Genomic DNA, 1,153,433 nt, shown 5'->3' with positions numbered 1-1,153,433 from the left:
ACAGCGTCTGTTGAAGATGCTCTCGCCTGGACGGGTTTATAGCAATAGTACTTCGATGGTCATAAGTTCTGGCTAATCAGAGATTGGCAGAGCTGGCATTTGTACTCAGGTAATTTATTTGAAGAAGTCCGACTTGATAATGGGTGCAAGAAAGGAATTAACGGACTCCTAAAGTGGAATGGTAGTTGGAGATAGAGACATGGGTCATTCTATTTCGGAAATTGATAGGGAATTCAATATTAGTAGATCCACAGTGTCAAGAGTGTGCTGAGAACACCAACTTCCAGGCATTTCCTCTCACCACGGGCAACGCAGTGGCCAACAGCTTTCGCCTAACGACTCAGAGCAGAGGCTTTGCGTTTAGTTGTCAGTGCTAACAGGCAAGCAACACTGCGTGAAATAAAATCAGTAAACGTTGTGGGACGTACGACGAACGTATCCGTTAGAACAAAATTTGACGTTGATGGGCTCTGGCAGCGGATGACTAACACGAGTGCCTTTGCTAACAGCACGACGCTGATGATGATGATGATGATTTTATTTTTTGGGGCGCTCAAGATCATGGTCATCAGAGCACGTACAAGATCCAAATATTTCCATTTAAAGTCTCGCAACTTTCGGAATGATGCCGGGATGATAAGGACAACACAAACATCCAGTCCCCCGGCGGAGAAAATCCCAGAACCGACCTGGTATCGAACCCACGACCCGTTGATCCAGAAGCAGCAAATCTAGCTATTAGGCCACGAGCTACGGACTAACGGCACGATGTTGCCTGCAACATCCCTCCAGGGCTTGTGACGACATCATTCGGATACTAGACGAATGGTAAGCTGTGGGCTGGTCAGACGAGACCCATTTCCAATTTGTAAGAGCTGATGGTAGTGTTCTAGTGTGGCGTAGACATCACGAAGCCATGGACTAAGCTATCAACAAGCCGCTGCACACCCTGGTTGTGGCCCCATAATACTGTGCGCTGAAAAACTTTGAAAATAGCTGCTAAGTTTTAGTAACCGGGTCATAATTATATTAGAACAAATAAGCCCTCGGTCACAAATATTAAGTCAAAATTGACCATGTTTCGACGCTACTATGAGCGCCATGAAATTGTGATGAAGCGGATTCAGGCATAACGTAAGCCCTAATAACGTGAAAAATGTCAGTTATGACATACAAGAAAACAGCAAAGATGTAACAGGTAAACAACATTTCGGCAAACTGCATGAGGAAATCTGAATCAAAGATCAAGCAAGGGCTCTATACAGTCGAAAAAGTTATTACTTCGCAGCTGCAGCTGTTCGCAGAAAATGAGGCCATCATGACGAGAGAGATGTTTGAAAATCTCCAGTTCCTCTAAAACATCTAACCTATGCCCCTTCTTTTCGGTATGCTATCGCCTATGGCTTTAGGCACCAGTCCCCTAAATTCATCCTTTTCGTGTTACATCTCTGCTGTTTGTATTGTATGTCATAACTGACTTTTTTCACGTTGCAAAATGTATCTCTGTTTAAAGCATATAAATATGTAACTTTATCCTTATTATTAGTGCTTACGTTATGCCTGAATCAGCTTCATCACAATTTCATGTGTATAATTCAGAATGTACAGTAGCCTAGTTGTTTCTGCCGCTACTAGATGGCGCTCGTAGAAACACCATGTTTACTTGCCCACACTTTCTAACGTGGACACCTCAGTGTTGTTACAACCCTTGTTCACTCAAGAACTAGCAGCCCTTAGCGCCTCGCCATGTTATTTACAACTATTCATGACGTCGCCTTTCCGGCTGAGATTTTTTTAATATGTGAGTTGTAAGTACTGCATCTCTTTCCAGTCAGTACAAACTCTAATATTTTTAATGCATTATATACCTAATATGTTTTAGAACAGTTAATGCAATTCTGAAAACGACGCTCATAGTAGCGTCGAAAAGTGGTAAATTTTGAGTCAATATTTGTGACCGAGGGCTTATTTGTTCTAATATAATTCTGACACGGTCACTGAACCGTAGCCGCTATGTTCAAAGCTTTACGTTTTTTACCTGCCCAGGTATCTAAGGCTGCTTCGAAATATAAAGAATTAAAAAAGAAAATTTTAAATACAAGTATGGCTATCTATTTTAACAAGCAGTGTGAAAAAAGGGGGGTTCACCCGACTTATACAAAAGCCTACATCAATTTTTCTGTATGTAAGAAAAAACAAAATCTTTTAGACCTATCATTAAGAATATTATTTGTAATAAGATAAAAGAGCTGTACGCTAAAAAAAACCGTCTTAACGAAGAAGCATACCATTTGTACTTAAATATCACAAACACTTACCGTGTTAACTATAATTTTAATACTGACGACATGTGAACGCAAATTAACGAACATCTAGAGATTTATAAAATAGGTATAACGCAGAAACACGAGAAGAAGCTCAGCAATCTTTTTTGTCTTCTTTCTAATGAAACATGCCCTCGGAATACATTTCACAAAAAGCAGTCACATCTTCCATGAAATAATTTTAAGTAAAACCAACATCGTCTTTATCAGAATGAAAAAGTCTTGTTAGGAAAAGGACTAAAATACAATGTCAGGTCTAACCTGTCAGACAGAAATGTGAGAGAAAATATGCTTGTTGATTTAAAAATCAGTCTCGATGTTAATACGATAGATAATGCTTCTCCAGCCAGAATTGCGTATGATGTAACACGCATGCTAGAGAAAAATACAGCTACTTTGCCTAATGCTACGCATAACGACAGAATTTTAGTAATTTCCATTAATAATAAACTTAAAACAGCAAATGCTTTAACAACTAAATGTTGTGTAGGCAGAAGAGCTAACACCGTGTTACTAGAGGAGGCCGAAGTGCACGCGTTTTAGCTCACGTAGGGTGGCGTGAGGAGGGCAGGACAATACTGACGTGAGGTCTGGAACATGACAAGGAATTAGAATTCAGAAAGCGGACGTAATTAATTTGATACTTAACTTTAATCCCTTAATGATGAACGTTGCTCTTGACGCTACATGATTCACAATAATATCAGTTCGGAATATATTATTGAAGAATATGGCGCCTTGCTAGGTCGTAGCAAATGACGTAGCTGAAGGCTATGCTAAACTGTCGTCTCGGTTAATGAGAGCGTATGTAGACAGTGAACCATCGCTAGCAAAGTCGGCTGTACAACTGAGGCGACTGCTAGGGACTCTCTCTAGACTAGACCTGCCGTGTGGCGGCGCTCGGTCTGCAGTCACTGATAGTGGCGACACGCGGGTCCGACGTATACTAACGGACCGCGGCCGATTTAAAGGCCACCACCTAGCAAGTGTGGTGTCTGGCGGTGACGCTACACTAAATCCGATAAAGAGTGTTGTCTAGTCATTCCCTACATTTCTGAGTATATTTATAAAACTGAAAATTTCTTAGGTGAAAACAACATATCAGAGCTGCATGATGGTCCGACTCCTAAATTACAGAAAGAGGTGAAGTCAGCCATTACCAATGCAAAATTTCTTATAAAACCTTTCCAAAAGAAACTACTCATCAACATGAACCCTCAGTCCCTTAAATTTCGGTCCCAGTTCAAAATTGAAAAATCTTATCATCCAATACATCCAATCTCCAATAGCATGAATAGCGCACATCAAGATTTGGCCCGATTTCTACACGAAACTCTGAAAAAATCTTTCGTTTTCGAAAATAATTATTCCGATCCTAACAGCCACGTTTTGGTCCCAAATACTGAAAACTTAGTATGCAGTTCGGCCACCAAGCTCTTTCCCTTAGATATTAAAAATCTTTATACCAATGTCCCGGTACATGAGATGCTCGTCATTGTGGAAGAAAATTTACGCCAATTTGAAAAAGATCTATCAGATGAACAGATTACCGATTTTGTGAATCTCATTAATGTCGTTGTCAAGTACAACTACTTTAAATTCAATGGACAACTGTACCAGCAGTCTGATGGGCTCGCTATGGGCAACCCTTTAGCCGGCATCCTTGCCGATATCTTTATCAATTCTTTGGAAAAAAAAGCTGTTTAACCGTGTCTCAGCCGCTTCACTACGTATCCTTTCTTACACAAGATGCGTTGATGGTATTCTAGCCATCTATAACGGACCCTCGATAAAATTGATCATATATTTAAACTTTTTAACGATCTCCATGAAAAAACTTCTTTCACTACTGAACTCGAAAACGAAAACAGCCAATTACATTATTTATTCTTGACGCTTACAATCGAAGACAATAACATCACTTTCAATATCTTTCGAAAAGAAACGTATCCTGACCAAATCGTGCCTGCTTCCTCTTTTCATCCACAGTCTCAAAAAATGGCCTATTTTCACTCTGCCGTCCACCGAGCCACCTCTATACCACCTTCAACAGAAAAGTTTAATGAGGAGATTAATTTACGTAAAACCATAGTTGTCAATAATGAATATACGCCTAACATAGTGGACGATATCCCAAAAAAGAAAATTGCAAGAACTACCACGCTCAACACCTCATGCACTGAAATGAACCCAAAAAAATTTTTCTATTCCTTTCGTAGGACACATTTCCTATCAGATTCAGCGCATGCTTCGCAACAAATACAACTGCAATGTTGCCTTCTCTGCTAATAATAATCTGAAGAGAAACTTCATTCATAATTTGAAATCCATTCGCTCCCCTACTTAAGTTCTGGCGTTTATAAGATCATCTGTGATACATGCTCCTCCTATTATATAGGGCAAGATGGACGTGCTTTCACCATCAGATATAAAGAACATCTTTTGAGAAAGAACGGTACCAGTCCCCTAAATTCATCCTTTGCCGATCATCTCTTAATTACTGGACACGTGCCTAAAGCCATAGGCGATAGCAATATTCTGCACACCGAAAAGAAGGGGCATAGGTTAGATGTTTTAGAGGAACTGGAGATTTTCAAACATCTCTCTCGTTATGATGGCCTCATTCTCAATGAACAGCTGCAGCTGCTATATAATAACTTTTTCGATTGTATAGAGCCATTGCTTGATCTTTGATTCAGATTTCCTCATGCAGTTTGCCGAAATGTTATTTTCCTGTCACATCTTTGCTGTTTACTTGTATGTCATAACTGACGTTTTTGACGTCACAAAATGTATCTCTGTTTAAAGCACATAAATATGTAACTTCATCCTGTTATTATTGGGGCTTACGTTATGCCTGAATCAGCTTCATCACAATTTCATATGTATAATTTTGAATGTACAGTAGCCTAGTTGTTTCTGCTGTTACTAGATGGCGCTCGTAGCAACACCATGTTTACTTGCCCACACTTTCTAACGTGGGCATCTCAGTCTTGTTGCAACCCTCGTTCACTCCAGTACGAGCAGCCCTTAGCGGCTCGCCATGTTATTTACAACTATTCATGACGTCGCCTTTCCGGCTGAGATTTTTTTAAGATGTGACTTGTAAGTACTTCATATCTTTCCAGTCAGTACAAACTTTAATTTTATTAATGTATTACATACCTATCCACTACTGGCTTGCTAGGCCTATCGCAGCTTCACCAGAGCCCCGTTAGCCGTCACGTTTCAGGGTTCCCATAGGGCCTTCCCAGCTACCGTAGCGGTCCTGGGGCACACGAAGTCCCCGCTGTACATCGCCCCTATAGGCAGTCCCCTACTTTGTGCCGTTGCCCATCTCCCACGATAGGCCTTGCAAGCCAGTAGTGGATAAATCAACTGCTTTCAAAAAGGGAATATGCCTCGGATCACGGAACGGATTTAAAGGAAACCGACCAAGCAATGGAAAAGGATTACGAGATGGTTTACGACTGGGCACCTTAAACGTAAGGACTCTAACTGGGAAGTTAGAAGAAATTGAAGAAATGATGGAAAGGAGGAAATTGGACATCTTGGGTCTTGCTGAGACTAGGTGGAGAGAAATTGGTGGAAAACCACTAAGTAAAGGATGTAAACTGTACTGGATAGGGAATGAGAGGGGAAGAGATGGAGTGGCAATAGTGGTCAGAGAGGGTCTGCAGGAGGAGGTGGAAGGTATCAATGATCGAATGATAAAAGCCAGAGTACAAGTGAAAGGAAAAAGCATTGAAATCATCCAAGCATATGCCCCACAGGTGGGGTGTACAAAAAAGGAGAAGGAGGAATTTGAAGATGACATGCAAAAGCAGCTAAATGGAGGTAATCAGATTATAATAGGGGACCTCAATGCACGTGTTGGCACAGACAGGAAAGGATTCGAGGAGATAATGGAACCAGAGGGCTGGGGGAACCGAAATAGAGAAGGAAAATTGTTGCTGGAATTCTGCAAGAGGAATGGGCTGGCAATCGCAAATTCCTGGTACAAGAAGAGAAGTAGTCACAAAATAACTTGGTACAGTGGGGACTGGTCCCAAACTTCAGTAGTAGACTATGTACTAGTGGATAGGCAGATGATGAGCAGCCTCACAGATGTTAAGGTCATTCCATCTGAGGCCTTAGACAGTGACCATCGGCTGTTGGTAGCCACCCTGAGAGAGAAAAAAGATAGGAGGGCAACAGACATACAGGAGAAAAGGTTGAAGACATGGATGCTGAAAGAGGATGAACGGAGGACCCAGTACCAGACAGGAAGAAGCTGCCAAAGGAAGATCAGAGAACAGTGGAAGAAGAATGGGGAGATTTTAAGAGGGCTCTAGTTGAGGCAGCTGAGACTGTGTGCGGAAGAACTAGCACAAAGAGGAGAAGTAAGGAAACCCCATGGTGGAACTACATATGTAAAGAGGCAGTACTTCGATAGAACAAAGCCTTCAGAGAATGGTTCCAGACCCGAACAGAGGAAGCTAGGGTAAAATATAAGGGAAGCAAGAAAGCGGCACAGACCATAGTAAGGGCGGAGAAGAAGAAGTGGATGGAAAAATGGACAAGAATGTTAGAAGAGTGAAGGGAACAAAAAAGTACTTTACACCATGGTAAGAAATAAGAGGAACGACAGAAGCGAGTGCCTGAGGATCATGGATAATAATGGAAGAGTTGTGGAGGAAATGCATGAGCTCAAAAAGATTTGGAAGGAGTACTTTGAAGATCTGTTGAATGCCATCAAGCAGGTAACTAACAGCGATGGAGAGCCTAAGGCAGCAGACGATTATAATAGTGGGGAAATTGATGATCTAACTTGGAATGAAGTGGAAGAAGCCATAAAGAGGATGAAAGGGGGCAAGGCACTAGGTTGGGACGAAGTAACAGTGGATATGATACGAGCAGCAGGAGAAGTAGGAACCCAGTGGCTATACAGAGTGCTGAGGGTGGTGTGGAAGGAGAACAGAATTCCTGAGGATTGGAAGAAAGGAATTATAGTCCCGATCTTCAAGAAAGGGGATAAAAGGAGATGTGAGAACTACAGAGGAATCACCCTGCTATGCCACTGTGGAAAAATCTATGAAAAGATCCTGGAGAAGAGAATAAGAAGCAGTATTGAAAGAAGACTGCAAGAGGAGCAATATGGTTTCAGACCGGGAAGATCAACAACGGACCTCATATTTGTGGTAAGGCAACTGCAGGAAAGGCACTATGAGTACTGGAAGGACTTAATCATGGCCTTCTTAGATATTGAGAAGGCGTATGACAGTATCTATAGGGACAAGCTGTGGGATGTGCTGAACGCAAAAGGGATAGATGAAGAGATAACACGAAAAGTCAGAAAAATGTATGAGGGAAGTGAGAGTTGTGTGAAAGTGGGGAGGGAACGTACTGCATGGTTCAAGCTGGAAAATGGGCTGCGACAGGGAAGTGCACTTTCGCCTTTATTGTTTATTATTGTTATGGATGAAATCCTACAGCAAGTATCAGATGCAATGGGAGATCATAAAATGAAAGCAGTGCTTTTTGCCGATGACCTGATGTTATGGGGAAATTGCGAGAAGGAGGTGCATCAGCAGTTAGATGTATGGGAGGCAACGGCAGCACAATATGGAACGCATTTCTCTGCAAAAAAAAGTGAAATAATTGTCACAACAAGGAAGAAGATTAGGCCAAATATGGATATAACTTGTGGAGGGGAAAAACTACAAGTGGTAGAGAACTTCAAGTACCTGGGAAGCATGATTGAAAGTAAGGGGGGAAACGCATTGGAAATAAATGAAAGGTGCAGTAAAGCAGGGCAGTTCTACAAATGCATTAGGGGGCTTATTTGGAGCAAGGAGGTGCCACAGAAATCCAAGGGAATTATATACCGAACCTACTTTGTCCCCATATTGGCATACGGAAGTGAGACATGGGTAATGCACAAAAGCGACAAAAATAGAATACAAGCTAGTGAAATGAAGTTCCAGAGGAGCAGGTTGAGTGTAACAAGACGAGACAGATTGCGAAATGTGTATGTGAGGGAAAGACTAAAGGAGGAACCAGTACAGGACAGGATAGAAAAATCAAGACTGCAGTGGTATGGACGCATGAAGAGAATGGATGAGGGAAGAATTCCAAAGAGGATGTTTGATCTGCAACTGGAGGGGAAGAGGCCCAGGGGAAGACCAAGAGATAGATGGGTGAAGGGAGTGAAGGAATGTGTGACGAGAAGAGGAGAGAACTGGACGAAGGTGGAAGAGGGGGAATGGTGGAAAGACAGAACACGATGGAGAGGCTTGTGTTCCCGACAGACCCAGCCAGTGGCTGGAAACTGTCCAAGATGATGATGATGATTATATACCTAATATGTTCTAGAACAGTTAATACAGTTCTGAAGACGACGCTCACAGTAGCGTCGAAACCTGGCCAATTTTGACTTAATATTTGTGACCGACGGCTTATTTGTTCTAATATAACTGTGCGCTGTGCTTACAGGGAACTGACTGGGCCCTCTGGTTCAACGGAACCGGTCATTGACGGGCATTGTTTATGTTCGACAACTTGGGGAATATTGGCAGCCATTCATGGACTTCATGCTCCCAAACTACGATGGGAATTTTGTGGATGAGAATGTGCCTTGTTACCGGTCCATAGTTGCTTGCAACTAGTTTGAAGAACATCCTGGAGAATTCGAATCAATGATATGGGCACCCCAGATCGCCTGACATAAACCCCGTCGAATATTTATGGGACACAATGGAGAGGTCACTTCATGCACAAAATCCTGCCTTGCAACACCTTAGAAGTTGTGGGCAGCTATAGAGGCACTATGGCTAAAAACTTCTGCAGGGGAATTCACACGATTTTTGAGTCGATGCCACGTCGAGCTGCTGCACTATGCTGGGCATAAGGAGATCGGACAGGATTTTAGAAGATACCCCATGATTTTTGTCATCTAACTGAATGACAAACAAAACAAATTATAGATATTATTTAATTATATGTGTCGCGCTGTAGACATAATAAATCTCTTACCTAGAACAAACTCTCGGCATACGGACAGACACAGATAATTTCAGAGAACCTCCCACTCAGGTATTACATTTAACTTTGCGGTCGGATGTCCTTCCTGACGTCACACACGAAGAAAGCTAAGCGTGGGATATCGTCTGACCCACCTCTCTGCGTTTCATGTAAACTTTTCTCTGTGTATTATCGTATTTTAACTGTTTGATTACAGTCTTATCTGAAGCGAAATTTGGGGACCAACCTGGCGTTTGCCTATATGAGCATGGAACACTGATCTGGCTCAGACTCACATCCCATTTTGCAACCTAGCATGCGGCACGATACACTATATGAGGAGATATTATTTAGATTGAGAACTAATTTACAATTAATTTTATTTAATTAGCACAAAAATGGACTTCATTACAATAATTCCATTATAGAACATGGAAAGGATCAAGCACATCAATAACTGGTTTACATTTCACAGAATTTCTGTTTTTAACCGCAGATGATATTATTTTAAGTACTCTTAACATAATTACTAAAACAACTAAGCGCATTGAACAAGATTTAGCAACACAAAAAATTAATAGAATCAAATTATTATCCCGATATATTACTTAAATTTCACACTATTTTCCTGAGTGTTAATTGTTAAGAGAGAGAATCTTAACGTTTTAATTGTTGCCCCATAAAAATAAGATTATGAAACTATTCCATAATTATAATGTAGGACGTGACAGAAGGAGACAGAACAAAATGGCACAATCCATTGGTAAAAAGAATATCGACTGCTCGCCTTGATTTTGTTTCTCTAGCAGGAAGCTACAGCACTAGGCGTGGAAACTGGAACGTGTACATGGGATGCGGACACCTGCGATTGGGAATAATTAAACTTTTGCACTTTCGTCGTACACTGAACAGATAAACGTTGGAAGTGGGACTTTATTTGAAGAACTAGGGTGTATAACTTTATCAGCGATCCCATGACCAATGTACGGTGCTGACAACAGACAGGACCGAGACACGGCCAACCGTTTCGGCTCATATTTAGAAGTAGCTTATCTACAACCGATAATGGAAGACTAAGAAATTTGGGGTCCTCTCCCCCTCCGTTTTTGAGGCAACCTTCCTAAACGTCGTGGTGCGTAATGGACTCATTATTAACAGCAGCCGGCCGGTGTGGCCGTGCGGTTAAAGGCGCTTCAGTCTGGAACCGCGTGACCGCTACGGTCGCAGCTTCGAATCCTGCCTCGGGCATGGATGTGTGTGATGTCCTTAGGTTAGTTAGGTTTAATTAGTTCTAAGTTCTAGGCGACTGATGACCTCAGAAGTTAAGTCGCATAGTGCTCAGAGCCATTAACAGCACCGATAGGTAATTGATAACTGAGCAGTTTTCATCATCATACGTGTGGTCGTAAGTCGACAATAGAAATATTACGATTGCCGCTTATGTACCTGTAAGAAAATGATGTTCAGCGCGGTAGGTGTAGCAATTAAGGCATCTGACAGCGAAGCATGGAAACTGTGTTCGATTCCCAAACGCATTGTGTAGTTTTCCTGAAACATCCCCTTAGAAAAATTAATGAATTACTGTGCTGGTAAATCTCTTACGTTATTTGATTTTCAAACAGCTGAGTAGAACTGAACGTACTCAGACATTTCTCTCTTTACTTATTCTGATCAACACTAAACTTACACACAATTTTTTTTTTCAGCGCAACGCAATCTTACTTTCAATAATCCCTACAAAAGAATGGCCCTCACTAACAATAACCTATACCTTTCATGAATCACTTATTCTTATTTTTTCCGTATCGTGGTTGGTAAAAACATCAGGGTTAACAAGGTAATGAATTAGTAATATTAATAAAACAGGCAAATAAATTTCTCAAACAACTGGATTAGTAAGGAATTAAAGTCTTATTCCTGTTTTCCTAACAACGGCTCTTTCACTAATTCTATTCGTGTCCTGACTCTCAGCTTTATGGATGGGACTTGATATATAAACATTCCAAGCAAATACACTCGCAGCACCAACACCTTGTAACTAATGCAATAGTCTGGTAACTAAATCATTTCTTCCGAAGACTGGACGAATAAGAGTCTTTGTTTACATAAAAAAATGTATTTCCGGTAATTTCTTTTAATGTATACCGTCTGAAAAATCTGTACTGGGAGTTATTCAGTAATTATTCCAAGAATAGTTGCTGCATTCGCACTGTTGTGCAATTCCTACATGGTTTCCAGAAGGACACTGTAATTTTGATACCTCCAAACAAAGTTCTGTACCGCATCGCGCGGTCGGCTGTCTATGGTTCCTCGTGATGAATTCCCAGCAGCATTACTCCTATTATTTAATGCAACAAGGTCGTAAATTTTAATTCTTTATTAATCAATGTCATCGGAAAAATTTATTTCTCAGGCTTGTTGTTATTTCTTATTGCTTATAGTAAAACCCTCCTGGTCCTACCACTTTCGATGCGGAAAAAATTAATGGCAATTGCACAATGCTTTTTAAAATCGAACGCAGAAATCGTGCTCTCTAGTCATGTGCCTTGGTAGCTATCTTCCGTTGAACAGGATTTACATTATCGGTATGTAAGCAGCACGCGCAACAGTTTCTTTCCTCCACAGCTAGATTCAAATGGTTCAAATGGCTCTACGCACTATGGGAATTAACATATGAGGTCATCAGTCCCCTAGACTTAGAACTACTTAAACCTAACGACATCATACACATCCATGCCCGAGACAGGATTCGAACCAGCGACCGTTGCAGCAGCGCGGTTCCGGACTGAAGCGCCTAGAACCGCCTGCCACAGCGGCTGGCCTACAGCTAGGAAAACGTGCGTTTGTGTACTCCAAATATTATGATGAAAAGATCTGAGTTTTCACTTATTGACTGCTCCTTATATTATATTTACTCTTATTTTTTACTTTCTCTGAGTAGTTTTGAAAACCTTAGCTGTTGGTGATATATTTCAATCAATGTACTTAAATGTACTAGCATGATTGTCTCCTAGAATTTGTACAGTGAAACTTGCAGTAGATAACTTCTAGCTGTGTAATGCGTTTAACCGCTGGTAGTAGACGTTATCTTTTATTTTGAACTTTGAAAACTAAGAGCATTAATCTTCAGTTTTAGTAAAAAAAGTATAGTGAAATTAGTCCTTGATGTCTCAGCATAAGTTCTATCATTCTGTTCATTGTTTGTGTCATTGTTTTCCACTTTATTTCCTTTCCTTATTGATTCTACGAAGAAACTCGTTTCCTTTTCACTGTCTCATCATTACATCTACTTATCAATCTAATTCGACAAATACCACGAGCCTTATGATTCGATTTCCCTCTTGTTCTGTTTTTCCACTGCTCAATATTCACTTCCATACAATACTGTGCTCCAGATGAACATTCTCAGCAATTCCTTCCTCAAATTACGACAGATGCTTGATACTGTCATCCGTATTTGCATGAACTAGTTTTCTTTTTTGCATCCGTATTGCTTCATCCGTCATATGTCATTTTGCTTTGAAGTTAGAAGGATTCCTTCTCTTGATCTAATTTACGGTCCCTAATTTTTAAGTTTATTCTCTAATGTCATTTTTGCTTCTCCTCATCGCTTTCGTCATTCTTTGATATACTGTCCGTCCATAACCTGTGCTCATTGGACTCTTCGTTCCATTCGTCAGGTGCTGTAATTCTTCCTCACTTTACCTGAGGATAACAGTGCTGTCAGCGAATGGTTTCTGAGGGAGCTGCACAGGGCAAAGCTGTAAGGGGAGTCAGATATTAGAATATATCCAACAAATAATCCAGGATGGTGGTTACTACTCTTAGATGAAGAGGTTGACATAGAAGCACAATTTACGGTGGTCTGTATCAGAAAACTGATGCCAAATAAAATTTTTGGTATACGTGAAAGAAATATAAATAGTGTGTGACTCAGACGTACTGCGTCACATTCAAGAGCGAGGGCTTATTTGTACTGTTTCATTGGTGTTTTTCAGAACTTCCTCTAAAGTCAAGTAACTGAAAGGGTGACCGTGCCGACACCTTACTGTTTCGCACTAGAGAGATATTTCCGCGGAACGCTTGTGACTGACAGAATGGATGCGACGGTCGGTGAGTAAGACGCAAGTGACGGGCTCTGGACGTACAAGCTAGTGGCCACTGGAACTCAGGGAGGCTTAAGGGTTTCTACACTAGAAAATACACTGTTTAGCTAATTCAGCAGCTCTTTGAGAAACGTAGCTGTCGAGCTATTCTCGTGCAGATGTGTTACCACCCTGTGGAAACCCAAGACCGCCCAAATGAGGAAGGGTGTTAAAGACACGCCATGATACGTTACCCGTGTGTTGAAGGAGACCGATTCAGCAAATGCAACACCTTGAAAACCTTCACTTTCAAAGGACACGAGGACACAAGAACCCTCTGCAACTGGCCGCAGGTACAACGATTTAGGCCCTTATGAGATCTTCCAAAAGAAAGTCTGCATCCTAGGACGTGGAAGGAACTAGAGGGCAACTGCCCAGGACGATTCATCTGTGGACTGGTATTGATACATCGTCATCTAATTACAAGATTGGATGACTAACATTCGGTGAACTGGACGTACAAGCGGGATAAGATGGGGACCAAAACCACTGAATCGTGCAATGGAAAAGTCCTTCCATATCTAAACCTCATCTCACAATACATGTAAAGTATAAGCCTACCGGATAAGAAGCTAGTCACCCCTAAGGACATCTCTACAGGTATCATTTAATACCGTGTAATTCCATTTGCAGGGATGCTGATGTTTGTCTTTTACACGCTGTTACACGTCCCACATATTGTCTTTGCGGTTTAAGTCAGATAATTTTCAGGCACATCGAGATGTAAGGGCATAAGGAAGTGTTCAGAAAAACCAGTTACTTTTTCTTCCAGACGAAGTTTCCTATTGTCGTCCTGAAAAGCAGGGTGAGTAATAGCTCTTGCTCGCTGATCGCCTCCAAATGGGCACTGCATTCACTTCCCGTCAAGATGTTCTGTCACTAACAGATTCGGACGGGCCTTCATTGACTGCCTACAGCAATTGTCAGATTTGGTAGCGCTTTTGATTCTCAAGCCGTGAAACGCGTCTTAGGTCACTCTCAGTCAGGATCTTTTCGCGACCGCAATTCTGTCGTTTCGAGGTCACGTGTTTTATACCACTACTTGAATATTGTTGAAGAGTCTGCTGTGAAAGACCAACAAATCCAGCAGCTTGACACACCGTACGGCCATGGGCAAGGACAGACACTGTTGCCTCTTTGCCGAGCGGAGTGGCGGCTGAGGGCGCCATGTCACGAATTGCGCGGCCCCTCCCGTCGGAGTTTCTAGTCCTCCGTCGGGCTTGGATGTGTGTGTTGTTTTTAGAATAAATTAAAGTAGAGTGTAAGGCCAGGGACCGATGACCTCAGCAGTTTGGTCCCTTAGCAGTTCACACACATCTGAACATTTATTGCCCCTCTTTGCCAGCCTGTCACGTCCATGCATGAACCCACGTTTACTTACGTCTCGAAACACAAATTTCCAATGTCCCACTGTTCTCTACTTCCTAATGCACGCAGTTGAGCATGTGGGTGCATCGCTGTGTCATCTGTAGAGGTCACACGATTCATCTGTGTGTGCACACTGTAGATGATGTTTGTTCGGTGAGCGTAAACTGCATATTCTAACATTAGTTGCCGGTCGTGCTGGCCGAGCTGTTCTAGGCGCTACAGTCTGGAACCGCGCGACCTCTACGGTCGCAGGTTCCAATCCTGCCCTGGGCATGGATGTGTGTAGTGTCCTTAGGTTAGTTAGGTTTAAGTAGTTCTAAGTTCTAGGGGACTGATGACCTCAGAAGTTAAGTCCCATAGTGCTCAGAGCCATTTGAACCAATTTTCTATCATCAGTTGCAGTTATCCAGCCAAGGCACACGGTTGTTGAAACGAACATTTCCATTGGATCATACGTGTATGCACTGAGCTGACAAGTTCGCGGTTGGATTGTTATGAAGCTGCAGCGTCGCAGTATGGTATTGGAATTTTATCCCCTTTAGAAATTTTGTTTGAATTATACCGTGTCCGTTAAGGACTCTGTTTAAACCCTTCCATATGTGACGAGAAAGTTCTAAAGCTCCGGTAGGGGTCGTTTCCAGTGTACAGTTCCAATCATTTGAAGTGAAACTAAAGCTTCCCCAAGACTAAAAGACGCGGAGCTGTGTTTCGAGATCGCAGCCTATCCCTCGCCAGCTGCGCTACATCCTGATGGAATGGTAGTGCTGGATTGTTTGAGTTTCTTGCATTCTCTCGTGAGTGTTCGCTTTCTGCACAGAGCGGTGGCACTACAAGGCTGAGTGGTTGAAGGCAATGCTATGTAGATTTGATGCACCTAGTAATTATCTTCAAATAGTCGTATGTATACAGTCACCTATCTTTTTGATGTTAACACTATTCAGTCAGACATACGCGCAGTACTCGACTACAGAACCCACCAGGCTTAGTAATGAGGATCGTACAGTCTTTGGCAAAGTCAGCAACTAGCGCCATTAAGCTTCTGGGGAATGTTGTGGTATGTCTATATCTTGGATTTAGTATTTACAATTATGTTGTTTGATAAATAAAGTTCCGTATAAAGCCACTCGTAAGTAGTTAAAGTGCTCTTGCGGCTTGACCGCTGTCCTATTAAAATAGTTTTTATTCAGTTGCGAACCTGCATCTCTGTTATTTATGGGAAATAAAGATTTCAAGATTTGGTATAGCTATGCATTTCTTACCACGTTTACAGCGACTGTGATAATTCCTCGCTAACTGTCAGGGCGCTTGTTGTTGCTTCCATTAATCTGGCAGCGCTGCTTGTCCTGTTTCTCACTGTGAGTCAGCGAACGTTTTCTAACGCCCTAGGTTACTGTTTCAATATCTTCATCTTTTTTCGAAAAGGAGGAAGTTGAAGATAAACAAAAAACTGTATTCGCTGTGTTTTCGTTGCGCCTACGTGACATGTCATATAAGAAAAGTTGTTGTACTGCTTAAAGCTTTATTGGTAGAGTCAAGCGCGAGCCACTGGCAGTACACGTGGACATGAATGTGTGAACAGTCTTCTGTTAAAGTTGTCTTTGGTGCGTTATAGCTTTTATGTTGGACATCTGAAGCACAGTCGTCAGCATTTCGTTGCAGCAGTGTCAGCCATGACTGAGATGAAAAAACTGAATAAACTAGGAGGCAGAAAACTATGTTAATGCATTGTTCACCTATCTCTGTTTATTTTTACAGTTGAGTAACATAACAGGACAATATCTGCCTGACAGCACTGTAAGTGATTAGCCTTGGCATTTCACTGCACAACTCTACCTTAATCAGATTGCAGGGTCTACTACTGACATTTCCGTTTTCATGTTTTAGAATCCTACCTTTACATATGTAGTCAGTTTGTGTATTTTACCTGAAGCCAACTTACTCTACATGAGATTTCTAGATGAGGAGCAAGCTCTGCGACAGTTTTTAGTGGAGCTATTGACCTGTAGCTTTTTGGCTTTACGTGTGTCTCATTAGATTTTAATATCGTATAAGCGTTTAAGCTGCTGCTATGACGGACCTAAAAAATCTATTAATTTTTCCCTGCAGGTGGAATCCATTAAGGTTGCAAGGTTTATAACCTTATCAAAGTTTCAAGGTCTTGTGAGACGTGGCTGCAGTTCGCTATCTGGAAATTCCACTTTGATCTTTGACTGGATCTAATTATGGCTATCCAATCAATTCTGATTTTGATGCTGCTTTTAAATTATACGTTACGCGTTATTCCACTCTGCTCCACTCCAACCTGATCGGCAAGGAGACCTACCGACTGGTTTCTGCAGGCAGAAAATGGACTTAATCCGCTTACCTCGTACAAAGGACCGAAGTGATCAACGGCCAACCGCTGCCAGTAATCTGGCACGCTCACCCACGTGCATCAGAGGCAGCAGCTCATCACAGTCGCCACCAACGTCATCATTAGCCAATTCTTCACTGTAGACAGCCAATAAAACCGTGGGTGTGATCAAACAGCCAAACTACTTAACCTGACTGCCCATAGACTCTTACAAATCCGTTAATTTTGCTATATTCATGATTGTAATTTCGGAAAAAAGACTGCTGCACACATAACGTGAATGCTATCATTTCCAAAGGGGAAAGGAAACATATAAAACTTCCATTACAGGGAGTGAAACGTGTATCACTGTCAGACTCTCTCCACTACTCGAAGGAATCCGCTTAACTTCAGTTAAGCAATAAATCTCAACAAAGGTTGTCGATTCAACTAAACACCATATACTTACTGCAACCGTCATACAGAAAATTCTAACGGCCTTGCCGAAGCGGTACCACCGGTTCCCGTCAGATTACCGAAGTCACGTGCTGTCGGACTGGGCTAGGATGGGTTATACTGTACTTGAACATTATGAATCACCTTGAAGAAAATGACTTATTGATACATAACCAACACGGATTCAGAAAATATCGTTCTTGTACAACACAGCTAGCTCTTTATTCCCATGAAGTAATGAGTGCTGTCGACAAAGGATCTCAGATCGATTCCATATTCCCAGATTTCCAGAAAGCTTTTGACACTGTTCCTCACAAGCGACTATTAATCAAGTTGCGTGCATATAGAGTATCATCTCAGTTGTGTGACTGGATTCATGATTTCCTCTCAGAGAGGTCACAGTTCGTAGTGATGGACGGTAAATCATCGAGTAGAACAGAAGTGATATCTGGCGTTCCGCAAGGTAGTGTCATAGGCCCTCTGCTGTTCCTGATATACATAAATGATCTAGGTGATAATCTGAGCAGCCCCCTTTGATTGTTTGCAGATGACGCTGTAATGTACCGTCTAGTAAAATCATCAGATGATCACTTCCAATTACAAAATGATCTAGAGAGAATTTATGTATGGTGTGAAAAGTGGCAATAGGCAATAAACAAAGATAAGCGTGAGGTTATCCACATGGGTACTAAAAGAAATCCGATAAATATTGGGTATACGATGAATCGCACAAATCTAAGGGCTGTCAATTTGACTAAATACCTAGGAATTACAATTACGAGCAACTGGAAAGACCACATAGATAATATTGTGGGGAAGGCGAAACAAAGACTGCGCTTTGTTGGCAGAACACTTAGAAGATGCCACAGAGCCACTAGAGAGACAGCGTACATTACACTTGTTCGTCGTCTGCTGAAATATTGCTGTGGGGTGGTCGCACAATAGGGGGAGAGTTTCACTGATATGATACGCTAGTTGGGGTGGCAGTCGCTGAAACAAGGGCAGTTTTCTTTGCGGCGAGATCTGTTTACGAAATTCCAATCACCAACTTTCCCCTCCGAATGCGAAAATACTTTTTTGACGCCCACCTACGTAGGGAGAAATAATCATAATAATAAAATAAGAGAAATCAGACTTCGAACGGAAAGATCTAGGTGCTCTGTTTTCCTGCGCGCCATTTGACAGTGGAATGGTAGAGAAGTAATATGAAAATGGTTCGATGAACCCTCTGCCAGGGAGTTATGTGTGAATTGCAGAGTAACCATGTAGATGTAGATTTAGACAATCCGGTCTGCCGAGCGCTGTTGGAAAGCGGGTTGCACTCTGTCCCTGTGAGGCAAACTGAGGAACAACTTAAGCCAGAAGTAGCGGCTCTGGTCTCGTAAACTGACATACGGCCGGGAGGGCGGTGTGCTGTCCACATGCCCCTCCATATCCACATCCAGTGACACCTGGGGGCTGAGGATAACAAGGCGGCCGGTCGGTACCGTTCGGCTTTCACGGCCTGTTCGGGCGGAGTTTAGTTTTATCGTACAGAACATGTTTTGGGTAAGGTGAACGAACGACTGCGTTTTATTGATGAAACGGAAGATGCGACGGATCTATTAAAGAGGCTACCTACACTACGCCTGTCATGCGGTTCTAGGCGCTGCAGCCTGGAACCGAGCGACCGCTACGGTCGCAGGTTCGAATCCTGCCTCGGGCATGGATGTGTGTGATGTCCTAAGGTTAGTTAGGTTTAATTAGTTCTAAGTTCTAGGCGACTGATGACCTCAGAAATAAAATCGCATAGCGCTGAGAGCCATGTGAACCATTTTTACACTACGCTTGTTAGTCCACCTCTGCAGTATTGGTGCACGGTATAGGAAACTTACCAGATAGGAAAGGCGGAGGATAGCGAAGAAGTTAAAAGAAGTGCAGCTTGCCTTGTATTACCGAGAAATAGGGAAGACAGTGTCGCGGATATGAGTCAGATAGGGTGTCAGTCGTTAGAACAAAGGCTTTTTTCGTTGAGATGTGACATTTCCACAAAATTTCAATCACCAACGTTCTCTGAACGCCAACATACTTTTTGGCTCCGACCTATGACCATTGTAATAAAATAAGAGAAACCAGAGTCGCACAGAAATATTTAAGTGTTCGTCTTCCCACATGCTACTAGAAAGTAGAGCGGTAGTGAAATAGTCTGAAATTATCTGCCAGGAGCATAAGGGTGAACTGTGGAGGAGTCGCGACGATGTAGGTTAAACTATAGAAATCGGTTTTCGTTGAATAATTACACTATTGTCTGCATACTGCACTTTTTTTGTAAAAAAGATGCAAGGTTTTAAAAAGAAGCAATGCAACAACATATGTTATTGGATAATAGATATCAGTAAATGGGACGGTATATAAGTTTTTCAGTAGAATCATTGATAAAATTATGAACCATGAGAAAGACGTCAGATATGTTAAGCAACATTTTCTCTTTGAACAAGTGCTCGCTTAAGGAGTAGACAAACGTGTATTTTACACTAATAAATATATTTTGGTTTTATGATCATCACTGTGTGTATAGTACAAAAGGAGAAAGACTAATCTTCGTCGTTTACCCACAATTACCTTGTAGAAACCTCTGCAGGAATTAAGGAATTTGAACCAAATACTCACAACATATATATATATCCCAGTAAATTTAGTAGTACATAATAATTGACAATTTCAGAAGCACAGTAAATTTGGGAAAACATTTTTTCATCACCCCATCTATAATATAAAAATGAATCGCAAAATGTGTTGGTAAGCGCATAACTCAACAACGCCTCGACCAATTTGGTCAAATCTTTTTTTAAAATGTTCGTTGAAGTTCAAGGATAGTTTTTACGGCGAGAAAAATTAGAATTATTGCTGGAAAAACCCTAAAAATAGCCCTTTTCTTTTTCCTATACAAATGATTTGTAACTAAAACGTAGTCAATTTGAGCTTTATTGCTATGGTACAAAGTTCATATTAAAATGAATCGCAAAATGTGTTGGTAAGCGCATAACTCAACAACGCCTCGACCAATTTGGCCAAATCTTTTAAAATATTATACCTGGAATCAATCCTCAAGGAGATTTATACGACGGAAACAAGGAAAACCAGTTCCAGGATATACAGATGTATATTCCACCGATGCGATTGGCCGGATTTATTCAGTACATCCAAGCAATGATGAATGTTTTTATTTACGACTGCTATTAGTCAATGTACGTGGCCCAACATCATTCCAACAGTTACGAACTGTTCATGGTGAATTGTGTGGATCCTACAGAGAAGCCTGTCAACGTTTGCAATTGCTTGAAAATGACGCTCATTGGGAGCAAACTCTCAATGATGCTGTAATATCATCACACGCTCATCAAATACGAACATTGTTTTCTATAATCATATCTACATGCTTCCCATCAAACCCAATTGATTTGTGGATCAAGTACAAAGATTATATGTGTGATGATATTTTGTATCAAATACGGAATAGAATGGGAAATCCAAATATACAAATCAGTGAAGAAATTTACAATGAAGCATTGATTTCAATTGAGGACATGTGCTTGATAATGTCAAACAAACTATTAATTCAATTAGGCCTGACCGCGCCCAGTCGTCCAATGCATGACGCTTTTAACCAAGAGTTGCATCGAGAAAAACTGTATGATCTCAACGCTTTGAAAGAATTAATTCAAACAAATCTTCCACTGTTAACTGAACAACAGAAGTATGTATTTGAAACTCTTATGAAAGTAACAAATGATGAAACTGGAGGGATTTACTTCTTAGATGCACCTGGTGGTACAGGAAAAACTTTTTTCATTTCATTAGTATTAGCAACAATTCGCTCACAAAATAAAATTGCACTTGCACTCGCTTCGTCGGGAATCGCAGCAACTTTGCTTGAAGGTGGTCGAACAGCCCATTCAGCACTAAAATTGCCATTAAATATGCAAAGCAATGAAACTCCAACCTGCAACGTTTCGAAGAACTCTGCAATGGCAAAGGTTTTGCAGCAATGTAAATTGATTGTTTGGGATGAATGCACGATGGCACATAAAAATCTTTGGAGGCTTTAGACAGAACCTTAAAAGATCTACGGAGCAATAATAGCCGATTTGGTGGTGCAATGATTTTATTAGCAGGAGATTTTCGTCAAACATTGCCAGTGATTCCACGATCAACGCCAGCTGATGAACTCAATGCATGTCTAAAGTCCTCCAATTTGTGGAAACATGTCAAAGTACTTCATTTAAGCAAGAATATGCGTGTCGAGTTGCGAAATGACCAATCTGGAAACATATTCTCTAAACAACTCATTGACATTGGTAATGGCAAATTTCCTATAGACATGTTGACTGGCTGCATTAACTTTCCTCAAAGTTTTTGTCAGTTAACTCGATCAAAAGATGAACTTATTCAGAAGGTGTTTCCAGATGTTTCTCAAAATTACAGAAACCATGATTGGTTGAGCGAACGAGCTATACTGGCTGCAAAAAACATAGATGTAAATGAATTAAATTTCAAAATTCAAGAACAAATTACAGGCGAATTGAGGATATATAAATCAGTTGATTCGGCTACTAATCAAGATGATGTAGTCAACTATCCACCGGAATTTTTAAACTCGCTGGATTTGCCAGGATTGCCACCTCACAATCTTCAATTAAAGGTTGGATCGGTGGTTATAATGTTGCGAAATATCAACCAACCGCGTCTTTGCAACGGTACACGGTTAGCGATAAAAAAATTACTAAACAATGTGATAGAAGCAACTATACTCAAAGGAAAGTATAAAGGAGAAGATGTTCTCATACCGCGCATCCCAATGATTCCGACTGATGTGCCATTTGAGTTCAAACGACTACAGTTTCCAGTGCGGCTTGCTTTTGCTATGACTATAAACAAGTCCCAGGGGCAATCATTAAGTGTTTGTGGTATTAATCTAGAAAACCCATGTTTCTCACATGGTCAATTGTATGTTGCCTGTTCCCGTGTTGGAAAACCATCAGATTTGTTTATCTATGCGCCAGGTAATCAAACAAAAAACATCGTATACCACAAAGCACTACAATGATAATAATAATAATTATGATTCACATGATTAACAATAAAGCGATTACTTACTTTTAAATCCTTATATATGTTTTATTTAATTATTTTTTATTCACAGGGTCACCAGGGTGACGGTTCTGCTCAGGAGAATTTTTTTAAATACGTAGGCAAAAAAACTGCCATATTACAAATCTTTTTGACAGGACGAAGTCTGTCGGGTCAGCTAGTTGTACATAAAACCGTTGAAGAAAGAATTAAATAACATTAATCTTCTCAAAGACTGGAAAAAGAAAATTGTGCATCTACACCCAAATAGTTTGTTTTGAACTACCCATTTTCTACACTCGTATTTATTACTATAAGCAGGCACTTTAATACGACTTGCAGAGTATACATGTAGATGTAAATGTAGATTTAGATGATGCGTATGTAACATGAAACATAACGCTATTGAATTATGTCCTTAATTTCATCCGCATTGCAGTAGCGTGAATAACGACTGATGTTTGCAAGTTGATTAGTTTTTAGTCAATTTGCTATTTTTTATCTCCAGTAGGTGGTGGTGGTGGTTAGTGTTTAACGTCCCGTCGACAACGAGGTCATTAGAGACGGAGCGCAAGCTTGGGTTAGGGAAGGATTGGGAAGGAAATCGGCCGTGCCCTTTCAAAGGAACCATCCCGGCATTTGCCTGAAACGATTTAGGGAAATCACGCAAAACCTAAATCAGTATGGCTGGAGACGGGATTGAACCGTCGTCCTCCCGAATGCGAGTCCAGTGTGCTAACCACTGCGCCACCTCGCTCGGTATCTCCAGTAATAAAGAACTTGTACATATAGCATATTACTCATACCGTATCGTTTCTATAGAGTTCGCGCTAATAACATGTGGACTACGAACTCAGTGAGCTAACGAATTGCAGTATTTTGAAGACGTGTCAAAATTATCCATTAATATGGACAATGAAACTTAGTGATGAACTGAACAGGAAGTTACAGTTTCACAGTATCTTTGCAAATCATTTTATCTAAGTTATTTCACGTTCCGTGTCCACACTGCTTCAAGTGCTTTTAATGTGCTTTTTGTCATTCAGGCACAGAATGATAAAAGCTTAGACGTATAGAAGAATAATTACAATTAGGATGAGGGACAACAATATAAGCTTCTTGGCAAGAAGATGAAAAAAATCACAATTTACGTAATGTCGGCTTTATCAAAAGAGTCTGAAATATATTGCGGTACTTAAGTTTGAATTGAGTTCCTCTTGTGGGATGTTTGCTTACGTAACATATAATGAATACTCACAGAAAACTAATTGTAACCTGTTGAAACGATGAAAATCTGCTAATTGTTTGTTGCAGAAATTGTGTGTCCGGTAAGGCTTTCGATTGGGTTTCTACAGCGTCAGTAGTGCTTCATATTGCGACAGTTTGTGGTCTCATATTTCGCTCCCCTTTTTAATATTAACGTCTGACTTCTGCCAGGACTAAAGTGATATTGCATTCAGCATACAACGAGAGTAGTAATTAAGTAATGCTTGGTAAAAGCAAGCAACAAAAAGCGCTTACGTAAGGTGCTGGACAGAGTAATGGTGGGGGGAGAGGGGGGGGCAGTGTCTTGGCTCACATTCAGAAAATTTTCCTAAGATTTAAGAAACACGTTGACTTTGGCCACTACCCACATTCAGAAAATTTTCCTAAGATTTAAGAAAGACATTGTCTTTGCCCACTACCACTCAACGAATTAACCGTAAACATACCCATACAGACTAAAGAATAAGGTGAGATAACAAAACAACATTAAAAATTAAATCATGCCAAAACAGCTACATAACGCCTAGTGATTCGGTGGTGAAATTCATGGATACGAATCATGAAAAAAAATCCGGACAAGTGCTAGTGGGACTTGCAATCTGATGATTCAGTACAAACTTAATGGTGCATATTGATATTAATGTCATGCTGCTCAAAGGACTGGTGCAAGTCCTTCAATTGGAAGCCACGTCGGTAAGATGGACGTTTCTAGCTTACCCCAGTTGTTAAACCGGGGAAAGTGGACCTACAGTTTAACATGGAATCCGAACCACATGTTGTTTCTGGCTAATCCTCACGTCGTTGTAAGGTTAGGTCTATGTTAAAGCGAACATTGAAATCTACGGGTCCGACAGAGTTCGGCAGTTTCAAAATATGTGACAGTCGTTTTATTATATCTTCATTGCATTCACTTAAGACTGTAGACGTCAGTATGTGACATAAATTTCATCTTTATATCCCTACCACTTCGTAAAAAAAACGGGTCTTAACAGTCAGACAGATAGACAGACAGTCTGACAAGGAAGTAATCCTATATGGGTTTCGTTTACAGGGTGATTTGAAAAGACGTTTCCAACCCGACATGGCGCATCGGGCGTACAAAAATGATCAATAGACACGTATTAACCTGGGGCTACTAAATAGCGTTTCATTTATTTAATATCACGATGCAATTGTCCAGAGGCACTGCAACACACTTGAAATCGACATACATTGAACGGCGCATCCTCTCAAAGATACGTGGTGTACCTCGACGAGGCCGGCCGCTGTGACCGAGCGGTTCTAGGCGCTTCAGTCCGGAACCGCGTGACTGCTACGGTCACAGGTTCGAATCCTGCCTCGGGGATGGATGTGTGTGATGTCCTTAGGTTAGTTAGGTTTAAGTAGGGGACTGATGACCTTAGATGTTCAGTCCCATAGTGCTCAGAGCCATTTCAACCATTTGAACAAACTCGAAGACATCGTGCTACCGCAAAAATCCTGGCCGCTAGATCCTCTGGCGACGTAACGAGTATTTGATACAAAAGGAACTTCAGATACCACTACTGGGAAAAATCGTCTGGGGACAGATTAGGTGATCGAGGTGGCCATGCGACTGGCCCACAGTGACCAATCCACAGTGACAGAGGTTGCCTGCAAAAGTGCCCTCAGTTGGCTGCTGAAATGCGCTTGGGTTCCGTCGTGCTAAAATGCCACGACGAATATGCGTGGGAAGGTCATTCAGCATACTTGGCATAACCTCTCGCAGGAGTATGAGATCGTGCTACCATCAAGTCGGTCGGGAAGAATGCGCGGCAAAATTACTCAGTCTCCAACGATGCCAGAGCCAACTTGAAGGGTAAATTTGCATTGTGACGCAAGCGCAAGTGTAGCAAGTGGGCTTACATCCGTTCCAGTATGCAGGTCGTGAACTTTCGCCACACCCTGGAGTGAGAACGCGGCCTGGTCGGTAAAGATGAAAATCGCTGTGAAGCTTCGCTCTGCCGTAGATTCCTGCAGAAACAATCGTGCAAATCGCATGCGTTTGTTGTAGTCTTCCCAGCTACAATGGCGATACGCGTTAGAAATGACACGGATGCAGTAATTCGTCGTGTACAATGCGACAGAGAGATGGTTGCGGGATATCAGTGCCGCCGAATACATCTACTGTACTAGTTGATGGCGTACACTGCACCCTTTCGAGAACGCTTTCTACGGCCACAACTGTCGTGTTGTTTGTTGTCGACCAGCATCCGGTTTGTGCACATGGGACAAGCCGATTTTGCACAATCGGCGATGCAGGGTGGCGAATAATGTGTGGAATGCTACCTTTCTATCTGGACATTTCGCATGATACAATCGCACGGCATCTCGTCCATAGCAGTTGGTCGCGCCATTAATCAAATGCATCTCAGCCATTTCGCGGTACGTTGTTGTTCCGAACACTTGCACGGCGTGAATGGCGACGGTCTCCGTGCGCTTCGTCCCTGTTTGTATAGCAACGCACTCTCATGACTGTAGCGCCGGTTCCCATATCATTACTGATCCTTGTTGCAGTCTCGATGTGCCACGTCACATTGTAAAGGTTTTTTTGAATCATCGTGTACACCGTCTACGATACGGAGCTTTGCAAAGACATCGTTAACTACTTCATGTGTAATGTTTCATGTTACCATCAAAAGTAAAACGGAATCCATGTGTTTTCCTGCAGTGCTGAAATAATATGTATCAGCATGTTCATTCATAATGATCACTTAAAAATTACACGCATTTGATTGTATTTATTAAAAAAGAAAACCCATGGTAGTTTGTAAATAATAACTGAATAATTCACGATCAAAGGTGTCGCCTGCATTTCTTACCCAGTCAGCATACTGACACAATATGGTTCTCGATGTTGACATTATTTCCGCTCGTACTGAATTTCAACTCTCTTTCTATTCTAACGTTGCTGCCGTTGATTCGCATCTCATCATTAATTTACGGACAAGCAAAGAATAGTGCTAATTAATATAGGCTAATGAGAATTTTGCATTGTTTATAATGGCTTAATTATCGCGTATATTCACGCTGAGGTTTGGAACCAAAGATCTATATCGTGTTTAAATACTTGTTTGTTATTTTGTTGGCTCTGATTGATACAAACATTCGAGATTAACTGCCTGACGTTTTGTGTTCCCTAGAACAACTAATTATCTATCTCGAATACTACATAATTACCATAAGAGTGCTTTTTTGGTATTGATCGCATTTAATTAATAATTATTAATTAGGGTACGGAATGTGCCAGTTACAGTTTATTTGACGATGACCAAAATTTGTGACGCAATGACTTAACTGTATACAATGTTTTGCTTATGCAACTGGAAGCTTTGAGATATTTCGTGGTACGTTAACTTAGCCGGTGGTGCGTCTCCGTCGTATTTCCGAGGGCAGGGAGAGATATACTGATGCTGGTACTAACTCCCTATCTTGGTCGTTTATTGCAGGGTCCATTCTTCAACGTGGTGTCAAGTAATTATCGTAATTTGGTATCTGACGTAGTAGGATGTGTTCTACTGAGTAAAATTTGAAGAAATAAACTGCACCTACAGGTGGTGTCCAGGTACATTAACCCTGAAAAATGTATTCCTACAGCTACAACTACTCATATGGTGTTTGGCCGAGAGTGTATTTTATTACTACTATTCATAAGCGTCCCGTTCCAGTGGTAAACAGAGCGAGAAAAAAACAATTATTTGCTCTCCTTACGCGATACATACGTCGGTGGCAGCAGATTCACTATGGAGTCAGTCGCAATTTACGTTTCCCTAATTTTCCCCAAAACAGATATCCTATTTGAGATCGTGGGACATTTCAGTAATACTCGCGTTCTGCTCGAACTTCCAGCATATTATTTAGCAGCAAGCCTCTGAATTTCTTCGGTGTCTTCCTTTAATCCAATGCCCACCCAAAAGACTCAAGCGATACTGGGAAACAGGTAGCACTAGCGTTCTGCATGCGCTGTTGTAAGCGCCCCTTCCATTCTTCTCGTAATGCAGTGGTACACATAGTACTTAAGGGGAATATTACTTTTGGAAGCAAGACAACTTACAAACAGATCACGTCCGGCAAAATCATTAAATCCGTGTGCCTACAAACCATGACAACCTTGTAACCAACCGTTACAACATGTTTAATTTGTCGAGCAGGATCCTCTGCAATAAAAAACAATGCTCATTGTCTCAGTTTATTAATGTACAGCCTGCCACTTTGGTCGAGCGGTTCTAGGCGCTTCCATCCGGAACCACGCGGCTGCTACGATCGCACGTTCGGATCCTGCCTCGGGCAAGGATGTGTGTACTCTCCTTAGGTAGGTTATGTTTAAGTAGTTCTTAGTCAAGGAGATTGATGACCTCAGATGCTAAGTCCCATAGTGCTTAGAGCCATTTGAATCATTATTTTTCTACAAACTCTCCTGAATATGTCCTTCTCATTTACATTCATGTTAATCGCAAAACAAGCTCCATTTATTCCAGGGATGCAACAGTTCTCGCTTTTTCAGTAGAATCTAATTACAGGTATCCTAAGGCCGTCTATATGTTATTCTGCGTATGAGACTAACAAGTAACGTCTGTGTTCCGTGAAAGTTACTTTATCTCAACGTGAAGGATTATGCAGTTTAAATTTTCTAATTAACTTTTAGACATAAAATAATTTACAGCTCGATGTAACTTATTTAACCACTTACTACCTTAAGTTTTGTGTGACCATTTCCTGCGATTCATTGACCACACGTTAAAGCAGCCAGTTTGTAAGTCCAAAGGCCGGTTTATATTTTCTTTATGGTACATTCTCTCACATGTTTCATAATTCATGTTTTCGTATTTCGCTGTCAACAGATTTGATTATTGGCCGTCCACGATCTTTCTCTACCTCATCATGCTTTCGACAATTGTTTGAAAACTAATCGCCCCAGAGGAAAAACTTGCTGTGACTGTCATTACAACTTTTAATATTGCAACTTGGAGCATGGAAGTGCAGTTTACTGCAATAACAGCTAATAAGTCGTATGCTATAGGCATTTATTTATAACCTTAAGTGTGTGACACAAGTCTTCAATGTTTATTACGACAGCATCTCGCAATTCAACCACTCTGCCTTAGCTGATGAAACGATCAATAAAGTAGTATTGCAGTACTATCATTAAACTCCCATTAGAATAATCGAAGCCAAGATGGACTCAACGCATACACCAAGCACAGTGGCACAAGTTTATGTGCTTACTACCATCAAAGGTGTAGAAGAGATAAAGAGGAAGTCTGAGATAAAAAGGAGTATTCAGATAGACAAAGGAAACCGTTGAATTGTGATGGAATGAAGTTCGATAGTAAGACAAGGAAGAATAGAGAAAACAGCAGGGGAACATGCAAAAAGAAATGAAAGAGGAATCACCTTTAGAATTTTCCATAGAGCACAATTTTTTACTCACTAACACGTGGTTTAAAAGTCACGAAAGGACTTTGTACACGTCGAACACTTTTGAAGACACTAGACGGTTGCAGATGTATTATACAGGGTGTTTATTTTGAAGCAACTGAATACCTCGAAACCGACAAATCATAGGAAAATTAGTGCTCTAAGTGAAAAGTTGATATAAGTAAGGAGGACATGTATATGTTGTACAACTGTACACCTTCTAACCGACTCTCCTACATAGGCGTGGTCACTTTCGCATTTTTCAAATGGTTCAAATGGCTCTGAGCACTATGGGACTTAACTTCTGAGGTCATCAGTCCCCTAGAACTTAGAACTACTTAAACCTAACTAAACTAAGGACATCACACACATCCATGCCCGAGGCAGGATTCTAACCTGCGACTGTAGCGGTCGCGTGGTTCCAGACTGTAACGTCTAGAACCGATAGGCCACACCGGTCGGCCGCATTTTTCAAAGGGAAATCCTAGTTTTTATTGCATATTCGTATACTATGTCAAAAAAATACGTACTTTTGTTTTCTATCCGTGCCACTGACAAATGTGTAGTGTGCCTTTTTTCAGTAAATAGGAACAGACACATTTAGAGCGACCCAGAAACAGCGACGTATACGCAATATCTTTCTGTTCCCATAGGGATGCTTGATATCGGTAAGACCCCTTGCCTCTCAGCACTGAGGTGCTTTATTTCTGCAAATGTCCATGGGAAGTGCACTATGAATTCATAGAATTTTACTTTATTAAAATTGTTGTGGTTTATATTCCACCGGTAGCCGCTATGCGGACAGTGCGAGAGTTACGGCAGGTGGAAGGAGGCATACACCAAAACCAGCCAACCTGATGGCTGGATTCGAGAGCGACCACCAAAATTACGAATTCCGATGGTTTGAGGGCTCACATCAATCCTGTAAGAAACAGAAAACTACGTTACCTTACAATTAGCTTGTTTGCCAGAGATGTTAGTATCTAGCTATATTATTTGTGCTGTAGCCGGTCGGTGTAGCAGAGCGGTTCTAGGCGCTTTAGTCTGGAACCGCGCCACCGCTACGGCCGCAGGTTCGAATCCTGCCTCGAGTATGGATGTGTGTGATTTCGTTAAGTTAGTCAGGTTTGAGTAGTTCGAAGTTCTAGGGGACTGATGACCGCAGATGTTAAGTCCCATAGTGCTCAGAGCCGTTTGAACCATTTGCACAATCGTATTTCCAATACTCAAGTTACTTTTGAATATCAGTATCAACCATCAGAACACAAACCTCCGCATCTGCATCGTAAATGAATTGTAAAATCAAATGCGTCGGTTCGTAATTGCAAAAAGTCACACTCAATATTTGTCGATTACAGCGCCATTTACAACAAATGGGAAACATGTGTTTGGGTAAACTGTTATGTGTTCTTCGGCGCAGAATCCGAATATACAATAAAATACGGGTTGAAAATACAAAGTTGACCCTGCGGACGCAGGAGGTGAGGTTAAAGGTGGCTAGTTGTCGCACACAGATAAGTCCTTTACTAATACTAACTTTTCACATAGAACATTATTCTCATACGATACATCGTTTTCGAGATATTTAGCTGCCTCCAGTTAGAATAAACACTCTGTAAAACGGTAAGACAGACTTTTTCAAATTAGATTTTAAACTATCAGACATTTCTTTGGGCATAGGTTGACTGATTATAATTTAATGGTTATAAAGTGTTGGTTACACATCTATTACAATTGCCACTCACATATTTTGCCGACTTGTTTCGAAAAATGGAATTACAAACATGAACAGTCGTTAGCTATTTCATTAAGACTTACCTTTACTGAAAGGGCTTGAAGTTAATGCCAACAATGTACAACTGGTACTAGATGCATCACATCGTGACGGTAGCTAAATATCACAGTATACATACGCTATGTATACAAGTCAGAATCGAACTGAAGGCCAGTATAGCAAACAGTAGTTCCAGGAAGTTTTCGATGGTACTAGTCTCGCGCCATTTATACAAGAGCGTCGGAACGTTGCAGATGTCGCGGCTCTCGTTTGTAGACTGGCACCTGTAATGGTGAAGGGAGGGTGCTCCAATTGTAGAAATGGTTCAAATGGCTCTGAGCACTATGGGACTTAACATGTGAGGTCATCAGTCTCCTAGAACTTAGAACTACTTAAACTTAACTAACCTAAGGACATGAAACACATCCATTCCCGAGGCAGGATTCGAACCTGCGACCGTAGCGGTCGCGGGGTTCCAGACTGAAGCGCCTAGAACCGCTCGGTCACAACGGCCGGCTCCAAGTGTAGACAAACTTTTCGATTTCGTACTTTCAGTTTTCTTAGAGCGTCGTAATACCTTGCAGAGTTTATAGTTGTGCCTTTAGGCATGAATTCCAAATGCGCCTCACCTTGAACATTCCAGAACACTCTGAGCATGCCTTTGACTGCTGATAAAATAACCCTAAAGTTGTGTCAGAACTCGATTATTTCTTGTTTTCGTGGTGAGATTGGTGAACTCAGCCTTCATGGCTAATGGTTCTGAGCACTATGGGACTTACCATCTGTGGTCATCAGTCCCCTAGAACTTAGAACTACTTAAACCTAACCAAGCTAAAGACACCACACACATCCATGCCCGAGGCAGGAATCGAACCTGCGACCGTAGCGGCCACGCGGTTCCAGACTGAAGCGCCTAGAACCGCACGGCCACACCGGCCGGCTCTGCCTTCATCATCCGTCACAATGTTGTTAAGAAACCAATGAGCATCACGTTAAAACGCAAAATGATTTTTTTAAAGACATCTAGTTTTCTCTGAATGCAGTCAGCATTCGAGGCACCCACCATGGACACAGTTCTCTGTACCCAGTTCTGCAATGATGGCCTGTACAAGCTGTTGTGATATGCCGCACAAACCTGAGAGCTGTTCTGTGTTAGCTGAACGTTTTGTCTGACGAGTTTATCAACCGGATTCCATTGAGTCTCGTCGGTTACCGTTCGCGGTCGTCCACGTTGAGATTGGCACAACCGTTTGCTTCATTACGACCATGAACAACCCGTCACCACACATTAGTGATGTCGGTACAACTTTCATCGTACACAGTTTTCATTCCTCTGTGGAATTCAACTGGAGGCACGTTTTCTGCGGTTAGAAATGCGATTACGGTACGTTGTTTCTCCTGCATCGACATAGTTACTTCGCACACTATCATGTAACAGCTTACAGTTCGGATCCTTGTAGCGGCAGAGGGTTGCAACTTGCGTCAACATAGCCGAGAAATTGCCTGAGTAAAATGCATGAGATGTAATACCTCGGCTGATAGAACAGAATAAAAATTCGGAGGCGTTAATTTGCCCAGCGATGCACTGTTAGCAATTGACATCCTGGTTGCCTGTTGTCGGACAAGACAGTCGCAGCTAGAGTTATCATTACAAGCATAATTTAATACATTATAAGTCAGTCCCTGAATTTCATAATCACCTGGATTCGGTTAGGAAGTGAGTTCGTACGGTTGTGAAGTTGTATAGCATCCCGGTTAAGCGATTTGCTTAGCATCTCATCGCGCAGTTCCACTGCATTACGGCGATGGTGCTGTCGGCGTTAAGCCGTTGTTCCAACATGTCCCACAGTTTTTCTATGGGGTTCAAGTCAGATAATTCAGCAGGCCAGACGAGAAATATGAGGGTGGGTCAGTCAGTGTTCTGAATACCAGTCACCTACTCGTCCAGCCCGATGAACTTCGCTATTGGCATGAAAAACAGGGTGAGCAATGTCTGTTGAGTGGTGAACGACTGCAAATGTTTACTGAAGACGGTTCTCGTCCCACTCATAAATCGCTGACAGGTTTGGATGGGGCTTCATTCACTGCTTGCGACAATTCCTGCTTGGTTTGGAAGCGATTTTGATTCACAAGCCGTGAAACGCGTCTCCGGTCCATCTTGATCACGATGTTTTTCCGACCACGATTGTGGTGTCGTATATTTTACCCACGCGAGTTGCGCCACTGCTTGTAGACACGTTGAACAGTCGGTCTCGAAACAAATCCACCACCCACATGGCCAAGGGCGCTGCCAAACATAATGGCGCCCCCCTTTGCCATTCTGTCACGTCCTTACATTTACCCTTGTATACGTACAAATGGTCGCATGAAACATAAATGTCTCAGTGACGGTTACAGCCTTACGCTCACGTAGAGGCAGTTGGTACGCAGTTGAGCATGTCACAGTATCGCTGCGACACCTATAAAAGCTTAATGATTCATGTATGCGTGCGCTCTTAGGTGACTAATTATTTGTCCAGTAAATGTAACTCCATCTTGGGTTCAGGAGCGTGGGACAGCGGCTGGTCGATTAGATGAAATAATACAGTACCAACAGCCGTTATACAGACATTGTTTTATGAGACGACAAATTTCCACTTTCCAGTCGCGTCATCTTCCGGCTTGTCACATGAATGACTCGAAATACTACTCATGCATGCAGGGTGGCAGTTATTGAACTGTATGAAATAAAATACTCAGAACCTCTGAACGGTTTGCTTTAGGACGTTCAAACTGCACGGTTCTTATCGGGGCATAATGGGAATTAGTATGCGTTATATGGCTTAGCGATAAAGCCAATTTTCATTTGGATAGGTTCGTCAATAAGCAAAACTGGCGACTCTGGGAGACTGAGAATCCGCATTACGCGATCGAGAAGTCTCTTCACCCTCTGAGGGTGACTGTGTGATGTGCAATGTTCAGTCACGGAATAATAGGTGCGATACTCCTTGATGCCACGGTAACTACCGAACGGTACGTGAAGGTTACGGAAGATGATTTCATCCCCACTATCCAGAGTGACCCTGATTTCAACAAGACGTATTTCATGGAAGACGGAGCAGAGACCCGATTGGTAGGTAGTCAGAGAGCGCACAGGTGAAGATTAAGGTTGTCGATGGAACCGTAAACTGTAACTGTGACAATCAAACACATAACTATATTTTTCTAAGAACCACTTATTTACACATTGGCTTAAAATAATCGCAAGTAAACAATACTGCTGAATGCCTAGTTAAAGAGAAACTGAGACGCTTTCAGGGCTGAAGGCCCAAAACCACACAGCAAACACAAGAACGGCTGAAGGCCTGGCTTAGAAATAAAAAGCAATAGAAAGTACAAGGTAAACAACTTTTTTTAGAAACATGCAGTGATAACAATTAACGACTTAAGGCCTACAGTGCATATCTGAAGGACAACTATAGTTAATGCCCATTAGTAAACAATTTTTTTTGCAAGAAAATTTCTTTTTAAACTACAACAGAAAGGCCGAAAACCCGATTAACTTATGGCAAGGCTGAAGGCCACAAATAACGCATTGAACAACTAACAGCTTAAGGCCTGCATTACAAATAATTTCAGATAAAACAAATTCTAAGAATAAAAGAATTTACTTCCTAAAACAATCAATGCTCAAAATTTCAATTTAACATGGCTGAAGGCCTTTATTTTAAAAAAAGAAAACTTGAATTAATACATGGCCAAAGACCTCGCACAATAGTTCAACTAAAATGAATATCACGGTTTAAAAGGTAGATACTAAGTGGTGCTCATAAGTGTTCCAAGGGTCGGCCTGGGAAGGTAGCTCAAACGTAAGGTGAGGTGAGACAGGCAACCAAGAATTGAAGTTAGGTAATCGGATGGCAAACCAAACTAGGGATGGCTCAAGGACCGACGAACAATATAAAAAAATTCCCTTCCGTCCGACCAATGGCATAACGATGGAGAATATCGGCCGAGGACGAGATTACGAATAGCACTACTGGTCCAGAAATTGGCATCTAAAAACACCCATGGAAACAATAACCACTCTAACCAAATATGAACCAAACAACTTAAAAGGCTGTCGAACTAGACGCCATGCTGGACAGCAACAACATGAAGAATAAAAGGCCGACTGCCTACAAACTACGCTAACGACCAGGGCAGGCAACTGGAGCGCTAATGGTCCCAGGGCAGAAAATACCGCTGGTGCACTTTATTGATAAGTAACAGTCAATTTAATAATTAATCACAACATAAGATGACGGTTGCAAAATTTCGCCGACTCCAACACATCATAGGATGTTGCTAGCCCAAAAGGCCAAGGGGGCAAAAACCTAAAAATGAATGAAGAAATTTCACAGTAGTTGAGGTTTCATAACAGATTAACTGATCACTCAACCTCAGCGGCCATGTTCGGTGGGCAACGATTTTGTCGCTCTCGCAGCTAGCACCTCATGAGCCAACGGCACATGGAACCGCCAGCGGCCCCGGCCTGCCCCTCGCGCCACGGAGACTTGCTTCCTGCAGGCTTACAACAAACTCCCTCCATCCAACACGCAGACAGCGTTACAATAACTGATCAGTGAAAATCACAAGGTACAGACAGTTAGATGGAAGCACTTCCACAAACAACTCGAACGATACTAAAACCAGTTACTGAGAAGCAAGAAGGAAAAATCACGAGTCGACACGCACAGAGAACCCAGAAGTAGTCGGCGACCAAATACACGTCGTCTGATGAGACGACCAACCGAACGAACAACCATGGTCGTCCTCACTCAAGTCATGTGTGTTGGAAACGATCTGGGAAGTCATGGCTGTCCGGAGCGCTCAGCTGCTCCGCCCCGACTGCATTGATGTCTATTCGCAACTCGGACATACGATGACCCGGAGACACTGGCTCTACCCAACCATGAAGACGGAGCACTTGCCCATTGGCTACGTGACATCTCTGCACAAGCCACGTCCTGCAGGATGATCAATTGGAGGGGCCCACAAGCAATCAGAAGTCCAAATACATGTCACCCGATGAGACGACCGACCGGACGACCAACCAACGGTCGTCCCTGCTCAACTCTCATTCTGTCAGACAGTGCATGTGTGTCGCCAGGGGTCGGACAAGTATTGGCTCCTCACTAGAGCTCCATCTCGACTGAACTCCCGATACATGACGACCCGGAAATATTAGCGCTCGCTCCAAAGATAGTATGACAGTACTCTTATCGATAATCGTTGCTGCTGGCAGTCACGGGCAGGCGAGCCGGCAACTCAGTGACGCCAGTAAATCTAGTAAGAAACAGGACGGCAGTACCGCAAAAACAAGATGTCAAGTAATAAACAGCACGAATACGAGCCGTGCACGGCTCAGGAAGTCCACCCCATCGAAGAAGGAGAGTGTTTTATATCCTGGAGGAGCACCTTGGGGACCGCATTCTGGCTCTTTGGTATCCGGAGGCCTCTATTGGCCGCCTTATTTCTTTTTGTGGGGCTACATTAACGACAAGGTGTACACAATAATCGCAAAACCACTGCTGAGCTGAAAACAAACATTCAGGATGTCATCGACAGCGGGTCTTGCAGAATTTCGCAACTGGTCTGCGCTACATCATCGCCAATAGTGGCAGGAATATCGAACATGTCACAACCTACATCTGAATATCTGTAGTAACGTTAGCGTGTCGAACAAAATGGGTGGGCGCCGTAGCCTGTAACTAATTTACATTTTCTTCATATAATACAAAATTGACACCTTGTATCTAAGACAAGAGCCGAATATTCGTACCTGCTTCCGAAGATATCCAAACTCCTTGAGCCTGTATGCTCTTCACACATGTGCATTTCAAGCATGTGAGTTGCTCTCACACAGGTGAAGGGCACTCATGCTCATGGAGTTCAGATATCTACGGAACCAGATACGAGTAACGCTGCTTCGTCTTATACATTCACGAGTGGTACTTGCATCATTCATGCGACAGCCATGAAGATGACGTGACTGGAAAACGAAACTGGTTACGTAACAAAGGTATCGAAATAGCGATTACTTTTTCGCATGTAGCAAATTTGTGTTGCTATTATATCTTTGTATCTTTCTGGTGGGGACGAATGAAAGTGATTTCTATAATGTTAACAATTACTTTTCTGGTGATTTTATATAAGTGGTGTAGAGGCGAAATCTGCGTATGGTACTTCTAGCAGAGGGTCTCCTTTCCGGGTGTTCAGCCGCCTGGTGCCATACTTTTTCTTTGCTTCCTCTTTGGCGGCTATCACCCCGATAATTTAGAGAACACTCACACCCAGTACCGAGCGGAGACAATTCCTGACCCATCCGGGAATCGAACACGGAGCCCTTGAACTGTAGCCAGGACCGCTAACCACAAGACTACAAGCTGACGACAGCGACGTTGAGAGATTATTTTAGCAACTCCACGAACCGCTTATCGGGAATTCCACTGACGTAAGCGATTTTGACGAAGGAATGACAATTGTTCACCGCTTATTACCGCCTGGTGTGCCACTCTACTTCATCCTTAAGTCTCACTGAACGTTGAATTACACGGCTATCTTGTCAGTGATCACCGCACATACTGAAATGAAATTTCCCTTCGCTAGACTGAGATCTCTCGTACATAATATCTTCTTTTGTCTTAGTTATCAATGTACCAGTGCAAAGAACATGTTTAGGAGTTCTGCAACAAACTCTTGGTGCGTAGATAGCGCAGCGCTTCGTACGGGCCCTATTGTTATCAAAAATATAATAAGCCCTAATGGCGGCGAAATTATGCGCTGCAAAAAGTTTAAATGGGCAGTGCCATTAGCAGGGTGGCGCTCTGCGAAGAGGAAACGTATTTTGTTCTGCTCTTTTTCTGCAGCGGCAGGGATCGCCCGCCGGCTGGCGCGCCAGCGTTGTGACGTCGCGGCGACATTACCGCGGCCGCCGCCGGGGGAGGGCAGCGCAGCGCAGCGCAGCGCGATAGCATTATGCGGGCCCCCAGCAGGTCCGACCCCGGTGGCGGGGCCGCTATCTGCCATGGGCCGCTCGGCGGCGCGGTGTGAAAACACTCCGCAGACATTTGTTTGCCACGGCGAGCAACGGTGCGCGCACAGCCACCTCGCAGGAGCTCGCCGATGATTACCTTTTCGCATGTAGCAAATTTGTGTTGCTATTATATCTTTGTATCTTTCTGGCGGAGACGAATGAAAGTGATTTCCATAATGTTAACAAAATCGGAAATCCTACACTTCCCACTGGGTGAATGAAAGGTCATTTTTATACTAAAGAAATGGTAAATGTGAAACTTCGAGTCTTAGCTAACGGATCGTTACTTTTTAATTCTGCTAGATGTATTTTCTGTCCGTGTGTGGGATGTATCTATACTACTACACGAAGAGAAGTCGTTGTTTACGTTGTTACCAAATATCTCGAAAAGTACTCACTAATTTGCTGCAAGTTTTCACTAGGACAGACACAGGTTATACATTTTAGTATATGTAATATATGAAGGGCTTATTTCAATAGTGGTACAAGTCGTTTTTTGTTCATTCTGAGATACCGAGTCCTAAAGTTGAATATTTCTGGTATCTCAACCGCAGATTTTTCAGCGCTCTTTTAACTTTAGGACTCTGTATTTCAGAATGAACAAAAATGGACTTGTACTACCATTTAAATAAGCCCTTCATATAATAGGGAAACGTTGTAAGCAAAAATCTCGAAAGCTTCTCCACCGATCTACTTAAAATTTTTACAGGATGCTCTACTAAGCCATTCAGATGGATACAGGCTGTGCATTTTTTTAAACAACATTGTGCAGGTTTCTGTTAATGGGAGGGGGGGGGGGGAGGGGGCGACGTCGTCAAACGAGCCGACTTGGAGCAAGAGGGGTGCCACAGGACTTTTTAATTTCGACCGTCTGTACTTTTACAAATAAATTCACAAAACTATGTCAGCATGACCAATAAGGAAGCAGGATTCCCACTCATAGCAGTGGAAGTTCAAAAGCATACCCAAATAATTTTTTGTACAAGTGAAATTTCATCCTTTTTGTCACTTATTATTAGCTGCATTTGTTGCTATAGGCACACTTTTCTTCATAATTTTCTTCGATGAATTTTGCACAGAGTACAAACCATTCTTGTAGGCGTAGCAAACTCTAGTATTTTCCAAATCTTTTAAAAACTGTGGTAAAAATTTAGATGATTGACGATAAAATTTGAGTTTTTTTCTAAATTTATAGTTTAATATGCAACAGCTCATTGCTTTTTTCATAAATTAAATAAATTCTAGAGTTTCATACACTTGTAAGTATGCTTTGCACGCGGTACAAAATTCATCCAGAAATCTCTCATACTTATGAAGAGAAGTGTACTTACAGCAACAAATGCAGACATTGTAAGTGGAAAAATTATGATATTTCGCACGTAAAGAAAATGTTTTTTCATTTTTTGGAACTTCCGCTGCTATGAGTGGGAATCCTGAATCTTTCTTGGTTAGGCTGACAAGTTTTATGAATTTATTTGTAAAAGTACAGACAGTGGAAATTAAAATGTCCTATGGTGCCCCTCCTGCTCCAAGTCGGCACATTTGACGTTCTACCCCTGTTAAAACCCGCAGGCAGAGAGAAAATGCTGTGCTATGGCATGCTATGAAGATGTTCAGTTTCGTTTGCTTTCTCATACTGTGTTGTAGCTATGCTTTAACAGGCCATTTAAACAATTAGACACAGTTTCTCTCCCATATAATTTTCTTTCTTATTGCATATATTTTAAACAAAAACAGTGACGCAGTAATGTCCAGATTTGTTTTGCTCCTCGCAATCGCTTTTCTCGAAACAGAGAATAACTATTTTAATGGAGTATCAGCTTATGATTAGCATACTTCTACGGAAACTGTATTTGCTAAACCACGAAAAATAAGACCCATGGTCAGAGGAAGGGGGAAGGGGATATTGACTGTGAGGAGGGAGTAGGAAATAGACATAGAGGGGGGGGGGGGGGGGAAGGAGGATATGTACACGGAGAGGGAAGGACGAGATGGAAAGAGATACCGAGGTGGAGAGGTGGATATGGAGGAAAGAGAGAGGGAGGAGACGACGGACACACACACACACACACACACACACACACACACACACAGAGAGAGAGAGAGAGAGAGAGAGAGAGGGAGAGGCACATGACATGGACAGAAGGTGAGGGAAAAGGTTATTACGACACATCCAGTTCTCATACATATTTAGCAGTTGTGAAGCATTGTCAGATTCGCTAGTCATAAATAGCAACACAGAAAAATGACTCGGTTATAAGTGTAAGGCAGTAGAAGCAAGATCCTTCAAGTGAACGTGGGTTCGGAGACGAATAATTTGTGAGATAATTACGAACGTGTGGGTACCATTCATCATTGTTTTCAGTTAAAAATAATACCCTTGATTGTACAAATATTCGATGAATTCCTTACCTAATTCTTCTCAGATTTGAACAAGTAATTTTGAAGTCATTTCAACTAGCAAACCCAGTGATTGCTTCTTTGCAGGCAGCAAATTTGTGTTGCCACCAAATCCTTATATCTTTCTGGTGTGGATAAATTTCAGTCATTTCCATAATGTAAGCAAAGTGGAAAACCCTATCCTTCCAGTCAGGAGAAAGAAAAGGTAAATGTGAACCTTTGATTTGAGCCAATTGCTGAAGTATCTGAATTGGAGATAAATCCTAACCTTTTTCGACCCCCTCCGACATTTCATCTCCTCCGATCCCCTTTCTCTTTGTACATCTCCTCCTCCCCCCTCTGTATGCCCATTAACTCCCCTCCTCTCAGCCCATCATCTACTCCTCTCTCTCTCTCTCTCTCTCTCTGACCTTGATTCTTGTGCAAGTTATTGCAAAAAAAATCTTACTCAGGAACATGAGTCGCTTCAAAATAAGTTGATATAACAGCAGGGATTATTGGTATATCGGGTATGAATGAGACCTCCACAGCTGCTAGAGCTGTGAGGATAGTAGCTCCAGTAACAATATTTCACGTTCTTTTACAATGAGGTGTAGGCGCCCCAGCGGTCCCGGTCACCTGGACTGGAGAACGAGCGGTGACCTCTCCAGTTGTCAGGATGCTAGGAAATGACTGTGGACGCGTCAGAAACTCCAAAGAAACATTATTAATTCGTAACACCTTTACTCCTGCCGAGTAAAATGTGGTCCGCGTAACACAGGCTGGCTGAGCTTGGTGATATCAACGACCTTCCCTGAGTCCTCGCTGACTCGTAGCGATGACACAAGCTCTGGGCCACACCAGTCTTGCTAGCTCAGCGCCGTGTGCTATGACGTAGCGGAGGAACGTCCTTACTTCGTACTTCGGCTGTGAGTGGCTGGTGCCGCCCGGCTGGCCAGCCAGCTAGGCGGCGGACACGAGGCTCCGGGTTGGAGTCCCGGGGCTGTCGGCACGAGAGACGTTCTCGCAGTGCAGAGTGTACTCTATCCCACTCTGTCTTCTTCCCTGCCCCTGCTTTTGGCTCGTCCGCGGTGGACGGGCGGAATGGGCTGCAATCCCCCAGCGTCGTCGGCTCACCCAGTTGTGACGGCGGATGCAGAGAGCCTAAGCCCCGCACGGTCTCGACGACGGCTCACTGATGTGGTACGCATTGGTGGCTAGCGAGTCTGCCGCGATGTCTGCTAATCCTGGGTTGATGATTGACAGCAGCAGCAGAGAGGACCAGAGCTGGTACCGTCCCGTTACGTCTGCTGCTGGATGGGCCGCCCTTACTGCAACATCTCCTTAATAAAGATTAACATGTCAATCACCGAGCTGAGCGCTACGCAGCGACCCAGTACACATCTAACTGCAAGTCTAACTGCGAGTGCCTTGTTGCTGTCAAAGCTGTCGTATTAAAAGGAGGCACGAGCTTCAAATCAGTGAGAAGACTTATGAGTCAAAGAAAGTAGCAGAAATATTATTAACGACAGTACAAAACGAACCAAATGAGCACTATGGTCTGCAAAATAATGCATGAGACACAGTCAAGAAAGTATTTCTCACTAAAAGAACGGTTTCAGTATGAAATGTAGATATCAGTTTGAGAAATAAATTATTTAATATTCTAGCTTGAAACACAGTACCTACTGTACTTAAATCAATTATGGATTAAATGGAAACTGAAAAAGAATTAAATGGATGCAGCCTGATGCAATGTTGTAGAAGGAAGCTGAAAGCTAAGTAGAAATCGAAAACTACCAACAGTCCTGTTGGAGGAACATTCACAACTGAGCATTATACCAGAGACTGAAAATATCGCTTCAGTTGTAAAGTCCTTTTATTATAACACGACCGGTTTCGGGCTCTTATAAGCCTATGTACAGGTGTCGTATCTGGGTACTGTGACCACCGAGCGCAGCGGTGAACGTGTATTAGGCCTACCTCTGGTGGAAATCATAAAATTGAGCCGTGTGCACTTACTGTACCTAATCAAAAGCCCAGTCTAACCTCTCTAACGGTCTCCAAATATACTGTAAGGAGCCACGCGTGAGGGCGGGCGCGGTTCAGCACGGACGCGTGCATCTCCTGACTATCGTTGATGGGAAACTCGTGCTTCGAATGTGTAAGCAACCTTGGTTCCACCCCATATTTTGTTCCCCCCGAATACACAGGCAGGGAGGACCAGTGTATACACACTGACTTGTTAGGAGAGCACCTTGTTCTGTGCGGTCGGGTGTTTGTACTCTGCGCCTCACATACTCCACTTTCTGATGTGGGTTTACTGGTAAGTGTGTCAGCAGCTTTTTTCTCTTGTGTGTTGTGAATAATTTACAGAGATTATGAGTTGGCAGCAGCACATGTTAGCGTGCACACCAGGCAAATTCTCTTATTTTAATTGATCCCAGTGAGATGTCCTGATGTTGACTGTATTTTCCCAACGCCGGTGGAAGGAAACCACTCACTATAAGAGGGATATCCGGCTTGGAGTCCCGGTTCGGCATCAAATTTCGATGTCGTCACCCCTTTATACAACTAATGGTTGGCCGTATTCGGTACTGCGCATACATTCCTTGTAATTAATGAGGAGGTTTTCTGCAGCATCGGCGAGAAGAAGGATGCTATAAACACGGCAAGTAAAAGATTGATGGGATGATGGAATGTATTCAGGAAAATTAGATAAAACCTCACATGGGGAGAGTCGTGCAGTATCGCCCGGGTTAATAGGTTTTTGATTTACTGGATAACTTTGATGGTTAAACGCGATATTAATATACTGTTCTCTTACCTCAGGACATATTCTATGAATAGCACAGCGTAATGATTTTTATTTTTTATTTATATGTCTTAATTACATCGAAAGTAAAAGAGCTACAGTTACAACGCTTGTAGAAAGTCTCTTGCACTATCGGTCATTACCTTTTCTGTGATAATATTGCTTGTCATTTATGCAGCGCACTGATTGAATAATAATATAACTCATAAGCCTGGGCACTTATTGTCATTATTTCAGCTCAGTTCACCATTGTTTAGCTCATTGTTTTACGGACGTCACAAATGAAATATAAAATATTCTAGTGACTCACACATCCAACATGTGCTCAGCCTCTGTATTTAGCACACAGCACAAGTTTTCTTCAAATGACTGCAAACACTTAATGCACTTTTCAGTTTCTTCCATGGCCAACCATTGCTTGGGAACACCCTATTTCAGGTTTCTTCAACTACCTTTCTGTTTCTTCAACCCACTTTGAGACGTAATTTTTTCTACTTTCAACCTACCCTTTTGGGATGACGATCTTTCTCTTTTCTAATTGTTGAAAACGTTCCAGCTGCATGCCTCGCGGTTTTCTTGTTACACATAACCTTGAGCACAGCCATTTTAATGCTTTCTTCATTCCATTTCCGACTTACTTAATTTATCGTTTGCCTCCATTTCAGTTTTAAAAGAAGTAAGAAAACGAAAATATAGTTTAAAAAGTAGTTGTGGACGGTACTGCACGTCAAACAAGTAGTAGGATCTAGTCATATTGTACATTGCTTTACAGAAATCTTCATGAAACGTTTGTTTGATGTCATTCATTACATAATATAGATAACCGAGATAATAACAACGAAATGAATCACTTACCCTAAAAACGAGAGCTGCAGGCGACAAAATATCTTCCGTGCATTAAGAGCCACAGCAACACCATCAAGCACTCACAGCAGAGAGAGCACTGAAGAGACATGAGCCGGCCGGTGTGGCCGAGCGGTTCTAGGCTCTTTAGTCTGGACCCGCGCGACCGCCATGGTCGAATCCTGCCTCGGGCGTGGATGTATATGATGTCCTCAGGTTAGTTACGTTTAAGTAGTTATAAGTCTAGGGGACTGATGACTTCAGATGTTAAGTCCTGCCGGCCGGAGTAGCCGAGCGGTTCTAGGAACTACAGTCTGGTACCGCCCGACCGCTACGGTCGCAGGTTCGAATGCTGCCTCGGGCATGGATGTGTGTGATGTGCCTAGGTTAGTTAGGTTTAAGTAGTTCTAAGTTCTAGGGGACTGATGACCTCAGATGTTAAGTACCATAGTGCTCGGAGCCATTTGAACTAGTTGATTTTGTTAAGTCCCATAGTGTTTAGAGTTATGTGAATTATTTGGAGGTAGAAAGAGGAATTACAGAAGTGGCCGAGTCTGTAAGACGTCCGATACTGCACGATTCTCCCCTACGTTCAGATGAACTGATTGGCACACGAGCCATAATTCTGGCCTACCGTTAAATGGCTCATTTAAAATATATATGGATGCACAGCAATAAGAGATAAATTTCAAGACATGCCAAACTCAGGAAGTGCAACACAGTTGTAGTACAACAAGCATTTTACGCATTATAAAAACCACAATCAGAGCATCAGCCATCACAGGGACAGAAAAAATAGAAAGTAGAACCATTGAGAAGATATGTTGCAGCAGTACACAGAGCTGATATATGAATGAAGAGACGAACTAAAGAATCATACAAACACACTGATAAGATCAGAAAACGCCGACCATCATTCTATTAACACATACATGGAATGAACAACAGAAGACTAATTAAGACAATTGTTATGTGGTTTACTACACACTTTTAAAAAAATATTATTTTCAAGAAATAGAAGAAGGCGTGAAACAAAGAGTTGACTCTGAGCACTATGGGACTTAACGTCTGAGGTCATCAGTCCCCTAGAACTTAGAACTACTTAAACCTAACTAACCTAAGGACATCACACACATCCGTGCCCGAGACAGGATTAGAACCTGCGACCGTAACGGTCGCGCGGTTCCAGACTGTAGCGCCTAGAACCGCTCTGCCAGCCAGCCTGCCGTGAAACAAAGAGTGATCAGTACGGAAATGATAAGTGAAAGGGACACATTCGGAAACAAAGTTATGACCGCAAAATCTGAAGTAAAAGATAGGAAGAAAACAGGAAAAATATGAATAGATTCAAAGGGAACAGGTAAACAGTAATTAATGAAGAGGTTCTGTGAAGAGAAAATCAAAAAGAAGAGGTATCGAATAACATTAAAGTTAAACAGAGTCTTAAGGACAAGGTATTTAATAATAATAATAATAATATAATATAGAAAGCTGACGACGAAACGCCGATGTGTAATGTTTGTAATAACCTCGTCTTCTCTCGACTTCTTTTGGGACCAGTGCATAGCTTAATGTCTTCATCCGACGCTGTTGGGTATTGATAAGTTATGCAGAATTTCGTAATTTAACCCACGAAATTAGTGCACAGTCTGTCATTAGAAACAGCTTTCCTGTCGTAATGAGTATGATCATAGTAACACGTAGTTCCGAAAGAATCTAATACATGGAAAATTTTCTTTAGTTCAGGGAAGAGAGACTAATTACTAGGAAAGTTTTCAGTCCATTTATTTATTTAGTTATTTTTCCTTCATTTGTGGACTAAACAGTTTGATGCGGTCAGCAATAGACTCCTCGCTTGTGCTAACCTCTTCATCTCAGAATCGGGATTGCACACTTAGTCCTCAGCTGTTTGTTGGATTCATTCCGATCCCTGCCTTACCGCAGAGTTTCTACCCTCTATAGCTCTCACAAGTTCCATGGAAGTTATTCCTCGACACATGTCCTGTCATCCTGACCATACTTGTTGGGAATTATTTCCACGCGTTATTCACCTCGCAGATCCTGTGGCGACCCTCCTTCATTACTGTCTCGTCAGTTAGGCTAATTTTCCGTCTTTTTGGGCATCATATTCCTGATGCTTCGATTTTCCTCATTTCCGATTATCTCAGAATGCTTGGTTCGCTATGATACAGTGCTGAGCTCCAAACGTGTAATCTCAGTATTTTTTGCCTTAAATTATGCACTATGCTTGATCATGACCCACTTCCTTTTTGCTTGTCCTAATCCGATATTTACATTGTCCTTGGCTGTAACGTAAAAGGACTCACTCGCTTCACCTATTTTGTGGTCGTCAATCGAAATGTTAAGTTGATCGAAAAATTCATTTCAGTTACTTTCCATTAAATTTGTCTTTCTTCGGCTTCTCTCAGTTCATATTGTAATGTGTGGTCATTTGTTCATTAGTTCATTATATTCTGCAGTTCACGCAATTCCTCTTGGCTTTCGGTAGTGTAGCAACATTATCAGCGAATCTTAACACTGACACTTTTTCTCCTCGAATTTTAGTCCAATTCCCGAACCTTTTCTCTATTTCCGTCTTTTCTTCTTCGACGTATAGTTTAAACAGTAGAGGTAAAAGACTGCATTCCTATCTTATACCTAGTCTAATCCGAACACTTCCTTTTTCGTCTTACGTTCTTCCTTTTCCTTCTAGTTTCTTATGTTCGCTGGATATTCCTCACGCTTCACTATACTTTACTCCTGTTAACCTGATAATTTCGAACATCATTATTCGTTGCTGAACGCTTTTTCTTGTTCGACAAAATGTTAAAGAGGTATTTTGATTATTGCTAAGTCTTACCTCATTATCATAAGCAGTGTGGCAGTCTTGCTCATTTCCCTTCCCTGAAGTGAAATATATCATCTTCTAACAGATCGTCTATTTTCTTTTCCAGTTTCCTAGGCGCACTGCTTGCAAGCCACTTGGATTCATGAGATTTTAATGAGCTTAACGGGAAAAAAATGATGGAGGTTACAAAAATAAATTGTGGCAAAGATTTTGTGTCCATCTTGATACCAAAAAAGGTCTTTATTCGTGTCTGATGCAGCAAATGTGAGGTTCTCAAAGAATGCACTTCGATACAACTGGGTGACATCAGGATGTAACTGATAGCATCGAGAACGTACGACATGAGATATCAAGTGACGAAATGAGAGCGCTAGTTCCACTTATATTTTTATTTTCGATTATGAAGCCCGGTGGTTTATGTGTTTCCAGTGGTTTATACGAGTTTGTCTACCGTCGTGGGTGCGCACACAGGTGGAGTCTAAATTTGTCTGTATATCCTAAGCGGTAAATGGGCTTCGGGGCCAGTACCGTGATTGGTAGGAAAATATATAAGACAAAAAATAAAAAAAAACGAAAAGAAAATATAACTGTAACTATTGCTCTACTTTATACATAGTAATGTTACTCTCGCAGAACTTGGGCAGTCAAGTGCCATATGCTGAAGAAGAAACTCATCCTACCGGTAACAAATAAAGCAGCCCGCCCCGGAACTTCATTAAAGTCTTCCATGAATTCGATTTGGTAAGGATCCCTAACATTGGAACAGTACTCAGGAACGGGTCGCACTAATGGTGGGTATTAGATATGCTTTAGAAAAGAACCACTCTTTCCAAAAATAAAATTGTCCCAATAAACCGATGTCGAACATTCAGCCTCTCTATTAGTCCTGACGTGCTTTTTCCGATTCATATCGCTTTACAACGTTGCGTGTAGACATTTAATGGACGTAACTCTTCAAAAGCAACATCCCTGGACTGCTTTCCAGCATATTTGCATTAACTTGCGATTTTCAGCATTTACAGCAAGCTGCCACTTATATTACAAATTACAAATTTAGTCTTTAGGACTTTACTGTGCACCATGTATAATGGTGCAGAGGGCGCACAATGTTGTTTATGGGTTCACGAATGCAAACCCGGTATTAAAGTTCAGAGATAATTCCAGACTAAATATCGCTAGCCACCTTCAAATAGACAAAATTTTTTAATCAATACAATAGCTTCATCGAAAATGGCTGAGTGTCACTTAGGATGCCAGGTCATGTTCGGCTACCAGTCTCTGATGCAGCAGCTGAAGAAGTTCGGAAAAAATTTGTGGTGCGTTCCTATGGGACCAAACTACTGAAGTTATCCGTCCTAGGCTTACATACTTAATTAAACTAACTTACGCTAAGGACAACACACACACACACACACACACACACACACACACACACACACAATCACACACACACACACACACAAGTCCGAGAGGGGACTTGAAAGGACTTGAACCTCCGACGGGAGGAGCCGCGAGAAACCGTGGTAAGTCGCCTCCGGCAGCGCGGCTACCCCGCGCCGCAGAAGAAGTTCGAGAGTACTGTATTAGTAGTCTGGATCACCTTAGAATTCTATATCCCCAGTGTTACAGTGTGGCAAGTAATATTGAAACACCTGTCATTCAAACCGTACAAATTGGAACTGTTGCTAATTTTAAGAAAAAGTGACAAAGAAAACCGAGCTCAATTGTCTGTAGATAATCCTAACAAAATGCAGATTGAAATTGATTCTCTTAATAACGTTTTGTTCATTGACGAAACTACTTTCCAAACCTGAGGTAAAGTGAATCGGCATTATGTTCAGTTATGCGGAAAGCAGAAGCTACGTCACGTAATCGAACATGTACTTCACTCGCCTAAGGTAAATGTTTCTTGCGCTGTAAGCTGTAACAAGGCTTTCGGTCTTTTCTTGATCGCCGAATGAATTGTAACTGGCGTATCGTACCCTGAAATGCTTGAACTTTGTCGTTCGCCTCAGTTACAACCGAATATGGGGAAAGAATTTATTTTCCAGCAACATGGTCCGCCACATATTATCATTGTGAAATTGTCGGGTATCTCTGTTGGAATGTGCCCGAATTGGACTGGACATGGTGGAATAATTTCTGGCCGCCACTAACACCTGATTTAACAATAACGGAGTTCTGTATAGGGGATTACATTAAAGACAGACTGTTTGTTCCTCCACGTCCTTAAAATGTCGGCGAGCAGCGACATTGAATAATACAAGCATTTGCCACCATGCGTCATAACTTCCTCCATAGGATCTGCCAGGAAATTTTTAGAGATGGAACAATTGCCGTGTTGAAAAAGGTAGTCACTGTGAACATTTGTAAACAAAACCGGAAGATATGCTGCATTCGGTACTTTATCAAACATTTCTCTAAGTTATTTACCTTTTTCATAATTAAAGGCTACTTCTGTGTACATAATTTATAAACGTCTTGCTTGTATGTAGAGCACAAGAATGGTCGTTTCACACTTCTCTGGGGGCTCCTGACGATACCCTTGTCTCTGATGAACACTCACCGTCGAGGACATCGTTCTGTGTTCCATTAATTAAGAAGTCTTTGAGCCGGCCACGTTTCTCGGAACCCATTTCATTTGTTTTTACCTTCGTTAACAGTCTACAGCGGAGCACCTGTCAAATAGTATCCGGAAATCTAGGAGTACGGATACACCTATATCATAGGTGCAGCAGCATGGCAGGTGTGGGACAAGGGCTGTAATCTATGGAATTCTAAATATTTAATATACTGATAGTATATTCGAGGGAAAAAAATTATTTCATAACATGAAAACAGGTAAGTATTGATAAAAATGCCACTAATCCTCCTACAAGTGCAGATGGTGATCTTACGAGAAAAAATTCTCAGTATGTTGAGACTTTTAGCAGGAAGAATACAAACATCCTCCGTACGACCCTTGATATTTCTTTATGTTACCGAAATACAATATTCTGGAAAGCTATGATAGTATTTTCGGTACGTGAAGAAACGCTGGTTACTTATTTTACGTTTATATGTGGAAGAATACTGACGACTTTTGATGGTAATAAACGGTTGCATCGTCAGCGCAGTTTCCGACGCCCACTGCTGGACTGTAATGAAGTGGGCCTCTATTGTTTCTATGTGAACGGTCAGATTTGCATCGAGAGGCACCAACTTCTGCAGCTTTTGTTGGAGTTCCTAATGGCTTCGACTACCAGCCGAATCGTGTTTTGTCAGATCCTGCTGCTGCCTGGTCATTATTTTGACACTTGAGAAGCCGGCGCTGAAAGCCCTTCTGACATTTATGGCTGCCAGCTTTAACAGTCGTCGTGCCAAGAGCCACGCTCACTTCGCGTCTCGTGCTAAAATCTTTTCCCTCAAATTGAATGAAAATGTTATTTCTGCTGTAGAGTAGTGTAAAGCGTGTTTACTAAATCGAACTATGTACAGTGAAAAACTCGAATGCAAATTTAAAAAGGTTATTCTGCTTGTGTTATCATTCGACTATTATCGTTTTCGTCTTGTATTTATCATCTGCTTAATATTTACGTCACAAAACAATTCATTCGTCAGTCGTGAACAAAATGTAAAACCCACCGAACTGTTAACACTTTCGAGACCGCCAGCGACTGTAACTTCATATAAAGTGATGTTGATCAGACTTAATTATTAATTTTGAGCATGACAGTCTTACAGGAACTACTTTGTAGTTAACGTTAGATACGACGTTGACCGCTTTACACGCAGTTCTATGTAGTACCTACTGTTGATTTTCGTGATATGTGATGTTACATTGTCAAGCCATATTAATGTGACCACCTCTCAAAACGCTGCATAACCACCTTTGGCAACCTGGACTGTTACGAGACGAGCAGAAAGAGAATAAGCGAAGTTCTGGAAGGTACTGACAGGGTTGTGGAGTCCCACTGATTCCAGAACCGTGACCAGCTGCGCTAGGTTTTCGATTGAGTATCCACAGACTAAACAGCCAAATCGAAGTAGTCTCGCAGATTCCCGATTAGTTTCAAATTGAGGGTGTGTACGGATGTACGATAAACCCATCTTAGTTCTCTTCCAACCCAACGTACTCTGCGAGCTGTGTGACAAGTTGCATTTTGCTGCTGGTAGATGCCCTTGTGCCGATGAAAAGCAAACTGCATGTAGGGGTGGACATGATCTCCAACGATAAATGCATACATGTGTTGATCTATTGTTTCTTCCAGAATGACGAGTTCACCCAGCGAATGTCAAGGGAACATTGCCCGGACGAGACCATACAGCTCCCTCCTCTGGCCTGCACCCTTCCGACGACTATTGCGGAGTGTTTGCCTTCTGTCCGATGGAGCATACACCGTGGATTATCTGCAAAAGCCACCTGTCGCCATTCAGTGGATATCCAGTTCATTTCTGGATGTAGAGCCGCGTCATATTGTAACGTGGACGAATAAAACCAACGTTACGTCCACTGTTGCAATGATTTTCTTCTGGGCCTGCCAGGGTACTGATTTTTTATTGTTATTTCATCCCTTAAACTCCGCCCTCTTAAAACGATATAATTTACATTGACTAAAAGTTGAAGCGGCAGCAATGTGGAAATATAGTTAGAGACTAAATTTTCAGGCACCATGTAGGGTGTTAGGGTGTGGGTATAAGGAGAGGGTTCTGTTACTTCACAGTTATGGATGTGACTGTACGTGTTTTGGTGTATAATAAGTAAAATGAAAAGGTTAAGAGACTGGCGTTTGTAAGGGTCATAATATGAAGGGGAAAGGAATAGGAGAGATGGAGAACCCTGATGCGGAATGGGACAGGATGCGAAGTGTTAGGCTTTGTAGGAAGGAAATACCACAGGATAGATTTCACTGTTTGGAAGAGGCAGTCTGTTCAAGTTATCCCGAGAAATGATACGATAAATGTAAGCTAATTGGAATGTGTCGGTAAAGGCGTAGGTGCATTTGCAGTTAGAAGGGAAACGTCTTACTTGATGGAACAAAGTTTTCATACCTTATAGGTATAAAATATTAACAAAAAAAAAAATTCGTTTAATTTCTGACAATCGTTTTTGCAGGAAGAGTAGTTCCAATCTGCTAATTGTCTTTACTTACTAAAAGCGACATTTCTGTTCGTGTAAAAACGTATACTATCCCTATCGTGTGAAACTCTTGCTAGCCCAATCAAAGCTTCCAAACGTCTTCGTATTAAATTAAAAGGCATATTGATATCTTTATATACAATAATCTTGGAATATGTTTATGAAGGTTGACAATGCATGAGGCGTGGTTGCTGGAGGTCCATAACAAAGCAGCTGTAGGCTAACAAAGTCACAGGTTTCTTTGATGAGCAACTTACAAGCCAGAGTGATCATAGCAAAGTATAAGACCATAGTGGTTATTACTGTAGAATTGTCTGAAGCCGGGTTCATCTGAATACATTATTTTTATAGGCGAGGACGTCTCGACGGTGATTTTTGCGGACGGACGCGTTTATGTTTTTTGGCGAATGGAAGATAGTGCAATAGTGTTTGCTCCACAAGTCCAGCAGCATCAGTAGCAGCAGCAGGCATCCATGGGTTTGCTCACACAGAGGCCGCTTATGTCTTTAAAAATGAGCTCAGATAATGGCCCACAGAACCAAGTACAAGATTCAGAAAACACGTGAAAATATTGACGTTTCTTCATATACACGACAGGAACATACTGTAACTTATAAAATTAATATCTATTCTGTATAACGAGACATTGAATAGTTTAAGCTTTCCCGTAGACCAACAAAATTAAAGAGCCAAGCAGATAGGCACGAAAATCTTAAATTTTCCTTGGACGTGCCTTTTACTAAGCCTAGTAACGTTACACCTTCACACGGTTGATTGTTGAAAGAAACCTCAAGTAATAGGCGTTAGAAGAAATCAACAGTTTTAAATTTTTCTACGAATGTTTTCGTCACTTTTTTGTTCTGTTTTACACACCACAACTAAAACTGCGGAATGTTATCTTGAGCTGTGAAGAAATCGTATGCCTTTTCCTCGGCTGGTAGCTGTCATTATTACGCAAATTACAGACCAGTTAACATACTGGACGCAGTTCTTCACGTTTTTTGCGAGCTGATCAATTGCATTCGTTGACCTGTGTGCTCATGTTGCTTCATAGTTATTGGAATCATATAAGTTTTGTACGTATTTTTTGATTAAGGGTGGTGCCTTAGAACATACGATGATAGACAGTTTACAACTGAGTTACAGTCCTGACCACAATGAAATATTTATTGGCAGTGGTAGCAGGGCAGCTGACGGTCGGGGATCCAAGATACCGACTCCGTTCACCGCCAATCATGCAATCATTGTCTGAATATGATCACATTTTGACCGAAGCCATTTACTATTGGCAATAAATATTTTATTTCAATAAGGCTGTTTTTAATTCAGTTTTCAAATATCTTATCGGGAGCTCTGATATTGATAAGAAATGCTCTAAAAAATTACTGACTGTTCAGTTATCCAGAAAGCTATTCTCGTACTTGTAACATTGTTGCTTGTAGTACTACCGGTGCGATAGCAAATACTTCAGCGCTTCGCAAGGCTTAATGAGGGCCACGCTTTTATATCTCACCGTAGGACCAGCTACCGCAGATATGGCTGATATTTTCGTCCGTTCTGTAATACACTACTGGCCATTAACATTGCTACACGGAGAAGAAATGCAGATGATAAAAGGGTATTCATTGGAAAAATATATTATACTACAACTGACATTTTATTACATGTTCACGCAATTTGGGTGCATAGATCTTGACAAATCAGTACCCAGAACAACCACCTCCGGCAGTAATAACGGCCTTGATACGCCTGGCCATTGAGTCAAACAGAGCTTGGATGGCGTGTCCAGGTACAGCTGTCCATGCAGCTTCAGCACGATACCACAGTTCATGAAGATAGAGACTGGCGTATTATGACGAGCCAGTTGCTCGGCCACCGTTGACTAGACGTTTTGCGATTCGTGCACCCAGTTTCATCGTTGAGTACACAATCGCAGGCTCTCCTGTCTGTGATGCAGCGTCAAGGGTAACAGCAGCCATGGTCTCCGAGCTGATAGTCCATGCTGCTGCAGACGTCGTCGAACTGTTCGTGCAGATGTCTTGCAAACTTCCCCATCTGTTGAATCCGGGATCGAGACGTGGCTCCACGATCCGTTCCAGCCATGCGGATAGGATGCTTGTCATCTCGACTGATAGTGATACGAGGCCGTTAGGATCGAGCACGGCGTTCCGTATTACTCTCCTGAACCCACTGATTGCATATTCTGCTAACAGTTATTGGATTTCGAAACGCGAGCAGCAACGTCGCGATACGATAAACCGCAATCGCGGTAGGCTACAATCCGACCTTTATCGAAGTCGGAAACTTGATTGAACGCATTTCTCCTCCATACACGAGGCATCACAACAACGTTTCACCAGACAACGCCGGTCAACGGCTTTTTGTGTATGAGAAATCGGTTGGAAACTTTCCTCATGTCAGCACGTTATAGGTGTCACCACCGGTGCCAACCTTGTGTGAATGCTCTGAAAAGCTAATCATTTGCATATCACTGCATCTTCTCCCTGTCGGTTAAATTTCGCGTCTGTAGCACGTCATCTTCGTGGTGTAGCAATTTTAATGGCCAGTAGTGTATTTGGAAAAATGAGTATAGGACAGCCAGTAGGGCGTATGTGATTCTTTGGTGGATGGCTTAGCCACTAACGCAAAGTAGATGGTTTGAATCGTAATCCACAGACAGTTTTAATCAGACGAGACGTTACAATGCAGCGCACATTCTGCTGTTAATTCCATTTTCTACACTTTGTGTTAGTTGTCCCAAAAGCTATCAATATATTTACATTATTATGTGATCCGCATGTCACTCGCTCAAGTATCGTCGATTTACGTACATTCCCGAGAGCTGCACTGCCTGCGGCAATTACTTCTTAGCCAGTATATATTATTTCTACAGTGTTATAGAAACTGATAATGTTTTGTAATTTTTGAGTGTTGTATAGTATTCGATATTTGTATAAATAGCAACGCTCTCTGTGCTGGAGTTCAGCTCTGTTCCATCTTTACACTGATGGTCAAAATAATCACACTATCAGTGCTTCAGGTTTTCGGATTTAGACTTGACAGAACTTAGTACGTCACATTGTTTGGTGGATACTATAGCTATTTCAGAACATGTGCGTCACCTTGATTCCAATAAGACAACCTAAAAGACGAAGACAACACTGACAGGAACAGGAATACTAGCAACACACGCACGCAAGGCTCGTATGTTCAGGAAACCAACGGATTCTAAAAAAGCAAAAAGTCATATGTATACTGAAAGTGGTTGGGGGGCAGAAAGGAAAGAAAAGGGGAGAGATTACTGATGTCAGCTGCAACGGAACAGTACATGGATTGAGCGGCGACGACTGAAAAAGTGTGACCGACCGAGATTACACGTCCCTCCTGGGTGGGAGTGGGTGTCGGTAGAGGGGTTGCCAAGATAGTTTGCGCAGTTTTGATGAACACTGTGTCCGGATTGCGCACTGGTTTACGCAGGAGATCCCAGGTTCGAATGCCGGTCTGACACATGATTTCACTCGTCGTAGCTAATTCTGGGTAATGTGCCGATGTAGCTGAAATCAATAGTCCCTTTCATTTCCTTTCTCCCCCTCCGCCTTCAGTTTAACTATAATGCAACACAGCTGTGATTACGCGTGGTGTCTGGTTTTTGGGACATGTCCGAAAGAACAGAAACAATGCAATCATACAAGTAACAAGTCAGGTGAACAACAGGTATTCATCAGTGTTCTTCGGACACACTCGCAGGAAACGACTAAATGGCTGAAAGGATTTGATGGTGTCATCAGGCACAACAGATGGGATGATATGATTATTGACCAATATGTTCTTTTACTTGCATGGCACAGTGAAGCAGTGGTTGGAGAACAACGAAGAGTTGCTCCATAGTTGGGAAAAATATCTGTCCAAACTGTAGAAACGTTTGGTAACAGTTAGCATCAAATCCACTTAGCGAGATAACAGTAATTGAAGAACATGATCCAGCAGCATGGCTAAACGACATTAACGCACCGAATGTCTTAGACTCATGGCACAAAGTGAATATGAATATGGTCGAATCAGATAATATCTGACGCTTAGTCATAGGAGTGGCAGTAATTCGTCAAGCGTGACAGTCCATTGAGAATATGCAACAGAGAAAGAGTCAAACAAAAGAAGAATAGCCAACAATGTTTTCTCTATGGCCACCACGATTTTGTCTCTTTCGTGCAGCAGGTACAGCAGTTTATGGCAGCCAGAATAGTCGGACCCAGTAAGTAAGTGATAGCAGCCATCAATATCGATCCCATACGTCACGAGGTACTACGGAAAGTTGAGAAAGAGGTGTATCGATCTATAGCAGCAATCTGACACATGCGCCACGAAGAATGTACTCTCCCAACAAGGAATTACGCTGCAGCTGTCAAACGACAATCGATCATTCCATCAACTCAGTTACAGCCAACTCTTCCACTAAGTTACGCCCCGCAGAAGAACAAACATGAGTAGGACAATACGTCGGCAAGTCTCCACTATGGATACACTGGATATGTTGCACCCTTCTACTGAGAACGAAGATGGTGGTTTAACGACTTCTGTGCCCCAGAGCATCAACCATCAATGAATTACGTAAACAAGAATCAACTGCAGACGATTAGTCAACCTGTGGGCTGACGCTCATCACTGTACCCGGGACAAGGTCACCCTCCAATATGCTGTAGCCACTCTCTGTTACCATACAGGTGTTCCAGCCACTCGTCCAGCTGCGCAATTCCAAAAAACTAAGTTAGCGACGCACCTGTAGAGGTGCGGCAGCCACTCACAAGAATCAGCCTGGACGATAGTTACCACACGAAAGTAAATCTCGTCGACATCATCATCAATGGTCAACCAGTCCATGTGGTAGTAGACTCAGGGGTATCTGTTACTATATTATCGAATGCTTGCGCCACCAATTAAAGATGACAAAGTTCTGTAATATGAAAGTAACTGTAAAAATGGGAAATACGTCCAACTGTCTAGAAACTTGCAAGAGTAACTGTCGATGACAGACTGCATCCCTTTGAATTTATCGTTCTAATAGAACGTAGTCACGATGTTATTCTGGGATGAGACTTCTTGCAGGCAACATGAGCAATCGTAGACTATGGTCAATCAGAGATTCTGAGTGACGATGCTATTCCAAAAGCACAAATTACAAAGATGTTCTGGGTTTTTGATTGCCGATGTTGATTGCCGATGGAGATGTGGTTACCGAGTCATTAGCAACGAGACAACTGCCAGCCATCATTCGACATGCTGGATCTGTCAAGCGTCAGACAACCTACTCAGAACGAATAAGTTCACCCTCGTGGCATACAATATGTCTGAGATACAATTCCACTATAGGTACCGTTGGAAACTATCACTGGAAACTGCCACTACCTCTTAGTCCGCCACAGTTGCGGACCACAAGTCTCACCCACTGACCTGAAGTTCTCCACCAGGGGAAGACAAGTAGGCGAAGAACCAAAGAATTAAAAACACTTCCCTCCAAGCCTCCATGTTGTACAAACCAATCGAACTGTCCTGCACTCACTGAATCTCCCCTTTTGATGTTCTGTTGGCCTGGTAGCCAATATCTGCGACTCACAATCGCTCTTATCTAAAATAAGAGGATTTTAGCCTAGGAAGGCGCCGTCCTCATTGTAAACATGCCTATGTTTATGCAGAAAACGTCTACCTATACGGGACCACAGTCCCTCACTTAAAGAGAGATCTACTCTTTCTGGTCTGATTGTTTCTGACTCCTGAGAGAAGGCTGTTAAGTTTCCCAGACACTCTCTACAAGAACCTGGCGACGTCCTAAAGTCATGGGGGTTACAGTCTTACCTCCACAAAACACGTGCTCCAGCCGCTCTATCCATATTGTGCCAGCTTCTAACATGAGAATATTAAGAATTTTATGACTGTCCTACATTTTTCTCAAAAGTTCACATTACAACAGTCTCTCTTAAATGGCTTCATCCACCAACTTTCCACCACGTGGCCACCTTCGCGACGGTCTGTCGCCTGGTGCAGGTAAAATGTTTTGTGCCCTCCTGCACCGACGCCAAGTGGGAAGAGGCGAGTGCCACGGTCCAAAGTGTCTCTGCAGGTGCAATTCAGAGAGCGCTGCTTCTCAGAACCACTCGCACAGCCAGGTCGTTGACACAGCATTTATGGCGCGCAATCAATCTTTCTCCTTGTTCTCCATCGCCTCCATTACGGCCCCTCGGGTACAAGTTGTCTAGAGGCTACAATGCTGTTATATGAACATTATGCCCAGTTTCCTTCTGTAAAAAGTCATAAACAACAGCCAGCCACTATGAACCGAGCGGTTATGGACACTTCAGTCTGGAACCGCGCTGCTGCTACGGTCGCAGGTTCGAACCCTTCCTCGGGCATGGATGTGAGTGATATCCTTCAGTTAGTTAGGTTTAAGTAGTTCTAAGTTCTAGGGGACTGATGACCTAAGATGTTAAGTCCCGTAGTGCTCAGAGCCATTTGAACCATTTTTTGCAGTATCTCACAGGGCAATTTTCCAGATAAACTGAAATATGCCATTGTTAAACCATTGCATAAAGAAGGGGAAGGTTTGATGCTAAGAACTGTTGCCCTGTTTCACTTCTGACACCTTTATCCAAAATTTTTGGAAAAGTAATGTATTCAAGAGATGATTGAAATATTTGTAAAAATAAATTATTAACAAAATGTCAGTTTTGTTTTCAGAAGATTTTCCAATAGAAAATGCTACATACGCTTTCATTGATGAAATATTAAGTCCTGTGAATAACTAAACGTCACCCACTGGGATATTTTTTGATCTCTCAAAGGCTTTTGCCAGTGTGAATCATGAAATTCTTCTAGCTAATTATTTTGGTATGAGGGGGACAGTGCACAAATGGTTTAAATCACTTTTAACTGGAAGAATGTATAAGTTAGAAATTAACAGTACACATAGTTTGCAGAAAACAGCAGAGGCCTCTCCTGTTCTACCGGGTTCAATCTTTGGTCCATCATCGTTCTTAATATACAGGGTGGTCCATTGATAGTGACTGGGTCAAATATCTCACGAAGTAAGCATCAAACGAGAAAACTACAAAGAACGAAACTCGTCTAGCTTGAAGGTGGAAACCAGATGGGGCTATGGTTGGTCCGCTAGATTTCGCTGTCATAGGTCAAACGGATATCAACTGCTTTTTTTTAAAATATGAACCCTCATTTTTATTACATATTCGTGTAGTACGTAAAGAAATATGAATGTTTTAGTTGGACCACTTTTTTCGCTTTGTAACAGTCACAAATGTATAAGAACGTGGTATCACGTAACATTCCACCAGTACGGACGGTATTTGCTTCGTGATGCATTACCGTGTTAAAATGGACCGTTTACCAGTTGCGGAAAAGGTCTATATCGTGTTGATGTATGGCTATTGTGAACAAAATGCCCAATGGTCGTGTGCTATGTGTGCTGCTCGGTATCTTGGACGGCATCATCCAAGTGCCCGAGCCGTTCGCCGGATAGTTACGGTATTTAAGGAAACGGGAAGAGTTCAGCCACATGTGAAACGTCAACTACGACCTACAACAAATGATGATGCCCAAGTAGGTGTTTTAGCTGCTGTCGCGGCTAATCCTCACATCAGTGGCAGACAACTTGCGCGAGAATCGGGAAACTCAAAAACGTCGGTGTTGAGAATGGTACATCAACATCGACAGCACCCGTACCATATTTCTCTGCACCATGAATTGCATGGCGACAGCTTTGAATGTCGTGTACAGTTCTGCCACTGGGCACAAGAGAAATTAGGGGCCGATGACACATTTTTTGCACGCGTTCTATTTAGCGACGGTGCGTCATTCACCAACAGCGGTAACGTAAACCGGCATATTATGCATTAGTGGGCAACGGAAAATCCACGATGGCTGCGACAAGTGGAACATCAGTGAGCTTGGCGGGTTAATGTATGGTGCGGCATTATGGGAGGAAGGATAATTGGCCCCCATTTTATCGATGGCAATCTAAATGGTGCAATGTATGCTGATTTCCTACGTAATGTTCTAAAGATGTTATTACAAGATGTTCCACTGCATGACAGAATGGCGATGTACTTCCAACATGATGGATGTCCGGCACATGGCTCGCGTGCGGTTGAAGCGGCATTGAATATCATATTTCATGACAGGTGGATTGGTCGTTGAAGCACCATACCAAGGCCCGCACGTTCACCGGATCATTCGTCCCCAGATATCTTTCTGTGGGGAACGTTGAAGGATATTAGCTATCCTGATCCATCGACAACGACTGATAACATACGTCAGCGCATTGTCAATGCATGTGCGGACATTACGGAAGGCGGACTACTCGCTGTTGAGAGGAATGTCGTTACATGTATTGCCAAATGTATTGACGTTGACGGACATCATTTTGAGCATTTATTGCAGTAATGTGGTATTTACAGGTAATCACGCTGTAACAGCATGAGTTCTCAGAAATGACAAGTTCACAAAGGTACATGTATCACATTTGAACAACCGAAATAAAATCTTAAAACGTACCTACGTTCTGTATTTTAATTTAAAACACCTACCTGTTACCAACTGTTCGTCTAAAATTGTGATCTATGTGTTTGTGACTATTACAGCGCCATCTATCACAAAGCGGATAAAGTGGTCCGACTAAAACATTCATATTTCTTTACGTAATACGCGAATATGAAATGAAAATGGTGTTTCCTATTTAAAAAACGCAGTTGATATCCGTTGGACCGATGGCAGCACCATCAAGCGGGTCAACCATAGAGCCATCTGGTTTCCTCCTTCAACCTAGACAAGATTCGTTCTTTGTAGTTTTTTCGTTTGACGCTTATTTCGTGAAATGAAATGAAATGAAATGATGAAACGATTAGGTTCAGCTGCTTATGATATTAGGGTTATTACAAATTTTGGAGATCAACATATCAGTGAATTGGCCTACTGTATTTTCTTAGCTGCTTTCATATGGCATTATATTTTGGGGTAATTCATCACTAAGGAAAAAGCATTCATTGCACAAAAGCATGTTGTAAGAATAATAGCTGCAGCGCATCCAAGATTACCTAGCAAACATTTATTTAAGAAACTTGTAATATTCACAGTACTTTCACAATACGTATATACACTTATGAAATTTGTTATCAATAACCCTTCAAAATTCAAAAATAGTAACAAATTGCATAGTTACAGCAGTAGAGGAGAGGATGATCTTCACGATCCTGGGCTAAATCTGACTTTGGCACAGAAAGGGGTAAATTATGCCGCCGCAAAATTCTTTCGTTATTTGCGAAATAGCTTTAAAAATCTGACAGACAGCCAACCAACGTTTATAAACAAAGTAAAAAATTTCTGAAAGAGAGCTCACTCTACTCAATAGATGAATTTTTGATATGAAGTAATAAATGAAAAAAAAAGTGTAAAGAAACCTCATTACAAAATGTCGCATTCATGATTTACGGAACAAGTTTTATTGTAATGTAACGCATGTCACGACGTAAATGGTATCATTTCTCTCAGTAGCACCAAACGTCTTTCGCAATGTAGCTGTTACGGCTGGCTATTAATTCTGGAAGTATCCGATACCAACATTATTAAGTAAGCTGATGGGCAATTTGTCGCTATAACCCGCCATTTTGCTCCCTTACTTTGCAGCTGAAACGACCACCCGAACTTATAACGTGCGGTGAAACCCGTGTTGCGGTGTAGCACAAATGACGTAGCCTTCGCATACACCTGAAACTTTAATGTGGTCTAATAAAACGGCATGATAAACTGCGTCGTTACCGCGATATTCACAGACCGATTGGGAGTCCGTCTTCTAAAGGAAAATCTATTGCAGATATAATTATATTATGCACACTGCACAGCAGATATCGATCTTAGATTCCAATTCATCTCCTGTAGTCGGCAAATTTTGCCGTCGCTGAATCTCTTGCAATAATTAACTGCATATGGTAGAGTTGAGGGTAATTGTGCCTAACGAGTACTCTTGAGTGGGTAAGTGCGAGGTAAATAAAAATAGCCGAAAGTTTGTAGTTGGATGAACATGTAAAGTAGCTGAAATTACGTAGCTGAAACCATGTCATGCCCTATTTCTTACATATATAAATACGTAAAAGAGCCTCGACTTGTCTGAGACCTTGGTAAGAAAACTTGCTAATCTTAGCACAGTCACCCTGATGTCACGCATTTTGCCGCCAGATGGTACAGAGAGGTTTTCTAACAACTCAAGACCTCTTGCCGTATTCAAACTTTGCAGGTGTCTTATTTCCCAACGATATGTAACTGAACGGGGCAGTTGGATGATACTGAGAATTTATTGAAACTAGGCTGTCGGGAGGTCACCGTGTCCCATTCCGTACATTTATGAAAAATAGCTAGAAAGAGGGTTGTTTGGTGACTGAAAAGTAGCCAATACTAGGTAGATAAAAATGTAGGATCTCTCATTTTATATGCATTTGATGTTAAGAAGTGATACAGGTACAAAACGAGGTTTGTTTCGCTTTCAGATACCTATTCTCGGCTACTTCTTGTACTGAACTAGAATAGCTATGCTTCAGTGACTTCTAAAAATAATTCAATGGAAATGTGTCGGTGGAAGAGTAGCAAACTTTGTTTGTCACCTATGAGTACGTGTATTAAAATCAGACGTTAAAACTTCTCTCCAGTATATTATTTCATCGATATGATCTGTAGTTTCCACTGTGTCGCAACGTAAGTCAGTTCTCTCCAAATGCACCTTAACATGTAAATTTTGTCAGCACTGTCAGTAAGTACGCAACCTGTGTTTTGTGTCGTAGTAGGATAAATCGTTACGTGTCACACCTGAAATTTCAGACATAATTTGGTTCTGTAAACTGCTCTATTTACTCAGTAGAAACATCGAACTGTACCGTCTCCAAGTGTACCTCAACCAGTAGTGACAATAAGTGAGCCATGTGGATTTTGTACAGTAACAGAAATAACAAACCAGAAATTTCTAGCTTTCTTAATCATCTGTATTTTGTTACATAATACTGACAGTTTTCAATTTCTTTAAAGTGGTGTTTTACTTTTGATGCGAAGGTGGAACTTTCGTCTGCCCTGTGAGGAATATATTTAGTATATATACAGATGGTTCAGCTCAGTTTGATCTTGAAAGGTCTGCTGAAAGTCATGTCAACACCCACGACATCACAAGCCCCGCCCTACTGATTGATAATATCTTTATCAGTAACATCATCACACTTATCAGAGACATCATCATCGTCATGAAGCATGATGGTAGAGAATCTGGACAGATGGCATGTCTTTCGGTCTCTCCAATGAACCGGCACTGCTGTTCCTAATTTGGTATTGGCATGTCTTGTGATCAGTATCGGACGATATCATTAGTTCATACTGAGTTCCCATCCTCACTCAGATGTTCCAAGTTCTGTAACACGCAAGCGGAAGAGTGCCTGTTAGTAGTAGGTAGTGCTACATACATTTTGTGAAGAAAGTGACTGCGGTGTTGATGATGACGTCTCTGACGGTGCAACATTATCGGCAAACGATTGTAGTGAGTCTTGTGGCTTTTATAACATACTCTCGTGCTGAATTAGCAAGATAAGTTCAGCTGAGATTTTTACGAAGGACCTAAAGGTGTTCAGAAAGTACGCCGATGCAGTGCCTCCATACTTTGCAGTCATATACAACAGCTCGTTGGACCAAAGATCCGCACCTCAAAACAGAAAAGTTGCTCAGGTCACATAAAATATTCAAGAATTGAGATAGGGTTAATCATATGAATTACAAACCCTTATCACTAACGTCAAACTGCAGTTGGATTTTGGAACATCTCCTGTGTTCGAACATTGTGAATGACCTAGAAGCAAACGATTTATTGAAAAATAGCCAACACAGCTTCAGCAAATATCGTTCCTGTGAAACACAACTACCTTTTTATTCACATAAAGTAATAAGTGGTCTTCACGGGGGACTCAAATTGATTGAGTACTTTTAGATTTCCAGAAGGCTTTTTACACCGTTCCGTTGAAGGGACTTCTAATCAAATTGCGTGCGTACAGAATATCGTTACGGCTGTGGGACTGGCTTTGTGATTTCCTGTCAGAAATGTATCAGTTCGTAGTAAGTGAAGGAAGTTACTGAATAAAACAGAAGTAACACTAGTTTCCCCCAACAATTTGTTGTTGGGCCCAGCGGTTCCTGATGTTTATAAACCATTTACAAGACAATGTGAGCAGCCTCTTAGACTCGTGGCAGATTTTTCTATCATTTACCACCTCGTAACGTCATCGGATGATCAAAATGAATTGCAAAATAATTTAGACATGATATTTGCACGGTGGGAAAAGTTGCAGTTGACCTTAACTAACGAAAAATTTCAAGTCACCCACAAGAATAGTAAACGTAAACCTCTAAATTTCTGTTGCTAGGTGAATCGCATAAGTTTAAAGGCCGTAAATTCAATGATATACGGAGGGATTACAGTTATGACTAACGCAAATTAGAACGATCACCTTAGATATTGTTGTGGGGAAAGCTAACCAAACTCTACATGTTTTTTTTTTTTTGGCAGAATGCTTAGAACATGCAAGAGGTCTGCTAAACGGACCCCCTACATTACGCTTATCCAGTGCCTTCTTGATTATTGCTGTGCGGTGTGAGATCCGCAGCGGATAGGATTAACGGCGGAAACCGAAAACGTTCAAAGAAAGGCTTTCCGTTTCGTATTATGGTGAGATAGTGGAGATAGAAGAAGAACAGTTAGTTTTGTATTACAATGAGATAGTGGAGATAGTGCTATTGGCCGTGTCAATTATTAAGACAAATGTGTCTTTCCTTGAGGCAGTATCTCATGAAATTTCAATCACTAACTTCCTCCTCCTAATGTGAAAATTATTTTGTTGCTGCCCACCCACATAGGGAGAAATAATCATTATAATAAAAACAGAGAGGTAAGTGCTCGCACGAAATTATTGAAGTGTTCGTTTATCACGCGTGCTGTTGGAGAATGCAACCGTGGGTAAATAGTTTGAAGGTGGTTCGATGATCCCTCTGGCCGGTACTAATCGTGAATCGCTGAGTATCCACTTAGATGTCGATGTGCTGGAAAATTTCGCTTAATAATGGTTGGAATTTATTCCAAGTAAGTGAAAAAGCTTTTTGCGGACGTCTCTAAAAGAAAGGAATGTACTCACACACAACTGCAATTGAGTCTTTTACACTGAAGCGCTAAAGGAACTGGTATAGGCATGCGTATTCAAATAATTTTAGGAAGAATAATTCTTGATTTTTCAGACTTTATCTTTACAGGTCATGAAATTTCGGTATATGATGTAATAACAGCCGAGAATCTAATACGTATGTAATAATAAAGTGTAATTGTAGTTAGTACAGTGATAATGGTTGTTATGTTGCTTTCTGTTAATGATTGATTTACAGTATATCTAAACACGCAGAATACAGCGATGCGGTTGACAACGCCTATATACGACAAAAAGTGTCTGGCGCAGTTGTTCGATCGGTTACTGCTGCAACAATGGCAGGATAGCAAGATTTAAGTGAGCTTTAATGTGGTATTATAGTCGGCGCACGAGTGATGGACCACAGCATCTCCGAGGTAGCGATGAAGTGGGGGTTTTCCCGTACGACAATTTCAAGATTGTACCGTGAATATCAGGAGTCTTGGTAAAACATAAAGTCTCCGACATTGCTGCGACCGGAAAAAGATCCTCCAACAACAGGACCAACGACGACTGAAGAGAATCATTCAACTTGACGGAGTGCAACCCTTCCACAAATGCTAGGCCTTCAGCAAGTGTCAGCGCGTGAATCATTCAACAAAACATCATCGATATAGGCTTTTGGAGCTTAAGGCCCACTCGTGAATTTGAGGACTGCACGACACAAAGCTTTAAGCCTCACATGGGTCCTTCAACACCGTCATTGGACTGTTTATGTTTGGAAACATGTTGCCTGGTCGGACGAGTTTCGTTTCCAGTTGTATCGAGCGGATATGGAAAGAACCTCATGAATCCATGGACCCTGCATGTCAGCAGTGGACTGTTCAAGCTGGTGGAGGCTGTGTACGTGTATGGGGCGTGTGCAGTTGGAGTGATATGGGACCCCTTATACGTCTACATTCGACTCCAACAGGTGACACGTAGGCAAGCGTCACCTGCATTCATTCATGTCCATTTTACTGAGTGGCTCTAGTAACAGTGTTCTGAGTTTAAACACTTCCATTGGCCACCAAACTCCCCATACGCGAACATTATTGTGCATATCTGGGATGCCTTGCAACGTGCTATTCAAAAGGGGTCTCCACACGTCGTACTCTTAAGGATTTATGAACAGCCCCGCAGGATTCATAGTGTCAGTTCCCTCCAGCACTATTGCAGACAGTAGCCGAGTCCATGCCACGTCGTGTTGCGGCACTTCTGCGTGCCCACGGGGGGCGTACACAATATTAGGCAAATGTACCAGTTTCTTTCTCTCTTCAGTGTATCATGTATATTATTGCCTATAGCTTTTGGCTGTAATAAAACTGTAACATTGAACATTGAAGTGGAGTTTGTGCTCACCTCTAGCTTAGGACTTGAAATCTGCTGCGATATTTAGTGCACGTTTAATAATGTTCATATATTTACAACTTCTGATTTTATTTGCCTGTAGGTGAGATAGCTTTCTTTATGGTCTTCAGTTGCCGTGACAGTGCTACCATTATTTTTTAAGGTAATATGCTGTGCAGATTTTCTTGTAAATCATCTTGTTTCCGGGTATCTTGCAGTATTAATTGCGAGCCGAAGTGGCGCTACAGTCTGGAACAGCGCGACCGCTACGGTCGCAGGTTCGAATCCTGCCTCGGGCATGGATGTGTGTGATGTCCTTAGGTTAGTAAGGTTTAAGTAGTTCTAAGCTCTAGAAGACTGATGACCTCAGAAGTTAAATCCCATTGTGCTTAGAGCCATTTGAACCATTTTGAACACTATTAATTATCAAATCATCTCCTTCGGCATATACTTTCAAGTTACCACTGATCTCCACTTCTGGTATTCGATCAAATCTCTTACTGTATGGCGAATCAAGTGTTTTCGCTATTGCTTAACTAAAAAGTAATACAGCCAGCGTACGTTCCGTCTTTGCTGTGATATTCTTTCGTGACTCTTCTTCCGTGCGTTTTACGTTAGTACATAAACAAAACATCCGTCAAATCGTACATCTTCTTCTTACTCTCTCTTCTTCTTCTTCTTTCTCTTCGTCTGCTTTTGGCATAGCTTACACACTCTGTAGCAACTGAGAATCGGGTCCAGTGGTAAGTTGAAGTGCATCGTCATGGAATCACATCTTCTGCTCTTAAAAAATCTGGCATAAACCCGCGTATACCACAGTTGGTTTTAGTCTGAAACTGATAATAACATAATATCTCCATTAAGAAATGGTCAGAGGCTGTTCGTGATGAATGATGCCAATACAAATTAAATTAAATCAAGTTAATATATTCACGCAGTTGACTTACATAAAATAATGTGCTTTTAGTTATATGTTCAGAAATAAATATTACACCAGTTTTCATTTTTCGACAGAATCGCTGTAGCATAAATTTCGTGCCAAAGGCTATTCACTATTTTCACTCGGGTTTTTCTTCACGTTTTAAAAATTTACATTACCATCTAATAGCAAGAAAAGAAAGAAATCATCTTTGACCTTATGTGATACTGAAATCTGTGTTATACGTTATAAGAATCTGAAAAAATTATTACAAAATAAATTGGATGTCGAAACGATTCACTGAATTTTATCTTCTACACAAGTTTCCCAGATTACCCACTACAGTGAGACAAATAACAAAAACACATGAGTGCAAACACTGAGTACAACAAGATATTTTTCAAGTCACGAAAAATCATGTATTTGGAAAAATAATGCTAAATATGTGATAGATGCAAGGTGTAAGAGTAGAAACAATTTAGGAAAGTGGATACAAAGCAACTGCAATATTTCGTAGACAAAATTTTCATTGTAAATTTAATCGCCATTGAAATTAACAGCCCTAATGTATTCTTTTATAATCTATTTTCATTAGGAATCCCCACATTGCACTCTCAGAAACTTTTTATTTTCATTATGGTACACATTAAATAAGCTTCTAACGAGTCAGTTAAAAGTGTCGTATACTGAGGCTGACGGTTTAATCTGTCACATTGGACTGTCAGCACTGACAATGGCAAGCAATGTGTGATGCATTCAGAAGTAAAACTACTGTGTAGCTTGTAATTCAGCAAAAGCAAAATGTTTTTTACATTATTAAACAACACAAAATGACAGACTTGCGAGTTTGCTATGAAAAGTAATGCCTCCGATGTTCTTATTTGAAGTAAAGAAATCTCTAGTAACTTTCTAAATCATTATTCTTCATGACTATATATTAACTGTTCAGGTTAGTTATCCGGGTGACGAATAAATTTACTACTTTATTTATACCGTCGCTACAGAATGTTTGATGTTGTTCACGGGGCCACAATCTCACCTCTGCTTGCACCGTTTTATCACTATCAAAATGAAGTTCTCGAAACTGTCTTTAAGTTGTGGAAACACATGGAAATCCGGTGGTGCAAAGTCGGGAGTGTATGGGGAATGATGAATGCGAGTGACCCGAAGATGCCGGATTTTTGTAGATGGTCTGACGTTACCATGTTGAGAGGGAGGGTGTTCCATGCGTGTGTGAACTATTTGTCGTATTGATGTATTACGAACAAGAAGCAGTTATAAATAATATCAATCTAAACAATAATCTAGCAATGTTTTGAGGCATGTAACATGGCGGTGTCGCCTGCAAAACAACGTTATACTTAAGTCCATAGCGCCATGCCTCCTTATTTTTACCTCCATACAGCTATTACTTCAGTCTAGCGGCAATATAGAGGTTGATTATACAGGAATGTGCTCAATAATCTATACTGTAGCTTTTCACAGGTAAATTTTACGAACTACATAAAGGGAGGTAACCGCGTTAGCTGATCGGTTTATGGGATGAATGAATAAATGAGCCACTGCAATGGAGATAATTAGTAAAAGTTTCACCTCTAAATTTTTACATTGTTAGAGTGATATATAAAAATAAAACGGTTTAAGGAAAGAGCTGATGTACTTACCAAAAAAAACCTTACAATTAGACGTATCCTTAGTTACAAGTATCTTATTATAATAAAAATAATACGATTATTACGAAATATAAGCGTGGATTAACTGACATTAGAACTGAAAAATACGTGGAGCCGAATTTTAGCACCACTAGCGATGCCCAAAATAAATTAAATAACAGATTAATGTTAAATGATATTAAATCTTAGGCAAGGAACTACAGTTAAAGTTCTTATAAGGTAGGAGCGGAACATTTACTCCCGTTAGCGGCTAATAACTTCAGGATGGGGAAATATGGTTATTATATGAACGCAAAATCCCCAAAACTGGCAAAGTTTTGCGGAAGTTCGAAATATAGCGTGTACTTACTGCGAGATGCTTTCAATAATTTCCACTACGAAACTCTGTCTCGAAATCAGTCAGACAACCCAAGGAGATTCAGGTCATACATAAAGCACACCAGTGACAAAACGCAATCAAAACCTTCACTGCGCGATAACAACGGTGATGTCACTGACGACAGTGCCACTAAAGCAGAGTTATTAAACACGATTTTCCGAAATTCTTTCCTCAAAGAAGACGAAGTAAATATTACTGAATTCCAATCAAGAATAGCTGCCTAGATGAAGAACATGGATATAGATATCCTTGGTGTCGCAAAGCTGCTTAAATCACTTAATAAAAGCAAGGTTTCCGATCCAGATTGTATACCAGTCATGTTACTCTCAGAGTATACTGACACAATAGCTCCATATCTAGCAATTATATACAATCGCTCGCTCACAAGAAGATCAGTACTTAAAGACTGGAAAATTGCTCAAGTCACACCAATACCCAAAAGGGGATGTAGGAATAATCCGTTGAATTACCGGCCAACATCACTAACGTCGATTTCCAGTAGGGTTTTGGAACGTATACTGTATCTAAACATCATGAAGTACCTCGAATAAAACGATTTATTGACGCGTAGTCAGCATGAATTAAGAAAATATTGCTCTTGCAAAACACAACTAGTCCTTTATACTCATGAAGTAATTTAATTATCTTTTTAGCGTATGGCGCTACAAGCATGGTTTACACTTATTACATTATGAAATTATATGTTAAACTACACTACAAAATACATAAGTGAAGGATACATATTCAGATAAAATATAAAACGTAAACACTATAAAAAGTAACATCACAGCAGATATTTTGCGTTACACAAGTCTTCAAATTGTGACGTACAAATTGGCGATCCAATCGAGGCAGGGCGGTGTGGCGTTGAAGAAGTCAGGTCGACTACCCTGGTAGGCTCTTAATTCACAGTCCTGGGCGATGTGCTGTATTGTTTGATTAGGTGCCCCTAAGTCACAGCTAGGGCTGGGAAGCTTTCCCCACTTGTGTAGATTGTGTGCACATAGTCCATGTCCTGTTCGAATTCTGTTAAGGCTTTTCCATTGCTGTCGTGGAAGTTCAAAGCCCTTAGGTTTCTATGATGGACAGATAAGTTCACGGTTGTCAGGGGAGGCACTATCACTCCAGCTCTCGTGCCATTTCGTATCCATGCTGAAGTTAGCAGCTGACAGTTGTTGGGCCAGTCTTAAAGGGGGATTTCTGGAGCGGAGTCGTGTTCTTTCCAAAGTTGGTATATCTTCATGGATAGGAAGTAGGGCGTTATTCATTATTTTTGTGCATTCCTTCATCAGAGCTTCCTGTCTTCGCAGGGAGGGTGGAACTATATGACTAAGTGTTGGAAGCCAATATAGTGGGGTAGTCTTTAAGCATCCAGTTATGGTTCTCATAGCAGCGTTGAGGTGGGTGTCCACCTTGTTTACATGATTGCTGGTTAACCACGCTGGTGAACAGTACTCGGCTGTAGCGTACACAAAGGCGAGTGCAGAGGTTCGTAGTGTGTCTGCTGCTGCTCCCCAGTTAGCGCAGTAGAGCCTCTGAACGTGGCTGTTCCGTGAACTTATTTTATTGGATACATTTTTCAGATGTCTTTTGAAGGATAATGTCCTATCTAGATTGAACTCCAGGTACTTTGGATATGGCTGATATCGCAGTTGACTGTTATTCATATGAACCTTCAGCTCATATCCCGCTATTCTGTTGTTCAAATCAAAACAGCTGACTTCAGTCTTGGTGGGATTTGGTATTAACCTCCATTTGGTGAAATACTCGTGCATTTTGTTTAGGTCAGTTATGAGGATGTTTTCAGTGTCTTCAAACCGCTTGCTTTGGGTAGCTAGGGCCATATCATCAGCATAGCTGAACTATCTTTAGATGGTAAAAAGCGCTATCGACAGGGGATGTCAAATTGATTCCATATTTTTAGGTTTCCAGAAGGCTTTCGACACCGTTCCTCACAAGAGTCTTCTAACCAAACTGCGTGCCTATGGAATATCGCCTCAGTTGTGCGACTGGATTCGTGACTTTCCGTCAGAAATGTAACAGTTCGTAATAATAGATGGAAAGTGATCGAGTAAAACAGAAGTAATATCCGGCGTTCCCCAAGGAAGAATTTCACACCCTCTATTGTTCCTGATCTATATTAACGACGTAGGAGACAATGTCAGTAGTTGTCTTAGTTGTTTGCAGATGATGCTGTCATTTACCGTCTTGTAAAGTCATCAGATGACCAAAACAAATTGCAAAATGATTTACATAAGATATCTATATGGCGCGATAAGTGGCAATTGACCCTGAATAAAGAAAATTATGAAGTTACTCACATGAGTAGTAAAGGAAATCCGCTCAGTTTCGATTACGCGATAGGTCTCACAAATCTGAAGGCCGTATATTCAACTAAATACTTAGGTATTTCTGTTAAAAATACCCTAACTTTGAGTGATCACATAGTTAATGTTGTGGGTAGCGCAAACCAAAGATTACGATTCATTTGCAGAACACTTAGAAGGTGCAACAGATCTACTAAAGAGACTGCTTACACCACTCTTGTACGCCCCATTCTGGAGTATTGCTGTGCGGTGTGGGATCCGCATCAGGTGGGACTGACGGATGACATCGAAAAAGTTCAAAGAAGGGAAGATCGTTTTGTATTATCGTGATGTAGGGGAGATAGTTCCACAGAGATGATACGTGAATTGGAATGGCTATCATTAAAATAAAGGCGTTTTTAGTTGCTTCGGGATGACCTCATGAGATTTCAATCACCAATTTTCTCCTCCGATTGCGGAAACATTCTGTTGGCACCCACCTACATAGGGAGACATGATCATCACGATAAAATAATAGAAATCAGATCTCTCACAGAAAAATTTAAGTGCTCGTTTTTCGCGCACGCCGTTCCAGAGCTGAACGGTAGATAGACAGCTTGAAGGTGGTTCATTGAACCCTCTGCCTGGCTCTTTCTTGTGAATAGCAGAATAATCACGTAGATGTAGATGTAGATTTACAGTAGAACAGTAAAAAGAACACTGTGTAGCGAGAATAAGTATGTGAAGGATTATGTTTAGCGTAAAGAATGATAGTTAATAGTACCGTGTTAACACTTGGTGTTATTGGGAAGTGCGGTGACAGGTAATATACGAAAGGAAACTTTAAAGGTCGTCAGTAATGAATATGTTATTGGTGGCTATATACGAATAGTATTGTTGATGAAACATGAAAATGAATATGAGTATGAGTGCACTATAGATGATGATATAATCGCTAGCACAGTATGCGAACGGAGTACGAAAACAAGGGTCGGCTTTGGGAAAATGTATGCTATACTTATGATGGCTAGTGATTACAGAAATTCCAGTGTAATGTTATCTATATATTCCGCGATTTTTTAAAATTTGGCTTTAATTCGGCCAGAGCTCTTTCGAATTCTGGCTCTAGTGCTGGATCCCCTATGTCATCCTTATCGACGGAAGTTTCGTGTTCCAAAACGTCATCAGATAAGTTTCCCTCCTCGCACGTGCCGGCTATGAACTTTTCCCACTCATCGATTCACTCCTCTGAGTTTAACAGCGTGCTGCTGATTGCGTCTTTTATGTTAACATTGGTGCCATTAATTTCACCAAAGGTTGTCTTGCCTTTTTTGTATGTTGAATCAATTCTCACGACGAAAATTTCCTTTTTGATTTCTTTGTATTTTTCCTGCAGACACTTGGCCTTGGCTGCCCTGCAATTCCCATTTACGTCAATCTCAAGTGACTCATAGTGCCGTGTTCCTGTCGTTCCCTGAACATATCTATACTTCCTTCTTTCGTCAATCAATGGAAGTATTTCATGTGGTACCTAAAATTTCTTCCCAGTTACCCCAGTTGTACCTATGTTTGTGTTGCGTACGACAACGTACGCAACGTTAAGGTGAGCTGGGCTACAGAGTGGCGCGACAACTGTCTTTCGTAGGAAAGCTGGACAGGAGCTCAAGTCATTAGCGAAGTAGTTAACACAGTTAACAGAAGATTTACGGAACTTGTATTTCTCCAACTGCACGAAGACTCATTGCAAATATTGCAGCAAGAAACATAGTCCGGCTATTTCAGTATCGGAAAGGATGAGGCTGTCCAAGGCATGAACGATGGTGTGGGATACGCGATTAGCCTGTGTCTGCATAGCGTCACACACCGAAGAGGCTCCAAGAGCGATTGGACCTGTGGGTGCCGGCGGCCGTTTTACAACGCAACGGTAGAAGGCATGGTCCTTGGGATCCGTCAGATCTCGCGCGATCACTACCGGTGTCTGTCAGAAACTTGCGGTTTCGTTACCACCTTTGACGCCCTTGGGGTGGTACTGATATGCTCAAATACAGTTTGCAGCCGATCATATATGATAGTCCTTTTTAGGTATGTCCACTCTTCTTAAACTGAGCTACGTATTCTGATATCCCTGTATCGCAGTATCCACATTCCATGCGAACTTTAAGGTCTCATCATTCGTCATTACTTCAGTGTCACACTTCACCCAACACTGATACTTTCGGACGATATTCCTGAACTTCATTCTGGCCTTCATTATTGCTAAATTCTGATCTGAGTCTATATTTCCTCCTCGGTATACTCAGTGGACCTTGAAAGGAGTATTCACTACTACCATCTGACACTTATTGCAAAACTCGATTAGTCTTTTTCCTCTCTCATTGCTACTGCCAAGCCCAAATCTATTGCAACGCTTCTTTCCATTCCTTCCCTTACAACCGTAATTATTAGATTTTACGCAATTATTAGATTTTCATCTCCCTATACCTAGTGAATTACCCATTCAATATCTTCATATAATATTTCAGTCTTTTTACCCTTGGCGTATGGGTAGCGGCGTTGATTACTAATCAAAACGCCCTCGTTCCCGGGTTGGCACCCATCTCCGCTTACATTTTGAATAGAAGTCATGAGGAATGAAGGCCGAAGATTTCCGGCATAAGAGGCCACCCTCATTGAACCAATGGATTTGTCAAAGAGAACAGAGGAGTGCACAGAGTTTCAGGGCACTCTTTAGCCCTTGAGGTGGGGAACTGCCCCTAAGGGTGCTTGAATCAGCAAGGAGCAGCGGCTTGAGGATGCAGAAGATAATGGAAACCACTGCGTTAAAAACACATAAAGTGTACCCACAGGACATGTGGCATGGAATAGAAAAAGTGTCGTGATGATCTCTCCATTGACAAAAGATTCCGCAATAGCCCCTTATTTGGGTCTTCGGGAGGGGACTGCCAAGTGGAGGTGGCACGAGAAAAAAATTCAATCACCAACGAACAGATAAAGTTCTAGGAGCTGTGGCCTGGAATGTCAGACGTTTGAACGTAGTAGGGAAGCTGGAAAATTTAAAAAGGGAAGTCTAAGGCTCAATTTAGATATTGTTTGGGTCAGTGATATGAAATGTAAGGGAGACAAGGATTTCTGGTCAGATGAGTAAAGGGTAGTATCAACAGCAGCTGAAAATGATATAACGGAGGTAGTATTCGTTAGGAATAAGAAGGTAGGCAGAGATGCAGTTACTGTGAACATTTCAGTGATCCTGTTCTCATCAGAATCAACAGCAAACCAGCACCGACTACGTTAGTGCAGGTATGTATGATGACGTCGCCAGTCAAGATGAAGGCAGAGAAAAGGACATGAGAATACTAAAAGGGTAATTCAGGCGGTAAAGGAAGAAAGAATCTAATGTTAATGGGAGATTGGAATGCGGTTATAGGGGAAGGGTTACGGAAGAATGTGGACTTGGTACTAGGATTGACAGACGAGAAAGACTTAACCGAGTTCTGTGATAAACGTCAGCTAATAATAGCGAATAATCTGTTCAAGAATCACAAGAGGAGGAGACATACTTGGAAAGACCACGAGATATGGAGAGATCACAGATAACATCAAGGTCAGGCGGAGTTTCCGAAATCAGGTATTGGTTTGTGGGGCGTACTCAGGAGCAGAAACAGACTCAGACCACAATTAAGTAGCGTTGAAGAGGCTAGTCAAGAAAAATCAACGCCCAGAGAAGTGGGGTACAGAGCTGCTAAGATACGAGGAGATACGTTTGACGTTTGAACGTTTGAAGTTCTCTAAGCCTATTGATACTATGATAAAGAATAGCTCAGTAGGCAGTTCGGTTGAAGAGGAAGGGATATCTCTAGAAAGACCACTCAAAGAGGCTGGAAAGAGATACATAGGTACAAGGAGTGTAACTGCGAGGAAACCATGGGTGACACAAGAAATACTCCAGATGATCGATAAATAAAGGAAAAAAATTGAGGGGTATTCAGAAATATTTACATACAAATCACTTACGAATCAAATAAATGGGAAGTGCTAGGAATTTGAGGCGCTCTGGCTTCAGAAAGAATGCGAAGAAAACTAAAAAGAAATAAATGTAATAGGGACTGACTCAGCATGCAGCATGCAGAAAAGTCAAAACATCCTTCGGTGAAATTAAAAGCAACGGTGGTAACATTAACCATTAAGAGTGCAACGGGAATTCCACAGTTCAATGCAGAGGAGGGAGCGGATAGGTGGAAAGATACACTGAGGGCCTCTATGAGGGGGAAGATTTGTGTGATGTCATACAGAAAAAAACAGGGGTCGATTTGGAAGAGATATGGGATCTCGTATTAGAACTAGAATTTAAGAGAGCTTTGGAGACTTGAGGATCAAATAAGACGGAAGGGATAGATAGCAAACATCAGAATTTCTAAAATCAATGGCGGAAGTGGCAATACAGTGACTATTCACGCTGGTTTGTAGAATGCATGAGTCTGGTGATACGGTCATCTGACTTTCGCAATAACATCATGAATGCATTTCCGAAGACTGCAAGAGCCGACAAGTGCGAGAATTATCGCACAATCAGCTTAACAGTTCTAGTATCCAAGTTGCTGACAAGAATAAAATACAGAAGAATCGAAAAGAAAATTGAAGACTTGATGGATGACGATCAGTTCAGCTTTAAGAAAGGTAAGGGCATCAGAGAGGCAATTCGACATCCTGTTCATAATGGAAGCAAGGCTAAACAAAAATCAATTCATAGTAGTTGTTGATCTGAGAGAAAAGCATTCAATAGCGTGAGATGGTGCAACGTGTTCGAAGTTCCGAGAAAATTAGTGTAAACTAAAGTGATAAGCGAGTAATATGCATCATGTCAAAGACCCAAGTGGGAACAATAAGAGAGGAAGACGGAGAACTAAGGGCTAGGATAGAAAAGGCGGTAACACAGGGATATAATATTTCGCCTCTGCTGTTCAGGCTATACATCGAAGAAGCAGTGAAGGACATAAAATAAACGTTCAAGAGTGGAAATGGAGTTCAATGTAAAAGGAAGTCATTGATAAGTTTCCTCAGTGAAAATGAAGGATCTGCTGAACTGAATGAACAGTCTAGAGAGTAGATAATATGGATTAAGAGTAAGTCGAAGAAAGACGAAAGTAATGAGAAATAGCAGAAATGAGAACAGCGAGAAACTTAACATAAAGGTGGATGATCACGAAGTAGATGAAGTTAAGGGATCTCCTACCTGGGCAGCAAAATAACCCCTGACCATCTGAGCAAGAAGGACATAAAAAGCAGACCAGCACTGGCAAAAGGGCATTCCTGGCCAAGAAAAGTCTCCAAGTACCAAACATAGACCTTATTTTGTGGAAGAAATTTCTACGAACATACGTTCTGAGCACAGCATTGTATGGTAGATAAACATGGACTGTAGGAAAACCAGAGGAGAACAGAATAGTTGGTTGGTTGGCTGATTTTGGATGAGGCGACCAAACATAGAGGTCATCAGTCCCATCGCTTTTGGGAAGGATGGGGAAGGAAGTAATCCATGTTCTTTCAAAGGAACCTTCCCGGCATTTACAGTAAACGATTTATGGAAAACACGGGAAATCTAAATCAGGATGTCCGGAAGCAGGTTAGAATCGTCGTACTCCCCAATGCGAGTCCAGTGTGCTAACCGCTGAGTAAAGAAGACAATCGAGGCATTTGAGATGTGGTTCTACAGAAGGATGATGAAAATTAGGTTAACTGATAAGGTAAGGAATGAGAAGGTTTTCCAGAGAAAAATATTTGGAAAACACTAACTAGAAGAGGAAACTGGATGCAAGGACATATATTGCGATGTCACGCAACATCTGCCATGGTATCTGAGGAAGCTGTAGAGGACAAAAGTTGTACAGGAAGAAAGAGACTGAAATATATGCATAAACAAATTAGGAAGTAGATGGCAAATGCTACTCTGAGAAGAAAGGATTGACACATCAGAGTAATTCGTGCTGGGTCGCATTAAACCAATCAGAAGATTGCTGATTGAAACAAAATCTCTTATCTCTTCATCTTCTGCTTTCAACGTCTGCATGTACACCTAAACTATGGTTGGCATCGTTTTGCTGTCGAATCTGATGAGAACAACCCTATAACTGCGATGTTCACTGTAGGTCACTCGTTGCTCTACTTTCCTGTTTATTACGAATCCTATACCCACAATAACATTGTCTGAAGCTAACGATACTGCGCTATATTTGTCTGACTAGATGACCTTATCTTCTTTCCATTTCACTTCACTGACCCTTACTGTATCTAGACTGAGCCTTTAACAGGTTTTCTAGCTTTACTACTACGATCGAAATTCTGACATTCGATGCTCGGAATCGTATAAAGCTGTAATATAGTTGGTTGTTCAATCTTTTTCCCATAGTCACCTCTACCTAGGCATTTCTCTCCCGGAATCTTTTTCCGTTGGAGAGATCATCATGGAAATTCTTTTGTTGTAGATCACATGCCATGTGGATACAAGATATGTGTCTGTAATGCACTGGTTGTCATTGCTTTCTGCATCCTCATGCCGTTGATCATTGCTAATTATTTCTGCTCTTAGGGGTAGTTTACAAGGACAAGAGAGTCCGTGAATTATTGCCCACTCCTCCACACTGTTTGACAATACCGTTGGCTTAGTGAGCGTGACTTCTTATGCCATAAGTCTTCGGCAGCTGTTACCGATGATTGTTACTCAAAATTTAACCGCAGGCATGGCTCGAACGTTGAACCGAAGATGTTTTGATTACTGAACAAAGACGCTACACATAGACCATGGTTTACCTATTTGATCAGTAGCGCTATTGGCGGGAATATGCTAGCCTTTGTCGTCGATTAACAGCAGTCAGCATGGGTGCATGAAACAGCTGCCTGCTTCGGAGGCTCATCAGCAGCAACGTTCGCTGAACGACTTTTGGTTTCGCCCCTTGGGTCATCTGGACGATCAAATTCTCAACAGTTGCAAATATATTCGCCACGTACACTCATCCGCAGACGTAGTTCTCCCGTATCAACTATGATCCATTGTACACCACTGTTCCCTCGCACGACAATTTTGTATTACGCCATTTTGTCATATGTGCTACACTTTAACCATGGTGGCACGTCAATTGTTTACATACTCTGGGAATGCCTCCACTCTTGGCCCGAAAGTCAATTATCATGCCCTTTCGGGCTTCAGATAAATCTGTCCGTTTCCACATTACAACCGTTACCCGTGTGCCTCGACACCTTTTATATACCCTCTTCTGTCAGTGGTTATTGATCGTTGACGTCGAACTTAGGCGATGGCCACGCTAGTATGGTAACTGGCAGTATTGCAAACTGCTGTACCGTATATGTCAATCATATGCCATGTGTGGTTTACCTGTTTTTCGTTAGTACGCTGTTTCACAATAATATTATGTGTTCTCTCAGATGCAAACTAAATAAGTGGTGCGAGAAAGAGACAGAAACCAAAAAAGACACAAATATGAGGGTGAAAAAGATTATTACGCCACTGGTTTGCACAAGGATTAGTTTCTTGTTTCTTCCATTTATTTGACCAAAATTCGCCGGTTTCCCTCTGTTGCGGGTCGGCAGTCGGCGATATCATCATTCTCCTCACGAGAGGCGGCTTGAGAGAGCGCTCTTTAATCTGAAAGTCAAATTCGCGCCGCACGTCTTAGAGCTGCCTGGTTCTCCCACATGCTGTTGTTGCAGCGTTGCCGGAACGCTTTTGTTTCTGGAATTTCGCAAGCGATAACAGGTGTAATAACCTAAAGAAGAAGAACAATAGGAGAAATTCGAACTTTTCGTCGTCTTGTAAGAATATGTAGCAGCGCATCCCTTTACGTCACGATCACAATATGCTTTCTTTCATGTTAAATGGCTTCAGCACTCCCAGCTATCATCAAACAACAAGAATCCACTCCGTAATCTGTTATGTTAAGTTTTTAGTAAAATACTTTTCGTTAGGAACATACAGGGCTACTACAAATGATTGAAGCGATTTCATAAATTCACTGTAGCTCCATTCATTGACATATGGTCACGATACACTACAGATACGTAGGAAAGCTCATAAAGTTTTGTTCGGCTGAAACCGCACTTTAGGTTTCTGCCGCCAGAGCGCTCGAGAGCGCAGTGAGACAAAATGGCGACAGGAGCCGAGAAAGCGTATGTCGTGCTTGAAATGCACTCACATTAGTCAGTCATAACAGTGCAACAACACTTCAGGACGAAGTTCAACAAAGATCCACCAACTGCTAACTCCATTCGGCGATGGTATGCGCAGTTTAAAGCATCTGGATGCCTCTGTAAGGGGAAATCAACGGGTCGGCCTGCAGTGAGCGAAGAAACGGTTGAACGCGTGCGGGCAAGTTTCACGCGTAGCCCGCGGAAGTCGACGAATAAAGCAAGCAGGGAGCTAAACGTACCACAGCCGACGGTTTGGAAAATCTTACGGAAAAGGCTAAAGCAGAAGCCTTACCGTTTACAATTGCTACAAGCCCTGACACCCGATGACAAAGTCAAACGCTTTGAATTTTCGGCGCGGTTGCAACAGCTCATGGAAGAGGATGCGTTCAGTGCGAAACTTGTTTTCAGTGATGAAGCAACATTTTTTCTTAATGGTGAAGTGAACAGACACAATGTGCGAATCTGGGCGGTAGAGATTCCTCACGCATTCGTGCAGCAAATTCGAAATTCACCAAAAGTTAACATGTTTTGTGCAATCTCACCGTTTAAAGTTTACGGCCCCTTTTTCTTCTACGAAAAAAACGTTACAGGACACGTGTATCTGGACATGCTGGGAAATTGGCTCATGCCACAACTGGAGACCGACAGCGCCGACTTCATCTTTCAACAGGATGGTGCTGCACCGCACTTCCATCATGATGTTCGGCATTTCTTAAACAGGAGATTGGAAAACCGATGGATCGGTCGTGGTGGAGATCATGATCAGCAATTCATGTCATGGCCTCCACGCTCTCCCGACTTAACCCCATGCGATTTCTTTCTGTGGTGTTATGTGAAAGATTCAGTGTTTAAACCTCCTCTACCAAGAAACGTGCCAGAACTGCGAGCTCGCATCAACGATGCTTTCGAACTCACTGATGGGACATGCTGCGCCGAGTGTGGGAGGAACTTGATTATCGGCTTGATGTCTGCCGAATCACTAAAGGGGCACATATCGAACATTTGTGAATGGCTAAAAAAACTTTTTGAGTTTTTGTATGTGTGTGCAAAGCATTGTGAAAATATCTCAAATAATAAAGTTATTGTAGAGCTGTGAAATCGCTTCAATCATTTGTAATAACCCTGTATGTGCAAGATGACGAAACTGGGCTACTAACCTTGTAGGAGGAAACCGTAGCTACACTAATATACAGTAGTATGCAAAACATAAGGTTCAAAGTACCTATCGCATGATATCTCACTGTCAAGTGAGAAAGCTCGAAGGAACTTCGACAACACAGTATCTGAATGTAACTGAATGAAATACACGATTTTTTATTTAATCGCGTCAGAAACATCGTACATAAAATCACAATGATTAACACATACGTATCAAGTATACAACAAATACAAAAGGAATATAAAGGCATACAGATATATAAGCAGGGTCAAGTAGTTATTTATTTTATGAAGTCTTGGGCGAGAACCTGGCACGTCCAGCACTTCCGGGGTGGCATTCATCAATTCCTTCATGGTGCAGGTGCTTGCTCACACCACACACTGCGTCAGGTGGATGGTGGTTTGAGTGTGTCCACAGTCACACAGCGCCGGTTCGTTTGAGAGGTCCATTTGCACATATTCTCTTTCGATCGTGTGACACCAGAGCGCAGCCTATTAAGAGATTTCCATGTCGACAATCCTTCCATATTGCCGGGAGGGAGTTCTTCGTTTGAAACTAACCATTCCCATTGGTGCGCGTTTTCTTCCACCACATTGCCGGCCTCACTTGCTGCGGTGTCCCAACGATGTTTTCTGCTGTGTGCAGGAAGTTTTTCTAGATTTTAGTCGACGGCGAGCTGGCTGGTGTTTGTACAGCGGGTGGGCAGGTGAGGTCAACGCCTTTGTCTTTTCCTTCCTGGCCGCTACTTTCCTTCTAATATCTGGTGGGGCCACGCCTGTACAATTTGTCGGTCGGGGTTGGTCTCAGACAGCATGTGATGATGCGGCAGGATTCATTAAGTGGTATGTCCACTTGATTGGCGTGGCTAGAATTGTACCACACTGGGCACGCGTACTCCGCTGTTGAATAGCACAAAGCAAGAGCTGTGGTTCTCACTATTCCAGACTCTGCCCCACATGTAGTGCCCGTTAGTTTGCGCACAATGTTGTTTCCCGCGGCTACTTTGTGTTTAGTGTTCATGCAGAGCTTTTATAGGTGAGTGCTCTATCCAAGGTGACGCCTAAGTATTTTGGTGTTTCGCAATGTTCCAGGGCCACTCCTTCCCAGTTAAGTCGTAATCTTCTTGCAAATTGTCTGTTCTTTAGGTGGAAGGCGCAGGTTTGGGTTTTCCCGGGGGTTGAGTTTGAGATGGTTCCCCTTATAGTAGGTGGCAAGCTGTTCGAGGGTCTCTGACAGATTCTGTTCAACAGTTTCAAAGCTGTCTGCTTGAGCGGTAATGGCGCAATCATCTGCGTATATGAAGCTTTCGGTGCCTTGGGGAGGGGCTGGTCATTAGTATATATATTAAAAAGTGTTGGGGCCAGTACGCTTCCTTGGGGGAGGCCATTTTTCTGTATCCTCCACCGGCTTCTCAGCCCCTGAAAATCCACAAAGAATCTTCGATTCTGGAGTAGGTTTCCAATCAGTAAGGTTAGTCTGTAGTCCCTACTCATTGCGTATATTTTCCCCAGCAGCAGTCGGTGGTTGACTGTGTCATAGGCTGCTGATAGGTCTAGGAAGACAGCCCCGGTGATCTTCCTGTTCTCGAACCCATCCTCTATGTGTTGCGTTAATTTTAGCACTTGTGACGTGCAGCATTTGCCCTGTCTGAAGCCTGCATGTTCTGGGATCAGGAGGGGCTCGATAGCGTCCGTGATTCTGTGGAGTATCATCCTTTCCACAACCGTGTACATATGGCATAGCAGAGAGATCGGACTGTAGTTTTTGGGATTGTCACGTTCTTTGCCTGGTTTTAGGATGGCAATGACTCGCGATTTTCTCCAGATATTTGGAATTTTGCAGGATGTCATGCAGTTGTTCATCATATCGACTAGCCATTTCCTTGTTACAGGTCCAAAATGCTTTATTTGCTCGACACATGTATCATCAAGGCCGGCTGCTCTCCGCATTTTGCACTTACTGATCGCCTTCTCCAGTTCCGCCAAGGACTCTTGAGGGGGGTTTCGTTCTATGCCCATCTTTTTTGTCTTTAGATTGTCGTATCTTGGTGGTTTCCCATTTGTGAGAAGCTGGTGAGCAATTTGGTCTGCTCTGACGTTCGCATGTAGATTTTTTTTGGTGGCATCATTGGCTAGGCGTTTTATGAGTTTCGAGGCTTTTTGACAATCTCTGCCAAAATTTGTTTCCTCCATCAGTTAGGTCCATTGTTCCCTTCTCAGTTCTGATATCCGGGAGGTAATAACTCTTCCTTTGGTGAGGGTTCCTTCACTGAAGGGGTTTGCTTCGAAGAGCATTTGATACTCTTCCAGTAGGGCTACCTTTTCCTGGGTGAGTCCTGGTGTGTAACTTGTTCTGCATCCCCTTCGAATAGACGCTCGGGAGCAGGTTTTGACGGCGTCCACGAAGCTGTCGTAGTTCTCTGGATCTGGGCTATATGTCTGGACTCTCTCTTCTAGTATTCTGGTGATTCTGGGCCAGTCTGCGTTCCTGAAATTATATCTCCTTCTGAACTTTACTCTTCGTGGTGTAACTATTGACAACATTTGGCACTTAATTGGGCGATGTTGTGTCTTTGGGATGGGCGCGCATATGGACTTAAAGCACTGTTGTGATATTTCTTCGCCGACGAATAGGAGATCCGGGTTGTATCCGCGGCGCCACCTGCCGCTGTTGAAGGATGTGGGAAGTTTGCTGTCATGGATAAGTGCAAGGTGGTTTGTCTCGGCTCACGCCAGAGCGGCTTGACCGTTTTTGTCTTTTTGTGCATATCCCCATACGTGACTATGGCTTTTGAAATCGCCGATGATGAAAGCCTTTTTCTGTTTACCGATTTTTACCGGTGGTTCAAAGTGAAAGTCTACATTTGGGGGCTTATACAGTGAGGTCACCGTGTATTCGCGAAATTCCACTGTAATAATCTCAATATCTCTCTCCTCAGTGTGATCCGCCATCCTCACTTGGAGGTCCGGTTTGGTGAACACGACACTCCAATGCTGCGCGTGCGGTCTTTCTGCTACTAGTTTCATCCCTGGAACCTTGGGGCGTCGGTGTTGGATGTCCCTATGCGTTTCTTACACTCAGAGTACGTCACATTTTTTTTGACAAAGCTCGCTCAGCGATTGTTCTTTGCAAGACGAAAGACCTTCTATGTGTAAAGATATGATCGTCAAAGCCGGTTCTGATAAGAACCTATCCTGTTTTTCTCGAGACACGATGAGACTAACGGAAATGGCACTCCTGTTCAAAGGCAATAATTGCACTGAAGACACCGCGATTTATAATGCTCTCAGTGACATCAGAAGAAACAGGCCATGGTTCTTAATAGAGCAGGGTAGGCGTCGAAACATGCTCACAAACTGACCACAACGTTGGCAAGGAATTGTTGTGGTAGGGCCATCCATTTACCCCCCAGGGTGTTAACTACTTCTGGATGTTAATTGGTTCACGTGGATGAGCTATAATACGTCTCAGCAACAAAAAACATACGTGCTTAATGGCAATTAAGTCGGAGCAACTGGTTTCGCCGAATATCGTTCCAAGAGACCTAACCTACCACCTTTGCTGTTCGACGCGGTCACCCACCGTCATTGCAAAAAATGAAGTCAGGGTCAACTAAACCTCTAAACTGAAGCACATGGGGAAGGAGTACAACGTAACAATAACGTTACTTCATGAGTGTACCGCGTAAAATGATTTGGAGGTCCATACGCCGATGCAACGTTATGCCTCGTCACACCGCAACATCTGGGCCTCCGAAATCATGACGTTCAACAATGCTACCCTCAATGTACCCTCATCCGGCGAGAGGTGAGTGCACGGAATGCACTCGGACATATTGTCGGACATTATCGTTTTGGTGATTGAAGTGTTATGTCGAGGAAGGAATAATGCTGAATAGGCGTACTTTCCTCATTGAACAAGAAACACTCCCCGATTAACGTTATTACGGAATTGTATTCTTTCCCCATGTGCTTCTGCTTCTCTTTATGGGTGCATTAGGCACTGACTTCTCTTTTGCGGATGACAACGCACGACCACATCGGGCAGCGCAGGTGGAGCAGGTCTTGGAACGAAAGGATATTCGGCGAATGGAATAACTTTCCCGTTCCCTGACTTTAATGCCGATCGAGGACGTGTGGGATGTGTTGGGGGAAGTATTGCAGCACATCGTCTTGCACGAGCGCCTATCCTGCAGTTGTTAACAGCACTGGTGGTGGAATGGAAGTCTTTACAACAAGAACTCCTCACAAACCTAATGACCAGCATGAGAGCACGGTGCGAAGCATGCACTGCGGTCCTTGGACATCATATCCCGTATTTTGTTATGCTCAAGATGCCAGTGCTCCTAGTGCTTGTCATATACTGTTTTGCAAGCTTCTTTTTCTGCATTTAAAATCTTCAAAAAGCGCGCTCTGTATTTAACTACAGTTACATCCGAACAGAGCAGTGGTTCATCCATGTGCTGTATCAAGTTAGAAATTCTGTTAGATTTAACTGTTAACGTATATATAAATTCTATTATACAGGGCTATCATAATTGAAAGCGTACGTACAGTTGAAAGCACATGATACTAGAAGCAAAACAGTCTCAGTAAATATAGGGTCGGAATTGTATACCTTAAGATATTCGCTCAATTTTTCATCTTCGATGTTATGAAAAAAATCTCGGCGGCCGATTGCTTCTAGATGTTTCAGTCCGGAAACACGTCGCTGCTGCGATCACTGGTTCGAATCCTGCCTCGGGCATGGATGTGTGTGATGTACTTAGGTTAGATAGTTTTACGTAGTTCTAAGTCTAGGGGACTGATTACGTCTGATGTTAAGTCCCGTAGGGCTTAGAGCCATTTGAATCATTTGAACCAAACAAATCTCTTCTACTGTAAGCTATTTGCTTTCCATATTTTGGGTAGTGGCAGTATAAACCAACACAAGAAAAAAATTTCCAGTAAACATGTGTCTAAAATGCATACATTAAGAACTACGAGCACTTTTTCATCTTCGCTACTTTGAAACATACCTCTTATAATGAACATATGCTCACAACTTTTAGGGTATGCGTTTTACAGAAAATGTTTACTGGAATGTTTCTCTTGTTTTGGTCCACACTCTCACTTTCCAAAATATGGAAAGCAAAGAGCTTGGAGTAGAAGAGTTTTGTTTCACATCGAAGATGAAAAATTCCTCGTAGCTCTTAAGGTACGAATTTTCGGCCCTGTGTTTACCGAGACTTTTCTGCTTCTAGTATCGTGAGCTTTCAACTGTATGTGTTTAAGCCATTAATTATAATACACCCTGTATATTACACACAACAAAGGTGTTGATATAAATATTCAACCAAAAATACCTTTGAATCCTATTAAATAAGAGCAGATATTCCATGTCCTCCTGTCTCTTGCTTTCGGTAATCCGCCAACAAGTAGACAACCACCAGAACTAAATTAGGTCACCTAAACTATTCTTCTACTGCACACCGTAAGCTCATTAGACAATATGAAGCGGTAAATGTTATTTCATGCCTTTGCTACTATACCAAAGCTCGCGTCTCTTCGAAGGTGAACTTGATTTAACGCATTCTTTATACCACGTTGTCCGCCCCGGTAGCTGAGTGGTCAGCGTGACAGACTGTCAATCCTAAGGGCCCGGGTTCGATTCCCGGCTGGGTCGGAAATTTTCTCCGCTCAGGGACTGGGTGTTGTGTTGTCCTAATCATCATCATTCCATCCCCATCGACACGAAGGTCGCCGAAGTGGCGTCAAATCGAAAGACCTGCACCAGGCGAACGGGAGGCCCTAGCCACACGACATTTCATCGTAATGTCAGATACGATCCCCTTCCAGATGAAAAAGTAAGCAATACGACTAGTGAAAACCGTCACAAGTCTAGTTATTACTCGGATGGCATCTACATGCTCTCCACGTTTTTGTGGTGCATCTCTTTGTTCTCAACTCCCTGATTTGCTGCAGTCCTGACATTTGAACTCTCGTCACAGAGTCGGCATGTGACGTGTGTCAGATCCTTGCAGCCTCGGTGTGTCGATGTGGCATGAAAGGCAGCTGACGTCCGCCGTCATCTAACTTTTCCACTGCTGTGAGTCCCCTCATGCAAAACAGTACCATGTTGGAGCCCTGTCGCTTTCAGAGATGTGATTTTGTGCTATGAAGCGTAGGATCACAGCTCTGTAGAATACCTGGCGCCAACTGGCTATGAAAAGTAGAACATTTGATAACGGGAGGCAATTAAATGTTTGCTGTAGGTATGTTTTAGAAGTTTAAGTAGATAGATAATACACGAAAGGAACGGGTACGAAAAGGAAGGGACGACAAAAAATTCTATGGAGGTCCCTCGCCTAAAGAGTTTAGAAGTCAGAATTTAATTCAGCATCGCATTTTATTGCGGAAATACCACTACACAGAGATTTTTTATCTTTATTTTGATCAATGAAAGCAGCTGCATTAGATAAACAGGATTATCGAGGAAAGCTAACTGAGAAACAAGAAACCTTCCCCTTAAAACGATTGTTACACATTCATACTCTTGAGGTCTCATTTTCCTTTCTCGTGAAACCAGAGAGTATGGAGAGCTTCTGATTCCGACTAACCTTCTCTTTTTTTAACATTTCAACTAGATTCTTTTAACTAATGATGAATTGTAGATACGTGCTGTATATTTTAATACGGCTACTCCAGCCGCGTTGCAAGAATGTTTGAAATTTATTGTTAAATATTTAGCCTAGTATGCTTCTACTTCAAATTAATACAAAACACCAAAGCTCTAAACACGAAGAACGTACTGAGGTCACCTAAACATAACATTCAAAACGTCTACACTGTACGTGATTATGTATGTGGTCTCACCGTTATTATGAGAGTAAAATTTGGCATTTCATAGACTGAACAATCCTCCATAAAAAACAATAAAAATAATACAACTATTAGGAGTTGAGCTTCAATCTTTGAACTGCACATTACTTTGTGTTACTGAGTAATGGTGTAGAAACATAGAAATCCAACATGTATTATCACTGTATGGAAGGGCAAACTCTTGCTGCAGAACTGCTTCAAGGGGTGGAGGATCATGCATTCATAGCAGAAAAGGAACACAGTTCAGATCAAGGTCAAGACATGACCTCAATACTAAGTAAAGACAAACACTTTGAAATTCACAGGGCTTGATATCGCCAAGAAATTAATTATCTTGTGTGTGTATAGCTCTCCCACTCGTAGTGTGGACACTTCTCTGAGCAAATTAACAGAAGTTCGAAATAAAGTCGCGAGTACAAAGGTGAACATAACTCTGTGTGGGGTCATTAATATGAACACTAATACCATAAACGAAACCAGCAACAACCTTATAAATATCCTTCAAATGTTTGGCATGTCCCTAATCGCGAATAGTGCGACAAGGGCTACTACAATGACAGAATCAGTAATTGACCATGTGACCACAAATATGGAAAGGAAAAATGTAATGTAGCTGTAAAAGATCTCTTACTATCAGACCATCACTAACAAATAACAACAGTAAAATCAGGCTTCAAATCATTCCCTAAATCACAAACCTACAAACGACATCTATCAGAAATCGAAATAAAAGATTTTTCAAAAGAACTAACAAAACAAAGCTGGAATGGAGTGTATAAGGAAACCAGTGTGAATATGGAATTCTCTAAATTCCCCACATTATTTAAATTGAAAAGGCGTTTCCAAAAGTATGCGTGTCTGTATCAACATCTTACAAAAACAGATGGATAACAGCAGGCATTAAGACGTCCTCCTGAACACTTACATACCTCAGTTCCATGAAAAAGAGTCATTTAATGACAAAATAATATATAATGCAGAGAATAAAAGCAAAGCAGTGTAGGATGTTATAAAAAAGGAAATGTGGAGAGGCAAACAAATGCAGAATAACATCCTGCTAAGGGAAGGGGATAAGGTAAAAATTGATCCACAACACTTGGCAAATTGTGTAAACGAGTATTTTTCAAGACAAAAAATTCTCCAAAACAAATATAACACCTATAGATAATGTTGCACTAAATGCCGAAAAAGTGCAGAGAGATTATACAAAACACCTTAACAAATATAATAAATGAATCCATCACATCAGTGACATTTCCAGAGCAGTTGCCTTTGCGTAAGAAAGGTAATGCAGAAGACATTGAAAGTTACTGGCACATATCCCTGCTGTCACCATTCTCAAAAATAATAGAAGCAATAATTAAAGACAGATTAATGAATTTCTTGAATAAATACAATCTTTTAAGCGAATCACAGTATGGTATCCGAAGTGGCAAAAATATGGAGTCACAGTAGTCTAATTCACAAAAGTTGTACTTGATGCTCTCGACAAAGATGAGTATGTCACAGGCATGATTTTGAATCTTTCTAAAGCCTTTGATACAGTCGACCAGAAGATTGTATTACATAAATTAGAAGCATTAGAAACAGGAGGGTTAGCTAATGACTGGTTTCTATCATACCTAGCAGATAGGGTACAAAGAACAGAGATAAGACTTACTTCAAATAGATCTAAACATCTAGTAAAACACTTATCACAACAAAAATATGTTAATATAGGGGTTTTGCAAGGTAGCATATTAGGGCCAGTACTATACCTGATATACTTGTTACTCATGGTTACTCATGGTGAAAAGATTCTCCGCACTTATGACAGTGATATTATGGTCACTGAGAAAACAAAAGAACTCCTTGCAAGAAAGCAAATGTAACTCTCAAAAAAGTTTACGATTAGTGAATAAGCAATAAAGCGACACTGAAAATAAAGAAAGATAATCCAATGAATTTCAGTTCGAAGAGGAAAAATAACAATGTTAAATTACATATAGATGGTACCTCTGTAGACTGTGTAACAAATGCAAACTTTCTATGAATAAATATTGATTCTCAATTGAAATGGTGTGAACACACAAAGGTACTTGCAAATAGAATGTCATCAACATGTTATGCCCTTAGACTCCTGTCATCACTGTGTAACATGCAGTGTCTTTTAGTTACATATTATTCATAGGTACACTCAGTTCTTAGCTATGACATTCTTTTTTTGGGAACAAACCTACTCCCCTCTCTAAGCCTCACCTCCTCCCCCTCCCTTTGTCCATGCGCTCCTTCCCCCTCTCCTCTCTTTGGTCATGCTGATTGTTGTTAGAAAAGTAATCTTGATTGGACATAGTAGTCGAAGTGATTATGTAGATTGGTTGGAATCAATTGTACATGGGGTGTGGGAGAGATCTTTCCAGCTGTTGGATCCGTGACGAAAGTAACTTGGTTTCATTCTACAAACACGTGGGACTATAAAGTTAGTCATAAACACGACTTATTTGTTTTATAAAAATGACTGCTAAAAGGAAAAGGAATTAGAAAATTTTCACGGCGCTGCTTATCATGTTCTCTCTCGCAGCCAAATTAACAGAAAGTGTTTATTGTATAACACGTCTGTAGTGAAACTAGCTAATGTTGATTGTCAGCCAGACACTTAGTCAACTAGTTGAAAATGATTTCATTCACCCGAATATTTCGTCGAATTTATGTGAATTGAAGTAGTGCGATTTGAGGTCGCTCATGAACTTCAAGAAAAGCAATAAAGCAGTATCCACAGTCTTGACAATTCTTTGTTAGTGCCAGACACTCAGTCAACTAGTTGAAAATGGTTTCATTCAACCGAATATTTCGTCGAATTTATGTGAATTGAAGTAGTGCGATTTGATGTCGCTCATGAACTTCAAGAAATGCAATAAAGCAGTATCCACAGTCTTGACAATTCTTTGTTAGTGTTGTTAATGCGTTCGTCGCACCGTTTGGTGATGAAAGATACGCTCTGCCCTTCTTTCCGACGGAGAAAACGAATAGCGCTAATTGTTTACCAACTCTCGAGCGCGCCTCTTACAACAGCCCACTCGTACTTTTCGCAAAAAGTAAACCGTGAACTGAAACTATGAGAATGTTTGCAACACACCAAATTACCGCGAACTGAAATCAGTTTAATTCTTGCAACACACCAAAGACGTGATCACGACCGGTAACAAATATTTGACCGGCTTTTTTCTCGACTTTCAAATTATTCTGGGCGTACGCTCCAACTGAGCGAGTTGAACTAGGGTATATTCGTTGTTCCGGAGACATAATGGAGCCTGTTTCAGAATTTCTCATTCATTCGATTTGCCTCCAAATGATGGCTACGCTCTTCGTGTATCTCATTGACTCGACGGTCACGTAGTCGGCCGGCGTTGCGTGTTAACCGACCTCTATTTCGACGCCTCAATGATAGCATTTCTTCCAAAGAAATAAACCGTGAATTCAAATTACTTCAACGTTTGCAACACACCAGGGATGTGATCACCACCGATATCATACTGAAATATCACTTTCATTTACATTCATTTTCACCAAATGTCGGTATTCATTGCAGAATTTGTTATCCTTACGAAAACACGCGATAGAAAAACTGTATAACTGAATGTCACATTCTTTTGTTATGAAATCATGCGATAGCAGAACTGTCAAACCGACCATAACATTTGTTTCACTGAGATTTTCATACAAGAATACTATCCAAATTTCCGAATTTTTGTGGGGATTTTCGCAACATTTTTTTCTTGCAAATCTTGCCCTGACAATTACGAACACAAGAAAAAGATATTCGTAGTATTGGTTGAGCCGTTCTCAAGTGATGATCCCTCACACAAGCGGCAAATGATTTTTGTTTATATAGATGCTTGCTACTGGAATGAAAGCTCACCGTCTCCATCAGCATTCTAACTCAAAACATTCTTACTACTCGCCACGACCTATCTCACCCGCTGCAAACATTGACGTTCCAAGACAGTGACTTAACTATCGCGTGTCGCCACAGGGGCAACCTATCGCAGGCCGCATGGGGTCAGTGCCTACTGACGCCTTCGAAGTTCAGAAGCCGCCAACATCGCTTCCGCCGTTAGCCGAGACACGGCACCAGCCTTTAATGGAATAATTATCGGAGGGAGGCGGTCTGGGTGGTCAGCCACTAACTGCGATGGGCCAACGCCCACGCTTCCGGGACAACGTATTTGTTTTTAATTTACACGTAAATTGCACAGGCGGGCCGTGTCGGCTCTCCGTAGCGCTTGAACCAAATCCTGGGCTACACAATTCCCACCGGTGGACCCCGTTTTGCATATTAGATGGGATTAACGGCAACTCCGATCTGCGATACACGGCCCACGTCGCTCCTGATAATCCGCGGCCGTGATAGCCACCGCGTAAGACGATGCAGATGTCCACCGTGGTTCCACTCACCTCTATCCTATCCGCTTTGATTGAACTTCGGATTGGATGAAGCGATCAAAGGCTGAAAATAACAATAGCAACACGCTTGGGACCTCGTCTGTTATTATTTCCAAGTAAGACCACTCTCATCGGCTGCATGAGTACTCAGTGCACCAAAGGTGGCCCATCAGTCTTCTCCAGAAACTAAACTCTCTTTTTCTGCTCATTGACAGTGTTTCCCTTCAGAACTAAGTGGTGGAGGAGGTATTACCTTAAAACTCTTACTCCTAATACCAGTTTTTCTTTGATGTTTGATGTCTTGCTGCCTCCTACTTGCAGGTAACCACTCTTTTGCAAGACTTTATTGCTCCTATCAATTATCACTGTGACACAAACTTCCAGCTGATATGATATATAGAACACTTAGTACATTTTTCCTTCGTAAACATACGCACAGTTTATCAAGTTCATAGCATGAATACTTAGTTTTCCTCATTAAGTCTACTTAATATGGCAGCTTCCCTATTGGAAGTTGACGTGATAGGTGGAGGAAGTCGTATATATAATTGCAACTCGTTTCTGTCACAAGTTAATTAACCACCCTCCAAAATAATGAATTACGAATCTAATTTCTAGTAAATAAAACAGAAGTCACCATTACTCTGGTTTATTCCGACAAATTTATTCGTAGAACAGTTGAAAAATAATGACATATTATTATAATAAGACATTGTCACATCTGACAATGAGGTCAATTAAAAGATTCTAATATTGTAACTAGTTTATTTATTTATTCGTATGGCTTACATGGTCATTTTACAGACTTATTCAATGACTTCATATACTCGTATAACAAGTTAAATACACGCAAATGTATACGTAATATAAGCAAGCATACAAACAATCCAAAGAAAATATTACAGCTGTATATCTAGATCTCTTAACCACTCCACAGCTCTTTGTGCACGAAATGATGCTAGTTGAGCCCAATAGGAAATTTTCGTGCTGTACACTCTTTAATCAAATGCTGAATAGTTAGCACAGGATCACCATAGTGACACCTTAGGGCACCTTTGAAAACCCATTCATACAGACACCACATCTCCTATGCCCTGTAAGGAATGGATTCAGAGCTGTTCATAGTTTTCTGGGAAGAGCAAATCCATTCACACGTTTCTTATGTTGCTATAAGTAACAGTCGGAGGAAACTTCTGCCAAAACTCATTCCATTCATGACAAACATGATAAACAAGAGGCGCATCTTGCGTTGACCAGGTTCGTTTTATGGATTTGAGTCTGCTGGCAGGTGTATTCTGTAGTTGATTATATGGAAGTTCTGAGCAGTGAAACACTCTTGGAACTCTCTTATTGCTGCTTCTCGTCTCATTGATGGAGGTGCAATATTAAATATTAAAGACAGCCAAGGAAGTGGTGGAGATTTAGTAGTTCCACACATTATTCTCATTGATTGATACAATTTGACGTCAACTATGTGTACATGTGCTCAATTTTTCTATTCTGGAGCACAGTATTCTGCCGTGGAATAAACTAATGCCATTGTATCTGCATTTGAACACCATCATGATCCAGACAGTTTACTGTCAACATCAGCTCGGTTATTTACTTTTGCTGCAACGTTTTCTAAATGGTTCTTAAAGGTAAGAGCCCGGTCTATAAGAATCCCTAAGTATTTTGGGTACGGGTTATGTTCACGGGGGACGTTTTCGAAGACCACATTTAAACTGAGATTTACTTCACGATTATTAAGGTGGTAATCATTTACCTAGGTTTTAGATGGATTTACCAACAATCTCCAGTTCTGGTAATGGCCATCCATTATGTGTGAATCTATGGTCAAAGATGCTTCAAATTCTTGCTTGATAAGCTAGTGCTAGGTCGTCAGCAAACAACATCTTTTAAGTGCTAGTGTTGGGAATATCGCAGGATACTTGAATCGTGTGTTGCTGAGCAATTTGTCTACTGCATTAACCAAATTTTTACATGGTACGATTTCTGAAAATATAAATAGCAAGCCGTGACGCCATACGTTGTCAAATGCAGCCGTAAGATCAGCAAATGCTACGGCACTCTTTAATTTCAGTTGGTACCCTGTCGACGAAAGGTGTTAGTGCTAATAACTGATCATTACAACAGCGATTCTTTGAACAACCGGCTTGATGCAGTGGTATTATTTTCTCATTTAACAGTTGAATTCGGTTTAGTAATATTCTTTCTAGTAGCTTATAAGCTACATTAAGTAGTGGAAGGGTCTCTAATGTGATGCTGCCCTGTCATATTTACAAGGTTTCTTGACGGCTATTACGTTCGCATATTGAATTTTGTTGGAAATTTTCCAGGGTTCAGTATCACATTATATAACTGTAACAGCCACTGCCTAGCTTTCGGGCCTTTGGTTTGCAGGAACCCGGGATAAATTTCGTCGAAACCAGCCGCTTTGTTTATACGCACACTTGCCAAAGCTTCCTCCAGGTCATCGGTTGTGAACTAGCCAGGAAGCTCTGTATGGGCGACTAGCTGAGAACGTCTGGATCGTAACTGTGTCTTCACAAGTCCAGGGCGATTCTTATTCATAGTTTCTTCAGGGTTCTCCAGTAAGCATGTTGCGACTTCGTTTGGTGTTATGTTTTGTTGGCTTCTCTAAGGCTTAGAATCTGCACCCAATTTCTTCATTAGCTGCCAATCTTTACAACTAGAATGGGTGAGGTCGAAGTTTTCTGTTTTTTCTTGCTATTTTCTTCTGCTGTGCTCATTCAGAGCCTGAAGAAGTTCGTCTGCTACTTCGTTTGACTGTGCAAGTTGATATTCCTCGTATAGCTCATGCCACTCATCAAAACATCCAGGGATGTATTGCTTCCTTTTTCCTCTGGGTGTCGTCCTTTTAGTCTTCTTCGACTGCTTCAGCAAATCTGTCATAGCTCTTACTTTGCACAGGAATGAAATCGAAAATCTCATCAAGTTTGCCAGCATATTATTGCCAGTTGGTTATTTTAAAATTCCAAAGAGCTTCAGCAGTTGAAACTACTACCGGTGTCTGGATGCCATAATCAACGGTAATGGACCTATGTTAGCTGTGTGGAAAAGATTCTACATTTTTCCTATTTGCCATTTCATTTCCGTTAACTTTACTGGTAGTAGTAAAGCATGGGTGTGATGATGTGTTTTTTTGCCATGTGGCCGATCGGAACGTCCCTTTGACATTTGCACTAAAAACCAAATACCGGTTACTCAAGGACAGCAAATTGTGTAAAATGTAGACATTTATATCATTTTCCTTGTCTACTCAAGAATGGTGGTGTGTATTAAAGTGTCCAACATAAGCGGGCAGATCAGTAAAATGTCTGAATGGGGGTGTGGACCAGATCACTATGGGAGGTTTGTAGATGTTGATAATAGTGTTCCCTCATGTCATCAACTGCGAAGATAAAATTGTTGTGTGTAGAGTCCTTGTAAACTACTGTATGATGAGCTATGTCCATCCTAATGTATGTTGCTATTCGGTGCACACGGTGTTCGTCGTGAAGAGCGTCTACCAGTCTATATCCTGGGATTGTTCATCTGCTTTGAAGATCACTGTCATCTTTTGTGCGTATTTCTTGTAGAATAATAATGTCCTCATTGTTGTCACAGCACAGACGTGAGAGAATTCACATTTGATTTTAGAGATTTCTTCGAAATCCAGTTCACAGATCTTCAAGGTTGTACCCGTTATCCTGAACACCATTTCAGTTTAATCTTGTAGTGCCATGTTTGCTGTGTTGCAAGTGAAATAATTAGAATTATGAAGTTGCACCGTGATTTTTTTGATATTACGTGAGGAGACAGATACGGAAGGGAATATGTGGCACCTCTGGTCGGAGTTGAATGCAGACCGTCCACTGAATCGAAATGTAAGTCGTCAATGTGAGGCTGAAGGTAATCAGAATACCATAAAATAACAATGTCCTTATAAATACACTCGCAGTTGTGGCTCGATCTCACCATATCAGACTGTAAATGGAGGCTAAAGGGGTGCAAAATCTGTCATTGGTGGCACCAACGACCTCGCCCGCGGCACAGTGCATATCTTCCCAAAATATCTCTCAATACCTCGATGCAACAGTTCCGGCAGTGCTCGCCATGGAGAAGACTGGTGGAGGAGGCTCCCGAAGATCGATTCCACTGAAGAGCGGGTACGTTCTGCTGAAATGTTTACTATACCGAAATCCTTTAGTCCTACGATTTGCATCTCTTATCCTATTAAGATTGGCTGAGCCCTGGACCTTCTGACTGCTCCTTACAAAATGCTAATCTCCTTCGCCAAGCTATCTTCTAGTCGGTGAACCCATAATGTGCGTTCGACCATTTAACGCAAGAAAAGTTTATAGAATCTCTCCATATCTCTCTCTGTCGCCAGTGAGGATGGTCCTCATTGGCACAGCGAGCCTCTGTGCTGCTCTATTTACATTAGCCAATCTGTGTGATCCGTACGTTATAGAAATATTTGGTTTTTCTGAAGTCAGAAGTCCAATGGCGTCACACGTTTTAAGAGAAAAAGGAAACTGCATGTTATTTCGAGATGTTTATCTGTGATGACTGGTGCTTTCCAGATAAAAACTAGTCGCTCTATTTTTGCGCGCAGTAGTGCCTTCCGCTAAAATGCATTCCTCCACCTTCTATTCCTGGGTTGTAAAGCAGTCAGATCTTTGGGCTTGCGCCGTAGGAGATCTTACTTGTGTCTTTCTCTACGATACTCCGTGTGCCCCAGGGCGGAACTGCAAGAAGCTGTACGTTAGGCTGCCAGCCATTGACCTGTACATTTTTCGGCGCATCCTTCTGCAAAATGGCTGTTCGGTGTTTCTGAACCGTTCCACATCTACTTTCTTTGTCCTGTGATTTATGTAAGGCATGTAACTAAAAGAGTGAACGAAGGGTAATTTTACATTAGCCAGATGCCGACAATCCAATCACTACTATTGTTATATCTGCATCTACATCTACATGGGTACTCTGCAAACCACATTTAAGTGCCTGTGGGTTCATCAAACAACCTTCACATTAATTCTCTATTATTCTATCCCGAACACCTATTTCTTTACGTACGAGGTCTGATTCCCCTTATTTTATCAAGGTGATCGTTTCTCCCTATGTATATCGGCGTCAACAAAATGTTTTCACATTCGGAGGAGAAAGTTGGAGATTGGAATTTTGTGAGAAGATTTCGTCGCAACGAAAACCGCCTTTGTTTTAATGTTGTCCACCCGAAATCGTGCATCGTTTCTGTGACACTCTCTCCCATATTTCACGATAATACAAAACGTGCTCCCTCTCTCTGAACTTTTTCGATGTACTCCGTCAGTCCGATCTGGTAAGGATCCCACACCGCGCTGTAGTATTCTAAAAGAGGATGCACAAGCGTAGTGTAGGCAGTCTCCTTAGCAGGCCTGTTACATTTTCCAAGTGACCTGTCAATGGAACACAGTTAACATTTTCTCTCTTTTCCTTTCAATTTAAGTTGTTCTTGATTGTAATCCTAGGTATTTAGTTGAATTAAGGGATTTAGATTTGACTGATTTATCGTGTAATCGAAGTTTAACGGTTTCCTTTTAGCAATCACGTGGATTACCTCACACATTTTCCCATTTTTGCATGATACGGATATCTTTTCTAAATCGTTTTGCTCTTTATTTTGACCTTCTTATGACTTTACTAGTCGATAAACGACAGGAGGATTCTAACATGCGACCGCAGCAGCAGCTCGGTTCCGGACTGAATATGAGTAAAGAGCTAGCTGTGTTTCATAAGATCGATGTTTCCTAAATCCGTGTTGACTGTGTGCCAGTAGACCGTTCTCTTCGAGGTAATGCATAATGGTCGAATACAATATATGTTCCCAAATCCTGCTGCATGTCGACATTAATGATATGGGCCTCTAATTTAGTGGCTTACTCTTACTACTTTTTTTGAATATTGGTGTGACCTATGCAACTTTCCAGTCTTTGGGTACGGATCATTCATCGTGCGAACGGTTGTATTTGATTATTAAGTGTGGAGACATTGTATCAGCATGCCCCGAAAGGAACCTAAATGGTATACAGTCTGGACGGAAGACTTGCTTTGTTAAGTGATTTAAGTTGCTTCACAAGTCCGAGGATATCTGTTTCTACGTTACTCATGTCTGCAGCTCTTATTGATTCGTATTCTGAAATATTTTCTTCGTCTTCACTGGTGAAGGAATTTCGGAAGGCTATGTTTAGTAACTCTGCTTTGGCAGCACAGTTGCCGATAGTATTTCCATTGTTATTGCGCAGAGAAGGCATTGATTGCGTCTTGCCGCTAGCGTACTTCACATACGACCAGAATCTGTTTTGATTTTCTACCAGGTTTCGAGGCAAAGTTTCGTTGTGGAAACTGTTACAAGCATCTCGAGCTAAATTTCGAGCTTATGTAAAAGATCTTCAATCTTAGGAATTTTGCGTCCCTTTAGACAGGGCCTGCTTTTATTTCAGTTGTTTCTGTAACAGTGTTCTGACCTTATAACACTAAGGTGCCGTGAAACCCGTTAATTGTACCTTCTGAGAGGATTTCAAAATTCGACCGTGCGTGTGTCTAATGGAAAAGGGTAGCGGACTACAATTTCGAATTTTGTGAAATTAATAGTAAACGCAAACGGGCCTTAAGCTTGGAAGTTAACAGAAGTGGTAAAATTATACGTGAATGAATGAAACATGAACAGTCGCCAGCCTAATTAGGCACATTAATTTGGAAATATACATTTGAGAAAATTGGATATTAATTACTGAAGTTACTTTTGTTGAGAGTTTCCTTTGAATAGCAAACAGGATACAAACTGACATATTGAACTCTGAACTGTGTGTAGCAGCAAGTACTAATAACACACACACCAGTAAATTGTGGGGAGCAAAACTGCACCGTGCTCATACTAATGACGGGCACAATCAATAGCATTACTTAATCAAAATACTGAAAAATCACTGCAAGAAGTGCGCAACTAATTTTGGACATGAGGGGCTCCTATCTTGACTGACATGAATAACACAAATAAAGGTGAATAACATCTTACATTCACTGTTCAAGTTCCTCTGCAGGTAGCAGTTTTCCTTAGAAACAGTAATAGATCTTTTTTTCTTAATAGGAGGACAATATGATGGGGACCCATGAACTAGTGTAGTTTCATTGGCCAAGGTTCAAGTAAAAACTATCTCTAAAAGCTAATCATTCGCTCAGATTACTTTGCGAGGTAATAACATGCAACACTGGGCTTAGTTTACTTCAAAAGGGACCATTCATGATGAGTACCAAAACTACACTATTTTTGAAAATTTGCATGACTTCACTTCTAACCGCAAATCGGTTCACTAAAGTTTTATGTGTACTTCTTCTTTTATCGCCTGTGAAGCAGGTATTCTTGGCAATAATATTAAATAATCTTGTACTACAATCCTACAAAACTATATTTTGCAATAAACTAAGAATACTTTTGCAAAAGCCTATCCGACTTCACTTTTATGGTTTTAGCTTAGAAATAATTAAGGTTTTCACTTTCCTATTGATTGATCTTTCAATTTTTGTACTTAAACTTCCTACCCTAACAATTTCACTTGGAGTAGTCCATAAACATAGCATAACTTTTGCTTTACACAAAAAATCATTTTTAAACACACGAATACCAGAATTGTTCATTTAAATTTGGATACTCGATTTTAGTAGCGCATAGGTGAAGACTCTGCGTACGTTCGTGATCAGGATTGAAGTTATGGTTTCCAACACCAACTGACGTTTTATGTGATTATTATTGAAACAACACACAAATTAACTGATCCATGCCAAAAAACATTACGTAACTGAATGTACGAAATCTGTGAAGCATAGACGGAGATTAGTGGCAGGCGAAATGGCGGTCAACTGTACTCACGGCTCTTGATGTGCGAATGCTCTATAAAATCTCTTACTGGCGTCGGATTTCCCACATATTACAGCCATTCCATTATTCCGTGAATACCAAATAACAGCCAGATCGCTTCTAATGCAGCTTCCAATTGCCTCTACCGCGCTAAGGCTAGCCACATACTGCTTCTCGTCCACACAAAGAAGTACGACCGCCAAACCCACCTTTTACACCGAGCCATGCCACTTCCGTCGCGGTGGGACTTCCCTACAGCGTTTACGTGTTACAAATACAATCGCCCTAAGCATGAACCAGCTTTTAATAAACATACTTCTTTCATAAACATATTCATATTATAATAATTTTAAATTTCAACATATTCTTTGGCATTTTCAAGTGTACATTACAAAACTCTAATTCTCTTGCCATACATCAAGGAGCTCCACCAACACAGAATGCACACTTCATATATTGCTGATTCACAGTCACTTAAATTAAACTTACTCCTAATAATATAAGCGTTACAACCTGTTTTATGTACCAAGTAGGATCAGCTACATCGTTTGTTATTTATTGGGTATAAATCTCTCAATTGCTGCTGATACTGTTTCTTTGAATTCAAGCCTCACCTGGTCTACACTGACGTTGTTAATTAGGAAGGAGTTGGGATTGTCTCTCGGGAAAGCATCAAGTGAAATTTTATCTGCTTCTTTTGAAGAGATATATTTTTCGTTTATTAATGGAAAATTTGGCGTTACAGTTTTCAATCTCGCTACGACAACCCTGTGTTCACTAACTCCTGTATCCGTTTTGATGGTTGTTATTAGCTCAGGATTGTTTGTTATTAAGAGATCAAGTGTCCTTTCACAACCATTTACCATCGTGTGGGCCCATGAGCGAGCTGCTCGAAACAATCTTCAGAGGATTCAATCAGCACAATTTCGGGTGATGTTTTATGCGTAAATCCGGATTGAAACATCTATTTTCGCCCAAAAAAGTCAAGGGTAAATTTAAATCTCCACCAGCTATAACTGCATGAATAAGGTACGTCTTTGAAATTAAATTCTTCTGTGAATCTTTCAGCAGCTGTATCTTTTGAATTGTGGGGTCGATAAAATGATCCAGTTATTATTATTAACCGGTTGCCAAGAGCGACAAGATAAGCTACCACTAAAAGCAACAAACACGCCATCGCCTACCCTTTCGGATCACCTCTAGGTTCTTTGTAAGAATTTCGGCTGAACTTATCTCCGGCTGTAACCAGCTTTGAGCATCAGTGGTTCCTGTTAGGGCCGGCCGCTGTGGCCGAGCAGTTCTAGGCGCTACAGTCTGGAGTCGCGCGACCGCTACGGTCGCAGGTTCGAATCCTGCCTCAGGCATGGATGTATGTGATGACCTTAGGTTAGTTACGATTAAGTAGTTCTATGTTCTAGGGGACTGATGACCTCCCATAGTGCTCAGAGCCATTTGAACCATTTTTTTCTGTTGGTGCTTGGAGCTTTGGTACTTTACCAGCACAGGTTCGACAATAGACAACGGTTATACCGATGGTCCCTGTATCTACGTTCTTCCTGTGTTCGGTCTGCACCGTTTGAGACTGAAGCACTTCTTGTGGTTTCGTGAGACGCTCTAACGTAGAAAACCTCCCAGTTCACGCCACAAAGCCCCTGTTACCCATGTAGCTGCCTCCTGCGTGTAGTAGACTCCTCAACTATTCAGCGGAACCTGTAACCCAACCACCCTATGGCGCAAATCGAGAAATCTGCAGCCTACTGGGTTTCAGAACGGTCTCAGCCTCTAATTCACTCGGCTCTGTACTAGAGGTGTCCGCTTCAAGTGGTGAGCCCTGCTCTCATCTCGCAAGCACCACTGGCAGCCTGGCAGCCCTTACCACTTCTGTTACCCGCTCGAAACCAAAGAGCATGTCTTCAGGTCAAAAGCGACAGTCATTTGTTCCGACCTGAGCCAGCACTCTGCAGTTGGCTGTACTCTGTGCTCTTCATCGCATTCGGAAAGAGCCTTCCATTTCAGGAATGACTCCATCCGGTATGCACACGGAGTGCACATTGGCTTTCTTCCCCTTCCTGGCAGCCATGTCCCTAAGGGGCCAAATAACACGCCTAACATTGGAGCTCCGAACTACCAGTAATCTCTCTCTCTCTCTGTGGTTTTCAAGATCTTGCAGACTGAGAGGTTTCCTCAGAAACAAGACAGGTGACTGTATCTGGATGAGCGACAGTGTCAGCCACAGGCAGCACCTGGAAACCTTTTGTCCGACTTGGGGAGGCCATACATGCGCCCCCTGGGATATCTTTCACCGTCTGCCATGCCCTAAGGCGACATCCCACTCTACCACGGGCGAGGAGTCAATCTCAGCGCGAACAGTAACTGGGCTGGCCACTGTTGAGGACCATGATCGGATCACTCGGATGCGCAGGACGTCTATTGGATCCCCATAGCCAGCCCACAACAGTGATGCCCATCCACTACAGCTTCAATGTGTGTAACCTACCAGGAGCTGAGAGCGAAGTGTCATGAACTCGGTTCGTATCCGCACACAGCAGTCACAGCCGCAATACATACCAAAGAGCGTGGAAAACTGCAATACAAAGACAAACTTACACGTGCTGAGGAACTCTGCTGTAGACCCTGACGAAAACGCGAGAACTGTGTCTCAAAAATTAGATTAATACACAGAGATTCAAAAACCGAACTACCGAAGCACTCTAGTGAGCCTAAATAATTCGCTCCTGATAAGGAACTTGCAATATGCCACAAAATCGGATACTTTCCGACGAAAACGAAAACGGTAGATCTGTGTCAATTAGGTATTAAACTAACACATTGAAACTAGAGAGACTAAACTATAGAAAAACATAGATGAAGTTATACAATTCACTCCTGGTTAGGAAGTCGTAAAAGTCACAAAATGGGTTACTTCCCTGTAGTTGCTTCTCTCTCGGCCGGCTGTCAGTGTTAGTTAATTATTCTAGTCTAATGGGTCTTTTATTAACCCTTTCGTGGTTGCTGGGACACATGTGTCCAACTAATTTTGGGCCTTATTTAAAAAACTGGGAAGCGAGTTGCATATTTCTGCTCAGTCCTGCCATCTGTTGGCAGCTCTTCTGAACTCGAAAAAAAATTGAGGCACTGAAATTCTCAGTCTATAGAAGGCTGTGACTGTTGCAGTGCAATGACGTATTCCGACTACTAAAAATGTCCGAAGTAAGTATTTTTGCTATTTTCAATTTCTTAGATATTTACAAATGACAACTACAGTTTCAAAAACGTATTTTACTTCTAAAATACTTTTTGCGTTGTCACAATTAGTGGACCACATGTGTCCCAGTAACCATTGTGTGACCCCATAGTTCCTTTATGTTAGCATGTTGTAGGACTTATATTTCAGAGAAACAGCTTTTTTCTGTAACATTTTGTGCTAATAAAAGTACGGTAAGTGGTTTAGAGCTTTACGCAGAAGCTGCGAGACAACGAGATCCTGGATTTTTTAATTTTCACTGCCAGATAATCCAGAAGAATCGGACATTGAGGCTGATGATGATGATCTAGAGGAGGTTTTTTCATCTCATGATCCTTTGTCTTCTCCAAGCACATCATTAGAAACATGGACACACAGTTATATGGAACAGATTGTCAACAACGATGTGCAAATAGATTCGTTGATAGATGAAAACATCAGTGTTGCGAGTGAAATTGGAGTGAATTTTGAGCAAGATGATGAAACTGGTGAATTTACAGATTCTCACAGGGATGATGATGTATCTCACTTTGAAGAACTAAATTTACGCTCAGTGTTCGACCCAAAACCAACAGTAAAGTTTGCTTCGACAGACAATGAACTCGTGTATTTTGAAAAATTATTTGACGATTCGATGATGCAACAGATCTACTTTCAAACAAGTTGTATGCCAAACAGAAGAATATTGCACAGTGGAGGGAACTCACAGTTCAGGAACTAAAAGCTTTTCTGGGTATGATCATAGTAATGGGTATTCATCAATTACCTGAAGCAGCCAGTTACTGGAGCTCAGACCCATATCTAAATGTAAATGCGGTATCGAGTGTTATGACACTTGCTCGCTACAAGAAAATAATAGAGAACCTTCACTCCAATGATAATTTGTTGCAGCCAGCAACAAACGATCCTGGTTATGACAAGTTGTACAAAATCAGACCAGTTATCTCAGCCCTAAACAAAAACTGTTTGAAAGTATATCACCCTTCTACTACACTTGCAGTTGATGAGTCAATGGTTACATTCAAAGGAAGAACAAGCCTGAAATAGTATATGCCCATGAAACATGTAAAAAGAGGTCACAAAATTTGGTGCCTTGTTGATGGAAACACGTTTTATTTCAAATGTTGATGTCTACACAGGTAAATCTGCTGCCAGTAGGGGGAATTTAAAGATTACCAGATGTGTGAAAGAGTAGTGCAGGAACTCGGTAAATAATTTTTTTATTCCTATAGAACTGTGGATTTTGATAATTTCTTTTCAACATTTAAATGAAGGAACTGAGAAAATGGGGGCTTTATAGCTATGGTACCGTCAGAGGAAACAGAAAAGGCCTACCTCCATTTTTGGCGAGTAAATTACCAAGTCTAAACCGTGGACAGTTTACATTTGCTGTCAAATGTGGTGTTGCTGCTGTAAAGTGGCAACATAGCAAAGCAGTCTATCTCCTTTCCACTGCAAATAATCCTAAAGATGTTGTATTCATCAAAAGAAAATTGAAAGATGGATCCACAATCAGTATTTCATCTGCTGAAGTAGTACACGTTTATAATAGTACTGTGGGTGGAGTAGATCGTTTTGACCAGCTACGAGAAAGGTATATGGTTGGCAGGCGATCAGTAAAATGGTGGCACCGATTTTTTTTTTTTTTTTTTTTGACTTAGCCATCGTCAACTCTTATGTGCTATTTCGACTGTCAAGACGAAACGCAAATCAGCTGTCATTTCGAATAAGACAAGCAAGGCAGTTGATAAATGGATTTTCATCAAGAATGGAGAAGGCCCACCACCTGCTTTCTTTTCTAGCAAAAGAGGTGTCACTGCAGTGCCACAAGAAGTGAGGTTTACGAATGTCGGGTCTCATATTACCTAGGAGCAAAAGACCAGGACTCGCAGTAGGTTTTGCAGCACAAAAGACCCAGAAAAACGAACAAAATATGTTTGTTCATCCTGTAGTGTGCCACTTTGTATTTCACCTTGCTTTCCAAAATTTTACGCAATGTAAGTAATATTCACAAGGTACCACATGTTTGCATTTGGGCAAAAATGAGTTACATTTAATTTCCTATACATTAATGTTAAATACCGGTGCACATAAGCCTTGTTCATAAATTTTACATTAATTTGTAGTAACTTCATTGTGAGGAAAATGGGTTCCAGAAATGATCAGTGGGACGTACGCGTCCCACTTTTTTTTTTTTTTAATGGTCCTAGTTAAATTATTCAAAGGCATATTTGTAACTCTGACCCAAATAAGACTCTGTAACAGCTGAGGTACCTTAGTAAATTCTAAAAAATTAGTAGAAACCACGAAAGGGATTCAGTACCTTGAAGCCCAGACCTCTTCCCACACGTGTTGCTTCGGGCACCCAGAGAGATCTCGCGCTGGCATATCAGGTACCATGTCTAGTCACACTAATACGGCAACCTGTCGCGGACTGCTGCGGGACGTGCAGGGAGTGTCAGCGAGATCTGGAAGATAACGACAAGGGTGTGGAGCCACGCCGACCCCAGTGCCGTTGCCAACTGCGCCAGGTTCCTCGGTTGAGGATCCACGGCGCCAGCAGCGCCATCAGGCAATCCTACAGATTTTCGACTGGGTTTAATTCACCAAGTTTAGTGGCCAGGGCAGTACGGTAAACTCATCCTCTTGCGCTTCGAAGATCCACACAGCCGGCCCACAACAGTGATGCCCATCCACTACAGCTTCAGGCTGTGTAACCTGCCTGGACGGCCGGGGTGGCTGAGCGGTTCTAAGCGCTAAAGTCTGGAACCGAGCGACCGCTACGGTCGCAGTTTCGAATCCTGCCTCGGGCATGGATGTGTGTGATGTCCTTAGGTTAGTTGGGTTTAACTAGTTCTAAGTTCTAGGGGACTAATGACCTCAGCAGTTGAGTCCCATAGTGCTCAGAGATATTAGAAACATTCTTTGAACCTGCCTGGAGCTGAGAGCGAAGTGTCACCAACTCGGTTCTCATCCACACACAGCAGTCACATCCGCAATCCATACTAAAGAGCGTAGAAAACTACAATACTAAGACAAACTTACACTTGCTGAGGAACTCTGCTGTAGACCGTGACAAAAACGCACGAACTGTGTCTAATAAATTAGATTAATACACAGAGATTCAAAAACCGAACTAACGAAGCACTCAAGTGAGCCTAAATAATTCGCCCCTGATTAGTAACTTGTAATATGTCACAAAATCGGATACTTTCCGAAGAAAACGAAAACGGTAGATCTGTGTCTATTAAATTAACACGTTGAATCTAAAGAGACTAAACTATAGGAAAACACAGATGAAGTTATACAATTCACTCCTGGTTAGGGTGTCGTGAAAGTAACAAAATGGCTTACTTCCCTGTTGTTGCTTCTCTCTCGGCCGGCTGTCCGTGTCCGTTAATTTTTCTGGTCTAATGGGTCTTTTATTAAAACATTAATTTCAATGTAGGACTGTTTCTGAAAAACATGGTTGTGTAACACTATGTTTCCATCTATGTTTCGCAGAGAAGTAAAAGTAAAACAACATTCCTGCCCGCTATTATAATGATCTCAGCAGCAGTGGACGAAGGTTGAACAAAATAACTCAAAACATAACCCGAAATGAAAAATGTGGGCTCTGCTTGGAAACTGTTATGGTGTATGTTCTGATGTGGTAAGTGTAATAGTAATAGTGGTAGCATCTATACATCTGCTACTACTTTCAGTATTTACTACTATCTCTATATCGATCTGTCGCTTGAGCCTTGTCCGGCAGTTACGCAGGGTCAGCCATCGTTAATCGGATTTGGCATGTTAATGATTGAGGGGTGGCCAGATGCCCTTCCTGCCGTACACCCCGTACCCCCTCAAGGATGTAATTTGTGTAACCCAACTGTCTGCGTCGAGTGTAATCCATGGAATAGTGCGAATATGTTCAGATGTCTGCGAGCCGTGTAACTGAGGCGGAACATGGGGACCAGCCCGGTATTCACCTAGTGGGATATGGAAAACCGCCTAAAAACCACATCCCGGCTGGTCGGCACATCGGCCCTCGTCGTTAATCCGCCAGGCGGCTTCGATCAGGGGCCGGCGCGCCTACCTGAGTCCAGGAAGCAGTGCGTTAGCGCTCTCGGCTACCCTGGCGGGTTCCGCAAGTCACTATACTCCACATAAAAGTTACGTCTGCTTCAAAATGAATAATTCCAGAAGACAATAGTATTATGCAATCTGACTACCCACAGGTATGTTTCGTTGCAGACACACAACATAACGGAATGTTTTTTGATCATCTTATATGATTCACTAATGATCACTGACTAACTTTCTCTTTCATGATCCCAAATTTGAAATTCACAAAGAACGGTTAGCTTTCTCCTGAACAGCAGAAAGTACACCCAGTATCGTGTATTCACGTATTCACAACTCTGCCATTCACTGACTCTCCAAAGAAACTGGTATAGACATGGGTATTCAAATACAGAGAGATGTAAACAAGCAGAACACGGTGCTGCGGTCGGCGACGCCTATATAAGACAAGTGTCGGGCGCAGTTGTTAGATCGGTTAGTGCTGCTACAATGGCAGGTTTTGAAGATTTAAGTGAGTTAGAACATGGTTTTATAGTCGGCGCACGAGCGATGGGATACACCAGTGGGCATTTTCCCGTACAACAATTTCAAGAGTGTATCCTGAATATCTGTAATCCGGTAAATTATCAGATCTACGACGTCGCTGCGGCCGGAGAAAGATCCAGCAAGTGCGGGACCAGCGACGACTGAAGAGGATCGTTCACCGTGACAAAAGTGCAACCCCTCCGCAAATTGCAGCAGATTTCAGTGCTGAGCCATCATCGGCGTGCTAACCATCTAATGTAACATCATCGATATGGGCTTTCGGAGCGGAAGGCCCACTAGTGTATCCTTGATGACTGCACGACACAAAGTTTTACTCCTCGTCTGGGCACGCCAACACCAACATTGGACTGTGGAAGTTTGTAAAGTTTCCTGGTCGGACGAGTCTCGTTTCTAATTGTATCGATCGGATGGACGTGTACGGGTGTGGAGACAACCTCATGAATCCATGGCCCCTGGATGTCAGCAGGGGACTTTGCAAGCTTGTGGAGGCTCTGTGATGGTGTGGGGCGTTTGCAGTTGGGGTGATATAGGACCCTTGATACGTCTAGATACGACACGTACGTAAGCATCCTGTCTGGTCACCTGTGCGTTGTGCACTGTGCATTGTGCAATCCGAAGGACTTGGGCAATTACAATGCCCCACCCTACACGTCCAGAATTGCTACAGTTGGCTCCAGGAAGACGCTTGTGAGCTTATACACTTCCGCTGGTCACCAAACACCCCAGACATGATCATTATTGAGCGTGTCTGGGATGCCTTGCAACGTGCTGTTGAGAAGAGAACTCCATACGTTCCTACTCTTACGTATTTATAAACACCCCTGAAGGGTTCATCGTGCCAATTTCCTCCAGCACTACTTCAGACATTAGTCGAGTCCATGCAACGTCGTGTTGCGGCACTCCTGCGAACACGCAGGAGTCCTACACGATATTAGGAAGGTGTACGTTTCTTCGGCTCTTCAGTGTATCTCGTTGTTGTAAATTGGCAATACCACGCTATCACAATCATAGTACCAGAAAGGTGAAGATGTAGCTCTCCTGCATATCTTCTGTGATTTGAAAATAATCTAACCAACCCACAAGAATATTTACTAGCTGACAATGACTGGTTCTGAGTAAACTGTAAATTTAGCCAAATGCATAGGAATAATTACTTAGTTACTTCCACGCAAAGCATGGGTGCAAGGCTTCACGGCTGTCCATTTCTGCCACACTGCGAAGGTTTTACTACATATAAAAAAATTGGTAAATAGAGTGAATTTAAAATAATTCTATGAGATTTTATTTAACTTTATATTTATTATTTGATTTATATAATACTAGAATACAAGACAAACGAACTGAGCTGACACGAGATACGTGCTGCACCCAGTATCTACACAGAAAATCGTGCACCCAGCACAGCCACATATAGACCTGCACCATAATGTACATTTGGAAAAGCGTGTAAGATGCCAAAAGTAATTGGTTACTAAACACGATCGCGAACTACATTTAGCTCACAAACTGGTCAGAATGCGTCCCATTTTATCGTAGCTGCAAGTACTACTCTGCTTTATATCAATACTAATGCCTAAAAAATCTACTAAAACCAATATAACACAGCAGATATACAACTGTAGGGAGGGCGTTCGATTAATAATGCAACACATTTTGTTCTCGGGAAATTTCGATATAAAAATGAGAGATTTGTGGTTGTACATCGTGAAGTACTCCGGCTCTAGTTCCTATAGTCATGAAGTTCCGATAGATGGCGGCGCTATAGATTGTCCTTAAAATACCATCTGTAACGGAGACGCCGGCCGGGATGGCCGAGCGGTTCTAGGCGCTACAGTCGGGAACCGCGCGACCGCTATGGTCGCAGGTTCGAGTCCTGCCTCGGGCATGGATGTAAGTGATGTTAGGTTTAAGTAGTACTCAGTTCTAGGGGACTGATGACCTTAGAAGTTGGGTCCCATAGTGCTCAGAGCCTGTAACGGAGACGTGCTCCAGGCAGAGAGATGTGATTGCGTTACTTTTGGCGGAAAACCGGAGCGTCGCAGATACTCGTAAAGCTTACAGTATGTCTACGGAGACCTGTAAGTGAACAAAAGTTCGGTGAGTCGATGGGTCAGTGGACTGTCATCATGACAACAAGGTCGTGCAAACTTGTCCGATCCCTGGGCGGCCGCACACGGCTGTGTTTCCTGCAGCGTTGGACTTTAGTGTGTTCGTCGCCACAAAACGCAAACGATCGTCTCCTTCTACCTGACATCGAAAGACCTCACAAAAGTCTACACACCTGAGAGGAGCTCACAAAACTTCATTGGACTGTTCATCCAAACTGCAGTCCAGAGTTCGCACTTTCCGACTTCCATCTGTTTGGCCCAATGAAAGATGCTCTTCGCGAGAAGCAATACCTGGATCATGGGGTGGTCATTGATGGAGCTAGAAGTTGGCTCCGACGCCGACTAGCAGTGGCCGTGCATTAAACAGATATTGTCTAGAAAACAGGCTTTCGAAGCCAAAACAACTGGTAAATAATATGGAGTGTAGAGTCCAGGATAAATCAAACCTGCTTTCAGAAAAAAGAACCAATACTGCTGTCATATATAGGTCTCCGTCCTTCCCCTACCCTCCCCACCAAATCTCTAACAGCATATTTAAATGTAGCCAGTTTCATTAGCAAGGCTGGCCGCTGTGGCCAAGCGGTTCTAGGCGCTACAGTCTGGAACCACGCGACCGCTACGGTCGCGGGTTCAAATCCTGCCTCGGGCATGGATGTGTGTGATGCCCTTAGATTAGTTAGGTTTAATTAGTTCTACGTTCTAGGTAACTGATGACCTCAGATGTTAAGTCTCATAGTGCTCAGAGCCATTTGAACCATATTTCATTAGCACGCTACGAAACACTGAAAGTTAAATATACCTTCGCTCACTCACAGCCGCCATCAGTATACAACGAACCGGAATATTTGTTCTTGCTCGGACATGGAAAGCTTGCCTAGCTTGCGAGTGCCCTGCCTGCTGATTGGCTGATGGCACTGTCGCTTAAAAGTAGATTGGCAGAGAAAATTACTGGTCAGGTGGTCCACCAGTGGATTCAGAGATAACTGCAGAAGTGCCCACGAGAAGACGACCATAATACACAGAATGTCTTTTAGTTGGAAAACATGACAAACTACTCTCAGATTGCCTGCTAACTACTTATTAAATTAATTCAAGGCATTTTATGATTGCTAGTTCGGACAACTAACAAAGATCAGTGCTTAGAAATGTATCACGTAATGTGGCACAATTTTTAAATAACAATAGTAACTCTTCTTGAGCTCAGACAGTCTTGGTTGCAAATAATTTATCTACTTATTGGCAATTCGCCCTTATGGGGGCACCTTCAAATTAACCGAGGAGTGTAAAATAACATTTTCAGGCATAGGTACAAGTTATTTTACACCCCTGGGTTAATCTGAAAATGCTCCACAAGGGCGAAGCACTTCATTGCCATTAAATAGAACAGTTTTCAATCTACAATGTTTTATTTCAATAAATTTATAACCGGTTTCTGTACTAGGTGCCCAGCATGAAATGGAACCAATTTCATTGCAATATTTATTGATCCTTCAACATTTTGTAGAAATATATTGACAAATCAGTCCATTAAACACAAATGACATGTAGCACATACGATTCAATTAGTTCTACATGGAACCGAATATGTACATCCCAAATGAATACCTAACGCTCTAATCTGTCGACTCATCTGTACATCAGATCCCATAATTATTTAAATAAAACCATAGTTATGTACCACCAGGAGGTGTAGATAAAACCATCAGTTTGTTACTTTCTAGTTTAGATGGGAAGGTTCATCAACAGATAATTCAAAATTGTTATAGCAGCTTACTTGGAACAATTCTCTCTATTGTATTAATAAAATTAAAATCATGATTTTGCCAAGCTTTGTTTTTATTAACACTTTTATTAACACTTTATTGACAGTGTATACACTAATACAGCCATTTTTTGTTGCTTGATGATTCTGCAATGGTTATTGGGACCAAATAAAGACTCTAGTACTAGGCACACTTGAATTTTTTTGTAAGTATAGTTTTCTGCTGCCGTTGTCAAGGCAATAAAATTTATCAGCATATGAGTCCGCATCTTCAGCAAGTAAAATTCTTCTGCGTTATGGCCCCTGCTTTTTTTCGCTCACTGAACACCACCAAAATAAATCATTCTTTTTCGCCAACAACACAAGTTTATGGATAAATGAATTCATTGAATCAAAGCAGGAAAGTAGCAACAGAAAAACCCACTATCTGAGAGCTACGCATAGATATCTTTCAAAATATGGATGACCTGTGCCAGTTGGAGTAACTTATTTATCAGGCAGAAATTTATCATTCCTTGATCGTCAGTAATTGCTATAAAGATTCGTTTTATGGGTTTCGGTTTTACCACTGCTTCCTTCAAATGGGGAGAACTCTATTTGTACAGGAAGGAGGGGGTGAAAGAGATGTGGAAACACCGAAAACACATTACCACGCCAAATGTGGTGAAGTAAGACCGTTTACATTCAACACTGCTTCCAATCGTCTCGGAATCGAAAAATTTTCGTATCTATGATTTTCAAGGAAAGCTTGCACTATTCTTCTATCGAAATAGTAGGAAGTTCAGGTAATGGGTATGAAGGTGGATAGCGTCCACGCAAACTTCAAAGTAGCCCACAAAGGCTCAATAATGTTCAGATGTGGTGACTGTGATCACTAGGGGAGATGCGACTGCTCATCCTCTACTACATCTGCATCAATACTCTTCAAGCCATCTACGCTGTCTTCTTATTTTAATTGTCAGTTTTACGAATTTAGGGCTTCAGTAACGAGATTACGTATGTGGCCAGCTTATGGGTGTAAACTGTGTAGGGGTAGGAATTGTGTAGCGTTAACAATAGGTCTCAAAGAAACCTCAAGTTTAGGAAACGTACAGCTTTACCAAAAAAGCTTCTGTGCTGTGCAGACAAATAGTCTTTTAGCATACGACTGGCTGTTTTCAAGATCTGCGTTGTGCGATATTTCTTATGTTTGTTGTCAGTAGTCATATCCAACGGATTCTCAAACTTCTTTCAATAATCTTCATTAATCGTTACTACTATGGCTGTATCCTTATCAGGCGTATAGACCTTGATGTACTTCTCCACCGCTGATGTCCCTTATTACCTACAGTAAACTTATCATTGACCATGGCCAATCAGCTCGAAAAAGAGAAGTTAACGCTGGTCCTAAAAACATTCACTGTATTATCAGTCATCTTAATTTCACTTTTAAGTACACCCATTTTACGAGTGCTGATGGTTAACGTACAAGTATTTTGTCTTATCTCCCTGGACAGCTTAATCACTCTTTCCTTTAGTGTTACATCACGTACCACCAAATATGTACGTTCCTGAGGTATTGTTATTGTCACCCTACCCCTCCCTCCCCCCATTATCGAAAGCCGACTCCCATCGTCCCTTATACTACACTATAGCTTTAAGCACATACCCAGACACACGTCTTCAATGTATGTTACCTTATTCTTCTGTGATCTTGGGTACTTTAGAACTTGTGCGAACGGAAAAAAAGTTTACAAGATGTGCTACGGATGCACTTGATGCAGTTGACGAACAATCTGAATGTGAAATAGTGACTCAAAGTTTAGGAAATTTAACAGTGCGGAGTTAGATCTGCTGGCCCCGTATGCTCCATAAAGCATTTAATCTGTGTGAGGCAAAATATTTACGCAAGAGAAGTTGGAAATAGATCTTCCTTATACATCGACAGAAACTGTCATTTATTTTGAATTTAAGCGTGTATTCCATGACTGCAACACAATAAAATAGAATTAAGATATGTTACAAGTAACAGGTGCATTGTTTCATCATTCACGAACGATTTGAACCTTCAGTGAGGCCATTTCATTGCATCAATGCAGTGAGCGTCATCAAGAAACTTTCATCTGTAACCATATTGAAACTGTCTTACGTCTCACTGCTGCTGCATGATGTTGCAACATTTTACGTTATAAGAACCCATACAGGCCTATTACAAAAACAACCGCTTACTTTTACACCGAAACGTGTTCTGCACGATCTACAAAACCTCGGGAATTCAGCTGTTGGCGGAACGCGATTCCTGAAGATATTAAGACTGTAAGCCATTCAGTCATGTTTCAATGCTCCGTAGAAACATACTTAACGGCTCGCTCGGAAGGTGACCGAATGATTTACGGCCACAGTATTAGCAGAAGACAATTTTTTGATTACGGCTAATTTTCCGCAATTTTATAGATCAAATAGTACATTGTGAGAAAAAGAAGATTAACATTGCCCAGCACATTTGTTCCATCATCTGTGGCTACATTTATTCAGGTCTTCCTATTCTAAATGTTAGCTTTTGTTGGACATTCTTTGTATTAGTCGTCGTCGCCGGATTGCGACATTTATTGGTACTTCTTCACTTTCCCCTGTGGTTCCACCATTCTTCTATTATTCCTGTTTTGCTCCAGTACAGATTCCGTCTTCTTAAAACAGTCTTTACTGAATTACCCATGTTGCTCTAGGTCGCCCTCAGACTAGGCCTCCATCATTCGTTACTGCGTTTTTCCATCTACCAAACTCTTTACATGACTAAAATATTTTAAACTGCACATCTCACTTCTCTCATTTAGCCTTACTACTCCAATTCCATTCACACAATTTTCATTTTTCACTCACTCTCCCTCGTTTTCCCATTATATACGTATTACAAATTTCATTTCACTGACTTAGATAGTACTCTCCTCTCTTGTTTTCATTGTCCAGGATTGGATGCATATCTCAGCATGTGTGTAGTGTTTGTCTTAAACAGCACTTTCTTGCATTTTGTTGGCATTTACTTTACGAAACTCGTCCCTCACACACTGGTTAAATGCATTTCTTTGTGGTACCCTAGCGTAAACTTTTACCTCCATTCTTACATTCTCCATTATCACTCTTCCTAGATATTTAAAGTGATTCACAATATCAACATCCTGTTCTTCAAGATTAATTTGTCGCTTCACTTCTCAGTCGCCTCTGATTACCATCGGAGACAACAAATGAGCATGCAGGTGGTACTAACCACCTGCATGCTCATTTGTTGTACGAATGTACACAGAAACCCGGTAACTGTTTTTGAAGACCTACAACATTGAACTTCATTAAATTTAATGGATGGATCCAAAATCTCGTGACGAAATCTGCACATACGACTGCTTTTGGGGCTTCAAATTCAAAATTTTATGAAACGTCTTATATATGAAGTTATTTTCGGCAGTACCTTAGATGTAACCTTGCCCCAGAAAACCAAAGAAGCAAAACTGCTGTAACTTTACAGCCACTTGACGATGTCGGAATGAAATTCTCTGGTGTTCTGAAACCTCTACGCACATTAAAAATATTTGTCTGACCGGTACCCGAACCTGACATCTTTACCATTCAAGGACAATTGCTCTACCGAGCTATCCATACACGACTCAAAATCAGTGACATTTTTAATTCCGGCAGTACCTCATTTCCGTGATCTACAGGTAGCTTCTTCGACTACTAATCAGAACGTCCTGTGTCTCAGATTCGAACAAAACCACTGGTTAAACTCTGAATATAGATCAACAGCAATGGCTACCAAAGGCTACCGGCTTAAGAAGTCACAACCGTTGTGCCTATGACCTTGTCATAATAATGGGGAGGGGGGGGGGGGGGTAGTGGTCAGAGCTTCCGGATGCAAACGTATCCTTGTGGAAGGAAACTACGCCTAAGAGAGGAAGATTCAGCAATGATCAACTTCATGAGGAAGCAGAAGGCAACAGAAACTACGGGATTAAAGACACTTAAAGACACATGAAATGATGACTGGAAATAGATCCAGTGTCTATATGATCTCTTGAAGTGCAAAGGATGCTGAATTAGTCCCTCATTCGGGTCTCCGGTAGAGGACTAACAAGGGGCAATGACCATGACAAAAAGATGGAATAACCAACGACGGTATTCCATTCCACACGTCGGAACATGGAATGTTAGAAGTGGAAACAAAGTTAGAATAATAGGAAGTATGAAAAGAGAAACGCAAAGGCTGAATCTAGATGTAACGGAGGTCACTAAAGGGGAAGGTAAGAAGACAGCGGATTGCTTGTGAAACGAATATGGGATACTATCAACAGCAGCAGGAAATGGTACAATGTACGTACGATCGTTGTGGATACGAATGTAGGGCAGGAGGTGAGTTACTGTGAGCAATTTAACAGGCAATTTAATATGTAAGGGGGGATGAAATCTAATAGTCATGGGGTTTTGGAACGTGGTGGTAGGGGAAGGGATAGAAGGAAGGGTTATGAGGAATATACACATGGCAGTAAGAGTGAGAGAGGAGAAAGACTAATAGGTTTCTGCTGTAAATTTCAATTAGTAGTAGTTGATCTGTTCAAGAGTCACAGTAAGAAGAGGAGCACTTGGAAAAGAGCAAGGGACTCGGGAAGGTTCCAAGTGGATTACATCTCGGTCAGACAGTGATTCCGAAATCATATATTGGATTGAATGGCGTATCCAATGCAGGTATAGACTCCGTTCAGATTTTAGTAATAATGAAGAGTAGACTAAAATTTAATAGAATTGTCCGCAAGTACCAGTGTAGAAGTAATTGGGATACTGAAGTAGTGAGGAAAGAGGAGATGCATTTTAAGTTCGTTATGGATGTGGATATTGCGATAAGCAACGTCAGAATAGGCAGTTCAGCTGAAGAGAAGTGGCACATCTTAAATGGGCAGTCACAGACATTGGACAGACAAAAATAGTTACAAGGCCGGTAACTGCGAAGAAACCTTGGGTACTCGGGTAACAGATGAAATAAATCAAATGATTGAAGGAAGAAGGAAGTAAAAGAATATTCAGGGAAAGACAGGGACTCAGCAATATAAATCCCCTGGGAAAGAAATAAACACGAAGTGTAGGGCGGCCAGGGCAAAATATCTACAGAAAAAGTTGTAAGAATTTTTAATTTCATTAACACATACGTGTACTATCAAGATTTTACTGATCCATAAAATTCTTTCTATATGAGTGTCATGTCCTGATGTGTCAGGGAAAAGAAGGGAACCAGCGCTAAAATGCGTCTCTCGGAGTGGAAGAAAGGCGATTACGCTCCCTGTTTAAAAGAGTCTTACTGAAAATTAGTGTACCAGTTGCCTTCGCTAGTACCTTTAAAATTTTCCCAAAGATTTTGGCATGCAAATGCACTCTCGCTTTTTTATGCTGAGAGAGGAGGAGGCGGTGGTAGTTGAAAAGAGACAGAAAAGTAATAAAAACCGGAAAATAGTAGACAGTGATTGTGGTATAGAATGACCGAAGGAAATAGTGAAGAATAGAAAAGCAACTGAAATCACTCAACAGAGGAAAGTCCACTGGACCTGACGGGATACCAGTTTGGCTCTACACAGAGTACGCGAAAGAACTTGCCCCCCTTCAAACAGCCGTGTACGGCAAGTCTCTAGAAGAACGGAAGGTTCCAAATGAATGGAAAAGAGCACAGGTAGTCCCACTTTTCATGAAGTGACGTCGAGCAGATGCGCAAAACTATAGGCCTATATCTCTGACATCGATCTCTAGTAGCATTTTAGAACATGTGTTTTGCTCCCGTATCATGTCATTTCTGGAAACCCAGAATCTACTCAGTACGAATCAACAAGGATTCCGGAAACAGCGATCGTGTGAGACCCAACTCGTTATATTTGTTCATGAGACCCAGAAAATATTAGATACAGGCTTCCAGGTAGATACCATTTTCCTTAACTTCCGGAAGGCGTTCGATACAGTTCCGCACTGTTGCCTGATAAACAAAGTAAGAGCCTACGGAATATCAGACCAGCTGTGTGGCTGGATTGAAGAGTTTTTAGCAAACACAACACAGCATGTTGTTCTCAATGGAGAGACGTCCACAGACGTTAAACTAACCTCTGGCGTGTCACAGGGGAGTGTTATGGGACCATTGCTTTTCACAATATATATAAATCACCTAGTAGATAGTGTCGGAAGTTCCATGTGGCTTTTCGCAGATGATGCTGTAGTATACAGAGAAGTTGCAGCATTAGAAAATTGCAGCTAAATGCAGGAAGACCTGCAGCGGATAGGCACTTGTTGCAGGGAGTGGCCACTGACCATTAACGTAGACAAATGTATTGTATTGCGAATACATAGAAAGAAGGATCCTTTATTGTATGAGTATATGATAGCTGAACAAACACTGGTAGCAGTTACTTCTGTAAAATATCTGGGAGTGTGCGTACAGAACGATTTGAAGTGAAATGATCATATAAAATTAATTGTTGGTAAGGCGGGTGCTAGGTTGAGATTCATTGGGAGAGTCCTTAGAAAACGCAGTCCATCAACAAAGGAGGTGGCTTACAAAACACTCGTTCGACCTATACTTGAGTATTGCTCATCATTGTGGGATCCGTACCAGGTCGGGTAGACGGAGGAGATAGAGAAGATGCAAAGAAGAGCGGCGTTTTTCGTCACGGGGCTATTTGGTAAGCGTGATAGCGTTAGGGAGATGTTTAGCAAAGTCAAGTGGCAGACTCTGCAAGAGAGGCGCTCTGCATCGCGGTGTAGCTTGCAGTCCATGTTTCAAGAGGGTACGTTTCTGAGTGAGGTATCGAATATATTGCTTCCCCCTACTTATACCTCCCGATGTGATGTTAAATTAGAGAGATTCGAGGGCGCACGGAGGCTTTCCGGCAGTCGTTCTTCCCGCGAACCATACGCGACTGGAACGGGAAAGGAAAGTAATGACAGTGGCGGGTAAAGTGCCCTCGGCCACACACCGTTGAGTGGCTTGCGGAGTATGAATGTAGATACAAATGTAGATGTAGACTATGGCAGCATGAGAGACAGTAAGGGACACATTGGCAGTTGAACGTAGCTGACAGTGACAGAATAGTGCCAGGAAAAGGAAAGGGCGAACGAGCAGTGCCAGTGGGCGAGGCATAAGGAGATGGAGAAGGAGTGGGTGATTGCCTGCGATAATCAGTAACAGAGTCTCTCATGATGCTAACGAGGAACAGAGAGATAGTGATAGTGAGAAGAGACTGCAGCAGTAGGAAGGAATGATAGTAAGAGAGAACCGGGGCAGTGTCAGTAGTACAACAGAACGTAGGAACCTTTGGCTGTGAAATAGGAAACAGTGACACTTAAAGAGAGACAAATTTTCATATGTGTGTGAAATCTTATGGGACTTAACTGCTAAGGTCATCAGTTCCTAAGCTTGCACGCTACTTAACCGAAATTATCCTAAGGACAAACACACCCACCCATGCCCGAGGGAGGACTCGAACCTCCGCCGGGACCAGCCGTACAGTCCACAACTGCAGCGCCTAAGACCGCTCGACTAATCCCGCTCTGCTTTAAAGAGATACAAAGGGATAATGACAGTGTGTGGGTCTCAATGAATGGGTGGGGAAGTGGGAGTGGATGGGTACGAGCGACTTACAGCGATGGACTAGTGGGTGTGAACTCGTTCAGTTAGGGGACCTTGGGGTGCGGGAGGAGAGCTGCATGTTAAGAAGAGCGCGAATATGTTCGCAAACCAAAATTCTTTGGAAAATATTTTAAAGGTGCTGGGAAGTTAAAATGAGGCTGCTGGTCTTCCAAACAGGGCATATTCGCCTCATATCTACTTCTACATCTATGTACATACTCCTCAAGCTATCGCACGGAGCGTGGCGGAGGGTACCAAAACTAGTAGTTTCCTTTCCCTTTCCACTCGCAAAGCAGGATCGTCCTGCAGTCAGTTTCAAATGCATGTTCTCCAGAGTTTCTCAGTAGCGTTCTTCGTAATGAATGTCGCCTTCCATCCACGGATTCCCACTTGAGATCCTGGAGCATATCCGTAACAACTGTGTGCTGATCGAACTTACCGATAACAAATCTACCAGCGCGCCTCTGAATTGCTTCGATGTCTTCTTTCAATCCTGCCTGATGCGGATCCCAAACACTCAAGCAGGACTCTTGGATAGGTCGCTCTACTGTCCTGCATGCGGTCTCCTTTACAGCTGAACCACACTTTCCTAAAATTCTCCGAAAAACTGAAGTCGACCATCCGTTTTCCCTATCACAATCCTCATATTCTCGTTCCATTTCATATCGCTTCGCAACGTTAGGCCCAGATATTTGAACGACGTAACAGTGTCAAGCACCAGACTACGAATGCTGCATCAAAACATTGCGGGTTTGTTTTTCCCACTCATCCGCACTAACATACATTTATCTACAATAACAGATAGCTGCCATTCATTTGTTCCAACAGGAGCATTCTCCCGCTCGTATCGTATAGTCAAGAACTAGAGCGAACAATAACACCGGATGACCAGGAACTAAATGATCGCGTCAGAAAGGGCCGTCTTTCGTTCCTACTGTTCAGTCTACATATCGAAGAAGGAACGTCGGAATTTAAGCGTTCATGAGTGGGACAGAAATTTAAGGTGAAAGGGTATCAAAGACAAGATTCGCTAATGACGTTGCTATCCTCACTGAAATATAAGACGAATTGCAGGATGTTGGATGGAATGAACAGTCTAATCAATACAAGACACGGACAGAGGGGAAACCGGGGAAAGACAAACTAAATAGGTTTAATAGAAATGTGAATAGCGAGAAAGTTAACGTCAAATTGTGATCAGTACGTAGATAGGCTTAAGGAATTCTGCTAGCTTGGAAGAAAAACTATTCGCGAGGGACAAAGCAAGGAGGACACAAAAAGCAATTTATTACCGGCAAAGAAAGCATTGCTGGGCAAGACAAGTCCACTGGTACCAAACATACGTATTAATTTGGGGAAGGAATGTCGGAGAGAGTAAGTTTGGAGCACAGCATTGTATGTTAATGTGTCAATGATAGCGGGAAAACCGGAACAAGAAAGAATCGAATCGATTACGATGAGGTGCTACAGAATAAGCCTGACAATTAAGTGCATTGCAAAGGAATGAGGAGGTTGAAATGGTAATTATATGGGCACCCTATATGCAAACAGGCGTTGATATATTTCATTGGGGACATGTTGAAAATGTGTGCCCCGACCGGCACTCGAACCCGGGATCTCCTGCTTACAAGGCAGACGCTCTATCCATCTGAGCCACCGAGGGTAGAGAGAATATTGCGTCTGCAGGGACTTATCCCTTGCATTCTCCCCGTGAGACCCACATTCCCAACATGTCCACACCACTACATTCGTAGTGCGCCTAATAGATGTCTGCCCATCATACTCATTACTCGTGGCAGATTAATCTACAAAGTACCGTACGAGTTCGGGCATAACGTGTGCGTTCGCACATGAAGATCAATGGCCTGGAAGCCACATCAAGCCAGTCAGAAGATTGATGTCTATAGGGCATTGTTTCGAGACTGAGTTTTCACTGTGCAGTCGAGTCTATACTGATTTGAAACTTGATTGCATATTAAAACTTTATGCTGGACCGGGACTCCAACCTCGGCCGTTTGCCTTTTCCTTTCACGGATATTCTTTCGTCTATAATTTCGCCCTGAGGTCGGAGATTAATTCCCTCAAGCGGATGGGGTGAACGTAATGGGGTCGACAGCAGCGCTAACGGTCGATTATAGGTCAAGGGCGTAGAGAGCGAAATGGAAAGAGCGACCAGTTGACGGTGGGATGATGGAGACCTCTGGTGGGGCTGTCTGGTTCCGGAAGTGAGAGATACGGGAGCGGCAGGGTGTTGGGTGCTGGCCGAGGGTGGCAGCGGGAGGCAGCTGCGGGGAGACGAGGCGAGGGCGATCGGCAGCAGCCCAGAGCGAAGACGGCCTGCGTCCCGGATTGGAATGTAAATTAGGCTGTTGAATATATATTGGGTGGTGGGCGGCGTGTCATAGACAGGCAACAAGCACAAGCCCCTCGGGGGTAATATCGGTAGCCTCGGGGGGAGGCGGAAGTTCGAAGCCTGGGAGGCTGCGCGGCCTCGGCGTGGTGGGTCGTCGGGCGCTCCAAACCCGCTGCTATCACGCCCAGGCTCGTCCGCAATTAAACTTGGGAGGCCCAGATCCGTGTCACATAGACACTGTCAGATGACAAAGGTCTTATCTATTGATAGAACTCGTCACTGGTATTCTGTTTGGTTGTGTGTGGTAGCTTCTCCAGTGCTCCGTTGGGGTGTACGTCAAGGTTAAAGTGTACCAGCCTACTAGGAGGAACGTATGTTAGTATGAGAGCCTATTGACTAGACTTCACCACAGGGCCGCTGTTCATGTTGAACGATGTTGAGCTTTTTGCAGAGTGAACTGCATACGGATGATAGTATGTGCGGGGTCCTCTGTTCCTCGGCCCAGGTTGGACTTTTTCTTTATAGTCAGTGTTTTGTTTTGATGCGGCTATCCACACCTTTCTCTCGTGTGTCAAACTCTTCACCTCAGAACAGTACTGACTGTCGATATCCTCTACTATTTGTTGGATATATTTCATTCTCTGCCTATCCGTACAGTATGGCTTACTCTATTCCCATGGATTTTATTTGATGATGTCCTTCCTTCATGTCGATATCTCTCGTCAATGTTTTCCACACATTTCTGACGCATGGCAATTTGTGGAGTGGAGTTCATGCTGGGGGTTGTGAAGTCTTGCACTCACCTTTAATAACGAAACTTCCTGGCAGATTAAAACTGTGTGATGTCCTTCCTTCGTGTCGATATCTCTCGCCAGTGTTTTCCACATATTTCTGACGCAAGGCAATTTGTGGAATGGGATTCGTGCTGGGAGTTGTGCAGAGTTGCACTCAGCTTTAATAACGAAACTTCCTGGCAGATTAAAACTTTGTACCTGACCGACACTCGAACTCTAGACCTTTACCTTTCTCTGGCAAGTGCTCTACCACCTGAGCTACCCAAGCACGACTCACGTCCCGTCCTCACAGCTTCAATTCTGCCAGAACCGCGTCTCCTACCTTCCGAACTTCACAGAAGCTCTCCTGCTACCCAAGTACGACTCACGCCTGGTGCTCACAGCTTTACTTCTGCCAGTAACTCGTCTCCTACCTTCCAAACTTCACAGAAGCTCTCCTGCGAACCTTACTGAACTAGCACTCCTGGAAGAAAGGATATCGCGGAGACATGGCTTAACCACAGCCTGTGGGATGTTTGTAGAATGAGATTTCCACTCTCCATTCTGGATACATCCCCCAGGCTGTGGCCAAAGAATAACTTGACAATATCCTTTTATGCAAGAGTGCTATTTCGGCAAGGTTCGCAGGAGAGTTTCTGTGAAGTTTGGAAGGTAGGAGACGAGGTACTGCAGAATTGAAGCTGTGAGGACGGGGCGTGAGTTGTGCTTGGGTGGCTCAAATGGTAGAGCATTTGCCCGCAAAAGGCAAAGTTCCCGAGTTCGAGTCTCGGTCAGGCATACAGTTTTCATCTGCCAGGAAGTTTCATATCAGCGCACACTCCGCTGCAGAGTGAAAACCTCATTCTGTCAGCTTTAATAACAATTTCCTTAACATATATATCAATGTACGAAATATAGGTCACTTTGGCAAAAATATTAATGCCTTATAACACCAACATACCTCAGCAGGTCGAGAAAAATAATATCAAATATTCTCTATAAAATAACAGTATCCAACTTAGAACTAATAATCTGACCCAGACTACGCAACCAATGCAGCACGAGAAGTAATAGCGTGTGGAACACGGCAGTCAGTAAGTATGACACTACAAAGTTCTTATTCAGAAAATTCTCAACCTGTTTAGTATAGTATAGACATAATCGATTGACCAACTCACACTGTATAAGAGGGATTCACATACAGACGTTTAAACTATGAAAACATAAAACTGAATGAAAAGTGCCGTAGTCCGCTGTAGTTATATTCATTTAAGTCGGTTAGAGACCCACACAACTGGTTTCGTAACATTTAAATTACATTTTTTGGTGCGTATAAGTTCTACGTCGTATGGTATACTGTGTTGTTACAGAATGTCGGAGAGTAACAGTTAGCGTGACTAGGGAAAGTTCCCAGCCCTCCTCAACTGATAGAAACCATCATCAATTATAACTGTCCCGTCTGCGCTAAAATCCGGAGCTGGTATCAAAAAATGGTTCAAATGGCTCTGAGCATTATGGGACTTAACTGCTGTGGTCATCAGTCTCCTAGAACTTACAAATACTTAAACCGAACTAACCTAAGGACATCACACACATCCATGCCCGAGGCAGGATTCGAACCTGCGACCGTAGCGGTCGCGCGGTTCCAGACTGTAGCGCCTAGAACCGCTCGGCCACTCCGGTCCGCTGGAGCTGGTATCACTTCACCTATTAAGATATGTTCCTGTGGGCCTATGTCAAGCAACAGACGATGTTATTCGTGAATGTTATCCAACAATGTGTTAAGTAGTATGGACAGTAAGTAACATAGCCGCTAACGACTAATTACACCCATTCGCCAAGAATTCAACTGCTAACACAGCCCAACTCCTATATGTATGTCTAAATTATCATTAATCCAGTGGTACATACGTTAAACAAATCCATCAGACAATATAACCATTTTCAGTATACATAAGTGAACCAATGGTTCGATATCAGCTAGATCAGAGCCCAATTTGAGGCCATTGTTTACTCGACAGAACCATTGTTGTAACATAAACAATTTCAACTTCAGCACAGTAACACGTCTAGCATATACTGACTTCAAAAGCTTGCTTCCTGACCATATATTTACCATTGCTTGTCTCGCGTGCAATCCACTAAAAGGTGTTAACAGAATGACCACAAATTTCCTAGGCACAGTAAATTACAATAGGCGGCACTTAATTCATCTTCACACTTGTCACCTAAGCTCTAGGTCCAAAGGTTACCAACAATAACTTCAGAAGCACCCCGACAGCATTACTTCTAACCTGCTGAAGCCGCTCCTTGTCTCCAGTGCAGTGTTTGTCCGTAATCGGACAAGACAGCACCCGCCCTCTGAAGTTGCCGTCCACACTACAGCCGTGGGTGGCGACCGTTATCCGCTGGGTATCGCTCCGCATGAATTCCCTGAGTCCCCTTGGATTTGACTCTTCGCAGACCAGCCTTGTCAGTCCAGGAAATGCCCACTCCTCTAATGACACCGTGGACAAGCCACGCAGACGCACGACAAGTGTAACCCGTTCGCCATACGATGTATCGGTGTCGGCAACCAAACTTCTCAGCCACTACCCGCACCAGCCTCCGGCGCCGGCTCTAGCTAAAGCTGCACTTCTTCTCGGTGCAGCAGATTTCCTTAGCAACTTCAACACCTCCATATCCAGCCCTTCAATCAGACAACCTCGGCCGTCGCGTCAATCCCGAGCCCCTGGCGACCCAATCCAGTGAGGCTTCAGCACTGTCTTCCAGAAAATGTTGTCATTTCCTCATTGTACTGCATACTGAGCACAGCCGTCGGAGCGCACTCTTAAGCTGCGAGACGGCTGCGCTCAATGTCGCCACGTGCCACACAGCAGCCGTCCTCTGGGGGTGCCAGAGCCACATACCCAAGAACGTGATCGCTGGTGACGGAGAAAATAGCCACGACGCTCAACACAGCACATTTATTTAGCTGCCATTCCTGCGGAGATCCTATTTATCCATTTTCATTATTTCGGTGCATTTAAATTTCAGTATTTTTTTGACAACAGCACATCTCAAACGCTTCGAATCTCTTCTCGTTTGATTTCTCACTATCTGTAATCCAGATTCATACAATGCTGTGCTCCAGACGTTCTTCGAAATATCTTCTTTAAGGCAAGGCCGATTTTTAATATTGTAAGCCGATCTCGATACCACGAGCAATCCTTAAGTGTAGAGCTGGGAAATTAAACAATTACAATAACTTAACAAATCATTATTTCAACCACCAAATATGCCGTCACAACAGACAACCCACTTGGGTCACTAGCGCGCACACTGAATGCAGGTACGCAAAGCTGAGGCATGCACTTGTTTCACTACGTTCTAGAGCTATTATCAGCTATGCTTTCCGAAACAAACGGATTACACTTCGCTTTTAACGGACAATTTCGTAATCGCTGAAGCATAATTTCCGTGGAGTCCAACGCCTATCGCTGCGCCCTTAACAGAAATGGTAAATATCGGCATAGACCCCTTCAATTCTGAACTGCCATGAGGAGCTACAGTATCAACCTGCAGCCTCGCTGATAAACGACAAAGTTACTAGCCTGAGGTACGCAGCAATTTAATCCACATAAATATATGTGATCAAAGGTATCCACGCACCCCCAGAAACATATGTTTTTCATTTTAGGTGCATTGTGATGCCACCTGCTACCAGGTACACCATATCAGCAACCTCAGTAGTCATTAGACATCGTGAGAGAGGAGAATAGGGCACTTAGCGGAACTCACGGACTTCGAACGTCGTTATGTGATTGGGTGTCTCTGGTGTCATACGTCTGACCGAGTGATTTCCACACTACTAAATTGCCCTAGGTCCCCCGTTTCCGATGTGATAGTGAAGTGGAAACGTCAATGTTCACGTACAGCACAAAAGCGTAAAGGCCGACTTCGTCTGTTGAATGACAGAGAGCGTCGAAAGTTGAAGAGGGTCGTAATATGTAATAGGCAGACATCTATCCAGACCATCACACAGGAATTCCAAACTGCATCAGGATCCACTGCAAGTACTATGACAGTTGGGCATGAGGTGAGAAATCTAGGATTTCATGGTCGAGGGGCTGCTAATAAGCCACACATTACGACGGTAAATGCCAAACGACTCCGCGCTTCGTGTAAGGAGCGTAAACATTGGACGATTAAACAGTAGAAAAACGTTGTGTGGAGTGACGAATCACGGTACACAACGTGACGATCCGATGGAAGGGTGTGGGTATGGCGAATGGCCGATGAACAGCATCTGCCAGCATGTGTAGTGCCAACAGTAAAATTCAGAGGCGTTGGTGTTATGGTATGGTCGTGTTTTTCATGGAGGGGGCTTGCACCCGTTGTTGTTTTGCGTGACACTATCAAAACACAGGCCTGCATCGATGTTTTAAGCACCTTCTTGCTTCCCACTGTTGGGAAGCTTCGGGGATGGCGCATCTTTCAACACGATCGGGCACCTGTTCATAATGCAGGGCCTGCGGCGGAGTGGTTACACGACAATAACATCCCTGTAAAGCACTGTCATGCACAGAGTCCTAACCTGAATCCTATAGAACACCTTTGGAATGTTTTGATACCCCGACTTCGTGCCGGGCCTCACCGATCGACATCGATACCTCTCCTCAGTGCAGCTCTCCGTGGACAATGGGCTGCCATTCCTTAAGAAACCTTCCAGCTCCTGACTGAACGTATTCCTGTCATCGAGGCTAAGGGTGGGTCAACACCAAATTGAATTCCAGCATCACCGGTGGTTCAAATGGCTCTGAGCACTATGGGACTAAACATCTGTGGTCATCAGTCCCATATAACTTAGAACTACTTAAACCTAACTAACCTAAGGACATCACAAACATCTATGCCCGAGGCAGAATTCGAACCTGCCACCGTAGCAGTCGCGTGGTTCCGGACTGAGCGCCTAGAACCGCTAGACCACCGCGGCCGGCATCACCGGTGGAGGGCGCTAGCAACTTGTTAGTCATTTTCAGCCAGGTGTTTGGATACTTTTGATCACATAGTGTGTAACAAGCAAAATCCGCAGCACCATCAACCATGCCAACAGTTGACTGGTAATCTGTGCAGCACTTAAAATCCACGAAATTCAATCAACAATTAGAACAACTAAAATGAACTCAACAAATGCCCGTTTAATCTGAACAGCACCTAAAACCACTAGTAAAATTCAAAAAACAAGCTGCTACAAAGCTAACGAACACAGTGACTGACCAGCTGATCTATGCAGCATTTAAAACCACATGAGAATTTAGTCACTAACTGCAACAACTCAAACGAATTCAACAGCTGTCCAGTTGATCTATGACACCTATGAAACCCCTCGTAAGTTTAAACAAAAAATTGATACAGAGTTAGCGAACACAATGTCTGCTCAACTGAACTGTGAAGCACCTAAAAATGCATGAAAATTTAATCACAACGGCAACAATCCGAATGAATTCAATCACTGCCCAGCTGATGCTTGCTATAGTTAAAGCACGCATTAACACTTGAACATACGTCCAAAGCTACTCAAGGCTATCGTCAAAGAATTCTGTTGAAGGATTGGAAAAGCCAGCACAGCAATCTCAGGATGGCTCACAGCACAACCCACCAAAGTACACCCACCAACATCCTACCTTCCGCCTTTGTGCGGCAGCCGGAGCTCCACACGTCCTTTGCCCTACGCAAGAGGACAGTGGCTGGGTGCCATGCAGGCGACAGATCAAAGTAAACCTGTAGCCGAGCCGAACCAAAAGGTGAGAGATGCGCTCGCGGCAAGAGCTATACGGCACAATACTGGCATACTTCTTTTGGCAAAGGGACGTCCGCTTTATCTGTCCCAGTCTGATCTACATATCATCATTGCTTTTTCTGTCCTTCTTTTCTTTCCAAGGCACGAGAATTCCTTCACTTCGTCTGGTACATGGTACTCAATGTAGATATTAAATCTATTGCTGATTTCGAATTCAAACTAGGAGGGTGTGCTGAAAAGTAATGTCTGCGAATGCATCATGTGAAAACTGTTAAAGTTCTTTAAATATAAATGGTTCAAATGGCTCTGAGCACTATGGGACTCAACTGCTGAGGTCATTAGTCCCCTAGAACTTAGAACTAGTTAAACCGAACTAACCAAAGGACATCACAAACATCCATGCCCGAGGCAGGATTCGAACCTGCGACCGTAGCGGTCTTGCGCTTCCAGACTGCAGCGCCTTTAACCGCACGGCCACTTCGGCCAGCCGTTTAAATATAATGAACGTTATTAATATCCTGTATCTTTATTCTTCATGTTCGTATTTATTTCTCAATATAGTCACCATTTTGACGGACACATTACTCCCAATGAGAGAGCAGTTTGTTGATACAGCCACAGTGCAATGTTCAACTTTGTTGACGGAACCACAACCTCACCTCCGCTTGCACAGCTTCATCACCGTCATGGTGAAGACCTCGAAGCTGTTCTGTCAGTTTTGGATGCAGACGAAAAGCGGAATGGCTCAATTCTGTATTGTATGGAAAATGATCGATAAGAGTAAATTCAGATTGTTGCAGTGTTCGTGTGAGATCTGACATTGTCAGGAGAAAGTGAGAATGCAACAAATGTGGACGAACTCTTCGGATTCCTGTTTTCACTTTTCTGGGGCGTTACAGCAACCTTTCTCTCACGTGCCGACATAGTTACGCTACACAACGACATGTTACACACTACAATTCGGAGCCCTTTTGGGGTAGATAAATAAAAATATGTAGACATGAAGAACAAAGATGTAGAATATCAATTACGCGTGCTTTATTTAAAAATTCGGATGCATTACATTTCAGCACGCTTTGTCACCTTCGTCAGTCTTCAGTTTACCGTTAATCAACATTCTGCTACGGTTAATAACACTGTGATTTTAGTTACATGTTTCAGGATATCTCATACCTTAAACAAGATATGAAGAAAAACTAGTTGTAAGATATTTCGATGTTGTTTTCATTAGACACAGGTCAGATGATGTAGTTGGAAAAGACGCACAGTGAAAATGTTGTACCTATATGAAATAAGAACCCGTGCATCCATGCGAAGTATAAGACAGCTAACACTGAAAGCGTAAATTACGCTGCACGGACGAAGACCTGAACGTCGCTGATGTTGTGTGCGTTCCCGTTCAGCATATAAGCGCATAGGGCACCCGGAACTGAAACAACATTCTCATGTCCGTTGATCGCTTACGTTAAGACACCTCCTTCTACCCTCTTCAAACACACAGCCTACCATGACTGGTAAATTAGAAGGCCATTAGTGTGACAGAACGATTTTCGATATTGTAATCTAAAGTGAGTAATATAAAATGAGACCTCATCCGCATTAATGCACAGCAATCAATGTGCATGATGCAGCATCGTGTCTGCAGCGCATTTAGTAGAATATTTCTAGTGCCAAATGCCGACAGCGTTGTGCGCATTTAGTAGTCTAGTATATACATTCAAGAACAGGTACTGAACGGTGAGCTGCGCTGTATCCCACTTCAGCTATTGTGAGAAGTATGGCTTCTGTTAGGAGAAGCATTTCGTCAGAATATGAAGGGCTCACGTTGCTTAAGTATAGGAGCTTTAAACACTTGACTAGAGTACACTTCGCGTAAGATTGAACAGAAAACCTGGAATAGTACACTCTGGTTGCCGGAAACATCAACAACATATCTGTTAAATAAGGATTTTACTGAAATGGAACAGGGATGTGAACTATTTTCTTTTCGGCCGGCCCGCAACATACATTGCGTCATAATATTACACTTTCTAACCAGTAATTACATGTAAGCTGCAATACTTTAATTCGTAATGTTTCTTCTTTACTACAAGCTCGGTTATAGCTCCATTCTCAACTAAACCTGTAGATATTACATGTAGTGAGTCTACTTATGTTTATAAAAGTTGTATATAACGATCATATTACATATATTTTTGCATCTAGCTGGAATAGATGCCCATATTGCGTTAGTGAGTAAACCGTTGACTGTCTCTTTGTTGCTAGACTGTTATAATTACATAAATTCTATTTGTAAAATTTTCGTGAAGTTCATTTGACAGCTGGACTAACAGTTTGTTTCAGTTGACGCTTTATGTCTTCTATTTACTCTTTGCTAGTCAGTGATGAAATTTTTGTTTCATGACATTTTTTCTTTGTTATGATTTCAATCTGTCGTTGTGTTCTGTCTACTGCCTGTTTTAAGCATTTTTATTTTCCAAAATTTCAGTAACATTTCCTGGTATTTGTTATTCTTGTTATCGATTTATTCGTTAAGATATTGTTTTGTGTGCGCTTGTAACCTATTTTCGATTTGTTCTCCATTGTGGTGCTGGTTTTTCAAATGTAAGTAAAAGCCTGATTGATAGCTGTCACAATTTCTTGTGTATTCTTCGTATCTAATGCTAAAATTTCGTCCCGTTTGACCGATATAGAATGTTGCGCAGTAGTTAGACGACGTTTTGTATATGTCTGGGTCGACAGAAACCGGGATATTGATTTTTCTGGATCGAATTTTCATATGCTGCTCGTTTGGAAAGCTACTTTAATTGCTATTTGTTTAATACTTGTTTTATTCAGTATTTGTCTCAAGTATTTCGTCAGCACATATTATTTTGTTGTGTCATATACTGAAATAAAAATCTCAATCAAATATATGTCACAAACTGTGTAAAAACACCCGAAATAAAAAAAAGAAACTTACTCAAAGACATAAAATTCAGAATATAAATAAATCTGAACAAGATGAAACATATACACAGACAATATAGTTGGGGCAAATATCAAATAATATATCTCTCTTTTTTTTTTTGGAAAAGGGAGACACGAAACGTAATTTCCTAGCAACCAAAAATTTAAAAATGAAAATTTGACATGGGGGAACAAAAATCCCTATTTTTGTCAATCCAGATGTAAACAAAATTTCGTGTAGCGACCGTCCCAAACTCTGTATTACTCAAACGGGATGAAATTTTAGCATTTGATTCTAATAACAAACAAGAATTTGTGGCAGCAATTAATCAAGCTTTTACCAGTATCTGTACAATCTAAGCCACAAAGCAGAATATGTCGAAAATGCGTCATAAGTGCTACAAAGAATAGAAAAAGCAAACCATGAACACCTTGGAACACACATGCAGAATACATGGGGCGTTAGGGGGCAGACCCCCCCCCCCCCCCCCCCCCCAATAATATAAGAAAATTTTTAACGGTATTATCCTTCGTAAAGTTACAAAATTATGTTGGAATTATTTATTTTCCTTTTTTGACCACAGTTATCTTTTAATATACATTCAGTAATGAGTTAAAACAAAGAATGATTACGGTAGTAAACAGACTAACCGATAACGAGTAGTGTGAATCGTGATAGTGTTGCAGTGCCGTGGGCACACTTAGAATTTGTCCCAGTGCGTGAACTTTCGGGCAAAGTCTGGCACCGGCAGGCCAGCGCTGCGGCCACGGCGACATCAAAAGGACTGGAGCAGAAGTGCCTGGAACTCTCCGTCTCGCGTCGCTTTGACGCTTCGAGACATTACGACACCGTGTCTATATAAAGGCCACCCTGCTGTTGCAGTCATTCAGTGTGGATACTTTCGCTCAGTGCATGCTGCAGACGTGTTTAGTGTTCTGACTTTAATATCTAGTGAACTATTTTATATGACTATATTTTATTTTTTACTTTACTATATTTTATTTTTTACTGAATTAAGTTTGCAATACATAAATTGGTTATCAAAAAGGCGCACTTGGAAGTTGATGATACTGCAAGTCAACCTCCAACAATTATTGTGTCGTCAATTGCTTTGTCGTCTTCAGGCGAGAACCGTTCACAGCTGAAACCTGGACAGTCCGGTAAGGGAAGATCATTTTAGAAGTCTTGGCTGATCAAATATACGTGGCTAGAATATGAAGCATTTACCGAAAAAGGTTACTGCAAAACCTGCAAGAAGCAGACGTTAAAAATCCATTACAATTATCTTTAAAAACAGAAGATGCATTTACTTCTGTAGGGTCTTATAACTGGAAAAAGGCTTTGGAAAAATTCCGTCTTCATGAAAATACACTTATGCATAAAGAAGGTGTTCTGAAACTAAATTCTATCACTGACCGAAGTGTGACCTCCCAGTTGAATGAACTGTTAGGTAGTGATATGAAGAAAGGCCGTTTAGCTCTTGAGACAGTTTTTACTATCATGCAATTTCTATGCCGACAAGGACTAGCAATTGCAGGGCACGAAGATGAAAACTCAATTTTTTTTCAATTGTTTTAAGTCTGAAAGAATGTCATACCTGAGTTTAAAGATTGGTTAGGACGTTCGGGGTATAAGTGGACGTCCCACGATATTCAAAACGAGACCATTGATCTGCTAGGAAAGTCTGTGTTGAGAAAGGTATTGGCTTCAGTCAAGAAGGCTGGACATTTTTCTATTATGGTTGATGAAACACGTGATTCTTCGATTCACGAACAAGGGTCATTTTGTATTCTTATTGACGATGATTCCTTCATCATCAACGAAGACGTTATTGGCTTATTCGAGACCTCCGATACTGAAGCACAAAGTCTGTTTAGTATTTTAAAAGACGTTTTTGCTCGTCTTGATTTGTCAATGGATAACTATTATCTTTAAAATATTAAAAAACTTTGAAGAACTTTTAGAGTTTTTTCAAATATTTTCTGCAGAGAACAAAACAGGGGCATGTTACAAAGGTACAGGCTACCGTGAGTCAATGTTACAATGCAAAACTTATTTGTTTTTACGTCTTTATTCTCATGCAATGAACCCAAGTAGAGGATGTCAGTGAAAATATTCAGTGCCTTAGTGTTACTGATCTGGGAAAAATATAAGAGGGCTTGATTTCTATATTGAATGGAAGGCTTGATAGTTTTGAAAACTTTGGAGAATTGTGTTTGAAAGAAAAACCTTGACAAGTTGATGATCCTTCACTTCCTCGGAATCGAAGTATACCAAAGAAGTATGAAAACAACGAAGTCAGCTCACCGCGCACCTCCAAAACCCCAAAGGAATACTACAAAGCTATTTACATTGAAGTTGTGAAACGGTGCAATTTTGCATTACTGAGAGGTTTGCCGCAACTGGACTCACACAGGCCATTGTAGTTGAACATGAGTGCTTGCTTTTAGTAAACAGAGGTGAAACAAACTTGGAAAAATCAACTAAGTTTTTAAAAAATGGCGTAGACATTGAGAGACTGCACTTACACTTGAATATGTTAGTTGATATCGCAAATAAGAAACAACTGGTCTTGAAAAACATGCGTGTTGTAAGAAAATACATTACACAAGAGCCTGCCGTTGGAGAAGTATTATGTGAAGTAGTGAAGTTCATTAAGCTTCTCCAAGTTGTTGCAATCACAACAGCAACAGCAGAACGGTCATTTAGCGCCCTTAGACGTCTGAAGTCAAGCTCTGATCAACAATGGGACAGAAGCGATTGAACAACTTGGCTGTTCTTCAAGTCCACTGAGATGTTTTGGATGAATTGGATATCCGACCAGTCATCAACGACTTCATACTCAGTAATCCAGTCAGATTGTCGACGTTTTCTCCTTTCTAAAGACACTCTATCCCTAACAACTGCATTTGGAGCAATATTAAAAATCTTTATGAAATAGAGAATTAAATACATATATAACGTTTAATTTTTAGTTTCGTAATATTGGTACTAGTTTAGCACAATATCACTATATTATTACAGTACTGTATCAGTTATTTTCAAATATGTAAATGCTTTTAGGGTCTAATACCCAACTAAAACCCGCTATTCACATACATATTGACTGAAAGTCTTAGGCATACTGTATTAAATTTATTAACTGTATTAAAGCATTAACTTTGAGATAATGTTTTTGTTTGATGAAGCCTGATCCTTATTCAAAGTAAGCTGAAATTAGCTATTTCCCTTATTAATCAAAGTGCTACTATGCGACAGAAATATTATATGTTTTATTCTTTTAATGACATTTTAGGATTTATTTAAATACAGTTTCAGTCTTTTCAGAGCTATATATTCATTGCTCTGTAGTAGTCTATAAGCATTAATATTAATGTAAATTAAATTAGCTTTCTACGAAAATACCGTGCGTGTTTACGTTTTGTTTCTTTTTTCAAAGCTAAAAAACGTGTCAGGTTTGCTAAGTTTCCTAGCGCGTGGAGTTATCGAGAATCCAGTTGTGGCGCTGCTAATGTTGATCATATGAGTCTAAAATGCTTAAGAAACTTTAAAACTCACTATTTCTCATCTAAAATTTATAAAATTTTTCGGCGCAACACCGCCCAGTATGCCCCCCCCCCTCCCGCCCCCAATATCTTTTATTAAGCAGCACCTCTGCCATGGAATGATTAGAAATATATAAGCACAAAAAAAACATTAGTGATATCTTTAGTGGATAACTCGATCTCAAATACAAAAATTAATCTAGATAATGTTATTGACATTCTGTAAAAGGAGAACGGACAAAAAACATAGCAAACAATGAAGAAACATATGCATGGATAGAAGTCATAACAAAAAATATCAATGAAATACAACTAACACCACTTACTAGCAAAGATTACTCTGTAAATTAAAGAATCAAAGAGAATAAACTGTCAAAAGTATATCACGGAAATATTCTACACAACTAGAACTTACGTGATTATAACTATCTAGTAACAAAGAGACAGTCGACAGTTTGCTCCCTGATACAAAATTGTTAAGACTTTCGTGGCCTCTTGTTGACAAACTGCATATTGGCTTCTGTCTCGGGTTCTTCGGCGGACGTTCATCTAATGATTTTTCTGACGTTTCGCCAGCACGAGTGGCTAGCATTGTCAAAGCTTCACCCTCCATTGCTAGTGGTGAACTGGAGCCGAGCTCACGGTCGCAGACTATATGTATCTGGCGCGCCAACGTCCGAGGGCTTCTCCGCGGTCATATCCGGTGCGGTTCTCCTCTTGCTACCTGCGACGGTCGTTGGCTGCAGTACGGGAAGCCAGGATCCGTTTACCTTAAGGTTTTCCTCTTTCTTGTTCAAACTATTCGCGTGTTTTTGTATTTCTACAGCTTCTCTGAACAAGCGCGTGTGATAGTGCTTCTCTACAGCCAGAACTTCGATGTCGGCGAATTTTATTACGTGGTCGGTCTCATTCAGTGCGTGCTCTGCCACGGCCGATTTCTCCACCTGTCCCAACCTGCAATGTCGCTTGTGCTCTTTGATCCTGGTGTTAATTGATCGTCCAGTCATTCCGACATAGACTTTTCCGCATGTGCACGGTATACGGTATATTCCCGACATTGCAAGTGGGTCTCTTTTCTCCTTCGTCGATATAAGACACTCTTTGATCTTCCTTGTCGGTTTGAAAATCGTCTTTACGCCATGTTTGCGCAATATACGGCCGATTCTGTCCGTCACTCTGGGAATGTATGGCAGAAAGGCCGTACCCGACATTTTTTTTTTCTGGTTCCTTACTTCGCCGAGTGTTTGGCACTGTTACACTTATAATTTGTGGAGTACCCATTGCTCCTCAGAACAGTTTACAGGTGTTGCATTTCTCGTTTGAAGTGTTACGGCTCACGTATTCGTCCTGCTCTCGTTACGAGCGTACTTATCATGCCTCTTTTCTGGCTCGGATGGTGGTTTGACAGTTTGTGCAGGTATCGGTCCGTGTGCGTCGGTTTTCGATACACGCTGTGTTCCAGGTTTTCACCGTCCCTTGTGACCAGCACAACTAGAAATGACAGTTTCTTGTCCTTTTCTACTTCCATGGTACATGTTATGTTGGCATGGAGGCTGTTCAAGTGTCTTAGGAAGTCACCGAGCTTTCTTCTTCTGTCGTTGGTCAAGGCGTCGGTACAATCTGGAAATTTCCTCCCCGTAGAGGCGTAATACAAAATTGTTAAGACTTTTGTGGCCACTTGGTGTGCAGCCATGGTGAAGAACAGCTCGGTGCAAGCTTCTTCATCTCCCAGTACCTACTGCAACGTACATGCTTCTGAAACTTCTTGGTGTATTCATCTCTTGGTCTCCCTCTACGATTTTTTTACCCTCCACGCTGCTCTCCAATACTAAATTGGTGATCCCTTGATGCCTCAGAATATGTCCTACGAACCGATCCCTTCTTCTAGTCAAGTTGTGCCACAAACGTCTCCCCAATCTTATTCAATACCTCCTCATTAGTTATGTCATCTACCCATCTAAGCTTCAGCATTCTTCTGTAGCACCACATTTCGAAAGCTTCTATTCCCTTCTTGTCTAAACTATTTGTCGTCCAAGTTTCATTTCCATACATGGCTACACTCCATACAAATACTTTCAGAAACGACTTCCTGACACTCAGATCTATACTCTATGTTAACAAATTTTTCTTCTTCAGAAACGCTTTCCTTGGCATTGACAGTCTGCATTTTATATCCTCTCTACTTCGACCGTCATCAGTTATTTTGCTCCCAAAATAGCAAAACTCCTTTTCTACTTTAAGTGGCACAGCTTGAAGTACACTATTAATGGAATATTTCTGGAAACAGTATTTACCATAAGACAACTAGCAGCAACTATCCAGAGTGGTCTTAAGTGGAATGACCGCATAAAACTCATTGTAGGGAATTCTGATGAATTGATGATATTCCTATATCTTATGGAAATGTAAGATATACGAAGACAGTGGCTTACAAGACACATGTTCGACCGATTCTTGGGTATTTTTAATAAATCTGCAACCCTTACCACGTAGGACTGGTAGAAAAGATTGAGAAGTTCCAATGAAGATTGACACGTTCCGTCACTGGGTCGTTTAGTCGGCTGAGATGGTCATGAAACTCCAGTGGCATACGCACATGAGAGGTGTTGCGTTTCACGGATACGATTTCTATCGACATTGGGAGAGATTATGTCCTGTGAAGAGACGAACGTCTTCCCACATACATCTCGCGAAATAACGATGTGCAAAATGCAGTAGGGTAGCAGGGTACAAGATCAAGATACCATTACAAATAAAACACAAATTAGAACTGAGACAAAAACAACTAAAGATAAAATGAATTCTGCCAGTTAACTAAAAGCCCAATGAAATCACTTAACAACACACAGAAAGACTTACACTATGCAGGAAGAAAGACGCAGCAGACATGGACACCAGAATCAAACACTTGGCCAACGGCCTATACCACCCATTTAAACACAATGAGAAGGAACACTCCAGGGTATTTCAGTGAAGCACAGTTAAACCTTCCAGCAGCTCCACCGTTAGGACAATAGTAAACTGGAAAACACTGGACCCTGCAATTGCTTGCACAGCTTGAAGGTGAATCACAACCAGAAACCAAGTGGCTTCAAAACTAATGTTTTCGTCAAGCACCACTGGCACAGCACCCTTGTTGTGCACCGCCACAGAAGAGCACACACCAGGGGTAGTAGCGAGTTGTGCGTCGTTAGCATGGCCTCCTTTTCGTGGAAGTCGCCAGTCACCATCCATCCACTCAGAGCAAAAATCGATGTCCACGCATTGATATGAAGTTCCGTTAGCTGACAGCTCAGGCCTGGACTCCTGGACTCCATCAGGCTGCTAGTCGTAGGCCACGTGAACTTGTTGCAATCTGCGAATTGCTTACATCAGTCTATCAGTCTCTCCTGCTGCCGTGCTGTCCTTCCTCGGTAGCTATCCAAAGAATTCTTAAAATCTCCAGCCAAGGCTTCACGAATCTCGAGCGTGGTGGCGCTGTCGGCAGATGCCAAGCCTCAGGCGACCTATGGGCAGCAGTGAGAAGCAAACAATGGGCACACCGACCATACTGGCGGGAATTCAACGTGTCTTAATACACTGACCGCTGTTATAGATGCCCCATTAAATTTCGGGCGAGTAGCCACATAAATTGCACGCCACAAATTTAATGGAGCTGTCATTGCACCGCAGAAACATGCATATGGACAGTTTTATAGTTTTTTTTTCTTTTCTATACCAGGTGTTTCCGCAGTACGGCAGTTAGACTACCTGACAAAAAAGTGAAGTATCCATGAGGAGAGGCGGAAACTAAACGAAACTGTAATGTTCGAGAGGGTATCGATATTTCAGTGGTTACAAAACAGATTCACAAAGCAGTTATCAGTAAGCCCACCTCCACTTACCAATATGACGCTGCACCCCCTCAGGCCCGGTTGCTGACTCGGAGAGACCGCTGTGTCCTCTCTTGACGCAAGCTGGCGTGGAAATATTGTACCACACCAAGTCCTTAATATCCTGGAATTTAGCACTGAGATCTACGTTATAGCTGATCCCACACATATTCCATTGTGAACTTATCAGGGGAATTTGCTGGCCAGAGGGGTATCTCAGCATCATGTAAACAGTTCATTTATACACATGGCATGTGTGAACATGCGATGTCTTTTGAAAAATGACTCCACGAACCTACCTTATAAAAGGTAAGACATGGTGGCACAAGATTTCCGTAACGTGCCATTCTGCCGTCAGAGTTCTGGCAAGCACCACCAGCCATGACCTGAAGGCATACTCGATGATTCCCCGCACCACGACTTATGGAGTAACATCGCTGTGCCTCATCAAAATGCTGTAAGAAAGGGACCTGTCCAAAGATCGTTGACATAGGCGCTGATCATAGGCATCCGGGTTACAGAAGACTCATTATTCGTTGCTGAATACAGTGCAACGAAATTTAATAACAACCCATCTTTCCTGGACTCGGCATCGACCCTAACGCAGCCGTTTGTGTTGTATCAGCGTCAGTCTACGCATGCGTCGGTACATGGCTAGTCCGCTCACTGCTATCCTCCAACCAACGTTGTGGAATGGCTCAGAGTATTGCCAGTAGTCCATTACTTGTTCTCAGATGGCATGTATAGATGTAACGGCGTTACGATGTGCTTGGACACAATACAGCGGTCTAAGCTTGTGTTAGTGAGCCATGGTCGACTGAAAACGTTTCGACGAGTCTGTCTGCCTTCACGTTCCCCATGAAGTCCAACATCGGGCAACTCTCCCACCCTAATGCCCCACAGATGAGGAAGTTGCCCTGTTCTACCAGTTGGCCAGATGGGGGAACCACGAAGAGACTCCTTTCCAATTCTGTGAGGTGCTGATAACACTGTCTCACATACGTACATGGCATCTCCATGTTCTTCACAGTGATCACTCAATAGTTACCAGTTACACTCTTTAAATAGCCTACCAGACAGGGTAACAACACTAAACAGAAATAACACGGACGTCCTCTGGTGGCCATCCACCAGTCACAAAGAATTAAAACTCTAATTATTTACATACCTGTCCACGATGTGTACGCGTAGATAGCTACATTGCTATCGTCATGGAACGATCATGTATTGCAGTGAGACCTGTTGAGGTCTCTTTGTTTGCTGGCATGCTAGGCATGTGGCTGTTTTCTCAAGCAAGAGCCGTATTTTCCTTGTTAATATTCCCCTGTGATTATAACCCAATTTGTCCGCCCATGGTAGCTGAGGGGGTCAGCGCAACGAAATGCCATACCTTACGGCCCGGGTTTGATTCCCGGCTCGGTCGGAGATATTCTCCGCTCAGCGACTGGGTACTGTGTTGTCCTTGTCATCATCATTTCATCCTCATCGACACCCAAGTCGCCACAGTGGGTCAACTCCCAAAGAATTGCACCAAGCGAACGGTCTACCCGCCGGGAGGCCCTAGCCACACGGCATTTCCGTAACCCAAACTGAATATAGGCCTATCTTCGTACAGAAAATCGTAACTGCTAAATTTGCTTAGGTAGTATTTTATTCAGGAGGAGGATGATATTAGTGTTCAATGTTCCGTCGACAACGAGGTCATTAGAGACGGAACGAAAGCTCAGAGTAAGGAAGGATGGGGAAGGAAATAGGCCGTGCCCTTTCGAGGGAACCATACCGGAATTTGCCTGATACGATTTAGGGAAATCGAGGAATACCTAAATCAAGATGGCCGGATGCGGGTTTGAACCGTCGTCCTCCCGAATGAGAGTGCAGTGTGCTAACCACTGCGCTAACCGGGTCGGTATATTTTATTCGGTTAATAGTAATGTAGCTTTGGAGAGTAGCTGACAAAGGGAGTGGTAAGTAGATATAGACCTAGTTTGAGTGTAAATGTCAGAAAGTCAGAGTGCTCATTTTCTGATCTAAGGCTTGTGTTCAGTGAGTAAAGTAAATGAATCCTAAGCAGCCAACCAGAAACTTCAGAAGGTGACTTTATTCAATATTTGAGCATGATTTCGGTGGACGTAGTCCCGTCTTCTTCAGAAATACATGTACGCTAAAGATAAATTAACAGCAATAACTACAAAGCCTGAGACATATACGTGAAAATTACGCTTAGTTCGGAGACTACATCCCCACAAGTAGGCGAGAATATGACATATATTATAAATTATAACAAAAAGAATAGAATCTAGTACTTACTAAAATCTCAAAAAATGGTTCAAATGGCTCTGAGCACTATGGGACTCAACTGCCGAGGTCATAAGTCCGAACCTAAGGACAACACACACATCCATGCCCAAGGCAGGATTCGAACCTGCGACCGTAGCGGTCGCGCGGTTCCAGACTGTAGCGCCAGAACCGCTCGGCCACCAGCGGCCGGCACTAAAATCTCACATTTGAAAAAATACCAAATAATATATCTGAAATTTGTGCTATGAAAATATGCTGTCAGCGTGCATGATTGTGTATATTATTAAATATGCTGGCCCCTATGATCAAGGGGTTGAAATAGTTAAAATTCAGAAACAAAACCTATCGGGTAAGATGTTAGGTCATCTTGTCAGCTACAGGCCGACTAACAGGAGATGGACGAGTGGACACCAGGAAAGAAGGCAGGTGGGTGCCGGCCGCATGCCCCGAGATCGGAATGCGCTTGCAGCATAAACGGCCAGTAAGTGGAAAAGCATAGAGAGGTGGTAAAGTGGGAGAACAGTGAGAAATAAAAGATATTAAAGGACACTGTTATAAAATAAAATATGCTAGCTTATATCAAAACCCATATAAGACCGCAAGTACACTATTATACGAACAGTAATGAAGTAAATGAGTGAACATGCTGTAATAAACGTACGTGACGATGAAACAGATTAGTTAAAATGGCTCTGAGCACTATGGGACTTAACTGCTGTGGTCATCAGTCCCCTAGAACTTAGAACTACTTAAACCTAACTAACCTAAGGACATCACACACATCCATTCCCGAGGCAGGATTCGAACCTGCGACCGTAGCAGTCCCGCGGTTCCGGACTGAACGCCTAGAACCGCTAGACCACCGCAGCCGGCAAACAGATTAGTGCATAGATCACTGTATAATAATAAAAAAGAAAGTAACGAGAATGGGTGACATCAATCATCACAAAATATAGAAAGAGATAAGCGGAGACATATGCACGGATAATGTTCACCGAAGCGCCAAAGAAAGTGTTATAGACATACGTATTGAGATACAAGTATGTAACAGACAGAATACGGCTCTGGTGCCGGCAACGCATATATAAGACATAACGTGTCTCACGTAGTTGTTCGATCGGTTACTGCTGCTACAATTGCAGGTTATCAAGATGATTTGAACGTGGCGTTATAGTCGGCGAACGAGCAATGGAACGCAGCGAAGAACTGGGGATTTTCAAGTACGACCATTTCAGAGTGTAGCGTGAATATCAGGAATCCGGTAAAACAACAAATCTCTGACATCGCTGCGGCCGGAGAAAGATCCTACAAGAACGGGACCAACGATGAGTGAAGAGAATCATTCAACGTGACAGAAGTGTAGCTCTTCCGCAAATTGCTGCACATCTCAATGCTGGGCAACCATTGTCATTGTGCGAACAATTCAATGAAACATAATCGACACGGGCTTTCGGAGCCGAAGGCCCATTCGTATACCCTTGATGACTGCACGACAAAAAGCTTTACGCCTTTTCTGGGCCCGTCAACACCGTCATTGGACTGTTATTGGATGGAAATCTGTTGCCTGGTCGGACGAGTGTCATTTCAACATTGTATCGAGCGGATGGACGTGTACGGCTGTTGAGACAACCTCATTAATCCATGGACCCTGCGTATCGGCAGGGGAAAGTTCAAGCTGGTGGAGGTCCTGTAATGGTACGTCTAGATACGACTCTGACAGGTGACATATACGTAAGCATTCTGTCTGATCACCTGCATCCATTCATGTCCTTTGCGCATTCCGACGGACTTGGGCAATACCAGCAGGACAGTGCGACATCCCACACGATCAGAATTGCTACAGTGTGGCTCCAGGAACACTATTCTGAATGTAAACTCTTCCGTTGGCTATCCAACTCCCCAGGCATGAACATTAGTGAGCATATCTCGGCTCCGTTGCAATGTGCTGTTCAGAAGAGATCTCCACCCCCTCGTACTCTTACGGATCTATGGACACCCCTGCAGGATTCATCGTTTCAGTTCCCTCCAGCAATAGTTCAGACATTACTCGAGTCCATGCCACGTCGTACTGCGGAGTACTCACAGTGACCCTACACGCTATCAGGCAGGTGTACTAGTTTATTTGATTCATTAATGTATATTAGAACTTTGAGGAAAATGCTACCGGCAACCGTATGAAGATTTATTGCACACCACGGGCATGACGCCTTCAAAAAATTGTCAGCAAGAAAGATACAGCTGGTCATTCAGTAAATTTCCATTGCACAAATGTCAGAGAGTTTATTTGGAGTTTTCCCAACGTGCAATTAAGGAAAGTAGTAGTTCCTATTCATTTAGTTAATTTTTGGGATGTATGTGATATTCCTACCCCTTTGTGAGTATCTAATCCCTGTATGACAAGTATGTTTCTGTGTTTGTAGTTTTTGCTGTTTCATTGCCTTCAGGTTGTTCATATTTCTGAAGAAAATGGTTTACATACATTGAACCCACGATCAAAGGTTGAATAAAATCAGATTTGGTTGCAACTCGTTGGCCGCTTTGGATTCATTTACCGATCTTAAACCGTTCATGAAACACAGCCATGTTCAAAATATTGTACTAAGTGGTTATGCGTGGGAGGTATTTTCATTTATGGATATCATATTTTTGGTCAAGAACCCGTATATTGTGGAATTTTGTCTTGTTATTGTTTACCCCAATTTTATTATTACTAGGGCGGTATTTAAATTTAGTTTTTTAAACACTGCACTGAACGAATTTTCTTTTCCTGTTATGTTGTTCCTACGTCTTGTCTTCATGAACCGTAACTGAGCTATATTAAAATCCGCTGTATTACTATTTCGTCAATTATCAAAGAAGATATTTTTATCTTTTGTAAAACTGTTTGTCAAAGTAAGCCTAAGGCTACACAGCCCCAGCCTGAATTTCACTCCGCCGAAATAAAGCGTTGCAGCCCATGCAGCTGATACATAAGACCGAACGCTAGGGTAGGGAATCACTCTAACGGAATAGTGATTGAACATTACCTCTGTAAAACGTTAGCGCAAATTTGATGCCTTGGTGTTTAGTTCATTTCCCTAAGTTAATATTTCACATCATCTTCTTGAACTTTTGGTTCCATGGCAACGTTGGGTTGAGGGAAACCTAAGTCGATTAAATGATTTAATTTGTTACATCAGATGATGAAACTGTAACTGTTCCGAAGAGTGTGGATTAAGCAACTGTCTTTGAGGTTCCTCAATTTTTCAGAATTGCCTCTCGGTAGTGTCAGGCGGCCGTCCGGACCTCGGACTTCTTGCGATTGTACATTCTCGTGACCATCGTTGCCAGTATGTACAGTCGCTACATTCCTGCCAAGTCATTCTGCAGTATCGCAGCAGTAACATCCAGCTTCTCGTAAGAAACGACCTAGTTCAAACTCAGTGAGTTACCACACTAAAGGCATTGCTAACAACAGCTCACCAGGTCCCAAGGTACATTAATAAACAGGTAATAAACGTAAACACGGTCCGTAGAAGGCTGTAATACGGTGTTTATTTAATCGTGAGATTAGCTAGTTTCAACTAATCGTTATTGACATGCACATTTGTAACATCTGCATTTCGTGTCATTTTCGAATCACTTTTTATTACTAGCAAAAAGTAACCTTAATCCTTGATTTTATGAAAGGATCCATACTACAGTGATACCTACGAAAGCTCAGAATACGATCTTAAGAGGTGTCATATCTTTAACATAGGATGCTAGCCTTTTATACACTGGCGCGTCCGTCACTCTTTTGAATAAAAGCACATACGAACTGTTAGGAACGTCCAAGCTACGTTAGTCACAAACAACTTTTCCAGTTTAAGATGGAGATGACATTCCTTTACTAGGTATTTGTAGCCTGCTCGTGAAAGCAAAATATGGTTAGTATTGACTCTTTTGGTCAATTTTGCTCGCACACCATAACAATGTCGTCTCTGTGAACTCTGTGCCTATGGACAGGGTATCTGAACACTGTGCTGAATTTCCTGACTTTTCTAAGATGGCCTATGCAACGCTAAATATTTTTATGCTCAGTTTAACATGAGCTATTAACAATCAAGTGGCGTAGGAACAATTGTCTTGTCAGTACGTTGGTGTGGTATACCCTGTAGCAGTCAATCATGGGGAATTCCCTCTGGTGATTATTATGACACTATCAGAAAAATAACGTTAAACGCAGATTTCAAAACAACGGTACATCCAAAGTCTGTGTGATTATTTTCCTTTTCCATGGGTTGAAGAACTCATCGATGTGCTAGATGCAGGTTGCTTCTTTTACAACACTGATCTTCACGAGCGTTCTGTGATCGACACCCACTTAAGGTTATTTAAGATTTAGAAGTTTCCCTTTGGCAGTACTTGAGAATCCGCAATTTTTCACCGCTACTTAGAGCAGTCGACTACTACATTTCCTTCTCGAACGAACTATTTGGGTAACGTAGTAGTTTCGATAGAAGTTCCGACTAACATCTTTCCAATCTCAGGACATTGTTTGAAGTGCTGTCAGATGCCAGGTTACAGTGGAATAAGGCCAAGTGCTCCTGATCCACACTGAGTTTGAATATTTGGGACACGTTGTTAACCGTCAGGGTATCCATCCTTCTCAGTTACACTTTACTGCCATCCGGGACCACCCAGCTCATTGGAACATCGTTGAACAGCAAGTTCTGATTAGTAAACTGAGTTAATTCTCTCTGTTCATCCCACAAGCTGTGCAGATTGCAGCTACGTAGCATTCCGTTTGAGTGGAGTAGGTAGTGTCAATCTGCATTTCTGCGAGTAAGGAATACTTTGTTGTGTCATCGCTGTTCAGTAGATTTTGATCTCGCCACCCTGGTCGTGCTGGCGGTTGACGTATCGTCTTACGGTATCAGTGCTAACCTCTCGCAGAGAGTTGGATCATTGAACAGGCCAACTGCCTTTGCATACAAACTCTTAAACAAAGCGCAGTGCAACTATTACCAGACTCAGAAGTAATCTCCTGTTTTCGTATATGGTGTGACAAAATTCTACCGCAAGAAATTCTACTAGGTGACGGACCACAAGTCTCTCTCATCAGTGTTCATCCCTTCATGTCGGTCCCTGTAGCACGGTGCAGATGCTGCAGCGTTTCGGCTTTCGAAGTCACTAAAGAATTTTTGCTTTCATATTGAAGATATGACAAAAACACAGTTGATGGATTTTCCATCATCCACCTGTGGATCGCTCAGGCGACGGTTGCGGCTCACAACTTCAATATTCTGTTGCAGTACCTCCACACCAGTTGGCCAGATATGAACAAGAATATCAGCGATATTAAGCTGTTTAGCGATCCCATCGAACGCGGTTATTTTGCACATCGTCACAGCTTGTCGGCCCGGCAGTGTGTTATCCTCTTTCATAGAGACAATTCTCAATATCGTGTGGTTGTACCACGGTTGCTTCGCAATGATGTTCTTCGCAATTTCCATCATGGCTATTGGGGCATTTTCATCACTAAGCAGCTTGCCGACACCTATGTACATGGGTCGGCGTGCACACTTAAATATAACAATTTACTTCACAATCCAGAATGAGATTTTCACTCTGCAGCGGAGTGTGCGCTGATATGAAACTTCCTGGCAGATCAAAACTGTGTGCCTAACTGAGACTCGAACTCGCGACCTTTGCCTTTCGCGGGCAAGAGCTCTACCGATTTCGAGTCTCGGTCCGGCACACAGTTTTAATCTGCCAGGAAGTTTTACCTCACACTGCTTGCGATGTGCGGTATATCAGGTTGTTCCTGCCCCTCGGCGTAATAATTCTTCGCGTCAGTCCCAGAAATCCCACCGCCGTGGGAAAGTGGCGGTTCGTGGTGCCCATGCACTCCAGCGCTACAGCTAGCACTATCAAGATCGTGATTTCAATGTTTTTGCGTCGAAGATGTATCAGAAGTGCTGGTTTCGGACAATGGAGCACAGTTGACATCGGCCGAATTTCCACGACCCCAGCGGAGCAAGCAAGTTACGACAGCACTGTTCCACAACTAAGGCTTAGTCAGAAAGTTAAAGTAGCAAAGGAGCACGTTTCAACCTTCCATAAACGGGAGCAAGAATTCGCCCTATCTCCGTCTCGTCCTACCGTTTTCAGCCACGTAAACACATATCATCGGCGGACCTGCTGCATCCTCCGCAGCGGTCGGCCCTTCTTCCTCAGCGTGATTCGTTTTGTGGGAATGATGCGGTCTGGGGTACGGAGCGTTTTCAGCAGTCTTGCGGTGCTCACTACATGTTGTTCAGGGTCCCACTGGGTTTCAAAAGCACCATTCAGATCAACGTTGTGATCCTGCTGCAGGTTTTCCAGTTACAGAATTGGTTTCCACGAGAGCCCCGCTGCCCCAGCCGGCTTCGCCTTCCTGGAGTTCCGAGTTGCCGGGGCCGGACGTGGAGCCCACGAAAGTCGAAGCAGCACCGTCACCGTCACATCACCAGCAGCCCCGGCCGCGGGCAGTGTGCCCCCTTCGCCCTGCCGACCTCTAGTGCGCCACCGTCGATCCTCCAGTCGCCGTTGCACCTCCGCAAATGGAAAATTCTCTACCCCTGGATGTGGATGGGCACCCTGTGTCTGGTTTTTCAGCAGATATTTCCAACAATTCGTGAGACGAATGAAGGGGATGCGGGCAAGAGCTTGTCATGGGCTGTAGTTCCGAGTCCTTCCACCTCTGTGGCACTGCGCCCTGACCCCTCCCCACCGTCATTTCCGGAAGCACCAGTGCACAACGACGGCAAGGAGGACTCAGGAAGAATTTGTGGTACCGCTCGTCATCGATACCATGGCAAGTCAGCTCACCAACCTGTCGGTAGCAACCATGTGACTGCAGCGCCAATCTGCTACCGGCTCCGAAACGCACCACCGTCCATAGACTGCACGTCTAGCGTCGCCACGGGGCCGACTTAAAGGTCACCATACGTCGCATTTCCCAGTGTCTTCCAGTCTATCTAGTGGTCTAGCTCGTGGTCTAATCGTCGTGCCTTCACACTATGCCTCCGCTACAAATGTGGATATACGGACTTGGCCTGGCTCAAGGACTTGTTCTGGGAACGAAACCAAGTTAAAGATTATCGAATATTACCCGTAAATTTCATTACTTTGCTCTCTGTCATAGAAACCACCGACACCTTGCTATCTGCCAATGTGAGGAATTTGTGAGTTTGTTTCAACCATGAGATTTCCCTTATTCCCACATATTTTCGTCCAGGCAGGTACTTTATGCGAGGTGGGATGAACACGCACGTATTCAGCTCAACACATTCGGTTAAAACCGGTAGCGTAAAACTAATGCAGTCATATTCTCCTATTCTAGGCTTTTCTGCATCTCTGTCGAAACTGATATATCTTGGACTCCTTCATCACATGCGTACACTTCCGCAGGTTCGACTATTTTTGTGAAAATTAAATTTCTGTCTTGTGTTTGGTACATTACTTTGGCAGGAGAATCAGCAAGGGGAAATTATGATGAAAAGACCCAATAACTTAGAAAGCATGTCGTCAGATCAAAGATAATCCATTGCATTATCACTTGTTACGAGATCAGAAACTCAGATTTTGTAGCCGTCCACAGATGTAGGATTGCATCATGATAAAAAAAAATATATTAGGTGTATCATAAATAAATGTTAATCATACAGTGGAAACGGTCTGATTCTTCATGTTGTTACGAGCTACCACAATGCGTCACTCTTCTTCGAGCTTTCTGTTCCAGTACGATGTAGAGCTATGAAAAACATTACTGCTAAGTGGGAAAGAACAGATAGTACAGTTTATCGTAGAGCAGTCATAATTGTTATCCAGTATGCGGTTTCATTGAAACAGTTGTACATTCGTTTGGTTCCGCATAATGATTCTATTAATGATGTTTACGGTTTAATCTGCGCCTAAATAATCAATCAGACCCGTAATTGAGGTTTAAGCAAACACATCATAAATTATTTCAGATGTGAATTAGTATTCTGTATCAGTCAGATGCTCATGTATGCTCAATATCAGTAGGTTTTTCTTGTACATTAAGCACCAGTCACATGCACTTATATAACAAGAGGGACAGGTATATTCCATACGAGTCAGATAAACTTTCAACAACACAAAGCCAGAATGCAAAACGCTTGCATAAGATAACTCAATCACATCAAATAACAATATTTAGTCGTGTAAAGTTGCTATGGTATTTAAATCGTATGACGAGCTCGGTTCGAAACCACGCGCTTCGCTTTGTATATCCATGCAGTTTAATTTCTATCAAATTGATGCCTCTTAACTATACCCTAAGGTGAAGCACAGGTTACATATCTCACGTGGTAAGTACCTCATATCCTGAAACTACTAACATGAAGAGGTGAGTAGGTTCTGATGATGTACTGGGAGATTTACACAAGCTTGTTAAGAGTACTTTCAACAGAGAGAGTAACAGATTTGTCTTTCACTGAGCAGCGTTCTAGATCCACATCTACATTTATACTCTTCAAGTCACCGAACGGTGTGTGGCGGAGGACACGTTACGTGCCATTGTCATTACTTTCCTTTCCTGTTCCAGTCGCGTATGGTTCGCGGGAGGAACAACTGCCGGAAAGCCTCTGTGCGCGCTCCAATCTCTCTAATTTTACATTCGTGATCTCCTCGGGATGTATAAGCAGGGGGAACTAATATATTCGATACCTCATTCAGATACACACCCTCTCGAAACCTGGACAGCAAGCTACATCGCGATACAGAGCGCCTCTCTTGTGGAGTCTGCCACTTGAGTTTGCTAAACATCTCCGTAACGCTATCACGCTTATCAAATAACCCTGTGACGAAACACGCCGCTCTTCTTTGGATCTTCTCTATCTCCTCTGCCAACCCGACCTGGTACGGATCCCACACTGATGAGCAATACTCAAGTATAGGTCGAACGAGTGTTTTGTAAGCCACCTCCATTGTTGATGGACTACATTTTCTAAGGACTCTCCCAATGAATCTTAACCTGGCACCCGCGTTACCAACAATTAATTTTATATGATAATTCCACTTAAAATCGTTCCGTACGCATACTCCCAGATATTTTACAGAAGTAACTGCTACCAGTGTTTGTTCCGTTATCATATAATCATACAATAAGGGATTCTTCTTTCTATGTATTCGCAATACATTATATTTGTCTACGTTAAGGGTCAGTGGCCACTCCCTGCAGCAAGTGCCTATTCGCTGCTGATCATCTTGCATTTCGCTGCAATTTTCTAATGCTGCAACTTCTCTGTATACTACAGCATCATCCGCGAAAAGCCTCATGGAACTCCAACACTATCTACTAGGTCTTAAATATATATTGTGAAAATCCCATAACACTCCTCTGTGGCACGCCAGAGGTTATTTTAACGTCTGTAGACATCTCTCCATTGAGAACAACTTGCTGTGTTCTGTTTGCTAAAAACTTTTCAATCCAGCCACACACCCGCGTTACCAACAATAAATTTTATATGATAATTCCACTTAAAATCGTTCCGTACGCATACTCCCAGATATTTTACAGAAGTAACTGCTACCAGTGTTTGTTCCGTTATCATATAATCGTACAATAAGGGATTCTTCTTTCTATGTATTCGCAATACATTATATTTGTCTACGTTAAGGGTCAGTGGCCACTCCCTGCAGCAAGTGCCTATTCGCTGCTGATCATCTTGCATTTCGCTGGACTTTTCTAATGCTGCAACTTCTCTGTATACTACAGCATCATCCGCGAAAAGCCTCATGGAACTCCAACACTATCTACTAGATCTTAAATATATATTGTGAAAATCCCATAACACTCCTCTGTGGCACGCCAGAGGTTATTTTAACGTCTGTAGACATCTCTCCATTGAGAACAACTTGCTGTGATCTGTTTGCTAAAAACTTTTCATTCCAGGCACACAGCTGGTCTGATATTCTGTAGGTTTTTACTTTGTTTATGAGGCGACAGTGCGGAAGTGCATCGAACGCCTTCCGGATGTCAAGGAAAATGGCATCTACCTGGGAGCCTGTACCCAATATTTTCTGGGTCTCATGAACAAATAAAGCGAGTTGGGTCGCACGCGATCGCTGTTTCCGGAATCCATGTTGATTCCTGCAGAGTAGATTCTGGGTTTCCAGAAATTACATGATATGTGAGCAAGACACATGTTCTAAAATTCTACAAGAGATCGATGTCAGAGATATAGGCCTATAGTTTTGCGCATCTGCTCGACGACCCTTCTTGAAAACTGGGACTACCTGTACTCTTTTCCAATGATTTGCCACCTTCCGTTCCTCTACGGACTTGCAGTACACGGCTGTAGAAGGGGGGGGGGGGGCAAATTCTTTCACGTACTCTGTGTAGAATCGAATTGGTATCCCGTCAGGTCCAGTGGACTTTCCTCTATTGAGTGATTCCAGTTGCTTTTCTATTCCTTGGACACTTATTTCGATGTCAGCCATTTTTTCGTTCGTGCGAGGATTTAGAGAAGGAACTGCAGAGCGGTCTTCCTCTGTGAAATAGCTTTGGAGAAAGCTGTATAGTATTTCAGCTTTACGCGTGTCATCCTCTGTTTCAGTTCCATTGTCATCACAGAGTGTCTGGATATGCTGTTTCGATCCACTTACTGATTTAACGTAAGACCAGAATTTCGTAGGATTTTCTGTCAAGTCGGTAAATAGAATTTTATTTGCAAATTCACTGAACACTTCACGCATAGCCCTCCTTACGTTAACTGTGACATCGTTTAGCTTCTGTTTGTCTGAGAGGTTTTGGCTGCGTTTAAACTTGCAGTGAAGCTCTCTTTGCTTTCGCGGTAGTTTCCTAACGTTGTTGTTGAACCACGGTGGGTTTCTCACGTCCCTCACAGTTTTATTCGTCACGTACCTGTCTAAAACGCATTTTACGATTACCTTGAGCTTTTTCCGTAACCACTCAACATTGTCAGTGTCGGAACAGAAATTTTCGTTTTGATCTGTTAGACAGTCTGAAATCTGCTTCTTATTACTCTTGCTAAACAGATAAACCTTCCTCCCATTTTTTATATTCCCATTTACTTCCATATTCAGGGATCTAAAGAATAGCAAGCAGAAGCTTAAAGTGAAACTTATTCTGAAAGTACTGATGAAAGTCATGATAATGGTAACTGTGTACCTACCCTTTCAGAACAAATTATTACTACGACATCGATTAAGCAAAGTGGATGGGACAGGAAAAAAATGATAAAAACCCTCTCATCTTTCTGTTCATTGTTTACATTGGGGTTTGTGAAGATTTATTGAAAAATATAAGTCACAGCCTGTATAACAGTATAATATGTGTGAAGTGGCACTGTAACAAAGACGTCTTTTTTCAGTCAGCTAAACACGGGGTTGCTGACATGACGGAAGCAGGCAGACTGAGAAAGTATAAGTAAATGATAAAACCTAAATGTGCTGTTAAGTATTAGAAGACCCCAAATCCTGGTGGCAGCTCTTTTTCCAATTAGCCGTCCATATTGTAAGGGTGTAGATAGGTATGTTTAAGCTTCTTCGTGAGTATCGTCTACTCCTTTGTTGTTCATCGCAAGATCAGTGGAGAGATAAATACACGCTACGATGACTGCACAAACAGTGCCGCACAGCAAATATTAGAGGGTACAGCTGTCAGAATGTTCGCAGCCTATCATCTGCGTATTCCGCCCGTATGATACTTCAGGCAAAAACATGGGGTCTTTTCGCATGTACATAACACCAACTGAGTAGAAAAAGTTCACAAGAAGGTCTGTGGTGGGCTATTTAAATAGGAAAAGAAATGAAAGTTCATGACAATGTACAACGTGTGATATTGCCCAACATGACTATTCTGCAGTGCATCAAACTAGCTAATGTGTAAAACAATCGTTCTAGATTCTATGTATTACATATGATTTCGCAGAAACGAAAACCGCGTTAAGATACGAAGCCATTTGGTTAAACGTAGCTTGCACCATGTTTTCAACATGCTAGTACGCTAGATTTCTTCGTCAATATGTTTTGAACTGATGTAAGGGGTCGGTTGCCACAATTTTACATACGAGAGTGTTGACCAGTTACCGCTACATTGTAAAAGTGTGTCATCAATTAGCAGCAGTTCTGTTATCAACACTTCAGAACGTACATTCCCACGCTTCAGAATACAGAATCAAATTTATAAAATTGTATGGAAGAACACTTTTTTAAAAACAGTTAAATTCTTAAAGTATATCACGACCGTCTGAATTAATGAGTCCAACTGTAAGATTAATCACCAAACCCGTGAAAGTAAACGAGAATACTGTAAATTATTTTAGGTATGAAGTGTAGTTCCACATCGTTCATAGAAGGAGAAGTAATCGGTTACCTCCCAGCTCACTCAATAATTTTCGTACAAAAGATGTCCATACTATTCATTATCTGTCAACACCAGAACTAATATATGTTTTGCAAGTTATTAAAACATCCTACAGCCAGGACCCTAAATACCATTTGCACGGGTTAAAGTACAAAGAGATGTTTAGACTAAAGAGACGAGCCACAGTAGGAACTATACGAGCTTTCCTCATCCTTTGAAACAGGTGATATGTTGATATAACCACTTGAAGTACAGTTTGATTATAGTAATAATATAACACCTGCATTACAATACCGACGTTGAAGGAAATACTGTTTCCTAATAAAGAGGAAGCAGGAACTGTACATTCGTACGCACAGAACGCTCGTGTTGTCGCATTTTCCTCTTTCCGTGTTCATACAATGTGGAAATAGAAGTAGACTATCACGGTGTAAGCAGACTTAATTAGTTGTGCAGAAAATAAGGAATGTGATCATCGAGCCATGGCATCAAGTTGTCTTGTGATTCTGTTTTGTTTTGCTAGCAAGTTTTCTTCAGATAATACAACTCGTTGAAAAGAAAGAACATGGATTAATTAATTAACTGTTGTTATTTAATTCACCAATAACGAATGAAAGGAACAAATATCGACAAGCAGAAGGAGGCTGTTTAGTACAAATAATGTCAGCTTTATTTATTATATGGTTCAGTTATCTGTGAAAGACTGAGTAGATACTCGCTTCTAATAATAACGTTGATAATAATAAAGCATTCTGTAACAATCGTAGCAACAGCATTAAATTCTAGACGTGGACACCTTGCATGAAGAAAATAATCTACTGCAATATCAAACTTTAAGAGAAATATACTTCGGAAATGTTGCAGTTACGTAACGCTATTAGCTGGATGTCGTACAAAGACTAATGCTGTGAAGTGCTGGCGAGAGCTGTTTTTGAAAGTAAAAGTGTATTTAATGTTCCAAACAGTACTCTACATCGCACATACGTTGCTCGACGAGTGCTGCGCCAAGTCCAACCAAGTACTATGATAGGCGATTTCTTGTGACCGGCCATTATTGAAAATTAGACCTTCACCGGTATGCATTTAAAACGGAGGAATATGCCGACAGTTGTACCTACAGTGACTTTTCTTCACCACGTTAACAGTCGCATTATTACTCACATGCCCCAGTACATCGTGCGGCACGTTACGTTCAGACGCCTCGTTAGCTCTACGACATAAAAAATACGATAGTTGCGATATTTACTTTGAACAGTCTTTTCCTGTAAGATTAACAGCAAACAACCTGCTTGTAATTAGTAACCTGCAATATAACGTTCTCACTTAATTGTTTTATCGACTCGGATTCTGAGCTCTTTTGCTCTAACTTTTGTTTTTAGTATCAAACGCGTTATCACTTTAGAGAAGCTGCTACGATAATAAAGCTGTTGCAGCACTTGAGACGGTCCCTGCCGATTTGAGAGACGTTTTTGCAAGTGCGCACGTTCCGATAAGTGGCGGAACCTTCAAGATCGGTAGAAGAGACAGTCTCTTGGCAGGTGGCCTCTAGATCGCAAGTATGAGGTTCCAGGAATTACGTCGGCAGTCGGCTCTTTGACTGTTGGCTCACTTTCTAAGAAGATTTCCCCGTATAGCCCACAATAGAACAGTCATTCAGTGAAATCACATGGACTTGTAGCCGTGATGTCTTCGCAGTGAAACAGATTTGTGTCTAGGCTCAAAGTGTGCTTCAGAGCTTGGGTGGACGCGGAAGTATGATCTAGATTCCAGCCAGTTGTGTGTGGGTTGATGAAGTGTTCCGTCCTGTCGTAACCACAAGATCGCAGCGGCACGGAAGGACACGCTGAGGGGATCTTCTGCTCGAAATTTTCGCCTGGCTTCGCGGTGGAGGGGAGCCAGGGACAAGTGGGAACCAAAAACATAATTTGATTTTATGGTGATCATTCGTTCTTGTAATCTCACGGAAAGGAATAGGTGATGCCTGTTTACTAATAGCTTTCAGTGGCGACTGTACCACCGATTGGTTAAGTAGCGAGGAGTGACTTTTATAATTTGAGTGCATTTCTTAAGGAGTCGGTCTCTTTGCTCTTACAAACTGTAGAACCTTAAACGAGGCTGCAGCAGCAACTGTGCGAATGTAATATATGGAATTAAAACAGCCACCAGTTGCGGAAGGTGGTAGTCAAAAGACCTTGGCAAAGGCTCCTACCCGTATAAAGTGGTCTTACTCAGATGCGTTATTAAGTTTTACATGCTGATCATGATGTGCCGCCAATAGGTTTAGTGGCGGCACATCATGGTCAGCATGTAAAATGTAGTAAAGGTTCTGAAGAAGGCTCATTTATACGGGTTGAAACCTAGGTCAAGGGCTTTTGAGTATTAACTTCCGCAACTGGTGGCTGTTTTTATTCCATATGTTCCGTGCAAATTGCCTTTAAGCAAAAGCACTGTAATGTTCAGCTATGATATTTTAAATCTGTTGTTCAATACTTGCGGTTTCAAGCAAAATATGACTGTGTTTCATCTTCAATAATACAGTTGTGCCTTTTGGATTTTATTTTAGTTGAGTACTTTAGTTATTTTAACAAATACTGGACAAGGTAATCTGGCCCCCTTTGTTAAATTTTTGGGTCAATCGGTAAAATAGAAGTCATAAACTTCACTTATGCTTTAACCTCTTTTATGTAACTAATGTTCTGTAAATTTTTAGTATACGCAAGAGTGTGAATGGGATTTTGTTTCTGTTTTGGGCTAACTGCTGCTTTAAGGTTGTTCGAATGTTATCTGCTCGAAGGGTGGCCGCTGTCGACGTCATTGTTTCCTTTTTTATTTTTAATGTATGCTCGTGATGTGTAAATACTTGCTACCTAACGTTTGATAACGAGAGATTAAGCTCTAAAGAAAGTGCTGGTAGAGTCGGATTGTTGAGTATCGCAAGCAGAATTTTGATTGGGCTGGCTTGACTGATAGTGCCGGCCAGTGTGGCCGAGCGGCTCTAGACGCTACAGTCTGGAACCGTGCGACCACTACGGCCGCTGGTTCGAATCCTGCCTCGCACATGGATGTGTGTGATGTCCTTAGGTTAGTTAGGTTTAGGTAGTTCTAAGTTATAGGGGACTGATGACGTCAGCAGTTAAGTCCCATAGTGCTCAGAGCCATATGAACCATTTGAGAAGGCATTCAGTAAAATTTCGGATGATGTTTTATGCCTGCCGCCGGCTTGAAACGTATAAATTTTCCAGCATATCGAAGGTAGTCTGAAGTCACCACCGACTGTAATAATATGAGGGGGTACTTATTTGAAATGAGACTCAAGTTTTCCTTGAAATGGTCAGCAACTATGTCATCTGAGTCGGGAGGTCGGTAAAACGATCCAATTAATAGTTTAGTGCGCTTGTCAGGTATAACGTCTACCAATACTGTTTCACATGAACTATCTACTTCAATTTCGCTACAAGGCAAACTACCTCTGACAGCAATAAATACTCGACCATCAACTGTATTTAATCTACCATTTCTGAACACTGTTAGATCGTTTGAAAAAAATTCGGCTGAACTTATTTCCGGCTTTAGCCAGCTCTCTGTACCTACAACTATTTGAGCTTCAGTGCTTTCTATTAGGGCTTGGAGCTCTGGTTCTTTCCCAAAACAGCTACGACAATTTACAACTACAATATCAATCGTTTCTACAACTACCTTACTGTGTTTTACGTGCCCACTTTCTGACGGACGCCCCTTCTGTGGTTCCCTGAGACTCTCTAACCTAAAAATCTCCCAGTCCCTTCCACACAGCCCCCAACACCCGTGTAGCCATCTCCTGTGTGTAGTGTACTGCTGACCTATTAAGCGGAACCCGGAAACCCACCACCCGATGGCGCAAGTCAAGGAATCTGCAGCCTACATGATCACTAAACCGCCTGAGCCTCTGATTCAGACCCTCCACTCAGCTCTGCACCAAAGGACCACAGTTGGTTTTATCGACGATGCTGCAGATGTTGAGCTCCGCCTTAATCTCGGAAGCAAGACTGGCAGTCTTTACCATTTCCGCTAGCCGCCCGAAACCTGACAGAATCTGCTCTGATCCAAAGGGACATATGTCATTGGTAGCCACATGAGCCGCCACCTGTTGTTGGCTGCACCATGTACTCCTCAAGGCATCCGGAAGCACCCTTTCCACATCCGGAATGACTCTCCCCGGAATGCGCACAGAGTGCATACTGGCTTACTTAACCCTCCTCGACAGCCATGCTCCTAAGGGGCCCCATTACGCGCCTAACGTTGGAGCTCCCAACTACCAGGAAACCCACCCTCTGTGAATGCCCAGACCTTGCGTGCCGAGAAGCTTCCCCTGGAATGGGGAGGACGACTGCATCCGGCTCAGAGACATCGTCAGCCACAAATAACGCCCGAAATCTGTTCGTCAAACGAACCGGGGAAGCCCTACGATCGGCCCACGGAAAGGTTTTCGCAGCCTGCCAGACTCTGGAATGATCTCCCACTCGATAACGGGTGAGGGGTCAATCTCAATGCAGGCAGTACCACAGCAGTGGAAATGAACAGTGGAGAAAGGAAGCTTCAAAACTGATGAATAAGTACCACTCAGAGACATTAAGACAGATTTTGTAATACAATTCAGAATGTCCTTCTTGCCGTACCAGATATCTTACTGGGTCAGGTTTAGGGGCGACTGGATATATTTGGGACAAATTTTGGTTACTGATTTATCAATTGTTTTGTGCAGTACTTGGGGACCCTCTTGTAAATATGGTGAGTAACTTAAAATTTTGACTAGAAAATAATGTAGAGTGTGTTGACTAAATACATTTTTCGGTAACCGCAAAAACATTTTTCCTTAAACTTCGCAAGTATACAAGCTAACTGCAGGCAAAGTGTTATTAGGCATACCTCTAGGGGTGAGATGGTATAACCTGATACGGAAAGGGATAAATGGCAGAACACTGTCATATTCAAGGAAAATCCTGTTAGTTCACCAAATCATGGGTAACTTCGTTTTCAGAGAGTAAATTCTTCAAACTCTACATTCATTATGAAAAAGTAATACGTGAACAAAACCTCAGCGTCAGTGTATGAGCATAAATAACGGATGAACTAACAAGACACAAAGTTTGCGATAATTATTACAGCTACTAATAGTTATTTAAATAATATTAGCTCAGGGTTTCAAATGAACACGGATGGAGGAGTTGGACACTTGTTTGCTCGAATAATTGGGTTCAGTTACTGCACAATCTTATTTTAGTCTTCACAAAGTGAATCACATTGATCTGTCCCTATTCAATTTTACTCTTCATGATCGTTGTGGGTACGCAAATGTCGTTATCTGGTTGCCAGAGGGGTGAGGGGGGACACTGCTGGGCAAAATACTTCACCAAAACAATCATTTAAATGGCATCTTGATTGATCAAGAAGCCCTTGACATTGTGAGGTCTTGATCCATGTGAGCTCTTGGGATTATTTTGATATTCTCCAGTGTCCGTGGGTACCCTCGCGATAGTCTTGGAAGCTGGATGAGGATGAGCGCTCTTTACCATGGAGATATTGTTCCCCCCTCTCAACTATTACTAAGGTAGGGCAAACTGCTGTCACCTTCAGCATAAGTAAGGTCCGAAACCCAGTCATCAAAATTTGTACAAGAAAGCTCAAGCCGACTGTTTCTGGGAAGTTTTTTCTTCTTGGAGTTGTAAACCTCAACCATATAACCCTTCTTCAGAGTATATAGCTTTCCTTCTTATCTGCCATTTCCGTTATGATTCTCTCTTTGATGGGACAGACGGTTAGCGTAGCCATAAACTTTATTTCTTGGGTATGATGGGATTGCTGTCTTACCTAGCTTTGGGGAAAGGGGGTATTTCTTTTGAGGTTACGTATATTTATTCATTTCTTTACAGAAACTTTTTCCTTTTTAATGAAAAGCCCTTTAGGGTTTTCTTCCAACTGAACCCCATGGCTGCTAGCCCCGAGGTAAATTCAAAAACGAAAAGGATACCACACAATACCAAACACCAAAGAAAAAGATTATAATAGAGTCATGCAACCACTGTTAACCGCTCACTCTAAAACCGCCATCAGTAGGCCCTCACTCCAATCCACAGGTTCCCCAAAACAAAAACATGTTCCTCGAAAAAGTTTACTCGCCAGTCAGAAAAACGATAAAAGTTTGCTCCTATCCACAGGTTCCCAAAAACAAAAACATGTTCCTCGAAAAAGTGTACTCGGCAGTCAGAAAAACGGTAAAAGATTGCTCCTTCATGACACTTTCAATCAGATTCTAGTGATGGTGGATGGCTGACCTTTACTTACACTCCCCACTAGCTTAATTAAAGCACTCTAGCTCCAAGGTGGAAGAAAATAGCCGCTTTGTGCCATCTACCTCCTTATGTCAACTGACCATAGTCTCCCGTACAGAAAGATGTTTTGTGAATGGTTGACAACATGTTCTGCTTCATGGTTTTCTGACGAGAACCAATTTGCTGATGGAGATGGTAAAATAAAGATGGGAACTAGAGCAATCATTCGTACGGTATGCGATCCTCTATCAATGGCGAATCGGATTTTTGAGCGACGACTCGTAAGGAAAACCTTGAACAATAGAAATCGAAACCAACCTGCCATTTTTCCTGGTTGGTACTGTGACGTCTTCCTACTGTAATGGTACAATTGAAACTTGTGCCAAATCAGTTGCATCTACAATGATCCACCTCATGTAAAATATTGTAGAAGTAATTCTTTGTATACGACTGTTGAGAGTCGCAAGATTTAGGACCGATAAAGCAAGCATACCGCTCACAGCAAGCCACCGGACGCCCACGTTCCTGCCATCGCTGCGTGTGCAAGAGGAAAGCTGCTTTGGAATCCTTTCCCTTCACTCGGTTGCACCAGCCTTTGTGTTGGGAAAGACGCACTACCGGCGACCGCGGCAGAGCAAATTGCTGAGACCGGGAGATTCTATCCGATGGCGTTACAAGCATGATAATAAGGAAAGCTGCAATTGAGCAGCAGTGGCTACGTACCCAGGTCTGACATGACGGCTGGAGCAGTCATCCACCAGAATGACTCAGAAGGATAGAGACACAATCTTCAGTTGTTATGGGGAACGATCTCGAAGGCGCCCCAGCCTGTGTGCGACACTGCTATGCATCATGGCGCCCAAACTCGGTAGAAGCAATTACATGTGGCAGGTGCCACGACCTCCAACTTAGTCTGTCACTAAAAAAGGGAGACTACAGGCATGTTTGAAGCATGTTTGTCTGGTACCAAACACAACGTTGCCATGACATAGCTGTCAAGAGTACAGGTGAGTGGAGGGTTGTTTTCCAAAACGTTCACTGTCTTTTTAAGAAGACGAGACACCCAAGTTGGTATATGTGCCACCAACAACGGATTACAACTGTGAGACGTCTTGAACTGTTTCGGTCTAGAAAGCACCCACCTACTGCATGCCAAACTTAATTCAGATGACTATCCTAAGCAGGAATGCCTTTGACCCACAGTCCTAATGGACGTACATGTTACTTATATACTGGGTCCACTAGGCGTGCAGTGGGAGGAAATTAGGAGAAGGTACATGGTGGATGCATTCCTGAGTATTTTAGCTGGTGTCTGGAGTCGAAGAAACTGCTACACAAGAAAATTATTTCGTGAAAAAGAACCATTAATGCCAATTTTCTTCTTAGTCAATCCCCCAAAACTCTTTAAGAAGACTACTACCCCATGACATTCCCAGTGATAATGTGCACTATGTTTAGTGACGTGTGCAACATGGCAGTGCTAACAGATTCGACTGCAGCAAAGACGTTTTTCTCTTTCAGCAATTAACGATTACAATTTATGTGTATAACAATGTGGTAGAGAATCCCTTCTGCTTTGCGCTCAAAGCATTTTTGGCAAAAGTGTGCCTTTTCACTATTTATAGTGTTTGTTTTCGATCTATATTTAGCAATCAAAGTTCTTTGGATGTTCGTTGTTTAGATTATTCGAACTGCAACTGCAGCTTGATTCTATTTCGAACTATCTATTGGCTGTGAAGTTGTTTTACCTACCATTGTTAATAAGCATAAGTACATGAGCAGATTGTCTTAATTCTGTTTGAAATGGTAAAATGATAATTTGTCTTCGTTTATGATAATGAAGACCGTTAAACAGATCTATTGCATGAGATCAGTTGACAGTAAATTATTTGACAATATCGTGTTAAAGTTAGTTAACAGGTCTTCTCATAATACTTTTAATTCATTGTGGTATCAACAATGATCTTTGAAAATGTCAGATTTGGCTAGTTTAATGATGTGTTTACATAATATATTGCATTTCATTCCCATGTAGCAATTGCCTTTGTTAACTAAGACTTTTGAATATGTAATATGTACCCTAGGTTAGATCCATTAGATAAGTTTCATTATAAAAGAACTGTGTCCTTGTTGATCTTTTACATGTTATTCACTTATTTTTATAATATCCAAGCAAGTGTGTATTTGTCATTGGTCGCACCATATTTGCCTACGTATCGCTTGGAAGAGTCAATCGATTCTAAACTTCTTACGTTTTATCTTATCTTTTTTGTGCAAATCCTGTACTGTCACGAAAGATGATTGGTTACATTGTTTATACTATTAGTAGCTGTGATTTTCTGTAAAATGATTCGCCCATTAAATTTCTTCATATTTTATGACTGATTCTTGTGACTCTATCCATTTATTTCTCCATACTGGTTAAGAAAAATGCAAGGAACTGCATTCCCACTCGAAAGACAGAACCAAAGCATTTCACTTTTCTTGACCCTTGGCGTGTGAAACGGATCAATTGGAGTGGTGATATAAACCTTGCATTGATGACGAACATTGTTGTGTCAAGTTAATAATCAAACTCTGAAGAAGGTATGAGCAAATCAGTGCATTTGTGTTGTTTATATAATTCCTTTCCGTTGCCCTTGCTTGCTGTAAATGACCATGAATGGATCACTGCGTGTTCAGGTGGTTTTCAAATGTTTCCACAGGCAACCGTAGTCAGCAAACAAAGTGAGCAGCACTTGCCGACATACTCTTGTGTGGAGGTACAGCAGAGAACCAAAGCAGAGCACAAGACTAAAGATAAACGTAGGTTCAAACATTATTGGCGTGCCATTATTGATATGTAGTAGGATAAGTCCCCTCCACGAGTTTGGAAGAGGAAGCATGTCAGCCAAGCACCAGTTTCGATTATCTTGCGGCCAATTGGTAATATATACTCAACTTGAGTAATTTCTTTTTTGGTGGTGGACAGAGGTATTTGAATGAGAGAGCGTAGGTCGTAGAAGTGGTTAATGTATTCTATGTCAGCTGCGTTACGTAAGCGAAACTTTTTCTCATCCCTTTTCTGAAACTTTTTAATTTAATCTCGTGAGTATGTACTGTGATGGGATATGCTCTACTCAGTTCTGTGCTACTGCCGAATGTATCCTGAGTCCGATGCACTAGGTACTGTGGGGTCCACTTCTACTAATTTCATTGTTTATTAATTGATGTATTGTGTGGGAAATATTATATTAAATACATATTTCTTTGACTGGTGAACTTTTGTGTCTAGTATCGTGCTCGTTATACCCTCACATACATGAAATTTCTTAATTTCAATTAAGACTGCCGTGCATCTTGTAGAATGTGAAATTCTATCCTTAACGAATACCTCCATGCGTGAAGAATTACTATTTGTTGATCATTCTTCAGTTATTAAAAAAAAAAGAAAACAGCTACTGCCAGTGGTATTTGACACAGTATCGTTCATTGCCCTTTCCTCGCCTGAATGGGCGTTGTTCACATCATTGCCCACTATTGCACCTTATGAATGTGTGTGAACTTAAATCCTCCTCCTCTCAAGATCTGGAATTTTGTTGCCTCGAACACGAGGCTGATTCCACTCACAGAAATCAATGTATCCTCATTGTTGGCACTTGATATATTTTAAGGAACCCCTAATTAACAAGGGGTAACCAACCGGAATCATAAGCTCAGCTGTGTGTCCCTGTTTGGAACTCGAAAGCTATGTTTTATAAATGTGTTTTACCGTATTTTAGGTGACCTTGCGATGACTGACTTAAAGAAATCGTCATAACTCACGATAAAAGAATACCTCTGTAAATGATTTTGTTTCACCATGTTCCGTTTCCATTTAATCCTCATGCAGCCAGCCCTGAAAGTATAATCGAAAGGAATATTAGTTGACCTGTAGAAGAAAGTAATAAGGAAGTAAACAGATGTGTAGTAAGATAAAGACTATCGCAGCCTACGTAACGTCACATTCTGCTATATTGTTGTACAGATCGTAATTATAAGTTGTGAAAAATCGTTATTGATGTTTTCGATCTCCGCATTAAAGAGTATTAATTCTAAGTAAATACAAGCACGACAATCAGATAACGTCTTGCTCAGAAGCAAGTATTCAAATTGACTTAAACGCACCCCCTCCCCCCTCCCGAAACATAGTCCCTCCTCCTCCGCATCCCATCTATGTAGCTTTCTTGCTACATGCTATGCAATTATAAATAGTACACCATGTATGGTCTTACAAATTTAAGTAATCTTCATGGTTTAAGCTTTGCGAGCGCATAACGTATGAAATGCGCAAAGATGTGACATTAACGGAAGAATAAAAGTGAGCTAGGTCCAACAGTTTTAGAGAACTACTTACATACATACCAGGCACATTTTCTCTGGTAGTTTCGTCAGATATTTGCTGTTTCAGTTGTGCAATGTGCAGCTGGAGTGGGGTCAAACAAATAACGTTCGTCACGTCTTTCGATATTCGGTTTATCATTGCGTACAATAGCGTTCAGATGTTAAGCATAGTCACAAAAAGAGGGCATATTGCCGTGTCAGGTCAACGGAAGTGTTACTGAACAACCTAAAGCTTAATCACATTTGGCTTATTACTGTCCCCCAAAACATAATATTAGAAAAATTTTGTTAGCTAAAAATGTACATTTGCAAGAAAATTATGTAACTGAGAAATCTCTCCGCAACAATAGATTCTCTTAGTAGAGGATATGGTTAACACGAACAGCTACACATGTTGTTATTGTTCAACAGCGCTCTTGACAATCGATACCATTCCTCAGCAAGAGCAATGCGGAGGTCTGGAAGCGTCCTTGGTGGAAGAAGATGGGATGCAATTCGCCTCCTTAATGCATTCTATGCATGCTCTATAGTATTCAGACCCGGTGACTTCGCTGCTCAATCCACATATGTTCATCTTCTAGAATTTTATTCATCAGAGCAGCTCGATGCGGACTCTCGTTATCGTCCACAAAAGGATATCTGGACCAACTGAACCTCTGAAAAAGTAAGCATGTGGTAGCAGTACCTCATCTCTGTACCTCTGACTGTCAACAAATACGTGAAGCTCTGTACGGCCTCCCCACACCCTGGCGCCATCACCACAAATCCAGTCTCTGGGGCTACATCGGCTACCAAGTTCTCTCCAGAGTAATGTCATTTCGAAGACTGAAGAGGGATCCATCACTGTAGTGCTGAAGTGAGCGAGATGCACACGGCCGGTCGTCTAGCCAACAGCCCTGCTATTCTGAGCACCCAGGACACAGTTTGTTGGGAAACAACTCCTGAGGCAGCTACCGGCTCTGAAGGTGCTCTCCGATTTCGTACGGCTATTGCTGTGGGGTGGTTATTCATGGGCGAGCTTGGACTAACCTGTGACGAACGCCTCTTGTGACTGAACAGCCTCGGAATTATACTTTGTTGTCCATCCAAGGGTACTGAAACTCTGGACTGTGTCTGGCGTGCTTCCTGGGTCCAAATGGCGACAGTGTGGTTTTACGTTGTCAACTTCACTAAGAGACTACACGCTCGTCATTATTAACGGACAAACAAGACAGAGACACAAGTGGTCATATGGACTGTTTGTATTTACCTTTCGGTTACACTGCCATTCCTAACACGTAGTACTCTTTTCCTCTAAGGAGCGGACAAGTAGGTTTTGTAGGCAGTATCTGCTCACGTTACCTCTGTTCGCTTTCGTGTTTTCGTGATAATGCTAAACTTTTGGACACTAGCCACGTAGAAGGAACTTAAAAATAAGATAAATTACCGTACTCCAGCAGTTAGTTTTGTATTGCCCTAGCCCAAGCTGCCTGCCTAATGCCATCCAACAGTGCTGTAAAGTTTCTGTTAGAGTAGTGTTTATTCTTCGTGTTTTACTCTCCGTGCCAATATATATCGATAAAACGAATATCGCACTAGACTAACCTGGGACTGCCCTGTCGAACGGGAACGTAAAATGAAACATTAAAAGTCGCTTTGTTTGTAACGGGAAACAAAGTACCGATTTTGGTCGACACTGGGCGTCGCATGAAAGACATGATAAGTAGTAAGTCTGTAGCCTTTTGTGGCTGTTGTCAGTGAAGGGAAAGTATTTTTGGTTGACAGGATCTTGTGGCGTTTAAGGTAGACTGAACGCACTGTTCAGTCAACGGAGAATCACTCGGTGTGTCTTTCGGTTACGCGTATTGCCCGCTGTTGGCTGAATATTTTGTTCTGCGAACAATGGACACCACAAGATCCTGAAGATGATCCCAGAAGATGAGCCGAAACGTCGATCGTATAGAAGCAATGTCAAGCAGCCTAAAACCTCAGAAGAATTTATCTTCAGTGATAAATAGTATTTGTTTGGGTTTATTTCAACTCCAGCTTCTCATTCCAATCCAGAAATACGCGAATATCTGTCAAAACACTAAAAAACACGCCTAAAGATTCTTATATAATGTGAATGTTTTTTGTGTTTGCGTGTGTACGTAATTCTAAGGAAAGAAGGAGCAAATAAATAACTATCATTATAAACAAAACGGGAAAACGGAAAATTTAATTTCATCTGCTTTATAAGCAAAATCAATAATCTTATCTGACAGTGTGGACACTACGAAAGGAATTGAAATACTAGTTTTGATTACCAACAGGCACAATATTAGTAAAATTATGGAGATACCCTCTTTTTGGTGCAAGTGACTCGTGATAACGTTGTGTTATACTTAGGTCGAAGTTTAGGAGCGCTGTGCTGCACGAGCAAAAACCATGCTTTCTAGCAAATGCAATATGTTTGGCATGATTTTTCAAATTGCGTATGTGTCAGACATTTGTAAATAGTAATATGTAGAGATAAATATGTTAAGTCGGATGATGTCTGAGGAAATAGATCTCAGACAATCGGCGCTCTGTCAGTGCTGACGTAGATCCGACGATGACGTACAGTAGTGTGGCCAATATCAGCCAGAGGAGGTCCTCGGAACAAACGGAGAGCACATGTGCTCGGGCATTCCAGAGCCAGTGACGCAAGTGGGGAGATAGTCCAGTGGAACAGCAGATTGGAGTGATCGCTAATTGCCCCATTAGCCACTCTATGCAGGTAAGAGCAGCTCCACCACAATCGGCGGCGGCCACTGGTACTACCAGGCAACTGACAGCCGCCCTCTCTGCCTTCTAGCCACATGCATACGGAAGTGGAGAACCGGTGACGAATTTTCTGTAATACCTCTTCACATAATGTTGTTACTATTCCAAAATTACGTTAAAATTTTCATTTTCGACCTTTTCGACAATCTGAAATCAATGGAGGGAGACTTTTTCACGAATTATACTGGTCAGGGAAACGTATTCGACGACTACTGACTGAAGAAGCAGGAGACTGTATTTATCTGTTTCTGTTTAGATTAAATGTTTTCGTGTCTCTCTATCTTTTTTAAGGAATTGCATGCTCAGGGAATACATTTCATTAATGTCTTGCAATTTCATCAGTAACGTAGCATCAATGAAATTAGTTGTCGGGTCTGCCGATTAATATTGTACTTTTTGTATCGACATTGAAGTATTACTAATAAAAAAGTACCGCCAAATAATTGATCTTACTCTCGAATTGATATAGAATACCATTTTGTTTTCAGACAGTTTATTTAGCTGCGAGAAGTGAGTTAGAGGACCACGAAGGTAAGATGAGTGAAATTAATGGAGGCACGAGGGATTGTAGGTGTAAGTAGGCTGTATAGGTTTTTTATTGGTAACTACACGTAGCGATCTATATGAAAATCACTGACTGTGCTGTGTGAAGGTTGTGGTTGGTTTGCATTGTTGTTGGCTATCGTAGTGTTGGGCAGCTGGATGTTATAAGCGCGTAGCGTTGCGCAGTTGGAGGTGAGCCGCCAGCAGTGGTGGATGTGGGGAGAGAAATGGCGGCGTTTCGAGAGCTGATGATCTGGACGTGTGTCCATCAGAGACAGTACATTTGTAAGACTGGATGTCATGAACTGCTATATATATTATGACTTTGGATCACTATTAAGGTAAATAAATTGTTTGTTCTCTATCAAAATCTTTCATTTGCTAACTATGCCTATCAGCAGTTAGTGCCTTCAGTAGTTTGAATCTTCTATTTAGCTGGCAGTAGTGGCGCTCGCTGTATTGCAGTAGCTTGAGTAACGAAGATTTTTGTGAGGTAAGTGATTTGTGAAAGGTATAGTTTAATGTTAGTCAGGACCATTCTCTTGTAGGGATTATTGAAAGTCAGATTCCGTTGCGCTAAAAACATTGTGTGTCAGTTTAAGCACAGTCATGTACAATTTTTCTACGGGGACGTTTCATATAGGTAGTCGTCTTTGCCTCATTCTATTCGGCAATGAAACAGTTGTTAGGGGGGAAGGACTAGTAGTGGAATGTGATATCCTCCGTCATGGCCCGTACGGTGGCTTACCGAAGATGTAGATGCAGATTGACAACTGAAGTGGCTGAGATGATGTTTGCAACCCTTGATGACAGTTCTGCTTCTACTCCGTTCACGCTTTGTAGCAGCTAATCTCAAGAGTTTCCAGAATGAATTTTGACTCTGCACGGGGTGTGCGTTGATTTACAACTTCCTGGCGGATTAAAAATGTGGGACAACAGTGCTGTGCTTGGAGAGTGCAATCGGTAGAGCAGCTGCCGCGAAAGGCAAGGTTCACGGGCACGAGTGCCACTCCATCCCATAGTTTTATTCAGACAGGCGTGATCAAGGTCACACGGCACAATGTGTCTCGCTGTTACTTTGCGCCTGAACCCAGCAGTTCGCAGTTCTAGCAGGGTCGGCCGGGATGGCCGAGCGTTTCTAGGCGCTACAGTCTGGCCCCGCGCGACCGCTACGGTCGCAGGTTCGAATCCTGCCTCGGGCATGGATGTGTGTGATGTCCTTAGGTTAAGTTAGGTTTAAGTAGTTCTAAGTTCTAGGGGACTGATGATCTCAGAAGTTAAGTCCCATAGTGCTCAGAGCCATTTCAACCATTTTTTAATTCTAGCAGGAAGGTGCAGCGGCGGGGGCACCAACACTCCAAAGCCTTGTGCACAATCCATCACCTACTGTGGGTACAGAGTTTTTTCAAATGCTGTTAAAGTGGTTCACACTCTGTGTATTGGGATAATACCTCGTTTCATGAGAAACTTAGTTCTTATGACCTGGAAATTCTAAAGGCTAATATAATACATGTAAAATGCTTGATGTAAGTGACATTTGTAGCTGTGATATATAGCACCTAATTCACAATGTTGCTGTGAGGTCTGACTAGAAGTAACTTCTGTTGTATGGATATTTTCCTCCCTCATAATAATATGTAACGACATTGCTTGTTTTTGATATTCTTTAAGGTAGTTGTTCTTGGAGTAAAACCAATATAACCAATGCGGGTTTGATCGTCCTCCACATAAACTTTTCGTTCGAGATATGTTGTTTTCCCTTCGTTAATATAAATGATTACTCCTCTTGCGAACGTATCTTTGTTATGTGACCTCCGTAACACAAAGCTCAACATATGCTGAGAGTTGTCACGTTCTTCTGCTGATATATTCAGTTTATCAGATTTGCTACAATGCACGTCGGTATAAGAGAAAGTATTGATCGTGGAATAACTTCTTGCTGCCACATGAAACAGAGAAAAATATCACTTACCACACCCAAGAAAACCTCTGTAATGGTTATTAACGAAGCTGTATCGGGAAGCAGCTTCTTGGCAAAGACAAAAAAATGTTGAAAGGAATATAGAGGCTAAACGGCGTCAGCAGCATCAGATGTTAACGCGAAAGACAGAACAACCGTCCTGTCACATCTGAGTTCTATAGGAAAAACAGGAAGGTTCACCCGTCGCCACCGAATGCATTACCTACTGAGTACAATACCGGACTGAGGAAGGATCGCCAAGGATGGATGTTGATAGCAAATGATAAGGTTGTTACTGCTGCGAAATGTTGGATGGATACTGAATAATACGTATACATGAATAATAAAACTAATAATAGCAACAATAATACAAAGTTCTATGACCTGCCTAGCGAATATTAAAAAGGTACTTCGTATGGACATAAGCCCCATTATAAATTGTTCCCGAGGCAGAACACATTTATATAATTTTATTACGTATTTCTTAGATAATTGAAAAACCACACCCTTCAACGAAAACTTGAAGCGCTATATAATTAAAGTATATTAAATTTCCTACAAACGAGTCATATTCAGGTATCCTATAGGAATAATCGTTTGCTCGAAGACGGTGAAAATTGTTGGAAATCTTGCGCTACCCTCATGTGATTTAGCTTAGTTAGTTTCCCGACTTGATAGACAACAAGTGTCCTGTATTAAATTTTACATCTCACCTTCATCACTACCGTGGTACGTTGTTAACAATGACGATATCTAAATAATGAATAAAAAGTAAATAACAATGTAACTGCCTAGCAGATTAAAACTATGTCCTAGACTGAGACTCGAACTTAGGATCTTCGCCTTCCGCGGCAAGTGCTCTACCGACTGAGCTACCCAAGCATGACTAAGCCCCTCCTTACTGCTTTAATTCCGCCACTACAACGTCTCCTACCTTCCAATCTATACAGAAAGGCAAACATCCCGAGTTCGAGTCTCGGTCCCCCACACAGTTTTAGTCTGCCAGGAAATTTGATATCAGCGCACACTCTGCTTCAGAGTGAAAATTTCATTCTGACTAACAATGAATATTAAACGTGTTTTGTCGGGGGAATAGCGCATATGTCCATATGGAGACTTTGTTCAGAATCACAGTCACCCCTCAAAAGCATCTACGGATCTACATTTCCTCTTGACTCAGTCTCTATATAGGGTGTTCCGAAATTCCCTTTACAAGCATCTAGGACTCTTAGAGGTATGTTATTACATAACACTTTGAATAAAATCCATGTCCGGAAACGCATTTTCGTTCTACGACGGTTTCAGTTCAGATGCGTAAAGCGCCCACGTCTGCTGAGGGAAAGAGAAAAGTCTCAGATTGGGAAGGGGACGTGCGGACCAGGACATGCATCACAGGTACATTGTTACAACATTGGTGGTTGCCACAGCCAACCGCTCTTGTAATGCATCAGTACTATTTTGTACATAAAGTGTTCTGGGCTCCTTTTTGTTTTGCAATAATGTAAACTCGTATTGTTTTACTGTTAATACAAACAAGTGTGTTTAGTTTATGAACGGATGTTTCGTTCTGTTTCCTGTCGAATTGGCAACTGATAATTTTACTGCGTCACGCTTAATTCAGTTCCTCAAGCAGAAGTGAATGAGTTAAACCCCTGAATTGAAATAGTCGTAGAACAGAGATGTATGTTTCCGGACATGGGTTCCTATTTGAAATATTATGTACTCGCCTCTATGAGCCCTAGAAGGTTGTAACGGCGTTTTCCGAACACCCTGCATATCTCAAACATTTCTCAAACACTCACCCGTGAAGAAATAATTGGCACTCAAAAAAGTTTTTCTGTGGCGACAGATTTAGGGAGCATGGATTAGTTGAGTGTAGGTTGTATGTGATATTTGCGATTTTCGTGAGATGTTTAAAAGCGTTTCAAGTCGTCAGCCAACGTTGAAAGGTGGCTACACTGAGCCACAGCGCCAGAGATTGCGCCAAAGAGTATTATTCAGCCGCCTCCACTGGCAGTGCTTGTCGAGAACTCGTAGTAGTCAGTGCTTGCTGAGATGTCGTAGTGAAGAGTTCTTGTCGAGAAGTGGTGGTGGAGAGTGCTTATCGAGATGGGGTAGTAGTGAGTCGATGTTGAGATGTTGTAGTAAGGAGTGCTTGTTCCATGTTTTATGCAGTTGTTTGATGGGCTAGACAGCAGATGTTGTTCGAATGGAAATATTGTAATGTTCAGAGTGCTTTTCGTCAATACATATGAAGGTAAAAAAAAATTCCCTTTTCTTTTTATTATCTCAATGTCTTAAATAATGCGTCATTACAGGTTACTCTAAGAGAATACATCACATATCGAACGTTAAAATTTTTGTGGAATGACATACTTTTGAGAAACTAACAGCCACATGTAAACATGCATAGAATACAAGGATACCGCGCTGTGTTTTGGCGGCGGCACATACTCAAAGCAACAGTCAAATCTGCGCGCCGCACAAGGCAGTCGTTAACCGCAATCAATTACTTCCTACGTCACGCGCCTACAGCTGATCGAGCGCTCAGTGCGAATGCACTGACAGCCGTAAACAAATACACAGTCTAATTTCTCCGATTAAATTCAGTATAAAGCTATAGTGACTTGATAAATTATGTTATTAACGTTCAGTGTTTTTCCGGATACGGTTGTGTAAAATATTTAAGAACTTTAGGTAAATTCTGTGTGTGTCCGACGTTAAGAGGACTTGCTATCGAGAAAATTTCAGGAAGAATGTAAATTCGAAGAAGAATCTAATAAACTAAAATGGTAACTATTAATTGAGTTCATTTTTCAGGTAACATAATTCTACTTAGGTACGTACTTTAGACGTAATTTGTTGCTCGCGATTACGTGATTTATACTTTGTGCTAAATTTTATGTTCTATGAATTTACTTGTGAAGCGACGTGCTTGCGTACATTAACTGATTTGACAATGATTGATTAATGAACAGGGTTGTTATTTGTATATATTATGCATCGCTTGGCTGCACTGCTTTTTCACGGATGTCATTTTTTTTTTTATTATGTGCCTGCTGTGCTTATTTATTTAAAGTATAATTGTCACCTGATTAGTTGTGCTGATATGTATGTAAGTTATACTTTGTGATTCATCTGCTTGCGCCTTCATGTTTACTTATTAAGATGACATATGAACATTTATTTCCTTATGCTGATATGAAGCTAATAACTTGTTTTTTACGTAAGATACATGTTTGCTGCTGTGCGTATGGATTGCATATTTATACATTTCTGTTTGTTGTCATAACTACTATTTAATTTGGTATATACAAATGCTGATATACTGTGTACAAACATAGAGTTTAGGTCACATTATGGTATTAATTATAGAGTATTCGATTGGCAGAGCCTCGTTGTAGGAATTGTGCTGCATCCACTTGTTGACATTCTGTTCTCTACTGGTATATTTACTCGCTATTCCATGTTTTGCTCACGCTCAGTGCCTTATATTTTTAAGATAAGAAAATGAACTGCTATAATTCGACGAACGACATTAGTACAAGAAACTTCATAGAAGTCACATGAGCTGAGGTTTTATGGAAGCTGTATAAATTTATGCTAATAGGAAGGAAGCTAACGACATGACATACCAACACTAGGGTTAGACCATTGACAGTTATTACACTGCATTCTTCGTGAGCAATTGAAATAGCAAGTGACACTTGACACAAGAAATACTCCACATGTTTGCTTCTGCCATGATTCTTGATGTGGTGTACACATTGTGAAATATTATGATCATTCACACTCCGTAATCGTACATAATTACTGAGAGTTATACGAACTAAAGGCTGTTAGAGGTCATGTATGCATTTCTTTTGTTTAATGATGGACAAGGTAACCAAAATGTATTTTATAATTCATATTGAGTAGAAGATTTGGCTCAGGTGGACTACACAGAGGTTGTGTGTGGACATTGTGTCTTCGGATTGTATGGGATGATGAACTGAAGTTTGCACTAGGATTTTATCTGTACTTGTTCGAGGAGACTGACTATAGGAAAGAGTTCTTATGGAAGTAAAATGATATTGGTGCTAAGGTTTATATGTATCGACGTATTGAAGAGGTATTATTGTGGTATTGAGATTATGTGAAGTTGATGATTATTGGAGTTTTGGTGGACATGAGGTAAGGTAAATGATATTGATGATAAGGTTTATATGTATCGACATAAGAGGTGTTATTGAAGTATTGAGTTTATGTGATGCTGATGATTAATGGAGTTTTGGTGGATAAGAGGTAAAGTAAGTGAGCAGCATATTTTGGTTTTATGGAATAAGGAGGATGAAGATAGCAGACTAGAACACTAAAGTGGAAGGAAGATTGTCTACACACACTTTGTTAAATCAATAAGCAGTACATACTTTTCTTTGGAGAGAGGATGTAATTGCATATCTTGGCTCACTGACAGTTGTTCATCAACCGTACATTTTGATCTGGCTTGGCAAACATTGGTCTTGACATGATGACTATGACGTTGACTAACTATTATTGACTGTTATACATTGCTGCCACTACTACTTGATACACATGATGAACATCAAATTTTGACAGAATTGCATTTACACAGTTAACATTATTCAATTACACAGTAGTACTTAATGTGGATGAAAGATGAGTGAGTGTGTTTTGTGCGTTTTCCCTTCCTAATGCCAGAAAAAATTGGTACCGACTTACCTCCTAAATATTATTTTACTTGTTTGTTGTGGCTTGCACTGACACCCATAAATATTATAGGTTTACTGATATTTGTGTATTTGTAATAGTTAATATGACAATTATCTGATATGATTTGTGTGTTTGTTATAATTAGTATGTTTAGTGTAAGAGCATTGAGAATAATTTTGTAAAAGCAATTGTATGTGCATTCAAACTATTGTTCATGCCTGAACGGTCTGATTAGTGATGGTGAATATTATGGACTGTTACCTGCACATGTTCAACATAATGCGTGCCACTTAGAAATGTTTAATTTCTGCTGATGAACTGTGTGATCAGTGATAGTGAATATTATGGACTGTTACTTGTACTATTTCTACATGATTGGTGCCACTAGGACATGTTTAATTTCTGCTTATAAACTCTGATGAACAGTGTGATTAGTGATAGTGAATATTATGGACTGCTGTCTGGACCTGCTCATCATTGCTAGGTGCCACTGATGAACTGCTGTTACTGACATAATGTCACTTGTTGGTGTCTGCACCTGCTCAACATTGCTGGGTGCCACTAATGGAACTGCTTCTACTGAAATGATGTCACTTGTTGGTGTCTGCACCTGTTCAACATTGCCGGGTGCCACAGATGGAACTGCTTCTACTGAAATAATGTCACTTGGTGTCTGCACCTACTCAACATTGCTGGGTGCCACTGATGGACTGCTTCTACTGAAATGATGTCACTTGTTAGTGTCTGCACCTGTTCAACATTGCTGTGTGCCACTGATGGAACAGAGTCTACTGAAATAATGTCACTTGTTGCTGTCTGCACCTGTCAACACTGCTGGGTGCCACAGATGGAACTGCTTCTACTGAAATAATGTCACTTGTTGGTGTCTGCACCTACTCAACATTGCTGGGTGCCACTGATGGACTGCTTCTACTGAAATGATGTCACTTGTTGGTGTCTGCACCTGTTCAACATTGCTGGGTGCCACTGATGGAACTGATTCTACTGAAATAATGTCACTCGTTGCTCTCTGCACCTGTCAACACTGCTGGGTGCCACAGATGGAACTGCTTCTACTGAAATGTCACTTGTCGGTGTCTGCACCTGCTCAACATTGCTGGGTGCCACAGATGAAACTGCTCAACCAGTGATGAGATGTCACTTGTTGCTGTCTGCACCTGTCAACATTACTGGGTGTCACTAATGGAACTGCTTCTACTGACATAATGTCATTTGTTGGTGTCTGCACCTGTTCAGCATTGTTGGGTGCCACTGATTGAACTGCTTCTACTAAAATGATGTCACTTGGTATTTGCACCTGTTGACCATTGCTGGGTGCTAGTGCTGGAACTATCAAATACTTGTTTTTTTTTAATAATGAAAAGCATTTTATGTGAACATTTGCATAAACTGATTTTTTGTGTATTGTGTAAACTATTATGTAAAGTCACATGTATGAAAGAATTTGTATTGCTTACTGTATTTTATACATTACGTTATTGAAAGGTCAGTGCAAAGCCAAAATTGTATCTAGTTATGTGATATTTACGTATTATTATTGTCTTTTCTTTTTGTCTGTATTTTTGTGGACGAATCTGGTGGTATTTTCACCATCAATGCTGGCAAAAATACCATCAAATTCTGGCCCGTGGAGGAAGGGCATATGAAAGGTGGCTACACTGAGCCACAGCGCCAGAGATTGCGCCAAAGAGTATTATTCAGCCGCCTCCACTGGCAGTGCTTGTCGAGAACTCGTAGTAGTCAGTGCTTGCTGAGATGTCGTAGTGAAGAGTTCTTGTCGAGAAGTGGTGGTGGAGAGTGCTTATCGAGATGGGGTAGTAGTGAGTCGGTGTTGAGATGCTGTAGTAAGGAGTGCTTGTTCCATGTTTTATGCAGTTGTTTGAGGGGCTAGACAGCAGATGTTGTTCGAATGGAAATATTGTAATGATCAGAGTGCTTTTCGTCAATACATATGAAGGTAAAAAAAAAAATTCCCTTTTTATTATCTCAATGCCTTTAATAATGCGTCATTACAGGTTCAGTCAACAAAGCATCTGGCTTGTGTTCTTGTATTAGAGTGTAATTCCGGTTTTCTTACGCAATTATGGTATTTCTACTTTTTTTAATTACTTCAGTATAAATGGTATTTAAATTTTCTTGTCTTGTTGAAGAAGAACCGTGCCAGATGTGTACGTTGAATCACACTCCCACACACAGAACAATTACACTTGTGTTTTGGTTTCGTAGGTTTTATAGTTGCTGGGCACTTAATTAATTAATTGTGTTAACGAAAATTTTCTTCATTCTTTTTCGTTATTCTATGCAGTCAGATTGCGTACTAAAACTAGGGCCAACCGTTTGCGAGACCTCGTAATCGGACATACAGCTACTAAAAATTTAAAAAGAATTTGCATTCATAATAAATAATTAAGCCCCTATGCAACGTGTGTCATACAGGATAAGATTTATTAATGCCACATTTGATTCCACTATCGATCGTCCCCGTAGCTGAGTGCCCACTGCGGATGGCTGCCCAGCGGGTGACTTGGGTTCCATTCCAGGCACAGATAGGGAATATCCTAGGTGAACTCACCCTTGACAGACCACTAAGAAGCTAGCCGACCGATTCGCAACTGTTACAAGTTCAAGAAACGCAACAGCTACCGGGAGGACGGCGTGATGGCCAGATCCACTTCAATACGTTTCCGATGACACCATTGGCAGAGGATGACATGGAGGTCGGTCGGCTGCGATTGGTCCGTCACAGCCAAGACGTGGAGCTTTTTCTTTTTTCTCCAGTTAAGTGAGTAATTAATTTCTGTGAACAGTTCACAACTATCTGCTGTTGATGTACGAGATCAAACGAAACATTACAAGACCGAACAAGAATGTCCGCAATTCAGGATCATATAGTTTCCATAACTTGCTAGCAGCTATAAAACATTTAGGTACTAAAAAGTGGCGTTTAAGAGCATCGTCGGCACACAGGCTGAGTTAGTTGACGTTTGTGTGACGCTCTACGAGTTTTGTGACGTTACTTCCTGCGATTTCAAATTGAGGAGGCATTTCGTAGTGTGAAACACTAAATAAGTTCTGAGATACTTTGGAGACTTTTCACGTGATGTACAACCAGTAGGAAGTAAGAATGCTCAGTACGTTACAAGCAGAAAGTTTGAGACTCGCTGAAACCAAGACACCAATTATGCTTTTCGGGTCAGGAGGAGCCAATATTCGATTGGTTTTATTTTATACTTGCCGCATCATGAATATATGCTGTTTCTATGCACCGGGACACTGAATGTCTAGAGAACGATTCGTCATTGGTACGATTTTTTGTAATAAATCAACGGGAAGCGTCATACTGCTGGTAAAAGAATCTTTGTATTGGTTATTATCGCGTTATAACTCGCGTGTTATCGGAGTAAGCACATTGAAGATTCATAGAAAACTTGTTCTTCGTATGATTTGTTATAATTGCATGTAAATTAAAACCATTTCGGCGTTAAAGCCTTTACATATCTTCAAGATAAAATACCAAGTCCTTCATTACGTAGCTAGAAGGTAGCAAAGTGAGTTGACAGACCTTACTACAGAGCAGGGAATAGGTAGGTATAGGGGTCGAATCCTTTTGCATCTCATTTTCACCTTCGCATTTTCCAACAGGTAGTGAGACTTTCTTACTCAAATTTGAAAAAATAATTTCTGTAACACTTCGTTTTATGTAAATGTAAGCGTGATTTCTTGTCAGGAGCGGGTTTGTTCGATTTGGTGAACTTTTATAAGCTGATGTCCTTAGCGACTTGACATGTATCTTTCGTCTTACTGCACCTTCTGGATACTGAAGTCTTTATTTAGGAATACCACAGACAGGACAACACAACTACCATATGGGAAAGAGGGAGAAATGTGCGTTTCAATGGAGCTAACTTAGGAATTTTACGCGCGTCCATTTTCGGGAGCAAACTGTATTGTTCGCGAGCTAAGTGGGCCCGACAACTGCCGCTTGAAAGTGTTGATATCGTAAAACCACCTTAACCTTATTGTCTTGTGAGCCGACGGCCTGTGTCTCGCATCGTCGGATATCCCGTCAACGTTTGGTGCCTCGTTTCGTTTACCGACGACCCTATAGTGCGTTTAAAATTAGTTCCGACTTTTGATGTTTGGATGAGCGGGTTGGGACGTGACGACGTTTCCCAGGTAGCACCAATTGGGAGCCGGCTTTCCCTACCACGCCGCCAGCGGTTCGACTGATAATGCGCCCATATTGCGAAAGCATGAACAACAGTACCATGTGTTGTCACACATCAGATGCATCACTGTTCGTCAGCTGTCGTCAGGTATTGTGAACAAGTGTTTTGTGTTGGCGTTGCATTAATGACAACAGTGCAGTACATCCGAGTACCAGAGTTGCAATAAAAGTGTCGTCCTATAACACATTCACCGCCTGGGAAGATAACGTTCTGCTGCAAAACATTCCTCTAAATTCGGCAATACTAATGCTCAAGATACCATATCACTCTGTTGTGATGCACAAAGTTGCAGCAATACAGTAGAGAAAAGCGGATAACTTCCTTGGCTACAAAGAAATGTTCAGTGTGATAAAATTGAAGCCAGCAAGTATAAGGCGACGTTAATGGAACTTCTAGTGCTGTAGAAGCCAGAATATCACGGTACCAAGGCGACGAACTGGCCAACGTTAAAGCTTCCTCCATATCATGCTCATTTAAATCTGACAGGGTATTTGAACCTCGGTGAAAAGCAACGTGTCAGCATACAACAATAGGTTTACACTTACTGAGATCGAATTACTGACAAAATAAAACACAAAAAATGTTATATGACACGACTCGTCTTCAGTTGTCAGCCATACCAAGAAGGTAGCTGAGGTGACATTCATTCATGGAGGACTGTGACGAGTTTTGAGAAATACATTATTTCTCTTGATACCATGTTGAAATCTGCTTCCTTCGTCAAAACACAGCAGAGTTTACAAATATGTATCTCACTAACCTTCTAATTCAGTTGAAATTGGGATACAGTCCTGAGTGTATTATTAATCTAACAACCGAGTGCAAGTCAGGTCAATAGTTCATGAAACAGTCCATTCTCAGTATAAAAATTAACGGGTAAATTCTTTACTTATACTTTTACAAAACCCACAGCTGTTCTCGTCTCACTAGCTATGGAAGGTCCATAATACATTATTTCACTGAAGAAGTCTGTGGTAGCTTGAATATCGCGATAGGTGTGTAAGTTTTGCATATTGATCCTATGGCAAAACAGCCTTGTCTTTGCGCACTATCATTTGCCAAGATCTTATTTCAATATCTCAAACCATTTATAAGATACGGGAAAGTTATGAATATTTCATTATAGTTTTTACACTGAAAAGACTTCGTGACGGCGTGCATTAGATACATTCGTTTCCTCGAGACTGGAAGCAGGATGCGATATCCTTCTTAGTTTAAAGAATAATGCAAGATAAAGTCTACATTACACACGCAGCAACATGTAACCTATCACACGCCAGACACAAATTCATAGCGATACCAATTTTTCACTGTAAACTGAGAATTTCTTGCAGTACTTTACCTACCTTGGATATATTACAATAACTATGACCATTAACGAAATGATAGGCGGTTAATCATGAAGCTGACGATTTAAACTATAACATGTTCAAAAATGAGAGTTTATTATCGAATTGCTTCTTTAAAATAGTTTTTGAAAGAAGCCAGATCGGCCAGCTTGGGCGGCACGCTCTGCATACAGTCAAGCGAGGCTGACAGATTCCACTCCGAAATGGTCTGGCGTTACTCTTTTGTCACCTGCTGAGGCGGCGAGCACACGCTGGCAACTGCACTTCCCTCCACTCGCTCCGTACTGAACTGGCAAAAGAATCAACTTATTTTAAACATGCACTATAGTGCGCTTGAAATCGTCATGGAGATGCTCAATCAGCTCCAGTGGCAGACTTTACAGGACAGCTGTTGTGTATCGCAGTTTGGTTTAGTGTTAAAATATCCAGAGCGAACGATTGTCGGAGATTCAGCCCGTTTACGGGCCACTGTTCCGTATATCGTGCGATTAGAGCACAAATCTAAAATTGGAACTGAGCTCACAAGCGTGTCAACAATTGTTCTTACCGCAGACCATTCGCGACTGGAACATGAAAGCGTGGAAGTGCGAGTAGTGGTCAAAGTACTCTGCACTGCATAGCTGGTGGCTTCCAAAATATAGATATAGTAGCAAATGAGTTGGTGGTCAATTCCTTCTACTCGTTTGACTAATACTTAGCGGAGCCGACGGATGTGTACAAATTACAAATAATCCATTAAATGGTGTCCTAGAACATCGATTTGTAAAGAACTACGTGAATGATGTTAACACTGGTAAGATTGCACGTAATTTACATAATGTAAACAGTGTTCGAACATCTATTTGTAACAAGTTAAGTGAATGATGTTAACGTTGGTGACATTTCAGGTAATTTACATCGTTTCACGACAATTCAGTAGCCCAGTTGCAAAAGCGGCTATGTGACCAAAAATCGAATATTGAGTTAGAAGCTGTGTGATAATGTATCGATCAGGTTTCAGAAACTTTTCAAAGTATCTTAAAATGAGGTGGGACAATCGCAAGTAGGTGCAGAGGCGGCTATATTTTCAACACGTTAGTTTGAAAAAGCGGCCAAATCCAGTTCGGCTGCTAATGAGGCAGAGTCTTAACGGGATAGTGGCCGCCGACAAAGGGTACGGCTGCAGAACCGACATATCGTCTTGTCACACTTCACACTTTTTAAAAAGTTTCAATTTTTAGCTACATGTGACTAAAATTTTCGGGTTGGCTGTACTAGGTTGATTCTCGTATATATTTCATTCTATTGCTACACTGTAGGAAGGAAAGTGCGAGAGTGAGAGAAAGAGAAAGTGAGAGAGTTATACGATAAAAAGACCTACCAGTACACTCGTTCCACACACACACACACACACACTCCCTATCCAAATAAATAATTACTCCTGAAACAGCGAAGATGTCCGATCTTTCCTGTGCTTCCCCACCACTCACCCGCAGCAAAGCTGCAGCACAAGAGGCGGTAATGCCGGCTACTCCCGCCATCATTTCCGTCCCGCTGTCCACCTTCCAGGAGCAGGTTGCCCTGAAGGACCAGCAGATCGCGGAACAGCTGGAGCTGATCGCAGAGCTGATGGGCAGCGAAAACACACGAACAGAAACACCCACACCACACACACAGGCACCTGCTGAACAACAGAAGGACATGCCCCCTATTTCACCTCTGGCGGCCCAGGCACCGACGGAACCGGATCCAGAGCCGACAGAGGACACAACAAACACTGATGAAGACGGGCCGTGGCAGCAGGTCGGCCCAAGGCGCAAACAGCAGCCAACTACACAAACAAGTAAGCCCACAAACTCACGAGGCAACGGCCAAGCGCTGCTGCCAACACCATCCACGCCGCGAACAAACAATAACAACACAGGGACCAACACAAACAACCCTGCGACTGCAGCAACCACAAACATACACGCAGCTACGCAGAACACTAACAACACCGCGACTGGCTTCCCACCGGTCATCATTCACAACTATGGAGACCTAAGTCTCCTAAACAGAGAATTTAACAATAAGCACAGCCCCACAACATACTACTCCAAGCTCACCGGGGAACACGCCGCACTGTACGTGGCGAACAAGGCAGACTACACGAATCTACTGGACTTTCTCAAAGAAAGGAAGGTAGAACACTTCACGTATAGGACAGTCTTGGAAAAAACACAACAGTACGTGATTAAGGGGATAGACTCACGAACCCCGACCGACACGGTACACAACGAACTCTCTGCTCTCGGGTGGGAGTGCATTCGGGTAAACCGGATGTCAGAGTTCGGCACAGCGAGACCGTCACATAACTACATGGCGGAGCTGGCCGACACGGCCAAATCCCGCGACCTGCTGAAGTTAAAATTATTTCTTCACATGGTCGTTAATGTAGAGGTGTACAACACGCCGCGCACTCCCCAACAATGCCACAACTGCCAGCGCTATGCGCACGCGGGTATCAGATGCGGTCTCGCACCCCGCTGCCGCATTTGCGCCGGCGGTCACACAACCCAACGCTGCAAACTCCCCAATACAGCACCTCGCAAGTGCGCCAACTGTGGTGCTGCCCATCCGGCAAACTACAGAGGGTGCATTGCATACAAAGCAGCTCTGAGGCGCAAAATCGCCAAACATGCGAAACCAACCGCCATCACAGTTCCAAAACCGCCCCCGCGCCCAGTAAGAAGTGGATTATCCTTCGCTGGAGCGGTCGCTGGCAGCCCCAGCAGCGCGGGACGGTCAGAGGAGCCCCAGAGCTCAGAACACGCTCAGCAAACACCCCCAGCAACAGGCACACAAGAGACATGCACAACAAATGACACCACGCCCGCACCGGGCACACCACACGAAACAAGCAACAACACCACCCTACCCCCTGAGATCGCGAACTGCAGCCCACCACAGGCTACAGAAAACGCACACTCACAGGGACAACCACAGCGCCAGAGGAGGAGGGGAAGGAGAAACAGCCGCAGCACGAGGAACACGACCGCACCACAACAAGTACACAGTCAACAGAACACCAACACCCACGAACACATCCCGGACACCAACTCAACAACCCACATAACACACCCACTCAGCTCAGAAAATACACAGGCGCCCACAACTGCCACACGAACAACCGACTCGCAGGCCAGCCCTCACCAAACGCCAACACTGGAACAAGCGGCCGCTAACACGACCAACAACTCCCAGGCCGACATGACCAACATCACAACAACATTCCAGAGAATAATGGAAACATTATTCCCCGGACGCACGACCACCGAAATAGTCACGAAGATTATGGGGTGTGTCTCACAACTCTTTATGCAGTTCATGTCGGGTACGCTCAACTGGACTAGCTTCCAAGCCACTATCACACCGCTCTTTACACTACTACATGGATAATACACCACACCAGCCCCGAAACGCAGACTTAAACACAGTCACACAGATCCTGTTTTGGAATGCCAACGGGATCGCAAACAAAAAAGCCGAGATGGCCGCGTTCATGGAGCGAAAGGGTATCCGAATCGCTCTTGTGAACGAAACACTGCTTACGCCTCGCAAACAACTAAACCTCCCAGGTTATTGCGTCTATCGTACCGACCGAGCGGATGGCAGGAGGGGAGGCGGCACGGCAATCATTATACACAGAGACATAGACCACACGAACATCGAGCTCCCAGCACTTGAAAGACTGGAGGCTACGGCCGTTAGGGTCAAGTTCAACGGAGCCAACACCACACTGGTATCGCTATACAATCCTCCTAAAAACATAGTAACACGCGATATCAGCACAGTACTCAACATGGTACCGCGGGTAATAGCCGCTGGAGACCTCAACGCAAAACACCCCGATTGGAACTCACGAATACGAACCTCCAACGGCAAGAAACTGTACGAACACGCACTAGGCCGAAACTACATTATACTTGGGTCGGACGTTCCCACGTTCGTGCCTACACAGGCCCGACAAAGGCCAGACGTGTTAGACATAGCCCTCATAAAGGGCATAACATGCACACTCAACCTAACGGTTGAAAACGATCTGGACTCAGACCACATGCCTGTAATACTGCACATGGAAGAGACACTGCAGGACATTGAACCACGCAGGATGCTTAACTACAAACGTGCGAACTGGACACTGTTCAAGGAAACGCTTGATAGTCGCTTTCCTGACACCCACGAAATTAACAACACACAGCAAATCGATGAGGCTGTGGAGGCTCTCACAACTGCCGTCCAAGACGCAATGACTGACGCCATTCCATTTACAACACCAAGACAACACTCGACGGCCCTGCCCCAGGAAATCCTGGGCCTTATCTCAATGAGGAACCGCCTCAGGAGATACTGGCAGCGTACCAGGCGCCCGTTCTATAAACTGCACGTCAACAGACTCCAGGGCATAATACGGAATAAAATCCAAACATTCAGAAACTAACAATGGGGACAGAGACTCGCTCGGCTGGATACCACACGTCATGGCGTGTGGCAGCTGGCCAGACACTTCACCAGGGAGAAACATTACATTCCCACGTTACAAGGACCAGACGGCCCAGCCTACTCCGCGACGGAGAAGGCAGAGCTTATGGCCACAACACTTGCAGCGTCCTTCATGCCGAATCTGGTTCCTTCAGATCCAGCATTCACACTTGAAACGGACCAGGAGGTTACACGACTTGTAGCCCAGCCCTCGCGCGACGTAATCAGACGTGCTAGCACAAATGAAGTCACATGGGCTATCAAGCACACCAACGCTAGAAAAGCCCCTGGGCCTGATGGCATTCAAAACCGTGTCCTCCAGGAGTTCACGGATAAAGCCGTAGAATACCTCACACACCTAACGAATGCCATCCTGACACACCAACACTTCCCTGACTTTTGGAAGGCGGCCAAGGTCCTGATGTTCAGGAAGCCAGGGAAAGACCACTCCCTCCCACAAAATTACCGACCCATCAGTCTGCTGTGCTCGCTCAGCAAGATTGTTGAGAAGGTAATACTAAAACGTATCACTAGGCATTGCATCGCCAACGACACCCTAAGACCGGAGCAATTCGGCTTTAGGAATCACCACTCGACAACACAACAACTCCTCCGCGTAGTCGAACATATAACACACGGCTACAACATGAACAAAGCCACAGGGGCCGTGTTCCTAGACATCGAAAAGGCTTTCGATCGTCTCTGGCACAACGGACTCATACGCAAACTAAGCGAAGCTGGTTTCCCAGACGGACTCGTACGTCTCATACACTCATATCTCACGAACAGATGTTTCAACACTAACGTGCAGGATAAACAATCAACACAACACGATATCCAAGCTGGAGTACCCCAAGGAAGCATTCTGGGGCCCATCTTGTTTAACCTGTACATTAATGACTACCCAGCGACACGAAACACGACGTTAGCCGTCTACGCGGATGACACAGCCATCCTCGCGCAAGACTGGAAACCGTCGAACATCAACTCACGAATACAGACAGCACTCAGAACAGCTGAGCCTTGGCTGGAGCGATGGCGTATTAAAGTAAACGTCGACAAGTGCGAAGCAGTTCTGTTCACACGCAGACCGAAACTACTGCGCAAACACCAACACTGTAGACCGATAACACTACATACACGCCCAATACGTTTCCGAGAGAAAGTCAGATACCTTGGTGTCTGGCTGGACCGGAAACTTACATGGGGGGACCACATCGAATACGTTGCCAACCGAGCGCACGCGAGGCTCAAACAGCTCTACCCAATGCTCAACAGGGAAAGCACACTGAATAGGAGGGTGTCGAGGTCCTTATACACGACACTGATTAGACCTCTGATGACGTATGCAGCTCCCGTCTGGGGATATGCAGCTCCCACACGACTGCGCCGCCTGCAGATCATACAGAACAAAGTGCTACGAATCATTAGCAATGCTCCACGCTACACACGCACCGTGGATCTTCACCATGAATACCGCCTTGATACCCTCAAGGAAGTATTCAAGAAACACGCTACACGACTATACAGGAACTCGAGACACTCGAACAATCCTTTCATCCTCACTCTGGGAAACTACGATCACAACCACAGGTGGAAACACAAGCGACCAAAGACACTGCTAGCTAGGGCATAACCACCTATGGTAAACTAACATACGCAAACAGCGACAAACGTCGGTAAGCCCCTGCATATCAGCAATACTGACTGGCAACTACCAGCTGCTATTAGAGCCGACCAACAGGCCACAGCAGGGACACCGACGAGCTCGCCCACAGACGCACGAACAATCTCCAAACACTCCCTCACACTGTGCCTCCGGTATATGACCTATCGGACACAAGACCGATAGCAAACATAACTGTTGCAGGTTGCAGGACGCTGAACGAGGACTCTGTACCAGCACCCAGCGCCAGCCGCCGAGCAGCACAAACGCACAACGTCGAGGTATCGACATGCATGATACCCACTACTAACAAAGCCTATCCTTGCACAACCTATCGCAGGCAGCAAGACAACCGCTACTGCTCTTGCCGCCCGACCTAACTTTCGCAGAGGTTCTTTTTCCCTTGGCTCTTGCCTTGGCACTTTTTTTCCTCTGCCCTTCAAACCGCTACCCTTCGTCAGATTTCGACCAATCTATCTCCAGATGAGCGCGTATTAATGGTTAATCCTAACCAGACGTACGCAAACATCGCAGTACCCACATCCTGCCACACCTCACTTTAGTGAATACTAACCCTTATGCAGAGATGGCAGTAGACCTTTTTGTGTTGGCCATCATGCCGGTGTGGCCGTGGAGGGGCTCCACCTCTTAAAAAAAAATAAAAAACTCGTTCCACTGTGGATTTTAAAACGACTTTGTAGGTAGTTTTATTGTAGCACAGTTCGGAATGGACAAGGATAATAAAGAGGAAATTTCTACTATTGAAGTACACTTCGACGAACCTGACGACAGTAGTGCTGAGATTAGCTTTAATAATGAGAGGGAGGATGCCACTAGAAACTCTACTTTTAGGAAGAGAAAACGGAATGTAAAGCAAGTACTTATAGTACTATTCAAATATTCATTACAGGCTTAACGTTGTTGGAATTAATGACCTAGCAACATTACCTATCCTTTTCTGGTACACATTTCTTGTAAATTCAACGTACTTGGAAATAGAAACACAGAACTTCTGACTGCATTGACATAAAACTACAATAAATTTTTTGCAATTTCCATTTTCATTTATCTGTAGGTACCAACCAAAAGGGTTTCGGCAGATGCCAAACTGTAAACATCCTGCTGCAAAGCTGAAGTGTAAAGAACTCACTACGCAGGGCGTAAGACGGATCGATCAAAAATCTTACGAACAAAATAACTGATAATGGCAGAGCAACTACATTCGATAGAATGTCACTGTGTCATCTCCTCGAACATCTAAGCATACAGGAGACAAAGTATCAAGAAAGCAACAAATTTTGGAGTTTGTGCTCTCAAAAAACTTGAAGGATTTCTATAAACATCAGTGTTTGCAGAGCGGCTTTCATGAGGATTTTGCAAATCAGGAAAAGGAGACTCAACAAAATTTGTTAGAGTATAAGGAACGATTCCTCACCTGTAACCGCTGAAGAAAGAGGAGGTGACAGAAGAACGAAGTTGTATGAAGATAGGAAAATGCATTTGTCAGAGACATTGAACAATTGAAACCGACAGAAAGTCACCATTCTAGAGGAAAAATGCTACATCGCCAATATTTACCCAGTGAATTAAATGTGAAAATAATGCGGGAAATGTTCTGTGACAAACATCCTGATCTGGATGTAAAATATGATTACTACAGGACAATATTCTCCTTACAATTTTAATGTTGGCTTCGGAGTACCTTATACTGACGCAGGCTCTACATGCTCGTCCCTAGAAAGCACGATTTCCTTAAGATCGGCCAATGGAAAAGAAAAATTTGGAACATCAGCCTATAGCTTACAACGTTCGGAGCGATGTTTTTCAAGAAAGACTGAGGAAAGACATCGAAGGTCAACTAATTTTAGGTTATCACTGCCAGAAAAATTAAGCCGTTGCAAAAGTCCCAGGTCAGATGTACTTACGTAATGTCACGGTATTTCGAGGTTCTTCTACGAGCAGTCGGATGAAAGACAATGTGGCTTCATACGTTTGGCTGGAGAACGAATATGCAAAGGGTTCGAATCAGATTGCTTCACCTCTTCATCATCAACACCTTAATATCAGCATGCATCATGTCAGCAAACTACGCCTCTTTTTGGATGGATGCGGTGGCCAAAACAAGAACACAACAGTGATGGGGATGTTGATGTGCTGGTTCCTGTACGCTGCTCCAGTACACGTAGAGAGCGTTGAAGTGTGGTTCCCGATCGTCGGTCGTTATTTTATATCGCCTGATAGAGTTTTTGGAAGTATAGAGAAAAAATTTTCAAAATTGAGCGTAATTGAAAACCCTTCGGTATACGTCGGCATTATGGTAAAATTCGCCACAATTGTGCATGTGGGGTCGGACGACTGCAAAGTGAGATACTGGAAGAAGCTCGTCACTGACGTCATCAGAGTTCCTGGATCCTGGCACTTCCAGTTTCAAAAGTCAAAGAGAATTATCACCACGAAGACAGCAAACAGAAAATTATGTATGTAAGGAGCAGCATTCTCTAATTTTGAAAGTGGAGAGCCTAAATATATTCTTAAAAGAGGCAAACGTATCAGGAAAGAAACTCTTCTTGAGGAGATTCCAAAAGGAGTCCCACTGGGGAAAAGCTAAAACTTTGGACATCAAGCGGCTCTTAGAACTACACTGGGTTGAGACGCGGCTTGGGGAGGAAAAGTTAATGTTCTACACTGGTGTTTTTGAGCAGCAGAAGATCATGGAGACAGACGAATGTCAAATCGGCCAGGATGAAGGACTTCGTTTTGAGCTCTTAGATGACGACGATTCCCCGAACGTAGTTTAAACACTGTATACGTCATTTTACTTTGTGACCGTTTTTTGAAATATTTCATTTTCCCAAGATTTGTTTCCAAAGATTTATCACATTCATGACAGGTGTTAGGACCGAATTCAGTGATTAAATCTGAGTAATATTAATGCTACACCTTGTAGTAGTTCATGTTTTGTTTTCTTATGTAATGGTTTCAATCTTTTTAAATATTTAAAATAAAACAGCATTTCACTAGTTGCTCGTTTAACTTTCTTCCTTTCGCATTATTTTAGTGTACTACAGTAGTCTACCATTCTTACCGATATAGCCAGATAAACACCGAGATTAATTTTTCGGCCGGTTTAGCAAACGACTGCATTCCAACATGGCCGCCGATGCGGTTACAGAAGCGTCTAACTGGCCCATTCGGTTGCAAAACTTGCTAAGTACAAAGTTTTACATAAAAATACTAATAAGGGGTTAATGTAGGATTATAGAGACATTTATGATTTAGTCTCTATCCTTTCCTTTTCTTTGAGCAAGGCTACGTTTACCGGCTTGTCCCAAAAATCATTTAAAACTGACTTAGCCGCTTTTGCAACTGGGCTACTCGTTTGTCTGATGTTACTGTATTTTTACACCGAAAAAGCTTATTTTTAACGACGACTTGTTTACATATTTAAGGATTTTGAAGCCTGACATGTGCTAAGGCAAAATGTTTTACAGTACCACTTTAAGATAGCCCAAAGGCCGAAACTTCAGTAATGAAATAAGTAATTTCTACTGTGAATGGCGAATATGATGTCCATTAAAAATTCTACGTGACTGTGAACTCCGATCATGAGAAGGTAATCAGTGTGTGTGTATGTATGTGTGTGTGTGTGTGTGTGTGTGTGTGTGTGTGTGTGTGTGTGTCTGTGTGTATTCTAAGTCTTCTCCTAAGGTACCTGATCGATTTCAGCCAACCTTGACACACATGTACCTTACTGTCAGGCGGCAGTGACTGTGCGGGTAAGAACCACTTACATAACAAAGGGGTGGGGCTTGGCATGAAATGAAGCGTAGCAGAAGACGTGTAAATTCCCAGCCTTTATTCGTCCGGTATTTGAAAATGAGAGCACTTAGTGACTTGCAACAAATTTTACACGTGAATTAGAACTTCTCCGAAATTTTTTCTCGCAACCCCTACAAAAAATGAAGCAAAAAAGTTTATCGTTTATTATTTTTTTCCGTTTCTCATACAGTAAAAGTACCGCAAGAGGTACGACGGTATAATTTACTTCTTTACTATTAACTGCGTTCGTGCCAAAGGTTATTGACAACATGCATATACGCCACTGAACATAAGTGAGAAGTCATATCTCTGTACGACACATTGTTCAGATGATATGACGTCATGAACAATGAGACGCGTGAATAACTGCCACTTTTCATTTACATTTATTATTTTTCCCTACTATCTCTATTCGTGAAAACTTCGCAAACAATATCCGTATGTGCCACAGAATGTACCGTCAATATTATGTCATTGCACGACACAAGTTCAGGAGATATGACGAATGAACACCGACATGCGTGAAAAATTGCTGCATCGTGCATGACGTTTAAATCTATTGCTTCGTAAGTAATTTCCCTCGCAACACATTTTGCAGACAGTTTCCACGTATGAATCTGGAATGTACCTACAAAATTACATCTCTTTACGACACGTTGTTTAGGAGATATGACGTCATAAACGTTAAGCACAAGGGCAGTCCCTGCGTCGTACGACCGTTGGCGCAGAGTTATAAATAAATACCTGGAAAAGATGGGTTCTCCACTAGTATCCAGTAATTTCAGCTTTAGGTAAAATGTGACCTTCACGTCCTCAGTGCAGAAATGTAATTATTGCAAGTATATGATGTGAAGTGATTCCCTCTTTGACGATGCGTGGTTACAAGAGCCTAAGAAGTTTCATATACAACTCAGTTTATTGTAGCTTTCTATAGCTTATGAAAAGTAGTCTGTACCTCATAAATAATAATTGTCTGAGAGTTATTGACTTATTGCACATCAATGAGGATCATTTCACTTGAGGTATATGCGACAGAATATTAACTTACCCCCAATGCCTTCTTGTTTTGTGACAAGCTCTGCGTCCTCGAGGATATCTTAACTGCGGATCTATGCAACAAAAAGGACACCTAATCAATTCACACGTAGCAACAACATGATTTATGAAAGTCGGCTAGTCTCCATGACTGAAGAAGAAGGGGTAGAAATCACGAGTTTCCACGTAAATATTACCTTACAAGTAAACCAAAAATGTCTCGTCTAAACCAATTTGTATGAAAGCTAAATATGCTGAATGTATGACAGCAGTTACATTACTTCCAAAGGAAAAGGTACCACCAACGTTTACAATAAATTACACCAATAATTTATTTCCACAGTCCACTTACAAAACATTTACACGATAATAGTAATTATAGACACATTTGAAAAGATTTCACATAACTCACTCCATCATGATAAATAATTTTTTTAGATATCACATACAAAACGTTGTAACAGGACTTGACAGTAGCATCTACAGTCTTCAGCACTTTTTCGGCGCCGCTCGGTCACTACCATCTCAGCTGTAGCCTCTGAAGCGCTGTCTGCCCGCTGTCGCACCGGAGAGACGAATATCCCTCAGCGCGACACGTGTGTCTCACATATCTTACAAAAATATCACTTCGAAAATATTGAAAGCATTTTCACCTTAAGGGAAGCGAGCTTATAATAGCGTGGAACGCAGCTTTTACTTTCTGGTAATTGCTCCGAAAACTTTATTCCTGTTTCAACATAAATATCACTTTACTGATCACGCGCGTCCCTTAATCTATTCAGGAAATGGACAATCTCTCATAAGTAGATAATTGTACTTATCAGTCAAACGTTTAGACGTTCTAACAAATATAGTCTTGTATATTTGGGAGGGCAAGAAGGTGGGGCGTGTTGACGGATATACACACAAAAGGCATTGTAACAACAAACTACTTCTAGACGCTTTGATTAAAATTCCACCGTGAACATGGAAAAATATTAAAAACTTCATGTACAGACTTACCAATGGGCCCAGATGCCTGAGGCTAATGTTCCGAACGACCACAATATCAATTCAACTAAAAGTCAGATGCAGTTCATTGAAACATTAATCACAAGTGAAGCGCGATGTCTACACTTTATTTCTGGTAGGAGAGCATGACAGAAAAGAGAGATAGAGTTTTTAGTTCCTTTTTGACGCAACTGTTTCGCCATTTCTTTGCTGGGCTGGTACAAGTGACAAGTGGAATACACACATAATCTTGGGTTGCGAAAAAGAATTTCCTCAAGGCGGAGCGAAGAAGTTACATGTTACGAATCAGGGCTCCTCAAGTAGTATTTGACTTACATACAGACAAACCTAGAGCTACAGTGTAGGCACTTTCGCTGGATTAAAAAAAATGTGACACTTTCTTTATTTTAAACTGTCACCCACGCCAGCAGCTCTCATTGCCACTAGCAAGTGGGAACATAGAAATTTCTCCCACGTTTAAAAGACTAAAGACATGTCTGGGGCACACAAACGCCGATAATGATGGTATCTCACCAGAGAACCTCGTTAACTTTATGAAAAGCTACATCATCTTTCCGCAAAAGATCTTAGGACTACGTGGGCTCTCCGAAACACCAAGAGGACAGAAACAACATTACAAATATATTGTAAGCCTACTTCTAGTACGAACAGTATATTAGCCGCGCAACTTCCTTTTTTTTTTTTTGTTAAGTTTCTTTGGCTTCTTGCTGAGAATCGTAGTAAATCAGGGGCGTTAAACATTACTTGAAACAAAATTTGTAAATTGGTCCTCAGACTTACAACATTACAACGAACTGTGTTCAAATGTTAGGGTTAGAAATGAGATAAGCAGCCGTATACAGATGTTCAAGAACAATAAATTCTTACGACAGCTACAATGAGCACGAATTATTGGGGAGATCATATGGATGACCTTTCGCTCGGATCGCGAGATACAATTACGCATATGTCAGGAGAACCACAGTTTCGCTTTTGGCATGCCAGTGGTACGCTCGTCGAATCAATGAACGCAAAATGACGCCGGGTGGGTAACTAAGTCCTCGTAAACAACTGCGTCGAAACGACGTCCAGATCGTCGACGTCTGTGTCGGTGTCGTCGTCGCTGTAGAGTGTGAAGGATGCACCCAGCAGTTCCACCTCTGACGAGGCGACGGCAGGCGTCGCTGGGTGTCGCGACGCCCTACTGCGGCCTTTCGTCTTGAAACGGACGCTCGGCGTCGATTCCAGCTTCTTGTAGCCGTCGGAAGGTGTTACACGCCGGGACTGCGACCTCTCCTGCAGACAAGAGGCGAATCCAGTTAGTTAAAGTAAACCAGATAATCGTCAGCTAGAATCAGGTACGATTTCACATTATGTGACTTGAAAAGAGTAGGGCCCTCTCCTGGAGGTTAAACGGCTGATTTACTTCGGTTCCATTGTATTTTACATTTTTTACGACACAGTCACATCGATGTTTCACAGTGTTGTAACCTGTTTCGGCTAAGAGAACAGGGACACTTACGTGGGTGGTTTTGACCATCCAGGTAACTGCACCACAAAGATCTGCACAGTGACCTCGGATCTAAGATGTAAGTCGAAATTACGTTCTGTCTGACCGGCAGTTTATAACAACATTTGTTTATGGTTAATTTACTTTTTTTTATAATTTTTTGCTTTAAGAAATTTTCGCAGATTGGTAATAAATATTCTGTATGTGTAAAGTGTACTATACTGGCGGTTGAAGTGCTTTGTAATGTATGTGAGTAATGTAAGTAAAATACTTTGTAAACTGTTTATTATGTTAAATGATTATCTGATGATCTTTTGTATTTAAAAATACACTCCTGGAAATTGAAATAAGAACACCGTGAATTCATTGTCCCAGGAAGGGGAAACTTTAATGACACATTCCTGGGGTCAGATACATCACATGATCACACTGACAGAACCACAGGCACATAGACACAGGCAACAGAGCATGCACAATGTCGGCACTAGTACAGTGTATATCCACCTTTCGCAGCAATGCAGGCTGCTATTCTCCCATGGAGACGATCGTAGAGATGCTGCATGTAGTCCTGTGGAACGGCTTGCCATGCCATTTCCACATGACGCCTCAGTTGGACCAGCGTTCTTGCTGGACGTGCAGACCGCGTGACACGACGCTTCATCCAGTCCCAAACATGCTCAATGGGGGACAGATCCGGAGATCTTGCTGGCCAGGGTAGTTGACTTACACCTTCTAGAGCACGTTGGGTGGCACGGGATACATGCGGACGTGCATTGTCCTGTTGGAACAGCAAGTTCCCTTGCCGGTCTAGGAATGGTAGAACGATGGGTTCGATGACGGTTTGGATGTACCGTGCACTATTCAGTGTCCCCTCGACGATCACCAGCGGTGTACGGCCAGTGTAGGAGATCGCTCCCCACACCATGATGCCGGGTGTTGGCCCTGTGTGCCTCGGTCGTATGCAGTCCTGATTGTGGCGCTCACCTGCACGGCGCCAAACACGCATACGACCATCATTGGCACCAAGGCAGAAGCGACTCTCATCGCTGAAGACGACACGTCTCCATTCGCCCCTCCATTTACGCCTGTCGCGACACCACTGGAGGCGGGCTGCACGATGTTGGGGCGTGAGCGGAAGACGGCCTAACGGTGTGCGGGACCGTAGCCCAGCTTCATGGAGACGGTTGCGAATGGTCCTCGCCGATACCCCAGGAGCAACAGTGTCCCTAATTTGCTGGGAAGTGGCGGTGCGGTCCCCTACGGCACTGCGTAGGATCCTACGGTCTTGGCGTGCATCCGTGCGTCGCTGCGGTCCGGTCCCAGGTCGACGGGCACGTGCACCTCCCGCCGACCACTGGCGACAACATCGATGTACTGTGGAGACCTCACGCCCCACGTGTTGAGCAATTCGGCGGTACGTCCACCCGGCCTCCCGCATGCCCACTATACGCCCTCGCTCAAAGTCCGTCAACTGCACATACGGTTCACGTCCACGCTGTCGCGGCATGCTACCAGTGTTAAAGACTGCGATGGAGCTCCGTATGCCACGGCAAACTGGCTGACACTGACGGCGGCGGTGCACAAATGCTGCGCAGCTAGCGCCATTCGACGGCCAACACCGCGGTTCCTGGTGTGTCCGCTGTGCCGTGCGTGTGACCATTGCTTGTACAGCCCTCTCGCAGTGTCCGGAGCAAGTATGGTGGGTCTGAGACACCGGTGTCAATGTGTTCTTTTTTCCATTTCCAGGAGTGTATTTGTGTGTATAAATTGTTCAAGTTAATGTAAATTTGACAGTTTAAGAAATGGTCACGCTTAGCAGCAATATAAGAAATAAGTGTCATGTAAAAGCCAGTGTGCTTTTGTTTAATACGAAAATGGGAAGTGGAAAAGATGGCAACGGCGAAATGGCGCGCAACCTAGAGCAAGCGCGGGACGTAAGCCAAAAAGTGGCTCTGAGTACTATGGGACTTAACCTCTGAGGTCATCAGTCCCCTAGAACTTAGTACTACTTAAACCTAACTAACCTAACGACATCACACACATCCATGCCCGCGGCAGGATTCGAATCTGCGACCGTAGCGGTCTCGCGGTTCCATACTGTAGCGAATGAAACGCTCGGCCACCCCAGCCGGCTGGGGAGTAAGATACACAGTCTGTTGGCAGCAGTGACTGAGGGAACACCTTCGTGGAGCAGGAGAAGCTTTGCCTTCAAATTCGCACAAAATGCCACGGATGGAGACTGCAAACGGTTTATTGCATAGCTGCGAGTTGTCAGAAATGAGCGACACCAAGAAGAGAAATTAAGCTCATACAGCAAGAGACTTGCAGGCCGTACTGTGGGTAGTGTAGCCGCCATAATTGTTCGCCACAAGCCTACAGACTTTTTATACCAAATTTACTTTTTTACAGCGTGAACCATTAATATATACTGTGTTTTAATAATCACTCTTGAACTTTAAACAAAGTAGTTCACCCTGTTATTTCATCTTAATTATACACCTACATAGGATTGCTTCCTGGTGTTTGGTAAATCAGAGTATCGTATTTTACAGACTGAGGAAATGTCAAGTTAATATAAAGAGGCACCATTTAAATTGTTTTTGTGTTATCTTGACAATTACAAGTACGCTTACGTAGAATTCAGAGTGCAGCCAAGTTACTAGAATCTGGTTAAAGACTATACAGAGTTAGTAAAACGAATAACAGCTGTTGAAAGTAAATTCCAGTCATAAAGAGGTTTTCGTGAAGTGAAATGATCAGTACAAAAAGTGTGTGCTTTAGAATCTAAGTATTTTTGTATTTAAGATTTTTTATTGCAGCAAATGATATTCTTTATGTCCCCTCCTGGCCAAAGTTTTCAGCTTCCCTGAAATTATCTACTAGGCTTTTTCTCCTTTTAAAACGTAATGTATAAAGGTGTGGTAGTCAGAAAAAAATTCCAGTGTCTGTACTAACATTGTTTACGTGGAGTAATATTAATTTGAAGAACCAAATTACACAATAGGGAGAAAGCAGGCAAAAATTCATACTTCTGCTTTTTCAATACTCCACTGTTTCATTGCCTGGATAGAATGCGGACCGTTAGCACACGTTTTAAACCACTAAATGAACTTGGAACTGAGTTGTACTAGCTTCAGTGTAATATTATACATACTGTGTTTCTGTTTAATTGCTGGGTAAAATGTTGGGAAAAGAATTGAATAGTCTCACTTTCTTATCCATTAGACACATCACGTGGTCAACTCCTGTACTAAGGATTACTCTATTGATTAGCATTTCCTATTAACAGGGCTACCCTCAAATAGTGCACATTAGTAGGAAACTAAACTAAATTTTAGTAAGAGGGTTATACGTGGCCTTTCCCGTAACGGGACTATTTGTTCTGTTGGGGCAGAATATACGTGGCAACTTAGAGTCAGGGTTTTCTGTTATTTAGGTAAAAGCATACTAAATTACAATAGCAGAAGTAAGGTTATAGGGTGATAAGAGAAGACAGTGACAAATAGCTGATGACCTTCCTGTTTTTCACCCTAACCTACAAATCTTCACCGTCGTCAAAGCAGTGCCTACCCTGACAGTCTCTGAGTTCTTAAACAGGACCCAGCAGGGTCTCATAGCCTCACTTTTTCCAGTGTCCTGGAGAACACGTAGCTTCGGCATAGCCAAAGTCCATCACATAGGACATCGCAACAGGCTCCACGTTGGACATAGGTCTCACGAACGTGTAGGAGTAGTGAGGGACATTGAAATTGGAGCACAACGGTTACTATTAGCGAAACGTAAATAACTCACATCAATCCCGCGATCGGAAGACAACTGCCAACCTCCGTCTGCTTGACATGGCGAGATGCTACGGCCTGCAAGCAAGCTAACACTTCATGCTGCAGATTTGGTCCTCATTGCCAGAACGCTGTAGGATTCAAAGTATCTGAACTTATAATATTGTACTTTAATGTGACATATATCCCCTCTACGCCTTTACGAATTCTTAAAGTCTGTTGGAAATATATTTAATGAGGTATCTGAAAGTCTGTATAAGAATAGTAGTCCATTGTTTCTCAAGAGCCGAAAAAAGCGAAGACATTGATGTTGATCTCTGGGATATAGTGTGAAGTCGAGTTCTCAAGATTCACCATTTGGTTCAGGTCGGTAGTCTGGGTAGACCCGTCCATCTCAGGAACGTTATTATCTACAGACAATTGCTGCTTAATGAAAGGTTGCATTGTCGTGCTGACAGAATCTCCATATATGAATTATTCCTCCGCTTTACAAAGTGCTGTTAAATATATTCATAACCTTCCACATCTAGCGTTTCTTAAATGCAATGAGGAGACCGCGTCAATACAAATATCCCCATACCGCATCTTCCACACAACACAGATGGCGTCACATGTAATGGACGATAAGATCCTCCACGAATTCGACAAACCACGGCCCTTTCATTTGACTACCACTCGTTACCAGTCATACGCGTCCAAGTGGGATAGCTCTTCACTTATGAGGAGCTCTTGGATCATTGTACCGCACTCTTTTAACTCATTGCACATGGTGAAAGTAAACGAAAGTTGCTTCAGTTGGCTTCCCAAGCACAACGAGAAGCAGTGTCGAAGTTAGTTGGATGCTGAAGTAATGATGCCACGCGTTTGAAGTTCATTTAAGATGTGGATAATGCGATAAGGAATACCACAATAGGCAGTTCAGTTGAGAGTGAAGATGAATTGCAGAAACATTTTGCTGGAACTAACAGTCTAATGAGTACAGAATAAAAATACTGAGAGGTTCCCGAAATGAGAATAGTGAGAAGCTTAAAGTCAAAATCTGTGATAACTACACAGAAGAAATACCGTGCAAAGAAAGTGAACCATGACGGACGAAACAAGGAGGACGCAAAAAGCAGACTACTACACGCGAAGAGGCGTTCCTGACCAAATGTAGTCTGTTAGTGTCAACTGTAGGCTTTAACCTCAGGAAGAAATTTCTGAGAATGCTCATTTTCAACATCTCATTCTACGAGTACATTAGTGACTCACGGAGTGTGGAGAGAATGGAGCACAAGGGAATCGAATCCTTTGTGATGTCGCGCTACAGATTAATTTTGACACTTTGATGGACTGATAATGTAAGGAATGAGGAAGGAACGTATGGAAACCACTGACAAGAAGAAGCGATAGGTAGATAGGACATGTTTTAAGGCGGCAGGGAATAACCGACATGTTACTTGAGGGAACCGTAAAGAAAAAAAGTAGAGGAAGACAGAGATTGTAATACATCAAATTAATAACGGTGTGCAATAATTTCAGGAGAAAGGCTGGCACCGGAGAGGAACTCGTGGTGCGCCGCAACAAGCCAGCCAGCGGACTGATGACAAAAGGAAAAGTTCTTGATTTGCTACAACCATCCGCCGCAATGGTCGACGGTAGCTGTCTGTCATTACACGAGGTGTGCCTTGTTTCTTCCAGCCGTGCTTGTTCCTTCGTTTTCCCTCTTCACCTTCACGTCACCGAAAGTCGACTCACCCAGTCTTAGATGTGTTGAAATGTACCTGATGCGTTTTTAGTTCGATAGACAGGTGACATATACACACTTGTTCACATTAAAAGTCATTGAGTTCTGCTGGCTGACCAATTCTTCTGCTACTACTTCACTTCTGACAACACAGTAGTTCCCACCTTATTTATATCGGTGCGTCTGCATCTCGAGAAATCTATTTGTCAGTTTCGCTTTACAAGTGGGTATCTGGATACTTTCGATAGGATGTATTTGTCTCTTTCGTTCGTCTCAACCATACAGTGGCATCTGTTGTATTAATTTGTAACATTAAATTTTTATTTCATACTTAATCACAAGTAAAATACGACATTGATTACTGGCATTGCTGCCTCTTGATCACGGGCTCCCGGGTTCGATGCCCAGCCGGGTTGGGGATTTTCTCCACCCAAGGAATGGGTGTTTGTGTTGTCCTCATAATTTCATCATCATCATTTGTGACAGTGACTAGATCGGACTGTGTAAAAAATTGGACTGTGAGAAGAACTGAGACTTAGTACTGGCGCTTATGACCGCGCAGTTGGGCACCCCACAAACCTACCGTCGTCATCGTTGATTACTGGGCCATTATTTCCTCCCGACTTCAATAAGTAACATTCATTTTTCCTATTGGCATATTAATCAGGAGTACACAATACGTTTCACATAACGAGTCAACTTTGAGTTCCTCCCATTGTTATGATATGGTGCGGATCTTACTGTTCCCATGCATTCCCGTGATAAGCTTTGATTGAGCATTACTCAGATTGACTGCTTGAATGACGCCTGTAAATGGGATCGAGTCAGATGCTTCCAAAGCAGCATTGTACAGCATATCGTTTTCCGGTTTCCTACTGTAGGAGCAAGTTGTGTGGGAGGTGAGGTGTACCACCACACGTTATAAACCGAAATGACGGTAGCAGCAGTTACACGTCGAGATATCACTCCGTCCACAGGCCCAGGTGACCCCATCGGTGTCGACCGATCGCGGTGTCACCCTCTGCTAACGGCGTCATTGGACGAGCACACCGCTCTCCTGGCCGATTTCAGTTTCAGAGATCTGCAGTCGCTTCTACTCTATCACGCAGCTCCTCAGTTGGCATCACGAGAATGAGTTTATGCCATTCCAGTCTTATCACCAGGGAAAAATCTGTGGCAGGGCTGGAAATCAAACCAGGATCCTCCGCAAAGCTTTCAGCACTCAGCTACGAAAGCGGGCGGAAAGGATTGTCTGTTTCGGAATATTTTGTAGAAATATGCTTAAGAATTAATTGATATGATTTATGAAGCAAGTCGTCGAGTCTCATAGTTATTAAAACACTCTTTTAACGGAGCAATTGAAAGAGCTAGACAATGATATGTGTATTGCCACCTATTAGTCAACACGGACCTGAAAATTCATCTCTGCTGCTGAAAATAAATGCAACTACTGATATTATCGCTGTTCTCACATTCCTTTATTGTAAATAATTATTATTGTCCAGTAATTCCTTAGTTTAGAGGATCCATATAATCACGTTCATACGCGTTGCTGTGTACACTTAACTAAGGTACTTTCCCCATCGCAACAAACGCTGGAATTTGAAACAACGTTTATTTTTTCTTCGTTTCTTTGAAATGTGTTTGAAAATATTAACATGCTAATGTAGTAAAAGCAAATACAAAATCATTGTCAGCACATATACCTTTATGAACAAGAACTTGCACAATTCATACACGATCTTAAAGGGGTTGTAGAGGGGACTTAGTGAAGAAATACAATATTGCAGTGCCTGTGTTATTCTGATCACGATCCAAAGTTACTTTGGACTTGCATACGTAATGGATGTACAGGTCGTAGACGCATGATTGGCGACACATGGAATTTTTGATCTGGCCGCGAGTCGTCCACGGATAGCCAAATAGTAAGGCGACAGCTCGCAATAAGCGTGAAATCAGGCTTCGAGTCCCGCTCCGGCACAAATTTTCATTGTCTTCATTCCATTCTACAGCTCACGGTTGTCGTTGTTCGCAATTACGAGTACATTTAATGTGTTAGTGAAATGAGTTCTGATGACGAACACATGTCCTTAAATGCTCTGTTTCGATATAAAACAACTCTGAAAATATAATCACTTTCATATTCCCCGTTTCAGCATGCAAAAAGCGGAAACAATAAGTTATGACCTGCATGATCTACAAGAGCCCACGGTCATCAATGTTTCCAGTAGGTCTACTTGTTATCGGGCTCTCCTCTACGTGACAAAGGACGTCACCCTTCAAAGTTGAGAATTCGGTGTGGCCGTGGAGCACCACAGTCAGTCCTTCTTGTTTCAAACATACCGATTTCTCGCAGTCGTTTTTGTAATAGGACGAAACTTTTATGTGGTATCAGTACATCTGCCCAGCCTACTGGAACATGTGCAAGAGGAATGGCGAAGCATTCTGCACATGGCATGCAAATCACAACACTCCGAACGTCTTAGAATGTTTATGAGGAAATAATAAGACACATTCTAGGAGAGCTGCCATCACCCTTTGCTGTAGCCGAAGCCATTACTCGAGCACACCTGGCTGTTTCGAACGATGAAAATATCAGCAACATCTGCTAAACAGCATTCATCACATTCCAATCTGAACGCCGTCTCCGAAAACCACTAGTGTCAAACCCATTAAGGACCATTAGCGCGGAGATTGTGGATTTTTGCTTCGTAAGAAACTATTCACTTTTATCTCGTCTAAAAATTGTAAGGTGATGTACACACGCTTGTTAACACGTTGTATGCTTCACAACACTGGGATTCTCAAAAATTTCTTCCTCAATTAAAGCCTATTGTTGGTACCAGCAAACTTCTCTTCGCCAACAATGCCCTCTTTGCCAGTGCTAGTCTGATTTTTATGTCCTCCTTGATCCGCCCGACATGGAACACTTTCCTGCCTACGTAGCAAAGTTCCTTGACTACATTTCATCGGCAATCCTGATGTTGAGTTTCTTGTAATTTTCATTTCTGCTACTTCTCGTTACTTTCGACTTTCTTCGCTTTACTCTTAGTCCATGATCTATACTTATTAGGTTGTTCACTCCATTCAGCAGATACTGTAATTCTCCCTTTTCTTTCCGTCATTGCTTCTTCGATGTATAGATGAAACAGTAATGGCGAAAGACAACATCCCTGTCTTAACACCACTTTTCAATCCGTGCACTTCTTTCTTGGTCACCCACTCTCATTACTCTCTTTTGACTCCTGTACATACCGTATATTATCCGTCCTTCCTTATAGCTTACTCCAATTTTCTCAGAATTTTGAACATGTTGTACCTTGTGACATTGTCGAATGCTTTTCCAGTACTAAATCCTTTCCGAATTCAACCGATGTCAACAAGGCCGCGGTCAGAAAATTAATTTCGACGAATTAAGTACATTTTTAGGTCGTAGTTTTAGACTTGCATGTAAGAGTGGAAAAAATACGATTAAGAGAGATTAGGAGTAATACGATCGCAAAGGAAAGACAAAACAAGACTTCGGCAATGCCATATGTTGTACATCGCGTGATGCAATAATGCCCAAACATGAATAATATACAGGGTTAACCAAAATTCATGGACTCGGAATCCACAGCGCGATTTCTTGTTTACTAGCAGTACAAAAATATCTATTACAAAATTTCGTCTCGTGATTGTTTTAGGTCATAAAAGGAAGTCAAAGTAAGGCAATTTCACAACTTTAACCGCATGTACTAGAAGTATTTTCAGTTAGCATTATACAGGTCTGCTCCCTATTTCTATTATACTGGGTAGAATTCTGTATTAGAATACTTGAGGTAGATCCCGGAACTGCTTGTAAATTTTTTATTTCAAATTCCTAGTTTCAGATTCCATTATACGGCACTGGTTTCTTAATTTACGGCAGGTATTTTACAAGAAACTTGAACACTTCTAGTATGGGTGAGTACTGCATCGTGAAAGTAACCGATGTTGTTGTTGTTGTGGTCTTCAGTCCTGAGACCGGTTTGATGCAGCTCTCCATGCTACTCTATCCTGTGCAAGCTTCTTCATCTCCCAGTAACTACTGCAACCTACATCCTTCTGAATCTGCTTAGTGTATTCATCTCTTGCTCTCCCTCTACGATTTTTACCCTCCACGCTGCCCTCCAACACTAAATTGGTGATCCCTTGATGCCTCAGAACATGACCTACCAACAGATCCCTTCTTCTAGTCAAGTTGTGCCACAAATTTCTCTTCTCCCCATTACCTCCTCATTAGTTATGTGATCTACCCATCTAATCTTCAGCATTCTTCTGTAGCACCACAGTTCGAAAGCTTCTATTCTCTTCTTGTGCAAACTATTTATCGTCCATGTTTCACTTCCATACATGGCTACACCCATACAAATACTTTCAGAAACGACTTCCTGACGCTTAAATCTATACTCGATGTTAACAAATTGCTCTTCTTCACAAACGCTTTCCTTGCCATTGCCAGTCTACATTTTATATCCTCTCTACTCCGATATAACCGATAATAGTATTTTAATCCAAGTTTGTACTCCGGCTTGATTGGTAGTGTTTAATGTATGTATGCTGTCATAATTTTCTGAGGTTATGAAAGTTATTCCGAAAAAGTAAGGTTTTTACGAACTCTTCTAAGGTGCAAAAGGGTCACATACCTAAAACCACACACTCTATTCAAATTTAAAAGAATACGTTGCCCTAAACATATTATTTAAAAAAAATAAGCGGCGCTAAATAATGAAGATAGAAATGTAAAAGCTGTTCAGTATATGCAGATGTATGTCACAACAAAAATTTACAAGTCTGAACTTTATCAGGGCAATATTTTGGTCAAAATCGGCGTTTTTGCGAAAATGTGAAGCTAAATTTTAGAATCAGAAAGATGAAAATCTATCACGCGCTAAAGAATTGTAATGGAATGTAGTCGAATTAAATCACGTGATGCTGAGGGAATTATATTAGGAAATGAGACACTAGGACTTATAGATGAAGTTTGCTAACTGGGCAGGAAAATGAATAAATGTGGCTGAAGGCCATAAAATGTAGAGTGGAAAATGGGATAAAAGCTCTTAAGAAGAACAGAAATTTGTTAATATCAAATATAAATTATAAGTTAGGTACTTTTTTCTGAAGGTATTTGTTCAGTGTCTAGCCTTGTAAGGACGTGAAATGTGTACGATAAACTGTTCAGACATAAGGACAATAGATCTTTTTGAAATGTCACGCTACAGGAAAGTACTGAAGACTAGATGGATAGGTCACTTAACAGATGAGGAGGTGTTGAATAGCACTGAGGAGAAAATAAATTTTTGGAATAAAAAAGGAAGACATTAATAGAGCACTTCTGAGACATCAAAGGATCACCAATCTATTGTTGGAGGGAAGTATGTGAGGCAAAATTCGCAAAGGAAGACCAAGACACGAATACAGTTCTCGGATTCAAACGGATGTAGTTTTCAGTAGTTAATCGGCAATGAAAAAGCTTGTAGAGGATAAAGTTGCATGGAGAGCAGCACCACACCAGTACATGTTATTGGTTCATAATATAACTGACCTAACGCTCAACCAAACCCCTGAAACTGCCTGCCTCAAACCTACATTACTACCACATTACTACCACATTCATCCACGGCGATAATAAGCATCGGAAAAATCTGACGTTCGTTAATGAAGAATAACCAGTACCACTGATCGCTATTTCATTGCAGGTGTTCCCTTGCACTGTTTCTTTGCACACCACGATGAATGAGTCTGTTATCGTTGTTCGAACGACACGACTCATGGCTACGTTGATGGTCAGGACATAGTTACGTAGTGAATGGATCTACTGAGGTCTCGCTGCAGCCCCAGTTTGAAGGTATCAGTTTTCAGTTGGTACTTGTGGCTCCAGAAAACCAGATCTTCTACACCTTGTGTCACGATAGCGGTTCTACTGACGCAGATGTGGTGTACACCCTATTCCATTGTCAACTTACCGTACTGACAACTCTTACTGCCATATTCTGGAAATGCGTGCAGTGCATTAGCTTCAATAGACTCTTCGAGACCTTATGAGAGAGTTAACACATGAAGTAAAAGATCGACTTCCTTGCATTATTAAAAATGTGGTACTCGATGACTATCGTCTTAGGTTCCCTCAACATCTATAACACCATACAGTATCTTATGATTTTAGCTCTATCTAAACATTCCCTCTATGTGTAATGTTGTAGAATATATCCTTCCATTTCGTTGCTTTTGATAATATTGTCGATAAGTATTTCACTAATGTGACTGGTGAGACTAGTTCAGCATCAATGTAGTAACTGCGTATTACTGATTTCTTTTTCTTTCATATCGGTATTATACTTCCTACGTAATCAGACTAGAGTTTCGTTTAGTCACTTCGCAACAACACATTCGTTGTGACTGTGCTATCGTGAAGGAAAAGTCTACGAGTACTGTTGGCACCATTAGATTTATCGCCTATCGTCAGCGAGAAAGCTACAGTATTATCATAACTCTCTTGAAGCATTACATTCCATTGTACTGGACCATCACTGCGCGGTATAATGTCCTAAGTTTCGTTAGCCAAATCCGATTAGAGCAAACATAATATTCGTGTTTAAACATCTTTCCGACAGAAGTCTACTGGTGGTGCATCTTGGCACAGACAACGCCTGTTGCCAGAGACACGTCAATGCGAACAACTTTTGTTGAAGGCAAACAAAATGTTCGCTGACGCCTCCCAGCGACGCTAGGCTTCCTTTAGTATTTGCCGTCGATGGCACTGTGAGATTTCATCGAACTAGCATAGTCTACTGACCACGTGTGCAGCATATTACATCCCTTACTAAACAGGTACTGTGATTTTCAGCAACAGAATCATAAAAAAAATTTCCAAGCATAGAAAGATATGTTAGAAGCGAATAAGGGGCTCCACTTTTGGCTCCCTACCTCGAGGGAAAGGTGACTGGATGATATGCAATATACTTCGCATATGAACGTCTCCTCTCGGAGGCATAACCAGCATTAGACAGAGCCTAATACCGCCGGATGATGATGATGTTTGGTTTCTGGGGCGCTGAACTGCACGGTCATCAGCGCCCATACAAAGTCCCAATTGTTACATAGTTCAATTTTTTCACAATCCACTCTAGCCTCTCCCAAAAATGATGGCGATGAAATGATGAGGACAACACAAACACCCAGTCCCTGGGCAGAGAAAATCCCCATCCCGGCCGGGAATCGAACCCGGTACCCCGTGATCCAAAGGCAGCAACACTAGCCACTAGACCACGAGCTGAGGTCTAATATTGCCGGAAAGAGCAACGGACATTTTCTCTCTAACAAAAGTTGTTCCACACGAAGTGATCTGTCACTCCTAGATATTCTCTCTCTCTCTCTCTCTCTTTCTCTCTCTCTCTCTCTCTCTCTGTGATTTAGTTGGCACTACCAACGTGTTTTATACAACCTCCAATATTTTCATATACCGCGCTGATTTTCATATTCACTCTCTCACTACATGCAAACTCCTAGTCCTACAGAAAAACTGAACAAGACATTTTGCAGGATATTTAATCTTCTTAAATTATGTTATGTGATACGTTTTCGCTAGCGACCTCACATCAACTTTTTCGAGGAAAACGTACAAAAGTGACATTAAAAAGAGACTTTGTTGAATAACTCGTAAACGGTGACCTCAAGTGAAAACTTATCCCAGTTCCAAGCACGAGGTATTTCACTGTTCGTGTTATACACTTCCAGGGGTTGTAGAGAGTTTTTAGTAGATCAAGTTTTACATAGGAACCCATGCCCGGAAACGTCATCCAGCGACGCTTCAGACCATCAAAATTATAGGCGTCGGCGTTCGTAAATGTATGAATATTCATAGTTATTCCGTGATGATGTTAGAAACTTTCTATGATGATTGAAAAGGATAAATGTATTAGGTTGAGGAAAGGATCCCCGTACCGGAAACGAACCAGTCGAAAGCAGTAAGCGAATACCTTTCTCACACCTCTGGCAGTGGAATAAATACGCTGATACTGTTGTTGCTGAGAAATTTAGGCAATTTTCAAAGGTTGTAGAATTTACAAAAGCGAGAAAAGCTGTTTGGTAAACATGGCCTCTGAAATGCATATCTTAAGAGCTATGAACAGTTGTTCAGTACAGGAGATGTCTTTGACATTAGCGAAGATGCACACGTGCACATAGCTCGTCAGGTATGCATTTTAGAGCCCATGTTTAAAGGACATTTTACCCTATTTTGATCCATACTATCACCTCTGAAAGTTGCTTACCCCATAATTTAGCGGCAACAGTACCAGTATATCCATTCAACTATCAGAGACATCAGAAAAGTTTTTGCTTGACTCTTTCGGCATGTTCGTTTCCGGTACAGGGACTCTTATCTCAAATTGATACATTTAACCTTCTCCATAATCCAAGAAAGTCTGAAACATCATCACGTAATCACCTGTATAACATACATTTGCAGGTACCGGCGCCTATGATTTTGACGCTCTGTGACGTCATTGGGTGATGTTACCGGAAACGGGTTCCTATATAAAACTTGATCTTCTAAGGTATTGCAGGATGCATAAAAGCCATAGGCAGGCAGCTGAAAATGGGATCAGAAACCGCCTGAAAAGCCTGTAAAGGTGTTGTAGAGTGGGTTGTGCTGTTCATTAGCAGTTCATCAGCAGTGAAGTTAGCCTATCAAGTCGTTCCACGCGCCAATTCGAGTGACCAGCCAGATTCAATTAGTGTCAGTTGTTCTCTTAGCTTAAATAATAGCTCACTACCTGCTCAGCCTTTGGATAGCGTTCGATCGTTATTACCGACCCATACCCCATTTTTATAATGGCCTTCTGTTCGGTTTAAGGAAACCAAACGCGAACATGTTTGGCGACACCATCTCTCTCGCGCAAATTTTCGTGACAACGGCCTGATTGGCTAACTTCAAGGTTAATTAACGTGGAGTAACACAGAATTTTTATCATAACAATCATTTCTCAGCATAAGAAACCCTACAACACCCTCTTAAGCTTTTCGAAGTCTCTGCGATCTCCTTATACTGGACATCAGGCAATAGCGTTCTACACGATTAAATCTAAGCACTTGCTTATATTTAGGTGTATCATTTGCGAAATATCCGTGGCGTTGCATTTCTGTCGGTTTGGGGAAGGCATGTAAATTTCGCGACATAGTAACCATATCAGTTCCTTCAAGCGAGAGCTGGATGTCATTGGTTAGTATCGGACAGCACATTCCATGTTATTTGTTGGCTGCAAGCAGGTAGTATTACATTTTTGTTGTATCTAGAGAAGTGTAGGCTGTGACAAGATATAGGTGAAATAGCATCTATGGGAACACGGTAAGTACAATTACAACGAACGTAACAGATTACGTAAAATTTTAAATTTTTGTCCATTTTATTTCCTTAATAGGAGATTAAGAAGAAGTCAGGACATAAAGGGACTGAAAATTATGCGAAAGGAGCAGTAGAAAAAGTGAGATTTCTTGAAATGGCAGGTAGTGGGAAATACTCAGTTCTGAAAAGTACTTTAAGTAATTGACTTAAAACTTGACCGGAAATCAGAGAGGCTAGCAGAAGACCTGTTTTTCGAAATACCGAGTTCACTCCGAGAACAAATTGTGATGAATGGGGAACAATATTGTACAATCCCTGAAACATTTTGCAGAACTCTGAGTTCAGTACCACATTTTGTAAGATTAAGCTCATGAAAACTGTGCGCAAGTAGAGCTGTACGGTGATTTCTTCATGTGTGATAAATGTTACACTGAAGGTCCATTTACTGATTTAGGTCGGTTCTTTTTTTAAAGTTTTAATAAGTAACTGTAGTACGCCAAAAAAGCATCACTTTATCGAAACACCTTGACTGTGTCCTATAGCGTCTTACAAGTTTCGTATTTAGCTGAAACGTGCCTGCAACCTTCGTTGGAAGTGGTCCAAAAGAGTGGCGTCCTGAGACCTCACCTTCTGGCTTGACGACGCTACAAACAGAAAGTTTTGCGAAAAGAAAAGACTGTAGTTCAGAATAGCATGTGAGGTGTGTGGAGGGTTGCTGGAGTCACATGGGCACCAGATTCACCACAATTTTGCCGAAAGCCTTCCTGGACGGGTCACACGACGAAACGGTCGTCGCACCCCCTCTTAATTACATTTCACGCGTGCTTTCGATGGCTGCGATGGAGGTAAGCACTGGGAGATCCAGAGTTAAAATTACGTGATTTTCTCATGGGTAGCCGAGAAAAGCATTTCAGACACACCTGCGCTCAGTATCGACAAGAAAAGCCCTGTGGGGGCGGTATCCATCAGCCCGTTCCAAGAGCCGTTGATTTCCAATATTTCGTGTCGAAAACGACAGATCTCTGTGCGAAGAGCGACGGGACGACGATCTTGAGAACGCTCAACACTGTTGACACATCCCGGACGATTAAACTCTAATATGAGGATGTTGTGGGGCTGCAGTCACAATGAAAGTGATCGACCACTTTGGAGTGTTGCTCACCCGCAATTATTTCTCCCGTATGCGGAGTGAAACCGCTGAGGATCGTTCAAAACCTTTCGTGGGTGTGTCTGTTTTCTCAGCCCTCAATATATAACGCTGTCACGTGTCATGATAACAGAGGGCTGAGCATTGACATGTGAGTGAATAAAACGGCAGAGGATCCCTCGGAGCCACCCATGCATGTGTGCTGAGCACGTTGCAAATGCGCCAGTCAGAGACTTTGACAGCGATTCAACTGAGTGGTTCCTCGCACCTTATCTAGTGCCTGAACACAGGGAAGACCACGTAAGAGGTGTCGAAGGGGCTGCCTGCCCTTAGGCGAAAGATCAGCCATAAGGCCTCACTCAGCAGAATGTTACAGTGATGCCGCGATGTAATTCCCAATTCTTCAGCAATGGTAACGAAGATTACTCCCAGAGCGAGATTCGGGAGAAAAAATGCTTTGTGGCAATCCTCCCTCTCCACGATGCTTGTCGTGCTCGAAATTTCTATGTTTAGAATGTTCCTACTGTTGATACCAGTCAAGGGAATGCACCAAATCTTCCTGAAGAATAAACATCAGAATAAAATATAAGAATTAATATAAAAATTGAGGTAAGAATGAAGTATGAGTATATAATAGTTTAAAAAGTTTGTAACCTCTCGAAACATTATACACATATATACAAATATGTGAGAGTTATTGTGATACCAAATACAAACTTTAAAATTAATATAACGTCCTTGTAACATGATAAGAAACATTCGTGTAGTTACCTTCAATGGAAATTTGTACATAAATTAAAAAAAAAGTAATAAAATAAAATAAATATAGACAATAATAAAGTTTCGAACACAGAGCAAAGGCGAGAGACCTTGACGCAAGACACTCTGTCACCGCGTCGTCTGATCTCATCGACCGCTAAAAGACATCAGAATTGCGTCGAAAACTTTGGCTGTAGTTTTCAGAAATGATCGAATACCTACAGATAATCTCCTCTTCAACTGTGCGGGATTTCTGGGAAATCGGGTTATGGCAATTTCCGTGCTCTTTCATAAGGTTTATACCTCGTCATTGTTTACCTTAATGTGAGTATATATTACAGCCCAGATACAAAGCATTTTGATACAGAACGGACGTTTTAGATGATATAATTTCATATCCGCTATAGGCTTAACCCTCAAGAATTTTAAACGATCATAATGCAAAGGTGTCAAAAGAAGAAAACATTGCGAACATCTGTCCTTATGTGCTACGATCTTGTTTCATAATTTATTAAGATACCTATTTTTAACGTGATTAATGTTAAACAATCTTTAGATGAAATTATGATTTTAGGAAGCATGCACATACTCGCAAGATGATTAGATTGAGGGCTCCCGTAAGGAAGATATGTTTTGTGTGTGTGTGTGTGTGTGTGTGTGTGTGTGTGTGTGTGTGTGTGTGTGTGGGAGAAAGAGAGAGAGAGAGAGAGAGGTGGGATGTGGGGGAGGCAGAGAAAGAGTGAGAGTCAGACCCACCTGCAGAACGGTGAAAATTACGGTGAAGAGGCAGACGGCGGCGATGCAGCCACAGATGGCGAAGGCGACGACGACGAGCGGCCCACCCTCGTGGCCGTGGAGGACGGCGGGCGCCGCTTCGCCCACCCCCGGAAGGTAGGCAGCCCCGCGCGACGTGCCGCCCGCCGCTGGCAGCTCGCCGCCGCCTTGTTGCTGCTGCTGCTGTTGCTGCTTGGTGCGTCGCTTGCCCGCCAGCGACCAGCTGTGGCACTCGCCTGCCACAGAACCGCAGAGCGGGCGTGTCACCCAGCGGCGACGTGGCTTACGGCCAACGCTGCCTGCTACTTGCTAAGCATGCGTCTCTCTCTGCTTGTGACTAACAACCACAACTGTACAGGTCGTGCAATGGAATACGTTGTAACAAAGAGAACATTTTCTGGCCTAGCGACTGCAAGGAGACTGCGGCCTCACATGAGACTTAATCAGTGGCGTGTACACTGACGGAAAAATTCCATAACCAATGAGTAATTAATGTAGAGTAATGAAATTTCGAAATACACCTGCCTAGGCAACGTACACTACTGGCCATTAAAAGTGCTGCACCACGAAGATGATGTGCTACAGGCGCGAAATTTATCCGACAGGAAGAAGATACTGTGATATGCAAATGATTAGCTTTTCAGAGCATTCACACAAGGTTGGCACCGGTGGCAACACCTACAACTTGCTGACGTGAGGGAAGTTTCCAACCGATTTCTCATACACAAACAGCAGTTGACCGGCGTTGCTTGGTGAAACGTTGTTGAGATGCCTCGTGTAAGGAGGAGAAATGCGTACCATAAAGTTTCCGACTTTGATAAAGGTCGGATTGTAGCATATAGCGATTGCGGTTTATCGTATCGCGACATTGCTGCTCGCGTTGCTCGAGATCCAATGACTGTTAGCAGAGTATGGAATCGGTGGGTTCAGGAGGGTAATACGGAACGCCGTGCTGGATCCCAACGGCCTCGTATCACCAGCAGTCGAGATGACAGGCATCTTATCCGCATGGCTGTAACTGATCGTGCATCCACGTCTCGATCCCTGTGTCAATGATGGGGACGTTCGCCAGACAACAACCATCTGCACGAACAGTTCGACAACGTTTCCAGCAGCGTGGACTATCAGCTCGGAGACCATGGCTGCGGTTACAATTGACGCTGCATCACAGACAGGAGCGCCAACGATGGTGTACTCAACGACGAACCTCGGCGTACGAATGGCAAAACGTCATTTTTTCTGATGAATCCAGGATCAGTTTACAGCATCATGATGGTCGCATCCGTGTTTGGCGACATCACTGTAAACGCACATGGGAAGGGTGTATTCGTCATCGCCATACTGGCGTATCACCCGGCGTGATGGTATTGGGTGCCATTGGTTACTCGTCTCGGTCGTCTCTTGTTCGCATTGACGGCACTCTGAACAGTGGACGTTACATTTCAGAAGTGTTACGACCCATGGCTCTACCCTTCATTCGATCCTTGCGAAATCCTACATTTCAGCAGAATAATGCACGACGGTATGTTGCAGGTCCTGTATGGGCCTTTCTGGATACAGAAAATGTTCGACTACTGCCCTGGCCAGCACATTCTCCAGATCTCTCACCAATTGAAAACGTTTGGTCAACGGTGGCCGAGCAACTGAATCGTCGCAATAGCCCAGTCACTATTCTTGATGAACTGTGGTATCGTGTTGAAGCTGCATGGGCAGCTGTGCCTGTACGCGCCATCCAAGCTCTGTTTGATTCAATGCCCAGGCGTATCAAGGCCGTTATTACGGTCAGAGGTGGTTGTTCTGGGTACTGATTTCTCAGGATCTATGCACCCAAACTGAGTGAAAATGTAATCACCTGTCAATTCTATTATAATACATTTGTCCAATGAATATCAGTTTATCATCTACATTTCTTCTTGGCGTAACAATTTTAAGAGCAAGATCGCAGATTAGTATCGAGGAAAGCCAAACCTGAAATGCTGTTATATTAATAACCGGCGCTCACTGGAATGCAGTTGCTGAATGGCAGCACAACAAGTCAAAACACCAAACATGTACAAATTTGCAGTCAGGGTGCGTGGGATAGCTACCGTAGTTCTCCAGCTGCCATACAAAGGCGCTGTGCTCCATAAGGGTGTAAGTTTCGTTTACAAGGTATGGGCTGGGTCCTCTCATCCAATTGAACCGATCACTGACAGAAAATGGGCATGTTCGGATACTTGGAGACCAATTTCGATCATTCAGTGATGGTACTTTTATGGACGTCCATTGCCCATGTCACCAAGCCACAGCTACTAGCGATTCGTTTGAAGAACATTCTGGACAATTCGAGCGAGTGATTTGGTTACCCAGATAGCTCTATATGAATCCCGTCGAACATTTAGGGGACATAATCGAAAGATCACTTCGTGCACAATACCCAGGTCCTGCAATTCTGTCGAAATTATGGACGGCTATAGGCGTAGCAGTATTCCTGCAGGGTACTGGGAGGTATCCCATGACTTTTGTCACCATAGTGTAAACTGACATTCAGTCTCCTATATCAGCACCCAGATATCCGTGATTAAGTTAACTCATCCTATTCCTGGAACTGAACAAGGAGAATGCAGACTTACGTTTTCCTTATATGAGTAGCGTTTCTGGTTCAAATGGTTCAAATGGCTCTGAGCACTATGGGACGTAACTTCTGAGGTCATCAGTCCCCTAGAACTTAGAACTACTTAAACCTAACAAACCTAAGGACATCACACACATCCATGCCGGAGGCAGGATTCGAACCTGAGACCGTAGCGGTGGCGCGGTTCCACACTGAAGTAGCGTTTCTGCCTTCTATTCATGGGTGTACATTGTATTGACACAAACCTTCAACGGAGGACGTTTGACTGAGTGAGTGGTTTGGATTATAGAGAAAATATATGTACTGCGGTTCATATGAGGTTTGGCTAAAAAGTAATCTTATATATTTCTTAACTGACGAACATTGCAGACCTCAGTTTCGAACGCTACGCTCCCCATTCACCTGGTGACCCAGCTGTTTATGTCAGACCGTGTATCTGCAGCCTGTCGAAAAAAAATGAGTACTGTTTTGTAGGAACTACAGATCAGCGTGAAACTTTTAGTGAAAACAGAAAAAATCCACTGCAGAGGGGCCATTCTTCATTGAAACGAGGAATGTCTTTCACGCATTCGACTTTCTGAGTGATCTGAGGGCTCAAAGAGGAACGAGAAGAGACAGAACGTAAGTTATATTTAGGGCAATACTCAGCATTAACAATAAACGGAAACACTGGGAATGGTGCTGATTTCCTCCCAAAACACCACTGGGTGAGTATTCCTACAGTTGCTGATATTGTAAAAATCGACAAAGAAATTGTTCAGTTGATTTTACATGACAGTTTCCACATGAGAGGCGTTTGTTTGAAAATAATGTGGAAGAATCTGACACATGCCAAGTCTTTTATGGTTAACAAGGGGACTACAGGATAGTCGAATGTTAGAAGTTTGTTATATTTCTTTTATGAGAGTGGCAGATCTCAGAGATAAATCTGCAAGAGCACTTCCACGCATCTCTAAAAAGTTCTTTGAAAATTTCCAAGATTCTTTAACCGCCTAACACTAGGAAATTATTTTGATGCATCGTGTGTGACTGTGGTAGGATGCTTGCCTGCCATATAGATGGTTCAGGTTCGACTCCTTTCACTTTGAATTTTAAAGCCACTGTTGAAACCTTCCTCTATTTCACTCATTGCTTCTGCGATGTACATACTGAACAATGGGGAGACAGACTACATCCCTATCTTACACCATTTCCAATCCCTGCAATACGTTCTTTATCGTCCACTCTTACTATTTCCTCTTGACTCTTGTGTCATTTTGTATATTACCTGTCTTTGCATAGAGCTACCGCTATTTTTCTCATAATTTCGAAAGTATTGCACCACTTTTCATTGTCGAATGCTTTCTCCTGGCTGAAAAATCCTATGGACGTCTCTCAATTTTTCTTTATTCTTTCTTCCATTATCCACCGAAACGTCAGAATTGCCTCTCTCGTACCTTTACCTTGTCAGCAACTTGAATGCATGAGCTGTTAAGCTGGTTGTGCGATAATTCTCACACTTGTCAGCTCTCTCAGTCTTCGGAATTGAATGGATGTTAGCTTTCCGAAATCAGATGGTATGTCGGCAGATTAATACATTCTACAAACCATGGTGAGTAATTGTTTCGTTGCGACTTTCCCAATGATTGTAGACATTTTCATGGAATGTTGTAAATCCTTCTGCGTTATTTTATCTCAAGTCCTGCAAAGCTCTCTTAAATTCTGATTCTAATACTGAACGCCTATCGCTTCTAAATCAGCTCCTGTTTTTTCATCTATCACATCACACAAATCTTGCCCCTGATAGAGTCCTTCAATCTACTCTTTCCACCTATATGCTCTCTCCTCTCCATTTTACAGAGTAATTCCCATCACATCCTTCATGTTACCACTCTTGCTTTTAATTTCGCTGAGGGCTGTTTAACTTTCCTATATCCTGGGCCACTCCTTCCGACTAAAATATCTTTTTCGGTTTTTTCAAATTCTTCATGCAGCCATTTCGCATTAGCTTTCCTGCACTTTCTGTTTATTTTATTCCTCAGCGCCCTGTATTGCAATGTTCCTGAATTTCCCTGAACTATTTGTACTTTGTTCTTCCATCGGTCAACTGAAGTATTTCTTGTGTTATCCATGGTTTCTTCGCAGTTACATTCATTGCATCTATGTTTTATCTTTCCATCTTCCGTGATTGCCCTTTTTAAAGATGTTCATTCCGCTTTGACTGTACAGCCCACTGAGCTATATGTTATTGCTGTATCCGTAGTCTTAGAGAACTTCAAGCATATCTCGTCATCCCTTAGTACTTCCGTATCGCACTTCCTTGCATATTAATTCTTCTTAACTAATCTCTTAAACTTCAGAATATTCTACACCACTACTACATTGCGATCGGAGTCTATGTATCCTCCTGGTACGGCATACAATCCAGCATCTCTTTTCTGAATGTCTGTCTGACCATCACGTAATCTAACGAAAGTTTTCCTGTATCAGCCATCCTTTTCCAAGTATACTTCTTTCTCTTGTCATTCTTGAACAGAGAATCGCTATTACTATCTGAAATTTGTTACAGAACCCGATTACCATGTCTCATCTCTAATTCCTTGTCCCTACCCCATATTCTCCTGTAATCTTTATGTGCTACATTACCCACGGAATATCCTCATATACGTTCTCTATCTCTTCTTCTGCAGCTGTGTATCTGCAGCTGTGTATCTGAATTATCGTTGTCGGTGGTGGTTTGTTGTCGATTCTGATAAGAGCAGCCCATAACTGAAGTTCTCACAGTAACACACTGTCTCCCCTACTTTCCCGTTCATGACGTGTCCTACTGCCGTTATTCCTTTTTCTTCTGCTATTGATGTTACCCTACACTCATCTGACCAAAAATCATTCTCTTCTTTCCACTTCACTTCACTGAGTCTTCTTACATCTAGATAAAGCCTTTCGGATTTTCTAGCTTCCCGACAACGTTCGAGCTTCTGACATTCCATTCCCCGACTCGTAGAATGTTTGAATGTTATCCTTTCGTTGGTTATATAATCTTTTTCTTCATGGTAGCCCCTCCTCCCACCGTTTGCTGCTCCCCCCCCCCCCCTCCCGAGATTCGATTGGCGATTGGGGTACTATTCCAGAGTATTTTGCCCATGGAGAGATTATCATAACACTGTTTCAATTACAGGCCACATATCCTGTGGATACACGTTATGTTTCTTTAAGGCAGTAGTTCACATTGACTTCTACAACGTCAAACTATTGCTCATTGCTGATTCTTCCTCCGTCAACGGCAGTTTCCCACATCAATGACAAGAGAGTGTCCTGGACTTCTGTCCACTCCTCTCTCTACATTGACGTCGCCGTTGGCAGAATGAGGGTGATTTCTTACGCCAAAAGTCTTCAGCTGCCAATGCTGATTATTAATCGAAATTTAAGCAGTGGCGTTTTCCGAACCCAGGACATTTTGATAATTAATCAAAGACGCTACCCCTAGTCTGCATCATTAGTAGCACTATCATACCATAAATTTCTGTAAATGTGTATCCGTTGATTTTCTTTTATTACATTAATGTATGCGGTATGTTTCTCCGTTTTATTCAAATGCTTCATAAGATTAACCTCTCTATTCCGTCTTCTGTGAATGTCACGTTCAGCATTAGCAACGAATCTTTAGCAGGATTCACCATGGTATCTTTTTATCACATTTTTTGTTTTATTTCTATTTTGTTTATATGTATATTTATATTCCAGGCTTCATTTTTTCACGTTTATAAACAAGTGTTATGAATTTTTTGTTTACCTATAATATTGTTAGCAACTTCTGCGTTCCATATTTTCAGACTCCTTGTAGCGATTGCTACATTGATTTTCGATTGTACTTCGTTAACTAATTTCAACATTGCTGTTTTTGATCTTTCTCGATCTCCGGCAATATTGTATTTAATTTCAACCATTTGCAATTCCTGTGTGAGTCTGTATTGATATAAATTCCTTATGCTTCCTTCTTAAGGATGCGCGTTAATGTTCAGAATGTCATGTAAGTTGTTGATATCTCGTATTTTACCGATTTTTCATTTTTATCGCAATTAAATTGATTGTCATACAACAATCTTTGAGCACTTCGGATTCAACATCCCTTGCTTATCCACAGAAGGTTAGTAGACTTGAGACTTGTCTGACCGCAGTGGATGCCCTCGACACCTAAGCACTGCGTTATATGGTGGGGCATTGGTATTGTATACTTCCACCAACTCAGAGTGGATCGTTGAGGGTGCATTCCACATTAAATGCAAAAAAAAAAAGCTACCTCATGATACCCTACTTTGTCAGTGGGCTGCAGCCTGTGACATTCTCCTCTAGGCTCCTCCAGCATCATGCTACGGTATGCAGTGCAGGGATTTCACTGTGTATCATGACAGCAGACGTATACTGTCACACAAACAGAAAATTAATTATGTAACTATATTTTGCGTGCGAATAATTACAACTGAACGACTGCCCCTCACATCGGGCAGACGTTCAGTGTCGCTGGTGGCCTACCTGTTCGGTTGTCGCATGGGCAGCAGTCAGCGCGCGGCTCTCTGGCGCAGCAGGGCACGCAGCGGCCGGTAGCGGGCTGCAGGCGCAGCGGCGACGCGCACGACGTGCAGCCGCCGGCGCCGGGACCCGAGCACGTCCGGCACGTCGCGTGGCAGCGCAGGCAGCGCTGCGTCAGCGGCTCGTAGTACTGCGCGTCCAGGCACGACACGCACAGTCCCGCAGCCACGTCCAGCTCGGCGCGCGATGGGCACGAAGTGCAGTGCAGCGGACCCGGGCCTGCACGTCGCAGCAAGTTCGTCATTATACTTTAATCTCGTTTCCGTTTCCCTTGCAGACTAATGGGGAAGAGAAACAAAGGCAGCTGAGTTATGGAAGTGAGTGGAGATTGGAAAAATTTACTCCTGGGCCACAAATTGAGAACTAAGATGTGAATCCATGAACGGGGTAAATACTACTGCCTCTGCTGCGACATCATAGATAAATTGCGTTTGCTTTGACCACAAAGATTTATTTATGAAGGGGAAGGCCAGAGGCATGAATACTTGACCAGATCCACTCGAGGAGTAGTCTCAGGTCGCACCTGATGAAGGTAACAAGCTACGTTACCGAAATATCGTGGGAGCCTGAACACTCGGCAACCCAAGATGCAATTACATCACCTGAAGAATAACTTTAATTAAGTTGTGTTTCTGATAGTGGCTATCTTCACAAGCCCATGAACGGATTGGTGTCAGGGTTATCGTCCATGTTGTTGCTACAAATCTTTAATACGTATTTACACTTATGATTTGCACTTACAGCATAGATGAGACTTGTCACTCAATTTCAGGACAAAGTTACAGTTAAATTGTACGGAAGTACGCCGGCCGGAGTGGCCGAGCGGTTCTAGGCGCTACAGTCAGGAACGTCGTGGCTGCTCCGGTAGCAGGTTAGAATCCTGCCTCGGGCATGGATGTGTGTGATGTCCTTAGGTTAGTTAGGCTTCATTAGTTCTAAGTTCTAGGGGACTGATGACCTCATAAGTTAAGTCCCATAGTGCTCAGAGCCATTTGAACCATTTGTATGGAACTACACTGAGCCTCTTCTTGCTGTACTGCCAGGTTCAGAGTATTTATGTCGCAACTCTCGTCTCGTCTCCTCACTACAATGTAAACAAGTCGGACATTGGTTCAAATGGCTCTGAGCACTATGGGACTTAACAGCTGTGGTCATCAGTCCCCTAGAACTTAGAACTACTTAAACCTAACTAACCTAAGGACATCACACACATCCATGCCCGAGGCAGGATTCGAACCTGCGACCGTAGCGGCCGCGCGGTTCCGGACTGCGTGCCTAGAACCGCGAGACCACCGCGGCCTGCCAAGTCGGACATTAAGATAAGATAAACTTACAGGGTATTTGAAGACAAATAGAAAATATTTTAGAAATCTGTATTGTAGACTTATGCTCAAAAAATATGCAGTATAATGTGTGTCCAAGTTTTCTTGGTTACAGGGCTACAGCTGGTTACATCTACACCTGAATCATCATCGATGCTCTGCAAATCACTCTAAATGCCAGGCAGAGGGTTTAACGAGCCACCTTCACAATAATTCTCTATTACTCCAATTTTGAGTAGCGTGTGGCAGAAACAAACACCAATATATTTCTGCACGAGCTCTGAGTTCCCTTATTTTATCATGATGATCGTTTCTCCCTATGCAGGTCGGCGTCAACAAAATATTTTCCCATCCGCAGGAGAAAGTTGGTGACTGAAATTTCGTGAGAAGCTTCAGTCTCAATGAAAACGCCTTTGTTTTAATAATGTCCACACCAAATCTTGTATCATGTCCTTGACATTCTCTCCTATTCGTCGATAGTACAAAACTTGCTGGCCTTCTTTGAACTTTCTCGATGTACTACGTTAATCCTATCTTTTATGGATCCCAAACCTCGCAGCCGTACTCCAAAAGAGGACGGCCAAGCGTAGTGTAGGCAGTCTCTTTTGTAGACATTTAGCATCTTCTAAGTGTTCTGCCTTCCCCACAACATTTTCTATGCCTTCTTTCCAATGTAAGATAATTTCTAGGTACGTAGTAGAACTTAGAACCTTTGGATTTGACCTATTTAATGTGTAACTGCGGATTCCTTTTAGCACTCACATGAATGACCTCACATTTTTCATTGCTAGGGTCAACTGGCAACTTTCGCAACATACAGATATCTTTTATAAATGGTTTTCCAATTTTTTATCTTCTAATGACTTTTCTAGACGATAAACGACAGTATCATCCTCAAACCACCTACATCGGCCGTTCAAATTGTCTGCTAAACCTTTTATGTAAATAATGAACAGCAGAAGTCTTGTAACACTGTCTTGGGAAACGCCAGAAATCACTTCTGTTTCACTCCATGATTTTCCATCAATTACTACTAACTGTGACCTGCCTGAGAGGAAATCACAAATCCAGTCACACAACTGAGACGAAATTCCATAAGCACGCCATTTGACTACAAGCCGCTTGAGAGTTACAGTGTCAAAAGCTTTCTGAAAATCTAGAAATACGGAATCAATTAAAAAAAATGGTTCAAATGGCTCTGAGCACTAAGGACATCACACTCATCCATGCCCGAGGCAGGATTCGAACCTGCGACCGTGGCGGTCGCTCGGTTCCAGACTGTAGCGCCTAGAACCGCACAGTCAATTTCAAATCCCTTGTCAATAGCACGCAACATTTCTTGTAGGTAAACAGATAATTGTGTTTAACAAGAACGATGTTTCGTAAATACTCATTGACTGTAAATAAATCGTTCTCTTCCAGATAATTCAGAATATATGTTCCAAAATCATGCTGCATATCGACGTAAAAGGTATGGGCCTGTAATTGAATTGATTATTCCCACTGCCATTCTTGAATATTGGTGTGATCAGTGCAACTTTCAAGTGTTTGAGTGTGGATCTGTCGTCGAGTGACCGGTTGTATAAATGTTACGTATAGAGCTATTGCAGCAGCCCATTCTGAAAGGAACGTAATTGGTATAGAGTCTCCAGCGGAAGACCTGGTCTTGTTAAGTGATTCAAGTTGCTTCGTTACTTCGAGGATGTCCACTTGTAAATCACTTATGTTGGCATTTTTTCTTCATTCAAAGTCTGCAATATTTATGTCTTCTTCTTTCGTGAAGGAATTTCGGAAGGCTGTGTTTATTTGTTTTAGCAGCAGTGTCATCGATAGTATTTCCGTTGCTATCACGCAGAGAAGGCATTGAGTTTGTTTGCCGCTAGCATACTTTACATACGATCAGAATCCCTTTCGATTTTCTGCCAGGTTTTGTTTGGAAACAACTGTAAGTTTTTCACATTAAAATCCGCTCTAAATGTCTAGATTTTGTAAAAGTTCGCCAGTCTTAAAGATTTTGCATTCGGTTGAATTTCGAAAGCTTTTTTCGTTGTTTCTGCAACAGTATTCTGATTTGTTTTGTGTACTTTAGTGGAGCAGCTCCGTCGTTTGTTAATTTATTTAGTATAAATCTATTAATTACGGTCGATACTATGTTTTGAATTTAAGCCTTATCTGGTCTACACCTATCCGTACACTGTTAACTTGGAAGGAGCGGAGATATTATCTTGTGAAGGAGTCAAGTGAATTTTTAACTGCTTGTTTGAGTAGGTTTATTTTTCGAATATTTTGAGTTAGAAGGGGCGTTCAAAGGAAACGAGCCGGAGGCATATTTACAGAAACCAGTGCCTGTATGTTAGAGGTACTAACCCTGCCTCTTGGGTCACTTGTCCTACTGTGACACAAGGCGGTGAAGGCCTGTCTCATAACATTCTCGGGGCGGCAATGCTAACCTGATCCGCACACACGTCTTCCGAGGTGAATCGTTTGCCCTCAAAGCCTTTTTATGGGGACCAAAAATTGAATAATCACCGGGAGAGAGGTGCGGACTGTGTGGAGGGTGGCCAAGAACCTCCCATTTTAATTTTTGCGTGAGTGCCGCCACTGTATCTGCCGTAAGAGGCTTTGCATTGTCGTGGAGCAGAATGACCCCATGGGTGAGATTGCCTGGTCGTTTTGATTTGATCGCCTGGCAAAGGGTGGTCAAGGTTTGCAAGTAACGCTGAGCATTCAATGTTGTCTCGTGCTGCAGGACACTGCTCTTCTGTTGACGCCCCCATGTCCCTGTTTGCAATGCGACTGGCAGCGTTGGACGATTGCTGCATGCTGCTGCTAGCGCTGTATTGTCACGTGACGTGCACGTGTGCCCTCTAGCGACGTGCTGTAAACTTCCACGCTCTGGTCAGAACCACACCTCGTTAAACACACTACGATATTACCCTCCTGCCACCGATCTGTGCATTCCAGACTCCGGCTCGTTTCTTTTTGAACGCTCCTTATACAATATTCAGTCTCGCTACGACAACCCTGTGTTCTCTAATCCGTGTATCCGTTTTGATGCTCGTTATTAGCCCAGGATTATTTGTTGCTAAGTGGTCCAGCGTGTTTCCACACTCGTTTACTGTTCGAATTTTCTGAGAATGTGTTTAGCACCATTTTGGACGATATTTTTTACCTTCCTCTGGATTTAAACGTGTATTTTCGCCAACATATCGCGTTAAATATAAGTAACAATCAACTATAGCTGTTGAAACTTCCTGGCAGATTAAAACTGTGTGCCCGACCGAGACTCGAACTCGGGACCTTTGACTTTCGCGGGCAAGTGCTCTACCAACTGAGCTACCGGAGTACGACTCACGCCCGGTACTCATAGCTTTACTTCTGCCAGTACCTCGTCCCCTACCTTCCAAACTTTACAGAAGCTCTCCTGCGAACCTTGCAGAACTAGCACTCCTGAAAGAAAGGATATTACGGAGACATGGCTTAGCCACAGCCTGGGGGATGTTTCCAGAATGAGATTTTCACTCTGCAGCGGAGTGTGCGCTGATATGAAACTTCCTGGCAGATTAAAACAGTGTGCCCGACCGACACTCGAACTCGGGACCTTTGCCTTTCGCGGGCAAATGCTCTACCAACTGAGCTACCGAAGCACGACTCACGCCCCGTACTCACAGCTTTACTTCTGCCAGTACCTCGTCCCCTACCTTCCAAACTTTACAGAAGCTCTCCTGCGAACCTTACAGAACTAGCACTCCTGAAAGAAAGGATATTGCGGAGACATGGCTTAGCCACAGCCTGGGGGATGTTTCCAGAATGAGATTTTCACTCTGCAGCGGAGTGTGCGCTGATATGAAACTTCCTGGCAGATTAAAACTGTGTGCCCGACCGAGACTCGAACTCGGGATCTTTGCCTTTCGCGGGAGAGCTTCTGTAAAGTATGGAAGGTAGGGGACGAGGTACTGGCAGAAGTACAGCTGTGAGTACCGGGCGTGAGTCGTGCTTCGGTAGCTCAGCTGGTAGAGCACTTGCCCGCGAAAGGCAAAGGTCCCGAGATTGAGTCTCGGTCGGGCACACAGTTTTAATCTGCCAGGAAGTTTCATATCAGCGCACACTCCGCTGCAGAGTGAAAATCTCATTCTGGAACTATAACTGTTGAGTTGGGTACGTGCTTGAAACTAGACTAAAATTTTCTCTGAAACTTTCAGCAATTGCGCCATTTGAGTTGGGAAGTCGATAAAAGAATCCAGTTATTATTTCGCTCCGTTTGCGAACAATGACCTCCAGCTACGCTACTCCTATTTCAGTTTCGCTACAATATAAACTGTTTCTATCAGTGACGAACACATCACCGCCTACTGTGTTTGACACATCCTTTTCAACACCATTAGGTCCTGCGCAAAAATTTCGGCTGAACTTATCTTCGGCTTTAGTCAGATATCAGTGCCTGGAACAACTTGAGCGTCAGTGCTTTCTATTAGCGCTTGCGCTTCTGGTACTTTCCCGACACACGTACGACAATTTCAAACTGTTATATCGATGGTTCTGTGCTGCAAAAAATGGTTCAAATGGCTCTGAGCACTATGGGACTTAACAGCTGAGGTCATCAGTCCCCTAGAACTTATAACTACTTAAACCTAACTAACCTAAGGACATCACACACATCCATGTCCGAGGCAGGCTCCGAACCTGCGACATAAGGACATCACACACATCCATGCCCGAGGCAGGATTCGAACCTGCGACCATAGCGTGCACGTAGTTCCAGACTGTAGCGCCTAGAACCGCTCAGCCAAGGCGGCCGGCTCCGCGCTGCACCTGCACCCTTTGACCCTGAAGCCCTTTTTGTTTCCCCGAGACCCTCTAACCTAAGGGATAATTTTTTATTTCTAGGGATTAGTTTATACATTATCACCTCTTCTTTAATGCTGATCAATACAGACGACCAAGAACGTTAAGGAATTAGTTTACGGGACACAGGAAGGCGTGCTGTTCCCAGATAGAAGCCGCTCGTTGGCTTAATAAGAAGGGTCATTCGTGCCTGATAGCCTGGAAGTGGTTTTTAGGCGGTTTCCCATATTCGGTTAGGTAAATACTTGTCTGGTACCCACGAGACTTCTCAGATACTAGCTAGGCAAACATCTGTAGAACTTTCTCACACTTGGACATGAGATAACACCAGAAACAGGCATATGAATCGAAAATCTGTCCTTATGGAAATGGTGATGTCATGAGGGCCATCTGACCAACCACTACTACTAACACTGCCTCATCCGAAATAGCGCTGTGGATACGTGGAGAAATGATGGGAAGAGGAAGTGGAATAATTACGTTTTGTAGATCTGATTGTGTGGCTGTGCATGAGTTTACATAGCTGAATTATTCAACAGTGATTATGCTTGTTATTTGTTGACAGTTCCCACTATATCAATAAAGCAGAGTGGTCAGCACTGCAATATGCCATGCGAAGTGCCTGGGTTCGATTACCGGCTAGGTCAGAGATTTTCTCTGTTTGAGGACTAGGTGTTGTGTTGACTTTATCATAATATCATCGTAAGTGACATGCAAGCCATCAAATTGGCGTCATCTAAAAAAAGGTACACCAAGCGGCTGGACTATTCGTCGGGAGGCCCGAGGCATACAATATTTCTTTTCATTTCATTAAAGCATGGCGCCCATATTTACACGTTCTGAGCACTCTAATACGCTATTTGAGTTCAGGTTTTGTAACCCACCTTCCAACAGTATTTGAACAGGTTCCTTTCGCTATAGGGATAACCACAATATGTCAACTAAACTCGGCCCCTGCTCGTTCTAGTAGTCAAATGACACATCGTCTGAAGCTGATACTCCCCAGAAGATGGTCATACTTCTTGGCCACTAACGTCTCCAACCTCCCAATTGAGTTTTTGCCTTCAGTGATACTACAGAACGACTGGGTCGACTTATTAACGTTTCTGCGATTGCAGATATCGTCAAGATGAGTTCAGAAATGTTACGCATGGTTTTGTCAGGAGAATCAGAGTGTATTTACATTTTAGGAAGATCTAATGAAAATCGACACTGAAATGAATCACTTGCCTTTGCTAAACACATTCTGTCAAGAGTTTCGGTTACTTCCTAACGGGTGTATCTCCTGAAGGATTAAAAATTAGACACGTAGTATATAGAATGCCTTTTTTAGACTTAGTAATTTCTGCCACGTGCTATAACATTTACTGTTCTTCCGGAAACACCGCGAATAGTACAACGAAAAGATATTGAGGACTGTTAATTTACATATTAGTAATTATTTGGTGACCAAAGACTTCGCTCATAATAGCTCAATCTCGGACTGAGAACGTCCTTGGCAAAGAGAACAGAGGAGCGGACAGTACTTCATTAACTATCTTGCTCTCGGGGTAGGAATCACTCCCTAAAATGCGAAAACGTCAGCAGTGATGAACGACATGGGGATCCAGAAGGCAATGGAAACCTCTGCATTACCGACACAAAATGTATATCCACAGGACATGAGGCCTCTATCTGAAAAAGCATCAAGGTCATTTCTCCAATGGCAAAAGAATCTGGATTTGCCCCCTTTCGGATATCCATTAGGAGACTGTCACGGTGGAGTTGACCAAGAGAAGAAGATGGAATAACCAAAGACGGAGTAAGATTCCACAAGACGGAGCTTGGATAATGACAAGTTTGAACCTAGTAGGAAGGCTACATAAATTAATAAGACGAATTCTAAGGCCAGTGAAGTGAAATGGAAAGAAGGTAAGGGATGAGATAAGTGTTTCTCGTCATATGAATAGTGGGTAATATCAATAGTAGCAGAAAATGATATAATGAGAATAGGGTTCGATATGAACAGGAAATAGGGCAGAGAGTGAGTCGCTGTGAAGAGTTCTGTGATAAGGTTATTCCCATCGGATTCGACAGCAAACCAACGCCGACCACGGTCGTTCAGGTGTACATGAAACAGTCGCAAGTAAGACGTGAAGAGACTGGGATAGAGAATACTGAACGGGTAATACAGTATGTAAAGGGAGATATGAATCTAAAAATCATGGGGCACTGGAACGCGGTTGTAGAGGAAGAAACCGAAGAAAGGAGTATGGGCGAATATAGGTTTGGCAGCAGGCATGAGAAAGGAGAATGGCTATATGATTTCTGGTACAAATTTAAAATCTTAATAGTGAATACTCTTTTTAGGAATCACAATAGGAGAAATGATCAAGAATCACAGTTGGATAAGGTATTCTTGGAAATGACCCGATGACTAGGGAAAATTTCGTTACTGTCAGAAATTCCGAAATTGTAGGGCGAACCTAGGTGCAGATTTGGATTCAGATCACAATTTAGTGCAGGTGAAAAGTGGATTGACGTTTCAGAAAATGGTACAGAAGTATCAGCGTGGAAGGAAGTGGGTCACTAATGTACTGAGAAACGATGGGACGCATTTGAAGTTAACTAAGAATCTGGATACTGCTATAAGGAATACCTTAGTGGGCAGTTTAGTTGAAGAGGAGCGGACAACTCTAAAAAACGGTCACAGACGATTAGACAGGCAAACTTGTGTAGGTTGGGTTATTTGAGAAAACATTTCAACCGAGGTCGCAAAAGAGAAAGACAGGAATAGAACCATATAATATATACGAAGACAGTAACTTGTTCACGAACGAACAGTTACTGTTGATGACCGTGCTGCTTTTCACTGGAATAAATGATGATTAACTGACAACCTCAGCTGCCGGCAGGTGTTGTTGTTATACCTCGATGTGGACAGCTGAAAATATGTGCCCCGACCGGGACTCGAACCCGGGATCTCCCGCTTACATGGCAGACGCTCTATCCATCTGAGCCACCGAGGACACAGATGAGTAGCGCGACTGCAGGGTCTTATCCCTTGGACGCCTCCCGTGAGACTCACATTCCCAACTGTCCACAGTTCTACATATGTATTGTACCTTATAGACATTTGCCCACCCACTCATTACTCGCGGACGCTTTGGCGATTCCCGTAAGAGTTTGGCCAACCTGTGCGCATTCGTACAGACGAAGGTCAATGGCTGGGTAGCCTTTAACCATATATACGAAGACAGTAACTTGTTGTTGTCTATAAGGTACAATACATTTGTAGAATTGTGGACAGTTGGGAATGTGAGTCTCACGGGAGGCGTGCAAGGGATAAATCCCTACAGTCGCGCTATTCTTCTGTGTCCTCGGTGGCTCTGACGGATAGAGCGTCTGACATGTAAGCAGATGTTACTGTCTTCGTATATATGGTTAAAGGCTACCCAGCCATTGACCTTCGTCTGTGTGAATGCGCACAAGTTGCCCAAACTCTTACGGGAATCGCCCAAGCGTGCGCGAGTAATGCGTGAGTGGGCAAATGTCTATAAGGTACAATTCACATGTAGAATTGTGGACAGTTGGGAATGTGAGTCTCACGGGAGGCGTCCAATGGATAAGTCCCTGCAGTCGCGCAATTCGTCTGTCTCCTCGGTGGCTCAGATGGATAGAGCGTCTGCCATGTAAGCGGGAGATCCCGGGTTCGAGTCCCGGTCGGAGCACACATTTTCAGCTGTCCACATCGAGGTATAACAACAACACCTGTCGGCAGCTGAGGTTGTCAGTTAGTCATCATTTAGAACGATATAAGTTACTCAGGAATGAAATAAATAGGATACCTAGAGCAGCCAAGGCTAAATGGCTGCATGGAAGATGTGTGGAAACCGAGAAAGAAATGTTCGTAGGCTCGATCGACTCTAAATATAGATAACTCAGAAAAACGGTAATGAAATTACAATTAAGGGTGATAACATTAATATTGCAAAGGGAATTCCGCTGTTGCATGCAGAGGCGATAGCGGATTGGTAGGAAGAGTACACTCAAGCCCTCTGTGAAAGGGAGGAATTGGCTCATTCTACCGTGGATGAATAAATTGCGGTCGATGTGGAAGAGATAGGGAAATCAGTATAAGAGGAAAAATTAAAAGACCTCTAGTAGCATTTATATCAAATAAGCCAGAAGGGGTAGATGACATTAAGTCGGGATTTCTAAAGTCACTGGGTGAAGCGCCAACCAAATGACTATTCATGTTGGTGTGTAGAATCTATCGTTCTGGTGACGTACCATAAGACATTCGGAAAATATCATCCACACTATTCCGACGGCAACAGGGGCCGATAAGTGCGTAAACTATAGCATAATCAGCTTAACAGCTCATGCAACCGAGCTGCTGACAAGAATAGTATACAGGAGAATGGAAAAGAAAAATGAGGATACGTTAAAGGACAACCAGTTTAGCTCTGGGGAGGTCAAAGGCCTTAGAGTGGCACTTTTGACGTTGAGCTTGATGTGAATAAGACTGAAGATAAATTAAGGGATGCTAACAGGATTTACCGACCTAGAAAAGCGTTCTACAATATGAAACGGCGCAAGATGTTTTAAATTCCGAGAAAAACAGGAGTAAGCAAGGAGCGGATAATATACAAAATGGAGAAGAACCGTGAGGGAACAATGAGACTGGAAGACCAAGAACGAAGTGCTCAAATAAAAATGTTGTAGGACAGTCATGTAGTCCTTCTGTCATTCGTTCAATGTATACATCGTAGAAGCAGTAACGGAAATAAAAATAAGGTCTCACAGAATCAGTTACTCAGATAAGCTTTCTGAAAAAAATAGCAAACAGAACTGGTCTCAAAATTTCAGTTGAAGAAAATAAAATTCATGGCAAATATAAAAAATTCACCAAAATTCATATAAACAGAAATAGGTAAAATAGAGCGGGTAAATAAATTTAAATATCCTGGAGGGCATATACAACAGATGTAAGAACTAAGAAAATTGAAAGGGCATATGGTTTGACCAAAAATATTTACAACAAGAAATGTACATCTAGAAAAGCAAAAACTACAACACTACACCACGTTGGTACGACCAGAATGTTTATACGGATCTGAATGCCAAAGGATGAACTATAAGATGCACAGACTAGAGGTACTGGAAAGAAAGATTGTTGGAAAAATAATGCGTGCAATAAAAACTGCAAATGTTAGGAAAATAAGAAGTAATAAGGAGAACTACAAAATATAGAGAAAAATCCGAAGTAATGGCCAAACGACGATTAACCGTTTTCGGACACCTCTACTGGATGGACGTAAATAGACTAACAAAACAAATAATCCTATATTTCTGTAAGAAGAAATCGACAATAGCATGGATCACAGAAGTAAGGAAAGATCTAGGAAGAAACAAGATCAATGGATCGGTAATAGCAGAAAGAAACCGTTCGAAAAATAAAAAAAAAACTAAATTTGGAACGCTTTCAAAGCAGAAGAAATAAAAAAAATCAGGAACAACATGGACAGAAGAAGGGAAGGGACTTCATGGTAAGAAAATGAGGGAATACTGGAAAAATAGGAAACAACAACAAAGGATACTAGTTGGTCAATACGATTGTAGAACAGATCCAAGAGTGGCATTAAATTTCAGGGTGAAAGGATATCATCGATAACATTTGTTAATTACATTGCTATCCTTAGTGAAAGTGAAGAAAACTAAAAGATCTATTGAATGGAATGAACCGTCTAGTATGTGCAGTATACTAATAGAGAATAAACCGAAAAGAAACAAAAATATTGAGAAGTGGAAGAAATTTGAATAGTGAGACACTTAACATCAAAACTAGTGATCACGAAGAAGACGAAGTTAAAATTCTGCTACCTGGGAAGCAAAATAGCCCGTGACAGAAGAAGCAAGGAGGAGTTCAAACTAGCACTGGAAAAGATGGATTTCATGTGCCAGAGAAGTCTACTGATATCAAACATAAGCTGTAAGTAGACGAAGCTATTTCTTACAATGAACGTTTGGAGCCAATAATTTCATGGTAGTGAGTTATCGATTGGGAGAATCGGAACGGAAGAGAATCGAAAGACTTGAGCTGCAGGGGACACAAGAATGTTGAAAATTAGGTGAACTAGTAAGATAAGGAATGAGGTCCTCTGAATAATCGGCGAAGAAAGGAATATATGGAAAACACTGACTAGAAGAAGGGTGCGAGCGATAGGAACTGCTCAAGACATCTGGAAAAAAGCCGTCATGGTAATAGAGGGAGATGTAGATGGAAAAAGCTTCGGGGGAAGTCAGTGATTGGAAGGTATCCAACAAATAATCGTAGACGTATGGTAGAATTGGTACTCTGAAATGAAGAGGTTAGTGCAGGAGAGGAATTTTTGGTCGGCCGATCAACCAGTTGGAAGACTGATAACTGAAATGGAAAACCAAAAATAGTGGAAGGAAATGCTGTCGTTTAAACTACTGCTGCACAAGATGTACATATCGATGTAGCGTATGAAATAAGATACAGTCATCCTATAATGTAACACATATGTCACAAAAATTTCCATCATTTAGTAACAGAGATTCGAGTCATGTGTTGTGGTAGACTGGTGTAGCCTGGTTTTATACAACTCTCTTCGGTAGTCTACCCTCTGTCAGCGCCTTCATCTATCCATAATTACTTCAGTCTATGTCAATTTAAATGTGCATACTATTTAAAGACTTGAGATCTTTACAGGATTTCGCTTCTCGCTTTGCCCAGTGATCAAACTACCTAACTGCGGCTGCTTCGGAATGTATCCTGTCGATCTATTCCTTTCTTTAGTAAGTGTTTCTCGTGAGGCGCATTTCTCGACGTCACGATTCTGTTCCATATTAGTTACTCGAACTAGTAAGTTATTTAGCAATCTTCTCTACTGCAACGATTCCAAAGCGTCTAGTTTCTTCATATCTGAAGTATTTTACATATGCGCTTTGCTTGTAAGGCTACGCTTGAGACAAATCGTGTCGCAATATGAGTTCAGAATCCACACATTTTTATTTGAAATAATCTGCTCCTCTCGTTCAGAATAGATTTTATTCATTTTTTTTCAGTCTGCATTTTAATCATTATTCTTCTTTTACAAGCCCAACTGTCATAATAATTTAACTTAACTCTGTTATTATTGTTTTATCAATGTTTATATTATTGGTTTCCAAACACTACCAATTCTCTCCAACTACATTTTAAACCGCATAAGGGTTTTGCATAGTGAGCGTATTTCCGATGGCTGTCAATTAACCAATGTTATACTCGCAGATTCTTGGAAAAGTACTCAGCTTCAGGCTTAATGTATTAATGTGATAGCAGAGAGAGAGAGAACGTAATGAATTTGTGCCACAGTTGCCAATACATTACAATGTAGGAAAATACAGAAATAGGATACATGAATTACCTTCACACAGATAATGATGATGTAATATATCAATACTGAGTCAACAGTACATTATGAAATGATGGTACACCAGCAATTACGCCCTAATTGGGAGAATTTCTCCTACTAATAACTGAATTATTTGGATCAATAATGACTTCGCCTCAAGTTCTTGCCTAGTTTTAATAATAAGGGCATCGAACAAAGTGTAGTGACTTTACGACCTTCGCATTACCTCGTCAGTACTTAAAAGTGTATTAACATGTTGATTCTTCTTACCAAGTAACGTATGTGTTGATGTATGTGTCGATATAAATGTGCAAATCAATATCTTTCACCATTAAATTAATCAGTAAGTAGCAAAAATTCCAGAGACCATATTATATCGAAAGGAACAGGGAAAATTCTGAGAGGAGCAAGGTGTGTTAAAATCATTAATGAGTTGATAAAACAGTGAGAGAGAACGTTGTCATTGCAGCACAGTCGTGGCTTTGTTTGGAGCACTAAACGTCACTTGTCACGAATATTTTCTGTTATTTACTGGGACTATTTCCAGAGCAATTGATCCTCCACATATGTGTCGTATACTGGAGAACAGTTATTACAAGATATCCTCATTGCCATTTTACCATATCACATTCTCGACAATGCCAACTACGTTATCTGTCATATCTTGCATTCAGCCATATCATTTATTAATAAATAACCTAAAAATGTAATCCTGACATGTTATAAAATTTAACGTTGGCAGGTGATCATAAAGATGATACAGTGAAATGAATCTCACGAATCCGACCCTCTGTCTAGTTACTAACCCTGCAAGTAGTTGTTACCAAAGTACTATCAGTCAGGGTGTTGGTTATTTTGCAGAAAACGTTTAATCTTCATCAAAGTTTTGCATAACCTTAATGTATAATTAGTCCGTTATCTTGGTGTCTGTAGCAAATCAAACCAGTAAAATAATGACTTGCCGATTTTGGAAAGAAACTGTAAATCATAAGTCATTTCAACTTTTCCATTCAGGCTTTCCAGGTTCTGCCCCATCATGGATTGACAGACATCTCGCAAATCTATATTAACATAGAACATAATGAATGCTCTAGAAGTTAATCCTACAGAACTTACATATCAGTAGGGAAAAACTACAAATATCTACACACACCATCTCCCTACTTTTCTATGTCACCGAAAGTGCTATTCCTGTGGAATTCAGTAACTCAGTCTGTTTTAAGTCAAACCTCCCAGTGCTTGTAACAATACCGAAGAGAGTTCAAGAGATAGTTATACACCTCTTAGAATAAGACTCCTTATGACATATCAGCAACACGTGTAAGGCTAAACAACATACATATAAAAAATTCTAATTTAAATAAAGAACCTCTTATAGATAGCTGAATCAGACTCAGCTTCACAAATGGCCAAAACGAGGAATTTTGCTTTTTCCTTAAAGACACTGGGCAGTTTCGGTATATCGAAATATAAGAGCTGTGGAGATATTTCTTCAAAATATTTCTGCATAAATCAAAATGTAAAATATTTTCCAGATAAGTGAGAGCACTGATAGACCCTCAGAGACAATGACATAATTATGCTTTTCAATTATTAGCTTCAGTAGTAGTTTTCGGTTCTGTTCTAGTTCGTCTTAAAATGTAGACATATATTTTAAACCTTAAAATGTGGACATATCTGAAACCTTGTACTTATTTATGGAAGTTTACTTTTAAAATCACTAGTTTAAGTCAAAACGAAATCTTACAGTTTATCATTATTTAAGGAAGCGTAATAACACAGTCTCCTGGACAGTTGTTATTATTTATGCGAAATGGATACCGATAGCAGCGGCGATCTTCGCGATGGGGTAGTTCAAAAATGGTGGTGGGTGAACATGCCCTTTGTTTACTTTGTGGCCACCATTCTCATTTTTTTTTAATTTGGTTATTTACCACGACACTAATACCAGCAATCTTCATCATTTCTCTACTTCTAACGAAGTCCGATTCCTTTTGTTGTAATTTTTATCTGATTCTTAATTCCACCATAACCGATGTTCTTTGTGACCAGGCCACAAAGAAAGATAAATCCAAGAAAATATGTGCGTATGCCTCTCCTGTCTACTCGTCACACGTGACTTTTATAGTAATAACAGTTTATTCCCATCATCGACAAATGCAGTATATAAGACAGCCAACTCACTCGTGAAATTACGCTCCTCTTCTCGTTGTTGCAGCCAGTTTGGTGTTAAATATTACCTTTATTTTGTTAATATTCTGTAGCATAGTTTCCGCTTGTGTTTGTCGCTATTGACACAACGCTATTTCACGGTGAGAATTATTACGCGACTTTATAATTAAATTCATTTTGCAAATTACTGCACCGGCTGGCGAAATAATCAGAAAGGTTAAATAACAACGGAGTAGCCGAATGACAGTGTTCAAGTACAGTCAAGGCGTGGTACCTCACAAACTATTACTTTATAAAAAAATTACTGTAGAATGTATTAGAATCGGTGGCTGTAGCTTTTCGGTCCTTATTAACAGTGTCGATTTTTGGAGCTTATATATATATATATTATTCAGCTCTGAATAGCGATTGTGATCGGTGAACGAAGGGAAAGTAGTAGGCTTAAACAAGACCTTAAAATTTAATTTAGACATATCAAATAATCATCCATTTGAATCATGAAGTCGATATTTCGGACAAAGTAATATCAGACACTTGTGATTTTCAAAATATTAATATATGTGATTCATGACGTACGAGATTCTGATCTATGACGACATGCTCGCAAAGACGAATTTGTCAAATAACATGCACTGCTCACAAAGTGTGTAAATGAATTGTATGATGTGCTCTCCCCCCCTTTCAAGTGAAGAACAAAAATAGCCTTGTTGCTCAATAGTGAAAAACTGTAGCTGAAATTTGCATCTAATTAGGTCAACAACTTTATTATTCATTCGACGACTTGATTTAAGATAATTATCAATGTTTATATAGTAGCTTGAAATAAAATATTTTGCTCTCCTCAGGTGGCTTATCTCTCTTGGTGGTTCCTGCTTCTAATTAGTTGACAGCCGTGTCATGTGATTAGTAGACGTATTGAGACGAGCATTCTAGACTGAGGTATTCGTCGGCCAGAGAAATGTCGTGATTGATGTATTTACAAATCTGGATACGTGAAGAATATTTCACCTTCTACTTGTTATCTACATCATTCGTAATTTTTCTGGTAACAACAAACGTTCTATACTAGATATTCTCGTAAATTTCTTGGTTCCACTCTTATTCTATCGTCTTCAATCATGACACGCAATCTCCACTTCTTCTTCTCTCCCCATTAAAGCAAACGACTACTGAAGCGTTTTACACCATTTTTCTAAAAAGCTGTCTGTGTTTGGAAATGTGTGAAATTAAATCTTTTTGCTGAAACAACACTAGGAAGTAGATTACCAGCAACTGCGAATTTTTTTATCAACGTAGAAACATGAGATACGTAGTTACACCTATGTAAATGTTTCAGTTATTGGTTTTCGGAAATTCTCCATTATGAAAAGTTTTATGTAACTATTTTTAAAAGTCCACATCCTGGTATCATTGTACGTGCTACGCGTTGATTGCAGTTTTGTGTAAATGGAGTAAAATAGGTCGATATAGTTAGCCACACTGCGGTGCAACGCACGACTTATAGGTATCTTATGACAGTTATCGACAATGTCATCAGTCATGCTAATGGCTTAGAACTGAGGAACGTCAGATACTGTCAACTCTGCAGTCCTTTCTGATGGAGAATAAGTATCCGAAGGAAATTTTTTTATCGATAATCGATTAACGACACAAAAGACTGTCCAGGAGAAGCTACTACCTTTTATTAATTGCATTACAATACGTAGGAAAGAGGAAGGTTTGCTTATTGTGTTTCATATATTTTTGATGAGGACGCTGAAAAATAAATATTTTTCTTACATAGGAAATGTGGTTTGGGATAGTTGATCGTTCTTCTGAGACAAACCATAACATCTGCATTCTTTAGTAATTGATGTGATTAGCAGTGAAAGAAGTAAGAATGGGTCGAACCATATCAAACTGAATTCTAGGTTGATGATACAAATCAATTAGTTAGGGTGCATTTTTAAGACGCAATTAAATCCAAGGGAAGACAGTAATGTAGTTTTGGTTAGTACCTATTTATTCAAGGTATGAACTTATGTAAAAGGGACGTATATGTATATTCTGTATCTAAAAATAAAAGGGAAGCGAGAGATAAAAAAACAATATTACACGAAGAAAACTGGAAATGGGTTTCCTGTAATTCATGTTTTAAGGATTTTTTGTGTGGGCGGAAAAGTTCTGTAGCTTCAGAAAGTTTCCGATTACGGGTTATCAGAGTGTCAATTTATTTTTCAAGTACTTCTTTATTTGTTTTATTTATTATAACTGTTGATTTATCTATTCTTGCATCACCAGCGGCATAAAACCCTTATTTACATGTAGCAAGCCATAATTCATTTTTCCATTACGTTCATTATGAACCAAATTACATAGGGGGTTGATCAGGACGGATCAGTAGCAAGCCTCATGGCTCGAATTTGGTCTGATGCCGGCTGACACCCACGTCTTCACCACTAGATTTAGATATCTCAACACTTCTCTAAATCATTTCACACGAATGTGGAGCTGACATTCTTCGCCATCAAGTTCCGATTGTAGTTTCATGTCCCTTTTTCACGATTTTGTCATCGATGAGCCCCTAATTTCCTTCCTTTGCAATGTAAAAGCTCCTAAGTATACATGAAGTCGAACGCAAGAAATGTAAATGATATAAATCTTGAAAACATCAGTTAGATATAGCAGAAATAGAAACACTTTATACTTCTTCGTGAAAGAATGAGAGCATAGCAGCATTAGACATGAGAAAACATTTGGAGCATGGATAAAGCGGTAAGTGGTAAAACGTAAGTAATGGAGACAGGAGAAAAAATTACTTGACTGAGAAACCGAAGAAACGTCGAACTGGTGTTAGAGGAGTGAAATTCTTCTGCTGGCAGATAGAAGTGGCCATATATATTAGTTACTCGCTGAAATACTGTAACGATGACAAACCGACGTGCTTTTAACGTTTTTAATGTAACGGAACTCTAAATTCAGCTTAGAGAACAGAGTAGTTTGTTACATAAGCACCTACCAACAGTGCGGAATGAGGCTGATGAATATTTTCTTTTCGCTGTAGGTACAGCTAGGATACTAAGAGAGATGCAGTGATACGATTATGTTGAGATGATAGGTACTTGAGTTATGTTGCGAGGTATTGGAATGTGCACATATTCTGAAGCCGATGAAGTGGCGTACAGTAGTCACGTAATTATATATATATATATATATATATATATATATATATATATATATACTAAGATGGCATCTGTTATTTCGGACATGTCGGAGAGAACAGACACCATCGGTGACCATGCAGCTCGCTAGAATGAAATTACAATGAAATGAACACACTTAGCTGCCTACAGGCGTTGACATACGTCAACAGGGGCAGATGAAAATGTGTGCCCCGACCGGGACTCGAACCCGGTATCTCCTGCTTGGAAGGCAGACGCTCTATCCATCTGAGCCAACGAGGACAGAGAGGATAGTGCGACATGTCCGAAAGAATAGATACCATCTTAGTATATATATACAGGGTGTTACAAAAAGGTACGGCCAAACTTTCAGGAAACATTCCTCACACACAAAGAAAGAAATGATGCTATGTGGACATGTGTCCGGAAACGCTTAATTTCCTGATAGCTTGGCCGTACGATTTTGTAACACCCTGTATAGTTAAGGCCCACCGGCCACTTGACCATCATCTTCTTCTGTGCGAATGCACAAACAGTGTCCGAACTCTTACGGGAATCGGCAACGCGCCGCGAGTAATGAGTATAATGGGCGGGGGCACTACGAATGTCGTGCGGGACAATACATCGAGAATGTGGATTTCGCTGGAGGCGTGCCAGAGATAAAACCCTGCAGTCCAGCTATACTCTGTGTCCTCGGTGGCTCAGATGAATAGAGCGTCTGCCATGTAAGCAGGACATCCCGGGTTCGAGTCCCAGTCGGTGCACACATTTTCATCTGTCCCCGTTGACGTATGTCAACGCCTGTAAGCAGCTAAGGGTGTTCATTTCATTGTATAGTAACATAACTAGTCTGGCTGCAATAATCCTAACCAGACGTACGGAACACTAGTTTCGTCAAACTGGCGGACGTTGCTCACGTGACATACACGTGCAGCCGTAATTAATTGAAGCTGTCAAGATCGACTGACTAGTCAACTTTTGGCTATACAGGGCATATCATCTAGGACTTGCATCGCAAATACCGTGGCAATGAAATGTGCTATTGACGTCCAGTTTTCATAGAATGGATTGGTAGTCAGGGGCTCGTATTGCTAATCAAAATACATGTTTCAAATGGAACAATTCCTACTGACATTAGCAAACTAAAAGTAGGTTAAATTAGATTGTCACTGTCGTTTATTGCAGGATTCTAGTGTGAGTCATTTACGAGATAGAGGATTTTGAAAAGTTTCCTTATGCCACTTGTTTGTGACAAAGCTTAATTGCTAGGTACGAGGTTGTTGTATTGGTTTGCAGTGTGCTTTTTTGTTGGGTGAGTGTACTGCAGGTTGTTACTCAGTGAGTTATGCTCCAAGCAGTCGACTGTGAGTGGACGATGCGATTTACAGATGCAGAAAAAGACGGGATGAACATGGTACGAAGATTGTAGGGAGAATGCAGTTCCTTCTCGTACTGTGTATGCAGCGAAATATCCCAACAGACGAGAACCATATCGCCAATTATTTATCAACATCTTCAATCATTTACATTAAAGCGGTAATGTAACACCTAGACGACATAACAGAGGGAAACAAGTGACTACAGAAGAAAAGGAAATTAATGCTCATGCTAGTGTTGCAGTTGTTCCGCTCCCGCGCTATCCTACGGTGAAGTGTCCAACACATTCTTCTTCGACATAAATTGCATTCCTATCATATCTCTCTCCAACAAAAGCTGCATGCTAATGATTGTGAGAATCGTGTTTACCTCTATACATGGGCACTAAGGGGGGGTGCTGCAGATGTATGATGTACCTCGTTTAGCGAAGAATCACATTTACCAATCATGGCCCGGTAAACCATCGAAACATGCACTGTTGGCCTGTTCTAAATCTGCTTTGGCTTCGTCAGGTGGAGCATCAGCGTCCACGGAGTGTAAGCATGTGGTGTGGGATAGTGAACTACATACTAGGACGAACCTCTGGTTCCTAAATGATGGCTGTCCAGCCCATAGTTCACAACCTTGGCCGGCTCATTACCTGAATTTTACGCGTTTAGGATTTTATTGTGGAAAATGTGAAAGACGCTGTCTACAACGACATACCAACTACACCCAATGATACGCAACGACGAATTACTGCAGCCTGCTCGATCATCTCTGCTGAAATGTTAGCACGTATGCTACAGTCGTATCATACCAGACTGGAGGGGTGTACTGCTGCTGCCGGTGGTCATTTTGAACGCAGTCTGTGGTTGTCAGTTGTCCCGTTCCTGGTCAGAATCCATATATCTATGGTATCCACTTGTGTTGTTCCTTAATGTGTGAGAGCACAGGTATTGTAAACGTGTCGATTTGGAACCTTAACACCACTTCCCCTGAAATTCTAACTTACCCTAATTTTACTTTGTTAATGTTAATAGCTATTGTTTCATTTAAAATGTGTAAGTTTTCACAGAAAGCACACTCTATATGTATCATTACAATCTGTTGATTGGTTAACAATACGAGTCCGTGACTACCTATTCATTCTGTAAAAACCTCACATCAACAGCACTTTCATTTCTGCAATATTTGCGGTGCACGATTTAGGTTGTTCACCCCGTACATCCCTTGGAGATACATTCTTAAACTGCGCTACCTACAGCACTATTCCATAACTCACACTTAAGTTCCAGGCAGAGATTTTCCAAATCCTCTTCAGACCTTTTGTCTATCGTTACACTCTCCAACAACGCTTGGGAAAAATAAAAAAATTAAATCTTTTTGGACGATTCCACCTATTTTATTACGATGATAATTTCTCTCTTTGTAGGTAGGCAACAATAAAATACTTTCACATTCAGAGGAGTTAGTTGTTGATTGAAATATCGTGAAAAGATCTCGCCGCAACGAAACGCACAACTGTTTCAATGATTCCCATATTAGCTCTTCCCTGTTTCGCGATAATGCCACACGAGCTACCCTTCTTTAAATTCTTCCGATGTTCTCCATCAGACATATCTGGTAAGCAATCTATTCCACGCCAGAGTACTCTTAACAGAGGATGAACAGGCGTAATGGAGCAGTCTCTTTACCAAATCTGTTGCATTTTCCAAGTGTTAAGGCAGGAAAACACTGTCTTTGGTTTACTTTCCCGAGAACATGATCTATGTGATCGTTCCAATTTAAGTTTTCATTTACTGTACTTCCTAGATATTTAGTTAAATTGACAACCTCTAAATTTGCATGGTTTATTGCGTAACCGAAATATTACTGTTTTCTTTTCGTATGGTACTCTTCTGGATTGCTTCACACTTTTCGTTGTTCAGAGACAATTACAACGTTTCTCGCTATGCAAATATCCCGTCTAAGTTATTTTCATTTCGCTTCTGACCTTCTGATGACTTTACTAGACAGTAAATGACAGCATCATCAGGAAGCAATCGAAGAAGGATGCTCAAGTTGTCTCCTAAGTTGTTTATATAGATTATGATCTGCAGAGGGACCGTTACAGATATCACTTCTGTTTTGCTTGATAATTTTACGTCCATTAATACGTAATTTTCCCTTCCTGAGAGAATATCAGGAATCCAGTTGCTTCTGAAGCGATACTCCATACGCATTCAATGTGCTTACTGACTGCATATTACGTGTTTTTCCCTACACAGAAACTAACGCACTAAACTAACGGAATAAAACATAACTACACCATAAGTCTGCAACCAGTCACCAGAGACGACCGGGCGCTGATACGAAAATTCTGAGGAAATGTCCTTAAATAATCTGCGGTGTTTTGTCGGTGGAGACTGGCTTCAGCAACTATGTGTAAACCGATTACTCTTAATCATATTTTTAATTGATCTATTAGGGAGAGCACAGGAATATCGACATCGTTGAAAAATTCAAGGCACTCTGTCTGACTTAGAAATGTTAGACGCGAAACGGTACCATAAAAATTGGAAAATGTTGTACACTTCCTTAGCAAATATCAAAATAGGTGCAGAGCATTTTTCTCGAAAATGAGGTCGAAATTTCATGCTTATTGCAACCTATAACTCCGTTGATTCTTGTTGCTGATGGCTATTATAAGCTTATTTGAAGATTTATCGTTCCAGAAGCACAGAATGAACCTTCTGCAGCCGTTTTGGTAATTTTATCGAACTTATGCTGATGGCCTAGTTTCTTGTCCCCGGGGTCACTACACTAAATGCCTATTGTAGGATACCTTCAGTCCATTTAGCTCTCTCTAAGTTTCGTTTTCTTGTCCTCGCCATCTTAAATTAGTTATAAGATTTTAATTAACAATTGCTTACGATTAAGGATTGGGAAATAACGACATCCTACCGACATTGCCCCACAATTTGTCTGTCAATATTGTCCCCTCAACATAATTTTGGAGACAATGCTTCAAAAAGTTTTCTTAGGCTCGAAATGTGGCAAAATCTATCATGAAGGCACATTAGAGAGCATACTAGCAGTCTACATTACACTTATTACCATTGAAATGCTGTTGAATCGCTTACATCAGATTAAGCCTATGCCAAAATAAAATCAAAATTCAAGAATCTAATTTTTAGTGCCTCGATAAGACTTTCGTTTACAAGGACTCGTCGCCTCTGCACCCCACTTCTGGTGTCGTCTACTAAGCTGTAGCATGGACTGATGTGCTGCTGGTCTGACAAAAGGATGGTGTCGGTATTGCCTGGTATATCGATATTCCCTCGTTTTCCCCTAATCTTTGGATGAATGATGATGGCCTAAGGTCCACCTAGCACAACTGTGAGAAATGAGCAGAGTAGAGAGATAGACAAGGCATGAAAAGGTTAATGAAGAACTGAAACCAAAAATTTTTACATCCTAGAACTGCATACGGAGAGCAGTAGCTGCAGACTCACCATTGCAGGTGCGGCAGTAGTGGTGACACTTCTCGCAACCGAAGGGCGTCTGGAAGAATCCCTCGGGACACTCTGGGAGGCACTCGCCGGCCGCCAGCTGCCACCCCCGCGGACACGTGACGCACTGGTCCCGACGCGGCCCGCTGCACGTGGCGCAGCTCAGATAGCACTTGGCGCACACGCCGCGGTCCCCGTAGTACCTGCAACCACACGTCGGTGGCCACATTAGCCCCAGTGTTCGTTGCCAAAGAATCGTAACACCAGTTGATCGACTGCCGTTTGCGCGTCAACGCTGTTTTGACACCGCCCGCAACATCTACAAAAATACACCGATGTGCCACAAAATGATGACCGTAGCCCACCGCGAAACTGAGTGAAGCTTGGTGACACTGCTATCAGGTGACACAACAGTAGAGCAGAGGCGAATACGGAAGGTTCTATCGACGATACAGGCCGTAAATGAGGATACTCACTAACAACAACGACTTTAAAAAATCCGGGTAAGTGCGACTAGGGCTCGTGTACCGAGGGTTCTGTACAAATGTAAACAAGTATACAGGGTGGTCGTCAATTCCCGTTACAAACTGCTAGGACATGTAGAGGGTAATGAGTACTTAACATTTTGAACAGGAACCCATGTCCGGAAACGTATCGTTTCCGTTCTACGACAGTTTCAATGCAGATGATTATCTCATCCACCACCACGTGAGGAATGTACTTAGGCGTGACCTAGCACAATTGTTGCAATCCAAATGAAAAGAGTACTGACTCCTTCCGTTATTACTTACGCATTTACATTAAAACTTATATCTTATAGTTTACATTAGTCGACAACAAAAAGAACCAGCATCTACGGCACCAGCCGCAACGCCGGAAGCGGTGGTCTAGCGGTACTGGCGCTGCAGTCCGGAACCGCGGGACTGTTACGGTCGCAGGTTCGAATCCTGGCATGGGTGTGTGTGATGTCCTTAGGTTAGTTAGGTTTAAGTAGTTCTACGTTCTAGGGGACTTATGACCTAAGATGTTGAGTCCCATAGTGCTCAGAGCCATTTAAACCAGCCGCAACGTAACAACGCATTTTAACAGCGGCTCGATGTGGCGACCACCAACGTTGTTACACACACTATACCTCCGAAGTATGTTCTGGTACACTCTCTCCATCTTGGTCAGAAAGGAGTCCACTATTCAACAACGCATATTTTCAGTAAGTTACCAGCAACCATAAGAGGTTAGTTTCAGACAAGGCACAATTCAAACATAATTTAAAAGAATTTTTGGTGGCCAACTCCTATTCCCTCTATGAGTTTCTCAACAAGTGCAGTAGACCATTTTAATGTTTATTTATTACACTTTACTGGCAATACTTGGTTGTAACAGCCAAGTAACTACCTACTGTGTGAATGATGGATGTATTGAAAGCAAATGCAAGTCTTAAGTCTGTAAATAGTGGAAGTTTAATCTTAAATCTTGTACATAATCTGACTGTTCTTAACTGAGGATCACTGAAATTAATAATTTACTTTAATTTTTTAAATACTTTGTTGTAATAGCCAAGAAACTAGCAAATGTCTGAATCATGGATTTAATGAAAGCAGATGTAAGTATTAAACCTGTAAATATTAGAAGTTTAAATTTAATTCATGTACATAATTTTACTGTTTATTGACTGAGGATCATTAAAATTAATGAAACTCAAGTATTTCTAATTACATTTTTGTAATGTATTTATCTGATATGTTCCACACGTAGGAAGATTCCCTCTTTTATGGGTCTATGGAATGAATAATTAATCTAATCTAATCTAATCCAATCTAATCATCCAACCTGGTGTCTCTTCAATGTCTTGTACAAAAGCCAGAACTCGTGCCAGCAGATCTTCCTGTCTGAATTGAAACTGTCGTAGCTCAAAAACGGTACGTTTCCGGACATGGGTTCCTATTCAAAATGTTTTGTAATCACTACCCTCTACATGTCCTAGAAGTTTGTAACGGGAATTTCCGACCACCCAGTATAGACAGCTCAGCCATACTGGAAATCGAGAATCGTGAGATTTTTAGTCTGTTATCGATATCGATGCTGGCCTGTGTAAGATGCCTACTCACTTATTCGTATGTATCATGGCCAAGTTTCTCTCTAAAACGATCTGTGTTGATATGACTACCGCGATTGTGGTACAGTATCCATTAAAAATTTTCACACTCGTTTAGTTCCAATGTATGTGAAATGAATTTGGAAGGAGACATCGACTTCATATAAATGAAAGGTTTATCGCCTCTAATACAACTCGGTACATGTTCCTAAGGTTTCTAAACACACATACTGACGTTAACTCTTATTTCAGCTTGTATTTATCTTTCTGAGGAACCATTGCTTATACCCCCCTTTGTTAACGTCTCGCTTCTGATATTGGTGAGTTCTCAATCCCGTTCACGAACACTACAATTAGAGGATTTATCGAACTTCTCACAGCACGCGGGGACATATCGTCTATCGTCATCTGACATCCAGCCACGAATGCTCACTACTCTTGCCTTCCGCGCCACCCGTAGCGGTTGGCGTCAGACCGAGCTTCTCAGTCACGGGGGTTTCCATGGTGGCAGTGTTCGTGCTCTAGGCGACTACATATAAGGTGTAAGGTACAGATATCAACACTCAAGGAGTCACAATATCTGTAACCTTATACGTTATTTCAATCCTGGGAATTGCAAGAGCTTTGAGAATGTTGTAAGATTCAAGTTTAAAATTTTAATTGTAATTTTTAATTAATTGTTTTAATTTTAGACTTACATTAACCTAATACACCACGTGGTGACTTCAGTCTTCTTAACTACAACTGTTGTCGTTCCTTTTGTGATACGGCGGAGGCCTCCGGAAAATAAAACGACACAGCCAGTCATAGAGCTACTGTTATTAAGCAAATGTCGAACTGTTCTGTGGAACACTTCAACGAATATCGTATGCCTTATCAGAAATCTTATCCCAAACAATGGGAATGCAGTCCTACGTCACGTATCACTATTACTTTGCTCTAAAGCGTTACACATGCTGTACATGTTGCACTCATGGACTGTCAGTGCGGAAGTCAGACGCGTTCCGCCTATGAGCGCTAGATGGTAAAGGTATGGTTTTCACGGCTGCAAGGGACTTCATTTCATCGTATCTCAGCCAATTACGGCGAAATATTTGTAAGTTACCTAGACAATCACTGTACCTATTACTGGAAACCACATCAAAATATCTGCTGTAGTTCCTGAGACATTGGACACATTACGAATGCAGTGTAGGTATGCAAGGGGGAAAAAGTGATATCATTACAATTTAATGTATTTCGGAACTTCTCTTTTCTTGTACTCTGAATCCTTGCTTCTTACCAAATTTCGTGATTCTAAATCAACGGGAAGTACCCTGCAGATTTTGATGAGTGAGTCTTTCGAATATCAAAATATATGACATAAATGGTTGTATCTTTCGATTAATTTGACTTAGAAGCTAGGGACAGTACGCCGTACTATGTGATATAAATATTAACTTGATACGTGTACTCGTTCCTGAGAATAAGGGGGTCATAACAATAGGGCAGGCAGACAGTCGGATAGGAAATGACAATATTTTTTTCCTGTAATATAATTATAGATCAACAATGTTCGGAGTCTTACCTTTACTTGCACTGTCAAATCTTGCTTCTCCAAATTCCGTGATTCTAGATCTAAGGAAAATACCCTATGTTTTCATGAGTGAGTCTTACGAGTATCAACATATGTGACATAAAGGATTGTATTTTTTTGTGTATTAAATTAGAAGCTTACATTTTTCACTGCGGCGTGACATTCAGAACCTTAATATGTGACATAAGTTTCAACTTGTTACAGCTACCCACTCCGAAGGAAAAGGGATCTTAACAGACGGACAGATAGAGAGTCGCATACGAAATGACAAATACAATATTTTTTCGTGTGTTGTAATTACGAATTAGCACATTTCCGATGTTTTCCTTTTCTTGTACAGTGAAACCTTGCTTCATTCCAAAATAGCATGATTATGGATCAGCGGGAAGTACAGTTGAGGTTTTGAAGAGTGGGTTTTCGAGTATTAAAATTTGTGACATAAGTGGCCGTATCTTTTGACTAAATTCACTTCGAATGAGATTCGAGCTTATTGCTGTAGAGTGGTGCGTCGTCCCCACGCCTGGGAAAGAGCATCCCGGAAACGTCGAATCTCGTCGCTGTTCATGTGCCACTGTCATGAGCATCTGCAGAAACTGATTAAAGGCCCGTGTAACCACAAGCAAGCGAAGCAGCACAGAATGTGGACGGCACAGGCAGTGACACATGGCAGATACGTGTTTAGAATATAATACTGATGCTGGAATACCTGTATGTGTTTTTGGAGTACACTGTTCATGCACTCTATCAAACATAGGCCTCAGTAGCAGACCCGTACGAGTTCCCTCTCAGTGTCATTATAAATTACGGCACGGGGCCATGGAACGTAGTTCATGCCAAAAGTGTCGGTTGGTCGAGTTAATCGCGTTCCTTGTTACGCCATGGCGATGATCGTGCCTTGATAGGCTGTCATCAAAGTGAATGGCTGCTCGAAACATTCACCATGCCGCATATGCAGACCGTGCATTCAGTATTACGATGTGATGGACTTTCACCACGGATTCCATGCTAACTACGGTAGTAACAGGACGCAAAATTGACAGCTGTGGATTATTTGAACATATCCTTTCAAGGGTATTGACTTCCCAGATGGCGGTGAAATCTTCCAGTTTCATTACTGTTCATGACACACGACGAGAAATGTCATACAGTGATTTCACAAGCGTGACAGAAATGGCATGTCCATTGCGTAGACGCTTTGTGCCACATATTTCCGGGAATCCTCAATAGACTTGTTGATACTTTATCACATCGAATACTTGCTATATTACACGCGGTTGGGCGACCCACAAACCGAACATCATCATCTTCATCATCATCAACATCTGCTATATTACATTTCAGTGTATTGACACTACTATACTTGAAAAATAAACTGCCTCTTCAGTAACAATATCTTATTTAGCAAATATTATCCAACGTGTTTTGAAGTTACAGGTCCATTATCAACGACTAAAATGACTTTCTTTTCTTTCCGGCTGGTACAATTAATCGCCGTTTTTGGGTAGAGATGTTAACCACGTGCAAATGCTTTCACACTTCTTGTCGTTTTATGCAGCTCTCGACGACATTTCACCTTCTGTAAGCCATTTCTTCTCAACTCTAGCCTGCATGTATTTGAACATCCTCTCTGTAGTCATCCTTTTGCCTCCCTCTGTAATTTTTTCACCACGCTCTCACCCATACCAAACCGTGGATTCCTCCATACCTCATGACCTGCATCATCAACCGATCCCTTTTTGTTGCTGTCCTCAGTTCAGTACAGTACCTCCTATTTAGAATCATTTTAGCTTTCTTCTGTAGCATTACACTTCCAAAACTCTAGTTATCTTCTTGTCTGCTCTGTTTATCGTCCACGTTTCACTTACATACAAGGCTACTAACGTTTAAATTTATATTCGATGTTGTTAAATTTTTTTTTGGCCTTTCCAGGCTTTAATTAGCATTCTCTCTAATTCAGCCGTCATCAATTACTTTACTGCCCAAAGCGCAAGTCTTCTATCAACTTCAGTGTCTCATTCCGCATTCTAAGGCTTTCAGTAGCCCCTCTTGCAATTCTACTGCATTCCTTTAACTTTGCTTTAGTTTTATTGGTGTTCATATTGAACGTATTTTTGATGTAATATCCATTCCACAGAAATTATCTATAAGTCCTTTCCTTAAGACAGAACTACATTCTCATCGGCAGATCTCAAAGTTTGTATTTCTATTCGTTAAAGCTTAATGGTTGTACGAATATACTCCAGTAGCAGTTATTTTTGAAATCTTGATTGAAGCTACTAGTTAAATGCCTAAGTAGCGTCACATTCAGATCTCTATATCGTTACAGAAAACATAAAAAAATACTTAAAACAATAAAATGAGTTAAAAAATTAAATGAAATTATTGCATCAAAGAGGTAAAACAAAATAATTACGTGATGGGATTGTACTTTACAACATTTTACCTTCGGCGTGCTGACTCCCTAAAATACGGTTCCAAATAAATGGTTCAAATGGCTCTGAGCACTATGGGACTTAACATCTGAGGTCATCAGTCCCCCAGAACATAGAACTACTTAAACCGAACTAACCTAAGGACGACACACACATCCATGCCCGATTCAGGATTCGAACCTGCGACCGTAGCGGTCACGCGGTTCCAGACTGAAGCGACTAGAACCGCTCGGCCACTCCAGCGGCTCCGAAAATACGTATTTTTGGGTATTGTTACCTTCTTTATGTGTATTGCTGTCATTCCCTTTTATTAAACACCACCCCTCGAGCTTTTACCACCTTCGTAATGTACAGTCTTAGACATAAAAACTGACCACCGGCCCGCCGCCACAGAGACTAAGTCCGAGTCGTTCACTTAAGGTGGCCAATAAAACTGACCGCCCCTAACAACTCTACGTCTGGCCATCTGTACAATCTGGCAACACTGTAAGATGCGAAAGTGTTAGGAGGAACTGTTGCCTACTTCCGAGCTGATATGAATGGAGTGAGCCCGTGGTCTTCCGGTAATCGTCGTGCCTTCTAAACTTAGAGTCGCATGTTCGCATCCAACAGTTTTTTTTTTTTTTTAACACATTTCGGTCTAAAGTTATGAGTCTTGTTGAACATCGAAGACAATTCGCTTAACATTGTACCGAGCCGCAATAAGAAGGACTCCAGAAACAATTCCGCAGTACAGCTCGTGGCTGCGTGGCGATCATAACGGCTTACGCTCGAGCGTTTCCTCACGTTGCAGCGGCTACCGGCCACCGACCAGACGCCACCCGCCGCCTGAAATCCGGCGCCGCCCATGTGAAAGCGGCGCCACGCTGTCAGTGTATGTATCAATGCCATTTTCGAATTTGAACTTCAAGTTATCATCTTGCAGTTAAGCATTGGATTTTGCATACTTGAAAATCATGAACTACACTTAAGCATTGTAAAATTGAGTCGCAAGTGGAAAAAGGTGTAACATCTGCAACACAACGTTTACTTTTGGTATAACAGAGAGGTGAATGTAGGGGAGACAGCTAGAAAGATTTGAACTGTGTGTGGAGCGAGTGCTTTTGGGAAAAATAGGCCAGAAAAAGATATTCTTGTTTCAACAGAGATCGCTCTGGCATGAATGATTTTCCACAATAAGGAAGTCTCGACTACTGATATATGTGACAGATTACCATTTTACCATCATGTGACATTTGCATTCAACAGGCAATGTTCAGAAGTCTAGTGTAGGAGTACTGCATGCTCTAATTCTAAACAACAAAAATCAACGGAGTGACTATTATTGAACGTCATCAGGTCGCTCATTGAGCATTCCTATGCAGTAGTGTTACTGCTGACGTGTTATGATGCCTTTATGGTTAACTTCCTAAGAAGAAATGAAAGGCTAAGCCCCACCAAAGGACGTAGACTAGAGTAAAGAGTAGTGTGAACATAATAATTTACATATGATAGCTCCAAAAGTGTGTTTTGGACTACGAATTCTGCCCCAAGGGGTGTGTGCAACACAGCTGAAATTTGTTGTCAACAACTGAGACACCTTTCGGTCGCAGTGTAAGAAAATCGAGCAACAAAACTTCATCACCTATGCTACTGCATGATAACTCACTCTGTTGATTTGAGAAACAAAACTATCCAGGAGACTGACAGGAAAGTCGTCTCTCAGGCACTTGTATCGATAGGGAAGTCCTCTCTCAAGCACTTGTCCCTCTCGTCATACATTCGTAAAGGTTTACCTCTCCCCCTCTTGATCGATCAACCGTCAAGGCAATTCATTTATAGACGAAAATACTCTTAAAACTACACTGGTTTAATGACATCTTTAGAATCAGTGGGTTTCTACGAACGTAGAATTTGTAAACAACAAAAGGATTGTCAGATTGTTTTAGATACCGTGAAAGAAAATTCAGCTGCTGATTATTTTCTCTTTGATGATTAGTGTTGCGATTAGTAAACTAATGGAAAATGCAATTAAAATATTCACTGTACTAATACAAATTAAATTCAGCTTACTACAGAAACATCACGACGGCAGTCTATCTTATTAAAGCATTAAGTGTCTGTAAGACGATTGAGCCTATTTTAACACGAATTAGTAGGATATTACCGACTTTTTACTCCGAAAAGATCTGTATTTACTTCATTTCCTGTATCAATCGCAAGCATTATGAAAATGTGGCATTTCAAAGATAAAATTACGTATTCACAACAACAAAAAATATCTCGGCAAGAGACAAAAGTGGCATTATGAAATTGGCAGTACCGTAAGGTTTTCTCTCTGACACTAAGGCTTACTGTAAGTAGCAAGACGAATTTTGCTTGAGCGTTATCTTACGATTCCCTTATTGAGTTTGTATCTGCCTGCTTGTAGCTCTACAACAAAAGAATTAAAAATCTGGCTTTCAGAGAGTCTCGAAAGGCGAACGAAAGCAGCTTGCACCTGTTAGCCAAGTATGTTACCTCGGAACTGGTTTTCCTAAAGTGGGAAGACATCCTTTTGTGGTTGAATTGTTGGCAAATGTCACTCAGACGTGTGCCGTTGGTTTAAGCGTTTCGGTATGTTGAATTTGTACCAATGATTTTTCTACAGGTTTTTACTGTTCCAAAGAGAGCGTTGACGTCTCCCAATAGTATTTGCACGTCATCTTGGTGAATTTTGCTCATAGTATTTTCGAGTACGTTCCAGAATTTTTCCACATTTTTAGTGTTTTTCTTATTTTCGATGTTGGTGGGGGCATGTGCATTGATGAGTGTATAATTTTTGCTGGGGCTCTGAATGAGCGTAGTCATACTCCAGACGTACATCCTCAGATATATCTTCCTCAAATTAAGGCCGGTATTTGATATTAGTAGACTTCTCTTGGCCAGAAATGCATTTTTTGCCATAGCGAGTCTGCTTTTGATGTACTCCTTGTTCCGTCCGTCATTGGTTATTTTACTGCCTAGGTAGCAGAATTCCATAACTTCATTGGCTTCTTGACCATCAGTCCTGATGTTAAGTTTCTCGCTCTTCTCATTTCTACTACTTCTCATCGCCTTCGTCTTTCTCCGATTTACTCTCAAACCATACTGTGTACTCATTAGACTGTTCATTCCGTTCAGAAGATCATTTAATTCTTCTTCACTTTAACTCAGGATAGCAATGTCATCAGCGAATCGTATCATTGATATCCTTTCACCTTGTATTTTAATTCCACTCCTGAACCTTTCTTTTATTTCCATCATTGCTTCCTCGATGTACAGATTGAAGTGTAGGGGCGAAAGGCTACAGCGTTGTCTTACACCCTTCTTAATACGAGCACTTCGTTCTTGATCGTCCACTCTTATTATTCCCTCTTCGTTGTTGTACATATTGTATATGACCCGTCTCTCCCTATAGCTTATCCCTACTTTTTACAGAATCTCGATCAGCTTGCACCATTTTATATTGTCGAACGCTTTTTCCAGTTCGACAAATCCTATGAAAGTGTCTTGATTTTTTTTAGCCTTGCTTCCATTATTAGCCGTAACGTCCGAATTGCCTCTCTCGTTCCTTTACTTTTCCTAAAGCCAAACTGATCGTCACCTAGCGCATTCTCAATTTTCTTTTCCATTCATGTGTATATTATTCTTGTAAGCAGCTTCGATGCATGAGCTGTTAAGCTGATTGTGCGATAATTCTCGCACTTGTCAGCTCTTGCCGTCTTCAGAATTGTGTGGATGATGCTTTTCCGAAAGTCAGGTGGTATATCGCCAGGCTCATATATTCTACACACCAACGTGAATAGTCGTTTCGTTGCCACTTCCCCCAATGATTTTAGAAATTCTGATGGAATGTTATCTATCCCTTCTGCTTTATTTGACCATAAGTCCTCCAAAGCTCTTTTAAATTCCGATTCTAATACTGGATCCCCTATCTCTTCTAAATCTCGACACATCAGACAAATCTTCATCCTCTTAGAAACTTTCAATGTGTTCTTTCCACCTATCTGCTCTCTCCTCTGCATTTAACAGTGGAATTCCCGTTGCACTCTTAATTTTACCACCGTTGCTTTTAATGTCACCAAAGGTTGTTTTAACTTTCCTGTATGCTGAGTCCGTCCTTCCGACAATCATATCTTTTTCGATGTCTTCACATTTTTCCTGCAGCCATTTCGCCTTAGCTTCCCTGCACTTCCTATTTATTTATTTCCTCAGCGACTTGTATTTCTGTATTCCTGATTTTCCCGGAAACTGTTTGTACTTCCTCCTTTCATTAATCAACTGCAGTATTTCTTCTGTTACCCATGGTTCCTTCGCAGCTACCTTCTTTGTACCTATGTTTTCCTTCCCAACTTCTGTGATGGCCCTTTTTAGAGATGTCCATTCCTCTTCAACTGTAATGCATACTGCGCTATTCCTTATTGCTGTATCTATAGCGTTAGAGAACTTCGTCATTCCTTAGTACTTCCGTATCCCACTTCTTTGCGTATAGATTCTTCCTGACTAATGTCTTTAACTTCAGCCTACTCTTCATCACTACTATATTGTGAACTGAGTCTATATCTGCTCCTGGGTACGCTTTACAATCCAGTATCTGATTTCGGAATTTCTGCCTGACCATGATGTAATCTAATTAAATACATCCCGTATCTCCCGGTCTTTTGCAAGTATACCTCCTCCTCTTGTGATTGTTGAACAGGGTATTCGCTAATACTAGCTGAAACCTGTTACAGAACTCAATTAGTCTTTCTCCTCTTTCATTCCTTGTCCCAAGCCCATATTCTCCTGTAACCTTTTCTTCTACTCCTTCCCCTGCAACTGCATTCCAGTCGCCCATGACTATTAGATTTTCGTCCCCCTTTACATAGTGCATTACCCTTACGAGAAGAGGAGATGACTGATATGCTTCTCAGGAACTTTAGTTTTTCGTGTTTATTTTCACACCTCATACTAAAACAAGGGCGTTAATATGAGAAGAGGAAATGAAATATACGCTTCCAAGGCATACTATTTCCTCGCGTGCTACTACTCCATACAAGATAGCCCTGCAGTTAATTTTTGTATGTTGGATAAATTTTGGTATCACCTCACATTCCTTTGTGAGAAGGTTCCTATCTTCTTGGGATTCAAATAGAGTGGACACATCATCACTGGTAATATTCTGATGACTAATGACATGATACCCGTTGCAATTACTCCATGACACCTGTGAGTAGAGCCTCACGTTGGTTACTATAAGAACACGCATGAAATGATACCCGCTCACTGCAGTCCGAGCCAAGGTGATCTCTTTCTGTTTATGGCGAAGCGTCTGCTGCAGTGTCCACGCTCAGCCAACATAAACAAATCGCGGCGGCATTGGGCAGTGCTAATCGCTGCACTTGTCACGAGCCTCGACAACAAGAGCGCACTGTCTCTAACGATACTATGGAGTTAAATACATCTAACCTAACGTAATACGCAAGCCGTGGTTTGGGTAAAAACTCAGTTTGTAACTTCCCATCGCATAAAATACTTTACAGCCTTATTTGATGCAATATTCATTGTTTGTTGTCTCTACAATGTTAATAGTATTGATTCAGATTGTGCGTGAACACGAAACAAGAAACACACACACACTGCTGTGTGTTGAACAACACATGCACAAGTCAATTTCTCAGTAGGCGTCGAGTGGACGAGATTTTTCAATTACCTTGCATTGCAAGAAATGTAAGTAAATGGACTTGTATCTAAAGTGCTGCGACAAAGCAAAGCTTGACCGGCTATCAGATATCTGTCCACATGGGTTTTGTGGACGAGTATACTTTTAGTAACCAACCCACCCACGATCATAACGTAAGATTTCTCGAAGGCGTAGGGGCATTGATATCATTAAGTCGTCGACACTGTAGCGTGGTGGTTTACTTCCCATCATACGTTTTCTATATTCGTCCAAAGGTCGCTTGCATTTGTAGGTCCATATGGCAATGACCTTGTCACGTCTGCCCATATATTCTCTATCTGGTTGATGTTCGGTGATCGTGGAACAAACGGCAACAGCTTTATCCTCTCTTAGCCCTGAAACCAATCTCCCACTGCTCTGCTATGATGGATGGGGCTCTGCTCCTGTAAATAAACTGTTTTCTCGTTCGTTCATATATTTATATTTAAATAACATATTAGTAATAAGCACATTGTATTATTATTTTCCACAGTGTTTAAGAATTCAGGCCCTGTCATAAATAAGTGATCTAGATTCAACCGTCCGATTAAGAATGTGGTTTACCCAGTCTATCAAATGATGAGAGTCGTATTCGGATATCCACATTAAGCCTGACTGCCTGAATCCGATTAGAGCGATCTGATATCGAAATGAAATTACAGAAATCGGATAATTTGAACGTCTGTATTGCAACAATGCTGCGCACGTAAATTCCTATGATGGAGTAACAGGTAGCAACTGCCTAAGAAAAAGTGAGAAATATGTCTACTAGCAACAATGTAACGTAATTATAACCCATATTTATGTGATGGAAATACTGAATCGAGCAATGCACTTCTATTTCAGTGGTGGGAAGATGCACCATATTGGATTTGCTGATGAAATAATGACAATAATAATAATAATAATATAAATCCCGTGGGGCCGTTAGGGGAAACTCTTCCCCATATGGGTGGTACAGAGGAAATCAAATACTTGGGGTTAACCAAATACTAACACAATCCTGAAAAGCTACTCAATCCGTTGAACCCAATATCCACGCACGTCTCAGTGAAAATCACCGCTACTCTGGGCACCGTCTATTAGCTCAATGAGCTCGGCTAAAAATATTTGCTTCCAAAGGCTTCAACACCCTCTGGTCCTGTCCGGTCCTGGTATCACACAAGCCAAACCAACGAAACACAAGCAAACATGAACTGTGCAAGCAAAGTCAACTTTACACTAGGTGGTACACAACCCGGCTGTCGACAGGCGGCAGTTGAATTTTCGGATTCTCGGGAGTCCGGGTTAGCACGGCAGAGAATATCGAAGATCTCTGGTAAATTTGCCCACAAGTAGAAAACATGCATTTGAAAACTAAATAACGATACATTGATCCAAGCACGAATACGAAATAATCTCACAAAAGAAATCGACCTACAAAAAATTCTCATCCTTGCTGTTCACGAACCTCGACTAACTGACAGTGAAACCTTGAATTACGGATACTATTGCATCTTCAAAAGCAAAATACAATAAAAGGTAGCGAAAGGCGTACCAATCTTTGGCATTGCTTTTCTCGGACACAGATCTATCATCATCTCTGTCAAAGAAATCACACCCATCAACAATCGACTTATGACTATGCTCATTCAGAGCCCCAGCAAAAAATATACACTCATCAATGCACATGCCCCCACCAACATCTAAAATAAGAAAAACACCAAAAATGTCGAAAAATTCTGGAACACACTCGAAAATACTATGAGCGAAGTTCACTAAGATGACGTGAAAATACCAATGGGAGACGTCAACTCTCTCTTTGCAACAGAAGAAACCTGTAGAAAATCATTGGTACAAATTCAACATACCTAAACGCTTAGACCAACGCCACACGTCTGACTGACATTTGCCAACAATTCAACCACAAAAGGATGTCTTCCCACTTTAGGAAAAACCAGGTCCTAGGAAACATGCTTGGCTACCAGGAACAAGCTGATTTCGTTCGTCTTTCGAGACTCGCTGAAAGCCAGATTTTAAATCCTTTTGTAGTAGAGCTACAAGCAGGCAGATACAAACTCAATAAGGGAATCGTAAGATAACGCTCAAGCAAAATTCGTCTTGCTACTTACAGTAAGCCTCAGTGTCAGAGTGAAAACCTTACGGTACTGCCAATTTCATAATGCCACTTTTGTCTCTTGCCGAGATATTATTTGTTGTTGTGAATACGTAATTTTATCTTTGAAATGCCACATTTTCATAATACTTTCGTATGATACAGGAAATGAAGTAAATACAGATCTTTTCGAAGTAAAAAGTCGGTAATATCCTACTAATTCGTGTTAAAATAGGCTCAATCGTCTTACAGACACTTAATGCTTTATTAAGATAGACTGCCGTCGTGATATTTCTGTAGTAAGCTGAATTTAATTTGTATTAGTACAGTGAATATTTTAATTGCGTTTTCCATTATTGCACTAATCGCAACAGTAATCATCAAAGAGAAAATAATCAGCAGCTGAATTTTCTTTCACGGTATCTAAAACAATCTGACAATTCTAATGCTGTTTACAAATTCTGCGCCCGTAGAAACCCACTGATTCTAACGATGTCATTAAACCAGTGTAGTTTTAAGAGTATTTTCGACTATAAATGAATTGCCTTGACGGTTGATCGATCAAGAGGGGGAGAGGTAAACCTTTACGAATGTATGACGAGAGGGACAAGTGCTTGAGAGAGGACTTCCCTATCGATACAAGTGCCTGAGAGACGACTTTCCTGTCAGTCTCCTGGATAGTTTTGTTTCTCAAATCAACAGAGTGAGTTATCATGCAGTAGCATAGGTGATGAAGTTTTGTTGCTCGATTTTCTTACACTGCGACCGAAAGGTGTCTCAGTTGTTGACAACAAATTCCAGCTGTGTTGCACACACCCCTTGGGGCAGAATTCGTAGTCCAAAACACACTTTTGGAGCTATCAGATGTAAAATATTATGTTCACACTACTCTTTGCCCTAGTGTACGTCCTTTGATGGGGCTTAGCCTTTCATTTCTTCTTAGGAAGTTAACCATAAAGGCATCATAACACGTCAGCAGTAACACTACTGCATAGGAATGCTCAATGAGCGACCTGATGACGTTCAATAATAGTCACTCCGTTGATTTTTGTTGTTTAGAATTAGAGCATGCAGTACTCCTACACTAGACCTCTGAACATTGCCTGTTGAATGCAAATGTCACATGATGGTAAAATGGTAATCTGTCACATATATCAGTAGTCGAGACTTCCTTAATGTGGAAAATCATTCATGCCAGAGCGATCTTTATTGAAACAAGAACATCTTTTTTTGGCGTATTTTTCCCAAAAGCACTCGCTCCACACACAGTTCAAATCTTTCTAGCTGCCTCCTCTACATTCACCCCTCTGTTATACCAAAAGTAAACGTTGTGTTGCAGATGTTACACCTTTTTCCACTTGCGACTCAATTTAACAATGCTTAAGTGAAGTTCATGATTTTCAAGTATGCAAAATCCAATGCTTAACTGCAAGATGATAACTAGAAGTTCAAATTCGAAAATGGCATTGATACATACACTGACAGCGTGGCGCCGCCTTCACATGGGCGGCGCCGGATTTCAGGCGGCGGGTGGCGTCTGGCCGGTGGCCGGTAGCCGCTGCAACGCGAGGAAACGCTCGAGCGTAAGCCGTTATGATCGCCACGCAGCCACGAGCTGTACTGCGGAATTGTTTCTGGAGTCCTTCTTATTGCGGCTCGGTACAATGTTAAGCGAATTGTCTTCGATGTTCAACAAGACTCATAACTTTAGACCGAAATGTGTTAAAAAAAAAAAAAACTGTTGGATGCGAACATGCGACTCTAAGTTTAGAAGGCACGACGATTACCGGAAGACCACGGGCTCACTCCATTCATATCAGCTCGGAAGTAGGCAACAGTTCCTCCTAACACTTTCGCATCTTACAGTGTTGCAGATTGCGCAGATGGCCAGACGTAGAGTTGTCAGGGGCGGTCAGTTTTATTGGCCACCTTAAGTGAACGACACGGACTTAGTCTCTGTGGCGGCCGGCCGGTGGTCAGTTTTTATGTCTAAGACTGTAGGTGTTTTCTTGTTCTCTTTCTGGTGACATAAACACGATATATCGATTCACATATCATCACAACTCACAACGTAGACTATCTCCTCTGAGTGCCTACTCTGGTCACTCTTTTGAGCGTTGCTGTTGCATGTGTGGACATCACTACAGGTACGTTTATGGCATACCTAATGTGAGCTATGATCTGCTTTAACTCCTGCTTCATTAGTATATTGCTTTCATACAGACTTTTACGGAATCCAGAAACTACAGTGGTTCTTGCATTATGGACATATATGTCTGAAATACCTCTTGTGTAACCTTATATTTCACTTACGAATATGCAGTGTCTTTATTGTTCCAATATGGACAGTGTCTTGAAAGGAGGATATAAGATGAACATCAACAAAAGCAAAACAAGGATAATGGAATGTAGTCTAATTAAATCGGGTGATGCTGAGGGAATTAGATTAGGAAATGAGGCACTTAAAGTAGTAAAGGAGTTTTGCTATTTGGGGAGCAAAATAACTGATGATGGTCGAAGTAGAGAGGATATAAAATGTAGGCTGGCAATGGCAAGGAAAGCGTTTCTGAAGAAGAGAAATTTGTTAACATCCAGTAGTGATTTAAGTGTCAGGAAGTCATTTCTGAAAGTATTTGTATGGAGTGTAGCCATGTATGGAAGTGAAACATGGACGATAACTAGTTTGGACAAGAAGAGAATAGAAGCGTTCGAAATGTGGTGCTACAGAAGAATGCTGAAGATTAGATGGGTAGATCACATAACTAATGAGGAAGTATTGAATAGGATTGGGGAGAAGAGAAGTTTGTGGCACAACTTGACCAGAAGAAGGGATCGGTTGGTAGGACATGTTCTGAGGCATCAAGGGATCACCAATTTAGTATTGGAGGGCAGCGTGGAGGGTAAAAATCGTAGAGGGAGACCAAGAGATGAATACACTAAGCAGATTCAGAAGGATGTAGGTTGCAGTAGGTACTGGGAGATGAAAAAGCTTGCACAGGATAGAGTAGCATGGAGAGCTGCATCAAACCAGTCTCAGGACTGAAGACCACAACAACAACAACATGAACTGTTGCATTTTGACATGATGATAACTTATATTTTTGACTTTACTACGTGTCAACTTCGTACTTCTCGTGTATACTTAGTCTCGTAGGTGTTGAGATCCATATTATTCGCCTTTATCGTCGCTGTTTAGTCGGCATTCCGTTGATTGCATTCTGCTTGAAGGATTCAGTTTTTTTGTTTATTTGAGCCAAACTTTGTACCGGTATCCAGGCTGATTCCCATAACGCGATATTCCTTGGTTACGTTAAGTGAACCTCACGGTTTGTGTGTCCCTATTCATTTTAATGAAGAGGTTCCGACAACATATATACCACAAAATGACAGGCTGCTCTAGTTTTTCTTTCAGTTTATGTACATACGTAATAAACGTTTATATATTTCCACAACAGTGTATAGTAATTACAGCTGTTTCCTGTCTTACGTTATTCAACATACAACGCCGTTTTAATTATGACATACGTAATAAACGTTTATATATTTCCACAACAGTGTATAGTAATTACAACTGTTTTCTCTCTTACGTTATTCAACATACAACGCCGTTTTCATTTTGACATCTAGTTAGATCCCTTGCTCTAATTTTGATTACATTTATATGGTGATGTAACCCACAGTATAATATGACTACCGTCTGGTTTTTAAACCCTTATGTGTATTTGATGTTACTATACCTTTTCCATATCTTTGAGTTACATTTTAGAATCATAGTTTCTACATAAATCTAGACTAAGTCTACACTCTCACATTGCTGAGTTAGTGTCTCATCCCAGTACACTACAGGATAGAGTAATGGCTACATATCTGATATGGTACTTCAATCTTGCACTTCAGTGTCTTGGACTGAGTTGACACAGATTACCTCTTTTCCTTGATTATCATCTGTAAAACACTTTATATTCATAGATATGACATGATGGATGCTTCATAACTTTATAATTCGTTTTTAACTTTTTATTAATAATAGTACCTTCTACAGTTTTTCAGTAATATTTACTTCTGATTGATACTTGCTATGGTGTTCACCCCTTCGCACCTGTTACGGTTTATACAACCCTGTGATTTCTGTTTCAGGTAGGGATGCCCTCTCTATATTTACCACCGCCCCCTTCACAAACATACTGAAAAACTGATGTGTATCTGTTTATTGTTGTGGGTCCACATTCTCTTACTCCTTACGAATAGCGTGACTCATTTATATGCCATTACACATACCACTAATGCTTTGCGGATACCCATTTCTAACCTCCACTAAAAGGAGGTAACTTGCTTGATGTACATATTTTACCTATTTGCATGATATTAAGGTGGTATGGGATCTATTCCATCTTTGTATAACCTAACGCGAATTTTCCTTTGTACACTTCTCCAATTGCGTGGTTATTTTGAACCGCTTCCTACTAAGTACTTTGGCTTGACTTAAGTTTCTTCCTGGTTCTTGTACACCCATTTGAATTACGTGGAGCTAACGATATTTTAATGATACTTCGTCGCCCATGTGATAATGAAGTGGTTTTTTCTTGTAATTTTTTATGCACACCTCCTTTTTATCTAAATATGAGTATAATCTTACTCTTATTTGAAAACCTTTTATATATCCAGAACATACTTGTTCACATAAGCTTTACATAGATCCTTTCTTGGTGCTTCTTAATTCTGAGGTAGGCCTCTCGCTACTTACCTTCACATTTGGTATCGAGTGGATACAGGGTCTTTTTACAGCTGCATGTATCAACCCTTTGCTCTGTTCTTTCTATTTCGTGATGAAACGCTTATTTTAATGGAGATTCCGCTTCATTTTCACACTCATTTCTACTTAAGATGGTTTTGTTTTCTCGTCCTTAGTGCATATTTCCATTAACAAAGCGCAACGATCATCTTTGTACAACATGTCACCTTTCTAGAGGTCAACAAAAGCTCCTCCTGTTAGTGTTAATCCTGCATTTCTTTTCTTATTTAGTCTGAGATGTACTCTACACTTTACTTACCGATGGGACGTTGTTATAACTGAGTGGCCACTGTTACTTGCTTCTGGCTTATATGTTTCCATGCCACTTCGCAAGCGCATCATCTTACTTTTCATAGCATTGCTTGTCATAATTTTCTATATGACATGATGTGGAGGAGAAAGGACAAAAATGGTAGAACTCTTCTGGAACAGAAGCACACCCAGGAAGCTGTTGTTGGAAAAGGATGATGATGCTGACGATGAACTTTTCCTATATTCTTCTCAACCTGAGACGTAACTCATTTTGATGCTACTTACACATGTTGTACACAAATTCACCTAAATTATTTTACATCTTGGTTGAGTACTACATTTTCGACTTCTACTTCGTATTTTTCTTTCGTACACTATTATTATATTTTTTTAAATCATCCCTATTACATGTAATTTATGATATTTCCTATTGTTGATTTCTCATTAAATGTGGTTCTCATTAAATGTGTAGCTTTGCTACAGCCCGTTACAGTGACACCAATATGATCCATAGTTGTCTTAATACACTCCTGGAAATGGAAAAAAGAACACATTGACACCGGTGTGTCAGACCCACCATACTTGCTCCGGACACTGCGAGAGGGCTGTACAAGCAATGATCACACGCACGGCACAGCGGACACACCAGGAACCGCGGTGTTGGCCGTCGAATGGCGCTAGCTGCGCAGCATTTGTGCACCGCCGCCGTCAGTGTCAGCCAGTTTGCCGTGCCATACGGAGCTCCATCACAGTCTTTAACACTGGTAGCATGCCGCGACAGCGTGGACGTGAACCGTATGTGCAGTTGACGGACTTTGAGCGAGGGCGTATAGTGGGCATGCGGGAGGCCGGGTGGACGTACCGCCGAATTGCTCAACACGTGGGGCGTCAGGTCTCCACAGTACATCGATGTTGTCGCCAGTGGTCGGCGGAAGGTGCACGTGCCCGTCGACCTGGGACCGGACCGCAGCGACGCACGGATGCACGCCAAGACCGTAGGATCCTACGCAGTGCCGTAGGGGACCGCACCGCCACTTCCCAGCAAATTAGGGACACTGTTGCTCCTGGGGCATCGGCGAGGACCATTCGCAACCGTCTCCATGAAGCTGGGCTACGGTCCCGCACACCGTTAGGCCGTCTTCCGCTCACGCCCAAACATCGTGCAGCCCGCCTCCAGTGGTGTCGCGACAGGCGTGAATGGAGGGACGAATGGAGACGTGTCGTCTTCAGCGATGAGAGTCGCTACTGCCTTGGTGCCAATGATGGTCGTATGCGTGTTTGGCGCCGTGCAGGTGAGCGCCACAATCAGGACTGCATACGACCGAGGCACACAGGGCCAACACCCGGCATCATGGTGTGGGGAGCGATCTCCTACACTGGCCGTACACCACTGGCGATCGTCGAGGGGACACTGAATAGTGCACGGTACATCCAAACCGTCATCGAACCCATCATTCTACCATTCCTAGACCGGGAAGGGAACTTGCTGTTCCAACAGGACAATGCACGTCCGCATGTATCCCGTGCCACCCAACGTGCTCTAGAAGGTGTAAGTCAACTACCCTGCCCAGCAAGATCTCCGGATCTGTCCCCCATTGAGCATGTTTGGGACTGGGTGAAGCGTCGTCTCACGCGGTCTGCACGTCCAGCACGAACGCTGGTCCAACTGAGGCGCCAGGTGGAAATGGCATGGCAAGCCGTTCCACAGGACTACATCCAGCATCTCTACGATCGTCTCCATGGGAGAATAGCAGCCTGCATTGCTGCGAAAGGTGGATACACACTGTACTAGTGCCGACATTGTGCATGCTCTGTTGCCTGTGTCTATGTGCCTGTGGTTCTGTCAGTGTGATCATGTGATGTATCTGACCCCAGGAATGTGTCAATAAAGTTTCCCCTTCCTGGGACAATGAATTCACGGTGTTCTTATTTCAATTTCCAGGAGTGTAGATACGATGGATCATACCTTATATCTTTGAACTACTGTTTTTCGTGTTACTTTTAGTTCATAATTATTAATTGTATCTATTTAATGCAGCACTTATAGTGTGTTACTGAACTTCGTTTGGATTACATTGTTTTAAGTATTTTTTTGTATTTTTTGTAATCATATAGAAGCTGGTAGAAGGTGCAACTTGTTTTTCTTTAATCGACATTTTAGCTTGTTCAAAAATTTCAATACCTCCTAAACTTTCGCAGAAATTAAGGCCACATATGTATGGTCTTTTCCGAATGTATTATCTCTCCAAATGTTCATTTGGGTAGCTGAAGTACAAGGTTTTCGTTAATATTGCCTTTTCCATTCTTGTGGTGATATTTCCACAAAAACTTTCTTCCTATAACTCATTTTCATTTACATCTAACCGAGAAGTGAAATATAAATTTTCAAAGATTTAGCTAAATTTTTTTTATACAACTATGTATGGTCTTAACAATTTTCATCGCCTATTTTACCCCCTTATCGACTGAACTTCTAAAAACAATGCAATTCATATTTTTATAATTTTCTATCGAGAATTCATGCACCAGTTTTCATAGATGTCCCTTTAAAAATTCTTTAGTAGTTCTTTAGTGATGATCTGTTTTCAAAATCTTTCACCCACTATTCCTCACTCATACGTATTAAAGTTCTACAAGTACTGCAACACGTATCTCTTTTACTTCTGAGAAACCAAATAACAATTTCCATTAATCTAACTTCTAAATTCTAACAGCGACACATCTAAAAAAAATTTCATCCCCAATTTTATACCCTAGGGAAACAAATGTCGAAAAATCCCTTCTTCAATGACACCTGCAGTACAATGCCTTTCTGCCAATTTCTAGTTTCTATCCTTAGTGGTTAGGGCTATACATAGAGGTTTACGATTAAACTTTAATTAGCCGGCCGGTGTGGCCGTGCGGTTAAAGGCGCTTCAGTCTGGAACCGCGTGACCGCTACGGTCGCAGGTTCGAATCCTGCCTCGGGCATGGATGTGTGTGATGTCCTTAGGTTAGTTAGGTTTAAGTAGTTCTAAGTTCTAGGGAACTGATGTCCACAGATGTTAAGTCCCATAGTGCTCAGAGCCATTTGAACCATTTTTGAAACTTTAATTATCGATGTAGATTTCTCCTTTACTTCTTCCTCACCCATTTCACTTCCTTCAACATTTCCTACGGCATGGCTGCTTCCATACAAACTGTAAATAACCTTTCGTTTCTAGTAATTTAGGCCTCGACTTTCAAAGTTTCAATGAGTTCTGTCCAGTCAACTATGTATACGATTAGTTGTATGGCACATACTGCCACACTTTTTCCATCAATTCTCAATAACCAAAACTGATCAACAAGGTTGTTTTCCACCAGTTTCTCCATTCTTCTACAAATAATTTGTGTCAGTATTTTGCATGAATGACTTATTAAATTCAGTATGTGGTAATCTTCACACCTCTCAGCACATGTTTCCTTCGCAACTGGAATAAATACACTGTAGTTGAATTCTCAGAGTATTTCGCTTGGCTTGTTCTTTCAAGAACTCGGCAATTCTGAGGGCCTTGATTTGGTTTAGGCCTTCCAGTGCTCTTTGAGCCTTTAAGTGCTCTGTCAGATTCTTCTAGCAGTATCATTTTTCCGATCTTAACATTTACTTTCTCTTCCCGTCCATAACACTAGCTTCATGTTCATCTCCCTGGACTCGAATTCTGGAGGACGACGGTTGAAACCCGTGTCCAGCCATCCAGATTGTGGTTTCCCGTGATTTCCCTAACCCACTTAAGGCAAATGCCGGGTTAATTCCTTTGAAATGCCATGGCCGATTTCCTTTTCCATCATTTCCTGATCTTAGCACGTGCTACATCTTTAATATCTTCGCTGTCGACGGGACGTCAATCTCCTCCTTTTCTCAACGTTCCCTTCTTTGCCCATTACTCGATCCTAGTCTGCACTCTTGATTTTCAGACATCTACTACCCTTTTCTCCAAAGGTCTCTGTAAATTTATTATAGGCGGCATCTATCTTTGCTCTAGTTATGCATTCTTCCACAACATTGCAAGTGCTCTCTACCCTTCCTTTTTTGGGAATTTACATTTTTAGTCAGTCTCTGTTTTAGATGTCAGTATTGGTTTTTGGCTGTTTTCCTTACTCTATCATTATATTTTCTCATTTCGTCACTTATATTCGAAGTTTCGTGCGTTATCCCAGAAATTTAACTAGGCTTGGCGTATGTCTATCTCATTTTTCATTAGTTTATCTCTCCAGGCTACAGTCACGTTCTATGGTGTTCCGTACCCCTTCTTCAACCAGTAGTAGCCTTTTATGTCTTTCAAAACTCTCAATAATCTCAGATATTTTGAGCTGTCCTTGTTATTATAACTTTAGCTTCTTACCTTTCTACAATTTGTACTGCTTTAATTGATAGTTCTTAAACAACGATTATGGTCACATTATGCAACATCTGTGGCAAGAAATGCCTCGCCGTTTAACAGCTGGGACCGAAATCACTGTCTTACTATTACGAAATATATCTAATATATTTTTGTGTCTTAAGATTTTTTTCAACTGTACAACGTTCTTTCACGATTCTTAAGCTAAGAATCAGCAATAATAAAATTGTGGTCTGTGCAAAATTATGTCCGGCAGCTTCTTCGTTGAATTCTTCCCCAGTCAGCGTTTTCCTACTTATATCGAATTCATGTCTCCCGTCAAAATTAAATTTTTGTCTTCCTTAATCTTCTCTATCAATCTCTTCATTAGTTGCGGATCTGGTTGGCATATAAGCTTGTACTATCGAGGTGCATATAGGTTTCATGCCTACCTCGATTAGAGTATTGTGCTTCCAGTGCTGTTTATAGTAGTTTGCCTGCTTTCATTTTTATTATTAGCTATTTTCCCTGTGTTGATCGTATTTGATTTTGTGAAAACAGCCCCGACCTCAACTAAGCTGAAGTCCTGCACTTCCGACCATCAGCTTTCATTATCTCCTAATATGTATAATACCAACTTATGGATTTCCGTTTTTCAGTTCCATTAAGGAGTTTAACAATCTCCCCTCGGGCACATCAGCTGTCAGTAGGGTTGTCTTATTGTTCCTGATGACATCCTCCAGAGTTGGCTTACAACTGGGTACTATTACATCTCCAGTGTATTTTATCCAAAGAAGATGTCGTCATCTTTTAACCATATGATAGAGCTACAGGTACTCTGAAAAAGTTGTGGCTGTAGTTCGCCCTGGCTTTTAGCTGTTCATAATAACAGCACTGTAGGGCCACTTTGGCTAATGTTACAACTCCTAGATCAATTATTCATGCTTGCCCCTGTGACTGCTAAAACGGTTGCTGCCCCTACTCTGGGAAAATATGTTATTCACTTACCTTCCGTTGTTGATGCAACCAAAATACGGCTATGTGTACCTATGACGCGTGTAAGCGTCCCCATATCGCCAAGGTGCATGGTTGGTGGAGCTACACTTCCAACAACGTAACAAATTACGACTGTCCTAAACCGTTCGAATGTCACAATTTTATTTATGATTCAAGATTACCCTAAAAGATATCGTAGTTGCTAAATTTGTTAGACTAGAAGACCAAATAAAAATAGGTGATTAGAGATGACACATTATTAACGAGAAATTCGTACTTCGTTCATAGTATTTGCCGATTGGCTCCTTTTAAAGGGTCAAGAGAGAGGACGACTATTCTGCAGAAAAATAATGATGTACACGGTCTGTGTGGTAATGATATAATGCTTGATGTTATAGACGATCTTACACTAAGCTAGTACATAAGTGGTGTCCGTTCTCTTCGACATGACTGAATGAACAAGTGCCATTTTGATCCTTCAGCTGTTATGATTCAAGACTCAAAGGAATTACAGATGTTAGCTGCCATGGGTACTGACTTCTACCAATGAGACAAGTTGCCGAACCGAGATTCGAAACGTCTCCTGCTTACTAGACCGATGTGCTGGGCACTATGGCATCTAGACACAGTGATCATCCCACTGAAAGCACTATCCTGTCATGCCTCCTATCAGAATCAAATTCTCAACGTACACCACACACTACTGTCTGCTGTATTGCCGATGCTCATAGTCTCATTACTCAACGCATCTCGACGATTCCAGTAAGAGTTCGAGCTCGGTGTACATCGACACTGAAAGGATAATTAGCTGTCCTTGCCTCAAGGTCTGAAAGAACAGACACCACGGATAGACTATAATTAAGGTGATGATGGCCAATGATCCCTTCAGCGCAGCTTTGGACCAAGTTCGAAATCTTATGGAAATTGACGAGATGCCATAAGAAGCCTTTAGTGTAGTAGTCCGTAGTATAAGTTGAGAATTTAAGTCCGACAGGAGGTGCGACTTGGTGGTCTGTGTGGTTATGGCGAACACTGTGTGTGAAAGGCGTACTAGACAAATTAGTAAGCAAGAGACCTGGGTTCGAATTCCAGTCCAGCACAAATTTTCACCTTGCGCCATTCTTATAAAGCAACGTCCACTGGCACCTAATGTCAAAAATTCCTTTTTGTCAAACTGGTACGTTAACATTAGTGCTCAATAAAGTTTCTCTCTTGCCCAAGAAGTCTCGACGTGTTCATTTCAAAGGCTGAAGTGTCAAGTACTTTTCTTCCCCGCCGGTCTCCTTCGTGTACCGCACAAGGCAGAGGAGCGGTACTCACCCGGGCGCGCAGACGGGCCGGCACTGCCCGCTCTGCAGCAGCAGTCCGGGCGCGCAGGCGGTGCAGTTGAGCGGCGACTGGCAGCGCGTGCAGACGTGCGGGCAGCGCATGCAGGCGGCGGCGCGCGGCTCGGGGAACCAACCCGCGTCGCACGCGGACGCGCAGCGCCGGCCCTGCAGCAGCAGCGGCGACGCGCAGCGCACGCACGCCGACTCGGTGGCGCCGTCGCACGCCTCGCACGTCGAGTGGCACGGCCGGCACCGGCCGCCGCCCGCGTCGTACTCCCCTGCGCCACCAGCACTCGCCTCACTCAACAGCCACTGCCTGCCTACTGGCCGTCACGAATTTATTGTCTGTGCGTGACGTTGCGCAGCACCTACTAACAAGGGGAAATATACGAGGGCATTTTAATAAGTAATGCAACACATTTCTTTTTTCTCGGCCAATTTTGGTTGAAAAAACCGGAAGTTTCTTGTGGAATATTTTCAAACATTCCCGCTTCGTCTCGTATAGTTTCATTGACTTCCGACAGGTGGCAGCGCTGTACGGAGCTGTTAAAATGGCGTCTGTAACGGATGTGCGTTGCAAACAACGGGCAGTGATCGAGTTTCTTTTGGCGGAAAACCAGGGCATCTCAGATATTCATAGGCGCTTGCAGAATGTCTACGGTGATCTGGCAGTGGACAAAAGCACGGTGAGTCGTTGGGCAAAGCGTGTGTCATCATCGCCGCAAGGTCAAGCAATACTGATCTCCCGCGTGCGGGCCGGCCGTGTGCAGCTGTGACTCCTGCAATGGCGGAGCGTGCGAACACACTCGTTCGAGATGATCGACGGATCACCATCATACAACTCAGTGCTCAACTTGACATCTCTTTTGTTAGTGCTGTCACAATTGTTCACCAGTTGGGATATTCAAAGGTTTGTTCCCGCTGGGTCCCTCGTTGTCTAACCGAACACCATAAAGAGCAAAGGAGAACCATCTGTGCGGAATTACTTGCTCGTCATGTGGCTGAGGGTGACAATTTCTTGTCAAAGATCGTTACAGGCGATGAAACATGGGTTCATCACTTCGAACTTGAAACAAAACAGCAATCAATGGAGTGGCGCCACACCCACTCCGCTACCAAGAAAAAGTTTAAAACCATACCCTCAGCCGGTAAAGTCATGGTTACAGTCTTCTGGGACGCTGAAGGGGTTATTCTGTTCGATGTCCTTCCCCATGGTCAAACGATCAACTCTGAAGTGTATTGTGCTACTCTTTAGAAATTGAAGAAACGACTTCAGCGTGTTCGTAGGCACAAAAATCTGAACGAACTTCTCCTTCTTCATGACAATGCAAGACCTCACACAAGTCTTCGCACCCGAGAGGAGCTCACAAAACTTCAGTGGACTGCTCTTCCTCATGCACCCTACTGCCCCGATCTCGCACCGTCGGATTTCCATATGTTTGGCCCAATGAAGGACGCAATCCGTGGGAGGCACTACGCGGATGACGAAGAAGTTATTGATGCAGTACGACGTTGGCTCCTACATCGACCAGTGGAATGGTACCGTGCAGGCATACAGCCCTCATTTCAAGGTGGCGTAAGGCCGTAGCATTGAATGGAGATTACGTTGAAAAATAGTGTTGTGTAGCTAAAAGATTGTGGAATAATCTGGCGTATTTCAATGCTGAATAAAACAACCCCTATTTCAGAAAAAAAAATGTGTTGCATTACTTATTGAACTGCCCTCGTACAATAAGCAAGTAACGCAAAATAAATGCCCAGTAACAGACAGTGCGGTCATAAGCTACTATTTATTTCTGCCCTTTAGGCTTCCACTGAAGTCAATATTAACCCAAGGGCGGACATAATATGGAAACATCGAAAACATATCCAGAGATCGTGGTGCTACACCAACGTAGGCAACGCACGTCATCATACACATTACCGCTGTGTCGCTGCAAACCGAAATTACGATGGGAGAGTCTGAGGAAGGCACGCTCTACCTCTCCGCACACAGCGCCCTCACATGGAGGTCAATATACCTGTAGAGCCAAGTATGAAAGCACTCTGTCCAGTTTGTGACCTCCGTTGAAGCAGTCAATATCACCTAGTAGGACTAATGAATTACTCACATTTCAGACAGAAATATACAGGTCGATTATAGAATTACGTGAAAATAAAGTCGTCATAACTTCTGAACCGTATCCTTTGGGGCCTTAAAACAGCAAGGTAGGCCGCTGGGCATGATGGGAATTAGTATGTGCTACATGATTTGGTTTAGCGACTAAGCCCACTTTCATTTGGATTGTTTCGTCAATAAGCAAAATTGGCGCATTTGGGGGACTGATAATCCGCGTTTCGAGATTGAAAAGTCTCTTCACCCTCAACAGGTGACTCTGTCGTCACGGAATGATTGGTGCGATATTCCTTGATGGGACGGTGACTACCGAACGTTACGTGAAGGTTTTGGATGGTGATCTCACCCCCATTATCCAAAGTGACATTGATTTCGGCAAGATGTGGTTCATGCAAGACGAAGGTCGACCCTATCGAAGCAGGAGAGTGATGTTCTGGAGGAGAACTTTGGGAACTGCATTCTGACTCTGGAAACCCAGAGGCCACTGCCATAGTCCTCGACTGGCCACCACATTCTTTTGTGCGGTTACATTGAAGACAAGGTGTACAGCAATAGCCTCCAAAACCACTGATGAGCTGAGAACAGTTATTCAAGAGGTTATCGACCGCATCGACATTCCGACACTTCAGCGGGTCATGTAGAATTTCGCTATTCGTTTGCACCACATCATTGCCATTGATGACAGGCATGTCGAATATGTCATAACCTAAGTCCGAATATCTGTAGTGACGTTGTCATGTTGAATAAAGTGTGTGCGCGCCGTAGTTTGTAACTGATATATTTTTTTTTCATAGAGTTCAGTAATTGTCACCCTGTACTTTTGTAAACGTTTGACATTCTCCATCAAGGGAACAGTTTGCTAATTAATGCTTCAAGTGATTCCTGAATAGTCAATGACAGTTGTCAAATATCAAAAACGCCTGAGACAAAGGTTTGTATCAAGATAAGTAAACCTTTCTTACATAAATGTAATACGGTCATCCAATATTTCATCTGTCATAGTACCAAGAGCAACCAATGAAGCCACAGATATGACAGGACGATTTTAATTTCACCTGTTCCTAAAATTACCGTGCCTAAATTGGTGCAGGAAAACCGTTGGCATTTAAAACAGGTTCCAGTAGTCTAGGAATGAACCAAGATAGGTTCTGTACGGTTTACAGGGAATCTTGTACCACTCCTCATCCTAAATAATGGCAAGTTCAACTACAAATATGTTCAAATGTGTGTGAAATCTCATGGGACTTAACTGCTAACGTCATCAAACCCTAAGCTTACACACTACTTAACCTAAATTATCCTAAGGACAAACACGCGCACTCATGCCCGAGGGAGGACTCGAACCTCCGCCGGGACCAGCCGCACCAAGTTCAAGTAACTATGATAGAGGTGGATAGCGATCACGCACCATTCTCTCCGAAGTGGATCGCAGACGCTCAATAATATTGAAATCCATTGACTGTTGTGGCCGTGGATGATTATACAACTCATTTTCATGTTTACAAAAGCAGTACACGTGGATGCGAGCTGTGTGAACGGGGACCTGTCGCCTTGGAACACAGCATCGCTACTGGGGATCAAACGTTATGTGTCAGTGCTTGGATGTAAACTCGACCAGAGGACGGATACAGTGTAAAATAACACTCGTCCGACCAAATTACTTTCTTCCATTGCTTCATAATTTAGGTTATATGGCTTCCGCACCACGTTTTACTGCTATGGGTATTTGTATCACTGCTGAGAGGCTTTGAAATTCCAACTCGCCTTGGCAGTCACAGATTATGGAGCTCCCTACGTGTAGCTATGGTGCTGACAGGTTCGCGAGTGGGACATTCAGCTCTGCATTAACTTTCGCAAATGTCGTCCTCTTATTTGTCGTCACTGTCCTCTTCGTCAGCCACGATCTCTCAACACACACTTTCGTCCACATAGTAACTTAGCTGAAGATATTTTTCCGCTTTCGCTGTATGCGGCATAAATTTTTGATACGGTGCCTCTTGGAACACCTAACCCGTGGGCTCCTTTGGTTATGCATGAGTCCGCCTTACGAGCACTCACAATTTGCCGATTCTCCATACACTGATCTCCGACATAAGGCAATAACAGCTAGGAAGAACACTATTGTGACCACGATTGACACTCCCAGTGTGTTAAGGATTGTTGATGATATCGCACGGGTCCGGTTCATGATCAAATAGAGCACCGCAGTCTTTTCTAGAGTATGTATTCCTCTTCAGACATGCATTTCTCGAGGTATCTCCGTATTTCTTTTCACTCCATATACAAGGTCATCAACAACAACTTCACAATTTGATCAGTCTCCGTTACCATTTTCATTAGCCCTCTAACTGCTAGCGACGTATATGTCCGTGCAAAGTAGTCATGCCTCCAGTGTTAACGACATATTCTCACAAAACTTGGAAGGGAGATATAGTTTTCTCTTTCGGCGTCTGAAACTGACACTGTACCTCTAGACTGACAACCTCCTACATCTGAGTAGCTGGAATTTCGTTTTATTCGTTGCGTAACCTAGCCTTCCTGTAGTACGACTCGCAGCGATAATGAAGATGGCGTGAGGTAAGGCAAGTTTGTGCAAAAATTTCAGTGTTACAGGACGGAGCTGAAACCCAGAGTTCACGATTTTGGTACAGAACAATAGGGCGTTACTCTCGCAAAACCGAAAAACGTTATTGCGCTATAAGATTTCAAGCATTGTTCATGGCGGAATTAGTCCCAATTATTGTAGATAAGACTAGTAGCTACTACACTGTTCAGAGTAATACTACCTGTGAACCATGTCGTTTGGAGGCATTGAAAGATTGTACGGTAAATCTATTATTTTCTTCAGTAAGTCTGTTCATGACAGGAGCTAAAATACTGAAGTATTCTGAATATTGCTCAAATGATCGTCTCGTCAAAACTCATATTTTTGGAGAAATAATGTCTCGTGACAGATATTTGTTCTTACTAAAAATTTTGCATGTTTCCAGTGACAAAATTTTGCGTGTTACCAATAACAGAGTTCCTTCAAAAAATGATAGGTTGTGGCAAAATAAGATCAGTTGCATTATACCTTAGAGCGGAGCTTAGAACATCACTCACTTCGTTCCAGAATGTTTGAGTTCTGGAAGTATTCCATTGGTCAAGGGTTGCTTAGCATTCAAACAGTGTACTCCTTTTACAAGACGTATTTCTCGTACAAAAATATTTGTTTTGTGCTATTGCGGTACGGTATTTATACTTGATATTTTAGTTATACTGGTGCAAAAATGATGTATTGGTAATTGAGGACTACTTGGGAATATTTAGTACTTTATTTGAGAAGAGGATGTGGTGTCACCGCCAGACACCACACTTGCTAGGTGGTAGCCTTTAAATCGGCCGCGGTCCGTTGGTATACGTCGGACCCGCGTGTCGCCACTGTCAGTAATTGCAGACCGAGCGCCACCACACGGCAGGTCTAGAGAGACTTACTAGCACTCGCCCCAGTAGTACACCCGACGTTCATAGCAATGGTTCACTGACAATTAAGCTCTCATTTGCCGAGACGATAGTTAGCATAGCCTTCAGCTACGTCATTTGCTACGACCTAGCAAGGCGCCATAGCATTTGATATTTATCATAAAACATGTACCATCAAGAGCGATGTTTTCCAGTTATGGATTAAAGTTAAATATTACATCAACTACGTACTTTATTTGCTACTATTAATTCCCTTAACTGTTCCAGACCTCACGCCAGTCAGCGTGTAATTAAACGCGTGCATTTCGGCCTCCTCTAGCAACACACTGTTGGCTCTTCTGCCAACACTTCAGAGGACACATGCTGTCTGCGGACGTTTGGAACACTACGTCCATCTCTCTTCCACTACCTGCATGTATGAGGAACTAATGCAACGGCTACAGCTCACATGAAGAGAAAACATTGTCAAAAATGAAGCCGAATTGCAAAAAGAAGAGGTGGAGTTTAGATTAGCACACTATAATGGCTTTGAAGTAGCTTAACAGAAGAATTATAGGGGCTGGACAAAGTACGGGAACACTGCGAGAATTGCGTGATTGAACGTAAATACAGATGCTAACAAATCCTGCAGCTTGCGCTATTGTGCTGAAACATGAACATGCGCGATGTCCTCAGAATTTTGCAAGTCTCAGCCTTGGTCAGAATAGCGCACTGTTTAGCTGTGAATGCGTTATTTCGTGGCTGAGTGACTTCCAGCGTGGGCATATTTTTGGTGCCCATATGGTGAGTGCTTCCGTAGTCGAGGTAGGCTAAGCCTAAGTTTTCGATGTTTAAAGATTCGCCATATCGTAGATTTATATCGTATACAGGGGGAATGGAGAAGCATCATCCACTAAATCGCAGAACGAAGCGTGTGTTGAGCAACAGTGACAGACAATAACTGAAACAGATTGTGGCGAAAAATAAGATGCAAAAGTCACTGCAGAACTGAGTGTCGTACTGGCGAACCCTGTCAATACCAAAACAACACGAGGGGAATTTCATAATCTAGTAATGGCAGGTCGAACTGGAAATCCAAAATTTCGCATCAGTGATGAAAATGTCTGTCACAGCCAAACATGGTACCGAAGTCAACAGCTTGGGCAAAGTAGTAGCGACAGGTAGTCATTCGGTCGGGTGAGTCTTGTTTCATACTGTTTGGTGATGATTTGGACAGTCATATCGTGGTATTCCATGTGACCCATGGGTAATTTGCAGGTTTTCATTACTGCGAAGGATTATGTGACACTTTTGGCTGGTCATGTCAATGTTTATTCTCCGGTGGTGGTGGTGCGTTCCAAAACTACTGGTGGCTATCTACATAGCTCCCAAGGACTTGAACTGGTTTTGTCACCACGAGGATGAAATTTCTAATAGTCTCTGGCAACCACTGTCACGGGATCTCAATTTTATTGAGTCTTTGTGTTCTATTTTGGAGAGAATGGTGCATGATTGCAATTCTCCCCCTCAGAGTTACCTGAATTTGCCTTTATTTTATAGGGAAAAACGGTATACGAATCCTTCTGAAGCGTACCGGACCTGTATTCACCCATTCTGAGATGACTGGAAGCTGTTTTAAATGCGAATGGTTTTCCTTCACCGTATTAAGAAAATAATGTGTTTTGACTCTGGTGTTTCCATATTCTTCCGTAGCCCTGTAGGTGTGTTGTTGACATGCCGAACAGTTGAAACGAAATTAGCTGCGATAATGGATCGCCAAACTAGTAACGAAAAATTGAAATCAGAATATGAGGTGGATTACAACGAGTCTTTGGGCGCACGGTTCGAAAAGTTCTTCACTGGTACAGTGAGCTTGTTTCTCACTCCTCAGATATATGCGGCTAAATTCCCATGATTCTACCAAACCTTGGAGCAGAACCAGAGGTTCACTTCTCTTGAGACATATGTATTCAATAGCCCAACTATTGAACTTAGAAATGGGAGAACGTGGATGTTTTATTTGATAAATTGCACATTGTATCACAGTTCATAGTCCTTTAAGTTTTCCTTGTGTGTATCTGTGCAAGAGAATGAATGATATGGATTATAGAAAGGTGTAGGTTGGTCCAGAGATAGTAGAATGCAGCAGTAGGCTTTTCACAGAAGAAAGTAGCAAGGTGCAGAGTAGGGATGGCTGTACAGACCCGAAAAAGATCAGATCGGTGGAGTGTAGATAGCGCAGAGTGGTCCATCAGCCAATGAGTGCAAAGGCTTTGAGACAAGGGACGCTGAGTCCGGCCGGGAGCCAGGTTTGGGGTGAATGATGGTTGGGGCGGCCGGAAGAGCGGACACGGACGTCATGGAGCTCCTCGGTGAATACGGCAAGAAGCACCAAATTTGGTAGATAGTGGCGTAAGGCGTTTGTGAATATGGCAATATAGGTGCAGGAGTATTGTACGTTGCTTAATAAATTTTTTTTCTGGGAATTTTCTTGTGTGATCTATTGTCCACCGCATTTTTTGGCACGCCTTGTTAAAGTGGTACCATCAGTGCATCGTGTAAATTTTTTGTGATAAAATGAGTAGTGGGCCAGTATCACAAGTGCTAGGATACCTTCCGATCATTATTATGCCTGTCAGTGTCTTTTTTTTCAATAAGTGTGGGATACAGTAACTTATCTTGTGCCTTTAACTGAAATTCTACATTAGCTTTATTTGGCACTGTTTCAACTTATGACCCTCATATTGGTACACGCCGAGGTTGAGTGTGCAAAACCAGTGGTGTTCTGCTACATTTTTTTGTAATTAGGCACGAAGTTAATTAATATAATAACAAAAAGCAACTATGCGCAATGGATAACGCTGTCTATGCACACAAAACCAACGCGTGTAGCCTGAAGGCCGTAACCGCGTGCTTTTGGAATCTGAGAACAGAATTTTACTTTTCATTAGCGGAAGATGAAACAAAGGGGCAAAAGCAGTTTATAATTTCATATAACTGATATTTATTCATTGGAAAATTGATTCTTTTAATTTACAACTACATTCATAATATCGATTAAAATACCTGATGGTTTCCTGCTCTTTGTCATACAATTTGGGAAAAGTTTTTATGAAATTAGTCTCATTACCACAGCGCTCCCATTCATTTTTATGCTACTGTACACAAACTAATTTACGTAGGCGCCCACACTATCTGGCACGCAAAAGCGCAACCCAAGAAATTAGCAAGGTTATTACAGAGGTGCAAAACCCTTTTGTAATAATTTATGGTATTACAGTAACTACAGCGCTCATATTATTCTAATAACCACGTGGCACGAACACAACATCAAAAGCAGAAAACATTTGATTCAAGCAAATAACTACATCAAAAGTATTATAAAAGCATATGAAACAGGGTATTGACCTACCCTCTTTACTCCTTCTTTCACAAAAAAGTTTACAGGATGTACTGATGGTGCCACGTGAACAAGGCGCTGGACAATAGATCAGGCAAGAAAATTCCCGAAACAAAAATTTATTAAGCAATGTAGAATACTCCTGCACGTATCCTGCCATATTCTCAAACATTGTACGCCAATATCAGCCAACATTGCGGCTTCTTACCGTATTCACCCAGGAGCACAATGACGTCGTGTCCGCTCTTCCACGCTTCCAAACAACCATCGGTCTCCCCTCGCCCCCCCCCCCCCCAACCCCACCCGCGATAAGGCTCCTGGCTGGACTGAACGTCCCTTGTTTCAAATCCTTTGCACTCATTGGCTGATGGACCAGTCTGCGCCCTCTACACTCTACCGATCTGACCTTTTTCGCGTCTTTACAGCCGTCCCTACTCTGAACCTTGTTACTTTCTTCTGTGAAAAGCCTACTGCTGCTTTCTACTATCTCTGGACCAACGTACACCTTTCTATAGCCCATTTCATCCACTCTCATGGACACATACACACAAGGAAAACTGAAAGGACTATAAAGTGTGATACAATGTGCAATTTATAAAATAAAACACCTGTCTTGTCCCATTTTTAAGTTTAGTTCTTGGGGTATTGAATCAATATATGTGTAGAGAGAGTTTAGGCAATGAAGCGAACCACTGATTCCGTTTCATTCTGATATCGGTAACGATTCTTCAATCTCCGCATTTCAACTCAAACTCGTTAGTGAGGTTAGAGAGCTACACCATCCAGAAAAGAAAGCAGCTGCAGGTCGTCGATCATACGAGGAAAAATCATTGCGGCTTAGAAAATGGCTCCCTATAAGCACCGCTGAATAGTCAGTAAAACAACGCAGCACGAATAATAAATGAAAGAAATCGGGTTAATACTGAAAACTGTGTTCTGTGGGGCTGTTTGTTGTGCGTCGTGTCGATAAATATTACGCAAAAGAAACCTTCTGAAACCTGCTTCTTTGTAATGGTAGCTAGTAGGAAGAATTTAAACAATAAAGGAAATTCAAAGTGCACTTCCGTTTGAGAACTTATTGATGAGGATGAACACGGCCTGGGATGAAAATAACTGCAGTTCTCAGACCCATATCGTGCTCAGCACGGCATACACTGCCGTTTGGAGCGTCCCGATCGCAAGCGCTCATGCGTGCTGTTATGGTGCTCTCAGCGGTCAGTGGATATGCTCCAGACAGCAGTCGGAGATCTTAAGTAGCGCTCCGTCGAAATGGTGATAGGTTTCGTGCTACCCGAGTACTCCTGCTCCTTCTCAAGACACTCTTTTCCTCTCGTACTTGCTGATATGTGGTCAGGCCATGTATAATGCACGTACTACACGCTAAAGACGATGATCACAGCTAAAATCTAAACTTTTACCTAGGTTTTATTTGTGTCATATAATCGTACCAGTAGATTTCCGTTATCCTCTGTGTTTCCAACCTCTAAGGCTGCTGGCATAATTCTAGGATCTAACCGAATACTATAATATTATTTATGGTGCTCTCATTCAATTTTTTTTGTTTTTATGGTTACAGTTTCTTCAATTACTAGTTAGGTTTATTGTAATATTACACTTCCTTTAAGGCACAAATTATTCCTACTTGTATTTTAAGTCTTTCAAAGATTGAGGTTAGATCTCTCACTAATGACTAGCGACTCTTTCTCCTGTCCCTTATCTTTACCGAATGAGTAAAACTGAAAGGTAATTCTACTCTTAACACTGTGCTACTATCTGGGAGCAAAGCTCTTTAGCAATCCTTTATTCACCCTTTTGTCTCCTAAAATCAAATATGGCACACTTGGCAATGTAGGGGAGCCACTCCCACCCCTCCAAAAAAGAACAAAAAATTTAATAGAGACAGAGAGAGAAAACGAGGTTTTTGTGCAATGTTAAACCTGATTTCGTGCGTGTAGCGCTTCAAATGGGATTCCCATTCATCTGGACGCATCGATAAAACATGATTAATGAGCACGCAGCTTAAGCCGTGTAACGGTATTCGCACAACGTTCCATCCGTCTGTCCACCACGGCTACCAACATCTGTGATCGACGCTTGTTAACACACCGCCTACACTGGATGTCAAGCTACAATAATTTATTCGTGAATAATTTGTAGTAACTCTCAATTCAAGATTCTGCTTGACATATATTTTTGTACCATAGTAATCTTGGCTACAGTTTAAGGGAACTTTTATTTTACTTGCCTCACTTGCCGTAAAGCGGTGTCCACCCAGCAGTTAAGGAAAAGACAGAGAAATAAAAAAAGTGCTTTCCTGAACAATCTTAAATAGTGAATGAAACTTGTCCACCCTTTATTTACTTCAACATACGCCTATGCAAAACTTCTTCGGTTACTTGTTCATGCGCTTGATACACACAACAAACAACGCTTCTCATCTAGAATATTGTTTACATATAAAAGCAGCAAACAAATAAGAATCAGTTTGCAAGTCCGTAAAAAAAAAAAAAAAATGTAGCCAAGCACCACGGATTAGTAAAGGGGTATCTGCCAACAAAGATTTTCAAGTGCACGGAACCTCAGAAACTAACTTGTAAGAACAGTTCGCCAGTAGAGAACGGTAAGTAATTACCTGCTTGTTTGGATTCACTTTCGTGGCTTCTATTCTGATACCTGTACCCCAGAAATTACTGAGTAACGAGGCCATGCTTACGTTACGACTTTCTTTTATAACTGTCTACAATTACATTTTTAAAATTATCTGTTCTACCCTCCAAAAACTTTTTAGACATTAATCGTTCGTCTGGTTTGGTGTTATCGTAAATCAGTTATTAAGTTGGGCTAGTCTTATGATTTAATACATCCGGTACACTCGGTTTTGTAAAGTCTAGCGTTTCACTGTTTTTGCTCTTTAGGGCATGAAGCTGACTAGTCTGCGATACTGTAGTAGATATCCCACCGAATTGTACCACCTTCGGGCAACGTTCCTGTGTAATAGCCTTCCTGGGCCTATTCTTTTCAGTATTCTTAAATTTTGCACCATGTCCATCTACTACATCTCCTGTATCCACGTTTTGATTCCATATAATGCCTTCATTAATATGAAAAGGCACAGTAACTTCCATCTCCATTTTATACCAACCTAACGGTTATCAAGTCCCTTACCACACTAACGTTTTATGGAGCTACTAATTTTCATATATAAGGTGTGATTCAGATGTTTCAAGACTGATTCATTTCTGAGCAGGAGAGCGCGCGCGGACCGGTTCCACCGGGTGGGGGAAGTAGTTGAGTGCGTGTCATTGACCTCGGTCGAAAAGTTGAAGAGGCGAAAATGGAGCAGCACTTGGAGTAGCATTATGCGATTGAGTATTATGTGCGACTGAACAAAACCACCACGGAGACCCTCAGTATGATTTAAGAGGCCCTTAAGGAAGACGCCATGTCCCGTGCAATGGTTTTCATGTTGCAGAAACTATTCAAAGATGGCCGCGGGAGTTTTGAAGACAACGACCGCTCTGGGAGGCCATCATCCAGCCGAATGGATCAAAATGTGGAGAGAGTGCGGGAACTTTTAAACAATGACCCTTATCTTAGTACTAGACTAATTGCCGATTAACTGGGAGTCGGGGTATGGTATGGAGGATTGTGAGCGGAGAAACTGATGATGTTAAAAGTGTGTGCCAAACTGGTGCCAAAAGTTTTGTCGGTGGATCAGAAGAAACGGTGGGTGGCTGTTTGCCAGGAAATTCTCCAACGGTTGAATGTTGATCCAAACCTTCTAGAGAAAGTGGTTACTGGTGATGAGACCTGGGACTACAAGTATACTGACTCGAAGCGTCAAAGCTCAGAATGGCACACTGCTTCCTCGCCGAATCCTAAGAAAGCTCGCATGAGCCTCCGCCGAAGGTTTGGTCAAGCTCAACGTGACAGCACTTCCACAGCCACCCTCCAGCCCCTACTTTGTTCCAAGTGACTCTTTCCTCTTCTCCCGAGTCAAGACAAACCTAAAAGGGAAGCTGTTCTACTGCATTGACGCCATTCAACAGGCTTCGAGGAGAGCCCTTGACAGCATTACGCCCGAGGCCTTCCAGAAGCAGCGCAAGACGCGCTGGCAGAGCTGTTTTGATGCTGAAGGTTCATATTCTGATGAATTATAGTCCGCTGTACTTAAATGTCCAATAAATTTCTAGTTCTGAGTTAAGTCTTGAAACTTTTGAACCACACCCTATATATATAGTTCAAACTCCCATTCCTCGACTCGTATGGCAATATAGTGATTTGTGTGTCACGTGAAACATAAGTAACTATTATTGTTTGAGTTAGGAAAGTCGGACCAATCAGGGAAGCTTGGTTCGGAAGTTCGCTGTACTAAAGGACTGCTTCTTAATATTCGTATACATAGTTCGAATTGTTCGCTAATAGAAAACTAATTAGCCACTTTTGCAACTGCTTGACATTTCTCAGTACATGGTGCCTGGCTCATATTTATCCGACGCTATTTTTCCTTGGTACGAATCCTGTGTGGGTATTTCATATGACATGATTAGCACGTTTGAAGCTACCACTGTAGAGGTCGATCAATGAGTCTGAGGGCATTGCTGCAACATGTATGCTACTCAGCGCTACTCTGATGCATTTATACATGGCGATCTAGCTGCCATCAACGCTTTCGCTTTATACAACCCGCAATGTTATCCGTGGCCTTCAAAGACTAAACACAAGGTTTTCGTATTAACCTGCTCGCTACGTACGAACTATCAGTCCTACAGAAAGAATGAATCGGACTTTTTCGTAGGAAGTTTGATGTATTTAAATATTACATTGAGATACGTTTCCGCTCAAGTCCGCACTTTCAGTGTAATTCATGAGAATCGCACAAAAGTGACTTTCAAACGCACCGCTTCTTCCAGAATTAGTCACCACCGGTCAGGATTCTAGTATGTTGTGAAATAATTGCTAGTGCACGCATTGTTTCCCACATTCATCCTCTTTTGGTTTTTGCTGGCTGACCTCATTATGGCATCGACTTCGTCGAGCTCTTACAAATGGTAAAACTGACGTTCCTGTAAATGTTACAGAACAACGCGAATTTTAACAGCATAAAAGAAAGAATAACATCGATGTATACATCAGACCTTCAGACTACGAAACTACCGTGCTTGTAAGGGTTAGGTTTGGTTTCAATTGTGAACATCATAAGTTTCAGCGTGGCGCTTGCGAAAGACGTTTTGCTTTCCATTACCCTAAGGGGCACCTTTAAATTAAGAACGTTGAGAAAACAGGTGGCTATGCTAATGGTGTAATAGGCCAATCAATAGACCAAAACAGGTCGAAACTGGGGAATATTTCGTTTAGTCGGAAAATTTTGTACATTGGTAGGAGTGAGTGGCACGATCACCATACTAGAAATCCTGACTGCTGAGGGATGAGTGTTGGGGGTTGTGGTACGTTTTAAGGCGACATTTATGCGTTTTTGTTGAATAAATCTAAAAGTGTGGCCACCAGCGATAACGTATATCAATACAAAATTTTAGTACATTAGATTTTCTACAAAAAAGTCCATTTTCTCTGGAGGAATAACAGTTTGTGCGTAGAGAGATTGCCGCTAGTTTATGAAGGTCAAGTATAACATTTTGGGTTTCATAAAATGGTAGCTGTAGGGACAGCTGAATCGCCCTGTAGACAAGAGGTTAGTGTGGGCTTCGAAAGAAAACTTTTGCATCGCCTCTAATAGATGTTGATGATATTCCCAACTTACATCAAGTTCCTATCTAAAGAGCAAAGTGTGTTGATGAAGCTGTTACGTAAATCGGTTGAAGATTGTCGAAACAAGTTTTCTGCAATGAAACTGATATCCATGTACTTGGTCACTCAGAAGCATCTTCGTGTTTTCAGAGGACAACTGCACTAAAACTACAAGTTATACAGAAAGTTACAGGGAACAGTCAACAGATCACATCTCCAATCGTTGATTCGTGTGATTCGCTGTGGAACAGTTGCACCAAGGGAAAGGCATGTAAGGCAATGACGACATATCATCGGCTTCATATTCTCCCACCGAATTATTTCGCGCATGCAGGTATGCTACCCAACGAACAAACTTTCAGAGTGCGGTGCTGTTGCGCCTTCCAGGGCAATTTGTATTGGTGGCTTCAGTGAATCGCATGCAGGTGTTGATATTCGCTGCCTCACAAACGGTGCCCATATTTGCTCTTGTAATATGGTTCAAATGGCTCTAAGCACTATGGGACTTGAGATCTGAGGTCATCAGTCCCGCCGGCCGGGGTGGCCGAGCGGTTCTAGGCGCTACAGTCTGGAACCGCGCGACCGCTACGGTCGCAGGTTCGAGTCCTGCCTCGGGCACGGATGTATGTGTGATGTCCTTGGGTTAGTTAGGTTTAAGTAGTTCTAAGTTCTAGGAGACTGATGACATCAGAAGTTATGTCCCATAGTGCTGAGAGCCATTTGAATAATTTTTTTCATCAGTCCCCTAGAACTTAGAAATACTTAAACCTAACTAACCTAGAGACATCACACAAATCTATGGTACAGGCAGGTTTCGAACCTGTGACCATAGCAGTCGCACGGTGCCGGACTGAAGCGCCTAGAACCGCTCGGACACATTGGCCGGCTACTTGTAATATGAGTTAAAAGCTTAGAGGGATGCTCTGTCCTTTGATATGTGTCTATCGCCTGTGTGTTGCATAGTGGTCTTCTGAAACTTCTCACACCATCTACTCTGGGGATGCAGTAAATCAGATTAACTGGGTAGATATAGTGTGTATAACTAGCTTATTCATGCCCTTGGTAATGCTTCATCCTTGCTTGGTCCTAAACGATAAAAAGTATCTAAAAACATGAGGCTGATCGTTCCTTCGAATTTGTGCAGCACTTTTGTCTGTGCTGTTGCTTGGTACTAGTAAATCAGTCACCTATACGTGCACCCACGAGATATTCCAGGTTGTCAGAAGGCTTAGAACTGCATTCGCAATCGAATGTCACATAGAAACAGGAGTAAAATGCAAATTATATTCATTTTTTGTGGATCATGACTCAACGGCAGTAAAACACTATACGCTTTCCAACGTGATGAGCAGAGACTGGCGCTTTAGACACAGGGAGGGAGTGCAGCGCCGCCGCTGCATCCACAGACGGCTGCCAGCAAGTGGGTCTCAGAGAGGCCTGAAACATGCGGCGTCTAAAGCCAGAAAGTCTGCTGAGAAACCTTTCTCTAAAATGTTTGTGGACGGAACTGCTATTACTGGTGTACCAGGAGGAGATATACATTGTAGCTAATGTACCATTGCACTAAGGACTTCAACATTCACACTAAAGACTCTACAAAAATTTAGGCAATAAGCAGTCCTGATTGCTAGACGTTGCATTCAGATGAAGAGTGCCTTTCTGTAAGACGTTCAGCAAAATGACGTAACGCCTCTAACATTAGACAAGACTTACTCCAGTGATTGCCACAGACAACGGAGTAGTCAGATTGTCTAGATAGCCAGAGAAACCGTTACAGTGTGGCCGCTCTATTTTTCCTATGTCACGATCGGCACATACTTAGACTACATGGCAGTAGGCAGCCGGCCGCCGACCAGGTTTTATGTCAAATAGTGTAGGTTTAATGCCGACTCATCCTGTAGTCACATTGCACACTATCATGTTACACACAACAACTTGGAGCCCCATAGTGGCAGAGGGTTGCAATCTGTGTCTGAGAACTGGGACAGTCAACAGAGTAACAGGCATGTATTACCTCAGCTGGTACTGAAAGCAGAAAAACAGATCGAATGAAATGCATTGTATATCATGTTAACAGGGGACCCAGAGACGACGAAGAGGCTACGTCCCCGCCGCAGCCGTAGTAGTCCACAACCCCACGACGACTACGGTAGTCCACTTCACCCCTGGGCCGCCCCACACCGAACCCAGGGTTATTGTGCGGTTCGGCCCCCGGTGGACCCCCCCCCCCCGCCCCCCCCCAGGGAACGTCTCACACTAGACCAGCGTAACCCCTATGTTTGCGTGGTAGAGTAATGGTGGTGTACGCGTACGCGGAGAACTTGTTTGCGTAGCAATCGTCGACATAGTGTAATTGAGGCGGAATAAGGGGAACCAGCCCGCATTCGCCGTGGCAGATGGAAAACCACCTAAAAACCATCCAGAGACTGGCCGGTTCACCGGACCTCGACATAAATCCACCGGGCGGATTCGTGCCGGGACCAGGCGCTCCTTCCCGCCCGGAAAGCCGTGCGTTAGACCGCATGGCCAACCGGACGGGCCCCCGGAGGTATTACTTTTCAGAACACTCACGTATAAGCAAGCCTCAGTGCTTATTTTTGTTTTCTGTGTCATTAATTTCGAGTAAAATGGGTGAGGCACTATTTTTGTTGAAGTATGTAAATAGTTTTTGCTTCACATTTCTGGAAAAGTGATTGTATGTGGTCACATTTACCAATATCCCCGTAGGGGTGCACCAGTTCCAATAATCAAAGCAATATGTAGTACTAAAATCCGACTGATAGCAGAGATAATCCAGTCCCAAATTAGCTCTGCATATGTGTAAAACAGCGCAATGCAGGGTTAAAACTGACTTTCTCATGGCGTAACGAATACTGAAATAACGTACAGGCACGCAGCATATCAACTGTCTTTACAACGGATAGCTGTCGAGGATGTTACCCTGCTGCATTTTTGTAGGTTACGTGAAGGTAATCCCTACAACAGATTACTCCAGTGTTAACTGATACCACAATGAGAACCAATTTCAGAAACTAGATGATGTGACGCAGTAGTAACGTTCATTGTCAATAGCATGTATAATATCCTATTTGCCGTTAGACAGCTCCTGGAAGACACACTAGCCGCTTCAGCTACGAATGCTAACGAGCTGCCCTCGCCGCCAGAGAGAGTTTGCGGTCGCGGAGAGGGGGACCTGTCAAGTGGCGGCGGGCGGTCCTCCGGGGCACAGTGGATGGAGACCGGTCCGCCGGGGAAGAAGCAGTCTGCCGGGGCCATTAATAACCCGTCCCGTCCCGCGGCTAACAATCGGCTCACAGTCGACATCCGGGCGCCGCGCAGTGACGCGGCCGCCCGCTATCGATCCGCGCAAACTCTCGCCGCTCGAGACGAGTTTAGGCAAACGGATTTGGCTTCATAATTCAGAGGGCCCTGGGGGGCGGAATGAAGAGAGCATTTTTGTCCCCGCGGTTCTGCCTCGTCATCTCGCGGCGGGTTCCTGCTGACGCTGATTTAGACGCCAAGCCGGCTTAAAAAGTGCCGAGCGTCGAGGGTTGCGGTGTGATAAACGAGGGGACAACATCTCTCGTCCCCGCGACGTTGTTCATTTTTAGGCAGGGCAGGAAGTGAGAAATATTGCTTCCATCGCTCATTCTTACATGAAACAACGATTCCGCCACATCGTATCTGCCAAGATATTGCTAATGCTCAAAGATGACCACAAAATGTTTACAGTACTGTCCTATTTAACTAGATTTTTAATTTTGTAATAATTTCAAGAGGCAGTTAGAATTAGCTCTTAGAGATATTCTTCTCCGAATTCATGTATCCTACTCAACATTTTGAACAACAATTTTTTTTTTATATAAGAGCTATTTTGATCTACATTCCGACAACTTTGTCGCAGTCGTAACACATTTTCACGTCAGATCACCGCATTTAGGGACTGTAGGGGCTTAGCTCTCACTTGGGTGGGTGACCATCCAGGTCTGTCGAGCGCTGTTGCCAAGTGGAGACCGCTCAGCCAGTGTCAGGCAAATTGAGTTGCTATTTGATTTAGAAGTAGTGACTCCGACCACAGAAAGTGACAGGTCCGGAGAGTGGTGAGCTGACTACATCCCTGTTTATTTATGCATCCACTTCTATATATTCTATCGCTTGAGCTTTGTCCCGCAGCTACGCAGTGTCAGCCATTGTTAATCGGATTTGGCGTGTTAATGTGTAAGAGGTGGCCGGATGCCCTTCCTGCCGCCACCCCGTACCCCCCGGGACGGACTTAGTGTACCCCAACTGCCTACGTCGAGTGTAATCCATGGAATAGTGCGAATGTTTTCAGGTGTCTGCGAGCCGTGTAACTGAGGAGGATCACGGGGAACAGCCCGGTATTCACCTAGCGGGATGTGGAAAACCTCCTAAAAACCACATCCAGGCTGGTCAGCACATCGGCCCTCGTCGTTAATCCGCTTGACAGATTCGATCCGGGGCCGGGGCGCCTACCCGAGTCCAGGAAGCAGCGCGTTAGTGTTCTAGGCTACCCTGGCGGGTTCATATCTGCATTCACTGACGCCTATCTATTGACGATGACACGGCAGTCGGTCGGTGCCGTTGGGTCTTTCAAAGCCGCTTCGGACGGAGTTCAGCTTTTTATTTTCGATCTGCATAATCTTCATGGTATACAGCAGGAATCCCCTAATAATTACGCTCATTTACTTAGTTACTTGACTACATTATAGACGACATATTTGTCTCGAGATAACAGCTGTACCCTGATGTGTGGTTTGACACAGACACGGTGGGATGCTGACGGAGGTACAAAGATCTGAAGGTGATCTAGGGAAAAATTTGAAAAAAAATTATAGCTGGGACAAAAAAGTTAACGATAAAACAGAATTGTTGTAATTACTTTACACGATCAGGCCCAGTGCTGTGTTTTCGGCTACAAATCCCTGTTTCTGATTGATTATATTTCCTGCTTTCTTCCACCAATCACGCTATACGCCAATCTGCAGCGAATCCTCCGGGATTCCCTCTTCCCATCCTCTATTTGTTCTACATAGTGGTCGTGTTCCGTGGGAAGTAACAATCGTGGATTTCGAAGGTCATCGATGTTACGCCATATGAGGGGTTTGACCTGCCAATAGGAGCCGTTCGTTTCACTTCTAGCCAACAATATTCGAAAGGTTGTCAATGAAATCCGGCTCATAATGGCCGGCCTCAGTGACCGGGCGTCTCTAGGCACTTCAGTCTGGGACCGGGCGACCACTACGGTCGCAGGTTCAAATCCTGCCTCGGGCATGGATGTGTGTGATGTCCTTGGGTTTAAGTAGTTCTAAGTTCTAGGGGACTGATGAACTCAGATATAAAGTCCCATAGTCCTAGAGCCATTTGAACCATCTGAACCAACTCATAATGGCCTCATATTGTTCGAGATCGAAGATCTTTCTCAAGACTTTCTGTTTGGAAAAAAGTAGTCCTTGTCGAGGACACTCCAAGTTTCGCATCCAAACAACCCTACAGGTTACATGAGCGTTTTGTACAGTTGGAGTTCGACACTCCTTAGAGACTGCGTGACTGAAATAGCTGTCCTGAGACTAAAGTACGGTCCGGCTTGAATCCTCGCACTGACCTCTGCCTCACATGATGCATCCTCTTTGAATATTATCCCAACGCATTTAAAATTACGAGCCCTTTTGTAACATCGGGTTCCGAAAATCAAGGGCTGGAGTAACCCTCTTGAATAGGCATGAATATACCCGTTGCCGGAAGTTTGGTCTTCGCTTCATTCAGGAGGAGGCCAATTTTGCTCGCTGCTATCTCCACATTGTTGCTTACACACATCAGTTCTTCCATAGATCTGGACAACAGGGCCGCTTTTTCCAAAAGCGCAATATGATTTTACTCACCTGGCCACTCCTTTTATTTTGTGCAGTGTTCAAGATAGCCGAAAGAGATTTCCGGCGAATGGTGGTACACAGAGGGGCGCGAAAATTTGTTGGCTCAGCAAAATTCGAATCTCTCTTGCCGACACTGATATTGAAGCCAGTGTGGTTTTTCTTCGTAGAGAGATAAATTTGTTTTTATCATTCGAAAGCTCGAGAAAATACGAGTATAATGATAACACGCTTGGTAATGTTGGCTTTGAAATGGTGTTTCACAAATTTTATTGAGTGCAGAATATTATTTATGGTAAATTTGGATATTGTGAAGAGAAACATGTGAGAAGGAAAAGTGTTGAGTCTCGCAGTCAACATTTACTAACTGAGAATGAACAGAATGAAGGAATGCCTAAGATCCAGTTCGATATGTAAACGTTGCTATTATTACAGTTCCTCATTAGCGTAGTTTTATTGAATGCCACGTCGATGACGAAATTTTTTCAATAGTACCGCAATGCCGAATTCTGTCTGTAACAGTTAAGAACACTGTTGCTCCTCATTACGATAATGAGCAGTTCAGCTGAAATTAGTTACTTTTATGGCTTATCGTAGGTTTGTTTTTGACAGTAAATGAAAGTCTATAAAGTTCGAATCATTGTTTACTTGTCCCGTCTGTTGTCTTGTACATTTTTCTCCAGCAGGCAGTCAAATCCTTTAAAACTTCTTGATTCAAAGTGTAATTCTGTCCCTATTCGTCCACCTTACCAAAATGATTTCTCTCCCAAATTTTCCACGTATACCTTCAACAATCCCTGACAATAACAGCATCACTACTTTATGCAAAAAATCCATATGTTTCGCGCACATTATGTAACTGTTAACTGCGAGTGCAGAGCACATATCATGTTGGCGAGTAAGTTCAGTGTCATAATTTGTTTGGCCTTTTTGGATACCACGTCGTCAACGTCGCCGTCCTCGTTAGCGTTCACGGCTCATGTGAGGACGGCATTAAGGATGAAAAACGGTAGAATCAATGCTGGTTGCATTACTGGTAGAGGGCGAGCCCAAGCTTAGAGTTAATCGTCTATGAAGCAATAAGGCGATATTAATATAGGGTAACGGGGCTAACAGGGTGTTTGTGGATTTGTAAGGACTGAACCTGGTTAAGACTGTGATTACCGCTTATCAGTTGGAGGAAGAATCTTTTATGAAGAACAGCAGTAACACAGGGTGTTTATAAATGAATATCGGGGATTTAACTCTTTAAAATATTTATTACATTAAACTTACAGTTATAAATGATATGTCAAATGCAAGAGTAACTCAAACAGTTTTACCAAGAACCTTATAAATGTTCAGCGTGAGCACCATTTGTCACACGGCATACATCAAGTCTACGGCGGAATTCTTCCCAAACGTTGATAAGTGTGTCTTCAGTGATTCCAGCAACAGCTGCTTCAATTCGATTTCTTAATTGAGGGAGGTCTGCTGGTAGCGGAGGCACGTACACACGAACCTTGATCAAGCCCCAAGGAAAAAATCGCATAGCGTTAGGCCGAGTGAACGTGGAGGCTATACAAAGCAAGCACTGTCATTGGGCCCCTTGCGGCCTATCCAGCGCTCGGCTATAGACTTGATGTGGGCCGTGTGGTAAATGGTGCTAACATTGAACATTTATAAGCTTCTTGGCAAAACTGTAAGTTTAATGTAATAAATATTACACAGCGTTAAAACCCTGATATTCATTTATAAACACCCTGTATATTTAGTTTTGTTTTAGCGGTTTCATTTTCAAAATGTACATATTCGCATCTGTATGTGAGTAGTTGTTGGGAAAGAAAACAATTTCATCTTGTTACGTATAAATTACTTAATGTGGATTGCATTTGTAACTCAGGGGACGGACTGACCAGCTGATGGTGAGAGTGAGGTGTTTGTGGATGTGTTTGGCGAAGATGTAGTCACGTTACTCAGGGGAAACTAAGGACAATGGATTAGTTCAGTAGGAGGACCGGGAGTTGTAAGTCAGAGAAGTCTAATTATGACGTGCATCAGATATGACGTTGATCTTGAAACATTCCAAGATGTCTTTTATTTGTACTTAACTTCCAGTATCCCTTGGGGGAACTGTTGAAAAACCTCAGTGTAACACGTAAGTGTGTATAATATTACGGTGTAATTTACAATAAAATCAATAGATAAGACTTACCGTCAGTCAATGATCGGGTTTGGAAATTTAACTGTGTTAGCGTGTTCCAAATGGCTTCATTAGCCGCGTCATGACAATCAACGTGTTCTGAGTAAGTCACTATGACTCCGAGTCATGGGAGAAAAAACATGAGGATTCACCACTTCCTAAATTCGCAAATCCACAGTCAGCAACGGTTAAAATGTTGCTGTATGTTTTTTGGTACTGTTACGCTGCAGTACTAACCTTCGAGGGAACTACGCCATTGTTTTTTCTCGCTTGAACTTTATTGCTAGAAACAAGTACACCACGGCATCAAGACCTATAAATCTTCCACTGTTTATCGGCATAGTCACCGACGAAATTGAGATATTTGTCGTTGCGTGCAATCAGTTTGAACACAGCTGCTCCACATCAGCACTGGCTTGAAAGCGACGTCCTGGATTGTGGCTTTCAGTGTAGGAAACTGGCGAAAATCTGATAGGTTAAGATCGAGACACCACACCTATCACCTGGTTCATCCAGTCACTTTCATCCAAAGCGACGAATCTGATTCTGTGTGAGACTTGCTGTATACGGATTTGCGTTGTGGTCCAAGAGCACACCACCTTATTCGTCGAACGTCTGACGTGGATTTAGTGAGTGTGTCGCAGTATGAGGCCGCACTGATTGTTCCTTGCTGGACTAAATCATGGAGAAACACAGCATTCACGTTCCACAACACTTTGGCTACAACCTTTCGTGTGGAGGGCGACACTTTGAACTGGTTCCTCATTTACGAACTATAATGCTTCCTCTTCATCGAGACGGCCTTGGAATCTTGGATAAAGTAGAGGACACGTGTTTCATTGCCGGTGATGTTTCTGAACACGTAGTCAAGTGACTGAGGTTCGTTTCTATTTTTGTATTCTTGGGATCTGAGGTAAGATTTCTCGGCAGCCTTCTTACATACACTTTTCGGTGACCTAATAAATCATGGAGCATGTGATGGGCCTGGGCACAGACAATGCGCTGTGTGGACGACACGTATGACATCGTTTTGTGTCTGTCCACTCACACCATGTCCCATACTCTATCACTGTTATTTTAAGTCGTGCCCACTTCGACCTTCATACTGCACAATCAGCCGTCTTTCTCTACACCTGCAACACCAGCGACGAACCAGTTGACAAGAAATGGCCTCTTCGCCATACACGGTCTGTAGGCGTTGATTGATGACAGACACACTATTCCCACGTGCCCATTCATTCAAGATACAGCACGCACTTCCTTTGGCGATCGTTCTTAGCACATGTGATCTGCTACCATTACATTTAGTCGAATAACCTCGGGCACCTTATTCTGATGCTATTCTTTCTTCTTCAGTGCCTTAAGCATGCGTCATTGCTCCTCCGCTAAAGTCCCTTCCGCCGTTAACCCAGCAAAGGGTGTGGATTCTTACGGCGCTTGTTTGTGTCAGCTGTTGCAGCGTCTTCTGTTGGAAAAAAAGGACAATACTCACTTCCTGAACGTCCCACGTTCCTAAAATACAAGATCGTAGTAACAAAATCTCATGATGAAATTAAGGGAGACTACCAAAACGAAGAGTCACTGTCGAAGTGGATGTTTTTGAGCCGTGACAGCGACCTCTCTTATTTTTTGAAAGACACAGTCAAACCTACAGCTTCTTTGAAGCGTTAAACTTTGTCTCACCACTTGTAGCCTCCTCACAAAATGCCCAGTTACTTCTTTCTCTTTCCGCAGTTGAGGGAACCATTTGTAGTTAACGTTTCCAGAATGGCGACGAGGTGATTTGCGAGGTGGAACAGTTGCTGGACAGCGAAAATGTAGGCCTCTACAAACAATTTCTCCGCCAGATCATCTTTCGCTGAGAAAAATGTGTCACATTTAAACGTATTTATAACACTGTCAAAATGTTTATTGGTGTCAAATTGGACTTTTTCGAGGTGACAAGTAGGACTACATCACCAGCCTTCGTATGAGGACGTAGCCCTCAGTGTGAAAGATATATGACAGAGCTGAAACATCCTAAGACGTCAAGACAATTATGATAAATACTGTTCGTAATAAAGGCAGGTGCTGACAGGTGTGGATACTACCGAACCATGAAATGAATGAATCATGGTTTCAAAATACTGACATCAATTATGCGCAGAAGGCTAGAAAACATGTAGAAGCCGACCACGCGGAAGATCACTTTCGGTCCCGGAGAACTGTAGGAAAACGAGAGCCAACCATCAACCTGCCAGTGACATTAGCAAAAAGCTTGAAAGAAGGAAAACCTATATTCACAGAATTTGTAGATTTAGCGAAAGTCTTTATAGTATTGTCTATACCAATGAACCCTTCGGAATTGCGATCTTAGCAGGGATGAAATTATTTGCAAGTGGTACAGGAACCAGACTACAGTTAGAAGAGACGATAAACATGAAAGGGGAGCGTACGTTGATAAGGGAGTGAGATTTGATTGTAGCTTGTCATGTTATTCATCCTGAACAAGGAGAATTTTTAGGGAGTGAATTAGAGTTCAGGGAGTATAAATAGACACATTGAGGCTCGTCGATGACGTAATTCTATAGGATGCGTCAGGCAAATAAACAACGACTGGCAACAGCAATAAAACCACTTTTGAAACATGGGAATTTTTTAACGTCTAGTATTAATTAGTTAAGTATTTGGTAGATCGAAATGAACTGGGGAAATAGAAACTAATGGCATGATTTGACTAAATGAAGAGATCGATTGGTAGGTATTAAGGAATGGCCAGTTCAGTAATGGTAGTGTGGGTTGCTAAATATTGATAAAAATTATAATGGTTTTAGGCAGTGCTTAGCGATTCCCAGAATCATCGTGGCCTTATAGTAGAAGCGTTTCATAAAAATAATAATCTGATTAATCTTCTTACTTAGTAAAAGAACAACGAGTATGCAAGTAATGATAGCGAGAAAGTAAGTATTGTTACTATGGCAGCGTCGTGATTGAAGTCTAATCTTTCTACGTGTTGTTTTTATTAATAATGATCATACTGAAAATTAGTTTTGTTGAGTACAATTACATTTGATGGTTATTTGTTACATAACGTAATATTTCAAATGTGTCATTCAGATGTAAAGACAGAAATGTACAAAAATGCAGGAAGCCCGCCAATAATTTCGTATTCGAATAACTTACGGAAATGTAGCCAGATGATGTCGCTGACAAAAGCTGACATTTCTATAGCAGCACATCCCGCCATTTTCAGGGCAAAACGGAAGCAAGTGAGCGACGTGCCAGCGAATTTAAGCATCTGAACCCTACCTACGAAGGGAGACACTATGGTCAGACAACAGTTCCTTGAATTTCTGTTTTAACTGTTCTATTGTTGGACGTGAGGAATGACTACAAAGATTCATTTCTTTCAAAATGCTAGCTAGTAAAAGCATGATTTCTAATAAAACGAAACGACATTTGGAATCAATTCACGACACTTTCGTAAACAAGCAATTGGAACACTTTGCCAAACGTTTCTTTGAAAGACAGAACAAATCAAAACATCCACTGGACAAGCTTCATTTCCGATAAAGGTTCTTCTTTCATCTTAAAAAGTTTCTTACAGTGCTGCAAAGAGCAAGAAGCTACGCCACAGCGGAAGATAAACGTTCGTCCTTCAGAGAGTAATTTCTGATGTAGAAGGAAAAAAGCTGGATTGTAAAATCTTATGTTACTTTTCGCCTGATCGGTACACGGTTTTAGAAGATACTGAGTTTCGGCTGAGTGCAGAAATGAAGTTTCTGTTTTCGGATAATTGAACTGAACTCAGTGATCAATTTACGAAGTGCTTTATTAAACAAGAAGGTGGACACATATAGATTAAAGAGCCTTTCAATACAGAATTTTTCTTCTCACTTACAGGTAGGGAGGAAGAGAAATTTAGTAAAATTTCTTCAGACTCCACATTGAAATCGCAGTTCGTTTCCTCATCGCTGCTTATGTTTACGCGAGTGGTGTAGCGGAAGTATCCACAAGCAGCTAACAAGGTCCTACGATTTTGACAGTTTTTTTCAGCATTGTCAGTCATGAAGAGGAAATAAAGATCGTGAATTAATGTGGATGAAGAAATGCAAGTCGCAGTTCATATTCTCGTACCGAGATATAAAGATCTAACGATGAAGTAGCATTGTCATTCTTCTAGTTGATTTCGTTCCAGGAATAAGGTGTAATTACATTAAAAGATGACTAAACTGTGATATTTAAATAGCTAAATAAACCAATAACTATTGGTACTATTTTTTTCGAAATTTAACATTTTTAAACATTTTGAATCAAATGTACATAAAGAGCCATGGGTGCCCACGTTCAGGTCAAGGGAGTCTTACACTCAAATCTCAAAACCACTGATATAAGGGGCGTAGACACCAGCACAGTAAGCTGCAGGAAACTGATGTACTTTGGAATAGCTATTTAGTGATCAAGCGGCTTCCACAAAATTGAATAGCATGGAGAGCTGCATGAAATCATTCTTCAGACTGAAGACCACAAAAACAATAATTGAGTCGTTTGCTGTCGATATTCAGACATACGGAGGTCGCGTTTCTTGGCAACACCTTCCTCGGATTCCCGCTATGTGGCAGTGGGGTCGTGGAACATGGCTTTAAAGTGCTGTGTGCGGATCGGCTCATGATCTTGTTATCTCCACCGAATGCAACAGCTTGTAGGTTTTGTTGGACAGCTGGGGAGCTGTTCGCACGTCGAGCTGATGACGTACCGTTGGCACAGTGTTACCTGGGATCAATGTTCCGTGGCAACATTTATAGTAGATTCTCGCAGGGTCACTACAGGTAAAGTGGATTTCGAGTTATGTTTGGAGTTTAAATTGAGCACTGACAAGAAAGTGTTATGTCTGCTGGTCCAGTAGATTCTCCGTCCAGATCGCGAGTTGTGTATGCGCTGTCGAATGTGCTATCTGTTTTACCTAAAGGTCAGCAGGCGCTTCGAACATGGCTAGACAGTATGACACACGGAAGTTTGGCTCAGTCCTGCAAGCGTGCTCGAATGGCCGAAGTGGTTAAGGTAAAAGTGGCCACAACTTTTGCAAGATGTGCGGGCCACTGGCAGGCCAAGTCCAGGACTGTCTCTGCTTTTGTCGGCCCTTCTCGGGAGAACCCGGAAGAGCGCCCGCCCGGTTGGCCGTGCGGTCTAACGCACGGCTTTCCGGGCGGGAAGGAGCGCCGGTTCCCGGCACGAATCCGGCAGGCGGATTTGTGTCGAGGTCCGGTGAGCCGGCCAGTCTGTGGATGCTTTTGAGGTGGTTTTCCATCAGCCTCGGCAAATGAGGGCTGGTTCCCCTTATTCCGACTCAGCTACACTATGTCGGCGATTGCTGCGCAAACAAGTTCTCCAAGTACGCGTACACCACCATTACTCTACCACACAAACATAGGGGTTACACTCGTCTGGTGTGAGACGTTCCCTGGGGGGTCCAATAGGGGCCGAACCGCACAATAACCCTGGCTACGGTGTGGGATGACGGAGGGGTGACGTGGACTGCGGTAGTCGTGAGGTTGTAGACCACTGGGGCTGCGGCGGGGACGGAGTCTCTCCGTCGTTTCTAGGTCCCAGGTTAACATATCATAGCCCGGAAGAGCACAACGTTTCGTTCAGTATTATTCTGCGACGAATTTCGATCAGCAGAACGCTCTTCAGTTTGTCAGAATAGTGGTGTCGTCAGCACAAATTATTGTTCGTTATTTTTTTCGTCCTATGGAGGAAGTTCACTGGTACACTGGCTGTTTGCACGAAAACGGTCAGTCTAATGATGCATAGTGACACGCCTTTAAAACTGAATGGGAATGACACGAGAGAGGGAAGTGAATTCTCAGGTTGCATAAGCAACAGGTACTGTAGATTTCCTATAAAGCGACATCAGAATAGCATTCAGAAAAGAATTTAAAGATTTAGTTGGTAATGGAAGAGCAAAAACTTTGAGCGGTCGACAGATTATATTCAATGTTCTGCACATCAAGAATCACTCTGTGCTAAATTTATAGTCATAGAGCAAATGAAGAAAGTGATAGTACGAATAGTAAAGTATCTGAAGTCGCACATATTATTCTGATGTCAGCTGCAACCGTTAAATGTGTTGTAGCTCCGGAATCATTTCGAACAAAACAGTTGAAGTTTTTTGTTGCCGTCAAAGCAAGTACCTTTCCTGCTGACACACCTTGTATGTTGATGAATGAGAGACAGTGTACTGTAATCCAGTTTCTAACCACTGGAAGAGTTCGACCACACAAGGAGCACATTCTCATTTAGCATGACAATGCCAGACCACACACGAGCGCTGCAGCATCTACAACAATCCAACGTCTTGGGTTCATTGTCAATGATCATCCTCCATGCAGACCCCACTTACCCTCATCCAAATTTATCTTCCCCCAAAACTTAAAGAACTCGTTTGGGGTCTTCAACTTGATATTGATGGAGCTGTGCATGCAGAGGTTAGGTTGTTGCTCCGTCGACAATATCGAACATTCTACTGTCACGGACCGATCGAGGTGGCGCAGTGGTTAGACACTGTACTCGTATTCGGGAGGACGACGGTTCAATCGCGCGTCCGGCCATCCTGATTCAGATTTTCCGATATTTCCCTAAATCGCTCCAGGCAAATGCCGGGATGGTTCCTCTCAAAGGGCACGGCCGACTTCCTTCCCCGTCCTTCCCTAATCCGATGAGACCGATGACCACGCCGTCTGGTCTCCTTCCCCAAACAACCCAAGCCCCCTCTACTGTCACGGTATCCACAAACTGGTCTCTCGTTGGGAGAAATGTGTTCGTTGCCATGATGACAATATTGACAAACAAATATGTTGACATGAAAAATGCAGAGATGGAGAATCAAACGCGTAATGGTAATAAAGTTTATTTTATTGAAACAGTTTCACGACTTTTCACATAAAACATTCTGAGACGTCATTTTTCAGCATGCTCTCGTCATTTCGTGTATTCACTTTTGATTTTGCGATTTAAAACTCGCTATCGTTTAGCTTATGAAGGAAAACCGAGGGCGGGAACGAAAATTGCGATTGCTGACCTCGCGAGTTAAGTGGACTCGACTGTACATTGCACACACAAAGGTAAAGCAGGGTGGGGAACAATGTCTTTTTGATTTGGTGAGGATGCATTTAAAAATAAAATAGCGTTATAGAAGGGTCACATTGTACACAGTTCGGCTTCCCAAGCTTACTGGCGGTAAGGAAAACGGGAGGTTTGAAGAATTCATTGTGACCTCGAAATAATTACAAAATCAGTTTCCTAAACGTTCTGAGTACACTGCAAACTTTACATCTGTTTTCTGGAGCGTATGCCCTCTCGTTGAAAGGATGCCTGTGCATATACAGAAATAAGTGACTGACCTGCAAGTTAATTCTCTTTTCTAAGCGATATCCTTTTAAAGTTAAAGGTGCACAGGACGTCTAGAATGCTTTTCCTCAGGTAGAGTCTCCATGTTAATGTAATAAGGTTGCAAAAGCGCTATAATATTTCGACGAACAAATTTGTGTGTAAGATCGTTCTCTCGAATACAATACTGAAGAAGTCACGTTTACGTGGAAACCTGAGTGCTGAAATCTGTGAAATTGTATGCTTCTGTCTGTACGACGAGAGTTTCTACTGGCTAAAAATTGTATGTCATCACCGCGCCAGAAATAAATAATAAAAAATATTTGTTTTGTTTTTTATCTTTGTTGTTGAGAAATGCGAAATATAAAACCAATTGGTACGCAGTGCGATTGCATTGCCATTTAAATGCAGTTCACAGTTTCCCCCTCCTCACTCTGAGACCGCGTGGCGTGGCAGTGAGGGGAGTGTGCCAGCCAGGCTAAGCCAAGTCCGGGCCTAGAGTCACATTCTTGACCACCTATGTGTTAAGCCGAGCATTCGAGACAAGTGTGAAATGCGGATTCGAGTCCCGGACTGACACAAATTTGTATGTGTCGGCAACAAGTAATATGTTCATACCTAACGTATATAATGTCAGAAACATCCCACAATACCGAACAAATTATTTCATGAAATAAAAATATGGAAAAAATTTACGTGTTTATTTCACGGTACATTCCACTAATGAATTGATTGAAATATCCTGTGATAATTTTGAGATGGTTAATCGTCTAGCAGTGGAGTTTGAACTGGAGATCAGAATGCTCTTCACGTTTCTAGGCACTTTCGTTTCTACCTTTCATTTAAACGTAAAGGTACTGGATGTGAAAGAGCACACGCTGCGCTCTGCTGTGGAATGTGGCGGTGCGGTTACTCACCGGAGTCGCAGTGCGTGTTGCCGCGCGGGAGACAGGCGGCGGCGTGCAGCGTCCAGCCGGTCGCGCAGGCCAGGCAGGCGGTGGCGCTGCAGTGTAGGCAACCTGGCGGACAGGCCGCGCACTCGCGGCGGCGGGCGTCGGGCCGCTGACCTGCCGGACACGCCTCGCGGCACTTGCCGCCGGAGAACAGCAGCCCGCGCCGGCACGTCACGCACTGCGCCGCGCCCGCGCCGCCGCGGCACGACTCGCACGTCGCGTGGCAAGGCGAGCACCTGCCGACACACGACCACGTTCACCACCACTACTACGTTGGCTACACGGAAAGTTAATCCAGACGTAATACAAAAATGGACACACACCGGGTCTCAAACTTTTAGGTCACATTGAAGCAGATGATATTTGGTCTACAACCGATTAAATTGAGGTATAGGACCAATGGCCTGAAAATAATATTTATTGTGTTACTGAAATACACAGCACACACCACGTAACAACAGCACAGCTCATGGTAATAGATTATTACTTGTTTTCGGGCACTACATGCTACAGCATCGTAAATTAAACGCACGTATGGCAATTCTTGTGCCTAGTAACGTTCCATGTTCGATTATGTGTTCATAGCAACACACCTCACCACTGACGTACACTATGTGATCAAAAGTATCAAGACACCTCGCTGAAAATGACTTACCAGTACGTGGCGCCCTCCATCGGCAATGCTGGAATTCAGTATTGTGTTGGCCCACCCTTAGCCTTTATGACAGCATGCACTCTCGAAGGCATACATTCAATCAGATGCTGGACGGTTTCTCGGGGAATGACAGCCCGTTCTTCACGGAGTGCTGCACTGAGGAGCGGTATCGATGTCGTTTGGAGGGGCCTAGCTCCAAGTCGGCATTCCAAAACATCCAAGAGTTGTTCTATAGGATCCAGGTCAGGACCCTGAGCAGGCCAGTCCCTTACAGGGATGTCACTGTAGTGTAACCAATTTGCCACAGGCCGTGCATTATGAATAGGTGCTCGATCGTGCTGAAAGATGCAGTCACCATCCCCGTATTGCTCTTCAACACTGGTAAGAAAGAAGGTGCTTAAAACATCAGTGTAGACCTGTGCTGTGATAGTGCCACGGAAAACAACAAGGGGTGGAAGCCCCCTCCATCCAAATCACGACATCAACATAACACCACCACCTCCGAATTATCCTGTTGACACTACAGATGTTGGCAGATGATGTTCACTGGGCATTCGCCATACCCACACCCTGCCATTAGATCACCACATTGTGTACTGTGATTCGTTCACACAACGTTTTCCCACTTTCAGTCCACCAGTGTTTATGCTCCTTACACCAAGTGAGTGTCGTTTAGCATTTACCTGCGTGATGTGTGGCTTTATGAGCGGCCGCTCGACCATGAAATCCAAGTTTTCTCACCTCCCACGTAACTGTCACAGTACTTGGAATGCGTCCTGATGCAGTTTGGAATTTCAGTGTGATGGTCTGGATAGATGTCTGCCTATTACACATTACGACTCTCTCCAATTGTCGGCGATCTCTGTCAGTCCACAGAAGAGGTCGGCCTGTATGCTTTTGCGCTGTACATGTCCATTCACGTTTCCACATTACCGTCACACCGGAAACAGTGGCCCTAGAGATGATTACTAGTACAAAATCTCGCGTACAGACGTATGACACAAGTGACACCCAGTCAATTGACCACGTTCGAAGTCCATGAGTTCCGCAGAGCCCCCCCCCCCCCCAATTCTGCATTCTCATGATGTCTAATGTCTACTGAGGTCGCTGATATGGAGTATCTGGCAGTAGGTGGCAGCACAATGCACCTAATATGAAAATTGTATGTTTTTGAGGTAGTCAAAAATGGCTCTGAGCGCTACGGGACTTAACAGCTGAGGTCATTAGTCCCCTCGAACTCAGAACTACTTAAACCTAACTGACCCAAAAGACATCACACATATCCATGCCCGAGACAGGATTCGAACCTGCGACTGTAGCGGTCTCGCGGTTCTACTCTGAAGCTCCTGCAACCACTCGGTCGGCTCTAAGTCACACATCTCCTCCTAAATCAGTTGAATTCTACTAAACCTGGTTCACATATCAGTTACTGTCCGGAAATCATCGCTGTTGGGGTAAACACGACACACCGAATAAGGAAGTGAAAATGGGAGTGAAATAGAAGTGTAGGGCCCGACGCCTGAATACCCACGGTTTATCCATCGAGTATTTGAACAGAATTGCACTTTCAAAAAACTTTTGCACGTAATTTCAAATCATACGAAACTCTTTCTCGTGCACAACCCCCACAATATGATGAAAGGAAGAAGGTTTATCGGTTACAACAATTTCGTTGTTCACGGGTTAAAACAGCCGCATTGGACACGACGATTTAATTAGTTACTTCTTTACACCTACTTGTATTCGCAATGCATTTTGCAGGCAGTATTTACATAAATCTTTGAAAGTACCTGCAACATAAAATATGACGGCAATAATGCTGTGGGTGATAACTGTACGTGTTGCATGACGTTGAAATCTATTGCTTCATTGCTACTAAACCTAATCTAAATGCATCTTAGGAAGTGACTATATATGCCACTAAATGTACCTAAAAATTGTGTTTCTTGTACGACGCACAATTCAGTACATAATACGTCATAAATATTGAGCCTTGTGAAAATCAAACTACACAGCGAAATTCCTTGGAGATACAGGTGAAATATGTTTACAAATTGGTGTGAAATATGTTAAGGTACATGAAATAGTAGAGGAAGACAAAGATTGGAATACATCCAGCACATATTTAAGGACTTAGGTTGGGCCGCACCGAACCAGTCAGATGACTGGTGACTAAAAAAAGAAAAAAAGTGATATATATATATATATATATATATATATATATATATATGTGTGTGTGTGTGTGTGTGGGCGTATTGCGTATTGAACTGGGGAACTAGAAACGACACAGATGCTTCGTTCCTACAGTAGCCCTCAGTGGTTCACAACCCCACAACGGACTCCAGCAGTCCACTCACCCCACCGCTGCCTCACACCGAACCCAGGGTTATTGTGCGGCTCGGCTACCCGTTGAGCCTATCCCCTGCCAACGAGAACGTCTCATACCAGACTAGTGTAACCCTAAATGTTAACGAGGTTGGGTAATTATGGTGTACGCGTTCGTGGGAACAGTGTTTGCGCAGCAATCACCAAAATAGTGTAACAGAAGCGGAATAAGGGGAATCAGCCCACATTCACCAAGGCAGATGGAAAATCGCCTTAATAACCATCCACAACCTGGCTGGCACACCGGACCTCGACACTCATCCGCCGGGCGGATTCCTACCGGGGACCGTCACGCCTTCCCGCTGGGGAAGCAGAGCGTTAGACCGAGGGGCTGAAATACATGTGACACTACTGTACTCTAGCAAAATTGTAGGTAAAAAGCACCTCCTAAAGCCCAGGATCGACTTGATCCATTTATTACTTAGTATCTGGAGAGAAATATCGTGGGGATAAGCCTGACAGCCTGATACCGGGGTGGGGGTGAAAACTGGGTGACAGAAAGAGAAATTGGGCAGGAGGAGATGTCTGGAGAGGGAGAAGGAGTAGATGAATGCAGTTAAGAGGAAGAAGTGTACAGGGAGAGGAGGAGGAGAAGACGGACAAAGAAATGGAACAGTATAAGATTGACAGTGAGAGGGAAGTGGACAGACAAAGGTAGGAGGAGGAGCCGAGGTAATCAAGAAATCGACAAAAGAGGGGGAAGGCGAGATACTCAGAGGGCGGGAGGAGGAAAATGATTTCGAGGGGGTTCGGAGATGAACGTAGAGCGGAGGAAAGAAGATGGAAAAAGAAACGTATTTATGTCACACTCCAAAGGGCCATTAGTGGCGATGTGTCGAAGCTGGTGAGGACCTTTCGCTTCTAAACTACTAGTAAATGGGCCTTATTCAGCAGTGTCCTTACGCCTATCCAGAGAGCTCTCGACGCCACCATGCCCTGCTATTAACAAGAGTATATAAGCCATACTTTTATATTACTTTATTCTCAACATTGATTTCAAGTTCTTTGACTTCTGATAAAGTGTGTTACTCTTTTTCACAGGGTAAAATTGTCTGATGGCGATGCAACAAGAAATCGAAACTAATCACCGAAGAAAATAAATAACTTATGCATGATGAAGACTACTTCTACAGATAGTATTTTATCAGACAATGCCGATCGTTACTGGTGCATCTGTGTCCACTCCAATATTCTGGATACCTGCTCTCAGCCGCATTCCACCACGTTACCTGAGTAGGAAAAGTATTCGCCTGATGGAATGTACGAAAATTTGCAACAACCAGGAGTTGCCAGTCATCGTAGACATTCCTACTAAATGAATCAAGAGATTCCGCTCGAGACGTCTACCACTGAGAACATCTAGGGATTTAGTGGACAATAACTTCAGGTTCCAGGAATATTAAACGCAAGAGTGGCACAACAACACTCCACCCAAGCGCCACAGCTTTCTCCAAGCTAACATCTAAAAATGGGCACCTGATACGTCCTTGTGGAAATAGACAACCCTCAACAAGATCCAGACTGACGATGGGAGATGCGGTGACGAACTGTACAGATGGGAATAGGGCTATGACTGTCGACTGCACTTGCGACTTTTCAAGACCGTCTGTCAGACATATTGTTGAACACTGCCCTCAAAATTCCTACCCTTGAAACACGCCGGTCTTCATGGGTAGTACAGCGGTTGTAATTAAGTATATGGATAATGATGTAATGTAATTATGTAAGTTAGTAAATTGTGTAAATATTTTATTTTGTATTTTTAAAGTAATGTGTAATGCCATACAACTGATAAGAATAATGAACTATTTCGTAATTTATGGATTAGTACATTTCGCCCATTGGTCATTACGAAGCTATGCAGCAGTAGGAAGCTGTAAAGCCTCTTAGCAGTGTGAGTCCTCTCATTAGTAGGGCACTGCGCCTCTCCTGGCTTAAATGCATTCACTGATCAAGTAAGGCGTACCATAAAGCAGCTATTTCTTCTGCTGTGGCAAGGTTGTCAACAACTGCTGTAACTGCTCCTGAATTATGGCACTAGTAAGGGTTTGACTTTCGAGCTGGCCACACACATGTACTTCATCGAGACACATAAGGAGATCTTTATAACCTTGGGACTACCTTATCATCACGCAGACGGTTCATAGAGATACCTGCATTGTATGGACGTCCATTATCCTGTATGCCTGAATGGTAAACCATGAGGATGCAGGATGTCTGTGACATTCCGTCGTGCCGTCAGAGTTTCAGTAATCACTAACAGCTGTCACTTGTGGACATATCCAATAGCTTCCAACAAAATGACATCAGGAGTAACAGCATTGCCTCCATTTGCTACCGAACCTGTCGACATTGAGTATGCGAGTTAAAGCGTAATTGTGGTTAATATCTGAAACAGTGGGCTGCCGTTCTTCGGCAATCCAGGGTTTCAAATCACGAGACTAATCCAAACGCAGCCGTTTGTGTTGCTCATGTTATTGGCAACCTACGAATGGGACGCTAGTTCCCTAGTCCGGCACTTTAATAGTTTCCAACCAATAGTGAGAGACGACGTTTAATGATGCAAGGAATGAAGAACTGGTTCACCGATGGCATGCGCTGATATGAAACGTTTATTATATGGCTGGTACAAAATAAGGTCATTCTTACTTGTGGTGGCCATATGTAGTGGACTAGAACATTGACACTGAGTATGCCAGCCGTCACATGCCCAGTCAGTCAAACATAGGTCTACAGTCACCTCGCCCTGCAAGTCTGAATATTGCTCGATCCGAGCAGCTGACCAAATCGAAACCCATCAATGAGGCACATCCCAAAGACGACACCCTCATGTACTTTACAGTGATGACTCGATATTATATACTTATGCTCGTAAATTAAGGATAATGCTGATACATAGTGAAACAACGCTCTGGTGGGCGGTTTGCGGTTTTAAATCACCTCGGGCTATGACTATGCGGTGCATTTGACCTGCGGTTGTCGCACGGAGGCGCTGGCAGTAGTCCACGTACGCAAGGGTGTGTTGGTGCATGCCGCCAACAATACCATACGCTCACTTTCATTTACCTCATGCGGAAGTGGCAAACAACCTAAGTTACACATTTACTAAACTATATTAAGAAATAATTACATACATTACGTTATGTTTCTTTTGATGAAAAGCTTAAAATGTTAAAATGACTGTGAAATTATGTACTGTGTAATGGAAGCAGTCATGGCTCGAGAAATATGTATTAATAAGTAATGGTATTACCGCACATTGATTTAAGCGGTGGCATCCCGTCATTTTGAGGGGAAATGTCTCTCGAACAAAGACTGTCTAAGTAGTCAGTAGTAGTTTGAGCACAGTGCAAGTGTAAGCTGTTTGTGTGGTGAAGATCCAGCACTGGTAAAATTAGCCTCGTACGACTGCTGAATGATGTTACTGTTTTATAAAAAGTGCAGCCAAATTGTGCGTTACGGAAGAAGAGGTTTGCTCTGATCTTTTGCGGAGTACGAAGTCAGTTGTATTGTGGATCGTGGGGCTCTGCAGGCTGCAAGAGACATACTGCTGGCTACTCATACAAATGAGATCCAGTAGCATTCATAGCCACAAACAGTAAGCTTCCACTTCACGTTTCTGCAAAGTTTGTTAAAGAGGCTTGGACATAGCTCGTTATAACGTGAAATGCCACGCTTTATTTCGTCTGTGCTGCGTCATATTACAGTCGTATTTTGTCGGTGCTACAGCCTAAAGTAGAATTAGAGCAGGGAAGCCATATTAGCAAAACGTGTAAAAGCCATGATACAACTGGAACTGCAATTTGAGTAATAATATACTGGTTATTTATGTAGCAAATGGTTATCTCGTGTGTTTACTTATGTATTTAAAAATCAATATCCTTATAGCTTCACTGTTTTAAACCTGATGTTTTTGTAATGATAAAACCTGGTAGTTTTTTGAATACAAAATCGCTCGGGCACGTATACTGAGATTTCATATATCAATTATAAACCTCGCAATTTTAAAAATGGATACTACGTGTCGCTGTTATTGTAGAGAAGAACATATCATAACGTAAAGTCAAACTTCTAATTCAGTTCCTTCAGAAAACTCGGTGGCTTGTATACTTTGCAAATCGAAATCAACGATGTGTGACGAAATCTGAGCTTGTGTTAGCTACTGTCGGGTGTAGATAGTTTTTCATACCTTGTCTGAAATATATCTTGTAATATTAACGTTAAATATTCCACCACCGGGGAGATAAGTACTTTCAGTGCTTTATCAGGTTTCTCATTAAAAGTTTATTATGTTAATTTTGATGAAAAGCGCCATGTTATTCAAAGTAATTACGTACGTGTGGATATAGGTATCCAACATTAGTATTAGGCATTCTTGCAAATTTGAGTGCCTCATGTTGAACCAATATCCAATAAGATCTTCACCTCAGACATAGTTAGTTTAAATATTATTATGTTTCCTCTACAACCATTTACTGTTAGCAACTGTTTACAATCATTTAAAATAATTCGTGTGGTAGATTACAGACTATCACAGACGAAAGTGATTGATCAGCCATCATATAGCTGAGCATCTATTGCACGCGACTGTCTCCCATTGTTTAACACATGTTTAATAAAGTTATTGTTAAACCCTAATTGCGAGAAAATAAATTGAACCGAACGGAGACATCGCACATTGTAAGATGTTGTCTCAAACCTGCAGATAATGAGCTAGCCTTTCCCTCATCCCTGTAAATGGGCACTGGTCTGGGTGTAAGAGTTCGACTCAATGTCGAGTGATTTGCACATACGGACAATGCAGAGACTTGGAAGTGTCCTGGCGGAAATCAGCACACTACTGAAGCAGTATAAGCGGGAGCAGAAAAAGGTCAACGAAAATGCCTACACTCTGGTCCTATTTCTAATAAGCTGGAAGAATCAAATGTAAATAATTTCATGGAGTGGCGAATCTGGAGGAATCGGTGACAGCCTGCATGGGGTTGAAGCAGCAACTGATGTCCTCTGGAACCGAGTTTCTGTTTTGAAGTAATGGTCAAATGGTTCACATGGCTCTGAGCACTATAGGACTTAACTTCTAAGGTCGCACGGTTCCAGACGGTAGCGCCTAGAACCGCTATGCTACCCCGGCTGGCAAGTGATGGTCATTTCGCGGATATTTATCATCCCTCATCAACTAAATTGCTTTTCCAATAGACAAAGCGTGGAATATATTCGAAAGCGTTTTTCCATACATGGAAAATTACTTTTCCAATAGAGAGAGGTTGCTAATGATTCGAATGTGTTTCTCCATACATGGATGTCGAATCCTGTTTAGCGCTATCCTTGTTTTTCTTAATTAGTGTTGTGGATTTGTTCGGTAAAACGATTCCTTACAGCACAACGTGAAGCCTTTAGGTAACAGCAAATGATGTTGAATGAAAGTGACGATTCTGGCAGTGTCGTCGTGTTTCATAGCTACTGTGGGACCAAGAGAGCCAACTGCTAACAGTTCGATACACTGCAGCTCAACGCTAATGCACTCTGGTACAAAAACTACACCATTTACACAAGCAATTCCTGCCCATATGTACCCAAAAACCAATTAATATTACAATTTTAAGCGGACATGATACACATCACGTCAAAAAATTGCACTCAGATCAGTACGAAACAAATTACAGTTTTTGTTCTTGATTACCTTTAGCCAAATCTGTCACATTTTTTAAATGTCTGTTGTAACTAGTTGAGTGCGATGTGTTCGAGGGTGGTGAACAGTGTGCGGGAATCTTTCCTCTAAGTATTTAGAAACTAATAGGAGCTTTAGTTGATGCTCTAGTTCAATTTTCAGTTGTGCTACATTCAGCTAATGTCCTCCCCAACACCACTTTTTACAGGACTTCGCATAAGATTCTTCAGTCTCTGAACTGAACCGTCGAAATTAGTGTTATTATTGAATCAATGTGGGATCAATGTTCTGTATAAATCCATAAGTATGGTTTCGAAAGGAGAGCCAGTATTAGAACGTAAAATGACACGATATCGTGGAACTGGTATTCATAAGATGAATACCGAAGGTTTTCCAGACCACCAAGACTGGACTGGACTGCTTGCGGCGCCACACTTGCGCCCCAAGTTTGCTACGGGTGGGTTGGCTTTCGCTGCCCGCTGGCAAAGCAAGGCCTTCTGCGGCGCTGCCAGTGGTTGCTCGGTCAGCCGTATTCCCCACCGCCACTCGGCACTTGGCCGAACTTCCCCCATGTTGCCAACAGTTATCGCGTCGTCCAGCGGCCGCTCAGAGATTGCACGATGTTAGTTCCAGGACAGTTCCCAGATTTATGGGGCCCTAAATCTGTGCAAACACTTTAGGTAGGGGTTTCCACGAATTCCAGAACAGCTTGACTGACGTGTGCTGTGTTATCAACGCGAGAAACTGATGGCTGAGAACCAGTAGTGAATGACCAACAAGAAGCAACATACAAACGTCTAAAACAGAAATTCCTACAACTACGTTTTGTCAGAAACAATATTACGTTCACATAATTCAGTAGGAACCATATTTTACTAAAATAGGCACAGTATTTGAAATTCAGTCTTGCGATCAGAGTAGCACTTTATATCTACCGTCCTAGCGTGCTACCCCTATCGCATCATTCATTTTCCGCACACTCTTCATAATTTCTGCAGAAACACTGTTATACATTAACTTAATAAAAAGGTATTTTCGAAATAATTCTTTTACATTCTCAGCATTTATATCAATACACCGTTCCATTCAGAGAGCCTGAAAAAATAGTAACATGCCGTCAGTCTTGCTTAGAGTAAGATTATTTTTATTTTTAATTTCTGTAGTAAATTTTTGACAAAAACTGTAGAAATCAGCTTCTTTGGAACTTTAGCCTTGTTGACTTTCTTTGGGCGTGATGGTATATTGGATAAAGTTCATGAATGTTTGCTGCATATTCAAGGTCTCTCTCTAAAATGTAGCGTATGTCTGGATCATCAAGACCGCTCGTTACATCAGAACCGTCCACAGGGAGTCATGCAGCAACTGAGAGTGGTAGGTAGTGCACCGTTCCCCAGCTACAGAGACTATTAACATCGAGGTATTTAATACAAGAGCCATAATTTTCGTTATAATCAACAATGAATCATTTATATATCTTCGGCATTGCGCCAGCTGCTGGGGGAGATCTGAATTGTTATATTATCCAGATATATCATATACGCCAAGATCGCTTATAAAATTTTACATTGATTACAAGTCTCGACCGAATTGTGCTGTCGTCATTGGATCTTGCAACACATGAACAGAAGTTGATGAGCTTTACACTGTTATTGTTAATGCGAGCTATGTCTGTAATAAGTAACTGTCTTTCATTTGTTCATTTGAACAAAGTATTGCGTGCTAAGCCAGATGAGGTAACATAATGGGCTGCATCTAGTTTGTACTATTTGAGACAGTGTATATGGAAATTTTCGAAGGCATTGGCAAATAGCAAGGACTCGAATCTCTAAACTAAGTCACAGGGAACTTCTGATACCTTGTATTTCAATAAAAATCACACCTCGCCCACCTTTGGCATTCGTAACCTTCAATAGCAGTTTCACCAGTCAGCAGGCTTTTGAACCCCTCATTTGTTTTTTCAACATGCAGTCACATACACATGCGATAACAGACACCCTAATTATTAATCAATTATATTTGTTCACTGTTGACGAAATACTTTCTTGTTAGTTTCAACTCATCAGGTTTTAGGTATGGTATCCATTTTAATAGAGAATACGTTAGAAAGTTGAAGAAATTTACATTGTGCAGCCACATAGACGCGAACTTCTGTGGAAAGCCTGAACAATCGCCTTTTGCAGCGCGAAACTCTGCGAGACGTGCAAGAAGAGAGTCAATGAGTTTCAGGATTGTATCGACATGTATGTGGAGCCATGCACACTCCATTGCTGTGGCCAGCTTCGATAGATCTCTCGACTGAAGTAGTGCCACGAATTCTCGATTGGATTTAAATTCTGGTAGTTTTGTAGCCAGAGGAGTAAGGTAAACCGATTCCGGTGAGCTTGTAACTACGCACGTACTCTACGTTCTGTGTGTCACATTGCGTTGTCCTGCTGACAGATGCCATCGTATGGAGGAATAATGATAAATACACCACGTTCCTTCCAACGCGGGAAAGCAAAAAATCTAGGAGCGCTTTACAGGAAACAGAGTGGCAGCCAGCACTTTCGAGCCAGCGAGGTACTCACGTGTTTCCGTCAGTCTCGAAGGTACCGGGCGGGCAGGCGGCGTGGCAGCGGCCGCTGTACAGCAGCAGGTGGTGTTCACATGAGGCGCACCGGTCGGCGCGCTCCACGCACGTCGCGCAATTGCCCGAGCACGGCTCGCACGTGCCCTCCTCCATATCTGCAAACACACCGTCTTCACTCGTAACACAGTAGCTTCCTTTCTAGTCACCGGTATGAAGACTGAACAATTGTAGTTTAGAAATGAGGACAATGGGGAGAGGGGTGTGTGGGGGGGGGGGGGGGAGGGGTCGAGGCGCTCACAGTCAACAGAGATGTAGCACGATCTCGAATAGAACAAGAATGTGGGTGAATATCGCTGACTTCCTTCACGTAGGAAGCGTTCTAGCATTAACATAAACAGATTAGGAGCAATCTCAACTTAAACGTAAATGATCTGGCATGGAACCCGATCGTCACGAATGCGATCATATTCCAGTGGTTAAGCACTGTAAAACCTAACGCGGAAGCGGCTGATGGTGTACAGTCAATAGTTCCTTGGTGGAAGCTTGAGTACGTCAACTGTTACAGACGAAAACTGAGTACTCATCGAGGTCCCAATGTTGAAAATGAGCAAGTTGTACAGAATGTATCGTAGTTAATGGCGTAAACGCATACAGTTGAAAATACACGATGTTAAAAGCAAAGACAATTTTAGTAAACATAGGTTCGGCAACTAGCCTTTTGTGAGGTAATTGCGACATTCTGGTTACCAACCACCACTGACGTAATTCTGTGTAAACACCCAATGCTGGTCTGTAGCGTGGTCTTTGTTTACAATTTCGAGCTGGAGTTATCAACAGACTGGATACGACAGGAGAGTACACCGACAAAGGACAACTCACGTCAGCCGTTTGCGGAGCGTCATATGTTTAGTGCGAGTGTTGGTGGTAACATGGAACGTTACAGGAGTATGCGGATATGCATTTCATTTCCGATAGGGTAAATGGCAATGAACGGGAGGCTGCACGCCTGTACCAAGAGGCGTACCCTGCCCGAAGGCACCACTACAGTCGAACGTTTACAAGGCTGCATCAACGCCTCTGAGAAACAGGGAGCTCTGCACATGCTGCCGGAGTGCATAGCCCTGTACAAATTGTGCTTGTAGTGCTGGAAACTGTCGATTGCTCTCCGGGAACCTCGACAAGGAACCTTGCTCCATTCAGGCAATGTAGTGTTTGGAGACTAATGCTTCGTAGTGCAATGTACCCCTACTACCTTCAACCAGTTCATTGTCTTAGTCAGGCGGACTTTGGCCCTAGACTGACATCCTGGCAGTTTTTTAATATTTTTATTATGATTCTGAAAGATCTGGTGCGTCGCAAATGTAGTAACTAGATCTTAATGGGACTCCTTTATTTTCGTAGTGCGTTTCGAGTGTGTCTCGTCGAAAGGCTTCAGTGTCACAGCATTGCAGTCATATTGCTTTGTGTATTTCATCTGACGATGAACCATGACAGAAACGCTATATGAAAACGAAGGAGTTCCATTATGATCTAGGGACTAATTTTTACGATCTATAACTTTTTTAGAATTACCATTAAAAACCCTACGTTTGACAACGTTTTATTTCCAGAAGGAGCAAAGTTCATTTGATATAGTGCGTTTGTCGAAATTCTCGCATCTGGAATCATCTAGGCTCCAACCAACTAGCTGTGCATGCGTTTTTACGTCAGCGACGTTTCTTATTGAGTGTTTCGTTAGGGGCACTAGATGATCATCTTATATAAGGCACCAAACAAACATAATGCACAGAATTGCCTTCGGTCTGAGGGGCATTATCTCGAAGGATTTCTTGAGGATATCCTTAGACCAACGTGAGAGGAATTGGAACATGGTGATGGAACATCGACATTTTGCTTCTATGGTGAAACGACTTTCAACTCGCCGATACGGCCAAAAAAAGAATTGGGCGTGGAGGACCTATACTGTACGCTCCAGGATTACTTCACACTAACTAATGGATTTCCGTGTTTGGGCCAATCTTAACGGTGTAGTATGCGCCAATCCGGCTATCACGGTTGACGAATTGGAAACGAGACTTCTCTAAGCTTGTCAAAAATTTCGAAATGATCTCGCTGTGTTTGAAAGTAGTCGAAACTCATACCGGTGACGGACAGAGGCCTGCATCCAGATGCGAGGACGGCACTTCGGACACCTCCGTTAACTAAGCCTATAGTCGCGTAAGTATTGAAGTGTTCATTCAAAACATCTGCACTTGTATTGATGCATCTCTAATAACTTTTCTTAGTGTTGTAAAGTCTTGTTATCTTTTCATGACTGGGGTGGCATTTACACAGAAATATTTCAGGGATGGCTGATAATAACAAAGTTGCCTTGATCTCGTATACAAACTTTTTCGGACCTAGTATGGTGTATTCCCAACGGTGATCTATTACGCCATTAATTGTGGTATAACCTGTATAGACGGCAGCTGTGGGGACCACGCGCAGTGTATTTACTATAAATAATGTTAATTATAGACGTCATTACGTTAGTAGTTGTTTCTTTGTGATGCTGCTTAGATAAATCAAATAGAAATGCTGCAGTACAAAGACTGTGCCTTTATAGCAGCGGTCTGTGCGGTAGGCCTCTTCCACTGGACAGAATGTAGTGCACAAGAGATTTTCGTGAACACTATTTCTGTCGGTGAAGAGTTCTCGGGCTTCCGGCCGGGTGGCGGTGTCTTCAAACTGCGACGTTTCGACGAGTGGCAGACATACTTATCATCTTCCGGCGAAGTGCCGAGACTTTGCGGATGCTGGTCCCTTTTGTACGTGCAGCGTGCCCCCCGCAACCTGGCCGCGGCTGGCTGGATCCAGATTAGCCGGTGGGCGGGTGGAGGGGGAGGCGGGTGCGCCGTTCGTGTCACCGTCAGAGCATTTCAGTCGTGTTTCGCGAGCTGGACGGTTCTTGGTGCGTTCACGGCGTATTGCGGCTAATGGTGGATTCCAGGGCGCGCTAAGTTGATAACCTTTGTCCCTGTTCACAAGATTGTCGTGGACCCGTATTTCTATCGATATTCTGATGACGCTGTCCCAATAGCGGCCTGGTGGTCTTGAAATCAAAGGTGTGCTTTTCTTTGATACTATGTTCTGCTTTAGCTCATGTCTCTGTCTGTCAAAGTCGAACGTGTCTGATGTGTTCCTCGCACCTTTTAGTGATTCAGCGCTGCGATTGTTCAATGTACTGCACACCACATTCGCAGGCTAGCCCGAGAACTCTTCATCAGCTGTATACGCCGGGAAAGCATACATTCACATTTACTCTTTCCGTCATTTTGTCCTTTTTTTCTTTTTTATTAGAATTTTTGCGCCCTCTTGCGCCTGCGCCCTTGACGGGAACCTGTCCCTTCTGACCCTCAGTACGGTCCTCAACTGTGAACTGGGCGAGACGCCGAACGGCGCGGCTACTCACTTTCCAGGTAGCCGTCGGGGCACTGCTGGAGGCAGACGGCGATGTCGGTGAGGCGCAGGTGGGCGGGCGCGCAGGTGAGGCAGCTGTCCTGGCCGGGCCCGGCGCACGTCTCGCAGGACTCGTGGCACGGCCAGCACACGCCGCCCTGGCTGGGGAAGCTGCGCGGCGGGCAGCGGCTCACGCACGAGCTGCAACAGCGCGGCGCACGGCGTGCAAGGCGGGAGGACGCTGGAAAACTGCTACAGCACAGAGGACTTACCAGTCTATATCCGGAAGGCGGCAGCTACGGGAGGTTAATCTGAGCAGAGTATAAAAAAATGTGGAGCAAATGCTAAATGAAAATTTCTTTCGGTCCAGACAGGAATTAAGGTTAGGTTCTCTTTCAATTGAGCAAAAAACAGGCAAAGTTTTGAATTTTTGTTTGTTGAGACAGTGAAAAGACATACGAAGTATCTCTTTGAGAATTATGACTGATAATACTCTGAAATTCAGTTTGGCCCGCCAGGGTAGTCGAGAGCGCTAATGCGCTGCTTCCTGGACTCGGGTAGACGCGCAGGCCCCAGATCGAATCCGCCCGGCGTATTAACGACGAGGGTCGGTATGCGGGCCAGCCTGGATGTGGTTTTTAGGCGGTTTCCCACATCCTGCTAGGTGAATACCGGGCTGGTCCCCGCGTTCCGCCTCAGTTACACGACTCTCAGTCATTTGAAAACGTTCGCACTATTTCATGGATTACACTAGACGCAGGCACCTAGGGGGCACTTAGTCCGTCCTGAAAGGTTCGGGGTGGCGGCAGGAAGGGCATCCGGCCACCCTCTGCCACTAACATTGCCAAATTCATAATAACAAATCAAATGGCTCTGAGCACTATGGAACTTAACATCTGAGGTCATCAGTCCCCTAGAACTTAGAACTACTTAAACCTAACTAACCTAAGGACATCACAAAAATCCATGCCCGAGGCAGGATTCGAACCTGGGACCATAGCGGTCACGCGGTTCCAGACTGAAGCGCCTAGAACCACTCAGCGACACCGGCAGGCTCGTAATAACAAGGCCGACCCTACGTTCTTGCGAGATAAAGGCCTACAGGAAAAGAAAGAAAGAATACTCTGAACTTCAGTTTATACTTTCAATACAAAAAAGAAAATGGCGCCCGGAATTATGGTTTGATCAAGACCCTGCAAGTCTGAAATACACAGACTGAGTTCAATTTTGCGCCTCAGGAGCTATTTGAAATAAAAAAAATGGATAATATCAATCGGTACTATATTAAACGTATGGTATTTTATACCTAACTACAATGAAATAACCTTAAATGTAACGGTATGATGCCAACTCGAACATTGAGTTCGATTTTTAGGGGTTTGTTTCATTCGTTATAGCTTTATACAAAATAGTTAATGTTAGCAAATTTCATGTTATATAGGCCTAACGTCGCAAGAATAGTGTTTTCTTTTGAATTGTGAAAAGTAGAACTTAAAATGGTTGATCGTCTTCATTTTAGGCTGCACGGAGTTTTGAAAAATCGTTTCTAGAGAAAGATCTGCTTAATGCTTAGCGAAAACTATTATACGTATTGTTAGTTCAATTTTCATAGAAACTACATGTTGTTATATATTTTTGATGTTTCTCAACACAAATCTAAAATTAGATTCTCAAAACTGAAAATAGCTAATCCTATACCGTGGACCAAAAATTACGTTTTGACGAATTATGTCCAAAATTTGACCAAAAAAATGTTTTCGTTACTTACGTTTAGCCTGAAATACTAGTACTGTGTATCAAAGCCTCCTCTAACTCGAATTGTTCCTGGAGAGCAATTCCCTCGGCGAGAAAATCCGATTACTGCTGGGCTGTATTGCCTCGTTCGGGAGCCTGCACACGTTGTTCGTCAGCTTTCTCGGCGAATATAATTGCATGCATACTGAAATATAATCATTTTGTGAAAGCGCGTCGCGGCATGAAAAGTTTTCAGCCTGAACCAGACGTATCAGGCTTAGAGAGTCCCACGGCGGCCGTGACACAGACTCGAACAATAGGACTTCAAATGGTTCAAATGGCTCTGAGCACTATGGGACTTAACATCTGTGGTCATCAGTCCCCTAGAACTTAGTACTACTTAAACCTAACTAACCTAAGGACATCACACACATCCATGCCCGAGGCACGATTCGAACCTGCGACCGCAGTAGTCGCGTGGCTCCGGACTGAGCGCCTGAACCACTGGACCACCGCGGCCGGCCAATAGGACTGTAGAAACTTTTGTAATGCACGGATTATAAAACGTTTTCGTCCCAACGTTTTAGACACATACACGTGTAAAAAAAAAAAAAAAAAAAAAAAAAAAAATTTCGACCATTTTGAATGAGAGCTTGACCCTAAGTACAAGAGAGGTGATTCTGACACTGACACCAGTATTTGAAAAGAAATTACAGAAAAATTAACCAACGTATGTTGCCTTTGTAATTCTTGGGAATTCAAGAAGTTATGTTGAAAGAAATCTTCAGAGTAGTGACAGGACCAGGACTGAAGCACAGCGACATGCATGTGACGTTCAGGTTCCGTAAGAACGAAGTTTCAGTTCATAAGGAGCCAGAACCAAAAATAAGTAAAGACGTGGGACAAGCATGTGATTATACTCCTCTATTATTCACTCCTTTCAGCCACGAATTTGCCTATCAAGTTCATTAAAATGAAATGGGGTTCAAAATTAATGGGCAGAACATAGTCTTACCATTTTACCCCTTACACTGGTCAAGGGAACGAAACATGATTTTGAGAAAGTCGTCAGTACAACGGAAAGAATTTTCTGTAGATATGAGATGATGTGAGAATAAACAAGAGAAAGAGTAAACTGATGGTATGCACTACTGAGGACGAATGTGGTCCTACAATACAAAGAACTAGTAAAGAAAAGTTTGAATTGATCCTAAGATTTGTCTGTTCATGAAATACGATGAGAATGGATGGCATAAATTGGAAAGGAATTGTGAGAGAATACATCAAGTTAAAATGCCATTGAATTTCCGAAAAAACTAACTCATCAGCAACAACGCAATAACGAAATGAGGAATAGATTCCCAATTGAATATAATATATTTTATTGAGAGGAAGAGTTTCTGTTCACAAATCAACGTGTATTTAGAAAGCATCGTTCGTGTGAAAATCTATCTTGAACTTTTCTCACACAGTATGCTGTGAACCATGGACACGGTAGCCTGTTACAAACTGTTAAGAAAATACGAACATATGGAATAGGCTCCTAGATATATGAGTGGCTTGAAGACGTCATACATAATGGAACCCAGTACGTTGGCCTTGAAGTGCTCAGATATATTAATGTCTCGAAGACTTCATAAATAATGGAACCCAGAACATTGTCCTCGACAGCGCGTTTTCAATAGGGACAAGGGTGTGATCAGGAGTGCACCAGAGAAGTGTGCGAGGACCGCTCTTGTTCCCCATATCTAAATAAATGATCTGACAGTCAGAGTGGCCAGCAATAGTTGTGTGTTTACTGAAGATGCTGTGGTGAATGGGAAGGACTCATCTTTGGGTGAATGTAAGAGGATGCAAAATTTATGGTATGTGTAACAAACTGCAGGCTGCTCTAAATGCAGAAACATTTCAATTAATGCATATGAGTAGATAAAGCAGATCCGTAATGTTCGGAAACAGCATCTGTAGTGTACTGCTTGACACAGCCACTTGGATTAAATATCTGGGCGTAGCTTCGCAAAGCGATATGTTACGGGACGAGCACGTAAGGATGGCAGTAGTGAAGGCAAAAGTATAATGGTTCAAATGGCTCTAAGCACTATGGGACTTAACATCTGAGGTCATCAGTCCCCTAGACTTAAACCTAACTAACCTAAAAACATCACACACATCCATGCCCGAGGCAAGATTCGAACCTGCGGCCGTAGCAGCAGCGCGCTTCCGGACTGAAGCGCCTAGAACCGTTCGGCCACAACGGCCGGCAGTAGTGAAGGCAAATGATCGATTTTATTTTATTGGGAAAGTTTTAGGAGACTGAGGTTCATTTGTAAGGACACCCATTGTTGGGTAATGCTCAAGTGTTTGGTATCTCCACCAGGTCGGGTTAAAGGAAGACATTCGCAGGCGGTCTGCAAGATTTTCGATAAGTAGGTTCGATCAATACGCGAGTGTTACGGAAATAGTTCCGGAATTCAGGTGGGAATCCCTGGGACGAAGATGTTGTTTTCACGGAATGCTACTGAGACAATTTAAAGAAACGAAATTTGAAGCTAACTGCAAAACGATTCTACTGCCCCCAACGTACATATGCCGTAAACACCACGAAGATAAGGTACGACAAATTAGGGCTCGTACAGAAACATGAAGGCATTCGTTCCTCCCTTGCTCCATTTGCGAGTTAAACAGGAAATGGAGCGACTAGTAGTAATACAGAGTACCCTCTGCCACTCACCATACGGTAGACTTTGAGGTATGTATGTAAATGAAACCTGCACTTTCTTCGAGGTAGGTGGCTGGACAAGAGAAATATATCACTTTGCGGATGAAGGAGGAGACATTACCACGGGACACAAGAATTTTGCTTGACGTATTAGTTACAATTCAGATTTCTGTCACTGTGGATGAGTTAAATTTGAATGTTGCGTCCAATGATGCCTCAAATCACTTTGATTTTGCAGATCTCGGTAAATCAGTCTGCAAATCTACGATAGGCGACCATTATACTAAGACTTTTGATGCAGGTTTTGACTGAAAACAAATTATTTTGTGTGTCATCGGGACTAATTGTGGTGGAAATGGCAACTGATTACATGTTTTTTGTTCAGATTTCTGTGGAAAGAAATAACGGGCTTGCGTATTAGCATACCAGCCACCAACCGACTACATCGAAGTTTCAAAGTGGTAAGAATCAGTGTTGCACTATCGAGTTAAATTTGTGAGTGAAGCAGTGCGATGCACTATGGTCATTTGGAGAAGACTGCAATCATACTGTACGGTGGTTGCACACTTCAGTAGTCGTTCACCGTTAGCTAAGGCCCTCTTTCATGCACTGATTCTGTACATGCATCAGCGTCAAATCGGCATGGCACGTACAGACCGAAACGCCTAAGTGTTTAGAACCAATTACATCGAGACTGACCACTCTACGCTCGTTAAGTTCACTCTGATTGTTTGCTATGGTATCTATGTGGCTGACAGCCTTGGCGCAGTGGTAACACTGGTTCCCGTTACACCACCAAAGTGCGGTCGAGCTAGGCTAGCACTTGGATGGGTGACAGTCCAGCTCTGCCGAGTGCTGTTGGCAAGTGAGGCGCACTCAGCCTTTTTGAGGCCGAATGAGGAGGTACTTGACTGAGAAGTAGCGGCTCCGGCCACGAAACACATAGCGGCAGGAAGAGTGATGTACTGACCACATGCCCCTTCATATCTGCATCTAGCGATGCCTATAGGCGAAAGATGAGACCGTTGGGTCTACTGAGGCCTGTTCGGAGTTAATAGATAGTTTGTATCGATGTAGCGTACAAGTATTTCTTTTCTGGTTCCAGTTTTGGCTGCATCGAATAGGTCTCCTTGAAATCGCAGCAAAGGTTTAGTGGTAAAATACTGAGTAATTTAGAACTATCATTATACGCGAACTAGTGTGATAGTGTGAAGAGAGCGTTGATAATGTTCTCCAGAAGCGTGGTTCAGTGGAAGTTGTACAGACAATAAGTTTATACAACAGCAAATGAGATGAAATACAATAAACAAATGGACATCCTCTTCATAGATGTTATAAAGGAAATAGGTAATTATTTTCGGAGATATTAAGAAGATTATAACACTACGTCTTATACCGGAAATTAGGAATCTAAATTACTGGGGTGTATTAGAAAAGAACAGAGGATGTTAACTTAGGAGTTTTTGCCTTCCGCCACTGCTCTTTAATATATGCACCGACAAATTGTTCAACAGAAAATGAAAGTACGACGTTACACATACGAGTTTAAACAACAGTATTATGTAAGAACGATGCTGGTTTCAGATGACCAATTCTTAATGGCGGAAATTACAAATGAACTACAGAGAGCCCCGCGGAGTGGCCGCGTGGTTAGAGGCGCAATGTCACTGCGAGACCCCTCCTGCCAGGGGTTCGAATCCTCCCTCGGGCATGGGTGTGTGTCTTGTACTTAGTGTAAGTTAGTTTAACTTAGTTTGTGCGTAAGTCTAGGGACCGATAACCACAGCGGAATTCACACACATTTGAGCATTTTTGGACCACCTATGAACTGCATAAAATATTTCAAATAAATTATATGTCAATTTCAATGCAAGAAACATTAAGACTTTCTGTATGAAAAACGCAGGAAGAACAAAAGTAGTCACTGAAAGAAATATCATAGACGGATGAATTCTTCTCGGGTTATCAGCCGAGTGGTGGAGTCGTCTTGTCGCATACGTTTCAATGAGTTTCGTACCAATCATCTTCTGGCGAAGATGATGGGCACTAAACTTTTTGAAACGTTGCTACAAGACGAAGCCACCACTCGGCTGATAATCCGAGAAGAATTCATCAGTAGAATAGGCCGAGAAAGACTGAAATCGTGTAGATCATAGACTAATTTCATATACCGGGTGATCAAAAAATCAGTATAAGTTCGAAAACTTAATAAACCACGGAATAATGCAGATAGAGAGGTGACAATTGACACACATACTTGGAATGACATTGGGTTTTATTAAAACCACTCCATGTTGCTAGAAGCGTGAAAGACCTCTTGTGCGCGTCGTTTGGTGATGATCGTGTGCTCAGCTGCCACTTTCGTCATGCTTGGCTTCTCAGGTCCTCAGACCTCTGTCCGTGCGACTATTGGCTTTGGGGTTACCTGAAGTCGCAAGTGTATCGTGATCGACCGACATCTCTAGGGATGCTGAAAGACAACATTCGACGCCAATGCCTCACCATAACTCCGGACATGCTTTACAGTGCCGTTCACAAAATTATTCCTCGACTACAGCTACGATGGTGGACATATTGAGCATTTCCTGTAAAGAACGTCTTCTTAGCTTTGTCTTACTTTGCTATGCTAATTATTGCTATTCTGATCAGATGAAGCGCCATCTGTCGGACATATTTTGAACTTTTGTATATATTTGGTTCCAATAAAACCCCATGTCATTCCAAGCATGTGTGTCAATTTGTACCTCTCTAGCTACATTATTCCGTGATTTATACAGTTTTCAAATTTATACTGACATCTTGATCACCCGGTATTTAAATTTGTAGGAACTGTGTTAACATACAGAGGAGATCTAGCTCAAAAGTTCAGTACCTGAACGCAATCCCTCCATATGAAATAAGGACATAAACTTACGTATCTTCACATTTGTAATGTTATATCGGTACCAATATTGCGGACTGGTAGGGAGTCTCAGATAAAGAAAAAAAAAAGAAAGAAAAGATAAGATAATATCACGGGCCAACGAAATACAGTTCCTCAGCAACATTGCAGGACGCGCATTGTGAGATTATAAAAGAGGTACAGATATTAGGAAGGAATCTAAAATAGTCGATGAACACGAAAAGACCGTAAAAGAAGAAACAAAAGATATCCCATTTGTTGCGGATAGTACAATGAAGATAAACACTAAATTTCTTGTCAAGTATTCCGCGTTGTTAGACCATTGGAAGGAACAAATTTTGCTGCAAGATGACGTTCAAGGACTAACGTTTAACAGATGAAGAAGGAGGAGGAGGAGGAAGAGACGATGATGATGATGACGATGAAGCGTTAATTTTTGACTTGCCCTAATAAGTGCAGCAGCTTACAAGATGACACGACTCGGGACCTGAGCTACAGTACACTGTATTTACTAACTTGTCTAGCCGGTAGTGGCGGCAGGCGATGCACTGGGTGGGCCCCTTGCCGTAGCAGCCCTGCGCGTCGCACTCGGCGTCGCACGTGTGCAGCACGCGCACGTTGCCGCCGCCCTCCTCCTCCGCCATGAGGCCCGCCCCCGCAGCCGCTGCCGCCCCCGCGCCACTCCCGCCGCCCCCAGGCCCCAGTTCTGCTCCGGGCGGCGGCGTCGGGGCTCTGGGCGGCGGACCGGGCCCTCCGTCGCCGCTCGACCGCACGTTCACCGGCTTCGTGGCCGTCCCGTAGAAGATGAGCTGCCACTTCTTTAGCATCCCTGAAACGTAAAGAAACCGCTTATCACAAAGCAGCTCTGTGTCCCATAAGAATGAAACACCGCGTACGCTGAGGTATAAATACATACGTACCACTATTCGCAAACATAGTTAATAGTACCGCTTGGTGCGTCCCTGCTATATCAGAAATATGCAATACAATGAGCAAATGTGTACATACCACTACCAGCCCTCTAAGACCTCTCGTCTTTCTCGTGATCCCTAGACAGAGCAATATAACTGATGGACAGACTTGCTGTGCCAAAATCCCCATTACCTGTGAACAGAGTTCGACTGACAGCGAAGTGACGGCTGTCTTCTCTCTAACTTTGTAAGAAGCAGAAGGCAGCAGAAGCCTTCTTCTGTTCCTGGGGAGAGGTGAGTACAACCGACTGGAGTACTATCATACTACTAAGTATTTTGGTTTTCAAAGAGGAATTGTTTAATCATTTCAACATTGTATTTCATATGTACCATACTGGAAGAAATGTCTGTTGGCTCGCTGACTTGCTTTCTACAGAGAGAGTTGCATTTCAGCAAATAGTTACGATTATTCTAACAATATTTGTTCCCAACCACCAGAGAGAAGTATTGTTCCGCTTATTTATAAGCAATACATATATAACAGTCTGTTCCGTAAACTGCACAAGTATGTTAGAGACGTGTAGCGTGCTGTGACTCATTTTAACACATTACCAAAAACATATAACAATTCTCTAGTATAGACAAGTCAAGACTCCTCTTATTCTTCTATTATCTGACGTCCAGAATGTGCTTACTTCAGCTGCCCCCTGAATGGTAACGCAGTCTTCCTCGCAGATTGTTTTCTACCGCATGGGCCTCAGTTCTGTGACGTCAAGATATCGCTGGTGATATCTGAGGCGCTTAGGCACGCCTGACTCCGATTTATTCTGCATATCGAGGCCTACCGTTCTACTGTTTGTATTTGTGATGGCTCCTTATTTTTAACACGATAACGCCTTTTAGTTTCCAGATCACAGGTGACGTGTAGTATAGGCCAACATCATACTGAATTCCAGCATCACCGATGGAGGGTGCATTGAACCTGTAAGTCATTTTCAGCCAGGTGTCCGCATACTTTTCATCATATAGTGTATGCTCTATGGGACTCAGATCTGTGGAGCGAAAAGGCCACGCCAAGTGTGTTTTCCGTTTCCAAGAAAACATCAACTAACCGTCCTCTATGAGGTCTAGCATTATCAACCGTTAGTACGACGTCTGGCCCCACAGCACCTCGCAGCAACCGCAAATGAGGTCCAAAGAGATCGTCACGATATCTGGCAGTAGTTTAACTTTGCCAATTCACATGACGCCATCGGACCACGTCAGTTTGTAACTGACCTGATTCCGTTCTTTCTACGGCCCTCCACCGTAGTGAGTCTGGTAGGCATCTTCTCTATGCCATACTGCATAGTCTCCAGTTTTGGTTGTGGGGCTACATTGTTTCGTAGATGCCCTGACATCTTCGCTGGCACGGTTCTCCACTGACCGGAACGCTATCATCCATGCAGAACACGATCGTATGGACATCTGGTTGACAGTTTTTATGATTACATCGTGAATTAGACCCAGGACGGGGAAGTAGGGGTTTATTGCTTTCATTTTGGACACCATTGTATAATGCTGGTGCACCTTCCTCACAAATATTAAACTTTCGTGAAGTTTGGCAAGCATGAGCTAATATTCTGATTGCATACTTCACTCTAGAGAGGAACTTGCAGTGAAATGCAGCTCCGTGGTAGATTACAACTGTGTACTGGACCGGGATACGAACCCAGGGGTTTTGGCTTTTGTGTACAAGTGGTCCATCAACTGAGCTGCTCAAGTACATCCGTCCCCATACCTTTACTTCTGGCGTCAGTTCATCTTCTGTCTTCCAAGTTTCACGGAAGTCCTCCTGTGAAAGCTGAGGGACTAGCACTCCTGGAAGAAAGGAAATTCCTGAAAAATGGATTTACCGCAGCTTGGGGGATGTTTCCAGAATGAATTTTCACTCTGAAGCGGAGTATGCGCTGATATGAAACTTTGCACAAGAGCTTCTGTGCACTTTGAAATGTAGGAGATGAGCTGGTCGTGGACGTATGGCTGCGATGACGGATTGTGTGTCGTGCTCGGGTAGCCGTGGAAGGCAAATTCTAGAGTGCGAGACCCGATCCGGCACACAGTTTTAATCTGCCAAGAAGTTTCAGAATGTGATATTGGTTCTCCAAATTTACCCAACAGAATTTCCCAAGAACAAGGTTGGGTTTACTCCACGACCACTGGTAAAGCTTCCTCAAGATCCATGTTACACTTCTCTATGGACTATACCTGAATAGGTATGTCTTGTAAGCTAAGATCGAGCAGAGTAGCGCAGTGGTTAGCACATTTGTCTCGCACTCGGGAGGACGATGGTTCAAACCCGCATCTGCCCGCCATGATTTAGCTTTTCCGTGGTATACATAAATACCAAATACCAGGAAGGTTCTTCGAAAGGGAACGGTCGATTTCCTTCTCCAACCTTCCCTTATCCGAGCTTGTGCTCCGTCTTTAATGACCTCGTTGTCGACGGGACGTTAAACTCTAATTTACTCTTCCTCCTCCTCCTCTTGTAACGTAAGTGGTTGTCATAACCAAAGGTTGACGTACAGTCCTCAGCCAGTTCTTGGATATTTTTTTATGGTTCTTATCGCATCTTTCACCTTTGCCACCGACTTATGTGGTGAATATTATGTTGCTTCTTGTTCACGTTGAACATTATCTCCACCAACACAGTTGCCGATACAGCTGGCTGCGTAAGTTTAAGTCGGAGAACCAGCAACAGAATCATGCCATATTAGCGATGGAAGTGCAAGTACTAACTTTCCATTTGTTAACAGGTCTTACTTCTATGACTAGCGGCAGATAAGACGTACTTATTTTGGATCCTAAATGCTGTAAGAGTACTCTGTAACTGGAGGCACTTCCGTCATACAATCAGCCTTGTATGCCAGATGCACCAGTTTTCTGTAATGCTGCCGACAATAGTTTGTCTTCCTTTCGCCTTACTAGTAAGAGCAAATCGCACTACAACAAGTAATGTTATTCTTACTTGTAGCAATAATAATTCATGTAGCTACAGAAATTCTAGAACTTGCAATGTGTTAGCAGATTTGCTTAACAAAATTGAAGCTTAATTTGGAATCACCCGTTCCGAGAAAGGAAACTACATAGCGAACAGCAGCACATCCATCGCTTGGTGTGGATTTACGCATTACAGGATCAAAAGATTCGGTTTTGAGGCGTCTAGTTCCAGCTCTTAACAATAGTACAAAGCTAAAGGTGAAGTGACATCAGATTCAACTAGTCTCCATCTAAAGAAACAGAGAAATGAGTAAAGTGAGTCGTTCCAAAAATATTACCAGCACCTTGTTAGAGTTTTGATGTATGTACACGATTTGTCCCTTGCTGACTTTACCTGTAATGATTTCGTTACCATAAACATACAAAGGAAACACCTATTTCATTCTTCAGTGGATGCACTTCAACAGCGCATATGAACAGTGAAAAAGAACTTTCCCCGAAATAATTTCGAGGTTTTTAGGGACATTGCTTCCGTTGCATCCGCTCATTTTACCTGTAAGCAAATTTAGAGTTATGTTCATTTATAATATATCTAATTGGAGCAGTTTCGTAAATGCCAACACGTAATAAACTGCGTACAGATTTTAGTTGTACAGAATAGTATTACCTCTCGAAGACACTATGTTGTTCTCCACACATAGCAGAAAAACTGTTAAGGTAGAATTTTTTTGTTTTGTTTTCATTTTGAAATCGAACAGTTAAGCTATAACTCATGTGTTCGATTTCCTGTTTCCCCTCCTCTACGAGCAAATTCTGTTCATCGGATAACGTTGGCGTCTCACCAACGGGCTGGCTGCCCAGTAAACATGAATTATGTGCAAACATGACTAGAAGCTACCCTAATTACGTTAATGGCTGACTACGGAAGATCGGAGCGATAACCTTCAATTAACTTAATTCAGTTATACACGTAGTGAGCACGACTAGGTGGAATGAGACATGGATTGTCCTCCATTTTCATCAGATTTTAGTTCAAGAAATAGTGGCTTGCAACTATCCTCTTTAACACTGAAGTACTAGCCAACTCATTCTTTGCTCCGTAAGTAAACATAGTTAGTTTTTGACCTCTTTCAGTTCTTTAAAATGAAAAGCTTAGTGACTGCTTCTATCATTTCGTTACGAAAGTAATTGTTTCGGTAGATCTGCATTAATTCTGGGTTCTTCTGAGACGGACTGAATTATAAGGGTAGTGAATTCTTGTATTTGTGCAATAATGTGCTAAACAGTTTTCGCAGTAGTAACTAGTGGAATTATTACTTTAATGGATTCATTCACTCAGGAGATCAATATTAGTCACAAATTCAACACACGCTGAAAGCAAGCAGCACGCAGGTTCACAATTCTTAGCATATTAGGTCTGCCACACGTACTAAAAGAGGAAAAATACAAAACAAAAAGTTTATAAGACGAGGAAAACAGGGAACGAGAACTGAACATTCCAGTGGGCAAAAGCAAACAAGGTGAAAACGCTTGATATATAGACGAAGTGAAACAGGCAATGAAATGTGAAGCCAATATTGTATTCCTGCACATAATATATGAAAAATATACCGGACCTGCTCACGTGACGAAGTAGAAATACACCTTTCCACAAACAACAAATAGCTACAGGCATTAATTCGCCCCTGCCACAACTGTTCAGAGCCATCCTTTAAACCAAATATGTATGAAACGGCATATAAAATCGCTCAGGCCAGACTGACAGGATTTTCAGAGTTACAAGTAGTAACCACTTAACTATTAGGCATAAAGCATTTTCAGAATTAGCCATAGGAATATATAATACTGGTTATTCTTTGAGAAACGTGTAAAGTAAACGCAGGAAATCTGGAGAAGAATGAAGAATAAGACTGACAGTGCTGAGATCACAAATCATGAATGTTTTCGTATATTTATTATCTGCAGCTTATTGGAGGCTATTTCGAACGATTTTCGTAGTGAAGCCGCTAGTATATTCAGATGTTTCTACATTTATTTAAGAACTGAAAGACTAAATCCAAATACAAATACGATATTCATCACATAATACACTCTCTATACCGTTATGTTGTTGTTTTCAGTTTGGTTCTACGATTACTGTGGATGACGCATTACTACGTATGTAAGAGCGTCAAAGTCTGGAACAAACTACATGACCAGCAAATAGAAATCAGAAACTATCTGAGTATTCCGTAATATCTAGATTCCAAAGAGTTTCCCAATTTCTTACAGTAAGGAAAATATTCTGAGGAGGGCCAAATGCAACAGGAGCCGGAACGTCGGAGAGTTTTACATACAGGGTGTTACAAAAAGGTACGGCGAAACTTTCAGGAAACATTCCTCACACACAAATAAAGAAAAGATGTTACGTGGACATGTGACCGGAAACGCTTAATTTCCATGTTAGAGCTCATTTTAGTTTCGTCAGTATGTACTGTACTTCCTCGATTCACCGCCAGTTGGCTCAATTGAAGGAAGGTAATGTTGACTTCGGTGCTTGTGTTGACATGCGACTCATTGCTCTACAGTACTAGCATCAAGCACATCAGTACGTAGCATCAACAGGTTACTGTTCATCACGAACGTGGTTTTGCAGTCAGTGCATTTTTTACAAATGCGGAGTTGGCAGATGCCCATTTGATGTATGGATTGGCACGGGGCAATAGCCGTGGAGCGGTACGTTTGTATCGAGATCGATTTTCAGAACGAAGGTGTCCCGACAGGAAGACGTTCGAAGCAATTGATCGGCATCTTAGGGAGCACGGAACATTCCAGCCTATGACTCGCGACTGGGGAAAACCTAGAACGACGAGGACACCTGCACTGGATGAGGCAATTCTTCGTGCAGTTGACTATAACCCTAATGTCAGCGTCAGAGAAATTGCTGCTGTACACGGTAACGTTGACCACGTCAATGTATGGAGAGTGCTACGGGAGACCCAGTCGTTTCCGTACCACGTACAGTGTGTGCAGGCACTATCAGCAGCTGAATGGCTTCCACGGGTACACTTCTGAGAATGGTTCATCCAACAATGTGTCAATCCTCATTTCAGTGCAAATGTTCTCTTTACGGATGAGGCTTCATTCCAACGTGATCAAATGGTAAATTTTTACAATCAACATGTGTGGGCTGACGAGAATCCGCACGCAATTGTCCAATCACGTCATCAACACAGATTTTCTGTGAACGTTTGGGCAGGCATTGTTGGTGATGTCTTGATTGGGCCCCGTGTTCTTCCACCTACGCTCAGTGGAGCACGTTATCATCATTTCATACGGGATACTCTACCTGTGCTGCTAGAACATGTGCCGTTACAAGTACAACACAACATGTAGTTCATGCACGATGGAGCTCCTGCACATTTCAGTCGAAGTGTTCGTACGCTTCTCAACAACAGATTCGGTGACCGATGGATTGGTAGAGGCGGACCAATTCCATGGCCTCCACGCTCTCCTGACCTCAACCCTCTTGACATTCATTTATGGGGGCATTTGAAAGCTCTTGTCTACGCAACCCTGGTAACAAATGCAGAGACTCTTCGTGCTCGTATTGTGGACGGCTGTGATACAATACGCCATTCTCCAAGGCTGCATCAGCGCATCAGGAATTCCATGTGACGGAGAGTGGATGCATGTATCCTCACTAACGGAGGACAGTTTGAACATTTCCTGTAACAAAGTGTTTGAAGTCACGCTGGTACATTATGTTGCTGTGTGTTTCCATTCCATGATTAATGTGATTTGAAGAGAAGTAATAAAATGAGCTCTAACATGGAAAGTAAGCGTTTCCGGACACATGTCCACATAACATATTTTCTTTCTTTGTGTGTGAGGAATGTTTCCTGAAAGTTTGGCCGTACCTTTTTGTAACATCCTGTATACATACCCTGAAGACTTTTATTGACAGTATATATAAAAAGTCTCCCCATGAATTAATATAGTGCCGGAACTGTGTCCTACAATCGTTTCCAGATTTTCTTTTACATACATATAGAAAAAGGCCGCCCCATACTTCTTTATAAGTGCTAGTGGACCACGATATTATAGCTTGACTGCCTGTGGCCTTTGTCGGGAAGAAGCTATGACGTTACAGTAAACAAGTAAAGTGGTGGCTAAAGAAAACGCATCGCACTATGAAAGACTTCTGGACAGTTCTGCATACACTATCAAGTTATTTAGGGTGCCATGAAACTCATTATAGAAACTGACAACAAGCCACCGAGACCGCCTCTGCCAGGTGCAGTAATATTGTGGGCGACTATTAAAGACGTTATTGTTGTGTTTTGGAATAAGCTTCTGAGCTCTTAACAGACATCACGAAATCTCTGGGAATTTAGGGAATTATGAAGTTGTAACTTTCGTAATTGTTGATCAGGGAGCATTCCCTCTTTAGTATCTTCCTACGGTAGTGAGACACGCCGCGTGCACAGGCGACTGCAGCCTGTTATTAATGCAAGCACTGTAAACTACGAGCTTAAGTGTCCCCGGGACTCCACGACGCAGTTAGCGTAATGTTTCGATTTTAGTAAATACGTCAGTGAATTCAGAAGCAGTTAACTCTATAAATCCAAATACTGAGGAATGTGTACTAACATCGATGGAGTAATTTGTTGCTGACTGTTCCGATGAAGATAACGATGCCGAGAGCATTATTACCACTGAAAATGCTGTTCCAGGTTATCACGAAACAGCAACTCAACTAGCTGGCAAGAAATATGATGAAGATTAGAAGGTCAGACAAAGTGAAAAAGAAAACTGAGTTTACTGCTTGCAGATCTATAACTCTCGTTCCGTCCGAACAGGCTTCGGAAGGCCTAACGGCACAGACCGACCGTCGTCTCATACTCAGCCGGTAGGGCTCACTGGATACGAATATGGAGGGACACTCTTAGTTTTTGAGACAGAAGCAGCCGCTACAGCGTCACATAGCTCCTCAGTTGGCCTCACAAGGGCTGAGCGGACCCCATTTGCCAACAGCTCTTGGCGGAGCGGGAAAGTGAGCTGTTGAAGTGTTGGCCAAGTCCAACAGCGCTTTACTTCGGTGATCTGACGGGAAACGGCGTTAGCACTGCTGCAAGGCTGGTGGCTGCAAATCTAACAGCCTCATAAATATTATCTCTTCTTATAGGCGTGTCTATACCGTTGCCAACATTTTATAGTTTTGCTATCTAAATAAATGCGTGCTCTTTCCTTGTAATTTAGAACCAATCAAATTCGTATTTCATAAAAAAAAAAAAGATTTTTATTTGTCAGTTTCTGTTGGAAAATAGAAGAAAAAGAGAAAATGTATTTATTTTTGTAATATCTTTAATTTCAGATTTTTCCGCTTTAGTTTCATTCCAAACTGGTTGTGAAAAAAATGTTTGGTGCCTCAAACGTTTTTTATTATGTTTATGTCCGAAAATAACAACAATAAAAATGATCACGATACACTATACACTTTTTGGCTTTGGAGGCCCAGGACATTTCAATGTATTTAGTGCTAAAATCCCCCCCATGAACCATGGACCTTGCCGTTGGTGCCTTAAGGATACAGATAGGCGTACCGTAGATGCAACCGCAACCGAGGGGTATCTGTTGAGAGGCCAGACAAACGTGTGGTTCCTGAAGAGGGGAAGCAGACTTTTCAGTAGCCGCAGGGGCAACAGTCTGGATGATAGACTGATCTGGCCCTGTGACACCAACCAAAACAGCCTTCTTGTTGTGGTACTGCGAACGGCTGAAAGCAAGGGGAAACTGCAGCTGTAATATTTCCCGAGGGCACGCAGCTTTACTGTATGATTAAATGATGATGGCGTCCTCTTGGGTAAAATATTCCGGAGGTAAAATAGTCCCCCATTCGGATCTCCGGGCGGGGACTACTCAAGAGGACGTCGTTATCACGAGAAAGAAAATTGGCTTTCTACTGATTGGATCGTGGAATGTCAGATCCCTTAATCGGGCAGGAAGATTAGAAAATTTAAAAAGGGAAGTAGATAGGTTAATGTTAGATATAGTGGGAATTAGTAAAGTTCGGTGGCAGGAGAAACAAGACTTTTGGTCAGGTGAATACAGGGTTATAAATACAAAATCAAACAGGGGTAATGCAGGAGTAGGTTTAATATTGAATAAAAAAATTGGAGTGCGGGTAAGCTACTACAAACAGCACAGTGAACGCATTATTGTGGCCAAGATAGACACGAAGCCCACGCCTACTACATTAGTACAAGTTTATATGCCAACTAGCTCTGCAGATGATGAAGAAATTGATGAAATGTATGATGAAATAAAAGAATTTACTAAGGTATTTGAGGGAGACGAAAATTTAATAGTCATCGGTGACTGGAATTCGACAGTAGGAAAAGGAAGAGAAGGGAACGTAGTAGGTGAATATGGATTGGGGCTGAGAAATGAAAGAGAAAACCGCCTGGTAGAATTTTGCACAGAGCATAACATAATCATAGCTATCACTTCGTTCAAGAATCATGAAAGAAGGTTGTATACATGGAAGCACCCTGGAGATACTAGAAGGTTTCAGGTAGATTATATAATGGTAAGACAGAGATTTAGGAAGAAGATTTGGAATTCTAAGACATTTCCAGGGGCAGATGTGGACTCTGACCACAATCTGTTGGTTATGAACTGCAGATTAAAACTGAAGAAACTTGAAAAAGGTGGGAATTTAAGGAGATGAGACCTGGATAAACTGACTAAACCAGAGGTTGTGCAGAGTTTCAGGGAGACCATAAGAGAACAATTGACAGGAATGGGGGGAAAAATACAGTAGGAGAAGAATGGGTAGCTTTGAGGAATGAAATAGTGAAGGCAGCAGAGGATCAAGTAGGTAAAAAAGCGAGGGCTAGTAGAAATCCTTGAGTAACAGAAGATAGCTAGAGGACAAATGTAAGGATATAAAGGCTTGTCTCACGAGGGGTAAGATAGATACTGCCTAGAGGAAAATTAAAGAGACCTTTGGAGATAAGAGAGCCACTTGCATGAATATCAAGAGCTCAAATGGAAACTCAGTTCTAAGCAAAGAAGGGAAAGCAGAAAGGTGGAAGGAGTATATAGAGGGTCTATACAAGGGCGATGTTCTTGAGGACAATTTTATGGAAATGGAAGAGGAGGTAGATGAAGATGAAATGAGAGATATGATACTGCGTTAAGAGTTTGACAGAGCACTGAAAGACCTAAGTCGAAACAAGGCCCTTGGAGTAGACAACATTCCATTAAAACTGCTGACAGCCTTGGGAGAGCCAGTCCTGACAAAACTCTACCTTCTAGTGAACAAGATGTATGAGACAGGAGAAATTCCCTCAGACTTCAAGAAGAATATAATAATTCCAATCCCAAAGAAAGCAGGTGTTCACAGAAATGAATATTACCGAACTATCAGTTTAATAAGTCACAGCGGCAAAATACTAAAGCGAATTCTTTACAGACGAATGGAAAAACTGATAGAAGCCGACCTCGGCGAAGGTAAGTTTGGATTCCGTAGAAATATAGGAACAACTGAGGCAATACTGACCTTACGACTTGTCTTCGAAGCTAGATTAAGGAAAGGCAAACCTACGTTTCTATCACTTGTAGACTTAGAGAAAGATTTTGACAATGTTGACTGGAATACTGTCTTTCAGATTCTGAAGGTGTCAGGTGTAAAATTCAGGGAGCGAAAGGCTATTTACAATTTGTACAGAAACCAGATGACAGTTATAAGAGTCGAGGGACGTGAAAGGGATGCAGTGGTTGGGAAGGGAGTGAGACAGGGTTGTAGCCTCTCCCCAATGCTATTCAATCTGTATATTGAGCAAGCAGTAAAGGAAACAAAAGAAAAGTTCGGAGTAGGTATTAAAATCCATGGAGAAGAAATAGAAACTTTGAGGTTCGCCGATGACATTGTAATTCTGTCAGAGACAGCAAAGGACTTGGCAGAGCAGTTAAACGGAATGTACAGTGTCTTGGAAGGAGGGTATAAGATGAACATCAACAAAAGCAAAACGAGGATAATGGAATGCAGTCGAATTAAGTCGGGTGACGCTGAGGGAATTAGATTAGGAAATGAGACACTTAAAGTAGTAAAGGAGATTTGCTGTTTGGGGAGCCAAATAACTGATGATGGTCGAAGTAGAGAGAATATAAAATGTAGACTGACAATAGCAAGGAAAGCGTTTCTGAAGAAGAGAAATTGGTTAACATCAAGTATAGATTTAAGTGTCAGGAAGACGTTTCTGAAAGCATTTGTATGAAGTGTAGCCATGTATGGAAGTGAAACATGGGCGATAAATAGTTTTGACAAGAAGAGAATAGAAGCTTTCGAAATGTGGTGCTACAGAAGAGAGCTGACGATTAGATGGGTAGATCATATAACTAATAAGGAGGTATTGAGTAGAATTAGGGAGAAAAGATATTTATGGAACAACTTGACTATAAGAAGGGATCGGTTGGTAGGACATGTTCTGAGGCATCAGGGGATCACCAATTTAGTACTGGAGGGCAGCGTGGAGGGTAAAAATCGTAGAGGGAGACCAAGAGATGAATACACCAAGCAGATTCAGAAGGATGTAGGCTGCAGTAGGTACTGGGAGATGAAGAAGCTTGCACAGGATAGAGTAGCATGGAGAGCTGCATCAAACCAGTCTCAGGACTGAAGACCACAACAACAACAACAGTGTTAAAATTTCTGACAACGCCGGTTAAAGGCTAAGGCAAATATGGAATGGTAATTTTTTATCGCTGTAAGAGAACAAAGTATTAATAATAAAAAGAAAAACAGAGAGAGGCGCAAAGACGGAGGAGAAGTTCCCTTGGCATCCATACCAATGGACGAGAGCAGGGCGCAGCGCGTGACGACTCACCGGGCTGCGTCGCCCTGCGGGAGCCGGCGTTGACGATGTCGAGCGTCCAGCGGCCGTCGGGCGCCTCGCCCCAGTAGTGGACGCTGAGGAAGGCCCAGTCGTCGAGCGCGGCGCTGAGCAGGTCGCGCGGCCGCGGCGACAGCAGCGTGCACGCCGTGCCCGCCGGCGACGTCAGCCGCACGCGCAGGTTGCCGCGCGGCAGGAAGCGCAGCGACACGCGGCACTGCACGTGCTCCAGGAAGCGCACCTCGCTGGCCGAGCCCGTGCAGCCCGACACGTCCATGTGCACGCGCAGGCTCGCGCCCGCCGACGCCTCCAGCTCCCTGCCGCGCCGCAGCCAAACACAACACCGGCGTTACAACCGCGGCACTGTGCGGACTCTTCTGATAGAGGCTATTCTAGACGAAAACAGGGCAGTGGGACAGTTGGAATCTTAATAATTAGAGCTGCGTACTAGCAAATGAACCATTGAGGCCGTTCTGACGTTGTGATTGATAATGGAATCAAGACTTACAGGGGTACAACAGGGCAGAATATTTTTGTTTCTTTTTTTTCATTTTCCTTGAGCTTATTTTTTTTTATTGTCTTTAAATGTTCCTTAGAGAGTCTACTTTTAAGACGAATTTACTCTACTGGCCATTAAAATTGATACACCAAGAAGAAATGCACATCATAAACGGGTATTCATCGGACAAATATATAATATTAGAACTGATATGTGATTACTTTTTCACGCAATTTGGGTGCATAGATCATGAGAAATCAGAACCCAGAACTACCACATCTTGCCGTAATAACGGCCTTGATGCGCCTGGGCATTGAGTCAAACAGAGCTTGGAGGGCGTGTACAGGTACAGCTGCAGATGCAGATTCAACACGATACCATCAAGTGTAGTGACTGGCGTATTGCGACGAGCCAGTTGCTCGGCCACCATTAACCAGACGTTTTCAATTGGTGAGAGATCTGGAGAACATGCTGGCCAAGGCAGCAGTCGAACATTTTCTGTATCCAGAAATGCCCGCATAGGACCTGGAACATGCGGTCGTGCATTATCCTGATAAAATGTAGGGTTTCGCAGGGATCGAATCATTGGTAGAGCCACGGGTCGTAACACATCTGAAATGTAAAGTCCACTGTTCAAAGTTCCGTCAATACGAACAAGAGGCGACCGAGACGTGCGAACAATGGCACCCCATACCATCACGCCGGTTGAACCCCTCCTTACACGAGGCATCACAACAACGTTTTACCAGCCAACGCTGGTCAACTGCTGTTTGTGTGAGAAAAATCGGTTGGAATCTTTCCTCATGTCAGCACGTTGTAGGTGTCGCCACCTGCGCCAACCTTGTGTGAATGCTCTGAAAAGCTAACCATTTGCATATCACATCATCCTCCTGCTGTCGGTTAAATTTCGCGTCTGTTGCACGTCATCTTTGTGGTGTAGCAATTTTAATGGCCAGTAGTGTATATAAAATGTGCCATAAATGTTAAAACTGAGACATACTGCAAAGGGGTCTCGCGTATCCGAGCCCTCGAATGGAACCGCTGTGCACTGAAGAGCGAAAGAAACTGGTACACCCACTTAATATCGCGTAGGGCCACCACGATCAAGAGAACTGGCGCAACACGACGTGGCATGGACTCGACTAATGTCGGATGTAGGTGCTCGAATGAACTGACACCCTGAATCCTACAGGGCTGCCCATAAATACGTAACAGTACAGGTGGGTGGAGACCTCTTCTGATCAGCACGTTGCAAGGTATCACAGCTTTGCTCAATAATGTTCGTGTCTGGGGCGTTTGGTGGCCAGTGGAAGTGTTTAATCGCAGAAGAGTGTTCCTGAAGCCACTCTGTAGCAATTCTGGACGTGTGAGGTGTCGCATTGTCCTACTAGAGTTGTCCTAGTCTGTCGAAATGCACGATGGACATGAATGGATGCAGGTGATCAGACAGGATGCTTACGTACGAGTCACCGGTCAGAGATGAATCTAGACGTATCAGGGGTAACATATCACTCTAATTGCTCACGCCTCACACCATTACAGAGCCTCCACCAGACTGAACAGTCCCCCACTGACATGCAGTGTCCATGGATTGATGAGGTTGCCTCCAAACCCGTACGCGTCCACCCTCTCGATACAATCTGAAATCAGACCCGTCCGAACAGGTAACATGTTTCCAGTCATCAGCTATCTTATGCCGTTGTTGACGGGGCAGTCGAGGCTTAAAGCTTTGTGTGGTGCAGTCATCAAGGGTAAACGAGTGGGCCTTAGATGCCGAAAGCGCATATTGATGATGTTTCGTTCAATGCTTCGCACGCTGACTCTTTTTGATGGTCCTACATCGAAATCGGCAGAAATTTTCGGAATGAATGGACTTCTGTCAGGTTGAACGATTCTCTTCAGTCGACGTTGGTCCCGTTCTTGCAGAATCTTTTTGTGGCCGCAGCGATGTCGGAGATTGTTATGTTTTACCGGATTATTGATATTCACGGCACACTCGTGAAAGGGTCGCACCGGAAAATCCCCACTTCATCGCTACCTCGGAGATGCTGTGTCCCATCCCTTGTACGATGATTATAATACCACGTTCAAACTCACTTAAATTAGGATAAGCTGCCATTGTAGCAGCAGTAACCGATGTACAACTGCGTCAGACACTTGTTGTCTTATATAGGCATTGCCGACCACAGCGCCGTATTCTGAGTGTTAGCATTTCAATATGCATGCCTATATCTTTTTTTTTGGCGCTTCAGTGTAATACAATAGTCAGTATAACACTGTAGTAGCTACTGACGGAATAGGGGTCCTGTTAGTTTCGGACAGTATCACAGAGGATATTATTATCGACTACAATACTACTTTCAGTACATTTCTCTTCGTAACATGATTTATTCACGGTAAACTCCATGGAAGCACATGCTTTTCTAGCGCCTGCTTGTCAGTTCGCTTGTTTTTTATACGATGCAAAATTTGAGTGCTTGAAAATGACAAACAAACTTATTTATATATATATATATATATATATATATATATAGAAAACGCTAAAAAGTAATACCAATCTTGCGAAGAACGGTTCGATTGCTAAGCGGCAGCCATTTAGGCCTAATCCAAATACGTTCGTCAAAATGAGTGTGTTTCGACATCGTCGAAAAAAAAGCCGACTGTACAGCGCTGGCAATCGTGATAAAAGGTTTGGTCAGTTTCAATGTTAAAAAACAGAAGTTGAAACTTACAGCTCTTGTTTTTCTCAAAACAAAATTCTTCAAGTCGTCGGAAGCTATAGCTCATTAAATATACATTTAATTACATTACACTTTAATGTAACTTGTGGAGTTGCCGTTCTTTCTACTGTAGTGTGTAGGAATTTTGCCATGTATTTTAGTTTTGATTCGCGATGCACCTTTTTATAAGGAATATGTTGCCTTCACATTTTTTTATTTCAGAGAGCGACCATTTTGTTAGAATCCACTTCTTTAAGCATTTCTTCCTACAACGCTAGACAATAGCATCAGTTTCAAATCAGTTTTTGGAAGTTTGGTCTAGGTTCTAAATTGGACCATTCAGAGCTAGTATTAACCGCTTTCGCATTTCCCGAAGACCTTTCATCGTCTATGTTGTGTAGCGTGTTCTGGACGAACGATTTTTACTAAAAAATATACATAATACAATCTTACGTGCTTACAAAAAAGTGTAAGGCCAGTTTTGTGATACATCTGTTATTTTATTGAAAAAATCGTGAATATCTATTCGAAAACGTAGCGTCACCTTAGTCAACCCCCTTAAAGAACGTAAGGAACTTCCTATGGATACTTTCGATAATGTCAATTGTTGCAAGGTGTGAGTCCTTAAATCGTCCCGTCTTAAAGAGTATCCCAGGATTCGGCAGAACTGAAACTTAAAGCCTTCTGACGATATGTAGGTGACATGCCTGTAGTATCCCCACGGTCAGGAACTGTCGCGCTTTTTGCGTCATCTGAATTCAGTCCAAGAGAATATTCAACGTATGAGGGAAGTGGAGAAAATTGGCTGCCTGCCGTTTATGGGCATCTCGGTCAGTCAGAAAGTGGACTGATGTTTTGGACGGTCCGTTTGCAGCACTTCGAGACATACAGACCTGTATAATGTAGGGGCCTACCTGTCACCAACCATTACAGACTACGAGCGTCCGTCTCCACGTCAGATCAGCACGGCTTCAGAGAATACGAAACGTGATTCCCCGTACGATCAAGAGGAGAAGGTGCGGTTCGAGTCAAGAGCGTTCTTCCCGTATGTCGGCAATAATTCGTGGGCATTAGAAAAAAACAAATGTGAACATTATGTCAGAGTCATCTTCCTGCCACCTACAAAAACCTATGCACTTCTGGAACTGGTAAAGGACGATGTGGGTCGCGAAGGGCTCGAATATACAGAATACCTTGCCAGTGTGGCGAGGTTATGCACACGAATGCTCCACCTGGCTCTGCATATGCATCTCTATCGAGCGTCTGTTGTTCATGTATCAAAACCAGCAGATGCTACTCAGCGCCTCCAGTTTTGTTAGTGGCCGTGCACTGAGATAACAATAAAAAGCTTGGACATGGATCTGTTCTTTATGTCTGGTGAAGCCTGATTTCACCTGCGAGGCTGTGTCAACTCACAGGATCAAATTTTCTGGGCAGCAGCGAATCCGCACAGCCTCCACGAAATATCACTGCGTGATCAGAAGGGTGCAGTTTTGAGTCTAATGTCTGCACGCTGCATTATTGGTCCCATCCTCTTTCATCAGACGCTGACTTCGGCGCGTTACATTGCTATCATTTTGAAATCATTTGTGGCAGCACTAACGAAGGAGGAGAAGACCATACAGTTACTTCCAACAGGATGGGGCAACTGCCCATACAGACGCCGAGCCTTGGAGCACATTTACACAATCTTCAGGTCTTACAGAGCTGTCAGCAGAGGTCAGTCTTGTCTCGACTCTACCTGATCACGCAGGTCACCTGATCTGTCAGTGTTTGATTACTTCGTGCGGAGAGCCGTTAAGTCTGTATCGCAACAACATTCAAAGTCATCAGGAACTGCAAAAGAGCATTTCGGTTGAGACCGCAGCAATTCCACCAGTCCATCTTCGATTTGCATTTAGCAGCTTGCTGACGAGGACCCAGAGAAACCAAGAGATCAAGGGTGGTCACTTTCAACATCTGCTGTAATCAGGTTAGTATTGTATTTCTTTTCCACTGCTTTGTTTCTATGTACCTTGGACTCTAGGCTACTTTCACTAGCCGCACCTTATAGAAGTGTTCGAAAATATGTTAATATAACATAGAATAAGTTCCATGGTACTAGATGGAACTCTAGAGGGTAAAAACTGTGCTGTAGCGAAAGAGGGAGATAGGAATTCATCCACCAAATAATTCAGGATGTAAAGTGCAGCCGGCCGCGGTGGTCCAGCGGTTCTAGGCGCTCAGTCCGGAACCGCCCGACTGCTACGGTCGCAGGTTCGAATCCTGCCTCGGGCATGGATGTGTGTGTTGTCCTTAGGTTAGTTAGGTTTAAGTAGTTCTAAGTTCTAGGGGACTGATGACCACAGATGTTAAGTCCCATAGTGCTCAGAGCCATTTGAACCATTTTTTGTAAAGTGCAAGTGAGGTTCTGGAATGAAATGGTTCGCACAGGATGGGATTTCACGGCGGGACTCATCAAACCACTAAGAAAAAAAAACAAAAAACAACTTCTTCAATGGTGTCTTTTACTGCTGCAATGCACACTTCTGAGTCACAATTTCATCATCACGGGCTCGTACGCGAGCACTTTCATTGTGATGTCAATATGCCAAAAACGGATAGCTGCTGGTTTTGTTGGTTCCCTTTTAATACTACTGTTTGTTAACATTGTGAGACCAAGAAGGGGACATGTGGCTACAACGAAAATTAATCCACGGAATAGGTATACCATATTACAAAAATTACTGGAATTACAGAACTTCACGTGCACTTTTACAGAGACAAATCAGTACGGTGTGAAGGCAGGCACCAAGTGCTGCAATCAGAAACTCTAGAAGTCGTAGGACGGAATCAGAGATGGCATGGACACGCCACTGAGGATCGCCAAAAGTTGTAGCAGGACCAGATAGAACATTTTTCCGTTTGACCAGTTACCAGACATGTTCGCTGTGCCACATGTGAAACAAATTAACTGGTCAGGGAAGCAGTGGCATCCTTCGTGCAACATATGACAATGTCCTGGTAAAATAGAGCGTGAGAAGTTGCCTGCAGGAGGAGCGACTGCTGCAAACATTGCCCTCAATATGTAGGAGGCGGGATCGCACGTTGTAGCCAATGGCGCCCCAAACCACCACACTTGGCTTGTATCAACTACGCCGCTCAATAACAGTGTCAGCCCGATTGCGTTCAATAAGGTAGCGTCCAACACCGTATCCGGCTGCCACTACATCACATATTGAAGCAATATTCGACGGGAAACACTATGTTTGGTACACAGCTTGCAAGCGGCGCCATTCACGCGCTCGTTTCCATTACTGCTGCTGGGGGTTTCTGGTCAGTGGAAACCGGCGCATAAAGTGCGTGCTACCAGCCCGGCAATCAGGAGAGGACGTCTAACAGTCGACCGTCGACACAGACGTGTCAACAACCGTATGTGTGCTTCAACGTGGAACGGAACATTGCTGTTAAATCTATTCTGTCGGTTATGACCATGCTGACAAGACGGCGGTAATCCTGCGCTATGGTGACACTGCGTAGTCTACTACCAACTCGTTGTTGTATACAACACCCTTCGATCCACTGGTTCCACAAACACAAATAGTAGAAGCAGCGTGCCTTGTGGAAGGTACAGTGGCACAGTACGACAAACCCTTTTCTCAGAGGTCACAATCTCACGAGTTGCGACATCGTTGCAGCAAAATTTTCTCGGTGATACAGGAACATATTTACAAGTTCTCTATTCCACCACTTACTAACTTTTTTACATGTAATAGTTTATTAATTAATTTCAGGTCTTCTTTTCCAGTATTGTGGCACGAAGTACAACAATAATTTCAAGACCTTTTAAACAAAACAAAAAAAAAAAAAATACACTTGCGAAACTACCCTGCACCCCATAATTAAAAGATCGTTATTTCCAAACCTAGTGATTTCAAACCATTGCAACACAGCTATTTGAAATTAGCCCTTCCTCCGCAATAGTGCTTCAGCACGAAGATGTCGACATATTCGAACGAAAGGCAAGAGCTCAGAAATTCATGTGAGGGGTAAGGTTGGTTAATGATGTTACATTGGCACCAGATTGCACCACAGTTCTGCCCAGTGTCACATTATGGGCAGGACGTCATACTCTCTCTTACCCACATTTCGCGCTTTCTCTGACGCTTCTGAAATGGATGTAAGAACCGCGACACCCAGCGTTAAATCATACTGTTTTCTTTTAGGTGGTCGAGAAGAACGTTACAAATACACAGTTTCTAAGAATAGCCACGAAGAGGACTGGCGGTGGCATAAAGCACGTCAGTGAAAACAACTCTTTAGTTGGGGCATTGACCTTGTTATGGCGTAAAGTCAAGCGCCAGCACGCCAGTCGGGAACGACATGGAAGAGAAGGCTGTGAGAGGAAGTCAGCCAATCGCGTGCTGACTGGACCTCCCTCCAGGACGACAACGCGACAACAGTGGCCCGTATGTGAAGAGAACTGGGACGGCCCAGTGGAATACTAGCTTCAAGATTACCCTCTTGGGTAGCAGCGTCAACGTTAGGCGCTTCGATAGCAGTTCAGGACAGACCTTTGTCAGTTAGCGATCAGCGGTCGCTGCAAAGACTGATTATTTCGTTTGTCACCCTTTGCTTGCGACACATCTGTGTAGTTGCCAAAGCTAAGTATTGTACTTTATTAGATGTAATAAAACTCATTCATACGATTTTTTTATTGTTTGTCTGGTCTCGATGAGGTGTAAGAATGCCAACGCGACAACTTGTTCACGTTTCATGTCCAGAGCCACTAGGTGCCACGGTTCTATTTTGTCGTCGCCTTTTGTGTTTTGTTCGCTCCTTAATTCTACCTTATGTTTTCTTTCAGGGGGTGTGTTCATATGTTTTAATAGTGTCTCTTACAGAGTTTTTACTAATCAGTGTTTCCTGGTGGGTGTTGCTGAAATTTTCTTGGCTTGTGTGCTTATTTTTCTTTCTTGCATTGTCTGTTTATTGCATTTTCCTGTTCCAAAATGAGTAACCCACCTGTCCCACCCCTGATCAGCCGCCACGGCTACAAGCTATAGATACAGCGCAGCTAACACAGATTTACAGTTTCAGACGCAACATACTGCAACCCTTCATACCACAGTACAGCAGTTATCGGCGAACGAAACACCTAAAGCTGAGCAACAGACAGCAACTTAAGCTCCGAGTGCCGCACCGCCTTTTCGCCAGTTTGACGAAACGAAAGAGGAATGGCCCTACTGGTTGCAACAGTGTGAAGCCCACGTAATTGTTCACACAGTATAAGGTACTGTGAAACTACATTACTTTTTGTCAACGGCAGGACGTGCAACCTTTCACCTCGTTCAGAAAGTGTTCGCTAACGCCACTTCGAGTAAACTTTCCTGTGAATAGTTTACAGGTCCTCTAACTAACTATTATGACCAACAAGTGAATGTGGTGGCAGTTGGTACCAATTCTTTCGTTGCAAGAAAAGGTCAGAACAAACTTATTGTGAGTGGCTAACAGATTTGCAATGTATGCCGACAAAGTGCAAATTCAAATATGCTTGTGGTGCTTTATATATTCAGATAATACGTTGCGTGATGCTTTCGTCTACAATGTACCTGATGTCGAACTTATACAACTGATTTTGAAAGAGTCAGATCCATCATTTTGACGCGGAATGTAAGCTCTCGCTCAGTGTGATTAAGGTGCCGTAGCGGGGAATAAATTTGAACAGCTGACAATTTGTCCGGTTGCATCATCATTTGCTCACGACCAGCCTAGTACGCAGCAACAGCACTCGCGTAGAAAACCACGTAAACAGTTCTCTAAACAGGTGGATATATTGGTGAAAAGAATTAGGTTATGCCCTCAGTGCTCTTCATGGCACAAACACGAAGACTGCCCATCCAGACAAGCACAGTATTACGCTTGTGGTAAGGAAGGCCACGTACAGTCCGGATGTCTGCAACGGAATAAGCATAAGAATTTGGTCCGATCACAAAAATTTAGTCAAAAGGGACACATAATCAATGCATTGTATTCAAAGCCTACTGCAGGCGTTAGCAAAACTAGCAAGCAAACAGTTTCTTCAGTGCTACGCCGGTCCAACATACGTTTTGTTCATTTGCTCTTAGTGAAAAAAAAATATGACATTTTAGTTGGACACGAGTGCCTGTGTTACACTGCTGTCAGGCTCCTCATGCTTGTCTAAACTAGCCTGCACCTGACGGCTTATAATGGATAAGACATTCCCGTTCCGGAAAATGTACTTTGTCTGCCGTGTATCTCTCGCATTCGCAAACTGAGACTTTCACTATGCTACAATCACGTGATTGTGAGAAAAAATTTGGACTCGACTCGTTTTATTTGCTTAGCTTTCAAATTCAGGACTATGTTTTGTCAGTGAGTGATTCAATGCCTAAGACAGAGTAGCTAGCTTGCTGAAAGATTTCCCTGAACTCTCTATAAGGGTTTAGGCAAGGCTAATGATTTTGTTGCACATATTACTATGAAACACAATGCTTAGCCGCCATTTTGCCGTTCTACAACTGTTCCCATTGCATTGCGGGATAAAGTAGCTGCTGAACTTAAAGAATTGCAAGAGAGCGGAATTACTGCTCCCGTACAAGCTAGTCAATGGGCGAGTCCACTGGTCTTGCTCTCCAAATTTTCAGGTCGCATTCGCCTCTATTTCGACTTTAAGTTTACAGTCAGCCCATAAACTGTGACTGATACTTATCCATTGCCATGCCCAGTGGATCTCAAGGACCGTACAACTGAAGAACACTGCAGATTTGCGTGCTTTGTTTGGTCTGCTATCTGATGCGGGACTAAAGAGGTGACTGGAATAGTATGATTTCTTTTTAAAACTGAGTTGATGTATCTTGGTCATGTCATGAAAAGTCAAGGTGTACATCATCTTCAGTCACATTTGTTCGCCATACGGGACCCGCCAGTTCCTCGCAATGTCAAAGAATTGCAGTCAGACTTGGGGAAAAATAACTATTATATTCGATTCATACCGAAGGCTTCTCCACTGCATAGCTTGCGTCGCAAGGATGTCCCCTTTGTTTGGACAGATGAGTGTCAAGTAGCTTTTCAAAAGCTTAAAAATGCAATGCTCAGTGATGGATGCTTGATTCACTTTGATCCTGGCAGTCCAGTCGTGTTGCAATTTTACGCTTCCCCTTATGCATCGGCACAGTGCTTTCGCACAGATTTGGTGCTTTCGCACGTATTTGGTGATAAAGACATGTCTATTGCTTTCGCATCAAGAAGCGTTGTCCAAAGGTCAGTGTAACTCTTCACAAATAGAGAAAGAGACACTGGCGATTGTGTATGGTGTCAAAAAATTCCACCACTATTTGAATGGCGTAAAATTCTACTTAGTAAGGGATCACAAGCCATAGCAGTCCTTGCTTCGTCCGATGAAGCCGCTACCTGTACGATCTGCCCAAAAATTGCAAAGATGGACCTTCTTATTATCTCAATACCAGTACGAGATTGTGCATCGTCCGACAGCTCAACACGGTCATGTGGACGCAGTTTCACGTCTTCCGATCGGCCCTGATACTGACTAGGACACCTCTGCATCATCTTCTTGTCACATCGATGCTCAGGATTCTGAAATGGTTCAGGCTTTTCCGCTGAACTACAGGATAACTGCACATGCGACGGAAGCTGATTCAAATTTGAACATTTTGCTGACACATATTCGCACATCTAGGGCTCGCTCATTGTATCGTATAAAGAACAGTGTAGTGCGCCGATACTCTGCACGTCGGCATAACCTCGCTGTATAACAAGGTGTGATTCTTGTTCAAAATGAGAGAGAATAGTCACGTGTGTTGATCACCAAAGCTTTGCAGAAAGAAGTGTGGCAGTTACTTCACCAAGAACACTGGGGGGTTATTCGTCCGAAACAGTTCGCGCGTCGATACTGTACTTGGCAGGGTATGGAGACCCAAATAGAACAGAGGACGTCACAGTGTCACATATGTGCGGAAAATCAGTCCGCTCTGCCACAAAAATTCTTTGCTTGGCCTAAGTCGCTATCACCATGGCAACGATTGCACATTGACTTTGTGGGATCTTTTCGAAGGGTCATTTGTTGATTGTGGTAGACTCACATAGCAAGTTTCCTTTTGCTGTGTCAAGGATCTTGACAACGTCACGTGGCACAATTCAGGCCTTGTCCTCTATTTTTCGCCTTAGAGGTTGCCTCAAGTCATAGTGTCGGACAATGACCCTCAGTTCACTAAAATGAATTTGAAACATTCTGTGAACGAAATCACATACAGCATCGAACTCATCCACAGTCCATCAGCGAAGCGGAACGTTTTGTCAGAACCTCCAAGCAGCAAATGGCCCATCTTTTCAACGCTCACACCAGGGGTCAGGCATTACAACTGTATGTCGCCTCCTATCGTTCGCATCCACGAGATCGACCGTCGATAGCGGACTTGTTTCACGGCCTCCGCCATCGGACTCTGCTCCATCTGATCCACCCTTCTCAGCATCCGGCGCCGGAGGAAGGTCGCAAATATTGCTTCGCGCGGCATGATATTGTATTTTTCAGGGTTTTTAGAGGCAGCAGGTGGTGGGCGCTATGCATGATCTTTCGTCAGCTTGGCGCATGCCTTTATCACATTTCAGGCCCAGGTGGATTGCAGCAACGAAACCATAATCAAATTCGGCACTGTCATGTGCATGGTGATCTTCCTGTATCTTTTCCCCCAGATTCACGATTACCGAGGACAGCGCGGCCACAGCAGCCGCCAGAGGCGACATCACGACACCGCCCGACGACAGCATGGAGACGGAGCCTTCGCCTATTCCTCCTCCTCCTTCCAATGGAGCTGGTCCTTTCCACGCCGCAGCAGCCGACGCTTTCTACATTGTGGTGTGGGCCTCAGGATGTGGATGCGTACGCTTCTGGGCGTTTTCCGGGGTAGTTTCCACTAGAGTGAAGGCGGATGGCGTGATACGACCGGAAGTTCAATGTCCCCTGCAGCCTCAGTTTACGGTCCATCAGAGCGTCCACGCTCCTACCTCCCCTCCCGTAGTCGTCCTCGATATACGACGACAGTCAGTCATTATGGGGGAGGGGGCGGGGCGAAGTTACAGCGTAAAGTCAAGCTCCATCACGCCAGTTGGGAATTACAGGAAGAGAAGCCTGGGAGTCGAAGTCAGCCAATCGCATGTTGACCGAACGGCAACGGAACAGCAACAGCCGGTATGTGAAGAGGACATAAGCGCCGCGACCGACTGGTTACGGTCCAGTTCAATACCAGCTTCAAGATTACCCATTTGGATAGCAGCGTGAATGTTAGGCACTTCGATAGCACTTCAGGACAGACTTTTGTCTCTTAGAGATCAGCGGTCAGTGCTAAGACCGATTATTTTGTATGTCGACCTTTGCTTGCGAAACATCTGCGTGATTGCCAAATTCAGTATTTATTTGGTTAGTTGTAATAAAACTCATTCATACGACATTTTTGATAGTTTGTCTAACGAAACGAGTACGCAGGCTTCCTAGACAGATTCCTACACATTACGCGCCGCGAGGGATTGGCCGAGCGGTCTTAAGGCGCTGCTCAGTCATGGACTGTGCGGTGGTCCCGGCGGAGGTTCGAGTCCTCCCTCGGGCATGGGTGTGTGTGTTTGTCCTTAGGATAATTTAGGTTAAGTAGTCTGTAAGCTTAGGGACTGATGACGTTAGAAGTTAAGTCCCATAAGATTTCATACTCACATTAGGTTAATTTTTAGAAACTTGCAGACAAGTTTGCAAAGAGCCACGTTTCTACGAAGGTGAGCTGGACAGACGTGTGACAGTATTGGCAGACAGCATGTAGTTGTAGATATGACTAACGACTGCATTCAAATAAACATCAGATTTCTCGACATGAGCGCTGCGGAATCGAACTGATATGTAACAGCCCGCCGTCGAATATACTAATGCAAGTGATGCTTCACGGAGATCTGATGTACATTATTTACTGTGCGTGAACTATCTAACAGCTTCCGCGTAGGACAACTTATTAGCTTTGTTGGTAAGCTAATAATGTGTTCTGTTTAATGTGACTCCAAAGCACGAGGATCGTCATTACTGACTAAAATTAATAACCTGATACATATTTTTAATTATGCTTAACTTATTTTCTCCCGTTTCCACTTAATATTATTCTGATATTGCGTCCTTTGACCTCTACGAGGCATGCCGGTACTGTTTTGGTTGTTTCCTTTTCCCTTGTCGGGTTTGCACCTTATTACTGTTGCGTACTACTAGCCGTCCGGTCACACAAGGAGGCGTGGGACCTTAAGCACTTACGTGCAGGCCTTCCCCACACTTCGACTCATCTTCTGATATAAGAGTGATTCAGGACATTTCTACTTAGTGTTACGATATGCACATGATATCACAGTGAAACCTCTTTCAGATGTTTCTGCTACAGCGTAAACAACGTGTGGAACAGACGTCACTGTCATGTCATATACAAAAGTAAGTAATAAAATTCGAATACAATCATGAGTGGCATATTGTCATCATAGTGACGTTCCTTGCATGATAACTGTGGCTTCGAACCACCCTTGACATAGTGAAGGAACCTATTTTCGGTATAGTGCCTCGACTGAACATTGTGCTCTGAACACCAACTGTGGGCCAGTAACTCCTTTAATGCAAGTCGGGTTGAGCTTAAAGGAAACAGATGGGGTACAACGCTCATGCACTTCCATATTTACAGCAGTTGTGAAACTATTTTGGTCCTACTTTGCGGAAGAGCGTATCTACTTAGTACAAAGAGCGGATGCTTTGGTTTGTGTTGGTTGGGGTTCACCTATGAACACCGGGCGTCGGTGTTGACCTGGGACGTGATGGCACACATCCTCAGACACATATGGAATAGAACAACGACAACATTTATTTAGCATTACGACGTACACTGTGATGACAAGCTGAACTGTAGAGAATCTTGACGTCTAGTATTAGTTGTAAGGCAACATGGTGTTGAGAATTGTCGAATCTAGCAACTGCGATGTCCTGAGCAAATCTATAATTATTTTGTTAGTGCGTGTTGTAGGCATATTGGATTTAAGTGAGTTGTTTATGTCCGCTACCTTTTTGACGACGTGGCTCAAAGTACAGGGCTGGCATAAGCAGTTTCATGGTTTACACTTCATTTCAGTACTAGAAACTGCTACCTCTTTGATTCAGCACGTAAGTTAGTCACTGAAGGTATTTTACCGATTATTTCTCTTTTAGGATGATAGAGAACCGAGTCTTTCCTCGCTTCTCGCTGTTCAAAGCTAATAGAAAAAAAACTTGATTAAGTGTCCTGGGCCTAACGATTCACGGACACTTTACTGGTATGACATGCATTGCTCATCCGTCGCCATTACATGCAAATCGAATTTTTCGTAAATATGCAGTTAAGGGTCTGTGAAAGAATTTTAATTTCTATTAACTGGCTTTCGGAAAGTGCCCATACTCCCATCTCAACGGTGAAATCTTAATTGTGACGACACGGCCGTGAGAACAACACAACACCCAGTCACCGAGCGGAGAAAATGTCTGATCAAGTTGGGAACAGAACTCGGTCCCCTACTGTTAACAATCCGCCGCGCTTATACGAAATGAAGTGATGTCGATCTTTTGAGGAGAGCGGCGACATTGATCTCAAAAGTACTAATAGAAAGCATTGTCCGCATTTTGATGGATTGGATTCGCAGAGCATGTTTAGTTGTTAATAAAAATTACAGGAATGAATCATTTCAAGATTTGACATATTCCTTCTTGAGACCATTAGAATCCACATGTGTTTGGTAATTATTCATATAAACCATTATTCGAATCTAAATAATCTTCTGTATTCTATACTTCCGTCAACGCAGCGTGCCTCTCATCCCTGCATACCGCACTTACGGAATGTCAGAACACAATCCTGCAAACTTTCGTTCCAGTACTTCACATGAACTTTCAAATCGGTAAGTACTGTTGCGATATCAGCACCTTCAGCTGATTTAACATCTTAATTTTTTCTGACTTTGGAAACGATCCAAGAGTGTGAAGCACACACTGGCAATTACTGACATAAATCTGCTGTTGTTGCTATGGAGTTTGTAACGATCTTCATGGAGAAATGTTCTTAAATACTGTCGTACATTTGCTAGATCCTGACTTTAAGAAAATATGGTTTTTTTCTGCCTGTTCTCGGGATCTTACGGACATCTCAGGTGTACTACTCATATAAGACGGATTAAAAACAACATACTCTTAAATAACAAAAAATGGACCTCTTTATGGTCTATCGTTCCTCATAGTGTATTGTGAAATTTTCATTCATCAAAATAGCCGGTCTATATCTACTACAATAAAATTAGACGCTGATGCTCGTTTCGCGTCGTAGTCTGAGACCTGATCAAAGAGAGTTGATAGCTTCTCGATGATCTCACCTGTCCTCGTTGATCTCTTGGGATTTGCAGATGTGCTGCGTAGGCACGTTGGTCCACTTCTCCGCTAGGGCCACCATGGCGCCTGCATCCATCAGGCCGTAACCAAACTTGTGGCTAACTGAAACAAGCGACAGAAATATTTCACCACAGGTGTGCCACAGTAACCAAATTACATCTCAGTAAAGTACACACTTTTCTTAAAGATAATGAGTCAGTTTAAGCCTTGGATAACGTACACGTGGTAACACCCACCTTTATTCCATATCTAGTAACAGTCTGTAAGAGAAATATACTTAAAGTACACATCCATAAACTGTAAGCTTTTTTTATTTTTTACAGCTTCTACTCTCTGTAGCACCTGCTAGTCCCATGGAAGTTATTCCCTGAAGTCACAACGTATGTCCTACAGCACTACTTTCTTCCCGTCAAACCGAGTGAGGTGGCGCAGTGGCTAGCACACTGGAGTCGCATTCGTGACGACGATGGTTCAATCCCCCGTTCAGCCATCCTGATTTAGGTTTTCCGTGATTTCCCTAAATCACTACAGGCAAATGCCGGGATGGTTCCTTTGAAAGGCCACGGCCCACTTCCTTCCCCGTCCTTCCCTAATCAGATGAGACCGATGACCTCGCTGTTTGGTCTCCTCCCCCAAAGAAACCAACCCCCTCTTTCCGTCAATGTGTTCCATACGTTCCGTTCTCCACCGATTCTGCGGGGATGCTCCTCATTCATTATATTATCAGACCGTCTACTTGTCAACATTCCTCTGTAGTACCAAATCTCAAATGCTTCGATTCTCTTGTGTCGTTCCTGTTTTTCACAGTCCATGTTACACTAAACGGTGTGTTCTAAACATACATTCTTAGAAATTTCCTCCTCACATAAAGGCCTACGACTGGTATCAGGATACTTCTATTGGCCAGGAATTTCCTCCTTGCCTGTTCAAAAATGGTTCAAATGGCTCTGAGCACTATGGGACTTAACATATATGGTCATCAGTCCCCTAGAACTTAGAACTACTTAAACCTAACTAACCTAAGGACCTCACACAACACCCAGTCATCAAGAGGCAGAGAAAATCCCTGACCCCGCCGGGAATCGAACCCGGGAACCCGGGCGCGGGAAGCGAGAACGCTATCGCACGACCAAGAGCTGCGGACCCTCTTTGCCTGTGCTGATCTGGTTTTTATGTCCTCGTTACTTCGTCCGTCATGTATTTTCCTTAACTTCATCTACATTGTGATCACCAATTTTGATCTTAAGCTACATGCTGTTGTCAGTTCTGATACTTATCGTTACTTTCGTCTTTCTTCAGTTTACAGCCAGTCTATAATTTATACTTAGCAGACTGTTCATTCCTTTTAATGAATCCTTTAATTCCGCTACACCTTCATTGAAAGTAACAATGTCATCAGCAAATCTTAACATTTACGCAATGTCAACACTTTGTTAATTTGGGATCAGCAATTTGTCTATTTCATCAGGAGTTTATTTCAAATCTGTCACAGTTGCAGTACATATATTTTCGCGAATAATTCCGAACCGACTCGTTTTTTCTCCAGCTTGACCTACTGGGGCTTGCAATGAAAGTGCTTGATCTTAATGACAATCATCTAAAATTGAAAAATACGTACATCATACAGTGACAGTACGTTATTGTTACAATATAAATACGCACACTTTATAAGTCAGTTTGATTCAGATATGCCTACTGCGTATATGTATATTGTAAGATTAACTACTGTCATTGTGTGATGCACATATTTGCCAATTTTAGATGGTTGTCATTAAAATAAATTCCAGCACCTTCAGTAGGTCAGCCAATAGAATGAACCATCGAATACGTAGCTAGTCGCCAAAATACATATGTACTGCAATTTTAACAAATTTGTAATAAGCTGATATCCCTTCACCCTGGAATTTTAGTTCAGTCATGAACCTTTCATTTACTTCATCCATTCCGTCATCGATGTATAGATCGAAAAGTGGAGGCAAAAGTCTGCTTCCATGCCTTAGACAATTTCTAATCTGAGCACTTCGTTCTTGGTCTTTCAGTCCTCCCCATCCCTCTCACCTCTAGCGCACACTCTATATTATTCACCATTCAGTATAGTTTAATGCATTTTTCTTAGATTCTCGAACATCTTTCACCTTTGCACATTGTCGAACACTTTTCCAAACCGACAAATCCAATAAAAAGTATGCATTTTTCCTTCAGTCTTGCTTCCATTATTAAGCGCTACGTCAGGACTGCCTCTCAGGTGTTTAACCTTTTCTAACGAATAAATAATCGTCAGTCGAACAGATCTTTAATTTCCTTTTCCAAACTGGTGAGAATTATTAGTCTCAGCAACTAGGATGCATCGACTGTTAAGCGATTTGTGAAAAATTCTCCCACTTACCGGCTCTTGATATCTTCACAATCGTGTGGTGATATGTCACCAGTCTCAAAGGTTCTATACACCAACTTGTGTAGTCAACAGCTTGCCACTTCCGCCAGTGGTACTAGAAATTCCTACGGAATGTTATCTCTCCCGTCTGTCTTATTTGATCTTACGTCTTCCAGACCTCTTTTAAATTCTGACTATTATTGGATCCCTTATTTATTCCATATCGACTACAATTTCTTCTTCTACCATAATTTCTCCATCTAATAGGTGCCTTCAATGTACTATTTCCACCTATCCGCGCTCTCCTCTGCCTTCAGTATTGGAAATCCCATTGAACTCTTATTGTTACTGCCCTTGTTTTTAATCTCACCGTAGGTTGTTTTGATTTTCATATACACCGAGTGATTCTTTCCTACGATACCTACTTTCTCCATTTCTTCACATTTTTCCTGCAAGCCTTTTACCCTTGCCTCCTACACACTCCCTACTTATTTCATTCAGGAGTGATTTATATTGCTGTATATCTGTTTTTCGCCGGTCTCTGCATGTCTTCTTACCCAAGGTTTCCTTGTGATTACCTTCGTTGTACCTATAGATGTTTGTAAACCACATGTGAGAGAAATTTTTAAACATGAGCTTTTCAAGTGAACAGGTTGCTATGTTCTCCCCAATCACAACAGCCACATCTTTCGCAAACTTCAACCGAATGGCATCATTCCTCAGTACATTAGTATCCTAGTTCCTTCCACTCAGATCCTTCCGCACGATTCTCTTCATCTTTAGTCTAGTATTCATCACTACTAAGTTGTGACCTGAGTCTACATATGCTTCTGGGTAGGACTTACAGTCTAATAATTTCGATTGTGGACCATGATGTAATCTATCAGGCATCTTAACATGTTTTCCTCATGTTGTGACTTTTGAAAAGAGTATTCGCTATTACTAACTAACATTTAATTCAAAACTTAATTACGCTTTCTCCTCTTTCATTCTTCTCAGATTCAGTCTTTGCATTTTACTTTTCGAATTTGCTATCTTCCCTAACACATTCAAATGTCTGACATCCTACGCTTCAATCGCAGAATGCCACCATGTTGTTGGCTACTTCATATTCTTCTCGTCGTCACTTCATGTAGTCCCCTCCAGGAGATCCATAACGGGGGGGGGGGGGGGGGGGGGGGAATAATTCTGAACGTTTTGTCAATCGAAAGATCACCATGAAAGTTTTCAGCTACAGACCACATAAACTGTGGATACATCTTGTGTGTCTTCACTGCATGAGTTTCCATTTCCTTGATCATTACCGATTATTTCGTCTTTTAAAGATATTTTCCCCACCCTAAGGACAAGAGTGTCTTGAACCTCTGTCCGCTCCTCCACACTCTTTGACAACGTCGTTGGCAGAACAAGGATGACTTCTCACGCCGGAAGTCTTCGACTGTCATTGGTGATTACTTTTATTCAAAATAGGTTCTAGGATGTTAATTGATTAGTAATCAAAGACAATACCCATAGAGCGCGGTATGCAATTAACATTAAATAATGTTAAAATTATCTCTAGAACTATTTCCTTCTGCGTGTTTAATAACAGTATTAGTTTGTCACTGTGGAAAAGCGAGTTGGTTCGCTATAATTCTTTGGATACATGCTGCTGTCACTCATTCATATGACTGACATAAACAGAAATTTATTCTTTGAATGTTACTATTTCTTGGTTGTGTGCCTAAAATTCTTTAAGTTTATTGCCGCCAGACAAGTCCGCACCTTTACCTGCGAAAACAGTTCAATTTTTCCTGCAAACCATCATATTTGCGCTAGTATAAATCGTTCTTTCTTCTTTCCCAGTTCCTTTTCCCCAGATGGGTGGGAACGTTAAAAAAGGTTTCTGTTACATACTGACAAAGCGTTTAGCCGTATACATTGTTCGTCCCGCAGCAACACGATAGGAAATCATCAAAGGGTTTTTGGAAAGGAACGGAAAAGCCATCGAATTAATTACCTTTTTTTCTACAGACTTGTCATGGTAGAGACTGGCCAATACGGTTTAGATACTGTTGTTCCAATGTTCTGATATTCTACTGGTGGAGTCAGAAACTTTGCTTCCTTTTTTTTTCGTTCAGTTTTCTTAACGGCTTTTGGACATTCCCTATACAATCAGAGAGAATCAGATAACATTTAACTGTCTAACAATCGCAAACTGTTGAAATGGAACACATGGAACAAGTACCATTATAACAACAATTAAAATTATATTCATTTACTGAAATGAGGTCTGCAATGTTATAAAATGAGATTTTACAAAATGAAAATAAATAAATTAATTAAAGAAGGTAAGTTGATAAAACAATCTATACTTGTTCATTTACTAAATTATAATGCAAACAAGGCATTTCCTCTATTGTTATTTGTCCTGCTGTTACAAAATACTACATGAGACAACACACATTTGGACCATCTACCACTATACGTATTTGACTGTTTGTTGACAATGCACTGCCAGAAAATGTCGAAAGCTGCAAGAGAATTGTCTTTTATATATTATCTTCCGTCGCAACCAAAACCTCATCCTCACTGCCGCATTCGCACGAAGAAGAACCGATCATACTGAGGAAGCAGAGATAATTCCGTAACCTTCCGTGACCAAATGTAAGACATACTTCATTTGAAAATTTGTTGCCAAGGACGCTATGGGAGACTATTTCTCACCGTCTTCCTCGCAAGAGCGTTTAGCTTTTTGTTTCGTTTTACTACACTATGGGCCGTCAATCATAGCATACTGAGCCGTCCGGCTTGCTTCTATCAAATTCTTTTGCGATGTTTTCAGACTACGAAGACAGTCGGGTTGGTCGGCTGCAGTGTGTCTAAGGTGGCTGTTACTTGTGTATTACTGTCGTCCGGCTTGACATCGCTGGGGGCACGTGTGCCTCGAAGGGCTCTATGAGGTCATCAGTCCCCTAGACTTAGAACTACTTAAACCTAACTAACCTAAGGACATCACTCACATCCATGCCCGAGGCAGGATTCGAACCTGCGACCGTAGCGGTCGCGCGGTTCCAGACTGTGGCGCCTAGAACCGCTCGACCACCAAGACCGGTTACTATTTATACTCTGCGCGCTGTGGTTAAGTCTGAAAGCCTAATAATGATTAACCCTACGACAATGTTCGGACAGTGCTCTGAACTCGAGTTGGTCGTGTTTTGTTACCATTCAAATCAATAGCTACTGCGAGTAACAACTGAATAAGTGTGGTCCCTTATGTTTTACCTATGTTGGTTGCTTCTGGAAGCAAGTCTATGTTTCAGTTGTTTCCACCCAAAAGTTATTCTCTGTTTATACGTTGTAAAGGCCACCTTTGTGACTGACGTTTTGTCAAAAACCCAGGAAGCAGCTATTTGACAGTGGGTTGTGTGGCATTATTTGGGGCCAGGGTCATAAGTTCTCTAGGCTTAAACTTTTCGTGTTGTAAGCAAATCACTGTTTTAATTTTTCATGTTGTTAGCTAGTCAGTGGTAATTATTACTTGCTAAATTGCTGCCAAATTGTCAGCTACAAATTTATCACGTTTTGTAACTTGAATTTATGGACGGCGCTTCTTAATTTTAAGCATCACTGAAATGTTATCACAAAGCGCACTGTAGCAGCTCAAATTTGGGGTAGCGTCTGTATATTCACTCAAAAGAATCTTAAAATATTTGTTAAGGGCGGATCCTTACTGTTTAAAATTTGCTGTTGTCTTTGCGTGAATATGTCCCACAAATGAGTCAGTTCTATCATAAAGTTTTTACATTTAAACCGTACCGCTCGAAACTTGACGACTTTGTTTCACAACATGTTGAAATATTGGCTGTAAAATTTTGTTCTGAGCTACATGTAGAAAGGCTTTTCCTTATAACAATGTAGGTCTTAGCATGCCTGTTACTGAAATTTGTGACGTTACACAACTTCGTCGCTTCCTGCTTCAAGTTATCAATGAATTATCCCCACTGGTAACGTTTCATCAAAGGTTTCGTTGGAAACGTCTTATGTATCTAGCTTAGCAATTTCTTTCAGGTTGTCACGATGGAAAGAACTCGTTTTGTCGAAAAGCTGGAAGCGTTATTAGATGCGCCGGAATTGCAGGACATTATTCTGCAGAAAGAAACACTCTGGAGACCACAACAGTCATCCAACTTCTGAAACAAAACGCACTAGAGGCGCTGATACCTAACATGGAAAGTTGTAAACGGTGTGAATGGTTCAGTCAAAAGACATAAGTATCATGATGTGAAACTTGGAAACATTTACACAAAATGGATGAGTGTTCACTTCAAAATGTGTAAAACTGACTCCTGGTCCTGCAAGGTATGGTATATCCAGAGTAAGTGATAAGAACCCCTTTTCAATCCTTTACGAACGATAATAACGGAAATATTGTGGAGGAGAAGACAGTTGGGAAAAATTAGATGGAATATCACTTAAAACCTCTATTGGTTTATCATTACTGGCTACGTGTAGAATTCACACTGATGAGTCATTAAACAGCATTTGGGATCAAGAAACAGGGAGAGGCATCTCCCCCTTGTAATATCAGAGAAACGATTCTCTCACATCTCGCGTGTGCTCCATTTTGCAGACAAGTCTTACGGTAGAGCACGAAGAGTAAATGACAAGTTTGTACCTACTAGAGTTCTAAGGGAGAAGAGGGTGAAAATAACTTGGAAGCTATAATTCTGGCGAAAAAGTAACGCAGATGAGCAAATAGACCCGAATTCTGAATAATGACAGCTTTTAACAATTTGTGAGTATTATGGTTTTAAATATTAATTTGGTTACTATGACTCACAAGAGCATGAAATATAGCTTTTTTAAAAGCAAAAATAGGGGTTGATCCAATAACTGTCGTCAGAGCAGTTAGTCATGAGTTCCATAGTCTCTTTTGCATAATTCTATAGGCAATTCGTCTACTTCTGCCAACGAATGATTGGTTGGAGTCGACTTCAGTGTTCCAAAACAGACTCCACTGGCCTCATATTGACCCTTATTTTATTTTTAGACTATATTTTGTGTTTCTGAACCTTAGTAGATGTATCCGCAGTGGATATTAGGCCACATTAGAGTGCAGTTAAAAGTTAATGCAGACTCTAGCATCTGCTCTCCAACAAACGTCTCTCACAGAGATAAGGATATCATTGCACTTCCACAGTTTAGGATTAATGTCGTGTGACCATGATAGATTAGAGTCAGCGGAAAGCGTAGTGTCACCCCAAAAGTAGTGCACAATACTTCTTAACAATCTCCGTACCCACCAACAGCCTAGCGATACCGTGGATCTAAGGCCTGTATACCGGGATGGTAGAATTCATGAGAAACATGTTTCAGCCTTCACGAGGCAATCATCATCTTCAAATCTCTTTCGACGATGGGGTTCTTTCTTTATATGAGGAGTTCTTCTCCGGAATTATTTCAGCTCCTGAAGTTCACTGCAAGCCGTGCATCGTGTTTCTTTGCTGGCATCCGTCAATACTTACGGAACCCATCTAGAGCAAACCTTTCTAGGGAACCCATCTGGAGCAAACACTTTTCGACCGTCTTAATATTATTCACATACCCGTTTCTTTTACTGCCACAGGGACTGAATGTTCGTTCGCTGTTATTCGTTCACTGATATGCGTTTGTCAGCCGAAACAAGTGAATACGCTGCACATTATCGGTAGTCTGTTCAGTGTTCGGTCTGCTGCTGAGCAGGAGACCACGGGTGTAGGCGGATAATCCACTTGTCCGACGACTAACTGTACTGCTATCAACAGTGTCATCCCCATCCACCTTCTACAACCTCTCATCAATGTTTCTTACTGTGTCGTTGGCACGGCAAAGGATCTTTACAATACCACATTTCTTCTGATGAATATCAAATACAGCAGACATATTGATGGAGTGCTCGAACGGCGCTACTAGTGGAAACAGGTGGAACTGAATCTTAATACAGGCGTGAAGAATGTTTCTGTGACCTCCGTAAATAGCAAAGATATAGAACAATAATTGGGTGTCCGATAAAAAAAAAAGGTTGTCCATTTCTGTTGGAGTGACCCTCGTACTTGACTGCTCTTTTGTCATGGTGTATTAAGGATCCTAATATTATACTTCTCAGTTCGTTTAAGCTGTGTCTGGTACGTGAGAGGCAGGGAGAGTGGGGTACTGCGTTGTGACTGCCACCACTTGCTGCGGACTCACCCTTCCTGTTGACGCCGTTGAGCGCCCAGCCGGCCTCGCTCTGCAGCGGCTCTGGCCGAGACGTGATGAGCACCAGGTACTGCACGTCGCGCCACGTCAGGTTGGGGTTGGCCTGCAGCGCCAGCGCCACGATGCCCGCAGCCAGCGGCGCCGACGCCGACGTGCCTGCAGACATCGTGCACCGTACAGCACTCTTCCCGTTTCCTCTCCTCCACTGTAGCAGCTGCCTGTGTGTCAAGACTTCCAGACATCTCAGGAATAGAACTCTCACTGCTAATCTAAACGAGCGATCCTTCGCAAATAATCCATCGTTCCACACACCAACCCAAACATTCTGCAAGTCGGTGCCCATCCATTACTCCCATAAGGTCCACTGTAGTACAGTGTAGGAAGACTAGAAAATAATTTGGCTTGCAGCTGTGCTGATGGCCCAGATGACGTGGTAGAAAAGAGGCAATGGGAACAGACTTACACCTCATGCAACTTATAAGCTACACATAGTAAAACTGTATTCAATCATATTAAGAGGTTACGTTAGTAGCATCAATAACTGGATTAATATGAACGTTCAAAATCCACACTCAAACAAAAGCAACAGTTAAATGTGTAAAAGTTTTTTTAGCGACATGTTTCGAGGGTTAAAGCTCATCTTCAGGCTAAATTTGTTTTCTAAATGCAATTTAGCTTCAAGATAGGGTTTAACCTTCGAAACATGTCGCTAAATAAATAAGTAATAAAATTGTTGAGAAAGTTCGTGACTGGTAGCGGTAATTTAGAAAATAAAGCCTTTACATATTTCTTGAGACAGTCACGGTCGAAAAATAGTGAAAATGGCTTCAAATTGTTAAAATAGTTTCAAAAATGGTTAAATAAATAAATGATCAAGCAATGCGAAACAAGATTGTCCACACGCTGCCAGACGGAAATTTTACGAAGCCATGGGGGGGGGGGGGGGGGGGGAGGAGAAACGTAGCATTGAGCTATGTGCAAGCCATGTCTAAGCCGCATATGTACGATGTCGGTAGAACCGCTTTGCGTGAGCATCTTCACCTGGTTGCTGCGTAACCGGTAGACATGCTTCTGGAAAGGGGCAATGATGTGCCGCTGAGCGGCTGTATACGTGCGCCCATGGCAAACGTTATACGAGAGTTGGTTTATTGGAGGCACAGTGTGCTGTTCAGTGATCGAGATTCGATGTTGCTGCTTGGGTGTTCAGCTTCCCGGCGGGCTGATCGTTGGGGCTGAAGAGGCAGTCTGAAGACTGTAGGTGCTGAGACACCTACCCGAATTTCAGTCACTGGCCACTCTACAATCTGAGGGACGGGAAGCTGATCTGGAATTACTCCTCAGTTAATAACTGTTGGAATCTTCATGGTGAGCTTCTAACTTCGTCATTCGGCAGCCATCTTAACTTGTAAAATTAAACAGATGCCATGAGCTCTCGGCACCCTGTCTACGCAACATCTTGCAATCGTATTTTCCATGCCTTGCATGCAAATGAGCTAGAGTATGCTCATCAACTGAGTGTAGTGGCCAGGTTTTGGCCGTTTTGAGTGGGTGTCATTTACTGCATTCTCTTATTAATTAACCAGGAGAGTCATTCCTGCACTCATTGAAGGTAAACAGATCTTGGGTACTCTCACAAGGTTTGCCTTCAAAATGGTTCAAATGGCTCTAACCACTATGGGACATAACATCTGAGGACATCAGTCATCTAGACATAGAACTACTTACACCAAACTAACCTAAGGACATCACACTAATCTCTGCCTGAGGCAGGAGTCGAACCTGCGACCGTCGCAGCAGCGCGGTTCCGGACTTAAGATCCTAGAACCGCGCAACCATAGCCGCCGGCAAGGTTTGCGTGTTAAATGGCTCTGAGCAGTATGGGACTTAGCTGCTGTGGTCATCAGTCCCCTAGAACTTGGAACTACTTAAACGTAACTAACCTAAGGACATCACACACATCCATGCCCGAGGCAGGATTGGAACCTGCGACCGTAGCGGTCACGCGGTTCCAGACTGTAGCGCCTATAACCGCACGGCCACTCCGTCCGGCCTTTGCGTGTTAGGTTGTTATTCCTTTAGTCAGCAGTGCTCCTAAGACATTTCCTTTAAAATTTACGTCCCTGTATTTGCTGGCCGGCCGCTGTGGCCGAGCGGCTCTAGGCGCTTCAGTCCGGAACCGCGCTGCTGCTACGATCGCAGGTTCGAATCCTGCCTCGGGCATGGATGTGTGTGATGTCCTTAGGTTAGTTAGGTTTAAGTAGTTCTAAGTTCTAGGGGGCTGATGACCTCAGATGTTAAGTCCCATAGTAGTTAGAGCCATTTCAGTTCGCGTAGTCACGTGGTGAGCAGACGAGGGGCCACTAACGAGTGGAGACTATTCTGCCAGTTGCTGCTGTGAGGGCATGCTGATCTATTCAATATGGGAACCATTTTGTATTTGCTGTAGAGTTGACTTTTGCGCGTGCCCCTTCGTTAGTAGGATCTTCACAGCCGTAATTTCGTATGTTGGTAGGGAATATAAGGCTATTTGATTATTGATGTTAATGTACGAAAATGGTAAAAAAGCTAGCAAGAGGGATTCCCTGTGAAGTCATATGCACTTGCTGTCAGGCCCCCTCAAGTGACAACTAATTCAAAGCAAGGAGCTTCCTCGGCGTAATGCACTGACTTGACAGAAGTCATGGGATGCCTCCCAATATCGTGTCGAACCTCCTTGTACCTGGTGTAGAGCAGCCGCTTGATGTGGCGTAGACTCAAGTCGTTGGAAGTAGAATGACGAAATCTTGAGCATCTCTAGAGCCATCCACAAATGCGATAGTGTTACTAGTGTAGGATTTTGTGCGCGAACTGACCTCTCGATTATATCCCTTAAAATGTTCGATGGTATAGTTTCCGCGTTTGACTTACGAAATTCGTAACCTAACCTCAAAGTCGTACGTGACAGGAATATGCCTTTCACTTCATTCAAGAGAAAAAATTAAGGATGTATTAATACAACTTAGTCCTTATGATGGATCCACAGGGACTGAAATATATCGTGTACTAATAAAAGACGAAAAGCTGTGACTAAAACCGTTTCTTTAATTAATACTTCCAGTGTATTGAATAGAATCACGTTTGAAGCAGCAAATATGGATATAATTAAATTTAATTTACCCAGCCAAGCACTGAAATCTGTAAACTCATACAGAAATTACAAAATAAAACTTATGAAGCCAGTGCTGGTACTAAGTTCAACAAAGAATGTCTAGCGTGTGATTTTCGTCCTAATTATGTCAAAGTGAAGATCAAAAGTAAGTCTGCTGCAGCCCAGAATGCCAAAATGAAATGTGAAATAATGTGAATGAAATCATAAGTAAAATCTCAGTATCAGAAGAAAGCAGATATTGCCGCCCGGTTAGCTGTGCGGTCTAACGCACGGCTTTCCGGATTGCGAAGGAGCGCCCGGTCTCGGGCACGAATACGCCCGGTGGACTTGTGTTGAGGTCCGGTGGGCCGGCCAGTCTGTGGATGGTTTTTAGGCGATTTTCCATGTGCCTCGGCGAATGCGGGCCGGTACCCATTATTTCGCCTCAGTTACACTATGTCGGCGATTGCTGCGCAAACAAGTTCTCCACGTACGCACACACCAACATTAGTCTGCTACACAAACATAGGGGCTAAACTCGTATGGTGTGAGACGTTCCTGGGGGGGGGGGGGGGGGAGAGGGGAGGATCACCGGCTGCCGAACCGCACAATAACCCTGAAAGTGTGGTTCCGTGTGGGGCGGCGGAGGGGTGAAGTTGACTGCGGTAGTCGTCGTGGGGTTGTGGACCACTGCGGCTGTGGCAGGGACGGAGCCTCCCCGTCGTTTCTAGGCCCCCAAATAACATACAATAAAAGCAGTTATTATTATGTGCTGTTATTAGACAAACTTTCAATTATCTAATACACTATATCCATTACAGCTGAAGAATATGTTGAAAGAACTGTAAAAAAATAGCATTCTGAAATCACACACAAGGACCAAATGAAATTAGAAGCCACGCAACTAAAACTGCATCAGCAACAGGACGACCAACCATCCAACAAAATACAGTTTTTTGAAAGGTTCAGTAATCAAACTGGCATGACCTTCAGTGAAAAAGACCAACATATACTCAGGAAGGGCTACAGCTAAACGAAAAACCCAGATCAAGTAACAATAACATGAAATTCGTCATCATACACACTAAAAAAGCAGCTGATTAAGCTGATCTAAATCACATTGAACAGATTGTCCTAGCATACAACATAGATAAAATTATTCAGAAAAGCATAAGTAACCGCAATGAAACGCACCAAGCAGCTTATCATGAGAGAAAGGTAGTAAACAGCATAAACATGAAACTCAAAAATAGCAATGCCATGATTCTAAAAGCTAACAAAAAGCAATTCTGTACTAATTATGAACAAACATGAATACCCCACATCACTAAAACACTGAGTTTCTCTGAAAACAACTTCACAGAACTGAAACAACATCCAGCCATAACATTCCAAAACAAAATCAGAAATTTTTTTAGTAGATGCTTTTTCCTCTTCACAGAAAACAAGAAAAAACATGCATTTTAATAAATCTCGAATCTCCAGAACTAGGAGCTCAATCTAAGACCCTTAAACCCCATGTCCCACTGAGGCCTACTGTTAACTCTAAAAATACACCTGCCTCCAAAGTCTCCCAAATGCTGAACTTAATTCTGAAGCAGTACTATACAAATCATACTCAGTTAAGAACACAAATTAATTAGCAACTAAAATTAAAGATATAAATATTACTGCAGGTGGCACGTTTGTCTCTTTTGATTTAACTAACCCATCTAAAAATGTACCAACTGGAGAAACATTACACATAATCTTTGAATACTTAGTAAAACAAAAAAAAGGTTGTCAGTTGCAGAAATATCAGAAGTCAATGACACGTTGCAGCTAATATTGTCCCACAATTACTTTACATTTTATGGCAAAGTTTATCCACATAAAGAGGGTTTTGCTATGGAAAGTTTGCTGGCAGGTATATTTCTCAATCATCTGGAATGTAAGTTCTTTAATGCGAACAAGAGACTGAGAAGTAAAATAATATATAGCTGGAGATATGTTGATGACACCTTGCTGACATCTGATGTAACAAGAGAGGAACAAGACCTACTCGCAGTATTCAGTTCCTTCCACACAAACGTAAAATTCACAGTTGAAAATGAGGACAACAAAAGCATATATTTCCTGGATCTTAAAATCACCAACCACCAACAAAAACACAAGTTCAGCACGCACATACGCGGTCATAATACTGGACAACTCATAATGCATCCAACCACACAGTAACGTGCTGCATTTAGGTCCTTGCTACACAAAGTATACTCTCTTGATATAGAAGAAAACACCCTCAAGAATGAGATAGATTTAATAAAGAGCATTGCCAAAAGCACTGGCTACACAGTCAAAACAATTCACTCTCTAGGCCGACAAATACACAAAAGTAAGACAGTTAACAGCCACACTGTGAAATAAGAGAAAATATTTGTCAGTATCCCATACCTGGGCCACATGTCACAAAAAATTGCTAACCTTAAATAAATGTAACAGTTGCATTCTCAACTAATAATAAGTTACGAAATTTACTCGTACATAACATAAAATCATATACACAAACATAAAACAACAGCGAAGTTTACAAAGTATTATGTCCCAGTTGTCCTGCCTACTATGTAGGGAAGACATGCAGAAACATCAAGAACCGTTTTCAAGAACATGTAAATCCTTTCAGGTTCAACCTCTTCGAAAAACGAGTTATTGTCAAACACACGTTCGAAACGAAACATGTCATCAACCGTCTAGAAAACATCGTGGTAGCACTACATAATGAAGCCAATGGTAAGACACTATATCTGTTGGAACAACTGGAAATATTCCTCCACAGAATCAAAATTCAGACTCTATATTAAATGAACAAATAGATTTCGCAAGCCACAGTTATTCCACTAATTTTCAAGACCTATTTTAAAGTCATTCCTGGATAAATCAATTGTTTAACAATTATATCTTTAGCACTACGAATAAATTCATCTTTGATCACACCATGTACAAAAACATTTGTGAATTGTTTACAGACATGTCTATGCGAACGTGCCTATTGATCGAAGTGATATGTACGAACAGATTGGAGAAAAGAATGTATGGTGGTGCTAAAACGTTAAAAAAGCTTTTCTCTGATTTTGTGGTCAGTTTACACTGTTCATCTTTTCCACTATTTCCCACGTATTGTCCGCGTTGGACTTGCAAAATTCATAATCTATCACTAAGATGTTCATGGCAGGAATACACATTTCACTTCGTTCAAGAGAAAAAATAGCACGTGTATTAAGACAAATTACACCTGATGATGGACTCACAGGCTCCGAAATACGTCGGGTACTTGATAAAGCACAAAAAGATGCGACTGAAGGTGGTTTTTAATTCATACTTCCAATACACGTTGGGATTATTATCGGGCGATCTGGTTAAATCAGAGAGGAACTGCAGGCCATGTCGTGCTGTAGGCAAGGACACTCGCGTCCATCGTTCGGTGCCGTACCTCCGAAAGCCGATTTCGCAGTAGTGTCCTTACTGACACGGTAGTCGTAAGTCCCATGTTGATTTTGATAATTATTTCACTCAGTATTGCTTGTCTTTAACACTGAAAACCGTATGCAAACGGCGCAACTCCCGATCATGAAGTGAAAGCCGTTGGCCAGTGTGTTGTCCGTGGTGAGAGGTAATACCTGAAATCTGGTATTCCCGGCACACTCTTGGCACTATAGATCTCAGAATATAGAATTCCCTAATGATTTCTGAAGTGTAATGTGCCTTGAGTCTAGCTCAAACTGGATTTCCGCATTCGTAGTCTGTTAATTCCCTTCTGCGGTCATAATCTTGTCACAAATCCTTTTACATGAATGTAATGAGTACAAATGACAGCTTCACCAATTCTTTTCCTTTTATACCTTGCGTACGCGATTCTACCGCCATCTGTATATGTGCATATTTCTATCCCGTGATAATTGTCACCTTAGCGTCTTTAATTTCAGAATGTAGTGATAATAAAGGCATTTGCCTCCTTTTGTTAATTTGCGTAAATGCATGATACACATTGTGCTGTCTCAGAATAAATTTATTCATTACCAGTTTCGACCATGAACCATCTTCATAGTGGAAATTTTTCGAATGTCAAGATGGTGAGTGATTGAAACCAGTAGTGAATAAATGTTTTGTGAGACAGTATAGTGTGTATCATGCATTTCTCCAAATAGATCGATGGTGTTGACTGTCGCCTGAAAAATTTTCTTGTCCTTTTGTTAAAGCAGCTGTTCACCTAGTTAATTTTTTGTAATTACAATTACTATTTTCTGCACGCTTGGTTGCATTTTGGGAAAACTCGACCCTTTGTAATATTGCCACCACTTTCCGTGTTTATGCATTGTTCTGCGTTTCTCAGCTGCCTCTGTGGGCGTACGTTAATTCTTTTTTAATTGATTACCAAAAATTCTTTCATATTTAAAATATTTAGTCCTCTGGCTGCTGTGGACGAATTATTTCATTAGACCTACCTCTCCTCAGGTGCTGAAGCAAATGTTCGCACGCGACCTCCAGGTTTTCGTTAAACAATATTGTCGTGTTTACGCTTCCCATACCAACAAAACCTACCTTATTAGGACCATTTCGAATTTGAGTACAACCTTAAACCTTATGTTCTAATAAAGGTACAAAGCTGCACTAAATAAAACACAAATACCTAAAAGAAGAAAATTTAAAATAAATATGAATAAATCATAGTGAACCATTCCCATTTGTAGAAAAAATGTACAAATGAATTGTAAACGCAACTTTTGTTATTGATCATAACTCATTTGGAAAAAAATTCGTTCAGTATCTAGAACTGTTATGAAATATGACTATTGTTGAGACCACATGCTTCCTGATGCACACCGACAGTCAGGTGCGGCCATCCGCAAGATATAAAATTCAATAAATCTAGAACGAAACGAGATATTGATCTTCTTTCAGTATAAAGTTTCTGTATCTTATTGTATTTCATAAGCAGTAAAATGTGGGCTAGTATCCACCGTCCGTAGAGTTCATGCAGTATCCTTTAACTTTTGTAAACTCTTTAAAGGTTTGTGCAGTGCTTTACTTAATTTGATGCAGGGCAGTAATTATGATAAATAACGAAAAGTAATTCTATACTTTACTGAGACAAGATATCATTCTGTACGGCGTGCAAAACTCAATTTTTTATCAAATATTTTTGTTAAATCGGATGATAAGTATTTGATAGTGGTCGAACGCTGTCTCTCACCACAGCAAGCGGAACAGCGACAACAAAGCTACCTTGAGCGCGAAATGCAGAGCGCATGCCTTTAACATTCAAAGGGCTCATTTTCTTATGCAGCAAGGGATTGTAACTAATTTGTTAACTTGGTGATACGAGACGTTTTACTTAATTATCTCGGTTGTAGGATCTCATTAGCAGCAAGTATTTGCTACTGAATTTTTTGTTATTCCACAGAAGGTACTTATTCTAGGTAGTATTGTACTTGGCCGTTGATGGCTGTTCCTTTGGGTTAAAGAAACTCAAATAAATGTTTGATTGTAGCAAAGTAAGACGGTTTCATTTTCTAACTTCTAACTGGCCACTCTTGGTGAATTCTAACTTAATATTATTTTTTTCTATTTCTCAGCGGTCCTTGAATATGACATTCTATGTATGTTAACTACGATTTTGAGGCGCCCCACTTACTGTAAACATAAAAATAGCCATTGGCCATTAATATAGATGTGTAACTGTGATACAGTCATTTACCAAAAAGCCTTGATCTTTTTTTTAAATTTTGATATTACATGTTTCTTAATACTGCCGTGGGGCGTTGAAATTTGTTTTAAGTTTGGGTTAAGCTAAATTACATTCTTGGTGAAAAATTGTAATCATTGTGTATATTGCCTTGCATGGCACTTACACAAGCACCATAGCACCTTATGTACTAAGTGTTAAGTACTTGTTGGTGACTATTAACATTGACAAGCTGTTGTTTAAAATTTTATATGCTTTTACTGGCCAGCCCCGTTCCACTCACCCTAATAGCCCCCTACCTCTTCGGCTGTACCTGACGGCGTTGTTTAATATTCTGATGTTATGTATATATACAGGCAATGTTAAAATGAAGAAAATATGTCACCTGAAAACTATGTGTCGCTCCCGTGATAAGCTGTTTAGCAATAATGACCGCAGTCAATTTTTCTCCTTCTTGAACAAGTTTCTGGAGTATTGAAGCCTTAAAAGTAGTTGTGGTTATGTTTTTCCCCTCCTCTTTTATTTTCGTTACTGAGCAACTACAATTGTTACCAGCTCTTGGAACCCTCCCAAACACACACTTTTGTTTCCTCGTTTCCTTACATTGATTAACTGTAGTGGCATTTCATACAATCACATCTGACTCACTATGAAGAACTTTTCGCGTACCTGTGACATGCATACATAGCAGTTCCATGTACGGAGTAAAGAGACAGCAACGAGAACACCCTAACTGTGCAGGCTAGCAGTTTATCGCCAACTGAGCCGGCCCGCCCCCTTCACAACAAGGGCATGGACTCTCCCTGTAGAGACGACGAGATTGTGTTTCTGCACCGGTGCTATGTCAGTTTGCGCTAGCTGTACCTCTTCAAATACACATCCGTGTTTTCCGCAAGACGTTTGTGCCCTTTCGTCCCCAATCTTAAACGTCACTACGTTTCCAATTACTTATTTTTGACTCAACATGGAAACCTACTTCTCTTCACTGAATTCGTCCAGGCCCTAAAAATGAGGTAGAATACGATGGATATCGGCTTGATACGACCCGTTTCTTCCTTCTGCAGACTTGAAAATTGCGGATATCAAAGCCGTTATTACACAAAAAACATAAAACTAACAGGTTGAAAGATGTTTGTTAAATCGCACTTTCATTTTATTATTATTTTGATTAGGTCGTGGAATAATCTTTGAATACTTCGCATACAGATAACCTGCAACTTGAATCGAGAATTCATGCCAACACTTCTAGTTACCTCAGTATGAGGTAGTGCAGCAGTGGAGTGTTTCTCCTTTGGCGACTTCCATTCGGTACCAAACGCATAAATATGCCAAACAACCGACTGAGTTTTAGATCACATTTTCATTCTGGAACTGGAGGCCCAGAGTTTTTTCATTTTTTATTTATTTATTTTCACTTTTTGGTATGACGGCTTTACAGTCAATGGCCATTAGTTGGAAGCTGCTCGGAAGTGACGATAGTAGTTGCAGATTCGGTGAGACTGTTACACTGATTCGCGCTGGTTAGTAATATACAATGCTTAAGCCATTTCAGTTGTTGATGTTATTGTGTACACATCCAAGTTCCTATCATTTCGCTTGCAGGATTGGTGACGAATTAAGAGGGTAGCCTCTTATTCAGTCGTGTGCTACTTCAGGGTCTCAGAGACTTTTGCTATGTTAGGAACTCATTAAAGGACTGTGTCGTAGTTATTCAATCTAACACCTGATGCACTCAGTTTCCTCATTGTCAACTACGCATCAGAATGTTCCCTACATCACTGGAAGATTCGTGTAGAAAACTTACATTGCTGTGATTTGTAAAAATACATTTCATGTTGTTCATGTATTGCAGGTCTCACGTGCTGTATGTTTCCTGTTTGATTATTCTGGAGTTGATACGGAGTATCAGTCAAATACTGTGCTTAATCTCCTAAGTCATCTGCTTACATTTCGTACGTAATATTCATTCACATGTTGCATTATGCCCCCTTGAACAAACATCTTGTTAATATTTCTCTCTCTGAATTCGGTAATCATCTGCGATACACATAATGCAGTAATTCAGTAATACGTGATTCCTACCACGGATTAGTAATGAACAGCCAGTTCTGTGGGTGTATAATTTTCAGATTGTGAAACATGAGTTTTCATGGTCACTTTCTGTCTATTACCTTTCTTGAGACTGTCTTAGAAATGTGCTTGATCTAGAGACTCTCTTGCAGGAACGACGGTATCAATTGCGGTACTATTCCAGACATCGTCGGAGTTTGCTAATCATGTAAACAGTGTATTCAAGGATTCTCCACCCGGCCACCCCCGTCCCCACCTCCAGTGCGCAGCATGCAGCTGGTCAGTACCGGGTAACGAAGCTGATTCTGGAGAGCACTGATCTGAATCTCGGAATGGATCACAGAACAGGGCTCTGTTCTGAGAAGACATACCCAGATCCCAGGTGTGGAGAGCTGGGATGCGACGTGATTATTTTATGATGTTTTCGAATGGTTGTCGTTCTTACGTTGTACTGCCGAACGCTATCCTCAGTGTGGTATTATTCCGTTTTATATTGTTTACTAATAAAATACAGCGGTGATATACAGATTCCACTTTGTGTTGTAAATTCATTATCTTTACTATTGTTATAACCACGTAAATCCACTAGTTTATAAAAAAAATAAAAAATAAAAGTGGTGCTAGTGTCTCAAAAAGAGAACTTACAGTGACGTTATTCCTTTTCAGGTTGTACAGTTCATCTTTCAACTTGTTATTATTGTAGAATTTTTGTATTTGTGATGGTAATGAGATAAAAATTGTTGGTCAAGCTTTTGTCCGCGAATTACCAAGGTCCCAGTTTCGAGTCTCAGTCCGGCATGAAGATTTAATCTACCTGCATGGTTGATTGGTTGGTTGGTTGATTTGGGAGGAGAGGACCAAACAGCGAGGTAATGGGTTCCATTAGATTGGCGAAAGACGGCAATGGAGTCGGCCGTGCCCTTTCGAAGAAAACATCCCAACATTTGCCTGAAGCGACTTAGCGACATCACGGAAAATCTAAATCAGGACGGCCGGACGTGGGTTTCATCCGTCATTCTTCCGAATGCAAGTCCAGTGTGCTAACCACTCCGCCACCTAGCTCGGTAAAGGGTGGTATAGTACTTACGTTAATGCTGAAACCTGACGTCTTTATTACTGTGCCTCCACAGTTTTCACAGTGTCCTGTTTCGTGTATCTCGTTCCAGGATGTTTCTCAGTCGAATACTTAGGTCTTAACTCACACTGTTTCCAGTAGTCCTCAGTGTCACTGTGAAACACCTTCGTAACAACACCTCTACCATCTTGGGAAAAAAAGGTTAACCAAACTTGCTTCTCAGTTTTTTAAAGAAGAGGGAAGGTAATAACTGTTTTCTATGAACGTCAGTTTCCTAATGCCTTTGGAGTTTCACATACTAAAATACCGCATGTGTGTGTATGGGAACAGAATTGTTCTGTCGGCGCTGTCCGCACCGATAGCCGCCATTAAGATTAATGTGAATGATGTCCATCTTTTATTGTGGTGAAAACGCTGGAACTAGGACACACCTAAGTTCCTGTATCAAACGTACAGTTGTTTAACTCCTACCGCTAAATCTATAAATTCAATTCACACTCGTGGAAACATAAAGTATAATGACTTCGTCATGTTCAGAGGCCTTTTTCAGAGAAAAAAATTTTCTATTACCTGGCTAGGCAGATAATTCGTGCTCTTTAACATTTTTACTTTTCGCTTTTCAATTCCAGGCCTGCATATTTGTAAGCTTGCGGTGTAGCTATTTTTTCGTGCAGTGAATTAATAACTGATTTATGCGTCATGGGTTTAGATTCCTTTCACTGTTTTCCAGAACGTTGATTTTTCTGTCTTCATGGTTGTACTTCATAGAAGCTTGGAAAGGAAACACAGTAAACAATATTTCACGGATCAATGCGGTCAAAAGAAATTTGTACTTAGCCCTGCTGTGATGTGTCAAAGTGAACCCCGCTACTGCAAAATTGTTTGGAAACAAAACAGAGCCAAATATTTCTCTCATTATCTTTTTTACTTTTTATCGGGCAATTATGATCATATGCACAATCAACTGATTCAAAAAGTATGCATGTAGAGTCGACAACAGGGCGGAACAACAATTTTTGCATGCATTCTTTTTCCGGTGCGACAGCTTTAACAAAGCACGAACTGAAAATACGTTATGAGATGAATAATCTCTGTGATTGCGTGACAACAACTGAGTTTCAAACATTTCAGGACTCTGTCATTTTGTTTCTGCGCCCAATAAAGGTAAACACTGCTTCCGCTCATTTCACAACTGACAGAAATACGCTAATTTTTACTCTTCTAACAGAATCATTATGGTTAGCTTTGGCCATTTTATTTCTCTCGCTGTTTTATAAACTTCTTTTAAAAGTTGCTAGGGTTGTATTTGTTTAGCTTACGTTTGAGTATTGAAAAATGTGGCCATATACACGCTGTTTTGCAGATATTAAATGTGACAAAAAATGTTTTCCTAATAGAATAACTGATTCTTCTTTTTGTTAAGAAGATATGTTTCCTGCATTCCCTAACCAATCCGCCACGCCAAAGTAATTGTTAATGTTCATTCATAAAAAGTGTTGAATGAAAATTTAAGCTCCGCAGCTCTTCTAGAGTACCCGGACACATTAGTGTCATTACCTATCAAAAGCCTGAACAACCACCTTCAGCAATGCGAGAAATGCAGGAAGAGTGTTAACAACGCCCACCCCTCCACCCGTTTCACTTTGTACACGCCAACCGAAATCATATCCCACCACCTGAAAGCTTCTGAGAGTAAAGAGATGTCCGAAGGAGCATAAAACGTGAGTCATCTGAAAAGGCCACCTCTCGCTTAGTTGCGGTACTGGTGTGCAAAAACCAGCCTTTGTCAACGATAAATAGCAGTTAGCTTGAATGCATGAACCACCCCACATGCAGCAACGCCCGCTACACGATCTTTGAGGAGACACCGTTGATAGGCTCTTGGTTCATCTGGGCAATCAATTGCTCAACAGTTGCTCGCTGCCGTCGTTCACCCCTGTCAACTGTATCTCGGTAGCCTCGGCATTGTTTTGGATAACGCCGCTTTGCCATGCACGGTACAGCTTTACCATGGCGGGAAATGAACTGTTCACAAAATTTAGCCGCTTCGGACAGGATTTCACCCTCGACTTTAAAGCCAATTATCATGCTTTTCGACCGTGAGATAAACCTCACCGCATCCAAATTACTACGGCTGCAATGTTGTCCTCGTCCGCCCGACAAGCTTTATACGAGTATAGCCTCCAAGCTAGTGTTCCCACTAGCCATCTGTGAGTGTTATTGCCCGTCGAAGTCGAACGCAGCAGGTGGTCACATTAGTGTAACTGGAGCTTGTATTACTGCCGAAGCTATTCCCTGATGACTTGAAACAAACCTTATTTTTTTGTCCATTTTCCTCTTCCTCATAGTAGGCTCCTCTCTGATTCCGCGCTAAACAACATAAAGAAGTGTTTTTCGTCCATTTTCCTCTTCCTCATAGTACGCTCCTCGTTGATTCTGCACTAAACAACATAAAGAAGTGTGTAATAGGATAAGTGCAGTGGAAACATCTCTACCGAATCTCTGTTGTATGCCTGCACAGAAAAGGTTTCATGCCTACTCTGGCATCGTGAGAAAATTAAGAAGGCTTTCCTATTTTGAGTGCGAAGGAGGAATGAGAAATGAGTAAGAGGAGGAGACAACGCGGGCACGACAAAGGAAAGAGCAACCTGCCACGTCAGGAGCCACTCGGGGTGTTAAAAACGTGCGAGGCGTCGTGGCGTGGGGTGCCGCACGGGCGCCGGCGGACTTGCAGCAAATTTCCACCACATATGGAGGTGGAGGCAGCGGCGCCTGACGCCGCGCGCTCCGCCATGTGAAGAGCAAAGTTTCCGCGCTCCCTGCTCCCGGTCCCCAGGGAGGCGCGTCGCCCTCCTCTGGGACAGAAAAGTTTCACAGCTCCTCCTTTATGCCGGCGACGCCACTCCGGCCCGGCGCGGCCCGGCTCACGTACCCCAGCGCTGTTGATCCCGTGGCTCGGGAAACTGCTGAGAAAGGCAGCCGCGGGCTCTCGGAATTTTCTTCTCACCACATTCGAAAGGTGCCATGCATGGGAGGCTTTCTCTCAGTCATTACGTATCCTGCATCAATCTTTTCGAATGCGAAGTACACTACTGGCCATTAAAATTGCTACACCAAGAAGAAACGCAGATGATAAACGGGTATTCATTGGACAAATATATTATACTAGAACTGACATGTGATTACATATTCAGGCAATTTCGGTGCATAGATCCTGAGAGATCAGTACCCAGAACAACCACCTCTGGCCCGTTGGCATTGAGTCAAACACAGCTTGGATGGCGTGTACAGGTACAGCTGCCCATGCAGCTTCAACACGATACCACAGTTCATCAAGAGTAGTGACTGGCGTATTGCGACGAGCCAGTTGCTCGGCCACCATTGACCAGACGTTTACAACTGGTGAGAGACCTGGAGAATGTGCTGGCCAGGGCAGCAGTCGAACTTTTTCTGTATCCAGATAGGCCCGTACAGTACCTGCTACATGCAGTCGTGCATTATACCGACGAAATGTAGGGTTTAGCAGGGATAGAATGAAGGGTAGAGCCACGGGTCGTAACACATCTGAAATATAACGTCCACTGTTCATAGTGCCGACAACGCGAACAAGAAGTGACCGAGACGTGTAACTAATGTTACCCTTCACGCCGGGTGATACGCCAGTATGACGATGACGAATATACGCTTCCAATGTGCGTTCACAGCGATGTCGCCAAACACGGATGCGACCATCATGATGCTGTAAACAGAACCTGGATTCATCCGAAAAAATGACGTTTTCCCATTCGAGTACCTAGGTTCTTCGTTGAGTACACCATCGCAGGCGCTCCTGTCTGTGATGCAGCGTCCAGGGTAACCGCAGCCAAGGTCTCCGAGCTGATAGTCCATGCTGCTGCAAACGTCGTCGAACTGTTCGTGCAGATGGTTGTTGTCTTGCAAACGTCCCCATCTGTTGACTCAGGGATCGAGACGTGGCTGCACGATCCGTTAAAGCCATGCGGATGCCTTTCATCTCGACTGCTAGTGATACGAGGCTGTTGGGATCCATCACGGCGTTCTGTATTACCCTCCTGAACCCACCGATTCCATATTTGGCTTACAGTCCTCGGATCTCGACAAACGCGAGCAGCCATATCGCGATTCGATAAACCGGAATCGCAATAGGCTACAATCCGGCCTTCATCAAAGTCGGAAACATGATGGTACGCACTTCTCCTCCTTACATGAGGCATCACAACAACGTTTCACCAGGCAACGCCGGTCAACTGCTGTTTGTGTGTGAGAAATCGGTTGGAAACTTTCCTCATGTTAGCATGTTGTAGGTGTCGCCACCGGCGCCAACCTTGTGTGAATGCTCTGAAAAGCTAATTCTTTGCATATCACAGCATATTCTTCCTGTTGCTTAAATTTCGCGTCTGTAGAACGTCATCTTCGTGGTGTAGAAAATTTAATGGCCAGTAGAGTAAATCAGCTTCTTACTGTTAGAGAGACTTCCAAGCGGCGGGTTATGATTTCAGGTGACGTACCTGTATTCTCGCAGCAATTATTTTCATACTACTCAATTTCTACCCAAAAGTATAACTATCCGTGTAAACATATGGGCACAGCAGCTATCATAACTAACAGCAATTAAATATTATGTACAACAGTCTTGATCGCATAAAGAGACTTTTATTCACAATTGGTGATCAGTTTCGCCCTGCTGTGGATCATTTTCAGCCCACTTGCAGTGCTGACGCGTAGAGACGACGACTCGGAGTGGAAACTGTGAATAACCACCCACGATCAGTCGACATCAGTTGGTGGTATCCACGGTTCCTCGCGTGTGCCACGTCTCCACATGTCATCACTGGAGTATGGTCTGAAGATGATCCGCAGCAGGTCGAAACCGATCACGACTTTTGAATAAAAATATTCTCACCCTATCAGAACTGTTTTCAATAATATTTTACAAAGTTATAATACTTGTTATACAGATTTATTCATTTTATTTTTGCTTTCATTTTATTTATGGAAGTGCACCATCATTCTCTACACGCTACGTTAGCGTACCTGTGTATTGAGCTGAAGTTTGTTGTCTACTGGTTGGCCTCGTTGCCTACAGATCCTGGAGGCCCAGGTTCGATCCGAAAGGGAGTTGAAGCTTCTTTTCTGTTCAAGGACTTGTTCTTCGTTGTCCTCATAACCAATTCATCATCACTGACACGCAAGTCATCGAAGGGGCGTCAAGTAGCAAAACCTGCACTATATGGAACACTTTCCTCATAAAAGATCTTCTGTCGAATAATGCCTTACGATTACCTCAATTTTTACAGACGTACAGCACATCTTTGCGTCCCTCTCTCGTAGATCTCGCTAGAGTCCGGATGTCTTTGGCATCTGAGTTCGGACATGTGGGCATCTTTGCTTTTATCTGTAGTCTGAGAATGTGGCGCCACCTTCGACTGAGGAAACTATTGATAAACTGTTTATGTGAATTTATGAAGGCGTACTGAAAAGTAATGCATAATTCTTATGTAAACAGTCGCAGTGCTTTCTAAACACAACAAACGTTATTAACATTCTACGTCTTCATTGTTAATATTTACATATTTGCAGACCGAGCGAGATGGCGTAGTGGTTAGTACACTGGACGGACGGTTCCAACCCGCGTCCGGCTATACTGATTTAGCCTTTCTCAGATTTTACTAAATCGCTTCAGGCGAATGCTGGGATGGTTCCTTTCAAACGGCACGGCCGGCTTCCTTCCCCATCCTTCCCTAATCCGATGGAACCGATTACGTCGCCGTTTGTTCCCATCCCGAGAATCAACCAACCAATCATGTTTGCAGCACTCTGCCGCTAGAGGGCTCCGAACTGTAGCGTGCAACATGGTGGTGTGTAACGAAACTATGTCGTCACTTGAGAACCCAGGTTCTGCAATCCAGTTTCGAATTCTAAGAGTTCGTCCGTACTGTACACGGAGCACCTCTATTTCAGCACGAGAACACCAGAACACACATCTGAAACAGTCCGATGGACTGGGTTCACTGTCGTCAGTCATAATCTATACAGTCCCGACTTCGCCCCATCCGATACCCCACTTTCGTGTGTTTCCAAAACTTCAAGAACATCCTCCAGCTTCACCTTCACAGTGATGAAGCGGTGCAGGCAGAGGTGAAGTAGTGGTACCGTCATCAAAAACATACATTCTACAGTGACGATATCAACAAACCGGTCTCTCATTGGAAGAAATGTGTTCGTCGCCAGGGTGACTACGCTGAGAAATAAATTTATAGAAACTGAGGATAAAGATTTATTATATTTAAAAAGCTTTAAGAGTTTACACATAAAAAAATTCAGAGGCATCATTTTTCATCAGGTCCTCGGACAATAACTGAAAATTCATTCTTGTTGCTTCAGAGCAGCACATAGGGCTATGTTGCCGAGCTAAAGCTTTTCGCGGGTGAACTATTCAGAAAGTATTCCTTTTCCTTCAGCTAATTATGGAGTGAAACTGAAATCACAGTTTAGTTGATTTATGGTTACAGATTTTTTAACAAGTTGGCGATTGTGGTTTTTGCAATTTTTTAACGGATGTATGATAAGTGAAGGTGCGCTCAAGCCTTATCGACATACTTGCCCAGGTGTTCTTTCCTTAGAGTGTCTTACGTCCTCTTTCCACGTGATATCTCTGTGGTTCAAATGGCTCTGAGCACTATGGGACTCAACATCTTAGGTCATAAGTCCCCTAGAACTTAGAACTACTTAAACCTAACTAACCTAAGGACATCACACACACCCATGCCCGAGGCAGGATTCGAACCTGCGACCGTAGCAGTCCCGCGGTTCCGGACTGCAGCGCCAGAACCGCTAGACCACCGCGGCCGGCGATATCTCTGTGATTTTGTATCGGTGATCAAAGAAGAAATTGATGTGGGTTGTGTTTCAGCAACACAGGGCTACTCAGTGCTCTTGAATACTTGATTAACGTCCGGAATTGGAACCTCCATGATCTCATCTATTCCTTCCAATTTATGACAATCAGAATTATAGATTATATTTTCGTATACCCATAGCACAACTTTGAGTAACCCCTTGCTTATCGTTCCCATTGCCACCATCTCGGCTTTTTGTAACATGTTAAACTGCATACATCCCACACATTGGTACATGAAAGTGTTATCTTACAGAAAATAAGCTGGCAATAAAAATTGTAGACATCACTTTTGTATACCCACAGCACAAGTTCCCGTAACTGCTGTCGTATCGTTCTCATGGTCACAATCTCGGCTTTTTGTAATGTGTTAAACGGCTTACATCGCACATGCTGCTACATGAAAGTATTAACTTTCACTGAATAAGCCGTCACGAGACGAGGGGCAGATACACAAAGAACAGTCCATTGCATGTAATCGCAAAAGCACTCGAGCCTCTTCAGTTCAGGACATAATACACAGTAATTAAATAAACGTTAAACTATATTTGCATAGAAGCAAGTGCTTTGCATTTACATTATTTTTTGTGCCTAACTTCTTCTCAGTAATTTTTATTCGTGATTACCGTTCAAAGAAGGTGTTCTGAAACTTGGGATTCAGTCATAAATAAATAAGAGCAATCAGAATCATTAAACTTATCTGACAGTTTTCATTCAACCTCCATATGGGAAACTCCATCTCCGGGTTGGATCTATTATTTATTGTGCATGATCCTATCTCTGTTTCTCAAAAATATTTACTCTTTCCGATTCCTGCTGAACCATGAAGAATTTTCCTTTTCTAGCCTAATCACTCTGGACCTTCCGGTTAGTGTTTTGTTCATATTCCTTTCCTGGGCAATTGGGCTGAGGATATAAGCCTTCTCAGTAATCGATATCTTTTATTAGGGCGTATGTTATCATTATCAGGGACTTGATTTGTTCAGAAATGACTTCCTTTAATAGTTAGTCAGCCACCCACGTTCTCCTTGCTTCGTCCGTGATGCGTTACTTCACGGTCATGGTACCAGAATTCCAGTCAGTTCGGCCACTGCGTGGTCTACAATATTCATGTTCAGTTTACCACTAGAATTGCTCCAGCTTGTTTCATCTTTCTTAAATTCCCTCGGCATCTATTGGCTGTGCTCTGTATACGTGAACGTTAATAAATGTATGGAGTTACAAGGAAATAGACGTCGAGAAACCATTAGTTTTCAATTACATTGTTTACTATAATTAACTGGAAACAGCAACAAATAAGAAATTCGGACGAGCAACCTTTCGGAACTACATTCTACGATCTGGGTCATCCTCGTTCATTGCATGTAGCGATCGTGGGACATAGCACTTCCACTTTGCTGACTTCAAAACACTAAAGGATGTTTATCGACAAAAGCCACGCACATTGGATGAACTTCGAGAATTCATCGTACATTCATGTGCAAATATCCAACTGAACACGTTGCAGTCAGTAGTTCTTGCTGCAATTCGGCGGCATCGTTTGTGTGTGGATATTAATGGTAACCATTTGAACACCTACAGTGATATCATTAAGTTGGATATTAAGCTAGACTTTCACCAACAATGAGAGAACTCCGTCAATAACTTTGCAAGTTATGGACTTTTAAACAGTGGATACATTTTTTGGATCTCTCCGTATTTTAGCGCTTTACCGGGTGATCAAAAATCAGTATAATTTTGAAAACGTAATAAACCACGGAATAATGTAGATAGAGAGGTAAGAATTGACACACATGCTGGGAATGACATGGGGTTTTATTAAAACAAAAAAAAAATACGAAGTTCACAAAATGTCCGACGGATGGCGCTGGACAGCAAAACGTCAGTGACTGCGCATGACAATCGTGTACAAAAGAAGCTGTAATGAGAGAGAGAATCAGATGCGCCAGCACTCGCCGTATGTTGACCTTACCTGAAGTGGCGCGTTTAGTGAAGCTTTATTACCAGACGCGTGAAAGATGTCTTGCGCGCGTCGTTTGGTGATGATCGTGTGCTCAGCCCCCACTTTCGTCATGCTTGGCCTCCCAGGTCCCCAGACCTCAGTCCGTGCGATTATTGGCTTTGGGGTTACCTGAAGTCGCAAATGTATCGTGATCGACCGAAATCTCTAGGGATGCTGAAAGACAACATCCGACGCCAATGCCTCACCATAACTCCGGACATGCTTTATAGTGCTGTTCACAACATTATTCCTCGACTACAGCTACTGTTGAGAAATGATGGTGGACATATTGAGCAATTCCTGTAAAGAACGTCATCCTTGCTTTGTCTTACTTTGTTATGCTAATGATTGCTATTCTGATCAGATGAAGCGCCATCTGTCGGAAATTTTTTGACCTTTTGTATTTTTTTGATTCTAATTAAACCCCATGTCATTCCAAGCATGTGTGTCAATTTCTACCTCTCTATCTGCACTACTCCGTAATTTATTCAGTTTTCAAATTTATACTGACTTTTTGATCACCCGGTATTTCGTAAATATTGGGATTTAAAAATTTTAGAAAAATATACCTATCAGATTCTCATGAAATAAGCTCCCGTTTCAGGTACGACAGTAATGATACCTTCAAAACCATGTTAACTGAATAGCTGTCTAACGATTGACCTACAATAAGTTTTGTGCTGTTCCTCTCAGTTTAAGTTCCTAGGGCACTACTCGTTACCAAACTCTGTGAATCAGCTATATAAAAATGACACTTTTACATCTTGTCCCTTTTTTCTGATGTCTATGCTCCTCCCCCTATACTATCAATTTTACTACACTTTTACTGGATAAAATTCAACTCTTCATTTTTCTGTGTTTCGAAATCTGTTTATATGGGAAAAATATGTATTTGGTGTAAAAATGCTACAATCAGTGACATACAGTGCGATAATCTTCCCTTTGTGTAAATTATTGTGTATTGAGTCTGCGTACCCTGTTTTTAGCTGTCTGTTCTTTTTACTTATATTTTTATTTCGTGTCGAACATCATCCGTTTTCAAGTGATTTATTTCATCACGACATCTTAAAAACTCCCTATCGCGTGACAGTCTACTACTCCGGTATTTCTGGCTTAGGTGGTAGCAGGATCGTTGATACACTTTCATTTAATTTATTCTTATAGTGACTGTGCCGTGTAGGAAGTCTTTTCTATTTCACCTCATGTTCCGTTTTGTCTTCCTCCCGTGTACACCCTGACTGAACATCTCTTAAATTACCAGAGCACTCAGCGTTCTTTATCTTCCTTTACCATGGCTCCAAAGACTATATGAGTTGTTAAAAGGGCGGTATATACCGTTTACGACTGTCAAGGTTTTAGTTTGCTGTTGCCACTTCGGCGTCACGCCATTATCACACATGTACGTCAATGATAACGGCACAATGGCGAAATTGTAATGGCAACATAAAACCGTGTCAGGCGTAGCGGGAATATGACGTCCTTCCAGTCAAACATTTCTTCCACATTTATGTTACATTCAGGCCATTACTCATTTATTAACCAAAGAAACAGTTTTCCTTTCCTTGCGTTTTTATTCCTCTTTCAGATTATTCATTATTTCTTCAGCTCTCTCTTTTCTATACGATTTACACAGCAACGGTAATCGTGTGGCTCAATGGCGTAATGCAAGTCTTTCTATTCGTCCCTACTCTCCTATCGCTGTTACCAACCGGGGAGAGGGGACCTCCAGTGTAAAGTGGGATCCGAACCACGTGAGGCGAATCCCCTCATCAGTGAGAGAAGAGTGCCGCGTTAAAACGCAGACTGAAAAACCGGTGGCCCGACCTAGATTTGACCCCGCGACCTTTCAATTTCCAGGCACACGCTTTAGTGCTAGACCATCAGCCCCAAGCAACAACGGTGAAATGCTACGAAACTTCGGCATTCTAGTCTGATTCATGTCGTCTCTTAGTTACATTTGGTTTCCGGATGTATTCTAATTCTGGCGAATTTCCTCAATTTCGTTGTAATTCTTCTTAGAGATTCAACATTTTCGCCAGGCATGCATCGATAAAAGAGTTCTGTCATCAATGTGTAGGATAACTGAGAAGTAATGAACGAGAAGATGAGACATGGAAGACAATTTAGACGAGATTAGTGGCAAAGGTATTGGCTTGGGAAGGAGACCATTACCAAAAAATGAAAGTGAGTCTTATTGGGAGTGCACTACCCTCCGAAGGTAAGAATTCAGATGTCATTTCTTGTTAAAAAGGACAAAAAGCAAAAGCTTTAGCCCACTATCAATGGAGTGCAATTGTCTCTAATAGAGTTCTGATCCACCATACATTTTTAACATATTTTGAATAATCTTCCTCTTATTTGACTTTCTAACAGTAGTTTAGACCAGTACTCCTACCTACGACGTCTTACATTTGTCCACACTATGTCACTGATGACCTCACCAGTCTTACTTACACTCTATTCCGAATGACATTTCGATCCTTTTGTGCATGATTACCATAAACCTTTTTCCTGCAAGAGCTTCACCTTGTAACCTCCTTTTTTACTGGAGGATGTTCTAGGAAAGACTAATACCAACCACGTTCAATTTTTTGTAAGACAGACAACGTATCATAATTATTCCAACCAAACCAAGGAGGAAGAATAGTTATTTTCTTCTAGTAGTCACGAATCGATACAGCTTTAAGACGAAGATTTTTATGGAGACGCTTGTGTGATTCACCATCTCTCTATTAGCAGTGAGTCATAAGAACACCTGCTGTTATCATCAGTCTGTACTGTATAGAATATTTTATGTTATTATTTAGAAATCCTGAGGCCTGTATCCCAAACACTGTGAACTTGTAGTTAAAATGTAAATGATTTGTAAGAAGTAGCCTACGAATTTAGTCAAACAAGCTCTTTGTTTTAACTACCGTGCAGCCGGTTGTAATTAGATCACAGCTATCCAAAAAATCGCTGCCGAAAATTATTTCAAGTGCTTTCAGGTCAGTTACGTTATAGAACTCACTCGTCAGAGTGGCGCTGGCTAAAAAAATGTATTCTATCTTCAGTAAATGAGATAACGATAAAAAGAATATACTGTTATGTATCATGTAAACACAATGAAGATTCACGATTAAAAGCGAAAACAGAATTTGTAACTCCAATAAACGAAAAGAGTATAGTCCATTGCACTGCATTACTGCACCAAGTGTAGAGGTCTCTATGAACTTGAAAGGTTTCATGCGACGACAGCAATGATTTAAGACGATTGTGAATAATAACGTCCTACAATGGTGCTAACTCCGTAATGTTTCGCACAAAGAGTTTTCACTTCAGAGGACCAGTGGTCGAATCTGGCATTCAGATTTAGGTTTTCCACTCATTTCATAATGCAAGGTTGCATCGCGGACATTGTCGGCTCAAATCGATTGCTGTCTGTAGATCGTGTCATGCTATTCAATTTAGTTTTAGAAAAGGTGATGCGGCAAATGCCGATTAACCGAGGAGGAACAATACTTAATCGAAAAGTTCATGTGGTAGCATATGCGGATGACGTAGCATTAATGGCAAGGAGTTTAAGGGCACTAAAGGAGAACTACGATACGTTAGAGGAAGCAGCAAGAGAAGTAGGTTTACAAGTAAACATAAATAAAACAAAGTATATGCGGTGAGGGGGGAGCACAATATAAACGGACAAAAGAATTGAGTAGTAATGAACGGGAAAGAATATGAAAGAGTGAAAACATTTAAATATTTAAGTTATGTAATAACGGAGGACAATAAAGTAGCCGTACATATTCAAGAAAGCATAGCGAGTGGAAATCGTTGCTATTTTGCCTTGCAAAATGTATTTAATTCCAGGAATGTTAGTGGGAATGCAAAAATCTAAATATACACGACCATATTAAAGCCTATAGTAATATATGGATCAGATGGCTGGGTATGGACATTAAAGGAGGAGAACTAGTTATTGAGATGGGAAAGAAATATACTGAGAAGGATTTTTGGAGCAGTGAGAGAGGAAGATGGCTGGAGAGTAAGGACGAATGTAGAACCACAAACACTTTTTGGACAGATGGATATTATTGTTAAAATTAAGCAGGGAAGAATAACATGGGCAGGACAAGTACAGAAATGGAAATGGGCGTATGGCATCGTTGGCCGGGAGGCCCCTATTCGAAGAAGTTCGGCCGCCAAGTGTAAGTCTTATTTCATTCGACGCCACATTGGGCCACTTGCGCGCCGATGATAAGGATGAAATGATGATGAAGACAACACCCCGTCCCCGAGTGGAGAAAATCTCCAACCCGGCCGGGAATCGAACCCGGGCCCACTTGCTTGGGAGGCGAGCACGTTGCCACCCAGCTAGGCAGGCGGACGACATGTACGAAGAATGCCAGAAACTCAGAGTGTCAAGAAAGTTTTCGTGGGAAAATCCTGACGGGTGATGTAGAAGAGGTAGACCCAGGAAAATGTGGCTGGATGATATGGAAGATCTAAAGGGATGGGAATAAGAAATTGGAGAAGGAAGGCGATGAACAGAGAAGAATTGAGGAAGGTGATACAGGAGGCCAAGGTTCTTCAAGGACTGTAGAGACAACCAAGAAGAAGAAGAAGATCGTGTCTTTGATTAGTTGGTCGCCGGGTGGCCCTTTGTGTCACGTCTTCCGGTTTCAAATGTTTGCTGGAGTCACCGGGGAATGAGTAGGAAGGTTAGAGTGAACATGTGTTGTTAGGCGCCGTTGCTAGGTGTCTTGCAGATTCGCTCTGTGGTAACCGTTGCAACGGGAACTACTTTATGATTAGCTGATACCGGCGCTTTGAAAGGGCATCTATTTCCTGTTATTGGGCCGCGTTTTACGATCTAGTTTGGCGGCGTTAAAGGGATCTGTTGTTACTGCCCTGCCCTATGAGATTCTGCTCCGAGTTGTGCATATGTGCTTCCAGGAACTTTGGATTCGCTTTAGTGTGGTCTGTGTTGCTTATAGAAACTGCCTGAGCCTGCTCACCTTTGTGTTCGCTGGGCACCCTATGTTGCTCTCCAGAAAAGTAACTTAGCCGGCCGGGGTGGACGAGCGGTTCTAGGCGCTACAGTCTGGAACCGCGCGACCGCTACGGTCGCAGGTTCGAATCCTGCCTCGGGCATGGATGTGTGTGATGTCCATAGGTTAGTTAGGTTTAAGTAGTTCTAAGTTCTAGGGGACTGATGACCTCAGAAGAGAAGTCACGTAGTGCTGACAGCCATTTGAACCATTTTTTTTAAAAGTAACTTAGTTGTGATCCCCGGGTTTGACTACCGTATCGGTACTTGTTTTTAATAACTTATCTCCTTCCCAAATCATGCCAAACGTTATTATTGTCACTATATGTGCAAGAGATGGGAGTGTGACACTGGTCGCTAGTGCTATTGGTGCTGTTGTAACATTTATGTTTAATGTGCTCTTTTATTTACAAGGTGCTACATAAAGGTACGGCCAAACTTTCAGGTAACATTCCTCACACACAAAGAAAGAAAATATGTTATGTGGACATGTGTCCGCAAACGCTTACTTTCCATGTTAGAGCTCATTTTATTACTTCTCTTCAAATCACATTAATCATGGAATGGAAACACGCACCAACAGAACGTACCAGCGTGACTTCAAACACTTTGTTACAGGAAATGTTCAAAATGTCCTACGTTAGCGAGGATACATGTATCCACCCTCCGTCGCATAGAATCCTTGATGCGCGGATGTAGCCCTGGAGGATGGCGTATTGTATCACAGCCGCCCACAATACGAGTACGAAGAATCTCTACTTAAATGAAAGTCAAGTGGGTTGAGGTCAGGAGATCGTGGGGGCCATGGAATTGGTCCGCCTCTACCTATCCATCGGTCACCGAATCTATTGTTGAGAAGCGTACGAACACTTCGACTAAAATGTGCAGGAGCTCCATCGTGCATGAACCACATGTTTTATCGTACTTGTAAAAGCACATGTTCTAGCAGCACAGGTAGAGTATCCCGTATGAAATCATGATAACGTGCTCCATTGAGCGTAGGTGGAAGAACATGGGGCCCAATCAAGACATCACCAACAATGCCTACCCAAACGTTCACAGAAAATCTGTGTTGATGACGTGGTTGCACAACTGCGTGCGGATTCTCGGCAGCCCACACATGTAGATTGTGAAAATTTACAATATGATCACGTTGGAATGAAGGCTCATCCGTAAAGAGAACATTTGCACTGAAATGAGGATTGACACATTGGTGGATGAACCATTCGCAGAAGTGTACCCGTGGAGGCCAATCAGGTGCTGATAGTGCCAGCACACGCTGTACACATGGTACGGAAACAACTGGTTCTCCCGTAGCACTCTCCATACATTGACGTGGTCAACGTTACCTTGTACAGCAGCAATTTCTCTGACGCTGACATTAGGGTTATAGTCAACTGTACGAAGAATTGCCTCGTCCATTGCAGGTGTCCTCGTCGTTCTAGGTCTTCCCCAGTCGCGAGTCATAGGCTGTAATGTTCCATGCTCCCAAAGACGCCAATCAATTGCTTCGAACGTCTTCCTGTCGGGACAGATTCGTTCTGGAAATCGGTCTCGATACAAACATACCGCACCACGGCTATTGCCCCGTGCTTATCCATACATCAAATGGGCGTCTGCCAACTCCGCATTTGTAAACATTGCACTGACTGCAAAACCACGCTCGTGATGAATAGTAACCAGTTGATGCTACGTACTGATGTGCTTGATGCTAGTACTGTAGAGCAATGAGTCGCATGTCAACACAAGCACCGAAGTCAACATTACCTTCCTTTAATTGGGCCAACTGGCGGTGAATCGAGGAAGTACAGTACATACTGACGAAATAAAATGAGCTCTAACATGGAAACTAAGCGTTTCCGGACACATGTCCACATAACATCCTTTCTTTATTTGTGTGTGAGGAATGTTTCTCGAAAGTTTGGCCGTGCCTTTTTGTAACACCCTGTATATTTTAGACTCTGTTCGGGCCAGATCTATTAGTTTATCGAATGGACTGCCGGAGAGATGTGAGATTCTCTGTGTTTTCGCCCTTGCGTGTTGTAAGGCGAGATTTTATGGCCGATTGTAGGTCTGCGAGCCGTTTTGAACTGACATGTGACCGTTATGTTATCAATCGAAGTATCATTCAGGATTATTGTTTAAAGACCACTAGCTTGGTTGGATTAGTATATTTACTGTTGGTCCTCACCAGAGTTTAAATTGTACTGTTCCTAAATTATTAGTTTAATCTGTTAATCGCCGCTTGCTGGACGTTGTACCTTATTGTGGATTGCTTGTTCAGGCAGCTATTTGCTGAAAACGTGTTATCGTACTAACTGACTTGTTCCTGTTTATAGGCATTTTCTTGTAGGATGACGCTTATTTTACGAGCGCCCTGCTGTTGCCCGATTGGTCAGCTACTGTTTCTGCAAAGTATGCGTGCAAATGTTCTGACCTGACAAGTGTGAGCGCACCGGCGGCAAGATATTACTTTCCAGCATTTGGGATCCGCCGCTGGCGTTACCTCTTGTGAAGCTGCTCTACTGTATGGTGGCTGCTGCTTAAGCCAATTCTTGTCTTCACTGGTTAGAATGGGTTCAATTCTTTTCAGAGCTCGCGTAATTTTGTCTTTCGGCTTGGATAACTTGCGGTGCCATGCACTTTCTGTCTCAAATTTTCCTGGGTCTGCCGTACCATTTGCTGGCTATTGCATCGCTTAAATTCGTTAACTTTCTCAAATGATCATATTAAATTTTTAATTGTAATTCGTCAACTTTCTCAAATGGACATGTTAAATTTTGAATTGTAATTTAGAACCATTCTGTTAGGTTGGACATTTATATTTGTGTAAACATCTTACCTGCACTAGATTTCTGCTAGTCGTTAGTACACTTGACGTTCAAAAATGATTACTTTGCAGTTGTCAGGTCTCTTAAAAGACACTGCTAAACATGGGGTCTGTAATTCATAACTATTGTTAGCCTGGTATCATTCTGCTCTCACTGTGTTTTACTACTGCTGTATTTTTTCGAAGTTTAATAATTGGGAATGAAGTCGAAAATAATGAATTACGTCGCAAGTTGGGGCCTAGCTCTTACGTGAATTCCTGCTTCCCTGGCTTGCTGGAGTTCAGTTCCCTTCCTTAGTCCGAGTTTAAGTTCTGACTTCAATTACCTCGTCTCCAGTGGTTCGTTAAGTCATTATCTTGCTTCATGTCGGTACCGTTACGCAGGACTGTAACGTCATAGTTTGAAGATGGTAACGCCACACACGTAAAAGCATTAACTTCTGTCTGACTGTTTAGCAGCGTTCCTCTGAAATTGAGGGTGAACTGTCATATTTATGACCAATGAAAGGTACATATCTTAGTAAAGGGGGACGATTGCAGTACTTCGTACGTAGTGGAAAATGAATGAAAGACATAATCATATTGATGCGACATTAGTCGAGTGAAGGAAAGAAAATCATGGGGATATTTTGTGAAGTTGAATTCTTTTGTACTGTGGTACGAGATAGTACCATGAACAACATACTAAAAATCCCCACCTGTGGGGTGTGAATGCAGTGGTTGGGGGAGCATTTAAAAGTTTTTTAAATGTTTTTCTTACATAATGTGAAAACCGTGCCTTGTAGCGCTAATGTTACCAGTACAAAAGTAAACTCTCTGACAGAAAAATTTGCTATTAAGTTTTTATCTCTGGGAGTAATAGCTTCCGCGTTGCAGGGGATGGAAAAATCTTTGACTGTCTAATAGTGTTCTAATGGTATAAAATAAAGCTTACTATTAAATAAAGTGGGTTAAGAAAACATATTTTGTGTGTTCACCGCATCTAAGTCTGATAGAGCCGTTTTTAGGGATGAATGGTATTCGGGGATTGTAATAAGCTGGAGGGGGCGGGATGGATGGTTGAAATACGCGGGAAGGTAGGTTGCCGGGTTGTGGTCATGCACTTCCCTCATAGGTCTGCAGACTGAAGACTCAGTAGGTGATTTCACAATCTATCTTCCCTACTACGTTACAAGAAGCAACATCTGAGTGTTTCAAGAAGTTACACCAATCCGCCACAGCGTGCTTTTGGATCACAGGCCGCGCAATGTGCACACATGCCTGGGGATCGTCTATTTTCCACAAAGTGCATTAACACTACATGGAATACAGATATAAGGTGCTAATAACACTAACGTAAGAGACATCATTAAATAGTAATTTTATACCACAGAACACTATTTTCAAGAATGTGAGGTTTTTCCATCTCCCTGCATCGTAGGAACTATTAGTGCTAAACATGAACAGTGTATTTTTCGTAGTAATCTGAATATCGTTTAATTTTGTACTGAGAAACACTTTTGCTCCAAACTGTGGATTTCGAGTTATTCAAGAAAATCATAACGAGTGAACGTCAAACTCCTCCACCCGTCAATCCCTTCCCCCAAGGACACACCCCTGGGGTGGGGATTTTTAATAAGTTTCTGGTAGTTCATCGAAAAGAGTGGGACAGCTGCCGGAGGTCCGAGTCCTCCCTTGGGCATGGGTGCGTGTGCTGTCTTTACCGTAAGTTAGTTATAGAAGTGGGTAAGTTTAGGGAGCGATGACTTCAGCAGCTTGGTCCCATAGGAATTCACACACATTTTAACATCTGAACTTAGACGACTGGCCTGTACTTGTAATATCTTGTGCTATATTTGTTTCCAACTCCAAGAAAAGGTTTGCTTCCACGCTTTGGCTTTTCTCTTTAGTGGACACAATTGTTAATATCACGTCCGATGAAAAGTTTTTCCTGTCATGCAGCGATGTTTCTTCAGTAAACTCAAAGGTGCGCAGTCTCTTTGTTTCATGGAGCCGGCATCACAGCGATAGAATCGTACAGTACATGACTGGTCTTGAAAGATCTGTAAGGAATTTTTGGTCCCACCAGATGCCACAACTGAAAAACTATCTGGAAACGTCAAAGAGAGAAATACTTTACAAATGCACAGTGTTCCAAAAGAAAAAAAAAAACACCTAAAGTGAAAGTACAACGCTGGCCACAGAAACTACGAACACCAGAATGGACGTTAACGTTACATTATTTATTGTGTGCATACAGCATAGAGGGAAGAGCAGATGATTGAATTTATCGGTAATGTAAGAGTACTTTTTACAGCATATGAGTACGATAGCTCACGGTGTCCACAGCTGTAGTGAATAATTGGAAACAAATTACAGCACCAGTTTCAATATCTTTTAACGCTCCATCTGTGTGCCAACACAGCACTAATTCACAACCTCGTCACCATCGTTTGGTGGCTGAAACCAGTTATTGTGTTGAATGTTAGAGTGCAACAGGTGCTTCATTTTTTTCCAATTTATGGGAGTAATGGATGTGAATTTAGTTAGCACCACCTGTGACAGCAGCAATTGCTATCACTTGAGAATTCGAACTCAGCATATATTACTTCCACGGGTACCTTATTCCACGCTGCTTCGAATCTCAATCCAAGTTCCTCAACTTTAGTGACTAGAGAGTGATGTCGTGCCAGTCTCGACAAAACCATGTCCATACGTTTCAGTGGTTGAGAGGTAAAGAGAACGTCCTGACGAGGGCAGCCGTCAGACACCCCCGTATCCAGGTTGTCCAGGGCAACAAGGACAAAATGCGGTCGTCCGATGCTTTCACATAACGCAAATACCTGCCGTCCAAATTAACGGTTGTGCGAACACATACACACACACACACACACACGCACACACACACACACACACACACACACACACACACACCCCATTACACCTGGGGCTGAGTCTGTATGTCAATGACAAATGGAGTCTGTTCGTTCTCTTGGTAGCCTCAACAACAGAAAACATCACTCATGAAACAGTGCATAGAACTGAAACTCCCTTTCCCTTCTCCAGTGTCCAGCGTTTCCTTTCGGTGGTCCGTTGTAGGCGAACCTCGACTTGCCGCCATGTATATAGTAAAGAAAGTGGTGCTCCTGACGTCGTCGCACTGCTCTGACTACGTGACTTGCCTGTATAATACGGCTTGACCAAGGGAAAATACACGTTATTGTGACCACCTGTAAAAATCCTGAATAACCAACTTTTGCAGCACTAACCGCTTCGGAACGTGCAGGAACAGATACAGTAAGGTTCTGGAAGGTCCTGAGAAGGGTTCGGAGCCACCCCCATTCCACTGTCGTGGCGAGCTGTGCTACGTTTCTCGTTTGACGGACCATGGCGCGTACGAGCCTATCGAGATGGTCCCACAGTTTTTTCTGACTGGGGGAATGGGGTAATCTCATCCTCATGATTTTCGAAACACACTGCGAGCTGTGTGACACGTTGAACTGTTCTGCTGGTAGATCCATCGTGCTGAGAAAAAAAAAACTGCATATAGGGGTAGATACAATCCTCAGGGATAAATACATGCTGTGTCGATCCATTGTACCTCCCAGAATGAGCCGCGCGGGGTAACCACGTGTGTGTTGTCCTTAGCGTAAGTTAATTTAAGTTCGATTAAGTAGTTTGGCCCCTTAGGAACTTACCCCCCCCCCCCCCCCCCAGAATAAGATCAGGCACGAAATACAACGAATGTACTCCCTAGACAATAACGCTCCCTGCAGGTTGCAAGTTATTGGCTTTCAGGTGTTACGCTGTACACGTAACGGTCATCTGTCCGATGGAGCATAAAACGTGACCCCTCTGAGAAGGCCACCTGTCACCACTCAGTGGAAGTCCAGTTTCGGTACTTGTGTCCACATTCCAGACTTCATCGCCGATGAACAGCAGTCAGCATTGGTGCATGAACCAGGTGCCTGCTGCGGAGTCCCATACCCAGCAACGTTCAGTGAATGGTCGGTGTATGGCGACACTGTTGGTAGCCCCTTGACTCATCTGAGAGTTTATTTCCTCAACATTTGCACCTCTATTCGCTGGCATAGATCTCCACTGCAGCCATATCTGTAACTTTTCCTTCAGGAGTGGTCGGTTTCCTGACCGATTAAAGTACTCGGTAGTGAAGCTACTTTATAAAAATGGAAACATTGATAATGTTGACAATTTTGGACCTATTTCTATGCCATCGGTGTTTGCTAAAGTTATCGAGAAGGTTGTATATACAAGGTTACTGGAGCTTTTAAATTCACATAATTTGCTGTCAAATGTTCAGTTTGATTTTAGAAATGGTTTAACAACTGAAAATGCTATATTCTCTTTTCTCTGTGAGGTTTTGGACGGATTAAATAAAATGTTGCGAACGCTAGGTGTTTTCTTTGATTTAACGAAGGCTTTTGACTATGTTGACCACAAAATATTACTGCAGAAGTTGGACCATTATGGAGTAAGGGGAGTAGCTTATAATTGGTTCGCCTCTTACTTTATGAACAGAAACCAGAGGGTAATTTTCCTCAATATTGAGAGTGGTAGTGATGTTCAGTCCCAATGGGGCACTGTTAAGTGGGGCGTTCCCCAAGGGTCGGTGTTGGGGCCACTGCTGTTTCTTATTTATATAAATGATATGCCTTCTAGTATTACAGGTGATTCAAAAATATTTCTGTTTGCTGATGACACCAGCTTGATAGTGAAGGATTTTGTGTGTAATATTGAAACAGTAACAAATAATGTAGTTCATGAAATAAGTTCGTGGCTTGTGGAAAACAATTTGATGCTAAAACACTGTAAGACTCAGATTTTACAGTTTCTAACTCACGATTCAACAAGAACCGATATTTTGATCAGACAGAATAGGCATATTATAAGCGAGACGGAACGGATCAAGCTCCTAGGCGTTCGGATAGATAGTAAGCTGTTGTGGAAAGCCCATGTCCAGGATCTTGTTCAGAAGCTAAATGCTGCTTTATTTACTATTAGAACGGTATCTGAAATAAGTAACACTTCAACACGAAAAGTAGTCTACTTCGCATATTTTCATACGCTTATGTCGTATGGTATTATTTTTTGGGGTAATTCTTCTGATTCAAAAAGGGTATTTTTGGCTCAAAAACGGGCTGTTCAAGCTATATGTGATGTAAGTTCGAGAACCTCTTGTCGACCCCTATTAAAAAATCTGGGAATTCTGACATTGCCCTAGCAGTATATATTTTCTTTAATGTCGTTTGTTGTTAGCAATATTAGCTTATTCCCAAGAGTTAGCAGCTTTCACTCAGTTAATACTAGGCAGAAATCAAATCTGCATGTAGAATGCACTTCCTTGACTCTTGTGCAGAAAGGAGTGCAGTATTCTGCTGCATCCATTTTCAATAAGCTACCACAAGAACTCAAAAATCTTAGCAGTAGCCCAAACTCTTTTAAGTCTAAACTGAAGAGTTTCCTCATGGCTCACTCCTTCTATTCTGTCGAGGAGCTCCTGGAAGAGCTAAAAAATTAAGCAAATTCCAGTGTTACATTGTTGAGTTTCTTCATTTAAACTTACGACTTGTCACCTGAATATGTTTTTCTATATTTCAATTTATCTGTTTCTAATATCGTGTTATAATTTCATGTATTGACTCGTTCCATGACCATGGAGACATCTCCTTAATTTGGCCCCACGGAACAATAAATAAATAAATAAATAAATAAATAAACTGTCACCCCAGTCATCTATGACACATGGTGCACCATAGTTCCCTCAGCGCTTGTTATGGACAGCGTCATTGTAAGTGTAAGGTATACTTTAAAGACGGTGGCACAAGAACACTTCACTTTACAAATGTTCACATCCTCGGGCCCCAAGGCAATGTTCATGACCTTGACAGTCTTTGAGAGCTTATTGCATGCTGACGTCCAACATATGCGGTGGTCATATTAACTTGACTGTACCGCTTATATACGTCCTTTAGGGTGTAAATCAACTGGTGCCATTGCGTATCGCCCTCATGGTTCCACATTTGCTCGAAAATCGTAGGATCTCCTCCATCTCGAACTGAAACACTGACGAACGTAAACAACACGCTGGGTGGACGTCTTTCCTTGTTACACAGGACATAACATGATCTGCTCAGAAACCTTCGTTAGGCATGTGCGAACTATGATTGGGTATCTGCTGCATAGTTACGTCCGTATCTCAGTGGTACGATAAAGCCGAATCGTCATAGGACCGCTTTGTTGTCCACCTGCCAGCCTGTCTATCGTTTTGTCAACTTGTCAAGACATTTTTTTTCTCGGGGTTGGATAGAGGTATCTGGTTATGTATGTCAAATACTAAAGTCAACAGTGCCTTGAGAGTGTACACTCGAGGGGCAGTCAGTAAGTAAGGCAACACGATTTTCTCTGTAAGCACGTTGATTTTATTCAAAATTACAATGAACGGTACTATTATCCACTGTTTTGGCCACAAAAACCTGTTTTTCAAAATAATCTGCATTCAATGCGATGGCGTTGCGTCAAATTACTGTGAGGGCCTGCGCACCAATATAGTATCACTCTACTGACCGACGTCGGAGACAACGTCTTGCTCCATCAATAACCTCCTCATCACCCACGTACCTTTTCCAGTGGAGAGCTTCATTGGGCCAAACAGATGGAAGTCGCAAGGGGTGAGATTCGGACTGTAGGATGGGCGAGGAAGAAAGGCCAATGAAATTTGTGACCTCCACCATGGTGCGCGGAGTTTTATGAGGCCTTGAGTTGTCATGGAGAAGGAGGAGGTTGTTTGCCATTTTTTGTGGTTACGAACTTGCTGTGTGCGGCCGGCCGACAGGCGGCAAACAGGACGCGTTTGTGCGACCTCGTTCCAGTGACTACAGACGCCTCGCCCAACGACTCAAAGTCATTTTGTTCACTGCCAGGTCTCTGTAGACATCCTGCTAGCGCCTATGACTATCTGTGATACTCTGATTTTCCACCAGAAGAGACTCAATGCAACTTTCTATTTGGAACGTACCTCCACTACGGACACCATTTTTGAAGGCTACGTACAGCACCGCCGTCTATCGGAACTTCTTGAGATTACAGGGGCTGAAGGGTGAGTATTCCACGCTGTCCCACAACAAATTCCGCATTTCTCTACCCGAACCTTTCCGAAAAAAATTTACCTTCTTTACTGAACGCCCATTGTAATAGAAGCACTAATTCATTGAGATCGTACCACCGAATCTCAGTCGGACTACGGATTTTTCGGTCTTTGCTTCAACCTAGTCTTCTCCTCTCAACGACGTGAGAAGTCGCCAGAGACAAAACGAGGTTCAGATTCCACGTTAAGCTGTTGATACCCTTTCCCCAGTTGCGTAACTGGAGTAAGTTAAGGATACGCAAGTCACCGAGGTTTCGCGTAGTAGAAAGACTTGCACCAAGCCATTGAGCCTTACAAAATTATTATTCTTATTATTATCTATATACTAACCCTCGGAGAGAGAGTCCTACTGGCACTTGACCTGTTTCAGTAAATGGCGTTACTGCTAATTTTCACGGTTGTGCTGAAATGCCAATCGTCAAACAACCAAGCGTGCAGTGCGCTTCATTCCAGTTTGACTTTTGTTGAATGTCGTCTTCATGACTTTACGACTTTACAGTTATAATTTACCTATACACGCACACACACACACACACACACACACACACACACACACACACACACACACACACACACACATTCACGCATATACGCACACATACATACAGACATCCACACCTCACAAGACACGATACGTTGAATGGCGGTAGGTGCCTAATACCATAGTTATTCATTTCCATTCCTTTTCCACTCACTAATAAACTGACGGAAAAACGGTTACCTTTATAGTTCCGTATAAGCACTAATTTGTCGCATATTCTCCTATATAGTTCTTTGGCGAGATCTAAGTTGTTGGTAGAAGGATCGCTCTACAGTCCGTCACAAGTGGTCAACTTTTCTACTCCGTAAAGGTAGTATGTGTTAGTGCGGTGCTCTTTGCGGAGAAATGGAAATATAACCCTTTGACATAGGTTATTACCTTAAGAGTTGTTATAGATTAGGAAGTGGCGCCTAGCGAGGCAACGCAGTAGCGGGCCTTACCTGTGTGGTCGACGGTGCACAGGTGGTCGGGTCGGAGGCGGCCGTCCATGTCCACGGTGGCGACGCTCTTGTCTCGGCCCGGCGTGCCCGAGCTGTACGTGGTCGCCAGCGTTGACGAGCACTCCTCCAGGTACCACGGCTTGTACCTAAGGCAGCCGTCTGTTTCATCAATAACCTTAGACGTGGATGACAGTTCATTCCCTTACATGTACTATGTGTGAGGCTTGTAATGCTTTGATGTTAAGTTTTTTGGACGGCGCTAATATTGTTAAGGGCACTGCATGTATAGTAAGTCAAAACGATGCTGTATTCAAAAACTTTTTATTAAGATGTTTTTTCTTGTGCTATAACTTTATTTCGGCTCAATCGACATTATCAAGCTATGTGCCACGTATGGAGTTGTGAGCGCAAATACCTATGTCTGTCTGTAAGTAGTAACAGTATATATATGTATGTATATGAAATCACGTTACTTACTTCCACAGCACAAGTTAACGCTGTCACTGTGTAATACCTTAAGAGGGTGCCTATCGTAATTATAGCGCAAACGAAATTGTGGTTCTTTAAGTATGCAGTGGCTCGGCAGTGGAATTTGGTGTTGAGCAATATTCACTAAGACCTATTTAAGATTTTCTGAAAGTGTTCTCATGGCTCAAGTGATAACCACGTCAGCGGTGTCTTTACCTCTAGATTTGTTTCATTCGTTACGTTGTTCCATAATTTCAATAAAGTTGTCCGATATTAAACAGATCTTAGAGAATATTGCTTAGCGACAAATTACAGTGACAGCGTCAACGATATGTTACGGAAGTAGGCAGTACGGCAGACATATATGAAAAAATTGTTACTTAAAAATAGGCACACATTTATTCACAAAAAAATTTCATATTTTTGGAGATAGCTCGATAATGGGCGTAGAGCCGAAATAAGCTTATAGCATCAGAAAATAAGATCTTAATAAAACGGGTCGTTGAATATAACAAGCATTTTAGGTTACTCTACATATAACGTTCTTACGTGACATCTACAGGTCCGCAAGCCCAGAAAGACCAAACTGTTGACTAATGTTGGTTTGTAATACTATGGTAAATCATTAGCGGGATTACTTCTCTTACATTCACTCAAACGTACAGAAATGACATGCTACAGTTCCCGATAACACCAGCGTGCTTGAAATACAGGGGCACTATAAATGATTCCTTTCAAAATTTCTGTGTATTCTAAAGTCTTACGTGTACAAATATGACTGATGAACGAATGGAACCGTAAACTCACAAAGTCTTCACTGTGCGCTCCAGTAGATGTTACGATTGGAGTACCTTTACAAAATTGCGAGAAAACAGAAAATGAGTCTTTGTGTGTTGGAACATGTGAGATGTTCATCTGTTACAAGAATGTAGCGTGAATTCAGAACGGATAACGGAAAAGAACAACCATTATGAGAGAGCTCTCTCTAAATCCCCTCACATCTTTTTGCTTTTCTAAACTGTCCTTTGACACTTGCTAAGTGCTTGCAAATACATCCTACTTAACGGAAAGAAGACTGCCCTTGTATTTTGTAGTCTTACATGTTTGATAAATGATAATTTTGGTCCGCACTCCTGACTGATTTCCTAATCCAGCTAATATAAAAATCACATCCGACAACAGATGACAATGAGGTAAATTAATAAATGAAGTACTGGAATTACTTTCACTTTGATCGAGGCATCCGCTTGCTGCGATTAAATGACGATTAAGATTCCTTTCCAATAGTAATTTCAGTGTGAGCATAAGCAGAGCAGATATAATTGCAATCAACCAGCATACGGATTAGCTCCTTAAAGTAGAATCTGGATGAGTGGTACTGAACCAAGGTGACATTCACCCTGAGAGGTGTTTCGGTTAAGAAATTTAATTATCTTTCAAATCACTGTATCATAAGTCATAACACTAATTACGTAAACTGCCAATAATTACATTACTTCAAACGTTACCATTAACGTGTGACACAATGCGGTGAAGATTACATCCTGGTTTAATAAAACATCCATACTTACTAAATATCATTTATCTTAAGTAATTTTGAAAACAGTAATTTTCAGGGAAAATTCTTTTTCCTTTTAAAGTTTAGTTAGGTGCTATTGTTGGGTACAGGAGGTGGGCTACGTTACGTGGGTACTACCTAATTTCTGGTTGCACTCTTCGGTAATCGCCTGAGAAGGGTTGATGTAGTTAAATAATTTGATGCTTCTCTTAAAAGAGCAAGGAGTAACCAATCCAGATAATAGTGAAATTACAATATTTTTAGCCTGATGTAATGATTTCGCCGAGCCGAATTCCTAAGTCAGTCGTGTGCCCCTAAGGAGATGCGGCCCTTTTGTGATGGAGAACCTCACGTAACGTATACAGAAGAAGCAAACGTCAGGAGTTTGGAGGAATGTGCTGTGGCGGACAGCCTTCCGCTTACCGGCCGAATTTCGCTTCATGCGGACACGATGGCACCAACGAGCAGGCAGACAGCTTACATAATCATGAAAGTTTATGCCCTCGAGCGACTTGTCACAGCTAGGCAAGATTGACAGTCTGTTGACCGATTAGGAAGCTACGCCCTCGCCGGATGTAACGACACCAAAAATGTCTGAGAAAACACCTACTTTCGTGACTTAGCTAAGATACTTTCGGAAGTTGTCTGAATTTCAGAGCAAGATGCAAGCATTTCGTAGGCTAACGCTGAGACAAGAGCTCTCATTGGCCTCCGATACGAGGCGTGGATCTTCTGAGGTTCATGAGAGATGGGGGAGTCGAGTGGTGAATTTTGTCTCTTCCGATAGGTCAGCAAATAAGCACGAACCCAGGTCTCGTGACACGAGTTTTTGGAGGAAATCTTTTTGGTGACAATATTGAGTTAGCATGACTCGCTTGTTAACTTTCGCTGAGCACTCGTTAATTCAGGTGCGTATCTAACTACTCGCGCTGATTCAGTCGCGAACTCTGGAATTAACGCCTCTTTATTACTCTGTTCAACATTTTCTTGTAGACCCAACATACCTGTGTTAAATGTGACTGAGACAGATCAATACTTCACATATCTCTTGTTTTTGAATGAAAACGTTGGTCATGTTTAGTGTTTACCATGTTTCTAGATCTTTGTGAAACACGTGTGTAGTACCTGCAAGCCTCCTGCTATAATGTCGGTAGTTAGTTAACACCATTTCATTTGAATAAAGATTAACTAGGGCCATCGACCGTACTTGTATACGAGAGAAATTGGTTCGTGTGACACTTTCACGAGGCAGATCTTCTTTCAAGTAACTGGAAGCGTCCATTAAGCCTATAGGCCACAGGGTGCATTCCTTTATTTTCGTATTAACCAATCATGGTCCGGCATCTAACAACCCTTGTATTAAGTAATTAGACGAGGAAGCAGCTTACATAGTTTCTCCCCCATCGCAGTCAAGTTTCAATGTATAAAGAGCATTGTGGACTGGTATCGACAATTTATGGTCACTGTCTCTGTATACAGAAAAGTGCCGGTCGACTAAGAGTGCCAGATGCCACCATGGAGAGGGCGGGAGAAAGTTACTTACGCCTACCAAACAAAACACGCTGCGTGTAGGACACGAACTTGGAATACCGCAGTAAATTTGGGTGGAAGAATTTTCGATAGTGGGTACATTTCAAATCACACTGTCTGCTGCTCGTGCAGCAATGATAACCGGAAGTTTATAGACAGCGCCTTCGGTTTTTCATCACAATGCAGAAAGGGGATGCTCAGCAACGAAGCAACCTTCCACTGACGTGAAAACGTTAATCGTCACAATGTGGTAGTACGGAAGTCCTTCATGAATTTGTGGCACATGAACGAGAATCTGTGGAAGTTTGTTTTTTGCGTAAAGTCACAGACGAATCTGTTTCAGCCATTTCTCTGCTTGAGAAGAATAACATGGGTAGTGTCCACATTTACTGCTGATTTCTAGAGATTCATCTTCCAAAAAGACAGGGCGTCGCCCCATTGGAGCATCGATGTTCGTCGATACGACGAATTTCCACGTCGTTGGATTCGGCGTAGCAGTGAAGATGATGTAGCTCTATGTGATTTGCCCCCCCCCCCCCCCCGCCCCCCACCTTTAGGTAGCCTGACCTAACGCCATGAGATCTTTTTCCTTAGGGTTGCATTCAATGCTGATGTGATCGTCATTGACATGGAGGTCTGCATCAGATGTGGAAGAACATGATTACCGTTTGCACATGTGCCGCTTCGGCCATAGGGGTACTCGTAGACCATTCGTACAGTGTAATATGCAACTTTGATGGGTTTACGGTTCTGTTTGCACATCAATTGCATATATGAATGATCTAGCTTCGTAACAACACAGCTTTGAAAACAAATGAATCATTTGTAGTAGCACCGCGAGTTTTTCATTGACAGAGACTACTGCAGGAGAGCAGTGTTACCAGTGTATAGCCTGCCATATATTCTTTATGGCTTTATTTCATTCATTATGTGTAAAAATAAGTGTCAATACATCCAAATACTACAGCAACTCAGTTGTTTCAATGTATCAGTACGTATCTTTGTTTGAGGAGCGTCGGTTTTTTAACTATCGAAATTCAACATTCTAGTCGACGTCTGATACGAAGAACACTGATTATTGACTTATGGCATGACAGGTGTGTGTGCGCGTGTACAGACAAGCATAAAACACTTAGTAAGTACACCTTATCGTAAACTTCTAATGGCTAGTAATTAATATTGAGTAAGCTGTGACCTACGGACTGTGATTGGATGAACCCAGACACTTCCGGCTTGTGCAACGGACGCACGCCGCTGGCTCAGTGATGAAACAATACGTGCGCCAGTTATCGTGAAAGTACTAACATATAAATGCAGATTCTGAAATCTCAAGTAACAACTAAATAAGTTTGTCAGTTGAACAGATTTGTAGCCCGACTTTACACGGGGCTCGTGCGAATTCATAATAAGTCAGCCGAGAATAGTAGCCCGTGCGCTATTCTAATTTGACCGTTGGTTCACATGTTTGGGTCTCGTTTGTATAAAACATAACGGGAGATGTTTAGGTTGGGTCTGTCAGTTAATTTCGAATAACTGGGTGCATTTATGGATACAGTTAAACTTATTGTTCAACAACATTGGTACTATATACTTTTCGCAACTATATTTGATACAAGAAAGTTATGCTTTATCTCCTTGTCTTGCTTTTTGTATATTTTAGTAAAGATATAGGACGACTATGATGGCCAGTACAGTTTTAATATTTTTAATATTTTTGCACAGTACATTTAATGTCATTGTTTTGGTTCAGAGTACCACACGACAATGTAATCGCTGCTCACTAGCACACTTAAATACGTTCGGAATAAAATATCGAGATTAGATGACCACTTAGATCACACGGTCATTTACATTATACATATTTAGGTTGTACTACATCTGTTGTGTTTGTTCTTTTGGACTCCATGGATGTAACAGTAATATATACTGCTAGGCAGCATTCCTTGCTATCTTTCGTCTTGATACTCGCTCAGTCTACCCTCTTGCATGAATCATGCTAAGTGCTGTGAACAATGAGAATGACGGAGAGGGGTGGCTGCGGAATTAGCGACGGGCAATTGGGAAGTTGGGGTTGGTTGGGAAGTGTGCTTGGATAGCCGAGGCTGTGAAGGCAGTAAATCCGGTTTCGAGTTCTGGTCTGACACCTATTTTCAATTGTCGCCATTGAATTATTTCAATGCCCTTATATGCCTGACGCTGTTGCTACCATTTCATCAAATATAATTAGGTCGACCATTCCGACTGTATTACAGGTAACTCTTTTATGGCATTTTCTGGAATAAAAATTATCCCTTTTGCCGGGCTGCATCTCAGTTCATTTACATTTCATTCCTAACTGAGGTGTCTTAAATTTTGACCCTGCAGGATAAGGGGGAATGTGTGCCTTTACTTTGAAAGAGGAATTCAAGGAGAAAAGAAAGCTTAAACTTTTTCTATCGCCTCCGTAGCAGAGTGATCGTTGTGGCTGACGTTCAGGGGGGAAGCTCGGGTATGACTACTGGTAGTACTCCCTCGGGCGTGGGTGTGAGTGTTGTCCTAGTGTTTTCTCTTATCCAATATTAGTGAAGTCCCTGGACCACATTCATTCTCCACAAAGAAAAAAGATTTCATTTTCTTTTCAGATAGAACTATCGCTCCGGAAAGAAGAAAGATTTTAGTTTTAATCAGAAAACAGTTCTCTTAAACTGCAGCACTAACGAGTGCAACACGTTAATAAACATGGATATTAATAGGAGTAAAAATACTAAGTAAAATAACATGCCAGAGAAAAAGACCGAATGAGCTTACCGATGGAAGCACAAGTTGAGAGCACGAGGACGGTCTGGAAGGTGTGGTAACGAGGCCCATTTAAAAAAAAGTAAACAAGGAAACAATGGTAAAGCACGTGCTTGAAAACTATATGGTCGCGAGATTGACTCCCGGTCAGTCCACGAAATTTTTCAGTCTATCCTTAACCGAGCTTACACTTCTCACTGATATGAAGGTTCTACAGGAAGACACGTGGTTTGGATTGCACATTAATCTGTATCTCCCTTTTCACCGGCGGTATTCCTGGGATATGCATACAATTCGCTGAAGTGGCGTCCAAGAGAATGATTTTCACTGGGTCTTAGAGCCGTACGAAATTATTACATTACACGAAACAGTCCCCTATGCTGCGAAGTGTCCGTTCCAACTGTGAGCGGCATTGTTCTGTTCGTTAAAGAGAAATTGATTTCTGCCCACATTGGCTTTGGTCTCCAGAAACAGCTAAACAATGTGATCAAAAGTATTCGGACACCCCCAAAAACACACATTTTTCATATTAGATGCAATGTGCTGCCACCCTGCCAGGTACTCCATATCAGCGACCTCAGTAGTAATTAGACATCATGAGAGAGCAGAATATGGCGCTCTCCGGAACTCGCGGTCTTCTAACGTGGGCAGGTGATTGGGTGTCACTTGTGTCATACGTCTGTGCGCGAGATTTCCACACTCATAAACATCACTATGTCCACTGTTCCCGAAACAGAGGAAACGTGAAGGGGCACGTACAGCACAAAAGCGTACTGGCCGACCTGTTGACTGACAGAGACCACCGACAGTTGAAGCGGGTCGTAATGTGTAATAGGCAGACTTCTATTCAGATCATCACACAGGAATTCCAAACTGCATCAGGATCCACTGCAAGTACTGTGACAGTTAGGCGGGAGATGAGGAAACTTGGATTTTATGGTCGAGCGGCTGCTCATAAGCCACACATCATGCCGATAAGGGCCAAAGGACGCCTCACTTAGTGTAAGGAGCGTAGACATTGGACGACTGAACAGTGGAAAAACCATGTGTGAAGTGACGAATCACGGTACACAATGTGGCGATCCGATGGCAGGGTGTGGGTATTGGTATGGCGAATACCCGGTGAACGTCATCTCCAAGAATTTGGAGTGCCAACAGTAAAATTCGGAGGCGGTGGTGTTATGGTGTGGTCGGGGTTTTTCATGGAGGGGGCTTGCACCCCTTGTTATTTCGCGTGACACTATCACAGCACAGGCCTACATTGATGTTTGAAGCAAGGTGCTTCCCACTGTTCAAGAGCTGTTCGGGGATAGCGATTGCATCTTTCAACACGATCGATATGCACGGCCTGTGGCGGAGTTGACACGACAATAACATCTCTGTAATTGACTGTGGACTGGTCTGCACAGAGTCCTGACCTGAGTCCTATATAACATCTTTGCGATGTTTTGGAGCGCCAACTTCGAGCCAGGCCTCACCGATCGACATCGCTACATCTCCTGAGTGCAGAACTGCGTGACGAATGGGCTGCCATTCCCCAAAAACTCTTCCATCACCTGATTGAACGTATTCCTGCGAGAGTGGAAGCTGTCATCAAGGCTAATGATGGGTAACACCTTACTGGGTTCCTGAATTACCGATGGAGGGCGCCACGCACTTGCAAGTATTTTTCAGCTATATGTCCGGATACGTTTGATCTCATGGAGTATCATTGTGTAAAAGATGTGTCTCAAGGACCGCAGGAAGAATTTCGAAATTTCACTGACATCGATAGAACAATAACGTTAAATCCTAACGTTAAGTACTATTTGTCTTACAGAAGAGTAACTGAGTAACCGACGTTACCCGACTATTCATTCTACAGTTTTGTATTAGAAACGAAAACGAAAAATTAACTGTGTTTGTAATGTAATATCCTGGACAGTTTCCGTATGCAGCTTGCAGCTTCTTCGCGTGTGCACAACACGCATTTGTAAGCGTCTCCATGGCGATCCCTCTTCATATCTTCGTAGACGACCATTGTTTTCGCCTACTGCCGATTGTACTTCGCTGTTCAAATCTGTCAAAATCTCTGTCACTTGTCTAGGATTTCCTTGTCTCGACTGTAAGAGTATCTTAGTAGTAAAGAATAAATGTCTTAAGCTTGCATCATTTTCAACAACTGTTCTTGAAGATTACCGATGTAAGGAAATAGCACGCTAATTGCGTTAATTATTTTTTTAAACGTAACTGATGTTCTGTTTCTTTACATCCCAAATGTTATTCCATTCACACAGCACAGACAACTCCTTGTACAATTGGACTTTTTTGTGCCACCTATACTTACTTCACACAGTGAAAGACAAAGACTGGACATAATGAATGCTCAAAGTGTAGTAAGACTCCTCCACACAGTGAAAGTAAAATTATGTCCTACTTCAGTTTCAAAAGAACGATTTCAAGTATTTACCGAAAATCGCGATAAAATATAGTATAAAATAAAAATATCGGCACTCGAACGTACCAGTACGATATCGATATACAGCGTTATAATGTATGTTGTTTACGTATGTCGAATCTCGGACAATTTACCGATATATCACCATATCGACACATCATTATATCGATTTTTTATTCACAGACCCAGTAGATACATTCAGTGGCATATGTGGACACCGCAAACTAAGTTGCGAATAAAGCTAGTAGCAAAGAAGTAATAAATTTAAACATCATGTACAATGCGGGAGTTTCCACGCAACTCAGCATTTATGACGTCATATTCCTTGAGTAGGGTTGATTTGGGGGAAGAGATCAAACACAAAGGTCATCGGGCTAATCGGATTAGGGAAGGATGGTGAAGGAAGTCGACCGTGATCTGTCGAAGTAACCATCCCATCCGGAATTTTCCTGAAACTATTTAGGAAAATCGCTGAAAACCTAAATAAGGATGGCCGGACACGGGGCTAAACCGTGGTCCTCCTGAATGCGAGTCCAGTGTGCTACCCACTGCGCCTCATCGCTCGTTCATATCTCCTGAACTGTGTGTGGTACAGTGATATAATTTGGTAGGTGCAAATAGTGGTAGATGTGGATATCGTCTGTAAAATTTATTGCGAGAAGAGTTAGTAGCAGAGAAGCAATAAATTTACACGTCATGCATGCTGCAGCGGTTTGTCACACAATCCCATTGTTTATGAAATCACAGCTCCTGAACGACGGTAGGCAGGTGGCTCTTATCCACACAGCGATTGGTAAGTGACTGTAAAGGATATTTGTGCCAAGTTTGGTTGAAATCGGTGTGGAGATTTGGAACACACAACACACGTTCATACAGATTTATAATTTGTATGGATTTGGTGGTGTTATCGCATTATTAATCAAAAATAATCTTCAACTCGCTACCATGAGAAGAACAGGAAATGGAAAGTTGTTGTGAGCAGTCTGGCGTAGGAGAGATGAGCCAAATTCGTGGTGTGTAAAGGAATTTTCCGCTTTATATTGCAGACAGAATCTGACAAGACAAGCAGTTTAGAAGATACAGCAGTTACCAATGGGGTAATGAGATCATTCGACCTTGTGCTGTGGTCATCGTCTTGTATAGCACAACTACTAACACAAAATCTGAGCCGTGGCAGTGAATGTTTTTAATAGACTGCACTAAAGCACTTTCGTGAGACATTTAAGGATTAGCAACCACCTAAGCAAATGTAAATTGAATATGGCATTAATAAAGACTGAGTGGATGTAGACTTCGGTTCGAAGATTATGGCTGGTGGATTAAACAAACCATTGACTATCCTTTATCCTTTCGTTTTCTTTAAGAAACTGAAATGTATGCAAAAAAGGCGAAGGATATAAATCTGTGGTACTCAAAGTCACGTGTGTAATGAAACGTGCTCTCAATATTAACACACCTAAATGACGATGTGTAGCTGTTATTAAACTTGTTAAAAAAAACAGGGCACCAAGTCTATCGTGAAGCCTTGGCTTGGGTGACTCTAGAGGTGCATAGAATATTAGGGAGAATATTTCTCAAGGATGTAGATGTGTGACTTTCAGAAGACAGTTCTCAGTGCTTTTGGTGTGTCAATAAGAATGGTACTTAGCAGCGCACATTGTACCTTGATCGTCTCGTTCCATACCGTTGGAAACACTAAAGGTAAAGAGCAGTTGTATGTACACATGGTTCTGTTGTAAGTATTCAGAGAAACTTTCGGTCACATTTTGTCATTCACGTGAGTAAAGTGTAGGTTGTAAATGTTATGTACCTCTTAACAGTATATGTGTTATATTTTCGTAATAGCTAAACAGCTGCTTATGACTCAGATAAAAAAGTAATTGAAACAGTTAAAGAACCAAAATGTACAATAATGAACTCACTATAAAATGCAAAATTTTGAGTTTCCTAAGATTATTTTTGCCATGGTGTGTGTGTTAAATTACTTCACACAGGAAATTTTCACGCTTAAACTGTTAGGTTCACAATAACAAACTATAATCATTTTTCATACAGAGTGGCCCAGTAACGCTTTACGTCGGAACAGTGTGTATAGAAGTATCAGTCTAAGATAGTGATATATGCACTTCCTGCAGAAATGAAGTACATAAAATCATTAAAAGAAATATTTACAAAATGTTGTTGAATGTAGAAGCTTCTGCAGCGTTCAGAAATACAGTCACTATTATCAACGGCAATACTCTGCCACTTTCTACAAAAATACGTGTGTTGTGTATAGTACACCTTTTGTAAAGAGAAATTTATGTCGTTGTTTCTCTGTTTGGATAGCTAAATATCTGTCAGGTACATAAAAAGGTGTCGAAGCGGGCATGGAGATGAGTAGTAATGACTGTGGGAGCTAAGTTAATTAATTCAATGACAGCTGTATGGAAGTATTGGTGTGTGTGAGAGGTAAAGAACCAAAAATTTTCTTTAAATGTAGCCTGTTCATACATTGTAGAAAATAGTGAAACGATGAATAAATATTTTTATTGTTGTTATTATTATTAATTATATATAATTCTTAATTACTCTACTTCAGATTTACAAGATTTTAAAAATGAAATGAAATAGATACTTCAAATGTGTAAATCAGAGTAAAAATTTTTCTCACTCATTTCATTGAACTTCTTTAGGCTGTTATACTGTATTTCATGTTAGATGATTTCCTCGTTCGTCTTAGTTTCTTACATTTCTGTAAGGGAAACAAACTGGATTTTAGCATAATGATTACGTCAAGAAGCTTCCCAAGAAGGCAACTTACAGACCGTATCGCCGAAGTCACATATTAATACTTTGTGGCTTGACGAATAAATCAGTAATGTTCAATTATCACTTTTGAAATCCAAAGTGTATTTTCTCATGATTATGTTTTTGTTCAAGCTATAAATATAACGCCAGTGCGCTGTCTCACCTACTTTATGCACAGCTTAGCAACTCAACAAACACTATAGACCCCCACGTAACTGAATAAGCATGGTTTGTATGAATCTATCACATTTTAAAATGCAAGAAAATGATGAAGGACTCTCGGAGAGAGTTTTTGTTGTTTTGTGAAATGTCTGAGTGTGTTTATGTTCGCTGGAAGTAGTTTCTGAGTACTTCACTGGCTAGAGAAACCCGCAGAGACAGTGAAGTCAGAAAGAGTGGCAGAAGAAAACGAGATAGCAAAGCGTATAGAGAGAGGATAAAAAGCGCTACTCACCCCGCCTGCGTCGCGCTGGAGATGGACAGAGTGAAGATGGAGTTGGTGTAGCCGTCGCAGTTGCAGGAGTCTGTGTGGCGGCCGCCGTTCCCGGACGCCCACACGAAGATGGAGCCCTTGCCTTTTCGGCCCTGCGGAAATTCGATGTCGTTTTTGGCGCTCAATCTCGGAACAAAGCGAACAGCTGCGTCTATACCGAGGCAGCCGTAGGCATTAATCAATGTCAGAGGCACTGCACTACTACGCCGCAAGGCCTGTACAACTAAGACAGCCTCCACAAGAACTAACGACAGAAGAGAAGCGACTCGCTGTTGTGAAATTGTGTAGCGTTAGGTGATCTAATGAAATTCCGGTGTACATTACCCGCGTTCCATGTCAGTTAGTGATTGCGTATCTTACAATTTCCGTACGATAAGAACTTGTCAATAACGGTAAGAAGCGTAGACATTAGCTGCGGATAACAGATAATATCAAATTTAAAACAACGCAGGACCGAAATATACTAGATATTCGACGTTCCTTTACATGATTTGTTCAAGATACGAGAATGGTTTCAAGATAATATAAATGGAACAGATTTTAGTCACACGTTTCTCTGCAAAAACTGCAATGTCAGAATAACTGAAAAAGTCACAAGATAGACAAAAATGCCGAATTATCTATGGTCTGATAGGATCCTTACGTGACGATTAATACTGGCAGGTGTAAAAATGAGGAAATTCGTAGTTCAACATATAGTGCGTTCCTGTGGCTCAGTGTCGTTAAATGAAAAAGAAACAAAAAGGAAAGCACAAGTTTCTAATATGTTTGGCAACTGGATGTACGTACTAATATCCTTCTCTCGGTTGTGTCTGTCCATCACCTCCTACGCCTCCGCCCCCCTCCCCTTTATCCGTCTTCTCCTCCCACATCTATCTCCTGCCCCATTTTCTCTTTGAGCAAATGTCCTACACCTCTTCCCTCCTTTCTACTTCCAACTTCTCCTCCACACTCTCAATCCATTTGCTCTATTCATCCTCTCTCTATTCATCTACTCCTTTCCGCTTTCTATCTCCATTACCTTCCACTCCTCTGTTCATTTCCTCTTCCCTTCGTATAGTGCAAAAATTTAAAGTAATTCGGTCAAGAACTTTTTGAAGTTTTTGATCATAACAGTTCCCTTTTTATATATCAGATATTTATTTACCTGTTCTAGGTATTTAAAAATTGGACTATACAAAAAAATGTGCGTAATCGAATGCAATGTAGTGTTAAAATTTCAAAGCATTTGATGAAGAGCTTTCGGAGATTTTTTACACACAAATATTTACATATTTATTTATTTCCGCTTTAATTATTTATATATTATATTTGGCGTTCTGGCAGATATATGAAAACACACGCTTATCTGAACGAACGATCTGTCGAAATTGCCAAGCAGTTAGTGAAGAATTTACGGAAATTTAGGATTTCGAATTTACAAACATTTACATTTTTTTATGTAGATGTAAATATTCGTTTATACAAAATTGTAAATTTCCAAAATTCTTCAATGAATGTTCAAAATTTTAACAACGTTCCATTCGAATACGCACGTCTTTCTATAGGTCTATTGAGATCCTATTGGCATATGTAATACATAAAAGTAATACCTTGTTAGCTAAAATTTCATGTTCTTGGTTCAGATGCTTAAATCTCCGAAAGTTCTTCACCGATTCTTTTAAATTTTGCACACAGCATTACATTAGAATACGCAGATGTGGTACTGGAATGCTGTATGGTACATAAATGTAATATTTTTATTTATTGTGTATATAATTTAAAGGATTCTCTAAATTCCCCTTAATGATTCCTAAGACTTCTACAGGAGACTGAATAGATAACGCTTTGTAGTGTAGCCCCGTGCGGAAATGTGCCGTTTACCGTAATGAAAGACCTGCTCGTCACCTTTAACAAGATCATTATCCACAACATACGATTCCATCGCATAAGCTACAACCATTCGAAAATGTGTCGGTAACGTGAGCAATTTCACGAGTAATTTGTTACGTGCGACCCAGCACATCACTTGTTTTATAGTTCTATTTATTATTAACGAAAGAAATAAAATCGAAATTCAATCAGCTGTGACAGACACAGCTGTTTACACCTAGACTTAAAACCAATTCGGGTGTGCAGCGTCTCCTTGGACCACCAAAGTCATCCCTGCTGATGATGAAAGTACCCCTTTCTTAAAGACATCGCGTGATTGTGACGAAAAGCGTATGCGATGGACTCGAACGTTGTGGATAATGATCTTGATACAAACGACGAGCAGGTCTTTCATTACCTTGAGCTTCAACATAGAGAATGATCATGTCGGTGTACTCTGCAAGGGTGTGTTCAGTCATGTCACTCTGACGCTCACAAACATGTGCATGACGCTCGAACCAAGTCAGAGAGGTAGGATGACCTCAAAAGACATCAACCTATCCGACATAAGCACCCCTTCCCCCCACCATAACTACCCAGTTGCAAACGTGATTTCAAACGGCTGTAATATGTAAACGATATGTTTCCACACGTGGGTTCCAATTCAAAATATCATCTCCTCAGTACGCACTACAAGTATTGGAAGTCTGTAAGGCGGATTTTAGAGCACCCTGTATATATTTATAAAACTTATGGTACACCATAGCTATATAAAAATAAGTGCTTTCGAACGCAAAGTTATGTCAAAATTTCAATGGAATCAGTCAAGAATTTTTCAGATTACGAATTTGAATACATGAACATGAGGTTTCTGCTTACAACGTATCCATTTATCATCGTCATCACTATCATCATTATCTTCTTCCATGGATTAGGCTCTCTACCAGCTATCCATACACCTCTTACGATGTCTTCCTAGTTCTCACTTTTCAGTCGACCGATAATTGATTATATTTTTTGGCAAGGCGTTTTCTGTTATTCTATCAACATGATCTTTCCGTCTCATTATGTTGTCTTCTATCATTTCATTAACTGAAATGATGTTTAAAGCTGATCTTATTGCTTAATTTCTTATTTTATCCATTTTGTACAGCCATAATTTATAGAATTTAATTTGTGTTTCTTTTTTCGTTTTTCTTCTTAAAATTCTTCCAACTGTTCACTAGACAGATTGATCGTTGTTACCCTTTTTCTCAATGTCTTTGTCATAGTAGAAACTAATCTCATATCCTAGATAACTGAAGTCTTGCCTCTGAAAGCCATTATCTTTGTCGTATTTGCAGACACACTAAAGTTGTACTGTATTGCGTTTGGCTCAATATATAACTGACCTTTGTAAATTATCCTCTGTTTCCTGTATAATTAACTGGTCATCATCATATAACCGAGTATTTAATACTATTTTAAATCCTATTTTAATTCCTAAAAGTGTTTCATCTTCCCACTTCATATCTAGGTCGTCAATGTATAAATGAAATAAAGTGGGTGTAGACTGCTCACTTATAAAACGTCTTGATTTATTAAAATTTCATCTTACATTTTCGGACCACAACTTATAAATATTTTTGAGTTTAAGTAAAGACTCTTAATGGTATTAATATAAGAAAACTTTTTAATTCCAATAATTTCCACAAAAAGGATCTTCTTAACATATCAAAGGCTTTCTCAAAATCAATAAATGTTAAGTGTGTTTCTAAATCAAATACCCGAAGTTTGTCAATAATTCCTATTATTATAAATATTTTATATTATCTGAGCCGTGCGCGGCTCGTGCTCGTGCCGTTTATTAGTTGACATATTGCTTTGCAGTACTGCCATCCCGTTTCTTAATCGATTTACTGGCGTTACTAAGTTGCTGGCAAGCCTGCCCGTGAGTGGCAGCAGCAGCGGTTATCGATAAGAGCACTGTCGTACTATCTTTGGAGCGACCGCTAGTATTATTGCGTCGTCGTGTGTCGGGAGTCCAGTCGGTATGGAGCTCCAGTAAGGTCTGCACAGCCGGTACTCCCCGACCGCTGGCCACACACATGCACTGTCCGGCGGAAGGAGACTGGAGCGGGGACGTCCGTTGGTCGTTCGGTCGGTCACCTCATCGGGCGACGTGTATTTGGTCTTCCGACGGCTTGATCATCTTGCGGCACGTGGGTCGGTTCTTCCTTGTGCAGAGATGTCGGGTGGCCAATGGGCCGGTGTTCCCTCTGCATGGCTGGGTCCGAATCATTGTGCCCGTGTCGCCGTGTCTCAGAGTTCCCAGTGGACATCGAGTTGGGTCGGGGTGGAGTTGTATTGAGCTCCGGACAGCCAAGACTCGCCCGACCGTTGCCGACACACATACCTTGGGTGGGGATGACTCTGATTGGCCGTTCGGTAGGTCGTGTCATCGGACCACGTGTATTTGGTCACCGACCGCTTATGGAAACTTTGTGTTTATCGACTTGTCATTTCTCCCTGTTGTTCCACGGTTATTGATTTTAGGATTGTAGGAGTTCTTGTGCAAGTGTTTACGTGGAACTCTGTGTAGCTTCTGTGATTACCAGTGAGCAGATGAATGATGTCTGCGTACTGGAGTAGCCAGTCGGTCTGTTGCGACAGAACAGCTAGAGTGTGTGAATTTTAAAAATTTCCCGGCGAATTGACTGTTCAAACAAATTTCGGGCTTGCGGCCGGTCGTCGTTCAATACTTCGCACGATATTTCAACTGAGCACCTGCCAGTCATTTTCAGGTGAGCCGTCGCTGGCTGGCGATAACGTCCTCCGCTCCGCAATATAAAGCGTACTGCAACTATTCTGCGCATGCGTCGAAAACTTGATAGTTGAACCAACACCGCCCGCCGGCAGCGCCCTCGCTGGTGGAATAGCGGAACTCAGTCGCCCTCTGCGTTGCTGTTTGCCACGGCCGTCGACGCACTCTGTCGTCATCGATTTGAGCAAATCGTGGAGATGATGGGATTCCATCAGCCGAAGTATTTTAAGATTAGGCCTTCAGCTGTGTTCTATTTAAAATTCTTGTTTTCCCTGTATTAGGCATTCAATCGCGGTTGTTTTAAAATTTGTGGCTTTCAGCCGTAATTTGTAAATGCTTATCTTAAGGTTTGTCTTTAATTATTTTGAATAATTGTTTGGGCCTTCAGCCGTGAAGATATTTTCATTCTCCTTAAGTAAGGCCCTCTGCCGTTTGTCTAAATCACTGTGCTTTAAAATGAATTATTAAAACCCTTTGTTGTTGAGAAGTTATTTGGACCCTAAGTCGTTAATTAATCATTGTTGTTTTAAAGACGAATATGTTTGTGTTTTAGAGGCAATAAAATTTTGTGTTCTTGTGTAACTAACCGTCACTGGTCTTGGCCCCTTTCCACAACTTGATCAGCGCTGTCCTGCGAAACCAGATTTCATTATCGTTACACGAACATCTCTTTCTGAACCCTAGCTGTTTTGAGATTATTGCATCAGCGATAGTTTGTAGCCTTGATTAAGAATCATCTCATAAATTTTATATACCACATTTAGTAAACTTATACCTCCGTAATTCCCTTTGTCTCTCCTACTGCTTTGTTAAATACTAAAATAACTTTAGCTGTATTTCATTCTTAAGGTACACAACAGTTTTCCCAACATATGTTTAATGATGGAGAAGGCTAAATTCTAAAGTGGTACCGTCATATTTGATTCATTCAGAATTAGTACCCTCTACGCCAGTAGCTCTTCTGTTTTCTGTAACATTTAAGGCTGCTTTTACATCTTTTACGTCTATATGGTCTACGAAGTTATTATCGGATTGTTAGATTAATTTGCTTCACTAACTTCATCATACCATAACGTTCTGTTATGTTGTATCTATCGATCCTCTGTTGTTATATTAATGTTTGAAGTACATTTCTCTGTTTTATTCATATGCTTCATACGTTTAAATGCTATATCTGTCTTCCGTGAATGTCATGTTCAATATTACCAATGAACCTTTCCCAGGATTCTCTATGGTATCTTTTTATTAAATTCTTTGATTTCTTTCTTTTCTGTTTACACATTTCCCATGCTTCACGTGTTCGTGTTTGTAAACACTCATTATAAACACTTTGTTTTTCTGTAATATTATTAGCTATTTTTGTATTCCTTATTTTCTGTCTTTAATCTCATGATTTTTCTACAGTATAGCCTTTAGTATCAACCATTTGCAATTCCTATCTGAGGCTTTCTACATGTAAGTTCATTAAGCCTTGTTCCTGCAGAAGATAAACTTCATATTTCAATTTTGCCTTTATCGTTACCTCTAGACACATGAGTATTTCTGATTTGAGAGCTTATTTATTATTATTATTTTTTAATTAGCTGTTACAGAGGCGATTACTGAGTGTGAACGTCTTGCGTTCCAGGTTCATTTATTAATGTCTATTTTTCTGAAGAACGTATTTGTAAATTCCAGCTGGTTAAATGTATCAGAAAGTCTTTCCATTTTCATTAAAAATTACTTCACCAAATGCTGCTACTGAATCATTATTGGTACCTTTACAGTTCCTGCATTTAAGACTCCTGATATCAACATATGATAAGCTTTATTGTATTTATTTACTTGTCTTTGCAGTTACATATGAAACATTTCAGAATCCTCGCATTTTCCTTCTTCAGGTACATATACCTGCGTCATAGCCTGTCCCAAGGCCAGTTATGAAGGGAGGAGGGGGAGGACTAACACCTCTTTAAGAAACTTTGGATCACCTGCCCAGGTGATATTCCCTTGCGAGGGTCGCTTTCCAGAGTTACGGTGATGACTGCAAACGGTCAACAAGGCAATGTGAAACCAGACTCTCCCTACAGTGATTTGAAGAGCGGAAGTAGCAACCATGTCTACTGGGAATTCATTAACAGAGAAGAAAGGTAGATAGATCTCTTAAGACCCGGTCGGTCATATACCTAGGAGAAGGTATTTACATTTACAATCCGATCCTACAGGGCGGGGGTCGTGCGATGGGCTGATTACCTATCAATACAAAAAAATCCATAACTCATTAACCTCTAACGAATAAGCCGATGGTTCTCACAGTCGACAACAAGACCATTATGAACGAAAACGAGTTGGTATTAAACATATATTCTCTGTACGTACCTGGAATATACGAGGGCTTTTTAATGTGATGGACCTTAGAGCTCATAGGAAACTTGAAACGAAGAAATACTAACATTGCTGCTGATAAAACTTTCAAGGAAGAAGATCGGGGAACACAAACGCTTGTTTCTGACGTTTCGTCCAGAACTGAGCTGGACATACCCAGAAATGTTGCGCTTTCGTAGAGTCTTGCCGACTGACGGAACGGACGTATGAGAGCTACATATATATACTGTAGTAAAAGAGGCATGGCCCGTGTTACACTGAAAAACAGAGATGATTCTTGTCAAAATAAAACTTAACTGTCGATTGTCCTCTTGTCAAAGAGCAAACACCTCTTTAGCGATTCTGTAGAGCTCTGTCCATTTGTCGTTAAGTTTGATGGTCTCTTCTATACTACTAAAATTGTTCATATATCCAGAATGAGATTTTCACTCTGCAGCGGAGTGTGCGCTGATATGAAACTTCCTGGAAGATTAAAACTGTGTGCCCGACCGAGACTCGAACTCGGGGCCTATACCTTTCGCGGGCAAGTGCTCTACCATCCTTTTTTTCTTTTTTTATAATTCTCATTTTGTCCGCGTTTGTTCGTTGTATCTGCTGGGAGCGGACGTCGTAAGACATCCGATTAAGTTCGTTGATGATCGATTAACTCAGTTCTTTTATTACAGAGGGTACGTAACCCTCTGTCCGAACACGCTGAGCTACCGTGCCGGCACCATCTGAGCTACCGAAGCACGACTCACGCCCGGTCCTCACAGCTTTACTTCTGGCAGTATCTCGTCTCCTACCTTTCACACATTACAGAAGCTCTCCTGCGAAGTTTGGAAGGTAGGAGATGAGATACTGGCAGAAGTAGAGGACCGGGCGTGAGTCGTGCTTCGGTAGAACAGATGGTAAAGCACTTGCCCGCGAAAGGCAAAGCTCTCGAGTTCGACTCTCGGTCGGGTACACAGTTTTAATCTGCCAGGAAGTTTTGTTCATATATTTCACTGGCTTGTCTACATAGCCATGCATAATAATTCGTCGTCGTAGATAAAATGATTGTTTCAGGAATCCTTATTTCTTGACTTAGTGATTGAATAGCACGCTCTGCTACAGCCAATTTATCTACCTTCCCTAGTTGGCAAAGAGTTCTGTGTTCCTTCTAACGTGTGTTCACGCTTCTCCTGGTTGTTTCAGTACAAACGTCACCATACCTACACAAAATTTTGTACACGGCACATACAGAGTTGGGTGTTTATCGTTTGTATAGCAGAGTGCCTGACCTACTTTCTCTGTTGATTTAAAAATCGGTCTAATGTCATGCTTCTGTAATATCATTCCTATCAGATGTGTTACTTTTTTAATAAAAGGGAGAGAGCCTGTATTCTTCCATCGTTGTTTTTTCATGCATATCCTTCGGATTCCGTAATTTGGTCTTAGAGGTCTGTTTACACCTTTCCCCAAGTAGCCATTTTTCCTCGAAAGCCTGCTTTATATGTTTTAATTCGACATCCAGATATTCCGGCGTGAAAGTCCTTTTGGCTCTATCGGTAAGACTTTGTATTACACCTCTCTTTTGTTGAGAATAGTGATTAGACTTCTTATATAAATATTTTTCTATGTGCGTTACTTTTCGGAACACCTAATGTTCCAAACTCCCATCGGTCTGTCTCACAACCAAATATCCGAGAAAGGTATTTTGTTGTCATTTTTATTTCCATGGTTGACTAGCCACAAAACGATACCAGAGAGTTGTTTTTTTTATTTGCTTCAAGCTGACTGCTCGAATTTCTCCATTTAGAAATGAGCTATATCAGGACCTAAAGGATTACCCATTACAACATTATCAAGTTTTTCATAAAATTCTTCGTCTCATTGGAACTGACTTGAAGTAAGTCAATGCGTGGGAAGAGCAGATGAATCTCCTGGAAAAATATCCGTTATGAAAATGATAACTTCGTTGACTGGGATCTTAGTGAAAAAACATACTATGTTGAAACTACTTGCAAAGATATCTTCAGGAACGAGAATTAGCCCTTCAATTTTCTCCATAAAATGACGCGAGTCTTTTATATATGAGTCAATATTCCGACGTATGAGTTGCCGGATACCTTTCTTTGCTAATTAATATCTAAAGAAGAGAGAAAACTACGTTATAACACCCATGCAAGTATCAGTTGTGAATATTATCGTCAATATAGAAACAGGTATGGGTGCCTTCCGCAAAAAAATATATTGGGAAACCTATTGTGTAAGCCTTCATTCAATCAACTGTAAAGATCTCTCTCGTAACAAAAACAAAGAAGGAACTTAAAGGAACAAATGATTCCAATAGTAATACATTAATTTACATTGATTTGTGATGGACCCACAAAACCAGCAGCGAGTGTAGTAGTCATTCTTACAGATAAAAACTAAAAAGAAGAAGTGATTTTTATGACTACATAAAGAATGGATACTAATTGCTAGATTTAGAAATACACCGTATTTTGGTTCAGTAGGTATACACAACCACGTGAGATACCAAGGGAACGCTGTGTCAAAATTTCAAAGCAATCGGTGAAGAACTTTCGGAGGTACATGATTTTGACCAAAAGAACATTTACATTTTTTTATATAGAAGAAGATTACAGAGGCTTGCTATTAACGCCAATAAGAAGGTTACTGTAATAAACTAGCCTTTTCCTCCTGGTTTTGAGTAATCTTACCTTATTTACGATATATAAAACCGTCTGTAACTGAGGAACATAAAGGTACAGTGCTACGCATATAGATTGTTTCATCTGTCTTGATTTCTTTGCCCACTAACTCCACGTACACTGCATTTGTCTCCTGTGTGAGCAATGCTTATCACGTCGAAACTTACTGTTATATTTCGTGCTATCCATTAATGTCGGGGAGCTATTCAACACTGTACAGTATTGACACTGCAATACATTTGTGGCGGAAGCCCATAAAGCAAGTTAAAACTTTTATGACACCTGCGACAGTCACTTTGTATTGCATGTAGAACGCTTCTTCCACTTCTGCTACATTACATATTCCTAAATAAATCCGTGTATTTACTAGATTTGTAATAGTTGTTTACGATAACACACTTTCCCTCTAACAGTCATGCTTCAAAGCAGAAGTCTGTTAGAAATATACTCTTTCCTCATTTTTCACGGTTTATTCTGTTAGTTAGTGAAGGAAATACCCTCTTTTACATTTGGACTGTAACACTATACCTGTACCATGATCCCTTATTCGAACAACGGGATATAATTGGATTAAGTCGTTTGCTACACTCATGTTCAGAAAAAAAACAGTACACCTTGAATGAATAGAGATAGGATGCTGATATTCACAGGGCATGTATATCAGTATGTTCTGCACTAATGAATAACATTCCAGTCGGTATGTGTCCTGCTGCCTGGTAGGCGCAGGGTCCGCCATGGACCCTGGTAACTTGTTCTATGTGTGATGGCATCGGCGAGTATAAAGCGCGAATGCCTTCCTGTGGTATAGCCATCCTTACTGCATTCACCTGGTTCCAAAGTTCATCTGGGGTGGCTGCCATTGGGTCACAGTAGTGCACCCGTCATTTCACCATATTCCCCACATTTTTGATTAGCGACAAGTCTGGTGATCTGGCGAACCAGGACAAAAGGCTGACTTCCTGTGACCGCAAGAGGGCATCTGCTCATGCAGCAACTTGTGGTCGTGCATTGTCTCGTTGGGATATGGCGACTGGTGTATTGTCCAGAAAGCGTTCAGCTACTAGTCGTGGGATGTCATTCACGAAAGTCACAAAGGCCACAGTGCCCTGGACGCCCACAAACTGTGATTTGTGGCTGTACCCAAAAACACCCCACACCAGAAGGCCTTGAGCTCGCGCTGAATGTCTTGTGCGAATGCAATCACTGTGTTGCCACTCCCCCCCCCTCCACGACCTGTCAGCGGCGAACCAAATAGTGCGGTTAAGATTTTCCAACAAACAGAGCCTGGGATCGTCCGAAAACACTTTTTGATGCCATTCCTAGCCCAACTGACATCGCTCCATGCACCATTGCCGTCTAGCATGTTTCTGCAGGTACGTCAATGGTATACGGAGAAGTGGACGACGAGCACGTAACCCATGACGTAATAAACGGCGACGGACTGTCACTCCTGATAGTGCACGAGAGTGCACGTTGCATCAATGGCGAGGAGGAAGCAGATATGTCCTTCAAAGCCATAGTTGAACCAACACCGCCCGCCGGCAGCGCCCTCGCTGGTGGAATAGCGGAACTCAGTCGCCCTCTGCGTTGCTGTTTGCCACGGCCGTCGACGCACTCTGTCGTCATCGATTTGAGCAAATCGTGGAGATGATGGGATTCCATCAGCCGAAGTATTTTAAGATTAGGCCTTCAGCTGTGTTCTATTTAAAATTCTTCTTTTCCCTGTATTAGGCATTCAATCGCGGTTGTTTTAAAATTTGTGGCTTTCAGACGTAATTTGTAAATGCTTATCTTAAGGTTCGTCTTTAATTATTTTGAATAATTGTTTGGGCCTTCAGCCGTGAAGATATTTTCATTTTCCTTACGTAAGGCCCTCTGCCGTTTGTCTAAATCACTGTGTTTTAAAATGAATTATTAAAACCCTTTGATGTTGAGAAGTTATTTGGACCCTAAGTCGCTAATTAATCATTGTTGTTTTAAAGACTAATATGTTTGTGTTTTAGAGGCAATAAAGTTTTGTGTTCTTGTGTAACTAACCACCACTGGTCTTGGCCCCTTTCCACAACTTGATCAGCGCTGTCCTGCGAAACCAGATTTCATTATCGTTACACGAATATCTCTTTCTGAACCCTGGCTGTTTTGAGATTATTGCATCAGCGATAGTTTGTAGCCTTGATTAAGAATCATCTCATAAATTTTATATACCACATTTAGTAAACTTATACCTCCGTAATTCCCTTTGTCTCTCCTACTGCTTTGTTAAATACAAAAATAACTTTAGCTGTATTTCATTCTTAAGGTACACAACAGTTTTCCCAACATATGTTTAATGATGGAGAAGGCTAAATTCTAAAGTGGTTCCGTCATATTTGATTCATTTAGAATTAGTACCCTCTAGGTCAGTAGCTCTTCTGTTTTCTGTAACATTTAAGGCTGCTTTTACATCTTTTACGTCTATATGGTCTACGAAGTTATTATCGGATTGTTAGATTAATTTGCTTCACTAACTTCATCATACCATAACGTTCTGTTATGTTGTATCTATCGATCTTCTGTTGTTATATTAATGTTTGAAGTACGTTTCTCTGTTTTATTTATATGCTTCATACGTTTAAATGGTATTTCTGTCTTCCGTGAATGTCATGTTCAATATTACCAATGAACCTTTCCCAGGATTCTCTATGGTATCTTTTTATTAAATTCTTTGATTTCTTTCTTTTCTGTTTACACATTTCCCATGGTTCACGTGTTCGTGTTTGTAAACACTCATTATAAACACTTTGTTTTTCTGTAATATTATTAGCTATTTTTGTATTCCTTATTTTCTGTCTTTAATCTCATGATTTTTCTACAGTATAGCCTTTAGTATCAACCATTTGCAATTCCTATCTGAGGCTTTCTACATGTAAGTTCATTAAGCCTTGTTCCTGCAGAAGATAAACTTCATATTTCAATTTTGCCTGTATCGTTACCTCTAGACACATGAGTGTTTCGGATTTGAGAGCTTATTTATTATTTTTTTTTTTTAATTAGCTGTTACAGAGGCGATTACTGAGTGTGAACGTCTTGCGTTCGAGGTTCATTTAATAATGTCTATTTTTCTGAAGAACGTATTTGTAAATTCCAGCTGGTTAAATGTATCAAAAAGTCTTTCCATTTTCATTAAAAATTACTTCACCAAATGTTGCTACTGAATCATTATTGGTACCTTTACAGTTCCTGCATTTAAGACTCCTGATATCAACATATGATAAGTTTTATTGTATTTATTTACTTGTCTTTGCAGTTACATATGAAACATTTCAGAATCCTCGCATTTTCCTTCTTCAGGTACATATACTCGCGTCATAGCCTGTCCCAAGGGCAGTTATGAAGGGAGGAGGGGGAGGACTAACACCTCTTTAAGAAACTTTGGATCACCTTCCCAGGTGATATTCCCTTGCGAGGGTCGCTTTCCAGGGTTACGGTGATGACTGCAAACGGTCAACAAGGCAATGTGAAACCAGACTCTCCCTACAGTGATTTGAAGAGCGGAAGTAGCAACCATGTCTACTGGGAATTCATTAACAGAGAAGAAAGGTAGATAGATCTCTTAAGACCCGGTCGGTCATATACCTAGGAGAAGGTATTTACATTTACAATCCGATCCTACAGGGCGGGGGTTGTGCGATGGGCTGATTACCTATCAATACAAAAAAATCCATAACTCATTAATCTCTAACGAATAAGCCGATGGTTCTCACAGTCGACAACAATACCATTATGAACGAAAACGAGTTGGTATTAAACATATATTCTCTGTACGTACCTGGAATATACGAGGTCTTTTTAATATGATGGACCTTAGAGCTCATAGGAAACTTGAAACGAAGAAATACTAACATTGCTGCTGATAAAACTTTCAAGGAAGAAGATCGTGGAACACCAACGCTTGTTTCTGACGTTTCGTCCAGAACTGAGCTGGACATACCCAGAAATGTTGCGCTTTCGTAGAGTCTTGCCGACTGACGGAACGGACGTATGAGAGCTACATATATATACTGTAGTAAAAGAGGCGTGGCCCGTGTTACACTGAAAAACAGAGATGATTCTTGTCAATATAAAACTTAACTGTCGATTGTCCTCTTGTCAAAGAGCAAAAACCTCTTTAGCGATTCTGTAGAGCTCTGTCCATTTTTTCGTTAGGTTTGATGGTCTCTTCTATACTACTAAAATTGTTCATATATCCAGAATGAGATTTTCACTCTGCAGCGGAGTGTGCGCTGATATGAAACTTCCTGGAAGATTAAAACTGTGTGTCCGACCGAGACTCGAACTCGGGACCTTTGCCTTTCGCGGGCAAGTGCTCTACCATCCTTTTTTTTTTTTTTAATTCTCATTTTGTCCGCGTTTGTTCGTTGTATCTGCTGGGGCCAGACGTCGTAAGACATCCGATTAAGTTCGTTGATGACCGATTAACTCAGTTCTTTTATTACAGAGGGTACGTAACCCTCTGTCCGAACACGCTGAGCTACCGTGCCGGCACCATCTGAGCTACCGAAGCACAACTCACGCCCGGTCCTCACAGCTTTACTTCTGGCAGTATCTCGTCTCCCACCTTCCAAACATTACAGAAGCTCTCCTGCGAAGTTTGGAAGGTAGGAGATGAGATACTGGCAGAAGTAGAGGACCGGGCGTGAGTCGTGCTTCGGTAGCACAGATGGTAAAGCACTTGCCCGCGAAAGGCAAAGGTCTCGAGTTCGACTCTCGGTCTGGTACACAGTTTTAATCTGCCAGGCAGTTTTGTTCATATATTTCACTGGCTTGTCTACATAGCCATGCATAATAATTCGTCGTCGTAGATAAAATGATTGTTTCAGGAATCCTTATTTCTTGACTTAGTGATTGAATAGCACGCTCTGCTACAGCCAATTTATCTACCTTCCCTAGTTGGCAAAGAGTTTTGTGTTCCTTCTAACGTGTGTTCACGCTTCTCCTGGTTGTTTCAGTACAAACGTCACCATACCTACACAAAATTTTGTACACGGCACATACAGAGTTGGGTGTTTATCGTTTGTATAGCAGAGTGCCTGACCTACTTTCTCTGTTGATTTAAAAATCGGTCTAATGTCATGCTTCTGTAATATCATTCCTATCAGATGTGTTACTTTTTTAATAAAAGGGAGAGAGCCTGTATTCTTCCATCGTTGTTTTTTCATGCATATCCTTCGGATTCCGTAATTTGGTCTTAGAGGTCTGTTTACACCTTTCCCCAAGTAGCCATTTTTCCTCGAAAGCCTGCTTTATATGTTTTAATTCGACATCCAGATATTCCGGCGTGAAAGTCCTTTTGGCTCTATCGGTAAGACTTTGTATTACACCTCTCTTTTGTTGAGAATAGTGATTAGACTTCTTATATAAATATTTTTCTATGTGCGTTACTTTTCGGAACACCTAATGTTCCAAACTCCCATCGGTCTGTCTCACAACCAAATATCCGAGAAAGGTATTTTGTTGTCATTTTTATTTCCATGGTTGACTAGCCACAAAACGATACCAGAGAGTTGTTTTTTTTTATTTGCTTCAAGCTGACTGCTCGAATTTCTCCATTTAGAAATGAGCTATATCAGGACCTAAAGGATTACCCATTACAACATTATCAAGTTTTTCATAAAATTCTTCATCTCATTGGAACTGACTTGAAGTAAGTCAATGCGTGGGAAGAGCAGATGAATCTCCTGGAAAAATATCCGTTATGAAAATGATAACTTCGTTGACTGGGATCTTAGTGAAAAAACATACTATGTTGAAACTACTTGCAAAGATATCTTCAGGAACGAGAATTAGCCCTTCAATTTTCTCCATAAAATGACGCGAGTCTTTTATATATGAGTCAATATTCCGACGTATGAGTTGCCGGATACCTTTCTTTGCTAATTAATATCTAAAGAAGAGAGAAAACTACGTTATAACACCCATGCAAGTATCAGTTGTGAATATTATCGTCAATATAGAAACAGGTATGGGTGCCTTCCGCAAAAAAATATATTGGGAAACCTATTGTGTAAGCCTTCATTCAATCAACTGTAAAGATCTCTCTCGTAACAAAAACAAAGAAGGAACTTAAAGGAACAAATGATTCCAATAGTAATACATTAATTTACATTGATTTGTGATGGACCCACAAAACCAGCAGCGAGTGTAGTAGTCATTCTTACAGATAAAAACTAAAAAGAAGAAGTGATTTTTATGACTACATAAAGAATGGATACTAATTGCTAGATTTAGAAATACACCGTATTTTGGTTCAGTAGGTATACACAACCACGTGAGATACCAAGGGAACGCTGTGTCAAAATTTCAAAGCAATCGGTGAAGAACTTTCGGAGATACATGATTTTGACCAAAAGAACATTTACATTTTTTTATATAGAAGAAGATTACAGAGGCTTGCTATTAACGCCAATAAGAAGGTTACTGTAATAAACTAGCCTTTTCCTCCTGGTTTTGAGTAATCTTACCTTATTTACGATATATAAAACCGTCTGTAACTGAGGAACATAAAGGTACAGTGCTACGCATATAGATTGTTTCATCTGTCTTGATTTCTTTGCCCACTAACTCCACGTACACTGCATTTGTCTCCTGTGTGAGCAATGCTTATCACGTCGAAACTTACTGTTATATTTCGTGCTATCCATTAATGTCGGGGAGCTATTCAACACTGTACAGTATTGACACTGCAATACATTTGTGGCGGAAGCCCATAAAGCAAGTTAAAACTTTTATGACACCTGCGACAGTCACTTTGTATTGCATGTAGAACGCTTCTTCCACTTCTGCTACATTACATATTCCTAAATAAATCCGTGTATTTACTAGATTTGTAATAGTTGTTTACGATAACACACTTTCCCTCTAACAGTCATGCTTCAAAGCAGAAGTCTGTTAGAAATATACTCTTTCCTCATTTTTCACGGTTTATTCTGTTAGTTAGTGAAGGAAATACCCTCTTTTACATTTGGACTGTAACACTATACCTGTACCATGATCCCTTATTCGAACAACGGGATATAATTGGATTAAGTCGTTTGCTACACTCATGTTCAGAAAAAAAACAGTACACCTTGAATGAATAGAGATAGGATGCTGATATTCACAGGGCATGTATATCAGTATGTTCTGCACTAATGAATAACATTCCAGTCGGTATGTGTCCTGCTGCCTGGTAGGCGCAGGGTCCGCCATGGACCCTGGTATCTTGTTCTATGTGTGATGGCATCGGCGAGTATAAAGCGTGAATGCCTTCCTGTGGTATAGCCATCCTTACTGCATTCACCTGGTTCCAAAGTTCATCTGGGGTGGCTGCCATTGGGTCACAGTAGTGCACCCGTCATTTCACCATATTCCCCACATTTTTGATTAGCGACAAGTCTGGTGATCTGGCGAACCAGGACAAAAGGCTGACTTCCTGTGACCGCAAGAGGGCATCTGCTCATGCAGCAACTTGTGGTCGTGCATTGTCTCGTTGGGATATGGCGACTGGTGTATTGTCCAGAAAGCGTTCAGCTACTAGTCGTGGGATGTCATTCACGAAAGTCACAAAGGCCACAGTGCCCTGGACGCCCACAAACTGTGATTTGTGGCTGTACCCAAAAACACCCCACACCAGAAGGCCTTGAGCTCGCGCTGAATGTCTTGTGCGAATGCAATCACTGTGTTGCCACTCCCCCCCCCCCTCCACGACCTGTCAGCGGCGAACCAAATAGTGCGGTTAAGATTTTCCAACAAACAGAGCCTGGGATCGTCCGAAAACACTTTTTGATGCCATTCCTAGCCCAACTGACATCGCTCCATGCACCATTGCCGTCTAGCATGTTTCTGCAGGTACGTCAATGGTATACGGAGAAGTGGACGACGAGCACGTAACCCATGACGTAATAAACGGCGACGGACTGTCACTCCTGATAGTGCACGAGAGTGCACGTTGCATCAATGGCGAGGAGGAAGCAGATATGTCCTTCAAAGCCATTCGGATGACGTGTCGGTCAACCGGGGGCCGTGGGGGGGGGGGGGGGGGGGCTGGGCAGTGCGACCTGACTCATCGAGCTGTATTCCGCGGCATTCCATGAAGCATTCTGCACACACCCATTGCACTGCCGAAACACTTCGTCCCACACGAGTAGCAATTTCCCGTATGGATACGTCACAGCCTCTCATGCCAATAATGTGCCCTGTTTGAAACAACCTATTTGGCACTGTTCGCTCATACTTCTGTGAGGCATCCTGCGCTTCTGATCAAGTCACATTGATCCATTATCTTCGGTTTATGGCGACAATGACAGTCGCAGGCACATTTTACTGGTAGGTGGTGTTGTGCCGCGGTATCGATGTTGAATCTGGACCCGCGGGCCGACATGGTTCAGATGCTAACCATTTCTGCAAAACATACAAATATACATGTCCCATGAACATGAACGCCCTATCTCTAGTCGTTCAAGATGTCCTGTTTCTTCCTGAACGTCTGTATATTAAATTCGATGTCAGATCAGTACTACTTCAAATGAATTTTAATATTGCATAATTTTATGCAGTTTTAAGTCGAGGTAAACGCGTTACCATAGGCTTCATTGGAATATTGTGATATTCTTTAATGCAGGTCGTAGCACAGTAAATTTGGAAATTAGTGACAGTAGTTGTTTTCCAAGAAATTGCTCGTATTGATACTCAAACTTCATCAGTCTGTTGATCTAATGTATTTGGAATTTCATTTTCGCCATTCTGATTGGTTTTACAAAAGTTTCGTTGCTTCGTTTTGCTTCATAACGTTGTTGGGAAATTTTGTTTGCATCAAGAACTAGTCGATCATTAAATATATCGATAAATGAACTCCAAGTAGCAGGACTGTTAAATCTCGGATGTAATGACAAACAAATATATAAAGGGGCCTAACCAGGTCATTCTGACCACAACTTACATAACCATTAGTAAGAAGTTCTACAGTTTAATGTGAAATCCCTACCACACTGCCATTTGACAATCTTCCTTAAACGAATCTTTGTCAGATAAAGGAAAAATTTTAGGAGAGAGTCCTATCAGTGACGGTTGAAAATCGGAATGTGGACTTTTATGGGGATTAGAACCCGGAATCTTTGTTTTTGAGTACAATGCTCTTACCTGATGAGCCAGCCAAGCGCGAAACTCAGGCTCCAACCATAGTTTCTGTTCTGCCTACACTGCTCTCCCAAAATATCAGTGCCGCTGTACTACATACTACGCTCGACTGTCGGACTAAGAGTCCTGGAAGAAATGAGATTTTATAGGAATGACTTGGCGGCAGCGAGAGGTCACTTCGAAATAAGACACACATTCTGAGGTGGAACGTGCCAAATCTGGACTCATTTGGAAAGTGAGAGGGATATGTTGTCTGTCGTTGAGAGTAGCCCATGAAACACGTGTGGTAGCTCAGCTGTAAGATTGTTACCCGTGATACCTACAGTCCTTATTTCAGTCCTCGATCAGGCCCAGACTTATAATTTGCCGAAGCTTCCAAAACCGCACACATTCCCCAATAGATTGAAATCTTCGTTCTGGAGAAAGTGACGGACATTTTTCCGAAAGACATCCAGCGGCACGTGAGGCTGGCTGTACTCACGCTGGTGACTCCACGGACGAAAGCCCTCCTGGCGAGCGGGCCTGGACCGTCCACCGTCTTGCCGTCGTCCTCCGGCCCCCACGAGGCGCTGTAGACGTCCACGTGTTCAGGGTTCAGCCCCAGGGCCCGGGCCTCCACTGCGTCGTTCACCGTGCCGTCAAGCATGCGAACACCTGCAGGAACAAGCACCGTGTATGTGAATGACGTATACTGAAGTTATGAAACAAATTTTGGTACCAGTTAAAGAGTAATTTTTGTATACTATGCGCTTTCGGCACCAAGGTCATTTTCATGAGATATTTCTTCTTTGATAACGAAAGAAAACTTCGCAACCCGAGGGAGCTAATAAATCTTTTTCTTGGTAGACCGGTATCGACAGAACTCTGCCATCATTATCGAATCAGCAAGAGGACAAACAGAAGATGTTGATACGAAAATATTTTACGATCATGATATTAAACTTCGGTAAACGGTCTTGTTGCATAACTTTAAAATACTTACAACATATTGTCCTTAAGTGTTGCAATTCCCTTCACTTTGGGTGTTGTACGCTTCCCATTGCCATGAAGATCACTACACACCGGCATGCCAGATGTAGTAGTTTTATGTACAAACACAAACATAAGTGTACTGCGTCTATTACAAGTTTTCGTGTTCAGTACCAGCTGACAACTGACAGAAATGTTCTAAACACAACAACCGCATAGTACATCACCAGGTGGCACTGTCTCAGTTGACTGCATTATCGTCTTGTGTACAGCATAAAGCACAGATACGTAATGCCATGTAACTGAAGGTACATTTTAAGGATTAGTTTTATTTATATATTATATAATCCATTACAGGGAAACATAGAAATTTTACGTATAGTTAATGTATCTATAGTTACGTTTAGAACCTCTTTTCATACTGTGGAGATAAATTTTTTTCGTTTTCTAGTTTTTTTTAAAAAACAGTGCTTTACACACACTGTTCTAGACAGGTCACCGTTAAAAAATGACAACCTTACATAATTCTAAATACGGAATTGGTATGTTCATCTACATTGCATATGTAGCCCCATGTCTAGGTACTCATTGCGAATATGACTGAAACAATGTTCGTCATTGTCTATTCTATCAAATGAAACTCAAATAATGTTAACTTGTGATATACGACGGTTGGAACTTAAATAGTGGCAACTGCTAACGGTATACTACGCCTTCCACATCGATGGCAACGAGTTCTACACAACGCTAATACCTACTTTGAAGGACATCAACAGATGCAAACATCGGTTGGGAATAAATGGTTGCCACTATCTAAGTTCTAATCCTCGTATAATGGGAAGCGACTTCGAACACTGATGGACAATATGTTGTAAAAATTTTAGAGCGTAAGATATGTTATAACTCCGTAGGTTATGTAAGAAGACAGTTCAACAAGGTGTAATATTATGATTATCAAGTATTTTCCTATGAAATTCATGTGTTCATCCTCTTGCAGATCCGATGATGACAGTGTAGCTCTATCGAAACGGGGCATACAATAAAGTGCTTTTTTTCGCGATGAAATTTTCTTCAGCTATGACTTACTGCAGACAGCTCACAGACTGACCGTGTCAGTGATACATTGTGATTTAAGTCTACTGTAGTCGAAGGGCACCCTCTCTGCCTGACCAGGCAAATTCACAATCAGTTATTCTGTCCAGGCAAAAAGGGTGACGTTAGCTACAACACAGTTGAAATTTGTTTGGTCAGAAAAGGAGAATGCTCCTCAACTACAACAGACCGTATCGACTTGAATTTAATCGATATGTTTTGGTGGCTAAGAAGGATGGTCATCTGCTACAACAGACTGTAGCCACTCGAATTCAGTGTCAGTGACATGAAAATGGCATCAGTGGGTGAAACAGATCGTGATATTAAAAAATAAAATTGCACATGTTGGGTTAAATTGTATTCCATTAATTACTGGCGTTGTAGACACTCTGAAACACCAAGCCAAACATGCAGAATGTACAGGGTGTCTCAAATCTGTTGAGTCAACTGAATTAGATGATTGTATTGAGGTAGGGATTTTATTGAGGTATGGAACCAATGATCTGAAATGCATATTTATTATGTTATGGGTACACACAGCGTACACCGTGTAACAGCAATGTAGCTAACAGCAACTGTTCGTAAGGATGACCGCCAGGGTCAGTGCATGTATTATAACAGCGCTGGCAGTTTTGCCGCAATCTCGCATTGCTCGCCGGTGCCTGTGGTACACTGGAACACGCAGCGGGTGATAGCACCCTACGCCCCTGGGCACCAAACAGACATACTCTACGCAACTTAGCTCGTAGCATGTGTGTCATGTTACATTTGCATACTTCGCACCGGCCAGAATCACACCACTATCCCTGGTATAACTTTTCTACTGCATCAGACAGCTCGTGATGTGTCCATGGCGATGTGTAGTACTGTTACTCGTCACGAAAGTTGACAGACAAGCATTTAATGAACGGTCCAGCAGGAACGCTTCCCTTACAGATAACATCCTACCTGGAAGAAGTTCATCTCTATGGACACCAACCCACTGAGATGGAAGTCGGATGTTGTGAGATCCTGTAAGTAAAGTGGATGAGAGAAAACAGTCCAGTAAAGTTTTGTGAGCTACTCCCAGGTGCGCAGACTAGGGTGAAGCCTTGCGTTGTCATGGAGAAAGACAAGGTCGTTTGCAGTTTTGTGGCAACGAACGCGCCGGAGTCGTTCCTTCAGTTTCCTGAGGGTAGTACAACACACTACAGAGATGATCATTGCATCATGAGGGAGGACATCGAACCTCTACAGAATTCCGGAGGACGGTCGCCATGACTTTACTGGCGGTGCAACTTCGAAATTTTTCTTCGGAGGAGAGGTGGGGTGCCGCCACTACATGTAAAGCTATATTGTCTCCGGCTCGAAGTGATGAACCCATGTTTCATCGCCTTTGACCATGTTCGATGTTCCTCATGATCAGGCTCGTAACACACAAGACATTCCGTATAGCTGGCCCTTCGTTGGTCTTTATGATCTTTTGTTGCGCGGCGAGGAACCCAGCTGCCCACCTTTGAGTACCCCATCTGGAGGACGACGGTATCAGCACTATCAGAATAGGCGCCCAGTTGAATAGCGATGCGTTTAATTGTGAACTGTCGATCACCTCCAGTGATGGTGTCCGCACGTTTCAACACTGGAGGAGCCACAGCTGGTCGCGGCCAGCCGGTACGTGGAAGATCGGACAGTTTTGGGTGACCACAGCGGTGACGATAGACGCCTCACCCAACGACTAACCGTGCCTTGGTTCACTGCTGCCATGTCTCCATAGACATTCGCCCAATATATCTGCGATGCTCCGTTTTTCCGCCAAAAGAAACTCAGTGACAGCTGTCTGCTTAAGACACACCTCCATTACAGATGTCATTTTGAATGCTATTTACAGCGCCACCACCAATCTAAACGTCATGAAACTATAACGCCTGAATCGGTACTGTTCCCTGATGTGCCAGAACAAATTCCCCCTTTTATCCATCAAAATTGGCTGAGAACAAAGTTTATTGCATGAGGTATCTAATGCCCCTCGTATACAGAAACATGAATCAGTCTATTTGTTGAAACTGTATAAAAATTCCTACAGTAGTTCCTCAGAGAAGACTTAACACACAGGCAGAAAAACGATGCGAGGAACATTAATTTATAATATGTGTAGATTCTGGTCTGGTCAAGATTCTGGTCAAGTTTTGCTGCTCTGTGCAGCTGCGGTGGCTGTAACTTTACTGCTTTTTCCGCCACATACCGGGTCTTCTGTAGCTCGTATATCTTGTAGCTCCCATCATTGGTGCGTCATTCCAAACGCAAATTATATGTGGGACACGTAACGATATGTTCTTTACTCGTCCATTGTTACTATAATTGTAAATTATATCGACAAACAATCCCTTTGAATCAGTATATCTCTTAGTGAAAACATATCGAAATAACTGTGGTAGACTAACCTACACGTACAGAAAAACGTGGCAGGGGACAAGACTTTTCATGTCCATGATAAGTATTTCAACATTTCCTATAGTCACATAATTCTGTGTATAAGACTTGATTGTTATTCAGCTAACATCACCCTTAGGTCCGTCACAATAAAACAGTAATTGGATTCTCACAGCTTAACTCACATTTTTACGATTCGACGTGTTTTGCCATTCGCAGTCGAGAACCTCATATGCTACGGGTAGTGCCAACGTTAAGAGAATTAGTGGTTGCTGAGTGAAGATTCTTTAAGTTCCTCGACAACTGAATCAGAAAATAAACTCACAAACCAAAAATATGAGTAAGCTATAGAGAAGCTTAATTTAAAACATCCCTTTGTCGATTTCTTTCGATTTCGTGATTTCCGTGTAGTCGGGTAGCCGTGATCGAAGGCACTATGCTCATGAATTGAACACGATTAAAGCAAACCTCTTACTTCGTTGTAGCTGGAAAAAAGAGAGATTCTACAATAACAACGAAGATCAGAAACGTTTCTCACGAAATTATTATTATTGTAAAGCCGTTATTTGTGTACTAAATGAGGCGATAATTCATTGCCGATATCTTTTGAAGCCTTCCCAAGATTTCCTGTGTACTGAAGAGTCTGCAGCTGTTTGTCCTAAGACTTTGTGGTCAGGTAATGAAGTCCGAAAAAAGCATTCATGTTCAAAAGACAATAGAAGTCAAGAAAGAAATCAGCATGTAATGAAAAGTGTAAGTTAGAAATCAAAGACTTGAAACTACTTTCTTAATTAGTCATGGATTGTATTTGGAGAGAGAGAGAAGACGAAGTGAACGGAGACATTACTGAATAGGACGATAATAATGAGAAGAACGCACGAAATATTTATGTAATTTTTCCTACCAAATGTCACCGTTCTTTGAAATTCATAGGATATACACACTAGAGAACTTATTGTGTAGATTTCTTCGACAGCTTTTGGGTGTGATATTAGTGCCTTGCAAAAATAATTTGTGTTGTTTGGTTGAAACATCATAACAACGTTTCAAGTATGTCTCGGATGGTACTTAATTATATATATATATATATATATATATATATATATATATATATATATATATATATATATAGAGAGAGAGAGAGAGAGAGAGAGAGAGAGAGAGAGAGTGGCATCGGAAATGCCCGAAAACCAGACACCAAATATATATAATTAAGATAAGGATTACCAATTGATCACTTCAGTGCAGATGCACACCATGCTCTGACTCTTACGGGAACCAGCGAAATGCAGCGAATACTGAGGATAATGGGCAAGGGGCTCTGCATTGGTAGTGTGAGGATAAGCTGAGAATTTGGGGGCTGACGGGAGGCGTACTAGGGTAGTCCGTGGAGTTCTGATGACCACTGTGTCCGTACGGCGTAGTGGTGAGCACATCTTCAAAGCAAGTACAAGACACGGGTTCGAATTCCAGTCAGACTCAAAATTTCAACTTTCACCATTGATTTAAATTAGTGCTCACCAGCAGGTAGCGTCAGTTCCTTTGCGTCTCGATATATAATTATGATTAACAACCTCAAGATCATTAATCATAAGTTACAGAACATTGTGCCCTTCTCCACTGCAGAGCTCTGAACAGTGTATCGCCATTTACAACATCAAAAATCTCCCTCAAATGTGAATTTTAAACGATCAACATGTGCATCAGCACCGAAAAATAGGAAACGCTGAGATAAATTTCATTACCCAAAGAAATTAGCGATCTGGGAAGGGGATAATAGTGCCTTATCAATAATTCCATCTAATCACTTAAGGCTCCATAAGCCTACAACTCTGTGGACAAAATTTACTGCACATCATATATTTTGATACCACAGCTTCTGGCAGTAAATAATTCCACCTTTTCCATGAGGAAAAAAATTCCTTACCAGTCTTAACACGTGTTTACATAACAAATTGCATTTGTTAGTCCTAACCATTAGCCGGCCGCTGTGTCCCAGCGGTTCTAGGAGCTTCAGTCCGGAACCACGTTTCTGATACGGTCGCAGGTTCGAATCCTGCCTCGGGCATGGACGTTTGTGATGTTCTTAGGTTAGTTAGGTTTAAGTAGTTCTAAGTCTAGGGGACTGATGACCTCAGATGTTAAGTCCCGTAGTGCTTAGAGCCATTAGAATCATTTTCCTAATCACTAAGTGAAATATTTGGCAACATGAAATCGAATCTGTCCAATAATCACTACCTTTGTTTGAAGATGCTACACAAGGAGGGATAAGGATACTCTTTACTAAGTTTTTGACGTGAACTTCTGTATGTGTGGTATGAAAAATTTATTAAAAGGGAACGCTGTGGCTTCTGAAGAAAGTACACGCAGTTTTTTCAATATACTTTCAAAAATGTGGTAATATATTTAACATTTTTAATCTGGCGAGTAGTATGGCTGGGTGTGCAAATTTCAACAATAGAAACGTCGATCTCTCTCTCTCTCTCTCTCTCTGTCTCACTGTGAAGAAGATCCTACTCGTATTTCTGCTTTGAACATAAGCAGCTTGACCTGGTGATATTTGTCAGCCGTATTCCTTCTGAGAAGAAGTAATTATTTTCAGGCATGGAGCAAATAGATATGATAATATTGCATACTGTTTATAAGATCTCAAACAGGAAAATGTTCAGGCATGCACGTTGAATAAATGACGTATCTGCTGATTCTGGTATTTCTACTTTCTTACGGATCACCACCTGAATTGTGTCTGGTAATCTGTGATCAACTCAGTAAAAATGAAACAGTGAACGGTATACTTCCATAACAAATGAACCGTTATTGTTTTATAGAAAGAACACAACAGGTAAAGAGCTGTGATACAAGCCAAGTCCTAAACTTCAAAGAATAATTTACATTAGCATAATTTTTCTGTCACCTGGGGTACATTTTGTTGAGTGCAACAAAAACTCGAAAAATACCTCTTTACCATACGAAAAGAAATGGTGAGATGACAACGTTTTTAGTCTCAAAACAAAAGTAAGAAAAATGATAAACTGAGGATGAATACTGAAACGGCACTACGCAAAGGGAGTTTCGTAAAAGAATATCTACAGAGTAAGTGAAGGTACGCGGTGGAGCAGATCAAAAACAGAGCACAAAAAGTTGGAGAACACGAAGAGTAGTGGACATAAATAAAAGAGTTGGACGTATTTCACATAGAAGCTTAGATAGCGGAGTGGAAAGAGACCTGGCGGTGGTGGGAGATGAAGGGGGACGAGGGGGAAAGAGGAGGTTGGGGAGATGCTGATAGAAGAGAGGACTGAAATTTTCTTTGACGCAACTAGTATGAGAAAACGTTGGAAGTCTGCCTTTTCTTCTACCTATGCAAAACCGCGTTGACATGGGGTAAGGGAAACACAAAGACAAGTTATAACTTCGCATGAGAAGTGAATTTTATTTACATGTTACTTAATAAGTCTCACAAGGAATTGGGAACAACCTTTGAGGTATTCACAGATTCATCTCTGTCAGAAGAGGATGTACGTTTGATCTGTTTAATTTATCTATCTACTTTCGCAATTACCAAGGGACAGAGATGGCTATAGTTACTCGCTAGATGTGTATGTTTCATGGAACCCCAAATAGATAATGAATAAGCGTATATAAGTGATTTACCACACTATGCGGTACAAAACTTACCTAAAAACTACCATGACGAATTTTAGTAAAGAATACAAGCAAGATTTTCAACTGATAACAAATTTGATCCTATACTTATGGACGTCCTACGCTAGTTTGAAACATTATCTTACATTTTGTTCAGTGGGCGAATACCGCATTTTCTATTTAGTAACACCCTAACATTAACTACGAACAGCATAAAGGACCAAATGAACTAATACAGTGACGTTTGAATTCCGGTCTATTGTACAGTCCTACTTGGGATGACGAACAAATTTGTCAGATTAACTTCTCATGGTCAGGGTTCACACTCATGTCGAATTTTTTAAAGGAGACCAAGTTCGCCGATGATCTTAGGAATAATTTATTTCACAAATGCAATTACACAAATTACGTGAGTGATGTTAACACTGTCAACATTTCACGCACTTTGCGTCATTTCAAGATATACGGAGTTTCACATTCATCTGATGTTACTGCATTGCTACAATGAAAAGGCCTGTTTTTGAATTTGAAATATACATATTTCAGAGGCACTTTAAAGTCTGAAATGTGCTGAAGCAAAATCTTTCTCAGTACGACCGGTAAATGGCCCAAAGGCCGAAACTGCAATTGTGAAATGAATAATTCCTAGAGTCAAGGGTTAAAACGAGTAGGATGTCCTTTTAAAAATGTCTTGGAAATTTCTCATATTCCTTTTCTCCGCTGAAAAAAAATTATCTGTAGAAGTACGTCATAACAGGTTAAGATACGTTGTAGCGATTGAGTTAATTTCGACAGTTGTAACGGTGAAGCCTGACGAACTAAGAAATTATGACCATTGCCCACCGCGACACTTGATGTCAGCTGGTGATGTTGTTGGCATGTGCCAAGGAATGGAAAGAAAAGGGTGGTTATAATTAAGCTTTCGCTACTTGAGAGGGTCGCAATGAGCGTCCAGTGAGCGTAGGGCAATGAAACTTCGTGGTAGCATTTGTAAGGACGTGTGGAAGAGAAATAACGAATAAACCACTTAAGAAGACACTTTTCAATTATCGTGTGAGACGGTAATATTTGTTAACTGCATGCCATGCTTATGTTCCAGGCTACAAATAATGCAGAATGTGAAGACCAACTCCATCCACGACAGACTGAAACAGCACTAGATATTGCTCTACTGCTGACCGAAACATCTCAGATGGGATGTTGGCTGCCTCGGTAAGTTCATCTTCAGCCTCTAGCATGTGTTAGTGTCCCGTTGATAAACCTTGTCCTTCAGATATCCCCTTAGACAGGAACTACAATGGTTGAATTCTGAAGATCTTGGTGGAGACCTGGTTCTGAAAGATCGGCCAATGACTCAGCTTACTCCAAATATGTTCGTAACCGAGTGAACTCAAGAGCAACGCGAGGTCGAGCTCCATCGTACATCGAAGCAGTCGAATCCAAAACAACTCTGTCTCTCACTGTAGAGATTACATATTGGCTAAACAAATCACGCTCTGTGCCCTTTGCCCTTCGGGTCCGAGTTCCTCGAGCTGGTATGGACCAATCGCGAAATGTGCCTCGAAACCACACCACTGAGCGACGTGCCCACTATGCAGGGGAACGTTAGTTGGCGGTGTCCATCCCCAAATGCGATAGTCTTGACTCTTGAGTGTTCACGGCCCCAGTGAGTTTTAGTGTGTTTCATAAATTGATAAAATGTTCCAAGGCCACATTCTGTCAACTTCAACCACTTGAAGCGACGTAAGAGCTAAGTCTACTCGAATGTCTGCATCTTGTTCACAGTTGTTCGCAGTACATTTGAAACGGGACCATGGACCGTTCAGCTGTCGTGACACAGCTCGTGCACGGCTTAAAGATCGTACTTCGCGTCTGGCATTCTCGGTCATAGCAGCAGTAAAGTCTTCAACATTTTGTGGCGTAATTCGTCGTCGGCCTATGGCAGGTGGATGGCCAGCTCGTTTATCTGACATAAGGCCTCTTGAAATCTTGCTTAGTGGAACAAAATTATATCCTTGCATTATTTATTGTTGTCACTGTCATTAATTGAAATACACCTGTGTTGATCAATACGGTACGCTGGGATGAAGTCGTGCTACACACAACCTGGAATGTGTCAGTTCGAATTATTACAAACAAATGTTCACCAAGAAGTAATACCCCTGTGTCGCAAATAAATAAATAAGTAAATAAAAAAATTAATAATGAACATATAGAAGCGAAATTAGCGAACGTCACAGCCGGAACTGTTTTCTACACAACATCGCCGTTCAACATAGCCACCATGCTTTTGTACACACATGCGTCATACGATTCAAAACCACCTTGAATTGATCCAGGGTTTTGCTTCTTCACTCTTAATGCTTAAAAACACCGACTTCGGTTTTGATTGTGAAATCTAACGCGCCTGTCTCATCGAATCGCTTCATCAGCACATCCTCGATTGGCATCTGTGACAGATCTTTACCGGCAAAGAACGTTTCTCCGTTAACAAACGTCTTCACCTCACGCCACATTCTGCCGACGTTCATTACTACAGCAACCCCATACGTTTGCTTCATAGACGATAAAGAAACAGCTTTAAAGCCATTGCTCATGACTCAAAACACTGAATTTTTCAAACAAGTTTTGATCCGTAGTTTGAACGATTGGGCAAATGTGTACAAATGCATAGTGATTGTTACGGCTATGATTTGTAGTGACTGCGTTTTATATGTTCATTATTTATTTTTTACGTCACAGGAGGTATTACATGTTTACTCACCCTGGTATGTAATATCTTGATCAATCTGTTCACAATGAAAAATTATTTCCCGTGTGTCATCAGTATACAACATACAAATTTGAAAAATCTCTCTTTTTGTCACACCTTTCACCTTATCGATTTGCATTTCAGTGTTCCTTAACTCTTATACATTTGGCCTCCTCCATAAACTTCGAATGTTTTTGTCGTCGTCAGGGAAACACCATGTAAAGGTGTTTGACACTCATCCGACTTGTGACACGTTGTGCACACGTCAATACCAGCGTGCCACGTCAGCCAGGAGGGACGCGCATCATTGAGAACAAAGGACGCCAATCTATACGTGAGGTTCTGTCGACAACCGTGCGATAGTCACGCGAACTCGGAGCTGTATGGAGCGTTCTGTGCAATATCGGAGCCAGACGGGCACCATTCACTGCCATGCCTGTGCGCCGGAATTAAGAGCGCAGCGTCTTCTGCGTAGCTGATCTCCAGCCCCTACCAGCATAATTGACCGATGAACTGAAAGAGATTATAAGAGCACCATAGCTTAATATTTAAGCTTGGATTTCTTTTTTATGAAGAGATACAGGGTGAGAACCATATCCGGTCAACGACGATGATCTCATTGGCAGCAGACACTCGGGATGGGCAACAGATAAGCAAAAAATCTGTCATTGTATTTTTCGAAGCAATCATTCTGTCACTCGGTGAAGTGATTCTGGGAAATAAAAGAAATATGTATATTGCTTGGAACATGCTCCACTTCAAATAACCCCACCACATTTGGTTGAGAAACGAAGTACCTCAGAGGACGTTCATGAGTACCCTTCGATGACGTACGTTGCGTGCTCTTCCCTAGCCGCATTTACAGCACATGCGGGATTAAAGGTTATTCACTAAGTGATTTGCACCAGAGCATCTCTCTGTGTCCTCACATCACGCCTTCCACCACTAATTTCTTCAAGGTCCCTACTTCTACAAGGCGTCGACGGTAGACTAGGTATGAGTGTTGTATAAAGAGCTATTAAGCTAATGTTGTTATCGTGCCATATCTGTTCAGCAAAGAATACACAGTATGCCGAAAAAAATTATTAAATTTCTTTTACCGCTTGCCATTTACCATGCGTCTGATTAGAAATGGGAATATTATTACTTTTTATTACATTACTTCTCTTCCTTCGGTTAATATCTCATTAGTTTGAAACAAATAAATTAACCTTGGTCCTTGTCTTAGTGTTTCATAGCCTTAGATTATTGTACAACTTACTAAGAACAGACATGTCCATATGGTCAGGCTGTTATTCATACTCCTGCAACGAATTGGATTTTTTATGAGGTTTATTGAAGTCGTGTCTCATTAATATATCTGCCATGGCAAGGCATAAATCTACACATACATCTACATGGATACTCTGCAAATCACATTTAAGTGCCTGGCAGAGGGTTCATCTAACCACCTTCATAATTCTCTATAATTCCAATCTCGTATAGCGCGCGGAAAGAATCAACACCTATATCTTTCCGTATGAGCTCTGATCTCCCTTATTCTATCGTGGTGATCGTTTCTCCCTCTGTAGGTCGGCGTCAACAAAAATTTTCGCATTCGGCGGAGAAAGTTGGTGATTGGAATTCCGTGAGAAGATTCCGACGCAACGAAAAACGCCTTTCTTTGAATGATGTCCAGCCCAAATCCTGTATCATTTCAGTGACACTCTCTCCCATATTTCGCGATGATTCAAAACGTGCTGCCTTTCTTTGAACTTTTTCGATGTACTCCGTCAGTCCTATCTGGTAAGGACCCCACACCGTGCAGCAGTATTCTAAAAGAGGACGGACAAGCGTAGTGTGGCAGTCTCCTTAGTAGGTCTGTCACATTTTCTAAGTGTCGTGCCAATAAAACGCAGTCTTTTGTTAGCCTTCCCCATAACATTTTCTGTGTGTTCCTTCCAATTTAAGTTGTTCGTAATTGTAATACCTAGGTATTTAGTTGAATTTACGGCTTTTAGATTAGACTGATTTATCGTGTAACCGAAGTTTAACGAGTTCCTTTTAGCACTCATGTGGATGACCTCACACTTTTCGCACCATTCAGATATATTTTCTAAATCGTTTTGCAGTTTGTTTTGATCGTCTGATGACTTTATTAGTCGATAAACGACAGCGTCATTTGCAAACAACCGAAGACGGCTGCTCAAATTGGCTCCCATATCGTTTATATAGATAAGGAACAGTAAAGGGCTTATTACACTATCTTCGGGAACGCAAGAAATCACTGCTGTTTTACTCGATGAATTTCCGTCAATTACTATAACCTGTGACCTCTCTGACAGGAAATCACAAATTCAGTCACATAACTGAGATGAATTCCATAGCACACAATTTCACTACGAGCCGCTTGTGTGGTACAGTGTCAAAACCCTTCCGGAAATCCAGAAATACCGAAGCAATCTGAAATCCCTTGTCAATAGCACTCAACACTTTACGTGAATAAAGAGCTAGTTGTGTTTCACAGGAACAATTTTTTCTAGACCGATGCTGACTGTGTATCAATAGACAGTTTTCTTCGAGGTAATTCATAATGTTCCAAACAATATACGCTCCAAAATCCTGCTGCATATTCACGTTAACAACATTGGCCTGTAAATTAATGGATTACTCCTACTACCTTTCTCGAATATTGGTGTAACCTTGCAACTTTCCAGTCTTTCTGTTCGGATTTTTCGTCAAGCGAACGGTTGTATATGATTGTCAAGTATGGAGCTAATGCATCAGCATACTCCGAAAGGAACGTAATTGGTATACAGTCTGGATCAGAAGACATGCTTTTATTAAGTGATTTAAGTTGCTTCACTCTTCCGAGGATATTTACTTCTACGTTACTCACGTTGGCAGCCGTTCTCGATTCGAATTCTGAATATTTACTTCGTCTTCTTTTGTGAAGGCATTTTGGAGGGCTGTGTTTAGTAACTCTGCTTTGGCAGCACTGTCTCCGATAGTATCTCCATTGCTATCGCGCAGAGAAGGAATTACTGTCTCTTGCCGCTAACATACTTCACATACGAACATAATCTCTTTGGATTTTCTGCCACGTTTCGAGAGAAAGTTTCGTTGTGGAAACTGTTATAAGCATCTCGCATTGAAGTCAGCGCTAAATATCGAACTTCTGTAGAAGATCGCCAATCTTGGGGATTTTGCGTCTGTTTAAATTTCGCATGTTTGTTTCATTGTTTCTGCAACAGTGTTCTAACCCGTACCAAGGAGGATCAGCTCCGTCGTTTGTTAATTTATTTGGTATAAATCTCTCAACTGCTGCCGATACTACTTCATTGAATTTAAGCCACTTCTGGTCTACACTTATATTATTAATTTGTCATGAGTGGAGATTGTCTCTCAAGAAGGCGTCAACTGAAGTTTTATCTACCTTTTTGAATGGTTATATTATTCGCTTATTTTTCGAGGATTTGGGGATTACAGTATTCAATCTCGCTACGACAACCCTGTATTCACTAATCCCTGAATCGGTTTTGATGCTGGTTTTTAACTCAGGATTATTTGTTGCTAAGAGGTCAAGTGTGTTTTCACAACCGTTTACTATTCGCGTGAGCTCAAGAAGTAACTGCTCCAAATAATTTTCAGAGAATGCATTTAGCACAATGTCGGATGATATTTTATGCGTACCTCCGGAAGTCAACATGCATTTTCGCCAACATGTCGAGGGGAAATTAAAGCCACCACCAACTATTATCGTATGAGTTGGGTACGTGTTTGAAATAAAACTCAAGTTTTCTTTGAACCTTTCAGCAACTGTATCATCTGAATTGGGATGTCGGTAAAAGGTTGGTTTCGAGGAAGGAGACCAGACAGCGAGGTCATCGATCTCATCGGATTAGGGAAGGACGGGGAAGGAAGTCGGCCGTGCCCTTTGAAAGGAACCATCCCGGCATTTGCCTGGAGCGATTCAGGGAAATCACGGAAAACCTAAATCAGGATGGCCGGACGCGGGGTTGAACCGTCGTCCTCCCGAATGCGAGTCCAGTGTCTAACCACTGCGCCACCTCGCTCGGTTCGGTAAAAGGATCCAGTTATTATTTTATTCCGGTTGCCAACAATGACCTCCATACTAATTCACAAGAAGTATCTACTTCAATTTCGCGACAAGCTAAACTACTTCCGACAGCAACAAACACGCCACCGTCAACCGTGTTTAGCCTATCCTTTCGGGACACCGTTAGGTTCTTCGCAAAAATTCCGACTGAGCTTATATCCGGCTTTAGCCAGCTCTCAGTGCCTATAACGATTTGAGCATCAGTGCCTTCTATTAGCGCTTGGACCTCTTGTACTTTCCCAGCACAGCAACGACAATATACAACTGTTATACCAATGGTTCCTGTATCTAAATTCTTCCTATGTTCAGCCTGCACTTTTTGCGGCTGAAGCTGTTCTTGTGTTTTCCCGAGACCCTCTAACCCAAAAAACTGCCCAGTCCACGCCACACAGCCCCTGCTATCCGTGTAGCCGCCTCCTGCGTATAGTGGACACCAGACCTATTCAGCGGCACCCGAAACCCAACCACACTTTGGCGCAAGTCGAGGAATCTGCAGCCAACACGGTCGCAGAACCGTCTGAGCCTCTGATTCAGACCCTCCACTCGGCTCTGTACCAGAGGTCCGCAATCGGTCCTGTCGACTATACTGCAAATGGTCGGTTCTGCTTTCATCTTGCAAGCAAGACTGGCAGCCTTTACCACTTCTGTTAGCTGCTCGATGCCAGATAGAATCTCTTCTGTCCAAAGTGACACACGTCATTGGTACCGACGTGAGCAACCACCTACAGATGGTTCACCCTGTGCTGTTCATGGCATCCGGGAGGACCCTTTCCACATCTGGAATGACTCCACCAGGTATGCAAATGGAGTGCACAGTGGTTTTCTTACCCTTTTTGTCAGCCAAGTCCCTAAGGTGCCCTATAACGCGCCTAACGTTGGAGCTCCTAATTACCAATAATCTCACCCTCTGTGATTGCCCGGATCTTGCAGGCTGAATGGTTTCCTCTGAAATACGACAGGTGTCAGCATCTGGCTCAGCGACGTGTCAACCGGAGAGAGTTCCTGGAACCGGTTTGTCAGACAAACCGGGGAGGCTTGACGTGTGACCACCTGGGAAGCCCTTCTCCGCCTGCTTCGCCCCATCGCGACCTGCCACTCGACCACATATGAGGGATCAGCCTCATTCCGAGCAGTAACTGGGTTGGCCACCAGTGAGGACTGATCGGAGGACTCGGACGTGCTGGACGTCCGTTGGATACCCATGGCTGGCCCAGAACAGTGATGCCCATACAATGCAGCCTCAAACTGTGCAACCGAAGCCATCATAGCCTGAAGCTCAGAGCGAAGTGTCACCGGCACGGCTCCCGCACACGGCAGTCGCAGTCCCTTTCCATACTAAAGACCGTGGAAGACTAAACTATGCAGATAAATGGACTATCAGCACTTGCTGCGACACTGTACTGTAAACCCTGACGAAAACGGAGGATCTGTGTCTACGAATACGCAGATATTCAAAAACTTAAATACTGAAGCACTCAGGTGAAACTAAATAATTCGCCCCTGATTAGGAACTTGTAATATGTTACAAAATCGGTCTACTTTCCGACGCAAACGGAAACGCGAGAACAGTAGCTATTAGATATTAAATTTACCTGCAGAAACTCAAGAAACTAAACTATTAAAAGACGCAGATAAGATAATAAAATTCGCTCCTGGTTAGGAACTCAAAATGTCACAAAAGCGGTTACTTCCCTGTTGCTGTGTCTGTCTCGGTCGGCTACTACTGCCTGACTGAAGTGGAGTGGGCAAAGATCTGTCACCACCAAAACATCTTCCTGTGCCCTCACATCACGCGCGCCACCCGTAAAATGCCACGGACTCTGTTCCTACAAGACGTCGACAAAATTTTCTGATCTAATGTAACAAGCATGACTACGATACGGGTACGTAAGCACCATCATATAGAGTAGAGATTAGTGTGGCATTTGTGTCTTTCTGGCGCAGATGCCGCAAATTCGGAAACGTGAACTGTGGCAAAGTTATTACAAAATGCATCCTAATAGGACAAACGTGCTGTTATTCTTTTATTGGCTGCCGAAGGAAAAACACCAATAAGACATCCATCGGAGGATGATGGATGGGTATGGGGCAGCGTGTCTGGCGAAAACCACCGTTCTCGAATGGTGTGCCAAGTTTTGCAGTGGTCAGATTCGATACATGACGCTGGCTAATCTGGAAGCACTACCCCCCCCCCCCCCCCCCCCATCACCAATTCCTCTCATCAAGTGGGAGGTACATGAGCACCTCCGCTGTAGCCCTAATATCTCTCCATGCGATTATAATACCTTCGGTCCCTTAAAAAAGGCATCGAAAGGTCCTTTATACCTGTCGGAGGAGGGTATCTTGAACCTGGTGCGTTCGTGGGATGATTGCCTCAGTGCTCATAGCGACTTTATCCGATTGGCACATTGATTCTGAACTGTACGGCGTTGACCGGAAAAGTTTTGAACTCCCCTTATATTTGATGCATCTTAAGATAGGCAACTCATCTCAGTCGGAATAACTTGTGTGCTCGAAAATTTTCCGGATTAGATGATTTTGCCAACGCTGTATTTGACAGGGGCAGACTGTCGAGTGCAGAAGCATTCCACCATGCAAGTCTGTGCCATCGTTACAATTTGAAAGCCGTAAGACGTTTGTATCTGCAAACGTGGTGTACATTCTTGATTATGGTCTGGTACTAGAGCGTTACATGCGCCACTGCCTAGATGTCACGACCAGGGAATTGTTTTATCTCCACCTTTCCATAGCACATATCCTGAGCCGAGAAGACTGGGACCAGGTTGATGGTGCCTCCTGGTCCTTGGCTGAATGCACCATGAGGAAATCGACAGCATGTCAACAGGCCAAGTTTGAGTGCCTTAACAAGAAGATGCAACAGGATGGGGACACATGGACAGTGGTCAACCTGAGCGACAAGCAGCGCGATGAGGCAACCTCCAAAACACTCAGCAAGGGCCTCAACTATGCAGTGACTCCCAGAAGCATATCTGCTGCAGCCTTCATCCGTTCGGTTGAGCAGGTCGTCAACACGCCACCTTCCAACATGTCTGAAGAGATCCGCAGGGAGACCTGCAGGGCATTCACCAGGACAAAGCGCCCCAAATCCAACATCTCGAGCGAGGAGAGGGTGGCACTCAGGCAGCTACGGGAGGATGACAGCATTGTAGTTCTGCCAGCTGATAAGGGTAACTCCACAGTCATCTTAAGCAAGTTGGAGTATGATAGGAAGGTGCAACAACTTCTGGAAGACACTGCTAGCAAACCACTAGATGGCGACCCTACTGACAAGGTGGACAAGAACACCCGTAAGTTGCTGAAGGAGACAGGTCTACCTGAACAGGTCATCAAGAAACTTCATCCCAAAGCACCTGTACCACCCATACTCTATGGACTCCCCAAGGTCCACAAGGAGGGGGCCCCTCTTCGACCTATTGTCAGTAGTAACATCGGAGCAGCGACATAGCTCACTGCACAATACCTGAAGAAGATATTGGCACCATATGTGGGCAAATGTGCACACCACATTCGGAACTCGGAGGTTTTCCTACAATGGCTAAGGCAGCTACACACGTTGGACTCTGACATAATGGTCAGTTACGATGCGGTGTCGCTCTTGACATGAGTGCCACTCACCGATTCACTAAATATCATTGGAGAGACGTTCGATGGTACCCTGCTCAACCTGTTCAAGCATGTACCGACTGCAACATATTTTCTTTACGGGGGTCAATTTTATGAGCAAACGGAAGGAGTTGCAATGGGTAGCCCTTTATCACCAGTGGTAGCCAACCTTTGCATGAAAAGGTACGAAGAGGAGGCACTTGCATGAGCCACTTACCAATCCAAGTGCTTTCTTAGGTATGTCGATGACGCTTTTGTCTTTTGGCCCCATGGCAGGGTGAAGCTAAATGACTTTTTGGAACATCTAAATTCACGCCACCAAAATATAGAATTTACTATGGAGCTAGAGAAGGATGGACAGCTCCCATTCTTAGATGTCCTGGTCAAGAGGAAGGCAGATGGCACTCTGGCCCACCCACACTGACATATACCTTCAAGCCAGTAGCAGCCACCACCCGGCACAGAAGAATGGTGTCTTGAAAACATCAGTTCACAGGGCTCGGGCTCTGTCAGATAACACACGCAGCTGGTGATCAGCAGAAATGGATACTCCTCCGAGCCGGCCGAAGTGGCCGTGCTGTTAAAGGCGCTGCAGTCTGGAACCACAAGACCGCTGTGGTCGCAGATTCGAATCCGGCCTCGGGCATGGATGTTTGTGATGTCCTTAGGTTAGTTAGGTTTAACTAGTTCTAAGTTCTAGGGGACTAATGACCTCAGCAGTTGAGTCCCATAGTGCTCAGAGCCATTTGAACCATTTCTGTTACTTTTCCACAGACATCCAAAGGGCACTTTGTGCTACCAGCCAACCACAGGGTACACAAGAGGAGCCAGAGGACGTGAAGATAAGTGGCTTACCTGCCATATGCTGGACCTATTTCTGCAAAGATCAACAGAATTCTCTCAAAATATGATATAAAGAGTATCTTCTGTCCACCCTCCAAAATTGGGACAATGCTATGGAGTGTAAACAACGAACTGGGGCTACATAAACCAGGCATTTACAACATCCCGTCCGAGTGGGGAACATCATACATTGGCCAGACAACCATGACGGTGGATGTCAGGTGCAAAGAGCACCAGAGGCGCAACAGACTCGGACAGGCAACCAAATCTGCCATAACAGAGCACTGTCTGGAGCTCAGTCACTCAATGGACTACAACAACACCAAAATTGTGACACAGACTCCAAGATTTTGGGACAGTGTCATAAAGGAGGCCATCAAGATCAAGGTCACAGACAACCTAATAAACCGAGACAGCGATTACCAGCTCAGCTCGGCGTGGACTCCGGTCCTGGATCTTATCAGGGTCCAACGAAAGGAAGCAAGAAACTCCTCAAGAAGTAGTAACACCGCAGAAACAGCGCCAGGCGGGCGCGGACCGCGAATGGAACGCCCTACAAACGACGGGCCTCAGAGACCTGCCACAGTTGGAGACCAAGTCGGGCGCGGACATCCGAGGGAGCACCAGGGAAGAGACCACACCTTACAAGCAGCGCCATGTGGGCGCGGACCACGAACGGAGCGCGCGATGCGAGACGGGCCTCAGACAGCTACCACAACTGCAGATGGTGGACGAGGCGGGCGCGGACTTCCGTGGGAGCACCAGGGAAGTGCCAACACCTCAGGAGCAGCGCCAAGCGGGCGCGGTCCACGAACGGAACGCCAAACGCGGGTCCAGCCCCAGACAGCTGCCACGACCACAGATGGTGGACGAGGCGGGCGCGGACGTCCGTGGGAGCACCAGGGAAGAGACAACACATTACAGGCAACGCCAGGCGGGCGCGGACGGCAGAGAGAGCACCCAGCGTCCTCTGGGCTTAAATACCGCACAAGATCCTCCAATACGGCAGTCTCAGGTAGCACCTTAGGAAGGCAACGAGTTACATGGCCGAAGTATTGTGCCAGAGTGACACAAACATCCGGCAGTAGACCCAATTATTCCACATGTCAAGATCTCGCCGGCAAATCCTGAAAAGTTACACTAGTGTAAGATGTTAATGTGATGAACTACAGGAAACTGAAGTACAAAAATTTTACATTCACTTTGTGTGTAGTTGCATGTGGTTATCAGACATGAATAAAAGATGGAGACCTGCATATTCGTTAAAAGAGTTTTCTTCTAAAGACGAATCTAAGAAATATCAATAACGCAAAGCTTGTGGTCGGATACTATGCTTGAAAAAGGCTGTGAATAACAAGAGAATAGAGCCACAGCGAACGAATGTAACATTAAGTTTGTCATTTCACAGATAAAGTGTTATTCTATTTCCCAGCATACTGGGAACCTTCAACTGGTTGGAAATGGAACGTTGTAAACTGTTTCATTCATCTTCACTATGCTGTGCACTTCTTCTGTCAGGAACGATATGTGCTTGGAGACGACGCGTATTCGTCAGATGGTCGCCTCCTCATAGTAACATACAATCAAGTCAATGAGCTCACACAATTTGGAGTCCGTGATGGATGCAGAACGTGAAGAGTATAATATTAAATAAGTTGGCTACAGTGTGCTGTGTAACAAACTGATTAGCGCATTTCATAAATGACGACTCAGAAACAAGTACTTTCTCATACGAACATTGTTTCCATTTGTCTTATTGTTTCTAGACGAGATGCTCTACCACCGTGTCAACGACATTAGCGAAAAATGTGGAACATGTACTCGTATTTGCAACAACATTCATGAATAGTTCAGAGATAGAAAACGTATAAACTAGAATTTCCCTCTCATTCTTCAGGTCCATTCTCCGAGTATTTTTAATTAGGATTAGTATCACACCTGTATGAAGAACAACATTAGGTTATATACGAATCGTCTCAATGTAGTCTTGAGGAGGCGTATCAGAGGGGGATGCGATTCACAACAAAGACGAATGCAGAACACATATGAAAATTTTTAAGGAGAGCATAAACTCAATGTGCCACAAAGAATTCAGGCAGTGTTGCGAACCACAGGAGCTTGTAGTCGCTGTAAATATAAAAATCCAGAGAGTCATATCTTTGATGCTAGCAAACGCATGCGATGTTGAGAAAATGTAGCGAAAGAACAAGCAAAATACTAAGATGAGTTATCAATTGTTAAGATCAAATGAAACTGATAGTAGTGAAATTCACGGTTAATGAAACTAGAAACAGTGAACCGTTATGAAGCACTGTTCGACGATATGGTACAGAATGGACTATAAAAACGCCAAGGTATCTACTGCTTCATCTTTCACAGACAGCGTTGTTGGAAGGGCAGTTCTTATTTGTATAACTCCTAATGCAATTAACAGACGTGTAGAATAAAACTTCGGGAAGGTGTGAGATGGGCAATAACCGTGTTAGAGAACCGAAGTTTACTATTTCATGTGTTGCTGAGGACGACTTCGGAGGGGGGGGGGGGGGGGGGGGGGAATAAGCGTTCAACGTCCCGTCCATAACGAGATCATTAAAGATGGAGCACAAGCTCGGATTATGGAAGGATGGGGAACGAAACCGGCGGAGCCCTTTCAGAGGAAACACCCCGGCTTTTGCCTGAAACGATTTAGGGAAGTCACAGGAAACCTAAGTCAGGATGACCGCAGACGGGTTTGAACCGTCGTCCTCCATAATGTGAGTCCAGTGTGCTAACAACACGACGGAACACTATTTCGCTTTAGATAAGGGTAAGCTTCAAAATCATCCGTTTCCTTTTTTTTTAATGGAACCACCGTGATAAACTGATTTAGGGAAGTCACGAAAATCCGCAATGTTCGAGGCTAGACGTAGATTTTAATAAAGAGTCTCCTGAATACGAATCCAGAGCGCTAACCACTGAGTGATCTCGGTCTGTGTTGCACGCAGAATTTATGTCGGCCAGAACGGACGACGCAAAAAGAGAAGAAAGACACAGCCTCCTTTGTGACTTCAGATCCCACAACCCACGCGGGGGTATACTTTCTACTCGTGTGTCTCGGCAAAAACAATAAAACATTCGTTTGTAATATTTATTTCATAAAAATCTTTTCCGCATGGGCAAAGGCACAGGTGTGCGTTGCTAGTTGCCTTCACCATAACAGCCAGCCGCCGAAAGGAGACGAGGATGGCCTCATAACCCAAGCGACAGGCGTCATTCGTGCCGACATGTGCCACTACATACAGCCGGTTGCACCCAGTGCTCTAGATAGCCGCCGGCAGGGTCTCCTCCACATCACGGAATAAAACCTCCCGGCAAACATATCGAAAGCACACTGGAATTCTTTCCCGCCTTGCCTGCTGTCTCCCTGAGTGGCTACATCACCCCCCCCCCCCGTTACATTGGAGCTCCCACCATCTAGACTTGTCCGGACTGTGCAGGAAAATCGACCACTTGCCCAATAGGAGAGGCATCCTCTGCTGGCTCAGAGTTATACTGGGTAGCACCTCGTACCCGTTGCTAAGACGTAGGGAGCCAGTCGCACGGCCTGCTCCTTCTTTCGCCTTCCGCCCAGTGACACGCGAACCCACCAATGTATGCCACCCATTCTGGGGTGAGGACGGACCGCCCAGGTGTAGCGTATCAGAAGCCGCAGCGACGTCCGGGTCACCAGGGGATTGCAGTGGCGCCAAAGGTGTCGCAGGTCTCGTCACTGGCGCCCCAACGTCACCACAACTTGAGCATTAGTTAGAAGCTTGTCGACGGAAGCCAACGCAGCTTCCAGCTGTTTACGGACAACAGTCACCTCTCCTTGCATCCGCTCACAACAAGCACAGTCTCTAGCCACATCGTACGGCGTATAAAGTAGATATAAGGTATCAAATGGCGCTACTGAGTTTGAAAATATACTAAAGAAGATTAAAGTAACACTGAAAGTTGCTGTGCAGATTTATCACTGTACTCTGAGACCGTAAGCTCTTAAACAGCAAAAAAATTTCTCTACTGAATTTGATCTATTTACAGATACCCGTTATTAGAAATCCTGTTTACCGAAAAGTTACTGCACGAGATAAATATTCAAACTAGAAAGCACTGATCCAAACCATGTGCTGTCTAATAGTACAAAATTAAAACGCAATGGCCTGACGGATTTTCTGGCGACGGGAAAATGCAGAGTAGGAAGCCACCCTACACAAGGATATTCACAAGGCCTACGCAACAACAAAAACTACGATTAGTTTTCTAACCACTTGTCTGGACAGTAAAATACACACGTACACTTCATTACTTTGCAGAAGCACGTAAACCAAAAACAAAGGCTAAATCAATTTACAGTTTATCAGACAAGTGCTGCTGCTGCTCTGCTTCGCGTCCTCTGGGCTCGGCGGCTACCGCTACATATATTCTTAGCCTCGCCAGTTCTACAGCGAAACTCCTCACTCCTCATTACCCTTTTCTACATTATTCTCCAGCACCATATCTCAAATACTTCGGTTCTCTTCTGTTCCGGCTTCCCCAAGGACCATGTTTCACAGCAATACGATTCTGTGCTCCAAACCCACCGGGGGCCGAATCGCACAATAACCCTGGGTTCGGTGTGGGGCGGCGGAGGGGTGAAGTGGACTGCGGTAGTCCTCGTCGGGTTGTGAACCACCGCTGCTGCGGCGGAGACGGAGCCTCTCCGTCGTTTCTAGGTCCCCGATTAACATACAATACAATACAATCTGTATTTGTTAGTAGTAACTAACAACGGTTTATTGGTATTATAGGTTTATCGGGACAAGACAGATGGTTCCCGGTTTTTGTTGTTAGATAAAAAACGAACTTTTGTAAGCGATTTTGGTCATTCCTTTGATGCTGTATTTTATCCGGTTGGTCAGGAAGACGTGTATAGTAAGCAACACTTACTTTTTCACCCCATTCAAGGTATGCAATACATATAATACGTAATACGTAGCAGACAGAATTGATCGTAGTTAATTCTTCATGCACAATAGGTTTCCGTTGTGAGTTCATTAATCAACCAGTAATTACTAGTTATCCCACTTAATACAGCGAGCTTGAGATTTAGTCTGTGGATGTAGGTTTTGGACGTACTTCACATTGGGATTAGGAGCATAATAATTACGACCCCTTTTGAAGCAGCCTGTCGTTTCACAACTCTTATATATGCGTATACAGGACTTTTCATGCGTCTTAGTTACTGTCAGAAAAACTCTTATTAGCTGAGATGTTTTACGTGAAATCTGTAACATAAGATCCCACAGAAGGCCTACGACGTTTTGTTTTTCTTCAGCTATACGTTGTAAATATTCCAGTCTCTGTCTCCCGGTAAAGTTTTTACCTTCTGCAGCTCTCTCAGGTGCTATTTAAGTTTTTTCTTGGCGTCTTAACACATGTCTTATCGTCTTACACATATTTTGGTCCTTGCCGATTCTCAGGAAAACATCAATTCTTATCAGAGCATCTAATTTTTGACATACATTTTGCACTATATCTCATAAGCTTCGGTTCCCTCGTTTTCGAGTTTATCCACAGTCGATGTTGCACTTCCATACAATGCTGAGCTGCGGAAATTTCTTCCTCAAATGAAGTCCGAAGTTTGATACTAATGGACTACTAATGCCCAGGAATGTCCTCTTTGTGCTCTGGTAAGCTTTTTACACGCTCCTTGGTTCGTCCTTCGAGTTGTGAGCTAACGAGCATTTCGCTCTCATTTAACTATAAGACCGAAAGAGAGAGCCTTCAGGAATTGTGAAACGGACCCTGTCATCCAGGACTGTTTGCTACAATGCGCGCAGATACGCCTCGAGATGGAGAAATTGCCAGGCGTCTATTATGCTGTAGTGTGTGTGTGTGATAGACGGGAACCTACGTCATACGGAAAACCCGTAGAAGCCGTTTGTGGCCAAGGAGAGGTAGCAGTGTTAAATATGGCGAACCTAAGATTGGCCATAAAGGGAAACATTTATAAAATGGTTCAAATGGCTCTGAGCACTATGGGGCTTAACTTCTGAGGTCATCAGTCCCCTAGAACTTAGAACTACTTAAACCTAACTAACCTAAGGACATCACACACATCCATGCCCGAAGCAGGATTCGAACCTGCGACAGTAGCGGTCGCGTGGTTCCAGACTGTAGCGCCTAGAACCGCTCGGCCACTTGGCCGGCTGTGTTAAATGGATGTGCGCTGGAGTGTAACAGTAGTTCTATGTGCGACCACATTCGCTATTAGTTTTCTTCCTGAATCAACATTATTCTAACCAAATCGCAACTGTGTGGTCTACATCATTTATGGGTCGTTAATTTAGTTCCCGATATTATTATTACTGTTATTATATGTTGCATTAACTTTGTTTCTTACAATTTCGCAAAGTTGCCATTAGCCAGACAATTTAACCAAAGGGTCACAAGTGTCTAGGTTAGGGCGTCTAATGCGACACGTGCGATTCAACCCCTAGATAAGTCTGAGCCAAGACATTTGGACGAAGAGGAACCGTATGTGAGCCCAAAGATCTTTGGGATGTTAGCTAGCAGTGAGTTGTTGATCTTTCAAGTACCAGATTTCCTTTGCTTCTTCTACTTTGTACCCCAGTGTTTCTTCCTTTTCTAAAGTCAAACTGAGCTTCATGTAACACAATAAAATCTCTGTTTTCTTCTTCATTCCACTGCACGTTATCTTTCTTTGTTTAGCTAGTCCCTTGTCCCGCGGTTTCGGAGTGTCGGCATTGCTAGGATCGGATTTGGCAAGGTTAGCGTTAAGGGGTGGCTGGATGCCCTTCCTGCCGTCACCCTGTACCTCACGGGTGCGCCCCAGCTGTCTGAATCTAGTATAATCAATGTAATAGTGCGCACGTGTTCAGATGTCTGCGAGTCGTGTAACTCAGGCGGAACGTGGGGACCAGCCCGGTATTCTCCTAGTGGGATGTGGGAAACCACCTAAAAACAATATACAGGCTCGCTGGCACACTGGCAGACCTCGGTAAGCCGCCAGGCGGATTCTGACCCGGGCTGGAGCGCCTACCCGAGTCCAGGCAACAGCGCATTTGCGCTCTCAGCTAACCTGGCGGGTTTTCCTCTGTACGTTATACTGGTTAGTAACGTGGAAGCATGAGTGCCAAGTTCACTATGCGGTGTATCTCGCACTTAGCTGCCCCTGCCACCTTTAGTATCTTCGTGGATGATAATTTTATGTAAGTCCGATGGTATGTCTGCAGAATAACAGATACTATAACACAACGTGAACAGTCATTTGCTTGGCACTGTCAACATTGATTAAGATATTCAGAAGGAATGCTGTACGATCCAGCCACCTTATGTCACCGCAAATCTTAAAACCTCAGTTAATTTCTACTACTGGGTTCCCTGTGAATTTGTCGCATCATCACATTCTTCCTCTCGTAAATGCTTCCACTTCTCTCCTTTCACCTATCCTCTGTCTGCCTCTCTTCTTTTCACCTGCAGTCTTAATGTAGACTTTATGGTTTTAACTTAACTCTGGGTTTTTTCGATTTTCCTGGATGCTGAATCAACTCTTCATACGACCATTTCGTTTTATATTTCACCTCATTTTCCAGCAGCCATACAGCCTTAGCGTCCTTTAGCTTTCAAAATGTTTGTTAACGCGTTTCGGGCTTGTTCTGCCATCACAGAGTTAAATAAAAATTTAATTCAGTGCACGGTGTGAAGTGGTAATTACCTGCAGTGTTTCATGAGACGGGCTTGAGATAGGAAAGGCTTCTCGCAACGCATAAACCTTAGCTCAAATCATCCAAACGCTTCACTAACTGTGACAGTAACGTCTATTCTTCTGCGCTTAGTGTTCGATGACAGTACACAATGGACAAGGCTGAACACAAGCGTTTCTAAGTTCTGGGGAGCTTTCGCCAGCTAAATGTCATTCTAGAATGCTTTCCTGTATTAGAAACGATTTTTAGTATGTGGAAAAATTGGACGTTGCTGGAAATTAAAAATAAATTGCTAACATGTTGGTGAAAAGGGGTGAGAGGGGATGTACATGTATCCTACCATGAGATGCTTTCCCTAATGTGATACAGTACAATTACTTGGTGAATGTGAGAGGTGATGATCACATAAACGTCCTGCTTCAAAATATCTGCAGGCCAGTTCCCATGCAAGGAAAGTTCACTACTAAATTTCATGCATGCAGTTTAACGGCTTTTAATATATCGAACATGAGACGCCTGTTAATAAACCAGTCCAGTTATTTCTCTTGGAAATGTTTCTTTTGGCGCAAAGTTATGAGATACTCCAGGAATGCAATCTTGAGATAACTACTAATAGAATGAGTTTATTATTGTTCTTTTTTTTAAATCTTAATGAGAGATGGAAAGTTATATTCAGCTGAGAGATACAAGATGTAAATATGAACAGTTGTTAGCTGGACAAGCAGATCTTCAAAATATTTTATACTGACTTTGCTTTAATGTCTGTTGATGACGTTGGTGGACCTGTAATGGCACAATTTGAGTGAGAATTTCGAAATTCAGAAACATAAAGACAACTCCTTTTGATTTGATGCTCTACAAAGAGCGTTCGATCCTGTAAAATGTTCCAAACAGACACTAAACTAAAATACAATACTACTGTGTCCACCATGGAGTCACCTGGAAGTACACGTCACTACTGGTGGCTTGATGTGGAAGACTGGTGCGAATGTAAGGCCGGGTCGGTGACGAGGTACTTGAGGAAGATGCCTCAGATCACTCTCAAATGGCTGAAGACATGCTGAACACCATTTTGATAGAAATAGACGCCGCTGTAAGTTCAAGGCCCATCGTTCATGGACGTTTTGACCCCAAAAATGATTATTTTTTTCTGGTAAGACACTATCACGATGTGAAAGAACATCCATGAAGATGGAGGTATTTGAGAAGTTTACTTCAAGAGGATATAAAGCCTTTTGCTTGTGTCACTGTGCATTAGTGGAAGAGGTGCGCACGATAGAGAGGAAAAACCTAGGTGTGTATCATTCTGGAGCAGCCGGAGGGATCGGATATCTGTCGACCGAGCCAGCTGCTTATCCCGCCTGGAACAGAATAGAGTGGCAAGGAAGTTACTAAATAAAAAGAGGCGGTTACGCCGTCTGTTGTCACTTTCAAATAAACAGTAGACAGTGCTGAATTGTGCAGCAAGAATATGTGTGATATAACACTACTACGGTTCCCATGAAAAAAAAAAAACGACATGTGCTGGCGTTTATCAGTGCCGCAATTAGATATGTAGGACACAGGTGTAGTCTTTTAATCAGGCCATTCAATCTGTAGGGCGAAGAAGCATTGTGGATTTATAGAATGTCAGTGTGACCACTCGTAGATGATATTACTGGGATTGCTTCTTGAGCGAGGGAGAATTATGTTCATATGAATAACATACAAAGTGTGTGAACCGAATATGGATTGGGAGGAAACAGAAGAAAGGAGCATCAGAAATGAGATATACTAAAAAATTTGCCGTGTGGTTAAAGGCGCTGCAGTCTGGAACCGCAAGACCGCTACGGTCGCAGGTTCGAATCCTGCCTCGGGCATGGATGTTTGTGATGTCTTTAGGTTAGTTAGGTTTAACTAGTTCTAAGTTCTAGGGGACTAATGACCTCAGCAGTTGAGTCCCATAGTGCTCAGAGCCATTTTGAACTAAAAAATTTAATATAAAATTTGGAAACACCGAAATAGACGGAAAGAATGGACTCTGCTTCTTTCGGAGCAAAATATCACATACGGAAGAAGCAAGGTGGACATATAAATCAGACTAGCACAGGCAAAGATGGCACTCCAGAGCACAAAAAATTTACTAATATTAAACTTCGGCCTTAACTTGAGGTGGAAGTTTTTGAGAAATTAAGTTTTGGATACAGCAGTGAGTCAGATACGGATTGTGGGGAAAATGCGAAAGAAGAGAATCGAAGCGTTGGAAATGTGGTACTGTAGAAGGATCATGATAATTAGGTGGATTGATAAAAAAATTATTTCGCAAACGTTCTTGTAAGTCCGATTGAAATTACTTGCAAGTGGCCAAGACTAGTAGATGATTTACTCATGTTAATGAACTGAAGATCAGTGAGTTTACGGGAAATCACTATTAAAGTACTCGTGGGGGGGAGGTGAGGAGGTGGTTCACCCAACCGTCATAACAAAACTGCTCAGTGTGAGTTGAGTGATATATACTACAGGTTATGGTAATTCACGAGAAATTAAACGAACTTTACCTCTTCTAATCTAAAAATGATTGTCTTTTGTTGTAGGTTAAGTGTAAGCGTTGTGACCTTTCGAGCGTAAAAATAATAAACCCTGCCCAATTGGTACGGTGGATTTACAACGGTTGTTGGTGGCCACTATCTCCTACCTCTATCCATGTTACCTGAGCTACACATTTATGTAGTCGTTACAGTTTTAAAGTGTTGAACAGTGTGGTTCTTGATCCGTTCGAGTTATTAATGTTACGTGTCGCTGTAACATTTGACAAGATGTATGCTCAACCGACGGTCTAAACAAACTGGTTGCTGGCGTTTATTTCTGAAACAGTAGTACGAGGGGTGTTCAATAAGCAATGCAACTTATACTTTTCTCGGACAATTTAGGTTGTGGAACACTGTGGAATATTCCCTATTCAGCCCCTATAGTTTCATGGCATTCCGATACGTGGCATCGCCATAAATAGCTTTCAAAATGGCGTCTGTAACGGAAGTGCGTTCCAAGCAGAGAACTGTCACTGAGTTCCTCTTGGCAGAAAACTAGAGCACAGCAGATAGTGATAGCCGCTTGCAGAATGTCTACGGAGACGTCGCAGTCAACAAAAGCACGGTGAGTCGTTGAGCGAGGCGTTTGTCATCATTGCATCAAGGCCGCGCAGACCTGTCCGATTTACCGCGTGGCGACTGGCCACACACAGCTGTGACTCCTGCAATGTTGGAATGTGCGGACCGCCTCATTCGAGCTAATCGACGGATCACAATGAACACCTCGCCTCACAACTACTGTCTCTGTTGGTTGGTAATGCTGACACACTAGTCCACAAGTTGGGGTCTCATAAGTGTATAATACGACCCTGTAGAGTAGACTTCAGCCTGTTCGTCGCCACAAAAATTAAAAAGTCAAGATCTCACACAAGTCTGTGCACCCGAGAAGATCTCACCAAACTTCTTTTCTTCGTCACCCACCTTACAGTCCATATCCAGTTACTTACGCGGGAATCAGTACGTAGAAGTTAGGGAGGTTACTGATGCAGTAAGAGGTTAGCTCTGACGTCGATGTGGGCATGCAGGTCCTGTCAGTGAGGTGGCGTACGGCCGTCGCATTGCTCGGAGAGTAGGTTGAAAACTAAGGTTTTGTAGCCAAAAGAGCGGCGTATAATAAGGTGTATCGGAATACTGAATAAAGTCAATGTGCTTTCAGAAAACAATGTATGGCAATATTTATTGAAGATCCTTCGCATATTGTAACTGTCAAATTTAATCGGTGCATGTAGGCATTTTAGCACCATTGGTCCAACTTAGAGTCGCTTATTAAAGGGTAGTGTATTGTGTTTGCTTTAACCGTAAATCGTTGAGATACAGTTACTTTTAATTGAAACGGCCGTCAGTTGCGTGTAGCTGGACAGCGGCGGCGCAGCCACTCACCGCCGATGCTGGCGTTGTAGGCGACGCCGACGCCGCAGTAGCTGTTGTAGGCGACGGCCGCCACCTCTCCCGCGCACCGCGTGCCGTGCTTGTTGTCGCCGTTGTCGCGCGGCGTCGGGTCGCTGTCATTGTCGTTGATATCCGTGCTGGCGAGCGGGTCCTGCGGGCACACAGAGGGGTGGGTGGCGTCGGTCAGCCATCGATCCGCCGCAGAATGCGCGGCGCGCGCTCGCACCGCGATTAAACGCGTCTCCAGGCGAAGTGCGTACGTGGCCGCCGAGCGCATAGCAAGGCTAATTATTCACTTACCTGCTGCGCATATGTAAACTGTATTGGTCTCCAAATCTCTAAGGATTACATTTTATGAATTCCGCATAAATGTGCAACTCTGTAACAAGAAGGCGCTTAAGTATTTTACTGTGAACTAGCTGAGAATCCGACATTGCCATGAATGTATTTAATTCTGTTCTGGTAGTCCATCACCTCCTTTCCCCTCTCTCTATCTTCTCTGGCTCCTTTCTGTCCACCTCCTTCCCCGCATTCACTCTGTCCAGTACTTCCACCCCACACTCTCCGTCCTACTTCCCCCTTTCTCCGTGCGCGTCCTCTGCCCGTCTCACCGTCTACCTCAGTCTCCCAAATTCTCTATGTCCACTGCCTCCACCCCCGACTCTCCGTCCATCATCACCCTCTGGCTGTCTCTGGCCATCTGCTGCTGCCTCCTCACTTTGCCCGTCTCCTTGTCATCCTCACCATGTCTCTCTCCTGTTTCCTGTTTATGTACTTCACGTTTTACCCCTCTTCCAGTCCATTTCCTATTATTTCCTTTCTCTGGCCACCCCCCCCCACCCCACCCCATCCCTCTGTGTCGTACAACGACGCAAATTTGTAGGTACTATCTGCTAATTGTGAAGACGTGAAAAATGTCGTCCCTGATGCGAAAATGAACAGCCCAAAATGTAGTAAGCGATAAACTTTTTCCGTTTCGTCAATTTGTGGATCGTTTAACCGAGAAATACGTTCACAAAGGTTTGAAATTATGTGTATTTGTTTCAAATCACTAAGCGCTCTCGTCCTCAGGAACGGTATGAATAAAATTTGAATGTTAGCGGGTCGTGGGCTACGCTTTTTATTCACTCCATTCTTCACCCATTCGATAGGTAGGTGGTTCTTACCCAACAGGGTTTCTTTCGAGACAGTAAGTGATATGGGTGCCGAGTTTGGCTGAAATCCGTCCGGTACTACATATATTTTTTTTCGTAATGCAATTTTGATGAAGTACAGTATACATGTTACTAACGGAAATACCATGAAAATTCTTTTAGTAGTGCAGGAGCTTTGCATGTTGAAACAGGCAGACATAGAGAGACATGTGATTTTTAGATAAACTTTACATTACGATATCTTTTTTCCGTTGACCGAGCTGCGTTGAAGCTACCAGTAAAACCCCACGGAAATCCATTTCCTACAGAACGAGACAAACAAGAATGGCCCGGATGAGTGGATACAAATGACCGTGAATTTGTACCGGCACTGACGGAGGAGGAAAAGACCTACAGCTAATTGCAGCCTGATGGAGCAACTGCCAATACAGCCAGCCGAACCTGGGAGCTCATTTACACAATCCTCTCTAGTGGGAGAGTTGTTAGAGGTGGTCAGCCTGGTCGCGGTCCTAGCTGGCCATCCACGTTTCCTGATGTGCCACTGCGGATTACATCGTTTGGGGAGCCCTCAGATCTAAGGTGTATCGCAACACCTTTCATATTCTTCAAGAACTGCAGCAGAACATTTCGGATGAGACTGCAGCAATTCCAGCACTCCAGCTTCGATCAACCTTCAGAAAATTGCTTACTAGGTGAATCATGGTCTTTCCAGCGTCTGCTATAGTCGGGTTACTACTGTATTTCTTTCCCCTGTTGTGTCCCTGTTCAGCTGGCTACTCTAATTTGCCTCAGCCTATAGTTTAGGAGATTAATGTCTTAAAAGATGAACAGACAGACATGACGGTTTTACATTTTATTCATTAGTACAGATACAGAGGATTAACAGCTATATGGAAACGCGAAAAACACAGCACATTAGCATGCCTAATAAGGTGTTGGAAAAAGTATGGATTTCAAATCAGCATCCAACCGTCTTGGACTGGACCAGCAGGTCGTGTATGGTTTTCAAGAGAATCATGTAACATTTACCTTGCAAAATAGGTGGAGGTGGATAGCGAACTCAAACCCGTTTCTCAAAGGTACACCCCCAAGGCTCAATAAATTGAGATCTGATGACTGTCGTGGCTAGAAAAGACGTGACTGTTTATTCTCGCACTCAGAAAACCAAATCTGGACGATGTGACCTGTGTGAACAGGATTCCAATCGTTTTGGAATAAAGCATCGCCACTGGGAAATAAATATTGAACCATTGTACCGTAGAATGGGTGTTATTAGCCGAAATGGTCACATAATCCCAAATCATCACTGAACCCATGCCATTTTTCAGCCTTTTGACGTAAAATCGGCCAGGAGTGGAACCAGTGTGAAACAAGACTCACCTGACCAAATGATGATCTTCCACTGCTCCATTGCCGACGTTTTATGGTCTCAACATCCAATTTTCCTGTTACAGGTATTTGCATCATTGAGTAGTAGTTTCGAAATTACAGCTTTCCCTTAAATTCCCCACTTATGGAGCTCCCTTATTGCCGTTTCCGTGCTGACAGGGTTCGCGAATGCGTATTCAACTCTGCAGTGATATTTGCAGCTGCCGTCCTTTTATTTTTCGTGACAATGCTCTTGAGTGACTGGCACTATCGCTCAAAAGGCAATACTGTATGCTGTATCTCCGTTTTCCCTCTACGCGATGTAAATATTTGATATAGTACCTCTTTAAACATCATACGCTTCGTCTACCTCGGTTACGGTGGCAGCCCCATACGAAGACAAACAAATCGACGTAACGCACACACCCATACACAGAACAATTTACTGACCACGACTGATACTTGCAAATAACTGAGGACATTGCTTAGTGGCCGTCTGTGGTCAAATACAACAAAGCAGTCTACAGACTTACGTACCACCTACGTTTCCCGGCCGGCTGAAGTGACCTAGCGGTTCTAGGCGCCTCAGTCCGGAACCGCGCTGCTGCGACGGTCGCAGGTTCGAAGGCTGCCTTAGGCATGGGTGTGTGTGATGTCCTCATGTTCGTTAGGTTTAAGTAGTTCTAAGTCTAGGGGACTGATGACATCAGATGTTAAGTCCCATAGAGCTTAGAGCCATATGAATCATTTTTGCGTTTCCCGCGCTGTTTCCATATTTTTGTCTAACTCCTGTAAGGATAACTGCTGAGCACATACAGCGTGTCCCAGGAGGAATGGTCCGTATTAGGAACGGTCAGTATTCAAGGATATGGCAGGAACGAACATGTGAAGCAACGTAATCCCTAAACATGGGCTCTAAAAATGTGTACCTTAAGAGCGACAATCGCTTGTTCATTTCCCCTACTCTGAAACATGACTCTTCTACTGAACAGATATTCGTAGGTCTTAGACTATGCATTTTAGAGCCTATATTTGGTAGACAACATTTTATTATTTTGGTCCATGCAGCCTCCTACCGAAATATGGAAGGAAAGAGTGTGTATTAAAAGTGATTTCATTCGCAGTATCGAAGATGAAGAAGTTCTCGTAGCTCGTAGGGTATCCGCTTTAGAGCCCTTGTTTAATGAACTTTTTACTTCGAATGGTTGTTACTGTCATATTCCTGAATACTTGCCAATCTTCCTGGAACAAGTTTTATTACCTAAATTGGCCTCCTAACCTCTAACGGATAAAGTTTACCTGTATGTGAAAGAGGGGAACTTCGTGTCTGAGGTACTACTTTGTGACAATAGCGTGCTCCAGCATTTTATTCTTCAGTATTGTAATTAGCGTCAAAAAACAACACACAAACTCTTCTGCAGTCCGTTCTTGCATACTCCTGCCTTTATTGATGGACGTTACAGGCACTCGCATTACGCTTCAGCTGTCACAAGGCCGTTTTGCTGCAAAATGGAAAAATGTTTTTGCAGATATCTTTCCGCTACTGACAATTACTCTGATGAGCGGATTTACTAACGGTAGGATAATATAAGCGAGTTACATATGTAGATCACTGTTCAGCCATTTGAAATGGAAAAAATTATATCCGGATATTATAGCAGTAAAATTAATCACATATGTACCTGCAGAAACAAGTGTTGTGTTTTAAATTGTAGAAATCATGTGTCATTAATAGATGTTGGGACACTACGAATGTATCAGTAATGAAAAGAAGACTTTTCTTCATATGATATTCTAGTTTCCGAATACTGCACACATTTTCCAGAATATTCGGAATATTATGCTGAACGTGACATGGCTTTGCTTTTATCATACCACTGAAGACATAATCGAACCGTTTGAACTAATTACTTTCCTTAGCGGATATTGTGTTAAGTGTAGGTGCTGTTCTCTGCTTCTTCTATTGAAATGATGCGTAAATAGGTGTGTAAAAGTTTTGTTATATTTCCTTTTTAAGTGAAGTTTACTTTTCTCCATTGTTTCTTTATTTTATTAAAGACAGGACCAAAAGAATTTGGAAATTAAGAAAATTACAAAAATATATCTCACCAAATTGGTAAACTTTATGACAAATATTTTTCTCTACGTTGATAAGACAAAACTCATAAAACATGAAAAATCTGTAACAAAGTTATAGACAAACACAAGGGCAGCCCATCGTTGTGACAGATGAACTGAACTTTGCTGTCCCTGTCTTACATGTCAGGTCACGATGTTCCCTGAGCAGAAGGTTGCTTTTGACAATTAACATACCATATCCCTGTTAAATTTTAAGGATAACGTTTATAAAATTCCAGAAATGTGAGAATTAAAGGTCTCAGTGCTTATTTTAATGATTTACGTTTCAAAAAGTTCTAAAAGGATTACAAAGTTGCCCACGTTTCCTGCGTGAAATTGATCTCTGCCTTGTTGATTTTAAGCAAGGTTTTGACAGTAGTAGCCTTGAAAAAAGCACTGAAAGAATTTAGCGTGGTAAGAACATTAAGAATGTTAATAATCAAGGAGAGAAACTCCAAAGAGAAGAAATTACAACAAATCGAAAAAGAGCTTTGACTTCGCATGAGGAGTGTAACAGGATAAGAGGCTCACTCCGGTCCTGCTACAACTTTCTGGCACAAAAAAGTGTGTGCCGGACCGGCGCTCGAACATGTGATCATTGAGAGGTAGATCAGGTACTGGTGGATGTAAAGCTGTGAGGGCGGGCCTCGAGTCATTCTTCAATTGGTCAGTCGATGAAGCACTTTCCCGCGATATGGCGAAGGTCCCACGTTCGATTCCCGGTCTGGCGCACAGCTTCATCCTGCCAGGAAGTTTCAAATCAGTACACACACTGCTGCGGAGAGAAAATTCATTCTGCGGCCCTGCTGAACGCAGCGCTGCACAGTCAGCGACAGAAAATAAAATAAAAATGCAATAATTACGATATTACGTTTAAATTTATTACATCAAAAAGGAACAAAAGTGATCTTATTTAATATTGTAATAAACAGCTGTCTTGATCGCTAATATTCGATATACCGGGTGATCAAAAAATCAGTATAAATTTGAAAACTGAATAAATCACGAAATAATGTAGATGTAGAGGTACAAATTAACAAACATGCTTGGAATGGCATGGGGTATTATTAGAACCAAAAAGTACAAAAGTTCAAAACATGTCCGACAGATGGCGCTTCATATGTGCAGAATAGCAATAATTAGCAAAACAAAGTAAGACAAAGCAAAGATGATGTTCTTTACAGGAAATGCTCAATAAGTCCACCATCATTCCTCAACAATAGCTGTAGTCGAGGAATAATGCCGTGAACAGCACTGTAATGCATGTCCGGAGTTGTGGTGAGGCATTGGCGTCGGATGTTGCCTTTCAGCCTCCCTAGAGATGTTGGTCGATCACGATACACTTCCTTCAGGTAACCCCAAAGCCAATAACCGCACGGACTGAGGTCTGGGGACCTGGGAGGCCAAGCATGATGAAAGTGGCGGCTGAGTACACGATCATCACCAAACGACGCGCGCAAGATATATTTCACGCGTCCAGCAATATGGGGTTGAGCGCTATCCTGCATAAACGTCGTACGTTCCAGGAGGTGTTTATCAGCCAGGCTGGGGATGATGCGATTCTGAAACATATCGGAGAATCTCTCACCCGTCACGCTAGCAGTTACAAAACCAGAATCACGCATTTCCGCAAAGAAAAGAGGCTCGATAACGGTAGATATACCGTGACTTTCTCGTCGTGCAATGGAGTTTCCACGACAGTTCTAGGATTTTCGGTAGCCCAAATCCTGCAGTTGTGGGCGTTGACAGACCCTCGGAGCGTGAAATGAGCTTCGTCGGTCCACAACAAGTTACTCAACCAATCATCATCTTTCGCCATCTTTTGAAACGCCCACACCGCAAATGCCCTCCGCTTCACTAAATCGCCAGGTAGCAGCTCATGATGCCGATGGGTTTTGTATGGATAGCATAGGACGGTACGCCTAAGTGCCAACCAAACAGTAGTGTATGGAATGCCGGTGCGACGTGCGACTGCACGAGCGCTGACTTCCCCGTGCATAGGCGAACCCGCTACAGTCTCCATTTCTTCCTGAACTGTCTCAGCAGCATTACGCCTTGTGCTCGGTCGGCCACTAAGGGGTCTATCGTCTAAACCAGGGGTCTCCAAACTATGGCCCGCGGGCCTTAACCGGCCCGCGAGGGCCGGCAAACCGGCCCACTTTACTGGCCGGACATCCCCGGTATCCGGCCCGCCAAATATTTGAGGTGGTACCTATACTGCCAAAAATTGAGTTTCGAGGCCTATCGCGACCAATACACCGCGACATTGTCGGAGCTCTACTTTACAAAGCGGAAGGTCATGGTTAAACTTGTGGCTATCCACAATAAACAGACAGACCATTCTCCGTGCGGTAGTGAAAAAATAATAATAATAAAAACGATTAACAGACTACTTTGGCGAAAATATTTTAAGTAAAAAAATTCTTTGCATTTTATTCTACTCACGAGTCTGATGCAAGTCTTTCAAATGGACGCCACTTCGGCGACTAGGCTTAGTAATCAATCATTATAGAAGATGCTTCTTAAGTGACGTTTCACTTTCTTTTGATTATGTTGTAAAATAAACATAGCAAGTAAATCGTATAAAATATGTTTATTTAAAGGCAATTTAAAGAAAATACAATACCTGGTGTACATAATGATATTGGATGTTTTAGTTGTAACTGATGTATAAAAATAACTACAATTAATTTATATCTTGAAAACTCACAGTGTTAGAGTATTCATGTAAATAAATTTAACAGCTTATTGATAATTAGTGACCTTTAAGTATCTGTAATTTTCCTTTCATAATTACCTCCAGTTGTGGATCAGGTTTACTGGTAGAGATAATCATCAGCGACTTCAAATGCTCATCACTTAAATTTGATCTGTAATTACTCTTTGCATGTTTCATTTCGGAGGAAGTTTTTTCACACAAATAAGTAGTGCCAAAAGCGGAAAAAAGCCACGGGCAAATTTATGTAAATTCTGAAACTGTGTGGATGGAAGATACTTATAAAATTCCAGTAATGTTGACTTTGAATGTCTTTCTTTAAAAAAATTCGCTACATTGCAAATCAATAATTTCAAACAGAAGTTCTGCGAACATCGACCTAATGTAACAAGAAACGTGATTCATCCGACTAGGCGACAAGTTTATATTCATGCACGTTCCAATCTCGGCCGTGCGGTTAAAGGCGCTGCAGTCTGGAACCGCAAGACCGCTACGGTCGCAGGTTCGAATCCTGCCTCTGTCATGGATGTTTGTGATGTCCTTAGGTTAGTTAGGTTTAACTAGTTCTAAGTTCTAGGGGACTAATGACCTCAGAAGTTGAGTCCCAAATTGCTCAGAGCCATTTGAACCATGTTGATCCAATCTCGATGGCCATGTGCCTCGTATGTGATGACGTCACTGGATCGACATGGGAAGAAGGGCGCAGGGAACGTGTGCTTTTAGGTGTGCAGCCAAAGCTTGTGCCTTCACCGGCATGGTACAGTGTTGCCCAGTGTATCATCGACCACCATCTTTTGTGCTTTGCAGACCGAGCAGGCCCTGACCACGTTCTGTGACGCGTGGTGGTCGAGCAGTTTGTCACGTACTTTTCAGAGATGGTCGCAATAGTAGCACACGGACAGCCAACCACTTACGTCATTTGCGAGATGCTTGAGTCTAGGTGTCAGGCCACAACATGCTGCCCTTTGGCAGCCTACGTTAGTGTCCTTGCTCTTTTGGAATCAGTATCGTGGCTAGAATGATTCTCCATTCGCCTGCATACCACTCACACACTTTTCTTGCCGCGTCACTTTCCCGTAACGTAAGCAGGCGGTGCCCATACTGTTACGCCTCTGCAGTTTACAATATAGTAAAGTTAAGGCCTAAGTTGTAACTTACATTTCTTTCATATATTTTTACCCTTAGCTTCAAATTATTTTCAAACATGGTATTGAGTGTGCTGTGTACACTGTTAAGTAGCATCTAGACGGGTCACAAACTCATACTTTACAGTCTTTGTAAAATAGGTGTCTAGTACGTCCAGCGGATCAGTTCAATGATGGTAGTTACATTGCAGGTAGTCTTACTGCTGAGGGGAAGGCGTTAAACTCGCTCTTGGGAAGAAAGAATACCAGTCACAACAACCTGAAGTAAAGGTTTCTTAGTTTCTATGATTTACATAGGATGAAAGACCTTGAAGGCAACTCTAACCGTGTCCACCGCCATACGATCAAAGATTACGCACTCTGTCGTTGTCCATAGTACAATAAGGCCGTCACATTTGTTTTCTCATAAAAGTAACCTTTCATTACTTGCATTTTAGCGTATTTTTGCATCATGATGTAAGATGTTCCGTCTGTTCTCCCATCGTATAGAATGGTATATAAAATAACTTTAAAACACGATCGAGTAGATCGGCGAAATACGACTCGCTTTTAAACTCATTCTACCATCTAAATAACACGTTTAATACTTTCTAGAAATCTTTTGAGCGCTTTCTCTGCGACTTTAATCTGACATCGGACCTCAGAGGTATGTCCATGATGCTTGGTATCTTCTGTATTAGTAACCATACATTTTATGTTGATGAAACTTTATGACTTTTCCTAATTTGTCCAGTTAGTCATAGTGTGGCTGTGTTAAAGCGTAGGTGCACTTTTCCTCCCGTAAGGGCCCCGAAGACGCGTGCGGTTGGAAACGATTTTTCAACGCTAAGATGTCTGTCTGTGCAGTGTCTGAAACGTAATATGCCATTGTCGACTCGCGGTGTTTCTCTTTCAATAATTAACAGTCCTCCTTATCATAATCACATGTTTATTTTGGTGCATTATTTCATAACAGTTGTCTGTTCTACGTACTGAAAATGTTACCAAGAAGAGGTCTATCAGATGAGGAGATAAGGGAATTCTTGGAGCAGTACTCTGATTCTGAAAATCCACTTTGTGAAAGTGAATATTCCAGTGATGATGAGAATGAGTTAGAATGAGTAGATGTCGCTGAAAACTCAGAACTACATGGAGATTATGATAATGAAGAATCCCTTTACGAAATGGAGTAGAACAATTCCGTTGAGTGTAACTTACAGTTTTCTCGTTATGGGAGTTAAATTTGGTCTACAGCTCCTCAAGCTGGAATTTCAGGTAGGTGCAGCGAAGAGGATGTGCTGAAAGAAGACCAGAGACCTATAAGTTATTTGATTAGGAACTGTGATAATGAAGAATCTTCTTTATGTTGTTGTTTCCTGTACCCTTACTGACGTAGTGTGCATGTGGACCAACATGGAAGGTAGAATAGTATACGACGGCTGGGTTGGTGCAGATATGCACGAAACGGAAAAGTTTCTTGGTGCTCTGACCTTCAATAGAGTTCAAAAGTCAAGAAATGAAGATATCAGTCAGCTTTGGAGTGTTGAGAATGGCTGCTCACTGTTCAATGAAACTATGTTTGTTCATTGCTTCCGCCATATGTGAGGGTGAAGTACTTTGACAGTGCATCAGCCCAATGTGAACATAGCACAAGTGACAAATTGGAACCAATCAGAAAAGTTTTTGAGATGTGGGAAATTACCCTTTTGGATGCCTACATTCCAGGATAGTGCATGACCATGGACGAATAGCAGGTCACACTTCGAGGTCGCTGCCCATTTCGACAATACATCCCATCGAAACCTCGCAGATATGGAATAAAGTTCTGGGCAGTTTGTGAGAGTGCAGCAAGCTACTGCTGGGAGACGAAAGTGTATTTGGGAAAGGAGGAGGAAACCACAGCTGTGCGACTTGGGCAGAATGTTGTGGAAACCCTGCTGATTGATCTCGAAAAGGTTGGACGTAGTATAACCTGTGATAATAATTCACACACTTTTTGTTTTAAGCTGTGATAATTTTTTTTACGTTTATAGATTTACCTCATTATTTGTTATCAAAAGATCTGGTTCTAGTCGGTACTGTCCGAAAAAACAAAGATGAATTGCTTGCCGATTTCATTGCGTTTAAAGGACGTGAGCAATGCTATATATTATTCGGTTTCCAACCAGGTGTGGTGACAGCCTCTTATGTTTCTAAGAAAAACAGAGCTGATACCATCGTTAGCCCTCTTCATGACCAATCAACGGTGTCATCATTACAAGTAAAGAAAATTGAAGTTAAATTCCATACAATGCCACAAAGGGCTGTCTTGATACCGTGGACCAGAAGACGCGATGCTACAGTGTGAAGAGAAAAACAAAGCGCTGGCCATTGGTGGTTTTCCCTAAATATTATCGATGTAAGTGTATTGAATGCGCACATAACTCGTATCGTGCTGGCTGCCATTTGAGACGTCTGATTTTCGTCATTAGTCTGGGAAAGCAATTAGCAAGGCTAAAAAAGTCCATGAATTCATTACTAGCACGAAAATTAGGAACAGAAGTGAAACCACCAGTTAAGAAAAGATGTGCACATTGTGTAGAGAAGGAAGACAGAATAAGTAAAATTACGTGGTATAAGTGCACCAAATCTGTAAGATCGGAATATTATGCTGTTGTCTGTAGGCCCTGCGCTAACTTGCAGTAAGAATATGTTTTTTTAATTATTTTTAATTATTTTTCAATTATTTATACCTCAGAAGTCGTCCACATCGTAAGTAGTCAAAATAGTGGAAATTTACGTCAATTTAAACAACATGGGCCTGAGAGGCCGGACTGGTATGCAATTCTATACGGATTTTCTGGTAAGCAGAGGGTTGATGGGAACCTTACTGACAGATGATGGTTTACAATATTAGACAACGATTTATGCAACATGTTTCAATAGAAAATTACATAGAAGGGGATAAGACATATAGACGTTAATACGTAAAGTCCCAAATTGAATCTCGTATTGAGCCATATATATGACAATGAACACCAAGAGGAAAAGAATGGGGGCGTCGGTCATTGACTTGGAACTGGTCAGTAATGTTAATCACTTATGTTTTGGCTCCCCTGAATATATACTCTTCTAAGAGATTTCTGTTATTGGTGTTGAACACCAAATCTTATTGCTTCAATCTGAACAAGTTCTTTACCTCACACACGTTTTTGTAAATTGTTGCAGCTGCTAAATAAAGCAGTTTTGTTATTACTTCGACTTGGCCAGACTTCTGCCGTTCGGCGTCCTGCACCTCCATTAAGAAATTACATGTGGTTATCGATTCGGACTCTTTTAAAAGCATTGCCTGACATAATTCTACGAACGACCCCGACTGACGTTCCGAATTAAATTATTAAAAAAACTGCTAGTTGTCTGGCTACTTTTCTTAAGGAAGTCTGAAATTAAAACCGATTCGGTACATGAAAAACAATTAAGTTTATGGATCCGAGAAGCACAACTGTGTGGCTGCCACTTAGTACTAGAAACACGTGGCAATATTTTCGTCATCAGATTTTATTTTTAAACCTTCTGCTAAACTTCCAGTATCCGTAAACATGAATAGAGTTGTTCTTTTTTATTATATTTATTTATTATTTTGAGTCATCAATCTTCTAAGTGGTTTGATACGGCCCGCCACGAATTCCTCTCCTGTTCCAACCTCTTCATCTCAGAGTAGCACTTACAATTTACGACCTTAATTATTTCCTGAATGTATTTCAATCTCCGACTTCCTTTACAGTTTCTACTCTCGACAGCTCCCTCTAGTACCATGGAAGTTATTCCCTGATGTCTTAACAAATGTACTGTCATCCCGTCCCTTCATCTTGTCAGTGTTTTCCATATATTCCCTTCCCCTCCGACTCTGCGCGGAACCTCCTCATTCCTTACCTTATCGGTCCTTCTAACTTTCTACATGCGACTGTCGCACCACATCTCAAACGTTCCGATTTGCTTCTGTTTCGATTTTCCCATAGTCCATTTTTCAATACCTTGCAAAGCTTTTGGTTCAAATAGCTCTGAGCACTATGCGACTTAACTTCTGAGGTCATCAGTCGCCTACAACTTAGAACTAATTAAACCTAACTAACCTAAGGACATCGCCCACATCCATGCCCGAGGCAGGATTCGAACCTGCGAACGTAGCGGTCGCTCGGTTCCAGACTGTAGCGCATAGAACCGCACGGCCACTCCGGCCGGCTGCAAAGCTTTACTCCAAACGTATCTTCTCAAATTTCTTCCTCAAATTAATGCCTGTCTTTGATACTAGTAGATTCCTCTTGGCCTCAGATTCCCTTTTGGCTGAGCCTAATGAGCGTTTGATATCCTCCCTGCTCATGCCATCCGTGGTTATTGCGATGCCTAGGTAGCAAAATTCCATAACTTCACGTATTTCGCGTTCGTTAATTTTCTCGGTGATCTCATTTCTGCAGCTACTTATTACTTTCATCTTTCTTCGATTTACCGTCAATCCGTATTCTGCATTCATCAACTGTTTATTCCATTTAGCAGAGCATGTAATTCTTCGTCACTTTTACCGAGGGTAGCAATGTCATCAGCGAATTTTATCAGTGATAATCTTTCACCTTGAACTCTATTTCCAATCTTGAATCTTTCTTTTATTTCCGTCTCTTCGACGTATAGATTGAACATAGCGGGCGAGAGACTGCATCCCTCCCTTACTTTGTTCTTGGTCTTCCACTTTCACTGTTCCCTCTTCGCTCTTGTACATATTGTAAATTAAACGTCCTTCCCGACAACTTGCACCTTCTTTTGTCAGAATTTCGAACATCCTGCATCATATGACTCTGTCGAAAGCTTTTTTCAGCTATGTACGTGTCTTGATTTGCTTTATTCTTGCTTCCATTATCAACTGCAACGTCAGAACTGCCTCTCTGACTCCTCCACCTTTCCTAAAGCGAAATTGATTGTCATCTAACACATCCTCAATTTTCTTTCCCACTCTTCTGTATACCATGTTGTAATTGTAACTGTCGAACATGTCAGCTTTTGCAGTCTTCGCAATTGTGTGGATATTTTTCCTTAAGGCAATTGGTATATTGCCAGACTCACACATTTTACACACTAACGTAAATAGGCCTCTTTTTTGCCGCTTCCGCCCAATGATTTTAGGAATTGTGATGAAATGTTATCTACTCCTTCTGCCTTTTTGATCTTAAGTCTTATGAAGCTGTTTTCAATGCCATTTCTAGTACAGGAGCCCCTATTTCTTCTATTCCTTTTATCACACCAGACAGATCTCCCCCCTCACAGAGGCCTTCAAGGTGCTCTTTCCACCAATCCGTTCTGTCCTTTTCCTTTGCATTTAACAGTGGAATGCCCTTTTCACTCTTTATGTCACCACACTTTCAATTAATTTTGCCAGATATATTTGAATTTTCGTATGTTGGGTCAGTTCTTCCAACAATCATTTCTTTTTTTCCCTTTCGTCACAGACCATAGATGTTAAGTCCCATAGTGCTCAGAGCCATTTTGAACGTTTCTTCACATGTTTCATGCAGCTTCTCGTATTTCGTCTTAGCTTCCCTGCACTTTCTATATATTTCATTTCGTACTTCTGTATTCCTGAATTTGCCTAAACATGTATGTACTTCCTCCTTCCATCGATCAACTGAAGTATTTCTTTTGTTACCTATGGTTTCTTCGCAGTTAGCTTTCTTTGTACCTATATTTTTCTCTCCAGCTTCTGTGATTGTCTTTTTAGAGATATCCATTCTTCTTCCTGCAGAGCTGTTCCTTACTGCGGTATCTACAGCCTTAGAGAACTTCAAATATGTATCTTCAAATCTTATTACTTCCGTATCCCACTTCATTGCGCACTGATTCATTCTGACTAGTCTCTTAAACTTCACTCTACTCTTCATCACTACTAAATTATGATCTGTGTTTATATCTGCTCCTGGGTAGCCTTGCAACCCAGTATCTAATTTCGGAATCTCTGTCCGACGGTGATCTATTCGTATAACTGATATCTTCCCTTATCTCCCAAGTTTTACCAGGCATTTGTTTGTGTTTCTAGAACAGAGTTTTCGCCATTACTACCCGATATTTATTGCAGAACTAAACTAGTCTCTCCCCTCTCTTATTCCCAGACCAATTCTCCTGTAACCTCTTCTGTTCCTTTCCCTACAATCTCATTCCAAACTATCATAACTACTAGATTTTCATCTCCCTCTAAGTGCTGAATTACTCGTTCAGTACCCTCATAATATACTGTTTCTGCCTCTTTATCTGAACTATCGTCGTCGGTGTTGGTTTTCCGTCGATTCTGATGAGAACAAACCTATCACTGAACTGTTCACATTAACACACACTCTGCCCTACCTTCCTGTTCGTAACGAACCGCATTCCCATTATACCATTTTATGCTTCTCTGATGTAACCATAAACCCGTCTGACCAGGAATCCTTGTTTCCCTTCCATTTCAATTCACTGACCTGCACTGTGTCTAGATTGAGCCTTTCCAACTTTTCAGTTTTACTATATTCTCTGCCACGTTTAAACTTCTGACATTCCACGCTCCGACTCGTAGAACTTATCCTCACTTTAGTTATCCAGTGTTTGTTTCATGGTCACTCCCTCATTGGCAGTCCCTTCCCTGAGATCTAGAATTGGGGACTATTCCGGAATCGTTTGCCCATGGAGATATCATTATTACACTTTTTCAATTACGGACCACATGTCCTGTGAATGCACATTGTGTGTCTTTAATGCACAGGTCTCCGTTTCGTTCTGCACCCTGATACTATTGATCACTGCTGATTCTTCCGCCTTTAGGGGTACTTTCCCTACCCGAGGGAAAGAAAGTGTTCTGAAACTCTGTCGGCTCCTCTGCCCACTACGACAAGGCCGTTGGCAGAATGAGGGTGACTTTTTATGCCTGAAGTCTTCGGCCGCCAATGAACAGAGTAGAAATGGATATCGCTTTTGAAATCCCGGCTGTAGTCTGTTTTTGTGAATAGGAATAGGATGATTGTAGCCGACAGCCACTATTAAACCTGTAGCTTTCGCATGGATAAGGCGGTGGATGATCCAGTAGCTTCTGTGTTACTGTTAAAGTTACCATACATTGTCTCACTACAAAAATACTGATTTTCCTTTCGGTTAATGGACTCTTGCTGTATCTTTATTCAGTCTTTCCGTATTCCCTTAAAGATGTTGTAGCTCCCCTACCGTACTTATAAGTCATTCCACGCTGTTACTGTTTATTTTTCTTGGCTATTTAACACTATTTTGTTATGGTCGCATTCCCATTGACACTCTTTTCCCTGAGATGTGCATGAAGCTCTAATCCGATGTTTCTTTCTCAATGGAGAGCGCATGGAAACACTTTTCTTGGTTAAATGCCACAGTACCTGTGGATACATGCCATGTATCTTTATAATCTGTACCTTCGTGGCTTCATAATATTTAATATTGCTAACTGCTAATTGTTCCAACTTTATTTTCCAAGAGAAAAAGGGCGCACTGAACGTAAACTGTTGCGCGAAATAGGTGTTAGAAAGTATTTGCCTGCTGTTTATAATTCCATGCTGTAAATGATTCCCCCTTGTGATATTATAGTATTCCAGCCCTGAAATTTCTGTATCCTACTCACCAGTCTCAATTTACATTTCAGAATGGAAACACTAACACTGGAACACCTTTTGTTGATCGTAAAGAAAGTTAACGCTATCCTGGGGCGTGCATCAACAACATATCCTGTTTGAAGAATAGCTTCATCCGGAATGACCCCGTTGAAAAACTTCAAGCAGACTATGATAATGATTTTGTGTAATGTTTTCCCTGTTTTTTGACTGGTTGATGAAACATTTTGGAAAGACCGGATCTCTAAACGATTCCAGAAAGGGCCACCCTGTACCACCAGACTCAGTTTCAATATTGGAGAATGCGGAATGAATGGAAACGTCATTCAGTGAGGAGCCCACTTCATCGAGATATTATGGAACACAGTAACTCATGATGTCAGGACGGTGGCTCCAGAGGATAATATGAACTGAACCTCTTCCGTCCCAAAACTCAACGGTGCCACTCTTTGAAGCACAGGGATGTGGAGCGGTGACTTTCTTCCGAAAATGAGATGACTGAGGCCTTTGAAAATCGAGCTGTCGATACGGATTATATCTGGTTTAAGGATGAGGCATATTTTCATCTCCATGGGTCGCCAATAAATAGAACTGGTACTACTGGGCTACTGGGAATCCACACGTTGAAGCAGTTGCCCCACCTCATCAACAAGAAGTCAGTTTCGTTCGCTATCAGTCCAGAATTTATTACTCAGCTGATTTTTATTCAGGCAGCTGTCATAGTAAACAAATACGGGCAGGTAATGGAAACGGGTTTGTACCCGTTGCAAGATACGGCGGCATGTTCCGACACTACTGGTTCGTCGAGGACGGAGCGCGTCTAGATTATAGTGCAGACGGCTTCCATTTCTTCCAGGAGATGTTCACGGACCAGATCATTGCCATGGACACCTTAGTAGTCATTGGATACTGTGTGAATGACCTATTTATAGCCCGGATCTCAGCCCATGTCATTATTTCTTAGGGAGTTAAGTGAAGGACAGAGTATTTGAAGATGCACCTGTTACAGTCCAGGACGTTTTCATTGCAATTTAAAAAGAGATTCGTTCAGTCTGAAATTATGTTTTTCAGAAAGTGATCACAGAGTTCAGCTCAAGGCTGCAGAAGGAAAGGATATTGAAAACCTACAGTATTAAATTTGAGGTTGTCTTCTATAGCATAAATCTACTACTGTAACTACACCTACATAGATTCTCGGCAAGCCAGCGTACGGTGCGTGGTGGAGGGTACGTACGGTTGACAAATCTAGCAGCCCGCCTCTGAATTCCTTCGACGTCTCCATTCAATCTGACCTGGTACGGCTCCCAAACACTCGAGCAGTACTCAAGAATAGCTCGCACCAGCGTCCTATATGCGGTCTCCTTTACATGTGAACTACATTTTCCAAAAATTCTCCCAATGAACCGAAATGAACCACTCACCTTGCCTACCACGTGTCCGTTCCATTTCATATCGCAACATACTTTGACATATTTCAACATTACATGCTTGTTCTTCCTGCCCATCCGCATTAACTTACATTTTTCCACATTTAGAGCTAGCTTCCATTTATCACACCAACTAGAAATTTTTCCGTAATACCTTATTGTACAGCACAGAATCATCAACAAACAATTGCAAATTGTTGCCCATCCTACCCACCAAATCATTTACGTTTATTGAGAACAAGAGGAGTCCTATCACACTTCCGTGGGGTACGTCTGACGGAAATCTTGTGTCTGATGAACACTCGTCGTGAAGGACAATATACTGTGTTCTATTACTTAAGAAGTCTTCGAGCCACTCATATATCTGAACTTACTCCATATGCTCGTACCTTCGTCACAGCCTGCAATAGGGCACAGTGTAAAACGCTTTCCGGAAATCTAGAAATGTGGAATCTTCTTGTTGCCTATCATCCATTATATCGCAGTAACCAAAAAGTTTTTAATACCTATTTCGCGCCATCTTGTATAATTCCTTTTTGTTGAAAGGTATCCCAACGATGAAACCGCTCAACACATTTTAAAAAGTGCAAAAGTAAACAGTTACCTAGTGTCACTCACATAATTATTCAAAGGTATGTTGTGTGTGTTTGCACGGCCAACTTCAGCAAAAATATTATGGATACGATTATCACTATAACCTGCGTGAAACTCGTGTTACCGTGTTACTAGTAAGCATGTGGCAAAATTCCGTTACGGCAGCAACTTTCTCGTTCTGGGCCGCCTCTTTGCTTTGCGGCGAAGTATGGACAGTTAGGTAAAACGCAGGGGCGGTTATTTTTCTGCCTTATGGGACGCTACGTTCCCAAGCTGGCTGAGCCATTCCCATCCAGATGTAATCAGTAGGTGACAAGCAATGTACATTCTGCATGATGGTTCAAATGGCTCTGAGCACTACGGGACTTAACATCTGAGGTCATCAGTCCCCTACAACTTAGAACTACTTAAATATAACTAACCTAAGGACATCGCACACATCCATACCCGAGGAAGGATTCAAACCTGCGACCGTAGCAGTCGCGCGGTTCCGGACTGAAGCGCCTACAACCGCTCGGCCACCGCAGCCGGCTCTGTATGATGCAGGGTAAACAATCAACATTCGAAACACCGTTAATAAGCGACAGGTACCAATGGATCTACAAGTACTGGCAGGAGATGTACACAGATCAAAAAAATGTTTTGAACCACCCCGGTTCCAAGAACTTCTGAAGATAACTGTCGATATTGCATCACAGACGCAGTCCCTTTGATATTCAGAGACGTCACGCCCAAAGATGTAAACAAGCATGCGGATGGGGTTCGACAGCCGATCCAGTCATTCCACCAGGAAGGAGGTACACGGCTCATGTTGTTCGGACAAGGAGGAGACACAGAGAGACAGGAACTGTCGATCACATACCTCGTTCAGGCCCCCCAAGGCCTACTACTGCAACACCACCATGTTGAATAATGCTTTTCGTGCAGCCACAGAACGTCGTGTTACGACTCAAACTGTGCGCAACACGCTGCATGATGCGCAGCTTCACTCCCGACCTCCATGGCGTGGTCCATTATTGCAACCACGCCAAAAAAAAAAAAAAAAAAATGGTTCAAATGGCTCTGAGCACTATGGGACTTAACATCTGAGGTCATTAGTCCCCAAGAACTAATTGAACCTAACTAACCTAAGGACATCACACACATCCATGCCCGAGGCAGGATTCGAACCTGCGACAGTAGCGGTCGCGCGGTTCTAGACTGAAGTGCCTAGAACTGCTCGGCCACACCGGCTGGCGCAACCAAGACACCATGCACCCCTGTACAGATCGGCCCAACAACATGCCGAATAAACCGCTCAGGATTGGCATCATGTTCTCTTCACGGATGAGTGTCGCATATACCTTCAACCAGACAATCGTCGGAAATGAGTTTGGAGGCAACCCGGTCAGGCTGTACGCCTCAGACACACTGTCCAGCGAGTGCAGTAAGGTGGAGGTTCCCTGCTGTTTAGGGTTGGCGCTATATTGGGCCGACGTACGCCGCTTTTGGCCTTGGAAGGCGCCGTAACGGCTGTACGATACTTGAATGCCATCCTCCGACCGATAGTGCAACCATATCGCGAGCATATTGGCGAGGCTCTCGTCTTCATGGACGACAATTAGCGTCCCCATCGTGCACATGTTGTAAATGACTTCTTTCAGGTTAACGACATGGCTCGACTAGTGTGGCCAGCATGTTCTTCAGACATGAACCCTATCTAACATGCCTGGGATGGAGTGAAAAGGGCTGTTTATGGATGAATTGACCCACCAACCACTCTGAGGGATCTACGCCGAATGGCCATTGAGGAGTGGGACAACCTGGACCAACAGAGCCTCGATGAACTTCTGGACGAATACAAGTATGTATCAATGAAAGTGGACGTTCTACTGGGTATTAGTGGTGTGGTACCGGTGTGTACAGCAATCTGTATCACCACCTCTGAAGGTCTCGCTGCACGATGGTACAACATGCAATGTGTGGTTTTCATGATCGATAAAAAGGGCGGAAATTATTTTTATATTGACCTCTATTAAAATTTTCTGTACAGGTTCCGGAAGTCTCGGAACCGAGGTGACGCAAAACTTTTATTCGTGTGTGTAGGACAAACTGAAGCTGGGAAACGTCTGGCTATCAACCCCTACCTAACCTCCTGGACGTGCTTAAGATGAAATATCTACAGCGAGCCGAGAGCGTAAAACCTTTCAACATTGGATACGATATCTCATTAACGATCTAATACAACATAAACTAGTACCAATGCCAATGAGGTAAATTCCGGCTACCAGAGAACATGAAATATCTGTCCAATGATCATCGTGTAAGTGCTGCAAATGACAACTACCTCACTGCGGGCAAAGCGGTACACGGCATTCTTTACCTCACAGTTTGTTCAAAACCTTCCTAGACCAGCACTGTAACCAATGCAGGAGGAGTAAAAGCCATGCGCCGGCATTTCTTCCTTAGATCTTCATTCAAAAATCTACAGTTTCACCAGATCTGGCGTACCAGTGCAGCATCAGAAAGATACCGAGCCGTTCGCTCTTTCGATACGCGACCGAAAGGGCAATGGAACGCCTACCACTTGCCAAGTAATATCCTACTGGCATCCCGCGAGAGGCCGCATACGTGGTGCTGCGCGTTCATTTAACCCCTACCCCCCTCCCCCCTCCACCCTGTTGAGAATCGCCTCGTGGCCTGTCCTCGCTCACCGCTAAACGGGGGGAGGCCATCAGCGACTGCGGGGTGTGTGGGTCTGGAAAGCCACCCGAGTTGGGTCGAAATTTTGAAGGTGTTCTGCGCTACCACACTGACCATGAATGGGAAATAAGGCGTTCGAATTGCAAGACGGCTTGGCTCGACCCTAAATTTTGTCCACTGGGGATACGCAGACAGGGAGGAGCAGTGTAGACATATGGTCTTGTTTGTGGAGCACGTGATTCTATGCTATAAGATGCTTGTACTCTGCGCCTCACTTAGTCCACTTGCTGAGAATGGTTTACGGTCAGCAACGTTCATGAAATTTATTTGATCTTAACACTCATGTGTTTCAACAGTACTTGCCTCTTATGCATTGTGGATGATTTAAACAGACTGTCAGTTGTATGCAACACATGTGAATGTGCAGACAAAGCAACTTTTCAAATTTTAATTAAGCTTCCCGGGGCGTGCTACCTTTGGCCATATTTTCATAACTTTTTCAAATTGTCTTGAGTGCAAGCACATTTTAATAATAATCTTACCTGGCTACTTTTTACTTTTTTGATTGGGGTAAGAGCCTGATAGTTAATTTGGAATATTACTTGTGGTGGATAAAAATATTCTGTTAGTGGAAACCAGCTGGTTCTTTTGGTTTTAATTTTTGACACAATTGCTCATCGGTTTAACATTTCTTTTTCTTGTAATTGGAGAGTTAATTGTGAGTTTTGTGGTAAATTGGATAGTCATTCATCAATTTGGTGCCAGCCCTGGAACATATGTTGTATCATTTTGAAAGAAATTATCCTCACTGGCTGTACAATGTCTTTTACTGAAGCACATGCCCGTTTCGCGTCAATTGTAGACGCGTGCTTAGACGATAAAGATTATTTTTAACAAGTCACCGCTGAAAGGTAACTACCTTAGAGCCACTCAGTATCATTCAAGTCACATTTCAAACGAATAGCTCGTTAAAATCGGTAGTCCATATTTAAAATGAAGGTGGTGGCAGAACCGTGACACAAGGGAGAAGGTGACTGAGCGGCAGCAGGGAAGGCGGTGCTGGCTCTGAGGCACTTACCTTTCGGCTATGACTAGCTAAAAACGATCTTTATCACACAGGGGCGCGTCTTTAATTGATGAAAAACCGGCTGTGACTTTTAATGAAAAATATCCTACAATCAGTGCGGATAATTTCATTCAAAATATGGAAATTTGGCTGCGGTTGCCCGCAGTTTGAAACAACGTGCTTGTGTCAGTGTTAGCGTGTGGATCGAGTTAGTTATTTGTTTCTGTACGAGTCACTGCAGTCAGTGGGATCTCATGCCTTTAAGTACATTTGTAATTTTTTTTTATTTCCCACAGTTCTTGTAGTATTTTCGTAGTTACGGCTCACTGTCTTACCTGAGCAAAAGGATATACTTTCTCTTGCGTTTGTTTTATTATTGCAAGTGGGCTAATGAAGATCCTTTTCCCTATTTTACTGTATATGTGATTGTCCAATACAGGCTGATACATAGAACCTGGAGAGTTGGGTTGTTTTGGGGGAAGAGACCAAACTTCGAGGCCATCGGTCTCATCGGTTTAGGGAAGGATGGGGAAGGAAGTCGGCCGTGCCCTTTCAAAGGAACCATCCCGGCATTTGCCTGGAGCGATTTAGGGAAATCACGGAAAACCTAAATCAGGATGGCCGGACGCGGGATTGAACTGTCGTCCTCCCGAATGCGACTCCAGTGTGCTAACCACTGCTCCACCTCGCTCGGTTTAGAACCTGGAGAGCTTAACTTTTAGTTATTACATCGCTTATAACTATTACTTTGATTGATTATATTGTACTCCCACACTTCCGACATCTGCTAAATTTATGTTGAGGAAAATGTATTGTCGCTGTAACCACACTAATCCGCGTTTATAAATAAATATCTCTTCAGGTATAGATGCCATATTTTACTACCGAGCACCTTATCCCTCATAGCTCCTTGCTAGCTACACTGTGTCAGGTTTATTACTCCAAATGAGGTGAAAAATTCTTCTGAAGAAATTATCCGCAACGTTGTTAGCAACAGCAGCCGATCAGTGGTCCATAGTTCGTATCAGTAGCAGCACGACCCTCGCCCTGTAGTTCAGAAATAACATAACGACGGTAAAACTCTGCACGACTCGTAATAATAATAATTTGCGGTGAAAATTGTTAGCAGTACTGAATTTTAGGAGAACCCTTGGTCAGAATGTAGTTAAATCATTACAGCTACCTGTCTCAAGGCCACCACAACTTTGGTACAGGCATGTGTTTCGCAGTCCCACGATCAGCCCTAACAGTCACCGTGTTCGTCCAGTTAAAGGCTCGCAGGTCACGTTTAGATCTCAGTTACTTCCAAAGGACATCTTCTCGAGACTTTCAAGTAACTCTGAGAAACAGCAGGTCCACTTGGAGTGATCGACACAGTATGGGTTTGTTATATTAACTCAAATTCGTAAATAACATCATACATTTGTGTTTCTGCTTTACCTTCCGTTAAGCTCATTTTAATATTTATCGAGTCTCAGCTTTAGGATCCATAGCTATGGCCGTAATTTTTGTTCTGTTTTTTGTGGTAGTTGATCTGTTTGCGCCGAGTAATTCAAAGGTGCGCCCACCTTTTAATTAATTTCCTGGTTCAGGGCACTCATTTGAAACACATGAGGGGTTTTGCAATGATAGCCATCTCATTATATCATTAACATAAGTGTATATATATATATATATATATATATATATATATATATATATATATATATATATATATATAAAGGGAGGTCGGTTGGATCAAATCAGTTTTTACTTCTCACCCTTTATGACACTGTCAATAGCAAATGTGCTCATATACATTCAGTGGCAGTTACTTTAAATGATCATTCCTTTTTCAGCATTTGGCTGAACTGCCAGGTCTGAATTTGGGCACGTTTTTATTCCACAACGACGTGCCACACCGGTGTAGTGCAAAGGGAACAAATTTAATGGCACTCTAAAATACGTGCTAGCGTTTAATAAGCGAAAAAGTTTTCACCGTAATAGATTTGATCGTCCTTTAGTTCATTTAGTGCCTGTTGCTCCTGGTGCTGCGCAGAGTAATTAAATTCAGTCGTCCAATCAAAAACAGATTATTAGAAAAGCTCACATTTAATTTCGAAGCGGATGCTTGCTGCAAAAAGAGTGTCCAATAGTAATTACGTACATATAAACTTGTCGTTGCTCAACTATTTAACCAACTACTACAATAAAAAAGTAATAATATTTCTTTTAAATTAGTCGTAACAGGAAAGTTAGCGAGTCCATTCTTCTTCGACGTCAACCCTGTACGTCAGGTAACAGAACTTATTGATAAACATTAAAAAGTAAGGTATCTGAATGACAATCTTAAATCACAGTTTATTATGTAGATAACCGATTTAATTCAGAGATTAACATCTTCGCACTTGTAAGGAATACATAGGCAACAATGTACAAAAACATTAATCGGCAATGGACGACAAACTTTTTTTAGTTACAACAGCAGTTGTTTTTCTCTCTTTGTGGTTTACTATTTCACATTCTTCTTCTCATATTGGCTTTTATTTTTATGTCCATTTCCTTCCACCTTTTCTCGCCTGGATCCTGTACCTCACCCGGATCCTGTAACTGCTCAAAGTTCCTCCACCTCCTTCAACTCCTACAGCAACTTTGCCTCTCCTAGGTTCCCGCAAAATTTCAGTCCCAGAATCTTGCGAGCCCAGGCCTATTGCTGCGCGGCTCTTTCTCGGTGTAATTTCAACCCATCTCATACCAAATGGAGGCTCTAGGTCTCTCTTCCCTTATCCATCAGACATCCCACTGATCTCAAAACACCCACAAACTGCCTAGCAGTTCATACATATTAGTTCTTTTCCACGTAGACATCCCAAATTCATTTGTATATTATATCCACTAAAACACTTTTTACTCATAATCCGCCCACTATTACCACGAGCCTCTATCATATCATTCTCACTACAGAAAGTCAAAAATGTCAACAAATAACTTAAAGTATTAAATTATTTTCTATTATCTTTATTGTTTATGAAATGAAATTACTGAATTTAGGGAAACTGGTCGCTGCCACCCCCCCCCCCCCTCCTTCCCCAACTATCGGGGAATCTAAGTATATGGCAATGAAATTAAAATAAAGGTATTCAATGCGCTGGTGTTTTACGTTTTTCTCCTTCGTTGAGTTTGTGTTTTGTACGCCGCTGGTCCAAAACCTTCTGAAACTGATTGTATTCCTAACTTATAAGCCATCTTAGTGCGGTAGCTACGTGAGGCTGTAGAGCGTCACGGTTGTCGAGTCAAAAGCTTAGTCGACCAACATCTCTAAAAGAAATATTCAAGACATACTACATAATGTTTTGAAGAAGAGAATAGTGTGTCGACAGTTTTTATATCCCCGATGATTAATACAACGACGGTATTATGCCTGACACGACTAAACTGAAATGCAAAACGTGGACAGTTATTTTCTGGTGAAATCATCACGGGTGATGAGACTTTTTACTATCAACATGAACGTATTACGAAACGACGAAGTGCAGCAATTCACAAGAACGGTCAACACTTTGAGGATATTCAAGCCAACGTAATGCGCGAGCGGAACAACCTTCCACGGATTGATTTTTCTGGCAGTTTCACGTTATGTAAGCCTTCTGTGTATTGTATTCACCTGTGGGGGGAGGGGGGGGGGGTTGGGGGGCTTAGACATGGGGCATGGGGAGACTACGTAGAACGTCCGAACCATTAAGATAACCGCATGAAGTTTTCTCTACTTTTTATTAACGAATCTCAAAACGTCTTGCACTGAGGGGTAATATTTCTTAAGGGATTGACATACTATTATAATAAATATTTTATTTTGGTACCACCTCCGTTTTCATCAGCTATGTGGTTTCGTTCGTTGTAGGATTTTCACTAATAACTGAGCTGACATGTCTAATGAACAATAATGTCTTTTTAGTACCTACTTATTTTAGCTTCCAATTCTGTTTTGTTTCCGTTTCCTTGTCGTGTTTTCCCACTGTCTACGTACGACAACGTTCGTATGCAGTGCGGGATGACGTAAAGTTTTGGAAATACCTTATGCAGTTGTTTCGTATGACTTCATATGAATAGCTCTGTTTTGTTAAGGGATATCATCGTCTTCCCCAATATGTACATTATTATATTTTAATTTGTCTTGGTATAAAAAAATTAGTTATCTCGTTCTTCATCGTTTCTTGATTTTGAAGCCATTCTACTTTCCACTATTTTTGAGGAACGTTTATTTTACGTTAATCTGTTCTCCACATCTAGGAGCCTGTATTTTTCATTTAACAGTTTAACGCAGATATTCTTATTATCAAATTTGTACAAATATCTTTTGTAGATTATGTGCGTCCTTGTAACGTTGGTTTTGATATAATTAAAATTTGAACTGTACAGTTTTTTACCGAAAAATACCATAATTTGCAGGGAAAATTCACCATCAAGTGTGCACCTTATATACTCGTTATACGTAAGAATGTGCATTGTGAAATGGAAGCACCGATCGGAAATTAATTTTAACCGTAGCAAATTCATCACTTAAACAAAGCGTAATTGTACTGTATGAAGCTATCTACGTCATAATCACAGTAGTTCACATATTTTTCCAATGTGTGATGATTTTCGTGTGACTACTATCAATTCCGTTTCGTTCTCCGCTTTAACGCTATTTCCATTTCACTACGCGAATGTGTTTGATCGTTGTGATTGATTCCAGTGCGTTGGCCACGATAATGCGGATAAAACGAAGGAGATTTCACGCTTGGTTACGTGGAATGAAACATTTCGTTAAATTCACAGTTGAATGGTAATTATGAAGCCAATGGATGCAATTTTATCATGACTGAAGTTGTTGGTAAAACAAATTTTCCGGTATTGGTAGGACCCTTTTTGTGTCGGGACGTTTTGATTTTTCAGTGCTACTATTGCGTCATCATGCAAAGAATGACACAAAGCTTATTTACGATATGCTTTGGTACAAATATTTAAATGCTTTATTTAAAGAAATTCAAGTTCCCAACGCCGTTTTGTACCCAAGCATTGTGTGTGTGTGTGTGTGTGTGTGTGTGTGTGTGTGTGTGTGTGTGTGTGTGTGAGCGATTTTAAGTAAAGTCATCATTTCGTAATTTAATGAAAATTTTAAGTTAAACTGAGAATAAAACGGTCAGTTACACAAACAGAAAGAAAGATAATAGTAGCACAGGAAGAGAATAATAATTTGTAAAGTCTTACGCAAGCATGTAGCAAATACATCAAGAGGCCATCATTCTTTTATTTAATTTATTTATTTGCACTTCCCTTCAAAAAGGTACATTTTAAGACTGATAATTTCTATGGATTATGAAATTAGGAGTCTTCTTAAAAACAACACATTGAATTTTAGAGCACTTGAAACAATATAAAAAAAATGGCCAGATGCTAGTAGGAATCGTGCACTAAGGGTTCGATACAAACTTCACTGTATATGCATACACTTCATCCATTTTGAGAATAGAGGAGACTGAGGTATTTTGCCTGTTATAGACACTGATACTGGCGATATACGGGTCCTATGGATTTCAAAACTGCGGAGAATGTTTTCGTTTCAAGTCTCAAGTCGATAACAAATGACAACTGAAATATTTTTTGTGTGATATAATTACAAATTAATACTTTCGAATCTTTCCCGTCACTTGTAGTGTGAAGCCATGCTTATTACCACATTTCATGATTTAGATCAAAGGGTGGTAGCCTATAGGTTTTGATGAGTGAGTTTAGGAGTATCAAAATATGTGACATAAATGGCCATATCTTTTTCCTGAATTAATTTCTGAGCATAAAACTTTTACACGGCCAAGGGACCGTACAAGTGTATGAGACAAAAATTTGTACGTGATACGCCAACATCTTTCAGAGGAAAAGGGTCTTAACTCGAGGGACAGACAGAGCAACAGGGAGGTGGATTAAAATATATGAAAAAATATTTGTTCTTGTTAATATAATTACAAAATTACAGTTTTAGAATTTTCCTTTATTTTTAGTGCGAGACATCGCTTCTTGCAAAATTTCATGACTTAGGTCCGCGGGCAGCTCCTTACAGATTCTGATGAAGGAATTTTTGTGTATCAAAATATATGACATAGATAGCCTATATCTTGACTGCATTGATTTATAAACTTAAATTTTTTTTCACCGCCAAGGGACTACAGACCGTAATTTGTGACAAAGTAGAACTCCATGCGTCTTCTCGTCCCTAAGAAAAAGGATTCTTAACAGTCGGACAGGTAGACAGACAAACAGACAGGCGGACAACAGTAATCCCATGAGGTTTCCATTTCTATAGAGTGATGCACAGAACCCTAATGAGCGAATGAAACGTCATCGGACAATGGAAAATAATACTGAAACTAAATCTGAAACTAAGATGGAACTGCAAGGGTGGCAAGTCACAATTTATGTTAAAATAATGTGACGATGTTTCCCAATAAGAAAGGGCTAGTTTCCATGTAAACTATATCAAAAATTATAATCAAAAATTTAAAATAATGAGTGCACCAATGGACGTACAGTGTAGCTCGTAAAAAAGCTATTGCAGCGTATGCACCAGCAAGTCACAAGGAAGAAGAGCCAGAGTAGTTATATTAATACATAGTTGTAAACTGTAGTGAATAGACATCTTTTATCCCCGAGTGACTTAAACGCCCGAATAGTTTGTACCTTTAGGGGTACAAGCGCACATAAATATTAACACCGTTTTGCTGATGTGAGATATAAAACGGCCATGGAGTAAAGATATAATTTCTGACAGCCTGTGTACCACTGACTTTATAAACACTTATTATCTTTTATAATCAGAATCAATGTATTTTTTTAAATATAGTCGACACCTACATGTTTTGGATATATCAAATTATTAAAGGTTTCCATGTTTCTGGAACCATGCTTCCCACAAATTTGCACCAAGATGCAACGATAACAATGTCCATAACCGATTGCTCTGCCGTGAGTGATCAATTGAGTAATGATCAATCTGTTAAATCAAACAGCACAGTTCAGATTAAATCAGAAAAAACTTAGTTCTGATAAGTGTTACCATATTTGAGTGACAACAAAAAATTACAGTTTCTTTGCTGAATTCCATCTCCAAGAACACAAATAATGAACTATCTCAGTACACAGTTGGGGCAGATAAATCTTTTCCCAGTACAGTGATCTTCGTCAGCTGCAATGTTTGCCGTCTGTTGCATAGTTTTCGGGAAATATGGAAAAATGCGACAGCCAAAAGCGGGAAGTTTTGAAGGAAAAAAACATCAGATATTAATCACCATTAGCCTGCACGCCAGCGAGGGATACCGGATAGCGCGCTAGCATATTTATCTGCGTTACTCCTAATTACCCCGGAGGGTGTTAAACGAAAGCTTTGTAATCTATCAGATGAAGCTCAATAATTAATGCCCGGTATAAATCAAACGCACAGTCGATGAGAAGTATCGGAAATACAATTAGCGCTTGCCTCCAGCGGGAAAGATCTGGGCGTCTGGTATCTGGGACCATCCACACAGCCTTCCCAACTTCAGAAGCTCCGAAGATGCCAAACTTCCAAGATCTGGAACAGATTCTCAGTCGGCTACTGCCTGCTGTTTGTGTTCAATGTTGCCACTCGCTAGTAAATGCAGAAATTATAATTTCTATTTGTTTCTCAATGTTTTGATGTTCCTTGCACTTGTACATTAACAACAAATATTTCATGGTGTTACTGAATGTCACAGTTTCTAAGTAAAGAAGTTTTCATAATGCTGTCCCAGTCACACAAGATACACCGTCTTTTTTATTACTTACTGACAAGGGGTTTTCCTTTCCGTATTTATTTTTGTACTATGTAAATAATATTTCATACACAATCTCAAATATGCCAATTTCATACGTGAGAGAAAATTTTGTACGTGTCTGTGCTTTTTTAAATTATATACTGTGTCCAGAGAAGTTAGTGCCAATGTGCAATCTGATGAACAAGGAAACAGCTGAAGGACAGACATTGTGGTGAAACGTGTAATACCATGTGTTGTAATGAATACAAAAAGCTATTGCATTGGACACCAAAAATTAATTGTGTGTTTGGAACGAAGTTTAAAGTACGTGTACACTGTAGGCATCCAAAGAAACTGCTACAATGTTGTGTACTACAGTTCTACGCTTAACCACAGAAGAGGGTAGTTTACAAAGGGCATTTATTCAAGTAGCGTTGCGGGAAGAAAGATATGTACCAAAAGATTAACTAAAGGGTGCATCACGTCGAATTTAGCGACATTTGTAAATATTAAACAATGGCCCATTTGCTCAAATACATGTTAAGTCAGCAATCTATGGAAGTGACACTGAAGCCTGTGTGAATTAATCATCCAGCCCAGTTGAACATACCATCGTAAGGTACTGCCTAGACTTAACGTTCAGCAACGGATCAATAACAGCCATCACCACTGATTTACAAGCCATCCACAACTAACTTGGTGAGATTTAAGAAGAACCCAAAGGGAATAAAAGACTGGAAGACCAGGAACGATGCACTCGGATTAAGAAGGGAGTGCGACGGAGATGTAGTCTTTCGCACCAACTTTCATTCTATACATCAAAGAAACAATGACGGAAATAAAAGAAAGTTTCAACACTAGGATTAGAGCTCAAGGTGAGTTGATATCAATGATAAGAATCGTTGATAATGCTATCCTCAGTGGAAGAGAAGAAGAATTATAAGATATGTTGAATGGAATGAGTACAGAATATGGATAGAAAATATATAGAAGAAAAAGTAATGAAAGGAGCAGAAACGAGAACACAGAGAAACTTAGCGTCCAAACTGGACATCACGAAATAGAAGAAGTTAAGAAATTCTTCTACATACGTGACAAAAGAAACCAAGATGGACGAATCAAGGAGGACTTAAAAAAGAAACTAGCATTAAAAAACGGCATTCCTGGCCACGTCTCCCAGTATCAAACAGAGGCCTTATTTTCCAGAAGAAATCTTCGAAAAGGTACATTCGGAGCACAGCGTTGTATGTTAGTGAGACACGGACTGTGGTGAGACCGGAACAGAAGCTATTCGAAGTATCTGAAGTGTGATGCCATAGACGAGTCTGGAAAATTACGTGAATTGATCGTGTAACGAATGAGGAGGTTCCTCGCAGAATCGCCGAGGAAAGGAACGTATAGAAAACATTGAATAGAAGAAGAGACGGGATGATAGGACATCTGTTTGGATATCAACGAATAAGTCTCATGGTACTAGAGGTAGTGCCAGACGGTAAAAACTGTAGAGGAAGACAGTGACATAAATACATCCAGAAAATAATTGAGGACGTAGGTTGCAAATGCTATTCTGAGATGAAGAGTTGACACAGGAGACGAAGTCATGGCGGGGCTCATCAAACATGTCTGAAGACTGATGACAAGAAAGAAAGGCATGTGGCTTATGTCTGTGCGATGGTTTGTCTGCAAAAATGGAGAATTTGCTGTATTAAGTACACTAAATATTGCAGTCCAAACTGTCAAATGGTTCAAAGGGCTCTGAGCACTATGGAACTCAACTTATGAGGTCATCATTCCCCTAGAACTTAAAACTACTTAAACCTAACTAACCTAAGGACATCACACACATCCATGCCCGAGGCAGGATTAGAACCTTCGACGGTAGCTGTCTCGCGGTTCCAGACTGTAGCGTCTAGACCCTCACGGCCACTGCAGCCGGCCGCAACTGTCATTTCCAAGTGTCCGGATGCAGGTGCAGACTACTTGCATGCAACCTTGACCCGAGAAAACTTGTACACTAGAAGTGAACTGAAGTGAAACTGACACGTGTATTCAGATCGTAGAAAGGATCTATACTTGGCAACAGGGTAAGGATTAGAGACTTACCGCTCATATTCAATGAAGTCATTTTAGAAGTGTACTCGCAGATGAAATTATTGAACCACTATTTGTATATCTTCACTAGCCTACATCTTCCGTGTTGCTTATCATGAACTAACAGTGATTAACGGTCCTGAAATGTCCATATTAGAGTGGTGAAATTAATTACCCCTTTTGCCATGTACTTGGGTGACACGATGTGTAGATCATCTCATCAGTCCGTTAACTTGTTTGCTACGTACGGTGAGCACGAACTCCATCTCCAACCCAGTAAAACTACGCTCTCTGAAGGACTTTCTGCGCCTTGGTGCATTTGATGTGGTTTTTCTCCAGGAGGTTTGTGCCCCCTTTCTCTCTGACCTGGTTGGTTATGACGCACTATATAACATCGACCCTGACGCCAGGCGGGGCACTGCTTTGCTATACAGATCAGAGTTAACTCCATCCGATGTTACAAAACTACCCAATGGTCGCGTTCTTGCATGTGTCATTCGGGATGTACTTTTTATTAACGTCTATGCTCCCTCAGGAGCTAATCACAGGCATGACAGAACAACACTTTTTACGTCAGATATCACCCCTTTCTTGACAGCTCGTCGTCCTATCGTATTTGGCGGAGATTTCAACTGTGTGGTAGCCGATGCTGATCAGGTCCCAACGCCTATGCGGTGTGAAGCGCTCGCTTCACTCCTTCGGGCGGCTGACCTTAATGATACGTGGCACCACTTTCATCCCGCCTACACACAGTTTACTCACATATATCCCACTGGGGCAAGCCGTATTGACCGTGTTTATGTCTCTCCTGATCTGATTCCTGCCCTCTGTGCCGTCCAAGTCATTCCCGTGGCCTTTAGTGACCACTGTGCATACTCCTGCTCCTTGCATGTCACGGGTCCAACCCCGGTTCCTCGGGGCACCTGTTGAGAGATGAATACACTTCATCTCCCAACGCCCGAACTTCGCACTCTTGTCACGAAAACATGGCGGGATTGCATCGCTACTGCTTCGAAGTACCCTACCACTGTGGTTTGGTGGCTCCGCTGTGCGAAGCCGCGGCTGCAACGTGTTGTCCAGCAACATAGTCGCGAAGTCGCTCACTGGAAGCGTAGCACATTAGACTTGTATCAACAATATCTAAATGACGCACTAACCCTTCCTGCTGACAGGTATGACCAGCTACGCATGCGCCTCAACAAAATTAAAGCGACAATCCTTCGCTTCTCTCGGGAGAAGGTCGAGGGGATGGTGGTGAGGTACCGCTCCGCATCCCTGATTGAGGGCGAGAGGCCATCCATCTGTAACCTTGCCTCTGAAAGGAATCATGCAAACACCATTCTACGCCTTAAAACAGACGATGGTACGCGCCTCACAGACCATCGTGAAGTCCTCAAACACCTAACAGACCATTATACGCACCTCTTCCAGGATGTTGCGGTAGACGTCGTGTGGTGTCACCGCCAGACACCACACTTGCTAGGTGGTAGCTTTATATCGGCCGCTGTCCATTAGTATATGTCGGACCCGCGTGTCGCCACTTTCAGTGATAGCAGACCGAGCGCCACCATACGGCAGGTCTCGAGAGACTTACTAGCACTCGCCCCAGTTGTACGGACGACGTAGCTAGCGATGCACACTGACGAAGCCTCGCTCATTTGCAGAGCAGATAGTTAGAACAGCCTTTAGCTAAGTCAATGGCTACGACCTAGCAAGGCGCCATTAGCAGTATATTGTCTGAAACTATAGAGTCTCACTTGTATCGTCAATAGCGATGTACCAAGGATGGATTAAAGTTAAGTATTCCAGAAGCTACGTACTTTTCTTTATAGCATTCATTACGTATCCTGTTTCAGACCTCACGCCATCCTGCGTGAGCTTATAGCGTGTATTTCGGTCACCTCAAACCACACTGTGTCGGCACTTCTGTCGACACATCACGTCGCCACCCAACGAGCACTTATCGGTGGGGTCCCAACTTCATTGAATCGTCGAGACCGCGACTGTTTAACCGAGCCACTCACACTCGCTGACCTCACATCTGTCCTCCGTGCTTGTCCGGGACAAAAATCACCTGGCCCCGACGGTCTCCCTTATGAATTCTACCAACAATTTTGGGACCTGCTAGGAGACTGCTTCTGCAAAATGTGCGAGGAGATTTTTGCTGGTTGTGAACTACCCACCTACTTTCTAGCTGGACGTATTGCCCTTATTCCAAAGGTCACAGGTCACTGTCGAGCTAAAGACCTGCGTCCTATCACCGTTCTTAACACTGATTATAAGTTGGTGGCACGAAGCGTGGCCTCTCGTCTTAAACAGGTAATGAATAAGGTACTTTGCCCCACTCAATCATGTGGCGTTTCGAATCGAACCATCTTCACCGCCGCTTCTATATACCGTGATGCTGTCTTACTTACCGCCGACACTCGAACCCCTGCTGCAATTCTTTCCCTAGATTTCGCCGGTGCCTTTGACAGGGTCTCCCACCCTTACCTGCTGGCCGTTATGTCGCGGATGGGTTTTGGGAGCGCTTCATAAGAATCATCTGGCACTTCTTGGATGGAGCAAATTCCACAATCGTTGTGAACGGCTGCCGATCACGACCAATTCCCATCAGACGATCAGTTCGACAAGGGTGTCCCTTGTCAATGTATTTGTTCGCTTTAGCGCTGGACCCCATGCTGCGTGACATCGGGCGGATGGTCGATGGTGTCGCTCTCACAGGCGTCACCTTCCGCATTGCGGCATACGCGGATGATGTCGGTGTGTTCGTCGCAAACGCTAGGGACATCGATTCAGTTCGCCGAGTTCTCAACGTTTATGAACGAGCATCCGGTGCCATGTTAAATTCCAACAAAACGGTGCTGATCCCGCTGGGACCACGATCATTGACCATCGAACGCCCATGGTACCGAGTTGTGGGGGAACAACGTATCCTGGACCTTGAGGTGACTGCCTGTTCGCAGCGCATGTTAACACTCACGTGGAGGCGGCTTCTCACGCGCATCAGAGGACTTTGCGTGAGTCACGCTGATCGACGACTCGACCTCCATCAACGAATCCAACTGATTAATACTTACATCCTATCACGGGCATGGTATGTAGCACAACTCCTTACGCTACCGAAACAAACCGGCAGAGCCATCTCACAAACAGTATATTGGCTCTTGTGGCGGCATGCACTGTTCAAAGTTGATGCACAGACTTGTACACTGCCAAAGGTCGATGGTGGCCTTGGACTCATTGACTTTCACCGCAAATGTGCGGCCCTCCTGAATCACCGTATCGCCACTTTGCGTGAAACTGACCCAGGTGGGACAACAGTGGTTTTTTTCGACCGTTATCGCCCACAATCGGCGCGTGCACCAGTATGTTTGACACATATTCCGTTCCGGATGACGACACTCAAGGACTATTACCTCAATCAAAGTTACGTCCTAGCAGTGGCCACTAACAAGGCACGCACGTCGAAGCGCCTTTACCAGGCACTTCGAGGCCAGCCCACACCACATAAATTAGAGGACAGACGACCGTCGGTCATCTGGCACCAAGCTTGGGCTAATATCAACAACCCAGCCCTTCCCACGGAAGTTTCAGCGCTATGGTATCGTGTCGTAAACAATTTAATACCCACTAATCATCGCCTGGCGGCCATCCGCCTGATGTGGTGACGTAGACACCAGAGAGCATCGTCTCTTATGCCCTCACGTCACAGAAGTGTGGGAACTTGCACGTGTGCTATTAGCGCTGATTGGTGGGACGATACCAGACAATGTGTCAATCGACTGGTTCCTTCCCCATGATATTGAGACCAACCCCCGAACACGACGTAACGCAATGGTGTGGCTCTTGGGCCACACCATTTTCACGATCTATGACCTTTCCCTCACCGATGCTGTCTCTTTCGTGGACTACCTGTGGAGCCAGCATCGCCTGGCGGAATCTGACCGGAAATATACCATTACTTTTGCAAGATTTCTGGAAGTTGCAATGGTTCATGGTTATCAAAAGGTATTCCGGGTTGACTAAGGCACCCCGTCCAGGAATTGCCTGAGTGTACCCCTGGATCCTTGTCAATCGGACTTTCAAACTACCCTTGACTTGCCTATACCCAAGATTTGACATTGGCCTTCCGGGCATCACTAGAGTAGACGTTTCTATGATACTGATAATATGGCAATTGGTAACATGGGAATTGTGTGAACCTTGTATGAAAAATTATTGGAAAATTAGAAAACACGTAATCTATCTTAGAGGATTATTACTTCGTTAATTCTATGGGCGATGGGATTATCTCGCCAGTTTCGTTTTCATTTGTGTGTGCTGCCGTCCCTGTTTTTAATTTGCCTTCATTTCTGTCGTTATTTATTTCTTCCTTTTTAGTTTCTAAACTCATCACTTGCTTCAAACCTGCAGAGAGAGGTGTATTTCTGAGTAGTGTGTTGTCCCCCCTGAGGCATAGCAGAGTATGCCTCCGCTTTTATTTTCGGTTTATGGCAATGAGTCTTGCTACTAACAGCACCATGCTTTACTTGCTACGTCGACACTAGAGGATGGTGGCATTTTTGGAGAGGAAAAGTAGGGCTGTAGGGGAGGAAGGAGGCCCATTAAAAAAAAAGTGTAGTATCTGTTCTTATCAGCTTAATATCTGATACGTCCTGCAGCACAGGACCGGAGTATTAAACTCATTTTTGGCAAAAAAAAGAACAAAAAAAAAACTGTCAAGCAGATTTCATTTACCTCCTAAAAGAGTGGTGGATAAAGTACCCCTTTCTCTGATAAACCAGGACTGGATTAAAGTATCCCTAAAGATAAGATATTGTTATTCTGCAAAATAACCTAATATCTGCCTGCATGTTAATGATAATTTTTTGTTGCCAGCAAGGAGCTGACATATGATGTGTAGTATATAGCAGAAATTGTTGAAACCCTTACAGGTGTCCATGCTATGAATTTGAATGTTTATTGAGATGTGTGTTTTGATTTCAACTTTATGCGGAAATAAAGATTAACAGTGATAAGGCAACGCTACATTAACTACAGCTGGAAGCCACGAGGGGTTTCTTGTGTGCCTCAACGGCGCAGACAGTCACAGCGATGGGATATATTTTGACAGACCGGGATAATTCGTGGTTCCTGAAAAGCGCCAGCAACCTTTTCAGTTCGGTAGTTGTCTGACTGATCCGGCCTAGTGATATAAGCCTCAACATTGATCTGATGTGGTGGTACTTCGAACGGATGAAAGCAAGGGGAACGAATCGCATTAATTTTTTCACAGGATATGTAGCTTTACTGTGCGGCTTAATGATGATATCATTCCCTTCGATAAAAATTCCGGAGGCTAATGGCAACCCATTCGGAAGTTTGTGCGTGAACTACTCAGAAGGAACAGAATGAGATTTTCACTCTGCAGCGGAGTGTTCGCTGATATGAAACTTCCTGGTACACTAAAATTTTGTGCAGGATCGAGACTCAAACTCGGGACTTTTTCCTTTCGCGGGCAAGTGCTCTACCGACTGAGTTACCCAAGCACGATCCACCCTTACAGTTTCAATTCTACCAGTACCTCGTTCCTACCTTCCAAACTTCACGTAAGCTCTTCAGCGAACCTTGCAGAACTAGTACTCCTGGAAGAAAGGATATTGCGGAGACATGCCTTAGCCACAGCCTAGGGGATGTTTCCAGAACTCTGCAACGTAGTGTGTACTGATACGTATTTCCTGGCAGATTAAAACTGTGTGCCGGACCGAAACTCGAACTTGTACCCTTTGCCAACGAGGGCATGTGCTACCCAAGCACGACTCACGACCCGCCCTATCAGCTTCAGTTCTGTCAGTATCTCGTCTCCTACCTTCCAAACGTCACAGCTCTTCAGCGAACCTTGCAGAACCAGCACTCATTTAAGAAAGGATATTGCGGAGTCATGCTGAGCCACAGCCTGGGGGAAGTTTCCACAGCCTACGCTCTTTTCCAGACACTTGCAAGAGCCCGACGGAGTCACAGATGTGTTCCATCGGTTTCAGGTTATATGAATTTGGTCGTCAATATATTAATGATACCAATAGTATCCTCTTGGGAGATGCCACTTTCGTCAGAGATGACATGAAGAATGGAAGCGTGCATATGGTTCTGAGTCATGTTCACGTAGTAGACAGCTGTCACCGTGGCTTTGATTACTAGCACAGGTTATAAGGAAGGGCAGTTGATGGTAGCCCATTGCGTATATTGTACCACCGGCCAGCGTTTGTGGCGCGGTACATGTTTTAAACAGCCGCTTGCCTCGGTGGCTACGTATCCGAACGCGACCAGGAAAATGGTCTAGCAAGTAAGTTATTCATCTGACCAGGTGACATGTTTCCACCTGTGTACGGTCAAATTTCGACGATTCCTGGTCGTTGTGTATTTTTAGGATGTAAATTTAACTTTGCTGTTACCTGTAATGATTTTTCCCAAAGTAACGGTTGGATTACTGTTGCTTTTGTTAGGTGTGTTTCTGGTGCTGTTGATGGCCTTCAGAGTATTAATGAGCGTGATGTGATCGTCTTTAAGACCTTCGACGTTTCAGAATTTAGTGACAAAGATTCTGGTAACTAGGTGTTCATGAGTAACTGCAGTCGAAATGAGGACGCCTTTGGGTCAACGTGAGACGATGTAGAGACTGTCGGCTTTGAGCCCCAAATGTTGAACAATATTGGGTGGACGGTGTGCTCCGAGACACTTGTACCTTCGCAGCACAGTATTTTGTTGCCCAATCTGCCACAGAAACCCGCTTATCGACCATTGCAGAGCAACAAGCGTAGGAAATGCGTGTTATTTGAAAAGGTGAAGACGTCCAAAACTTAGTCGCTTACTCGTTCATTCACCGTCATTCTTTTCCCATAGATGCTCACGACAGGAACACACAAACAGCCGAACAGCTTCGCCATTTCCGAAATGCTCGTTTCAGAAGCTGGGCGATAACAGCCTGCTCTTTGTCAAAGTCGCTTACCTCAGTGGAATATCCATTTACTATACTCGTATTGTTAACAAAGCAATGAATTGTTGAAAGGTGGCTACACTGAGTCACAGCGCCAGAGATTGCGCCAAAGAGCATTATTCAGCCGCCTCCACTGGCAGTGCTTGTTCAGAAGTGGTGGTGGTTAGTGCTTTGCTGAGAGGATGTTGATAGCTGTATTATTTGAGGCCATGTCGTGTGCAGTTGTTTTGATGGGCTAGACAGCAGATGTTGTTCGAATGGAGATGTTGTAATGATCAGAGTGTATTTTTAGTCAATATATATGAAGGTAAAACATTTTTTTTTTTTTTTAAACTTCCTAACTAACAATGCCTCTTGATCACAGGTTCAGTCAACAAGGCATCTGGCTTGTGTTCATGTATTAGACTGTAATTCGGGTTCTATGTGCAATTATAGTATTTCAGTTTTATTTAATTAATTCAGTGTAAATGGTATTTAAAATATGTTGTCTTTTTGAGGAAGAACCGTGCCAGATGTGTATGTTGAATCACACTTCCACACACAGAACAGTTACACTGTGCTTTGTTGTTCATAGTTGTTGTTTCGTAGCTTTTATAGTTGCTGGGGACTCAATTCATTAATTGTGTAAACAGAAGTTTCCTTTCATTCTTTGTTGTTATTCTATGCAGTCAGATTGCGTACTAATACTACACAGGGCCAACCGGTTACGAGACTGCGTGACCGGACAGACAGCGACTAAAATTAAAATTATTTGCATTCTATTTAATTAAACCCCCATGCACGTGGCGACCGCTGCTTCGGATCGTCCCTTGGAATTCTTTTGATAGTAAAAATAGCAGACATTAGTATTGTTGTAGTAAATTGTAGTTTAGTAATTGTAGTCTCTATTGCATGTGTAGATTTGGTAATTGAACATTTGTAGTTGTCTTGTCATTCTTCTAATGGTAGTTTTGCAGAATTTAATTTTTGATGTCTTGTATACGGGTTTGACAATTTTGTGCAATTATGAAGATTTCAATTGTTCGTTAATCGTGTTTGTCGGGAAGCATTTCGTGTGAATGATATTGTTGGAGATAAAGTGTCATTGTGTGTAATTTTCGTATAGTGACGAGTTTTGTATGTTTTGTAAATGATTACGCGATCGATGAAAAAGGCAAAAAATGATGGATAGGGAGAATGACGAAAATGTTACCATGGCGAACCCGCCAACACAGGAGAACAGGATGATGAATAATAAGGTAGAAAATAATTTAATAATCAGGGAAAATAGTCCGGAACCAGTTCAAAACTTTTCACAATCAAAAAATTTTCAGAATACGAGATTAACGACAGAAGACTCTGGAATAGTATCGAACACAGATAGCTTTACAGCTTTGACGGAGGAATTTGGTTTTGCGGGAAATGTTAGGGGCGAAAAGAATTTCGAGCCAGTTAATATGGAACAGTTGATGAGTGCAATAATTAATTTGGGATCTGAATTAAAAACAGTGGGATCACAGTTACGATCTGAATTTAAAACAGAGATGGGAACTTTGGCAACACGGTTAGACTCACAAATAGGAACAATTAAAACTGAGATGGGAACAATGGAAACACGGTTAGACTCACAAATAGGAACAATTAAAACAGAGATGGGAACAATGGAAACACGGTTAGACTCACGAATAGGGACATGTTTCAAAAATATGAAAGATGAATTGAATAAAGAAATTAGAGAAGAAGTACAGCCGATTATGAATGCACACAATAATAGATTAATTTCAATAGAAATTAGACAAAAGGAACAGGATAGAGAACAAGAAGAAAGAGATCGCGTGATGGTTCAAAAATTTTCAGAGTTAAATTTACAACGTGCACACGATAAGGAACAAATATTTGAGAGAATCGAGGAATCGGTACCAAATGACAGAATAAATAACCTAACACAACAATATGAACAGTTAACTACTAACTGTGTCAATACTGAAACCCGAGTCGCGACACTTACGGAAGACGTAAATAAACAGAAAGAAAAAATAAGTGACTTATCGGAAAGAGTTGAGGAGATTTCAGATAAATTGACAAATCTTAGTTTACATGGGGACAGAGATTCAGATGATACAGCTCCATTGCCATTTGCAGAAACAGAAGAGTACCAGAGCATAAATAAACATGTTGAAAATCAGGGAAAATTTAATGATCGCGTTAAAAGGGAATTTGAGGCGTTATGAAAGCAAGTCAAACAAACTGAACGCGAAATCGTAGGAAAAGACGGTAGAAGTAATTTGGAATCATCGATAGCACCGGGTTTTGAAGAAAATAATTTATTTCATTTACGAGATGCAACAAGAGAGCGCCAAGCGCGCGAACTTAACAATAATCGACATTCGGACTGGGACAGACGCGGTAGGTCTTTGCCGCCACGAGGCGAAAACTATGACTATAAACACTTTTTAACTGTTCGGAAATTTAAGATTTTTCGCAATTGTAAGAATGACATACATCCATGTTCATGGTTAGATCAATTTATGCACGCACTTCCACCAAATTGGCCACTAAGTCACAAACTGGAATTTATGTGCGGCTATTTAGGTCCTCAGGGGATTCACTACACTAAGTGAATATGTGCCGTAGCGTGCACAGGGCCCAGAGCTGTAGTAGTGGAATTTCCCTTTTAGTTTTCTGCACTGCTACTCTTTTACTATTCTTTGTATCTATCAAAACAACTCTTCAACTATCAATCTATCTAGAAAAGGAGTCAGTAAAGAATCACCGGATATGACTATTTTACCCAAAAGCAATTTCGGAAATTACCGTTTGCACTTACTGTATCTTCAGCAGCATTCATTCCTAGTTTAAACGACATTTTACCTGTCTATCTTCGTGACAATATTACTTCATATGTTGATGATATTCTTATTGCTGAACGTTCTTGGAGTGAGCATAACAAAATTTTTGATTCATTATTAAGTATTTTTGCAAGAGTTGGCATTACAGTGAACTTGGAAAAATCTGAATTTGGTCGTTCTCAGGTGAAATTTCTTGGTCATATTATTTCTACAGAAGGTATTTTTCCTGATCCAGAGAAACTAGATGCTATTCGTAATTATTCTGTTCCTACTACAAAACGTGATGTTCGTAGTTTCCTTGGTGTCTGTAATTTTCTTACACGCTTTGTTAAATTGAACGATTTGACCACACCTCCTTTATGTGAACTATCTGGAAAGAATTCTAATTGGTGCTGGGATGAGGAAGCTCAATCAGAATTTGAACAACTTCGTGATGCTTTAGTTGCTGCTCCACTTCTTTCACATACGGATTTATCTAAAGATTTTTGTTTGGCGACGGACTCATCATACAAAGGCCTAGGTGCTCATTTATTTCAAGAGATAGAAGAAAACGGCGTTGTAGCACAAAAAACTATGCTTTTGGAAGTCGTGTTCTCTCTAAATCAGAAAAGAATTATTCGATTACGGAACTTGAAGCCTTGGTTGTTATTTGGGCTTTCACAAAATTTCGCATATTTTTGTATGGCAGACATACTAAGGTTTACACCGATCGTCGAGCTCTGGAATTTCTTATGTCAACAAAATTAACACATGGAAGTTTGTCACGATGGGCGCTGTATCTACAGGAATTTGATTTTAGCATTTTTACATACAGGGTTCTTCAAATATTATTGCTGATGCTTTATCACGTGCACCTATGGGTTTGAAACAAAGTGATGAAGAGGACTGCAAAGAAAACAATTATTGTTTGATGTATATTGAAGGTGTTGTGTTTGAAAATTTTATTTCGTCTTCGCTCCAGGACATCGCTAAGGAGAAAAATATGGATCCGATCTGGAAGGACATTAAGGAGAAGTGGAGGAGAAAGGAAAGCGTAGCGATTAGACGGTATTATTTAGTTCGCAATGATATCCTTTTTAAACGAAAATCGGTCGACAACTCTGTTTGGTTAGTTTGTATTCCTGATGAGTGGGTTAATAAATTGATTTGGTATACTCATTTCAGTTATGCACACTTTGGTCCCAGAAAATGCTTTCATAAATTACGAGAAAATTGCTACTTCAGTAATATGGAAAAACGTATTCTATCTGTTGTTGCCAAATGCAAATTATGTCAAAATGCTAAGCCGCCAACTATTTCTCACAGAGCACCGTTGTTTCCTATCATTCCAGCGAAATTAAAGGACATGGCTGCAGTCGATTTGTTCGGTCCAATGGTTCGTTCTACTAATGGTTTTGCGTACATTTTGGTAGCAGTGGAATTGACATCAAAATATGTGTGTTTTACACCTTTACGCAAAGCAACAGCTCGTTCAGTATCTAATGCTTTCATCAAACATTTTCTTAAAGAAGTGGGTCATGTTGATAGGGTTATATCAGATAATGGATCACTGTTTTGCTCTAAAATTTGGCTTTGTGCTCTACGGCGTCGTAAGATTAAACCAATTTTCATTTCACTTTTTCACCCTCAATCTAATGGTTCAGAGAGATGGATGAAGGAAATCAATAAATTGTGTCGACTTTATTGATATCAGAATCACAGAACATGGGATCAGTATCTTCATATTTTTCAAAACATTCTGAATGAACTCCCTAATGATTCAACCTCTTTACCGCCTCTATTGATATTAAATAATAAAGCACCGACAAATCGCATTTCTGAAATCGTTCCTTTTCCGCCTTCACGGAAACTGTGGCATTCTGAAGTTGTCAACCTGGCTCTACGAAATATTGCATCTGTGGCTGCTAGAAGAGAGAAATCAGCTAAACGTCCTGGTCGTTTAAAAACCTTGTCAGTTGGTCAAAAGGTGTTAATTAAGTCTCATCGTTTGTCTCACAAAGGAAAGGGCTTGTGTCGCAAATTTTTTCTGCTTTATAACGGTCCATATAGAGTTCGCAAAATTATTCGTGATAACACTGTCGAAGTAGAAACTCTTAAATCTCGGCGCTCTAAGGGAATACATCATACATCGAACGTTAAAATTTTTGTGGAATGACATACTTTTGAGAAACTAACAGTTATACGTAAACACACGGAGAGTACAAGGATATCGCGCCGTGTTCCGGCGGCGGCACATACTCAAAGCAACAGACAAGTCTGCGCGCCGCACAAGGCAGTCGTTGACCGCAAACAATTACTTCCTACGTCACGCGTACCTACAGCTGATCGAGCGCTCAGTGCGAATGCACTGACAGCAGTAAACAAATACACAGTCTAATTTCTCCGATTCAATTCAGTATAAAGCTATAGTGACTTGATAAATTATGTTATTAACGTTCAGTATTTTTCAGAATACGGTTGTATATAATATTTTAGAACTTCAGATAAATTCTGTGTGTGTTCGACGTTAAGAGGACTTGCTGTCGAGATAATTTCAGGAAGAATGTAATTTCGAAGAAGAAAGTAATAAACTAAAAAGGTAACTATTAATTGAGTTTATTTTTCAGATAACATATTTCCACTTAGGTACGTACTTTAGACGTAATTTGGTGCTCGCGATTACGTGATTCATACTTTGTGCTAAATTTCATGTTCTATGAATTTACTTGTGAAGCGACGTGCTTGCGTACATTAACTAATTTTGACAATGATTGATTAATGAACAGGGTTGTTACTTGTGTATATTATGCATCGCTTGGCTGCACCGCTTTTTCACTGATGTCATATTTTTCTATTATGTGCCTGCCGTGCTTATTTATTTAAATTATAATTGTCACCTGATTAATTGTGCTGATGTGGTTATGTATGTAGGTTACACTTTGTGATTTATCTGTTTGCGCATTCATGTTTACTTATTAACATAACATATGAACATTTATTTGCTTGTGCTGATATGATGCTAATGACCTGCTTATTATGTAAGATACATATTTGCTGCTTTGCGTATGGATTGCATATATATATATATATATATATATATATATATACATCTCTGTTTGTTGTCATAACTACTCTTTAATATGGTATATAGAAATGTAGATTTAAGGTGTACGAACATGGAGTTCAGGCCACAGTATGGTGTTAATTATAGCTTGTTCGCTTGGCAGAGCCTCGTTGTACTGATTGTGCTGCATCCACTTGTTGACATTCTGTTCTCTACTGGTATATTTACTCGCTATTGCATGTTTTGCTTACGCTCAGTGCCTCACATTTTAAGATAAGAAAATGAACTGCTATAATGCTACGAACGACATTGGTACAAGAAACTTCATTGTAGTCACATGAGCTGGAGGTTTTACGGAAGCTGTATCAATGTATGCTAATAGGAAGGAAGCTAACGACATGACATACCAACACTAGGTTTAGACCATTGACAGTTATTACACTGCATTCTTCGTGAGCAATTGAAATAGCAACTGACACTTGACACAAGAAATACTCCACATGTTTGCTTCTGTTTTGCTCTGATTCTTGAAGTGGTGTACACATTGTGAAATATTATGATCATTCACACTCCGTACTCGTACTTACTTACTGAAAGTTATTCAAACTAAAAGCTGTTAGAGGTCATGTATGCATTTCTTTTATTTCGTGATGGACAATGTAACCAAAATGTATTTTATAATTCATAATGAGTAGAAGATTTGGGTCAGATGGATTACACAGAGGTTGTGTGTGGACATTATGTCTTCGGATTGTATGGGATGATGAATTGAAGTTTGCACTAGGATTTTATCTGTACTTGTTCGAGGAGACTGACTAGAGGAAAGAGTTGTTATGGAAGTGAAATGATATTGGCCATAAGGTTTATATGTGTCGACGTATTGAAGAAGTATTATTGAGGTATTGAGATTGTGTGAAGTTGATGATTATTGGAGTTTTGGTGGACAAGAGGTAAGGGAAATGATATTGATGATAAGGTTTATATGTATCGACGTAAGAGGTATTATTGAAGTATTGAGATTATGTGATGCTGATGGTTATTGGAGTGTTGGTGGATAAGAGGTAAAGTAAGTGAGGAGCATAGTTCTTTTTTTGGTTTATATGGAACAAGGAGGATGAAGATGGCAGACTAGAACACTCAAGTAGAAGGAAGATTGTCTACACACACACTTTGTTAAATCAATAAGCAGTACATACTTTTTTTTGGAGAGAGGAAGCATTTGCATATCTTGGCACACTGACAGTTGTTCAGCAACTGTACATTTTGATCTGGCCTGGCAAACATTGGTCTTGACATGATGACTATGACGTTGACTAACTATTATTGACTGTTATACACTGCTGCCATTACTACTTGATACACATGTTGAACATCAAATTTTGACACAAGAGCATTTACACAGTTAACACTATTCAATTACACAGTAGTACTTAATGTGCATGCAAGATGAGTGAGTGTGTTTTCCTTTCCTATTACCAAATAGTTGGTACCGACCTATCTCCTAAATATTATTTTACTTGTTTGTTGTGGCTTGCACTGACACCCATAAGTATTATAGGTTTACTGATATTTGTGTGTTTGTAATAGTTAGTATGACAATTATCTGATACCATTTGTTTGTTTATTATAATTTGTATGTTTAGTGTAAGAGCATTAATAATAATTTTGTAAAAGCAATTGTGTGTGCGTCCAAACTGTTGTTCGTGCTTACACACATTAACATTGGTGGGTGCCACTTAGAAATGTTTAATTTATGCTAATGAACTCTGATGAACTGTCTAATTAGTGATAGTGAATATTATGGACTGTTACCTGCTCTTGTTCAACATGATGGGTGCCACTAGGAGATGTTTAATTTCTGCTGATAACCTCTGATGAACTGTCTGATTAGTGACAGTGAATATTATGGACTGTTACTTGCACCTGTTCAACATTGCTGGGTGCCACAGATGGAACTGATTCTACTGAAATAATGTCACTTGTTGCTGTATGCACCTGTCAACATTACTGGGTGTCACTGATGGAACTGCTTCTACTGAGATAATGTCACTTGTTGGTGTCTGCACCTGTTCAACATTGCTGGGTGTCACTAATGGAACTGCTTCTCCTGAAATGATGTCACGTGTTGGTGTCTGCGCCTGCTCGCCATTGCTGGGTGCCACTGTTGGAGCTGTTTAAATACTGCTGATGAAATGTTATGAGACTGCTGTTGGCAGCTGTTGACCATTGCTGGGTGCTACTGTTGGAACTGTCAACTACTCTGAGGAGTGCTACTTGTTTATTGAACTATTGATAACACTTTATGTGAATATTTGTATAAACAGATTTTTTGTGTATTTACTGTTTATGAAATGTTATGAGACTTTTACCTGCACATATTCGTCATTGCTGACGCTAATGAGTGAATTGTTTAACCACATGACACTTGTTTAAACTATTATGTAAAATCGCATGTATGCAAGCATTTGTATTCCTTACTGTATTTTATACATTAGGTTATTGAAGGGTCAGTGCAAAGCCAAAATTTATCTAGTCATGTGATATTTACTTATTAATATTATCTTTTATTTTTGTCTGTATTTTTTTTTTGACGAATTTGGTGGTATTTTCACCACCAATACTGGCAAAAATACCATAAAATTCTAGCCCGTAGTGGAGGGGTGTATGAAAGGTGGCTACACTGAGTCATAGCGCCAGAGATTGCGCCAAAGAGCATTATTCAGCCGTCTCCACTGGCAGTGCTTGTTCAGAAGTGGTGGTGGTTAGTGCTTTTCTGAGAGGATGTTGATAGCTTTATTATTTGAGGCCATGTCGTGTGCAGTTGTTTTGATGGGCTAGACAGCAGATGTTGTTCGAGTGGAGATGTTGTAATGATCAGAGTATATTTTTAGTCAATATATATGAAGGTAAAAAATATTTTTTTTTTTTTTAACTTTCCTAACTAACAATGCCTCTTGGTCACAGGTTCAGTCAACAATGTATCTGGCTTGTGTTCATGTATTAGACTGTAATTCGGGTTTCTATGTGCAATTATAGTATTTCAGTTTTATTTAATTAATTCAGTGTAAATGGTATTCAAAATATCTTGTCTTATTGAGGATGAACCGAGCCTGATGCGTACGTTGAATCACACTTCCACACACAGAACAGTTACACTTGTGCTTTGTTGTTCGTAGTTGTTGTTCCGTAGCTTTTATAGTTGCTGGGGACTTAATTCATTAATTGTGTAAACGGAAGTTTCCTTTCATTCTTTGTTGTTATTCTATGCAGTGAGATTGCGTACTAATACTACTCAGGGCCAACCGGTTACGAGACTGCGTAACCGGACAGACAGCAACTAAAATTAAAATTATTTGTATTCTATTTAATTAAGCCCCCATGCATTGTAATAACACTTCGAAAGTGTATTTTTTTGCAAGCATCCACGTTTTAAATGGACCATTGTCAAACTAAAAGTATGGTAAATTAGAATGTCAGTGGTGTATGTTACAGAAGTCACTCACGAGATATCGTTTTATGAAAAGTTATCCCATTGACCCTTTTACAATGTCTTCGGCAGCACTCTTTAACGAGCAACACAAGTGAACAAACTAGTTACGTGAATTTTGACCAGTAACCATACGGTTGCCCATCACCGGAAGTCCGGTATGGAAAAACTGCTGCACACGTGCTAGAATTTCTATGGTGATATCCGAGCAGGCTGCAGTAATACGATGTTTCATATCACGGATTGTAGTTGGTCTGTCCTTGTAGACAGTGTCTTTCAGTTGACCCCAGAGAAAAAAGTCTATTGCCGTCAATTAGGGGGAACGGACACGCCAAGGTACAGGTCCACTACGTCCAATTAAACGATTGGAAACAATATGTTTAGATGTGCAGCTGTACTTCGCACCATGGCCTGGATAGCCATCTTTTTGGCACCACAGGTTCCTCCTAGTCTGCAGAGAAAAGCCTTGTAAAAGTGGAAGACGGTCTGTTAGAGGGTTGCGATACGTGTGAGGGTTCAGTTCTCCATGTTTGAAAAACCGGCCTATGAGCTGATGATTCACTATACCACACCACACGTTTACACGCCATGGACGCTGAGAAATTCAGTGACAGCTATTTGCTAGGAAAGCACTTCAGTTACAGACGCATTCTGAATGCTACACATAGCTCCACAACCTATGGGAACTTCATGAAGTCGTAGGAGTTGAAGCGAGTATATTACACGATGTCCCACAATAAATTTCTCATTTTTTCAAACGAAATAGACAGACAACAAATGTGTTTGTTATTGAACGCCCCCCATACATCGTATTCTCCAAGGTTTTCATTCCGTTTTAATGATTGCAATAGAGGCCGTGCATATGTAATGTCCTTCGTATTATATCTTCTACTACACCCACTCCTACTTCATAAACACTTTCTGATACGTATGACCGTTTGGCGTTGTACCAATGTAACTCATTTTAGTGAAAACGAGAGGAAAACCATGTGAATTAGGTTCTCTGCTGTCAGGTAACCGTCTGTCGCATTCTTACAAACAAAAGTTAGTGAACTGCTTATAGATGTTGACTCTGAAATTATTGGCATATCAGAGCGCCATTGAAAAAGTTTGACAAATCAGAGGCTCCCTTTACCCAGGATACAGATTAGCTGGCTTTTTTTCAAAGATTTTCTTGCTGGGTGGGGGAGTGGCTATGAACGTAAAAGCAGTATTCCGTTTGATTCCATAGATGTATCACGGCACTGCACTGACCAGATAATTGAATGTTGTGCAGGTGCAGTTAAATTTAGTGAAACTAAACTTCTGATTTTTGTTGTTTATAAGTCCCCTAACTCTGACTTCAGAGCATTTGTGCTCAAGCTAGAGAGGGTTCTTCACTCACTTTTTACGAAGTTCCAGAAATTAGTTATATGTGGTGGCTTCAATATAAATTTTGTATATGATGGTGCAAGAATAAGGATGTTGGTAGATCACATACATTCATATGATCTGATGCAGACTGCGTTCTTTCCAGCTAGGGCGCAGTGGAACAGCAGCACAGCCATAGAAAATATTTTTGTTCATTCTTCATTACTAGATGGGCATTCTGTTAGCGAAAGGGTGAATGGCCTTTCAGACCATGATGCACAAATGTTAACACTAAAAGGCCTTATTACTCAAACAAATGTGACATTTAATTACAAACTATGTAGGAAAGTTAATGCAACAGCAACAGGGAGTATCTTAAACCTTGTCAAGGAACAAGAGTGGCAGGAAGTTGACGGCCGATGTTGATAGGTGGCTACACTGAGCCACGGCGCCAGAGATTGCGCCAAAGAGTATTATTCAGCCGCCTCCACCGGCAGTGCGTGGGCAGAACTCGTAGTAGTCTGTGCTGAGATGTCGTAGTGAAGAATGTTTGTTGTGATGTGCTAGTAGGCAGTGCTTGCTGAGATGTGACACTGAAAAGTTCTTGTTGAGATGTGATAGTAGCAAGTCGGTGTGGAGAGATTGTAATGTCTAGAGTGCTTTTCATCTATATAAACGAAGGTAAAAAAAAAAAAAAATATTTTTCTTTTCTCTCTCATTATTTCAGTGTCCTGAATAATGCGTCATTACAGGTTCAGTCAACAAAGCATCTGGCGTGTGTTCTTGTATTAGAGTGTAATTCTGGGTTTCTTGCGCAATTATAGTATTTCTATTTTTTTTTAATTACTTCAGTATAAATGACATTTAAAATTTCTTGTCTTGTTGAAGAAGAACCGTGCCAGATGTGTACGTTGAGTCACACTCCCACACACAGAACAATTACACTTGTGCTTTGGTTTCGTAGGTTTTATAGTTGCTGGGGACTTAATTAATTAATTGTGTTAACAGAAAATTTTCATTTCATTCTTTGTTGTTGTTCTATGCAGTCAGATTGCGTAATAATACTAGTCAGGGCCAACCGTTTACGAGACTTGAGTAATCGGACTTACAGCTACTAAAAATATTTGCATTTTATTTAATTAAGCCCCCATGCAATGTGACCAACCGGTTCTAGACGCTTCAACCTCTGGAACCGCGTGACCACTACGGTCGCAGGTTCGAAACCTGCCTCGGGCATGGATGTGTGTGATGTCCTTAGGTTAGTTAGGTTTTCGTAGTTCTAAGTTCTAGGGGACTGATGACCTCAGATGTTAAGTCCCAGAGTGCTCAGAGCCATTTGGTAGGATGTTTATAGTGCCGATAAGATAGGCGATTAATATATTGTTTACCTTAACAGATTTCTCATGCTCTTTAAGAGTTACTTTCCATTAGAACATTCTAAACGGGGTACTAGCAGTAAAAGGCAGCCGGGGTGCCTGACTAGTGGAATAAGGATACCATGTAGAACAAAGTGGGCATTATATCAAAATATTTGAAGAAGTCACAATCAAGCTAAAGTAGCCCATTACAAACAGTATTGTACCGCACTTACCATGTTACCGCACTTATGCACTAGACTGCTATTCGTAGAACTATCGTCGTTAGTTAGTAGTGTGCCTATGTACAACGACTAAGGTCGGCTGGTAGAATTAGCCCTATAAGCTGCTAGAGCGTACATTGTAAGCTGGAGTTTTGTTTGCAAATAATAGCCCCGTTTTCGAATGAAGCTTCAAATAGCGATGCAGACTTTGTTATATGAATTTGTTAATGATTGACCACTTTGATGATCGTATGCATTAGAATTTTAAATGTTGGACAGTAGTATTAATAAGTATATGGTCCTTCAGTTGCACTTGTAGGCTTGGTATTAATATCTTATCATAGATATCAACTAGTTTCCTGATAAACGGTGCGTTGTAGCTCAGTGTGGGGAGCGCCATCTATGGGGCGCAGGATGTAGAACATTTGACGACCGCGCGTTTACTTATTATCGAAACAGGCTTATGTCTGTTGAAGTTATATTATTTTACTGATCTTGACGCAGCCGCTGGGGTAAGACGTTTACCATTTTTAAAAGCTTATGTAACTAATATGTTATCACATAGGTAATTTTAGGGGTTTCTGTATACATTGTATTACTGGTCTAGATGTTAATTAGATCACTTTTTAGGACTTCTGAAGAAGGCGATATTATTATAACAGCAAACATGGTCAAGGTTTAGAATAAACACAATTAGTGCAACTGTGTGCCGTTTTTCATTCGAAATAAAACCATATGGTCAGTTGTGAAGGAAGTGTCTGGTCAGCAGCACAAGGTCCATGATATAAATCAGTTACTAGCAAAACTGTTTCTGTTACTGATAAGTTAGATATAAGTGCCGAATTTAACAATCATTTTATAAGAATTTCTGATGAATTAAACTCAGTTTTTACAGGGAATCATATAACACTGTTGGAAAATGCCTTTCCGAGATTTATGTCTTAAATACGCCTCTGTAATACTGACGAGTGGGAGGTTGAGTCAATAATTAAATCACTGAAGCCTAAGGACTCTCATGGTTACGATGGAGTGCCTAGGAGAATATTAAAGTACTGTGCTGCACATAGTAGCCCTGTATTTAGCCACATTTGTGATTTTTCTTTTAGGAATGGTAAGTTTCATGAACGATTAAAGTACTCAGCGGGAAAGCCGCTTTACAGAAAGGGAGAAAGGGACAACGCAGATAATTTCAGACCTGTTTCTATGGGATCAGTGTTTGATAAAGTCATTGAAAAGGCTGTATATGCAGGGATAACTGATCATTTTATATCACACAAGTTGCTATGGTATGTACAACTTGGCTTTAGAACTCGTTTAACATCTAAAAATGCTATATTCTCTTTTCTCTGTGAGGTAATGGATGGTTTTTTTTCATTTAACTAAGGCACTCGATTGTACTGATCACAAAATATTGCTCCAGAAGTTGGACCATTACGGAATTCGTGGAGTAGGTCACAGTTGGTTCACCTCTTACTTTAGCAACAGACAGCGAAAGGTCATTATTCACTATCATGAGAATGGCTGTGATATGGGGTCTGAGTGGCGTACAGACAAGTGCGGGGTGCTCCAGAGATCGGTCTTGGGGTCACTCCTGTTCCTTAGTTATGTAAATGATGTGCCCTCTAGTACTACGGATAACTCTAAAATACCTCTGTTTGCTGATGACACTAGCTTGGTAGAAAAAGAAGTTGTGTGCAACATTGGCCTGGTTTCAAATAGTGCAGTTCATGTCATATGTTCATGGCTTGCAGAAAATAAAGTAACGATAAATCACAGTAAGACTCAGTTTTTTACAGTTTCTAACACACAATTCAACAAAACCTGTTGTTTCAATTTCACAGAATGCGCATATGATTAGTGAAAGTGAACAGTTCAGATTTCTAGGTGTTTAGAGAGAAAGTAAGCTGTCGTGGAAATCCCACGTTTACGATCTTTTTCAAAGACTTAATGCTGCCATATTTACAATTCGAACAGTATCTGAAAAGAGTGATCGTTCGACACGAAAATTAGTCTACTTTGCTTATTTTCATTCGCTTATGTCGTATGGTATTATATTATGGGGTAACTCTTCCTACTCCGAAAGAATATCTTTGGGTCAGAAACGGGTGGTTCGGGCAATAAGTGGTGTAAGTTCACGAACGTCTTGTCGACCCCTGTTCACGAGTTTGGGTATTTGGCATTGGCCTCTCAATATATATTTTCCTTACTGTTATTTCTTGTTAACAATATTAGCTTATTCCCACGAATAAGCAGCTTTCATTCACTATTAACCAGCATTTGGATCGGACATCCTTAAGTCTTGTGCAGAAAGGTGTGCAGTATACTGCTGTATCCATTTTCAATAAGCTACCACTCGAATTCAAAAATCTTAGCAGTAGTCCACGTGCTTTGAAATCGAAACTAAAGAGTTTCCTCACTCCTTCTATTCTGTCGAGGACTTCGTTGAAAAATTAAGCTGATTCTTGTTGTATTCATTGCTTTTACTTAAACTTACGGACTGACTTTTTCCGGTTCATAAACATCTATTATTTGTTATTACTTTTATGTTGTAATTTCATGTACTGACACGTTTCATTACCTTGGAGATTTGCTCCTGAATTTGGTCCTACGGAACTTGACGTGTAAATAAACCAAAGCAGCGTTTCCATTACAGAACACCTTACACAAATATAATATCGGCGCGCTTAGCATCTGTAAACAAATGATACATTCTTAAATCACTGAGTAGGATTGGGCAAAAATCACAGTCATAACCACAACTGAAAAATTCAGTTATGTAAACTAAAGTACTACTTCTCAAAATCAAACACGTACGACAAGTACAAACACGCGATATAAAAACTTATCTCTGTAAGCTGCTGTATCTCTGTACCTAATAAATTTAATATTGTAAAGTCTTATTTGAATTCTAACAAGCAATAAATAACCCGTTTATAATAATAATCGTAACTGCCTCGACACTTCCCGAGGTCTGGTTGCCGTTAGGCCCCCTGTCCATTTAATTATGTCATTTAGAGTAAAATCTGGATTTCTTCAGCAATTTCATCCTCCAAAGCTAATGTGTGATGTTACTTTGGTATTTATTTATAGCTGTGTCCAAGACTTAGTAGGCGTGAAATTTATCTTTAACTTATAAAGCTTCTATTTATACAACGTTTGAAGTAGTATGATTTGGGACATGAACAAAGAGCTTCTTTTCTTCACTAATACGGAAGAGACCATGACGCTACTGTGCAAACACGCTGAGAACTAGAGTGGTTTTCTCTGTGAGTGAACGGTTATGATCAACTAGATAATGCATGACGCACCCGATCAAAGTCTCTAAAGAGTGAGTTCAAAGTGATCTACATCTACATCTACATTGATACTCCGCAAGCCACCCAACGGTGTGTGGCGGAGGGCACTTTACGTGCCACTGTCATTACCTCCCTTTCCTGTTCCAGTCGCGTATGGTTCGCGGGAAGAACGACTGTCTGAAAGCCTCCGTGCGCGCTCTAATCTCTCTAATTTTACATTCGTGATCTCCTCGGGAGGTATAAGTAGGGGGAAGCAATATATTCGATACCTCATCCAGAAACGCACCCTCTCGAAACCTGGCGAGCAAGCTACACCGCGATGCAGAGCGCCTCTCTTGCAGAGTCTGCCACTTGAGTTTATTAAACATCTCCGTAACGCTATCACGGTTACCAAATAACCCAGTGACGAAACGCGCCGCTCTTCTTTGGATCTTCTCTATCTCCTCCGTCAACCCGACCTGGTACGGATCCCACACTGATGAGCAATACTCAAGTATAGGTCGAACGAGTGTTTTGTAAGCCACCTCCTTTGTTGATGGACTACATTTTCTAAGCACTCTCCCAATGAATCTCAACCTGGTACCCGCCTTACCAACAATTAGTTTTATATGATCATTCCACTTCAAATCGTTCCGTACGCATACTCCCAGATATTTTACAGAAGTAACTGCTACCAGTGTTTGTTCCGCTATCATATAATCATACAATAAAGGATCCTTCTTTCTATGTATTCGCAATACATTACATTTGTCTATGTTGAGGGTCAGTTGCCACTCCCTGCACCAAGTGCCTATCCGCTGCAGATCTTCCTGCATTTCGCTACAATTTTCTAATGCTGCAACTTCTCTGTATACTACAGCATCATCCGCGAAAAGCCGCATGGAACTTCTGACACTATCTACTAGGTCATTTATATATATTGTGAAAAGCAATGGTCCCATAACACTCCCCTGTGGCACGCCAGAGGTTACTTTAACGTCTGTAGACGTCTCTCCATTGATAACAACATGCTGTGTTCTGTTTGCTAAAAACTCTTCAATCCAGCCACACAGCTGGTCTGATATTCCGTAGGCTCTTACTTTTTTTATCAGGCGACAGTGCGGAACTGTATCGAACGCCTTCCGGAAGTCAAGAAAAATAGCATCTACCTGGGAGCCTGTATCTAATATTTTCTGGGTCTCATGAACAAATAAAGCGAGTTGGGTCTCACACGATCGCTGTTTCCGGAATCCATGTTGATTCCCACATAGTAGATTCTGGGTTTCCAGAAATGACATGATACGTGAGCAAAAAACATGTTCTAAAATTCTACAAGAGATCGACGTAAGAGATATAGGTCTATAGTTTTGCGCATCTGCCCGATGACCCTTCTTGAAGACTGGGACTATCTGTGCTCTTTTCCAATCATTTGGAACCCTCCGTTCCTCTAGAGACTTGCGGTACACGGCTGTTAGAAGGGGGGCAAGTTCTTTCGCGTACTCTGTGTAGAATCGAATTGGTATCCCGTCAGGTCCAGTGGACTTTCCTCTATTGAGTGATTCCAGTTGCTTTTCTATTCCTTGGACACTTATTTCGATGTCAGCCATTTTTTCGATTGTGCGAGGATTTAGAGAAGGAACTGCAGTGCGGTCTTCCTCTGTGAAACAGCTTTGGAAAAAGGTGTTTAGTATTTCAGCTTTACGCGTGTCATCCTCTGTTTCAATGCCATCATCATCCCGTAGTGTCTGGATATGCTGTTTCGAGCCACTTACTGATTTAACGTAAGACCAGAACTTCCTAGGATTTTCTGTCAAGTCGGTACATAGAATTTTACTTTCGAATTCAATGAACGCTTCACGCATAGCCCTCCTTACGCTAACTTTGACATCGTTTAGCTTCTGTTTGTCTGAGAGGTTTTGGCTGCGTTTAAACTTGGAGTGGAGCTCTCTTTGCTTTCGCAGTAGTTTTCTAACTTTGTTGTTGTACCACGGTGGGTTTTTCCCGTCCCTCACAGTTTTACTCGGCACGTACCTGTCTAAAACGCATTTTACGATTGCCTTGAACTTTTTCCATAAACACTCAACATTGTCAGTGTCGGAACAGAAATTTTCGTTTTGATCTGTTAGGTAGTCTGAAATCTGCCTTCTATTACTCTTGCTAAACAGATAAACCTTCCTCCCTTTTTTTATATTCCTATTAACTTCCATATTCAGGGATGCTGCAACGGCCTTATGATCACTGATTCCCTGTTCTGTACATACAGATTCGAAAAGTTCGGGTCTGTTTGTTATCAGTAGGTCCAATATGTTATCTCCACGAGTCGGTTCTCTGTTTAATTGCTCGAGGTAATTTTCGGATAGTGCACTCAGTATAATCTCAAACTCATCAAGTCTCGCCTCACGACATTCATTTGATTCTGAGAACCGTGCAGTCCCCAGTCTTTTGGCTGTAGTTGTGTATACAGAAAGAATCGGCTGCTTTCTAGACGTTTCTGTTCTTTAAGAAACCGAAATGGAATTGCAATAATTCAGCACTTAAAGCAGACAGTAAACTTAATAAATCAATTTTTCCTAGCAAAGAATGTAAATATAATATAAAGAAAGAAGCAAAGAAACCTCGTTAACTCTTTCCTACAGAAAGCGAAATCAGTAAATCCGTATATTATAGCAAAGTAGATTCTATTGTGGTTATAAAGATAAGATTGTAGTTCTTAATTGTGTGAACTCTCGAAAACACATCACTCATTGAGTTACAAAACTATTGTTTTTTTTGGTGTCGTAGGAATGTAAACGCGCCATGTCTTGGTTGTTTGGCGTACTGCGTTGTGATGGTGAAGTCACTGAGGTGAACATACAAATTACTAAGTTTATCAGGCCATTTTAGATAAGATATTAAATTACAACATCTTTTCTTTTCCTAGATCCTATTTCGATCAAACAAATGTTGCCCTACGGTAAGCTCGAGTAAAATGTAAAAACCAGATGAAAATACTTCTCGCAGATTTGCAGATTAGTATTTTCTAACAGACAGACTGAGAGACATAATGGATTTAATTAAAACAATAATTTATGAAATCTTTTAAGAAAACAATAGCCAGATACGAATATGACTCTCGCTCTGAGGGTTGCATAGAAACATAATTATGTATAAAGTTAAATGTTCATCCTGGTAATCCAAAAAATCCACACTGATACCGGCAAGACATCGGTCCCAGAAAGTCATAGACTTTCGAAAAAAAATTAATTTGAAGTTTGAAGCCCGATAAGAATTGCCAAAAAAATATGTTTTTCTTGTGTTATAATTACATATTACCACATTTTGGATTTTTTCCCTTTACTTATACTGTTGAACCTTGCTTCTTGCCAAATTTCATGATCATAGATTAACGAGAAGTAGCCTACACGGTTTAATGAGTGAGTTTTCGAGAATCAAAATGTGTGACATACGTAGCCATATCTTTTCGTTTCATTGACTCAGAAGCTTATATTTACTACACCAGCAAGGGACTACAAATCATTCGATGTAACATTTCAACTTGATACGTCTACCCATTCTTGAGAAAAAAGGGTTATTAACAAATAAGGGACAGCCAGTCGGTCAGATTATAAATTACAGAAAATTTGTTTCCTGGTGATAACATTCCAACTGAATAATTTTCTGATTTTTTCCTTTAGTTTTACTGTGAAACCTAGCTTCCAACCAAATGTCATGACCGTATCTTTGGATTTCAGTTTTTTACAACACCAAGGGATTGTTGAGCCTAGTATGTGACATTAAATTCGACTCGATACGTTCTTGCCGTCGTGGGAAAATAGGTTTTTTGAATTTTTATAGTCGGACAGACAGCCAGATACAAGAAACTGAACCTCCAAGGGTTCCATTTTTACCGTCTGAGGTACGATATCCTATGAATTTTGATGAAATAAAGCTCCTTTGCCCCAAGGTACACTCCAGTTACCTGTCAATGTCTCATGAAAATTCATTCAGCGGTATAGGAGACTAGCGAGTTCACATAAACAGACATGACTGTTTTACAGTTTTATTATTAGTATAGTACTGATTTATAACGTATCTTATTTTTTCATGATCCAATTATGACGAAATAAAGCTTATACGTTGCCCCAAGTAACGCTCAACTTACCTGGGAAAATTCCATGAAAATTCATCTAGCTAATTTTTGGACATTAGAGTCTACGAAGAGACACGACAGCTTTGAAGTCTTACAGTTAATAAGGGGTAGTATATACACTCCTGGAAATTGAAATAAGAACACCGTGAATTCATTGATCCAGGAAGGGGAAACTTTATTGACACAATCCTGGGGTCAGATACATCACATGATCACACTGACAGAACCACAGGCACATAGATACAGGCAACAGAGCATGCACAATGTCGGCACTAGTACAGTGTATATCCACCTTTCGAAGCAATGCAGGCTGCTATTCTCCCATGGAGACGATCGTAGAGATGCTGGATGTAGTCCTGTGGAACGGCTTGCCATGCCATTTCCACCTGGCGCCTCAGTTGGACCAGCGTTCGTGCTGGACGTGCAGACCGCGTGAGACGACGCTTCATCCAGTCCCAAACATGCTCAATGGGGGACAGATCCGGAGATCTTGCAGGCCAGGGTAGTTGACTTACACCTTCTAGAGCACGTTGGGTGGCACGGGATACATGCGGACGTGCATTGTCCTGTTAGAACAGCAAGTTCCCTTGCCGGTCTAGGAATGGTAGAACGATGGGTTCGATGACGGTTTGGATGTACCGTGCACTATTCAGTGTCCCCTGGACGATCACCAGTGGTGTACGGCCAGTGTAGGAGATCGCTCCCCACACCATGATGCCGGGTGTTGGCCCTGTGTGCCTCGGTCGTATGCAGTCCTGATTGTGGCGCTCACCTGCACGGCGCCAAACATGCATACGACCATCATTGGCACCAAGGCAGAAGCGACTCTCATCGCTGAAGACGACACGTCTCCATTCGTCCCTCCATTCACGCCTGTCGCGACACCACTGGAGGCGGGCTGCACGATGTTGGGGCGTGAGCGGAAGACGGCCTAACGGTGTGCGGGACCGTAGCCCAGCTTCATGGAGACGGTTGCGAATGGTCCTCGCCGATACCCCAGGAGCAACAGTGTCCCTAATTTGCTGGGAAGTGGCGGTGCGGTCCCCTACGGCACTGCGTAGGATCCTACGGTCTTGGCGTGCATCCGTGCGTCGCTGCGGTCCGGTCCCAGGTCGACGGGCACGTGCACCTTCCGCCGACCACTGGCGCCAACATCGATGTACTGTGGAGACCTCACGCCCCACGTGTTGAGCAATTCGGCAGTACGTCCACCCGGCCTCCCGCATGCCCACTATACGCCCTCGCTCAAAGTCCGTCAACTGCACATACGGTTCACGTCCACGCTGTCGCGGCATGCTACCAGTGTTAAAGACTGCGATGGAGCTCTGTATGCCACGGCAAACTGGCTGACACTGACGGCGGCGGTACACAAATGCTGCGCAGCTAGCGCCATTCGACGGCCAACACCGCGGTTCCTGGTGTGTCCACTGTGCCGTGCGTGTGATCATTGCTTGTACAGCCCTCTCGCAGTGTCCGGAGCAAATATGGTGGGTCTGACACACCGGTGTCAATGTGTTCTTTTTTCCATTTCCAGGAGTGTATATAGAGGTTGGTCCATTGATACTGACCGGCCCAAATATCTTACGAAATAAGCATCAAACGAAAAAACTACAGACAACGAAACATGTTTAGCTTGAAGTGGGAAACCGGAAACACGTATGTAACATAGCAGCGATGGTGAGGCACGTTAAAATCTTTGACCAGAGAGCCTATTATCGTGGTTAGTATGCGCTTGACCGCGCGAGTGTTACGAGCGGTCTGTTAGTGGTAGTCGTGCAGTACAGTTGCGAGCGGTACGTGAGTAGTCGTCATGCAGAGCAGTCGGTCAGTAGTAGCAGCCCAGTGCGGTTGTGTGATGTAGTCTGTCGGCAACACTGGTCAAGATGCTGAATGAGGTATACTGTTAATTAAGATAATCATCGGATAATGTAAAGTTTATTTATTGTAATTAATTTTCAACAAGTCCCCCCAATAATAATTTTGATTTCAAAAGCAATTTTACATAAAAATTTTATTTAATTGAAGTAACTATTTCGTTCCACTTCCCTTAAAGAAAAGTTTCAGTTTTCAGTTAAATAATAAAAAAAAAAGGAATATTATTTTTTGCAATGCAGTTCCTCCAAGCCGTGCGCAAGAATAAGAGCAGAAATTTGACCAGCAGTTACAATGAGGTAAGAATTTAATTCTGATTTTTGCACAGGGCCAAAGACCGATATTTCGGTAAAATCGAATTATCGTTATCACTGAGATTTTCTTATCACTGAGTAGACTTTAATTTTTTTTAGTGTGAAGAATTTATATTTGAGTCAGATCGCGATTCTCACTTTTATTGTCATTAAATTTAATTGCTAGGGAGGTTACACTTGGCTCCCATTCATTTATTATTACTGTTTTAAAAATTTCAATGGAGAGGTTACACTTAGCGCAATGTCAATTAGCATTCAAAAATAATATCTTTTAAATTTTTGTGGGGAGGTTACACTTGGCGACACCCAGTCCAGGATCGTATTTCGTTGAGAATCTTTTGAACAACAGTCAGATATCTGCTTTTATTTGCTTGGATATAATTAGGATATGGCGCTACGCTTTTACTAAATTTGTGACTTTCTTTCCACAGATCAACGACAATTCGTTTGCTCTGTTGTATTTGTGTGTTGTTTTTGCATTGTGCTTATTTATTTTGTGAAAAATTTTGACTATAGTAAAAGTCCGCGAAAGACTGTGAATAGTGTATCGCGAGGTATTATGAATGAAATTACCAACGCAAACAACTTTACCGATAGAACATATGACACGCAGTGTAATGATGACAATCCTGCGTTCACTAACAATCAGTGCATTCCAACCACTAGTGATGACTTTTACCCTGATAATGAACAAACGAACTCAATTGTCTCGTCTGTTAATTTGACGACAATTGATGACGCAGAACGCTCTATTGTAATGAGCGCTGCCCAGCTTAACACACCCGATTCGGAAAACTCAAGTAACGTACAGACAAATTTGTCTAATGAAAATGAACAGGATACTCAAAGTACGACGGATCTATTTAATTCCGAAATAATGACCGACAGTGGACATTCGACTGACAAACCTTTTTGTGGATCTCAAAATAACCAAATGGTTACAGAAAGCGAAACAATTCCAGATCCATCATTAAACAGCACGGAGAATAGAAATGCTAATTTTGTGTCGGATCCACTTAAGGCATTGTTGCTACAAATTCTTGAAAAACAAGACAACAGTAGTAAAGATCTCAAACAACTTAATGAACAAGTCAAACAACAGAGTGTAGATAACAAACAATTTAAAGAGAATTTCAAACAACTTAGTGAACAGCTCAGACAACAAAATGAAAAATTAGACGACAATTCCAGACAGCTTAGTGAACAAATTAGAGCCGTTGCCGGGCAGTGCCATGACACTAAGGAACAGTTGCGTGTGGAAATTGAGGCTTGTTCACAAAAAAATAGCGAAGAAATTAAGTCTGTTGCGCAAGAATTAAGGGAAATGCAGACAGCCGCAACAGAAACACTCAGAGACGAAATTAGCGGAGTCGCTAAACAATGCTCTGAAAAAGCTACACAATTACGGGATGAGTTTAAAGCAATGACGGTAGAACTTTCGCGCACAATGGACGCAAAGATAAACGCGAAATTCGAACAGCAGAACACTGAGATTAACGAGCGCTTTAATCAGCACATACAAAACAGTGATACGCGTTTCCGCAAATTTATTCAAGATCAAAACAAAGTAAAACGACAAGTCATGGAAACAATCACTGCACAAAGACAAGAGGACAACGTAAAATGTTCGCGAAGGCGAAGACGTATGTAGACAATAATATTACTACAGTGTCCGACAAAATTAATACCATAGAACAATTGAACGCGGAATTACGGGATGAAATTTCTGATCTTAAATCAAAAACAGATACACACACAGTAAATATTCAAACAGTGACAGACAGATTCGAACAATTAGAACTAACACAGGATTGCGATGTCATCAAAGCTGATGTTAAAAAACTGAGCGAAACTACGCGTAAGTTGCAAAAACAGATTAATGCACCTGATTCTAAAACCGATGATCAGGTTAAAATACTGACTGAAAAATGTGATGAATTGGCCAGTCGTATGGATGTTATCGAAAATACTAATGACAATAAATCAGACTATACTGCACCGGTTTCATTTAACCAAACACCTGAATTTCAAAATTTACAGCAGACAATTAATGAGATCGATTCATCTAACAACACGTTACGTAGGAATTTGTCAAATTTACAACAAGAAGTAACAGAGATGAAAAACATTTCAGTTAATAACATACCACAACAGACGCCACTTTATGAACATGTGTCAGACTCACGCAGCGCGTATAATTTGGGTAATCTACAGAGAGTACGGGACTTAGATTCCGATCAACCACAGTTCAATAGATTCTCTTACGATCCTGAACCTGTTCCATCACACAGAGATGATAATTTCGATTACAAACATTTTCTGTCAGTGAGAAAGTTTAAAGTTTTTAAAAACGATAGAACGCAGATTCACCCACTGGATTGGATTCAACAATTTAGCTTTGCTCTTCCACCGACTTGGCCTGTAACACATAAACTTGAATTTATTTGCAGTTTTTTGGAAGGCGAACCGGCAACTCGTATGAGACCGATCGCGAGGCAATGCTATTCAGTAGAGGAATTTCAGAATGCTTTTCTGTCAGCGTACTGGTCGAAGACGACACAGCGCGGAATTAAAGATCAGTTAATTAGTTTACCGAATTACGAGAACTCAAATTTTCCCAGTGTGACGCAATTTTTTGAGCACATGGTGCAACAAAACCAGTACCTAAGTGAACCGTACAGTGAATCTGCACTTATACAATTATGCATTTCCAAATTACCACGGTCATTACGAGTGTCACTTCTAACGGGACAGCAAAAAGAAAACATTTCAGCATTCAGAGATCTTTTACAGCTCTTGGAAGTACAGCAATCTGATTATTCTTTTGTAAATAAAAACTTTTCGTGTAACAACCAAGGTCAACAACAGTACTGCAATTATGATCAGACACGTAATTGCAATAGAAAAGATAACAGACGCTTTAGAAACGACAACTACCAGAACTTTGGTAACAGACAAAATTCTAATTATCAATATCGTCAAAATTTTCAGCAACAAGAATCACACTTTAGTAACAATAGAGGTGTTTCACAACAACAACATCAAAACCAGCCGGTTAGCATACCTAACCAACAATGGAATGCACAAGGTCAACCAGGCTTTAATGTTCCGCCGCGTGCACGTATAGTTCAAGATCCAACAAATATTAACGCACGGGAGCAAGGAAACAACTATGTACAAAGAAGACAGTATTTCAATTCCCATCGCAATACACCGTATAGGAATGACTATTACGACAGACGTAAAAACGATGAGCGCAATTATCAGCGTACATATAGCAACAGTCGGTCTCACCAACAGCAAAATCATACGCAAGAACATATTCTCATGAATGAACCCGACAGTAGGTACCATCCAGAGCGTAACACGTCTGGAAGAAGTAATAGGACAGTTCAAATAGTCGAAATGCCACAGAATCCTCCTAATAATAATAACACGTCAGATAGAATCTGACTAGATACTGTACAGATCGAATCTTCCAATAATACAAGCACTACTTCAGACACGCAAAATGTTGTTCACGAAAATGTAATTACTTTTGACGATATCAGAGACACTCTCTTGCAGGAAAGACCAGTTATTCAGAAAACCATTTCACATCCTGTTATCGAAATTAAGATTGGTTCATTGAAATTCTCAGCAGTAATTGATTCCGGCTCACCTATATCAGTAATAAATGAGGTGACTTTCAACGAGTGCAACAAAGACAATACGTGTCCGACATTACCATTAGGCAAAACAAAAGTGAAAGGAGCAGTACCGAGTAAAGGAGTAGACGTTAAATTACAGACGCATTTATCATTTTGTATTGCAGGTCATACCTTCCACTCAAATTTTTGGATTGTTCCTTTATTGACAACAGACGTTATCTTAGGTACGAATTTTCTGGTACAACACGACGCAGTCATTGATTTTCAGAATTCTTATTTAATGTTAAAGGATGAAAATATACAATTTGCTATAGAATTTCAGCACTCACTATCTGCGGAAGAGCAAACAATTAATCGCACGGAGGTCATTTCCGCGTCACGTAACATAGACTGTAATCCCACATTGTTCACGGATACGTACGTACACAACTATAATACTCCAGACGAAGTTGACTACGACGTAATGCAAATGATTTCTGATAAGGTTAAAGAGAGCAGTGCAACTACAGACGACGAACGAACGCAATTATACAAAATTCTTTTACAGCAAGCTCCAGTTTTTGACAATGTTCCTGGTACTATGTCCGGATTTATGTATGAATTTCAAGTCAAGCAGCACGATACATTTAAAGCTAAGCATTATCCTATTCCGTATATTCACAGAGAACAAGTTAAAAAAGAATTGCAGGATATGCTTGATCAAGGAATTATAGAACCAGCAGTTAGTCCGTACATAAACCCGCTACATATTGTTAAGAAAAAAGATGGCTCACTTCGCATTGTACTTGATTCACGTCACATTAATGACATTATTATTAATGAAACAGATCGACCACAGACACTAGAGGAACTTTTACAGAAATTTCATGGTACAGCTATTTATTCCACATTAGATTTGAAATCGGGATTTTGGCAAATTCAACTTCATCCGAATTGTAGAAAATACACAGCATTTCTTTGTTTTGGCGACTGTTATCAATTTTGCAAATTACCGTTCGGCTTAACTATTTCTTCAGCAGCCTTTATTCGCGGTTTGAACACAATACTTCCGACAGAACTTAAGGACAGAATTACGACGTATGTAGACGACATTCTTATCGCAGAAGCTAACTGGTCTGAACACAATCTGATTCTTGAACAACTATTACAAACTTTTCGTGCACAAGGACTTACAGTTAATCTTAGCAAATCGCGCTTTGGCAAAACTTCTATAAAATTTCTTGGACACGTAATTTCAGCAGAAGGCATTGCACCTGATCCGGAAAAACTTCAAGCTCTACGTGACATTACTGTTCCTACGACGAAGAAGCAATTACGCAGTTTTTTGGGCTTAATTAACTTTTTTCGTAAATTTATTCATCATTCTGCTTTAGACACGCCTAGACTATGCCAATTAACAGGTAAAAACACTATTTGGTCTTGGGATAAGCAAGCACACTTTGAGTTCATGAACCTGAAGCATGCTTTGTTGAATGCTCCACTTTTATCGCACCCAGATCTTACCAGAAATTTTTCCATTGCCACTGACAATTCCAACACCGCTTTAGGCGTACATATTTTCCAGGAAATTGAAGAAGATGGGTCTACAGTAATCAAAAACATCGCATTTGCAAGCCGCATTTTGTCACCTGCTGAACGAAATTATTCTGTTACAGAACTTGAAACATTATGTGTTGTATGGGCTTTCACGAGATTTAGGCACTTTCTTTATGGCAGACATACCACCGTTTACACAGACCACAGAGCGATACAATTTTTACTTTCGGCCAAATTCACGCACGATAGATTAAGCAGATGGAAACTTTATTTACAGGAATTTAATTTTACGATTGTTCATATTCCCGGCACGCAAAATGTTATAGCAGACGCACTATCGCGTTCTCTGAGCAACAATCAGCAAGACGTAGCAACCAACTTCTGCAAAACAAATTTCAGTGTCATGTACATTCAGCAAGTTGCATTTGAAAACTTTATTTCATCGTCATTACAGGACATAGCACAAGAGCAAAATAAAGACAATGTGTGGAAAGAAATTAAACACCTTTGGCAAGATAAGAATAATGTTACGATTAGAAACCACTATACTGTACGCAATGACATTCTGTTTCGCCGCTCTCATCCTGACAGCAACAATTGGTTATTATGCATTCCTGACGAACTGGTCAACAAATTAATCTGGTACACTCATTTAAGTTACGCACATTACGGAGCACGAAAATGTTTACTTATACTGAGACAGAACTGTTATTTTACTAACATGGAGAAACGTATACGACGAGTTTTAGCGTCTTGTAAAATTTGCCAGAAAGCTAAATCAGACACCACTTCACATATTCCTCCTTTATATCCCATTGTACCTGTTAAATTAAGACATATGGCCGCTGTAGATATTTTTGGTCCGATTCCCAGAACTAACAGAGGTTTTTGCTACATTTTTGTCGCTGTTGAGCTCACTTCAAAATTTGTTACTTTCACTCCGTTACGCAAAGCTACTGCTAAAACTGTTTCGAAAGCATTTGTAAAACATTTTCTATTTCATGTAGGGCATGTGATGAAAGTAATTTCTGACAATGGATCTCAATTTCGTAGTAGCGTATGGACACGCATGTTACGAGCCAGAAACATTTCTCCGATTTATATATCCAAGTACCATGCTTCTTCGAACCCCTGTGAAAGATTAATGAAAGAAATTGGTAAGCTGTGCCGAATATACTGCCACAAAAGACATATTGATTGGGATACACACATACTCTCATTCCAAGATGTAATTAATTCCATCCCAAATGAATCCACTATGCTATCTCCGTCTGTTATACTGAAAAACGTTGAACCACCAAACAAAATTAAAGAATTAGTAAACTTCCCTACCTGTCGTCGACTAAGACACCACGAAATAATTGACATTGCGCTGAAAAACATCAAACGTGCCGCAGAGCGCCGGAGAAGACAGCAAAAACAGGTTTGTACACGCCGAGACTTTCACGTTGGACAGAAAATATTAGTACGTACACACTATTTATCCAGCAAAATAAAAGGTAAGTGCAGTAAATTTGAACTTCTATACGCAGGTCCATATCGGATTCGCAGCATCCCCCACCCCAATGTTGTACACGTCGAAACTTCGAGAACCAGAAAATCGAAAGGCAATCACCATATCTCAAACATTAAACCGTTTATTGAATGAAGACACTGTGTGATTCAACACACTATGATGCCATTTACTATTGCAATTATATTCACCTGACTAATTACTGATGATTATTGCATTTTTTCTTGGCAAGTGCCCGGCAAGGTAAGGTTAGCAGGTCGCTTTTCTTGTCGTTACGCATCAGACCGTGCACATTTTCCATTTTTTTTTGTGTGTATGACTGTTTTCAAGTTTTGTTTGTATGCACTGTGAAATAGTTAAGATATAACACACACCAGTTGACTTTGACATTTTTGTTGCTCTATGACACCTCAAGATCGTGACTGTTTTACATTTTTGCTGCTGCATTGTGATATTCTCTGTACATTTTGGCTTTGAACACTGTCAATGTCTTTGACATATTACGTTTTCTGTCATGTTATGCTGTATGGTTAATTATGTTACCATAAACCAGTCATTATTTAGTGGGTATATGATTTCAATGCAAGACGTTAATCTCTGTTCATCAATTTCAGAAAGAAATGATGCGTGTAAGAAATAAATTCAACAGAAATGGGAATTTTACCTACGGAATAAACGAAAGAAGATGCAATAACTTTGTAGGAAAGAGTAAATGGATCAGGATTAACAAGCATTAACAAGAATATACTATACTCATCGTAGAATAGCAGTCTTAACTAATTTTTTCTTTCAGAATACAATGTGATTGATGCAGGCTGTCAGACAGAACTACACATCTTAGTTTTAGTGAAGAAATATGCTAGAGATAAGGAATAGTTGTACAATGAGTAATGAAGTGATTTTTTGCAGATGATATTTAATGCTGATGAATAATGATGAAGAATATGCTGACATGAATAATGAAGTTTTTCTTTACAGGTGATAATGATAATGGTGTTATGATGAGAGGTATAATGAAGTTTTCTTTACAGATGAAGATAATGTTGAAGTTATGTATTTAGGCTATGTAGTTATTTAAGTATTTGTTGCAGTTCGTTTTGACAGCAGGTGTTATATTGCATAGTAGGATGACGGAAAGTTTTGGAAAGGACAGCTATGTAACACATTTTTATACACATTTCACTACCTGTTAATTCGAAGTTCACTACTTTTCAGCATAGTGTGCATTTCTTCTTTCAGGTCAATAATCCATTTGATATATTTTTCAGGAGAAGCTTTTCATGATACTTACTAAACCTGTTACTTATTATACCTGTTCTAGTACTTGCATTTTTATTTTTTACCCATTTCTGTTTATCATTTATAAATGTGATCACATATACTGCCTTGTTACATAACCTTGCTACAGCTGACTCATGACGAATGACGTTACCTATCCTCATTTGCAGCAATAGGTCAAAAGCAAATAGTGTTATGCCTCAGCAATTAATTATCGATCCCAACGCAATGCATTGGTAACAAAAAAAAAAAAAAATGTATTACCAGTCCCACATAATGTCACTAGTTTATGATAATTCAGAATAATACTGATCAACTCTGAATGTCACCTCAGTAATGACTTCTTAATGATACAAAAAAAATATATAAAATAATGCTTTGTAACTGGCCAAGGACTGCCACTGTTTATTGTAATGAGACTACTTATAATGGCCATGATTATTAATGCTACAACTGTAATTAACTGATTTTTAATAATGACTTCTTAATGATCTGAATAATACTGAATGAGGAACAATGTTTTATACTATTCGATACTTGATGGCCACTGAGTGCCAATAATTAATGTCAATCAATGAATTATGTTATTAATTATGCCATTAATTAGCTCTTGTTTTCAATGTTGATACTTTGTAACTGGAAAAGAATGTGACTGTTTAATAATGCTTTGTAATTAGGAGAAGGTTAATGATTCTTACTATATTGAAATGACAGATAATTAATTAACTATGCCATACTTTGTAACTGGAAAAGAATGCGATTGTTTAATAATACTTTGTAATTAGGAGAAGGCTAATGATTCTTAATTATTCTTAATTACTGTTTAATTGTATACCATTAATTAGCTCTTGTTTTCAATGTTGTTACTTTGTAACTGGAAAAGAATATGATTCTTACTATATTGAAATGACAAATGATGCTATGCTTTGTAATTAGAAGAAGGCTAATGATTCTTAATTATGCTTTGTAACTGGAAAAGAATGCGACTGTTTAATAATACTTTGTAATTAGGAAAAAGCTAATGATTCTTACTATATTGAAATGACAAATGATTAATTAACTATGCCATACTTTGTAACTGGAAATGAATGTGATTGTTTAATAATGCTTTGTAATTAGGAGAAGGCTAATGATTCTTACTATATTGTAATGACAAATGATTAATTAACTGTAATTAGAAGAAGGCTAATGATTCTTAATTATGCTTTGTAACTGGAAAAGAATGCGATTGTTTCATAATGCTTTGTAATTAGGAAAAGGCTAACGATTAATACTATATTGAAATGGCAAATGATTACTTAACTATGCTATACTTTGTAACTGGAAAAGAATGCGATTATTTAATAATGCTTTGTAACTAGGAAAAGAAGGCTACTGATTCTATGTAAAACAATTAATGAACATTTTTCTGTAATACTACATACTTGGTACAGAAATGTTCAATAACTGGGCTATGAATGCCACAAACTACTAATGAAGACTGTAATTGTCAATATTATGTGACTTAATGTCCTTCACCTCATGAGCTAACTACCCTGAATTACTGCAATGTCCATTTGTCCTGTTTATCCTAGTGATCATGGAGCACTATATTTGGTTTTGCACTAATTCTACGTTGGTGTGCCTTGTAAGAGCGTGGTGTTGACACGACATGCTGTCCACCACCGTGAGCGATGAAGACGTAATTATTGTCCCACTGTTTGGTGTACCTAATGTACTGCCAAAATGAAAACATGGAATATTACTACGACAATTCAGTGTCTTGGCTACGCTGATAAATTCTGATGGAAAAAGAACTTCAAGTTGTGTCACTTGGTGTTGTACTTCTGTGGAAAGATATGGACTTTCAGAACAGCCGTGTGCAATCTAAAGTGCTACAACCATGATGCAATCCTTCCCTTTCCTATCCTAATTCTTGTCACATAGTGAAAATCATTTTTTGCTAACATCATTTATGTTCATGGCTATACATTTTTTTCGATTTGCTGGACTCCAGTGCGAGTACACTTATGTCACTTGTCGATATGATTTTTTGCCATTATGTTTATTTATTGCGAAAATGCTAAAGACATTTTTTTTATTTGTTCTGAGGTACAGTATATGTACACTCTTGTCTTTTATATTGTACATACATTTTTTATTTTGAGGATATGTTCTGAACTACAGTGCATGTGCACTTATGTTAGGTGTTAATATATTTTCTACTGAACTTCAGTGCCTGTGCACTTTTCTCATTTTTCAATATGATTTGCACTCATTCTGTATGTTCAATACTTCAGTGCCTGTGCACTTCGTTTTCTGTCAAATAATTTGTATATACAGTTTTCTGATTTACTACTATGTTTTGTACTCACATTTTGTCTTTGTCTGATATATTTTGTACTCGGTGCGTGTGCACAACATTTAATTTATGTACTAAATTTGAATATTCTGTAAATTGTAAAAATTTCTTGCGATGGCAAGTCCAAATGACTCACCATCGCTGCCAAATTTTTGCCCCCCCAGTGGAGGGTTATGAAACACGTATGTAACATAGCAGCGATGGTGAGGCACGTTAAAATCTTTGACCAGAGAGCCTATTATCGTGGTTAGTATGCGCTTGACCGCGCGAGTGTTACGAGCGGTCTGTTAGTGGTAGTCGTGCAGTACAGTTGCGAGCGGTACGTGAGTAGTCGTCATGCAGAGCAGTCGGTCAGTAGTAGCAGCCCAGTGCGGTTGTGTGATGTAGTCTGTCGGCAACACTGGTCAAGATGCTGAATAAGGTATACTGTTAATTAAGATAATCATCGGATAATGTAAAGTTTATTTATTGTAATTAATTTTCAACAAGTCCCCCCAATAATAATTTTGATTTCAAAAGCAATTTTACATAAAAATTTTATTTAATTGAAGTAACTATTTCGTTCCACTTCCCTTAAAGAAAGTTTCAGTTTTCAGTTAAATAATAAAAAAAAAGGAATATTATTATTTGCAATGCAGTTCCTCCAAGCCGTGCGCAAGAATAAGAGCAGAAATTTGACTAGCAGTTACAATGAGGTAAGAATTTAATTCTGATTTTTGCACAGGGCCAAAGACCGATATTTCGGTAAAATCGAATTATCGTTATCACTGAGATTTTCTTATCACTGAGTAGACTTTAATTTTTTTTGTGTGAAGAATTTATATTTGAGTCAGATCGCGATTCTCACTTTTATTGTCATTAAATTTAATTGCTAGGGAGGTTACACTTGGCTCCCATTCATTTATTATTTCTGTTTTAAAAATTTAAATGGAGAGGTTACACTTAGCGCAATGTCCATTAGCATTCAAAAATAATATCTTTTAAATTTTTGTGGGGAGGTTACAAACCTGATGGCGCTATGGTTGGCCCGTTAGATGGCGCTGCCATAGGTCAAACGGATATCAACTGCGCTGTTTTAAATAGGAACTCCCATTTTTATTACATATTCGTATAGTACGTAAAGAAATATGAATGTTTTAGTTGGACCACTTTTTTCGCTTTGTGATAGATGGCGCTGTAATAGTCACAAACGTATATAAGTACGTGGTGCAACGTAACATTCCGCCAGTGCGGACGGTATTTGCTTCGTGATACATTACCCGTGGTAAAATGGACCGTTTACCAATTGCGGAAAAGGTCGATATCGTGTTGATGTATGGCTATTGTGATCAAAATGCCCAATGGGCGTGTGCTATGTATGCTCCTCGGTATTCTGGGCAACATCACCAAGTGTTCGGACCGTTCGCCGGAAAGTAACGTTATTAAAGGAAAAAGGAAGTGCTCAGCCACTTGTGAAACGTCAACCACGACCTGCCACAAATGATGATGCCCAAGTAGGTATTTTAGCTGCTGTCGCGACTAATCCGCACATCAGTAGCAGACAAATTTCCCGAGGATCGAGAATGTCAAAAACTTCCGTGTTGGAAATGCTACATCAACATCGATTGCACTCGTACCGTATTTCTAGGAACCAGGAATTGCACGGCGACGACTTTGAACGTCGTGTACAGTTCTGCCTCTGGGCACAAGAGAAATTACAAGACGATGACAGATTTTTTGCACGCGTTGTATTTAGCGACGAAGCGTCATTCACCAACAGCGGTAACGTAAATCGGCAGAATATGCACTATTGGGCAACGGAAAACCCACGATGGCTGCGACAACTGGAACATGAGCGACCTTTAGGCAGGTAAATGTAAGGTGCGGCCCTATGGGAGGAATGATAATTAGCACCCATTTCATCGATGGCAATCTAAATGGTCCAATGTATGCTGATTTCTTACGTATTGTTCTATGGATGTTACTACAAAATGTTTCACTGCATGACAGAATGGCGATTTACTTCCAACTTGATGGATGTCCGGCACATAGCTCGCGTGCGGTTGAAGTGGTATTGAATAGCATATTTCATGACAGTTGCATTGGTCGTTGAAGCACCATACCATGGCCCGCACGTTCACCGGATCTGACGTCCCCGGATTTCTTTCTGTGGGGAAAGTTGAAGGATATTTTCTGTCGTGATCCATTCACAACGCCTGACAACATGCGTCAGCGCATTGTCAGTGCATGTGCGAACGTTACGGAAGCCGAACTACTCGCTGTTGAGAGGAATGTCATTACACGTATTGCCAAATGCACTGAGGTTGGCGGACATCATTTTGAGCATTTACAGCATTCATGTGGTGTTTACAGGTAATCAAGCTGTAACAGGATGCGTTCTCAGAAATGGTAAGTTCACAAAGGTACATGTATCACATTGGAACAACCGAACTAAAATGTTCAAACGTACTTACGTTCTGTATTTCAATTTTAAAAACCTACCTGTTACCAACTGTTCCTCTAAAATTGTGAGCCATATGTTTGTGACTATTACAGCTCCATCTACACAAAGGGAAAAAGTGGTCCAACTAAAACATTCGTATTTCTTTACGTACTACACGAATATGTAATAAGAAATGGGGGTTCCTATTTTTAAAAAAACGCAGTTGATGTTTTGAACTATGGCAGCGCCATCTAGTGGGCCAACCATAGCGCCATCTGGTTTCCCCTTTCAAGCTAGACCAGTTTCGTTTTTTGTAGTTTTTTCGTTTTACGCTTATTTCGTGAGATATTTGGCCCGGTCACGATCAATGGACCACCTTGTATATGTAGATTACCATGACCTAAAGTATTTACTATTTTCTTCTGAATCATGTTGTTCGTACGTTCTTTTATCGGAGAATAAGTTTCTGTGTCCACTGTAGGAGCCAAAGAAGATTTATTGCATTCTTTCATCAGAATAAATGTGTTCTTTCTACGATCCTCATAATCTCGTTCCTTCGTCTCCTGCACTGTGTATTTTCGCGAGAATAAGCTTTTCAGTCTTGTGTCTGAACCCAACCCCTCCAGAAAACTATCTGTCTTATAGTCGATGTCAATTGTTCACCGAAAATACAGGATACTATGTATTGGTGTTTTTGTGTCGTGAAAAAGCACAACAAAGTCCGGTGGTGCTACCAGAAACGCGAAGCTGGATTGGTGGTCTCCGCTTGTGGCTGTCGCTGTCGCTAGGCGTCGCAGCGCCGACAAGCAGTGAGAGGTGTTACGCCACCTGGCGACGCTGAGCGCGTCTGTTGCAGCGCAGACACACGCTCCAGCGGGCAGAGGGCGGCAGCTCTGGGGAAATTACAGTTATGGAGCAGATAAGGAAATCCCCTGGCATGTTTGTGGAAGTGCGCCCACAGGATTTGTTGGCAACGGTGGCGCGGCCTATTCGGCGACCGCTCCTGCAGCCGGGAACAGTTTAACGCCTCGGCCATGGCAACACTTGTTTTCCTGGAGTCACCTGCGACTGTTTCTACAAGGTTCAAACAGGGCTGCCACCTAAGCTACGTTATCAGTGCGAACAATCTAGAATGTATGTACACTGAGTTCCGCTGTACCAAAACTACGGTTATTGACGTAATAAATGGTAGGATTATCTATAGTATTGGCAGTATTAGTAGCGAAAGGAATATAAATTAATATATGATAGAGAAACTGCTCGCCGACGAATTTCCTTCGTTTTTTGTTTATTCTGTACATAACTGGAACCGCACATCGCTCAGTATAGAGCGTTGTGTATTTTAGATCCGCACTATATATGAACAGAATTTTATAAGCAATAAATTAGCTGCTCCCGTAACTTCTGCGCTATTATATAAGCAAAACAATAACTTTTGATCCAAGTAGTGTTTACATGCACAAACACAAAAATTCTATGTATTTATTGTTATAATGTATTCAACAGAAGTTTCTTCATCGTTACCAAAGGCAGCAGTTTCCTGTTACAATTGGTAAGTGCAAACGTAGCTTAGCAGTAACAGAAACGTCTTTTATATAAGCTCAGCGAGGTAGTGAAGCGGTGTTTGATAAGATTTCCTGTAATTCAATTTAATTTTAATTTAATTTTACCTTTGTCAGAGGAAATAGTATTTTCTAGCCCTATATGATAAAACTGTATTTTTTAAATATTTTTCACTACAACGGGGCTCTGTTTTGCGTCACTTATCTACAGTTTACGAATTAGTCCTGAATTAACCAATGAATATTTCAGTTTTGCTGTAAGTAGGTTTATTTTTAAGTAATAGACAGGATAACTATGAGGACAAAATCATTCCGTTGGTTACGTGCCGTTTTATAGCTACGCTCAGTTTCCAGGCGGTTCACTGTTGCCGGATTATAGGAGAATCTTGTAAGTCACTGAAAGCATTGATATTACGTAAAGTCCAACTGGATTGTAACTCACCTGAGCCATGTGTGGCTCGTGATCGTGCTATCTCTCTCTTTCATATTCTATTTTACTGTACTGCCACCTCGTTTTGTTAATTCGATTACTGATCTTACTCAGTTGCTGCCTTGTCTGCCCGTGAGCGGCAGCAGTAGCGCTTGTCAATATATGTCCTGCCGTATTATCTGTGCTGGACTGCTATTAATTTCCGGTTGTTGTGTGTTGTGTGCTGGGGGAGGGGGGGAGTTCGTATCTGGCAGTCAGTTGCATCGCGCTAGGAGTGGAGTTCGGTCCCGGCAGTCGGGCGGTTGGGACGCGGTAGGAGTTGGTCGGGTTGGAGCCGCAGTCAGGTTCAGATAGCCATGACTCGCCTGACCGTTGCCGGCACACCTGGATTTAAAATAGGGACGGTCTTGGTTTATCGTCGGTTGGTCGTCTTACCGGACGACGTGATTGCTCGCCGATAGTCTAGGGTTGTCGATGTGTGTGTCTCAAGTTCTCGTTCGACCTCGTCGCTGCGTAGTCACTGCCTTTACCATTGGTAGCGTTCATCGTCCAAGTGTTTGTGATATTGTGTGTAGCATCTGATGTCGACTGCCCGGTTATTTAAGTGCTGTTTCCGTGCTGATATGTAGCAATTTGTCGGTTGGCGCAGTCGTAACGTAGCGCCAGTGGGACATGCAGCGTCAGGAAGATGCGGATAGCCAGCACTTGGCCGACAATTGCCGACAGACACGTTTTGAGTGGGGACGACTTTGGTTGACCATCAGTGGGTCGTCTTGTTAGACGACGTGTATTTGACTGACCTTTTTCTGATGGGTTGACTGTGTGCGCCAACTTGTGGTTTATCCTCGATATTGCAGAGTCACTGCCGTGAGAATCGTCTAGTCCTCTAGTCCTCGTGGAGATGTTCGTGGGGCTGTGTGTAGTCAATGTGATTTTCACTGACAAGTCTATTTAAGTGTTGCCGGCGTACTGCCTCTGAGTTAGTCGGTCGTTTGATTGAACGACGTGGGTTTTCGGGTGGCCCACCCCATATGGGTTGTCTGGGATCCGTTCTTGTTTGGTTCCACAGTCTCTGCTGTCAGCATCGTCGGAATTTTGGTACACGTGCGGAGCATTGGTCTGTTGACGGTCTGTCGGTTGGGGTTATCATCGGTTTGAACATGGTTGGGCCGACTGCCTGTCTCACCTAAGCGAATGTTAGTATTTCAAGTGCTGGCCGCCCCCCCCCCCCCCCCCCCTCGGAAACTTCTTAGCGCCGTTAGCTGCACTGCCTTTTCTTATTTTGTGTTGTGTGTCTATTTGTATGGCTCATAGCCGATGTTTTGATTTAAAGTTGGTTATAGGCATTCAGCCGTTTTTAAAATTCAATTCCCTTATTCCCTTACTTTTCAAGTGCTAGGTTGTTTGGGCCTTCTGCCGTCTTTAAAATAAATTTGTTTGCTTTTAAGTCTTAGATTTGTTGGGCCTTCAACCAAGTTATAGAACTTACTTACGTGAGGCCTTCTGACTTCGAAATATTCTGTTTTGGCTCTGAATCTTAAGTTAATGTCTTTTAGCCGTTTTCAAATTTAAGTGGTTGTGCCCTTACGGCATAAGATAATGTGGCCTATTTAGTCGATAACTAAGTTCAAAAATGTGTGCTGTAATGTTTGGTCAAATAATAAAGTTATTTGTGTTCGAAAGTAACTGACAGCCGCTCATTTTGGCCCATTTCCACAATTCCAAGTACCTGTCCTGTACTGCTAGTTTAGCAGAGAGTTTCAACCTCCTAACGCATAGGGAACGCATTTACGATCTCAAATGATCGGAGCTACTGGGAGAACAACCGTAGTCTACGCTTATTGAGCTGTAGTCTTTGGTAGGCTATGGTACTTTTACAAATCTTTCTGTGTCTGAATCCCAGGTGTGCTTGCTACCCCAAATGTGTTGTGGTCCAGTCGGAAATGGTACGTCAGACAGACAAAATGAGCGAATAACTGGTTTCTGACAGCAAAAACAACGATATAAGACTTGATATTTTTAAACTGCCAATACGCCCGCGCGGCGCAACGAAAAATGAAGTAAGGCTTTTGCTTACTGTCGTTTTGTATGGTGTAAACGGAACCTTTATAAGGTTATTTTGTCGATAAAGTTTTTCCTAGCCATGAAGTCAAATATAATTGAAACCTACAGAAAGACAAAGCGAAATCAGTACATCTGTGTAAAATTAAGGTCAGTCTGTCTTCGCAATCATAAGATTGTGGCGATTAATCCTGCCACTAAAGTAAACTTCGGAAAATAATTCTGCCGCTGAGGTAAAAAAATCTAGCAGCGCCATCTATTGGTTCTCTGGTATACCACGAAACCAATCATGGTGTCTCTTGTTACTCTGGTCTACTACGCAGTCATTAACATCCGAACGACTGAGCCGAGCACACTCCAAAGTCTTTAAATTACGGTATGTTTCCACCGGTGATCTTATTTACATAAAATAAGGCTTCTCTGTTGACCGAAGCGACGCTCAAGTTACTGTGAAATACCCACAAAAATTTGTCTAATACATTTGTAGATTACAGTGTTCAAACATACAGACAAGCACCACGGTTTTAGATAGAGCTTTAAATTGCGACACATTTTTCTCCGTGATCGTGCACATACCCAAAGCTACACTCAAGTCACCTGTAAAAACCCCATGACAATTGGTCTAGTAGTTTTGGAGATTAGCATTATCAAACAGGCAAACAAGCAGACATCACGTTTTTACGGTTTTATTGTTATTACATTAGTATGGAAAAGATAAGAAAATGAGGACACTTCAGCTGAATTTTCTCAGTTTGACAAGCCAGAAGAAACGATCTGTTTTACTTGCTAAAAAACATCCTAAAGCAGAGATTGCATAAATATTTCTTTATTTAAAACCAAAGAATTTAGCGGTATCTCATTCCATTCAGAAGAACCTACCTCGTGATTGATAATACATTATTTACTCTACTTAATTTACTTGTTTGTATATCTCTGTTATTAATTTTCTGTCATATTCGGGACTTAAAAATCTTTTTATTAGGATACGCTATCATTTTAAGTTTGACATCACGCCAAGTTCTATCCACATGTTTTACATAAAGAAATATTTGTGCAATCTCGGTTTTAGGATGTTCTTTAGCGAGACAATAGAGGTAATCTATGGCTTTGGCTACTTGAATATTAAAATAGCCGACGGTGGCCAAAGAAATACAGTGTCTGGCAGTAACAAGGAAGTGCTTCGCAGAAAGAGGAATTGGTCAGTATTGAATTTGAGTTTAAGCCTCAGCAAGCCTTTCCTGAAGGTGTTTAGAGAATAGCCTGGCTAGGAAATGTCTGTTAGACAGCAAATAATTCAGAGCAGAGGAGAGCAAATACTTTAGAAATGTAGTGCTATACAAGAAATGCTGAAAATTAGGTGCGTAGATGGGATAATAAAGTGTTACTGAAGTGAGACGCGGGGTGAACCCTCTACCCAAACTTATCAAACCTGTATACTTATCCAACAGTTAGGATTAACACGGTGCATTATGGTACATGCGTTGAGACATCAAGGAATAACCACATGGTACTTGAGAAAGTTGTAGAGGTTGAAAACTGTAGCGGGGAGAGACAGATTTGAATATCCAACAAACTACTGAGGACGTTACGTGTGTAACTCCGAGATGAAGACCTCGACACAGTAGATAAATTCGTGGCGGTACATTTCAAATCAATCAGAAGGTTGATGAGAAGAAATAAATGAACAACTCCACAGAGTTTTACAGGTGTTGGACTTGTGTGTCATGCCGTAATACTTCCCATTTCCGACAATGTGCAGGGGTATCGCCCTCAGGAAGACAGTCGGAGCTCCGTTTCGAGGACACGTATCGCAGCATTTTTGGTTCACTCTGAAAAGTACGCTTTCAACTTTCGACACTGCTGTGCACAGTTGTGATTCGGTCTCCTGCTTTTATTTCCGTGGCTTCCTTTTGGAAACTTGCTGACTGCGGAGGCAGTAAAAACTAGGTGGCACTGCCTGGTGAACTGTGGCCGGCGCAGCACGTCTGCGGCCGTTGCGTTTACGGTATTCCCTTTGTACCGCATGGCGCGCCAGGGAACACAGCAGAGCGACAACGCCGCGGCTGCCACGCCTACGTGTTTGTTTGTGCTTTCATTAGCCGCCGCCGGCAGCAGGGACCACCCACCCGCCTCCGCGGCGCGGCGTCACGGCTCAATTTCCCGCTAGCCGTGCGGCGCGCAGTGCCAAAACAGGATCGCTGTTTGGGAACGCTTCCTGCTAATGAATGGACAGGTGCATAAGCGGCGCTGTCCCATAATTCCACCTCACTCACTATAATACACCTTCATCCATCCCCCACCTTGCATTTTGCTCTCCCACCACTCTTCATTTTCCATTCCAGATGACGTTAATGAAACACACATAGCTTATTCCTATTGCCATGACGACTCACCGCCTCCCGACAACTGTTTCGCAATGAGCATTGCAGTACAGTTGGTGCTTTGCGTTTCCTCGGTCAACCTATTACAGGCCTACAAATATTGTTTGATAAATACCGATTTCGGTCAGAATTCTGTTTTAAAAATATCCAGCCGCAGGATCACGAAATACGTCACTTTAAAGCTGAGAAAGCGAATATAAAACCCATGTGTATTCTACGAGGAGCGCTCATTAACCAATACAACCCTTTCGTCTCGAACAATTTCTGTTTAAAAAATACCGAATTTGCTGTGGAATATCGTAGTAATTTCCCTCTTCATCCTCTATATTTTAATGAAGTCGGTGGCGGCGCTATATGAAGCCTTTAAAATGGTGTCTGTGGTGCGTTTGAAGCGGAGAGCTGTCACTAAATTTCTTTTGATGGAAGACAATAGAACCGCCGACATTCTGACTCTCTTGCAGAAACTCCTCGGAAACCTGGCAGTGAACAGAAGCACAATGCGTCTTTGGACAAGGTGATCATCAACATCGCAACAAGGTCATGCAAATCTTTCCTACCGCCCGCTTTCCAGTCGGCTGCACATAGCTGTCACTCCTGCAACGTGGAACGTGCGGACACTCTCATTCGAAGGGGTCGACAAATCAGAATCAAACACTTCGCTGCATAACCAGAAGTCTCGGTAGGCAGTGCTGAAACACTCGTCCATCAGTTGGGGTACGCAAAGGCGTGTGTCCGCTGGGTTCTTCGCCGCCTAACAGAGGACCATGAAGAGCAACGAAGGACCATATGTGCGACATTGCTGGCGCGTTACGACGCTGATGGTGACAAACTTTTGTCGAACATCGCAACAGGCGTCGAGACATGGATTCATCAGTTCGAACCGGAAAGAAAATGCCATGCATGGAGTGGCGCCACACCAGCTCTCCTCCGAAGAAAAATTTTATACCCGCACCCCCAGCCGGCACAGTCATGGGGATGGGCTTCTGGGGCTCCGAAGTGGTTATTTCGTTCGATGGCCTCCCTTATGGTGTAATGATTAACTGTAAGCGGTTTTGAGCTACCCTTAGGAAACCGAAGAAACGACTTCGGCGCGTTTATCGCCACAAAAATGCAACTATCCTCTCCCGCACTATGGCAACGCAAGGCCTGAAGCGTGTGGGTTGCGGTTGGGTTATTTTGGAGGAGGAGACCAAACTGCGAGGTCATCGGTTTCATCGGATAGGGAAGGATGGGGAAGGAAGTCGGCCGTGCCCTTTCGAAAGAACCATCCGGGCATTTGCCTGGAGCGGTTTGGGGAAATCACGCAAGACCTAAATCAGGATGGCTGGACGCGGGATTGAACCGACGTCCCCCGAGTGCGAGTCCAGTGTGCTAACCACTGCGCCTCCTCGCTCGGTCCTCAAGCGAGCCTGTGCTCTCAGCTCACTAAACTTCATTAGAGTTCTTCCTCATCCAGTCCTGTAGCCTAGATCTCAAACCTTTCGACTGCCATCTGATGAATGATAGGAAAGCTGCTGATGTATGAAGACGTTGACACTGACGCCACGGTTAGAGTATTATCGTAAGGACATACAGGCCCTCCCATTAATGTGACCATCTCACTGAGGAGAAAATGAGAAAAATAAGTGTTGCAGCCAAAAGAGTGGAGAGTAATACAGTGTATTATAATCCTGAACAAAACCAACCCCCTTTCAGAAAAAAAATTGTTACATTACTTAATACATTCCATACAGTAACAATAATGGTTAATATACTCTCCTTTGCAAGATTTTAAGGAAGAACTAGATAATTTAAAAGAATATATTAAATACTTGGTGGAGCGTGTTGCGGAAGTCTCCCACTCGTGCACAGGAATTTGTACGTCACATAGGGTAAAGTCAGTGTGACAACAGAAGGAAATGTGGCTGGCAGCGCAACACGAGGCATTCAGAGTAACAGCAAAAAGACAGCGAGTGTCGATCAGCAAATAGTCAAGGTATACCGTGACAGAGTTATTCAGTAGAACATGACCCGGAGGCAACATCTGGATGACTTCACATTGGGAGTAATCATCAGGAAACAGACTGAAGGGTGAAGTGGGACGAGCGTAGCTCGGGAGTACGGAAACTCATAGCAAAATTTCAAGAGCATAGGGAGCGTTCCGAAACACAAGCATTGTTACCCAATGAGGTAGTAGTCAACCACATAAAGCATTGTTGTGACACTGTACTCGTTCCCCCTGTGCATTCTGAGCTGAATTCTTTTTGATGGATGACAATGCGCGACCGCATGGACAGTTCTGGTAGAGGAGTTATTCGTTCGATAGGAAATTTGGCGAATCGACTGACCTAGCAGTTACTCCGACTTACACCGTATCGAGCTTGTGTTGTATGCGGGGGGGGAGATGTCCACATGCACCAACGACCATCCCGCAGTTGTCAATCGCACTGGAAGTGGGATGGAACCCCCATCATGAAAGCTCTTAACTAACATTCAGGCCAGAATGGAAGCACGTTACAGAGCTGAGTTGCTGTCTGTGGTAATCACACTACCTATTAAAAACCATGTCTCACCTTTTTTAATGTCCAGGGAACGATCATAAACCTCGGTGCCTTCAGTATATTTATTAATTTTTAATCATTTATTACTCTTCAGTATAATTATTGTCTTTGAATAAAGGTGTCATTTCTGTGCGTCTCACTGCACGTATCTTTCAGTTACCATCCATACTGTACTATCGTAGTTCTTTCAATACATGGTCTGAGCTTCATGAAGCTAAAGTACTTGGTAGTGACACATCATGCGAAACTTAATTTCCTCCTACTATAAAATATTACCTTCAATGTGAATTTTATTTCAAAATTTTGCTTTGAATAGTTTCTGACCCACATGTTTCATTAAATAACGGTTACATTTACTCTTATGAAAACCCAAAAATACCATGATGGACTAGATGTCCCACTAACTGATGTAAAATAGAACAACATTAACAGAGGCGCTGCTGCTGATATTAGGCTTGCTACGTCTGGACCCAGTCGTAAGAAAGAGAGGTGCACAATATTGGCTCAGAAAGAGCGAAAATGATAAAGGAGATTCTGGGCACAAAAGTCATGTATTGGCATGCATTTATAAAGAATGACAGGACATCTGGGTGAGGGCAGAAAAAGGAAGGACATCTTACTAATTTCTTCGTAATATGAAAGAAAGATTCAGAACGACATAATTCCTCCTACCAAGAGAATTACACACTCGCTGTCAGGACACGGCACATATTCCAACTACTTACTGCAAAAGCGAGAACTTACCACAGATATTTCTGAATGTGCAGAAATCGGCACCCGGGACCAAACGTCTAGGATTCTCGCATTAGCCACAATGTTACAAACCAGGACACGAACTTTTTCAGCAAGACAACAGTCCATAACTCAATAAGGAATGAGGAACTGGGGCATAATCTGAGAAAGGAGATAAGCCTCGGGGAGTACCAGGAAAGACTTCGTGACACCCCGACAGCCATCTTCCAGTCTGCAGACCGTCGATGGCGCAGCAGCACAGCACTGTGATTCCTGAGTTGTGTCTCTGTAAAATTTAGGGTCTAAAGATGCAGCGTAATACACCAGAACAGTGGCATGTGCCTTCTGGATGTTGGACGAACATATATCTGAGCAAGCACCTGATTGCATAGGGAAAGTATGTCAGAATATTATGTGTCGCATTGATGCCATTTCATGTAAAACGTTTGGTCTGTTTCGGCATCTAAATCACTGACTAAACTAAAATACCCAGTAAATAAAAAGTAAACAAAGTTCCATAGAAAACCAAAAAAAGAAAATTGGAGAAAGTGATTGGAAGATAGAAAAATACAGCGATATTATGTAATGAACGACTATTGGAAAAACCGGAAGTTAACAGAAAATTACGTGGTCCATCGGAGGCCCTAATTTATAATTAAAACAATAACCGTAACATTACGCCATTAAAAGGTAAATAGAAAATGAAATACTAGGAAAATGCTCTCATAATACACCACAAGCGACCGTACACATCATTGGCTGTTGAGCGGCTGCAACGGACGTCTAGTCGCGCGGACAGGACTCGGCAACGCAGATGCAAGAGAAATCTCATTGGCGACGAACAAGGAACTATTTTAGTTATTCTTCCAAAAGCCATGTTACCAAATTACTAAACAAATAATATGTAGTACATTTCGAATTACGTGAGACGTTCAAGGATCCAGAAACTGTGCTATTGTTAGAAAAAAGCAACACAATTAATGCCGCAAATTAGAAAGTATTTGGCTACAAACCATGTTGTGATACTGTGAACAGAAAATTGTAAACGAATGAGTTCTTACGGCATAACAGCAAAATTTTAAGACGAAAGCCAACAAAAAATTTAACAACATTTTACCGCGAAGTTAAAATACGTTGGTGTGCAAAACTTAATGTAATGTGTGCAAAATTTAATGTAGTTTTTACGATGACTCATATTTTTCATGAACACACATTTTGAACCTTCCTATTGTGCTTCAAACAAAAACACAGATATTGTAAAGTGTATGTTTTATTCTTAGGTGGTACTTCGAAATGTGTAATGTAGTTGATTTTTTATGTAGAAAAACAGACAATGGAACTTATCAATAATTGTTGAACATGAGTATTACAAAATAAAGTTTATTTACAAAATTTTGGTTGAAAAATACTGTTTTGCAGAAAAAACACATTTGGGCCTTAAATTTCAGTACTTACTACAGACATTAATTACTATAAAATTCAAATAAAATTACAAATTTTGACTTTGAGGAAACATATTGAACTCAGTTCCATATTCCTATCACATTAACTTATGCAATTCTTGCAGCAAATGTTTGCATGCTATTGGCAGAGGAGTAATTGCCATCTATTACACTTTTTGCTTAGCTTTCGGTCTTTCTTCGGTTCATACTCTTTGCACCAGCTCCTCTCCTATTCTTTTTCTCCAGAATTCGTTCCTGCAATATTCGACATACTAATTTTGATCTTTTTAGAACGATTTCTGATCGTTGTTTCCTCTCGTATTGGTTTTGTTGGTTCATATGCAAGTTCTCTTAGAAATAGTCGCCTTCTGCACAATTTATTTGGACCATAATCTAGACTGATGTGTACACACAACAGAGAGGAATTTATTGCAGTAATTTCGAACACGTTGTAGAACAAACAGATCATCGTTTGGTACACCTATTGCAGGAATAACTTCTGTCAGTTTATCTGTTGTGTCAGCTCCTCCTTTCATTTTGTTGTAATTCAGTTTTCCTTGAGGCTTCCACGACAGGCTACAGTCATGGTGCATTGTAAAGAGTAATAAAACTGCTTTATTTTATTTTGTTATATACTTGTTTTATTTTTTGGCACGTCCGAAATTAACGTTACGTCTCTCTGAAACCCAAAGATGGTTGAAACTACTCGTCTGCTATTTTTTGGCTGCATTTCCGTCGGAATCCCAGCTTTGTTCTTTCTGAGAGTTCCTACAAAGGTCAGATTTTTCTAGAGAAGTCCTTTGGTTACAGTGTAGACGGCAAAGAAATTATCGGTGGCAATGTTTCACCCAGTTTTCTCAGTACTTTCAAAAAGCCTCAAAACAACATTTCTGACTTGATTTCTTTCTCGTGGATCCATTTTCCGGCTTTCCTGTACAAACTTCTGCTGCACAAACATATGCTGTTTTTACGTCAGATAACAACCGTAACCTTATTCCCTATTTTCCTCTGGCTATCTTAAGAGAAGGGACACCATCCTCTGAATGAAACCAATTGCTTTTCCACTGTGACATCTTCGTAAGGAACGAACATTTTAAGCAACATTTCAAAGACCGCCCTTACAGTAGGCAGTTTATCATGACGCCGCCTAATTGGTTGTTCTTCTTTGTTGTCAAATCTGAGAAATATGCTGGCTGTTGGGAAACGCTGAAGTGATATAGTTACATAAAAAAACTGGCCGACCAGTCATGTTGCCCCATAGCTCTTCAAGAGTTCCCCATAGCTCTTCAAAGGATTCTCCAGCAGATCTACACACACTAGCTAATATAAGAAGTCCCAAATAACGTTTCAGTTTCTGACTTGTGATAGGAGCGAAAGTCGCATCTTTGAGTTGTGATACCCTTGTCGTTTCTCAGTTGGTTTCATTCAAAATCACCATCAACATCTATTCTGTTATGAACCGTGAAAATAACGATACTTTCGCTTCATTAGTCCGTTGAAGAGCAAATTACGTAGGTTCTGAAGCAGGACGGTTAATGTTTGCAGCCCTAAAAAATGTAAAATGAAGAGAAATAAATTGATTTATAATTGAATGCAATTGAATAAAATAAATTACAAAGATACACAACGAACATAAACCTGACAATTAGTAAAGAGTAAAGATGTACTCCGTACAAGTCTCAAGGGGTGATGGAAGATAGAGGTTTTTATCTTTCTAGACAATCGGCACAGTGAGAAGGTAAAAGGATAACCGTGAGAAAGGCTGTCCCAGGGCTGCATTCCCCATCAAAACAATCGTGTTCCGAACCTGTGACCACAACGATGACAGCCCAGCGCACTAGTCACTGGACTATGACACGGCGTAATTATAATAATAGTATACACATAAAATACAGTTACGTATATAAATGTATTATGCTCACCTTGATCTCGACTCAACCGGAGGGTTTGTACACTACTTGTACCATGACACGTATACAGATCTCCAACTACACCGGTTTGTTTAGACAATGATAAACGGCCTGCATCTGCTTCAACCACATCTCTCTCTTCACTTCCATCCGATACATTACCACATCTCTTGAAACAACAAGAAAATCTTGAAAAATCTAGATTATTGATAGGTTCTTTTACCATATCGTCATCTGACTCATGCAAAAGCCTTTCTAACTGATCATCACCCTCAGAAAACATCTAGCCATTTTGAGACACAAAATCAGACTAATGATTTAGTTGTTATACTTGTATGTATCCTTACAACAATGCGAAATGCCTCTGAACCATTATAGACCATACAACTGCATTTATTAGAATCCATATGACAATTTCTGAGTTGGTCTAAATGACCCATTCACAATATGTGTATGAAACCTGTGTGTGTCCCAAATTATTTTACATTTTAAAATAAAAATTTATAACAACATAAATTTTTACATATCTGACGATGTCCTAAGGTCCCATATAAATATTAAATGCGATTTTATGTTAGGTTTAGTAAACGAGCTGGTGCAGTTAATAAAATGGAATAAAAACTACGCCATACTGTTCATCATGTGATTTAAAAAAAATGTTATTAAAGTTTCTTATGGTATCTGCAGAGGAGAGCTGCAGAAAAAAAATGGAAAATGGGAACAGCGGCTACACCCATCACTAATGACGAGCCCATTGTCGACTGCCGGCCGTTTACGTTTCACAGCAGAACATCGCAAGCTAAGAACAGTGTGAGCTCATATATTTGTTACTAACAAGGGAACCTCCACATCGCACCCCCCTCAGATTTAGTTATAAGTTGGCACAGTGGATAGGCCTTGAAAAACTGAATCCAGATCAATCGAGAAAACAGGAAGAAGTTGGGTGGAACTATGAAAAAATAAGCAAAATATACAAACAAACCAGTCTATGTGCAACATTGGCAACATCAAGGAGAACGTGAGCGGCTGCGGAACGAGAGGTCCTTGGTTCAAGTCGTCCATTAACTGAAAAGTTTAATTTTTTATTTTCAGACAATTATTATCTGTCCGTCCGTCCGATGCGAGGTAACTGCGCCGCAGTATGGGGACGCTACACCTAAACAAACATCGAAACACACGACGTCAGTCGACTACAGCGCACGGATGAGAGAGTATTCCTGCTAACGAGGCTTCCTGGCTGGCAGTTGACTGTTCACTACTTTGGACGAGAGCGCATTAAATACGTGAGATGTATTCCGTGGGCAATATGAATCCAGCAAATATAGCTCGCGACTTCAATAACAATCGCACGGTTTTGCGGTGCGGTAGCAAAACACAGGCGCTAAACTTATTACAGTCAACAGAGACGTCAGTGAACGAACGGACAGATCATAACTTTGCGAAAATAAAGAAGGTAAAATTTTCACTCGAGGGAAGACTTGAACACCACAGCGGCTCACGCTAACCACGGGACCACGGCACTCTTACGCTCACATTGTCCTTGATGTTGCCTATCTTGCACATGGGCTACTCAGTTTCTATATTTTACTTACTTTTTTCATAGTTCCACACAACTTCTTCTTGTTTTCTCGATTGACCTGTGTTCAGTTTTTCAAGGCCTATCCACTGTGCCAACTTGTAACTAAATCTGAGGGGGGTGCGATGGGGAGGTTCCCTTGTAAGTTATGTCTTACACGCTTCAGAAAGGGACTCCGTAAAACTTAAAACTTAGTTTAATGTGTAATAAATAAAGGATCATGCTTATGTAAATGTAATCTTTATGAAGGTTGTATTTAGTTAATATAGGAAAAAAAATTTTTTAAAATTCTAATGGTTATTCTTATGCTATTGATGTAGACGTCCATCAACAACGAACATTTAAATTAAAAATGAATCATTGTTGAAAGAAATACGCTATAATGTCTTTAAGTTATTTAGGTTACAATCAGCAGCCTAGATCGCAATGGTATGTGTTTATTTAACGTTGTAGGCTTATCTTCAGAATTTTTGGAATCCTATGGCTGGTGCTGGCGGCTCTTGGGCTTTCCCGTGATATCACGACCGTACACTGTCCAGGCTTTAACATAAGGCGAAACCGGTGAATAAACAAATTTTATTGCGATTACGACTGTTGATTGTAACCTAAATACTTCACCAGATTGCTAGACCCCATTGACAGTGGTGTCTAAATTCATGAAGGTTCTTGTGATTCACGGCAAACAATTTGTCTCATTCGGCAAGTAACGCAAACTTTACCGAATTTTAACTCGAAATTTAATAAACATTTACGATACGAAATTGTGAAAGTTCTTTTATTTTACAGTAAAGGACACATGTAAAATATACTAAAGGCTTTAAGAAATACATGGTCAGTTTTCTCATTTTTCTTCTCATTTGCGCCCATCAGGTGAAGGAATACACTTAACGCGCGTTCGTCGCAGAAGCCTGTGTTGTCGTAACCCTTCTGCGTCTACGTGCCTAAACGGTCGACATATAGCCCATAATAGCGATTAAGACTGAATTGTAATTGGTGGCAGCTGAAAACTTCTGAACAAAATACCAATAATTAGCGAAAGAACTTTCTCTATAGATGGCCATCTAAAACGAAACGTATGTAAGTTCGGAGTTACGTGTTCTTCAGTGTTCATTTCTTTCAAATAACTTCTGATGCACTACACACCGGAAGCAGCTACTAGGGTAGCAGAGTACGTGGCGTGCACACGGGGGTTTTTTAGGTTAGAGGGACCCCCCCTTGGGCGAAACGATAAAATACCTGACGGCTTACCAAAGAGGACATTATCATCGTTGATAAAGAACGTCCGTCCTCAGAGACCAAAAACAGGAAAAGTTAACGTAATATTGGTAAACTGCAGGAGTATCCAGGGCAAGGTTCCTGAATTAGTATCTCTTATTGAAGGAAATAGTGCGCAGATAGTATTAGGAACGGAAAGTTGGTTAAAACCGGAAGTGAACAGTAACGAAATCCTAGACACAGAATGGAATATATACCGCAAGGATAGGATAAATGCCAATGGTGGAGGAGTATTTATAGCAGTAAAGAATTCAATAATATCCAGTGAAGTTATTAGCGAATGCGAATGTGAAATAATCTGGGTTAAGTTAAGTATCAAAGGTGGGTCAGATATGATAGTCGGATGCTTCTATAGACCACCTGCATCAGCAACCGTAGTAGTTGAGCGCCTCAGAGAGAACCTGCAGAACGTCGTGAAGAAGTTTCGTGATCATACTATTGTAATAGGGGGAGACTTCAATCTACCAGGTATAGAATGGGATAGTCACACAATCAGTGCTGGAGCCAGGGACAGAGACTCTTGTGACATTATCCTGACGGCCTTGTCCGAGAATTACTTCGAGCAGATAGTTAGAGAACCAACTCGTGAAGCTAACGTTTTAGACCTCATAGCAACAAATAGACCGGAACTTTTCGACTCCGTGAATGTAGAAGAGGGTATCAGTGATCATAAGTCAGTGGTTGCATCAATGACTACAAGTGTAATAAGAAATGCCAAGAAAGGAAGGAAAATATATTTGCTTAACAAGAGTGATAGGGCACAAATTGCAGAATATCTGAGTGACCACCATCAAACGTTCATTTCTGAGGAAGAGGATGTGGAACAAAAATGGAAAAAACTCAGAAACATCGTCCAGTACGCCTTAGATAAGTTCGTACCGACTAAGGTCCAAAGCGAGGGGAAAGATCCACCATGGTATAACAATCATGTACGAAAGGTACTACGGAAACAAAGAAAGCTTCATCATAGGTTTAAGAGTAGTCGAATCATAGCTGATAAGGAAAAGCTGAACGAAGCGAAAAAGAGCGTAAAGAGAGCAATGAGAGAAGCATTCAACGAATTCGAACATAAAACGTTGGCAAACAATCTAAACAAGAACCCTAAAAAGTTTTGGTCATATGTAAAATCGGTAAGCGGATCTAAATCCCCTATTCAGTCACTCGTTGACCACGATGGCACCGAAACAGAGGACGACCGAAGAAAGGCAGAAATACTGAATTCAGTGTTCCGAAACTGTTTCACTGCGGAAAATCGTAACACGGTCCCTGACTTCAGCCGTCGCACGGACGCCAAAATGGAAAATATTGAAATAAACGATATCGGAATTGAAAAACAATTGCTATCACTTAGTAGCGGAAAAGCATCCGGACCAGACGAGATACCCTTAAGATTCTACAGTGATTATGCTAAAGAACTTGCCCCCTTTCTATCAGCAATTTATCGTAGATCGCTGGAAGAACGTAAAGTACCTAGCGACTGGAAGAAAGCGCAGGTCGTTCCCATTTTCAAGAAGGGTCATAAATCAGATGCGAATAATTATAGGCCTATTTCGCTTACGTCAATCTGTTATAGAATAATGGAACATGTTTTGTGTTCTCGTATTATGACGTTCTTAGATAATACAAATCTCCTTCATCATAACCAACATGGATTCCGCAAACAGAGATCATGTGAAACTCAGCTCGCCCTATTTGCCCAAGAAATTCACAGTGCCGTAGACACTGGCGAGCAGATTGATGCCGTATTCCTGGACTTCAGGAAGGCATTTGATACGGTTCCGCACTTACGTTTAGTGAAAAAAATACGAGCTTACGGAATATCGGACCAGGTTTGTGATTGGATTCAGGATTTCCTAGAAGAAAGAACACAACATGTCATTCTTAACGGTTCAAAATCTGCAGATGTAGAGGTAATTTCGGGAGTACCGCAGGGAAGCGTGATAGGACCTTTATTGTTTACAATATACATAAATGACTTAGTTGACAACATCGGTAGCTCCGTGAGGCTATTTGCAGATGACACGGTTGTCTACAAGAAAGTAGCAACATCAGAAGACTCGTACGTACTCCAGGAGGACCTGCAGAGGATTAATGCATGGTGCGACAGCTGGCAGCTTTCCCTAAACGTAGATAAATGTAATATAATGCGCATACATAGGGGCAGAAATCCATTCCAGTACGATTATGCCATAGGTGGTAAATCATTGGAAGCGGTAACGACCGTAAAATACTTAGGAGTTACTATCCGGAGCGATCTGAAGTGGAATGATCACATAAAACAAATAGTGGGAAAAGCAGGCGCCAGGTTGAGATTCATAGGAAGAATTCTAAGAAAATGTGACTCATCGACGAAAGAAGTAGCTTACAAAACGCTTGTTCGTCCGATTCTTGAGTATTGCTCATCAGTATGGGACCCTTACCAGGTTGGATTAATAGAAGAGATAGACATGATCCAGCGAAAAGCAGCGCGATTCGTCATGGGGACATTTAGTCAGCGCGAGAGCGTTACGGAGATGCTGAACAAGCTCCAGTGGCGGACACTTCAAGAAAGGCGGTACGCAATACGGAGAGGTTTATTATCGAAATTACGAGAGAACACATTCCGGGAAGAGATGGGCAACATATTACTACCGCCCACATATATCTCGCGTAATGATCACAACGAAAAGATCCGAGAAATTAGAGCAAATACGGAGACTTACAAGCAGTCGTTCTTCCCACGCACAATTCGTGAATGGAACAGGGAAGGGGGGATCAGATAGTGGTACAATAAGTACCCTCCGCCACACACCGTAAGGTGGCTCGCGGAGTATAGATGTAGATGTAGATGATGTATTCGAGCCATCTTAAGGAGTGAGACCATTTTCCGACTGGCATGTTCAAATATCGTGCTTTCATTCATCCGAATCAGATGACCGTAAAACATCATTCTACGTTCTCTCATCCTTACATTTAGTTGCAAAAGTTCTTGCACGGATCTATACTATTGCTGTTTCTGTATTCCCCTTTGTGTTCTTTTGGCCCCAGTATTTTTATTAGAATTTTCTTCTCTTTCTATTTCACTCTTTCTGTTTCCCCACACTTAGAAAATCCAGGCATTTTGCTACGTAGAAAAACTCAGGTTCATTTATTGTAGCTTAATGTTGTAACTTTGCTTGAGAGATTATCTATTATTGTACGCAACTTCGGCCAACAAAAAGATTGTTTACATCTTCCCTGCAGTTAATTTATTAGCCTCACCGTCACGGGTGATCTTCTGTATTGCCTTGACAATATATTTATTTTAATGATTTATTTAATTTTTCCGTTATTTGTATTTATGAAATTTGGAACACCGTTTATATTTCTCATATATATTCCGTTTTCCCGTAGTCTATTTGAAGACCTGTTTTTACTGCAGTTCTTTTCAAAAGCTTGATATTTTTTGTTCTCATTGCTGTGTCTCTTGACAGTATTGTAAGGTCGTGAGTCAGCATAATTGCCCTTCGTCTTTACGCCACCCTTTTCGGGTTTTTCTTCCCATTACCAAATAAACGTTTCAAGGACAAACTTGAGCAAAACAGAGGATACACCATCTCCATGTCATCCACCTGTTCATGCACCGAAAGCTTCAGCTACCTCTCCTAGAAGTTCAACTTCAGATTGTGGTTTGTCTACTTTTCTTCTAGTTTTGCAGTCTACAACAAACTCTTAAGTTTTAATTTAATGGCATTGTGTTTCATTACTTGCATTGCATTTGACACTTTTCACTAACGCTTATCGTTTAACGCGCACAGTAGTGAAACAGTATGTTCGAATCATTATATACTGTGTTTAAGTATTTTAAACTCACGGCGAAGTTCATGTATGCTCCAATTATGGTATTTACTACATGATCGAAATGAAAAATCCTTGATATTGTCTATGGTTCAAATGGCTCTGAGCACTATGGGACTCAACTTCTGAGGTCATTAGTCCCCTAGAACTTAGAACTAGTTAAGCCTAACTAACCTAAGGACAGCACACACATCCATGCCCGAGGCAGGATTCGAACCTGCGACCGTAGCGGGCTCGCGGTTCCGGACTGCAGCTCCTAGAACCGCACGGCCACTTCGGCCGGCGATATTGTCTATGCAACAGGATTAATATAGCGTTGATATGTTCATTATTAGCTACTGTCACTGTCATTTCAGTCTTCTTCTCTTTCAATAGCCTTTCCTAGCTACTAAATCTGAGCTATTAACCACTATTGTTATTTTAATGCCCTTAATAGTGTTATTATTGTTCGTGCGTCGACTCCAACTGATTATGGACCACGGAAAGCAGAGGAAATGATCTCTCGAAGAAGGTTCTCGTCCATTTTCCCACATCCTTATTGTTCTTTCAACCAGCAGTTGAATGTGTTCCGAAGCAAAGATCTTCCACGTTTCTCAGTTCTTGAAAACCTTCGAGATTTTATATTTTCGTTTTCAATGTTTCTTTGTTTCGAAGGCGTTGTTGAGATACGAGGATTGTTTTTTAAGCAAGGGCCGTTCGCGCATATAGTCCCGTAATTCGCGCGGACGATGCAACAAGCCACCGCGCCACTTGCCGGTACCCTTCCCGTTCACACTGATGCAAGTTGCAGCTCTGTAGCTGAAGTGTACGTATCGCTGTGCTACTGTAAAATGTTTACGGTTATTGAATTGCCCGCTGCGTGTGACATATGGTCAGTGATACGTTTTTTGCCTGCGAGAAGCCTATCAGCTGCAGAAATTCATCGTCAGTTAACGGAAGTTTATGGCTTGAATGCAATGAGTGAAGGTAAAGAGCGTCAATGGGTTGGAGAGTTTAAAAATGGCCGTCAAATCGTCCATGACGAAGAACGCTCAGGCCGGCCCTCTGTGATCACTGATGATTTGGTGGCTGCAGTCGAAACAAAGATTCGTGAGGACAGAAGATTCACAATTTCCACTCTTTCTTTGGAAATTACACAAGTTTCAAGGTCGGTTTTGTACAAAATTGTGTCTGAAAACCTAAACTTTAAGAAAGTGTGTTCTCGGTGGGTACCCAGACTCCTCACAGAGGACCGCAAAGGGAAGAGATCTGCCACTTCATTGGACTATTTGTTTCGTTACGAGGAAGAAGGGGATGACATGTTGAGTCAAATTGTCACTGGAGATGAAACATGGGGATCACATACCACTCCCGAAAGCAAGCGACAATCGAGGGAATGGCGACACACAACCTCACCCATCAAGGTCAAAGCCAAACAGACGCTGTCAAAGCACAAGATTATGGCAACTGTGTTCTGGGACCGGTGCGATGTTTTGCAAGTGGACTTTATGCCACGAGGAACGACAATCAACTCAGATGTCTACTGTGCAACTCTAAAGAAGCTCCGCAGAGCAATCCAAAACAAAAGGCGCGGCATGCTGACAAAAGGAGTTTTGCTCCTGCACGATAAAGCTAGGCCTCACACCTCTCAAAAGACTCGGGATTTGATTGATTCTTTTGGCTGGGAAGCTCTGGACCATGCACCACACAGCCCCGACCTTGCTCCTAGCAATTTTCACCTTTTCCGGTACCTGAAACACCATCTTGGCGGGCAGCGCTTCAATGACCACGATGAAGTGAAAGCGGCCGTGAACTCTTGGCTGTCGGAGCAGGCGGCCGAATTCTTTGAAGAGGGAATTAAAAACTTAGTTGTACGGTATGGCAAGTGCTAAAATAAACAAGACAACTATGTATAAAAATAGGTAAAAGGGTGTAGAATCAGAAAATAAAAGTTTTTTACAAAAGTATTTGTATCTTTTTTTAGAAATAAAAACGGCCCTTAGTTAAAAAACAACCCTCGTATGTTGATCTCTTCGAAGTTCTTTCTACTGTCTTTCATCCAGTGATCTTTGTTCTTTTTGTTATTGAAAAACTGGAAAATAATTTTTAAACCTACTGTCCTCTATTCCTTACACATGTCCAAAGAAAATGACCCAGCTACTCTTCCTTAGAGGGTGGGAACGTATTGACAGAGCGCTTTGTTGCTTACTAACTTTTAGTTGTCATTTTCGTCTGTGGTTCAGTCCAGTATTTTGCGAAGCACTGTCCTCCGGTTTTCTAAATTTTTGTGTGTATCTCCTGCTTTCACTGTGACTGTGCACTCTGCTGCTTTCCCTTTTACGGCTGCGTCACAACCTGTAATCGTCGCACTAATGGAGACTGATTTGTATTGTAAATGTCCTTGGAAAGTTGATACGCCAACTTCGCAACTTCGTATTCTGTATCCGGTACTGTTTAATTCTTTGGTTAGTCCATTGGTATGAATGATTCCTCTGAGGTATTTATATACTTAACCTTTTTAATTTTTCCGAAATCGGTTTTCAACGATTTGGTTGTATCTACGATAATTTTTGGTGATAGTTGAATCTACATCTTTGTCAAAGAGTGCAAGGTGATCCGCAAACGTCACGCAGTAGATTTTGTTTCCTTTCTGTCTCGCTATTAGTTGGATTTGTTAACTTGTTATACCTATTTGTAGTGCACATCCCACTCGCCAGATACTATTTTCCAACTCCAAATGAATAGGTCAATATTGGTATAGCATAAGTATTTATAATTTTATCTTGTTTCTTGCTGTCAATTCTGTTTTCAGTATTTTTGTTAGTCTTGTCTATATTTTTCTTTTAGTTCTTCTTTAATATTTGTATTATCTATTCCTGTTTTTGTCTGTATCCTAGATATTTATGGGCGTCTGTTTTTTCCATCGATTCTATGCAGTCGCTATGGTTATCCAATATGTAATCTTCTTGTTTAGTGTGTTTTCCCTTACATTTGTCTGTTCCAAAAGCCATATTTATATCGTAGCTAAATACTTCTGTTATCTTTAGTAATTGGTTGAGTTGTTGATTTGTTGCTGCCAGTAGTTTTAGATCATCCATGTATAGCAAATGTGTGATTTTGTGTTGATATGTTCCATTAATGTTATATCCATAATTTGTATTATTTAGCATGTTGGATAGTGGGTTCAGAGCAAGGCAGAACCTGAAAGGACATAATAAGTCTCCTTGGTATATTCCACGCTTAATCTGTATTCCTGTGATGTGATATTATTTGAATTTGTTTGGATATTAAGTGTGGTTTTCCAATTTTTCATTACTATGTTTAGGAACTGTAACAATTTAGGATCTACTTTGTATATTTCCAATATCTGTAGTAACCATGAGTGGGGTACACTATCAATGTATCAAAGTATGCGTAGTGTAGCGACCTTTGTTTAGTTTTAGCTTGATATGTCACCTCTGCATCTATTACCAGTTGCTCTTTACATCCTCGTGCTCCTTTGCAGCAGCCTTTTTGTTCTTCATTTATAATTTTGTTCTGTGTTGTATGTGTCATTAATTTCTTTGTATGACTGAAGTTAATATTTTGTATATTGTTGGTAGGCATGTTATGGGGTGATAGTTCGCTGGGTTTGCTGTGTCTGCTTGATCTTTAGGTTTCAGATAAGTTATTCCTTGTGTACGTGTATCAGGGACTGTGTATAGGTCTGAAATGCAACTGTTAAATAATGTAGTTAGATGTGAATGTGTTGAGGTGAATTTCTTTAGCCAGAAATTTGCTATTTTATCTTTTCCAGGGACTTTCCAATTGTTCGTAGAATTAATTACTCGGGTGACTTCAAGTTGCAAAATTATCACTTCAGGCATTTGTGGTATCATCTTGTATGTGTCTGTTTCTGCTTGTATCTACCGTGCATGTATGTTATGTTGTACCGGGTTTGACCATATGTTGCTCCAGACGTGTTCCATGTCTGATATGTTTGGTGGATTGTCTGTTTCAATGTGCGTGTTATCTATCGTCTGGTAAAATTCTTTTGCTTTGTGTTGAATGTCTGGCTTTGTTTCCTTCTATTTTCACTTTTTTTGTATCTTCTAAGTCGTTGGGCCAATGGTTGTACTTTCTGCTTCTTTTCATGTAATTGCTCTATCGATTCTTGTTGTGAGATTTTACCTAACGTTTTTTTGATTTTTGTCTGATATTTCATTTCTTATAAATTGTGTTAGCTGTCTGATATATTTTCTAGGTTTTTCTATTCTGATCTGTAGCCTGTGTTGCCACGCTGGTTTTGTGGGTTTCTTCTGTGTGTTGGTTGGTTCTGATCTCTGCCTAGTGTGTATATTTAGTGTAATGAGTGCTCCTATATAAATTAGAAGTTGTAACTCTTCCATAGTTGTATATTCATTTATTTTGTTGTTTATGATTGTGTTGATAGTTGTTATTGCTGTTTCGACTTTGGGTTATTTGGTGGTCGATGCAAGAATGGTCTAATGTCTGTATTTGTGTCTTTGTATTCTATATATGTCAGCTGAAATTTTTCTTCTATATCTAACATGTGTGTCACTTCGCGTTCTATTTGTCGTTGTTCTGGTGTCTGTCTTAAGATTTTGTTTTCCTCTGATTGTTAATTGATGCGTGTTGTTCTTTGTTTGTTTGCTCTGGGATGTTTGAGTCCATTACTGTATTTTCTTCTTCTTCTGATTTCACATTATTTTGTTCCAGTATTTGTTGTACTTGTTGTTTGATGTTTTCTAATTCCGACTGGGGTATCCAGTTATTTTTGATTATTACACGGATCTGATCAACCAGTCGTTGTTCTGTTAAAAATTTTAATTCTGGGTATCTGGTAATAAGTATTGTGTATACTTGTGATCTGTATCCAGTTGTGTTGGTTCCTATGTTTGTTGCTTGGTAATAACAGAACATGAGGTGTCGGTTAACTTCATCCGACCATCTCATCTTCAGTCTTTGTTTTCCTACTAGGGTGGTTGCAGGAAGCATATCCTGCAAAACACCTCTATTTGGATTTAAATCATTTTCCATGTGGCTAGCAGTGTCGTTACCATTGTGGACGGGCATAGGGTTCAAGCGTCGTCCCCGCCCATGTCATCGCTTGTCCGAGGCATCATTAGTTCTGTCCTGAACCAACTAATCACACTAAAAGGGGGGTTAGCCCTATTAGTGGTCTGTTCTTTTCGTCGCCTTTTACGACTGGCAGAACATACAGTGAAAGGTGGCTACACTGAGCCACAGCGCCAGAGAATTTTGTTTCGCCGCCTCCACTGGCAGTGATTATTGAGAAGTAGCGGAGTGCAGTGCTTGTTGAGAACTCGTAGTAGTGAGTGCTTGCTGAGATGTCGTAGTGAAGAGTGCTTGTCGAGATGTGGCAGTAGGGAGTTCTTGTTGAGATGTGGTAGTAGCGAGTCGGTGTGGAGATATTGTAAGGATTAGAGTGATTTTCATCAATATAAATGAGGTAACAAACTCCTTTTCTTTTTTTCTCATTATTTCAATATCCTGAATAATGCGTCATTACAGGTTCTGTCAACAAAGCATCTGGCTTGTGTTCTTGTATTAGAGTGTAATTCTGGTTTTCTTGCGCAATTATAGTATTTCTATTTTTTTAAAATTACTTCAATTTAATGGTATTTAAAATTTCTTGTCTTGTTGAAGAAGAACCGTGCCAGTTGTGTACGTTGAATCACAATCCCACACACAGAACCATTACACTTGTGTTTTGGTTTCGTAGGTTTTATAGTTGCTGGGGACTTAATTAATTAATTGTGTTAACGGAAATTTTCTTTCATTCTTTGTTGTTGTTCTATGCAGTCAGATTGCATACTAAAACTAGTCAGGGCCAACCGTTTACGAGACAGCGTAATCGGACATACAGCTACTAAAAATTTAAAAAGAATTTGTATTTCATATTTATATAATTAACCCCCCATGCAAGTGGCGACCGCTGCTTCAGATCGTCCCTTGGAATTATTCTGATTGTAAAAATAGTAGACAGTAGTATTGTTGTAGTAATTTGTAGTTTAGTAATTGTAGTCTATATTGCATGTGTAGATTTGGTAATTGTCATTCTTCTAATGGTATTTTTTTCAGAATTTAATTTTGTTGTCTAGTATACACATTTGACAATTTAGTGCAATTATTTCAATTGTTCGTTAATCGTGTTTGAGGGAAACATTTCGTGTGAATGATATTGTTGGAGATAGGGGTCATTGTGTGTAATTTTCGTACAGTGACGAGTTTTGTATGTGTTGTAAATGATTACATGATCTATGAAAAAGGCAAAAATGATGAATAGCCAGAATAACGAAATTGTTGGCATGGCGAACTCGCCAACAGAGGACAACAGTATGTTGAATAATGGTGTTGAAAACAATTTAATAAGCAGGGAAAATAGTCCGGAAACAGTTCAAAATTTTTCTCAATCAGAAAATTCACAGATTACGTGGTTAACGACAGAAGAAATGGAGCAGTTAATGAGTGCAATATTAAATTTGGGATCACAGATGGGAACTTTGTGATCTGAATTAAAAACAGAGAATGGGACAATTAAAACTGAGATGGGAACTTTGAGATCTGAAATTAAAACAGAAATGAAAGCAATGACAACACGCTTATGCTCACAAATAGGATCAACTAAAACAGAGATGGAAACAATGGAAACACGGTTAGATTCACGAATAGGGACATCTTTCAAAAACACGAAAGATGAATCAAAGAAAGAAATTAGAGAAGAAGTACAACCGATTTTGAATGCTCACAATAATAGTTTAATTTCATCAGAAATTAGACAAGAGGAACAGGACAGAGAACAGGAAGAAAGAGATCGCGTGATAGTACAAAAATTTTCAGAGTTAAATTTACAACGTGCACACGATAAGGAAGAAATACTTGAAAGAATCGAGGAATCCGTACCAAATGACAGATTAAATAACCTAACACAACAATACGAACAGCTAACTACCAGATGCGTCAATACTGAAACCCGAGTCGCGACACTTACGGAAGACGTAAATAAACAGAAAGAACAATTAGGTGACTTATCGGAAAGAGTTGAGGAGATTTCAGATAAATTTACAAGTCTTAGTTTAAATGGGGACAGAGATTCAGATGATACAGCACCATTGCCATTTGCAGAAACCGAAGAGTATCAGAACATAAATAAACATGTTGAAACTCAGGGAAAATTTAATGAATGCGTTAAAAGGGAAGTTGAGGCATTACGAAAGCAAGTCAAACAAATTGAAGGCGAAATCGTAGGAAAAGACAGCAAAAGAAATTTAGAATCACAGATACCAGAGGGGTTTGAAGAAATTAATTTGTTTCATTTACGGGATGCAACAAGAGAGCGCCAGGCGCGCGAACTTGACAATAATCAACGTTGGTACTGGGACAGACGCGGTAGGTCATTGTTGCCACGAGGCGAAAACTTTGACTATAAACACTTTTTGACTGTTTGGAAATTTAAGATCTTCCGCAATTCTAAGAATGACATACATCCATGTTCATGGATAGATCAATTTACGTACGCACTTCCACCAAATTGGCCACTAAGTTACAAACTGGAAATTATGTGCAGCAATTAATGTCCTCAGGGGATTCACTACACTAAGTGAATATGTGCCGTAGCGTGCATAGGGCCCCAAGCTGTAGTGGTGCTATTTCCCTTTTAGTTTTCTGCACCGCTTCCTACTCTTTTACTATTCTTTGCATCTGTCAAAAACAACTCTTCTACTATCAATCTATCGATAGAGTCGTTAAAGAATAACCGGATATGACTATTTCACCCAAAAGAGATTTCGGAAATTACGGTTTGGACTTACTGTATCTTCAGCAGCATTCATTCGTAGCTTAAATGAGATTTTACCTGTTTATCTTCGTGACAATATTACTTCATATGTTGACGATATTCTTATTGCTAAAAGTTCTTGGAGTGAGCACAACAAAATTTGGGATTCATTATTACGTATTTTTGCAAGAGTTGGCATTACAGTGAACTTAGAAAAATCTGAATTAGGTCGTTCTCAGGTGAAATTTCTCGGTCACATTATTTCTACAGAAGGTATTCTTCCTGATCCAGAAAAATTAGACGCTATGCGTAATTATGCTGTTCCTACCACAAAACGCGAGGTTCGTAGTTTCCTTGGTGTCTGCAATTTTCTTAGACGCTTTGTTAAAATGGACAATTTGGCCACACATCGTTGTTGCGAACTATCTGCAAAGTTCTTTTTAAACGAAAATCGGTGGACAACTCTGTTTGGTTAGTTTGTATTCCTGATGAGTGGGTTAATAAGCTGATTTGGTATACGCATTTCAGTTATGCACACTTTGGTCCCAGAAAATGCTTTCATAAATTACGGGAAAATCGCTACTTCAGTGGAAAAACGTATTCGATCTGTTCTGGCCAAATGCAAATTATGTCAAAAGGCTAAGCCGCCAACAATTTCTCACAGAGCACCGTTGTTTCCTATCATTCCAGCGAAATTAAAGGACATGGCTGCAGTCAATTTGTTCGGTCCAGTGGTTCGTTCTACTAATGGTTTTCCGTACATTTTCGTAGCACTGGAGTTGACATCAATATATGTGTGTTTTACACTGTTACGCAAAGCAACAGCTCGTTCAGTATCTAATGCTTTCATTAACCATTTTCTTAAAGAAGTTGGTCATGTTGATAAGGTTTTATCAGATAATGGATCACAGTTTCGTTCTAAAATTTGGCTTCGTACTCTATGGCGTCGTAAAATTAAACCAATTTTCATTTCACTTTTTCACCCTCAATCTAACGCTTCAGAGAGATGGATGAAGGAAATCAATAAATTGTGCCGTCTTTATTGTCATCAGAATCAAACGTGGGATCAGTATCTTCACATTTTTCAAAACATTCTAAATGAACTTCCTAATGATTCAACTTCTTTACCGCCAATACTGATATTAAAAAACAAAGCACCGACAAATCACATATCTGAAATCGTTCCTTTTCTACCTTCACAGAAACTGCGGCATTATGAAGTTGTCAACCTGGCTCTACAAAATATTGCATCTGCGGCTGCTAGAAGAGAGAAATCAGCTAAGCGTCCTGGTCGTTTAAAAATCTTGTCAGTTGGTCAAAGGGTGTTAATTAAGTCTCATCGTTTATCTCACAAAGGAAAAGGCTTGTGTCGCAAATTTTTTCTGCTTTATAACGGTCCATATAGAATTCGCAAAATTATTCATGATAACATTGTTGAAGTAGAAACTCTGAAATCACGACGCTCTAAGGGAATACATCATATATCAAACGTTAAAATTTTTGTGGAATGACATACTTTCGAGAAACCAACAGCTTACCTAAACATGCAGAGAATACAAAGATACCGCGCTGTGTTTTGGCGGCGGCATATACTCAAAGCAACAGTCAAGTCTGCGCGCCGCACAAGGCAGTCGTTTACCGCAAACAATTGCTTCCTACGTCATGCGCCTACAGCCGTAAACAAATACACAGTCTAATTTCTCCGACTAAATTCAGTACAAAGCTATAGTGACTTGATGAATTATGTTATTGACGTTCAGTATTCTTCAGGATACGGTTGTATAAAATATTTAAGAACTTCAGGTAAATTCTGTGTGTCTCCGACGTTAAGAGGACTTGTTTTCGAGAAAATTTCAGAAAGAATGTAATTTCCAAGAAGAAACTAATAAACTATAAAGGTAACTATTAATTGAGTTTATTTTTCAGGTAACATATTTCCACTTAGGTACGTACTTTAGACGTAATTTGCTGCTCGCAATTACGTGATTCACACTTTGTGCTAATTTCATGTTCTATGAATTTACTTGTGAAGCGACGTGCTTGCGTACATTTACTGATTTTTGTCAATGTTTTCTTAATGAACAGGGTTGTTATTTTTATATATTATGCATCGCTTGGCTGCACTGCTTTTTCACTGATGTCATATTTTTTATTATGTGTCTGCTGTGCTTATTTATTTAAATTATAATTGTCAACTGATTAGTTGTGCTGATATGTATGTAAGTCATACTTTGTGATTTATCTGCTTGCGCCGTCATGTTTACTTATTAAGGTGACATATGAACATTTATTTGCTTATGCTGATATGATGCTAATGACCTGTTTATTGCGTAAGATACATGTTTGCTGCTATGCGTATGGATTGCATATTTATACATCTCTGTTTGTTGTCATAACTACTCTTTAATTTGGTATATAGAAATGCTGATATACTGTGTACAAACATAAAGTTTAGGTCACACTATTGTATTAATTATAGATTGTTCGCTTGGCAGAGCCTCGTTGTAAGAATTGTGCTGCATCCACTTGTTGACATTCTGTTCTCTACTGGTATATTTACTCGCTATTGCATGTTTTGCTTGCGCTCAGTGTCTTATATTATTAAGATAGGAAAATGAACTGCTATAATTCGACATAAACGACATTAGTACAAGAAACTTCATAGAAGTCACATGAGCTGGAGGTTTTATGGAAGCTGTATAAATTTATGCTAATAGGAAGGAAGCTAACGACATGACATACCAAAACTAGGTTTAGACCATTGACAGTTATTACACTGCATTTTTCGTGAGCAGTTGAAATAGGAAGTGACACTTGACACAAGAAATACTCCACATGTTTGCTTCTGTTTGCCATAATTCTTGAAGTGGTGTACAGACTGTGAAATACTATGATCATTCACACTCCGTAATCGTACTTAATTACTATGAGTTATTCGAACTAAGTCTGTTAGAGGTCATGTATGCATTTCTTTTATTTAATGATGGACAAGGTAACCAAAATCCATCTTATAATTTATAATGAGTAGAAGATTTGGGTCAGATGGATTACACAGAGGTTGTGTGTTGACAGTGTGTCTTCGGATTGTATGGGATGATGAGGTTTGCATTAGGATTTTATCCGTACTTGTTCGAGGAGACTGTCTAGAGGAAAGAGTTGTTATGGAAGTGAAATAATATTGGCGATAAGGTTTATATGTGTCGACGTATTGAAGACGTATTATTGTGGTATTGAGATTATATGAAGTTGATGATTATTGGAGTTTTTGTGGACAAGAGGTAAGGTAAATGATATTGATGATAAGAATTATATGTATCGACGTAAGAGGTATTATTGAAGTATTGAGATTATGTGATGCTGATGATTATTGGAGTTTTGGTGGATAAGAGGTAAAGTAAGTGAGGTGCATATTTTTTTATTTTGTTGGTCTATATGGAACAAGGAGGATGAAGCTAGCAGACTACAACACTCAAGTAGAAGGAAGACTGTTTACACACACTTTGTTAAATCAATAAGCAGTACATATTTTTTTTGGAGAGAGGAAGTAATTGCATATCTTGGCTCACTGACAGTTGTTCAGCAACCGTACATTTTGATCTGGCTTGGCATACATTAGTCTTGACATGATGACTATGACGTTGACTTAACTATTATTGACTGTTATACATTGCTGCCACTACCACTTGATACACATGATGAACATCAAATTTTGACAGAATTGCATTTACACAGTTAACACTATTCAATTACACAGTAGTACTTAATGTGGATGAAAGATGAGTGAGTGTGTTTTGTGCGTTTTCCTTTCCTAATCCTACCCACCTGTCTCCTAAATATTATTTTATTTGTTTGTAGTAGCTTGCACTGACACCCATAAATATTATAGGTTTACTGGTATTTGAGTATTTGTAATAGTTAATATGACAATTATCTGATATCATTTGTGTGTTTATTAGAATTTGTATGTTTAGTGTAAGAGTATTGAGAATAATTTTGTAAAAGCATTTGTATGTGCATTCAAACTATTGTTCATGCCTGAACTGTCTGATTAGTGATGGTGAGTATTATGAACTGTTACCTGCACTTGTTCAACATAATGGGTGCCACTTAGAAACGATTAATTTCTGGTGATGAACTGTGTGATTAGGACAGTGAATATTAGGGACTGTTACTTGTACTTTTTCTACATGATTTGTGCCACTAGGACATGTTTAATTTCTGCTTATAAACTCTGATGAACAGTGTGATCAGTGATAGTGAATATTATGGACTGCTCTCTGCACCTGTTCAACATTGCTGGGTGCCACTGAGGGACTACTTCTACTGAAATGAAGTCACTTGTTGGTGTCTGCACCTGTTCTACATTGCTGGGTGTCACTGATGGACTGCTTCTACTGAAATGATGTCACTTGTTGGTGTCTGCACCTGTTCAACATTGCTGGGTGCCACTAATGGAACTGCTTCTGCTGAGAAATGTGACTTGTTGCTGTGTGTACCTGCTCAACATTACTGGGTGCCACTGATGGACTGCTTGTACTGAAATAATGTCACTTGTTGGTTTCTGCACCTGTTCAACTTTGCTGGGTGCCACTGATGGACTGCTTCTACTGAAATAATGTCACTTGTTGCGGTCTGCACCTGTTCAACAATGCTGGGTGCCACTAATGGAACTGTTTCTGCTGAGTGATGTCACTTGTTGCTGTCTGCACCTGTTCAACATTGCTAGGTGCCACTGATGAACTGCTTCTACTGAAATAATGTCACTTGTTGCTGTCTGCACCTGCTCAACATTGCTAGGTGCCACTGATGGACTGCTTGTACTGAAATAATGTCACTTGTTGGGGTCTGCACCTGTTCAACATTGCTGGGTGCCACTAATGGAACTGCTTCTGCTGAGAAATGTGACATGTTGCTGTGGGTACCTATTCAACATTGCTGGGTGCCTCAGATGGAACTGCTTCTACTGGAATAATGTCACTTGTTACTGTCTGCACCTGCTCAACATTACTGGGTGCCACTGATGGACTGCTTCTACTGAAATGATGTTGCTTCTTGCTGTCTGCACCTGTTCAACATTACTGGGTGCCACAGATGGTACTGCTTTTACTAAAACGATGTCACTTGTTGGTGTTTGCACCTGTTGACCATTGCTGGGTGCTGCTGCTGGAACTATCAACTATTTGTTTTTTTTTTTTTGAATAATTTAAAGTATTTTATGTGAACATTTGTATAAACTGATTTTTTGTGTATTGCGTAAACTATTATGTAAAGCCACATGTACGAAAGAATTTGTATTGCCTACTGTATTTTATATATTAGGTTATTGAAAGGTCAGTGCAAAGCCAAAATTTTATCTAATTATGTGATATTTACGTATTAATATTATCTTTTATTTTTGTCTGTATTTTTTTTTTGACGAATTTGGTGGTATTTTCACCACCAATGCTGGCAAAAATACCATCAAATTCTAGCCTGTGGAGGAAGGGCATATGAAAAGTGGCTACATTGAGCCACAGCGCCAGAGAGTTTTGTTTCGCCGCCTCCACTGGCAGTGATTATTGAGAAGTAGCGGAGTGCAGTGCTTGTTGAGAACTCGTAGTAGTGAGTGCTTGCTGAGATGTCGTAGTGAAGAGTGCTTGTCGAGATGTGGCAGTAGGGAGTTCTTGTTGAGATGTGGTAGTAGCGAGTCGGTGTGGAGATATTGTAAGGATTAGAGTGATTTTCATCAATATAAATGAGGTAACAATCTCCTTTTCTTTTTTTCTCATTATTTCAATGTCCTGAATAATGCGTCATTACAGGTTCAGTCAACAAAGCATCTGGCATGTGTTCTTGTATTAGAGTGTAATTCTGGTTTTCTTGCGCAATTATAGTATTTCAATTTTTTTAAAAATTACTTCAGTATAAATGGTATTTAAAATTTCTTGTCTTGTTGAAGAAGAACCGTGCCAGATGTGTACGTTGAATCACACTCCCACACACAGAACAATTACACTTGTGTTTTGGTTTCGTAGGTTTTATAGTTGCTGGGGACTTAATTAATTAATTGTGTTAACGGAAATTTTCTTTCATTCTTTGTTGTTGTTCTATGCAGTCAGATTGCATACTAAAACTAGTCAGGGCCAACCGTTTACGAGACAGCTTAATCGGACATACAGCTACTAAAAAAATTTAAATTGTTTTCATTTATTCAATTAAGCCCCCATGCAACATGAGGCCTATTCTTATTATTATTATTAGTAATATTACTATTGGGAGAAGTACGATCCTCCTGTAATTAATGGCAACTGCTTTATCTCGTCTTTTGTTGAGGGATTTATGGGAGCACATTCCCATTGTTCCACTGTTCCTACTGAATAATATTATTACTATTATTATTATTATTACTAGGGTTATTATGAACGCTAGTTGTTGTTACTCAATGTCATTATTTGTGTTAGTATTTGTAATTTTTTCCATAACTATTCCAGCAGATGTAGATAATTGAATCAGAAGTACGAACACCATTAGTTAATATTTTCCAATATTTTATGCAACGTGTGGTTCTTGCTCCGTTGGCAGGGACAGCCTTAAGAATCTAATCTGGTGAGGATCATTAAGTAGTAAATGAATGAACAAAAGCCGGCCGGGATGGCCGAGCGGCTGTAGGCGCTTAAGTCTGGAACCGCGCTACCGCTACGGTCGCAGGTTCGAATCCTGCCTCGGGCATGGATGTGTGTGATGGCCTTAGGATAGTTACGTTTAAGTAGCTCTAAGTTCTAGGCGACTGATGAGCTCAGATGTTAAGTCCCATAGGGCTGAGAGCCATTTGCACCATTTAAATGAACAAAGTCTACCCCATCCAACAGCAAATATCTAATGCACTGCCTGGTGACATAGGCAGCACCCTGGCATTCTCCAGAGACTGAAAGCACAAGCGGAGGCACTACATGAGGCAGTGTAAATTTCTGCGTAAGTTGGCAGCTGCCCGGTTCATGTGGGTACCTTAAAACTGGCGACAAAATTTTGTGAGCAGAGACCACAAACCTGCCGTAAATTCCAGTATACCTTACTGCCGTTCTGCTGAAGCGGAGTAGCGGTCATTGATACATCAAGGTACTTCGTTGACTGTTCACTCGCCAACGGTGAGCCTACATTAGCGAGTACATGCATAAGGAATCGGACCTTCGTGACGCGCGTATGGAAGTGAGCTGTTTTCGGTGGCGATGCCACGGCCGCCGCCTCGCCGCGGGCACCCTTTGGTGACACCTTGTTGACAGACGCCATGCTTCGGCTGTAATAACAGGGCGAGTCAACGGCAGCGGCCGCCAGCCTGCGTCACCGACAACTTTCGCGTCGGCCGCGCCGAGCATCGCAGCGCCGCTCGATGCTTATCCCGGCGCCGGTAAACACAGCGGGCGATGCCAGGCAGCGCGGCGCGGTAGGCAATATCAGACGCTACCCCGCGTACGGTGCGTCGCGTCGCGTCGCGGTGCAGAAAATCCCCGGCAAAGTAAACCTCGCCCGCGGACAGCTTTTACCGGGAAATAAGATCTTTGTATTGGGTAACAGCGCTAACATCCGCAGCGCAGCACGACGCGTGTAAACAACCTGTTACTGTCGGCTCAACGGCATAATTCACCCATTCACCCCCCCCCCCCCCCTTCATCGTGTGTTGACAAATTTCGGCCAGATACAGTTCGCTCTAGTACCTTTCCTAACTAAACCCCAATGCCTAATTTTAATTTAAGAATTACATAATCTTATGACTGAAATATTACTCTACTACCTCTGGTTGACCACACCTGCAACTCAACGTGTCCCTGAATCATCTTAGCTCACACAACACCAACTCAGCCTCACAGCCCAGCTTCCCTCCTTGTTCACCAGGTCCAAAACACACTAACTGTGGTGTGCGTACTGTAAGACCGTCGGTACACAAACCATCAGATAATTTGACTTGTCGCTCTAACGAAGTAGGCGAGTGTCACCAAAATGTCTCGTGGTCTTATCGTGGCGTGTTTATCATCTGCCGTTAGGTCGGACGATAGAAATACCACTTGCACCCTTAGAGTAGCAGATTGACGGTGACCAACTTTAAACAGAACTTGATTAATTTTCACACGCATTTATTAAAATAATAAAAAGCAAAGAATTACTCAACTTGATTCTGGATGCTATTTACAATTGACACTCTGAAGTTCCTTTGGTCTTGGTACGTTAATATTATTCTCACATATCTCTGATACTTGACAAAGTGTCTGTTCATCTATCTTCATGGCTTTGTACAGGAATATGATAACCTTATTAGGCGCAAACTGAAACGTGACTATATAATGGTGCAGACTAATGCAGACTGACTAATCGTAGGTCTGTACACTCGTTATAATACCTTGAGCGTTCAGGTATCACTGCGCAAGTGTGATCCGCGAGGAGAAAAGGTTCTACGTTAGCAGCAATCTCATTGGCTGCGAGACATGTTAATACGCGGATCGGCGGAAGCAGAATTTGGTCCGTCTCTAAGACAGCGCCATCTCGTAGTGCGGAGACGGACGAGCGCTGCGCCTGCGCTGTTGTGCTTAGCGGGGCGCGCTCTAGTGTGAAAGTTGTGTACGCGCTGACTACGCGGAACCATGTACACAACACTAACATATTGCTTTCAACTCCATGATACAGCTTATCACGTCCATACCAACGGGAAAACGAGGTACTATATACAATTAAATTAATTTGTGTACTTATTTGAAGGTCATCAGTCTTCTTACTGGTTTGATGCGGCCTACCAGTAATTCCGTGCTAATCTCCATCTCAGAGTAGCACTAATATTGAACGTCCTCAACTATTTGTTGGATATTTTCCAATCTTTCTCTTCCCCTAGTCTTATAGTTCACTAGAGCGACTGCTTTATCGAAATTGTAGTCGGCTTACAGGATATGTACACATGATTAGTGTCAACTATCATTAACACATTATTATAGACTTACTCGTGCAAACTTTACACTCTCTATAGCACCGTCAAGTACCATGGAAGTTATTCCTTAATGTCTCCACAAATGTCGTACACCCTGGCCCTTCATCTTCACCATGTCTGCCTCGCCGATTCTGCAGAGAAGCAAGCACGACTTGTGACCCGTCCTCACAGCTTCAAATTTTTGCCAGTACCTCGTCTGCTACCTTCTAAACATCACAAAAGCTCTCATGTGAACCTTGCATAACTAGCACTCTTAGAACAATGAATACTGCGGAGACATGGCTTGGCCAGTTTTAATCTACCATTACGGCTTATCGAGTATCGGACCAGATTTGCGACTGGGTTCAAGACTTCCCTGTAGACAGAACTCAGTACGACACTCTTAACGGAACAAAACTAACAGATGTAAATGAGAGCTAGTTCTGCCAGGAAGTTTCATTTCAGCGTACACTCTGCTGCAGTGTGAAAAACTCATTCGGGGACCTCATTTCTTATCAGCCACTAAGTTTTTCAACAGCCTTCTGTAGGAAAACATTTCAGGCGTTTCGTTTCCTCTTGTTTTAGGTTTTCATTTAGTCCATAATTCACTTGTATCCACTGCTGTGCACAGAATACATTTCTTCAGAAATTTCTTTTTCAAATTAAGGCAGATGACTCATAGTACTATTGTTTCAACCGGGACTGCTTACTGAGCTACTTTGCTTTATGTTACGTGTTTCTTACTTCGTCTAGTATGTGCTTTTTTGCTTCGAAAGTAGCAGAGTTCCTTCACGTCATCTACTTCATCACTCCAAACTTGGTATTATCTTCAATCAGATTTCGCTACTCCTCATTCCTGTCTTCTTTCTTAGGACTACCCTCGGTCCACATTATAAGCTTGTAATAATGTTCATTACGTTCAAGAGGTTCTTTAATTATTGGACATTTTCAGTAAAGATAGGCATTTCATCGGCAAATCTTGTCCATCAGATTCACCCAGAATTTTAGTCCCATTCCTGAAACTTCCTTTTATTTTATTCGTAGATTCTTCGATGTACAGGTTAGATAATAGGGACGAAGGACTTCATCCCTATCTGACGGTGCTCTGTTGATGCCTTGTTTCTTGACTTCAGGAGGGCATTTGACACAGACACGCACTGCCGTTTAGTGAAAAAAGTACGGTCTTGTCGAGTATCGGACAAGATTTGAGACTGGGTTCAAGACTTGCTTGCAGACAGAAAACCCGTCACTCTTAACGAAACAAAGATGTAAAGGTAATTTCTAAGGTACCCTAAGGAAGTGCGAAAGGACTGTCATTGTTTAAAAAAATCTAATAGAAAGCATCAAATGCTCTCCAAGATTGTTCGCAGGTGACGTGTTTGTCTGTAACAAGGTAGCGACATCAGAAGACGTCTGGTGACTGATGAATGGTGCTGACTCTGGCAGTTGACCAGGAACACAAATAAATATAACATATTACGCATGCACAGGAAAAGAAAGCCACCACTGTACAACTATGCGCTTGATGATAAACTGCTCGAAACAGAATCTTTCGTAAAATATCTCGAAGTAACTATCTAGAACGACCTTAAATGAAATGACCGCATAAGACAAACAGTAGGAACAGAAGAAGCCGAACGCAGGTTCCTAGGAAGAATCTTTGGGGAATGTAGCACATACACGAAGTAAGTGGCTTGTAAGTCTCTTGTTCTACCGATTCTTGAGTTTTTCTCATCAATATGGGATCCTTACGAGACAAGACTCATAGAAGAAGACCCAACGAAGTGAAGTGCATATCGTCATGGGACATTTAGTCGGAGCGAGAGCATTACAAAGATGCTCAAGAAACGCCATTGGCTGAAAAGAGAATCTTCATGGATTACGAGAGGTTTGCTATTGAAATTTTGAGAGATCGCTTTCCGGAAAGAGTCGGAAAACATATTACTTTCTCTCACATACACCTCGCTTAATGACCACGACGAGAAAATTCCAGGAGCTATATCCAATACACACGTTTACCGACAATAATTCACCCCACACGTCATTCGCGAATGGAACACAGTAGGTGCGATCAGGTAATCGTACCAGAAGTACCCTCCGCCCCACTCCAGGAGGCGGCTTGGGGAATGTGATGCAGATGTAGATGTCTTAAAACATTTCTATGCAAATCACTTCTTCCTCTTTCATTCTCATTTTTCCTGCTTGGATCTTTACGTATTGCATATTACCAGCCTTTCCCTATAACTTAGACTTATTTTCCGGCGAACTTCGAATTTTAAGTAGCCGTACGCTTTTTCTACGTCATATTACCTACGGACATTTCTTGCATGTAACTGTTGCTATATCTCTGATTTAACTGAAGATAAGCCGAAAATCGATTGGGAACAAATAAATATTTAATAGAAAAATAACGTAATTTATTTGTTTTCTAGTTTAATACTTTTTTTCTTTATGGTAACAAGCTATTTTTAGTACAGGCTATGTCTTCGTCACTATTATCGACCACAAGAAGCTGCAAGTCACGAGTGTAGGCAACAAACATTAAATTATAAAGCGGAGATGTAAATATATGACAATACAGTATGGCAATACAGTAAATATTTTATATAAGCGGTATTTTAACTAATATTATATTAATATTCAATTAATATTAGTCCATATTCACACATTTAATCCTACTGATAGTAAACTCAATACCTGTGAATCAGAAATGTAAAATTATTGAAACCCGTGCAGGTATACAGTTTAACATCAGCAAAGGAAAGATGTAACGTGCGATTAGTCACTCACATTTTCAACCTGCTATATGTGTGCCATTCACTGAAACTAACCAGTGCTCCGAAATCTTCTGAATTGGTCTGAGCAGTTGCGGGCACGGAGAAAATTCCCACAGCGTTAATCTTAACCTGCTTGGATTTCATTGTGACTATTAAAACAGTTTGATTTCTCAGAATACCACGATTCATACGTAAATTGAAGGGGGACAACTGCGGTCAGCTGCAGCTTGACATTAAACGGAATAAGGGGCGACGAGCGAAAATGTGTACCAGACTGGGATTCGAACCCGGGATCTCCAGTTCACTACGCAGGTGCGCCATCCGGGACACAGCATCATCGCAACTGCGCGGACTGCCTCTGCTCGCCTCACGGCTGACCCACACTCCCACCGAGTGCGACCTGTCCGCAGTCCCTATCCATTACACACCCGTTCTCTACTAAGAGATACCAACAGAAGATCGGAAGTATTTTGTATTCGCACTGAAGATTTCCCAGCTAGGTTTATCAATTATTTGAATGTGTGGTGGCTGTTCTTTCGGACATGTCCTAAAGAACATATTCCACGCATTCGTATACCACGATTTTCCAAAATGATTACCGATTAAAATTAGTATCGTTTCCAAATATACCGTATGCTATTAATTGCTGCCTAACTGCATTAGGGCAGACGGTAATTGTCAAATATCGCCACGGTGGCATAGAAATGCTATTTGGTACATCTCTGTAGGTAAGTGAATAATTTTCAGCAGTGATTATGCAGTTGCCGATTTGTACAGATGGAGTATATTATTACTTGAAGGAATGCAGTTTCCCGCCACTTATTTGATAGATAGTACAGCTTCATTTTATGCCAGGGTGCGTTTCAGGATGTCACTTATCTTTAGGTCGTGTGACAAATTTAGATATTTGTGGGTACGACGTTAATATCGACTGTATCTTGAAAGACGCAATCACTAAAACCAAGATACTGATGAAGATCTGGAGCCGAAGATGAGTGAAATGCCGAAACATGTCCTTGCTTTAAATACTCTGTAATACGTACAAGTACAGAGACCGACTTGTCGCTCTATTGTTTCAGGTAATTCAGTTTGCAGTCACGGAGCCCAACCACCATGATCATAGATTAAGTAATTTTAAAATAAATAAACTGCAGTTTGTGGTACGCCTTTGACCAAACATTATATCGAACATTGCATCTGGGTGTGGATTACTGTACTTTATGATTGATGATAAATGTGCAACGTAACAGTTGTAACTGTATGTGACAGATGCAGCAACTATAACCAGTTGTATATTTGATGCAAAACGACCTTCCTGAAAGTCGATGTGGTGTTAATCCCTTATTCCAAAATGGGTTATCTATGAAAAAGTTCGTTAAAACTGTTTATGATAGTTCCAAGATATCCTCGTTTATGTTAACAAATAACGCTTTCATTCCATTGGAAATAGGCGGACATCACCCAAAACTCATTAGTATGAAGTTAATAGCAACTGTGTATTGACAGATCAACAAATTTAAAAATGTTACAGCGACTTCTACGGTGACAAAGGTACTTAAGCGGGGATATGTTTCCATTCATCGCTGTGCGGCGGACCTATACCTACCTGCTCTCGTACTCAACCCAAAATACGTTGCTAAAGTATCAAAGAGAATTACTGTTGAAAAGAGAGTAGTCTGTTACCCAAGATTCTTCAAGGATTCGGTGGCGATTAATAGGGTTAGCGAACTCGCAGCATGAGGAGCGTCCGCTGATCCAGGCACAGCGGGCGATGTGCGATAAATGTGCCTCCGTAGCGGCTGGAAGAAGATGAACTGCAGTTTCCAGCCGTATAAAACCTCAACTTAAACTCTTCCCAACACGATGGCTGTAATGTACTAACTTTGCCGAGAAGGGGAGGTGTTGCCTCTCCCTGGGCCTAATCCGCACTCCAGGGCCATCTCAACTGGTCACATCGATTCTGGGCTCGGAGAAAATCTCCAGTCGCGATTAGTCGTCCACTGATACTATTAAGGTGGCGTTGTCGACTGACCCTTCTCTTAGAAAAAATGTGACACTCGTCGCAGTGTTAGGTGACTGAAAATAAAAACGAGTTCTTACAAGTAAATTACTTGCTTATGCTGTTTTCAAAACTGTTCTTAGTATTTAATAATTATCATAATTTTATTAGGGAAGCAAAATGTCGTTCTTGTTGAGTGAATAGAGTAGCCAGGCAAAATAAAACTGTTCGAGTGTAAACGTCTGGTGTAAGTACAGACTTTTGTGTCTGGGACTAAAAACATCTAGCTTGAGCAGCTTGTAGACAACAGTAACTGTTGCATCCACCACTGTATATCAAACGGTGATTGATGAAGCAAATTCTGAGGAGTGCTCCACAAGACGGATCATACTGTAAATACTTATCCATGATATTCTCCATCAGCAATAAAAAAAGATTATTTAAATGTGAATATCATGTGCTCAAATTCACAAACTGATGAAAGGTAATGAACGTCATAAAACAATGATATACGAGGAATAGTGGATGGAATCCTTTGAGGTATGTTACTGAAAACTTTCTAGGGAATAACAGAGGTACAAATTACAAAAAAGACTGCCAAAACGATGTTGCGAAATTGAAGGGGGTTAGGTCATAGCAACAGTATAAAAATCTATATCCGACGCTCACGTTTTGACTGCTTCCCAGAAAATCTTTGACATAATAACAAGTAAAATGTCTCCAACAGTACATTGAGGAAATGGAGAAGAGGTAGCAGGGAAGATGGACATAATGTATACTGGTCCACTGATGTTGGATGCTGAAAAGGTAGTCTAAAGGTGATGATTCTACAAGGAAATAAAAAAAAATGAGAAGCACTGATTGGCCCAATAAATGTAACAGAGTATTCATAATACAGGATGTTTCAAAATGAATACGGGATTTAAGGCTTGGTAGCATCTATTACATTCACCTTAAAATTATAAACAATACATCAAATGAAAGAGCAACTCGGTTTTCTTTGTGAACCTGTACGCAAATGGAAGAGAATGGATTGAGCCAAGAGTAACTGAACAACTTGTTGAACGAGTGAGAGCCTTTCAAGCTTAGCCTCAAGAAATCAGTCCGGAAGGCTTGTCGTGAAATAGCAGTCCCACCGACACCTGTGTGGAGACTTAAGGAGACGCAAACAACTACGTCCTTACCGTTTGCAGTTGTTACAAGCTCCAAAGCCTACAGAGCACGGTTTACGTGCCAACTTTGCAGCCGAAACGCTGCTACATGCCGATGAATGTTTCCTGGACCGTGTCGTCTTCGGTGATGAATCTACATTTCACTTAACCGGAAATGTGAACACAAGTAATGAGCGCATCTGGGGTCAACAAATACCCAAGAAACTGTATAGTTGGAAAGAGATTATGCTGCATTTTTCTGTGCCACATTTCGACGGAATGTTTGTGAGGAGCCTTTCTTTTTCATTGAAGCATCTCTCTGCTCTCTCGTTTCCGATTAGCGTGCGCCGCTTGACTTTACGCCGTAACACCTAATTCCTTCCCAATCCTTCTCTACTCCGATGGGGTCGATGACCTCGCTGTTAGGTACCTTTCCTCAAATTAATCACCCAACCAGCAAATACCAGCTGGATTCCTATGTTAGCCGCAAAACTGAGTTCCTTACCCATCGTTCCCTACCCCTAACTTCTGCTCCATCACTAAAAGACCTCTTTCTCGATGGGATATTAAACTCTAAATGTTCCTTCCTTAATGACGCAGCCACAGTATTTGCACTTGTGTAGAGTTTAGAGCCACTAGGCACCGCTCAAAATCACTCGGCGAAATTTGAACGTGATCCAAATCAGCTCTGGGTGTTGATGCTTTTTCAGCGCTCCTACTTTGTGCCCTCCTGTGGCGTGATCACTGGGGGATTCGGCATGGATAAAAGCATAAAGAAAATGGAAAAGGATCTTTCTATGATGTCCCAGTTTGTCTAAATCCTTCTTGGCACTGCACACCTTTATTGAGATTTTCAAAATGTACCTGTACGTACAGAACCTGTGACGAAGTCCTTGACGGTTGCAATACGTTAGCGCCCTCGATACTTTCTCATCCTGAATGACCTACTTTTAGGCCTAAGAGCAACAATATAGTGACGAAAGGGCAGCAGCAGCAGCAGCCTAGTCCACCTGTGTCTGTACAGGTAGCCTTTTATAATGCTCCACAAACGCGGGTAGGTCCACCGAGTGTTTTGCCCAAATCTGGACGGTTTTAGAAGGACCCTTTGCTGTTTGATTCACGTATGTGAATGTCGCAGGCCCCCATCCCCTCATGTAGTAACGCCACAACAGGAAGCGAAACAGAGGGATGATAAAGCAAAAGCACTCTTTTCCACATCCGATCATGTTCAAATTTCGTCGAATAGTGTTGAACACTCCCTAGTGCTTCCAACTAGAACATCAGAGCAAAAAATGCGGTCGTACTGCACTCCAAAACAGTATGGTCAATTTCAGTGGAGATGCAGCCCACAAGTTCTTAGAGACGGGTTGAAAGGTTCGAGGGTGTCAGCAGTGTCAAAGGTTAGGATTCATGGCGTTTCTGATCTGCTGTGTGTCTGGTGTGTTGCCCTCGGCCAGTCACAAGAAAACCGCGTGATTTCAACGCGATCCTCCATTTTGGAGGTATCAAAAGAAGTGGTGAAATGTGATAAGAGGGGCTGTGACATTCTTCCCGTCACCTGACTTGACCACGATGGCCCTGGGCAGAATTGTGGTGAAGTTTGGTGCCGATGTGACATCATGAACACACCGTACACGTCATATGAACGTATGAGCCCTGGCAGATTTTTCGAATGTGTCCACACCGTAGCGTCTGAAGCATCTTCGATCCTGAGAGTGATGTCACAGTGTGCAGAGGAAGATTGTATGCACATCTGTGCCAAATTTCAAAAATTTGCTTTAGGTGAGACTGACAGAGTTTCGAAAAAATTATCCTTTAATTGTTTATATTAATTATCTGTGCTCAAATTTTGTGTAGATGGTATTCTACAGTCAACACTTTTCCTCTACTGCAACATAACCTCAGCAGGCAAGAAATTAACAGCTATGTTCAGGATCAGAAAGTATCGAGGGCGCTCATGTACTGCAATCGTCTAGGACTTCGTCACAGGTTCTGTACGTACGGGTACAACCAACACACCTTGCAGTAATGTATGAAATTTGCATACTGTTAGTTCATTTCCATTGAAAACTGTTGCAACAGAAAATCGAATAAGCTGTGTGACTTCATAAATTTTACTATTCGTATCATCAAGTTCTTGAATTGCTCCATTCCAGAAAATTTAGCACGAATTTCTTCTTGGTTTACAGAACAATGAGTCCCACCTGTCGATCATTGTAATGTTTTGTTCGTTCATTGTCATCTCAAAGTTCAAATTCTTTCTCCATGATGCTGTGATCTAGTGGCGGAGTAAATAAGTGGTACCCATTACTTAAGCAAACTGAGAGTTCTCATCGCTCTCTTCTGTCAATCCCATTCGATTTAAAGGATTGCTGTGATAGATCACTAGACTTCGCCTTTTTGTGCGAACAGCCCATGGACCAGTTAACGTCCTTCATAGAAATGAAAAACAGCGAAGGCTGAATAGCGTTAACACCACGATTCTGACGAAGTGAGATAGTGTTGTCGACAGCAAATTTCCGCATCGCGATGTTAATTGAAATGTCGCGCTGTTCCAGGTACTTCCGAGAAGTACCGTGACAGGCCGGTCCTTGGCCCTCACGTGGCCCACACGCGCTACACGCATAAAGTATGGCAAGCCTTCGTCAGCCCTGGGTGAAGAGGTGAGACCATAAGGTTGTTCAGGTCATTGCATCCAGATTAAGCCACATTTTGAGGGTTTAATTGAGAAATTCCACCAAACAGCGTAGTGCTGATGGCGTTTTAATCGTTACCAACTTGTCCCACTTATTATTCAAAGCGTTATATACAGGGTGCTCCATTGATAGTGACCGCGCCAAATATCTCACGAAATAAGCGTCATACGAAAAAACTAGAAAGAACGAAGCTTGTCTAGCTTGAATGGGGAAATCGGATGGCGCTATGGTTGGCCCGCTAGATGGCACTGCCATAGGACAAACGGATATCAAGTGCGTTTTTTTTTATAGGGACCCTCATTTTTATTACATGTTCGTGTAGTACGTAAAGACATACGAATGTTTTAGTTGGACCACTTTTTTCGCTTTGTGATAGACGGCGCTGTAACAGTCACAAACATTTGGCTCACATTTTTAGACGTACAGTTGGTAAGTTTTTTTAATTAAAATACAGAACGTAGGTACGTTTGAACATTTTATTTCGGTTGTTCCAATGTGATACATATACATTTGTGAACTTATCATTTCCGAGAACGTATGCTGTTACAGCGTGATTTCCTGTAATTACCACATTAATCCAATAAATGCTGAAAATGATGTCCATCAACCTCAATGCATTTGGCAATACGTATAACGACATACCTGTCCTCAGCGAGTAGTTCGGCTTCCGTAATGTTCGCACATGCATTGACAATGCGACGACGCATGTTGTCAGGCGTTGTCGGTGGATAACGATAGCAGATATGCTTCAACTTTCCACACAGAAAGAAATCCGGGGACATCAGATCCGGTGAACGTACGGGTCATGGTATGGTGCTTCGACGACCAATCCACCAGTCGTTAAATATGCTATTCAATACCGCTTCAACCGCACGCGAGCCATGTGTCGGACATCCATCATGTTGGAAGTACATCGCCATTCTGTCATGTAGTGAAACATCTTGTAGCAACTTCGGTAGAACGTTACGTAGGAGATCAGCATACATTGCACCATTTAGAATGCCATCGATAAAATAGGGGCCAATTATCCTTCCTCCCGCAATGCCGCGCTATACATTAACCCGACAAGGTCGCTGATGTTCCACTTGTCGCAGCCATCGTGGATATTCCGTTGCCAAATAGTGAATACTATGCCGATTTAGGTTATCGCTGTTGGTGAATGACGATTCGTCGCTAAATAGAAAGCGTGGAAAAACTCTGTCATTGTCCCGTAATTTCTCTTGTGCCCAATGGCAGAAGTGTACACGACGTTCAAAGTCGTCGCCATGCAATTCCTTGTGCATAGAAAAATGGTACGGGTGCAATCGATGTTGATGTGGCATCCTCAACATCGGCGTTTTTGAGATTCCCGATTCACGCGCACTTTCTCTGCTACTGATATGCTGATTAGCCGCAACAGAAACTAAAACTCATCCTTGGGCGTCATAATTTGTTGCAGGTCGTGGATGACGCTTCACATGTGTCTGAACACTTCCTGTTTCCTTAAATAACGTAACTATCCGTCGAACGGTCCGGATACTTTGATGATGTCGTCCAGGATACCGAGCAGCATACATAGCACACCCCCGTTGGGCATTTTGATCACAATAGCCATACATCAACACGATATCGACATTTTACGCAGTTGTTAAATAGTCCGTTTTAACACGGGTAATGTATTACGAAGCAAATACCGTCCGCACTGGCGGAATGTTACGTGTCACCAAGTACTTGTGACTATTACAGCGCCATCTATCACAAAGCCAAAAAAGTGGTTCATCTGAAAGATTCATATTTATTTACGTGCTATACGAATATGTAATAAAAATGGGGGTTCCTATTAAAAAAAACGCAGTTGATACCTGTTTGACCAATGGCAGCGCCATTTAGCGGGCTAGCCAAAGCGCCATCAGGTTTCCCTCTTCAAGCTAGACGAGTTTCGTTCTTTGTAGTTTTTACGTTTGATGCTAATTTCATGAGATATTTGGCCCGGTCACTATCAATGGACCACCCTGTATAGTCAGGTGACATTATGGGGCAGACGAGATGTAATAAAGTGGGGAAGTGTTCGCATTACCAGTCACATATTCTTCGGGTCATATGAAGTTTGCTGTAGTCTTTTAGCGCCTGTATGAGGAATGACAACTTGCGAGATGACCGAGGCCAAAAATTTACTGAAAGCACTTCCCGGCAGTGACGTATGGGTAACAGGTGCGACGTAGCTTCACTCACTACGTGCAGTCATTTTGATTACAAGCCTTGAAATGCATTCCCAGTCCACATCACTCAGATTATCCTGACGTGTTCATGGCCATGTGTGTCTGCCGCGAAATACCAACTTCACGCACTGTATGGTCATAGGCACAGCCAAACATGATCACTCCTTTTCCTCACTCTCTCGCGTCGTTAGATTTGTCCATGTTTCTTTGCAATGTCTGCTTGCAACGTAAAAATCTAACTCAATGCTACAGCCTTATTCTCACTTAGAGGCATTCGCGACTCGGTGACCACGAGATTCGATCACTGCGCAAGTTATAAAGTCTTAATGATTTCTCACTGCATGTACACTGTGGTAACGAAATTTAAGACCGATGAGTCTATTGGCTTCGTGTAGCTCATGGACAGATAGTGTTAACGTAACCAACAACGAACAGTGTCCTATAGCAGCGGAAAATGGTTCTCCTCATTCTTCGTCTAAATTGTCACCTGTACTATATACAACAATAAGAGAAACCATTGAGATCACGACCTGTCTTGAGAATGAACGCTACCTTGTGGCCTATCGGACATCTGCGGCATAGTAAGATACGGGCCGCGAACTGGGGAATTCGCCGCCGTCAGTCTCTACAACGGCAGATTACGCTGTCGGTCCACATTAATGTGACCAGCTGTCAGAAGCCTATGTAACCACTATCTGCAGTGTGGACCGCCGTGACAGGTGGAGGGAAAGAGTCACTGATGGACTCGATACCGGCAGGGGCGTGAAACCATGTCGACTTAACTGTCGTGGTTAACTGCGTTAGCATTTTCGGTTCAGAATCCATGGCGTAAACAGCCCGATCGAGGTTGTGTCACGGATTCTCCACTGGATATAAACGCGAAGAGAACGCTGTTCGACCCATGCACGTACAGTGCGTGCTGTGGGACATGTTTCATTGTCCTGGTGGTACATGCCAACTAGTTGAGGAAGAACAGACTGCATATATGGGTGTGCGAGATCCCCCAAGGATGGTTACACAGCAGTGTTGCTGGATTCTGTCCTACATAATGACCAACCAGGGAATGTCACTTCTCCAGATCATAACGTTCTTTTCTCGCACTGGGCCTTCTGCTGGATGTCTACTTTTAGTCGTTTCACGTAGATGGAACATAAAAAATGATTCACGTGAAAAGGCCACCATTGGCCACTCAGTGAGCGTCCAGTTGCAAATTCCAGCGTTCGTCGTCGTCGATGAATAGCAATCAACATGGATACATGAAGCAGGCGCCTCCTATGGAGGCCCATACTGTTCTGGTTCCTTTAACCACGCTGACACGGGAACAGTTTACAGACTTCATCGTTTCGTAAATGCTTCCATTCCTCGGTTATAAGAAAACGATAATGTATTCTAGGGCGCCAGATATATCACCCCGTTTCCACATTAGAGCAATGACTATGCTTTCTTCTCGCGACCCTCAGACACACTTTATACAGGGTGTTACAAGAAGGTACGGCCAAATTTTCAGGAAACATTCCTCACACACAAATAAAGAAAAGATGTTATGTGGACATGTGTCCGGAAACGCTTAATTTCCATGTTAGAGCTAATTTTAGTTTCGTCAGAATGTACTGTACTTCCTCGATTCTGATGATTAAATTGTAAATTTTCTCAATCAACATGTGTGGGCTGACGAGAATCTGCACGCAATTGTGCAATCACGTCATCAACAAAGATTTTCTGTGAACGTTTGGGCAGGCATTGTTGATGAACTGATTGGGCCCCATGTTCTTCCACCTACGCACAAGTGAGCACGTTATCATGATTTCATACGGGATACTCTACCGGTGCTGCTAGAACATGTGCCTTTACAAGTACGACGGAACATGTGGTTCTTGCACGATGGAGCTCCTGCACATTTCAGTCGAAGTGTTCGTACGCTTCTCAACAACAGATTCGGTGACCGAAGGATTGGTAGAGGCGGACCAATTCCATGGCCTCCACGCTCTCCTGACCTCAACCCTCTTGACTTTCATTTATGGGGGCATTTGAATGCTCTTGTCTATGCAACCCCGGTACCAAATGTAGAGACTCTTCGTGCTCGTATTGTGGATGGCTGTGATACAATACGCCATTCTCCAGGGCTGCATCAGTGCATCAGGGATTTCTTGCGACGGAGGGTGGATGCATGTATCCTCGCTAACGGAGGACATTTTGAAAATTTCCTGTAACAAAGTGTTTGAAGTCACGCTGGTAAGTTCTGTTGCTGTGTGTTTCCATTCCATGATTAATGTGATTTGAAGAGAAGTAATAAAATGAGCTCTAACATGGAAAGTAAGCGCTTCCGGAGACATGTCCACATAACATATTTTCTTTCTTTGTGTGTGAGGAATGTTTCCTGAAAGTTTGGCCGTACCCTTTTGTAACACCCTGTATAGCCTCCACTGCGAGTTCCACCACCTACTGTCTGTATGTGGTTCTTTCACGTCGACTTCGAACACAGGCCGTTGTCACATTAGTGTAACTAGACCCTGAATTATGGTCCGCAGCCGTGAACTAGCATCTCGGTAACAACGCTTTTCGGCTGTTCGCAGACTACAGTTGTAAGTACCTACCGAGAGGATTTGAAGGACGGTGAAATCTTGAGTAAAGGAACGGTGTTGGACGTCCACATCTCGTCACAAGAGAGGACGTTCAGAAACTACCCAGCTCTATGCAGCAGAATGTCTAGCGATTTATGGCAGATCTGACGACACAGTACAGTACTGACTCACGGAAAAACGTTCCAGAGTGCTCCAATCAGTGTACATTGCTTGAGTCTCCATGTCAACGACGCCTACGGGTTCCTACCTAGTCCAGCAAGGTCGCCGGATCTGAGCACGTTTGTAGCATTATGGCCAGGGCCCTCGAAACGAACTGAAAAATTTTACGATCTGACGCGCCAATTGCACAGAATTTGGCACGTCGTCACTCAGGACAGCCAACAACCCTATCACTCATTCCTAAACCGAATAATTCCTTGCATAAGGGCCAGATGTAAACAAAACCGTTATTGACTTAATTTGTGAAAATATCTCTTGAATAATTCAGCCACTGTATCTAAGATTGTCGTCGTTTGTCATATACATAATATCTACCGATTCCCGCCCCATTTGGATAAATCTTCATGGTGCATTGTTGTTTTCTTGTTTCCTACCTTTGTTTTTTTAAGTGTGTTATTACGGACCCCCTGCATTCCTTAAAGCTTGACGTGTTTCTCGACGGAGGTGGCAAGTTCCAATAGAATAACTGATCATATCACGAGTATCATACTACAATGAGGAGCATGATAGTGATCTCAAGTTCACGGGCTGATTACCAGTTTCCCCTAAGTGAACCTGATGGCGCTATTGGGAGCCAGTTGCGTGGTCAGTGTGTAGCCTTCTCTTGCCGCGTAACCCTATATGTCCACCAAGGAGTTACTGAATCCATACAACGCAACTTGGCTGAATCGCAAAACACAGAATCTAATGGCGGACCCACATGTCATAATGGAATGTCTCAGGTGAGACATAGATTTACTGAATTTCTGTTGGAACCACAACGACTGTAGCAAATACGTATAAATGAAAAGCATCAGAACGAATCGCATTAATTCTAATTTTGCAATTAGTTGCTATTCTCAGTAACTGAGATTTATCAATGGACAATTTCAAGTCCACATGAAAAAAAAAAACAGTGTACGGAGTCACTGTATTATTACTAAATGTTACACGTCACTAACTTACAGGGTAGTTTCATTGGACGGAAGTAGAAATCGTTCGGTACAAGAGTAGAGAGACTTACGTAGTTGGGCGCCAGGTCGGGATGGTTGGTCTGTATGCCGTCGTCCAGTATGGAGACGACGACGCCCTTGCCGGTGTAGCCCATCCTCCAGGCTCCCGTCACGTTCATGTCCAGGCCGCCCTTGGCACCACCATTCTGCAACAAGCGAGAATTTCTCTACAGTTTCTCTAAGGGTCATTTAAACTTCTGTTTCATATGCTGGTAAATCTCCCATACATTGCGGATACTGCAAGATACAGTGACGTTCCAAAAATTTTAATTTCAGTTATTATTTGCAGTCGCCTGTTAGAAAAGGTCTTTTTTACTTCAGTATCTGTAAGCGAATAATAGGTCGCTAGCAAGCTGCAAAGACTCTCTAAGCACAGTTTTCGTCTGTCAGAAAAGTCACGTCTGAGTATGTGAGTGTGTGTGTGTGTGTGTGTGTGTGTGTGTGTGTGTGAATGCTGAGTTTGAAGTGAAGCTCTACAGAACGATCGCGTAGCAAAGATTTGAGTTAGTTTGGCCATGTGGACGTTCTGATAAAGCGTCATCTTTCCTCTGCTGACCGCTGGTCCTAGTAGTATAGGGGATAGGCAAAATAATGTAAACACCTTTCCTTACTTGGGAATGGTTTATTTATAAGGGGTTGGACCCCCCATTTGTCCGTAATACAGCTGCGATTCTTCTTGGACTACTGGCATATAATGATCGTATAGTTCCAATGGAACGTTATGCCACTCTTCGACGAGAACCTCTTCTATCTCCAGCAGTGACCAGGGAGGCAGATATCTGCTCCGGAGTCTGGACTCCAATACCGCCCACAAAGGTTCGATAACGTTCACGTCCGGGGACTGTGAGGCCAGGCAAGACGCTGCAGTTCTGTTGCATGCTCCTGGCTGTGTGAATGGGTGCGTTATCTCCCTGAAATGTGGCATCATTGATGGGAAACAACGTTTGAATCACGGGATGCTCCTGATAACCTAAAATGTTCACATAATCGTTACTTGTAATCGACCCTTTGTGCCTAATGATGGGACAAGCAGAATACCGTGATACGGCTACCCACACAATCACACTTCAACCCCCATGCTTAACCGCTCGATCAAGCAATCAGAATTGCAGGCTTTTTTGGCGTCTCCAGACGTAAATCCGGCCCAATGTTAAAATAAGGAAAACGTTGACTCATCGGACCATATGACGTGTTTCCATTGATCAGCCGTCCAGGATTTATGCTCCTGACACACTGTTTTACGCTTATATAATTGCGTAGGCTTCCGGGGCCCTGAGTCACTCAAAATTCTTAAAATGATTCTGAGCACTATGGGACTTAACATCTCAGGTCATCAGTCCCCTAGAACTTAGAACTACTTAAATCTAACTAACCTAAGGACATCACTCTACATCCATGCCCGAGGCAGGATTCGAACCTCCGACCGTAGCAGTCGCACGGTCCTGGACTGAAGCGCCTAGAATCGCTCGGTCACCACGGCCGGCTCAGATTCAGTCGACATGAAAGTTTTCTGAGTATAGCACCGCGTTATAATGTATAAAACTACCGCTGCTGGAGAAAAACCAACGTTTCGGCGAAGGTTGCAGCGGCCTTCTTCTGGGTCTCCTTTTTCTCCAGAAGCAGTAGTTTTAAACATTATGACGGGGTACCAAACCCTGAACACTTATCTGTCGACTGTTTTACGCTTCTTTGGATTGTTTGTCGTTACTAATGGTTTCCGTATGGTAACTCGTCCATGAATATTTGCTTTATGGAGCTCTCTGCCGACAGTGTCTATAGATACGGGGTCTCGAAGATGGCTATTGAGCTGTACACTAACTTTAGCTGCCGTAGTTTTATGTTTTGACACTTAGTTTTAATCTACGAGAATCTATCATTTAGTTTTGATTTGCGCCTACTATTACGTTTACACGATAATGTCTTTACATGTTTTGTGTAGGCTTTCATAACTGTTGAAACAGTTGCTCTTGAAACATTCATTTAATGGTTCAAATGGCTCTGAGCACTATGGGACTCAACTGCTGAGGTCATTAGTCCCCTAGAACTTAGAACTAGTTAAACCTAACTAACCTAAGGACATCACAAACATGAGTTACGATTCTCAAATACATCTGACTGTTAACTTTGTTATCTTTCTGACTTCTACTACAATTCGCGCTTTTGGATCCGAAAGAAGATTCTGTCGTCGTCAGCTATGATTGCAGACTTTTTATTTATGAGTAGCACTGTGCTCTGTGGTGAGTACACTTCTAGCAACAATGGGGTCAGGCAGGGGTTTTCCTTCTTTGTCGTTCCTCGTTCCGTTGTGAAACACAAAATTTGACATCAGCAAGGGATGCAGCTTTGTATCTTTTACGTAAAGAAAGTGGGCTGTTCTTGCACACTGGGTTTGGCCACAGATTCATTTCGGTATTCAGAACTTCACTTCCTAAGAGTTCTGCCATTCGCTGCTAGATGGGAATTGCATTACTTTCACAGCGGCTGGAGACAGATTAAGCATCGTCCATCCACTATGCACGGAAATATGTACACAAACATTGCTTGTAAATCAGTTTGTCTATTAATAAAAATCAAATAATAGTCCCTACGGTATCTCCTGAGATTAGCACCGGCAAACAGACACAATTACAACAAATATCTTTTGCTTATACATGCAAAGAAAAAAGATACATTATGAGGGGGTTCTGAGATCACATGACGCTGATTTTGTTCTGTTTTTGATCAAATGGGGCATTGTTTTACAAAGTGTTTGCTTGGTGGACATATGTAACCTCGTTACTGATTTGTCGTGTTGCTTCGAATTAGCTTTAATCATTTTTCAACTAGAAGTCACTTACAAGTATTTACTTTCTTCATGCTCAGATCCGATGTGCTCACTCATCACAGTACAGCTGCTATAAAGGTAAACTACCATTGGCAGATGGAATATTTATTTCCTTACAGTCACGTCTCTGCAAACACAAGGCAGATTTGAGCTGATGAGAACTTCGGAACAGTGGTTTTTGTGATGCTCACTGTTACGGCTAGGTGTTAGGTTTTATAAAAAGCAGTCTACAGACCCATCATATGTGACAATAATGGAGGACGCGTTCACAATTGCAGGCTACGTTAGAATCACCAAATGTCTTGGTCATACTTTTGCTTCCATAAGCACAACTGCAATAGCCAGTTATATTTTCCGTCTCGCTATGAGATTTATGCGAGTTAACGAAAGAACCGGTTGCGTTGGCTGTTCATTGAAGCGTAAAATTTTTGTTCAATAAGAGAAATATTTTTAGGACATAAATACTGAAGTCATACCCAGTCATGTACTCATTTTAAATTTAAATAGGAGGTGGGAGGTTTCAAACGTGAATGAACCAGTCTACTGTCAAACACAAATGAATTATTATTACTTTGTTTTACAGAAAACAAGCATTTAACATATGTTCTTTTGTTAACTGCTGTGCTGAATAAGCTAAATATTTATTAGCTCTGTTGTGCATTTTCCAACCTCTGTAAGTTAACAAATTGTGAAAACAAAATTTATTTGTTTATAAAGTATTCAAGCGATTTTTTACTAATTTCTTCTTTTGTCACGAAAATAATATCCGCGTTCTTGCACAAACACTTTTTTTTTAAATGTTTCGTATACGCAGCCACGGTACCTACTAAGCTCTCATATCTGTCACTGCATATCTTAGCACGGATTGCATTTTGAATTGAAAGCGGTAAAGATACTTGCTTTTCATCGCTTGTATTGATAAATGCAAAACATTTATGCTATAAAATCACATGAATTTAACTATGGAGTAATTTGTTGAAATGAACACGTGCTATCATTCAAGTTTTAGTTGTATGTTAAATTAAAGAACATGCTGCGTAAGGTCAATCGCAACATGATTCCGAGAACCCGCCTGGATTGTCATGTACGTTAAAACGAACGCTTCCACGACGGGGAGGTATGCCGGCCGCGGATGTAATCCGTCTTGTGGGCCAACGACCAGAGTTCGGTGTGTTGGCTGGACTGGATGTCGGTTTTCAGAGTTTTATCTCATCCCAGTCGGTAGATACTGGGCTGGTTGCCATGTTACACCTTTAATACACGCTACGCAAACATTTAGAACATTCCCTCACACCTGTGCAGGAAATTTAATGTACACGCAGACAGACTTGATACGCTGTTTCTGCCGTGGGGAGGTGACCAAGAGAGTGGTGACTTTCACTGTTTGGTCTCCTTAAATACATAATCAGCATCAGCTCTCCCTAATTAAGGTTTTCCTTAGTAACAGACTTATCCCGGGGTTAATGAACTGCGTGTGTACCCTGTACACACACACACACACACACACACACACACACACACACACACACACACACAAACACAGTAACCTTTTCTGTCTCTAAAAGTTTTTTTTCCGTACATATGTGACCAAGCTGGGTGCAGCCATTCCGTGTGAAATATATAAATACGCATACAGCTACTAGGAATTTTAAATAAAATGTTAACGATATTGTTGATGATATTAAGGCAGTCTAGAATGACACAGTTTATTTACTAGGTAAACAGAATAGCAGTTTTCTTAGAATTAGAGTAAATGATTGGCTTAACCCGCTAATGTGCATTTCCTAAATGCAGAAATATTGAGATCGTTAGGAGATGTCACGAAATCAGATTGCAATTCCAAAGACCCGCCACCTCCTGCCCCGACTCCTTCATTTCTGCTGGAATCGTCAGTCTCACTTGTCAGTACACTTGAATACAACCTATGACATGAAATCACTTTGCTGGTCAATGATACCTACCACGCGGGTATTTTGGAGAAACTGAAACAATCCTATAGTTCGCCTAGTGGGCCTTCTTTGACCACAGTGAAAGTCTCCGTTTAATTGTTGATCAGAGAATAACATTGTAACTGCAAATTAATAATTATTGTGGTAAGCTTTCCTACAGAGATCAAAATTCGACAAGACTAAGTGAGAATGTGTGAGTGTGTTACGAGTAACTTGTTTCAGATTTTATATTTGCGTTGTTGGCTTGCAGAATACGGAAACAAAATGAGGAAGGAAATGTTGAGGCAATTTTCTCTGAACACACATAATGTATAACAAAAACACGAATTACTTTTACAGCACGTGTCTATACACATATCTCCCTCACAACCACGTATGTTAGCCAAAAAAGAAAGAATTATGTTTCACAAGCTGCGACGTGTTCGCCAACTGAACAGTGACCCGAATGTCGAATAGGTTTCCTGTAATCACGTCAATGGGCACAATATTTTTGTCCTCAGACTACTGGTTTCGAACTGTAATTACCAACTCCAGATCTCCTTCGTAAAAAGTGTCCTACTATACTGGATTATTTAATATACTTTCACCTTTACTCTTTAATATCATTCTTGAATAAGTTATCAGGACATGGCAAAAAAAAGTCAAAGGAATCCAAATTGGCATTAGAAAAGATAATAGATTCAATGTGAAGTGTGTAGATTTTGCGGATGACCTTGCAATCCTCACAAATAATAGAAAAGAAGCCACTAACGCCATAGAGAAGTTACACGAAATTGCACAAAGAACCGGCCTGCAAATCTCATATGGGAAAACCCAGTACATAGAAAGAGTGCCACAAGACAAATTGCCTATTGTGACAACCCATGGGGAAATCGTACAAGTACCACATATTAAGTACCTGGGAGAAATCATCCAGCCATCAGGGATCAACCTAAAGGCCAATGAGGAAAGAGTAAAAAAACTACAAAAAGCATATAAATTCACGTGGAACTATTATAACAAAAAGTCCATATCCATTAACGCAAAATTGAGGCACTACAGCACTGGCGTACTTCCGGAGGCATCTGAAACAACACAAATAGGTGGAAAAACTGAAATCAAAGAAATAGAGAAACAAGAAAGGAAAATTCTCAGGAAAATTTTTAGCCCGATACAAGAGCAAGGAATCTGGAAGAAGAGACCTACATCAGAACTATATAAATACACAAACAAGATCACGGATACAATAAGGAAAAGAAGAATGCAGTTCTACGGACATATCCACAGGATGAATGAAAACAGAATTTCAAAGCGAATTCTCAAAGTCATCAACTCAGGCAGGGGAAAAACAAAATGGATAAATGAAGTTGAAGAGGACCTCAGACAGGCACACATAACAGTAAACGATGCAGAAAATAGAACTGAATTCAGGAACGTCATCAAAAAACATAAATTTGACACCACAACACAGAAGAGACCAGGATGGAAATGGACAGCGGAGCGAAAGAAACAGCACAGTGAACACATGAAGAAAATTTGGGCCCAGAAAAACATAAACAATCATCATAAAGGATTTCAAGTTCAAGCGCTCTCTTAAATGGGAGTAATCGAAAATAATAACAATAATAAATACCAGATTATGTACACAGAAATATGCAGTGAACACACCAATTAGAATATCATTACTTATTTAGATTTGACATTATTTCAGTAAAAATGTTTAAGATCTGTCCTTTTTATAGGTGCACTGAGAAACATTAATCGATTTAAATAAATAACTAAGGTGAACAAAACAATTCCTCTGAGAAAATAATTGGCATAAATTCCCTAGAAACTAGATTCCGTGAGGAACTAAGAAAAAAATGGTTCAAATGGCTCTGAGCACAATGTGACTTAACTTCTGATGTCATCATTCCCCTTGAACTTAGAACTACTTAAACCTAACTAACCTAAGTACATCACACACATCCATGCCCGAGGCAGGATTCGAACCGGCGACCGTAGCGGTCGCGCGGTTCCAGACTGTTGCGCCTAGAACCGCTCGCCCACAAGGGCCGGCGATGAACTAAGAGTTTTACATACACCTACGAAACTAAATCTGTTGTAAAAATTATCATGTCAAACACATTGCCAAGTATATGTCACATTAGTTAACAAGCTTCTCGTAAGACCTATCCATTCATCTAGTGTGCAAATGAGCAATGTAATATAAATTCCGTGAACAAAATACCAAGTGATTTCCTGTTAGACATTTAAAAGGTATATTGCACCATAACTCTGTCAGGTACAATGAACTGCCCTTGCGGCACTCAGGGAAACATCATCATACAGGGGGAGTAATCCTCAGCCTAGGTTTCAGTCACCAAAAGAAGACCCTTTCAGGATGAAAGAGCAGCTAGCGCGGAAGTTGTGGCAGCGGGAGAAGCTATCCAGCGCCTACAAAGCGTGAAGCTAGGCTACGTAACACTTCTGGCTAAGTTCCATTAAAAGCTCATCAAACAAAATAATCACAACAAATAAAGTCGCTGCCACCCAACGGCGACATCCGGATGCCACATACAATGGTCATTTATGGGGCTGGATGCATCTGTTGCAGAAGTACTGGTTGGCAGGCTCTCATATTCTCCCCTTCCCACCCCTAATCAGACTCTCGGATGTTATCAGCTGCCCGTCGACATTCTCTGTACACAATTGCACAGGGGTGCAGTAACAGACGCAGTATCCACTCACTTTCCGATAATTACGTCTCCAGTAGCTTCAGACATCTGGGGGACCTTATGCAACTCGGCAAATTTGCACTGCTGGGTGAAGTGTCAGGTGACTGCCTTCAGCTGGCGAACTTCTCCCTTGTTGATCGCGTGTTCGACCCTGCCGTATGGGCTTTCCAGTCTCTGTTTCTGCTCTGCAGTTCCTGAAGCCCCTGCGTAGTGGAGACAAACGCGTTTCACGTTGGCCATGACGAGTACGACGGCGTAAACACCATCCATCCCAGTGTGGTACGTAGCAGGAGTTGTGCCTGACAAACATCTGCGGCAGCTTCATTGACCCCAACGGCCGTGGCTACCAACACATACAGTCTCCTGAGCCGGCATTGGTGCCTTCCCTCGAGAGAACGCTCCAGCAGAGGCGCCATCGGTGAATCTGGGTTGCAGTTTCATCACTCCAGGTGTGGTGAATGAACGTTCTGATTTTGTGGTTTCATTTGTCCCTGGGCACGGGTTTGATAGAGAAAATTGACATGCACAGAAATGTGCAGTTGTGATTTTTGGAACTGAAAAGTCCTGCAGAATTGTCTCAGTTTTGCGGATGTTATAGGGATCTCTACTTGCGACCGGATGCCAGCAACTTAATTCGGCAGGCCACAAATTGCCATGAACGTAATCAGTGTCAGAAAAAGTAGTAGGGACATTTTCCGACGTTGTGGTCACAAGGAACATCAACCCGTGGAGTCGAGGTGGTTGGCTTTTAGCAAGCCGTTTAGTATTGCTATTCTGAGTGTACTAGTTAACTTGGAATTTTTGTATACATTAAGTGTATTGTAATTTTGATAGATGAAGTTTATACGAGGGTTGAACGAAAAGTAATGCCTCCACCTTCGTTAATTGGGTTTGGATGGGAATATTTTAGTAAATAAAACGCAGAAATAATCCTTAGAATGTCATCTTTAATAACCAATATCCACTTTTACACATAATCACTAGCCAATTGGATACATTTCTGCCAAAATGAACAAGTTTTCTGAAGTCGTCACGGAAGAAGTCGACACACTGTTTCCGCAACCATAGTCCCACAGTATTCTCAACGTCGTCATCAGAAGCATAATGATGTCCCCACAGAGCGTCTTTCATTATTGGGGACAGATGGAAGTCACACGGTGATAAATCTGGACTGTATGGAGGATGCCGTGCTTTGATGAGAATCAGTCTCTGGATTTATGCTGTGGTGGCACGCGAAATGTTTCGTTTTGCATTGTCATGCTGTAGGAAAACATATCCCTCTTCCTTTCAGATCCCTGTTAGCCGTCGTTTCAGAGTTCGCAGCGTTGTGACGTAACGCTTTGAATTTATTGTTGTTCCACAATCGAGGAAATTATCGTCGATAACACCACCTGCGTCCCAGAACACTGTGGCCATGCCTCTTGAATTTCTTTTTCTGGGGCGAGTCTCAGTGTCAATATTCCATAGACTGACGTTTCGTCTCCGAGTCGTAAAGTTGTATCCACGTTTCGCCTCCCGTCACAAAATTGAATGGAGAAAGGCGTCACCAGTCTCGTAACGCGAGAAGAGTTCCTGGACTATTTCAAATCTGTGCGCTTTCATTTCAGGAGGCAGCAGCCGAGGAGCCCACCGCGCACAGACCTTCCGATAGCCAAGTAAAGCAATAATGTGACCCATACGTTGTTATGAAATGTCGATTGTGCTTGCAATTTCTCTCTGTGTGATACGAGGATCGTCCTGAATCAATCTGTCAACATTTTCTTGTGAAACTCGTTGGTAGCTGTCACAGGACGTTCAACTCTTTGTTTGTCACACAGGTCAGATGTTTCCGCCTCAACTTCTTTAAACTTACTCGCCCAACGACGCACAGTACTCGCATCAATACAATCCCTATAAACTGCTTTCATTCTCTGACAGATCTTCTTTGGGGTGACACCTTGGGCTGTCAAGAATTCAATGACTGCACGTTGCTTAAATCGCATTGACCGACCATCAGCGCAGGGTTCCATACTTTACACTGTAACGAAACAACCGTTCAATGCTAAGGCTTCCTGCCAACTGGAGCTGTAGAGAAGAGGCTACGGAACAAGCCAGTACCTGCTACATACCAATGCTGCCAACTGTCGAAGAGATACGAGGGTGGAGGCATTACTTTTCATTTTGCAATGGCGAGTGGATACTCTGATGGCTGACAACCCTTGTGGAGACGGTAAAATAGTCAGGACGGTAGAAACAAAAGCGTCATTCAGTACGCCCAAGCCTACTTTGAATTCGTCAGCAGCTAGTCTAATGAGTCCTTCTCGTGTAGAATGACTAGGATGTGTTAGCACTGACTGATAATTTGGAAGCTGCTACGACTCTGGATGTTTGGTTGGAAGAAGAATGTTTATATGTAACCAGATTAGAGTTAAGGAGTGAGGTAAGAGCTACATGACGTACCATGAGGGGCTGAACTAGGCACACATTCCAGTACATCAAAAATGGATTCATTCAGCGCTGCCACAAAGAAAATCATTCTAGATTCCTTATGGAGCATCACATCAACGTAAAGAATAGGTGGAATCATTCTCGAATAGGATTGGGAAAGCAAGCACGCAAACGTATGAGCTGCCTCAGAATGAGGTGGATTATTCTCCAAGAGGCAGGACACAGACACTAGATGCTTTTCTTCGAAGGGGTTTCCACATTAAACATCAAGCTTAGTATAGATGGAAAACCCGCTGCTCCTAGTAACACTGATATGCATCCACACAAAGTGGATATATTGTCGCAGCAGAAGCTGAGGACACCGTGGTGTAGTGGTGATGATGCCCAAATGTTGCATGGAGGGTCGTGAGTACAAAACTTACCTAAACTGTACAGTTATAATTTCTATGTTCGATTCGAGTACATTCTGGAGGTATCCACAAATGTGAAGAATCATTGTACTGGAATGGACTGTAGCTGTATATATACTGTATGTGTTCTGGCCGAAGTCAGTTCGCTCCGCGCCCTTGTATGTGAAAGTGCTGAACAAACCTTCGTTAAGTAAATTTAATGTTCGTCATTCATCTACTTACACCTTGTTCCACGTGACATTATTCTGGTGGAGCAGACAGAAGAAGAAGAGGACCTTACGATGACAGCAACTGTGTGCCACCACATGAGACATCCTTCCGGGTTCTCTGGCGACAATGGCCAAGATCCCAACAAGTAGCTGAAGGTAGGTCTATGAGCATATAGTCAAATTTAACAAATGGAATGACACCGTGTGTTTGGCTAACGTATTTTTCTACATGGAGGGCACTGCCAATTAACGGTATGAGAACAGCGAGGGTAAATTCACTAACTGGGAAGTATCCCAGGAGCAACTGCGCAAGTATTTCGGCGACACGCAACGACAGAAGTGGAAGGCTAAAGATAAATTAAAGTGCAGGGCACAGCGTCTAGGAGAAACTAAATTCAAGACGTCTTGGAATTCTGTAAAATGGTGGGTCCTTGAATGAAGGAGGAAAATAAGGTTGCACATCTCACGAAGTGTGTTGCTGAAGACATGTATCAAGCCCCGCTCCTGAAGGAGGTTTCGACAGCAGACGACTTCATAAAATGGTGCCAGTGTAACGAGACGATTCATCAAAAAAGAATTACATGCAAGAAGTTTGAACGGCTTCCTAACGTCGTATCGATGTCTGTGATACAGGAAGCAACTCATTTCGCAAGTGTTCTTCGTCAGATAGTGAGAGAGGAAGTTCAAAAGGCACTTGGATTGCACGGCGAGCAAAAAACCGAGACGCTTCAGTAGGTCATAAGGGAGGAAGTGGAACAGACATTGAATCAAATCTCTCGTCCTTCATTTCCATTTAAAACGCTGAAAAAGTCGAGACCCAGGCGGAGTTACGTTTCTACAATGCCGCATGAGGAACCTCTTTGGGCACCAAGGAAGACTGACGTCTGCAGCACCCAGGATAACCAACCAGTATGTTTCCACTGTGGACGACCGGGACATGTTGTGCGCTATTGTCAAGAAAGGTGGCGGATATTTGATGATGCCCACGCCAGAAGACAGCAGACCGACGTTAGCTTACGCCAACTCCGGCACGACGAAGATGAACAAGAAGATGTGGCGAAGAAGATGTGGCTGAAGGATGACGTGGGTCACCATCGCCGAAAGCTAGCCGCTGGAGAGGACGCTGCCCAACACGCCGATCAAGGTTTCCATCGCTGTTTAGAAGCTCCAGCCGATCACCTAGCCGCCGCAATCTGGAAAACCAAAGGGTGCGACCTTCCTTGGAGGTGAGGCAGCCGAAGAAAAAAATCCTCCGTCGTCGATCACTAAAGAATCATAAGAAACTACGTCGATATCCTCATGGTCGGCCGACCAGCCCAGGCTCTTGTGGACTCTGTAGCATCATATTGAGTCATTTCAGTGAAGTACCGCCGCCAGTTGCAGAAAACCGTATTCGTCGACAGCAAAACATCTCTGCTCAAAGTGGCTGATGGGAAACATGTAAAACCTACAGGAAGATCTACCATTCGTGTGGATATAAGTGTCCTTACACAGCCCTTAGAATTCGAATAACTGCAGCTGTAGCGGTTATAAGCTAAGTACTGACAAACTTACTTGTGCTCTGTAATACAGATATTAAATTTAATACATTTTAGCGGTGTTGCGTGCCGTTTGTGGCGAAATAACGACTTAATAAACTTGTGTAATCGTTCGCTCGATGTGTTTTAGAGAGTTTTCAGTGTGTTGAAGTCGTTAGTAATTTTCGTGCTTTAGTTTTCAACTGACGTTTACTGTTCTTTCTAGTGAAAAATTTCAGTAAAATTTTCATATAGTGTTTTAACTTCGCTTAGTGTTACAGTAGTAGTTTTAATTTATTGGTTGTAGCTAATAATTTTGTGAAGTTTTGCTGGTACTGCTATCGGCTGTGTTCTAGTAGTGTTAATAAAAGTAGCTGCTTTCTTAGTAGGCAGAGAATTTCGAGACCATTATTGTTAGTTCTTAAATAGTTCTACTGGTGTAACTGAACTTTGCTAACGTAGACGTATAGTTTTTTTCAGTAACTGTAAAATTTACCATGAGTGAAAAGTGTGGGCTCTGTCGTAGGTTTGTGGGTAGTGGATTACGGTGTGGGAATTTTTCAAAGTATTTTCATTGGGGGGAATGCAGTGGGGAAGCCAGTGATCATTTTAGGGAGATCCTCTCCTGGGAATGTAGAATCTGTAGTAGAAACAAGTTAATAGAGGAGCAGGAGCGTAAGATCTGTGCCCTTCAGGTGCAGTTACAATGCGCAAAGGAGGAACTAGACAGGTTGAGGAGGGTGAAGGGTGGTGGGGAATGGGAACTGGCAGTTGGCAAGAAGGTAGCTAGGAAGAGGAGGTACTCAGACAGTTTTACTTTGCATACATGCAATAGATACGACCAACTGTCAAAGTTGAGTGGAGAGGAGAATCGTGTAGCCGTAGATGTAGGTAACTTGCAGCAGTCCTGAGCAATTAGGAGGCATAGGTTAGTTGCAAAGTCTAGCAGAAAGAAGGTTCTGCTGCCAGGTAGTTCCCACGGTAGAGTTGTGGGCCAGCAGTTGCAGGAAGTGTTGGGGAGTGAGTACCAGGTCACCAGCATTGTGAAGCCTAGTGCAGGGTTGGCTCAGGTGACTGAAAGCATAAGGGAGTTATGTAAGAATTTTACGAAAGAGGATTAGGTAGTGAAGGTGGAGCAGGGAACAGTGTCGATAGGGACGGGGAATATGATATCAGTGGTGACTTGGTTAAGATAGCTACTCAAACTGGTGGTACTAATGTGCATTTCGTGCAACTGTTTCAGCGTCATGACCGGCCTCACCTTAATGCGGCTGTTAGGCGCGTTAATGTGGGACTGGGGAGGGCACTGATGGCGGAGGGCGTGGATCACATCTTAGTGGTGCCAGTTGGGTCTATCAGTAGATGGGGTTTCACTAGGCATGGCCTGCACCTCAACAGGTATGGGAAAGGGAGGCTGGCTAAGCTTACAGGTGACAGTGTAGTGGGTGGTGGTGGTGGTAGTGGTATCACTCAAGGAAAAATTCCTATAGTAGTTGGTGTTAGAGCTGCACCTTTTTTAGACTGAAGTCAGCTGATAGGTGTACCTGCTTAAAGGAAGTGCCTCTAACTAAGGGCTCACCTCCAGAGGATGTAATGTTTCCAAGTAGAGAAGGAATTAGCATATTTCATCAAAATATAAGAGGTATTAGAGATAAAGTTAGTGAACTACTAATAGATGCTAACTCTGAAATTATTGGTATATCTGAGCACCACTTAAATCATTTGATAATTCAGAGGCTTCCTTTACCAGGCTACAGATTAGCTGGCTGTTTCTCAAGGAGTTCCTTGCGGGGTGGGGGAGCGGCTCTGTACGTAAAAAACAGTAATTCATTTGAGACCATAGACGAATCACGACACTGCACTGAACAGATATTTGAAAGTTGTGCAGCATTAGTTGAATTTAGCGAAACTAAACTTCTAATTGCTGTTGTTTATAGGTAACCCCTAACTCCGACTTCAGAGCATTTTTGCTTAAGCTAGAGAGGGTTCTTGATTCACTTTGTAGGAAGTACCAGAAAGTAGTTCCATGTGGTGACTTCAATATTAATTTTGTACATGATTGTGCAAGAAAGAGGATGTTGGTAGATCTCCTAAATTCATATGATCTGATGCAAACTGTTTTTTCCAACTAGGGTGCAGGGGAACAGTAGCACAGTCATAGACAATATTTTTATTCATTCTTCATTACTAGATGGGCATTCTGTTAGTAAAAGGGTGAATGGCCTTTCACACCATGATGCACAAATTTTAACACTAAAAGGTTTTTGTACTCTAATGTCGTATTTAATTACAAACTAAGTAGGAAAGTTAATCCAACAGCAACACAGAGTTTTTCAAAACTTGTCAAGGAACAAGAGTGGCAAGATGTTTATAGTGCCGATAATATAGTTGATAAATACAATGCTTTCCATAACACATTTCTCATGCTCTTTGACAGTGGCTTTCCATTAGAACATTCTAAATGGGTTACTAGCAGTAATGGACAGCCCGGTTGGCTGACTAGTGGGATAAGGATATCATGTAGAACAAAGCGGGAATTATATCAAAATGTTAGAAGTAGTCACAATCAAGCTACAGTAGCCCATTACAAACAATATTGTAAGGTGCTTAAAAATATTATTAGCAAGGCAAAAAGTATGTGGTATGCAAATAGAGTAGCTAATTCACAGGATAAAATTAAAGCCATATGGTCAGTTGTGAAGGAAGTGTCTGGTCAGCAGCACAAGGTTGACGATATAAAGTCAGTTTGCAGTAATAATATTTCTGTTACTGATAAATCAGATATATGTACAGTATTTAATAACCATTGTCTGAGCATTGATGGTGAATTAAATAAAAATTTAGTATCTATAGGAAATCATATAAATTTCTTAGCAAATGCCTTTCCGAGATTGACGTCTGAAATACTCCTCTGTGATACAGAAAAGAGGGAGATTGAGACAATAATCAAACCACTGAAGACTAAGGACTCTCACGGTTCTGATGGAGTGTCTAGTAGAATACTAAAGTACTGTGCTGCACATGTTAGCCCTGTATTTAGCCATATTTGTAATTTTTCCTTTAGGAATGGTCAGTTTCCTGAGAGATTAAAGTACTCAGTAGTAAAGCCGGTTTATAAAAAGGCAGAAAGGGACAATTTAGATAATTTTAGACCTATTTATATGCCATCAGTGTTTGCAAAAGTTATCGAAAAGGCTGTGTATGTAAGGTTAATTGCTCATTTTATATCACCCGATTTGCTATCAAATGTACAGTTCGGCTTTAGAAGTCGTCTGACAACTGATAATGCTATATTCTCTTTTCTCGGTGAGGTACTGGATGTGCTAAACAAAACGTTTCGAACGCTAGGCGTATTTTTTGATTTAACAAAGGCATTTGACTGTGTTGATCACTCAATATTGCTCCAGAAGTTGGACCATTACGGAATAAGGCGAGTAGCTCGCAATTGGTTCACCTCTTACTTTAGCAACAGGCAGCAAAAGGTCATTATTCACAATGTTGATAACGGCTGTGATGTGTGATCTGAGTGGGGTACTGTCAAGTGGGGGGTGCCGCAGGGATCAGTGTTGGGGCCGCTCCTGTTCCTTATTTATATAAATAATATGCCCTCTAGTATTATGGGTAACTCTAAAATATTTCTGTTTGCTGATGACATTAGCTTGGTAGTAAAGGATGTTGTGTGCAACATTGGCTCGGTTTCAAGTAGAGCAGTACATGACCTCAGATCATGGCTTGTAGAAAATAAACTAACGTTAAATCACAGTAAGACTCAGTTTTTACAGTTCCTAACACACAATTCAACAAAACCTGACGTTTTAATCTCACAGAACGGGCATATGAGTAGTGAAACTGAACAGTTCCAATTCCTAGGTGATCAGATAGACTGTAAGCTGTCGTGGAAACCCCACGTTCAGGATCTTGTTCAAAGACTTAATACTGCCATTTTCACTATTCGAACGGTGTCGAAAGTGAGTGATATTTCGACACGTAAATTAGTCTACTTTGCTTATTTTCATTCACTTATGTCGTATGGTATTATGTTTTGGGGTAACTCTTCCCATTCTAGAAGGATATTTTTGGCTCAGAAATGGGCAGTTCGGGCAATAAGTGGTGTGAGTTCACGAACTTCTTTTCGACGTCTGTTTACGAATCTGGGTATTTTGACATTGGCCTCTCAATGTGTATATTCCTTATTGTCGTTTCTTGTTACCAATATTAGTTTATTTCCAAGAATAAGCAGCTTTCACTCGGCAGAAATCAAACCTCCATTTGGATCGGACTTCCTTAACTCTTGTACAAAAAGGTGTGTAGTATACTGCTGCATCCATTTTCAATAAGCTGCCACTCGAATTCAAAAATCTTAGCAGTAATCCACGCGCTTTCAAATCTAAACTGAAGAGTTTCCTCATGGGTCACTCCTTCTATTTTGTCGAGGAGTTCCTTGAAAAATTAAGATGATTCTCACTGTATTGCTGATAGCGTTTGCTTAAACTTATGGACTGATTTTCTTTCAAGTTCATGAACATTTATTTTTATCTGTTATTACATTTTATGTTGTAAGTTCATGTATTGACACGTCCCATGACCTTGGAGATTTTCTCCTCAATTTGGTCCTACGGAACTTGACATTTAAATAAATAAATAAATAAAACAAGAGTGTAGTCATGACGTCATTCTCGAATGGGACGTTTTGAAAGCTTCTCAGGCAGTTTGTAGTCGCTCGAAGACTATGTTAGACGAGATGATATACTGTGGCCAGGAAGATGCGCATCCGAGTGTGTGGAGACTATGTGTGCTGGATGAAGTGATCATTGCTGCAGTCAGCACTAGAAAGGTAACTGTCACGCGTCATGCCATGCATCAACCCATGAATCTTGCAGTGGAATGTAAAAGAAGCAGACCACTGAAGAATAACTTGGTCATCCCAGCCTCCGTCGTCTCGTTTAAGAACGGATTCGGTGAATTGGGGATAGTTAACTGTTGTCGCAGATCCTTCCAAGACGCATGTGCGTAGCAAACGCTGAGCGTCATAGAAACCTCCGATGCCGAGTCTGTGGGCGAAATTGGCGCTACCACTATGAGACAGGTTCTTCTATCTCGACTATCACCAGGTCCCACTAAGGAACAACAGGGGAAGCTACTTGCCATTCTTCAAGAGTTCTCTGAATGCTTCAATCCACAGGTGAAGAGCATGTTAGACAAATCGACGGTGAAGCTCTGGATTAGCACTGGAGACCATCAACCAATAAGCCAGAGAGCATACCGTGTTTCAGCAACGGAACGTTGAATAATTCGCGACGAGGTTGAGAAAATGATGAAGAATGACATATTTCAGTCTTCGTAAAGCCCATGGTCGTCACCAGAGGTCTCGGTCAGGAAGAAGGATGGCGGTTGGCGCTTTTGTGTTGATTACAGGAAGCTTAATAAGATAACTAAAAAGGACGTTTACCCTCTTCCACGAGTTGACGATACACTAGATTGTCTGAAGAGGGTTAAGTTTTTCTCAACCATGGACATGTGTTCGGGATACTGGCAAATCGAAGTAGACGAGGCTGATCGTGAGAAAACTGCAGTCATCACCCCTGAGGGCCTGTGTGAGTTTAAGGTAATGCCGTTCGGTTTGTATAATGCACCAGCAACTTTTGAACGAATGATGGATAATCTGAAGCGGACGTTGTGAAGCGGATCTGAAGCGGACGTTGTATCTTTGTTATTTAGATGACGTTATAGTATTCTCAGAGACATTTGATGAGCATTTAAAAAGACTGAGGACAGTTCTTGTCTCCAGCAAGGCGGACTGAAACTTAATCCAAGGAAGTATGTCTTTGGAGCAAAAGAAATCAAAATACATGGACAGCTTGTGTCAAACCAAAGTGTGCGGCCAGACCCAGAGAAGGTGAGATCTTCAACGGAATTTCCTATTCCTAAAAGTATTAGAGATGTGAGAAGCTTCCTTGGATTACGTTCTTATTACCGTCGTTTTATCAAAGACTCTTGTATCAGATCCAGGCCCATGATAAATTCATCTCGGGTGGCACTCAACAAGCTTCTATCGATCTGCTGCGAAAAGTTCTGACGACTGACCCTGTACTTGATCTATATAATGAGAGAGCACCTACAGAACTACACACAGCGAGTATGGGATCATTGCTGTTCTGGTGCAAATTTCTGATGGAAAAGAGAAGGTTATAGCCTATGCTTCTAGGACACTTTTAAAATCGGAGAGAAACTCTTCAACTACAGAAGGAGAATGTCTTGCTGTGATCTGGGCCATGTGCAAATTTCGACAGTATCTCTTTGGAAGGCCATTCACAGTTGTTACAGACCAGCATTCACTTTGTTGGTTGACATGTCTTAAGGATCCAACACGACGACTCGACAGGTGGGCACTACGTCTTCAAGAGTATGACATTGCCATAGTGTACAAAAGTGGAAGGAAACACCGAGATGACGACTGTCTCTCAAGAAGTCCTGTGCAAGACGGTGAAGTCTTTGATGAAGATAGTGACTGTCTCGCCGCACTCCTGTTGAGCAGAAGAAGGACGCCCAGATATCTCAAATTATGCTAGCCTTAAATCGATCAGAGGATGTGAAAGCACAATTTAAGGTAGCTAATGGATTACTTTGCAAGAAAAACTTTGATCCGTTTGGAAAGAGGTGGCTTCCTAAACACATTCGCTTCGATGTTCTCCAGAAATTCCATGACATACCTAAGGCCGGACATTTAGGATTTATTAAGACATACGATAGAATCCGCAAGAGATTTTTCGGCCAGGTTTATTTAGGAGCGTACGTCACTATGTGTCGCACTGTCTAGAGTGCCATAGGTGAAAGCCAGTTCCTCAGAAACCACCTGGCCGACTCATACCAATTCCACCAGCCGAAACGCATTTCCAGCATTTTGGGATTGACCTCCTCGGACGATTTACTACGTCTGCTAGTGGCAATAGATGGATTATTGTTTGCACTGATTATCTGACACGCTATGCCATTACAAAAGCCGTGGGAAAAGCCGAAGCATTCGAGGTAGCCAAATTCATCGTGGAAGACACTGTATTAAAACATGGTCTACATCTACATCCACATCTACATTTGTACTCCGCAAGCTACCCAACGGTGTGTGGCGGAGGGAACTTTACGTGCCACTGTCATTACCTCCCTTTCCTCTTCCAGTCGCGTATGGTTCGCGGGAAGAACGACTGGCGCTCTAATCTCTCTAATTTTACATTCGTGATCTCCTCGGGAGGTATAAGTAGTGGGAAGCAATATATTCGATACCTCATCCAGAAACGCACTCTCGAAACCTGGCGAGCAAGCTACACCGCGATGCAGAGCGCCTCTCTTACAGAGTCTGCCACTTGAGTTTGTTAAACATATCCGTAACGCTATCACGGTTACCAAATAACCCTGTGACGAAACGCGCCGCACTTCTTTGGATCTTCTCTATCTCATCCGTCAACCCGATCTGGTACGGATCCCACACTGATGAGCAACACTCAAGTATATGTCGAACGAGTGTTTTGTAAGCCACCTCCTTTGTTGATGGACTACATTTTCTAAGGACTCTCCCAATGAATCTCAACCTGGTACCCGCCTTACCAACAACTAATTTTATATGATCATTCCACTTCATATAGTTCCGCACGCATACTCCCAGATATTTTACAGAAGTAACTGCTGCCAGCGTTTGTTCCGCTATCATATAATCATACAATAAAGGATCCTTTTTTCTATGTATTCGCAATACATTACATTTATCTATGTTAACTGTCAGTTGCCACTCCCTGCACCAAGTGCCTATGCGCTGCAGATCTTCCTGCATTTCGCTACAATTTTCTAATGCTGCAACTTCTCTGAATACTACAGCATCATCCGCGAAAAGCCGCATGGAACTTCCGACACTATCTACTAGGTCATTTATATATGTTGTGAAAAGCAATGGTCCCATAACACTCGCCTGTGGCACGCCAGATGTTACTTTAACGTCTGTAGACGTCTCTCCATTGATAACAACATGCTGTGTTCTGTTTGCTAAAAACTCTTCAATCCAGCCACACAGCTGGTCTGATATTCTGTAGGCTCTTACTTTGTTTATCAGGAGACAGTGCGGAACTGTATCGAACGCCTTCCGGAAGTCAAGAAAAATAGCATCTACCTGGGAGCCTGTATCTAATATTTTCTGGGTCTCATGAACAAATAAAGCGAGTTGGGTCTCACACGATCGCTGTTTCCGGAATCCATGTTGATTCCTACATAGTAGATTCTGGGTTTCCAAAAACGACATGATGCTCGAGCAAAAAACATGTTCTAAAATTCTACAACAGATCGACGTCAGAGATGTAGGTCTATAGTTTTGCGCATCTGCTCGACGACCCTTCTTGAAGACTGGGACTACCTGTGCTCTTTTCCAATCATTTGGAACCTTCCGTTCCTCTTGGACTTTCCTCTGTTGAGTGATTCCAGTTGCTTTTCTATTCCTTGTACACTTATTTCAATGTCAGCCATTTTTTTTGTTTGTGCGAGGATTTAGAGAAGGAACTGCAGTGCGGTCTTCCTCTGTGAAATAGCTTTGGAAAAAAGGTGTTTAGTATTTCAGCTTTACGCGTGTCATCCTCTGTTTCAATGCCATCATCGTCCCGGAGTGTCTGGATATGCTGTTTCGAGCCACTTACTGATTTAACGGAACACCAGAACGTCCTAGGATTTTCTGTCAAGTCGGTACATAGAATTTTACTTTCTAATTCACTGAACGCTTCACGCATAGCCCTCCTTACGCTAACTTTGACATCGTTTAGCTTCTGTTTGTCTGAGAGGTTTTGGCTGCGTTTAAACTTGGAGTGAAGCTCTATTTGCTTTCGCAGTAGTTTCCTAACTTTCTTGTTGCACCACGGTGGGTTTTTCCCGTCCCTCACAGTTTTACTCGGCACGTACCTGTCTAAAACGCATTTTACGATTGCCTTGAACTTTTTCCATAAACACTCAACATTGCCAGTGTCGGAACAGAAATTTTCGTTTTGATCTGTAAGGTAGTCTGAAATCTGCCTTCTATTACTCTTGCTAAACAGATAAACCTTCCTCCCTTTTTATATATTCCTATTAACTTCCATATTCAGGGATGCTGTAATGGCCTTATGATCACTGATTCCCTGTTCTGCACATACAGAGTCGAAAAGTTCGGGTCTGTTTGTTATCAGTAGGTCCTAGATGTTATCTCCACGAGTCGGTTCTCTTTTTAATTGCTCGAGGTAATTTCCGGATGTGCACTCAGTATAATGTCACTCGATGCTCTGTCACTACCACCCGTCCTAAACATCTGAGTGTCCCAGCCTATATCTGGTAAATTGAAATCTCCACCTAAGACTATAACATGCTGAGAAAATAAATGTATTCCAAATTTTCTCTCAGTTGTTCTGCCACTAATGCTGCTGAGTCGGGAGGTCGATAAAAGGAGCCAATTATTAACCTAGCTCGGTTGTTGAGTGTAACCTCCACCCATAATAATTCACAGGAACTATCCACTTCTACTTCACTACAGGATAAACTACTACTAGCAGCGACGAACACTCCACCACCTGTTGCATGCAATCTATCCTTTCTAAACACCGTCTGTACCTTTGTAAAAATTTCGGCAGAATTTATCTCTGGCTTCAGCCAGCTTTCTGTACCTATAACGATTTCAGCTTCGGTGCTTTCTATCAGCGCTTGAAGTTCCGGTACTTTACCAACGCAGCTTCGACAGTTTACAATTACAATACCGATTGCTGCTTGGTCCCCGCATGTCCTGACTTTGCCCCGCACCCGTTGAGGCTGTTGCCCTTTCTGTACTTGCCCAAGGCCATCTAACCTAAAAAACCGCCCAGCCCACGCCACACAACCCCTGCTACCCGTGTAGCCGCTTGTTGCGTGTAGTGGACTCCTGACCTATCCAGCGGAACCCGGAACCCCTCCACCCTATGGCGCAAGTCGAGGAATCTGCAGCCCACACGGTCGCAGAACTGTCTCAGCCTCTGATTCAGACCCTCCACTCGGCTCTGTACCAAAGGTCTGCAGTCAGTCCTGTCGACGATGCTGAAGATGATGAGCTCTGCTTTCATCCCGCTAGCGAGACTGGCAGTCTTCACCAAATCAGATAGCCGCCGGAAGCCAGAGAGGATTTCCTCCGATCCATAGCGACACGCATCATTGGTGCCGACATGAGCGACCACCTGCAGATGGGTGCACCCTGTACCCTTCATGGCATCCGTAAGGAACCGATCATTCGTGTCACTAAAAGCCACACTTCTGTCGAGGGGCCGCATATGAGGCGGTTTTCATCTTTGTCCAGAGTTTGGCACTGAGGGCACAATGGTGAAACTGTCATATGAATCGCATCGAGTCTGGATCGGGTGACATTTTTGCCATTAACTGTACTACGTTGCTCGTGTCTCTGTGTCTAAGGAAACATGGTGTATCGATCGCCATACTACTTGCCAACTGATACGTGGATGCTTCCTCTCAATAGGATTGCTGTGTCGTCCGGTCGTTAGTATCCGATATAGGTCACGCGCCGTTGCAGGTCTGGTTTCCGACAGAGCCTTCTGAACGTACAGTACTCTATAAGAAAAGTACGTATATGCTGGAGTGACTGGGAAATGCTCTGGGCCGCCACTGGCGCCATTCGAGAAACTGGTGCTAGTTCTTCTATTAAGATTCCTGTCAGACAAGTCTGATTTCATCCCCACAGTTTTAACATTGTGCTGATATATAGTACCACCGCTCGTTCACGAACATGGGCAAGACCAAATCCACCTCTACTAAGAGGGAGGGTAAGGGCGTCGTATCTTACTTTAAACAGTAGACCTGCACACACAAAGGGACCGAACGCAGGCAGTATTTGTCGTGATATCGTCACCGGCATTTGGAGAACTATAGGAAAATGCGCAATTCGTGACGCCAGGTAGATGTTAATATACGTGACCCACTGGATAATGTCAAATGCTCGTGTGATGTTCCCTCTAACTCCCGTTCGGATTGACTGTAGTAGTCTCTTATAGTTGTACGCTGCTGTGCGACGTACGTCGTTGGTGAAACCAATACCTAGGCATTTCAAGCTATCCATGAGCCTTAATGGTGCTACAAATTCTTCCGTTGGTCGAACACCAATATTCATCGCTACAGACTTGCCCATATTTATACGGCTGCCAGTGGCCGTTCCATATTTGCGTATCCGGTCTAAAGCCACACTCATATCGTTTTCACTCCGTACTATCAAAACCAGGTCATCCACATATCATTTGCACGCAAATATGTGTCATGGCAAAGTCAGTCCTGTCAAGCGGTGTCGTAGGCCGCAAAGTAACGGGTCGAGAGCCAAGGCATATAAAGTCGTTGATAAGGGACATGCTTGTCTGATCGATCTCGCTACGACTAGAGATTTTATCGTAGTCTATTGACAAGCGCTTTGGAGGAGGCATTGCTGAGTGGCCGCATCACGACAGCGATAAATGGTCGTGGAAATCGCATGTGTGTCAGGACTTCTGCTAGATATTTATGGCTAACTCGTTCAAAGGCTTGATCAAAACCTATTAAATCTAGTGCTGCACGGAGGCGGCACGTCTTTGCTAGGGCGATCAAATCGCTGTATTCAACAAGTGCCGTCCAGATGTTGTTATCTCCACCGAGCGAAGTTTGATCAAGTGAGAGTACTTGCCGCAATACTCTTCGGACGCGTGCTGCTAATAATCAGGTGAATATTTTAAAGTCGCAGTTAAGGGGCGTCAGTGGTCGGCAGTCCCGTATTCTTGTACCACCCGAGAGTTTGTGAAATGGGATAATCAGCCACTCCACAAAAGCCGGCGGTAAGATAGTAGTCCATCGTGGTGAGATCACATATCTAAAGGTCCTGTAAAATTCCAGAAGGAGGGCATCAGATCCCTCAGGTTTGTTCATCGCTCTCCTACCAATGGCCTCCGTCAATTCCTCCTCTGTAATCTGCCCCATCAGTTGTGCTTCCGCCTCTGGATCAATGGTGCTGAAAATCATATCCGTAACTTCGTTAATGGCCTCCATACCAGTATTCACTGCGGTGTAAAGTTGAGTGTAATGTTCTACAAAGGCATTGCCTATTTCTTGTTGCGATATTAGGTGTCTGCCATCATCCGTATAACAACATTTGCTAGGGCTCTTCGCCGTCTTTCGTTTTCGTTAATGATGTGATACACTGATGGGTGTTCTCCTGAAACTTGATCTAGTGTCTGCGCCCTCACCACCGTACCTTCGAGGTGGCGTTGCATGATAGACATAATTTTGGCCTTTGCCTGTTGTACCGCCTGTTGCCGCTCCGGAGAAGGTATTTGTTCGGCGCATTCCCATAGCACCGTGAAATAGAAGTCCATCGTCTGACGTCGCCATACTGCATGCTCACGATCAAATGTTATCACTGCACAGCTCAGGGCCGGTTTGGCGCAACCCATCCACCAACCTAGGGTCGTGGGAAACGACCGAAAGCGTCGTTCGCAAGATCTCCAAACACTTTAATGACGTCTCGACAAACTGTGTCCCGCAGGTGGGCGACGCTTATTTTCCAAAGACCGCTGCTACGCCACACTTGCTGTCGCCGGAGGGACGCTGTACATATTAATGCTGTATGATCGGTATAGGCTGTAGGCCACAGCTCCATTTCGAGGACGTCCGCGTTAAGATTGCGTATGACATATATTCGGTCGAGACGACTAGCGGAATTTGTTGTACGGGTGTACTCAGGTCAAAGGCCATGGACATGCTCCCAGATGTCAACATATGCATACTCTGCAACAACAATCGTAGTGCTGGGCATGGGGTATATCGAGGATATTGGTCTTTCGGTGCAAGTACACAATTAAAATCGCCGCCTAGGATTAATCGGTCGTGTCGAACTTGGAAGGGCGGGACAATTTCGTCTGCGAAGAAGCGGGAACGCTCTCGTCTCCTGTCTGTACCGGAAGGTGCGTAGCTATTGATGAGTCGTATATCAAGTACTGTCATTGCTAATCCCCGTGACGACGGTAGGTATTGCTATGCCGCTGCTAGTTTCGGAGGCATGTGATATGTATTGTATTGTAATGTATTGTATGTTAGCCAGGGACCTAGAAAAGACGGAGAGGCTCCGTCCCCGCCGCAGACGCAGTGGTCAGCAACCCCACGACGACTACCGCAGTCCACGTCACCCCTCCGCCGCTCCACACCGAAGCCGGGGTTATTGTGTGGTTCGGACCTCGGTGGACCCCAGGAAACGTCTCACACCAGACGAGTGTAACCCCTATGTTTGCGTGGTAGAGTAATGGTGGTGTACGCATTCGTGGAGAACTTGTTTGCGCAGCTATCGTCGGCATAGTGTAACTGAGGCGGAATATGGGGAACCAGCCCGCATTCGCCGAGGCAGATGGGAAACTGCCTAAAAACCATCCACAGACTGGCCGGTTCACCGGACCTCGACACAAATCCGCCGGGCGGATTCGTGCCGGGGACCAGGCGCTCCTTCCCGCCCGGAAAGCCGCGAGTTAGACCGCACGGCCAACCGGGCGCACCGTGTGAAATGCAGGATACGTGCCCGTACATGACAGGAAATTCATCGATGTAGGAGGACGATGTCGATGTCCGCTGCTTGGAGCAGGTCTTTGAGCAATGACATCTTAATCTGCGACCGTATGTTATTGATATTCATAAAAACAAACCGATACGCTTGTCTTCGTTCCGTCGCATGTATATCAGCCATAGGAGCTTAAGCCGTCTGCTATTGTACTGGCACGTTACGTGACCCCGTCCTGCCCGCCGTTGTTAGTTATAGCTTGAACTGTAGAGGGGCGCCGCCCCCACCGTGTCACCAGTTGCGACTGTCGGTTGGTCCCCTTCACAATCATCAGCCCCGTCTCTCTGTGGCTCCCCTTCTAATACTTTGGAGTGGCAGTGGAATGCAGGTTGCCGTGCGTTGTCAAGTTCTTCAGGTCACTTTTGACGTATGCAGCTGTCGGGACGGTGGTGTTCTAGATGAGGAAGTTCGGGATCCTTTGTAAGGTGGCCGTCTTCCTCGGTCGTTTCTTGATCGTCGTCCTGCATACGTATTAAGGAGTCCTCCGACGGGGTTAGACGTCGTCTATTGCGCCGTTTCGGAGACCGTTGCTTATGCGTGTGCGTTACCACTGCAGTTGGACACGAAGGCATCCGTTGGCACTATTCGACTGTCGATGACCATTTGCTCATCCGATCTCTGGTGCTCTGGTGCTGTTGGTATCGATCGGTGTTGCTCGGTGGGGGGGGGGGGGCGGGGGGTGGTCGCCGCCGTCACCATGCTCGTACCGTCATCCGCCGTCGTCGGCTTTTCGACTGGCCTGTCCAGCTGTTGGGCGCTGTTACTCTTCGGTGTGGCGCCCTTCCGTAACATATTTGCATATGTGAGAGGGAGAGACATCGCCACAGGTGTTGTTAGAGATTCACCTGACGGTGACTGTACAATTCTTCGTTGGAGACACGCTGAGTGAAGGTGGCCTTCCTGACCACAACCTGAGCAAGTTTTCGGCCGACCGTCGTAAATGACTATCGCTATGCAGCCTCCAATTGTGAGATAAGACGTTACATGTTTTGGTAGCTCGATGCGTATTTGTCGCTCACCGTTAAGTACTGGTTACATGGTAAAGGTTGTCCATTTTTCTGCTATGTGATTAAGTACCCGTCCGTAGGTTTGTAGCTCGTTAATCACGACCTCAGCCGGAACCTCAAATGGTAGCTCAAATACTCTTACAGTTTTCTGTCCAAGACTCGCATGATCAATTGCTACAGTTCTGACATGGCCGTCTGCATGTTTAAAAAATCTTTATGGTCGCGAACGATCATGTCACACACCGTGTCGTTGGCCAGTTTGAGGTAGACCACATTGCTTGTGACAGAGAAGTTGATGCCAATCATATCTTGTGGTTCAATTTCAACTTCTTCACGTGTAAATCGTTCTATTTCAAATGCCTTCGGTCGTGCAACTTAAATATCAAAGCTGTTCTAGCCGTCCGATGTGGCCGTGCGGCTCTAGGCGCTTCAGTCTGGAACCGCGTAACCGCTAAGGGCGCAGGTTCGAATCCGACCTCGGGCATGGATGTGTGTGATGTCCTTCGGTTAGTTAGGTGTAAGTAGTTCTAAATTCTAGGGGACTGATGACCACAAATGTTAAGTCCCATGGTGCTCAGAGCCATTTGAACCAAAGGTGTTCGTGATAGTAGATTGTCGGTACAAATGAGCCATTCTAATTCGAAGGCGAAAGCTCTAGCGAAGGCTAACACGAAGTAAACAATCGCGTACGGGCTAAGCTCCACCGCAGGGACGTAAACAGGCTGCTGAAAGCAGACTGCTGACGCTTGAGCTACGCAACTACGACTTCCAGTACTGCAGGGTTCGCAGGTGAGCTTTTGTGAAGTTTGGAAGGGAGGAGACGAGGTACTGCCAGAATCTGAAGCTGAGAGGAGGAGTCGCGGGACGTGTTTCGGTAGCTCAATCCGTAGAGCACTTTCCAGCTAAAAGCAAAGAGATGCTCGGGATTAGCCGAGGGGTCCAGGGCGCTGCAGTCGTAGACTGTGCGGCTGGTCCCGACGGAGGTTGGAGTCCTCCCTCGGGCATGGATGTGTGTGTTTGTCCTTAGGATAAGTTAGGTTAAGTAGTGTGTAAGCTTAGGGACTGATGATCTTAGCAGTTATGTCCCGCAAGATTTAACACACACAAAGTTAATGAGGTCGTGTTTCCGTGCGTCACACAGTTTTAATCAGCCAGGAAGTTTAAAGTTTCATCATTATGACACTATCACAATTACGGCCCACATGTCCTTTGGCTACACATTGCGGTTGTTTCCCATTTCCTTCTTCATCCTCAGACAGATGATTACTGCTGTTTCTGCGACTTAGAACCGTAGACTTGTCATTGGATGTCTCGCCTGTAACAGTTGAAACTGCCCAAGTCAACCACAGCTATGACAATATCTGGCAGACCTCATACTGACGCAAAGGAACCGCTGAACAATGCGGAGTGTGGTTATAATCGCATGAATTCAGCGAAAGAAATTGCTTGTGTTCCCAAATTATTACCAGCAATCGATCTAGCACAATGGCTGTAGGTAGGGAGTTAAAAAAAGTGGTATACAATGGAGAAATACATCGTAATCCACGTATCTTCGTAGTGAAAGCTAAGCGTACATCTGAGGTGCAATAAAGAGCACGCCGCTGGACTGTGGACGACTCAAAGTCATTGTTTTGAAGTGACGAATCACGCTGGAACCTGTAGCAAACCGATGAAAGTGCTTAGGTTTGGTGAATTCCTGTAGAACGTTACCTGGCCTCATGCGCAGTGCGAAAGGTGATCCATGGAGGGTGCAGTGTTATGGTGTGGGGCTGTTTATCGTTGCTAGATTGTGATCCGATTATTGCATTTAAGAAAATGCTAAATGTGGAAGGTCATGTACACATCTTACAGCATTGTGTACTGGTACGATAGAGGAACAGTTTGGAAGTGGTGACAGAATCAGGCTGACAACGCAGCCTGTCATAAAGCAGCACCTATGAGCAATTCTTTGGGGAAACTATGTTCCTGAAACAGACTGGCCTGCCCTACTTGAACCCAATGGAACTGCTTTGTGGTCAGCTAAAGAGTCGCTTCCACTTCAAATTCCAGCTCATAACATCACTACCTTCTCTGGTTTCGGCCTTACAGAAAGAATGGGCTGCCTTCCTGTACAGTCATTGGTGCAACTCAATGAAATGTTCCTAGCAAAGTCGCACCCATCGCAAAGGAGAATGGTAGACATGCCTCTTGTTAATGACCACTAATAAGGGCATCGGTAAATTTGATAAGATGGTTTATTGCTGAATTATCACTTCATATATACCTCTCGGTCTTTTACAATGTCCCTGAAACGTTTGAAAGATGTATGTAGGTTCAGCATTGAGTAGTACGACATGGCAGCCCCTATTCGTGAAGCGGGAAAGAAGTTATCACTGTAGCTTTGCGAGTGGGAATATCCGTACTTACGTCAGAGAATCGAGAGGCTAAATCAGAGAATTTGAATGTGAAGAGAAGTCAGTTCTGCTGGACGGCAAACTTACCAGGTACCATTGTTCCTTGTAGAGAGGGTCCGTGAAGGAGGTGTTGCCGCGGACGGCTCGCCTGCGAGTAGTACTGGCCGCTGCGTCCAGGTCGCGCTTTGAGCGCCTCAGTTCCCGCTGCTGCTGCACCCACGTCACCTGCAACACGTACCAAAGCCACAGGGTTCAGTGAAGCAGTGTAGCGCACGTGGCTTCCACAAGTCATTTTCAGTGGTCAGTTAGGGGATATACCAGATAATTCTAGAGGAAACTGCTGATAAATAATTATTTAAATAAAAATACAATTTCAATACAAGAATTTTTTAAACCCCTTTAAAAAGGGTCGAATAACTTTTCATAGCCTATACAGCTTCAGAACACAGTAGAGCCAGTTCTAAAACTTTTTGATTAAGAATTTATAGTAACTAAGGAAATAATGGGCTCTGAGCACTATGGGACTCAACTGCTGAGGTCATTAGTCCCCTAGAACTTAGAACTAGTTAAACCTAACTAACCTAAGGACATGACAATCATCCATGCCCGAGGCAGGATTCGAACCTGCGACCGTAGCGGTCTTGCGGTTCCAGACTGCAGCGCCTTTAACCGCACGGCCACTTCGGCCGGCAACTAAGGAAATAATTGTAAGACTTTTAATGAAAAACACACGGCACACCCAATAGAAAACCGTCTGCTTATTAAAAATTCAGAATTACGAATTTTTTGAACTACCTGCAAAGGGCTAGGAGTCTGCTTCGGGCTAAAAGAAAGCATTTTTTTTTTTTTTTTGCGTTTTGAGTCTGATTTAAAAACATGCTTAATGAAAAATGTATTTTTATTTAGATAATTCTGTTCTGCATTTCGGTCACGTATGTGAAACGTCTCAATATAATAATAGTTTTGTGAGGTTGTATGAGAGACATGAGTTAAATTTCAGGATTACTTCAGCGTCTTTTCATCTGTTATATCTTAAATAGAACAGTGTTATACCTACCTATAAATAATGTATCAGGCTGTTTAAATGTTATTTTTCAAAAGCTAAAATGAAGGGAGTCTAGCAAGAATCGGAAATGACTCAAAGAACGAGCTGCGACTGGACGACCGGAGATGGCACGACAAAGCAACGATGTTCAAACGAGTAAACGAAGAACGAAAGCCTATGATCTAGCGAAATCTGAGATCAAGACAAGGTTGTGTAATGAGAACACTACGAGTACACAACTCAAGGCAGGGCGGTGGTGTGGCCAGCTTCACAGTGTGACGGTAAGGACTAACTGATACGCTTAGGTGGGCTTGGTCCTGCAGGACCGCGGGTTCAGCGCTGGAGAGGCGATGCTATTCCACATATAACTAGCATTGCCATCTAGTGGCCGTAATCTTACGTGAGTACCGTCTCGAACGCATTCAGATACTACTAGAATATCTCTCTAATTCTGCAGGTCAGCCGAAATGCTAGGCGCTAGCAACGTTTTCACCCCATGCTATGAGCCGTAGGTGCATCAGGTAGCTAGGAGAGCAGGTTAATATGACACTGTCATCCGTTTCGTACCTACGTTTAAAATTTTTAACCTCTGGTTTATCGGGAGTGAGCTTAATATCAACTGCCAAATCAGAACAGATCAGAGAGACACAGAGAAAGACGTAACGGCTTAAAAGTAGTGCATATTTACACAAACATACACACACACACACACACACACACACACACACACACACACACACCACTCAAAAAATATAAACATGCACCCAAAGGGGTTGCAGACGCTTCCCAAAACACAAAACAAAGCAAAACTCGACTGTATCTTACAACATCAAATCAAAGTGCACGATTTATAGCTGGATATACCCAATATGGTAACGAAGTAATATTGAGAGTCAGTGAAGTGCAATAAACTAAAATCGCACACATATGTCTGGAGAATCATTACAAATGAATTAGGAAACAAAAACTCGTGAATAATAACTGTAATTTAATACCGATTAGTCATGGGCGACTGGAATGCAGTTGTAGGGGAAGGAGTAGAAGAAAAGGTTACAGGAGAATATGGGTTTGGGACAACGAATGAACGAGGGGAAAGCCTAATTGAGTTCTGTAACAAGTTTCAGCTAGTAACAGCGAATACCCTGTTCAAGAATCACAAGAGAAAGAGGTATACTTGGAAAAGGCCGGGAGATACGGGAAGATTTCAATTAGATTACATCATGGTCAGACAGAAATTCCGAAATCAGATACTGGACTGTAAGGCGTACCCAGGAGCATATATAGACACAGATCACATTATAGTAGTGATGAAGAGTAGGCTGAAGTTCAAAACATTAGTCAGGATGAATCAATACGCAAAAGAGTGGGATACGGAAGTACTAAGGTATGACAAGATACCTTTGAAGTTCTCTAACGCTATAGATACAGAAATAAGGAACAGCGCAGTAGGCAGCACAGTTGAAGAGGAATGGACTTCTCTAAAAAGGGCCATCACAGAAGTTGGGAAGGAAAACATAGGTACAAAGAAGGTAGCTGCGAAGAAACCATGGGTAACAGGAGAAATACTTCAGTTGATTGATGAAAGGAGGAAGTACAAACATGTTCCGGGAAAATCAGGAATACAGTCGCTGAGGAATGAAATAAATAGGACGTGCAGGGAAGCTAAGACGAAATGGCTGCAGGAAAAATGTGAAGACATCGAAAAAGATATGATTGTCGGAAGGACAGACTCAGCATACAGGAAAGTCAAAACAACCTTTGGTGACATTAAAAGCAACGGTGGTAACATTAAGAGTGCAACGGGAATTCCACTGTTAAAGGCAGAGGAGAGAGCAGATAGGTGCAAAGAATACACTGAATGCCTCTATGAGGGTGAAGATTTGTCTGATGTGATAGAAGAAGAAACAGGAGTCGATTTAGAAGAGATAGGGGATCCAGTATTAGAATCGGGATTTAAAAGAACTTTGGCGGACTTACGGTCAAATAAGGCAGAAGGGATAGAGAACATTCCATCAGAATTTCTAAAGTCATTGGGGGAAGTGGCAACAAAACTACTATTCACGTTGGTGTGTAGAATATATGAGTCTGGCGACATACCATCTGACTTTCGGAAAAGCATCATCCACACAATTCCGAAGACGACAAGAGCTGACAAGTGCGAGAATTATCGCACAATCAGCTTAACAGCTCATGCATCGAAGCTGCTTACAAGAATAATATACAGGAGAATGGAAAAGAGAATTGAGAATGGGCTTGGTGACGATCAGTTTGGGTTTAGGAAAAGAAAAGGGACGAGAGAGGCAATTCTGACGTTACGGCTAATAATGGAAGCAAGGCTAAAGAAAAATCAAGACACTTTCATAGGATTTGTCGACCTAGAAAAAGCGTTCGACGGTATAAAATGGTGCAAGTTGTTCGAGATTCTGAAAAAAGTAGGGGTAAGCTACAGGGAGAGACGGGTCATATACACTCCTGGAAATTGAAATAAGAACACCGTGAATTCATTGTCCCAGGAAGGGGAAACTTTATTGACACATTCCTGGGGTCAGATACATCACATGACCACACTGACAGAACCACAGGCACACAGACACAGGCAACAGAGCATGCACAATGTCGGCACTAGTACAGTGTATATCCACCTTTCGCAGCAATGCAGGCTGCTGTTCTCCCATGGAGACGATCGTAGAGATGCTGGATGTAGTCCTGTGGAACGGCTTGCCATGCCATTTCCACCTGGCGCCTCAGATGGACCAGCGTTCTTGCTGGACGTGCAGACCACGTGAGACGACGCTTCATCCAGTCCCAAACATGCTCAATGGGGGACAGATCCGGAGATCTTGCTGGCCAGGGTAGTTGACTTACACCTTCTAGAGCACGTTGGGTGGCACGGGATACATGCGGACGTGCATTGTCCTGTTGGAACAGAAACTTCCCTTGCCGGTCTAGGAATGGTAGAACGATGGGTTCGATGACGGTTTGGATGTACCGTGCACTATTCAGTGTCCCCACGACGATCACCAGTGGTGTACGGCCAGTGTAGGAGATCGCTCCCCACACCATGATGCCGGGTGTTGGCCCTGTGTGCCTCGGTCGTATGCAGTCCTGATTGTGGCGCTCACCTGCACGGCGCCAAACACGCATACGACCATCATTGGCACCAAGGCAGTAGCGACTATCATCGCTGAAGACGACACGTCTCCATTCGTCCCTCCATTCACGCCTGTCGCGACACCACTGGAGGCGGGCTGCACGATGTTGGGGCGTGAGCGGAAGACGGCCTAACGGTGTGGCGAGACCGTAGCCCAGCTTCATGGAGACGGTTGCGAATGGTCCTCGCCGATACCCCAGGAGCAACAGTGTCCCTAATTTGCTGGGAAGTGGCGGTGCGGTCCCCTACGGCACTGCGTAGGATCCTACGGTCTTGGCGTGCATCCGTGCGACCAGTGGCGACAACATCGATGTACTGTGGAGACCTCACGCCTCACGTGTTGAGCAATTCGGCGGTACGTCCACCCGGCCTCCCGCATGCCCACTATACGCCCTCGCTCAAAGTCCGTCAACTGCACATACGGTTCACGTCCACGCTGTCGCGGCATGCTACCAGTGTTAAAGACTGCGATAAAGCTCCGTATGCCACGGCAAACTGGCTGACACTGACGGCGGCGGTGCACAAATGCTGCGCAGCTAGCGCCATTCGACGGCCAACACCGCGGTTCCTGGTGTGTCCGCTGTGCCGTGCGTGTGATCATTGCTTGTACAGCCCTCTCGCAGTGTCCGGAGCAAGTATGGTGGGTCTGACACACCGGTGTCAATGTGTTCTTTTTTCCATTTCCAGGAGTGTACAATATGTACAACAACCAAGAGGGAATAATAAGAGTGGACTATCAAGAACGAAGTGCTCTTATTAAGAAGGGGGTAAGACAAGGCTGTAGGCTTTCGCCCCTACTCTTCAATCTGTACATCGAGGAAGCAATGATTGAAATAACAGAAAGGTTCAGGAGTGGAATTAAAATACAAGGTGAAAGGATATCAATGATACGATTCGCTGATGACATTGCTATCCTGAGTGAAAGTGAAGAAGAATTAAATGATCTGCTGAACGGAATGAACAGTCTAATGAGTACGCATTATGGTTGAGAGTAAATCGGAGAAAGACGAAGGTAATGAGAAGTAGTAGAAATGAGAACAGCGAGAAACTTACATCAGGATTGATAGTCTCGAAGTCAATGAAGTTAAGGAATTCTGCTACCTAGGCAATAAAATAACCAATGACGGACGGAGCAAGGAGGACATCAAAAGCAGACTCGCTATGGAAAAAAAGCATTTCTGGCCAAGAGAAGTCTACTAATATCAAATACCGGCCGTAATTTGAGGAAGAAATTTCTGAGGATGTACGTCTGGAGTACAGCATTGTATGGTAGTGAAACATGGACTGTGGGAAAACCGGAACAGAAGAGAATCGAAGCATTTGAGACGTGATGCTATAGACGAATGTTGAAAATTAGAAGGACTGATAAGGTAAGGAATGAGGAGGTTCTATGCAGAATCGTCGAGGAAAGGAATGTGTGGAAAACACTGATTAGGAGAAAGGACAGGATGATAGGACATCTGCTTAGACATGTGGGAATGACTTCCATGATACTAGAGGGAGCTGTAGAGGGCAAAAACTGTAGAGGAAGACAGAGATTGGAATACGTCAAGCAAAAACTGAGGACGTAGGTTGCAGGTGCTACTCTGAGATGAAGAGGTTAGCACAGGAAAGGAATTCGTGGCGGACCGCATCAAACCAGTCAGTAGACTGATGACCAAAAAAAAAGTTGTATTACTGCTCAACATGAGAACTGTTCACGATCTTGTCAATCTAATATGTTATGGAAAGCCTCAATGTTACAGTGACCACGGAGAAAAGTTTCGAGTTAAGCGAAATGTATATGGTCTAAATAAGATATTTATTAAAGTTCAAAAATATTGTACCTAACCTATTTCAATTGCATAGCGGCGACTGCGGACCGAGATCTAACAGCAAGGAAAACAACGTGTGGAAACAGATTTTTTAAAGAAAATATAACTATTGTTAACTAGCAAAATACATTTAACAGAATACAATTTGTTATCTATAAGATAACTACTTACTGCAAGCATAAAATGTTCTAAGTCCCTGAGCTCGAAACACAGTAACAGCACCGAAAATTTTTGCGTTTTCATTTTGACGACATACAAGTTGAGACAGATTCCACATGAGGTTACCGTCTTCACAATTTACGGTTTTTCTTTTGTATTTCATTTACTATTTTAAGAATGTAGTACGCATTCCAGGTCTACATATGTCTAATTATGAGGATCGCATTTTGTTTCTATGGTACTGACCTACGTGTTTTTTTTTTAAGTTTTAATTACGCCAGAATTTTACACCACGATAACTGGCACAAGAAGTGTTACAAAATTCCTGATAATTGCTTATATTTGAGTACAGTTACACTTTGAAGTTACTATCAGAGTCTTTTATCATTTAATACTGTTACACAAGTTTATCACGATATTTTTTAATTCTTTCAGTTTTCTGTTAATTTCAAATTACGAAGTTACATTTTTAACGTTAGTGTGACTTTTATTTAAACTCCTGTTTCGTATGGCTACGTGGACGCCAAATTATGTGCGAAGCTCTGCATCGACTTTTCTCTCTATTTCTCTAATGCTAAACCAGTAAAGTCCTTGAAGTTGTTGCCGTAGTGTTCACCTTTCACATTTTGCTAGCTAACTATCTAGTATAACAATAGCAACTTACGAAATAAATCAAAGCAGCGGTTTCTGTTAGGTTTTGTGTTTATTGGAGTGTCATATAGCTTGGACACCGTTCGTACCCTGGGGATGATTGAAAGAGAGAGTGTATACTAGTATTAGAGATTTCTAAGCACAATTTACCCACAGTGACTCAATTTTATGAGGAACAAACACTTATTGTTCTGAACTACTTTATTACTCATTTGTGAGAAGGTTCCAACAGCCTGAACACCAACAGTAATATTCGAGACTGCCGTCCCAGTGAGAAAAAATTAAATTACAAGTATTTAATATAGGTAACCGGAAGCCTGTAATTGATAAAGTGTCATGATGACCCCTCCATCGGCAAATTATCCATAAATAGTCACTGTTTTAGATTTTCGGGAGGGGACTGCCTAGGGGGACGTGACGAAGAAACTGGAATAAACAACGACGAGATGAAGTTCTATACGTCGAAGCGTGGGCTGTCAGAAGTCTGAATGTAACAGGTAACCTAGAATATATGAAACGGAAATACAAAGGGTGAATCTAACTGTACTAAAAGTCAATGGGGTGGAATGGAACCAAGGTAAGAAATTTGTGGACATACGAACGTTGGGTAGTATTAACTGCAGCAGTAAACAGTATAAAAGGAGTAGAATTCGTTACGAATTGGAAAGTAGGGCAGGGAGTGAGCTACTGTGAACAGGTCAGTGATAGCACTGTTCTCATTAGATTCGACAGAGAATCAAAACCGACAGCCATAGTTTAGATATACATACCGACGTCGCAAACAGAGATGAAGAGACAGAGAAAGTATATGAGGTTACTGAATGGGTAATTCAGTAAAAAGAAGGGACACTAAAATATAATAATCATGGAGGATTGGAACGCGGTTGTAGGGAAAGGTATAGAAAAAAAGTTACTGGAGAACATGAGTTTGGCTGTAGGGATGAGAGAGGAGTAAAAGCACTCGAGTTCTACAATAAATTTCAGATAATAATACAGAACACTATGTTCCAAATCACAAGAGGAATAAAAGTCCCGGAGACAAGGGAATACTGTAGCTGCACAACATCATGATCAAACAGAGGCTCTAAGGTTGACATTGGTTGGTAAGGTGTATCCAAGTGCAAGCATACTCCATCATCTCAATTTAGGAAGATGAGTAGAATGAATATTAAGAGTATCGAAGGAAAGAGTCAGTGGAGAAAAAAGAAGATTACTGAAGTCCTGAGAAATAACAATAGGTATTTGAGAATAACTAAGAATGTAGATTTTCAAATAACTTCCGGGAATTCAGCCAGGTAAAACTTTCAGCGACCTCCGATATTTCGGCGGGTGAACACCCCGCCATTTTCAAGGCAAACTGCAACGGACAGGCGACGTACATGCAAATGTAAAACCTCGGTTCTCGGACTGATGCAGGAAAGAGAACACACACACTGAACACTAGTGCCACCAAAGATGACCAAAGTCGGAGTTATCGATACTGAGACTACGAACTAGCAGGTGAGGTAGCATGGACTCCGTCCCTCTGCTTTTGACAAGAGAGAGCCGGATTCCAAACAGAGTTTCAAAAAAAACCTCCATCCCCGTTAAGGAGGTTGCTCGCCTATTTAATCTCAACTGCCTCCTTAATAACACTGTCCCAGTAGCTGGACGTGCATGCCAATATCTCGGTGTTATTATATAACATGGGGCGACCAGTATCCAAACAATTTTCGGCAATAGCAGATCTACTTGGCTGCTGTAATCGTGTGTGTCGTTTGTGCTCACTACATCGGCCCTCCACGGTCATGATAGTTTGGCTAATATATGGCATGCCGCAGCTACAAGAAATGCGATATACACCCACCTTACGCAGACAAGCATTATCCTTAATATAACTGAAGAGCGCTCTAATTTTAGATGGAAGTCGGAAAACACAATTCACATCGTATTTCTGTAAAAAACGAACGTCCTTGTTGGAAGTGTTTCCTACGTAAGGCAAAAAGGCTGTAGACTTAGATGTCGACTCAGAATTATCGTCAATCACCCGATGTACAGTTGGTCGATAGCGCAACGCACGTCAATCTGTCTATCACTATAACCATTTTGGCGAAATGTAACTTCAAGAAAGCCGCATTGGGTGTATATCGCATTCCTTGTAGCTGTGGCATATCATACACTCCTGGAAATTGAAATAAGAACACCGTGAATTCATTGTCCCAGGAAGGGGAAACTTTATTGACACATTCCTGGGGTCAGATACATGATCACACTGACAGAACCACAGGCACATAGACACAGGCAACAGAGCATGCACAATGTCGGCACTAGTACAGTGTATATCCACCTTTCGCAGCAATGCAGGCTGCTATTCTCCCATGGAGACGATCGTAGAGATGCTGGATGTAGTCCTGTGGAACGGCTTGCCACGCCATTTCCACCTGGCGCCTCAGTTGGACCAGCGTTCGTGCTGGACGTGCAGACTGCGTGAGACGACGCATCATCCAGTCCCAAACATGCTCAATGGGGGACAGATCCGGAGATCTTGCTGGCCAGGGTAGTTGTCTTACACCTTCTAGAGCATGCTGGGAGGCACGGGATACATGCGGACGTGCATTGTCCTATTGGAACAGCAAGTTCCCTTGCCGGTCTAGGAATGGTAGAACGATGGGTTCCATGACGGTTTGGATGTACCGTGCACTACTCAGTGTCCCCTCGACGATCACCAGTGGTGTACGGCCAGTGTAGGAGATCGCTCCCCACACCACGATGCCGGGTGTTGGCCCTGTGTGCCTCGGTCGTATGCAGTCCTGATTGTGGCGCTCACCTGCACGGCGCCAAACACGCATACGACCATCATTGGCACCAAGGCAGAACCGACTCTCATCGCTGAAGACGACATGTCTCCATTCGTCCCTCCATTCACGCCTGTCGCGACAGCACTGGAGGCGGGCTGCACGATGTTGGGGCGTGAGCGGAAGACGGCCTAACGGTGTGCGGGACCGTAGCCCAGCTTCATGGAGACGGTTGCGAATGGTCCTCGCCGATACCCCAGGAGCAACAGTGTCCCTAATTTGCTGGGAAGTGGCGGTGCGGTCCCCTACGGCACTGCGTAGGATCCTACGGTCTTGGCGTGCATCCGTGCGTCGCTGCGGTCCGGTCCCAGGTCGACGGGCACGTGCACCTTCCGCCGACCACTGGCGACAACATCGATGTACTGTGGAGACCTCACGCCCCACGTGTTGAGCAATTCGGCGGTACGTCCACCCGGCCTCCCGCATGCCCACTATACGCCCTCGCTCAAAGTCCGTCAACTGCACATACGGTTCACGTCCACGCTGTCGCGGCATGCTACCAGTGTTAAAGACTGCGATGGAGCTCCGTATGCCACGGCAAACTGGCTGACACTGACGGCGGCGGTGCACAAATGCTGCGCAGCTAGCGCCATTCGACGGCCAACACCGCGGTTCCTGGTGTGTCCGCTGTGCCGTGCGTGTGATCATTGCTTGTACAGCCCTCTCGCAGTGTCCGGAGCAAGTATGGTGGGTCTGACACACCGGTGTCTATGTGTTCTTTTTTCCATTTCCATGAGTGTATATTGATCGAACTATCATGACCGCGGAGGATCGATGTACTGAGCATAAACGGCACAAACCATTACAGCAGCTTAGTAGATCTGCTGTTGCCGAACATTGTTTGGATACTGGTCACCCCAAGTTAAATAACACCGAGATATTGGCATCCACGTCCAGCTATTGGGACAGTGTTATTAAGGAGGCAGATGAGATTAAATTAGCAAGCAACGTCGTTAACAGGGATGGAGGGTTTTGTTTAGACTCTGTTTGGAATCTGGCTCTCTCCCATGTCAGATAAGGGGGGACAGAGTCGATGCTACCTCACCTGCGAGTTCGTAGTCTCACTATCGACAGCTCTTACTTTGGTCATCTATGGTGGCAGTGGCGTTCAGTGTGTGTTATCTTTCCTGCATCAGTACGAGAACCGAGGTTTTATATTTGCATATATGTCAGCTGTCCGTTGCAGTTTGCCTTGAAAATGTCGTGGTGTTCTCCCGCCGAAATATCGGTGGTCGCTGAAAGTTGTACCTGGCCGAATTCCCGGAAGTTATTTGTATAAGCCAGGAGAAACTCAGGTCTCACATAGATGTAGATACTGCTCTAGGGAATACCACAGTAGTTAGTTAGTTGAAAAGGAGCGTCACCTCTAATAAAAAAGGAAATCACAAATGTTGGACTGACAAACATGAGTACAAGGAAGGCTATTGCTAAGAGACCTTGAGCAACAGATGAGATACTGCGATTGACCTACGAAAGTAGGAAGTACGAAAGTGTTAAGGAAAAGACTGGAATAAGGCAATGTAAGTAATTTAGGAATGGGTAGCAACTGCAGGCAGTCAAAGTGAAAAGATTGGGGGAGATGAAGGATTGGCAGACAAACCGAACAAACTTCCGTTGAAATTAAAGGCAAAGGTTGTAACATTAAGAGTGCAGTACGAATTCGACAGCTTAATTTAGAAGAGATAGCGGGTGGATCTAACGTGTACACTGAAGGTCTCTGTGAGGCGGAGGACTTGTCTGATGACGTCATACAAGAAGGAGCTAGAGTGAATATGCATGACGTAGGAGATTCGGTATTAGGGTCATATTTTAATAATTCAAGGAAGACTTGAGATCCAGAAGAAGGGATTGATATCATTCTATCTGAAATTCTAAAACCGTTGAGGGATGTGGCAACCAAACGACTATTCATGTTGGTGTGTCAAATCTGACACTAGCGACGTACCATCCGACTTTCGTTAAAATATCATCCACAAAATTCCGGTGATAGGAAGGACAAGTAAGTGCGTAAACTATTGCACGGTCTGCATAACAGGTCATGGATACAAGCTGCTGAGAAGAACAATATAAGGAACAGTGGGAAATAAAATTGTGGATCAGGTAATTGCAATCATTTTGGCACTAGGAAAGGTTTACGTGGACTTATCAGCTGAAGAATGATGAAGTTCTCTCCACAATCGACGAAGAAGCAAACACATCGAAAACAGTGATGAGAGGTAGAGATGACAGCACATCTGTTAAGACATCATAAAATAACCTCTATGGTACCAGAGGGTGCCGCAGAGTGTAAAAGTTGTAGTGAAAGATAGAGATTTGAATGTATCTAACAAATAACTGAGAAGGTAAGGTGCAAGTGCTACACTGAGATGAAGAGGACAGCGCAGGGGAGGAAGTCAGAACGCGTCAAACCAGGCAGAAGAATGAATCTTGTTTAGTACGTACATTAAAGCTTTCGACTCACTGGCATCAAATTATAGGATAAAACAGTTACAAATAAAAAAATAAGTAATGCAACAAAATAAAATGATGAACTTGTGTTCAAGAATCTACTTTTAGAACGATTTAGATCTTTAATTTTAGTAATGGTAACGAGGCGACAATGTTTATTGACCACTGAGGGAAAGATGTAGTTAAAATACAATGCCACTGCCTTCAGTCATTAGAGATATAATGATTAAGGCTCTAGCGACTGAGGCTGAGACGATATTGGGAACGAATTTGCATAAAAATTTATTTAAAGCAGAAATATTTCCAAAATTAAGCAATATATGTATGCCTACATGTTTACATATTATTCGGATTACACACTGTTAAGTCGTATAACACAAGTTAACAGAATGCGACCGAGAGAGAGCGAGAGAAGGACTGGAGTGGAAAGTGTTTGTGACAATGCGGTAAAAGTCTTAGAAATCTGTGAGTTTTAAACAGCACGATAACTACAAGGATCAAGTGACCTGCAGTCGTGACGGGAGAAATCGGTAATAGTTACGAGAGAATTACGAGTTCTGGGTCTGAGTTTGGTCATAACTCGGAACAAATCGAGCTGCGCCACGAAAATAGTCTTCTATATATCAGACGCCCTGCGGTGGTAATTGCCTTTGCCCACGCATAGTGAAATGGAAGTAATAAACGGCTTCTGGCTGAATGCCAAAAGCTGTTAACTATCAAAAGAAGGAAAGGGTCATGGCCAAATTCTTGAAAAGCATTAAGCGATGTTCATAATGGTTAGATGTAATACTCTTGTTACTAAAACTTTAAACATGTCGACCAATGTTACCACACAATGTGTGGAAACAGCATAAAATTGCCATTGCGAAATGAGAGCTCCAGAACTTCGTCAAGTAATTTTTGATTTTTGCTAGAAAGCGATACGGCCATCAAACATTTGAAGAAAAATATGAATTTCAATGGTGTCACGAATACCATTAGTGACGAATTGCTACAATCGTGGTTCTGAGTAAGATTTTAAAACTTCAGTATTTTGAACAAGTCTCACACATGTACCACTGCCCGATCGTTTCAAAATCCGTACGTAAAAATAAAAATGGATGTGTGTATATTTGTATTTGTGTGTGTGTGTGTGTGTGTGTGTGTGTGTGTGTGTGTGTGTGTGTATGTTCCAAGTCTCCTCCTAAGCCATTGGACGGATTCCAACGAACTTGGTACTCAAATCCCTTACTTTCAGGCAATAATCGTTATGGGGGTAAGAATCGCCTGTCATACTTCAGAAGATATGACGTTATAAACAAAGATATGCGTGGAAAACTGCCGCATCATGCATGACGTTTAAATTTCTTAATTCTTTGGTACTAACTCATTTCGCAGACAGGTTCCACATATGATTCATCCACACAGTTCAAGAGATGAGTGGAAACATGCCGCATCATGTAAGATGTATTAATACTATATGAGTAAGGTGGAGTAAACTTCAGGAAATCCTGGTTGCGCTTTGACGGCTTTCAACTGTGAACCGCAAACGCCTATAGGCGGAAAGATTCGCCGTCTATACAATGTGGTCCACTGATCGTTACCGGGCCAAATATCTCACGAAATAAGTGTCAAACGAAAAAACTACAATGACCTAAACTTGTCTACCTTAAAGGGGGAAACCAGATAGCGCTATGGTTGGCCCGCTAGATGGCGCTGCCATAGGTCAAACGGATATCAACTGCGTTTTTTAAAATAGGAACCCCCATTTGATTACATATTCGTGTAGTACGTAAATAAATATGAATGTTTTAGTTGGACCACATTTTTCGTTTTGTGATAGATGGCGCTGAAATAGTCACAATCATGTTCCAATGTGACACATGTACCTTTGTAAACTTATCATTTCTGAGAACGCCTGCTGTTACAGCGTGATTACCTGTAAATACAACATTAATGCCATAAAAGCTCAAAATGATGTCCGTCAGCCTCAATACATTTGGCAATACGGGTAACGACATTCCTCACAACAGCGAGTAGTACACCTTCCGTAATGTTCGCACATGCATTGACAATGCGCTGGCGCGTGTTGTCAGGAGTTGTCGGTGGATCACGATAGCAAATATTCTTCAACTTCCCAACGGAATGAAATCCGGGGACGTCAGATCCGGTGAACGTGCGGGCCATGGTATAGTGCTTCGACGACCAATCCACCTGTTATGAAATATCCTATTAAGTACCGCCTCACCCGCACGGGAGCTATGTGTCAGACATCCATCGTGTTTGAAGTAAATCGTCATTCTGTCATTCAGTGAAACATCTTGAAGTAACATCGGTAGAACGTAACGTAGGAAATCAACATATATTGTACGATTGAGATTGCCATCGATAAAATGGGGGCCAATTATCATTCCTCCCATAATGCCGTACCATACCTCAACCCGCCAAGGTCGTTGATGTTCCACTTGTCGCAGCCATCGTGGATTTTCTGTTGCCCAATAGTGCATATTTTGCTGGTCTACGTTACCGCTATTGGTGAATAACGCTTCGTCGCTAAATAGGACGCGTGCAAAAATTCTGTCAACGTACCCGTAATTTCTGTTGTGCCCAGTGATACAACTGTACCCGACGTTCAAAGTCGTCGTCATGCAATTCCTGGTGCTTAGAAATATGGCACGGGTGCAATCGATGTTGATGTAGCATTCTCAACACCGACGTTTTTGAGATTCCCCGATTCTCGCGCAATTTGTCTGTTACTGATGTGTTGATTAGCCGCGACAGCAGCTAAAACACCTACTTGGGCATCATCATTTGTTGCAGGTCGTGGTTGACGTTTCACGTGTGGCTGACAATTTCCTGTTTCCTTAAATAACGTAACTATTCGGCAAACGGTCCGGACACTTGGATGATGTCGTCCAGGATACCGAGCAGCATACATAGCATACGCCGGTTGGGCATTTTGATCACAATAGCCATACATCAACACGATATCGACCTTTTCCGCAATTGTTAAACGGTCTATTGTAACATGAGTAATGTATCACGAAGCAAATAACGTCCGCACTGGCGGAATGTTACGTGATACCACGTACTTATACGTTTGTGACTATTACAGAGCCATCTATCACAAAGCGTAAGAAGTTGTCCACCTAAAACATTCATATTTCTTTACGTAGTACACCAATATGTATTAAAAAAGTGGGTTCCTATTGAAAAAAAACGCAGTTGATATCTGTTTGACCTATGGCATTGACATCTAGCGGAGCAACCATAGCGCCGTCTGTTTTCCCTCTTCAAGCTTAACGAGTTTCGTTCTTAGTAGTTTTTTTCTTTTGATGCTTATTTCGTGACATTTGGCCCGGTCACTATCGATGGACCACCCTTTAGATCTAGGAAGAGGGGTTCCAACAAGGAGATTTACAAAACCGTGCTGTAGACACACGAAGCAGCTGCGCTCAGCAAATAAAAACTGTACGTGATATAACACTGCAAATACAGTTCAGTTTTAGTTTCCATTTCTAAGAGAAAATAGACAAACTGAATACCTGGGCAGTGCTAGGTTTGTCAGATTGTTAAACTGTATATAAACATGGGAAGTGCGAAGGGCGTGTTACAGACGTTATACACTGGGTCAGCTGAACAGTAGCGATTCTGTGGCACTCCCCTGTGGTACATGGAAACAATGCAAGTGCCACAAAGCTATCCTGGCAGTTCATGCTCGAAACTTCCACCTTCCACTACAAGCAGTTGTCATCAGTTTGATAAGGGACCGTCCATGTTCGGTGTTGTCTAAGGTGCACACTGTTAAGCCAAAACATTATGTCCACTTCCCTTCGCGAGGTTGGAGGCCGCATGGTGGAGTAGCGAGAACGCGACGCGGATTGTCAGGAATCACTGCAGCTACTTGATAGGCCGCCTGTGAGAAAACTTACTGACACGATTTTCTTAGAAAGAGTAACAGTACAGATCATTCTACTTCGTTTGTTAACTATTTGAGCGTTACACACTTCCTAACAATGTATAAATCCTACCGATAAACAATCAAATGTAACCCACTTTCACAGTGATGTCTGACATTGCCGTACCGGTGCTGCCTTTACGACGTAGTATATCAGTTGTAATTGTCGATGGTAGCCATTTTAACTGCTCAAACAGTAATATGTTCCGCCAACGGAAGATACTGTGCAACAATGACAATACTGTGTCGTCCACTGATTTCACATTCCACCTTGCGTGGGTGACCCATATCACTGTGCAACAGTATTCTAGCAATCGATGTAATACTTCCTGACTCATAATTCGCTCATTAACTACTGTTCAAATAATTCTTGATGTCGCGCATCTACAAGTGAACCTTGCCCGCGATAGCCCTTTACTCAAGGTAGTGGCAAGTGACCCATAGCGTTTGGGCAACGTCGAAAGTAGTAGCAAGACGGTGCATGTCCCGAAAAGAGCCACACCCAGCTCCTAAAGTTGCAGAGATGTAGCTCTGCTCCGTGTGAATCCACGACTAATGCGAGGATAGCATCTTACCGTCAGTATCATGGAGCTTCGTAAAACATGGTTATGTTTCTACTCGGTGTGGGATTAAGCTATGAAGAACAATTTTCAAAGGTTCGAAGTTAGTTCCAAACCTTCTCTGTGGACGTACAGAATGTGAGATGTTAGTACAAACTGTGTTGGCTCCGCATTCGTTAGAGTTAATTTCTAAATGAATCAAATTATGGCACATTCTTCCCAGTTTCGATAAATGCTTCCAACAACGCAATGGTCAATGTTTTCTGGCAAATAAAATAATTTTTAAGAGGTAAAATGCTTCCAATAACGGTAGTATTCAACATTTTCCTGTGCCGATAATATATTTTTCTGAGGTAAAATGCTTCCAATAAAGGTAAATTTCAATGTTTTCCTTTGTTGATAAATTATTTTTCTGAGGTGTCTCGGATGAAGGAGAAATGACAAGGTTTCTGCGACGATAGTAATACAACAGCAGTTACTATTTTCGGGAAACTTTATTTTGGAGGAACACAGTTTGGAAATACTTAATATATCAAGTTTCGGGTACAGACAATACAGCAGTGAACGTTGGAAAACATCTTTCTCAAAATTTTAAGTGTTTAAGTAGTAATATAATTTACGCTTACTGTAACTATCATGTTATTTATAATTTGGCCACCAAAAGTGTGCCTACTGATTAAATTCGACGTCGAGGAAGCAGTATTGAATGTCTACGTGTCGCATCTTTTAGTAATGAGAAGAAAAGTATGGTAAGTTTTAAGGCAAGATCAGGAATACTGATAATATCGACTGCAGCACTGTGAACATTCGACAACATTGCATATGTATCTGCAATTAATTATTTATCCTTATTTTGCTGGAGTAAAGCTTTTTCATCAGTTCTAGTTTCATAGCTATTATAATATGTGGTCAGCTCTACTGATAGAAAAACACTGGCATTGTAACGTTTTACTGAACATAGCAAACAGGCGTAAAACAAAACACTATTAGTCAGATTCTAATTATTATCCAGCACGATCGAAAAAAATGTTGTTTGTAACATTATGAACGTTCTCAGTATTGCTCTGCTACAAAAGTTGTTGGAGCACTTGGTAAAATACAGTCTTTGGAGTATGATCGAAAGAATAGCGGCAGTAGTAAAAATCTGTCAAAGAATTTTCTGTAGTGACTAAAAGTGTGCACGATGAAGAGAACAATAATAATAAAATACATGTTGTCTCTAATCAGTGTTTGGTTTATTACCGGTATATAGTGTTCAAATAAAATGAATAGTGCAAATAGAAAGGTTTCACTGCACAAGAGAATAAAACGAGACACGTTACTGGTTCGTGCTAGAAAGCAAATAGTAATAATAATGCAGCTGAACAACACAAACATATAGCAAAATACACTAAGAAAAAGCTGAAGAACAATCAAGTAATGGACAAATCAAGAGAACACATAAATTATCTCACGAAATGAGTTCAGTGGTATACAAATGAACAAGGACAGTAATCCATCCGACACGTGCTTAATACGCAGAACCTATGTCATACTGTAGATGAAACTGAAACACGCGGAAAATATGTCGCCAAAGAAGAAAGGAACGGAGGTAACAACAGTACAGCAACGTGAAATGTTGTACAGGTTGAACACTCTACTAGAGGTTGTTTAGGGATACTTTCTGAATATTTTGGTATGAAGGACACACTGTCCTTATAAGAACGAAACGAACACAATAAATTAGTTGTGTCTACGTAATGAAATTGTTACTCATCATAAAATTATATTCTCAGGGCAGTGAGAGAAAATACATAAACTTGGTAAAAGCTGAGAGCCTGAAAGAACAGATTTTTATATCATTATTTAGAAACAGATTAGTGACATTTATTTCCAAACTAATAATTAGCGCCAATGTATAATGTTTCATAAACAGTACGTATATAAATTAGCTCAAATATGACATTACAAGGAAACTAGTAGATAAACTGGAGAGAAAATAACAGAATCAGTCGGCAAATTAACAATATTTACAGAGACTCTTTCACAAATATACGATACGACCAGTGTTTCGGTTGACTGAAACTGTATGTCACAAGGTCGACACGTTCATAAATTGAAATGGGAATCGTCAGGCGACATACTAACTAAGATTTCAGATATCCAAAAATACATTTCCGAGATGTTAACGACTTTCATTGGCTTGTCGATTCCTACCTCTGACGTACGAAGCTATCGCCCAGATTAAGGAACAACAAGCTATTGACCACTTTACAGTTAGCACGTGATTTATATAAGGCCCTTTATTTTCCGTACTTCCACTTCCACATGTTCTGTGCCATCCCCAAGGGATATTTTGCTTATACGTTAACATGAATTCTCTTGAACAGTACCTCGTTGCCATTTCAGCATCTGATTACGACAAATAAAATAGAATAAATGTTCGTGAATCACATTTAAATACTGCAAGGACTATTTGCGATGAGTGTAATGAACAGATCTCACGAAAGTGGTAGACGACAGTGAAATAACTGTGGTTTTGAAAAATGTGACTCACAGCAAATGATTACTTCTATCTTATAGAGTGCAAAAGCTGCTTCTGAATACTAGAATTGAGAAACAGAGAAATGGCTGACAGACTTTATTTAACCCGAGATTCAAGGTATTTTTCTAATCGACACTTCCCGTAACGTTCATTTTTATGAAGTTCAAGGTATTGCAAGTGCCACGCAATCATTTTTAGGGCTTTATAAAAAGTAACAATATCTTCCTTCGGAACTACAAACTAATTTATAAGATATGTTTCGAAATTAAAGGATTCTAGTTGATGAGACAGTAGCTCCTGATTTCAGCTACAGTTACATAAAAAAGAGAAACTGCTCTAATGAGAATGGGCTGGGAAAGGAAAGAATAGTCTAGTGACATAACAAATATTTATGGAGCAGTGCTACAGTAGCGCTCTGGATTATTCGCTGTCACGAACAGTGTGGTCACACATTGCCGTCCTGATTTATTGAGCTTTCAGCTCCCTCGGACTGGTGAACACAACACTGAATATTAAATAATAAACTCGTTAAACACTATATCACAAGCTCTGCCACGCCACTGTTCATGTCATTATCAAAACAGTGATCTAAATCATCGTGGAAGGAGTCCACCATTTATGTTGATGAGAGCGAACAGCCAGTAGTTGAATAATTTCTGCGAGTTTGAAAGTAGTATGATGGTTCTGTATCTAGCAACGCTTACAAATTCCCTCTTCCGCAAAATAATTACACATCAGATCAAATACATACATAATGTATCACTGCTGTACGCTACAACTATTCCCAAGAAGTGACGTAGAAAAATATATGTTGCAAATTCAAATATTCATAGGTGCTAATGCTGCGTTCACTGCGCGCTCTGAAGTACTCAAATAAAGTACTTTATCTATCCCTGCTGTCTTATTCAATCTGAAGTCTTCCCAAGTTCTTTTAAATTCTTATCCTAATACTGGGTCCCTTCTAAATCGACTCCTGTTTCTTCTCCAATCTGAATATGAAGTAATTAAGTTAATAGTGGAAGTACTTGTACTATCACTGCTGTTGCCACTAGTAATGTTACTAGTAATAATGGTAATAATGGCAATAGTAATTATGATAACAACAATAATGACAGTGTCAGCTATAAAAAGAATTTATAGGTGTACAAAATAGATGTTACGTGATACAGCGAGACCTGCGGGAAGGAAATTTAAAGAGATTGCGTCAGCTAAGAACACTGGGAAACGAGATCTGGTTGGAAAGAAGGATGTACACATGCAACGAGTGGCTCAGGGACCATGGTAATCATTATTGTTGTTTCAGTAGACATGTCATTAATTGTTTTCTGAAGTCAGAAATTTTATTCCATTCCCCTAATATTATGTAGGTTCCTCCTACAGAGGACTTCGAGGGACTGGCTGAACCACGGACACATAAAGATTTTTCTCTTCTGGGAATGGGTGTTTGTGCCACGTTGTGTAGACAATGGCGTTAAGGTCGAGGAGAGATACCGGCTGATAGTGTATGTTGATAAGACATTTGAGACGACAGAGAGTATGAAGATCACTCAGCTTGTCTTCACGCGGCCACAACAGCTCTCGATATGAGGGTGAAACATAGTGAAAGAGTCTAACAACACAGATGTAAAGAACAAGGCATTCATAACCAGTTCTCGGCTCCATGAGCTTTCCAGAGAAAGGTCTTGCACGATAATATCGCAGTAAGCAATAGTTGGAAGTATGAGTGGTTGTAAAAGTTTCTTTTTAAGGTCAAGAGGGAACAGCAATTAATTTTATCGGAGCATAGAGAGGTACTGATGATTTCTTGTACATTGCACTTATATGCTCAGTCCAGTTTACATTTTCATCTCTTATTACTCCTAGGCTCATTGCTAAAGTAGATTAGTTTGATATTTGTCCCATCTTGGGTTATAGATGATTCCCAATAATTTGGGCTAATGAGCATAGAATGATGAATCAGTACCGCTTGGGCTTTGGATGGGTTGAGCTTTAACCCTACACCCTGCACCTCTTTTAATGATATACAAAGGTCAGTACTGAGATTCCCTATCGCTGTTTATTGGATTTGCACTTAGATACAATTGGAGGTCAACCTGCACGTGGTACTTTCAGTAGGACAAATGACACGTCATTTCCATCCAACAAAAAGAGCATAGAATCTAATAACGAACCCTGCTAGATTTGCCGAACTTGTGGGAATAGTTGGTTTGAGCCCTGTCTCTAACAGAAGTATTAGTTGGATGTCTATATCTTGAAATATATGACAGAACTCGTCAGCTGCCAGAGATTGGACATTTTCATGTGCAACGTGGAGCTTCATATGTTCAGGTGCAAAGCTTTCGAAGATGCCGCTGCTGGAAAGTAGCGAATGTGGATCAGCGCTAGTGAGGGAACAGAGCAGAGTGAAGGACGCTTAGGTTGGGGCACAGGTTCCCTGAAATGAAAGCGGCTGCTGTCTCCAGAGAGAAGGACGGTTTAGTAAGCAAAGCCAGCGGGCTTTGCAGCAATCTTAAAGTAGTTGACGTGACAGGAAAAGAAATTCACTAGACAGAGCTAGAGTAGCCTGTGTGAAACAGCACAGAAGGAAAGGTAAATAGAATAGTAATAGACAGTAATATTAAAGACGGTAATGACGAATAACAACAATAATATGATAATAAATTACCAAAATAAAAATTGAAGTAAGGAAAATTTCGTAGTGTAATTAACAAAATAAACAAGGAGCAACTAAAACAGGAATTACGAGTAGTGAAAAGAAAAAAAAACACGGTTAAGATATTAGTTAGGTTATGGTTAATAGTGCAGGAAAATTAGGAAAAATGGGGAAAAAACTTATAAAGCTTAGAAACTTTGAGAAGACACTCTTAGGGGAGGTAGAAGTAACAAATAGAAAAGTTCGCTCCCATATCGGGGGAGGTTCCCCTTCCCCAACCTATACTGTAATTTATTTTCATTGTTTTCAAACTTTAAGTAAAAGGGTTCATTTAACGAAATTATCTATATCACAGAAACTATTTCTGGTGAAGTTCTACTCAGAGAAGGTCAAATGCATGTTTAAGCAGGGTAATTAGATTATGAGTGGTTAAACTTGAAGGTAAGAAAAGGTGAAATTTCTTTTAAAACTGACTATTATCTATACGGAACAATGTTGCTTTATAGTCTTTTTACTTTAGACTTATGCAACTTAAATTATTGAGATGAAAACCATTTCTCATGAAAATTATGAATTACGGTACGTTGCAGACAACGAAAATACCACAATATCTATCAAACAAATAAATGTTTGTAAATATTTTTTTGCATAAAACCATCGTCCAAATCTTCTGTGAAAATCACTGCGACGCACATTAGTGCAGCTATGTCCATAACAGTTTTTGCACATTGCTTTGCAATGTAGGTCAGCCTTCGTACATCCACACTTTCTTCCGCAGCTTCAGTGCAGCCACATGAAATCAGTAGCAGTATTTTCACAGGAGCAGGTGGTCGTTTCACGTAAATCGGGGAGAGGAACGAGTTTCATTCCCTCCAAGCCCAGTTTCTGGGATTTAAGTTCTTCCCCAGCCATAGCTGGACTTTTAGGTAAACGCAGTAAGAGTGGAGACACCCCGCATCAGTGGTGGTAAACGAGAGAGTATGACAGCATTGTTTGCCAGACCCACAAGTACATTAAAACGTTTAAATCGAATGGCATTTAAGTTGTCATCATCGGAACTTCTACTGTTTTTGTGTAGAGAGAGAGAGAGTATAACTTTCTCTCCTGCTTCTGCAATGGTATCATGAGAGGAAGCAGGCTCGTTGAGTATCCGTGGAATATTATAAAACTGAGGATACCGGTTGAATAGTTGCAAAGTTTGCAATTCTCCATTCGCAAACAAGGCTGCAATGCTGTCGCAACTACTTACTATATGAAGAAACAGTATTGAATTCTTTCATTCATGAATGAATGTGGAGTTACGTGTATCCTTAGAACTATAACACCTTATTCTGACGTTACCTTTGCCTTCCTTCATCAGGACTATGTCTGCGTCGTCTGGAACAAGAGCTATAAGTAGCACTAGAAAGTCTACAACTTGACCCACTATAATCACTTGCTGGTAAAATATTGAGGCATTTATTTCTTTTGCAATAATTTCAACATCTACATTGTTATCCGCAATCCTGGTTTCAATATCAAAACTGTCTAATTTTTGCACAAGCTGGGTAATAAACATTTCCGTATTGCTAAGTCTACTAAGAAAGGCGGACTGTGATTCAATACATAGTGTCTGGTCATTAAAGAAAATATCTCGTGAGGCCGGCTACATCATTCGCCTTTGTCGTTCAATAGTTTTTATGTTCAGAAAAATTTTTGAATGCCCGTCAACTACAACAGCAACATCATCTTTTTAATGTCTCTAAATATAGGCTATTACGGTCTTATAGATGTAACCAAAAGTTCCATTCTCGGGTCACACGACATGGTGGGTAAGAAACCCTCCATCTATAACAAAGAACTTCGATTCACTATTGTCAATATTCCTTTCAGGTACATGATTGAAAATATTGTACGGCGACAACTTTTTTGTTTTCCTCATCAATCCACTGCCGTCAAACGGAGGCATTGGTACAATCGATAATTCGTATTTGAAGCAATCCTTTAAATCATTAGGTGAATGAAACGTGCGCACTATTTTATGAAATAACTGTGTTGTATCTACTTCTGTTAAATTTTTTTCAAGCTTAACGGTTGGTCATGCACATTGTCATAACCATGCTGGATCGCCTAAGCTGCAGAGAACCGAATTTTGGTGAGACAGTTGCTATTCTTCGAAGAGATTCTTCACCAACAGACACAGTTTAGTAGCAGTTTAATAGCAGCTTCCTGAGAAGCTACTAATCCAGATCGTAATGAATGCAATAATTCCTTATGAACAAATGCAGTGTGTTGTTGCAACCACAGCTGAAATGGCCTGCGAATATTCTGGTCAATTTCTTTTCTCCCACTCCTCAGTTCAACATGTTGATTACTCGAAACCGAATGTAAATTGCAGAACTGTTTCATAGCTTAGCATATGTGACGGGCTATGGGTATACCGCAAAGCGATCGGTTCAACACATTATCGGTGAAACCACTTGCGTGTGAAACACCTGAAACACTCTTCAGGTTCTTCATAAGCGTTGGTTCCAACGTCATGTCTGTCCATACTCCACACCAATACTTAGGGTGTCGAACGATGAGGAAGCTATGATCGGTGAATTTACGGAAATGCGCGGGTTTCATGGTTTCTTTAAGTTTTTCCGTGACATGAAGGTACAAGTGAAACGCCTTAGCATAAGGAAAGTTTCCAGTTGCATGGAATTTTGGGAGCACAGCTCTCACACATTCTATACGGAGCTACCAATTCTTCATAACCTCTGCTGGATAAAATGCAACGCCAAGATCACAAGCTGAATGTAATGTATCCATGACTAGGCAGTTTCCCCTATTTGCGTAATATCGTCCATTGTGTTGACAAATTTATTTTTCAGCTTTTCAATCACTTGATCTTTCTCCGAAACGTCGAAAGATGCACCGATTTGGCTCAAATAAGAAATCGAGTGTGTAATATGTTGCTTCTCCTCCTCCATGAGTGCCATTTCCACCAGTATTAAGATGGTAAGAGTACACAAGACTGCAGAGTGAGCCTCAATTGCCCTCGTATAGTCACGACCGGAAAGTATATGGGGAAGAGAGGCTGCAGCATACACAGTCGACAAAAGTTGAGAGTGTGCTCTGTACCTCATTAAGAATCCTATTAAAGACATTATTAAGTGAAAGCCCCCTAATCGAATAACTGCATTAGTGAATAGCTCACTCCCTCCATTAGCCTCCGCTGCATCTGTATTTTTAGATTTCATGTGGTGGGCTTGATCAAACGTCAAGATACATGTTTGCAGTGTGGTCTTCTTACTCTCCGTGATGTCATAAGTTAAAACAGTTAAAATAGAACTATAATCTGTGGCGGGTTGTTGCTAAATGAAAGCGCTAGTACATTTGATTGCGTATAAGGTTGTTCAGTTGTGATTTTCTCCTTGCAGGAATAGAAAGCTGCAATGACTTTCCCAAGTGAAATTGTGATTGGTAGGCACTGTAGCTTTAGTGAATGATCGTTCTGAGTTGACATTTTGCAGAACAATTTCTTCAATTCCAACTCTATGCTTTCTTCGGAATGTTTGCAGACCAACTTTTTGGGAACTTGCTGTTTCAGTAGAGCTCGGCATAACAGAGGCTTGCGTTACTTTCTGATGTTCTGTCGCTCTCCCACCAGTCACACACCTTGATTCCTTCCGTAGTATGGACTGTACCTCAACCTGCCATTGCTGCAATATGCTGTTTCAGTAGAGCTCGGCATAGCACAGGCTTGCGTTACTTTCTGATGTTCTGTCGCTCTCCCACCAGTCACACACCTTGATTCCTCCCGTAGTATGGACTGTACCTCAACCTGCCATAGCTGCAATATGCTGTTTCAGTAGAGCTCGGCATAACAGAGGCTTGCGTTACTTTCTGATGTTCTGTCGCTCTCCCACCAGTCACACACCTTGATTCCTCCCGTAGTATGGACTGTACCTCAACCTGCCATTGCTGCAATATGCTGCTTCAGTAGAGCTCGGCATAGCAGAGGCTTGTGTTAAGGTACATTGTCCAAGACGCGACGCACACTAGCGACTGCGACGGGTCGCTACGTGACGTCAGGAGGTGCCTGCTGGCGCATGCGCAGTTAGAGTTTGGGATGCGACGCGCGACTGTTGCGGCAGCTGCCGCAGCACTGCACCAGTGAGCAGTGTTGCGACGGAAGTCGCACGACAGAAAGACGTACGGCTGCCAGAAAGATGTCGAGCCAGTCAAGGAAAACTGAAATGAGCCACTCACAGGATGTGATGCTCTGTGAGCTGGTCTCGCAACATCCTTGCCTTTACGATTTGAAGAACCCTAAATATGGAGACACTATGTTCAGAGACAGAATTTGGGAAGAAATTGGTGCACAGTTGAAACTGGCAGGTGAGTGAAATATATAATATTTTCCCATTAATGCAAATTTTTCAGGCCTGTTATGAAAATCAGTATAATCCATGCAGATGTAGAATTAGAATGATGAAAATGAACTTGAAGGTCAATTTTCGCATTACTCTTTTTTGTGACGATAAAAATTGAAAACGGCAAGTACATTATAAAATGAACAATCTAAAGTACAACGAGAAAGTTACATTTTACAATACCTTCACTTTGAAAGTAAACGGTAGATTGGTGTCTTGATGATACCTTCTAGTTGTGAAAAACCACCACCAGATTGTTGTACAGCTTTCTGCAATCAATAGATGGTCGTTTTTGAGGAAGGCGTTTCTCAACAGATTGCGCAAACAGTATGCTGCAATAAGTAATTTGTCACATTCACTTCAATTCATTGGTAGAAGATGCTGCTCAAAAAACTTGTGCCAAAAGTACACTACTGTTTTACAAGGCCCTTCTGGTCTGACACAGTTCACAATTGAAATTCGTCTTTTGTAAATCCTGGAGTCATCTTTTGAGTGCAGCTTGGCAAGATTAAATGTTCATGTCATCCATAACGATATATGCTGTGAGAATATAAGAATATGGAAGTTCCTTTGGATGGGAATAAAGATTCAGTCGGCTATGAAAGTTGCCTTAGCTTGTTCCAAAAGTTTCTGCATGGGAGAAACTGACAAGTATAATTTGGGGAAATTTTGTGAACAAGTACAGACATTATTTCTTCCACATTTCTGCCAGTGTGTACCGTAGACGTTCAGAATCAAAATTCTAGAGATGTTTAAGGTGTAACCCTATCTTGTTGTCAAGAACTTGAAACAATGCAATGACGCTAGCGTGCGCTTATTGTTAATAAACTTATCTTTCATTGGAATTTTAGGTGAAATGTGCAAAAACAGATGGCGGAATATTCGGGACTCGTATCAGAGAAATAAACGAGAAAGAAAGCTTGGAACATGTTCAGATGCCTCAGCAAAACCAAGAAAATGGGTTCTGCTTGATCAATTGGCTTTAAGAAACCTACATTTCGTGCCATTTTAAATTAAATTGTCAAGAGCATATGGAGAAATATTAGTAACTCATACCGGAGAAATATGACATAAAATGGTTTCATTAGGTCCAAATGTGTCAGCGAAACAAAACAAATGCATTCTCTATCGGTGATGACCACACGATTCTCGTTGCGCGTCGACAGAACTGGCGGCTAGTCGCGACGCTCCCGGAGATATATGAGCCCAAATCTCGGAAACGGAGATCGATATCATTCTGATCTCAACTTTAAAAATAATTTCGATATGTTAGCATCTTTTCATCGGCAACGATGTATGACCTAACGTGAACCATACGTAAAGTAGCCAGCGACCGCATTTTTCACTGTACACAATTCAAATTTTATGCAGTAGGTTACTTGTAAATTAAGTGTCGGAATAACTGTGACGAATATCGGAAAAATAGACACCTCATTATCAAGCTGTGATGTGAAACTGCAAGATACGGAAACATCAATTTTTTGTGCCTTCTACTTTCCTCACAATTGATAGAGAAGTAATCTACAGCGAAAAAAACACGCAAAACCGGAAAAGATACTTTTCAATATTTTAAAGTAAAGGGAGAATCTGTATCGAAAAACTATGTTCTGTCACTCTCCCACCAGTCCCAGACCTTGATTCTTCCCGTAGTATGGACTGTACCAGAACCTGCCATTGCTGCAATATTAAAGTGAACGTTATCGAAAACGAACTGCGAGAACGAGTCATTTGAAGTATCTGGTTATGAGAACTGAATGGCAGAAGCCTCAAATAAAGGCACAGTGCTACATGAGGAGCAGAATCCCTTATTCAAAACAATTTCAACAATGTTTTTGATCCTACTTTACGAAACTACTATACTGCAAGACCAAGTTGCAGTGGGAAGATAAATGAATGAGGCCTGGTAACTGACGCAATCGCGTAGTATATTGTTGGACATTTCTTTTGAAGTGGACCGTTCACTACATTCCTTTTTTGACAAAACTACACCCTTAAAAAAAATTTGTAAAGTGTCGGGAAACATAACTTCAGCATTCACTGTCAAGTCACCGACATCTGTATAATAGACAATACCGTAAGGCGTTATTCTTTTATCTTAACGGATGATAGCTGTTGCTGCTTCTACTATTCTCTTTCTCTCACCTTTTTCATTAACAGCTCGTGCTTTATAACATTAATTCAGATGTTTGTGGCCACTGCCAGGAAAACATACAACTAGGGGAACTTTTGGCATTGTGGCAAGCAAGACACCATCACCAAAGTGTTCAGTTGGTTTATTTTTCAGAGTTTTTATAGTCATTGTCTGTCCTTCTGAGAGACATTCATTAACAAATCGAGCAGTGAAAATTGAGATTCCTCTAAACGGTCTATAAATCTGAATAGTTACTGAAGAGTGGCATCAGAGTTAGTATCTTGAGGGCGGCCTCTTTTAAGAATAGAGCAGGGGTTCAACACTAATTCAGCATAACAATCTTGATGATAATGGGGTTCTGCAGCTACTAAAAACAAAACACTGTTGATGCGTTCGGCAACTTTTCTACCGAAAGCCTGATCGCGTTTCTCTGCACTTTCAAGCAGCGAATGTTTCACATTTAAAGAGCGAACTTCAAAGACGCCACGGCGTTTGTGGAGTGTTTTTCTTGTTTCCACCTCTGTGCCACACTTTTCAGCACATATGAAAAGGTCTTTTTTGAAATTGAATGGACAAGAGGAAGAGCATCTCAAACTTTTATCATCTGCTTGTGCAACATTCTGATTATTTACCTTCCTTATACTACGTTCCTTAATATGTTCACGTCGACGTACCATATGCACTTCAATCAGTCCAGCGTTCTGTAGGAGAAATGAGCCCCGTCCTTCCGTTCTTCGCTAATGCCTATCAGAGTCTCCAAGCCCTTCGTCACTAATGATGCCTCTCCTTCCGAAACAGACTTAACACAAATAAAACAGCTATTAGAGTCTAGCATTATGGTTTTGGAGCTAAGACAAACGAAATTAGACTAAAAAGAAGCACTTCATTAAAACCACACGCTGATAAATACTGTTGTAGAAACAGAATTCTCTGACACTGACAGTTGTCAACATCAACTCAACTGAACTGAACACTGGGTAGCAAGAAACGTCAGCGACTATAGTAGTAGCGGAGCGCTGAGTGAATGGGAAGAGGAACCTGACGTTTTCATTGTTGGCAAAACTCCTGATATCAACAATACTGATCGCAAGAAAAATGTCATCAAGTAGAATATGTAGGCTACTTAAGTACGCTTTTCATATGAATACTTAGTTAAGTAACAAAATCTACAAACTACTACGTCAACAGAATTCTGTTCCGATTCTTGTACCTCAAATACCATTCGTATAAATGCAACCATGCGCAATTTCTTTTACGTGTACAATTTTGCTAGGAATTTATTTACTAATAAGAGCCCCTTTCGAAAAATGAGCCTATTTGCGTATAAATTTAGAATATGGTACAAATTGACTTTTGGTGGGGTGGGGATAAAAGGGGGACGCGCCCCCTACGAAGGGGAACCTTTCTGTTTCTTGTTACTATACCTCAAATGACTAATTTCCCGAAGTTTCGGAGCTTTATACAATTTTACCTCATTTGCTGATTTTTTTTACTAATGTGCCTGGCGTATAAGTCTAATCTACAATAATAATAGAAACACACGAACTACAACTAGCATGAGTTGACATGTTGTTAGCTAATAAAACACACACTTCCAAGTTCATATACACCTAAAACTGATGTTTTGCCAATTTCTGTTTTCACCGTTATCCTGCAAACATATGTTTTGTAGCCTGAATGTTGGAACCGTATTGGAACAGGTGCTTGATCTTCCTCGTATTGTCAGACTTGACTTGAGGAGAATCTTCTTACAGAATAGTTAAGGCTATCGTGGGCACTTGTTGACAAACTGCCTATTGGCTTCTGTCTCGGGTTCTTCGGCCGACGTTCATCTAATGATTTTTCTGACGTTTCGCCAGCACGAGTGGCTGGCATTGTCAAAGCTTCACCCTCCATTGCCGGTGGTGAACTCCACCGGCAATGGAAAGCCAATAGGCAGTTTGTCAGAATCTTCTTAACTAGATCTTTTGATGTATGACAATAAATTCATTATTGTTGGTCTAGGTTTTATACATCTGGAGACTTCCATATCACTGTTTGACTTTCGTCACTGTGTTCAGAGTCACTTGAAGGCTACGTTCTAGTGGACAAGATTAGCCAGCGAACCCCATATATACAGAGTAAGTCACTAACTATTAACTCCAAGAATGACTCCGAATGTATGATAGAAGCTGAAAAGTCTGTGGGACAGAAGCTGCGTGAGACAACGTTGGTTTTTTGTGGCTAGGTGGGGTTGCTTCAGAGATATGAAGGTCAACTTTGTTTTTTTAAGTTGGATGCCATAGTTTAGGGATGAGACATTTATTAATTTGATTTTATTTACTGACCAGGCTACATTTACGAACCATGGAAATATCAGTTTGCATAAGATGCATTACTGGGCAGATGAAAATACATGTTGGCTGCGGCAAGTAGCACACCAAAAACCGTGGTCGGTGGATCTATTGTGTGGGATTCTGGAGCACAGAATTATAGGCCCCTATTTCATCGAAGGAAGTTTTAATGGTAGGAAGCACACCACATTCCTGCAAGAAACATTAGCTCTGATGTTGGCAGAAATACCTTTAGGATCAAGGAACAGAATGTGGTATCAACACGATGGGTGTCCGGCACATTTTTCTCTGATGACTAGATATGAGTTGCAGAGACAATTCCCAGATCGTTGGATTGGACGCGGAGGGTATGTGTCGTGGCCGGCTCGTTCGCCAGGCTTGGGCCTGTGGATTTTTTCTTTTGGGTATTCGTAAGAGACCATGATTATAAAGACTTTCCAACCACATCTGAAGATATGTGAGAGAGAATTGTCGCAGCATGTGCTTCGATAAGTACCAAAGTGATAAGGACTACCACTCTATCCATAATAAGAAGACTGCAGCACTGCATTGATACCAATGGTCATCACTTCTAACACCTTCTGTAAATGGACGTTCAAGCCACCTTTGTGACCTTTGTTGACCTTCAAAGACATTACTGTTACACATCATTGGATTCGTCTCGATAGACGCTATCAGAAAATAAGTACCATACCATAGCATCCTACTTAAAAAAAAGCAAAGCTGACCTTCATATCTCTGGCACAACCCCACCTAGCAACAAAAACCCAACGTCATGTTATGGACCTGTTGTCCCATGCAACATTTGTCCTACAAACGTTTCGGTTAGTACCATACTTTCGGAGTTATTCTTGGTGGCAATAGTTAGTCACTCAACCTGTATTCTCTCTGAACAAGAATCGTCATCAACTTGTCTGTATTTGATTAACAATCAGCGTTGGCTTTCGACATAAGGCTTTCGACAATAGAAGTCATCCTCCTTTCGACAATAGCCATATCAAAGAGGGACAGAGGTTCAGGGCACTCTCTTGTTCTTGTGGTGGGAAACTGCCTATAAAGGCGGAAGAATCAGCAACGATCAACGGCATGAGGGTATAGAAGGCAATGGAAACCACTGCATTAAAGAAAGAACGTGTATCCACAGGGCATGTGGCCCGTAATTGAATTAGTGTCAGGATGATTTTTCCATTGGAAAAGATTCCGGCATAGTTCCCCATTCGGATCTCCGGGAGGGGACTGCCAAGGGGTAGGTGACCATGGGAAAAACAATGAATAATCAACGAAACGGTAAGGAAAACGCTCTACTGCTCGGGATGTGGAATGACAGAAGCTTGAATGTAGTAGGGTAGCTGGAAAATCTGAAAAAGGAAATTCTCAATCTAGATATGGTAAGGATCAGTGAAGTGAAATGGAAAAAAAATTAACGATTTCGGGTCAGATAAGTATAGGGTATTATCAACTGCAGCAGAGAATCGTGTAACAGGAGTAGTATTCGTTACGAATAGGGAGGTAGGGCAAAGAGTGTGCTACAGTAAACAGTTAAGTGATAGGGCTGTTCTTATCAGAATCGAGAGCACACCAACACCGACAACGATAGTTCAGGTATACATACCGACGTCACAAGTTGAATACGAAGAGACAGAAAAAGTATATGAGGATATTAAAAGGGTAATTCAGTAAATAGTCACGGGGGACTGGAATGCAGTTAGGAGTATGTGAACAGGTTACAGAAAATATGGGGTTGGGACACGGAGTGAAAGAGGAGGAAGACTAATTGAGTTCTGTTACAAATTTCAGTTCGTAATAGGGAACACTCTGTTCGAGAATCATAAGAGTGGCAGGTATACTTGTAAAAGGCCGGGTGATATGGGAAGATTTCAGTTAGATTACTTCATGGCGAGACAAAGATTCCGAAATCAGATACTAGAGTGTAAGGCGTACCCAGTAGCAGATATAGACTGAGATCACAATGTAGTAGTGACGAAGAGTAGTCTTAAGTTCAAGAGACTGGACAGGAAGAATCATATACACCATGAAGTAGGATACAGAAGTACTGAGGGGTGACGAGATACGCTTCAAGTCGTCGAAGGGTGTAGATGCAGCAATCAGAAATAGCTCAGTGAAGAGGAATGGACATATCTAAAAAGGGCAATATCAGAAGTTGCAAGAAAAACGAGGTTAACGTCGGAGGAGCCCCGAGTAACAGAAGAAATACTTTAATTGATCGGTTAAAGAAGGAAGGGTAAAAATGTTACGGAAAATTCAGGAATGCAGAAATACAAGTCGCCGAGGAATGAAGTAAATAGGGAGTGCAAGAAACGTAAGACGAAAAGGCTCCACGAAAAATGTGAAGAAATTGAAAAAGAAATAATTGTTGGAAGGGCTGACTCAGCAAACAGAAAGGTCAAAACAACCGTCGATGAAATTGAATGCATTGGTGGTAACATTTAACGTTCAACTGGAATTCCACCCTTAGATGAAGAGGAGAGAGCAGATAGGTGGAAAGACTACATTGAAGGCTGCTAGGACGGGGAAAATTTGGTTGATGTGATGGAAGAAATTACAGAGGTCGATTTAGAAGAGATAGGGGATCCCATATTAGAAACAGAAGTTAAAAGAACTTTCAAGGACTTAAGATGAAATAAGGCAGAAGGGATCCATAACTTTCCATCAGAATATCTAAAATCATTGGGGGAAGTGGTAACAAAACGATTATTCACCTTGTGTAACTCTTGCGACATACCACACAATTCCGAAGACTGCAGGAGCTGATAAGTGTGAGAATTATCGGACAATCAGCTTAACAGCTCATGCATCAATGTTGCTGACAAGAATAAAATATAGAACAATGGAAAAGAAAATTAAGGATATGCAAGATGACGTCAGTTTGGACTTAGAAAAGGCAAAACACGTGGGAGGCAGTTCTGACGTTGCGGTTGGTAATGGAAGCAAGACTAAAGAAAAATCAAGACACGTTCTTAGGATTTGGTGACCTGGAAAAAGCATTAGACAAATTAAGATCATGTTAGAAATTCTGAGAAAAATAGGGATAAGCTATAGGGAGAGACGAGTAATTTACATGTACAAAAGCCAAGAGGGAATAATAAGAGTGGACGAGCAAGAATGCAGCTCTCGGATTAAAAAGAGTGTAAGACAGGGATGTAGTCTTTCCCCCCAATCTGTACATCAAAGAAGCAATGATGAAATAAAAAACAGGTGCAAGGAGATCAATGATACGACTCGCTGATGATATTGCTATCCTGAGTGACTGTGAACAAGACTTACATGATGTGCTGAATAGAATGTACAGTCTCATGAGTACAGAATATAGACTGAAAGTAAGCCGAAGAAAAACAAAAGTAATGAAAGGCAGGAGAAATGAGAACAGGCAGGATCTTAACGTCAGGATTGATGGTCACGAAGTAGATGAAGTTAAGGAATTCTGCTACCTTGATAGCAAAATAACATATGACGGACGGATCAAGGAGGGCATCAAAACCATACTAGAAATGGAAAACAGGGCATTCCTGGCCAAGAGAAGTCTACCAATGTGAAACATAGGCCTTAATCTGGGGAAGAAATTTCTGAGAATGTACGTTTGGAACACAGCATTGTTGTGAAACATGAACTGTGGGACAACCGGAACAGAAGAGAATGGAAACATTTGAGGTGTGATGCGCCAGGCAGATGTTGAATATTAGGTGGACTGATGAGGTAAAGGATGAGGAGGTTCTGCGCAGAACTACAGAGGAAAGGAATATGTGGAAAACATTGACAAGAACGGGGGGTAGGATGATGGAACATCTGTTAAGACGTCAGCGAGTTACTTGCATGGTACTAGAGGGAGCTACAGAGGGCAAATCTGTAAAGGAAGGCAGAGTTTGTAATACATCCAGGAAGTAATTTGGTACAGGAGAGGAACTTGTGGCGGGCCACATCAAACCAGACAGAAGACTGGTGACCCACCCCCTCCCTTAGAAATGAAATGTCTGCTCTTCTCTGGCATTTTTGCTTTCCATTTTTGGGAAATGGAAATGTGGACCAAAACATGAAAAAAAATGTCCAATATACATTTGCTCTAAAATATATACCTTAAAAGTTATGAGCAATTGTTCAGTAGAAGAGTTGTATTTCTAAGTATCGAAGATGAGCACGTGCTCATAGCTCTTAAAGTACGCATTTTAGAACAAATGTTTTCTGGACTTTCTTTCTCGTTTTGGTCGACATTACCATTTCCCAAAATATGGAAAGCAAAGAGCGTTGAGTAGAAAGGATTTGCTTCACAGTATCGAAGATCAAAAATTGCTCGTAGCTCTTAAGGTATGCATTTTCTACACTGTGTTTACTGAGACTTTTTTGCTTCTAGTATCGTGTACTTTCAACTGTATGCGTCTACGCCATTAATTATGATACGCCCTATATAACATGTAACGTGAGTGCTAATCGCATTTCAACTCAGGCACTGCCATATTGTACTTACCAGCAGACATCGGGCAAAAGACTCTCAATTAAAACTTCTCCCTTGTACGGGAACGTACATAAGAGGTGTATGAGTGTAGGTTGTTGCACATAGTTGATGATATGTGGAAGTTTGGTTCTGGCCGTGACATACACTCGGATAACCTAATGGTCGGTTCCGCTTCCAGCACCGAGCGGGAAGTTTCTTGTTTATTTCACTTGCCCCAGCGTCGCTTGTGTGTTTTCCTCGTTAGTGTTGATCGGTCTGCCGGGTGAGTCGTAGCGCCTCCGCTCCGCCTTTACTGTCTGTTTGTGTTCGTCTACTACCAGTGGCGTCGGCCGCTCGACTATGGTTACCATGGTTTCCATGTGTATTCCGCGAAAAGGTGCTGTGTGCTTTACTTTCCATAAATCAGCGCGACACGTGCATCCAAGGTCTCTAGTAATACACGACTGGCTTATCGATAGAATGCATGTGAACTCTGATCAGGTCCACACCGCTTATTTTGATGCAGACGAATATGTATTTTACGTGAAATTTATGGATTCCCTTCACGTTGAAAGATTACGGTCGCGACGTGGTTCTCTAGACCCGTTCAAGCATCGCGATAATTCCGTTAGTATGGTATCCCTCGCAGATGCTGAAATCGAATGTACCAGTGTTCGAGTGTTCAGCCTCTCGCCGGAAGGTGATGACAACTATGTGAAGGACATATTGACTCCATATGGTAACGTGAAAAACGTCCGTCATGAACGCTAGTGTACTCAACATAGATTACAGTGTTATAGTAGAATTCTTTCCGTGGAAATGCGTACCAAACACAATATTCCATTGCATTTGCAAGATTGTGGCTACCGCGTCAATGTCGTGTATACTGGTCAAGAGGGAACTTGCTTCCTATGTAATGAAAGTGTACACGTTCAGTCTAATTGTCCGCGGAGGGTGTTTGTATTCAAGCCGTCATTACTGCAGCGTCACAAATTGACAGTTGCTGACCTTATTGCTTCCACTCCCGCCGTCCGACCTACTTCTGCTCCGGATTATAATGACCAAAATGTCAGCTCTGATAATCGTGTCAATGAATTTCTGCCCTTACCTCCGCGACAGGTTCAGAATCCTATTGGCCCCAGGATGGAACCTATAACGGGGAAAAACAAGCGAAGCCGCACTCAGGATGGGGATGGTGAGGATTTGGCTGTGCCCTCTGCGCCAACATCCTCCGGATCGATTGTGTCCCCTGCTCCTCTCGAAGCTACGATACCTCCGTTCGTGGTACTGGTAATTGGCGAAGAAGTTATCTCCAGCATCCCTCCTGCTTGCGAAATGTCACCTTCTGAGGGCGCCTATGTCTGTGGAGAGAGAGGGGACTACCCCCCCTCCCCCTCACCCACGCCATCGTCTTTGTGTCCTTCGTTACAGTCTGAGATGAGGCAATGTCCTTCTCCTCCTTTGGCTTCAGCCGCCGACGGTTTCCTGCATTTGCCGGCTACAACAACTCCCGAGAAGAATAAAATTAGTGAACAAGTACCACACGTTGCGTAGGCAGTTCCACAGAATGCTTCCGCCTTAGTGACTGGAACTGCAATACATGACCCTAGTTCTGAGTGGTAGGAAGCTGTGCCTATGACCCCTCCTACATCTCCGTCTGCAGAGGCCGTCATCCCACGTAGCCGACAGAAACAGCATTTACAACCTGACTGTGCGGTGGCACGTAAGAAATCTAAGAAAAAGGCGATGATGGGGGTTCTGGTCCCCTGATGTCTGATTCCTAGGTGGATTCGGCAATGGACCTTGACTCTCAGCTGTCTACCTAATTCTACTCGGAGGTTCCGCACATCCCGTGCAGCTGTAATCAATGACCCAAGCCTACACGTTCCTATCCTTAAACGTTAATCGTGTGGGATCAGAATTGTGATTGGCTTCGCTGTGACAGTTCATTTATGATTCATGTGCGGACATAGTCTTTTTACAGGAGGTGTTATTTAGTAATTTCTCCTTACCTGGTTTTCGTAAGATCTTTAATGTAGGACCCGAATATTCTACGGGGCCGTCTTATTCTTTCGCGAAGGCATTCCTATTGATGAGGTGGAACTGTGGGATTATAGTAGGGGCACAGTTTCTCAACTTTTCAATCATATCTTGGTTCTTTTATGTGCCCCTTCTGGCACTGGTCGCCCAGTGGATCGTCCGCGATTCTGTAAAGAGAATATTGTTCATCTGTGGCGTAAGAGTCCTCCGGGTATTCCGTTGGGTGGTGATTTTAGCTGTGTATTGCGTCCTGCAGATCAGTCTCCTAATGTTAATTTCTCTCGTGAATTACGTGAATCGGTCGTCTCCTTACGCCTAAAAGACGTCTGGATATGTAAATACCCGACGTTAGTTAAATTTACCCACTTTCCTGCAACTTCTGTTAGCAGGCTAGATATGTTTTACTTATCGTATTGCCTGAGTGATAGTGTTCTTAATGTTGAAGTCACCCCAGCTTCCTTTACGGGTTACTGTGCTGATGCCACAACTGACAATCTTGAACGGCAACCACTCAAATTTTCGCCCTCCGTGGATGTTAAACATCGCTCACCTAGCTGACTCCTCTCTCGATGACGTGATGCAAGTCGTGTGGGAGCGTACTCTACGGTCCTCTGGAAAATACCCTTCCAACCTTGACTGGTGGACACGGCTAGCAAAACCAAGGATCAGGCAAACTTTGATACTTCTCTGTGCTGCCAAAGCGCGAGACTTTCGGAGAAGTTATGAATATTACCATTCCATGCTGTGTGAACGTTATGCTGCTTTGGATCACGCCCCTCTGCGAACAGCGGATGCTAGGCATGTGAAAGCAAAATTGTTGACCTTGAACAGAATACAAATTGAAGGTTTAAAAATTCGCTCGAAGCCGCGTTCATTGATGACGGAAGGTGCAAATGGCTCTGAGCCCTATGGGACTTAACATCTGAGGTCATCAGTCCCCTAGAACTTAGAACTACTTAAACCTAACTAACCTAAGGACATCACACACATCCATGCCCGAGGCAGGATTCGAACCTGCGACTGTAGTGGTCGCGCGGTTCCACACTGAAGCGCCTGGAATCGCTCGGCCGCACCGGCCGGCCCAGATGGACTTCACAAGGAAATTAACGTGCACTTTTTGCCGTTGTTGGGTGCTACCTGGTAAAGGTATGTTCCAGACTGAAGCGCCTAGAACCACTCGGCCACACCGGCCGGCGATGACGGAAGAACTGACTTCCTTATATCTTTATCTTTGGCATCAGACCCGTCGCCGACTTGCTTGTTTTCAGTCTCTCACGACCACTGATGGAGGTATCCGATGTAGTGCATTTCCTACACCAGTACTACGTAGACATCTACGACATAGATGAGTCCAATGAAACTTTTTACGTCCCACTTGTCAGCATCTCGGATACGATAATTACCCTGAACATAACGTAACGCTCTTAGCTGCCTTTCAGCCTGAGGAAGTTTAGAAACTTACTGTGGGATCGCCTTCTCTGAAGTCCCCAGGTCCAGATGGACTTAAAAAAAATGGCTCTGAGCACAATGTGACTTAACATCTGAGGTCATCAGTCCCGTAGAACCTAGAACTACTTAAACCTAACTAACCTAGGGACATCACAATATCCACGCCCGAGGCAGGATTCAAACCCGCGACCGTAGTGGTATCGCGGTCCCACACTGAAGCGCCTAGAATCGCTAGGCCGCACCGGCCGGCCCAGATGGACTTCCCAAGGAAATTTACGTGCGCTTTTTGCCGTTGTTGGGTGCTACCTGGTAAAGGTATGAAGTGTTACTTGGTATAGTAATACCAACTCCGTTACAAGTGGGAAAAATTGTTTTAATCTCGAAACGCACTGGACCTACTGCCCCTGACAGCTTTCGTCCACTTACTTTGTTAAACTTTGATTATAAGACTGCAGCTAGGGCAGTTTTCAGTAGAATGTCGGCTCTGATGGAGACGATTCTTCCAAAACATCAAAGCTGCGTACCTGGTCGTACCATTCTTACGCCTGTAGTAGAGTGTCTTGGTGTGGTTCCCATTTCTGCTTAACGACCGTTCCTTAAGCCCTTGCTTTTCTAGACATCGATAAGGCATTTGATCGTGTTAATCACCACTTTCTGCTTCGGATTCTGGAGGCAGTTGGTTTCACTGTTGACAGACGGCGAGTGCTCTCACATCTGTTTTCTGGTATTTCTGCTTTGGTGGTTGTTAATGGCCAACTGACGCCCCCAATAAATATCCGTAGGGGAGTGCCTCAAGGAATCCCGCTGACTTTGTGTGTGTTGTCTCTGGTGCCCCTACTTCAGATGCTAGAATCATAACTGACGGGCTGGACGCTTTCAGGAGTGACTACAGCTGTTCATGCGTACGAGGATAACCTGATGGTGTGTACGAGGACGACGTGATGGTTCTACTTCGCGATCATGTTGACATACCGCGACTGAAGGCTGTAATCGATGATTTTCTTTGGACTTTAGGTGCAAAACTTAATGAAGGCAAATTCAAGCTTCTTCCATTGCGAGATTTTGATGACGTGATTGTTCCATGGGCTGCTCTGTTGCATCGATATACGTCTCTCGGTATCAATATTGATCGTTGTCCACACAAATGGCGACGCTCAACTGGAAGGTTACAGAAAAAATTCAGGGAGTGATACTAGAGCATGAAAGGCGCTCTCTTAATCTGCTCCAGAAAGTCTCAATACTGGATACATATGTCATGAAGCTCATTATGTGGTCCAAGTTCACCCGCTTCCCTCGATGATGGCGAAGAAACTACAAAAATTGCCTGGTCGTTTCTTATGGGAGACACATATATGTCACTTACGATATGATGTGATCACGAAGCTTCGTTGCTTTGGGAAGGGGGAGGGGGGGCAGGGGGGTTGGGCATGACTGATATACGGAGACGCAGATGCTATATGTGGGATGTACTGTTTTGACGATGAGTCAAGAAACTCATACATTCAAATCTCATTTATTTTTCTGTGTCCGTCCTGCTAGTCTTCAACGCCTATTGATGTTGGTCGCATAAATTATAAGTTAAAACAAATTATATCTTGCGGTGAGCTATTTAAGGGGCTGATATATTTTGGAGACCTGTCCTCACCTTGATATTCCTAAAGACTCGATGGGAAGTAGTCCCTTGCCCGAACCTCGTTGAAAGAGAATCGCCGCATACAACCTAGGCGATTGTTTGGTTCAACGTCAGTCTTTCGATTTTGCCGATGCGCGTAGCGTCCTCGTCGTATAAGTAGGAAATAACTAGATTCCAACGAACGAGCGACTGTTCAATATTGGTGTTACTGACACGGATTTATGTAATCGTTGTAGGCTCCAAATACGAAACGACATTTCTTTACTTGTGGAGGTCATATGGCAAACTAGTCTTGCATCAGTACACAATTGGACTTCCTTACTCGATCTTCTAAGACTGCATACACTACGGACATCATATTGCGCCTAGATTCTTCCTTTCGACAGTCGAAAGCCCATATCGTTATATGGTTGCTGGGACACTTCGTTCATTATGTTGTACGAGGTGAGGGGGAAGATCACATTAACTTCATGCAGTACATGATCACTGCTTATTGGGCATGCTTGCGAATGCCTCGATATCGAGACCTCTTCGCCACCATGCTGAATCTCGTTTTCCGTCGGCAACGTGTTGGTTCATTTAATTTTTCTGATAAGTGTTTTTCTTTGTTATGTATGTTCCCATCTTATTTGCTTCGGCTTGTCCTCTACTGGTTTCCGTGTTCGTTTTGTTTTGCGTATTGAACTAGTATCTCTCCACTTCTATTGTAAAATTTATATTGATGAAGTATACATACACTTGAGCGTCGACAATCCTTGCAATCAAATTAGGGTTTTCCTTAGTTTGCTATTTCGAATGCAGTCTGGTTTCGTTTTCCTTCTACTTGTAGATTCTATTACAAACTATAAAAATAAATAAAAAACACAAAATAAAAGAATATAAAATTACTAAAAATCCCATGCAAAAGCAATTGTTGATACATATCATGTGAGCTTGGTGGTGGTTTGTCGGCTGCATTATCTTTTTTTATCAATTTATTTCTTTTCTTACTTTTATTTATTATTCCATTATCGTATTTACTTTTTTCTCCCATTTGCATCTTATATATTAAATGATGATTTGACTATGGTCTACCGAAGTGTCATGATAGTAATACATCATTCTGATGATAAAAGAAATGGTATGGCGACTGGTTGTGGTAAGCGGGAAATCCTGGTTAGAGTTCTGGTCCGGCAGAAATTTTCATTTCCGTCATTCCATTATGTAGCTGATGGTTCTCCATATTCGCAATTGGGAATACATGCATGTAATAATTCATGGCGCAGGAGTACAGGCAAGAAAGTGATGGTCAACCAAAGATCTTTTCCAGCGTGCAGATCAGTTGAATCGAGAAACTCGTCTACGAAGGCCAACTTACAGCAACCGAAGACGAATTTTTAGATCATACGTTGTCCTTCTTCAGGACAATGCTCAGAATCATACTGCAGCTGCAACAAAGATGTTTCTGCAGCGCTTTCGATGGGAAGTTTTTGTTCACCTGTCACACAGCTTGGCTAACAGTGATATTCATCTCACTAGTCACTGGAACCCCATTCCGACACAGACAACGAGTTACTGGAGAGCTTAGAGAATTTGCGGAATCTTCTACAGGAAACTGATTGCAGTTACTGGTGTCGAAGAGAATGAAATGGAAGCTGTAGTTGAGACAATTGTAGCCTATCCCCGTTTTAGGACATACAGCAACCTATGAAGGAAACCAACGAAAAATCTTAAAAGTAATTAATGTGCAGGTAGAACATTTTAAAGATTGGAGGCTTGCCGATGACTTCGTAATTCTATCAGCGATGGAAAGGACTTAGAAGACCATTGAAACGGAACGTATAATGTCTTGAAAAGAGATTACAGGATCAAAATCAAGGAAAATGATACAGGGATAATGGAACGTAGCCTAGTTAAACAGGCGATACTGAGGGAACCACGTTACGAACAAAGACGCCGAAACTGGTGGATGAGTTTTGTATTTGAGCAGCAGAGTAGATGACGTTGTCCTACAGGCAGAGGACATATAATGCAGAATGACAACAGCAAAGAGAGCATTTCTCGAAGAGAAAAACTGGCGTTGAATATAAAATTAAGTATAAAGACGTCTAGTCTGAAGGAGGTATATTTCTTTAGAGTAGCCAAGTAGGAAGTGATACGTAGGAGATGAACAGTTCAGAAAGGAAGAGAATAAGTTGTTTTAACATGATTCTATGTGAGAGTGTTGAATGTAAAGATGGATATATCGGATAAGTAGTGAGGAGTCTGTCAATACATTTTAAAACTTGATTCTTTTTAAGTCTTCAGTCATCTCCTTGATTTGATGCGGTCCTCCATGAATTGATCTCTTCTACCAACCTCTTCATCTTAGTACTACATTCTCAATTATTTATTGAACGTTTTCTAATTTATGTCTTCTCCTACAGTTCCAACTCTCTACGTGTAGCATGATAGTTATTCTGTGTTTAATACATATCCAGTCATCTTGTCCTTCTTTCCAGTGCTTTTCGTACGTTTCCTTCCTATGCTGATTTAGTGGAGAACCTCTTCGTTCCTTACCGACCTGTTTTTTTTTTCATTTTTTCCGCACAGTCCACAGAATTCGGTGAACTAACGTAAGCTTTCAGGAACTTGTTCCATAAATTAAGGACTATGTTTGACGCTGTCAGACTAAATTTCGCCATGAATACCGTCTTTCACTATGCTAGTCTACTTTATATTTCGCCCTTGCTCCATCCGCCATGTGTTTCTTTGATTGCAGGAAGTCCTTCACGTCGCCTATTGGGTGGTCAACAGTTATGATGCGACACTTAACGCTAGTCTTAGTTCTGTTGCTCTTCATTACTTTCGTCTGTTTTTAGCTTACATTCAATCCATATGCTGAACTTATTACACTGATGACTTTGTTCAACAGACGTTGAAGTTCTTGTTAAGTTGCACTGTGGGTAGCTATGTCATAAGTGAATCATATATACATCTGTGGCGTAGCTACGTGAACCTCCAATGCAGAACCCAACGATAGCTGTATACATGCAATGAGCTTCAGTCTCACAGAAGTTAAGCACAGGAGACAGCACTCGGCTCCAGCCGTGAGGTGTCACTGCCTTAGAAACCACAAAGTATTACGTTCACTATAAAATTATATTACATCATTTCCCTACAGCAAATGGAATAAAACTTTGTTATACCTTTTGCTTCGTAAAATGTTAACAGCAGTGTTAATTTCAGTCTCATGTCCACTTTACTTTTTGAAATAGAATTAAGAACTTGTATGACTAAATAAGTTTCTGGGAAGTTCAGATGCACTAGTTAAGAGCCAGTGACGACGTTCGATGATACTTCTGGCCTTTCAGTAAGACATGTTTCAAAAAACCACTTAATTTTATGTAAAAGTCTTATCTTTTCCTGAATTATGTATGTTTCTATTAAATAATGTCATCTTATTTTGTTGTATTGCTTGACCGCTTGGGGAATGAATGTGTTATGTACGTGAAGTATGAATCATTGCAGATGAAAGTACCGTGCGCCAAAGAGCGCGGGAAGAGGATTTGTATTGTGTGTACGACGCACTTACTTAGTGCAGTTGTAAATTGGAGAGCAGCCAATTTACGGCACTTATGAATTATTATATCAAGTTCCGTCCTTCAGACAAATGATGGCATGGAAAATTTGATTGTATTTCCTTTCTAGGACTTAGTATTTTCTTGAAACTTCCTGGAAGATTAAAACTGTGTGCCCGACCGAGACTCGAATTCGGGACCTTTGCCTTTCACGGGCAAGTGCTCTACCAACTGAACTACCGAAGCACGACTCACGCCCAGTACTCACAGCTTTACTTCTGCCAGTACCTCGTCTCCTACCTTCCAAACTTTACAGAAGCTCTCCTGCGAACCTTGCAGAACTAGCACTCCTGAAAGAAAGGATATTGCGGAGACGTGGCTTAGCCACAGCCTGGGGGATGTCTCCAGAATGAGATTTTCACTCTGCAGCAGAGAGTGCGCTGATATGAAACTTCCTGGCAGATTAAAGCTGTGTGCCCGACCGAGACTCGAATTCGGGACCTTCGCCTTTCGCGGGCAAGTGCTCTACCAACTGAGCTACCGAAGCACGACTCACGCCCGGTACCCACAGCTTTACTTCTGCCAGTACCTCGTCTCCTACCTTCCAAACTCTACAGAAGCTCTCCTGCGAACCTGCAATATCCTTACTTTCAGGAGTGCTAGTTCTTCAAGATTCGCAGGAGAGCTTCTGTAAAGTTTGGAAGGTAGGAGACGAGGTAGTGGCAGAAGTAAAGCTGTGAGTACCGGGCATGAGTCGTGCTTCGGTAGCTCAGTTGGTAGAGCACTTGCCCGCGAAAGGCAAAGGTCCAGAATTCGAGTCTCGGTCGGGCACACAGATTTAATATGCCAGGAAGTTTCATATCAGCGCACACTCTGCTGTAGAGCGAAAGTCTGATTCTAGTATTTTCTTAATTTTCATCTAAAGTAACTGTGGATTGGAACTGGTACAGGGCGGAAAAAGCGAGATCGTATGGATTGAAATCGACAGTACATGGCTACAAGGATTCTTCCAGTCAGAAGATAAAGATTTCATGTGCAAAGTGACTAAGAGCAAAATTAGGAGCATAAGACCAGAGCAGTTAGTGGAGAGCTCTTGTCATGAACGGACATGTTGCACTAAGCTCAACAAAAGTGTATTGACTTTAAGTAATCTTGAACTTTAGGAGACTGTCATGCATGTTCAAACATTTGTAACCTCTCGATGTGATTAATGGGTCAATTGTTTTGCAGTTTTTTAGTCGAAAAACGTTATACGTCACTTCAGGGCAGCCTTGTGTGCTGTAGAAGAATTCACCTGAAGGTGGGTGAACATCCTGTTACATGCGAAAAGAAGCACTACCGCAGCATTCTTTCACGCTTCGCTTTAATACCACTCTTGAAGTTTTGTTTCATATCCGATATTGCATCATCGATACTGTCCCGTCTCAAGTGGTACGTTTGTTTTAACGGCAGCAAGAGAGAAACTTGTTGGTTTTTGCGGTGTTGTGTCGACGCAAGAGAGCTGTGTGCATGCTTGGAGATCAACATGAACATGGCAGAGGCCAACTGCGAAGACCGAAAGAGTCAACAACGTCAGTCAGATGACAACCGGCACGTAAAAAGCCTAATGCAGAGCTGATGTGCTGAGGAACTGACACTGCGACTTTCTTCACATGGGAAGGGTGGTATAAAACGCAATTGAACTATATCCAAAATCTTCGATTATTAGATGTTCCACCACCACAATCTTTCGTTTTTAAAATTTCCTGCCATCTTGGGTTTTTGAATTTTCCAATGTCCTTCATTTCTTTTCATATCAAACATCCGTTACCTTCGATTTCTAAATTTCACGCCAACCGTCACTTTCATTTCGCGCGAATACCAGTGACTGTAGCCGACTGGCGGATAATACGGGCGGAAACTTGAACTGCACCTCAAAATGCTCGTTGAAACGCTACTGCTATGACATAAGGCGTAAAATGGGTCTGGGATTCATGTAGATATTAATTGTGTGTGTATTGCTATGATGTATATAGTTATAACCATTTGTAATCGTACTGGTTTGGAATTGCTCTGTATAAAATGAAAGAGTCAGGGAATAATTTAGAACAGATTGTGGACGCAACATTGCATGACGGCTGTTGGTGTGGTATCGATAGCGCCTTCGTCGACCGCACCCAGCGCGCCTTGTGTAAACACGGCTATATGGGAGAAAGCACGTTTTAATCTGCATCCAGCACGCTGCTGGCGAGCTTGCTCTTCCATCGCTCGCTGTCCCCAGCAGCATGGGAGGGAGGAGAGGCGGAGAGTGGGTATTGCGGACGGCGTGGGCGGGGGAGGGTAAGGCGCCATTCATACGCACCACCAGAAGACGATCAGTTCAGATGGCCTAACAACTGTGACTCAGGTTGTTAGCGCCTCTGCTTAAGCAGCCACGCTCAGAGCTTAAATCCTACGCAGGGAACCTTAGGACCAGCATCAGTCTTAGTTCAGAAGACTGCAATATGAAAATACATCAACGTATCCCGATGCTAGTAAGCATCGAGACTACTGGTCTCGGTAGAGAATATTACTCTCATTGTATACAGGGTGTTTGTAAACTGCCTTACGAACTTCTAGGACTTGTAGAGACGATTGAGTCAGTAACATTTTGAATAGAAACCATTTCCGTGCTCGAACCATTTGAAAACACGTTGATAATGAGACCGCTTGAATAAGTAATGATTAGATGTGACCCAATACAACACTCGTTTTACAGTTCTACACATTAATAGCCAAAGTAATTGCTCGTGTACTAGTTGACAGGTTCTCTTCAACATGATGCAGTACGACTTCTTCCAATACGGTTGTGTGGTTTCTCCTTGGAGCATCACAGTCTCGCCTGCTGACAGTGAAGGTAGCCCTTCCTCGGAGCCGTTGCGTAATTGTGATTAAAATGGTAAGTAAAGGAGTTTGGCATTGTGGAGAATGACCTTGATAAAGGTGACGAGCGGCTCTTCCATTACCGTCAGCTTCACCATTCAGAAGGATCATGTCGGTATACTCTGTAAATGTGTGCTAAAACATTTTGCTCTAACACCCACAGCCACATGAATGAGGCTAGAACCAGATCGAAGAGGTATGATAGACATCTAATGACGTAAGCCTATCCGGAGGTATCACCAGACACCGTGAATAACCTGTTGCATACCTGTGTAACAAACATATTCACAAAAGACTGTATCACGGAAACTGTACGTTTCTGGGCATGAGTTCTTGTTCATAGAACCACGTATTCACTCCCCTCCACAAGTCATAGAAGTTTTTAATGGGAATTTCGGTACACCCTTTGTAACTCAGCACCAAGAAGAACTCGGAACAATAATGTATATCTGAATGTGTAAGTGGACATATTGTGAATAAGCTTATCAATATGTTACCGTTCTGCAGGTGTCTTACCGCCTTTCTTGACCACGTTTATTGCCGACACATCACTTGGTGTGTTTCACAACCGAGAGGACGGCGATTCCAGAATTACAAATTACAAGAGGAGCACAAACAGCGTGCTTTAGTGACCGGCAGGGGAATGTTAGTCAGTTCAGTTGATTCAATCTGTGTACAGTGCACAGCGAAGAGTCACCCGTATTCTACACAGAAGCACCGTGTACACTGTATGTTGACGTAATGTGTTTACTTGGATGCTTTGTGTGTGTCTTTTCTCGAAACGAGAGTTATGTAAATGCAACTGTGTGGACAACCGTTATTGCTAATTTTGCACACGTAGTTCGTTGTCCAGTGGTACTAGTGTTGATAACAGCGAGTAACTGGTGGAAGGAATGGTTAGTAGATTTAATATTTAGTTTAAATGTAAGCGTATGAAGGCCGAATTAAACCGAGGGGTACTTTTTGGGGTTTATTGTTTGTGTTAATAGGTTCTGTTAGAAAACTGTTTCCCTTGTTGTGCTTTGATGCCAAATATTATGAACTGTTTGTGTTCGCGTTGTTGCCTCAAATTGACTTTTACTAAGGTTGCGTTCATTAATTGTTTTATTATTCTGCAGAAGTTATTTTTATCAGTTTTTGTTGCTGTAGGGACTAAAATGCTGTTATATACTTCAATCCAGGTTATCAAATAGTTATTTTGTTAATTGCAAAAGAATTATTTTATGTTAAATGAATATTGTTTGTGTAAGTAAACCCACGGATTCACTACCTATATTCTGTGCTACAACTCATAGGTTTACAAGGGTGGGTATACGACTGTGAAATTGAAAAGTCCTTGCCGACTAGGGAAAATAGAAAAATCAGCCGTACCTGGGCATACTATTCAGTCAGGAAATCATGGAGTAATGTTTCCTGAAGCCAAAATATTATCAACGGTAACAAACTATTATCCATGAAAATATATAAGCATGGGGACAATTTTAACATAAAAGAAGAAGCCACGAAACTTAGTGATATCTGGACGATCGTTCTGCAGAAACAATATACATGTTTCTGTCAGTATGTGACAATCGACAGTTAAGCTTTATTTCTGATACGAATCATCTTTGCTTATCACGTGTAAACTCGACCACGTCGATTTTACACAGTATTTATGTAGCTCTCTGACACGTTAGTTGGCAGGACGCGGTGTCGCCAGGGGTAAATGCGAATATCTCCAGTACAGCACTAGTGAAACGTCAGGTATCGAAAAGTTTCTTGGACCATGGCCATACAACCCGCAAGACTCACCAGCATCTATATGCGGAAGCCTTCAGTGTTTGAAGTCACTCTCTGCGTAACATTCAGCTAATAAAAAATTATTTTCCCATTGTACCATTTGATGCTGCTGTTGCTGTTGATATTTCCCCACATTCATCTGACCAGAAATCTCCATCCTCTACACTGCATTTCTCCACTTACTGTTTCCTTAGTTATTCAATATCTCTCTCACGGCGAGCTTCCCCAAGGCAGCCCGCTCTCGGAGACGCATATGGGGTACCAATCCGGAATATTAGGTCACTGTACAGCTAATTACGATATTTTCTCTGTTACAGGCCAGTTATCCTCTGGATACACATTATCTGCTTTATTCCTTCTGAAACTCCATGCCGCTTATCACTGCTGGTCCTTTGGCATTTTAGGGGCAGTCTTTCATTCAAATGCGAAGACCAATGGCTGAGATCGAATCTGGGACTTACACCGCTTTTAATAATACGGCAGCTCTAGACCACGGGTGTATAGATATTGTTACTCATGTAACAGGATCGTGGGATAGAAGGTGGTTATAATTAAAGTGCAGCTACTCACAGTGCTCTACCGTGGGCTCTAATTATAGCATGGCAGTGAAACTTGGTAGATATGCTAATGCGTTAATGCAGTACCAGTTCACGCAGGAATAAATTTAGTTCCAAAATTGGCCACCAGATGCAAATCTTGCGTTCTGAATGCAAGAACGACGAATAGAAATGTTTGCGTAAATCCGTGGTACATCATCAACAATGGCTCGTAGCAGTCCCAGTGGAATATGAGCGAAGTCTTCCTGTGTTCAGAACTGGCCTTCACATCAGATAGAGACCGAATATATCTTTGGTAAACCGTTTGAAAGTTGTACGTTTTTCTTTTTTTTCTCCTGCATCCTCAATTATTTGCAGTATGTATCCCAATCTCTGTCCTCTTGTACAATTTTTACCCTCTACAACTCGCTCTAGTACCATGACAGTTATTCGCTGATGCCTTAACAGATGTCCTATCACCCTGAGCCCCATACTTGTGTGTGTTTTCCGAGTATTCCTTTCCTCTCCTATTCTGCGCAGAAACTCCTCATTCCTTAAAACTTATCAGTCCACCTAATTTACAACAATCATCTGAAGACCCACTTCTCAAATGCTATGAATCTCTTTTAGATAACCCCTGAACCAAATGTTACATTGATCCAGATCAGGTGATCTTGCAGACTAGTCATCAGCAAAACCTCGGAAGAGAACACGTTCGTGGAAGGTTGAATTAAGCTGATCTGTCACTGGGTGAGTGAAATAGGATGCGGGCCATTCTTCCATGAAAGCAATGGCCTCAACACTGACGCGCTCTTCCAAAGCACAGATCACCTGCTGTACAAGAACGTCTCGGCAACGTGCAGACGTCACATTACACCTAAGTGCACTCTCTTGAAAGAACGAACCGAGATTAAAAGTGCTTGTGAATCCATACCATGCAGTCACATATGGTGAGTGCAACGGCGCTTCGTGCACATTACATGGTTTAATAGTATCGTAAATTCGGCAACTCCATGTATTCACTGCAGCATGTAGTGTGAAATGTGACTCGTAACTCAATCGATTACTGCCCAGCCACAAGTCATCAACTTCGACCCGTGCCTGAAAGCGAAAAGAAAATTCATATCGTCGCTGCAGATCATGAGGTTTCAGTTACTACATTGTCTGGTTGTTGTACGGTTCTTTTCCCCATGTCTTCAGTTATTTGCTGGATGTATTCCAATCTCTGTCTCCCTCTGTAACTTTTACCCTCTACAGCTCGCTCTAGTAATGTTTTCCATTCATTCTTTTCTTTTCAGATTCTGTGCGGATCCTCCCCATCCCTTAATTTATCAGTCCATCTAATTTACAAAATTCGTCTGAAGAACCACATCCCAAATGCTTCGATTCTCTTCTGTATCGATTTTCCCACAGTCCATGTTTCACTACCATACAATGCTGTGCTCCAAACGTACATTCTCAGAAATTTCTCAAGTTAAGGGCAATATTTGATGCTAGTAGACTTGTCTTTGTCAGGAATATTTCCCAGTGATAGTCTGCTTTTTATGCTATCCATAATGGGTTATTTTGGTGCCTAGATTGCAGTATTCCTACTTCGTGATCTCCAATTACAATATTAATTTTCTTGCTGTTCTCATTTCAGGTACTTCTCACTGCATTCGGTTTCGTTTTCAGTCCATTATAAACCGCAACGTCAGAACTGATCTCTGGTGGTTTTAACTTTCCTACAGCATATTGACCGTCGTCTAACACATCCACAATTTTCTTTTTCATTTTGCTGTATACTATCCTTGTCAGCAACTTGGGCGCACGAGATGTTAAGACGATAGTACGATAATTACTTATCAGCTCTTGGAGTTCTCGGAATTGTGTAGATGATATTTTTCCGGAAGTCACATGGTATAATGCCAGGTTAATATATTCTGCAAACAAACGTGAATGGTCGTTTTGTAGCCACTTCCGCCAAATGATTTTAGAAATTCTGATGGAAAGTTAACCATAAGTTCTGCCTTATTTGATCTGAAAATTCCAAAGCTCCTTTAAACTCTGATTCTAACAATGGATTTGCTATCTCTTCAATACCAACTCCTGTTTCTTCTTCGATGACATCAGACAAGTCTTCCCACTCATAGCGGCCTTCAGTGTACGCTTTTCACCTGTCCACTGTCTCCTCTACTTTTAACAGTGATATTCCTATTGCACTTTTAATGTTAACACACTTGCTTTTAATTTCACAGAAGATTATTTTGACTTCTCAATATGCTGTCAGTTCATCCTACAAACATTTCTTTTTCGTTTTCTTCCCACTTTCAATGCAGCCTTAACTTTCCTTCACTTCCTATGTATTTCGTTCCTACGTGACTTGTATATCTGTGTTCTTGAATTTCCCTGAACATTTTTGTAATTCCTTCTATCATCGACCAGTTGGGAGATTTACTGCTACCCATGGTTTCTTTGCAGTTACCTTCTTTGTATCTACGGTTTCCTTTCCAACTTTCTGATTGCCCTTTTAAGAGATGTCCATTCTTCTTCAACTGAACTGAAAAGAAACTGAGCAATTCATTATCACAGTATCTATAGCCTTTGCGAACTTCCAGGGTACCTCTTCATTCCTTAGTACTTTTTTTGGTATTGTTTCTTTCTGACTAGGTTCTTAAACTTTAGCCTACTCTTCATCACTATTAAATTGTGATCTCAGTCTATACTTATTCCTGGGTACACCTTACAATCCATTATCCGATTTTGGAACAGCTACTTGAGTACGATGTAATCTAACTGAAATTTTACCATATTTGCATCAACACAGATACTCCGCAATCAACCTACGGCCTTCTCCACGTACACATCCTCCTCTTATGGTTCTAGAACAGAGCATTCGTTAGTACTAGCTGAAATTTATTGGAGAACCGAGTTAGTCTTTCTGCTTTCTCATTCCTCTTATAAAGCTTACACTCTCCCGTTCCGCTTCTTCTACTCCTTGCCCTACAACCGCATTCCAGTCCCCCACGACTATTAGATTTTAATTTCCCCGTACGTCCTGAATTATCCGTTCACTGTACACATATACATTATCTATCTCTTCATCTTCCGCTTGCCACGTCGTCTTGAATACCTGAACTATCGTTGTCCGTGTTTGCTTTCGATTCTGAATGTAACAACCCCCCTCACTGTTCGCACTAACACACTGCCTGGCCTACCGTCCTACTCATAACGGATCCTACTCCCGTTATACCGTTTTCGACTGCCGTTGATATTACCCCATACTCATCCGATCAGAATTCCTTGTCTTCTTTCCATTTCATTTCACCGACCCCCACTATACCTTGATCAAGCCTCTGCATTCCACTTTTCAGATTTTCTAACTCCCCTACGACGTTGAAGCTTCTGACATTCCACACCCCGAGTCGTAGAATGTTTGTTGTTCATTCAATATTTTTCTTATGGTCACCTCCCTCTTTTACGGGTACCACTGTAAAATAGACGGCAAAACATTCTGTTCTCCTGACCATGGTATGGACAATTCTCGTGACACTGCACAAGCACTAACACCAGCCGGGGCACCTGCTGTGTGGTGAATCACAGCAACAGCATAATCGTCAGGAACTTGCACAGGAATAGGATGCTTTCCACTTTCAGATGCCACAGGAAACTCACCAGTGTTTTCAAATTTCGTTATCTAAACCATTTAAAGACGCCTGGCGTCTCCTGAAACCTTTCAGTCGGCGTTACTCTCTCAACACAGCACTATAATTGCTACCATTCACACAAAACAGTTTCACTAATAGCGCACGGACTCTTGTTGATAGCCATACTGTTCAGTTACGTTATTGCCTGTCAATTGACAGCGTGGATGACACCTTCGTACAAACATTGTAATGTAAATGCCCGTAAGATCAATCCTGCTCTTAATTTCGTCCATCTAGGAACCTTCGGTTTCCACAGTTGGTAACAAACGCTTATCTGCGTGATCATGCACGACTCACTGCATTGTTTTGTTGAGAGAATCTGTTGTGTGCACCTTATGTTTCACCCTTGTTCGAGGGAATTAATTTGTTTAATGCTGAGGTTAGTTAATGAGTTTGTCAAGTCAACAGACTGCAATTCCTAGTGTGAGCAGTCTTTGGCGCTCAAATATTGTGCTTTGTTTAAGTCGTCTGTTGTAATTTTTGGTGTGTAACAGTTATAGTGCAGGGGTAAGTCTGTGTTTCTGTACTGGCCATTATAACAAATCTGGGGATTTTTGTCCGCAGTGCAGTTTCTGTACCAGTCCCGGGGACAAAATTTGGAATTACTGTTAAGAATTAATTCCATTTGGTATTTATAAAGGTTACAGACATTTTTTCTTATGGGAAACAAAAGCGGAGAGAAATGGATACGTTGCACAAAAATATCATGCTCTTCATCTACACGGACATACAAGCACATACGTAACACGTCTTAAGAATGCCGAAAATAAAATGAAAATTACATATTTATGGCCTTTCAAGTGATTTATTGTAGTGAAAGTGTCTGGCAGTGCTACAAGGACAAAATACATTTCAATTAATTGTACTTCTGAGAATTTCTTTGGGGACGAAATTACGAATATTTTTATTGCTGTTTTTGGGGTCTTAATGTTTATTTCAGATAGTGATTTTAGTATGTTGTAACTATCTAATTATAGCTTGTCTGTAATTGGAGGACAACCTCAGGACTATACATAATTTTTAGCCTATCCTGTAACCATTGAGGACATTTAAACGGCCTGACGTAGTAAGATGATGAAATTTGCGCCCCGTACTTTTCCTTGTCAGATTTGCATCCTAAATTAATGTACAAGGACAGTCCTCTCATCTGTCAAATAGCAAAGCTAGCGTCTCCTATCCTGCTCCTGAGATGCCTTCCTCTTCATCTATCTCTATTAGCCATGCAATCTTCTTTTTCTTTATCTTCACTTAATTATGTTTCATCATGTCTCTCTATTCTTCTCCTCCCTTCACCATCAGTCTCCCTCATACTCCCTGCTGCTAGCACACCTACCTAAAATCTGTCTCTTCAATGATGTCTAATTATAACAGTACTTATGATCTACGAATATACACTCTATATGTATGTATTTTTCCAGGTGTGCCTTTGTAATTGTTTATTTCACTTTTTGTACTAGATGTAGTTTAACATGCCTACTAAAACATATGAAAGTAAAATAAGTAGAATGCCTGGTTAGATGTAAGAGAGGGCCTGATGGCCCTAATCTTGCCAGGTTAAATAAATCAATAAATAAATAAATAATTAACTTGGTTTGGCATTAACGCATTGGTATACCAGGTTTCGGTGCCATACGATAATTCCAGTCCACACTGAGCCTCCGTGAGTAGCAGCATTTTACTTACAGGAAATCGGTATGAATTAATTTATAAGGAGACTATCTTCAAGAATCAGATCACTCAGATACAAAGGTTTCATGGCTCATTCTGTGTAATAAAAGAATACAGATGAGTACAAGCTGGAGTGTGATACCTCTGGTTTGTACGTCTCGGGAGCACATCTTGTTAATACCTCAGAGTTTACAAGCACACGTAAGATGGGTTTCACGAGAGGTCGGTTGCACATTGTTCAGCTCTGGTGTGTGAGAGGGAGAGAAGTACTTGGAGGGCGCCAGAGTGTCAGCACAGACGCCGAGTGCTGCTACCGTCAACGCCCCGAGCAGATCTCGAGAGAGTGCGTGGAGAGTGCTGGAACGCGCGCAGGGAAGCTGCCTGGGGGCTGCGCAGCTGGAGTAGCCGCGAAACACAGGCGCAAGGGTAGCCGCGCAAGTGTTTCCTCAATGTACGAGTATTTCACGAATGAATTAACTGCTTGCAGAGCAGCTGCCTGCAGAAACAACTTTCTGTTTCATTAATGCTTTGAAATGTAACATGTTACTCACCACGAATTTCCCTCCTGTACTAACCTCTTCATCTCAGTGTAGGACTTATACCCTACGTCTTCATTTATTTATTTATGGATTGATTAATGTACAGTACAAGTTAAATCCAACCGTTCCAACTTCAATGTTCCTAATACTAATGCTAAACATGCTCAAAAACTGCTCTTTTAATGTTAACATTGGAGAAACAAGTAGATCCTATACCATAACGAACAGTGTCCCGCAGGGCTCCGTTCTGACCCCACTTTTATTTAACTTTCGGACCGACAACATAGTCACCACTGTTTCTGTCAAGTTCAGCTACGACAACGACCAGGCAACAGGAACTCAACGCAACACATTCGAATAAAGAGAAAGAACACTTTCAAACGATCTAAAACAAGCTCGTTCAGTATTACATAAACTGAAGAGGGTCCGAATTCTAATAAAATAGAAGTCAGCTAATTGGATCTAACCAGTCGGATGGCAAACAGAGAAATGAACGTAGCCCAGAGGAACAGAAATTTACGACATAGTTGACACCTCAAATATTTGGGTGTGACTCTTGCTTGACTGATCCCTGACATTTAGGAATCACCTAGAACTAACAGGACAGAAGCTACAATCAACAAATAACTTAAAAGGGCTGGATAAAAGGTAATTACTTTACTGACAGAGGTTCTGACAGTTAAACATCTACAATATAATATCTTCATTATGTATGACTTTTGCTATGTGCCACGAAGGCGTCGTAGATCGTCTGCGCTTCTGTTTCGTTGATATACCGTATTAACCGCCCTGTGGAATGAATAATGTCATCTCTGGTGCTGTGGCGGATCCCTCACAGTGTTTCCTTCACTTTGGCAAAGAGATCGTAATCGCAAGGGCTTATGTTGAGTGAGTACGGTGGATGTCGCAGACTCTCGCATTGTCAGCGGCACAAGACGTCATGGACAGCAGCAGTTGTGTGCTACCGTACATTGTCATGAAGAATGATAGAGTGCTATTCCACGAATTGTCGTCGCTTTCGCCTGAGCGCTGGACGAAAGCGATGTTGCAGGAACTTGTAGTAGTAGGCAGCGTCAATCGTCACCCTTGGTCGTACAGCGTGATGCAGTATTACCCCATCAATATCATACACCACAATGTGCATCACCATCACATTTGTGTTCGAGCAGAACTGAGATACCTCCATTCACTGGTGTTTAAAGTTTGGTAGGTACGACCGCGCCCATGTTTCGTCGATAGGGACGATACGTCGAAGAAAGTCGTTACCTGTCCTTTGATACCGGCCCAAAAAATTCTGTGAGACGGCATAGGATTACCACTGTTGCACCTCTGACATTTCGTGGAGTTTCCAACGTGCTTCAATTTTGCGGTACCTCAGAGTGTCGTACAGAATGTGGAGCACCGCGTTTTGGCATACTCCCACTTTTGCTACTAACTCACGCACCATCTAGCGGCAATCAACTATGAGCGAGGAAACAAGGAGTTTACTGTATTCTCCTCCAGGCGGGGTAATAGTGTACGGGAGGTAATCCTGCACAGCATCTCTGCCTAATCTGAACGCCTTAACCCATCGTGCATCCCACATGCTTCACGCAGCTCTGGAGATATTCTTGCGTACTCCGAATCCGTACCACTTCAATTTTGAGCCAAGAACGTTGCTCTGTCTTTACAAACATGTTGTGGCGGTGATTGTACCACTGCTATGGCATTCAGTGGTCTACACCCACTAGTAGATTGACAGAGTACGGTCATACCTCGCTGTACAAAGTCTTCTCACGGGCCGTCCTTGTGTTAACACAGGTGGCAGTTCACCGACTCACGCGTTTCTCGTTGCAGCTGTGTTACCACTACTTTGTATCAACCCTTTGTATTAAGGAAATTGGCTAGCGCTAGCTGAAGGCCTAATGCAAACACCTTAAGAACTACAGCACAAGCACTTAAGTATCCTGCCGTTGAATAATGTTCTGCTGTTTCGAGTAGAAGTAGCTATGCCTACAAAATAGATGTCCTTAAAAATGATGCTCTGAGGAGCGTAACATGAACAGTTAAATCCACACCAACACCACGCCTGTCGGTACACGCCAAACTTGCCTCTCGAATATCCGACGACAGCCGACAGCAGCACATGAACGGATGAAATTCAAAAGACCAAGAGCGTTACCAATTAATAAAACAATGAACAAGTTATCACGTGCCTGACTTAAATCTAGAAAACCAATCTGGGTAAAGATGACCAACCTGCCCCAGAAAGCTATAATCTAAGAACGGAGAGATCAATGAAGTTCTTATACGGTCATAATCAATTAGTATGGCGCTATCACGACTGAATCATGACTGGCCAGGCCGTGATCAAAGTAGGGCTACTATGGTCGACAATTACCGATGATCACCAATGAGATTGCGCAACATCGGTACGAACACAAGAGCTTATTTTGCTCTATAGCTCACAAAGAATATTAGTAGGCACCTGGAAAGACATCATAGATGCAACACCTGCATCAATTAATTGGCTCTGGATATCGAACTATGGCGAAAAATGTGAACATCAACTTCTTTTAGCTACTGCCATTTCTCCAATTTTGCTTGTACCACTTCATATCACTTTATCTTCCCTTGTATCTTCTTAAATTTTATGTACTTGTAAAATCTAATTTTGTAAATCATACACTAAATAAATGAATTTATTTGAGGAATTTATTCTAATCTCTATCCTTTCCTAGACTTTTTATTCATTTGCAGCTCCCAGTTTTTCAGTGGTTGTTGTATTTTGTCTTAATACGTGTCATATCATATTGTCATTACATCTTGTCAGTGTTACCACATATACATTTCTTTGCTGATTCTACTGAGAACCTTCTCATTTACTGTATCAGTCAATAAAATTATGATATTTGTGTTGCACCTTATCTCAAATGTATTCATTTCTTACACAACACTCTACATACTCTTATTCATGAAGGTGATTCAGGTGGAAACCTTGAAAATATCATAAAATTCCGAATGGTTGTATGATGGAGTTAGTAGGTGGCAGAATGATGCAACAACGCAGGAGAAGGCAGAAGCGTACGCAGAAAGATGGCCGCCTCTCTGTCAACATTCACCACTATTGAGCAGCGATCTGTACTGTGTGGTGAAAGTGTCAAACCAATCGAAATCCATTGCAGAGTGACACCGCAGTATGATGATTTCTGTTTGCCTTTGCAGCAAATGTACAAGTAGTGTGGAAAATTTAACCATACAGCAGTCTCGTGAATTTATGTTATATTAGTGGTCGTGCAGATGATAGCTTTCACCCATCATTCTTTTCAGTGTTGTTTTAACAACGATTCAACAGAATAGGATATATACTTGCATAATCGCAAAGGATTCAATTAATTACACACTCCACACTTGAATGCACTATTTTTACAATAATATCTACATATAATCTTTTTTAATGAAAACAAACGGGAATGAACGTATTTTGCAGGGAAACGTAACAGTAAATAGGTTGTTTTTTTTTTTAAATCTGTACACTGCAATAGCCGTCACCCATCATTCTTTACAGTATTATGTATATTAAGAAAATTTTCTGAATTATCTTGACACGAAAATGTGTGAATTCTGTAAATTAGTCATGCAGGTAAAAGACATATCGGTACAAGGATTTTACCTCATTCATTAAAGTAGAACTCGTTAACTTGACAAGGTATCATATTGTTTTTCCGTTTGTTTCTAGTACAAGTGAATAATATCCACACCCTGAGGAAGCGGTGTGTGAAATTCTGTGTTTTAAGTGCATTGAGCTTCTTCGCATATGAAAAAGCGTGATATGAGTGAAGCTGGGTGTTGGGATGAACTTCTTCCCTGCTTTGCTGGAGGAAGCCAAGGAGAGCGTCCATTAGCTTTCTCTGGACCAGGCTGTTCCAGCTCGTCGGCGCCGTTGTGAGCCGCGGAGCGCTCCCTGCTCCAGGGAGCCGTGTCGCTCTCTGTGACCAGTCAAGTGGGCCGGCACGCCGGCACGTGGGACGGCTGACTGAGGCAGGCGGCAAGGCAAGCGTTTTGATGTGCCAGCTGCTTCTTACAGAATCGACAACCTCATACTCTGAGCTGCTAAGACGTGCTGACATGCTACACCAGGAAACACGATGTTCAGGAAATAAATAAGAAACAACTGTTTTACAAGAAATTGCATACTAAATTTATTGGGCATCTGTAGCTTGACATTTTCTTTTCATTACAAGATCGGAAATATCAGGCGTCAATGTGCTCGCAGCGTTAATGCGGAGGATGGCCTTCATTGCTGAATCCTGAAGAAACGATCGTTCCTTACTTTTTACTCCTTTCTTGCTGAGAAAAGCTGCTCACAACAATACGTAGATCCAAACATGCACATGATCTGTGTGGCATTGTTGTGAAGTTTGGGAAATTATTTTTGCTGTAATGAACGATACCATCGTGACGAATCCAATGTTGTAGTACCTCTCTTCCAACAAAGTTGAATTTTGCAAATCAATTATCTCCAATTGAAGTGACGGTGCCAAGTCATCGGGGGAAACTGAAAAAGGAGTGCTGAACACCTTAAGTTTCATTTCCAAACTAGTGAGGTCTCGGAATCGTGTTTCAAACTTTGCTTTGCTGCTTTAACTTTGCTTGGTAATCACCGAAAGTAGCACCTTCAGGTAGTTTTAAAGAAGCAAGACGATTGAAGAAGGTTAAATGTCCATTACTCATCTGCCTCTCAAATAAGCGTAACTTTTCCATGAACGCTTTGATCTGGTCGTGCATATCAACGATTAGCTGCCCTTTGCCCTGCAATAAAAGATTTAAATTATTCAGATTCATAGTTATATCAGTAGGAATGCCAGCTCTGATATCCATTTTATAACCTTCAGACAACGCATTTCTTCCCCTTTCATTTCGAGAGAAAGGGATATTTCCTCACGATTGGTAAAGAAAACATCAAGAACTTTTCCCCGACTTAGCCAACGAACTGCACTGTGGTAAGGTATATCCCCATACTCCGCTTCCATATCTTTCAGGAATCCTTTGAATTGGCGGTGATTCATACCGTAACGCCGCACAAAATTCACATATTACACGACGTCTTTCATTACGCCACCTAGCTCTACTGTTTCAGCACACAGTGCCTCTTGGTGAATAAAACAATGAAGAGTCAGTCTTTCCCGAATTCGTCCCTGAGTTTATTTTTCAAACGAGAAGCAAAACCTTGGTGACGCCCGACCATTTGTGGTGCCCCAACTGTCGCTACAGAATGGAGCTTATCCCACGACAAATTCATATTGTCCACTGATTCACAAACAGCTTCAAAAATGTCACGTCCTGTTGCGGTGTAATCGAGTGCTACCACATCCAAGAGTTCTTCAGTTACTTGCAGCTCCATGTCGATCCCACACACAAAGACTGCAAGCTGAGCACAGTCCGACATGTCGGTGCTTTCGTCAAGCGCTAGCGAAAATGCAACAAATCTCTCCTCCTTTTTCCTGAGCTGTGTCTCTAAATCCGCTGCCATGTCCAGGATTCGACGAGACATTGTTTGCTTCGACAGGCAAACCCCTTCAATTTCCTGCACCTCCATTGGAAACAAACATTCTGCAACTGCTACCATGCACGATTTTACGAGGGGTCCCACCGAAAATGGCTTGCCACTTGTCGCAATGATGTGAGTGACCCTGCAGCTTGTTCGAATTGCAGATTCAGTAGTGTTTTCTCCGCTCATTCACTTGAAAATTATAAACGCATTACAGAACATGAACTACGTTGCATGTTTTGATACCCTCTGTATTTCGAAACCGTTTTTGAACTTACATCTCCTGGTATGTCGTTCCTAAGCCTGGCTACCAGTTCTCTGCGTGCAACGCCTTCTACCTGATCTTAGTGCGCTGCGTGAAGACGTGTGTAATGTCGTTGTATATTGTACCTCTCCGTAGAATTAAATAATTTATGACATACAAGACACTGCGGACGACCATACCTGTCAATGAATAGAAAGGTATCCTCTAATAGAGGTACAGGGCTCCCGCAGCTAGTCACAGCTGTCATTGAACACGGATTATTGCATCAGTTGCGGCTGCATGCGGCCGGGGGGCAGTGAGTTCGCTTTCCCCCTCCACGCGGGCTCCGAGCTGCCGCAGTGAGCGCTCCGGAGCGCTCCGGCTCCCTGGAGCTCGGTTGGAGCAGCCTGCTCTGGACAATAGCAGCATGAATACACTAAAAGGACGACTCGAACAAACACCGGAACATTCCTTTAGTGACCTACATGACTACTGAGCTGCACATGATGGGGAAGCAGGCTTCCCCTTAGAATTTTAGGCGAGTTGTTTCATTTGACTCCTCTGATCTCTTTGTGAAAGCTTCGACAAAGGTTTACTTGCTCCTTCTGTTCATAAGGACGCAACAAGTGTATGAATACCCACTTTTTCTAGGATCTTGCTGGGCTAGTTCGTCACATCATGGATTAATCAAGGAGGGCTGCAGAAACAGAAGACTAGAAACCATGTTTAGCAGAGGGGCAACATGCCATTACCTACGAGGAGTGGTAGCGACCGGATGTATGTTAGAAGCACGTGGTCGTGAGGGAGACAGCAGGTGTACGTTAGAGTAAGATATTCTTGCGGTGTAGTAAAAATGAGGTATGTTGGACGAAGCAGAAAGCTGGTGGAAGACTTTAAAGTGTGCGGCCAAACAAGCTGCTGCAAGCTGAAACCGTAGGAGAAACTATAATTGTAATTGACGTATGCAAGGAGGCTACGCCACGAGTAATTTGATAGAGTCTGTGCTTTCTGGAATAGAGAACGTTCTAAGTTGCTCCAACTTTGTTTGCATGTGAAAACACACATGGTCATTTTGTGCCGTGCTTTCAGTTTACGGAAGTGACCGTTCCGCTCTATTGGAAACGGGTAGTTCTACAGAGGTTCTTTCTGTTATCGTCTATAGAAGCATTATTTAACGATACTCTGGCTTTGCCACTACAACCTTAACCTGTACTTAATCGATCGAACTTTCCACTGAAGAAGCTACACATTCAGCCACCTTCCTTACCGTGTTTAATGGAGCAGGTGTAGTGTGTGCACGAGTAACATCTCTCTAGTATTAGAATCTAATCCGTTACAGCAAAGATTCTACCACATACCGATCCTTTTGTCCATCGCACTTCTCTCTGATAACGAATTCGTATTGGAGAACAGTGCTTAACAATCCACGACAATTTTGTACTCAAATTGCATGTCTGATATCCAGTGCAGTGTCAATACAAGTCTTAGTTTCCATTTGACCTTTTTAAATTACCTTGCCCACAGTCCCAAAGCAATCTTATCGGCATAAATTATCTGTAACGTGTAAATATAATATGATAACCAAGAGGTCGTCTCCGTAAAGGACTTAGATAGTTCATGCTTTGGTTAGGACCCGGTATATCCATTGCAATCACGGTATACTACAAACTAAGTACAGAAAGTGAGGGATTATCTTATAGGAGACGTTTCTAGTATGTTGGAGAAGGTCTGTAACCGATGGCTGTGTCTACCACACAAGTCGATAACGATTACGATCCCCATATGCATCCAAACTTTGCGCGTCCTAGACTCGTTGAAAGTGACAGGCATCTTAGACATGTGTTTTTACATTCAGATTAAAAAAACTTGCATGAAAATAGTAATTATTATCAATATAAGTTATATTTTACAGTAAAATGTGTATGTAACTCTATTTTTCTAATGTACACAGTTAATGTCACACAATAGAATAATGTAGCTTCTTCGATAAAATTGTCTCTCAAATAGAACAGTCTTTGGTTTTAAGTTGTTATCTTGTGGCAGGTGATTCTGTGTTAAATTTTATGACGGTACCCTGTCTAGCTTTCGTCCCATCTTGTGAAAATAACGTTGAAATTCAAAGATAAGAACCAAACTTGAAGAATGAATGGGATCGAAAGTTTGACTAGAATTATGTTTAGATCCAAGGAAGTTCGGAAAATAAAACAGCTACAGTGAAAGAAAATTAGAGTTTCAGTCATTTCGTAACGAAATAGCGTCTCATTAATGGAACTGACGCTGAAATAAGTTGAAATGATCCGTTTCTGTGCTGTACGACCGTTACTGTTGTAATACGCACGTCATTGCGATAGATGTGATTTACACATAATACGAAATGGTAAAATCTCATCTCCACGGTCCATAATTATTAATAGCTCAACATTTTTCATGAACGTACTGACCATCTTGTCTCACAGTAAGATCCATGTTTCCACAGCAATGTCTATTACTTTTGAAATAAGAAATAGTTTACGTACTTTGTTCCATGGGTCCCTTTTTCATGTGACTGCCCCTTACAGATGTGCACGGGTATTAGTACAACAGGACAATTCAAAAGGAACATACCTGGAAATGTAGGCTTTCTCGGTAAATCTCGATGAGGAGTTTTCTCGGGTTATTAACTCAGTCCATGTGTCGTACTGCGGAAACATTTCGACAAGTTTCCTACTCATCATCTTCAGCCGGAACTCGGTTTCATAAGCGAAAATCGCTGATCCCATACAGAAAACAATCTGCATTCTAGAATGTAGCCATTGCCGTCAAATACGCGCAGAGGATTTCGTCAGTACATCAAGCAGCTCCAAATATGAACAACATTCGCAGATGAAATCGGCAGTTTGAATAAACAGAATGTTTTTACAAATAAAAACATAGTATCCCACCATAGGTATCAGCGCAAAACGTTGTAAGAATCCGACTCCTACTTCAACGTCTTCCTCAGAAACGGACGAAGCCAACAGGGAACTACAAATGCCACAAAATGATTTGGTACACTCACAAATCGAAACTTTAAATAAAACCGTACATAATTCTTATTCTACAGGAATTGAAACAGGAAGACTAGGCGACAGACGTATGAGTTAAATTTGATTTCACAGAGGAAAAATTATTTGCTGCACATCTCAATTTCAGTGATGAAGCACCCTTCCACGTAAGTGACAAAATAAAGGGACACAACATTCGAATACGTGGTGCAACAAAACTTGGTGTGGGACAACATCGACGTGATTCACCGGAAATTGATGTGTGCTGTGCGATTTCTGCACGAAAAACAGTCAACTTTTCGACCCGGAAATGATTCACAAAAATTTACATGGCCATGATTGAGCACGGGTGAGGTAACAGTTTGATATAGTTTCCATGGATTTCTTCTTTAGGCGAAATACAGCATCCCACTTTGTGGTACGGGTGACCGCACAGTTTTAGATCGACAGCTATTCTGCTCTTGAACAACTAGATCACCAGTATTTACATCCTTGGGTTGCTTTCACAGAGTTATTTGAAAGAATTTCTTGGTTGCAAGCAGTTTCTGAAGTAATATGTGTGCTTTTAATTTGTGTGCATGGGTGACATGTTGCGTATGAGTAATCTGTTATGAGAATTCTGACGCAAGGTTGTAGTTTCTGCCGCTTGTTGGCACTACAGCTACTGATAGTGGTGAGAAATTAAAGAACCAGAGATGGTGGATGGTGTCAACTTCAAAAATGATAGATGGTAGACATTGGGAAATTCATAAATATTCGAAATGGTGAGAAATTTAAAGATTCAAGATGCCAGCTAGCAAGGGTGTCGGCATTGTTAAAGGTTGTTGCTCATCGTACTGCAAACTGACGTTTCGGGCCATTAAATATGTGTGTAAATACCCGCCCGGACGGAATGGGATGTACTAATTGAGCCCTTAATACCATCTCATGAGGCTTTCTCGTGTCGTTTTTAATGGCAGAATGTCGAAAATGTTTTCCTCGCCCATTCATGAAAAAACTGCGTCATTTTAACGCTTGTTGCCAGATTATGACCTCCACTGCATAGGTATCAATAGGAGTAGTGACATGCGGGTAAAGGGGGGAAAGGGGGTGGGGATGACTGCGACGACCGTCCTTACGTGTGACACATGTCCACAGTGGCTTTGGGTAACACAATGTGGAGCGCAGTTGACGTCATTAGCCCACCTTACACCTCAAATGAACTTCTAAACTGTGATTGCCGGCCGCGGTGGTCTAGCGGTTCTGGCGCTGCAGTCCGGAACCACGGGACTGCTACGGTCGCAGGTTCGAATCCTGCCTCGGGCATGGGTGTGTGTGATGTCCTTAGGTTAGTTAGGTTTAAGTAGTTCTAAGTTCTAGGGTACTGATGACCTCAGATGTTGAGTCACATAGTGCTCAGAGCCATTTGAACCATTTGAAACTATGATTTCTTCTTCATAAGTGTCGACAGCTTGCTGTGGATCATCACGAAACCCTAGGGTGATTTCGCTTTGCCATGCTTTTGCACCATTTCAGAATAAGACTGTAAGCACCTTTGACACAAAACTTATGCGTCGCAATTAGTGAAAATGACGGGGTTTCCAAGTATGTGAACCTTTGAAATTTTATGCAATGTTGTTAAAAACAGGGTTTGCTTATGCAAAGGTATTAATTGTAATTATTAATTATAATATATATAATTACAATCAATTATAATTATTAATACATAGCTCGTAAAGACGACTTTTACTTCAAATATTATTCGCAAAAATTCAAACATGCGAAATAAAACCAACTGCTGCCGTATGCTACAGTGTCTTGTCACCTTAGCGATAGTTTCTGTTCTTAAGTGATACTTGAATGCCATATGGGTAAAGAAAGGATAATGGATCTCCCAAGTGCATTCGGTAGGAATTTAATTTTATGTAGAAAATCAGAGAACTCTACTCCCTGCAGTCACAGAACGCATTTTACTCACGATGGAGCTTCTGCAATTCTGATAAAAGGCTGATTTATGTCACTGGCAACAAATGAAGAGACTGATCTTCAGTTATCATGTAATAACACTTGTGCGTTTCGCCTGTGTGAACTTCTGTGCATCAGACGTCCGTTTTGTTCTCTTTGTATAGTGGCTACTATTAATGCCACTTATTAAATGCAGCCGCGTTAATTATTTAAAAGATTAATCACATAATCACCTTCCTTATCTCCTTGCCATGAAATTAATTTTTATTGTGTTCTAACAATATTGAGAAGTCAGTTGGGAGGAGCTGACAGCGGATCGTTGGATGACGATAAGACCGAACACTAGTCGCTTTCTCTTGTTATTTTTTCGTTAAACAGAGGGCCCCCATTAGATTAATAGATTAATTTGCAAATGAATTACATTATCCTCGTGCATAAGAATAGTTCTCGACTGATCGGACACGTACCATTGGAGAGTCACATTAGCCAAAACACTTACTTGCTTGATACAACTCCACATTAAATTAAATTGGTGATGATAGGTCTAAGGTAACTAAATATCTAAACTTCACATTGATGAATTGTTCTGCGCCTCTCGGTACGTCTGAATAGAGTAGTTTAAGCCAATATCTTTAACTTTCATCCTCTATCTAGGATTTGATGCACTGGAGAGGCGGAGAGGCTGGAAGGGCAAAGGGTGGTACAAAAGGCAACTGGGCTGTATTTACAATTTTGGATGATTAAATTTGCCACAACCGGCATTATTCATTTTTAAAATTTCTTGTCCTCTACGACTCTTGCCTTTTCCAGTGTCCTGCATTTATTTATATTTATCACATCCGTTACCTTCGATTTCTAAGTTTCGTGCAATCCACCACTTTAATTTCCCGCAACCACCAGTGACTCTAGCAGAGTGGTGGTTACTATTAACGGAACTATCCGATAGAATGCTCGCAGAAATGTTATTCGTATGAAATAAGGCGTAAAGTGGGTTTGCGATTCATGCAAATAATACTTGTCTATATACTACTATGTTTCATAAAGTTATAGCCATTTTAATAATACTGATTTTGAATTACCCTGCACAAAATGGAAGAGTCGGGATTAATATTGAACTTTCAGTGCATCACACAGTTTAATCAAAAAGACACATAAATCAAAACGTTGTCGCATAAATACATTAATAATGACGTCATTTCTAGTATTACTGTTGCATATAAAAATAATGTAAGAGGAATGAACTGTAACTCAATGCAGACAAAATAAAGTGAACTCCTCCCTTTTTAGTGTTTATATCGCTTGTTTTATCTGCATTGAAGGACACATACATATTGTGAATGCAGCTTTTCTCCACGTCTAGTTGCATATTACTTTATTCGCGCTGTTAGCCGATAACAGCCGTTGGGTCATTATACACACATCACTAAAAGTTTTGCATCACCTCGGTTCCGAGAATTCCGGAACCTGTACATCACCACCGCCCTTTTTATTGCTCATGAAAACCACACACTGCATGTTGTACCACCATACAGCGAGACCTTCAGAGGTCGTGGTCCCGATTGCTGTAAACACCGCTACCTTTAATACCGAGTATCACGTCCTCTTGCATTCATGCATGCCTGTATTCGTCGTGGAATACTATCCACAAGTTCATCAACCACTGTTGGTCCAGATTGTCCCACTCCTCAACGACCATTCAGTGTAGATCCCTCAGAGTGATTGATGGGTCACGTCGTCCATAAACAGCCCTTTTCAATCTATTCCAGGCTTGTTAGATAGGGTTCATGTCTAGAGAACATGCTGGCCACTCTAGTGGAGCGATGTCGTTATCCTGAAGGAAGTAATTCACAAGATATGCACGATGGGGGCGCGAATTGCGTCCATGATGACGAATGCCTCGCCAATATACTACCGACATGGTTGCACTATCGGTCGGAGGATGACATTCACGCATAGCGCAGCCGTTACGGCGCCTTCTATGAGCACCAACAACGTACGTCGACCCCACATAATGGCACCGCAAAACAGCAGGAAACCTCCACCTTGCTCCACTCGCTGGACAGTGTGACTAAGATGTTCAGCGTGACCGGGTTGCCTCCAAACCCGTCTCCGATGATTGTCTGGTTGAAGGCATACCCGACACTCATCGGTGAAGAGAACGTAACGCCAATCCTGAGCGGTCCATTCGGCATGTTGTTGGACTCATCTGTGCTGCGCTGCATGGTGTCGTGGTTGCAAAGACGGTCCTTGCCATGGAATTCTGGAGTGAAGTTGCGAATCATGCAGCCTATTGCGCACAGTTTGAATCGTACTACGACGTCATGTGGATGCACGAAAAGCATTATTCAACATTGTGGCGTTGCTGTAAGGGTTTCTTCGAGCCATTATTCGTAGGTAGCGATCATCCAGTGCTGTAGTAGCCCTTGGGTGGCCTGAGCGAGGCATGTCATTCATCCTGTCCATCTGTATCTCCTCCATCGCCGAACAATATCGCCTCGGTTCACTGAGAGACTCCTGGACACTTCCCTTGGTGAGAACCCTTCCTGGCAGAAAGTAACAGTGCGGACGCGATCGAACCGCGGTATTGAGCGTCTAGGCATGGTTGAACTACAGACACCACGAGCTGTTTACCTCCTTCCTGGTGTAATGACTGGAACTTATCGGCTGTCGGACCCCCTCCATCTAATAGGAGCTGTTCAAACATGGTTGTTTGCATTTTTGGGCGGGTTTAGAGACATCTCTGAACAGTCAAAGGGACCATGTCTGTGATAGAATATCCATAGTCAACGTCTATCTTCAGTTCTGAGAACCGGAGTGAAGCAAAATTTTTTTGATGTGTTTAGTAACGTCTCTGATTACGAACCGAAACATGAAAAACACGTAATGAGCCAATCATGTGTCTCACAAACAACCAGCACCCTCCACACAGAGTTACTGTCCCCATGAATCGTTTGCGTCCCAGCTTACTAACTGTTAGATGGTCATCGGCTGTGAAGTACAGAGATGGCGAAATAAAGTTTGTCCATAACATATTTACAGTATGACTGGTCTGGAAATGCCCTTTGCTAACGAACATAAGTGAAGATGGTGGAAACGTTCAACGTTGCTGTCGATGCACTGCACTGCTCGATTATCAAACTGTGAGAGACTCGTAGCGGCTCTGCCTGGGGGACAGCAGCAAACAGTTTCCAAAGTTCTGCTGTAGCTCCTCCATATCATAAAGAAAATTTAAGTACAACTAACTCTTCAGCGCGTGACAAGGTCGTCAAGGCAGTGTGCGTTGCTTGAAATATCCCGATCGTCGTTTATATTCTCTGAGCTGATCCACGTACAGATTAAACAGCTTATGGAAATATCGGTTAGTGGTTCAAATGGTTCAAATGGCTCTGAGCACTATGGGACTCAACTGCTGAGGTCATTAGTCCCCTAGAACTTAGAACTAGTTAAACCTAACTAACCTAAGGACATCACAAACATCCATGCCCGAAGCAGGATTCGAACCTGCGACCGTAGCGGTCTTGCGGTTCCAGACTGCAGCGCCTTTAACCGCACGGCCACTTCGGCCGGCTATCGGTTAGTGTTAAGAATTTGATGAAAGGACATTGTTACGCTGTGGAAACCAGACCACGAATCAAACACCAATCTTAAGAGAATGGAACGGCTTGTCGAAGTACTGATGTATTTTTCTGACGCATAATAGTGCACTGTCTTTTTTCTGACACATAATAGCGCACGATCCGTCACTTCACGTACGCCGTTGGTGTGCATCAGTCCTCATCTTGAGAAATGAAAAACTGAGGAGCGAGAAGCTCTGATATCACTTCAGTCAGAAATCATACAACGCCAGGCAGAAACCACTTGCACAGCACACTGAAGTTTGTCTCCACGCTTTAGCTGATGCATAACAGTCATAGGTAATTCCCCCGTTCATTAACATGGATCAGTTCCTCGTGAGTCTTATGAATATTTTCTACACCACTGCCGTTTTTCTCTGTATCAGCACGTGCTCTGTCTCGATTGGTCTGTTTCTAAGTCGAATTTCAGAGGGTGCTAAGCGAAAAGAAATTTCCGAAGAAATTCATATCTTGGCCAGGTGCAACACACTTATTAGAAAAACAGCTCCGTTCTCTGCTCTTTACCTCGAGTGATGCTTTGAATGCCGTAGCATGGTAAATTCACTGGAATACATTATATTAATCTGCAACTTAAAACTATATCGGCACGAGATGTAATAGAAATAACTCTTTAATAAAACAATTGATTTGACAGTTTATATCATCTTAATAGTTATTTTCCAAGCAGTTACAGCGAACACAATTTTTTTGTAATCAGTATCCTACCTGATTCGATGCCACACGCCACGCATTTCTCCCCTGTGCCAGCATCTTCATCCCAGAGTAGCACGTACATTCCACGTCCTTAATGACTATATTCCAATCTCTCGGTATCTTCTATAGCTTTTACCTTCTACAGCTCCCTGTAGTCCCGGATTCCTTAGCACATATTCTGTCACCATGTCACTTCTTCTTATCAAGTGTTTTCCATGTTCCTTCTTCGCGTTTCGTGAGTAGAATGTTCTCATTGCGTACCATATCAGTTCATCTATGTCTCAACATTCCTCTGTAGCACAACAAATCCAACCCTTTGATGCTATTCTGCTCCAGCTTTGGTAGAGTCCATCATCCACTACCACGAAATGCTGTTCGCAAAACATATCCTCACGTATTTCCTCCTCAAATTAAAGCCTATGTTTCATACTAGCAGACTGCTTCTCATATTCACTTACTTAGTACGTCATTGGCTATCTTGCTTCAAATTTAGCACGATTACTTTACTTTGTCTACATTGTCATCACTAAGTTTCTCGCTGTTCACATTCCTGCTACTTCTCATTATATTATTTCTTCTTCGGTTTACTTTCAGTCCTTATTCTGTACTTAGTAGACCGTCCGTTCAATTCAACACGTCCTGTAATTCTTCTTCGTATTTACTGCACAGAGCAACGTCGTCATAGAATCTTATCACCGATACCTTTTCACCTTGAATTTTAGTACCAATCATCAAACTTTCTTTTTTCTTCGTCATTGATTCTTCGACGTGTAGATTGAAAAATAATGACGAAACACTTCATTTCTGTGTTACCCCCATCTGAAACCGAGGGCATTGTTCTTTGTCTTCCTTTTTGGTTCTTGTACATATTGTATATTGCTCTTCATATATAAAATAGAAACATCAGGTACAAAACAAAAATCCATATTTTCAATACAAATGAGAAGGCTGTCCTTCTGTACACCAGTGAAAGCTGGAAAATGGATAAAAAGATAACATCCCAGTTACAACGTTTCGTAAACAGATGTTTCCCATGCATCATGAATATCCATCTGGTGACCAGAAAAAATACGTAATGAGAAGCTCGGACGAATAGCAAACCAGACATCTATAAAGACCAGATAGGAGAGAGAAAGTGGGGTTGGTTGGGGCACACATTGAGAAAACCAGATGGGGCCATCGAGAAAAAAGCATTTGAATGGAATCCACAGGGGAAAAGGAAGAGAGGAAGACCTAGGGGCAAATGGAAGAGGACAGTGGAAGGGGAAGCAAAGCGAATTGGCAAGACCTGGGCAGAAATGAGGTAAATGGCCGCAGACAGAGACGGATGGTGAGTTCTTCTGTATGCTCTATGCCCCCATAGAGGCCAAAAGAATTAAGTCATGTCAAGTTTACATTATCACGCACAGCGCCACAACTGACTCTTTGGTGCATATAACTTTTCTAAAACCAAACTGAACAGCATATAACAGATCGTCACTTTTGTTTTCCGTTATCCTGCAAATTACTCTTGTCGCCAGCATATATGCATGGCTGTAAAGCTGCCTCTGCGATGAGTCTCGCATTTAAGTGTTCCTGATATCTTCGAAATTGATGGGTGATATTTTTCCGGACGTCTGATAGTATATCTCCAGTCTAACAGATTTTCCCCGCTAACTTTAACAGTCGTTTTGTAGCCACTTACACCATAATTTTAGAAATTTTGATGCAACGTTATCCATGTCTTCTGTCATATTTGATGTCCAGCCTCTTATAGCCCTTTTAAATTCTAATGCTTTATTCCCTATCTCTTAATTTTATCGTTTTGTCAAGTCATCAGACAATTCTCCCCTCCATCCCCCCCTTCCCTCCCCCCCCCCCCCTTCAATGAGGTCTCCAATCGACTCTTTACATCTACACGCTCTTTCCTCTGCGTTCAACAGCGGATTCCCTTCTTCCTTTTGTGATCTTATTATTTCCGCCCTTGATTTTAATTTTATCGAAGGTTGTTACTGAGCCAGTCATTTTAACTGTCATTACTTTTTCCATTATTTGACGACTTTCCTGCAGAAAATCCTCGTATTTGTATTATTGTATTTTTGTACTTCCTTCTTTCGCTGGTCAGTTCATGTTTTTCACGTGGTACTCAAGGTTTTTTCACAGTTATCTTCCTCATACCTACGTTTTTCTTTCCAACAGCTGTGATTGCTCTTTTTAGAGATGTTTACAAGTCTGTAACTTAAATGCCTACTGCGGTATTCCTTATCGCAGTCCACCTCAAAAGCGTCTTATCATTCGTTAGTACTTTAATATACAACTTCCTGTCAAGCTTATTCTTCCCAACTGGTTTCTTAAGCTTCAGTTTACGCTTCATCACCTCTGAAATGTGGTCTGATACGATATCTACTCCTGGGTACGCTTTACAGTCCACTAACAGACTTCGGAATTTCTGTCTCATTTTTTTCTCCAGGCTTTTTCCAAATAAATAACCTAGCCTTGTTGTTCTTGAGCAGTGGATTTCCCATTACTAACTGATATTAATTGCTTAACTCAGTTAGTTTTTCTTCTATCTCATTCCTACTACCAAGCCCTTATTCCCCCGTAACCCTTTCTTCTACTTCATCCCAAAGAACCACATTCCAGACCCCCAAGTTTGATAGATTCTTATTTTCCTTCACATACTGAATTACCCGTTCAGTATTCTCATACAGTTTCTCTACCTGTTTATCTTCTGCTAGCGACTTCGGCGTATATACCGGATACACTTTATGTGTTGTTGGTTTGCTGTCGTGTCTAACGAGAACAACGTTATCTCTGAACTGTTCTCAGTAAACCACTCCCTGCTATACCTTCCTGTTCATGACGAATCCTGCTCGCGTTAATCCATTATTTTCTACTGTTGATGTTACCCTATATTCGTCTGACCAGAAATCCGTATCTTCCTTTCACGTCCATTGCCTTCGGCGTCCTCATAACTGTTTCTTCTGCCTTGTTGGAGTGGTTTCCCAGACCAAGGTCAAGAGAGTGACCAGAACTTTTGTCAGACCCTCCATCCTCTGTGACTGGGCAATTTACAGAATGAGGGTGCCTTCTTATGCCGCAAATCTTCGACTGCCATTACTGATGAATTTTATTCAAAATCAGAACAATGGTGTTGTTCTATAACGTGACCCAGAACGTTTTGATTACTAGTCAAAGGCGCTTCCCCTAGAGGACGAGCCGTAATAATGACAACAACACGAATGGTTATAAAAATCACTGCTGCATAAAGGAACTACTGTATCAGTGTAAGACACCTAAACAGCAGTTAATTTTAATTGCAGTCTTAGTTAACACAACCGTTACCCACAAAATAGGGGCGTTCTGCTGTCAGTATCCTCAGTACACCATGTTAACACTTGAATACCACACTAAAACGCTATGGAGTCATAGCTAAGTGATGCCACCACTTATCTGACTCATCAATGCGCGTTTCACTCCTATCTCCACGTCGCAGTGCAATGTGGCAGACGATACAAGAAAAACGATTGCGTATTACGACGGAGTCGTGCTTTAATGAGGTTCAGTTTTTGGTCATTTAGTTTTTCCCCACATAACTTCAACGTTCGCCACATTAATTACTGCGAGAAAGCGTAGACCGATTCTCTCGTTCACTTACACTGAACGTAGTCTCTAATTACGACCACGTTAACGCGACATTATACGAAATTTTTTCGTTTGGTTTGAAACTCTCGCAGACAATGGAAGGCTGTGATAAGGAGGTACATGAAACAATTTTATCAGCTTCAAGGCCTCTTGTGACGGACTGCAATTAGCTTCAACTTAGTTTCCGCATAATGACTTAATGCAGTTGATGGCCTTATTCGTACAGCATCTCTAGGTATAATTACTAAGATGATATCCTGAAACCAGACTGCAGTGCACTCATTTGAGATATTAGTACGTGTCCTTCATTTCAAATGCCCAGTCTCCCATACAGCGTATATTATTCGACAAAATATGGACAGTCATAAATCGTTGTAGGATTTTCACCCGTCTCACTAACTTTACACAGTTAGTGTGTCGAAAAATGATGTGACTTCATCATTTCCTATCGGCTAGTCACTGAGCTGAAACTGCAAAAAGTTGATATCTTTGTACACATTATTCGACAATTTTCCCTAACAGTGAAAACAGAGACAACGTATTACGAGAATATTTAGCAGCACTCCGTAGGGAAATACAGGCTAAATATAACCCGGTATCTTAAATAAATGTTCAGGAACCATATTCTGTACTTACTTTGAAAACTTTTTGAATGAACAATCGAAATCAGACATGTGGTGTCAGCAGGCCAAGCATCTTACTAACAAAAAATATGGCTGCCACCATCTTTTCCACTCTTCGCAGAACTGGTGGATCAATGACAAGTGGCTGGGGGAATTCCGCCGAATGTTTACTAAACTCCCAGTTGCTATTTGTCACTGCAAAAAAGGTAAGTAACAGTGAATCTATGGTAAGTGATCACATGAGTTCGGAATGTACCTATACTTACGACAATGTCCTACGTATGGATCTGTTGAAAGAGGCATTGAAACAGGACGAGGTACAACAGACTTGGAAATCTGAAAGTGCAGAATTCTTAAAGAAAAGTCTCAAAAAACATCCCGTAGAGCCGAAGAATTATGGAACCACCTTCGTGAGCTGCTACAGTGCTTACGGCTCTCCAAATACAAAACAGGACTGACGATAAATATTGTGCTGTAATTATGATCGATATGTTAAGCGCCATATGGTCTGTCTCTCCTGCGCTGAATGTTCCAGGAGGGCTCAGCGTCACGATTTCATCTGTCGCTATGGGTATCGCCACCCCCGACACAAAAAAATACGGTTACTCTAACTTCACCGTTACTCTAACTTCATAAGTTTTTCTCTTTAAAATTCCGCTTGAAATGAATCACTGCTGTGGTGGTTAATCCTCCCTAATCAGCCAATTCCTGTTGAGCGGGAGGGCCGGGCCACATAAGCAACATTGACAGTTCATAACAACAACATTTTATTAACTTTTCTTTGACCAAATAAAATTTTATCTTTAAAATTCAAAATCCTTACAAGCACAGGCAACCGTCCTATTCAAACAACAACATTAATCTTTAACCAAGCATTAAGTGATTTGCAAGTTCATTAAATTCTATACACAGAAAAGCTCCCAGATGGAGACTACAATAATGACAAAGTTTAACCAATAATGTATATCACAAAATCTTTTTGTAACACCAAAGAAAATACCAACACATACACACCTTCATGACACATTTTCAAAACTTGTGACGTCACATACGCACGGGCAAGTTCAAGTGGTGGAAGGGGGGCCCACTGGACCCATACCATAGGGGCTAGACCCAGAACTTACCGCAAGCGGGCGACTTGGACAGGGTGCCACACACAGTACAGTATAACACACTGGAAAATGAGTTCTTAGAGCCCATGCTACAACGGCAAACATTAATTCCTCAAACGTAAAATAACTTCGATGTATAATATAACAGCCTATTTCACGAACATTGAAATAGAATAGTCAAGGATGAAACTATAACTAATGACTTGACGCAACCTTAAAGGACGAGGGCGTGTAGCATAATACCAAGTCAGCTTAGAAATTTAAACAACACTAGTAGGTTAACATATGCTCACTGAAACTGGGGAGCTCACCTAAATTACCCCTTAACAGGATACTGATAAACTTAAACAAGCAAGTGAGACTACCATTTCACAGTTTACGAGTGAACAAGTAATACAATTAGATAACACAGAACGTACAGATTCAATGTTAAGCATGCGCTTTGAACCAACTACAACGACGTCCACGCGGCTCACTGTACCACGAAAAATATTACAGTTTCACCATAGTGGCTTATGCCACCCGTGACTCCGAATAGCAATAGTAACAATTAATGCACCACGCTTACTCGGACTGTATCACATCACAAAATCCAGGTAAACCTTTAACCAAACACAATAACGTGTTTACTTAACAGCACTAAATAGAGGGGACCTTTTGGTTGGCAAGACAGCAGTTTCCACTTATTGTGCCGATACTTGGGAAGCAAGGATCAGTATAATATGCGCACCAAAAACATGAGAAGTGATTCTCAGCTAATCTTTTATAAAAACCTTTACAGATCCAAATCAGGGCCACACGATTCGGGTAATGTGGCCGAGTCCAGTTCCCACACTACAAGCCAGGTTCGGTCTTGCAAACGTGTCAAACACACCACGACCTTTGCGCCGTGCCCCGGCCTGCTCAACCACGCTCGCCTCCGACTCTCACGCGCCGCGCGGCTCTCCGGCTGTCCCCTTTCTCTAGCCCCCACGCCCGTCGCGGTCAAAAGCCACGTCAAACGGCCGAGCCCAAAGATTACACCATGCCGACCCGATCGATCAATCGATACGAGCCGTCACGGCTCAAATGCAATTACACTCTCCTCAAGATTGTAGTAGAATTTTAGAAGCCTGTGACGAAAGCGAAGTGTCACTTTGGATTCATCTCAGTAACTTTTTGTTCTTTCATAATTACTCATCCAGAAACCTACCGTCTTACTTGTATTCAGAACTGTAATAACTCAACTAAAATATGAATCAGTCATATCGCTCTAACATGTGTACACCGGCTGTCTTTGGAAGCCATAGTCAGAACATTTTCACTTCGCGTGTCTTGATCCGTTCATGAATTATCAGTGGCTCCGTTGGGCACACGCGGAGGCCACCTCGGAGGGTACATAAAGCTGCGAGTCTTCAGTGGCCTAGAAATCATCGCACGTGACGATCCCTGACTAGCGGAGCGTAATGGGGTACAACGAATCACGTTTTAGCCTCTGTTCAAATGACGCACGTCGTTGATTGCACCACAGGCCAAATGAATTATTTCATCCCTAATGTGTACAAGGTCAGGTTCAACTTGAATGTAAACCAGTGATGTTTCGGGGTGGTTTTTATTGCTAACTGGGTCTGATCACTGAGATGACCATTAATATGAACCATCATATTTATTTAAACATTCTGATTTATCATCCAATGTCTAAAAGTTGAGTATGCTATTGACACCCTTATTTGTCAACACGAAAACGTCGGACATCATGGGGCTGGGAGAATATGTGACTGGTTTTCAGAACACTCCCTCGCCATATTACGTCTCGACTGCCTTATAGAATCATCTGCCTTGGACCCTATATGAAATATGTGAGATGTTTTAACAGTTGATTAAACGCCGACATCAGCATCCCTGCAATTTTCTGGAATTGCGTGATAAAATACTGAGAGTGTGGTTTAACTAGGAATTGTCTACACAACCTTGTGGACCCAGTGCCTAACCGAATCCAAGAGGTTATCAAGTCTAGGGTCGAAATTACATGGATTTCAGTGATGTTTGTAATAATTTCTCTAGGTGTGACAAACATTGTGTCCGATGCGCTTACATTATTTATTATTAAAAGTATGCTACTGTCATTTACAAATAATTGTGGTTACTTGATGTCTTTGGCAAGTCGCTCAACAACTAGATATTATATTGTAGTCAGATTTTTAAATATTGCACAGACAAATGAATGTATAGTCATAATGTATGCGGGAAATGTGCTGGTGAATCACGTGTAGGTCGCTTTCCCACACAGCGCAGGCGAAACGAACATGTACCGACGTAACAGCAAACAGAACGTCTGCTAAAGAGGTTTAAATAAGAAGACAGGTAATATGTTATTTAAAGATTTCCATAAATTTATGCAAACAATTGCCTTTTGTAATTCTTCCATTGTTATTTATCGTGACAGGTCTTGCGCTTACCGATTCATCTTCGGATGGTCCACTTTTATTGCAGGTTTCGAATTACAAAAGGCGACTGGTTGCACTAGTTTCTCGAATTTATTGTTCAGTCACAGCGTTCCATATCTATAATGGATAAAGTTTGGTGCCATTATTTATTTTGTTTCATTTCATTATCCACCCTTCAGTTGTGTTCTTTATCATATTCTGTCCAGTTATGGTTTCTTTATATTTATACCTAAATAATTTTGTACTGTAATAGTGACAAGAAATACCTGTAGGAAATTTTCAGTGTACTGAACCTACAGTGCGATGCCTGGCCGCTGTCTTGTTTCACGCCAATGTTTTTCTGAAAGTTCCTGCGTGGTGTTCGAATAGCTCAAAACGTATTGCAGTCTTCGTACGAAATGTTTTCCTTTCTGGAATACGTATGGAAGTATGTGTAGGTAGTGAAGACAAACAACGGCGAATATGTTCGGCATTAAGGAGCTATATATTTGCCTACCATGAACAAATGGATGCGAAAGTCCTGACGTAATATCTAGCTTTCTACCGCTTTCGTAAGGCAAGTTTAGGAATGCATAACGGAGTATTGTGTTATAGCCATACGGCACAAAAACTTTAGTAATTATTCCGTCACTTGCTGTGATTCACCGATTCAGGGAAATTCTACGACATTCATCATTTCTTTCCTGCAAGGGATAATAGTTTTGGCTTGCAAACATGTTCTCGCCGTCGTTAAGCGTATGCTCCCAATATAATTGCACATACACTGAAGCACCAAAGAAACTGGTATAGGCATGCGTATTCAAATGCAGAGATGTGTAAACAGGCAGATGGCTATATAAGACAACAAGTATGTAGCGCAGTTGTTAGTTGGGTTACTGCTGCTACAGTGGAAGATTATCGAGATTTTAGTGAGTTTCGCTATGGTGTTATAGTCGGCGCACGAGTGATGGGACACAGCATCTCCGAGGTAGTGATGAAGTGGGGATTTTCCCGTACGACCATTTCACGAGTGTAGTGTGAACATTAGGAAGCTGGTAAAACATCAAATCTCTGACCTCACTGCGGCCGAAGAAAGATCCTGCGAGAACGGGGCCAACGGCTACTGAAGAGAATCGTTCAACGTGACAGAAGTGCATCCCTTCCGCAAATTGCTGCAGATTTCAATGCTGGGCCATCAAAAAGTGTCAGCGAGTAAACGATTCAAGGAAACGTTGTTTATTGGCTTTCGGAGCCCAAGGCCCACTCATATCCCCCTGATGACTGAATGACACAACGCTTTATGCATCGCCTGGGCGATGACGCAACACCGACGTTAGGCTGTTGATGACTGGGAACACGTTGACTGCTCGGACTAGTCTCCTTTCAAATTGCATCGAGAGGATGGACGCGTACGATAGTGAAGGCAACCTCATCAATCCGTGAACACGGCATGTCAATGGAGGACTGTTCAAGCTGGAGGTGTGGAGCGTGTGCAATTGGAGTCATGTGGGGTCCCTGATACGCCTAGATACGACTTTAACGTACGTAAATCATCCTGTCTGATCACCTGCATCCGTTCTTATTCATTGTGCATTCCGACGGAGTTGGGAAATTCCAGAAGAATGGCAACAGAGTGGCTCCAAGAACGCTCTTCTGAGTTTAAACACCTCCGCTGGTCACCAAACTCCCCAGACATGAACATTATTGAGCATATCTGATATGCCTTGCAACGTGCTGTTCAGAAGAAGTCTCCACTCCCTCGTACTTTTATGTATTTATGGACAGCCCTGCAGCATTCATGGTGTCAATTCCCTCCGGTACTACTTCAGACATTAGTCGAGTCCATTCCAGGTAATGTTGCGGCACTTCTGCGTGCTCGTGGAAGCCCTACATGATGTTTAGCAGGTGTACCGGTTTCTTTGGCTCTTCAGTGTAGATAGTCCGTCAGCTGATGGAACTGACGTCGTAGTTCTTCACCTGGAGAATTCGTTGTGAAAGGGATCCAGAGTTCCCAAACCTCGAAGAATCGTGTAAGCAGTATCATAAGATCTAGAAGCTATATCTTCGAGATATAAAAGTTCAGCTCCAACAAGGAAACGATTGTGCCTCTTTTTGTACACAAAAGGGTGCTGCAGCAGGGAAATGACAGGATGAGATGCTATTAATAGAGCATGGAGAACACATTCTTAATGGTCCGCAGGGATACAGACCTTCAGCAGACATAGAAGGAAACACGCATTTGAACGATAGTGCCTTTTCTAAGAAATAAATTGGTGGATTCTCAAGAAGTACCACATGTTTTTTCCAAAGGTACCCCTCAGTACCAGTTTAAGTTTTTAAACACAGCGATGCGTGATTTGGCGCTACAATGTACACACAGCGATGCATGAGTTGGCGCTACAGTGTACATTGCCACGTTGCTTGTTCTGTAGCCTATAATGTGCGTCTGGTTGTAACGCAGAACTTATATACGAGGTATGTTACTTACCTTCGGACAGGACTGTAGTTTTGCTATATCTTCATTGCCACGTATCATAACATCTACAGTAGTTTGTTTTTAAGGATGATTTGAGAAAGGACGAGCCATCCGAAAGCCGTCATCAGTGAATAAATTTCCTACGATACTTAAAACGGCTCCTTTAACAAATATTGTGATAAAAATTAAATTTTATGCAGAAAGTTTGATTAGAAGTGGAAGGTGACGATGGAAAGGATTAACAGTATTTAATGTTTCCTCCCAGCATCACGTCTTGCATTACGTACTTAACTTTCAGTTAGCTTACAGCAAACTTGGCATGTGTATGCGTTATGTAGTAAATGATCAAACTGTCTTCCCCTTCCCTGAGAAAGTGTTCTGTTTTAAAATTTCTAATTTTTAGAAAGTAAAAACAAGTGCAATGTTTGTCCTATGGTTTATGAAACCTGATCCCATCTGCACTTATGAACAATAGAATATAAAGAAAAGAAATTTCCTAAAGAGCCTTAGGAAGTAAAACGATTGTTTATCCTTAGCTGGCGGTCTGATACACTTTTTTAAAGGAATCGATTCATTTACGGGAAGAAGCCTTAGAAAGGGTAAATCATGCCCGAGAGAGGTCGCTTATGAAATCAACAATGTGCAGTGGAAAGAGTCGATTGAAAGACGTGTGTCGTGGAGAACATTATTCACAAACATCCGATAGCTCACTGCTTTTACCATCGTCAACGTGAGCTGCATTGCACGTAATATTTCATTCACAGTTTATCAAGGTCACTGCACAACTACAAAGTGACATAACTAACTCAGTCACATCGTTTATAACAAAAACAGTAAACCAAATTTAAGCTCCTATGAAGAGTATCAAGGCAAAAACAGTAGTGATCACTTTGTCATTAAACACTAAACAGTAGTTTACTTATCCCATATACTACGTCAATTTGATATTCACGAATTTCTTACGAGACATACTGATCCCTGAGTTAAGTTAGTCCCGTAGATCCAGTGTTTTTGACACCGTGCGAGCATTTTACTCGTTACCTACTTACGCGTTTTATGGAAAGTAGTATGGTACTAGGTATCGAGCGAAACTCGGTAAGGGACTGACGAACCTTTGATAGTTAGGATACAACAAGTTATATTGGATGGACAGTTATCAACGTATACAGGACAAACTTGAAGTACGCTCAAAAAATAAGTTTCGCACGAAAAAATGTGTAGAATACAAAGTCGATTTTCCAGGAGGACATCTGCTGGTGCTAAAATTAGCCAGCCACCCCAGCCCCCCCTTGCGGTGGGGTGGTAGGCAGCTTTAAAATTTCAAATGGGAACCCCCATTTTTATTGCAGAATGAGATTCCACATAAAAAACTACTTACATTTTGTCCTAAACATTTGTTTTGATCCTTGGTAGTTAGCACTGTAGCTCAAGAAAATCCATGTTCTCATTTTTACGTGGAAAATGGTTACGGTTAAATAAAAGAATACTTCTTTACTTCACAAATTATGATTCAGTAAAACTAAAACTCTCCTTCTCTCCCCGTAGCGTGGGGTTTGAGAGAGAGGAATTTGAGTTTTACAAATGTTGAACCAAGTAAATCTTATCCGAATCTGTGGAACAAATTAGTATTTTAGTCAACATTCTTTGATAGCGGAGTAGAAGGGTCCTAATGTCACAAAGTTTCGATTAGTATCCTTGTCGTCATCTTGAAGCGAAGCGTCGGGTTAACGTCCAGTTCGTTAGTTCAAAGCCGCTTCAACACACACTCTTACCAAGAACACAACTGATGGGCCATGTGCTTGCCTCGGAAAGAGATGTGGAGCGCTGTTCGTGGGAGGTGAAGGCCCCAGCGGTTTGGAGGAACATCTGAGACAGAGGCTTCCAAAAACATAAAGTGTCATAAGCATTGATCAAATGTTCTCATGTTATTAACACAGCAGTGTTGTCGAATCGTTTCAACGAGTATCCTACTCGCCATCGTTCAGGTGGAGAGTCGGGTTTATGAGCATTAGTAATGGTTAGTGAAAGTGTGAAATCGTGAAAACAATGAGTAAGTTTATAAATAACATTTTTGCTGCCAATCATGAGTTTCTTTTATTTATAATTAGCGCAACACTTTTCGGGAAACATTTCCCATTCCCAAGTACGTTTCTCTGTGTGTAGAGTGTCGGTTATTCGTTATATTTCATGTGTGTGAGGTACCGTATTGTTCTGTAGTCTTTACCGCAATGTACTAAAAGATCGAGCCATATATGGGTGATTATCAATCTTTATATATAGTTAGTATGGAAACATGGCAGAAATTAAACTAATAGTGTTTTATAATTCATTAGTACAGTGTCTCAAACACATCAAACCTCACTCTTCATTTTTCCTGCCCATTTTACATTGAGAATAAGGAACGAACATGAACAGTTAGAGAAATGTTTTTAGATGTAGCCAACAGAGATGATGCTATAGGTCTTCCACAGAGTGTGATATACTTTTGTACGGAAGGTATTTATCTAAATAATCTGTATCATAATTTGCATATATGTATTTACAATTGTGTTTATTTCTATATTTTTATGTAAGTATGATGTCGAAGCATCTGAAGAACTATGCTTCGAAGTTCCTCAAAAATGGTTCAAATGGTTCTGAGCACTATGGGACTGAACTGCTGAAGTCATCAGTCCCCTAGAACTGAGAACTACTTAAACCTAACTAACCTAAGGACATCACACACATCCAAGCCCGAGGCAGAATTCGAACCTGCGACCGTAGCGGTCACGCGGTTCCAGACTGTAGCGCCTAGAAACGCTCGGCCACTCCGGCCGGCTCGAAGTTTCTCGTTTCATATTTTAACGTCATATATTTTGTAATGTCGTTATATCTCAAGTTCTTCCAAGAAATCCATTTTATTCTATTCCTTCAGTCGGTGGAGTGTTTTGATTTTATGTTCTACTTCTCCAAACTGGTGTCCTGTATTGTGAAAGTTTGTGGCTATTGCTGATGTTTTGTATCTGCTACGTGTGTAGACTTCACTGCGCATTTTATATATGGTATTGAAATCTCTGTCAATATGTCCTAGGTAGAATATGGAGCATTCCTAGAATGCTACTTTGAGTTTTGTACTTTTCAGAGTGTGATTATTGGTAATAATAACTATATTTACGTTAAATATTACTGTTTGCTGTAGTTTCTTATATGTAGAATTTTGAATTAGTAGTTTTTGCAAATATTTGCTATCTTCTGTGATATATATCTTCTGTGATATACATTTCTCTCTGTCTTTTACTACTTTGAAGTGTATTGTACCTGAGTCTTGTCTTAATTTCCATAGTACTGTGACATGGAAGGAATATAATCACTGGAGAGTGCAACCTGTACGCGTACTGAAGATACATTCACAGACAAAAAAACGTGAAAGAAAAATATTAAACGGAAAACTTCACAGTGAACCAGTATATTTGTTCTAAAAAAAACATTAACACACAGAAATAAGCACCATTGCAAGTATGTAGGTCTATTAATAAATTATGTTCCAAATTATTACGATAACCTCTGTATGTAATATACTCTGTTGGAGAACTACATCATTATCCCTGTTCACTAAATCTAAAACATCTTTGCTACTGTTAACGTTTCCTTGTAATTCTCGATGTATACTGTGCAGAGAAAATTGTGTGTGGTGTTTAGTATGTGTCAAATTGTGTACAGATGGACTACAAAAATAAGCCTATAAGCAGAAATTCTTTCAAATTTCACCACTAATTCTATGTACAGATGGATAATACACGCCAAAGACGGAGAAACATTTTTGCTGAAAATACCTTACTCTTATGTTTCTTAGGGTGGGAAATCCACATTTGATACTGTATCACCCACCACTTCTTCACAATTTATAGTTAAATTTATTAAATTAAGCAATGTTTTAAAGAATTTAACAGCTTTTATATAGTTAAAATAATTCAAAAAGGAAGTGTAATGAATGTAGATGAGGTTGGTAGCACTGCTGAAAAACATTCGCTGGCAAAAAGGTCGATTTTGTTTTTGTGTAAATAGAAAGTGTTTTGTTTACTATTAACCTAACCTCACTTTCCCGTTTCCTGTACATGTCCACACTACAATGTCTAATAGTGGTTGTTCAAAACGTGCTGACAGTTTCTGTTATATTGTTGGCGAAACATTACAGTGTTTGTGAAAACGGTTTATCTATCATACTTTGGCTCTGAACTTACTGATCAAGATAAATCTTGTGCTCTGTGTGAGGTGTGTTATATGTGTGTTGAAGATCTTAGAAAATGCTCCAAAAAGGAGAAAAAGCTCTTTAGATTTGCTGATCCTATGGTATGGAGAGAGCCAAGAAATCATTCCAATGTTTCCTACATTTACAGTGTTGATTTTAGTCGTCATAATTCGAAAAACAAGAGGGTAATAAGCTACCATAACCTTCCGTCCGCCTTCCGACCAGTAGACCATGGTGTAGATTTGCCGGTTCCTACACCACCACATGTCTAAATTCTGTTCCAACAGAAGTATTTTCTGATGTACAGTCTGATTTAGATGAACCAGACGACGATGATTTCCATTATGATACAGAAAGTCTACAGCCCAAATTGCATATGCAGACCGAGCTTAACGATTTGGTTAGGGATCTGGGCTTAACGAAAGAAAGAACTGAATTTCTTGGCTCTAGATTAAAAGAAAAGAACGTATTGGCAGTTGGAAACAGCGTTTACAAGTATAGAATGAGAGAGCAGCAATTGTCCAAGTTTTTTCAACAAGAAGGTGATTTAGTATGCTGCTCAGACTTTCCCGTTCTGATGAATGAGTCTGGTATTATAATAACAAAAAATTGCAAGTTTCTCTACACTGCTCTAAAGACAGAAAAACAATGCAGAACATCACACTCCAAGAACATCACAAATAACTGGCATAGTACACAGGGAAAAACGCACTTCAATCATTTCCGGAAAAAATACAACAAAACAAAATCGTGACTGGTAGCAGAAAAATATTTTTATAAACAAACCCACATCATTTCTATTTTTGTAACCACGTCAAATGGAAGCACTGGATATAGCTATGTTGATGCAGATGCTTAATCTTCAAATCGTGATATATCTTAGGAAGAAACAATCGCAGTATGACTAGACGAGGAGCTATCGTTGTTGGTGCGTAGAGTGTCTGTTCAGCCTCGTCTCATGGTGGCCTAAAAAGCCGAAAGCCAGTTACATTTGCGGGATATTAAAATTGTATGTTTAAGTTTAAAATTTTTAAATTTTCGCTTTTGTCCGACGCCCTCCTTTCGGAACGAGGAATTCGTGTCTGAAACTGGCACGTTTTTCTCCTTTCCACCGTCCCTTAAAATTTGCTCCTCCATCAAGGTAACACCGTTTATATGTTGAGTGATTTAAATGAAACCTCATATAACTATCGTAATCTGGGCGCGCAAACTGCGGTCACGGCGGCTGCTGCCATCAGCCCGAGGATCGTTCCCTCCCGACTGCAGTGGTACGCGGTAGGTGGTACGTGGTACCTGCACAACGCCCAGGTTGTCACTGGGCGTGTGATGTACGGCGGCGCCACCTATGCCGCGGGCAGCTCTGATAAGCACATCCGGCAGTGATTTAGGCCCTGCCGCGGCCAGACAGGCAGACCGACGCTGCGCCTCTTATCACCTCACAGCTCTGTCCTATCCGCTGCACATATTCACACGTCACGCCCATTTAGAGAGCGCATTCCGCGTTCCTACTCTTCACTGGACATCTTCCCGCTCTCGTCTGAATCTAAATAGGGCTAATAATTGTCTGTTTCTTTTGGGATTCTCTTTAAAGAGCTTCTAATTCAGACGTTCCCTTCACTAAATTATAACATTGCAGCTTATAATTTTAGTGAAATGGACTTTAAATTCTGAATCTCCTAATCAAAAGCGTTGACTGTCACGGAAAATTATTTATTCATAATCTGATAATTCTTAATTACTTTCGTAAAAAAAACTCAACAATGGTTAATAACTCTATTAACTTCCATTTAACTGAAAAAATATAGCTTTGGGCCACAGATAGTCCAGAAACAATCGGTTTGGTATTTTGAATGACCGTAAAAAGAAGTGGTGTTTCCTTTTACATGAATTATACCCAGAAATGTTATGTAACTTCGTAAAAGTAAATGACTGCAGGTTCTAATGAATGTAATAAGCATATGATAATCACGCACGAAAAGGTGTTTAAAATGATTGTGAACCAAACGAAAAGCTTCCGTATTTGATTACCTCAGTTTTACTGCACATAGTAAACTTTTATTGTGATCGGCAATGAAAAGATCTTTTAAATGACGTACCCGTAAAGCAAGAAATACTTTTAGACCTTTCAGTATGTATTTGATCTACACTCGAAAATCAAACTCACATTAAATAACATAGCTCAGCGACAACAGGCATCAGGCTAGCAATACAGCAGAAGTGCACTGATGCGTCCCATATATAATTAATTAATTTGCAATAATGTCTTTGTTTGTTACAGACGATAATGATAATGGTCACAAAGCCCATATTTCGCTCCTTTTCACAGACAACAAAGAACTACTAGTAAATTAAGTATTATTTCAATTACGTGTATTTGACGCTGTCATTGTATCGATTTTCATCTGGGTAACACAAGAAAGATTTTTGGATACAGGTGTGACGCAACAGAATGAACTATATGCACCGTCGCAAAGAGGACAATATTTAATTATCATACTCCGCTTCGTCCAAGAAATACTTGCGCAATCGCATTTGTGTAATTTGTGCGGGTGTTCGTGACTGCAGCAAGGTTGAGAGTTCACAGCCTTACTGTATCCACCTAGATGATATTTAAAAGACAACGCTATAGAATCTTTAGTATATAACGACCTTTTGAACAGCATGCTTCAGTTCATTGCAGGACCGCGGTGAAAACTGACATACACCTCTGCTAAGCGTGTATTACCTCAAAGCCTACGTTGCTGCTGCGTTAAGCTTTGTGAACTAATGGTCTACTGTCGGAAAGCGATAATGAAAATTAAACTAATTAAACGTTGTGAGAATGTTTGTTTTCCCTACTTTCAAGAATGATCACACAAACATAAATTGGTTGGGATTCGCAGATGACTTATCGTTACCAGCTAATAACATTCAATATACCTACAAAGTGTAATACAAAAGTCGGACCCCACATATCATTCAAAACGACTGAGATATTGGTAGGAGATTCACTCGTAATAAATCTCATAACAGTAAATAACAGGAAAGTAATAATACGGAAAAAAATTTGAACACCACGAAGAAATAATAACGCAGAAATTGTGCGAGAAACCAGCACTGCAAGAATGAACTAATCAGATGATAAAAGGTCAAGAATTAACGTGGTATACATACAAACTGAAACATTGCAAGACTGCAATTCAACCACAGGTGGCATGTGAAAGTAAACTCTTCTCAGTGTCACTCAGTAAACCAGAATCGAGAAAATCCTAAGAACAGCGAGGAGAATAGCTACAACAAACATAAATAAGAAATATCAAAAGAGACGGGTAATGGAGAAGAGAGTCATCGAAGTGGTTATCAGCGAACTGGAGCCCATTACAGATACTATACGGAAGAAAATGGTCTCTTTGTTTGGTCACATAATGAGAAACCAGAACCAGATTACAATGAAAAATTACGAAAAAGTTTGAAATATTCAGTAATATTTAGTTTTGATAAAGGAAATCAGGAAGGATATGAGAAACCTAGAATTAGCTCGGACGATTTTTTAAACCAGAACCTGAAAAACACAAAATATAAGATTCGACTCAAATGTATCCAAACAACATACTGAAAAGGACATTTATAGATGAGGAACGACAAAAAGAACAAAGTGAATGTAAACATACTAGGCCATTCGGAGAGATAACGTATTGGAAAAAAGTTGATCAGAAAATGAAATGTTTTGATGAAGCTATCAAAGCGGAGGAAGAAGAAGATATAAAACACTCAGAGATAAAATGAACGATGATATAGTTGTCAATTCCTTTTCTTCCGGCAGTTATTTGATCCCTGGTTCGACCGTCTCTCGTATACCAATTCAGTGATGAGACTTGTGCGGTAGATTAACTCGCAGTATTTGAGTGAATGGAAGAGGAGCTTGCACACAGACGTTGCATGGGGGCTTAATTAAATATTATGAATACAAATTCTTTTTAAATTTTATTTTTGTCGCTGTATGTCCGATTACGAAGTCTCGTAAACGGTTGGCCCTGACTAGTTTTAGTACGCAATCTGACTGCATAGAACAACAACAAAGAATGAAACGAAATTTCCATTAACACAATTAATTAATTAAGTCCCCAGCAACTAGGAAAACTACGAAACAACAAGGCACCAGTGTCGCTGTTCTGTGTGTGGAAGTGTGATTCAACGTACACATCTGGCACGGTTCTTCTTCAGCAACACAAGAAATTTTAAACTCCATTTATACTGAAGTAATTAAAAAAAAAGAAATGCTATAATTGCGTAAGGAAACCAGAATTACACTCTAATGCAAGAACACAAGCCAAGTGCTTTGTTGACTGAACCTGTAATGACGCATTATTTAAGACACTGAAATAATGAAAAAACAGGGAATATTTTACCTTCACATATATTGACGAAAAGCACTCCGATCATTACAACATCTCCATTAGAACAACAGCCGCCGTCCATCCCATCAAACAACTGCACAAAACATGGAACAAGCACTCTCCACTACGACTTCTCGACAAGAACTTTTCACTACGACATCTCAGCAAGCACTGCCTACTACGAGTTCTCGACAAGCACTGCCAGTGGAGGCGGCTGAATAATACTCTTTGGCGCAATCTCTGGCGCTGTGGCTCAGTGTAGCCACCTTTCATATGCCCTTCCTCCATGGGCCAGAATTTGATGGTATTTTTGCCAGCATTGGTGGTGAAAATACCACCAAACTCGTCCACAAAAATACAGACAAAATAAAAGATAACGTTAATACGTAAATATCACATAATTAGATAAAATTTTGACTTTGCACTGACCTCTCAATAACCTAATATATAAAATACAGTAAGCAATACAAATTCTTTCATACATGTGACTTTACATAACAGTTTACACAATACACAGAAAATCGGTTTATACAAATGTTCACATAAAATGCTTTCAATGATTAAAAAAAAAAAAAACAAGAAGTGGATAGTTCCAGCAGTAGCACCCAGCAATGGTCAACAGGTGCAAATACCAACAACTGACATCATTATAGTAGAAGCAGTCCATCATTGGCACCTAATAATGTTGAACAGGTGCAGACACCAACAAGTGACATTATGTCAGTAGAAGCAGTCAATCAGTGTCACCCAGCAATGTTGAACAGGTGCAGACACCAACAAGTGACATTATGTCAGTAGAAGCAGTCCATCATTGGCACCCAGCAATGTTGAACAGGTGCAGAGACCAACAAGTGACATTATCTCAGTAGAAGCAGTCCATCAGTGGCACCCAGCAATGTTGAACAGGTGCAGACACCAACAAGTGACATCATTCAGCAGAAACAGTTCCATTAGTGGCACCCAGCAATGTTGAGTAGGTGCAGACACCAACAAGTGATATCATTTCAATAGAAGCAGTTCCATCAGTTGCACCCAGCAATGTTGAACAGGAGCAGACACCAACAAGTGACATTATCTCAGTAGAAGCAGTTCCATCAGTGGCACCCGGCAATGTTGAACAGGTGCAGACACCAACAAGTGATATTATCTCAGTAGATGCAGTCCATTAGTGGCACCCAGCAATGTTAAGTAGGTGCAGACACCAACAAGTGACATTATCTCAGTAGAAGCAGTTCCATCAGTGGCACCCAGCAACGTTGAACAGGTGTAGACACCAACAAGTGACATCATTTCAGTAGAAGCAGTTCCATTAGTGGCACCCAGCAATGTTGAACAGGTGCAGACACCAACAAGTGTCATCATTTCAATAGAAGCAGTTCCATCAGTGGCACCCGGCAATGTTGAACAGGTGCAGACACCAACAAGTGACATCATTTCAGTAGAAGCAGTTCCATCAGTGGCACCCAGTAATGTTGAGCAGGTGCAGACACCAGCAAGTGACATCATTTCAGTAGAAGCAGTCCATCAGTGGCACCCAGCAATGTTGAGAAGGTGCAGACACCAACAAGTGACATCATTTCAGTAGAAGCAGTCCATCAGTGGCACCCAGCAATGTTGAGCAGGTCCAGAGAGCAGTCCATAATATTCACCATCACTAATCACGCTGTTCATCAGAGTTTATAAGCAGAAATTAAACATGTCCTAGTGGCACCAATCATGTAGAAAAAGTGCAAGTAACAGTCCATAATATTCACTATTTTAATCACACAGTTCATCAGCAGAAGTTAATCATTTCTAAGTGGCACCCATTAGTTGAAAAAGTGCAGGTAACAGTCCATAGTATTCACTATCACTAATCACACAGTCCATCAGCAGAAATTAAACTTTTCTAAGTGTCACACATCAATGTTGATCAGGTGCAGGTGTGAACAACAGTTTGTTTGCACACACAATTGCTTTTACAAAATTATTATCAATGCTCTTACACTAAACATACAAATTATAAGAAACACACAAATGATATCAGATAATTGTCATCTTAACTATTACAAATGCACAAATATCAGTAAACCTATAATATTTATGAGTGTCAGTGCAAGTCACTACAAACAAGTAAGATAATATTTAGGAGATAGGTCGGTACCAATTTGGGATTGGGAAAGGAAAACACACAAAACACACTCACTCATCTTTCGTCCACATCAGTGCTACTGTGTAATTCAATAGTGTTAACTGTGTAAATGCAATTCTGTCAAATTTGATGTTCATCATGCGTATCAAGTAGTAGTGGCAGCAATGTATAACAGTCAATAATAGTTAGTCAACGTCATAGTCATCATGTCAAGACCAATGTTTGCCAAGCCAGATCAAAATGTACGGTTGCTGAACAACTGTCAGAGAGCCAAGATATGCAATTACTTCCTCTCTCCAAAAAAAAGTATGTACTGCTTATTGATTTAACAAATGGTGTGTAGACAATCTTCCTTCCACTTTAGTGTTCTAGTCTGCCATCTTCATCCTCCTTGTTCCGTATAAACCAACAAAAAAAATATGCTCCTCACTTACTTTACCTCTTATCCATCAAAACTCCATAATCATCAGCATCACATAATCATAATACTTCAATAATACCTCTTACGTCGTTACATATAGACCTTATCATCAATATCATTTACCTTACCTCTTGTCCACCAAAACTCCAATAATCATCAACTTCACATAATCTCAATACCTCAATAATACCTCTTCAATACGTAGATACATATAAACCTTATTACCAATATCATTTCACTTCCATAAGAACTCTCTCCTCTAGTCAGTCTCCTCGAACAAGTACAGATAAAATCCTAGTGCAAACTTCAATTCATCATCCCATTCAGTCCAAAGACACAATGTCCACACACAACCTCTGTGTAGTCCACCTGAGCAAAATCTTCTACTCATTATGAATTATAAAATACATTTTGATTACCTTGTCCATCATTAAATAAAAGAAATGCATACATGACCTCTAACAGACTTTAGTTCGAATAACTCTCAGTAATTAAGTACGATTACAGAGTGTGAATGATCATAATATTTCAGTGTGTACACCACTTCAAGAATCATGGCAGAAGCAAACATGTGGAGTATTTTTTGTGTCAAGTGTCACTTGCTATTTCAATTGCTCACGAAGAATGCAGTGTAATAGCTGTCAATGGTCTAACCCTAGTGTTGGTATGTCATGTCGTTAGCTTCCTTCCTATTAGCATAAATTTATACAGCTTCCATAAAACCTCAGCTCATGTGACTTCTATGAAGTTTCTTGTACTAATGTCGTTCGTCGAATTATAGCATTTCATTTTCTTATCTTAAAAATATAAGGCACTGAGCGTAAGCAAAACATGCAATAGCGAGTAAATATGCCAGTGGAGAACAGAATGTCAACAAGTGGATGCAGCACAATTTTTACAACGAGGCTCTGCCAAGCGAACAATCTATAATTAATACAATAGTGTGACCTACACTCTATGTTCGTACACAGTACATCAGCATTTCTATATACCAAATTAAAGAGTAGTTATGACAACAAAACAGAAATGTGTAAATATGCAATGCATAAGCAAGGCAGCAAATATGTTATCTAACATAATAAACAGGTCATTAGCATCATATCAGCATAAGCAAATAAATGTTCATATGTTATCTTAATAAGTAAACATGAAGGCGCAAGCAGATAAATCACAAAGTATAACTTACACACATAACCATAGTCAGCACAATTAATCAGGTGACAATTATAATTTAAATAAATAAGCACAGCAGGCCCATAAAAAAAATAATGTGACATCAGTGAAAAAGCATAGCAGCCAAGCGATGCATAATATACATAATTAACAACCCTGTTCATTAATCAATCATTGTCAAAATCAGTTAATGTACGCAAGCACGTCGCTTCACACGTAATTTCATAGAACATGAAATTTAGCACAAAGTATGAATCACGTAATCACGAGCAGCAAATTATGTCTAAAGTACGTACCTAAGTGGAAATATGTTACCTGAAAAATAAACTCAATTAATCGTTACTTTTTTAGTTTATTAGTTTCTTCTTGGAAATTACATTCTTCCTGAAATTTTCTCGATAGCAAGTCCTCTTAACGTCAGACACACACAGAATTTACCTGAAGTTCTTAAATATTTTATACAACCGTACCCTGAAAAATACTGAACGTTAATAACATAATTCATCAAGTCACTATAGCTTTATACTGAATTTAATCAGAGAAATTAAACTGTGTATTTGTTTACGGCTGTCAGTGCATTTGCACTGAGCGCTCGATCAGCTGTAGGTACGCGTGACGTAGGAAGCAATTGTTTGCGGTCAACGACTGCCTTGTGCGGCTCGCAGACTTGACTGTTGCTTTGAGTATGTGCCGCCGCCGTAACACGGCGCGGTATCCTTGCATTCTCCATGTGTTTACATGTATCTGTTAGTTTCTCAAAAGTATGTCATTCCACAAAAATTTTAACGTTAGATATATGATGTATTCCCTTAGAGCGTCGAGAATTAAGAGTTTCTACTTCGACAGTGTTATCATGAATAATTTTGCGAACTCAATATGGCCCGTTATAAAGCAGAAAAAGTTTGCGACACAAGCCTTTTCCCTTGTGAGACAAACGATGAGACTTAATTAACACCTTTTGACCAACTGAAAAAGTTTTTAAACGACCAAGACGCTTAGCTGATTTCTCTCTTCTAGCAGCCGCAGACACCACATTTTGTAGAGCCAGGTTGACAACTTCAGAATGTCACAGTTTCCGTGTAGGCGGAAAAGGAACGATTTCAGAAATGCGATTTGTCGGTGCTTTATTTTTTAATATCAGTATTGGCGGTAAAGAAGTTGAGTCGTTAGGAAGTTCATTCAGAATGTTTTGAAAAATATGAAGACACTGATCCCAAGTTCTGTGATTCTGATGACAATAAAGTCGACACAATTTATTGATTTCCTTCATCCATCTCTCTGAAGCGTTAGATTGAGGGTGAAAAAGTGTAATGAAAATTGGTCTAATCTTACGGCGCCGTAGAGTACAAAGCCAAATTTTAGAGCAAAACAGTGATCCATTATCTGATATAACCTTATCAACATGACCCACTTCTTTAAGAAAATGTTTGATGAAAGCATTAGATACTGAACGAGCTGTTGCTTTGCGTAAAGGTGTAAAACACACATATTTTGATGTCAATTCCACTGCTACCAAAATGTACGCAAAACCATTAGTAGAACGAACCATTGGACCGAACAAATCGGCTGCAGCCATGTCCTTTAATTTCGCTGGAATGATAGGAAACAACGGTGCTCTGTGAGAAATAGTTGGCGGCTTAGCATTTTGACATAATTTGCATTTGGCAACAACAGATAGAATACGTTTTTCCATATTACTGAAGTAGCAATTTTCTTGTAATTTATGAAAGCATTTTCTGGGACCAAAGTGTGCATAACTGAAATGTCTGTACCAAATCAGTTTATTGACCCACTCATCAGGTATACAAACTAACCAAACAGAGTTGTCGACCGATTTTCGTTTAAAAAGAATTTTCCAGATAGTTCACATAAACGAGGTGTGGCCAAATTGCCCAATCTAACAAAGCGTCTAAGAAAATTACAGACACCAAGGAGACTACGAACATCACGTTTTGTGGTAAGTACAGCATAATTACGAATAGCGTCTAGTTTCTCTGGATCAGGAAGAATACCTTCTATAGAAATAATGTGACCAAGAAATTTCTCCTGAGATCGACCAAATTCAGATTTTTCCAAGTTCACAGTAATGCCAACTCTTGCAAAGATACGTAATAATGAATCCAAAATTTTGTTGTGCTCACTCCAAGAATGTTTAGCAATAAGAATACCGCCAACATATGAAGTAATATTGTCACGACGATAAACAGGCAAAATTTCGTTTAAACTACGAATGAATGCTCCTGAAGGTACCGTAAGTCCAAACCGTAATTTCCGAAATCACTTTTGGGTAAATTAGTCGTATCCGGTTATTCTTTAACGATTCTAGGTAGATTGATAGTCGAAGAGTTGTTTTGACAGATGCAAAGAATAGTAAAAGAGTAGGCAGCGGTGCAGAAAACTAAAAGGGAAATAGCACCACTACAGCTCGGGGCCCTATGCACGCTACGGCCCATATTCACTTAGTGTAGTGAATCCCCTGAGGACTTTAATAGCCGCACATAATTTCCAGTTTGTGACTTAGTGGCCAATTTGGTGGAAGTCCGTACGTAAATTGATCTAACCATGAACATGGATGTATGTCATTCTTAGAATTACGAAACATCTTAAATTTCCGAACAGTCAAAAAGTGTTTATAGTGAAAGTTTTCTCCTCGTGGCGACAAACACCTACCGCGACTGTTCCAGTCCGAATGTCGATTATTGTCAAGTTCACGCGCCTGGCGCTCTCTTGATGCATCCCGTAAATGAAACAAATTATTTTCTTCAAACCCCTCTGCTATCTGTGATTCTAAATTTCTTCTACTGTCTTTTCCTACGATTTCGCCTTCAATTTGTTTGACTTGCTTTCGTAATGCCTCAACTTCCCTTCTAACATGTTAATTAAATTTTCCCTGATTTTCAACATGTTTATTTATGTTCTGGTACTCTTCGGTTTCTGCAAATGGCAATGGTGCTGTATCATCTGAATCTCTGTCCCCGTTTAAACTAAGACTTGTCAATTGATCTGAAATCTCCTCAACTCTTTCCGATAAATCACCTACTGGTTCTTTCTGTTTATTTACGTCTTCCGTAAGTGTCGCGACTCGGGTTTCAGTATTAACACATTTGGTAGTTAACTGTTCATATTGTTGTGTTAGATTATTTATTCTGTCATTTGGTATGGATTCCTCGATTCTCTCAAATATTTCCTCCTTATCTTGTGCACGTTGTAAATTTAACTCTGAAAATTTTTGTACTATCACGCGATCTCTTTCTTCCTGTTCTCTATCCTGTTCCTTTTGTCTAATCTCTACTGCAATTAATCTATTATTGTGAGAATTCAAAATCGGTTTTACTTCTTCTCTGATTTCTTTCTTTAACTCATCTTTCATATTTTTGAAACATGTCCCTATTCGTGAGTCTAACCGTGTTTCCATTGTTCCCCTCTCAGTTCTAATTGTTCTTATTTGTGAACCCACTGAGTCTAACCGTGTTTCCATTGTTCCCATACCAGTTGTAATTGTTCCTATTTGTGAGTCTAACCGTGTTTCCATTGTTCCCATCTCAGTTCTAATTGTTCCTATCTCAGTTTTAATTGTTCCTATCTCTGTTTTAAATTCAGATCGAAAATTTAATATTGCACTCATCAACCGCTCCGTATTAACTTGTTCGAAATTCCTTTCGCCCCTAACATTTCCCACAAAACCAGCTTCCTTCGTCATAGCTGTAAAGCTCTCTGTGTTCGATACTATTCCAGAATCTTCTATCGTTAATATCGTATTCTATGAATTTTCTGATTGAGAAAAATTTTGAAACGGTTTCGGACTGTCTTCCCGACTTATTACATTGTTTTCAACTCCATTATTCATCATACTGTTGTCCTGTGTTGGCGAGTTCGCCATGTCAACAATTTCGTCATTCTCACTATTCATCATTTTCGCCTTTTTCATCGATCGCGTAATCATTTACAAAACATACAAAACTCGTCACAATACGAAAATTACAGAAAATATAACACGTTATCACCAACAATACCATTCACACGAAATGCTTCCCTCAAACACGATTATCGAACAATTGAAATAATTGCACTAAATTATCAAACCCGTAGACAAGACAACAAAAAATAAATTTTGCAAATTACCATTAGAAGGATGCCAATTACCAAATCTACACATGCAATATAGACTACAATTACTGTACTGCAAATTACTATAACAATACTACTGTCTACTATTTTTACAATCAGAAGAATTCCAAGGGACGATCCGAAGCAGCGGTCGCCACGTGCATGGGGGCTTAGTTACATAAATATGAAATGCAAATACTTTTCAAATCTTTGTAGCTGTATGTCCGATTACGAAGTCTCGTAAACGGTTGGCCCTGACTAGTTTTAGTACGCAATCTGACTGCATAGAAGAACAACAAAGAATGAAACGAAATTTCCGTTAACACAATTAATTAATTAAGTCCCCAGCAACTAGGAAAGCTACGAAACAACAAGGCACCAGTGTCGCTGTTCTGTGTGTGGAAGTGTGATTCAACGTACACATCTGGCACGGTTCTTCTTCAACAACACAAGAAATTTTAAACACCATTTATACTGAAGTAATTAAAAAAAAAGAAATGCTATAATTGCGTAAAGAAACCAGAATTACACTCTAATGCAAGAACACAAGCCAGGTGCTTTGTTGACTGAACCTGTAATGACGCATTATTTAAGACACTGAAATAATGAAAAAACAGGGAATATTTTACCTTCACATATATTGACGAAAAGCACTCCGATCATTACAACATCTCCATTAGAACAACACCCGCCGTCCATCCCATCAAACAACTGCACAAAACATGGAACAAGCACTCTCCACTACGACTTCTCGACAAGAACTTTTCACTACGACATCTCAGCAAGCACTGCCTGCGACGAGTTCTCGACAAGCACTGCCAGTGGAGGCGGCTGAATAATTCTCTTTGGCGCAATCTCTGGCGCTGTGGCTCAGTGTAGCCACCTTTCAACGTTGCAGCAGTAATTAATCCTGGCCAATAAAAAGGGCATTATCTCGAAGTCTTATTCGCAGTCGAGAAAATTGAATGCCTACATCAGTTCGCAACATGAAAATTACACCTGCTGATTGAAAGGAGAACTAGAAAACTTTAACACAGTTTTATAAGCAAAGATGAAAATGTCTTCTACTCCAGTTTGATGCACAGCAGTGCCACGTGATTATTAGAGACCGGATTATATGCATCATAAAAACCTTAAAATATGTATGAAAAATTCTTAAAAAGTGCTTGAAACTGTCAAAATGTGCAACATCAAATAATAAAAAGCATGGTAGTTGCTGCGTGCTTCACATCTCGAAGTCGAAGCTGTGCTTATAAATTACGAGGAACATCGCTGGCCACGCAAAAAATCGATACATTTAGAACGTTGATAACATTTTTTGAATACTTTCTGATAGAGGTTAGAAAGGGAACCATTCTGGGGTCATTTTCTAAAAATTTGTAAAATGGGGACACACACCATACAAGATGTAGAAAGAGCAATGATGAAAGAATAATAAGGTATGAGGAGAAGATAAGATAACGACAGAGATGTCGAAGGCAGGAGGAGAAACATTTCAGGAAAAGCTATACAACCTCATAAAAGAAATATGGGAAAAAGAGGAAATCCCAGAAGAATGGAAATCAACCGTCATTATCCCACTCTCTCGAATAGTGTACCTTATAAAGTTATGTCTTTAATAATACTTGAAAAACTTACGCCATTGGCAAAAGATATTGTAGGAGAGTACCAGGTAGGTTTCTAGGAAGGAGGATCGACCATAGATCAAATTTTCACTATGTGGCAAGTATAGGAAAAGTGCTGGAAATTCAACCATGGGTTTCTGGTGACGTTCGTGGACCTCTCAAAGGCTTATGACGGTATCCACATATTAAGTATGTACAAAATCCTGAGTGAGCTTGATATACCAATGAAGTTAATAAATATGGTCAAGAGTGCAGAGCGGAGACAAAAGCCAAAGTCAAATACCAAGGGGAGCTCTCCAAGAAATCCGTATCAGAACGGGTACGGGACAGGATGATGGTACTTCACCACTGTTATTTAATCTGGTCCTAGAGAATGTAATCCGAGAAATGAAAAGAGAAATCAAAGAGGTGATACTAAATGGTAGGACAGATTTATTGGGTTATGCAGACTGCATCGACTTGCTAGCAAAATCAGAGGAGGAGATGGCAGAAGCTGAAGAGGACCTAGTGCAAAATGCAAGAAAGATTGGGTTACGGATTAATGTGGAAAAAACTGAGGTAATGGAGGTATCAAGACAAGCCCCGAATGAGATCTCATTACAGGTAGGGATATGGAAATCTGCTAATGTTGGATATTTTAAATACCCTGGTACATGGTTCAACAGGCAAAATAATTTAAAACAGGAAATAAACCAACGTATTGTGATTGGTCTAAAATTTATTTAAGTCTAAAGCAGATAATGTCGTCCAAGAATCTGTCAATTAAGACCAAACCTAAAGCAATCAGTCTGTGATAGTGCCAGTATTGTTATATGGGACAGAAACCCTGGAGCGCAACAAAGAAGTATACAGAAAACTTGTTGGTCTTCGAAAGAAAAATGATGAGAAAGATTTTTGGGCCTGCCCCGGAAAGGAGCTCGTGGAGACATAGAAAAAACTAATAACTGTATGAGCTGATGGGGCAACCGAACACCATTGAAAAACTGAAAGCGCTTGGAATAAGCTTGACATGCCACATTGCTAGGAGACCAGACACCTCTCGGGCATAAGCAGTAGTTATGGGAAGACATGGTGGGACCGTCCATCGGAAGACCCAGAAAGCGATGGTTTTGCCAGCTAATGGTCTGTGACAACTGGATCCAAAGTGCACAAGATAGCCGTCTATGGAGGAGCATTGTGAGGTCGGCGCATGATCTACAGGATCCTCGGTCGCCGATTTCATTGATACTATATTCCAAGAATTGCTCCACCTTTGCTATTGTTGTCGGTAACCAGCGGATGCTATGCGAGTGAGTCGCAGCGAAAAAATCGGTATTTACAGGACCAGCTTCTAGATACATCGTACGCAGAGGGTCACGCTCAAAAACTCCGTAATATTTTATTTAAAAAACAACATATAATCATGAATGTTTCTAACAGCGTTAACTTTTAATTAATTCTATACAACCGAAGCATCATTTACAGTTTATTTTACATTTTTGTAAACATAAACGACCAAGTAGTGTTCCAAATGTTCGGTACTAAAATTGTCTTCGATCACTTAAACCATTTTTTAAGCAGAAAAGGACCGTTCTGCATCAGTTGAGGTAACTGGGCAGCATTGGAATTTGGGTACTATGTAGGCACTCATTGTTTCTGGTAAAAGTTCACCCGTCCCATTGATAAAACTATCAATTTGGCAGAAATGTTCAAAGCCTGGGTTACTGTTTAAAGTGTTTTCAAACTTTTCTTTCAATTTTCTGGGTATACCTACGGCACTGAGGAGCCCACTAGAATAATTTTATTCGTAAACTGAATAGATTCATTCACCCTGAAACCTAGATTTTCAGTACTTGCAGGTACATGGGAAAAATGAGTGCTAATCACAGCAATGTCTTTTGTAACACCGGAATAATTAAAATCTTTCTTGTACTGGCAAACTGCCAAAGCCTCTGCACTGTCGAAGTCGTTTACTGCCCCTTTAACGGCCTCAAAATGTTCACTATAAAACAACACAGCTTCGACCTGCGTACCCCAACGAACTACCACTAGTTCGGGACTTAGGGGCACATTTAGCAGTTCCCTTTGTAGGTCCTGATGAGGGCAAGAGCCTCTAGAAACACTTTATTTGTGGATGAAATCATTTTATTTACATTCACAAACTTGGAACGTACTTCTTCAGCAGGGTGATGTACTCCATGAGCAAAGCGCGTCACATGAATCAAATTGGGTAAAATACTCGGAGGCCTTTTCATGCTTTGACCATATAGGGAGCAACATCTGAAATAAACACAGACACCCTTCCATCTGCAGAAGATTCCGGGAATATTTTTCTAATACCCTCGTTCACAAATCTGGCGATGGTAGAATGATTTACTTTTCTCAAGTTCTTTGAAGGCCGCTATCTGGGAAGAAGATGCTCTTCTTTAGAAGCACCAACAATGTAACGGCCACAATTATGTGTAGTTTCGTCATCTGAAATCCAGATAATGCTGTTCTTGAGTTCATTGCGCATTTCTTCCGCAACATTTACGTAAATTGTCGGTATGTAATTTTTACTCAATGTTGATTCATATGGTATATTTTGATGAAAGCAATATTTCCGTATTAAACCTTTGGGGATAGGGTTTCTAAATTTGTGAAGAGGCATATTGCCTGCAGTGAATGCTTCACATAGATCCACGTTAAACCGACTCTTTTGGTTACCTTTGGAGAAATCCCAGCTACTGCAGCTTGCTGTTGTCAGAAGTAACTGGCATCGTCCATCCTCCTGCATTCGTGCGGTGTGAAGACTTGTCTTGACACGCTGGTCTACTCGAAACTTTTTTTGGCGAAAAGTTTTTCCCTCAAACTCGACAGTTTTAAACAATTCTGCCATATGTAAATGTCCCAGGATAGTTACCTACCTGCATGCAGTTGATTTCGCGACTACTAAGTCCCTATCTCAGACATCTTCCCAAGGAAGGGGAATGATCCATGTTGCCCATACAGCATAGACCAAGATAGAAAATCTTGCGCGGATAGCAATATTGTTGTCACTATCCGCCAATAATTCGACCAACAAGTACGTGGTGGTTATAATTACAGTGCAACTACACACACTGGTCGAGCGTCGGGTCAAATTACCGTACTGCTGCGAAAATAGATAGATTTTGAAATGCGTTTATGCGGATCCGATTTACGTTGGAAAACGATCAATTCTAATTTTGGCCACCACGTGAAAATCTAGCACTGTTATGCAAGAAGAATATATATAAATGTTTCCATATTTAATGGATGAGGGACGGAGCGTGTCCAGAAAACGTCAAACAAGGGAGACACGTTCGTTTCGTTATCAACCGCCACTTACACGATTTGTTCAGTATGAGCACAGGAGACACGATTCTGTATAGAGCAATATTTGCTCCTGTGGTTCGTCATTGCCACTTTAGCATATCAGTTTTTCTGTCGTACGATAACTACATTTCACACTGGATTTCCATGAGCATCTGCACTTTAATTATGCTGAAAATTGTGTTTGGAGCTAAGGGACGAGAGACCATATATCCAAGGCAAATATATGAAGGCTGAATGTGAATGAAAGTGTGTGCGTATGTGTGTGTGTGTATACGAGAGAGAGAGAGAGAGAGAGAGAGAGAGAGGGAGACAGAAAGAGAAAGAGAGAGACGTTGTATATGTTAACGAATGTTACGCTCTCTGTGAGAAAGTGTTCGATTTTCGGACAAGTTTATAGCGGAGTCAAATTCCAGGCCTCTTTGTTTGCTCTTTTCTACGCATTCGTTTTCCTGCGCGCGTGTCAGGGCCATGGGAAATTTTCTTCTGTATTTTCTGCCTCTGATGAATGAAATGAGTAACGAGATCTTAATAAAGTGAGTGCCGTATCCCAAGCTGGACCTAAATAAAATTCTCCGTCTCTGTTATCAACAGTCGTCTGGATTTCTCGCTTTGATGGACTCCTTAATTACTTGACGCCCACTCTACAACGATAGGCCCATCGTATCTTATTTCCACATTGTTTATGAAGAATTTTTCGCCGGCATTGGATCTGTTTGACGGTTTCAACAGTCAATGTCCATAACGTTTCTGGAACATTTCCTCGACTGTTCCGACGGGCTGTCTCACATGTAAGATTCCGTATTTTCACTGTCAGAACAACTGTAGAGATATGAGGGTGGCGAAAATCACCTACATACGCTACTGAATCAGTCCAGCCAGTCACAGCTGACAAAAATTATATCCAGCATGACATTAGGTGTGTATCGTAAAACCAATTCAGCTCTCGGATTACCCACCTCTTATGTGTTAAAAGCAGTGACGTCCGGTGCCATTTGAAGCTGGGTGTTGCACTGAAGTTTTAGTGCTGCATTAAAATAGGAGATGCTTACTACGGAGTAAATTCTTTATGTCGGCGCCTGGTTACCTGACAATCGTTATTATATAATCACACTTAGAATTCATTATCTGTGAAGGATACAATATTCAGTTTCTTAAATCCACAGAGGTATAACTATGACAAAGTAATATCTGTGGAAAAGAGCATGCTAGAAAAACTTTTATCATACGTAACAAGCTACATTCCTAGCAGAACTGAAATACATAAATGAATCACAGAAACGAATAGAATTTCTTACAATATTTAACACACACCTATTACGCCTAGCTTCTTCGTTATAATCACCAATTTTCCTTCTGTTCAGCTACGTTGTAAGTTCCAAAAACTACCAGCCTTAAATAGTGTTGTATGTGAACAACTGAAGATTCGTACTTTTTCAATTTGCCACTCAGATGATTTATGTCCGTAGCTCCCACTTTTTTCGACGAGTGTTTCCCACCAACAACAGGCATGGAAAGCACAATAACACACTTTTAACGTCACAGCCATCTAATCAATCATTGTTTTCCCGGAAGGGCGTTCAATAAATAAATAAACAGATTTTTTCCGGCCTATTTCGGTTGAAAAATTGCGGCGTTTGGTGCGGTGCATCAATGAATATTCCCGCTTCAGTCAGCCCCAGTTGTTTCATCAAGTGCCGATAGGTGTGGCGGTATTTAAAGCCTTCAAAATGGCGTGAGTAACGGTCTGCGTTCAAAAAGAGAGCTGTCATTGAGATTCTTTTGGCGGGAAAACAGGACTTGGCAGATATTTGCAGGTGCTTGCAGAGCGTCTACGGAGACCTGGGAATGAATAAAAGCACGATGACTCGTTGGGCGAGGCGTTTGCCATCATCGCAACAATTTGTCCAATCTCTCGGTTGCCGTCTGGCCGTACAGAGCCCTGTCTCCTCCAATGTTGAAACGAGCGGATACTCTTAACCGATGTGATCTACCGATCATTGACGCACCTCTCTGCTCAACCAGACGTCCCCATCGGTAGCGCTGACGCACTCGTCCACCAGTTGGGATACTCAGATGGGAGCGTCCGCCGGGATTCTCGCCAGCTAAGACCATGAAGACCAACGTAGGATCGTCTGTGCAGAAATGTTTGCTCGTTATGATGCTGATCGTGAGAATTTTTTGACGAACATCATCACAGGCGATGAAACACCATTTCATAACTTCGAACGAGAAACAAATGGCAATCTATGCAGCAGCGGACACCACCTCTCTTCTGAAGAAAAAGTCCAAAGCCGGTAAGATCACAGAGACGGTCTTCTGGGACCCTGTTTGATGTCCTCCATCATAGTGCAACGGTCAACTCGGAAGTGTACTGTGCTACCCTCGGAAACTGAAGAAACGAATTCAGCGCGTCGCCACAAAATTGCAAATGAAATTCTCATTCTCCATGACAACGCAAGGCCTCACATAAGCGGCACTTCCGACACCTCACAAATCTTTATTGCACTATCCTTCATCCACCACACAGCACGCATCTCACACCTTCGGACTTCTATCTGCTCGACCCAAGGAAGGATAGACTCCGCGGGAAGCAGTACGTGGATGATGAGGTGACGACCTGGATTTTTATAGTCCAGGAAATATAAGATAGAGCAATGCATAGAAAATCGCGGTATCAAGAACCAAAGCACTCAATCATCTAGAAACACCATCTTTAAACCAAGCTACACACAAGTTTCCTCGAAGTAATTTTCATACACGTGATAAACATTATGGCTGCTACAAATCCAAGAATCGCTAATATGACGTTAAGAGAAGAGAGGAAGCTGAGAGAAATGTCGTCTGTAGTGTGTGGTGCTAGGTATCAGGGCATTAGGAACTCCTTCTATTCAGTTTTCACGCCGACTACAGCACCATATGACTTCACTGGTGAGCAGGCTGCCTGGTGCTTGGGGCAGGCCTCGTCTCGTCTCTGTTCAAAGAACAATAGTCGGCCATATCCGTTAGGAAGTTGCTGAAGGAGCGCAATGGCCCTGAGTTTTGTACGAGCCTGGCAGTGTTTTTGGATCGTTTACGACGCAGTAGGTCGTTGGAGGACTAAACGTAGTTGATAGTGATATATTTCATGGTATATAAGGATTGTAAAGACATAAGAAAAGGGGACATATGAAGTGTAAAATTATTGGGAGTTGTGCAACGTTGTACTAATACTACACACAGCCACTGGTTTGAATACAACGTTTCCTTGATAAAAACTAAAAATTTCAGGTGATAGACAGTAATTGTACTGGAGGATGGATGGAAACTAGAAATAGTAGAGAAAACGTCAAAACAAAATTACCGCGGAGAAGTTTTCCACATTGACAATAAAGCCCAACTCTTTATATTACATTTTCTTTTTCTGTAATATTGGCATTATTTAAATTATATTCTCATCAACTAGGCTGAAACAAATAATATAGAACCATTTCAGCAGTTGTTAAGCATTAAATTCGCTGTAGCCTTAGAGAAATCTTTATGTATTATGTTCTTTACATTATTTAATAATAAAAGCATTAACAACTGTATACCAATAAGGTTGTAAGATTTAAAAGTCTTTGCTATTAGATTTAGAAGAGTCCGAACTACCTTACATTTATAGGCAGTGCGTTTCTCTGTACTGTTAATGAAATGAAATAAAATCCAATAAAGTAGTTCGTAGTAATCATGTACTGCGTCCAACGTCTTGTAGAACGTTATAATAGTTATTTGACTTGGATATTAACATTGAAATTTACATCTCACCGCTTTCTGAGCCTATCTAGATGCCTGAAATCTCCTGTATATGTCAAATAGACACAGTTTTAGCGCTTTGAACTTCGGGGATTTGTAATATTGAGATCTTTTTTAGACGAAGGACAAACTGTACTATTTCTAAACTAGCTTCTGCTAAGCATTTTTGCAGGTACGTGCCAACTCAAGCAAAGTACTCCTGCTTCACTCACCAAAAGGTTCTCGGACCCTGCCCCTATGATCTCAGTGCTATGCATCTTTTACGCAGACCACGGACGCAGAAATGTGAATTCTGTAATTACGCAACATGTTTTCCTATAACCATTTATAATCTTTGGTATAAAATGTACAAATATTGCTACTTTGAACATCACGTGCAGCAGCCGCAGCACCGGTTCCCGTCGTGTTACCGAAGTTAGGCGTTTGTGTGCTTGACATGCATTTAGATGGGTGGCCGTCCATGTCTACCGAACGTTGTTGGTAAGCGGGGTGCATTCAGCCCTTGTTATGCCGACTGACAAGCTACGTGACTTACGAACAGCGTCTCGAGTCATGAAAACTGACAATGGCCGGGGAAGCAGTGTGCTGACCACATGCCTCCCGTATCGGTATTGAGCAATGGCAATCGGCTGAGGATGACAACGCGATTGGTTGGTATCCTTGGACCTACCGAGGCCTGTTCGGAAGTAGACGAGATTTTAGTTTAGTTGGAACACCATAAAATCTTAACATTTCTTCTTTGGACAACATGGTTGTGGAGAGAAGCAGCGATTAGTATGATTAATCAATAATTCAAGAACAGGCTTAATCGCATTTATTATTGTTATAATTCCGCCAACCGGTTTCAACCCGACGTAGGGGTCATCCTCTGGGCGTTTACACCACTGGTCGACTACTGGTGGTGTCACTCCTGTCTACAACTATTTAGTTTCCTACCGTTATGTAGACAGGAGTGACACCACCGGCAGTCGACCAGTAGTGTAAAGTCGGGTTCAAACCGGTTGGCGATATTATAACAATAACAAATACGGTTAAGACTGTTCTTGAATTATTGCTTAACATTTCTGTTCATGGAGATCAGCAAGTCACATGATCAAAGAGTGAAACTAGAATGTCGTCCCGTGGTATTATAAAGGACTATGGAAGCTGGGGAGGGCGGGAAACAGCAACGAAGTGGGAAGATACTCGAGTATCTTGAAAGAACTAGAAATTCACACACACAAACTGAATCCCGTAGGTCCCGGCGGAGGTTCGAGTCCTCCCTCGGGCATGGGCGTATGCGTTTGTCCTTAGGATAATTTAGATTAAGTAGTGTGTAAGCTTAGTAGTGTGTAACCTTAGCAGTTAAGTCCCATAAGATTTCACACACATTTGAACATTTTTTTGAATCCCGTAAATACGCTGATTGATAAGAATGGATCATCACGAAATTACTTTTTAAGTGTTTTCGACCATTTCATCCTCTTGTGAACCGTTCGCGGACAGACTTGGAGAGAAGTGGCAGTTGACGGGCGCAGGGACAGTGTGGGACAAGGCGACCACGGCGAGCACTACTGAAAACACAGCGACGTCGACGGCGCTAGCAATGCAACTCCGGCAATGCAACAGCCCAGTAGAGGGCATCACTATCGTAATAGTATTGTATCATATTACAGTTCCACTTTTAACTGTTGTAATGACAAATTTTTGAATTCGTTTTTTGCCAATATACTTTGCGTACCTGTATTTTTTCATTAATTATAGATGTTTTTTCTAAACTGTACATCATCAAGTTTGTGTCAATTATTTTTTAGTACACATGTAACATGTAACTGTTTTTATGAGCACACCCCGTACTTCCTCCCACCGCCTCATCTGCCTCCCTCAGTGCTCAGATAGTCTTTGAATCCACCCTCTCCCGAAGCATCTTCTAACATCTGAAGCAACACCACCTGATTCCCGCTAACCACTCCAACTACACCAGACCTACAATACGCTCATCACAGCGCTTTCTTCGCTCTCTGCCCAACACTCCAGAAAACCAAACAGTCCCTCCAAATCCACCTCAATTACTTTATCTCATGGTGTAACCAATGTATCCTAAGGATCAAAAAAATTCCTCTGAGCACTATGGGACTTAACATCTGAGGTCATCAGTCCCCTACAACTTAGAATTACTTAAAGCTAACTAACCTAAGGACATCATACATATCCATGCCCGAGGCAAGATTCGAACCTGCGACCGTAGCGGTCGCGCGGTTCCAACTGAAGCGCCTAGAACCGCTCGCCCACACCGTCCGGCCCCCTAAGGATCAGTCCACCTCAAAAAATCCAGGCAGTGGTTGTAGGACGAACCACTTACACCTTCCATCTCCATGACTTCTACCCTACCACCTACAAGCGGCCGATACAGTTAACTAACACTGCAATATCTTTGACAAACACTCGACCGGCAACTGGCTCTGAACCTTCACCCATTAACTATCAAAAAGAAAGCTCACTTTAGCCTAAAATTACTAATACAACAGGTCGAAATTAGGGATTATACGTCTCCATTATTCTCCAAAGAACCCTTTGGTGGTTCATGGTGTGGGTTCCTGTAGACATGTCCTAGTTCATGAACCAGGGGCAACGTAAGAGTGGCCAAGTAAGTGGTCCCGACAGTCGGGATACCAGTTACTTTGGAATAATGCTGGGCATCTCGGACATATTCTGAGGCGTGGTCACCTTTGTGCTCCTACGGCAAAGACTACCAAATCCACCGGTTAGTCCCTCAACCGTTAGGGGCAATACCTAATGGGACTCGGGGCAAGTAAGGCTAGCAACCTGCTTCCCTGGTACTTTAAATATGATGCTGGCAACAATCAGAGCAAAACGCCTCGGACCTTTGGAGGTGACGGAGTCCCACCTCTAACTGACAAACCAGGGACTCCTAAGGTACGACTTGGCAAACAAATGGTAATGAGATAGGGAGCTATAAATATCAATGGGGGCTACTCTGGGACGAAGGTAGAGCTGGCAGAGGCTGCAAGTATGATGGGGCTGGACGTTTTAGCTGTTAGTGACATTCAGGTAAGGGGTGAGAAAGAAGAGGAAGTGGGAGAATACAAGGTCTACCTGTCAGGAGTCAAAGCAGGAATAGCACAATGGGGTGTAGGGATTTACATCAGGAAAGAAATGGAACCCAGCGTAGTTGCAATAATGTATGTAAACGAACGACTGATGTGGATAGATTTGACAGTGTCTAGCAAGAAAATTTGGATTGTGTCAGTATATTCGCATTGTGAAGGGACTGATCAAGATAAGATGGATAGTTTTTATGAGGCACTCAGTGATGTAGTTGTTAGAGTAAAGGACAAGGACAATGTTCTGCTCAAGGGTGATTTTAACGCCAGGATTGGAAATCGAACAGAAGGGTATGAAAAGGTGATGGGTAAATTTGGAGAGGATATGGAGGCCAACAGGAACGGGAAACAACTCTTGGATTTCTGTGCCAGTATGGGCTTAGTAATCACAAACTCCTTTTTTAAACATAAGAACATTCACCGGTATACTTGGAAAGACAGGGGAACCAGTTCTGTCATCGACTATATAATAACAGATCAGGAATTCAGGAAGGCTGTGAGGGACACACGCGTATTCAGGGGATTCTTTGATGACACTGATCATTATTTAATCTGCAGTGAAATTGGGATTGTGAGGCTGAAAGTGCAGCAGATGAGATCCATATGTAGGAGGATAAGAGTGGAGAAATTTCAGGATAAGGAAATCAGGCACAAGTGCATAACAGCGATCTCAGAAAGGTACCAGTTAGTTGAATGTAGTCAATTACAGTCATTGGAAAAGGAATGGACAAGGTACAGGGACACAGTACTAGAAGTGGCTAAAGAATGTCTTGGAACAGCAGTGTGTAAAGCTAGGATGAAGCAAACAGCTTGGTGGAATGACACAGTCAAGGCAGCCTGTAAAAGGAAAAAGAAGGCGTATCAAAAATGGCTACATACTAGAACTCAGGTAGACATAGAAAGTTATGTTGAAGAAAGAAACAAAGCCAACAGATAATTGCAGCATCGAAGAAGAAATCTTGGGAACACTTTGGAAACAGGTTAGAGACTATGTGTCAAGCTGTTGGAAAACCATTCTGGAGTGTAATTAGCAGTCTTCAAAAGGGAGGTAAGAAGGAAATGACAAGTATTTTGGACAGGTCAGGAAAACTGCTGGTGAATCCTGTGGATGCCTTGGGCAGATGGAGGGAATATTTTGAAGAGTTGCTCAATGTAGGTGAAAATTCGATCAGTAATGTTTCAGATTTCGAGGTACAATGGGATAGGAATGACGATGGAAATAGCATCACATTTGAGGAAGTAGAGAAAATGGTCAATAGATTGCAGTGCAATAAAGCAGCTGGGGTGGAAGAAATTAAGTCGGAACTCATCAAATACATTGGAATGTCAGGTCTTAAGTGGCTACACAGGATAATTAAAATGGCCTGGGGGTCGGGACAGGTTCCATCAGACTGGACAAAAGCAGTAATCACACCAATCCTTAAACATGGAAACAGAAATGATTTAACAACTACAGAGGTATCTCTGTAATCAGCATTGTGGGTAAAATCTTCTCAGGCATTGTTGAAAGGAAAGTGTGAGTATTAGTTGAGGACCAATTGGATGAAAGTCAGTGTGGGTTTAGGCCTCTTAGGGGTTGTCAGGACCAGATCTTTAGCTTACGGCAAATAATGGAGAAGTGTTATGAGTGGAACAGGGAATTATATCTATGCTTTATATATCTAGAAAAGGCTTATGACCGGGTTCCTAGGAAGAAGTTATTGTCTATTCTACGAGATTATGGAATAGGAGGCAAACTTTTGCAAGCAATTAAAGGTCTTTACATGGATAGTCAGGCAGCAGTTAGAGTTGACGCTAAATTGAGTCCATGATTCAGAGTGGTATCAGGGGTAAGACAAGGATGCAACCTGTCTCCACTGTTGTTCATATTATTTATGGATCATATGTTGAAAACAATAGACTGGTGGGATGAGATTAAGATATGTGAACACAAAATAAGCAATCTTGCATATGCGGATGACTTAGTTGTGATGGCAGATTCGATTGAAAGTTTGCAAAGCAATATTTGAGAGCTAGATCAGAAATGTAAGGACTATGGTATGAAGATTAGAATATCCAAAACAAAAGTAATGACAGTGGGAAAGAAATATAAACGGATGGAGTGCCAAATAGGAGGAACAAAGTTAGAACAGGTGGACGGTTTCAAGTACTTAGGACGCATATTCTCACAGGATGGCAACATAGTGAAAGAACTGGAAGCGAGGTGTAGCAAAGCTAATGCAGTGAGCGCTCAGCTACGATCTACTCTCTTCTGCAAGAAGGAAGTCAGTACCAATACTAAGTTATCTGTGCACCGTTCAATCTTTCGACCAACTTTGTTGTATGGGAGCGAAAGCTGGGTGGATTCTGGTTACCTTATCAACAAGGTTGAGGTTACGAATTTGAAAGTAGCTAGGTTGATTGCAGGTACTAGTAGATGGGAACAATGGCAGGAGGGTCTCCACAATGAGGAAATCAAAGAAAAACTGGGAATGAACTGTATAGATGTAGCAGTCATGGCGAACAAGCTTAGATGGTGGGGTCATGTTACACGCATGGGAGAAGCAAGGTTACCCAAGAGACTCATGGGTTCAGCAATAGGGGGTAGGAGGAGTCGGGGCAGACCAAGGAGAAGGTACCTGGATTCGGTTAAGAATGATTTTGAAGTAATAGGTTTAACATCAGAAGAGGCACCAACGTTAGCACTGAATAGGGGATCATGGAGGAATTTTATAAGGGGGCTATGCTCCAGACTGAACGCTGAAAGGCATAATCAGTCTTAAATGATGATGATGATGAACCCTTTTGTGACCCTTCCGTGCTATGCAAATCTTGCACAGATGTCTGCTTCACCAAAGTTCTGAAAGTCCCCTCGGTCCGAAGTTCGAACATCTCAACCACTTACATGTAGAATACACATCATCGGCAATAGCGGGCTACGACTTCAGGCATAAGAATATCTACTCATCCTGCCAATTGCCTTGTCAAATAGTGCGGCGGAGCGGACAGAGCTACAGGATTGGGAAACTGTCCCTAAAAGCGAAACAATCAGCAATGATTAACGACAGCATGATGAAGAGCCTATGGAAAAAAAAACTACATTCAAAATATATAATCTGTATCCACACGACATGTGATCAGTAATTAGAAAAAATAGTCCTGATGTTCTCTCATCTGTACAAGATTCTGTAATAGTCTCCTATTAGAACCTTCGGGAGGGACTGCCAAGGGGAAGAAGATCATGAGAAAAAGACTAACAAACGAAAGGGTAACGTCAAACGATTCGGGGCGTGGAATATCAGGAGTTTGAACGTGGTAGTGAAGCTAGAATATTGGAAAACGGAAATACAAAAGCTCAGTTTAGATATAGTAGGGGTAAGTGAAGTGATATGAAAATAAGACCGGGATATCTCGTCATATGAGTATAGGGATAACATCAAGAGCAGTAGAAAATGATATAACGGAAGTAGGTTTCGTTATGAATTGAAAGGACTGGCAGAGAGTATGCTACTGTGAACAGTTCAGCTGTAGGGTTATTCTTATCAGTTTCTACGGCAAATCAGCACTGACAACGATTGGTCAGGTATACATGCTGACATCGCAATGTGAAGATGAGGAGATAGAGGAAGTATATAAAGATATAGAAAGGAAAATACAGTACGCAAATGGGTATGAAAATCTGATAGTCATGGGGGACTGGAACGCAGTTGCAGTGAAAGGTGTAGAAGAAGAAAAGGTTACAGGAGAAGATGGGTTTAGGATAAGGAGTGAGAGAGGAGAAATACTAATTGAGTTCAACTGTAAATTTCACCCAGTAATAGTGAATACTCCGTTCAACAATCACAAGAGCAGGAGGTAAACTTGGAAAGGGCCGGGTGATATGGGAAGATTTCAATTAGATTACATCATCGTCAGACAGAGATTCCGATATCAGATACTGGATTGTAAGGCTTATCCAAGAGTAGATATAGACACAGATCACAATTTAAAAATAAAGAGGAGTAGGATGATTCGGAGATTAGCGAGGAAGAATCAGTACGCAAAAAAGTGGGAATGACGAGATAGCTTGAAGCTCGCTTACGATATAGATAAAGCGATAAGGAATACCTCAGTAGGCAGTACTGCTGAAGAGGAAGGGACATACCAAAAAAGGGCACTCACAGAAGATGGAAAGGAACACATAGGAAGAAAGAAGGTAACTGCGAAGAAACCATGGGTAACAGGAGGAATACTTAAGCTGATAGATGAAAGGAGGGTGTACAAAAGTGGTTAGGGAAATGCAGCATTACGGAAATGTAAGTCGTTGAGGAATGAAATAAATAGGAAATGCAGGTAAGCTAAGACGAAATGGCTGCAGGGAAAACTTAAGAGATCGAGAAAGAGATGATTGTAAAAAGGTCTGACGCATAAGAAAGTCGAAACGATATTCGGTGAAATTAAAAGCAAGTACGGAAACATTAAGAGTGCAACTGGAATTCCAGAGGAGAGAGCAGATAAGTGGAAGAAGAACACTGAAGACCTCTATGAGACGGAAGACTTCTTTGACGACGTGATAGAAGAAGAAACAACAGTCGATATAGAAGAGTTAGGGGATCCAGCATTAGAAACAGACTTCAAAAGAACTTTGAAACACTTAAGATTAAATAAAACATAAGTGATAGATAGTATTGCATAGCTTTGTCTGATGTGATAGAAGAAGAAACAGGAGTCGATTTAAAGGAGATAGGGCATCCAGTATTGAAATCAGAATTTATGGGAGCTTTTCAAGACTTAAGAGTAAATAATGCGCTAGGGATAGATGGCATGCCATCACAATTATTGAGGGAAGTGGCAACAAACGAATATTCACGTTGTTGTGTAGAATGTGAGTCTGACGACATACTATCTGACTTTTGGAAAAATATCATCCCCATAATTCAGAAGACTGCAAGAGCCGGTAGTTGCGACAATTATCGCAAAGTCAGCGTAACTGCTCGTGCATCCGAACTGCTGACAAGAACATTACACAGAAGAATGGGAATGATTATTTAGGATGCGTTAGATGACCATCAGTTTTGCTTTAGGAAGGGGAAAGGCACCAGACAGACAGTTCTGATGTTAATGTGGTAATGGCAGCAAGACCAAAGATAGCTAAAGAAACGTTCATACGATTTTTCGACTTGGAAAAAGCGTTCGATAATGTCAAATGGTGCTAGATATTCTTAATTGTGAGAAAAATAAGGGTAAGCTGTAGGGAAAGATTGGTAACAAGATAGGAAGCAATAAGAGGGGAAGACCAAGAAGAAAGCTCTCGGATTAAAAAGGATGTATGACAGGGATCTAGTCTTTTACTAGAAGAATTTCACCATTCCGTAGTATGACTTCAAAATGTATCTACTTTCATTTTTAAATGTTCGTCTAAGGTTTTTAATTTAAAATAGTAAATAAGTCCTTATGTTCTTTATCTCATCTTCGTTATATTTTTAAAAATACTCCAGGCTGAAGAGCAGAATACTGCACTGCCGATAGCGTCATCCCCTTGTCAACCCCGATGCCTAACTGTGACGAGGTGGATGAAACTAATAATAATGAAAAAAAATATTAACACACCAACTGTTGAAAGCATCATGAAATTAATGACAATCTTCCTCCAAGATATGCCTCCATTCCTTTGTACAGACTCCTTCCATCTCAAAACCGAAGCCACCCTCTCGCACCAGAGAGGTCCACCGCAACACCCTAGTCTAAGCGTCTCCATAACTCACAGAAACCACTCTTACCCCTTGGCGCAACAGCCCTATAATATCCAGTACCACAACATCCACTCCCTATCCAAGTTCAAGTGTCTCTTAACGCTTACCCGGTCCAAATACAATGTCCACAGCTTCAACTTTAACGAAACATTCCTCCAATCCTATCACACAACCCGAATCGTCAGTGAGTCCTGCATCGTACAGATAATCCCATTCCCCCCTATAGAGGTTAAGTTGCAATTGTCCGTCACAAGAACATCGCTGCTCGTCCACAATCCTTATTAAATAGTTCCACTAAACCTCTTATCTTTAATCTGTTCTTCAAAACGTAGACACATTATAATCGATGCTTCTTCTTGTTTTTGGGGTCATCATTATTCCAACTGGTTTGATGTGGCCAGCCACGAATTCCTCTCCTGTGCCAACCACTTCACCTCCGAGTAGCACTTGCAACCTACACCCTCAATTATTTGCTGGATGTATTCCAATCTCTGCCTGATGTCTTAACAGATGTCCTATCGTACTGTCCCTTCTCCCTATCAGTGTTTTCCACATATTCCTTTCCTTTCAGAGTCTGCTCAAAACCTCTTCATTCCTTACCTGATCAGTCCATCTAATCGTCAACATTCGTCTGTAGCACCATATCTCAAATGCTTCAATTTTCTTCTGTTCCGGTTTAGCCACAGTCCGTGTTTGACTGCTATCAAACTCTGTGTTCCAAACGTACATTCTCAGAAATGTCTTCCTCTAAGACCTATGTTTGACACTAGTAGGCTTCTTTTGCCCGGCAATGCCCTTTTTGCCAGTGCTAATCTGCTTTTGATGTCTTCCTTTGTTCCGTCTGTCATTGATTATTTTGCTGCCCAGGTAGCTCAATTCCTTAAGCTCATCCACTTCGTAACCATCAATCACGATGTTGCTTCTTGCTGTTCTCATTTATGCTGCTTCTCATTACTTTCGTTTTCCTTCGATTTAGTCTCAATCCATATTCTGTACTCATTAGATTGTTCATTCTATTAAGCAGATTATGTAATTGTCCCCCACTCGCACTCAAGATATCAAAGTCATCAGCGAATCGTTTCATTTATATCCTTTCACCTTGAATTCTACATCTGAACACTTCTTTTGTTTCCATCTTTGCTTCTTCGATGTAGAGATAGAACAGTAGAGGAGAAAGACAGTATCTCTGTATTACACCCTTTTTAATTCGAGCACTTCGTTCTTGGTCATCCACTCTTATTATTCCCTCTTGGGTCTTGTACATATCGTAAATTATCCGTCTCTCCCCATAGCTTACCACTATTTTTCTCGGCACCTTTGCCTTTCGCGGGCAAGTGCTCTCGGTCCGGAACACAGTTTTAATCTGCCAGGAAGTTTCATATCAGCGCACACTCCGCTGCAGAGTTAAAATCTCATTCCACAGAACTATACTTCAACCAATACCTGAATATTGCTGGGATTCGTGTCAGACGAGATTGACAGAGTGAATAGAGGAGAGCAAAACGACACAGCGAAATTCGTTACAGGATCATTCACTAAATATGGAGATATTCTGGGAATGCTCATGGACCTGCAGCAGCAGACGCGACATGAAGGGCGATGCGCATCATGGTTTTGTTTATTATTAAAATCAGAGCGCGTGCAATTTTAGACACGCCAATGCCTGTAATAGAAACTAGTATGTAAGTGCCCTTTAGAGATATCATTAGGTGGCTTCCCGAGGACAGATGTAGACTGATATCGCGAAAAGTTCAAAGTGTTCCAGAAATACACCGTAAACTCAAAGTGTTACCCGTGGGCGAAAGAAGACGCTCTTTTCGCGAAATACAAATGAGAAAATTATGAAACCCTTCCAGGCAGTCGCTTTCCTTTCTCTGGATTTTCAAGTGGAACGTGAGAGGAAACGACTATTGGCGACACAAGAGTCCCTCCGACATGCGCTGTGTCGAAGTTTTCGGAATAGGTAATTAGATTTAGATTATTAAAACGGCTGAAACTGCACTGGTTTCACAAAAAAGTAAGTCGAATGAACGGTATCCACTTAGACTTAGGACAATAAAGCGCCAAATATTGTGTTAAATAACATAATAATTTGTAACTTATTTACAGTATAAATGTAGTAAATATTATGTAGGAATGAAACACTTTTTGCTCGCTAGGGCCTGGGATTCAGGTTTGCTCATTAAAGCAAAGCAGGAAACACTGTTGGAAGGAAAACAGTTGTGTGGAAAAGGGGCGCTATGTTCTCACGCTTATTTGGTTAGCGGGCTTCCGTTCTTCTAAAGAAAACGCCATCTCCGTGTCGGCAGCCTTATTCCACCTTTGATGTCGGACACTAAATCGTTATTTCTGGGACGTTATCCGGTGCATTAAGCTGTCCTGACAAGCGCACCATGTAAATGCGGCAGCCGCGAAACGCCTGTGAATTATTCATCGCCATTCCGTCGCTTGTAGAATCTATTCTGGCCACTTATTTCTTTCCGATCGACACAGAAAGATTTTTATCTCGCCGTTTTCTCTAAAGCTGCCCAGCGGGCGAGTTCTAACTGCGTCCTTGAAGGTGCTGTCAGGATTCCCAATTGCAATAACCGCCTCGGTGGGTATTCGTGTTTGATACTTGTCGGATGTTTTGGGGAAATAAGCTCTCTGAAGCAGCAGTAGATACGCTGCGGTGTTACATTTATAGATGATGGCAACCTACCAGACGCGAACCAAACATTATGAACGAGAAACGCCCACTATTAACGGTAATGGTATCACCACCTATGTTCGACTTTAGCTTTCATTAGTCACTCACAGATGGTAGGTAGCAGTCACGGTTAAAGCACATCGCGCATGGAAAAATGGTACTACCCAAAACCGGCGCCGAGCAACTGTGGTTCATGGGTTACAGCCCGTGTTCACTCAGGTACGAGCAGCCCTTAGCGGCTCGCCATCTTATCTTATTTGCAACTTCTCATGACGTCGCCTTTCCGGCTTAAATTTTTTTTATAATGTGACTTGTAAGTACTGCATATCTTTCCAGTCAGTACACACTTTAATTTATTAATGTCTTATATACCTATTATGTATTAGAACAGTTAGTTTAATTCTGAAGACGACGCTCATAGTAGCGTCGAAACCTGGTCAATTTTGACATAAGATTTGTGACCGAGGGCATATTTGTTCTAACATAATTCTGACACGGTCACTGAACCTTACCAGCTATGTTCAAAGTTTTATGATTTTGAGATTGCTAGAAAAAATTTGAGCTGTGAAGCAGGCATCAACAAGAGAATTAATAAGAATTATTTCTGGTATTGGACACACTGTAGTATATCGTCACACCTTTCCACATCGTGGAAAATTCTTTTGCAGCAGCGATCACCCACCTGATTCTCACTAAGCATATTGGTTTTACAGACCAATTTAGAAACGCTTCATCTTCTTTCCCAGTGCAAACAATTAACTGCAGGTTGTTTAGATAGTGTAGACACACCAGGTCAAAGTAATGTCCCATTGAGAATAATCAGAATGGGTACGTACATACTTGGAAAAAATTCAAATTATTTCTAGATACATAAATGAGCGGATACAGAAAAACCATATATTAACGGCTGAATAAAAAGACGGGAGGTGAAAAACTCATGACACCGGTGCATATGAACAACGAGTAAAATCGAAGTATTACATTCAGTATCACAGAGACAGGAACATTGTTACTATTGAAAACACTTGAGCAAATAGTCAGATAAATATTTCTACTAAGAGCATGGTGAATACTTCTCCCTTATAAACGAAGGGCTTTCAATATTAAATTCAACACTTTTTCTTAAACAGGTTGGTTTTATTCAGGATTCCAGTACTTCATATTTATCCCCACAATTTTGAGGTCAAAACTGTATTTATCAACGTTATCTCCGTTCAATTCGACGACTTACGCCACATTACCTGGAAGGGCCCGTCTGTCTCCACAATACCACTCTACTGGTCGCCGAAGAAGCCAACGTGAAAAAATTGTCACGCTCAGCCTTCTAATGCTCAAGCAACTTCACACAGATGGTTCTTCGTTGCGCTTTATGGTCTTTTGTTCGACAGCGTGGAACCTGCGGACACCCACCTTTGAATACCCCAACTGTTGGACGAGTGTGTCAACACTACCGACAGAGGTGTCCAGCGTCAGCGTTATCAACAGAGGCGCCCAGTTGAGCTGCGAGGTGACTGGTTATGATCCATCGACCACCTCTAATAAGAGTGTCCGCACATTCTAACAATGCAGAAATCACAGCTGTGTATGGCCTGCCGACACGCGGGAGATTTGCACAGCTTTACGCGACCTCGCTGCGATGATGACAGAAGTCTCTCCCAACGATTCATCGTGCTTTTGTTCACTGTCAGATCTCCATAGACATTCTACAAGCACCTGCGATGATCTGATTTTCCACCGAAAGAAACTGAGAGGTAGCTCTCTACTTGATACACGACTCCATTACAGACACGATTTTGAAGGCCACGTATAGCGCTGCCACTTACTGGAACTTCATAACAAAGTAGGGGTGAAGCGGTAATATTCCACAATGTCTCACAACAAATTCCGAATTTTTTCAGTCCGCACTGGCCGACATAAATATGTGTTGCATTACTTACTGAACGCCCCTTGTAGTAAGCAAGGGAGTATAAAATCAGCGTAATTGAATTAGCTACTCTATGAACGCTCTGATAGAATGCTTCACAACTCATACTTCAGTTCTTCAGCGATTGTAGTGTACGTTTATTCTTAAACTTTTCCCGAGCTTATGTACAGTTTTATGGGTATGGGAGGTAGCCATTCCTAAACAACAAGAGTTGTGTGAGTATTTCACCTCTGTCGGGTATGTTCCACATTACTGGAACTTTTCAGATGGAGACTGCAACAGAGTGTGGCCAGATGCACGTGTAAACTATCGTCATTTTTCGGATTCTTGGAAAGATCGAATAGGAGTATTGAGGGAAATGCGAGAATGACACTGACAGATCGCACAGACATTGGGTTGTTGTGAAATGGGAGCAGAACGAGAGTGATCGAGTCCTCAGAGCAACAGACTGGAAAGAAGAGTAGGCTCCAGTCCTTCCAGAAAGGATACACAAAAAAATTATTGTAGGTGGCTAATGATAACATGTGTCACCCTGACAGGGTGTCGCAAGAACAGTTTACTGGATGCTGATTTGAGATCTCGTGTTTCCAAGCGTCCTTTAACGCTGACGTCACACTGCAAACGACTAAAGCTTGCGTGAAGTAGAGCCGCAGTGAGCTGGAACTTCCATATTGTGTGGTGTTGTACGGTAGGTGTCGATTGTCTCTGAAGTTGTCACATCAACACCAACTTGTCCGGAGACGATATGGTAATAGGTCACAGGAAATAGCGATTCTCGAGATCGATAGCTCTCTTTAGCTTTTGAAATCGGGGTGCCGCGAATTATTGCAGATGAGAACAGTGCTCGTTTGCTAATTTTGAAAAGGCTACTAAACGTTCCACAGTACTTACGGGAAATTGCTGAAAAGCAGTAACTCCGATTTTTGTGTGAAAACTCTTAAGACTTTTGCAATAAAACAGACATTATTAGCATTCTACATCTTCATTCATCATGTATCATATTTGTATCTGAACATAGTCACCCTGGAGACGGACGCACTTCTCCCAGCATCAGGTTCAGTTTTAGTTACTATCACTACCTGCACCGCTTCGTAACTATCAAAGTGAAACCCTACAAGATGTTCCTTATGTTTTAGAAACAGATGAGAATCGGATGGAACCAAATCGGCCTACACTTAGGATGATAAATGACAGTGAAACCATGGCGTCGGTGCGTTGCAGATGTTGCCTCTCGCTCGTGTGTGGTTTGGCATTTTCCTGCTGAAGGAGCCCTGTGCGTGGACGACTTCTTCGAATTCGAAATTCAATTACAGCGCGCTGTTTCCACGCACCGTCATAGTTATGTTATACATGACCACCATACATACTAACCAGACTAAATACAGGGAGAGAGTGGCCGTAGGTGAAATCGCACGTGATTGACTGGTCGACTGTGGCGCCACTTTTTCGCCATTGGTCTTTCCATCTTCGTAAGTTGGCAGTGATTTCTGGAGTTGGATTACTGTTTTGGAACCTTTTGGGAAGCTGTTTCAGTCTATAGCATTACACGTCTACAGATTTGTTGTCTTGTGAAGAAGAAAATTTGACTTCGAAAATATCTGGGTACTGTTATCTACATAGCATTCCGGCAATGTATCGCACTGTTGCCAGCAGCTCAGTAAGTAACATCCATGATCAATAATGTCCGTACAATTCTTACTGTCACCACATTATTTGAATTACAGGTTTTTGAATTTCTTTTATCGAGTTGAAATGTCAGTTAACAAATCCTGGATCATAATCTGATGATTAATTACCAGTTTCATGAAGATACGAGTGTCCGCAATAAAAGCAGTATCGTTTTCAAACATCGGCTACTGTGAAATTGTTTTTCGTACTTTTGCTCTTAAGCGTTTCTGTCATTCAGAAGTATACCTTCCGAATGTTTCCGGTATACGACATAGTTTCAAGATCCACAGTGATTTCATCTAAAATATATTAACCTGGATAGGAAAAGGCTATACAAAGTTTTGGTGCCGCTATCGTCAGCAATGAATTTCAAAGGGGTTAATTCTTCAATGGTTGCAGAGCGTCTAAATTAATACAAGTAGAACTCTTTTTTCCTGGTCGATTTCTATTTTTCCGGATGGTTGTAATAAGTAGCTAATACAGTGTATCACGCTACACCATAATTTACTCCACATTAAACGTAATGTTGTCATCTAATGAACATAAAGAGAGAATTTCTGCTATAATGTGAGTGTCAAATCCATTTCTTGTGATAGTCACCGGCGGCAGCCGCAACAGCGTACACTCTGGTAAAAAATGGCTGCCGCTGAGCATATTGTTTATGGTCTAAAGAGCATTGGCAACTGTTTTCTCGGTTTATGGGTTTTCTAGACACTAAAATTCACATCCCTCCAGCGATAGAGGGCTGAAAATACAAAGACATGAAGAATAAATATGTAGATGGTTAATAAGATTGGTTTTATTTAAAAAGATTTATAAGTTTTCATATAGAAAAATCGGATTTACTACTTTTTAGCAAGTGCTGGAAGCCCGCAATGTAAATTCTGTTGTCAAACGCATCATGTCCAAGATGCCAGAAGGCATTTTCCTGCAGCATAATGCTGCAGTTCCAACTATTAAAGTCTTGGGGAATGTGCTAATCCCTAACTGTCCTGCACGGAGACCTTGAAAATTAGCCACAAAGCGTGTCTAGAAAACATCTATTTTCATGTCAGCTCGCAGCTAACTATCCGCATGCTATTTCCGTACATTTCAGGCGTGATATAATGACATTCGTATACTGTCTTCAGCTCCACCACATCGAATATAAGTGTGTTCGTTCCCGTCTCGGTGACAATAGGAGAAACAATAAAAAATTGCACTAAGCAATTCGATAGCCGTATATAATTTAAATTTTTTGTTGCTTGTTTGAATGCTACGGTAGGAAAGTAGTAAGTAGCTCAGATGGCGTCCGGACTAATCTTGATGACTTTTGAATTATTCAACTCGTTACTGTGATGATAGTTTCCAAATCATGGCGATGTAGCACTAGAGGGATGAACAACTTTTGGGGATATTATTTCGCGTCGCGAATTGTTTAGTGTAATGTTTCTAGCATGATGAACCGTGCAAAACAACTTGGTGTCATCAAAATTGCAAGTGTTGTCCTGCGTACGTAACAGTAAGTATCATTGTTATTGCATAGTTGTATTTGTGAGATGTAGGTCTACATTCAGCTGTAATACTTGCAAATAACTGATTGAAACAATGGTATTTTATTTGGTGAAGAATATTTTCGTGGCATTCTTACCAACATACAAACGAAGAAACGTAGACTTCGAACAAGGATGAGGTAGTTTAATATGAATAGAGAGATGATGGCCTAACTGTAGAAGTACTGATGTTTGATGAGAAGTCGTGGACTGTGTTAAACAGTTGTCGTATAACTCACCGAGAAACAGACAAGAGCGTATCTACAAGGTAGAAGGCACAAGAGTAATAGGCTGCATCACACTTTCATGTCTGTCAAAAAGGAGAACTTCCGCTACACTACAAGTCACACTTTTGAAGAATGTTCTTACTGCCAATAAGCTGAGGGCATTTCAGGAGTATAACTGATGATATAATTTTGATTGACACTGGCGACTTACTGAAAGAGGAAATAAAAACCAATCATATTACTTTATGATATTTTCCACTTTCGTATACATTTGTCGCAGATTGAGAAATTGTAAAGAAAAGAGCTTAAAGATATTACAGTAGTTACAACGGTATTCCAGTTAAGTACTTAAACTCTTCTACATAACATTTATTTAAACCAATCACTCCAGCGGGGTAACAGAACACCGCCTACAATGAAAGGACACAGCTGTTCTGTAGTTTGAGTCAATTCGTCGTAAAACTGCTTCCCGTACGTGCATAAAATTTTTATTTTACTTATATTTTAACAACTGCATGCCGGTATCATATTGAGAGTTAAATTATGATACGATACAGTGGAAAGAAAGTGCATCTAAAATAGGTGATAGCTCATTAACACACCAGCGAATGCACAATAAAAAAGCAACGGATACAGTGCGAACGGCGCTTTAAAAGCATGAAAACGAAATTACAACTACAATAATATATTTTTTGGGTCAAATTAAAAAGCTGGGACGCAGCAGTCATGGACTGTGCGGCTGGTCCCGGCGGAGGTTCCAGTCCTCCCTCAGGCATGGGTGTGTGTGTTTGTCCTTAGGATAATTTAGGTTAAGTAGTGTGTACGCTTAGGGATTGATGACTTTAGCAGTTAAGTCCCATAAGATTTCACGCACATTTGAACATTTTAAAAAGCTGGAATAAAGATTCTCAGACGTATGACATCTACATCTACATACACATCCTATAAGGCACGGTATAGTGCGTGGAGGAGGGTACCTCTTACCCCCACTAGTAATATTTTCTCTTCCACTCACGAATAGAGCGAAAGAAATAATTTTCTATATGCCTCCATACGAACCCTAATTTCTCTTATATTATCCTCGTGTCCTTATGCGAAATGTATGATGGCGGTACCAGAATGGTTCTGCAGTCACCTTCCAATGCCGGATCTCTAAATTTTTCTCCATAGTGTTCCTCGAAATGAACGTCGCCTTCCTTCCAGGGATGCCCACTGGAGCTCCCGAACCATCTCCGTGATACTTCCGTGATCTAACCTCGTCAGTGAATTGCTTCAGTATTTTGCTTTAGTCAGACCCGGTTGGAATCCGAAACATTCAAGCAGTACTGAAGCATGGGTTGTACTACAGTCTCCTACCGATAATTCACATTTCCCCAAAATTCTCTCAGTGCACCAGAATCGACCATTCCCCTTCCTATTACAATCCTTACATTCTTCTTAAATTTCACTTCGATTTGCAACATTACATCCAGTTATTTTTTCATGGTGGCTGTGTAGATCAGTACTATAGTAATGCTGTATACTATTTGTTGTATTCTGTTTGTTAAATCCATCTTTAAGAAAGGTCATAAGGGAGATATCAATAACTACCTACCTGTTACACTACTGACATCATTCATCAACATTTTTGAGAAGATGATGTATTCTAGAATAGTATATCACCTTAGCAACAATAGTATACTTAGCAAATCACAGTTAGGGTTCAGATGGGTTACTCTACTGAGAATGCCATTTACAGGTTCACTCGCTAAATTTTACGAGATTTAAATTATGAAACCACACCGGTTCTTATTTTCTGCAACCTCTGTATGGCACGTGAATGTCTGAATCACAGAATTCCCCTACATAAACTAACGCTTTATGTGATGGATGGTATAGCCAACCAATAGATTATATCTGACCAAAAGAATACCGGAAGCTGTACTCAGTAACTCAAGCAGTACAGTCCGGGCACATAATTATGATCTGGGAGAAATCACAAATGAGGTTCCCCAAGGTTCAATTTTGAGTCCACTACTGTTCCTCATACATATGACTTCCGTCTAGTACAGAACAAGCAGAATTACTTATTTTGGCAAATAACAATAGTATCGTAATCAATTCAAGCATGTGTACAGAAACAGAAGAAATGGTAAAGTTCTTAAAAGTATCATTGACTGCTTTCTCCGAATGGTCTCACCTTGAGTTACAAAAAAAAAAAAAAAACAAGGTATTCAGTTCTGCACGTCTAGAAATTTCCATTTCCATTCATTAACGTACTACTGATGTCAGCAACGTGGATGAATAAGCTGTTAAGCTGACTGTGTGATACCTCTCGCATTTGTAAACCCTTACAATGTTTTAAATTGAGTGAATTATGATTTTCCGAAAGTTTGATGGCGTACAGCCGCCTCATACATTCTAGACATTAGTTTGAACAGCCGTTTGGTAGCCACTTCCCCCCAATACATTTAGCAATTCTGACTGAATGCTATGTTTCCCTTCTGCCTTACTCAGTCTTATGTTCTGATGGTAATACTGCACTCCAAATCTCTACCTTATCGACTCTTGTTTCTCTTTCTGTCACTTCATCACACTAGTCATTCCCCTTACAGAAGACTTTAATGTATGCTTCTGAACTATCCTCTCTCTCGCCCTCATTTAACAGTGGGATTCTCACTGTTCTCTTAATGTTACCACTATTGCTTTAAATATAACCGTAGGTGGTTTTAACTTTTAAGCCAGTTCTTCCGACAATTATTTTACATTTCTTCACATTTTTCATGCAACCATTTCCCTTTGCTTCGCTACACTTGCTGTTTAATTTATACAAAATTGATTAATATTTCTATAATCTTAAATTTTCATGAAAATTTTTCTTTGTCTTTGTTTCTTCGATCAACTGAAATACATCTTCTGTTAGCCATTGTTTCTTCTTAGTTTCCTGCTTCTTAGCTATGATTTTATTTCCAACTTATGCCATTGCCCTCTTTAGACATATCCATTCATTTTCAACTGAACTGCTTACTGGGTTACTCATTCTTAAAATTTGTATAGCCTCAGAGATCTTAAGGTGTATCTATTCATTTCTTAGTATTTCCATATCACACTTCTTTGCACACTAATCCTTCCTGTCTCTCTTAAACTGAAGCCACTTATTCATCATTACTAAATTGTGATCTGAGTTCGTATCTGATCCTGGGAACGCCTCACAATCTAATATCTGATTTTGGAACCTCTGTCTGTCCATAATGTAATATAGCAGAAATCTTTCCACACACCCTGGTATTTTCCACTTTACCACCCCTTCTTGTGACTCTTGAAATCGATGCTATTGCAATTAGAAATTTATTGAAGAACTAAATTACACTTTCTCTTCTCTCATTCCTCCGATCGAGACCATATTGTCAGGTAACGATTTCTTGTATTCGTTCTCTTACAACTGCATCCCCACCCCCCATGACTATCGGATTTTCAGCTCCCTTTATGTGTTGAATCACTCGTTCAATATCCTCATGTACTTTCTTCTTCTGCTTGCTTGCGGTATGTGTATCTGAATATTGTTGTTGGCGTTAGTTTTCCGTCGATTCTGATGAGAAAAATACAATCACAGAGCTGTTCGCCGTATTTCGCTCTCTAACCTACCTTTCTATCCATAACGAATCATAATCCTGTGATACCAATTCCTGCTGCTGTTGATATTACCCTATAATTATGTGATCAGCTTCAGTGTCTCTCATTTTACGGACCCTCTCTATATCTAAAATGAGCATTATCATTAGCCTGTTTAGATATTCTAGCTTCTCCTGCCAGTATCAAATTCCTGACATTCCACGCCCCTAATGCAAGAGCGTTTCCCTTTCGTTGGTTGTTGAATCTTTTTCTCATGGTCAGCTACCCATCTGCAGATCTTCCTGGAGACCTGAATGAGGGGGCTAGTTCGGAATATTTTGCCAGTGGAAAGATCATGTTACAGACTTTCAATTACAGGCTACATGTCCTGCGAATACACAGTACGTGCCTTTAATACAGTTGTTTCTGTTGCCTTCTGCATCCTCAAGCCGTTGATAGCGGTTGACGTCCACCTTTTACGAGGTTTCCCACCCCAAGAGCAAGAGTGTGCCCTGAACTTCTGTGCGCTCCTCCGGCCTCTACGACGAGCTGTTGGCAGAACTACGGAGACTTCGTACATCGAAAATCTTCGGCCGCCATTGCAACTAATTTTTATTCAGAATTTAAGCAGTGGTGAACTTCGAATCGGGGACCGTGGACATTTTGATTGTTACTGATAGACACTTTCCTTATACCACAGGCATCTCAAAACTGTACTGAACAATTAATAAAAGAAAATCAACATCAGACTGGGATAAAAACAGACATGTCTGTCTTAGGGCATAAAAATAAAATTAAGGGAACTCTCACTTTTCAGGACGAACATTTAATACGGGAGACCATAAGTAAAAATCAAAACATTCTCGAAGATAAAAAGAGTAACAACATAAGGCCAATATTCAAAGCAGCTCACAGTCTACATTTAAAATTATATATAATTATGTCAGTAATTGCTTACAAACATTGACTTTTCAGGAGCAAAAGTAACCCTTCCACCATATGAGCTGAAGCATAGAAAGCGTCCAAACGATATGTATAGCATTTTAAACAGGGAAATGTTTTTCACTAAAGTTCATTTTTTCGTGTACAATCGACAGATAATCCATTTTCTTTGCACTTGATCGGTATTTGTAGAAAGTTGAGACAAAAGAAACTCTACTGTTTTTCTCTGGGTTAATTCAATGTGTTTTCAAATTGTTGTCAACGGGGGCATATAATAATGAAAGCAAGGTAGTATAACTTCGTTCACAACAAAATAATTATACGTTATTGTTACTGTTACCACTATTCCTTGTTATTTGTCCCCACATAAATCACTGTTATTACCACTACATTTCAGCTCCTCTTCTTCATTACAATTTTCATCGCTGATACCAAGAAGTACACCCATCACGAAGGTTTTGTTTCCTTGATCCAGGGATTGCGTCACAGAACATGCCTCCAGCTGGCTGAATACCGGAATTCTTGTCGTTCAAAAGTACGAAAGTATTACATCCTCTACTAGGAGTTCTCTTAATAACGATACGCCTGTTCCATGGGCCAAAATGAGAGTTTTGCAATGAGACACACAACCTGTGTTCCACATCCTTGTGAATCATCCGTGCCTGCTGCCGTTCGAGCGGAGGATTAACACTAGAACGGCGGAGTTTCTGACATTCCTAAAACGGCGGAAAGAGGTCGCTTTGACCACACATAAAATATTTTCATACTTTAATTAAACAAGAAGGTTTTAATGTTTGTTCATCCATTATTTATTTCTACTAATCACAACTATTATTTATAAGTGTATATAATATTTACAATGTAACATACAAATTCATTGTATTCTTAACTATAGATTTTAATATCGTAACTATTCATATAACTTTCTAGATACATTTACTATATCTGGTCAATTTTACTCAACTGTCACATGGGTTTTACAAACATCTATGTATTATTCTAACTCAGGTCATCTGAAGCTGCTACAGGCAGTTAGCTACGGAGATTTCTGTTTTACGTGCACATTTTCCGCACACGGCTTTATGGCACTTTACACAGTTTTCGCTGGTCTTGTTGCCTTTGCAGAGGCTGATTTGGCACTTCCTCCGCTTTCTAGGTCATTTCAATTTCATATCCTTTTCCTTTGCTTGATGTTCTTGCTCTTTCGTTCCCCTGAATTGATTTGCGGTTGAAGTATGAACTCCTTCTTTTCCGTTTTATTGTTCGTTACTATGTTAGAGATGACCCATGCATTAATTGCCGCCGTGTCCAGTATGTTGTAGAAGACATGCATTGGCCATCTCCTACAGGCAACCTTCCTAGTATATTTACAGTTCATTTGATCAACAATGTTCACCCCATACTTCGTTGCATTGCGAAACGTTACAGTTTCAGGTTTTTTTCTTTCAGTTCTGCCGTATTGCTACTTCAGCATGCAGCGTACACGGGAGAATGACACTTTTACTCTTCTTTCCTTGGTATACACTCAGGTGTAATCTGTGTTCCCACTATTGTCGTTGAGTGAATTTCAGCATTTGGCATTTCATCAGGGATTTCACGGCGGATCTAGTTCATTGCAGCAACTAATAAAGTTTTCTTTTCTTTGAGTTTTTTAGCAAGTTGATGAGACGTAAAGAAGTTGTCCGTGGTCACATTTCTTCGTTGATTGGGAAATGTCTCCATGACACGCAGAACGACGTATTCTGAAAGTGGTTGTTTCTCTCTATACGTGTCCTCTTTGCCGAGGTGTGGGAAAGAGTAATATATATATATGGTGCAGAACGAAACTCGTCTAGCTTTAAGGGGGAAACCAGATGGCCCTATGGTTGGCCCGCTAGATGGCGCTGCCATAGTTCAAACGGATATCAACTGCGTTTTCTTAAATAGGAACCTCCATTTTTATGGAATATTCGTGTAGTACGTAAAGAAATGTGAATGTTTTAGTAGGACCACTTTTTTCGCTTTGTGATAGATTACGCAGTAATAGTCACAAACTTATTAGTACGTGGTAACACGTAACATTCTGCAGTGCGGACGGTTTTTGCTTCGCGATACATTACCCGTGTTAAAATGGACAGTTTAGCAATTGCGGAAAAGGTCGATATAGTGTTGATGTATGGCTATTGTGATTAAAATGTATGCTGCTCGGTATCCTGGACGACATCATGCAAGTGTCCGTATCGTTCGCCGGATAGTTACGTTATTTAAGGTTCAAAATGGCTCTAAGCACTACGGGACTTAATATCTGAGGTCATTAGTCCCCTAGAACTTAGAACTACTTAAACCTAACTAGCCTAAGGACATCACACACACCCATGCCCGAGGCAGGATTCGAACCTGCGACCGTAGCAGCAGCGCGGTTTTGGACTGAAGCACGTAGAACCGCACGGTCACAACGGCCGGCATTATTTAAGGAACCAGGAAGTTTTCAACCACATGTGAAACGTCAACCACGATCTGAAACAAATGATTATGCCCAAGTAAGTGTTTTAGCTGCTGTGGTGGTTAATCCGCACATCAGTAGCAGACAAACTGCGCAAGAATTGGGAATCACAAAAACGTCTGTATTGAGAATGCTACATCAACATCGATTGCGCCAGTACCGTATTTCTGTGCAACAGGAATTGCATGGCGACGACTTTGAACGTCGTGTACAGTTCTGCCACTGGGCACAAGAGAAATTACGGAATGGTGATAGATTGTTTGCATGCGTTCTATGCAGCGACGAAGCGTCATTCACCAACAGCGGTAACGTAAACCGGCATAATATGCACTATTGGGCGATGGAAGATCCACAATGGTTGCGACAAGTGGAACATCAGCGACCTTAGCGGGTTAATGTATGATGCGGCATTATGGGAGGAAGGATAACTGGACCAATTTCATCGATGGCAATCTAAATGGTGCAATGTATGCTGATTTCCTACGTAATTCTCTACCGATTTACTACAAGATGTTTCACTGCATGACAGAACGGTGATGTACTTCCAACATGATCGGTGTCCGGCACATAGCTCGCGTGCGGTTGAAGCCGTATTGAATAGCATATTTCATGTCAGATGGACTGGTCGTCGAAGGACCACATCATGGCCCGCACGTTCACCGGATCTGACGTCCCCGGATATCTTTCTGTGAGAAAGTTTGAAGGATATTTGCTATCGTGATCCACCGACAACGCCTGACAACATGCGTCAGCGCATTGTCAATGCATATGCGAACATTACGGAAGGCGAACTAATCGCTGTTGAGAGGAATGTCTTTACGCATACTGCCAAATGCATTGAGTTTGACGGACATCATTTTGAGCATTTATTGCATTAATGTGTTGTTTACAGGTAATCACGCTGTAACAGTATGCGTTCTCAGAAATGATAACTTCACAAAGGTACATGTTTCACATTGGAACAACCGAAATAAAATGTTCAAACGTACCTACTTTCTGTATTTTAATTGTGAGCCGTATGTTTGTGACTATTACAGCGAAATCTGCCACAAAGCGAAAAATGTGGTCCAACTAAAACATTCATATTTCTTTATGTACTACACAAATATGTAATAAAAGATGGCGGTTCCTATTTAAAAAGACGCAGTTTATATCCGTTTGACCTATGGCAGCACCTTCTAGCGGGCCAACCATAGCGCCATCTGGTTTCCCCCTTATAGCTAGACAAGTTTCGTTTTTTGTAGTTTTTTCGTTTGACGCTTATTTCATGAGATATTTGGCCCGGTCACGATCAATGGACCACCCTGTATGCTTTGTCGTTACATCAACAGCCATCCAGAATTTGAGACTATATTTGTCTGGTTTGTTGAACATGAACTGAACAAACCTGCTTTTTTCTCTGCTTGATAACAATTGCTCATCAATGGTTATATTTTCTCCAAGGCGGAAAGCGCGAATACCGTTTTCAACGAACTTTCCCCAAATTTCAGATACAAGAGCGAATTTGTTGGCTGCCAGGTGTTCAGCCCAGGTTGATTTTTCATCATAACGTAGGAATCTGAGAAGCTCCTGAAATCTGTCACTTGGCATAATGTTATTGAAAAAAGCATTCAGCCAAGAGTTTGTCCAGAGATCATCCACAGACATACCTCTCGTGCACAATACACACCGAACATACATTATGGCTATCAGTTTCTCTAGTTCCTCAAGTGACACAGTACAGTAATTGTTTTAGTACTTTTCGAGCATTTGATTCTGTGTATTTCTTCATGAGTCGTAGCATTGCTTCATCAAAAATAAGATGGAAGGCAATGATGGCAGAGCTGTCTACTCTTTGGCAATCATAAGCAGTGGGACCTCGTTTCTCCTTCAGAATATTTACAACTGACCACCTTCCAGAAGATGAATAATTTGCAATCTTTCACACGGTTCCAACACGTTGCAATCATCTTTATATACACTTCCAACTGTACCTGATGTGGTGAAAGAGGTGATCACTGACGTATATCAGCATCTGAATCCTTATACAGTAATCGCCCCTCATTCACAATGTCTTCATCTTCAGTTGTGTTAGGTACATACTCATCTTCATCAGTGAAATCAATTTCCGATTCAAATTCGGAATTCTCTAAGAGATGAAACACTTCTCCATCAGAAAGCCCACACAGACGATACAAGTTCGAAAATGCATTTCACGGACAAAGACTGCCTAAGTGACACAACATAAAATGTGGCGGACTGGAATATACATGTGCGAAGTTACAACAATGAGAAACAACTGCTTGGCGTTGCAGGTCACTGTAGCCACTCTAGCCATGGTCTTGTTGGATAATTAACTTATATTCAGAAGAGAAATTACAGTGAGGTTGAATTGACCCCTTCCGCCATTCTAGGTACACTGAATTAAATGTGCAAACGAATTTAAAATACTTCGTAAATACTACAACATATTCAGAAAGAGGAAAGAAAATTAGTACAAGTCACATAATTTCATTAAAAAAGTAAATAATTTGGATATGATATATGATTTAGATATGAGCGAAAAACGTATGACAGGCGTCATTTTGACCTCTTCTACGCTTCTAGTGTTTAGTCTTTTTAAACAGAATGGATCAGTAGCACGTTTAAAGTCCACTAAATCATCAAATACCATTATTTTCAGCGGAAATTGGTGAGGTAATGTACGGGCATCAACAAATTACCTGACCAAAATTTCAGACATTCCGATTATTGTGCCCTATCAACAAGAGGTCTTGACCATTTGTATCACAGATTTGTCACTGGGAGAAAATATGAGATTCTTTTATAGACCTTTGAGACGTGCACCTGACTGAACAAGAACTGAACCTCAACTCTATTTTTCTTCTGCTCAGAACACACATCACTAACAACGGAATATTCCTAAGTCTCAACAAACGATCTCGATGAAACTCAGCAGATGTGTAGAGGGGGAAAATATTTTAATACTTATTTTTTAGTTTGTGCTTAATTGCACTTTTATGGGGTGAAATACACACTGAAATGTAATTTGGCATTTCCAGCTGAAAGGAAATAGATTCTAAACGATGACATGTATGAATTATTTTCATATAGAAGTTGATATGTAATTAATGTTCTTGAAAACCATATAACTAGCTTCGTAATAATTTGAATTTTTGCAAAATATCACACTACTGTTAATTAATTTTGAAAAATAAAGACTTCCATCACTTTCGTTACAACATAGAGTAAACGGGCTTTGAAGTCACAAACATCCCTGTTTAGCAAAGCTGGCACCTAAAATACTATTTTTAGAATTTTAGTTGAATACAGTGTGCTGTGGGAATATTTCTACCATCTCTAATTAAGACACTTAACCATTCACTACTATTCTAATTATTTATTTACTCACAATTTATAATTAAATTCTTGTTTTAAGTTTTACATTAATAATTAAATTTTTGTTTGTTAGTTTAATGTTTCATGTACATGTATTTTCTGAATTGAAAATAGTAAGAAATTCGTTATTATAATGGAAAATAATTACAATAATCATAATCTGTAATGAAATACTTAAAAGATAATTTTTTATAATATGCACATAAATTTATCAGTTGAAGACATAAAGTATGAAAACGAGTCCATTATCATGTTTTTGGCACATTGTTTTACAGGCCCGTCTCTGTCACATAAACTTTTACTACATCAGAATATTTTATGGTATGTATGGCTGGTATACATGGCTGTTAATCACGTAAATACTTTTTATCATTCTTGTGTAGCACCAGGACTTTTATAGATTTAGCGTCAGCAAACTGAACTTAGTTGGTTACATACTGTGTAAAGGTTTGTTTGATCAAGACGGACCTGTAAGATAAAATACACATAAAATAAACGAAATTTTTTCACTTAATATACACGGCGGAGTACACAATATAAATAAAAATTTAGCAGGATTTCCCACTGTCATTGGTGGTCCTCTAAAATCCTGATCTGTCTCTAGCATATTTCTGGACGTCGGTAAGCCTCGGCGAAGAGAATTGATTATGTTCTAACGACTGCAGCTTGATTATACTGTTTCTCACTTGGAGTTTGACATCAAACTCATTCGTGGCTGTTAGGTTTGAAAATTTTCTCAAGAAGTTCTTACAAACATCGACAGGTGTATTTGTTCCACGGCTGTCACTGAGCCGAGGAGTCCTTTGGGATCACCATTCTTTCTTGTCCACAAAACGACATTTTCCGCAGTGTCCACCTGCCTCCTCATAGTTCTCATGGAAACTAATTCGAGTTTGGACAGGAAATCGAAAATCTCTTCTTGATACTCCAAATTCTCTTTTAAGAGAATTTAAATCTAGTAAACAAACATCAGACCACGTTAGAGATATTTGAAATATATTTTCGTCCCAGTGATGGAAAAACATCTGTATGACTGTTACACTTTTGTGGAGATCAAGGTGGAAGAACCGTTTAGAGAATTGCACCTTTGGACAATAAACTTTTTGATGTAGTGATTGCAGAAGGCTAGACGGCACAGTTACAGCCATTGGACTTATACTGATTTTGATATAAGTTCTTGATTAGTTTTAAAGGTGTATTTCAGCAGAATGATAATGATGTCAGCCTCAATTTCAGAAACAGTAGAATCAAGCTCCACTCATTAGTACATGATCAGTTCTCTTCCCCAAGACTTTCAAATGTAGTAAAACTTCCCTCGAAGAAATCGCTATATTCAGTGGATCATCTATGACTCTTTGAATCCTACTGAATTTTGTTTTATATTGTCTTCTCTGTCGTACAAATTAGATGAGGAAATTTTGTTTATTTTATTTGTATGGCGTAAAATAGCATTTGTTTTAAGCGTTTCTTTACAGATTGTCATTATTTTCTGTCATAAAATGTGGTGTTTACTATTTTCAAATCACAAAATCCACGTATGTGAAACAGTAAACTAAAAAACTATAAAATCTGAATATAAAACGTAAAATTTTAATTTAAAACTAAAGATAAATATAAGTGAAATTAATAATTAGGTTGGTAATGAATGTTTAGCTGTTTTAATTAGGAATGTAGAAAACACTAAGACAGCATTCTTTATACAGCTTATTTTCCGAAAATGGTATTTCAGAAACCAGCTATATTATACAGGAATTATGTGGCTTGAAAGCTTCTGTAATTTAAGTTGCAACCATAGCATTCATTTTTCAAAATTAATTAATGGTGGTGAGTATCTGAAAAGCTTCTAGTTATTACAAATGTGGATTACTCAGTTTTCAAGAACTTTAATTGCACATAAATATTATATGAAACTTTCTTTAAGCATCATCTTTTCGAAGATATTCCGTCCTAATGTAAAAAGTAACGTTAGCTTTCGTGCTGTGTTTTACGCTTTTGTAGCAAAACTGGTCACAAACAAAACAAAATACGTATTGCACTATTTTTTTCTTCTCTACATGCCCGCAAAGTTCCATCAACTACGAAGTTCCATGCCTACTTGGGAATGCTACCTTTTAAGCCAGCGAAGCTCATCTCTTCTATTTACGAATGAAATTACGTTTATGTAGTTAAAAATCATGGATGCGAGTTCATAGGACATTGCCATCTTTCAGGACAGTGATAAATAGAAACCGTCTCATCTGCCACACTGTGAATCCCAAAAACATCGTACCATAAGGGCTTTATACAGTAAGTGGCATTTCACTGCAAATGCTACAAGGGCATGTTTTACATCTGAAAACATGAATTATTGTTAATGGGTGCTTGCTTTTGTTATTAGAATGTAGGTTAGTAACATATTAACAAAAGCTTCTGCCCTTTTCAAGTGAAATATTTTTTGCGCTAGTAATCGACTCTTCTCAAAATCTCTCTCCTCAGCCTCTGTTTTGCTGTTCTGAGAATCACATATACTATCTGCAATAGACTTGGAATATTCGAAGTTATTTTAAAAGTTACACACTGTCCTAAAGCTCTTATAAGGAAGACTGATATGGTACTCAAAGTAAAAATTCAAGAAGCGTATCACTTATGGTCAAATATTATGTTAGGTATTTTCAATCTGCTTTTTCATGCAGAGGGTCGTGCGACTGCCTTACTTTACAGAACTTATTACAGCACTCAGTCAACTTAACTGTTGGATCTGATATCCTTTTTGGTCCGGTTTTATGGGAACCTCTTTTATCATCTGGAGACTGCCCATACCTTAGAATGTTGTTCTTGATTCTGCACACCATGTTTTAGGTTATTCCTTGAAAGCTAAGGAGCACTACTTTACAAACTGGAACAATCAGAACCTCAGTTTTCAACTTGTAGAAAAATGCAGCTGCTTGATTACGACTTTCTTTGTGTAGTCTGCAATTTTGGGAAGTTTCCTCTGAATGTGGTTTTTAATAATCAGTACAGCAAGATGAGAGTAGAGAGCCTACAACTTCTAGACTTTTACAGGTTCTGTAGAAGTAATAAACGGTTAATTTGCTTTTTCTTGAAGAGCAACTCTTTCAAACTGGTATTTCTTTGGATCCGTATGCTTTTGCCGCACCAAATTCCGCCATGAAATAGATGAGGTGACAGAGAAGAGCGTTTTTGTACTTAGTGCTTAATTTTTTAAGACAGAGGTTCTGGTATTGTGGCGTACCTTTATTTTAACGCATTTTAATAATTATGTATAAAACCTATTTACTTATGAAAAACAAAATTCTATCGCACAAAGTCTCTAAATCTGCGGTTTTGAGAGGTACCGGTAATGGATACTGTCACAAATTAAGGACTCTATGTACACACATTTTTACATGCGATATCTTAATATATACGCACACATCACATTATTGATTGGTTTTTCTCTGCATTGAACTGCCTTCCCACAAACACCTCACAAAACTGACGACCTGATGTGTCTTTGTAGCTGCACCACTAACAAGTAAGCGGACTATCCCTGTCAGTATAGACTAACCGTTTTGTGTCCATGTGTCACACTTCAATACCTGACCTACGTTCCAGGGGAAAGTATGCATTACTTTTTGTTCTTGACACACAGAGGCACTAACAACCAAAATTCATATCACTTCTAATAGCTAAAATTATTATTACGCAAGTGAAGTAAATACTGATGTAATGGTGCTCACAACAGCTGCCAGTCACCAATAGAAATATCAACATTTATACCTTTTACTTCCCTCTAGATAGAATAAACAAGGTAAAAGAAGTAACATAAAAATTAAAAGTAAAATAAATTAAAAATTACATACTCACGTAACGGCCCATCATCCACTATTCCTTCATCCTTACCCCAACACGTCGCTCCATTCTCCCAAGAATACTTAGACCATAATCCCATAATAAACTCTACAGCACGCAACCAACAGCAGTTGAAGCATTTGCAGTTTACTACAATGTAGGTTATATAAAGACGAAACATTTACTGGAAAACCTCTACGCTGTGAATTTAACACATATGGAGCAAAAAATGGCTGCGCGAATTTAATGGTACAGTGAATAACTGTCCACAAACAAGGAAAGATTTACAGCCAATTGTATGGAACTTGCTTTCTGTCAAACACATTACATCCCGTCCCTTACACTCAATTCGTGATGTCTTCCAAAGGTCCTGCAATGGTGACCCGTTAGTGACGAAGAGCACAACAGATTTCTGAGGCAGAAAGTAGACGGTAAACTCTAGCAATACATGTACTCAAGACAGCTGGCCGGATTAACGTACTCAGCAATACTAATACATCTTAAAGTTTAAATATGTTTACGCTTTTGGCAGACAATATAATATCTTGGAGACGAAAGAATATATCTAGTCCAAATTTCAGCTAGTATGGCCTCGTATGAAGTTAATGTAGGCTCCTAACGAGTAAATTCCTAATCAATACTCATGAGTCTACTCAAGTATGAGACGTTTAACTAGTAAACTTTAAAGATTTTGAAGAGATGAATAGCATCCAGTGAACAAATGACAGATTTCACATCTACATCTGCAGCTTGTTCCGCAACCGTCTATATGGTGGCGAATATATCAGGTACCACCAAGAGTACACTCATTCCCTGTTCTATTCCTGAATTACGTGAGGGGCATTACTATAATCGGTAAATATTAGAGTTAATTGCAAATTTCCACAATTTTCTCGTTGTGCTCATGTCGTGATACGTTTGTGGGAGGTAGTAGTATGCTGTCTGACTCTTCCTAGAAAGTTCCCTCTCGGAATGCTAATAGTAAATCTCCAATTTTCACACAACGTATCTCTTATAGCGTCTACCAGTGTCGTTCTGTTATACCCTCTCACCGACTAAACAATTCCGTGACGAAACGTTCCACCCTTCTAAGGATCTCGTCTCTCCCTTCTGTTAATCCTACCTGACAACAATCCCAAAAAGAAGAGCAATACCAAGGAGTCGGCGGAAGAAGTGTTCTGTAAACTGCTACTTTCGTGGATAATCACATTCCCATAACATTCTTCCTACGAATTTAAACTTGGCTTCTACGTTTCCTGCTACTAGTTTTGTGGTCATTACACTTGTTTTGTGGTATTTCCCTTTATATTGTTCTAGATGGTATTTTCTATTTGTACTGGCTTGTCACCCGTAATGTGATCGTACAAAAGTGGGTTAAAGATTTTAATGTTACTAGGAGTAGCATAGTTGTGGTTAAAATGTGAGCAGAAGTATTTTTAACAGCCATGAATATGAATCGGAGGTTGACAGTAATACACTCAAGGCTATGACGAAAGCTTTTCATGATGCAAACCCTTATTTACTACAGAAATAATGATATACGTATTGCTGTATGAAAATGTAAATTACAGAACTGTAAGAAAACGTAGACAATACTGACCCCATTATCATTACTATTACTACATGATATAATTCTCACCAAAACAAGGACACTGGTACGTCATGCCCAAGAAAATGACGTGAAAGTTTATGAATCTTCGTGGTTAATTTACGTACATTCCTATATGTGACCAATTCTTGAAAATGGTTTGAATCAACAAGGGCAACTTAAGTACACAGCACCCCCACGATATATCTAACAGCGTGTTACAACTCTTCTGTCCTTAATATTGGCAGGAATTTCGCGGGAAAGTATACAAAAGTTTCTTTATCTATGCCACATCTAGTTTAAAAAACTCATTGCTAATTGAATGCCATACAGCTACCAAACTGTGGAGGTATTAATTTCTACATTTCACTCGTAGTTACCCAATGTATCAGACATTACCTATGGAAGATTCAACAGACCAGTCGAATATGTACAACTCTTAGAAATTTCATTCACAAATAACGCATCTTCACTAAACCACTTACAGTGATAACGAACGAATTTTATTCGTTTCTACTAATCTGAAACTTAATTTTATCTCTATCTACAAGTGCCACATACAATTAGGTTGACGAAGCCTACTTACGGTGTATCTTAGCTACTGTATTTCATATGAAAATCACTAACGTGACCTATTATTTACCTATGCCTTTTGATGTATGTCTGCCTTGTAAATGTCATAGTTACGACTGCAAGCACAAAGACTCTTGTCCACCTCCTTATGTGGCTTTAATGTTCTGGAATTTATACAAAAAGATAATTTCTCCTTCAGGAGCAAAGACAACCGTATATTCCCTTTTCACAGCAGAATACATACTGACTGATCGTTCTTTAAAGGTTACATCATAAGAAATCCGGCGAAGTATTTTGCAGAAAGTCTTCATTGGTAAAATGGTGATGGTTTCTTAGAGCTATTAGTCGATCATGCTCCGTGGACTTTCATTGTCTGAAAGTACTGGTGCAGTACCGCTCCGAGTTTTAATTTATCACGACTGTTTCTCATTTCTTGTACTCTGTCAAGCGTAAATGAGTCTAATTTCACGCAGAACGAGCTTTATTATCAAAAAGAAAAACTGCAATTGAGTATCTCGTGTCTGTGACCTAGTTATATAGAGAATGTCAGTGAAGGTGTCTACCTCAAATATTTCCCCATCCCTTTAAAAAATCGTGATTTTATATTCAGCTGAAGTGTAAGGATGTCCTCACTGAACGACGTCTAGGTTTCTGTAATGGCTTTACTTTGTCAACATCGCTTTTGAAAATGGATGTATATAAATACTTGTTATAAGCGTCACACATCTCACGGAGACAAATCAACATTTTATTTTGCTATGTTCTATAGATAGTTCTGGAGATGTTACGATATTTAGAACGTAATACTTACATGCTTTAGCCGTCAAACCGACAGCCGGATTTTGTTGAAATGTCATTTGGAACTATCGCGTACTCACCACAGTCTTCCCATTTTTTCGCACATGCGGGAGTCAAGCGACAGAATTCGGAATAATAGTGGATAACTTACTTTAAATTTGATACTAATAACATTCTAACATGTGTAGCTGGGTCGAGACGTAACTGGAATACAAGGGATGTAGGATTAATTCACTGACTGACACTGTATATCCATCTCCATTCTGTTCCAAAGACTGAAATTTAGCCAGGAACAGGGCTGCGTTGAACAGAAAGCACACTTTCCGATTTTAATACTAGTTAGAAAGGTGGATTACTTAAGTTCATGGAGGTATTGGCTAGTAGCAGACCGGAAGTCGGTAACTGAAATGAAAGATACATCAGACTATTCGTCTTACCTGCTTCTCTGCCATCAACGCATGATGGTGGTGATCACTTGGCGTCGTTGATCGTTTATGTAGTCTTTGGTGCTCCAGGAGGAAGAAACCATCGAGACTGCCAATCTGAAAAGAAAACATTCTCCATAAGAATTTAATTTCTCTGAAACAGAATCAGTTTTTCTTTCTTGCAGTCGTATCACAATATTAAAGACATCTAAAGATAATCGTCAACGAGGCCACCATACCAGAAACAACTAGAGCTCCTACGAACGCTAAAAGTCTTAAAAATATTTTGCCACAAATAAGTTTACTTAATCTTCTCTTTTTGCAGAGATGACTGGGTGTTTGTGTTGTCCTCATCATTTCATCATCATCATGAAAGTGGAGAGATTGGTCAGAGGAATGGTTCGGAATTTGCACGGGCGCTGTTAACCGCGCAGTTGAGCGCCCCACAAACCAAAAAACATCATCGTCATCGCCTTTTTGCAGCTACTGAACTACAGTATCTAGAATACAGAGTTTGGACACCATCGCTGGTTACATGTTCCTACGACCCAGACAATTTAGAAACCATGGTGGATAGGTGTCAACATTACCCATCGACATGTTACAGTTACAATTCGATATAAATAGTGCCTTTAGCATACAAAAAATATAGGGATGAATGAAAAATACCGCACATGAAGGTCCGCATGCGGTTTCCGATTTAGATTCAAGACAAAAGTTCAACTATGAAAATCAGTTAAGTTGCATACATGCATGAAAACGAGGCGCTGCTAACACTGCCACGTCTAGTAGCGCATTGGAACGTACAGAGGAACGTGTATCATCCGAAACTATAGTACCAGCCGTCGTAGTACCTCAGTAGGCTGCTGGTACATCAAAACATCAACCATGGAGCTACGGTTAGAATCTTCATGAAGTAGTTTCTTACTACAGAGATTGAAGTTTACCACAGACTGTAATCTGTATTAGTCATTTATCGTTGTAAATAGAGAGGCGCAGTAGAGCGACACTAGTTTTCTAACTTTCAGTGACCACTAGTTAAAAAGAACGTGTATTGTTAGTCAGTTTCAAGATTATGAAAGAGACATTCGTCGTCGAAAAGCAGTCTTTTCCATCACCTGTTGGTAATACTGGAAATGCAATCTTACCAGACGCCAACGAACTTCTGAAGAAGTCCTTTCCCACAGTCCAAGCCTTCAGAAAGACGCAGAACTTTGTGCGTCTGTCCCTAAACTAGTGTCTCTCACGTAACTTCACAATGAGGTGAAGCAGCTCCTATAGACGTGGTTTTTGTGGGAGATCATTGCAATTCTAGTCCACAAAATCTGATTTAGGACTTCCGTATAACCTTTCCTAGGGACTCGTATAAATCTGTTTGGAGATATAAATTGCGTACGTTTTGTAGAAACTAACGTGGAAAGAATCACTCCAGTCTGCGCTTAGGCCGGTATTACACTATCAAATTTCTTTGTCAAATATCTTTGTCCAGTATCTTTGTCAAAGATATTTGATGGTGTAGTAGGGAACGTTGGCAAATGTCGTCCAATATTTGATCAAATCTAGGGCCTCGCTGTAGACTTGATCAAAGAAGTCGCTTGTCTTCTGTTCATTGCAATGTGACATGTTACCACATAGCATTCTGTCGTCTGTAGTGTTTTTGTGTGCCAACAACTACAAAATTAATAGAGATGTATGAAGCTGATGAGGCGCTTTACAACGTGAGGCACGCTGAATATAATAATAGATTAAGAAGATTGGATACTTGACCTGACCTAACCTAACCTAACCTAACCTAACCTGTCCTAACCCTCTCTGTAGTAAGGAATCGGAGTGTTACAGTGTGCCTGTCTTCTACAGATGTAGCAGTTCTTAAGTGAATATTGTGCTTTATGGTATGAGGATACACTTCATTGAGGACAGACAGAAATGTATGCTCATCCATTCTTAAGTAATTGATGTGCGACTTGATGTCCTCCACTACAAGCTCACATAACAAGTTTTGTTGAATGCTTTTATCGTGTCGTCGTAAAACCCACGGCTTCTCCCAGATATTTTCCTTTTTCCCCCCAGTTCTCTTTCGCATGTGCACACAGTGCAATTGTGGTACATGCAACCGCTGCGGTTAGTAACAAGTTGTTGTTGTCCGCCATCTTGAACTTTGAAGAAAAATATGATGACAGTGTAATACCCCTTCTAGCGCTACGTCAAAGATCTTTGTCAAATATATTTGACGGAATATTTGATAACATGTTTCATCAAAACTTTGACAAAGAAATTTGATAGTGTAATACCGGACTGAAACGTAATCGAGCATGCAAAAATAATGGCACTTCATAAATCTTAGCTGTAGCTTCAGTTCTTAATCTAGTGATAGGAGACTGGTTGGTACTAATTACCTGAAATCAGTCACGGGCTTACATCGAGAATGCAGATTTTTTCTGAGAGCTGCTGCATTACATGAACGCAATAATCCGACAGTAGTTTCTATCTTCCACATAATCTAGTAATGAGTGTCTTTTGAGTGAAGATGATACCGTAACGACGTGTAGGTGGTTGTCATATTCTGAGCACCTGTTAATCGCCACGTATAAACACTGCCAGCAGTAGTTTTTATCACAAATTAACTATATAAAAGTTTGTGGCTCGTAATTTGTTTCCAGTTTGAATAATCGCAAATATAATTATTTCAGCTGGTAGTGGTTTTGCTGAAGCAGTAGACACGTTTGTGGACTCCCATCTGGAGCTAATACCCACGCTTGGCGTGTGATAACTGCGCGTGGCCTGGGACGAGGAACTCTGGCTGTAATTCACAGCTGTCAGAGCCACGTGACGCAGGTACTAGCAGTCCCACGCTCAGCTATATGTTCTCATCTCCGTGTCCGCGCTGAGGGTGAAATATCTCACAATACTAAAAAAGGGCCGTACAGCAAATAATGTTTGAAAAATATATGTATAGAAACTAAAACATTTTGCTTGAAATTTACATTCCAGTACTATCGACAGAAACAAAGGAATAAACCGGCGTGGAAAGATCTAAGGACTGTATGAGTTAGATGGTCATGAAACGTAAGCTGTGTTCCGTAATTATTTTTAATCAATACTGGCGGTCTCTCATGCTTCAGTGAAACAATGTTAATACAGATAGCAAACGTACGTTTTATGACTTTCAATCCGATTTCTATACACACTAAACACAATTGGAGCACGATATCGCAACGTAAAGAACGGACACTTAGAATGTTTCTCGCGAACCACTGTCTTCAAGTGTAATGTAATATGGCGATAATCTCAACATCATCCACTAAAAGTAATTCCTCGATGACGTTGTCAGTCTTCCTGTTTGCCATATGTATCATACCCCGTGGTTATAGCGTCTGCTGCACATTCCACAGACCCTAGTCTGAGATATTTGTGATCTGGAACAGTTTCTTAATTTGCTTTCCAGGATCTTTTCTCAAATTAAGTTCTTCGAGAATTTGTGTCCCATATATTTAGTTTCTCCTTTTTCTGATTTTGAGTAATGTCCTCCTTTCATTCTTTCCATTTAACGTTGCCTCATTAGGCTTCCTTTTTGTCGGCAAAGTTCCATATAAATAAATTGATTATATCATAAAAACACAATCGACATGCCATAAGTATACGTAGACTAATATACAAGTAAGGAACAACGTTATGTCTATTATACCACCTTCACAGGTACATTCGATAGTGGCAAAAACGCCGAAACGATTAACTTGCGTCCCTACCAGTAAAAATATACATAGTGCAGCAAAAAAGTGTATTTAGAATAGAATAGGTCTTTCCTTTTTCCCAAGAATCCACGATTCACACACATACACACACACACACACACACACACACACACACACACACACACACACAATCATCGCTAAAGGGTACGTTCTGGGACAGCTGCGGTCTAGCTCAGACTTTCTGTACGTCCCACGTATACTCCAAATAATTTTTAACCCTTTCGTATAAATTAGTCTCTGATTACAAGGAAATGTAATTGTAAAGAATTCCTTTTTTTGTCAAATCCTGTCGTTAAGTTGGAACGTCTTCATGGAATTTGCACTGTCAGTGTCTAATGTAATTCCATACCTCATATTTGGTGTAGTACGGGATGGTAAGTTTACTTATCTGCGCGCAGAGCCGTATCGAGGGGCTATTCCCCGCCCATGGTGAAACCGAAAAATCTATGACCATCTTGTAAAACTTCTTTTCGGCAAAGCAGCTTTAGCTTATAATGTAATTTATCAAGTAGCTTTAAAAAAATGAAGCATTATTGAAAAACATTTCTTAAACGAACTACGTGGATGTAAATAAATAGTACGCAAAATATTAATAGGATCACTGCAGTAAATTAAATGGAAATTGCGTAAACGTTGTATAAAAATTAAAATAAAACAAAACCTTGTTTTACAGTTCGGGGCAGATGCTGTACATTGTATTTAGTAACATGTACAACAAAGAGCAGACTTTTCGCCAGTCATATTTTTATTAAGTAATAATAAAAGGAAAGAGATACAATTAAATGCTGATAACATACCTCTTTGCTGAACCCTATTTTACTCTTCCGTTCCTTGTTTTGAGAGAAGAAAACACGTTAGTTACTCCACTGAAGTTAAATTTAGCACCTGTGCCATTTTGCAACAACATGATTACTAAACATGTTGACAACGAACTCTCATGGTATAAATGGTTGGCTATAGAAGAAGGCTTCTAATTGAGTTCTTTTGTGTTTACAAATGGGTCGTACTAAGCGAAAGACGGGAGCAACAGAAGAACTAGCAGGTAAGGTACTCACAACGTCCACTGTCTTTGCTGCGAACTTCCACCGTCGCGCATCATTACAGTCTTCAGTCAATACAAATAGGTAAAAAACTCGCTCGCCAACCGACAAAGGTACCACAGTGATAGAACGAAATGTTATAGTAAGCACATTGTGCACATGTGGGAGCGATCTAGATGGCTGTAAAACAATAAACTGGTAGCCAAGATCGCAGGAATTCATTTTATTCCATAATTACCGCTTTCGGTGAAACTAAATCCGCCGTCATCGGATCTTAGGACACATACAGGTTACAACATCAAAGCAAACAATGGTCGTATTTATAGTTGCCTATAACACGCAGGCCTTACAAAATTGTCGTGTGCCTATACGCTACTTACGACAATTTTCTAACGTCTGGTTGTTATAGACAACTATTAATATCACCATTGTTTGTCTTGATGTTGTATTCTGTATGTGTCCTAAGATCGGAGCTGGGTCCTCAGCATGAAGCCCTACTCACCACTAAACTATGAAGGTGGACTATTTTAAGATAAGAACTGAAGTAAAATGTAGATAATCATTACATATATTAGAAGATTTAAAGTACCGCATAGTACTTGTAATACAAGAAGTTGATATCTCAAAAGATACAAGCACACAGAATGCCAAATGATAGTAGTTGCGAGAGGGCACCGTCTGTGCCAGGATGAGCGCTGAATGTGACACTAGCGTTCTTTCACGCATGCTACAGTCAGTCAGTCGTGCAACTGTTACCGTATCCACTTTTCTTTGCTTCTTAATCAGTGATGGATCCCAGGATTGCTTAAAAGAGGTAAGAAACTGCTTTGTCCAGTAAAATAAAGTTGTGATGTGAAGGTGTTTCTTTTTCTGTATGCAGTGGTAGCGATATATAAATCTCTGCAACCAGCTACAGTGGGTGTCGCTTTGTGAGTGGTGCTATGGTCCTCTGTTAATGGATGTAGTTGATGGGTATGTAATGTCAGATGATCGCACATTTATTCGGTGGTTGGTGACCAAACAGGGAGGTCATTGGTCCCATCGGATCAGGGAAGTAAGTCGGCCTTGTCCTTTCAAACGAACCACCCCAGCATTTGCCTGAAGTGATTTTGGGAAATCACAGAAAACCTAAATAAGGATGGCCAGACACGCGTTTGAACGTCGTCCTGCCGAATGTGAGTCCAGTGTGCTAACCACTGTGCCACCTTGCTAAATTCAGTTTGGTGCATACATATCACGTATATCTGGTGATGAGTTTGCGAGCCTGGAAATAGGCCATGGTACAAAACAGTGAAGATCATTTAGTAGCAGTTTGGGACAATTTCTCTTTCCCTAATTCACTAGGAAATGTATATTGTTGGGAGCAAATAACAGACTCCGCTTCTACATTAACAAACAAGGGTAAGTTTCCAGTGCTACAATGTCAATGAGTCACAGCCTACAGCTATATACCTTCATGATTACGTTATGATGCTCGAACTTTTCAGAGATGATGGAGAAGCGTATTAATCTCGTGTAGGGACCTTGGGCCGGCCCAGTAGATACGCTTACCAACAATACTTCATTAGCTTTTGGTCGACGTTACGTCATCAGTAATGTGAGGCAGACATCCCGCACTCCAGTTACCCATGCCAGAAAAGGCTCATTGACGGCCGCTGTCACCTTGGCGATAAGATGCAGCGTCAGCACTCTGTAGTGCTCAGATCAGGAAGAGCGGCGGCCCTTGGCCAGTCAGTCAGCCGCAGCCCTGACGTAAGCAGCATCCCGTGTTGTGCTGCGACGGCGTTCTGCAGTGGCAGACACTCGCATTTAGGCGGCTCAGATCTGGCAATAGCCCACATAGAGACAAAGGAGACTGCTGTGCATGGAACATGACCCGTTGCCGCCGGGCAGGAGTCGGATGGCGGTAGGAGAGGATGGAAAGTCAGTGCGCTGTGGCACCAAGCTCTGCAAGGAGATTCAATGCTGGCGGTGGCTCGCCTGATCTGGTCTTCAATCCATGGTTGAACCTGGCAGTGCCCAGTGTTCTCACTGTCTAGCATGGCCTCAGAGTAGTGGTGATGCTGCTGGCCTCGGAATACGTTTGCTTCAACATCTGCTGCCATTCACTCCTGTGTGCTCTTGTTACAGTAAAACCCTGCACTTAGCCACACAGCTCATAAGGAGAGTCTTGTCGTGATGTGATACATTTCTGCCTGCTCCGGCTATTAATGCTAGGCCGCTCAGTTTTCTGCTACATCATCTCTTAATTCTTTTGTGTATTTGTTACTATAAACCATATGGTGCGTTATTACGCTTACTGCCCAGCGGTATCTTGGTGTAGGGCAACACCACGACTACATACTGATTATTCCAAATTCTGCTAAATCTAGGTAGTGACCATACAGCAGGCTACACTCACAGGTGGTAGTATGGACGAAGAAAGCTGTTCCAATAAACAAAGGTTCTGAAACGCATTCCAAAAAGCTACGAACACTTGTTCAACATTGCTACTGAACAAGCACCCAGCATTCCCTTTGGAATTATTTTTTCTTGAGTTTCATTTTGTTTTGGTTCACACTATTAGATATGGGAAACAAAGAGCTTGCTGTAGAAGAAATGTGTTTTGCACTGTCGAAGATGAACAAGTAGTAATAGCTCATGAGTTATGCCTGTCAGAGTTCTTATTTAGTGGATATTTTCTTCTTGTTTTGGTCCATACGACCATTTCTCAAAAACGGTACAGATACATCTAACGTATTGTCAGAGGTATTATAACGATTTTCACCTGAAACTTTCGCCGCGATCGTTTCTGGAGAAGCGTGCCTACCTCGTACTGATACATTTACCTTACTTCAACCTCCATGAAAGTTTGTAACTACATCACAGAATCACTCTGTATGTCGTCATTCCACCACCTGAACATAAAAAACGAATATCTCGAACAGTCAGGGCCAGTTTAAGACCTAAGCGACACAAGCCGTCGCTTGAGGCTCCAAGCTAGATCTTGAGCCACGCTTTACATGACGTATTGTTATCAGTAACGACCGTTTGGGACACCAAGAGGAGAAAGGCGCCATGGCCGCCCCACGTCAAGAGGTGTACACAGCGCACGTCGCAGCTAGTAGCGAAAACTGACAGAGGTGAATGTGTACAAGGGAAAAGGGCCGAAGGGGTGGGAGGCGTCAAATGATAAGTCGCTTGTATGAAATGGTTTTCTCGAAGACGCCCTGTCAACAGTCAGTAGCCCTGACTGGTTCCTGTCAAATTCCGTAGATAGTCCCCAATGAGACACATTAGAATCATAATTCAGAGTTAATAGTTCATAAGAGAAACGGAAATACCACATTTCAAGTTACCCAGTGGATCTGCAGTAGACCTCCGAAGTCCACTCCTGTCATTAAAGATCACTTGCAGCGACCCATTGGCTTCGCAGTCTAGTATGACACGTACTCCCATACAACAGGTTATTGTCATTAAACCTTCCAAACTTCACAGAGATACTGCTGTAACCTTACGTAACAATCTTTCCTGAAAAAAAAAAAAAAAAAAAAAAGAAAGGCTGAGTCATAGCTCTCCCATCGTTTATACGATGGTTCCCACTAATATTCTTCACTCGACAGTGGAGTGTGTACTTCCTAGCAGCTTATCTGTGTGCCGAATAGGGACTCGAACCTGCGACGTTAGCCTTTCACGGGCAACAGTTCTACCGAATCCGCTTTTGAAAGCACCACTCCCATCTGTGGCTAAGCGATCTGCAAACCCAAAGAGCGCAAAGCTGATAAATGCGAGGACTATCGTACGATTGTCTTCACGATGCTGACAACAGCAATAAGCAGAATAGTCTAAAAGAAATCTTACACTGAGGTACATGCCTATCAGTTCGGCTTTCGGAAAGGCAAGGGCACCGGATAAGCATTTCCGAAGCCGTGCATGCGAATGGAAGGGAAGCACAAGAAAAATAACGCTGACTAGATATGTCGACTTACAAGGGAACCTCCCCATCGCACCCCCCTCAGATTTAGTTGTAAGTTGGCACAGGGATAGGCCATGAAAAACTGATCACAGATCAATCGAGAAAACAGGAAGAAGTTGTGTGGAACTATGAAAAAAATAAATAAAATATACAAACTGAGTAGTTCATGCGCAATTTAGGCAACATCACGCAAAGTTTCATCTTACGAGCGCCGTGGTCCCGTGGTTAGCGTGAGCAGCTGCGGAGCGAGAGGTCCTTGGTTCAAATCCTCTCTCGATTGAAAAGTTTAATTTTTTATTTTAAGACAATTATCAATGTTCAGGCACTCACACATAATAAACTTCGCTCTCCAAAATTCTAGGACATGTTCAGATTTGCTTTGACGTATGCAGGATTTGACGGTCTACACACGGAAACATTTGACAGATCACAGGGAAAACCGTGCGACTGTGAAACTGTTGCATTCATTTGTTGCAGTTTATGTGACAAACTCTTATGTTTTCATCACTTTTTTGGGAGTGATTATCACATCCACAAGAAAACCTAAATCGGGCAAGGTAGAAGAATCTTTTTACCCATTCGCCAAGTGTGCTAGTTAGGTGGGTCGACAACATATTCCTGTCATGTGACGCACATGCGGTCACCAGTGTCGTATAGAATATATCAGACGTGTTTTCCAGTGGAGGAATCGGTTGACCTATGAACTTACGATCAAATGTTTTCGGTTCCTATTGGAGAGGCACGTCCTTTCGTCTACTAATCGCACGGTTTTGCGGTGCGGTCGCAAAGCACAGGCACTAAACTTATTACAGTGAACAGAGACGTCAATAAATGAACGGTCAGATCGTAACATTGCGAAAATAAAGAAAGTAAAATTTAAACCGTGGGAGGACTCGAACCAAGGACCTCTCGTTCCGCAATTGCTCACTCTAACCACGGGACCACGGCGCTTCTCAGCGTACACCGCCCTTGATGTTGACGATCTTGCACATGGACTACTCAATTTGTATATTTTGCTTATTTTTTCATAGTTCCACACAACTTCTTCCTGTTTTCTCGATTGATCTGTGTTCAGTTTTTCAAGGCCTATCCACTGTGTCAATTTATAACCAAATCTGAGGGGGGTGCGATGGGAAGGTTCCCTTGTTAGAAATAGCGTTCGATCGTGTAGTATGGTCAAGATAGATATTTTCAATGAAATACGTGTGAATTTTACGGAAAGACGAGTTACATATAATGTGTACAAGAATCAAAAGAGAGAAACAAGAATGAGAGACCTAGAACGAAATGCTGGGATTCGAAAACGTGTAAGATAAAATATAGTCACTCGCATCTATTGTTCAACCTATACATAGAATATAGATTCTGGAATGGGATTCAAATTCATGGTGGAAAAATATCAGTGATATCCAATGTCTGGAAATGTTTCCGCTCGATGCACCAAGCTTCTCAGAAGAGACATTTCATGTGACTGCTGACGATAGCTGCTAGCTCACAAATAAACCAGAGGATCGATGACCCTGAGAAAAAGGTCAATTTTTCGTGTCCCTAAGCCAAGACGACAGAAACGCAAGTTTCGTATCATCCTTCTCGGAGACCTTCTATTTACCTATTTTACGTAGACTAATTTCCGATATTCGCTGGTTTGGAAGACGTTATAGCTTAATACATATCATAAGTGAATCAGTCCTTGTGGCAGCTTTTCAGGGTCTTTTCAGGGTCAGAAGAGACCGTTCATGTGATGACTGGTGGTAGCTGCTAGCTCTTCATTGTCTGCTTTCCGGTAAACACTGCAGCTGAGACTCCCATTTCGTTTTCGTTGGCAAAGACGTGCACTAGGATATCTACTGCCCGAGAGAGACGCGGACGCCCTCTCGAAAAAGTTAACACTATGACAAAAATAATCGTTCAAAGGAACAGAATCTCCTCCACCATTACTGTCGTAATTACGTGAAAACACTGCCACGTTACATTTCTTTACGTATCAGCGACCTGGAATCGTCCTCACAACCATAACAATATTTAATTTCATAGTCATCAGGATCTTTGTTCTCATTAGGAACACCTGAATAAACATTGTCAAAGACCTTCGAAATTATTTCAGATTCGTTCATATACTTCCTTTTCCTGTACAGGACAGTCTCTAAAATGCGGGCATGCTGGAAAGTAGCGCTTACGAAATTTTTATTCTGTTCTCAAAAGACCGGTTGAGGTATTATTACATGTCGTCCATATTACTCGAGCGACTTCCCTGCTTAGCTAATGCAAGTTGCAAACGTCTGCAATAAAGGGCTTCGAATTTTAACTTGTAGCATGACGGTGAATAACATAGCTATGATGATGCGTGCTGCACTAGAGATTCGAATTCATAGAGTTCATTCACACACGGAGCACCCTCTCTTCAGCACAAGGTCAGACTATACAAGAGCGCTGCGACAGCTGTAACAGGCCGACGCTTTCAGTCCTCTGTCATCTATCATCCTCCACAGAACCCCGAACTGGCTCCATCAGAGTTTCATCCCTTTCTAAAATTTGAGAAAAACATCCGAGATCTTCACTTAGACAGTCATGAAGCGGAGCAAACAGAGGTGAGATTGTTGCTCAGTCGATACTCAAACATTCTACAATGGCGGCGTCAACAAACTGCTCTCTCACTGGGAGAAATGCGTTCGCCGCCAGGGTGTCTATGTTGAGAAATAATTATCTAATCATGAAGGATGAAGATGTAGAATGTTAATTATATTTATTTTACTTAAATAGCATTAAGGGGAGCCGGAGGTGCCTATGCTGCCCATGTTAAAATCACTAAGTTTGAGGAACATTTATGAATAAACTACCAAATAGAAATATTTGAATTTTTTTTTTACATATAGAGTGGTTTAGTATTGCAGTTATTACAGAGGGATTTTGGAGTATCTTTTCTAGTTTCCTTCCAATTATTTTTTTTATTAATGACACATTTTTTTTTACAAATAATTGCTTTATAATTAAACTGAAATGAAACTACTGAACATATTGCCAAATGGCTGTGTTACAATGTAAGTTTGACCACTAGAAGTGCTGTATAAAAATTTAATCTCTCTAGCTTGAGTGTATTTTGAGAAAATGTTCCTTATATTCGAAAAATTCTAATTTACGGGAAATGGCTATCAAAGTTTCTCAATACATTCCTGCACTATAGGATGGATTATCAGGGTCTTCTTCTTCATCCTCCAAAAGTTTCCTCTTCTGTCTTATTTTCTGGCCTGTTGTTCCATCATACTTCATATGCCTTTCTCTTCTTTCTGCTGCTCTTATCCTTTCTCTGTCAATATTTATTAGTGCTCGTACAGTGTTCACCCCAGCTGTAAATCTTAATGCCTTCAGAACTTCACACTTCACACTGTTACCTTGGTTGTAGTTTGCTATTGCATCATAAATGCCAAAGTGTAGTGTTTTTACGCTTACAAACACCCTTTTAAGAATCGCTTTCCAAATCAAATTGTTTACGCTCTCATTAGGATTCTGCATCGTTCAGTGTAGACATTTGTGTAACAATTCTGGCTGCGCTAAATCATGAAAAATTGGTTTTATTGCATTTATCGCAGCTGCTGGCAAACCATGTTTGTGATCATAGTCCCTTTTTGCATTATATTTGCACCAGGAATCTTTTGGGCCCAGGCTGTGTTGAGCGTATTTATTGGAAGAGGCAATACGAAGGAACAATGCCCACACTGCTTTTCAAAAAAATGGTTCAAATGGCTCTGAGCACTATGGGACTTAACTACTGTGGTCATCAGTCCCCTAGAACTTAGAACACATCCATGTCCGAGGCAGGATTCGAACCTGCGACCGTAGCAGTCACGCGGTTCCAGACTGCGCGCCTAGAACCACTAGACCACCGCGGCCGGCCACTGCTTTTCGCATGTCATTAACATTACTAGTATTTTGCCTTACAGAATACCCATAGTATCTCTGTAGACGTTCAATCACCTAATCAGTAACCCTGCCTCTCCCTCCTATTGTCTATCCATCACTGAGCTCACTTAAACCCAAAGTTTTTTTGAGCCTTCGAAGCCGTGCACCCATACGCTTTTGCACATACCCAATGCATTCCAACTTTTCAACCACAAATTCATTTCCATATGGTTTCAGTTCCTCTATAGTCTTGAAACCTTTGGAGTCACCATCCCCAAGGTAGTATTTGTACCTAACGTTGAATCTGGGAACTGAACGTTCAAATATTTGTTTCACTCCATCCACTTCCATTGCTCCACTTGATCCACTAAAATTTGCCTCACGGGTTCCACTGTGCTCTCCTTTGATTTTATTTTTGCACCTACAATGTTTTGATAATATTGCAACATCTATCTCTTTTGCACTATCACCACAAGTAGCAGTTACAACCCCATTCAGGGATTTATGACCCCTCTTTTGCCAGGAACCATCTAATGCCACTACCAAATCCCTAGAACCACTGTTCATTTCTACAGTTTCCTCCACTGCTTCCTTCACGGTTTTCAAAGCCATATCTTCAACAGAGGATCCTACCAGTTCACAGTAGTACCCTAATTTGCTTGGAGACGGTGGCAAGTTCATAGTACCACAAAACAGTTTACCAGCAGACGCTTTTCCAATGGATCGAAGACCATACACAAGTCGAACATTCACATCAAACACCCCTAGATCATCAATTTTCACCAAAGATACTGGCATGTGAATTGTAGAAAGTCATTTGATACTTGCAACATGCACAGATTATCTTCATCTCACAAGCTAAACCAAAGTGCTTTGTTATCTCGAGTCCCACTCCTACACTTGAACACATTTTGCACAGAATACTTTCTTTCAGCACAGAAGATAATAATCCAATTTTCAGTACTTCGTTAATATCATCACTGTCACTAACATATTCACGAAATCTGTCACTTCCACTATCAGCTTCTTGCTAGGGCTATGGCCGGCCATGTGTTGCTTAGCAGAAGAACGCCCTGTTTCAGTAATTGTAGTATCGCAACTTGGTATTAGGCGCAACACTGAACTTATTCGAAACGGTAAACAGCAAAGATACGATGTTCCGCGCTCTTAGCGCTTCATTTGTCACAGAAAACAATGTAGCCAACCCTTGCACACTCGCTGTATGTGTAACATACGACGCTGTATGCGTAACAGGCCGAGAAAATCCCAAGCAGTTCGCCAGGAAGTCACGAGAGGGTGTTAGATGCATTCAGCGGCCGCCCATTTCCTCTGCAGGCGTGGGGGAAAATGGTAATAACACCACTTCTGGGGCGAGTAGAACAATAATTCAAAGTTTACATTAAAGAGGAATGTTCCAATTAATTTTTGTAGCAAAAAAAAAATCGTAATTTTTTGGATTTGACCACCTCCGGCTCCCCTTAAGGGTTTTCTAATAAAAAAATTCGGTGCCATTACATTTGAGCATGCAGTCGAGTAACTATAAGATATTTCAAAACACACTGACGGGAAAGAAATCGCATTGAGACATGAATGAAAGTGTGCAGGTATGTGATTCATTTGAAGGACGATGTCTATTGAAGTTTCGCACGAGGCACATATTAGTGGCGCTAAGAGCGCTACTGAGGAGGATACAAACCAGGTTTGCATTAAATACACTCTGTAACGGTAATGAGCTTCAGTTATGTTTCAGATTGGCCGTAGTGAGTTGATGTTGGTACGCATAGACTAATATGCGACAAAGATGCTATTTGAATCGCATAACTGAGTTTGAGAGATGCGTAATTGGTGTAAGAGGAGCTGTATGTTACTTCTGCGATGTCGCAGGAAGACTCGCTGTAATGCAGACACTGTACATGACAGCTGGTAGCGGTGGTCATGAGAATGTACAGTAGCAACAAGACTGGGCAACTGGACGCCCAAGCGCCACTACCGAGAGTGTAGAAAATCGTGTTCGCTGAATGGTTCTTGCGCATCGTACAGATCTACATCAGTAGTTTCAGCAGCAGTTGACACCACAGCGCCACAACGACACTGTCACTCATCGGTTAATTAAAGGACACCTCCGAGCCAGACTTCCCGTACCGAGGATTCCGCTGACCTAAAACCACAGTAATTTACAACTTCAGTATTGTGCCAACCTAGAGCTCGTTGGAGGGCATGGCGGAGGTCTTTCTTGTTTTGTGGTGAATAGCGGTCTTAGCCTTGATGCCAGTGGTAGCCGTGTGTCGGTTAGAAGGAGGCCAGTAGAGGGCCTTTAAACAAAATGTATGTATCCTAGACACACTGGACCAATATCAGGAGTTATGGTATGGCGTGCGATTTTGTATGTCAACAGTACCACTCTCGTGGTCATTCCAAAGACCCTGACTGTAAACCTGTACGTCAGTCTGGAGATTCAGCCTGCTCTGCTGCCATTCATGAACAGGATTGCAGGGGATGTTTTCCAACGGGATAACGCTCGCATACCAACCGCTGTTGTAAGCCAATACGATCAACAGAGTGTTGTATTGCCTATAGCTGCTCGATCATCAGACCTGTCAGGAACCGAGCACGTATGAGACGTCATCGAACCAAAACTCCTGCGGCACCCGCAAGAGTCGGACAGAGTGACATGCAGCACCTGTAGAGCACTACGCATGCGCGTCTGTATGTTTACAACCACGTTCTGGCAGTTACATTCGTCTTTAATGTACCAGCACTTTACATCTGAAATGCTTATCAAGCGCGAATATTAACCCGTGATCTTACAATGTTGACCTCTTAAATTCGGTATCTAGACAAAGGTTTCCCCGGAATGTCATTACTCTACATGGATTATTCTTTGGTGCTTCGATTTTTTCTTCGACAGTCACTCAAATGGTTCAAATTGCTCTGAGCACTATGGGACTTAACATCTGAGGTCATCAATCCCCTAGAGCTTAGAACTACTTCAACCTAACTAACCTAAGGACATCACACACATCTATGACCTAGGCAGGATTCGAACCCGCGACCGTAGCAGTCTCGCGGTTCCGGAATGAAGCGCCTAGAACCGCTCGGCCACCGCGGTCGGCCGTCAGTGTATTATCAAAATACTAAATAAGTACGAAGTACTTGAAGACAGTCAAGTTGAGAGGTTCCATGCCCTCTTTTGCATGTCGTCTCTCATTTTCATCAATTTTATTAATTTTTTATGTCATTTCACGGTGGTAATGGCCTAATAAGTTTATTGTAATGAGAGTATTTGTACTGAGGGCTCAAAATACTTTTCACTTGATTCCTGTATATGTTGGGTTACTTTACTTGGTCGCCTGTGTGAGGCGAGCATCGGAGGACGTGGCACCCTGCGTTTCCGGTTGGGGTTGCACTTCTCCGAATACTAAGAGGGTCGGACATCAATGGGCTTAAGCAGCTGGCGGAACGACTGACGTCGGTCGAATTTCGCATATTGTATGCTTTGTGAAGTGGAAGGAAGACAAGGATTTCTGGTCAGATGAGTATCGGGTAATATCAACAGCAGCAGAAAATGGTATAACAGGTGTAGGATTCGTTATGAAGAGGAAGGTAGGGCAGAGGGTGTGTTACCGTGAACAGTTGAGTGACCGGGTTGCTCTAATCAGAATCGACAGCAGACCAACACCGACAACGATAGTTCAGGTATACATGCCGACGTCGCAAGCTGAAGATGAACAGATAGAGAAAGTGTATGAGGATATTGAAAGGGTAATGCAGTATGTAAAGGGGGACGAAAATCTAATAGTCATGGGCGACTGGAATGCAGTTGTAGGGGAAGGAGTAGAAGAAAAGGTTACAGGAGAATATGAGCTTGGGACATGGAATGAAAGAGGAGAAAGACTGATTGAGTTTTGTAACAAGTTTCAGTTAGTAACAGCGATTACCCTGTTCAAGAATCACAAGAGGAGGAGGTATACTTGCAAAAGGCCGGGAGATACGGGAAGATTTCCATTAGATTACATCATGGTCAGACAGAGATTCCGAAGTCAGATACTGGATTGTAAGGCGTACCCAGGAGCAGATATAGACTCAGATCATAATATACTAGTGATGAAGAGTGGGCTGAAGTTCAAGACATTAGTCAGGAAGAATCAATACGCAAAGAAGTGGGATACGGAAGTGCTAAGGAATGACAAGATACGTTTGAAGTTCTCTAACGCTATAGATACAGCAATAAGGAATAGCGCAGTAGGCAGTACAGTTGAAGAGGAATGGACATCTCTAAAAAGGGACATCACAGAAGTTGGGAAGGAAAACATAGGTACAAAGAAGGTAGCTGCGATGAAACCGTGGGTAACAAAAGAAATACTTCAGTTGATTGATGAAAGGAGGAAGTACAAACATGTTCCGGGAAAATCAGGAATACAGAGATACGAGTCACTGAGGAATGAAATAAATAGGAAGTGCAGGGAAGCTAAGACGAAATGGCTGCAGGAAAAATGTGAAGACATCGAAAAAGATATGATTGTCGGAAGAACAGATTCAGCATACAGGAAAGTCAAAACAACCTTTGGTGACATTAAAAGCAACGGTGGTAACATTAAGAGTGCAACGGGAATTCCACTGTTAAATGAAGAGGAGAGAGAGCAGATAGGTGGAAAGAATACACTGAAAGCCTCTATGAGGGTGAAGATTTGTCTGGTGTGATAGAAGAAGAAACAGGAGTCGATTTAGTAGAGATAGGGGATCCAGTATTAGAATCGGAATTTAAAAGTGCTTTGGAGGACTTACGGTCAAATAAGGCAGAAGGGATAGATAACATTCCATCAGAATTTCTAAAATTATTGGGTGAAGTGGCAACAAAACGACTATTCACGTTGGTGTGTAGAATATATGAGTCTGGCGACATACCATCTGACTTTCGGAAAAGCATCATCCACACAATTCCGAAGACGGAAAGAGCTGACAAGTGCGAGAATTAACGCACAATCAGCTTAGCAGCTAATGCGTCGAAGCTGCTTACAAGAATAATATACAGAAGAATGGAAAAGAAAATTGAGAATGCGCTAGGTAACGATCAGTTTGGCTTTAGGAAAAGTAAGGGGACGAGAGAGGCAATTCTGACGTTAACGGCTAATAATGGAAGCAAGGCTAAAGAAAAATCAGGACACTTTCATAGGATTTGTCGACCTGGAAAAAGCGTTCGTCAATATAAAATGGTGCAAGCTGTTCGAGATTCTGAAATAAGTAGGGGTAAGTTATAGGGAGAGACGGGTCATATACAATATGTACAACAACCAAGAGGGATTAATAAGAGTGGATGATCAAGAACGAAGTGCTCGTATTAAGAAGGGTGTAAGACAAGGCTGTAGCCTTTCGCCCCTACTCTTCAATCTCTACATCGAGGAAGCAATGATGGAAATAAAAGAAAGGTTCAGGAGTGGAATTAAAATACAAGGTGAAAGGGTATCAATGATACGATTCGCTGATGACATTGCTATCCTGAGTGAAAGTGAAGAAGAATTAAATGATCTGCTGAACGGAATGAACAGTCTAATGAGTACGCAGTATGGTATCGGAGAAAGACGAAGGTAATGAGAAGTAGTAGAAATGAGAAGAGCGAGAAACTTAACATCAGGATTGATGGTCACGAAGTCAATGAAGTTAAGGAATTCTGCTACCTAGGCGTAAAATAACCAATGACGGAAGGAGCAAGGAGGACATCAAAAGCAGACTCGCTATGGCAAAAAAGGCATTTCTGGCCAAGAGAAGTCTACTAATATCAAATTTGAGGAAGAAATTTCTGAGGATGTACGTCTGGAGTACAGCATTGTATGGCAGTGAAACATGGACTGTGGGAAAACCGGAAGAGAAGAGAATCGAAGCATTTGAGATGTGGTGCTATAGACGAATGTTGATAATTAGGTGGACTGATAAGGTAAGGAATGAGGAGGTTCTACGCAGAATCGGAGAGGAATGGAATATGCGGAAAACACTGATAAGGGGAAGAGACAGGATGATAGGACATCTGCTAAGACATGATGGAATGACTTCCATGGTACCAGAGGGAGCTGTAGAGGGCAAAAACGGTAGAGGAAGACAGAGATTGGAATACGTCAAGCAAATAATTTAGGACGTAGGTTGCAAGTGCTACTCTGAGATGAAGAGGTTAGCACAGGAAAGGAAATCGTGGCGGGCCGCATCAAACCAGTCAGTAGACTGCTGACAAAAAAAAAATGCTTTGCGATGCGTCCTGTGAGACGTCTGAGAGTCGCTGCAGTTTATGTGTTTATCGTTCGGCCACGTCCAGAACGAAGACTGATGGCGACGACTGACTGCAATGTCCTCATGATTCTGAGAACAGCTGTGGGCCGTGCCCTACTAGGGATGGCCGGTGGTCTAGGCACGTTTTCTTAGTACCCGGTCAAAAGGCAAGTTCAGTGCCCTCAACTAAATAGCAGAGGTATGATTGGTCAACTTAAACCGAGGCTAGTTGACTTGCATAAAGCCCTGCTCCAAAGTGGAGGGAACGGTCGCTATTGGCGCGAATGATGTTCTGAGACAGTGTGGTGGAATTTTTGAATCAGCACTGAATGGTGATTCGCGGTTTTCGAGGATGGTAGGGAGTTGAGCAATGTTGGTTTCGCTTTTGAGTTTTGCGGGCGCAGGGATTCGGGATCTGATTGTCGTCCGAGTCTCACGGTCCTGCAACTTAGTAGCACTTTTTCGGCACAACTTAGAAATCTCGGACAGCCTTCAAGGCCAGAGGTTGAAATCGAGTTGCTGTGCAGCATAAGTCGGCGCCTATATCAACAAAACGCTGCCTACTGACGACGCGCTCCAGATTTCAGATCTAGAACAGTATTTTGCGGCTTTGGCATTCTAGGACCTACCATTTTTATAGTGAATCTCTCAGCAGCACGCGGGCTCGCTTTGCTACAAGTCCACCTTGCTTGTTTCTCCATGTGATCACATTTGAGCTCTCACTACTAATCGCGATTCTACAATATAATCGGGAGAGTAACATTTGATTCATTAGGACCTCCTGTCATTATCGTTAAGCTATTGCAGCACGGAGCCCCTTGTTCTCGAGCCTACTCTTATTCTCATAACAGTTCAGCATACCCTATCCTCTAACCTACTGTTGTGTCGACAATCAAAAATGGGTCCAAGCACTATGGGACTTAAAATCTGTCATCAGTCCCCTAGACTTAGATCTACATAAACCTAACTAACCTAAGGACATCACACACATCGATGCCCGAGGCAGGATTCGAACCTGCGACCGTAGCAGTCCCGCGGTTCCAGACTGTAGCGCCTAGAATCGCTCGCCCACAGCGGCCGGCACTGTGGATAATCATGTGCCTTTATGTTCTGATGTATAATAAACCTCATTGTAATATTTAATTGGAATATCATTTATTAGATATATGCAGAATCCCATTTCCTCTTGTTTATTATGATAAAGTTCTCTTTTTTTCTCTGAGTAGATTACGATTTTTCCTGAATGATTGTGTCTGCACTCCTTACTTTACCAACTAGCATGGTCCACCACCATTTCCTTTCGTTACTATTCTGCGCATAATTAATTAGGTGGTACATAAGGAGGGGGCCGAGTGCATGCATCGTTCTCGTGCAAAATTCGTCAGAATTACAGAGGTTCGAACCCTTCTTCACCCCGGCATCTCGCAAAGTTTTATACATTTGATACAAACATGAGTTTTCTCGAGTATCGTTTCTAGCGAATAACTCTAGAAACACGAGTAAACACTGAGATTCGTCCCCAAAGTGTCCTTCTCAACCGCAGTGGCAATCTTGATGTGGTCACGGACGTTTTTGATGTGGGCCAAAAACTCCCCCGACTCTTCATGTCAATGATACCTGGCAACCGATGTATTGTCAACGTAATGATAAAAGAAGCCAGGTTTTGCAGGAGTCTTCTCCATTGCGTTAAGAATTAAGTAAACTGTTTGGCTATAAAAGGAACTAACGGGCTTTCCATCGAGACTTCTCCATCTGGATAAAATAATACTAAGACGTCACAGTGAACTTGCTCTTCCGCAATCTGGCGACAGTGGCTAATACCTCACAGATCCTTCGCAGAACTAGCTGACACACTTCCAGTCTGACAGACGCAGCGCCTCGTGCAGACGATCTGTGCCGGCTGGCCGCCTCTAGAGGACCGACCCAGTTCCGCGTGACGCATGGATTCAGCGGACGCTACGATATGGGCGACACCAGAAACATTTGTTGGAAATGTGGCCGTGGAGTGTAAGGGGAAAGGGGGGGGGGCTGTAGGGGGCGGACAACAACGCGAGCAGCAGCGCGCGACAACGCGGCGTGCGGGGCGCCTGCAGCGGTGTGCGCTGCTGCCAAGTGGCCATCGCTCTCCCCGCTGTATGCCGCACGCTCTGCAGAGCAGCTTTATTTGCTCGCGCGCCCGGCGCGTTCCTCATTTGTCTCCGGAACACGGCTGGCCCTCCCTGGATTCCAGAAGCACCCGCGCCAGAACGCCACTCGGCTCTACTGCCGAGTGGAACCTACCTCAACAAGAGCTAGGGTGCAGCGGCGCCCATATGCCGGCCACCTCACTTTACCTGAGACTATACTCATTTGTAGCAGGGGTAACGATACAGTACGTACAAGCATCATTCACGGGTGCATGCCACGTAGCTCCGCGCAGGCAAGGGTCCCCTAATGGGTTATGAAATTAAAATTAACCATTCAGTTCTTTTGAACTGAAATCAATATAACTTAGGATTATGGGAGCGTGACTGTGTAGTACTTTTACGGCATTGGAAATAACTGACCAATGACTTAAATTATATTTTTAATTTCGAACATTTCAACACTAATTTGATGCGTTCAGTCCAACGACTGGTTTGATTCAGCTCTCCATGCTGCTCTAAGCTCTGCGTGTCTATCAATCTCTACATAATTACTGCACACCCATTTGAATCTGCTGGCTACGCTTACCTTATGTGTCCCTCAACAATCTCTACCGCCCGCACTTCCCTTCTCTACGGAAGTGACAGTTCCTTGATGCCTCAAGCGTATACTGTCGATCTATCTGTTCTTCTACTCAACAAGTTCTGCAAATAATTTTTCCTCCATTTCGATTGAGTATCTTCTAATTTGTAGTGTTACCCATCTAATCTTCCACATACTTCTGTATCACCTCATTTCGAAAACCTCTTATTCTCTTCTTGTCTGAACTGCATATAGTCCTCGTTTCACTATTGTACTACCTTTACAAAAAGATTTTTTAACACTTATATTCGTTCTAGATGTTGAAATAATCCTGCTTCTCAGTTCTTTTCTTGCTGTATTACTTTGCATTTTACAGAGTCTGTACTTCATCAGTTGCTTCGCTGCAGAAACAGAAAACTCATCTGCAACTATGCCCCATTGCCTAATCTGACATCCTCAGTATCAAAACTGTTTACATTCAGTCTTCATATCGCTTTTCCCTATTTCGACATGAGCGGTTTCAGGCCAGCTGCGCATTAGCGTGTCTGTTACAAAAAAATTAAACTGGAATTGGTTCAAATTAGAAATGGTTTAAGATTTATGCTTACAAAGCTTCACGATCTTGAAGATATGTGATTTACTACAATATTTGAGCAAAATACTATTTGCTACAGTTATATGGTAATCAGTATAAAGTTGCACTGTAAGTTCACTGCTATATAGATACATCCAGTAGCTTTACAAAAACTATTAGGAAATCTGACCGGGGCATCATTTAAAGCTCTGGAAAGCGCCTTCTACCTGTACAGAGCGGACTGATGTAATTATTAAAAATGACTTCTAGGCATGTCACGAAATACTGTTGCGGTATTTAAGGGAACTAAATACTTTGAGGGAACTTAATAAAACATTTACAAAATGTAAAGTTTGCAGCGCTCAAACGTGCCCTTCATGGACTGACAGAATACATAAAAGACGTTCGAAAATGTAACATATGAAACATAGATTGGAGATTATTATTAAAAACAAGAGAGATTATTTAAAATATTGCAAAAATGTTTTCTCCTTCTATTTGGCGATCGTAGACCCAATAGCGTTCTAAAGAGCCTTCTATGGACTCGAACAATTCATACATAAAGTGTTCCCATTGTTTTAGCATGTGAAACATAATCAATGGTTCATATGATTAAAAACTTGAAAAACTTTACAAAATTCGAAAAATACCTTCTTTCCCTGTTACTTGGCGAATGTAGAAAGAGTTTTGAACTAAATTTTTTCCAGTGAGGATTGAATGTACAAAAAAATTTCGGACTTGCAACCAGTCGGTGTTCAGAATCCCACGATAGTTGAACTGTGCACTTGCCAGTCATCCTCCGATAAGCCGTCGGAGACTGACGAAGAGATCCTCCGTTCTGACATATATAGCGGGCTTTGCCTATGCGTCAAAATCAGGTTGACAGACGGACCACACTTCCCGGCGACAGCGCCATCACCGGTGGAACTGCGGTACTCAGCTGTCCTCTGCATTGGTTGGTCGCGGCGGTTAGCGCACTCTGTGGTTTTCGATTAGGGAAAATCGTGAAGAAGTTGGGGCTCCACGCTCTGGTCATCAGGTAGTCGTTATCACGGTTCACCACGTCTTCTGCCAAAGGTATTTAAACGAATTCTGTAATACTGGAGTCTCAAGAAGATATTGCTGTGGTCAGAATCATTGCTTTCTTCTATTCCGTTGAGCGTTCAGTGAAGGTAAAACACAGTGATCGGCAATATCCGACATACAGCCGGCGGTGGAAGCAGATTCGCGATCCTCGGGACTAAAGCCAAGTGAGGCGCCTCCAGCGCGAATTATGCTGCCGGCTCGAAGACTGGAAGTCCGAACAATGGGAGGACATGATGTCCACTTTCCCTCTACACAAGACTGACTGGGCTTTCATTCGCGCCTTGCGACGTTCTTTGCTGGCGACTGAGATAATGAAGAAACCTCGTTAATGTATCTTCTCCATGAGACCACACTACGAAAGAATGGTCCTCAAACATTCAAAATGCAGTTGGTTTAATGGTAGCTGATTCAGGCGCTCTCCCATCGAAATTCACCACAAAAGGTTGGCCACCAAGGCAGACAGAGGACTGCCCTGGACGGCACTGTCAGTCTTTTCAAAATTTTCTTGGTTTAACGTGAAACAGGTTGAGGAAAGAGCATACCGAAACAAAGCATTCCTGTTCACCCGTAACTTATTGTCAATTAGTTGCCTATGTAAGGCAACAAGTGTCTGGCGCAGTTGTTAGATTGGTTACTGCTACTGAAATGGCAAGTTATCAAGATTTATGTGAGTTTGAACATGGTGTTACAGTCGGCGAACGAGCGGTAGGACACAGCATCTCCGAGGTAGAGATGGAGTGGGTATTTTCCCATATGGCCATTTCACGAGTGTGCCCTGAATATGAGGAATCCGGTAAAAGATCAAATCTATGACATCGCTGCGGCTGGATGAAAGATCCTGTAAGAACGGGACCAACGACGACTGAAGAGAATCTTTCAACGTGACAGAATGCAAACCATCCGTAAACTGCTGCAGATATTAATGCTGGGCCATCAAAAATTGTCAGCATGCATCCAATCAACTAAACGTCACCGATATGGGCTTTCGCAGCCGAAGGCTCACTCATGTACCCTTGACTTCTGCACGACTCAAATCTTTACGCCTCGCCTGGGCTGTTGATGCCTGGAAACATGTTACCTGGTTGGGTTGGACTCGTTTCAAATTATATCGTGCTGATGGTGATGTACGGGTTTGGAAACAGGCTCATGAATCCATGGACCCTGCATATCAGCAGGGGACTATTGAAGCTCATGGAGGCTCTGTAAAGGTGTGTGGCGTGTGCATTTGGAGTGATATGGTACCCCTGACACGTATAGACACGGCTCTGATAGGTGACACGTAGGTAGTCATCACGTTTGATAGCCTGCATCGATTCATTCCCTCACAGCAAAACTACTTATCAATGGCGACGACTCTATAGAAATAATGGAGTGGCGAATGTAACTTGATAAAATGTACCACACATTAACACGTTATAATAAAAAGAGAAGAATGAAAAGTAATAGGCAGAGCGATCAGAGTTGGACGTTTCTCAATATTAAGGACGTTAGCGAAGTTTAATGAGGGAATCTAACGAAAGTACTATTCAAGCCTAATGAAATTGAAGAGTTTAAGAAGGATGAGGATGTATCAGATAAATTTACAAGTTATTAGTTCCAGTATTTTACGAAGTGAATTGAATGAAACTGTGCAGTGAAGTGTAAAGTGTAAAGCAAGACCAGACATTTCAACCTTAAGGACGCAGGGGATGTTGTTGATTTCGGATAACAGAGAGGCTCATCTGGGTACGTCGTTAGCGGATTTGGAGAAGAACACTCAAGGTTCAAATGGCTTTGAGCACTATGGGACTTAACTTCTCAGGTCATCAGTCCCCTAGAACTTACAGCTACGTAAACCTAACTAACCTAAGGACATCACCCACATCCATGCCCGAGGCAGGATTCGAACCTGCGACCGTAGCGGTCGCACGGTTCCAGACTGAAGCGCCTAGAACCGCTCGGCCACACGGCAGGCTAAATCGGTTGGCAACCTGCCACAGATCAACTCGTCGACTTACGATGTTAGGCACTCCATACTTGTGGCGTGGCGGCAGCAAGATTTGGGGGAAATTTCAGTAGTGTGGGTAGCTTGAGTTAAGCCTTCCTCCGCCCTGTGAGGGTCTTCGGCCGATGAACTGTAAGCTACGGTCCAGATTTGGAAGCGCTCCCTTGTGATCTACTAGCAGCATAGACGTCTTTAGCTGTCGTCGTGGTTTACCCGTGGAGAGAGGGAGTAGTGACAACGGCATTGTTACTCGGCATTACAACCTCTATCGCTGGCTAAAACACCCAAGTGCACGCCGTGGTGAGGGGGAGGACAGGAGGGGGTGCTCAGTCCAGGCGACCCCGGAAGGCTTGTGCTGCCCGCGCTCGTCTTTACGGATGGCGCCCCATGGGGACCACAGCAGCATCCACCACGAGCCAGGATAACAGGTGTCGCTTAACGTTATAGAGGTATCCATAATCGGCTGCGTTTGCGAGCACGCAGTGCGACCCTGAGACGACCGGAGTCCTGGATTTGGTTGCTTGAATAAAAATCCATCAATGCAAAAACAGCTTCAAACCCCTGTATGAATCAGTCCTCTCCTTCATCACTTCACTCGCTTATCCTGACTCGTAGTGACCCAAAACAGACCGAGTCTTTACAATCGACACAGTTCTGAAGATAGCAAGGGCAGTTAAGTGCGAGAACAATCGCACAATCAGCTTAATGACTAATGCAACAAAGATGCTGATAGGAATAATATAAGAAGAATCGAAAAGAAATTTGAGGAGCTGTTAGATGACGGCCCGTCTGGCGTTAGGAGAGTTAAAGGCCCACGTGAGGCTGTTCTGACCTATAGACTGATGAAAATCAAGAAATGCACATCGGATTTGTCGATCTAGGTAATCAGTTCGACAATGTAATATGCTGCAAGATGTTCAAAATTCTGAGAAAACTAGGTGTAATCACAGCAAATGAAGGTAAAATACAGTACGTACAAGAACAGGGAGGGAACAATAATACTGGAACTCTAAGCACGAAATGCTCAGGTTAAAATGTGAGTGAGACAGATGCTCCTGTACTGTTCAATCGGTACATTGAAGATGCACTGACGGAAATAAAAAGAAAGATCCAAATTTGGGATTAAAATTCTAAGAGAAATGATAATATTCACCGATGACATTGCTATTCTCAATTAAATTGAAGATATGGTGTGAAACTATATGGTTCCAGGGCCATTTTCAAGTCTCAGACATCAGTGATGTATATACGCAGACTAAAGGGACGAATGAAAACTTGTACCGCGGGTGGCATTAGGTCATGAGTCTTCTGCAAGACTGACAGATGCGCTAACCACTAAGCAAACGCTGGCACAGTGGCTTTGCACCACTGTACAGACTACCCTATCACGTCTCTCTCCTCAGTCCGAATCCCTAGTAACGCCTAAGCCCATTTGGTATTCTCGCTAAACTCGAACAGAATCGCAGAGGCTCTCCAACTGAACTGGAACATCATCTGAGCGTCGAATGAAACGGGGGATCCTGCCTGACACCCAGGCATAGATGATTACATTAAACTGATTAATATAAAATGGTATCTCTCATTTGGCAGAATTCATCTCCAGTTTCTCCTAGCGAGCACAGAAACAAGATCTGCAACATCCAGAAGATGATTACTCTTACATTGGTAACTTTTGTGGATACATATTAGGCATATTCTTCAAAAATCTCTCAGAGCCGCTTCCTTCAGTCAATGATGCCTATTCACCACCCATTACCCATTTATTGAATTGTTTATAGCCCAATGTTTTTCATATTCTGTAAGATATATAAAATTCTAAATATGCCTGATGTCACTTTACTCTTCACACATATCAGAAAATTACTTACAGACAATAATCGTTACCACTAGAATTTTGTACAGTTACATTTTATTTGGCAATGATTAGACTTGAACGAATTGATCCTGGTTTCATAATTATCCTTACTTGCTTGTGTCAGGCAAAGAGCTTTTTGCTTCCAGTGATCCATTTGATGGGCCATTTCAGTTGAAAACAGAATAAAAGGAACTTTCATCTGCACATAAGTGAACTAGCGCTCCCGGTTTGTTTCATATGCTAGTATATATTCACGACATTGAATCGTTCATCCTTTTCCATTCTCTTCTGTTTGTTTTTGCGACTACCATTGCGATTGCTGCCTCTATTATGATGAACTTCATTTTCTATTCTTTAGTATGCTGAAACACATAAGTTAAGTGTGGCAGAAGTTAAGTATGACTACTGTAATTGTATTAGTTGAAGCTACAGCGGTTTTACATACCGCCATTGACTTATTTTTATTCTTAACCAGCAACTACTTGCATCTACAGTGCAACAGAACCTGCACACAGTTTATCTGCTTTCCAAGGCTAATGCTTTATTGTTTTACATGGCGTAGATAACCTTTCAGCAGACAAGCAGCTAGTAACACAGTAACACTGGCCTGAGCGGATATCAGTGTGTTTTATCTCACGAAAGAAAATAATTGACCCAAATGTGATTAAAATGGAAAGTATTACATGCAGTCTTTGCTAATACTTGCTTAATTCAAAGGTACTACCTAACTTAGATGATCATTTCTCTAAATTGCAACAATTTTATAGCTAATCCTCTTGAAATATTACTGCAGCCTATAAAAAAACATGGCTGATGATTTACACGTTCTGAGATAAATTCAAATAATAATTGCGGTCAGTTAGAGTATGCTCGTACCATTAAATCTACTGTACTGTCGATAGCTTGACATGGTTTTGGCACTGTGATGCTTTTTCCCCACTTGTTTGTGTCTTGTTAATAAAGGAATAATCATATTAATACGACACAAGGATTGGAGAAATACACCACAACATCAAAAACCATCGCTAGCTGTAGATGTATATTAAAGCCAAAGCTACCAGCATACAAAACAATTAACTTCATGGCAGCAAATAAATAAACAAGTAATCTCGTTGAAGATAGCACAAAATTTCTTGAAACTTGTATGCGAGAAAACAAAACTGTAGAACGGTGTCTTGCACAAGGCGGAATTCCTCTCATATTCAACAATATACGCGATGTGGGCGAAGATGTGAGAAGCTTGCTAATATAATGACAGTAGGCAAGGGCGTGAGACTCATCTAAGTCGATAAATGGTGGTAGAAGCTCTTCATTGACAAATGAATGTCTCTCTGAGGATTAGTCTTTTACATTGTATGCAACACGATGTGTGACAGTTTCTAACAGTTACGTGCCTAAAAACCTGATTATTACTTTATGCCTGAAAAGTTTTCTTTCAACTTTGGGCAATTTTCCTTCTTGTTTCAAATGGATTTCCTTAATGTTGCTATGATGAATGAAATTAAATTTTTCTTCCCTAAGTAATTAGCTAGTAACAATTTAATTTTGTAATTAGATATAAAAGTAATTTTAAGTTAGAGGGATCCAATGCCACACAAGTAAAATGAGTTTATGTGCCAGTTACATAGGCCTACATCATCTGTAGAGGAACCACTACCCTCTTGTGAGTATATTACTCGATGTATCCGTCGTAGCGTAACAGCCTTAAATGTTATGTAGGAGTAGATGATACATGATGTTTAGAGAATTACTCCATACGATGTAAATTTTTATTTCATTTTCATATATTTGCAAGTGTATTTTTTCCTGTCGTATCAAATATTCACTATTAAGAACATTTAGAATAATTGATTAGCCTTTTACTTATAATGTTGGACACAGTGCTTTAATTCATGATTACAAAACTCAATAATTTGGAACTCCATACCCAGAAAGATAAGAAGTTACACACCTAAAACAATGTTTACATGAAATACACAAAATTATTGATTAGAAATTTGCAGAAAAAGATTGCATAACGTCAGAACCTCTTACTAAAGTTGTAATTGATTACTACTTAATGATCTTCAATATTGTTTAACAAGTTAGTCAGTTGAATCATATAAAGAAACTTAAGTAATTTTAAAATTTTTGTGGTGAACTGAACGTTCAAACAAATTTCGGGCCTGCAAACACCCATCGTTTATTTTATTGCGAGACATTTCGACTGGGCACCTGCCAGTCATATTTAGATGAGCCATCGAAGACCGACGAAGACTTCTGTTTGCTGTATATAGTGTGCTGCGAGTATTCTTCGCATGCCTCAAACTTCGAGTTGGACCGCACCTCTCGGGGCAGCTCTCTCGCTCGTGGAACCGCCGAACTCAGCTGTCCTCCGTTACAGCTCGCCGCCGCCGTTGGCGCTCTCTGTAACGTTCGATTAGAACAAATCGTGAAGATGACAGGATTCTACGCACTATCCGACTGGAAGCCACTATCATCAAATTTTCTACCAGGCTTATTTCCACGGATTCTTTAATAATGGAGTCCCACAAACATGTAGTTGTGGTGAGTGTGCTGTGGTCTACGTAGGACAGACCACAGGCAGTCTGAAAGTGCGCTGTTCTGAACATGAACGTTGCACTCGCATTTTGCAAGCAAGCTAGTTCGCTATTGCCGAGCTGTTTATTCCACTGGACATTCAATGGAGTATGATAGAGTTGACCACGGCTACATGTTTTAGGCCTCCATTAATAAAGAACCCGTGGAAATTCACCTGGCGGAAAATCTGATGAACCGTGATAGCGGCAAGCAGTTCGACAGTGCGTGGAACCCCATCGCTTCCACGATTTTTTTGTAATCGAAGGCGACACAGTTCGCCAACGACCGCAACGAGCGGCGACACAGAGGACATCTGAGTTCCGCGGTTCTACCAGCGAGGGCGCTGCCGCCCTGTAGTGTGGTCCGTCTGTCAACTTGAAGTTTGAGTCATTCGCGGCATACTTGCAGCACACTTACAGGGCGAACGGAGCAACTCTTCGTCGGACTTCGATGACTCACTTGAAAATGACTCTGCATGTATCCATTCGCAGTATCTGACAATGAATTAAACGACGTGCGTCTGCAAGCCCCCCCCCCCCCTCCACCCTCAAAAAAAGAAAACATATAAATCAGAGACCATAGCATCTCACGTTCTGTAAAAATTAGTTATCAAAATAATTAAGTACTTACACAGAAATTTCCGTATGGCAGAAGCAGTTGTTCAAAATAAGTGATTTACAAAAGTTTGGTTCAAAAATGTTTCAAATGGCTCTGAGCACTATGTGACTTAACGTCTGAGGTCATCAGTCGCCTAGAACTTAGAACTAATTAAACCTAACTAACCTAGGGACATCACACTCACCCATGCTCGAGGCAGGATTCGAACCTGCGACCATAGCGTCCGCTCGGCTCAAGACTGTAGCGCCTAGAACCGAACGGCCACTGCGGCCGGCAAAGTTTGTATAAGTAAGAAATTCTCTAACGAAAAAAAGTTGTCTAACATTGTCTTAATTATGATAAAATTTATTGTGACACTTAAGTTGCCGGCTGAAGTGGCCGTGCGGTTCGAGGCGCTACAGTCTGGAACCGAGCGACCGCCACGGTCGCAGGTTCGAATCCTGCCTCGGGAATGGATGTGTGTGATGTCCATAAGTTAATTAGGTCCAAGGTCTAGGCGACTGATGACCTCAGTAGTGAAGTCGCATAGTGCTCAGAGCCATTTGAACACTTTAGTTCTTGTAAATACCTGTCTTTTTCCTTACATCTTTACAAAACTTTGCCAAACTATTAACATTAACATAGAATAAGTAGCGACTAATTTTTACTATTTTATATAAGGGCCAGTACAAGAAGAAGCAGTTTCGTTGATGTTATGGTTGCACAGTGTGTAGTTGATCAGATAATGAGTCTAAAACAAGGTGAAATAAACGTATTTGGCTGTAAAGAGAGCAATCCGTGATGCCCTCCGTAGCAGCGTACTGTTAAATAATATTTCACAATACGCGGAGACAATCTGGTTATATGTAAAGGCTGTTAGTGGCGCCAAAGTTAGTGTCCTGTCCGTAGCGAATGAGACGGGAACTAAAGTTGGAGGTTGCAAAACAAAAGCTGAAATGCTTAACTACGTTTTCAAATGTTCCTTTATAAAACCCAGAAGAACTGCCCAAATTTAACAATCGCCATGGATAACAGTTCAATTTAATACTTGTATACTTCTGGAAAAATGAACGGAAGAAGTATTAGTATCAGTGAGATAGACAAAGATTAATTCAATAAAATTTATCAAAGCTTCAGGTCCCTGTGAGATCCTTTACAGAACTGGCGTCTGAGTTAGCCCTTCTTTTAACTATCGTAAATGCCTCTAGCAGAAAACCGTCCCCAGTTCTTGGAAGAAAGCAAAGGTCATACTCATCTACAACAAGCGTAGTAGAAGTGATCCATGATACTACCGTCCAATATCCTTGACATCGATTTCTTGTAGAACCTCATAATATTTCCTGAGCTTAAACATAGTTAGGTATGAACAGAATGACCTCCTCAATACCAACCAACATGGATTACGAAAACATCGATCATGTGAAACCAACTCGAAATTTTCTCACATGACAGCTAGATGCAGTATTTCTTGATCTCCGAAACGCTCTTGACTCAGTACCACACGTGTGCTTGTTGTCGAAAGTACGATCACTTGGGATATCAAGTGACTGGATTGAGGACTTTCTGGTAGGGAGGACGCAGCACGTTATCTTGGACGCTAATCATCGACAGAAGTATAGCTAACGTCTGGTGTGCCCCAGGAAAGTGTGTTAGAAACCTAGTTGTTCATCTTTTATATTAATGACCTTACAGGCATGTTAACAAAAACTTAGCAGTTGATGCAGTTATCTATATTGAAGTACTATCTGAAAGAAGCTGGAGAAATATTCACCCAGATCTTGATAAGATTTCGAAGTAGTGCAAAGATTGGCGACTTGCTGTAAATGTTCAGAAATGTAAAACTGTGCGCTTTCCAAAACGAATTATAGGTCGTATCCTACTACTATAATATCAATGAGTCCCCGTTGGAATCGGGAAACTGATAAATACTTGACTGTAACACTTTGTTGGGGTATGAAATAGAGTGAACACATAGCCTCAGTCGTGGGTAAAGCAGGTGATAGAATTAAGTTTATTATTAGAATACCGGGGAAGTGCAATCAGTCTACAAAGGAGACTGCTTACAAATGGCTCGTACGACCGGCTCTGGATTACTGCTTAAGTGTGTGGGACCTGTAACGAGTAGGACTTAAAGCGGTTATTGAATGTATACAGAGAATTGCAGCACCAATGGTCACAGGTTTGTTTGATCCGTGGGAGAGTCTCAGAGACACTGAGGAAATTGAAATGGCAAGGTTTTGAAGAAAGCCGTAAACTATCCCTAAAAAGCCTGTTAAAAAATTACAAGAACTGTGTTTAAATGATGGTTCTAGGAATATACTGCAATCTCCTATGTATCTCTCTCGTAGGAATCGTGAGGAAAAGATAAAAATAGTTACTGCACGCGGAGAGGCATTCAAACCATTTTTCCCGCGCTCCATACGTGAATGAAACGGGAAGAGGCGCTAATAACTTGTTCGGCGGAAAGTACTACTTTCAGCCATGCACCTCACCGTGGGTTGCAGAGTATAGTTGTAACTGTAGACGTTCATGTGTGTATTATTACGTAAGTTGTTGTACAAGTTGGAAAAGAAAGAAAAAAGAAAATGTTTCATCAATTACTTAACAGGCTTGTGGAAGTTGTGTAAAGACATGTTTTCAGGGTTACGTAAATACAACATTACGTGAGTTAAATGTTAGTGTTTCATTCCCACCGCTAGTTCATCACATAGACAATCATAAAATTCAGTATATTCCTCTTACCGTATTTAGTCTGCAAGTTGGTTGCAGTTACACATGTGACTGTAGACGAGAGCAGTTATGTTTGATTGTACAGCTCCTATAATCGACCAACGAGATACTCTTAGGCATTCTACAAAAAATTATCAAGCCGCTCCACAGTTGAGGAGTTTCAACGAAACCGTAAAATAAGTAAACGCGCCGACGTTATGTAGTTCCGACCAGGGGACAGCGATATTCAACCAAGGAGAATTAAATTACAAAACATTGCAATCCTATTTATGCCACTAAAATATAAATGCAGTCCTTCATGCTGCAGTATTCCTTCGATAGCGAAGGTGTTTATTCAAATCACATAGCAGTAGAGGGGGATATGTTTCTGTAATCGCATCTACATTTTGCCACTCCGGATGTAGTCATTCATCACAAAGTTTATTTCATTGTTATCTTTGACAGATACCGAGCAATGTGGATCAGTGGTTAACACACTGGACTCGCATTTGGAAGGACGACAGTTCAAACCCGCGTCCGCCATCCTGATTTAGGTTTCCAAGATTTCCCTAAATCGCTTCAGGCAAATGCCTGGATGGTTTCTTTGAAAGGTCACGGCCGGCTTCCTTCCCCTCCATCCCTAATCCACTGATCTCGCTATTCCCCCCCACCCGCCACCGCCGAATCAACCTACCAACCAACTTTTACATATATGGGTCTACAGCCAGGGTAAAAATTATGAATGAGAACATGGTCTCTGTTAATTCTGTCTTGTTTATTCGCGATTGAACTATGCATTTATCAAATTACTTCAAACAACGCGTAATTATGAATAAAGAACATAGCCTGTGCCGAAAACATTGTTTCATAAAGCTTATTCCATTAACACAAGGCTTTAGATAAATCCCGGTAGTGGAAGCAGTCAACGTAAGCGTGACACCGTAGGCGTATACCTGCTAATGAGATCACCTGTTTATAACAGAAGCGTCGAATACCGCTTCAGCTGCCCAGAAATTTTCGGCGCTAGGAAACAATGACGAATTTTTTAGGAGAGGAATGACAACCCGACATTATTTATCAGAAATAAAATAATGTTTAGTGAGCCCTCAGGTGAACTTAACGCTTAAGTGACGTATAATCTGTTGCATTACACGGTGCACGTTAGAGGTGTAACAGAATGGAGTCAGTGGTGACGCAGAGCAAGGGTGCTACGTACAAACAAATATTGAATTTTGAGAGAGATTTTGAACATTTTGTGGGTGCAGAACCGCTGAACAGTTATCCCTCGTGTGACGACAGTCAACGTTGATTGAGAAGATATTTTTTTTTTTTTTTTTTTTTTTTTTTTGTAGCTGGTAGTGTAATTATATTCTAATTTTATTAGAATAACTGTGAGAAAAGGAAAGTTGTCACCAACCTGAAGGTTAGTATTGAACACCAAGGTGATTTAATAGGCTCGATTCAATTTGAGGTTATATGTCGTTGCCCTACTCTGACCTCTAAACTGTCATGTCCAGCTCGGGATCGGAGGAAGAACTACAGTTCAAACTTTGGAGCACGGCGAATCTTGACACTTACCATACTAACAAGCACTGATAAAGATGATAGAAGTGGCAACAGACATTAAAACATTAGGACTGACGTGTGTGACCTCATCCGAGTAGTCTACAAATCTCACACATTTTTGCTAACGTGATTTGTCAAAACATCTGTTAGCTAACCTATATGAATAATAAAATGAAATACTACACAAATTAATTCCCATCTTACATGGCAGAATACTTTTGCCTCTAATGCATTCCCGTATGTAATCTCAAAGCAGTCTGCTTCTTAAGTATATCTCAATGTGACTGTACATTATTTTGTCAACATTGTTCCATCATATGATTACGTTGCTGGTATCTTTGCGAACTGCTCGTCGCCTTTTTCGATTCCTGAACAGTCTCGAGAATCACACGCAAGTAATTATGCGACGACGGCCCACATATACACACATCAACAAAGTTTTACATCACCCCGGTTCCCAGAAGATAGACGTTGACCGTGGATACTGTATCAGAGACACAGTCATTTTCACTATTCATAGATGTCACTAATCCCGCCCAAAGATGTAAACAACCATGCATGAGCTGCGACTATTTGACGGAGGGAATCCGACAGCCGATCGGCTCCAGTCATTCCACCAGGAAGATCGTACACGGCTCGTGTTTGTGTGTAGTTCCGCCATGCCTGGACAATATATACCGCTGTTCGATCGCGTTCACTTTGTAACTTTGTGCCAGGAAGGGTCCTCGACAAGGGAAATCTCACAGCCTCTCGGAGTGAACCAAAGCGATGTTGTTCGGACATGGAGGAGATACAGAGAGAGACAGGAACTGTTGATAAAAGCCTCGCTCAGGCCGCCCAAGGGCTACTGCTTCAGTGGATGACCGCTACTACGGACTATGGCTCGGAGGAACTCTGACAGCAACGCCACCATGTTGAATGATGCTTTTCGTGCACCCACAGGACGTCGTGTTACGACTCAAACTGTGCGAGACTTCGCTCCCGACGTCCATGGCGAGTTCCATCTTTGGAACGACGACACCATGCAGCGCCGTACAGATGGGCCCAATAACATGCCGAATGGAATGCTCAGGACTGGCATCACGTTCTCTTCACCGATGAGTGTCGCATATGCCTTCAACCAGAGAATCTCTGGAGACGTGTTTCGAGACAACCCGGTCAGACTGAACGCCTTAGACACACTGTCCAGCGAGTGCAGCAAGGTGGAGGTCTCTGCTGCTTTGGAGTGGCATTATGTGTGGCCGACGTACGCCGCTGGTGGTCATGGAAGGTGCCGTAACGGCTCTACGATACGTGAATGCCATCCTCCGACCGATGGTGCAACCATATCGGCAGCATATTGGCAAGAAATTCGTCTTCATGGACGACAATTCGCAACCCCATCGTGCATATCTTGTGAATGAATTCCATCAAGATAACGACATCGCTCAACTAGAGTGGTCAGGATGTTCTCCAGACATTATCCGTATCAAAAATGCCTGGGATGGATTGAAAAGTGCTGTTTATGGACGACGTGACCCACCAGCCATTCCGAGGGATCTATGCCGAATCGCCGTTGAGGAGTGGGACAGTCTGGACCAACAGTGCCTTGATAAACTTCTTGATAGTATGCCACGACGAGTGCAGGTATGCGCAATGCAAGAGGACGTACTACAGGGTATAAGAGGTACTGGTGTGTACAGCAATCCGGACCACCACCTGTAAAGGTTTCGCTGTATGGTGGAACAGCATGCAATGTGTGGTTTTCATGAGCAATAACAAGAGTGGAAATGATGTTTATGTTGATCTCCATTCCTGTTATCTGTACAGGTTCCGGAACTCTCTGAAGCGAGGTGATGCAAAACTTTTTTTGAAGTGTGTAGTTAGACGCAGTCACACATTGTACTAACCACGTATTCTTTAACGTTAATTTCATTGTTTATCTTATTTTGTTGGAAATATTTGTATCATGGTAAGGAATAATGTGATCACTATAAAGAATGAGTTGCCATTGTACTCATGTATCTAGCTGATCTAAGAAATACATCTTAAAGACCATCACGCTTTAGATTGTTTCTATGTAAAGGCAATTCAGCTGACGTATTAGGCAGTTCATATTCGGACTCTGACTGATGTCTGTGCTTCTAAAGGTCTGCATACTTCGTTTAGTGGTATGTTTATGTAAATACTTTTAATATGAACCAATTAGACCGCACAAACGCTTAATTTAATGTTTTCTTCTCCTTGTAATATACTCCAAATTAGTGTGACGTGTTTATCTTAGTTTTGCATGGCAACGTATCCATTCCACCTAAGTACAATATATGCTGATTATGCCTATGTACACGTGGAAATCGTGGTAGAACAATCATTTTGTTTTAATGTAGTCTAACTTAAGTCTAGACATGTTAGTGAAAATAATCGTTCGTCGTTTTTGGTGTCTTGTAGCATATGGTAATAGACGGACTAGCTGCAAATCATTTTCATCGTGAGGACATCCTAATATTAAATTTACTACCTGGATGGAGAGGGATCGCAGGCCAGCAGCTTCTTTTGCTGAGTGGAAGACTGAGTGGACGACTGAAGTTTGGCTTGGTCATGTACCGTAGAGGAAGTCGATGCACGCTGACTGAGACATAAACGGACATAGCTTTCACCACCCTGCACACAAGAAAGCAGTCTTACAGAGAAATTATTATTTCTAACAATAACCACCTACAGTCTGAATTGCAGCACATAAGATGCGTTTTCAGACAGACTAGTTACACCAAAAGGAACACTGCAAACGCTTTCAGGGCTACCACGAAGGAAGTCTCGTGAATTAGCGTAATTGGACAAACCGGCTGCATTCGTTCCATATTGTGGGGTAATGAACAGCAAGATGGACGGGTGCTGCGGAGACATGGACTGGAGCAGTGTCCAACTTGCAACACGAGATATATCACTCCCCCACAAACATTGTGCCCCATACGAATGTAGCAGCATCTACACTCTCCAGTCACAATGTAACCATCTGTCAAAAATTTGCGTAACATCTTTTCCAGAGCGGACCGCTGCGAGACGTACAGAAAGAGAAAGAATGATGTTCTGGAAGGTACCGACAGGGATGTGGAGCCAGGCTGACTCCCATGTGGTGACCAGCTATGCTAGGTTACACGACTGAGCATCCATGGCGTGAATAGCCTGATCGAGTTGGTCCAACAGGTTCTCGACTGGATTTTAATCTGGTGAGTCTGAAGGCCAGGCCAGTTAGGTAAAATTTTCAAACCACGGAGGTACACTTTCTGATACGTTGCATTGTCCTGCTGGTAAATGCATGCGTGTCATTGAAAAACAAACTGCATGTAGAGTTGGACGTAGTTCCCAAGGGTGGGATACATTTTTGTGTAGTTCCATTGTGCATTCCAGAACATGAGATAACCCGAGGAATACCACAAGACCATTTCGCAGACAATAACATTCCCCGTTCCGGCCTGGACCCTTCCGACCATTGTTCCAGTGGGTTTGCATTCAGACGTTTTACACCGCACACGCCAACGGCCATCGGTCCATTGGAGCATAAAACGTGATTCATCTGAAAAGACCACCTGGGGCTCCAGTTGCTGTACTGGCGACGTTCGCAGAAAGATCGCCGAGGTGACACTGTTGGTGGTTCCTCGGTTCACCTCGAGTATCAGTTGCTCAAGAGGTCACGTCTATTCGTTCGCATACATCTCCGCAACCGTCGTTCGCCCTTGTCGTCTATGGCCCGGGGTTGCTTCACAGTTGGCTCGGTGCCAACTTCGGTTTACGCCATTTTACCAGCCACGGTATACTTTAACTACGGCGAGACGCTAGTAGTTAAGAGATTTAATCGTCTCGGAAGTGCTGGCACCCTTGGCCCACCCGGCCGGCGTGGCCGAGCGGTTCTAGGCGCTTCAGTCTGGAACCGGGCGACCGCTACGGTCGCAGGTTCGAATCCTGCCTCGGGAATGGATATGTGTGATGTCTTTAGGTTAGTTAGGTTTAAGTAGTTCTAAGTTCTAGGCGACTGATGATTTCAGAAGTTAAGTCGCATAGTGCTCAGAGCCATTTTTTTATTGTTGAAAGCTAGTGTTTTGTTTGAAGTGACGTAGCTTGTAAACTGGCTCCAATGTCGGCGCCGAGCCAACTGCAGAGCAGCACGAGAGACTAAGAGGACGTCACCTAAATACGATGGCACTCAACAAATAATAAACCGGTTGATTGCGTTTTTCAGTGGAAGCTTCGTTCTCTTCATTATTTGGCGCTCGAGATGTCCTTGAAGTGTTTTATCTATAAGGGAGGTATGCCCAAGAATAATTTTTTCACCCGTTTCACCGGTTTTTTGAATGCAAGCAGGCAGGTACCTTGTAAACATAATTAACATATGTGAATTTCGTTTGGCAATTTTGATGTGCTCTTGATGTTTCAGTATAGACTGCTGAACAAGGAACAAAAATGCTAATCTTCAAAACCATTTAAGCAAAAGTAGTCAGTAGCTCATGTTGATACTTCTATGAAACATGCATCTACGTCAGAAATTAGAAATTTCAGTTCATGTTTTGGAACTTCTAGGCTGCATGTCATCAGAGAAAACGATTAAGAATAAAGAAATGCTGCAAAATATGATCCTTGTACAGGGTATTCGCAGAGCCCCGTTCCAAACTTCTAGGACTTGCAGAAGGGAGTGATTATATAATTTTTCGAATACGAACCTATGTCCGGGAAAGTACCGCTTCCGATTCAGTTCAGGTGTTTAACTCATTCACCTCTGCTTGAGGAATTGGGGTACCCCTGATGTAGTACAGTTATTAGGTAACAATTCGAAAGGGAACATGACGAAATATCCATTTATCTGTTAAGCACATTTGTTTGTAGTAACACTTAAACATTCCGTTTTTACATTATGACATTGTGTGCTTACATTATTCCAAAACAAAAAAAGAATTCAGTGTACTGTACGTATACAACAGTACTGATGCGTTACAACAACGGCTCGATGTGACGACCACCAACGTTGTTACATACATTGTACGCACAAAGCAAGTTCTGATACACACTCTCCATCTAACCTGGCGTCTCTTCAACTTTTAGTGCAACAACCAGAGCTCGTACCAGCAGATCTTCCTCCGCCTCTACAGGAGTCTTTTAGTTTGAACTTTGCATACGACCCCACCAGATATAGTCCATAGAAGATAAATCCGGCGATCGCGGCGGTCGCGCGGTGGGACCACCTCAGCCTATCCATCTTTCACCATATTGCCTGCAGAGATGTCACCATAAGGCAAGTGAGAAGTGGGATGGTGCACCATCATGCTGAAACCACATTTCCTGACGGACATTCAGTGGCTTCCAAGTCCGAGTCCAACACGTTTCGCAGGAACATCAAGTACGCAGGACAAGCTGGCTGAGTGGCACGAGGGTTTTCATCTGCCCAGACAAAGTTCTTTCACGGTTTCAGAACACTATCTCGAGTGAACTTACATTCATTTGTGAACAGAACTCGACTTGGGAAATGGGCTGTGTGTCGTTGCAGCGGTGCGGGAGCCACGTGCAGAGGGCAACGCGTTCTGGAAAATGGGCTGTACGATTTGTAAGTTACTCACGTTGAACATCACAGACGATACTGTGCCTATCACCTGTAACACATGTATCGATTAGAAGTAGGTTTATACTATGTAACTGTGTATCTGCGATTGTAAAGTGTTTGTTGTTTGTTGCTTAAGGTCATTGAATTGTGACAGGAAATTTAAAGTTTGTAATATACACTCCTGGAAATTGAAATAAGAACACCGTGAATTCATTGTCCCAGGAAGGGGAAACTTTATTGACACATTCCTGGGGTCAGATACATCACATGATCACACTGACAGAACCACAGGCACATAGACACAGGCAACAGAGCATGCACAATGTCGGCACTAGTACAGTGTATATCCACCTTTCGCAGCAATGCAGGCTGCTATTCTCCCATGGAGACGATAGTAGAGATGCTGGATGTAGTCCTGTGGAATGGCTTGCCATGCCATTTCCACCTGGCGCCTCAGTTGGACCAGCGTTCGTGCTGGACGTGCAGACCGCGTGAGACGACGCTTCATCCAGTCCCAAACATGCTCAATGGGGGACAGATCCGGAGATCTTGCTGGCCAGGGTAGTTGACTTACACCTTCTAGAGCACGTTGGGTGGCACGGGATACATGCGGACGTGCATTGTCCTGTTCGAACAGCAAGTTCCCTTGCCGGTCTAGGAATGGTAGAACGATGGGTTCGATGACGGTTTGGATGTACCGTGCACTATTCAGTGTCCCCTCGACGATCACCAGTGGTGTACGGCCAGTGTAGGAGATCGCTCCCCACACCATGATGCCGGGTGTTGGCCCTGTGTGCCTCGGTCGTATGCAGTCCTGATTGTGGCGCTCACCTGCACGGCGCCAAACACGCATACGACCATCATTGGCACCAAGGCAGAAGCGACTCTCATCGCTGAAGATGACACGTCTCCATTCGTCCCTCCATTCACGCCTGTCGCGACACCACTGGAGGCGGGCTGCACGATGTTGGGGCGTGAGCGGAAGACGGCCTAACGGTGTGCGGGACCGTAGCCCAGCTTCATGGAGACGGTTGCGAATGGTCCTCGCCGATACCCCAGGAGCAACAGTGTCCCTAATTTGCTGGGAAGTGGCGGTGCGGTCCCCTACGGCACTGCGTAGGATCCTACGGTCTTGGCGTGCATCCGTGCGTCGCTGCGGTCCGGTCCCAGGTCGACGGGCACGTGCACCTTCCGCCGACCACTGGCGACAACATCGATGTACTGTGGAGACCTCACGCCCCACGTGTTGAGCAATTCGGCGGTACGTCCACCCGGCCTCCCGCATGCCCACTATACGCCCTCGCTCAAAGTCCGTCAACTGCACATACGGTTCACGTCCACGCTGTTGCGGCATGCTACCAGTGTTAAAGACTGCGATGGAGCTCCGTATGCCACGGCAAACTGGCTGACACTGACGGCGGCGGTGCACAAATGCTGCGCAGCTAGCGCCATTCGACGGCCAACACCGCGGTTCCTGGTGTGTCCGCTGTGCCGTGCGTGTGATCATTGCTTGTACAGCCCTCTCGCAGTGTCCGGAGCAAGTATGGTGGGTCTGACACACCGGTGTCAATGTGTTCTTTTTTCCATTTCCAGGAGTGTATATATGAAAAAAACTTAATTATGTTTAAAATAATGAAATTTTATAATATATATATGTTTATAAAGAATTTATAAAGGAAACATGGTATATTGGAAGCTGGTTCATACTAAAGACACTTGCACTGTATAATGCAAAAGATGTAGGGAAGTCCCTTCGCAACGGAAGTGGCTTGGAGCTATGTAAAAGGTGGTTTGGCGGTCCAACTGAGCGGCAGTCAGTGGCTAGCCGTTGCACGATACACATCGTTGGTGCCAAGGGAGGCAATTGGAAGCCATTTTGTAAGAAATATTGCCTCGGATGTGGATTTGGCTTTTCCATGGTACTCTCGGCAAAAAGGAATGGCTCCAACACGCTAAAAGTCCGTCACCTTGAAGAAATTGTAAAAAGCATTCAAACATCAAGAGCCACCACGTCGCTTGCCACCACTACGTCGCCACTGCTCCACCAACCTGATGCATACAGAATGAGATTTTCACTCTGCAGCGGAGTGTGCGCTGATATGAAACTTTCTGGCAGATTAAAAATGTGAGCCCGACCGAGACTCGAACTCGGGACCTTTGCATTTAGCGGGCAATTGCTCTACCAACTGAGCTACCGAAGCACGACTCACGCCCGGTACCCACAGCTTTACTTCTGCCAGTATCTCGTCTCCTACCTTCCAAACTTTACAGAAGTTCTCCTGCGAACCTTGCAGAACTAGCACTCCTGATAGAAAGGATATAGCGGAGACATGGCTTAGCCACAGCCTGGAGGATGTTTCCAGAATGAGATTTTCACTCTGCAGCGGAGTGTGCGCTGATATGAAACTTCCTGGCAGATTAAAACAGTGTGCCCCACCGAGACTCGAACTCGGGACCTTTGCCTTTCACGGGCAAGTGCTCTACCAACTGAGCTACCGAAGCACGACTCACGCCGGTACCCACAGCAGTGTTAGAGCACTTGCCCGCGAAAGGTAAAGGTCCCGAGTTCGAGTCTCGGTCGGGCACACAGTTTTAATCTGCCAGGAAGTTTCTGATGCATACAGATACGTATCAGAGCTTGGACCTGTTAATTTGTTTGAGTATTTTCAATAGTAATCTAAGTGTTTAGAACGGTAACATTTATGCTAATCATGAACCTATGCAGAATCCCCTCCTAAATGCTCAGAATACCTAGTATCCTACTTCAAACGAATTAGTAATTTATTTCTGTGTATTAAATGTGCAAAAATTCAGTGCCAGACATCGTAAATATTTCTGTCTAAAATACCTACTTCACAGGTGATGAAAAAGGCACGTACGTTAAACTTATTTGAAACATAATTGAGCCTTGATTACTATCATAAACGGTTTTTTTAAGTTAAGCGAGCTCAGTGTAGAATAATTGGCTTTAAAAATTAAAAACATGAACTATTCCAAGTGAGGCTAACAATTAAATTCAGTTGAACAGAATTTTGCTACTGAAATAATCACGGAGTTTGACGAGTGGTACAGTATCAGTTTATGAGTCCCACCATATTCTTCTCATATTAGAAAGATAACAGCGATAGTATTGCTACTAAAGAAATCTGATACATTTCTATAAACGGGACTATAAACAGTGTAATTGTGGTATTATTTAATGTTATCTGTGGTATTTATATGTCCGTTAAATCAGAAGTCCCTCCATGGCCAACTTTAGTTCGGTGCTTCCTGAAGTACCATCCCAATTCTGAGTCACGCAATGATAGTGATTGTGACTGTTATTATTAAGAGTTAGGTACAATTTTGCTTTCTATGATTACTGGTTTGTTCATTAATGGTAACTGCTATTAACAACTTAGACTGCGCTGTATTCGTGTGTATCTAGTGTGTTATTCAAAGGGAATCGTAATGAAAGTCACTTCTACAAATAATATCCAATTTTCTTCAACATAATATTTTAAATTAATGTGCGTAATTGGGCTAGCGACCGTTTATTGTTTCATAAGTATGAACTTTTTCCATGGAACCCCAAAGTTAAAGCCTGTTTAGTTTTCCTTTTAATTACAATATATTCAAAATTACTGCCCGATACCTTCATCCATTAGACAAACACACTGTAAAAAATTAAAAATCCTCCTATAGGGCCACATTGGTCTGTGTGACAGCAAGCGAGTGTTATACACACATTTTGACTAATACCTATTTTCACCAGCAACTATTGGAATACTCGTTGACGGGTTCCCTCCGACGCGATCCGCTAATACTTAATTCAAAGTCGGGCGTGCGACATTGCTGTGGAGCACCACAGTCGTACTTCCTCGCCTATAGGTACCTGTTTCTCGGAGCCGATGCTTAACTTCTCCGAAAGTTTGAGCGATGGCGTGCCTTGTTGTGGAAAACGTTCTTGATGCAGCCGACTAGACTAGAATCTCTTCCGTTACCTTCGCCATACACAAGGAACATGTCTGTGTCTTGCGAAAACGTGTACCGAACCAACTTTACTGTATCGGAGACGCACAGGTTTGAATAGGTCTCGCAGCAAGCAATTAAGTGCCATCAGGGAACTGTTTGACGTAATACACAACATTCAATCTGTCCTATTACATACCAGGCCAAGCAACTCCGAGACTTTCCTCTTTCCCTCAGCATACGTGGACGCGCTACACATCTTACTTGAAACCGTCATAGAACGGAAACTTTAGGTCTCCGGACATGGGATCCTACTCAGAACAGTATGTATTCACTCCCCTCTACAAGTCCTGGAAGTTTAGAATGGCAATTTCCGATCAATATCTATAACACTCTGTACTATCCTCACGAGGTAATTGTACTCACGGCATTAAGACCCTTCACTGACATCAGCAGAAAGCATTACGACCAACACAAGATAATAATGTATGCAGAATTGTTTTCACAGCACAAAGAAATGTACTGCTCCTAGCCATATGGACGAAAATTCCTTTACACTATTATGAGGCACTTGAAAAGGTACCAACATATTTCAAATGCCATGGAGAAAAAGGCACGATAAAAGTTGGCGACCCCGATCGCAGTTTCCGTAGAGAGAAGAAAATTTCCAAATACAACACTGTGTTAGTGATGCAAATCTATCTTCAATGTCTTATCTTTTGAGTATCGATATGTATTTTGTCCATTAAAGTATTTTCATGTTCTTGCCAAGTACCGGTGAACTACTTTAGCGCCGGCCGGTGTGGCCGTGCGGTTCCAAGCGCGTCAGTTTGGAACCGCGTGACCGCTACGTTCGCAGGTTCGAATCCTGCCTCGGGCATGGATGTGTGTGATGTCCTTAGGTTAGTTAGGTTTAAGTAGTTCTAAGTTCTAGGGGACTGATGACCTCTGTAGTTAAGTCCCGTAGTGCTCAGAGCCATTTAAACCATTTGAACTACTTTAGCTTTCTGTGCTACATTGTCGTTCTTTAAAATTAAAACGCTTGTGGTCAGGTGAGTTAAAACTGTCTTTCGAAAGAAACACAAAAAAATGTGTGTCATATACTGCGACACGCAGTAATATTCTGAGGTGGAATGTCTCACAACTTTTGCGGACTGTTACGTGGCGTTCAGTAGTTATAGACAAAAAGGAGCAACGGTGTAGGCTTAAATCCATGTGATGACCAGTTTCCGAGAGGAGCAGGCGGAATTAATCCAAATTATCATCCAGCATAAGCAACAAAAATTTTGACCGTAATTTAATCTCTGTCGGAAAGTAGTGTTCAGAAGTTTTCAAACAACTTACGGGAATTCAGCCAAGTAATAATTACAGCGGCCGCCGATATTTCGGCGGGAGCACACCAGGCCATTTTCAAGGCACAAAAGGCCTTGAAAATGGCGAGGTCTACTCTTGCCGAAATATCGGAGGTCACTTAAATAGTACCTGGCTGAATTCGCGTAAGTTTTTCGAAAATCGTATACGCCAGGAGAAACCCAGGTCCCACAGTGTCCTAAAATGTTCATTAAGTCACACACCCCAGAGATCCGTTCCTCACTTCGCTTTCGTCAAAGTAGGAAAACGAGATGGTAGATAGAGGTCTTATGTTTAAGCTTTGAGCCATACGAACAAACTTGTAGTGTTAACAACTGGGTGAAGATGAACCCGAAAATCTGTCTCCTTAAGGCGCAATCAGGTTGTTACGCTATTTGTGCGTATGCATCTCTTGGTCAAACAGGAAGCCACAAATCATCAGACTATGTCCTGCAAATACCGCACGACAAGGATCATATATCGCCAGGAGGTGGTACGCCACAACCGGGTTGGTGACTTCCTCCACATAATTCTACAGATTGACGATAGCTTATATGTGGCCGCACTTTGATTCTGATTATCACTAAATCATCTGCAAAAAATGCTACCCCAAATCCCATGCAATGTATTGTTGCTGACTAGGTAATTGATGTGTGTGTGTGTGTGTGTGTGTGTGTGTGTGTAATGTGCGTATAGAAATGTTCTTAACTAAAGAAATTATTTCTGTTACAGCAATTTCATGTGCTTAGTCCGTGTATAGTAGGCACCAGTGCTCCAAATGTTGGCGTCCTGAGAGCTTTTGATTGTTTTAATTTACGGAATATTTGTATTGTTAGGTTGTTGAGGATTCATGGTTATAACAGCAATTAGGCATACATAAGGAAAATATGGCTGGAAATAAATATCTGCCCCTTTTTATGGGAAGGAGATGACGTTATCGACGGAGCATTACGTACAAAATATTGATGGAATGAGATCATACCTTCGACAATTACGCATCTTCCACTTGACCCAATGAGTTTTAGTTTCTGTCTAAAATATGATACAAAATGCTTCTGGACTGATAATACGCTATATGACTGAAACACTGTAGACGTGACACTGGAACGTGACTATCATCCTCCTGCGAGTTTCTAATCCAGGAGGAAACTGTATTGTCCTACGATGTTGCAATCATTTAGGAGCGATTCGCAGCGAGTATTGGACGGCGGCGGAATCACCTGATGGAAGTATCTAAGGCGACGCGACGGGCTACTGCCGGCCGTTGCCGTTAACCTTGACGTTCACGTCGCGGCGGACGAAAATTCCCCCTGCCGTCCTATGGCTCGCTTCTACGGTTCGTCGTATAGGTTACGAAGGGCTGAGGCCCATCGTCTGGAAGTAGGTGCCCGTGCCCAATGGTTATGTGCACAGACTCTCCAGAAGAGCATAGTGGAAACCAGAAATGGCAATGACGACCCGTAACGCAAATATGATATGGGTTTCTCAGGTTATTGCCACGTTATGCCGACATTATGAAACCGTTTGTCAGCTTATCACGAAGAAAACGGGACCAAAATGTTCTTAACCACACCTACTGATTACTCTGTAGCTACGAATACTCACAATCAGCCTAGCACAGCTTTTCATGTAACGCAGAAACTCGAAAACAAGCGTTCCAGAACGTTTACTTGGTTTTGAGGAAACGGCTGCGTACTCACGAATAACAAGCTGGAATTTTGTAAGTCACTTCTGCCGATGACATGTAGTGATGCATTTACGTCCACAAGTACTTTCTTCCTCGCTATAAAGTATGTATGATCATGAAAACGATACGAAGTCAAGCCACGGGAAGTAGAATGTGGTGGTTTTAGAGATGGACGTATAATAGATGAAATTTAGTAAGGAAAATAATCGCAGAATTATCACTTCTCAGCGAGAAAAGAATCATAATTGGTCATAGTGCTGCAGCTTGAAGGCCAGATGTATTTTGTTAAAATAATGGACGTGACAGACAGTCCTTATCTTGAAAACCATTAAAAGACAATTTGCCGCGCGGGATAGCCGAGCAGTAAGAGGCGCGTTGTCACGAAACGCGCGGCTCCCCCGTCGGAGGTTCGAGTCCTCCCTCGGGCGTGGGTGTGTGTGTTGTCCTTAGTGTAAGTTATATTAAGTAGTGCGTAAGCTTAGCGACCGATAAACGAGTTGCGATTAATTCCAGTTTTCAGCAACCAAGGAAAACTTCTCAAGTACGTAAATTATAATCCTAGAAGAGTATCTTTACGTATATGTGTTTATTTAACCAGATTTGGTTTGATCCTGATGCCAACAGTACACTGAATACTTAAGAACAAGTCAGTTCTTTAACTTCAATAAAATAGTACCTTCGCTCCAACAGCGCACTGAATATTTTAAAACATTTTGCATACACAGTGGATTTGGTAAAATGTTACTATCTAATTAAGATTACCTAAATGTCACACAGCAGCAACACAAGGAACCAATACCAAAATATTAAGCTTCATACTAATTTACAAAAAAAAGGGGAGACGAAGAAGGGTTTTTATTTTTAATAAACCCAGAAAACTCCTCAAATTGTATTAGACGTAAGTGCATTAAGGTGTATAGCTTGAAGTTACATTATTTTAATGTAGAAGACAGCATCATACCAAACCAACATAGAACACCATCCTCCCCAGGGCCAGAAGTAAGAGCTAAAATGCAGTGAAGAGACCAGGCGCTTGAATAACAGCGCCGTTCAAAAGCGCGTCAGGCAGAACATAATGTTTTAAAAACTTTGAACATAGCTGCTAAGGTTCAGTGACCGTGTCGGAATTATATTAGAACAAATAAGCCCTTGGTCACAAATATTAAGTCAAAATTGACCAGGTTTCGACGCTACTATGAGCGTCGCCTTCAGAATTAAAGTAACTGTTCTAAAACATAATAGGTATATAAGACATTATTAAACTAAAGTGTGTACTGCCTGAAAAGAGATGCAGTACTTACAAGTCACATTCAAAAAATCTAAGCCGGAATGGCGACGTCATGAAAAGTTGTAAATAAATAAGATGGCGAGCTGCTAAGGGCTGCTCGTACCTGAGTGAACATGGGTTGGAGGCAGTACACACTAGTTTATTAATGTCTTATATACCTATTATGTTTTAGAACAGTTTAATTCTGAAGACGACGCTTATTGTAGCTTCGAAACCTGGTCAATTTTGACTTAATATTTGTGACCGAGGGCTTATTTCTTCTAATATAATAATGTTGTAATCACACTCCCAAGCTGTCTCCGCAGTAAAAAACATACTGAATAGCCATTACCAGTAATAGAAATAATATTAAGTATCGCCTCCGCTGTTTCTTGCATACAAAATCCACTGGTAACCGCAGCTGACAATCGCGCTGGCATGTTATCGTCGCTTCCACGCACAGCCTTACGGAAAGATGTGAGTAACTTGTACCAGCTCAACATCCACGACGTACAGCGGCACGAGGGAAAAGAGAGCCAACGCTGGATTTCTCTCATCTGCTACTGGCGCCCACTGTTTGTCCGCGGCGTTGCGAAGTTTCACCACGTCCTCCTCGCCCACCGACTTACTGACTGCCGACACGAAGAACCAGCCGACGATACGTCCACTTTCTCGTTGACCTAAGAGCAGGCCTCTACAGTATTTGCCGCAGCACTTCTCTAGAATCAATGACCAGAGCCGTTCCCCAAATCAATCTGAAATGTAAACTTTGCGATTAAGTCTTAAATTTGACTCATGGGCCACCTTACTACGAAATTCAGCAGTACTTCAGCAAGCTACAATTTGTAATTTACTAGCGACTTACAACTGTTCAGGCGATATTTTGCTTCTAGTCCTCGCATCGGAATGCAACACTGCGCTTGCCTGTGCAATGACTTGTGAATTGTTTCAAATATTTCCGAATCATCCTGGGAATCTTGACAAGACTACAATTAGAGACACCAATTTTTAAACCTTGAGAATGCAGTATACTACCATTCTGTTACTACACAATGCTGAAAATCTGTTATGTCAGCACGTTGAAAAATCCAGAGGATCTTGGAGGTCAAGGTATAAGCTCTGCTCTAAGTATCCGTTTTGGACCATACTGGTGCGTTACTTATCGCCCTATATCATCATTTATAGCATAAACGGGTCTTCAACGCCTACAGCAAAGGAAAACCAAAAATCACACTATAAAATTGAACAAAACTGCATAATATAAAAGAGATTATAACAGAACACACGACAAAAGCACAATTAGAAAGGAGGTCAGTCAGTGACAGCAGAACAAGTAGTCCAGCGTTGCCCGTCTCGAGCTTCATCATCTACCGTTGTCGGCTCCACTTCTTTAAGGAGTGTAACACCCGATCCTTCCATTGCGTCCTGGGACATCCCTTTGGGCGTTTTTCTGCTGTTGGAGAGTGTAGGACTCGGTATGTGATGGCTGCAGCTCGAATGATGTGGCCAAACCAATGAAACCTATTGTGATCTAATGTCCGGCCAATGTGCGGTTTTCCAAACCGCTGGTGAGGTCTTCTTTCTTTCTTCGTTCTCATTTACGTTTCATGCTACTAGAGATAGGTCCATAGATCCCTCGAAGTACCTTCCTCTTGAAGACACAGATTGTTTCTTCAGTTGTTCGGTTCTTCAGGTTTCACACCAATAAGAATAGTGACTGTACTAGTACATTGTACAGCTAGATGTCATTCTTCTGTAATATCAGTGGTGACATGACTATATAGTTCAGGTCCAACATTAACATCAAAGTGTTACAGTGTACCATTTCTATCCACCATGGACGATGGATGAAACATTCAGCGCATTCAGACTGCAACTTAATCGAAAAGTTACATTTCGATAACGCTGGTAGTAACGAGGTAAATCACATCAGAGGAAGGTCGTAAGGACACATTCGAAAATGTCTCTCAATGGCTTGTTTGGCAACCCATGTTTACTGGAGCCTTTTTGTCCTAGTACCACGTATTTACACCGTAGTCAGTCTTCATTATCATTTATGATCTACCCTGTATAAACATAAATGTAACAGCTATTTTCTGTTTGAAATAGATAAAAATTGAAGTTCCTGGATGGGAGTAGGAAAGGGTTGAGGAAACGAAATGAGATTTCACGTATTGAGAAGTTATGTGATGTTATTTCAGTGACTACAAGGCCGAGTCAAATTTGCAGAGAATTTGGAACTATTAACCCATTTGTCACTACGATGCTGCACCTCTCCTGGTATCAATAATTGTGCTGATTCTTTGAGAAGGTTGTGATAAAGCCATTGTATCCTTTCCTGAGGCCACCTGGTCCACGAGTGTTGTAAATGGTCCTTGATATGCAGGATACTGGCACTGTGACGGAACTGATATCCAAGCTGGCCCCACACATGTTTTATCGCAACCAGATCTGGGTATCTTGCTGGCAATGGAACTACCGCAGCATCAAATGGTTGAAATGGCTCTGAGCACTGTGGGACATAACAAATGGTTCAAATGGCTCTGAGCACTGTGGGACTTAACATCTATGGTCATCAGTCCCCTAGAACTTAGAACTACTTAAACCTAGCTAACCTAAGGACAACACACAACACCCAGTCGTCACGAGGCAGAGAAAAGGGACTTAACAGCTGAGGTCATCAGTCCCCTAGAACTTAGAACTATTACACCTAACTAACCTAAGGACATCACATACATCCATGTCCGAGGCAGGATTCGAACCTTCGACCGTAGCGGTCGCGTGGTTCCAGACTGAAGCGCCTAAAACCGCTCGGCCACACAGGGCGGCACCGCAGCATCGCTCGAAGAGTTCGTGGTAAGAGTGCAATAAATGGTCGAGCGTTGTCCTGTTGAAATACGGCACTGCAAGACAGTCGCATGACACTTAACATGTAAGGCCGTAGGAAGCCAGTGATATACCATTATGCCGTCAGAGTTCCATCAACCACCACCAGCCATGACCTGAAGTGACACGCGCTGGTTACGCAAATCATAATGCTAGGAGAAACACTACTGTGCCCCTTCAAACACAGGAACAAATGGCCAACATTTGTACGACGATGGTCATCCGGGGTAATGGGCTAATACATAAACGCAATACACCGTAGAACTCTAAACGACTCCATTTACAGCAGTCCATCCTTGCACTACCTACGCAAAGGTAGCAGTCTGTGTTCTGGTGTTAACGACAGCTTACACATAGAACGGTAATGTTCTAGTCTGGCTGCTGATAGTGTCGGACCAACGGTGTAGAATGTCACAGATTGTTGCATAGGGCCTACTGTTTTCGGATTGCTGGTTCAGATGTGAAGAGATTGCGATGTGCTTGGTGAAAAATATGGCGATCCTCACTTTTGATAGTGAATCCCGGTCTCTTGGAACCTCGACGACGAGAATGCCTCCCCTCATGTTCCTGTGAAGTCCAACGTTGGACCCTTGTCACATCCGAATATTCCAAAAACCTGGATTTAGCACGATTCGAGCAGACGTTCAAATGTATGGCCACAATCAAGTCCCTTTGAAACTTCATCAGGTGCGGATGAAGCCGTCTGACATGTGTACGCAGCATCTCCGTGTACTTCTCAGTGATCAGCAACAGCCGGCCGTTATGGGCGAGCGGTTGTAGGCGCTTCAGTCCGGAACCGCGTTGCTGTTACAGTCGCAGGTTCGAATCCTGCCTCGGGCATGGATGTGTGTGATGTCCTTAGGTTAGTTAGGTTTAAGTAGTTGCAAGTCTAGGGGACTGATGACCTCAGATGTTAAGTCCCATAGTGCTTAGAGCCATTTGAACCATCTTTTTTATTAGGAATATCTTACGCTTTTCACGGCCCTTTCATAGCTTACTAACCATATTAACAACAGTAGACAATCTGGTGGCCGTTCTAATCATCACACAGATATCCAGCCGTAGTCATTTATATGCTCGTCGATTGTGTGTACTTATACGAAGTTACATTGATATCAGATCATGTCTTCCGAGTGCTCAACTCTTGTAGTGAAGCTACATAAGTGAGTAGCCTACCGAACGCTCCACAAATCTCTGCATTTGAAAACATTCTCCGTGGAACGATCTACAGTAGCTGAAGTCTTGAATCATAATTCGGAATCAGCTGACTTTATGTATACAGTAATTGTATGAACATAAAACTAGTGAGAAAACAGTCTACATCGCAGTGGTTAATGTATTTAAAATTACTAGTTTCGGCCTAGTCTTAGATCTCATTCAGAATAGCACTGTGAAGGATAAAAGTCGTGCTAGTTACATAATTAAGTCAGTGACTTAAGGAAATTTACACTTACTAAACTCGAAGAGTCGTTACCTATCAGCTGAAGTTGTCCGTAACAGTCAGTAGAACTCAGTCGCTAAAACTGCTGTTGTTGGCTAGGCTGGATTGCGTTATATAGATCTGTTGAGGGCGTGTTTGTGCTGTATGACGTCAACATCAGCAATTGAGGTCCGATTTACCCAAATTATGTGGCATTTGAAGATATAATTGATCTATAATTGGTTAATTATCAAAAAGGAGAGCCTATAGGACAGAACAGTTTGTTAACAATAGTAAGTAACTGTAATATGTAAATTATTTTTCTTATTTCTTGAGGTACCACCTGGCGGCAATAATTAATTTAACCACTATAATATATTCCTCGAATCCATCTAATCAGTACAATGTGTGTATAGAATAAACAAATGAATTTATGTTAAATAATTATTATCTATCATAATCATACAGTGGTTGTACTGTGTTCTGCACAATACGAAATTTAGTAGAGTATCGGCGAACTCTTCTGGCCTGAATCTGCTATCAACGGATGCCGTTGTGTGAATGATTTGCGTATTTGTTTTAATAGATGGATCAAGGAAAAATTTAACTTCAGTTCAGAATGTTCAAGAAAAGTGTCCTGTGTGATCGTAGAGGATAATGTTGGTTAAAATATGATGAGCATAATGGCAACAAGAAAAAAGATTTTGGATATTAGTAACTACACTGATGAGCCAAAACGTTATGACTACCTGCTTAACAGCCTGTTTGTCCGTCTCTGGAAAGAAATACACTAAAGAGTCAAAGAAATTGGTACACCTGCCTGATGTGTAGGGTCCCCGCGAGCACGCAGAAGTGCCGCAACACGACATGTCATGGACTCGACTAATGTCTGATATAATGCCCGAGGGAATAGACACCATGAATACTGCAGAGCTGTCCATAAATCCGTAAGAGTACGAGGGAGTGGAGATATCCTCTGAACAGCACGTTGCAAGGCATCCTAGATATGCTCAATAATGTTCATGTCGGAGGAGTTTGGTGGGCAGCGAAAGTCCATCGGAACGGACAATGGACATGAAAGGATGCAGGTGGTCAGACGGAATACTCATGTACATGTGACACATCACAGTCGTATCTAGACGTATCAGTGATTCATATCACTCCAACTGCACACGTCCTATACCATTACAGATCCTCCATAAGCTTGCACAGCTCGGATTCATGAGGTTGCCTCCACACCCGTACAAGTCCATCCCTTCGATACAATTTGAAACGAAACTCGTCCGACCAGGAAATAAGTTTCCAGTCATCAACAGTCCAGTGTTGGTGCTGACCGGCGCAGACGAGGAGTATTGCTTTTTATCGCGCAGTCATCAAGGCTACACAAACTGGCCTTAGGCTGCGAAAACCCATATCGATAATGTTTCATTGAATGGATCGCATGCTGACACTTGTTTATGGTCCAGACTTGAAATCTTCAGCAATCTGCGAACGGGTTGCATTTCTATCGCGCCGAAAGATTCTTTTCAGTCGTCGTTGGTCCCGTTCTTGCAGCATCTTTTTCCGGCCGCAGCGATGACGGAGGTCTGATGTTTTACCGGATGTCAGATATAGACGGTACACTCGCGAAATGGTCGTAGGGGAAAATCTTCAATTCATCTCTATCTCGGAGATGCTGTGTCCCATCGCTCGTGTGCCGACTATAGCACGACGTTCAAACTCACTTACATCTTGATAACCTGCTGTTGTAGCAGAGTAACCGATACAGCAACTGCGCCAGGCACTTGTCTTATACAGGCGTGGCCGACCGAAGCTCCATATTCTGCCTGTTTACGTATCTCTGTATTTGAATACGCATGACTATACCAGTTTCCTTGGCGCTTCAGTGTGCATCACCATTCTGCGTATCAGGGATCGGACAGTTTATTGGTAGGCGGCATTATATGTAGATCGCGTAAAGAACGGACCGCTGATTTGCGTACCCGCTGACGGAGCTCGCTAGCGACACAAGTAGGTTCCATAGGATTCACATCAGGCGGAATCAGTCACTGAGGCATCAGCGTGAGTACACTACAACGCTCCTGAAACCAATGTAGTGGGATTTTAGTTCCGAAACATGACATCACCTTCGGGGAGGACATCAAGCTGGCAGTACGCAGCTGTCAGAGTGTCTTCGATTACTACCACAGGTCCCATGCAAGCGCAGGAGGGTGTCTCCCACAGCATAATAATGTTCCCACCAACCTGCGTCCGTGGCTCGCTGCACGTTTAGAGCCACCTTCCACCTCGGTGATGGCAGTTCTAGAGGCAGCCATGGACCTAGTGTGCCAAAAATGTGATTCACTCAGAGAGCCGACACGTTTCCGTTGATCGCCAGCCGAATCTCTGTGGTCCCACGCACACTGAAATCGTAACTGACGTTGCCGTTGGGTCAAGATGTGAACAAACAGGGGTGGTCTGCTGCGGAGTTAGAAAAGTGTACGATGAACAGCGCGCTCCGAAACATACGTGGGTGCATCAGCGTTGTGCTCTTTCGGCACAGATGCTGCGTATCGACGTCTATCCTACTTTACAGAGCAGACTAGCCTCTGATTCCCACGTTCTGTGAAGAGTTGTGGACGTCTAACCATTTAGTGCCTACTCGTAGTTTCACTGTCCTACCCCTTCCCATAGATTCTCACGACAGTACCACGTGAAGAGTCGACCAAAGTCACCGTTTTTGAGATGCTCGGTCGCAAGCTCTGCGTAATAATAATGTACCCCATGTGAAAGTCGCTTATCTCGATGTATTTCGCCATCTGCAGCCCGTATCTTCGCTACCCGTGATCCCTTGTCCTTGCCTGCTCCGCTGACCGCGTCACGTGCGCGCAACGCCACTAAGCGGCATACGGCGTGGCGGTGGGCAGTGGTCGTAATGCTTGGGTTCATCAGTGTAAATAAAAGGTCCTTTTAACTGCTGCAATATTGATAAAAATCACAAGCGTTTCGCCTTTCACGTGAAAGATATCTTCAGTGTATGTTTTCTTCTAAGGTAAGTACTAATTTGTGTATAAAACGAAGTGGTGCTTACAGTTAATTTCACTCGTCAAATATGGAAAGACGAACTTACGAATATTTTCAGCAAACATAAGGAGAAACTACAGTGGCGGAGGAAAAACCGCAACACTCAATTTATGTAACGTAATGAAATTTCAAGCCAATATATTGAAATGTTGAACATTGCCGAATCACATATTAATGTAAGTGCGAGATAAGCCATTTGAAATGTGAAATGGAGGTACATTAATAACCGGTCTGACTGCCCGAATGTCGAGTGCAAGCATGAAAACGTGCATGAGTTATGTTATACAGGTGACGGATGTGTTTGTGGTCTGGAGTTCGATGCCTGTAGCAGTTGGTCGGTCAATACAGGGGCGCTTAATGCTAATTGAGGATGACGCTGGAGGTGTCGTCGCCGATGATGTCCCATAAGTGCTCGACGTGAGACAGATCTGGTGATCGAGCTGGCCTCGGAAACATGGCGACACTCTGTGGAGCATATTGGGTTACATCAGCGTTGGTGAATGACAGCACTATGGGTGGAATCACCAGACCGCCGTACCATTTCGCAGTCAGGGACCGTGGGATAATGACAAGAGTGCTCCTGTTGTCCAGGTACCTTCTTACATGAGATACCATCAACTAGTCAAATCTCTTGCTGCGTCCATTTCAAGGGCTCTAACCTAAGGTGGAAAACTACATTACGGTAATAAAGAAACTGCTGACCAACTATTCCATAAACGGGTATGAAACATGCCACGCGGATTCTACAAAAGCCGAAAGTGAACACGCATTTATCCGTCCAGCAGGTCACTTTATAAAGCTCTGATTTTCACAATCTGTCCGTAAATGCAAATGCTTTCATCGCAATACAATCCGAATGCGAGAAACCAGTAACTTCTTCATTTTACTCATAATGTAGACGGAGACACGCAACATGATCTGCACGTCCGATAGTTAGCCAACGACTTATGTTCAGTCTACTTCTCTCCCAGTATAACACTGCTTAACTCTGATTGGTTGATCAAAATGACCTACCAATCAGAACTATCCTTCGAGATTATTCTCGCACCAAAACTGTCCTAGGCCAATCACTATTACCAGTTGCATTTATGTCATTTCAATATGCAAATATTAATACAATGTTTGAGAAAACAAAACGAAAGCAAAACTAAACTTGATATAAATTTAGAAACTTATTACTCTGCAAACGGATATTCTGGCTGCTTCCTTACAAAAGCAAGTACTCTTAGGCATACGTCATCATCAATGTGGGTAAAACACAACATTCCCACGACACAGTTAAGTATTGGTGTAAAATGAGATAATATTGAATTTTTTCGTATGTCCCGCTTATATACACCCTCACTCACTCTCATTTACTCAAGCAGCAACACATTAAATAAATACTGATCTTTTATGAATTTTATATTACGAAAAATGCCAAATAGTTATCGTTTTTAGTTGTGAAACTCTAAACAAATTGACCTAACGTGATGTGAGCTTCAGTAATGATTCCACATGATACTAAAAGACAAGTTGTTATGAATCCTAACTGACTTTAATCTTACAAGTGTCGGTTTGGGGTGTTTTAGGTAATTTTCTCTAACTCAGAGTATGACAGCTTAATAGCTGAGATTTTTACACAATCTTCTTTTTAATAACATAGGTCAGCATATTGACTTTTAACTAAATTGAATAATATTTAATACAGTTTATTTAGGTTCTTATAGGCTTGAATATTCTGTCGCTCGAATTGACACAGGCACCGCTTCCCACGGCCAGGCTAGCGACAAGTACGAATGAGTCATGCTAAGATACAAGCGGCTGTTTCTATCACCGCCAGCGGCTCCGAAGCTACGAGCCGTACTGCAAAGTAGTGCAATAAATGCTATTGCCTATTGACTCGCGACATTACAACACTAGTGCACATGTCCTAACTGTAGTCGTTCAAGGTGTTCTGCTTTTTCTGAACATAAGTGTACGTGTTCTATCACTCAGTCCCCACTGCTTGGCAATATTTCCCGTTGCGATCCTCTCCTCACCGATTCTGAGGAGAACATCCTGTTATCTTTTTTTTTTTTTTTTTTTTTTTGTGAGTCCACTTAATCTCATCCTTTTCTACCAAACCTCATACGCTTTGACACTGTTGTTTTCCGCTTTCCCTCAGTCCATGATTAACATCAATGCTATGCTGAGCTCCAAAGGTAGTACCAAATGTTTCAGAAATATCTTCTTCTAATTAGGGAAAATGTTTAGTGCTGGTAGACTTCTTTTTCCCAGGAATTCCCTCCTTGCATATGTTTGCTTTTATGTACTCTTTGCATCAACTGTCAAAGATTCCTTTAATTCGTCTAATTCGTGATCCTCTAGGAGTGATGTTTATCGCTGATCTCATTTCCAGTATTCATCATTACAATGATATTTCTTCAATTTATTCTCAGTCCGCCAGTGTGCACCTTGAAGTGTTTATTGCAGGTCCTGTAATTCTTTCTTTCTTACTCTGAGGAGAGCAACGCCATCAGCGAATCTTATAATTTCATCATCCCGAATTCAAACTCTAATCCTGAACCTTTCTGTTATTTCCATCGTTGTTTCTTCGTGCGTAGACTACTGAAGAAAAGAAGTGAAAGACTAATTGCTTGTCTTATAGACGCCTGTTACCTCATAGAGGGATCATTCATTACCTGTCTCTTCTTCTTTGTAAGGAGAACGAACGTAAGGCCGGATGACGAGAAGTGATCCACAGTGTACAAAACCTTCGCTTTGTCTTTCTCCAATTTAGATTATTCTGTTTTGATTGTACAGGTCGTTCGACATCGTTATGCAGATTTGTCTTCGTAATATCATTAATATTGATTCCATCGATGACCATAGTTCACTTACAGTGTTCTCAAATCACCTTGTTGCCTACAACGCACCCGCTGATGCACGAGCATAAAGTATCTAGTCACGGGATATCCACAGTGAAACATTTAAGATACATCGCTTTACAGTTTATAATTAGTTCTGGGGAAATTGCGCCAAGAGAATAATGAAATGAGCCATGACATGTATAAGATTTATTCGTTTCAATTTTATTCTTTCCTTAATATTCTAACTTCAGTTCTTCATATTCTCCATTCCGTGATCTAGAGGGCCAGCGTGAAAGAATCGGTGGAGACCCCTACAGGTGAAAGCCAAACCTTCCCGACGACCTGCATTCATTGAGCCGACCGCAGGACGCGAGCGAAATACCTCAGCCAATTAAGGCACGGGCTTCTGCTTGACCTACGGGTCTCAATCGATATTCGAATAGATGGAAGCAATTAGAAAGCCCCCACCCTAACCCCGTCCCTCTCATACTCCGTCGGAGGAAACTGGACTGTGGTTTAAGCCCTCTACCGCGTTACGTGCCACTGCGATGCACGAACGTTTGTTACGGTCACGCGCCAGGCTGTAAGGATTATGCAACGCAACGATTACCACGCTTATCTGCTCACTTTATTTCTTCAACGTGTGGCCTCACACCGATAACATACGCGTCGCGGGTTATAAATTTCCAGCGCAGTTTTAAGGCTATGCATCGTTTAATTCTAATCCCGCAGGGCGAGGGCCATTTTTCTAACGCATTTTTGAAAAATTCGGGAATTCAACAGCTCGTTGTCGTCTCTCTATATTTAACGGGGATGACTGTAAGAATGATAATGTAGGACTTAAAATCAAGTACCACCATTAAGAATTCCTTTGAGGAGTCATATATCAAATAGAAAACAAATACGCAACACAGTTTCTGCTACACCAAATATTTTTATCTGTGACTACCGAGCTCTCTACTCCTATGTGTACATGATGATTCTGCAGTTCAAACCGTTTAGCAGATGGTTCACAGTACTGCTTTCAGAATTTTTCACGGCCGTTTCTCTCTCAAATACAATATCGGGAGAAAATGGAAGACAAATCTTTCCGATCGGGCTCTGGTTTCCAGTATTTTTCGTATGTAGGGGGAACCAAAAAAATATTTTGGCATCTGGAAAGCTGATGATTGTAGTTTCGAGAAAAGATATCATCACAACGAAAACCACTTTGTGCTAATAAGTGGCACCACAACTTACTTACCATATCTGTGACACTCTCCCCCCTGTTCTGAGACATTACATGGATTTTCTCCATCAGTCCCATCAGGTAAGGATCCTACATCGTGCAGCAATGCTTCAGGAGAGGCAGATACATTATGGTGTTCGTAGTCTCTATAGCAGATTCGTGGCATCATCTAAATGTTGTCCTGATAAAAAACAGTCTTCGCTTCGTCTTTCCCACAGTGTTTTCATTGCGATTGTTCCAAGGTAGCTTTTCGTAATTATGATGTCTATAATAGGCAATATTTAAATTTATGTGATTTATCATATAACCGAAATTTAAGGGAATTTTTAGTGATCATTCCGAGGACTTTTCACTTTTTATTGATCAAGGTGATTATTTATTTTTACACCACGCAGATGTCTAAATCATTTTCGAACTCCTTTTGAGCTTCTGATTGCGTTCTTACAAAGTGGTTCTAAACAATCACATGAAAATATAGAAAAGAAATATATGTTCTCAAACGATCTTAAATAAACACAATATAAAACGATTTTGAGCGCATATACTATAGAGACAGTGACAGCGTTTAATATCCATTGCCACTTCCGTTGCTGTACATACCTCTGAGTCACCTTTCATAGATGCCCCTCCGACAGAAGGCGGGAAGGTCGGCACAGTTACATGATGAAAATTATCGTATAACAATGTATATTAAGGGAGGAAGAAACTGGGTAAAATCCAATTGATACCTGTACAATTTAAAAATTTATAGTTGGCACTTTATAAAAAGGATACGACTGACATAGCTTAAACGAGTAACTTTTTTATAGGTTATTGTTCGGAACTATTACATAAAATTTGAAATGGAAACCAAAGTAACTTAATTGGTTTTCTTCAGATCGTAAGAAGAACAGTAGTTCATTCAAAGGCACACTGCGAAAATCATGTTGTCATTGTCATCGTCATTATCTCACAGTGTAGTGAGTGAACTACTGCTTGCTCTTATGATCTAAAAGTGACAACAGAATTAACAGTCTCAAGCTAAGATGAGATTGTGCCGAAGAATTAGTAATTAAAAATAATTTAGTTAGTCACGTATGTCTCTGTCACAATTGAAATGTCGGTCTGTCCTAAATGAACGTGGCAGTTGTGATGATAGATGGGTTTATGCAACATAGTCATTCATAATTTTCTGCCACACGATAATTGTATCCTGTGTTTCATGTTCCTCGCCTGGGCCTTCGCGAAGGCGGAAGCGCCAGTTTTCATGTCCAGATGAAAAAACCGTGCCGGCCGCGGTGGTCTCGCGGTTCTAGGCGCTCAGTCCGGAACCGCGCGACTGCTACGGTCGCAGGTTCGAATCCTGACTCGGGCACGGATGTGTGTGATGTCCTTAGGTTAGGTTTAAGTAGTTCTAAGTTCTAGGGGACTAATGACCATAGATATTAAGTCCCATAGTGCTCAGAGCCATTTGAACCATTTTTTTGAAGAAACCGTCATCGAATATCATTCGCACCGATTCGCTAGCCATAGAACACAACCAGAAGTTGTTCAGTTCATGTTCATTCTCAGCCATGATTAGATGAAAACATTGAGGAACTGGAGTAAATTTTTAGACGTGTGAGTCTCATCAGAGTGTAAAAAAGCCTATGTACAGCATAAATATATTCAAAAGTGCGAAAAGTTATTCAGAACATTTTAATTTCTGCTTGAAGACAGTTATTCTGAATAATTGTGATTACATTGTTGATTTATGATGTATTGAAACGAAGTTTTAAACTCAACACGAAAGAATTAAGTCTTCGGAATAGTATCTCTGAAATTAGAGAAAGTGTACTATGGAATTTTGCATGACATTATTTGCCAAATTTTAATCAAAATATTTATGAAGGTTATTTTCCAACATATAGGATAAACTTCTTTTAGTTTTGAAATAAATAATGTTTCACTAATTGTGGTAAAAATACTTAAGCGACAATTAAGATTTAAAAGAACAGGTATTACCACTGTGTCTAGAGCTGATCTGAAGTCAACAGGCCTGCTAACATAACTGGTTGTCGTATTTGACGGTAGATGAGTTATTAATACTGAATGTTGTAGTGCATGTGGAATGAAGAAATAATATCCCAGATTAAACTGTGTTTCCTATGGTTTACAGAACAGTGTAAACTGTGTTGACATATCGTGGGTGTATTGTACTTAACTTTAAAACGGCTGTTTGAAGAATGGTAGATTGTTTCTTGCGTCAGGACCAAACGAAGTGAAATTATGTGAATTACTGCAGCAAAAAATCAAAAGGGAATCACATTCTGCTAATAGTAATGGCTGAATCCCTCGATCGAACAATAGAATAGAACCCGTTAAACTAATGGAAAATATATTCGAACTGATACAATGATATTCGCCTGGCCTTCGAGTTACTTACGAAACAAGCAAAAGCTCTTAAAGCGAGAGTGTATCACATCACGGGAAAGCGTACAGAGAGCCACACACCACTGTATGGGGCGAATGTGCTAGGACGCGACGTAGGTGCAGCAACAATGCAATGAGCAAAAAAAGAGAGAAAGCTATTTGTGGTAGGTTGTGATACCACTGTTGCAAAAGCAACGACAAATGCATCCAAATACAAAAGAATGCAATCTACACAAGATTGACAAAGTTCTGAAGAAGATCCAAATTTTGCGCGAACTTCAATGCGAATTGCTTTTAATTTCTTCGCCGGCAAAACTATCCTGAAATCTGGCAGAAAATCCAAAGAGATTCTGGTTATCTGCAAAGTACACCAGAGACTTGTCCCAATCAGTACCTCGACTGTGGCACTGAAACTGAGTTACTATACACGATTTTCCGAAATTCTTTCATCAAAGAAGTAAATATTGCAGAATTCGAATAAAAAACATTCGCAAATATGACTATCTTAGACGCAGATATCGTCAGTGTAACGAAGCATCTTAGATCGCCTAATAAACGCATAGCCTCCGGTCTAAGTTGGCTAGGTTCCGTTTAGAGTATGTTGATACATTAGTTCCGTACTTAGCAACAATGTACTACGGCACCTAAAGACAGGAACGCAGCACAGGTCACACCAATCCTCAAGGAGAAATCTGACGAATGACAGACCCATATCGCTAACGTGTATTTGCAGTAGGATTTTGGAACATATACTGTGCTCGAACATTATGAATTACCTCCAAGAAAATGATTTACTGACAAGTAGCCAACACGGATTCAGAAAATACTGCTCTTGTGAAACACAGCTAACTCTTTATTCTCTGAAAGTAATGACGGCTGTCGGCAAGAAACGTCATAATGATCCCATAGTTTTTGATTTCCAAAGGCTTTCGACACTGTTTCTCAGAAACTACTTCTAATCATGTTGCATACCAATGGAGTAATGACTAAGTTGTGCAACTGGATTCGTTAATACCTGTCAGAAATGTCACAGTTCGTAGCAACTGACGGAAAGTCATCGAGTAAAACAGAAGTAATATGTGGCGTTCCCTAAGAAAGTGTTATAGACCGTCTGCCCTTTCAGGTTTATATACACGATTTAGGAGGCAATATGAGCAGCCGTTTCAGATTGTCTGCAGATGATGCAGTCATTTATCATCCTGTGAACTCATCAGGGGACCAAAACCAATTGAAAAGTGGTTTAGACAAAATATTTGTACGATGCGGAAAATGTCTATGGACTCAGTATAATGAAGAGTGTGAAGTCATCGACATGAGTCCTAAAACGAGTCCATTAAATTTCAATTACGCAATAAATTACACAAATCCAAAGGCTGTAAATTCAACTACATACTGAGGGATTACAATAATGTATAACTTAACTTGGAACAATCACACACGATGTTGTGAGGAAAGCGTTCCAAAGACTGTGATTTATTGGCAGATAACTCAGAAGATGTAGCTGGTAAAAATAAAGAGACTTGCACGTCCTCTTCTGGAATACTGTTGTGCAGTGTGTGATGTCCGTTTGACGGAAGACATCGAAAAAGTTCAAAGAAGGGCATCTCGTCTTGTATTATAACGAAATAGGACAGACAGTGCGACGCATATGATATAAAAATTGGGGTGGAAATCATTAAAACAAAAGCATCTTTCGTATTGATTGTCTTGCCATGACATTTTAATCATTAAGGTTCTCCTCCGAAGGCGAAAATATTTTTTTGCCGACCATCTACACAGGAGAAAATGACCATCATCGTAAAATAAGAGAAACCGTAGCTCACGTGAAAAAATTAGCAGTAATCCAAATGGTGGACGAGATCCACATACTTGTGACAATGACTTTTTAAGGGAGATAGTGATTACAGAAGTAAAATTCTTGTCGAAGAAGAATATCAATACTGAAGATATAAATGGAAGCCTTAAACAATCACATGGAGTTTTAGGTTTAGTGGAAACTACTAACAGAAAGATCGATGTTAACAAAAAGATATTGTGTAATATAATAGATAGCAACAAAACCGAGGCGTCTAGTCACATAACCGAGTTGTCTACGAAAGTAGAAGCTAACAAGGCAGAATTAAAAGAGCGAATTAAAGGTGCGAGATGATCTCACTGAAGATTGTTACAGGATATAGCATGGGTATGAGATGCGTAGGAAACAGTAAACTGAAGGTTGGGTACTTACATTGAGCTACTGAGACAGAATAAGGCCCAATCAGTATGTAAATGTAAATATTAACAAACGAACTTAGCAAGGTTCAATTTAGAGCTATTAAATAGTAGAACAATGCACTGGGCAATGCAAGGGCGAGTAACTCACGAGATTAGAAAATGTAAAGAAGAATTCTCGGAAGCTTTGGATGAAAAAAATCTGACAATTCCAGATTGCCAGATAGAAGGCTAAAATGGTAAAAATAAATGTAAAATATTTACTAGGTCAAGCAAAGATAATAAAAGGATGAAGATATCCGGATACTGGAATGTTGGGAATTAAGGTACAAAAGAAAAACTGGAACACTTGACAGCTTTTCTGGGAATGGTGTGACTCTATACGAAGTTCTTGAAAGGACAAAACAGTGTATTGTACAGCCGTACTTTATGCATTTATAAAACAAGAAAGCACAATGACACAAAGAAGATTAAGGTGTTAGAGAAAAAGGAGCAAGAATTATTAAATACTAAACTATTACACCCAGAGGTAAGATGAAATATTCAAAAACTTTAAAGTTGCATGCTCGTATGGGGTCAAATTTAGATTTAGAAGATATACTTGACAAACACAGAAGTCTATCTTGTGCACGTTGAATGTTATACCTTCACGAGTTACAGTACTCCATTACGAAGAAGGAGGCGCTAACTATAATTTGGGTATTTAAGTGGTTCTGGTGTCTGATTTTAAGTAGCAAAACTACCGTCTAGCCTCATTACAAAGCATTATGCCTCCTCATAGTAAGTTATTACATGCTCAACTTATGGTACGAATTCTATTTCTGCCTAAATTAAACACTGAGGTACATTATATACAGGAAATAGAAGTATAACACCTGATGCACTATACTGATTACCTGTAGGCTGAAATACACAAACCATAATACGTGGCGCAAGGAAGGATTTCCGTTTTTATTTTGTGCAGACTAAGTGAATGGTTGTAGACGAAAATGTGTTAGTACAGCTATTATGTGAAAAAAGAACACAATATTGTTAGTCAATGGACGTGAAATACTGGGTAATAGTCTATGGCCAAAGGGGAATCCAGATTACTGAAAAGTGTAAGATGGTGTGTTATATTGGAGGAACAGTGTGCAAAATGAACATTGGAGAATTTGTGTCCTTGTTCATATGATAGACAGACTAGTAAGTTTATCCACTTATCCACATTGGTTATGGACTCTTTGGAATAAAGAAATATCTAATCATTCTGAGTAAGTTGTATTATACACGAATATTGTTGGATACCTGAGGAACAATATATGAACATTTTCGTCAGTGAGTCAAGGACATAAAAATTTCATGTAAATTCGAAATGCGCCCTTTAATACTAAAAGAATTATGGGACTTCTCTGGCCCATTTTTTAAACTATTTATTGTAATGGAATGTTTGACCATGTATATACGGCTATATCCACTAAAAGCTGCTACCTCATGTGATTTAATGAGATGTTTTGGAAGAAATATTTTATAAAATACCAAAAACAATTTTTATAGATAATGAAAGCTAGTTTGTAAGTGATATACTAAAAACAATTTCTAGAAAACCACAGCGTAAAGCACGTCAGAGTGCCTAGATAACACATACAAAGGAACACTTTAACAACAGTGATCAAAGAACATGTGGTAGTTTGTAGAACCTACTGGGCAGATCGATATAATGTGCGGGTGGGGAAGTTAGGGGAAGTAGAAACAATAGTGATGAATTACTACATTTGAGTTCGGGCTGATACGTATGGGAACAATAGGAAAAAGAAACGTGAGGGCTCTCCCTTGGCAGCAATGACGTGGGTGCCTACCTGTTCTGAGAGAGATTATTCCCTACACCTCATCTTTTGCAAGAAAGGTTAGAAGCTTACGCTAAGGGAAGGTTAAAGCGTACAGTTCCTAGACACCTGTTCAGACCACACCGTCATAGCTCCTAATTAAATAAGAGAGTCGATAAGCTTTACTAATAGGAAGACAAACATTGGAAAATTCTGGAGATCTTTCATCTAAAACCTGCCATACTAAGAGAGCCAAACACAGGTAAAATTAATGTGCTGTTTATTGTGGACCATATTAAACGTTATGGAATGATGCGTGCAAGAGAAATAAGCGGAGAGACGAGCTAGTTCTGCGTGTTCCACGTGAGAACGGAAGATTATGTGTGTAATATTTTGAACTGACCTAGAACAGTAACTTTAAATAAAGACCGAAAAGGGAAGGTTGTTTATTAGTGGACTTCCATACTGCAATAATTGACTGTCTTTAGCTGACACGTTGAACGTAAATGTTAGTTCAAACTTAGTCTTTAATTATTAATGAGTAAAAAGAAGTACACAGAGAGAAGCAGATAAATATGGGTAAATGGTGTAGTTTCTGTATGCAGGTACCAACTCAAGTAAACATTCAAGTTTATCCACTAAGAGGAATGTGCCGTGAAATCTAGATGTATCAGAACAATTTCAACAGTCGGCAACATTCCGTTTCTGTCTGCTGATAGCATAATTTTGATTACGTCACAACAGCAACAGTAAATTATTCAGAACAGAAATATATGATCGGGGACTGAGTGATTACAACGAAACCGTAAACTAATAATTAAAATTAGAGGTAGGAACAATCCAGAAACACGAGAAACTATAATGGAAATAAAATTATTTTCTGTAACAGCTCTAATTAAATCTGCAAACTGAATACGTGCCGAAACTGATATCATGGTATTTGCTTTTAGATATGCCTTTTTCCCCTTCCGATTAAATGGTAATTAACAGGTTTTAATTAGTATTTTAATCATTTAGACTAGTACTTCTACTTACCACGCAGCTAACTGGACGCGTTAGCTCGTCACTTCGGGGATTGGAGAATGCATGTCAGCTACGGATTTGACGCACCCGGCAGATTAACTACGAATACCGGTGTGTAGGCCTGTCTGGGTGTGGTTCTGTGGCTTTTAGGTAGTAATGAATGAGGATGTTCTCCAGAGACTCGCCGAGGAAACACATATATGGAAAACACTGACAAGGAGAAGGGACGGCATGTTAAGACACCTTTTAGGCATCGCAGATAACTTCCATGGTGCTAGAGAGAGCTGTAGAGGGTAAAAGCTGTAGACAAAAACAGGGACTGGAACTGATTCAGTTAATAAGTAAGGACGTAGGTTGAAAATGCTACTCTGAGATGAAGAGGTTAGCAGAGGAGACAAATTGGTGGTGGGACGTATGAAAGCAGTGAGAAGACAAATGACCGCACCACCCAGCTGCCCCCCCCCCCCCCCGCCCCACACCAAAAGAAAATAAAGAAAGGTTTTCCTTATCCGATGAGCCGAAAATCTGAATAGCTTGCTGGTACTAAAGTTACACTATTCGCAAACATTTTGAAAATATCGCACACCGTAACATGGGATAAAACTAAATACAGAAAGACAGGGTACACAAATTGCACTTGCAGTTGGGGGAGGCGGTTTGTATTGGGGGGAGCGGTGGAGGAGGGTGACAGGAAAGGCATCCGACCACCCTCTGCTGCTAAGATTGAAAAGTCCAAAAATAGACTGCCGACCAAGATATAAGGTCGGGAAAAGGGGCGCTAGAAAGTTTTCTGCGCTCATACCTTTGCTGAGGGGAGGTGGTGTCCACACGGTAACGGACACGAGAAACGTGGGTTATTGAGGGATAGGAAATCTCTAGCCTTCATACCCGTTTCGCTGGTGGTTCAGCGTTGAAGTATAACAATGAAAAAAGATTATCATTACACAAATTTAAATTTTTAGTCGGAGGCTTGCGAATTGAGAATAAGAAAGGAGTTCTGGAGTCTTTAGTTGAATGGTTCAAATGGCTCTGAGCACTATGGGACTGAACACCGGAGGTCATCAGTCCACTAGAACTTAGAACTACTTAAACCTAACTAACCTAAGGACATCACACACATCCATGCCCGAGGCAGGATTCGAATCTGCGACCGAAGCGGTCGCGCTGTTCCAGACTGAAGCGCCTAGAACCGCTCGGCCACCCCGGCCGCCAATCTTTAATTGACATTTTACATCATTTCTTTCTTCGGCCCCCCGGTAGCTGAGTGATCAGCGCGACAGAATTTCAATCCTAAGGGCCGGGTTCGATTCCCGGCTGGGTCGGAGGTTTTCTCCGCTCAGGGATTGGGTGTTGTGTTGTCCTAATCATTATAATTTCATCCCCAGCGACGCGCAAGTCCCCGAAGTGGCGTCAAATCGAAAGACTTGCACCCGGCGAACGGTCTACCCGACGGGAGGCCCTAGTCACACGACATTTACATTTTATCATTTCTTTCACGTGTGTCACCTGCAGTTCACAGACGAATTTGCCTGTAATATTTTGATGGTTTAATACATAAGAACATGGAATTTTAGATCCTGTAAATTTATCTCTTTCGACCCTCTGATGGTCATTTCATAAAACAAATTGTTCTCTCCGTTCATTTCATGCTTAATATATCGCTTTGCGACACATCATATTACCTATTTACGACCAACCAATGTCACACTTTGCTTGTAATAACTGCTACTACTAGAATAAAATTTTAAACGCAGTAAACATCCTGGTTGTGTTGCCCCTCATTTGCATGTTGAGAAGGTAGCTGCATCACAGGCTTTGAAGCGTGAACATAAGGTTTCAGGCAATTAACTTAGTGAAGTGTAGTCTCAGGCATGATTTCGGCAATAAGATGAAAAAATCTAAATGTCGGGGAGCAAATAATAGACAGTGCTCGTCCTGCGATACGAAGTATAATGGATAAACGGCGAGAACATTTTCGGACAGATGCTAAGTTGGTCTCATTGTGAATATTTCCAAGTCAGTAGACTATATTAGTTTCGGCAGTGCAGACAGTGCTGACAGACTATTAGAATAACATCGATTTACCACTCTGGCTGTTATGATTAAATTGTCATTTTATTTTATGTTATTCACTTCGAATTAGTTTCAGCACGGTAGGCTTCTTTGATCTGCAATTCGTATGGGGTACAGCGAAACTAAAATACAACGCATAAATCAACCAAAGGATATTTGGTCGACACCATAAAAGGAGAACTTACAGAGGCTAACCTGTTAAACGCCCGTACTTGTGTTACAGTCGGAGTACTTGTTTACACTGCACAACGTTAGAAGCGTAGATTAGTTGACTTGACATAAATAAAAAAAAAATGTGAAGTTCAGTATAGTAGGTGAACAGAATGGAATGGTATCACACAAAAAGTATCTAACCAGAAAATTTTAAACTACAGTACCTGACTCCAGAATTACAGGTATGGCACCATGTGTATCACAGCGTAATCACTGACACGTGTAAGGGAGTACTGCGCAGTGACAACACCTCGTGGCCGACTAGTAACAAATCTACCTAAGCGGAAGAATATGCTGTGTTATAATCATTGTTAACCACGGAACTGACATAGTACAATACATGAAAGGCAGGAAAAGGAAAGATGGAACGTCGTTTCATTACTGTGTGAGCGAGGCTTATAGAACCCCTTTTTACATTTATCTTAAAATACATATAATTAATAGAAATAAATAATAATGAGAATAATTACTGCTGTAATAATTGATTCTTTGTATAATAAGATAACTATTACTATTCTGTTCATAGCTGTAGTTCAGCAGGGGCAGAATATTTTAACAAAATAAAGAAGTCAGTTCCCAGCTGCACAGGAAAACCTTTATTTGGTGCACTTTATCGGTTTTGAGAGTTAAAACTATAAGCCAACGTCAAAAGAAGAATTTAACAGCTGCGTCCTTTGCAAAAGAATCAATAAAATACAGTGACACCTCTGAAAATATGTGAGATGAGTAGCAAACAGTTAACAGTCAAATCAAAAGTAGTACATGTTGGCTGACTTTATCGAACGCACTATGTACCATTTGCGATTTGACAGTTGTTAGCTGTTTATCGCACATATCATATACTACTGTATTTTATTGATTCTGCAGCGCTTGAGTTTGGAACCGCGTGACCGCTACGGTCGCAGGTTCGAATCCTGCCTCGGGCATGGATGTTTGTGATGTCCTTAGGTTAGTTAGGTTTAAGCAGTTCTACGTTCTATGGGACTGATGACCTCAGAAGTTAAGTCCCATAGTGCTCAGAGCCATTTGAACCATTTGATTATGTAGCATACGATGGTACCGCTCGATTCTTATTTTGACGTTGGCTTACCGATTTGTGAGCTAATTTCACTTCGGAAGCTGACAGTTTAAAGTGTCGAAACTGGAAAAGTGAGCCAAATAAAGGTCTTCTTAGGTATCTCAGGATTGAATTTTTTATCTTCGTTGTAAGATAAATGTATATGGGTCCTCCCTATGAACTTTGTGCATACAATAAATTATGCTTGCATATCCGTCACGCTGTTACAGATGCTTGCATGTATGATGTTAGACAGAATCTAGGGCTTATTTTAGATTTTGTGCGGTCCCAGTCTTCTTAATTCTCACGTGTAAGGACGGATTAAAAGATTATATCGTGCAACGGATGTTCGGACAGCAGATGTCCATTAATGACTTGTCATTCAGTACTACAATTCAATACTATAAGACCATTCGACGTCAATTGTATGTTAGTAAGAATCTGTTTATACATTATCTGTCACATCTATTTAACGGTGCAATCACTACGATGTCCTCTTTCATGCTACATAATAGTAGCATGTTTAACATAGCTAGTATGAAACTATCAACATAAGAGTGACATCATCTACATGTTCAATAACAACATGAATTTTATTTGTAATCGCTTTTATTCAACGCTCACAGCGACTACTTGTCAGCACCTTTACTGTTCTTTGCTATGTTATGTAAAATTACTTGGTAATAATATCTGGAATCGATTACTCGTTACTTCAGCAGCCTAATATCGGTGCAGCCTTAAGCTTTGGCATCTTCTCTTTTATTGTACACATATGCAGCAAATTCAAAAACCCGAGCTTTTAATTTGTTAGCAACACATTTTAAGCCCCCCCCCCCCCTCCCCATGAACCATAGACCTTGCCGTTGGTGGGGAGGCTTGCGTGCCTCAGAGATACAGATAGCCGTACCGTAGGTGCAACCACAACGGAGGGGTATCTGTTGAGAGGCCAGACAAACGTGTGGTTCCTGAAGAGGGGTAGCAACGTTTTCAGTAGTTGCAGGGGCAACAGTCTGGATGATTGACTGATCTGGCCTTGTAACACTAACCAAAACGGCCTTGCTGTGCTGGTACTGCGAACGGCTAAAAGCAGGGGGAAACTACGGCCGTAATTTTTCCCCAGGGCATGCAGTTTTACTGTATGGATAAATGATGATGGCGTCCTCTTGGGTAAAATATTCCGGAGGTAAAATAGTCCTCCATCTTGAAAGAAGGTTGTATACATGGAAGAAACCTGCATATACTAGAAGGTTTCAGGTAGATTATATATTGGTGAGACAGAGATTTAGGAAACCTGGTTTTAAATTGTAAGACATTTCCAGGGGCAGATGTGGACTCTGACCACAATCTATTGGTTATGAACTGTAGATAAAAATGAAGAAACTGCAGAAAGGTGGGAATTTAAAGAGATGGGACCTGGATAAACTGAAAGAACCAGAGGCTGTACAGAGTTTCAGGGAGAGCATAAGGGAACAATTGACAGGAATGGGGGAAAGAAATACAGTAGAAGAAGAATGGGTAGCTTTGAGGCATGAAATAGTGAAGGCAGCAGAGGATCAAGTAGGTAAAAAGACGAAGGCTAGTAGAAATCCTTGCGTAACAGAAGAGGTACTGAATTTAATTGATGAAAGGAGAAAATACAAAAATGTAGAAGGTGACGCAGGCAAAAAGGAATACAAACGTCTCGAAAATGAGATCGATAGGAAGTGCATAATGGCTAAGCAGGCACGGTTGGAGGACAAATGTAATGATGTAGAGGCTTATCTCACGAGGGGTAAGATAGATACTGCCTACAGGAAAATTACAGACACCTTTGACGAAAAGAGAACCTCTTGCATGAATATGAAGAGCTCAGATGGAAACCCAGTTCTAAGCAAAAAAGGGAAAGCAGAAAGGTGGAAGGAGTATATAGAAGCTCTATACAGGGGCGATGTTCTTGAGGACAATATTATGGAAATGGAAGCGAATGTAGATGAAGATGAAATGGGAGATATTATATTGCGTGAAGATTTTAACAGAGTACTCAAAGACCTAAGCCAAAACAAGTCCCCGGGAGTAGACAACATTCCATTAGAACTACTGACACCCTTGAGAGAGCCCGTCCTGAAAAAATTCTACCATCTGGTGAGCAAGATGTGTGAGACAGGCGAAATTCCCTCAGACTTCAAGAAGAATATAATAATTCCAATCCCAAAGAAATCAGGTGTTGACACATGCGAAAATTACCGAACTATCAGTTTAATAAGTCACAGCTGCAAAATACTAACGCAAATTGTTTACAGACGAATGGAAAAACTGGTAGAAGCCGACCTCGGGGAAGATCAGTTTGGATTCCGTAGAAATGTTGGCACACTTGAGGCAATACTGACCCTACGACTTATCTTAGAAAGTAGATTAAGGAGAGGCAAACCTACGCTTCTAGCAATTGTAGACTTAGAGAAAGCTTTTGACAATGTTGACTGGAATACTCTCTTACAAATTCTGAAGTTAGCAGGGGTAAAATACAGGGAGCGAAAGGCTATTTACAATTTGTACAGAATCCAGATGGCAGTTATAAGAGTCGAGGGACATTAAAGGGTAGCAGTGGTTGGGAAGGGAGTGAGACAGGGTTGTAGCCTCTCCCCGACGCTATTTAATGTGTATATTTAGCAAGCAGTAAAGGAAGCAAAAGAAAAGTTCGGAGTAGGCATTAAAATCCATGGAGAAGAAATAAAACTTTGAGGTTCACCGATGACATTGTAACTCTGTCAGAGAAAGCAAAGGACTTACAAGAGCACTGAACGGAATGGATAGTGTCTTGAACGGAGGATATAAGATGAACATGAACAAAAGCAAAACGAGGATAACGGAATGTAGTCGAATTAAGTCGTGTGATGCTGAGTGAATTAGATTAGGAAATGAGACACTTAAGGTAGTAAAGGAGTTGCTATTTGGGGAGCAAAATAACTAATGATGGTTGAAGTAGAGAGGATATAAAATGTAGACTGGCAGTGGCAAGGAAAGCGTTTCTGAAGAAGAGAAATTTGTTAACATCGAGTATTGATTTAAGTGTCAGGATGTCGTTTCGGAAAGTATTTGTATGGAGTGTAGCCATGTATGGAAGTGAAGCAGGGACGACAAATAATTTAGACAAGAGGAGAATAGAAGCTATCAAAATGTGGTGCTACAGAAGAATGCTGAAGATTAGATGGGTAGATCACATAACTAATGAGGAGGTATTGAATAGAATTGGGGAGAACAGGAGTTTGTGGCACAACTTGACTAGAAGAAGGGACCCGTTGGTAGGACGTGTTCTGAGGCATCAAGGTATCACCACTTTAGTACTGGAGGGTAAAAATCGTAGAGGCAGACCAAGAGATGAATACACTAAGCAGATTCAGAAGGATGTAGGCTGTAGTAGGTACTTGGAGATGAAGAAGCTTGCACAGGGTAGAGTAGCATGGAGAGCTGCATCACACCAGTCTCAGGACTGAAGACCTCAACAACAACAACAGGTTGTTCATGGGCGGTTCCTGAAGAAACTCCGAAACTCCGAAAAGCCATGATTTTTTGGGTACGATTTGTAGCAACAGTGGCGATGACCGCTTCTATAGTATCTGTTCACGGTAGATCGTCGAATTGTATACTGTATGTTCATATTATGACGATTTCTGGGAACACAGAGTTATTTGACCGAGATCCAAAAGTTCGACTTCACCGTAGTTATCTATGTAAAACATGCGCGTAATATTCCATCTGCCACCTGCGAGTAGTTTTATCTTGACGTAGTGAACAGATGGCTGTGGTTATAGGCTCACCACAAGGGTCCTCATCAGCAAACAGTTTTTTTTTCAGCATATTTTCAGAGATAAAACTTTATGAGTCGCTGTCCCTGTATAATTGACATTTCACGTCTATACAATTAAGCCTAAAGTGGTACTGCAACGACAAAAAATGAGCTGAAATGGGGCCAAACGAGCCTGAAAAGAAGTTAAACGACGGACAAAGGTATGTAAAACTGTAAAGACCACGAATTCACTAAAATATATTTAATAAAATTTTTGCTCTATTAAAGTACAAATCATAAGATGGCTGGTTTCGATGAATTACGATCCATAAGCAATGTATCAAGAAAAAAGTAAGACAATACTGCATTATTTTAATTAATTCGCCTGTGGGGTCTTGGTGAAAGATTGTACGAGGTGAGTAATGCAACATATTTCTTTCTGATTGCAGTTTAGTTTTATTGAAGACTCCAGTACACCATACTACGACTTTTGGCTATAAAACCATATCCACCAATATAATTTCCATTCAACGGGATGGCCTTACTCCACATTACTGGGAGGCACTTTAAGTCAGCATGGTACCACTCTACCAATCGACGTAAGAGCCAATGTCTTGCTGCACAAATAACCTCTCCGTCATCCATGTTCCCCTTCCTATTGAGGGCATCCTTCATTTGGCCGAACAGGAGGAAGTGTGAAGATGCGGGATCTGGTCTGCAGGGTGGATGAAAAAGGGACAGCCAATGAAGTTTTGTGGGCTCCTCTCGGGCACACATACTTGTATGAAGCCTTGCATTGACACAGGTAAGATCGTTTGATTGTGGTCTGTCAGTGAGCTCGAATGAGTGTCGGCACGTTCCAGTATTGCAGGAGTCACAGCTATGTGGGTCCGGCCAGCACCCAGGAGATCGGACAGGTTGGTCCGACGTTGCTGCGGTGATGACAGACGCCTTGCCCAATGATCCACAGACCTCATTTTCGCTGCCAGGCGTCAGAAGCCATTTTGAAGGCTATGTACAGCGCCACCAGTAATAGGGGCTAGAGCTGGAAAATTCCATCACGTCCCAAATCAAATTCCACAGTTTTTCAGTCGAAACTGATGCAGGAAAAAATGTGTTACATTACTTACCACTTTCTTAGCCTTGTTTCTCAAAATTTCTTATTACTGTACGACCTCGTTTTCGGGCTATAAGGCCATTTTTTAGGACATGACTGATCCAAAGGATGAGAACCAGAAAAAGATATACGTTTCAACTTCATAAACTATCGATTCTTGACTTACTCTGAAATAATCATCTGTGATAAATTTGGAAAACTTACACTTGGATTTATGACGTTTATCCGGTATGCATTTATAACAACTGTGACTAAACATATTTAGAAAATTCATTAGCACAGCTTTTACATTCACTATGACTAAACATAAAATGGAACAGAGCCATGCACAAGAATGGGTTTTTGTTATGTGCATGAAGGCACCTCAGTTTTTCTCCTATCTAGGGGTTGCAGTATTGTCAAAAAGGTGAGAATACTTGAATTTAGTCTGTTCATTCAGTAATAAATGTGGGGATACTCACATATATTTCTTAACTCTTTCAGACCTGAGTTTTATTTGGGAGGAAGTATATTTTTCTTTGTGTGTTAATGCTTTTACTTACAAGATTCGTACAAATATATGTACCGGTTTTTAAATCATACTTTGTACTCTTGGATTCACTGTACGGAATAAAGTAACTAATTACGAAATATTCTTGACTTTCATAAGTATGAAAATGATCATGGAAGAATAATTACCATGCAAAATAACTAAAATAATAATAAATTAAACAATGGAATATAGCGAACCAGCCGCATCCGTGTTTTCTGGTGGCCGTGTTTTCTGGTGCCCATGAGTTGTTGTGCAGCGCTACATTGACTTACTGGTATTTTCATAGTGATGCTCTACAATTGGCAGCACTTGTGCTTCATGAAAAGGTTGAACATTCAATAACGTGTATCTCAGTTTTCCATTGAGAATAAAATACCTGTACAAGGTAATGTATGCAGTTGTAGCCAGAGGATCTTAAAGGGCTAATTTCTAAAATTTCTGAGTAAGCTTTGCGCCCTTTCCTTCTATGTGTACGACTCCCGTATGTATGATGCATTTGTGGTTTTCATAAATGCAACGTTCGGGAACGGGGGAATCTGGCTTGTTCAATCTCCAATTTGTATCGTATTCTCTGAACCTTGGGCAGATTGACCTCGCAGTCTGTTCAAGAGAGAAGATGATCTTATAATGTCAGTGTTCCTTATGACAGCTTATTTATCTTTTGAATTAAAGACACATCTACCTACTCTCTGTAGGGCATAGAAAAACGTAGAGAAGCACTTTCGTTTTTAAATTTTACTTATTCTACATGAAGCACTAAGTATAAAAGGTGAAATGCGCCTTTCCTTTAAGGTCTATCTGTATTGTTCACTGTGTGTAATACGGATCTGGCTTGTTCCATCGATTCTTTATTGAGAATTTTGTCAGTTATGTTAGAATGTAATTCATTATTTGTGGTTGTTATTTTTATGGTACTGAGGTCCTCGTCACAGTATTGTTGAGACATGCTACTAGACAGAGAATTCTGTATCATGCGATGGAATTCTAAATGTTTATAGGCTGTAGGAAGTTCAGAGGAATTTTGGATGAAAGTGTCAGTAAGGCAGTCTTTTCGGTAAATTTTAAATTTATGGTTGCTGTTTTCTGTACTTAAACTGACGTCCAGCAAATTAATGGAATCCTCTAACTCCACAGTGCTCATACAGATAGTGTCATCGACATAATTATACCAGTGCAAAACATGTTCTGTGAGTTGTTGATTTTTAAGAACATCTGTCTCATTCTTGTCTATGAACATTTATACCTGAAAGAGGGATAAGAGTGAGCATATCACCAGACCATTTTCTTCCTCATAACAGCTTCCTTTAAAAGAGGACATATATAGCAGGTGTAGGTGAAACTAAGTTAATTGTTGAATTTTTTTACCCGTCACCCGATTCCAATATGACCGTTCTAGAGTCATTCAATAGAAGTCTGCGTTCAATAGTCTGTAAATACTCAGATCACGCAATACTAGTCGGAGGCGACTTTAACCTGCCGAGTATAGACAGGGATGCCTGTAGATTCAATGTGTGTGTGGGGGGGGGGGGGGGGGGCAGACAATCGGTCACGACCTGCCGAGTATAGACAGGGATCCCTGTAGATTCATTGTGTGTGTGGGGGGGGGGGGGGGGGCAGACAATCGGTCACGCGAAGTTCTTTTGAACACGTTATTTCGTTAGCCCACAATCAATGGAAATACACTCCTGGAAATGGAAAAAAGAACAGATTGACACCGGTGTGTCAGACCCACCATACTTGCTCCGGACACTGCGAGAGGGCTGTACAAGCAATGATCACACGCACGGCACAGCGGACACACCAGGAACCGCGGTGTTGGCCGTCGAATGGCGCTAGCTGCGCAGCATTTGTGCACCGCCGCCGTCAGTGTCAGCCAGTTTGCCGTGGCATACGGAGCTCCATCGCAGTCTTTAACACTGGTAGCATGCCGCGACAGCGTGGACGTGAACCGTATGTGCAGTTGACGGACTTTGAGCGAGGGCGTATAGTGGGCATGCGGGAGGCCGGGTGGACGTACCGCCGAATTGCTCAACACATGGGGCGTGAGGTCTCCACAGTACATCGATGTTGTCGCCAGTGGTCGGCGGAAGGTGCACGTGCCCGTCGACCTGGGACCGGCCGCAGCGACGCACGGATGCATCCAAGACCGTAGGATCCTAAGCAGTGCCGTAGGGGACCGCACCGCCACTTCCCAGCAAATTAGGGACACTGTTGCTCCTGGGGTATCGGCGAGGACCATTCGCAACCGTCTCCATGAAGCTGGGCTACGGTCCCGCACACCGTTAGGCCGTCTTCCGCTCACGCCCCAACATCGTGCAGCCCGCCTCCAGTGGTGTCGCGACAGGCGTGAATGGAGGGACGAATGGAGACGTGTCGTCTTCAGCGATGAGAGTCGCTTCTGCCTTGGTGCCAATGATGGTCGTATGCGTGTTTGGCGCCGTGCAGGTGAGCGCCACAATCAGGACTGCATACGACCGAGGCACACAGGGCCAACACCCGGCATCATGGTGTGGGGAGCGATCTCCTACACTGGCCGTACACCACTGGTGATCGTCGAGGGGACACTGAATAGTGCACGGTACATCCAAACCGTCATCGAACCCATCGTTCTACCATTCCTAGACCGGCAAGGGAACTTGCTGTTCGAACAGGACAATGCACGTCCGCATGTATCCCGTGCCACCCAACGTGCTCTAGAAGGTGTAAGTCAACTACCCTGGCCAGCAAGATCTCCAGATCTGTCCCCCATTGAGCATGTTTGGGACTGGATGAAGCGTCGTCTCACGCGGTCTGCACGTCCAGCACGAACGCTGGTCCAACTGAGGCGCCAGGTGGAAATGGCATGGCAAGCCGTTCCACAGGACTACATCCAGCATCTCTACGATCGTCTCCATGGGAGAATAGCAGCCTGCATTGCTGCGAAAGGTGGATATACACTGTACTAGTGCCGACATTGTGCATGCTCTGTTGCCTGTGTCTATGTGCCTGTGGTTCTGTCAGTGTGATCATGTGATGTATCTGACCCCAGGAATGTGTCAATAAAGTTTCCCCTTCCTGGGACAATGAATTCACGGTGTTCTTATTTCAATTTCCAGGAGTGTATCTTAGACCTTGTAGCTACAAATAGGCCGTAGCTTATAGACAATGTCAGTATAGAAACTGGGATTAGCGATCATGTTTATCATTACAGCAACTATAATTATGAAAGTGAATAAATCAGTCAAGAAGGCTAGGAGAGTGTTTCAGCTGGATAAAGCAAATAAGCAGTTATTAACATCTCACTTAGACAGCGAACTGGTATCACTTACTTCCAGTAAAATGGATATAGAGGAACTATGGGCAAAGTTGAAGCATATTGTAAATCGTGATCTAGAGGGTTACGTGCCTAGTAAGTGGACAGTGGATGGAAATAACCCACAATGGTTTAATAACGAAATTCGGCGGATCCTGAAAAGTAGAAGCTGTTCAAAAGGGGACGCACAAATGACGACAAGTAAAGGATAGTAGAAATTCGTGCAGCTGTGGAAAGATCTATGTGTGAAACATAGAACAGCTCCCACCGTCACACTTTAGCAAAAGATTTGGCAGGGAACCCTTGTTGACCAGTCTGGTGTGGCAGTTGAAGATAGCCAAACGTAAGCCTAAGTTTTAAACTTCACGTTCAAGAAAACTTTCACAGAGGAGAACCGTACAAATGTACTGTCATTTGATCAGCGGATAGACTCCCGTATGGGTGACATAGTAATAAGCATACCTGGCTTAGAGAAACAACTGAAAGATCTGAAAACAATTAAAACACCTAATGCGGATGGAATCCCAGTTCGATTTTAGGAAGAGTACTCTACGGCATTTATTGTGAATGTCTCGCCCAGCAGAAACTCCCAAGCGACTTGGGACTGAGACAGCTGGTTCCTACTTTTCTGATAAGAGTCATTTACAGAGGAACATATTTGTCTTTTTTGTCCTCCGACAGGAGCAATTTCCCACTGGTGAAGAAAAATGATCGACTATTGAATGTCGTGTAGTTCTACAAAAATGTAGTCACTTCCCCTTACCTACGCTAGAAAGATGTTTACTTTTATTGTACAAGTTAAAAAAGTTTATTACCTGGGCAGTCTCTATTCATCGCTGGTGTGAGGAAACAAAGGTAAAGAATATTCACTGAATGGTCCTTACTACCTTGTCTTCCAACAAGGAAGTTATTTTCAGCTATATCTACTACAAAATTCTCATTAGCTGATGAAAAGTATACGAACAAGTTACTTACTTTTCGTGAAAATAATGTTGAAACTAAAGGTGAGTCTTATAATACTTTAATGAAGCAACGTTATGAAAGACTTTATCGGTGTTGCAAGGATAGAAAAAGCAAAAAACTATATGTTAATGACAAATAAGGAATTAAGTTATGTAAGAATTAATCATACGGAATATTAATTTGGGAAAATCTTACGTTCAGTTGTAAATTCTAGTATGGAAGGCAACATATAACCAATTTGGCTTTCTGTTGAAAATGCAGCTCCTGTTGTGTCGGCAATGAAGCGAATCAGTAACTGAATTTTGCTATTTCTCAAACTGATAAAGGAAAGAATCATTTTCCTCTATCCCATTTTTCGCAAACAAGATAAACCTATCGGCATTCAAGAGATTAACGACATAGAGTGAAATTAATTATGGACAACAGTAGTCTGATTCATTATAATTATGACGTAGTCTCCGACGGAAAGTCCAATCAACACCAGAGTTACAACTGACTTGAAGCTGACAGTGAATCATAATAACAGCATAGTATCAAGTACCTGACGCGCTTGTGATGGTAACGGGCAGCATACGGCTGGGATATCATAAAATTCACTCTTCATCTTCTTTTCATGTTCAGTAGAGATACGTTACACGCCACGAGATGGAATAGATCGACAACAAATGAGTGTTCATCATCCCAAAGTGACAAACACTACTCGTTCTCCCGCTTCTTGCTGTTTACGATCGTTACGACTGCCTCAGCAGTGTTACATTCTAGGGTAAGGGAACAGGGGTGAGCGTTTTCTCTCCGTAAGCTGTACATTTAGGGAAACAACTCGGAATTGTATATTTCAGTCACCTGATGTTCACCCATTGGTAAATACCATTAAACCAAATGTTCCGTTTGCATTCGTTATAAGAGGTGGGTGAACCCATCTCTTACGTCCTTAAGTATGATGTACAACGTTGTCGGAGGACAAGAACTATATCAGAAGTGAACCGTCTGAAAATAACTGTACTTCTAAACAGATCATTGGAAATATTGTACGATAACTGTCGAATTTCTTGTTTTTGCAGCATAAATAAAAAAGTGTTGTTGTATTCTTCTCAATTATGTATGCAGAGAGTAATATTTCAAGGTAAATTGTAGGACGAAGGTTTGTATGTATCAGAATGTAACTTGACTGCAAACCACTTTAAAGCAGATTACAAATCAAGTGAAATTATGTATCGCAGTAAACCGCCACTAGTTGTGAGAAACGTGTATGCGCTGTTCCTAATCTATGCTGTGACGAGATATTGTACATTGTTGACCTCGCTTATTACGAAAAGTCATATTTGTAACAGTTAATTGCCAAGGTTTCACTGCTTCTTTAGCAACATCTCAAAATCTTAATCACATAATTCATTCCAGGATTCGACATTTTCTCCATTTTCTTAATGAATCAATCGGATAATAGCCCGGTAGTGCTGGCCTGTTCTACACTTCCACAATAATACTTTCAGCTTCGAATACAGACACTGGTGACTCCATCGTTTTAGACATCTGCAGAAGACTCTCTACAAAATTATTGTTACCTAATATAGATAAAAAAATATGTCATTAGTTCCTATCTTCGAGAAATTTCAGGTGGCCAACATGGTGTATGATATGAAAGATCACGTTCAGATTGTATTTTCACACGAACACGAATAACTGAAATTATAAATGATAAATAAGGGCTGTCATTACTTTTTCTTAGAGTACGATAAGCCATTTGACAGGGTGGAACGGAAGACTGTGGGAAGCACTAGGAAATATGAGAATTCCAGCAATCAGAACCACAGTAGTTCAATTCGTGTACGTGAATAATAAGACAAAGGTTCGACCTTTGAAATGCAAATCGGCCTTAGCAAACTTTAACCAAGCTATGAGAAAACGAACTTTAACCTACGCGTTTTAAAGTGTGTTCTGACACAGTCATAATATATTGGTCTAAAATTGTAAATGACACATTCATCATTTACACCGTAAATTTTATAAGTTCGCTGTTTGCTGACGAGCATGTGATATTAAGGAATGTTGAAAATATACGTTGAGACTGTTCGCTATCACGAATGAAATGACAATAACGACAAGCAAAAATAAAATGGTAGTATTTTGAGGATTAGATACAATAACAGCAAAAGTGTAGTAAATGGTCGAATAATAGGAAATACAACTGAATTTAAATACCTGGGGATCAGCTTAAGTAGACAAGACCAGAAAAACTTAAAATGTAGCTTTAAAGGTTTAGGCATATCTGTGGTACAATGCGACCAACACAACGCGAAAGGAAACTTTGTTCAAAGTAATCAGAATTATACCTCTACTTTTACAGTGGTAAATATACATATATAGACTGCTTGAAATGAAGTTTTTCCGCTATGCAGGGGGATACCGGCATTTAGACCATTAGAAGAATATAAATACTAGATAGGACTTAAGAAAGCTGAATGGATGATTTATGACATACCATTTTAATTCGAGTACTTCTGTTTTTATTCCTGTGTTTGTAGACCGATTTAAACACCAGACACACTTGTGCGCGTTCTGCAGATGCCACTGTCGTAATTTTCATTCTACTCGCTGACTATTGGAAGCTGTGAAAGACACAACAGTCTCTTTATGAACAACGCTTCTTCCAAAGCCCATTTCTGTGATAGCTCTCTTCTCCGATAGATCTTCCTCAGGATTCACTTCAGCGTTGGCACATAACGACTGAATAATTAGACTAAATTTTTAGTATTATTTAGTGGTAAAGCTTCAACGAATCATTGTGAGCTTGCTTACGTGGAATGTATTCTAGGGTAATGTAAGTGTGAAATGATTATAATAGTCAAATATGTGAACTTGTTTGGAACTGTGAGTTACTTGCGGATCCTTAAGTACTTAAGAAACACTAGTAGTAATTTACCCGTGATTAATTCCAAACACAAATAATTTCAGATTTTATCTGGAAAACTAGACTTCCAGATTTAACTATTCACACTAGTTTCTTTTATTTTGTTGATCGATGAACCCTGATCGATAAACCCGCTACAAGAGTGAAATGTGAATGATTATATTACAGATTACAGCCTACTATAATTGGAAAGTTTATCCAGTGCCAAATGCCTCCAGATTAGATGGGTGTTATTGTCGTACTGAATAATAGTACCCGGAAACAAAGCGCAGGTACCGTTTGCCTCATAGTGGTCGTAATTTTATAATAGTGCCTGGCAAGTGCTACTATGATATTCAAAGTAAAATTACACAAGTCCGAAATGAAAGCTGACCTCACCTGAAATGACTTCGGAAAAGAACGGAGAGAGGACGGCCGCACATAGCCATCCCCCAAAATCCCCAGCCTCATTCGGTTTGCACACTATTTTCTCTATATAACTTATGATATGAAATACTGTTTTGCTGTTCGTCATTGCAGGCACCAAGGAAACCCGCTGGTGATTCTTAATCCACGAACATGCTGCTATGCCGCTTGCACTAAGTCTAGTGTGTTCGGAAAACTGATTCCTGGGCCGTAAACGTTCAACTATGCCCCAGAGACGACTTCATGTTCTCCCTCTGTCCGAAAGAATAACTGAGTCACCGTACCGAAATGATGAGTGAGAGTTTGAATTCAGAATAAAGATAGGACTTTACTATCATGCACTAGACATACGATTTTCTTGTAAAATCGTTAGATTGTGGAAACGTATTGTAATGGTACAGGGAGCTGTAGCCGTCCACTTGCATTATTAACTAATATTCAGAATCCGCTAGTCTTCAACTGTGTAGTATGCCTTTTTTAATAAGAAAGTTTCAACTGCCTTCATAAACAGGTGTATTTTATCAATCTCTTTTATCTCCTTGGGTAATTTATTACACTATTTTATACGTTTATAAAAAGTGCTGTTTTGAGCTCTTTGTTTCTCTATGAGAAATGATGGTCAAGAGTGGCTCTTGTTCAACGACTGTGATGGAAAACGTTAGTTAAATATATTGTAATAAAGCAGCCGACTCGTCGCTGAGTACTGAACAAACACAGAAACGGAATCTAAGCTGGGACGCACGAGACAGGTGGCTCGCATCTAAAAGCTTCCACTTAGCAATGAGTAGTGCGAGCCGTGGCGATTGACTCGCCCAGCTAGAAGTCGGCTACACTGAGTCAAAGCCAAAGAGGCGCTCCTGTCGAGTGAAATGGCGCGTGAAGTTGCAGGTAATGCGAGTCTTTCGGCTCCGTGCGTCTGGATGCACACACAAAGTTCCATGTGAAAAGTTCGTAAAAGCAATGCAATAAAACATCAATAGCCCTGGTATAGGACGTACAGTTGAGAAACAAAACTTTAATTGCCATTTAGTGCAATCTGTACAAAGACGAATTAATGTATGGCGACACTCCAGTAAAACGATTGGATGTAATCGGGTCGAAAGCTTACGTTAACTGCCAAAACGAGGAGCATAAAATCTTATCGCTAACACAGAATATTTTACGTGTGAATCACGTACAGTCGTATGGTAATCTCCGAACTCATTTCATTAATGAGAAGAAACTTAGAGGTGGTCCAGATACTATAGAATACTATCTCCGCTTCTGAGCAGTATTTACTGTCGAGCGAAATTCCTAAAACCAAAACGAACTGCGATTACAACTTGCTATGGTAAGTTACATTTTATAATTTGCAGAGAATGTTCAAATAAAAGTTTTATGAAATAGTTGGATAAATTGTAATAAACGATTGAAACCACATATAACAAACTTCATTTGATAGAAAGGAAGAATTAATGAAACTTATGAGAATACATCTTGCGTAATACAGATCAGAATACTGTTTCGCACTTTAGCGACGCCACTAAGTTTGTTTTGTTTGCTGTCATCACGAATATAATCTTCCTTTTCGGTGGTAAAATTAAGTGGACCTACAGCTGCCCCCAAATCTCTCTTGGTTTGTTTCCCAAAATTTTTCGTTGCACAGTAGCCTTCTGGTACAGAAAAAGATACGAAGTTTTATATGAAAAAGGAATGGGTCGATAACAACACTTAGAAGTGCAAAGGACAGATGTATCACAAATCTTAGATTTTGCTTATAACCCAGGATGACAACTCGGAAAAAAATGAATTTTACATGTAAAGAAAAAGCCGTAAACTGAAAAACGATCAGTGAATTATAAATTAATATTATTACAATGTTCATTATATTTAAACTAAATCCTACGACGTATGTCTAATAGCTGCTAAGATCTTTTGAAAAACTACACAAAAGTGATAACTGAACGTTATTGAAAACTGGTCGACATTCAATACAGAGAATCACGGAAGCTCTCAGAAGTATTGTATGACCTTCTCCCGAGACAGCAGCGTTTAACAAAGGAGAAACAGTGGTATTGTCTAATGCTTCAGATTTCCATTATAACAGAATCCCCCTCGAACGTTTCCTGTGCTGCCGACCGGCTCTTCTCCGAACCCAGCCAAACATATAACTCGCATCACACCAGGTGAATGTGTCTCAAGTGTCTATAGGCGAAAGAAGATAGCTGACAGTTTTGGGCTCAGCACAGCTGCTTCACCCGCTTACCTCGACCACCCACACGACGTGATTTTCTCTACTTCCCTATGGCAACACTTCGTGTCGTTACAGTTCTACAGGTGGCACTAATTTGGTGTATAGCCGTTTACGCTCCGCAATGTAAAGCTCAGGACTGCCCGCTGTCATGTTTGGCCCTTTACCAAATCTGCTATAGAATTTTAATAATAACAATAAGAGAAAAATATAAATTAATTTAATTTAATTACAAAAATTTTTGCATCATCTATTTAGCATAAGTTTCCATAAATTGCAGTTCATAGAAATACAATGACGAAAAAAAATCGCAGCACCAAACAATAATTAATGAAGAGTATTAAAATTGCGGGTATACATTTGTTTAGGTACATATTTAAGCGATTAACATTGCAAGATCACAGATTAATTCAAATGCGAGATAAGCAACTGCAGTTATGAAATACGGTACATTAATAATAAGTGTAACTGCCAGAAAGTTGAATGCAAGCATGAATTCATTGTGTTGTACAGGTGCCGGATGTCAGTTTGTAGGATGGAGTTCCATGCCTGATGCACTTGGTCGGTCAACACAGGGACTGTTAATGGTAATTGTGGATAGAGCTGGAGTTATCGGCCGATAATATCCCATTTGCTCTCGTTTGGAGGCAGGTCTGGTGATCGAGCGGGCAAATGCAAAATGTTGACACAGTGTAGAGCATTTTGGTTTAAAACAGCTGTATGTGGGCAAGCTTTAGCCTGTTGGAAAACATGCCCTGGAATGCTGTTCATGAACGGCAGCACAACAGGTCGAATCACCAGAAAGAAGTACAAATTTGCCGTCATGTTGCGTTGGATAACCACCAGAGTGCTCCTGCTGTCATACGAAATCGCACCCCGGACTAGTTGTGTGGCGTGTCAAGCCCGCAGACTAACCTCTTTTTAACCAACACACGGTCATCATTGACATCGAGGCAGAACCAGCCTTCATAAGAAAACACAACAATTCTCGACCCTGTCCTCCAATGAGTTCTAGTTTGACACCATTAAAGCCGTTTGACATCATTAAAATCGCCAATGGAGTTGCTCTGGTGTTATGCACGCTACAGGGCGCCTGGCTCAGATCTGAAGTAACCGTTTTGTAACAGTTCGTTGTGTCACTGTAGTGCCAACTGCTGCTGAAACTGCTGCTGCAGATGCAGTACGGTGCGCCAGAGTCATATTCCGAACAGGATGGACTTCCCTATCGGTAGTGCCATGTGACTGACCGTCCGGATCTTGGTTTTCTTGCGACCGTACATTCTCGTGATCACCGCTGCCGGCAATCACGTACAGTTGCTACATTCCTGCTGAGTATTTCTGCAATATCGCAGAAGGAACACCCAGCTTCTCGTAGACACGATCTCGTTTAAACTCAGTAAGGCGCTGATAATGGCGTCCTGGTCGCCTTATAGGTATTTTTGATTAACATCAACTCACCACGTTCAGTGTGAAACGCGACTAACGCTTACGACCGTTACAACTTGTATTTAAGAACCCTGATTTGCATCCTCCTCAGTGGCGCTAAAAGGGCCACCACTACGCGACTGGCGTGGTATCTGAACACACGTTATCTTTCAAATGTAGAAAGACGGTTACCAACTGCCGTTGGTGTCCCGCAACCCCTTCTTGATGTTGCGACTTTTATCCGGGGGTGTAAATTAAATTAAAAGTCATCAATCAAGCATTTGAGAAACGCATGTGCTTTGCTATTGATTTAAAACCGATGTTGTTGTTGTGGTCTCCAGTCCTGAGACTGGTTTGATGCAGCTCTCCATGCTACCCTATCCTGTGCAAGCTTCTTCATCTCCCAGTACTTACTGCAACCCACATCCTTCTGAATCAGCTTAGTGTATTCTTCTCTTGGTCTCCCTCTACACTTTTTACCCTCCACGCTGCCCTCCAATGCTAAATTTGTGATCCATTGATGCCTCAGAACATGTCCTACTAACCGTCAATTCTTTTTGTCAAGTTGTGCCACATACTACTCTTCTCCCCATTTCTATTCTGCACATCATCATTAGTTATGTGATCCACCCATCTGATCTTCAGCATTCTTCTGTAGCACCACATTTCGAAAGCTTCTATTCTCTTCTTGTCCAAACTATTTATCGTCCATGTTTCACCTCCGTATATGGCTACACTCCATACAAATACTTTCAGAAACGACTTCCTGACAAATATATACGCCATGATAACAAATTTCTCTTCTTCAGAAACGCTTTCGTTGCCATTGTCAGTCTACATTTTATATCATCTCTACTTCGACCATCATCAGTTATTTTGCTCCCCAAATTGCAAAACTCCTTTACTACTTTAAGTGTCTCATTTCCTAATCTAATTCCCTCAGCATCACCGGATTTAATTCGACCACATTCCATTATCCTCGTTTTGCTTTTGTTGATGTTCATCTTATATCCTCCTTTCAAGACACTGTCCATTCCGTTCAACTCCACTTCGAAGTCCTTTTCTGACAGAATTACAATGTCATCGGCGAACCTCAAAGTTTTTATTTCTTCTCCATGGATTTTAATACCTACTCCGAATTTTTGTTTTGTTTCCTTTACTGCTTGCTCAATATACAGATTGAATAACATCGGGGAGAGGCTACAACCCTGTCTCACTCCATTCTCAACAGCTGCTTCCCTTTCATGTCCCTCGACTCTTATAACTGCCATCTGGTTTCTGCACAAGTTGTAAATAGCCTTTCGCTCCCTGTATTTTACCACTGTCACCTTTAGAATTTGAAAGAGAGTATTCGAGTCAACATTGTCAAAAGCTTTCTCTAAGTCTACAGTTGCTAGATACGTAGGTTTGCCTTTCCTTAATCTTTCTTCGAAGATAAGTCGTAAGGTCAGTATTGCCTCAAGTGTTCCAACATTTCCACGAAATCCAAACTGAACTTCCCCGAGGTCGGATTCCACCAGTTTTTCCATTCGTCTCTAAATAATTCGCGTTAGTATTTTGCCGCTGTGACTTATTAAACTGATAGTTCGGTAATTTTCACATCTGTCAACACCGGCTTTCTTTGGGATTGGAATTATTATATTCTTCTTGAATTCTGAGCGTATTTCGCCTGTCTCATACATCTTGCTCACCAGATGGTAGAGTTTTGTCAGGACTGGCTCTCCCAAGGCCGTCAGTAGTTCTAATGGAATGTTGTCTACTCCCGGGGCCTTGTTTCGACTCAGGTCTTTCAGTGCTCTGTCAAACTCTTCATGCAGTATCGTATCTCTCATTTCATCTTGATCTGCATCCTCTTCCATTTCCATAATATTGTCCTCAAGTACATTGCCCTTGTATAGACCCTCTATATACTCTTTCCACCTTTCTGCTCTCACTTCTTTGCGTAGAACTGGGTTTCCATCTGAGCTCTTGATATTCATGCATGTGGTTCTCTTTCCTCCAAAGGTCTCTAATTTTCCTGTAGGCAGTATCTATCTTACCCCTAGTGAGTTAAGCCTCTACATCCTTACATTTTTCCTCTAGCCATCCCTGCTTAGCCATTTTGCACTTCCTGTCTATCTCATTTTTGATACGCCTGTATTCCTTTTGGCCTGCTTCATTTACTGCATTTTTATATTTTCTCCTTTCATCAATTAAATTCAATATTTCTTCTGTTACCCAAGGAGTTCTACTAGCGCTCGTCTTTTTACCTATTTGATCCTCTGCTGCCTTCACTACTTCGTTGCTCAGAGCTACCCATTCTTCTTCTACTGTACTTCTTTCCCCTATCCCTGTCAATTGTTCCCTTATGCTCGCCATGAAACTCTGTACAACCTCTGGTTCTTTCAGTTTATCCAGGTCACATCTGCTTAAATTCCCACCTTTTCGCAGTTTCTTCAGTTTTACTCTACAGTTCATAACCAATAGATTGTGGTCAGAGTCCACATCTGCCCCTGGAAATGTCTTACAATTTAAAACCTGGTTCCTAAATCTCTGTCTTACCATAATATAATCTATCTGATACCTTCTAGTATCTCTAGGATTCTTCCATGTATACAACCTTCTTTCATGATTCTTGAACCAAGGGTTAGCTATGATTAAGTTATGCTCTGTGCAAAACTCTACCAGGCGATTTCCTCTTTCATTTCCTAGCCCCAATCCATATTCACCTACTATGTTTCTTTTCTCCCTTTTCCTACTCTTGAATTTCAGTCACCCATGACTATTAAATTTTCGTCTCCCTTCACTACCTGAATAATTTCCTTTATCTCATCATACATTTCTTCAATTTCTTCATCACGCGCAGAGCTAGTTGGCTAGTTGTCATGCGTTCACTATGCTGTTTGTAGTAGCTTACCCGCAAACCTATTTTTTTATTCATTATTAATCCTACTCCTGCATTACCACTATTTGATTTTGTATTTATAACCCTGTAAACGCCTGACAAAATGTCTTGTTCCTCCTGCCACCAAACTTCGCTAATTCCCACTATATCTAACTTCAATCTACCCAATTCCCTTTTTAAATTTTCTAATCTGCCTGCCCGGTTAAGGGATCTGACGTTCCACGCTCCGATCTGTAGAACGCCAGTTTTCTTTCCCTGATAACGACGTCCTCTTGAGTAGTCCCCGCCCGGCGATCCCAATGGGGGACCATTTTACCTCCGGAATATTTTACCCAAGAGGACGCCATCATCATTTATCCATACAGTAAAGCTGCATCTCTCGGGAAAAATTACGGCCGTAGTTTCCCCTTGCTTTCAGCCGTTCGCAGTACCAGCACAGCGAGGCCGTTTTGGTTAATGTTGCAATGTCAGGTCAGTCAATCATCCAGACTGTTGCCCCTGCAACTACTGAAAAGGCTGCTGCCTCTCTTTAGGTACCACACGTTTGTCTGGCCTCTCAACAGATACCCCTCCGTTGTGGTTGCACCTACGGTATGGCCATCTGTATCGCTGAAGCAGGCAAGCTTCCCCACCAACGGCAAGGTCCATGGTTCATGGGGTGAAGTTAAAACCGATAATGACTACATGTTTTACTAATTTTTGATGACAACATACTTTTCGCGAGGTAAAATCGAAATGAGGTCTCACCATTACCATTATTTCAGTTGGGTTTGTGGCGATTATTCTGCGGACTGTGGGTTTGCAAATACGTAAAAGGTCGCCTGCTTTCTCATTCGGTCATTTCCATCCACATCAGGGAAAGACCAGCACTTCAGTTACGTTGTTTCCAGTAGTGAACCATTCTGCCTGTAGCTTCATCAACTTACTGTAGCACGCCAGTGAACTAACTTCGTCATTATTTCACTTCACCCTACGATTGTCAAGACAGTTCTGTACATAATGGGTATGTGAGACTGTGAATTGTATGCATTTATTTGTCCCCGTCGTTTCAATCCAGTTTAGGGAAAATTTTGTCTTTATTTGTTTCGGTGGTGGTCTTTCTCTCTCTCTACCTCTACCTCATCCTTGTAGAATACCAGCTCTAATTATAGGAAAAAAAGCGTGTAAGATTTTTGTTAACGGTAATTACCATCTAAATGTAAGAGGGTACCTTTAGATAGCTGGCATGTTTCTAACCGGGGTCAGGAATTGTAACTTGCATTAAAGGTAGACGATAATTTCTAGAACTACCATTCACTCAGTTATCCGAATGTTACCGGAAAACTTTGGAAATTGATATGCGTATGGATCTAAATGTCTTTAATTATCTTCTTTGTGTATGAGTCGAAAGCCATTGTAAATTTCTTTAAGGAAGACACAGTGACAAAATCCACACGAGTATTGCGCTTCACACATGGACTTTAGTTCTGTAATATGTTCGAAACTACTACTATTGTGACAGTACAGGTGTCACGTGTACTATTCGTACAGCAGGGGTGCTAAATGCGATCCCCTCATTGTACATGATGGGTTTCTGAATGTAGTATTTCGCACCAAGATAATAATGCCACGTAAAAGGTACATAGTGAATTCTTAATGCAACGATCCTGCCGAATTGTTTTTGTACTCTTCGAGGCAATCTGCTTCCTCTCAAATTGTAAAGATGACTCGTTGTCTATGTCCCGATTGGTTTCTTCGAGGCTGACCGCAAACTCTATCGGCGTGAAATAAACAATGTATAATCGAGTGGCAAATAGATAAGTCTCAGTGTTTCTAGAATGAGAATTCCGAACTAACAGGATTCCACCTGAATTTCTTTTATTCATAAAATAACAAAATAAAAATTTCTTGAGCCAGTCAGACATTAATTTTCATGTCAGACTTAATGGATACTAATCATTACTTCTTCTGTACTGTAAAAAGAAACTGAATATACTTCGCACGAGATCGCATCTTTACGTTTTCCGATGTAATTTTTAACAAATTGTTTCCTTTTTACGTGAAATAGCATTTTACAGGCGAACTCATGTACTGCCTCTTCAGAATCCGAACATAGACTCCCCTTTTGAGCTAGCTTAACCGTTTGTCGCTTTTCCGCTCAGTAAATCTTGTGTTTTGTTTATTTTGTCCATCAGTGATGTAAGCATTAACTCAAATCTGCCGTTACTTTCTGAGAATGAATTTCGAATTGTTGAAATTATTGTTTGGAAAGTTGTCAGTACAGATAACATCAGCGCCACAGTTGTAGAAGTGTATCAGTGTTTAAGCACTAAATATAAGTAATGAGAGATAGACTTTTCGGCGCCACGCCTTGTACGTAAATCATCACTATCTCCATAGTTTCCAGCACGATATAGCTTCTATTCGTCCAATAGTTGTCAAGCTCTGAGACCACCTCTTGCGTGTTGGGATGAGTAGGTCTAATGATCCTAACTTCTTGTCAGGACAGCGATAAGAATCGTTCTATTCAATGTTATATAACACTGCACGTCCATGGGCATGAATGTATAAAACACCTGAAAATGGGCGGAAGCCCGAAACCGGTCGTGTCACAAATAAATAGCCTTTTATTGTGACTGGTAGCGGATATTTTTCTACACCCCACAAAGGAACAGTCACGGAGTTCAGCAGCATCTACTATAGATAAAATTCATTTATTGTTACCTAGCCAGGTATTACGAACTGTCAGTGCATTCAAAACATGTAAAATGAAGATGATGTACACCACTGAAGCATTCAAATTCAACAAAAAGTGCCTTTTGTGTACAGCAATACCGAACTAAATTAAAATTAATGATGGGATCCACACTAGGTCAGCCAAAATAGCAAAGTAAAAATGTGAAACTGTTTGGTTAAAAACTGAAATCTAATCATTATACAAGCGTAAAGATGTCCTTAACAAACAAATGCCCGAACTCCACTTGGCAGTAAGCAACTCCTTACCTCAAATGCAATTTATGTGTATTTTAGATATAATTAATGACCAAGTGTGCAAAGAACAACTAGCAGTGTCAACTTGACATATCAGAAATTACTTGCTCTTAACCCTAACAAACTGCAACAACTACAATCTCCTTCCACATCAGAACAAAGGTTTTACGATAGAATGATTAATTCAACCAACATCTCATTTGACAAAATAGAAGCTGAATCACTTGAGAAGGGTCTCAAATATAATATGCACCCTTTACTCACTGATAACACTATCAAAGAACTAATTGCCTGCTCTAAAATGGCATATGAGTCAGCTAAAATAAATAATAATGAAAAGATTAGTATCGGGTTGCAAGTTAACAGCATCATACATAAAAACTTACAAAATAAAAAATCAAATAACTGTGACTCCAAACTGCTCAGAAGTATTAATAGAAAACTATCTAAAAACAAAGCTCTGGTAGTCAAATCTGATAAAGGGAACTCAGATGTTGTTATTTATTAATCTGATTATATCAACAAATCTCTAGAATTTTTTCAGAATAATAACATACATGAAATACACAATGACCCCACACAAAAATTTTAGGCCCAGCCTAAGAAACTACTGAAATCTTCTGACTTCCATTTATCTGACTCTGATGTTCTAAAATGCCTTGTCATGAACCCATGTGCACCAAAACTACATTCACAACCAAAAATTCAAATGTAAGTTGCCCTATACGCCCCACAGTCAACCCAAGAAACAGTCCAGCATGTTTTATCAGCAAGAAACTTAAAGACATTCTTAGAAACTTTTACACCTATGAAAACATTTTTTCAGTTAAGAATAGCTATGAACTTATTGAGCACATCAAAGACTTACCAATACCAGAGGGTGCCAAATTTGCTTCAATGGACATAGTAAACCTTTACACCAACATTCCTGTACATTACACTATTCAGATAATTAGAAACAACCCATTAAAACACAAGAAGCTATCCCAGGCTGAGATACGTGAAGTCATTGACCTGCTAGAACTGGTCATATCACACAATTATTTTACTTTTAATAACAAAATTTATAAACAGGAAGATGGTCTGGCAATGGGCAGTAGTTTGGCAGGAATACTTGCAGATATTTACATTAACCACACAGAAAATTATTTTTTCAGATCAGACAGTTCACTTGAAAATAAAGTAATATACTACAAAAGGTATGTGGATGATATTATCATTTTGTACAGTGGTACAACTGAGGAGATTGAGAAACTTCCTAAAGGCCTCAGCAGCATGCACAGCAACATCAAATTCACGGTAGAACATCAAGTAGACAAAGGCATCAATTTTCTTGACTTTACAATATCTCATGTAAACAACAAACATGCCTTCCAGATTTACAGAAAACCTATCACTAGTGATGTTGTCATTAACAACTCCCCATGTCATCCAGCACAACACAAAATGGCATTCTTCAGATCCACACTTAACTGTATACATAAAATCCCATTCGACACCCATGATGAACAAAAAGAATTAACATTATAAAAGGAATTGCACCGAGTAATGGATACAACCCAGATGTAATTGATAAATTCAACAAGATCTAAAAGAAACAATGCACAACCACTAAATCAGATTCACAAGAAGGAGAAACACATTCGCCTGCTTACCATGTACAGGTAAAATTTCATATCAAATTGCTAACCTCTCTCGGAAAACTGGTATTCAAATTTCTTTCAGCACTAACAACAAGCTACAACAGCACATCATCCACAACAGTAAGACAAACAACCAATGCCACCACAAATCAGGTATTTACAAACTTTTATGTAACTATTCCCCACAGTTCTACATAGGCCAAACTGGAAGGGGTTTCTCTATAAGATACTGTGAGCATATGGATGCCCTCCAGCTACATAATTTTGGTAAATCCACCTTTGCAACGCACCTAAAAGACCATGGTCACTCAGCCACAGCCATTACAGAAAACCTACAAATACTACACACTGGGAACAGAGGAAAGAAAATAAATCTGGTTGAAGAGCTAGAAAGTTATATCCACAGCTCTTACTCACCAGACCTTGTTCCCAATGAACAAGTGGAACTTGCAAACGAATCCTATATTCACATATTTCATAAAATATTCAAAAACAGAAAATAATTATCCTCTGATATAATAACAAAGTGATATTCTATGGAAATTCGATGTAGCAGTCATACAACTGTCCAAGTGTCATTACCGTAATTTGTAATAGTCATATTGTAAACACAAGCTGTAACTGGCATTGTATAATGTGTAATAGATTTCAAAATGTCATGTGTGTAACATTATTGTACCTCCTAGATCTAAGTTCTCTGATAACAGTGTGGCTCAAATCAGTTATAGCAGTCATTCTTTAATTTGTAATAGCTTTGAGTAACAACACTGTACTTCCTAGATCTAAGTTCTCTGACATAAATGTGAATCAAAAAAATTTCATAATGTGTATCAAGAAATGTCGCAGTCTATAATAGCTTTTTAAATTTCTATATATGCAACAACCTTGCAGTTCTTAAGGCTAAGTTCTTTGACCATAACCTATAAGTTTCTGTATGAGCAACACCTTTACATCTGCTACATTTAAGTTCTTTGACCACAGCCCACATGTTTGTATGTAAACATAGCGTATTTCACGAGTGCACTTCAGAATAGTGTAATATGAAGCTATACTTGGTAAAACTGAAATATGGACGTGAAAACGACAATAAGTGTGTAACTAAGTGGCAAAACTGTCACCACAGCATAACTGTAATAATGGTGCTTCATCCTTATGTAAGTGCAGATATAGTTTCGTCAAATGCTGCCTTACCACTTACAATTGTCCCACTAGTATCCGTGCAGTCACCGGCAGTTAATTTTTTCGCATTTATACAGTGATATCCAATAGTATAAACATGTTCATGAATGTATAAAACACCTGAAGTTGGGCGGAACCCCGAAACCGATAGTGTGACAAATAAATAACCTTTTATTGTGACTGGTAGCGGATATTTTTTTACGCATCAGAAAGGAACAGTCAGGGAGTTCGACAGCATCCCCTATGGATAAAATTCATTTTTAATAATGTTTTTATGTCAGACAAGATAGAAGCCCCTCATGTCCTTAATTATTTCTGCACTTCATGCAGTAATGTTTCAGTATTTGATTAAGTAATCAGTTTGTATCCAGTTTGCTATTCAAAGGATATCTAAAAAAAATAGCTTCATTAACTAATATCCATTCCACTCGAATCCATATTTCCAAATTAATGTGCCTAATTAGGCTGGCGAGTGTTTATTTCTTTCATTCATTTAAGATTTTACCTTTTCTGTTAACCCCCAAGGTTAAAGCCTGTTTGATCTTTCTGTTAATTTCACAAAAATAAAAATTATAGTCTGATACCCTTTTCCTTTACACTCACGCACGGTCGAACTTTGAAATCCTCTCAGAGAGTGTTTCACGGCACGTTAGTTTCATAACTCCAGCTACTATCAAGATGGCTTCGCCATCTTTTCCCAAAGGAAGTACTGATGGCGTATAGACCACCACTCGCCGAAGCGGACGCAACTAGACATGTACCCGTGCCCAGCGGGAGGCCATTCTTCAGGAGTCGTTTGCCCCAACTAAGACAGGCGAACGAAACCCAACATTCACCGGCACTCGCCTCGCTGTTAGCGAAACTTTCCAGAGGGTAGCCTCAGAGGCCGATTGGTTGTCTACGTAATCTCTCCTAGGCCGAGGCCCACGAGAAGACAGACGGTAGCGCGTACGTCACAGCACGTGTCACTGCAGGTTTTACGAGTGCCAGCAGCCGTCTCCGGTGGGGAGCGAGTAACTAATTTCAGACCAGTTTAATAATTCTTGACTGCGGTTTAAAATGCATGCAAGTCCTCGATAGTGCACGACAAAGTTAATACCTTTAATGCGTATCTTGTCAGTCACTTATTGATTCCCGTGGGCTGCGCACGGAGCCGAGCGTTTGCGAACTGCTGCGGACAAGCCGACTAGAGTGATGTCATAAGCTCGTTGCAGGACCTGTATATCTCGTGGGATTGGTAGTTGCCTCAGCTAGATGCGGCCGGTGGGTTGCCATCTGAGCGCAGTCCACGAGAACAGCGCTTCAGTCGTGATCACTGTTACACGTACGCCTTGTCAGGTGTCCGTAAGTAGGTCCCTCCGTATCGGTTCGCCGCGACGGTATTACCGTCGGTACACAAGCCCGAAGTGGCTGTGCGGCCTCAATGGCTATACAAGTCCACATCGGGAGTGGACTCTGGGCTTATGCTGACTGCACCTGCGATTTCTCAGTGACAATCCAGGAAGCGTCCATCCTGGAAGTTACTCTCACACTCCGGGTCGTTGCGACTGCTGTATCCGGCGGCTCATTAGTCTGAAGATGAGTACAGCTCACCGTTCTGGACGTCCGGCAGCACTCCTAGGCCAACCTGCACACCGATCAAGACTCTGTACATTCACTGGACATTTAGTGCGAAGTACAAGCCCGTTGTATTACTCATAACAGGACTGTGAAATGTACATCATATTATTTTCACTAAAACATGGGTCTGTGTCTACCTGGGATCCTGTTAATTCCACGTGCACCATACCACCGTTCATTGAAAATGCCATCACATATTGCTTTAGCCCTACAGTCACCTCTTAACTCTCATACATCTCTTAATGTGATGGAAGAATCATAATTTTATTTTCAAATATCTCGATAATCCACCACAATGCGTAGTTAGTCTCACTTTCCTTCATTATTTCTTAAGTGTTTCAAAATTAAATAAAAGCCAGTAGAGGAATGTTTTCCTTTAAGAAGTGCTTTTAGTAAAATGACATCTGATTTGGAATGTGAACCATAACAGCCCATTTTTCATACGATTTCTAAACCAACTTGGGTCGCTTGATCAGTGTCATGTCTTTACGTAGGACCCCAGTATGTAATTTCGTCTTCTGAGCTCTGCACTGTGATTTTTTGACAACTTCATGTCAAAGTATTCCCTAATGGTATGTGCATCGATTGGTAGGAACATACATCGTCAATTCGCTTAGATGCAAAAACCATTACTTGTTTATAAACAACTAGATAAAAAAAGGCTGCGTGGCGTGGCCGCGCGGTTTAAGGCGCCATGACGCGGATTGCGGAGGTTCGAGTCCTTTTTCGGCACCAGTGCGTGTATTGTTCTTAGCGTAAGTTAGATTAATTAGTGTGTAAGTCTAGGGACCGACGACCTCAGCAGTTTGGCCTCTTAGGAATTCACACACATTTGAACATTTTTTATAACAAAAAATGAACCAAAAATAATCTATTTGATAATGTTAGAAACCTGTCAAAACTATTTGTCGTACAGGTCAACTTGATACACTATTGTTTTCCATTACGACACACAGTTATTTGGTAATTAGTGTAATTCGCATTACGAAACTTAACTGAGAAAGTAAAAAAAAGTGTTTCTCATTCAGGCTATTGGATTATATATTGGAATTTCGTCTGTATTCAAAAATTATGTACCAATATTTAATGCAGGAAAAATGGTAAGAATGCTTGACATAGTGAATTTCACACAGTTAACAGAATTTTAATCAGTGTTAGTTATTTGAATCACTTCACTTATTTTTCCATAAAAACGGCAGATATGTATTTCAAGTATTCCAATTGTAGATATAGAGTGATAAAATTTTATTTGACTCCGACGCGGTCTGTGATAGTAACTAACGAAATTATTATATGTAACAATGTTCTGATTGTCAGCGAATGTGCAACACGAAAGAAATCGCGCAAAGTGGCCAGTACAGTGCGAGGTTTTGAGATGCACTGTGTGACCGAATGTCAATTCAAGAAATAAACAACATTCAGAATTCTAAGTCTGAGTACACCTGAATCAAATTTTGACTTATCACGTTACTGGAGAATCATGGTGTTCTCTAGCATGTCATCACTTAAGAAATTTACAGGCAGAATCAACTGCGTCGGAGCTACAACTGTAACATGAGCTTAACCTGTCAGGCTTCAAGAACTTAAATTTCAGCAATCTTTTTCAAGACTAATATTCGTAAAGCCATCTACTTTGATCTATATTTTTTCATTTATTATCCCCAACAAGGCGGTTATGACGTAAGGAACGTAGCCCCCATCACCCATCTTGGATTACGCCAGCCACAACATTTGTCGCTTTTCCAATCGACCATACTAGCAGCTCATTCGATTGTAGCTAATCTTTCTTGTAAGTTTTGAGATTCGCAGCGAGAACTTCATTCTGAAAATTAGACTCTTTAAAGTTATTTTACAATATGTCTGTAGAAGATCCATAGAAGTCAATGGTATGTGGCGAACTTTGAAGCTTTTCGTTTTTCGCATGTGCTCAAATCATGAGTGACTCTAGGAGGATTAATCTGCAACGACATTACCATATCTTACCATCATGCGCTCACAGAATGGGAGGATCGGAAAGACAGGTACAAGGGTTAAAGTACAGTTTGTGGAGCAGTGTAGCTGCATTAAGTAGTGCTCAGCAGGGAAATAATTAATTATTTAAATTTGCTCTGACTAACATTTCTACTGTGAAAATCTGTTTATTTCTGGATATGTGTGTAGGCCCCACCCCCATGCGCCATGAACTTCGCCGTCGGTGGGATGGCTCGCATGCCTCAGCAATACAGATAGCCGTGCCGTAGCTACAACCACAACGGTGGGGTACCTGTTGAGAGGTCAGACAAACATGTGGTTCCTTAAGAGGGGCAGCAACCTTTTCAGTAGTTGCAGGGGCAACAGTCTGGATGATTGGCTGATCTGGCCTTGTAACATCAACCAAAAAGGGCTTGCTGGCTGGTACTGGAAAAGGCCGAAAGAAAACTACAGCCGTAATTTTCCCCGACGGCATACAGCTCTGCTGTGAGGTTTAATGATGATGACATCCTCTTGGGTAAGATATTCCGGAAGTAAAATAGTACCCCATTCGGATATTGGGGCGGGAGCATTCAGAAGGATTTCGTTATGAGGAAAAACAAAACAGCGTTCAACAGACTAGAGAGTCGAATGTAGGCTCACTTAATCGGGCAGGTAGATTAGAAAGTTTAAAAAGGGCAATGGATAATTTGAAGTTAGATACAGTTAGAATTAGTTAAGTTCGGTGGCCGGATGAGCAGGACCTTTGGTGAGGTGAATACAGAGTTATAAGTACAATGTCAAAAATGGGTAGTGTAGAACTGAGTTTAATAATCAACAAGAAAAACTATGAACATTATAGTGAACGCATTAAGGTAGCCAAGACGGACACAAAACCTACGCCTAACACAATAGTACAAGTTGATATGGCAATTATCTGTGCAGATGATGAAGAGATTGAAGAAATGAACGAAGAAATAAAAGAAATTACTCAGTTAAAGGCGACGAAAATTTAATTGCGATGGGGTCTACAATTCGACAGCAGGGATATGTAGCGAAGAAAAAATAGTAACTGAATATGGGCTGAGGGAATAAATGAAATAAGAGGCCACCTGGTAGAATTTTGCACAGAGCATAATTTAATTATCTCTGACACTAGGTTTAATAATCACAAAAGATGGTTGTATAACTGGAAGAGACCTGAAGACACCGGAGGATTTCATATTGATTATACAACGGTTAGACAGAGATTTAGGAATCATATTTCTAATCATATGACATATCCAGGGGAAGTTCTGCACTCTCACCAGACTATATTGGGTGTGAACTGTACATTAAAACTGTAGAAACTGCAAAAAGGTAGGAAAATAAGGGGATGAGATGTGGATAACTTGAACTAGAGGTCGTTGAGAGTTTCAGTGTAAGCATTATAAAGTGCCTGACTACAACTGGGGAAAGGAAAACAGTAGAAGAGAAATGGGCAGTTTTAAGGGATGAAATAGTGAAGTAGCAGAGTATGAAATAGGGAGAAAGACAAGGCCTAGCAGACGTTCTTGTTTCACACATGACAAATTGAATTTCATTGATGAAAACGAGTAAATTTAAAAACGTAGCAAATGAAACAAGCGAGACGGAAGAAAAATGTTTAAAAAAGTCCACTGATGGGAACTGCAAAATGGCTAAGCAGGAACGGCCAGAGGTCAAATATAAGGATTTAGAAGCATATTTCACTAGGGGGAAAATGTATACCACCTACAGGAAAAATTAGACTTTCGGAGAAAAGAGAAGTCGCTCTATGGATACAAAGAGCTCACATGGAAAACCAGTCCTAACCAAAGAAGGGAAAGCTGAAAGGTTGAAGGAGTATATAGAGGGTCCTATAAAAGGAAGATGGATTTGAAGGCAACAGCATAGAAAGGGAAGTGGACATAGATTGGGATGAGATGGGATATACGATACCACCAGAAGAAATTGACAGAACTCTGAGAGATCTAAGTCGAAACAAGGCCCTTGGAGTTGACGATATTCCGTCAGCACTACTGATAGCCTTGGGAGAGCCAGCCAAGACAAAACGATTCCATCTGGTGGGCAAGACGTTTGAGATTGGAGAAACTTCAAGAAGAATGTTATAATTCTAATTCGAAAGAAAACAGTTGCTGGCAGCGGTGAAAATTATCGAACTATCGGTTTAATAAGTCATGGTTGCAAAATACTAATCAGAATGCTATATAGAAGAATGGAAAAACTGGTGGTAGCCGACCTCGTACAAGATCAGTTTGGATTCCGGAGAAATGTAGCAACACGCTAGGTAATACTGACCTTACGACTCATCTTAGATGATAGGTTAAGGAAAGGCACACCTACGTTTACAAAACTTGTAGACTTAGAGAAAGCTTTAAACAACGCTGACTGGAATGCTATCTTTGAATTTCTGAATGTAGCAGGGGTAAAATACAGTGAGAGAAAGCGATTTACATCTTGTACAGAAACGAGACGGCAGTAAAAAAGAGTCGATAGGCATGGAAAGGAAGCAGGGGTTAAGAAGGTAGTGGGACATAGTTCTTGCCTGTCCTCGATGTTATTCAATCTGTATATCGAACAAACAGTAAAGGAAAGCAAAGAAAAATTTCGAAAGGAATAAAATGACACTGTAGTTCTATCAGAAACAGCAAAGTACTGGCAAGTGCAGTTGGAAGGAATGGACAGGGTCTCGAAAGGAGGATATAAAATGAACATCAATGAAACCAGAACAACAGTAATGGAATGTAGTATAATTACATCAGGTAAAGTTTAGGAAATTAGGTTAGGAAACTAGACGCTTAAAATAGTACATGAGCTTTGCTATTTGTACAGGAAAATAATGATGATTGCCGAATTAGAGAGGATGTAATATGTAGATTGGTAATGACAAGAAAAGCATTTCCGAAAAAGAAATTGTTAATACCGACTATACACTTTGTGATCAAAAGTATCCGAAAACCTGCAAAAACAAACGTTTTTCATATTAAGTGCATTGCTAGGTACTCCACACCAGCGACATCAGTAGTCATTAGATATCGTGAGAGAGCAGAATGGAGCACTCCGCGGAACTCAAGGACTTCGAAAGTGGTCAGGTCATTGGGTGTCACTTGTGTCATACGCCTGTACGCGAGATTTCCACACTCCCAAACATCCCTAGGTCCACTGTTTCCGATGCGATACTGAAGTGGAAAGACATGTACAGCACAAACGCGAACAGGCCGACCTTGTCTCTTGACTGACAGATATAGCTGACAGTTGAAGAGGATCGTAGTGTGTAATAGGCAGATATCTATCCAGACCAAGACACAGGAATTCCAAACTGCATCAGGATCCACTGCAAGTACAATGACAGTTAGGCAGAAGGTGAGAATACTTGGATTTCATGGTCGAGTGGCTGCTCATAAGCCACACACCACGCCGGTAAATGCGAAACGACGTCTCGCTTGGTGTAAGGAGCGTAAACGTTGGACGATGGAACAGCGGAAAAACGTTGTGTGGAGTAATGAATCACGCCACACAATGTGGCGATCCGATGACAGGGTTTGGGTATGGCGATTGCGTGGTAAACTTCATCTGTCAGCGTGTGTAGTACCAACAGTAAATTTCGGAGGCGGTATTACAGTGTGGTCGTATTTTCCATGGAGGGGGTTTGCACCCCTTGTTGTTTTGCGTGGCATTATCAGAGCACATGCCTATATTGATGTTTTAAGCACCTTCTTGCTTCCCACTGTTGAAGAGCAATTCGGGGATGACGATTGCATCTTTCAACACGATTGAGCACCTGATTATAATGCACGGCCTGTGGCGAAGTGGTTCGACGACAATAACATCCCTGTAATGGACTGACCTGCACAGAGTCCTGACCTGAATCATATAGAACGTCTCTGGGATGTTTTGGTACGCCAACTTCGTGCCAGGCCTCACCGACCGACATCGATATCTCTCCTCAGAGCAGCGCTTGGTGAGAATGGTCTGCCATTTCCCAGGAAACCTTCCAGCACCTGTTTGAACATATGCTTGTGAGAGTGGAAGCTGTCATCAAGACAAAGGGTGGGCCAACACCATATTGAATTCCAGCATTATCGATAGAGTATGCCACGAACTTGTAAGTCATTTTCAGCCAGATGTCCGGATACTTTTGATCACATAGTGTAGATTTAAGAGTAAGGAAGTCTTTCCTGAAAGTATGTTTGGTATGTAGCCGTTTATGGTGCTGAAACAAGGCGATAAACAGTTTAGACAAAAAGAGAATAGAAGCTTTCGAAATGTGGGGCTACAGAAGAATGTTGAAGATTAGATGGGTTGATCACATAACTAGCGAGGAGGTACTCAACAGGACTGGGAAGAGAAGAAATTCGTAGCATAACGTGATCATCAGAAGGGATCGGTTGATAAGACTTATTCTGAGACATCATCACCAACTTCGTACTGGAAGGAAGTGTGAAGAGAGAAAAATCGTATAGTGAGACCAAGAGATGAGTAACGTAAGGAGATTCAGAAGAATGTAGGTTGTAATAGCTATTCTGAGATGAAGAGGCCCGTATAGGATAGAGTTTCGTAGAGAGCTGCAGCAAACCAATCTTTGAACTGAAGACTCTAACAAAACAATATATGTAACACGCTTTCTACAGAGTGATACACAGCTTTCCTCACTGCCGAAACGTTATGTAACGGCGTGCAGAGAGAATTTCAAGAAGGGTATCAAGTATAAGAGGCTGAATCATTTGAAGAATGTAGGAGTGAGTCAGTTCATTATATAAGTTTACTCCTCATTGTGAGTCAGACCTGTTAGCCTTTGACTCATAGTCGTTTTTTTTTTAAATATTTGTAACTGCACTGATAACTCCGCAGATAAGCGCCCTTAATCTCCAAACACAAACGCAAGCACACACTATAAAAGTACATTAATACTTCAATCACGCCACTTCTTATACAAAAATCTCAGAAGCTACAGGAAACACTTAACGTGATCTGCACAACAGGCTCACTGCGAGATAAAAATTACTCTTAAAGAGTTTCATAGCCTGCATTTCATTGACTTCAGAGCTCAGCAACATGTTTACGCTTACCTTCGTATTCATATAGATTTTTGAGAAGTGTTACGTAGCCGTTGAGGAAGTAAATCGCCCCACAGGAGTATAGTTATGTGTCCCTGTAGTATACCCAGATATTTTTCGCAACGTGGAAAGCATTGCACTTTCTGGAAACCGTTTTCTGCCTTGTCTGGTAACCCGAGTCAGGTTCATGTGATCTAGAATAACAATCTGACCTTGTCCACTCACAGTGTTAGGCTTTACATGGTTTCTGTAAGTCACACAAGAAAGCCATTGATGAGCACTCTGGAAGCAGACGCGGTGTTTTCCTACTAAACCTACACCCACTTCGAGCTAGCACACCATGCCAGACAGCACTTCATGTACGTGGTGCATCCTGACTCTAGGCTCTCGTGCCGATAGTAGCTGTCAACAGCGCTCAAAGCTAACGAAGACAGAGGGAAGCAGCTGAATACGTGGGAGATAAAGAGGAGGTCACCCAGTTGAACCTTTGATATCCTAGCCAATTTGATATTTTAGAATGATCCACAATGTTCTAGAACCACCCCTAAAGATACTGAATGTTCTAAAAATTTCTACCTCTACAAGTACATTCACCTTGTGACGAAATGTCAGTCTCATGTGCAAGCACCAGGCAGGATTAAGGAACGAAAATAAAGAACTAAATCAGTCTCTGAAACTATGACGAAGTTACGTAGAATTAGGGTAAAATAACTGAGAACACAAGAAATATATAACGCTAATTACAAGGGTGATCTTTACGGAGTTAAATCTGTTTTCGGTCTGCACAAAGAAACATGGAGAAAACCTCTCGTTGCCCCCTTCTCATACGATATTTAAACTTGAAAAGTGTTAAAAATATGACGAATGAAGTGGATTAACTAGAAGTACACGAATCGGATGTGCATGTCTTAGAATTAAGGGTACTTTTCCGGTGGTTGGAGCGAGGTTTAAATGTAGGTTGGATGGAATACTGTTTCCTATAGCGTATAACAGCAAAATATCTGTAATTGGTGAACAATGTAGCCCTTCGCCGTCCCCGGAAGAAACTTCTGGACTGTAAACCTGAAGTTATCTGGGTTTATACACTCTAACCTTGAATTTACCGACGTCCCACCAACGTCCCTCCATCACTAGCTATTCGTATAGTAAAAAACACGTCGACATCAAGGGAACAAATTGTACGTCCCAAATCTCTTCTCAGTGGCTCCGCACCGCATGGCACCATGGTCGCAAACTGGCAGTTCCGTGAAATGCACATGAGATACTCCTACGCGTCGTAGGTTCTTCTATGCGGGAATTATAAGGTGGAAACTCAATCTTATTCGATTTTCTTAGTATTTTTTCAGATACTGCTGGTCTAGCGCTTGTACCCTTGTTGTGAAATCAACGTGCGTCGAACGACGTTGCAGGAGATAAAACTTCATAACGCCTATGAAATTTACTGAACTGCAGGAATGCCTGTACTGCAACGATAATTTGTACAGCCATTGGCACTGACTTGCAATTGACCAAAATGTTTTACGAACGCGTAAATGTGTTAACTATTTGACGCTAAGAATTTAGGAGAGGATGTTATTGATATTATGCTTAAATTACGTTGGAATCTACTAAAGTGTTCTTCTTATGGATGAGTGCACTCTGGGTAATTCGGACTCCTCTTGCAGCAAAAGCTAGTTCTTCATACTTATGTTTATAGCGTCGTGTCTCCTTCATCTAATATTTTGAACTATGTATCGTACGATGATATATTTTTCCAGTTGTATTCCGTAGTGCATGTGGATACTGTGTCCAAAATATGTTGAAAATAGATAAGGAAGAAGTGATAGACTAAAGCGTCGTGCTTGCTCATGAAGTTTCACTGCATGAACAGCGAAAATATAGTAAGCGATAAACATTTCTCCTTTAATTATTTTTGGGGGGAGTGTCAAAAATAGAAAGTTATGTAAATGTTTCATATTATGTGTGAGTTGTTTGAAGTCGCTCTACACTCTCGGTCTCAAATAGTGGATGAATTTAATCTGGATATAAACAGTTACACTGTTCAGAGGTATGTATATGCAGTTCCTATCAGCAATACTTTACTATAGTGTTAAATCTTTAACGTAATATTACAAAAAAATGGTTCAAATGGCTCTGCGCACTATGGGACTTAACATCTGTGGTCATTAGTCCCCTAGAACTTAGAACTACTTAAACCTAACTAACCTAAGGACATCACACACATCCATGCCCGAGGTAGGATTCGAACCTGCGACCGTACCAGTCGCGCGTAATATTACAGATCGTTATGAGATTATTACAGCATTTTTGCCCCTGGAAGTCGCTAAGTAGGTAACTCACTTTAGGAAGTGTGCCCTGGGTCAGCCGTTTAGTAACGTAGACGTTTAGTAACATACATTGTAGGGAGACCCTTTTTTATTAGAATGCTTTATTGGTTAATGAGTCACTGGAAAGAGAAACAGCCTGAAAATATTGACAGATATGCGTCCGGAGCGACCTGAAGTGAAATGACCTGCTACAATTTGTCATAGTAAAAGCACATGCCAGACAGAATCATACGGAACTGTAACTCACAATCTCCCGTTCACCCGAATACTGTGCACTGTTCGTCAGTATGACACTTTTACCACATAGCTTTAGTCGACGTCATATAAAGAACAGCCGTGCGTTGCGTCGCTGGTTAGATCAGTAGCAAATGTAGTTGCGGACTTGTTCGTTAAACTACAGTGCCAGACGCTAAAAGACAGGCGTTGTTAGTCACGGGGAGATGATATTCAAATTTCAATAGTAAATGTTCAGAACAGGGATTCACTCACAACTGTACTGAAGAATGACCATTATGGAAAAAATCTCAGTAATTTCATCACTTACGGATGTTTACCAACAGTAATACCTATCGCCGGTTCACTCGTGAAGGCCAAAGGAAGTGGTATGCGAAGTACCCTCCGCCAACCACCGTTCTGTAGTATGCGGAGTATACTTGTAGATGTAGATTACGATGTGTACAGAATCACTTTTCAGTATCAGTACTGCATCTAGAGACCAAGCACATTCACATTCATGGCCTACATTGACAAAGAAGGTACATGAAACGGGTATTACGATACACCACGTCCGTACTAATAAATATATTGCTCTTTAATGTCCTGGTCACATTGAAATCAAAACAGTTACTTAGGATGAGTGCCGTTCTCGTTTAGTCGAAGTCATGTAAATAATAATAATAAGTACAGGCGACGAGTATTACTACAACCCACGTAAAAATGAGAGCAGTGTCTAAATAACTTGGATCGCTCTGAATGTAAAATGCAGAGACCTGAGGGAAACAACGATACGCCATTCTACCGTTGAGAACATTATACATTTACGAGCCCGGGTTTCACTCACGCAACGGAACGGAAAACGAACTTTCCGTGCGGAACTGTCTGTTCTGCAGGTCGAATATTGGATTTTTGAGGTCACGTTCTGTGGAAAAAGTATCACACTGCGAAGAATGCAGGAAGGTTCTTAGGGCTTGTTCTCACATTTACAACCTAATCCATGTAAACACAAAACTGTTGTTGTTGTGACATAACTATTTCTTTGGCTAGTCGAGAGTTACTCATTCCCAGACTAAAAATTACCCACAGATTTAAATGTGAATTATTACTGCAATAAAATGTCGGAAAGGAGTCAGAGAAGTTATACTAAACATTATAGGTCTCGATACCGTTCTGTGAACACAAGCGCCCTTTTTCCTCATCAACCCTCCGACATTCACTTTAGAATAAAGGGCTACTTTTAACTTTAGCCTGCCGAAGTGGCCGCGCGGTTCTGCCGCTGCAGTCTGGAATCGCAAAACCGCTGCGGTCGCAGGTTCGAATCCTGCCTCGGGCATGGATGTGTGTGATGTCCTTAGGTTAGTTAGGTTTAACTAGTTCTAAGTTCTAGGGGACTAATGACATCAGCAGTTGAGTCCCATAGTGCTCAGAGCCATTTGAACCATTTTTTTTTAACTTTAGATTTTCATCATTAAGCTTGGCTCGGAGCACTATGGGACTCAACATCTGAGGTCATCAGTCCCCTATACTTAGAACTACTTGAACCTAAGGACATCACACACATCCATGCACGAGGCAGGATTCGTACCTACTACCGTAGCAGCAGCGCGGTTCCGGACTGGAGCGCCTAGAACCGCGCGGTCGCCACGGCCAGCAGCATGAAGCTTCGGGGTTGCATCTGCAACTTTTATAATGTAAAGTGTGACATATGTACGTCCTATAAGAGTGTAGTTCTCTTCGTTCTCAGCTCTCTGGATTCCACTAAGAACTTTTATGGGTAATCTGGCATTAATTAGACAAGCTACCCACAATGCAGTCTCATTGCGCTCATAATTACGTCGTTTACTTCAAGCTACTTTCTCATCCACTGGTTAGGTTTTCCTATCTCCCCTAGTAATTCTGAACATGTATCTTTCCATCGATAACTGGGTGTTTCTAAACTTTACATTTATCTTGGCGGTACAAGTCCACGCCTTGGTGTCGTACGTCCCGCACACTGATTGAAAGCATTCCTTTTCAGTCAGAGAAGAAGCTTACCTCTTGAAACTACGTTTTAATTCAGCACAAACACTCTAGGAAATTTTTAAGTCTTCAGTTAAATTCTTTTGCTGTCCCTACCACAATACATTCAGCTGCACTAAATGGAGAACTCTATGTCGAAAGGTACACTTCTCTTTGATTATACATATTTATAGTCTTGTTATACAACGTCTGACAAAAGCGAAGCACCAAGAAAACATGTATCTTCTGACGCGTAAGTACAGTTGGCAAGTGTATAAATGACGATGAGTTGCAAATCTCTGTTACAGGTAAAACCCCCACCTGACTGCATCAGTTTTATTCATGTTTCATACAATCATCACCCCTGCTACGACATATGTTGGACTTGAAATGACTCAGCTGTTGAATGATCACAGTAAGGTACAGGCAGATGACGTGTACTTGCATGAGAAAACAGTATCAACACTTGACAGTTTGAAAGAGCCCACACTCTAGGTCTCGACGTGACCAGCTGTTTGAATCGTCCAATATAAAGATCGGTGGGGCTTTCGAATATAACAGTGCTCGTTGTTCGACTGTAAGGGAATGTGTCAGCAGGTATATTTATTGCCAACGTTCCTTTCAGCCAAGTCTGAACACCACAAGGATAGATTTCCATATCGTGCGCCAAACTCGTCTTAACGCCTTCAAATCCGCGCCTGCCATCCGACAACAGGCAACATTCTGTGGCATCCCGCACCATTTGTCGCAGACTAGCAGCAGCTGGGACAGAGAAATGCCGTACAGCGCGTAGGCAACAGTTACCAACACCTGTATCCCGGTTCTTTTGGCCAACAGTTATATGGGGCCATTGAGGTACTGAATGGACTTCCTGAGCCCGTCGATCTCGCATTCGCATGACAGTAATGAGACATCACTCAACTAGAGCAGCAGTCTTGCATATCGAAAAATTTCTAGTTGGCTACCACTCTCTTTATGTCGAATCCGAATACGTTCTGTAGGCGTTTCCTCTTCTTTTACAGTACAGAACACGATGTTTTTACAAACAAACAACTTTTGAACACGATCTCTGAACTGGAATGACGCCGCGTAAACTTTCCTTGTTACCTACCTTGTGCCGTTGCGGTGAAATGATAATCATCTCCAGATGCAAACCGTGTAGTACACTTCACGACACTCCGACGTTCGTTGCACGCAGCCTTCATTGTGCTGTAATTTTAATGAGCAGTCCTGCAGAGATAGTGTGTGCAGTCTTAAGGAAAGAAAGCGATAGCCCTCAGAAAGCAAGGAAGTGGATGAATTCCATGAGACTGCGACGATTAAGTTTGTAATGCATTTGTGAAACTTGCTGTTTCGAACCAGACCAGAATATTTGTAAGAGTTTGAATATTTTCAAGCATTTTAAACACGAAGTGTAATCAAGCTGAAATAATTACTTAACACTAATAATATGGAAAAAATTGCTCCAGTAATAGTACTGTCATACTGTATTAAATTAAGAACATTAATTTGAACTGTTATTATTCTAAGAATTATTATTGGAGTAACAGGAGGTCTAAACCAAACTTCATTACGACAACTTCCTGCGTACTCATGTTAACCGCTAGAGCTGGGATGCTGTTAAAAATGGTAGGATTTAGAAAGGCTGTTTCCGTAAGGGAGTGTAAAAATTTAATACTATATAGAGGTTGCTCCACTGAACATTTTGAAGTAGGAAACCTTCGGTTGGAGAAGCCGTCTTAAGGAGATAATAGGAATAAAATCACTATGCACTTTCTTATTTACTTGTACATTAGTTACAGTTAACTGCAAATACCGTGACTGCCACAATGAACTTACCATTTGTACTGTATCTTATGAAATATGCTGAAGCTGATGGCCATCATCCTCAATGCAAGCATGACACTGTCGAACAAGATTCTGACGCACCCTGACAAATATCCCTGGAGTGTTTCGAATCGCATCATAGGTAGATACAACTCTGGCAACTAATTCCAACTCCGTATCCACTGGGGTCTCATACACAAGTGACTTTAGGACATAATCAAGGGTTTCTGGTCAGGTGACCTCGCAGACCATGAAATAAGACCTCGTCGTTCGATCTAGCTACCAGTAAATACACTCCTGGGAATTGAAATAAGAACACCGTGAATTCATTGTCCCAGGAAGGGGAAACTTTATTGACACATTCCTGGGGTCAGATACATCACATGATCACACTGACAGAACCACAGGCACATAGACACAGGTAACAGAGCATGCACAATGTCGGCACTAGTACAGTGTATATCCACCTTTCGCAGCAATGCAGGCTGCTATTCTCCCATGGAGACGATCGTAGAGATGCTGGATGTAATCATGTGGAACGGCTTGCCATGCCATTTCCACCTGGCGCCTCAGTTGGACCAGCGTTCGTGCTGGACGTGCAGACCGCGTGAGACGACGCTTCATCCAGTCCCAAACATGCTCAATGGGGGACAGATCCGGAGATCTTGCTGGCCAGGGTAGTTGACTTACACCTTCTAGAGCACGTTGGGTGGCACGGGATACATGCGGACGTGCATTGTCCTGTTGGAACAGCAAGTTCCCTTGCCGGTCTAGGAATGGTAGAACGATGGGTTCGATGACGGTTTGGATGTACCGTGCACTATTCAGTGTCCCCTCGACGATCACCAGTGGTGTACGGCCAGTGTAGGAGATCGCCCCCACAACATGATGCCGGGTGTTGGCCCTGTGTGCCTCGGTCGTATGCAGTCCTGATTGTGGCGCTCACCTGCACGGCGCCAAACACGCATACGACCATCATTGGCACCAAGGCAGAAGCGACTCTCATCGCTGAAGACGACACGTCTCCATTCGTCACTCCATTCACGCCTGTCGCGACACCACTGGAGGCGGGCTGCACGATGTTGGGGCGTGAGCGGAAGACGGCCTAACGGTGTGCGGGACCGTAGCCCAGCTTCATGCAGACGGTTGCGAATGGTCCTCGCCGATACCCCAGGAGCAACAGTGTCCCTAATTTGCTGGGAAGTGGCGGTGCGGTCCCCTACGGCACTGCGTAGGATCCTACGGTCTTGGCGTGCATCCGTGCGTCGCTGCGGTCCGGTCCCAGGTCGACGGGCACGTGCACCTTCCGCCGACCACTGGCGACAACATCGATGTACTGTGGAGACCTCACGCCCCACGTGTTGAGCAATTCGGCGGTACGTCCACCCGGCCTCCCGCATGCCCACTATACGCCCTCGCTTAAAGTCCGTCAACTGCACATACGGTTCACGTTCACGCTGTCGCGGCATGCTACCAGTGTTAAAGACTGCGATGGAGCTCCGTATGCCACGGCAAACTGGCTGACACTGACGGCGGCGGTGCACAAATGCTGCGCAGCTAGCGCCATTCGACGGCCAACACCGCGGTTCCTGGTGTGTCCGCTGTGCCGTGCGTGTGATCATTGCTTGTACAGCCCTCTCGCAGTGTCCGGAGCAAGTATGGTGGGTCTGACACACCGGTGTCAATGTGTTCTTTTTTCCATTTCCAGGAGTGTACAGCACTGAGATGGGTGTGGACATCCACACTGAAGTGAGACGGTCGACCGTCGTGTTGTATTCACATTCTCTCACGAACAGCGAAGGGTACGTCCTCCGGCAACTCAGACAGAACTCACGAACTTCAAGTACGGATGTCCACTCATGATTCCTAGTAATAATGCTCGTCCTCCTTGTTTCCTTGCAGTAAATAAATAATGGCAACGGAAATAAACAGCACAGTATGTGTAAACTTGTAAGCATGTTGAAATGTCTCTTCTCCTTCTCAGATCAGTTACTATTACAAAATCATCTTCATTAGACACATCGATAAATTCAGACTTTACATTTGAAACATAATCATCTTCATTAGACACATCGATAAATTCAGACTTTACATTTGAAACATAACATTAGAACCGCTTCCTCACTTTACAACAGCAAACCACTATATGGTACTGCGCCTACGCGCACACAAAATATGGTAACCTAAACCTGCGATACAGTTTACAACAGCTCGAGAACGAAGATATGACATTATTGCACAATCGATGAACACTCAAATAACACTTAAATAAACTGGAAAACAGTAATGCTAGACAAAGCAGTTGACGAGTTTACTTCCCTATCTCTGTAACCTCGCTTCTCCAACCCCATGTTCCCTACCTCAAATTGTTCAATGGAGCATTCTCTATGTCCTGTTACATTTTTGCACACTCTCACGGGAACATCCTGTATAGATTTTGCCGAAATATAGAGATAATTAAGAATAGTTACGTTATTTAGTTAACCACACATCAATAATCCTAGGCGCTGTATGTACATTACTTTAAAAAGATAAAGTGTACACCAGCGTGGAAAACTCAGATACCTCTGGTTTAATAATTTAGCTCTATTCTGATTGATCATTAAGAAACATGACACTTCCCAAATCTAGTTCATTAACAAGTTGGGTTCATAAGTTCACTAACAAGTCGGATTCAGCTGTCGTGAGATAATAATATCTGCGATGTTCGAAGATTACAAAATATAGGTGTTGGAGTCTAATCGTCAAAGTATCAACGTGCGAGTAGCTACTGACGCCCATCTATTATCAAACACAAGAAATCGACCTTCGATGTTGGCAAAAAGACCGTGGTACGTTTTATCACTGTCAACATTTTCCTTTTTTTTATATTTTAAACGACTCTTTTTCTATACATGTCTCTTATCACCGGTACAGCGGTTCAAGGAGAAAACTACTGGAAAGGCCGTCAACCTATATGACTGTAATACTGCTGTGAGAAGTATTTCAGTGGGGTTTAAATAAAGTGTAGCAGCAAGTGATGATATAAGAAAAGAATCAGATCTCACATTAATACAAGAAGTATCAAATGGTTCAAATGGCTCTCAGCACTATGGGACTTAACTTGTGAGGTCATTAGTCCCCTAGAATTTAGAACTACTTAAACCTAACTAACCTAAGGACATCACACACATCCATGCCCAAGGCAGGATTCGAACCTGCGACCGTAGCGGTCACGCGGTTCCAGACTGTAGCGCCTAGAACCGCTCGGCCACCCCGGCCGGCCAAGAAGTAACCTCTATACGACTGAAAGCCTTTTGGATCTGTGCCCGGTTATTAATAATATCATTAATAGCCTTGTTGGTGGTTCCACCTATTATAACAGCCGCAGATATTGTACACTAAGGTGAGAGAAGTCATGGGATAGTGATGTAAATATACATATGGCGGTAGTATCGCGTACAAGAAGTAAAAAGGACAATAAATTGGTGGAGCTATCATTTGTATGCAGGTGATTCATTTGAAAAGGTGTCCGACGTCATTATGGCCGCACGAAGGGAGTTAACAGACGTTGAAGTCAGAATGATAGATGGGACATTACGTTTCACGTTTCTAAAAACGTCAAGCAATTCAATATTTCGAGATTCATAGTATGAAAAGTGTGCCGAGAATACCAACTTTTACGCACTATCTCTAATCACGGGCAAGGCACTCGCTGACGGCCTTCACTTAACGACCGAGGGCAGCGGTGGTAACAGGGGAGCAACACTGCGTGAAATAACTGCAGAAATCAATGTGAGGCATACGACGAACGTATTCATTACAACAGTGCGGCCAAATTTGGCGTTAATGTCGGTCGACGAGAGTGCCTATCCCAACAGCAAGACATCCCTTGCAGTGCCTCTTCCGGGCTCGTGAAGATGTCGGTTGGACTATAGACAAGTGGAAAACCGTGGCCCGATCAGATGAGTGCCGATTGCAGCTGGTAAGAGCTGATAACGAGATTCAAGTGTGACGCAGACCACACAAAGGTATCGAACTACGTTCTCATCACGGCACTGCGCAATCCTGTGGTGACATCAAACTGGTGTGGGATGTAGTAACATGGACTAGTCGTCTGGTCCAGGTCATTGACTGGGAATGTTCATGTTCGGCTACTTGGAGAGCATTTGCAGCCATTCATTGACTTCACGGTTCCAAACAATGACATTTCGCCACGTCACCGGGCCATAATCGTTCGCCATTGGTTTGAAGAATATTCTGGATTATTCGAGAGAAACTCATCGAACATTTATGGGACATAATCGAATGACGAGAGTAAGGAGAAGAAGTAGTAGTGAGAACAGCGAGAAACTTAACATCAGGGTTGATGGTCACGAAGTGGATGAAGTTAAGGAATCCTACTACTACCTCGGCAGCAGAATAACCAGTTACGGACGGAAAAAGCAAGACATCAAAAAAGCAGACTAGCAATGGCTAAAAGGGACATTCCTGGCCAATGGAAGTCTACCAGAATCGAACATAGGCCTCGATTTGAGGAAGAAATTTGTTATAATGTACTACTGGAGCACAGCGTTGTATGGTAATGAAACATGGACCGTGGGAAAAACCAGAACAGAAGAGAATCGAAGCATTTGTGATGTGGTGCTACAAATGAACGTTGAAAATTAGGTGGACTGATTAGATAAGGAATCAGGAGGTCCTGCGCAGAGTCAGAGAGGAAAGGAATATGCGGACAACACTGACAAGGAGAAGGGACAGGAAGACAGGACATTTGTTACGACATCAGGGAATGACTTCCAAGGTACTAGAGGGAGCTGCAGAGGGCGAAAACTATGGAGGACGACACAGATTGGAATACATTTGGAAAATAATTGAGGACGTAGGTTGCGACTGCTACTCTGAGGTGAAGAGGTTGGCACAGGATTGGAAATCGTAGCGAACAGCATCAAACCAGTCAGAAGACTGATTGTTAAAATAAAAAAAAGTCGACAGATCAGTTCGTGCAAAGAAATATGCGTCGGCAAAACTTTCGCAATTATGAACGGATACAGAGGCTGGTGGCTCAATATTTCTACCAGGGACTTCCAATGACGTATTTAATCCATGTGACGTCGAGCTGCGATACGCCGGGCACAGATTAGGCCTCACACGATATTAGGAGATATTCCATGACTTCTTTCACCTCAGTGTGTGACTCCCAGATGGCTACGACATTCTTTGGCATGCAGAAGTGGCTTCTCGTGAAATCTGCGCAGAAAAGTACATCGCAAACAGTAAAGTAATCCCAATAACTAATATGCTGAATATCACAATATCTCGTAGACAACCTATACAGTCTGTTGAAGAGCGTATTAATCGACCTTCTTACTGAAGAGTTTGCTGAAAGTTAATTCATTATAAGAGCATATTACCAATATAACGTTGCTCGATCCAAGGCTCAAAACATACACTTTAAAAGTGCCTCAGTATATTCGAGTTCAATCAAAATCATGAATAATTACCTGGCAGATGCCGAAATGACTGTCGGTGTGGAGGGACATCACATTGATACATTACAGGAAAACCAAATCTGAATTACGGAGTGAGCATTATAAAATAGCAAAAGAAAGGAGTAAGCTGTAAACTGGAGCAGAAATGGACATACCGTTACGGTTAATATGAAACCGGATGCTGATTTTGGCTGTATTTTATAAGTTCATCATTTAACATCGGCATTAAACACATTGATGTTTCCGGGTCTATTGTTGTCGGCCAGCGATGATAGGCAAACATTACACACGTCTAGTTGAACATCTGTCTTCGCAACTGTCACGAAAACGATCTGTTCCAGTGATGCGAAGAGTGATAGATAATTTTCGCAGTGTGCTACAAGGTACTTACACTTCATTCCAAAGTACAAAATTTCATTTTTGTATCGACGGTTATAAATTTCGTTGAGGTACAGAAACAGTCGGCAGGATACCCGTATCAAATGCAAAACGAGAAGTTACCTGTGCTATCAGGTCACCATCACGCCACCAATTCAACAGGCACTTCCGTGGAAGTACACGGTCGGATGACAGAGAGCATAAGGAAGCCTCTTGCTACCGCAGAACTCGTTATAACTACTAAATTCACAGCGAGCAGAGGAGGATGCTGGCCAATGTCTTACAGCCTCTCCTTCATACCTCAGTCTGTGGTCATTCTGTTTTCAGCCGTCATTTTTTTAGTCTTAGTTGGAGTGCAAGCATATATTCCATATAAGTTGGAGGTCTTAACTCACTTACCATATGTCCTCAAACACCAAAAAAGACATCCTATTATTAAACTGAATTGTTTCATAGGATCCCAATTCGTGTTCCCGGAACATTCTTGCCGACTCAATTTGAAACACTCACTCACCCACTCTCTTGTCTCTCTCTCTCTCTCTCTCTCTCTCTCTCTCTCTCTCTCTCTCTAACACACACACACTCACACACACACACACACACACACACACACACACACACACACACATACACTCACTTGAACGTGGATAACATTGTCCCAGAATTAAAATAACTATAAGAAAAATATTTAGTTCTCAGAAAAAATACAGCATTTTGGAGATTAAGAAGTTACCAGAAGAGTTATCAGAACATAAAAAATGTATCAGAAACAAAGAGGAAGATCGTCTTAAAATTTTTCGGTATTTTTATGTAATGGATAACAATAGATTCACCAAACATATCTTCAAAAATCATTAAAAAATAAATTAACTGCCACCTGTATTCATGATGTTAGGAAAGAAGAATTGGAAGGAGATGTCCTTGGGAGAAAAATCTTAAAATTGGAAGAGCTCCTAGGCAAGAGGGAAGAGGAAACTGACAGCAAAGAAGGAGAATTTTGAAACACTGAAGGAAGCTGGAAGAACAGGGTAGAGCAACAAAAGATTGCCGAATGCATTAGAAGACATTAACACCTGAAACTGAGCTGAAGAAGGAGTGGTCTAACAACAGTTCGCCTGCTCATTACCTTTTCTGGGACAACGGACGGACACATGAGAGGAATGAAAAGATGAGGAGCTGCAAACAAAATTATTACTTACCAGGAAATCAGGAAGGTGTCCCATGTACGAAGGAAAGAACTACTTTTGTTTTAGAGTCAGGTCTTGCGGCTGCCATACTGTGGCTATTAATTTCTTTCCTGTGTTTTACTGGGGAACGTATTTCAGTGTTGTAGAGCATCATTTCCAGGTACTTAAGAGCGTTAACGTCTTTAAGAGGAACACAGATACAATAGTGATGCACGTTCAAAGCAAGAGTACCTATTATCCTATAAATTGTTAAACTGTTCTGAGTACAATACCTTGAAGCCACAACACTACGCAGAATGTATATCCTGTTACTGCTATAATTGTCTCACATTCCATTCTATACTGACCACTCATCTTAATGTGACGATCTATCAAAAACCTGAAAGATTCTTTACAGCGTGGACACCTGCGACACGTGAGAGAAGAGAGTCAATGAAGTTCTGAAAAGTATCGACAGGGCCAAACCGACTCCAGTGCCGCGCTGGGTTCCACGGTTGGGAAACCTTTGCACGAACACGTTCTTGAATGGGTTTTAATCCGGTGAGTTTGGTGCCGGGAGACTAAGTTAAACTCGTCCTGTTGGTTTTAGAACCACGCACATGCACTGCTGAATGAAACCTAACACTTTGCTGCTGGTATATGCAATAGTCATCCCGCAGTGGTAACACCGGTTCCCGTCAGATCATCGAAGTTAAGCGCTGACGTCCGCAGCTCGTGGTGGTGCGGTAGCGTTCTCGCTTCACGCGCACGGGTTCCCGGCTTCGATTCCCGGCGGGGTAAGGAATTTTCTCTGCCTCGTGATGGCTGGGTGTTGTGTGAAGTCCTTAGGTTAGTTAGGTTTAAGTAGTTCTAAATTCTAGGGGACTGATGACCATAGATGATAAGTCCCATAGAGCTCAGAGCCATTCTTAAGCGCTGACGGGCTGGGCTAGCACTTGGATGGGTGACCATACGGTCTGCCGAGCGCTGTTGGCAAGCGGGGTACACTCAGCCCTTGTTAGGCAAACTGATAAGCTACTTGATTGAGAAGTAGCGGCCCCGGTCTCGAAAACTGACCTACGGCCGGGAGAGCGGTGTGCTGACCACATGCCCCTCCATATCTGCATCCATTGACGCCTGTGGGCTGAGGATGACACGTCAGCCAGTCGGTACTTTTGGGCCTTCATGGCCTATGTGGGAGGAGTTTAGTTTTAGTTTATCTTTACTTTAGATGCCGAGGAAATAGTTCAAATGCATCTGAGCGTCGTAGGACTTAACATCTGAGGTCATCAGTCCCCTAGAACTTCGAACTACTTACACCTAACTAACAAAAGCGCATCACACACATTCATTCCCCAGGCAGTATTCGAACCTGCGACAGTAGCGTTCGCGCGGTTCCGGACTGAAGTGCCTAAAACCGCTCGGTCACAACGTCAGGCCTGCCGAGGAAAGAGAAACATTTTTCTAGGAGCGGAAATGGTCCGCAAGGATAGATGCTTGCTTGTGTTGATCCTCCGTGAATTCCAGAATGACGAAATCACCCAGGGAATGCTATGAAAATTCCCTTGGCTCTAATGCTCCCCACTGCTTGCTTTCAGACTTTTCACGCAGTACGCGCCAACGGCCATCTGTTCGATGGAGCATGAAGCGTAATTCGTCTGAAAAGGCCACTTGGCGCCAGTCAGATGACTTCTTGCTGCAGTACTGGCGTGCAAATTCCGCCATCGTCGACGATGTATTCAGCATGGTTACATGAGCCGGGCGGTTGCTGCAGAGGCCCATACGCAGCAACGTCCGCTGAATGGTAGGCCTTTGGTTAACCTGGGCGTTCAATTGCTCAACAGATTCACGACTCTTCGCACGTACTCATCTCCGCTGCCGTCGCTCATCGCTGTCATCTATGCCCGTAGTACACGACAGTTGCGACTAAAACATTTCGGAAATGCTTCCACCATTTTCTCGAAATCAAACTATAGTTCCCTTTTGGATGTCAGATAAACTGCTCCTTTTCGGAATTAAGACGATAACTTCACTTTTTTCTGGGTCCCACCGAAACACTTTGCGTACCCTCCACTGCCAGTGCTGCCACCTGCCACCTGTGAGCGGTAACTGCACTTTGATGTCGAACATAGGCGGCGACCACATTAAAGTGACTGGATAGTGTACGAAGCAAGCTGAATGGGACAGGAGCGTCAGGCGTCGGTAAAGGTTAAATCGATTCCAGCTGCCGTGCGAAGTAAAATTTCATGAAACGTTGCATATTTTAAATGCGTCAGTGCACATGCGCCACTACCGTCCTCTTGATGTGCTGCCGGAACCGGACGGAAACAAACAAACTTTGTGTAGTGACTGATGGAACACAGGGCTAAACACCGGTTGAGACCAGCCTCGAAGCCTTCCATCTCCCATGGACTTTAATGATACTATGCCATTCCAGAGACGTGTGCACGCCATCGCCGGAGGGGGGGGGGGGGGGGGGGGGAGGGGAAACACAAACATCACGAGCTGCTCGCGTGCCAGTAATTGTCCTCTCGTTCTGGCCTTCTACGAATACGTTTCGCAGTTTTTTGTGCATGGTAGACACTGCTCGTAATGTTTTCGGAATGCTACCGAACTGTGGTGCGCCTTCAGTTGATACTGATTTTCGCATTTCATTCCTTGTGTAAACAACTGCGTCCTGACTGCTATTCAATTTGGTTATTTCGGATGGCAATCTACATCTTTCCAGCAAATTACATTCTAAAACATTGTTTCGGTGCAAGGTGTTTTTCTTTGCTCTCATATATTGACTACTTGTGTACTCATTTTTCTACGAATCTTATAAATTTATTGCTTTGCAATCTGGAAAACATCTAGTCGTCATCCATATTTTAAGGCCAGTGGGACGACTAAATTAAGAAAAAAAGTTTTTTGTTCATGACTACGTTGTATCTGTGCATTGTTCAGTATTTTTAGAATTGAACTGTAGTATAAAAGTACATGTTTTATTGAACGTTGCCAACTACGAAAAATAACGCGTGTTATTTACATTAATGTATGCTGGCATTTGAAAAACCGCGAATTCATTCGAGCTCTTTTCCGTCCGCACAGATGTCGGCAGAATGACAAAACACAGCAGTTGGTTAATTTTGTGAGTCCATATATCACACTGTTATTTTCCTTGATCAGGTTAGTGAACGCGTTCTTGCAGATGTATCGACTGTTGCAAAATTGTTGCATTTGTAAAAGCATAACCAAAACTTCGTTGGTACCTAATCTAAGTGCAGGTATCTGTGCGACTTGCAGTTGTTGTAGTTGCTTTTCATAAGATCGTGGGAAATGTAGTGCGAAATCCGTGACTCGCATTATATCCTTGTAAAACCTGCGGAGTAGAATATTTAATGAAATATTAAGTAACTGCTTTCAAAATTGAGTAACATATCTGGAAATAGGGAATCTCAACATCTGATGAGTGGTTATCAGTACTTCCTCACGGACTATGGAACATTCAGGTTTACGTAACGTTTCTGCTGATACAACAGTATCAACAGTATCATTTCGATATTCATCTTCACGTGCGAGTGATTGGAGATACTTCCACACTGTAAACTTAGAAGCCATAATTAGAGGAGCTCTGCTTAAATTACCGTCTTTGTATTATAGGTACCGGACGTAACGGCTGTCGCTCACAATTCATTTTTCCAAAACTATATTACAATTTTTAGAGGAATGTGAAATACTGTGGAAAGTAATACCAACCACACGAGATTCAAAATGGTTCAAATGGCTCTGAGCACTATGGGACTCAACTGCTGAAGTCATTAGTCCCCTAGAACTTAGAACTAGTTAAACCTAACTAACCTAAGGACATCACAAACATCCATGCCCGAGGCTGGATTCGAACCTGCGACCGTAGCGGTCTTGCGGTTCCAGACTGCAGCGCCTTTAACCGCACGGCCACTTCGGCCGGCTACCACACGAGGATCAGGTCGTCTGAAGTTAACTCTGCGCTGGTACTGTCTCTTATCCCTACTTTTGATCCATTGTGAGGATTCTCCGAAACTTAGTTTTTGAGTAACCTGCGTACCCTGCAGCAAAACTACGGGACTGTAAGTTAACACAAAAGCGCAATTATTTTTACTTGCTGATTTCAGCCAAACGCCTGAGCTCAGAGTTGGACAAATGGATTTACAATTGTGGAAACTAGGAAAGAAACTATCAAGCACGTCATTTCCTACACTTCCTGGGGGAGCCTTTTTCGAAAATGAGCATCAGGACTACTTATTTTTCCTCTTCTTCGTCTTCTTCTTCTTCTTCTTGTTCTTCTTCTTAAGCTACTTCTACAGCTCCAAGGTTAGGCCTAGCACCTGTTCCAGTCTCACCATCTGTTCTTGGTCTTCTCAGGCATCTCTTGATCGTCCGTTTAAATTCTATTGCTAGTTTAGGAGGTCTCTGTGGCATCGTGGGAAGTACATGTACTCTCTGTTTTTCGTATTCGATTGCCCTTCGGTTATTGGTTGGATTCCTATTTCTTCCCGTATTCGTAGATTCCTGGTTTTGTCTTCCCTAGTAGAGTAGCCCTCCAGATATCTAGCTTCTAGTTGTCGTAAATCTTTGGGTCTCAATGTTGAATTTCCCACCCCATACATTAAAGTAAGGATTGCTTAACTTCATAAAATTACTTTTGCTTCCCATGTTTTATCCTTGTGCTCTCCCTATTCTGCCACTTGCAAGCTGTGTTATTTTCTCTTGTTCGTGTGATTCGTTACATGCTAAATAGTGACAATCGGCTAACTGTTTCATCGATTTAATATTGAGGACTACATTTGTTTCTACTTGGGAAATACCTAAAGAGGCCATGGTTTCAATTTTATTTGTAGAGGTAATAATCAGTTAATGTAATACAACTTCCAAATTAATTACACCGACTTGCATGAAAGCTTGGTCAACTGCGAGTAACATTGCGCTGTATGTTAATTCCTCCTATCATTTTTCTCTCACTTTTACATTCTCTGGTCATGTCATCTATATACATTTTGTGTAGTGTTAGTAGCTAGCTGCATACGTGTTTTACTCCATTTGTTTGTATTTGAGGTATTACCTCTTTGCACATGTCAGTTTAATTCTGCTGTTAATATACAGGTTTTTTGGAACTTGAATCATACGTTTAGGGGTTCATATTTTTCTCCAATATTACCCATAGGTCATCTCTGTGTGTTGTGGCAAATGCTTTCACATAGTTCACGAATGGGAGGTGAATTTCCAGGAAGAGTATTTAAATTTAATGAGTGTGTGGGCACGCGCGTCCGTGTATGTGTGTGTGTGTGTGTGTGTGTGTGTGTGTGTGTGTGTATGTGTGTGTGTGTGTGTGTGTGTGTGTCTGTGTGTGTGTGTGTCTGTATATGTGTCTGGGCAAAGGGGGCGAGTGTATAGTGCCATAGAAAACAGCGTAAAGTCAAGATGGTAAAAGCTTACGAAAATGGAGAAGAACAATTTAACGAGAATTCTGTTGAGTGTGAGTTATTGTTTTCTCGTAATGGGAACGAAACATGGGTTACAATCCTCAAGCAACCGCTTCCATGCTATTCTGAGGGTGATTTGCTTTGACAGTGAAGCAGCCCGAAATGAAAATAAGTCAAGTGACAGAGAAGATTTTGAGATGTGAGAAATTAGACTTAGTAATGTCCACATTCCAGCATGGTGCATGACCGTAGATGAACTGTTGCTTACATTTCAAGGTTGTATCCATTTTGACAATATATCCCATCAAAACCTGGCAGACACCGAATAAAGTTCGTGCAATTCGTGACAGTGCGACAAGCTATTGCTGGAAAACGAAAGTGTATTTGGGGAAGGAGGAAGGAACCAGAGCCGTGCGACTTGGAGAAAGTGTTATGAAAACTGTGGTGATTGAACTTCAAAAGTCTGGATGCATTATTACTTGTGATAATTTTTCCTACATCTCTCGATTTTTAGCTCATTATTTGTTGTAATGATATCTAACGTTAGTCGGTACAAAACTGAAAAGCAAAGCTGAACTGCGACCCGAATTTTAACACCTATATGGCGTGATGTATACTCTACATTAGTTGACTTTCAACTAGATATGATAGTCCCTAAAAAAAAAAAAGTTGTTACAGTCCTCAGCTCTCTTCATGACCACACAACGATGTCATCACCACAAGTAAGGAAGTCTGGCGTTATAAAGAGACACAGTGCCACAAATGACGGCTTTGACACCAAGGACGAAATGACACTATGCTGCAACGTGAAGAGAAAAACAAGGCGCTGGCCATAGTGGTTTTTCTCACCATGGTTGACATAAGTGTAATAAATGCATACGTAATTGGGATGATGCTGCCTACCAATAAAAATAAGAAGGGGACTTTCATCATCAGTTAGGAGAAGAACTTGCCGGAATAAAAAAGACAATGAATTCATTAGTAGCATTCGATCGAGGAAGGGCTGTGAAACCACCTGCTAAGAAAAGGAGAAGATGTCCAGGGAAGAACTACAGAAAAAATTAAGTTACATGTTATAAGTGCACGAAATCTGTACACGGAACATTCTGCTATTGTCTGTAGACCTTGCACAAATTTGTAATAAGAATAAAAGGCACAACAGAAGAATAAAAATTGTGATTTCTAAAATGAAAACTTAAAGAAATGAACTTATTTTAAACGTATTTATGCATCAAAAGGCGTTCACATCATAAATAGCCAAGTAGTATCAATTTATGTCAATTTAAACAACACAGGCCTGAAAGGACGGACTGCTAGGCAACGCTATACAGGTTTTCTGGTAATTCGAGGGTTAATGTAGTATTACAATCGTGATTCCCTTCTTACCCTTCTTATTCTTCTTACCCACTACTAATTTGCTTCTGACCCTTATTTTGTCTTGTAGGCCCTACAATAATAAACATATAACAATTGCTTGCGTCGTTGCAGTACTGGTTCTGTAAAGACAGCACAAATATCGACGAGTGAAATTTTAAAAATAGATGCATTTCTATCAGACGTTTCACATACATTACGTTATCTGGAAATTATCGATTGTAGGGGCGTAGAAGTGACCAGCTGTTGAAGAAACTCCCTTAAAGGCGTTAGTTTACAGTAACTGTCTGAAACTGGTTTTGTACTGTATCTAGTATTGCCACAGAATCTATTACACATTAATTTGTAAGTTCCCTTGAAGTGCAACTACATACACTACTGGCAATTAAAATTGCTACACCAAGATGAAATGCAGATGATAAACGGGTATTCATTGGACAAATATATTATACTACAACTGAAATCTGATTACATTTTCACGCAGTTCGGGTGCATAGATCCTGAGAAATCAGTACCCAGGACAACCACCTCTGGCCGTAATAACGGCCTTGATACGCCTGGCCATTGAGTCTAACAGAGCTCGGATGGCGTGGACAGGTACAGCTGCCCCGGCAGCTTCAGCACGATACCACAGTTCATCAAGAGTAGTGGCTGGCGTATTGTGACGAGCCAGTTGCTTGACCACCATTAACCAGACGTTTTCAATTGGTGAGAGATCTGGAGAACGTGCTGGCCAGGGCAGCAGTCGAACATTTTCTGTATCCAGAAAGGCCCGTACAGGACCTGCAACATGCATTTGGGCATTATCCTGCTGAAATGTAGGGTTTCGTAGGAATCGAATGAAGGGTAGTGCCACGGGTCGTAACACATCTGAAATGTAACGTCCACTGTTCAAAGTGCCGTCAATACGAACAAGAAGTGACCGAGACATGTAACCAATGGCACCCCATAACATCACACTGGGTGATACCCCAGTATGGCGATGACGAATACACGCTTCCAATGTGCGTTCACCGCGATGTCGCCAAACACGGATGCGACCATCATGATGCTGTAAACAGAACCTGCATTCATCCGAAAAAATGACGTTCTGCCATTCGTGCACCCAGGTTCGTCGTTGAGTACACAATCGCAGCCACTCCTGTCTGTGATTCAACGTCAAGGGTAACAGCAGCCATGGTCTCCGAGCTGATAGTACATGCTGCTGCAAACGTCGTACAACCGTTCGTGCAGATGGTTGTTGTCTTGCAAACGTCACCAACTGTTGACTCAGGGATCGAGACGTGGCTGCACGATCCGTTGCAGGCATGCGGATAAGATGCCTGTCATCTCTACTGCTAGTGATACGAGGCGGTTGGGATCCAGCACGGCGTTCCGCATTTCTCTCCTGAACCCACCGATTCCATATTCTGCTAACAGTCATTGGATCCCGACCGACGCGAGCAGCAATGTTGCGGTACGATAAACTGCAATCGTGATAGGCTACAATCCGTCCATTATCAAAGTCGGAAACGTGATGGTACCCATTTCTCCTCCTTACACGAGGCATCACAACATCGTTTCACCAGGTAACGCCGGTCAACTGCTGTTTGTGTATGACAAATCGGTTGGAAACTTCCCTCATGTCAGCACGTTGTAGGTATCGACACCGGCGCTAACCTTGTGTGAATGATCTTAAAGGCTAATCATTTGCATATCACAGCATCTTCTTCCCGTCGGTTAAATTTCGCATCTGTAGCACGTCATCTTCGTGGTTTAGCAATTTTAATGGCCAGTAGTATATTTTATATTTGCATCAAAATGATTAAAACCTATCTCATTTTTGCGTAACAAAAGGGTAGTCACAATTATTTAACTATCACCTCGAAACAAGAAAGGTACTAAATTAAAATGCCCTTTGTTTGGAGGTATGTGTCTGTTGTCGCGATACACATTGAAATCACTGGGTCATAGTATCGAGACACATCGCTAGAAGAGATAAAAAATAAAAGCCCAGCTCGTTGATTCAGTGCAGAGTCGTGTGGCAACTTGTTTCTGCATTTTAAGGTTGACAGAGTTGCTACAGTGCTTGTTGGATTTGCGGAAATGTACACCAAAGCGTATTCATACCACATGGTTAATAGGTCGCATTGACTCTTCCATTGTGGTCAAGGACTTCTGAGAAATGAGGAAAAAGTGTTAGGTCATGCTTTTGTGAAGATCTGTAATCTTAAAGTACGTGGATACCCTGGTGCACAGAGACAAATGTATCACAATCGAACTAACAGTGAAAAGCACTCAAGGATCAGGTTTCGGGCTCTGTAACGACTTTTTGAAAGTGGAAAAGAACGCCGGACATTTAGTTCCACGCGTTCTCATTCTACACAGGACAGTCATACATACTGCTTTCTTGGTCTTCCCACTTTTGACTCATTTGTGCATTCTTCTAAGACAGCAACCAGTGAGTTCTTCTTTCTTTCTCAAATGGGGCATCAAATAAATGGTAGGCAGTTCTGGATTGAAGGCGAGGTCATTTCTGCTTCCAGCATAACAAAAATACCAACATGTACAACGTGGTCTCCATGAAGTCATTCGACATAGAAAAAATTCGTGGATTGAAGGCTGCATATGTAGAGAAAGACTAATGCCAAATTTCATTGTTGTAGCTTGAATCCATCTTTTGCACTTAACGTACAGACTGTTACGCAGTGCAGATCGATAAAGCAGGCCAGTCCACTCCAACACAACGCACCAGTTGTGAGGGGAGACTACATGTTAGGGAGGAAAAAGCATTACTTGCTCTTAACCTACAGGTTACCCAGAGAAACAACAGGATACTATTCCCACACAACCCTTGTGTCCGGTAGGTGCTGAAAAACGCTTTTTTCCCACATCTCCTCTCTTCTTTGAGTGATGATACTACTGAAGTTAGCTGTTTGGGAGGAGATCCAAGACGTACAAACGGACACGTCTCATGCATGTGCGCAGATAGATTAATTAAGTGCACCTACACTGGACAGTATAAAATTTACGACAAATTTTAATTTGAATATAAGATGCTCCTCTCGAAAGTGGAGACTTAAACATTTAAATTAATGAGCAGTCTTGCTGTTTTCGCTACTTTGTTGTAAATGAAATAATAATTTTTCAGCAAGTAGATTAGGATAATTATCTACATGCTGTTTACCATTGTTTTCATTGATTTTGGCCAATTAAATATATTGCTTGAAAGACGAATGTTGGAACATATGCAGCATTTATTCTCTTTTAGGTTTACTTTTGAATAAGGTGACTAACAGAATGCTTACAAGAGTCTGAGGAGAGGATCTCTTGGGACATGAACAATTGCTACCATGTTCAGACCTGTGGGAGTGGAAGGAATTTTGAGAGCTACAGCATGTTATCTGTGCCAAGAGAAATGAAGTTGCGATGACTCAGCAAGACTGAGGTGGCGGAAAAAATGGCAGCGATTGCAAACTGACAAAAGAGCGACCGTCGAACATTATCACAGGCGTCGTTACCCTGATGGCGACCTACTGTGCTTCACAGCGTTACCTTAAGAACTGTTAATTTCCTCCTGAATGGAGGCCATTAACTTATGTACTTTGATCGCCAAAACCTAACATTCTATAATGCAGTAGGTACTTGTTAGGAACGGTGTAACAGGTACTGAAAATTCTAATTTTAAAAGACGGAATAAATCCGGTGAGAGATTTTACACCGTATTACTGTAGTAGATGAGTGCTGGGCCAAACAAGTCTTTATTAGACAGTAAAGATGAGATATCCTAATAATGTGTGCCGTCTTTTGGAAAATACCTCACATGGTCAGGCTCACGATTACAACCTTTTCTCAGAAAGTGTTAGCCACGCGGGGTAGCCGCTTGGTCTTGAGCGCCTTGCACGGTACGCGCGGCTCCCTTCGTCGGAGATTCGAGTGCTCCCTCGGGCGTGGGTGTGTGTAGTCCTTAGCGTAAGTTAGTTTAAGTTAGATTAAATAGTGTGTAAGCTTAGGGACCGATGACCTCAGCAGTTTGGTCCCATGAGATCTTACCACAAATACCCAAATTTCAGAAACTATTAGATACACTAGTACAAAGATTTTATATCCAACATACCAATGTAGCGATTATCTTCGCAGTTCAATAGATTTTCTTGTTACTGTCATTACAAATTACATCTTTTAGCTCACATCAGGGAGAAAGTAGAATGCGAATATTGTCTCTAATGAAATGAACGTACATTTGGACAAACTCGTCAGTTACATTCTGCTAGAAGTGTACCAACAGCCTAAATTTTACTGAAAGAGCGGTATAATATAACAGGAATGAGGATGAGGAATAGTTTTCAGATTAACATTTTGTCTAATGCAACAGTTTGTTTTTTATTTTTATGTATTGTCTGTGTTCACTCATTTCCTAAATGAATTTCTCTTCCATGCACTGAGGACACCGCAGATCAGTCCAGAAATATACGGTGATCAAAACTGTACCACTAAGAGTGGATGTTAAACTTGGCACACTGAGATGTGGTTATAACGACTGGAAATGAAAATTTACAATTTTTAGCGTAAACAACGTGCTGTTTGTCCCGATAATTGTTCAAGGTGTCAACCACTGTTAAAATGCATACATTGTAAAGTAACACGAAATTCTAGAAACTCTCATGTGACGTAAAAAGGGATAAACTAATAGGGTACTAATGACCCACACCTGTTCAGTTTCTGCTCGGTTTTCGCTCAGTTACATGTTTATTTATCACCATGGGAAATTATCCACAGTGAGTACACATGAGTGAGACTTTCCACTTCAATACAAAGATAAGTGTATCTGATGTTCTGGTACTCAGGGACGCCAATATCCATGTAGGATTGCTCAACATCGTGTTGGGGCTACAGCACACTAGCAACGCAGACAGTTCAAAGGGTGTGACAGAAAATGAACTAATGTTAGTTAGCCCCACCTCAAACCATAGACTAAAGTTGAGAGTTCATCTCTGCACGCATTGTGAAACTAGTTTGGTTTATGAATATTCATCAACTCAGTAGGCCATTCAAGCAAATGCGAAAACTATCTCGGTTGAAGGAGACTCGTTTGTAAGGCGTCCGCACTCAAGTACTTTAGTGTGAAACGCATTGACAGAATTGAACTTTGATTCAAAAATTATTTTTTTCCAGTGCTTGCACACTTCGTTTATAGTATACAGCTTTGATAGTATCCCACACAATCTGTTAATCGATGCATGTGGATGCAGAAGGCAATGGAAATCACTGCATTAACGACATATGATGTGTATCTATAGGACGTGTAGCGTGTTATTTTCATCTCTCCATTGGCAAGAGATTCGTCTCTGCTAAATTTATGTACTTTCCTTAATGCGTCACTTGTCCGCCGGCAGCGTCACAGAGTGGCATTCATTCCCTCAGCTTCCAGTGGTCACAATGTTTAGTCACGTCAGTGCATATTTACGTTGATAAAGTTCTTCCTGAAATGATGACTCCTATTCCTACACTCTGGAACATATATTGGTTTGATATTTCGTATATTACTGTCTCCAGTTAAATTAATATGAGCATCTGCCAAATGCTGAACAACAACTTTTCGCACCGCGGATCGTAGCGAGAGATTTAAGAGGAGACTGAATGAGGTTGTGGAAAGTGTCGACATGTATGTGAAGCCATGGTGACTCCAGTGTCGTGATGATCTCAGCTACGTTTCTGGGGTTAGGACCCATGGCATGAGCAGCCCGATCGATGTGGCCCCACAGATCCTCAATAGGCTTTAGTCTGGGGAATTTGTCGGCCAGGACAGCTATGAAAACTCATTCTGGTGCTGTTCAAACCACCCACGTACATTGCAACCTGTGTGGCACTTGCATTGTCCTACTGGTAGATGCCACAATGCCAGAAAGAAAGAAACTACATGTAGCGGTGCGGTACGCTCTCCAAGGATAGATGCATACTTTTCTTGATATATTGCGCCTTTCGGAATAACAGGATCACCAAGGGGATGCCACGAATAAGTTCTCCGAACCATGATGCTTCTTCCTCCGGTATGGACGCATTCGACCATTGATGCAGGGTATTTGCTTTCAGAAATTTCACGTTGTACACGCCAACGACCATCTGTCCGATGGAGCACAAAACGTGATTCATTTGGAAAGGCCACCTGTCGCCAGTCAGAGAACGTACATTTGCGGTATTGGCGTGAAAATGTCAGTTTTCTTCGTCGATGAACAACCAGCTGTCCGCTGCAGAGGCAAGTACGCAGCAACCGTTGCCGAACGGCTATTGAGGAGACACTATTGTTACCCTTGGTTCATCTGGCTGGTTAGTTGCTTAAGAGTCGCTTGTATATTCACCAGTACACATCCCCGCAGCCATCGTTCACTCCTGTCATCTTCAGCCCCACACGCGGACGGTTTAGAAATTTATCCGTTTCTGCAAATGCTTCATCTTTGGCCCTAAAATCAATGACCATGCTCTTCATGGATTTCTGACAAATTACGGTGATTTCGCATTACGACAATGACCACACTGGTTTCCATACGATACGGTTTATGTTCTGGTCTACAACGCTAGTTATGCCTTTTGCCATCAGTGAGTGGTTACTGCACTTAAACACAAAGTATATGATTTCGTACTATCCAAATTCTCGAGAAGGATATAGGTAATTAAGTGAACTGATTAGAAATGAAGTTCTCCACAGAACAGGCGAGGAAAGCAGCATGTGGGAAACATTGACTGAAAGAAAGGACAGGAAGACAGGTCATTTTTAAATACGTCAAGGAATAACTTACATTGTATTTGAGGAAGCTGCAGGGGGTGAAAATCGTAAGGGAAGACAGAGATTGAAATATATACAAGATATAATTGATTCTGTTGTGTGCCAGTGCTACTCTGGAGTGAAGAGGCGTCGCATCAAATCAACGTACTACCCCTGCGCCTTACACCTCCCAAAAAAATATAATTGAAATAAATCTAAATAAATGTAACACTTACGACCAACGAGACAAATTAGTCAAATATGGACGACAAAAATAGCAACCACAGACGACACGTTAATGCACTGGTAGTTACTTCAGTTACCTTAGGAAGCGTCTTTCGTTTTGTTGTTCCGTCCTTAGAAACAATTTACCTGAGGTGTAGATGGACAGGTTTAAGTAGTCGCAAATCTTCAGCTCTTCTGTTAATACGAAGAACACAAAGTCTGAAAGAACAACGACGGGCAACGATTCACAGCTGTAGGAAATAGTTCTAATTTAATTTACTATAGAGGGTAAAAACTGTCGTAGTAGTTAATGTGTTTTAGGATAATTCGAAATCAATTTGTGAACTCATTGTCATCATTTGTACTAAGCTCAGAGATACTATCCAACAGCGACGTACGATAATGACAACCGCCCGCGATAAGCGGTAAATACGGGTTCAAGTCCCAGTCGGCACTAATATTCGTACGTTACTACTGGGTAGTAGACGTATAACTAATACAACTGATGTCGAGGAATCCGCGTTGAATGAACTAATTTCGAATAATCCTAAAACACTTTAACTAGCTCCCTCATCTTCGGACACCCTACAATGATAGAAACCTCTAATAGTGAGCACTCTGCTATATATAATCTTCCGCAAGCTGCTGGTTACCTTCGGGAAGTAACCAGATGGACCATGAAGTGGAGGAGATTTACGAAGATAACGTAACAGTCTAAATCGGTACCGCCATGACAAGGCACAGGGCTCGTATAATGAAGGAGGCGGATCAAGCCACCGTCGGGCCATCCAGAGTTAGGTTTGCTGTGATTTGCCTAAATCACGTAAAGCAAATGCTGAGACAGTTCCTTTGAATTGAACGCGACAGAAGTTCATGATCGATCAGAGTTGGTACTCCGTTTCTAATGACCTCGACTATGGCGGGACGTTAAAGTCTTACCTTTCTCACGCATAAAATTCAGGCACAGCTGTGATAAAAATGTGATTTCAATTGAAAAATAAATTTTATAACAGCCATGCATTGAGGCAAAAAAAAATTTAAAATGACAATTATTTCTCACACTGGACATGTGTCGGACAGCTCTTATTCTTCAGTGGCTGTTGAACATAGACTTCTAGCCGAAATACATCCAGTGCGAGAAATATAACTTTACAGCAAGTCCACGATGGTCCGAAGACGTCATTTCAGCATTTAAATAAGCTTGGTAAGCCATAATATTCGGACAATGACGTCAACTTCACTTACATCTACATGTATACTCCGCATGTCCCCTTGCGGTGAGTTGCGGAGGATGCTTTGTGTATCACTGTCACCTCCCCCACTTCTTTTTGCAGTCACCTGTAGTTGGCTTGAAGAAGCATCACCGGAAAGACTGCACGTCAGCTAGATTCTCCCTAATTTTATTTTTATGGTCTTTTGATTAGGTGTACGTTGGAGGAAGCACCATACTGGTTAACTCTTCTATGAACGTACGCTCTCTGCACTGTTAACAGCGTGATGCAGAGCGCCTCTCCTGCAGCGCCAGCCACTAGGGTTGCCGGAGCATTCGCGCTTACTAAATGAGCGTCAAACGAAACGTGTTGCCCGTTTTTTGGATCTTCTCCATTTCCTCTATCCATCCTCTCAGCTTCCCAGATTGACGAGCAGTATCCAAGTATTGGTCGAACGAATTGCTTTGTTGATCGATCACATTTCTTACGATCCTTCCAATGAATCCGAATCTCGCTGCTGCCTAACCCGCGAAAAAGATTACGTCGTCCTTTCACATCATATCGCTCCGTACGTCTAGTCCTAGACATTTAATGTAATTAACTTCTTCCGTGATTGTTTTGCAATCGTGTAATCATATACCTACGGCCATTTCTATCTACGTATTTGTAATATGTTACAGTTCTTTATGTTGAGAGTCTACTGCCACACCCTGCATCAACCATCGATCCTTTGCAGCTCCTCCGGCATTTCGCTAAAATTTTTCAGCATTCCGATTTCTCTCTATATAGCAGCGTCATTTTCGCAAAGCTCCATGGAACCTCCGACGCAATCTACTAAGACATTTATATACGCGTCTATACTAGCTCCAATGCCCGACGTTGTCCAGGTCAGAGTATGTCTCATAGTTAATGGCATGGGGACCATTCTCTCTACCAAACGTAAACAGATGCATATTCAGTTAAACGTAAAATCTATGCAGTATATACTAAATTAATTAATCAACGATGCAATAAAATATTATTATGTGAATAAAAAATGTCAGAATAAAATTTTACTTACATAAAATTTGTTGTTTAGCGCATCCACAAATGAGTAGCGAGGCCATTAATTTAATAAGAAATGCAATATTTATATTATATATGCAATTATATTTTCATTTCTTCAAAAAACTTGCTTACAGACTATATTTGTAGTTTTGTTGATCGGACTACACATGAACAAATCTTGTGGTGACCTAACTCGTGAGAACGCGGCGGACAATTGGTTGGCAGTGAGCACTATGCGACTTAACTTCTAAGGGCATCAGTCGCCTAGAACTTAGAACTAATTAAACCTAACTAACCTAAGCACATCACACACATCCATGCCCGAGGTAGGATTCGAACCTGCGACCGTAGCGGTCACGCGGTTCCAGACTGAAGCGCCTAGAACCGCACGGCCACACCGGCCGGCGGACATTTGGGCCTGTGAAAAGGACGACTCCTTCATGTTAACACCACAACATCGGAATGTTTGGCACCATGTATTGTCGATGGTTAAGCTGTAGGCCAACAATACTAGAAATTGCAAATGCCTCAAACTGAAGGGCAGTCAAGTTGCCCCTTTGCCTTGTCAATCAGTACACAGGATTCGATGATGTTATTTTGCATTCGATTCATGTAAAGTCTCATATCACTACAAAGTTTCAGCAAATTCAGATTCTTCAGTAACTAATAAAACTAAAAAGCTTGTACGCTTACACGGATACAAATTTTAAGAAAACGATTGAATACAAAGAACATAACAAAAATAAAATATATATTTTTAGAATTCGCGTTACCGATAGAATATTGTAAATATTTTGTACATAAATAGCTTTACTGTTCAATATTCACTTTTTACTTTGTGATGTTTTCTCTTTGTTCCTCTCTTGATCGTTTTTAATATTCTGACACGAAAACGCGCTGAGCTGCGTCTTACATCGAATCGAAATTTAAAATTATTCGACTTCGATACTGTACCACTTTCGGATATCTTTGAATTCGCAAATGAAGAAATTTGTCGGGAACTTGGAACTTCCTAGAAAAATCCGATTCGGAGGATATTTTCTAGGAAATTCCACTAAGTCTATTCCACTCACTAACACACAAATCGCAAGTCAAAACATTTTAGACGCTATTCATAAATACAATGTGTTTGAGTGAGTGGCAGTGGGCGTCATGGAGAAAAGTGTGTCTTTTCGAAGATGCACTTACCCTTTACATCGGACCCTGCGCGATGTTTTTTATTTCTGAAGATTTTTCAACGCTCAGAATGATAGGCGAATACTGTGTTCTGTTTACCTGTTTACCAGTAAGATTTCTATCCACTCCCACAGTTGGTCATATATTCCGTACGCTCGTGATTTATTCAGTAGTCTGAAGTGGGGATATGTAGCCAACGGCTGCCGTAAGTCAAAGAACACAGTATCTGGCGGACTGACGGTATCTACACCTTTCCATGTCTCGCGGAAGAACAAATTTGGTTTTCCGGAACCAATTTATATTCGCACACAGATTTTCTGTCGACAGACATAACAAGCGAACATAAAACACGTTCCAAAATTCTGCAGGTATGCAAGAGATACAGGCCTATAGTTTTATGCTTCTGTTCGACGACCCTTGTTGGAAACGGGAATTACCTGTGCATCTTCCCCAACCATAGGGAGCGCTTCTCTTCACGGAAGGCCTACAGTGCATTGCTTCTCGAAGAGGAGCAAGTTCTTTCTGTGTAGACTAGAAATTGTCTGTCTTAGGTCCAGTGACTTTTCCCCTGTTGAGCGGTGTCCGTTACTTTTACACATCTCGGTCAGTTATTTCAATATCTTTCATTCTGTCCTTTGTGTGACGATGTAAAAGAGGAACTACAGTGTGATTTTCTCTGTGAAACAGTTTGTGAAAGTGACGTCTAGAACTTTGGCATTTTTCTAAGTCACTCTCTGTTTGAAAGACAGTACGGTCATAGAATCTAGACATATGGCGTCAACCAATTTCCTGACTAATCATAAGACAAAACTCTTAAGATTTTCTGTCAAGTCGGTCGAAAGAATTTTGCTTCCGATTTCGGTGAACGCTTCGTGCAGAGCCATCTTTACGGTAATTTTGGCTACGTTTAGCTTTTACTTATCTGCAATGAAGCTCTCTTAGCTTTCGTAGGACCTATCTAACACGGTTGTCGAACCACGGTGTGTCTATTGCATCCTTAATAATTTTGCTCACTAGATACCTGTGTAATCTGTATTATACCATGCTCTTGCATTTTATCAGTTGATGCTTAGCATTTTCAGTACTGATATGAAATTTTCTTGTTGACCTGTCAAGTGATCTGAGATCTGTCTCTCGTCGCTCTTGCTAAATATGATCTCTCTGTCACCATTAGATCTAAGATATTATCTTCACGATTTAATTCTCTGAATAACTACCAAAGGTAATTTTGGATAAAGCGCTGAAAATAGCTTCATCGATCCCCTCTCAGTATTACCTGCCCTAATCACTTGAGGAACCCAGTGTCTATCTGGAAAGTTGAAATCTGCTTCAAAAATTATAAAATGACCGAAAAATTTATGCGAAATATTGTCCTGTTTCACCCACAGATTTTCCGCCATTATTGCTGCTGAGACAGGGATCTATAAAAGCATCCAGGAACCATGTTAGCTGCAAGTTTAAAAATAATCTTCACCCAAATTTTTTGGCTTTCTGAATCCGTACTAATCACACTAGATATTATCACAATTTTTTATTCCTATAAGCACACCTGTACCAGCAGCGTTCAACCTGTCCTTCGTTATGCATCCCAGTTGGAGATTAGAATTTCGTTGCTAGAAACATCTGTTTTAAGCTAGAATCCTGTCCCTAAGACTATGTAAGGACTGTTACGTTTATAAGCGAGATTAGGTCCTGTACCTTTCCAGGGACTCTCATGCAAGCAATTAATACTGTATTAATATTATCTTCCTCCGATTTGCTCTGGCGAACGCAGCCAGTACTCAGAACGTCCCTTATCAGGCCTGTGTAGGTATTTCTCTATTCTAAAACTCCCCCAGGTGCAAGACAGAGGTACTCAGCTATTTAATATAACTATGCAGCGCTATTAACGGCCACTCCACTGTAATGCGAAAGCTTCCCTAGGGATTGGATACAGACGGTAGCTCCCGCTGGGCAGTTAATTTGGGTTTCCTTTACGTGCGCGGTCGAGCGAGAGGAGGACTTCAGACGCAACAGCTGCTTTGGTAACTTCTCAGCTCAGAGCGCAATCAGTGCAAAAACTGAAGCTCGTTTTAAGTGAAAACAAGAAGGCGATTATATTCTGCTAGAACAGAAACCGAAAACATTAAAGGAAATGGACTATTTTAAACGGAAGGGTGTTACATTTCATATTCCATTCTACGAATACACTTCATAAGATTCTTTGTACATCCCACCCCTTCCTATAAACCTGCGGCCTCTCGTCTGTATCCCACCTATCTCTTTCCTATCGGCTTAATAGAATAATAATTACATCATTTTAGTGTCTAACGCATTTCGGTCCCGTCTGCAAGAAATTCAATTAATAATGCGCGCTTCGTTGCACGCTTTCTGACAAATCACACATCCACAGTCACCACTGACAACAGCACATCCGGTATCTTCCATCATAACGCTGATGTACCACATGAGTCTGCAGTTTCTCGTCTCCGGTATATCTACACATGTATCATCCCCACTTCCTACACTACGTCTACTACAACACTTTCTTATTCATATGTCCCTTATTTCATTATCACCATCGGGCCCTCAGTTTCAAGAGCTAACTTCCTTTTACAAACGTTTCAAAAGCCCAGCAGTAACTATAGATAAAACCACCCAAAGGTGGTATCTGTTTAAAAGTGTCCTATCCTATAGGAGAAACACCTGTATAGCAGTCAGTAAACTGGCTCAGAAACCTCGGCTACTAACCACGTAGCTGAATGTAAAAAACAGACAAACTACTAATCATAAGAAGTTGGAGATTCAGCCACTCTTCTTCCTCGACAACCATTCCATGACCACGAACTTGTCTCCTCCTGCTGGGTAAATGCTCTTCCGAATCAGCCATACGACATCATCGAACAACTAGCTTCGTTCCTCCACCAAAAATACACTCCTGGAAATGGAAAAAAGAACACATTGACACCGGTGTGTCAGACCCACCAAACTTGCTCCGGACACTGCCAGAGGGCTGTACAAGCAATGATCACACGCACGGCACAGCGGACACACCAGGAACCGCGGTGTTGGCCGTCGAATGGCGCTAGCTGCGCAGCATTTGTGCACCGCCGCCGTCAGTGTCAGCCAGTTTGCCGTGGCATACGGAGCTCCATCGCCGTCTTTAACACTGGTAGCATGCCGCGACAGCGTGGACGTGAACCGTATGTGCAGCTGACGGACTTTGAGCGAGGGCGTATAGTGGGCATGCGGGAGGCCGGGTGGACGTACCGCCGAATTGCTCAACACGTGGGGCGTGAGGTCTCCACAGTACATCGACGTTGTCGCCAGTGGTCGGCGGAAGGTGCACGTGCCCGTCGACCTGGGACCGGACCGCAGCGACGCACGGATGCACGCCAAGACCGTAGGATTCTACGCAGTGCCGCAGGGGACCGCACCGCCACTTCCCAGCAAGTTAGGGACACTGTTGCTCCTGGGGTATCGGCGAGGACCATTCGCAACCGTCTCCATGAAGCTGGGCTACGGTCCCGCACACCGTTAGGCCGTCTTCCGCGTCACGCCCCAACATCGTGCAGCCCGCCTCCAGTGGTGTCGCGACAGGCGTGAATGGAGGGGCGAATGGAAACGTGTCGTCTTCAGCGATGAGAGTCGCTTCTGCCTTGGTGCCAATGATGGTCGTATGCGTGTTTGGCGCCGTGCAGGTGAGCGCCACAATCAGGACTGCATACGACCGAGGCACACAGGGCCAACACCCGGCATCATGGTGTGGGGAGCGATCTCCTACACTGGCCGTACACCACTGGTGATCGTCGAGGGGACACTGAATAGGGCACGGTACATCCAAACCGTCATCGAACCCATCGTTCTACCATTCCTAGACCGGCAAGGGAACTTGCTGTTCCAACAGGGCAATGCACGTCCGCATGTATCCCGTGCCACCCAACGTGCTCTAGAAGGTGTAAGTCAACTACCCTGGCCAGCAAGATCTCCGGATCTGTCCCCCATTGAGCATGTTTGGGACTGGATGAAGCGTCGTCTCACGCGGTCTGCACGTCCAGCACGAACGCTGGTCCAACTGAGGCGCCAGGTGGAAATGGCATGGCAAGCCGTTCCACAGGACTACATCCAGAATCTCTACGATCGTCTCCATGGGAGAATAGCAGCCTGCATTGCTGCGAAAGGTGGATATACACTGTACTAGTGCCGACATTGTGCATGCTCTGTTGCCTGTGTCTATGTGCCTGTGGTTCTGTCAGTGTGATCATGTGATGTATCTGACCCCAGGAATGTGTCAATAAAGTTTCCCCTTCCTGGGACAATGAATTCACGGTGTTCTTATTTCAATTTCCAGGAGTGTATTTGGATCTCTTCGGTATTGGCTCATCACTATAGCGAGGATGTAGACGCTTCAAGAAGTATTGCTCTCATTTCCCACTGACGACACCTCTGTTTGTGGACTGCGCACGAAAGGGTCGACGGTGCGTACAGACAGCGCTATGTTTACTGCAAATGGCATCTCTAGCGTAAAACCAGAGTCCACCGACAAGTTTCAGAGATGGTTCAGCGATATTTGCTGAGTTTTATGGTACCAGCGACTCATCGACTCTGGCTCGTTACATATCACGTCTAAGCGTCGCAGATCTTTTTAAATTAGAACTGCCTATATATTTGGTGTGACTAAGGTATCAGTGCCCTGAAAATATTCTCGTTGTATGAGTTCTAAGCTCGCGGGGATATTTTTTTATGGCGTATACGGAGGTAGGAAAGAATTTCGCAGCACAACGGTATGCGTAGCGAATCTTGAATAAGAAATGCAAAAACGCTTTCAGTACATCCAAAGTTTAGGAGCATGGTATGAAAGTGTATGGCGTACTCCTTCACAAGGAGGGTCTCTATTTTGTATTGTCTTCTATGGGGTTCCTACGGCTTTCGCCGCATGCCATATCTCTTTCCCCAGATATCTTGGTTTTCTTCCAAGGCGAGTTTCTGTTGCTCTAATCTGTGATGCTTTCTTGAGTCAGGGTCATTGCCCTAATCCTATTTCTCACTTGATATCACAGACATACTTGGCGCTACTTTTGATATCGTCTGTTTCCGCAAGTGTTGGTTTGCTTTTATTCTTCATTCAGCGAGGTCTCAGCACTGGTCTCAGCACTCACACCCACAATATGTGAAAAGTTCAATTGTATTTCTACAAAGAATTTGCTTTACTTTCCTAATTTTCTGAGACCACGTAATATAGAGTTTAGGTCCTAGATTGCTGTTGTTCCATGGGATACTCGCTGTATCTCCCTTTACCAGTACAATTCTACCCATATATCTAAAGATTTTACATGTCTCGACGCGTTGGCCGTTTTCTTCTCTTGACATACATAAAACAGTTATTTTCAATGTATTCTGCTTCAGCATGTGTGCCGAAGTTCTCGCTGTAATATGCATGCAAAGAGCTAACTGTATAGTATGCCGTTGACGATTTGTACCAAAGATTCCACTGAATCAGAACGTATTAAGCATGCTCACGTCGGTTGTTGCTTTAGAGAAAGAGTAAATGAAAGCATGGAGCTGACCAAGAAAGCCTCGGGATGAGAAATAAATAAACAGAAGCAGGGATAGTGTTTGATTATTATTTAAGGAAAAGAACACGATATCACCCATTGAAAATACAAAAGTCCTCCATGGGATCACGTGCCATACAACGACCACCAACCATCAAAATCGTAACAATGGAAGCCCATATACTTTCATATCTCCGTAGTAATACTAAATAAGATGTCAGCAATGTGAGACATGACCTGTATTCACGGATGAGTTAGTGAAAGACCGAGATAGATCCTTGAACATAAGGAACAAAGTTTCTCGCTCTGAACAATGGAGTTAATCTTGATAGCAAAAAAAATCTCATCTATAAAGCTGAAAAATAAGTAACATTATTATCAAAAATTCTTGTGAGTTGCCCACCACAAATACTTATGAGTTGCCGCGTAGTTAAGGCTATCGTAACATCAGCCAAAGCCTTCGAATATGAACCAATAGAACCATCAAAGTACAGGCTGCGAAGATCCTGGATATACAAGGGGATTTGTCTGACCATATACACGAGCGCGCTAACTCAAAATCTCTGCCGCCCTGATACAGGGCTGACCAGCCAGTTACCGGTCTCTAAGGATAGCGTGTGGTTGTGCTGTGCAGTCATAGACTGTGTCATTCATAGCAGGCGATACTGGCTTCATAGGCTTTGGATTTCGCGAACGATTTAAAATTCGTGTGAAGATAAATGACATGGTAGACATATTTAATGAAGGCTTTCTAGCGGAACGATTCGGCTTTTAGTGGGAGCTTATATACAGATGAAGACATATTGTGGTTTGGTTACTATCGCTGTAGGAACGGCTCAGTACTGCTTCGTTCTGCCGCTCTTGCATTGCACCCACACACGCCGTGCTAATGGCCCAGTCCTTACCAGTAAACATAGTGAGGCTGATGCTGTTAAAGTACAAACAACGTTGACTCAAAACCAAACCTGTCAGATTGTTGATGTTGTTGAAGCACAAATAACGTTGGCACAAAAATAAACCCGTCAGATCCAAGAACTACTGACTGCGAACTTAACGACGAAGAGCCAAATAAGCCCTGCTATTGTCAACCCACAAGTGCTGCTTGTAAATAGAATAAGCTTGTTTCCAAACAACAGTCAAGGAACATTCTGACTGCATTGGCACTGTTGGGGAGAGGTTTCTGTGCAATCAGACGAAGTGCAATTACTCTGTAATGAGAGAACGGATACCTATGGACCCTTACTCCAATAAACACACAAAATATGAAAGACTCCGAAAGTGTTTATGGATATATCTTTAACCTTGTATACTTTCCCGCTACAGCATGTACCGGACCCTTAACATGCACGTGTTTTTCGTAGGACTTTTCTTCTATTGTTAATTTTTTCTTCGATTTGTAGCTTTCTGGAAACGTTGTGGGACTAGACTTCCCTCTTAGTCTTTGACAGCTATGCTGCTCTAGTCTTATCATCATTATTCATGTCTTTATCCACGCGTATGATGTATCTACAGACTACTCTGCAGATGTGTCGCAGGGAAGCCCTTGCACATCCCCTATAGGGTCCCGATCTCTCCCCATATAAACTCCATAGTTCAGGAGGCCTGAGGAAAGGCGTCAGTGGCCGTTCTTTCGGATGAAGAAGTGCACGGCAGTGTACAATCTTGATTCTGTAGGCATCAATGCATGGTGTCAGCCGTTTTGTCTCAGAGTGAGCTAAATGTAATAGTTCACTCACTTTTTCCCATCTGTCTCGTTTGCATTTGACTGTACTTACACCCTATATGTGATAATACGTTTCGACTATAATTACGTGACATGGTTGCACCTCCACGCCCTTATTATACATTCACAAATGGTGCATGGAGAGGACGGTTACAGGTAAAGCGTTAGGAAAGATGTCCGTAATGCTCTCGCACCGAGTAATCTTTTCTATTTCTTGCATTAGTGCGATCTAGAAACGATCGAGTAAGTGCTTTGTAAGCCACTTATATCGCTATTTCCTTAAGATACTTCCAAAGAATCTCAGCCTGAAATACGGTTCTCCTATGTCTGTGTTGTTATGGGCAACCACATTATCTTCAACCAGTTTTATGGAGCCCTTAACGTTATCCACCAGATTAGTCGTATATATTGCGTATATGTCGCATATAGTTTTACATGTTCAGGGGTTGGACAGAAATATAGATACATCGTGAGAAATACATGGCTCAACATAAATTCAGATGGTAGCGAAGCCTGCAGGTTGCACTGATCTACTTCCCAACTACTAGTACCTAGTTCTCAATGCGCTGTAAGGTTCACTCGTGGTGATTGTAGCTGTGAGGGATTATGCTGGAGATAAGTGGATTCGCAAGTGGGTCCAACTGCAAAGGCGCTTTACCGCCTAGGATTATGCTGCCATTTGGTGGTCAGGTCAGCCCCGTGGTGCAGTATTTGTTCCCCTGTGGAGATGGTTGGTTCGAAGACGACAGGGAACCTGTTCACACAGCTCGTGTCGCCAGGTCTGGTTTTGTCAGCAAGAGGGTGAACTGTTACATCTCCACTGGTCACCGCAGTTACAAGTCATCAACAATATTGAGATTTGGGGTATGCTTTGTACAAAAGTGATCGTCAACGGTATCCACATGCATCATCGTTACCTGAAGTTGACACTATTTTGCAGGAAGAACAGTATAAGATTCTCTTGAAAACCAAGCGACACCTGTATTTATCTCTTCCGAGATGACTGGAAGCAGTTTCGTCTGAAAACGAATTTCCTACAGGGTATTAAGCATTGTAATGTTTCGTGTCGTTGGCGTTTCCACATTTTTATACAACCCTAGCATATTGTCCTATCACACGTCCTAGTTGTATTCCAGATTTACATGTTGAGTTCTGACTGCACTGAATTCCTAAATTCAGTCACAAATCTGGTTCGGTGTGCAACTGGCTCACAATTTGTTCACTAAACGACGGTGTTGTTCTGCAATGCCTTCCTACAGTCAAAGGCCGCGGCATCTACATCGACGCCGATGTTTACGGTGGTCTGCATCTCTTGGGCGAGCAAAGCAGGGAACTTGTTTAGCCGCAAACATCCTAGTTGGTTGTACGAACCTCTTACATGTCAGCACAAACCCATGTAGTAGGTGTAACGCACACAGTAACTTCAGTGGTTTATTTTAAACCTCTACGCAAGGAGTCAGGAAAAAAAAATTCCATTATTTGCAGAGAATGTGGTTTGCAACAGTGGAAGAAACAAAGTTCCTATAAACATGGGTCGTAAACCTCATCTTCGCAATTATGATCTGTCAAAGGTCACCATGCCTCTACGCTGCTCTGCACAACATGTGCACGATGTGACTGCCATCCATTGCAACGCAGCTTTCTACACTAAGTCTCATGCAATAACGCATGGTTGTTGCCGGACTGCGTCGCAGGCATTGGTCACGTGTTCTAGTAGTGTATCCACACATATATGGGGAGCACATACACCAAGGTCTACGCCTGTCGCAAAGCCATAAATCCATAGGGTGAAGGTCAGAATAACGAGCAGGCCAAGGTACTGACCGTCACCGACCAATCTATCGCTGCTGAATGTCTCTTCTTATGTGTCGTCCTGCCGGGAAAATGGTTCAAATGGCTCTGAGCACTATGGGGCTTAACTTCTAAGGTCATCAGTCCCCTAGAACTTAGAACTACTTAAACCTAACTAACCTAAGGGCATCACACACATCCATGCCCGAGGCAGGATTCGAACCTGCGACAGTAGCGGTCGCGCGGTTCCAGACTGTAGCGCCTTTAACAGCTTGGCCACCCCGGCCGGCTCCTGCCGGGAGTTGAAAATTGGCCGGTGGCATATCAAGTATGTACCAAAATTTTTAGTCGTTCTTGAAATGATACAGTCTCTAGCGACAAAGGTATTTGGTTACTAAGTAAATGACACTATCCAGTGTGTTGTGCAGAACGTAGCGACCTAGCAGTAAGCCCCCTCTGACGCCTGCCCAAATGTTGTTACTAAATGGGTGCTGGCGTTTGTGGTCTCTCTTCAAGTGCATGCAGGAGTGGCATCGATCCATACGTGCGTATTTACGATTCGGTCTCTCTTGAAACACGCCTGATCACTAAAAAATACCACTGCCGTGATCTACAGGTCATGAGCACACGTTTGAAGAAAACACTGGCAGAAGTGCAATCTGATGGGTCGATTGAGTGGTAGCACATGGTAAGGACAGAGCAACTGATAATGGAGGGCTGTCCAGATAACAGACTTAGCAACATCTTTCGATGCAGCAACACTTCGGACACTCCATCCATGGTTGTCCTCCACATATTTAATACTTGTTGCTCCCTACAAGGTTTGTGAGATGTTAGAAATCGGCCAAAATCCCCTTATAAGGATGCAAAGCATCCCGTTTCCTAAAGGCGCTTCAGTCCGGAACGACGCTGCTGCTACGGTCGCAGGCTCGAATCCTGTCTCGGGCCCGGATGTGTGTGATGTCCTTAGGTTAGTTAGCTTTAGGTAGTTCTATGTCTAGGGGACTGATGATCCCAGATGTTAAGTTCCATAGTGCTTAATTTTTGGACCAAAAGTTCCTGGAACAGGTAGCTAAACAGTTGGTGTTCGGCGTCGTAGATATTTGGCAACATACAGGCTACATGCTCTTAGGGCGGTTCCGTCTACTTACCCGTAGAAGGACACAACATCTGCCTCATGGTGTACTGAATAGTGGTACTCCATTCAGAAACGTACATTCAATGACTGACACGGAAACATTTTACGGGAATGTATTGCTGCATCGAAAGAATCAATGTGCCATACGAACACTGCGAGTACACAAGATGAAAATAACATACCTGGTCGATACATTTCGTACTGTGATACGCCTTGGAATACTGTACGTATCCATGTGTTAGGTGTGCGCTTGATACAGATGCAAGATCACTGTGCTGCATAAGGCCTAGTACGCATGCTGTTTCCTCATTTTGTCCCGTGCCAAAGTGCTCGGTGTGAAAGATATACTCACCGAACACAACCAAGCCATAATTCCGAAGACAAGAGGTTTACGAACGCCGTTTATAGGGACTTTTTCTGTTCCTTGTTGCGTAATACTTTTCTGTAAATATTGGAATATTTTTCAGGACGCCCTGAGTAAAGTTTTTACTACTCCTGAAGTTTCTTGTGAACCGCCAACTTTTAAGAGCTTCTGTAACTTATGTACATGATTAATCTGCAACTCAAGTTTATGTGCTTGGAGAAGAACTCGTAGAATCATTTTCAAACTATTTTTCCAACCCTCCACTAACAAACAGCGCTCTTGAAATGCGTTGACTGTGGTCTATGTTTTTCGGTGACAGTTAATGTGTGCTATACTAATAATTATATATGTGGGGAAGCAAAGGGCAGCTACGGCAGTGTTTGTCACATCATCAGAGCGGGCTGTTGTGAGACCCCAGCGCGCTACCCCAGAAGCTGCACAGGGGTGTACGTTTCACACAGCGCGCTACCGTGTGTGTCAGCAGCCATGGCCTCTTTGTGGGTCCTGTGACGTCACGTTGATAGCACCACGCCTCCACGCACGGACCTCTCGGTAAAACAGTCGCACGCATGTGGCACGTTGACCAGTTGCTGCAAATGGGCTGTGCCTGGAACGTCGATGAGTCGTCGGCAAACCTCATTCACGTGAAAGTGTTACGCATCACTGGTCTCCTAAATCTTTCTGTGTGGTAATTGGATCTGTAAATAATAATAATAATAATAATAATAATAATAATAATAATAATAAAATCTTTATTGAGATAGCGCAAAGACGAGTGAGCTACGGAATCCTAGTCGAAGTAATTGTTGAAGGTGTTGCTTATTCTGTTCTTAGTAGTATTTGTGTGTTGAATCACTGACATTTATCGACCGACAGAGGTTAGTTTCGCAGAATATTTATTAAATGTTTGAACTAACTTTGAACGTCATTTCATTGCCAACATTCAACTTACTTTTAAACTGCAACTGCACTGATAACCACGACGTTGAGCAGCCATAACCCACCCGCGCACACACACACACATACACATACACATACACACACACACACACACACACACAGACACACACACACACACACACACACACACACACACATACACTGCAACGAAAGATCGCTAATCAAATGACTGACGCAGTCTCTGGGTCACTTAATCAAATTGCTTAAGATTAGTAATTCGTTATAGAAATAAATCGCTGCTTTAGTCAGATCGAAAAAGAAACACGTATTACGCAAAATTTGTGAATGTTTTGTGCTGACAAGCCCGAAAGTTATCCATAAAAAAGCAGAATATCAGCAGAATTACAGGACAAATTTCGACTTGATACAAACTTCATAATTTATAAGTTTGCAGTTGAGATACATATATTGTTGTGTGTGCTTCATGAAGTATATGACAGTGTAGCTTCGTGTATGTGTTTCCGATTTTGATGTTGCACCTTAAGCTTGCACATACACTTTTGATTCCTTCTGAAGGGTATTAATATGACAAAATACGCTGTAGAGAGCGCGAATATGGAAGCTAATGTCTCAAGAAGTTAAGAAATGATTTGGAGATTACTGCATCTTGTCAGAGAATACTATATTTTCATGTCCGCCCCGATAGCTGAGTGGTCAGTTTGACGGATTGCCGTGCTACGGGCCCGCGTTCGATTCCCTGCTGAGTCGGGGAATTTCTCCGCTCAGGGACTGGGTGTTGTGCTATCATTATAATCATCATTTCATCCCCATCCGGCGGTCAGGTCGCCCAATGTGGCGTCGAATGTAATAAGACCTGCACCAAGGCGGCCGGACCTGCCCTGTAAGGGGCCTCCCGGCTAATGACGCCAAACGCTCGACTATATTTTCGTAGTAGAGTATAAATCACTTTTGATTGCATTTTCTGAGCCAGTCGTTAATATTCCGGTTACTATTGATTGCTTCGAGAAAAAGCTTCATAAGATGGATCTTCTTACACAGTTAGATGCGAAATTGACATTACATCCTCGACTATGGGGATATACCCATTTTTGTGACACTACAGTTATTACATTATTACTTATTTTGGAATTTGCCGGCCATTTTAGTTGTTGTGTTGCACATTCTACTCGTCAGCTAATACGTTAGACAATTGTTTGCAATGATCACCTGCAGCGTTGCGAGACGGTGTATCCAACTGCTAGATTTCGTCCGCAACGCAATTTTTTGACAGGGAAACCTTAGATCTATGCTATAACTTCCTGCGGTGCCCAGAGCTGCACGGGATGCTAGATATTTCAAACAAAAAGTGATTGGCCCTGTGCATCGTTGATATACAAAATGAAGGCAAGCCGCATGCGAAATTTCAGTCGCTTTAAATCGAAGGGCACTTTCAAGTCCCTGTGTATCAGTGGAGTACGAGTAATGAATGTATCTTCACCTGCGGCACACACTGTAATGATGTTGTGCTCTATTACGCTCGGCACTAGGTTCTTCACGGTCAGCCTTATACTTTTTCGTAATTAAAACGGCAAACAATCAATAAATAAGAGTTTGGAATCGTGTTTCTGCAAAATTCTCGCGCTTTCACTCGTTCCACAACCTAATGACGTCAGATGGCACTATCTGGAAAATGGGTATTAACGCTGAATTTATTCTCGCAATAGGAGTGACAGACAGTTTACCACGATAGATTTCGTTTGTTAGGCGTTTAATTTTTCATTAATTTTCTTCGTTTCTTAATCTGAATGTGGAAACTTAAGAAATTTGAAGTAAACCGGTCAAGATCACTGTCAAGTATCACCGTCCACGGTTTACCACCCCAGTGTTGTGATGATTAAGCCAGTCTGTCCTTTAACTGACTTTGTGAGCTGCCGCGTAGGAATTCTTCCTACTTGTTATGTGTAGATGATCTCGTAGTGTTCTGTCTCATTGCTGGGCCGCAGCAGCGCCGTCGAATTCTGAAAGTGCAACACTACTCTCTACGTTTCACGTAATAGAATGGAAGAAGTTCCTTTGTGCAAATAATTTTAACACTGGATGCCACTACGGTGCGTATATTTAAGAAACAGAGTGAAATGAATTTGTTCACACTGATTGTAAGCTAACTGATAACGGTACGAGGGCATGGTCTACCGCATGATTAGATCGAAAGGCATTCTATCACGACTGCCGACTATGGCGCACAGTCTGTGTCTAGGGCGTACAACATGTATAGTAGATTGTTCATCATCGGTTATGCCAATGTTATTCATTTATTTATTCATATCAACGTTGGATCTCATTGTGGGATTACTGAAAATATTTATGACCCGTAGACCCCTCATAATGTCTCTCAAATAGCTCTGAGCACCATGGGACTTCACACCTGAAGTCTTCATCCACTAGAACGAAGAACTACTTAAACGTCACTACCCTAAGGACATCACACACATCCGTGCCCGAGGCAGGATTCGAACCTGAGACCGAAGCGGTCCCACGGTTCCACACTGAAGCAAATTTCGATTGCTCAGTAGATTTGAAACAGGTATCCTACATAGCAAGCTACAAATGTAATGGCTGTTGGAATATAACTTTACCATACGTTGCTCCTTCTAAGTGTCTGTCTATATAACGTAGTCTTCAGCGTTCCTTCCCCCACAACATTTTCTGTGCAAAGATTTTAACATACGTGCTTCGTAATTGTAATCAAAAACTACAGACATAAAAAAAAGTTTTGCATCAACACGGTTCCAAGAACTCCAGAAGATACACGTTGACTGTACATATTGTATCACAGACACAGCTCCTTTGACTGTTCACAAAACCCGCCCAAAGATGTAAACAACCATCAAGAGCAGCGACTATCAGACGGAGGGGGGCCCCGACAGCCGATCAGTTACACCCATTCCACCAGAAACAACGTACACGGCTCGTGTTGTCTGTAGTTCAACCTATCCTAGACGGTCAATACCGCGGTTCGATCGCATACATATTGTTACTTTGTGCCAGGAAGGGCTCTTAGGAAAGCAGGCGTCTCGGAGTGAATCAAAGCGATGTTGTTTAGACATGGAGGAGACACAGAGAGACAGGAACTGTCGATGACATGCTTCGCTCAGGCCGCCCAAGTGCTACTACTGCAGTGAATGACCCCTACGTACGGATTACGGGTCGGAGGAACCCTGACAGAAACGCCACTATGTTTAATAATGCTTTTCGTGAAGCCACAGACTGTGCGCAGGAGGCTACATGATGCGCAAATTCACTTCCGACTTCCATTGCTAGGTCCATCTTTGCAAACATGGCACCATGCAGCGCAATACAGATGGGCCCAACAACATGCCGAATGGACCGCTCAGGATTGGCATTACGTTCTCTTCACCGATAGGTGTCGCATATTCCTTCAACGAGACAATCGTCGGTGACTTGTTTGGAGGTAACCCGGTCAGGCTGAACGCGTTAGACACACCGTCCAGCGAGTGCAGTAAGATGGAGGTTCCCTGCTTTTACGGGGTAGCATTATGTGGGGCCGACGTACGCCGCTAGTAGTCATGGAAGGCGCCGTAACGGCTGTACGACACGTGAGTGCCATTCTCCGACCGATAGTGCAACCATATCGGTAGCATATTGGCGAGGCATTCGCCTTTATGGACGACAATTCGCGCCCATCGTGCACACCTCGTGAATGACTTCCTGCAGGATAACGACATCGTTCAACTAGAGGGTCTAGCATGTTCTCCAGACATGAACCCTATTGAACATGCCTGGGATGGATTGAAAAGGGCTCTTTATGGACGATGTGACCCACCAATCACTCTTTGGGATCTTCGCCGAATCGCCGGTGAGGAGTAGGAAAGCCTGGACCAAGAGGGCCTTGATGAACTTGTGGGTAGTATGCCACGATGAATACAGGCATGCGTCAATGCAAGAGGACGTGCTACAGGGTATTAGAGGTACCGGTGTGTACAACAATCTGGACCATCACCTCTGGTCTCGCTGTGTGGTGGTACAACATGTGTTTACGTTGATCTCTATTCCATTGTTCTGTACAGGTCCCGGAAGTCTCGGAACCGAGGTGATGTGTGTATTAAGTTAAATGGGAAACCTGTAAATCTGTGTGATTTCTCTCATATAGGTTAAGAAGCTATGGAATACACTACATTACGCACTACTTATTATCACATGTTGTTACGTTGCAATTTTATCCAAATGCGACACATAGTGACAAACACACTCTAGGAAACTATATGGCAAACTAAACATCATTCTGTATTAAAATACAAATGAAATGTTACAAAGAAACTTCGATACGGCGCCAACTATTCCTAGAACTCTTTTTCCTTCTACAGAAAATGAAATGACTTAAATCTATCTATGTTACTGCACACTTGAAATTCGCCAGCAGCGCAGTATTTTCTTTCAGTTCATTCCTCGTGGTCAACATATTCAACACGTAATTTGTGCGTTGAATGAAAATGAAAATTTAATGATTTTTTTTATAATTTAGTTGGAACGTGTAATTCTATATATGTGTACGTTGTTTAATTGGAATGTTCAGTTGAATCCAATACTTTCAGGTAATTTGTATGCGAGCTCATATCACCGTGAATATCTATCGACGTTGAACAGAATCACTTTATTTCCCCGCATGCACAATTTATTTCAGTGTTAGCAATCTGTCTATGTAAAAGTGCGAACCAAAAGCTATGTTAGCAATAAAATATATCATAACAAATATTTTAGTATTGTTATTTGCCCGATGTACACTACGTAAATAAACATCGTATTCCCATGATAACGATACAGACTTTCAGTTTTGTTGGGGAAATCCAGTTACACAAAAACATTTATTAGCGATTCAGAAATGGCCATGCATAAACTCAAAAGCTAAGCATCAGGAGAGCTAAATGTATTATAATAATCGTGCAATAAATAATTCATAAATAACTTGCAGTAGAGACGTGTGCTATTCTGAGAATACGCAGTCAACAACATAAAATCTTATTCTATTAATATTCAAATTTGGGACTGATAGTCGACATTATTGAAACGGGGCTAGTTCGACAACTGTAACACAGTTCAAGGCTGCACCTGTTCACATTTCTTTTAAAATTAAAAGTGCGCCCATTTCTCTTCAGGTTACGCTCATTTGTTTCACCAGCTGTACTAGTTGTTCAGTCTTCCTAACCACCAACACCTATCGCTGTAATACGATCACAACCTCACGTGTCCGTATAAATGGAAACTATTGTCCTAGTAATTTCCTTTGTAAACTTGTGTTGTTAGTTTTACCCGTCGCTTCAGGACCTCTGCATGAAGTCTCATTACTTGTTGGTCTCATATAGACTACAAAATGTTGGCTGGTATAGTTGAGCTACTTTTGTTTAAAAGCAAGGAGTGCACAATAAATAACTGGTCAATACTGGAATTCAAGTTGAGATTTCTAGCTATCATTGTTCATATAGTGTTGTATACCCTTTACTCCTTACCATATTCTTTTCGTAAAACTTCGTTAAGTAAGTCTACGTTCTGACGATAATGCAACCAGTTGTGAGCTGCACTTGATCTTTCATTGCTGAATTTTTTCGAATTTTATCTAGGTAGTGTTCACACAGATAAGTAAACCACTTATGACAAATTCAATGCATAAAAATCCATAGAACAATACCACCTGAAATTATTGGTCTTCCGATGCCCCTGATTGATTAAAAAGCCTTAGGAATTCGTCGCGTGGGCGGGTGGAACGCGTTTCAGCGTCAGTTTACGATTCACAGGTACCACCACACTTGGCAGTTGGCGTTAAAAGGGATGATCCATACCAACCACAACAGAGTACACGAGAAACTGCAAAATAGGCGACAGCAGTACCATAGCTATGCAACGAACAGTCCTAAAAGTGGTAGTAAAGGAACTAGGTCTGGGATTAGGAAGCGGCAACAAGTTCTAGCCAGTGTCGAGGACCATGGGCCGCAATGACCGGACAAGAGCGCGCGTGGAGCTCAGGTCATGGATGGCATGCCTTCAGGTTTTAGTCACCTCCCACGGTGGCTGGTTCTGGGGGCTGGCCAGCGAGCCGCAGTGCCTAACAGTTGGTTGCTGGCAACTGGTGACGTCGGGGTCGCGTATGTGGAGGGTAGGACAGTCATTGTCATCATGGGGCTGGAGAATAAAAGAGATGTGGAGAGACTACGTAGAGTGGCTGAGGGAACAAAGGAACAACTGAGATGCGAGTCAGCTGTGCAGACGGAACAGAAAGTTCACGCTGTCAACAGTGGGACAGCCTGACCTAGCAGCGATTTGTTATGAACACAAAGCATGGGTTCCTGTTCGGGACGAGCAGGTGGTTGCTGGAGACTTGACTCCAGTGAATCTCATGCTGGAATGGCACAAGCAGACGTCTACTGGTGTGTTCTCTTGAACAGCAGTGCATAAGGAGAGTGTCTTGCCAGTTGTGCTCAGTGGAAACATCGCTGTGTGGAGACTGTACTCGTGCGTTCTAGCACAGGCGGTGCTATTCGTCCTGTCGTCATAGCAGCGGAGCCACTGATTCGTCTATCATTATTCCGTGAAACATGTTTTAGTAACGATACTACGCAAATTAGAGCCTCAGAGTACCATTTATTTTATTTTTAGTTGTGCTTAATTGATTTACCTATCTGACGTCTAAACTGTTATCGTGAGTGGTCGCATTAAACAGTTCGTGTACCACGACCAATGCAAACTTCCTTATATCTTACGTTCGCACATTTCGTGATTTCCGCACAGGGAGAGAGAAATACTTCGTCATTTTAGCCCGTCGAGTCATCGATGTATCATTGTTGATTACAATATCTGTATTTACGCAGTTAATCGTCACATTAGATGAATGACATTGTAAAGTGAAAATACAGAAACTGTATAAACACAGATATTGTAAGCAGCCATTACTGATATGGTTGCCTGTTTATTTGTACCTGTCTTGTTACTGTAAAGGTACGTTTGTTTTAAGGGACAGGGCCGTGGTGTGCATGGTATGTTATAAATACAGGTGTGTGTTGAATTTAGAGGTGGTAGTAGTTTTTCTTGTGTTTTTCTTTTTCTTGTGGACTCTGATCTGTAAAGTTAAGTCATTAAGATATGTGCTTAAAACTTGTAAAGTATTTATGACTATCAAATACCTAGACTCCTTCCATTCCACGCCCACAACTGATAGCAGCATGTGGCTGTGCCTTGTGAGAGCGTGTTGTTAGTATGTAAGACTGTAGTGATATTTCCTTGTCCTCATTCTTTTACTATTGTTGCTGCATAGTGACCAACCCCCTGGCAGTTATGAAGCGCGAGGGTACCGGCTTCGAAGATAAAGTTTGTGCCGTAAGTTAGCAATTCGGTGGCAGCACTGGTGATGTCTACCTACCACAGCAGAACATGCGCGAAGTTTCAAGATAGCTGACTTATAGCCACACTGCCTGTGGATTGACCGGCTGTTAAACTTTCTGTCATATGGACGTTTCAGAAGAAGACCAATAACGTTGTTTCTGGTTTCAATTGATGCGATACGGAAGAAATCTAGGCAGTGAGCGTACTATGTGCATGAGTCATAAGTGACAGGGCTTTTGTTGTCTGTCAACTAAACTGCGCAACTTATTTAAATGATCGCATTTTCAAAATCCCGTAACTGACTCCCATTACGGCGCATAGGTTTGAAATGTGGGTCAAAGCTGCCTAGAAACCATCTCTGTAATTGTGCAAAAGCTTGTCGCCTTGCAACATCGGACTCGGTGACGCTTCCAACAGCAATTTGTCGTCACGTTCGAAAATAAAGGTCATAACGCAGAAGTTTGCGTGATGTGCAAGGCTGGTTACCGATGTCACATTGTCACCAGATTTCACCACAAGTCCGTGTAGCTAAACCGCGGACGTTTCTTCACACCGCCTCTTGCAGACTTCTCACTCTTTCTTTTGACGCCTTTGCGATGGGGGATTGAAACCGCTAGACCCAGCGTTGAAATCAGCAGTTTTCTTATGGATGGGCGAGGAAAATATTTCAGGCACACCGCGACTCAGGGGTGACATAATACGCACCAAGAGACGCCGGAAAGGTCGTGAGCAAAATCACACCTTTCCTTAGAGCGTTGATAACCACACATTTCGCGCTCGGAAACGACAATTCGCAGTGCGATGAGCATCATGGTTTCGTTGCCACCCTCTACGGAACCTCCTGAGTGTTTATCCTATCGATTCTGAGCGCCGAAGTGTCAGGATTGCTTTCCTCTGCTGTCCGCTGGGGACGTGGTACTGTCCTCCATCCAGAACGTCGAAAGAAGAGGTTAAAAGTGTGTAAGAGTGTATGTGACGATCTACTCATTATGTGAGACGTCCACGTGGTTGGGCGAAACCGTTGTGAAATTTGTTATCAATCTGAAATTATTACCCCACCTTACATCTCACACGAACTTCTGAGCTGTGGCGTTTTTTCGTACATGACGACACCTTCAAGTTTGAAGTATCGCCGAGAGTGAGAGTGACGTCACAGGACGCGACGCTATCGCACTTTTAAAGACGAAAGCAGTAGGAAACTTTGAGACGAACTTCTAACTTATGAGTCGCAATGTGAGACAGTTACGAGGTTTCGAAAGTGGTCCACTGATGTTGTATTATGTATGTTAGTTCAAAATGGTTCAAATGGCTCTGAGCACTATGGGACTTAACTTCTGAGGTCATCAGTCCCCTAGAACTTAGAAATACTTAAGCCTAACTAACCTAAGGAGATCACACACATCCATGACCGAGGCAGGATTCGAACCTGCGACTGCAGCACCTAGAACCGCTCGGCCACACCGGCCGGCAATGTATGTTAGTGTCTTGCCGCATTCTCCCCATTCCTTTTCCTTTATTAAGGGTGTATCTGGTATGCGATTGTTCATGAAAAAGGACAGTAGTTGCTCACATCGGATGAAGACTAATGCAATATATGTATACTGGTAGGATATTTTATAATGATCTGTAGTGACTGAAGAAAATATTTTTTAGTAACGAAGAGGCTCTGAGTTAAGTCATCAAATACCTATATAACGCTCCGTTGGTGTCATCTCGTTATTTTCGATCTCAACACGCTACTGTGAAAAAATAGCTTCTTGACGTGTTGCATTTGATTGCGCTACTTTGTTCTTCCACTTCATTTTCCAACTAACTGTCGGACATGTTCCACTTTCAAATCTATGGCTCATATCTCCATTATTTTCATACGTAATACTTGCTATCAGAAATAGATGTGAGACATACAAATTTATGACATACAATTTATTGGACACAAAAGAGCTTCATCGTTTAACGTTGCTGGTATATTTACATCAACTTTTTCACTTTAAACAATACTGGATGACTCCTTAAACACTAATCACGCTATACCTAGCTGAAACCAAACGTAACACAACGCTACCAGGAGCCGTGGCTGCGTTTTACGAAGACAATAGGCTATTCTAAGTCCTTAAAATGAAACATTTATGGAGAATCAAAAGAATATACGTACAAACTAACCTACTGCAAAATGTTAAATGAAAAGTACTTCTTGAAGAGTTGCACTGCGTGTGGGCAGGTGTTGGTTTAATTTACGTCGTCATTATGTTGAACGTGTAGAAGGACTGCAGCTACGGGAATCAACAGGTGGCCTATAGGTGTCCCTGACAATCCAGTGTTAATTAGCAGTACTGTATAACGTTGTACAATTGGCTCTGCGAGACCAAAGCAGCGTGCAGTCGTAATGAGCACTCCCTGCTGGGACTATAAAGCTTTCTAATTATTTTGCATTCTGTGATCATCGAGATGCAAACCGTAATATTCGTGACAACCAGGTTCATTACAAAAGTGTTCGACAACGATCAGTATTGCATAAGTAGTATCGATGATGTTAAGTTGTGAAGCACCTATTTTCATTGATATATCATCGTTCATTCTATTGTACTTGAATTAACCAGGCCCTTCGTTTGGTACCTGTCGAAATTGGGTAAAATAATTTCAATACTATCGCATGTTATGCTCTAAAGTAACATAAAGAGTAGCTAAATAACATCATATTCCCCAAGACAGTTCTGATCTCACAGATCAACTTTGGGTAATACAAAATTTTAATCCAATCTCGAATTTAATATTCCTAAAACGATTTCGTCAGTAACAAAGTTCAACCTGTTGAGGTCTATTACTGTTCTTAGCACATAATATCTTGCGGTGTCGTAGCCATTATAGTGATTTGGCACTATTCACTAATTCGGAATGGTGGGGTAGTGAAAGTTTGTGTACATCTCTCACATTTTGACTAAACTTTTTGATGATTTATAAATCTTCCCAAGCCAGTTCTCGTTTTATGTAAACTGATGACCACATTCCAATGAAGGTCAGTGCCGTCATGGTTCCTTTCAAACATACGTGGATGACTTCCTACCCTCGTTAAACTACTCAACAACGTATGGCTACATTACTTGCTAGTTTCGTTTCGATTTGACTTCAAAGCCTACGATTCCCCCTACATAGACAAGAAACAGTAAGTTTCTTGACATCTTGTGAAGTAAAACTTGTATCCATCAAGAATGAATCACAAGCAGTGCAAGCTGAGGTACATAATGGAACGTAGACGAGCGTCAGCGACAAAAATATAAACGCTGATTTGGGAGGACTTAAACCAAAAGCAGTAGTGGTTGACATGTGTCACCTTTGATGAATGAAAGAGCTCAGTCAACGGACTTCGATGAGACGCCTTAAAGATGAAGTGTTTCCATACGGGAATAGAGTCTTATGGCTATCCTAGAACGGACACTCAGGGGAACCGACGGACACTGTAGCCTGACAGAGTAGCATCATTTTTAGGTCAGACTGATCACTTCTATGGGTGGAACGTAACTGCGAAGAAACACTTTTATTGATCGAAGGAACAAGAAGGTACAACAATTTTAAGGGAATGGCAAGATTAGGGCCATATAACTCTCTTAGTAATATAAACAGGCACTGCAAGAAAGTCAACGCGAAATCGATGAAGAAAAAATGCTTGAAATCAAAAGACAAATTGTCGCTGAAATGATTAACTCGACACACAGAAAATTTAAGGAAATCTACGGTAACATTAAAAGCAAGGGCTTCACTATTAAGAGTGTAATGGATATTCCACTGTCAAACGCATAGGAGAGAACAGGTGGCTGGAAAGATTACACTGAAGGTCTCTACGACGGAGACGACTTGTTTGAGGAAGTGGTAGAAGGGATTATGTACGGAAGAGTTAGCGAACACAGTATTACAAATCTGACAGGGTTTAGGAAGACTTAGTAAGAAAGAATGGATAATTATAATCCTTTGCAAACTTCTAAAAGGTGTAGCATCTGGAGTCTGGAGACATGACGATAGACTCACGAAGAAAACTCACCAAAAACTTCCCCAATTCATCTTAAGAACTCATACATCGAAGATGCTAGCAAGAATAATATACAGAGGAAAATTGAGGATTTCATAGCTCAGGATCAGTTTGGCTTTCGGCAAAGTAATGGCACCAGAGAGACAGTTCTGACGTTCTTCTTAATAGCGGGAACAAGAATTTAGAGAAATCAAGACACATTATCAGGATTTATCGATTTTGGAAAACTGTTGACAATGTAAAATGGGAAATTACGTTCGAGAGTTTCGAGAAAAGTAAGAGTAGGCTGTAGATAATGACGGGTGATATACAGTACGTACAAGGACCAAAGGGAAAGGAAAAGAATGGAAGATTGGCAGTTCTCGGTTTAAAAAGGGTGTAAGAGTGCGATGCAGCCTTTCGCCCTCCTGTTCAATCCGTATGTCGAATAAGCGAGTAAAACAGTGAAAAACGCTAAAACTCATTCATTTCCAAGATCAATTTCCATAGCCAGAATTATTATACATTTATATCTAAAATCGGCCGGGATAAAAATACATATAAAAATAGTAAAATTTTGTGTTCTCTTACCTTTCATAACTGTAGTTTTATCTAGAACGCTTTAAGAGATTCTGTTCTAATAATTCTAAAAATGAAGGCTTGTCTTTCAAAACGCGTCAGTTTTAGTGTCTCTATACTGTGAAAAGGTTGTTGAGGTGACTATTTAACATTGATTGTAACAACCACAAAAATGTACCAATCATGGATGAATCAAAGAAATTGTAATGTCTCTTGCAGCGGTCTCTCCACGATATTTTCAGAAATTTTATAAATTGTATAACTCAGTACATATCTCGAAATATCTCTTCTTATCTTACCGATTATCAATGCAAAGTAGTTTCGAGCCCAATTATTCCTGGGAGCGTCCATTTACTCCAAGGAATAGCTTCTCTGCTATCCATGTTTTCTCTTATGAAGAATAGAGGACTTCTTGCTGATTAGTCGTGAAAGAAGGATGTATATGTATGTATTGTTGAGCTAGTCGCCATCTTGATGAGATTCTGTATGAGAAGGAATTTAATACATGAACTAAAGTAAGTGTGCTCGCGTATTATTTAACGGATTATTATTGACAGTGTCTGCTTACTACGCTGTGTTGCACGGGATCACTGGGGAACGTCTGATTTACACTGGACGAACCTGCCGTTTTGTATGCTCAAGATATCCAGTTACTTCAAATAAATAGGTTAACACGGTCTTACCAGCAGATTTCCGGTCTTCCCCATGTGATCACCGAAAGTTAATAATTATTACAAGTGTTTTCAGGAGATCGACTGACAATTTTCGTCGCACCGAGACTTCGAAATGGCTTCACTGCCTTATGGAATATAAGTTAAGCTCAATTTAATCAGGATAGAACAGTATTGAACTGTGTGAATGTGATAAGCCTCCCTTGTGAATGAAAATTCCCTTAACATACGCATGTTTATACTATTCTGATCAGTGAAGCTAAATCAGGCCGGTGTGAGAGAGGTTTTAAAATTTTAGATCCCACACGAAATATATTACAAAATGAATGTTAAGAAGTGGGATTAAATTTCAGAGTGACAGGATATCAATTGTTACACTAAAGATATCTGTATGCTCAATGAAATTTGGAGTAAATTACGTGACCTATTAAATGGAATGAATTCTTTAATGAGTATATCATAAGCCAAAGAAAGATGAACCGACGAGAAGTGTACGAAGTGAAGAAATTGCGCAATCTTGGAAGCAAAACAACATATGATGTGTAAACCAAAGAAGACATAAAAGGCAAAGAGAGCATTCGTGGCTAAACTAAGTCTACTCGTATGGAACATGGGCCTTCATTTGATGAAGTAACTTCTTAGAATACGTTTATAGAGCACAGCATTGTATGGTAGAGAAACATTGATTGTGGAAACGCCGGGAAGGAATTGAAGCTGTCGATTTAACGCGATATATAGAATTCGTTGGACTGATAGTGGAAGAGCTTAGGATGTTCTCTGCAGAATCGGCGAAGAGAGAAATATTAGAAAACGCTGACATGGGGAAGAGGCAGATCCGGAGAACAAGTGTCAAGACATCAATGAGTGAAAATGCGGTGGACAGAGATCATGTACAACAAAATATGGGAGGAAAAGTTGGCTGTAGGTGAGGAATTAGTAGTTGGATCCATGAAATCATTCAGAAGACGGATGGTGAAATATTGAGTCCCTGTCTCGCGGTGCGCCTGCGTTTAATTTCGCGTAATTCCCGCGGATTTGGAGTCCCTCTGGCCGCAAGAACGTGTGAGCGTTACTGTCGCTAGTAGAGGGCAGGTCGCAGGAGAAGGTAGATAAGGGCTGCGGAGACCTGAAGAAAAGGAGAGCCTGACATGGACGGCGAAGAGCGCAAGTGAGGCGGCAAGCTGTTGTGGCCAAGTGTGTAACGTGGCACGTTGGCAGGAGCGGACCCTTTGCTCACTGCGGGTTTGGCGGGACCATGTGTTGGTCGCAACCGTGAACATTGCTCGTTAAGAGCTTCTTGTACTTCTGCAGGACGAATAGTGGCGTCTGTTAGATGATACCCGTCGGTTTCCGACTAGGGGTAATCTTCGTTACATCCTTCTCTCGGCGCTCTCTAAGCAAGCGTTTGTCAGTAGGCGCTGGATTTTACGAGAAAACACGGTGATCATCCGGTTGGGGCGGACGTCACGTAGTGTCTGGTGGTGGCTATTTTGACTCCGTATCCTGGTTGCCTGTTGTTATACTGGTACTGCCGGCCAGAGTGGCCGAGCCGTTCTAGGCGCTACAGTCTGGAACCGCGCGACCGCTACGGTCGCAGGTTCGAATCCTGCCTCAGGCATGGATGTGTGTGATGTCCTTAGGTTAGTTAGGTTTAAGTAGTTCTAAGCTCTATGGGACTGATGACCTCAGAAGTAAAGTCCCACAGTGCTCAGAGCCATTTGAACCTTTTTTTCTGCTTTTCGAACTGTACTTTATAGTCAGTGACAATTTTTTAGTCTAACTACCTCATTTCTGAGGGATCGCTATAGCTACCTGTTGGCTAGTATCACGACCTCGAGCTGTTTACTAAATTGTTTGCATCTACAAGAAAAAAAAGAAAAGGAACAAATTAAAGAAAAATTTTATGCCTGAGCAGTAAATTCAAAGTTCCCTGCATATCATTCGTAATTTTCTGTTTTTGTGGTAAGCATAAATTTTACTAAATAATTAACGAGTTATCTCTGTGTTACAAGATAGGTGATTTGTATCTCTTGTTAAATGTGGTCTAGTTAAAGATGCTGTGTACCATGATTGAAATTTTTAATGAAGGTTTGTAGTACTGTGGTAGCGGCAACCGGCGTCCTATGTTAGTAGAGGAGGAATTATTCCTATTGGCGTTGCCTCTGCCACCACCTCTATCATCATTGATTTGAACCACATTTGTCAGTCATTTTGGCTACCTCGAAGACAATGGTGCATTGATAATTATAGGCAATACGCGATGGTTCATATCTGTGAAATATTCATTTGATCATATGTTTTGCTATTTTTAATGTAAAATTATTTTTTACTCTATTTAATATTCTTTTCTAAAAGGAAGTGCAGAAGGCAGACTAGCATTTTCAAGGATCAGCGCAGATTAACCTACTCAGCATCAGTCAAGACCTGAAGATGGGGTAATCAAGCAGCGAAACTGGTAGCCATACAATAAATATTATTGGAGGGACGGCTGTGTAACTAGTAACAGTTCGCTGCTGGCCCCACAGTATGAAGCACTCAGCTCTCCGATTCTTTCGTGAACTACGCTGACAACATCTGGGAGCACATGCAGCCAGTGAAGGAGAGAGCAATTATTCGGTGCCTTGCTTTCTAAATTTTGTAAGGTCCTGTGATACAACACTTGGTCAAGCAGTCGAGGGCTCATCCGTGTCCGAGGAGGCTTTGTCATTTGCAAACGTTTTTCGTACGTCTTTCTTGCACGATTAGGGCAATACCTCTGCGCTGATCGACAGTTATTCGAGGACAACCTTTTAAGAAAATTGTTATTCCAATCTCACTTGTTCCCTGCAAGCTTCATCATATCAGACTAGTACTAGTCTAAATTTCTTTCAATATTGACAATTAGTACTTCCTTTTGTTCTGTACTTTATCAGTGAGGTTAATGTGAAATTATTGCCCCCTTGTTGATGTATGTGCTCACAAAGTGTAATGAGAAAACTGGAGTCAAAATGGGGCAAAGGTTTTTCATTGAGTACTGGACAAAACACATTCTAATTACATATTGCAATTGGCTCTATGTGGCTAGCGCCCAAGGAGCTAACACTGGAGCCATTCTGCAACCACAGAGAGGTAAGGAGCACATACACGCTTCGCTTAAGAATGGGAACCTTACGAACAGCCTGTCACATAACGAGAAGTGTGCCGCAAACTGATTGACTCCTTCTGCCACTAGAACAGCGTGTAAAGAATGTGCCTTCGGAGGTGTGGAAATTCTCACAGCGAGGCGTGTGAAACTAAAGTTCTGCGGAAGAAGCCAGCCTGATTAAAGAAAAGCAACATTCTGTACAGTATGAACGTTCCTTATAAACTCCGAACGGCAGCAGATTCTCAGGCGAAGCGAAAATATGAGACAGTCCATGTCTCACGCTGAGAGAGCCATGGAAAAAAATTGCTTCCACAGTAACTTACAAAAGCAGAGAAACATATCACTGGGAAGCGCCTTGACAGTGAAATCGTGAAAAAGATGTCAATTACCGAGTCACACAGCAGCTCACGCAAGACAGAGAGTTTCCACTCTGCATTTGGAGGCTTGGTCATGAAACGGCGATCTGTCACAGGACGACATTCCAAATTTAGTCCGCCAATGCCAACGTGAGAGGGGGGAAATATTCAAGGAGTTGTCGAGCTTGGAGAGAGAGGGCGATTGAAGAGGACAGTCAGTGAGACAGTGCAGACGCAAGAGGACATGGGGGCCCTTCTACCAATCGCCATCATCCGCCTTCCGACACCGTGATAGCGATGCTTCTGCTACGGCTATAGACAGTGACGTATCAACGTGGACGCCGTTCTGGACCCTGGCCGCACAGCCACGGGCTACCGAGCAGAGCACCAGACAGGTCGCGAGTCAGCACTTGCCGCCGTCATCACCCCATGACAAAAGGCTATGGAGAATGGCGGAATTATTGATTCCGCCCACCATCCCCTGAATAACAGATTCGTGTCCACGCCCAGCCAAATCGGCTGTGACATTTGTTATTTTTGTTTGGTTTTTTACACTAAACTTACTGAAATAAATGCAGTCACAGATTATCGAAACGAAAAGTCAAATCAGGTGTCACCATAGTTTTCAACCACTCGCTAACAGCTAGTAACCCCCCCTCCCCCCCCCAACACCCCCGCCCAAAAAAAACACCCTCGTCGGCTCTATCCCCCTCTCTCCCCCACTCACACACACACACACACACACACACACACACACACACAGTATAAACATCATAAATAAAAGTTAGTCTCGAACATATACTTCGTTAGGTTGACCACAAATAGGAAAACATACCAAAGAAGATGAAACACGTAATGAAGTCGCAATATTTACGCTATGAAAAGTAGTGTACGACGAAATAGTTGTACCGAGTGACAAAAGAATAATACTCTACCACAAAAAAGAGTGAGAAACTTGGTGAACAGTGTGGGCAAGGCGAGAACACAAATATGTGTTTGAGTGGTAGTGATAAAAATGGTAGTGCGACCTCCAGACCAGATGTGAGGAAACGCAGATCAGCAAATCGTTTGTAATTAATTTTTTTACAAAAAATCGCGAATTGAACTGTTTGATAATCTATAACTAACAAAACTGTACCTTTATAAATCCCACTGATGATGCCTTAGAACAGGAGAAGGAGAAACGCGTATGGGATAAATAAAGTAACTAGCAGCAGAAAAAGGCAGTTTTATTCACAAAACAAGTATTTAAATGCAGTCATTTTATGTGTTATTCATCTAAAAAATCTGTTCCACTGGCTTATCAACGCTCGAATCTTGTAACGTTTTATGTTTGATTTCCTTATTAATGACAGTTAGTTGCTCCCAACGTGGAGCAATTTCATTAGTGATCAGCAAGTTATTTCACGTCAAAGAGTAAACAATTCTCGATTCACTATAATAGTTTTTTCGCAAATCACGTACACTCATTTGTATTCTAAATCTCGTCATACATAGAGAGAAATGCAATTACCAGTCAGTGGTACTTGCAACCATGTGCTTACGAAGTCTTAGTTCATTGTTGACATGCAAATGTGTTGTGAGACTATATTTGTGCTGTAGTTTTACAGTTTCTTGTAAGTGAGCTGCTTCTATTCTATTACGTTACTGCCAGCTTCTAAATCCTAAGCAAAGACAGGACATTAATAATTTCGCGGGAAATTTCTACTATGGGTGTTTTTCTCTTGGGCTTGCTGATCAAGACAAAAGCTAGTTACCACTGAAAGTGTGCCATACATCTGTTGAGGGACTAAGACTGTGGAGAAATGGGAAGAGCAATACGTGTTGCACTTCTCATGATTTAGGGGAATCATATAATCATGTATATGATTTTCGTTTTTGTATTGTTTATGCTGAAGGTCATAACGCAAAAAGTAAGGATAGAAATTATTCTAATAGATCTTTGGCCTTACGACCTGCTGCACGTGGTGACTTTTTCCTAATTCAAATTCGACCTATCATTCTTGAACGTCTGTAACAGGACAGCAAATCACAAAATGAATGCAATTATGATGACAGTAGAAAACTGGAAGAAGATTCTGCAACGTTATTACGTAGTCAAATCTGACTAAATTATTTATCTCCTGACTCGAATCAGAAAACAGGATGCCAACGCATTGTTTGGCTCCATACAGGGTTCTAAACATCTTCTACTACTGTGAGTATCATTCTCTTGTTCTAGAAACAAAGGAAAGTAATTAATAAAATTATTTAGAGATGAAGGGCTGATGATTTTGTTTCTGTGTTTTGAAGCTCTGCTTCAGGTTAGAATTGTATAAGAATCTGACGCGATACAGGAAAATGAAAATCAGATTTGGTATCAGAATGAAAAATATTTTAACTAAGACCTTACACTATGGGAATATCGTCCCAGAAATTTTAAAATGTAGCACTGTGTTATTAAATTAGTGTTTTTCGTAAAAACCAACACACAGAACTCATTTGCAAAGGCCAGTCTATTAACATTTTTCAATCATTTCGCGACAGATACACTCCACGGCAAATTCATTCCCGTGGCTACGTTGATGAGAAGTAATCTTCCTCCCTGACGGCTCAGGTGGTACAGATTACTTCGCTAAGCAAAAAGTATATTAGCTCGGTCGGTATCTCACTGACCAAGGTGCTAAAATACGCAAAGTACGACAATCGTTCGAGCATTATGCAAGAGTGACAGCTATTTTTAATTCATTCCTGAAACTCATTTACGATTAATATTATTTTGAAACTCAGCCTGCACTTGTTATCATTCCACGGCTTATTCTGCCAAAAATATTGTCCGTTTTATGAAGAAACTCGTGATCTGTTTTCGCCACAAAAATGTTTGAAAAAAAAAGAGTAGAGACTAGATGGAGTAACTAGTCTGAACGATAAAGTCATGGAAATGTTTCCATGGAATCGTATTCCTGAATAACGTACTGCTCTCGACAGCAACACTGCGAAAGACACTTGGCATTTTTAGAGTCATTCAGTGATACAAAAGAAGTACTGCCAGGTGAAAAGTATTCTACAATTCAGTTTGTTTTGTTATGGATGCAGAAACTGAAATTTCAGTTCCTGCATGGAAGAATGCTTACGGTTGCCTACGGAACCGTGAATGTACCCAGACGTGCTCCACTTCGTCCGAAAAGTCGACGATCACGAATGTCTTTGTTTACGGCTGCAAAAATTTGCATATCGCATGAGCAGAGACCGGGACTGTATGGTGGATATGTAAGGGCCTCCCAGCGATATTCCTGCAGCCTACACGAAACAACCTCGGCAACGTATGGTTCCGACTACATTTTTCCTTGATATCTTGACCTTCGTCTCGCACAGTACAATAAATGTATTAACAGTTATGGCTTATTACTTTTCAAATGATGCACAGTTTATATCTTTTCTTACATTCTCCCCTTTCCCTTTGACTGCCCCTTATGCAATTGACGCTATGTGTCGAGTAAATGAAAGTTGTATTAAACTGCAAAACGTTAGTTTCAATGTCACTGGTATTTTTTAGTATATTACAATAAAGTACTATCGTCTATTAGATATAACTTGCTGTGAAAAAGCGTCGAATCAATTCGGACGTAGTGCAGAATAGATTGCACTTTGAAACATCGGTGGAGATGACATATTGAATACAGTGAATCAAATGTGTGGTGGCCTATCAGTTCCATCTAAGCCATCCTAGTAATGAAAATTGTGAGGTCATCCACATGAGTGCTAAAAGGAATTCCTTTAACTTCGGTTACACGATAAATCAGTCAAATCTAAAAGCCGTAAATTCAACTAAACACACAGAAACTCAAACTACGAACAACTTAAATGGAAGTAACACGTAGAAAATGTGGGGAAAGCTAACAAAACATTGCGTTTTATTGACTGCAAACTTAGAAAAGTGACGGACCTACTAAGGAGACTGCCTACACACGCTTGTCCGTCCTCTTTTAAAATACTGCTGCGCGGTGTGGGATCGTTACCAGATAGGACTGACGGAGTACATCGAAAAAGTTCAAAGAAGAGCAGCACGTTTTGTATTATGGCGAAATATGGGAGAGAGTGTCACTGAAGTGATACAGGATTTGGGGTGGACATCATTAAAACAAAGGGGTTTTCCGTTGCGACGAAATCTTCTCACGAAATTCCAATCACCAGCTTTCTCCGACGAGTGCAAAAATATTTTCTTGACACCGAACTACATAGGTAGAAACGATCACCACGGTAAAATAAGGAAATCAGAGCTCGTACGGAAAGATATAGGTGTTGGTTCTTTCCGCGCGCTATACGAGATTGGAATAATACAGAACTGTGAAGGTGGTTCAATGAACCCTCTGTCAGGCACTTAAATGTGATTTGCAAAGTATCCATGTAGATGTAGATCTGGATGTAATTCTTAAGTGAAATTCAGAGCGAAAAATAATTTTCCTTTAATACTTCTATTTTTAAAAACATGGAAGACAGATCATTTTCGGTTTTTGTAGGTCTGTTGTTGATCCGAAGCTCGTTTGATTACTGAAAGCGAATGGGTTACTGGATCCATCGCAACTTCATCCGTGCCCTGTTGGCCGTCACGGAGTTCCTGTAACGCTTCCACAGCTAATCTACCGCTCTCGGGGCACACGCAGTCCCCACTGTACTTCGTCCGTACAGACAATCCCTTACTTCACGCCGTTGCGCGTCTACCAAGACGTGGACGAACGGTTGGGTTTGTTCTGAATGAGCAGAAACATTTCAGGAAAAAGAACAATAAGACTTTTTTTTAACCACGAACTATGTGGTAATGAGGCAATAGGTAGTGCTTGTTTCTAACAACCCATTTCTACCTGAAACAGTAAAGCAACTGGAAATGCATCGGAATTGCTATCTACAACCCCTTCCCAGAAAAGAAAGCTTACTACCCACATTTAGGTAGACGCTTGTTATAAAACAAGCATACTATGCACCTCTAATCTCTCTCTAGCAACACTTGTTTCTTCCACATTCTGCACTCCTATTTGAAATCAACCACATTGATATGTGTGCACTGTACCTAGTTTTTTAAATTACTTGATTGGTTGACTTATTACTTCTGAAATAGCGGAAATTGGAGGACTTCAGGCTGCCAATGGTTTGTGTTTGACCAGACCCGCTAATAACAATAGCTTCTGTTGTGTTCTGTCACTTTGTTTGTTGCCGGAGGAGGCAATTACGTGAGACATATATATGTTTCAGTTTCACTATCATCGTAAGGAAGACGTTCATACATTCGTTTCATAAGCTGTAAGCTACACCACTCTGTGTCAAGAGTTAATATAAGTATTCAAAAAAATTATTGTTAGTAATTTAAGTATAATATTAACGTCATATTAAATTGTAATAAAAGTAACAATATTTACCAGCAGTTTACTTTCATGATCGAAACACAATTTAACCCTTCTGTTTTTACCCCATCTTCTCTCCCCTCCCCACCCCCTCCCCAGTCAGTTTCAATTTACCACTCAGGACGTAATAAGCCTCTCCAGGTTGAGAAGAGCTATTCTAGAGAGCCAGCACTGAAGAAGTTATATGGGCTATTGAGAATTACATAACTGTCGAAACTGCTCTAGCCCATAAAAAAATGTATGCGAGCCTTAACTGACAACTTGTTAAATCTGGTATACTCCCTAATAAGCCGCGAGTAGAGCACTGTATTCAGATTTTGAGATCTCGGATTCGTGCACAATTTGAGTTATGATTTTTCCTTGTTCCAGTCTCTCCAAGACGGCCCCAGATCCTTTCAGCTTGCTACAAATGCGTCCAGAAGTATATGCCTCCCCCCATTGCGACGGCGAAGATAGGCAACACTCCAGATGTCCGCAAAGTTCGCATTCTCCTCGACCATACTCGCTCGACTGCACTGTGCTCGGCATGGCGTGCGGGAATGTGAACGCTGGAAGTAGGGACGTTGTGGCGGAACGAGGCACCGTGGGGGTGGGCAGAGGCCGCCTGGTCTGGCGTACTGGCCAACCGCTTTAGTCACAGTTACAGTATCAGCTCTACGTGTCTGCAGGCTGATGTTGCTTCTCACATACCCTCACCAGTAGATGGGATTAGATTCAGATTGATTTAATTATCCTGTAGACGAATATTTCTGAACGGTAGTTCCTAATCGCTTCGTGATTATGATCCATAAGAGAAATAGCTTGCACTATAACCCTGTCGACAGTTTCGCAACCGCTTACAGTTTCACAGGAAAAATAGGTACCTCCCAATTTATCTAATGAAAATTCATATTCATGTTTCTTGAAACATCATCTGCTTTATTGTTTCAAGTCCACATACGTGAATTTTACTTACAAGGAAACTAGAAATTGTCTCCTAATTATTCTATATTGTCGTAATTACAATGAGCTGTGGGATGCCATGTGCCTCGTCTGTCATAGTTAACGAATCCTGCCGACTATAATTCCTTCCGCTAGGCAGGTTGGAGCTCAGTATACAAACACACTAAATGAGGATTCTGTTATGATTCCGCCTCTCAAACCCATTCTTGTCGTCACCACTATCTGTTCGCGTTAAGGGCAAGACAACCTCATCGCCAGATTATGTTATGGCTCACAGTCTAAGTCACTCTGAATGTAGAGAGGACAATTATACACGGGGGTGGGAACTTAAATAGTGGCTACTATTTCTTCACAACCGATACATAAGAGTTACGTGTATTTCCCTGTTACTGTCCTTTAAAGTAATCACCAGCATTGTGTAGAACCCGTTGCCCGCGATGTGGAAGGCGTAGTACAACGTTAGCAGAGCCTGTTCTGTTGATGGTGTGAATGGATCGATCTACTGCCTGTCGGATCCCTGGAAAAGTTCTGAAGCGAATGCCACGAAGTCGTTCCTTCATCTTAAATCAAAGTCACAAGGACATAAGTCCGGGGAGTATGGCGGATGGTACAGTACTTCCAAGTCCCATCGACCAAACAGAACAGCCACAGCTTGCGCTGTAGGTGCCAGCGAATTGTCAAGCGAAATGATGGGTGGGTTGCGCAGAAAGTGTCGCCGCTTCTATCGCAAAACTGGTAGCAGACGATACTCTAAAAACGAACAGTAATACCGTGCGTTGACGGTCTGCCGTGGAGGAACGTAATTCGTTAGGATAACGCCATCACAGTCGTACGCGATAATCACTTTAATTTTAGACCGCTCCATTCACAAGATCAACAGAAAAGGCTCTTCTAATGGTATACTACACCTTCCACATCGCTGGCAACTGTTTCTACACAGCGCTGGTGACTACTTTGAAGGACAGTAACAGGTGCAAACGTGTAACTCTTTTGTATCGGTTGTGAATAAACAGATGCCACTATTTAAGTTCCAACCCTCGTATACAGGGAACACTTCCAATTATTCATTCCACAATTCTTAAAGAACTGAACACTGTACAGATGTCATAAATATTGCATTTTGAAGGGGAACTCTGATTTTTTTTTTTTTTTTTTTTTTTTTTTTACAAACATTCCATACGCGAACCTTTGGTGACCCGACAGACTCTAATATGGTACTCGAATTCTTCCCATACCCGTCCCAGCATGGCATCATGTACTGTGGCAGTTGCTTCCCATATTGCTCCCGCAGCTCCGCTACATCACGTGGTAGAGGGTCTACATATACCAGATCTTTAATGTCTCACCACAGAAGAAAGTCACACTGAGTGATATCTGGTGATGGGGGAGGCCATTTCAAGAAACAGCTGTCCCCTTCTCTTGCACGGCACCTGCTCTCACCATATTTGCAACTAGCGCTGACTATCGGCAAATTACCAAACTACGTTGTGGCGATATACAAGCAAAAAAACTTTCAGGTTTTGTCTTCAAAATGACATATGTATTATATCTATACAATGTTCGGTTCTTGTGCAGTAAACAATTGAATGTGTTATTAAGGGTCAATTTCCAATTTCCGCACCATTCAGATAACTTTTATAAATAATTTTGCAGTTTGTTTTGATCTTCTGATGACTTTATTAGTCGATAAACGACGGCTGCTCAGATTATCTCCCAAATCGTTTATATAAATAAGGAATAGCAAAGGGCCTGTAACACTACCTTTGGGAACGCCAGAAATCAATTCTGTTTTACTCGATGACTTTTCGTCACCTCTCTGACAGGAAGTGACAAATCCTGTCACTTAACTGAGGCGCTATTCCATAAGCACGCAATTTCACTATAAGCCGCATGTGTGGTACAGTGTCACCTACGAACTGTCACCTCTCTGCCAGGAAGTCACAAATTCTGTCACATAACTGAGGCGCTATTCCATAAGCACGCAATTTCACTATAAGCCGCATGTGTGGTACAGTGTCAAAAGCCTTCCGGAAACCCAGAAATACGGATTCGATCTGAAATCCCTTTTCAAAAGGACTCAACACATCATGCGAATAAAGAGCTAGTTGTGTTTCACAAGAACGATGTTCTCTAAACCCTTGTTGGCTGTGTGTAAATAGACCGTTTGCTTCGAGGGAATTCTTTATCTACGAACACAATATATGTTCCAGAGTCCTGTTGCATATCGACGTTAATGATGTGGGCCTGTAATTTAGTCGATTGCTCCTAATATCTTTCTTAAATATTGATGTGACCCGTGCAACTTTCCAGTCTTTGGGTACGGAACTTTCGTCGAGCTAATGCATCAGCATAATCCGAAAGGAACGTAATTGGTATACAGTCTGGACCATAATGTTTGGTTTTATTAAGTGTTTTAAGTTGCTTCATAACTCCGAGGACATTTACTTCTAGTTTACTGATGTTGGCAGCTGTTCTTGATTCTAATTCTGGATTATTTACTTCGTCTGCTTTTGTGAAGGCATTTCGGAAGGCTGTGTTTACTAACTCTGCTTGGGCAGCACTGTCTTCCATAGTATCTCCATTGCTATCGCGCAGAGAAGGCATTGATTGTTTCTTGTCAATAACACACTTCACATACGACCAAGTTTAGAGACAAAGTTTCGTTGTGGGAACTGTTACAAGAATCTGGCATTGATGTGCGCGCTAAATTTCGAGCTTCTGTAAAAGGTCGCCAATCTTTGGGAATTATCGTCTGTTTAAATTTGTCATGTTGGCTTCATTGATTCTGCAACAGTGTTCTGATACGTTTTGTGTACCAAGCACGTTCAGCTCCGTCATCTGTTAATTTATTTGGTTTAAATCTCTCAATTGCTGCAGATACTATTCCTTTGAATTCAAGCCACATATGGTCCATACTTAAAATTTGGAAGGAATGGAGATTTTCCTTAGGAAGGCGTCAAGTGAATTTTTATCTGCTTTTTAGAGTAGGTATATTTTTCGTTTTTTTTTTTTTTTTGAGGTTTTGTGGGTTACAATATTCAGTCTCGCTACGACAACCCTATGTTCAGTTTTCCGTGTATCCGTTTTAAGGCTCGTTATTAACTCAGGATTATTTGTTGATAGGTGGTCAAGTGTGTTTTCACATCCGTTTAATATTCGCGTGAGCTCATGAATTATCTGCTCGAAATAATTTTCAGAGAAATCGTTTAGCACAATTTCAGATGATATATTACCCGTACCTACGGAATTAAAAATGTATTTTCGCCACTAACATTGATGATGGAGGTTGGAGGCGGTTCGGTATATGCTGATGTCTGAGCGGTAATGCTGATAACGGGTGGGAGGGACGGGGTAATAGCTAATATCTGATTGAACGCAGGGGTAACGCTCTCAGTGGTCAGAGGAAGATTGAGAATCACTGCTGAGAAGAGATCTGAGGAGAGGCTCGTACTGCTTACTGCCACAGCCGTCGACTAACAATTTGTAAGGGCTAGCGAGACTGGCAAAACTGGTTAAGCCAAAAACACCATGTAAGCGAACACTAACGTCTTCAAAACTGTTACACTAAGCAGCACCACGAGCTGCGTCGTTTGGACCGGTAACGGCAGCTATAAGCTGTGTGGTGGCCCCGTTGATACGATCATGGGATACCTTGCATATGGTAAAACATCGGTCCTGGAGACATTCGTGCTGCGAGCGGGTAAGCTAGTTACCTGTCCGAGGTTGACGAAGCCGTTGCGGTGGGCGACGTCGTCGGCAGCGGCCGCGCCGCCCTCGACGCGCACGGCGAACTGGTTGAGGAAGACGCCGGGGGCGGGCGCCGAAGCGGCCCCCAGCGCCGCCGCCAGCAGCGCGCACCGCAGCCACAGCCCCATGGCCGCCTCCAGCCGCCGCTACGGGCTCATGGCGGCCCTGCGCCGTCCCACTGCTGCAACACACCGCGTCACAACGTGTAAGCCGACTAGCCTGTTGATCAGTTTACAAGACAGCACGGTTATAACTAAACTTTCGCTGTTTTATCCTATTTAGAGGGAAAACTTTTTATCTCATGGGTACCCAACTGTATAGGAATGAACAGAATGATGACAGTATTGATGCCCACAGCTGTACTGTAATCCAATGTCGTTTGTTCTAAACATGCAACCAATTTCGGCTAGATAAGGCGTAATCTTCAGGTTCCAAGCGTAATCGGCCATCAACGTAGGAACCACAATGGCAAGACCAACAGTCTTCAAATTGAACTAATACTTCCTATTAAGCATATTACCCCAGCATGTGCAACCATCAAATTAGACTGCAGTGGGGCCGAAGTCAACTGCATTCCGTACCTTCGTACCAGTAACAAGCCCACCAATGGTCGTCTGGCTTTGCTGATTGCACATGCTGGCGTAACGTGTCCAATACGTTGTACTGAAGACTCGGTTAGTCTTTGTCAGTGTGGTTCATACGTTGATGACAGATTGCGCTTGGGGCCTGAAGATGAGGCTTTTTGGAGTACCATGTTTTGAAGAAACGGCATTGGAGTACAATACTGCTGTTGGTTACAATTATTACTGTTCAAGTACTTCGTGTCGGGCTGTTGTCCACCTGTCCTCGATGGGTTAGTATAGGTATAGGATTGATGTTCGGGCTGTGCTCTACTGAATATGCGTTATTAGTAGTACCAGGCTAGTGCATAATTTCGTTGGGTTTTTTCTTTTGTATGTTGATATCAGTTCACTCATCGATTCTTTCTCTCTCTCTCTCTCTCTCCTTTGTTTTTATTTGCAGTTCACTGATGCTGTTTGAGTTTAGATTTATTTTTTGTCATTTGGAGGTAGTGAGCTATGGACGCTAGAAAATGGAGTACCAAGTGGAGAAATCGGAACATTTCTGAAATATTCTTCTGTTTGAGTTGAACAGAGGGGTAACACGAGCGGAGGCAGCCAGAGACATTAACCTTGTATGGGGATAATACCACTATACAGAGCGTGGAAAGAAAATGGTTTTCTCTTTCTGGCGAGGATAGTTTTTGACATTAGACGCTCAAGAAGAGCGTCGGGGTATCAGAAGATCTTTAAACGCATTAATCCACAACGACCCTCGTCATTGGGCTCCAGAACTGGTAAATGTGATGAGCTGTGATCATTCCAAGTCGTGCGAGATTTAGGTCTACATACAAATGGGAAGATCCAAAAATCGGGTGTATGGGAACCGCATGCTCTAATCCAAAATTATACAAATCATCGAGTTGCCATTTACGCATGTATGCTTGCTCGTCATAAACTGGCTCACGGACAATACCAACCATTCCTAACGCGTACCGTTACCGGTGAGGAGAAATGGTGGAAAAGAAAGTAATATTTGAGGTCAAACAAAGCAGCAACTCCCAGAACAAAGACTTGCGTGCCTCCACAAAATATGACGTTATACATTTGGTGGAACACCGACGGTGTGGTGCACTACGAACTGCTTCCGCGAGTTGTAGCCATCGTGCTGACACTTGTTGTCAACATCTTACATGTCTTTGAGACGCAGTCCAAGAGCATTCACTACAAGCACTGTGTGAAGTGACGCCATGTTACGAGAACGCCCGCCCTCATTCTGCTAGACAGACGAAAAGCACTGTACAGGAGTTGGGATAGAAAGTCATTCCACGCCCACTTTATTCACCTGACCTTGCGCTGTCAGATTTTCACCTTCTCGCTCTCTATCGAACAGCCTGCTAGGAACCTGCTTTCCGGATGAAAACGCTCTCCGAAGGAGGGTCGACGAGTTCTTCGCCACAAAACTACGTGATTTCAACGGTCGAAAAATCTAAAAGTTACCCCAGTTTTGGCAGATTCTTGTAAATAGTGAAGGAGAATATATTATTGATGGTTAAAGCCTCTGTTACGACCGCGCGGGTTTAGCTGAGCCGTCTAAGGCGCTGCAGTCATGGACTGTGCGGCTGGTCCCGGCGGGGGTTCGAGTCCTCCCTCGGGCTTGGGTGTGTGTGTTTGTCCTTCGGATAATTTAGGTTAAGTAGTGTGTAAGCTTAGGGACTGATGACCTTAGCAATTAAGTCCCATAAGATTTCACACACATTTGACCATTTTTGGCCTGTATTACGTATATCTGTGGCGTTTATTAAATGTACGCGAAATTGTTGGGAGTGATTGCACCAACCAATTACTTATACGATGAACTGCTTTTAGACGCCGGGCCTTACTCTCATAGATGTTTTATCAAAACGATAGCAACAGTGCTACCGCTATATGTGACGTACGAAACATTAAAGGAATACGGAGAGGTCCTCGTTTCGCATCGGGGTTGAGGAACGTGATTCGGAAGTTCCAAATGACTGGTGATTCGGAAATTGGTCCTGGGAGGGGCCAGCGGCCTCATGTACTGTTCCCGTGGCTGAGAATGTTGGACGCAATGTGCAATCCTCAAGTACTGTACGAATTGTGTCGCTAAAGCTGAACATTTAATCTCGCGTGAGATGTATCAGGTAGCAGTAGAGCAACTTGTAGTGCGGTTCCAGGCTGTCGTGGATGCAGGTTTTTGTCACACTGAGCAACGTTCGTAACCAAGAATGTAAATATGGTACGCAATAAACAGATGTTACCCTCTCATGTGGAAATGAAAATGTGTTTCTTTCAGTGGTTTAAACGCTATTACTCTGCAGCGTTTCTTAGAAATATTTCCATAATGTTTCATTTTCCTACGATAACGTTGTTTTCATGGGGGCCCCTGTCAAGTAGTGAAAATATTATTAAACAACCCTGTACTTCCAAGCACTCCTGACCTTCCACAGGCTATTACTCTGCAGCGTTTCTTAGAAATATTTCCATAATGTTTCATTTTCCTACGATAACGTTGTTTTCATGGGGGCCCCTGTCAAGTAGTGAAAATATTATTAAACAACCCTGTACTTCCAAGCACTCCTGACCTTCCACAGGCGCTCGAGCTAGCGACTACAACACTGGTAAAGCATACCATGTGAACACGTGAACGTTTCTCGTGACAAAGTGGCAATGAATTGAATCTCTGCGAGGAGAGTCAAAGAGGATGGAAATTCTCGGTGCTGCCAGGGAGAGGCGCTGCTAGGGGTTAGGTGGAGAAACATGTGAGTACCTTTTTATTCCCCTCGCATGCGGTAGGCATGGTCTTACAGACTTAGTAATTTTATGCGATAATATTAGCAAGGCTAGCCATGGTCAAGAACGTGGAAAATGGAATTAATTATCAATCCAGCTTTTATTTGTCTAGATCACGAGTTTTTAAAATGGTACGATTGGTTTCAGTTGTACTAGCGACCATCATAAGATCGTGAAATATTGTGACGGGAAGTAACACGTCTGATGTTATATAATCAAGTCCTTAATGAATCTAGTACTTGATTCTATAATATGCGATGTGTTAAATTTTGTAACGATCTACACTGCTGGAAAGAGAAATCAGTACACACTTCTGAGGTTTCTAATTCCCTCAAGATTTGTTGTTGCAGCAGCTAGTATCGACTACGTGAAATGACAGCATTTACAGATCAGTAGCATAGGCTCTGTAGTACCAAGTATCGACACATTCTGAAACACCTATAATAGTATGTGGTGTAGCCTCCAAGCACAGCAGTGCGGGCGCTGGCTCTACCATCCAGTCGATGCTATGGCGTGTGTGAAGGACGGTCTAAAGGTATGCGGTTCTAAACAGTTCGTGTCGACACATCCGGGCTCACGGGCTCACAAGCCCCTTTATGTGCGCTGTGGTAGCTGTACGAACTGCCTCTGCTGTACCTACAATACAACGATTCTGGTAGGTGTAGGTGGCGCGTGGACGTCCAGAACCTCGTCTACGGACGTGAGTTTCAGCACGTCTAACTTGTGTGGCAGTTCTTCGAAAGGATAATACCTCCATTCGAAAAGCTACAATTTTATCCCTTTTAAACTCACTAAGTTGGCCTTAGGAAGCACGTGTGAACTTCTGTGATATGGCCGCCTGCTTGCTACACACATTTGCATTACACTGAGGCCTGTTGACTGTGAGCATTCCCTGTTAAATGACAGACACATTTAGCAAAAAAAAATGGCTCTGAGCACTATGGGACTCAACTGCTGAGGTCATTAGTCCCCTAGAACTTAGAACTAGTTAAACCTAACTAACCTAAGGACATCACAAACATCCATGCCCGAGGCAGTATTCGGACCTGCGACCGCAGAAGCAGCGCGGTTCCGGACTAAAGCGCCTAGAACCGCTCGGTTACACCGGCCGTCGATGGTGTTATCCTAACGCATTACGTTCCTCCACGGCAGACCGTCAGTGCATATTATTACTGTTCGGTTTTGGAACATCTCCCGCGACCATCTTTGCGAAAGAAACGGCGACCCTTCCTGCGCAACCCACCCATGATTTTGCACGACAATGCGCGGGCGCATACAGCGCAAGCTGTGGCTGCTCTGTTCGGTCGATGGGTCTGCGAAGTACTGTACATCCGTCATACTCCCCGGCCTTAAGTCCTTGTGGCTTTGATTTGATTCCTAAGATGGAGGAACCACTTCGTGGCATTCCCTTCAGAGCTGTTCCAGAGAGTCGACAGGCAGTAGATCGCTCCATTCGCACCATCAACAAACAGGTGCTGCTAACGGTATACTACGCCTTCCACATCGCTGGCAATGGGTTCTACTCGTTTGTATTGATTGTGAATAAATATTTCCCATTATTTAAGTTCCAGTTCTCGTATATTCGTGGACTTCATGATCACAAACAATGTTGTCACTGGGCCACAATTTTTCGCTCTTGTTTTGAATAACAATCTGCGTAATTCGATGAATGATTTGGCAACGGAGTTCACCCCAATAGAACGGTTATTGGGTATAATGGAGAGGTCAATTCGTGCACAAAATCCTGCACTAGCAAAAATTTCGCAGTTGTGGACGGCTGTAGAGGTAGCATGGCTCAATATTTTTGTAGCTGACGTACAACGTCTATTGAGTCCATGTCACGTCGATCTGTCGCAGTACACTGGGCATAAAGGAGGGCCACGCGATATAAGAGGGAAATGATAATTAAATCAAGACCCTAAGCTGTCGACAGGATTTGATACCTATCAGCGGGAACAGTTGAAAATGTGTTCCCCGACCGGTACTCGAACCCGGGATGTCCTGCTTACATGGCAGACGCTATAGCCATCTGAGCCACCAAGGGCACAGAGGATAGTGCGACTGTAGGGATTTATCCCTTGCACGCTCCCCGTGAGACCCATATTCCAAACTTGAAGTCCACACACTACATTCGTAGTGCCCCTGCCCATTACACTCATTACTCGCGGCAGACAATCTGCAGAGTTCGGGCAATGCGTGTGTATCCACCACAGAAGAAGAAGGCCAATGGCCAGTTAGCCTTAGCTGTATGAAGATAGTCTCAGTTCTTTCGGACATGTCCTTTTTTCAACGTGTTTCTTAACTTCTTTCCTAAACCGTAGTGCTCAGTTTGTTTTTCTCTCATGCTTTATAACTCATGTACTTAATGAATCCCGAGTTGATGCTAAATACTGTATCTCCCAGAAAATATTTTCTCTGCTAATCGGCATCAGTTGTGACGTACAATTTTTGTAGGTTCATTCCACAGTTGAACTAAACATTTTTTTGTTTTTAGATAGTTTTTTAGCATTCTTGTCTCATCCTGCACCGCAGTCTGATTTTTGCCTAAATAGGCCACGATCACGCCGAATGTTGGCAGAGTTTAGAACCTAAACATGTAGTTTTGACTGGAGATGCATGTTCTTATTTGAAACAATGTAATTTACTGTAAATTCGTGACCTCTTGTGTTGTGGGAAGTGCATTTATACTGCTCTTTGTGGTCAAAGAATATATTATTTTCCCTGATAAGGGAATATATTCCACAGCAGTGATTCACGGTTTCTAGCTAGTGTGGTCTATGTAATTACACACGACAATCGAGAGCGTGCCAAACCGCATGCGAGCCGGATGCGCGGGTCATGTGCAGTCTGGGGCTCGGCGTATCGCGCCTTTGCTCGGTACTTCTCGGAAGTACTCACAGCAGCACGGCGTTTCATTTAATACTGCGGGACCACGTTTTTTGTTCGACACGACTCTCTACAGTTAGGCAGAATCGCGATATCACCGCTGTCTACCCTTCGCTATTTGTCTGTGGTATGATGGACTTCTATACTTCCAGCGGCTGTTTACACAAAAACAGCAATCTAGCGATCTTTCGTACCAAACCTTTAAAAATGAGTGGAAATGACAGAAGAGAAGGATGAGAATATCTATTACACAGTTGCATATTCGCCGGGTACTGCAAATTTGCTATGAAACGACACTACAATGCCATAACGATATAATTTAAAAATTTAGTTGGCAGTGTAAGAGCCAAAAATTACTACGATCGACATGTGGAATTCATTCTTTTGTACGTCAAGGAACAATTTGTGCTAAATTTCCATAATTGGAGCATGTGAGGGAATTAATGATACAAACAGAAAAATTTCTGAAACTGCAAGCGTTTTTCTACTGTCTGTTGCAACAGTTTCCGGTGGAACTGGATGAAAAGTGTCCAAACCTTATATACTACAGCTTAGTACGTTGGTTAAGTAAAGTGGCATATCTGAGATAATTCTTCGAGACGAAACCAGCTATTCCTGAATTTCTGAAGGAAAAAGGAGTGTAGGAAGGGGAATGAGAACATCCGGAATGCAGTAGACATCGAATTTTAAGAGGACTTGGCTTCCCACTGTCCACTTACTGCAAGGTGAGAAACAAGTTATTTCTGATTTCATGGGGACGCACTGTAGAAAGCACAAATTCCCTAAGCTCACTAGCATTGAAAAAACCGCCACATTTGACGAATTCATTGTTGCCTTTAAAGAATTCCAATGATGGTTTTACAAACGTCTGTTACATCTGTTTTCGAGAGTGGTTGCCATTTCAGTTAAAAGTTCTCCTTCGCGTGTAAAAATTAATCGATTGATCTGCAACGTAATTCACATTCTTTAATGATGAAACTGTCCAGGACAGGCTCACTGTTTTCCACAATGAGGTTGCAAAAGTGACACAACATTTATTTAAACATATGAGTATGAAACATATGAGTATGAAACACCTCTTTTTCAATTATAAAATTGAATAATGATTTTTAAATGGCAGCTTGCCTGTCAAATTGTTTGCATATTTCATGTACCGACAATTTCTACCTGATCAAAATAATTTTATGCCTTAGCACACCAAAGATATTTAATCAAACTGAACGTTTATTTCATTTGTGGATCTATGTTGTTCAGTGATATGAAACCAGTCATACGCAGTGCTAATGCATTTTCATCTACATACAGCATATTCGCAGTTTCCCTTCTCTTCCCCCTCCTTCCACTCAGATACGATCGTGAGGACGGGGGGAGGGGGGGTGGGCGCCGGGTGGTGGGAATTTGTCGCTAGTCTGGGTGCTAGAGCACAGCTAATTAGCTGAATTCTTCGTCGCCACGGATAAAGCCGTACAGGTAGATCAGTATTATTTGCCACACGAAGGTGCGGTGAGCAATGGATCAAATGACAGTTTCAAGTAGTTTTAAGCATGGCTGCTGTTTTTAGTGACCGTTTATAAACATGTACAAAATAAATAACAGGCCAAAAGGGCTTTAGCCCCAATTTTTTTTGTAAAAAGGAAGGCATGAACGTGTGACACTATGGCCTGCTCATACCTGTACAGCAACAGGTTGCAGCCTGTGGCTGTACAGGTATAAACAGTCCATAGTGGCTCATCTCCATGCTTTATTTTTAAAATTTTTTGGGGCTAAAGCCCTTTTGGGCTGTTATTTATTTTATATGTGACATGTAAGTACTGTCTCTGTCTGGTATTGTTAGTCAGTACTTACACTTTTATATAAAAAATTTCTTTTCCTATAAATTTGTAATTATGTCATAGGCCACTTTAAACGTTTAAATTCTGATGAAGGTGCTCTTAGTAGTGTTGAAATCTGGTTAGTAAGATTAAAAATTGTGACCGAGGGCTCATTTGTTTCAGTTTAACAGTTTCGAGTGTTTGGAAACCTAGCAAGGTCATTGTAAGCGGACAAGATCAGTTCAGAGAGAGTATGAAAACAAGTAAATGCTTAAAACAAACAATTGTCGAATATTATATCGAACTGGACCGGCCAGAACGCTGACATAGAACAGACATGCTTTCAGATGTAGATTAAAGATATTTCTTCTACTGCGCCACCCTTTAGATTCCACTAACGCTTACTCTGTAGCATGTTTAAATCGTAGGAGGAGCACTGTGTGAACAAGCTCTAATACGAAGATGAAAAGCAACGTCGACCAATGTAGCTCACTCACGTAATACGACAATTAGTTTCCTGACAATATCTTATCATGACTAGAAGTAATGGTCTATACTAACATAGCGACGTCATGAAAGATTTTATATTCAGCTTCTCACACTGTAAATTGCACTACAGCTCGCTACGACGTCAATATGTACGCGAGGATGGACATAATAACGCTTTTCGTGGTATAACTTGTTCAGGGGTAGCTATCTGGATATTAGTTACAACAACGCATCTGACTATTAGGCTTCAAAATGTTCGAAAGACAAACTACCAGCAAAGCTAGTATCAGTCACCAGAAAGAAACTAAATGGGAGAGTCTACGGGGAGTAGAAATGAGGTATTCACTTTACCAATAACAGCAACATATTTTGCAGAACACGTTCACAAAGTAAAGATATAATTTTATACAGTTTATGCCTCGTTGTCAACCAACGATAAAGTCTATAAGTAGCGCCTTGCTACAACAGTATCCTTGACTCTATCGAAATTTTATATTAATAAACTATTTCGGTAATCACAATCTTTCAGTATTAAATGGAGTAACTTTTCATTTATAATTAATCACTTTTCCATAACACGCGAACTTGCTGTCCCTGTCTAAAGATTATTTATCCTTCTGTACGTTACAAGTCATTCAGTGAAAAATAGTACTACTTTTCTTTAATTTCTCTGAACTTTGCTTTTACCAGTAGTCCAGTCTTTTAATTTATTGGCATTTGGATTTACTTTGCTCCGTAAAATTATATTCCAGATATTAGTTAGCTTTCAAATAAGCCTTGATTATTTTTTTAAAATAGTTTGGGGATAAAGGACAAGTCGGGTAGTGACTATTTCAGTTTAAAACTGTTTTCTTTATTTGCTGTAATTAAATGAACTTCAGGTACAAGTCATTGAGTCATTGTATTGTTTCTTCGAGTGCTGGTTCACTATTCCAAACCTCACTAAGCGGAAATGTAATTTTAAAAAAAACTGTCACCGCCACTTTTCAGCTATATGAACTCAAATAATCAAAAGAAGCTTAACTACTTCAGGCATTGACTTCTGTGATCCACTAATATTTAAAATTCAAAACAGCACTTAGTGATCTCTTTCCAACAGAATTAGCGTATTCTCTTTTAAATGGTTCTTGATTTGTCATTCAGGGCCAAAGGGAAAAACTATCACAGTCTCAGTCAACTTCCGATTGTTTCTCAATTAATAAATATTACATAGAACGACCGTTCCGTTTAATATAGACTACAGATTCATTGCATCCACGAGACTTCCAGTATTTACTATATTGCGACGCTCACGGTGAAGTCACACAATAAATTCTAACCTTAATATCGCTAAGACATTACTTCTTAGGGCTTGCGTACAACTATACAACCATAGTAATACGACGGACAGCTACTACCCCTTAGTTACACAGTTCGCCTACCATCGTGTGGCTGTTAAAAAGCACAGCGTACCATTAACAACAACTAGGAGATACTAATCTTACACTTCAATGAATCCCAGATTTTCTTATACTTCGTGAGTTTACACTTTACTAAAAGTCTGCGAAATAGTCACTTCCTACGTCAGCCCGAAAATCCTCTCAAAATTCCTTTCCAAACGACTTAGAAGTGCTCTGAACACTTTTGAGTTCTATCCCCATCGCAGACTAGTTAATGTATCACAAGTGTGAGCCGATCTCATCACACTCGGGATAATTTCTCTCGAGGTTGACTATTTGAAAGTTACTCCAATACTACTACTGAAATTCTCAGAGAACATACCAAGAACTATTCTCTGCGAACAAACAAATCACGCTAATTCTCTCTTTAACAACATTTCTTTCATGCAGTCGCTGGAAAATATTCGTAGTGGCCAGCTGCATCGTATTTGTTTTCTTTCCTCACGAAGCGATTCAGCAATCGGCTGGGCGTCGCAAACTCGCTGACTTCACAGGAATTGAGGAGAAGCAACTGAAATACAGTATCTCATCAAACCTATCGTAACGCGCACATGCAATACGGAATTTACCACTAGATCTCACGAGAGGCGGTCTCACCGATATAGAAGGCAGTGGACACGAATGTGTTGTCAGTCATGAAGGAGTAACAGAGAAATGGATCGGTCAAAACAGCTCAGTGACTTCAGAGAGTACTCACAGGATGTATACTACGTAACAGATCCATCCGGGATGTTTCAGTCCTTCTAAAGCTGCCCAACTCGACTGTATCATCACTAAGATGCACTCTTTCATTAATAAGGATCTGTTAGAAACGGTTTTTGGACAGCAGCTTCCCTGAGAAAGGCTGTCTTGCCCAGAGTGCCGACCTGGATCCAGTGGAACACGTTTGAGATGAGCTAAGATGCCGATTTCTCTTCAAACTCCACCGTCCTTTCTGTAGTTTCGCCTCATGAGGACGAAAGGGTTGCCATTCGTGCAGAGACGTTCAGACACGTCATTGATTGTACCTCCAGCCGAGATTAAGTCATCGTAAAGGAGAAAATTGCTCATCCAATATTAATGTCGACTAATAGATGTCTGGACGCTTCCGATAGCTTAGTGCATGTCATTTTTGTGTGTGTAGTATAATTTTCACGCAGTTTTCTTCAGAAACCTCGAGATCTGATAAACGCTGTACAAGCGGAGTAGAAACGAATAGTGAATCATTATGGCGATGATGCTGGCCACATGTGGTGAAATTCACTGACCTCTGCGACTTTGTAGACAGTGCGGATTTTTATTGCCTGGAGTGTCGGAATGAGCATCTCGGAAACCGCGAAACTAATCTAATGTTCGAATGCAACCGCGAGAAGTTTCTTTGCAACGTTGACGAAGAACGTAAACCCAAAACTAGGCGAGAAGTTGCTGAACGCCCATGCCTTACATTGCTCCCTCTGTAAAGCAGATATAAGGGAGGAGTACAACGTCGGACAATACACTACTGTCTAGGGGCATACTGTTCAATGCGCGCATTTTGACATGGGGCTACATATCGATTCACTTTTTGAACCATGGACATCGTCAATAACGGTTCCAGTGGACACGAAATCATCGAGACTGGACAGTCAATTAACTGAAATGTGAGTCCTGGTCAGACGAGTTACGTTCCTTCTTTCACCATTTCGGCCGGATTTGCTTTCATCTAGACTAATAGCTACTAGAAAAGTGCTCTGCACCACGGAAGCTGGTAGTATTAATGGCGAGGGAAGTTCGCTTGGGCTGCCATGGGACCTGCGGTGTGAATCGAAGTCACGATGACATCTGTGGACAACGTGAAAATTATTGCGGACGTCCTGCATCCCTTCATACTTAATGATCTTTTAACGACGAAGGACCAATCATCAGATTATCTGTCAGTATCACAAGGCTAGAATCATACTGAAGTGGATGACATCTTGGGGACCTAATTCATCTGATCTGAAAGTGGTGGGTGGTGTCGGGAGTGCAAGATCTTCAAAAGGGAAAAATTCCAGTACTGAGCAGATATGTCTATAGGCTTTTATGTCCGTATCTTTGGCACTCCTTGTAGTCAATTCGCAGATGCTGATATGCTTAGAAAACACATTTTTTAACGAGATGAGGCGATCATTTGCAGTGAATTCATAGCGGTGAAAGCACTTCCATCCATAGTAAGGGAAGCACTGTTAGGTAAATTAAAACGAATAAACCCCTGTAACAAGGACGTAACTGAAATGCGTTATCTGTTGCCATAAGATTTGTAAGAAAAGAATCATGAAAAAGACTGAAAAGAGAGCTGTGAACCTCAAGATGACCGTCAAATGAGAGAGTGTCCCGAAAGATAATCTTCACCGGAATGGCGACATTATGGAACATTGTGCGAAGGGTAGTCATTGTATGGTTTTTCGTGTTACTCGCCTAATTGGTCGTTACCCTGCACTAACAAGGAGTTGCGCCACATCAAAAGTGTATGGCCCGTTCAGAGAATGTCATGATAACACAATGAAACATGGTCTGTTCCTTGAAGGAAACAGGACAGCAGACACTACGACCTTTCAGTCTTAACATTCATGACATCGTTAGACACGTCGGCGACTGCAGAACTGTTATCTGATCTGCCGGCAGGAACGACTAAGGGCTATTCTCTTTGGCGAATTTTACTTCGGCCTTAGAGCAAGGCGGAATAAAAACAACCTCTAAGAATTGCTCTTCGAAAGACAAAAATGCTCAAGTTGCTGCTTCCGCAAATTTCGCGTGTCATGATGCGATTGCAAGAAGTGAAACTGTAAGAAAATTTCGTGATAATTATCGTCAATATAGAGGCTGGGTCTGAACCCCACCAAAATTCGTAGATGGTAGCTGACTGCAGAGTGCTTACGAACACCGCGCTTCAAATCCGTTTGATACGGAATGTGTGTCAGTTTTTTAAAAAAATGGTACAAATGGCTCTGAGCACTATGGGACTCAACTGCCGAGGTCATTAGTCCCCTAGAACTTAGAACTAGTTTAACCTAACTAACCTAAGGACATCACAAACATCCATGCCCGAGGCAGGATTCGAACCTGCGACCGTAGCGGTCTTGCGGTTCCACACTGCAGCGCCTTTAACCGCACGGCCACTTCGGCCGGCTCAGTTTTTTAAAGAAAATGGTAAATGGTCTCTGATGTAGAGAAAAATATCCATTCGCTTCATCGATCGCTGACTTAATAACCGCAACTTTAAAGATAATGAACTTGGCTGTGAGCAACACCACAGTTTTTTTTCTGGTTTTATAGCGCTGTATCTGATAAGATCATAGAGCACCAGGTCTATTATATCTGTAACTAATATATAAATGCTATAAATCATTTGGAATATTAAAGGTTTTTTTTTCTTTTCTTTGCAGAATTCACGCAACATTTTATACTCTTGGTTGTTGAAGCTAGGTTTTCAACACTATCTGAAACCGTCTAGATCTTTGATAACGGCTCTAAATTTGGCAGAGCACACTTCAGTTTCAACGGATCTCATTATAGAGTTTTTTGTGACATTGTGACGCTACAACGCAGTCCTCGCTATGAATTTTTTCGCTTACTTCACACATGAAATTGTTTGTATACGATGTATTGTTTAGTGTAAACATGTATTGTAGATTCTATGTTTAAATTATGTAATATTTAACACTGGCAAGTCAGGGCATATTTAGTTAACGCCGAAATCAGAGAGATTGTTTTGTCGTGCCGCTGGACGCGGGAGCGCGCCAGCGGGCAGTAGTAGCAGTGACGCCGTGCTCGGAGTAAGAAGTACAGTCGAGTGCTGCTGTTCCCAGCTGTGTGTGGATCTAAGTACGACAAAGTAATGGTCGGCATATCTGGATGCATGGCCGGGCAAGTTATTATGGATTAATGGGCATAGTGCTGAAGAAACGACGACTTAAATGTGAAGCGCACTGTGGGCCCAAATCGCAACAGTAAAAGCCCGCTGCTACATTGTGTGAAAGACTTCCGTCGATCCACCGACAACGAGGGAAGTAAGATCCACGTAATTTTCGTAGGATAAAACTGTAGAAGGCTTGCCAGTGACTGTGCTTTTCTCTGAAGTTGAACAATTAATAGCAAGCACTTTATAATCGAAGTGTTGCAGTTGCATTCTACCCGACAATAACACCAAGTAGGTTCCTTCCGATCCTTACTGTATTGAACCGAGTGTGTCACGCCATTATCAAGAGAAAATATGTTAATTATAAAATTATTTGCATAGACGGTGTAGAGTAAATTTCAGACTGGTTGTCGTAGTTAATTGCTGCACTTAATAAGCTTACGCCAACTGTAGTAACTTAATAATAGAATGAAGTAATAAACTTGATTATTAAGATTTATTTCAATGCATATTCAGCTGAGGTTAGTTCAAGGATATTTCATGAAACTATAAAGCTTATTCCACCTGACATTCCCCCAATTAATGAATTACTATCACTCAAAACATAGTTAATCAATTATTGGCAATATATTTCATTATCAGTAGATTAAAATGTGCAGAGTACCTAATTTTAAAGACAGAATAACAGTCCATTATTCAAAATCTTGATAGACAATTATCTGTGTTGTCAGCATTGCACTTATCTGACAAATTATGAACAAAATAACTATCAAAATACTTATTGAAAGTTAACCATTGATGTTTAAGTGTAGTTAGATTGTTATGACATTGTTTTACATGACTACTGAGCCTGACACAGCACTTACGCAAAAGTTGCCGTTCCAACTGCTGCGCTACAAACAGGTAAACTTTATTTTTGACACAATTATTCACGTACTTTACTTTTACAACTTAATCATTTCTTTCGGCAAAATTTCCACTGGCAAAATTTATTTCCAAATTATTTCCATTATTTCTTTTTCCGATCGTTATTGAATGAAATTACTCATTCAATAATGATCAAGTTATAATGTCTTCTGATTCCCGCGGAATAAGAATCATTTACATCGGATTCGGATGCCTGATCCCGACGCGGGTCAAAATTCATAATTCACGGTCATTGTCAAATTGTAATTTCGCAAATCTCGGCAAGCAGGGGGGTGTTATAACATCACATTGATAATTGGCACCGATGAATATACGGTTCGCATCCTTTTCACCGGATTCTTATTGTGGGAATAGCGGGACGCCCGAACCGGTCAAGATGTCTCTTTAAGGAGCTACATGTACTACTCAAGCATTCAATAACGTTTCTGAAGCTGGCCGTTGTCTTACAGCTAGTGAAATGCTGGCAGTATGGGTTGTATGTGCGTAAGATGATCGCCCACATCCAGTAGATTACTGCAACTTTACAATGCACTGGCGACAGCTCCATGCTCAGGCCCTTACGGACCATTCAGTGTCGGCAGGCAGTTACGTTGCCTCTCCGTATGGCGTCATTCGGATCATACAGCTCTCCTGGCCACTCTTAGTTTCTCATACCTAGGAGCTGATCTCATTCAAGCAGCTCCTCAGCTGGAATCATGAGGCTGAGAAGCAACCGTTCCCGTGTATCCAGCAATGTTACCTGTTATTGCCGGGAAATGAACCAGGGCCCTGTGAATGTCAGTCAGACACACGATTACCCAGCTAACGAGACCAAAAATTGTTTCAGTCAGCAACAGAAGTACAAACAAGGCAGAATTATCTTCTCTCAACGGCATATTTGGCCAGAAATATTTGGTTTTCCTTAAAGCCGTGAAGCCTGCTGTGCATCTCATGCACAATGGTTATGTAGCAGCAAAACGGTGCAGTTGGTCTTCACAGTGTGGGAAATATGGACAGTCATGAACAACGGAACTCCAGCAGAACGAGGGCTGTTTTCTTTTCAAACCTCCAACTGGGCGTGAAATTAAAAGCACAGTGAAATTTCGATGAAGCTTTACGTAGATACATTGCGTAATGTCTAGTAAGCTTCTGTAACGCGTCACGTTATACTTCTCAGTTCCGAGCGCCCTGTGCACACGTAAAGATGCTTACAACAAGAGAGTCTCCCGCCAGATTTGAAGTCCTGTTAAGTGGCTACGCCATGTTTCATGGAGTCCACGTAATGTAACTGTCGTGCATTAATTCTTCATGTGAGTTCTCGGCAGCACATTGCAGTTACGACGATGCCCCTGCAGCGTTTTCATTGGTATGGTGGCTAGGGAGAGAGGTGAAGTGAATTGTTCAGAACTGGCGCAATTATGCTAATGTACTTTTAGCCACACCAGAAAATCTAACTCCAGAAATTTACACAGTTATTGACTTGTACGGGTTGAGAAACGTTGTGACAATTCTGGAACACTGATTGAAAATTAACTCATTTGAGTTTTTGTATGCGGCTTGATATTTACCTGGTCTCCCCAACGAAGTACAACAATTGTCAGCTATTCTCTCTTCGTGTTCACTTCTTCTCAGAAAAGTTCCATTTAAAAATGCAAGTTCTCGTTGCATTGGGATGTGGAGATTAGAACGTAGCTAGCTCGGTGGGAGAATGAAAACTTGCGACTCCCGCATGTTAGAACTTTTAATTAACTTAATATACGAAGAGTACAAGTACATACGTTTTCATCGTACCTGTTCGAAAGACTGACATGCACCGAGACTTGTAAAAAAAACAATTGAGGTACACAAAATTTTTTTAGTACAACTTTCAATTTTCTGTCAGCTTACCCAGCGAGTAAGAATCTTTACAAATACTTAATTATATTTGTAGTGCACTTCATGAACCTAAGCAGGAAGTATCTGGTCATCCACCATGCACATTGTACTTCTCTGCTCATCGCTCACGTGAACCACTGGGTATGAGGGCACAATTTACCACAGACTGCTAGAAGCAGACCAGGGCAGGAGACTGGCGGAAAGAACAGTCATCTGTCTTCCACGACGAGTGTTTGGTAAAGCTGATACCACGCTATGACAAATATCTAAGTCGGAGCGGCGACTACGTAGAGAAGTAGCTGGAATGCATAGCTAAATAAAAATAAAAATAAAAAATTGATTCGACAGTGTTTTCCATTTCGCAACCGATCGGACGTCGGAAGGAGTAGCCCTCCTACTACTAGTGTATCCAGTTTTGAAACTTCGTTAAGTAACACACAGTGTTCATTGAGTGATTCCTCAACAACTCGTTGGCATGAATTAGCTAACAAAACAGGAATCACGGAACACTTTTGAGTTTTCCTCCTGGTTCCACTCTGATATCGTCGCGTGGCCGTCAGTTTGTAGTACGAATCAGGTCTTACAAACAGGTAACAGCTGCAGTGTACTCCAGCAATGACTGCACCGACATGATTCTGAACCGTGAGGAGACGCACCGCAAATCAGCTGCGTCCCGAGGGCTATATTCACAAAGTTTCCCAACACGACGTCTACATCCTGCGCATGTTTTTACACACACAGAGATGCGTTTAAGAACCGAGGAAGCTTTCCAGTTACAACGTGTCATGGAAAGACCAATCCGTGAGCACCCGATGTTGCCCGGAACATTATTTTGTATTTTGGAGCACATTCTATGCACGGTAAGCTTAGATTAGGTGAAAGTGAGGCATACGTACAGTGTAGTATAAAAAAGAAGTGTTATCGTGCTATTGCATTAGGTTGATTGAAATGGCTCTGAGCACTATGGGACTTAACTTCTGAGGTCATCAGTCCCCTAGAACTTATAACTACTTAAACATAACTAACCTAAGGACATCATACACATCCATGCCCGAGGCAGGATCCGAACCTGCGATCGTAGCGGTCGCGTGGTTCCAGATTGTAGCGTCTAGAACCGCTCGGCCACCACAGCCGGCGCATTATGTTGCTGTATTATTTGTACCTACGTTAATAATAATAACAACAATGGAATAGTAGACCTTTTGATTGCCTGTGATCCAGCAACCGTACAGTATTTAATTTACGGAAAGTATATACAGCCACTTCGGCTGTACAAAAATTTGTCAATTTAGCATGTGTTTCCATTGCAATAGGGCAATATTCATCAGAATAAAAAGTCACGTGGAATACCATGGTGTGGTTGCATTTATTTCATGTAACGTTTTATTCTGAGGAAGACTGTCCTAGTGCAATCGAAACCATAGTCAACTGACAAAAATTTTGTGCAACCGAAGTGGCTGCATATACGTCCTGTAAATTAAATAATAATAATTATAACAGGGTCATAATTATCAATACTACGAAAGTCATTAGATCTCGCCTAGTAATACCTATTTCTCATCGTAACTAGGACAAAGAGGAACTGCAGCATACCTTGGGATATGGAGGTCTTCGTTGGAAATGTTTCTGAAGAACGACGACTGCATCCCTTTAAGGTGCAGCTACATCAGCAGCTATGTAGAAACGATTCCCAAAATCGGATGTCCTTCTGCAGACGTTTCGTAAACAAAGTTTCCTGAATCCGGAATTCATCAAGCAAATTTTGTGGGGAGAAGAATGCTGTTTCTGTAACGACTCCAATGTTAATACACACCATTTACATTACTGGGCTCCTGCAAATCCTCACTGGTTAGAACCACATCACATGCAAGAGCACTGGGGTATTATTAACATATGGTGCGGCATTGTAGGTACCATGTTATTGGATCATTTTATTTGGCACTCAGACTAAGTGGAGGGCTTATTTGCAATTCCTGCAGAATGATCTGACTCTAGGGCATCTCCAAGAAGACATCCCACTTAGCTGTGAGGCACTGGCTTCAGCACGATGGTACACAACCCCATGATTGTAGAGGGCCTAGAGACAATCCCAGCAATGTGTACCCTGAACGGTGGATTGCTCATAGTGGTTGCATTCTATGGCCAGCGAGACCGCCTGATTGGCGGCCTTGGACTTTTTCTTATGAGATTGTATCAAACCCACGGTTTACGAGACGTAACCCGAATATCCAGGTGTGTTAAAAGGACGAACACGTCGTGCTTGCGCTTGAGTATCTGCAGAACTGATGAAAGGTGTCCCTGCTAATATCGAGAGGCGCTGTCATCAATGCATCCAACAAGGCGAACATGCATTTGAACATTAGCATTGTGAATAATGCAGTTATAAACATCTGTCATTCTGTAACATCATTTATGATTTCCATAATATTTTTTTTTAGTCTAGTCAAAGAGCGGATCGTATTTATGTTATACTCCCTACGGTGAAGCACGAGTTGGTGCATTATGTATTGTTAATAAGTTAGCTGTTATATGTTGATATGCCTTGGAACAGATAATTAATATTCTTTGGCCCTTGAACGTATTCTTCTACACAGACATCCTTCTCGAGCCTTGGAATCTAACCCCACACCCCTTCTACAGCAAACATGTTTTATAGAGACAAGCTATAGGGCTACTTATAGCTGTAAAGCGTTTATTGTCAACGACTGGTCTTACGTTCAGCAGGGTCTCCTCTCTGTTGGTGTGGAGTTCCCTTAAATGTTCTGCTAGGCAAACCTTTCGGCGTCTATCGCATCTGGGGTTAGCTAACATCAATGGTGGACGGCGTGAATGGACCACCTGGTATATTAAAACGGGCGTTATATGCTGAGTCATACCTTCCATAACAGATATTCTGGTGTTCACAAACGTGCTTTCCTTTTTCATAGTCAGAGTTCTCATGAGGAGTTTCAGTTAGCTGACTAAAACTAAACATAATGGAGCAGCTCAAGGCGCATCTACAGGATAAGAAGTGCAGTATGGGGCCACGGAGTGGTTAGCACACATGACAACAGTTCAAACCAACGTCCGGCCATCCTGATTCCTGATTTACGTTTTCCGTGATTTCCCTAGATTGCTTAGCGTAAATGTCGGGACGGTTCTTTTGAAGGAGCATGACCGCTTTCCTTCTCCATCCTTCCCTAACCCGAAAATGTGCTCCGTCTCTGATGACGTTGTCTACGGGCCGTTACTCGCTAGTCTCCTCCTCCTCCAGATAAAGTAAACATTGTGGTCTTTGTTATTGCCCTACTGCAGCACGGACACATCGAATATGATGTAAAATGTTCACATGTTGCTCTTGCAAAGTTTTCATACTGTGTATCCCGCTGGGTTTCAGTCACTTCATTGAAACATCGCGTTTCAACTCCCCGTAGTTCAAAAAAATTATTTTATGCTTATGATCTTTGGAACCATTCATAAAATAGTTAGAAAGAAAATGTTGTTTAACCAGTTCTTGCGCTATGTAAGAATGCTTAAATGCTGTGCTATTTACTTTGCTGTTACTCTACAGGTTAGGTTCTAGTTGGAGAATATTGGACGTCCTTGTTATAGACAAATAGCTAGTCACATTTAGGGCTTTACCTCTTGCGTACTCATTCGAATAAATTACTACCCACGCTCATCCCATGATGGACATTACTTCTGTTAGGGGCAGAAATAGAACATAACGCCTATTGTATATATAAATGGTGTTTCAGAGTTTTCGCTTCAAACGCGTAGAAGTGATAGATCACGTCATGGGGAACCGATTTTGTTACAGACAATATGGTCGCTGATACGTACCGGCCTCTCTAGGCGTCCTTTAGTATTCACCAACCCTGAAATGACTAAATTTCACCGTACTAGCAGGGCCTACTGGCCAGGTGTGTAGCGTATTACCTATCTACCTCAGCAAACTGAATGTTTCTCAAGGAGAAAACCATTAGAGTGAATGGAGAAACGTATTATAGAAGCGAATGAGGAACTTTAATTTTGATGCACCTGCCCTCGTTTCAGAAGGAGCAGATGACTGCATTGGAGACAAACACACAAGGCTCAGGGTCCTTATGCCCTGCATCTTCAAGGGTCGTAACTGATGCAGAAGCATGTGTAGCTTCATCACGAAGCATCGCCGACTATTTGGTCTAAGAAATGCTATTCCCCATGGCATAGTCTACTAGTCCTTAGCGTTTGGTCAAACACGTCGAGAAACCCTATATATTAAGACGCAAGATACCATAAAATATAATATAGAATCAGCCAATAAAAAAATTTTAGTGTCCTAAAATTGCCCTCTGCACAAACTGTACAGCACTATTACATGCTCATCATTAAAGATAGTTGTCCAGCATGTAATTATATTGTGGCCACATTAACCTACGATTGACGTCTGTCTTCTACCTAAACGAAGCACAGAATGAAATTTCGCTGGATACGAATTAATTTACTTTACTAACTTCAGCTCAGTGTAGCACATGCATCCAACGTCCTCGAACATTTATTGGATGTATTTATGACTCTACCTTCCTCTGTAGACTGAGCTGATTACGGCTCCTTATGGTGCCACGTGTTATTCCCTGATGTCTTAATCACATGGTCTGTCATCCTGTTCCTTCTTGTCAATGTTTTCCACATTTTGTTTCCCTCTACGATTCTCTGGACTACCCATCCGTTCATTTAGGTGTCAGTCCATTTTGTTTCCAACTTCCATCTCTATCATGTTAACCTTTCCGATTCTCTTCTTTCTGGTTTCTAATAGTACATGATTTTTATACAATTATGTTCTCGTACTTTCTCAGAACTTTACTCTTCAAATTACGTCTTACGTAAGATACTAGCACGTATTCCTTAGGAACAATTGCCCTTTTTGACATTCTTCTTGTTTCGTTACTCGTATGTTGTGTTGCTTTCAAGGTTGCAAAGGCCTTTATTTCGTCTACCATATGGTCCCCAATTTAGTATATCGTTTACCCTACTTCATTCGTGGCTTAATCATTTCGACTTTTCTCACTCCAAATCAGTATTCTGTTCTCAAGGTATTGATCTTCCATTTCAACAAGTCCTGTGATTCTTCCTCAAGTTCACTGAGGATAGCACTGACCTCTGCGTACCTTGTCATTGGTACGTTTATACTCTGAGCCCAGTTTTGACCTTCTACATTTCACTCATTATGAGTTCGTATGGAAAATGAATTGCATCCATGCCTTACGTCTTTTAATCCGGGCAGTTGTTTCTTGATAATCAGAACAACGTTGTGTTGCATTCGTTGCTTACGTATACTACTTCGTCCAGTGTGCATCGCCATATGTTGCATGCTGTGAAAATAAATCTACTCTTTATCAGTTGGTTTGTACTTTTGTGACGTTCAGCAACCGCTCTGTTACGTTTGGAGCGTTAGTGAGAGTTCTGTTCTAGCTTATGTAACTGGCCTTGCATATGTGCACAAAAGTGTAACTGGTTTGCTTTGCATGTAACAGACAGATTCAATCGAACCTAAGGTTTCTTCTGAAACATTACTTTAGTATCAGCGCTTGCAATATTTTGTATACGACATACTTTTATAGTTGCACTGTCATTCGGGTTCTAAGCCAGTATTTACCTCCAACCCCCTTGAAATGGCTAGGTGCTACGGTTCTGAAATTGTGTAAATACAAGATTAGATGAAAATGACGAGGTAGTGGCGAATTCAATTTTTGGACTTTTGCATTAGAAGCGTTTCCCAGAATACTTTGAGTATGATGTCAGTACACGAGAAAGGTCGTTCTTCCTTGACAATAAAGCCACGTGCAGAAAATAGCTATGGTTTTCATATCGACTGATCTGGGTAATGTGGCATTTGGGAACAGAATGGTTGAAATCCTCGTAGTTCTATGGAGATTCACGTATAGCGTCGTGTCCCTCTTTACATTACATTAATATTTGACCCATAGATCATGGATACGACATTTTGCAATGATATGGAACGTGTCAGTTTAAAATAAGATTTCCATACAAAATAGAATTTTCTTTTTCGCTCAGCACATCAGGATAGAATGGTTCCTTTCTGAAGGAACGGCCTACAACTTCCTTCATGCTTGTCATTCACCCGTAATAGCCTCGTCGTTTTTACGTGTTGTACCCAATCATTCCACCTCGCCAACGCGCGTACTTGCTTCGTATTTTTCCCTTTTTAGTTCCAAGGAGTGTAAAACTGAAATCACAGTGCAAATAACGTCAGCGCAGAATATGGCTAAAAGGCCACTTCATTGAAGATGCATGTTATTTTCTTATTTCTTGATCTGAGAAATTCCTATTACGTTTACCTGTATCTTTTCCCTCCTGATGTGAATACGTTCCTACTACCATTCATCATCCCCTGTACAATTTGCTGACAAGATGGCTATTTACTGACATCTGGGTCAGCGGGTGGAGTTTTATCCAAATGAAAACTTCTATTGTTAATAACACCTTGCATTGGTGAACTTCGGCCACAAGTTTCTGATGCTAACTACTAAGTGAAAGATGTGTCTCGTAATGGAAGAGAGAATTCAGATCCTCTGTGAAAACTCAGTCTTCTTCAATCAGTGACAATGGCTGTGAAGATATTACACGATTATGAGATGAAAATACTGAAAATTATTTACACTGTCTCTCGAACATTAACATAACGTTCTCCATTCGTTTTTTGTGTATGTGGCTGCATGTTTTTACTTCCAGCAAGATGAAATGTTATCTAGCTCTTTGGTTTCTCTCTTCCTCTCTCTGTCTCTCTATTCCTGATATACAGCACGGACAAATCTAATTAATATACTGCAATTATTCGCATGTAATTACAATTTAATTAGCTAGTGATTGCTGTTGTAATTGCTTTCATTAAAGCAACATTGAACGTTGCATATAAACTAGAGTACGTTTCACATCTAAACTCAAATCCCGATCTCTACTACACTGTTCTGCAACAGGACGGGATACACAAAGTACCATAACATAATAACTACTCGCTGACAATGCAGGAATGCGCTGGAACAAGTTTCCAGAGGTCTCCAAGTCGTGAACATAGCGCTTAATATGGTTGGGCCAGCTACCTTGTAGAAACGAAAACAGGGAAAGACAGTGTGAATCAACCAGCGAGTAGTTAAGGTGCGCTCTTGGCGTTCATCATTACAGCAAGACCCGGAGGTAAAATGTGGGCGACTTCCTACAGCGTATAATTATCGGGAAACTGGAAGAAGGACGAAGTGTGACGAGTGTAGCGCAGGAGTTTGCTACCGCTCACAGCATTGCTTCACTTGCATGAGGACCGTTTTGAAAGACGACAGCTGGAAAAAGGAGAGGAGGTGATCGACAACGATCAAGAGCAGCCACAGATGACCTCTACGCTGTACAAAAGGCAAGAAGCGAACCACGTAAATCAGCGAGTGCGGTAGTAAACCCATTTAAAGGAACTGCAACGCAAGCAACCTCTAGCTCCTAGATGCACGGCGACTGGGAGGGTATGGGGGTGATGTCTTTGGGCGTACGACCAGTACGTTGTGTTCCGTTGACACCCGCGCATCAGCAGCTCCAATTGAGATGGAGCATAGCAACTGGTTCTATAAGCAGTGAGTGGTCTTCTAGGGTAGGAGTGGATTCAATTTGAGTGGTGTTTCGGGACGTACACTGAGTTGCCGAGAGTTGTAAATATCTAATGCACACAGGACCATGATCGGCTAGGTTTTATGGTGGGGAAGGCATAATTTTTATTCTCTGATCATAGTAACTCAACTATCGACGTTATTGTGCCACTGTATTCATCCCAGAGCGCATACGTTTAGGTATGCATTCGGCCATGACTTCATTTTCATGCATGAGGAGGAGGTCGTGCAACAAGAGCGTATTCGGTGAACGTCCTGGAATGCCCCTTCTTTCCCCGTCCTCGCTCCTTCTATTACATCCAATCGATGCTTCGGGGATACGTCCACGTGCATCAACGACCATCCAGCAGCTATAAGACTCGCTGGTGGAGGACGGAACGTCATACTACAAGAACTTACCATCCTTGTGTTAGGCACGAGAGCACGTTGGAGAGCATGCGTTATCGTCCGTGGTGTTCACACATCATATTGAGAACCATTTCCCGCTTCATATTATGTACAGTGGAACATCACAAATCGCGCTGAAATTAGTGTCAATACTGTTTCTGAATAAAACTGCAATATCTGTTCGTTTCATTCCGTGTTTCTTTCTGTTAGCTTGTGTAACATACTGAAACAGCTCTTTCCATGTATGGCCCAAGTTTAATCGGGTTATTTTACTCAACAGTGACCCATCACGCGAAGGTTATTTTCGTCCTCAAGTTCTGAAAACGAGTGTATTTGTGAGTTACCTTTGTCAGGTAAAAGTCAATCAAACATACTTTCGGAAGAGTGTTTCAGTATAGTAGAAATATTCATTTGCGTAATCTTCAAGATTCCATATGAAATGTTGTACAAGTGTCTGTGTTATGTGATCTTGCAATTTATAATCTCCGAATGTAATTTCTGAACGTTTCTCTTGTCACGGAATAGTGGGTGTAGATATGTAAAAATAGTTTTTCAAATGTGGATTGATTTTCCTTCATTTGAGCGCTGATCAAATCCATGGGCTAGAATCTCTCTTTCTTTATACTTACTGCCTTGTAGAAAGAGACTCACAGAAATTCTAATTCTTAATCACTCCGGCCAAGAGACACCACTACCCTTCCTATCTAAAGTGGAAGGAATTTATTGTACTAATGGTCACGGACATCAATGGAGAGGCAAGGTTCGGGTTTGTGGGACACTCGAATGTGGCAGTGGTCCGATGTTGGACTGTGTGAATGAACGCTGAAGAGCCAAAGAAATTGGTACACCTGCCTAATATCATGTAGGGCTCCCGTTAGCACGCAGAAGTGCCGCAACACGACGTGGCATGGACTCGACTAATCTATGAAGTAGTGCTGGAGGGAACTGACACAAAGGGCCTTGCAGGGCAGTCCATAAATCCATAAATCCGTAAGTCCGAGAGGTGGAGATCTCTTCTGAATAGCACGTTGCAAGGTACCCCAGATATGTTCAATAATGATCATTTCCTGGAAGTTTTATGGCCGGTGGAAGTGTAGAACCTCAGAAGAGCGTTCCTGGAGCCACTCTGTAGCAATTCTGGACGTATGGGGTGTCGTATTGTCCTGCTGGAATTGCCCAAGTCCGTCGGAGTGCACAATAGACATGAATGGATGCAGGGGATCAGACAGGATGCTGAAGCACGTGTCACATATCACAGTCGTATCTAGACGTATCAGGCGTCCCATATCATGCCAACTGCACACGCCTCACACCATTACAGAGCCTCTACAAGCTCAGTCTCCTGCTGACATGTATGGTCCATGGATTCATGAGGTCGTCTCCATACTCGTACACATACATCCGCTAGATGCAATTTAAAACGGGACTCGTCCGAGCAGGCAAAATGTTTTCAGTCATCAACAGTCCAATAGTCCTGTGTTGGTGTTGCCGGGCCCAGTCTTTGTGTCGTGCAGTCATGAAGAGTACATGAGTGAGCCTTCGGCTCCGAATGCCCATACCGATGACGTTTCTTTGAATGGTTCGTACGCTGCCACTTGTTGATGGCCCAGAATAGAAGTCCTCAGCAATTTGCAAAAGGGTCAGTCGTCGATGTTCCCGTTCATGCAGGATCTTTTCCCGTCCGCAGCGGTCGGAGATTTGTCGTTTTACCGGATTTCTGATATTCAGGGTAACTCGTGAAATCGTCGTACAGGAAAATCATGTCTTCATTGCTACCTCGGAATTACTGTGTCCCATCGTTCGTGCGCCGACTATAACATCAAGTTCACCCGCACTTAGATCTTGATAACCTCCCATTGTGGCAGCAGTAAGTAATAGAGATATCAACCTCCCGAGACACTTGTTGTCTTATATAGGCGTTGCTGCCCGCAGCACCGTATTATTCCGTTTTACATATCTCTGTATTTGAATACTTGTGCCTATACTAGTTTCTTTGGCATTTCAATGCAGTGGCAGGCCTGCTCATCGCCAAGATTCCTGTCGCCCTCGCCTATCTATCAGAAGGGATGATCCCTGTACTGTACACCATGTACATCGTAACCCATTCACATCTGCATGTGCCATCCGAGAGCAAGTAAAAGACTTTCTTCAACATTCCGTGTCACCGTCCACCAGTGATAGAAAACTACCAGCAGCTGCTGCAGGTAAATAACGACGGCCGGCCGAAGTGGCCGTGCGGTTAAAGGCGCTGCAGTCTGGAACCGCAAGACCGCAACGGTCGCAGGTTCGAATCCTGCCTCGGGCATGGATGTTTGTGATGTCCTTAGGTTAGTTAGGTTTAACTAGTTCTAAGTTCTAGGGGACTAATGACCTCAGCAGTTGAGTCCCATAGTGCTCAGAGCCATTTGAACCATTAAATAACGACGTGTCTGTATGCTGTCATCACAACAACAGAAACGGCTGCCTTTGATGTCTTGCCGGCCGAAGTGGCCGTGCGGTTAAAGGCGCTGCAGTCTAGAACCGCAGGACCGCTACGGTCGCAGGTTCGAATCCTGCCTCGGGCATGGATGTTTGTGATGTCCTTAGGTTAGTTAGGTTTAATTAGTTCCACGTTCTAGGCGACTGATGACCTCAGCAGTTGAGTCCCATAGTGCTCAGAGCCATTTGAACCATTTGATGTCTTGCCGTTAACAGGAAGCACGGATTGCTGGTGAATGTCGTCGCATGGTGTACAGCAGTGAATTACGGTTCAGCATTACCCTGGATGACAGTCGGTGGCGAGTATAGTGTTGCGGGTGGGAATTGTTTCATTCTTCCAATGTTTTAGAGAGTGTTACTCGTAGTGCTACGACGTGGGGAGCCATCGGATATAAGTTCAGGTCACGGCTGGTAGAAATTGAGGAACTCTGACGGCCGATCTGTACGTCACGGACATCCCACGTCCTCACGTTTTCCCCCTCGTCTTGTCCGTCTCGTATCGCAGCGGTAGCGATACCGTGCAACACGCGAGGGGGCCCGGTTTCGATTTCCATCAGGGAACTGGGTGTTGTGTGCCCTTCATCATCATTGACACATAAGTCGCCGAAACAGCATCAACTAAAAAGCCTCGCAATATGGGGACCGAACACCGAAGGGGATATCCCGGCCAATAAATGCCATACGATCATTTCATGTCACCTCTCGTGCTACAATATCATTGTGCCATCCTTCAGTAGGACTATAACTCGTCCGCACATAGAACCACTCTCTTAAAATAACAATAATAATAATACAAATAAAGGGCTCCTCCTGCCTGGGAAAGCGCCTAACAACCACATCCATGCACACTGGTCCTCACTCTTAACCCGCTGTGCGGATTCGATCAAGTGCTGACGAACCTCCCTGAATCTTGCAGGAAATGTGCTAATTCGCGCATCTATTAGGGCAAGTGGAGTATATCCACTTTTACACATACTTTTACTTTTTTCTTTGGTCATCAGTCTTCTGACTGGTTTCATGCTGCCCGCCACGAATTCCTCTCCTTTGCTAAGTGCTAACATCTTCATTTCAGAGTAGCAATTGCAACCTACGTCCTCAATTATAAATTGGATGTATTCCAGTCTGTGTCTTCCTCTACAGTTTTTGCCATCTATAGCTCTCTCTCAGGTACAATGGAAGTCATTTCCTCGTGCCTTAACGCATGTCCCATCATTCTGTTCCTTCTCCTTACCAGTGTTTTCCACATTTTCCTTTCCGATTACGCGCAGAATGTCCTCATTCCTTACCTTATCGGTCCACCTAATTTTCCACATTCGTCTATAGTACCCATCTCAAATGCTTCGATTCTCTTCTGTTCCGGGTTTCCCACAGTCCATACAATGCTCTACCCGAGACGTACATTCTCAGAAATTTCTTCCTCAAATTAAGGCCGATATTTGATATTAGTAGATTTCCCATGGCCAGGAATGCCTTTTTACCCATTTTAATTTCCTCCTTGCTCCTTCCGTCACTGATTATTTTACTGGTTAGGTAGCAGAATTCCTTAACTTCATATTCTTCGTGAGCATCAATCCTGATGTTAAGTTTCTCGCTGTTCTCTCTTTTACTACTTCTCATTACCTTCGTCTTTCTTCGACTTACTCCCAATCCATATTCTGTTCTCATTAGACTGTTCATTCTGTTCAGGAGATCACGTGATTATTCTTCCCTTTCACTCAAGATAGCAAAGACATCAGCGAATCGTATCATTGATATCTTTCCTCTTGAAATTTAATTCAACTCCTGAACCTTTCTTTCATTCCCATCATTGCTTTCTCGATGCACAGACTGAACAGTAGGGGTGAAAGGCTACATCTTTGTCTTACACCCGTTTTAATACGAGCACTTCGTCCTTGGTCGTCCACTCTTGTTATTCCCTCTTGGCCGTTGTATATACTGTAAGTGACCCGTCCCTCCCTATAGCGTACCCCTACTTTTTTTCAGAATTTCGAACATCTTGCACCATTTTAAACTGTCGAACGCTTTTTCCAGATCGGTAAATCCTATGAGCGTGTCTCGATTCTTGTTTAGTCTTGCTTCTATTATTAACGGCAACGTCAGAATTGCCTCTCTCGTGCCTTTATCTGTACTAAAGCTACTCGTCAATTAGCGCATCCTCAGTTTTCCTTTCCATTCTCCTATATATTATTCTTGTAATATATATAACAGGCAGATAATAAGGAAGTAATCCAGACTTAAATGATATATTTACAAAGTATCTCACACAAGAAGGTACAATTGACTGTTACCAGCTGTCTGATGCGGCAGCCTGCCTTAAATAATACCAACCGTGGCCGATAGCCAGCGCCAGTGAAACACTCATTTCATGAACATAAAGCAGTTTGGTATTAGGCACCTATAGAAATTAGAAATTGTACTGTATGCTGGTTGAGTCGTGTGGCTCGATCAGCGATATTCCCGCCGCTGGTATGGGTCATCTTTCCTGCGGTGTGTGCAGAGCGCGCGCTGGCGCCAACTACCGGGCCGATCGGGAGCGAGAGGAAAAGCTGAGGAAGAGGGACTAATTTTGTTTTGGGGCGCCGAGCAGTATCGGGGTTTTGGGAACTGTGGCGGACAGCTAAGGTCAGGTATCCGCCAGCAAGCAGGGCACGTCCAGAAGGGGCTGTTTACCCTGGTGACGGCGCCGTGGTAAATATCGCCAGCGTGGAAACAGACGTTACCGGGAAGACGTTGGTATTGTTTTTCCGCTGGCTTCATGTCTCCTAGCTTCGGGATCTGCGGCGGCTGGCTTCGTCGAACAAGCAAGAGGGTATGGGCTTTGCTTGTCCAGTAAATTCTGGTTGGAATCCACTACTGGGCTCTGTGCCGTTGACTGTATTTTCTTGGGCGGCCTTCGCTACGCCTACTGAGTCTGGCCTACAATGTGTTGATTTTATTTGGTTTAATACGTAATGTTTTAAGGTGTATGTGGTGTGATCGTTAGAATTTACGAGGGCATGGAGTGCTGAGACATTCCGTTGTAGATTCCTACTGTCAAGGCTTAACCGCAGTACCACCTGGTTATTGTATTAATATCACACCACAAAGTTAAGATGTGCAGTCGCTACTGATATATATATATCAGATTGTGTGGGTAAGACCTTTTCCATTAACTGCCTTGCTTCTTCTAATGAACATTTAGATTCTATTTTCTTTACAACATTTAAAAAATGATTATACAAAATGTTTTCGAATTCCAGCTTGTTGTTCGTCAAGTTTCCATTCGCTTTGATGGTAATGCCGTCATCCTGTAGCCTTGGTTGCCCTGTGTCCCTTGTAATAATATTCCAACGTTATTACAATTCAGATATAAATATATCCAGTGAAATGATATATATATATATATAAAAGTAATGTATTGTGCATCAGATTCACATATTTGTAAAAACAAAGTTTTAACAAAATGTCAGTTTGGTTTCCATAAAGGTTTTTCAACGGAAAATGCTATACATATTTCCACTTATGAAATATTAAGTGCACTTAGTAACCGGAATTCACCTGTTGGGACTTTTTGTGATCTCTCAAAGGCATTTGATTGTGTAAATGATGGAATACTTCTAGATAAGCTCAATACTGTGGTATGAATGGGACAGTGCTCAAGTGTTTAAATCGTACCTAACTAGAAGAGTACAGAAAGTTGAAATAAGCAGTTCACATGCAAAAAAAACTGGTGATTTCTCACACTGGGGAACAATTAAGAATGGGATGCCGCAAGGTTCGGTCTTGGGATCTCTGCTGTTCTTAATATATATTAATGACTTGCCATTCTGTATTCACGAAGATGCAAAGCTGGTACTTTTTGCCGATGATACAAGTGTAGCTTTGACACCCAACAGACAAGAATTAACTGATGAAATTCTAAGCGATGTTTTTCAGAAAATCATTAAGTGGTTCTCTGGAAATGGGCTCTCGTTAAACTTTGACAAAACACAGTATATGCAGTTCTACACAGTAAATGGAATGACACCATTAATAAATATAGACTTTGATCAGAAATCGGTAGCTGAGGTAAAATATTCAAAATTTCTAGGTGTATGGATTGATGAGGGGTTGAATTGAAAAAAAAAAAAAAAAACACACTGAAGATCTGCTGAAACGTTTGATTTCAGCTACTTATGCTGTTAGAGTCATTTTAAATTTTGTCCATATACATTTAAGTAAATTAGCTTACCACACCTATTTTCATTCTCTGCTTTCGTATGGCACCATATTCTGGAATAACTCATCATTAAGTAAAAGCGTGTAATCAGAATAATTGCTGGAGCTCATCCAAGATCATCCTGCAGACTTTTATTTAAAGAGCTAGGGATCTTCACTGTAGTCTCACAATATGTATATTCACTTATGAAATCTGTTATTAACGAATTCAAAAGTAATAGCAGTGAACATGGCTGCAACACTAGGAGAAAGGATGATCTTCTCTACTCAAAATTAAATCTAACTTTGGCTCAGAAAGGGGTACATTGTGCTGCCACAAAAGTCTTTGCTCACTTACCTAATAGCATCAAAAGTTTGACACATAGCCATATAGCACTTAAGAGGAAATAAAAAGAATTTATGAATGGCAACTCCTTCTACTCATTAGATAATTTTTTCGATATAGTAAGTGGGTAATTTCCCCACCCTCCACCCAAAAAAGAATTAAAAATATTAAGTGTCAAGTAATATATTGTGTAATGTAATATCTTGTATAGACACCTTTTATTAACCTGACGCGTTCCACAACATTACGAAGTGTTGTATTCATGATCTATGGAACAAGTACTAATCTAATCTAATCTAATCTAATTACTGTTACGTTTCTGTTTCAACTAATAGCGTGTGTGAGAGACACGTGTATAATTTTGAAATCAGTAGTTCCTAAATACTTACCAGTTACTGAGAGGCCAGTTGTTATTCTATTGATGGTGTTACTAAAATTCCTTCAATGACAGTAGATCGATATTGTAATTAATTTCATGTATTAATTTTCCTGATGTCAAGCATGTATTGGAAACAGCTGAACGGGAGGGCGTTCGTTTTATGAGTGTGGTTGTTGAATCTCACGAGCTTGTTTGCTCACATGAGATTTTATGTGTTATATGCTAAATTAACTTAATTATTTTGATAATAACAATCACTGTCGTAATGAAAGAGTAAATTGGTTATAAAATTTAAGTCATTGCAGTAAATCTGTATTGTGCCATAAGTGAAACGTTTTTATGAATGAATAAAATTGAATTAATTTATTTTCACCTGAATGGTGAATTTTAAAGATGTGTGGTAGTTTTAACCATGTGATGGTTTTATTGTAAAGTTCTCTTGTTTAAAGGTACCAAATTAAACGTTAAGTGCAACTGTCGCTGGTGATTGCCTGATGGCCGGCCAGAGTGTCCGAGCGGTTCTAGGCGCTTCAGTCTGGAACCGCGCGGCCGCTACAGTCGCAGATTCGAATCCTGCCTCGGACGTGGATGTGTGTGATGTCCTTAGGTTGGTTAGGTTTAAGTAGTTCTAAGTTATAGGGGACTGATGACCTCAGATGTTAAGTTCCATTGTGCTCAGAGCCATTTCACCCATTTGACCGATTTCATTGCCTGCTGTGTCAATTTGGGCCAGTCCTACCACCCTACAGCCTGTTGTGCTGAGTTTGTGTCGTTGCGTAAAAGGTGTAATTATATGTTGTGTCGACACTTCAATGGTGTTAGAACGAATTTAACGTACATAGCAGAATTATACACAGCAGCTTTTGCCATACATGCTATTGTAAGACTGTGTAATAATTACGTTGTAAAATTTGTAAGGAACGTGGTTTATGAATCTTGGTAATAACTTTATTATTACAAATTACATTTGAGCGTTAAGGTTTGTAAAAATTTAATTCGTGGTATGTGTTTATGGAAAACGGTCAAACAAGACGCACTTTGTGTACATTCCTCTGGTCCACATAATATGCTGAATACCATTCAGTACATGCATCACCAATAAAAATGCTTATGCGCAATGATGAAAATAAATACACAGTTTCATACAAATCCTGAGTTCCAGTTCGTCCCGTGTTTTAACACTTCTATAGGGCAGGCATTATTGTTTGTCACAAAAGCCGAGCTAACGGTATTCCAACAGCTTGTTATTTCGGGAGTCAGAATTATTAATCGTATCGTTCTCCTGCTATGTACCTCCCGGTTGTGATTTTATGGCATCGCCACTCTGTATGATTGTATCGCTGGAAAGCAGTAAATACGACAGCTAGGGCTGTTAACACTGAATGCCTGATCTGATTTGCACTACTGACAAATATCTGTATGAAAAAGATACAGTATCCCACCTTTTTAGCAAACTGTGCACAACAGTTTGCTAGGCTTTCCACAATACAGAAGTTACAACTTACTGTCATTGTGCCCTTTTAAGTCGTCGTTAGTGCATTCCAAAATACAAATTAAAACTGGAAGTTTTACTGTGATATCTTGGGTTTTATTAGGATTGCTCTACGCTCCTTTCCTGAAGTAATCTGAGAAGAATCGGTTTTCATATGCATCTGATCAGGCCATTATAATCTTATTTTATCTTCACATTTTCGATGTTACAACTTTGGCTGACGAATATTCATGGATAATCATCTTGATGTTGAAGCTCTTTTGTCTGTGTTTACTTTAACACTAACTTAAATTTTTAGTGGGTCTGCCTTTAGCAAAACACTATTTTGTTTTTGGTCCCAGATATATAAACTAATATTTATATGTATTTAAACAGTAAAGAACATCCTTATGTTTAAAGCCATAACAAAAAAAAACACTGTTGATGCTGCAACTGCAGTGAAACGTGTCTGGTACAAAAAACAAAAACGTGTTTTGCTAAAGGCGGACCCCACTCAAAAACATATGTTATAATATTCATGGAATTCTACTCTGGAAACAGGAGGATGGAAGATACGTTTAACGTCTCGTCGACAACTAGGTCTGTACAGCAAACGTCGAAGTTCTTATTGAGAAGAATTGTAGAGGAAATCAGACGTGCTGAGGAAATACGTTGGGATTCGTTACAAGAGATTTAGTCAATTCACTTATAACCTAAATCTGGGTGGCTGGAAAGAGAACTCAACCGTCACTCTACTGACTACTTTTTACCACAGCGCCACCTCCGCTGATAGAAGAAATTGATTAGTAGAACGCACTGAGAGTGAAAACACGTGGTGGATAAAAATTGTGCGCCAGACCGAGACACGAACCAAAAACCTTGGCCTTTTGTGGACGAATTCTCTAGTGAATGAGCTATCTAGGCACGACATATGATCCGTCTTCACAGCTTCACTTCTGCCAGCACTTCACTGAGATCATTTTCACAAATTTTCGTTAAAACTTCCAGATCACTTTTCGCACAGCCCGTCTTTGTATTCGCCTTTGATTCTTTGTTATTGCGAAGTGGTATGGCTCCACGTTTTTAGCATTAGACTAACACAAGCTACGCAGGTTTTTGTACTCCCATTCGCAGATAAACCACGAATTTCCAGTGGTCTATCAATTACCTGAAACATGTGTAATATGCTTTACACACATCTGAACGAAAGTTACTGATTCCCCTCACATTCCCACTCATCGCAATTCCATGTTCAGCTATGTTATGAATGAGTTAAATTACGATCACATGGCGTAACGGTTCAATATTCGATCCCCATCAAATCTTTGTTTTATTACAACAATAGAATAATTCTTCATACCTCGAGCCATGATGAATGGTATGTTGAGACTGAATATAGCGCTGTCTGTTCAAGCCTTATGTTAAACGAACGGTAAGGACAGTTTCAGACTTCCCAAGGGGCACACACTATACGTCCCCGCACTCGAACACCAGGACCACGAAAGCGGCAGCTTTCCACTCTGTTCTTGGGTACATTATGTGTTCCCACCTTTAGCCATACGTCCAGCATTGTTGAGCGAGATCGGTTTGGTGGTCCTAGTATTATGGTGTGGGGAGGCATAATGTAGTATGGGCGCGAAAAAGTCATGAAGACAAAATCAGAGAGATTCGAGCCAGCACGGTGGCTTACCAGCAATCGTTCTTCTAGGTATCCAAACGAGACTGGAACGGGAAAAGGGGGAAGACACTGGTACACAAAGCATATTCCATAACATACAGTAAGGTAGCTGACGCAGTATTGATGTAGATGTAGATGTAGAAGATATGGTAATTGCATTCTGGAAAGCTTCCGATGAATAGAAGCATCAAGAATAGCATATCGGTTGGTATCTTCAGCTGGACGTTAAGCTCTTAAGCTTTCGTAGCTGAAATTAATTTTCATTAACTTATCTAGGTCGTAGTCTTCGTCTTGGTGTAATATGATGGAAAAACGTTTCTGCCAGTACTGCACAAGAAGTCAAGTTGGCAAGTGTACCCTGATAAACGCCATGTTCAATAATGACTCAAACCAGAAAAAAGTGTATGGAAACAGAATATACCATAAGAAAGGGAACCTAGCGCCTAGTTCTTAATGAAGAGACATCTCAGATACGAAACAATGTTTACGTCAGTGTCATTTGTCGTGTCACAGTGGATCGCGATAGTTACTAATGGATATCATGACAAAGAAATCTGGTAGGACCTTCTGCGACCTAGTCGCGTATATGAATAGTGATCCAATATTGTCAAATGTTTTTTATTCCGGTCTTTGATCCCAATATCAATTCTTTGGACGTTGACCGGTTTCAGTCAGTAATGTCCATCCTCAGATCTTTGCTACACCATGTAACTTTATGACTTTAGGATATGGTGTAGCATAGATCTGAGGATGGTCATTGCTGACTGAAACCGGTCATCGTCAAAAGAATTGATACTTTCATGAAATACTGGAATAAAAAGCATTTAAAAACATTTGAAATCGTATAGGTTACATGAGGGTTTCACTATTTTGAGGACTTAAATACAAATCCATCGAATTTTAAAATTTGGACCGTAGGCGACACTAAGTAACTGTAATTAAAGAACTGAAAGAATTAAAGAAATGAACTAAGGTACATAAATACAACTCTGTAATGTGTAGTCAGAATTAATTTATAACTTTCTTCATTTTTTAGCGGTAGAGAATGTTACAGACTGCTTTGTAACGTAAATATTGTAAAGCTGGACTGTACTTAACTGTTATACCCGAAGTACAAAGCAACATGGATTTAGTGTGCTAAACCGTGTTCATTGTCAAAGAAAGAAAGACAATTATTTGAAAAATATGTTGTTTTAAGAACTGAGAAAATGTAAATACCACATATGAACCACACACTAAGATATTGTATTTTAATGTTATTGTTCTTTCATATTCGTCAAAGTATCAGAGGTGTAGTTCTGGGAGTCACAAGAAAAAGATTATGGTAGAAAGTTGTGGCATACACAATGAAGCATTGTGAAATACAACGCTGTTCAAGTTTGTCTGAACATGTGTGGAAACGACATAAATGAGGGATTATGTATTATGCATTTTGATCTGAAAGAGAAGAATGAGAACGTTAAATACTAAATTTCTTCTTATCCGAGCTGAATGCCGGTCCTCGATGTGTTAATTACATCAAACATAAGAATGTTGTTCTTATGAGTCTTTCCTATTTATATGATATAATTTGCAATCAAGTGTTAGTTTACGTATTTATTTGTTGAAGGGAAGACAAGGCTCGATATAACCGACTACAGGAAATGTAAACATAGACTGAAAGTAGGACTAGTCAATCAACAGATTTTTTCTCTGAGGTAAAGAAGAATTAAATTGTTGGGTTTGGGGAGTAAATGGACCAAACTACGGGGTCATCAGTCCCTTTTTTCACGTTCAAACAGGTCTCGAGTTAAAAACAGCCCCAAAAGTACTCAGCGTAAAACCAACTGCGAACCACACTGAAAGACAAACCGAAAGAATCTAATAGTAAGGGGAAAACTTACACTAAAAGGAAAAAGTAGTTGAAGGTATAACAGTAATATAGTAGATGGCCTGGTCTGGTTGATCCAAAAACAGAAAAGGATGAACCAGCCACCCTACAATACACTGCAATCTCAAGAATGAAATACAAGGCTAGGGAAGACAGATTGGTAAAAGACGAACACCAAGGCGAACAAACATCAAACACAGAATGAGGAAGAGTTAAAATGGAGGGAGGCTGTAGTTCTGTGAGAGAAGGCCAGACGCCCACATTAGGTTGTGTGATGAAAACCCCTCACGAATAAAACGTAAAACAACCTCAGTGAGTGAGGTATTACTCATAACACCTTTGACAGTGTGATGGGAAGGTTAACCGTCCGCCAAGAGCGGCTAAAATTGAGCAGTGGAACAAGATATGAATGACGTTAATGTGAGAACCATAGCAACACCGAAATGGGTACTCGCGACGGAGGAGATGACCATGTGCTGGCCAAGTATGAGCGATGCAGGGCCAGCAAAGGACAACAGAGTCGCATGGATGACCGCCACACAGTCGTTCTCTCCTTCATAACACGTAGGTTATTTGCTACACTGAGGGTACGCCATTCAGTATCCCAGATCGCGGAAACTATACGGCAGCTGACCTACCAAGAGGCTAAATGGAAGTATGATCGGCTGCACCCGCTCGCTTTGGAGTACCGTGCATTCCAGCAAGCAGGGGGAGATGTGCTCCTAACAGCTGACACAGGTGGGAGGAGGGTCATATGGAATATTTGGATGCAATCTCTACATATGGTGCTGGAAGTTCCCCGGGAAGACATGCATCAGAACTTTCAGCATTTAAAGTACTGCATGGTGGGAAGGACGTAACGTTCGACGTCACAGCGGAAGGCAACCCCCTCCCCCTTCCCCCAGCTCTTCAAGTAACGAACCACCCTCAAAAGCCAAGATGAAGGCGCAAGTGGCAACCCTATTATACTTAGGCGCCCTAAAGACGTGCCGGACGAAGTCGTTATAAATTGCCACGTTACTCCTCGTCGGAGTGCTACAGGTCGCGATGAAAAATAATTCCCTGTACCACATTGAGGCTGTAATGGGGACTGACCAAAATAGTATTATCACACATCTTGCCACATGTTGGTAACGACTGGGGCTGGGCTGGGGATGCCATCTGAATCAGGACTGACCCACTGCGCATTTTGGACAGTGTTGTCACATCCCCAAACTTATCACCCAACAAAAAATGGAGGCTTCGTATCCAGAAACGAGTGCCCATCAGTTCTGCTGCACGCTAAAAAACGAGGCGAATATGGCCTTGTTCTTTCCATAGCTTTACATTTCTCCCAGGTGCTATGGAGGATAACGATGTGGGGTCGTGTGTCGCAGCATTGTATTCTACCTTGCCTTTCTTAGAGCACACAGCAAAAGTGACTTTGTCCACTTCGTTGTACGTCATCCTCCCTGATACGTCCCATTTCGATCAGGGGTTCTCCCCACGGGCGCCACCATGCCACAGCAAACTCCACCTGGCACGATGACCGTTGACGGGAGTCCCGAAGCCCGAAGACAATGGGCAGCTACTTCTTGGTATACGTTGGGAGATTGCAGCTCAGGCATTAGTAATGCCATCCCTGTGTAGTCAGGGGGCTACGACCAAGAGGGTACATGGCGACCCCTCCACAACGGAGTGGCTACCGTGCTGAATACTGGATGCAGAGAATTCCAATATTGTCATGGGAACGAAAGAGGACAGTGGAAAACGGAAGAAAATGACGTACCCCGGACGGTTCCTCGCCTATACAGCTGGGTTGATGGTGGAGCAGCAGATCCATGACAATAAGAGATGCATAAAATAGAATCGGACTGTGGATATATGCTGCACCAAGTAAGGTGTCATTCCTCAAATGGCCCTAACTTCGGAAAAATTTGGGAAGATGGAGTTCAAACGCGGAAAGGGGACCATAACGTAGTAAGCGGAAAGGTTGGATACTCCTTGTGCCTATTCTAACCCCTGACAGGCAGGGGAGAAGAATTAGTTTAGCATTTTTATTTGACATGCCTCTGTTACGAAATATCTTAATGTGCCAATGCTTCAGTTTTAAGGCGCTACATGTGGTCTGGAGCTCCTCAGAAGCTAAGGAGATAAATTAAAAATTGCTGGTGTTAGTCACGCATTGTCCTAGTGTCTAGTGTCTCAGTACAAAACCCTCTCTGTTCTCAACTCAATGCGTTTTACATGACAATAACGACTTACGAATGCAGATACTTTTTGGGCGTCCCCTTCACTGCCATAGAGAAACCTCTCAGTTTCCGCTTTGTCATACGTATTCGCACCTTCCAATAACGACTTTATAAGCTTAGTCGCTCTCTCGCAAGCCAGTTTTCATTTAGCCCTTACGAAATTCCGTTTAATTACAACACTAACAAATTTTGAGCTGCTAATCGACTTTCTGGCGTGCCCCCCGGGCTCAGTGACGATAATTGGCGTCGCTGCTCTCTTCCACCGTCGCTTGGTTCTGATTTAATTAGTGAAATGTCGGCTGTAAAGTCTTCCTCTCGTGTTGAGAATAAAATGACAAAACCTTAAGCGAGTGCGTTAAATGCAATAGCTAATCGTACGCAATAAATTAACCTTTAGCTACGTTCCACAGAAGCAGGGCCCCCGCTCTCCACAGTAATTGTAATTAAGTTAAGTGAAAGGATGTGTCATATATTTTTAGCTTCAGGCAATAAATGATGAGTGAAATGTGTTTCACCAAAAAGATCTCTACTTTAGATATAAACTAGAAAAACAGCAATCCTTCTGTCTTTTATCTTCCAAGAAATACGGAATTAATAAAGAGTTCTTTACCATCGTCGGATTTCAAGTCCATGCTGTCATCAAAATTATATATATAATCTAGTGACCTATCATAAATTTCGTACCAGCACATCGTAATGAAAATAACAAACATATTCATGATGTTAGGTTTTATGTATGGGATGGAAACACATCTACAAATGACCATTTCTAAATCAGTTTATTTCGCCATTACAGTAATTATATAGTCATAATCTGCGTCTATCAGCCGCTTGTTATGGGCCTTCTCAAGACTCTGCTGCATGTTACTCTTTACAGCTTGATGTATGAAAATTCGGCGTACCGATCCCTTCTTACCACGAGGTAACACGTTCAACTACGATCTTTTCTCCATTTAATTTATATGGTTGAGCTCTTATACTTTTACAGGAGTGGTATACATTATTATTCATTATCCTATGGAGAGCTAACAGTCTCTGGATGGTTTGTGCATTGAAATTTCATGTTGCACTGCCAGCTGTTAAAACTGGAAATATTCTGGGGAAGGTAAGACTTGAAGAATTCTCCATTTTATAGACTTACTGAGAGAACATCCATGGAATAGGTTTCGCTTCAGATAACTGACTTCAAACTAGTTTCGACCATCAAAGAAGTAATAGACTTTGGATGTGTAGCTAATTTCTGCTACTCTTCATTTTTCCCTGTCTCGAAACTAAAATTTCCACTCGCTTAAGGTAATCGGATATCAAACGTTGTCTCATAGAAGGTAACACACTGACAAAATAAAAAAATAAAAATAAAAAAAAACACAACCTCCAAAATAGTTTAAGCGCGGTAATGAAATTTCTGGAATACATTTGTCTAGGGAACACATGAAAGTTATTAACACTGTGTCAGTAGGCTGTTTTAAGTTTTTTTATTGGTAACGCCACGTAGCGCTCTGTATGAAAATCACTGGCTGTGCTTTGTGCAGTCTGTGGCTGGTTTGCATCGTTGTTCGCTATTGTAGTGTTGGGCAGCTGGATGTTAACAGCGCGTAGCGTTACGCAGTTGGAGGTGAGCCGCCAGCAGTGGTGAATGTGGGGAAGTGAGATGGCGGATCTGAACGTGTGATGATCTGGACGAGTGTCCATCAGAAACAGTACATTTGTAAGCACGGATGTCATGAACTGGTATATATATTACGACCTTTGAACACTTTTAAGGTAAATACATTGTTTGTTCTCTATCAAAATCTTTCATTTGCTAACTATGCCTATCAGTAGTTAGTGCCGTCGGTAGTTTGAATCATTTATTTAGCTGGCAGTAGTGGCGCTCGCTGTATTGCAGTAGTTTGAGTAACGAAGATTTTTGTGAGGTAAGTGATTTGTAAAACGTATAGGTTAATTTAGTCAGGGCCATTCCCTTGTAGGGATTATTGAAAGTCAGATTGCGTTGCGCTAAAAATTTAATGTGTGTCAATTTAAGCACAATCATTCATAAATGCAAGAGGTTAATGCAAGCGTGTTATATGTCATTATGAATGTGAAATGCTGGTATGTTAACAACAGATGTAACCGCCAGAATGTTGGATGCAAGCACTCATAAGCGCATGCATAGTGTTGTACAGGTGCGGATGTCATTTTGTGGGATAGAGTTCCCTGCTTGTTGCAATTCATCGATCAACAGAGGGGCAGTTAATTCTGGCTTTGGATGACGCTGGAGTATTCGTCCGTTCATGTCCCAAATGTGACTGACTGGAGATAGATCTGGTGATCGAGCAGGTCGAGGCAAGATGTCGACGCTCTGTGGAGCATGCTGGGTTACAACATCGGTTGTGGGCGAGCGATATAGTGCTGCAAAACACCCCTGGAATGCTGTTCCCGACTGGCAGCTCAACAGGTCAAATTACCAGATTCAGATACAGATTGCTGTCATACGAAATCGCACTCCGAACTATAACTCCAGTTGTGGGTCCAGTGTGTCTAGCATACAGATAGGTTGACAGCAGGCCCTCAACTGCCTCAGCTGGCCTCCTAACTAACATACAAACGGCACTGTCACCGAGGCACAACCTCAGACCTCTAACCTGCCCTCCAATGAGCTCTCGCTTCACACCACTGGAGTCTTAAATGGCAGTGGTTTGGAGTTAGTTGAATGCACTCTGCGGAGCGTCTGGCACTTAGCTGTATGTGGAGTAACTGATTTGTAACAGTTCGTTGTGTCATACTGGCATCAACTGTTGCTGAAATTGATGCGGCAGATGCAGTACGGTGAGTCAGAGCCGTACGCCAAATATGATGGTTTTCCCTCTAGGCAGTCCGGCGTGCCTTCCGAAGCCCAATCCTGTTTCGACCGCACATCCTCGTGTTAACCGCATCCGCAGTCATGTAAAGTCGTGGACAAAACGATCGAGACCCCACGCCTTTTCGTTATTCCGATCCGCACAGCTTTAAAGGCTGCTACACAGCATAACAGGTAAGGCGACGAAGTCTACCAACATGCTATGCAAGTTCGCTCAGCTGATGTGCTGAGGTAGCTAGCACTGGAGAAACTCGCTCTTCGAAGACGCCACAGTATCGTCTGCCACCACTTCGTGGGCAACGAAGTACCTCAAGTATAAGCCAATGTGTTGTATTCGCATATTTGTGACTATGACTTGGATCTAAAATGTGGTTATGGATAGTACGTATGCTCAGATTGTGAATCTAACATCATGAACAAAGACGTGGGAAAATGAATTAGGCGCCCTTCCTGTTCCCTAACATCAAATACATTTTAGTTATTCTTTCTTAAATATACTGCGCAGAAAATCATTCACCAGAAGTGAATAACTTTTTAGTAACACCAGATGATATTAAAAGCTTGCCGCCGCGGGTTAGTCGTGCGTTCAACGGCGCCATATCGCGGACAGCGCGGCTTTTTTACACCACCAAGGGACCGTATACCGCAGGATGTCCGATACATTTCCACTTATTATATCCACGCGTACTCGAGGTAAAAGGGTTTTAAGGATTGGGTAGACAGAGAGATGGCCAAGAAAGTGCGACTAGTAGGGTTCCATTTTTACCGATTTATGTGACGAATTCATAACAACGAAAATAGGTACCACAGTTACTGGAGATGACGGCCGCATAATAATATCTACTCTTTATTCGAAATGTTCCAGTTGCAGTCTATACATCAGCATATTAATCGTAGCTACCCTTTCGATCCAAATCACGTTTACAGGAACGCAAATAATACGCGTGGTAATTAAGATCCCACTATTAATGCCACTGCGTTTTAGGTGTGCGAGCATTCCCATTGCTAGCTACTTTAAGGAACACGTTTTCTGGCTGTGGCACATCTAATGGGGAATTGGAAACATTGTACAATACGTTTGGCAGCTACGTCGCCGTTTATTTCCTTGGGTGGTGCAGAATTATCCTACTAAATTTACTCGCTAATAACAGTTTTTTGTTATTTTGATAAACATTTTGAATGAATGTCACATAAGCGGTGACATAAAGGTAGACAATTCATGTTTTTGAGTCCATAAACTTCTATGCAAAAGAAATTGCAGATCATTTTGCCATTTTCATTGCGAAATGGCCGGGTTATTCATGTCGTGGGTAATAATAGAAGGCTGTTTGCCTTTGTTGTCTGCTAGCGTAGTGAAAGGTGTTTGCTACTGCAAGGGAGGTCTGGTTTGTTTTCGGTTCTAATATCGGTGGATGGTTCAAATGGCTCTGAGCACTATGGGACTTAACATCTGTGGTCATCAGTCCCCTAGAACTTAGAACTACTTAAACCTAACTAACCTAAGGACATCACACACAGCCATGCCCGAGGCAGGATTCGAACCTGCGACCGTAGCAGTCGCGTGGTTCCGGACTGAGCGCCTACAACCGCTAAATATCGGTAGAGGCAGATAGACTATCAGTAAAGAATTTTAGGAAATACTCGCTCCCCCAAAACGTTTTATTGCTGCCTCTATTCTGTACTGGCGCCCTGTGGATGTCGATATGAAACTCTTGTAGAATTTCATACTTGTTACTGCCTACTTTTACCGCTTCTGTCAATAACTGAATTGACTTAAGTGCGGCGCTGAATGATTTTCAGCTGAATTTCGTTATGAATTTTCACGCATTGCTAAATTTGCATGCTTTCATGGTAGGTCAGCAACGGTAATTCAGTATGAACGTTGACGCAGACCATTTCGCGGCTGAATGCGCATAATATTTTGCTAATTCGTAACGATTTGGGGTACTTTGTCTTACTAAAGCAGTTATGTTATCTCGATAAGCTGAAATACATTTTTATTAGTACAGTTCACACTAACTAGCGTTTCTATTTTCATTTATATCTTATGTTTAGGTGTTGTGGTTAACACACTAATCAGTATTAGTATAGTGTTACACGTGATTGAAAACAGTCTGACAAATTTCGGATAGTTTTTCAATTTCACGCCTGTGCATAGTATGTTGGTTGCACTTCATCCCCTTGCCTGTTATGCTGTGTAGCAGACTTTAAAGCTGTGCGGATCAGCGTAACGCAAATGCGAGGGTCTCGCTCGTTTTGTCCACGACAATCGCTACATTCCTGCCAAGTCTTTCTGTAGTATCGCACAAGGAATATGCAGCTTCTCGTAGCCCTATTACATGACCTCTTCCAAACTCAGTTATTTGTTCATAATGGATTGTATTTTTGTCACCTTAAAGTCATTCTCGACTAACATCAGGTCACCTCGAATAGTGTCACTCTTTATAGACTAGCGTGAAATTCGAATAGAAATGTTCCAGACGTAGAAACACTCCTACCAACTTTCGCTTATGTACCACAACTCTTTGTTGGTGCCGAGAATCTATTTTGTGAGTTTATACATATAGCATGATAGTATGAAGTAACTAACGATAAGACAGACCACACAAAATATATCCAGAATCGTAAATTACGAGGCAAAATTTTTATTAACATCCGATTATCAGTACCAGTTAGATAACCTGTATTGGATAACTTTTTTTTGTATCTTTTGACCCCGAGTTAGAATTACTTTTATCATCTACCGATTTCTTTCTATATGTACAGGTGTGATCAATTTATGAGTGTATTTTGCTGTTTAAAAGTATTGTTTGTAGAAATGATCCCATCAAGTAAATATTTTATGTGTCATAAACTACTTTCAACTGATTTAATATGTGATATTCCCACTTGGTATTAAACATATTCTGAGTTTTTAACGATATAGGAGGAGGAAGACTGTTGGGTACACAGCTATTGGTTGTAACTGCGCTAGAGTTTGCGATTTTTATAACGTCCAGTGAAAGTGAAAAAGAGAGGTAGTAATTTAGACTGTGCAGATAGAAGGAATATTAAACTGTCTACTTATACAGAAAAGAGGTGAAACCAGACTCAAGAAGTACTACTGCGTCATAACATCTGTCGCGGAGTCAGGGTGTAATGGCTATACTGTGTGACTGTTTGGTGAGCCTTTGGTTTTTAAGGTACACAAGTCCGGCGGATGTAGTAGAGGAAATCAAACTAGCGGAACGCAAGTAAATTATGGAAGGAGATGTTATCCAGATGAAGATACGCACGCAAGAAAGAAGAAAATATTCACGATTTTTTAATGGCGGACAGCATCTACGTGAAATTCAAGAATATTCATAGCTAATGGATGTTGTAGAGCATTAACTGCTGTCAAAAATTATTAATATTACTAGGGAAAGATAACTGTGCTTACTGACCGTGGACTGTAAATGAGGTACGTAAATAAAAATAAAACTTTACGTTTACATTAGAGTTTCGGGACAAAAGTAAAGCTACTATTGGCTGTAAGATATAAGAAGAACTTTCAATGTTGATAGTTTACAAAAAAAAAAAAAAAAAAGAAAATGCCCATTCCTTCAAAGAAATACATTCAAGTGGGCATGTACTCTTGATTACGACAATATTGTGTTTCATGGTTTAACACCTCATATCCCTTTCAGTTGCGTCCTTTGGATTATTTAAAACGTTTATTGTGCATGGAACGGATGCAGCAGCAACACTTTTGATGTAATATTCTGTAAAGAAATTTACTATTAAATCTTGGCCAAGAAAGGCCATTTGTTGCAGACTACGGCGTGAGAGCAGTAGAGAACTCGAAGCTTTAATGGGGAAGAGCAAACTGTCGCAGTATGGACCACAAACATTGCTATTAATTATCATATTACGATTTGCATTACAAGATATTCAGAGCTATTTTCATGCTATAGGAAATGATTTAATGTAATAGCCTAAATTATTGAGTTTATAACGATGGAATATATTGCAACTATAACATACTAAAATGTCTGGCGCGATAGAAAAATTTTTCAAGTTAGATTTGTAAACTACCTGCTATACTAATAATAAAAGTGAAAACGGTCTTGTCTCTGTCTATGTCTGTTGGAATACGCCAATCTCCAAAATCAATAGACAAATTTTCATTGGGTTTTCACAGGCTTCACTTCATCATAATGGGAAAACGGCAAAAACGATATCGTAATTTAAAGTTTTATCTAAAATCGTCTGCTAGCTTACTAGTTTGGATGGCTAATCAGCATGGCGTAGTACACCTAAGAAGCAATAGATGGTACTATTCAGTTTAGTAACTCAGGAAAGAACCAGTAAATGATGCTGTTAGTTTTTAAAACCCATTAACTCATGTATTTTTGAAAATTTATGTCAGTCACAATTAAGCACTGCAGTCTTGACTTCATGAATAGAAACTAACAGGGTATTTACTTTGTTAGGTTATGTGGGATATTGATCTGGCTTTGCTTGTCAAATGTTTAATGCATTGTTTTGCTCCTTGCAACAGGTTTTATCTACGTACGTATCAAGGAAAAATGAATTTTTTTAGGTTTGCTTTGTGATATGGTGCTTACTCGATAAGTTTTGTTTTCGTTTTGTTTATGAATAAAAATGCCTATAAAACGGTCGAGTCATTCTGAATACACTAGAGTGGCTAAGCGACTAAGCGGTCTCAAGAATCGAATGAAGATCGTGATGGGAGACTTGTGGCGCGTCGAAAACATTATACATTAATTCGCTCTTTCGAAACTCCATCCGAAAGCAAGGTACGACGTAATTCCAATCGAGATTGTCATGCATTATCGTGGTCTTCAGAACCCTTTACTGGTGGAGACTTGAAGTTAACTTCTCCCCAACGTAACATCATAGAAGCGGAAATTTTTATGGGAAGTGATGAAGGAGAGCAAGTTTCGTGTGCTAAATGTCACTTACTCCTAGCAATTCATCATTTCATTTTAAATGTATCCAATTCCCTGTGAGCTTATGTTATGCCATAACCATAAGAAAAGCACAAGGCAAAATGCTACCAATTGCGGGTGTGGACCTTAGTGAGAGTTCCTTTTTATAAGGCCAGATCTACGTCGGTCCCTCCTGTGTTTATGAATCAAACAAACTCTTCTAGTATGGCCCGTCATGATACTTCAAACGCTGTACACACAAAAACTTTATGAGCCGGGAATGTATGCCACATGTACGAAGTCTCAAGCATAGCTGTCAACGAATAGCCGTGCAACAAGGTGTTTCTCAATTAGTAGATAGCATTACTCACCACAACTTTCGAAAGTGCGAGGTGGAGTAGTGATGTCTAATGAGTAAATAATGGATTTTTACCCCCTGGGCGTGGCAGTACTGCGTGTGCCGTAGTAAAATAGCATAATAAATACTATTACTATCGGAATCATTCATATAACATCAATTCTGGGTACAGTAGTTTTGTATCTTGGATCCTACATGCGTTAGTGGGGCGGGTAGCTTCAGCCTGCAGTATCGCGCATAGCTCGTCGCCACCTTGAGCCGTACTGGCAGCCACAAGGTGCACTGAGGCAGGAAACAGCGATAGATGTCAGCCGCGACGAGCATGTGACGAGTTCCGAAAGCGCTCGGAGTCTCGTAGGACTCGTGGGCACTCAAGTGACATTTGTTACGCAGCCATGACGAGAAAGAGGACGTTCCGCTAATGTTAGTGGAAGGGACGTACAGTCGGCTGGACATACCCGATACTAGCCGGTTAGGTCGTGCTGGGATAATTTCAAGGCAGAAGTGTAATTTTACTAAGAACTAGCGTATCCGTAAACGATTTGCAGTTGCTAACTAGGGAATCTGATGTACGTCGTAATCTGCTTCTGCCTCCTGTTTCTGACCGTCTCCTACTCCCTTCCTCCCCCCCCCCCCCCCCCCCACTCTGTGCCCATCACCTCCATCAATCTTTGTCCATCTTCCCCTCTCCCTGTCTTTTCCCATTTCCTTCTCACAACTCTCTTTCCATCTCCACCTTCCTCCTCTCTATATCCATCCTCCTATGTCTATCCATCTCTTCTTTCACAATTTGCCTGAAATTAAGCCTTGCTTATTGGATGGTATCATTGGTATCTGCTCTGCAATTGCTGTCACTGTAGTTGCTATTCTTAGTTAGTAACTCCCTGTTCTGCGCTCATAGGCATCACACCGCGCCTAGTACACTCGGCGCTCGGGGATCACAGCACAGCTGCGACACCTGAGCATGGGCTTAGTCCGAAACCGATCGTGTGAAAACAACGTAATTTACAAATGAAGCGGTATTTTCAACCTCTGGTGCAATTACAGTGTTTCGCATAGTTTTAATATTCGAATGGGTAGGATTAAAAAGTGTCGGATTCTGATTTCGTAGTGGTATTCTAGTGATAAGCCAATAATCCACAAATACTACTTTCCTGATTTCTGTTGAAACAGCCTGATAAAAAGAAAACCAAAAACTACATTGTCTCTTTCTTAATTATTGTTTAAAATTCTATATAAAGGGAAAGAATGTAATTGGGAGAAACCATGTGTCCAATGGTTTAAATCCCCTACCATCCTAGTAAAAACTTACTGTGAGAAAGAATACGAAACCGCACATTCTCACAAATACAACAGAGAAAGAACCACAGCGCGATATTATTTGTCTCGCATTCGATTTTAAGTGATAACCGGCATATTATTGTTTAAAAAAGCACATTATCCATTTTCGTCTAAATTATTAATAGGTTGTCAAGTAGACATTTGGATCAAATTGGACAATCACTTTTCACGATTTGTGCCAGCATGTTTCCGTAATATGTATTTCATATATGTTTCTAAATTACATACGTTAAAAATGTGTATGAAACCTATGTCAGTCCTAATATTATTACCGTGTCGTGTAAGAATTTGAAATAAATAAGTCAAGAACTTTCAGAGAGCTTTTCCAACAACGTTTATGTAAGGGAAACATTGCTCTCTGTATGTTTTAAAATAAGTGGTCTATATCGGTCAGAACGTTTGTCAGAGGATTGGTAAAATTTGAATAAATCGCTAAAAATCTTTTCGAGGTTTTTTTCTAAAAAGTTTCTGCCCTTTATATATATATATATATATATATATATATATATATATATATATATATATAATGTCTCACATATATATAATATATGAGACTTAAAAGCCTAGTCCCGTACGAAGGTTGACAAATATCACCACGCCTCGCAGTTCAAAAATATTACGGTGGAAAACAATTTTTGGGTTACGGAGTTAGTAAAAGTGCTCTTCCGATTTGATCAAAACTTGAATGGTGGTTATTTAATGAAGACTGCTCATCAAATTTTAATCTTTGGATCGTCGCGAACAGGGTTATCATAACATTTTCCGCTTTACTTTTTGATGTCATCCAGTACAGAAAAATTTGCTTCATCATTTTAAAGAGGAACCACGAAAAGATACGAGTTGTATTCGACACAACGAATGTTTATTACAGCCACTGTTAAAATAGATAATTGTAGAAAGGGATACCTGTGATCCAGCGAGTTACGTTCAGTGCCGATTAGAGAAATGTGAAGCGTTACTGGTACACAGGGGTAGCACCACGGTGATGTAAGTGCAAAAATATCATCCACAGGAGTTTAGAAGAGCACTAAAGAGACAATCAGGGACAACTGCGTGCAACTATGTGCGCTGGATCTACGGCCAGAATTGTCACTGGAGAAGAGTTTATTAGCCTTTTACGGGAACTTATTGACACTGCTGCCAAGTGCGGTACAGAGAGCTCTCAAGAGATTTTGCCCTCGCCAAGCAACTAAGATGTGGGATCTTGCGGAAAGTGAAGAAACCTATTGACGCGAATGAGTGTGCTATAACGTGTGATCTTCCCACTGACAAATTTCGGGAAGTATATTACCTTGCTGTCACATCCCACATTCTTGTATACTCTGAGTAAAGGTATGAACAAAGAAAAATTTGCTCCTCACAACAAGTATTCCCAATTAAATTTCGTGTGACTAGGGCCTCCCGTCGGGTCAAGTCATTCGATTTGACGCCTAATCGGTGGCTTTCGCGTAGATGGGGGTGAGATGATGATGATTACGACAACACAACACCCAGTCCCTGAGCGGAGAAAATGTCCCTCCCAGCCGGTAATCGAATCCGGGCCTTAGGATTGACTTTCTGCCACGCTGACCACGCAGCTACCAGGGGCGGACCATATTCCCAATCCTACAACAATAAATACAAAATTCTTACAGAATTATATGAAAAATTGTCTGAAATAGATATATGTCTTCTTGAATTAAGCAAAAGTGGCGTATGAACGCATCGAGGGCCAAACATAAAGAAAGCTCTTCAGCACCATAAAAGCTCTGTTACGTGCTGTGCACTGCATAACCCAGCGGTAAGGCAGGCACCACATGAAAAATTTCTTTTAAAAACCCCTTTAAATCAAGATATAGGAACCAAATGGAATAACAGCTACATGATGTTGCATTCATCTCATTCACAAAAAGAAAATGAGAATTTGGTGTTAAGAGAAACAAGCAGGAAATGATATCCTCACTTCAATCTGGTTTAATGGATGATGTAATTAAATTCTCGGAACCTTCTCAAGAAGCCATAAATAATCTGGGGGTGGTGGATGAAAGAGAACCGACCCTTTCTTTTGTAGGGCTGTCAACATTCAGTTTACTAGAAACAAGCCAATGTGAAGATGACGACGCTGTACTTAAATTGCTGAGAATACGTGGAGAGGCATCGGTGAGAGATAGAGTCGTTAATGAATCGCAGGATTCAAATTACATCATTACACTTCTTATCCATTTTACAAGAAACTGTTAGTACCATGTGAGGAAAAGAAAGCAATTATACACCAAAATATTCCTCAGAATTTAAATACTGTAGTCATGGAAGAAGAGAAGAAAGGTACCATCCACACTCCCGTAAAAATGTTGCAGAGCTGCATCCTTCGATGTATAACGGTGAAGTTGAACTTGCGAGATATTTGAACATGGATAGCCCAGATTATGACTTCAAGATCGATATGTTTTCGTGAAAGGCCAATGATACTTCAATATTTCTAAATCATATAGCACGAAAATCGAAAGACTGAAATGACATGAAGATGAAATAATGAATTCATTAAAGGTACAGGTATCAAACGTGCAGTTTTCGTTACATTCCATTCGTTATCACTAGTGAGCGATATCTCCTCCAGTACGAGAATGACCGAGCCGCCTGCGCTCAGAACCGTACGGAGGGTACCCTGCGTCCCTGATCGAACTGACAAACGTGCTCCCCCCTCCCCCCAGAATGCACTACTTTTGTGCAATATTTTCTGCAGAGCTATAGTAAATTTTCTAATTTGTAAGGTAGGTTTAGTAAAAATGAAGCATTTCCGAATAATATTACTGGAATGAGCCGTTTACACGAAAAAATTTACACGCTGTGGATTAAATGTGTTATTCTAGTGGCCGGCCGGGGTGCCAGAGCGGTTCTAGGAGCTACAGTCTGGAAGCGCGCGACCGCTACGGTCGCAGTTTCGAGTCCTGCCTCGGGCATTGATGTGTGTGGTGTCGTTAGGTTAGTTAGGTTTAAGTAGTTCTAAGTTCTAGGGGACTGATGACCTCAGGTGTTAAGTCCCATAGTGCTCAGAGCCATTTGAACCATTTGTTATTCTAGGAAATAACTTACAAACTGTACGAACTTCCTAAAAGAACTGAAAGTAAATCAAAATCTTCGTATCAGACCGGCTTCACACGGGGCTACTTTGCAGCGGTACTCACTGGTTCGCTGGCAGCGCTTCCGGTGACGTCAGTGGCGCTGCTGCCGATTACAAGTGGCGATCCAAGTGCACGTCAGTGGCGCTGAAAACGCACCTTAGTGGTGCAGCAAACTCTGCTCACCTCATTTAAAATACTGAGCATTAAGTAGGGTATAAAATTTCAAGAAGATTTAGGGGAAATTACAATAGAAACTTGCTGCCTTCTCCAAATCTTCTATAGGGAAAGAGTTGGGTGTAACTGTGAGTACACACTTTGTTTTGTTGGACTAATGTACAAGAGGCCAATAGAGAGATGCCAGAAGACAACTCTTTACCTGGAAATGCTACTACGAGGTTCGTTCAGTAAGTAATACCCCACATTTTTTTTAAAGCCATTAATACAGGCCAACATAGACAAACTCCCTTGTTGGTACTTGACATTTGATGTTTGTTGTGCGCGTTGGTGAAGCTTCGAACCGTTCTGGCAGATGGCAGAGCCGTAGTAAGGCGTCAAAATGGTGTCTACATACGACTCCCGTTGCAAGCAACGTGCTGTTATTGAACTGTTGTATGCAGAAAAAGAAACCGTGGTGAACATCGGTAAACGTTTGTGTGCAGTGTATGGCGATGCTGCAGTTGATAGGAATACAGTTGGGCGATGGATAAAGAAAGTTACAGACTCAGAAAATGCAGAAAATGAGCTCAATGATCAGCCTCGCTCGGGACGTCATGATACAGCCACTGCTGCAGAAATTCTGAGTTGTGCGGATTCCATTATTCGTGCCGACCTGCGCATCACAACTCGACAACTTGCTCTACAGTTGTTGGTCAGCCAGCCGCTATGGCCTAGCGGTTCTAGGGACTTCAGTCCGGAACTGCGTTGCTGCTACGATAGCAGGTTCGAATCCGGCCTCGGGCATGGGTGTGTGTGATGTCCTTAGGTTAGTTAGGTTTAAGTAGTTCTACGTCTAGGGGACTGATGACCCCAGATGTTAAGTCCCGTAGTGCGTAGAGCCATTTGAACCATTTTTCCATTTTTAGTTGTTGGTCAGCACTGGAAGTGAGTCCTCCATGAGACTCTGGGATATTCAGCGAAATGCTCACGATGCGTTCCACGAATGCACACAGTGGACCACAAGATTCGAAGAAAGGCCATTTAATCTGAATTGCTGGAGCGTTTTGAGACCCACGGAGGCGCCATTCTGACACGGATCATTACGAGGGACGAAAGCTACGTGCACCACTTTCCGCCGGAAACAAAAAGGCAGTATATGGAGTGGCATCATCCTCATTCACCACAAAAGAATAAATTCAAGACAACCCCCTCTGCCGGAGGTCATGGTGACAGTATTCTGGGATTGTGATGGCGTCATTCTCGTGGACGTGGTGCCAAGAGGGTCAACCATCAATTCAGAGGCATATGTGAAGACTCTAACTAAACCCAAGAACCGTTTCCGAAGTGTTCGATCGGACAAGAATCCACCATAAATCTTATTCCAACACGATAATGCACACCCATCCACAAGTCTGAGAACCCGGGAACGCATCGCCAAGTAGGATTGGACGTCATTGCCTCACCCACCCTGCAGTCCAGACCCGGCACCCTCGGACTTCCATCTCGTTGGGCCATTTAAAAATTATCAATGGGAAACACACTTTGAAGATGGCAGAGGATCAGTCATGCAGTGAAAACATATGGCTACGTCTACAGGGCAAGAGCTTTTACCAGGAAGGAATACACGCTCCTCCACAAAGTTGGCGTACGGCCGTAGAACGTGATGGAAACCACGTAGAAAAATAGGATATAAACAAGACACGTCCATGTATGTTCTGACTCATAACAATAAATATGTTCTGAGAAAAAGTGTGGGCCATTACGTATTGAAAAACCCTCGTAAACGCATCCGAACAGAATTTGCTGATTACTTCAAGAATGAAGGGGCATAAAAATGACTTGAATGTACATCAAATTTCAAATCAGGATTAACATGCAGCTCAGATGTTTGCATCAAATACCACTTTTCGTGTACTGAATGTGTGAAGTACTTCAGCAGCTGCAGTATTTGTTACAGTACTGATAATTGGTGAAATAAACAACACCAGTAGATTTTGAGAACGTTTATCGTGGAGAAACAGCAGTCTGGCTAAATGTACCTTAAAAATGGACACACCAGTCTCTGCTACGAAAACATTTATTTCGATGTCTACAGGTTTCCTTCACTTTTTTAATATTCTCAGACCCTCATACTGAAATATTACCATAAAATGGATTTAGAGGCGTGTCAGGTAGTCTTGTTAGCTTTCGTGTAACTATTCTGTGTATACATTATTTTAACAATTGTTATATGTCCTGTGTGTCTCATTGGTTATTGCTGAAGTAATTCGATATGCATTGGTGGAGCATCACGTGCTTAAACAACTGCGTTGCTCTTCTTAGCAGTCGCCATTGTTGGAGTTCCAGCACCCACTCCGTTCACCGCCACCGCCTACCATCACGAGTTATTTTAATATTTATTATACGCTGCTATTATCAGACATCCCTCCAAATCCATTCTACGTTTATATATCAATATGAGTGTTTGAGGAAGGTCAAAAGTTGACCGAAACTGCTTACCATCGAAATAAATGTTTTTGCGGTCGGCTCTGTTTGTGTACATTTTTAAAATAAACATTTCCTTTCTAACCGACAACGCTTTTCTCTTGCTAACGTGCCAGTGAAATATGATTCCAATTTCCATAAGATGGACTTCCATACACTCTTCTTTGCGACCTCGTTGCTACAATGGTCATGTTTGAGATCCCATCTGGCAGGCCACCTTTCAGTTTCAATAGCAAAATTTCTACATTGACGTTGGGCTGAACAGTTCTTGTATTCAGCGCGTTTGCTACGATTGTGGAAACTAACCACTTCCCCTTGGTAGCAGCTAATGCGCTAGGGACACTTGCGTTAGCAACGCTGCACTCGCGCTTTTGAAAGAGTTTTGCGGCATGGCACAGTCTGAAAGTTGCTGTTACGTTCCTTGCATACTCAGTAATGGAACCACTTTTTGTGGTCGCTATACGCGTCCAAGCAAACCAACGAGACTGCCTGCAGCGCCACCGCTCATAGATGTATTGACCAGAACTTTGTGTCTCACAGTTTGCGAATCTCGAGATGGCAGAGTTAGAAGAGCAACGAATCCGCAGTAAATTTTGCGTGAAACTCAAGGAAACCTTTACTGACACACACCAATTGATGCAGGTAGCGTACGGCGATGACTGCTTAAGCCGTCCTCTGTGTTACGAATGGTTCACACGGTTAAAAAATGGCCAGAAGGAAGTCGAAGATAGCCGTCGTTCAGGACGTCAACGATATTGTGCCTGCCGATCGATGAATTACTGACCGAGAGATTGGAGAAGAATATAACATTTCGGTTGGATCATGTCATAGGATCCTGACACAACATCTTGGAATACATGGAGTTGCCAACAAGTTCGTCCCATGGCTCTTAAGGAAAGACTAGAAAGACCTTCGTCTCGCAATCTGTGAAGAGCTTTTAGAAAGCGCAAATGTGAACGAGATGCTCCTTAAGAGAGTCATGGGTGGTGATGTGACGTGGGCCTACGGTTAGGATGCTGATACCAAGGTTCAATCTCTAAAATTGGTCGGGAAAGTTACAGCAATACCAAAAAAGATCGTCAAGTCAAATGTCACAGCAATGCTAATAATTTTCTTTGACTTTGAAGGATTAGTTCATCATGAATTCGCGCCACAGGGACGAACTGTTAATCGATGGTACTATCGGGACGTGTTGCAACGCCTACGACAAAATGAGACAAGGAAACGGCCTGAAATGTGGCGAGACAACTCGTGACTCTTGCACCAAGATAGCGCACCCACACATTCATCCCTATTTGTGCGTGACTATTAGACACAAAACGAAATCACTGTGCGTTTTCAACGATATACGAGAGATAAGAAAATTGGTAGACGGAGTGAACAGACCTCGTACACTGTAACTGCAGCATTGACCACCGGCAGCGATGCTGAGACGCATTGCCTAACTGCTCCGTCTGAAGGGGCCTATATTGTTCCTGGCAGCTATTGTACACTGATACCTTTCCAAGAATTGTGTTATTAAGGTAACTTTATTTTCTGTTTCCCTGCTTTGAGTGCGGCAAACTGATTGGTAATACCACTGACATCAAATTTGCAGCTGTGACGATTTCTGTCGCCCTGATAGCTGAATTTGACAATTTCGTGCACCTACACTCTACGTCAAGTAGGTTGTCGCCTTTAGTTTGATGAAACTGCGTTGAAAGCTATTTTGAAGTATTGTTAAACATAACGTAACCCTAACTTTGAAAAACATATTCAAGACTTCCGTGGGGAAAATGTGTCAGTGCTCTTCATCAACTCTACCGATTGGAATTCGAAAATAGCTATTTCTGTTACTTTTGACACCAAAATCTCGCCGGCCGGGGTGGCCGAGCGGTTCTAGGCGCTACAGTCTGGAACCGTGCGACCACTATGGTCACAGGCTAGAATCCTGCCTCGGGCATTCATGTGTGTGACGTCCTTAGGTTAGTTAGGTTTAAGTAGTCTTAAGTTCTAGGGGACTGATGACCTTAGAAGTTAAGTCCCATAGTGGTCAGAACCATTTGAACCAAAATCTCATGCATACTTTTAAAAATCTGTTGTAACGCTTTACCAACAAGAAAATTTGTGACGAAATGGCGTGTTACATATGAGTCCTTTTTCCCATTTCACTTTTTATTTATCAAATAATTTGAAGCCGTTCAGCTTCAACAGGTTCATTCCAGTAATCAGTTAGCAGAAATCGGCAAAAATAGGAGACTTTCGGTTAAATAGTATATCACTCGCTTGAAGACTCACCGACCAACATTTGAGATCCTACAATACCGTAGCCAATTAGCAGCAGAAACAGCATTGTTGAACGTGGAAAACATAGGACGGAATAACGAAGATATTATGAGAAGGGTAATTTGCTGCTCGCCATACAGAGAAGACGTTGAGTCGCTAACGGTCACGACAAAAAGACTACTATACGTTAGAGGGGTCAGCCAAAAGGCGTTCTTCTACAGTAGGAAACACGCACACATTAACACAAGCACAACTCTCTGGCCGCTGAAGCCAATGCGTTTTCCATTGTTTCATTTTACTAGCGGCTTTATTCCGTCCCGCAACTCAATGCTGTTTCCTTTTTCACTTTTCGTTACTCAGTTTCCGTCCATTTCTTTCTCTTCTTTCCTGTTTTTTAAGTGTCTCCTTCCAAGCCACACACACTCTCACTTGCGAGCCACACTGTATCAACCACCTCTTCTTCTCACAACAAACAACTATGTAATCGTGCGGATTGTGTAGCATGTCGTGTTCTTACATAATAGTAATAATAATAATTATTATTATTATTATAATGTCGTGTGACGAGGGCCTCCCTTCGGGTAGACCGCTCGCCTGGTGCAAGCCTTTCGATTTGACGCTACTTCGGCAACTTGCGCGTCGATGGGGATGAAATGATGATGATTAGGACAACACAACACCCAGTCCCTGAGCGGAGAAGATCTCCGACCCAGCCTTGAAGTGTTCTTACATAATTCTTGCCTAAATTATTAACCTTAGACCTTCAAATTGATAACTCATCCTAAGCTACTGTCTTGCATTTTCGCGTGCTATTTTACGCAACTTCCTGTGCCACACACACTTGGTAACTAACCCCCCCCCCCCCCCCCCCCCCGCCACCCGCCACTCCGGTTTTTTCCTCTATTCCAGATCTTCTGCCCCCTCTCTTCAGACTTGTCAAACCTCTGGCCTGCTTCCCGCATTACTTTTATTTATTTTTCTCTTCGATATCATCGTTTATTCACGGCGATTATAGTTCGTTTTCGCCTTCCCTCATGTTTCACCGTTTTTCGGCTTACTTCATCCGTTCAGTCCTTGTCGTGATTTTTTCGCCTATTCTTAGGTATTTTCCCTACTTTCAGCAGTCTTTTCGGACGTATTCTTACGTAATTCATCAATTTTTACTCTTTCTTATCCTCCACCATGGCTCCTTGTTCCTTCCATCTGGACCACCACTAAGAAGTTTCCTTATCCCTATCCAGAAAAACCCCGTCACTCAATTTTCCTGCGTTGCTACTCTACCACATAGGATCCCCCACAAATTGCATTACCATCATATAACCGATTTCTGGCTGCATCCATTTCTTCCACATTGACTTCTGTCTGTTCAAACTCCACCAGTCCATAGCCTTCCCCATTTCAGTTCTGCGATACCACGTAAATCTCATGCCCATCCTTTCTTGCAATACCGCCCCTTCATCCTGTAAAATCCTTCTGCCCTGTAATCCCAAATTCCAGCATCCCATCACTCAACTTGTAATTTTTGTCCTGCATAAACTGTAGCAGCAAGCACAACGCTGCTTAAAATAACTCTCCAACCAGCTCACCTCTGGTGAGAGAATATCCCGGCCTCAGCGCCGGAGACAATGGACATATGTGTGTGATTTGTGACTATGTGACGTATGTTCAGCGCTTTATGTGCTGTTTGTCGAATTGAAGCTGTGACAACAGGTTGAGTATTGAGCGTCGGGCCGTGAAAAACGAGCAAGCTTGATGCACCTTTTGCCTTTAAGTTTCTCTCCCTGTACTGCGCCTGAAGGCGTGAATCAGAGTACAAATGGTTCAACTGGCTCTGAGCACTATGGGACTTAACATCTGAGGTCATCAGTCCCCTAGAACTTAGAACTACTTAAACCTTACTAACCTAAGGACATCACACACATCCATGCCCGAGGCAGGATTCGATCCTGCGACCGTAGCGGTCGCGCGGTTCCAGACTGAAGCGCCTAGAACCGCGTGGCCACACTGGCCGGCAGTACAAATGGAGTCTATAGATTTTAAAGTCAGCTTCCAAACGAAGTAGCTTAGTCGAGTGTAACAGTTCACTAAAGCAGTAGTGACATGCAAAGATTCAGAACAAAGTTAATCAGCTATAGCAGAGGGGATTTAATTTACATACAACTAACTAGACGTTATTCTCGGCGGTGCTCATATACGAGTAGTTTTGTTGTAGGTAGTAGTGAGTAAGTACGCTTCTGTACGTGCAATAACATAAGCTCGCAAGTGGCTGGTCGTTCAGATAAGGATAGCGCGTCACGTGCGCCCCACTCTGCCCCCTCCCAAGATGCGTCAGCATGCGCGATGTCGATGCTGCCGAACTGTGCGTACCGAGTGGCACGGGCAGAGATGCCCCTCTATGCAACGCGCTATACTGTGTTCATCATAAGAATAAATCTAATGTAAACACTACACCAAGTATTCTTCAGCGTTTGCATGAATCTCATTGGATTTAGTTTCTCGTGGAGCAGAAGCCAAACTGTGTACAGTACAGTCAAGTACGATCATGAGGACACGTTTTACGCACATGCGCTGAGCGATAATGCGGGACAACAGCTTTAACTGTGCATTTAGCTTGGAGAGCACTGGCCAACCAGCTGGTCCAACTTACCTGCAGTGATGTGAGCAATTGCAGTTCACACGCAAAAAGAGACGAGCAAAGAAACAATATAGCTTCGAATGTCATTGACTTTTGAAAAAGAATGAAATAATATTCGGCAAAACGCCAGCAATACGGCACGCTTCTTAGGTGACCAGACGGAAAGTATAAAATGCTCTCGTTCTCACCTAACATAGATGATGAAAATTTCTACTTCAACACAGAACAATTTTTTTGAGTGGGCGTATGTGTGATGCAAAGGCATACTGCAGGGATTTCACCGTATTACTGAATACTGAAGGGAGTGAGGATATTAATTACAGTCATCTGCTAGTCTCTTAGCTTAGTTTCAATTCTGAAACTGTCAGCTGCTACGATGATAAGGAATCGATCAACAACAGAATCCACGAAACCACCCAGGCGCCGCTTCTTCTCATCTTCTTTTATGGCGGGCCGTTATATATCCCGCAAGCGTTCGGCAATGATTTGTAGAAAATCTGCTTGCATTAGTTCCAGTACGTGTAGCAGCATAACGGTCTTGCTATTTCTCGCGATAAATCCCTTAACTTGACTCCAGATCAATTCTCTTGGGTTCATATTGCAATGGTAGGCAAACGCTAAAGGGTAGCAGTCGTGTGGTGTGCTTGATGCTGCGAAAACGATTATTTTTCATGTTTCTACGACATTTACGACTCTGGCTCTTGTGCGAATAATCTGTGGTATAAAATAATGGACATAGTCCAAATAATATTAGGTTTCTCATTTTTGTCCTAAAAAATTAAGTTATGTTTGTTTAAGATGAGCAAGCTTTATTAACAATCTTTCAAAAAATACCGGTAATTAAAAATTTATATTTGAAATGAAAAGAGGAATTTTGCGTGCTGTATGTAATTAGAAATAAGAAGAGGTGCATTATACTTAAAATGATGACGAATTTTACAATTACGTGTCATAGGTATTTCATATTGAACGAAAAAGAGGATGACGAAGGCGAGACTTGATCCAGCGATCGCTGAACTATACCAAATTGGGCAAGACTCTACCCTACCGATTCCGCAACATATCTGGTGTTTAATTGTACCCCAATTGTATCAAACGTAGTCACAGCTGATATTTTTCCATAAATATATGAAAAATATTACGGACAACCTATTTCTCGTTGCTTTTTAACCGTGTTCCAAACGCGTATTTCACTACGAAGCAGGAAGCAACCTTAGCCATTTGAATAAGCGTATTAACAGCGCGACAATCAGAGCGCATCATTACAGAGACTGTGACTTTACACAATTTTTGAAATAACATCTACAAAGTTAAAGTGTGATTAAGAGAAACTTCGAAAACTGTTAATAAATTAGAATACCTTTAAGTTTCATTTGACGTAACGTAGTAATAAGGTATCACATCATATGTACGACCTACTTCCAAGAGCGTAACAATACCAGTGTACGATTGCTACAGCTTCTGAACAATCATCGCTTTTGTGTTTGTTTACATCGGGTTTATTCTTATGATGAACAGAGTATAGTGAAGCAGCTGTACATTATACAATGTGTACATAATGCAACAAATATCGTGGAAGGACAGATTAAACACTATGAAGATTGTGTAAGCACTGTATATATTAGTTTCAATCGTATCATGTAGCACATATAGCAATAGAAGCATTTTCACAAATATGACAAAGATCGAAAGCCATAGGGTAAACACCTTTTTCAAAGAGTAAATATTTTTCCCCAGTTCACATTGTGGGGTCACCGAGAGACACCACACTTGCTAGGTGGTAGCCTTTAATTCGGCCGCGGTCCGCTAGTATACGTCGGACCCGCGTGTCGCCACTGTCAGTGATTGCAGACCGAGCGCCACCACACTGTAGGTCTAGAGAGCCTTCCTAGCACTCGCCCCAGTTGTACAGCCGACTTTGCTAGCGATGCTACACTGACAAATACGCTCTCATTTGCCGAGACGATAGTTAGCATAGCCTTCAGCTACGTCATTTTCTACGACCTAGCAAGGCGCCATTACCAGTTTATATTGAGCATATTAATGTATCGTCAAGAGCGATGTACACCAATTATAGATTAAAGTTAAGTATTACAGCAACTGCGTCCGTTTTTCTATGTTCTCATTTCCTTGTAATGTTACAGACCTCACGCCAGTCTGCGTGTAATTAAACGCGTGCATTTCGGCCTCCTCTAGCAACACGGTGTTGGCTCTTCTGCCAACACATCACACATACTACTCTTCAAATCAATAAGTATCTTGTAACACACAGTTTCTAGTACAATGCGTTATTCCTCTGGATTCAACACATTTCTTTATCAAATTTCATCGAAATCGGTTCAGCGGGTTAGACGTGAAAACGTAAGTGACAGAGTTACTACTGCAGTATGTACAAAATTTGCAAGTACGGTATCTTTTTCTCTGTGATCTGATCTAGATGAGATAAGACTCATACAGTGCCCCAAGCTATGCCCTAGTTACCTGTGGAAACCCCATGAAAGAGAGTAGCGCATTCAAACAGACAAATAGACAGATACGAACAGAGAAAGATACGACGGCTTTAGATAGAACCTTAAATCAAACTGTCTTTTTCTTTGCATGATTAGATTTTTGATGAACTAAAGCTTATACGGTGTCCAACATTACGCTGATTTCCGCCTGCTTGGCTGAGCGGTAAAGTGCAAGGCTACCATGCAGGGGGCCCGCATTTGATTCCCGACCGGGTTGGAGATTTTCTCCGCCCGTGGTAAGGGTGTTGTGTTGTCTTCATCATCATCACATCATCACTGTCGCGCAGGTAGCTCAATGTGGCATCACCTGAAAAGAAACCTGCAACCCGGCCGCTGAATTTCCCGGAAGGGGCATCCTGGCCAACAATGCCACACGATCATTTAATTTTTTCACTGCGTTTAACTTTCTCGTAAAAACCACATGAAAATTCGTCTAGTACTCTTCGAGATCAGTGTGTTCAAAAAGAGAAACAGACAGATAAGACTTTAAATCACGATATCTTTCTTCCGCGATCTGGTTTTGACGAAATAAAGCAGATATAGTGTACAAGCAGTAGTAAAGTTACCTCCGATATCTCACGATTATTCCATTTTATTTTTATTTATTTATTTATTTTGAGATTAGTGTGTTCAAACTGACAACCATGTCGGTTTTCTTAAAAGTCAAGAATAACGATGTCTTTTTTTCAGGATCCGATTTTGATGAACTACAAAAGTGTGTACGGTGTCCCAAACAATTCTCATGACACCTTCGAAAACCCAATGACAATTCGTCTAACAGCTTTGCATAAACGTGTTCAAATAAACAGCAGACGGAACAGTTTTACAGATTTCTTAATAGTACAAATTTTATACATCAATGTTCGGTTATCGTTAAACTATAGTGAACAATACGGAGAACTTCATGAAATGTTTCCGCAATTGCGAATACGGACAACCGTCAGCTGCATAATGGAATGATGACAATGAAAAGTACGGAGCGAGGTGGCGCTACTGTTAGTGCCCTGGACTCGCATTCGGGAGGACGACGGTTCAAAACCGCATCCGGCTATCCAGATTTAGATTATCCGTGATTTCACTAGACCGCTTAAGGGAAATGCCAGGATGATTCCCTTGAAAGCGTAATGCTGATTTCCTTTTCAGTTCTTCCTTAATTCGAGCTTATGCTCCATTTCGAATGACCTCGTTGTCGACGGGACGTTAAACACTTAATCTCCTTCGCCTCCTGCTCCGAGAGTGAAATTTGTGCCGGACCAGGACTAGAACCCGGATTTCCCGCTTTCACTTTTTTTTAGATTTCCTAGGTTACCTTAACATTTTTTAAACATACATCAGAAAGTGAAAAACACAATAAAACTATGTTAAAAAATACTTCGCCAAATATGCTTCAATTTTAATGAATATCTTTCACAAATTAAAGGAAATCCTGGTACACATATTAAATTTAAGTGAAGTTACATCTCAGTAACAACCACTCGAGTGTAGTACCACAGCCGGCCGCGGTGGTCTAGCGGTTCTAGGCGCTCAGTCCGGAACCGCGGGACTGCTACGGTCGCAGGTTCGAATCCTGCCTCGGGCATGGATGTGTGTGATGTCCTTAGGTTAGTTAGGTTTAACTAGTTCTAAGTTCTAGGGGACTGATGACCTCAGATGTTAAGTCCCATAGTGCTCAGAGCCATTTGAACCATTTTTTGTAATACCACAAACAATATTTCTGTGTTGCTGGAAAGTTAATAAAATGAGAAATACTGTCTGTATTTCGGATTGTTTACGATATTCAGGTACCGTTTCCGTAAAATGGTCCAAAAGTCCATCACATTCCTTGTGCCATATCTCAACAAATAGAGCACCGTCTGGCCTCGAAGCCACGTTACTACATTTGCTTTAGTACGTGGGTCAGTACGTCCCGTACGTGAAGAATGCAACCTCTTGTCCAATGTTGCCAATCAAGCTGTTGCGCGCGCAAATTCAAGCGGCCCGCCACAAAGGGTGTCGGTAAACGTGTGCTCCGTTGGTTTTCCAATACCGAACAAGAGAACGGAATATAGCTTGAACGTGGAACGGTAGTAACGATTGAGCCCGAGCGAAAGTTTGAACAGTCTAGTGTGCAATCATCTACGACATGAGAACATCTGACGCTTATTGTACCTGGAGAGCCGCTTGTTTTTGCTCACGCAACTTCCTGCTTGGCTAACTACAGTGCTAATTAACTAGGAAACGGCGCAACATATCAAATCTTTTTATTATTTCTCTGCACAACCTACCAAGCAATAGCGTTTCAAGCTTTTTACTGTTTCTGATCTCCCTGTTCAGGGTCAAGACGTTACTGAGCAGTTTGCTTCAAATTTTTACCATATGAACTTTCCTACGGACAGTGGCTGAGAGTTTACTTCAAATTTATATACAATGAACTTTCATACGGTCAGTGGCTGACCTTTTTTAAAGGGAACTGTACAGATTTTCTGTTAAAACCAACTGCCAGGAAGAAAATGCTACGTTATGTTCTGAAAATTGTGATTTCGTTCCCTTTCTCACAGACAGCTGTAACCACGATAGTAGGGCATTTAAACCATTAGACAAATTATTTCTGCTAGGTATATTCTTACCCCTCACATATAATTCTAAACAAAAACTTTGTACAGAGCAACATACTTTGTGGTTTTCTCCTTTGAAGTCCGTTTCTACAGAAAACAGAAAGTTGTAGTTTTGGCTTATGGACTTACGATTAGAACACTACTATATGCATAAACTGTCGAAAATTTGTAATGCTACCCGTTCGCAGATTAAAATACGCGAAACTGTTTCACTGAATCAACATTGTACCTATTAATAGCAATCCTGCTACAAGGACTACAAGTAATGCTATGGGATACTCTAGTGATTCCTTCCCCTGATTTCGTGCTATTTTGTACAGTCAACCTCTGCAATACTCGAAAGATCCTTTCCGTGTGCCCATGAGTTCTGCCTGATGGTAATTTAGCTGTGGTGGTTCTTTCGCGTTTCCACTTGACAATCAAGTCACCAGCAGCCGAGGTGGGCAGCTTTAGAAGGCTTGAAACGTGCCTGAAGGATTTGCTGTATTCGTGCAGACCGAGCTCTCCTAATCGACTCACTCTGCTGTTATACAGCTTCTCCGCTGGCAGCGCAATACTCTTTGCCTCCTTTTATACTGACTGGTCCGCTCTCGTCGTGCCTAGTGGTCAGTTCTGCATTATTTGCCGCGCTGTGTAGCCGCGTGATGTAGGGCGCCTCATCACGGTCCGTGCGGCTCCCCCACATCGGAGGTTCGAGTCCTCCCTCGGGCATCGGTGTGCGTGTTGTCCTTAGCGTAAGTTAGTTTAAGTTGGATTAAGTAGTGTGTAAGCTTAGGGTCCGATGACCTCAGCAGTTTGGTGCCACAAACATCCTAATTTTTTCGCATTACTTATGGGTGTCCGGGTACACTTGGTCAGAGAGCGTAGTTGCAATTCTCTCATTAGTTGCAGTACTTATATTCCTCTTGACAAATGCTTATCATGTTTGCAAGGACACGTAGTAAGGCTTGGCAGGATCAGGCTGTCTTTCAGCGCACAACCGCAGAGCTGTAACATTCGTCTTAATCGACAAACATATCCACATTCCCTACTGTTGTTAGCATTGTGACTAGCTTCGCGATTAAGTTGTCTGATAGCAACATCAGCAGAGCAACGTAGTAGGCTACAAGCGCACAGGTAAGCAGATGAAACTACATCAGGGCTTTGAATTTCGGTTTGGGCGGATTCCATTTCCCTGTAACTTCAACCGTTTCACAATTTCTCTTGAAAACCTGTTGTCATGAATCTCTACGTTTATCCCCTTTGTTACCATTTCGGGATATGTTCTTACGCTGTATTCCCAGCGTTTCCGTTTCACAGAGTTCAAACACTTTGACGAAATATAACACTCTAACCATCCACTCTCTCTTCTCAACTGTGTGAAAGCTACACAAGTACTTGCCAACTTCCTTTTTAATGTTGTTCACATGCTTTAAACTGCCTCTCTCATGATCTTCTGATATTGATTTTTAACTTTTTATCACCACTGCTGATTTTGTTTGGTTCATTGTATTCTGTATTCCATGTCCATTGTCTTATTTTTTACAGATTCTCCCGTGCATTAACTTTACTACTGAAATTCTTTGTGTGCGTTCATAATAGCGTAATACCTCGTATTGCATTACACTGAATCTGGATGTAGTAATTTTAAACTGCAACAGTGGTCCTCAAACTGCGCCAGAGGGCTGCATGTGGCCCCGATAGGGTATTCGTGCAACCCGCGAATCTAAGCTGCATTTTATAATAATATGCACCTAGCAACAAACATATGTTCTTTATTTAACGAGTTGCACGTCTCCGAAAAGGAAAAAGGTTAGCTTCGGAAAGCTGTTTGCGGGCGGCGGGTGTATCCCTAGTGATGGAGCGATTTCCACCTAGAGGAGGGCTGTGGTCTGACCCTCTTACCGGCAAGTGGGATCTGTTGGCCAAGCGGCAGTTACAGACTATTTTACACACCAGCACACTGTGCTTTACCCAACGGTTATTTTCAACGGGGTTCGCCGGTGCCATGATTGCCTCAGTGCTCACGATACTTTGCCTGATTGGTACACCTATTCTGGACTGTATGGGCTTTGAATGAAAAATTTTTAATCTCCCCTTATATCTGCTGAGCTGAAACTATTGGTCCAGACTACCCCTGATTCTGTATACTCTTTGCGAGCATACACACAAAAAGAAGTGCACATCAGTATAAAAAGAAAAGGAAATACAAGCTGTATACGTCGAGACAGTTTATATAAGTCTTAGATCTGCTTGAATGGGTAAAGCAAGAGTGACAGTCAACTCAACAGGTAGTCCCCGCCAAAGCAGGATCGCTGTTGGGACCACTATGGGTTCTCCAATAATACCAGGAAACTAGGTATTGATCCCACATTCAAATATTTAGACGCGCTTGCTCACGGATGATACCCCTGCTACAAGACGAAATGTTAAGTCACGTCGTCTGAACGAGATCAACAGAAATTAATAGAAAATTCCTAACCATTCGCCTCCCATGATAGCCCGTGCAACTCGCTAGCCTCACTAGATCCGACAGTTCAGAGCGTCAAGACTTGTTGTGTTGCATCCTGCTGCCTACAGTAAATGGAGTGCCGAGTCGATCTCGAGTGCCAGTTCGCGTCTCTCATCAGTGTATTCTTCCGTGTCCCCCGAACAGCTCCCTCTAAGACCATAAAGTCCTCTCCGCTACAGATTCTCTCACAATAGTCACCAGAGACAGAATTTACCATGGGGCACACATTTTCAACACGTCCCCAACGAAGTACCTCAACGCCTGTTTGCAGCTAGGGTGTCCATTTAATCATCATTTCATATCGTAGATGAGTTTTGCGAATTTCTGAAATTGACCAATGTGGCACGAAAATAATATTGTATGTTGCCAACACTGCGCGAGATACTTCCTTCCGCAATGCCCCCCGGCCCCCGTCGTCCTTACCATATTTCAGAAACTGCCTCTAAGCTGAGTTCAACATGAAATTTACTGTCTTTAAAGCAATTATAATTAAAAAAGTGAGAAATTTAAGCAATTATGAGCAGGACAAAGCTTTGTTGAACTTTGTGAAAAATTGGGTCTAACGAAGGCGGTGACCTATTTGTGTCATAAAGTTCAGTTATGGCTCTTACCAGGCATGTAAGAAGAGATTTTGTGTCAAAACGAGTCGAGAGAGGAATTTCTAATAATGGACAATGTTTTCTTTTTCTTTTTTTTTTTTTTTTTTGTTACAGAGAGGGTATACACCGATGAGCCAGAACATTATAACCACCTACTTAAATGCGTCTTGGTCCACTTCTGGGACGAAATTCAGCAGTGATTTTGCGTGTCATTGATTCGAAATTTACTGGACAGCTTTTCAGAAATATATGGCACCAGGTGGCCACTCACTAGTTCAACACTGTGCGGACTTCCTGTGATTTAAGGGCGGTTGGTTTGTGGACACAGAGCTGGCATCCGATAACGTCCCAAATGGGTTTCATCAGATTTAACTGAGCCGAGCTTGAGGCCAAGACATCATTGTGAGTTCACTATCATGCTCCTCAAACCATTGTAGCACGATTCTGGCGGTGTGGCACAGATAGTTATCCTACTGGAAGATGTCATCGCTGTTGGGGAGGACGTCAACTATGAGGGGTTACAGATGGTCCTTAATAATGTTCACGTAATTCACAGCCGTCACGGTGCGTTCGTTTACTACCGCAGGTCCCATTGAAGCCCAGGTGAATCTCCCCATGACGTAATACTGGTCCCACCAGCCTGCGTCCGTGGCGCGCTGCATGTTTCCAGCAGCCGTTCACCTGGACGACAGCCTATCTGGACACGACCGCCGATCTGGCTTAACGATAAACGGGATTCATCCGACCAGGCGACACCATTCGACTGATACCCAGTGCAGTCATGATGTTACCGTGCGTGGTGGTATGGGGTGCCATTGGTTACACGTCTCGGTCACCTCTTGTTAGCACTGACGGCACTTTGAACAGTGGACGTTACATTTCAGATATATTACAACCCGTGGATCTACCCTCATTCGATCCCTGCGAAACCCTACATTTCAGCAAGATAATGCACGACCGCATGTTGCTGGTCCTGTCACTACTTTGATGAACTGTGGTATCGTGTAGGAGCTGCATGGGCAGCTGTACCTGTACACGGCATCCAAGCTCTGTTTGGCTCAATGCCCAGGCGTATCGAGGCCGTTATTACGACCAGAGGTGGTTGTTCTGGGTACTGATTTCTGAGGGTATTTGCACCCAAATTGTGTGGAAATGTAATCACATGTCAGTTCTAGCAATAAGTACCCGTTTATCGTCTGCATTTCTTCTTGGTGTAGCAATTTTAATGGCTAGTAGTTTAGTTTCCTTACACGATTACGACAGTAGCACGCGAACAGCCTACCAGCTTCGCCAATTTCGAGTTGCTCGCTCACAGGCACTGGGCCGCAACAATCTGGCTTTTGTCAAAGTCGCTCAAGTCGCCACATTTCAGAATTTCCGCTATCTATTGTGCTAGAATGATTCCCTACTCGTCTCTGCTCCGCTACATATTTATCTTACGGCGTCACATGCCCTCAGTGCCAAAGGCAGCAAGCATACAACCTCGTGGTGGGCAATAGCCATAATAATTTCACTCCTCAGTGTAAGTAGCTATGTATTGAACTTATTATTAGGGGAAGCAGCGTATTTTACAGCAAATTTTTACTATCACCTTGTATTACATAACACGATACCTTGTTTAAATCTTTCTAGCCCTAGAAGGTGTAAGCGCAAAAAAGCATAGATGATAAACGCTATAATACATTTGCAGATCAAATGCTCAAAAAATTTTCATGTAAATCATCATGAAACCTCTGCGTGTCTTACTCCAAGGATGAAACTACGGAACTACACAAGGGCGCGAAGTATGCTACCATTTATTAGTACTGTAATAAATAAGAGATGCAACATCCATTTTTATGGATTTATGCGATACTTTCGCAGTAGGAAACGTACCATTTGAAAACTGGTAGATTCCGCATTCACATCATTTTAGAGAACTACACCAAATATGATATCCGGTATTCATCCACCCTATTCAAAATTACTTTCAAATACCGTAAGCATATGGAAATATATTTCATCTTGCAAAATACTGTGGAAGAATGTCTGCGATTTGAATTACCTGCTTCATGTTTCTACAAATTAAATCTATAATTTTAAACCTGCCTCGACTTTCTTATTGTCATTTTGTCAATTATGTGTTAGGTGAAATTCTAAAGGACTTGGAAACCTCTGTTGAAAAAACTATGGACCATTAGAACATATATTACGTATTTGACAGTTAGGATATGGAGGACGGGCGGGAAAAATCTAATCTAAAATGCTACAAAGCTTTAGAAAATAGCAAACCACCCTCCAGTCTGGAAAATCTCATCTAATGTGCCACAATGCTTTTGCAAAAGGTAAGCGATCGCTAATATCTTCGAAGAAGGAATGGGTGAGTAACGGCAACAGAAAGGAAGATTTGTATAGTCTGTTAATGTTTCAGTATTCCCAGGCGCCACGCTTTTGATTGACAGAGGTAGGAAGACTTAGAGTCTACTACTATCTTTATTATTTCCAACCATCCTGATTTAGGTTTTCCGTGATTTCCATAAATCGTTTCAGGCAAATGCCGGGATGGTTCCTTTGAAAGGGCACGGCCGATTTCCTTCCCAATCCTTCCCTAACCCGAGCTTGCGCTCCGTCTCTAATGACCTCGTTGTCGACGGGACGTTAAACACTAACCACCCTACTATCTTTATTAACTACTGCCTCAGGCTAAATTTAATTTCGTATTTATTATTTCAAGCAGTACAATATTTGAGATTAGTTTCCTTATTACGTATGTGCTGTCGCGTTACCTTCAATATCCATCCGACATTTCTACTATAGCGGATGACAGGCATGAAGGGTATCTTGTGACAAACTTGCTCTTCCCACACTACCCTTTTGAAGGTTCAAATGGCTCCGAGCACTATGCGACCCAACTTCTGAGGCCATCAGTCGCCTAGAACTTAGAACTAAGTAAACCTAACTAACCTAAGGACATCACACACATCCATGCCCGAGGCAGGATTCGAACCTGCGACCGTAGCGGTCGCTCGGCTCCAGACTGTAGCGCCTAGAACCGCTCGGCCACACTGGCCGGCCCTTTTGAAGGCCCTTGCGCTTTTTCCACTCTACCCGCAGACCAAGAGAGCAGCTTTACTGAAAGGTGCACGGATTGTGTTGTTATGCAGTTATGATTTGTATTTGATGAAGGCCGGGAAAGCAATTAAAACATTTTATCCTAACGTAAGGCACGTCAGACGCTTAGACCACGCACTACATCGTGCAACATGAACAATGCCTCTAAAATATGACAGTGTGAATATGGTATCCTCCACAAAGAAAGTAAACAGACATATGAAACACAATGTTTTGACACTACTGAAAACATTAATTAAAACATACAGTTTTTTCCTGTTAAAGGTCTTCTTGATAGCACCTACCTGCTATCCCAGATTTAGCTTTGCCACCACAACATATTTTAACCACATGGAGTACCTGAATGAATAGTGTTATCTTTTAATGTGATAACTTTTATGACATTCAGTCGGTAAGGGATTAACATCTGTTTACTTCATTCCATTGAAAAACCATACGTTGCTGTCTCCTATTTGTTTTTCTTTCTATTGTTAGTCGCACTCATCTAAAAAGGCACTGACGTATCGGGCATTAACGAAAAATACACTTGCATCAGGTATTGATTTCCATAATAGCAAATTTAGCCCATTTTTCTGTGCTAACACTGAATTTGGAAGCCACAAGTACACCACAGATGGAATCATTTACAGTTAATGAGGCTGAAGAAACTTCGCAATTATCCTACGGAGAAGTGGGTGTTGCAGCAAAAGACAAGTCGAACAAAGGTATCGGTTCAAACCGTGATGCTTAGTTTATGATGTTAAGAAGAAATATCCAGTAATTCAGAAGACTTTCGATTTGATATGACTTCGCTCAAAATTTCTTCACTTATGTATGCAACTCTAATTTCTTTTGACCGATGACCTCAGCAGTTTGGTCCCTTAGAAATTCACACAAACACACGCACACACATTTTGAAATGTACCTTCCATGTGCCGGCCGGAGTGGTCGTGCGGTTCTAGGTGCTACAGTCTGGAACCGAGCGACCGCTACGGTCGCAGGTTTGAATCCTGCCTCGGGCATGGATGTGTGTGATGTCCTTATGTTAGTTAGGTTTAATTAGTTCCACGTTCTAGGCGACTGATGACCTCACAGGTTAAGTCGCATAGTGCTCAGAGCCATTTGAACCATCTGAACCTTCCAAGTAAAAAGATGTTCTGTAGGATAAACGAATAGGCAGAAGAGGAGATAATTTGATGAAATTGTTGTCATGTTCTGTTTAGAAGAAAATGTAAATAAATATATAAACCACAATGGAAATGAAATGAAATGAGCGTTTGGCGTCATTGGCCGGGAGGCCCCTCGCGGGGCAGGTCCGGCCGCCATATCGCAGGTCTTATTACATTCGGCGCCACATTGGGCGACCTGCACGCCGGATGGGGATGAAATGATGATGAACACAACACAACACCCAGTCCCTGAGCGGAGAAAATCTCCGACCCAGCCGGGAATCGAACCCGGGCCCAGAGGACGGCCATCCGTCACGCTGACCACTCAGCTACTGGGGCGGACATAAACCACAATGTTGATACCATAGGTTTTTATTAATTTGCTGCCTCATTGTGCATAATTGTTGATAAGGCACTGCATGAATACGTGCACCTCTTACGGTTGAGCATGAAATTCTGGGATCCAGTAATAGTCTATTTTTCCCACTTTACTGTAATCCTACGACAACTATAATTTGCCGTCATTCCTGGTGTTAAACGTTCAGTTGCCAGCAGTGTTTTTCCTTTCTAAGGTTTGCAAAATCAAGACGTGTACACGTGGCTGTAATGATGTTCTAAAGAGAACCTATGTGGATGAGAACAGACAAATGATATCGATTACAGAACAGTACATCGTTCATGACTTTGAGAACCCAGTACAGGGTGAAGCAACATGAACCGTAATCAAGGAATCATACCGCATCTGGGTATATTCTTGTGGAATCTCATTTGTCCAACAAACATCAAAAGTGATTGTTAGATGTTACAGGTCTCTAACGGATGAAGTACGAGCCAACCATAGACAGAGATATGTGGCATGCCACTTGTCAACATTTGAGGCGAACGTTTACTCCAGGGCAACAGTATTGGGAAGAGATTAGTCTCTAACGTCCCGTCCATAAAGAGGTCATTATTGACGGAGCGTGAGCCCGGACCAGGGAACGATGGAGAACGGAAGCAGCCGTGTCTTTTCGAAGCGATTTAGGGAAATCGTGGAAAACCTGAATGTGGAGGCTGGATGCGGGTTTCCTCGCGAATACGAGTGCAGTATGCTAATCACTGCGCTACCTCGCGCTTTACAAGACTAGTTCCTGTTGTTCAGTTAGTTAAGCTTGAAGATTCCTCACCAGATGTGACCGGTCTTTCTTTAGAAGAACCGTATAATTAGTTCTTGCTTGCAAGGTGTGTAGCACATCGGGCTCTTAAGTCACCGCGGCGTAGCGTTTGACGTCCCAATTACATTTACAACGTTTAACTTCTGATAGCATACTGAATCCAGTTTCGATACACAACATCGCTCTTCGCGTTTTACCACAGAGACGCCTTATGATGCAAACTGCTGTAATAGCACTTAGCAGAGTAGGTTGTAACATCCACCGAGTGAGGGAGCGCAGAGTTAGCACACTGGACTCGCATTCGGGACGACGACGGTTCAAACCCGCGTCCGGCCATCCTGATTTAGGTTTTCCGTGATTTCCCTAAATCGCTTCAGGCAAATGCCGGAATGGTTCCTTTGAAAAGGGCACGGCCATCTTCCTTTCGCATCCTTCCCTAATCCGATGGTACCGGTGAACTCGTTATTTGGCCCCTCCACCAATCAACCAACCAATCAACCTATAACATCCTTCATTGTAGTATCGGTTGGTGTATTCATTCGAAACATATTGTTTTGCCATTCACAAGGGGACGGTACAACGTTCCCCTCATCGATTTGATTCATACCGACAGGGTGTGCAGGACACGACTGGAACTTATGTGTAAACAGGGAGACGCCACTTTGAACCGTTTCCGAGAAAATAGAGTAAGAAAATATTAGGCCTACTTACATACTTTGTTCGTTCGCTTTAACCATGGAATCCGTAGCCGATCGAGGAAGTGATTAGTTTCTTGAACCTGAGAACACTGGAATGGTTCTACCGGTGATTCTTTTTTCACTTCCACGTAATTGTAACAACAGATTTATTATAACTGTGCGTATTATCAACAATGATTCATTTTTTCATTTTTCATAATTTTTATCCTGAAAAAGGAGAAAAACTTATGTTTCTAAGGAGACTGGATATAAAAACAGAATCCACGAAAACTTTCAATCAAATCAATATAGAAATCTTAGTTACATCGCAGCACCAATATTTGTGAAAAATGTAGTGTGTAACCTGGGGAGCACTTCTCTAACTGAGATAATTCTGATCACGGAAATGTGGACATTAATAAATATGGCCACATACTGCGCATGTAATGAAACCCAAATTTTTGCATGTGTGGTTTTTTCGATGTGTCTATTGCAAAAAAACTTCAGTTGCATTCGTAAATAGTTCATCTTCACACAGTTTCGTTACATACCTATATCTGCTGTTAGAATTACGACGATTGGAAACAAGTACTGGAAGCGAAATTTCATCCAGATACCTTACGATTATGAAACTAAGCGCTTACTCGCGCGGCGGTGGACTGCTTGGATACTAGAGACCATTCGAAGGATATAAGCACGCCTAAACTTTTCAAACTTGATTTTATCGAAAAAACGGTTCAGAGATGCTTGTCCTAGTTGACATATGTAGGTGTCTTAGTTGCGTCCTACAAACCCTCTCAACGCGAATCAAATCAGTAAAGGGAAGTTGTAGAGTCGCACTGTCAGCGCATTACCAGAGGCGTTTTCGTGACTATCGCTGTTCGAGGAATGTGGAGCGAAGGTGCACGTAATGTCATGAGTGCCTCCTGTTCAGCCCACGATAGTCATACCTCTAGTGCTCATTACATTCCGTTATTCACTGTACTGTATATCAGTTACACGTTAACGATTTCACATTTTTATGAATTCTTCGCGTGCTAGCTACCACAGGCCTGCTGGAATGGCGACGTACTGTACCTAGTATCGATTATGATCAACCTAGTTTACCTTTCCGGTAATCTGCTCGGTATGCGGGAGCTAGTTGAAGCAGTGGATGAGGCGACTATTCGGGTCACTTCCCGCCGCGATGAGACTCTTGGGGCATGAGTTTAAAGTAACCACTCATTTGTTCCGCCGTGTCGAGGAAGGTCGTGCTTACTGTCAAATACCGCGAGTTGCTGCTTACTGGACGGTGAGATGCAGAGATGGAGCTTGGCTGCGTGTAGCAAGTGCACACTTGCAATACGATTGTGTTTATTATTCACAGCATGCATGTGTTTCATATTAAACAAATATATTCATTCGCATCGTAAAGTTGCTGTAACTTCCATATGTTTGACCCGCACCTCTCATGTGGAATTTTGTGTCTGTGAGAGGCGACTATGTTTCGAAGCTATGGTCTGAATCTGTTTGCTATCAGTTCAGGCGAAAGGCAGTACTATCAATGAATGTTTGCAAATCTTATGCCACTTTGTTATTTGGTAGAACTATTCCATATTTAAGGATAAATAACAAGTACATCGTTTTTGTTCTGCTGTAGAAAAAACAATGTACTTATAATTCAATATTAAAAAGATTACACTTTGGTTTTCTTACGATTGGAACGCTGTGAACGACATGTTTTCTGGGAACCAGTAGTACACGTTACTGTTTACTCACTTTTTGGACTCAGTTATATGAGTTTACGTTCAAATACTATTCCCAATCATTGTCCTCTGACAACCATTTCCATATTCAAATGATTTAGGCTGATTTTTACTCGCAATTGGAATGCGATAGCTTAATGAGGAACTGGCGGACTAAAACTATGTACCGGACCGAGACTCGAACTCAGGACATTTGCCTTTCGCGGGCAAGTGCGCTACCTGTGTTCTGGGGGAGCATAGTCAGTCGTGCTTTGGTAGGTCCGCTGTTAGAGCACTTGCCCGCGAAAGGTGAAGGTTCCGAGTTCGAGCCTTGATCCGAGACACAGTTATAATCTGCCAGGAAGTTTCATATAAGCGCACGTTCCGCTGCAGGGTGAAAATTTCATTCTGGAACGTACGATTTGCCTTCTGCACTTGTAGAACCTTGTTTTTCCAGCTGCAATATACGTCGGCAACAGGAGTGATTACTACGCATGTCGTGCCTCACATTTCCTTGTATGCTTCACAGCGGAAAAGCTGAATTTGGCTGCTTATGCGGATGACAGAGGCGCAGTACCTTATTCTACACAAGTTGTGTATCTTCGATGCCTTATGTTTCATTATAATTATAACAGATTGGGTCCACATTTCCTTGTTTAAACTCTTTTATACTTATATGACATCTTAATTTGTGTTTTTTTTTATGGCGTGTACGAAAGAAGTCATCACGCATTGATGTAATTAATTCGACTTAATGAGATGCAAAATATCATTCGACCCCCAGAGGGAACCTAAAATTAGAACACGGAAGGAGGTTGCGGATAGGTAGAGGTAGGTGGGAATGTGAGACGACGTGGGAGCGTCCCGAGATTGTCCGCGCATTTGCCATAAACACTGTTCCCGGATGACACAATAGTCAACGCAATGACCTGGTTAGCAGGTAATCCTGGGTTCGAGTCCCTGTTGATACACATTTTCACTCGTCACCGATGATTCCGTATAAAGTCCCTTTACAGCTGATATTACAATTCTTTCCCTTTGGCTACGGGAGGGGGGGGGGGGGGAGACTTGCGGCCCAAGGTGTTAGCTGAAATTAGATTAAGTAGTGTGTAAGCCTAGAGACCGATGGCCTCAGCAGTTTGGTCCCATAGGAACATACCATAATTTTCCAAAATTTCCTTCCCTTTCTTTTCCTTTCTCACCCCCCCCCCCCCCGCCCCCTCACTTCCCTCCCCACCACCTCCAATTTACGTAATAATTTTATGCCTGCTGAAACATTTGTCAAGACTGCTGAAGTCTACTTACATTCAGTTCTTTTTGCGCTGTCCACTGGAAATCTTTGCTCGTGTAAAAGCAAGTTTCGCAATCTAAGTAATGGCCTACAATCTCTTTCTGAAAGGCGCAAGTGATTTAAATTCAAGAGCCGAAATCCTGCGTATGAAAGGCATTATGTCTTACGTAATGGTTTATAAGGATTTACTTTTGCGGGTAATCGTTTCCCATATATATAGCATGATGCCTACAACGCTACGCACTGCAAGTTTAAGACAAAATCAACTTAGCTAATCAAAAGTATTCCCATTCCTTTAGTAAATGTGAGAGACAGGCATATAAAATAGTAATGACTAGGTATACACTATGTCTCTTTGAGGTCGAAGTAGTTTTATTCTAATAAATTACTGCAGATTGTTGTACAGAAGAAATTTAATTAAGTTTGTGTGTTCATCATGAGATACACAGGAGGTACTCGATGTAAGTGATAACTCTTAAAACTTAAGAGGCCGGCCGTTGTGGCCGAGCGGTTCTAGGCGCTTCAGTCTAAACCGCGCGACAGCTACGGTTGTAGGTTCGAAACCTGCCTCGGGTGTGGATGTGTGTGATTTCCTTAGGTTAGTTAGGTTTAAGTAGTTCTAAGTTCCAGGGGACTGATGACCTCAGAAGTTAAGTCCCATAGTGCTCAGGGCCATTTTTTTTCCACCCCCGACTTCAATTAACTTACAGATTATTTTGAACACATCACTCGTTGCTCTTCTGAGGATGTACTGAGGTTCTTTTTAGAGGGCAGCACTGTTCGCACTGTTCATAATCCGAACAATAAATTACTCAGTGTCTTTTGCTTTTCGCCAGCCGCTGTGGCCGAGCGGTTCTAAGCGCTTCAGCCCGGAACAGCGCTGCTGCTACGGTCGCAGGTTCGAATCCTGCCTCGGGCATTGATGTGTGTGATGTCCTTAGGTTAGTTAGGTTTAAGTAGTAGGGGGCTGATGACCTCAGATGTTAAGTCATATAGTGCTCAGAGCCTTTTGAACCATTTGAGCCATCTTTTGCTTTTCTTTGCAGACTTTTCCTTTCAGCCATTCCAACAGCCAAATATCCGAAGAATAAAATTCGAATATCTTGCTGGCAAGAAATGTGATTATCTTTGCTGGTCCCGGGAGATGTTAGGCTTATACACTCATGTTCAGAAGAAACATGACACCTTAAACGACTAGAGATAGGAGGTTCATACTCACAGGACATGTACATATGTATGTTCTGCACAAATAATTAGTATTTCAGTTACCTCAGTTCAACCTGTGTCCTGTGGCCTAGTAGGCAAGGGGTCCACCATGCACCCTGATATCTTTTTCCTTGCAAGACGGCATCAAGAAGTATAAGGCGTGAATGGCGTCTCGTGGTTTAGTCATCCATACTGCGTTCACCTGGTTCCCAAGTTCATCAGTGGTGGTAGGCACTGAGTCCCAGTGCTCCATCCGTCGTTTCACGATATCTCAAATATTTTCGACTGGCGACAAGTTTGGTTATCTGATGTGCCAGGGTAAAGCACTGACATACTGTGCAGCAACATGTAGTCGTGCATTATCTTACTGTAAAATTGCGTGTGGGGTATTGTGGAGAAAGGATATGGCTACAGGTCACAGAATGTCATTCACGTAGATCACACTGGTCACAGGGTCCTGGACATGTACCAATTACGATTTGTGATTGTACTCAACAGCACCTCACACCTGAGGCGTTGAGTTAGTGCTGCATGTCCCGTACGATTGCAATCACTGCGATACCGGTCCCTCTATCTGCGTCAAACAAAATGGCAGCCGTAATTTTCAAACAAAAAAGAACCCTATATGAAGCCATCCCTGTCCTCACTGACGTCGATCCACACAGGATTGCCATCTAATATGTTTCTGTACATTCGTCAAAGGTAGGCCACCCATGCCGTAATAAACCTCGTCTTACTGTCTCCCCTGATGGTGTACGATCTGTTAGACTGTTACAATGTTGCGCCAGAGCCGAGGAGGACGCAGATCTAACCTGCAATGCCTTTCGGATGAGGAGTCGATCTTCTAGGGGGGGGATTGTTTCGTGTTCTACGGCCCTGTGTGAACCATTCTGCTCACACCCGTTGCATTACCGAACTACTTCGTTCCTCACGAGCCCTCTTTCTAACGCACTGATTTGACGGTACGGTTCGCGCATACATCTGCGAGGCGTCCTCTACGTCTACCCAAGTCACACTGACACATTATCTTAGGTTTTTAGCGACATCGAGAGCTGCAGGGATATTTTACAGGTAGTGCTGTGGTGCGCAATATCGATGTTGACCTTCAATCCGCAGGCTGACATAGTTCTAGTGTTGTCCATTTATGTACAACGTACAATTGTACATGTCCTGTGAATATGAGCGTCCTGTCTGTAGTCGCTCAAGACGTTCTGTTTTTTCTGAACGTGAGTGTATGTAGCTTCGCCTAACGACTCGAATGTGCATGGGTCCCATCATGCTAGACGAACATATTTCTTGTAGTCAGAGCTACCTCTTCCATTACTGTTGACAGCTCGTTTTCAAGACAGCCCAGATGACGATTCGACGTGATGTGATAATACATCAGGCCCAACCTACTGATTGTTTACAGATAAACATTCTTGAGAACGTGTCTCTACGAGATACGTGCTTATTCCTCGGACCACATGTGTTATTTATATCGTCATGACTGAAATACGCCTCACCAGTGGACAGTATTAATGGGATTACTCAGCTATCTGAAATTAGACAACGATGAAATTCCAACTGTCTACATCCATTCCCTTCTCGACAATGTTTAATCTAGTGTAAATGATAAGGATAGATGCCGGAAAATGGAAGTTTCCGTCAAACGTATTTTGAACGCGTGCTTGTAGGAGGAGTACGTTCAAGCAACTGAATAACTTCTACTTCACACTGTTAACTGAGCCTTGAAATGAAATGATCGTATGGCATTCATTGGCCGGGATATCCCCTTCGGGGTTCGGCCATCGTATTTCAAGTCCTTTTAGTTGACGCCGCTTCGGCGACTTGCGTGTCAATGATGATGAAGCACACACAACACCCAGTACCCTGCCGGGGATCGAACCAAGACCCCTTGCGTGGTAGGCGGTAACGCCACCGCTGCGCTACGGAGGTGGACTACATGAGATATGACTACTTGAAACAACGTTTAATGGAAGCTAGAGTACTCTTGAAATTGGTACTCTGCTTAAATCACAAATACAATTCTTCAAACCCCCCCCCCCCCCCACTTGTACCTATGTGCGGGAAGCTTAAACAGCTCAGTAGAATTACCTAACCAGTCAGTCATATTTACTGTAGAAAATTTCAATTACGTAAAATGAAGTAAAAGTCCACAGCTTGCACAGCAAAACAAAAACGACGTTCGATAAATAACTCCATAGCAACACACCAAATGAAAACTCCATAACCAGCACTACCCCTGTAACCAATAGAAACTGGACACATCTTATATGGAATATGTTATTCGAGTTAGTCTACACCAATTTCTCCTGATATACGCACTGTTGCCACTGGAACATCATGCATACCCCACAGAATACTATAACTAAAACACTGTGTATTTTCCTTGCTTAAGGTTTCACGGGTAAGCGTAGCTGGTTTAATGACATTTCTAGTTCAACGCGAGAAAGCGCTTGTGTCCTGTCTTCAGATGACGGGTAAGGGCCATTGGCGACATTCGACAATACTAAAGTTCTCATGCTGTTCCTATACTGTACGTCAGATGCTCTTTAGTCCTCTTATTTCTAAGTAATGTCGGTGTTAACAACAAAAACTTTAAGTGGTACTCCACAGCACCGAGCCTGTATGGAAAACATTATAGCACTACATGAAAGCTACTATTAGGTCATTATTCAGCTACTATTTTCGTCATTTAACCAACTGACATACATAGACGTATTACGTAAGAAAGTTACAGAATTTTATTTAAAAGCAATTGCGGGGATTATAATATTGTAATCGTGTTATATCGTCAAATGCTGCAACAAGTTTGAGTTAAATGAGCCATATGTCCATAAACACAATGCAGAGAAGTATATATAGGGAACGTATCTACAAACACAAGCCGAACATTAACTGTAAAACCATGGTGCTTGATTTTAATATGAAGTACATTTGCTTTTCACGCTCTGTCACCAAAATATTTTAATTCTTCAGACGAAGTGCTCTGTTATCATCAGAGCAGCTATTCTCTGTTCCGTTGCCAGTCTGCAAACACACATTATCCACCACATGTGTGGAAGCGAAAAGGACATAGCGATTAGTCAACTTATCAGACAGTACGGGTATAGCTACTAACCTGAGTAGCATCTAGCTGTTGATATTTGTAAGCTCAATACTAGGTAGCATTACCTATCTAAAATATGATTTGACTATATAGTGCGTTGTCGTAAATGATGGTACAGAAAAAATAGATAAACAAGCTCCTCTATCAAAATAGCTATGTCAGAAAACGCAACATTTTAATGAGTTAGTGAAAATATGTCTAAGCTATCTTCAATTAAGGCATATTATGTCTTAAAATATCTCGTAAATGGCTACAAACGAAAGGAAACATTATCGAACTACGGTACCACATTAGCATCCCAGTAAGAAAACCGCAACAAGTGTTAGTGACACACAAGCACGATATTTCTGACTGTGATTCTCAGGCCTAAGACGTTCGAGCTGTGATACAGCTTCCACTTCAAATAGATGTACAGATATTTAAAATAATTATCATTCAAGCGTTCCACCACACACCCCATGAAGTAAGAGAATCGGGGTACCATCTTGTTCAGTGCATTATAGCGCTTTCTCTTTACAGTCTCCCACAAGAAGAGATAATATCACAGCTCACTAAATATAATTTCTATGCTAAGGACTGGACGCGAGGTAAAAAATGCTGGTGGTCTATTTATAAGTTTGTAATGAATCAGCAGATGCTTCCAGTGATAATCCTGACAGGGTGATGTTTAAATCGAGAAATATTAGATCTGCGCTACAGTTACCACTTGAATTAAACAGGCTGTAACACGTTTACGACAGAGATTTCTGGTCATCTGTTCAATCTTTCACTTTATGAACTCTCGCATTCACGAGAGCTTTACATTCCGCCCGTATGTGTGGTTATATCTCTCGTCAAATGCCACATAAAACTCTGGCACTGCCGTAAAAAGGTACAGTGTTTGATTACTGGGAAGGATAGAAATACTGCTCCGTAGCTTGTATGACGTGAGTATGAGATTTTCATGGTGCAGTGCGGCTCATCTGACGGAGTAACGTTTCTTGGCACGTAGCGTTCACGGTGAATTCGGGTGCCAACGATGCCCCAGTTCCTACACGATGCAGCACTAGTCTCGGCTTTCGTCTACGAAGCTGGATTGTATGTTGTTTCTCTTCATTAATACCATTCATCAGAAAGCTGTTTGCTACATATTACGCATGCCACAGCGTCCGTATTGCATACATCTGCTGGAGATTCGAATAACGATCCCAGAGCCGTCGTGTTACCACAGCGCTCATTAGTCCGGGCCTAACCGTAATCGGTTGTGGTCTAGCATGTAGGTGAGTACAGACCGTTTTCACCTACAGTAGCAAAAATTCCAGCGGAGGTAGTAATGTTGGGAATATATAGACTTCGCACTAAACAAGAGTGCACATACGTACACACACACACACACACAAACACACACAGAGAGAAAGAGAGAGAGAGAGAGAGAGAGAGAGATAAAACACAATACAACACACATAAAGCACACGGGAGTGAAAGAAAATGGCAGAGGGGCCAGAGAGCGAGATAGAGAGAAACGAAAGTCTTAATGATTTCTTAAGTCATTGGTCTGTTCTGTCTTAGTGGCTACGAGTTCACCAGATGGGTTGAAAGTTATTTAAGGAATAGCTGACCATATAGTTAACCATCTGAAGAATCCATTGATACCATAACGAGTACGTTACGAATACGATTGTTTTACCAGATCACTCTACCCCATCAAGTCTCTGACAGCTAACTGTCGACATGACATTAAACCAAGTCTCCTCTACTCAGAAACACATGTCGTTGAATGAGTTTTCAACTCTTGTATGGTGATACGCTTTCATGGAAACAGACATTCTAAGATGACTGGTGAGGTTCTACATACATAGGTACGTTCTCGTCTACAATTCATCAGACACAAGGATATTATGAGGGGCGTTACCAGGGAAGTGTGCAGGACAGCTGTTACTTTCTATGTACATAAATGATTTGGCCTGAAGGGTGAGCAGCAATCTGCGATTGTTTTGCTGATCATGCTCTGGTGTATGGGAGGTATTGAAGATGATTGAATGTACGATGATAAACGATGACTTAGAGAACATTTATAGTTGGTGTGATGAATGGCAGCTAGCTCTGAATGTAAAAAAAATGTAAGTTAATGCGGATGAATAGAAAAACAAAAAACTAATGTTCAGATAAAGCTTTAGCATTATCCTGCTTGACACAGTCACTTCGTTTAAATATCTCGGCGTAGCGTCGCAAAGTGATATGACATGGAACGAACAATTGAGGATTGTGGTAGGGAAGCCGAATGATTGACTTCAGTTTATTAAGAGTATTTTCGGAAAATTTAGTTCATGTGTAAGGGAGGCCGCCTAATGCTAGAGAGTGTTTGGGACCACATCAGGTAGAATTAACAGAAGTCATTGAACCATTTCATAGTCTTGCTGCTAGGTTTGTCATCGGTAGTTCGAACAACACGCTAGTGTTACGGAGATGCTTAGGGAATCAGATGGGAATCCATGGAGGAAAAGTGACGCTCTTTTAGAGGAATAATATTAGAAAAGAACGATCCTGCTGCCGCCAACATGTATTTCGCGAACCGACCACGCAGATAAGATACGATAAATTAACTCTCATACGGAGGCATGTAGGCAATTGTTTTTCCCTCGTACATTTGCGAGTGGGGCTGGAAGCGAAACGGCTACTACTGGTACAGGGTACCCTCCGCCACGCACTATTCGGTGGGTTGCGAAGTATTTATGTATATGTAGATTTAGATGTAGACATCGACGACAGGTATGTCAGTCGAGACTTAATGATTTTACATCTTTAGTGATCCACTGCAAGAAAAGGTCCTTAAACTCCCGCTTGAATCTAACAGAAATGAGCGAGTTTCACGTTGAATTTGAACTCATTTGAATAAACACAGAAAATACGTAACACTCTGCACTTATACTGAATGGAAGAGCGGTAGTAATGTAACGCGACTCTGGCATTAATTACATCTGGCATTAATTACATCTGTATCTAGTTAATTAAATTGGCAACATTACGTAATATCAAGGCACAGTATTTATACATCATAGAGTATCCGTAATTACTCATTTGCCACTGTTACTGCACCCTTTCCTACTTTCTTACTGTATGTTTATTAAATTGGGCAACTGATTACTAATGTAGTAATTATCAGATTAACATGTAACATCTTTGACTGTTTGAGGCCACGAGACGCGATAGTTAAAAACCTCACATTTGTGTTGATGGGAACCGTACGTTTCAGGTCTTCTGTTTCTATTCACCGTGATACCAAGGCAGTCCCACTGCAATCTTTCAAAGTATGCAATAGAAATTGAGAAATGCCCTGTACATCCGTCAATTGTCTCATCAGATACTGGACATTGATGATGTTTGATATTGTGTGGGAGTGTTACTGCAGTCACGAGCACTAGATTGCACTTCATTATACCTAATCTATTCGTGTAAAAGTCCTGGATTACTCCAGGTAGCGCCTCCATCAATATTTGCGCATATAAAAGTAAGTAATATTCCGAAAATGTGACTTACGACATATGACTGACATTCTTGTGGCTAACTGTTTCCTTAATTTGTGTATCCTCTAGCTCCAAATTAATTTCTCATTAGTAATTAGCTCAATACGCTTTCAATGTGTAATCGACGTCAGAGGAAAATACTGCAATATTTATTAAATCGTACGCTCATAGCATAGAAAGCAAGAAGGCTGTTTGATATATGTGATGGGTTGGTGTTGTTATTCCGATATACAGTTATCTCAGTTAGGTATCTAACCGCATTTTAGAAAACAATTATGTCGAAGAATCTCGATATGTTAGTGGCCTGCAGAATAGATATTCATCGTGGATATCCCAAGAAAGACTTTCGTTTCAAAGTACACTCCACTGTCAAGTCGATGTCACAATGAAGCTTTGTGGTGCATGAATGTCATCAAGATATTATATTAATACGATCGTTTATAAAAGTTAATTTCAGCTAATAAGATACTTGAACAGTTGCTCGTGTACAAGTATCTGTATCATTCTTATCGTATTTAAAATGTTTATATGCCCTTCGAAATTTGTATATGACGTTTGGACAGAGTTGTGTTCGCCAAATGCGACACTAGTTGCTCCTCAAAGGTGGTTTAACATCATAGTTTTAAAAACTAAATGCAGATTAAATATCTGATATGACGATCATTATGGAAAATAATGGTACTGTAAGTTGAAAGAGTCAGAGTAAAGAGGTAGATACCGAACTGTTGCCTTGTCAGGAGAAGCAACAGTGATATAGGCGCATAGAATTATTAGACGTATCAGATCCTAGTGAGCACAGTATATAAAGATGATAAAGGCGTAGAACTATATACAAGGAACGGTAAACGTCATGATACTAGTCACAATAATAGTATGTAAAAAGCTTTTATGTTATATAAAAGTTGGCCATCACGGAGAAAGGACAGAATGCGAGGACTTGTATTACGACATCAGGTAATCATTTCCATGGTACAATACAGGGCTGAAAACATTATAAACACATCCGACAAATAATTGGGAACATTGACTGTAAAGTGGTACAATGAAATGAAAAAGTTGGCACAGGTGCATAAGTCACGGCGGACCGTATCAAACCAGAAAGAAGTCTGATGGCCCAAAAATAAGTAAGTTAGTATATACAATATTAGAATGGATAAAGTAAGACACTAAAGTATATAAATGGAGCGATATCTGCTGAGATTTCGGTTCGATTGTTGTGCGATTCTGGTGAATCTGGTGCCCCTTGGTTTCTGCAAATGGCCGGGTAACTGCAATGATCCGGGTAACTAGAGCCTGTCGGTTGTGTAGAAGAATTGGTTAAGGGAATTGGATGTGGGCGTTATCGTTGATAGATGTGATTTGGGAATTTGATGTGTGGAATGGGGTTTTGAGAACTTGGAAACAGAATCGTGATCTATTGAAAGGAGGGGAAAGCAAGAACTGTAGCTTCTAAGAAGCCTTACAATCAGACAGATGAATGTAGCCAATAAATAAATAAATATATTATAAAGGGAATAAGAACACGAGGTCTGTGTTTGTCGTTACTACAATAAGGAGAATGGTGTAACACCAAACAGGAGACGTGTGCACTATTGTAGAGCGTCGGAAACGAATGGGGCGCGAAGGACGACGTGTGGAGAGTAAGGTGCGTGAGATGCAAATCACCTGCTGCTCCTGTCCTGCGGGGGCGGGCGCCGCCGTGTCGCGCTAGGCGGCGGCAGCAGGTCGCGTCGCGGAGGCGGCAGGCGCGTTGCGCGGGGGCGAGCGTCCTCCGCAGACTGACCGCTCGTGTCCGGGGGCGGAGCGGCACTGTCGCCGCCCGACTGGACGTCGGGAGGCGGCGTGGCGCTGCGCGTCGGCGCTGTGGTCGCCGCCAGAGGCACTGCGCATGCGCCGCGGGGTGTCGGCCGTCGCGGCTGTGCGTGAGGCAGGCCGTGCAGACGGTCGCAGAACTTCGTGACGCAAGCGTACTCACTGCCGCACCGGCGCCGGGCACTGTCCGGCTTTCCGCGAGACCGCGGAAACAAATTCCGTATGCGACCTTCATTAGCCGCATTCAGTTCTTCGCGGATGCAGATCCACTTCGTGTTCTTACACGGAGAGGGAATAAATTTGCAATCCTTACGAATGCGCATTTGGCAAAAATACTGTGTGCTTCCGAGCGTGGTGCATCGTAATTTGGCGCCACTTCGTCCCCTGGTATGTCATAATCGGATGTCACAACCGTACCGCGGACAGCCTTTGTCGCTGACAGGACTGCCCTCTCCCCCCTCCACCCCCCTCACCCCACCCACAAAAAAACCCTTCACCATTTTTACCCTACACACATTTTAAAAATCGTTTGTAAGGCAGTATAATAAAAGTTAAGCTCAACCGAATCAAATGTCCAGTGATACTTGATACGTGTATTACATAGCTTAAACGTTGATGACAAAATGATCATAAAAAGAACGTTATTGTGATTTACGTTTTTTCACAACGTGTCAGCATTTGATTTGGACTAGAATAACAAGAAACTACTTAATACGTAAGTAAGGCCTATTTTCAGTGATCTTATGACATAAGTGCTCGACCAATTTAACTGTGCGTTTATACCGCTAAGGAGTCCGTCCCCGGTAGCTGAATGGTCAGCCTGACGGATTGTCATTCCTCTGGGTCCGGGGTCGATTCCCGGCTGGGTCGGGGAATTTGCTCCGCCCAGGGACTGGGTGTTGTGCTTTCCTCATCATCATCCTATCATCCTCATCGACTGCAGGTCGCCGAAGTGGCGTCAAATTGAAAGTTCGGCTCCTGGCGGACGATCTACCCGGCGAGGGGCCCTAGCCGTACGATTAAATTAAATAAATAAAACCTCTACGGGGGCTTTCCGATTCTGTTTGTAGGTGCCGCAGGTGCTGCGAGACTTCCTATCAAACAGGCTTCAACCGTGAGTTGTCCGACCACAGCCTCTCCCAATACTGATTTACGCCACTCGTTCACCAGCAGCGGATGTGTTGTCACCGTCGCTCATGCAATGCCCTCACCGATAGCTTTCCGCATAGTTTCGCGGGGCTCAGGTACTCTACCTCTGTATATAGTGAATAATGTTAATAAAACGACGATAATATTGTCATCGCTGCCAGGCGCACAGAAAATATAGTGAGTACACGTTTAAAAGAAAAAAAGAAAAAGAAAAGAAAAGAAAACACCACGCCAACACGAAGGAATCAGCTGAATAGGACAGATATCGTTAGATACGATGTACATGGACAAGTAAATGACTACAGTTCCGGAAACACTGGACTAGTTATTCACGAGAAAAAACTTCACAAATTGAGCAAGTTAATTACGCGTTGGCCCACTTCTGGCACTTATGCAAGCAGCAGTTCGGGTTGGCATTGACTGATAAGAGTTGTGGGTGTCCTCCTGAGAGATGTTGTGTCAAATTCTGTCCATCAGATGATCAAAATCACGAGATGGTTTGAGGGCCCTCCCTATAATGCTCCAGACGATCTCAGTTGGGAAGACGTCCGACGACCTTGGGAACAAAGCAGGAAGACAAGTAGCTGAAATTCTCGGCGTTTGCTGCCGGCCATTATCTTGCTGAAATGTAAGCCCAGGATGGCTTGTCGTGAAACGCAAATAAATAGGGCGTGGAATATCTTCTACGTACCGTTGTGCTGTGAGTGTATCGAGGATGAAAACTAAATGGATGCTACTACGAAATCGAATGGCACCCCAGACCATGTCGCCTGTCAGATCGTACGGCGGGCGACAATTAGTCTGTTATTTCACTGCTGTCCAGGGCGTCTCCAGGAATGTCTCCGACATGGAATCTCATTGACTGGAACACCATGTTATAGTTATGGGTGGAGATTTTAATTTGCCTGATAAAGACTGGGAGACTCTGACGCTCATAACGGGTGGCAGGGACAAAGAATCCATTGAAATTTTTTTAAGTGCTTTATCTGAAAACTACCTTGAGCCGTTAAACAGAGAACCGACTCGTGGCGATAACATATTAGACCTTCTGGTGACAAACAGACCCGAACTATTTGAAAAAGTTAACGCAGAACAGGGAATCAGCGATCATGAAGCGGTTACGGCATCGATGATTTCAGCCGTAAATAGGAATATTAAAAAGGGTAGGAAGATTTTTCTGTTTAGAAAAAGTGACAAAAAGCAGATTTCAGAGTACCTGTTGGCTCAACACAAAAGTTTTTTCTCAAGTACAGATAGTGTTGAGGATCAGTGAACAAAGTTCAAAACCGTCGTACATAATGCGTTAAATGAGTATGTGCCAAGCAAGATCGTAAGAGATGGAAAAGAGCCACCGTGGTACAACAACCGAGTTAGAAAACTGCTGCGGAAGCAAAGGGAACTTCACAGCAAACATAAACATAGCCAAAGCCTTGCTGACGAACAAAAATTACGCGAAGCGAAATGTAGTGTGGGGAAGGCTATGCGAGAGGCGTTCAATGAATTCGAAAGTAAAGTTCTATGTACTGACTTGGCAGAAAATCCTAAGAAATTTTGGTCTTATGTCAAAGCGGTAGGTGGATCAAAACAAAATGACCAGACACTCTGTGACCAAAATGGTACTGAAACAGAGGATGACAGACTAAAGGCCGAAATACTAAATGTCTTTTTCCAAAGTTGTTTCACATAGGAAGACAGCACTGTAGTTCCTTCTCTAGATTGTCGCACAGATGACAAAATGGTATGTATCGAAATAGACGGCAGAGGGATAGAGAAACAATTAAAATCGCTCAAAAGAGGAAAGGCCTCTGGACCTGATGGGATACCAGTTCAATTTTACACAGAGTACGCGAAGGAACTTGCCCCCCTTCTTGCAGCGGTGTACCGTAGGTCTCTAGAAGAGCGTAGCGTTCCAAAGGATTGGAAAAGGGCACAGGTCATCCCCGTTTTCAAGAAGGGACGTCGAGCAGATGTGCAGAACTATATACCTATATCTCTAACGTAGATCAGTCGTAGAATTGTGGAACACGTATTGTGTTCGAGTATAATGACTTTTATGGAGACTAGAAATCTACTCTGTAGGAATCAGCATGGGTTTCGAAAAAGACGGTCATGTGAAACCCAGCTCGCGCTATTCGTCCACGAGACTCAGAGGGCCATAGACACGGGTTCACAGGTAGATGCAGTGTTTCTTGACTTCCGCAAGGCGTTCGATACAGTTCCCCACAGTCGTTTAATGAACAAAGTAAGAGCATATGGACTATCAGACCAATTGTGTGATTGGATTGAAGAGTTCCTAGATAACAGGACGCAGCATGTCATTCTCAATGGAGAGAAGTCTTCCGAAGTAAGAGTGATTTCAGGTGTGCCGCAGGGGAGTGTCATAGGACCGTTGCTATTCACAATATACATTAATGACCTTGTGGATGACATCGGAAGTTCACTGAGGCTTTTTGCAGATGATGCTGTGGTGTATCGAGAGGTTGTAACAATGTAAAATTGTACTGAAATGCAGGCGGATCTGCAACGAATTGACGCATGGTGCAGGGAATGGCAATTGAATCTCAATGTATACAAGTGTAATGTGCTGCGAATACACAGAAAGATAGATCCTTTATCATTTAGCTACAAAATAGCAGGTCAGCAACTGGAAGCAGTTAATACCATAAATTATCTGGGAGTACACATTAGGAGTGATTTAAAATGGAATGATCATATAATGTTGATCGTCGGTAAAGCAGATGCCAGACTGAGATTCATTGGAAGAATCTTAAGGAAATGCAATCCGAAAACAAAGGAAGTAGGTTACCGTACGCTTGTTCGCCCACTCGCCCACTGCTTGAATACTGCTCAGCAGTGTGGGATCCGTACCAGATAGGGTTGATAGAAGATATAGAGAAGATCCAACGGAGAGCAGCGCGCTTCGTTACAGGATCATTTAGTAATCGCGAAAGCGTTACGGAGATGATAGATAAGCTCCAGTGGAAGACACTGCAGGAGAGACGCTCAGTAGCTCGGTACGGGCTTTTGTCAAAGTTTCGAGAACATACCTTCACCGAAGTGTCAAGCAGTATATTGCTCCCACCTACGTATATCTCGCGAAGAGACCATGAGGATAAAACCAGAGAGATTAGAGCCCACACAGGGGCATACCGACAATCCTTCTTTCCACGAACAATACGAGACTGGAATAGAAGGGAGAACCGATAGAGGTACTCAAGGTACCCTCCGCCACACACCGTCAGGTGGCTTGCGGAGTATGGATGTAGATATAGAATAGACTTCAATGAGTACCGCTTTGAACTGAGCCACGATGACCAACCAAGAAGTTTCTTAAGATTACCCCCACCGCAGTGGGATACCAACACGACCTTCGCCTGCCATTCGGCCCGATTACCCCCACTGCAGTGGGATACCAACATGACCTTCGCCCGCCCTTCGGCCCTATTACGATAAATAATCGTCTGAGGTGCCATTTCATTTCATAGCAAAACCCTCTTAGTTACCATCTGCGGTACCTTTACAGCGTAGCCGATTTGTACGATAGTCTACAACCCTTCATGTCAAGTGATCCTGGGCTTACAATACAATGCCCGTCCACAAACGACAAGAGTTTCTATTGTTGGTCTTCGTGCTTGCCAAACCCTACGTTCGCCACCAAACTCGCCTCACCTCAATTGAGCAAGCTCGGAGCTATACGGGCAGGCTCCTCTATCCATCTCTGGCATTGACTATCTAACGCGATAATTGGACAGAATTTGGCACTATGTTCCTCACGAGGACATCAAACAACTCTGTCAATCAATGCCAAGCGGAATAAATGGTTGCGGGAGGTCCAGAGGTGAATCAACGCGTTATTGACTTCTTGACGTTGTAAAAATCTTTCTCCTTTTTGTTTGGGAGTCTGTACCAACCGGTTGTGCGTGAATTCCGATCGAAGTCGAGGCCATTTAAAAATTGGAAACGGTAGAATGATGGCTGAACAGCAATATTCTTGTCCTCCTGACGCTGGAGATTAAGAAACAAGTGTAAGGAAGAGAGTCAACGAAGAAAAGAAAGTGTTTGTTTTCCAAATTTTGAAAGAGCAATTTAGAGATCTGAAAGGTAAAGATTTAGATGTCATCATACCAAATTACGAGAACTCAAATACTGTGTTGTGTGAAACAGTCAGCGAAGATAATACGCCAGGGCTTATATCGATGAGCGCCGCTGCTGCTGCTCATGGACAGGCAAGGCGGCATTCAGTGACACCAGTAATTTAAATCAACATAAAGAGGTGATAGTACAGTAAAAACAGGATGTCAAACGAGACATGGTACGAAAACGAGCCACACACGGCTCACCTCGGTCTGAAGGCTCCCGACATAAAGCTCTCCACATGGAACGACCATTTGGATTTCCAGAGTACAACACTAGATTACACTATTCTCTGTACTTCTGTATCAGTACCTGATACTAAAAGTGTGTAGCCTATTTATTGAAATCTGGTTATGCAGGACAGAGCAGATCAGGTTATGGTTCTGGTAAGCGGCCAAAATCAGTTACTGTCAGTTGCACAAAACACACAAACTTTATTATCCTAAAATCACTTAATCACACATGCCCTTAAAAGGATTCAAAACAATATGGCTGAATGTTATTCCAACTGCTTTAAGGAATACACGCAGCTGAATGCCTTACTTACAAATATTTGACAAAAAAGCTCGGCTGAGGGGCCACATACTGAACATAGAACAACACATAGCTTAGGGCCTGTATAACAAGCATTTGCAATACAGCAAAATTTCTTTGTCTTTTAAAAGAAATTGTTCAAACAAGAATCTTCAAAGTTATAACTTAAGACCTCTGGAGGCCTCATCTTAACATGAAAACAAACTAAATTAGTATACGGCTGAAGGCCTCGCACAATACTTGAGACTAAGGGAAAGTCACAGTCTAGAACAACAGAACAGTGGTGCTCAGAAGTGCTCCCAGGGTCGGCCTGAGGAGGTAACTCTAACGTAAGGTTAGGTGAGATAGGCAGCCAAGAATAAGATTAAGTAATCAGATGGACACATCTCAAAAAAGAACAACACCAAGGCTGTCGAACTACATGCCATGCCGGACAGCATCATCACAGTGAGGAAAACACACTGCCAGAAAACTACGCTAACGACCAGGGCAGGTAACCGGAACGTTAGCGGCCACAAGGCAGAAGATACCACTGGTACACTTCACTAATAAGTTACAATCAATTCGATAGCTAAACACCACACAGGTAGACGGCTGAAAAACTTTTGCCAACTTCAGCACACCACACATTGCTGCTTGCAGGAATGGCCAAAGAAGCAATAACCGGCAATGAACAAAGAGTTGTCACACCAGTTGAGGTTTCATAACAGGTTAACTGATTACTCGATTCCTATGTCCAGGTTCGGTGGGCGACGAACTTTGCAGCTCTTGCAGCTAGTGCCTCACAAATCTGACTACGACTGTACGTCTATAGCGGCCTTGGCCTGGGTGCCTATTCTTTATCTTTCCGCCATTGTGAAGATCGTTTCGGTACTCAATAGCACCGGACGGCCTAGTACTCGAATTAGAGTCTCTGCGTTATTCAGTATGCATTTCGGTAGCGATACCGTTCGGGTCTAGAGAACGGAAGCGCTGTTATCGGTTCGTGTCGCGCAAGCCAATCAAAGGCAAGTGGCCACAGATCCGCGCATGTGCACTGCAGCGCGCACGAACACAAAGCGGCTAGCAGACGACACAGGCGCGCTATTCTTCCTAACACCGAAAATTGCGTTTACAACTCACGACGCCGCATTCCATCGAGGTGACGTGCCTGCCTTCATCGCCCTAGCCTCCTCCTTAACAGTATCAGGCGCAAAATTCCATGATTCTCAGCTGAAATGCAAAAATATTTTTACAGTTTCTCTGACCACATATCTTCATGCATGCACAATAACGATAGCGTATTTGACTGTATTCTGCAGATTGTCGTAAATGCCGCATTATGTCATCTTATTCTCATTCACACTGACATCGTGTTTTGGATTTTATGTTTCGGAAAATGAGTTACGAATAGTGTGTAGTACCACATTGTACTAATACATCTATAAAAACACCAGAAAAATTGATTCTGAGAGTTTCAAACAATAAGAAGATAAAAAGAATGTGGTTATAACACGCTCCTAGAGATCCAAATGATTAAGTAGCCCACATCCCTATATGTTGCGTCAACGATTTGGGTCTTAAAAACAAAATTGATAAAAGAACTCATTTTCGAGAGCTCCTGCAGTTCGTCGAAGTTTATAACATGCATCTCATGAATGAAAATGTTTCGTATATGGTGCTGCAGCGAAAAAATATTACGGCAGAGATCTTTCATCTCTGTGTACTGTAGTTGATGATTCGATCGCAGATACATACTTGTGACAAGCAAGATCATGAAGATGACTGCTGCTAGTTACATTCTCAGTAATTTGTGCTCTTAGATTGCCGTCTAGCCGCATACTCGGAAATCACTACATGTTCGGAAAAAAAGGTGAATTATTTCTGACAAGAAAAAATATAAAGGTCACTGTCAGTTATTTCACTCACAGCAATTTCATCTCCAACAATTTCACAGAGCGAGGTGGCGCAGTGGTTAGCACACTGGACTCGCATTCGGGAGGACGACGGTTCAATCCCGCGTCCGGCCATCCTGATTTTGGTTTTCCGTGATTTCCCTAAATCACTCCAGGCAAATGCCGGGACGGTTCCTTTCAAAGAGCACAGCTGACTTCCTTCCTCGTCTTTCAATAAACCGATGAGACCGATGACCTCGCTGTTTGGTCTCTTCCCCCAAACAATCCAATCTCCAACAATTTCATATTCCGTATTTTAAACAAACAGAAATCACGAAATCATTACTGAGGAAGTGCGCTCTTACATGTAAGTAGTAACGGATATTGCAGAAAAATCTTGTTACTCGAATAACAATGTCTCAGAAGGTGTTGCATATATGAAGAGAAAAAAAAAATTTTGCGTCTACCCATGTGCGAACCCCCGACCCCTGGCAACGCATTCGCGCGTGCTAACCACTTGGCCACGCCAAACAACAGACACGCAGTGCCCATTTCTTGTAGTATTATGTAGAGGAACGTTGCCAAGCGGTGCTCCGTAAGTCATAAATGCATGATAGTATGGAAGGTTTCCAACATCAGGCCTCACATAATTGCTTTCCATTGTTACTTGAAAGTTCTAAACACGTTTCGATAGTTACTAACTAACCTATTTGTGGGAAAATGTACACAAAGGCACCAGTAACGTCAGTTCACACTCATGTAATATACGTAAGCAGACCGGACGTCTTGATATTTAATGATCTTAAACTCTTATTTGTATAAAAATAACACGTATTTTGAGAGAATGTTGACCGAAAACTTTTTTTTAGTTAATCATTCACAGTAACAACCTAACCTAACCATATTTATAAGAAAGGAAAATAGTGTATTAAGATCTTACATTACAACTGGATGCGTCCTTTGGTGATTCTTTAGTAACACAAACACTAAATTCAAAGCTAAAACCGCTAAATATGTTTAAAATAACAAATAATAGCTGTACATAAACCACAGCTCACCGATCGACAGGGCCAGACCGATATCCTAAATCTCTTGGTACAATTGTCGTAAAATCGGTGGATGGAGCGTTTGGTAACAAGTCTCAGAAGCTTACTGGATAGAATATTTCGGTAAAGAACCGAAAATGACGTCACTACCGATACTAACCTACTACACCGATCGGTATGAACGATACAGAATAGGGCCCCTGACCTCGCGTTATGAAGACTTCCTTGCTGCTCTGTCGCAATTGACCGACTGCCTACTCCAGTATGCAGACAGCATTAAAATAAGTACTCAGTCGAAATTACGCAAGCTAGACTCAGTTCCACGAAAACACTTCCAAAAGAATTCGAACAATCGTAAAAGCCATCACTGTGGAATAACAAGGGTGAATCACTAGCTGAAACACATAGACAACCCATAAGCGGTCGGTGCCCAAATACACGTTGTCTGATGAGATGACCGACCGAACAACCAACCAATGTCGTTCACACTCAAGCCATGTGTGTCGACAATGGTTGGGCGAGTCTTGGGTGTCCAGACCTCACTGCAGCTCCATCCCAACTGAACTCGATGTGCATTCGGAACTCGGAGACACGGCGACCCGGGCACACTGGCTCGGACCCAACCGTGCAGATGGAACACTAACCCATTGGCCACCCGAAATCTCTGCACAAGGAAGGAACAGACCCACGTCCGGCGAGATGACAAACTGATGAGGCCCAGAAACGGTCAAAAGACCAAATACACGTCGCTTGATGAGACAACCGACAGAACGACCAACCAACGGTCGTTCCTGCTCTTGTCTCCTTCCGTCGGACAGTGCGTGTGTATCGCCAGCGGTCGGGCGAATACTGGCTATGCAGAACTCACTGTAGCGCCATTCCGACTGAACTAACCTCACACCACGACCTGTAAATACTAGCGGTCGCTCCAAAGATAGTACGACCGTCTTCTTATCGATAAGTGCTGCTGCTGCCACTCACGGGCAGGCAAGCCATTAACTTAGTGACGCCAATAAATCGAATAAGAAACGGACAGCAGTACCGCACAGGCAAGATGTCAAGCAATTACGGAAAGAACACTGGCTGCGCACGGCTCATTTATGTCTTAGGTTAGAACAATCATGTTAACATAGTATTTTATGAGAAGTTATTCCTCGGAAATGTACACTGTTTGATGTCATTTTCATCTGAGTTTGAGCCAAATTTCTTATGAAACACCTTTGTTTAGTGTTGGACAAATGGTTCCAAATATGCATAAAATTATAACGTAATGCATGTTACAAGAACGAGAGAAGTAAGTTGAAAAACGTAGTCGGGGAAGGACATAGCACGCTTGGGGTGGATGTGAAGAGGAGACAACAATTTCGTGTTTACCGTCGAAAGGCTGATTTGTCTCAAAGTTAAGGTATTGGGACTGACATCACTGTGACTTCAGAGAAACAGAATTTTTCAGTTTCAAACCCTTCATAAAGTGTGTTGATACACATTGATGGCTGCGATCTAGAGACAAACAGTGCCACTACAACATTTCAGATTTATTGAATAAACTACTGAACTTTGAACGGTCTACATTATAATCCTTTCATGCTATTTTGCTCGATTTATTATCGTTTACGTCATATATTTGCTCCGCTAATTTTGCTGCAGTATTTCTAAATTTTACGTGGGAGAAGACTGAGCAGTGGAATATGTTATATTCACATACAAACAAGAACAACTTGCCCTACAACACTTTCGAACACATTTTATATGTAAATCTTATAATACAGAGTTTCCTATGACACCCACATCCGCCTCCTTTGCGTAGTGTATATGATGTCTTAAGAAATTGTCATCTCTTTCCCTTCTAGTGTGAATGGATGATTAAATGTGAGTATTTGTAGTTGCATGCTCGGTGGTAGCAGAGAAGTTCAGTCTGCTAGAGAACAGTAGGACCAACTTCTGAGTAGGTAGATATGATTTCTTAGGCAAAGAGGTTTGTCTCCTTGGTGTGGTTCTGTCCGTCCCTTGTAAAGTTGGTAAAAGAAGTACTTGTCTGGTCATTTCCTATTGTATCTGTGAGACACCCTCCGACGGGGCATATTCTCAGGTGGTAACATCGTCGGGCAAGCGTATGTTTGTTGAGTCCGAAGGACACGGAAGTTCCTAAGTTTTCAGCCTAACTGAAATCTTAATTACTTTTCTTACAGATTTATATTGAAAATGTTTTTATATAATTTTAAATCGGGATACAGTGCGATTTAGGTGTTGGTTTCGCAGTTTATTGCGGTAGTAGCTTTGTTTCCAATCCAATAAAGGGAAGCGGAAACACGATAAGACATGAGGCGTAATTCTGATTAAAATCGTTAGGGTGAATGTGCGTATAAGTGTTTGATCTCGTTGAAATTTTTCAAATTAATAATTTCTCGTTGTGTTCAATCCACGTGGTATGTGCTTTGTAGTAAATGTGCCACGTGCTCGTAAAAATTGTTTAATGAGCCATCAGGTCAATACTATGCCGTTATTAATACAGTTCGCAAGTTTCCTTTGTAACTGATGTGTTTGGATTTGATTTCTTCATCAAAATCGTTGTGGAATTACATATTTTCTGTAAATGTACTTTTGCACCTGGAACACGTGGTGTAGTAACAAAACTGGCCCTCAGCTATTCTTTTGCGTAATATTTAGTGTATTCAAACGTAATTAATCGCTGCTGCGAGCAGTTTTCCTATTTTACAATTTATGGAAATATTTTTATAGAACATTTTGGTAAGGCTGTGTTTATTTCGAACCACATGATCTTTGTTTAAACTTCCAATACCAGTCTGTGGTTATCCATTGGAAACACGACTACGCTAGGAGCAGAATTTCTTTATCTAAACAGAATGGTTTGTTTTGTGTACCCTTCAACTATCTTTGTGTGCCTGTTTCCTATTCTTTCGGCTTCCTATTCTTTAAAAATCACATTTTATACAAATTGAACCCCTCTGAGTAACACTTTTCCTAATTAATTTACAATAGTAAGTAAGGCACCAGCTTTATCGAACACTGATGAATTTTAACATAAATATAAAAATTTAAACTTACTTTACTTTTATTTACTCTAACTTCCCCCATGTTTACTTATAATAATAAAATCATAAAAAAATGAGTTGGTAGTGTGGGTAACTATGAGATGGATTGATATATAAATTTTTATTACTGTTATAAATTTTTCAGTCACCCACGCGTACTCTCCACCCTTATGTCGCAAAGTTTTACAAACACTAGGCACTTTATAACTTCCAAACACTCGTTCAGTCGTTTAGCTCATCTGATATAATCAACTCCATCTCTATTTATTTGTCTATATTCCGGCTAAGAAGTCTGCAAAGAGTTCAGAAACTTGTAATTTTCTTAAAGTTGATACTATTTTGTGTCTGTATACGAGCGTCTCTAGACTGCAAGAGCCGGTGTAAATACCGTTCATGAAACAGGTCCTGCATTTATGTCCCGTCCTATAATACATTGATCTACACAATTTGGTAGCAAGCAAACCACAACAACTAGAAACTGCTGTAGTACTATCAGTCAGCCACAAAAGGCTTAAACGTGCACTTCTTTTTGCGTACAGTGTAGTGTAATCAAATATCGAGACAGTTACAAAATGGCTCTGAGCACTATGGGACTTAACCGCTGTGGTCATCAGTCCCCTAGAACTCAGAACTACTTAAACCTAACTAACCTAACGACAACACACACATCCATGCCCGAGGCAGGATTCGAACCTGCGACCGTAGCGGTCACGCGGCGAGACAGTTACACCACGTCTTCCGTCGTTCAGGTAATAATAAACATATCACTCGTATGCATCGTTTAATATTTAGTAGTATTATTTTCAGTGTTATTTGTGGGGTTGCAAAGTTTGAATTCTCTATTTAAATGATCTTTTCTCTGTGTTTCATGTCGAGGGAAAGCGCTGTAACACGACGTCTGCAGCATCTTCGGCGCTGCCGCCAATCTGAAAGCTGGGCGTTGTTGCTCACAAGCGAAAGCCATCTCTCCAAAGAAGATTCAGTATGCATGCGTTATCGCCATCTGATTTACAAGAGAATAAATGCATGCAATTATCTTCAACGAACACAGTAAGTCGGTGAGTCCTTGTCTTGATCTCACAAGACTTAACATCAAAGCAGGCAAGATGCAGTTTTCTTAACATCGATGTATATGTATATCTTACACTGTAGTAAAATAGATCCGCGGGAATGAGGCGCTATTTGTTTATCTATCATGATTTTCGAAAGTGAATACAAATGTGAAAATAGCAATTTAAATTCGAATGTCATTTCACCACATGAAAAGTGATTTCTTTTATAATAAAGTCTTGTTGAGGATTTTGGAGTTCTTGAAGTCCGGAGTGAATCGGCGAACGAAAGTTAAAGGCAATGGCAATGATAATACCACAGTTGTTAATTTTTTGGTAGGAACGAAACATTTATCGAACTGGTGATACGTAAAATAATATAAATTTTGTCTCTTTCTACTTCCAAGCTTGGAGAAAGCGTATCTAACTACTTCATTGAAGAAATTCAAATTAGTTGTGGCTCGACCCTCTGAAAAGGAAGTCTGAAACGGTCAACCTGAATTAATGTAGCATTAGAATTAAATATTCTCGTCATCTGGGTGTTAGGTAAAACGTTTACTGAAGTTGCATGTTTAAATAACAACTTCAAAAGGTGGGTGCGCCGCCCGTGGCGTCAGATACAGTGACTTGTGACCATAAATTAGCAACAGGGATGTTTCCAGAGAAGAGAGAGAGGACAGCGAGGGAGACGACGCCAAGCAGTGATACACTTTGAATGAAGCACGAGTGGGAGAAGCGGAGGCGGGTACAGTAGAGGATGCTGCATTCATTATCTAGCCAGCGAGCAACAGCCACGAACCCAGCGTCGTGGTGGAAGCTGCCGGAACAGCCCACGTTGCGAACAACGACCGCCTGACGCAGCGCGCTTGTGGTGGCAGCAAAGCGCAGTCGACAGAGAAATTTAGCATTCTAAGCGGTAGGGAGAGGTCGACGTCGACTCGTCGCTGCCTGGTCGCAGCCGGCGTTCGTCACTGGTGGGAGTCGTCAGATAGCAGACATCGTGGGCGAGGAAGTCTCTGCGTTGCGACCGGTGTGGAGCCGTCGAACAGAATACATCTAATGGCAGGTTGCAGTCTACACCATGAGCCAGCCAACCGTTGGAGGGTGACGTTCATGAATAAGACACATAATGCGCCAAATCCAAGACACGCAAAGAAATTTTATACCATACTTTACATGAAATTAATGTATTTATTGACTGCTAAGTTCCTTAGATGCTATACACATAACATCTTTATGAAATTTAGAAATTCAAACTATAATATATCTTTCCTCTCAGAAACGGTTCAAGACACTTGTACAAAATGCCCATTTAATCTCTTTTCATGAAGTACGCCTCTCTCATTAAGATTTTTTAAATATATAGAGTAGGATTACTTTAATTATTTCTAATTACAATTCGGCATATATAATATAAAATTCAGGCAAAATTCTAAGCACTCTGTCTCATATCTCAGCTTACACTTAGAATTTCAAACTGTATTTCTGAGACATCATTTATTGCCTTTGTAGAAATAAGTGTACAAAATTTCGTAAGTTTGGAGACTAAAGTACATAAACTTTAAAACCATAAGTTTCATGAAATGCAATTTAAAGCTCATTCTGAAGGTTTTTCTGATGTCGCCTCTTCAGAAGGACCCAGATTTATACATCAAATCCTCCTTTCCTTCAAGACTTCAGGTTTCCTGCCTCCCATCCTTTACCATGTTTTCAACTGACTTTTCATTTTAATCAAAATGTCTTCAGAAAAATTTTCTGTCTTAAAACCCATTCTCTCTCATACCTTTAACCTCCTTACATTGCCATCATGAAATTCAAAAGCTATTTCCTAAGTTGCAGCTCTGTAGCAGACGAAGGTGTGGCGTTAGGCTATCGTTTCCAAATGAGTGTTTTTACAAACTTACCTGGATTCTGGGTTTTGCCTTGAACACACATTTCTAGAAATTGGGGATTGGTGAGAAACCCGTATGTGAGTTTGGCAACATCGGACACACAATTTGGAACCCTTTCCTTTTGGATGTAGAGGTAGTTGTCCCTCTTTGCCTGTAGGCATTTACACAATCTAAAGTGGTGCACATCATGCATGTGATGTTCGTCTGTTGACACCACGAGGAAGTAATTAGCCCATACTACAATTTTCATGTCGCTTGGACTGGATAGGTTCTGTTTGACAGTCTTATAGTACACTTGAGCAGTAGTACCAGGCAAAACAAGAATTGATTTTTCATAAACAAAGCAATTACTTTCTAATACGAGGAACATTTAGAAAACGAGAGAGTATGTATCACAGCCTTCTAAATGGATCTCGCGAAAGTTTCTTTGAAAGTAATCCACGGATCCTTTGTTCACCAAGCTAGTACTGAAATATTGCTTCAAAACGTGGATGTAACAGGAAGGTTGCGCCCACATTTAATTGTGTTTCAGGCACCTCGGACGCGATTTTGCCATTGAAAAATTGGGAACGTATCGTCCATGAGTTCTACTAACAGACAAAAAGTAAACTGAAAACTGACATTTACGATCAGTTTCATGAAAGTGCACCATCAATATAAATTTCTGCAGTTGGTGCAGCTCACATTGACGGAGAAGGCAAGTGTAATGTGCTGTGTCGCTAAAACAAGCTTAAGTCAACGTGACTGTTGGGTTATTTTAACTGCATGTTATAAAGAGAATAGATCCGTTTTAAATTCTAAATAATCATTTAGAAAGATAGCGTACAGGAATGTACGAATGAATTTTGTGGGAAAGAGTAACAAACCAGCAATTAGATAGCACATACATAGAGATGATAGGTTTAAACACCCTAAATATAAAGATAAACCAGAAATTAGATATTACTAATTTAGTTATAAAGTGATAACCAGTTTATAGGTCTCTAGTGTAGAGATACATTAGAATATAACCTGTTTAAGAACCTCATATCGAAAGATGAGTCGAAAAAAGAGAATTTGTGTTCGTAGACAAATCTGTTAACTATCCTGAACACTCAAATTGCTAATACGATTTTCAGGTGAGATCATATTCGCGAGTCTAGAAAATACGAGTTACAAACGAAGCGTAACTGAGCAGATCAAGAGTATGAAGCTCGTAGATCGGAAAGGAACTGATTAAAGTAATATTTGTATCGGCCAAGAGATCGTGGATCAAACTGACCGCTTATACAAAGGCTTATTAGAATGTACTGTGGACACTTCTACTGGAGCTAATGGACACCCACTATCTCGAAATGGAGAGATAACAGTAATCCCAGATCGTCTAGAAGAACACCATAGGCAAACAGAAACGTTGAAAAAACAAGTGTCAGAAAACTGCAACGCATTAAGCATGTTACAAAGCAATAACAGCGGAATGTGTTCACACTGTGGTGAGGATAACAGAATAGAAGAGGCAGAATCGTTTGGATGGTAAAATAAGACAGAGACTCATTTGCTGGAAGTTTGTAAACGGGTCGCGGAATTTATTGTACCTGGGACGGATAGTGGTAAAACTCAGGTAATACTATTGATGTAGAGAGGGGTGACGATAAAGCCGTTTCTGATAGTCAAATAGTACGACAGACTGACATAACCGGGAACAAGCAAAAACCGTTCGCACGGTTTGTACATTGATAAAGATGGTAATCTGTATTTGTCGAGTGAGTAGTGGAAGTAATTTAGTTTTTCTAGCTATATCCAAGTGGATAATTAGTTCCCTAGTTAGAAACCAGAGGGAGAACTGCACTCGGCAACATTTTTAAGAAATTTTGAGGAATCTTTGTCAGTGGGATGAGAGAAGAAATAGAAATCGAAGCAGCCGAACAAGTAATGATTCATAAGCACAATTTTAAGTATTGGTTCGATTTCGTACAACAATTTAAAGATAAATACTAGCAGAAAGGCGAGCGGCAGAAGCTTACACTAGAGTTATCGTATCCGGGTCCTTAGAATAGACAATAGGGCAGGCTTATAAAATGCTTCGTGTGGTATTTAAATAGGAGAAAGTCAGTGAACAAACCTTCGAGCGGGTGTCACCTAATTCGGGTTCTGATTAGTCGCATGCCGGTCTGCGATAGGGAGATGATGATCGCCAAAGAGTATTCGAAATCCAGTGTTACCTTAAGGTATCTGAAACCATTATATGTATTGAAACAGACTAGAGAAGATAAAAGCTTGAGGGCGAATAAAGATAATTTCAATAGAGAACTAAATTCTGATCAAAGGAAGAACAATAATAACAGCAGCTGATTTTATCAGGTGGAAAGACAGAATGTGGAAGTTACCAGAAAGGTCAGTGTTGGTCCCCATACAAAAGTATGCAAGTTGGAAGGGAATTCAATTGTAGTGGAAAATGGAAAGCAGTAGAAATTCGTGAATTAAAGGGGGGCCCTCTGGGACGCCTGACTGTGAAGCGTGGTGGGTCTATGAATGGCAATAGAATTTGGCAGGAAGATTTATTGTATGAAAACACTTCCATTATAAGCGATACAAATATAATGCCTGTTCTTAAAGAAAGCATACAGAGTACCGCCGCAGATATTATTCTCGATTCTGTCAGTTATGTAAGTATTCTTTCGGAAGAATTCTATCAACTGTCCCACACTATCCGTTAGCAGAGTTAGGACTACCAGAGCTACAGGGCGTACATGGCAAACCACAGCTGAGGGGCTTTTCCTGACTTTCTATAAACAAATAAGAGTTTACAGGATCTTCTCTCGTAGTACCTAGTTTAAAAATATCCTTACTACTAGGTATGGACTGACTTTGGGTGTATAAAGCAGGAAATGAATTTGGGAATTTATGTGTGAGATTATGAATGAGTAACGAAAAAATGACAACTGGATTTTTAGAACCTGCTGTCAAGGGACCTGTTATAAGTACTCGTAGTACACAAGTAAAGACTTTGGCAACTGTGAGTTTCCTGTTGGAATGATACTCTAATCAGTACAGTGTTTATGCATGTTATACTGTAAATAATGTTGACATAGAAATCGAGACTAAGTACAATGTCAACAGTTCCTTGTACTCAGAAACGAGGAAAGAATTAAAATGGTTATTCTTAGAAATGTACACGGTTTTCCCTATTAAATCAGGCGTTTGCGGAAAATATTTATGTCAGCTAAAAGTTAAGAACCATAATCAGTTCTTCAAAAGATGGTACGCTATACAATTAGATTCAAGCGACGTGGCTGCTAGAGACATCGAGAGAATGATTAATCAGAGCAATCCTGAGAATCACGTAATACTTCATTATTAGTGGTAAAGAAAGCTGGAAAAGGTGTGCGATTGTTTTGGATCCAGGATCGCTACGTCAGATTATCGAAATGGAAAGCGGTTGCCCTATTCTGATGGAAGAAACCCTTGTGAAGCCCTATGTGGAGCAAAATATAGCAGCAGTATAGAGTTCACGGAGGGGGGGGGGGGGGGGGGGGAAGCGTTACTGGCAGGTAAAATTGTAAAATTGCACATTTTCGGTATTATACAATATGGCCAGCTTATGTAAACGGATGTGCTACTGTGTATTGTGTTTTGTGATGTAACAATCATCTGTGAGCTGTATATATAAAGACATGGCCATTTGCACAAGATGCTTTATGTTTTATGTTTTCTAATATGTTTTCTGTGACAAGCGTTTCATAAGGTGTTGTTTTTATCCACATGTCAACTTGGCGCGAACTCCAACATAAAATGAACACGTTTCATAACAAAGAGATTTCTTAATACCTGAAGATGACAGCACAGTCTGTAGAAACTGGTTCTTTTAAATAAAGACATACTTATGCGTGCTTATCTTTAGAAGGATTTTAGCAAGGATTACATAGTCTTCTTGTTCGAGATTTGGTCATAATTTAAGGTACTACCTTTTGGACTGAATACATCGGTAGCTGTTTTGATAAGATAATTAGATTATGCCCTAGGGTCTCAGCTGTTGCTGAAATTAGTCCCATAATTAGACGGTGTATTAGTTGTAAATAAAAGTTGGGAAGACCAAATTGCTGTATTAAGAGAAATATTTTGAAGGCTGAATAAATACTGTTTTTCTTTTTTTTTATGTAAGATGAGAAACAAGGTCTTGGGCCTTGTGACATGTTGTACTCTCTTAAGGCGCTTTTATGTCGTCTCATTGTCTATGTAGATTTGTACCATGGGAAGCAAGGAGATGAGGCTGGTTGGTGGCCGGTATCCTCGTTCTATAACGCAAACGACACGCAATTAATTAGTGGGGTCTTTATTCATAAACAAAGAGTTAGTTAACTAGAGTTTTCATGGCGTGTGGTACAAGGTGTCTTCTGTATAGTCCACGTAGCCTTAACGCTGTGGAAGTAGAAATCCGGTATGTTCCCGTATAAGGTTGCTATGTGGTGCCTATGTTGGAGGCTAGGTCTGCGGCTCCGTCTCGGTGACATGCTGGAACTCTCACGGCGTACAGACTCGAACTGAAGTTAACAGGCTCGAACGAACTGGCTGACTAACAGGCCCTCCAGTTGCGGCAGCGATCTTAAATACTGGCGGCTGATTGGGCGCTGGTGGCCTGTTTCCATTGAGGCTTGTCGTTGGCCTCTATCGATACTCTCGTAACCTCTGTGGTTCAGGTATTATACCGGATCCTTCACCACATGTGGGAGCCATTGCCCAGTGCCCAAGGTCGCAGAATAGAAAACAATTAATATCATTCCTGGGAATGATATGTGTCTTTAGGCGTTTTATATCAGGAGCTAACTACAAATAATTATACCTAATTAAAGAGAAAACAATACGGCATATTACTTTAATATGACAATAACATCTACATGTAACTATAATATTATTATGCATTATATTAGTGCCTTTTTTATTGAATTCTGCAAAAACCCTACTAGTCCGATCCTTTTTTCTTCTCCATACCGAGAGAATATAATTTGACATCACTCAATTAGTTCTCATAACATTCCTGATGCTTACAGAATATTTAGATAAAAAAAAAGCAAATTAGCTATTTATGGCACTAAGATACGCGTTTTTTTTTTCGTTTTAGTAGCATTGTGATACCCTGAAAAGTGTGTTTTAGCCGACAACTCCTCAATTCTTAATTTTTGGTAGGAACGGAACATATATGGAACTGGTGATAATAGAAAATGTGCTTCAGTTAACGCGCGAATTCTGTTTCACCTAAATTCTGACCGAGACTTTAATATGTTGATTACGGATGGTCATGTGCTGTCTTCTAAGGGGAGTTAAATAATGACAGAGGCTTACACCGTCCTATAGCCTTTGCTAGTGATGTTCATAATAAACATGAAAAAACTGTTGTGCTAGAGAAAAATAAACACTCACGATAGTGTAGCTTTTCAGAGGAGGTCCGCAGCTCGTGGTCGTGCGGTAGCGTTCTCGCTTCCCACGCCCGGGTTCCCGGGTTCGATTCCCGGCGGGGGTCAGGTATTTTCACTGCCTCGTGATTACTGGGTGTTGTGTGATGTCCTTAGGTTAGTTAGGTTTAAGCAGTTCTAGGTTCTAGGGGACTGATGACCGTAGATGTTAAGTCCCATAGTGCTCAGAGCCATTTGAACCTTTTTTTTTTCCAGACGGTTCGTGGGATACCAGCCGGAAGGAAAACAGTAGTATATGCAGGCCACTAAGTTTTGACACCTGTGATAAACTGCCATTTACTACACCATATATTATTGAGATGTGTGCTTCGTATACAGAAGTTTAATTATGAAACAAAAAAATAAAGGAGAACGGAAAATAATACCTTCTGTGTCACCCTGACTACCAGTGAGAATGATCGACGTAATCATTGAAGAGGGGCTCTGAACTGAATATCCAGTTTATTATCTAAACAAAGGAAACCATAATAGAATGGTACAGTAACCGCAAGTCCCTATTAACTTTGTTTAACTGAACGACGGCCCACTAAGAGAAATCATTGAAAACCTTAGGAAAGGGAGGGAAACTGGTAACAAACAATACCTGTGGTTATAGTTTAACAATTTAATCTACTGGTAAGCCTGTAGTGACTATCAGTTAAGCTCAATTATTGAAGAACGGGCAACTTTCATCCATGAAGGGCTTGGACATTTCAGAGTAAGAAAGTGTGTAAAACATCCAATGAAATAGAATTTAGAAAATATGACCTTAATGATGAGATTGATTACATATGAGGTGCGCAGAGAGTTAGGGATAGGAATCATCCTGCAAGATACAAATTGTATCCAATCATTTCAAAGTGTCTATGGAACTTAATTTCCGTGGACTATTTGGCCCACTACCACGTAATTTAGTAGGGTGGACATAAATGTTTCAAGTCTTGGAGCCTTGGGCAAAACGTGAAGAATTATATATTATATTGAAGCAAGCGAGTGCACAGGGTGGGACTTGCTGTACAGCGTGGGATTATTTTAAAAGTTGGAGCAGTCCACAGATATGCTACTGGAAAATGGAACTGCATTCTTATAGCACGAAATTTAAGGAAATGATAGAACAGCACCCGTTAAAACAATACTTATTTCAATATATCTCCTGTAAGGTAAATCAGCTGCGGGCTTGATAAAAGAACTGGGGCGTTTATGTAGAATGTACAGTTCAAATAATCATTCACCTCGCCTCATTAATATCTAAATTTGGAAAGATACTGAATGAACTCCAACATTTAAGTGTGACGTTATCACTATGAGAAGCAGTAGGCAAACATGTAACACAGGAACCATTATCAGTACTTCCTTGGTCACCAGTGGAAGGAGCAAATTGGCAGGTGCAAACTGAGGCATTACATAATAAGTTAATAAAGAATGCAGGAAGAAACTGGAAGGATATGAACAGGAAGCTGAGGAAGCTTTCTACCCAGCCGGAAACTTAGTATTAGTTAAATAACATCTCGAAATCTCTGAAAGTGAGAGGGGATGCTAAAAGATTTGTGGCTAATTAACCAGATATTTTTGAGGCCAGTAGGTGAGTGCTCTGTTACTGAAGAACGATGTGATATTTGTTAGAAGCAGCTGGTTCCCTTAACATCTTATCTTTGTTAAAGACTTAATTCAGGATGTGTCCCAACAATAGTGCCTATTAAATCGTATCTGTGTACAGGATCGTATTTACGTCATAAATCCTCTAAAATACCTAAGTGCAGAAATTACGTCGCCGCGTTGCAACTATGTGATTAACAGAAGTGAATTAATCCCTGAACGTCAAGAATTAGCACAATATTTTCCAAAGTGCCGACAGGGTATTAGCTTTAAGGAGACTATCGAAGAGAGTGAGTGATATAAAATTTCAGAAACGTTCTTCAATTCTGAACGCACCGGGAACTTTTCTTTCGGCTGCCGTCCACACCAGATTCCGTTTCTGCCCCCTACCTCCACCCTCCCTAAAAAATATGAGTCCATTTCTGTAATGGTATTGCGCGACGTCAGAGGGGCTTCGTTTTGCTCATTTCACTCCGTGCTACCACTGGGAACGGAAAATTTGAGGCCCCCGTAACGACTGTTGCCGGTTTTATGCTGAGGGTGTTTCAGCCGCCACTAAATTCGACTTGTCATTTTGCGTTTGCCATTTGAAGCCTGTCGATATTCGCCTCCGCGGCAGCGGAATTTTTTATCTGAAAATTTTATTTTGTGTCAGCTATATTCGCGCCGTGCTGTCGCGCGCCCGGGTGTTCGGGCTGCCACTAGCGAGTAGCGGGCAGGGCGCGTAGCGGGTAGCCGGCGCTGCAGGCAATTCCGCGCTCCAGTCCGCCCACGTGACAACTGCCTCGCCGCCGCCGCCGCTGCCACGTTATTTTGGCAACCACGTGTGAAACGCTCGTGCTTCATACGTCGAACAACGTATTTATACACTTCCATGTCTCATTAAGGATGGACGTTCATGAACTGACCGAAAATGTCCATTTTCAGTTTTATTTATTTACTAGTCTAGCCCGTGGACAGTAAGTTCCCAACGTTTCAGTGATGAAATCACACCCGGAGTGACTGAAAAATAATTAAATATGCGATGCGAGCCACCTGCCACTCCCACATTCTGAAACAAAACGTCAGTACTAACTCGGTGAACACCGATTCCGTGGATTACTTCCAACCAAACTTGCGCGGGATATATCTAGAGGACTGTTTGATTTTGTAGATCATCTGTGACTCTGCTGTGTAAACAAAACTTCAATCCTAACTCGGTAAAGAACGATTTCGCGGATTACTTTCAAGCAAACGTGCACGGGATATATCTAGAGGACTGTTGTAAGCACTCTTTGATTTTATAAATCACCTGTGCCTCCGTTCTGTATCTTAGAAACAGTAACAAACCAGCTGCTTTGCTTGTGAGGAAGCATTTTTTGTTTTTCCTTATGTTGCTGATGGAGATTTATGCAAGTGATCGATTATTTCGCCACTCAGCAATGCCATGTTCACAAAGACTTCATACAAATATGTTGTAACTTCCTTTGCACGCAGTGTAGTTCATTAATGGATCGACGATCGAAGAAAAGAAGCTGTTCATGAACAGAGAACTCAGATATTAATTTATTCTACATCTAATGTTGTTGCTATGCTCTCCAGTCCAAAACTGGTCTGAGAAGCTCTCCATGCTTCTCTGTCCGCTCTAAGCCTCTTCATCTCCAAGTAACTACTGCGACCTACATTCTTCTTCCATTCTGCCTACTGTATTCATCTCTTGGTCTCCCTCTACGATTTTTATCCCTCACGCTTCCCTCCAGTACTGAGTTGTTGATCCGTTGACGCCTCGGAATGTGTCATACCAACCGATACCCTCTTCTAGTCGGGTTGTAGCACAAATTTCTCTTCTCCCCAATTCGACACAGTATCTCCTCATTAGTTACGTGATCCACCCATCTAATCTTCTGAATTCTTCTCTAGCACCACATTTTTACAGCTTCTATTTTCCTGCATAAGCTGTTTGCAGTTCATGTTTCACTTGCATACATGGCTACACTCCATACAAATACTTCAACAAAGTACATCCTGACACTGAAGCCTATACTCGAAGCTAACAAATTCCTCTTTTTCGGAAACGCTTTTCTTGCAATTTCCAGTCTACATTTTATATCCTCCATACGTCAACCATCATCTGTTATTTTGCTTCCCAAATGGAAAAACTCATCTAATACTTTAAGTGTTTTATTTCCAAATGTAGTTCCCTCAGCATCACCTGATTTGATTGAAGTTTACTCCAATATCCTCGTTTTGCTTTTGTTGATGTTCGTCTTACACCCTCCTTTGAGGATACTCTCCATGCTGTTCGACTGCTCCTCCAAGTACTTTGCTGTCTCTGACCGAATTACAATTTCATCAGCAAATATCTGAGTTTTTAATTCTACTCCCTGGACTTTGAATCCTACTCCCAATATTTCTTTTGTTTCCTTTACTGCTTGCTCAGTATACTGATTAAATGACATTTGGGGTTAGGCTACAACACTGTCTCACTCCCTTCTCAACCACAGCTTCCCCTCGACTCTTGTAACTACCATCCGGTTTTGTACAAATTGGAAATAGCGTTTCTTTCCCTGTATTTTACCTGTGACACCTTTAGAATTTGAAACCGATTATTCCAGTCAACATTATCAACACTTTCTCTAACTCTACAAATGCTACAAACGTAGGTTTGCCATTCCTTAACTTGTCTTGAATGACAAGTCGTAGGGTCACCATTGCCTCGTATGTTCCAACATTCCTCCGGAATTCAAACCTGTCTTTCCCGCGGTCGGCTTGTACCAGGTTTTCCATTCTTCTACAAAGAATTCGTGTTAGTATTTTGCAGCCGTGACTTATTAAACTGATAGTTCGGTAATTTTAACGCCTGTCAGCAACTGCTTTCTTTGGAATTGGTATTAATCTTATTATAAAATAGTGTAAATAATACGTCAATTTATTGCTGTAGTTGCAGTTTCAGTTACTAACAGTAGCTTTGGATGTCGAAACATGTACAGATATCGCTGATTTACAGATCAGTATTCCATATAATGGCTATCCAGTAGCTCAAAAGTCCTGCCCACTATGAAAGTCTGTAAATGTTATTCAATTGGCAAACACACAAAATGTGCCCAGAGCATGAATGTTCGAACTTAAGTACACCCAGCGAAGGAGCTCGGGAGAGGGGATGCTTGCATCTCAGTCGCAGATGCGTAATCGTTCGTGGCAGCGTCGACGTGCCGCGGTAGAAGCTGTAGGAAAGACGGAGGCGTAACAGGCGGCTCGCTTATTCGGAGATGCGGCCAACTGGATATGGCCGATCCCACAAAAACTTAACAAACTGCCCTTGCAGAAGTCATTGAAGGCAAGAATGAAGAAACAGCAACAAACCAGCATTCATCATCTGTGCCACATTAGGTGGTGTCATTATATACAGGCTCAGATGGATAACAACCTCTACATTCACTAGCAGAAGCTACCAAATTTTATGATGGATCTTGTCAAGGCTATTTTTAGGTTTCTGGCTGATCCTGAACTTCTAAAAAAGCGCGTTCATGGTAAAACAAATGATTCTCTAACTTAAATCAGCTGGAAACAACATCCTAAAACCACATTTTCATCTGTTAAATTTCTCAGAATTGCAATTTGTGATGCACTTCTTGTAGTTAATGATGGTAACTAACGTATGGAGGAATGGCCTTTAAGACAGCGAATTTCACTCAAGACATCCTGAGGAAAATAGACTTATAGCGATTCTCTGCAGCTGAAAAGTCAGTTGAAGGCCGAGTAAAAGACAGAAGGAAGAAAACCAGAAGAGAAGCCTCGAAGGGAAAGAGGACCTGAGTATAAATTAGCAACCTCCTGAAGAGGTGACGCAAAAAAGAGCATTAGGTTGAACTTTAAAACAGCGTATCTCGAAAATTATGTTTTTTAAAAATTTATATTCCTTTCTCTGAGTGTCGGTGAAGGACATAATTTTGAAACTTTGTAAAACTGTTACGTAAACATAATAAATTTTATACTATGAACCAAATTTACTGCTGAGATATCGCGAAATGTGCTTGTCATTTTTCAAGAATTTTATATTATGCTTAATATATTATAATTTAAAAAAATGAAAATATTCTCCTATTTGATAAGTTCAAAAACCTTCATAAGAGAATCGCAGTATATGCAATGAGATTAAAGAAACAAAATTGCACAGGAATCTCTTAAATAGTTTCTGAGAAGAAGATACATTCATTTTTTTAAATACAACTTTAAAATCCATAATTAAGAACTTCAATATATACCAATCAAGGAACTAAACAGTAAATGTGTTAATCTCGTGTAAAGCATAGCACAGAATTTCATTGCTTATCCTCAAACTCGAGCATTTTGCGCAACTTTTAAATAGTTTGTGATTTCTATAAAAGTTCCTCTCAACGTTTCTGTTCTCTCATCTACCCGTCAAGGTTCACAACAGACATTTTCGACAAATGGATTTCAATTTCAGCTTTGAGCTTACAAATTAAGGACAACAACAGGCTCTCAAAAAGGTTGGTGAAATTATGTTTTATGAAATTTCTTCTTCTTCTCTTCTTCTTCTGCCAATCCAGCACTAGACCTTAGGACCTGTTCCACCTCTTCCTAGCCTTCTTACGCACCTTCTTCCATCGCCTGTTGAGAGATTCTCTGAGATGACATACGCAAAACATGTTCTTTCCAATCCTAATTTTGTTAGATTTTTTTTTTATTTAATGAATACATCAATAATTCTTTCGTTGTTTCTGAATTTCTCATTTTGTCTTGTCTTGTCCTGCACTTAACTCACGTATTTCGTTTCGGATGTTTCAAGTTGTCTTATGTATTTTGACCGTGATGTAAACCTTTTTGCTCCACATAGTACTGTCAGTAGGGCATGACTGCATTACATTTTATTTCGGTTACTCTACATGTTTTACCTTTTAGAGTTCTTTTCAGCCTTACGACACATTTGTTGATACGCGGTAAATTTCTCACTTATGTCGGTGACTTCTTTGAAAGGAATGTCACATCCTGTTAGGTTGGTTGCTATGAGTTTATTGTCGAGTGGCTATTTGAGTTTACATGTTGTTGTTTCGTCATATGAAGATAGTGTGCGGAACTGCGGTCGCTGGAAAATGGAGAAATCGGAACATTCACGATATGTTCTTGTGTTTGAGTTCAATGGAATAGTGACAGCAGCGGAGGCAAACAGAAATATTTGCCCTTTGTATAGGAATAACGCAATTGGACAGAACACGAAAGTAAAACGGTTTTCTCGTTTTAATGAGGATCGTTTTGACATTAGTGACTCTCCATGCCCAGTAAGACCTTTGGGGTTTGATGCAGATCGTTTAAACGCAATAATTCACAACGATCCATGTCAGTGTACACGAGAGCTGGCAGGTTGATGAACTGTGTTCATTCGACCACTGTGCTACATTTGCATGCAGTGGGAAAGGTTCAAAAATAAAGTGCGTATGTAACACATGAGCTAAGCTAAAATCACAAACCACAGCCCCTGGATATGTGCGAATCTCTGCTTGCTCGTCATCAATTCCCTCTTGAACAACACCGACGATTTCTATACTCTATCGTTTCTGGTGACAAGAAATGGTGTCTTTATGCTAACATAAGAAAATGAAAGGAATATTTGAGCCTAAAGGAAGTAACAACTACCCGTACAAAGACTGCTTGCATCCACAAAAGAAAAGTTATGCATCTGGTGGAACAGTGACGGAATGGCGTACGAAGAATTGCTTCTCCGATTTGAAACTATCTCTGCTGGCATTTATTGCAAACGAGTAAGATGTCTTGCAGGCGCAGTCCATGACCGATGACCAGCAATACCACGAGAGGTCATGTTACCGCACGATAACCCCCGCCCTCATTCTGTTAGACTGACAAAAAGCACTACACAGGAATGGGAATGGGTAGTCGTTCCGAACCCACGTTATTCACCTGCTACTGCGCCCTCTGAGTTTCAAATTTTCCACTCTCTATCGAATAACGTACAAGGATCATTCTTTCGGATGAAAATTCTTTCCGAATATGGCTCGACGAGTACTTTGCCTCAAAACCACATCATATAATGGTGGAATCGACAAGCTACTCCAGAGTAGGCAGACCGTTGGAAATAGCAAAGAAGAATGTATTATCGATGACTGAAGTCTCTGTTATATGTATCTGTTGTGTTCATTAGACTCACGGAAAAACACTACGAACTTATGCATCAACCCACAACCAATTAATTACTTGATATGGGACACGTATTCTGTTATTAAGCTACTGATTATTTTCTTAGTTTTTACCGAGATATCTTCCTGAAAAGGCCACTGTATTTTTTTCGTTTTAATATGTACTGTGACAATTATTTAGACGTATGTTGTTTAATCTATGAACAGTTATTTTTAATTTGGCCTCACTGTACTTAACGTTTACGTGGTCACCTCGAAACACCATTTTATTTTGAAAATTAACTGTCAAATTTACTACACCGTGAAGTATTGTGTCCCTTATCCACTAAAGTATAACAAACTAATATTAACTATAAATTTATCGAATGTGAAGTAGCGACTGTTGTACTTCACAACCGGAAATTAGTACTGTTCCACGAGTTTAATGGTACGTAACAATATTCCACATCGAGTGCCGACAGACATTGCTCTCCTCATCAGTCTGTGCGCACTAAACACTTACCATTAGAACTGTTTGAGTCCGACAGTAATGGCAGCTGTCAGAGAAAGCAGATTCCTCCCGACTAGTTTACGAGTGATCATGGGGACGGAAACTGCATGCAGTGCAGATCTGAAGTCGAATACGTCGCAAAATACCGTTAATCATGTTGCCACACTAGCAGCGCATTTTCAGTGAGCCATTTATAGCGAAACTGTAGATGAATGGAGACGTTGTCTTTCCAAATGTTTTTACAGCTTCACGATTACTATGCTGTGGAGTTTCCTGTCTTCAACCACGACATTAGACCATTTCAAAGGGGACGGCACGCGCAACTTCCTTGTTCGATCAACACACTGGTCACTCTATCGCACGTACACTGCCATGCTAAATCAACAGATCATAAACCGTACGAAATGTCTGTGTTTATCACGCATAACCATGTGCGTCTTGAGGGCGACAGAAAATTGGTGCACAGATCAACCGTCTATGGAAAGTATTTATTACGTTTCACAAAATAGACATCGACGGAATTCAAGAAATGTTCAAAACAAACCATTAACTTGCACCATGAACACCGAATGAACAACGTGCGCCACAGTGATCAGGAAGGTGTGCACCATCAAGATCGAAGCTAGGTACCCAGTCTTAAAAAATGCCTTTACTTAGAATCCTATTGGTGTACCGTGGTGTTGAGAACAGAGTGAATGTGGTGGCATGCTACCTAATGCGAAATAATCTCTCTTCGAACTTACCATTAAACGTGCTTTCCTTTAAGGCATAGCAGCAGATAGTGCGATAGTGTTTTATAGCTAAAAAGTAAAACCATCCGGATACTGAATTTGTCCAGTGGTTGTAGATGTTATGAACGGCAGTGTCACACACTTTTATGGAGGAGTAGTTTGTTCTAAGAGAGTATGATTTCCATGCGCAGACCAGAAATCTAGAAATAGCTAGTTATTTTGACCTGTTATCGGCCCAAAGCAGTGTTCACACCATAGTCGTAGTTCTTTTAGGCCCATTTTCTCACTCTTGCTTCCTGTGACGTAAATATTTCCTATGCCCCAGCAATATCACACACACAAAAGAATCGTAGGGGGCTGAGCACGTCCTGCTTCTCGCAGCACAATAAATAATTTTCCAGCCAGTTTACCATCCAGCTTAACAATAGGCATAACTGTATACGAATTGGTTAAGAGATTGATGTTAGTCGGTCTTGACAGAACTGTCTTAATGCCTTTTATTTACAAGGTTCCTTTCATATGTACAGCACCCTCAAAACCTCGATTGGTCACCGTTGATAAAAAATTCCATATTGAGCCATGGGATAAATTTGTTTATCTCATCTACAAATTTTCGGGCCGGCTCCGCAGCTTGCTATGCATCGTCAAACTGACGAATCTTTTGAAATTTCATTACCTTACGTCTTTCAGTTTTGTAGCACTGTTTTATGTTATGCAACCATCTACCGCTCAACTTCAGATCTCTGTAACCTGTGTCGTGGGCAGTTTTATGTGCATCATGTAGTAGGTCACCATCATGCATTTCGCGTAAATTGAGCATCACAGAAAAGCGCAAACATTACTTTTTGTATTAGGTGCGCCTTGTCCTACCTCGAACATCCGCAGTTTTTCTTATGCACTGCACGATCGTATGTCTGAGGAGTTATTCGTAATCTGTTCATAACTGTTTTTTTAGTATGCTGTGGACCATTTTGAATGTACGTAATCATGTTTAGTACCCATTCCTTGGACAACGATTATCCTTTACCACGTTTCGCTGGAGACAGGAATTATGGCTTCCTGTATGACAATGATATGAACTACTTGGCTCGACACCTGTTTCAGTATCACTTCCACTTGTTGAGGATGTATCATCGTCATTGTACGCCTCATGTACATTGCCGACAGGGTCGAGCGTGTACGGCACCAGTCATTCCACTTACTCACCTTGCAGAAATGCTAATACACTCCTGGAAATGGAAAAAAGAACACATTGACACCGGTGTGTCAGACCCACCATACTTGCTCCGGACACTGCGAGAGGGCTGTACAAGCAATGATCACACGCACGGCACAGCGGACACACCAGGAACCGCGGTGTTGGCCGTCGAATGGCGCTAGCTGCGCAGCATTTGTGCACCGCCGCCGTCAGTGTCAGCCAGTTTGCCGTGGCATACGGAGCTCCATCGCAGTCTTTAACACTGGTAGCATGCCGCGACAGCGTGGACGTGAACCGTATGTGCAGTTGACGGACTTTGAGCGAGGGCGTATAGTGGGCATGCGGGAGGCCGGGTGGACGTACCGCCGAATTGCTCAACACGTGGGGCGTGAGGTCTCCACAGTACATCGATGTTGTCGCCAGTGGTCGGCGAAGGTGCACGTGCCCGTCGACCTGGGACCGGACCGCAGCGACGCACGGATGCACGCCAATACCGTAGGATCCTACGCAGTGCCGTAGGGGACCGCACCGCCACTTCCCAGCAAATTAGGGACACTGTTGCTCCTGGGGTATCGGCGGGGACCATTCGCAACCGTCTCCATGAAGCTGGGCTACGGTCCCGCACACCGTTAGGCCGTCTTCCGCTCACGCCCCAACATCGTGCAGCCCGCCTCCAGTGGTGTCGCGACAGGCGTGAATGGAGGGACGAATGGAGACGTGTCGTCTTCAGCGATGAGAGTCGCTTCTGCCTTGGTGCCAATGATGGTCGTATGCGTGTTTGGCGCAGTGCAGGTGAGCGCCACAATCAGGACTGCATACGACCGAGGCACACAGGGCCAACACCCGGCATCATGGTGTGGGGAGCGATCTCCTACAATGGCCGTACACCACTGGTGATCGTCGAGGGGGCACTGAATAGTGCACGGTACATCCAAACCGTCATCGAACCCATCGTTCTACCATTCCTAGACCGGCAAGGCAACTTGCTGTTCCAACAGGACAATGCACGTCCGCATGTATCCCGTGCCACCCAACGTGCTCTAGAAGGTGTAAGTCAACTACCCTGGCCAGCAAGATCTGCTGATCTGTCCCCCATTGAGCATGTTTGGGACTGGATGAAGCGTCGTCTCACGTGGTCTGCACGTCCAGCACGAACGCTGGTCCAACTGAGGCGCCAGGTGGAAATGGCATGGCAAGCCGTTCCACAGGACTACATCCAGCATCTCTACGATCGTCTCCATGGGAGAATAGCAGCCTGCATTGCTGCGAAAGGTGGATATACACTGTACTAGTGCCGACATTGTGCATGCTCTGTTGCCTGTGTCTATGTGCCTGTGGTTCTGTCAGTGTGATCATGTGATGTATCTGACCCCAGGTATGTGTCAATAAAGTTTCCCCTTCCTGGGACAATGAATTCACGGTGTTCTTATTTCAATTTCCAGGAGTGTATTTTATCTGCCATTTCATTCTCACTCTGCTTAATTCCTTGGGTTCCTTTCTGACGAAATCTCAACTCCGGAAACTGTTGTTACAGATATAATGCAACGTTCGTTTAATTTATCGTTGCAATTGCTCTACTTTGTATAAACACCACTAGCACCAATGCACTGTTAAGAATTGCTCTTCGACTAAGCAGTTCAACTACGTGCTGTAGCCTCATGCTGTGCTCAACACTGGATACCTCCAGGCCAGCCCCTTAATGCCATTAGCAGCAAGTTACTGTGATTGCATTGTAGACAACATGTGAGCATCGAATGCCGTCTACATTATTTTCCTTTTGCGACTTCGCACTCAAGGGGCTCCTTGTAAGTTCCATGCATGCACACACATTGTCTGGCCATGTGGTTTGTTTGTGTTCATGGCATAATATAAGCCCACCGGGAACTGTACATGTTTAAGGCGGACACATGAACTGTTAGGAATAAATGGTATTACGGGTAGCAACACTCGGCCGCTTGCGCCTGTTCCCGTCAGTACTTCCACTTGTATGATGTCGCGTTGGAGAAGTAAATCTAAGCCTCTCTGAGCGAAGGAATCTGAGTGACGTCTCGAGCAGTGATATGTATTGCCTCGATTTGGGAAGGAGTTTTTCGAAGAGCGAGTTAAATATACCGTTTTAGAGTCGCAGATAGTCTGAGCTCATGATCTTAATTGGATCCCTGAGACCGCGCGGTCATCAGTATAGTGTGTTCAGCAAAACTCGACCGCTACCTAGGCATTTTATTTTTAAACAAAATATAATGGATAGGCACCCATATCACAAAGAAAACTTAATAAATCAGGTTTTCCTAGCAAAGAATGTAAATAAAACCTGCCGAGAGGTAGAAAGTAGAGTCGTTAAGATATAATGCACAAAGCGAAATCAGTAAATCCACGTATGATATCCTAGTAAATTCATCTTTTCTTCTGTGTTCCGACTCTGATAAAATAAAGTGTATCTCTTACCCCAAACTACGATGAAGTTACCTGTGACAATCCCATCAAAATTCGTCAAGTAGTTACGGAGATTAGCGTATTCAGACAGACACGACAGTTTTACAGTATTACTATTAGTATGAATCAGATACGGAGTGAAACCGTCTGTCTAGGACCAGTATGGAATCCAAACGGAGGATGTCGTACAGAAAGCCGGAATACTAAATGTCTTCTTGCAAAACAGAGGAAGATTTCACTGCGGTTCGTCATTTAAATTGTCGCACGAACGACAAAATGGCAGATACCGAAGGAAAATGGCTCAACAGAGGGAAGTCCACAGGACTTGACAGGATAGCATGAATGGTCGTCGAACAGACGCACGTAATTGAAAACCTGTATCTCTCATGTGTGTACTGTGGAATTTTGGAAGACGTTTTCATTCTCGCGAATTAGGATTTTTATGGACACCGAGAAAAGGAATCAAGATGGGTTCCAAATAAAACGATGGTGTGAAACCCCTCTCGCTCTGTTCGTCCTCGAGACCCAGAATACAGGAGGTAGCCTACTCGCGTATTGGCTGAAGCCGTGTTCCTTGACTTCCGGCAGGCTTTCAATACGGTTCCGCTCTTCCGCCTAGTGAATAAAATAAGAACGCACGGAAAATGAGAAAAGCTATGTGATTGAATAATTTCTAGAAAACAAAACACGACATGCATTTTCAGCGCAGAGTAATCTTTAGACATAAATATAACTTCGGATGTAACCTAGTACATAACGTCGGAAATTCCGTGATGCTTTCAGAAGATGATGTACTCGTATATAAAGAAGCTGCAACGCTGGAAAACTGTAAAGAAATGCAGTAAGGTCTGCAGAGGTTCGACTCTTGTTGCTGGCATTAGCAGCTGACGCTCAAGTTAAACGAATGTAACATATTGGGAATTAATAAGCGGAAACATCCTTTACTTTATGATTACGTGATTACAGGACAATCACTGGAAGCTGTAACATCAATAAAATATATAAGAGTGTGCTGAACAATCGCTTTAAAGTGGAACAACCACATAAAAGTAACAGCAGGTAACGCAGATGTAAGATTCGTTGGAAGAAGCCTCAGGAAGCTTAGTCCACCGTCAGTGGAGGCATGTCACTAAACTCTCGATCCTTCAGTACTTGACAATGGCTCGTCAGTCTGGGACCCATAACGTATAGGATTCATAGAGTATACAGAAAAGGAGAAAAGAAAAGCAGCGAGTTTAATATGAAAATGGCTTGCAACTCAGGATGTGTCCACTCAGTCTGGGGGAATGTTACTAAACATTCGATAGATCAGTACATGACAACTGCTCGTCAATCTGGGATCCATAACATACATGATTCATAGAGGATATAGAAAAGGCGAGAAGAAAGAGTTTCGTATACATGAAAACGGCTTGGAGATGCTCAGCCAACTCCAGACTGTACAAGAGAGGAGTTATACATGGTAGTGTGGTTAACTGTTAATGTTCCAAGATCGTATTTTCCTGGAAGAATCAAGTGTCATATTGCTTCCTGTTACGTGTACCTCTCGAAATGTCATGAAGGTAGAATTAGAGAGATTGGAGCACATGGAGGATTACCAACAATTGTTCTTCTCGCAACCAATTTGGCTTGCGGAATACAGATGCTGATTTGTATAAACCCACGACGTTTACAGCAGTTGAGAGGTACCTGTCAGTATCTTGTTGAAAGATATCGTCACAGAGACCTCAACTATTGGGCACAGCCACCGGCCCCAACATGCCAGAAATGTTGCGGCTGCTGTCCCCATCAACGGTGTTTGGTAACAGAGGTGATAACTTTGTTCGTCCATAGCACCCCGTACCATCACTCCACGTTCTTCACCATTATGACAGAAACAAACGCATCTTGGAACGTTCCTTTTCCTCGGATCGTTGACACACTGTCACGATCACTATGATGCCGCACATGTAACCCGGAATCTTGTGGAAATAGAACGTGATGCCATTCAGCTGTCCAGTGTTGTCGTTGGCTGGACTGCAGCTGGCGCGGCTGTCTCTACTACTCCATCAAGGGAATCCCCAACAATGGTCTCCGCGCTGAGAGTTCGTGGTGCTCCAAACGTTGATGCACAGTCCATGTTGTTACTTCAAGTGCTGCAAGCAGACACATTTCCTGATTCAAGGTACGTCACTGTACGATCTTACACGAATGAGATAACAATATGTCCAGTCTCACGGGGGCTTGTCGCTTGAGGCGGTTGAGTTCCGGAAAGAGTACTTTATGGCTCACTTGAACCCAATGATTATTTGATCACCTTATATCGTCCAACGCGAGAACCAGTATCGTGGTACGGTACAGTCTTGATAGGCTACGATGCTCTCTCTGTCGAAATCCGACATTAGCTTGTAGACCAATCTCCCTCTTACGAGAGTCATAACACGACCTTCTCAAAAACAGCAATTCTTCGTGAGGAATCCACTTCGTAAAATTTCCTTATATTCAGTACATTTAAAATCATCAAAACACATGGCTTTATCAAACAGTGACTACTACTGAATCTCTCAGCTATTTCTTTCATAACATGCAATCGACTAAGCTTCAGATTTACTAATTAACCGGAAAATATTACACATATCTCAGTCGTTTAAGCCCCACTTTACATTTACAGTACTAAGTATTAATTAGATACATACAAAGCAAAAATTGTTCCCATTAACAGGACTAACAAGCAAGGGAAATGGATTTTTACCGTTAGATCCTGCAGAAAATATCACAAATGAAATTTAATTTACATGGCCATTTTTAGCTCATCTATGATAATTTTTTTTTTTTTTTTACTTAGTGACAGAGACAGATCTTTGTGCGGATAAAACATAGGAGTTTCACTTATTCACATTCCAGCTGAGAACCTGGTATTTCCCAGTATGTATTTATTCCAATCATCTGCTTGTCTACCTCCCATTCCCCCCTCCCCGCCCCTCTCCATCGCCTCATCAACCCCTCTAAGTTACATTTATAAATTATAAATTTAATTTCTGTCATTAAATGTCTTGCCAAACTGATCTGATTTGCGAAGGATAGGTTTATTTGCTTAATTATTAATTTAATTAATTTTAGTAAAGAGCAGATGATAAAATAAAGTCTCTCCACCTCCTCATTGTCCTCTCCATCTGCTCACTTCCCTACATCTCTGTCCAACTCCTCTTCCCACTCTCACTGTTCATCTCTTCCTCCTCCCTTGGCCTGTCCATCTCCTCCTGTATCGTTTATTTTTCCTTCTCCTAACTTCCCTCTCTGTCCGTCTTTTCTTCTTCCCATTCTGTCCATTCCTTCTCCCCAACTCTCTTTCCATTTGCTGTTCCCCTCTTCCTTGTTCGCTCATCTCCTCCTAAGCCCTACTCTCTCCACGGTGTCGCCCATTCCCCAGTTGAAGGTTGCTGGCTTTTATCCTCATAGTATTTTTTTCCAGATAGTAAGCACTAGATTTACCAACTTTGGTTGAAATCGATTCTTGGGTTTAAGGGGAGCTATCTAGTGGTGGCTTTTCCCGTGAGGGCACATGTCACGTATATTTAACACATGTTTAACACATATTTGTGCACATAGTGCACGTGTGTCTCTAGCGGATTTCACTCTGCAGTTTCGTTGTCATGCAGCTCAATGTTAATGTCGTCGTATATCCTGAACGTTATGTCGAGCAGTGATATACTTCTGTAGGTACATTCAGCATGATATGTGGATAGTGTCTACTAAAAGTGTCGCGAATACGGTTAGTGGTAAAGAGCAATAAGTTAAAACGTCACGCTTGAAGCGGCGGTTGCACTGCATAAACTCCGAAAATGTAGCAAGCGATTAACTTTTATCCATTCATCCCCTGTGGCGGTTGTCAACGAGAAAAAGGTTCATAAAGGTTTGAAATTAAATGTAAACTTTGTTACTAGTCACTAAGTGTTCTTATTAAAAAGGAAAGGTGAATAAATTCTGGGTATTCTCGCGTCGTGGGCTACAATGGTTTTTCACTCCCCTCAGCCATCTCGTTCATAGGTAGATGGTTGTCACCTTTACAGCATTTCTTTCCACGTAGTTAGTGATACGTGTACCAAGTTCGGCTGAAATGCGTACAGTGGTTTACGAGGTGTTAAACACACTTATATACGTAAGTATATCCATTTTTTTAAAATATTTATGAAATCCAGGCTGTGTTGCCGTAGCCAGACTAGTTTCTTGGTGAAGCACAGTACCTGACCATATCGAGCGAGGATTTTTCCTTCGGATCCTCGAGAAGGCTACAACAGACTTCTCCTACCCGCCTCCGCAAACGTGGACGAAACGTTGGATTTCAAAAAGGAATTTACCCGACCATGGCATAACATCTCGCAATATTTTAATTGATATGACATTCCCGGCGTGAATGTTAACTTTTTATAAGATGTGGAGTTACAGATGCTATCAATCATGGATGGCTCCTCTTTGAAGCACCACGAACTGCTAAATCTGGCCGGCCGGTGTGGCCGTGCGGTTGTAGGCGCTTCAGTCTGGAACCGCGTGACCGCTACGGTCGCTGGTTCGAATCCTGCCTCGGGCATGGATGTGTGTGATGTCCTTAGGTTAGTTAGGTTTAAGTAGTTCTAAGTTCTAGGGGACTGATGACCTCAGCAATTAAGTCCCATAGTGCTCAGGGCCATTTGAACCATTTTTGCTAAATCTGACATCAACACTCACTTACGGTCATAACAGTCAGATAGCGTTAGCATTGCACTTCGTAATTTTCTGAAAATCCAATATTTGAAGTGTTAAGGTAAACCAACATTGCTATTCTCCATGTGTGATGATTTTAGCCTGTCAGAAGACTGTAAACACACACAGACAAAATACAATGCTTCAACAACTAGAACTATGCGTAGGAAAAACTCGGTGGCTGGTAAAATGGTTCGGAAGATCTACTGGACAGAGAGCACCACAAGGTGTGTTGTCTGTCTCGTGAAACGACTGATGTAGCACCCATCCCAATGAGCACACATTGCAGCACAGATCCTCAGAACGTCTTACACAAACAGAAAAGTAGTGGACTTTCAAGTATATATTTCATGGTATTCGTGTTAGAAGCCGGATACAAAGCACCTAAGACTTGTATGGACATTGGCGCGTCATCTAGGGTCACCACCAGCCCATGATGGTTGGCTACAGTGCTTGCCGTAGGGACCGTCTGCTGCTCTCTTCCAGTGCGAACGCTGGTGACCACGTCACCTCATTTAATTCAGCTAGGAATCCGACGGTGAAGCTTGATAGTATTGTAGGAGCTCTTGTCTCATGATGGCTGTTTTTACCAATTTTCTAACTAGGGCTAGCTATTTATTTGTTAAATTTATTCTTCTTTAAAGAGTAACAATATACTGTAACATACCGTGCAGTGTTTCCGTTCTAGCGAAGAAGTCGCTAGACCTAGAAATAATTATGAACTTCTGGTGGAAAACGTTCTTGTTTTAGCGATAAATAAATTTTAGGGGCTTCTGGAAATATTTTTAGGGAGACGGACAGATGCAAATTTTCTCAGTGTGGGAGTTAATAAAGTGCGATTAGCCAAACACAATTAAATAAATAAAATATAATTATTACGTTCCTGAAGTTACCCGATTTTCAACCTCTCATACTGGTAACTTCGAATCAAGTAAAACGGGAATCCCCGGTACCAGAAACGTTCTGTAAAATAGTAACGAAACTCTACAGGGCATAATTTTACAAGCTTTTGACAGCTGCAGCTACGCCAGCGCTCCAAGTGGCTGAATTGTAGCGACAGATGAATGGCGTCAGGTAAACTGAGACACAGCTTGGGGCTCCTCTGGGACATCCGTGTGGGCACTAATTGGACAATATGTTTAAAGCTACATCGCGTTTCCTATTATTTACAACAAATAATTATGAAACCTCAGAGCAATATAAAATGCTCTTAGACGAGAAATCAATTGTATGCAAACTTGTTTAAATCTAAAACGCACTTTTTATGAGTATATCCGCGTGCCTGGCATGTATTTCCTGAAGCACTGCGCCGATTGTAGCTTATTTCGCGAGTTTCTTTGCCTATTTTATACTCACTTTAACATTCACAACTAGACACAACTATTAAAATCATGGAGATTAGCTCCCACTTCTTCTAAACGCCCTCCTGGCCTTCGTGCTTCTGGTTTACGTGAACCTATCATCATTATCTGCTCTGCTTCCCAGGTACGTTTATATCATGATTTTTCTTCCTTCCCACTTGTGACATTCAGTCCTCCATTTTTTAAATTACACCTCACACTAGATACCTTACAAGTAGAAAAAAACGTAATTCATGCTCACTTTTGGCTACATACCGCCACTACATTCTCGATTTTGTGCTAATTTTCTGTACCTCATAAATATCAACAGTCCTTTACTTCTGCAATTCCCCTTCTGAGAAGGAAAAATAAAAGAATACGCTACTGGAAAAAGCTCAACACATGCGCTTTTACGCCACCAGTATCCGCTAGAGGCTTTAATTAACTCTTCGTTTATACTCACATAATGCACTCTAATGCAACCCAAAACACTTCCTTTCATCTAAAACTTTTTTACGACTTGCTAATTTCAACAATTTCTTGGCAGTTTGTAAATGAGTACCTTAATCATATACAAAAGGTCTATGTAACTCATTACTCAATCTGGTAGAATACACAATTACATAGGTGTGTTCTCTTTTCTTTTTAAAGAAACTAAATACTAGTATTTCAGTAGGTACGGAAGAAAAAAATTGCTTATTAGCATCCGATAAGTTGTCAGCCATTTGCATAGTAGTAAAGTGAAAAAGTGGTACGGATTTGGTCAGTCTCGTGACGGGTCAAAGTTCCGACGACAGTAAGAGTAAATAGACATGTTAAACATTTCCTCGCAAGCCTAAAATTAGCATTTGTTTAAAAAAAAACCTACAGTAGCTATTGACATTCTTCGCTACATTCATTGGAAATCGGAAAAAATGATATTTTTGATAGATGCTGCAAATTATAATGCCATAATAGGTCCGAAATAAGAATGCATTATTATTTGGAATGTGCTTCTGGACTTCATTTACTCAACGCACAATCGTACCGCGGTGTTTATACAGGCCAATCTCTTGGTGGCACTACAGTAGTGAAATTGCAGAAAAATTGTGGGAGCTTCGTGACTCAAAAATGAGTGAGAACAAAAATTATGCATTGGAAATGAACTGTATTGAGTGTCATGTTCATTTTAGTTGTGTCCATGCTTTTCTGCGTATTTAGGTCTCATTGTTGTTTACAGATTGTTGATTACGTAACGGTAGTTATAGTGTGGAATTAATGAGTTCATACAAAAATCATAGAAGTGCCGCATAAAGGAAGCTCTCTAGACACACATAGAAAAGAGTGACGTACCATATGAAGTGGAAATATTTGTTGAAGCCTGTGCCAGAAAACTCAACCAAAGCCTAATGTAGCTATGAATAACTAAACTCTGCCCGAACAGCCCATGAAGGCCGAAAGGTACCGATTGCCAGCCGTGTCAAACAAAGCCTATAGGCGTCATTGGATGCGAGGATGAAGAATCATGTGGCCAGCACAGGGCCGTATGTCAGTTCACGAGACCAGAGCCGCTACTTGTCAATCAAGTAGCTCCTCAGTTTGCCTCAAAAGGGCTCAGTGCATCTCGCCTACCAACAGAGCTAGGAGGAATGGATGGTCACCCATCCATGTCTTAGCCCATCCCAACCTCGCTTAACTTCGGTGCTCTGACGGGAACAGCTGTTACCACTGCGGCGAGACCACCAATCCGAAAGATACCAAAAATTAACGGTTCGAAGAAAAATTTGCAAACAAAATACATTGCGCAAAATATGAACTAATTTCTCAAAATAAGCAACTAACGTTTTCTGCAACGCCAGTGAAAGTAAGTAATTTTTGTGCAAGAGCTGAGTTTACGTTAGCTTTGTACATTCAGAATGAGTGGAAATCTCATTCTGGAAACATCCCCCAGGCTGTGGCTGAGCCATGTCTCCGCATTATCCTTTCTTTCAGGAGTGCTAGTTCTGCAAGGTTCGCAGGAGAGCTTCTCGAAAGTTTGGAAGGTAGGAGACAAGGTACTGGCAGAAGTAAAGCTGTGATTACCGGGCGTGAGTCGTGCTTCGGTAGCTCAGTTGGTAGAGCACTTGCCCGCGAAAGGCAAAGGTCCCGAGTTCGAGTCTCGGTCGGGCACACAGTTTTAATCTGCCAGGAAGTTTCAGCTTTGTACATTACTGATCATAGATTAATTTCCAACATTGATCACCTGACTGGCGTGTGTAAGAGATGCTTGAAGGATTTGTAGAACCACGTGCACAGAACTAATGAATTATTCTCTGAAACCTCATTTTTAAAAAAGAAAATTTGGTTTATTATTAGGTGAATCAGTAAATGTAGGCATCAAGAAATATCTCGCGATCGTCGTAAGATATTATAGCTTAAAACAAAAAAGTTGTGTCTGCGTTTTTAGGTTATTAGTCGCTTTGGTGTTCTGATGCCGCTGCAAGTGTGTTACGGTGTTTAAAAGTTCATGACCTCAGACTACAAAGTTAACTTCAATAGGAATCGATAAGGCATCTGTCACGACTAGTTCCAAGCACAGGGTGTATATAATTCTGAAAATGCATCATAATCTTCCACATGTCATAAAGATACCTTGTATCTGTCACTCATTGTAGTTGGCAGTAACGCGCTCATCAGAAATTACATTGTTACTAAACACAGATTTTATGGTCCGTGAAACCTACGCCTGCTTCTCATACTCATCAAAGCGCAAGACTGATTATAAAATTATTTTTGAGCTAATTAATTGCGGTGATACATTGTTAAAAACGCTGAAGGCGTGTGATAAACGAAGACCACCTATCGAAGCGACTACAGCAAGAATATTATCGCAGTAGGATAAATTAAAATTGCATTTTATGACTACTGAAAATAGATTTTACACAACAGAGATGGTTTACAGAATATACTCAAACGGACAGAGTCGAATCTATATATGCTTTCTGAAAACGATTCTTGGTGATGTCAAGGCAGAAACTTCCAGTAAAACATAATGCCAATATTGAAGGAATAAAAAAAATCGATGCATTGTTTTTAATGTAAAGTTAGGAGAAGAAATACATAAATGACATTCAGTCAATTACAGAACTTTAGAAAAATAACACTGTATTAATCGATCTTGTAAGGGAAATGGGATACTCTGGCGAAAAAATTGGCAAAATCTTGCAGCTGTGGAAAACTATTCACTTTGTTGAGTGGAATCCTATAAACGTGGACACCCATCAGACTACTAATATGGTTCTGAAATTATTTAAAAGCGTCTAGCTAGTAACGACATTTTCTTTTATGAAGTTAAAGCATAATATATACACCATGACATGTTACATCGAAAATCCAATCAGTGTACTCATCATTGCAAAGATATTTTACTATTACATTGAAAAACAATTACTCTGACATATTATTTTGTTTTGAGTGGGCTTGTCCAGGGTTGGTCTCATAATGAGAGTTGGAGTGATGAGTGCATTACCTGGGGTTTCCATGCAACACGTTTAAAATATCACAATATATACGTCTTCTTTTATTAGTAGTACCATGTACATAACTACAAACAGAAAACTTCAATAGCTAAAAGTAAATTTTTATTTTGTCTTTTCAGATGGAAAGCCTGAGGCACGAATAATATACTTTTTCGGCTGAGTGGAACATTTATGAACATCGTTGACGACTTTAATTTTTATCAGATTTTTGTAACTGTGCATAAGTTAGAACTAATTTTGTAATTGAAAATGAGAACTCACTTTCAGCAATATGTTATCAATAAATTTATGCAATTTTTAGTCCCTAAGTTTGTAAAATGCCGCTAGAAAAAGAGAAAAATAGGATGATTAAAAATTTCTTGTAATACATTATTGTCTGGGAATAACCAAGAGCTGAAAATAAAATATAATTTTCCGCCTCCGACATTATGTTTGCCGTAAACAAAGTTTAGCGACATCTAGTGGATTTTTAGTGCACGTTATTTTACATATCTAGTGGGATTTTCTTAAACCAGTTAGCGAATTTAACAGCAACACTGATATTGCTGTTTTCTGTTCTGCAGTCGGAGGACTCCTTTGATACAGTAGCCAAGTTCTCCTCTAAATTTTCTTCTACTCCTTCCCCTAACACTGCATTCCAGTCCATCGTGACTGTTAGATATTCATCTCCCTTTATGTGTTGTATTACTCTTTCAATTTCCTCATATGCTTTCTTTATCTCTTCGTCTTCAGCTTGGGATATCGGCATGTATAACTGAACTATCGTTATCGATGTTGGTTTGCTGTCGATTCTGATAAGAATAATCCTATCCCTGATCTATTCACAGTAGCTGACTCTCTGCCCTAACTTCCTATTCATAACAAACCCTACTCCATTTTCTGCTGCTGTTGATATTACCCTATACTGATTTGACCAGAAATCCTTGTCTTCCTTCTGTTTTACCTCACTGTCCCCTGCTGCATCTAGTCTGAGTCTTTGCATTCCTCTTTTAAGAATTACAGCCTTCTCGCCTCGTTCAAGCTTCTGAAATTCCACCCCCCCGACTAGTAGAACATTATCCTTCCGTTGGGTACTGAATCTTTTTCTCACGGTTACGTCCTCTTGGCAGTTCCATCCTGATGATCCGAATGGGGCACTATTCCGGAATCTTTTGCCAATGGAGAGATCATGATGACCCTTTTTCAATTACAAGCCATATCTCCTGTGGATACACGTTATGTGTCTTTAATGCAGTGGTTTCCATTGCCTTCTCCATCCTCATGCCGTTTATCATTGCTGATTCTTCCACATTTGGAGGCAATTTCCCACCCCACGGATAAGAGAGTGGCCTAAATCTATGTCCGCTCCTCCGCCCTCTTTGACCCAGTCTTTTGCAGAATGAGGGTAGCTTCTTATGCGGGAAGTCTTCGGTCGCCAGTGCTGATTATTAATCTACACTTAAGATGTGGCGGGGTTGGAAGCCGGGACGGAGGATGACTGGATTAATAATTAAAGGCACTACTCCTAGAACACCGGTGCAGGTGCTGAAGACATATATCGGCTAAAGACGACTACAATTCACTTTCTTCGGCTGATGGCTTGGTCATAGATTACTCTGCAGACTCTAGCAGGGCCAAAACTAAATCGTGTTGCACATACAGTTTACTTGTCGTGTGAATTGAGTAGCTGTCTATCCCGGAAAAGCATCGTACGCATTCAAGTCCTGTATGTTTGTGCAATAAGCATTCTTTTAATCTGGATCCCTCCTGTTTGCTGATGTGATTTCTCTTTCCTCCAATATGTGCAACTGCCGACCCTTACCAACTATAGGCAAAATTTTTAGTTTTCATCAATATTAACTGGAAATGGTACCAAGCATGACATTCTTTTGACGTCTGTTTAGTTGTAAGTTGCATGTTTTATTGAGACATATAAAACACTTCGCCAAATGCAGCCAGAAACAGTGTTGTAAGGAAGAAACACACTGATTTGGCGTCTCATCATACAGGCACATTTGAATGCCGAAAGAGGGTAGGAGGAGGAGATAATGGCAAAGGTGTTTAATATTTTTTAAAGAAATCTCTATACATTTCCATTAATCTTTCTACGGAGACGACATAGTACCTACATATCAACGCGACTTACAAAGCCAACCCTCTCGAACGCAAGTCTTAGTCACCGTGTCATCTCGTAGCAGTATTGTCGAATATTGACATCATGATACTATAGAGGGAGTTATCGAGACATGAACGTTCTGTCCGTATGACGACTATACTCTCTACATCGTTTGTAGCATGTTGAGACTGAAACAAGACGAATACAGTTCTCGGTTATACGTTGCGTGTAAGGAACTTGACAAGAAACTCGCAATTTGTCACGTCATCTGATAGGAGGCATAATGGTCATCTGCGCTAACTACAGGGAGCACGCTTTCTTCAAAACTGACGCGATCCTGATACGGAGTTCTCAGGTATGGCGACGAAAACATCGCGTGAGGATCAGAGATCAGCGAAAAGCTCATTAGTGTCAATGAACTTCCTGTAACACCTTATAAGTCTTCGTTAACGTCTGCAGTGAAGGCGGAGTATAAGTAATTAACAATCAGTTAAGAAAGAATGAGGACTGCTGGTGAAGCGTTTGACCGAATATTCATTTATAGATGACAATTATCTTGTTGAGCCCCCCCCCCCCCCCCCCCCGTTTATTTGTTTCTGATCGTAGCACATGAATGTATTTTTTTTTCATTTTGATGAAAATATTGTTGGGTCTGCTACTATTACGTTATTATTTCGTTCACTATTGTGCGTTTCAGCAACTCTAGTGTATATTCACGAATAAAGTTCAGTCGCCAGTTGCAAAATTTATTTTTATTACTCTTTATCAGTTTCGACACATTGAGTTGCCATCTTCAGAAACCTACAAAATTATTGTCACTATAAATCTTAATTTGTTTAAAAGATGTGACATTACTATGTCCTTCACCACCAATAATTCCACCAAGTTACTCTTTATAAACAACGAAAAATCTCAAAATTTCTCAAATCTAAGTTATGTAAAATAGTCAAAGAAGATAGTAAGAATTCATATAGTGCAGAACATCTAAAAATTGAGGAACACATTCTTCCTCCTCCAACCTTGTTTAACACAGAAGTTTTGCATATAGTTGAGAAGGGCAACAAAATGAACGTTTTGGAAGAATTGGAAATATATAAATGTTCCAGCCGAAATTCATGAGATTGGCTGATTGATCAACGTTCATCAAAAAGCAGTCACTAGTTTGATTGCGTTGCTTCTCTCACAAAATTTGAAAATTAGCCCATTACTTTCATACATTAGAAGTACATGTCATGCTTTTCGAAAGCATTATATACGTCTTTATATATTGTAATTATACTTCTTATGTGCTTTTATAGGTGTTTCATGTTGCTGGAGCAACAGCTTGATATGCATATAACTGTGATTCAGTTACTGTAAATTTTCAATTTGTCAATCTGTGATTACAATAATCACATACAATACGAACATTTGGACGTATCATTACACTATGTTTCTATGAAGAATGTTTTGACATCTTTAAACCAAAACTAAATAACGTTCTGTGCTGTAATTCTTATACTTTACAAAATGTTTACCCAGAGTCTAAACATTCATAATCTTTCTAATTTTGTTGGCTTCTTAAGAAAACAAAAAACTGGTAAAGGGAAATAAAAATATATTTGAAACTAATGACTGAATTTAGTTCTGAAATACTCGATTATTGGCAGTTATATTTATTATGTTAACAGTGGGTATTTTCACAATCGTGAGTGGCTTCAGAATTCCTTATCTCATTCTCAATTGCTCACAGCCGTTTACTGGATGATTAAGATGGAAATGTTGAGCCCTCTGCACATTTCACCATCGGCAGTAAATGACAATTATGGCCATAAAGAGCCCATTAAGAACTTTCATTAATGGTTAATATTCACTAACTTTATACATAGCAGAAAGTAGCATCTGAGTGCCAATTTTCCAACAATATTCAGGAACAGCATTAAGCAGGGGTTTTCCTGTGTGATTTTCACAACATTTACTTGTTTTGAGTAGCTGAGCATCTGGTCGTCCAAATGTCATTCTACTAAATTCTGTAGACCACTTTTGCTGAAACATTTCTGACAAACTGATAATTGCAATATAAAAATTGGTCGTAGTAGTTTATGATGCATTGTTTACTCCTATTTAGCAGTTTGCTTAAAGGTGATTTATCTGAAACCGGTCGCCAAGAATGAACAAAAAGTGATTTTATCTGTTGTGTGCAAAGGTTCTTTATAATCAGTTACCAAGTGAAATAAGTATATAGACACTCATTAAATTTTTTTTTTCCGAAACGATTAATGTATATTTATTACACAATTGATTCCAATAGGAAGAAATGGACTACGCAATGTTTGATAAATCGATAAGTTCCGTATCCTGGTTGTTAGCTATTACTAAACCACTAACATATTATGGTCAAATTTCTCCATCAGTGTTTTAGTGCATTTCATTATGATTTTGCGTATACACTGTCCTGCCGATGAAGAATCGTGGTGTAGCATTCTCAGAACAACATATCTATGTAGTTGGTATGAATTTTCATCTCTGCCTCTGCTACCTATAGCAGGACCAGACGTATGGCATTAGCAGCAATGATTCCCATCAAATCTCATAAATTGTTTCCATGACCATAATAATGTATTACCTATTCGTAGACAATGCAAGACAATCTACTGTTTCACTTAGTTCCCATTTTTTTTACTAGAGTAGTTTGGGGTAGTGAAACATGATCTCCTTATTTGCTGTTATCTCAGGAGTCAAGATAGAGAGTGATACATTAATGAAAGTCATTCGTTATTTTCTCCGTTGTGATGGAAATATTATTAGGTCTTCAGCTGTTCTATTGCTGGTGATCATATCTATTATATTGTTCATACAACTTCAGAAAATCTTATCCCACTCTCAGAAAATCACAAGCATTGCGTGATGACAATGGCATTGTGGAGCGCTCTACGCAATTAAGCTTCGGCAGTAAATTTTATAATAAAGCCAAACATCGCTTGTATGTTGTAACCTAGATTTATCATTTTGTACTGAACGACATACAGCACTCCATTCCCATGGCTCCACGCTGCGAACGTCACTAAGCCCAGTTCACTATATTTATACACGGTCCAATCCCCTGGATATGGCCACCGCGTATGTTACATGACAACGTGTAATACCCACTCACATGATCGATAGACGACATAAAAAGCGTGTCGGTTCGAACAGACGTCCATAAGGACATTGTAACTGATGTTCGGACCAAGGGTGGAGACGTTACCGAAACGACTATGTTTGTAAGCTTTTGCGTTCCGCCATGGTTAAAGCATATCGTGCGTGGCAAAATGGCGCTATCCAAGAGCGGCTCGAAGGCAACTACGATGCACCACTGGTCATACATAACGGAGGTGGATATGTCTACAGACGAACAGACGTACAAATATTGAGTTATTGTGATCGTTTCATAGCTTTGGTTACTGATAATAACTTGACACCAGTGGCTGTGAGTTTTAATTTGTACACTACAGCACCGACGATGATCATTATGTGATTGAAAATCGATTTTGCTGTGAATAAACCATCAAAATTACGGCCAACGCTGACCTTCCTTCTAATTAAATACAGAGCAAGTAACCTTCCAGCTGATCCAAGGGGCTACCAATATCGTCTCCTCAACGATCGTTCAGCAAATGTTGCCACGCATGGGTCTCCACAGAAGTTGTACATGGATCAATGCTGACTGCTGTTCTTCGGTGACCAACGTAGCTGGACGTCCGGCGAGTGGCGGCTGGTGGGGTTAAGATGAATACCGTCTTCTGCTCCATCTGATAGGAGGCTGTTGGCGTGTATTATGAAACCAAACACCCTGCTACAATCGATGAAAGGATACAGGTCGGAGAAGAGAGTGTTAATGTCTGGGAATTGCTCTCATAGTATTACTTGGGTGATGTCATCATTTTTAATGGTGCAATGGATTAACACAAGTATTCATCTTTCCTTGAGGAACTTGTCCAGCCCGACATGCAGCTTTTCCTTTCATCAGCACGATAGCGTCTACCAGCAGGAAAAGGGTCACTGAGTACGTGTTATGAAAAGGGTTAGTGGTGAAAACCAAAAGCGAGCATCTTTTATTCTGAGTTTGATTTTACCATATCTCCCTGAATTTACTATATCTGGCTTGCTCCGCCCTAAAGTTAGGCCCTAGATTCCTGGCCCAACGCGCTGCTTCAAGTGTCAACACTCCTGTTATACCAGCAATGGCTGTAACGGTCAAGCTACAAGTGGGAGATGCGGCTTCACTGCTCACTAATCCGACATTCAATATACTGCGCCGTGCATGTTTTGAATTCTTCCCATGTCCACTCCGTTTCGGGCCCAGAATGACCTGTTTTCGCTGAGGAGAAGGAAATAGAGGAGGTTGATGTGACACGACGTTTCCCATTCTCCGACACGAGAGGATGGTTAAGGTCTCGCAATCGTCCACTTTGGTGTAGTCTTTTGCTTTGCCGTTGAAGCAACGTATGAATACAGACCTTTATAGTTGATTGAGGAAGCTTCAACTTCTCTTGAAGATGCAAGCCTGTATCGGTAGCGCTACAACCCAGTAATAGTGGCGGATGCCGGGTGTAGTGTCGATAACAGAGCCTCGCAGCAGATGAGATCCAGAAAACTGATTCTATCAAAATAATGTTGCCACTTTCCCCAAAATCGAAGCAGTGGCGAAAACCATCAAGGCAAAACTTTGAAGTCATCAGACCATGCGATCATGATCCTGTCTGATGGATAAGGCGATGACCATATTTATGATTGTGTAAACGTCGATCTCTGCTAAAAGGGAACCACGAGTCCCCTAAATATCCCCTCCCCCTGCCCCATCCCTACCATAGTATCAAGCTACCATGGAGTAGCGGATGGAGGGAGGACAGGAAAACCCCACTGTTAAAATGGTTTCGATAATACAGCGTAACTGAATGGTTTCAAGACACATATGGAGGTATTACATCTATTAACTCAGGGTAGGTTAACGTGTCCCTGACTTCTCTAACATCCCTTAGCTATGTGGCTACATTCTCCACAGTAAGAACGACCTTAGTGAAGGGAGAGCTAAAGGAGAAGTGGCTATTTTCGTCAAGAGCGCCTACCACACCTCGATTATCTCCCTCACAACCATTGTGTAAACAGCCACGGTATCGGTATACGTGCATCAGTTTACGATATGTTCACTTTACCTGGTGCAAGGAAAAGAGATTCCTCATGACTTCCACGTCTTCAACCGGTGTGGTGATTTTATGCACATAATGTGCCTTGGGGCTCTGCAGACACGTGCCCCAGTGCTAGAGCAATTTAGAGCCTTCACTTGTCCCCACACATGTGTTTGTTGAACATGGTTTGGAACACGCACTTCAGCACAGCTTCAGGATTGTTCAGTGCCATCAAAATTGGCTCAAATGGCTCTGAGCACTACGGGACATAACATCTTAGGTCATCAGTCCCCTAGAACTTAGAACTACTTAAACCTAACTAACCTAAAGACATCACACACATCCATGCCCGAGGCATGATTCGAACCTGCGACCGTAGCAGTCCCGCGGTTCAGTGCCATCGATCTCTCGGTATAATCCCTATCCCTCACACATGCTGCTCAACATTTTCGATGAACTGCACATAAGTGACCACTATCTAGTCTGAATTCCCTTCCTGACACTGTCGTGCAAGTAATACATCGGCCACTTTGGATACTAAGTGGGGTATAGAGGACGCTTTACAGCTAACTAGCTGTTTTTGAACACTGCAACAGCGTCCAGGATTGGGTGGATTGTGTTATCCAAATTATCAACCACACAGCTGGAGCATCCAGTCCACAGTCTTCAGGTCACTGTGATAGGCATTGCGTCCCATAGTGGAGCGACAAATGTCATATTGATCACGTTCAGGTCGGCAGTGCTATATGGGTTCAAGTGCCGGCCAACTAGAGAGAACCTTGCAACCTTTCGGGTGACGAGGGCGAAATGTCACAAGAAGAGATCGTGGTAACTGTTCCTGACCATTACAAACCGTTTTACTAAAAGTACAGTTGTATAAGATGCCATTAGCGCGATATCTGCCAAGTGGCTTTTGAAATGGACAGTTGAAATGTCTAAACCACTCCGAGAGACATTTCCATACCACGGCGACCTTTTTTTCACAGGTAATCCCAACTGTCAGTCAGGGCTCAACTGTCCAGGGTTGGAGAGTGGTTGCTGAGGGGAGCAGTAAGGACTTCATTTCCACCACTGAGGCAGAAAACAAATTTCACTTATCCACGTAGGAGCTGCATTCTGCATTAGCTGCAGTTTGTGACACATTGTCTGGTCACAGCATAGTCCATTATAGTATGTTGCGCCTCCTCACAGGATGTAGGAGAAAAGATCCTCCTAACCCTTTTTAACTTCATTTGGGCGTCGGATGACTATTAATTCCTCTTTTAAAACCTGTGTTGCCTTCACTAGTTGTGTGGGAGAAACCTTGGAGTGGATGGTAACAGCCATCTTCTCTGGATCTTAGAATCCTGTCAGCTCTTTAGCGTGGTTGCAGGAGGTATCGCTTCATATTTGATTTCCTGATCCTCCATGAAGAGGCTCCTGAGTATTTGCCATCAAAAAGGCTGCATGTTAACTATAGGTAGCTCAATGATTGGGATTTTCGAAGATGTTTCTCTTCTAATACTGTCCTTCGTCTCACCCTGTTATTCTACATATCTAGGTAGTGAGGATTGCAGCAGGAGAACGGTGTCCCTCAAGACAGCGTTTTAAGTGTGATTGTGTTTACCACAGCTCTTAATAGTGCCAGATGTTAAATGTCACATCCAGTATTCTTTGTTCGTTGATGACTTCTCCGTCTTCTGTTCCTCTTCGAGCCTTGCAACAATAACTCGTCAAATGTAACTAACTTTACGAAGTGGCGGAGCAAAGCGGTTTTAAAATCTCAACCGAGACATCGGCGTACGCCCATTTTAACCGCACCCTTCATTTTTAAACGTTCATATTTTACGGATGAGGACACTGGTCCTAGTTTTGAGTACACGGTGAGGTTTGTGAGTCTCACATTTGAGTTACAACCGTCATGGTTGACACATGTTAGCGATCTGAAAAGATGCTCCTTGAAAGTTTAAAGAAATGTCTTTGATACAGTTAATGCACAGCAGACCATACTTCTTTGCTCCGGTTTTACAGGGTGCACGGTGTATAGGTTCGCACGAACTTAGCATTTAAAGATGATGGGCGTAGTGAACCATGGATGACTTTGGCTGGACACTGCGGTCTTTTGCATCAACCCAACTCCGATCCTATGTGCTGAGAGCGGTGAGCCACCGCTTCACGTCGGCGATGATTCCTCATGGTGCGACAGGCATCTAAGACACTGTTCAGACCAATGCACACCTGCATACCACACTGTTTCTCAATCACCAGTGGAGAGGCTTCTAAACGCAGGGAAACTGGGTCCTAAGGGATTCTCGCGAAGGATTGCCTTTTAGAGATGAGTGTAGCTGGATTCAACTTTCTATATCAAGGTTGCAGCCCGATATTATTTTAGATTTCATGAACTGAAATGAAAACTGAGCTCCCAATTTTACGTTTTCTTTAGCATGTTACATCTCATCACAGTTTTACAACTGTGTTTACAGATGATTACCAACAAGGGGACTCCTTTGGCTATTCAATCGTCTTTCCCGTCATACGTGCAGGATTCGCAGAGCTCCGTGTGATCCTGAAGGCCCTAGAGCTGATGAAGCGTCTTTAGGACACACAGAGTCTCCGATTCCCTTGCTGCCTTAAAATCCATGCAGCGCATGTACCCTGCGGGGGACTGGCCCAGCTCATTCACGACCTACTGTACTCCTTACAGTTGTCATTCTTGCAAGAGCCAGGGCTTAAGGGAAAGTAGAAAAATTAAAAAGCCGACAAAGCCTTCAAGCATACATGCATGGAACGTACCGTTACAGAATGCGCCATTTCAATGCAAGTTGTCATTTCACAGATCCAAGCAGTTATGGGAATAGGAGTGGCTGGCAGCAACCGACAATAATCTGCGACTAATGAAGCCAATTACTCGTGTCTGGAACATGGCGATCCTCATGCTGTCCGCTCTGACGAGATGAGTTGGTCTTGACCCGCCTCTGCAACACCACAGTCCCCTCACGCGGCTTTTTACTCTGGCGAGAGGACCACCAAGTCCAGTACACCTAGTCTGAAATGGGTGCATTCTATTTTTTGACAAGTGGGCAGAAGAGAATTTAGGTGAGGATCTGTCCTCTACCTCAAAGGGGGCTCGCTCAAGCCCTTTTCTTCCTGCACTCAGTCAGCCGCAAGTGTTTGCTGTCTTCTTTTAATTCTTTCCGCCGTTTTTTTCCGTTTTTTAATGTGTGATTTCCGATGTTTTGCATGTGTGTGTGTGTGTGTGTGTGTGTGTGTGTGTGTGTGTGTGTGTGTGTCTTCCAGTTTTCAGGAATTGATTTCCTAACCTTCGATTAGGAAATCTCATTTTAGTAATTTTATGATAGTCCTGCACACTCGTCTCTTTCCATTTTAGTACCGACGCTTAAGATCTTGATGTCAGATCGCCACACCGGCCACAGCGTATTTGCGTGTTTTGAAAAGGACCAGGATGAGTTTGCTGTACTTCCCTGGCCAGCAAACTGCCCAGATTAATATCCAATGGAGAATCTGTGAGACCAACTCGACCGGGCTGTTTGCGCCATGGAACCTCAACCGACAATCATAGAGCAACTGGTCACTGCACTGGAATCGGCATGGCTCCACATCCCCGTCAGAAATTTCCAGGATCCCACTTTTCTGCATGTCTCGAAGTGGACCCTCACTGCAGCAGGCGGCTATTGATGCTTTTGACAGGAGATCATATGACTGTGACTGGACAATACACCTTGTAAACCAAAAACATTTAGTGCCCAGTCTCGAACGATATCAAATAACAGTATTCAGTAGGACAACTACTGGAATGAAACACAGTATGTTAAAACTTTTTAATTTCCACATATTTTATCGGCCACATCTGAGTGTCATCAGTCTAGATGGAATTCCCACAGTATACTGACAAATTTACACTGACCGAGGCATTAGGTGCTACTTTCTAGTTCAAATTATTCCCCTTGCCGGTAAAACAATTTATTAGAAACCTTTTATTGTTCTTGTGTGAGGTTTGCCTGTGCTAATAGATATACACACCCACAAATAAATCCTTCGTTATCTTAATCTTGTAAGTAGGCTGTTTATGTTTTCTCTATGTGAGTAGGCTGTTTATGTTTTCTCTATGTAAGTAGGCTGTTTAGGTTTTTTTATGGTAACGCCACCTCTGTATGAAAATCACTGGCTGTGCTGTGTGCAGTCTGTGGCTGCTTTGCATTGTTGTAATACTCGCCATTGTAGTGTTAGGCAGCTGGCTGTGAACAGCGCGTAGCGTTGCGCAGTTGGAGGTGAGCCGCCAGCAGTGGTGGATGTGGGGAGAGAGATGGCGGAGATTTGTAATTTGTCATGAACTGCTATATTTATATATGATGATATCAAGGTAAATACATTGTTTGTTCTCTACTAATATCTTTCATTTGCTAACTATCCCTATCAGTAGTTAGTGCCTTCCATAGTTTGAATCTTTTATTTAGCTGGCAGTAGTGGCGCTCGCTGTATTGCAGTAGCTTGAGCAGCGAAGATTTTTGTGAGGTAAGTGATTTGTGAAAGGTATAATTTAATGTTAGTCAGGGCCATTCTTTTGTAGGGATTTTTGAAAGTCAGATTGCGTTGCGCTAAAAAAAAAATTGTGTATCAGTTTAAGCACAGTCGTGTATAATTGTTCAAAGGGGACGTTTCAATCTTTAGTTTTTTCGGTATCTTCAAATTCCTGCCTCTTCAGTATTGAATATTGCTGGATACCTCTGACTGTCACATCCATTACACATCTCCTTGAAATATAGATAAAACAAGTGGCGGTTGGATGCATTGCGACTATTTTCCTGTTTCTCTACAGTAGCACCTGATATGCATCGGAATCTATAACTAGTGTCACAGGAATGGTTCATAACATAGACAGTAAGAAGAGTCAGTCTTCTTGTACTAACTAGGGTACTGCTTTTCATACTTCCTTCCACCCCTCATTTCGCCGGAAGAAACAGCAATAGGTATATCGAAAGCCGTAGCTGAAGGAAAAGAGAGTGTAATTACCATGATATTAGTGAATACTGGCATTTGTTAGACGCTGTCATATACTCTTATAACCATGTGGCCATAGTGGTACGCTGAGTGTAGCCAAATTTGACCAAGCTCTGTGTTCGCGTTAGTTCACAAGCACACAGTAGAGCTGGACAGGATATATTCATATTAAGGGTAACTTATAACTGTATCTGGGGCTTCGGAAGGTGACGGCGTTCAAACTGCAGGGTAAATTACTGAGTAACTTTGTATACGGGTCTTTAAAGAGTAACAAATTTTACTGTCGTCGGGAATAATTCGATCAGTAGTAACCAGGCTGCAAGTTTACCAGAATTCAGAGTTACAAAATTATTCTGATTCCCTAATTGCTGGACACTGAAATGTTTCTAACTTGGAATTACGACACTTAAACCCAACCGACTCCGTGACCTCAAAGTGCCTTCTATCACATTACCACGTCATCTACACACCAACAAAAGAGGCATAGCTCTACTTAAGTCAACCTAGTGTTACTCAACCTGACCAGCAGTCACAAAATTAGATTTATTACAATATTTCCACAACTTTAAATATTCACATTAAACGCTCCTCTTTAATCTTACGTTTTCGTTTTGCAATATTATCTCTAAAGTTATCATCAACAATCAGTTTCATTTATTCCCTTTGCCATACACGGTGCTCCATCTGTTACTAGTCAGTAGAGCATGTTTACACACCGCCACATTGTTGCTATGCAACGTACCATTGCTGACAAAGTTCACGTGGCAATTTTGGCTGTTCACGTTCACGCCACAGTACAATGTTTCTTCACCTTTAGTGATACTGTGCTTCAATATGACAGGATGCCCGTTCACAGAGCTCGCATTATCTAGAACTAGTTGTGTGAGCACGAGAATAAAAGATGACATCTCCACTGTTACTAGATCTTTATGCTATTGAGCCTTTGTAGTCTACTTTGGAGAGAAGGGTGGGTGAAAGCTATCCAGCTTGCTATGTGGTCGTTTTCTCCTAACTGACACGGAACATACTTATCATTCACTTATTTAAAGTAGGATACCACATAAAGTTGTACAATGAGTGGTGCACCTGAATATGGATACAAGTAAGAGTTTACAATAATCGTGAATCCCTTTGGGTCTGACTCTTTACGCTATGGAGTCTTACTTTCTGCCACCACTATTACTGAGGGACCGATATAGGCCGATATAGGATCTTAAATGTATTTCTTTTTGAAACCCTGTCAGAAGAGGCGGTCCAGACGTCTTGGGGCCGATAGAGGTTGGAACTGTCCGGAGCCCCTAGCAAATTATGTGACTGTAAAACTTCAGTACTGTGAGAGCCTTAAGAATGCCTCATTAGGCAGATAGACATCTGCAGAGTGGAGAAAAACACGACACGCTTTGGATTCGAAGTACAAAGCTGTAGCAAGGAAGGGAGCACCCATAAATTCCTCATCAACCTTCCACAGCGGCTTTGGTTGGTTTATGAAAATTATTTTGGAAGTAGAACGAAGGTCTCACATTTGTGTACGTGCCTTCCCTCTTATTGGCAAGGACAGTAAATCACGCTGTTGGGAGGAGATGGCTCCACTCTTCTGCCCCCACTCTTGCAGACAATTAACATCTTTGGTTAATCACTTCAAAATACGAAACGGAAGGGATTTTTGTAACATATTTCTGAATTTTTCACTGGTTTCACTCGCACTCTGTTATTGGATATAGGGTTTCCGCTGCTGGGAGAGCCACCATGATTTCTACAGTAGCAAGCAGACGACCTCCATCTTAGGCAGGCATTGACAGCTCAGCGAATCTGTCTTGCACTGTTTGGACTCTGTAACAAAACTGAACAGAAGCTCTAGCTACACTCAGAGTCCACAACCACTGCTTCAGTCATCAGCTACTGCAGAACTTTATAAATCTGATGACAGTGTGCAGATATTGTGCGTGTCATGATAAGGAGACCGTGAGCTTGTTTATTTTGAGATTTGTTTGGCTTAAATGAATTAGTTCTGGAGCTCATTTGACTTCCTGTGAGCTTAGGCAAGGGAACTGGTGCTACCATGTAATTTTCTTTATGTGAAATTTCTGTTCTGGTCTTTACTTCCATTGATTAATGGGATTTGCAAATCATTGGCGTTTTAATCGCTTCACTCACAATCCAGCGTTCAGCCACTCATGTCGTAGTCTTCCGAGAATCTCACTGACTCATTCTGTATTCCATGCTCACTGTTCAATCCACTTTTATTAACAATCCTTTGAGTTTTTTAGATACATTTGACTTGATTCTGACGTTTTGATTCATTTGATAATTTGATGAAACGGTTCTTGAACGTATCAGAGCGAGCTATAGACCCATGTAGTCATGTTTGTTACGACCATCCGTATTATCACTTCAGAATGCGTTAGGTCCCGTTTCGTGGCTTTTCGTTAATTATTTTCGTATGATTTCATAAGTGCAATGATCTCTTTACTGATCTTACTAACACCACAGAGGTATGCTGAGCAGCCAATAATAGCCTCACGTAAATGTTTTGCCGTCGCTTCTGGAATGCTAAACAGTTCAGTTGACACTTTACAGCCTCCACCATTGTTACCTGATATTACCACTATTTTGCAGTAAGAATGGTATAATACTCTTAATAAAGCGTTATAGAATCCACGTTCATCCATTCTGAGACGACATGATGTCATTTTCAATGCCAGTTAGTTTATTACACTGTATTAGTCACGGGAGTGTGTTGTGTTTTTGGTGTTTCAATATTTTCTCCACCCCTTTACTCAAACGTGGGTTACATGCATTCAGTGCATGTCTAGATCATTTGCTTTTGATTTTGTAAACATTGTTAGTGTTAAACGCTGATACCTTTGTAGATCATAATTTCATATGCACGGTAATAATTTCACTAGCCTGAATCATGGACTGTCTTCTGATTTTTCGTAGCATGTAAGCAATTATGATATTTTCAGAGAGTAAGTTAGTTTTCGGTGTTAACCAGTTCCTGGCCGATGTAGCCTCTGTTTCCGAAACACGCGGCGGCACAAAGCCCCCCCCCTCCCCCCCTCCCCCCCTCCCCCCCCCTCCCCCCCCCCTCCTCCCCCCCCCCCCCCCCGCCACTCTCCTCCACTCGAAATTTCCAAGTCACTGAGCCGCTGAAAACTATCGAATAACATGGGTACTCTGCCCAACGCCAAGGCTGGCATAAGTGGCCCAGCTACGTCACGGCTGCCATAAAACATCAATTAATGTTCGGCATATACATACTACACTTAGGCAGCTCGCCACTCGTAATGATTCAGACTTACATACACTATCTAAGAAAAAATTTAGTTCGTGTTTCACAGTTTTTATTTTTCATTTTCCGTTAGTATAGTGCTCCGGGGAGGCCCAAATAAGGGCAGTACAAGTTTCACGTAAGTATCTGGCATGATAAACGAAAGAGGGTGGAAGTTGATGTACACCTCCAGTATGTCTCTCTGTTTTGTGTCATTCAATTTACTTTCCGTCAAAAAATTCTCAAAACATTTTTATAAGTCATTGTACTCTTGCATACCACAATATGGATTTATAAGGTTTCGACAATTATTTCTGGCTATAGCCTATGTCCTACCCTATGTCCTTTCAGAAGCACGCAACGTACATCCACGCATATTACTCTTTTAATGATGCAAGTATTTTCTTTATCTAAAGACGTTCGTTGGTTCTGCCCCACACTTTCTTTGCAGTTGTAAGAATGGAATGGATTTATGTAGCATCACTCATTACTCTACACAATATGCCCCAGAGGTGCAAATAGCAGTAAATACTTTTTATAACGTTTTCGTTTAATGTCAGGTTTGGCCTTCACAGACTAACACATCCTCGGCTGAACGGGCAGCTATTCGATCTATTAGAGAGAACGATGAATTATTAATTTTACTTGCAGACAAAAGCAACATTACCATTTTAATCTCCAGGGCCGATTATGTGAATAAGATGTATGATTTACTTAAGGATCCGTCGTATCGTATATGATAGAAGGACCCCACGGATGGCATAAAACGGACAACGATTTTACCTCTGAAGAAGAGCTCATTGCCTAAGGACATTACTAAAAATCTTCGTCCTGGTGTGGCCGTTCCTCCTACATTATATGGAATGCCGAAGGCCCATATGACAGGGTCCGGTTACGCCCGATTGTTAGTAATTTGGGTGCTTCGACTTAAAACTTGGCAAAATGTTTAGCGTCGGTCCTTAGTCCTCATGTGAGAAAAGGTGAACACCATATTTCGAATAACATAGATTTTATTTAGATTGGAAGTCACTTCGTCTTGGTCCCTGTGCTTTACTTGTCAGTTTAGATGTGGTGTCTCTTTTTACTCGGATCCCTCTTGAAAAGTCATTGATCTTAATGAAAACTTGCTATGGAAATGACGACGTCCACATAGTTTTTATTCAATGACAAATATTTTGAACAGACTGAGGGTGTGGCCGTGGGAAGTCGTTTATCCCCCATAGTCGATAATCTTTTTATGGAGGACTTTGAGTATGTGGCCCTGAAAAAATCATTTTTGAAGGGTGCTTGTGTTTTGAGGTATGTTGACGATTGTTTCTTGTTGGGACACAAGGAATATATTCTCTGCACTGGTTATTTGAACATTTTAATTGTCTTCATCTTAATATCAAATTCATGTAGTGGTTTATGGGGAACTCTTGGGATGACCCAACTCTTGGCTACAGAGGTTGTAGGAAACCGACACTTACTTATAGGTATTTACATGCTCTCTGCTGTCACCACCGTTTCAAAGTACAGGAGTCAACGGGACCTTGGTCAAAATGGCATACGCTATCTCGGATGCTGAGGATTTAGCACGTGAGCTGCAACACCTGAAGAACATTTTTAATCATCTCGGCTATACGGACAGACAAATCCGACGAACTTCTGAATTTGGATCACTACCTAAACCAGCTGAAGACATCTTTAGTTCCATGGCTTTCCTTTCGCATACTGGGAACGTGTCTGGCAAGATAGGAAGAGTTTTCAAGAAACATGGAATTCCGCCTGCCAGCTAAGGTTAGAGCTCTTTTCGGCTCTATTATAAAGGATTTAGATTTGAGGGAGCCTGGCGTGTACAAAATAAGGCGTGAGTACGGTAAAATATACATTGTCCCAACTATTGCTACCGTCACTGACACACACAAACACACACACACACACACACACACACACACACACTCACACATACACACACACATAAACACCATACGCTATCGTTACAACCTGACACGTCTACGGTGGCTGAGCACTCTCTCAAAGTGGAGCATTGGATGCTATACTATGAGACACAAGTGGCTGCAAGCGCCTCGTGTTACTGGGACTGTTTTAAAAGAATGTCGAAACCTGACTAACAGATAATATCATTAACCGTGATAGTGAATACCCGCTAAGTAAAACTTGGAATGCTGTTTAATAAGATGTGGAGAAACTACATCATTTGAGTCGGCCAGCCATGAGTAGCAATTTTTAACAAAATATCGTTTTTCAAAAGTATTCACAACAGGAGGCGCTGCAATTCCTCTTGCGACAGAGGGCAGCGACAATGATGAAGCGTTTGCGCATTACCTTAATGAATGCGCTTTCGTATTTTCTCTGCATATAATGACGGCGTCCTTCATTATGTGAATCAGTTATCGGTGAGAGGGGCTCAGCTTCTCCCAGCTGATGATGGCAGCCAGGCAGACCGCGGAAATATTGTATGCAGATGACAGTTTGATCCGAATAAAGACCCGACAAGAATCTGATCTATCAATATGCTGGGAAAGCCTACACACACACACACACACACACACACACACACACACACACACACACACACACGCACGCACACACACACACACACCTCTTAATTGCCAATAAGTGCGGCTGTGAGAAGATGTTATTTTGCGGAATCCACTAACATCTTTTTGAATTTTCTTTTTAAAATTTCATTTTCCTTACCGTCTTTATGCGATGTTATGACTTTATCTGTATTTCGTCTCTTGATATACCCTGTGGTGACAAAAGTCATGGGAATATCTTGTAATATCGTGCGGCAACACGTTTTGCCCTGCTAGCGCGGCAGCTGGGTGTGGCATGGACTGAATAAACCGGTGGAAGTCCCTTGAAGCAATATTCAGCCATGCTGCTTCTTTAGCAGCCCACAACTCGGGAAGTGTTGAGGATTTGGAACGAACTGATCTCTCTATTGTGCCCTATAAATGTTCGATGCGATTCATGTCGGGCGATCTGAGTGGCCAGATCATTCTCTAGGATTGTGCAGAATTGTCTTCTAACCAGTCACGAACAATGTGGTCCGTTGACAATTCGACGTGGAAGAAAGAACCGACAACGTGGAAGAAAGAATATGTAAGGCTGAAACAGTGTTTTCAGTGGTTTAAATGTCCTGCTCACCGTACTTGAAATAGACTGCGAGAAAGATTTAAGAGCTACACATTTCACAGCAGAGCATAGCGCAGCATTTTCCTTATCGTAGTCTTCTGTATGCTGCGCTTTAAGAAAATATATAGCCCATGCCTGTGTGAAAGTGTATTCGGCTATCGTATAAAAATCTGAAGTGAATTGTCCGTAACTTTTCGATATTTTTGGTAACAACTTCACCATATTTATATATTACATGTTAATTTATATAGTACACATATTAAAAAATGTAACCTATATTCATTAAAGTATCGTGTCAGAATTTCAAGTAAGTCTTTCAAGAACTTTCTGAGATGTTTGGTAACAACGTTTTTCAGTACACTCTCCTCAGTCACCAATAAAAATATCTGCACCTCTACACCTAAACCCATGTGCATTACACGTATCTTTATATATTATATATGCTTAAGACACATGGTCCATGTCCATCCGAATGTTCGTTACAGTATAATGTGACAGTCTAAAGGAAATGAGTCTAGTGCTGTTCAAGATTTTCGGTAACAGCTTTATACAACAGCTTCTTTTATGCAGTAGTATAGATGACCCTTCTTCTTGGTAGTGTTTTCCATACATTTCGTTTCTCATCGATTCGACAGAGAACATCCTTATTTCTTAACAGTTCATCGCCGGAGGTGTGGCCGAGCGGTTCTAGGCACTTCAGTCCGGAACCGCGCGGCTGCTACAGTCGCCGGTTCGAATCCTGCCTCGGGCATGGATGTGTGTGATGTCCTTAGGTCAGTTAGGTTTAAGTAGTTCTAAGTCTAGGGAACTGATGACCTCAGATGTTAAGTCCCATAGTGCTCAGAGACATCTGAACCATTTTTAACAGTCCACCCACTTTTCAACGTTCTTCTGTAGCACCAGATCTCATATGCCCCGATTCTCTTCTGTACCGGTTTTCCCATAATCCATGTTTCACTACCATACAATACTTATGTTCTCAGAAATTTCGTCTTCAAATTAAGGTCTATGTTTGACGTTAGTAAACGTTTTGCGGACGGTATTGGCCTTTTTGTCAGTGCTTGTCTGCTATTTATGTCTTCCTTGCTCCGTCCTGCATGGATTACTGTACCGCCTGTAGCAGAATTCTTTAACTGCAGCTGTTTCGTGATCATGAGTTCCAATGCTAAGTTTCTCGCTGTTCTCGCTTTTGTTACCTCTCATTACTTTGTTCTTTCTTCGATTTGCTGTGGAACCATATTCTGTGCGCATTAGACTGTTTATCTGTCTGATATACAGAAATATGATGATTTTCTACAGTCTCAATGACTATTCGGTAGTTACATCTACGTGCCTGGCATACGGTTCATCGAACGATTTTCGCACTATTTATCAATTTTAACATCGAGTGTAGATTTAAATGTCAGGAAGTCGTTTCTGAAAGTATTTGTATGGAGTGTAGCCATGCATGGAAGTGAAACATGGACGATAAATAGTTTGGAGAAGAGGAGAATATAAGCTTTCGAAATGTGGTGCTACAGAAGAATACTAAAGATTAGCTGGGTAGATCACATAATTAATGAGGAGGTATTGAATAGAACTGGGCAGAAGAGGAGTTTGTGGCACAACTTGACTAGAAGAAGGGATCAATTGGTAGGACATGTTCTGATGCATCAAGGGATCACCAATTTAGCATTGGAGGTCAGCGTGGAGGGTAAAAATCGCAGAGGGAGACCAAGAGATGAATACACTAAGCAGATTCAGAAGGATGTAGGTTGCAGTAGGTACTGGGAGATGAAGAAGCTTGCACAGGATAGAGTAGCATGGAGAGCTGCATCAAACCAGTCTCTGGACTGAAGACCACAACAACAACATCAATTTTTCTCCTTTCGAAGTATGTACAGGACAAACCAACATAAAATTGTGTGAGAGCTCTCATTTATCTTATTTTATTACAGTGGTTACTTCTCCCTATGAACGTGGTTTTCAATAGAATATTTTTGCATTCGGAGGAGGAAGCTGGTGACTGATATTTCGTGAAAAGGCCCCGCTGCAATGCGAAGTATATATGTTTTAATTATTACCACCGCAACTCGCGCATCGTGTGCCTGAAATGGCCTTCCTTATTACCATAGTACAAAACAAGCAGCTACTTTTTGAAATTTGTCTATGATCTCCATCAATTCTATCTGGTATGGATCGTAAAACACATAGCAATTCTCCAGCGGAGGACGGACAAGAGTATCGTAGGCAGTCTCTTTAGGGGTTTGTTCTATCTTCCAAGCTTTCTGCCAATAAAATGGAGACTTTGGCTCGCTTTACAGACCGGATTATGTTTGCGAGCGCTCCAATTTATAGAGTTCGTATTTGTACTCCCTAGTTAATTTACGTGGAATGACAGCCTTTAAAATTGTATGATTTACCTTGTAACCGAAATTTGACGGTTTTCATTTAGAGGTCATGTGGATGACCTCATAAAATTTACTATTTACAGTCGATTTCCGCTTCTCGCACAATACAGATAACTTGTCTAAATCATTTTACAATTTTTGATCTTCTGATGAATTAGCTTGATGGTAAATGACAGCATCATCTGCAAACGATCTAAGACGACTGGTCACATTGTCTGCTAGGTAGTTCATATCGATTAGGAACGGCACAGAGCCTATAACACGTCCCTTGGGGAACGCCATATATAACGTCTGCTTTACTCGATGACTGTCCGGAAGTTACTACAGACTGTGACCTTCCTAACAGGAAATAACTAATGCAGTCTCACAACTGAGACGACACCCCTTAGACACGCAATTTGATTACAAGCCATTTGTGAGGAATGATATGAGAAGCCTTCCGGAAATCTAGAAATATGCAATCAATTCGAGATAAGTTGTCGACAGCAGTCGTTGTTGTTGTTGTTGTTGTGGTCTTCAGTCCTGAGACTGGATTGATACAGATCTCCATGCCTATCTATCGCGTGCAAGCTTCTTCATCTCCCAGTACCTACTGCAACCTACATCCTTCTGAATCTGCTTAGTGTATTCACCTCTTGGTCTCCCTCTACGACTTTTAGCCTCCACGCTGCACTCCAATACTAAATTGGTGATCCATCGACGTCTCAGAACATGTCCTACCAACCGATCCCTTCTTCTAGTCAAGTTGTGCCACAAGCTGCTCTTCTCCCATAACCTATTCAATACCTCCTCATTAGTTATGTGATCTACCCATCTAATCTTCAGCATTCTTCTGTAGCACCACATGTCGAAAGCTTCCATTCCCTTTTTGTCTGAGTTATTTATCGTCCACGTTTCACTTCCATACATGGCTACTCTCCATATACATAGTCGTTATTTCATCAGAATAAAAAGCTGGTTGTCTTGCGTACGACCGATATTTTTTGAATCCATATTGACTGTGTGACAGCAGATCGTTTTCCTCGAATTAATTCATAAAATGTAATACCGTTGTCTTTGCTGTTCTAGGCAGTGGATCTCCCCATCCGAACAAGCCTCGGAATTCCCAAAGGTACAGATCGATCGCCGTGTGTACCTTGGCCGGTAGGCGTCGTTAGACGCCGATTTCGATTGGCATATATTCCGCACATCTTTCTCCCGGCCGTAGTCAGTTTTCGTGACCGGGGCCCCTAGTTCTCAGATAGCTCCTCAATTGGACTCACAAGGGCTGAGTGAACGGCACTTGTCAGCAGCGCTCGGCAGAATCGGACGATCACCCATTCATGTGCTAGCCAAGCCGGTTAACTTCGGTGGTCTGACGGTAACCGGTGTTACCACTACGGCTAGGCCATTGGAATCTTGGGGATGTGTCGATGATATTTCTTCGAAATGCTGATATTACGTATCCAGGCACTACAAACGAACTGGAATAGTTGTTAGTTGCAAACTGGGTCAGTCTACCATACAGTTGCGCAACCCAGAATGCAGCACGCTTTCCAGCACCAGTTACACGTGTATTTCACACTGTAGGACAGTGGGATGAATCTGAGTCTGTGTCTCGTCCAATTTGTTCGAGGCGGAGGGATGTGAGGGCGATCGTGCGGAAAGTGTCGTGTGACGAAGACTAAATCCGGCGGGTAATCGCCCCCCGCCGGCGTCGCCCGCGGCCAGCGGCGATCAATAGCGCCTCTCGCCGGCCACCGGCTGGTTGCGCGCTGCGCTCTTAGGGCGGCCGACCCGCTCCGAGGGCGCTAGCCGCGACTTCGTGGAACGGGCCGGTCACCGCATTCTTCGTGGGACACTGACAGGCCTAGTAACTGATCGGCTACCTGCGGTTCCCCAAGGAAGCGCTACAACTACTCTGCCTCTCCTAATCTGCACCACTGGTGCTCAACCCATAGATCGCGTTCTACTGGTCGATCGCAAAACTTCATGAGTAAATCTCTGAAAACCTTCGTCCGCGAACTGCATTAGGTACTTTCCTGAAAAAAAATATACTAACGCAAAAAAATCGCCACACCAAAAATAATGTAAAAATCTAAAATCTAGACTCTGCCAGAACGGGCTACGAAGGCCCTACGGTACCGACCGGCCGCCATATTATCTTTGGCCCTCAGGTGTCACTGATGCTGATATGGAGGGGTATGTGGTCAGCACACCACTCTCCCGGCCGTGCGTCAGTTTACGAGACCAGGGCCTCTTATTCTAAATCAAGCAGCTCCTCAGTTTGCCTCACAAGGACTGAGTGCACACCGCTTGTCAACAGCGCTCCACAGACTGGACGGTCACCCATCCAAGTGATAGCCCAGCCCGACAGCGATGGTGATCTGACGGAAATCGGTGTTACCACTACGGCAAGGCCGTTGGCCAAATATAATGAAGAGTAGTGAAATTTCGGGAATACATCTGTCTGGATAACATATTTAAGTGATTAAGTTTGCAAGATTACTGGTGAGTGTAAGAGCGAGATAAAGTCATTGCAGAAATGTGAAATGCTGGTATATTAGTAATCGCTATAACCGCCAGAACGTTGAATGCGATCTTGGAAACGTGCACGAACTGTGATGTATAGGTGTCGGATCTCAGTTTGTGGGATAGAATACCACGCATGTTGAACTTTACCCGTCAGCACTGGGACGTTAGTGCTGTTTGCTGGAACTGCTCGACCGCTACCGTCTAAGGTTAGAATCCTGCCTCGGTCATGGATATGTGTGATGTCCTTAGGTTAGTAGGGTTTAAGTAGTTCTACGTTCTAGGGGACTGATGGCCTCAGATGTTAAGTCCCATAGTGCTCAGATCCATTTGAGATGTTTGTTAATGGCGCTGAAATTGTTGTCCTATGATGTCCTGTACGTGGTCGATTGGAGACAGATCTGGTGATTGAGCAGACCAAGGCAATATGTTGTCAACCTGTGGAGGATGTTGGGTTATATCAGCTGTTGTGGGCCAGCGTTATCCATTTGGACCCCACCTCCTCCTGGAATGTTGGTTATGAATAACAGAACAACAAGTCGAATCAGAGGGCTGACGTACAAATTTGCAGTCCATGTGCGTGTGATGACCCCGAAAGTGCTCCAGCTGTCGTACGAAATCGAACACCAGACCATAAGTCCAGGTGTAGGTCCAGTGTATCTAGCACCAGACACGTTGGTAAGGGGGCCCTCAGCTGACCTCCTCCTAACCAATACACGGTCGTAACTGGCACCGAGGCAGAACCAGCTTTCATCAGAAAACACAACATCTCCTATGAGATATCCAATGAGCTCTCGCCTGACACAACTGAAGTCGTCAATGGTGGCGGCTTGGGATCAGTGTAGTAAACGCTACAGGGCGTCTTGCTCGTAGCTGTCCTCGAACTAACCGATTTGTAACAGCTGTTACAAGCTAGAGAATCTGAAAAAGTTAAATGCAAAGGCTCAATCTAGATGTAGCAGGAGGCAGTGAAGAGAAATGGAAAGAAGGCAAGGATATCTGGTCATATCAACAGCAGCAGAAAATGGTACAATGGGCTCAGGATTGGTTACGCATAGGAAGGTATGGCAGAGAGTGTGTACTGAAATGTAGGAAAAGAGCGATATTGAGCTTTAATGAACAACTGAGGCGTCGTGGTTCCTAGTAGGCCTTCAGCTGTGAAACGGACGTGCGGCGCGCCGAGCAGCGTTCCACAGGTATGCGCTAAGAACTGCGTTCGTTGTGATTTCGTGCTCTCACGTTCAACGATTCCTACGCGCGTCCAAAGGCTTATGAAGTCGAATTGTTCTTCAGACGACATGCATGTTGATCCCCACGAGCTGATAGGCATATATGTCTACACCAAGATGAAGAACGAAGAGGTATGTGCCGACCTAGTCCGACGTTCCACAGCTTTCGCTATGTTAACGGTAACCGTTCGTACCATGTGCAAATTCGAACCGCATTTGGAAGTCCCGGCCGCGCTCGCCACTGAATTCTTACGGCCTTATGGCACAGTGCTAAGCTACATAAAAGAGAAATGGAACACCTTTGCAGCCGGCCGGAGTGGCCGAGTGGTTCTAGTCGCTACAGTCTGGATCCGCGCGACCGCTACGTTCGCAGGTTCGAATCCTACCTTGGGCATGGCTGTGTGTGACGTCTTTAGGTTAGTTCGGTTTAAGTAGTTCTAAGTTATAGGGGACTGATGACCTCAGAAATTAAGTCCTATAGTGCTCAGAGCCATTTGGACACCTTTGCACCTACTATGTTCTCAGTGGAGTCCGACAGGTACGCATCGAATTCCACAAACACGTGCCGTCGTTCGTCTACATCAGCGGTTGTCGAGCAATCATTATTTATAATGGACGACCGTGGACGTGTACCAGCTGTGGACACGAAGGACGTGTCCGATCAAACTGCCTTCAGCACCGCCCTTTCCAGGTGCCACGTGCGGAACCAACACAGGCAGGGGTGTCGACCATACGTGGAAGCGATTCGGCCTGTGTGTACAGACGCGGCGCCCAAGACGCAGCCTCACGCGACCGCGAGCTCAACCGTCGATGACGCCGTGACGGCTCCGCAGCCCTTTCAGGACACAGCGCCCGCCATCACCACCATCGCTACCACCAGCAGCACAGTCATCGTACCGGTGGCGCCATTTCGAGACACCAGCCTCACGGAAAAGGGGCCGAGCCCAGGCCCTCGCCTTGGGTGGACACACGGTCCCGGAAACAAGGTCACGAATGCGTCGTAAGAAACGCCGCCGCTCGACAGAAGACGACCAACGAGGCAGAAATAGGAATCAAGCTGCCTAGACCATCTCTGATCCCTCGTTGCCAACAGACTTTATCAGCACTGCCCCAAGGCAAGCATACAACGCCAAAAACAAAAGGGCGGCAATCTTGCCCAACCCAGACGTACCCATGACTCCTCGGGACAAAGACGAAGCGATGGAGCCCATTGATCTTGACGATTAGGCCGCTACCGACCCCTTCCTCAGTTGGTGAATAGGAGGCTGAAATGGAGGCAGACGATGCACGAAACGTCATTGACGCTCCTCCGCCACGCGGTATTCGTGCCCCACTTGGGGAGAGTCAGCACCTGAAGAAGAGCCGCGTTATACATGCCTGCAACAAGGATGGGTAGCCAAACGGCCCAATTACGCCCCATTACCACAGAGGGGCTACCATTTGCATGTACATAATTCAAATTTGGTTGTCCCAATCAACCGTGTGGTTACGATCAACGTCAACAGCATGTCTCATAACATACTATGGGCAGCAGACCTGGATATCATCTTAATTCAAGAATTTTTTGTATGTCCATCCTTCTGACAGGAGGTGCTCGGGACGACGGCTGTTTGCTATTGTGAGCGGTCCTTACGATTTTACTCATTTTGTAGTTACCAGTTTCGGCGCATCAATGCGCCATCTTATAGCTGTAGTTGATGCTCAAGAAATGATTCAAATGACTCTGAGCACTATGGGACAACATCTGAGTTCATCAGTCACCTAGAACTTAGAACTACTTAATTTTAACTAAACTAAGGACATCACACATATCTATGCCCGAAGTAGGATTCGAACCTGCGACTGTAACAGCCGCACGGTTCCAGACTGAAGAACCGCTCGGCCACCGTGGCCGACGTATTTGATGCTGAGGGGCTTGACACGATCATCAGTGGCCAACATAACGGGTAGGCAGACGGTCTGAAGGCTTTGGTATCAGGACTCCAGCCCCCAACTCAGTTACACCGCAAGCACCGGTGGAGACGGCAGTGGATTAACGTGTCGACATGCAGTCTGCAATTGCTACACCATTTGCCAGCATTGCAGGACGTTTTATGCCAACGACCCGTGGACTGCCGACGAATACGAAGGCATCGTGGGCGATTTCCCCTTCCCCAGAATAGTGGCCAGGACGACGCCTTTCTGGTTTCCATGGCTGCTGAAGACATAGCAGTGGCCTTGGCACATGGCGCCCTCAAGAAATCACAGCTACCAGACGGCTTACTGAACGAATTCTACCGCGCCTTCTATTCCCTGATGGGACCTCAGTGGATTCAAATGTTTCAAAATCTCCTCCGTGACGATTTTACCCCATTGATTTCCTCGAAGGCATCATGATACTTCTCCCAAAAGCAAGTGGCTCTCAGCATTATCTCTCTTACTCCCCTGAACGGAAAGCGCATTATAAACTTTTCGCCTGTATCCCTTGCATACGTCGTGGGCCACAGTTGGACACATGATCCATCCTGTCCAGATCAGCTTAGGCGGCGACAACATCCACAGGGGACATAGCACCTACCGTGACGCCACGACGTTGGCGCTGGCCTACTACCTCGGAGGCGCCCTGGTCGCCGTCGACTTTGAACAAACTTTGATCGTTTCGTTTCCTTCACTCCATGCCTGAACGCATGGGTCCCTCTCAGGCATTGGCAGGGTGATCCTAAGCTTAATCCATGGGGCGCAATCCCGGTTTATGGTCAACGTTCACCAGAGCGAACAGACCGTTCTTCTATGGTCAGTGCGACAGGGATGTCCTTTATCAGGAGTTTATTCGCGGCCGCTGTCGAACCCTCACTGCACGGTCTACACCAAGGACTGGAAGGTACATGCATCGAGATGTGACCTTTCAATGTAATGCCTTTCCTGTCGTCATGGTGCCCTTGGCGCAGTCGGGCGTCGAAATTTAAGGGACCCTTCAGTAGTTGTGTCGCTACGGCGCAGTATCAGGCAATGCCGTCAACATGCGCAAGATGACGTACATGGATGTCAGGAGAACCCTGCTCTACCCAACAGCGATCCCCTTGCAGCAGGTTTCCGAACTGACAGTAGTGGTATGGTAGTCCTCCAGTACAATTCATCGAACTGCGACAGCCACATATCGCTGGCTATTACAATGGACACATGCGCGGCTCCATGACAGCAAATTCTACGACATGGATATGATTCTCTCGACACGTTACATCAACGCTTACCTAGGGTCTAAACATAACTATTTTGCATACATTCTTCCTCTAACGGTCTCCATGGCTTGGAGTTTTCAGCTGGCGTACGGATATTTTGTGGGCGTGGGTCGATACTCAAAGCCCGCTACACTACCTTAACGAGCCCTCCTTTGGTGGGAGTCCTGGGGTTAACTCAAGTCCCCATGCCGCTTACCCAGCCCGACGTCGCCTCGCAACCACCACCGCTGCGGCGTTCCAGCAGCCTCGCGCGAGAGGCGGCGCCCTACTCTCCGGCGGCTGGGTTCCACTGCCTTCTTCAGGAGGACTTAGCTGCAGATCAGCCTACGGCACCGGGATATATTGGTACGGTCGCCGGTGCCGCAGCAGCTTTTCCAAAGGTGGAGAGGTGTTATACCGGAGCCAAGGTAGCCCCTAAGGGCCGGCGACCCATATTATGCCACAGAGGACGAGGCTGTCTACACCCAAGGCGTGCCAAAAGCACCATGGAAAACACCAGCTATTTACATACATGACAATGGAAACATACATTCCGAGCACTACTTCCTGCAGGGGGAGCTCGAGCCACGGCCTGCAGGAAGTATCACTACGGCTTAACCTGATTGACTGGAGACAGTTTATAGGGGCTAGGACCAGTCCCGAAGTTTAGTTCACACCGGATGCCGACCTCGTGTACTGCGACCGTTGAGGATTACGTCTTCGTCTCGGAATTGTAATGATACTAGTGTGTGAGTGTGTTACCAGGAACCATTGTGGAAAATTGGAATTGAACTTACGTTTGCCTCAATTAAGAGACATTTTTTGTTATTGTTACCTTTCGTTTGTATGTTCAGTCATCAACCTTGTGAACTTACAGTAATAAAAGTCGTGATTGTGAAAAATTGCGAATTGTCAGTCACAACTGAGACCATTCGTGCTTGACGTTAGCCGCGCCAGTGACGCCCTGAGGCGCGAGGTCACTCACTCTTCGCCTGGGACGGCAGACGAGGACCTGGCTCGGCAGCTGTCACCGGGAATCAACCAAGCAGCTCAATAAGGCATCTGCTACAAGGAAGAAGACGACTGTAAACATGGCTAATAAATAACTGAATTTTAACCATGTTTTACCATCGTCAGAGATGCTTCACAGGTAAGCAACTGTTGTCCTGACTTCATGCAAAGGAGTCTCCGCTCGCCCGCTCTGTGGTATTCCCGTTTACAGCCATATTCAGTGATGCTGCAACGGCCCTATGGTCTCCAGGTTCTCTGTGCTACTATAACTGAGTCGAAAAGTTGTAGCCTACGTGTCACCAGTCAGTTAACTGATTAACTTGATGGATTGTCTTACTACTTACTACAATACCTTCCCTATCACGATACTGTTCTTTCAACATGCGGTTCCAGTAAAGTCAGTAATCATCTCAATATGCTGCAATGGGTTAGAGCTATCGGGAAGTCAGTTTAATGTCGCATGAGCAATGCCATTTGCATAGTGTTTACAGCAGAGCAGCCACAACCACTTATAGATCTGACTTTTCTCCTTGCACGATAAATACGGTAAATTCGCTTACATCATACTTATTCCGAAACAACCAACCAATCATTGTACGAAACAGCCCTTCGCTGTCATAGAAATCATTATAATATTTTATCATTACAAATCAGGTTTTGAAGTAATTAATTGTGCTTTCAGTTCATTCTCTGTCACACTCGTGTCGGTAATATGTAAATTCGATACATCTGTGGATCATGCCAATTTCTGTAAATTAGAAATTTGTGGTAACGTCTTATGGGACCAAACTGCTGAGGTCGTTGGTCCCTAAGCTTACACAATACTTAATCTAACGTAAACTTACGCTAAGGACAACATACACACCCATGCCCTAGGGAGGACTCGAACCTCCAACGGGGGGAGCCGCGCGGACGTGAAAGAAGCCTCAGACCACACGGGTACGCCGCGCGGCTCTATTTCTTGATAGTACTTAAAACTAACAACTGACTTCGTGGCTTACCCTTAACCTTAACCTAGAACAGACACAGAAAATAATGAGTAGCTTAATCATGGCAGCAAGATTCCTTGCTTCGATTTGTGCCCGCATCTCGTGATCGTACGGTAGCGTTCTCGCTTCCCACGCCCGGGTTCCCGGGTTCGATTCCCGGCGGGGTCAGGGATTTTCTCTGCCTCGTGATGGCTGGGTGGTGTGATGTCCTTAGGTTAGTTAGGTTTAAGTAGTTCTAAGTTCTAGGGGACTGATGACCATAGATGTTAAGTCCCATAGTGCTCAGAGCCATTTGAACCATTTTTCCATTTGTGTGGTTCCTTCCATAGACCGCAACATGCATACGAGGCTTCTACAGAAAGTAAGTTCCTATCGGTCGGGAAATGGAAACCACTGGGACAATGCAGTAAAGCCTTGCTCAGATGAGTTGGGCAGTGTCTCTAGTATGCCCGTAGACCGTGTCGCGTCGCTCTTTTCAGTCTTGAGGGAACATTGAGCACGTAAAAATGGTTGGGGAATTGCGACTCCTGCAAGTATGACGGCCTGGTTAGAGATTTCGCCTGTGTCATGCAGCCCACATATCACACTTGCCGAGCAGTTGCTTCTTCATGTCAATTCTTGGCCGCACGCTGCAGGGTCAATGAAGACGCCCCTGCAGATTTTCCGGTGAGGAGTGTCTGATCACCCACAATACAGTCCGTAATTGGCTCACCCTGAGTCTCATCTCCGCTCACAAGAACCGTTGGAAAAGAAGAAAAATTTTTCCACAGACAGCGAACTGCACACCAGTGCAGATAACTGTCCGAAAGCACAGGCGGCTGCTTTCTATGACGAGGACATTGGAAAGTCGATACATCACGAGAAAACAAAGTCGGAGCGGCGACTATGTAGAGAAGCAGGTGGAAGGTGTACCTAACTGTTTCAAATGAAAGGTTTCTGGTTCTCACTGTGGTTTCCATTTAGTGACTGATCGGCACTTACTTTCTGGACAACCCTCGTAAAATCTCATGCTGTAATTGTCCGCAACTCAACACTCTACTTAAATGTTCTTTTAGAATTATGCTCTACTTATAATAACTGTAGCCCGGCTCACCTCAAATGCCTCTAGTAATTAAATATCTATTTGATTCTCTAATTTTGAACTTTAGTTTCTTTACTCGGTAGCAATTACAGTTAAATATTATTTAAATAGCTCCCTTTTGTGAATGTGTAAACCACTTCAAGCAGTCATAGTTAATAATGTGTCTCAAACCCCTAACATGACAACAATACTATAGTACCAAACATAATCAACCTGTATTCACACCCAATGTTTCTCCCTCCAGAAGAACTTCTGAAATACTATGAATTATTGTCCTTTGTACAGTGCATACGACCCCCACAACATGGACCAGGGCCGTTTACACCATTTTTTTCCCAACAATTTCTGTAGTTGTCAGCTCAAGCAGTTCAATCATCTCTTCATATGATCGCTCCTGAAGATTTCGTCGCCAAGGGCAGGGACGACTCCTTTGACTGCCCTTAGTATTCCGACCTCTGGCTGTAGTGTAACACATTTACTTTACTGTCTGGATGATCGACGCAACCAGTTGCATCCTGATTCAGCCAATAAAGGTTTCTACTATCTGGCTAGTCATCTCAGATACCGGGGCCATCTTCTTGATAGTTGAAAAAACCATTGAACTGTCGATTACTACATTTATTCCTCCTGCCAGTAGCCAGCGAGCCTTTATTGTTATTGGCCTTATGTCGATAGGTCTTTCCCAAGGATTTAGATTTCCCAACATCGTCTAATTGATTCGAATCATCAAGCATTCCTTGTGCTTCTGTAAGGTCCCTATCCATCGCCTTTTCTGAGTTCCTAAGTTCAATCGACTTTGGGCACCATTAGACGAGATACGATTTTTGAGGCCAGCTTGAGATTCGTTAAATGTTCGAAAATTATCTTTAGGCATACAGCCCCATTGGTCAGCATCACCTCTCAAACAACCTACCACAAATCTGATCTTACGTGCTTCATTGTATACCTTCGGGACCACTCCTTGAGACTATTTCAGAAATATTGCTGGATGCATATACCCCAGATCATATAGAGCAAAGCTTTGTAATTTCTCGATCCATATTCTTTAAAAACCGTTACATCGTTTAATCCTTGGATTTTAAATTCCAATAATTGTTTATTTGTTATTTAGACCTGCAGAGGCTATCTCAAATTATAGAATCCTTTCTTTTCCCTGAACCTTATCAGAATACCCAACAGCAGTGTACTTCGGATCGTTAACCATCGAACCATGTTCCTTATCTATTTCCTTAACTTTTTTATTTACTTAATTATATAAAGTTCCCATGACCTCCGATTAGCCCTCATGTACATCACAGATATTTACATCGGTTTGCTGACTACAGAGTTGGGATTATCTATGATTAGGTCCTCTTATTCATCATCATCATCATCATTTAAGACTGATTATGCATTTCAGCGTTCAGTCTGGAGCATAGTCCCCCTCATAAAATTCCTCCATGATCTCCTATTCAGTGCTAACATTGGTGCCTCTTCTGATGTTAAGCCTATTACTTCAAAATCATTCTCAAGCGAATCCAGGTACCTTCTCCTTGGTCTGCCCCGACTCCTCCTGCCCTCTACTGCTGAACCCATGAGTCTCTTGGGTAACCTTGCTTCTCCCATGCGTGTAACACGACCCCACCATCTACGCCAGTTCGCCCTGACTGCTACATCTATAGAGTTCATTCCCAGTTTTTCTTTGATTTCCTCATTGTGGACACCCTCCTGCCATTGTTCCCATCTACTAGTACCTGCAATCATCCTAGCTACTTTCATATCCGTAACCTCAACCTTGTTGATAAGGTAACCTGAATCCACCCAGCTTTCGCTCCCACACAACAAAGTTGGTCGAAAGATTGAACGGTGCACAGATAACTTAGTCCTGGTACTGACTTCATTCTTGCAGAAGAGAGTAGATCGTAGCTGAGCGCTCACTGCATTAGTTTTGCTACACCTCGCTTCCAGTTCTTTCACCACGTTGCCATCCTGTGAGAATATGCATCCTAAGTACTTGAAACCATCCACCTGTTCTTTGTTCCTCCTATTTGGCACTCAATCCGTTTATATCTCTTTCCCACTGACATTACTTTCGTTTTGAAGATGCTAATCTTCATACCATAGTCCTTACATTTCTGATCTAGCTCTCAAATATTACTTTGCAAACTTTCAATCGAATCTGCCATCACAACTAAGTCCTCGGCATATGCAAGACTGCTCATTTTGTGTTCACATATCTTAATCTCACCCAGCCAGTCTATTGTTTTCAACATATGATCCATAAATAATATGAACAACAGTGGAGACAGGCTGCAGCCTTGTCTTACCCCTGAAACTACTCTGAATCATGAACTCAATTTACCGTCAACTCTAACTGCTGCCTGACTATCCATGTAAAGACCTTTAATTGCTTGCAAAAGTTAGCCTCCTATTCCATAATCTCGTAGAACATACAATAACTTCCTCCTAGGAACCCGGTCATTTGCCTTTTCTAGTTCTATAAAGAATATATACAATTCCCTGTTCCACTCATAACACTTCTCCATTATTTGCCGTAAGCTAAAGATCTGGTCCTGACAACCTCTAAGAGGCCTAAACCCACACTGATTTTCATCCAATTGGTCCTGAACTAATACTCGCACTTTCCTTTAACAATACCTGAGAAGATTTTGCCCACAACGCTAATTAAAGACATACCTTTGTAATTGTTATAATCTTTTCTGTTTCCATGTTTAAAGATTGGTGTGATTACTGCTTTTGTCCAGTCTGATGGAACCTGTCCCGACTCCCAGGCCATTTCAATTATGCTGTGTAGCCGTTTAAGACCTGACATTCCACTGTATTTGATGAGTTCCGACTTAATTTCATCCACCCCAGCTGCTTCATTGCACTGCAATCTATTGACCATTTTCTCCACTTCCTCAAATGCGATCCTATTTCCATCATCATTCCTATCCCATTGTACCTCGAAATCTGAAACATTACTGATCGTATTTTCACCTACATTGAGCAACTCTTCAAAATATTCCATCCATCTGGCAAAGGAATCCACGGGATTCACCAGCAGATTTCCTGACCTGTCCAAAATACTTGTCATTTCCTTCTTACTTCCCTTTCGAAGACTGCTAATTACACTCCAGAATGGTTTTCCAGCAGCTTGATCCAAAGTCTCCAACCTGTTTCCAATGTCTTCCGAAGATTTCTTCTTGGATGCAGCAATTATCTGTTTGGCTTTGTTTCTTTCTTCAACATACCTTTCTCTGTCTACCTGAGTTCTAGTATGTAGCCATTTTTGATACCCCTTCTTTTTCCTTTTACAGGCTGCCTTGACTGTGTCATTCCACCAAGCTGTTTGCTTCATCCTACCTTTACACACAACTGTTCCAAGACATTCTTTAGCAACTTCTAGTACTGTGTCCCTGTACCTTGTCCATTCCTTTTCCAATGACTGTAATTGACTCCATTCAACTAACTGGTACCTTTCTGAGATCACAGTTATGTACTTGTGCCTGATTTCCTTATCCTGAAGGTTCTCCACTCTTATCCTCCTACATATGGACCTGACCTCCTGCACTTTCTGCCTCACAATCTCAATTTCACTGCAGATTAAATAATGATCAGTGTCATCAAGGAATCACCTGAATACACGTGTGTCCCTCACAGCCTTCCTGAATTCCTGATCTGTTATTAAATAGTCAAAGACAGATCTGGTTCCCCTGCCTTCCCAAGTACACCGGTGAATGTTCTTATGTTTAAAAAAAGAGATTGTGATTACTAAACCCATACTGGCACAGTAATCCAAGAGTTGTTTCCCGTTCCTGTTGGCCTCCATATCCTCTCCAAATTTACCCATAACCTTTTCATACCCTTCTGTTCGATTTCCAATCCTGGCGTTAAAATCACCCATGAGCAGAACACTGTCCTTGTCCTTTACTCTAACAACTACATCACTGAGTGCATCATAAAAACTATCCATCTTATCTTGATCTGTCCCTTCACAATGCGAATATACTGACACAATCCTAATTTTCTTGCTAGACACTGTCAAATCTATACACATCAGTCATTCGTTTACATACCTTATTGCAACTACGCTGGGTTCAATTTCCTTCCTGATGTAAAGCCCTACACCCCGTTGTGGTATTCCTGCTTTGATTCCTGACAGGTAGACCTTGTATTCTCACACTTCCTCTTCTTTCTCACCCCTTACCCGAATGTCACTAACAGCTAAAACGTCCAGCCCCATCTTACTTGCAGCCTCTGCCAGCTCTACCTTCCTCCCAGATTAGCCCCCATTGATATTAATAGCTCCCCATCTCATTACCATTTGTTTGCCAAGTCGTATCTTAGGAGTCCCTGGTTTGTCAGAGGTGGGACTCCGTCACCTCCAAAGGTCCGAGGCATTTTGCTCTGATTGTTGCCAGCATCATATTTAAAGGACCAGGGAAGCAGGTTGCTAGCCTTACTTGCCCAGAGTCCCATTGACTTTTACCCCTAACGGTTGAGGGACTAACCGGAGGATTTGGTAGTCTTTGGCGTATAAGCACAAAGGTGACCGCGATTCAGAATATGTCCGAGATGCCAAGCCTTATTCCAAAGTAACTGGTATCCCGACTGTCGGGACCACTTACTTCGCCACTCATACGTTGCCCGTGGTTCATGAACTAGGACATGACTACAGGAACCCACACCATGAACCAAAGGTCCTCTTATTAACAACTGAAAATCCATCCAAAACTACTTTCTGAAATTTTAAACAGTTATCCATGCACTTATTTATTACTTCCGATTTCATACTCTCACCTTCATTTTGTACCCGGCTAATATCCTCACTAAGAAACTTTCTTACTGAATTAGTCTCACGTTTTATTTCTTTTCTTAATTCTCTAGGTTGGTGGTGTATCTCTTGCTCTTGTATTTAGTACGTAGTTCTTCTAAATTAGGAAAATCAGATTTCAGTTCATTATAGCTATCATGTAATCATCTAACTTGCTTCCATCCTAACAATTTCAGTTTTCACTTCCCATAAAGACTGGGGCATATTTCCGATTTTATCCGTTGACTACCAGATTTAATATTAACGTGCGTCTAAGTGTTCCAACTGAACTCTACTAGTGTCTCAGATTCTAATTTAGAGTCTACCTCTCGAAACGTAATGTTGGTATCACTACATAAACTCCTCGAGCCCCTATTCCCAAAGTCACTTCCGTTTCTACTAGCTTCCTCCTGCTTTGGTTTGAACCGACAACTCGTAACTTCGATCTCTATCATAAACATTCGCTACACATTCAGTATATGCTACAAATTATTCGTTATCATCATGTATGACCCGTAAGTCAGTTTTATATGCTCCTTTCCCTCCCCTGAATCCATAGTTCCGGTATTAAAATAATCAATATCCTTGTAGCTGGTGCGTTGATCTGCTGCTGACGTATTGTAGATGTGGCTGATAGGCCAGTGATAAGGTGACTAGAGATGAGTCGTTCTCTAACTAATGGGTCCAAAGGAACGATTCACCAAGATGGACGGAACGAGCGAGGAACGAATTCTAAGGAACGGTCTTTCGTAGTTCGGTCGCAGCTTTCTACTTCTAGTTCCCAGTAACCGGAAACAGTCGGTCTCGTTCCCGCAACGGCACGTCGGCCGGTCTCGATCTAGCCTCGGTCCCGTTCCCGTCTGTCTTGGTATCGGTCTCGCTCGGCCGGTCTCGTCCTTCTTCGCGTGGCCACACGTCACAGTTCCACTGCCGACTGCTCATGGTTAGTTCAATATCGAATTGTTGTTATTCGTTTAGTTCTCTTCGCGCCCCCATTCTAGATGTGTTTCAAACATTTTTGAACTCTGAACTTCTGGTTCTTTTCGTATTCTACTCGTCGTCCAAGACCGGTAATTAAAATGTAATTTATAATTACGTAAATTACATAAAAATTACCTGGTATGTAATACATACACCTTGTCTGGTAACAAAACGGCGTATCAGCTTGCTTCACTAGTACTATATAAAGCAGAAGTAATACTTGTAAAAAGGCAACACTTTTTGTTATTATTCATGGAAAGGACATCGACACTGCACACACAAGTGGCCATTTTCTGTGTTTTGATCCAAGGTAAAACAGCACATTCATTGTTATAGAATGCAGACCGACTTACAACCGAATGAAGCCCGCGCTTCGTAATCGAGTCTATGGTGTGACATTTGGTAAAGAAAATATGACAAATCCTACAATATTATTTCAGTGGTACTAGACTGCTCATTGTCGCTTACCAATCGTCATCTATTGTTTCGAAGTTGTTCGCATTAGTTTATCTGTTATTTCTTCACAGCCTAATGATTACATGTTTATCTGCTCTGCTCGTTGCGGTTAGCAAATCGTGCGTAATTGACAAGCAGTCTGTACCCAGGGCCGGTTTTTCGTGCACCACCTTCTATTATTTCACTGCGATAAGCCATTTAACGCTACAGTTGCCTAAACGAGATGTTTCGCAGAATCACGAAAATTGTATGAGAATTCTGTTATGAATAAAAACTCTGTACTAGAGGGGGGAGGCTGGTGCCCCTCTTGGCGCCTTCCATCATCATTCACCTATGCTACAAATTTTCAGTTTTTCATAAGAACCATATACCAAACACAATGAACGATGAACGAGTAAAAATGAACGGTTCCATAAATCGAGCAATCACCAGTGAACTAGTTTCCAAGGATGAACGATTTTGCCCATCTCTAGAGTGGACTCCAGTGGCAGATCCCTCCACTGAACAGGGACCAGTAACCCCTCGGTTATTCGGCCACTCGACTCACTGATGGTGCGATGCCCCAATAGCTGTCAATGGCTTAACATGCGCCTGTGACGCCTCCATTCGCAGCTGTCAGGTGCTAAGTGCGCCTGCCACTCGCACTGTTAGATTTAGAGCCAGCACTGCGCTTCTCTCTGATGTGCACAGCACTCACCAGACAACACTTGAACAGTTTGCTGCACCCCACTCGGTCAACTCAATAGCCTGACGCCCACGAATTGCGCGCTCCTTGCCATCGAATTTCCGACCTCTGCTTAGACCACCAGTTCTGCGCCGGCTGGCCTAAGCTCACGAGGTGCAGTCACACAGATGAGTTGAACTGGACTCCGTGCTGAGAAGAGTAGAGCAGCAGCTGTAGTGCCCCACCACGTTAACAGGAAGTGCCTTGTCACTGCTGGCCAACCAGTTTCACGAAATAACTTGAAATGGCTCAAATGGCTCTAAGGACTATGGGACTTAACTTCTGAGGTCATCAGTCTCCTAGATTTAGAAGTACTTAAATCTAACTAACCTAAGGACGTCACACACATCCATGCCCGAGGCAGGATTCGAACCTGCGACCGAAGCAGAAGCACGGTTCCGGACTGATGCGCCTAGAACCGCTCGGCACGAATAACTTCACATAAATTAACAAATTTCACGAAGAGTCATTCCAGAAAGGTCAGCAGCTTGGCGACCTATCAGGAGATATATGCTGAAAGATGTTCTTGGATTGATGGCCCAAACTACCCAGTTGCGGTCAGCAGCCAAAAGGTGCAAGAAATTTCCCCAGCTTAGTCACGAAGTTTCGGGAAGCTGTCGTAACTGATTAAATCCCGATCTCTGATTTATGATCAATTTACAGCACTGGGCACGTTCTAACAGTTGGTGCTAGTCACACATTATAAATGGTTCAATGTCATTAATGTGACCACCTGTCAAAAGCCTAAATACCCACAATTAGCAGCACAGAGTTTTGTAAGACTTACAGGATGAGACTTAGTGAAGTTATGGAAGGTACCGATAGGAATGTGGAGTCATGCTGTGTACAGCTCTGGTAGGTTCTCGGTTGGAGATCCACAGCATGAACAGCCTAGTCAAAAAGTCAAAATAGTCCTAGAGATCCTAAATTGGGATAAAACAGGTGAGTTTGGTGGCCAGAGGATTACGATAATGTCATCCTTGTGCTCTTTGAAGCAAGCAAGTACACAGCGATCTGTGAGACTTGTTGTATTCTCTTGATGGTAGAGATCATCGTACTGTGAAAAGAAATTGCATGTAGTGGTGAAAATGAGCCCCTATGCTAAATGCATGCTTGCATTGATCCACTGTACCTTCCAGAATGACGAGCTCACCTACGGATTGCCATGAAAACAATGCTAAGACCATAAGGCTCTCATCTCCGCCCTGGAACTTACCGACGGTTGTTGCTGCTTTCAGAAGTTTCACGTCGATGGAACACGACACTTGCTTCATCTGAAAAATCTACCGGTCTCCACTCAGTGTACATCCAGTTGCGATATTGGAATGCTAATTCCAGCCTTAATCGCCGATTAACGTCAGTCAGCATGGGTGCATAGATGGGGCACTTACTGTGGAGGCCTTTACGAGGCAATGTTGGGAGAATGGTCGATGATAAGACACTGTTAGTAGAATCCTGGTTCAACTGGGCGGTCCACTGATCAACGGTATCACCTCTGTTCGTCTGTACAAACCTCCGCAGCCGGCGTTCAGCCTAGCCCACTACGGCCTGTGGTGCAGTATTTTCGCCTCATCGCCAGTTTTGAATAGTGCCATTTTTGATCTCCGGCAGCGCGCGAACATTTTAGAAACTTAATCGTTTCGGAAACACTTCCACCCATGACCCAAAAGCCTATTCTTATGACCTTGTGGAACTCAATTAAATCGCCCCATTTCTTCATTACGCCACCGATGTCCTCCAGCCACAGATTTATGTATCCTCCATCTCTGGTGTTGCCGTCTCTGAGTAGTTACTGCTCGTTGACGTCGGACAAAGGTCACATTGCGTGTCAGGACTGTGTATAAATTACTATGACTAACTAACGTGTTTTTTCTCGTAATTGTTTTTCAACTTCGAACTAAATGAAGTATTCATAGCTAGACTTCATTCCCTCTAGAATGATATCACATCAGTTATCATCTGACTGCTAATCACAAAGTCATAAACTGCTGTAATACAAGTGACGTAGAATGTTTGTAAAGCAGTAGCACTACTACTTATCTACGGTCGTTGGGTAGCTTATAGTTTAATATTAAATAACATTCGATATAACGTCTAGAAAATCTGGTCTTGAGCATTAGTCCTTCGAGAATACGATCACATCATCAACGTGTAACTGAAAATGCGAAAGAGACTTTCCAGAGTCTTCATTAATCGGCTATGACTTGCTACCAGTTGTACCAGTACATTAGGATGCAGCGAGGCTCACACTAACACTAGAGACTATGTCTTGATGGCTGAAATAAAACTAAACTCCGTCCGAACAGGTCTCGGTAGACCCAACAATACTGACCGGTCGACGTGTCACCCTCGGCCTATATATGTTTTCTTGGTTGGAGCCACCACTTCTCGGTCAACTGGCTTCTCGGTTTGCATCGCAAGGTCTGAGTGCACCCCGCTTGCCAACAGCGCTCGGCAGACCGAGTGATGTGATGCTATTATCCTGTCCCGTCTTCTTGTCAGTGCTCTCGCTGCTTCTGTCCAAGAAGTCCTCACTCCTTACCTTATCAGTCCACCTAATTTTCAACATTCTTTTGTAGCACCATATCTGAAAGTGTTCTACGCTATTGTGTTTCAGTTTTTCCACTATCCGTGCGTCAATACTGTACAATGCTGTCCTCCAAACGTAGTCTCAGAAATTCCTGCTTGAGATTGATGTTTCTGATTGATACCGGTGGAGTTATTTTGGCCAGGAATTCACTCGTTGCCTGTGCTGGTCTGCTTCGATCGTGACGAGTTATTTTGCTTCAAAGGTGGTGGAAGATCTTAACTTCATGTGCCTCGTAATCACTAGTCTTGATGTTAAGTATCTCGCTGTTATCATTTCTGCTACATCTCATTACCTTAGTCTTTTTTCCGGATTATTCGGAATCCATATTACGTTCTCGTTATACCGTTCACACCATCCAGTGTATCTTTTAAGTCTTCAGTTTCACTAAGGACAGCAATACCATCAGCGAATTCTGTCACAATGATATCGTTTCACCTTGAATTTAAATCCACCTCTCGGACCTTGGTTTTATTTCCATCACTGCTTCTTCGATGTAACAATAGAAGAAAAACTCTACTTCCTTGTATTACACTCGTTTTAACCCGAAATCTAATATTACCGTTCTCTCTTGGTTCCTCTGCACACTGTGTCTTATCCGTCTTTCACCATAGCTTAATCCGATTTTCAACAAAATTTCGACTTTGCACCATTTTATATCAAACGCTCTTTACAGGTCGACAAATCCTCTGAACGTTTCTTGATTCTTCTCCAGCGTTCCTTTCGTTATCAAGTGCAACGTCAGCGTTGCCTCTCCCGTGCCTTTACTGTTCCTAAAGCCAAACTGATCGTCTGATTCTCTATTAACTGATCCTAATTTTCCTTTTCATTCTTCTGCATATTACTCTTGTCGTGAACATACACACATCACTCATTAAGATGAGTGTGCGATAGTTCTCGCATATGTTTCAACTTGCTAATTTCGGAATTGTATGGAAATACCTGTTGGTGTACTTCCAGTCTCATATATTATGTGCACCAACATTAATAGTCTCTGTAGATCCCTCGTCGACATTGAACAGCGGCTAGTCAAATATTTAATGATGAAATCCACCAAAGAGTCGTGCTATTCAGATGTTGTTTTATTTTGTTTTCGGTACCAGTTTCAGCAATTCATTATGCCATCTTCAGCACCCTTATGGACCTCTAAAAAATAATCGATATTGGCATACTGGGGCCACATGTTTCTGAATGTCGTGAATTCGTAGCTCTCGTGCTTGAGTGGCAGTCAATTCTTCGAAGGAAGCACTTGAGCAACGAACTAACGACCTCCAAGAACATATGGCCCCAGTATGCCAAAATCGATTATTTTGGAGAAGTGCGTATGGGGCCTGAAGATGACATAATGTATTGTGGAAACTGGTCGGGAAAGTAAGATAAAATAACATATCAACTGTACGTCTGTTCCGCGAATTGCATTGTTCAATATAAAACGTGAACAGTCGTTCGGCTGTCACTTTCCCCTATCATTTTCGGATTTCCGATGGAACGTACTCTATCCCTTCTGTGTTATCGATCTAAAAATTTTCAAATATTTCCCATATTCTGACTGTTACTGGATCTCTTATGTCTTCCAAATCGACTCCTATTTCTTCTTCTATCATGTTATCAGACAAGTCATTCCATTGCGGAGTCCCTCCATGTGCTCTTACCTTCTACTGGTCCTCTATTCCGCTTTTAACAGTGGAATTCCCATTCCACCCTTAATGTTGCCACCGATGCTTTCAATTTAACGGATGTTTTTTTTAACTTTTTCTCTATGCTGGGTCAGTATTCCCACGTTCGTTTCTTTTCACATCTTTCCTAGCGCCATTTCGCTTTGACTTCTCAAAACTTCATATTTATTTCATTCGTAAGAGTTTTATAATGCCATACGCCTGTTTTTCCCTGAATATCTTTTTTTTGTACCTTCCTCTTACGTCGATTAATTGAAGTATTTCTTCTGTTACCCAAGGGTTCTTCAGAGTTACCTTACAGTACTTAAGTCAGTTTGTCCAAACCCAGAAAACAATAAAATATTTGACTTGCCGCTTTGTAGATATGTATCAGATGAGATCTCAAGCGTCACTGACTGGCTTAGTAAACGAATAAGTTGGTGCGTTCAAAACAAAACCAAGAGCTACTACTGTGCTACAGAGGAAGTTAATTTACATTTACCAAAACGCGACATCAGAGCTCTTAAATAGGAAAAAACGCACGTGTTTTGATAAATATAGCACGCGGAAAACACAGAAAACAATAAACACTTAACTTGCCGCTTTAACTTCGACGTCAATGAGCAGTAACCACTCGCAGACGGCACATGGCAGCACTATCTGTGGAGGGTATATACTCGTGAAGCGTTTCGAAGGCAGCGGAAAACAGTGCACTCATTGTAATGCTTAAACGGTGTTATTTATCTGACGTAGAGGAGGGTAAGATTTTCGGCTGGTGGAAAAAGTATCGGAATGGCTAAGTTTGTAAGTTTCTACCTTACCGCCATGACTGAAGTTTACCGTGCATGGCAAAATGGCGCTATCCAAGACCGACCCCATGGTATATGCATTGCTTCACATGCCATAGATGACACAGCTGAATGATGGCTGCAGAATTGTGTAGAGGCGAATAGATGTACAACTGTTGAGCAACAGACAGCCATGGACTACCAATAGTGTCTCCCTAATGACCATTCAACGAACGTTGCTGTGTATTGTTTTCTGCAGCACCTGCTTGACTGCGCATTGCTGGTCTTCGGCAACTACGTATCACAAGTGGACGTCGACTGAATGACGACAGATTTCCTTTTCAGGTGACTCACGGTTCATGCTCCATCGGACTAATGGAAGTTAGCGGCTACCACGCGAAACGTCCGAAAGCAAACACCCTGAAACAATCGTCGGAAGCGTCCAGACTGGGAGCGATTCCCTTTGTGGTCATTCCATTCTAGAAGACACAATTTATCTACACACTTACGCATATATGTTTGGGGATCATGTGCGCCCGTACATACAGTTTGTTTTCCCTCGACACAACAGCATCTACCAGCAGGACAATGCAACATGTCACTCACCTCGCAGTGTATGTTCATGGTTCGCAGAGAACCAAAATGAATTTACTATACATGGCAACCAAACTCTCCGGATTTAAACCGAATCGAAAACCTACGCGACCACATCGATAGGGATGCTCGAGCCATGGATCTTCAACCAAGGGACCTAGCGCAGCTGGCAACGGAACTGTGGCCTGCATGGCTCCACATCCCTGTCAGTTCGTCACTAATTCTCCTCCAGCATGACTCGCCGCGTCAAGAGCTGGTTAATCAGGCTTTGGACAAGCGGTCACATTAATTTGACTGGACAGTGTAGAAGCGATAAGGACAGACAAGGCAGAAACCGTCAACATAAACCGCAGTACAGCAAATCGATTCGTAATGAGAACAAGGGAAATGTATTTCTGTTCCAATTGCCCCACTTCAGTGCACCACGCGCTAGAGGAATGTTGGGGAATGAAGAACACTCTGATATCAAAAACTGTGCACGTACAAGATATCTTTATAGAAGAAATCTGAAAAAAGCAACAGTGAAATCCTTATCTACGTAGGCACACAAGTGAGTGATTAGTTACGATACAATGAAAGTCATGAACATTGTTTTGACTCATCAGACATTTGGCTCATTCAATGGGGCTCGATATGATTTTGTCTTGTGCCAACCTCTTCATCTTAAAGGAGCAGGTGCACTTTAGTTTCTTTGAGGTACATACTAATTAGTACGTACGAAAGGCTACGCTCTTGTCTAGCACCATTTCAAATCGAGAATTTCGTTCTTGGTCTCCTGTTCCGACTAGAGTCTCTTGGTTATTGTGCACATTGTATATCATCCGCATAACTTACTCCTAGTGTGCTCAGAACTTCTAACATTTTGCTCTATTTTACACTGAAGAAGGCATTATCCAAGTTGCCATTTCGTGTGAAGTTGTGCACAGAGCACTTGGAAACACGACAGCAGCTGGTCCAACTCTCTCACAAAGAAATAGTGTCCAAATAAAATTTAATTACTACCATTGATTGCTGATTCAGTTTTGCCTTTGAATTATGAGTCGATTGATACAGGTAACAGACTAATCGGCCTAGTAGTTCAAAATACAGTGTAATTAAATACTAATTAAATCATATCAAACAAATTTTCCCCGGCAATTTTGGACAGCCATAGGCTTGGGTAATCGCTGGACTCCCGGCTCATGAAGAGATTATCATTTTCTGACGGCAGATCTAATTAATATCTTGTAAAATATGATGTCTGGAAGACGAAAATAGCCTTAGTTTCAATTTCAGTCCTTCGTCATCAGCAGTGGAGGGACAACCCACCACCATTTACGCAGAAAACCTGCTACCCCTTTTCTCCCAACCTATGGATCACGGTCACTGTCTTCACAGGCCGGAACAAATGTGCAAAATACGCATCTGTTAGGTTGATCACGGTGCTTCTCTTCGGACCGGCGGAGGAATACATTGTCTTTGGGTGTTCGTACACAAAAGTGACAAGAGACGCCTTTAACATCACAGCTAAAGTCAGTTATTGATTGCAGCAGGCTCATGAGCATCGTCAGCGAGTGGATTGCTGTCATTATGCGTGGGTGTGCATGCTTGTCATATAGATAGCGGCCACTGATCGCGAGACTCGCTACAGTACGGTCAGTAATCAGTTTACGCCTGTTAATCAGTGATAATTCCGAAGCGACAGTGTAGAGCGTGCACGAAACAGTAGGAGCGTGATCGTATCATTTATCTGGAATAGTAATCTGAGCTGCACCTGCTCGGTTAGCTCTCCTCAATTATCATGACTATTCAAGTATCTCTCTGTGCATTAGTTGAGAGGTTAAACTATACAGCACAGTGTCGGTAAATGGGTTTTGTTTAATTGTTTTTGTGCCTTATCTGAAGAAAGACTGGTTCTCGCCAGTTTATTACCTTAATCAGTGTCTAGCAATCATTGTCTAGTAATCATTATTCACTTGTAACAAGCTACCTCTCCTTTAACGTGTCCTTCTGATACAGTAAATACATTTTACTAGATCTATCCGATTTTCCGTGGTCAGTGTGTTCCCCCTGTTGGCCCTTTTACTATCAGCTTATTACTGAAACTCCAGCTGAAGGTGATGAAGCTTGATGCTGGCCTAATTCGGAACATCTGCAGCAGCGCAGGTGAGTTTTAACACCGCCAGATGTCAAGGGGAACAAAGAAACTAACATCCAATTTAATCATTGCTAATATACTTTCAGTTAATGTCATCACCTGACATCGTTTCAAGAAATAGTGCAGCCTGAAAGTTATCTTGATATTAGTTAAGTCATGCATCCATTATCACTCGCAACGTACAAAATGCCTTCCTGGTGTCTTTTTTATATAATTCTTATCATAAATTTGGAAATATGAATCATTAAGCAGATTTGCGATAGTTAACGCACTCATCCTGGACTAGATGTCTTCGGCTTTGTATGGATTATTATTTTCGAAAGTTTTACGTTATGCCTCCAGTCTCAGAGATTCAACACACTAGCTTCAACACTCACCAGTATCCCGCATCTCCCAATGATTTCAGAAACTCCTTACGAATGTTGTCTATCTCTTTTGTGTTGTTAGGTCGCAAATCTTTTAATGCTCTTACAAACACTGCCTCTGGAAATGGATCCCCTAAGTCTTCCTTTTTGACTCCCATTTCTTCCTTAATCATATTGTCAGATATGTCCCCCTAACCCACACGTAAAGGTCTTTAATGAATTCTCCCTACCTATCCTCTTCCTTGTTTGTGTTTAACGGTGGAATACCCATTGCACTCTTAGTCGACGCACTCGCTTTTAATTTCACCGAATGTTGTTTGATTCTTCTTTCTGCTGAATCATGTTTTCTCTGCACATTCTATTTATTTCGTTTCTAAGTGATTTATACTGGTTTTTTATTGCCTTTGCGCAATCATTTTTTACTGCTTCCTTTCGTCATTCAGTTGAAATACACTCCTGGAAATTGAAATAACAACACCGTGAATTCATTGTCCCAGGAAGGGGAAACTTTATTGACACATTCCTGGGGTCAGATACATCACATGATCACACTGACAGAACCACAGGCACATAGACACAGGCAACAGAGCATGCACAATGTCGGCACTAGTACAGTGTATATCCACCTTTCGCAGAAATGCAGGCTGCTATTCTCCCATGGAGACGATCGTAGAGATGCTGGATGTAGTCCTGTGGAACGGCTTGCCATGCCATTTCCACCTGGCGGCTCAGTTGGACCAGCGTTCGTGCTGGACGTACAGACCGCGTGAGACGACGCTTCATCCAGTCCCAAACATGCTCAATGGGGGACAGATCCGGAGATCTTGCTGGCCAGGGTAGTTGACTTACACCTTCTAGAGCACGTTGGGTGGCACGGGATACATGCGGACGTGCATTGTCCTGTTGGAACAGCAAGTTGCCTTCCCGGTCTAGGAATGGTAGAACGATGGGTTCGATGACGGTTTGGATGTACCGTGCACTATTCAGTGTCCCCTCGACGATCACCAGTGGTGTACGGCCAGTGTAGGAGATCGCTCCCCACACCATGATGCCGGGTGTTGGCCCTGTGTGCCTCGGTCGTATGCAGTCCTGATTGTGGCGCTCACCTGCACGGCGCCAAACACGCATACGACCATAATTTGCACCAAGGCAGAAGCGACTCTCATCGCTGAAGACGACACGTCTCCATTCGTCCCTCCATTCACGCCTGTCGCGACACCACTGGAGGCGGGCTGCACGATGTTGGGGCGTGAGCGGAAGACTGCCTAACGGTGTGCGGGACCGTAGCCCAGTTTCATGGAGACGGTTGCGAATGGTCCTTGCCGATAACCCCAGGAGCAACAGTGTCCCTAATTTGCTGGGAAGTGGCGGTGCGGTCCCCTACGGCACTGCTTAGGATCCTACGGTCTTGGCGTGCATCCGTGGGTCGCTGCGGTCCGGTCCCAGGTCGACGGGCACGTGCACCTTCCGCCGACCACTGGCGACAACATCGATGTACTGTGGAGACCTCACGCCCCACGTGTTGAGCAATTCGGCGGTACGTCCACCCGGCCTCCCGCATGCCCACTATACGCCCTCGCTCAAAGTCCGTCAACTGCACATACGGTTCACGTCCACGCTGTCGCGGCATGCTACCAGTGTTAAAGACTGCGATGGAGCTTCGTATGCCACGGCAAAGTGGCTGACACTGACGGCGGCGGTGCACAAATGCTGCGCAGCTAGCGCCATTCGACGGCAATCACCGCGGTTCCTGGTGTGTCCGCTGTGCCGTGCGTGTGATCATTGCTTGTACAGTCCTCTCGCAGTGTCCGGAGCAAGTATGGTGGGTCTGACACACCGGTGTCAATGTGTTCTTTTTTCCATTTCCAGGAGTGTATTTTTATTTCTTACCAAAGGTGTCGCATAGTTATCTTCCCTATACCTGTAATTGTCTATCCAACAACCGTGATTGCCATTTTAGAGATGTCCACTCGTCATCAACTAAACTGCTTACCGTGGTGTTCATGAAGTCAGTATCTAAAAACCCAGAAAACAACGCAATTCATCATCCTCAGTATTTTAGTTTGTCACTTCATTTAAAACAGATACTTCCGTAGGAACCTCTTAAGCTTAAGCGTACTCATCATCATTAACAAGTTGTAAAGGTAGTCTACAACTGCTCCTGCGTATACCTTAGATTCCTATATCTAATTTTAGAATCTATGTCTTACCAAGACGTAATCCATTGGGAACATTCCCGGGTCTGAAGGAATTTTCCACGCATACCTCCTCATATTGTCAGTCTTGCTTAGTGTATTTTCTGCTACACGCTACAACATATTACAGAGCTCAATTAGTCTTTCTTCTCTCTGATTACTGCTATCAAGCTATCATTTAACATTCTCTTAATACCGCGTGCCCGTTTTCCATAATTATTTGACTATCATCTCCTTGTATGAACAAAATCACCCATTCGATATTCCCATATACTTTCTCCATCTCTTCATGCTCCGTTCACAACATGTTATGGACGTCGGTTAGCTGTCGATTCTAATAAGGACAACCCTGTTCACTCCATCTCACTGTCTGCCCTAACTTCCTACTCGCGCCGAATTCTACTATCGTTTTACCATTTTGTGATGCAGCATGATAATAATTCTCCCACCAGCCACCCTTATCTTCTTTCCACTTCGATCCACTGACCACCATTACATTTAGTCTGAGCCTTTGCATTTCTCTTCTCAGATTTTCTACTTTCCGTACTGCGTTCAAACTTCAGATATTTTTCCCTAATACTCATACTATCCTACCAATCTTTTTTTCATAGGTACCTCAATTTTGACAGTCCCGTCCCGGATATATTAATTAGGAATTACCGTGAATCTTTTGTCGTTGGAGAAATCGTCAAGACAGATTTCCAGTTATCGGAAACATGTCCTGAGGACAAACGTTGCTTGTCTTTTATTGGAATGATTTCCATTGTCTAAATGAGGCCTTTGTAGAAGCATTCATCAAGAAGGCCGTTAAAGGAATCATAATGGCGGCTCGCTAATCCGATGTCCCGCAACGCATGGACATCTTGTGAAGTTCTAACAACTTTTCAGACATTTCTCTGAAAATATGATTCTGTACAGATTGATTTGAGAACTGAAGATATGTTTTAGCTGTATTGCTTGTTCGAGCATAATTTATCATGAGTTTGAGAAAGGTAAATATTTAGAACGATTTTTTTTTTCTTTATTGGTTTCGGTCGGTTAGTGTGATTGTCCAGATGTGATTAACAAATGGCATCTGGTCACATAACTTGGACTCAGAGTTGAAGATTCATCATTCGTATCCTATTTCATTAACTGACTTCACAGAAGAGTCATTTTTATAAGAAGTGATTTTTCTGAATATGCTTATATTGTTAAGGAATGCGATTCGTAATACACTTTTCGAATGCTAGTCTCTTTTCAGACATTCAGTAAGTTTAGTTTCATCCAAAAATTTTGTTTCATAATTTTGTGTCGCTGCATTGCACTTAGCGAAACACAGTTACGTACAGTAAGAGATGAGGTTTTTATCATGGATATTTTTCATCACATTGCACTTGGAAAGATGTTTCTTCAGCCGGTTTGCTGCGGCGCTGCATATTAATATTTACCACTTGCGAGTAGCAAGGTATGTGACGAAAACTTTTTTCAGCCAGTTCGGTATTACAGTAAGAACACAATAAGAACATTAAGTGTTGCATTTCAAAATCATTGTCAGAGTCAGTCTTAGTAAAGTTTTGATTTTCATTTCTTTGTCAGATAGTTTTATTCTGACAGCGCAGTGTTAACATGCTCGCGTGTGCTTCGTTTAATGTTTGGAACTTTGTCTGTTTATTGGGGGCCGGCCGGTGTGGCCGAGTGGTTCTAGGCACTTCAGTCTGGAACCACGCGACCGCTGCGGTCGCAGGTTCGAATCCTGCCTCTCGCATGGATGTGTTTGATGTCCTTAGGTTATTTAGGTTTAAGTAGTTCAAAGTTCTAGGGGACTGATGACCTCAGAAGTTACATTCCATAGTGCTCAGACCCATTTGAAACATTTGTTAGTTGGGTACGGAAAATAACAGGGCATTTTCGCCGAAACATTTTGGATAGTTATTCTTTCGAAATTGGATATGTAATTTTATGTAGAAATTTTATTTTGTTAGTTTTGTGTATTGTAACTGTAAGACATGAATTATGACGTTACGGATTGTCGGACTGTTTACTGCGCTGCACAGTACAGAACGTCACACAGAAGTCTATTTAGTATACAGTTTTACGTTTTCTATTGCAATACAGTTATATAGTTTCAGATTTATTTCGCGACTCTTTTTTATCATATAGCGTTTACGTAAGTAAATGACTTGCATAGTTCAGGTTCACATTACAACGCAGATACACATGGAATTTAAGAATAGAAAAGCAATATACATACACATCAACGACAAACAGCAAGCCGGCCGTTGTGGCCGTGCGGTTCTAGGCGCTTCAGTTTGGAACCGCGTGACCGCTACTGTCGCAGGTTCGAATCCTGCCTCGGGCATGGATGTGTGTGATGTCCTTAGGTTAGTTAGGTTTAAGTAGTTCTAAGTTCTAGGGGACTGATGACCACAGATGTTAAGTCCCATAGTGCTCAGAACCATCTGAACAAACAGCAAACTAAAACAGTTACTTCTACGCGAAACATCTGAAAGATTTTAGAAATTTTCTGTAATTTTCATAGGCAGATGTATGTACTTCGTCGATAGTGAAGTTACAGCAACCATTTTTTGCACCAACTTGCACACGCACTGCTTTGCTGGCGAATAGAGTTGGAATTTTATATAGTTCTCTTTATGTATTAACATTAGTAAATTGATGATTTGTGCTGTTTTAAAGCATTTTTTGGGTTATTTGCGCGATAATCGTGGTTTCACGATTTGGTGAAAAGTAAATGTGCAGATTAAGGTCACTGTAGCGCAGATTTTACGAGATTCCATTTACTATATGTTGGATATTTATTAACTAGCCATTATCTCGGACAAATTATCTTCTCGTGCACTGCCAGTGATAGGTGGGGGACTATGTGGCCAGACTCGCATGTTGACCGCTGCCCACTCTGCCGCCGCCCCCCGTCCGCTGAGCAGGAGGATGGCTGTGAGTCTCATCACGTCCCTCCGCCTTCTTGCCTCTTTGTCTACAGCGTCACTCCTCTTAGTTCACTTTCAATTTTCCTTGTTCACAGGTCCACATATTATTTTGTCCCCATGGATTGGTAGTAAAGACTTTTGTACACTCTGTTGTGCCCTTCCCCCCCCCCCCCTCACCCCCCCCCCCCCCCCCGTCTCGTCAGTTGTAGACTGCGCTGCGCTGCGATATAGTGTCTAATGTTCGTCTCGTCAGACGCAGGCCTTTACGTTGTGTTTATGCTTTAATTCTATTTTTGCTGTTTATATTCTTTATTTACCCTTAGAAGGGCACAATTGTAGGAATGAAGACGTTATGTTTAACCTGCATTCCTGTTCAACAAAAGAAAGACATGAAATGAAATCAAATAAAATGAAATACGGAGAGAGGTCGTTCACGGTAGAGAAGGGCGAGCTACCGTGACCAGGCGTCAGGTTCCGCCCTCTGCCCACCCTGTCTCCACCGGCCTAAAGCTGACCGCTCTACTTCCATAAATAAATTTGTTGTTGTTGTGGTCTTCAGTCCTGAGATTGGTTTGATGCAGCTCTCCATGCTGCTCTATCCTGTGCAAGCTTCATCTCCCAGTACCTACTGCAACCTACATCCTTCTCAATCTGCTTAGTGTGTTCGTCTCAAGGTCTCCCTCTACGATTTTTACCCTCCACACTGCCCTCCAATACTAAACTGATGATCCCTTGACGCCTCAGAACATATCCTACTAACCGGTCCCTTCTTCTAGTCAAGTTGTGCCACAAACTTCTCTCCTCCCCAGTCCTATTCAACACTTCCTCATTAGTTATGTGATCTACCCATCTAATCTTCAGCATTCTTCTGTAGCACCACATTTCGAAAGATTCTATTCTCTTCTTGTCCAAAATATTTATAGTCCATGTTTCACTTCCATACATGGCTACACTCCATACAAATACTTTCAGAAACATCTTCCAGACATTTAAATATATTCTCGAAGTTAACAAATTTCTCTTCTTCAGAAATGCTTTCCCTGTCATTGCCAGTCTACATTTTATATCCTCTCTACTTTGACCATCATGTTATATCCTCCTTTCAAGACACTATCCATTCCGTCCAACTGCACTTCCAAGTCCTTTGCTGTCTCTGGCAGAATTACAATGTCATCGGCGAGCCTCAAAGTTTTAATTTCTTCTCCATGGATTTTAATACCTACTCCGAATTTTTCTTTTGTTTCCTTCGCTGCTTGCTCAATATACAGATTGAATAACATCGGGGAGTGGCTACAACCCTGTCTCACTCCCTCCCCAACCACCGCTTCCCTTTGATGTCCCTCGACTCTTACAACTGCAATCTGGTTTCTGTACAAATTGTAAATAGCTTTTCGCTCCATGTATTTTACCCCTGCCACCTCCAGAATTTGAAAGAGAGTACTCCAGTCAACATTGTCAAAAGCTTTGTCTAATTCTACAAATGTTAGAAACGTAGGTTTGCCTTTCCTTAATCTAGCTTGTAACATAAGTCGTTGGGTCAGTATTGTATCACGTGTTCCGATATTTCTACGGAATCCAAACTGATCTTCCCCGAGGTCAGCTTCTACTAGTTTTTCCATTCGTCTGTAAAGAATTCGCGTTAGTATTTTGCAGCCGTGTCTTATTAAACTGATAGTTTGGTAATTTTCACATCTGTCAACACCTGCTTTCTTTGGGATTGGAATTATTATATTCTTCTTGAAGTCTGAGGGTATTTCGCGTGTCTCATCCACTTTGCTCACCAGATGGTAGAGTTTTGTCTGGACTGGCTCTCCCAAGGCTGTCAGTAATGCTGATAGAATGTTGTCTACTCCCGGGGCTTTGTTTCGACTCAGGTCTTTCAGTGCTCTGTCAAACTCTTCACGCGGTATTATATCTCCCATATCATCTTCATTTACCTCCTCTTCCATTTCCATAATATTGTCCACAAGAACATTACCCCTGTATAGACCCTATATATACTCCTTCCACCTTTCTGCTTTCCCGTATTCATACAAGTGGTTCTCTTTTCTCCAAAGGTCTCTTTAATATTCCTGTAGGCAGTATCTATCTGACCCCTAGCAAGATAAGCCTCTACATCCTTACATTTGTCCTCTAGCCACCCCTGCTTAGCCATTTTGCACTTACTGTCGATCTCATTTTTGAGACGTTTGTATTCATTTTTGTCGCTTCATTTACTGCATTTTTGTATTTTCTCCTTATAAAAAAAAATTTAAAAATTAAAAATTGGTTCAATGAACGTTTGCCCACGAAAGGAAATGGTCTTGGCGTCGGTGAGCCGTGCGTGGCTCGTTTCCGAGTTATCTCTTAATTAACATCCTGTGTTTGCCGTACTGCCACCTCGTTACGTTAGTTTCAATTACTTGTGTCACTGATATGCTGCTTCGACTGCCCGTGAGCGGCAGCAGCAGTGCTTATCGGTATAAGTCCTGCCGGATTATCTTCGGTGGACTGCTATTACTTCCCGGTCGTCGTGTGTCGACCAGTTAGTTGGAACGTGCGAGCAGTTAGTTCGGACCTGGCAGTGTCTGAGTGGGCACGCGGCCCAAGTTCAATCGGGGCGCGGCAGCAGTGAGGTCCGGACCGCCATCACTTGCTCGGCGGTTGCCGATACACATGATTGGAGTAGGGACGACTTTCGTTGTTCGTAGGTCGGTCGTCTCGCCGGACGACGTGTATTTGGCCGGCGATCGCTGATTGGTAGGCTGAGTGTGCTGACTCGTGATTCGTCCCTGTTATTGTACAGTCAATACCATTAGCATTGTCTTGTTCTTCGTGCATGTGGTTGTGTAACTGTGTGTAGTCTGTGTGATTGGAACTGATAAGTTGTATTAAATGTTGTCGGCGTACTGGCTCTGAGCAGTCGGTCGGTTGACGTGGAGTAGCGAGGAATTCTCAGCGGGACGTAGTTTGGCCGGTGCCCGCTAGCGGACTCTATGCGGTGCCGGTGTGTGTGGCTCTGTTCCCATTGCTACGAGGTCCGTGGCTCTCCGACCCTCGAACATCTGGGCGCCCTTGTGTGGACTGCATTATTTTTTTAATTTGTTCTTGTTGTTGGTAATTGTATGGCTTCTAGCCATACATTACAGTTTTCTTACTCTTAAGGCCTTCAGCCTAGTTTGTAGTAATGTTTGGCATTTGATTTTTTTTTTTAATTTTTATGTCTTGGGCCTTCAGCCGATTTGAATTTAACTCCTTTACTTCAATCTGTTGAATTTTTAAGTCTTCAGCCTACAGCCGGTTTGAGTTTCAATAGTTTGTTCTTAAGGCCCCCAGCCTAAGTTAAAGACCTGTTTCACGTAAGGAACTTAGTATTTTAAAAAAAATGTTTTGGAGTTGTAAGTGTTCGGCCTTCAGCCGATTTGAATTTAACTTGTTTACTTCAGCCTATCTAAGGATCTGTTGTAAAATAAGGCATGCCTTTTAAATTTCTGATTATGCTTGCGTTTTCAGCCGTTTTAAAATGAAAGTGGCTTTCAGCCGGTAATTAAGTCCCTAAGATTAAAGCGTGTGTTTAAAATATTTAGTTTGGGCTCTTGTGACGTTTGAAAAAATAATGAAGTTGTACGTTCGAGTGTAGCTGAAAACCCCTTATTTTGGCCCCTTCCCATAATATATTCTATCTGTCCTTTCCTGCGGGTTAAGCAGGGCATTTCAGTCCGTATCTTGAGATTTAGAAAGGTACTACAAATATTGTATCATCCCATTAACAAAACAAAACGTACTTAATGCGGTATTTCAGTCGACACATGAGTTAAAAAATAACGTACCCTTGTGAGTGGATGTTCCCCTAGCAGACTTCTTTGGCTCTACATCCGACAGCTGTGAGGTGTGCACGCCACGGCGCGTTTAGCACCCGCTGTTTCATCGTAAACCAGACGTTAGTGCAAATTAGTAACTGATAAAACACTTCAAATGAAATTGAAGAATTACAGAGATCTGCTGACTGAATAATGTAGTCAACAGATTGACAAATGCCGCGCGGGGTAGTAACGCGGTCTAGGGCGTCTTTTCACGGCTCGCCAGAGTGGCCGCTCGGTGGTAGGCGCTACAGTCTGGAACCGCGCGACCGCTACGGTCGCAGGTTCGAATCCCGCCTCGGGCATGGATGTGCGTGATGTCCTTAGGTTAGTTAGGTTTAAGTAGTTCTAAGTCTAGGGGACTGAAGACCTTGGATGTTAAGTCCCATAGAGGTTAGAGCCATTTCGACCATTCTTACGAAGAATCGCAAAAACATTCTGCCAACCCACTTACAATACCAAAGTCCAATTACTACAGTTTTACTGCACTACTATTCATAAAAGCCAATCACGATACACAGTCATTCGTGCCAAGCTAATGACCTTCAGTCACGCGGAAAGGGCAACAGTCAGAAGTATTGTGATCACGACTACGTCCATGTGGCAGCTCAAATTTTGTCACTCGCGAATTTTGTAAGAGTTGGAACTGTGGGGCAGCACTAGCGCTCAGAAATCTCAGTCCAGCTCCCGGCTAAATGCTGTCGAACCATTCCATATTCGACCCTCTCCATCTAACGCAACAATCCCAAAGACCACTAGGCACTCCAATGCCCCCTGTTTGAAACCTTGGAAATGCTCGTCAAATTCATGAGTTGTTACAGAACTGTTGTTGAAATGAACGTCATCTAAAATGACACACGTTTAAGTACAATACAACCCATCGCAACTAGCCTCTTTTTCACGCAGCACACTCTGCCACCGTCCAAAGCATCACAGCATTCTAATCTAAATATTATGGCATTTATCGATAAAAATAATTAGTGGTGTCGTGATGCGCTGCTGTAAGATGTGTAAAGCATAAAGCGACATATATATATTTAAATGACTGTGCCTTGTAAAAACACATATATAAATTTCTATTAGTCCTTGTGACACTTTCAGTCAGTTGTTAAGACACTCTAGATTTAGAATATATATGGTTCAAATAATGGCTAATTTCAGTCTACTAATAAATACATCACGTAGAACACAAGAAAAAAGTTTCTTGTTTTTAATTAAAACTTATAACATTTTCCACAGATGTTTCAATCTATCAGTTAAACTTTCCTCGAAAGTTTAAGTCTTAGCAATAGGTATGACTTTGTGTCATATTCAGTACGTTCTGGTTTTTGGCCCTACTTACATATCGCCACCTCTTTAAAATTTGTGTGAGTGGAAGTCAATAGCCGATCGGTCTAGGGCGCTGCAGTCATGGACTGTGCGGCTGGTCCCGGAGAATGTTCGAGTCCTGCCTCGGGCATGGGAGTGTGTGTTTGTCCTTAGGATAATTTAGGTTTGTAGTGTGTAAGCTTAGGGACTGATAAGATTTCACACACATTTGAACATTTCTGAAAGTCAATAACAGTTCGCAATTTTTTTCTAGGTGCTCACCTGTGGTAACAGAAAGAGCGTTGGTTCTGCTAAATGTGCTAAATGATATTTTCATCTTCTAGCCCTGCTTGCAAATCAGTACCTCTTTACAAAAATATATTGTTAACACTAAACAACAACATTTAACGAAGTTTGTTTCTAATTTTTATTAGGTGGGCTCAATTTACCCCCCCCCCCCCCTTTCCCCTCATCCATTCCCCTTTGTAATATCCGTTATTGAAAATGTGTTCCTTTTCCTAGGGTTAAAGGTATAAGTGAACCGTGACTACGAGTTTCTGTAGATTATCTTAAGCTGCGGTTCATTCCATTGACTCGTATTAAAGTCGCCGCTACTCTAATACCAGTTGAGTTTCAGGTAATCTGTATATGTAGGGTTCCGACTGACGTGTCGACGAAGAGTGTAATTACATTGCATACCACCAGTTTAAAACCATTGTTTACCATAATTAATGACAATCTGTGTTACTCGTGAACTGGAGGCCACAAAGCGAAGTGTAACCAGCTTGGGAAATGGGGAAGCTCACTTTGATACCCTCAGACTCTTTGAGAGGCCACAAGTTTTAATATTTTTCACGTATTTCTAAATTATATGCGGTTCGAGGAAAGCGTCACTCGGTCACCGGCGCCAAACACTCCTTTAACTCTTGGGTTTCACCTGTTGTTTCCAGTCGCCTAACCCCTTTCTATATACGTTAAACACGCAGTGATGAACCGTCTTACTCCGGCATTGTTTGACCGTATCCAAGATAAGCCCAAACCTGGACTGTAAACTCACGCACTCTTTTCGTAGTATCATTTGCTGATAACCTCATATTGATACCTTCAACCATTCACGAAGTAAATGGGGTGTTGTGTCTGACGTGGCTTTGATTATATACACGTGTTTTCCGAGTTTCATGTGGAAATACAAGCATATTTGTTAGACTACAGAGAAAACTACCACCGGCACCCAGGTAATACTTGTTCCAAGGCATACTTTTCAGGTGTATTTAACAGGCTGTGAAGTGAGTTCTGTTCGTGCAAAATCAAAACGCGACATGTTGGTCAAGAAGACCTCTGTTGATTTGAATCAGATTACACTGAATTTACAAAATTTTAAAAAAGAAAATTAGGGATGAGGACTATAAATGTATAACAGGTCAGTAAAGTGAAATAGAAAGAAGATAGAAATTTCTGATTATGATATTACTGGTAACGAAATTAATGGATACAGCACCTGAAAAAGTAAGATTAGAAATGAATTTGAAGGTACGTCGAAGAAGTTACTCCAAACCATTCGATGATCAGATTATTCACATCAGAGCAGAAATCAAACCAACATCAACAACTATAGTTCATTTATAATGAAATTCGCGTCCTTACCATACAATACGCTGAGGTGACAAAAGTCATATGATACCTCGTAATATCGTGTCGGGCAACAACTCGACGTGGTATGGATTCAACAAGTCGTTGGAGGTCCCTAGCAGAAATATCGAGCCATGCTGTCTCTAAAGGCGTCCATAATTGCAAAAGTTTTGCCGGTACAGGATTTTGTGCACGAATCGACCTCTCGATTATGTCCCATAAATGTTCGATTGTATTCACTCGGTGGCTCTGGGTGACCAAATAATTGGCTCGAATTTTCCACATGTTCTTCAAACCAATAGCGAACAACTGTAGCTAAACATTGTCATCCATGAAGATTTCAGTGTTGTTTGAAAACATGACGTCCATGAATGGCTACAAATGGTCTCCCAGTAGCCGAACATCCAGAGGTCCCAATCAATTCCATATAAAGGCAGCCCATACCATTATGGAGCCACCACCAGGTAGCACAGTACTGACAACTTGAGTCCGTGGCTTTGTTTGGTCTGCGCCACTCTCGAAACCTACCATCAGCTCTTACCAACTGAAATCCTGACTCGTCTGATCAGTCTACAGTATTCCGGCCGTCTAGGGTACAATCGCTACTGGCAGGAGCCCAGGAAGGGGTTGCAGGCGATGTCGTCCTGCTAGCAAAGGCACTCGAGTCGGTCGTCCCCAGCCACAACCCATTAATGCTAAATTTCGCGTAATTGTCCTAACAGATACGTTCGTCATAGTCCTACAATGATTTATGTGGTTATTACACCCAGTGTTGCTTGTCTGTCAACACTGGCACTTCTAAGGAAGCGCTGCGGCTCTCTGTTGTTAAGTGAAGGCCGTTGGCCACTGCGTTGTCCGTGGTGAGAGGTAGTGCCTGACATTTGGATTCCCGGCACACTCATGACACTGTGGATCTCGAAATATTGAATTTTACGTAATGGAACGTCCCATGCCTCCAACTCCAACTGCCACTCCGCGTTGTATGGCCATAATCCGTTGAAAATGTTTTCACATAAATTATCTAAGTACAAATGACACCCCCTTTATAATTAATGTACGAGATACTATCGTCATCTATATATGTGCGTGTCGCTAGTACATGACTTTCGTTACCTCACTGTATGTGTTTTATTTCCTCCTCATGCGTGTCGATATTTTGCCATTGTGAAAGGACATAAGGAGGAACGAATCTGAATCAGCATATGAATCGAATAATAGAGATAGCGAACCTGTACCACCAAAACACTGTTGATACGGAGAATCACGTCCATTTTATTCGTACTTCACATACTGCAACCTCTCTACTTTGACAGGTATGAGAGTGTGGCTAGTTGTAACAGCCGAAATATCCACATTAGCTTTGCTCGTGGACGTCAGACACACCAGAATTCCATTACCTGTAGGCCACGTTCTGTGTTCTAAGGCTTATTTCCTCTCGCAGAAGATCGCGCCCTGTTGTGGTCGCATTTACGATTTGAAACTGAATCTGTTACGGTAATAATGCCGGGCAATTTTCAGGTACGTAAATTCTTTTAATAGATACCTTTAATTTGTTCAGTGATGCAGTTTATGTCACAACACTGTTTACTACACAGTGATCAACGATCACACAGCATTCAACATGTACGACTGCTTCGTTCAACCTCTAACCAGAATGCTAGTCACAAACTTAAATTCACTAATGTAGATCATAGTTTAACATCCCTCAACTGCTAATGTCGACCAATATTAAACGTCGTCAACAGTGAACATACTTCTGCTCAGACATCGAACTCTACTGGCAGTATCTGCTGTGGTCGCCACCCGACATGCAGTGCTGTAGAGATTAACGTTTAATAATATTAGTTGACTAGCAGTTTGTCTTTCTGAAAGGTAAAAGCACCAGAGAAGCAATTCTGACGTATCAGTTGATAATGGAAGCAAGTCTAAAGAAAAATCCAGACTCGGTCGTAGGATTTGTCGACCTGGAAAGAAACGTTCCACGGTATAAAATGGTTCAAGACGTTTGAAATTCTGAGAAAAATAATGGTAACCTGTAGGGAGAGACGGGTAATATGCAACATGTTCAAGAGCCAAGAGGGAATAGTAAGAATGGAGGACCAAGAATGACGTGCTCGGATTGAAAAGGGAATCAGAAAGGGAGGTAGTTTTTCACCCTATTCTTCAATCAGTACATCGAGAAAGTTATGATGGAAATAAAAAGAAGGTACGGTTCGCTGATGACATTGCTATCCTGAGTGAAAGTGAAGAAGAATTACATGACCTGATGAATGGAATGAACAGTCTAATGAGTGCAGAATATGGATTGAGAGTCAATCGAAGAAAGACGAAATGAGAACAGCGAGAAACTTAACATCAGGATTGATGGCCACGAAATATATGAAATTAAGGACTCCTGCGTCCTAGTCAGCAAAATAACTAATAACGGACGGAAAAAGGAGGACATTAAAAGGAGACTACCACTGGCACAAGGGCATTACTGGCCAAGAGATTTCTACTAGTATCAAACGTAGGCCCTGATTTGAGGAAGAAGTTTCTGGGAATGTACGTTTCGAGCACAGAACAGCATAGATATGAAACATGGACTGTTGGGAAACCAAAACAGAAGAGAGTGGACGGATGTGAAACGTGGTGCTACAGACGAATATTGAAAATTAGGTGGACTGATAAAATAAGGAAATAGGAGGTTCTGCACATAATCGAAGAGGAAAGGAATTTTTTAAAAAGCAAGAAGGATGGACAGGATGACAGAACAACTGTTAAGACATCAGGGTATAACTTCCATTTTACTAGAGGGAGCTGAGAAGGGCAAAAACTGAGGAAGACGACAGAAATTGTAATACTTCCAGCAAGTAACTAAGGACTTAGTAGCGAGTGCTGCTCTGAGATGAAGAGTTTGGTACGCGGGAGAAATTCGTGGTAGGTCGCATCAAACCAAGCGTATTTCGAGCTGTGAACAAACCGTAGCTCATGTTTTACGACTACTGGTGGCCTTGTATTCCAGATCGCTGTCCTTGGCGTATGCCACGCAATTTAACTGTCAGCTGCAGTCTTTGTATTTTTGCTTAGACCAGAAAGAGGCCAGGAAAAGCAACACTGTCGTGTAAGGTGATACTGCGACAAAGCAATGTGAAGTGGACAGGGTCCTTCCGTGCGAACAGATATATCGTTGTTTGAGAATAAGTCCTACCGAACAGTTCTCCTTGGGCCAGTTCGTCAGAAACTGTGCTCATGCCCTCCTTAATCTTTTGCAGAAGTGGAAATCCTCAAAGACAATTGACAATGTTTGACAAATAATGATGCAAATCAGAAATTTCATCAACTCAATTTTCGACTGATTACCTTATGTAATGCTTTATCATTTAAAACAAAATTAGTTTATGCTCCACATAAAATTAAATATTAATATGACCTTTTCTGAAACAAACTTATGGGACTGTTTACCCGAAATGAATATTATAGTTTTAGATAATTTCTGTCTACTTATACTCTTAAATTTATTTTTAGAATTCACACAGTTGTTACTGAATAACCTCCAAACAGTAATATTACCCTCGATTATAGTATTGAACATCATACATCATACATCATTCAGGATACATCTAATAATTTGTACAATGAAACATTATTAATTTATGAGCTTTTTTCTGCCCATGTTTTACATTAACCGCTATCAATAATACCTCTTTCGGCACTTTTCCGTCTCTTTAAAAGATCTAATTACTTGGAAAAAAATGAAACAAAATACAGGATCATTCTCCATACTTCAGCACCTTGCTGCCTTTTTAGGAGGAAGTCTTTTCAGTCTCGTAATACAAAACCTCGTTCGACGGGAGTCATTTGCCTTTTGTGTGCGTTCAGCCAGGGTGAGGTGACACTGAAATCGCACCGTCTTTTCACTCTTTACTCTTGGCATGTTTCCGGTAATGTCAGTTCTCCGTCGACCTCTCTCGTCATCATCAGGATTTTTGCAGTAATAAATAACTTGTTTATCTGTAGAAATGTGAGTTACAACGCATACAAATTTTAAAATTTACGGTTTTAAAACAATGTACCGGGTGATCAAAATGTCAGTATAAATTTGAGAACTGTATAAATCACGGTATAATGTAGATAGAGAGGTACAAATAGACACACATGCTTTGAATGACATGGGGTCTTATTAGAACAAAAAAGAAAAAAATACAAAAAATCAAAAAATGTTCGACAGATGGCGCTTCATCTGATAAGAATAGCAATAATTAGCATAACAAAGTAAGACAAAGCAAAGATGATGTTCTTTACAGGAAATGTTCAATATGTCCACCATCATTCCTCAAAAATAGCTGTAGTCGAGGAATAATGTTGTGAACAGCACTGTAAAGCATGTCCGGAGTTATGGTGAGGCATTGGCGTCGGATATCGTCTTTCAGCATCCCTAGATATGTCGGTCGATCACGTTACACTTGCGACTTCAGGTAACCCCAAAGCCAATAATCGCACTGACTGAGGTCTGGGGACCTGGGAGGCCAAGCGTGACGAAAGTGGCAGCTGAGCACACAATCATCACCAAACGACGCGCGCAAGAGATCTTTCCCGCTTCTAGCAATATTGGTTTTCTTTTTTCTTTTTTTGTTCTCATAAAACCCCATGGTATTCCAAGCATGTGTGTCAATTTTTACCGCTCCATCTACATTATTCCGTGATTTATTAAGTTTTCAAATTTATACTGACATTTTGATCACCCGGTACATATATCGATTAGAACCCCAGCTATTTAGGCAATTGTTGAGCTGTAGCGGATAAAGTTGTAGTCGAAGTCAGTAGTTAATGGCAGTCTCTGAGTTGTGTTGTATTCAACGGGAAAAGGAAGACACAGGCAAACATGCGTTCTAAGTCTTTAACATGAATAGATGATGAATAAATTCTTGTATATGTTACAAAGGAAAATGTAGCCACAATATTAGTATTTACGATAACCAAAAAATTGTCCGAAGGAACTGGTGACATACTGAGATCCATGTTGACTGCTTCCACCGTTAGAATCAAGATCAGTATACTAGTGTTCAATACGGATACCGTTTGTGACGCAGAAAACCCCAATACGATAGTGAAACTATAGCCATACATGTCGCAATACGACATGTTCGATATCAATGGCAGCGATAATTATCCTTTCTCGTAACTCTTCCAAAATAAGTAGCAGTGGAGGCAACAAAACACATTATTAAACATACAGTTAAGTCAGGTGAGCTTAGAGAATACGAGACGCATGATGGGAAGCACGACCAATCCAACTCTGAGACAGCTCAGCACTGCGGTAATTACAAATCTCTCAAGGAGAGTAAAGAAGAGCAGAGCGTTGTTGCAGCATGAAGTCTCCGTTGTCTTGAGGTAATTCTGACGTAAGCCGTTGCTTCAACGTGTCCAGGTGCACGGAAGCAGGCACATTTTCCTCCTAGAAGAAAAATGGTCCATATATTTTCTAAGGTAATTTGGCACAAAAGATTATTACTTTAGGTGAATTACGTATGTGTTCCAAAAACTAGTGTGCATTTGCTGCGCGTCAGACGCACTTTATGATTATTCATGTTACCAGGCACATGAAACGTGCCTTCGCACTGAAGACCAACTTCTGTGAAAAACCATCTTCCTCCGTAGCAAGTTGTTGCAACAGATAGAACGAAGCTCATTGTCCCCACTAGTAAGCGAATGTAACAGCTGCAGTCGCTACTGTGTAGCATGCAGACCTCTACGTAGACTGGGCCAGGCAGCTGACTGCGAAATCTGCATTTCTCTGCTCGCACGCGCCATCGGAGTTTTCAGACTGCTGACGAATGAGAGCCCACATTGTGCACCTTCTCAGCAGACAGCCCCAGCCGGCGTGGTTTTCTTCGCACCACATGAACAACCAATTTCTCGGAAAGTGTTATAGCAAACAACGACTGTTTTGTCTGCTGGAGTTTTTACCTGTTAGTATACTCAGTACGAAATCGTCGCCGAACAGTTCCATTAGACTTACATATAGCTAACTCAATAACACAAAACACAACATCGCACCACTAAATGTGTTCAGAACACTGGTGCACAAACTCTCTTCCCCGGAACCGTTCCGTCTGCTGCTCCCACCCAATCAATCGAACGTGACTAGGGAGGTACATCTTTGCATAGGTGGTTTCACTGCAGCTCATTTATCATAACGGTGGGAGCAAAAAAATTAAGAAACTAAACTTAAAGGAGATTGAAGCGAAATTATGAATTGGGCAATACGTACGCCATGAAAAGGAGCTAAAGACCAGCAAGAGGAAAGTTATATTGCTGAGGCAGCTTCAAATGAATCGGCAAGTGTCTCGCAGTGCAAATCGTGTAAAATGTTGCTGAACACTCATTCGAGAACCTCGAGTGTGTTACGGCATGTTTGTATATTTGACCATCAGTTTCCTCACTCCGTATATGTTTTGAAATAGGACAAAGACGAAGGGGCTAGTGTGTGTAAATGTGTGCAAAGGGCTTGATGTCTTTTATCAGAAAATAGACTTTTTTAAATTTAGGGCAAATGTTGACTGACCAAGGAAAAAAATGGTTCAAATGGCTCTGAGCACTATGGGACTCAACTGCTGTGGTCATAAGTCCCCTAGAACGTAGAACTACTTAAACCTAACTAACCTAAGGACAGCACACAACACCCAGCCATCACGAGGCAGAGAAAATCCCTGACCCCGCCGGGAATCGAACCCGGGAACCCGTGCGTGGGAAGCGAGAACGCTACCGCACGACCACGAGATGCGGGCGGCTATTAAAAACCACATTGTGGTAGTGTGCAACGTAATGCGAAACAAGATTTGAATGAAAGCTTCTTCTTTCACACATTAACTTTTCAGATCAACATAACATGAAAAACTAAGTTCTTGTGTTCTAAAATGCATTTGCAGAATTTAGAATGAGCTATTTTGGCCGCTTAAAACGAATCCAAAGAACTCGCAATACACATCTTGGAAAATGTATTTACAATTGATATAACTGGTGTCATATTTGAATGGAACACATTAATGGTACAGAAACTAGAGTTCCAGAACTTTATTTGTGTTTGCGTGGCAGTAGAATAGACATCTTTAGGTTCTTAGGTACAAAGGATCTACTTTCAGAGTTATTTCTCTTTAATACAGAAATAAGGTATTATAGGGGACCCGAAGATCGTTCAGACTGAGAACAGCCAGTTGTAGTAGGAAGAGTGTAAAAGCTGGAAAGGTTGGGTTGGGATGAATTGGGTTGATTTTTTTTTTTTTTTTGAGAGGCGGGGGGGGGGGGGGGGGGAGACCAAACTGCCAGGTCATCGGTCTCATCGGATTAGGGAAGGATGGAGAAGGAAGTCGGCTGTGCCCTTCTAAAGGAACCATCTTGGCATTTGCCTGAAACTATTTAGGGAAATCACAGTAAACCTAAATCAGGATGGTCGGACGCGCGATTGAACCGTTGTCCTCCCAAATGTGACTCCAGTGTGCTAACCACTGCACCACCTCGCTCGGTGAGCTGGAAAGAAAAACGTTCATATCGTAAAGTAAATAACCCCGATATACGCCAAAAAGGAAGAAAAGGACAAATAAAATCCACCATTTTCTGGCCTACAATGACCCAAAATAAATATATACTTCGATGAGACTCGTCTGTTGATACCTAAGTATTTTCGTCAACATCCGTACCCTAGTCATAACATTACAGAAGAAACTGTAACTTAGCGTAGCATAGCGGGAAGAAGGGAAAGCAAGCAAGACTCCTTTAGCCTAATTGGGTTGGGCATAGCTTGGCTTGAATGGGAGTGAAGCAGCTAGCCCGTTCCCCTGACAACGGACAACGTACGTGCCTGACTAACAGGCAAGCATGGGAAGGTTAAAAGCGAAGTGTGTACACCTCTGCTTCAAAAAACCTGCCACTAGTGGTGCTCTCTCCATGTGTGTCACGGCGCGTTTTAGAAATCGAAAATTGAAGAGATACTCTATCCACGTTCTCTTTCGCTTCTCTGTATGCCGTATAGTTTCCTGAAACCCCAGATGTTTATATAAGGCCCGTTGTATAAAATGTAAAACATCGCTAACATTCAGATCGATGAAGAGTAGCTAATTTTTACGTTAAGCCAAACTGTATTAATTCGGAACTAATTCACGGAAGACGAATCTCTTGACATCAGCTTTATTAAGTTCATATTCATGAAAGGCATAATACGACCATTCAAAAGTAATCCTCACACGTCAAAACATTTATCCAACTGGGAGATGAGATGTTCAATTCCTGTTTCCAGATCCACAACAGCACAAGAAGTGCAAATCACGTGGTGAAACGTCCAGGCTGTACGGAGAATGTTGCGGGTGGTTACATGGTACCACCATTTCAAGCCCGAGGGCAAACCACAGGGTGAAGAGTGGAAAAACCTCACATCTCTCCGCCAAAGATATCCAAAATTGTTATGATCTCCTTCTTCGACTGCAGAGAATAATTAAGTTGCACGATAACGGGACCACACACTGCCAGTTGGATGAAGGCTACAGTTTGGCCGTCTGAGTGGGAAACACTGCAGCATCCTCTGTACAGCCTCGATCTCTCACTGTGTGCTTTTCACAGTTATGGCGACTTGAAGGAAGACACGTGTGGATGACGGTTTCAGTCGGACGGGGATGTGAAAGAGTGTCGAAAAGCGGGAAGTCGGAGATTGAGTCCAAGGTGCTAGCATGAATTTCAGTATGTCACTATTGGGGCTGAAGATCGATATGTAATACAGCTGACATAAAGGAATTCGAATTTAGCGAATTAATTTCGAATTATTTCGTAGAGCTGTGGGTCGTCAACAGTATTTTTTCTATATTTTATTGATTAAGGTTTCCGTGAGAACTGCATATAATATTACTATTAATGATTGGTTTGGATCATTTTTATTCATTCTAAAACCATTACCGGCTTTTGCAATGTTACACTGTACGTAGTACATTTGTTTCTGCAGCGTATCTATAAAACAGATGTTACTTCAACTGGGACGTAGTCGCGTATACAAATAGTGATCCAATACTGTCAAATGTAAAATATTACATGTGTAACTGTATTCGTCTTTTAATGTATCACAATTTAGTTTCTATGATAGTTATCAATTTTAAAAGTTTGCTGCATGTATTTTACATAACGTGTTTTTATCTGATTCTGTTTTTGCGTAAGTGATAACTACATCTAAGCCGACAGTAGCGACATCTAGGGATGATGTAGGCAAACAGATTTCTGATAGCTACTGTACTACAGTAGCCAGTAGCAATAATTACTGTGTGGACGATGCTGACTATTCTGCACCTTATTTTAGATCCATACGACGATGCTACGGTGATTATATTTATATGTTTTGACGATGCCATTATGGCCTTATCACTTTAGGACATGGTGTAAAAAAGGTACATTTTACCGTATTTTCTGGTTGTATGACAGTATATTGTGATACGTATTGCTGTGTTATGTTGAAAGACATACTGCTCACTAGGTGTATATATCTGTTTATTACAGATCTGATGATAGTCATTACGGACTGAAAGCGGTCATCGTCCAAAGAATTCATATTGTGATCAAGGACTGGAATAAAAAACATTTAAACAGATGTTATGTGATTCTATCACGATTGTCTCGATACTTTCAAATTCGATAGGCGTAATTCGTGCATTTACGTAATTAACAAATCGTAAATATATTGCGTTGTTGATCCCGATACCAATAACGTTGGAACTACGTGTATATTTGTTCTTCCAGACACGCATGTATCAAATTGTTTTAGTTTGGTGTGTAATGTCGAGCTACAATTTGCCAATGGAAACTGACTTACCAGAAAACACCATTGCTGCAAAGCAGCATTTTTATTTAGATGAATAAAAATAGCTATGTAATAAGTTCAAATGGCTCTGAGCACTATGGGACTCAACTGCTGAGGTCATTAGTCCCCTAGAACTTAGAACTAGTTGAACCTAACTAACCTAAGGACATCACACACATCCATGCCCGAAGCAGGATTCGAACCTGCGACCTTAGCGGCCTCGCGGCTCCAGATTGCAGCGCCAGAACCGCGCGGCCACTTCGGCCGGCAGCTATGTAATAAGTTCGTTCAGATAGCCATCTACTGCAGCAGCTGTTAAAAATCAGTTAGCAATCGTTTGTGCATCTTAAGCTTGCTGCAATTAATTAAAGAGAATTGTACATCAGACGCGTTTCGTTTTTATTTACAAACTATCTTCTGTGTCATTCTGCGCATTTGATGCGTACGTCTGCACATTGGTCGTAATTTTAGATTCAAAACATCATTTTGTATATAAATCTGTGCAGTTCACTTACGGTGTAGTGGAATTAAGGAAAATGTGAAGGGAGGACCCACCAATAGAACTTTGTTTTCACACAACATGTTTATTTAAAAATACATAGCGTTTTAAAGGTCATCGAAGCATTTAACCATAAAATTTTATTTTGACCTTAAACCTTAAGTTGAATAAGCTGTCAATCTTAGCAAAAGAAATCTGAAGTGCTGCATTGCGAAACAGCAAACAATATGAGAGTTATTACAAGACTCCCGGCCCTGCAGCCCGCCCATTATCGAACGAAACAGCGGTGTTTACTACCGCGCTGGACACATTCTGTATTATTAAATGGCCTTCAGCAACACATGAAAACTATATATGAACCATTGATGACAAGATTGATTCAATTACTCCGAGCAGATAACTTAACTTTTAATTTGAAAGCTGTATGTCCAAAGGTTCGGGATGCACATGCGCGACTGGGCTTAAAGGTTAAGAAGATAAGCAAAGAATGTGATAGTGATAAGGCTTTTTAATTTCAATCGGCAACCAAGGTGCCACTGGATCTCAACCCATCCCTTCTGACAATTTTATTTTGAATAAAGCCCTGGGGACAGTTGGCTGTTAGTATTTTCAAGATTACTCTGATAGTCAGTTATTAAGGCCGCTCTGAAGGAACGTCTTAAAACATTACTTGTGAACACTTGTTGCAAGAGAACTCACATGGCGGAACCACAAGATCCAGCTGAAGTACACCTATAATGACTCGGTCTTTCAAACACAACAAGGAACAGCTTAGCACAGCATGTTGTTCATATTATAACTAATGACTGAGGAATGCAATTACAATCAAAGAATTGCACCAGTTAACAGCTAAATCTAACCTCAAGGTCCCTCTTTTGTGTAATGACAACATGTGGCTTCGTACAATTTTTCTGGCTGTATTACGTCCAAGAGATGATTAATTGCAATATTAACGATAGGGTACAAAGCAGAAACGAAAGGAAATATAGTAATAGCACAAATTTTCGAACAACAACTATTATCTTAGTACAACACTACTGCCTATATTTACGACCAAAGAGCCGACCGAGTAAAACTCTAAGGGTCGGATACAAACCAGAAAATAATAAGGAGGGCAAGTAGACAAAGATAGATAGATAGATAGATAGAGATTATTGTTTAACATCCCGTCGACAACGAGGTCATTAGAGACGGAGCGCAAGCTCGGGTCTGGGAAGGATGGGGAAGGAAATCGGCCGTGCCCTTTCAAAGGAACCAGCCCGGTTTTTGCCTGAAGCGATTTAGGGAAATCACGGAAAACCTAAATCAGGATGGCCGGAGACGGGATTGAACCGTCGTCCTCCCGAATGCGAGGTAGACAAAGAAACAAGTCACGACGAGGATTACGGAATGTTAGTTCCCTTTATCAGCTAGCAGTTCCATGGATCTACTGTGCGTTGCTGCGGTTACTGAGTGGTGCCGATGAAAGCCAGGTAGAAGAGGGCAGCCAGGCCACGAGCGGTCGTCCGACACAAATGTTGTCAACCAACGGACGGAATGTTGGCCTGCTGCTTGTAGTCGACGGTGACCCCGGTGAAGTACTCCCGTATCTTCGCTCTGCACAGGCCCTCCTCACGCAGCTCGTGGCTTCGGCGGCTCGGACCTCGTGTCCCGTCTTGTCGCGATGCTTCGTACCTCCGTCTCGGGCCAGCGAACCCAGTAATTATATATCGGCAAGGAAAGATCATCTAAGGACACAACCCACAGATACCAACTCTTCCTCATAGATATTGGCAATGGGACCGCAAAAGGGATAGTCGAAACTAGACCTGAGCCAGTGATGCAAGACAGAATAGTCTACTAACTCAATGGCGCCACGGCTCAGTTTATATGTTCTCCAAACGACTTCTTAATCCCACTTTGTTAGCATAGGCTCATGTCGGTATAAACTTCTTTACACATAGACACTTGGCAGTTTTTGCCCTTTTTCACTTTGTGCTATTTGCACTTCACCTCAGAACTGAAGTTATGTGTGTTCTCACTCAGCACAGTTTTACAGTGTTTATGTTTGTCCGATTTTTTCTCGTGTGGGTTGTAAGCATTACCAACCTGTGAAACTACGTTTCTATATTTATGTAATTCTGTGTGTGTGTGTGTGTGTGTGTGTGTGTGTGTGTGTGTGTGTAGGGTGATGGGGAGGGAGAGGACGAAAGGGAGAGAGATTAGAAGGTGGAGGAGAATAGAGGGAGAATGTGTGTGTGTGTGTGTCTGTGTGTGTGTGTGTGTTTGTAAACCAAACGTAACTACTGTAATACCCCACTGAGTGAGAACACACTTAGCTTCAGTTCTGTTGCCCAAAAGTGAGATGAAGTGTGTACATCGCAAATGCAGTATGCCAATTGTATATGCGTCACCAAGTTACTTTCGACATCAGTTTCTACTGATAAATAGGAAACAAGTATGGTTTGGAGAGTATCTAAACTTAGACAAAAACACCGTAATTTAACTGCACACCAGCTTTATAAACAAAATGCTATTTTAAATCTAAAATCATAAAAATGTACAAAGGTGTAAACCCAATTTGCAGTATGTCCCCAGAAGATGCTTTGTAAATAAAAGCGAAACATGTCGGGATGTGAAGTTGCCTTGAATAAATTGCTGTAAACTTAAGTCAGATAAATCAATAATAATTGATATATTATACCTACTTTTACCGAGAAGGGTTAATAATAATCTTCAGTTACAAGTTATTTCGAACTTAACTGGGTCAGGTGTGTGCCTTGTGGACCGCAGCCAGAGTCACTGGGAGGTGAGAGGCAGCCTCTTTCCGCCCCCGCCTATCTCGCCCTTACGCAGCCTCCCCCACTCGCCTTACAACCCAACCACCCGCTCTCCAACTCCCTGCCCTGGCCACTGGCGGCTTTTCCGGGCCGGGCCCGGGAACTTGGCTGCGCGGTCTGCCACGAGCCCACCGCCCCCGCAACACGCAATGAACTCCCCAGTCCGCCACCGTCACCGCTGCCAAACTTTGTGATCTCCACCTACTTTCGCCGTACCCGCAGAAATACCACAAGGACGCTTCTCTTTCGCTCCTCGTTCTTCTTGAAGCTCACTTACTTCCTGCAACCGATGCTCAAATATATGGTTTACCGACAGGTCTCTTACGTAGACGAGCGAGTCCAAGGCACTTTTCGATAGATTGATACTCAGGGCGAACCTGCACTCCACCGCCATAATTTCGGAGGATGGTCACGCGTATTTTCTGAGTACACTGGTGCAAGGGTCTGACGTCCCCGGTGACACGTTGGAGACTAGTTACATTTTGTTCGGTCTCTTATTCATACTTTTCTATGTATCGTGTACCGTCTGTCGTGTTCTATTCAATGACGCAAGCTGCTGTCGACAACAGCAGTGCCCACACTACTCTTCTACATTTATGTCTACATGTACATACACACTCCGCAAGCCACGGTGCCTTATACCACTCACGTTCCTTCCTGTTCCACTCGCAAATACGACTAGGGAAAAACTACTGTTTGTATGCTTCCGTGAGGGCCGTAATTTTCTTTTCAGTAGATCCGTAATGAGAAATTTTCCTGAACGTAAGACATGTCAGAAAAATAAGAATACACATCAAATACACTGACGGAAAAAAACCACAACACCAAAAAATAATTATTGAAGAGCAATGAAATATCGGGAAAACATTTATCTAGGTAACAAATTTAAGTAATTAACATAAGTTAATATAAGCCCGAGATAAGTCACTGCAAATGTGAATCACAGGTGTAACCATCAGAATGTTGACTGCAAACCCGTATCTGTGCATGCATTGTGCTCTACAGATACTGGATGCCATTTTGTGGGCTGGAGTTGCATGCCTATTGCACTTGTTCTGTCAATACAGGGACACCTAATGCAGTTTGTGGATGACGCTGGAGTTGTTGTCTGGTGATGAGCTCGACTGGCGACAGATCTGGTGATCTAACAGGCCAAGGCAACATATCGACACACTGCAAGGCACGTTGAGTTTCAATAGCGGTATGTGGCGTTATCGTGTTGGAAAACAATCTCCTGGAATGCTTTTCGGGAATAGTGGCACACAGTCACACGAAGTCCAGTGTGTCTAGCACGCAGGCAGATATGTTACAGGCCAACTGGTCTCCTCCTAACCAACATATAGCTATCACTGACACCAAAGTGGAACCAGATTTCATCAGAAAACCCTACAGACCATCCTGCCCCCTCTTGACATCACTGAAATCGCAAATGACGATGGCGTGGGGTCAATGGGATGCACGCTACAGGGCGTTTGGATCGAAGCTGTCCTTCAAGTAACCGATTGGATTTTTCGTTGTGTCACTGCGGTACCAACTGCTGCTCAAACTGTTGTTGCAGATGCAGCAGAATGCACCACAGCCGTACACCGAATACGATGGTCTTCCCTCTCGTTAGGGTCACATGGTTGTCCGGCACCAGGTCTTCTTGCGACTGCAGTTTCTTGTGACCACCGCTGCCAGCAATCACGTACAGTGCCCACATTCCTGCCAAGTATTTCTGCAATATCGCAGGTGAAACAAGCAGGATCTCGTAGCCCTATCACACGACCGGGTTCAAATTAGGTGAGGTGTTGATAATGGCATCTTTGTCGCCTTAAAGACTGTCAACAACTCACCACCTGCCATCTCAGCGGTAACTGATGCTCACGACTGTTTCAGCATGTATTTGAATCAAACCTGGTTTCTGTCCTCATAGCAGCGCTAGCAACGCCACTCTCATGCGACTGGCGCACAGTTTTAATAGACATCATGATTCAGATGTAGAAACACGCCTACCAAATGGTTCAAATGGCTCTGAGCACTATGGGACTCAACTTCTGAGGTCATTAGTCCCCTAGAACTTAGAACTAGTTAAACCTAACTAACCTAAGGACATCACAAACACCCAACCCGAGGCAGGATTCGAACCTGCGGTTCCAGACTGCAGCGCCTTTAACCGCACGGCCACTTCGGCCGGCCACGCCTACCAACTTTCGTTTATGCCGCACAATTTCTTTTTGATGTTGCGACTATTTTCCGACAGTGTATTTATAAAGAAATGACAAATTAGTTTATGTTTTGACAATCAGCAATTTTCTCTCATTGACACTACTTCGCATAGTGCTCGTTTTCGTGTCTTGCGGATTGTAATGCATGTTTAATTGTAACGCAAGACTTACGTACTTGGATGATCTGATAACGGATGAGCCACACGAAACTAGTCATCACTGAATAAATAAACTTCCCACGCAACTTAAGAATATTTCTTTAACAGTTACTGTAATCACATAAAAAGCGGCACACCGGTTCAAACCCATTAAGCTGGTGATAAAGGAAATCAAACATACCACTTTACCTTGCACATACTCCAAGTTATATGGACCTCATGGACGTGGATTATTGATTTCAACGAAAGTAAGTAACTTGTCACAAAAAATGCAAATGTTAAATAAAATGAGGTGCATATGATAATCCTTAGGCTGTGTGTAGCATTTCAACATGAGATGGAAAAATCTTTTTTCTACGCTATTTACAATGATCGAATTACTCCAGCGAATTTTTACTAAAGCTGAACTGTACTGGTAGGCGTATAATTTGATATCACATGTAACACAGTATAATGTATCATTTTATTTACAGACATTTTTCCGCGACCTCCACATCGTTAATTGTCGAACGAATTAGATTCCAGAGTAGTTCCGGCGAGAAATACAAACATAGCTGTAGTTATTTTCGGTCTTCTATCAGAAAATTTAAAAGGTATAACCGCCATTTTACTAGCCCCTTCTTAGGAAAACCTCATTTCTTCATTGGAGCTCACTTCTTCAATAGACTCACTTCTTGTACAATACTCAGATTCTGAGCGGATGTTTGCTTAGGTTTCACTACGGCATTAGCGCTGATTGAGTCTAATAACCGGAATAAATATTGAGAAATATGATTTCATCATAAAATTTCAGGCTCTTCCTGAAAGTATATTAATGAAGAAAGAATTCAAAAAAAATGTATTCGGATGTAATAAAAGAATACGTAGTGTGAGCTTACAACTGGAGAATTGTCTCTTGATTCTTATCACAGAATTACGTCAGGGATATTAATAGCAAATCAAGAGTGTTTAATTGACAGTCGATTATCGTTTCTTAATCTGACCTGGAAGACTGTAATTTCATATGCGTTATCCAGACTACTTTTTATTTTGCTGGTATTCTAAAGTGCCACAAGTTCAAAATGGTTCACATGGCTCTAAGCAGTTTGGGACTCAACTTCTGAGGTCAGCAGTCCCCTAGACTTAGAACTAAATAACCTAACTATCCAAAGGACATCACACACATCCATGCCGGAGGCAGGATTCGAACCCGTGACCGTAGCAGCAGCGCGGTTCCGGACTGAAGCGCCTAGAACCTCTCGGCCACAGCGGCCGGTGAACCTGCCACAAGTATCAAATATAAACATTCAGTTTACTCACATTAAAGCCTTTAATAATTCAAATGGTTCAAATGGCTTGAACACTATGAGACTCAACATCTGGGGTCATCAGTCCCATAGAACTTAGAACTACTTAAACGTAACTAGCCTAAGGACATCACACACATCCATGCCCGAGGCAGGATTCGAACCTGCAACCGTAGCGGTCGCGCGGTTCCACACTGAAGCGCGTAGAGCCGCTCGGCCAGCACGGCCGGCTCTTTAATAATTAATAATCGTTTCGAGTGTCAATTGCCCCCTGAAAAGACGTATAATTGAGCTATTGAATACAATAACTTGGAGGCACAGCGCAGTTTTCGCTACTCTCTTGGTAGTAGAAATTTTATTCACTGAATAGCCAAAGAAATTGGTATACATCCCCCAATATCGTGCAGAACACCCGCGAGCACGCAAAAGTGCAACAAAACGACGTGACATGAACTCGACAAATGTCTGAAGTCGTGCTGGAGGGAACTCACACCATGATTCCATAAGAATACGAGGGGATGGAGATTTCTTCTGTACAGCACATTGCAAAGCATCCCAGATATGCTTAGTAATGTTCATTTCTGGTGGCCAGCGGAAGTTATTAAACTCTATTCCAGTAGCCACAATGTAGCAATTTTGTACGTGTGGGGTGTCGCATTGTCCTGTTCGAATTGCCCAAGTCCGTCGGAATTCACAATGGACATGAATGGATGCAGGTGATCGGACAGGATGTTAACGTAAGTTTCATCTGTCAGATTCGTATCGACATGTATCAGAGGCCCCATATCACTCCAACCGCACATGCCGCAGACCATTACAGAGCCTCCACCAATATGAACAGTCCGCTGCAGTAATGCAGGGTCCATGGAATAATGAGGTTGTCTACGTACCCGTTCACGTCCATCTGCTCGATACAATTGGAAACGAGACTCGACCGAGCGGGCAACATGTTTCCAGTCATCAACAGTCCAGAGTCGGAGTTGACGGGCCAAGACGAGAAGTAAGGCTTTGTGTCGTGCAGTCATCAAGCGTACACGAATGGGCATTCGGGTCCGAATGCCCATATTGATGAAGTTTCGTTGAATGGTTCGCACGCTAACGTTTGTTGATAGCCTAGCATTGAAATCTGCAGCAATATGCGGAACTATTGCATTTCTTTCACGTTGAAAAATTCTCTTCAATCGTCGTTGGTCCTGATCGTGTAGGATGTATTTTTTCGGTCGCAGCGATGTCTGTGATTTGATTGTTTACCGGCTTCCTGATATTCGTGGTACACTCGTGAAATGGTCGTACGGGAAAATCCCCACTTAATCGCTGCTTCTGACATGCTGTGTCCCATCGCTCGTGCGCCGACTATAACACCACGTTCAAACTCACTTAAATCTTGACAACATACCATTGTTACATCAGGAACTGATCTAACAACTGCGCCCGACTCTTGTTGTACTATACAGGCGCTGTCGACGGCAGCTCCGTGCTCTGCCGCTTTACATACCTTTGTATTTGAATACTCATGCCTATACCAGTTTCTTTGGCCCTTCAGTGTAATCGTGCATGGCAAGTGCCAGTGTAGTGTACACTAAGAAATTAATCAATGGAATATAAAGAGCTGCCAACCAATAAATCCTTTAGGCCCTTCTTAAACTGAACTTTATTAGTGGGTAAACTTTTTATGCTTGCTGAGAATTATTGAAAATGTGTGTTCATGGATAACGAAACCTTTCAGTACCGAAGATAGTGATTCTCAATCTGCGTAAAGATTATTGTTATTGATAGTATCCATTCGAAGTAAAAGTTGAAAAATTCAAATGTTTTTCGTGAAAAATTTGATTGCAAATGAAATATACTGGGAAGCTGATGTTAGTAGTTCTAGTTCCCTGAACAGTCCTCTGAAGTATGTTCTTAATTTTACACTACAAGTAATGATTATTACACGCTTATGGATGCGGGTAAGTTTGTCCTGGCTACATTAATTAACCAAAATTACAATGCCATACGACATTATTAAATGAAAATTAGCATTGCATACTAAGATCGTTTCGTTTTTACTGGACGGCATTGAAAATACTGATCTTTGTAGGTGCTTCAGTATTTCTACGGTATGCTCATTCCAGTTGAATTTATCATCCATCTGTAATCCCAAGCTTACAACTCGCAACTTTTCCTATGTTTCTTGCATCATAATTTAGGCGTCTAATGACGGAAAGCTCTTGCAAGCTACAAATTGTAAACGGTATGTCTCTTTAAAGCTTAGTAAGAAATATTCGGCTAGGAAGCATGTATTACTATCCATGAGAATTTCAGTAATACATATTTTTAAGTTTAGGACATGGGTTGCTATTTATTGCAGTGTTTATGCCATCTGCAAACAAAACAGGTACAGATGAATGGTCACTAATACATCCAAGAAAAAGCAAAGGCGCTCAGAAGGAATATTGCTGGACACCATATTTACTTACCTCACACCCGTGTGACGCGTGATAATACATTCTCTACCGTGTGAGAGGTATAAGAGTTGAACCATATGGCAGCATTTTTTTGGTACGCCACAGAAATTAAATTTACTTAGAAGGATATGTGGTTTACACAGCCAAACGCCTTTTAAAATCTCAAAATATGCCTTTAGCCTGTAATTTACTAGGTACAGCTCATTGTATGTGTAGATAGCATTCTCAGTACCACAAGTACATATAAATCCGAACTGTGACTTTATCGATATACACACATCAAAAATAATTTTGCATCACCTCGGTTCCGAGAGTTCTGGAACCTGTACAGAAAATGTGCTGTAGATTTATTAAGTTAAACTACAACGATTCATTAAATATGTCCATTGTCAATTACATTATAACTCAAATTTGCTCTACAGTGTGTGAACAGCATCACAACTCTTGTAGCCCAAGCACAACACAGTCCCGACTTACGTCAGTTAAAGAAGAGCATGCCTATTTTAACTGTTTCTTGTTTTAATAATAAGAAAAAGTAATATCAACAGCATGCTACTTGCTGAAAATCAGTTACGTGTTTCGTCCATAGTCTGCCATTGCACCGTCACATAAGAGGGCTTAACAGATGGTTTTTGAGCTTATGACGGCAGTAGCAGAAAGGACGTAATAAACAAGAAGTATATTAAGTAATCCAGATGGTTTTATTCATGAAGAATGGTATCAAGTCACGCGATCTCAGTCTTAACGGAACACTATTGTTAGGACTGAAATCATGTGACACGATACGAAGTATTGCATCACCTCAGTTTCGAGACTGCCGGAACCTGTACTGAAAATTGTAATGGAGATCAACATAAACATCATTTCCGCCCTTTTATTGCTCATGGAAACCACACATTGCTTGTTGTACCACCATACAGCGAGGGCTTCAGAGGTGGTGGTCCAGATTGCTGTACAAACCGGTACTCATCGGCGAAGAGAACGTAATGCCAATCCTGAGCGATCCATTAGACATGTTGTTTGGCCCATCTGCATTGCGCTGCTTGGTGTCGTGGTTGCAAAGATGGACTTCGCCATGGACGTCGGGAGCGAAGTTGCGCATCATGTAGCTTATCGCACGCGGCTTGAGTTGTAACACGGCATCCTATGGCTGCAGCAAAAGCATTATTCAACATTTCGGCGTTGCTGTCAGGGTTCTTCCGAGCCATAATCTGGAGGTAGCAGTCATCCACTGCAGTAGTAGCACTTCGGCGGCCTGAGCGAGGAATGTCATCGACAGTTCCTGTCTCTCTGTATCCCTTTGATGTCCGAGGCGCCTGGACACTTCCCTTTTTGAGAGCCCTTCTTGGCACTAAGTAACAATGCGGACGCTATCGAACCGCAGAATTGACTGTCTAGGCATGGTTGGGCTACAGACAACACGAGCCGTGTACCTCCTACCTGGTGGAATGACCGGCTGTCGGACCCCCTCCGTCTAATAGGCGCTGCTCATGTGTGGTTGTTTACATCTTTGGGCGGGTTTAGTGACATCTCTGAACTGTCAAAGGAACTGTGTCTGTGATACAACATCCACAGTCAGACGTCTATCTTTAGAAGTTTTGGGAACCGGTGTTACGCAAAACTTTTTTGTTGTCTATATTATTCGTTCCGTTGCTCGAAGCTTTGATGACGGACAACTTGTAAATTTGATTCTCGAGCAAGACGTTGGATGCCGTGAAATTTCCACAACTTTTCGCCAGCGCAACTGTCCGACATCTTCAGGTGCAGTGAACACACAGCTAAGGCTCTGACCGAAGCCTCCCGTTTTTGCCAGTTTAGTAGAAACTGCGCAAGCATGAACGTGCCGGCTTCGGTGATCAATGCACAGATATCTTAGTCGGTTGCGAGAGCGACTATTATGAACATGTCGGACGACGGAATAAAAGCTTCGATGCGCGCACAGTGGCTGTCAATCATGCTGCGAGCCGCCGTCGGCCGCCACAGCGCCCTCTGTTGTGAGCCACCTGCCGATAAACTTGGTCGTGTGCCCATCCTAGCCGTTGTCATCTCTTTGCGGTCGCTGTGATTTCAAAACGGCCAGCACCAAATCCCATGCTGCACGATGTTGGTATCTTGTGTCGCTATTCAACTAATTAGCCCAGCTGAAAATTTTCACTGTTTCCCTAATAGCACTGGCCCTTACGAAGACGTCGACGTATTGCTGCATTCCATCCTGTACTGGTACAAAGCTCGTATACTGTGTTGGACTAATTAGAGACATTACGCTAGTCCAAATTCTGCTCCCTATCCAAGCATAGTCATATAAATATCGAAACATATTCTGATACCTAGTCCTATCACCTTAACGATTGGTACGCATTTAGGGTCATTTTAAATTCCTTTCATAGGGGTAACGGTATCAGCAACTTGCTCTTGTAGTGTTATAGGGAAGAATTGTAATTAGTAACAAGAGTAACAGTAGATGTTAGTGCTATAGTCTGTTCATAACACTTGAAACAGTTAATGAATTTTATTTTACTAAATGTAATTATTGCTTTTTGTACCATAAAAAGCTAGGAAGATCTTAAATGACTTAATTTTCAGACATTACATAACGTACATTGTATGGAGAAATGAGGTTAGTAATTTTCATTTGACTGAAGTAACTTTAATCTTGTCACTTTTAGTAAATGAATTCAAACCCGCTACATTTAAACAATTACTATTACAAAGCACCCTGTCAAAGTTTTGTGTCTGTTGCATTCACTGTTGTCACTATTCAACTGATATAAATAAAAGTAGAAACGTGCGTTTGTCCAAAATTGTGTATCTCCAAAAGTTCTTCACGGATTTCTTTGAAATTTCGACACAACGTTGCATTTAAATATGCGCGTCCTTTTATATATACCTACTGGCGCGCCGTATGGTATATATATTTACAACACAATTTTAATTATGGCTGACAGCAGCAGCTGTCAATAAATTCTTAATATATAAATCATACAGCCAGTCCGTTGAATAAGTTTAATGTAAAAACCGCGACCAAGTTTCACTATCAGAAAGTGTATATTTTCCAGATGGAAGTAACATACAATTTTTTAAACACTTTATAAATAAACGTCTTAAATACTTAAAAGGTGACAATATTGAAATGGAGAACATGGAATAAAACTAGTACTTAAGTAAATTAAATGAGTTTAAAATTTGTAAACATATATAATAAGCTAAGGATCGTATGTCAAACGTTACAAAATGTGGAATAAAGTACTCCATGGAAACGGTAAAAACTGTTTCGCATTACAGCTACGTATAAAGATGAAATTGGACTAAGCGTGTGGCAACTAGTTAAGATGTCAGTAAATGAAATGTAGGGCGGGCCATTTACTGGGCGGTTGTAGCGTGATAAAAACCTCAACTGTGTAAAACACGCTACTGTTGCAATAATGCATCCCTGTGATACTTATTTAGATGTTTTAAACAAAGTAAATTGTATGTAGTATAAAAGAAAGGATGTATGAAAGATAAAAAAGGAATATAATAATTTTTATATAAATGACCAGTACAATGTGTAGTAGAAATCAATAAAATGGTTACTTACAAGTATGTGCTGAGAATAAGGACCGTACTTTACATAAAGTCTGCAAAACACAACGCGGTATGCAGTGACGTCTGACGTGCAGTCAGGAAGGAAGAACAGAGTCCACAAAGGAGAGATAAGCAACGATTTCGAAACGGGAGTGAACGGAAACACGAATCAAAACGTCATATAGTTGTGAGAAACATCATAAAGACGTTAAAGACGCTTTTGTTTTGTAACTGTAATTGTTTGCTGAAGATGAGGCCGTCGTTCCTGATCTTATGTCTAAAGATTTCTCGTTCTTCCAAGACATCAAGTTTTCATCTCCTCTCTATGTAGAACCACCATTTCATCTGCTCCTTTTGCATTGTGTATCATGTTCCGCGAAAGTAGTTATGAACATTAATACCTTCCTTCCCTAGCTAGTGTTTCTGTAATAAAAAGCCGTACGGGACACATACTGCAACTTTTTCAGTGTTTCCAAGTGTTAAGTATTTCAGACGTTTAAAACATAATGGGTAACTTTGTATCTTAAGAAGAGACCCTTAGTGGTACTGAAACCTGGTCGTGGCTTTTACATTAAAGTTGTCCAACAGGTTGGCTGTATACTACATATATTGAGTCCTGCTATTCCGAGTTAATTGGGACTGAACACTGTTCGGCTTAGCGGGAATTCAGAATAGGTGATTCTCGTGAATAAACATATTGACTTTCCATGGCGTAAATTAAGTCCGGGGACCTTCGACTACTCATAAAGCAGACGCCCTGCCTGTCGCTCTCCCTGCCGCGTTCCGAACACGTTTGTTGCAAATTTATAGTTAAGCTTTGTTCCGTCAGTGTTGAGTTACTTTACCGTGGCACTGTGCATTTCTTATTTATGTTAGTAGTCCTTGACGCCAACTGTTAAACATTAAACATGGCAAATAAACGAAGTCGCTCTTCGCGTGTTTAAAAAAAATCTTGATGTGTTAAAAAGACTGGACATAGGAGAAAGAGCTACTAAATTATCGCTCGAATATGGTGTTGGAAAAGCTATGATTAGTGACTGGGAAAACGTTCGCGTTAGCATTGAGCATTTTGTTCTGCTTCGAGTGAAGTAACTCCTGAAAAGCGGCAGAAATTGACTGAGTCTTCAAATGAAAAACTGGAGAGGAATGATGTTCGTTGTTCACCAAAGATATTCCCATTTCTGGTCATTTGATAAAACAAAAGGCGCTCCAACTGAACAAGCTAATGGGTGGTGACCTGCCACATTCAGCTACGTGTTGGTTTTTGGATCTTTGAAAATAAGGACATGGAGTAAGACAGCTCACGATTGCTGGAGAGAAGCTGTAAGCTGACAACGAACCAACTGCCAATTACCTAAAAGAATTTAAAGACTTTGTTGATTCTCAGAAATGCTCAGTACAGCAAGTGTGCAAAGCGAATGAAACCGGACTTCATTTTAAGGCTTTGCTTACCGGAAGTCTTGTTACGCAATAGGAGAAATCTGCCCTATGGTTGGAAATGCACAAACAACATCTAACTGTCTTAGCTTGCAGCAATGTCTGGGCAACAAACAAACTTCCACTGAATGGTAATAGGCAAATCGGAAAAACCACGGGCATTCAGCAACTTGTGTGATAAGAATGATAAAAAAAATTCTTGCTTGAGCTCGACTTCATCAAGGAATGGTCCGAGCACAAATCTGTCCTTAAATTGCCTGCGATCAGGAGAGAAAATGGTTTGCCTAATCGTCCTCTGCCGTTTATAGACAATGCTCCGTCACACTCAAAGGAAACGAAACTTATCTGTGAAGCCATCAAAGCAGTTTTTATGCCAACGGATGTAATTTCAGTTCCCGGCCTGTGGATCAGGGTTTATTGCAGGCCATTAAACACCTTCGCATCTTACTTAAAAAGGGTGAAAGTGAAATCACAATCCTGCAAAAACTTTAAAAAATTACAATTGAAGATGTGATTTACTCGTTTGTTGAAGCAAGGGGTAACACCACTTAAGATGCATGACGAAAATCATGCAAAAATCTCTGGCCTGCATTGGAATTTGTTGAAACAGCTTTTGCACCAGTGAAGTACTGTGACTTTGTTCCACTAGTCAAGAAAATCTCTGGCTTTGAAGGCACAGAAGAAAGCTGGGTTGACGAGTGGACTGCTGCTGATAATGACAACCAGGCGTATGGAGAGGAAGACATGGTAGAAATGGTGCATGGCTCCTCAGTTCATATCGACTCGGAGGAATGAGAGGAGGAGGTGAAAGCTCAAACTCAACTCGTATCAAACACATAGGCGCGGCAAATGCTCTTGACCTCCCCTTACTCTACGTCGAACAACACGCTTCATCAACAGCAAATGATGTTACGTTCATGCGACGATGGCGGAAGATTACATCCTCAATTCCATTCGGTGTTCTTCGTCGGAAAAAAATGACTGAGTTTACTTCTTAAGTGTGTGTAAATTGGTTATTTTTTGTGTTTAGAAATGCTTGCAAATGATTCTACAGAATTCTATAAATGGAGCCGATACATACTGTCTGTACTGTAGTGTAAGTAACCAGCTTTCATTCCAATATGGTATCGGGCGTTTTCGTCAAGCTTAGGCTCTATGTATGTCTCTATTTAACTTATTCAAATAAATAATAAAGGTACACTTCTTCACGAACGTCTTTTTAATTTCTCCTGTTTTTGAGTTAAAAAATCGGCATTTTTTCTGATTTCTGTACGACATAGTTGGATTTGCGGAATAGCGGACATTGGTATACCGGGGCTCTAGTGTATAAACACGCTGGTATACGAATGCAGCACTGTGCCAAAATTTCAAAGGAATCAATAAAGAACTGGATATATCAAACTTTTAACAAATGAACAAGGGGTTTTTGTTAACAACGTATCGGCTTTTGAACAAGCTGACATGAGGATTTTTCTAACAAGGTCTCGTATATATGTTGTATATATATGTATACCATATGGCGCTCCAGAAGATATATGGAAACACGCGCGTATTCGAATGGAAGGTTGAGTCAGATTTTCAAAGCAATCAGTGAAGAATTTTCGGAGCTTTGCGATTTGGCGGAAAGGAACATTTACATTTATATAAATAAAAATTTAAATATTCCAAGGTTCTAAATCTTAAAACTCCGAAAGTTGCTTTCAGATTTTGATGCAGCGGAACATTTCACTACCCGCGTGTTTTTATGTGCATCCTATAACGCCAGATATAATATATAAAAATGTAAGTAGGCAGTATTTAGGAAATCTATACAAAACTTATATGTTCGTTTGTTCCAAATCTTAATACTCTGAAAGTTCTTCACTGTTCCTCAATATTATGAGACAACTTTGCAATAAAATTAGTGCGTGTTTTATATACCTTTGGTTTTATATACATTACATACATTGAAGAGCCAAAGAAATTCGTATACCTGTCTAATATCGTGTAGGGACTCCGCGAGCACGTAAAACTGCTGCAACACAACGTGGCATAGCCTCGACTAATGTCTGAAGTAGTGCTGGAGGAAACTGACACCATGAATCCTGGAGGGCTGTCCATAAATCAGTATGAGTACAAGGGGGTGATGAACTCTTCTGAACAGCTTGTTGCAAGGCTCCCCAGGTTAGCTCAATAATGTTCATCCCTTGGGAGTTTGGTGGCGAGCGCAAGTGTTTAAACTCAGAAGAGTGTTCTTGGAGCCACTCTGTAGCATTTCTGTACGTGTGGGGTGTCGCATTGTCCTGCTGGAGTTGCAAGTCCGTCATATTGCACAATCGACATGAATGGATGCAGGTAATCAGACAGGAAGCTTACGTACGTGTCGCCTGTCAAAGTCGTATCTAGACGTATCTGGGGTCCCATATCACTCCAGTGCACAAGTTCCACGCCATTACACTGCCCCCTCGCCCAAGTTTTAACAGTCCGCTGCTGACATGCAGGGTCCATGGGTTCACGAGGTTGTCTCTGTACCCGTACACGTCCATCCGCTGGATGCAATTTGAAACGAGACTCGTCCGATCAGGCAACATGTTTCCAGGCATCAACAGTCCAATGTCGATGTTGACAGGCCTATGCGAGGCACAAAGCTTTGCGTCGTACAGTCATCAAGGGTACACGAGCTGGCCTTCGACTTCGAAATCCATATCGATAATATTTCGTTGAATGGTTCGCACGCTGTCACTTATTGATGGCCCAACACTGAAATCTGTTGCAATCTGTGGAAGGGTTGCAGTTCTGTCATTTTGAACGATTCTCTTCAGCCGTCATTGGTTCCGTTCTTGCAGGATCTTTTCTGACGTCAGCGATGCCGGAGATTTGCTGTTCAGCCGGATTCCGTCGTACGGGTGAATCCACACTCGTCTCTTCTTCAGAAACGCGATGTCACATCGCGAGTGCGTCTACTATAATACCACGTTCAAACTCACTTAAATCCTGTTAACTTGCCATTGTAGCTGCTATAAGTGGTATGACAACTGAGCCCGAGACTTGTTGTCTTATGTAGCAGTTGTCGACCGCATCGCCGTATTCTGCCTCTTTAGATATCTCTGTATTTGAATATGCATACCTTTACGTTTCTTTGGCGCTTTAGTGTAGAAATAAATAATGAATAAAAGGGAGTTGTTATTATCAAAAATTTCAAAAAATCCTTGACAAATTTTCTTTCGGCTTAAAAGCTTATTATTGAAAAATAGAATGTGAATTTGCATCAGCAGTGTACAAGTCTCAGTATCAGAGGGATGGCTGGTGGGAGGGGGGGGGGGGGGGACGGTGGCGAGAGGAGATGACATGAGATAGACAGAAGGTGGGAGGAGATGGAGATAGGAAGTGGAAGGTAGGAGATCGACGGAGGGAGGGGACGTGGGGAGAATATGAACAGAGAAAGAAGGGAGGATGTGATGAACAGAGGGAAGGGGAAGGAGGAGCAGATGGACAATGAGAGGAGAGGGAGTAGATGGCCAGCGACAAGGGGGTCAAGAAGATGAGAACTTATATCCGATTCGCAAGCATACTACAGACGTGTGCTTTATGTTTTCTTTGCTTTCCATTTATCCAGACTGAGCCACAGCGATGCATGACCGAGAACGGCTGGTACCTTGCAATTTGTAAGATGCAATTAATTAAAGTAATGATAGATAGTTGCAATAAATTTTTAGAATTGAATGCCAGTGCACAGAACAAAAAGCACATTCCGTAACTGTTGTCAATCACTAGTCTGGGTTTTCTTTAAGTGAATAATGAAATAAATTGCCTGTAGTTTGCCGTGTCAGAGACAGTGCTATTGAGAATGTTATGTAAAATTACTTCCAAACATTTTTCACGTCTCTTATCAAATGGCTCTGAGCACTATGGGACTTAGCATCTGTGGTCATCAGTCCCCTAGAACTTAGAACTACTTAAACCTAACTAACCTAAGGACATCACACACATCCATGCCCGAGGCAGGATTCGAACCTGCGACCGTAGTAGTCGCGCGGTTCCGGACTGAGCGCGACTCTTATCAATTAGACACATCAAAGATTCTCTAAAGTATATCCGTGAACAGTATTCTTGCATTAAGGTGGTGCAGCTCTTGCAACAGACCGTTTCTAATGATGTTCATGTCCGTAGAACGTTAAACCTTAATCTTCATTCCATCCAGTTTTTTCGTATTTGGATCTGAAAAAGTCTAGCGTCGACGGCCACACCTTAAATTAGACGACTTATTATATCATAACTGCTAATTATTGCCCTCTTCTATAAAATATAGTAGTGTTAGCACGAAATAATTAATATCTTGACGAGGGCACCGTTACATAACCATACTCAACCCCTAGTAGCTGCCTACTTCCCACTTTCAGTTTGTCTACGGTACACGTCGTTTCACAGAAAAGGCGGACAAAACGGAAGTAACAAGACAAACCTGAGAACCCTGACTCCACGCTGTCCGCTATACCAACCCACAGACCATTTGGGGAAAAGCTTGGTCACCCTCAGGCCTAATGGATTCCTCATGTCTTTGGCAGAATACTACTCTTTCGTAATAATATGAAACAGGCTGTGTAGTTTAGCTGTGAAGGTGATTCCGAATTATGTACGTGATTAGATTGTGATCCCCGCAGGCCCTTGACAGAACAATTTCCATAACAGGGTGGTATTACGAGAATTGTGCCACTTTAATCGGTGTGGTAACACGTACTCCTTTCCTGTCGAACTTTCATACTGTGTTAAAACATTTCAGCATTTCTGAGAAAAACAGTGACACGGAGGGAGGAATAGCCTATGCTGAAGTTTCAGGAACTGGAGTAGGCTACGGTCGTTTCAGTTGTTTCACGAGGAAATGAAACAGGGAGGAACCATAAAATAATAGCCACTGCAGGGATCTCTTCTTTTCTTCCAGACGGGACACTTTCAATCTGACATGTACTAAATTGAACATCATTTGTAGTTTACCTATAGAGGCAACACGTTGGCTACACTCATATTGGACCGTTACAGCTGAGCTGTAGACTCAAACATAAAGAACTTAGAGGCCGAGACACTAGCTTCAGTGTCATTCTTCGGAAACACATAGAAATATGTGTGAGTTTCAATACCACTTGGCAAATAATTGTTTACAACATTCTCAGAAGCAGCGGGGTACCTTACAGATATGAGTATTTTAAATATTTAAGGATATAACAACGAAATGATTATGCAGATATTAATTTTCAGAATGGTTTAACATCTCTTTCGAAATAATCATCTTTAAATCACCATTAATAAATGTTATCGGATATCGACAACACACTACGTAAATATAGAAGTAACGCTTTTCTGCTATAATTTCTTTGGGAGTCACTTGTGTTAAACAATTTCTTAAATTTTAACCACAGATAAAAGTACAGTGCTGCTAAGTCTGTTGAGTGTTAAGCCATTTTGTGTGATCAAAAGATCGCTTGAGCTATCTCCAATTTTTGTGTTCTTTAATTGTGTGTGCAGACTGGACAAGATATTTGATATGTTTTACCTCGTGAATCCGGTTAGTTATGCCATGTTTCGACCACATGGACTGCCTTGTGCGTGGTGTGTTATCCTCCAATAATTACGCTGTCATGTCTGTCACATCAGCCAAATGTGGATCAATGATGTGCATCTTCTCAAACCCTCTTCATAAGTTGGCGGACTAAGACAGTTTTATGGCTAATTATCTCAGCAAGCTTCGATTTCCAACTGACGAGCAATGTATATTTCGGAGACTGATTTGCGCTTGGTTTGTGGATGCTGCTTTGTAAGTGAACTTATCTTGTGTACCAACGCCGCACCACTTTCTAGTTTTCACGGACACTATTCGGAAACCTGTAGCTGATTTTGGTTATTCCCTTCATTCCGTTGGTGAAGTGAAATACGATTAGGATTTTATGGGCTGGAAAGCAACATCTAGAGAACACCCTGTTGGCTGATGACACTTGCACATTAAAGATGCCTCGTAGGGACAAGGGGACACTGCGTTATATCTGCTAAAATAAAGGTGGCATTTCTCTGAACAGCTGCTGCTCGATTTCGCAGACGTATTTTATTCATCGCTTTTGTAGTACCGTTCAAAATTCTCATAGAGATGGGAAAGAGCGATCTGTATTCCCTTTGAAGAAACTTGTAACGTCCAAATCAATACTACTTATTCGTGATGATCACTTGCAGACTATCATTCTCTGACCGTCTTTTCATCATCGTGTTCCATTATGACTGTATCACGCATGCCATTATAGTGGATAGCAAGGAGTACATTCCACACAGGTTTGGACGCTGATGATCTCGCTATTGAGCGACCTTAAGCTCCTGACACACACACACACACACACACACACACACACATACACAGACCAGCGCTCGCTCGCAAACACACACACACACACGATACAGGTTTGTTAAAAAAAAAAACAAAAAGAAAAAAAAAGCAGATTTGTCACTAATAAAAACAATACTGAAATCCATGGGCTAGTAGGACAGAGCGGATGAGATAGCACTCGACATATAAACTTTATTTGTTAAAACACACAATCACACAAGCAATAATCAAAAACTCTCAAGGTTTTAACGAAAGACCTCCTTTGATTCAATTTAGATCGGCTGGAGGCCACATCGAAAATCCAAGGCAGAAGATCTAAGCAAGGAACTGAGGTGCAGATCGTATGGAGGTTTTACTTCTTTAGAAAAAAGAATTTTTATCTTCAGTTTAAATAGGCTGAAAGCCTGAGCTTAAATTTTTCCCATAGAACTCGCCTCAAGGTCACACATTAATCAATAACAGTGTTATGGCTTAAGTCCACGCACATTAATCAGGAAGAGCGTTACGACTTAAGTCCGAGACAAAGATTTTCAATGTTTAATCTAAATAGACTGAAAACTCGGCTGAAGGCCGCATATCTACAAAACAATTTAACGGCTTAAGCCCTAGGAAGAAGAGCTTTCAATTTGAAAAGGCTGAAAGTCTTATCTTAAAATATTTCCTGTATAACTCGGCTGAAGGCCTCTTATTAAAGAATAGCAATTTTATGACTTAAGGGCAAGACAATGATTTTGAATTTTAAATGTAAAAGAGATTAAAACTACGCTGAAGGCCACATGTAGAAAACAATTGTACGGCTTAAGCCCCAAAAGGGAAGAGCTTCTAAATTTCAACTAAAATAGGCTAAAATGCTCCACATAACTCTCGCCTGAAGCCCACATACGAAACTCAAATCATCTTACAGCTTAAAGCACAGACCAAGAAATTTTAGGAAGGCGGGCATTATGGAATAAATGTATTATAATTAGGTCCTACATAAATTCATCCATTATCTCTTAGAATTAGATCGAAAACCCATAACCAGCCCGTATTTGGGAAGTACACTAATTTGTAGAATTTTTTGTGTTACACATCCCGCGTGAACGCCACATATCACTAAGAAGTTGCTCGTCTTCTACAAGCCACTTATTTTAATTACGCAACGACAAATAATTCTTGATTTCTTCAGCCTCACTGCGAACATGAAATGTCCCACAACATTTCCTCGGGATACACTCGACAACAATTTCATTGCTGACATTTTTACGTCACGCACCCGGCCAACCCACCTACACCGTTCACCACCTCCTTCCTCCCCAAGAAGCTTTTAATATGTTGTTTTCCGTATCATAAAATTTAGCAGTTCACCCACACACCTGCTAACATTATTTGACCTCATACATTTTTCTCCAGAAAGAAGCAGATATCCATATTAATGCCTTTCAGAAGTCTAGAAACATACTCATAACTCCTTCTCGGCAATCTTCTAGTTACCGAGTGAAAAGAAATATTTACCTCCTGCGGGCTTTGACTGGAAGGATTTTTCTGTGGAGAAACGTAAAGGCTGAATGTCAAACAAAACATAATAAAAGTGCTCGCGACTAATCCACATATTAGAAATCCAAAAAGTGAAAATAGACAACAACAGGTTTCAAATCTTCCTCTCTCTTTCTCTCTCTCTCTCTCTCTGTCTCCCTCTCTCCCGCCCCCCCCCCCCCCCCCTCCTCTCTCTCTCTCTAGGTCTCAACTGAGCTTTCGCATTCTGCGCTCAGTGTAAGACTGATAATTAATGAGTGCTATAAACTTTGAATCTACTTATTATAGTGTTTTAGGTTAATGTTTCGCATAGATGGTAGTGTGACGGTCGGAAATTGCCACAAAGGGGGTGAAAGGCGAGTTTGAAACGCTGTCCTTGTTCACAACAACAGTGATTGTTTCTCCAGAGTGAACAGCGTACTGGACTGTGTGCCTGGACGGTACTGGAAACTGGGGCCTTTGTCTTTCGTGGCAAGTGCTCTATCGTCTGAGGTGTCCACGGACGACTCACGGTTCCACAGCATTGTATCATTCAGGAGCTCTCTCCCACCATTCGTTACCTTCTGCGTAATAATAATCTGCCCCTTGTACGCTTATCTCAGTCGATTTCCCGATATGCAGCCCCTACATTCGCAAGGGTGATCTCCCGTCCGTGTCTGCTCCGCTTACATACTCCTGTTACCGCGTCCCATGCCCGCAACGCCAACAAGCAGCATCCAGCGTCACGGTGGGCAGTGGCAATAATGTTTTGGCTTATCCGTGTATGGGCAATGGCGTCGAGTGACCTGCTTAGTGCAGTACAAAGCCCCTGTGCGGATGATAGAGAATCCTAACAGTTTCCTTCTGAAGGAAACACGTCGCAACCACACGTCACTGATCATTGTTCGTGCGTAATGAGATGACACCCTGCCATCAGTGTCAGATTTAGCCAGTGGTGGGGCTACAGCAAATGGTAAGAAGAGGCCCTTGTTTTGCGTTAGGCCTCAAAATTTAGAGTATTAAATAAAACAGCACTTTTGTCCCAAAAAGATATTTATGTTCCCTGTAGATGGTCATCATCGCACAAACACTTTCAATGTAAATTCATTTCGCACCATGAGATAAAATAAACACTAACTTACTGCTATTACACTTTCTTAATATAAATTCACTTCATTAAGCATGTGCAAAGTAATAAGGTTCAAAAATGGTTCAAATGGCTCTGAGCACTATGGGACTTAACTTCTGTGGTCATCAGTCCCCTAAAACTTAGAACTACTTAAACCTAACTAACCTAAGGACATCACACGCATCCATGCCCGAGGCAGGATTCGAACCTGCGACCGTAGTAGTCGCGCGGTTCCGGACTGAGCGCCTTAACCGCGAGACCACCGCGGCTGGCAGTAACAAGGTTATTTCAATGATTGAGGTGGGGCATTCAAGGACCTGAAATTATATCTGAGAAGAGAATTTTATTCTAAACCGAATTAAACGAATACAAATAAAGAATAAAACAATTTTAATAATGTTCTTTTAATAAAACTATCGTTCTGTACGTATTGAGCCCACGACTATTAGCTTACGAACCTACATTCTTAGCCACTGTACCACAGTCTAACGAGGAAACTTGTCATTTTTAATAGTTTAGTGTTTCACGCGAGATGCTTTTCTTCACATTTTCAAAAAGGAGCGCCCAGTAGAGTGCATGGCTGCACAGTAAGAAGCCTTTCACTCACACCACTGCATGGGTGGTTTCAAAAGAAGGTAGTCCCACCTACATCTACATCTACATCTGCATTGATACTCCGCAAGTCACCCAACGGTGTGTGGCGGAGGGCACTTTACGTGCCACTGTCGTTACCTCTCTTTCCTGTTCCAGTCGCGTATGGTTCGCGGGAAGAACGACTGTCTGAAAGCCTCCGTGCGTGCTCTAATCTCTCTAATTTTACATTCGTTATCTCCTCGGGAGGTATAAGTAGGGGGAAGCAATATATTCGATACCTCATCCAGAAACGCACCCTCTCGAAACCTGGCGAGCAAGCTACACCGCGATGCAGAGCGCCTCTCTTGCAGAGTCTGCCACTTGAGTTTATTAAACATCTCCGTAACGCTATCACGGTTACCAAATAACCCTGTGACGAAACGCGCCGCTCTTCTTTGGATCTTCTCTATCTCCTCCGTAAGACCGATCTGGTACGGATCCCACACTGATGAGCAATACTCAAGTATAGGTCGAACGAGTGTTTTGTAAGCCACCTCCTTTGTTGATGGACTACATTTTCTAAGCACTCTCCCAATGAATCTCAACCTGGTACCCGCCTTACCAACAATTAATTTTGTATGATCATTCCACTTCAAATCGTTCCGCACGCATACTCCCAGATATTTTACAGAAGTAACTGCTAGCAGTGTTTGTTCCGCTATCATATAATCATACAATAAAGGTAGCTCAGTGGCAAAGAAATCTTTGCTGTATTCAGAAGAAAATGAATAATAACGACAACATTTTAATATTAGTTGTAACACCGATAATGCGTATCTGCATTGTTATATACGTTGCACATGAAACATTCTTGTTTTTTTTTTTTTTTTTTTCTGGTAGCGTATATGAACAAAACAAATAAGCTTAACTTATTCTTCAGTGCTTCTCGCTTTCAAATCAGTCAATTTCTCAACCTCTAAATAAAATTATGTGTCATTCGCTTAATATGTTCTACTGTTCTAAAATAGGGGTTTGTATTTTATTAGACCACATTGACCGGCAAAGAAACAACGCCACAAAAAGAAAACGTCGAAACAGCAAAACTACTATACAGGGTATTACAAAAAGGTACGTCCAAACTTTCAGGAAACATTCCTCACACACAAATAAAGAAAAGATGTTATGGGGACATGTGTCCGGAAACGCTTTAGTTTCGTCAGTATGTACTATACTTCCTTGATTCACCGCCTGTTGGCCCAATTGAAGGAAGGTAATGTTGACTTCGGTGCTTGTGTTGACATACGACTCATTGCTCTACAGCACTAGCATCAAGCACATCAGTACGTAGCATCAACAGGTTAGTGATCATCACGAACGTGGTTTTGCAGTCAGTGTAATGTTTACAAATGCGGATTTGGCAGATGCCCATTTGATGTATGGATTAGCACTGGGCAATAGCCATGGCGCGTTACGTTTGTATCGAGACAGATTTCCAGGACGAAGGTGTCCCGACAAGAAGACGTTCGAAGCAATTGGTCGGCGTCTTAGGGAGCACGGAACATTCCAGCCTATGACTCGCAAGTGGGGAAGACCTAGAACGACGAGGACACCTGCAATGGACGAGGCAATTCTTCGTGCACTTGATGATAACCCTAATGTCAGCGTCAGTGAAGTTGCTGCTGTACAAGGTAACGTTGACCACGTCGCTGTATGGAGAGTGCTACGGGAGAACCAGTTGTTTCCGTACCATGTACAGCGTGTGCAGGCACTATCAGCCAGCTGATTGGCCTCCACGGGTACACTTCTGCGAATGGTTCATCTAACAATGTGTCAATCCACATTTCAGTGCAAATGTTCTCTTTACGGATGAGGCTTCATTCCAGCATGATAAAATTGTAAATTTTCACAATCAAAATGTGTGGGCTGACAAGAATCAGCACGCAGTTGTGCAATCACGTCATCAACACAGATTTTCTGTGAACGTTTGGGCAGGCATTGTTGGTGATGCCTTGATTGGTCCCCATGTTCTTCCACCTACGCTCAATGGAGCACGTTATCATGATTTCATACGGGATACTCTACCTGTGCTGCTAGAAAATGTGCCTTTACAAGTACGACACAACATGTGGTTCATGCACGATGGAGCTCCTGCACATTTCAGTCGAAGTGTTCGTACGCTTCTCAACAGCAGATTCGGTGACCGATGAATTGGTAGAGGCAATTTCAAGATCAGAGATATAAAAGGGATGGATAATGGTTCAAATGGCTCTAAGCACTATGCGACTTGACATCTGAGGTCATCAGTCCCCTAGACTTAGAACTACTTAAATCTAACTAACCTAAGGACGTTACACACATCCATGCCCGAGTCAGGATTCGAACCTGCGACCGCAGCGGCCACGTGGTTCCGGACCGAAGCGCCTGGAACCACTCGATCACCGCGGCCGGCTCTAGGCCCCGGGAGTCCAACCTTTAAGCTTACCTGGGCCACACCGGTAGAAGAGTGTTTCTGGGTGGCACATAAAATAATTAACACTAACAATAACCACAGAATAACTTTTTTAGATCTCCAATTTGGTAGTTTTGTAGGTGCAATTGAAGTAGCCATAAGATAACGGATCTGCGCATCTGACAGATTTTCCCGTTATATGAACGAAACTTTCGATGTTCAAGTACATCCCGGGCAGCAATGTTAAGAACGGGATGGAAAAACGAGACAATAGCATAATGTGGCGGGAGATTCAAATTGAAAATATGCAATTAAACGTAATTTTACAGCCGTGATTGGCCAGCCTGAGGCCGAAGCATCGGGGCTTTCCTTTTTCTAATTCGTACTAGCAAGAAAACGAAATGAATGAGCACTACAACTTGTCTGAAAGTTGAAAATAAAGTGAGCAATCATTTAGCGTCACGAAAACTATTCTTACTGTGTATCTGCTAGAATGTGAAGTAAATTGTCTAAACAGCGCAACTACCTTCCAATTAACTCAGAACGTTTGCCGCTCCTTAGCGTACAGTTAATGGCCCCCTCCGGTGTAGAAGAATTTACATGTTGTGGAGATAATTCACGTCTTTTACAAATGTGTTTTCGTTCGACTACTCTTGTATGATTTGTGTGATCAGAATGACTCCAGCAGTACGGGCAGACGTGTGACCGCTCCTCCGCTCCAGCTTCCACGTTTTTCCGCAGAAGCGCGGCTGTTAGTCACTCGAAGGCCAGTTCCTTCTTTTGGATTGCGGTCCGTTCCAGAAGACAGCGGCATCCTCGCCTTACATCAGCGAGAAGTCTCGAGACGCAGCCGTCGCCGTCAGGGCAATTTATCCCTTGTTCCATCGCCCATGAAACTAACTGGGCTTTCTGGATTCATTTGAATAACTTGAGCGGCGAAGTTGGTCGCGCGTCCCCCACAGTCCCTGGGATGCGCAGGTGAGTTATGGCGCGCGGTTTCCAGGGGACGCGATTCTCCTTACCAACAAATAGCGCCATAAAAAGGCCGGCAGAGCAGTGGAAATGATTTGTGTCACTACCAAAGTCAGATTCCTCACCGTCCCCGACATTCTCTGGAAACACTTTTCGTTTCATTTGGGGCGCATCACTTAGATTCTTGTCCAAGAACTGTTTGTCAGCGGTAACCTAATCCGAAGACAGGCAGCTTTGGGCTCATTGCGTTTGAAGTTCAGTGTTTTCATTCGTGAAACAACAGCTTCAGATCACCAAAAAAGGGATATCCCGGAGCCTTCACTGACTGTACACGTGACAGAACGGCTAAATCAACAAATCACGGAACAAACATAGTGGGGGACGCAGTGGAATATGTTAAAATGTCGTATATCGGTATAATATCTGATAAATTAGCTAGGTTATTCGAAAACACACACCTAAAAATTAGCTGCAGCATAATCAAAAATTCACCTGAGAGGCTTACATAAAACCGTTTGACACTCGACTACGTACAAAATTAACTGCAGCCAATGCAAGAAATATTACATATTGTATAGTCTTAATGTGACTGAGTGGTTTAAGCATTGTATGATGTAACAGACACTGCCCGGTTTTATGGTTCTGCAGTAAAGCCGCGAGTAATGAGTATAATGTGCAGGGGCACTATGGACATAATGCGGGACAGTAAGTTGCGATTGTGAGTCTCACAGGAGAGGTGCGAGAGGTAAGTCCCTGCAGTCGCAGTATCCTCTGTGACGTCGGTGGGTCAGATGGATAGCCGGCACGGTAGTTCAGCGTCTTTGGTCTGTAATGAAAAAAACTGACTTAATCGATCAACAACGAACTTAAACGGACGTCTTACTACGTCCTCCTCTTTCCCCCACCCCCGAGCAGATGCAACGAACGAAAGCGAAGAAAATGAGATTAAGAAAACTAAAAAGTAAAATAAAAAAAAAAAGAAATATGGATGGAGCGTCTGCCATGCAAGCAGGAGATCTCGGGTTCGAGTCCCGGTTATGGCACATATATTTAACTGTCGCCGTTGACTTATATCAACGCCTGTATGCAGCCAATGGAATTCATTACATTGTAATGGTGATACATACTGCCGAAACTAGTAATCCCGTAAATTTGTTAACATAGCGATCTTGGCCAAAGAAAACTTGGTTTTCACAATAAGACAACACAACAAATCTATAGATCGCCTCTTGCACTGAATGATATGTCAGGCGACCAAATGTTACGTAGGTAAGACAGGCAGATTTAAATTTAAAGAACATATAGACTGCTACAGATTAGACAAATGGACAAATGAGCAATAGTACATACATTAGTGACACAGGACACCCTTTCAAAATAGATGACAAAATGTAAATTTAGCATAAAATAGAAAAAAGTGAAAGAATTGAAATCATCGAAGCAACGGAAATTCTCGTTCAAAACACAAAAAATCGTTGTACTGATCTTGATGAGATAACTGAATTCTAAAACTCAGTTTTCTCAGTAGGCTTAAACCACCACTAATGTCATAGATAAAATTATTTAAGATGTGCCAGTGTGAAACAAGCGAATACCAGACTGTAATTAACGTGAATATCGCTGAAAGAAATGATAATCGGTACTCATTCACACGATGCTAGGTCGCCATATTGATTTTAAGATAATATACTCTTTCCATATATGGAGACCGGTTTATGCAATGAAAGTACGTCAGGAAACAGTGCTCAAATAAGCCGAGAAATAGTGTAATGTCGGACAACGGCTCCGCCAATGCACCAACGATGCATATAGAGCTTCGGGACGTCAAAATCTTAAGTAAGGAACCGACCTTTAGAGGGTATATCACACAGGTGTCACACCATAAGAACTAATACAAAATTAGATGTATCTAACCAGTCTGTAGTTGCAACCACACCAAAGGTGCACAGTGGCACACCAGCATAAGACAACACTGGACATCAATTTATCGATACCTACTGCTCTCCCCTTCTCCCACCCCCACCCCCACCCCCACCAACAACGCCAATAGCGAGTCCCGGAGCAGACCAATTAAACAAAAATGTTCTAGGGTAAATAATTGAAAGTCCGAGTGGGAACATCAACAATTATGGAAGGACAGATCGCTACTCACCGCAAATGGTGAGAGGTATTTATCGCTTAATAGATGTTTTAAGTTCTAGGTTAATTGAGAGTAAGACATTTTATTTCTAAGTAATATCTGTAAGCATAAACGCCTGATGATGAACTAAACATGCTATAAACGCGTCCCAGTGTGTTAAATTAAACATAAAATCAATTATTAATGCTATTAATACCAGAATATTACAAATGATAATGGAAGGTGCTGATATGTATCAACTGTCCGTCGTTCCAGCCCCCATCCCTCCCACCCCCGTCACCGGAAACTTATTTATCAGCTAACGGTGAAAAAGACTCTGACGGGTTACCACCGACTCCCAGGCGGTATCGACTGATCGAGGTGCAACTGTCCACAAATTTGTACATTTCAAAAAAATGTTCAAATGTGTGTGAGTTCCTAAGGGGTCAAACTGCTAAGGTCATCGGTCCCTAGAATTACACGCTACTTAAACTAACTTATTCTAAGAAAAACGCAAACACCCATGCCTGAGGGGACGCGAGGGGACTCGAACCTCCGGTGGGATGGGCCGTGCAAACCGTCACATAGCGCCTCTAATAGCATGGCCACTCTGCGCGGCCTGTACATTTCAAAATACAGAAAAAGTGCCCAGGAAGGAGCGGTAGGAGAGAGCTGCTAAATGATACAATGCTATGAAGCCGTGAATACGTTGTTGTACACTTCAGGCGACACAGCACTGGCCGCGAAAGACAAAGGTCCCAGATTCGAGTACCGTCCAGGCACACTGCTGGAAGCTTACATTTCATTCTGGAGAAATAATCACTGTTATTGAGAAGCTGGTAAAATGTTCACGTGCTACTTTTGTTAGCATCTGCGGAAAGAGGATGGGCATTTTATGATGAAACGAAGATCACTAACGCCTGCTCCCGCTACATGGTTCGACGCCCACAGAACGAGGGTTTCGGAGGCTCGTGTGTTCCGTGAAGTAGGTTTGCTAGTGATTTGTGGCATCTCTGTCGACAGAGCACAATGCTGGTGCACGCACAAGTGCTTCAGAGCACGCCGTTTCGCGCACTGTTGATCATGCAGCTCCGCAGTAGACCACACCTACTTGTTCATATGCTGATGCCACGACATCATCAATCACGATTTCCGTGGTCAAAGGCGCACTGAGTTTCGACAGTCGATCAATGTAAATGTGCCGACTCTTCTCGTGAATCACACTTTCGCTATACTACGGTTATGGTCGTCTTCGCAGATGCCGTCATGGAGGTGAATGGTGGCTCGGAACGTGCAGCACACTATGGACGTAGGATGTGAGAACAATATTATGTTAAGGGAAACATTCTCCTGCACTTGAATGGGGGCAGTGGTAGTAATCAAAGACACGCTGAAAACTTCGAACCACCCGCATCCCTTCATGCAAGGCGTCTTCCCAGTCTGCGATGTTATATTTCAGCTGTATAACTGCTCGCGTCTCAGAGCCGGAACCGTGTAAAGTGGTTTGAGGAGCATTATAGCGAACCACGGGGATGTCTCGGGAACCAAATGCGTCCACAGATCAGCGGCTGGTGCGACATACCTCCAAAATACTACCAACAAACTGACGGTTCCATGATAGGAAAGATTTGGTTTTTATTTCATTTCAAAGACAGACAAACAAGCTATAGGGCAGGTGGTCATAATGTTTTGCCTCATGGGTGTAGCTCGTCATGGACACTCAAATTGAACAATTGACTTCACAGTACCAAGCAGGTGCGGAACACCAGGCTGCTAGGTTACAGGTATTTTTTGACTGGTTCAAGTGCCGTGCCCCTTAGCATCGTCTGCATACATCACATGCACGAGTCATGTTATCACTAAAACATGACCCGTGCATGTGAAGTGATTTATATGTATTTGACGATGCTGGTGCTGATTCCGCACTTAACATTTGACGATGTCACTATGGCTCCAGTATATTAGGACTTTGTTTTTCTGAAACACATCTGATGATGGTCATTAAAGGCCGAAACCGGTAATCCGTTAAACAGGAAAGATTGTGACCATAGACAAAGGAAACAAACCGGGAAATATGTTTAAGGAGTGGGATTGCACCACATGCAGGTACTCCACCTTGTTACGCTTCAGCATGTGAAAAAGAACAATGATAAATATATATAGGTAGACAATGAAGGGTGACCGGTTCTCATGCACGTCGATCCATTAAAAACTCTGTAGCGTACGCCAATGGTAATTCCGTTTCTGTTTCTCTTTAGTAAACACGTCCATGTTGCCACTCTGCGGAACCTGACTGTCGGACGATAGCGATTTAGGTAAAGCTGGAAGAAGTCGTGTTGTCGTTTAACCACCGCACACACGCAGCTCGTCGTACACACGGCAGCCGTCGGCACAATCTGACTAATTTTGCAACAGGTCGGGTGCGTCCGCAGAGGGCGCCAGCCATCCAGCTGGCGAGCGAGCGAGCGAGCAAATGTGCTGCCCCCGGTGGCAAACGCCCGCGTTGTCGGGCAATCAGGACGAGCGAGCAGCGTGTAGTCTGGCGGCGCTGCACGGCCTGGGCGGGAACACGGCGCGCGGCGCGCGGCGCGGGCACAAACAGGCAGGCGTCGCGTCAAACAGGCCCGGGCACAAACACGCGCGCGCCCTGCCGCGCTGCGTTGCGCTAGTAATTACGTATGCAAACTAATGCTATCAACGAGCTGGCCAATTAACTGCTACAATTGCAGCAACAGCGCGTAATTAATACGGCTGGAGGGAGGTACAGAGCGTGTCGGACGAGGCGACAAACGGCCGCCCTCCGTCTGGCGGACCCTGTGTCGGTTGTACTTGTAGTTGTGGAGGTAGATGGGGCGCTCGGCTCTCAGCCGCCACCACCGCCTTGGCGCTGTGTGCACACCCCTGTGCCGTCCATAACTGCCGCCGCCGCCTGCTGTGTAATCAGATAACGAGATCGCGCCAGCGCGTCATAACATCCGTTTGATGGAGGGACACGCGTTTGCAGGAGAGACCTATCCCGTGAACTGTTTAAGCTAGTGACAATTTCTCTAACGTAATACTGCCGCTTACCGAACAAGCATAAATGTCGAAATATTAGTATTGTTTTAGGGCGCGTTCGAAATATGTCAGTTCAATCTTCCCACGATTCCAAGAGTACCACTGTATAATAAGGCACAAATATCGAGGAGCTTCGCGATCAAACTGACACCTCCGTTCCTCCCCTCGCTCCTGGTTTCCAGTACTTGGACAACATTGCACACACGGAACTCAATGCCCCTATCACTACACAGGATCTCATTGCTACACTCCGCACAAAGCGCAACACCGCTCCTGGTCACGATCGTGTCACCTACCGTCACCTTCGTGAAGCTCCTGTCTCTTTCCTCTCCACCCTGGCCAGGCTCTACAATGTAGTCCTGTCCACCGGTTACTACCCCGACCTGTGGAAAACCTCCCGTATCCTCATGTTCCTTAAACCTGGCAAACCGCCGTCTGCCGTCTCCTCCTACCGTCCCATCAGCCTTACCTCGGTCTTCAGCAAGGTCCTGGAATCTATCCTCACCCGACGCATCCACCAGCATCTCCGCCAGCACCGCCTCCTTCCCGTTACCCAGTGTGGCTTTCGGCTGTCCTTCTCTTCCGACGACCTTCCCCTTCACCTCACTCATCTCCTTTCCGAACAGCTTAATTCCCGTCGCTCCGCAATCTTCCTCTCCCAGGACTTCGAACGTGCATATGACCGCATATGGCATTCCGGTCTCCTCTTCAAGCTCCAAACCTTCGCCCTTCCCATTAACTACGTCCGTCTCATCGGCTCCTTTCTCTCCCGCCGTCCTTCCTATGTCACCACCCATAACACAGATTCCTACACCTTCTTCCCCTCTGCCGGTGTGCCCCAAGGCTCCGTCCTCTCCCCCCTTCTGTACCTTTTGTACACAGCGGACATGCCGCCGCCGTCAGCCCCCGTCCACCTTCTCCAGTTTGCCGTAGACACCGCCTTCTATGTCCTTGCCCCCACCCTACAGCGCTCCCAACACCTCCTCCTATCCCATCTTGACCGGTTCACCGCTTGGTGCAACCAGTGGTTGCTCAAGGTCAATCCCTCCAAAACCCAGGCGATCATTGTAGGCAAAACCACCCCTTCCTTCCGCCTCCTTGATTTCTATCTCACCATCTATGGCCGTCCTATCGCCCTCACTCCCACCCTTAAGTACCTTGGCGTCACCCTCGACCGTCGCCTCTCCTGGACTTCCCACCTCTGGACAATCCAAGCCAAGGCACGCTCCCGCCTCAGTCTCCTCAAGCTCCTCTCTGGCCGTACGTGGGGTCTGGACCCCTCCACCGTCCTCCACACCTATAAGTCCCTCATCCGCCCTATCCTCTGTTATGCCCATCTGGCTTGAATCTCCGCCCCCCCCTACCTTTTATAAATCCCTCCAAATCCTTGAACGTCATGCTCTCCGCCTCGCCTATCGCATCCGTCTCCCCTCCCCCATGCGGATCCTGTACAA

The 1,153,433-nt window shown here is 42.0% G+C and overlaps 1 protein-coding gene, 3 non-coding genes and 1 pseudogene across 4 annotated transcripts; 1 reads left to right on the top strand and 4 right to left on the bottom strand.

Annotated features, from left to right (window-relative positions):
* Positions 1 to 121,628: 121,628 nt before the first annotated feature.
* Positions 121,629 to 121,702, bottom strand: Trnat-ugu. The gene has a single exon. It is a non-coding gene; the product is annotated as a tRNA-Thr (tRNA).
* Positions 121,703 to 218,402: 96,700 nt separating this feature from the next.
* On the bottom strand, positions 218,403 to 1,009,232 carry LOC124622874 (furin-like protease 2). Its single transcript, XM_047148668.1, has 21 exons — positions 1,009,101 to 1,009,232; positions 922,904 to 923,115; positions 750,169 to 750,273; positions 610,468 to 610,605; positions 581,354 to 581,488; positions 456,938 to 457,097; positions 426,315 to 426,487; positions 406,946 to 407,076; positions 394,934 to 395,079; positions 358,035 to 358,199; positions 349,435 to 349,552; positions 333,784 to 334,106; positions 321,698 to 321,849; positions 321,537 to 321,655; positions 313,679 to 313,866; positions 310,226 to 310,382; positions 298,911 to 299,186; positions 291,166 to 291,169; positions 267,847 to 268,127; positions 242,254 to 242,453; positions 218,403 to 218,716 (listed from the first exon to the last, which is right to left on the bottom strand). The coding sequence occupies exons 2-21, from the start codon at positions 923,063 to 923,065 to the stop codon at positions 218,403 to 218,405; spliced, it is 3,447 nt and encodes a 1,148-aa protein (XP_047004624.1). The 5' UTR covers positions 923,066 to 923,115; positions 1,009,101 to 1,009,232.
* Trnat-ugu lies at positions 227,599 to 227,672 on the bottom strand. Its single transcript has one exon. It is a non-coding gene; the product is annotated as a tRNA-Thr (tRNA).
* Positions 237,609 to 237,682, bottom strand: Trnag-ucc. The gene has a single exon. It is a non-coding gene; the product is annotated as a tRNA-Gly (tRNA).
* On the top strand, positions 493,304 to 493,413 carry LOC124623472 (annotated as a pseudogene).
* Positions 1,009,233 to 1,153,433: the final 144,201 nt, after the last annotated feature.

This window comes from Schistocerca americana, chromosome 7, assembly GCF_021461395.2.
Source record: "Schistocerca americana isolate TAMUIC-IGC-003095 chromosome 7, iqSchAmer2.1, whole genome shotgun sequence".
NCBI lineage: Eukaryota > Metazoa > Arthropoda > Insecta > Orthoptera > Acrididae > Schistocerca > Schistocerca americana.
Note: the sequence above shows the minus strand (reverse complement) of the source record. Positions and strands in the feature narration are given on the sequence as shown.

Excerpts from the sequence above, each read along its gene's own strand:
- LOC124622874 (XM_047148668.1), bottom strand. The coding sequence starts at position 923,065 with ATGGGGCTGTGGCTGCGGTGCGCGCTGCTGGCGGCGGCGCTGGGGGCC. Across the intron at positions 310,383-313,678 it reads CCCCGACGGCTACCTGGAAA|ATATGGAGGAGGGCACGTGC; the intron begins GTGAGTAGCCGC and ends GTGTGTTTGCAG. Across the intron at positions 218,717-242,253 it reads CTACTGCCGCACCTGCAATG|GCCCGGGTCCGCTGCACTGC; the intron begins GTGAGTCTGCAG and ends TGCGACGTGCAG.